Here is a 1,153,433-nt window from a genome sequence, read left to right on the forward strand (position 1 = left end):
ACACTAACCCGCGCCCTCACACGTACGCTCCACCTAAAGCGTTGTCGTACCCTCACCTGGACCCTAAACCGTCCCCGTCCCCTGACCCTAACCCTAGCCCGAATCCTAACCCTAACCTTTCCCCGAAGGCTGACCCTCACCCGTCCCCTAATCCTAACCCGTACGCTGACACTAACCCGCGCCCTCACACGTACGCTCCCCATAAAGTGCTGTCGTACCCTCACCTGGACCCTAAACCGTCCCCGTCCCCTAACCCTAACCCTAGCCCGAACCCTAACCCTAACCCTTCCCTGATTCCTGACCCTCAGCCGTCCCCTAATCCTAACTCGTACGCTAACACTAACCCGCGCCCTCACACGTACGCTCCCCCTAAAGCGTTGTCGTACCTTCACCTGGACCCTAAACCGTCCCCGTCCCCTAACCCTAACCCTAGCCCGAAGCCTAACCCTAACCCTTCCCCGAAGCCTGACCCTCACCCGTCCCCTAATCCTAACCCGTACGCTGACACTAACCTGTGCCCTCACACGAACGCTCCCCCTAAAGCGTTGTCGTACCCTCACCTGGACCCTAAACCGTCCCCGTCCCCTAACCCTAACCCTAGCCCGAACCCTAACCCTAACCCTTCCCCGAAGCCTGACCCTCACCCGTCCCATAATCCTAACCCGTACGCTGACACTAACCCTCGCCCTCACAGGAACGCTCCCCCTACAGCGTTGTCGTACCCTCACCTGGACCCTAAACCGTCCCCGTCCCCTAACACTAACCCTAGCCCGAACCCTAACCCTAACCCTTCCCCGAAGCCTGACCCTCACCCGTCCCCTAATCCTAACCCATACGCTAACACTAACCCGCGCCCTCACACGTACGCTCCCCCTAAAGCGTTGTCGTACCCTCACCTGGACCCTAAACCGTCTCGGACCCCTAACCCTAACCCTAGCCCGAAACCTAACCCTAACCCTTCCCCGAAGCCTGACCCTCACCCGTCCCCTAATCCTAACCCGTACGCTAACACTAACCCGCACCCTCACACGTACGCTCCCCCTAAAGCATTGTCGTACCCTCACCTGGACCCTAAACGGTCCCCGTCCCCTATCCCTAACCCTAGCCCGATCCCTAACCCTAACCCTTCCCCGAAGCCTGACCCTCACCCGTCCCCTAATCCTAACCCGTACGCTAACACTAACCCGCGCCCTCACACGTACGCTCCACCTAAAGCGTTGTCGTACCCTCACCTGGACCCTAAACCGTCCCCGTCCCCTAACCCTAACCCTAGCCCGAATCCTAATCCTAACCTTTCCCCGAAGGCTGACCCTCACCCGTCCCCTAATCCTAACCCGTACGCTGACACTAACCCGCGCCCTCACACGTACGCTCCTCATAAAGTGCTGTCGTACCCTCACCTGGACCCTAAACCGTCCCCGTCCCCTAACCCTAACCCTAGCCCGAACCCTAACCCTAACCCTTCCCTGATTCCTGACCCTCAGCCGTCCCCTAATCCTAAACCGTACGCTAACACTAACCCGCGCCCTCACACGTACGCTCCCCCTAAAACGTTGTCGTACCTTCACCTGGACCCTAAACCGTCCCCGTCCCCTAACCCTAACCCTAGCCCGAAGCCTAACCCTAACCCTTCCCCGAAGCCTGACCCTCACCCGTCCCCTAATCCTAACCCGTAGGCTGACACTAACCCGCGCCCTCACACGTACGCTCCCCCTAAAGTGTTGTCGTACCCTCACCTGGACCCTAAACCGTCCCCGTCCCCTAACCCTAACCCTAGCACGAACCCTAACCCTGACCCTTCCCCGAAGCCTGACCCTCACCCGTCCCCTAATCCTAACCCGCACGCTGACACTAACCCGCGCCCTCACACGTACGCTCCCCATAAAGCGCTGTCGTACCCTCACCTGGACCCTAAACCTTCCCCGTCCCCTAACCCTAACCCTAGCCCGAACCATAACCCTAACCCTTCCCTGATTCCTGACCCTCAGCCGTCCCCTAATCCTAACCCGTACGCTAACACTAACCCGCGCCCTCACACGTACGCTCCCCCTAAAGCGTTGTCGTACCTTCACCTGGACCCTAAACCGTCCCCGTCCCCTAACCCTAACCCTAGCCCGAAGCCTAACCCTAACCCTTCCCCGAAGCCTGACCCTCACCCGTCCCCTAATCCTAACCCGTACGCTGACACTAACCCGTGCCCTCACACGAACGCTCCCCCTAAAGCGTTGTCGTACCCTCACCTGGACCCTAAACCGTCCCCGTCCCCTAACCCTAACCCTAGCCCGAACCCTAACCCTAACCCTTCCCCGAAGCCTGACCCTCACCCGTCCCCTAAACCTAACCCGTACGCTGATACTAACCCGCGCCCTCGCACGTACGCTCCCCCTAAAGCGTTGTCGTACCCTCACCTGGACCCTAAACCGTCCCCGTCCCCTAACCCTAACCCTAGCCCGAACCCTAACCCTAACACTTCCCCGAAGCCTGAACCTCACCCGTCCCCTAATCCTAACCCGTACGCTAACACTAACCCGCGCCCTCACACGTACGCTCCCCCTAAAGCGTTGTCGTACCTTCACCTGGACCCTAAACCGTCCCCGTCCCCTAACCCTAACCCTAGCCCGAAGCCTAACCCTAACCCTTCCCCGAAGCCTGACCCTCACCCGTCCCCTAATCCTAACCCGTACGCTGACACTAACCCGTGCCCTCACACGAACGCTCCCCCTAAAGCGTTGTCGTACCCTCACCTGGACCCTAAACCGTCCCCGTCCCCTAACCCTAACCCTAGCCCGAACCCTAACCCTAACCCTTCCCCGAAGCCTGACCCTCACCCGTCCCCTAATCCTAACCCGTACGCTGACACTAACCCGCGCCCTCACACGTACGCTCCCCCTAAAGCGCTGTCATACCCTAACCTGGACCCTAAACCTTCCCCGTCCCCTAACCCTAACCCTAGCCCGAACCCTAACCCTAACCCTTCCCCGAAGCCTGACCCTCACCCGTCCCCTAATCCTAACCCGTACGCTGACACTAACCCACGCCCTCACACGTACGGTCCCCATAAAGCGCTGTCGTACCCTCACCTGGACCCTAAACCTTCCCCGTCCCCTAACCCTAACCCTAGCCCGAACCCTAACCCTAACCCTTCCCCGAAGCCTGACCCTCACCCGTCCCCTAATCCTAACCCGTACGCTGACACTAACCCGCGCCCTCACACGTACGCTCCCCCTAAAGCGCTGTCATACCCTCACCTGGACACTAAACCTTCCCCATCCCCTAACCCTAACCCTAGCCCGAACCCTAACCCTAACCCTTCCCCGAAGCCTGACCCTCACCCGTCCCCTAATCCTAACCCGTACGCTAACACTAACCCGCGCCCTCACACGTACGCTCCGCCTAAAGCGTTGTCGTACCCTTACGTGGACCCTAAACCGTCCCCGTCCCCTAACCCTAACCCTAGCCCGAACCCTAACCCTAAACCTTCCCCGAAGCCTGACCCTCACCCGTCCCCTAATCCTAACCCGTACGCTGACACTAACCCGCGCCCTCACACGTACGCTCCCCCTAAAGCGTTGCCGTACCCTCACCTGGACCCTAAACCCTCCCCGTCCCCTAACCCTAACCCTAGCCCGAAGCCTAACCATAACACTTCCCTGAAGCCTGACCCTCACCCGTCCCATAATCCTAACCCGTACGCTGACACTAACCCTCGCCCTCACAGGAACGCTCCCCCTACAGCGTTGTCGTACCCTCACCTGGACCCTAAACCGTCCCCGTCCCCTAACACTAACCCTAGCCCGAACCCTAACCCTAACCCTTCCCCGAAGCCTGACCCTCACCCGTCCCCTAATCCTAACCCATACGCTAACACTAACCCGCGCCCTCACACGTACGCTCCCCCTAAAGCGTTGTCGTACCCTCACCTGGACCCTAAACCGTCTCGGACCCCTAACCCTAACCCTAGCCCGAAACCTAACCCTAACCCTTCCCCGAAGCCTGACCCTCACCCGTCCCCTAATCCTAACCCGTACGCTAACACTAACCCGCACCCTCACACGTACGCTCCCCCTAAAGCATTGTCGTACCCTCACCTGCACCCTAAACGGTCCCCGTCCCCTATCCCTAACCCTAGCCCGATCCCTAACCCTAACCCTTCCCCGAAGCCTGACCCTCACCCGTCCCCTAATCCTAACCCGTACGCTAACACTAACCCGCGCCCTCACACGTACGCTCCACCTAAAGCGTTGTCGTACCCTCACCTGGACCCTAAACCGTCCCCGTCCCCTAACCCTAACCCTAGCCCGAAGCCTAACCCTAACCTTTCCCCGAAGGCTGACCCTCACCCGTCCCCTAATCCTAACCCGTACGCTGACACTAATCCGCGCCCTCACACGTACGCTCCCCATAAAGTGCTGTCGTACCCTCACCTGGACCCTAAACCGTCCCCGTCCCCTAACACTAACCCTAGCCCAAACCCTAACCCTAACCCTTCCCCGAAGCCTGACCCTCACCCGTCCCCTAATCCTAACCCGTAGGCTGACACTAACCCGCGCCCTCACACGTACGCTCCCCCTAAAGCGTTGTCGTACCCTCACCTGGACCCTAAACCGTCTCGGACCCCTAACCCTAACCCTAGCCCGAAACCTAACCCTAACCCTTCCCCGAAGCCTGACCCTCACCTGTCCCCTAATCCTAACCCGTACGCTAACACTAACCCGCACCCTCACACGTACGCTCCCCCTAAAGCATTGTCGTACCCTCACCTGGACCCTAAACGGTCCCCGTCCCCTATCCCTAACCCTAGCCCGATCCCTAACCCTAACCCTTCCCCGAAGCCTGACCCTCACCCGTCCCGTAATCCTAACCCGTACGCTAACACTAACCCGCGCCCTCACACGTACGCTCCACCTAAAGCGTTGTCGTACCCTCACCTGGACCCTAAACCGTCCCCGTCCCCTGACCCTAACCCTAGCCCGAATCCTAACCCTAACCTTTCCCCGAAGGCTGACCCTCACCCGTCCCCTAATCCTAACCCGTACGCTGACACTAACCCGCGCCCTCACACGTACGCTCCCCATAAAGTGCTGTCGTACCCTCACCTGGACCCTAAACCGTCCCCGTCCCCTAACCCTAACCCTAGCCCGAACCCTAACCCTAACCCTTCCCTGATTCCTGACCCTCAGCCGTCCCCTAATCCTAACTCGTACGCTAACACTAACCCGCGCCCTCACACGTACGCTCCCCCTAAAGCGTTGTCGTACCTTCACCTGGACCCTAAACCGTCCCCGTCCCCTAACCCTAACCCTAGCCCGAAGCCTAACCCTAACCCTTCCCCGAAGCCTGACCCTCACCCGTCCCCTAATCCTAACCCGTACGCTGACACTAACCTGTGCCCTCACACGAACGCTCCCCCTAAAGCGTTGTCGTACCCTCACCTGGACCCTAAACCGTCCCCGTCCCCTAACCCTAACCCTAGCCCGAACCCTAACCCTAACCCTTCCCCGAAGCCTGACCCTCACCCGTCCCCTAATCCTAACCCGTACGCTGACACTAACCCGCGCCCTCACACGTACGCTCCCCCTAAAGCGCTGTCATACCCTCACCTGGACCCTAAACCTTCCCCGTCCCCTAACCCTAACCCTAGCCCGAACCCTAACCCTAACCCTTCCCCGAAGCCTGACCCTCACCCGTCCCCTAATCCTAACCCGTACGCTGACACTAACCCACGCCCTCACACGTACGGTCCCCATAAAGCGCTGTCGTACCCTCACCTGGACCCTAAACCTTCCCCGTCCCCTAACCCTAACCCTAGCCCGAACCCTAACCCTAACCCTTCCCCGAAGCCTGACCCTCACCCGTCCCCTAATCCTAACCCGTACGCTGACACTAACCCGCGCCCTCACACGTACGCTCCCCCTAAAGCGCTGTCATACCCTCACCTGGACCCTAAACCTTCCCCATCCCCTAACCCTAACCCTAGCCCGAACCCTAACCCTAACCCTTCCCCGAAGCCTGACCCTCACCCGTCCCCTAATCCTAACCCGTACGCTAACACTAACCCGCGCCCTCACACGTACGCTCCGCCTAAAGCGTTGTCGTACCCTTACGTGGACCCTAAACCGTCCCCGTCCCCTAACCCTAACCCTAGCCCGAACCCTAACCCTAAACCTTCCCCGAAGCCTGACCCTCACCCGTCCCCTAATCCTAACCCGTACGCTGACACTAACCCGCGCCCTCACACGTACGCTCCCCCTAAAGCGTTGTCGTACCCTCACCTGGACCCTAAACCGTCCCCGTCCCCTAACCCTAACCCTAGCCCGAAGCCTAACCCTAACTCTTCCCCGAAGCCTGACCCTCACCCGTCCCCTAATCCTAACCCGTAGGCTGACACTAACCCGCGCCCTCACACGTACGCTCCCCCTAAAGCGTTGTCGTACCCTCACCTGGACCCTAAACCGTCCCCGTCCCCTAACCCTAACCCTAGCACGAACCCTAACCCTGACCCTTCCCCGAAGCCTGACCCTCACCCGTCCCCTAATCCTAACCCGCACGCTGACACTAACCCGCGCCCTCACACATACGCTCCCCATAAAGCGCTGTCGTACCCTCACCTGGACCCTAAACCTTCCCCGTCCCTTAACCCTAACCCTAGCCCGAACCATAACCCTAACCCTTCCCTGATTCCTGACCCTCAGCCGTAGCCTAATCCTAACCCGTACGCTAACACTAACCCGCGCCCTCACACGTACGCTCCCCCTAAAGCGTTGTCGTACCTTCACCTGGACCCTAAACCGTCCCCGTCCCCTAACCCTAACCCTAGCCCGAAGCCTAACCCTAACCCTTCCCCGAAGCCTGACCCTCACCCGTCCCCTAATCCTAACCCGTACGCTGACACTAACCCGTGCCCTCACACGAACGCTCCCCCTAAAGCGTTGTCGTACCCTCACCTGGACCCTAAACCGTCCCCGTCCCCTAACCCTAACCCTAGCCCGAACCCTAACCCTAACCCTTCCCCGAAGCCTGACCCTCACCCGTCCCCTAATCCTAACCCGTACGCTGACACTAACCCGCGCCCTCACACGTACGCTCCCCCTAAAGCGCTGTCATACCCTCACCTGGACCCTAAACCTTCCCCGTCCCCTAACCCTAACCCTAGCCCGAACCCTAACCCTAACCCTTCCCCGAAGCCTGACCCTCACCCGTCCCCTAATCCTAACCCGTACGCTGACACTAACCCACGCCCTCACACGTACGGTCCCCATAAAGCGCTGTCGTACCCTCACCTGGACCCTAAACCTTCCCCGTCCCCTAACCCTAACCCTAGCCCGAACCCTAACCCTAACCCTTCCCCGAAGCCTGACCCTCACCCGTCCCCTAATCCTAACCCGTACGCTGACACTAACCCGCGCCCTCACACGTACGCTCCCCCTAAAGCGCTGTCATACCCTCACCTGGACCCTAAACTTTCCCCATCCCCTAACCCTAACCCTAGCCCGAACCCTAACCCTAACCCTTCCCCGAAGCCTGACCCTCACCCGTCCCCTAATCCTAACCCGTACGCTGACACTAACCCGCGCCCTCACACGTACGCTCCCCCTAAAGCGTTGTCGTACCCTCACCTGGACCCTAAACCGTCCCCGTCCCCTAACCCTAACCCTAGCCCGAAGCCTAACCCTAACCCTTTCCTGAAGCCTGACCCTCACCCGTCCCATAATCCTAACCCGTACGCTGACACTAACCCTCGCCCTCACAGGAACGCTCCCCCTACAGCGTTGTCGTACCCTCACCTGGACCCTAAACCGTCCCCGTCCCCTAACACTAACCCTAGCCCGAACCCTAACCCTAACACTTCCCCGAAGCCTGAACCTCACCCGTCCCCTAATCCTAACCCGTACGCTAACACTAACCCGCGCCCTCACACGTACGCTCCCCCTAAAGCGTTGTCGTACCTTCACCTGGACCCTAAACCGTCCCCGTCCCCTAACCCTAACCCTAGCCCGAAGCCTAACCCTAACCCTTCCCCGAAGCCTGACCCTCACCCGTCCCCTAATCCTAACCCGTACGCTGACACTAACCCGTGCCCTCACACGAACGCTCCCCCTAAAGCGTTGTCGTACCCTCACCTGGACCCTAAACCGTCCCCGTCCCCTAACCCTAACCCTAGCCCGAACCCTAACCCTAACCCTTCCCCGAAGCCTGACCCTCACCCGTCCCCTAATCCTAACCCGTACGCTGACACTAACCCGCGCCCTCACACGTACGCTCCCCCTAAAGCGCTGTCATACCCTAACCTGGACCCTAAACCTTCCCCGTCCCCTAACCCTAACCCTAGCCCGAACCCTAACCCTAACCCTTCCCCGAAGCCTGACCCTCACCCGTCCCCTAATCCTAACCCGTACGCTGACACTAACCCACGCCCTCACACGTACGGTCCCCATAAAGCGCTGTCGTACCCTCACCTGGACCCTAAACCTTCCCCGTCCCCTAACCCTAACCCTAGCCCGAACCCTAACCCTAACCCTTCCCCGAAGCCTGACCCTCACCCGTCCCCTAATCCTAACCCGTACGCTGACACTAACCCGCGCCCTCACACGTACGCTCCCCCTAAAGCGCTGTCATACCCTCACCTGGACACTAAACCTTCCCCATCCCCTAACCCTAACCCTAGCCCGAACCCTAACCCTAACCCTTCCCCGAAGCCTGACCCTCACCCGTCCCCTAATCCTAACCCGTACGCTAACACTAACCCGCGCCCTCACACGTACGCTCCGCCTAAAGCGTTGTCGTACCCTCACCTGGACCCTAAACCGTCCCCGTCCCCTAACCCTAACCCTAGCCCGAACCCTAACCCTAAACCTTCCCCGAAGCCTGACCCTCACCCGTCCCCTAATCCTAACCCGTACGCTGACACTAACCCGCGCCCTCACACGTACGCTCCCCCTAAAGCGTTGCCGTACCCTCACCTGGACCCTAAACCCTCCCCGTCCCCTAACCCTAACCCTAGCCCGAAGCCTAACCATAACACTTCCCTGAAGCCTGACCCTCACCCGTCCCATAATCCTAACCCGTACGCTGACACTAACCCTCGCCCTCACAGGAACGCTCCCCCTACAGCGTTGTCGTACCCTCACCTGGACCCTAAACCGTCCCCGTCCCCTAACACTAACCCTAGCCCGAACCCTAACCCTAACCCTTCCCCGAAGCCTGACCCTCACCCGTCCCCTAATCCTAACCCATACGCTAACACTAACCCGCGCCCTCACACGTACGCTCCCCCTAAAGCGTTGTCGTACCCTCACCTGGACCCTAAACCGTCTCGGACCCCTAACCCTAACCCTAGCCCGAAACCTAACCCTAACCCTTCCCCGAAGCCTGACCCTCACCCGTCCCCTAATCCTAACCCGTACGCTAACACTAACCCGCACCCTCACACGTACGCTCCCCCTAAAGCATTGTCGTACCCTCACCTGCACCCTAAACGGTCCCCGTCCCCTATCCCTAACCCTAGCCCGATCCCTAACCCTAACCCTTCCCCGAAGCCTGACCCTCACCCGTCCCCTAATCCTAACCCGTACGCTAACACTAACCCGCGCCCTCACACGTACGCTCCACCTAAAGCGTTGTCGTACCCTCACCTGGACCCTAAACCGTCCCCGTCCCCTAACCCTAACCCTAGCCCGAAGCCTAACCCTAACCTTTCCCCGAAGGCTGACCCTCACCCGTCCCCTAATCCTAACCCGTACGCTGACACTAATCCGCGCCCTCACACGTACGCTCCCCATAAAGTGCTGTCGTACCCTCACCTGGACCCTAAACCGTCCCCGTCCCCTAACACTAACCCTAGCCCAAACCCTAACCCTAACCCTTCCCCGAAGCCTGACCCTCACCCGTCCCCTAATCCTAACCCGTAGGCTGACACTAACCCGCGCCCTCACACGTACGCTCCCCCTAAAGCGTTGTCGTACCCTCACCTGGACCCTAAACCGTCTCGGACCCCTAACCCTAACCCTAGCCCGAAACCTAACCCTAACCCTTCCCCGAAGCCTGACCCTCACCTGTCCCCTAATCCTAACCCGTACGCTAACACTAACCCGCACCCTCACACGTACGCTCCCCCTAAAGCATTGTCGTACCCTCACCTGGACCCTAAACGGTCCCCGTCCCCTATCCCTAACCCTAGCCCGATCCCTAACCCTAACCCTTCCCCGAAGCCTGACCCTCACCCGTCCCGTAATCCTAACCCGTACGCTAACACTAACCCGCGCCCTCACACGTACGCTCCACCTAAAGCGTTGTCGTACCCTCACCTGGACCCTAAACCGTCCCCGTCCCCTGACCCTAACCCTAGCCCGAATCCTAACCCTAACCTTTCCCCGAAGGCTGACCCTCACCCGTCCCCTAATCCTAACCCGTACGCTGACACTAACCCGCGCCCTCACACGTACGCTCCCCATAAAGTGCTGTCGTACCCTCACCTGGACCCTAAACCGTCCCCGTCCCCTAACCCTAACCCTAGCCCGAACCCTAACCCTAACCCTTCCCTGATTCCTGACCCTCAGCCGTCCCCTAATCCTAACTCGTACGCTAACACTAACCCGCGCCCTCACACGTACGCTCCCCCTAAAGCGTTGTCGTACCTTCACCTGGACCCTAAACCGTCCCCGTCCCCTAACCCTAACCCTAGCCCGAAGCCTAACCCTAACCCTTCCCCGAAGCCTGACCCTCACCCGTCCCCTAATCCTAACCCGTACGCTGACACTAACCTGTGCCCTCACACGAACGCTCCCCCTAAAGCGTTGTCGTACCCTCACCTGGACCCTAAACCGTCCCCGTCCCCTAACCCTAACCCTAGCCCGAACCCTAACCCTAACCCTTCCCCGAAGCCTGACCCTCACCCGTCCCCTAATCCTAACCCGTACGCTGACACTAACCCGCGCCCTCACACGTACGCTCCCCCTAAAGCGCTGTCATACCCTCACCTGGACCCTAAACCTTCCCCGTCCCCTAACCCTAACCCTAGCCCGAACCCTAACCCTAACCCTTCCCCGAAGCCTGACCCTCACCCGTCCCCTAATCCTAACCCGTACGCTGACACTAACCCACGCCCTCACACGTACGGTCCCCATAAAGCGCTGTCGTACCCTCACCTGGACCCTAAACCTTCCCCGTCCCCTAACCCTAACCCTAGCCCGAACCCTAACCCTAACCCTTCCCCGAAGCCTGACCCTCACCCGTCCCCTAATCCTAACCCGTACGCTGACACTAACCCGCGCCCTCACACGTACGCTCCCCCTAAAGCGCTGTCATACCCTCACCTGGACCCTAAACCTTCCCCATCCCCTAACCCTAACCCTAGCCCGAACCCTAACCCTAACCCTTCCCCGAAGCCTGACCCTCACCCGTCCCCTAATCCTAACCCGTACGCTAACACTAACCCGCGCCCTCACACGTACGCTCCGCCTAAAGCGTTGTCGTACCCTTACGTGGACCCTAAACCGTCCCCGTCCCCTAACCCTAACCCTAGCCCGAACCCTAACCCTAAACCTTCCCCGAAGCCTGACCCTCACCCGTCCCCTAATCCTAACCCGTACGCTGACACTAACCCGCGCCCTCACACGTACGCTCCCCCTAAAGCGTTGTCGTACCCTCACCTGGACCCTAAACCCTCCCCTTCCCGTAACCCTAACCCTAGCCCGAAGCCTAACCCTAACCCTTCCCTGAAGCCTGACCCTCACCCGTCCCATAATCCTAACCCGTACGCTGACAATAACCCTCGCCCTCACAGGAACGCTCCCCCTACAGCGTTGTCGTACCCTCACCTGGACCCTAAACCGTCCCCGTCCCCTAACACTAACCCTAGCCCGAACCCTAACCCTAACCCTTCCCCGAAGCCTGACCCTCACCCGTCCCCTAATCCTAACCCATACGCTAACACTAACCCGCGCCCTCACACGTACGCTCCCCCTAAAGCGTTGTCGTACCCTCACCTGGACCCTGAACCGTCTCGGACCCCTAACCCTAACCCTAGCCCGAAACCTAACCCTAACCCTTCCCCGAAGCCTGACCCTCACCCGTCCCCTAATCCTAACCCGTACGCTAACACTAACCCGCACCCTCACACGTACGCTCCCCCTAAAGCATTGTCGTACCCTCACCTGGACCCTAAACGGTCCCCGTCCCCTATCCCTAACCCTAGCCCGATCCCTAACCCTAACCCTTCCCCGAAGCCTGACCCTCACCCGTCCCCTAATCCTAACCCGTACGCTAACACTAACCCGCGCCCTCACACGTACGCTCCACCTAAAGCGTTGTCGTACCATCACCTGGACCCTAAACCGTCCCCGTCCCCTAACCCTAACCCTAGCCCGAAGCCTAACCCTAACCTTTCCCCGAAGGCTGACCCTCACCCGTCCCCTAATCCTAACCCGTACGCTGACACTAATCCGCGCCCTCACACGTACGCTCCCCATAAAGTGCTGTCGTACCCTCACCTGGACCCTAAACCGTCCCCGTCCCCTAACACTAACCCTAGCCCGAACCCTAACCCTAACCCTTCCCCGAAGCCTGACCCTCACCCGTCCCCTAATCCTAACCCATACGCTAACACTAACCCGCGCCCTCACACGTACGCTCCCCCTAAAGCGTTGTCGTACCCTCACCTGGACCCTAAACCGTCTCGGACCCCTAACCCTAACCCTAGCCCGAAACCTAACCCTAACCCTTCCCCGAAGCCTGACCCTCACCTGTCCCCTAATCCTAACCCGTACGCTAACACTAACCCGCACCCTCACACGTACGCTCCCCCTAAAGCATTGTCGTACCCTCACCTGGACCCTAAACGGTCCCCGTCCCCTATCCCTAACCCTAGCCCGATCCCTAACCCTAACCCTTCCCCGAAGCCTGACCCTCACCCGTCCCGTAATCCTAACCCGTACGCTAACACTAACCCGCGCCCTCACACGTACGCTCCACCTAAAGCGTTGTCGTACCCTCACCTGGACCCTAAACCGTCCCCGTCCCCTGACCCTAACCCTAGCCCGAATCCTAACCCTAACCTTTCCCCGAAGGCTGACCCTCACCCGTCCCCTAATCCTAACCCGTACGCTGACACTAACCCGCGCCCTCACACGTACGCTCCCCATAAAGTGCTGTCGTACCCTCACCTGGACCCTAAACCGTCCCCGTCCCCTAACCCTAACCCTAGCCCGAACCCTAACCCTAACCCTTCCCTGATTCCTGACCCTCAGTCGTCCCCTAATCCTAACTCGTACGCTAACACTAACCCGCGCCCTCACACGTACGCTCCCCCTAAAACGTTGTCGTACCTTCACCTGGACCCTAAACCGTCCCCGTCCCCTAACCCTAACCCTAGCCCGAAGCCTAACCCTAACCCTTCCCCGAAGCCTGACCCTCACCCGTCCCCTAATCCTAACCCGTAGGCTGACACTAACCCGCGCCCTCACACGTACGCTCCCCCTAAAGCGTTGTCGTACCCTCACCTGGACCCTAAACCGTCCCCGTCCCCTAACCCTAACCCTAGCACGAACCCTAACCCTGACCCTTCCCCGAAGCCTGACCCTCACCCGTCCCCTAATCCTAACCCGCACGCTGACACTAACCCACACCCTCACACGTACGCTCCCCATAAAGCGCTGTCGTACCCTCACCTGGACCCTAAACCTTCCCCGTCCCCTAACCCTAACCCTAGCCCGAACCATAACCCTAACCCTTCCCTGATTCCTGACCCTCAGCCGTCCCCTAATCCTAACCCGTACGCTAACACTAACCCGCGCCCTCACACGTACGCTCCCCCTAAAGCGTTGTCGTACCTTCACCTGGACCCTAAACCGTCCCCGTCCCCTAACCCTAACCCTAGCCCGAAGCCTAACCCTAACCCTTCCCCGAAGCCTGACACTCACCCGTCCCCTAATCCTAACCCGTACGCTGACACTAACCCGTGCCCTCACACGAACGCTCCCCCTAAAGCGTTGTCGTACCCTCACCTGGACCCTAAACCGTCCCCGTCCCCTAACCCTAACCCTAGCCCGAACCCTAACCCTAACCCTTCCCCGAAGCCTGACCCTCACCCGTCCCCTAAACCTAACCCGTACGCTGATACTAACCCGCGCCCTCGCACGTACGCTCCCCCTAAAGCGTTGTCGTACCCTCACCTGGACCCTAAACCGTCCCCGTCCCCTAACCCTAACCCTAGCCCGAACCCTAACCCTAACCCTTCCCCGAAGCCTGACCCTCACCCGTCCCCTAATCCTAACCCGTACGCTAACACTAACCCGCGCCCTCACACGTACGCTCCCCCTAAAGCGTTGTCGTACCCTCACCTGGACCCTAAACCGTCCCCGTCCCCTAACCCTCACCCTAGCCCGAAGCCTAACCCTAAATCTTCCCCGAAGCCTGACCCTCACCCGTCCCCTAATCCTAACCCGTAGGCTGACACTAACCCACGCCCTCACACGTACGCTCCCCCTAAAGCGTTGTCGTACCCTCACCTGGCCCCTAAACCGTCCCCGTCCCCTAACCCTAACCCTAGCCCGAACCCTAACCCTAACCCTTCCCCGAAGCCTGACCCTCACCCGTCCCCTAATCCTAACCCGTACGCTAACACTAACCCGCGCCCTCACACGTACGCTCCCCCTAAAGCGTTGTCGTACCCTCACCTGGACCCTAAACCGTCCCCGTCCCCTAACCCTAACCCTAGCCCGAAGCCTAACCCTAACTCTTCCCCGAAGCCTGACCCTCACCCGTCTCCTAATCCTAACCCGTAGGCTGACACTAACCCGCGCCCTCACACGTACGCTCCCCCTAAAGCGTTGTCGTACCCTCACCTGGACCCTAAACCGTCCCCGTCCCCTAACCCTAACCCTAGCACGAACCCTAACCCTGACCCTTCCCCGAAGCCTGACCCTCACCCGTCCCCTAATCCTAACCCGCACGCTGACACTAACCGCGCCCTCACACATACGCTCCCCATAAAGCGCTGTCGTACCCTCACCTGGACCCTAAACCTTCCCCGTCCCCTAACCCTAACCCTAGCCCGAACCATAACCCTAACCCTTCCCTGATTCCTGACCCTCAGCCGTCCCCTAATCCTAACCCGTACGCTAACACTAACCCGCGCCCTCACACGTACGCTCCCCCTAAAGCGTTGTCGTACCTTCACCTGGACCCTAAACCGTCCCCGTCCCCTAACCCTAACCCTAGCCCGAAGCCTAACCCTAACCCTTCCCCGAAGCCTGACCCTCACCCGTCCCCTAATCCTAACCCGTACGCTGACACTAACCCGTGCCCTCACACGAACGCTCCCCCTAAAGCGTTGTCGTACCCTCACCTGGACCCTAAACCGTCCCCGTCCCCTAACCCTAACCCTAGCCCGAACCCTAACCCTAACCCTTCCCCGAAGCCTGACCCTCACCCGTCCCCTAATCCTAACCCGTACGCTGACACTAACCCGCGCCCTCACACGTACGCTCCCCCTAAAGCGCTCTCATACCCTCACCTGGACCCTAAACCTTCCCCGTCCCCTAACCTTAACCCTAGCCCGAACCCTAACCCTAACCCTTCCCCGAAGCCTGACCCTCACCCGTCCCCTAATCCTAACCCGTACGCTGACAGTAACCCACGCCCTCACACGTACGGTCCCCATAAAGCGCTGTCGTACCCTCACCTGGACCCTAAACCTTCCCCGTCCCCTAACCCTAACCCTAGCCCGAACCCTAACCCTAACCCTTCCCCGAAGCCTGACCCTCACCCGTCCCCTAATCCTAACCCGTACGCTGACACTAACCCGTGCCCTCACACGAACGCTCCCCCTAAAGCGTTGTCGTACCCTCACCTGGACCCTAAACCGTCCCCGTCCCCTAACCCTAACCCTAGTCCGAACCCTAACCCTAACCCTTCCCCGAAGCCTGACCCTCACCCGTCCCCTAAACCTAACCCGTATGCTGATACTAACCCGCGCCCTCGCACGTACGCTCCCCCTAAAGCGTTGTCGTACCCTCACCTGGACCCTAAACCGTCCCCGTCCCCTAACCCTAACCCTAGCCCGAACCCTAACCCTAACCCTTCCCCGAAGCCTGACCCTCACCCGTCCCCTAATCCTAACCCGTACGCTAACACTAACCCGCGCCCTCACACGTACGCTCCCCCTAAAGCGTTGTCGTACCCTCACCTGGACCCTAAACCGTCCCCATCCCCTAACCCTCACCCTAGCCCGAAGCCTAACCCTAACTCTTCCCCGAAGCCTGACCCTCACCCGTCCCCTAATCCTAACCCGTAGGCTGACACTAACCCGCGCCCTCACACGTACGCTCCCCCTAAAGCGTTGTCGTACCCTCACCTGGCCCCTAAACCGTCCCCGTACCCTAACCCTAACCCTAGCCCGAAGCCTAACCCTAGCCCTTCCCCGAAGCCTGACCCTCACCCGTCCCCTAATCCTAACCCGCACGCTGACACTAACCCGCGCCCTCACACGTACGCTCCCCATAAAGCGCGGTCGTACCCTCACCTGGACCCTAAACCTTCCCCGTCCCCTAACCCTAACCCTAGCCCGAACCATAACCCTAACCCTTCCCTGATTCCTGACCCTCAGCCTTCCCCTAATCCTAACCCGTACGCTAACACTAACCCGCGCCCTCACACGTACGCTCCCCCTAAAGCGTTGTCGTACCTTCACCTGGACCCTAAACCGTCCCCGTCCCCTAACCCTAACCCTAGCCCGAAGCCTAACCCTAACCCTTCCCCGAAGCCTGACCCTCACCCGTCCCCTAATCCTAACCCGTACGCTGACACTAACCCGTGCCCTCACACGAACGCTCCCCCTAAAGCGTTGTCGTACCCTCACCTGGACCCTAAACCGTCCCCGTCCCCTAACCCTAACCCTAGCCCGAACCCTAACCCTAACCCTTCCCCGAAGCCTGACCCTCACCCGTCCCCTAATCCTAACCCGTACGCTGACACTAACCCGTGCCCTCACACGAACGCTCCCCCTAAAGCGTTGTCGTACCCTCACCTGGACCCTAAACCGTCCCCGTCCCCTAACCCTAACCCTAGCACGAACCCTAACCCTGACCCTTCCCCGAAGCCTGACCCTCACCCGTCCCCTAATCCTAACCCGCACGCTGACACTAACCCGCGCCCTCACACGTACGCTCCCCATAAAGCGCTGTCGTACCCTCACCTGGACCCTAAACCTTCCCCGTCCTCTAACCCTAACCCTAGCACGAACCATAACCCTAACCCTTCCCTGATTCCTGACCCTCAGCCGTCCCCTAATCCTAACCCGTACGCTAACACTAACCCGCGCCCTCACACGTACGCTCCCCCTAAAGCGTTGTCGTACCTTCACCTGGACCCTAAACCGTCCCCGTCCCCTAACCCTAACCCTAGCCCGAAGCCTAACCCTAACCCTTCCCCGAAGCCTAACCCTCACCCGTCCCCTAATCCTAACCCGTACGCTGACACTAACCCGTGCCCTCACACGAACGCTCCCCCTAAAGCGTTGTCGTACCCTCACCTGGACCCTAAACCGTCCCCGTCCCCTAACCCTAACCCTAGCCCGAACCCTAACCCTAACCTTTCCCCGAAGGTGACCCTCACCCGTCCCCTAATCCTAACCCGTACGCTGACACTAACCCGCGCCCTCACACGTACGCTCCCCATAAAGCGCTGTCGTACCCTCACCTGGACCCTAAACCTTCCCCGTCCCCTAACCCTAACCCTAGCCCGAACCCTAACCCTAACCCTTCCCCGAAGCCTGACCCTCACCCGTCCCCTAATCCTAACCCGTACGCTGACACTAACCCGCGCCCTCACACGTACGCTCCCCCTAAAGCGCTGTCATACCCTCACCTGGACCCTAAACCTTCCCCGTCCCCTAACCCTAACCCTAGCCCGAACCCTAACCCTAACCCTTCCCCGAAGCCTGACCCTCACCCGTCCCCTAATCCTAACCCGTACGCTGACACTAACCCACGCCCTCACACGTACGGTCCCCATAAAGCGCTGTCGTACCCTCACCTGGACCCTAAACCTTCCCCGTCCCCTAACCCTAACCCTAGCCCGAACCCTAACCCTAACCCTTCCCCGAAGCCTGACCCTCACCCGTCCCCTAATCCTAACCCGTACGCTGACACTAACCCGCGCCCTCACACGTACGCTCCCCCTAAAGCGCTGTCATTCCCTCACCTGGACCCTAAACCTTCCCCGTCCCCTAACCCTAACCCTAGCCCGAACCCTAACCCTAACCCTTCCCCGAAGCCTGACCCTCACCCGTCCCCTAATCCTAACCCGTACGCTGACACTAACCCGCGCCCTCACACGTACGCTCCCCCTAAAGCGTTGTCGTACCCTCACCTGGACCTTAAACCGTCCCCGTCCCCTAACCCTAACCCTAGCCCGAAGCCTAACCCTAACCCTTCCCTGAAGCCTGACCCTCACCCGTCCCATAATCCTAACCCGTACGCTGACACTAACCCACGCCCTCACAGGAACGCTCCCCGTAAAGCGTTGTCGTACCCTCACCTCGACCCTAAACCGTCCCCGTCCCCTAACCCTAACCCTAGCCCGAACCCTAACCCTAACCCTTCCCCGAAGCCTGACCCTCACCCGTCCCCTAATCCTAACTCATACGCTAACACTAACCCGCGTCCTCACACGTACGCTCCCCCTAAAGCGTTGTCGTACCCTTAACTGGACCCTAAACCGTCCCCGTCCCCTAACCCTAACCCTAGCCCGAACCCTAACCCTAAACCTTCCCCGAAGCCTGACCCTCACCCGTCCCCTAATCCTAACCCGTACGCTGACACTAACCCGCGCCCTCACATGTACGCTCCCCCTAAAGCGTTGTCGTACCCTCACCTGGACCCTGAACCGTCCCCGTCCCCTAACCCTAACCCTAGCCCGAAGCCTAACCCTAACCCTTCCCTGAAGCCTGACCCTCACCCGTCCCATAATCCTAACCCGTACGCTGACACTAACCCTCGCCCTCACAGGAACGCTCCCCCTAAAGCGTTGTCGTACCCTCACCTCGACCCTAAACCGTCCCCTTCCCCTAACCCTAACCCTAGCCCGAACCCTAACCCTAACCCTTCCCCGAAGCCTGACCCTCACCCGTCCCCTAATCCTAACCGATACGCTAACACTAACCCGCGCCCTCACACGTACGCTCCCCCTAAAGCGTTGTCGTACCCTCACCTGGACCCTAAACCGTCTCGGTCCCCTAACCCTAACCCTAGCCCGAAACCTAACCCTAACCCTTCCCCGAAGCCTGACCCTCACCCGTCCCCTAATCCTAACCCGTACGCTAACACTAACCCGCACCCTCACACGTACGCTCCCCCTAAAGCATTGTCGTACCCTCACCTGGACCCTAAACGGTCCCCGTCACCTATCCCTAACCCTAGCCCGATCCCTAACCCTAACCCTTCCCCGAAGCCTGACCCTCACCCGTCCCCTAATCCTAACCCGTACGCTAACACTAACCCGCGCCCTCACACGTACGCTCCACCTAAAGCGTTGTCGTACCCTCACCTGGACCCTAAACCGTCCCCGTCCCCTAACCCTAACCCTAGCCCGAACCCTAACCCTAACCTTTCCCCGAAGGCTGACCCTCACCCGTCCCCTAATCCTAACCCGTACGCTGACACTAACCCGCGCCCTCACACGTACGCTCCCCATAAAGTGCTGTCGTACCTTCACCTGGACCCTAAACCGTCCCCGTCCCCTAACCCTAACCCTAGCCCGAAGCCTAACCCTAACCCTTCCCCGAAGCCTGACCCTCACCCGTCCCCTAATCCTAACCCGTACGCTGACACTAACCTGTGCCCTCACACGAACGCTCCCCCTAAAGCGTTGTCGTACCCTCACCTGGACCCTAAACCGTCCCCGTCCCCTAACCCTAACCCTAGCACGAACCCTAACCCTGACCCTTCCCCGAAGCCTGACCCTCACCCGTCCCCTAATCCTAACCCGCACGCTGACACTAACCCGCGCCCTCACACGTACGCTCCCCATAAAGCGCTGTCGTACCCTCACCTGGACCCTAAACCTTCCCCGTCCTCTAACCCTAACCCTAGCACGAACCATAACCCTAACCCTTCCCTGATTCCTGACCCTCAGCCGTCCCCTAATCCTAACCCGTACGCTAACACTAACCCGCGCCCTCACACGTACGCTCCCCCTAAAGCGTTGTCGTACCTTCACCTGGACCCTAAACCGTCCCCGTCCCCTAACCCTAACCCTAGCCCGAAGCCTAACCCTAACCCTTCCCCGAAGCCTAACCCTCACCCGTCCCCTAATCCTAACCCGTACGCTGACACTAACCCGTGCCCTCACACGAACGCTCCCCCTAAAGCGTTGTCGTACCCTCACCTGGACCCTAAACCGTCCCCGTCCCCTAACCCTAACCCTAGCCCGAACCCTAACCCTAACCTTTCCCCGAAGGTGACCCTCACCCGTCCCCTAATCCTAACCCGTACGCTGACACTAACCCGCGCCCTCACACGTACGCTCCCCATAAAGCGCTGTCGTACCCTCACCTGGACCCTAAACCTTCCCCGTCCCCTAACCCTAACCCTAGCCCGAACCCTAACCCTAACCCTTCCCCGAAGCCTGACCCTCACCCGTCCCCTAATCCTAACCCGTACGCTGACACTAACCCGCGCCCTCACATGTACGCTCCCCCTAAAGCGTTGTCGTACCCTCACCTGGACCCTGAACCGTCCCCGTCCCCTAACCCTAACCCTAGCCCGAAGCCTAACCCTAACCCTTCCCTGAAGCCTGACCCTCACCCGTCCCATAATCCTAACCCGTACGCTGACACTAACCCTCGCCCTCACAGGAACGCTCCCCCTAAAGCGTTGTCGTACCCTCACCTCGACCCTAAACCGTCCCCTTCCCCTAACCCTAACCCTAGCCCGAACCCTAACCCTAACCCTTCCCCGAAGCCTGACCCTCACCCGTCCCCTAATCCTAACCGATACGCTAACACTAACCCGCGCCCTCACACGTACGCTCCCCCTAAAGCGTTGTCGTACCCTCACCTGGACCCTAAACCGTCTCGGTCCCCTAACCCTAACCCTAGCCCGAAACCTAACCCTAACCCTTCCCCGAAGCCTGACCCTCACCCGTCCCCTAATCCTAACCCGTACGCTAACACTAACCCGCACCCTCACACGTACGCTCCCCCTAAAGCATTGTCGTACCCTCACCTGGACCCTAAACGGTCCCCGTCACCTATCCCTAACCCTAGCCCGATCCCTAACCCTAACCCTTCCCCGAAGCCTGACCCTCACCCGTCCCCTAATCCTAACCCGTACGCTAACACTAACCCGCGCCCTCACACGTACGCTCCACCTAAAGCGTTGTCGTACCCTCACCTGGACCCTAAACCGTCCCCGTCCCCTAACCCTAACCCTAGCCCGAACCCTAACCCTAACCTTTCCCCGAAGGCTGACCCTCACCCGTCCCCTAATCCTAACCCGTACGCTGACACTAACCCGCGCCCTCACACGTACGCTCCCCATAAAGTGCTGTCGTACCTTCACCTGGACCCTAAACCGTCCCCGTCCCCTAACCCTAACCCTAGCCCGAAGCCTAACCCTAACCCTTCCCCGAAGCCTGACCCTCACCCGTCCCCTAATCCTAACCCGTACGCTGACACTAACCTGTGCCCTCACACGAACGCTCCCCCTAAAGCGTTGTCGTACCCTCACCTGGACCCTAAACCGTCCCCGTCCCCTAACCCTAACCCTAGCACGAACCCTAACCCTGACCCTTCCCCGAAGCCTGACCCTCACCCGTCCCCTAATCCTAACCCGCACGCTGACACTAACCCGCGCCCTCACACGTACGCTCCCCATAAAGCGCTGTCGTACCCTCACCTGGACCCTAAACCTTCCCCGTCCTCTAACCCTAACCCTAGCACGAACCATAACCCTAACCCTTCCCTGATTCCTGACCCTCAGCCGTCCCCTAATCCTAACCCGTACGCTAACACTAACCCGCGCCCTCACACGTACGCTCCCCCTAAAGCGTTGTCGTACCTTCACCTGGACCCTAAACCGTCCCCGTCCCCTAACCCTAACCCTAGCCCGAAGCCTAACCCTAACCCTTCCCCGAAGCCTAACCCTCACCCGTCCCCTAATCCTAACCCGTACGCTGACACTAACCCGTGCCCTCACACGAACGCTCCCCCTAAAGCGTTGTCGTACCCTCACCTGGACCCTAAACCGTCCCCGTCCCCTAACCCTAACCCTAGCCCGAACCCTAACCCTAACCTTTCCCCGAAGGTGACCCTCACCCGTCCCCTAATCCTAACCCGTACGCTGACACTAACCCGCGCCCTCACACGTACGCTCCCCATAAAGCGCTGTCGTACCCTCACCTGGACCCTAAACCTTCCCCGTCCCCTAACCCTAACCCTAGCCCGAACCCTAACCCTAACCCTTCCCCGAAGCCTGACCCTCACCCGTCCCCTAATCCTAACCCGTACGCTGACACTAACCCGCGCCCTCACACGTACGCTCCCCCTAAAGCGCTGTCATACCCTCACCTGGACCCTAAACCTTCCCCGTCCCCTAACCCTAACCCTAGCCCGAACCCTAACCCTAACCCTTCCCCGAAGCCTGACCCTCACCCGTCCCCTAATCCTAACCCGTACGCTGACACTAACCCACGCCCTCACACGTACGGTCCCCATAAAGCGCTGTCGTACCCTCACCTGGACCCTAAACCTTCCCCGTCCCCTAACCCTAACCCTAGCCCGAACCCTAACCCTAACCCTTCCCCGAAGCCTGACCCTCACCCGTCCCCTAATCCTAACCCGTACGCTGACACTAACCCGCGCCCTCACACGTACGCTCCCCCTAAAGCGCTGTCATACCCTCACCTGGACCCTAAACCTTCCCCGTCCCCTAACCCTAACCCTAGCCCGAACCCTAACCCTAACCCTTCCCCGAAGCCTGACCCTCACCCGTCCCCTAATCCTAACCCGTACGCTGACACTAACCCGCGCCCTCACACATACGCTCCCCCTAAAGCGCTGTCATTCCCTCACCTGGACCCTAAACCTTCCCCGTCCCCTAACCCTAACCCTAGCCCGAACCCTAACCCTAACCCTTCCCCAAGCCTGACCCTCACCCGTCCCCTAATCCTAACCCGTACGCTGACACTAACCCGCGCCCTCACACGTACGCTCCCCCTAAAGCGTTGTCGTACACTCACCTGGACCTTAAACCGTCCCCGTCCCCTAACCCTAACCCTAGCCCGAAGCCTAACCCTAACCCTTCCCTGAAGCCTGACCCTCACCCGTCCCATAATCCTAACCCGTACGCTGACACTAACCCACGCCCTCACAGGAACGCTCCCCGTAAAGCGTTGTCGTACCCTCACCTCGACCCTAAACCGTCCCCGTCCCCTAACCCTAACCCTAGCCCGAACCCTAACCCTAACCCTTCCCCGAAGCCTGACCCTCACCCGTCCCCTAATCCTAACTCATACGCTAACACTAACCCGCGCCCTCACTCGTACGCTCCCCCTAAAGCGTTGTCGTACCCTTACCTGGACCCTAAACCGTCCCCGTCCCCTAACCCTAACCCTAGCCCGAACCCTAACCCTAAACCTTCCCCGAAGCCTGACCCTCACCCGTCCCCTAATCCTAACCCGTACGCTGACACTAACCCGCGCCCTCACATGTACGCTCCCCCTAAAGCGTTGTCGTACCCTCACCTGGACCCTGAACCGTCCCCGTCCCCTAACCCTAACCCTAGCCCGAAGCCTAACCCTAACCCTTCCCTGAAGCCTGACCCTCACCCGTCCCATAATCCTAACCCGTACGCTGACACTAACCCTCGCCCTCACAGGAACGCTCCCCCTAAAGCGTTGTCGTACCCTCACCTCGACCCTAAACCGTCCCCTTCCCCTAACCCTAACCCTAGCCCGAACCCTAACCCTAACCCTTCCCCGAAGCCTGACCCTCACCCGTCCCCTAATCCTAACCGATACGCTAACACTAACCCGCGCCCTCACACGTACGCTCCCCCTAAAGCGTTGTCGTACCCTCACCTGGACCCTAAACCGTCTCGGTCCCCTAACCCTAACCCTAGCCCGAAACCTAACCCTAACCCTTCCCCGAAGCCTGACCCTCACCCGTCCCCTAATCCTAACCCGTACGCTAACACTAACCCGCACCCTCACACGTACGCTCCCCCTAAAGCATTGTCGTACCCTCACCTGGACCCTAAACGGTCCCCGTCACCTATCCCTAACCCTAGCCCGATCCCTAACCCTAACCCTTCCCCGAAGCCTGACCCTCACCCGTCCCCTAATCCTAACCCGTACGCTAACACTAACCCGCGCCCTCACACGTACGCTCCACCTAAAGCGTTGTCGTACCCTCACCTGGACCCTAAACCGTCCCCGTCCCCTAACCCTAACCCTAGCCCGAACCCTAACCCTAACCTTTCCCCGAAGGCTGACCCTCACCCGTCCCCTAATCCTAACCCGTACGCTGACACTAACCCGCGCCCTCACACGTACGCTCCCCATAAAGTGCTGTCGTACCTTCACCTGGACCCTAAACCGTCCCCGTCCCCTAACCCTAACCCTAGCCCGAAGCCTAACCCTAACCCTTCCCCGAAGCCTGACCCTCACCCGTCCCCTAATCCTAACCCGTACGCTGACACTAACCTGTGCCCTCACACGAACGCTCCCCCTAAAGCGTTGTCGTACCCTCACCTGGACCCTAAACCGTCCCCGTCCCCTAACCCTAACCCTAGCCCGAACCCTAACCCTAACACTTCCCCGAAGCCTGACCCTCACCCGTCCCCTAAACCTAACTCATACGCTAACACTAACCCGCGCCCTCGCACGTACGCTCCCCCTAAAGCGTTGTCGTACCCTCACCTGGACCCTAAACCGTCCCCGTCCCGTAACCCTAACCCTAGCCCGAACCCTAACCCTAAACCTTCCCCGAAGCCTGACCCTCACCCGTCCCCTAATCCTAACCCGTACGCTGACACTAACCCGCGCCCTCACATGTACGCTCCCCCTAAAGCGTTGTCGTACCCTCACCTGGACCCTGAACCGTCCCCGTCCCCTAACCCTAACCCTAGCCCGAAGCCTAACCCTAACCCTTCCCTGAAGCCTGACCCTCACCCGTCCCATAATCCTAACCCGTACGCTGACACTAACCCTCGCCCTCACAGGAACGCTCCCCCTAAAGCGTTGTCGTACCCTCACCTCGACCCTAAACCGTCCCCTTCCCCTAACCCTAACCCTAGCCCGAACCCTAACCCTAACCCTTCCCCGAAGCCTGACCCTCACCCGTCCCCTAATCCTAACCGATACGCTAACACTAACCCGCGCCCTCACACGTACGCTCCCCCTAAAGCGTTGTCGTACCCTCACCTGGACCCTAAACCGTCTCGGTCCCCTAACCCTAACCCTAGCCCGAAACCTAACCCTAACCCTTCCCCGAAGCCTGACCCTCACCCGTCCCCTAATCCTAACCCGTACGCTAACACTAACCCGCACCCTCACACGTACGCTCCCCCTAAACCATTGTCGTACCCTCACCTGGACCCTAAACGGTCCCCGTCCCCTATCCCTAACCCTAGCCCGATCCCTAACCCTAACCCTTCCCCGAAGCCTGACCCTCACCCGTCCCCTAATCCTAACCCGTACGCTAACACTAACCCGCGCCCTCACACGTACGCTCCACCTAAAGCGTTGTCGTACCCTCACCTGGACCCTAAACCGTCCCCGTCCCCTAACCCTAACCCTAGCCCGAACCCTAACCCTAACCTTTCCCCAAAGGCTGACCCTCACCCGTCCCCTAATCCTAACCCGTACGCTGACACTAACCCGCGCCCTCACACGTACGCTCCCCATAAAGTGCTGTCGTACCTTCACCTGGACCCTAAACCGTCCCCGTCCCCTAACCCTAACCCTAGCCCGAAGCCTAACCCTAACCCTTCCCCGAAGCCTGACCCTCACCCGTCCCCTAATCCTAACCCGTACGCTGACACTAACCTGTGCCCTCACACGAACGCTCCCCCTAAAGCGTTGTCGTACCCTCACCTGGACCCTAAACCGTCCCCGTCCCCTAACCCTAACCCTAGCCCGAACCCTAACCCTAACCCTTCACCGAAGCCTGACCCTCACCCGTCCCCTAAACCTAACCTGTACGCTGATTCTAACCCGCGCCCTCGCACGTACGCTCCCCCTAAAGCGTTGTCGTACCCTCACCTGGACCCTAAACCGTCCCCGTCCCCTAACCCTAACCCTAGCCCGAACCCTAACCCTAACCCTTCCCCGAAGCCTGACCCTCACCCGTCCCCTAATCCTAACCCGTACGCTGACACTAACCCGTGCTCTCACACGAACGCTCCCCCTAAAGCGTTGTCGTACCCTCACCTGGACCCTAAACCGTCCCCGTCCCCTAACCCTAACCCTAGCCCGAAGCCTAACCCTAGCCCTTCCCCGAAGCCTGACCCTCACCCGTCCCCTAATCCTAAACCGTAGGCTGACACTAACCCGCGCCCTCACACGTACGCTCCCCCTAAAGGGTTGTCGTACCCTCACCTGGACCCTAAACCGTCTCGGTCCCCTAACCCTAACCCTAGCCCGAACCCTAACCCTAACCCTTCCCCGAAGCCTGACCCTCACCCGTCCCCTAATCCTAACCCGTACGCTAACACTAACCCGCGCCCTCACACGTACGCTCCCCCTAAAGCGTTGTCGTACCCTCACCTCGACCCTAAACCGTCCCCGTCCCCTAACACTAACCCTAACGCGAACCTTAACCCTAACCCTTCCCCGAAGCCTGACCCTCACCCGTCCCATAATCCTAACCCGTACGCTGACACTAACCCGCGCCCTCACAGGAACGCTCCCCCTAAAGCGTTGTCGTACCCTCACCTGGACCCTAAACCGTCCCCGTCCCCTAACCCTAACCCTAGTCCGAACCCTAACCCTAAACCTTCCCCGAAACCTGACCCTCACCCGTCCCCTAATCCTAACCCGTACGATAACACTAACCCACGCCCTCACACCTACGCTCCCCCTAAAGCGTTGTCGTACCCTCACCTGAACCCTAAACCGTCCCCGTCCCCTAACCCTAACCTTAGCCCGAACCCTAACCCTAACCCTTCCCCGAAGCCTGACCCTCAACCGTCCCCTAATCCTAACCCGTACACTGACACTAACCCGCGCCCTCACACGTACGCTCCCCCTAAAGCGTTGTCATACCCTCACCTGGACCCTAAACCGTCCCCGTCCCCTAACCCTAACCCTAGTCCGAACCCTAACCCTAACCCTTCCCCGAAGCCTGACCCTCACCCGTCCCCTAATCCTAACCCGTACGATAACACTAACCCACGCCCTCACACCTACGCTCCCCCTAAAGCGTTGTCGTACCCTCACCTGAACCCTAAACCGTCCCCGTCCCGTAACCCTAACCTTAGCCCGAACCCTAACCCTAACCCTTCCCCGAAGCCTGACCCTCAACCGTCCCCTAATCCTAACCCGTACGCTGACACTAACCCGCGCCCTCACACGTACGCTCCCCCTAAAGCTCTGTCGTACACTCACCTGGACCCTAAACCTTCCCCGTCCCCTAACCCTAACCCTAGACCGAACCCTAACCCTAACGCTTCCCCGAAGCCTGACCCTCACCCGTCCACTAATCCTAACCCGTACGCTGACACTAACCCGCGCCCTCACACGTACGCTCCCCCTAAAGCATTGTCGTACCCTCACCTGGACCCTAAACCGTCCCCGTCCCCTAACCCTAACCCTAGCCTGAACCCTAACCCTAACCCTTCCCCGAAGCCTGACACTCACCCGTCCCCTAATCCTAACCCGTACGCTGACACTAACCCGCGTCCTCACAATAACGCTCCCCCTAAAGCGTTGTCGTACCCTCACCTGGACCCTAAACCGTCCCCGTCCCCTAACCCTAACCCTAGCCCGAACCCTAACCCTAACGCTTCCCCGAAGCCAGACCCTCACCCGTCCCCTAATCCTAACCCGTACGCTGTCACTAACCTGCGCCCTCACAAGAACGCTCCCCCTAAATCGTTGTCGTACCCTCACCTGGACCCTAAACCGTCCCCGTCCCCTAACCCTAACCCTAGCCCGAACCCTAACCCTAACCCTTCCCTGAAGCCTGACCCTCACCCGTCCCCTAATCCTAACCCGTACGTTGACACTAACCCGCGCCCTCACACGTACGCTCCCCCTAAAGCGCTGTCATACCCTCACCTGGACCCTAAACCTTCCCCTTCCCCTAACCCTAACCCTAGCCCGAACCCTAACCCTAACTCTTCCCCGAAGCCTGACCCTCACCCGTCCCCTAATCCTAACCCGTACGCTAACACTAACCCGCGCCCTCACACGTACGCTCCCCCTAAAGCGTTGTCGTACCCTCACCTGGACCCTAAACCGTCCCCGTCCCGTAACCCTAACCGTAGCCCGAAGCCTAACCCTAACCCTTCCCCGAAGTCTGATCCTCACCCGTCCCCTAATCCTAACCCGTAGGCTGACACTAACCCGCGCCCTCACACGTACGCTCCCCCTAAAGCGTTGTCGTACCCTCACCTGGACCCTAAACCGTCCCCGTCCCCTAACCCTAACCCTAGCACGAACCCTAAACCTAACCCTTCCCCGAAGCCTGACCCTCACCCGTCCCCTAATCCTAACCCGCACGCTGACACTAACCTGCGCCCTCACAAGTACGCTCCCCCTAAAGCGTTGTCGTACCCTCACCTGGACCCTAAACGTTTCCCGTCCCCTAACCCTAACCCTAGCCCGAACCCTAACCCTAACACTTCCCTGATTCCTGACCCTCAGCCGTCCCCTAATCCAAACCCGTACGCTAACACTAACCCGCGCCCTCACACGTACGCTCCCCCTAAAGCGTTGTCGTACCCTCACCTGGACCCTAAACCGTCCCCGTCCCCTAACCCTAACCTTAGCCCGAACACTAACCCTAACCCTTCCCCGAAGCCTGACCCTCAACCGTCCCCTAATCCTAACCCATACGCTGACACTAACCCGCGCCCTCACACGTACTCTCCCCCTAAAGCGCTGTCGTACACTCACCTGGACTCTAAACCTTCCCCGTCCCCTAACCCTAACCCTAGCCCGAACCCTAACCCTAACCCTTCCCCGAAGCCTGACACTCACCCGTCCCCTAATCCTAACCCGTACGCTGACACTAACCCGCGCCCTCACACGTACGCTCCCCCTAAAGCGTTGTCGTACCCTCACCTGGACCCTAAACCGTCCCCGTCCCCTAACCCTAACCCTAGCCCTAACCCTAACCCTAACCCTTCCCCGAAGCCTGACCCTCACCCGTCCCCTAATCCTAACCCGTACGCTGACACTAACCCGCGCCCTCACACGTACGCTCCCCCTAAAGCGTTGTCGTACCCTCACCTGGACCCTAAACCGTCCCCATTCCCTAACCCTAACCCTAGCCCGAACCCTAACCCTAACCCTTCCCCGAAGCCTGACCCTCACCCGTCCCCTAATCCTAACCCGTACGCTAACACTAACCCGCGCCCTCACACGTACGCTCCCCCTAAAGCGTTGTCGTACCCTCACCTGGACCCTAAACCGTCCCCGTCCCCTAACCCTAACCCTAGCCCGAACCCTAACCCTAACCCATCCCCGAAGCCTGACCCTCACCCGTCCCCTAATTCTAACCCGTACGCTAACACTAACCTGCGCCCTCACACGTACGTTCCCCTAAAGTGTTGTCGTACCCTCACCTCGACCCTAAACCGTCCCCGTCCCCTAACCCTAACCCCAGCCCGAACCCTAACCCTAACCCTTCCCCGAAGCCTGACCCTCACCCGTCCCCTAAACCTAACCCGTACGCTGACACTAACCCACGCCCTCACACGTACGGTCCCCATAAAGCGCTGTCGTACCCTCACCTGGACCCTGAACCGTCCCCGTCCCCTAACCCTAACCCTAGCCCGAAGCCTAACCCTAACCCTTCCCTGAAGCCTGACCCTCACCCGTCCCATAATCCTAACCCGTACGCTGACACTAACCCTCGCCCTCACAGGAACGCTCCCCCTAAAGCGTTGTTGTACCCTCACCTCGACCCTAAACCGTCCCCGTCCCCTAACCCTAACCCTAGCCCGAACCCTAACCCTAACCCTTCCCCGAAGCCTGACCCTCACCCGTCCCCTAAACCTAACCTGTACGCTGATTCTAACCCGCGCCCTCGCACGTACGCTCCCCCTAAAGCGTTGTCGTACCCTCACCTGGACCCTAAACCGTCCCCGTCCCCTAACCCTAACCCTAGCCCGAACCCTAACCCTAACCCTTCCCCGAAGCCTGACCCTCACCCGTCCCCTAATCCTAACCCGTACGCTGACACTAACCCGTGCTCTCACACGAACGCTCCCCCTAAAGCGTTGTCGTACCCTCACCTGGACCCTAAACCGTCCCCGTCCCCTAACCCTAACCCTAGCCCGAAGCCTAACCCTAGCCCTTCCCCGAAGCCTGACCCTCACCCGTCCCCTAATCCTAACCCGTAGGCTGACACTAACCCGCGCCCTCACACGTACGCTCCCCCTAAAGCGTTGTCGTACCCTTACCTGGACCCTAAACCGTCTCGGTCCCCTAACCCTAACCCTAGCCCGAACCCTAACCCTAACCCTTCCCCGAAGCCTGACCCTCACCCGTCCCCTAATCCTAACCCGTACGCTAACACTAACCCGCGCCCTCACACGTACGCTCCCCCTAAAGCGTTGTCGTACCCTCACCTCGACCCTAAACCGTCCCCGTCCCCTAACACTAACCCTAACGCGAACCTTAACCCTAACCCTTCCCCGAAGCCTGACCCTCACCCGTCCCATAATCCTAACCCGTACGCTGACACTAACCCGCGCCCTCACAGGAACGCTCCCCCTAAAGCGTTGTCGTACCCTCACCTGGACCCTAAACCGTCCCCGTCCCCTAACCCTAACCCTAGACCGAACCCTAACCCTAAACCTTCCCCGAAACCTGACCCTCACCCGTCCACTAATCCTAACCCGTACGCTGACACTAACCCGCGCCCTCACACGTACGCTCCCCCTAAAGCATTGTCGTACCCTCACCTGGACCGTAAACCGTCCCCGTCCCCTAACCCTAACCCTAGCCTGAACCCTAACCCTAACCCTTCCCCGAAGCCTGACACTCACCCGTCCCCTAATCCTAACCCGTACGCTGACACTAACCCGCGTCCTCACAATAACGCTCCCCCTAAAGCGTTGTCGTACCCTCACCTGGACCCTAAACCGTCCCCGTCCCCTAACCCTAACCCTAGCACGAACCCTAACTCTAACCCTTCCCCGAAGCCTGAACCTCACCCGTCCCCTAATCCTAACCCGCACGCTGACACTAACCGGCGCCCTCACATGTACGCTCCCCCTAAAGCGTTGTCGTACCCTCACCTGGACCCTAAACCGTCCCCGTCCCCTAACCCTAACCCTAGCCCGAACCCTAACCCTAACCCTTCCCGGAAGCCTGACCCTCACCCGTCCCCTAATCCTAACCCGCACGCTGACACTAACCTGCGCCCTCACAAGTACGCTCCCCCTAAAGCGTTGTCGTACCCTCACCTGGACCCTAAACGTTTCCCGTCCCCTAACCCTAACCCTAGCCCGAACCCTAACCCTAACCCTTCCCTGATTCCTGACCCTCAGCCGTCCCCTAATCCAAACCCGTACGCTAACACTAACCCGCGCCCTCACACGTACGCTCCCCCTAAAGCGTTGTCGTACCCTCACCTGGACCCTAAACCGTCCCCGTCCCCTAACCCTAACCTTAGCCCGAACACTAACCCTAACCCTTCCCCGAAGCCTGACCCTCAACCGTCCCCTAATCCTAACCCATACGCTGACACTAACCCGCGCCCTCACACGTACTCTCCCCCTAAAGCGCTGTCGTACACTCACCTGGACTCTAAACCTTCCCCGTCCCCTAACCCTAACCCTAGCCCGAACCCTAACCCTAACCCTTCCCCGAAGCCTGACACTCACCCGTCCCCTAATCCTAACCCGTACGCTGACACTAACCCGCGCCCTCACACGTACGCTCCCCCTAAAGCGTTGTCGTACCCTCACCTGGACCCTAAACCGTCCCCGTCCCCTAACCCTAACCCTAGCCCTAACCCTAACCCTAACCCTTCCCCGAAGCCTGACCCTCACCCGTCCCCTAATCCTAACCCGTACGCTGACACTAACCCGCGCCCTCACACGTACGCTCCCCCTAAAGCGTTGTCGTACCCTCACCTGGACCCTAAACCGTCCCCATTCCCTAACCCTAACCCTAGCCCGAACCCTAACCCTAACCCTTCCCCGAAGCCTGACCCTCACCCGTCCCCTAATCCTAACCCGTACGCTAACACTAACCCGCGCCCTCACACGTACGCTCCCCCTAAAGCGTTGTCGTACCCTCACCTCGACCCTAAACCGTCCCCGTCCCCTAACCCTAACCCCAGCCCGAACCCTAACCCTAACCCTTCCCCGAAGCCTGACCCTCACCCGTCCCCTAAACCTAACCCGTACGCTGACACTAACCCACGCCCTCACACGTACGGTCCCCATAAAGCGCTGTCGTACCCTCACCTGGACCCTGAACCGTCCCCGTCCCCTAACCCTAACCCTAGCCCGAAGCCTAACCCTAACCCTTCCCTGAAGCCTGACCCTCACCCGTCCCATAATCCTAACCCGTACGCTGACACTAACCCTCGCCCTCACAGGAACGCTCCCCCTAAAGCGTTGTCGTACCCTCACCTCGACCCTAAACCGTCCCCTTCCCCTAACCCTAACCCTAGCCCGAACCCTAACCCTAACCCTTCCCCGAAGCCTGACCCTCACCCGTCCCCTAATCCTAACCGATACGCTAACACTAACCCGCGCCCTCACACGTACGCTCCCCCTAAAGCGTTGTCGTACCCTCACCTGGACCCTAAACCGTCTCGGTCCCCTAACCCTAACCCTAGCCCGAAACCTAACCCTAACCCTTCCCCGAAGCCTGACCCTCACCCGTCCCCTAATCCTAACCCGTACGCTAACACTAACCCGCACCCTCACACGTACGCTCCCCCTAAAGCATTGTCGTACCCTCACCTGGACCCTAAACGGTCCCCGTCCCCTAACCCTAACCCTAGCCCGAAGCCTAACCCTAACCCTTCCCCGAAGCCTGACCCTCACCCGTCCCCTAATCCTAACCCGTACGCTGACACTAACCTGTGCCCTCACACGAACGCTCCCCCTAAAGCGTTGTCGTACCCTCACCTGGACCCTAAACCGTCCCCGTCCCCTAACCCTAACCCTAGCCCGAACCCTAACCCTAACACTTCCCCGAAGCCTGACCCTCACCCGTCCCCTAAACCTAACTCATACGCTAACACTAACCCGCGCTCTCGCACGTACGCTCCCCCTAAAGCGTTGTCGTACCCTCACCTGGACCCTAAACCGTCCCCGTCCCCTAACCCTAACCCTAGCCCGAACCCTAACCCTAACCCTTCCCCGAAGCCTGACCCTCACCCGTCCCCTAATCCTAACCCGTACGCTGACACTAACCCGCGCCCTCACATGTACGCTCCCCCTAAAGCGTTGTCGTACCCTCACCTGGACCCTGAACCGTCCCCGTCCCCTAACCCTAACCCTAGCCCGAAGCCTAACCCTAACCCTTCCCTGAAGCCTGACCCTCACCCGTCCCATAATCCTAACCCGTACGCTGACACTAACCCTCGCCGTCACAGGAACGCTCCCCCTAAAGCGTTGTCGTACCCTCACCTCGACCCTAAACCGTCCCCTTCCCCTAACCCTAACCCTAGCCCGAACCCTAACCCTAACCCTTCCCCGAAACCTGACCCTCACCCGTCCCCTAATCCTAACCGATACGCTAACACTAACCCGCGCCCTCACACGTACGCTCCCCCTAAAGCGTTGTCGTACCCTCACCTGGACCCTAAACCGTCTCGGTCCCCTAACCCTAACCCTAGCCCGAAAACTAACCCTAACCCTTCCCCGAAGCCTGACCCTCACCCGTCCCCTAATCCTAACCCGTACGCTAACACTAACCCGCACCCTCACACGTACGCTCCCCCTAAAGCATTGTCGTACCCTCACCTGGACCCTAAACGGTCCCCGTCCCCTATCCCTAACCCTAGCCCGATCCCTAACCCTAACCCTTCCCCGAAGCCTGACCCTCACCCGTCCCCTAATCCTAACCCGTACGCTAACACTAACCCGCGCCCTCACACGTACGCTCCCCATAAAGTGCTGTCGTACCTTCACCTGGACCCTAAACCGTCCCCGTCCCCTAACCCTAACCCTAGCCCGAAGCCTAACCCTAACCCTTCCCCGAAGCCTGACCCTCACCCGTCCCCTAATCCTAACCCGTACGCTGACACTAACCTGTGCCCTCACACGAACGCTCCCCCTAAAGCGTTGTCGTACCCTCACCTGGACCCTAAACCGTCCCCGTCCCCTAACCCTAACCCTAGCCCGAACCCTAACCCTAACCCTTCCCCGAAGCCTGACCCTCACCCGTCCCCTAAACCTAACCCGTACGCTGATACTAACCCGCTCCCTCGCACGTACGCTCCCCCTAAAGCGTTGTCGTACCCTCACCTGGACCCTAAACCGTCTCGGACCCCTAACCCTAACCCTAGCCCGAAACCTAACCCTAACCCTTCCCCGAAGCCTGACCCTCACCTGTCCCCTAATCCTAACCCGTACGCTAACACTAACCCGCACCCTCACACGTACGCTCCCCCTAAAGCATTGTCGTACCCTCACCTGGACCCTAAACCGTCCCCGTCCCCTATCCCTAACCCTAGCCCGATCCCTAACCCTAACCCTTCCCCGAAGCCTGACCCTCACCCGTCCCGTAATCCTAACCCGTACGCTAACACTAACCCGCGCCCTCACACGTACGCTCCACCTAAAGCGTTGTCGTACCCTCACCTGGACCCTAAACCGTCCCCGTCCCCTGACCCTAACCCTAGCCCGAATCCTAACCCTAACCTTTCCCCGAAGGCTGACCCTCACCCGTCCCCTAATCCTAACCCGTACGCTGACACTAACCCGCGCCCTCACACGTACGCTCCCCATAAAGTGCTGTCGTACCCTCACCTGGACCCTAAACCGTCCCCATCCCCTAACCCTAACCCTAGCCCGAACCCTAACCCTAACCCTTCCCTGATTCCTGACCCTCAGTCGTCCCCTAATCCTAACTCGTACGCTAACACTAACCCGCGCCCTCACACGTACGCTCCCCCTAAAACGTTGTCGTACCTTCACCTGGACCCTAAACCGTCCCCGTCCCCTAACCCTAACCCTAGCCCGAAGCCTAACCCTAACCCTTCCCCGAAGCCTGACCCTCACCCGTCCCCTAATCCTAACCCGTAGGCTGACACTAACCCGCGCCCTCACACGTACGCTCCCCCTAAAGCGTTGTCGTACCCTCACCTGGACCCTAAACCGTCCCCGTCCCCTAACCCTAACCCTAGCACGAACCCTAACCCTGAACCTTCCCCGAAGCCTGACCCTCACCCGTCCCCTAATCCTAACCCGCACGCTGACACTAACCCACACCCTCACACGTACGCTCCCCATAAAGCGCTGTCGTACCCTCACCTGGACCCTAAACCTTCCCCGTCCCCTAACCCTAACCCTAGCCCGAACCATAACCCTAACCCTTCCCTGATTCCTGACCCTCAGCCGTCCCCTAATCCTAACCCGTACGCTAACACTAACCCGCGCCCTCACACGTACGCTCCCCCTAAAGCGTTGTCGTACCTTCACCTGGACCCTAAACCGTCCCCGTCCCCTAACCCTAACCCTAGCCCGAAGCCTAACCCTAACCCTTCCCCGAAGCCTGACACTCACCCGTCCCCTAATCCTAACCCGTACGCTGACACTAACCCGTGCCCTCACACGAACGCTCCCCCTAAAGGGTTGTCGTACCCTCACCTGGACCCTAAACCGTCCCCGTCCCCTAACCCTAACCCTAGCCCGAACCCTAACCCTAACCCTTCCCCGAAGCCTGACCCTCACCCGTCCCCTAAACCTAACCCGTACGCTGATACTAACCCGCGCCCTCGCACGTACGCTCCCCCTAAAGCGTTGTCGTACCCTCACCTGGACCCTAAACCGTCCCCGTCCCCTAACCCTAACCCTAGCCCGAACCCTAACCCTAACCCTTCCCCGAAGCCTGACCCTCACCCGTCCCCTAATCCTAACCCGTACGCTAACACTAACCCGCGCCCTCACACGTACGCTCCCCCTAAAGCGTTGTCGTACCCTCACCTGGACCCTAAACCGTCCCCGTCCCCTAACCCTCACCCTAGCCCGAAGCCTAACCCTAAATCTTCCCCGAAGCCTGACCCTCACCCGTCCCCTAATCCTAACCCGTAGGCTGACACTAACCCACGCCCTCACACGTACGCTCCCCCTAAAGCGTTGTCGTACCCTCACCTGGCCCCTAAACCGTCCCCGTCCCCTAACCCTAACCCTAGCCCGAACCCTAACCCTAACCCTTCCCCGAAGCCTGACCCTCACCCGTCCCCTAATCCTAACCCGTACGCTAACACTAACCCGCGCCCTCACACGTACGCTCCCCCTAAAGCGTTGTCGTACCCTCACCTGGACCCTAAACCGTCCCCGTCCCCTAACCCTAACCCTAGCCCGAAGCCTAACCCTAACTCTTCCCCGAAGCCTGACCCTCACCCGTCTCCTAATCCTAACCCGTAGGCTGACACTAACCCGCGCCCTCACACGTACGATCCCCCTAAAGCGTTGTCGTACCCTCACCTGGACCCTAAACCGTCCCCGTCCCCTAACCCTAACCCTAGCACGAACCCTAACCCTGACCCTTCCCCGAAGCCTGACCCTCACCCGTCCCCTAATCCTAACCCGCACGCTGACACTAACCGCGCCCTCACACATACGCTCCCCATAAAGCGCTGTCGTACCCTCACCTGGACCCTAAACCTTCCCCGTCCCCTAACCCTAACCCTAGCCCGAACCATAACCCTAACCCTTCCCTGATTCCTGACCCTCAGCCGTCCCCTAATCCTAACCCGTACGCTAACACTAACCCGCGCCCTCACACGTACGCTCCCCCTAAAGCGTTGTCGTACCTTCACCTGGACCCTAAACCGTCCCCGTCCCCTAACCCTAACCCTAGCCCGAAGCCTAACCCTAACCCTTCCCCGAAGCCTGACCCTCACCCGTCCCCTAATCCTAACCCGTACGCTGACACTAACCCGTGCCCTCACACGAACGCTCCCCCTAAAGCGTTGTCGTACCCTCACCTGGACCCTAAACCGTCCCCGTCCCCTAACCCTAACCCTAGCCCGAACCCTAACCCTAACCCTTCCCCGAAGCCTGACCCTCACCCGTCCCCTAATCCTAACCCGTACGCTGACACTAACCCGCGCCCTCACACGTACGCTCCCCCTAAAGCGCTGTCATACCCTCACCTGGACCCTAAACCTTCCCCGTCCCCTAACCTTAACCCTAGCCCGAACCCTAACCCTAACCCTTCCCCGAAGCCTGACCCTCACCCGTCCCCTAATCCTAACCCGTACGCTGACAGTAACCCACGCCCTCACACGTACGGTCCCCATAAAGCGCTGTCGTACCCTCACCTGGACCCTAAACCTTCCCCGTCCCCTAACCCTAACCCTAGCCCGAACCCTAACCCTAACCCTTCCCCGAAGCCTGACCCTCACCCGTCCCCTAATCCTAACCCGTACGCTGACACTAACCCGTGCCCTCACACGAACGCTCCCCCTAAAGCGTTGTCGTACCCTCACCTGGACCCTAAACCGTCCCCGTCCCCTAACCCTAACCCTAGCCCGAACCCTAACCCTAACCCTTCCCCGAAGCCTGACCCTCACCCGTCCCCTAAACCTAACCCGTATGCTGATACTAACCCGCGCCCTCGCACGTACGCTCCCCCTAAAGCGTTGTCGTACCCTCACCTGGACCCTAAACCGTCCCCGTCCCCTAACCCTAACCCTAGCCCGAACCCTAACCCTAACCCTTCCCCGAAGCCTGACCCTCACCCGTCCCCTAATCCTAACCCGTACGCTAACACTAACCCGCGCCCTCACACGTACGCTCCCCCTAAAGCGTTGTCGTACCCTCACCTGGACCCTAAACCGTCCCCATCCCCTAACCCTCACCCTAGCCCGAAGCCTAACCCTAACTCTTCCCCGAAGCCTGACCCTCACCCGTCCCCTAATCCTAACCCGTAGGCTGACACTAACCCGCGCCCTCACACGTACGCTCCCCCTAAAGCGTTGTCGTACCCTCACCTGGACCCTAAACCGTCCCCGTCCCCTAACCCTAACCCTAGCACGAACCCTAACCCTGACCCTTCCCCGAAGCCTGACCCTCACCCGTCCCCTAATCCTAACCCGCACGCTGACACTAACTCGCGCCCTCACACGTACGCTCCCCATAAAGCGCTGTCGTACCCTCACCTGGACCCTAAACCGTCCCCGTCCCCTAACCCTAACCCTAGCCCGAACCCTAACCCTAACCCTTCCCCGAAGCCTGACCCTCAACCGTCCCCTAATCCTAACCCGTACGCTAACACTAACCCGCGCCCTCACACGTACGCTCCCCCTAAAGCGTTGTCGTACCCTCACCTGGCCCCTAAACCGTCCCCGTACCCTAACCCTAACCCTAGCCCGAAGCCTAACCCTAGCCCTTCCCCGAAGCCTGACCCTCACCCGTCCCCTAATCCTAACCCGCACGCTGACACTAACCCGCGCCCTCACACGTACGCTCCCCATAAAGCGCGGTCGTACCCTCACCTGGACCCTAAACCTTCCCCGTCCCCTAACCCTAACCCTAGCCCGAACCATAACCCTAACCCTTCCCTGATTCCTGACCCTCAGCCTTCCCCTAATCCTAACCCGTACGCTAACACTAACCCGCGCCCTCACACGTACGCTCCCCCTAAAGCGTTGTCGTACCTTCACCTGGACCCTAAACCGTCCCCGTCCCCTAACCGTAACCCTAGCCCGAAGCCTAACCCTAACCCTTCCCCGAAGCCTGACCCTCACCCGTCCCCTAATCCTAACCCGTACGCTGACACTAACCCGTGCCCTCACACGAACGCTCCCCCTAAAGCGTTGTCGTACCCTCACCTGGACCCTAAACCGTCCCCGTCCCCTAACCCTAACCCTAGCCCGAACCCTAACCCTAACCCTTCCCCGAAGCCTGACCCTCACCCGTCCCCTAATCCTAACCCGTACGCTGACACTAACCCATGCCCTCACACGAACGCTCCCCCTAAAGCGTTGTGGTACCCTCACCTGGACCCTAAACCGTCCCCGTCCCCTAACCCTAACCCTAGCACGAACCCTAACCCTGACCCTTCCCCGAAGCCTGACCCTCACCCGTCCCCTAATCCTAACCCGCACGCTGACACTAACCCGCGCCCTCACACGTACGCTCCCCATAAAGCGCTGTCGTACCCTCACCTGGACCCTAAACCTTCCCCGTCCTCTAACCCTAACCCTAGCACGAACCATAACCCTAACCCTTCCCTGATTCCTGACCCTCAGCCGTCCCCTAATCCTAACCCGTACGCTAACACTAACCCGCGCCCTCACACGTACGCTCCCCCTAAAGCGTTGTCGTACCTTCACCTGGACCCTAAACCGTCCCCGTCCCCTAACCCTAACCCTAGCCCGAAGCCTAACCCTAACCCTTCCCCGAAGCCTAACCCTCACCCGTCCCCTAATCCTAACCCGTACGCTGACACTAACCCGTGCCCTCACACGAACGCTCCCCCTAAAGCGTTGTCGTACCCTCACCTGGACCCTAAACCGTCCCCGTCCCCTAACCCTAACCCTAGCCCGAACCCTAACCCTAACCTTTCCCCGAAGGTGACCCTCACCCGTCCCCTAATCCTAACCCGTACGCTGACACTAACCCGCGCCCTCACACGTACGCTCCCCATAAAGCGCTGTCGTACCCTCACCTGGACCCTAAACCTTCCCCGTCCCCTAACCCTAACCCTAGCCCGAACCCTAACCCTAACCCTTCCCCGAAGCCTGACCCTCACCCGTCCCCTAATCCTAACCCGTACGCTGACACTAACCCGCGCCCTCACACGTACGCTCCCCCTAAAGCGCTGTCATACCCTCACCTGGACCCTAAACCTTCCCCGTCCCCTAACCCTAACCCTAGCCCGAACCCTAACCCTAACCCTTCCCCGAAGCCTGACCCTCACCCGTCCCCTAATCCTAACCCGTACGCTGACACTAACCCACGCCCTCACACGTACGGTCCCCATAAAGCGCTGTCGTACCCTCACCTGGACCCTAAACCTTCCCCGTCCCCTAACCCTAACCCTAGCCCGAACCCTAACCCTAACCCTTCCCCGAAGCCTGACCCTCACCCGTCCCCTAATCCTAACCCGTACGCTGACACTAACCCGCGCCCTCACACGTACGCTCCCCCTAAAGCGCTGTCATACCCTCACCTGGACCCTAAACCTTCCCCGTCCCCTAACCCTAACCCTAGCCCGAACCCTAACCCTAACCCTTCCCCGAAGCCTGACCCTCACCCGTCCCCTAATCCTAACCCGTACGCTGACACTAACCCGCGCCCTCACACATACGCTCCCCCTAAAGCGCTGTCATTCCCTCACCTGGACCCTAAACCTTCCCCGTCCCCTAACCCTAACCCTAGCCCGAACCCTAACCCTAACCCTTCCCCAAGCCTGACCCTCACCCGTCCCCTAATCCTAACCCGTACGCTGACACTAACCCGCGCCCTCACACGTACGCTCCCCCTAAAGCGTTGTCGTACCCTCACCTGGACCTTAAACCGTCCCCGTCCCCTAACCCTAACCCTAGCCCGAAGCCTAACCCTAACCCTTCCCTGAAGCCTGACCCTCACCCGTCCCATAATCCTAACCCGTACGCTGACACTAACCCACGCCCTCACAGGAACGCTCCCCGTAAAGCGTTGTCGTACCCTCACCTCGACCCTAAACCGTCCCCGTCCCCTAACCCTAACCCTAGCCCGAACCCTAACCCTAACCCTTCCCCGAAGCCTGACCCTCACCCGTCCCCTAATCCTAACCGATACGCTAACACTAACCCGCGCCCTCACACGTACGCTCCCCCTAAAGCGTTGTCGTACCCTCACCTGGACCCTAAACCGTCTCGGTCCCCTAACCCTAACCCTAGCCCGAAACCTAACCCTAACCCTTCCCCGAAGCCTGACCCTCACCCGTCCCCTAATCCTAACCCGTACGCTAACACTAACCCGCACCCTCACACGTACGCTCCCCCTAAAGCATTGTCGTACCCTCACCTGGACCCTAAACGGTCCCCGTCACCTATCCCTAACCCTAGCCCGATCCCTAACCCTAACCCTTCCCCGAAGCCTGACCCTCACCCGTCCCCTAATCCTAACCCGTACGCTAACACTAACCCGCGCCCTCACACGTACGCTCCACCTAAAGCGTTGTCGTACCCTCACCTGGACCCTAAACCGTCCCCGTCCCCTAACCCTAACCCTAGCCCGAACCCTAACCCTAACCTTTCCCCGAAGGCTGACCCTCACCCGTCCCCTAATCCTAACCCGTACGCTGACACTAACCCGCGCCCTCACACGTACGCTCCCCATAAAGTGCTGTCGTACCTTCACCTGGACCCTAAACCGTCCCCGTCCCCTAACCCTAACCCTAGCCCGAAGCCTAACCCTAACCCTTCCCCGAAGCCTGACCCTCACCCGTCCCCTAATCCTAACCCGTACGCTGACACTAACCTGTGCCCTCACACGAACGCTCCCCCTAAAGCGTTGTCGTACCCTCACCTGGACCCTAAACCGTCCCCGTCCCCTAACCCTAACCCTAGCCCGAACCCTAACCCTAACACTTCCCCGAAGCCTGACCCTCACCCGTCCCCTAAACCTAACTCATACGCTAACACTAACCCGCGCCCTCGCACGTACGCTCCCCCTAAAGCGTTGTCGTACCCTCACCTGGACCCTAAACCGTCCCCGTCCCGTAACCCTAACCCTAGCCCGAACCCTAACCCTAAACCTTCCCCGAAGCCTGACCCTCACCCGTCCCCTAATCCTAACCCGTACGCTGACACTAACCCGCGCCCTCACATGTACGCTCCCCCTAAAGCGTTGTCGTACCCTCACCTGGACCCTGAACCGTCCCCGTCCCCTAACCCTAACCCTAGCCCGAAGCCTAACCCTAACCCTTCCCTGAAGCCTGACCCTCACCCGTCCCATAATCCTAACCCGTACGCTGACACTAACCCTCGCCCTCACAGGAACGCTCCCCCTAAAGCGTTGTCGTACCCTCACCTCGACCCTAAACCGTCCCCTTCCCCTAACCCTAACCCTAGCCCGAACCCTAACCCTAACCCTTCCCCGAAGCCTGACCCTCACCCGTCCCCTAATCCTAACCGATACGCTAACACTAACCCGCGCCCTCACACGTACGCTCCCCCTAAAGCGTTGTCGTACCCTCACCTGGACCCTAAACCGTCTCGGTCCCCTAACCCTAACCCTAGCCCGAAACCTAACCCTAACCCTTCCCCGAAGCCTGACCCTCACCCGTCCCCTAATCCTAACCCGTACGCTAACACTAACCCGCACCCTCACACGTACGCTCCCCCTAAACCATTGTCGTACCCTCACCTGGACCCTAAACGGTCCCCGTCCCCTATCCCTAACCCTAGCCCGATCCCTAACCCTAACCCTTCCCCGAAGCCTGACCCTCACCCGTCCCCTAATCCTAACCCGTACGCTAACACTAACCCGCGCCCTCACACGTACGCTCCACCTAAAGCGTTGTCGTACCCTCACCTGGACCCTAAACCGTCCCCGTCCCCTAACCCTAACCCTAGCCCGAACCCTAACCCTAACCTTTCCCCAAAGGCTGACCCTCACCCGTCCCCTAATCCTAACCCGTACGCTGACACTAACCCGCGCCCTCACACGTACGCTCCCCATAAAGTGCTGTCGTACCTTCACCTGGACCCTAAACCGTCCCCGTCCCCTAACCCTAACCCTAGCCCGAAGCCTAACCCTAACCCTTCCCCGAAGCCTGACCCTCACCCGTCCCCTAATCCTAACCCGTACGCTGACACTAACCTGTGCCCTCACACGAACGCTCCCCCTAAAGCGTTGTCGTACCCTCACCTGGACCCTAAACCGTCCCCGTCCCCTAACCCTAACCCTAGCCCGAACCCTAACCCTAACCCTTCACCGAAGCCTGACCCTCACCCGTCCCCTAAACCTAACCTGTACGCTGATTCTAACCCGCGCCCTCGCACGTACGCTCCCCCTAAAGCGTTGTCGTACCCTCACCTGGACCCTAAACCGTCCCCGTCCCCTAACCCTAACCCTAGCCCGAACCCTAACCCTAACCCTTCCCCGAAGCCTGACCCTCACCCGTCCCCTAATCCTAACCCGTACGCTGACACTAACCCGTGCTCTCACACGAACGCTCCCCCTAAAGCGTTGTCGTACCCTCACCTGGACCCTAAACCGTCCCCGTCCCCTAACCCTAACCCTAGCCCGAAGCCTAACCCTAGCCCTTCCCCGAAGCCTGACCCTCACCCGTCCCCTAATCCTAAACCGTAGGCTGACACTAACCCGCGCCCTCACACGTACGCTCCCCCTAAAGGGTTGTCGTACCCTCACCTGGACCCTAAACCGTCTCGGTCCCCTAACCCTAACCCTAGCCCGAACCCTAACCCTAACCCTTCCCCGAAGCCTGACCCTCACCCGTCCCCTAATCCTAACCCGTACGCTAACACTAACCCGCGCCCTCACACGTACGCTCCCCCTAAAGCGTTGTCGTACCCTCACCTCGACCCTAAACCGTCCCCGTCCCCTAACACTAACCCTAACGCGAACCTTAACCCTAACCCTTCCCCGAAGCCTGACCCTCACCCGTCCCATAATCCTAACCCGTACGCTGACACTAACCCGCGCCCTCACAGGAACGCTCCCCCTAAAGCGTTGTCGTACCCTCACCTGGACCCTAAACCGTCCCCGTCCCCTAACCCTAACCCTAGTCCGAACCCTAACCCTAAACCTTCCCCGAAACCTGACCCTCACCCGTCCCCTAATCCTAACCCGTACGATAACACTAACCCACGCCCTCACACCTACGCTCCCCCTAAAGCGTTGTCGTACCCTCACCTGAACCCTAAACCGTCCCCGTCCCCTAACCCTAACCTTAGCCCGAACCCTAACCCTAACCCTTCCCCGAAGCCTGACCCTCAACCGTCCCCTAATCCTAACCCGTACACTGACACTAACCCGCGCCCTCACACGTACGCTCCCCCTAAAGCGTTGTCATACCCTCACCTGGACCCTAAACCGTCCCCGTCCCCTAACCCTAACCCTAGTCCGAACCCTAACCCTAACCCTTCCCCGAAGCCTGACCCTCACCCGTCCCCTAATCCTAACCCGTACGATAACACTAACCCACGCCCTCACACCTACGCTCCCCCTAAAGCGTTGTCGTACCCTCACCTGAACCCTAAACCGTCCCCGTCCCGTAACCCTAACCTTAGCCCGAACCCTAACCCTAACCCTTCCCCGAAGCCTGACCCTCAACCGTCCCCTAATCCTAACCCGTACGCTGACACTAACCCGCGCCCTCACACGTACGCTCCCCCTAAAGCTCTGTCGTACACTCACCTGGACCCTAAACCTTCCCCGTCCCCTAACCCTAACCCTAGACCGAACCCTAACCCTAACGCTTCCCCGAAGCCTGACCCTCACCCGTCCACTAATCCTAACCCGTACGCTGACACTAACCCGCGCCCTCACACGTACGCTCCCCCTAAAGCATTGTCGTACCCTCACCTGGACCCTAAACCGTCCCCGTCCCCTAACCCTAACCCTAGCCTGAACCCTAACCCTAACCCTTCCCCGAAGCCTGACACTCACCCGTCCCCTAATCCTAACCCGTACGCTGACACTAACCCGCGTCCTCACAATAACGCTCCCCCTAAATCGTTGTCGTACCCTCACCTGGACCCTAAACCTTCCCCTTCCCCTAACCCTAACCCTAGCCCGAACCCTAACCCTAACTCTTCCCCGAAGCCTGACCCTCACCCGTCCCCTAATCCTAACCCGTACGCTAACACTAACCCGCGCCCTCACACGTACGCTCCCCCTAAAGCGTTGTCGTACCCTCACCTGGACCCTAAACCGTCCCCGTCCCCTAACCCTAACCGTAGCCCGAAGCCTAACCCTAACCCTTCCCCGAAGTCTGATCCTCACCCGTCCCCTAATCCTAACCCGTAGGCTGACACTAACCCGCGCCCTCACACGTACGCTCCCCCTAAAGCGTTGTCGTACCCTCACCTGGACCCTAAACCGTCCCCGTCCCCTAACCCTAACCCTAGCACGAACCCTAACTCTAACCCTTCCCCGAAGCCTGAACCTCACCCGTCCCCTAATCCTAACCCGCACGCTGACACTAACCGGCGCCCTCACATGTACGCTCCCCCTAAAGCGTTGTCGTACCCTCACCTGGACCCTAAACCATCCCCGTCCCCTAACCCTAACCCTAGCCCGAACCCTAAACCTAACCCTTCCCCGAAGCCTGACCCTCACCCGTCCCCTAATCCTAACCCGCACGCTGACACTAACCTGCGCCCTCACAAGTACGCTCCCCCTAAAGCGTTGTCGTACCCTCACCTGGACCCTAAACGTTTCCCGTCCCCTAACCCTAACCCTAGCCCGAACCCTAACCCTAACACTTCCCTGATTCCTGACCCTCAGCCGTCCCCTAATCCAAACCCGTACGCTAACACTAACCCGCGCCCTCACACGTACGCTCCCCCTAAAGCGTTGTCGTACCCTCACCTGGACCCTAAACCGTCCCCGTCCCCTAACCCTAACCTTAGCCCGAACACTAACCCTAACCCTTCCCCGAAGCCTGACCCTCAACCGTCCCCTAATCCTAACCCATACGCTGACACTAACCCGCGCCCTCACACGTACTCTCCCCCTAAAGCGCTGTCGTACACTCACCTGGACTCTAAACCTTCCCCGTCCCCTAACCCTAACCCTAGCCCGAACCCTAACCCTAACCCTTCCCCGAAGCCTGACACTCACCCGTCCCCTAATCCTAACCCGTACGCTGACACTAACCCGCGCCCTCACACGTACGCTCCCCCTAAAGCGTTGTCGTACCCTCACCTGGACCCTAAACCGTCCCCGTCCCCTAACCCTAACCCTAGCCCTAACCCTAACCCTAACCCTTCCCCGAAGCCTGACCCTCACCCGTCCCCTAATCCTAACCCGTACGCTGACACTAACCCGCGCCCTCACACGTACGCTCCCCCTAAAGCGTTGTCGTACCCTCACCTGGACCCTAAACCGTCCCCATTCCCTAACCCTAACCCTAGCCCGAACCCTAACCCTAACCCTTCCCCGAAGCCTGACCCTCACCCGTCCCCTAATCCTAACCCGTACGCTAACACTAACCCGCGCCCTCACACGTACGCTCCCCCTAAAGCGTTGTCGTACCCTCACCTGGACCCTAAACCGTCCCCGTCCCCTAACCCTAACCCTAGCCCGAACCCTAACCCTAACCCATCCCCGAAGCCTGACCCTCACCCGTCCCCTAATTCTAACCCGTACGCTAACACTAACCTGCGCCCTCACACGTACGTTCCCCTAAAGCGTTGTCGTACCCTCACCTCGACCCTAAACCGTCCCCGTCCCCTAACCCTAACCCCAGCCCGAACCCTAACCCTAACCCTTCCCCGAAGCCTGACCCTCACCCGTCCCCTAAACCTAACCCGTACGCTGACACTAACCCACGCCCTCACACGTACGGTCCCCATAAAGCGCTGTCGTACCCTCACCTGGACCCTGAACCGTCCCCGTCCCCTAACCCTAACCCTAGCCCGAAGCCTAACCCTAACCCTTCCCTGAAGCCTGACCCTCACCCGTCCCATAATCCTAACCCGTACGCTGACACTAACCCTCGCCCTCACAGGAACGCTCCCCCTAAAGCGTTGTTGTACCCTCACCTCGACCCTAAACCGTCCCCGTCCCCTAACCCTAACCCTAGCCCGAACCCTAACCCTAACCCTTCCCCGAAGCCTGACCCTCACCCGTCCCCTAAACCTAACCTGTACGCTGATTCTAACCCGCGCCCTCGCACGTACGCTCCCCCTAAAGCGTTGTCGTACCCTCACCTGGACCCTAAACCGTCCCCGTCCCCTAACCCTAACCCTAGCCCGAACCCTAACCCTAACCCTTCCCCGAAGCCTGACCCTCACCCGTCCCCTAATCCTAACCCGTACGCTGACACTAACCCGTGCTCTCACACGAACGCTCCCCCTAAAGCGTTGTCGTACCCTCACCTGGACCCTAAACCGTCCCCGTCCCCTAACCCTAACCCTAGCCCGAAGCCTAACCCTAGCCCTTCCCCGAAGCCTGACCCTCACCCGTACCCTAATCCTAACCCGTAGGCTGACACTAACCCGCGCCCTCACACGTACGCTCCCCCTAAAGCGTTGTCGTACCCTTACCTGGACCCTAAACCGTCTCGGTCCCCTAACCCTAACCCTAGCCCGAACCCTAACCCTAACCCTTCCCCGAAGCCTGACCCTCACCCGTCCGCTAATCCTAACCCGTACGCTAACACTAACCCGCGCCCTCACACGTACGCTCCCCCTAAAGCGTTGTCGTACCCTCACCTCGACCCTAAACCGTCCCCGTCCCCTAACACTAACCCTAACGCGAACCTTAACCCTAACCCTTCCCCGAAGCCTGACCCTCACCCGTCCCATAATCCTAACCCGTACGCTGACACTAACCCGCGCCCTCACAGGAACGCTCCCCCTAAAGCGTTGTCGTACCCTCACCTGGACCCTAAACCGTCCCCGTCCCCTAACCCTAACCCTAGACCGAACCCTAACCCTAAACCTTCCCCGAAACCTGACCCTCACCCGTCCACTAATCCTAACCCGTACGCTGACACTAACCCGCGCCCTCACACGTACGCTCCCCCTAAAGCATTGTCGTACCCTCACCTGGACCCTAAACCGTCCCCGTCCCCTAACCCTAACCCTAGCCTGAACCCTAACCCTAACCCTTCCCCGAAGCCTGACACTCACCCGTCCCCTAATCCTAACCCGTACGCTGACACTAACCCGCGTCCTCACAATAACGCTCCCCCTAAAGCGTTGTCGTACCCTCACCTGGACCCTAAACCGTCCCCGTCCCCTAACCCTAACCCTAGCCCGAACCCTAACCCTAACCCTTCCCCGAAGCCAGACCCTCACCCGTCCCCTAATCCTAACCCGTACGCTGTCACTAACCTGCGCCCTCACAAGAACGCTCCCCCTAAATCGTTGTCGTACCCTCACCTGGACCCTAAACCGTCCCCGTCCCCTAACCCTAACCCTAGCCCGAACCCTAACCCTAACCCTTCCCTGAAGCCTGACCCTCACCCGTCCCCTAATCCTAACCCGTACGTTGACACTAACCCGCGCCCTCACACGTACGCTCCCCCTAAAGCGCTGTCATACCCTCACCTGGACCCTAAACCTTCCCCGTCCCCTAACCCTAACCCTAGCCCGAACCCTAACCCTAACTCTTCCCCGAAGCCTGACCCTCACCCGTCCCCTAATCCTAACCCGTACGCTAACACTAACCCGCGCCCTCACACGTACGCTCCCCCTAAAGCGTTGTCGTACCCTCACCTGGACCCTAAACCGTCCCCGTCCCCTAACCCTAACCGTAGCCCGAAGCCTAACCCTAACCCTTCCCCGAAGTCTGATCCTCACCCGTCCCCTAATCCTAACCCGTAGGCTGACACTAACCCGCGCCCTCACACGTACGCTCCCCCTAAAGCGTTGTCGTACCCTCACCTGGACCCTAAACCGTCCCCGTCCCCTAACCCTAACCCTAGCACGAACCCTAACTCTAACCCTTCCCCGAAGCCTGAACCTCACCCGTCCCCTAATCCTAACCCGCACGCTGACACTAACCGGCGCCCTCACATGTACGCTCCCCCTAAAGCGTTGTCGTACCCTCACCTGGACCCTAAACCGTCCCCGTCCCCTAACCCTAACCCTAGCCCGAACCCTAACCCTAACCCTTCCCGGAAGCCTGACCCTCACCCGTCCCCTAATCCTAACCCGCACGCTGACACTAACCTGCGCCCTCACAAGTACGCTCCCCCTAAAGCGTTGTCGTACCCTCACCTGGACCCTAAACGTTTCCCGTCCCCTAACCCTAACCCTAGCCCGAACCCTAACCCTAACCCTTCCCTGATTCCTGACCCTCAGCCGTCCCCTAATCCAAACCCGTACGCTAACACTAACCCGCGCCCTCACACGTACGCTCCCCCTAAAGCGTTGTCGTACCCTCACCTGGACCCTAAACCGTCCCCGTCCCCTAACCCTAACCTTAGCCCGAACACTAACCCTAACCCTTCCCCGAAGCCTGACCCTCAACCGTCCCCTAATCCTAACCCATACGCTGACACTAACCCGCGCCCTCACACGTACTCTCCCCCTAAAGCGCTGTCGTACACTCACCTGGACTCTAAACCTTCCCCGTCCCCTAACCCTAACCCTAGCCCGAACCCTAACCCTAACCCTTCCCCGAAGCCTGACACTCACCCGTCCCCTAATCCTAACCCGTACGCTGACACTAACCCGCGCCCTCACACGTACGCTCCCCCTAAAGCGTTGTCGTACCCTCACCTGGACCCTAAACCGTCCCCGTCCCCTAACCCTAACCCTAGCCCTAACCCTAACCCTAACCCTTCCCCGAAGCCTGACCCTCACCCGTCCCCTAATCCTAACCCGTACGCTGACACTAACCCGCGCCCTCACACGTACGCTCCCCCTAAAGCGTTGTCGTACCCTCACCTGGACCCTAAACCGTCCCCATTCCCTAACCCTAACCCTAGCCCGAACCCTAACCCTAACCCTTCCCCGAAGCCTGACCCTCACCCGTCCCCTAATCCTAACCCGTACGCTAACACTAACCCGCGCCCTCACACGTACGCTCCCCCTAAAGCGTTGTCGTACCCTCACCTCGACCCTAAACCGTCCCCGTCCCCTAACCCTAACCCCAGCCCGAACCCTAACCCTAACCCTTCCCCGAAGCCTGACCCTCACCCGTCCCCTAAACCTAACCCGTACGCTGACACTAACCCACGCCCTCACACGTACGGTCCCCATAAAGCGCTGTCGTACCCTCACCTGGACCCTGAACCGTCCCCGTCCCCTAACCCTAACCCTAGCCCGAAGCCTAACCCTAACCCTTCCCTGAAGCCTGACCCTCACCCGTCCCATAATCCTAACCCGTACGCTGACACTAACCCTCGCCCTCACAGGAACGCTCCCCCTAAAGCGTTGTCGTACCCTCACCTCGACCCTAAACCGTCCCCTTCCCCTAACCCTAACCCTAGCCCGAACCCTAACCCTAACCCTTCCCCGAAGCCTGACCCTCACCCGTCCCCTAATCCTAACCGATACGCTAACACTAACCCGCGCCCTCACACGTACGCTCCCCCTAAAGCGTTGTCGTACCCTCACCTGGACCCTAAACCGTCTCGGTCCCCTAACCCTAACCCTAGCCCGAAACCTAACCCTAACCCTTCCCCGAAGCCTGACCCTCACCCGTCCCCTAATCCTAACCCGTACGCTAACACTAACCCGCACCCTCACACGTACGCTCCCCCTAAAGCATTGTCGTACCCTCACCTGGACCCTAAACGGTCCCCGTCCCCTATCCCTAACCCTAGCCCGATCCCTAACCCTAACCCTTCCCCGAAGCCTGACCCTCACCCGTCCCCTAATCCTAACCCGTACGCTAACACTAACCCGCGCCCTCACACGTACGCTCCACCTAAAGCGTTGTCGTACCCTCACCTGGACCCTAAACCGTCCCCGTCCCCTAACCCTAACCCTAGCCCGAACCCTAACCCTAACCTTTCCCCGAAGGCTGACCCTCACCCGTCCCCTAATCCTAACCCGTACGCTGACACTAACCCGCGCCCTCACACGTACGCTCCCCATAAAGTGCTGTCGTACCTTCACCTGGACCCTAAACCGTCCCCGTCCCCTAACCCTAACCCTAGCCCGAAGCCTAACCCTAACCCTTCCCCGAAGCCTGACCCTCACCCGTCCCCTAATCCTAACCCGTACGCTGACACTAACCTGTGCCCTCACATGAACGCTCCCCCTAAAGCGTTGTCGTACCCTCACCTGGACCCTAAACCGTCCCCGTCCCCTAACCCTAACCCTAGCCCGAACCCTAACCCTAACACTTCCCCGAAGCCTGACCCTCACCCGTCCCCTAAACCTAACTCATACGCTAACACTAACCCGCGCTCTCGCACGTACGCTCCCCCTAAAGCGTTGTCGTACCCTCACCTGGACCCTAAACCGTCCCCGTCCCCTAACCCTAACCCTAGCCCGAACCCTAACCCTAACCCTTCCCCGAAGCCTGACCCTCACCCGTCCCCTAATCCTAACCCGTACGCTGACACTAACCCGCGCCCTCACATGTACGCTCCCCCTAAAGCGTTGTCGTACCCTCACCTGGACCCTGAACCGTCCCCGTCCCCTAACCCTAACCCTAGCCCGAAGCCTAACCCTAACCCTTCCCTGAAGCCTGACCCTCACCCGTCCCATAATCCTAACCCGTACGCTGACACTAACCCTCGCCGTCACAGGAACGCTCCCCCTAAAGCGTTGTCGTACCCTCACCTCGACCCTAAACCGTCCCCTTCCCCTAACCCTAACCCTAGCCCGAACCCTAACCCTAACCCTTCCCCGAAACCTGACCCTCACCCGTCCCCTAATCCTAACCGATACGCTAACACTAACCCGCGCCCTCACACGTACGCTCCCCCTAAAGCGTTGTCGTACCCTCACCTGGACCCTAAACCGTCTCGGTCCCCTAACCCTAACCCTAGCCCGAAAACTAACCCTAACCCTTCCCCGAAGCCTGACCCTCACCCGTCCCCTAATCCTAACCCGTACGCTAACACTAACCCGCACCCTCACACGTACGCTCCCCCTAAAGCATTGTCGTACCCTCACCTGGACCCTAAACGGTCCCCGTCCCCTATCCCTAACCCTAGCCCGATCCCTAACCCTAACCCTTCCCCGAAGCCTGACCCTCACCCGTCCCCTAATCCTAACCCGTACGCTAACACTAACCCGCGCCCTCACACGTACGCTCCCCATAAAGTGCTGTCGTACCTTCACCTGGACCCTAAACCGTCCCCGTCCCCTAACCCTAACCCTAGCCCGAAGCCTAACCCTAACCCTTCCCCGAAGCCTGACCCTCACCCGTCCCCTAATCCTAACCCGTACGCTGACACTAACCTGTGCCCTCACACGAACGCTCCCCCTAAAGCGTTGTCGTACCCTCACCTGGACCCTAAACCGTCCCCGTCCCCTAACCCTAACCCTAGCCCGAACCCTAACCCTAACCCTTCCCCGAAGCCTGACCCTCACCCGTCCCCTAAACCTAACCCGTACGCTGATACTAACCCGCTCCCTCGCACGTACGCTCCCCCTAAAGCGTTGTCGTACCCTCACCTGGACCCTAAACCGTCTCGGACCCCTAACCCTAACCCTAGCCCGAAACCTAACCCTAACCCTTCCCCGAAGCCTGACCCTCACCTGTCCCCTAATCCTAACCCGTACGCTAACACTAACCCGCACCCTCACACGTACGCTCCCCCTAAAGCATTGTCGTACCCTCACCTGGACCCTAAACCGTCCCCGTCCCCTATCCCTAACCCTAGCCCGATCCCTAACCCTAACCCTTCCCCGAAGCCTGACCCTCACCCGTCCCGTAATCCTAACCCGTACGCTAACACTAACCCGCGCCCTCACACGTACGCTCCACCTAAAGCGTTGTCGTACCCTCACCTGGACCCTAAACCGTCCCCGTCCCCTGACCCTAACCCTAGCCCGAATCCTAACCCTAACCTTTCCCCGAAGGCTGACCCTCACCCGTCCCCTAATCCTAACCCGTACGCTGACACTAACCCGCGCCCTCACACGTACGCTCCCCATAAAGTGCTGTCGTACCCTCACCTGGACCCTAAACCGTCCCCATCCCCTAACCCTAACCCTAGCCCGAACCCTAACCCTAACCCTTCCCTGATTCCTGACCCTCAGTCGTCCCCTAATCCTAACTCGTACGCTAACACTAACCCGCGCCCTCACACGTACGCTCCCCCTAAAACGTTGTCGTACCTTCACCTGGACCCTAAACCGTCCCCGTCCCCTAACCCTAACCCTAGCCCGAAGCCTAACCCTAACCCTTCCCCGAAGCCTGACCCTCACCCGTCCCCTAATCCTAACCCGTAGGCTGACACTAACCCGCGCCCTCACACGTACGCTCCCCCTAAAGCGTTGTCGTACCCTCACCTGGACCCTAAACCGTCCCCGTCCCCTAACCCTAACCCTAGCACGAACCCTAACCCTGAACCTTCCCCGAAGCCTGACCCTCACCCGTCCCCTAATCCTAACCCGCACGCTGACACTAACCCACACCCTCACACGTACGCTCCCCATAAAGCGCTGTCGTACCCTCACCTGGACCCTAAACCTTCCCCGTCCCCTAACCCTAACCCTAGCCCGAACCATAACCCTAACCCTTCCCTGATTCCTGACCCTCAGCCGTCCCCTAATCCTAACCCGTACGCTAACACTAACCCGCGCCCTCACACGTACGCTCCCCCTAAAGCGTTGTCGTACCTTCACCTGGACCCTAAACCGTCCCCGTCCCCTAACCCTAACCCTAGCCCGAAGCCTAACCCTAACCCTTCCCCGAAGCCTGACACTCACCCGTCCCCTAATCCTAACCCGTACGCTGACACTAACCCGTGCCCTCACACGAACGCTCCCCCTAAAGGGTTGTCGTACCCTCACCTGGACCCTAAACCGTCCCCGTCCCCTAACCCTAACCCTAGCCCGAACCCTAACCCTAACCCTTCCCCGAAGCCTGACCCTCACCCGTCCCCTAAACCTAACCCGTACGCTGATACTAACCCGCGCCCTCGCACGTACGCTCCCCCTAAAGCGTTGTCGTACCCTCACCTGGACCCTAAACCGTCCCCGTCCCCTAACCCTAACCCTAGCCCGAACCCTAACCCTAACCCTTCCCCGAAGCCTGACCCTCACCCGTCCCCTAATCCTAACCCGTACGCTAACACTAACCCGCGCCCTCACACGTACGCTCCCCCTAAAGCGTTGTCGTACCCTCACCTGGACCCTAAACCGTCCCCGTCCCCTAACCCTCACCCTAGCCCGAAGCCTAACCCTAAATCTTCCCCGAAGCCTGACCCTCACCCGTCCCCTAATCCTAACCCGTAGGCTGACACTAACCCACGCCCTCACACGTACGCTCCCCCTAAAGCGTTGTCGTACCCTCACCTGGCCCCTAAACCGTCCCCGTCCCCTAACCCTAACCCTAGCCCGAACCCTAACCCTAACCCTTCCCCGAAGCCTGACCCTCACCCGTCCCCTAATCCTAACCCGTACGCTAACACTAACCCGCGCCCTCACACGTACGCTCCCCCTAAAGCGTTGTCGTACCCTCACCTGGACCCTAAACCGTCCCCGTCCCCTAACCCTAACCCTAGCCCGAAGCCTAACCCTAACTCTTCCCCGAAGCCTGACCCTCACCCGTCTCCTAATCCTAACCCGTAGGCTGACACTAACCCGCGCCCTCACACGTACGATCCCCCTAAAGCGTTGTCGTACCCTCACCTGGACCCTAAACCGTCCCCGTCCCCTAACCCTAACCCTAGCACGAACCCTAACCCTGACCCTTCCCCGAAGCCTGACCCTCACCCGTCCCCTAATCCTAACCCGCACGCTGACACTAACCGCGCCCTCACACATACGCTCCCCATAAAGCGCTGTCGTACCCTCACCTGGACCCTAAACCTTCCCCGTCCCCTAACCCTAACCCTAGCCCGAACCATAACCCTAACCCTTCCCTGATTCCTGACCCTCAGCCGTCCCCTAATCCTAACCCGTACGCTAACACTAACCCGCGCCCTCACACGTACGCTCCCCCTAAAGCGTTGTCGTACCTTCACCTGGACCCTAAACCGTCCCCGTCCCCTAACCCTAACCCTAGCCCGAAGCCTAACCCTAACCCTTCCCCGAAGCCTGACCCTCACCCGTCCCCTAATCCTAACCCGTACGCTGACACTAACCCGTGCCCTCACACGAACGCTCCCCCTAAAGCGTTGTCGTACCCTCACCTGGACCCTAAACCGTCCCCGTCCCCTAACCCTAACCCTAGCCCGAACCCTAACCCTAACCCTTCCCCGAAGCCTGACCCTCACCCGTCCCCTAATCCTAACCCGTACGCTGACACTAACCCGCGCCCTCACACGTACGCTCCCCCTAAAGCGCTGTCATACCCTCACCTGGACCCTAAACCTTCCCCGTCCCCTAACCTTAACCCTAGCCCGAACCCTAACCCTAACCCTTCCCCGAAGCCTGACCCTCACCCGTCCCCTAATCCTAACCCGTACGCTGACAGTAACCCACGCCCTCACACGTACGGTCCCCATAAAGCGCTGTCGTACCCTCACCTGGACCCTAAACCTTCCCCGTCCCCTAACCCTAACCCTAGCCCGAACCCTAACCCTAACCCTTCCCCGAAGCCTGACCCTCACCCGTCCCCTAATCCTAACCCGTACGCTGACACTAACCCGTGCCCTCACACGAACGCTCCCCCTAAAGCGTTGTCGTACCCTCACCTGGACCCTAAACCGTCCCCGTCCCCTAACCCTAACCCTAGCCCGAACCCTAACCCTAACCCTTCCCCGAAGCCTGACCCTCACCCGTCCCCTAAACCTAACCCGTATGCTGATACTAACCCGCGCCCTCGCACGTACGCTCCCCCTAAAGCGTTGTCGTACCCTCACCTGGACCCTAAACCGTCCCCGTCCCCTAACCCTAACCCTAGCCCGAACCCTAACCCTAACCCTTCCCCGAAGCCTGACCCTCACCCGTCCCCTAATCCTAACCCGTACGCTAACACTAACCCGCGCCCTCACACGTACGCTCCCCCTAAAGCGTTGTCGTACCCTCACCTGGACCCTAAACCGTCCCCATCCCCTAACCCTCACCCTAGCCCGAAGCCTAACCCTAACTCTTCCCCGAAGACTGACCCTCACCCGTCCCCTAATCCTAACCCGTAGGCTGACACTAACCCGCGCCCTCACACGTACGCTCCCCCTAAAGCGTTGTCGTACCCTCACCTGGACCCTAAACCGTCCCCGTCCCCTAACCCTAACCCTAGCACGAACCCTAACCCTGACCCTTCCCCGAAGCCTGACCCTCACCCGTCCCCTAATCCTAACCCGCACGCTGACACTAACTCGCGCCCTCACACGTACGCTCCCCATAAAGCGCTGTCGTACCCTCACCTGGACCCTAAACCGTCCCCGTCCCCTAACACTAACCCTAGCCCGAACCCTAACCCTAACCCTTCCCCGAAGCCTGACCCTCAACCGTCCCCTAATCCTAACCCGTACGCTAACACTAACCCGCGCCCTCACACGTACGCTCCCCCTAAAGCGTTGTCGTACCCTCACCTGGCCCCTAAACCGTCCCCGTACCCTAACCCTAACCCTAGCCCGAAGCCTAACCCTAGCCCTTCCCCGAAGCCTGACCCTCACCCGTCCCCTAATCCTAACCCGCACGCTGACACTAACCCGCGCCCTCACACGTACGCTCCCCATAAAGCGCGGTCGTACCCTCACCTGGACCCTAAACCTTCCCCGTCCCCTAACCCTAACCCTAGCCCGAACCATAACCCTAACCCTTCCCTGATTCCTGACCCTCAGCCTTCCCCTAATCCTAACCCGTACGCTAACACTAACCCGCGCCCTCACACGTACGCTCCCCCTAAAGCGTTGTCGTACCTTCACCTGGACCCTAAACCGTCCCCGTCCCCTAACCCTAACCCTAGCCCGAAGCCTAACCCTAACCCTTCCCCGAAGCCTGACCCTCACCCGTCCCCTAATCCTAACCCGTACGCTGACACTAACCCGTGCCCTCACACGAACGCTCCCCCTAAAGCGTTGTCGTACCCTCACCTGGACCCTAAACCTTCCCCGTCCCCTAACCCTAACCCTAGCCCGAACCCTAACCCTAACCCTTCCCCGAAGCCTGACCCTCACCCGTCCCCTAATCCTAACCCGTACGCTGACACTAACCCATGCCCTCACACGAACGCTCCCCCTAAAGCGTTGTCGTACCCTCACCTGGACCCTAAACCGTCCCCGTCCCCTAACCCTAACCCTAGCACGAACCCTAACCCTGACCCTTCCCCGAAGCCTGACCCTCACCCGTCCCCTAATCCTAACCCGCACGCTGACACTAACCCGCGCCCTCACACGTACGCTCCCCATAAAGCGCTGTCGTACCCTCACCTGGACCCTAAACCTTCCCCGTCCTCTAACCCTAACCCTAGCACGAACCATAACCCTAACCCTTCCCTGATTCCTGACCCTCAGCCGTCCCCTAATCCTAACCCGTACGCTAACACTAACCCGCGCCCTCACACGTACGCTCCCCCTAAAGCGTTGTCGTACCTTCACCTGGACCCTAAACCGTCCCCGTCCCCTAACCCTAACCCTAGCCCGAAGCCTAACCCTAACCCTTCCCCGAAGCCTAACCCTCACCCGTCCCCTAATCCTAACCCGTACGCTGACACTAACCCGTGCCCTCACACGAACGCTCCCCCTAAAGCGTTGTCGTACCCTCACCTGGACCCTAAACCATCCCCGTCCCCTAACCCTAACCCTAGCCCGAACCCTAACCCTAACCTTTCCCCGAAGGTGACCCTCACCCGTCCCCTAATCCTAACCCGTACGCTGACACTAACCCGCGCCCTCACACGTACGCTCCCCATAAAGCGCTGTCGTACCCTCACCTGGACCCTAAACCTTCCCCGTCCCCTAACCCTAACCCTAGCCCGAACCCTAACCCTAACCCTTCCCCGAAGCCTGACCCTCACCCGTCCCCTAATCCTAACCCGTACGCTGACACTAACCCGCGCCCTCACACGTACGCTCCCCCTAAAGCGCTGTCATACCCTCACCTGGACCCTAAACCTTCCCCGTCCCCTAACCCTAACCCTAGCCCGAACCCTAACCCTAACCCTTCCCCGAAGCCTGACCCTCACCCGTCCCCTAATCCTAACCCGTACGCTGACACTAACCCACGCCCTCACACGTACGGTCCCCATAAAGCGCTGTCGTACCCTCACCTGGACCCTAAACCTTCCCCGTCCCCTAACCCTAACCCTAGCCCGAACCCTAACCCTAACCCTTCCCCGAAGCCTGACCCTCACCCGTCCCCTAATCCTAACCCGTACGCTGACACTAACCCGCGCCCTCACACGTACGCTCCCCCTAAAGCGCTGTCATACCCTCACCTGGACCCTAAACCTTCCCCGTCCCCTAACCCTAACCCTAGCCCGAACCCTAACCCTAACCCTTCCCCGAAGCCTGACCCTCACCCGTCCCCTAATCCTAACCCGTACGCTGACACTAACCCACGCCCTCACACGTACGGTCCCCATAAAGCGCTGTCGTACCCTCACCTGGACCCTAAACCTTCCCCGTCCCCTAACCCTAACCCTAGCCCGAACCCTAACCCTAACCCTTCCCCGAAGCCTGACCCTCACCCGTCCCCTAATCCTAACCCGTACGCTGACACTAACCCGCGCCCTCACACGTACGCTCCCCCTAAAGCGCTGTCGTACCCTCACCTGGACCCTAAACCTTCCCCGTCCCCTAACCCTAACCCTAGCCCGAACCCTAACCCTAACCCTTCCCCGAAGCCTGACCCTCACCCGTCCCCTAATCCTAACCCGTACGCTGACACTAACCCGCGCCCTCACACATACGCTCCCCCTAAAGCGCTGTCATTCCCTCACCTGGACCCTAAACCTTCCCCGTCCCCTAACCCTAACCCTAGCCCGAACCCTAACCCTAACCCTTCCCCAAGCCTGACCCTCACCCGTCCCCTAATCCTAACCCGTACGCTGACACTAACCCGCGCCCTCACACGTACGCTCCCCCTAAAGCGTTGTCGTACCCTCACCTGGACCTTAAACCGTCCCCGTCCCCTAACCCTAACCCTAGCCCGAAGCCTAACCCTAACCCTTCCCTGAAGCCTGACCCTCACCCGTCCCATAATCCTAACCCGTACGCTGACACTAACCCACGCCCTCACAGGAACGCTCCCCGTAAAGCGTTGTCGTACCCTCACCTCGACCCTAAACCGTCCCCGTCCCCTAACCCTAACCCTAGCCCGAACCCTAACCCTAACCCTTCCCCGAAGCCTGACCCTCACCCGTCCCCTAATCCTAACTCATACGCTAACACTAACCCGCGCCCTCACACGTACGCTCCCCCTAAAGCGTTGTCGTACCCTTAACTGGACCCTAAACCGTCCCCGTCCCCTAACCCTAACCCTAGCCCGAACCCTAACCCTAAACCTTCCCCGAAGCCTGACCCTCACCCGTCCCCTAATCCTAACCCGTACGCTGACCCTAACTCGCGCCCTCACATGTACGCTCCCCCTAAAGCGTTGTCGTACCCTCACCTGGACCCTGAACCGTCCCCGTCCCCTAACCCTAACCCTAGCCCGAAGCCTAACCCTAACCCTTCCCTGAAGCCTGACCCTCACCCGTCCCATAATCCTAACCCGTACGCTGACACTAACCCTCGCCCTCACAGGAACGCTCCCCCTAAAGCGTTGTCGTACCCTCACCTCGACCCTAAACCGTCCCCTTCCCCTAACCCTAACCCTAGCCCGAACCCTAACCCTAACCCTTCCCCGAAGCCTGACCCTCACCCGTCCCCTAATCCTAACCGATACGCTAACACTAACCCGCGCCCTCACACGTACGCTCCCCCTAAAGCGTTGTCGTACCCTCACCTGGACCCTAAACCGTCTCGGTCCCCTAACCCTAACCCTAGCCCGAAACCTAACCCTAACCCTTCCCCGAAGCCTGACCCTCACCCGTCCCCTAATCCTAACCCGTACGCTAACACTAACCCGCACCCTCACACGTACGCTCCCCCTAAAGCATTGTCGTACCCTCACCTGGACCCTAAACGGTCCCCGTCACCTATCCCTAACCCTAGCCCGATCCGTAACCCTAACCCTTCCCCGAAGCCTGACCCTCACCCGTCCCCTAATCCTAACCCGTACGCTAACACTAACCCGCGCCCTCACACGTACGCTCCACCTAAAGCGTTGTCGTACCCTCACCTGGACCCTAAACCGTCCCCGTCCCCTAACCCTAACCCTAGCCCGAACCCTAACCCTAACCTTTCCCCGAAGGCTGACCCTCACCCGTCCCCTAATCCTAACCCGTACGCTGACACTAACCCGCGCCCTCACACGTACGCTCCCCATAAAGTGCTGTCGTACCTTCACCTGGACCCTAAACCGTCCCCGTCCCCTAACCCTAACCCTAGCCCGAAGCCTAACCCTAACCCTTCCCCGAAGCCTGACCCTCACCCGTCCCCTAATCCTAACCCGTACGCTGACACTAACCTGTGCCCTCACACGAACGCTCCCCCTAAAGCGTTGTCGTACCCTCACCTGGACCCTAAACCGTCCCCGTCCCCTAACCCTAACCCTAGCACGAACCCTAACCCTGACCCTTCCCCGAAGCCTGACCCTCACCCGTCCCCTAATCCTAACCCGCACGCTGACACTAACCCGCGCCCTCACACGTACGCTCCCCATAAAGCGCTGTCGTACCCTCACCTGGACCCTAAACCTTCCCCGTCCTCTAACCCTAACCCTAGCACGAACCATAACCCTAACCCTTCCCTGATTCCTGACCCTCAGCCGTCCCCTAATCCTAACCCGTACGCTAACACTAACCCGTGCCCTCACACGTACGCTCCCCCTAAAGCGTTGTCGTACCTTCACCTGGACCCTAAACCGTCCCCGTCCCCTAACCCTAACCCTAGCCCGAAGCCTAACCCTAACCCTTCCCCGAAGCCTAACCCTCACCCGTCCCCTAATCCTAACCCGTACGCTGACACTAACCCGTGCCCTCACACGAACGCTCCCCCTAAAGCGTTGTCGTACCCTCACCTGGACCCTAAACCGTCCCCGTCCCCTAACCCTAACCCTAGCCCGAACCCTAACCCTAACCTTTCCCCGAAGGTGACCCTCACCCGTCCCCTAATCCTAACCCGTACGCTGACACTAACCCGCGCCCTCACACGTACGCTCCCCATAAAGCGCTGTCGTACCCTCACCTGGACCCTAAACCTTCCCCGTCCCCTAACCCTAACCCTAGCCCGAACCCTAACCCTAACCCTTCCCCGAAGCCTGACCCTCACCCGTCCCCTAATCCTAACCCGTACGCTGACACTAACCCGCGCCCTCACACGTACGCTCCCCCTAAAGCGCTGTCATACCCTCACCTGGACCCTAAACCTTCCCCGTCCCCTAACCCTAACCCTAGCCCGAACCCTAACCCTAACCCTTCCCCGAAGCCTGACCCTCACCCGTCCCCTAATCCTAACCAGTACGCTGACACTAACCCGCGCCCTCACACGTACGCTCCCCATAAAGTGCTGTCGTACCTTCACCTGGACCCTAAACCGTCCCCGTCCCCTAACCCTAACCCTAGCCCGAAGCCTAACCCTAACCCTTCCCCGAAGCCTGACCCTCACCCGTCCCCTAATCCTAACCCGTACGCTGACACTAACCTGTGCCCTCACGCGAACGCTCCCCCTAAAGCGTTGTCGTACCCTCACCTGGACCCTAAACCGTCCCCGTCCCCTAACCCTAACCCTAGCACGAACCCTAACCCTGACCCTTCCCCGAAGCCTGACCCTCACCCGTCCCCTAATCCTAACCCGCACGCTGACACTAACCCGCGCCCTCACACGTACGCTCCCCATAAAGCGCTGTCGTACCCTCACCTGGACCCTAAACCTTCCCCGTCCTCTAACCCTAACCCTAGCACGAACCATAACCCTAACCCTTCCCTGATTCCTGACCCTCAGCCGTCCCCTAATCCTAACCCGTACGCTAACACTAACCCGTGCCCTCACACGTACGCTCCCCCTAAAGCGTTGTCGTACCTTCACCTGGACCCTAAACCGTCCCCGTCCCCTAACCCTAACCCTAGCCCGAAGCCTAACCCTAACCCTTCCCCGAAGCCTAACCCTCACCCGTCCCCTAATCCTAACCCGTACGCTGACACTAACCCGTGCCCTCACACGAACGCTCCCCCTAAAGCGTTGTCGTACCCTCACCTGGACCCTAAACCGTCCCCGTCCCCTAACCCTAACCCTAGCCCGAACCCTAACCCTAACCTTTCCCCGAAGGTGACCCTCACCCGTCCCCTAATCCTAACCCGTACGCTGACACTAACCCGCGCCCTCACACGTACGCTCCCCATAAAGCGCTGTCGTACCCTCACCTGGACCCTAAACCTTCCCCGTCCCCTAACCCTAACCCTAGCCCGAACCCTAACCCTAACCCTTCCCCGAAGCCTGACCCTCACCCGTCCCCTAATCCTAACCCGTACGCTGACACTAACCCGCGCCCTCACACGTACGCTCCCCCTAAAGCGCTGTCATACCCTCACCTGGACCCTAAACCTTCCCCGTCCCCTAACCCTAACCCTAGCCCGAACCCTAACCCTAACCCTTCCCCGAAGCCTGACCCTCACCCGTCCCCTAATCCTAACCAGTACGCTGACACTAACCCACGCCCTCACACGTACGGTCCCCATAAAGCGCTGTCGTACCCTCACCTGGACCCTAAACCTTCCCCGTCCCCTAACCCTAACCCTAGCCCGAACCCTAACCCTAACCCTTCCCCGAAGCCTGACCCTCACCCGTCCCCTAATCCTAACCCGTACGCTGACACTAACCCGCGCCCTCACACGTACGCTCCCCCTAAAGCGCTGTCATACCCTCACCTGGACCCTAAACCTTCCCCGTCCCCTAACCCTAACCCTAGCCCGAACCCTAACCCTAACCCTTCCCCGAAGCCTGACCCTCACCCGTCCCCTAATCCTAACCCGTACGCTGACACTAACCCGCGCCCTCACACATACGCTCCCCCTAAAGCGCTGTCATTCCCTCACCTGGACCCTAAACCTTCCCCGTCCCCTAACCCTAACCCTAGCCCGAACCCTAACCCTAACCCTTCCCCAAGCCTGACCCTCACCCGTCCCCTAATCCTAACCCGTACGCTGACACTAACCCGCGCCCTCACACGTACGCTCCCCCTAAAGCGTTGTCGTACCCTCACCTGGACCTTAAACCGTCCCCGTCCCCTAACCCTAACCCTAGCCCGAAGCCTAACCCTAACCCTTCCCTGAAGCCTGACCCTCACCCGTCCCATAATCCTAACCCGTACGCTGACACTAACCCACGCCCTCACAGGAACGCTCCCCGTAAAGCGTTGTCATACCCTCACCTCGACCCTAAACCGTCCCCGTCCCCTAACCCTAACCCTAGCCCGAACCCTAACCCTAACCCTTCCCCGAAGCCTGACCCTCACCCGTCCCCTAATCCTAACTCATACGCTAACACTAACCCGCGCCCTCACTCGTACGCTCCCCCTAAAGCGTTGTCGTACCCTTACCTGGACCCTAAACCGTCCCCGTCCCCTAACCCTAACCCTAGCCCGAACCCTAACCCTAAACCTTCCCCGAAGCCTGACCCTCACCCGTCCCCTAATCCTAACCCGTACGCTGACACTAACCCGCGCCCTCACATGTACGCTCCCCCTAAAGCGTTGTCGTACCCTCACCTGGACCCTGAACCGTCCCCGTCCCCTAACCCTAACCCTAGCCCGAAGCCTAACCCTAACCCTTCCCTGAAGCCTGACCCTCACCCGTCCCATAATCCTAACCCGTACGCTGACACTAACCCTCGCCCTCACAGGAACGCTCCCCCTAAAGCGTTGTCGTACCCTCACCTCGACCCTAAACCGTCCCCTTCCCCTAACCCTAACCCTAGCCCGAACCCTAACCCTAACCCTTCCCCGAAGCCTGACCCTCACCCGTCCCCTAATCCTAACCGATACGCTAACACTAACCCGCGCCCTCACACGTACGCTCCCCCTAAAGCGTTGTCGTACCCTCACCTGGACCCTAAACCGTCTCGGTCCCCTAACCCTAACCCTAGCCCGAAACCTAACCCTAACCCTTCCCCGAAGCCTGACCCTCACCCGTCCCCTAATCCTAACCCGTACGCTAACACTAACCCGCACCCTCACACGTACGCTCCCCCTAAAGCATTGTCGTACCCTCACCTGGACCCTAAACGGTCCCCGTCACCTATCCCTAACCCTAGCCCGATCCCTAACCCTAACCCTTCCCCGAAGCCTGACCCTCACCCGTCCCCTAATCCTAACCCGTACGCTAACACTAACCCGCGCCCTCACACGTACGCTCCACCTAAAGCGTTGTCGTACCCTCACCTGGACCCTAAACCGTCCCCGTCCCCTAACCCTAACCCTAGCCCGAACCCTAACCCTAACCTTTCCCCGAAGGCTGACCCTCACCCGTCCCCTAATCCTAACCCGTACGCTGACACTAACCCGCGCCCTCACACGTACGCTCCCCATAAAGTGCTGTCGTACCTTCACCTGGACCCTAAACCGTCCCCGTCCCCTAACCCTAACCCTAGCCCGAAGCCTAACCCTAACCCTTCCCCGAAGCCTGACCCTCACCCGTCCCCTAATCCTAACCCGTACGCTGACACTAACCTGTGCCCTCACACGAACGCTCCCCCTAAAGCGTTGTCGTACCCTCACCTGGACCCTAAACCGTCCCCGTCCCCTAACCCTAACCCTAGCCCGAACCCTAACCCTAACACTTCCCCGAAGCCTGACCCTCACCCGTCCCCTAAACCTAACTCATACGCTAACACTAACCCGCGCCCTCGCACGTACGCTCCCCCTAAAGCGTTGTCGTACCCTCACCTGGACCCTAAACCGTCCCCGTCCCCTAACCCTAACCCTAGCCCGAACCCTAACCCTAAACCTTCCCCGAAGCCTGACCCTCACCCGTCCCCTAATCCTAACCCGTACGCTGACACTAACCCGCGCCCTCACATGTACGCTCCCCCTAAAGCGTTGTCGTACCCTCACCTGGACCCTGAACCGTCCCCGTCCCCTAACCCTAACCCTAGCCCGAAGCCTAACCCTAACCCTTCCCTGAAGCCTGACCCTCACCCGTCCCATAATCCTAACCCGTACGCTGACACTAACCCTCGCCCTCACAGGAACGCTCCCCCTAAAGCGTTGTCGTACCCTCACCTCGACCCTAAACCGTCCCCTTCCCCTAACCCTAACCCTAGCCCGAACCCTAACCCTAACCCTTCCCCGAAGCCTGACCCTCACCCGTCCCCTAATCCTAACCGATACGCTAACACTAACCCGCGCCCTCACACGTACGCTCCCCCTAAAGCGTTGTCGTACCCTCACCTGGACCCTAAACCGTCTCGGTCCCCTAACCCTAACCCTAGCCCGAAACCTAACCCTAACCCTTCCCCGAAGCCTGACCCTCACCCGTCCCCTAATCCTAACCCGTACGCTAACACTAACCCGCACCCTCACACGTACGCTCCCCCTAAAGCATTGTCGTACCCTCACCTGGACCCTAAACGGTCCCCGTCCCCTATCCCTAACCCTAGCCCGATCCCTAACCCTAACCCTTCCCCGAAGCCTGACCCTCACCCGTCCCCTAATCCTAACCCGTACGCTAACACTAACCCGCGCCCTCACACGTACGCTCCACCTAAAGCGTTGTCGTACCCTCACCTGGACCCTAAACCGTCCCCGTCCCCTAACCCTAACCCTAGCCCGAACCCTAACCCTAACCTTTCCCCAAAGGCTGACCCTCACCCGTCCCCTAATCCTAACCCGTACGCTGACACTAACCCGCGCCCTCACACGTACGCTCCCCATAAAGTGCTGTCGTACCTTCACCTGGACCCTAAACCGTCCCCGTCCCCTAACCCTAACCCTAGCCCGAAGCCTAACCCTAACCCTTCCCCGAAGCCTGACCCTCACCCGTCCCCTAATCCTAACCCGTACGCTGACACTAACCTGTGCCCTCACACGAACGCTCCCCCTAAAGCGTTGTCGTACCCTCACCTGGACCCTAAACCGTCCCCGTCCCCTAACCCTAACCCTAGCCCGAACCCTAACCCTAACCCTTCACCGAAGCCTGACCCTCACCCGTCCCCTAAACCTAACCTGTACGCTGATTCTAACCCGCGCCCTCGCACGTACGCTCCCCCTAAAGCGTTGTCGTACCCTCACCTGGACCCTAAACCGTCCCCGTCCCCTAACCCTAACCCTAGCCCGAACCCTAACCCTAACCCTTCCCCGAAGCCTGACCCTCACCCGTCCCCTAATCCTAACCCGTACGCTGACACTAACCCGTGCTCTCACACGAACGCTCCCCCTAAAGCGTTGTCGTACCCTCACCTGGACCCTAAACCGTCCCCGTCCCCTAACCCTAACCCTAGCCCGAAGCCTAACCCTAGCCCTTCCCCGAAGCCTGACCCTCACCCGTCCCCTAATCCTAACCCGTAGGCTGACACTAACCCGCGCCCTCACACGTACGCTCCCCCTAAAGCGTTGTCGTACCCTCACCTGGACCCTAAACCGTCTCGGTCCCCTAACCCTAACCCTAGCCCGAACCCTAACCCTAACCCTTCCCCGAAGCCTGACCCTCACCCGTCCCCTAATCCTAACCCGTACGCTAACACTAACCCGCGCCCTCACACGTACGCTCCCCCTAAAGCGTTGTCGTACCCTCACCTCGACCCTAAACCGTCCCCGTCCCCTAACACTAACCCTAACGCGAACCTTAACCCTAACCCTTCCCCGAAGCCTGACCCTCACCCGTCCCATAATCCTAACCCGTACGCTGACACTAACCCGCGCCCTCACAGGAACGCTCCCCCTAAAGCGTTGTCGTACCCTCACCTGGACCCTAAACCGTCCCCGTCCCCTAACCCTAACCCTAGTCCGAACCCTAACCCTAAACCTTCCCCGAAACCTGACCCTCACCCGTCCCCTAATCCTAACCCGTACGATAACACTAACCCACGCCCTCACACCTACGCTCCCCCTAAAGCGTTGTCGTACCCTCACCTGAACCCTAAACCGTCCCCGTCCCCTAACCCTAACCTTAGCCCGAACCCTAACCCTAACCCTTCCCCGAAGCCTGACCCTCAACCGTCCCCTAATCCTAACCCGTACACTGACACTAACCCGCGCCCTCACACGTACGCTCCCCCTAAAGCGTTGTCATACCCTCACCTGGACCCTAAACCGTCCCCGTCCCCTAACCCTAACCCTAGTCCGAACCCTAACCCTAACCCTTCCCCGAAGCCTGACCCTCACCCGTCCCCTAATCCTAACCCGTACGATAACACTAACCCACGCCCTCACACCTACGCTCCCCCTAAAGCGTTGTCGTACCCTCACCTGAACCCTAAACCGTCCCCGTCCCGTAACCCTAACCTTAGCCCGAACCCTAACCCTAACCCTTCCCCGAAGCCTGACCCTCAACCGTCCCCTAATCCTAACCCGTACGCTGACACTAACCCGCGCCCTCACACGTACGCTCCCCCTAAAGCTCTGTCGTACACTCACCTGGACCCTAAACCTTCCCCGTCCCCTAACCCTAACCCTAGACCGAACCCTAACCCTAACGCTTCCCCGAAGCCTGACCCTCACCCGTCCACTAATCCTAACCCGTACGCTGACACTAACCCGCGCCCTCACACGTACGCTCCCCCTAAAGCATTGTCGTACCCTCACCTGGACCCTAAACCGTCCCCGTCCCCTAACCCTAACCCTAGCCTGAACCCTAACCCTAACCCTTCCCCGAAGCCTGACACTCACCCGTCCCCTAATCCTAACCCGTACGCTGACACTAACCCGCGTCCTCACAATAACGCTCCCCCTAAAGCGTTGTCGTACCCTCACCTGGACCCTAAACCGTCCCCGTCCCCTAACCCTAACCCTAGCCCGAACCCTAACCCTAACCCTTCCCCGAAGCCAGACCCTCACCCGTCCCCTAATCCTAACCCGTACGCTGTCACTAACCTGCGCCCTCACAAGAACGCTCCCCCTAAATCGTTGTCGTACCCTCACCTGGACCCTAAACCGTCCCCGTCCCCTAACCCTAACCCTAGCCCGAACCCTAACCCTAACCCTTCCCTGAAGCCTGACCCTCACCCGTCCCCTAATCCTAACCCGTACGTTGACACTAACCCGCGCCCTCACACGTACGCTCCCCCTAAAGCGCTGTCATACCCTCACCTGGACCCTAAACCTTCCCCTTCCCCTAACCCTAACCCTAGCCCGAACCCTAACCCTAACTCTTCCCCGAAGCCTGACCCTCACCCGTCCCCTAATCCTAACCCGTACGCTAACACTAACCCGCGCCCTCACACGTACGCTCCCCCTAAAGCGTTGTCGTACCCTCACCTGGACCCTAAACCGTCCCCGTCCCCTAACCCTAACCGTAGCCCGAAGCCTAACCCTAACCCTTCCCCGAAGTCTGATCCTCACCCGTCCCCTAATCCTAACCCGTAGGCTGACACTAACCCGCGCCCTCACACGTACGCTCCCCCTAAAGCGTTGTCGTACCCTCACCTGGACCCTAAACCGTCCCCGTCCCCTAACCCTAACCCTAGCACGAACCCTAACTCTAACCCTTCCCCGAAGCCTGAACCTCACCCGTCCCCTAATCCTAACCCGCACGCTGACACTAACCGGCGCCCTCACATGTACGCTCCCCCTAAAGCGTTGTCGTACCCTCACCTGGACCCTAAACCGTCCCCGTCCCCTAACCCTAACCCTAGCCCGAACCCTAACCCTAACCCTTCCCCGAAGCCTGACCCTCACCCGTCCCCTAATCCTAACCCGCACGCTGACACTAACCTGCGCCCTCACAAGTACGCTCCCCCTAAAGCGTTGTCGTACCCTCACCTGGACCCTAAACGTTTCCCGTCCCCTAACCCTAACCCTAGCCCGAACCCTAACCCTAACACTTCCCTGATTCCTGACCCTCAGCCGTCCCCTAATCCAAACCCGTACGCTAACACTAACCCGCGCCCTCACACGTACGCTCCCCCTAAAGCGTTGTCGTACCCTCACCTGGACCCTAAACCGTCCCCGTCCCCTAACCCTAACCTTAGCCCGAACACTAACCCTAACCCTTCCCCGAAGCCTGACCCTCAACCGTCCCCTAATCCTAACCCATACGCTGACACTAACCCGCGCCCTCACACGTACTCTCCCCCTAAAGCGCTGTCGTACACTCACCTGGACTCTAAACCTTCCCCGTCCCCTAACCCTAACCCTAGCCCGAACCCTAACCCTAACCCTTCCCCGAAGCCTGACACTCACCCGTCCCCTAATCCTAACCCGTACGCTGACACTAACCCGCGCCCTCACACGTACGCTCCCCCTAAAGCGTTGTCGTACCCTCACCTGGACCCTAAACCGTCCCCGTCCCCTAACCCTAACCCTAGCCCTAACCCTAACCCTAACCCTTCCCCGAAGCCTGACCCTCACCCGTCCCCTAATCCTAACCCGTACGCTGACACTAACCCGCGCCCTCACACGTACGCTCCCCCTAAAGCGTTGTCGTACCCTCACCTGGACCCTAAACCGTCCCCATTCCCTAACCCTAACCCTAGCCCGAACCCTAACCCTAACCCTTCCCCGAAGCCTGACCCTCACCCGTCCCCTAATCCTAACCCGTACGCTAACACTAACCCGCGCCCTCACACGTACGCTCCCCCTAAAGCGTTGTCGTACCCTCACCTGGACCCTAAACCGTCCCCGTCCCCTAACCCTAACCCTAGCCCGAACCCTAACCCTAACCCATCCCCGAAGCCTGACCCTCACCCGTCCCCTAATTCTAACCCGTACGCTAACACTAACCTGCGCCCTCACACGTACGTTCCCCTAAAGCGTTGTCGTACCCTCACCTCGACCCTAAACCGTCCCCGTCCCCTAACCCTAACCCCAGCCCGAACCCTAACCCTAACCCTTCCCCGAAGCCTGACCCTCACCCGTCCCCTAAACCTAACCCGTATGCTGACACTAACCCACGCCCTCACACGTACGGTCCCCATAAAGCGCTGTCGTACCCTCACCTGGACCCTGAACCGTCCCCGTCCCCTAACCCTAACCCTAGCCCGAAGCCTAACCCTAACCCTTCCCTGAAGCCTGACCCTCACCCGTCCCATAATCCTAACCCGTACGCTGACACTAACCCTCGCCCTCACAGGAACGCTCCCCCTAAAGCGTTGTCGTACCCTCACCTCGACCCTAAACCGTCCCCGTCCCCTAACCCTAACCCTAGCCCGAACCCTAACCCTAACCCTTCCCCGAAGCCTGACCCTCACCCGTCCCCTAAACCTAACCTGTACGCTGATTCTAACCCGCGCCCTCGCACGTACGCTCCCCCTAAAGCGTTGTCGTACCCTCACCTGGACCCTAAACCGTCCCCGTCCCCTAACCCTAACCCTAGCCCGAACCCTAACCCTAACCCTTCCCCGAAGCCTGACCCTCACCCGTCCCCTAATCCTAACCCGTACGCTGACACTAACCCGTGCTCTCACACGAACGCTCCCCCTAAAGCGTTGTCGTACCCTCACCTGGACCCTAAACCGTCCCCGTCCCCTAACCCTAACCCTAGCCCGAAGCCTAACCCTAGCCCTTCCCCGAAGCCTGACCCTCACCCGTCCCCTAATCCTAACCCGTAGGCTGACACTAACCCGCGCCCTCACACGTACGCTCCCCCTAAAGCGTTGTCGTACCCTTACCTGGACCCTAAACCGTCTCGGTCCCCTAACCCTAACCCTAGCCCGAACCCTAACCCTAACCCTTCCCCGAAGCCTGACCCTCACCCGTCCCCTAATCCTAACCCGTACGCTAACACTAACCCGCGCCCTCACACGTACGCTCCCCCTAAAGCGTTGTCGTACCCTCACCTCGACCCTAAACCGTCCCCGTCCCCTAACACTAACCCTAACGCGAACCTTAACCCTAACCCTTCCCCGAAGCCTGACCCTCACCCGTCCCATAATCCTAACCCGTACGCTGACACTAACCCGCGCCCTCACAGGAACGCTCCCCCTAAAGCGTTGTCGTACCCTCACCTGGACCCTAAACCGTCCCCGTCCCCTAACCCTAACCCTAGTCCGAACCCTAACCCTAAACCTTCCCCGAAACCTGACCCTCACCCGTCCCCTAATCCTAACCCGTACGATAACACTAACCCACGCCCTCACACCTACGCTCCCCCTAAAGCGTTGTCGTACCCTCACCTGAACCCTAAACCGTCCCCGTCCCCTAACCCTAACCTTAGCCCGAACCCTAACCCTAACCCTTCCCCGAAGCCTGACCCTCAACCGTCCCCTAATCCTAACCCGTACACTGACACTAACCCGCGCCCTCACACGTACGCTCCCCCTAAAGCGTTGTCATACCCTCACCTGGACCCTAAACCGTCCCCGTCCCCTAACCCTAACCCTAGTCCGAACCCTAACCCTAACCCTTCCCCGAAGCCTGACCCTCACCCGTCCCCTAATCCTAACCCGTACGATAACACTAACCCACGCCCTCACACCTACGCTCCCCCTAAAGCGTTGTCGTACCCTCACCTGAACCCTAAACCGTCCCCGTCCCGTAACCCTAACCTTAGCCCGAACCCTAACCCTAACCCTTCCCCGAAGCCTGACCCTCAACCGTCCCCTAATCCTAACCCGTACGCTGACACTAACCCGCGCCCTCACACGTACGCTCCCCCTAAAGCTCTGTCGTACACTCACCTGGACCCTAAACCTTCCCCGTCCCCTAACCCTAACCCTAGACCGAACCCTAACCCTAACGCTTCCCCGAAGCCTGACCCTCACCCGTCCACTAATCCTAACCCGTACGCTGACACTAACCCGCGCCCTCACACGTACGCTCCCCCTAAAGCATTGTCGTACCCTCACCTGGACCCTAAACCGTCCCCGTCCCCTAACCCTAACCCTAGCCTGAACCCTAACCCTAACCCTTCCCCGAAGCCTGACACTCACCCGTCCCCTAATCCTAACCCGTACGCTGACACTAACCCGCGTCCTCACAATAACGCTCCCCCTAAAGCGTTGTCGTACCCTCAGCTGGACCCTAAACCGTCCCCGTCCCCTAACCCTAACCCTAGCCCGAACCCTAACCCTAACCCTTCCCCGAAGCCAGACCCTCACCCGTCCCCTAATCCTAACCCGTACGCTGTCACTAACCTGCGCCCTCACAAGAACGCTCCCCCTAAATCGTTGTCGTACCCTCACCTGGACCCTAAACCGTCCCCGTCCCCTAACCCTAACCCTAGCCCGAACCCTAACCCTAACCCTTCCCTGAAGCCTGACCCTCACCCGTCCCCTAATCCTAACCCGTACGTTGACACTAACCCGCGCCCTCACACGTACGCTCCCCCTAAAGCGCTGTCATACCCTCACCTGGACCCTAAACCTTCCCCGTCCCCTAACCCTAACCCTAGCCCGAACCCTAACCCTAACTCTTCCCCGAAGCCTGACCCTCACCCGTCCCCTAATCCTAACCCGTACGCTAACACTAACCCGCGCCCTCACACGTACGCTCCCCCTAAAGCGTTGTCGTACCCTCACCTGGACCCTAAACCGTCCCCGTCCCCTAACCCTAACCGTAGCCCGAAGCCTAACCCTAACCCTTCCCCGAAGTCTGATCCTCACCCGTCCCCTAATCCTAACCCGTAGGCTGACACTAACCCGCGCCCTCACACGTACGCTCCCCCTAAAGCGTTGTCGTACCCTCACCTGGACCCTAAACCGTCCCCGTCCCCTAACCCTAACCCTAGCACGAACCCTAACTCTAACCCTTCCCCGAAGCCTGAACCTCACCCGTCCCCTAATCCTAACCCGCACGCTGACACTAACCGGCGCCCTCACATGTACGCTCCCCCTAAAGCGTTGTCGTACCCTCACCTGGACCCTAAACCGTCCCCGTCCCCTAACCCTAACCCTAGCCCGAACCCTAACCCTAACCCTTCCCGGAAGCCTGACCCTCACCCGTCCCCTAATCCTAACCCGCACGCTGACACTAACCTGCGCCCTCACAAGTACGCTCCCCCTAAAGCGTTGTCGTACCCTCACCTGGACCCTAAACGTTTCCCGTCCCCTAACCCTAACCCTAGCCCGAACCCTAACCCTAACCCTTCCCTGATTCCTGACCCTCAGCCGTCCCCTAATCCAAACCTGTACGCTAACAGTAACCCGCGCCCTCACACGTACGCTCCCCCTAAAGCGTTGTCGTACCCTCACCTGGACCCTAAACCGTCCCCGTCCCCTAACCCTAACCTTAGCCCGAACACTAACCCTAACCCTTCCCCGAAGCCTGACCCTCAACCGTCCCCTAATCCTAACCCATACGCTGACACTAACCCGCGCCCTCACACGTACTCTCCCCCTAAAGCGCTGTCGTACACTCACCTGGACTCTAAACCTTCCCCGTCCCCTAACCCTAACCCTAGCCCGAACCCTAACCCTAACCCTTCCCCGAAGCCTGACCCTCACCCGTCCCCTAATCCTAACCCGTACGCTAACACTAACCCGCGCCCTCACACGTACGCTCCCCCTAAAGCGTTGTCGTACCCTCACCTCGACCCTAAACCGTCCCCGTCCCCTAACCCTAACCCCAGCCCGAACCCTAACCCTAACCCTTCCCCGAAGCCTGACCCTCACCCGTCCCCTAAACCTAACCCGTACGCTGACACTAACCCACGCCCTCACACGTACGGTCCCCATAAAGCGCTGTCGTACCCTCACCTGGACCCTGAACCGTCCCCGTCCCCTAACCCTAACCCTAGCCCGAAGCCTAACCCTAACCCTTCCCTGAAGCCTGACCCTCACCCGTCCCATAATCCTAACCCGTACGCTGACACTAACCCTCGCCGTCACAGGAACGCTCCCCCTAAAGCGTTGTCGTACCCTCACCTCGACCCTAAACCGTCCCCTTCCCCTAACCCTAACCCTAGCCCGAACCCTAACCCTAACCCTTCCCCGAAACCTGACCCTCACCCGTCCCCTAATCCTAACCGATACGCTAACACTAACCCGCGCCCTCACACGTACGCTCCCCCTAAAGCGTTGTCGTACCCTCACCTGGACCCTAAACCGTCTCGGTCCCCTAACCCTAACCCTAGCCCGAAACCTAACCCTAACCCTTCCCCGAAGCCTGACCCTCACCCGTCCCCTAATCCTAACCCGTACGCTAACACTAACCCGCACCCTCACACGTACGCTCCCCCTAAAGCATTGTCGTACCCTCACCTGGACCCTAAACGGTCCCCGTCCCCTATCCCTAACCCTAGCCCGATCCCTAACCCTAACCCTTCCCCGAAGCCTGACCCTCACCCGTCCCCTAATCCTAACCCGTACGCTAACACTAACCCGCGCCCTCACACGTACGCTCCCCATAAAGTGCTGTCGTACCTTCACCTGGACCCTAAACCGTCCCCGTCCCCTAACCCTAACCCTAGCCCGAAGCCTAACCCTAACCCTTCCCCGAAGCCTGACCCTCACCCGTCCCCTAATCCTAACCCGTACGCTGACACTAACCTGTGCCCTCACACGAACGCTCCCCCTAAAGCGTTGTCGTACCCTCACCTGGACCCTAAACCGTCCCCGTCCCCTAACCCTAACCCTAGCCCGAACCCTAACCCTAACCCTTCCCCGAAGCCTGACCCTCACCCGTCCCCTAAACCTAACCCGTACGCTGATACTAACCCGCGCCCTCGCACGTACGCTCCCCCTAAAGCGTTGTCGTACCCTCACCTGGACCCTAAACCGTCCCCGTCCCCTAACCCTAACCCTAGCCCGAACCCTAACCCTAACCCTTCCCCGAAGCCTGACCCTCACCCGTCCCCTAATCCTAACCCGTACGCTGACACTAACCCGTGCTCTCACACGAACGCTCCCCCTAAAGCGTTGTCGTACCCTCACCTGGACCCTAAACCGTCCCCGTCCCCTAACCCTAACCCTAGCCCGAAGCCTAACCCTAGCCCTTCCCCGAAGCCTGACCCTCACCCGTCCCCTAATCCTAACCCGTAGGCTGACACTAACCCGCGCCCTCACACGTACGCTCCCCCTAAAGCGTTGTCGTACCCTCACCTGGACCCTAAACCGTCTCGGTCCCCTAACCCTAACCCTAGCCCGAACCCTAACCCTAACCCTTCCCCGAAGCCTGACCCTCACCCGTCCCCTAATCCTAACCCGTACGCTAACACTAACCCGCGCCCTCACACGTACGCTCCCCCTAAAGCGTTGTCGTACCCTCACCTCGACCCTAAACCGTCCCCGTCCCCTAACACTAACCCTAACGCGAACCTTAACCCTAACCCTTCCCCGAAGCCTGACCCTCACCCGTCCCATAATCCTAACCCGTACGCTGACACTAACCCGCGCCCTCACAGGAACGCTCCCCCTAAAGCGTTGTCGTACCCTCACCTGGACCCTAAACCGTCCCCGTCCCCTAACCCTAACCCTAGTCCGAACCCTAACCCTAAACCTTCCCCGAAACCTGACCCTCACCCGTCCCCTAATCCTAACCCGTACGATAACACTAACCCACGCCCTCACACCTACGCTCCCCCTAAAGCGTTGTCGTACCCTCACCTGAACCCTAAACCGTCCCCGTCCCCTAACCCTAACCTTAGCCCGAACCCTAACCCTAACCCTTCCCCGAAGCCTGACCCTCAACCGTCCCCTAATCCTAACCCGTACACTGACACTAACCCGCGCCCTCACACGTACGCTCCCCCTAAAGCGTTGTCATACCCTCACCTGGACCCTAAACCGTCCCCGTCCCCTAACCCTAACCCTAGTCCGAACCCTAACCCTAACCCTTCCCCGAAGCCTGACCCTCACCCGTCCCCTAATCCTAACCCGTACGATAACACTAACCCACGCCCTCACACCTACGCTCCCCCTAAAGCGTTGTCGTACCCTCACCTGAACCCTAAACCGTCCCCGTCCCGTAACCCTAACCTTAGCCCGAACCCTAACCCTAACCCTTCCCCGAAGCCTGACCCTCAACCGTCCCCTAATCCTAACCCGTACGCTGACACTAACCCGCGCCCTCACACGTACGCTCCCCCTAAAGCTCTGTCGTACACTCACCTGGACCCTAAACCTTCCCCGTCCCCTAACCCTAACCCTAGACCGAACCCTAACCCTAACGCTTCCCCGAAGCCTGACCCTCACCCGTCCACTAATCCTAACCCGTACGCTGACACTAACCCGCGCCCTCACACGTACGCTCCCCCTAAAGCATTGTCGTACCCTCACCTGGACCCTAAACCATCCCCGTCCCCTAACCCTAACCCTAGCCTGAACCCTAACCCTAACCCTTCCCCGAAGCCTGACACTCACCCGTCCCCTAATCCTAACCCGTACGCTGACACTAACCCGCGTCCTCACAATAACGCTCCCCCTAAAGCGTTGTCGTACCCTCACCTGGACCCTAAACCGTCCCCGTCCCCTAACCCTAACCCTAGCCCGAACCCTAACCCTAACCCTTCCCCGAAGCCAGACCCTCACCCGCCCCCTAATCCTAACCCGTACGCTGTCACTAACCTGCGCCCTCACAAGAACGCTCCCCCTAAATCGTTGTCGTACCCTCACCTGGACCCTAAACCGTCCCCGTCCCCTAACCCTAACCCTAGCCCGAACCCTAACCCTAACCCTTCCCTGAAGCCTGACCCTCACCCGTCCCCTAATCCTAACCCGTACGTTGACACTAACCCGCGCCCTCACACGTACGCTCCCCCTAAAGCGCTGTCATACCCTCACCTGGACCCTAAACCTTCCCCGTCCCCTAACCCTAACCCTAGCCCGAACCCTAACCCTAACTCTTCCCCGAAGCCTGACCCTCACCCGTCCCCTAATCCTAACCCGTACGCTAACACTAACCCGCGCCCTCACACGTACGCTCCCCCTAAAGCGTTGTCGTACCCTCACCTGGACCCTAAACCGTCCCCGTCCCCTAACCCTAACCGTAGCCCGAAGCCTAACCCTAACCCTTCCCCGAAGCCTGATCCTCACCCGTCCCCTAATCCTAACCCGTAGGCTGACACTAACCCGCGCCCTCACACGTACGCTCCCCCTAAAGCGTTGTCGTACCCTCACCTGGACCCTAAACCGTCCCCGTCCCCTAACCCTAACCCTAGCACGAACCCTAACTCTAGCCCTTCCCCGAAGCCTGAACCTCACCCGTCCCCTAATCCTAACCCGCACGCTGACACTAACCGGCGCCCTCACATGTACGCTCCCCCTAAAGCGTTGTCGTACCCTCACCTGGACCCTAAACCGTCCCCGTCCCCTAACCCTAACCCTAGCCCGAACCCTAACCCTAACCCTTCCCCGAAGCCTGACCCTCACCCGTCCCCTAATCCTAACACGCACGCTGACACTAACCCGCGCCCTCACAAGTACGCTCCCCCTAAAGCGTTGTCGTACCCTCACCTGGACCCTAAACCATCCCCGTCCCCTAACCCTAACCCTAGCCCTAACCCTAACCCTAACCCTTCCCCGAAGCCTGACCCTCACCCGTCCCCTAATCCTAACCCGTACGCTGACACTAACCCGCGCCCTCACACGTACGCTCCCCCTAAAGCGTTGTCGTACCCTCACCTGGACCCTAAACCGTCCCCATTCCCTAACCCTAACCCTAGCCCGAACCCTAACCCTAACCCTTCCCCGAAGCCTGACCCTCACCCGTCCCCTAATCCTAACCCGTACGCTAACACTAACCCGCGCCCTCACACGTACGCTCCCCCTAAAGCGTTGTCGTACCCTCACCTGGACCCTAAACCGTCCCCGTCCCCTAACCCTAACCCTAGCCCGAACCCTAACCCTAACCCATCCCCGAAGCCTGACCCTCACCCGTCCCCTAATCCTAACCCGTACGCTAACACTAACCTGCGCCCTCACACGTACGTTCCCCTAAAGCGTTGTCGTACCCTCACCTCGACCCTAAACCGTCCCCGTCCCCTAACCCTAACCCTAGCCCGAACCCTAACCCTAACCCTTCCCCGAAGCCTGACCCTCACCCGTCCCCTAATCCTAACCCGTACACTGACACTAACCCACGCCCTCACACGTACGCTCCCCCTAAAGCGTTGCCGTACCGTCACCTGAACCCTAAACCCTCTCCGTCCCTTAACCCTAACCCTGGCCCGAACCCTAACCCTAACCCTTCCCCGAAGCCTGACCCTCAACCGTCCCCTAATCCTAACCCGTACGCTAACACTAACCCGCGCCCTCACACGTACGCTCCACCTAAAGCTTTGTCGTACCCTCACCTGGACCCTAAACCGTCCCCGTCCCCTAACCCTAACCCTAGCCCGAACCCTAACCCTAATCCTTCCCCGAAGGCTGACCCTCACCCGTCCCCTAATCCTAACCCGTACGCTGACACTAACCCGCGCCCTCACACGTAAGCTCCCCCTAAAGCGTTGTCGTAGCCTCACCTGGACCCTAAACCGTCCCCGTCCCCTAACCCTAACCCTAGCCCGAACCCTAACCCTAACCCTTCACCGAAACCTGACCCTCACCCGTCCCCTAATCCTAACCCGTACGCTGACACTAACCCACGCCCTCACACGTACGCTCCCCCTAAAGCGTTGTCGTACCCTCACCTGGACCCTAAACCGTCCCCGTCCCCTAACCCTAACCCTAGCCTGAACCCTAACCCTAACGCTCCCCCGAATCCTGACTCTCACCCGTCCCCTAATCCTAACCCGTACGCTGACACTAACCCGCGCCCTCACACGTACGCTCCCCCTAAAGCGTTGTCGTACCCTCACCTGGACCCTAAACCGTCCCCGTCCCCTAACCCTAACCCTAGCACGAACCCTAACCCTAACCCTTCCCCGAAGCCTGACCCTCACCCGTCCCCTAATCCTAACCCGTACGCTAACACTAACCTGCGCCCTCACACGTACGCTCCCCCTAAAGCGTTGTCGTACCCTCACCGCGACCCTAAACCATCCCCGTCCCCTAACCCTAACCCTAGCCCGAACCCTAACCCTAACCCTTCCCCGAAGCCTGACCCTCACCCGTCTCCTAATCCTAACTCGTACGCTGACACTAACCCACGCCCTCACACGTACGCTCCCCCTAAAGCGTTGCCGTACCCTCACCTGAACCCTAAACCCTCCCCTTCCCTTAACCCTAACCCTAGCCCGAACCCTAACCCTAACCCTTCCCCGAAGCCTGACTCTCAACCGTCCCCTAATCCTAACCCGTACGCTGACACTAACCCGCGCCCTCACACGTACGCTACCCCTAAAGCGTTGTCGTACCCTTACCTGGACCCTAAACCTTCCCCGTCCCCTAACCCTAACCCTACCGCGAACCCTAACCCTAACCCTTCCCCAAAGCCTGACCCTCAACCGTCCCCTAATCCTAACCCGTACGCTGACACTAACCCGCGCCCTCACACGTACGCTCCCCATAAAGCGCTGTCGTACCCTCACCTGGACCCTAAACCTTCCCCGTCCCCTAACCCTAACCCTAGCCCGAACCCTAACCCTAAACCTTCCCCGAAGCCTGACCCTCACCCGTCCCCTAATCCTAACCCGTACGCTAACACTAACCCGCGCCCTCACATGTACGCATCCCCTAAAGCGTTGTCGTACCCTCACCTGGACCCTAAACCGTCCCCGTCCCCTAACCCTAACCCTAGCCCGAAGCCTAACCCTAACACTTCCCTGAAGCCTGACCCTCACCCGTCCCATAATCCTAACCCGTACGCTGACACTAACCCTCGCCCTCACAGGAACGCTCCCCCTAAAGCGTTGTCGTACCCTCACCTCGACCCTAAACCGTCCCCTTCCCCTAACCCTAAACCTAGCCCGAACCCTAACCCTAACACTTCCCCGAAGCCTGACCCTCACCCGTCCCCTAATCCTAACCCATACGCTAACACTAACCTGCGCCCTCACACGTACGCTCCCCCTAAAGCGTTGTCGTACCCTCACCTGGACCCTAAACCGTCTCGGACTCCTAACCCTAACCCTAGCCCGAACCCTAACCCTAACCCTTCCCCGAAGCCTGACCCTCACCCGTGCCCTAATCCTAACCCGTACGCTAACACTAACCCGCACCCTCACACGTACGCTCCCCCTAAAGCGTTGTCGTACCCTCACCTGGACCCTAATCGGTCCCCGTCCCCTATCCCTAACCCTAGCCCGATCCCTAACCCTAACCCTTCCCCGAAGCCTGACCCTCACCCGTCCCCTAATCCTAACCCGTACGCTAACACTAACCCGCGCCCTCACACGTATGCTACACCTAAAGCGTTGTCGTACCCTCACCTGGACCCTAAACCGTCCCCGTCCCCTAACCCTAACCCTAGCCCGAACCCTAACCCTAACCTTTCCCGAAGGCTGACCCTCACCCGTCCCCTAATCCTAACCCGTACGCTGACACTAACCCGCGCCCTCACACGTACGCTCCCCATAAAGCGCTGTCGTACCCTCACCTGGACCCTAAACCTTCCCCGTCCCCTAACCCTAACCCTAGCCCAAACCATAACCCTAACCCTTCCCTGATTCCTGACCCTCAGCTGTCCCCTAATCCTAACCCGTACGCTAACACTAACCCGCGCCCTCACACGTACGCTCCCCCTAAAGCGTTGTCGTACCCTCACCTGGACCCTAAACCGTCCCCGTCCCCTAACCCTAACCCTAGCCCGAACCCTAACCCTAACCCTTCCCCGAAGCCTGACCCTCACCCGTCCCCTAATCCTAACCCGTACGCTGACATTAACCCGCGCCCTCACACGAACGCTCCCCCTAAAGCGTTGTCGTACCCTCACCTGGACCCTAAACCGTCCCCGTCCCCTAACCCTAACCCTAGCACGAACCCTAACCCTAACCCTTCCCCGAAGCCTGACCCTCACCCGTCCCCTAATCCTAACCCGTAGGCTGACACTAACCCGCGCCCTGACACGTACGCTCCCCCTAAAGCGTTGTCGTACCCTCACCTGGACCCTAAACCGTCCCCGTCCCCTAACCCTAACCCTAGCACGAACCCTAACCCTAACCCTTCCCCGAAGCTTGACCCTCACCCGTCCCCTAATCCTAACCCGTACGCTGACACTAACCCGCGCCCTCACACGTACGCTCCCTCTAAAGCGTTGTCGTACCCTTACCTGGACCATAAACCGTCCCCGTCCCCTAACCCTAACCCTAGCCCGAACCCTAAACCTAACCCTTCCCCGAAGCCTGACCCTCACCCGTCCCCTAATCCTAACCCGTACGCTGACACTAACCCGCGCCCTCACACGTACGCTCCCCCTAAAGCGCTGTCATACCCTCACCTGGACCCTATACCTTCCCCGTCCCCTAACCCTAACCCTAGCCCGAACCCTAACCCTAACCCTTTCCCGAAGCCTGACCCTCACCCGTCCCCTAATCCTAACCCGTACGCTGACACTAACCCGCGCCCTCACACGTACGCTCCCCCTAAAGCGCTGTCATTCCCTCACCTGGACCCTAAACCTTCCCCGTCCCCTAACCCTATCCCTAGCCCGAACTCTAACCCTAACCCTTCCCCGAAGCCTGACCCTCACCCGTCCCCTAATCCTAACCCGTACGCTAACACTAACCCGCGCCCTCACACGTACGCTCCCCCTAAAGCGTTGTCGTACCCTCACCTGGACCTTAAACCGTCCCCGTCCCCTAACCCTAACCCTAGCCCGAAGCCTAACCCTAACCCTTTCCTGAAGCCTGACCCTCACCCGTCCCATAATCCTAACCCGTACGCTGACACTAACCCGCGCCCTCACAGGAACGCTCCCCCTAAAGCGTTGTCGTACCCTCACCTGGACCCTAAACTGTCTCGGACCCCTAACCCTAACCCTAGCCCGAACCCTAACCCTAACCCTTCCCCGAAGCCTGACCCTCACCCGTCCCCTAATCCTAACCCGTACGCTAACACTAACCCGCACCCTCACACGTACGCTCCCCCTAAAGCATTGTCGTACCCTCACCTGGACCCTAAACGGTCCCCGTCCCCTATCCCTAACCCTAGCCCGAACCCTAACCCTAACCCTTCCCCGAAGCCTAACCCTCAACCGTCCCCTTATCCTAACCCGTACGCTGACACTAACCCGCGCCCTCACACGTACGCTCCCCATAAAGCGCTGTCGTACCCTCACCTGGACCCTAAACCTTCCCCGTCCCCTAACCCTAACCCTAGCCCGAACCCTAACCCTAACCCTTCCCTGATTCCTGAACCTCAGCCGTCCCCTAATCCTAACCCGTACGCTAACACTAACCCGCGCCCTCACACGTACTCTCCCCCTAAAGCGTTGTCGTACCTTCACCTGGACCCTAAACCGTCCCCGTCCCCTAACCCTGACCCTAGCCCGAAGCCTAACCCTAACCCTTCCCCGAAGCCTGACCCTCACCCGTCCCCTAATCCTAACCCGTACGCTGACACTAACCCGTGCCCTCACACGAACGCTCCCCCTAAAGCGTTGTCGTACCCTCACCTGGACCCTAAACCGTCCCCGTCCCCTAACCCTAACCCTAGCCCGAACCCTAACCCTAACCCTTCCCCGAAGCCTGACCCTTACCCGTCCCCTAAACCTAACCCGTACGCTGATACTAACCCGCGCCCTCGCACGTACTCTCCCCCTAAAGCGTTGTCGTACCCTCACCTGGACCCTAAACCGTCCCCGTCCCCTAACCCTAACCCTAGCCCGAACCCTAACACTTCCCCGAAGCCTGACCCTCAACCGTCCCCTAATCCTAACCCGTACGCTAACACTAACCCGCCCCCTCACACGTACGCTCCCCCTAAAGTGTTGTCGTACCCTCACCTGGACCCTAAACCGTCCCCGTCCCCTAACCCTAACCCTAGCCCGAACCCTAACCCTAACCCTTCCCCGAAGCCTGACCCTCACCCGTCCCCTAATCCTAACCCGTACGCTGACATTAACCCGCGCCCTCACACGAACGCTCCCCCTAAAGCGTTGTCGTACCCTCACCTGGACCCTAAACCTTCCCCGTCCCCTAACCCTAACCTTAGCACGAACCCTAACCCTAACCCTTCCCCGAAGCCTGACCCTCACCCGTCCCCTAATCCTAACCCGTAGGCTGACACTAACCCGCGCCCTGACACGTACGCTCCCCCTAAAGCGTTGTCGTACCCTCACCTGGACCCTAAACCTTCCCCGTCCCCTAACCCTAACCCTAGCCCGAACCCTAACCCTAACACTTCCCTGATTCCTGAACCTCAGCCGTCCCCTAATCCTAACCTGTACGCTAACACTAACCCGCGCCCTCACATGTACGCTCCCCCTAAAGCGTTGTCGTACCCTCACCTGGACCCTAAACCGTCCCTGTCCCCTAACCCTAACCCTAGCCCGAACCCTAACCCTAACCCTTCCCCGAAGCCTGACCCTCACCCGTCCCCTAATCCTAACCCGTACGCTGACACTAACCCGCGCCCTCACAAGAACGCTCACCCTAAAGCGTTGTCGTACCCTCACCTGGACCCTAAACCGTCCCCGTCCCCTAACCCTAACCCTAGCCCGAACCCTAACCCTAACCCTTTCCCGAAGCCTGACCCTCTCCCGTCCCCTAATCCTAACCCGTACGCTGACACTAACCCGCGCCCTCATAAGAACGCTCCCCATAAAGCGTTGTCGTACCCTCACCTGGACCCTAAACCGTCCCCGACCCCTAACCCTAACCCTAGCCCGAACCCTAACCCTAACCCTTCCCCGAAGCCTGACCCTCACCCGTCCCCTAATCCTAACCCGTACGCTGACACTAACCCGCGCCCTCACACGTACGCTCCCCCTTAAGTGTTGTCGTACCCTCACCTGGACCCTAAACCTTCCCCGTCCCCTAAACCTAACCCTAGCCCAAACCCTAACCCTAACGCTTCCCCGAAGCCTGACCCTCACCCGTCCAATAATCCTAACCCGTACGCTGACACTAACCCGTGCCCTCACACGTACGCTCCCCCTAAAGCGTTGTCGTGCCCTCACCTGGACCCTAAACCGTCCCCGTCCCCTAGCCCTAACCCTAACCCTAACCCTTCCCCGAAGCCTGACCCTCACCCGTCCCCTAAACCTAACCCGTACGCTGATACTAACCCGCGCCCTCGCACGTACGCTCCCCCTAAAGCGTTGTCGTACCCTCACCTGGACCCTAAACCGTCCCCGTCCCCTAACCCTAACCCTAGCCCGAACCCTAACCCTAACCCTTCCCCGAAGCCTGACCCTCACCCGTCCCATAATCCTAACCCGTACGCTGACACTAACCCGCGCCCTCACAGGAACGCTCCCCCTAAAGCGTTGTCGTACCCTCACCTCGACCCTAATCCGTCCCCGTCCCCTAACCCTAACCCTAGCCCGAAGCCTAACCCTAACCCTTCCCCGAAGCCTGACCCTCACCCGTCCCCTAATCCTAACCCGTACGCTGACACTAACCCGTGCCCTCACACGAACGCTCCCCCTAAAGCGTTGTCGTACCCTCACCTGGACCCTAAACCGTCCCCGTCCCCTAACACTAACCCTAGCCCGAACCCTAACCCTAACCCTTCCCCGAAGCCTGACCCTCACCCGTCCCCTAAACCTGAACCGTACGCTGATACTAACCCGCGCCCTCGCACGTACGCTCCCCCTAAAGTGTTGTCGTACACTCACCTGGACCCTAAACCGTCCCCGTCCCCTAACCCTAACCCTAACCCGAACCCTAACCCTAAACCTTCCCCGAAGCCTGACCCTCACCCGTCCCCTAATCCTAACCCGTACGCTGACATTAACCCGCGCCCTCCCACGAACGCTCCCCCTAAAGCGTTGTCGTACCCTCACCTGGACCCTAAACCGTCCCCGTCCCCTAACCCTAACCCTAGCACGAACCCTAAACCTAACCCTTCCCCGAAGCCTGACCCTCACCCGTCCCCTAATCCTAACCCGTAGGCTGACACTAACCCGCGCCCTCACACGTACGCTCCCCCTAAAGCCTTGTCGTACCCTCACCTGGACCCTAAACCGTCCCCGTCCCCTAACCCTAACCCTAGCACGAACCCTAACCCTAACCCTTCCCCGAAGCTTGACCCTCACCCGTCCCCTAATCCTAACCCGTACGCTAACACTAACCCGCGCCCTCACACGTACGCTCCCCCTAAAGCGTTGTCGTACCCTTACCTGGACCCTAAACCGTCCCCGTCCCCTAACCCTAACCCTAGACCGAACCCTAACCCTAACCCTTCCCCGAAGCCTGACCCTCACCCGTCCCCTAATCCTAACCCGTACGCTGACACTAACCCGCGCCCTCACACGTACGCTCCCCCTAAAGCGCTGTCATACCCTCACCTGGACCCTAAACCTTCCCCGTCCCCTATCCCTAACCCTAGCCCGAACCCTAACCCTAACCCTTCCCCGAAGCCTGACCCTCACCCGTCCCCTAATCCTAACCCGTACGCTAACACTGACCCGCGCCCTCACACGTACGCTCCCCCTAAAGCATTGTCGTACCCTCACCTGGACCTTAAACCGTCCCCGTCCCCTAACCCTAACCCTAGCTCGAAGCCTAACCCTAACCCTTCCCCGAAGCCTGACCCTCACCCGTCCCCTAATCCTAACCCGTACGCTGACACTAACCCGCGCCCTCACAGGAACGCTCCCCCTAAAGCGTTGTCGTACCCTCACCTGGACCCTAAACCGTCCCCGTCCCCTAACCCTAACCCTAGCCCGAACCCTAACCCTAACCCTTCCCCGAAGCCTGACCCTCACCCGTCCCCTAATCCTAACTCATACGCTAACACTAACCCGCGCCCTCACACGTACGCTCCCCATAAAGCGCTGTCGTACCCTCACCTGGACCGTAAACCGTCTCGGACCCCTAACCCTAACCCTAGCCCGAACCCTAACCCTAACCCTTCCCCGAAGCCTGACCCTCACCCGTCCCCTAATCCTAACCCGTCCGCTGACACTAACCCGCGCCCTCACACGTATGCTCCCCCTAAAGCGCTGTCACACCCTCACTTGGACCCTAAACCTTCCCCGTCCCCTAACCCTAACCCTAGCCCGAACCCTAACCCTAACCCTTCGCCGAAGCCTGACCCTCACCCGTCCCCTAATCCTAACCCGTACGCTAACACTAACCCACGCCCTCACACGTACGCTCCGCCTAAAGCGTTGTCGTACCCTAACCTGGACCCTAAACCGTCCCCGTCCCGTAACCCTAACCCTAGCCCGAACCCTAACCCTAAACCTTCCCCGAAGCCTGACCCTCACCCGTCCCCTAATCCTAACCCGTACGCTGACACTAACCCGCGCCCTCACACGTACGCTCCCCCTAAAGCGTTGTCGTACCCTCACCTGGACCCTAAACCGTCCCCGTCCCCTAGCCCTAACCCTAACCCTAACCCTTCCCCGAAGCCTGACCCTCACCCGTCCCCTAAACCTAACCCGTACGCTGATACTAACCCGCGCCCTCGCACGTACGCTCCCCCTAAAGCGTTGTCGTACCCTCACCTGGACCCTAAACCGTCCCCGTCCCCTAACCCTAACCCTAGCCCGAACCCTAACCCTAACCCTTCCCCGAAGCCTGACCCTCACCCGTCCCATAATCCTAACCCGTACGCTGACACTAACCCGCGCCCTCACAGGAACGCTCCCCCTAAAGCGTTGTCGTACCCTCACCTCGACCCTAAACCGTCCCTGTCCCCTAACCCTAAACCTAGCCCGAACCCTAACCCTAACCCTTCCCCGAAGCCTGACCCTCACCCGTCCCCTAATCCTAACCCATACGCTAACACTAACCCGCGCCCTCACACGTACGCTCCCCCTAAAGCGTTGTCGTACCCTCACCTGGACCCTAAACCGTCTCGGTCCCCTAACCCTAACCCTAGCCCGAACCCTAACCCTAACCCTTCCCCGAAGCCTGACCCTCACCTGTCCCCTAATCCTAACCCGTACGCTAACACTAACCCGCACCCTCACACGTACGCTCCCCCTAAAGCATTGTCGTACCCTCACCTGGACCCTAAACGGTCCCCGTCCCCAATCCCTAACCCTAGCCCGATCCCTAACCCTAACCCTTCCCCGAAGCCTGACCCTCACCCCTCCCCTAATCCTAACCCGTACGCTAACACTAACCCGCGCCCTCACACGTACGCTCCCCCTAAAGCGTTGTTGTACCCTCACCTGGACCCTAAACCGTCCCCGTCCCCTAACCCTAACCCTAGCCCAAAGCCTAACCCTAACCCTGCCCCGAAGCCTGACCCTCACCCGTCCCCTAATCCTAACCCGTACGCTGACACTAACCCGCGCCCTCACAAGAACGCTCCCCCTAAAGCGTTTTCGTACCCTCACCTGGACCCTAAACCGTCCCTGTCCCCTAACCCTAACCCTAGCCCGAACCCTAACCCTAACCCTTCCCCGAAGCCTGACCCTCACCCGTTCCCTAATCCTAACCCGTACGCTGACACTAACCCGTGCCCTCACACGAACGCTCCCCCTAAAGCGTTGTCGTACCCTCACCTGGACCATAAACCGTCCCCGTCCCCTAAACCTAAGCCTAGCCCGAAGCCTAACCCTAACCCTTCCCCGAAGCCTGACCCTCACCCGTCCTCTAATCCTAACCCGTAGGCTGACACTAACCCACGCCCTCACACGTACGCTCCCCCTAAAGCGTTGTCGTACCCTCACCTGGACCCTAAACCGTCCCCGTCCCCTAACCCTAACCCTAGCACGAACCCTAACCCTAACACTTCCCCGAAGCCTGACCCTCACCCGTCCCCTAATCCTAACCCGCACGCTGACACTAACCCGCGCCCTCACAGGAACGCTCCCCCTAAAGCGTTGTCGTACCCTCACCTGTACCCTAAACCGTCCCCGTCCCCTAACCCTAACCCTAGCACGAACCCTAACCCTAACCCTTCCCCGAAGCCTGACCCTCACCCGTCCCCTAATCCTAACCCGTACGCTGACACTAACCCGCGCCCTCACAGGAACGCTCCCCCTAAAGCGTTGTCGTACCCTCACCTCGACCCTAAACCGTCCCCGTCCCCGAACCCTAACCCTAGCCCGAACCCTAACCCTAACCCTTCCCCGAAGCCTGACCCTCACCCATCCTCTAATCCTAACCGATACGCTAACAGTAACCCACGCCCTCACACGTACGTATCCCCTAAAGCGTTGTCGTACCCTCACCTGGACCCTAAACCGTCTCGGACCCCTAACCCTAACCCTAGCCCGAACCCTAACCCTAACCCTTCCCCGAAGCCTGACCCTCACCCGTCCCCTAATCCTAACCCGTACGCTAACACTAACCCGCGCCCTCACACGTATGCTCCGCCTAAAGCGCTGTCATACCCTCACCTGGACCCTAAACCGTCCCCGTCCCCTAACCCTAACCCTAGCCCGAACCCTAACCCTAACCCTTCCCCGAAGCCTGACCCTCACCCGTCCCCTAATCCTAACCCGTACGCTAACACTAACCCGCACCCTCACACGTACGCTCCCCCTAAAGCATTGTCGTACCCTCACCTGGACCCTAAACGGTCCCCGTCCCCTATCGCTAACCCTAGCCCGATCCCTAACCCTAACCCTTCCCCGAAGCCTGACCCTCACCCGTCCCCTAATCCTAACCCGTACGCTAACACTAACCCGCGCCCTCACACGTACGCTCCACCTAAAGCGTTGTCGTACCCTCACCTGGACCCTAAACCGTCCCCGTCCCCTAACCCTAACCCTAGCCCGAACCCTAACCCTAACCTTTCCCCGAAGGCTGACCCTCACCCGTCCCCGAATCCTAACCCGTACGCTAACACTAACCCGCGCCCTCACACGTACGCTCCCCATAAAGCGCTGTCGTCCCCTCACCTGGACCCTAAACCTTCCCCGTCCCCTAACCCTAACCCTAGCCCGAACCATAACCCTAACCCTTCCGTGATTCCTGACCCTCAGCCGTCCCCTAATCCTAACCCGTACGCTAACAGTAACCCGCGCCCTCACACGTACGCTCCCCCTAAAGCGTTGTCGTACCTACACCTGGACCCTAATCCGTCCCCGTCCCCTAACCCTAACCCTAGCCCGAAGCCTAACCCTAACCCTTCCCCGAAGCCTGACACTCACCCGTCCCCTAATCCTAACCCGTACGCTGACACTAACCCGTGCCCTCACACGAACGCTCCCCCTAAAGCGTTGTCGTACCCTCACCTGGACCCTAAACCGTCCCCGTCCCCTAACACTAACCCTAGCCCGAACCCTAACCCTAACCCTTCCCCGAAGCCTGACCCTCACCCGTCCCCTAAACCTAAACCGTACGCTGATACTAACCCGCGCCCTCGCACGTACGCTCCCCCTAAAGTGTTGTCGTACACTCACCTGGACCCTAAACCGTCCCCGTCCCCTAACCCTAACCCTAACCCGAACCCTAACCCTAACCCTTCCCCGAAGCCTGACCCTCAACCGTCCCCTAATCCTAACCCGTACGCTAACACTAACCCGCGTCCTCACACGTACGCTCCCCCTAAAGCGTTGTCGTACCCTCACCTGGACCCTAAACCGTCCCCGTCCCCTAACCCTAACCCTAGCCCGAACCCTAACCCTAACCCTTCCCCGAAGCCTGACCCTCACCCGTCCCCTAATCCTAACCCGTACGCTGACATTAACCCGCGCCCTCCCACGAACGCTCCCCCTAAAGCGTTGTCGTACCCTCACCTGGACCCTAAACCGTCCCCGTCCCCTAACCCTAACCCTAGCACGAACCCTAAACCTAACCCTTCCCCGAAGCCTGACCCTCACCCGTCCCCTAATCCTAACCCGTAGGCTGACACTAACCCGCGCCCTCACACGTACGCTCCCCCTAAAGCCTTGTCGTACCCTCACCTGGACCCTAAACCGTCCCCGTCCCCTAACCCTAACCCTAGCACGAACCCTAACCCTAACCCTTCCCCGAAGCTTGACCCTCACCCGTCCCCTAATCCTAACCCGTACGCTAACACTAACCCGCGCCCTCACACGTACGCTCCCCCTAAAGCGTTGTCGTACCCTTACCTGGACCCTAAACCGTCCCCGTCCCCTAACCCTACCCCTAGCCCGAACCCTAACCCTAACCCTTCCCCGAAGCCTGACCCTCACCCGTCCCCTAATCCTAACCCGTACGCTAACACTAACCCGCGCCCTCACACGTATGCTCTGCCTAAAGCGCTGTCATACCCTCACCTGGACCCTAAACCGTCCCCGTCCCCTAACCCTAACCCTAGCCCGAACCCTAACCCTAACCCTTCCCCGAAGCCTGACCCTCACCCGTCCCCTAATCCTAACCCGTACGCTGACACTAACCCGCGCCCTCACACGTACGCTCCCCCTAAAGCGTTGTCGTACCCTCACCTGGACCCTAAACCCTCCCCGTCCCCTAACCCTAACCCTAGCCCGAAGCCTAACCCTAACCCTTCCCTGAAGCCTGACCCTCACCCGTCCCATAATCCTAACCCGTACGCTGACACTAACCCTCGCCCTCACAGGAACGCTCCCCCTAAAGCGTTGTCGTACCCTCACCTCGACCCTAAACCGTCCCCGTCCCCTAATCCTAACCCTAGCCCGAACCCTAACCCTAACCCTTCCCCGAAGCCTGACCCTCACCCGTCCCCTAATCCTAACCCATACGCTAACACTAACCCGCGCCCTCACACGTACGCTCCCCCTAAAGCGTTGTCGTACCCTCACCTGGACCCTAAACCGTCTCGGACCCCTAACCCTAACCCTAGCCCGGACCCTAACCCTAACCCTTCCCCGAAGCCTGACCCTCACCCGTGCCCTAATCCTAACCCGTACGCTAACACTAACCCGCACCCTCACACGTACGCTCCCCCTAAAGCATTGTCGTACCCTCACCTGGACCCTAAACGGTCCCCGTCCCCTATCCCTAACCCTAGCCCGATCCCTAACCGTAACCCTTCCCCGAAGCCTGACCCTCACCCGTCCCCTAATCCTAACCCGTACGCTAACACTAACCCGCGCCCTCACACGTACGCTCCACCTAAAGCGTTGTCGTACCCTCACCTGGACCCTACACCGTCCCCGTCCCCTAACCCTAACCCTAGCCCGAACCCTAACCCTAACCATTCCCCGAAGCCTGACCCTCACCCGTCCCGTAATCCTAACCCGTACGCTGACACTAACCCGCGCCCTCACACGTACGCTCCCCATAAAGCGCTGTCTTACCCTCACCTGGACCCTAAACCTTCCCCGTCCCCTAACCCTAACCCTAGCCCGAACCACAACCCTAACCCTTCCCTGATTTCTGACCCTCAGCCGTCCCCTAATCCTAACCCGTACGCTGACACTAACCCGTGCCCTCACACGAACGCTCCCCCTAAAGCGTTGTCGTACCCTCACCTCGACCCTAAACCGTCCCTGTCCCCTAACCCTAACCCTAGCCCGAACCCTAACCCTAACCCTTCCCCGAAGCCTGACCCTCACCCGTCCCCTAAACCTAACCCGTACGCTGATACTAACCCGCGCCCTCGCACGTACGCTCCCCCTAAAGCGTTGTCGTACCCTCACCTGGACCCTAAACCGTCCCCGTCCCCTAACCCTAACCCTAGCGCGAACCCTAACCCTAACCCGTCCCCGAAGCCTGACCCTCAACCGTCCCCTAATCCTAACCCGTACGCTAACACTAACCCGCGCCCTCACACGTACGCTCCCCCTAAAGCGTTGTCGTACCCTCACCTGGACCCTAAACCGTCCCCGTCCCCTAACCCTAACCCTAGCCCGAACCCTAACCCTAACCCTTCCCCGAAGCCTGACCCTCACCCGTCCCCTAATCCTAACCCGTACGCTGACATTAACCCGCGCCCTCACACGAACGCTCCCCCTAAAGCGTTGTCGTACCCTCACCTGGACCCTAAACCGTCCCCGTCCCCTAACCCTAACCCTAGCACGAACCCTAACCCTAACCCTTCCCCGAAGCCTGACCCTCACCCGTCCCATAATCCTAACCCGTAGGCTGACACTAACCCGCGCCCTGACACGTACGCTCCCCCTAAAGCGTTGTCGTACCCTCACCTGGACCTTAAACCGTCCCCGTCCCCTAACCCTAACCCTAGCCCGAAGCCTAACCCTAACCCTTCCCTGAAGCCTGACCCTCACCCGTCCCATAATCCTAACCCGTACGCTGACACTAACCCGCGCCCTCACAGGAACGCTCCCGCTAAAGCGTTGTCGTACCCTCACCTCGACCCTAAACCGTCCCCGTCCCCTAACCCTAACCCTAGCCCGAACCCTAACCCTAACCCTTCCCCGAAGCCTGACCCTCACCCGTCCCCTAATCCTAACTCATACGCTAACACTAACCCGCGCCCTCACACGTACGCTCCCCCTAAAGCGTTGTCGTACCCTCACCTGTACCCTAAACCGTCCCCGTCCCCTAACCCTAACCCTAGCCCGAACCCTAACCCTAACCCTTCCCCGAAGCCTGACCCTCAACCGTCCCCTAATCCTAACCCGTACGCTAACACTAACCCGCGCCCTCACACGTACGCTCCCCCTAAAGCGTTGTCGTACCCTCACCTGGACCCTAAACCGTCCCCGTCCCCTAACCCTAACCCTAGCACGAACCCTAACCCTAACCCTTCCCCGAAGCCTGACCCTCACCCGTCCCCTAATCCTAACCCGTAGGCTGACACTAACCCGCGCCCTGACACGTACGCTCCCCCTAAAGCGTTGTCGTACCCTCACCTGGACCCTAAACCGTCCCCGTCCCCTAACCCTAACCCTAGCACGAACCCTAACCCTAACCCTTCCCCGAAGCTTGACCCTCACCCGTCCCCTAATCCTAACCCGTACGCTAACACTACCCCGTGCCCTCACACGTACGCTCCCCCTAAAGCGTTGTCGTACCCTTACCTGGACCCTAAACCGTCCCCGTCCCCTAACCCTAACCCTAGCCCGAACCCTAACCCTAACCCTTCCCCGAAGCCTGACCCTCACCCGTCCCCTAATCCTAACCCGTACGCTGACACTAACCCGCGCCCTCACACGTACGCTCCCCCTAAAGCGCTGTCATACCCTCACCTGGACCCTAAACCTTCCCCGTCCCCTAACCCTAACCCTAGCCCGAACCCTAACCCTAACCCTTCCCCGAAGCCTGACCCTCACCCGTCCCCTAATCCTAACCCTTACGCTGACACTAACCCGCGCCCTCACACGTACGCTCCCCCTAAAGCGCTGTCATTCCCTCACCTGGACCCTAAACCTTCCCCGTCCCCTAACCCTAACCCTAGCCCGAACCCTAACCCTAACCCTTCCCCGAAGCCTGACCCTCACCCGTCCCCTAATCCTAACCCGTACGCTGACACTAACCCGCGCCCTCACACGTACGCTCCCCCTAAAGCGTTGTCGTACCCTCACCTGGATCTTAAACCGTCCCCGTCCCCTAACCCTAACCCTAGCCAGAAGCCTAACCCTAACCCTAACCCTTCCCTGAAGCCTGACCCTCACCCGTCCCATAATCCTAACCCGTACGCTGACACTAACCCGCGCCCTCACAGGAACGCTCCCCGTAAAGCGTTGTCGTACCCTCACCTCGACCCTAAACCGTCCCCGTCCCCTAACCCTAACCCTAGCCCGAACCCTAACCCTAACCCTTCCCCGAAGCCTGACCCTCACCCGTCCCCTAATCCTAACTCATACGCTAACACTAACCCGCGCCCTCACACGTACGCTCCCCCTAAAGCGTTGTCATACCCTCACCTGGACCCTAAACCGTCTCGGACCCCTAACCCTAACCCTAGCCCGAACCCTAACCCTAACCCTTCCCCGAAGCCTGACCCTCACCCGTCCCCTAATCCTAACCCGTACGCTAACACTAACCCGCACCCTCACACGTACGCTCCCCCTAAAGCATTGTCGTACCCTCACCTGGACCCTAAACGGTCCCCGTCCCCTATCCCTAACCCTAGCCCGAACCCTAACCCTAACCCTTCCCCGAAGCCTGACCCTCACCCGTCCCCTAATCCTAACTCATACGCTAACACTAACCCGCGCCCTCACACGTACGCTCCACCTAAAGCGTTGTCGTACCCTCACCTGGACCCTAAACCGTCCCCGTCCCCTAACCCTAACCCTAGCCCGAACCCTAACCCTAACCTTTCCCCGAAGGTGACCCTCACCCGTCCCCTAATCCTAACCCGTACGCTGACACTAACCCGCGCCCTCACACGTACGCTCCCCATAAAGCGCTGTCGTACCCTCACCTGGACCCTAAACCTTCCCCGTCCCCTAATCCTAACCCTAGCCCGAACCCTAACCCTAACCCTTCCCCGAAGCCTGACCCTCACCCGTCCCCTAATCCTAACCCGTACGCTAACACTAACCCGCGCCCTCACACGTACGCTCCGCCTAAAGCGTTGTCGTACCCTTACCTGGACCCTAAACCGTCCCCGTCCCCTAACCCTAACCCTAGCCCGAACCCTAACCCTAAACCTTCCCCGAAGCCTGACCCTCACCCGTCCCCTAATCCTAACCCGTACGCTGACACTAACCCGCGCCCTCACATGTACGCTCCCCCTAAAGCATTGTCGTACCCTCACCTGGACCCTGAACCGTCCCCGTCCCCTAACCCTAACCCTAGCCCGAAGCCTAACCCTAACCCTTCCCTGAAGCCTGACCCTCACCCGTCCCTTAATCCTAACCCGTACGCTGACACTAACCCTCGCCCTCACAGGAACGCTCCCCCTAAAGCGTTGTCGTACCCTCACCTCGACCCTAAACCGTCCCCGTCCCCTAACCCTAACCCTAGCCCGAACCCTAACCCTAACCCTTCCCCGAAGCCTGACCCTCACCCGTCCCCTAATCCTAACCCATACGCTAACACTAACCCGCGCCCTCACACGTACGCTCCCCCTAAAGCGTTGTCGTACCCTCACCTGGACCCTAAACCGTCTCGGTCCCCTAACCCTAACCCTAGCCCGAAACCTAACCCTAACCCTTCCCCGAAGCCTGACCCTCACCCGTCCCCTAATCCTAACCCGTACGCTAACACTAACCCGCACCCTCACACGTACGCTCCCCCTAAAGCATTGTCGTACCTTCACCTGGACCCTAAACGGTCCCCGTCCCCTATCCCTAACCCTAGCCCGATCCCTAACCCTAACCCTTCCTCGAAGCCTGACCCTCACCCGTCCCCTAATCCTAACCCGTACGCTAACACTAACCCGCGCCCTCACACGTACGCTCCACCTAAAGCGTTGTCGTACCCTCACCTGGACCCTAAACCGTCCCCGTCCCCTAACCCTAACCCTAGCCCGAACCCTAACCCTAACCTTTCCCCGAAGGCTGACCCTCACCCGTCCCCTAATCCTAACCCGTTCGCTGACACTAACCCGCGCCCTCACACGTACGCTCCCCATAAAGTGCTGTCGTACCCTCACCTGGACCCTAAACCTTCCCCGTCCCCTAACCCTAACCCTAGCCCGAACCATAACCCTAACCCTTCCCTGATTCCTGACCCTCAGCCGTCCCCTAATCCTAACCCGTACGCTAACACTAACCCGCGCCCTCACACGTACGCTCCCCCTAAAACGTTGTCGTACCTTCACCTGGACCCTAAACCGTCCCCGTCCCCTAACCCTAACCCTAGCCCGAAGCCTAACCCTAACCCTTCCCCGAAGCCTGACCCTCACCCGTCCCCTAATCCTAACCCGTACGCTGACACTAACCTGTGCCCTCACACGAACGCTCCCCCTAAAGCGTTGTCGTACCCTCACCTGGACCCTAAACCGTCCCCGTCCCCTAACCCTAACCCTAGCCCGAACCCTAACCCTAACCCTTCCCCGAAGCCTGACCCTCACCCGTCCCCTAAACCTAACCCGTACGCTGATACTAACCCGCGCCCTCGCACGTACGCTCCCCCTAAAGCGTTGTCGTACCCTCACCTGGACCCTAAACCGTCCCCGTCCCCTAACCCTAACCCTAGCCCGAACCCTAACCCTAACCCTTCCCCGAAGCCTGACCCTCAACCGTCCCCTAATCCTAACCCGTACGCTAACACTAACCCGCGCCCTCACACGTACGCTCCCCCTAAAGCGTTGTCGTACCCTCACCTGGACCCTAAACCGTCCCCGTACCCTAACCCTAACCCTAGCCCGAACCCTAACCCTAACCCTTCCCCGAAGCCTGACCCTCACCCGTCCCCTAATCCTAACCCGTACGCTGACACTAACCCGTGCTCTCACACGAACGCTCCCCCTAAAGCGTTGTCGTACCCTCACCTGGACCCTAAACCGTCGCCGTCCCCTAACCCTAACCCTAGCCCGAAGCCTAACCCTAGCCCTTCCCCGAAGCCTGACCCTCACCCGTCCCCTAATCCTAACCCGTAGGCTGACACTAACCCGCGCCCTCACACGTACGCTCCCCCTAAAGCGTTCTCGTACCTTCACCTGGACCCTAAACCGTCCCCGTCCCCTAACCCTAACCCTAGCCCGAAGCCTAACCCTAACCCTTCCCCGAAGCCTGACCCTCACCCGTCCCCTAATCCTAACCCGTACGCTGACACTAACCCGTGCCCTCACACGAACGCTCCCCCTAAAGCGTTGTCGTACCCTCACCTGGACCCTAAACCGTCCCCGTCCCCTAACCCTAACCCTAGCCCGAACCCTAACCCTAACCCTTCCCCGAAGCCTGACCCTCACCCGTCCCCTAAACCTAACCCGTACGCTGATACTAACCCGCGCCCTCGCACGTACGCTCCCCCTAAAGCGTTGTCGTACCCTCACGTGGACCCTAAACCGTCCCCGTCCCCTAACCCTAACCCTAGCCCGAACCCTAACCCTAACCCTTCCCCGAAGCCTGACCCTCACCCGTCCCCTAATCCTAACCCGTACACTAACACTAACCCGCGCCCTCACACGTACGCTCCCCCTAAAGCGTTGTCGTACCCTCACCTGGACCCTAAACCGTCCCCGTCCCCTAACCCTAACCCTAGCCCGAAGCCTAACCCTAACTCTTCCCCGAAGCCTGACCCTCACCCGTCCCCTAATCCTAACCCTTAGGCTGACACTAACCCGCGCCCTCACACGTACGCTCCCCCTAAAGCGTTGTCGTACCCTCACCTGGACCCTAAACCGTCCCCATCCCCTAACCCTAACCCTAGCATGAACCCTAACCCTGACCCTTCCCCGAAGCCTGACCCTCACCCGTCCCCTAATCCTAACCCGCACGCTGACACTAACCCGCGCCCTCACACGTACGCTCCACCTAAAGCGTTGTCGTACCCTCACCTGGACCCTACACCGTCCCCGTCCCCTAACCCTAACCCTAGCCCGAACCCTAACCCTAACCTTTCCCCGAAGGCTGACCCTCACCCGTCCCGTAATCCTAACCCGTACGCTGACACTAACCCGCGCCCTCACACGTACGCTCCCCATAAAGCGCTGTCTTACCCTCACCTGGACCCTAAACCTTCCCCGTCCCCTAACCCTAACCCTAGCCCGAACCATAACCCTAACCCTTCCCTGATTTCTGACCCTCAGCCGTCCCCTAATCCTAACCCGTACGCTGACACTAACCCGTGCCCTCACACGAACGCTCCCCCTAAAGCGTTGTCGTACCCTCACCTCGACCCTAAACCGTCCCTGTCCCCTAACCCTAACCCTAGCCCGAACCCTAACCCTAACCCTTCCCCGAAGCCTGACCCTCACCCGTCCCCTAAACCTAACCCGTACGCTGATACTAACCCGCGCCCTCGCACGTACGCTCCCCCTAAAGCGTTGTCGTACCCTCACCTGGACCCTAAACCGTCCCCGTCCCCTAACCCTAACCCTAGCCCGAACCCTAACCCTAACCCTTCCCCGAAGCGTGACCCTCAACCGTCCCCTAATCCTAACCCGTACGCTAACACTAACCCGCGCCCTCACACGTACGCTCCCCCTAAAGCGTTGTCGTACCCTCACCTGGACCCTAAACCGTCCCCGTCCCCTAACCCTAACCCTAGCCCGAACCCTAACCCTAACCCTTCCCCGAAGCCTGACCCTCACCCGTCCCCTAATCCTAACCCGTACGCTGACATTAACCCGCGCCCTCACACGAACGCTCCCCCTAAAGCGTTGTCGTACCCTCACCTGGACCCTAAACCGTCCCCGTCCCCTAACCCTAACCCTAGCACGAACCCTAACCCTAACCCTTCCCCGAAGCCTGACCCTCACCCGTCCCCTAATCCTAACCCGTAGGCTGACACTAACCCGCGCCCTGACACGTACGCTCCCCCTAAAGCGTTGTCGTACCCTCACCTGGACCTTAAACCGTCCCCGTCCCCTAACCCTAACCCTAGCCCGAAGCCTAACCCTAACCCTTCCCTGAAGCCTGACCCTCACCCGTCCCATAATCCTAACCCGTACGCTGACACTAACCCGCGCCCTCACAGGAACGCTCCCGCTAAAGCGTTGTCGTACCCTCACCTGGACCCTAAACCGTCCCCGTCCCCTAACCCTAACCCTAGCCCGAACCCTAACCCTAACCCTTCCCCGAAGCCTGACCCTCAACCGTCCCCTAATCCTAACCCGTACGCTAACACTAACCCGCGCCCTTACACGTACGCTCCCCCTAAAGCGTTGTCGTACCCTCACCTGGACCCTAAACCGTCCCCGTCCCCTAACCCTAACCCTAGCACGAACCCTAACCCTAACCCTTCCCCGAAGCCTGACCCTCACCCGTCCCCTAATCCTAACCCGTAGGCTGACACTAACCCGCGCCCTGACACGTACGCTCCCCCTAAAGCGTTGTCGTACCCTCACCTGGACCCTAAACCGTCCCCGTCCCCTAACCCTAACCCTAGCACGAACCCTAACCCTAACACTTCCCCGAAGCTTGACCCTCACCCGTCCCCTAATCCTAACCCGTACGCTAACACTACCCCGCGCCCTCACACGTACGCTCCCCCTAAAGCGTTGTCGTACCCTTACCTGGACCCTAAACCGTCCCCGTCCCCTAACCCTAACCCTAGCCCGAACCCTAACCCTAACACTTCCCCGAAGCCTGACCCTCACCCGTCCCCTAATCCTAACCCGTACGCTGACACTAACCCGCGCCCTCACACGTACGCTCCCCCTAAAGCGCTGTCATACCCTCACCTGGACCCTAAACCTTCCCCGTCCCCTAACCCTAACCCTAGCCCGAACCCTAACCCTAACCCTTCCCCGAAGCCTGACCCTCACCCGTCCCCTAATCCTAACCCGTACGCTGACACTAACCCGCGCCCTCACACGTACGCTCCCCCTAAAGCGCTGTCATTCCCTCACCTGGACCCTAAACCTTCCCCGTCCCCTAACCCTAACCCTAGCCCGAACCCTAACCCTAACCCTTCCCCGAAGCCTGACCCTCACCCGTCCCCTAATCCTAACCCGTACGCTGACACTAACCCGCGCCCTCACACGTACGCTCCCCCTAAAGCGTTGTCGTACCCTCACCTGGACCTTAAACCGTCCCCGTCCCCTAACCCTAACCCTAGCCAGAAGCCTAACCCTAACCCTAACCCTTCCCTGAAGCCTGAACCTCACCCGTCCCATAATCCTAACCCGTACGCTGACACTAACCCGCGCCCTCACAGGAACGCTCCCCGTAAAGCGTTGTCGTACCCTCACCTCGACCCTAAACCGTCCCCGTCCCCTAACCCTAACCCTAGCCCGAACCCTAACCCTAACCCTTCCCCGAAGCCTGACCCTCACCCGTCCCCTAATCCTAACTCATACGCTAACACTAACCCGCGCCCTCACACGTACGCTCCCCCTAAAGCGTTGTCGTACCCTCACCTGGACCCTAAACCGTCTCGGACCCCTAACCCTAACCCTAGCCTGAACCCTAACCCTAACCCTTCCCCGAAGCCTGACCCTCACCCGTCCCCTAATCCTAACCCGTACGCTAACACTAACCTGCACCCTCACACGTACGCTCCCCCTAAAGCATTGTCGTACCCTCACCTGGACCCTAAACGGTCCCCGTCCCCTATCCCTAACCCTAGCCCGAACCCTAACCCTAACCCTTTCCCGAAGCCTGACCCTCACCCGTCCCCTAATCCTAACTCATACGCTAACACTAACCCGCGCCCTCACACGTACGCTCCACCTAAAGCGTTGTCGTACCCTCACCTGGACCCTAAACCGTCCCCGTCCCCTAACCCTAACCCTAGCCCGAACCCTAACCCTAACATTTCCCCGAAGGTGACCCTCACCCGTCCCCTAATCCTAACCCTTACGCTGACACTAACCCGCGCCCTCACACGTACGCTCCCCATAAAGCGCTGTCGTACCCTCACCTGGACCCTAAACCTTCCCCGTCCCCTAATCCTAACCCTAGCCCGAACCCTAACCCTAACCCTTCCCCGAAGCCTGACCCTCACCCGTCCCCTAATCCTAACCCGTACGCTAACACTAACCCGCGCCCTCACACGTACGCTCCGCCTAAAGCGTTGTCGTACCCTTACCTGGACCCTAAACCGTCCCCGTCCCCTAACCCTAACCCTAGCCCGCACCCTAACCCTAAACCTTCCCCGAAGCCTGACCCTCACCCGTCCCCTAATCCTAACCCGTACGCTGACACTAACCCGCGCCCTCACATGTACGCTCCCCCTAAAGCGTTGTCGTACCCTCACCTGGACCCTGAACCGTCCCCGTCCCCTAACCCTAACCCTAGCCCGAAGCCTAACCCTAACACTTCCCTGAAGCCTGACCCTCACCCGTCCCATAATCCTAACCCGTACGCTGACACTAACCCTCGCCCTCACAGGAACGCTCCCCCTAAAGCGTTGTCGTACCCTCACCTCGACCCTAAACCGTCCCCGTCCCCTAACCCTAACCCTAGCCCGAACCCTAACCCTAACCCTTCCCCGAAGCCTGACCCTCACCCGTCCCCTAATCCTAACCCATACGCTAACACTAACCCGCGCCCTCACACGTACGCTCCCCCTAAAGCGTTGTCGTACCCTCACCTGGACCCTAAACCGTCTCGGTCCCCTAACCCTAACCCTAGCCCGAAACCTAACCCTAACCCTTCCCCGAAGCCTGACCCTCACCCGTCCCCTAATCCTAACCCGTACGCTAACACTAACCCGCACCCTCACACGTACGCTCCCCCTAAAGCATTGTCGTACCCTCACCTGGACCCTAAACGGTCCCCGTCCCCTATCCCTAACCCTAGCCCGATCCCTAACCCTAACCCTTCCTCGAAGCCTGACCCTCACCCGTCCCCTAATCCTAACCCGTGCGCTAACACTAACCCGCGCCCTCACACGTACGCTCCACCTAAAGCGTTGTCGTACCCTCACCTGGACCCTAAACCGTCCCCGTCCCCTAACCCTAACCCTAGCCCGAACCCTAACCCTAACCTTTCCCCGAAGGCTGACCCTCACCCGTCCCCTAATCCTAACCCGTACGCTGACACTAACCCGCGCCCTCACACGTACGCTCCCCATAAAGTGCTGTCGTACCCTCAGCTGGACCCTAAACCTTCCCCGTCCCCTAACCCTAACCCTAGCCCGAACCATAACCCTAACCCTTCCCTGATTCCTGACCCTCAGCCGTCCCCTAATCCTAACCCGTACGCTAACACTAACCCGCGCCCTCACACGTACGCTCCCCCTAAAACGTTGTCGTACCTTCACCTGGACCCTAAACCGTCCCCGACCCCTAACCCTAACCCTAGCCCGAAGCCTAACCCTAACCCTTCCCCGAAGCCTGACCCTCACCCGTCCCCTAATCCTAACCCGTACGCTGACACTAACCTGTGCCCTCACACGAACGCTCCCCCTAAAGCGTTGTCGTACCCTCACCTGGACCCTAAACCGTCCCCGTCCCCTAACCCTAACCCTAGCCCGAACCCTAACCCTAACCCTTCCCCGAAGCCTGACACTCACCCGTCCCCTAAACCTAACCCGTACGCTGATACTAACCCGCGCCCTCGCACGTACGCTCCCCCTAAAGCGTTGTCGTACCCTCACCTGGACCCTAAACCGTCCCCGTCCCCTAACCCTAACCCTAGCCTGAACCCTAACCCTAACCCTTCCCCGAAGCCTGACCCTCAACCGTCCCCTAATCCTAACCCGTACGCTAACACTAACCCGCGCCCTCACACGTACGCTCCCCCTAAAGCGTTGTCGTACCCTCACCTGGACCCTAAACCGTCCCCGTACCCTAACCCTAACCCTAGCCCGAACCCTAACCCTAACCCTTCCCCGAAGCCTGACCCTCACCCGTCCCCTAATCCTAACCCGTACGCTGACACTAACCCGTGCTCTCACACGAACGCTCCCCCTAAAGCGTTGTCGTACCCTCACCTGGACCCTAAACCGTCCCCGTCCCCTAACCCTAACCCTAGCCCGAAGCCTAACCCTAGCCCTTCCCCGAAGCCTGACCCTCACCCGTCCCTTAATCCTAACCCGTAGGCTGACACTAACCCGCGCCCTCACACGTACGCTCCCCCTAAAGCGTTCTCGTACCTTCACCTGGACCCTAAACCGTCCCCGTCCCCTAACCCTAACCATAGCCCGAAGCCTAACCCTAACCCTTCCCCGAAGCCTGACCCTCACCCGTCCCCTAATCCTAACCCGTACGCTGACACTAACCCGTGCCCTCACACGAACGCTCCCCCTAAAGCGTTGTCGTACCCTCACCTGGACCCTAAACCGTCCCCGTCCCCTAACCCTAACCCTAGCCCGAACCCTAACCCTAACCCTTCCCCGAAGCCTGACCCTCACCCGTCCCCTAAACCTAACCCGTACGCTGATACTAACCCGCGCCCTCGCACGTACGCTCCCCCTAAAGCGTTGTCGTACCCTCACCTGGACCCTAAACCGTCCCCGTCCCCTAACCCTAACCCTAGCCCGAACCCTAACCCTAACCCTTCCCCGAAGCCTGACCCTCACCCGTCCCCTAATCCTAACCCGTACACTAACACTAACCCGCGCCCTCACACGTACGCTCCCCCTAAAGCGTTGTCGTACCCTCACCTGGACCCTAAACCGTCCCCGTCCCCTAATCCTAACCCTAGCCCGAAGCCTAACCCTAACTCTTCCCCGAAGCCTGATCCTCACCCGTCCCCTAATCCTAACCTTTAGGCTGACACTAACCCGCGCCCTCACATGTACGCTCCCCCTAAAGCGTTGTCGTACCCTCACCTGGACCCTAAACCGTCCCCGTCCCCTAACCCTAACCCTAGCACGAACCCTAACCCTGACCCTTCCCCGAAGCCTGACCCTCACCCGTCCCCTAATCCTAACCCGCACGCTGACACTAACCCGCGCCCTCACACGTACGCTCCACCTAAAGCGTTGTCGTACCCTCACCTGGACCCTACACCGTCCCCGTCCCCTAACCCTAACCCTAGCCCGAACCCTAACCCTAACCTTTCCCCGAAGGCTGACCCTCACCCGTCCCGTAATCCTAACCCGTACGCTGACACTAACCCGCGCCCTCACACGTACGCTCCCCCTAAAGCGTTGTCGTACCCTCACCTGGACCCTAAACCGTCCCCGTCCCCTAACCCTAACCCTAGCACGAACCCTAACCCTAACCCTTCCCCGAAGCCTGACCCTCACCCGTCCCCTAATCCTAACCCGTAGGCTGACACTAACCCGCGCCCTGACACGTACGCTCCCCCTAAAGCGTTGTCGTACCCTCACCTGGACCCTAAACCGTCCCCGTCCCCTAACCCTAACCCTAGCACGAACCCTAACCCTAACCCTTCCCCGAAGCTTGACCCTCACCCGTCCCCTAATCCTAACCCGTACGCTAACACTACCCCGCGCCCTCACACGTACGCTCCCCCTAAAGCGTTGTCGTACCCTTACCTGGACCCTAAACCGTCCCCGTCCCCTAACCCTAACCCTAGCCCGAACCCTAACCCTAACCCTTCCCCGACGCCTGACCCTCACCCGTCCCCTAATCCTAACCCGTACGCTGACACTAACCCGCGCCCTCACACGTACGCTCCCCCTAAAGCGCTGTCATACCCTCACCTGGACCCTAAACCTTCCCCGTCCCCTAACCCTAACCCTAGCCCGAACCCTAACCCTAACCCTTCCCCGAAGCCTGACCCTCACCCGTCCCCTAATCCTAACCCGTACGCTGACACTAACCCGCGCCCTCACACGTACGCTCCCCCTAAAGCGCTGTCATTCCCTCACCTGGACCCTAAACCTTCCCCGTCCCCTAACCCTAACCCTAGCCCGAACCCTAACCCTAACCCTTCCCCGAAGCCTGACCCTCACCCGTCCCCTAATCCTAACCCGTACGCTGACACTAACCCGCGCCCTCACACGTACGCTCCCCCTAAAGCGTTGTCGTACCCTCACCTGGACCTTAAACCGTCCCCGTCCCCTAACCCTAACCCTAGCCAGAAGCCTAACCCTAACCCTAACCCTTCCCTGAAGCCTGACCCTCACCCGTCCCATAATCCTAACCCGTACGCTGACACTAACCCGCGCCCTCACAGGAACGCTCCCCGTAAAGCGTTGTCGTACCCTCACCTCGACCCTAAACCGTCCCCGTCCCCTAACCCTAACCCTAGCCCGAACCCTAACCCTAACCCTTCCCCGAAGCCTGACCCTCACCCGTCCCCTAATCCTAACTCATACGCTAACACTAACCCGCGCCCTCACACGTACGCTCCCCCTAAAGCGTTGTCGTACCCTCACCTGGACCCTAAACCGTCTCGGACCCCTAACCCTAACCCTAGCCTGAACCCTAACCCTAACCCTTCCCCGAAGCCTGACCCTCACACGTCCCCTAATCCTAACCCGTACGCTAACACTAACCCGCACCCTCACACGTACGCTCCCCCTAAAGCATTGTCGTACCCTCACCTGGACCCTAAACGGTCCCCGTCCCCTATCCCTAACCCTAGCCCGAACCCTAACCCTAACCCTTCCCCGAAGCCTGACCCTCACCCGTCCCCTAATCCTAACTCATACGCTAACACTAACCCGCGCCCTCACACGTACGCTCCACCTAAAGCGTTGTCGTACCCTCACCTGGACCCTAAACCGTCCCCGTCCCCTAACCCTAACCCTAGCCCGAACCCTAACCCTAACCTTTCCCCGAAGGTGACCCTCAACCGTCCCCTAATCCTAACCCGTACGCTGACACTAACCGGCGCCCTCACACGTACGCTCCCCATAAAGCGCTGTCGTACCCTCACCTGGACCCTAAACCTTCCCCGTCCCCTAATCCTAACCCTAGCCCGCACCCTAACCCTAACCCTTCCCCGAAGCCTGACCCTCACCCGTCCCCTAATCCTAACCCGTACGCTAACACTAACCCGCGCCCTCACACGTACGCTCCGCCTAAAGCGTTGTCGTACCCTTACCTGGACCCTAAACCGTCCCCGTCCCCTAACCCTAACCCTAGCCCGCACCCTAACCCTAAACCTTCCCCGAAGCCTGACCCTCACCCGTCCCCTAATCCTAACCCGTACGCTGACACTAACCCGCGCCCTCACATGTACGCTCCCCCTAAAGCGTTGTCGTACCCTCACCTGGACCCTGAACCGTCCCCGTCCCCTAACCCTAACCCTAGCCCGAAGCCTAACCCTAACACTTCCCTGAAGCCTGACCCTCACCCGTCCCATAATCCTAACCCGTACGCTGACACTAACCCTCGCCCTCACAGGAACGCTCCCCCTAAAGCGTTGTCGTACCCTCACCTCGACCCTAAACCGTCCCCGTCCCCTAACCCTAACCCTAGCCCGAACCCTAACCCTAACCCTTCCCCGAAGCCTGACCCTCACCCGTCCCCTAATCCTAACCCATACGCTAACACTAACCCGCGCCCTCACACGTACGCTCCCCCTAAAGCGTTGTCGTACCCTCACCTGGACCCTAAACCGTCTCGGTCCCCTAACCCTAACCCTAGCCCGAAACCTAACCCTAACCCTTCCCCGAAGCCTGACCCTCACCCGTCCCCTAATCCTAACCCGTACGCTAACACTAACCCGCACCCTCACACGTACGCTCCCCCTAAAGCATTGTCGTACCCTCACCTGGACCCTAAACGGTCCCCGTCCCCTATCCCTAACCCTAGCCCGATCCCTAACCCTAACCCTTCCTCGAAGCCTGACCCTCACCCGTCCCCTAAACCTAACCCGTACGCTGATACTAACCCGCGCCCTCGCACGTACGCTCCCCCTAAAGCGTTGTCGTACCCTCACCTGGACCCTAAACCGTCCCCGTCCCCTAACCCTAACCCTAGCCCGAACCCTAACCCTAACTCTTCCCCGAAGCCTGACCCTCAACCGTCCCCTAATCCTAACCCGTACGCTAACACTAACCCGCGCCCTCACACGTACGCTCCCCCTAAAGCGTTGTCGTACCCTCACCTGGACCCTAAACCGTCCCCGTACCCTAACCCTAACCCTAGCCCGAACCCTAACCCTAACCCTTCCCCGAAGCCTGACCCTCACCCGTCCCCTAATCCTAACCCGTACGCTGACACTAACCCGTGCTCTCACACGAACGCTCCCCCTAAAGCGTTGTCGTACCCTCACCTGGACCCTAAACCGTCCCCGTCCCCTAACCCTAAGCCTAGCCCGAAGCCTAACCCTAGCCCTTCCCCGAAGCCTGACCCTCACCCGTCCCTTAATCCTAACCCGTAGGCTGACACTAACCCGCGCCCTCACACGTACGCTCCCCCTAAAGCGTTCTCGTACCTTCACCTGGACCCTAAACCGTCCCCGTCCCCTAACCCTAACCATAGCCCGAAGCCTAACCCTAACCCTTCCCCGAAGCCTGACCCTCACCCGTCCCCTAATCCTAACCCGTACGCTGACACTAACCCGTGCCCTCACACGAACGCTCCCCCTAAAGCGTTGTCGTACCCTCACCTGGACCCTAAACCGTCCCCGTCCCCTAACCCTAACCCTAGCCCGAACCCTAACCCTAACCCTTCCCCGAAGCCTGACCCTCACCCGTCCCCTAAACCTAACCCGTACGCTGATACTAACCCGCGCCCTCGCACGTACGCTCCCCCTAAAGCGTTGTCGTACCCTCACCTGGACCCTAAACCGTCCCCGTCCCCTAACCCTAACCCTAGCCCGAACCCTAACCCTAACCCTTCCCCGAAGCCTGACCCTCACCCGTCCCCTAATCCTAACCCGTACACTAACACTAACCCGCGCCCTCACACGTACGCTCCCCCTAAAGCGTTGTCGTACCCTCACCTGGACCCTAAACCGTCCCCGTCCCCTAACCCTAACCCTAGCCCGAAGCCTAACCCTAACTCTTCCCCGAAGCCTGACCCTCACCCGTCCCCTAATCCTAACCTTTAGGCTGACACTAACCCGCGCCCTCACACGTACGCTCCCCCTAAAGCGTTGTCGTACCCTCACCTGGACCCTAAACCGTCCCCGTCCCCTAACCCTAACCCTAGCACGAACCCTAACCCTGACCCTTCCCCGAAGCCTGACCCTCACCCGTCCCCTAATCCTAACCCGCACGCTGACACTAACCCGCGCCCTCACACGTACGCTCCACCTAAAGCGTTGTCGTACCCTCACCTGGACCCTACACCGTCCCCGTCCCCTAACCCTAACCCTAGCCCGAACCCTAACCGTAACCTTTCCCCGAAGGCTGACCCTCACCCGTCCCGTAATCCTAACCCGTACGCTGACACTAACCCGCGCCCTCACACGTACGCTCCCCATAAAGCGCTGTCTTACCCTCACCTGGACCCTAAACCTTCCCCGTCCCCTAACCCTAACCCTAGCCCGAACCATAACCCTAACCCTTCCCTGATTTCTGACACTCAGCCGTCCCCTAATCCTAATCCGTACGCTGACACTAACCCGTGCCCTCACACGAACGCTCCCCCTAAAGCGTTGTCGTACCCTCACCTCGACCCTAAACCGTCCCTGTCCCCTAACCCTAACCCTAGCCCGAACCCTAACCCTAACCCTTCCCCGAAGCCTGACCCTCACCCGTCCCCTAAACCTAACCCGTACGCTGATACTAACCCGCGCCCTCGCACGTACGCTCCCCCTAAAGCGTTGTCGTACCCTCACCTGGACCCTAAACCGTCCCCGTCCCCTAACCCTAACCCTAGCCCGAACCCTAACCCTAACCCTTCCCCGAAGCCTGACCCTCAACCGTCCCCTAATCCTAACCCGTACGCTAACACTAACCCGCGCCCTCACACGTACGCTCCCCCTAAAGCGTTGTCGTACCCTCACCTGGACCCTAAACCGTCCCCTAACCGTAACCCTAACCCTAGCCCGAACCCTAACCCTAACCCTTCCCCGAAGCCTGACCCTCACCCGTCCCCTAATCCTAACCCGTACGCTGACATTAACCCGCGCCCTCACACGAACGCTCCCCCTAAAGCGTTGTCGTACCCTCACCTGGACCCTAAACCGTCCCCGTCCCCTAACCCTAACCCTAGCACGAACCTTAACCCTAACCCTTCCCCGAAGCCTGACCCTCACCCGTCCCCTAATCCTAACCCGTAGGCTGACACTAACCCGCGCCCTGACACGTACGCTCCCCCTAAAGCGTTGTCGTACCCTCACCTGGACCTTAAACCGTCCCCGTCCCCTAACCCTAACCCTAGCCCGAAGCCTAACCCTAACCCTTCCCTGAAGCCTGACCCTCACCCGTCCCATAATCCTAACCCGTACGCTGACACTAACCCGCGCCCTCACAGGAACGCTCCCGCTAAAGCGTTGTCGTACCCTCACCTCGACCCTAAACCGTCCCCGTCCCCTAACCCTAACCCTAGCCCGAACCCTAACCCTAACCCTTCCCCGAAGCCTGACCCTCAGCCGTCCCCTAATCCTAACCCGTACGCTAACACTAACCCGCACCCTCACACGTACGCTCCCCCTAAAGCATTGTCGTACCCTCACCTGGACCCTAACCGGTCCCCGTCCCCTATCCCTAACCCTAGCCCGATCCCTAACCCTAACCCTTCCCCGAAGCCTGACCCTCACCCGTCCCCTAATCCTAACCCGTACGCTAACACTAACCCGCGCCCTCACACGTACGCTCCACCTAAAGCGTTGTCGTACCCTCACCTGGACCCTAAACCCTCCCCGTCCCCTAACCCTAACCCTAGCACGAACCCTAACCCTGACCCTTCCCCGAAGCCTGACCCTCACCCGTCCCCTAATCCTAACCCGCACGCTGACACTAACCCGCGCCCTCACACGTACGCTCCCCATAAAGCGCTGTCGTACCCTCACCTGGACCCTAAACCTTCCCCGTCCCCTAACCCTAACCCTAGCCCGAACCATAACCCTAACCCTTCCCTGATTCCTGACCCTCAGCCGTCCCCTAATCCTAACCCGTACGCTAACACTAACCCGCGCCCTCACACGTACGCTCCCCCTAAAGCGTTGTCGTACCTTCACCTGGACCCTAAACCGTCCCCGTCCCCTAACCCTAACCCTAGCCCGAAGCCTAACCCTAACCCTTCCCCGAAGCCTGACCCTCACCCGTCCCCTAAACCTAACCCGTACGCTGATACTAACCCGCGCCCTCGCACGTACGCTCCCCCTAAAGCGTTGTCGTACCCTCACCTGGACCCTAAACCGTCCCCGTCCCCTAACCCTAACCCTAGCCCGAACCCTAACCCTAACCCTTCCCCGAAGCCTGACCCTCACCCGTCCCCTAATCCTAACCCGTACGCTAACACTAACCCGCGCCCTCACACGTACGCTCCCCCTAAAGCGTTGTCGTACCCTCACCTGGACCCTAAACCGTCCCCGTCCCCTAACCCTAACCCTAGCCCGAAGCCTAACCCTAACTCTTCCCCGAAGCCTAACCCTCACCCGTCCCCTTATCCTAACCCGTAGGCTGACACTAACCCACGCCCCCACCCGTACGCTCCCCCTAAAGCGTTGTTGTACCCTCACCTGGACCCTAAACCGTCCCCGTCCCCTAACCCTAACCCTAGCACGAACCCTAACCCTAACCCTTCCCCGAAGCCTGACCCTCACCCGTCCCCTAATCCTAACCCGCACGCTGACACTAACCCGCGCCCTCACACGTACGCTCCCCCTAAAGCGTTGTCGTACCCTCACCTGGACCCTAAACCGTCCCCGTCCCCTAACCCTAACCCTAGCCCGAACCCTAACCCTAACCCTTCCCCGAAGCCTGACCCTCAGCCGTCCCCTAATCCTAACCCGTACGCTAACACTAACCCGCGCCCTCACACGTACACTCCCCATAAAGCGCTGTCGTACCCTCACCTGGACCCTAAACCTTCCCCGTCCCCTAACCCTAACCCTAGCCCGAACCATAACCCTACCCCTTCCCTGATTCTTGACCCTCAGCCGTCCCCTAATCCTAACCCGTACGCTGACACTAACCCGCGCCCTCACACGTACGCTCCGCCTAAAGCGTTGTCGTACCTTCACCTGGACCCTAAACCGTCCCCGTCACCTAACCCTAACCCTAGCCCGAAGCCTAACCCTAACCCTTCCCCGAAGCCTGACCCTCACCCGTCCCCTAATCCTAACCCGTAGGCTGACAATAACCCGCGCCCTCACCCGTACGCTCCCCCTAAAGCGTTGTCGTACCCTCACCTGGACCCTAAACCGTCCCCGTCCCCTAACCCTAACCCTAGCCCGAACCCTAACCCTAACCCTTCCCCGAAGCCTGACCCTCACCCGTCCCCTAATCCTAATCCGTACGCTGACACTAACCCGTGCCCTCACACGAAAGCTCCCCCTAAAGCGTTGTCGTACCCTCACCTGGACCCTAAACCGTCCCCGTCCCCTAACCCTAACCCTAGCCCGAAGCCTAACCCTAACCCTTCCCCGAAGCCTGACCCTCACCCGTCCCCTAATCCTAACCCGTAGGCTGACACTAACCCGCGCCCTCACACGTACACTCCCCCTAAAGCGTTGTCGTACCCTCACCTGGACCCTAAACCGTCCCCGTCCCCTAACCCTAACCCTAGCACGAACCCTAACCCTAACACTTCCCCGAAGGCTGACCCTCACCCGTCCCCTAATCCTAACCCGCACGCTGACACTAACCCGCGCCCTCACACGTACGCTCCCCCTGAAGCGCTGTCATTCCCTCACCTGGACCCTAAACCGTCCCCGTCCCCTAACCCTAACCCTAGCCCGAATCCTAACCCTAACCCTTCCCCGAAGCCTGACCCTCAGCCGTCCCCTAATCCTAACCCGTACGCTAACACTAACCTGCGCCCTCACACGTACGCTCCCCCTAAAGCGTTGTCGTACCCTCACCTCGACCCTAAACCGTCCCTGTCCCCTAACCCTAACCCTAGCCCGAACCCTAACCCTAACCCTTCCCCGAAGCCTGACCCTCACCCGTCCCCTAAACCTAACCCGTACGCTGATACTAACCCGCGCCCTCGCACGTACGCTTCCCCTAAAGCGTTGTCGTACCCTCACCTGGACCCTAAACCGTCCCCGTCCCCTAACCCTAACCCTAGCCCGAACCCTAACCCTAACCCTTCCCCGAAGCCTGACCCTCAACCGTCCCCTAATCCTAACCCGTACGCTAACACTAACCCGTGCCCTCACACGTACGCTCCCCCTAAAGCGTTGTCGTACCCTCACCTGGACCCTAAACCGTCCCCGTCTCCTAACCCTAACCCTAGCCCGAACCCTAACACTAACCCTTCCCCGAAGCCTGACCCTCACCCGTCCCCTAATCCTAACCCGTACGCTGACATTAACCCGCGCCGTCACACGAACGCTCCCCCTAAAGCGTTGTCGTACCCTCACCTGGACCCTAAACCGTCCCCGTCCCCTAACCCTAACCCTAGCACGAACCCTAACCCTAACCCTTCCCCGAAGCCTGACCCTCACCCGTCCCCTAATCCTAACTCGTAGGCTGACACTAACCCGCGCCCTGACACGTACGCTCCCCCTAAAGCGTTGTCGTACCCTCACCTGGACCTTAAACCGTCCCCGTCCCCTAACCCTAACCCTAGCCCGAAGCCTAACCCTAACCCTTCCCTGAAGCCTGACCCTCAGCCGTCCCATAATCCTAACCCGTACGCTGACACTAACCCGCGCCCTCACAGGAACGCTCCCGCTAAAGCGTTGTCGTACCCTCACCTCGACCCTAAACCGTCCCCGTCCCCTAACCCTAACCCTAGCCCGAACCCTAACCCTAACCCTTCCCCGAAGCCTGACCCTCACCCGTCCCGTAATCCTAACTCATACGCTAACACTAACCCGCGCCCTCACACGTACACTCCCCCTAAAGCGTTGTCGTACCCTCACCTGGACCCTAAACCGTCCCCGTCCCCTAACCCTAACCCTAGCCCGAACCCTAACCCTAACCCTTCCCCGATGCCTGACCCTCAACCGTCCCCTAATCCTAACCCGTACGCTAACACTAACCCGCGCCCTCACACGTACGCTCCCCCTAAAGCGTTGTCGTACCCTCACCTGGACCCTAAACCGTCCCCGTCCCCTAACCCTAACCCTAGCACGAACCCTAACCCTAACCCTTCCCCGAAGCCTGACCCTCACCCGTCCCCTAATCCTAACCCGTAGGCTGACACTAACCCGCGCCCTGACACGTACGCTCCCCCTAAAGCGTTGTCGTACCCTCACCTGGACCCTAAACCGTCCCCGTCCCCTAACCCTAACCCTAGCACGAACCCTAACCCTAACCCTTCCCCGAAGCTTGACCCTCACCCGTCCCCTAATCCTAACCCGTACGCTAACACTAACCTGCGCCCTCACACGTACGCTCCCCCTAAAGCGTTGTCGTACCCTTACCTGGACCCTAAACCGTCCCCGTCCCCTAACCCTAACCCTAGCCCGAACCCTAACCCTAACACTTCCCCGAAGCCTGACCCTCACCCGTCCCCTAATCCTAACCCGTACGCTGACACTAACCCGCGCCCTCACACGTACGCTCCCCCTAAAGCGCTGTCATACCCTCACCAGGACCCTAAACCTTCCCCGTCCCCTAACCCTAACCCTAGCCCGAACCCTAACCCTAACCCTTCCCCGAAGCCTGACCCTCACCCGTCCCCTAATCCTAACCCGTACGCTGACACTAACCCGCGCCCTCACACGTACGCTCCCCCTAAAGCGCTGTCATTCCCTCACCTGGACCCTAAACCTTCCCCGTCCCCTAACCCTAACCCTAGCCCGAACCCTAACCCTAACCCTTCCCCGAAGCCTGACCCTCACCCGTCCCCTAATCCTAACCCGTACGCTGACACTAACCCGCGCCCTCACACGTACGCTCCCCCTAAAGCGTTGTCGTACCCTCACCTAGACCTTAAACCGTCCCCGTCCCCTAACCCCAACCCTAGCCCGAAGCCTAACCCTAACCCTAACCCTTCCCTGAAGCCTGACCCTCACCCGTCCCATAATCCTAACCCGTACGCTGACACTAACCCGCGCCCTCACAGGAACGCTCCCCGTAAAGCGTTGTCGTACCCTCACCTCGACCCTAAACCGTCCCCGTCCCCTAACCCTAACCCTAGCCCGAACCCTAACCCTAACCCTTCCCCGAAGCCTGACCCTCACCCGTCCCCTAATCCTAACTCATACGCTAACACTAACCCGCGCCCTCACACGTACGCTCCCCCTAAAGCGTTGTCGTACCCTCACCTGGACCCTAAACCGTCTCGGACCCCTAACCCTAACCCTAGCCCGAACCCTAACCCTAACCCTTCCCCGAAGCCTGACCCTCACCCGTCCCCTAATCCTAACCCGTACGCTAACACTAACCCGCACCCTCACACGTACGCTCCCCCTAAAGCATTGTCGTACCCTCACCTGGACCCTAAACGGTCCCCGTCCCCTATCCCTAACCCTAGCCCGAACCCTAACCCTAACCCTTCCCCGAAGCCTGACCCTCACCCGTCCCCTAATCCTAACTCATACGCTAACACTAACCCGCGCCCTCACACGTACGCTCCACCTAAAGCGTTGTCGTACCCTCACCTGGACCCTAAACCGTCCCCGTCCCCTAACCCTAACCCTAGCCCGAACCCTAACCCTAACCTTTCCCCGAAGGTGACCCTCACCCGTCCCCTAATCCTAACCCGTACGCTGACACTAACCCGCGCCCTCACACGTACGCTCCCAATAAAGCGCTGTCGTACCCTCACCTGGACCCTAAACCTTCCCCGTCCCCTAACCCTAACCCTAGCCCGAACCCTAACCCTAACCCTTCCCCGAAGCCTGACCCTCACCCGTCCCCTAATCCTAACCCGTACGCTAACACTAACCCGCGCCCTCACACGTACGCTCCGCCTAAAGCGTTGTCGTACCCTTACCTGGACCCTAAACCGTCCCCGCCCCCTAACCCTAACCCTAGCCCGAACCCTAACCCTAAACCTTCCCCGAAGCCTGACCCTCACCCGTCCCCTAATCCTAACCCGTACGCTGACACTAACCCGCGCCCTCACATGTACGCTCCCCCTAAAGCGTTGTCGTACCCTCACCTGGACCCTGAACCGTCCCCGTCCCCTAACCCTAACCCTAGCCCGAAGCCTAACCCTAACCCTTCCCTGAAGCCTGACCCTCACCCGTCCCATAATCCTAACCCGTACGCTGACACTAACCCTCGCCCTCACAGGAACGCTCCCCCTAAAGCGTTGTCGTACCCTCACCTCGACCCTAAACCGTCCCCGTCCCCTAACCCTAACCCTAGCCCGAACCCTAACCCTAACCCTTCCCCGAAGCCTGACCCTCACCCGTCCCCTAATCCTAACCCATACGCTAACACTAACCCGCACCCTCACACGTACGCTCCCCCTAAAGCGTTGTCGTACCCTCACCTGGACCCTAAACCGTCTCGGTCCCCTAACCCTAACCCTAGCCCGAAACCTAACCCTAAACCTTCCCCGAAGCCTGACCCTCACCCGTCCCCTAATCCTAACCCGTACGCTAACACTAACCCGCACCCTCACACGTACGCTCCCCCTAAAGCATTGTCGTACCCTCACCTGGACCCTAAACGGTCCCCGTCCCCTATCCCTAACCCTAGCCCGATCCCTAACCCTAACCCTTCCCCGAAGCCTGACCCTCACCCGTCCCCAAATCCTAACCCGTACGCTAACACTAACCCGCGCCCTCACACGTACGCTCCACATAAAGCGTTGTCGTACCCTCACCTGGACCCTAAACCGTCCCCGTCCCCTAACCCTAACCCTAGCCCGAAGCCTAACCCTAACCCTTCCCCGAAGCCTGACCCTCACCCGTCCCCTAATCCTAACCCGTAGGCTGACACTAACCCGCGCCCTCACACGTACACTCCCCCTAAAGCGTTGTCGTACCCTCACCTGGACCCTAAACCGTCCCCGTCCCCTAACCCTAACCCTAGCACGAACCCTAACCCTAACACTTCCCCGAAGGCTGACCCTCACCCGTCCCCTAATCCTAACCCGCACGCTGACACTAACCCGCGCCCTCACACGTACGCTCCCCCTGAAGCGCTGTCATTCCCTCAACTGGACCCTAAACCGTCCCCGTCCCCTAACCCTAACCCTAGCCCGAATCCTAACCCTAACCCTTCCCCGAAGCCTGACCCTCAGCCGTCCCCTAATCCTAACCCGTACGCTAACACTAACCTCCGCCCTCACACGTACGCTCCCCCTAAAGCGTTGTCGTACCCTCACCTCGACCCTAAACCGTCCCTGTCCCCTAACCCTAACCCTAGCCCGAACCCTAACCCTAACCCTTCCCCGAAGCCTGACCCTCACCCGTCCCCTAAACCTAACCCGTACGCTGATACTAACCCGCGCCCTCGCACGTACGCTCCCCCTAAAGCGTTGTCGTACCCTCACCTGGACCCTAAACCGTCCCCGTCCCCTAACCCTAACCCTAGCCCGAACCCTAACCCTAACCCTTCCCCGAAGCCTGACCCTCAACCGTCCCCTAATCCTAACCCGTACGCTAACACTAACCCGCGCCCTCACACGTACGCTCCCCCTAAAGCGTTGTCGTACCCTCACCTGGACCCTAAACCGTCCCCGTCTCCTAACCCTAACCCTAGCCCGAACCCTAACACTAACCCTTCCCCGAAGCCTGACCCTCACCCGTCCCCTAATCCTAACCCGTACGCTGACATTAACCCGCGCCGTCACACGAACGCTCCCCCTAAAGCGTTGTCGTACCCTCACCTGGACCCTAAACCGTCCCCGTCCCCTAACCCTAACCCTAGCACGAACCCTAACCCTAACCCTTCCCCGAAGCCTGACCCTCACCCGTCCCCTAATCCTAACCCGTAGGCTGACACTAACCCGCGCCCTGACACGTACGCTCCCCCTAAAGCGTTGTCGTACCCTCACCTGGACCCTAAACCGTCCCCGTCCCCTAACCCTAACCCTAGCACGAACCCTAACCCTAACCCTTCCCCGAAGCTTGACCCTCACCCGTCCCCTAATCCTAACCCGTACGCTAACACTAACCTGCGCCCTCACACGTACGCTCCCCGTAAAGCGTTTTCGTACCCTTACCTGGACCCTAAACCGTCCCCGTCCCCTAACCCTAACCCTAGCCCGAACCCTAACCCTAACACTTCCCCGAAGCCTGACCCTCACCCGTCCCCTAATCCTAACCCGTACGCTGACACTAACCCGCGCCCTCACACGTACGCTCCCCCTAAAGCGCTGTCATACCCTCACCAGGACCCTAAACCTTCCCCGTCCCCTAACCCTAACCCTAGCCCGAACCCTAACCCTAACCCTTCCCCGAAGCCTGACCCTCACCCGTCCCCTAATCCTAACCCGTACGCTGACACTAACCCGCGCCCTCACACGTACGCTCCCCCTAAAGCGCTGTCATTCCCTCACCTGGACCCTAAACCTTCCCCGTCCCCTAACCCTAACCCTAGCCCGAACCCTAACCCTAACCCTTCCCCGAAGCCTGACCCTCACCCGTCCCCTAATCCTAACCCGTACGCTGACACTAACCCGCGCCCTCACACGTACGCTCCCCCTAAAGCGTTGTCGTACCCTCACCTAGACCTTAAACCGTCCCCGTCCCCTAACCCCAACCCTAGCCCGAAGCCTAACCCTAACCCTAACCCTTCCCTGAAGCCTGACCCTCACCCGTCCCATAATCCTAACCCGTACGCTGACACTAACCCGCGCCCTCACAGGAACGCTCCCCGTAAAGCGTTGTCGTACCCTCACCTCGACCCTAAACCGTCCCCGTCCCCTAACCCTAACCCTAGCCCGAACCCTAACCCTAACCCTTCCCCGAAGCCTGACCCTCACCCGTCCCCTAATCCTAACTCATACGCTAACACTAACCCGCGCCCTCACACGTACGCTCCCCCTAAAGCGTTGTCGTACCCTCACCTGGACCCTAAACCGTCTCGGACCCCTAACCCTAACCCTAGCCCGAACCCTAACCCTAACCCTTCCCCGAAGCCTGACCCTCACCCGTCCCCTAATCCTAACCCGTACGCTAACACTAACCCGCACCCTCACACGTACGCTCCCCCTAAAGCATTGTCGTACCCTCACCTGGACCCTAAACGGTCCCCGTCCCCTATCCCTAACCCTAGCCCGAACCCTAACCCTAACCCTTCCCCGAAGCCTGACCCTCACCCGTCCCCTAATCCTAACTCATACGCTAACACTAACCCGCGCCCTCACACGTACGCTCCACCTAAAGCGTTGTCGTACCCTCACCTGGACCCTAAACCGTCCCCGTCCCCTAACCCTAACCCTAGCCCGAACCCTAACCCTAACCTTTCCCCGAAGGTGACCCTCACCCGTCCCCTAATCCTAACCCGTACGCTGACACTAACCCGCGCCCTCACACGTACGCTCCCCATAAAGCGCTGTCGTACCCTCACCTGGACCCTAAACCTTCCCCGTCCCCTAACCCTAACCCTAGCCCGAACCCTAACCCTAACCCTTCCCCGAAGCCTGACCCTCACCCGTCCCCTAATCCTAACCCGTACGCTAACACTAACCCGCGCCCTCACACGTACGCTCCGCCTAAAGCGTTGTCGTACCCTTACCTGGACCCTAAACCGTCCCCGCCCCCTAACCCTAACCCTAGCCCGAACCCTAACCCTAAACCTTCCCCGAAGCCTGACCCTCACCCGTCCCCTAATCCTAACCCGTACGCTGACACTAACCCGCGCCCTCACATGTACGCTCCCCCTAAAGCGTTGTCGTACCCTCACCTGGACCCTGAACCGTCCCCGTCCCCTAACCCTAACCCTAGCCCGAAGCCTAACCCTAACCCTTCCCTGAAGCCTGACCCTCACCCGTCCCATAATCCTAACCCGTACGCTGACACTAACCCTCGCCCTCACAGGAACGCTCCCCCTAAAGCGTTGTCGTACCCTCACCTCGACCCTAAACCGTCCCCGTCCCCTAACCCTAACCCTAGCCCGAACCCTAACCCTAACCCTTCCCCGAAGCCTGACCCTCACCCGTCCCCTAATCCTAACCCATACGCTAACACTAACCCGCACCCTCACACGTACGCTCCCCCTAAAGCGTTGTCGTACCCTCACCTGGACCCTAAACCGTCTCGGTCCCCTAACCCTAACCCTAGCCCGAAACCTAACCCTAAACCTTCCCCGAAGCCTGACCCTCACCCGTCCCCTAATCCTAACCCGTACGCTAACACTAACCCGCACCCTCACACGTACGCTCCCCCTAAAGCATTGTCGTACCCTCACCTGGACCCTAAACGGTCCCCGTCCCCTATCCCTAACCCTAGCCCGATCCCTAACCCTAACCCTTCCCCGAAGCCTGACCCTCACCCGTCCCCAAATCCTAACCCGTACGCTAACACTAACCCGCGCCCTCACACGTACGCTCCACCTAAAGCGTTGTCGTACCCTCACCTGGACCCTAAACCGTCCCCGTCCCCTAACCCTAACCCTAGCCCGAACCCTAAACCTAACCTTTCCCCGAAGGCTGACCCTCACCCGTCCCCTAATCCTAACCCGTACGCTGACACTAACCCGCGCCCTCACACGTACGCTCCCCATAAAGTGCTGTCGTACCCTCACCTGGACCCTAAACCGTCCCCGTCCCCTAACCCTAACCCTAGCCCGAACCCTAACCCTAACCCTTCCCCGAAGCCTGACCCTCACCCGTCCCCTAAACCTAACCCGTACGCTGATACTAACCCGCGCCCTCGCACGTACGCTCCCCCTAAAGCGTTGTCGTACCCTCACCTGGACCCTAAACCGTCCCCGTCCCCTAACCCTAACCCTAGCCCGAACCCTAACCCTAACCCTTCCCCGAAGCCTGACCCTCAACCGTCCCCTAATCCTAACCCGTACGCTAACACTAACCTGCGCCCTCACACGTACGCTCCCCCTAAAGCGTTGTCGTACCCTCACCTGGACCCTAAACCGTCCCCGTACCCTAACCCTAACCCTAGCCCGAACCCTAACCCTAACCCTTCCCCGAAGCCTGACCCTCACCCGTCCCCTAATCCTAACCCGTACGCTGACACTAACCCGTGCTCTCACACGAACGCTCCCCCTAAAGCGTTGTCGTACCCTCACCTGGACCCTAAACCGTCCCCGTCCCCTAACCCTAACCCTAGCCCGAAGCCTAACCCTAGCCCTTCCCCGAAGCCTGACACTCACCCGTCCCCTAATCCTAACCCGTAGGCTGACACTAACCCGCGCCCTCACACGTACGCTCCCCCTAAAGCGTTGTCGTACCTTCACCTGGACCCTAAACCGTCCCCGTCCCCTAACCCTAACCCTAGCCCGAAGCCTAACCCTAACCCTTCCCCGAAGCCTGACCCTCACCCGTCCCCTAATCCTAACCCGTACGCTGACACTAACCCGTGCCCTCACACGAACGCTCCCCCTAAAGCGTTGTCGTACCCTCACCTGGACCCTAAACCGTCCCCGTACCCTAACCCTAACCCTAGCCCGAACCCTAACCCTAACCCTTCCCCGAAGCCTGACCCTCACCCGTCCCCTAATCCTAACCCGTACGCTGACACTAACCCGTGCTCTCACACGAACGCTCCCCCTAAAGCGTTGTCGTACCCTCACCTGGACCCTAAACCGTCCCCGTCCCCTAACCCTAACCCTAGCCCGAAGCCTAACCCTAGCCCTTCCCCGAAGCCTGACCCTCACCCGTCCCCTAATCCTAACCCGTAGGCTGACACTAACCCGCGCCCTCACACGTACGCTCCCCCTAAAGCGTTGTCGTACCTTCACCTGGACCCTAAACCGTCCCCGTCCCCTAACCCTAACCCTAGCCTGAAGCCTAACCCTAACCCTTCCCCGAAGCCTGACCCTCACCCGTCCCCTAATCCTAACCCGTAGGCTGACACTAACCCGCGCCCTCACACGTACGCTCCCCCTAAAGCGTTGTCGTACCTTCACCTGGACCCTAAACCGTCCCCGTCCCCTAACCCTAACCCTAGCCCGAAGCCTAACCCTAACCCTTCCCCGAAGCCTGACCCTCACCCGTCCCCTAATCCTAACCCGTACGCTGACACTAACCCGTGCCCTCACACGAACGCTCCCCCTAAAGCGTTGTCGTACCCTCACCTGGACCCTAAACCGTCCCCGTCCCCGAACCCTAACCCTAGCCCGAACCCTAACCCTAACCCTTCCCCGAAGCCTGACCCTCACCCGTCCCCTAAACCTAACCCGTACGCTGATACTAACCCGCGCCCTCGCACGTACGCTCCCCCTAAAGCGTTGTCGTACCCTCACCTGGACCCTAAACCGTCCCCGTCCCCTAACCCTAACCCTAGGCCGAACCCTAATCCTAACCCTTCCCCGAAGCCTGACCCTCAGCCGTCCCCTAATCCTAACCCGTACGCTAACACTAACCCGCGCCCTCACACGTACGCTCCCCCTAAAGCGTTGTCGTACCTTCACCTGGACCCTAAACCGTCCCCGTCCCCTAACCCTAACCCTAGCCCGAAGCCTAACCCTAACCCTTCCCCGAAGCCTGACCCTCACCCGTCCCCTAATCCTAACCCGTACGCTGACACTAACCCGTGCCCTCACACGAACGCTCCCCCTAAAGCGTTGTCGTACCCTCACCTGGACCCTAAACCGTCCCCGTCCCCTAACCCTAACCCTAGCACGAACCCTAACCCTAACCCTTCCCCGAAGGCTGACCCTCACCCGTCCCCTAATCCTAACCCGCACGCTGACACTAACCCGCGCCCTCACACGTACGCTCCCCCTAAAGCGTTGTCGTACCCTCACCTGGACCCTAAACCGTCCCCGTCCCCTAACCCTAACCCTAGCCCGAACCCTAACCCTAACCCTTCCCCGAAGCCTGACCCTCACCCGTCCCCTAAACCTAACCCGTACGCTGATACTAACCCGCGCCCTCGCACGTACGCTCCCCCTAAAGCGTTGTCGTACCCTCACCTGGACCCTAAACCGTCCCCGTCCCCTAACCCTAACCCTAGCCCGAACCCTAACCCTAACCCTTCCCCGAAGCCTGACCCTCAACCGTCCCCTAATCCTAACCCGTACGCTAACACTAACCCGCGCCCTCACACGTACGCTCCCCCTAAAGCGTTGTCGTACCCTCACCTGGACCCTAAACCGTCCCCGTACCCTAACCCTAACCGTAGCCTGAACCCTAACCCTAACCCTTCCCCGAAGCCTGACCCTCACCCGTCCCCTAATCCTAACCCGTACGCTGACACTAACCCGTGCTCTCACACGAACGCTCCCCCTAAAGCGTTGTCGTACCCTCACCTGGACCCTAAACCGTCCCCGTCCCCTAACCCTAACCCTAGCCCGAAGCCTAACCCTAGCCCTTCCCCGAAGCCTGACCCTCACCCGTCCCCTAATCCTAACCCGTAGGCTGACACTAACCCGCGCCCTCACACGTACGCTCCCCCTAAAGCGTTGTCGTACCTTCACCTGGACCCTAAACCGTCCCCGTCCCCTAACCCTAACCCTAGCCTGAAGCCTAACCCTAACCCTTCCCCGAAGCCTGACCCTCACCCGTCCCCTAATCCTAACCCGTACGCTGACACTAACCCGTGCCCTCACACGAACGCTCCCCCTAAAGCGTTGTCGTACCCTCACCTGGACCCTAAACCGTCCCCGTCCCCTAACCCTAACCCTAGCCCGAACCCTAACCCTAACCCTTCCCCGAAGCCTGACCCTCAACCGTCCCCTAAACCTAACCCGTACGCTGATACTAACCCGCGCCCTCGCACGTACGCTCTCCCTAAAGCGTTGTCGTACCCTCACCTGGACCCTAAACCGTCCCCGTCCCCTAACCCTAACCCTAGCCCGAACCCTAACCCTGACCCTTCCCCGAAGCCTGACCCTCACCCGTCCCCTAATCCTAACCCGCACGCTGACACTAACCCGCGCCCTCACACATACGCTCCCCATAAAGCGCTGTCGTACCCTCACCTGGACCCTAAACCTTCCCCGTCCCCTAACCCTAACCCTAGCCCGAACCATAACCCTAACCCTTCCCTGATTCCTGACCCTCAGCCGTCCCCTAATCCTAACCCGTACGCTAACACTAACCCGCGCCCTCACACGTACGCTCCCCCTAAAGCGTTGTCGTACCTTCACCTGGACCCTAAACCGTCCCCGTCCCCTAACCCTAACCCTAGCCCGAAGCCTAACCCTAACCCTTCCCCGAAGCCTGACCCTCACCCGTCCCCTAATCCTAACCCGTACGGTGACACTAACCTTTAGCCTCACACGAACGCTCCCCCTAAAGCGTTGTCGTACCCTCACCTGGACCCTAAACCGTCCCCGTCCCCTAACCCTAACCCTAGCCCGAACCCTAACCCTAACCCTTCCCCGAAGCCTGACCCTCACCCGTCCCCTAAACCTAACCCGTACGCTGATACTAACCCGCGCCCTCGCACGTACGCTCCCCCTAAAGCGTTGTCGTACCCTCACCTGGACCCTAAACCGTCCCCGTCCCCTAACCCTAACCCTAGCCTGAACCCTAACGCTAACCGTTCCCCGAAGCCTGACCCTCACCCGTCCCCTAATCCTAAGCCGTACGCTAACACTAACCCGCGCCCTCACACGTACGCTCCCCCTAAAGCGTTGTCGTACCCTCACCTGGACCCTAAACCGTCCCCGTCCCCTAACCCTAACCCTAGCCCGAAGCCTAACCCTAACTCTTCCCCGAAGCCTGACCCTCACCCGTCCCCTAATCCTAACCCGTAGGCTGTCACTAACCCGCGCCCTCACACGTACGCTCCCCCTAAAGCGTTGTCGTACCCTCACCTGGACCCTAAACCGTCCCCGTCCCCTAACCCTAACCCTAGCACGAACCCTAACCCTGACCCTTCCCCGAAGCCTGACTCTCACCCATCCCCTAATCCTAACCCGTAGGCTGACACTAACCCGCGCCCTCACACGTACGCTCCCCCTAAAGCATTGTTGTACCATCCCCTGGAACCTAAACGGTCCCCGTCCCCTAACCCTAACCCTAGCACGAACCCTAACCCTAACCCTTCCCCGAAGCCTGACCCTCACCCGTCCCCTAATCCTAACCCGCACGCTGACACTAACCCGCGCCCTCACACGTACGCTCCCCCTAAAGCGTTGTCGTACCCTCACCTGGACCTTAAACCGTCCCAGTCCCCTAACCCTAACCCTAGCCCAAAGCCTAACCCTAACACTTCCCTGAAGCCTGACCCTCACCCGTCCCATAATCCTAACCCGTACGCTGACACTAACCCGCGCCCTCACAGGAACGCTCCCCCTAAAGCGTTGTCGTACCCTCACCTCGACCCTAAACCGTCCCCGTCCCCTAACCCTAACCCTAGCCCGAACCCTAACCCTAACCCTTCCCCGAAGCCTGACCCTCACCCGTCCCCTAATCCTAACTCTTACGCTAACACTAACCCGCGCCCTCACACGTACGCTCCCCCTAAAGCGTTGTCGTACCCTCACCTGGACCCTAAACCGTCTCGGACCCCTAACCCTAACCCTAGCCCGAACCCTAACCCTAACCCTTCCCCGAAGCCTGACCCTCACCCGTCCCCTAATCCTAACCCGTACGCTAACACTAACCCGCACCCTCACACGTACGCTCCCCCTAAAGCATTGTCGTACCCTCACCTGGACCCTAAACGGTCCCCGTCCCCTATCCCTAACCCTAGCCCGAACCCTAACCCTAACCCTTCCCCGAAGCCTGACCCTCACCCGTCCCCTAATCCTAACTCATACGCTAACACTAACCCGCGCCCTCACACGTACGCTCCACCTAAAGCGTTGTCGTACCCTCACCTGGACCCTAAACCGTCCCCGTCCCCTAACCCTAACCCTAGCCCGAACCCTAACCCTAACCTTTCCCCGAAGGTGACCCTCACCCGTCCCCTAATCCTAACCCGTACGCTGACACTAACCCGCGCCCTCACACGTACGCTCCCCATAAAGCGCTGTCGTACCCTCACCTGGACCCTAAACCTTCCCCGTCCCCTAACCCTAACCCTAGCCCGAACCCTAACCCTAACCCTTCCCCGAAGCCTGACCCTCACCCGTCCCCTAATCCTAACCCGTACGCTGACACTAACCCGCGCCCTCACACGTACGCTCCCCCTAAAGCGCTGTCATACCCTCACCTGGACCCTAAACCTTCCCCGTCCCCTAACCCTAACCCTAGCCCGAACCCTAACCCTAACCCTTCCCCGAAGCCTGACCCTCACCCGTCCCCTAATCCTAACCCGTACGCTGACACTAACCCACGCCCTCACACGTACGGTCCCCATAAAGCGCTGTCGTACCCTCACCTGGACCCTAAACCTTCCCCGTCCCCTGACCCTAACCCTAGCCCGAACCCTAACCCTAACCCTTCCCCGAAGCCTGACTCTCACCCGTCCCCTAATCCTAACCCGTACGCTGACACTAACCCGCGCCCTCACACGTACGCTCCCCCTAAAGCGCTGTCATACCCTCACCTGGACCCTAAACCTTCCCCATCCCCTAACCCTAACCCTAGCCCGAACCCTAACCCTAACCCTTCCCCGAAGCCTGACCCTCACCCGTCCCCTAATCCTAACCCGTACGCTAACACTAACCCGCGCCCTCGCACGTACGCTCCCCCTAAAGCGTTGTTGTACCCTCCCCTGGACCCTAAACCGTCCCCGTCCCCTAACCCTAACCCTAGCCCGAAGCCTAACCCTAACCCTTCCCCGAAGCCTGACCCTCACCCGTCCCCTAATCCTAACCCGCACGCTGACACTAACCCGCGCCCTCACACGTACGCTCCCCCTAAAGCGTTGTCGTACCCTCACCTGGACCCTAAACCGTCCCCGTCCCCTAACCCTAACCCTAGCCCGAACCCTAACCCTAACCCTTACCCGAAGCCTGACCCTCACCCGTCCCCTAAACCTAACCCGTACGCTGATACTAACCCGCGCCCTCGCACGTACGCTCCCCCTAAAGCGTTGTCGTACCCTCACCTGGACCCTAAACCGTCCCCGTCCCCTAACCCTAACCCTAGCCCGAACCCTAACCCTAACCCTTCCCCGAAGCCTGACCCTCAACCGTCCCCTAATCCTAACCCGTACGCTAACACTAACCCGCGCCCTCACACGTACGCTCCCCCTAAAGCGTTGTCGTACCCTCACCTGGACCCTAAACCGTCCCCGTCCCCTAACCCTAACCCTAGCCCGAAGCCTAACCCTAGCCCTTCCCCGAAGCCTGACCCTCACCCGTCCCCTAATTCTAACCCGTAGGCTGACACTAACCCACGCCCTCACACGTACGCTCCCCCTAAAGCGTTGTCGTACCTTCACCTGGACCCTAAACCGTCCCCGTCCCCTAACCCTAACCCTAGCCCGAAGCCTAACCCTAAACCTTCCCCGAAGCCTGACCCTCACCCGTCCCCTAATCCTAACCCGTACGCTGACACTAACCCGTGCCCTCACACGAACGCTCCCCCTAAAGCGTTGTCGTACCCTCACCTGGACCCTAAACCGTCCCCGTCCCCTAACCCTAACCCTAGCCCGAACCCTAACCCTAACCCTTCCCCGAAGCCTGACCCTCACCCGTCCCGTAATCCTAACCCGTACACTAACACTAACCCGCGCCCTCACACGTACGCTCCCCCTAAAGCGTTGTCGTACCCTCACCTGAACCCTAAACCGTCCCCGTCCCCTAACCCTAACCCTAGCCCGAAGCCTAACCCTAACTCTTCCCCGAAGCCTGACCCTCACCCGTCCCCTAATCCTAACCCTTAGGCTGACACTAACCCGCGCCCTCACACGTACGCTCCCCCTAAACCGTTGTCGTACCCTCACCTGGACCCTAAACCGTCCCCGTCCCCTAACCCTAACCCTAGCACGAACCCTAACCCTGACCCTTCCCCGAAGCCTGACCCTCACCCGTCCCCTAATCCTAACCCGCACGCTGACACTAACCCGCGCCCTCACACATACGCTCCCCATAAAGCGCTGTCGTACCCTCACCTGGACCCTAAACCTTCCCCGTCCCCTAACCCTAACCCTAGCCCGAACCATAACCCTAACCCTTCCCTGATTCCTGACCCTCAGCCGTCCCCTAATCCTAACCCGTACGCTAACAATAACCCGCGCCCTCACACGTACGCTCCCCCTAAAGCGTTGTCGTACCTTCACCTGGACCCTAAACCGTCCCCGTCCCCTAACCCTAACCCTAGCCCGAAGCCTAACCCTAACCCTTCCCCGAAGCCTGACCCTCACCCGTCCCCTAATCCTAACCCGTACGCTGACACTAACCCGTGCCCTCACACGAACGCTCCCCCTAAAGCGTTGTCGTACCCTCACCTGGACCCTAAACCGTCCCCGTCCCCTAACCCTAACCCTAGCCCGAACCCTAACCCTAACCCTTCCCCGAAGCCTGACCCTCACCCGTCCCCTAAACCTAACCCGTACGCTGATACTAACCCGCGCCCTCGCACGTACGCTCCCCCTAAAGCGTTGTCGTACCCTCACCTGGACCCTAAACCGTCCCCGTCCCCTAACCCTAACCCTAGCCCGAACCCTAACGCTAACCGTTCCCCGAAGCCTGACCCTCACCCGTCCCCTAATCCTAACCCGTACGCTAACACTAACCCGCGCCCTCACACGTACGCTCCCCCTAAAGCGTTGTCGTACCCTCACCTGGACCCTAAACCGTCCCCGTCCCCTAACCCTAACCCTAGCCCGAAGCCTAACCCTAACTCTTCCCCGAAGCCTGACCCTCACCCGTCCCCTAATCCTAACCCGTAGGCTGACACTAACCCGCGCCCTCACACGTACGCTCCCCCTAAAGCGTTGTCGTACCCTCACCTGGACCCTAAACCGTCCCCGTCCCCTAATCCTAACCCTAGCACGAACCCTAACCCTGACCCTTCCCCGAAGCCTGACTCTCAACCATCCCCTAATCCTAACCCGTAGGCTGACACTAACCCGCGCCCTCACACGTACGCTCCCCCTAAAGCGTTGTTGTACCCTCCCCTGGACCCTAAACCGTCCCCGTCCCCTAACCCTAACCCTAGCACGAACCCTAACCCTAACCCTTCCCCGAAGCCTGACCCTCACCCGTCCCCTAATCCTAACCCGCACGCTGACACTAACCCGCGCCCTCACACGTACGCTCCCCCTAAAGCGTTGTCGTACCCTCACCTGGACCTTAAACCGTCCCAGTCCCCTAACCCTAACCCTAGCCCAAAGCCTAACCCTAACCCTTCCCTGAAGCCTGACCCTCACCCGTCCCATAATCCTAACCCGTACGCTGACACTAACCCGCGCCCTCACAGGAACGCTCCCCCTAAAGCGTTGTCGTACCCTCACCTGGACCCTAAACGGTCCCCGTCCCCTATCCCTAACCCTAGCCCGAACCCTAACCCTAACCCTTCCCCGAAGCCTGACCCTCACCCGTCCCCTAATCCTAACTCATACGCTAACACTAACCCGCGCCCTCACACGTACGCTCCACCTAAAGCGTTGTCGTACCCTCACCTGGACCCTAAACCGTCCCCGTCCCCTAACCCTAACCCTAGCCCGAACCCTAACCCTAACCTTTCCCCGAAGGTGACCCTCACCCGTCCCCTAATCCTAACCCGTACGCTGACACTAACCCGCGCCCTCACACGTACGCTCCCCATAAAGCGCTGTCGTACCCTCACCTGGACCCTAAACCTTCCCCGTCCCCTAACCCTAACCCTAGCCCGAACCCTAACCCTAACCCTTCCCCGAAGCCTGACCCTCACCCGTCCCCTAATCCTAACCCGTACGCTGACACTAACCCGCGCCCTCACACGTACGCTCCCCCTAAAGCGCTGTCATACCCTCACCTGGACCCTAAACCTTCCCCGTCCCCTAACCCTAACCCTAGCCCGAACCCTAACCCTAACCCTTCCCCGAAGCCTGACCCTCACCCGTCCCCTAATCCTAACCCGTACGCTGACACTAACCCACGCCCTCACACGTACGGTCCCCATAAAGCGCTGTCGTACCCTCACCTGGACCCTAAACCTTCCCCGTCCCCTAACCCTAACCCTAGCCCGAACCCTAACCCTAACCCTTCCCCGAAGCCTGACCCTCACCCGTCCCCTAATCCTAACCCGTACGCTGACACTAACCCGCGCCCTCACACGTACGCTCCCCCTAAAGCGCTGTCATACCCTCACCTGGACCCTAAACCTTCCCCATCCCCTAACCCTAACCCTAGCCCGAACCCTAACCCTAACCCTTCCCCGAAGCCTGACCCTCACCCGTCCCCTAATCCTAACCCGTACGCTAACACTAACCCGCGCCCTCACACGTACACTCCGCCTAAAGCGTTGTCGTACCCTTACGTGGACCCTAAACCGTCCCCGTCCCCTAACCCTAACCCTAGCCCAAACCCTAACCCTAAACCTTCCCCGAAGCCTGACCCTCACCCGTCCCCTAATCCTAACCCGTACGCTGACACTAACCCGCGCCCTCACACGTACGCTCCCCCTAAAGCGTTGTCGTACCCTCACCTGGACCCTAAACCGTCCCCGTCCCCTAACCCTAACCCTAGCCCGAAGCCTAACCCTAACCCTTCCCTGAAGCCTGACCCTCACCCGTCCCATAATCCTAACCCGTACGCTGACACTAACCCTCGCCCTCACAGGAACGCTCCCCCTAAAGCGTTGTCGTACCCTCACCTCGACCCTAAACCGTCCCCGTCCCCTAACCCTAACCCTAGCCCGAACCCTAACCCTAACCCTTCCCCGAAGCCTGACCCTCACCCGTCCCCTAATCCTAACCCATACGCTAACACTAACCCGCGCCCTCACACGTACGCTCCCCCTAAAGCGTTGTCGTACCCTCACCTGGACCCTAAACCGTCCCCGTCCCCTAACCCTAACCCTAGCCCGAACCCTAACCCTAACCCTTCCCTGATTCCTGACCCTTAGCCGTCCCCTAATCCTAAACCGTACGCTAACACTAACCCGCGCCCTCACACGTACGCTCCCCCTAAAACGTTGTCGTACCTTCACCTGGACCCTAAACCGTCCCCGTCCCCTAACCCTAACCCTAGCCCGAAGCCTAACCCTAACCCTTCCCCGAAGCCTGACCCTCACCCGTCCCCTAATCCTAACCCGTAGGCTGACACTAACCCGCGCCCTCACACGTACGCTCCCCCTAAAGCGTTGTCGTACCCTCACCTGGACCCTAAACCCTCCCCGTCCCCTAACCCTAACCCTAGCACGAACCCTAACCCTGACCCTTCCCCGAAGCCTGACCCTCACCCGTCCCCTAATCCTAACCCGCACGCTGACACTAACCCGCGCCCTCACACGTACGCTCCCCATAAAGCGCTGTCGTACCCTCACCTGGACCCTAAACCTTCCCCGTCCCCTAACCCTAACCCTAGCCCGAACCATAACCCTAACCCTTCCCTGATTCTTGACCCTCAGCCGTCCCCTAATCCTAACCCGTACGCTAACACTAACCCGCGCCCTCACACGTACGCTCCCCCTAAAGCGTTGTCGTACCTTCACCTGGACCCTAAACCGTCCCCGTCCCCTAACCCTAACCCTAGCCCGAAGCCTAACCCTAACCCTTCCCCGAAGCCTGACCCTCACCCGTCCCCTAATCCTAACCCGTACGCTGACACTAACCCGTGCCCTCACACGAACGCTCCCCCTAAAGCGTTGTCGTACCCTCACCTGGACCCTAAACCGTCCCCGTCCCCTAACCCTAACCCTAGCCCGAACCCTAACCCTAACCCTTCCCCGAAGGCTGACCCTCACCCGTCCCCTAAACCTAACCCGTACGCTGATACTAACCCGCGCCCTCGCACGTACGCTCCCCCTAAAGCGTTGTCGTACCCTCACCTGGACCCTAAACCGTCCCCGTCCCCTAACCCTAACCCTAGCCCGAACCCTAACCCTAACCCTTCCCCGAAGCCTGACCCTCACCCGTCCCCTAATCCTAACCCGTACGCTAACACTAACCCGCGCCCTCACATGTACGCTCCCCCTAAAGCGTTGTCGTACCCTCACCTGGACCCTAAACCGTCCCCGTCCCCTAACCCTCACCCTAGCCCGAAGCCTAACCCTAACTCTTCCCCGAAGCCTGACCCTCACCCGTCCCCTAATCCTAACCCGTAGGCTGACACTAACCGCGCCCTCACACGTACGCTCCCCCTAAAGCGTTGTCATACCTTCACCTGGACCCTAAACCGTCCCCGTCCCCTAACCCTAACCCTAGCCCGAAGCCTAACCCTAACCCTTCCCCGAAGCCTAACCCTCACCCGTCCCCTAATCCTAACCCGTACGCTGACACTAACCCGTGCCCTCACACGAACGCTCCCCCTAAAGTGTTGTCGTACCCTCACCTGGACCCTAAACCGTCCCCGTCCCCTAACCCTAACCCTAGCCCGAACCCTAACCCTAACCCTTCCCCGAAGCCTGACCCTCACCCGTCCCCTAAACCTAACCCGTACGCTGATAATAACCCGCGCCCTCGCACGTACGCTCCCCCTAAAGCGTTGTCGTACCCTCACCTGGACCCTAAACCGTCCCCGTCCCCTAACCGTAACCCTAGCCCGAACCCTAACCCTAACCCTTCCCCGAAGCCTGACCCTCACCCGTCCCCTAATCCTAACCCGTACGCTAACACTAACCCGCGCCCTCACACGTACGCTCCCCCTAAAGCGTTGTCGTACCCTCACCTGGACCCTAAACCGTCCCCGTCCCCTAACCCTAACCCTAGCCCGAAGCCTAACCCTAACTCTTCCCCGAAGCCTGACCCTCACCCGTCCCCTAATCCTAACCCATAGGCTGACACTAACCCACGCCCTCACACGTACGCTCCCCCTAAAGCGTTGTTGTACCCTCACCTGGACCCTAAACCGTCCCCGTCCCCTAACCCTAACCCTAGCACGAACCCTAACCCTAACCCTTCCCCGAAGCCTGAACCTCACCCGTCCCCTAATCCTAACCCGCACGCTGACACTAACCCGCGCCCTCACACGTACGCTCCCCCTAAAGCGTTGTCGTACCCTCACCTGGACCCTAAACCGTCCCCGTCCCCTAACCCTAACCCTAGCCCGAACCCTAACCCTAACCCTTCCCCGAAGCCTGACCCTCAGCCGTCCCCTAATCCTAACCCGTACGCTAACACTAACCCGCGCCCTCACACGTACACTCCCCATAAAGCGCTGTCGTACCCTCACCTGGACCCTAAACCTTCCCCGTCCCCTAACCCTAACCCTAGCCCGAACCATAACCCTACCCCTTCCCTGATTCCTGACCCTCAGCCGTCCCCTAATCCTAACCCGTACGCTGACACTAACCCGCGCCCTCACACGTACGCTCCCCCTAAAGCGTTGTCGTACCTTCACCTGGACCCTAAACCGTCCCCGTCCCCTAACCCTAACCCTAGCCCGAACCATAACCCTAACCCTTCCCTGATTCCTGACCCTCAGCCGTCCCCTAATCCTAACCCGTACGCTAACACTAACCCGCGCCCTCACACGTACGCTCCCCCTAAAGCGTTGTCGTACCTTCACCTGGACCCTAAACCGTCCCCGTCCCCTAACCCTAACCCTAGCCCGAAGCCTAACCCTAACCCTTCCCCGAAGCCTGACCCTCACCCGTCCCCTAATCCTAACCCGTACGCTGACACTAACCCGTGCCCTCACACGAACGCTCCCCCTAAAGCGTTGTCGTACCCTCACCTGGACCCTAAACCGTCCCCGTCCCCTAACCCTAACCCTAGCCCGAACCCTAACCCTAACCCTTCCCCGAAGCCTGAACCTCACTCGTCCCCTAAACCTAACCCGTACGCTGATACTAACCCGCGCCCTCGCACGTACGCTCCCCCTAAAGCGTTGTCGTACCCTCACCTAGACCCTAAACCGTCCCCGTCCCCTAACCCTAACCCTATCCCGAACCCTAACCCTAACCCTTCCCCGAAGCCTGACCCTCACCCGTCCCCTAATCCTAACCCGTACGCTAACACTAACCCGCGCCCTCACACGTACGCTCCCCCTAAAGCGTTGTCGTACCCTCACCTGGACCCTAAACCATCCCCGTCCCCTAACCCTAACCCTAGCCCGAAGCCTAACCCTAACTCTTCCCCGAAGCCTGACCCTCACCCGTCCCCTAATCCTAACCCGTAGGCTGACACTAACCCGCGCCCTCACACGTACGCTCCCCCTAAAGCGTTGTCGTACCCTCACCTGGACCCTAAACCGTCCCCGTCCCCTAACCCTAACCCTAGCACGAACCCTAACCCTGACCCTTCCCCGAAGCCTGACCCTCACCCGTCCCCTAATCCTAACCCGCACGCTGACACTAACCCGCGCCCTCACACATACGCTCCCCATAAAGCGCTGTCGTACCCTCACCTGGACCCTAAACCTTCCCCGTCCCCTAACCCTAACCCTAGCCCGAACCATAACCCTAACCCTTCCCTGATTCCTGACCCTCAGCCGTCCCCTAATCCTAACCCGTACGCTAACACTAACCCGCGCCCTCACACGTACGCTCCCCCTAAAGCGTTGTCGTACCTTCACCTGGACCCTAAACCGTCCCCGTCCCCTAACCCTAACCCTAGCCCGAAGCCTAACCCTAACCCTTCCCCGAAGCCTGACCCTCACCCGTCCCCTAATCCTAACCCGTACGCTGACACTAACCCGTGCCCTCACACGAACGCTCCCCCTAAAGCGTTGTCGTACCCTCACCTGGACCCTAAACCGTCCCCGTCCCGTAACCCTAACCCTAGCCCGAACCCTAACCCTAACCCTTCCCCGAAGCCTGACCCTCACCCGTCCCCTAAAGCTAACCCGTACGCTGATACTAACCCGCGCCCTCGCACGTACGCTCCCCCTAAAGCGTTGTCGTACCCTCACCTGGACCCTAAACCGTCCCCGTCCCCTAACCCTAACCCTAGCCCGAACCCTAACCCTAACCCTTCCCCGAAGCCTGACCCTCACCAGTCCCCTAATACTAACCCGTACGCTAACACTAACCCGCGCCCTCACACGTACGCTCCCCCTAAAGCGTTGTCGTACCCTCACCTGGACCCTAAACCGTCCCCGTCCCCTAACCCTAACCCTAGCCCGAAGCCTAACCCTAACTCTTCCCCGAAGCCTGACCCTCACCCGTCCCCTAATCCTAACCCATAGGCTGACACTAACCCGCGCCCTCACAAGTACGCTCCCCCTAAAGCGTTGTCGTACCCTCACCTGGACCCTAAACCGTCCCCGTCCCCTAACCCTAACCCTAGCACGAACCCTAACCCTGACCCTTCCCCGAAGCCTGACCCTCACCCGTCCCCTAATCCTAACCCGCACGCTGACACTAACCCGCGCCCTCACACGTACGCTCCCCATAAAGCGCTGTCGTACCCTCACCTGGACCCTAAACCTTCCCCGTCCCCTAACCCTATCCCTAGCCCGAACCATAACCCTAACCCTTCCCTGATTCCTGACCCTCAGCCGTCCCCTAATCCTAACCCGTACGCTAACACTAACCCGCGCCCTCACACTTACGCTCCCCCTAAAGCGTTGTCGTACCTTCACCTGGACCCTAAACCGTCCCCGTCCCCTAACCCTAACCCTAGCCCGAAGCCTAACCCTAACCCTTCCCCGAAGCCTAACCCTCACCCGTCCCCTAATCCTAACCCGTACGCTGACACTAACCCGTGCCCTCACACGAACGCTCTCCCTAAAGCGTTGTCGTACCCTCACCTGGACCCTAAACCTTCCCCATCCCCTAACCCTAACCCTAGCCCGAACCCTAACCCTAACCCTTCCCCGAAGCCTGACCCTCACCCGTCCCCTAATCCTAACCCGTACGCTGACACTAACCCACGCCCTCACACGTACGGTCCCCATAAAGCGCTGTCGTACCCTCACCTGGACCCTAAACCTTCCCCGTCCCCTAACCCTAACCCTAGCCCGAACCCTAACCCTAACCCTTCGCCGAAGCCTGACCCTCACCCGTCCCCTAATCCTAACCCGTACACTGACACTAACCCGCGCCCTCACACGTACGCTCCCCCTAAAGCGCTGTCATACCCTCACCTGGACCCTAAACCTTCCCCATCCCCTAACCCTAACCCTAGCCCGAACCCTAACCCTAACCCTTCCCCGAAGCCTGACCCTCACCCGTCCCCTAATCCTAACCCGTACGCTAACACTAACCCGCGCCCTCACACGTACGCTCCCCCTAAAGCGTTGTCGTACCCTCACCTGGACCCTAAAACGTCCCCGTCCCCTAACCCTAACCCTAGCCCGAAGCCTAACCCTAACCCTTCCCTGAAGCCTGACCCTCACCCGTCCCATAATCCTAACCCATACGCTGACACTAACCCTCGCCCTCACAGGAACGCTCCCCCTACAGCGTTGTCGTACCCTCACCTGGACCCTAAACCGTCCCCGTCCCCTAACACTAACCCTAGCCCGAACCCTAACCCTAACACTTCCCCGAAGCCTGACCCTCACCCGTCCCCTAATCCTAACCCGCACGCTGACACTAACCCGCGCCCTCACACGTACGCTCCCCCTAAAGCGTTGTCGTACCCTCACCTGTACCCTAAACCGTCTCGGACCCCTAACCCTAACCCTAGCCCGAAACCTAACCCTAACCCTTCCCCGAAGCCTGACCCTCACCCGTCCCCTAATCCTAACCCGTACGCTAACACTAACCCGCACCCTCACACGTACGCTCCACCTAAAGCATTGTCGTACCCTCACCTGGACCCTAAACGGTCCCCGTCCCCTATCCCTAACCCTAGCCCGATCCCGAACCCTAACCCTTCCCCGAAGCCTGACCCTCACCCGTCCCCAAATCCTAACCCGTACGCTAACACTAACCCGCGCCCTCACACGTACGTTCCACCTAAAGCGTTGTCGTACCCTCACCTGGACCCTAAACCGTCCCCGTCCCCTAACCCTAACCCTAGCCCGAATCCTAACCCTAACCTTTCCCCGAAGGCTGACCCTCACCCGTCCCCTAATCCTAACCCGTACGCTGACACTAACCCGCGCCCTCACACGTACGCTCCCCATAAAGTGCTGTCGTACCCTCACCTGGACCCTAAACCGTCCCCGTCCCCTAACCCTAACCCTAGCCCGAACCCTAACCCTAACCCTTCCCTGATTCCTGACCCTCAGCCGTCCCCTAATCCTAACCCGTACGCTAACACTAACCCGCGCCCTCACACGTACGCTCTCCCTAAAACGTTGTCGTACCTTCACCTGGACCCTAAACCGTCCCCGTCCCCTTACCCTAACCCTAGCCCGAAGCCTAACCCTAACCCTTCCCCGAAGCCTGACCCTCACCCGTCCCCTAATCCTAACCCGTACGCTAACACTAACCCGCGCCCTCACACGTACGCTCCCCCTAAAGCATTGTCGTACCCTCACCTGGACCCTAAACCGTCCCCGTCCCCTAACCCTCACCCTAGCCCGAAGCCTAACCCTAACTCTTCCCCGAAGCCTGACCCTCACCCGTCCCCTAATCCTAACCCGTAGGCTGACACTAACCCGCGCCCTCACACGTACGCTCCCCCTAAAGCGTTGTCGTACCCTCACCTGGACCCTAAACCGTCCCCGTCCCCTAACCCTAACCCTAGCACGAACCCTAACCCTGACCCTTCCCCGAAGCCTGACCCTCACCCGTCCCCTAATCCTAACCCGCACGCTGACACTAACTCGCGCCCTCACACGTACGCTCCCCATAAAGCGCTGTCGTACCCTCACCTGGACCCTAAACCGTCCCCGTCCCCTAACCCTAACCCTAGCCCGAACCCTAACCCTAACCCTTCCCCGAAGCCTGACCCTCAACCGTCCCCTAATCCTAACCCGTACGCTAACACTAACCCGCGCCCTCACACGTACGCTCCCCATAAAGCGCTGTCGTACCCTCACCTGGACCCTAAACCGTCCCCGTCCCCTAACCCTAACTCTAGCCCGAAGCCTAACCCTAACCCTTCCCCGAAGCCTGACCCTCACCCGTCCCCTAATCCTAACCCGTACGCTGACACTAACCCGTGCCCTCACACGAACGCTCCCCCTAAAGCGTTGTCATACCCTCACCTGGACCCTAAACCGTCCCCGTCCCCTAACCCTAACCCTAGCCCGAACCCTAACCCTAACCCTTCCCTGAAGCCTGACCTTCACCCGTCCCCTAAACCTAACCCGTACGCTGATACTAACCCGCGCCCTCGCACGTACGCTCCCCCTAAAGCGTTGTCGTACCCTCACCTAGACCCTAAACCGTCCCCGTCCCCTAACCCTAACCCTAGCCCGAACCCTAACCCTAACCCTTCCCCGAAGCCTGACCCTCACCCGTCACCTAATCCTAACCCGTACGCTAACACTAACCCGCGCCCTCACACGTACGCTCCCCCTAAAGCGTTGTCGTACCCTCACCTGGACCCTAAACCGTCCCCGTCCCCTAACCCTAACCCTAGCACGAACCCTAACCCTGACCCTTCCCCGAAGCCTGACCCTCACCCGTCCCCTAATCCTAACCCGCACGCTGACACTAACCCGCGCCCTCACACATACGCTCCCCATAAAGCGCTGTCGTACCCTCACCTGGACCCTAAACCTTCCCCGTCCCCTAACCCTAACCCTAGCCCGAACCTTAACCCTAACCCTTCCCTGATTCCTGACCCTCAGCCGTAGCCTAATCCTAACCCGTACGCTAACACTAACCCGCGCCCTCACACGTACGCTCCCCCTAAAGCGTTGTCGTACCTTCACCTGGACCCTAAACCGTCCCCGTCCCCTAACCCTAACCCTAGCCCGAAGCCTAACCCTAACCCTTCCCCGAAGCCTGACCCTCACCCGTCCCCTAATCCTAACCCGTACGCTGACACTAACCCGTGCCCTCACACGAACGCTCCCCCTAAAGCGTTGTCGTACCCTCACCTGGACCCTAAACCGTCCCCGTCCCCTAACCCTAACCCTAGCCCGAACCCTAACCCTAACCCTTCCCCGAAGCCTGACCCTCACCCGTCCCCTAATCCTAACCCGTACGCTGACACTAACCCGCGCCCTCACACGTACGCTCCCCCTAAAGCGCTGTCATACCCTCACCTGGACCCTAAACCTTCCCCGTCCCCTAACCCTAACCCTAGCCCGAACCCTAACCCTAACCCTTCCCCGAAGCCTGACCCTCACCCGTCCCCTAATCCTAACCCGTACGCTGACACTAACCCACGCCCTCACACGTACGGTCCCCATAAAGCGCTGTCGTACCCTCACCTGGACCCTAAACCTTCCCCGTCCCCTAACCCTAACCCTAGCCCGAACCCTAACCCTAACCCTTCCCCGAAGCCTGACCCTCACCCGTCCCCTAATCCTAACCCGTACGCTGACACTAACCCGCGCCCTCACACGTACGCTCCCCCTAAAGCGCTGTCATACCCTCACCTGGACCCTAAACCTTCCCCATCCCCTAACCCTAACCCTAGCCCGAACCCTAACCCTAACCCTTCCCCGAAGCCTGACCCTCACCCGTCCCCTAATCCTAACCCGTACGCTAACACTAACCCGCGCCCTCACACGTACGCTCCGCCTAAAGCGTTGTCGTACCCTTACGTGGACCCTAAACCGTCCCCGTCCCCTAACCCTAACCCTAGCCCGAACCCTAACCCTAAACCTTCCCCGAAGCCTGACCCTCACCCGTCCCCTAATCCTAACCCGTACGCTGACACTAACCCGCGCCCTCACACGTACGCTCCCCCTAAAGCGTTGTCGTACCCTCACCTGGACCCTAAACCGTCCCCGTCCCCTAACCCTAACCCTAGCCCGAAGCCTAACCCTAACCCTTTCCTGAAGCCTGACCCTCACCCGTCCCATAATCCTAACCCGTACGCTGACACTAACCCTCGCCCTCACAGGAACGCTCCCCCTACAGCGTTGTCGTACCCTCACCTGGACCCTAAACCGTCCCCGTCCCCTAACACTAACCCTAGCCCGAACCCTAACCCTAACCCTTCCCCGAAGCCTGACCCTCACCCGTCCCCTAATCCTAACCCATACGCTAACACTAACCCGCGCCCTCACACGTACGCTCCCCCTAAAGCGTTGTCGTACCCTCACCTGGACCCTAAACCGTCTCGGACCCCTAACCCTAACCCTAGCCCGAAACCTAACCCTAACCCTTCCCCGAAGCCTGACCCTCACCCGTCCCCTAATCCTAACCCGTACGCTAACACTATCCCGCACCCTCACACGTACGCTCCCCTTAAAGCATTGTCGTACCCTCACCTGGACCCTAAACGGTCCCCGTCCCCTATCCCTAACCCTAGCCCGATCCCTAACCCTAACCCTTCCCCGAAGCCTGTCCCTCACCCGTCCCCTAATCCTAACCCGTACGCTAACACTAACCCGCGCCCTCACACGTACGCTCCACCTAAAGCGTTGTCGTACCCTCACCTGGACCCTAAACCGTCCCCGTCCCCTAACCCTAACCCTAGCCCGAATCCTAATCCTAACCTTTCCCCGAAGGCTGACCCTCACCCGTCCCCTAATCCTAACCCGTACGCTGACACTAACCCGCGCCCTCACACGTACGCTCCTCATAAAGTGCTGTCGTACCCTCACCTGGACCCTAAACCGTCCCCGTCCCCTAATCCTAACCCTAGCCCGAACCCTAACCCTAACCCTTCCCTGATTCCTGACCCTCAGCCGTCCCCTAATCCTAACCCGTACGCTAACACTAACCCGCGCCCTCACACGTACGCTCCCCCTAAAACGTTGTCGTACCTTCACCTGGACCCTAAACCCTCCCCGTCCCCTAACCCTAACCCTAGCCCGAAGCCTAACCCTAACCCTTCCCCGAAGCCTGACCCTCACCCGTCCCCTAATCCTAACCCGTAGGCTGACACTAACCCGCGCCCTCACACGTACGCTCCCCCTAAAGCGTTGTCGTACCCTCACCTGGACCCTAAACCGTCCCCGTCCCCTAACCCTAACCCTAGCACGAACCCTAACCCTGACCCTTCCCCGAAGCCTGACCCTCACCCGTCCCCTAATCCTAACCCGCACGCTGACACTAACCCGCGCCCTCACACGTACGCTCCCCATAAAGCACTGTCGTACCCTCACCTGGACCCTAAACCGTCCCCGTCCCCTAACCCTAACCCTAGCCCGAACCCTAACCCTAACCCTTCCCCGAAGCCTGACCCTCAACCGTCCCCTAATCCTAACCCGTACGCTAACACTAACCCGCGCCCTCACACGTACGCTCCCCCTAAAGCGTTGTCATACCCTCACCTGGCCCCTAAACCGTCCCCGTACCCTAACCCTAACCCTAGCCCGAACCCTAACCCTAACCCTTCCCCGAAGCCTGACCCTCACCCGATCCCTAATCCTAACCCGTACGCTGACACTAACCCGTGCTCTCACACGAACGCTCCCCCTAAAGCGTTGTCGTACCCTCACCTGGACCCTAAACCGTCCCCGTCCCCTAACCCTAACCCTAGCCCGAAGCCTAACCCTAGCGCTTCCCCGAAGCCTGACCCTCACCCGTCCCCTAATCCTAACCCGTAGGCTGACACTAACCCGCCCCCTCACACGTACGCTCCCCTTAAAGCGTTGTCGTACCCTCACCTGGACCCTAAACCGTCCCCGGCCCCTAACCCTAACCCTAGCACGAACCCTAACCCTGACCCTTCCCCGAAGCCTGACCCTCACCCGTCCCCTAATCCTAACCCGCACGCTGACACTAACCCGCGCCCTCACACGTACGCTCCCCATAAAGCGCTGTCGTACCCTCACCTGGACCCTAAACCTTCCCCGTCCCCTAACCCTAACCCTAGCCCGAACCATAACCCTAACCCTTCCCTGATTCCTGACCCTCAGCCGTCCCCTAATCCTAACCCGTACGCTAACACTAACCCGCGCCCTCACACGTACGCTCCCCCTAAAGCGTTGTCGTACCTTCACCTGGACCCTAAACCGTCCCCGTCCCCTAACCCTAACTCTAGCCCGAAGCCTAACCCTAACCCTTCCCCGAAGCCTGACCCTCACCCGTCCCCTAATCCTAACCCGTACTCTGACACTAACCCGTGCCCTCACACGAACGCTCCCCCTAAAGCGTTGTCATACCCTCACCTGGACCCTAAACCGTCCCCGTCCCCTAACCCTAACCCTAGCCCGAACCCTAACCCTAACCCTTCCCCGAAGCCTGACCCTCACCCGTCACCTAATCCTAACCCGTACGCTAACACTAACCCGCGCCCTCACACGTACGCTCCCCCTAAAGCGTTGTCGTACCCTCACCTGGACCCTAAACCGTCCCCATCCCCTAACCCTAACCCTAGCACGAACCCTAACCCTGACCCTTCCCCGAAGCCTGACCCTCACCCGTCCCCTAATCCTAACCCGCACGCTGACACTAACCCGCGCCCTCACACATACGCTCCCCATAAAGCGCTGTCGTACCCTCACCTGGACCCTAAACCTTCCCCGTCCCCTAACCCTAACCCTAGCCCGAACCTTAACCCTAACCCTTCCCTGATTCCTGACCCTCAGCCGTAGCCTAATCCTAACCCGTACGCTAACACTAACCCGCGCCCTCACACGTACGCTCCCCCTAAAGCGTTGTCGTACCTTCACCTGGACCCTAAACCGTCCCCGTCCCCTAACCCTAACCCTAGCCCGAAGCCTAACCCTAACCCATCCCCGAAGCCTGACCCTCACCCGTCCCCTAATCCTAACCCGTACGCTGACACTAACCCGTGCCCTCACACGAACGCTCCCCCTAAAGCGTTGTCGTACCCTCACCTGGACCCTAAACCGTCCCCGTCCCCTAACCCTAACCCTAGCCCGAACCCTAACCCTAACCCTTCCCCGAAGCCTGACCCTCACCCGTCCCCTAATCCTAACCCGTACGCTGACACTAACCCGCGCCCTCACACGTACGCTCCCCCTAAAGCGCTGTCATACCCTCACCTGGACCCTAAACCTTCCCCGTCCCCTAACCCTAACCCTAGCCCGAACCCTAACCCTAACCCTTCCCCGAAGCCTGACCCTCACCCGTCCCCTAATCCTAACCCGTACGCTGAGACTAACCCACGCCCTCACACGTACGGTCCCCATAAAGCGCTGTCGTACCCTCACCTGTACCCTAAACCTTCCCCGTCCCCTAACCCTAACCCTAACCCGAACCATAACCCTAACCCTTCCCTGATTCCTGACCCTCAGCCGTCCCCTAATCCTAACCCGTACGCTAACACTAACCCGCGCCCTCACACGTACGCTCCCCCTAAAGCGTTGTCGTACCTTCACCTGGACCCTAAACCGTCCCCGTCCCCTAACCCTAACCCTAGCCCGAAGCCTAACCCTAACCCTTCCCCGAAGCCTGACACTCACCCGTCCCCTAATCCTAACCCGTACGCTGACACTAACCCGTGCCCTCACACGAACGCTCCCCCTAAAGCGTTGTCGTACCCTCACCTGGACCCTAAACCGTCCCCGTCCCCTAACCCTAACCCTAGCCCGAACCCTAACCCTAACCCTTCCCCGAAGCCTGACCCTCACCCGTCCCCTAAACCTAACCCGTACGCTGATACTAACCCGCGCCCTCGCACGTACGCTCCCCCTAAAGCGTTGTCGTACCCTCACCTGGACCCTAAACCGTCCCCGTCCCCTAACCCTAACCCTAGCCCGAACCCTAACCCTAACACTTCCCCGAAGCCTGAACCTCACCCGTCCCCTAATCCTAACCCGTACGCTAACACTAACCCGCGCCCTCACACGTACGCTCCCCCTAAAGCGTTGTCGTACCTTCACCTGGACCCTAAACCGTCCCCGTCCCCTAACCCTAACCCTAGCCCGAAGCCTAACCCTAACCCTTCCCCGAAGCCTGACCCTCACCCGTCCCCTAATCCTAACCCGTACGCTGACACTAACCCGTGCCCTCACACGAACGCTCCCCCTAAAGCGTTGTCGTACCCTCACCTGGACCCTAAACCGTCCCCGTCCCCTAACCCTAACCCTAGCCCGAACCCTAACCCTAACCCTTCCCCGAAGCCTGACCCTCACCCGTCCCCTAAACCTAACCCGTACGCTGATACTAACCCGCGCCCTCGCACGTACGCTCCCCCTAAAGCGTTGTCGTACCCTCACCTAGACCCTAAACCGTCCCAGTCCCCTAACCCTAACCCTAGCCCGAACCCTAACCCTAACCCTTCCCGGAAGCCTGACCCTCACCCGTCCCCTAATCCTAACCCGTACGCTAACACTAACCCGCGCCCTCACACGTACGCTCCCCCTAAAGCGTTGTCGTACCCTCACCTGGACCCTAAACCGTCCCCGTCCCCTAACCCTAACCCTAGCCCGAAGCCTAACCCTAACTCTTCCCCGAAGCCTGACCCTCACCCGTCCCCTAATCCTAACCCGTAGGCTGACACTAACCCGCGCCCTCACACGTACGCTCCCCCTAAAGTGTTGTCGTACCCTCACCTAGACCATAAACCGTCCCCGTCCCCTAACCCTAACCCTAGCACGAACCCTAACCCTGACCCTTCCCCGAAGCCTGACCCTCACCCGTCCCCTAATCCTAACCCGCACGCTGACACTAACCCGCGCCCTCACACATACGCTCCCCATAAAGCGCTGTCGTACCCTCACCTGGACCCTAAACCTTCCCCGTCCCCTAACCCTAACCCTAGCCCGAACCATAACCCTAACCCTTCCCTGATTCCTGACCCTCAGCCGTCCCCTAATCCTAACCCGTACGCTGACACTAACCCACGCCCTCACACGTACGCTCCCCCTAAAGCGTTGTCGTACCTTCACCTGGACCCTAAACCGTCCCCGTCCCCTAACCCTAACCCTAGCCCGAAGCCTAACCCTAAACCTTCCCCGAAGCCTGACCCTCACCCGTCCCCTAATCCTAACCCGTACGCTGACACTAACCCGTGCCCTCACACGAACGCTCCCCCTAAAGCGTTGTCGTACCCTCACCTGGACCCTAAACCGTCCCCGTCCCCTAACCCTAACCCTAGCCCGAACCCTAACCCTAACCCTTCCCCGAAGCCTGACCCTCACCCGTCCCCTAAACCTAACCCGTACGCTGATACTAACCCGCGCCCTCGCACGTACTGTCCCCCTAAAGCGTTGTCGTACCCTCACCTGCACCCGAAACCGTCCCCGTCCCCTAACCCTAACCCTAGCCCGAACCCTAACCCTAACCCTTCCCCGAAGCCTGACCCTCACCCGTCCCCTAATCCTAACCCGTACGCTAACACTAACCCGCGCCCTCACACGTACGCTCCCCCTAAAGCGTTGTCGTACCCTCACCTGGACCCTAAACCGTCCCCGTCCCCTAACACTAACCCTAGCCCGAAGCCTAACCCTAACTCTTCCCCGAAGCCTGACCCTCACCCGTCCCCTAATCCTAACCCGTAGGCTGACACTAACCCGCGCCCTCACACGTACGCTCCCCCTAAAGCGTTGTCGTACCCTCACCTGGACCCTAAACCGTCCCCGTCCCCTAACCCTAACCCTAGCACGAACCCTAACCCTGACCCTTCCCCGAAGCCTGACCCTCACCCGTCCCCTAATCCTAACCCGCACGCTGACACTAACCCGCGCCCTCACACGTACGCTCCCCATAAAGCGCTGTCGTACCCTCACCTGGACCCTAAACCTTCCCCGTCCCCTAACCCTAACCCTAGCCCGAACCATAACCCTAACCCTTCCCTGATTCCTGACCCTCAGCCGTCCCCTAATCCTAACCCGTACGCTAACACTAAACCACGCCCTCACACGTACGCTCCCCCTAAAGCGTTGTCGTACCTTCACCTGGACCCTAAACCGTCCCCGTCCCCTAACCCTAACCCTAGCCCGAAGCCTAACCCTAACCCTTCCCCGAAGCCTAACCCTCACCTGTCCCCTAATCCTAACCCGTACGCTGACACTAACCCATGCCCTCACACGAACGCTCCCCCTAAAGCGTTGTCGTACCCTCACCTGGACCCTAAACCGTCCCCGTCCCCTAACCCTAACCCTAGCCCGAACCCTAACCCTAACCTTTCCCCGAAGGTGACCCTCACCCGTCCCCTAATCCTAACCCGTACGCTGACACTAACCCGCGCCCTCACACGTACGCTCCCCATAAAGCGCTGTCGTACCCTCACCTGGACCCTAAACCTTCCCCGTCCCCTAACCCTAACCCTAGCCCGAACCCTAACCCTAACCCTTCCCCGAAGCCTGACCCTCACCCGTCCCCTAATCCTAACCCGTACGCTGACACTAACCCGCGCCCTCACACGTACGCTCCCCCTAAAGCGCTGTCATACCCTCACCTGGACCCTAAACCTTCCCCGTCCCCTAACCCTAACCCTAGCCCGAACCCTAACCCTAACCCTTCCCCGAAGCCTGACCCTCACCCGTCCCCTAATCCTAACCCGTACGCTGACACTAACCCACGCCCTCACACGTACGCTCCCCATAAAGCGCTGTCGTACCCTCACCTGGACCCTAAACCGTCCCCGTCCCCTAACCCTAACCCTAGCACGAACCCTAACCCTAACCCTTCCCCGAAGCCTGACCCTCACCCGTCCCCTAATCCTAACCCGTAGGCTGACACTAACCCGCGCCCTGACACGTACGCTCCCCCTAAAGCGTTGTCGTACCCTCACCTGGACCCTAAACCGTCCCCGTCCCCTAACCCTAACCCTAGCCCGAACCCTAACCCTAACCTTTCCCCGAAGGCTGACCCTCACCCGTCCCCTAATCCTAACCCGTACGCTGACACTAACCCGCGCCCTCACACGTACGCTCCCCATAAAGTGCTGTCGTACCTTCACCTGGACCCTAAACCGTCCCCGTCCCCTAACCCTAACCCTAGCCCGAAGCCTAACCCTAACCCTTCCCCGAAGCCTGACCCTCACCCGTCCCCTAATCCTAACCCGTACGCTGACACTAACCTGTGCCCTCACACGAACGCTCCCCCTAAAGCGTTGTCGTACCCTCACCTGGACCCTAAACCGTCCCCGTCCCCTAACCCTAACCGTAGCCCGAACCCTAACCCTAACCCTTCCCCGAAGCCTGACCCTCACCCGTCCCCTAAACCTAACCCGTACGCTGATACTAACCCGCGCCCTCGCACGTACGCTCCCCCTAAAGCGTTGTCGTACCCTCACCTGGACCCTAAACCGTCCCCGTCCCCTAACCCTAACCCTAGCCCGAACCCTAACCCTAACCCTTCCCCGAAGCCTGACCCTCACCCGTCCCCTAATCCTAATCCGTACGCTGACACTAACCCGTGCTCTCACACGAACGCTCCCCCTAAAGCGTTGTCGTACCCTCACCTGGACCCTAAACCGTCCCCGTCCCCTAACCCTAACCCTAGCCCGAAGCCTAACCCTAGCCCTTCCCCGAAGCCTGACCCTCACCCGTCCCCTAATCCTAACCCGTACGCTAACACTAACCCGCGCCCTCACACGAACGCTCCCCCTAAAGTGTTGTCGTACCCTCACCTCGACCCTAAACCGTCCCCGTCCCCTAACACTAACCCTACCGCGAACCCTAACCCTAACCCTTCCCCGAAGCCTGACCCTCACCCGTCCCATAATCCTAACCCGTACGCTGACACTAACCCGCGCCCTCACAGGAACGCTCCCCCTAAAGCGTTGTCGTACCCTCACCTGGACCCTAAACCGTCCCCGTCCCCTAACCCTAACCCTAGTCCGAACCCTAACCCTAAACCTTCCCCGAAGCCTGACCCTCACCCGTCCCCTAATCCTAACCCGTACGATAACACTAACCCACGCCCTCACACCTACGCTCCCCCTAAAGCGTTGTCGTACCCTCACCTGAACCCTAAACCGTCCCCGTCCCCTAACCCTAACCTTAGCCCGAACCCTAACCCTAACCCTTCCCCGAAGCCTGACCCTCAACCGTCCCCTAATCCTAACCCGTACACTGACACTAACCCGCGCCCTCACACGTACGCTCCCCCTAAAGCGTTGTCATACCCTCACCTGGACCCTAAACCTTCCCCGTCCCCTAACCCTAACCCTAGCCCGAACCCTAACCCTAACCCTTCCCCGAAGCCTGACCCTCACCCGTCCCCTAATCCTAACCCGTACGCTGACACTAACCCGTGCCCTCACACGAACGCTCCCCCTAAAGCGTTGTCGTACCCTCACCTGGACCCTAAACCGTCCCCGTCCCCTAACCCTAACCCTAGCCCGAACCCTAACCCTAACCCTTCCCCGAAGCCTGACCCTCACCCGTCCCCTAAACCTAACCCGTATGCTGATACTAACCCGCGCCCTCGCACGTACGCTCCCCCTAAAGCGTTGTCGTACCCTCACCTGGACCCTAAACCGTCCCCGTCCCCTAACCCTAACCCTAGCCCGAACCCTAACCCTAACCCTTCCCCGAAGCCTGACCCTCACCCGTCCCCTAATCCTAACCCGTACGCTAACACTAACCCGCTCCCTCACACGTACACTCCCCCTAAAGCGTTGTCGTACCCTCACCTGGACCCTAAACCGTCCCCGTCCCCTAACCCTCACCCTAGCCCGAAGCCTAACCCTAACTCTTCCCCGAAGCCTGACCCTCACCCGTCCCCTAATCCTAACCCGTAGGCTGACACTAACCCGCGCCCTCACACGTACGCTCCCCCTAAAGCGTTGTCGTACCCTCACCTGGACCCTAAACCGTCCCCGTCCCCTAACCCTAACCCTAGCACGAACCCTAACCCTGACCCTTCCCCGAAGCCTGACCCTCACCCGTCCCCTAATCCTAACCCGCACGCTAACACTAACCCGCGCCCTCACACGTACGCTCCCCCTAAAGCGTTGTCGTACCTTCACCTGGACCCTAAACCGTCCCCGTCCCCTAACCCTAACCCTAGCCCGAAGCCTAACCCTAACCCTTCCCCGAAGCCTGACCCTCACCCGTCCCCTAATCCTAACCCGTACGCTGACACTAACCCGTGCCCTCACACGAACGCTCCCCCTAAAGCGTTGTCGTACCCTCACCTGGACCCTAAACCGTCCCCGTCCCCTAACCCTAACCCTAGCCCGAACCCTAACCCTAACCCTTCCCCGAAGCCTGACCCTCACCCGTCCCCTAAACCTAACCCGTACGCTGATACTAACCCGCGCCCTCGCACGTACGCTCCCCCTAAAGCGTTGTCGTACCCTCACCTAGACCCTAAACCGTCCCAGTCCCCTAACCCTAACCCTAGCCCGAACCCTAACCCTAACCCTTCCCGGAAGCCTGACCCTCACCCGTCCCCTAATCCTAACCCGTACGCTAACACTAACCCGCGCCCTCACACGTACGCTCCCCCTAAAGCGTTGTCGTACCCTCACCTGGACCCTAAACCGTCCCCGTCCCCTAACCCTAACCCTAGCCCGAAGCCCAACCCTAACTCTTCCCCGAAGCCTGACCCTCACCCGTCCCCTAATCCTAACCCGTAGGCTGACACTAACCCGCGCCATCACACGTACGCTCCCCCTAAAGTGTTGTCGTACCCTCACCTGGACCATAAACCGTCCCCGTCCCCTAACACTAACCCTAGCACGAACCCTAACCCTGACCCTTCCCCGAAGCCTGACCCTCACCCATCCCCTAATCCTAACCCGCACGCTGACACTAACCCGCGCCCTCACACATACGCTCCCCATAAAGCGCTGTCGTACCCTCACCTGGACCCTAAACCTTCCCCGTCCCCTAACCCTAACCCTAGCCCGAACCATAACCCTAACCCTTCCCTGATTTCTGACCCTCAGCCGTCCCCTAATCCTAACCCGTACGCTAACACTAACCCGCGCCCTCACACGTACGCTCCCCCTAAAGCGTTGTCGTACCTTCACCTGGACCCTAAACCGTCCCCGTCCCGTAACCCTAACCCTAGCCCGAAGCCTAACCCTAACCCTTCCCCGAAGCCTGACCCTCACCCGTCCCCTAATCCTAACCCGTACGCTGACACTAACCCGTGCCCTCACACGAACGCTCCCCCTAAAGCGTTGTCGTACCCTCACCTGGACCCTAAACCGTCCCCGTCCCCTAACCCTAACCCTAGCCCGAACCCTAACCCTAACCCTTCCCCGAAGCCTGACCCTCACCCGTCCCCTAAACCTAACCCGTACGCTGATACTAACCCGCGCCCTCGCACGTACTCTCCCCCTAAAGCGTTGTCGTACCCTCACCTGCACCCTAAACCGTCCCCGTCCCCTAACCCTAACCCTAGCCCGAACCCTAACCCTAACCCTTCCCCGAAGCCTGACCCTCACCCGTCCCCTAATCCTAACCCGTACGCTAACACTAACCCGCGCCCTCACACGTACGCTCCCCCTAAAGCGTTGTCGTACCCTCACCTGGACCCTGAACCGTCCCCGTCCCCTAACACTAACCCTAGCCCGAAGCCTAACCCTAACTCTTCCCCGAAGCCTGACCCTCACCCGTCCCCTAATCCTAACCCGTAGGCTGACACTAACCCGCGCCCTCACACGTACGCTCCCCCTAAAGCGTTGTCGTACCCTCACCTGGACCCTAAACCGTCCCCGTCCCCTAACCCTAACCCTAGCACGAACCCTAACCCTGACCCTTCCCCGAAGCCTGACCCTCACCCGTCCCCTAATCCTAACCCGCACGCTGACACTAACCCGCGCCCTCACACGTACGCTCCCCATAAAGCGCTGTCGTACCCTCACCTGGACCCTAAACCTTCCCCGTCCCCTAACCCTAACCCTAGCCCGAACCATAACCCTAACCCTTCCCTGATTCCTGACCCTCAGCCGTCCCCTAATCCTAACCCGTACGCTAACACTAACCCGCGCCCTCACACGTACGCTCCCCCTAAAGCGTTGTCGTACCTTCACCTGGACCCTAAACCGTCCCCGTCCCCTAACCCTAACCCTAGCCCGAAGCCTAACCCTAACCCTTCCCCGAAGCCTAACCCTCACCCGTCCCCTAATCCTAACCCGTACGCTGACACTAACCCGTGCCCTCACACGAACGCTCCCCCTAAAGCGTTGTCGTACCCTCACCTGGACCCTAAACCGTCCCCGTCCCCTAACCCTAACCCTAGCCCGAACCCTAACCCTAACCTTTCCCCGAAGGTGACCCTCAGCCGTCCCCTAATCCTAACCCGTACGCTGACACTAACCCGCGCCCTCACACGTACGCTCCCCATAAAGCGTTGTCGTACCCTCACCTGGACCCTAAACCTTCCCCGTCCCCTAACCCTAACCCTAGCCCGAACCCTAACCCTAACCCTTCCCCGAAGCCTGACCCTCACCCGTCCCCTAATCCTAACCCGTACGCTGACACTAACCCGCGCCCTCACACGTACGCTCCCCCTAAAGCGCTGTCATACCCTCACCTGGACCCTAAACCTTCCCCGTCCCCTAACCCTAACCCTAGCCCGAACCCTAACCCTAACCCTTCCCCGAAGCCTGACCCTCACCCGTCCCCTAATCCTAACCCGTACGCTGACACTAACCCACGCCCTCACACGTACGGTCCCCATAAAGCGCTGTCGTACCCTCACCTGGACCCTAAACCTTCCCCGTCCCCTAACCCTAACCCTAGCCCGAACCCTAACCCTAACCCTTCCCCGAAGCCTGACCCTCACCCGTCCCCTAATCCTAACCCGTACGCTGACACTAACCCGCGCCCTCACACGTACGCTCCCCCTAAAGCGCTGTCATACCCTCACCTGGACCCTAAACCTTCCCCGTCCCCTCACCCTAACCCTAGCCCGAACCCTAACCCTAACCCTTCCCCGAAGCCTGACCCTCACCCGTCCCCTAATCCTAACCCGTACGCTGACACTAACCCGCGCCCTCACACGTACGCTCCCCCTAAAGCGCTGTCATACCCTCACCTGGACCCTAAACCTTCCCCGTCCCCTCACCCTAACCCTAGCCCGAACCCTAACCCTAACCCTTCCCCAAGCCTGACCCTCACCCGTCCCCTAATCCTAACCCGTACGCTGACACTAACCCGCGCCCTCACACGTACGCTCCCCCTAAAGCGTTGTCGTACCTTCACCTGGACCCTAAACGGTCCCCGTCCCCTATCCCTAACCCTAGCCCGATCCCTAACCCTAACCCTTCCCCGAAGCCTGACCCTCACCCGTCCCCTAATCCTAACCCGTACGCTAACACTAACCCGCGCCCTCACACGTACGCTCCACCTAAAGCGTTGTCGTACCCTCACCTGGACCCTAAACCGTCCCCGTCCCCTAACCCTAACCCTAGCCCGAACCCTAACCCTAACCTTTCCCCGAAGGCTGACCCTCAACCGTCCCCTAATCCTAACCCGTACGCTGACACTAACCCGCGCCCTCACACGTACGCTCCCCATAAAGTGCTGTCGTACCTTCACCTGGACCCTAAACCGTCCCCGTCCCCTAACCCTAACCCTAGCCCGAAGCCTAACCCTAACCCTTCCCCGAAGCCTGACCCTCACCCGTCCCCTAATCCTAACCCGTACGCTGACACTAACCTGTGCCCTCACACGAACGCTCCCCCTAAAGCGTTGTCGTACCCTCACCTGGACCCTAAACCGTCCCCGTCCCCTAACCCTAACCCTAGCCCGAACCCTAACCCTAACCCTTCCCCGAAGCCTGACCCTCACCCGTCCCCTAAACCTAACCCGTACGCTGATACTAACCCGCGCCCTCGCACGTACGCTCCCCCTAAAGCGTTGTCGTACCCTCACCTGGACCCTAAACCGTCCCCGTCCCCTAACCCTAACCCTAGCCCGAACCCTAACCCTAACCCTTCCCCGAAGCCTGACCCTCACCCGTCCCCTAATCCTAACCCGTACGCTGACACTAACCCGTGCTCTCACACGAACGCTCCCCCTAAAGCGTTGTCGTACCCTCACCTGGACCCTAAACCGTCCCCGTCCCCTAACCCTAACCCTAGCCCGAAGCCTAACCCTAGCCCTTCCCCGAAGCCTGACCCTCACCCGTCCCCTAATCCTAACCCGTAGGCTGACACTAACCCGCGCCCTCACACGTACGCTCCCCCTAAAGCGTTGTCGTACCCTCACCTGGACCCTAAACCGTCTCGGTCCCCTAACCCTAACCCTAGCCCGAACCCTAACCCTAACCCTTCCCCGAAGCCTGACCCTCACCCGTCCCCTAATCCTAACCCGTACGCTAACACTAACCCGCGCCCTCACACGTACGCTCCCCCTAAAGCGTTGTCGTACCCTCACCTCGACCCTAAACCGTCCCCGTCCCCTAACACTAACCCTACCGCGAACCCTAACCCTAACCCTTCCCCGAAGCCTGACCCTCACCCGTCCCATAATCCTAACCCGTACGCTGACACTAACCCGCGCCCTCACAGGAACGCTCCCCCTAAAGCGTTGTCGTACCCTCACCTGGACCCTAAACCGTCCCCGTCCCCTAACCCTAACCCTAGTCCGAACCCTAACCCTAAACCTTCCCCGAAGCCTGACCCTCACCCGTCCCCTAATCCTAACCCGTACGATAACACTAACCCACGCCCTCACACCTACGCTCCCCCTAAAGCGTTGTCGTACCCTCACCTGGACCCTAACCGTCCCCGTCCCCTAACCCTAACCCTAGCCCGAACCCTAACCCTAACCCTTCCCCGAAGCCTGACCCTCACCCGTCCCCTAATCCTAACCCGTACGCTAACACTAACCCGCGCCCTCACACGTACGCTCCCCCTAAAGCGCTGTCATACCCTCACCTGGACCCTAAACCTTCCCCGTCCCCTAACCCTAACCCTAGCCCGAACCCTAACCCTAACCCTTCCCCGAAGCCTGACCCTCACCCGTCCCCTAATCCTAACCCGTACGCTAACACTAACCCGCGCCCTCACACGTACGCTCCCCCTAAAGCGTTGTCGTACCCTTACCTGGACCCTAAACCGTCCCCGTCCCCTAACCCTAACCCTAGCCCGAACCCTAACCCTAAACCTTCCCCGAAGCCTGACCCTCACCCGTCCCCTAATCCTAACCCGTACGCTGACACTAACCCGCACCCTCACAGGAACGCTCCCCCTAAAGCGTTGTCGTATCCTCACCTCGACCCTAAACCGTCCCCGTTCCCTAACCCTAACCCTAGCCCGAACCCTAACCCTAACCCTTCCCCGAAGCCTGACCCTCACCCGTCCCCTAATCCTAACCCATACGCTGACACTAACCCGTGCCCTCACACGTACGCTCCCCCTAAAGCGTTGTCGTACTCTCACCTGGACCCTAATCCGTCTCGGTCCCCTAACACTAACCCTAGTCCGAACCCTAACCCTAACACTTCCCCGAAGCCTGACCCTCACCCGTCCCCTAATCCTAACCCGTACGCTAACACTAACCCACGCCCTCACACGTACGCTCCGCCTAAAGTGTTGTCGTACCCTCACCTGGACCCTAAACGGTCCCCGTCCCCTATCCCTAACCCTAGCCCGAACCCTAACCCTAACCCTTCCCCGAAGCCTGACCCTCACCCGTCCCCTAATCCTAACCCGTACGCTGACACTAACCCGCGCCCTCACACGTACGCTCCCCCTAAAGCGTTGTCGTACCCTCACCTGGACCCTAAACCGTCCCCGTCCCCTAACCCTAACCCTAGCCCGAACCCTAACCCTAACCCTTCCCCGAAGCCTGACCCTCACCCGTCCCCTAATCCTAACCCGTACGCTGACACTAACCCGCGCCCTCACACGTACGCTCCCCCTAAATCTCTGTCGTACACTCACCTGGACCCTAAACCTTCCCCGTCCCCTAACCCTAACCCTAGACCGAACCCTAACCCTAACGCTTCCCCGAAGCCTGACCCTCACCCGTCCACTAATCCTAACCCGTACGCTGACACTAACCCGCGCCCTCACACGTACGCTCCCTTTAAAGCATTGTCGTACCCTCACCTGGACCCTAAACCGTCCCCGTCCCCTAACCCTAACCCTAGCCTGAACCCTAACCCTAACCCTTCACCGAAGCCTGACACTCACCCGTCCCCTAATCCTAACCCGTACGCTGACACTAACCCGCGTCCTCACAATAACGCTCCCCCTAAAGCGTTGTCGTACCTTCACCTGGACCCTAAACCGTCCCCGTCCCCTAACCCTAACCCTAGCCCGAACCCTAACCCTAACCCTTCCCCGAAGCCAGACCCTCACCCGTCCCCTAATCCTAACCCGTACGCTGTCACTAACCCGCGCCCTCACAAGAACGCTCCCCCTAAAGCGTTGTCGTACCCTCACCTGGACCCTAAACCGTCCCCGTCCCCTAACCCTAACCCTAGCCTGAACCCTAACCCTAACGCTCCCCCGAATCCTGACCCTCACCCGTCCCCTAATCCTAACCCGTACGCTGACACTAACCCGCGCCCTCACACGTACGCTCCCCCTAAAGCGTTGTCGTACCCTCACCTGGACCCTAAACCGTCCCCGTCCCCTAACCCTAACCCTAGCCCGAACCCTAACCCTAACCCTAACCCTAACCGTTTCCCGAAGCCTGACCCTCACCCGTCCCCTAATCCTAACCCGCACGCTGACACTAACCCGCGCCCTCACACGTACGCTCCCCCTAAAGCGTTGTCGTACCCTCACCTGGACCCTAAACCGTCCCCGTCCCCTAACCCTAACCCTAGCCCGAACCCTAACCCTAACCCTTCCCCGAAGCCTGACCCTCACCCGTCCCCTAATCCTAACCCGTACGGTAACACTAACCCGCGCCCTCACACGTACACTCCCCATAAAGCTTTGTCGTACCCTCACCTGGACCCTAAACCGTCCCCGTCCCCTAACCCTAACCCTAGCCCGAACCCTAACCCTAAACCTTCCCCGAAGCCTGACCCTCACCCGTCCCCTAATCCTAACCCGTACGCTGACAATAACCCGCGCCCTCACACGTACGCTCCCCCTAAAGCGCTGTCATACCCTCACCTGGACCCTAAACCTTCCCCGTCCCCTAACCCTAACCCTAGCCCGAACCCTAACCCTAACCCTTCCCCGAAGCCTGACCCTCACCCGTCCCCTAATCCTAACCCGTACGCTAAAACTAACCCGCGCCCTCACACGTACGTTCCCCCTAAAGCGTTGTCGTACCCTTACCTGGACCCTAAACCGTCCCCGTCCCCTAACCCTAACCCTAGCCCGAACCCTAACCCTAACCCTTCCCCGAAGCCTGACCCTCACCCGTCCCCTAATCCTAACCCGTACGCTGACAGTAACCCTCGCCCTCACAGGAACGCTCCCCCTACAGCGTTGTCGTACCCTCACCTGGACCCTAAACCGTCCCCGTCCCCTAACACTAACCCTAGCCCGAACCCTAACCCTAACCCTTCCCCGAAGCCTGACCCTCACCCGTCCCCTAATCCTAACCCATACGCTAACACTAACCCGCGCCCTCACACGTACGCTCCCCCTAAAGCGTTGTCGTACCCTCACCTGGACCCTAAACCGTCTCGGACCCCTAACCCTAACCCTAGCCCGAAACCTAACCCTAACCCTTCCCCGAAGCCTGACCCTCACCCGTCCCCTAATCCTAACCCGTACGCTAACACTATCCCGCACCCTCACACGTACGCTCCCCTTAAAGCATTGTCGTACCCTCACCTGGACCCTAAACGGTCCCCGTCCCCTATCCCTAACCCTAGCCCGATCCCTAACCCTAACCCTTCCCCGAAGCCTGTCCCTCACCCGTCCCCTAATCCTAACCCGTACGCTAACACTAACCCGCGCCCTCACACGTACGCTCCACCTAAAGCGTTGTCGTACCCTCACCTGGACCCTAAACCGTCCCCGTCCCCTAACCCTAACCCTAGCCCGAATCCTAATCCTAACCTTTCCCCGAAGGCTGACCCTCACCCGTCCCCTAATCCTAACCCGTACGCTGACACTAACCCGCGCCCTCACACGTACGCTCCTCATAAAGTGCTGTCGTACCCTCACCTGGACCCTAAACCGTCCCCGTCCCCTAATCCTAACCCTAGCCCGAACCCTAACCCTAACCCTTCCCTGATTCCTGACCCTCAGCCGTCCCCTAATCCTAACCCGTACGCTAACACTAACCCGCGCCCTCACACGTACGCTCCCCCTAAAACGTTGTCGTACCTTCACCTGGACCCTAAACCCTCCCCGTCCCCTAACCCTAACCCTAGCCCGAAGCCTAACCCTAACCCTTCCCCGAAGCCTGACCCTCACCCGTCCCCTAATCCTAACCCGTAGGCTGACACTAACCCGCGCCCTCACACGTACGCTCCCCCTAAAGCGTTGTCGTACCCTCACCTGGACCCTAAACCGTCCCCGTCCCCTAACCCTAACCCTAGCACGAACCCTAACCCTGACCCTTCCCCGAAGCCTGACCCTCACCCGTCCCCTAATCCTAACCCGCACGCTGACACTAACCCGCGCCCTCACACGTACGCTCCCCATAAAGCGCTGTCGTACCCTCACCTGGACCCTAAACCGTCCCCGTCCCCTAACCCTAACCCTAGCCCGAACCCTAACCCTAACCCTTCCCCGAAGCCTGACCCTCAACCGTCCCCTAATCCTAACCCGTACGCTAACACTAACCCGCGCCCTCACACGTACGCTCCCCCTAAAGCGTTGTCATACCCTCACCTGGCCCCTAAACCGTCCCCGTACCCTAACCCTAACCCTAGCCTGAACCCTAACCCTAACCCTTCCCCGAAGCCTGACCCTCACCCGATCCCTAATCCTAACCCGTACGCTGACACTAACCCGTGCTCTCACACGAACGCTCCCCCTAAAGCGTTGTCGTACCCTCACCTGGACCCTAAACCGTCCCCGTCCCCTAACCCTAACCCTAGCCCGAAGCCTAACCCTAGCGCTTCCCCGAAGCCTGACCCTCACCCGTCCCCTAATCCTAACCCGTAGGCTGACACTAACCCGCGCCCTCACACGTACGCTCCCCTTAAAGCGTTGTCGTACCCTCACCTGGACCCTAAACCGTCCCCGGCCCCTAACCCTAACCCTAGCACGAACCCTAACCCTGACCCTTCCCCGAAGCCTGACCCTCACCCGTCCCCTAATCCTAACCCGCACGCTGACACTAACCCGCGCCCTCACACGTACGCTCCCCATAAAGCGCTGTCGTACCCTCACCTGGACCCTAAACCTTCCCCGTCCCCTAACCCTAACCCTAGCCCGAACCATAACCCTAACCCTTCCCTGATTCCTGACCCTCAGCCGTCCCCTAATCCTAACCCGTACGCTAACACTAACCCGCGCCCTCACACGTACGCTCCCCCTAAAGCGTTGTCGTACCTTCACCTGGACCCTAAACCGTCCCCGTCCCCTAACCCTAACTCTAGCCCGAAGCCTAACCCTAACCCTTCCCCGAAGCCTGACCCTCACCCGTCCCCTAATCCTAACCCGTACTCTGACACTAACCCGTGCCCTCACACGAACGCTCCCCCTAAAGCGTTGTCATACCCTCACCTGGACCCTAAACCGTCCCCGTCCCCTAACCCTAACCCTAGCCCGAACCCTAACCCTAACCCTTCCCCGAAGCCTGACCCTCACCCGTCACCTAATCCTAACCCGTACGCTAACACTAACCCGCGCCCTCACACGTACGCTCCCCCTAAAGCGTTGTCGTACCCTCACCTGGACCCTAAACCGTCCCCATCCCCTAACCCTAACCCTAGCACGAACCCTAACCCTGACCCTTCCCCGAAGCCTGACCCTCACCCGTCCCCTAATCCTAACCCGCACGCTGACACTAACCCGCGCCCTCACACATACGCTCCCCATAAAGCGCTGTCGTACCCTCACCTGGACCCTAAACCTTCCCCGTCCCCTAACCCTAACCCTAGCCCGAACCTTAACCCTAACCCTTCCCTGATTCCTGACCCTCAGCCGTAGCCTAATCCTAACCCGTACGCTAACACTAACCCGCGCCCTCACACGTACGCTCCCCCTAAAGCGTTGTCGTACCTTCACCTGGACCCTAAACCGTCCCCGTCCCCTAACCCTAACCCTAGCCCGAAGCCTAACCCTAACCCATCCCCGAAGCCTGACCCTCACCCGTCCCCTAATCCTAACCCGTACGCTGACACTAACCCGTGCCCTCACACGAACGCTCCCCCTAAAGCGTTGTCGTACCCTCACCTGGACCCTAAACCGTCCCCGTCCCCTAACCCTAACCCTAGCCCGAACCCTAACCCTAACCCTTCCCCGAAGCCTGACCCTCACCCGTCCCCTAATCCTAACCCGTACGCTGACACTAACCCGCGCCCTCACACGTACGCTCCCCCTAAAGCGCTGTCATACCCTCACCTGGACCCTAAACCTTCCCCGTCCCCTAACCCTAACCCTAGCCCGAACCCTAACCCTAACCCTTCCCCGAAGCCTGACCCTCACCCGTCCCCTAATCCTAACCCGTACGCTGAGACTAACCCACGCCCTCACACGTACGGTCCCCATAAAGCGCTGTCGTACCCTCACCTGGACCCTAAACCTTCCCCGTCCCCTAACCCTAACCCTAGCCCGAACCCTAACCCTAACCCTTCCCCGAAGCCTGACCCTCACCCGTCCCCTAATCCTAACCCGTACGCTGACACTAACCCGCGCCCTCACACGTACGCTCCCCCTAAAGCGCTGTCATACCCTCACCTGGACCCTAAACCTTCCCCATCCCCTAACCCTAACCCTAGCCCGAACCCTAACCCTAACCCTTCCCCGAAGCCTGACCCTCACCCGTCCCCTAATCCTAACCCGTACGCTAACACTAACCCGCGCCCTCACACGTACGCTCCGCCTAAAGCGTTGTCGTACCCTTACGTGGACCCTAAACCGTCCCCGTCCCCTAACCCTAACCCTAGCCCGAACCCTAACCCTAAACCTTCCCCGATGCCTGACCCTCACCCGTCCCCTAATCCTAACCCGTACGCTGACACTAACCCGCGCCCTCACACGTACGCTCCCCCTAAAGCGTTGTCGTACCCTCACCTGGACCCTAAACCGTCCCCGTCCCCTAACCCTAACCCTAGCCCGAAGCCTAACCCTAACCCTTTCCTGAAGCCTGACACTCACCCGTCCCATAATCCTAACCCGTACGCTGACACTAACCCTCGCCCTCACAGGAACGCTCCCCCTACAGCGTTGTCGTACCCTCACCTGGACCCTAAACCGTCCCCGTCCCCTAACACTAACCCTAGCCCGAACCCTAACCCTAACCCTTCCCCGAAGCCTGACCCTCACCCGTCCCCTAATCCTAACCCATACGCTAATACTAACCCGCGCCCTCACACGTACGCTCCCCCTAAAGCGTTGTCGTACCCTCACCTGGACCCTAAACCGTCTCGGACCCCTAACCCTAACCCTAGCCCGAAACCTAACCCTAACCCTTCCCCGAAGCCTGACCCTCACCCGTCCCCTAATCCTAACCCGTACGCTAACACTAACCCGCACCCTCACACGTACGCTCCCCTTAAAGCATTGTCGTACCCTCACCTGGACCCTAAACGGTCCCCGTCCCCTATCCCTAACCCTAGCCCGATCCCTAACCCTAACCCTTCCCCGAAGCCTGTCCCTCACCCGTCCCCTAATCCTAACCCGTACGCTAACACTAACCCGCGCCCTCACACGTACGCTCCACCTAAAGCGTTGTCGTACCCTCACCTGGACCCTAAACCGTCCCCGTCCCCTAACCCTAACCCTAGCCCGAATCCTAATCCTAACCTTTCCCCGAAGGCTGACCCTCACCCGTCCCCTAATCCTAACCCGTACGCTGACACTAACCCGCGCCCTCACACGTACGCTCCTCATAAAGTGCTGTCGTACCCTCACCTGGACCCTAAACCGTCCCCGTCCCCTAACCCTAACCCTAGCCCGAACCCTAACCCTAACCCTTCCCTGATTCCTGACCCTCAGCCGTCCCCTAATCCTAACCCGTACGCTACCACTAACCCTCGCCCTCACACGTACGCTCCCCCTAAAACGTTGTCGTACCTTCACCTGGACCCTAAACCCTCCCCGTCCCCTAACCCTAACCCTAGCCCGAAGCCTAACCCTAACCCTTCCCCGAAGCCTGACCCTCACCCGTCCCCTAAACCTAACCCGTAGGCTGACACTAACCCGCGCCCTCACACGTACGCTCCCCCTAAAGCGTTGTCGTACCCTCACCTGGACCCTAAACCGTCCCCGTCCCCTAACCCTAACCCTAGCTCGAACCCTAACCCTGACCCTTCCCCGAAGCCTGACCCTCACCCGTCCCCTAATCCTAACCCGCACGCTGACACTAACCCGCGCCCTCACACGTACGCTCCCCATAAAGCGCTGTCGTACCCTCACCTGTACCCTAAACCTTCCCCGTCCCCTAACCCTAACCCTAACCCGAACCATAACCCTAACCCTTCCCTGATTCCTGACCCTCAGCCGTCCCCTAATCCTAACCCGTACGCTAACACTAACCCGCGCCCTCACACGTACGCTCCCCCTAAAGCGTTGTCGTACCTTCACCTGGACCCTAAACCGTCCCCGTCCCCTAACCCTAACCCTAGCCCGAAGCCTAACCCTAACCCTTCCCCGAAGCCTGACACTCACCCGTCCCCTAATCCTAACCCGTACGCTGACACTAACCCGTGCCCTCACACGAACGCTCCCCCTAAAGCGTTGTCGTACCCTCACCTGGACCCTAAACCGTCCCCGTCCCCTAACCCTAACCCTAGCCCGAACCCTAACCCTAACCCTTCCCCGAAGCCTGACCCTCACCCGTCCCCTAAACCTAACCCGTACGCTGATACTAACCCGCGCCCTCGCACGTACGCTCCCCCTAAAGCGTTGTCGTACCCTCACCTGGACCCTAAACCGTCCCCGTCCCCTAACCCTAACCCTAGCCCGAACCCTAACCCTAACACTTCCCCGAAGCCTGAACCTCACCCGTCCCCTAATCCTAACCCGTACGCTAACACTAACCCGCGCCCTCACACGTACGCTCCCCCTAAAGCGTTGTCGTACCTTCACCTGGACCCTAAACCGTCCCCGTCCCCTAACCCTAACCCTAGCCCGAAGCCTAACCCTAACCCTTCCCCGAAGCCTGACCCTCACCCGTCCCCTAATCCTAACCCGTACGCTGACACTAACCCGTGCCCTCACACGAACGCTCCCCCTAAAGCGTTGTCGTACCCTCACCTGGACCCTAAACCGTCCCCGTCCCCTAACCCTAACCCTAGCCCGAACCCTAACCCTAACCCTTCCCCGAAGCCTGACCCTCACCCGTCCCCTAAACCTAACCCGTACGCTGATACTAACCCGCGCCCTCGCACGTACGCTCCCCCTAAAGCGTTGTCGTACCCTCACCTAGACCCTAAACCGTCCCAGTCCCCTAACCCTAACCCTAGCCCGAACCCTAACCCTAACCCTTCCCGGAAGCCTGACCCTCACCCGTCCCCTAATCCTAACCCGTACGCTAACACTAACCCGCGCCCTCACACGTACGCTCCCCCTAAAGCGTTGTCGTACCCTCACCTGGACCCTAAACCGTCCCCGTCCCCTAACCCTAACCCTAGCCCGAAGCCTAACCCTAACTCTTCCCCGAAGCCTGACCCTCACCCGTCCCCTAATCCTAACCCGTAGGCTGACACTAACCCGCGCCCTCACACGTACGCTCCCCCTAAAGTGTTGTCGTACCCTCACCTAGACCATAAACCGTCCCCGTCCCCTAACCCTAACCCTAGCACGAACCCTAACCCTGACCCTTCCCCGAAGCCTGACCCTCACCCGTCCCCTAATCCTAACCCGCACGCTGACACTAACCCGCGCCCTCACACATACGCTCCCCATAAAGCGCTGTCGTACCCTCACCTGGACCCTAAACCTTCCCCGTCCCCTAACCCTAACCCTAGCCCGAACCATAACCCTAACCCTTCCCTGATTCCTGACCCTCAGCCGTCCCCTAATCCTAACCCGTACGCTGACACTAACCCGCGCCCTCACACGTACGCTCCCCCTAAAGCGTTGTCGTACCTTCACCTGGACCCTAAACCGTCCCCGTCCCCTAACCCTAACCCTAGCCCGAAGCCTAACCCTAAACCTTCCCCGAAGCCTGACCCTCACCCGTCCCCTAATCCTAACCCGTACGCTGACACTAACCCGTGCCCTCACACGAACGCTCCCCCTAAAGCGTTGTCGTACCCTCACCTGGACCCTAAACCGTCCCCGTCCCCTAACCCTAACCCTAGCCCGAACCCTAACCCTAACCCTTCCCCGAAGCCTGACCCTCACCCGTCCCCTAAACCTAACCCGTACGCTGATACTAACCCGCGCCCTCGCACGTACTGTCCCCCTAAAGCGTTGTCGTACCCTCACCTGCACCCTAAACCGTCCCCGTCCCCTAACCCTAACCCTAGCCCGAACCCTAACCCTAACCCTTCCCCGAAGCCTGACCCTCACCCGTCCCCTAATCCTAACCCGTACGCTAACACTAACCCGCGCCCTCACACGTACGCTCCCCCTAAAGCGTTGTCGTACCCTCACCTGGACCCTAAACCGTCCCCGTCCCCTAACACTAACCCTAGCCCGAAGCCTAACCCTAACTCTTCCCCGAAGCCTGACCCTCACCCGTCCCCTAATCCTAACCCGTAGGCTGACACTAACCCGCGCCCTCACACGTACGCTCCCCCTAAAGCGTTGTCGTACCCTCACCTGGACCCTAAACCGTCCCCGTCCCCTAACCCTAACCCTAGCACGAACCCTAACCCTGACCCTTCCCCGAAGCCTGACCCTCACCCGTCCCCTAATCCTAACCCGCACGCTGACACTAACCCGCGCCCTCACACGTACGCTCCCCATAAAGCGCTGTCGTACCCTCACCTGGACCCTAAACCTTCCCCGTCCCCTAACCCTAACCCTAGCCCGAACCATAACCCTAACCCTTCCCTGATTCCTGACCCTCAGCCGTCCCCTAATCCTAACCCGTACGCTAACACTAAACCACGCCCTCACACGTACTCTCCCCCTAAAGCGTTGTCGTACCTTCACCTGGACCCTAAACCGTCCCCGTCCCCTAACCCTAACCCTAGCCCGAAGCCTAACCCTAACCCTTCCCCGAAGCCTAACCCTCACCCGTCCCCTAATCCTAACCCGTACGCTGACACTAACCCATGCCCTCACACGAACGCTCCCCCTAAAGCGTTGTCGTACCCTCACCTGGACCCTAAACCGTCCCCGTCCCCTAACCCTAACCCTAGCCCGAACCCTAACCCTAACCTTTCCCCGAAGGTGACCCTCACCCGTCCCCTAATCCTAACCCGTACGCTGACACTAACCCGCGCCCTCACACGTACGCTCCCCATAAAGCGCTGTCGTACCCTCACCTGGACCCTAAACCTTCCCCGTCCCCTAACCCTAACCCTAGCCCGAACCCTAACCCTAACCCTTCCCCGAAGCCTGACCCTCACCCGTCCCCTAATCCTAACCCGTACGCTGACACTAACCCGCGCCCTCACACGTACGCTCCCCCTAAAGCGCTGTCATACCCTCACCTGGACCCTAAACCTTCCCCGTCCCCTAACCCTAACCCTAGCCCGAACCCTAACCCTAACCCTTCCCCGAAGCCTGACCCTCACCCGTCCCCTAATCCTAACCCGTACGCTGACACTAACCCACGCCCTCACACGTACGGTCCCCATAAAGCGCTGTCGTACCCTCACCTGGACCCTAAACCTTCCCCGTCCCCTAACCCTAACCCTAGCCCGAACCCTAACCCTAACCCTTCCACGAAGCCTGACCCTCACCCGTCCCCTAATCCTAACCCGTACGCTGACACTAACCCGCGCCCTCACACGTACGCTCCCCCTAAAGCGCTGTCATACCCTCACCTGGACCCTAAACCTTCCCCGTCCCCTCACCCTAACCCTAGCCCGAACCCTAACCCTAACCCTTCCCCGAAGCCTGACCCTCACCCGTCCCCTAATCCTAACCCGTACGCTGACACTAACCCGCGCCCTCACACATACGCTCCCCCTAAAGCGCTGTCATTCCCTCACCTGGACCCTAAACCTTCCCCGTCCCCTAACCCTAACCCTAGCCCGAACCCTAACCCTAACCCTTCCTCAAGCCTGACCCTCACCCGTCCCCTAATCCTAACCCGTACGCTGACACTAACCCGCGCCCTCACACGTACGCTCCCCCTAAAGCGTTGTCGTACCTTCACCTGGACCCTAAACGGTCCCCGTCCCCTATCCCTAACCCTAGCCCGATCCCTAACCCTAACCCTTCCCCGAAGCCTGACCCTCACCCGTCCCCTAATCCTAACCCGTACGCTAACACTAACCCGCGCCCTCACACGTACGCTCCACCTAAAGCGTTGTCGTACCCTCACCTGGACCCTAAACCGTCCCCGTCCCCTAACCCTAACCCTAGCCCGAACCCTAACCCTAACCTTTCCCCGAAGGCTGACCCTCACCCGTCCCCTAATCCTAACCCGTACGCTGACACTAACCCGCGCCCTCACACGTACGCTCCCCATAAAGTGCTGTCGTACCTTCACCTGGACCCTAAACCGTCCCCGTCCCCTAACCCTAACCCTAGCCCGAAGCCTAACCCTAACCCTTCCCCGAAGCCTGACCCTCACCCGTCCCCTAATCCTAACCCGTACGCTGACACTAACCTGTGCCCTCACACGAACGCTCCCCCTAAAGCGTTGTCGTACCCTCACCTGGACCCTAAACCGTCCCCGTCCCCTAACCCTAACCGTAGCCCGAACCCTAACCCTAACCCTTCCCCGAAGCCTGACCCTCACCCGTCCCCTAAACCTAACCCGTACGCTGATACTAACCCGCGCCCTCGCACGTACGCTCCCCCTAAAGCGTTGTCGTACCCTCACCTGGACCCTAAACCGTCCCCGTCCCCTAACCCTAACCCTAGCCCGAACCCTAACCCTAACCCTTCCCCGAAGCCTGACCCTCACCCGTCCCCTAATCCTAATCCGTACGCTGACACTAACCCGTGCTCTCACACGAACGCTCCCCCTAAAGCGTTGTCGTACCCTCACCTGGACCCTAAACCGTCCCCGTCCCCTAACCCTAACCCTAGCCCGAAGCCTAACCCTAGCCCTTCCCCGAAGCCTGACCCTCACCCGTCCCCTAATCCTAACCCGTACGCTAACACTAACCCGCGCCCTCACACGAACGCTCCCCCTAAAGTGTTGTCGTACCCTCACCTCGACCCTAAACCGTCCCCGTCCCCTAACACTAACCCTACCGCGAACCCTAACCCTAACCCTTCCCCGAAGCCTGACCCTCACCCGTCCCATAATCCTAACCCGTACGCTGACACTAACCCGCGCCCTCACAGGAACGCTCCCCCTAAAGCGTTGTCGTACCCTCACCTGGACCCTAAACCGTCCCCGTCCCCTAACCCTAACCCTAGTCCGAACCCTAACCCTAAACCTTCCCCGAAGCCTGACCCTCACCCGTCCCCTAATCCTAACCCGTACGATAACACTAACCCACGCCCTCACACCTACGCTCCCCCTAAAGCGTTGTCGTACCCTCACCTGAACCCTAAACCGTCCCCGTCCCCTAACCCTAACCTTAGCCCGAACCCTAACCCTAACCCTTCCCCGAAGCCTGACCCTCAACCGTCCCCTAATCCTAACCCGTACACTGACACTAACCCGCGCCCTCACACGTACGCTCCCCCTAAAGCGTTGTCATACCCTCACCTGGACCCTAAACCGTCCCCGTCCCCTAACCCTAACCCTAGTCCGAACCCTAACCCTAACCCTTCCCCGAAGCCTGACCCTCACCCGTCCCCTAATCCTAACCCGTACGATAACACTAACCCACGCCCTCACACCTACGCTCCCCCTAAAGCGTTGTCGTACCCTCACCTGAACCCTAAACCGTCCCCGTCCCGTAACCCTAACCTTAGCCCGAACCCTAACCCTAACCCTTCCCCGAAGCCTGACCCTCAACCGTCCCCTAATCCTAACCCGTACGCTGACACTAACCCGCGCCCTCACACGTACGCTCCCCCTAAATCTCTGTCGTACACTCACCTGGACCCTAAACCTTCCCCGTCCCCTAACCCTAACCCTAGACCGAACCCTAACCCTAACGCTTCCCCGAAGCCTGACCCTCACCCGTCCACTAATCCTAACCCGTACGCTGACACTAACCCGCGCCCTCACACGTACGCTCCCCCTAAAGCATTGTCGTACCCTCACCTGGACCCTAAACCGTCCCCGTCCCCTAACCCTAACCCTAGCCTGAACCCTAAACCTAACCCTTCCCCGAAGCCTGACACTCACCCGTCCCCTAATCCTAACCCGTACGCTGACACTAACCCGCGTCCTCACAATAACGCTCCCCCTAAAGCGTTGTCGTACCTTCACCTGGACCCTAAACCGTCCCCGTCCCCTAACCCTAACCCTAGCCCGAACCCTAACCCTAACCCTTCCCCGAAGCCAGACCCTCACCCGTCCCCTAATCCTAACCCGTACGCTGTCACTAACCCGCGCCCTCACAAGAACGCTCCCCCTAAATCGTTGTTGTACCCTCACCTGGACCCTAAACCGTCCCCGTCCCCTAACCCTAACCCTAGCCCGAACCCTAACCCTAACCCTTCCCTGAAGCCTGAACCTCACCCGTCCCCTAATCCTAACCCGTACGTTGACACTAACCCGCGCCCTCACACGTACGCTCCCCCTAAAGCGCTGTCATACCCTCACCTGGACCCTAAACCTTCCCCGTCCCCTAACCCTAACCCTAGCCCGAACCCTAACCCTAACTCTTCCCCGAAGCCTGACCCTCACCCGTCCCCTAATCCTAACCCGTACGCTAACACTAACCCGCGCCCTCACACGTACGCTCCCCCTAAAGCGTTGTCGTACCCTCACCTGGACCCTAAACCGTCCCCGTCCCCTAACCCTAACCGTAGCCCGAAGCCTAACCCTAACCCTTCCCCGAAGCCTGATCCTCACCCGTCCCCTAATCCTAACCCGTAGGCTGACACTAACCCGCGCCCTCACACGTACGCTCCCCCTAAAGCGTTGTCGTACCCTCACCTGGACCCTAAACCGTCCCCGTCCCCTAACCCTAACCCTAGCACGAACCCTAACTCTAACCCTTCCCCGAAGCCTGAACCTCACCCGTCCCCTAATCCTAACCCGCACTCTGACACTAACCGGCGCCCTCACATGTACGCTCCCCCTAAAGCGTTGTCGTACCCTCACCTGGACCCTAAACCGTCCCCATCCCCTAACCCTAACCCTAGCCCGAACCCTAACCCTAACCCTTCCCCGAAGCCTGACCCTCACCCGTCCCCTAATCCTAACCCGCAAGCTGACACTAACCTGCGCCCTCACAAGTACGCTCCCCCTAAAGCGTTGTCGTACCCTCACCTGGACCCTAAACGTTTCCCGTCCCCTAACCCTAACCCTAGCCCGAACCCTAACCCTAACCCTTCCCTGATTCCTGACCCTCAGCCGTCCCCTAATCCAAACCCGTACGCTAACACTAACCCGCGCCCTCACACGTACGCTCCCCCTAAAGCGTTGTCGTACCCTCACCTGGACCCTAAACCGTCCCCGTCCCCTAACCCTAACCTTAGCCCGAACACTAACCCTAACCCTTCCCCGAAGCCTGACCCTCAACCGTCCCCTAATCCTAACCCATACGCTGACACTAACCCGCGCCCTCACACGTACTCTCCCCCTAAAGCGCTGTCGTACACTCACCTGGACTCTAAACCTTCCCCGTCCCCTAACCCTAACCCTAGCCCGAACCCTAACCCTAACCCTTCCCCGAAGCCTGACACTCACCCGTCCCCTAATCCTAACCCGTACGCTGACACTAACCCGCGCCCTCACACGTACGCTCCCCCTAAAGCGTTGTCGTACCCTCACCTGGACCCTAAACCGTCCCCATTCCTTAACCCTAACCCTAGCCCGAACCCTAACCCTAACCCTTCCCCGAAGCCTGACCCTCACCCGTCCCCTAATCCTAATCCGTACGCTAACACTAACCCGCGCCCTCACACGTACGCTCCCCCTAAAGCGTTGTCGTACCCTCACCTGGACCCTAAACCGTCCCTGTCCCCTAACCCTAACCCTAGCCCGAACCCTAACCCTAACCCATCCCCGAAGCCTGACCCTCACCCGTCCCCTAATCCTAACCCGTACGCTAACACTAACCTGCGCCCTCACACGTACGTTCCCCTAAAGCGTTGTCGTACCCTCATCTCGACCCTAAACCGTCCCCGTCCCCTAACCCTAACCCTAGCCCGAACCATAACCCTAACCCTTCCCCGAAGCCTGACCCTCACCCGTCCCCTAATCCTAACCCGTACGCTGACACTAACCCACGCCCTCACACGTACGCTCCCCCTAAAGCGTTGCCGTACCGTCACCTGAACCCTAAACCCTCTCCGTCCCTTAACCCTAACTCTGGCCCGAACCCTAACCCTAACCCTTCCCCGAAGCCTGACCCTCAACCGTCCCCTAATCCTAACCCGTACGCTAACACTAACCCGCGCCCTCACACGTACGCTCCACCTAAAGCTTTGTCGTACCCTCACCTGGACCCTAAACCGTCCCCGTCCCCTAACCCTAACCCTAGCCCGAACCCTAACCCTAATCCTTCCCCGAAGGCTGACCCTCACCCGTCCCCTAATCCTAACCCGTACGCTGACACTAACCCGCGCCCTCACACGTACGCTCCCCATAAAGCGCTGTCGTACCCTCACCTGGACCCTAAACCTTCCCCGTCCCCTAACCCTAACCCTAGCCCGAACCATAACCCTAACCCTTTCCTGATTCCTGACCCTCAGCCGTCCCCTAATCCTAACCCGTACGCTAACACTAACCCGCGCCCTCACACGTACGCTCCCCCTAAAGCGTTGTCGTACCTTCACCTGGACCCTAAACCGTCCCCGTCCCCTAACCCTAACCCTAGCCCGAAGCCTAAACCTAACCCTTCCCCGAAGCCTGACCCTCACCCGTCCCCTAATCCTAACCCGTACGCTGACACTAACCCGTGCCCTCACACGAACGCTCCCCCTAAAGCGTTGTCGTACCCTCACCTGGACCCTAAACCGTCCCCGTCCCCTAACCCTAACCCTAGCCCGAAGCCTAACCCTAGCGCTTCCCCGAAGCCTGACCCTCACCCGTCCCCTAATCCTAACCCGTAGGCTGACACTAACCCGCGCCCTCACACGTACGCTCCCCCTAAAGCGTTGTCGTACCCTCACCTGGACCCTAAACCGTCCCCGTCCCCTAACCCTAACCCTAGCACGAACCCTAACCCTGACCCTTCCCCGAAGCCTGACCCTCACCCGTCCCCTAATCCTAACCCGCACGCTGACACTAACCCGCGCCCTCACACGTACGCTCCCCATAAAGCGCTGTCGTACCCTCACCTGGACCCTAAACCTTCCCCGTCCCCTAACCCTAACCCTAGCCCGAACCATAACCCTAACCCTTCCCTGATTCCTGACCCTCAGCCGTCCCCTAATCCTAACCCGTACGCTAACACTAACCCGCGCCCTCACACGTGCGCTCCCCCTAAAGCGTTGTCGTACCTTCACCTGGACCCTAAACCGTCCCCGTCCCCTAACCCTAACCCTAGCCCGAAGCCTAACCCTAACCCTTCCCCGAAGCCTGACCCTCACCCGTCCCCTAATCCTAACCCGTACGCTGACACTAACCCGTGCCCTCACACGAACGCTCCCCCTAAAGCGTTGTCGTACCCTCACCTGGACCCTAAACCGTCCCCGTCCCCTAACCCTAACCCTAGCACGAACCCTAACCCTAACCCTTCCCCGAAGCCTGACCCTCACCCGTCCCCTAAACCTAACCCGTACGCTGATACTAACCCGCGCCCTCGCACGTACGCTCCCCCTAAAGCGTTGTCGTACCCTCACCTAGACCCTAAACCGTCCCCGTCCCCTAACCCTAACCCTAGCCCGAACCCTAACCCTAACCCTTCCCCGAAGCCTGACCCTCACTCGTCCCCTAATCCTAACCCGTACGCTAACACTAACCCGCGCCCTCACACGTACGCTCCCCCTAAAGCGTTGTCGTACCCTCACCTGGACCCTAAACCGTCCCCGTCCCCTAACCCTAACCCTAGCCCGAAGCCTAACCCTAACTCTTCCCCGAAGCCTGACCCTCACCCGTCTCCTAATCCTAACCCGTAGGCTGACACTAACCCGCGCCCTCACACGTACGCTCCCCCTAAAGCGTTGTCGTACCCTCACCTGGACCCTAAACCGTCCCCGTCCCCTAACCCTAACCCTAGAACGAACCCTAACCCTGACCCTTCCCCGAAGCCTGACCCTCACCCGTCCCCTAATCCTAACCCGCACGCTGACACTAACCGCGCCCTCACACATACGCTCCCCATAAAGCGCTGTCGTACCCTCACCTGGACCCTAAACCTTCCCCGTCCCCTAACCCTAACCCTAGCCCGAACCATAACCCTAACCCTTCCCTGATTCCTGACCCTCAGCCGTCCCCTAATCCTAACCCGTACGCTAACACTAACCCGCGCCCTCACACGTACGCTCCCCCTAAAGCGTTGTCGTACCTTCACCTGGACCCTAAACCGTCCCCGTCCCCTAACCCTAACCCTAGCCCGAAGCCTAACCCTAACCCTTCCCCGAAGCCTGACCCTCACCCGTCCCCTAATCCTAACCCGTACGCTGACACTAACCCGTGCCCTCACACGAACGCTCCCCCTAAAGCGTTGTCGTACCCTCACCTGGACCCTAAACCGTCCCCGTCCCCTAACCCTAACCCTAGCCCGAACCCTAACCCTAACCCTTCCCCGAAGCCTGACCCTCAGCCGTCCCCTAATCCTAACCCGTACGCTGACACTAACCCGCGCCCTCACACGTACGCTCCCCCTAAAGCGCTGTCATACCCTCACCTGGACCCTAAACCTTCCCCGTCCCCTAACCTTAACCCTAGCCCGAACCCTAACCCTAACCCTTCCCCGAAGCCTGACCCTCACCCGTCCCCTAATCCTAACCCGTACGCTGACAGTAACCCACGCCCTCACACGTACGGTCCCCATAAAGCGCTGTCGTACCCTCACCTGGACCCTAAACCTTCCCCGTCCCCTAACCCTAACCCTAGCCCGAACCCTAACCCTAACCCTTCCCCGAAGCCTGACCCTCACCCGTCCCCTAATCCTAACCCGTACGCTGACACTAACCCGTGCCCTCACACGAACGCTCCCCCTAAAGCGTTGTCGTACCCTCACCTGGACCCTAAACCGTCCCCGTCCCCTAACCCTAACCCTAGCCCGAACCCTAACCCTAACCCTTCCCCGAAGCCTGACCCTCACCCGTCCCCTAAACCTAACCCGTATGCTGATACTAACCCGCGCCCTCGCACGTACGCTCCCCCTAAAGCGTTGTCGTACCCTCACCTGGACCCTAAACCGTCCCCGTCCCCTAACCCTAACCCTAGCCCGAACCCTAACCCTAACCCTTCCCCGAAGCCTGACCCTCACCCGTCCCCTAATCCTAACCCGTACGCTAACACTAACCCGCGCCCTCACACGTACACTCCCCCTAAAGCGTTGTCGTACCCTCACCTGGACCCTAAACCGTCCCCGTCCCCTAACCCTCACCCTAGCCCGAAGCCTAACCCTAACTCTTCCCCGAAGCCTGACCCTCACCCGTCCCCTAATCCTAACCCGTAGGCTGACACTAACCCGCGCCCTCACACGTACGCTCCCCCTAAAGCGTTGTCGTACCCTCACCTGGACCCTAAACCGTCCCCGTCCCCTAACCCTAACCCTAGCACGAACCCTAACCCTGACCCTTCCCCGAAGCCTGACCCTCACCCGTCCCCTAATCCTAACCCGCACGCTAACACTAACCCGCGCCCTCACACGTACGCTCCCCCTAAAGCGTTGTCGTACCTTCACCTGGACCCTAAACCGTCCCCGTCCCCTAACCCTAACCCTAGCCCGAAGCCTAACCCTAACCCTTCCCCGAAGCCTGACCCTCACCCGTCCCCTAATCCTAACCCGTACGCTGACACTAACCCGTGCCCTCACACGAACGCTCCCCCTAAAGCGTTGTCGTACCCTCACCTGGACCCTAAACCGTCCCCGTCCCCTAACCCTAACCCTAGCCCGAACCCTAACCCTAACCCTTCCCCGAAGCCTGACCCTCACCCGTCCCCTAAACCTAACCCGTACGCTGATACTAACCCGCGCCCTCGCACGTACGCTCCCCCTAAAGCGTTGTCGTACCCTCACCTAGACCCTAAACCGTCCCAGTCCCCTAACCCTAACCCTAGCCCGAACCCTAACCCTAACCCTTCCCGGAAGCCTGACCCTCACCCGTCCCCTAATCCTAACCCGTACGCTAACACTAACCCGCGCCCTCACACGTACGCTCCCCCTAAAGCGTTGTCGTACCCTCACCTGGACCCTAAACCGTCCCCGTCCCCTAACCCTAACCCTAGCCCGAAGCCCAACCCTAACTCTTCCCCGAAGCCTGACCCTCACCCGTCCCCTAATCCTAACCCGTAGGCTGACACTAACCCGCGCCCTCACACGTACGCTCCCCCTAAAGTGTTGTCGTACCCTCACCTGGACCATAAACCGTCCCCGTCCCCTAACACTAACCCTAGCACGAACCCTAACCCTGACCCTTCCCCGAAGCCTGACCCTCACCCATCCCCTAATCCTAACCCGCACGCTGACACTAACCCGCGCCCTCACACATACGCTCCCCATAAAGCGCTGTCGTACCCTCACCTGGACCCTAAACCTTCCCCGTCCCCTAACCCTAACCCTAGCCCGAACCATAACCCTAACCCTTCCCTGATTTCTGACCCTCAGCCGTCCCCTAATCCTAACCCGTACGCTAACACTAACCCGCGCCCTCACACGTACGCTCCCCCTAAAGCGTTGTCGTACCTTCACCTGGACCCTAAACCGTCCCCGTCCCGTAACCCTAACCCTAGCCCGAAGCCTAACCCTAACCCTTCCCCGAAGCCTGACCCTCACCCGTCCCCTAATCCTAACCCGTACGCTGACACTAACCCGTGCCCTCACACGAACGCTCCCCCTAAAGCGTTGTCGTACCCTCACCTGGACCCTAAACCGTCCCCGTCCCCTAACCCTAACCCTAGCCCGAACCCTAACCCTAACCCTTCCCCGAAGCCTGACCCTCACCCGTCCCCTAAACCTAACCCGTACGCTGATACTAACCCGCGCCCTCGCACGTACTCTCCCCCTAAAGCGTTGTCGTACCCTCACCTGCACCCTAAACCGTCCCCGTCCCCTAACCCTAACCCTAGCCCGAACCCTAACCCTAACCCTTCCCCGAAGCCTGACCCTCACCCGTCCCCTAATCCTAACCCGTACGCTAACACTAACCCGCGCCCTCACACGTACGCTCCCCCTAAAGCGTTGTCGTACCCTCACCTGGACCCTGAACCGTCCCCGTCCCCTAACACTAACCCTAGCCCGAAGCCTAACCCTAACTCTTCCCCGAAGCCTGACCCTCACCCGTCCCCTAATCCTAACCCGTAGGCTGACACTAACCCGCGCCCTCACACGTACGCTCCCCCTAAAGCGTTGTCGTACCCTCACCTGGACCCTAAACCGTCCCCGTCCCCTAACCCTAACCCTAGCACGAACCCTAACCCTGACCCTTCCCCGAAGCCTGACCCTCACCCGTCCCCTAATCCTAACCCGCACGCTGACACTAACCCGCGCCCTCACACGTACGCTCCCCATAAAGCGCTGTCGTACCCTCACCTGGACCCTAAACCTTCCCCGTCCCCTAACCCTAACCCTAGCCCGAACCATAACCCTAACCCTTCCCTGATTCCTGACCCTCAGCCGTCCCCTAATCCTAACCCGTACGCTAACACTAACCCGCGCCCTCACACGTACGCTCCCCCTAAAGCGTTGTCGTACCTTCACCTGGACCCTAAACCGTCCCCGTCCCCTAACCCTAACCCTAGCCCGAAGCCTAACCCTAACCCTTCCCCGAAGCCTAACCCTCACCCGTCCCCTAATCCTAACCCGTACGCTGACACTAACCCGTGCCCTCACACGAACGCTCCCCCTAAAGCGTTGTCGTACCCTCACCTGGACCCTAAACCGTCCCCGTCCCCTAACCCTAACCCTAGCCCGAACCCTAACCCTAACCTTTCCCCGAAGGTGACCCTCAGCCGTCCCCTAATCCTAACCCGTACGCTGACACTAACCCGCGCCCTCACACGTACGCTCCCCATAAAGCGTTGTCGTACCCTCACCTGGACCCTAAACCTTCCCCGTCCCCTAACCCTAACCCTAGCCCGAACCCTAACCCTAACCCTTCCCCGAAGCCTGACCCTCACCCGTCCCCTAATCCTAACCCGTACGCTGACACTAACCCGCGCCCTCACACGTACGCTCCCCCTAAAGCGCTGTCATACCCTCACCTGGACCCTAAACCTTCCCCGTCCCCTAACCCTAACCCTAGCCCGAACCCTAACCCTAACCCTTCCCCGAAGCCTGACCCTCACCCGTCCCCTAATCCTAACCCGTACGCTGACACTAACCCACGCCCTCACACGTACGGTCCCCATAAAGCGCTGTCGTACCCTCACCTGGACCCTAAACCTTCCCCGTCCCCTAACCCTAACCCTAGCCCGAACCCTAACCCTAACCCTTCCCCGAAGCCTGACCCTCACCCGTCCCCTAATCCTAACCCGTACGCTGACACTAACCCGCGCCCTCACACGTACGCTCCCCCTAAAGCGCTGTCATACCCTCACCTGGACCCTAAACCTTCCCCGTCCCCTCACCCTAACCCTAGCCCGAACCCTAACCCTAACCCTTCCCCGAAGCCTGACCCTCACCCGTCCCCTAATCCTAACCCGTACGCTGACACTAACCCGCGCCCTCACACGTACGCTCCCCCTAAAGCGCTGTCATACCCTCACCTGGACCCTAAACCTTCCCCGTCCCCTCACCCTAACCCTAGCCCGAACCCTAACCCTAACCCTTCCCCAAGCCTGACCCTCACCCGTCCCCTAATCCTAACCCGTACGCTGACACTAACCCGCGCCCTCACACGTACGCTCCCCCTAAAGCGTTGTCGTACCTTCACCTGGACCCTAAACGGTCCCCGTCCCCTATCCCTAACCCTAGCCCGATCCCTAACCCTAACCCTTCCCCGAAGCCTGACCCTCACCCGTCCCCTAATCCTAACCCGTACGCTGACAGTAACCCACGCCCTCACACGTACGGTCCCCATAAAGCGCTGTCGTACCCTCACCTGGACCCTAAACCTTCCCCGTCCCCTAACCCTAACCCTAGCCCGAACCCTAACCCTAACCCTTCCCCGAAGCCTGACCCTCACCCGTCCCCTAATCCTAACCCGTACGCTGACACTAACCCGTGCCCTCACACGAACGCTCCCCCTAAAGCGTTGTCGTACCCTCACCTGGACCCTAAACCGTCCCCGTCCCCTAACCCTAACCCTAGCCCGAACCCTAACCCTAACCCTTCCCCGAAGCCTGACCCTCACCCGTCCCCTAAACCTAACCCGTATGCTGATACTAACCCGCGCCCTCGCACGTACGCTCCCCCTAAAGCGTTGTCGTACCCTCACCTGGACCCTAAACCGTCCCCGTCCCCTAACCCTAACCCTAGCCCGAACCCTAACCCTAACCCTTCCCCGAAGCCTGACCCTCACCCGTCCCCTAATCCTAACCCGTACGCTAACACTAACCCGCGCCCTCACACGTACACTCCCCCTAAAGCGTTGTCGTACCCTCACCTGGACCCTAAACCGTCCCCGTCCCCTAACCCTCACCCTAGCCCGAAGCCTAACCCTAACTCTTCCCCGAAGCCTGACCCTCACCCGTCCCCTAATCCTAACCCGTAGGCTGACACTAACCCGCGCCCTCACACGTACGCTCCCCCTAAAGCGTTGTCGTACCCTCACCTGGACCCTAAACCGTCCCCGTCCCCTAACCCTAACCCTAGCACGAACCCTAACCCTGACCCTTCCCCGAAGCCTGACCCTCACCCGTCCCCTAATCCTAACCCGCACGCTAACACTAACCCGCGCCCTCACACGTACGCTCCCCCTAAAGCGTTGTCGTACCTTCACCTGGACCCTAAACCGTCCCCGTCCCCTAACCCTAACCCTAGCCCGAAGCCTAACCCTAACCCTTCCCCGAAGCCTGACCCTCACCCGTCCCCTAATCCTAACCCGTACGCTGACACTAACCCGTGCCCTCACACGAACGCTCCCCCTAAAGCGTTGTCGTACCCTCACCTGGACCCTAAACCGTCCCCGTCCCCTAACCCTAACCCTAGCCCGAACCCTAACCCTAACCCTTCCCCGAAGCCTGACCCTCACCCGTCCCCTAAACCTAACCCGTACGCTGATACTAACCCGCGCCCTCGCACGTACGCTCCCCCTAAAGCGTTGTCGTACCCTCACCTAGACCCTAAACCGTCCCAGTCCCCTAACCCTAACCCTAGCCCGAACCCTAACCCTAACCCTTCCCGGAAGCCTGACCCTCACCCGTCCCCTAATCCTAACCCGTACGCTAACACTAACCCGCGCCCTCACACGTACGCTCCCCCTAAAGCGTTGTCGTACCCTCACCTGGACCCTAAACCGTCCCCGTCCCCTAACCCTAACCCTAGCCCGAAGCCCAACCCTAACTCTTCCCCGAAGCCTGACCCTCACCCGTCCCCTAATCCTAACCCGTAGGCTGACACTAACCCGCGCCCTCACACGTACGCTCCCCCTAAAGTGTTGTCGTACCCTCACCTGGACCATAAACCGTCCCCGTCCCCTAACACTAACCCTAGCACGAACCCTAACCCTGACCCTTCCCCGAAGCCTGACCCTCACCCATCCCCTAATCCTAACCCGCACGCTGACACTAACCCGCGCCCTCACACATACGCTCCCCATAAAGCGCTGTCGTACCCTCACCTGGACCCTAAACCTTCCCCGTCCCCTAACCCTAACCCTAGCCCGAACCATAACCCTAACCCTTCCCTGATTTCTGACCCTCAGCCGTCCCCTAATCCTAACCCGTACGCTAACACTAACCCGCGCCCTCACACGTACGCTCCCCCTAAAGCGTTGTCGTACCTTCACCTGGACCCTAAACCGTCCCCGTCCCGTAACCCTAACCCTAGCCCGAAGCCTAACCCTAACCCTTCCCCGAAGCCTGACCCTCACCCGTCCCCTAATCCTAACCCGTACGCTGACACTAACCCGTGCCCTCACACGAACGCTCCCCCTAAAGCGTTGTCGTACCCTCACCTGGACCCTAAACCGTCCCCGTCCCCTAACCCTAACCCTAGCCCGAACCCTAACCCTAACCCTTCCCCGAAGCCTGACCCTCACCCGTCCCCTAAACCTAACCCGTACGCTGATACTAACCCGCGCCCTCGCACGTACTCTCCCCCTAAAGCGTTGTCGTACCCTCACCTGCACCCTAAACCGTCCCCGTCCCCTAACCCTAACCCTAGCCCGAACCCTAACCCTAACCCTTCCCCGAAGCCTGACCCTCACCCGTCCCCTAATCCTAACCCGTACGCTAACACTAACCCGCGCCCTCACACGTACGCTCCCCCTAAAGCGTTGTCGTACCCTCACCTGGACCCTGAACCGTCCCCGTCCCCTAACACTAACCCTAGCCCGAAGCCTAACCCTAACTCTTCCCCGAAGCCTGACCCTCACCCGTCCCCTAATCCTAACCCGTAGGCTGACACTAACCCGCGCCCTCACACGTACGCTCCCCCTAAAGCGTTGTCGTACCCTCACCTGGACCCTAAACCGTCCCCGTCCCCTAACCCTAACCCTAGCACGAACCCTAACCCTGACCCTTCCCCGAAGCCTGACCCTCACCCGTCCCCTAATCCTAACCCGCACGCTGACACTAACCCGCGCCCTCACACGTACGCTCCCCATAAAGCGCTGTCGTACCCTCACCTGGACCCTAAACCTTCCCCGTCCCCTAACCCTAACCCTAGCCCGAACCATAACCCTAACCCTTCCCTGATTCCTGACCCTCAGCCGTCCCCTAATCCTAACCCGTACGCTAACACTAACCCGCGCCCTCACACGTACGCTCCCCCTAAAGCGTTGTCGTACCTTCACCTGGACCCTAAACCGTCCCCGTCCCCTAACCCTAACCCTAGCCCGAAGCCTAACCCTAACCCTTCCCCGAAGCCTAACCCTCACCCGTCCCCTAATCCTAACCCGTACGCTGACACTAACCCGTGCCCTCACACGAACGCTCCCCCTAAAGCGTTGTCGTACCCTCACCTGGACCCTAAACCGTCCCCGTCCCCTAACCCTAACCCTAGCCCGAACCCTAACCCTAACCTTTCCCCGAAGGTGACCCTCAGCCGTCCCCTAATCCTAACCCGTACGCTGACACTAACCCGCGCCCTCACACGTACGCTCCCCATAAAGCGTTGTCGTACCCTCACCTGGACCCTAAACCTTCCCCGTCCCCTAACCCTAACCCTAGCCCGAACCCTAACCCTAACCCTTCCCCGAAGCCTGACCCTCACCCGTCCCCTAATCCTAACCCGTACGCTGACACTAACCCGCGCCCTCACACGTACGCTCCCCCTAAAGCGCTGTCATACCCTCACCTGGACCCTAAACCTTCCCCGTCCCCTAACCCTAACCCTAGCCCGAACCCTAACCCTAACCCTTCCCCGAAGCCTGACCCTCACCCGTCCCCTAATCCTAACCCGTACGCTGACACTAACCCACGCCCTCACACGTACGGTCCCCATAAAGCGCTGTCGTACCCTCACCTGGACCCTAAACCTTCCCCGTCCCCTAACCCTAACCCTAGCCCGAACCCTAACCCTAACCCTTCCCCGAAGCCTGACCCTCACCCGTCCCCTAATCCTAACCCGTACGCTGACACTAACCCGCGCCCTCACACGTACGCTCCCCCTAAAGCGCTGTCATACCCTCACCTGGACCCTAAACCTTCCCCGTCCCCTCACCCTAACCCTAGCCCGAACCCTAACCCTAACCCTTCCCCGAAGCCTGACCCTCACCCGTCCCCTAATCCTAACCCGTACGCTGACACTAACCCGCGCCCTCACACGTACGCTCCCCCTAAAGCGCTGTCATACCCTCACCTGGACCCTAAACCTTCCCCGTCCCCTCACCCTAACCCTAGCCCGAACCCTAACCCTAACCCTTCCCCAAGCCTGACCCTCACCCGTCCCCTAATCCTAACCCGTACGCTGACACTAACCCGCGCCCTCACACGTACGCTCCCCCTAAAGCGTTGTCGTACCTTCACCTGGACCCTAAACGGTCCCCGTCCCCTATCCCTAACCCTAGCCCGATCCCTAACCCTAACCCTTCCCCGAAGCCTGACCCTCACCCGTCCCCTAATCCTAACCCGTACGCTAACACTAACCCGCGCCCTCACACGTACGCTCCACCTAAAGCGTTGTCGTACCCTCACCTGGACCCTAAACCGTCCCCGTCCCCTAACCCTAACCCTAGCCCGAACCCTAACCCTAACCTTTCCCCGAAGGCTGACCCTCAACCGTCCCCTAATCCTAACCCGTACGCTGACACTAACCCGCGCCCTCACACGTACGCTCCCCATAAAGTGCTGTCGTACCTTCACCTGGACCCTAAACCGTCCCCGTCCCCTAACCCTAACCCTAGCCCGAAGCCTAACCCTAACCCTTCCCCGAAGCCTGACCCTCACCCGTCCCCTAATCCTAACCCGTACGCTGACACTAACCTGTGCCCTCACACGAACGCTCCCCCTAAAGCGTTGTCGTACCCTCACCTGGACCCTAAACCGTCCCCGTCCCCTAACCCTAACCCTAGCCCGAACCCTAACCCTAACCCTTCCCCGAAGCCTGACCCTCACCCGTCCCCTAAACCTAACCCGTACGCTGATACTAACCCGCGCCCTCGCACGTACGCTCCCCCTAAAGCGTTGTCGTACCCTCACCTGGACCCTAAACCGTCCCCGTCCCCTAACCCTAACCCTAGCCCGAACCCTAACCCTAACCCTTCCCCGAAGCCTGACCCTCACCCGTCCCCTAATCCTAACCCGTACGCTGACACTAACCCGTGCTCTCACACGAACGCTCCCCCTAAAGCGTTGTCGTACCCTCACCTGGACCCTAAACCGTCCCCGTCCCCTAACCCTAACCCTAGCCCGAAGCCTAACCCTAGCCCTTCCCCGAAGCCTGACCCTCACCCGTCCCCTAATCCTAACCCGTAGGCTGACACTAACCCGCGCCCTCACACGTACGCTCCCCCTAAAGCGTTGTCGTACCCTCACCTGGACCCTAAACCGTCTCGGTCCCCTAACCCTAACCCTAGCCCGAACCCTAACCCTAACCCTTCCCCGAAGCCTGACCCTCACCCGTCCCCTAATCCTAACCCGTACGCTAACACTAACCCGCGCCCTCACACGTACGCTCCCCCTAAAGCGTTGTCGTACCCTCACCTCGACCCTAAACCGTCCCCGTCCCCTAACACTAACCCTACCGCGAACCCTAACCCTAACCCTTCCCCGAAGCCTGACCCTCACCCGTCCCATAATCCTAACCCGTACGCTGACACTAACCCGCGCCCTCACAGGAACGCTCCCCCTAAAGCGTTGTCGTACCCTCACCTGGACCCTAAACCGTCCCCGTCCCCTAACCCTAACCCTAGTCCGAACCCTAACCCTAAACCTTCCCCGAAGCCTGACCCTCACCCGTCCCCTAATCCTAACCCGTACGATAACACTAACCCACGCCCTCACACCTACGCTCCCCCTAAAGCGTTGTCGTACCCTCACCTGGACCCTAACCGTCCCCGTCCCCTAACCCTAACCCTAGCCCGAACCCTAACCCTAACCCTTCCCCGAAGCCTGACCCTCACCCGTCCCCTAATCCTAACCCGTACGCTAACACTAACCCGCGCCCTCACACGTACGCTCCCCCTAAAGCGCTGTCATACCCTCACCTGGACCCTAAACCTTCCCCGTCCCCTAACCCTAACCCTAGCCCGAACCCTAACCCTAACCCTTCCCCGAAGCCTGACCCTCACCCGTCCCCTAATCCTAACCCGTACGCTAACACTAACCCGCGCCCTCACACGTACGCTCCCCCTAAAGCGTTGTCGTACCCTTACCTGGACCCTAAACCGTCCCCGTCCCCTAACCCTAACCCTAGCCCGAACCCTAACCCTAAACCTTCCCCGAAGCCTGACCCTCACCCGTCCCCTAATCCTAACCCGTACGCTGACACTAACCCGCACCCTCACAGGAACGCTCCCCCTAAAGCGTTGTCGTATCCTCACCTCGACCCTAAACCGTCCCCGTTCCCTAACCCTAACCCTAGCCCGAACCCTAACCCTAACCCTTCCCCGAAGCCTGACCCTCACCCGTCCCCTAATCCTAACCCATACGCTGACACTAACCCGTGCCCTCACACGTACGCTCCCCCTAAAGCGTTGTCGTACTCTCACCTGGACCCTAATCCGTCTCGGTCCCCTAACACTAACCCTAGTCCGAACCCTAACCCTAACACTTCCCCGAAGCCTGACCCTCACCCGTCCCCTAATCCTAACCCGTACGCTAACACTAACCCACGCCCTCACACGTACGCTCCGCCTAAAGTGTTGTCGTACCCTCACCTGGACCCTAAACGGTCCCCGTCCCCTATCCCTAACCCTAGCCCGAACCCTAACCCTAACCCTTCCCCGAAGCCTGACCCTCACCCGTCCCCTAATCCTAACCCGTACGCTGACACTAACCCGCGCCCTCACACGTACGCTCCCCCTAAAGCGTTGTCGTACCCTCACCTGGACCCTAAACCGTCCCCGTCCCCTAACCCTAACCCTAGCCCGAACCCTAACCCTAACCCTTCCCCGAAGCCTGACGCTCACCCGTCCCCTAATCCTAACCCGTACGCTGACACTAACCCGCGCCCTCACACGTACGCTCCCCCTAAATCTCTGTCGTACACTCACCTGGACCCTAAACCTTCCCCGTCCCCTAACCCTAACCCTAGACCGAACCCTAACCCTAACGCTTCCCCGAAGCCTGACCCTCACCCGTCCACTAATCCTAACCCGTACGCTGACACTAACCCGCGCCCTCACACGTACGCTCCCTTTAAAGCATTGTCGTACCCTCACCTGGACCCTAAACCGTCCCCGTCCCCTAACCCTAACCCTAGCCTGAACCCTAACCCTAACCCTTCACCGAAGCCTGACACTCACCCGTCCCCTAATCCTAACCCGTACGCTGACACTAACCCGCGTCCTCACAATAACGCTCCCCCTAAAGCGTTGTCGTACCTTCACCTGGACCCTAAACCGTCCCCGTCCCCTAACCCTAACCCTAGCCCGAACCCTAACCCTAACCCTTCCCCGAAGCCAGACCCTCACCCGTCCCCTAATCCTAACCCGTACGCTGTCACTAACCCGCGCCCTCACAAGAACGCTCCCCCTAAAGCGTTGTCGTACCCTCACCTGGACCCTAAACCGTCCCCGTCCCCTAACCCTAACCCTAGCCTGAACCCTAACCCTAACGCTCCCCCGAATCCTGACCCTCACCCGTCCCCTAATCCTAACCCGTACGCTGACACTAACCCGCGCCCTCACACGTACGCTCCCCCTAAAGCGTTGTCGTACCCTCACCTGGACCCTAAACCGTCCCCGTCCCCTAACCCTAACCCTAGCCCGAACCCTAACCCTAACCCTAACCCTAACCGTTTCCCGAAGCCTGACCCTCACCCGTCCCCTAATCCTAACCCGCACGCTGACACTAACCCGCGCCCTCACACGTACGCTCCCCCTAAAGCGTTGTCGTACCCTCACCTGGACCCTAAACCGTCCCCGTCCCCTAACCCTAACCCTAGCCCGAACCCTAACCCTAACCCTTCCCCGAAGCCTGACCCTCACCCGTCCCCTAATCCTAACCCGTACGGTAACACTAACCCGCGCCCTCACACGTACACTCCCCATAAAGCTTTGTCGTACCCTCACCTGGACCCTAAACCGTCCCCGTCCCCTAACCCTAACCCTAGCCCGAACCCTAACCCTAAACCTTCCCCGAAGCCTGACCCTCACCCGTCCCCTAATCCTAACCCGTACGCTGACAATAACCCGCGCCCTCACACGTACGCTCCCCCTAAAGCGCTGTCATACCCTCACCTGGACCCTAAACCTTCCCCGTCCCCTAACCCTAACCCTAGCCCGAACCCTAACCCTAACCCTTCCCCGAAGCCTGACCCTCACCCGTCCCCTAATCCTAACCCGTACGCTAAAACTAACCCGCGCCCTCACACGCACGTTCCCCCTAAAGCGTTGTCGTACCCTTACCTGGACCCTAAACCGTCCCCGTCCCCTAACCCTAACCCTAGCCCGAACCCTAACCCTAAACCTTCCCCGAAGCCTGACCCTCACCCGTCCCCTAATCCTAACCCGTACGCTGACACTAACCCGCACCCTCACAGGAACGCTCCCCCTAAAGCGTTGTCGTATCCTCACCTCGACCCTAAACCGTCCCCATCCCCTAACCCTAACTCTAGCCCGAAACCTAACCCTAACCCTTCCCCGAAGCCTGACCCTCACCCGTCCCCTAATCCTAACCCATACGCTGACACTAACCCGTGCCCTCACACGTACGCTCCCCCTAAAGCGTTGTCGTACCCTCACCTGGACCCTAAACCGTCTCGGTCCCCTAACCCTAACCCTAGCCCGAACCCTAACCCTAACCCTTCCCCGAAGCCTGACCCTCACCCGTCCCCTAATCCTAACCCGTACGCTAACACTAACCCACGCCCTCACACGTACGCTCCCCCTAAAGCGTTGCCGTACCCTCACCTGAACCCTAAACCCTCCCCGTCCCTTAACCCTAACCCTAGCCCGAACCCTAACCCTAACCCTTCCCCGAAGCCTGACCCTCAACCGTCCCCTAATCCTAACCCGTACGCTGACACTAACCCGCGCCCTCACACGTACGCTCCCCATAAAGTGCTCTCGTACCCTCACCTGGACCCTAAACCTTCCCCGTCCCCTAACCCTAACCCTAGCCCGAACCATAACCCTAAGGCTTACCTGATTCCTGAACCTCAGCCGTCCCCTAATCCTAACCCATACGCTAACACTAACCCGCGCCCTCACACGTACGCTCCCCCTAAAGCGTTGTCGTACCTTCACCTGGAACCTAAACCGTTCCCGTCCCCTAACCCTAACCCTAGCCCGAAGGCTAACCCTAACCCTTCCCCGAAGCCTGACCCTCACCCGTCCCCTAATCCTAACCCGTACGCTGACACTAACCTGTGCCCTCACACGAACGCTCCCCCTAAAGCGTTGTCGTACCCTCACCTGGACCCTAAACCGTCCCCGTCCCCTAACCCTAACCCTAGCCCGAAGCCTAACCCTAACCCTTCCCCGAAGCCTGACCCTCACCCGTCCCCTAATCCTAACCCGTAGGATGACACTAACCCGCGCCCTCACACGTACACTCCCCCTAAAGCGTTGTCGTACCCTCACCTGGACCCTAAACCGTCCCCGTCCCCTAACCCTAACCCTAGCACGAACCCTAACCCTAACCCTTCCCCGAAGCCTGAACCTCACCCGTCCCCTAATCCTAACCCGCACGCTGACACTAACCCCCGCCCTCACATGTACGCTCCCCCTAAAGCGTTGTCGTACCCTCACCTGGACCCTAAACTGTCCCCGTCCCCTAACCCTAACCCTAGCCCGAACCCTAACCCTTCCACTTCCCCGAAGCCTGACCCTCACCCGTCCCCTCATCCTAACCCGCACGCTGACACTAACCCGCGCCCTCACAACTACGCTCCCCCTAAAGCGTTGTCGTACCCTCACCTGGACCCTAAACCGTCCCCGTCCCCTAACCCTAACCCTAGCCCGAAGCCTAACCCTAACCCTTCCCCGAAGCCTGACCCTCACCCGTCCCCTAATCCTAACCCGTACGCTGACACTAACCCGTGCCCTCACACGAACGCTCCCCCTAAAGCGTTGTCGTACCCTCACCTGGACCCTAAACCGTCCCCGTCCCCTAACCCTAACCCTAGCCCGAACCCTAACCCTAACCCTTCCCCGAAGCCTGACCCTCACCCGTCCCCTAAACCTAACCCGTACGCTGATACTAACCCGCGCCCTCGCACGTACGCTCCCCCTAAAGCGTTGTCGTACCCTCACCTAGACCCTAAACCGTCCCAGTCCCCTAACCCTAACCCTAGCCCGAACCCTAACCCTAACCCTTCCCGGAAGCCTGACCCTCACCCGTCCCCTAATCCTAACCCGTACGCTAACACTAACCCGCGCCCTCACACGTACGCTCCCCCTAAAGCGTTGTCGTACCCTCACCTGGACCCTAAACCGTCCCCGTCCCCTAACCCTAACCCTAGCCCGAAGCCCAACCCTAACTCTTCCCCGAAGCCTGACCCTCACCCGTCCCCTAATCCTAACCCGTAGGCTGACACTAACCCGCGCCCTCACACGTACGCTCCCCCTAAAGTGTTGTCGTACCCTCACCTGGACCATAAACCGTCCCCGTCCCCTAACACTAACCCTAGCACGAACCCTAACCCTGACCCTTCCCCGAAGCCTGACCCTCACCCATCCCCTAATCCTAACCCGCACGCTGACACTAACCCGCGCCCTCACACATACGCTCCCCATAAAGCGCTGTCGTACCCTCACCTGGACCCTAAACCTTCCCCGTCCCCTAACCCTAACCCTAGCCCGAACCATAACCCTAACCCTTCCCTGATTTCTGACCCTCAGCCGTCCCCTAATCCTAACCCGTACGCTAACACTAACCCGCGCCCTCACACGTACGCTCCCCCTAAAGCGTTGTCGTACCTTCACCTGGACCCTAAACCGTCCCCGTCCCGTAACCCTAACCCTAGCCCGAAGCCTAACCCTAACCCTTCCCCGAAGCCTGACCCTCACCCGTCCCCTAATCCTAACCCGTACGCTGACACTAACCCGTGCCCTCACACGAACGCTCCCCCTAAAGCGTTGTCGTACCCTCACCTGGACCCTAAACCGTCCCCGTCCCCTAACCCTAACCCTAGCCCGAACCCTAACCCTAACCCTTCCCCGAAGCCTGACCCTCACCCGTCCCCTAAACCTAACCCGTACGCTGATACTAACCCGCGCCCTCGCACGTACTCTCCCCCTAAAGCGTTGTCGTACCCTCACCTGCACCCTAAACCGTCCCCGTCCCCTAACCCTAACCCTAGCCCGAACCCTAACCCTAACCCTTCCCCGAAGCCTGACCCTCACCCGTCCCCTAATCCTAACCCGTACGCTAACACTAACCCGCGCCCTCACACGTACGCTCCCCCTAAAGCGTTGTCGTACCCTCACCTGGACCCTGAACCGTCCCCGTCCCCTAACACTAACCCTAGCCCGAAGCCTAACCCTAACTCTTCCCCGAAGCCTGACCCTCACCCGTCCCCTAATCCTAACCCGTAGGCTGACACTAACCCGCGCCCTCACACGTACGCTCCCCCTAAAGCGCTGTCGTACCCTCACCTGGACCCTAAACCTTCCCCGTCCCCTAACCCTAACCCTAGCCCGAACCATAACCCTAACCCTTCCCTGATTCCTGACCCTCAGCCGTCCCCTAATCCTAACCCGTACGCTAACACTAACCCGCGCCCTCACACGTACGCTCCCCCTAAAGCGTTGTCGTACCTTCACCTGGACCCTAAACCGTCCCCGTCCCCTAACCCTAACCCTAGCCCGAAGCCTAACCCTAACCCTTCCACGAAGCCTAACCCTCACCCGTCCCCTAATCCTAACCCGTACGCTGACACTAACCCGTGCCCTCACACGAACGCTCCCCCTAAAGCGTTGTCGTACCCTCACCTGGACCCTAAACCGTCCCCGTCCCCTAACCCTAACCCTAGCCCGAACCCTAACCCTAACCTTTCCCCGAAGGTGACCCTCAGCCGTCCCCTAATCCTAACCCGTACGCTGACACTAACCCGCGCCCTCACACGTACGCTCCCCATAAAGCGTTGTCGTACCCTCACCTGGACCCTAAACCTTCCCCGTCCCCTAACCCTAACCCTAGCCCGAACCCTAACCCTAACCCTTCCCCGAAGCCTGACCCTCACCCGTCCCCTAATCCTAACCCGTACGCTGACACTAACCCGCGCCCTCACACGTACGCTCCCCCTAAAGCGCTGTCATACCCTCACCTGGACCCTAAACCTTCCCCGTCCCCTAACCCTAACCCTAGCCCGAACCCTAACCCTAACCCTTCCCCGAAGCCTGACCCTCACCCGTCCCCTAATCCTAACCCGTACGCTGACACTAACCCACGCCCTCACACGTACGGTCCCCATAAAGCGCTGTCGTACCCTCACCTGGACCCTAAACCTTCCCCGTCCCCTAACCCTAACCCTAGCCCGAACCCTAACCCTAACCCTTCCCCGAAGCCTGACCCTCACCCGTCCCCTAATCCTAACCCGTACGCTGACACTAACCCGCGCCCTCACACGTACGCTCCCCCTAAAGCGCTGTCATACCCTCACCTGGACCCTAAACCTTCCCCGTCCCCTCACCCTAACCCTAGCCCGAACCCTAACCCTAACCCTTCCCCGAAGCCTGACCCTCACCCGTCCCCTAATCCTAACCCGTACGCTGACACTAACCCGCGCCCTCACACGTACGCTCCCCCTAAAGCGCTGTCATACCCTCACCTGGACCCTAAACCTTCCCCGTCCCCTCACCCTAACCCTAGCCCGAACCCTAACCCTAACCCTTCCCCAAGCCTGACCCTCACCCGTCCCCTAATCCTAACCCGTACGCTGACACTAACCCGCGCCCTCACACGTACGCTCCCCCTAAAGCGTTGTCGTACCTTCACCTGGACCCTAAACGGTCCCCGTCCCCTATCCCTAACCCTAGCCCGATCCCTAACCCTAACCCTTCCCCGAAGCCTGACCCTCACCCGTCCCCTAATCCTAACCCGTACGCTAACACTAACCCGCGCCCTCACACGTACGCTCCACCTAAAGCGTTGTCGTACCCTCACCTGGACCCTAAACCGTCCCCGTCCCCTAACCCTAACCCTAGCCCGAACCCTAACCCTAACCTTTCCCCGAAGGCTGACCCTCAACCGTCCCCTAATCCTAACCCGTACGCTGACACTAACCCGCGCCCTCACACGTACGCTCCCCATAAAGTGCTGTCGTACCTTCACCTGGACCCTAAACCGTCCCCGTCCCCTAACCCTAACCCTAGCCCGAAGCCTAACCCTAACCCTTCCCCGAAGCCTGACCCTCACCCGTCCCCTAATCCTAACCCGTACGCTGACACTAACCTGTGCCCTCACACGAACGCTCCCCCTAAAGCGTTGTCGTACCCTCACCTGGACCCTAAACCGTCCCCGTCCCCTAACCCTAACCCTAGCCCGAACCCTAACCCTAACCCTTCCCCGAAGCCTGACCCTCACCCGTCCCCTAAACCTAACCCGTACGCTGATACTAACCCGCGCCCTCGCACGTACGCTCCCCCTAAAGCGTTGTCGTACCCTCACCTGGACCCTAAACCGTCCCCGTCCCCTAACCCTAACCCTAGCCCGAACCCTAACCCTAACCCTTCCCCGAAGCCTGACCCTCACCCGTCCCCTAATCCTAACCCGTACGCTGACACTAACCCGTGCTCTCACACGAACGCTCCCCCTAAAGCGTTGTCGTACCCTCACCTGGACCCTAAACCGTCCCCGTCCCCTAACCCTAACCCTAGCCCGAAGCCTAACCCTAGCCCTTCCCCGAAGCCTGACCCTCACCCGTCCCCTAATCCTAACCCGTAGGCTGACACTAACCCGCGCCCTCACACGTACGCTCCCCCTAAAGCGTTGTCGTACCCTCACCTGGACCCTAAACCGTCTCGGTCCCCTAACCCTAACCCTAGCCCGAACCCTAACCCTAACCCTTCCCCGAAGCCTGACCCTCACCCGTCCCCTAATCCTAACCCGTACGCTAACACTAACCCGCGCCCTCACACGTACGCTCCCCCTAAAGCGTTGTCGTACCCTCACCTCGACCCTAAACCGTCCCCGTCCCCTAACACTAACCCTACCGCGAACCCTAACCCTAACCCTTCCCCGAAGCCTGACCCTCACCCGTCCCATAATCCTAACCCGTACGCTGACACTAACCCGCGCCCTCACAGGAACGCTCCCCCTAAAGCGTTGTCGTACCCTCACCTGGACCCTAAACCGTCCCCGTCCCCTAACCCTAACCCTAGTCCGAACCCTAACCCTAAACCTTCCCCGAAGCCTGACCCTCACCCGTCCCCTAATCCTAACCCGTACGATAACACTAACCCACGCCCTCACACCTACGCTCCCCCTAAAGCGTTGTCGTACCCTCACCTGGACCCTAACCGTCCCCGTCCCCTAACCCTAACCCTAGCCCGAACCCTAACCCTAACCCTTCCCCGAAGCCTGACCCTCACCCGTCCCCTAATCCTAACCCGTACGCTAACACTAACCCGCGCCCTCACACGTACGCTCCCCCTAAAGCGCTGTCATACCCTCACCTGGACCCTAAACCTTCCCCGTCCCCTAACCCTAACCCTAGCCCGAACCCTAACCCTAACCCTTCCCCGAAGCCTGACCCTCACCCGTCCCCTAATCCTAACCCGTACGCTAACACTAACCCGCGCCCTCACACGTACGCTCCCCCTAAAGCGTTGTCGTACCCTTACCTGGACCCTAAACCGTCCCCGTCCCCTAACCCTAACCCTAGCCCGAACCCTAACCCTAAACCTTCCCCGAAGCCTGACCCTCACCCGTCCCCTAATCCTAACCCGTACGCTGACACTAACCCGCACCCTCACAGGAACGCTCCCCCTAAAGCGTTGTCGTATCCTCACCTCGACCCTAAACCGTCCCCGTTCCCTAACCCTAACCCTAGCCCGAACCCTAACCCTAACCCTTCCCCGAAGCCTGACCCTCACCCGTCCCCTAATCCTAACCCATACGCTGACACTAACCCGTGCCCTCACACGTACGCTCCCCCTAAAGCGTTGTCGTACTCTCACCTGGACCCTAATCCGTCTCGGTCCCCTAACACTAACCCTAGTCCGAACCCTAACCCTAACACTTCCCCGAAGCCTGACCCTCACCCGTCCCCTAATCCTAACCCGTACGCTAACACTAACCCACGCCCTCACACGTACGCTCCGCCTAAAGTGTTGTCGTACCCTCACCTGGACCCTAAACGGTCCCCGTCCCCTATCCCTAACCCTAGCCCGAACCCTAACCCTAACCCTTCCCCGAAGCCTGACCCTCACCCGTCCCCTAATCCTAACCCGTACGCTGACACTAACCCGCGCCCTCACACGTACGCTCCCCCTAAAGCGTTGTCGTACCCTCACCTGGACCCTAAACCGTCCCCGTCCCCTAACCCTAACCCTAGCCCGAACCCTAACCCTAACCCTTCCCCGAAGCCTGACCCTCACCCGTCCCCTAATCCTAACCCGTACGCTGACACTAACCCGCGCCCTCACACGTACGCTCCCCCTAAATCTCTGTCGTACACTCACCTGGACCCTAAACCTTCCCCGTCCCCTAACCCTAACCCTAGACCGAACCCTAACCCTAACGCTTCCCCGAAGCCTGACCCTCACCCGTCCACTAATCCTAACCCGTACGCTGACACTAACCCGCGCCCTCACACGTACGCTCCCTTTAAAGCATTGTCGTACCCTCACCTGGACCCTAAACCGTCCCCGTCCCCTAACCCTAACCCTAGCCTGAACCCTAACCCTAACCCTTCACCGAAGCCTGACACTCACCCGTCCCCTAATCCTAACCCGTACGCTGACACTAACCCGCGTCCTCACAATAACGCTCCCCCTAAAGCGTTGTCGTACCTTCACCTGGACCCTAAACCGTCCCCGTCCCCTAACCCTAACCCTAGCCCGAACCCTAACCCTAACCCTTCCCCGAAGCCAGACCCTCACCCGTCCCCTAATCCTAACCCGTACGCTGTCACTAACCCGCGCCCTCACAAGAACGCTCCCCCTAAAGCGTTGTCGTACCCTCACCTGGACCCTAAACCGTCCCCGTCCCCTAACCCTAACCCTAGCCTGAACCCTAACCCTAACGCTCCCCCGAATCCTGACCCTCACCCGTCCCCTAATCCTAACCCGTACGCTGACACTAACCCGCGCCCTCACACGTACGCTCCCCCTAAAGCGTTGTCGTACCCTCACCTGGACCCTAAACCGTCCCCGTCCCCTAACCCTAACCCTAGCCCGAACCCTAACCCTAACCCTAACCCTAACCGTTTCCCGAAGCCTGACCCTCACCCGTCCCCTAATCCTAACCCGCACGCTGACACTAACCCGCGCCCTCACACGTACGCTCCCCCTAAAGCGTTGTCGTACCCTCACCTGGACCCTAAACCGTCCCCGTCCCCTAACCCTAACCCTAGCCCGAACCCTAACCCTAACCCTTCCCCGAAGCCTGACCCTCACCCGTCCCCTAATCCTAACCCGTACGGTAACACTAACCCGCGCCCTCACACGTACACTCCCCATAAAGCTTTGTCGTACCCTCACCTGGACCCTAAACCGTCCCCGTCCCCTAACCCTAACCCTAGCCCGAACCCTAACCCTAAACCTTCCCCGAAGCCTGACCCTCACCCGTCCCCTAATCCTAACCCGTACGCTGACAATAACCCGCGCCCTCACACGTACGCTCCCCCTAAAGCGCTGTCATACCCTCACCTGGACCCTAAACCTTCCCCGTCCCCTAACCCTAACCCTAGCCCGAACCCTAACCCTAACCCTTCCCCGAAGCCTGACCCTCACCCGTCCCCTAATCCTAACCCGTACGCTAAAACTAACCCGCGCCCTCACACGTACGTTCCCCCTAAAGCGTTGTCGTACCCTTACCTGGACCCTAAACCGTCCCCGTCCCCTAACCCTAACCCTAGCCCGAACCCTAACCCTAAACCTTCCCCGAAGCCTGACCCTCACCCGTCCCCTAATCCTAACCCGTACGCTGACACTAACCCGCACCCTCACAGGAACGCTCCCCCTAAAGCGTTGTCGTATCCTCACCTCGACCCTAAACCGTCCCCATCCCCTAACCCTAACTCTAGCCCGAAACCTAACCCTAACCCTTCCCCGAAGCCTGACCCTCACCCGTCCCCTAATCCTAACCCATACGCTGACACTAACCCGTGCCCTCACACGTACGCTCCCCCTAAAGCGTTGTCGTACCCTCACCTGGACCCTAAACCGTCTCGGTCCCCTAACCCTAACCCTAGCCCGAACCCTAACCCTAACCCTTCCCCGAAGCCTGACCCTCACCCGTCCCCTAATCCTAACCCGTACGCTAACACTAACCCACGCCCTCACACGTACGCTCCCCCTAAAGCGTTGCCGTACCCTCACCTGAACCCTAAACCCTCCCCGTCCCTTAACCCTAACCCTAGCCCGAACCCTAACCCTAACCCTTCCCCGAAGCCTGACCCTCAACCGTCCCCTAATCCTAACCCGTACGCTGACACTAACCCGCGCCCTCACACGTACGCTCCCCATAAAGTGCTCTCGTACCCTCACCTGGACCCTAAACCTTCCCCGTCCCCTAACCCTAACCCTAGCCCGAACCATAACCCTAAGGCTTACCTGATTCCTGAACCTCAGCCGTCCCCTAATCCTAACCCATACGCTAACACTAACCCGCGCCCTCACACGTACGCTCCCCCTAAAGCGTTGTCGTACCTTCACCTGGAACCTAAACCGTTCCCGTCCCCTAACCCTAACCCTAGCCCGAAGGCTAACCCTAACCCTTCCCCGAAGCCTGACCCTCACCCGTCCCCTAATCCTAACCCGTACGCTGACACTAACCTGTGCCCTCACACGAACGCTCCCCCTAAAGCGTTGTCGTACCCTCACCTGGACCCTAAACCGTCCCCGTCCCCTAACCCTAACCCTAGCCCGAAGCCTAACCCTAACCCTTCCCCGAAGCCTGACCCTCACCCGTCCCCTAATCCTAACCCGTAGGATGACACTAACCCGCGCCCTCACACGTACACTCCCCCTAAAGCGTTGTCGTACCCTCACCTGGACCCTAAACCGTCCCCGTCCCCTAACCCTAACCCTAGCACGAACCCTAACCCTAACCCTTCCCCGAAGCCTGAACCTCACCCGTCCCCTAATCCTAACCCGCACGCTGACACTAACCCCCGCCCTCACATGTACGCTCCCCCTAAAGCGTTGTCGTACCCTCACCTGGACCCTAAACTGTCCCCGTCCCCTAACCCTAACCCTAGCCCGAACCCTAACCCTTCCACTTCCCCGAAGCCTGACCCTCACCCGTCCCCTCATCCTAACCCGCACGCTGACACTAACCCGCGCCCTCACAACTACGCTCCCCCTAAAGCGTTGTCGTACCCTCACCTGGACCCTAAACCGTTCCCGTCCCCTAACCCTAACCCTAGCCCGAACCCTAACCCTAACCCTTCCCCGAAGCCTGACCCTCAACCATCCCCTAATCCTAACCCGTACGCTAACACTAACCCGCGCCCTCACATGTATGCTCCCCTTAAAGCGTTGTCGTACCCTCACCTGGACCCTAAACCGTCCCCGTCCCCTAACCCTAACCCTAGCCCGAACCCTAACCCTAACACTTCACCGAAGCCTGGCCCTCACCCGTCCCCTAATCCTAAACTGTACGCTGACACTAACCCGTGCCCTCACACGAACGCTCCCCCTAAAGCGTTGTCGTACCCTCACCTGGACACTAAACCGTCCCCGTATCCTAACCCTAACCCTAGCCCGAAGCCTAACCCTAACCCTTCCCCGAAGCCTGACCCTCACCCGTCCCCTAATCCTAACCCGTACGCTGACACTAACCCGCGCCCTCACACGTACGCTCCCCCTAAAGCTTTGTCGTACCCTCACCTGGACCCTAAACCGTCCCCATCCCCTAACCCTAACCCTAGCCCGAACCCTAACCCTAACCCTTCCCCGAAGCCTGACCCTCACCCGTCCCCTAATCCTAACCCGTACGCTGACACTAACCTGCGCCCTCACACGTACGCTCCTCCTAAAGCGTTGTCGTACCCTCACCTCGACCCTAAACCGTCCCCGTCCCCTAACCCTAACTCTAGCCCGAACCCTAACCCTAACCCTTCCCCGAGCCTGACACTCACCCGTCCCCTAATCCTAACCCGTACGCTAACACTAACCCACGTCCTCACACGTACGCTCCCCCTAAAGCGTTGCCGTACCCTCACCTGAACCCTAAACCCTACCCGTCCCTTAACCCTAACCCTAGCCCGAACCCTAACCCTAACCCTTCCCCGAAGCCTGACCCTCACCCGTCCCCTAATCCTAACCCGTACGCTGACACTAACCCGTGCCCTCACACGAACGCTCCCCCTAAAGCGTTGTTGTACCCTCACCTGGACCCTAAACCGTCCCCGTAACCTAACCCTAACCCTAGCCCGAAGCCTAACCCTAACCCTTCCCCGAAGCCTGACCCTCACCCGTCCCCTAATCCTAACCCGTAGGCTGACACTAACCCGCGTCCTCACAATAACGCTCCCCCTAAAGCGTTGTCGTACCCTCACCTGGACCCTAAACCGTCCCCGTCCCCTAACCCTAACCCTAGCCCTAACCCTAACCCTCACACTTCCCCGAAGCCTGACCCTCACCCGTCCCCTAATCCTAACCCGTACGCTGACACTAACCCGCGCCCTCACACGTACGCTCCCCCTAAAGCGTTGTCGTACCCTCACCTGGACCCGAAACCGTCCCCGTCCCCTAACCCTAACCCTAGCCCGAACCCTAACCATAACCCTTCCCCGAAGCCTGACCCTCACCCGTCCCCTAATCCTAACCCGCACGCTGACACTAACCCGCGCCCTCACACGTACGCTCCCCCTAAAGCGTTGTCGTACCCTCACCTGGACCCTAAACCGTCCCCGTCCCCTAACCCTAAACCTAGCCCGAACCCTAACCCTAACCCTTCCCTGAAGCCTGACCCTCAGCCGTCCCCTAATCCTAACACGTACGCTAACACTAACCTGCGCCCTCACACGTACGCTCCCCCTCAAGCGTTGTCATACCCTCACCTCGACCCTAAACCGTCCCCGTCCCCTAACCCTAACCCTAGCCCGAACCCTAACCCTAACCCTTCCCCGAAGCCTGACCCTCACCCGTCCCCTAATCCTAACCCGTACGCTAACACTAACCCACGCCCTCACACGTACGCTCCCCCTAAAGCGTTGCCGTACCCTCACCTGAACCCTAAACCCTCCCCGTCCCTTAACCCTAACCCTAGCCCGAACCCTATCCCTAACCCTTCCCCGAAGCCTGACCCTCACCCGTCCCCTAATCCTAAACCGTACGCTGACACTAACCCGCGCCCTGACACGTACGCTCCCCTTACAGCGCTGTCGTACCCTCACCTGGACCCTAAACCTTCCCCATCCCCTAATCCTAACCCTAGCCCGAACCCTAACCCTAACACTTCCTCGAAGCCTGACCCTCACCCGTCCCCTAATCCTAACCCGTACGCTAACACTAACCCGCACCCTCACACGTACGCTCCCCCTAAAGCGTTGTCGTACCCTCACCTGGACCCTAAACCATCCCCGTCCCCTAGCCCTAACCCTAGCCCGAACCCTAACCCTAACCCTAACCCTAACCCTTTCCCGAAGCCTGACCCTCACCCGTCCCCTAATCCTAACCCGTACGCTGACACTAACCCGCGCCCTCACACGTACGCTGCCCCTAAAGCGTTGTCGTACCCTCACCTGGACCCTAAACCGTCCCCGTCCCCTAACCCTAACCCTAGCCGTAACCCTAACCCTAACCCTTCCCCGAAGCCTGACCCTCACCCGTCCCATAATCCTAACCCGTACGCTGACACTAACCCGCGCCCTCACACTTACGCTCCCCCTAAAGCGTTGTCGTACACTCACCTGGACCCTAAACCGTCCCCGTCCCCTAACCCTAACCCTAGCCCGAACCCTAACCCTAAACCTTCCCCGAAGCCTGACCCTCACCCGTCCCCTAATCCTAACCCGTACGCTGACACTAACCCGCGCCCTCACACTTACGCTCCCCCTAAAGCATTGTCTTACCCTCACCTGGACCCTAAACCGTCCCTGTCCCTTAACCCTAACCCTAGCCCGAACCCTAACCCTAACCCTTCCCCGAAGCCTGACCCTCACCTGTCCCCTAATTCTAACCCGTATGCTAACACTAACCCGCGCCCTCACTCGTACGCTCCCCCTAAAGCGTTGTCGTACCCTCACCAAGACCCTAAACCGTCCCCGTCCCCTAACCCTAACCCTAGCCCGAACCCTAACCCTAACCCTTCCCCGAAGCCTGACCTTCACCCGTCCCCTAATCCTAACCCGTACGGTAACACTAACCCGCGCCCTCACACGTACACTCCCCCTAAAGCTTTGTCGTACCCTCACCTGGACCCTAAACCGTCCCCGTCCCCTAACCCTAACCCTAGCCCGAACCCTAACCCTAACCCTTCCCCGAAGCCTGACCCTCACCCGTCCCCTAATCCTAACCCGTACGCTGACACTAACCCGCGCCCTCACACGTACGCTCCCCCAAAAGCGCTGTCATACCCTCACCTGGACCCTAAACCTTCCCCGTCCCCTAACCCTAATCCTAGCCCGAACCCTAACCCTAACCCTTCCCTGATTCCTGAACCTCAGCCGTCCCCTAATCCTAACCCGTACGCTGACACTAACCCGCGCCCTCACACGTACGCTCCCCCTAAAGCGCTGTCATACCCTCACCTGGACCCTAAACCTTCCCCGTCCCCTAACCCTAACCCTAGCCCGAACCCTAACCCTAACCCTTCCCTGAAGCCTGACCCTCACCCGTCCCCTAATCCTAACCCGTACACTAACACTAACCCGCGCCCTCACACGTACGCTCCCCCTAAAGCGTTGTCGTACCCTTATCTGGACCCTAAACCGTCCCCGTACCCTAACCCTAACCCTAGCCCGAACCCTAACCCTAAAACTTCCCCGAAGCCTGACCCTCACCCTTCCCCTAATCCTAACCCGTACGCTGACACTAACCCACGCCCTCACAGGAACGCTCCCCCTAAAGCGTTGTCGTATCCTCACCTCGACCCTAAATCGTCCCCGTCCCCTAACCCTAACCCTAGCCCGAACCCTAACCCTAACGCTTCCCCGAAGCCTGACCCTCACCCGTCCCCTAATCCTAACCGGTACGCTGACACTAACCCGCGCCCTCACACGTACGCTCCCCCTAAAGCGTTGTCGTACCCTCACCTGGACCCTAAACCGTCCCCGTCCCCTAACCCTAACCCTAGCCCGAACCCTAACCCTAACCCTTCCCCGAAGCCTGACCCTCACCCGTCCCCTAATCCTAAACCGTACGCTGACACTAACCCGCGCCCTGACACGTACGCTCCCCTTACAGCGCTGTCGTACCCTCACCTGGACCCTAAACCTTCCCCATCCCCTAATCCTAACCCTAGCCCGAACCCTAACCCTAACACTTTCCCGTAGCCTGACCCTCACCCGTCCCCTAATCCTAACCCGTACGCTAACACTAACCCGCACCCTCACACGTACGCTCCCCCTAAAGCGTTGTCGTACCCTCACCTGGACCCTAAACCGTCCCCGTCCCCTAGCCCTAACCCTAGCCCGAACCCTAACCCTAACCCTAACCCTAACCCTTTCCCGAAGCCTGACCCTCACCCGTCCCCTAATCCTAACCCGTACGCTGACACTAACCCGCGCCCTCACACGTACGCTCCCCCTAAAGCGTTGTCGTACCCTCACCAAGACCCTAAACCGTCCCCGTCCCCTAACCCTAACCCTAGCCCGAACCCTAACCCTAACCCTTCCCCGAAGGCTGACCCTCACCCGTCCCCTAATCCTAACCCGTACGGTAACACTAACCCGCGCCCTCACACGTACACTCCCCCTAAAGCTTTGTCGTACCCTCACCTGGACCCTAAACCGTCCCCGTCCCCTAACCCTAACCCTAGCCCGAACCCTAACCCTAAAACTTCCCCGAAGCCTGACCCTCACCCGTCCCCTAATCCTAACCCGTACGCTGACAATAACCCGCGCCCTCACACGTACGCTCCCCCTAAAGCGCTGTCATACCCTCACCTGGACCCTAAACCTTCCCCGTCCCCTAACCCTAACCCTAGCCCGAACCCTAACCCTAACCCTTCCCCGAAGCCTGACCCTCACCCGTCCCCTAATCCTAACCCGTACGCTAAAACTAACCCGCGCCCTCACACGTACGCTCCCCCTAAAGCGTTGTCGTACCCTTACCTGGACCCTAAACCGTCCCCGTCCCCTAACCCTAACCCTAGCCCGAAACCTAACCCTAAAACTTCCCCGAAGCCTGACCCTCACCCGTCCCCTAATCCTAACCCGTACGCTGACACTAACCCGCACCCTCACAGGAACGCTCCCCCTAAAGCGTTGTCGTATCCTCACCTCGACCCTAAACCGTCCCCGTCCCCTAACCCTAACCCTAGCCCGAAACCTAACCCTAACCCTTCCCCGAAGCCTGACCCTCACCCGTCCCCTAATCCTAACCCGTACGCTAACACTAACCCACGCCCTCACACGTACGCTCCCCCTAAAGCGTTGCCGTACCCTCACCTGAACCCTAAACCCTCCCCGTCCCTTAACCCTAACCCTAGCCCGAACCCTAACCCTAACCCTTCCCCGAAGCCTGACCCTCAACCGTCCCCTAATCCTAACCCGTACGCTGACACTAACCCGCGCCCTCACACGTACGCTCCCCATAAAGTGCTCTCGTATCCTCACCTGGACCCTAAACCTTCCCCGTCCCCTAACCCTAACCCTAGCCCGAACCATAACCCTAACGCTTCCCTGATTCCTGAACCTCAGCCGTCCCCTAATCCTAACCCGTACGCTAACACTAACCCGCGCCCTCACACGTACGCTCCCCCTAAAGAGTTCTCGTACCTTCACCTGGAACCTAAACCGTTCCCGTCCCCTAACCCTAACCCTAGCCCCAAGGCTAACCCTAACCCTTCCCCGAAGCCTGACCCTCACCCGTCCCCTAATCCTAACCCGTACGCTGACACTAACCTGTGCCCTCACACGAACGCTCCCCCTAAAGCGTTGTCGTACCCTCACCTGGACCCTAAACCGTCCCCGTCCCCTAACCCTAACCCTAGCCCGAAGCCTAACCCTAACCCTTCCCCGAAGCCTGACCCTCACCCGTCCCCTAATCCTAACCCGTAGGATGACACTAACCCGCGCCCTCACACGTACACTCCCCCTAAAGCGTTGTTGTACCCTCACCTGGACCCTAAACCGTCCCCGTCCCCTAACCCTAACCCTAGCACGAACCCTAACCCTAACCCTTCCCCGAAGCCTGAACCTCACCCTTCCCCTAATCCTAACCCGCACGCTGACACTAACCCCCGCCCTCACATGTACGCTCCCCCTAAAGCGTTGTCGTACCCTCACCTGGACCCTAAACTGTCCCCGTCCCCTAACCCTAACCCTAGCCCGAACCCTAACCCTTCCACTTCCCCGAAGCCTGACCCTCACCCGTCCCCTCATCCTAACCCGCACGCTGACACTAACCCACGCCCTCACAACTACGCTCCCCCTAAAGCGTTGTCGTACCCTCACCTGGACCCTAAACCGTTCCCGTCCCCTAACCCTAACCCTAGCCCGAACCCTAACCCTAACCCTTCCCCGAAGCCTGACCCTCAACCATCCCCTAATCCTAACCCGTACGCTAACACTAACCCGCGCCCTCACATGTATGCTCCCCTTAAAGCGTTGTCGTACCCTCACCTGGACCCTAAACCGTCCCCGTCCCCTAACCCTAACCCTAGCCCGAACCCTAACCCTAACACTTCACCGAAGCCTGGCCCTCACCCGTCCCCTAATCCTAAACTGTACGCTGACACTAACCCGTGCCCTCACACGAACGCTCCCCCTAAAGCGTTGTCGTACCCTCACCTGGACACTAAACCGTCCCCGTAACCTAACCCTAACCCTAGCCCGAAGCCTAACCCTAACCCTTCCCCGAAGCCTGACCCTCACCCGTCCCCTAATCCTAACCCGTACGCTGACACTAACCCGCGCCCTCACACGTACGCTCCCCCTAAAGCTTTGTCGTACCCTCACCTGGACCCTAAACCGTCCCCATCCCCTAACCCTAACCCTAGCCCGAACCCTAACCCTAACCCTTCCCCGAGCCTGACACTCACCCGTCCCCTAATCCTAACCCGTACGCTAACACTAACCCACGTCCTCACACGTACGCTCCCCCTAAAGCGTTGCCGTACCCTCACCTGAACCCTAAACCCTACCCGTCCCTTAACCCTAACCCTAGCCCGAACCCTAACCCTAACCCTTCCCCGAAGCCTGACCCTCACCCGTCCCCTAATCCTAACCCGTACGCTGACACTAACCCGTGCCCTCACACGAACGCTCCCCCTAAAGCGTTGTTGTACCCTCACCTGGACCCTAAACCGTCCCCGTAACCTAACCCTAACCCTAGCCCGAAGCCTAACCCTAACCCTTCCCCGAAGCCTGACCCTCACCCGTCCCCTAATCCTAACCCGTAGGCTGACACTAACCCACGTCCTCACAATAACGCTCCCCCTAAAGCGTTGTCGTACCCTCACCTGGACCCTAAACCGTCCCCGTCCCCTAACCCTAACCCTAGCCCTAACCCTAACCCTCACACTTCCCCGAAGCCTGACCCTCACCCGTCCCCTAATCCTAACCCGTACGCTAACACTAACCCACGCCCTCACACGTACGCTCCCCCTAAAGCGTTGCCGTACCCTCACCTGAACCCTAAACCCTCCCCGTCCCTTAACCCTAACCCTAGCCCGAACCCTATCCCTAACCCTTCCCCGAAGCCTGACCCTCATCCGTCCCCTAATCCTAAACCGTACGCTGACACTAACCCGCGCCCTGACACGTACGCTCCCCTTACAGCGCTGTCGTACCCTCACCTGGACCCTAAACCTTCCCCATCCCCTAATCCTAACCCTAGCCCGAACCCTAACCCTAACACTTCCGCGAAGCCTGACCCTCACCCGTCCCCTAATCCTAACCCGTACGCTAACACTAACCCGCACCCTCACACGTACGCTCCCCCTAAAGCGTTGTCGTACACTCACCTGGACCCTAAACCGTCCCCGTCCCCTAACCCTAACCCTAGCCCGAACCCTAACCCTAAACGTTCCCCGAAGCCTGACCCTCACCCGTCCCCTAATCCTAACCCGTACGCTGACAATAACCCGCGCCCTCACACGTACGCTCCCCCTAAAGCGCTGTCATACCCTCACCTGGACCCTAAACCTTCCCCGTCCCCTAACCCTAACCCTAGCCCGAACCCTAACCCTAACCCTTCCCCGAAGCCTGACCCTCACCCGTCCCCTAATCCTAACCCGTACGCTAAAACTAACCTGCGCCCTCACACGTACGCTCCCCCTAAAGCGTTGTCGTACCCTTACCTGGACCCTAAACCGTCCCCGTCCCCTAACCCTAACCCTAGCCCGAACCCTAACCCTAAACCTTCCCCGAAGCCTGACCCTCACCCGTCCCCTAATCCTAACCCGTACGCTGACACTAACCCGCACCCTCACAGGAACGCTCCCCCTAAAGCGTTGTCGTATCCTCACCTCGACCCTAAACCGTCCCCGTCCCCTAACCCTAACCCTAGCCCGAAACCTAACCCTAACCCTTCCCCGAAGCCTGACCCTCACCCGTCCCCTAATCCTAACCCATACGCTGACACTAACCCGTGCCCTCACACGTACGCTCCCCCTAAAGCGTTGTCGTACCCTCACCTGGACCCTAAACCGTCTCGGTCCCCTAACCCTAACCCTAGCCCGAACCCTAACCCTAACCCTTCCCCGAAGCCTGACCCTCACCCGTCCCCTAATCCTAACCCGTACGCTAACACTAACCCACGCCCTCACACGTACGCTCCCCCTAAAGCGTTGCCGTACCCTCACCTGAACCCTAAACCCTCCCCGTCCCTTAACCCTAACCCTAGCCCGAACCCTAACCCTAACCCTTCCCCGAAGCCTGACCCTCAACCGTCCCCTAATCCTAACCCGTACGCTGACACTAACCCGCGCCCTCACACGTACGCTCCCCATAAAGTGCTCTCGTACCCTCACCTGGACCCTAAAACTTCCCCGTCCCCTAACCCTAACCCTAGCCCGAACCATAACCCTAACACTTCCCTGATTCCTGAACCTCAGCCGTCCCCTAATCCTAAGCCGTACGCTAACACTAACCCGCGCCCTCACACGTACGCTCCCCCTAAAGCGTTGTCGTACCTTCACCTGGAACCTAAACCGTTCCCGTCCCCTAACCCTAACCCTAGCCCGAAGGCTAACCCTAACCCTTCCCCGAAGCCTGACCCTCACCCGTCCCCTAATCCTAACCCGTACGCTGACACTAACCTGTGCCCTCACACGAACGCTCCCCCTAAAGCGTTGTCGTACCCTCACCTGGACCCTAAACCGTCCCCGTCCCCTAACCCTAACCCTAGCCCGAAGCCTAACCCTAACCCTTCCCCGAAGCCTGACCCTCACCCGTCCCCTAATCCTAACCCGTAGGATGACACTAACCCGCGCCCTCACACGTACACTCCCCCTAAAGCGTTGTCGTACCCTCACCTGGACCCTAAACCGTCCCCGTCCCCTAACCCTAACCCTAGCACGAACCCTAACCCTAACCCTTCCCCGAAGCCTGAACCTCACCCGTCCCCTAATCCTAACCCGCACGCTGACACTAACCCCCGCCCTCACATGTACGCTCCCCCTAAAGCGTTGTCGTACCCTCACCTGGACCCTAAACTGTCCCCGTCCCCTAACCCTAACCCTAGCCCGAACCCTAACCCTAACACTTCACCGAAGCCTGGCCCTCACCCGTCCCCTAATCCTAAACTGTACGCTGACACTAACCCGTGCCCTCACACGAACGCTCCCCCTAAAGCTTTGTCGTACCCTCACCTGGACCCTAAACCGTCCCCATCCCCTAACCCTAACCCTAGCCCGAACCCTAACCCTAACCCTTCCCCGAAGCCTGACCCTCACCCGTCCCCTAATCCTAACCCGTACGCTAACACTAACCCGCGCCCTCACACGTACGCTCCTCCTAAAGCGTTGTCGTACCCTCACCTCGACCCTAAACCGTCCCCGTCCCCTAACCCTAACCCTAGCCCGAACCCTAACCCTAACCCTTCCCCGAGCCTGACACTCACCCGTCCCCTAATCCTAACCCGTACGCTAACACTAACCCACGTCCTCACACGTACGCTCCCCCTAAAGCGTTGCCGTACCCTCACCTGAACCCTAAACCCTACCCGTCCCTTAACCCTAACCCTAGCCCGAACCCTAACCCTAACCCTTCCCCGAAGCCTGACCCTCACCCGTCCCCTAATCCTAACCCGTACGCTGACACTAACCCGCGCCCTCACACGTACGCTCCCCCTAAAGCGTTGTCGTACCCTCACCTGGACCCTAAACCGTCCCCGTCCCCTAACCCTAACCCTAGCCCGAACCCTAACCATAACACTTCCCCGAAGCCTGACCCTCACCCGTCCCCTAATCCTAACCCGCACGCTGACACTAACCCGCGCCCTCACACGTACGCTCCCCCTAAAGCGTTGTCGTACCCTCACCTGGACCCTAAACCGTCCCCGTCCCCTAACCCTAAACCTAGCCCGAACCCTAACCCTAACCCTTCCCTGAAGCCTGACCCTCAGCCGTCCCCTAATCCTAACACGTACGGTAACACTAACCTGCGCCCTCACACGTACGCTCCCCCTCAAGCGTTGTCATACCCTCACCTCGACCCTAAACCGTCCCCGTCCCCTAACCCTAACCCTAGCCCGAACCCTAACCCTAACCCTTCCCCGAAGCCTGACCCTCACCCGTCCCCTAATCCTAACCCGTACGCTAACACTAACCCACGCCCTCACACGTACGCTCCCCCTAAAGCGTTGCCGTACCCTCACCTGAACCCTAAACCCTCCCCGTCCCTTAACCCTAACCCTAGCCCGAACCCTATCCCTAACCCTTCCCCGAAGCCTGACCCTCACCCGTCCCCTAATCCTAAACCGTACGCTGACACTAACCCGCGCCCTGACACGTACGCTCCCCTTACAGCGCTGTCGTACCCTCACCTGGACCCTAAACCTTCCCCATCCCCTAATCCTAACCCTAGCCCAAACCCTAACCCTAACACTTCCCCGAAGCCTGACCCTCACCCGTCCCCTAATCCTAACCCGTACGCTAACACTAACCCGCACCCTCACACGTACGCTCCCCCTAAAGCGTTGTCGTACCCTCACCTGGACCCTAAACCGTCCCCGTCCCCTAGCCCTAACCCTAGCCCGAACCCTAACCCTAACCCTAACTCTAACCCTTTCCCGAAGCCTGACCCTAACCCGTCCCCTAATCCTAACCCGTACGCTGACACTAACCCGCGCCCTCACACGTACGCTCCCCCTAAAGCGTTGTCGTACCCTCACCTGGACCCTAAACCGTCCCCGTCCCCTAACCCTAACCCTAGCCGTAACCCTAACCCTAACCCTTCCCCGAAGCCTGACCCTCACCCGTCCCATAATCCTAACCCGTACGCTGACACTAACCCGCGCCCTCACACGTACGCTCCCCCTAAAGCGTTGTCGTACACTCACCTGGACCCTAAACCGTCCCCGTCCCCTAACCCTAACCCTAGCCCGAACCCTAACCCTAAACCTTCCCCGAAGCCTGACCCTCACCCGTCCCCTAATCCTAACCCGTACGCTGACACTAACCCGCGCCCTCACACGTACGCTCCCCCTAAAGCATTGTCTTACCCTCACCTGGACCCTAAACCGTCCCTGTCCCTTAACCCTAACCCTAGCCCGAACCCTAACCCTAACCCTTCCCCGAAGCCTGACCCTCACCTGTCCCCTAATCCTAACCCGTACGCTAACACTAACCCGCGCCCTCACTCGTACGCTCCCCCTAAAGCGTTGTCGTACCCTCACCAAGACCCTAAACCGTCCCCGTCCCCTAACCCTAACCCTAGCCCGAACCCTAACCCTAACCCTTCCCCGAAGCCTGACCCTCACCCGTCCCCTAATCCTAACCTGTACGGTAACACTAACCCGCGCCCTCACACGTACACTCCCCCTAAAGCTTTGTCGTACCCTCACCTGGACCCTAAACCGTCCCCGTCCCCTAACCCTAACCCTAGCCCGAACCCTAACCCTAACCCTTCCCCGAAGCCTGACCCTCACCCGTCCCCTAATCCTAACCCGTACGCTGACACTAACCCGCGCCCTCACACGTACGCTCCCCCAAAAGCGCTGTCATACCCTCACCTGGACCCTAAACCTTCCCCGTCCCCTAACCCTAACCCTACCCCGAACCCTAACCCTAACCCTTCCCTGATTCCTGAACCTCAGCCGTCCCCTAATCCTAACCCGTACGCTGACACTAATCCGCGCCCTCACACGTACGCTCCCCCTAAAGCGCTGTCATACCCTCACCTGGACCCTAAACCTTCCCCGTCCCCTAAACCTAACCCTAGCCCGAACCCTAACCCTAACCCTTCCCTGAAGCCTGACCCTCACCCGTCCCCTAATCCTAACCCGTACGCTAACACTAACCCGCGCCCTCACACGTACGCTCCCCCTAAAGCGTTGTCGTACCCTTACCTGGACCCTAAACCGTCCCCGTACCCTAACCCTAACCCTAGCCCGAACACTAACCCTAAACCTTCCCCGAAGCCTGACCCTCACCCTTCCCCTAATCCTAACCCGTACGCTGACACTAACCCGCGCCCTCACACGTACGCTCCCACTAAAGCGTTGTCGTACCCTCACCTGGACCCTAAACCGTCCCCATCCCCTAACCCTAACCCTACCCCGAACCCTAACCCTAACCCTTCCCCGAAGCCTGACACTCACCCGTCCCATAATCCTAACCCGTACACTGACACTAACCCACGCCCTCACAGGAACGCTCCCCCTAAAGCGTTGTCGTATCCTCACCTCGACCCTAAACCGTCCCCGTCCCCTAACCCTAACCCTAGCCCGAACCCTAACCCTAACTCTTCCCCGAAGCCTGACCCTCACCCGTCCCCTAATCCTAACCAATACGCTAACACTAACCCGTGCCCTCACACGTACGCTCCCCCTAAAGCGTTGTCGTACCCTCACCTGGACCCTAAACCGTCTCGGTCCCCTAACCCTAACCCTAGCCCGAACCCTAACCCTAACCCTTCCCCGAAGCCTGACCCTCACCCGTCCCCTAATCCTAACCCGTACGCTAACACTAACCCGCGCCCTCACACGTACGCTCCCCCTAAAGCGTTGTCGTACCCTCACCTCGACCCTAAACCGTCCCCGTCCCCTAACCCTAACCCTACCGTGAGCCCTAACCCTAACCCTTCCCCGAAGCCTGACCCTCACCCGTCCCATAATCCTAACCCGTACTATAACACTAACCCACGCCCTCACACCTACGCTCCCCCTAAAGCGTTGTCGTAACCTCACCTGAACCCTAAACCGTCCCCGTGCCCCAACCCTAACCTTACCCCGAACCCTAACCCTAACCCTTCCCCGAAGCCTGACCCTCAACCGTCCCCTAATCCTAACCCGTATGCTGACACTAACCCGCGCCCTCACACGTACGCTCCCCCTAAAGCGTTGTCATACCCTCACCTGGACCCTAAACCGTCCCCGTCCCCTAACCCTAACCCTAGTCCGAACCCTAACCCTAACCCTTCCCCGAAGCCTGACCCTCACCCGTCCCCTAATCCTAACTCGTATGATAACACTAACCCACGCCCTCACACCTACGCTCCCCCTAAAGCGTTGTCGTACCCTCACCTGAACCCTAAACCGTCCCCGTCCCGTAACCCTAACCTTAGCCCGAACCCTAACCCTAACCCTTCCCCGAAGCCTGACCCTCAACCGTCCCCTAATCCTAACCCGTACGCTGACACTAACCCGCGCCCTCACACTTACGCTCCCCCTAAAGCGCTGTCGTACACTCACCTGGACCCTAAACCTTCCCCGTCCCCTAACCCTAACCCTAGCCCGAACCCTAACCCTAACCCTTCCCCGAAGCCTGACCCTCACCCGTCCCCTAATCCTAACACGTACGCTGACACTAACCCGCGCCCTCACACGTACGCTCCCCCTAAAGCGTTGTCGTACCCTCACCTGGACCCTAAACCGTCCCCGTCCCCTAACCCTAACCCTAGCCCTAACCCTAACCCTAACCCTTCCCCGAAGCCTGACCCTCACCCGTCCCCTAATCCTAACCCGTACGCTGACACTAACCCGCGCCCTCACACGTACGCTGCCCCTAAAGCGTTGTCGTACCCTCACCTCGACCCTAAACCGTCCCCGTCCCCTAACCCTAACCCTAGCCCGAACCCTAACCCTAACCCTTCCCCGAGCCTGACCCTCACCCGTTCCCTAATCCTAACCCGTACGCTAACACTAAGCCACGCCCTCACACGTACGCTCCCCCTAAAGCGTTGCTGTACCCTCACCTGAACCCTAAACCCTCCCCGTCCCTTAACCCTAACCCTAGCCCGAACCATAACCCTAACCCTTCCCCGAAGCCTGACCCTCAACTGTCCCCTAATCCTAACCCGTACGCTAACACTAACCCGCGCACTCACACGTACGCTCCACCTAAAGCGTTGTCGTACCCTCACCTGGACCCTAAACCGTCCCCGTCCCCTAACCCTAACCCTAGCCCGAACCCTAACCCTAACCCTTCCCCGAAGGCTGACCCTCACCCGTCCCCTAATCCTAACCGGTACGCTGACACTAACCCGCGCCCTCACACGTACGCTACCCCTAAAGCGTTGTCGTACCCTCACCTGGACCCTAAAACTTCCCCGTCTCCTAACCCTAACCCTACCGCGAACCCTAACCCTAACCCTTCCCCGAAGCCTGAACCTCACCCGTCCCATAATCCTAACCCGTACGCTGACACTAACCCGCGCCCTCACAGGAACGCTCCCCCTAAAGCGTTGTCATACCCTCACCTCGACCCTAAACCGTCCCCGTCCCCTAACCCTAACCCTAGCCCGAACCCTAACCCTAACCCTTCCCCGAAGCCTGACTCTCACCCGTCCCCTAATCCTAACCCGTACGCTAACACTAACCCACGCCCTCACATGTACGCTCCCCCTAAAGCGTTGCCGTACCCTCACCTGAACCCTAAACCCTCCCCGTCCCTTAACCCTAACCCTAGCCCGAACCCTAACCCTAACCCTTCCCCGATGCCTGACCCTCAACCGTCCCCTAATCCTAACCCGTACGCTGACACTAACCCGCGACCTCACACGTACGCTCCCCATAAAGCGCTGTCGTACCCTCACCTGGATCCTAAACCTTCCCCGTCCCCTAACCCTAACCCTAGCCCGAACCCTAACCCTAACACTTCCCTGATTCCTGAACCTCAGCCGTCCCCTAATCCTAACCCGTACGCTAACACTAACCCGCGCCCTCACATATATGCTCCCCCTAAAGCGTTGTCGTACCCTCACCTGGACCCTAAACCGTCCCCGTCCCCTAACCCTAACCCTAGCCCGAAGCCTAACCCTAACCCTTCCCCGAAACCTGACCCTCACCCGTCCCCTAATCCTAACCCGTACGCTGACACTAACCCGCGCCCTCACAATAACGCTCCCCCTAAAGCGTTGTCGTACCCTCACCTGGACCCTAAACCGTCCCCGTCCCCTAACCCTAACCCTAGCCCTAACCCTAACCCTAACCCTTCCCCGAAGCCTGACCCTCACCCGTCGCCTAATCCTAACCCGTACGCTGACACTAACCCGCGCCCTCACAAGAACGCTCCCCCTAAATCGTTGTCGTACCCTCACCTGGACCCTAAACCGTCCCCGTCCCCTAACCCTAACCCTAGCCCGAACCCTAACCCTAACCCTTCCCCGAAGCCTGACCCTCATCCATCCCCTAATCCTAAACCGTACGCTGACACTAACCCGCGCCCTCACACGTACGCTCCCCCTAAAGTGTTTTCGTACCCTCACCTGGACCCTAAACCTTCCCCGTCCCCTAACCCTTCCCCTAGCCCAAACCCTAACCCTAACGCTTCCCCGAAGCCTGACCCTCACCCGTCCAGTAATCCTAACCCGTACGCTGACACTAACCCACGCCCTCACTCGTACGCTCCCCCTAAAGCGTTGTCGTACCCTCACCTGGACCCTAAACCGTCCCCGTCCCCTAACCCTAACCCTAGCCCGAACCCTAACCCTAACCCTTCCCCGAAGCCTGACACTCACCCGTCCCCTAATCCTAAACCGTACGCTGACACTAACCCGCGCCCTCACACGTACGCTCCCCCTAAAGCGTTGTCGTACCCTCACCTGGACCCTAAACCGTCCCCATCTCCTAACCCTAACCCTAGCCCGAACCCTAACCCTAACCCTTCCCCGAAGCCTGACCCTCACCCGTCACCTAATCCTAAACCGTACGCTAACACTAACCTGCGCCCTAACACGTACGCTCCCCCTAAAGCGTTGTCGTACCCTCACCTCGACCCTAAACCGTCCCCGTCCCCTAACCCTAACCCTAGCCCGAACCCTAACCCTAACCCTTCCCCGAAGCCTGACCCTCACCCGTCCCCTAATCCTAACCCGTACGCTGACACTAACCCGTGCCCTCACACGAACGCTCCCCCTAAAGCGTTGTTGTACCCTCACCTGGACCCTAAACCGTCCCCGTAACCTAACCCTAACCCTAGCCCGAAGCCTAACCCTAACCCTTCCCCGAAGCCTGACCCTCACCCGTCCCCTAATCCTAACCCGTAGGGTGACACTAACCCGCGTCCTCACAATAACGCTCCCCCTAAAGCGTTGTCGTACCCTCACCTGGACCCTAAACCGTCCCCGTCCCCTAACCCTAACCCTAGCCCTAACCCTAACCCTCACACTTCCCCGAAGCCTGACCCTCACCCGTCCCCGAATCCTAACCCGTACGCTGACACTAACCCGCGCCCTCACACGTACGCTCCCCCTAAAGCGTTGTCATACCCTCACCTGGACCCGAAACCGTCCCCGTCCCCTAACCCTAACCCTAGCCCGAACCCTAACCCTAACGCTTCCCCGAAGCCTGACCCTCACCCGTCCCCTAATCCTAACCCGTACGCTGACACTAACCCGCGCCCTCACACGTACGCTCCCCCTAAAGCGTTGTCGTACCCTCACCTGGACCCTAAACCGTCCCCGTCCCCTAACCCTAACCCTAGCCGGAACCCTAACCCTAACCCTTCCCCGAAGCCTGACCCTCACCCGTCCCCTAATCCTAACCCGTAGGCTGAAACTAACCCGCGCCATCACAAGTACGCTCCCCCTAAAGCGTTGTCGTACCCTCACCTGGACCCTAAACCGTCCCCGTCCCCTAACCCTAACCCTACCCCGAACCCTAACCATAACCCTTCCCTGAAGCCTGACCCTCACCCGTCCCCTAATCCTAACCCGCACGCTGACACTAACCCGCGCCCTCACACGTACGCTCCCCCTAAAGCGTTGTCGTACCCTCACCTGGACCCTAAACCGTCCCCGTCCCCTAACCCTAAACCTAGCCCGAACCCTAACCCTAACCCTTCCCCGAAGCCTGACCCTCACCTGTCCCCTAATCCTAACCCGTACGCTGACACTAACCCGCGCCCTGACACGTACGCTCCCCTTACAGCGCTGTCGTACCCTCACCTGGACCCTAAACCTTCCCCATCCCCTAATCCTAACCCTAGCCCGAACCCTAACCCTAACCCTTCCCCGAAGCCTGACCCTCAGCCGTCCCCTAATCCTAACCCGTACGCTAACACTAACCCGCACCCTCACACGTACGCTCCCCCTAAAGCGTTGTCGTACCCTCACCTGGACCCTAAACCGTCCCCGTCCCCTAGCCCTAACCCTAGCCCGAACCCTAACCCTAACCCTAACCCTAACCCTTTCCCGAAGCCTGACCCTCACCCGTCCCCTAATCCTAACCCGTACGCTGACACTAACCCGCGCCCTCACACGTACGCTCCCCCTAAAGCGTTGTCGTACCCTCACCTGGACCCTAAACCGTCCCCGTCCCCTAACCCTAACCCTAGCCGTAACCCTAACCCTAACCCTTCCCCGAAGCCTGACCCTCACCCGTCCCCTAATCCTAACCCGTACGCTGACACTAACCCGCGCCCTCACACGTACGCTCCCCCTAAAGCGTTGTCGTACCCTCACCTGGACCCTAAACCGTCCCCGTCCCCTAACCCTAACCCTAGCCCGAACCCTAACCCTAACCCTTCCCCGAAGCCTGACACTCACCCGTCCCCTAATCCTAAACCGTACGCTGACACTAACCCGCGCCCTCACACGTACGCTCCCCCTAAAGCGTTGTCGTACCCTCACCTGGACCCTAAATCGTCCCCATCTCCTAACCCTAACCCTACCCCGAACCCTAACCCTAACCCTTCCCCGAAGCCTGACCCTCACCCGTCACCTAATCCTAAACCGTACGCTAACACTAACCTGCGCCCTAACACGTACGCTCCCCCTAAAGCGTTGTCGTACCCTCACCTGGACCCTAAACCGTCCCCGTCCCCTAACCCTAACCCTAGCCCGAACCCTAACCCTAACCCTTCCCCGAAGGCTGACCCTCACCCGTCCCCTAATCCTAACCGGTACGCTGACACTAACCCGCGCCCTCACACGTACGCTACCCCTAAAGCGTTGTCGTACCCTCACCTGGACCCTAAAACTTCCCTGTCTCCTAACCCTAACCCTACCGCGAACCCTAACCCTAACCCTTCCCCGAAGCCTGAACCTCACCCGTCCCATAATCCTAACCCGTACGCTGACACTAACCCGCGCCCTCACAGGAACGCTCCCCCTAAAGCGTTGTCATACCCTCACCTCGACCCTAAACCGTCCCCGTCCCCTAACCCTAACCCTAGCCCGAACCCTAACCCTAACCCTTCCCCGAAGCCTGACTCTCACCCGTCCCCTAATCCTAACCCGTACGCTAACACTAACCCACGCCCTCACATGTACGCTCCCCCTAAAGCGTTGCCGTACCCTCACCTGAACCCTAAACCCTCCCCGTCCCTTAACCCTAACCCTAGCCCGAACCCTAACCCTAACCCTTCCCCGATGCCTGACCCTCAACCGTCCCCTAATCCTAACCCGTACGCTGACACTAACCCGCGCCCTCACACGTACGCTCCCCATAAAGCGCTGTCGTACCCTCACCTGGATCCTAAACCTTCCCCGTCCCCTAACCCTAACCCTAGCCCGAACCCTAACCCTAACACTTCCCTGATTCCTGAACCTCAGCCGTCCCCTAATCCTAACCCGTACGCTAACACTAACCCGCGCCCTCACATGTATGCTCCCCCTAAAGCGTTGTCGTACCCTCACCTGGACCCTAAACCGTCCCCGTCCGCTAACCCTAACCCTAGCCCGAAGCCTAACCCTAACCCTTCCCCGAAACCTGACCCTCACCCGTCCCCTAATCCTAACCCGTACGCTGACACTAACCCGCGCCCTCACAATAACGCTCCCCCTAAAGCGTTGTCGTACCCTCACCTGGACCCTAAACCGTCCCCGTCCCCTAACCCTAACCCTAGCCCGAACCCTAACCCTAACCCTTCCCCGAAGCCTGACCCTCACCCGTCGCCTAATCCTAACCCGTACGCTGACACTAACCCGCGCCCTCACAAGAACGCTCCCCCTAAATCGTTGTCGTACCCTCACCTGGACCCTAAACCGTCCCCGTCCCCTAACCCTAACCCTAGCCCGAACCCTAACCCTAACCCTTCCCCGAAGCCTGACACTCATCCATCCCCTAATCCTAAACCGTACGCTGACACTAACCCACGCCCTCACACGTACGCTCCCCCTAAAGTGTTTTCGTACCCTCACCTGGACCCTAAACCTTCCCCGTCCCCTAACCCTACCCCTAGCCCAAACCCTAACCCTAACGCTTCCCCAAAGCCTGACCCTCACCCGTCCAGTAATCCTAACCCGTACGCTGACACTAACCCACGCCCTCACTCGTACGCTCCCCCTAAAGCGTTGTCGTACCCTCACCTGGACCCTAAACCGTCCCCGTCCCCTAACCCTAACCCTAGCCCGAACCCTAACCCTAACCCTTCCCTGAAGCCTGACACTCACCCGTCCCCTAATCCTAAACCGTACGCTGACACTAACCCGCGCCCTCACACGTACGCTCCCCCTAAAGCGTTGTCGTACCCTCACCTGGACCCTAAACCGTCCCCATCTCCTAACCCTAACCCTAGCCCGAACCCTAACCCTAACCCTTCCCCGAAGCCTGACCCTCACCCGTCACCTAATCCTAAACCGTACGCTAACACTAACCTGCGCCCTAACACGTACGCTCCCCCTAAAGCGTTGTCGTACCCTCACCTCGACCCTAAACCGTCCCCGTCCCCTAACCCTAACCCTAGCCCGAACCCTAACCCTAACCCTTCCCCGAAGCCTGACCCTCACCCGTCCCCTAATCCTAACCCGTACGCTGACACTAACCCGTGCCCTCACACGAACGCTCCCCCTAAAGCGTTGTTGTACCCTCACCTGGACCCTAAACCGTCCCCGTAACCTAACCCTAACCCTAGCCCGAAGCCTAACCCTAACCCTTCCCCGAAGCCTGACCCTCACCCGTCCCCTAATCCTAACCCGTAGGGTGACACTAACCCGCGTCCTCACAATAACGCTCCCCCTAAAGCGTTGTCGTACCCTCACCTGGACCCTAAACCGTCCCCGTCCCCTAACCCTAACCCTAGCCCTAACCCTAACCCTCACACTTCCCCGAAGCCTGACCCTCACCCGTCCCCGAATCCTAACCCGTACGCTGACACTAACCCGCGCCCTCACACGTACGCTCCCCCTAAAGCGTTGTCATACCCTCACCTGGACCCGAAACCGTCCCCGTCCCCTAACCCTAACCCTAGCCCGAACCCTAACCCTAAAGCTTCCCCGAAGCCTGACCCTCACCCGTCCCCTAATCCTAACCGGTACGCTGACACTAACCCGCGCCCTCACACGTACGCTCCCCCTAAAGCGTTGTCGTACCCTCACCTGGACCCTAAACCGTCCCCGTCCCCTAACCCTAACCCTAGCCGGAACCCTAACCCTAACCCTTCCCCGAAGCCTGACCCTCACCCGTCCCCTAATCCTAACCCGTAGGCTGAAACTAACCCGCGCCATCACACGTACGCTCCCCCTAAAGCGTTGTCGTACCCTCACCTGGACCCTAAACCGTCCCCGTCCCCTAACCCTAACCCTACCCCGAACCCTAACCATAACCCTTCCCTGAAGCCTGACCCTCACCCGTCCCCTAATCCTAACCCGCACGCTGACACTAACCCGCGCGCTCACACGTACGCTCCCCCTAAAGCGTTGTCGTACCCTCACCTGGACCCTAAACCGTCCCCGTCCCCTAACCCTAAACCTAGCCCGAACCCTAACCCTAACCCTTCCCCGAAGCCTGACCCTCACCTGTCCCCTAATCCTAACCCGTACGCTGACACTAACCCGCGCCCTGACACGTACGCTCCCCTTACAGCGCTGTCGTACCCTCACCTGGACCCTAAACCTTCCCCATCCCCTAATCCTAACCCTAGCCCAAACCCTAACCCTAACCCTTCCCCGAAGCCTGACCCTCAGCCGTCCCCTAATCCTAACCCGTACGCTAACACTAACCCGCACCCTCACACGTACGCTCCCCCTAAAGCGTTGTCGTACCCTCACCTGGACCCTAAATCGTCCCCGTCCCCTAGCCCTAACCCTAGCCCGAACCCTAACCCTAACCCTAACCCTAACCCTTTCCCGAAGCCTGACCCTCACCCGTCCCCTAATCCTAACCCGTACGCTGACACTAACCCGCGCCCTCACACGTACGCTCCCCCTAAAGCGTTGTCGTACCCTCACCTGGACCCTAAACCGTCCCCGTCCCCTAACCCTAACCCTAGCCGTAACCCTAACCCTAACCCTTCCCCGAAGCCTGACCCTCACCCGTCCCCTAATCCTAACCCGTACGCTGACACTAACCCGCGCCCTCACACGTACGCTCCCCCTAAAGCGTTGTCGTACCCTCACCTGGACCCTAAACCGTCCCCGTCCCCTAACCCTAACCCTAGCCCGAACCCTAACCCTAACCCTTCCCCGAAGCCTGACACTCACCCGTCCCCTAATCCTAAACCGTACGCTGACACTAACCCGCGCCCTCACACGTACGCTCCCCCTAAAGCGTTGTCGTACCCTCACCTGGACCCTAAATCGTCCAAATCTCCTAACCCTAACCCTAGCCCGAACCCTAACCCTAACCCTTCCCCGAAGCCTGACCCTCACCCGTCACCTAATCCTAAACCGTACGCTAACACTAACCTGCGCCCTAACACGTACGCTCCCCCTAAAGCGTTGTCGTACCCTCACCTCGACCCTAAACCGTCCCCGTCCCCTAACCCTAACCCTAGCCCGAACCCTAACCCTAACCCTTCCCCGAAGCCTGACCCTCACCCGTCCCCTAATCCTAACCCGTACGCTGACACTAACCCGTGCCCTCACACGAACGCTCCCCCTAAAGCGTTGTTGTGCCCTCACCTGGACCCTAAACCGTCCCCGTAACCTAACCCTAACCCTAGCCCGAAGCCTAACCCTAACCCTTCCCCGAAGCCTGACCCTCACCCGTCCCCTAATCCTAACCCGTAGGGTGACACTAACCCGCGTCCTCACAATAACGCTCCCCCTAAAGCGTTGTCGTACCCTCACCTGGACCCTAAACCGTCCCCGTCCCCTAACCCTAACCCTAGCCCTAACCCTAACCCTCACACTTCCCCGAAGCCTGACCCTCACCCGTCCCCTAATCCTAACCCGTACGCTGACACTAACCCGCGCCCTCACACGTACGCTCCCCCTAAAGCGTTGTCATACCCTCACCTGGACCCGAAACCGTCCCCGTCCCCTAACCCTAACCCTAGCCCGAACCCTAACCCTAACGCTTCCCCGAAGCCTGACCCTCACCCGTCCCCTAATCCTAACCGGTACGCTGACACTAACCCGCGCCCTCACACGTACGCTCCCCCTAAAGCGTTGTCGTACCCTCACCTGGACCCTAAACCGTCCCCGTCCCCTAACCCTAACCCTAGCCCGAACCCTAACCCTAACCCTTCCCCGAAGCCTGACCCTCACCTGTCCCCTAATCCTAACCCGTACGCTGACACTAACCCGCGCCCTGACACGTACGCTCCCCTTACAGCGCTGTCGTACCCTCACCTGGACCCTAAACCTTCCCCATCCCCTAATCCTAACCCTAGCCCGAACCCTAACCCTAACCCTTCCCCGAAGCCTGACCCTCAGCCGTCCCCTAATCCTAACCCGTACGCTAACACTAACCCGCACCCTCACACGTACGCTCCCCCTAAAGCGTTGTCGTACCCTCACCTGGACCCTAAACCGTCCCCGTCCCCTAGCCCTAACCCTAGCCCGAACCCTAACCGTAACCCTAACCCTAACCCTTTCCCGAAGCCTGACCCTCACCCGTCCCCTAATCCTAACCCGTACGCTGACACTAACCCGCGCCCTCACACGTACGCTCCCCCTAAAGCGTTGTCGTACCCTCACCTGGACCCTAAACCGTCCCCGTCCCCTAACCCTAACCCTAGCCGTAACCCTAACCCTAACCCTTCCCCGAAGCCTGACCCTCACCCGTCCCCTAATCCTAACCCGTACGCTGACACTAACCCGCGCCCTCACAAGTACGCTCCCCCTAAAGCATTGTCTTACCCTCACCTGGACCCTAAACCGTCCCTGTCCCTTAACCCTAACCCTAGCCCGAACCCTAACCCTAACCCTTCCCCGAAGCCTGACCCTCACCTGTCCCCTAATCCTAACCCGTACGCTAACACTAACCCGCGCCCTCACACGTACGCTCCCCCTAAAGCGTTGTCGTACCCTCACCAAGACCCTAAACCGTCCCCGTCCCCTAACCCTAACCCTAGCCCGAACCCTAACCCTAACCCTTCCCCGAAGCCTGACCCTCACCCGTCCCCTAATCCTAACCCGTACGGTAACACTAACCCGCGCCCTCACACGTACACTCCCACTAAAGCGTTGTCGTACCCTCACCTGGACCCTAAACCGTCCCCGTCCCCTAACCCTAACCATAGCCCGAACCCTAACCCTAACCCTTCCCCGAAGCCTGACCCTCACCCGTCCCCTAATCCTAACCCGTACGCTGACACTAACCCGCGCCCTCACACGTACGCTCCCCCTAAAGCGCTGTCATACCCTCACCTGGACCCTAAACCTTCCCCGTCCCCTAACCCTAACCCTAGCCCGAACCCTAACCCTAACCCTTCCCCGAAGCCTGACCCTCACCCGTCCCCTAATCCTAACCCGTACGCTGACACTAACCCGCGCCCTCACACGTACGCTCCCCCTAAAGCGCTGTCATACCCTCACCTGGACCCTAAACCTTCCCCGTACCCTAACCCTAACCCTAGCCCGAACCCTAACCCTAACCCTTCCCTGAAGCCTGACCCTCACCCGTCCCCTAATCCTAACCCGTACGCTAACACTAACCTGCGCCCTCACACGTACGCTCCCCCTAAAGCGTTGTCGTACCCTTACCTGGACCCTAAACCGTCCCCGTCCCCTAACCCTAACCCTAGCCCGAACCCTAACCCTAAACCTTCCCCGAAGCCTGACCCTCACCCGTCCCCTAATCCTAACCCGTACGCTGACACTAACCCGCGCCCTCACACGTACGCTCCCACTAAAGCGTTGTCGTACCCTCACCTGGACCCTAAACCGTCCCCATCCCCTAACCCTAACCCTACCCCGAACCCTAACCCTAACCCTTCCCCGAAGCCTGACACTCACCCGTCACATAATCCTAACCCGTACGCTGACACTAACCCGCGCCCTCACAGGAACGCTCCCCCTAAAGCGTTGTCGTATCCTCACCTCGACCCTAAACCGTCCCCGTCCCCTAACCCTAACCCTAGCCCGAACCCTAACCCTAACTCTTCCCCGAAGCCTGACCCTCACCCGTCCCCTAATCCTAACCCATACGCTAACACTAACCCGTGCCCTCACACGTACGCTCCCCCTAAAGCGTTGTCGTACCCTCACCTGGACCCTAAACCGTCTCGGTCCCCTAACCCTAACCCTAGCCAGAACCCTAACCCTAACCCTTCCCCGAAGCCTGACCCTCACCCGTCCCCTAATCCTAACCCGTACGCTAACACTAACCCGCGCCCTCACACGTACGCTCCCCCTAAAGCGTTGTCGTACCCTCACCTCGACCCTAAACCGTCCCCGTCCCCTAACCCTAACCCTACCGCGAACCCTAACCCTAACCCTTCCCCGAAGCCTGACCCTCACCGGTCCCATAATCCTAACCCGTACGCTGACACTAACCCGCGCCCTCACAGGAGCGCTCCCCATAAAGCGTTGTCGTACCCTCACCTCGACCCTAAACCGTCCCCGTCCCCTAACCCTAACCCTAGTCCGAACCCTAACCCTAACCCTTCCCCGAAGCCTGACCCTCACCCGTCCCCTAATCCTAACCCGTACGATAACACTAACCCAGGCCCTCACACCTACGCTCCCCCTAAAGCGTTGTCGTACCCTCACCTGAACCCTAAACCGTCCCCGTCCCCTAACCCTAACCTTAGCCCGAACCCTAACCCTAACACTTCCCCGAAGCCTGACCCTCAACCGTCCCCTAATCCTAACCCGTACGCTGACACTAACCCGCGCCCTCACACGTACGCTCCCCCTAAAGCATTGTCATACCCTCACCTGGACCCTAAACCGTCCCCGTCCCCTAACCCTAACCCTAGTCCGAACCCTAACCCTAACCCTTCCCCGAAGCCTGACCCTCACCCGTCCCCTAATCCTAACCCGTACGATAACACTAACCCACGCCCTCACACCTACGCTCCCCCTAAAGCGTTGCTGTACCCTCACCTGAACCCTAAACCCTCCCCGTCCCTTAACCCTAACCCTAGCCCGAACCCTAACCCTAACCCTTCCCCGAAGCCTGACCCTCAACCGTCCCCTAATCCTAACCCGTACGCTAACACTAACCCGCGCACTCACACGTACGCTCCACCTAAAGCGTTGTCGTACCCTCACCTGGACCCTAAACCGTCCCCGTCCCCTAACCCTAACCCTAGCCCGAACCCTAACCCTAACCCTTCCCCGAAGGCTGACCCTCACCCGTCCCCTAATCCTAACCCGTACGCTGACACTAACCCGCGCCCTCACACGTACGCTCCCCCTAAAGCGTTGTCGTAGCCTCACCTGGACCCTAAACCGTCCCCGTCCCCTAACCCTAACCCTAGCCCTAACCCTAACCCTAACCCTTCCCCGAAGCCTGACCCTCACTCGTCCCCTAATCCTAACCCGTACGCTGACACTAACCCGCGCCCTCACACGTACGCTCCCCCTAAAGCGTTGTCGTACCCTCACCTGAACCCTAAACCGTCCCCGTCCCCTAACCCTAACCCTAGCCCGAACCCTAACCCTAACGCTTCCCCGAAGCCTGACCGTCACCCGTCCACTAATCCTAACCCGTACGCTAACACTAACCTGCGCCCTCACACGTACGCTCCCCCTAAAGCGTTGTCGTACCCTCACCTCGACCCTAAACCGTCCCCGTCCCCTAACCCTAACCCTAGCCCGAACCCTAACCCTAACCCTTCCCCGAAGCCTGACCCTCACCCGTCCCCTAATCCTAACCCGTACGCTGACACTAACCCACGCCCTCACACGTACGCTCCCCCTAAAGCGTTGACGTACCCTCACCTGAACCCTAAACCCTCCCCGTCCCTTAACCCTAACCCTAGCCCGAACCCTAACCCTAACCCTTCCCCGAAGCCTGACCCTCAACCGTCCCCTAATCCTAACCCGTACGCTGACACTAACCCGCGCCCTCACACGTACGCTACCCCTAAAGCGTTGTCGTACCCTCACCTGGACTCTAAAACTTCCCCGTCTCCTAACCCTAACCCTACCGCGAACCCTAACCCTAACACTTCCCCGAAGCCTGAACCTCACCCGTCCCATAATCCTAACCCGTACGCTGACACTAACCCGCGCCCTCACATGAACGCTCCCCCTAAAGCGTTGTCATAACCTCACCTCGACCCTAAACCGTCCCCGTCCCCTAACCCTAACCCTAGCCCGAACCCTAACCCTAACCCTTCCCCGAAGCCTGACACTCACCCGTCCCCTAATCCTAAACCGTACGCTGACACTAACCCGCGCCCTCACACGTACGCTCCCCCTAAAGTGTTTTCGTACCCTCACCTGGACCCTAAACCTTCCCCGTCCCCTAACCCTAACCCTAGCCCAAACCCTAACCCTAACGCTTCCCCGAAGCCTGACCCTCACCCGTCCACTAATCCTAACCCGTACGCTGACACTAACCCGCGCCCTCAGACGTACGCTCCCCCTAAAGCATTGTCGTACCCTCACTTGGACCCTAAACCGTCCCCGTCCCCTAACCCTAACCCTAGCCCGAACCCTAACCCTAACCCTTCCCCGAAGCCTGACACTCACCCGTCCCCTAATCCTAACCCGTACGCTGACACTAACCCGCGCCCTCACACGTACGCTCCCCCTAAAGCGTTGTCGTACCCTCACCTGGACCCTAAACCGTCCCCATCTCCTAACCCTAACCCTAGCCCGAACCCTAACCCTAACCCTTCCCCGAAGCCTGACCCTCACCCGTCACCTAATCCTAACCCGTACGCTAACACTAACCTGCGCCCTCACACGTACGCTCCCCCTAAAGCGTTGTCGTACCCTCACCTCGACCCTAAACCGTCCCCGTCCCCTAACCCTAACCCTAGCCTGAACCCTAACCCTAACCCTTCCCCGAAGCCTGACCCTCACCCGTCCCCTAATCCTAACCCGTACGCTGACACTAACCCACGCCCTCACACATACGCTCCCCCTAAAGCGTTGCCGTACCCTCACCTGAACCCTAAACCCTCCCCGTCCCTTAACCCTAACCCTAGCCCGAACCCTAACCCTACCCTTCCCCGAAGCCTGACCCTCAACCGTCCCCTAATCCTAACCCGTACGCTGACACTAACCCGCGCCCTCACACGTACGCTCCCCCTAAAGCGTTGTCGTACCCTCACCTGGACCCTAAACCGTCCCCATCCCCGAACCCTAACCCTAGCCCGAACCCTAACACTAACCCTTCCCCGAAGCCTGACCCTCACCCGTCCCCTAATCCTAACCCGTACGCTAACACTAACCTGCGCCCTCACACGTACGCTCCCCCTAAAGCGTTGCCGTACCCTCACCTGAACCCTAAACCCTCCCCGTCCCTTAACCCTAACCCTAGCCCGAACCCTAACCCTAACCCTTCCCCGAAGCCTGACCCTCAACCGTCCCCTAATCCTAACCCGTACGCTGACACTAACCCACGCCCTCACACGTACGCTCCCCCTGAAGCGTTGTCATACCCTCACCTGGACCCTAAACCGTCCCCGTCCCCTAACCCTAACCCTAGTCCGAACACTAACCCTAACCCTTCCCCGAAGCCTGACCCTCACCCGTTCCCTAATCCTAACCCGTACGATAACACTAACCCACGCCCTCACACCTACGCTCCCCCTAAAGCGTTGTCGTACCCTCACCTGAACCCTAAACCGTCCCCGTCCCCTAACCCTAACCTTAGCCCGAACCCTAACCCTAACCCTTCCCCGAAGCCTGACCCTCAACCGTCCCCTAATCCTAACCCGTACGCTGACACTAACCCGCGCCCTCACACGTACGCTCCCCCTAAAGCGCTGTCGTACACTCACCTGGACCCTAAACCGTCCCCGTCCCCTAACCCTAACCCTAGCCCGAACCCTAACCCGAAGCCTGACCCTCACCCGTCCCCTAATCCTAACCCGTACGCTAACACTAACCCGCGCCCTCACACGTACGCTCCCCTAAAGCGTTGTCGTACCCTCACCTGGACCCTGAACCGTCCCTGTCCCCTAACCCTAACCCGAACCATAACCCTATCCCTTCCCGGAAGCCTGACCCTCACCCGTCCCCTAATCCTAATCCGTACGCTAACACTAATCCACACCCTAACACGTTTGCTCCCCCTAAAGCGTTGTCGTACCCTCACCTGGACCCTAAACCGTCTCGGGCCCATAACCCTAACCCTTGCCCGAACCCTAACCCTAACCCTTCCCCGAAGCCTGACCCTCACCCGTCCCCTAATCCTAACCCGTACGCTAACACTAACCCGCGCCCTCACACGTACACTCCCCCTAAAGCGTTGTCGTACCCGCACCTGGACCCTAAACCGTCCCCGTCCCCTAACCCTAACCCTAGCCCGAACCCTAACCCTAACGCTTCCCCGAAGCCTGACCCTCACCCGTCCCCTAATCCTAACCCGTACGCTGACACTAACTCGCGCCTTCACACGTACGCTCCCCATAAAGCGCTGTCGTACCCTCACCTGGACCCTAAACCGTCCCCGTCCCCTAACCCTAACCCTAGCCCGAACCCTAACCCTAACCCTTCCCCGAAGCCTGACCCTCACCCGTCCCCTAATCTTAACCCGTACGCTAACACTAACCTGCTCCCTCACACGTACACTCCCCCAATGCCTTGTCGTACCCTCACCTCGACGCTAAACCGTCCCCGTCCCCTATCCCTAACCCTAGCCGGAACCCTAACCCTAACCCTTCCCCGAAGCCTGACCCTCAACCGTCCCCTAAACCTAACCCGTACGCTGACACTAACCCGCGCCCTCACACGTACGCTCCCCCTAAATCGCTGTCATACCCTCACCTGGACCCTAAACGTTCCCCGTCCCCTAACCCTAACCCTTGCCCGAACCCTAACCCTAACCCTTCCCTGATTCCTGACCCTCAGCCGTCCCCTAATCCTAACCCGTACGCTGACACTAACCCGCGCCCTCACACGAACGCTCCCCCTAAAGCGTTGTCGTACCCTCACCTGGACCCTAAACCGTCCCCGTCCCCTAACCCTAACCCTAGCCCGAAACCTAACCCTAACCCTTCCCCGAAGCCTGACCCTCACCCGTCCCCTAATCCTAACCCGTACGCTAACACTAACCTGCGCCCTCACACTTACGCTCCCCCTAAAGTTTTGTCGTACCCTCACCTCGACCCTAAACCGTCCCCGTCCCCTAACCCTAACCCTATCCCGAACCCTAACCCTAACCCTTCCCCGAAGCCTGACCCTCACCCGTCCCCTAATACTAACCCGTACGCTAACACTAACCCACGCCCTCAGACCTACGCTCCCCCTAAAGCGTTGCCGTACCCTCACCTGAAATCTAAACCCTCCCCGTCCCTTAACCCTAACCATAGCCCAAACCCTAACCCTAACCCTTCCCCGAAGCCTGACCCTCACCCGTCCCCTAATCCTAACCCGTACGCTGACACTAACTCGCGCCCACACACGTACGCTCCCCATAAAGCGCTGTCGTACCCTCACCTGGACCCTAAACCTTACCCGTCCCCTAACCCTAACCCTAGCCCGAACCCTAACCCTAACTCTTCCCTGATTCCTGACCCTCAGCCATCCCCTAATCCTAACATGTACGCTAACACTAACCCGTGCCCTCGCATGTACGCTCCCCCTAAAGCGTTGTCGTACCCTCACCTGGACCCTAAACCGTCCCCGTCCCCTAACCCTAACCCTAGCCCGAACCCTAACCCTAACACTTCCCCGAAGCCTGACCCTCACCCGTCCCCTAATCCTAACCTGTACGCTGACACTAACCCGCGCCCTCACACGTACACTCCCCCTAAAGCGTTGTCTTACCCTCAACGGGACCCTAAACCGTCCCTGTCCCTTAACCCTAACCCTAGCCCGAACCCTAACCCTAACCCTTACCCGAAGCCTGACCCTCACCCGTCCCCTAATCCTATCCCGTACGTTAACACTAAACCGCGTCCTCACATGTACGCTCCCCCTAAAGCGTTGTCGTACCCTCACCTGGACCCTAAACCGTCCCCGTCCCCTAACCCTAGCCCGAACCCTAACCCTAACCCTTCCCCGAAGCCTGACCCTCACCCGTCCCCTAATCCTAACCCGTACGCTGACACTAACCCGCGCCCTCACACGTACGCTCCCCCTAAAGCGCTGTCATACCCTCACCTGGACCCTAAACCTTCCCCGTCCCCTAACCCTAACCCTAGCCCGAACCCTAACCCTAACCCTTCCCCGAAACCTGACCCTCACCCGTCCCCTAATCCTAACCCGTACGCTGACACTAACCCGCGCCCTCACACGTACGCTCCCCCTAAGGCGTTGTCGTACCCTCACCTGGACCCTAAACCGTCCCCGTCCCCTAACCCTAACCCTAGCCCGAACCCTAACCCTAAACCTTCCCCGAAGCCTGACCCTCACCCGTCCCCTAATCCTAACCCGTACGCTGACACTAACCCGCGCCCTCACACGTACGCTCCCCCTAAAGCGTTGTCGTACCCTCACCTGGACCCTAAACCGTCCCCGTCCCCTAACCCTAAACCTACCCCGAACTCTAACCCTAACCCTTCCCCGAAGCCTGACACTCACTCGTCCCATAATCCTAACCCGTACGCTGACACTAACCCGCGCCCTCACAGGAACGCTCCCCCTAAAGCGATGTCGTACCCGCACCTCGACCCTAAACCGTCCCCGTCCCCTAACCCTAACCCTAGCCCTAACCCTAATCCTAACCCTTCCCCGAAGCCTGACCCTCACCCGTCCCCTAATCCTAACCCGTACGCTGACACTAACCCGCGCCCTCACACGTACGCTCCCCCTAAAGCGTTGTCGTACCCTCACCTGGACCCTAAACCGTCCCCGTCCCCTAACCTTAACCCTAGCCCGAACCCTAACCCTAACGCTTCCCCGAAGCCTGACCCTCACCCGTCCCCTAATCCTAACGCGTACGCTGACACTAACCCGCGCCCTCACACGTACGCTCCCCCTAAAGCGTTGTCGTACCCTCACCTGGACCCTAAACCGTCCCCGTCCCCTAACCCTAACCCTAGCCCGAACCCTAACCCTAACGCTTCCCCGAAGCCTGACCCTCACCCGTCCCCTAATCCTAACCCGTACGCTGACACTAACCCGCGCCCTCACACGTACGCTCCCCCTAAAGCGTTGTCGTACCCTCACCTGGACCCTAAACCGTCCCCATCCCCTAACCCTAACCCTAGCCCGAACCCTAACCCTAACCCTTCCCCGAAGCCTGACCCTCACCCGTCCCCTAATCCTAACCCGTACGCTGACACTAACCCGCGCCCTCACACGTACGCTCCCCCTAAAGCGTTGTCGTACCCTCACCTGGACCCTAAACCGTCCCCGTCCCCTAACCCTAACCCTAGCCCGAACCCTAACCCTAACGCTTCCCCGAAGCCTGACCCTCACCCGTCCCCTAATGCTAACCCGTACGCTGACACTAACCCGCGCCCTCACACGTACGCTCCCCCTAAAGCGTTGTCGTACCCTCACCTGGACCCTAAACCGTCCCCGTCCCCTAACCCTAACCCTAGCCCGAACCCTAACCCTAACCCTTCCCCGAAGCCTGACCCTCACCCGTCCCCTAATCTTAACCCGTACGCTAACACTAACCTGCGCCCTCACACGTACACTCCCCCAATGCCTTGTCGTACCCTCACCTCGACGCTAAACCGTCCCCGTCCCCTAACCCTAACCCTAGCCCGAACCCTAACCCTAACCCTTCCCTGAAGCCTGACCCTCAACCGTCCCCTAATCCTAACCCATACGCTGACACTAACCCGCGCCCTCACACGTACGCTCCCCCTAAATCGCTGTCATACCCTCACCTGGACCCTAAACGTTCCCCGTCCCCTAAACCTAACCCTAGCCCGAACCCTAACCCTAACCCTTCCCTGATTCCTGACCCTCAGCCGTCCCCTAATCCTAACCCGTACGCTGACACTAACACGCGCCCTCACACGAACGCTCCCCCTAAAGCGTTGTCATACCCTCACCTGGACCCTAAACCGTCCCCGTCCCCTAACCCTAACCCTAGCCCGAACCCTAACCCTAACCCTTCCCCGAAGCCTGACCCTCACCCATCCCCTAATCCTAACCCGTACGCTGACACTAACCCGCGCCCTCACACGTACGCTCCCCCTAAAGCGTTGTCGTACCCTCACCTGGACCCTAAACCGTCCCCGTCCCCGAACCCTAACCCTAGCCCGAACCCTAACCCTAACCCTTCCCCGAAGCCTGACCCTCACCCGTCCCTTAATCCTAACCCGTACGCTAACACTAACCCGCGCCCTCACACGTACGCTCCCCCTAAAGCGTTGTCGTACCCTCACCTCGACCCTAAACCGTCCCCGTCCCCTAACCCTAACCCTAGCCCGAACCCTAACCCTAACCCTTCCCCGAAGCCTGACCCTCACCCGTCCCCTAATCCTAACCCGTACGCTAACACTAATCTGCGCCCTCACACGTACGCTCCCCCTAAAGTTTTGTCGTACCCTCACCTCGACCCTAAACCGTCCCCGTCCCCTAACCCTAACCCTATCCCGAACCCTAACCCTAACCCTTCCCCGAAGCCTGACCGTCACCCGTCCCCTAATACTAACCCGTACGCTAACACTAACCCACGCCCTCACACCTACGCTCCCCCTAAAGCGTTGCCGTACCCTCACCTGAACTCTAAACCCTCCCCGTCCATTAACCCTAACCATAGCCCAAACCCTAACCCTAACCCTTCCCCGAAGCCTGACCCTCACCCGTCCCCTAATCCTAACCCGTACGCTGACACTAACTCGCGCCCTCACACGTACGCTCCCCATAAAGCGCTGTCGTACCCTCACCTGGACCCTAAACCTTCCCCGTCCCCTAACCCTAACCCTAGCCCGAACCCTAACCCTAACTCTTCCCTGATTCCTGACCCTCAGCCGTCCCCTAATCCTAACATGTACGCTAACACTAACCCGTGCCCTCACATGTACGCTCCCCCTAAAGCGTTGTCGTACCCTCACCTGGACCCTAAACCGTCCCCGTCCCCTAACCCTAACCCTAGCCCGAACCCTAACCCTAACACTTCCCCGAAGCCTGATCCTCACCCGTCCCCTAATCCTAACCCGTACGCTGACACTAACCCGCGCCCTCACACGTACGCTCCCCCTAAAGCGCTGTCATACCCTCACCTGGACCCTAAACCTTCCCCGTCCCCTAACCCTAACCCTAGCCCGAACCCTAACCCTAACCCTTCCCCGAAACCTGACCCTCACCCGTCCCCTAATCCTAACCCGTACGCTGACACTAACCCGCGCCCTCACACGTACGCTCCCCCTAAGGCGTTGTCGTACCCTCACCTGGACCCTAAACCGTCCCCGTCCCCTAACCTTTACCCTATCCCGAACCCTAACCCTAACCCTTCGCCGAAGCCTGACCCTCACCCGTCCCCTAATACTAACCCGTACGCTAACACTAACCCACGCCCTCACACCTACGCTCCCCCTAAAGCGTTGCCGTACCCTCACCTGAACTCTAAACCCTCCCCGTCCCTTAACCCTAACCATAGCCCAAACCCGAACCCTAACCCTTCCCCGAAGCCTGACCCTCACCCGTCCCCTAATCCTAACCCGTACGCTGACACTAACTCGCGCCCTCACACGTACGCTCCCCATAAAGCGCTGTCGTACCCTCACCTGGACCCTAAACCTTCCCCGTCCCCTAACCCTAACCCTAGCCCGAACCCTAACCCTAACTCTTCCCTGATTCCTGACCCTCAGCCGTCCCCTAATCCTAACATGTACGCTAACACTAACCCGTGCCCTCACATGTACGCTCCCCCTAAAGCGTTGTCGTACCCTCACCTGGACCCTAAACCGTCCCCGTCCCCTAACCCTAACCCTAGCCCGAACCCTAACCCTAACACTTCCCCGAAGCCTGACCCTCACCCGTCCCCTAATCCTAACCCGTACGCTGACACTAACCCGCGCCCTCACACGTACACTCCCCCTAAAGCGTTGTCTTACCCTCACCGGGACCCTAAACCCTCCCTGTCCCTTAACCCTAAACCTAGCCCGAACCCTAACCCTAACCCTTCCCCGAAGCCTGACCCTCACCCGTCCCCTAATCCTATCCCGTACGTTAACACTAAACCGCGCCCTCACATGTACGCTCCCCCTAAAGCGTTGTCGTACCCTCACCTGGACCCTAAACCGTCCCCGTCCCCTAACCCTAACCCTAGCCCGAACCCTAACCCTAACCCTTCCCCGAAGCCTGACCCTCACCCGTCCCCTAATCCTAACCCGTACGCTGACACTAACCCGCGCCCTCACACGTACGCTCCCCCTAAAGCGCTGTCATACCCTCACCTGGACCCTAAACCTTCCCCGTCCCCTAACCCTAACCCTAGCCCGAACCCTAACCCTAACCCTTCCCCGAAACCTGACCCTCACCCGTCCCCTAATCCTAACCCGTACGCTGACACTAACCCGCGCCCTCACACGTACGCTCCCCCTAAGGCGTTGTCGTACCCTCACCTGGACCCTAAACCGTCCCCGTCCCCTAACCCTAACCGTAGCCCGAACCCTAACCCTAAACCTTCCCCGAAGCCTGACCCTCACCCGTCCCCTAATCCTAACCCGTACGCTGACACTAACCCGCGCCCTCACACCTACGCTCCCCCTAAAGCGTTGTCGTACCCTCACCTGGACCCTAAACCGTCCCCGTCCCCTAACCCTAAACCTACCCCGAACTCTAACCCTAACCCTTCCCCGAAGCCTGACACTCACTCGTCCCATAATCCTAACCCGTACGCTGACACTAACCGGCGCCCTCACAGGAACGCTCCCCCTAAAGCGTTGTCGTACCCGCACCTCGACCCTAAACCGTCCCCATCCCCTAACCCTAACCCTAGCCCTAACCCTAATCCTAACCCTTCCCCGAAGCCTGACCCTCACCCGTCCCCTAATCCTAACCCGTACGCTGACACTAACCCGCGCCCTCACACGTACGCTCCCCCTAAAGCGTTGTCGTACCCTCACCTGGACCCTAAACCGTCCCCGTCCCCTAACCTTAACCCTAGCCCGAACCCTAACCCTAACGCTTCCCCGAAGCCTGACCCTCACCCGTCCCCTAATCCTAACGCGTACGCTGACACTAACCCGCGCCCTCACACGTACGCTCCCCCTAAAGCGTTGTCGAACCCTCACCTGGACCCTAAACCGTCCCCGTCCCCTAACCCTAACCCTACCCCGAACCCTAACCCTAACGCTTCCCCGAAGCCTGACCCTCACCCGTCCCCTAATCCTAACCCGTACGCTGACACTTACCCGCGCCCTCACACGTACGCTCCCCCTAAAGCGTTGTCGTACCCTCACCTGGACCCTAAACCGTCCCCGTCCCCTAACCCTAACCCTAGCCCGAACCCTAACCCTAACCCTTCCCCGAAGCCTGACCCTCACCCGTCCCCTAATCCTAACCCGTACGCTGACACTAACCCGCGCCCTCACACGTACGCTCCCCCTAAAGCGTTGTCGTACCCTCACCTGGACCCTAAACCGTCCCCGTCCCCTAACCCTAACCCTAGCCCGAACCCTAACCCTAACGCTTCCCCGAAGCCTGACCCTCACCCGTCCCTTAATCCTAACCCGTACGCTGACACTAACCCGCGACCTCACACGTACGCTCCCCCTAACGCGTTGTCGTACCCTCACCTGGACCCTAAACCGTCCCCGTCCCCTAACCCTAACCCTAGCCCGAACCCTAACCCTAACCCTTCCCCGAAGCCTGACCCTCACCCGTCCCCTAATCTTAACCCGTACGCTAACACTAACCTGCGCCCTCACACGTACACTCCCCCAATGCCTTGTCGTACCCTCACCTCGACGCTAAACCGTCCCCGTCCCCTAACCCTAACCCTAGCCCGAACCCTAACCCTAACCCTTCCCCGAAGCCTGACCCTCAACCGTCCCCTAATCCTAACCCGTACGCTGAAACTAACCTGCGCCCTCACACGTACGCTCCCCCTAAATCGCTGTCATACCCTCACCTGGACCCTAAACGTTCCCCGTCCCCTAACCCTAACCCTAGCCCGAACCCTAACCCTAAACCTTCCCTGATTCCTGACCCTCAGCCGTCCCCTAATCCTAACCCGTAGGCTGACACTAACCCGCGCCCTCACACGAACGCTCCCCCTAAAGCGTTGTCGTACCCTCACCTGGACCCTAAACCGTCCCCGTCCCCTAACCCTAACCCTAGCCCGAACCCTAACCCTAACCCTTCCCCGAAGCCTGACCCTCACCCATCCCCTAATCCTAACCCGTACGCTGACACTAACCCGCGCCCTCACACGTACGCTCCCCCTAAAGCGTTGTCGTACCCTCACCTGGACCCTAAACCGTCCCCGTCCCCGAACCCTAACCCTAGCCCGAACCCTAACCCTAACCCTTCCCCGAAGCCTGACCCTCACCCGTCCCCTAATCCTAACCCGTACGCTAACACTAACCCGCGCCCTCACACGTACGCTCCCCCTAAAGCGTTGTCGTACCCTCACCTCGACCCTAAACCGTCCCCGTCCCCTAACCCTAACCCTAGCCCGAACCCTAACCCTAACCCTTCCCCGAAGCCTGACCCTCACCCGTCCCCTAATCCTAACCCGTACGCTAACACTAACCTGCGCCCTCACACTTACGCTCCCCCTAAAGTTTTGTCGTACCCTCACCTCGACCCTAAACCTTCCCCGTCCCCTAACCCTAAACCTATCCCGAACCCTAACCCTAACCCTTCCCCGAAGCCTGACCCTCACCCGTCCCCTAATACTAACCCGTACGCTAACACTAACCCACGCCCTCACACCTACGCTCCCCCTAAAGCGTTGCCGTACCCTCACCTGAACTCTAAACCCTCCCCGTCCCTTAACCCTAACCATAGCCCAAACCCTAACCCTAACCCTTCCCCGAAGCCTGACCCTCACCCGTCCCCTAATCCTAACCCGTACGCTGACACTAACTCGCGCCCTCACACGTACGCTCCCCATAAAGCGCTGTCGTACCCTCACCTGGACCCTAAACCTTCCCCGTCCCCTAACCCTAACCCTAGCCCGAAGCCTAACCCTAACTCTTCCCTGATTCCTGACCCTCAGCCGTCCCCTAATCCTAACATGTATGCTAACACTAACCCGTGCCCTCACATGTACGCTCCCCCTAAAGCGTTGTCGTACCCTCACCTGGACCCTAAACCGTCCCCGTCCCCTAACCCTAACCCTAGCCCGAACCCTAACCCTAACACTTCCCCGAAGCCTGACCCTCACCCGTCCCCTAATCCTAACCCGTACGCTGACACTAACCCGCGCCCTCACACGTACACTCCCCCTAAAGCGTTGTCTTACCCTCACCGGGACCCTAAACCGTCCCTGTCCCTTAACCCTAACCCTAGCCCGAACCCTAACCTTAACCCTTCCCCGAAGCCTGACCCTCACCCGTCCCCTAATCCTATCCCGTACGTTAACACTAAACCGCGCCCTCACATGTACGCTCCCCCTAAAGCGTTGTCATACCCTCACCTGGACCCTAAACCGTCCCCGTCCCCTAACCCTAACCCTAGCCCGAACCCTAACCCTAACCCTTCCCCGAAGCCTGACCCTCACCCGTCCCCTAATCCTAACCCGTACGCTGACACTAACCTGCGCCCTCACACGTACGCTCCCCCTAAAGCGCTGTCATACCCTCACCTGGACCCTAAACCTTCCCCGTCCCCTAACCCTAACCCTAGCCCGAACCCTAACCCTAACCCTTCCCCGAAACCTGACCCACACCCGTCCCCTAATCCTAACCCGTACGCTGACACTAACCCGCGCCCTCACACGTACGCTCCCCCTAAGGCGTTGTCGTACCCTCACCTGGACCCTAAACCGTCCCCGTCCCCTAACCCTAACCCTAGCCCGAACCCTAACCCTAAACCTTCCCCGAAGCCTGACCCTCACCCGTCCCCTAATCCTAACCCGTACGCTGACACTAACCCGCGCCCTCACACGTACGCTCCCCCTAAAGCGTTGTCGTACCCTCACCTGGACCCTAAACCGTCCCCGTCCCCTAACCTTAACCCTAGCCCGAACCCTAACCCTAACGCTTCCCCGAAGCCTGACCCTCACCCGTCCCCTAATCCTAACGCGTACGCTGACACTAACCCGCGCCCTCACACGTACGCTCCCCCTAAAGCGTTGTCGTACCCTCACCTGGACCCTAAACCGTCCCCGTCCCCTAACCCTAACCCTAGCCCGAACCCTAACCCTAACGCTTCCCCGAAGCCTGACCCTCACCCGTCCCCTAATCCTAACCCGTACGCTGACACTAACACGCGCCCTCACACGTACGCTCCCCCTAAAGCGTTGTCGTACCCTCACCTGGACCCTAAACCGTCCCCGTCCCCTAACCCTAACCCTAGCCCGAACCCTAACCCTAACGCTTCCCCGAACCCTGACCCTCACCCGTCCCCTAATCCTAACCCGAACACTAACACTAACCTGCGCCCTCACACGTATGCTCCCCCTAAAGCGTTGTCGTACCCTCACCGCGACCCTAAACCATCCCCGTCCCCTAACCCTAACCCTAGCCCGAATCCTAACCCTAACCCTTCCCCGAAGCCTGACCCTCACCCGTCCCCTAATCCTAACCCGTACGCTGACACTAACCCACGCCCTCACACGTACGCTCCCCCTAAAGCGTTGCCGTACCCTCACCTGAACCCTAAACCCTCCCCGTCCCTTAACCCTAACCCTAGCCCGAACCCTAACCCTAACCCTTCCCCGAAGCCTGACCCTCAACCGTCCCCTAATCCTAACCCGTACGCTGACACTAACCCGCGCCCTCACACGTACGCTACCCCTAAAGCGTTGTCGTACCCTCACCTGGACCCTAAACCTTCCCCGTCCCCGAACCCTAACACTAGCCCGAACCCTAACCCTAACGCTTCCCCGAAGCCTGACCCTCACCCGTCCCCTAATCCTAACCCGTACGCTGACACTAACCCGCGCCCTCACACGTACGCTCCCCCTAAAGCGTTGTCGTACCCTCACCTGGACCCTAAACCGTCCCCGTCCCCTAACCCTAACCCTAGCCCGAACCCTAACCCTAACCCTTCCCCGAAGCCTGACCCTCACCCGTCCCCTAATCCTAACCCGTACGCTAACACTAACCTGCGCCCTCACACGTATGCTCCCCCTAAAGCGTTGTCGTACCCTCACCGCGACCCTAAACCATCCCCGTCCCCTAACCCTAACCCTAGCCCGAACCCTAACCCTAACCCTTCCCCGAAGCCTGACCCTCACCCGTCCCCTAATCCTAACCCGTACGCTGACACTAACCCACGCCCTCACACGTACGCTCCCCCTAAAGCGTTGCCATACCTTCACCTGAACCCTAAACCCTCCCCGTCCCTTAACCCTAACCCTAGCCCGAACTCTAACCCTAACCCTTCCCCGAAGCCTGACCCTCAACCGTCCCCTAATCCTAACCCGTACGCTGACACTAACCCGCGCCCTCACACGTATGCTACCCCTAAAGCGTTGTCGTACCCTCACCTGGACCCTAAACCTTCCCCGTCCCCTAACCCTAACCCTACCGCGAACCCTAACCCTAACCCTTCCCCGAAGCCTGACCCTCACCCGTCCCATAATCCTAACCCGTACGCTGACACTAACCCGCGCCCTCACAGGAACGCTCCCACTGAAGCGTTGTCGTACCCTCACCTCGACCCTAAACCGTCCCCGTCCCCTAACCCTAACCCTAGCCCGAACCCTAACCCTAACCCTTCTCCGAAGCCTGAATCTCACCCGTCCCCTAATCCTAACCCGTACGCTAACACTAACCTGCGCCCTCACACGTACGCTCCCCCTAAAGCGTTGTCGTACCCTCACCTCGACCCTAAACCGTCCCCGTCCCCTAACCCTAACCCTAGCCCGAACCCTAACCCAGCCCTTCCCCGAGCCTGACCCTCACCCGTCCCCTAATCCTAACCCGTACGCTAACACTAACCCACGCCCTCACACGTACGCTCCCCCTAAAGCGTTGCCGTACCCTCACCTGAACCCTAAACCCTCCCCGTCCCTTAACCCTAACCCTAGCCCGAACCCTAACCCTAACCCTTCCCCGAAGCCTGACCCTCAACCGTCCCCTAATCCTAACCCGTACGCTGACACTAACCCGCGCCCTCACACGTACGCTCCCCCTAAAGCGTTGTCGTACCCTCACCTGGACCCTAAACCGTCCCCGTAACCTAACCCTAACCCTAGCCCGAAGCCTAACCCTAACCCTTCCCCGAAGCCTGACCCTCACCCGTCCCCTAATCGTAACCCGTAGGCTGACACTAACCCGCGCCCTCACACATACGCTCCCCATAAAGCGCTGTCGTACCCTCACCTGGACCCTAAACGGACCCCGTCCCCTATCCCTAACCCTAGCCCAAACCCTAACCCTAACCCTTCCCCGAAGCCTGACCCTCACCCGTCCCCTAATCCTAACCCGCACGCTGACACTAACCCGCGCCCTCACACGTACGCTCCCCCTAAAGCGTTGTCGTACCCTCACCTGGACCCTAAACCGTCCCCGTCCCCTAACCCTAACCCTAGCCCGAACCCTAACCCTAACCCTTCCCCGAAGCCTGACCCTCAGCCGTCCCCTAATCCTAACCCGTACGCTAACACTAACCTGCGCCCTCACACGTACGCTCCCCCTAAAGCGTTGTCGTACCCTCACCTCGACCCTAAACCGTCCCCGTCCCGTAACCCTAACCCTAGCCCGAACCCTAACCCTAGCCCTTCCCCGAAGCCTGACCCTCACCCGTCCCCTAATCCTAACCCGTACGCTAACACTAACCCACGCCCTCACACGTACGCTCCCCCTAAAGTGTTGCCGTACCCTCACCTGAACCCTAAACCCTCCCCGTCCCTTAACCCTAACCCTAGCCCGAACCCTAACCCTAACCCTTCCCTGAAGCCTGACCCTCAACCGTCCCCTTATCCTAACCCGTACGCTGACACTAACCCGTGCCCTCACACGTACGCTCCCCATAAAGCGCTATCGTACGCTCACCTGGACCCTAAACCTTCCCCGTCCCCTAACCCTAACCCTAGCCCGAACCCTAACCCTAACCCTTCCCTGATTCCTGAACCTCAGCCGTCCCCTAATCCTAACCCGTACGCTAACACTAACCCGCGCCCTCACATGTACGCTCCCCCTAAAGTGTTGTCGTACCCTCACCTGGACCCTAAACCGTCCCCGTCCCCTAACCCTAACCCTAGCCCGAAGCCTAACCCTAACCCTTCCCCGAAGCCTGACTCTCACCCGTCCCCTAATCCTAACCCGTACGCTAACACTAACCCACGCCCTCACATGTACGCACCACCTAAAGCGTTGCCGTACCCTCACCTGAACCCTAAACCCTCCCCGTCCCTTAACCCTAACCCTAGCCCGAACCCTAACCCTAACCCTTCCCCGAAGCCTGACCCTGAACCGTCCCCTAATCCTAACCCGTACGCTGACACTAACCCGCGCCCTCACACGTACGCTCCCCCTAAAGCGTTGTCGTACCCTCACCTGGACCCTAAACCGTCCCCGTCCCCTAACACTAACCCTAGCCCGAACCCTAACCCTAACCCTTCCCCGAAGCCTGACCCTCACCCGTCCCCTAATCCTAACCCGTACGCTAACACTAACCCGCGCCCTCACATGTACGCTCCCCCTAAAGCGTTGTCGTACCCTCACCTGGACCCTAAACCGTCCCCGTCCCCTAACCCTAACCCTAGCCCGAACCCTAACCCTAACCCTTCCCCGAAGCCTGACCCTCACCCGTCCCCTAATCCTAACCTGTACGCTGACACTAACCCGTGCCCTCACACGAACGCTCCCCCTAAAGCGTTGTCGTACCCTCACCTGGACCCTAAACCGTCCCCGTAACCTAACCCTAACCCTAGCCCGAAGCCTACCCCTAACCCTTCCCCGAAGCCTGACCCTCACCCGTCCCCTACTCCTAACCCGTACGCTGACACTAACCCGCGCCCTCACACGTACGCTCCCCCTAAAGCTTTGTCGTACCCTCACCTGGACCCTAAACCGTCCCCATCCCCTAACCCTAACCCTAGCCCGAACCCTAACCCTAACCCTTCCCCGAAGCCTGACCCTCACCCGTCCCCTAATCCTAACCCGTACGCTAACACTAACCCGCGCCCTCACACGTACGCTCCCCCTAAAGCGTTGTCGTACCCTCACCTGGACCCTAAACCGTCCCCGTCCCCTAGCCCTAACCCTAGCCCGAACCATAACCCTAACCCTTCCCCGAGCCTGACCCTCACCCGTCCCCTAATCCTAACCCGTACGCTAACACTAACCCACGCCCTCACACGTACGCTCCCCCTAAAGCGTTGCCGTACCCTCACCTGAACCCTAAACCCTCCCCGTCCCTTAACCCTAACCCTAGCCCGAACCCTAACCCTAACCCTTCCCCGAAGCCTGACCCTCACCCGTCCCCTAATCCTAACCCGTACGCTGACACTAACCCGTGCCCTCACACGAACGCTCCCCCTAAAGCGTTGTCGTACCCTCACCTGGACCCTAAACCGTCCCCGTAACCTAACCCTAACCCTAGCCCGAAGCCTAACCCTGACCCTTCCCCGAAGCCTGACCCTCACCCGTCCCCAATCCTAACCCGTAGGCTGACACTAACCCGCGCCCTCACACATACGCTCCCCATAAAGCGCTGTCGTACCCTCACCTGGACCCTAAACGGACCCCGTCCCCTATCCCTAACCCTAGCCCGAACCCTAACCCTAACACTTCCCCGAAGCCTGACCCTCACCCGTCCCCTAATCCTAACCCGTACGCTAACACTAACCCACGCCCTCACACGTACGCTCCCCCTAAAGCGTTGCCGTACCCTCACCTGAACCCTAAACCCTCCCCGTCCCTTAACCCTAACCCTAGCCCGAACCCTAACCCTAACCCTTCCCTGAAGCCTGACCCTCAACCGTCCCCTTATCCTAACCCGTACGCTGACACTAACCCGTGCCCTCACACGTACGCTCCCCATAAAGCGCTCTCGTACCCTCACCTGGACCCTAAACCTTCCCCGTCCCCTAACCCTAACCCTAGCCCGAACCCTAACCCTAACCCTTCCCTGATTCCTGAACCTCAGCCGTCCCCTAATCCTAACCCGTACGCTAACACTAACCCGCACCCTCACACGTACGCTCCCCCTAAAGCATTGTCGTACCCTCACCTGGACCCTAAACCGTCCCCGTCCCCTAGCCCTAACCCTAGCCCGAACCCTAAACCTTACCCTAACCCTAACCCTTTCCCGAAGCCTGACCCTCACCCGTCCCCTAATCCTAACCCGTACGCTGACACTAACCCGCGCCCTCACACGTACGCTCCCCCTAAAGCGTTGTCGTACCCTCACCTGGACCCTAAACCGTCCCCGTCCCCTAACCCTAACCCTAGCCCGAACCCTAACCCTAACCCTTCCCCGAAGCCTGACACTCACCCGTCCCCTAATCCTAACCCGTACGCTGACACTAACCCGCGCCCTCACACGTACGCTCCACCTAAAGCCTTGTCGTACCCTCACCTAGACCCTAAACCATCCCCGTCCCCTAACCCTAACCCTAGCCTGAAGCCTAACCCTAACACTTCCCCGAAGCCTGACCCTCACCCGTCCCCTAATCCTAACCCGTACGCTGACACTAACCCGCGCCCTGACACGTACGCTCCCCTTAAAGTGCTGTCGTACCCTCACCTGGACCCTAAACCTTCCCCATCCCCTAATCCTAACCCTAGCCCGAACCCTAACCCTAACCCTTCCCCGAAGCCTGACTCTCACCCGTCCCCTAATCCTAACCCGTACGCTGACAATAACCCGCGCCCTCACACGTACGCTCCCCCTAAAGCGCTGTCATACCCTCACCTGGACCCTAAACCTTCCCCGTCCCCTAACCCTAACCCTAGCCCGAACCCTAACCCTAACACTTCCCCGAAGCCTGACCCTCACCCGTCCCCTAATCGTAACCCGTACGCTAACACTAACCCGCGCCCTCACATGTACGCTCCACCTAAAGCGTTGTCGTACCCTCACCTGGACCCTAAACCGTCCCCGTCCCCTAACCCTAACCCTAGCCCGAACCCTAACCCTAACCCTTTCCCAAAGGCTGACTCTCACCCGTCCCCTAATCCTAACCCGTACGCTGACACTAACCCGCGCCCTCACACGTACGCTCCCCCTAAAGCGTTGTCGTACCCTCACCTGGACCCTAAACCGTCCCCGTCCCCTAACCCTAACCCTAGCCCTAACCCTAACCCTAACTCTTCCCCGAAGCCTGACCCTCACCCGTCCCCTAATCCTAACCCGTACGCTGACACTAACCCGCGCCCTCACACGTACGCTCCCCCTAAAGCGCTGTCATACCCTCACCTGGACCCTAAACCTTCCCCATCCCCTAACCCTAACCCTAGCCCGAACCCTAACCCTTACCCTTCCCCGAAGACTGACCCTCACCCGTCCCCTAATCCTAACCCGTACACTGACAATAACCCGCGCCCTCACACGTACGCTCCCCCTAAAGCGCTGTCATACCCTCACCTGGACCCTAAACCTTCCCCGTCCCCTAACCCTAACCCTAGCCCGAACCCTAACCCTAACCCTTCCCCGAAGCCTGACCCTCACCCGTCCCCTAATCCTAACCCGTACGCTAACACTAACCCGCGCCCTCACACGTACGCTCCCCCTAAAGCGTTGTCGTACCCTCACCTGGACCCTAAACCGTCCCCGTCCCCTAACCCTAACCCTAGCCCGAACCCTAACCCTAAACCTTCCCCGAAGCCTGACCCTCACCCGTCCCCTAATCCTAACCCGTACGCTGACACTAACCCGCGCCCTCACACGTACGCTCCCACTAAAGCGTTGTCGTACCCTCACCTGGCCCCTAAACCGTCCCCGTCCCCTAACCCTAACCATACCCCGAACCCTAACCCTAAACCTTCCCCGAAGCCTGACCCTCACCCGTCCCATAATCCTAACCCGTACGCTGACAATAACCCGCGCCCTCACAAGAACGCTCCCCCTAAAGCGTTGTCGTACCCTCACCTGGACTCTAAACCGTCCCCGTCCCGTAACCCTAACCCTAGCCCGAACCCTAACCCTAACCCTTCCCCGAAGCCTGACCCTCACCCGTCCCCTAATCCTAACCCGTACGCTGACACTAACCCACGCCCTCACACGTACGCTCCCCCTAAAGTGTTGTCATACACTCACCTGGACCCTAAACCTTCCCCGTCCCCTAACCCTAACCCTAGCCCATACCCTAACCCTAACGCTTCCCCGAAGCCTGACCCTCACCCGTCCCCTAATCCTAACCCGTACGCTGACACTAACCCGTGCCCTCACACGTTCGCTCCCCTTAAAGCGCTATCGTACCCTCACCTGGACCCTAAACCTTCCCCTTCCCCTAACCCTAACCCTAGCCCGAACCCTAACCCTAACACTTCCCCGAAGCCTGACACTCACCCGTCCCCTAATCCTAACCCGTACACTAACACTAACCCGCACCCTCACACGTACGCTCCCCCTAAAGCGTTGTCGTACCCTCACCTGGACCCTAAACCGTCCCCGTCCCCTAACCCTAACCCTAGCCCGAACCCTAATCCTAACCCTTCTCCGAAGCGTGACCCTCACCCGTCCCCTAATCCTAAACCGTACGATGACACTAATCCGCTCCCTCACACGTACGCTCCACCTAAAGCGTTGTCGTACCCTCACCTGGACCCTAAACCTTCCCCGTCTCCTAACCCTAACCCTACCACGAACCCTAACCCTAACCCTTCCCCGAAGCCTGAACCTCACCCGTCCCATAATCCTAACCCGTACGCTGACACTAACCCGCGCCCTCACACGTACGCTCCCCCTAAAGCGTTGTCGTACCCTCACCTGGACCCTAAACCGTCCCCGTCCCCTAACCCTAACCCTAGCCCGAACCCTAACCCTAACCCTTCCCCGAAGCCTGACCCTCACCCGTCCCCTACTCCTAAGCCGTACGCTGACACTAACCCACGCCCTCACATGTACGCTCCCCCTAAAGCATTGTCTTACCCTCACCTGGACCCTAAACCGTCCCTGTCCCTTAACCCTAACCCTAGCCCGAACCCTAACCCTAACCCTTCCCCGAAGCCTGACCCTCACCCGTCCCCTAATCCTAACCCGTACGCTAACACTAACCCGCGCCCTCACACGTACGCTCCCCCTAAAGCGTTGTCGTACCCTCACCTCGACCCTAAACTGTCCCCGTCCCCTAACCCTAACCCTAGCCCGAACCATAACCCTAACGCTTCCCCGAAGCCTGACCCTCACCCGTCCCCTAATCCTGACCCGTACGGTAACACTAACCCGCGCCCTCACATGTACGCTCCCCCTAAAGCGTTGTCGTACCCTCACCTGGACCCTAAATGGTCCCCGTCCTCTAACCCTAACCCTAGCCCGAACCCTAACACTAACACTTCCCCGAAGCCTGACCCTCACCCGTCCCCTAATCCTAACCCGTACGTTGACACTAACCCGCGCCCTCACACGTACGCTCCCCCTAAAGCGCTGTCGTACCCTCACCTGGACCCTAAACCTTCCCCGTCCCCTAACCCTAACCCTAGCCCGAACCCTAACCCTAACCCTTCCCCGAAGCCTGACCCTCACCCGTCCCCTAATCCTAACCCGTACGCTAACACTAACCGACGCCCTCACACGTACGCTCCCCCTAAAGCGTTGCTGTACCCTCACCTGAACGCTAAACCCTCCCCGTCCCTTAACCCTAACCCTAGCCCGAACCCTAACCCTAACCCTTCCCCGAAGCCTGACCCTCAACCGTCCCCTAATCCTAACCCGTACGCTAACACTAACCCGCGCCCTCACACGTACGCTCCACCTAAAGCGTTGTCGTACCCTCACCTGGACCCTAAACCGTCCCCGTCCCCTAACCCTAACCCTAGCCCGAACCCTAACCCTAACCCTTCCCCGAAGGCTGACCCTCACCCGACCCCTAATCCTAACCCGTACGCTGACACTAACCCGCGCCCTCACACGTACGCTCCCCCTAAAGCGTTGTCGTACCCTCACCTGGACCCTAAACCGTCCCCGTCCCCTAACCCTAACCCTAGCCCGAACCCTAACCCTAACCCTTTCCCGAAGCCTGACCCTCACCCGTCCCCTAATCCTAACCCGTACGTTAACACTAACCCACGCCCTCACACGTACGCTCCCCCTAAAGCGTTGCTGTACCCTCACCTGAACCCTAAACCCTCCCCGTCCCTTAACCCTAACCCTAGCCCGAACCCTAACCCTAACCCTTCCCCGAAGCCTGACCCTCAACCGTCCCCTAATCCTAACCCGTACGCTGACATTAACCCGCGCCCTCACACTTACGCTCCCCATAAAGCGCTGTCGACCCTCACCTGGATCCTAAACCTTCCCCGTCCCCTAACCCTAACCCTAGCCCGAACCCTAACCCTAACGCTTCCCTGATTCCTGAACCTCAGCCGTCCCCTAATCCTAACCCGTACGCTAACACTAACCCACGCCCTCACATGTACGCTCCCCCTAAAGCGTTGTCGTACCCTCACCTGGACCCTAAACCGTCCCCGTCCCCTGACCCTAACCGTAGCCCGAAGCCTAACCCTAACCCTTCCCCGAAGCCTGACCCTCACCCGTCCCCTAATCCTAACCCGTACGCTGACACTAACCTGCGCCCTCACAATAACACTCCCGCTAAAGCGTTGTCGTACCCTCACCTGGACCCTAAACCGTCCCCGTCCGCTAACCCTAACCCTAGCCCGAACCCTAACCCTAAACCTTCCCCGAAGCCTGACCCTCACCCGTCCCCTAATCCTAACCCGTACGCTGACACTAACCCGCGCCCTTACAAGAACGCTCCCCCTAAATCGTTGTCGTACCCTCACCTGGACCCTAAACCGTCCCCGTCCCCTAACCCTAACCCTAGCCCGAACCCTAATCCTAACCCTTCTCCGAAGCGTGACCCTCACCCGTCCCCTAATCCTAAACCGTACGATGACACTAACCCGCTCCCTCACACGTACGCTCCACCTAAAGCGTTGTCGTACCCTCACCTGGACCCTAAACCTTCCCCGTCTCCTAACCCTAACCCTACCACGAACCCTAACCCTAACCCTTCCCCGAAGCCTGAACCTCACCCGTCCCATAATCCTAACCCGTACGCTGACACTAACCCGCGCCCTCACAGGAACGCTCCCCCTAAAACGTTGTCATACCCTCACCTCGACCCTAAACCGTCCCCGTCCCCTAACCCTAACCCTAGCCCGAACCCTAACCCTAACACTTCCCCGAAGCCTGACTCTCATCCGTCCCCTAATCCTAACCCGTACGCTAACACTAACCCACGCCCTCACATGTACGCTCCCCCTAAAGCGTTGCCGTGCCCTCACCTGAACCCTAAACCCTCCCCATCCCTTAACCCTAACCCTAGCCCGAACCCTAACCCTAACCCTTCCCCGATGCCTGACCCTCAACCGTCCCCTAATCCTAACCCGTACGCTGACACTAACCCGCGCCCTCACACGTGCGCTCCCCATAAAGCGCTGTCGTACCCTCACCTCGATCCTAAACCTTCCCCGTCCCCTAACCCTAACCCTAGCCCGAACCCTAACCCTAACCCTTCCCTGATTCCTGAACCTCAGCCGTCCCCTAATCCTAACCCGTACGCTAACACTAACCCGCGCCCTCACATGTACGCTCCCCCTAAAGCGTTGTCGTACCCTCACCTGGACCCTAAACCATCCCCGTCCCCTAACCCTAACCCTACCCCGAAGCCTAACCCTAACCCTTTCCCGAAGCCTGACCCTCACCCGTCCCCTAATCCTAACCCGTACGCTGACACTAACCCGCGCCCTCACAATAACGCTCCCCCTAAAGCGTTGTCGTACCCTCACCTGGACCCTAAACCGTCCCCGTCCCCTAACCCTAACCCTAGCCCGAACCCTAACCCTAACCCTTCCCCGAAGCCTGACCCTCACCCGTCCCCTAATCCTAACCCGTACGCTGACACTAACCCGCGCCCTCACAAGAACGCTCCCCCTAAATCATTGTCGTACCCTCACCTGGACCCTAAACCGTCCCCGTCCCCTAACCCTAACCCTAGCCCGAACCCTAACCCTAACCCTTTCCCGAAGCCTGACCCTCACCCGTCCCCTAATCCTAAACCGTACGCTGACACTAACCCGCGCCCTCACACGTACGCTCCCCCTAAAGTGTTTTCGTACCCTCACCTGGACCCTAAACCTTCCCCGTCCCCTAACCCTAACCCTAGCCCAAACCCTAACCCTAACGCTTCCCCGAAGCCTGACCCTCACCCGTCCACTAATCCTAACCCGTACGCTGACACTAACCCGCGCCCTCACACGTACGCTCCCCCTAAAGCATTGTCGTACCCTCACCTGGACCCTAAACCGTCCCCGTCCCCTAACCCTAACCCTAGCCCGAACCCTAATCCTAACCCTTCCCCGAAGCCTGACACTCACCCGTCCCCTAATCCTAACCCGTACGCTAACATTAACCCGCACCCTCACACGTACGCTCCCCCTAAAGCGTTGTCGTACCCTCACCTGGACCCTAAACCGTCCCCGTCCCCTAACCCTAACCCTAGCCCGAACCCTAACCCTAACCCTAACCCTAACCCTTTCCCGAAGCCTGACCCTCACCCGTCCCCTAATCCTAACCCGTACGCTGACACTAACCCGCGCCCTCACACGTACGCTACCCCTAAAGCGTTGTCGTACCCTCACCTGGATCCTAAACCGTCCCCGTCCCCTAACCCTGACCCTAGTCCGAACCCTAACCCTAACCCTTCCCCGAAGCCTGACCCTCACCCGTCCCCTAATCCTAACCCGTACGCTAACACTAACCCGCGCCCTCACACGTACGCTCCCCCTAAAGCGTTGTCGTATCCTCACCTGGACCCTAAACCGTCCCCGTCCCCTAACCCTAACCCTAGCCCGAACCCTAACCCTAACCCTTCCCCGAAGCCTGACCCTCACCCGTCCCCTAATCCTAACCCGTACGCTGACACTAACCCGTGCCCTCACAAGAACGCTCCCCCTAAAGCGTTGTCGTACCCTCACCTGGACCCTAAACCGTCCCTGTAACCTAACCCTAACCCTAGCCCGAAGCCTAACCCTAACCCTTCCCCGAAGCCTGACCCTCACCCGTCCCCTAATCCTAACCCGTAGGTTGACACTAACCCGCGCCCTCACACGTACGCTCCCCCTAAAGCGTTGTCGTACCCTCACCTGAACCCTAAACCGTCCCCGTCCCCTAACCCTAACCCTAGTACGAACCCTAACCCTAACCCTTCCCCGAAGCCTGACCCTCACCCGTCCCCTAATCCTAACCCGCACGCTGACACTAACCTGCGCCCTCACACGTACGCTCCCCCTAAAGCGTTGTCGTACCCTCACCTGGACCCTAAACCGTCCCCGTCCCCTAACCCTAACCCTAGCACGAACCCTAACCCTAACCCTTCCCCGAAGTCTGACCCTCACCGTCCCATAATCCTAACCCGTACGCTGACACTAACCCGCGTCCTCACAATAACGCTCCCCCTAAAGCGTTGTCGTACCTTCACCTGGACCCTAAACCGTCCCCGTCCCCTAACCCTAACCCTAGCCCGAACCCTAACCCTAACCCTTCCCCGAAGCCTGACCCTCACCCGTCCCCTAATCCTAACCCGTACGCTGACACTAACCCGCGCCCTCACAAGAACGCTCCCCCTAAATCGTTGTCGTACCCTCACCTGGACCCTAAACCGTCCCCGTCCCCTAACCCTAACCCTAGCCCGAACCCTAACCCTAAACCTTCCCCGAAGCCTGACCCTCACCCGTCCCCTAATCCTAAACCGTACGCTGACACTAACCCGCGCCCTGAAACGTACGCTCCCCCTAAAGTGTTTTCGTACCCTCACCTGGACCCTAAACCTTCCCCGTCCCCTAACCCTAACCCTAGCCCAAACCCTAACCCTAACGCTTCCCCGAAGCCTGACCCTCACCCGTCCACTAATCCTAACCCGTACGCTGACACTAACCCGCGCCCTCACACGTACGCTCCCCCTAAAGCGTTGTCGTACCCTCACCTGGACCCTAAACCGTCCCCGTCCCCTAACCCTAACCCTAGCCCGAACCCTAACCCTAACCCTAACCCTAACCCTTTCCCGAAGCCTGACCCTCACCCGTCCCCTAATCCTAACCCGTACGCTGACACTAACCCGCGCCCTCACACGTACGCTCCCCCTAAAGCGTTGTCGTACCCTCACCTGGACCCTGAACCGTCCTCGTCCCCTAACCCTAACCCTAGCCCTAACCCTAACCCTAACCCTTCCCCGAAGCCTGACCCTCACCCGTCCCCTAATCCTAACCCGTACGCTGATACTAACCCGCGCCCTCACACGTACGCTCCCCCTAAAGCGTTGTCGTACCCTCACCTGGACCCTAAACCGTCCCCGTCCCCTAATCCTTACCCTAGCCCGAACCCTAACCCTAACCCTTCCCCGAAGCCTGACCCTCACCCGTCCCCTAATCCTAACCCGTACGCTAACACTAACCCGCGCCCTCACACGTGCGCTCCACCTAAAGCTTTGTCGTAACCTCACCTGGACCCTAAACCGTCCCCGTCCCCTAACCCTAACCCTAGCCCGAACCCTAACCCTAACCCTTCCCCGAAGGCTGACCCTCACCCGTCCCCTAATCCTAACCCATACGCTGACACTAACCCGCGCCCTCACACGTACGCTCCCCCTAAAGCGTTGTCGTAGCCTCACCTGGACCCTAAACCGTCCCCGTCCCCTAACCCTAACCCTAGCCCTAACCCTAACCCTAACCCTTCACCGAAACCTGACCCTCACCCGTCCCCTAATCCTAACCCGTACGCTGACACTAACCCGCGCCCTCACACGTACGCTCCCCCTAAAGCGTTGTCGTACCCTCACCTGGACCCTAAACCGTCCCCGTCCCCTAACCCTAACCCTAGCCCGAACCCTAACCCTAACCCTTCCCCGAAGCCTGACCCTCACCCGTCCCCTAATCCTAACCCGTACGCTGACACTAACCCGCGCCCTCACACGTACGCTCCCCCTAAAGCGTTGTCGTACCCTCACCTGGACCCTAAACCGTCCCCGTCCCCTAACCCTAACCCTAGCACGAACCCTAACCCTAACCCTTCCCCGAAGCCTGACCCTCACCCGTCCCCTAATCCTAACCCGTACGCTAACACTAACCTGCGCCCTCACAAGTACGCTCCCCCTAAAGCGTTGTCGTACCCTCACCGCGACCCTAAACCATCCCCGTCCCCTAACCCTAACCCTAGCCCGAACCCTAACACTAACCCTTCCCCGAAGCCTGACCCTCACCCGTCCCCTAATCCTAACCCGTACATTGACACTAACCCACGCCCTCACACGTACACTCCCCCTAAAGCGTTGCCGTACCCTCACCTGGACCCTAAACCGTCCCCGTCCCCTAACCCTAACCCTAGCCCTAACCCTAACCCTAACCCTTCCCCGAAGCCTGACCCTCACCCGTCCCCTAATCCTAACCCGTACGCTGACACTAACCCGCGCCCTCACACGTACGCTCCCCCTAAAGCGTTGTCGTACGCTCACCTGGACCCTAAACCGTCCCCATTCCCTAACCCTAACCCTAGCCCGAACCCTAACCCTAACCCTTCCCCGAAGCCTGACCCTCACCCGTCCCCTAATCCTAACCCGTACGCTAACACTAACCCGCGCCCTCACACGTACGCTCCGCCTAAAGCGTTGTCGTACCCTCACCTGGACCCTAAACCGTCCCCGTCCCCTAACCCTAACCCTAGCCCGAACCCTAACCCTAACCCATCCCCGAAGCCTGAACCTCACCCGTCCCCTAATCCTAACCCGTACGCTAACACTAACCTGCGCCCTCACACGTACGCTCCCCCTAAAGCGTTGTCGTACCCTCACCTCGACCCTAAACCGTTCCCGTCCCCTAACCCTAACCCTAGCCCGAACCCTAACCCTAACCCTTCCCCGAAGCCTGACCCTCACCCGTCCCCTAATTCTAACCCGTACGCTGACACTAACCCACGCCCTCACACGTACGCTCCCCCTAAAGCGTTGCCGTACCCTCACCTGAACCCTAAATCCTCTCCGTCCCTTAACCCTAACCCTAGCCCGAACCCTAACCCTAACCCTTCCCCGAAGCCTGACCCTCAACCGTCCCCTAATCCTAACCCGTACGCTAACACTAACCCGCGCCCTCACACGTACGCTCCAACTAAAGCTTTGTCGTACCCTCACCTGGACCCTAAACCGTCCCCGTCCCCTAACCCTAACCCTAGCCCGAACCCTAACCCTAACCCTTCCCCGAAGCCTGACACTCACCCGTCCCCTAATCCTAACCCGTACGCCGACACTAACCCGCGCCCTCACACGTACGCTCCCCCTAAAGCGTTGTCGTAGCCTCACCTGGACCCTAAACCGTCCCCGTCCCCTGACCCTAACCCTAGCCCTAACCCTAACCCTAACCCTTCACCGAAACCTGACCCTCACCTGTCCCCTAATCCTAACCCGTACGCTGACACTAACCCGCGCCCTCACACGTACGCTCCCCCTAAAGCGTTGTCTTACCCTCACCACGACCCTAAACCATCCCCGTCCCCTAACCCTAACCCTAGCCCGAACCCTAACCCTAACCCTTCCCCGAAGCCTGACCCTCACCCGTCCCCTAATCCTAACCCGTACGCTGACACTAACCCACGCCCTCACACGTACGCTCCCCCTAAAGCGTTGCCGTACACTCACCTGAACCCTAAACCCTCCCCGTCCCTTAACCCTAACCCTAGCCCGAACCCTAACCCTAACCCTTCCCCGAAGCCTGACCCTCAACCGTCCCCTAATCCTAACCCGTACGCTGACACTAACCCGCGCCCTCACACGTACGCTACCCCTAAAGCGTTGTCGTACCCTCACCTGGACCCTAAACCTTCCCCGTCCCCTAACCCTAACCCTACCGCGAACCCTAACCCTAACCCTTCCCCGAAGCCTGACCCTCACCCGTCCCATAATCCTAACCCGTACGCTGACACTAACCCGTGCCCTCACAGGAACGCTCCCACTAAAGCGTTGTCGTACCCTCACCTCGACCCTAAACCGTCCCCGTCCCCTAACCCTAACCCTAGCCCGAACCCTAACCCTAACCCTTCCCCGAAGCCTGACTCTCACCCGTCCCCTAATCCTAACCCGTACGCTAACACTAACCCACGCCCTCACATGTACGCTCCCCCTAAAGCGTTGCCGTACCCTCACCTGAACCCTAAACCCTCCCCGTCCCTTAACCCTAACCCTAGCCCGAACCCTAAACCTAACCCTTCCCCGAAGCCTGACCCTCAACCGTCCCCTAATCCTAACCCGTACGCTGACACTAACCCGCGCCCTCACACGTACGCTCCCCCTAAAGCGTTGTCGTACCCTCACCTGGACCCTAAACCGTCCCCGTCCCCTAACCCTAACCCTAGCCCGAACCCTAACCCTAACCCTTCCCCGAAGCCTGACCCTCACCCGTCCCCTAATCCTAACCCGTACGGTGACACTAACCCGTGCCCTCACACGAACGCTCCCCCTAAAGCGTTGTCGTACCCTCACCTGGACCCTAAACCGTCCCCGTAACCTAACCCTAACCCTAGCCCGAAGCCTAACCCTAACCCTTCCCCGAAGCCTGACCCTCACCCGTCCCCTAATCCTAACCCGTACGCTGACACTAACCCGCGCCCTCACACGTATGCTCCCGCTAAAGCGTTGTCGTATCCTCACCTGGACCCTAAACCGTCCCCGTCCCCTAACCCTAACCCTAGCCCGAACCCTAACCCTAACCCTTCCCCGAAGCCTGACCCTCAACCGTCCCCTAATCCTAACCCGTACGCTGACACTAACCCGCGCCCTCACACGTACGCTACCCCTACAGCGTTGTCGTACCCTCACCTGGACCCTAAACCTTCCCCGTCCCCTAACCCTAACCCTACCGCGAACCCTAACCCTAACCCTTCCCCGAAGCCTGACCCTCACCCGTCCCCTAATCCTAACCCGTACGCTGACACTAACCCGTGCCCTCACAGGAACGCTCCCACTAAAGCGTTGTCGTACCCTCACCTCGACCCTAAACCGTCCCCGTCCCCTAACCCTAACCCTAGCCCGAACCCTAACCCTAACCCTTCCCCGAAGCCTGACCCTCACCCGTCCCCTAATCCTAACCCGTACGCTAACACTAACCCGCGCCCTCACACGTACGCTCCACCTAAAGCGTTGTCGTACCCTTACCTGGACCCTAAACCGTCCCCGTCCCCTAACCCTAACCCTAGCCCGAACCCTAACCCTAAACCTTCCTCGAAGCCTGACCCTCACCCGTCCCCTAATCCTAACCCGTACGCTGACACTAACCCGTGCCCTCACACGAACGCTCCCCCTAAAGCGTTGTCGTACCCTCACCTGGACCCTAAACCGTCCCCGTAACCTAACCCTAACCCTAGCCCGAAGCCTAACCCTAACCCTTCCCCGAAGCCTGACCCTCACCCGTCCCCTAATCCTAACCCGTACGCTGACACTAACCCGCGCCCTCACACGTATGCTCCCCCTAAAGCGTTGTCGTATCCTCACCTGGACCCTAAACCGTCCCCGTCCCCTAACCCTAACCCTAGCCCGAACCCTAAACCTAACGCTTCCCCGAAGCCTGACCCTCACCCGTCCACTAATCCTAACCCGTACGCTGACACTAACCCGCGCCCTCACACGTACGCTCCCCCTAAAGCATTGTCGTACCCTCACCTGGACCCTAAACCGTCCCCGTCCCCTAACCCTAACCCTAGCCCGAACCCTAACCCTAACCCTTCCCCGAAGCCTGACACTCACCCGTCCCCTAATCCTAACCCGTACGCTAACACTAACCCGCACCCTCACACGTACGCTCCCCCTAAAGCGTTGTCGTACCCTCACCTGGACCCTAAACCGTCCCCGTCCCCTAACCCTAACCCTAGCCCGAACCCTAACCCTAACCCTAACCCTAACCCTTTCCCGAAGCCTGACCCTCACCCGTCCCCTAATCCTAACCCGTACGCTGACACTAACCCGCGCCCTCACACGTACGCTACCCCTAAAGCGTTGTCGTACCCTCACCTGGACCCTAAACCGTCCCCGTCCCCTACCCCTAACCCTAGTCCGAACCCTAACCCTAACCCTTCCCCGAAGCCTGACCCTCACCCGTCCCCTAATCCTAACCCGTACGCTAACACTAACCCGCGCCCTCACACGTACGCTCCCCGTAAAGCGTTGTCGTACCCTCACCTGGACCCTAAACCGTCCCCGTCCCCTAACCCTAACCCTATCCCGAACCCTAACCCTAACCCTTCCCCGAAGCCTGACCCTCACCCGTCCCCTAATCCTAACCCGTACGCTGACACTAACCCGTGCCCTCACACGAACGCTCCCCCTAAAGCGTTGTCGTACCCTCACCTGGACCCTAAACCGTCCCCGTCCCCTAACCCTAACCCTAGCCCGAAGCCTAACCCTAACCCTTCCCCGAAGCGTGACCCTCACCCGTCCCCTAATCCTAACCCGTACGCTGACACTAACCCGCGTCCTCACAATAACGCTCCCCCTAAAGCGTTGTCGTACCCTCACCTGGACCCAAAACCGTCCCCGTCCCCTAACCCTAACCCTAGCCCGAACCCTAACCCTAAACCTTCCCCGAAGCCTGACCCTCACCCGTCCCATAATCCTAACCCGTACGCTGACACTAACACGCGCCCTCACAAGAACGCTCCCCCTAAATCGTTGTCGTACCCTCACCTGGACCCTAAACCGTCCCCGTCCCCTAACCCTAACCCTAGCCCGAACCCTAACCCTAACACTTCCCCGAAGCCTGACCCTCACCCGTCCCCTAATCCTAAACCGTACGCTGACACTAACCCGCGCCCTGAAACGTACGCTCCCCCTAAAGTGTTTTCGTACCCTCACCTGGACCCTAAACCTTCCCCGTCCCCTAACCCTAACCCTAGCCCAAACCCTAACCCTAACGCTTCCCCGAAGCCTGACCCTCACCCGTCCACTAATCCTAACCCGTACCCTGACACTAACGCGCGCCCTCACACGTACGCTCCCCCTAAAGCATTGTCGTACCCTCACCTGGACCCTAAGCCGTCCCCGTCCCCTAACCCTAACCCTAGCCCGAACCCTAACCCTAACCCTTCCCCGAAGCCTGACCCTCACCCGTCCCCTAATCCTAACCCGTACGCTGACACTAACCCGCGCCCTCACACGTACGCTCCCCCTAAAGCGCTGTCATACCCTCACCTGGACCCTAAACATTCCCCGTGCCCTAACACTAACCCTAGCCCGAACCCTGACCCTAACCCTTCCCCGAAGCCTGACTCTCACCCGTCCCCTAATCCTAACCCGTACGCTGACACTAACCGGCGCCCTCACACGTAGGCTCCCCCTAAAGCGCTGTCATACCCTCACCTGGACCGTAAACCTTCCCCCTCCCCTAACCCTAACCCTAGCCCGAACCCTAACCCTAACCCTTCCCCGAAGCCTGACCCTCACCCGTCCCCTAATCCTAACCCGTACTCTAACACTAACCCGCGCCCTCACACGTACGCTCCCCCTAAAGCGTTGTCGTACCCTTACCTGGGCCCTAAACCGTCCCTGTCCCCTAACCCTAACCCTAGCCCGAACCCTAACCCTAAACCTTCCCCGAAGCCTGACCCTCACCCGTCCCCTAATCCTAACCCGTACGCTGACACTAACCCGCGCCCTCACACGAACGCTCCCCCTAAAGCGTTGTCGTACCCTCACCTGGACCCTAAACCGTCCCCGTCCCCTAACCCTAACCCTAGCCCGAAGCCTAACCCTAACCCTTCCCCGAAGCGTGACCCACACCCGTCCCCTAATCCTAACCCGTACGCTGACACTAACACGCGTCCTCACAATAACGCTCCCCCTAAAGCGTTGTCGTACCCTCACCTGGACCCAAAACCGTCCCCGTCCCCTAACCCTAACCCTAGCACGAACCCTAACCCTAAACCTTCCCCGAAGCCTGACCCTCACCCGTCCCCTAATCCTAACCCGTACGCTGACACTAACCCGCGCCCTCACAAGAACGCTCCCCCTAAATCGTTGTCGTACCCTCACCTGGACCCTAAACCGTCCCCGTCCCCTAACCCTAACCCTAGCCCGAACCCTAACCCTAACCCTTCCCCGAAGCCTGACCCTCACCCGTCCCCTAATCCTAAACCGTACGCTGACACTAACCCGCGCCCTGAAACGTACGCTCCCCCTAAAGTGTTTTCGTACCCTCACCTGGACCCTAAACCTTCCCCGTCCCCTAACCCTAACCCTAGCCCAAACCCTAACCCTAACACTTCCCCGAAGCCTGACCCTCACCCGTCCACTAATCCTAACCCGTACCCTGACACTAACCCGCGCCCTCACACGTACGCTCCCCCTAAAGCATTGTCGTACCCTCACCTGGACCCTAAACCGTCCCCGTCCCCTAACCCTAACCCTAGCCCGAACCCTAACCCTAACCCTTCCCCGAAGCCTGACCCTCACCCGTCCCCTAATCCTAACCCGTACACTAACACTATCCCGCGCCCTCACACGTACGCTCCCCCTAAAGCGTTGTCGTACCCTCACCTGGACCCTAAACCGTCCCCGTCCCCTAACCCTAACCCTATCCCAAACCCTAACCCTAACCCTTCCCCGAAGCCTGACCCTCACCCGTCCCCTAATCCTAACCCGTACGCTGACACTAACCCGCGCCCTCACACGTACGCTCCCCCTAAAGCGCTGTCATACCCTCACCTGGACCCTAAACCTTCCCCGTGCCCTAACACTAACCCTAGCCCGAACCCTGACCCTAACCCTTCCCCGAAGCCTGACTCTCACCCGTCCCCTAATCCTAACCCGTACGCTGACACTAACCCGCGCCCTCACACGTAGGCTCCCCCTAAAGCGCTGTCATACCCTCACCTGGACCGTAAACCTTCCCCCTCCCCTAACCCTAACCCTAGCCCGAACCCTAACCCTAACCCTTCCCCGAAGCCTGACCCTCACCCGTCCCCTAATCCTAACCCGTACTCTAACACTAACCCGCGCCCTCTCACGTACGCTCCCCCTAAAGCGTTGTCGTACCCTTACCTGGGCCCTAAACCGTCCCCGTCCCCTAACCCTAACCCTAGCCCGAACCCTAACCCTAACCCTTCCCCGAAGCCTGACGCTCACCCGTCCCCTAATCCTAACCCGTACGGTAACACTAACCCGCGCCCTCACACGTACGCTCCCCCTAAAGTGTTGTCGTACCCTCACCTGGACCCTAAACCGTCCCCGTCCCCTAACCCTAACCCTAGCCAGAACCCTAACACTAACCCTTTCCCGAAGCCTGAACCTCACCCGTCCCCTAATCCTAACCCGTACGCTGACACTAACCCGCGCCCTCACACGTACGCTCCCCCTAAAGCGCTGTCATACCCTCACCTGGACCCTAAACCTTCCCCGTCCCCTAATCCTTACCCTAGCCCGTACCCTAACCCTAACCCTTCCCCGAAGCCTGACCCTCACCCGTCCCCTAATCCTAACCCGTACGCTGACACTAACCCGCGCCCTCACACGTAGGCTCCCCCTAAAGCGCTGTCATACCCTCACCTGGACCGTAAACCTTCCCCGTCCCCTAACCCTAACCCTAGCCCGAGCCCTAACCCTAAACCTTCCCCGAAGCCTGACCCTCACCCGTCCTTTAATCCTAACCCGTACGCTGACACTAACCCGCGCTCTCACACATACGCTCCCCCTAAAGCGTTGTCGTACCCTTACCTGGACCCTAAACCGTCCCCGTCCTCTAACCCTAACCCTAGCCCAAACCCTAACCCTAAACCTTCCCCGAAGCCTGACCCTCACCCGTCCCCTAATCCTAACCCGTACGCTGACACTAACCCGCGCCCTCACACGTACGCTACCCCTAAAGCGTTGTCGTACCCTCACCTGGAGCCTAAACCGTCACCGTCCCCTAACCCTAACCCTAGCCCGAACCGTAACCCTAACCCTTCCCCGAAGGCTGACCCTCACCCGTCCCCTAATCCTAATCCGTACGCTGACACTAACCCGCGCCCTCACACGTACGCTCCCCATAAAGCGCTGTCGTACCCTCACCTGGACCCTAAACCTTCCCCGTCCCCTAACCCTAACCCTAGCCCGAACCAGAACTCTAAACCTTCCCTGATTCCTGACCCTCAGCCGTCCCCTAATCCTAACCCGTACGCTAACACTAACCCGCGCCCTCACACGTACGCTCCCCCTAAAGCGTTGTTGTACCTTCGCCTGGACCCTAAACCGTCCCCGTCCCCTAACCCTAACCCTAGCCCGAAGCCTAACCCTAACCCTTCCCCTAAGCCTGACCCTCACCCGTCCCATAATCCTAACCCGTACGCTGACACTAACCCGCGCCCTCACAGGAACGCTCCCCCTAAAGCGTTGTCGTACCCTCACCTCGACCCTAAACCGTCCCCGTCCCCTAACCCTAACCCTAGCCCGAACCCTAACCCTAACCCTTCCCCGAAGCCTGACCCTCACCCGTCCCCTAATCCTAACCCATACGCTAACACTAACCCGCGCCCTCACACGTACGCTCCCCCTAAAGCGTTGTCGTACCCTCACCTGGACCCTAAACCGTCTCGGTCCCCTAACCCTAACTCTAGCACGAACCCTAACCCTAACCCTTCCCCGAAGCCTGACCCTCACCCGTCCCCTAATCCTAACCCGTACGCTAACACTAACCCGCATCCTCACACGTACGCTCCCCCTAAAGCATTGTCGTACCCTCACCTGGACCCTAAACGGTCCCCGTCCCCTATCCCTAACCCTAGCCCGATCCCTAACCCTAACCCTTCCCCGAAGCCTGACCCTCACCCGTCCCCTAATCCTAACCCGTACGCTAACACTAACCCGCGCCCTCACACGTACGCTCCACCTAAAGCGTTGTCGTACCCTCACCTGGACCCTAAACCGTCCCCGTCCCCTAACCCTAAACCTAGCCCGAACCCTAACCCTAACCCTTCCCCGAAGGCTGACCCTCACCCGTCCCCTAATCCTAAGCCGTACGCTGACACTAACCCGCGCCCTCACACGTACGCTCCCCCTAAAGCGCTGTCATACCCTCACCTGGACCCTAAACCTTCCCCGACCCCTAACCCTAACCCTAGCCCAAACCATAACCCTAACCCTTCCCTGATCCCTGACCCTCAGCCGTCCCCTAATCCTAACGCGTACGCTAACACTAACCCGCGCCCTCACACGTAGGCTCCCCCTAAAGCGCTGTCATACCCTCACCTGGACCGTAAACCTTCCCCGTCCCCTAACCCTAACCCTAGCCCGAACCCTAACCCTAACCCTTCCCCGAAGCCTGACCCTCACCCGTCCTCTAATCCTAACCCGTACGCTGACACTAACCCGCGCCCTCACACGTAGGCTCCCCCTAAAGCGTTGTCGTACCCTTACCTGGACCCTAAACCATCCCCGTCCCCTAACCCTAACCCTAGCCCGAACCCTAACCCTAAACCTTCCCCGAAGCCTGACCCTCACCCGTCCCCTAATCCTAACCCGTACGCTGACACCAACCCGCGCCCTCACACGTACGGTCCCCCTAAAGCGTTGTCGTACCCTCACCTGGACCCTAAACCGTCCCCGTCCCCTAACCCTAACCCTAGCCCTAACCCTAACCCTAACCCTTCCCCGAAGCCTGACCCTCACCCGTCCCCTAATCCTAAACCGTACGCTGACACTAACCCGCGCCCTCACATGTACGCTCCCCCTAAAGCGTTGTCGTACCCTCACCTGGACCCTAAACCGTCCCCGTCCCTTAACCCTAACCATAGCCCGAACCCTAACCCTAACCCTTCCCCGAAGCCTGACCCTCACCCGTCCCCTAATCCTAACCCGTACGCTAACACTAACCCGAGCCCTCACACGTACGCTCCCCCTAAAGCATTGTCGTACCCTCACCTCGACCCTAAACCGTCCCCGTCCCCTAACCCTAACCCTAGCCCGAACCCTAACCATAACCCTTCCCAGAAGCCTGACCCTCACCCGTCCCCTAATCCTAACCCGTACGGTAACACTAACCCGCGCCCTCACAAGTACGCACCCCTAAAGCGTTGTCGTACCCTTTCCTGGACCCTAAACCGTCCCCGTCCCCTAACCCTAACCCTAGCCCGAACCCTAACTCTAAACCTTCCCCGAAGCCTGACCCTCACCCGTCCGCTAATCCTAACCCGTACGCTGACACTAACCCGTGCCCTCACACGTACGCTACCCCTAAAGCGTTGTCGTACCCTCACCTGGACCCTAAACCGTCCCCGTCCCCTAACCCTAACCCTAGCCCGAACCCTAACCCTAACCCTTCCCCGAAGCCTGACCCTCACCCGTCCCTTAATCCTAACCCGTACGCTGACAGTAACCCGCGCCCTCACAGGAACGCTCCCCCTAAAGCGTTGTCGTACACTCACCTCGACCCTAAACTGTCCCCGTCCCCTATCCCTAACCCTAGCCCGATCCCTAACCCTAACCCTTCCCCGAAGCCTGACCCTCACCCGTCCCCTAATCCTAACCCGTACGCTGACACTAACCCGCGCCCTCACACGTACGCTCCCCCTAAAGCGCTGTCATACCCTCACCTGGACCCTAAACCTTCCCCGTGCCCTAACCCTAACCCTAGCCCGAACCCTGACCCTAACCCTTCCCCGAAGCCTGACTCTCACCCGTCCCCTAATCCTAACCCGTACGCTGACACTAACCCGCGCCCACACACGTAGGCTCCCCCTAAATCGCTGTCATACCCTCACCTGGACCGTAAACTTTCCCCCTCCCCTAACCCTAACCCTAGCCCGAACCCTAACCCTAACCCTTCCCCGAAGCCTGACCCTCACCCGTCCCCTAATCCTAACCCGTACTCTAACACTAACCCACGCCCTCACACGTACGCTCCCCCTAAAGCGTTGTCGTACCCTTACCTGGACCCTAAACCGTCCTCGTCCCCTAACCCTAACCCTAGCCCGAACCCTAACCCTAACCCTTCCCCGAAGCCTGACCCTCACCCGTCCCCTAATCCTAACCCGTACGGTAACACTAACCCGCGCCCTCACACGTACGCTCCCCCTAAAGCGTTGTCGTACCCTCACCTGGACCCTAAACCGTCCCCGTCCCCTAACCCTAACCCTAGCCAGAACCCTAACCCTAACCCTTTCCCGAAGCCTGACCCTCACCCGTCCCCTAATCCTAACCCGTACGCTGACACTAACCCACGCCCTCACACGTACAATCCCCCTAAAGCGCTGTCATACCCTCACCTGGACCCTAAACCTTCCCCGTCCCCTAACCCTAACCCTAGCCCGAACCCTAACCCTAACACTTCCCCGAAGCCTGACCCTCACCCGTCCCCTAATCCTAACCCGTACGCTGACACTAACCCGCGCCCTCACACGTAGGCTCCCCCTAAAGCGCTGTCATACCCTCACCTGGACCGTAAACCTTCCCCGTCCCCTAACCCTAACCCTAGCCCGAGCCCTAACCCTAACCCTTCCCCGAAGCCTGACCCTCACCCGTCCTGTAATCCTAACCCGTACGCTGACACTAACCTGCGCCCTCACATGTACGCTCCCCCTAAAGCGTTGTCGTACCCTTACCTGGACCCTAAACCGTCCCCGTCCCCTAACCCTAACCCTAGCCCGAACCCTAACCCTAACCCTTCCCCGAAGCCTGACCCTCACCCGTCCCCTAATCCTAATCCGTACGCTGACACTAACCCGCGCCCTCACACGTACACTCCCCATAAAGCGCTGTCGTACCCTCACCTGGACCCTAAACCTTCCCCGTCCCCTAACCCTAACCCTAGCCCGAACCATAACCCTAACCCTTCCCTGATTCCTGACCCTCAGCCGTCCCCTAATCCTAACCCGTACGCTAACACTAACCCGCGCCCTCACACGTACGCTCCCCCTAAAGCGTTGTCGTACCCTCACCTGGACCCTAAACCGTCCCCGTCCCCTAACCCTAACCCTAGCCCGAACCCTAACCCTAACCCTTCCCCGAAGGCTGACCCTCACCCGTCCCCTAATCCTAACCCGTACGCTGACACTAACCCGCGCCCTCACACGTACGCTCCCCCTAAAGCGTTGTCGTAGCCTCACCTGGACCCTAAACCGTCCCCGTCCCCTAACCCTAACCCTAGCCCTAACCCTAACCCTAACCCTTCCCCGAAGCCTGACCCTCACCCGTCCCCTAATCCTAACCCGTACGCTGACACTAACCCGCGCCCTCACACGTACGCTCCCCCTAAAGCGTTGTCGTACCCTCACCTGAACCCTAAACCGTCCCCGTCCCCTAACCCTAACCCTAGCCCGAACCCTAACCCTAACGCTTCCCCGAAGCCTGACCGTCACCCGTCCACTAATCCTAACCCGTACGCTAACACTAACCTGCGCCCTCACACGTACGCTCCCCCTAAAGCGTTGTCGTACCCTCACCTCGACCCTAAACCGTCCCCGTCCCCTAACCCTAACCCTAGCCCGAACCCTAACCCTAACCCTTCCCCGAAGCCTGACCCTCACCCGTCCCCTAATCCTAACCCGTACGCTGACACTAACCCACGCCCTCACACGTACGCTCCCCCTAAAGCGTTGACGTACCCTCACCTGAACCCTAAACCCTCCCCGTCCCTTAACCCTAACCCTAGCCCGAACCCTAACCCTAACCCTTCCCCGAAGCCTGACCCTCAACCGTCCCCTAATCCTAACCCGTACGCTGACACTAACCCGCGCCCTCACACGTACGCTACCCCTAAAGCGTTGTCGTACCCTCACCTGGACTCTAAAACTTCCCCGTCTCCTAACCCTAACCCTACCGCGAACCCTAACCCTAACACTTCCCCGAAGCCTGAACCTCACCCGTCCCATAATCCTAACCCGTACGCTGACACTAACCCGCGCCCTCACATTAACGCTCCCCCTAAAGCGTTGTCATACCCTCACCTCGACCCTAAACCGTCCCCGTCCCCTAACCCTAACCCTAGCCCGAACCCTAACCCTAACCCTTCCCCGAAGCCTGACCCTCACCCGTCCCCTAATCCTAAACCGTACGCTGACACTAACCCGCGCCCTCACACGTACGCTCCCCCTAAAGTGTTTTCGTACCCCCACCTGGACCCTAAACCTTCCCCGTCCCCTAACCCTAACCCTAGCCCAAACCCTAACCCTAACGCTTCCCCGAAGCCTGACCCTCACCCGTCCACTAATCCTAACCCGTACGCTGACACTAACCCGCGCCCTCACACGTACGCTCCCCCTAAAGCATTGTCGTACCCTCACCTGGACCCTAAACCGTCCCCGTCCCCTAACCCTAACCCTAGCCCGAACCCTAACCCTAACCCTTCCCCGAAGCCTGACACTCACCCGTCCCCTAATCCTAACCCGTACGCTGACACTAACCCGCGCCCTCACACGTACGCTCCCCCTAAAGCGTTGTCGTACCCTCACCTGGACCCTAAACCGTCCCCATCTCCTAACCCTAACCCTAGCCCGAACCCTAACCCTAACCCTTCCCCGAAGCCTGACCCTCACCCGTCACCTAATCCTAACCCGTACGCTAACACTAACCTGCGCCCTCACACGTACGCTCCCCCTAAAGCGTTGTCGTACCCTCACCTCGACCCTAAACCGTCCCCGTCCCCTAACCCTAACCCTAGTCCGAACACTAACCCTAACCCTTCCCCGAAGCCTGACCCTCACCCGTTCCCTAATCCTAACCCGTACGATAACACTAACCCACGCCCTCACACCTACGCTCCCCCTAAAGCGTTGTCGTACCCTCACCTGAACCCTAAACCGTCCCCGTCCCCTAACCCTAACCTTAGCCCGAACCCTAACCCTAACCCTTCCCCGAAGCCTGACCCTCAACCGTCCCCTAATCCTAACCCGTACGCTGAAACTAACCCGCGCCCTCACACGTACGCTCCCCCTAAAGCGCTGTCGTACACTCACCTGGACCCTAAACCGTCCCCGTCCCCTAACCCTAACCCTAGCCCGAACCCTAACCCGAAGCCTGACCCTCACCCGTCCCCTAATCCTAACCCGTACGCTAACACTAACCCGCGCCCTCACACGTACGCTCCCCTAAAGCGTTGTCGTACCCTCACCTGGACCCTGAACTGTCCCTGTCCCCTAACCCTAACCCGAACCCTAACCCTATCCCTTCCCCGAAGCCTGACCCTCACCCGTCCCCTAATCCTAATCCGTACGCTAACACTAATCCACACCCTAACACGTTTGCTCCCCCTAAAGCGTTGTCGTACCCTCACCTGGACCCTAAACCGTCTCGGGCCCATAACCCTAACCCTTGCCCGAACCCTAACCCTAACCCTTCCCCGAAGCCTGACCCTCACCCGTCCCCTAATCCTAACCCGTACGCTAACACTAACCCGCGCCCTCACACGTACACTCCCCCTAAAGCGTTGTCGTACCCTCACCTGGACCCTAAACCGTCCCCGTCCCCTAACCCTAACCCTAGCCCGAACCCAAACCCTAACGCTTCCCCGAAGCCTGACCCTCACCCGTCCCCTAATCCTAACCCGTACGCTGACACTAACTCGCGCCTTCACACGTACGCTCCCCATAAAGCGCTGTCGTACCCTCACCTGGACCCTAAACCGTCCCCGTCCCCTAACCCTAACCCTAGCCCGAACCCTAACCCTAACCCTTCCCCGAAGCCTGACCCTCACCCGTCCCCTAATCTTAACCCGTACGCTAACACTAACCTGCTCCCTCACACGTACACTCCCCCAATGCCTTGTCGTACCCTCACCTCGACGCTAAACCGTCCCCGTCCCCTAACCCTAACCCTAGCCGGAACCCTAACCCTAACCCTTCCCCGAAGCCTGACCCTCAACCGTCCCCTAATCCTAACCCGTACGCTGACACTAACCCGCGCCCTCACACGTACGCTCCCCCTAAATCGCTGTCATACCCTCACCTGGACCCTAAACGTTCCCCATCCCCTAACCCTAACCCTTGCCCGAACCCTAACCCTAACACTTCCCTGATTCCTGACCCTCAGCCGTCCCCTAATCCTAACCCGTAGGCTGACACTAACCCGCGCCCTCACACGAACGCTCCCCCTAAAGCGTTGTCGTACCCTCACCTGGACCCTAAACCGTCCCCGTCCCCTAACCCTAACCCTAGCCCGAAACCTAACCCTAACCCTTCCCCGAAGCCTGACCCTCACCCGTCCCCTAATCCTAACCCGTACGCTAACACTAACCTGCGCCCTCACACTTACGCTCCCCCTAAAGTTTTGTCGTACCCTCACCTCGACCCTAAACCGTCCCCGTCCCCTAACCCTAACCCTATCCCGAACCCTAACCCTAACCCTTCCCCGAAGCCTGACCCTCACCCGTCCCCTAATACTAACCCGTACGCCAACACTAACCCACGCCCTCAGACCTACGCTCCCCCTAAAGCGTTGCCGTACCCTCACCTGAAATCTAAACCCTCCCCGTCCCTTAACCCTAACCATAGCCCAAACCCTAACCCTAACCCTTCCCCGAAGCCTGACCCTCACCCGTCCCCTAATCCTAACCCGTACGCTGACACTAACTCGCGCCCACACACGTACGCTCCCCATAAAGCGCTGTCGTACCCTCACCTGGACCCTAAACCTTACCCGTCCCCTAACCCTAACCCTAGCCCGAACCCTAACCCTAACTCTTCCCTGATTCCTGACCCTCAGCCATCCCCTAATCCTAACATGTACGCTAACACTAACCCGTGCCCTCGCATGTACGTTCCCCCTAAAGCGTTTTCGTACCCTCACCTGGACCCTAAACCGTCCCCGTCCCCTAACCCTAACCCTAGCCCGAACCCTAACCCTAACACTTCCCCGAAGCCTGACCCTCACCCGTCCCCTAATCCTAACCTGTACGCTGACACTAACCCGCGCCCTCACACGTACACTCCCCCTAAAGCGTTGTCTTACCCTCACCGGGACCCTAAACCGTCCCTGTCCCTTAACCCTAACCCTAGCCCGAACCCTAACCCTAACCCTTACCCGAAGCCTGACCCTCACCCGTCCCCTAATCCTATCCCGTACGTTAACACTAAACCGCGCCCTCACATGTACGCTCCCCCTAAAGCGTTGTCGTACCCTCACCTGGACCCTAAACCGTCCCCGTCCCCTAACCCTAGCCCGAACCCTAACCCTAACCCTTCCCCGAAGCCTGACCCTCACCCGTCCCCTAATCCTAACCCGTACGCTGACACTAACCCGCGCCCTCACACGTACGCTCCCCCTAAAGCGCTGTCATACCCTCACCTGGACCCTAAACCTTCCCCGTCTCCTAACCCTAACCCTAGCCCGAACCCTAACCCTAACCCTTCCCCGAAACCTGACCCTCACCCGTCCCCTAATCCTAACCCGTACGCTGACACTAACCCGCGCCCTCACACGTACGCTCCCCCTAAGGCGTTGTCGTACCCTCACCTGGACCCTAAACCGTCCCCGTCCCCTAACCCTAACCCTAGCCCGAACCCTAACCCTAACCCTTCCCCGAAGCCTGACCCTCACCCGTCCCCTAATCTTAACCCGTACGCTAACACTAACCTGCTCCCTCACACGTACACTCCCCCAATGCCTTGTCGTACCCTCACCTCGACGCTAAACCGTCCCCGTCCCCTAACCCTAACCCTAGCCGGAACCCTAACCCTAACCCTTCCCCGAAGCCTGACCCTCAACCGTCCCCTAATCCTAACCCGTACGCTGACACTAACCCGCGCCCTCACACGTACGCTCCCCCTAAATCGCTGTCATACCCTCACCTGGACCCTAAACGTTCCCCATCCCCTAACCCTAACCCTTGCCCGAACCCTAACCCTAACACTTCCCTGATTCCTGACCCTCAGCCGTCCCCTAATCCTAACCCGTAGGCTGACACTAACCCGCGCCCTCACACGAACGCTCCCCCTAAAGCGTTGTCGTACCCTCACCTGGACCCTAAACCGTCCCCGTCCCCTAACCCTAACCCTAGTCCGAAACCTAACCCTAACCCTTCCCCGAAGCCTGACCCTCACCCGTCCCCTAATCCTAACCCGTACGCTAACACTAACCTGCGCCCTCACACTTACGCTCCCCCTAAAGTTTTGTCGTACCCTCACCTCGACCCTAAACCGTCCCCGTCCCCTAACCCTAACCCTATCCCGAACCCTAACCCTAACCCTTCCCCGAAGCCTGACCCTCACCCGTCCCCTAATACTAACCCGTACGCCAACACTAACCCACGCCCTCAGACCTACGCTCCCCCTAAAGCGTTGCCGTACCCTCACCTGAAATCTAAACCCTCCCCGTCCCTTAACCCTAACCATAGCCCAAACCCTAACCCTAACCCTTCCCCGAAGCCTGACCCTCACCCGTCCCCTAATCCTAACCCGTACGCTGACACTAACTCGCGCCCACACACGTACGCTCCCCATAAAGCGCTGTCGTACCCTCACCTGGACCCTAAACCTTACCCGTCCCCTAACCCTAACCCTAGCCCGAACCCTAACCCTAACTCTTCCCTGATTCCTGACCCTCAGCCATCCCCTAATCCTAACATGTACGCTAACACTAACCCGTGCCCTCGCATGTACGTTCCCCCTAAAGCGTTTTCGTACCCTCACCTGGACCCTAAACCGTCCCCGTCCCCTAACCCTAACCCTAGCCCGAACCCTAACCCTAACACTTCCCCGAAGCCTGACCCTCACCCGTCCCCTAATCCTAACCTGTACGCTGACACTAACCCGCGCCCTCACACGTACACTCCCCCTAAAGCGTTGTCTTACCCTCACCGGGACCCTAAACCGTCCCTGTCCCTTAACCCTAACCCTAGCCCGAACCCTAACCCTAACCCTTACCCGAAGCCTGACCCTCACCCGTCCCCTAATCCTATCCCGTACGTTAACACTAAACCGCGCCCTCACATGTACGCTCCCCCTAAAGCGTTGTCGTACCCTCACCTGGACCCTAAACCGTCCCCGTCCCCTAACCCTAGCCCGAACCCTAACCCTAACCCTTCCCCGAAGCCTGACCCTCACCCGTCCCCTAATCCTAACCCGTACGCTGACACTAACCCGCGCCCTCACACGTACGCTCCCCCTAAAGCGCTGTCATACCCTCACCTGGACCCTAAACCTTCCCTGTCTCCTAACCCTAACCCTAGCCCGAACCCTAACCCTAACCCTTCCCCGAAACCTGACCCTCACCCGTCCCCTAATCCTAACCCGTACGCTGACACTAACCCGCGCCCTCACACGTACGCTCCCCCTAAGGCGTTGTCGTACCCTCACCTGGACCCTAAACCGTCCCCGTCCCCTAACCCTAACCCTAGCCCGAACCCTAACCCTAAACCTTCCCCGAAGCCTGACCCTCACCCGTCCCCTAATCCTAACCCGTACGCTGACACTAACCCGCGCCCTCACACGTACGCTCCCCCTAAAGCGTTGTCGTACCCTCACCTGGACCCTAAACCGTCCCCGTCCCCTAACCCTAAACCTACCCCGAACTCTAACCCTAACCCTTCCCCGAAGCCTGACACTCACTCGTCCCATAATCCTAACCCGTACGCTGACACTAACCCGCGCCCTCACAGGAACGCTCCCCCTAAAGCGATGTCGTACCCGCACCTCGACCCTAAACCGTCCCCGTCCCCTAACCCTAACCCTAGCCCTAACCCTAATCCTAACCCTTCCCCGAAGCCTGACCCTCACCCGTCCCCTAATCCTAACCCGTACGCTGACACTAACCCGCGCCCTCACACGTACGCTCCCCCTAAAGCGTTGTCGTACCCTCACCTGGACCCTAAACCGTCCCCGTCCCCTAACCTTAACCCTAGCCCGAACCCTAACCCTAACGCTTCCCCGAAGCCTGACCCTCACCCGTCCCCTAATCCTAACGCGTACGCTGACTCTAACCCGCGCCCTCACACGTACGCTCCCCCTAAAGCGTTGTCGTACCCTCACCTGGACCCTAAACCGTCCCCGTCCCCTAACCCTAACCCTAGCCCGAACCCTAACCCTAACGCTTCCCCGAAGCCTGACCCTCACCCGTCCCCTAATCCTAACCCGTACCGTGACACTAACCCGCGCCCTCACACGTACGCTCCCCCTAAAGCGTTGTCGTACCCTCACCTGGACCCTAAACCGTCCCCGTCCCCTAACCCTAACCCTAGCCCGAACCCTAACCCTAACCCTTCCCCGAAGCCTGACCCTCACCCGTCCCCTAATCCTAACCCGTACGCTGACACTAACCCGCGCCCTCACACGTACGCTCCCCCTAAAGCGTTGTCATACCCTCACCTGGACCCTAAACCGTCCCCGTCCCCTAACCCTAACCCTAGCCCGAACCCTAACCCTAACGCTTCCCCGAAGCCTGACCCTCACCCGTCCCCTAATCCTAACCCGTACGCTGACACTAACCCGCACCCTCACACGTACGCTCCCCCTAAAGCGTTGTCGTACCCTCACCTGGACCCTAAACCGTCCCCGTCCCCTAACCCTAACCCTAGCCCGAACCCTAACCCTAACCCTTCCCCGAAGCCTGACCCTCACCCGTCCCCTAATCTTAACCCGTACGCTAACACTAACCTGCGCCCTCACACGTACACTCCCCCAATGCCTTGTCGTACCCTCACCTCGACGCTAAACCGTCCCCGTCCCCTAACCCTAACCCTAGCCCGAACCCTAACCCTAACCCTTCCCTGAAGCCTGACCCTCAACCGTCCCCTAATCCTAACCCATACGCTGACACTAACCCGCGCCCTCACACGTACGCTCCCCCTAAATCGCTGTCATACCCTCACCTGGACCCTAAACGTTCCCCGTCCCCTAACCCTAACCCTAGCCCGAACCCTAACCCTAACCCTTCCCTGATTCCTGACCCTCAGCCGTCCCCTAATCCTAACCCGTAGGCTGACACTAACACGCGCCCTCACACGAACGCTCCCCCTAAAGCGTTGTCGTACCCTCACCTGGACCCTAAACCGTCCCCGTCCCCTAACCCTAACCCTAGCCCGAACCCTAACCCTAACCCTTCCCCGAAGCCTGACCCTCACCCATCCCCTAATCCTAACCCGTACGCTGACACTAACCCGCGCCCTCACACGTACGCTCCCCCTAAAGCGTTGTCGTACCCTCACCTGGACCCTAAACCGTCCCCGTCCCCGAACCCTAACCCTAGCCCGAACCCTAACCCTAACCCTTCCCCGAAGCCTGACCCTCACCCGTCCCTTAATCCTAACCCGTACGCTAACACTAATCCGCGCCCTCACACGTACGTTCCCCCTAAAGCGTTGTCGTACCCTCACCTCGACCCTATACCGTCCCCGTCCCCTAACCCTAACCCTAGCCCGAACCCTAACCCTAACCCTTCCCCGAAGCCTGACCCTCACCCGTCCCCTAATCCTAACCCGTACGCTAACACTAACCTGCGCCCTCACACTTACGCTCCCCCTAAAGTTTTGTCGTACCCTCACCTCGACCCTAAACCGTCCCCGTCCCCTAACCCTAACCCTATCCCGAACCCTAACCCTAACCCTTCCCCGAAGCCTGACCCTCACCCGTCCCCTAATACTAACCCGTACGCTAACACTAACCCGCGCCCTCACACCTACGCTCCCCCTAAAGCGTTGCCGTACCCTCACCTGAACTCTAAACCCTCCCCGTCCCTTAACCCTAACCATAGCCCAAACCCTAACCCTAACCCTTCCCCGAAGCCTGACCCTCACCCGTCCCCTAATCCTAACCCGTACGCTGACACTAACTCGCGCCCTCACACGTACGCTCCCCATAAAGCGCTGTCGTACCCTCACCTGGACCCTAAACCTTCCCCGTCCCCTAACCCTAACCCTAGCCCGAACCCTAACCCTAACTCTTCCCTGATTCCTGACCCTCAGCCGTCCCCTAATCCTAACATGTACGCTAACACTAACCCGTGCCCTCACATGTACGCTCCCCCTAAAGCGTTGTCGTACCCTCACCTGGACCCTAAACCGTCCCCGTCCCCTAACCCTAACCCTAGCCCGAACCCTAACCCTAACACTTCCCCGAAGCCTGACCCTCACCCGTCCCCTAATCCTAACCCGTACGCTGACACTAACCAGCGCCCTCACACGTACGCTCCCCCTAAAGCGCTGTCATACCCTCACCTGGACCCTAAACCTTCCCCGTCCCCTAACCCTAACCCTAGCCCGAACCCTAACCCTAACCCTTCCCCGAAACCTGACCCTCACCCGTCCCCTAATCCTAACCCGTACGCTGACACTAACCCGCGCCCTCACACGTACGCTCCCCCTAAGGCGTTGTCGTACCCTCACCTGGACCCTAAACCGTCCCCGTCCCCTAACCCTAACCCTATCCCGAACCCTAACCCTAACCCTTCGCCGAAGCCTGACCCTCACCCGTCCCCTAATACTAACCCGTACGCTAACACTAACCCACGCCCTCACACCTACGCTCCCCCTAAAGCGTTGCCGTACCCTCACCTGAACTCTAAACCCTCCCCGTCCCTTAACCCTAACCATAGCCCAAACCCTAACCCTAACCCTTCCCCGAAGCCTGACCCTCACCCGTCCCCTAATCCTAACCCGTACGCTGACACTAACTCGCGCCCTCACACGTACGCTCCCCATAAAGCGCTGTCGTACCCTCACCTGGACCCTAAACCTTCCCCGTCCCCTAACCCTAACCCTAGCCCGAACCCTAACCCTAACTCTTCCCTGATTCCTGACCCTCAGCCGTCCCCTAATCCTAACATGTACGCTAACACTAACCCGTGCCCTCACATGTACGCTCCCCCTAAAGCGTTGTCGTACCCTCACCTGGACCCTAAACCGTCCCCGTCCCCTAACCCTAACCCTAGCCCGAACCCTAACCCTAAAACTTCCCCGAAGCCTGACCCTCACCCGTCCCCTAATCCTAACCTGTACGCTGACACTAACCCGCGCCCTCACACGTACACTCCCCCTAAAGCGTTGTCTTACCCTCACCGGGACCCTAAACCGTCCCTGTCCCTTAACCCTAAACCTAGCCCGAACCCTAACCCTAACCCTTCCCCGAAGCCTCACCCTCACCCGTCCCCTAATCCTATCCCGTACGTTAACACTAAACCGCGCCCTCACATGTACGCTCCCCCTAAAGCGTTGTCGTACCCTCACCTGGACCCTAAACCGTCCCCGTCCCCTAACCCTAACCCTAGCCCGAACCCTAACCCTAACCCTTCCCCGAAGCCTGACCCTCACCCGTCCCCTAATCCTAACCCGTACGCTGACACTAACCCGCGCCCTCACACGTACGCTCCCCCTAAAGCGCTGTCATACCCTCACCTGGACCCTAAACCTTCCCCGTCCCCTAACCCTAACCCTAGCCCGAACCCTAACCCTAACCCTTCCCCGAAACCTGACCCTCACCCGTCCCCTAATCCTAACCCGTACGCTGACACTAACCCGCGCCCTCACACGTACGCTCCCCCTAAAGCGTTGTCGTACCCTCACCTGGACCCTAAACCGTCCCCGTCCCCTAACCCTAACCGTAGCCCGAACCCTAACCCTAAACCTTCCCCGAAGCCTGACCCTCAACCGTCCCCTAATCCTAACCCGTACGCTGACACTAACCCGCGCCCTCACACGTACGCTCCCCCTAAAGCGTTGTCGTACCCTCACCTGGACCCTAAACCGTCCCCGTCCCCTAACCCTAAACCTACCCCGAACTCTAACCCTAACCCTTCCCCGAAGCCTGACACTCACTCGTCCCATAATCCTAACCCGTACGCTGACACTAACCGGCGCCCTCACAGGAACGCTCCCCCTAAAGCGTTGTCGTACCCGCACCTCGACCCTAAACCGTCCCCGTCCCCTAACCCTAACCCTAGCCCTAACCCTAATACTAACCCTTCCCCGAAGCCTGACCCTCACCCGTCCCCTAATCCTAACCCGTACGCTGACACTAACCCGCGCCCTCACACGTACGCACCCCCTAAAGCGTTGTCGTACCCTCACCTGGACCCTAAACCGTCCCCGTCCCCTAACCTTAACCCTAGCCCGAACCCTAACCCTAACGCTTCCCCGAAGCCTGACCCTCACCCGTCCCCTAATCCTAACGCGTACGCTGACACTAACCCGCGCCCTCACACGTACGCTCCCCCTAAAGCGTTGTCGTACCCTCACCTGGACCCTAAACCGTCCCCGTCCCCTAACCCTAACCCTAGCCCCAACCCTAACCCTAACGCTTCCCCGAAGCCTGACCCTCACCCGTCCCCTAATCCTAACCCGTACGCTGACACTAACCCGCGCCCTCACACGTACGCTCCCCCTAAAACGTTGTCGTACCCTCACCTGGACCCTAAACCGTCCCCGTCCCCTAACCCTAACCCTAGCCCGAACCCTAACCCTAACCCTTCCCCGAAGCCTGACCCTCACCCGTCCCCTAATCCTAACCCGTACGCTTACACTAACCCGCGCCCTCACACGTACGCTCCCCCTAAAGCGTTGTCGTACCCTCACCTGGACCCTAAACCGTCCCCGTCCCCTAACCCTAACCCTAGCCCGAACCCTAACCCTAACGCTTCCCCGAAGCCTGACCCTCACCCGTCCCCTAATCCTAACCCGAACGCTAACACTAACCTGCGCCCTCACACGTATGCTCCCCCTAAAGCGTTGTCGTACCCTCACCGCGACCCTAAACCATCCCCGTCCCCTAACCCTAACCCTAGCCCGAACCCTAACCCTAACCCTTCCCCGAAGCCTGACCCTCACCCGTCCCCTAATCCTAACCCGTACGCTGACACTAACCCACGCCCTCACACGTACGCTCCCCCTAAAGCGTTGCCGTACCCTCACCTGAACCCTAAACCCTCCCCGTCCCTTAACCCTAACCCTAGCCCGAACCCTAACCCTAACCCTTCCCCGAAGCCTGACCCTCAACCGTCCCCTAATCCTAACCCGTACGCTGACACTAACCCACGCCCTCACACGTACGCTACCCCTAAAGCGTTGTCGTACCCTCACCTGGACCCTAAACCTTCCCCGTCCCCGAACCCTAACACTAGCCCGAACCCTAACCCTAACGCTTCCCCGAAGCCTGACCCTCACCCGTCCCCTAATCCTAACCCGTACGCTGACACTAACCCGCGCCCTCACACGTACGCTCCCCCTAAAGCGTTGTCGTACCCTCACCTGGACCCTAAACCGTCCCCGTCCCCTAACCCTAACCCTAGCCCGAACCCTAACCCTAACCCTTCCCCGAAGCCTGACCCTCACCCGTCCCCTAATCCTAACCCGTACGCTAACACTAACCTGCGCCCTCACACGTATGCTCCCCCTAAAGCGTTGTCGTACCCTCACCGCGACCCTAAACCATCCCCGTCCCCTAACCCTAACCCTAGCCTGAACCCTAACCCTAACCCTTCCCCGAAGCCTGACCCTCACCCGTCCCCTAATCCTAACCCGTACGCTGACACTAACCCACGCCCTCACACGTACGCTCCCCCTAAAGCGTTGCCATACCTTCACCTGAACCCTAAACCCTCCCCGTCCCTTAACCCTAACCCTAGCCCGAACCCTAACCCTAACCCTTCCCCGAAGCCTGACCCTCAACCGTCCCCTAATCCTAACCCGTACGCTGACACTAACCCACGCCCTCACACGTACGCTCCCCCTAAAGCGTTGTCGTACCCTCACCTGGACCCTAAACCTTCCCCGTCCCCTAACCCTAACCCTACCGCGAACCCTAACCCTAACCCTTCCCCGAAGCCTGACCCTCACCCGTCCCATAATCCTAACCCGTACGCTGACACTAACCCGCGCCCTCACAGGAACGCTCCCACTGAAGCGTTGTCGTACCCTCACCTCGACCCTAAACCGTCCCCGTCCCCTAACCCTAACCCTAGCCCGAACCCTAACCCTAACCCTTCTCCGAAGCCTGAATCTCACCCGTCCCCTAATCCTAACCCGTACGCTAACACTAACCTGCGCCCTCACACGTACGCTCCCCCTAAAGCGTTGTCGTACCCTCACCTCGACCCTAAACCGTCCCCGTCCCCTAACCCTAACCCTAGCCCGAACCCTAACCCTAACCCTTCCCCGAGCCTGACCCTCACCCGTCCCCTAATCCTAACCCGTACGCTGACACTAACCCGCGCCCTCACACGTACGCTCCCCCTAAAGCGTTGTCGTACCCTCACCTGGACCCTAAACCGTCCCCGTAACCTAACCCTAACCCTAGCCCGAAGCCTAACCCTAACCCTTCCCCGAAGCCTGACCCTCACCCGTCCCCTAATCGTAACCCGTAGGCTGACACTAACCCGCGCCCTCACACATACGCTCCCCATAAAGCGCTGTCGTACTCTCACCTGGACCCTAAACGGACCCTGTCCCCTATCCCTAACCCTAGCCCAAACCCTAACCCTAACCCTTCCCCGAAGCCTGACCCTCACCCGTCCCCTAATCCTAACCCGCACGCTGACACTAACCCGCGCCCTCACACGTACGCTCCCCCTAAAGCGTTGTCGTACCCTCACCTGGACCCTAAACCGTCCCCGTCCCCTAACCCTAACCCTAGCCCGAACCCTAACCCTAACCCTTCCCCGAAGCCTGACCCTCAGCCGTCCCCTAATCCTAACCCGTACGCTAACACTAACCTGCGCCCTCACACGTACGCTCCCCCTAAAGCGTTGTCGTACCCTCACCTCGACCCTAAACCGTCCCCGTCCCGTAACCCTAACCCTAGCCCGAACCCTAACCCTAGCCCTTCCCCGAAGCCTGACCCTCACCCGTCCCCTAATCCTAACCCGTACGCTAACACTAACCCACGCCCTCACACGTACGCTCCCCCTAAAGTGTTGCCGTACCCTCACCTGAACCCTAAACCCTCCCCGTCCCTTAACCCTAACCCTAGCCCGAACCCTAACCCTAACCCTTCCCTGAAGCCTGACCCTCAACCGTCCCCTTATCCTAACCCGTACGCTGACACTAACCCGTGCCCTCACACGTACGCTCCCCATAAAGCGCTGTCGTACGCTCACCTGGACCCTAAACCTTACCCGTCCCCTAACCCTAACCCTAGCCCGAACCCTAACCCTAACCCTTCCCTGATTCCTGAACCTCAGCCGTCCCCTAATCCTAACCCGTACGCTAACACTAACCCGCGCCCTCACATGTACGCTCCCCCTAAAGTGTTGTCGTACCCTCACCTGGACCCTAAACCGTCCCCGTCCCCTAACCCTAACCCTAGCCCGAAGCCTAACCCTAACCCTTCCCCGAAGCCTGACTCTCACCCGTCCCCTAATCCTAACCCGTACGCTAACACTAACCCACGCCCTCACATGTACGCTCCACCTAAAGCGTTGCCGTACCCTCACCTGAACCCTAAACCCTCCCCGTCCCTTAACCCTAACCCTAGCCCGAACCCTAACCCTAACCCTTCCCCGAAGCCTGACCCTCAACCGTCCCCTAATCCTAACCCGTACGCTGACACTAACCCGCGCCCTCACACGTACGCTCCCCCTAAAGCATTGTCGTACCCTCACCTGGACCCTAAACCGTCCCCGTCCCCTAACACTAACCCTAGCCCGAACCCTAACCCTAACCCTTCCCCGAAGCCTGACCCTCACCCGTCCCCTAATCCTAACCCGTACGCTAACACTAACCCGCGCCCTCACATGTACGCTCCCCCTAAAGCGTTGTCGTACCCTCACCTGGACCCTAAACCGTCCCCGTCCCCTAACCCTAACCCTAGCCCGAACCCTAACCCTAACCCTTCCCCGAAGCCTGACCCTCACCCGTCCCCTAATCCTAACCTGTACGCTGACACTAACCCATGCCCTCACACGAACGCTCCCCCTAAAGCGTTGTCGTACCCTCACCTGGACCCTAAACCGTCCCCGTAACCTAACCCTAACCCTAGCCCGAAGCCTAACCCTAACCCTTCCCCGAAGCCTGACCCTCACCCGTCCCCTACTCCTAACCCGTACGCTGACACTAACCCGCGCCCTCACACGTACGCTCCCCCTAAAGCTTTGTCGTACCCTCACCTGGACCCTAAACCGTCCCCATCCCCTAACCCTAACCCTAGCCCGAACCCTAACCCTAACCCTTCCCCGAAGCCTGACCCTCACCCGTCCCCTAATCCTAACCCGTACGCTAACACTAACCCGCGCCCTCACACGTACGCTCCCCCTAAAGCGTTGTCGTACCCTCACCTGGACCCTAAACCGTCCCCGTCCCCTAGCCCTAACCCTAGCCCGAACCCTAACCCTAACCCTTCCCCGAGCCTGACCCTCACCCGTCCCCTAATCCTAACCCGTACGCTAACACTAACCCACGCCCTCACACTTACGCTCCCCCTAAAGCGTTGCCGTACCCTCACCTGAACCCTAAACCCTCCCCGTCCCTTAACCCTAACCCTAGCCCGAACCCTAACCCTAACCCTTCCCCGAAGCCTGACCCTCACCCGTCCCCTAATCCTAACCCGTACGCTGACACTAACCCGTGCCCTCACACGAACGCTCCCCCTAAAGCGTTGTCGTACCCTCACCTGGACCCTAAACCGTCCCCGTAACCTAACCCTAACCCTAGCCCGAAGCCTAACCCTAACCCTTCCCCGAAGCCTGACCCTCACCCGTCCCCAATCCTAACCCGTAGGCTGACACTAACCCGCGCCCTCACACATACGCTCCCCATAAAGCGCTGTCGTACCCTCACCTGGGCCCTAAACGGACCCCGTCCCCTATCCCTAACCCTAGCCCGAAACCTAACCCTAACCCTTCCCCGAAGCCTGACCCTCACCCGTCCCCTAATCCTAACCCGTACGCTAACACTAACCCACGCCCTCACACGTACGCTCCCCCTAAAGCGTTGCCGTACCCTCACCTGAACCCTAAACCCTCCCCGTCCCTTAACCCTAACCCTAGCCCGAACCCTAACCCTAACCCTTCCCTGAAGCCTGACCCTCAACCGTCCCCTTATCCTAACCCGTACGCTGACACTAACCCGTGCCCTCACACGTACGCTCCCCATAAAGCGCTCTCGTACCCTCACCTGGACCCTAAACCTTCCCCGTCCCCTAACCCTAACCCTAGCCCGAACCCTAACCCTAACCCTTCCCTGATTCCTGAACCTCAGCCGTCCCCTAATCCTAACCCGTACGCTAACACTAACCCGCGCCCTCACATGTACGCTCCCCCTAAAGTGTTGTCGTACCCTCACCTGGACCCTAAACCGTCCCCGTCCCCTAACCCTAACCCTAGCCCGAAGCCTAACCCTAACCCTTCCCCGAAGCCTGACCCTCGCCCGTCCCCTAATCCTAACCCGTACGCTGACACTAACCCGCGCCCTCACAAGAACGCTCCCCATAAAGCGTTGTCGTACCCTCACCTGGACCCTAAACCGTCCCCGTCCCCTAACCCTAACCCTAGCCCGAACCCTAACCCTAACCCTTCCCCGAAGCCTGACCCTCACCCGTCCCCTAATCCTAACCCGTACGCTGACACTAACCCGCGCCCTCACAAGAACGCTCCCCCTAAAGCGTTGTCGTACCCTCACCTGGACTCTAAACCGTCCCCGTCCCCTAACCCTAACCCTAGCCCGAACCCTAACCCTAACCCTTCCCCGAAGCCTGACCCTCACCTGTCCCCTAATCCTAACCCGTACGCTGACACTAACCCGCGCCCTGACACGTACGCTCCCCCTAAAGTGTTGTCGTACCCTCACCTGGACCCTAAACCTTCCCCGTCCCCTAACCCTAACCCTAGCGCAAACCCTAACCCTAACGCTTCCCCAAAGCCTGACCCTCACCCGTCCACTAATCCTAACCTGTACGCTGACACTAACCCGCGCCCTCACACGTACGCTCCCCCTAAAGCATTGTCGTACCCTCACCTGGACCCTAAACCGTCCCCGTCCCCTAACCCTAACCCTAGCCCGAACCCTAACCCTAACCCTTCCCCAAAGCCTGACCCTCACCCGTCCCCTAATCCTAACCCGTACGCTGACACTAACCCGCACCCTGACACGTACGCTCCCCTTACAGCGCTGTCGTACCCTCACCTGGACCCTAAACCTTCCCCATCCCCTAATCCTAACCCTAGCCCGAACCCTAACCCTAACACTTCCCCGAAGCCTGACCCTCACCCGTCCCCTAATCCTAACCCGTACGCTAACACTAACCCGCACCCTCACACGTACGCTCCCCCTAAAGCATTGTCGTACCCTCACCTGGACGCTAAACCGTCCCCGTCCCCTAGCCCTAACCCTAGCCCGAACCCTAACCCTTACCCTAACCCTAACCCTTTCCCGAAGCCTGACCCTCACCCGTCCCCTAATCCTAATCCGTACGCTGACACTAACCCGCGCCCTCACACGTACGCTCCCCCTAAAGCGTTGTCGTACCCTCACCTGGACCCTAAACCGTCCCCGTCCCCTAACCCTAACCCTAGCCCGAACCCTAACCCTAACCCTTCCCCGAAGCCTGACCCTCACCCGTCCCCTAATCCTAACCCGTACGCTGACACTAACCCGCGCCCTCACACGTACGCTCCCACTAAAGCGTTGTCGTACCCTCACCTGGACCCTAAACCGTCCCCGTCCCCTAACCCTAACCCTACCCCGAACCCTAACCCTAAACCTTCCCCGAAGCCTGACCCTCACCCATCCCATAATCCTAACCCGTACGCTGACACTAACCCGCGCCCTCACAAGAACGCTCCCCCTAAAGCGTTGTCGTACCCTCACCTGGACTCTAAACCGTCCCCGTCCCGTAACCCTAACCCTAGCCCGAACCCTAACCCTAACCCTTCCCCGAAGCCTGACCCTCACCCGTCCCCTAATCCTAACCCGTACGCTGACACTAACCCACGCCCTCACACGTACGCTCCCCCTAAAGTGTTGTCATACACTCACCTGGACCCTAAACCTTCCCCGTCCCCTAACCCTAACCCTAGCCAATACCCTAACCCTAACGCTTCCCCGAAGCCTGACCCTCACCCGTCCACTAATCCTAACCCGTACGCTGACACTAACCCGCGCCCTCACACGTACGCTCCCCCTAAAGCATTGTCGTACCCTCACCTGGACCCTAAACCGTCCCCGTCCCCTAACCCTAACCCTAGCCCGAACCCTAACCCTAACACTTCCCCGAAGCCTGACACTCACCCGTCCCCTAATCCTAACCCGTACACTGACACTAACCCGCGCCCTCACACGTACGCTCCACCTAAAGCCTTGTCGTACCCTCACCTAGACCCTAAACCATCCCCGTCCCCTAACCCTAACCCTAACCCGAAGCCTAACCATAACCCTTCCCCGAAGCCTGACCCTCACCCGTCCCCTAATCCTAACCCGTACGCTGACACTAACCCGCGCCCTCACACGTTCGCTCCCCTTAAAGCGCTATCGTACCCTCACCTGGACCCTAAACCTTCCCCTTCCCCTAACCCTAACCCTAGCCCGAACCCTAACCCTAACACTTCCCCGAAGCCTGACACTCACCCGTCCCCTAATCCTAACCCGTACACTAACACTAACCCGCACCCTCACACGTACGCTCCCCCTAAAGCGTTGTCGTACCCTCACCTGGACCCTAAACCGTCCCCGTCCCCTAGCCCTAACCCTAGCCCGAAACCTAACCCTAACCCTAACCCTAACCCTTTCCCGAAGCCTGACCCTCACCCGACCCCTAATCCTAACCCGTACGCTGACACTAACCCGCGCCCTCACACGTACGCTCCCCCTAAAGCGTTGTCGTAACCTCACCTGGACCCTAAACCGTCCCCATCCCCTAACCCTAACCCTAGCCCTAACCCTAACCCTAACCCTTCCCCGAAGCCTGACCCTCACCCGTCCCCTAATCCTAACCCGTACGCTGACACTAACCCGCGCCCTCACACGTACGCTCCCCCTAAAGCGTTGTCGTACCCTCACCTGGACCCTAAACCGTCCCCGTCCCCTAACCCTAACCCTAGCCCGAACCCTAACCCTAACACTTCCCCGAAGCCTGACCCTCACCCGTCCCCTACTCCTAAGCCGTACGCTGACACTAACCCGCGCCCTCACACGTACGCTCCCCCTAAAGCATTGTCTTACCCTCACCTGGACCCTAAACCGTCCCTGTCCCTTAACCCTAACCCTAGCCCGAACCCTAACCCTAACCCTTCCCCGAAGCCTGACCCTCACCCGTCCCCTAATCCTAACCCGTACGCTAACACTAACCCGCGCCCTCACACGTACGCTCCCCCTAAAGCGTTGTCGTACCCTCACCTCGACCCTAAACCGTCCCCGTCCCCTAACCCTAACCCTAGCCCGAACCATAACCCTAACACTTCCCCGAAGCCTGACCCTCACCCGTCCCCTAATCCTGACCCGTACGGTAACACTAACCCGCGCCCTCACACGTACGCTACCCCTAAAGCGTTGTCGTACCCTCACCTGGACCCTAAATGGTCCCCGTCCTCTAACCCTAACCCTAGCCCGAACCCTAACACTAACACTTCCCCGAAGCCTGACCCTCACCCGTCCCCTAATCCTAACCCGTACGTTGACACTAACCCGCGCCCTCACACGTACGCTCCCCCTAAAGCGCTGTCGTACCCTCACCTGGACCCTAAACCTTCCCCGTCCCCTAACCCTAACCCTAGCCCGAAACCTAACCCTAACCCTTCCCCGAAGCCTGACCCTCACCCGTCCCCTAATCCTAACCCGTACGCTAACACTAACCTGCGCCCTCACACGTACGCTCCCCCTAAAGCGTTGTCGTACCCTCACCTGGACCCTAAACCGTCCCTGTCCCCTAACCCTAACCCTAGCCCGAACCCTAACCCTAACCCTTCCCCGAGCCTGACCCTCACCCGTCCCCTAATCCTAACCCGTACGCTAACACTAACCGACGCCCTCACACGTACGCTCCCCCTAAAGCGTTGCTGTACCCTCACCTGAACGCTAAACCCTCCCCGTCCCTTAACCCTAACCCTAGCCCGAACCCTAACCCTAACCCTTCCCCGAAGCCTGACCCTCAACCGTCCCCTAATCCTAACCCGTACGCTAACACTAACCCGCGCCCTCACACGTACGCTCCACCTAAAGCGTTGTCGTACCCTCACCTGGACCCTAAACCGTCCCCGTCCCCTAACCCTAACCCTAGCCCGAACCCTAACCCTAAACCTTCCCTGATTCCTGAACCTCAGCCGTCCCCTAATCCTAACCCGTACGCTAACACTAACCCGCGCCCTCACATGTACGCTCCCCCTAAAGCGTTGTCGTACCCTCACCTGGACCCTAAACTGTCCCCGTCCCCTGACCCTAACCGTAGCCCGAAGCCTAACCCTAACCCTTCCCCGAAGCCTGACCCTCACCCGTCCCCTAATCCTAACCCGTACGCTGACACTAACCTGCGCCCTCACAATAACACTCCCCCTAAAGCGTTGTCGTACCCTCACCTGGACCCTAAACCGTCCCCGTCCCCTAACCCTAACCCTAGCCCGAACCCTAACCCTAAACCTTCCCCGAAGCCTGACCCTCACCCGTCCCCTAATCCTAACCCGTACGCTGACACTAACCCGCGCCCTTACAAGAACGCTCCCTCTAAATCGTTGTCGTACCCTCACCTGGACCCTAAACCGTCCCCGTCCCCTAACCCTAACCCTAGCCCGAACCCTAACCCTAACCCTTCTCCGAAGCGTGACCCTCACCCGTCCCCTAATCCTAAACCATACGATGACACTAACCCGCTCCCTCACACGTACGCTCCACCTAAAGCGTTGTCGTACCCTCACTTGGACCCTAAACCTTCCCCGTCTCCTAACCCTAACCCTACCACGAACCCTAACCCTAACCCTTCCCCGAAGCCTGAACCTCACCCGTCCCATAATCGTAACCCGTACGCTGACACTAACCCGCGCCCTCACAGGAACGCTCCCCCTAAAACGTTGTCATACCCTCACCTCGACCCTAAACCGTCCCCGTCCCCTAACCCTAACCCTAGCCCGAACCCTAACCCTAACACTTCCCCGAAGCCTGACTCTCATCCGTCCGCTAATCCTAACCCGTACGCTAACACTAACCCACGCTCTCACATGTACGCTCCCCCTAAAGCGTTGCCGTACCCTCACCTGAACCCTAAACCCTCCCCGTCCCTTAACCCTAACCCTAGCCCGAACCCTAACCCTAACCCTTCCCCGATGCCTGACCCTCAACCGTCCCCTAATCCTAACCCGTACGCTGACACTAACCCGCGCCCTCACACGTACGCTCCCCATAAAGCGCTGTCGTACCCTCACCTGGATCCTAAACCTTCCCCGTCCCCTAACCCTAACCCTAGCCCGAACCCTAACCCTAACCCTTCCCTGATACCTGAACCTAAGCCGTCCCCTAATCCTAACCCGTACGCTAACACTAACCCGCGCCCTCACATGTACGCTCCCCCTAAAGCGTTGTCGTACCCTCACCTGGACCCTAAACCATCCCCGTCCCCTAACCCTAACCCTACCCCGAAGCCTAACCCTAACCCTTCCCCGAAGCCTGACCCTCACCCGTCCCCTAATCCTAACCCGTACGCTGACACTAACCCGCGCCCTCACAATAACGCTCCCCCTAAAGCGTTGTCGTACCCTCACCTGGACCCTAAACCGTCCCCGTCCCCTAACCCTAACCCTAGCCCGAACCCTAACCCTAACCCTTCCCCGAAGCCTGACCCTCACCCGTCCCCTAATCCTAACCCGTACGCTGACACTAACCCGCGCCCTCACAAGAACGCTCCCCCTAAATCATTGTCGTACCCTCACCTGGACCCTAAACCGTCCCCGTCCCCTAACCCTAACCCTAGCCCGAACCCTAACCCTAACCCTTTCCCGAAGCCTGACCCTCACCCGTCCCCTAATCCTAAACCGTACGCTGACACTAACCCGCGCCCTCACACGTACGCTCCCCCTAAAGTGTTTTCGTACCCTCACCTGGACCCTAAACCTTCCCCGTCCCCTAACCCTAACCCTAGCCCAAACCCTAACCCTAACGCTTCCCCGAAGCCTGACCCTCACCCGTCCACTAATCCTAACCCGTACGCTGACACTAACCCGCGCCCTCACACGTACGCTCCCCCTAAAGCATTGTCGTACCCTCACCTGGACCCTAAACCGTCCCTGTCCCCTAACCCTAACCCTAGCCCGAACCCTAACCCTAACCCTTCCCCGAAGCCTGACCCTCACCCGTCCCCTAATCCTAACCCGTACGCTAACACTAACCTGCGCCCTCACACGTACGCTCCCCCTAAAGCGTTTTCGTACCCTCACCTCGACCCTAAACCGTCCCCGTCCCGTAACCCTAACCCTAGCCCGAACCCTAACCCTAACCCTTCCCCGAGCCTGACCCTCACCCGTCCCATAATCCTAACCCGTACGCTAACACTAACCCACGCCCTCACACGTACGCTCCCCCTAAAGCGTTGCTGTACCCTCACCTGAACCCTAAACCCTCCCCGTCCCTTAACCCTAACACTAGCCCGAACCCTAACCCTAACCCTTCCCCGAAGCCTGACCCTCAACCGTCCCCTAATCCTAACCCGTACGCTGACACTAACCCGCGCCCTCACACGTACGCTCCCCATAAAGCGCTGTCGTACCCTCACCTGGATCCTAAACCTTCCCCGTCCCCTAACCCTAACCCTAGCCCGAACCCTAACCCTAACACTTCCCTGATTCCTGAACCTCAGCCGTCCCCTAATCCTAACCCGTACGCTAACACTAACCCGCGCCCTCACATGTACGCTCCCCCTAAAGCGTTGTCGTACCCTCACCTGGACCCTAAACCGTCCCCGTCCCCTGACCCTAACCGTAGCCCGAAGCCTAACCCTAACCCTTCCCCGAAGCCTGACACTCACCCGTCCCCTAATCCTAACCCGTACGCTGACACTAACCCGCGCCCTCACAATAACGCTCCCCCTAAAGCGTTGTCGTACCCTCACCTGGACCCTAAACCGTCCCCGTCCCCTAACCCTAACCCTAGCCCGAACCCTAACCCTAACCCTTCTCCGAAGCGTGACCCTCACCCGTCCCCTAATCCTAAACCGTACGCTGATACTAACCCGCTCCCTCACACGTACGCTCCCCCTAAAGTGTTTTCGTACCCTCACCTGGACCCTAAACCGTCCCCGTCCCCTAACCCTAACCCTAGCCCAAACCCTAACCCTAACGCTTCCCCGAAGCCTGACCCTCACCCGTCCACTAATCCTAACCCGTACGCTGACACTAACCCGCGCCCTCACACGTACGCTCCCCCTAAAGCATTGTCGTACCCTCACCTGGACCCTAAACCGTCCCCGTCCCCTAACCCTAACCCTAGCCCGAACCCTAATCCTAACCCTTCCCCGAAGCCTGACACTCACCCGTCCCCTAATCCTAACCCGTACGCTAACATTAACCCGCACCCTCACACGTACGCTCCCCCTAAAGCGTTGTCGTACCCTCACCTGGACCCTAAACCGTCCCCGTCCCCTAACCCTAACCCTAGCCCGAACCCTAACCCTAACCCTAACCCTAACCCTTCCCCGAAGCCTGACCCTCACCCGTCCCCTAATCCTAACCCGTACGCTAACACTAACCCGCGCCCTCACACGTACGCTCCCCCTAAAGCGTTGTCGTACCCTCACCTGGACCCTAAACCGTCCCCGTCCCCTAACCCTAACCCTAGCCCGAACCCTAACCCTAACCCTTCCCCGAAGCCTGACCCTCACCCGTCCCCTAATCCTAACCCGTACGCTGACACTAACCCGTGCCCTCACAAGAACGCTCCCCCTAAAGCGTTGTCGTACCCTCACCTGGACCCTAAACCGTCCCTGTAACCTAACCCCAACCCTAGCCCGAAGCCTAACCCTAACCCTTCCCCGAAGCCTGACCCTCACCCGTCCCCTAATCCTAACCCGTAGGTTGACACTAACCCGCGCCCTCACACGTACGCTCCCCCTAAAGCGTTGTCGTACCCTCACCTGAACCCTAAACCGTCCCCGTCCCCTAACCCTAACCCTAGCACGAACCCTAACCCTAACCCTTCCCCGAAGCCTGACCCTCACCCGTCCCCTAATCCTAACCCGCACGCTGACACTAACCTGCGCCCTCACACGTACGCTCCCCCTAAAGCGTTGTCGTACCCTCACCTGGACCCTAAACCGTCCCCGTCCCCTAACCCTAACCCTAGCACGAACCCTAACCCTAACCCTTCCCCGAAGCCTGACCCTCACCGTCCCATAATCCTAACCCGTACGCTGACACTAACCCGCGTCCTCACAATAACGCTCCCCCTAAAGCGTTGTCGTACCCTCACCTGGACCCTAAACCGTCCCCGTCCCCTAACCCTAACCCTAGCCCGAACCCTAACCCTAACCCTTCCCCGAAGCCTGACCCTCACCCGTCCCCTAATCCTAACCCGTACGCTGACACTAACCCGCGCCCTCACAAGAACGCTCCCCCTAAATCGTTGTCGTACCCTCACCTGGACCCTAAACCGTCCCCGTCCCCTAACCCTAACCCTAGCCCGAACCCTAACCCTAAACCTTCCCCGAAGCCTGACCCTCACCCGTCCCCTAATCCTAACCCGTACGCTGACACTAACCCGCGCCCTCACAGGTACGCTCCCCCTAAAGCGTTGTCGTACCCTCACCTGGACCCTAAACCGTCCCCTAACCCTAACCCTAGCCCGAACCCTAACCCTAACCCTAACCCTAACCCTTTCCCGAAGCCTGACCCTCACCCGTCCCCTAATCCTAACCCGTACGCTGACACTAACCCGCGCCCTCACACGTACGCTCCCCCTAAAGCGTTGTCGTACCCTCACCTGGACCCTGAACCGTCCTCGTCCCCTAACCCTAACCCTAGCCCTAACCCTAACACTAACCCTTCCCCGAAGCCTGACCCTCACCCGTCCCCTAATCCTAACCCGTACGCTGATACTAACCCGCGCCCTCACACGTACGCTCCCCCTAAAGCGTTGTCGTACCCTCACCTGGACCCTAAACCGTCCCCGTCCCCTAATCCTTACCCTAGCCCGAACCCTAACCCTAACCCTTCCCCGAAGCCTGACCCTCACCCGTCCCCTAATCCTAACCCGTACGCTAACACTAACCCGCGCCCTCACACGTGCGCTCCACCTAAAGCTTTTTCGTAACCTCACCTGGACCCTAAACCGTCCCCGTCCCCTAACCCTAACCCTAGCCCGAACCCTAACCCTAACCCTTCCCCGAAGGCTGACCCTCACCCGTCCCCTAATCCTAACCCATACGCTGACACTAACCCGCGCCCTCACACGTACGCTCCCCCTAAAGCGTTGTCGTAGCCTCACCTGGACCCTAAACCGTCCCCGTCCCCTAACCCTAACCCTAGCCCTAACCCTAACCCTAACCCTTCACCGAAACCTGACCCTCACCCGTCCCCTAATCCTAACCCGTACGCTGACACTAACCCGCGCCCTCACACGTACGCTCCCCCTAAAGCGTTGTCGTACCCTCACCTGGACCCTAAACCGTCCCCGTCCCCTAACCCTAACCCTAGCCCGAACCCTAACCCTAACCCTTCCCCGAAGCCTGACCCTCACCCGTCCCCTAATCCTAACCCGTACGCTGACACTAACCCGCGCCCTCACACGTACGCTCCCCCTAAAGCGTTGTCGTACCCTCACCTGGACCCTAAACCGTCCCCGTCCCCTAACCCTAACCCTAGCACGAACCCTAACCCTAACCCTTCCCCGAAGCCTGACCCTCACCCGTCCCCTAATCCTAACCCGTACGCTAACACTAACCTGCGCCCTCACACGTACGCTCCCCCTAAAGCGTTGTCGTACCCTCACCGCGACCCTAAACCATCCCCGTCCCCTAACCCTAACCCTAGCCCGAACCCTAACACTAACCCTTCCCCGAAGCCTGACCCTCACCCGTCCCCTAATCCTAACCCGTACATTGACACTAACCCACGCCCTCACACGTACACTCCCCCTAAAGCGTTGCCGTAACCTCACCTGGACCCTAAACCGTCCCCGTCCCCTAACCCTAACCCTAGCCCTAACCCTAACCCTAACCCTTCCCCGAAGCCTGACCCTCACCCGTCCCCTAATCCTAACCCGTACGCTGACACTAACCCGCGCCCTCACACGTACGCTCCCCCTAAAGTGTTGTCGTACGCTCACCTGGACCCTAAACCGTCCCCATTCCCTAACCCTAACCCTAGACCGAACCCTAACCCTAACCCTTCCCCGAAGCCTGACCCTCACCCGTCCCCTGATCCTAACCCGTACGCTAACACTAACCCGCGCCCTCACACGTACGCTCCCCCTAAAGCGTTGTCGTACCCTCACCTGGACCCTAAACCGTCCCCGTCCCCTAACCCTAACCCTAGCCCGAAACCTAACCCTAACCCATCCCCGAAGCCTGAACCTCACCCGTCCCCTAATCCTAACCCGTACGCTAACACTAACCTGCGCCCTCACACGTACGCTCCCCCTAAAGCGTTGTCGTACCCTCACCTCGACCCTAAACCGTCCCCGTCCCCTAACCCTAACCCTAGCCCGAACCCTAACCCTAACGCTTCCCCGAAGCCTGACCCTCACCCGTCCCCTAATCCTAACCCGTACGCTGACACTAACCCACGCCCTCACACGTACGCTCCCCCTAAAGCGTTGCCGTACCCTCACCTGAACCCTAAATCCTCTCCGTCCCTTAACCGTAACCCTAGCCCGAACCCTAACCCTAACCCTTCCCCGAAGCCTGACCCTCAACCGTCCCATAATCCTAACCCGTACGCTAACACTAACCCGCGCCCTCACACGTACGCTCCAACTAAAGCTTTGTCGTACCCTCACCTGGACCCTAAACCGTCCCCGTCCCCTAACCCTAACCCTAGCCCGAACCCTAACCCTAACCCTTCCCCGAAGCCTGACACTCACCCGTCCCCTAATCCTAACCCGTACGCCGACACTAACCCGCGCCCTCACACGTACGCTCCCCCTAAAGCGTTGTCGTAGCCTCACCTGGACCCTAAACCGTCCCCGTCCCCTGACCCTAACCCTAGCCCTAACCCTAACCCTAACCCTTCACCGAAACCTGACCCTCACCTGTCCCCTAATCCTAACCCGTACGCTGACACTAACCCGCGCCCTCACACGTACGCTCCCCCTAAAGCGTTGTCGTACCCTCACCACGACCCTAAACCATCCCCGTCCCCTAACCCTAACCCTAGCCCGAACCCTAACCCTAACCCTTCCCCGAAGCCTGACCCTCACCCGTCCCCTAATCCTAACCCGTACGCTGACACTAACCCACGCCCTCACACGTACGCTCCCCCTAAAGCGTTGCCGTACACTCACCTGAACCCTAAACCCTCCCCGTCCCTTAACCCTAACCCTAGCCGGAACCCTAACCCTAACCCTTCCCCGAAGCCTGACCCTCAACCGTCCCCTAATCCTAACCCGTACGCTGACACTAACCCGCGCCCTCACACGTACGCTACCCCTAAAGCGTTGTCGTACCCTCACCTGGACCCTAAACCTTCCCCGTCCCCTAACCCTAACCCTACCGCGAACCCTAACCCTAACCCTTACCCGAAGCCTGACCCTCACCCGTCCCATAATCCTAACCCGTACGCTGACACTAACCCGTGCCCTCACAGGAACGCTCCCACTAAAGCGTTGTCGTACCCTCACCTCGACCCTAAACCGTCCCCGTCCCCTAACCCTAACCCTAGCCCGAACCCTAACCCTAACCCTTCCCCGAAGCCTGACTCTCACCCGTCCCCTAATCCTAACCCGTACGCTAACACTAACCCACGCCCTCACATGTACGCTCCCCCTAAAGCGTTGCCGTACCCTCACCTGAACCCTAAACCCTCCCCGTCCCTTAACCCTAACCCTAGCCCGAACCCTAAACCTAACCCTTCCCCGAAGCCTGACCCTCAACCGTCCCCTAATCCTAACCCGTACGCTGACACTAACCCGCGCCCTCACACGTACGCTCCCCCTAAAGCGTTGTCGTACCCTCACCTGGACCCTAAACCGTCCCCGTCCCCTAACCCTAACCCTAGCCCGAACCCTAACCATAACCCTTCCCCGAAGCCTGACCCTCACCCGTCCCCTAATCCTAACCCGTACGCTGACACTAACCCGTGCCCTCACACGAACGCTCCCCCTAAAGCGTTGTCGTACCCTCACCTGGACCCTAAACCGTCCCCGTAACCTAACCCTAACCCTAGCCCGAAGCCTAACCCTAACCCTTCCCCGAAGCCTGACCCTCACCCGTCCCCTAATCCTAACCCTTACGCTGACACTAACCCGCGCCCTCACACGTATGCTCCCCCTAAAGCGTTGTCGTATCCTCACCTGGACCCTAAACCGTCCCCGTCCCCTAACCCTAACCCTAGCCCGAACCCTAACCCTAACCCTTCCCCGAAGCCTGACCCTCACCCGTCCCCTAATCCTAACCCGTACGCTAACACTAACCCGCGCCCTCACACGTACGCTCCACCTAAAGCGTTGTCGTACCCTTACCTGGACCCTAAACCGTCCCCGTCCCCTAACCCTAACCCTAGCCCGAACCCTAACCCTAACCCTTCCCCGAAGCCTGACCCTCACCCGTCCCCTAATCCTAACCCATACGCTGACACTAACCCGTGCCCTCATACGTACGCTCCCCCTAAAGCGTTGTCGTACCCTCACCTGGACCCTAAACCGTCTCGGTCCCCTAACCCTAACCCTAGCCCGAACCCTAACCCTAACCCTTCCCCGAAGCCTGACCCTCACCCGTCCCCTAATCCTAACCCGTACGCTAACACTAACCCGCGCCCTCACACGTACGCTCCCCCTAAGCGTTGTCGTACCCTCACCTGGACCCTAAACGGTCCGCGTCCCCTATCCCTAACCCTAGCCCGAACCCTAACCCTAAACCTTCCCCGAAGCCTGACCCTCACCCGTCCCCTAATCCTAACCCGTACGCTAACACTAACCCGCGCCCTCACACGTACGCTCCCCCTAAGCGTTGTCGTACCCTCACCTGGACCCTAAACGGTCCCCGTCCCCTATCCCTAACCCTAGCCCGAACCCTAACACTAACCCTTCCCCGAAGCCTGACCCTCACCCGTCCCCTAATCCTAACCCGTACATTGACACTAACCCACGCCCTCACACGTACACTCCCCCTAAAGCGTTGCCATACCCTCACCTGGACCCTAAACCGTCCCCGTCCCCTAACCCTAACCCTAGCCCGAACCCTAACCCTAACCCTTCCCCGAAGCCTGACACTCACCCGTCCCCTAATCCTAACCCGTACGCCGACACTAACCCGCGCCCTCACACGTACGCTCCCCCTAAAGCGTTGTCGTAGCCTCACCTGGACCCTAAACCGTCCCCGTCCCCTGACCCTAACCCTAGCCCTAACCCTAACCCTAACCCTTCACCGAAACCTGACCCTCACCTGTCCCCTAATCCTAACCCGTACGCTGACACTAACCCGCGCCCTCACACGTACGCTCCCCCTAAAGCGTTGTCGTACTCTCACCACGACCCTAAACCATCCCCGTCCCCTAACCCTAACCCTAGCAAGAACCCTAACACTAACCCTTCCCCGAAGCCTGACCCTCACCCGTCCCCTAATCCTAACCCGTACGCTGACACTAACCCACGCCCTCACACGTACGCTCCCCCTAAAGCGTTGCCGTACACTCACCTGAACCCTAAACCCTCCCCGTCCCTTAACCCTAACCCTAGCCCGAACCCTAACCCTAACCCTTCCCCGAAGCCTGACCCTCAACCGTCCCCTAATCCTAACCCGTACGCTGACACTAACCTGCGCCCTCACACGTACGCTACCCCTAAAGCGTTGTCGTACCCTCACCTGGACCCTAAACCTTCCCCGTCCCCTAACCCTAACCCTACCGCGAACCCTAACCCTAACCGTTCCCCGAAGCCTGACCCTCACCCGTCCCATAATCCTAACCCGTACGCTGACACTAACCCGTGCCCTCACAGGAACGCTCCCACTAAAGCGTTGTCGTACCCTCACCTCGACCCTAAACCGTCCCCGTCCCCTAACCCTAACCCTAGCCCGAACCCTAACCCTAACCCTTCCCCGAAGCCTGACTCTCACCCGTCCCCTAATCCTAACCCGTACGCTAACACTAACCCACGCCCTCACATGTACGCTCCCCCTAAAGCGTTGCCGTACCCTCACCTGAACCCTAAACCCTCCCCGTCCCTTAACCCTAACCCTAGCCCGAACCCTAAACCTAACCCTTCCCCGAAGCCTGACCCTCAACCGTCCCCTAATCCTAACCCGTACGCTGACACTAACCCGCGCCCTCACACGTACGCTCCCCCTAAAGCGTTGTCGTACCCTCACCTGGACCCTAAACCGTCCCCGTCCCCTAACCCTAACCCTAGCCCGAACCCTAACCCTAACCCTTCCCCGAAGCCTGACCCTCACCCGTCCCCTAATCCTAACCCGTACGCTGACACTAACCCGTGCCCTCACACGAACGCTCCCCCTAAAGCGTTGTCGTACCCTCACCTGGACCCTAAACCGTCCCCGTAACCTAACCCTAACCCTAGCCCGAAGCCTAACCCTAACCCTTCCCCGAAGCCTGACCCTCACCCGTCCCCTAATCCTAACCCGTACGCTGACACTAACCCGCGCCCTCACACGTATGCTCCCCCTAAAGCGTTGTCGTATCCTCACCTGGACCCTAAACCGTCCCCGTCCCCTAACCCTAACCCTAGCCCGAACCCTAACCCCAACCCTTCCCCGAAGCCTGACCCTCACCCGTCCCCTAATCCTAAACCGTACGCTGACACTAACCCGCTCCCTCACACGTACGCTCCCCCTAAAGTGTTTTCGTACCCTCACCTGGACCCTAAACCTTCCCCGTCCCCTAACCCTAACCCTAGCCCAAACCCTAACCCTAACGCTTCCCCGAAGCCTGACCCTCACCCGTCCACTAATCCTAACCCGTACGCTGACACTAACCCGCGCCCTCACACGTACGCTCCCCCTAAAGCATTGTCGTACCCTCACCTGGACCCTAAACCGTCCCCGTCCCCTAACCCTAACCCTAGCCCGAACCCTAACCCTAACCCTTCCCCGAAGCCTGACACTCACCCGTCCCCTAATCCTAACCCGTACGCTAACACTAACCCGCACCCTCACACGTACGCTCCCCCTAAAGCGTTGTCGTACCCTCACCTGGACCCTAAACCGTCCCCGTCCCCTAACCCTAACCCTAGCCCGAACCCTAACCCTAACCCTAACCCTAACCCTTTCCCGAAGCCTGACCCTCACCCGTCCCCTAATCCTAACCCGTACGCTGACACTAACCCGCGCCCTCACACGTACGCTACCCCTAAAGCGTTGTCGTACCCTCACCTGGACCCTAAACCGTCCCCGTCCCCTAACCCTAACCCTAGTCCGAACCCTAACCCTAACCCTTCCCCGAAGCGTGACCCTCACCCGTCCCCTAATCCTAACCCGTACGCTGACACTAACCCGCGTCCTCACAATAACGCTCCCCCTAAAGCGTTGTCGTACCCTCACCTGGACCCAAAACCGTCCCCGTCCCCTAACCCTAACCCTAGCCCGAACCCTAACCCTAAACCTTCCCCGAAGCCTGACCCTCACCCGTCCCCTAATCCTAACCCGTACGCTGACACTAACCCGCGCCCTCACAAGAACGCTCCCCCTAAATCGTTGTCGTACCCTCACCTGGACCCTAAACCGTCCCCGTCCCCTAACCCTAACCCTAGCCCGAAACCTAACCCTAACCCTTCCCCGAAGCCTGACCCTCACCCGTCCCCTAATCCTAAACCGTACGCTGACACTAACCCGCGCCCTGAAACGTACGCTCCCCCTAAAGTGTTTTCGTACCCTCACCTGGACCCTAAACCTTCCCCGTCCCCTAACCCTAACCCTAGCCCAAACCCTAACCCTAACGCTTCCCCGAAGCCTGACCCTCACCCGTCCACTAATCCTAACCCGTACCCTGACACTAACCCGCGCCCTCACACGTACGCTCCCCCTAAAGCATTGTCGTACCCTCACCTGGACCCTAAACCGTCCCCGTCCCCTAACCCTAACCCTAGCCCGAACCCTAACCCTAACCCTTCCCCGAAGCCTGACCCTCACCCGTCCCCTAATCCTAACCCGTACGCTGACACTAACCCACGCCCTCACATGTACGCTCCCCCTAAAGCGTTGTCGTACCCTCACCTGGACCCTAAACCGTCCCCGTCCCCTAACCCTAACCCTAGCCCGAACCCTAACCCTAACCCTTCCCCGAAGCCTGACCCTCACCCGTCCCCTAATTCTAACCCGTACGCTGACACTAACCCACGCCCTCACACGTACGCTCCCCCTAAAGCATTGTCTTACCCTCACCTGGACCCTAAACCGTCCCTGTCCCTTAACGCTAACCCTAGCCCGAACCCTAACCCTAACCCTTCCCCGAAGCCTGACCCTCACCCGTCCCCTAATCCTAACCCGTACGCTGATACTAACCCGCGCCCTCACACGTACGCTCCCCCTAAAGCGTTGTCGTACCCTCACCTGGACCCTAAACCGTCCCCGTCCCCTAATCCTTACCCTAGCCCGAACCCTAACCCTAACCCTTCCCCGAAGCCTGACCCTCACCCGTCCCCTAATCCTAACCCGTACGCTAACACTAACCCGCGCCCTCACACGTGCGCTCCACCTAAAGCTTTGTCGTAACCTCACCTGGACCCTAAACCGTCCCCGTCCCCTAACCCTAACCCTAGCCCGAACCCTAACCCTAACCCTTCCCCGAAGGCTGACCCTCACCCGTCCCCTAATCCTAACCCATACGCTGACACTAACCCGCGCCCTCACACGTACGCTCCCCCTAAAGCGTTGTCGTAGCCTCACCTGGACCCTAAACCGTCCCCGTCCCCTAACCCTAACCCTAGCCCTAACCCTAACCCTAACCCTTCACCGAAACCTGACCCTCACCCGTCCCCTAATCCTAACCCGTACGCTGACACTAACCCGCGCCCTCACACGTACGCTCCCCCTAAAGCGTTGTCGTACCCTCACCTGGACCCTAAACCGTCCCCGTCCCCTAACCCTAACCCTAGCCCGAACCCTAACCCTAACCCTTCCCCGAAGCCTGACCCTCACCCGTCCCCTAATCCTAACCCGTACGCTGACACTAACCCGCGCCCTCACACGTACGCTCCCCCTAAAGCGTTGTCGTACCCTCACCTGGACCCTAAACCGTCCCCGTCCCCTAACCCTAACCCTAGCACGAACCCTAACCCTAACCCTTCCCCGAAGCCTGACCCTCACCCGTCCCCTAATCCTAACCCGTACGCTAACACTAACCTGCGCCCTCACACGTACGCTCCCCCTAAAGCGTTGTCGTACCCTCACCGCGACCCTAAACCATCCCCGTCCCCTAACCCTAACCCTAGCCCGAACCCTAACACTAACCCTTCCCCGAAGCCTGACCCTCACCCGTCCCCTAATCCTAACCCGTACATTGACACTAACCCACGCCCTCACACGTACACTCCCCCTAAAGCGTTGCCGTACCCTCACCTGGACCCTAAACCGTCCCCGTCCCCTAACCCTAACCCTAGCCCTAACCCTAACCCTAACCCTTCCCCGAAGCCTGACCCTCACCCGTCCCCTAATCCTAACCCGTACGCTGACACTAACCCGCGCCCTCACACGTACGCTCCCCCTAAAGCGTTGTCGTACGCTCACCTGGACCCTAAACCGTCCCCATTCCCTAACCCTAACCCTAGACCGAACCCTAACCCTAACCCTTCCCCGAAGCCTGACCCTCACCCGTCCCCTAATCCTAACCCGTACGCTAACACTAACCCGCGCCCTCACACGTACGCTCCCCCTAAAGCGTTGTCGTACCCTCACCTGGACCCTAAACCGTCCCCGTCCCCTAACCCTAACCCTAGCCCGAACCCTAACCCTAACCCATCCCCGAAGCCTGAACCTCACCCGTCCCCTAATCCTAACCCGTACGCTAAAACTAACCTGCGCCCTCACACGTACGCTCCCCCTAAAGCGTTGTCGTACCCTCACCTCGACCCTAAACCGTCCCCGTCCCCTAACCCTAACCCTAGCCCGAACCCTAACCCTAACCCTTCCCCGAAGCCTGACCCTCACCCGTCCCCTAATCCTAACCCGTACGCTGACACTAACCCACGCCCTCACACGTACGCTCCCCCTAAAGCGTTGCCGTACCCTCACCTGAACCCTAAATCCTCTCCGTCCCTTAACCGTAACCCTAGCCCGAACCCTAACCTTAACCCTTCCCCGAAGCCTGACCCTCAACCGTCCCATAATCCTAACCCGTACGCTAACACTAACCCGCGCCCTCACACGTACGCTCCAACTAAAGCTTTGTCGTACCCTCACCTGGACCCTAAACCGTCCCCGTCCCCTAACCTTAACCCTAGCCCGAACCCTAACCCTAACCCTTCCCCGAAGCCTGACACTCACCCGTCCCCTAATCCTAACCCGTACGCCGACACTAACCCGCGCCCTCACACGTACGCTCCCCCTAAAGCGTTGTCGTAGCCTCACCTGGACCCTAAACCGTCCCCGTCCCCTGACCCTAACCCTAGCCCTAACCCTAACCCTAACCCTTCACCGAAACCTGACCCTCACCTGTCCCCTAATCCTAACCCGTACGCTGACACTAACCCGCGCCCTCACACGTACGCTCCCCCTAAAGCGTTGTCGTACCCTCACCACGACCCTAAACCATCCCCGTCCCCTAACCCTAACCCTAGCCCGAACCCTAACCCTAACCCTTCCCCGAAGCCTGACCCTCACCCGTCCCCTAATCCTAACCCGTACGCTGACACTAACCCACGCCCTCACACGTACGCTCCCCCTAAAGCGTTGCCGTACACTCACCTGAACCCTAAACCCTCCCCGTCCCTTAACCCTAACCCTAGCCGGAACCCTAACCCTAACCCTTCCCCGAAGCCTGACCCTCAACCGTCCCCTAATCCTAACCCGTACGCTGACACTAACCCGCGCCCTCACACGTACGCTACCCCTAAAGCGTTGTCGTACCCTCACCTGGACCCTAAACCTTCCCCGTCCCCTAACCCTAACCCTACCGCGAACCCTAACCCTAACCCTTACCCGAAGCCTGACCCTCACCCGTCCCATAATCCTAACCCGTACGCTGACACTAACCCGTGCCCTCACAGGAACGCTCCCACTAAAGCGTTGTCGTACCCTCACCTCGACCCTAAACCGTCCCCGTCCCCTAACCCTAACCCTAGCCCGAACCCTAACCCTAACCCTTCCCCGAAGCCTGACTCTCACCCGTCCCCTAATCCTAACCCGTACGCTAACACTAACCCACGCCCTCACATGTACGCTCCCCCTAAAGCGTTGCCGTACCCTCACCTGAACCCTAAACCCTCCCCGTCCCTTAACCCTAACCCTAGCCCGAACCCTAAACCTAACCCTTCCCCGAAGCCTGACACTCAACCGTCCCCTAATCCTAACCCGTACGCTGACACTAACCCGCGCCCTCACACGTACGCTCCCCCTAAAGCGTTGTCGTACCCTCACCTGGACCCTAAACCGTCCCCGTCCCCTAACCCTAACCCTAGCCCGAACCCTAACCCTAACCCTTCCCCGAAGCCTGACCCTCACCCGTCCCCTAATCCTAACCCGTACGCTGACACTAACCCGTGCCCTCACACGAACGCTCCCCCTAAAGCGTTGTCGTACCCTCACCTGGACCCTAAACCGTCCCCGTAACCTAACCCTAACCCTAGCCCGAAGCCTAACCCTAACCCTTCCCCGAAGCCTGACCCTCACCCGTCCCCTAATCCTAACCCGTACGCTGACACTAACCCGCGCCCTCACACGTATGCTCCCCCTAAAGCGTTGTCGTATCCTCACCTGGACCCTAAACCGTCCCCGTCCCCTAACCCTAACCCTAGCCCGAACCCTAACCCTAACCCTTCCCCGAAGCCTGACCCTCACCCGTCCCCTAATCCTAACCCGTACGCGAACACTAACCCGCGCCCTCACACGTACGCTCCACCTAAAGCGTTGTCGTACCCTTACCTGGACCCTAAACCGTCCCCGTCCCCTAACCCTAACCCTAGCCCGAACCCTAACCCTAAACCTTCCTCGAAGCCTGACCCTCACCCGTCCCCTAATCCTAACCCGTACGCTGACACTAACCCGCACCCTCACAGGAACGCTCTCCCTAAAGCGTTGTCGTATCCTCACCTCGACCCTAAACCGTCCCCGTCCCCTAACCCTAACCCTAGCCCGAACCCTAACCCTAACCCTTCCCCGAAGCCTGACCCTCACCCGTCCCCTAATCCTAACCCGTACATTGACACTAACCCACGCCCTCACACGTACACTCCCCCTAAAGCGTTGCCATACCCTCACCTGGACCCTAAACCGTCCCCGTCCCCTAACCCTAACCCTAGCCCGAACCCTAACCCTAACCCTTCCCCGAAGCCTGACACTCACCCGTCCCCTAATCCTAACCCGTACGCCGACACTAACCCGAGCCCTCACACGTACGCTCCCCCTAAAGCGTTGTCGTAGCCTCACCTGGACCCTAAACCGTCCCCGTCCCCTGACCCTAACCCTAGCCCTAACCCTAACCCTAACCCTTCACCGAAACCTGACCCTCACCTGTCCCCTAATCCTAACCCGTACGCTGACACTAACCCGCGCCCTCACACGTACGCTCCCCCTAAAGCGTTGTCGTACTCTCACCACGACCCTAAACCATCCCCGTCCCCTAACCCTAACCCTAGCAAGAACCCTAACACTAACCCTTCCCCGAAGCCTGACCCTCACCCGTCCCCTAATCCTAACCCGTACGCTGACACTAACCCACGCCCTCACACGTACGCTCCCCCTAAAGCGTTGCCGTACACTCACCTGAACCCTAAACCCTCCCCGTCCCTTAACCCTAACCCTAGCCCGAACCCTAACCCTAACCCTTCCCCGAAGCCTGACCCTCAACCGTCCCCTAATCCTAACCCGTACGCTGACACTAACCTGCGCCCTCACACGTACGCTACCCCTAAAGCGTTGTCGTACCCTCACCTGGACCCTAAACCTTCCCCGTCCCCTAACCCTAACCCTACCGCGAACCCTAACCCTAACCCTTCCCCGAAGCCTGACCCTCACCCGTCCCATAATCCTAACCCGTACGCTGACACTAACCCGTGCCCTCACAGGAACGCTCCCACTAAAGCGTTGTCGTACCCTCACCTCGACCCTAAACCGTCCCCGTCCCCTAACCCTAACCCTAGCCCGAACCCTAACCCTAACCCTTCCCCGAAGCCTGACTCTCACCCGTCCCCTAATCCTAACCCGTACGCTAACACTAACCCACGCCCTCACATGTACGCTCCCCCTAAAGCGTTGCCGTACCCTCACCTGAACCCTAAACCCTCCCCGTCCCTTAACCCTAACCCTAGCCCGAACCCTAAACCTAACCCTTCCCCGAAGCCTGACCCTCAACCGTCCCCTAATCCTAACCCGTACGCTGACACTAACCCGCGCCCTCACACGTACGCTCCCCCTAAAGCGTTGTCGTACCCTCACCTGGACCCTAAACCGTCCCCGTCCCCTAACCCTAACCCTAGCCCGAACCCTAACCCTAACCCTTCCCCGAAGCCTGACCCTCACCCGTCCCCTAATCCTAACCCGTACGCTGACACTAACCCGTGCCCTCACACGTACGCTCCCCCTAAAGCGTTGTCGTACCCTCACCTGGACCCTAAACCGTCCCCGTAACCTAACCCTAACCCTAGCCCGAAGCCTAACCCTAACCCTTCCCCGAAGCCTGACCCTCACCCGTCCCCTAATCCTAACCCGTACGCTGACACTAACCCGCGCCCTCACACGTATGCTCCCCCTAAAGCGTTGTCGTATCCTCACCTGGACCCTAAACCGTCCCCGTCCCCTAACCCTAACCCTAGCCCGAACCCTAACCCCAACCCTTCCCCGAAGCCTGACCCTCACCCGTCCCCTAATCCTAAACCGTACGCTGACACTAACCCGCTCCCTCACACGTACGCTCCCCCTAAAGTGTTTTCGTACCCTCACCTGGACCCTAAACCTTCCCCGTCCCCTAACCCTAACCCTAGCCCAAACCCTAACCCTAACGCTTCCCAGAAGCCTGACCCTCACCCGTCCACTAATCCTAACCCGTACGCTGACACTAACCCGCGCCCTCACACGTACGCTCCCCCTAAAGCATTGTCGTACCCTCAACTGGACCCTAAACCGTCCCCGTCCCCTAACCCTAACCCTAGCCCGAACCCTAACCCTAACCCTTCCCCGAAGCCTGACACTCACCCGTCCCCTAATCCTAACCCGTACGCTAACACTAACCCGCACCCTCACACGTACGCTCCCCCTAAAGCGTTGTCGTACCCTCACCTGGACCCTAAACCGTCCCCGTCCCCTAACCCTAACCCTAGCCCGAACCCTAACCCTAACCCTAACCCTAACCCTTTCCCGAAGCCTGACCCTCACCCGTCCCCTAATCCTAACCCGTACGCTGACACTAACCCGCGCCCTCACACGTACGCTACCCCTAAAGCGTTGTCGTACCCTCACCTGGACCCTAAACCGTCCCCGTCCCCTAACCCTAACCCTAGTCCGAACCCTAACCCTAACCCTTCCCCGAAGCCTGACCCTCACCCGTCCCCTAATCCTAACCCGTACGCTAACACTAACCCGCGCCCTCACACGTACGCTCCCCGTAAAGCGTTGTCGTACCCTCACCTGGACCCTAAACCGTCCCCGTCCCCTAACCCTAACCCTATCCCGAACCCTAACCCTAACCCTTCCCCGAAGCCTGACCCTCACCCGTCCCCTAATCCTAACCCGTACGCTGACACTAACCCGTGCCCTCACACGAACGCTCCCCCTAAAGCGTTGTCGTACCCTCACCTGGACCCTAAACCGTCCCCGTCCCCTAACCCTAACCCTAGCCCGAAGCCTAACCCTAACCCTTCCCCGAAGCGTGACCCTCACCCGTCCCCTAATCCTAACCCGTACGCTGACACTAACCCGCGTCCTCACAATAACGCTCCCCCTAAAGCGTTGTCGTACCCTCACCTGGACCCAAAACCGTCCCCGTCCCCTAACCCTAACCCTAGCCCGAACCCTAACCCTAAACCTTCCCCGAAGCCTGACCCTCACCCGTCCCCTAATCCTAACCCGTACGCTGACACTAACCCGCGCCCTCACAAGAACGCTCCCCCTAAATCGTTGTCGTACCCTCACCTGGACCCTAAACCGTCCCCGTCCCCTAACCCTAACCCTAGCCCGAACCCTAACCCTAACCCTTCCCCGAAGCCTGACCCTCACCCGTCCCCTAATCCTAAACCGTACGCTGACACTAACCCGCGCCCTGAAACGTACGCTCCCCCTAAAGTGTATTCGTACCCTCACCTGGACCCTAAACCTTCCCCGTCCCCTAACCCTAACCCTAGCCCAAAACCTAACCCTAACGCTTCCCCGAAGCCTGACCCTCACCCGTCCACTAATCCTAACCCGTACCCTGACACTAACCCGCGCCCTCACACGTACGCTCCCCCTAAAGCATTGTCGTACCCTCACCTGGACCCTAAACCGTCCCCGTCCCCTAACCCTAACCCTAGCCCGAACCCTAACCCTAACCCTTCCCCGAAGCCTGACCCTCACCCGTCCCCTAATCCTAACCCGTACGCTGACACTAACCCACGCCCTCACATGTACGCTCCCCCTAAAGCGTTGTCGTACCCTCACCTGGACCCTAAACCGTCCCCGTCCCCTAACCCTTACCCTAGCCCGAACCCTAACCCTAACCCTTCCCCGAAGCCTGACCCTCACCCGTCCCCTAATTCTAACCCGTACGCTGACACTAACCCACGCCCTCACACGTACGCTCCCCCTAAAGCATTGTCTTACCCTCACCTGGACCCTAAACCGTCCCTGTCCCTTAACGCTAACCCTAGCCCGAACCCTAACCCTAACCCTTCCCCGAAGCCTGACCCTCACCCGTCCCCTAATCCTAACCCGTACACTAACACTAACCCGCGCCCTCACACGTACGCTCCCCCTAAAGCGTTGTCGTACCCTCACCTGGACCCTAAACCGTCCCCGTCCCCTAACCCTAACCCTATCCCGAACCCTAACCCTAACCCTTCCCCGAAGCCTGACCCTCACCCGTCCCCTAATCCTAACCCGTACGCTGACACTAACCCGCGCCCTCACACGTACGCTCCCCCTAAAGCGCTGTCATACCCTCACCTGGACCCTAAACCTTCCCCGTGCCCTAACACTAACCCTAGCCCGAACCCTGACCCTAACCCTTCCCCGAAGCCTGACTCTCACCCTTCCCCTAATCCTAACCCGTACGCTGACACTAACCCGCGCCCTCACACGTAGGCTCCCCCTAAAGCGCTGTCATACCCTCACCTGGACCGTAAACCTTCCCCCTCCCCTAACCCTAACCCTAGCCCGAACCCTAACCCTAACCCTTCCCCGAAGCCTGACCCTCACCCGTCCCCTAATCCTAACCCGTACTCTAACACTAACCCGCGCCCTCACACGTACGCTCCCCCTAAAGCGTTGTCGTACCCTTACCTGGGCCCTAAACCGTCCCCGTCCCCTAACCCTAACCCTAGCCCGAACCCTAACCCTAACCCTTCCCCGAAGCCTGACGCTCACCCGTCCCCTAATCCTAACCCGTACGGTAACACTAACCCGCGCCCTCACACGTACGCTCCCCCTAAAGCGTTGTCGTACCCTCACCTGGACCCTAAACCGTCCCCGTCCCCTAACCCTAACCCTAGCCAGAACCCTAACACTAACCCTTTCCCGAAGCCTGACCCTCACGCGTCCCCTAATCCTAACCCGTACGCTGACACTAACCCGCGCCCTCACACGTACGCTCCCCCTAAAGCGCTGTCATACCCTCACCTGGACCCTAAACCTTCCCCGTCCCCTAATCCTAACCCTAGCCCGAATCCTAACCCTAACCCTTCCCCGAAGCCTGACCCTCACCCGTCCCCTAATCCTAACCCGTACGCTGACACTAACCCGCGCCCTCACACGTACGCTACCCCTAAAGCGTTGTCGTACCCTCACCTGGAGCCTAAACCGTCACCGTCCCCTAACCCTAACCCTAGCCCGAACCCTAACCCTAACCCTTCCCCGAAGGCTGACCCTCACCCGTCCCCTAATCCTAATCCGTACGCTGACACTAACCCGCGCCCTCACACGTACGCTCCCCATAAACCGCTGTCGTACCCTCACCTGGACCCTAAACCTTCCCCGTCCCCTAACCCTAACCCTAGCCCGAACCAGAACTCTAAACCTTCCCTGATTCCTGACCCTCAGCCGTCCCCTAATCCTAACCCGTACGCTAACACTAACCCGCGCCCTCACACGTACGCTCCCCCTAAAGCGTTGTTGTACCTTCGCCTGGACCCTAAACCGTCCCCGTCCCCTAACCCTAACCCTAGCCCGAAGCCTAACCCTAACCCTTCCCCTAAGCCTGACCCTCACCCGTCCCATAATCCTAACCCGTACGCTGACACTAACCCGTGCCCTCACAGGAACGCTCCCCCTAAAGCGTTGTCGTACCCTCACCTCGACCCTAAACCGTCCCCGTCCCCTAACCCTAACCCTAGCCCGAACACTAACCCTAACCCTTCCCCGAAGCCTGACCCTCACCCGTCCCCTAATCCTAACCCATACGCTAACACTAACCCGCGCCCTCACACGTACGCTCCCCCTAAAGCGTTGTCGTACCCTCAACTGGACCCTAAACCGTCTCGGTCCCCTAACCCTAACTCTAGCACGAACCCTAACCCTAACCCTTCCCCGAAGCCTGACCCTCACCCGTCCCCTAATCCTAACCCGTACGCTAACACTAACCCGCACCCTCACACGTACGCTCCCCCTAAAGCATTGTCGTACCCTCACCTGGACCCTAAACGGTCCCCGTCCCCTATCCCTAACCCTAGCCCGATCCCTAACCCTAACCCTTCCCCGAAGCCTGACCCTCACCCGTCCCCTAATCCTAACCCGTACGCTAACACTAACCCGCGCCCTCACACGTACGCTCCACCTAAAGCGTTGTCGTACCCTCACCTGGACCCTAAACCGTCCCCGTCCCCTAACCCTAACCCTAGCCCGAACCCTAACCCTAACCCTTCCCCGAAGGCTGACCCTCACCCGTCCCCTAATCCTAACCCGTACGCTGACACTAACCCGCGCCCTCACACGTACGCTCCCCCTAAAGCGCTGTCATACCCTCACCTGGACCCTAAACCTTCCCCGACCCCTAACCCTAACCCTAGCCCAAACCATAACCCTAACCCTTCCCTGATCCCTGACCCTCAGCCGTCCCCTAATCCTAACCCGTACGCTAACACTAACCCGCGCCCTCACACATACGCTCCCCCTAAAGCGTTGTCGTACCTTCACCTGAACCCTAAACCCTCCCCGTCCCTTAACCCTAACCCTAGCCCGAACCCTAACCCTAACCCTTCCCCGAAGCCTGACCCTCAACCGTCCCCTTATCCTAACCCGTACGCTGACAGTAACCCGCGCCCTCACACGTATGCTCCCCATAAAGCGCTGTCGTACCCTCACCTGGACCCTAAACCTTCCCCGTCCCCTAACCCTAACCCTAGCCCGATCCCTAACCCTAACCCTTCCCTGATTCCTGAACCTCAGCCGTCCCCTAATCCTAACCCGTACGCTAACACTAACCCGCGCCCTCACATGTACGCTCCCCCTAAAGCGTTGTCGTACCCTCACCTGGACCCTAAACCGTCCCCATCCCCTAACCCTAACCCTAGCCCGAACCCTAACCCTAAACCTTCCCCGAAGCCTGACCCTCACCCGTCCCCTAATCCTAACCCGTACGCTGACACTAACCCGCGCCCTCACACGTAGGCTCCGCCTAAAGCGCTGTCATACCCTCACCTGGACCGTAAACCTTCCCCGTCCCCTAACCCTAACCCTAGCCCGAACCCTAACCCTAACCCTTCCCCGAAGCCTGACCCTCACCCGTCCTCTAATCCTAACCCGTACGCTGACACTAACCCGCGCCCTCACACGTAGGCTCCCCCTAAAGCGTTGTCGTACCCTTACCTGGACCCTAAACCATCCCCGTCCCCTAACCCTAACCCTAGCCCGAACCCTAACCCTAAACCTTCCCCGAAGCCTGACCCTCACCCGTCCCCTAATCCTAACCCGTACGCTGACACCAACCCGCGCCCTCACACGTACGCTCCCCCTAAAGCGTTGTCGTACCCTCACCTGGACCCTAAACCGTCCCCGTCCCCTAACCCTAACCCTAGCCCTAACCCTAACCCTAACCCTTCCCCGAAGCCTGACCCTCACCCGTCCCCTAATCCTAAACCGTACGCTGACACTAACCCGCGCCCTCACACGTACGCTCCCCCTAAAGCATTGTCGTACCCTCACCTCGACCCTAAACCGTCCCCGTCCCCTAACCCTAACCCTAGCCCGAACCCTAACCATAACCCTTCCCAGAAGCCTGACCCTCACCCGTCCCCTAATCCTAACCCGTACGGTAACACTAACCCGCGCCCTCACACGTACGCTCCCCCTAAAGCGCTGTCATACCTTCACCTGGACCCTAAACCTTCCCCGTCCCCTAACCCTAACCCTATCCCGAACCCTAACCCTAACCCTTCCCCGAAGCCTGACCCTCACCCGTCCCCTAATCCTAACCCGTACGCTGACACTAACCCGCGCCCTCACACGTAGGCTCCCCCTAAAGCGCTGTCATACCCTCACCTGGACCGTAAACCTTCCCCGTCCCCTAACCCTAACCCTAGCCCGAACCCTAACCCTAACCCTTCCCCGAAGCCTGACCCTCACCCGTCCCCTAATCCTAACCCGTACGCTGACACTAACCCACGCCCTCACACGTACGCTCCCCCTAAAGCATTGTCTTACCCTCACCTGGACCCTAAACCGTCCCTGTCCCTTAACGCTAACCCTAGCCCGAACCCTAACCCTAACCCTTCCCCGAAGCCTGACCCTCACCCGTCCCCTAATCCTAACCCGTACACTAACACTAACCCGCGCCCTCACACGTACGCTCCCCCTAAAGCGTTGTCGTACCCTCACCTGGACCCTAAACCGTCCCCGTCCCCTAACCCTAACCCTAGCCAGAACCCTAACCCTAACCCTTCCCCGAAGCCTGACCCTCACCCGTCCCCTAATCCTAACCCGTACGCTGACACTAACCCGCGCCCTCACACGTACGCTCCCCCTAAAGCGCTGTCATACCCTCACCTGGACCCTAAACCTTCCCCGTGCCCTAACCCTAACCCTAGCCCGAACCCTGACCCTAACCCTTCCCCGAAGCCTGACTCTCACCGTCCCCTAATCCTAACCCGTACGCTGACACTAACCCGCGCCCTCACACGTAGGCTCCCCCTAAAGCACTGTCATACCCTCACCTGGACCGTAAACCTTCCCCCTCCCCTAACCCTAACCCTAGCCCGAACCCTAACCCTAACCCTTCCCCGAAGCCTGACCCTCACCCGTCCCCTAATCCTAACCCGTACTCTAACACTAACCCGCGCCCTCACACGTACGCTCCCCCTAAAGCGTTGTCGTACCCTTACCTGGGCCCTAAACCGTCCCCGTCCCCTAACCCTAACCCTAGCCCGAACCCTAACCCTAACCCTTCCCCGAAGCCTGACCCTCACCCGTCCCCTAATCCTAACCCGTACGGTAACACTAACCCGCGCCCTCACACGTACGCTCCCCCTAAAGCGTTGTCGTACCCTCACCTGGACCCTAAACCGTCCCCGTCCCCTAACCCTAACCCTAGCCAGAACCCTAACACTAACCCTTTCCCGAAGCCTGACCCTCACCCGTCCCCTAATCCTAACCCGTACGCTGACACTAACCCGCGCCCTCACACATACGCTCCCCCTAAAGCGCTGTCATACCCTCACCTGGACCCTAAACCTTCCCCGTCCCCTAACCCTAACCCTAGCCCGAACCCTAACCCTAACCCTTCCCCGAAGCCTGACCCTCACCCGTCCCCTAATCCTAACCCGTACGCTGACACTAACCCGCGCCCTCACACGTAGGCTCCCCCTAAAGCGCTGTCATACCGTCACCTGGACCGTAAACCTTCCCCGTCCCCTAACCCTAACCCTAGCCCGAGCCCTAACCCTAAACCTTCCCCGAAGCCTGACCCTCACCCGTCCTGTAATCCTAACCCGTACGCTGACACTAACCCGCGCCCTCACACGTACGCTCCCCCTAAAGCGTTGTCGTACCCTTACCTGGACCCTAAACCGTCCCCGTCCCCTAACCCTAACCCTAGCCCGAACCCTAACCCTAAACCTTCCCCGAAGCCTGACCCTCACCCGTCCCCTAATCCTAACCCGTACGCTGACACTAACCCGCGCCCTCACACGTACGCTACCCCTAAAGCATTGTCGTACCCTCACCTGGACCCTAAACCGTCACCGTCCCCTAACCCTAACCCTAGCCCGAACCCTAACCCTAACCCTTCCCCGAAGGCTGACCCTCACCCGTCCCCTAATCCTAATCCGTACGCTGACACTAACCCGCGCCCTCACACGTACGCTCCCCATAATGCGCTGTCGTACCCTCACCTGGACCCTAAACCTTCCCCGTCCCCTAACCCTAACCCTAGCCCGAACCATAACCCTAACCCTTCCTTGATTCCTGACCCTCAGCCGTCCCCTAATCCTAACCCGTACGCTAACACTAACCCGCGCCCTCACACGTACGCTCCCCCTAAAGCGTTGTTGTACCTTCGCCTGGACCCTAAACCGTCCCCGTCCCCTAACCCTAACCCTAGCCCGAAGCCTAACCCTAACCCTTCCCCTAAGCCTGACCCTCACCCGTCCCATAATCCTAACCCGTACACTGACACTAACCCGCGCCCTCACAGGAACGCTCCCCCTAAAGCGTTGTCGTACCCTCACCTCGACCCTAAACCGTCCCCGTCCCCTAACCCTAACCCTAGCCCGAACCCTAACCCTAACCCTTCCCCGAAGCCTGACCCTCACCCGTCCCCTAATCCTAACCCATACGCTAACACTAACCCGCGCCCTCACACGTACGCTCCCCCTAAAGCGTTGTCGTACCCTCACCTGGACCCTAAACCGTCTCGGGCCCCTAACCCTAACCCTAGCCCGAACCCTAACCCTAACCCTTCCCCGAAGCCTGACCCTCACCCGTCCCCTAATCCTAACCCGTACGCTAACACTAACCCGCACCCTCACACGTACGCTCCCCCTAAAGCATTGTCGTACCCTCACCTGGACCCTAAACGGTCCCCGTCCCCTATCCCTAACCCTAGCCCGATCCCTAACCCTAAACCTTCCCCGAAGCCTGACCCTCACCCGTCCCCTAATCCTAACCCGTACGCTAACACTAACCCGCGCCCTCACACGTACGCTCCACCTAAAGCGTTGTCGTACCCTCACCTGGACCCTAAACCGTCCCCGTCCCCTAACCCTAACCCTAGCCCGAACCCTAACCCTAACCCTTCCCCGAAGCCTGACCCTCACCCGTCCCCTAATCCTAACCCGTACGCTGACACTAACCCGCGCCCTCACACGTACGCTCCCCCTAAAGCGCTGTCATACCCTCACCTGGACCCTAAACCTTCCCCGACCCCTAACCCTAACCCTAGCCCAAACCATAACCCTAACCCTTCCCTGATCCCTGACCCTCAGCCGTCCCCTAATCCTAACCCGTACGCTAACACTAACCCGCGCCCTCACACGTACGCTCCCCCTCAAGCGTTGTCGTACCTTCACCTGAACCCTAAACCCTCCCCGTCCCTTAACCCTAACCCTAGCCCGAACCCTAACCCTAACCCTTCCCCGAAGTCTGACCCTCAACCGTCCCCTTATCCTAACCCGTACGCTGACACTAACCCGCGCCCTCACACGTACGCTCCCCATAAAGCGCTGTCGTACCCTCACCTGGACCCTAAACCTTCCCCGTCCCCTAACCCTAACCCTAGCCCGAACCCTAACCCTAACCCTTCCCTGATTCCTGAACCTCAGCCGTCCCCTAATCCTAACCCGTACGCTGACACTAACCCGCGCCCTCACACGTAGGCTCCCCCTAAAGCGCTGTCATACCCTCACCTGGACCGTAAACCTTCCCCGTCCCCTAACCCTAACCCTAGCCCGAACCCTAACCCTAACCCTTCCCCGAAGCCTGACCCTCACCCGTCCTCTAATCCTAACCCGTACGCTGACACTAACCCGCGCCCTCACACGTAGGCTCCCCCTAAAGCGTTGTCGTACCCTTACCTGGACCCTAAACCGTCCCCGTCCCCTAACCCTAACCCTAGCCCTAACCCTAACCCTAACCCTTCCCCGAAGCCTGACCCTCACCCGTCCCCTAATCCTAAACCGTACGCTGACACTAACCCGCGCCCTCACATGTACGCTCCCCCTAAAGCGTTGTCGTACCCTCACCTGGACCCTAAACCGTCCCCGTCCCTTAACCCTAACCATAGCCCGAACCCTAACCCTAACCCTTCCCCGAAGCCTGACCCTCACCCGTCCCCTAATCCTAACCCGTACGCTAACACTAACCCGCGCCCTCACACGTACGCTCCCCCTAAAGCATTGTCGTACCCTCACCTCGACCCTAAACCGTCCCCGTCCCCTAACCCTAACCCTAGCCCGAACCCTAACCCTAACCCTTCCCCGAAGCCTGACCCTCACCCGTCCCCTAATCCTAACCCGTACGGTAACACTAACCCGCGCCCTCACACGTACGCTCCCCCTAAAGCGTTGTCGTACCCTCACCTGGACCCTAAACCGTCCCCGTCCCCTAACCCTAACCCTAGCCAGAACCCTAACCCTAACCCTTTCCCGAAGCCTGACCCTCACCCGTCCCCTAATCCTAACCCGTACGCTGACACTAACCCGCGCCCTCACACGTACACTCCCCCTAAAGCGCTGTCATACCCTCACCTGGACCCTAAACCTTCCCCGTCCCCTAACCCTAACCCTAGCCCGAACCCTAACCCTAACCCTTCCCCGAAGCCTGACCCTCACCCGTCCCCTAATCCTAACCCGTACGCTGACACTAACCCGCGCCCTCACACGTAGGCTCCCCCTAAAGCGCTGTCATACCCTCACCTGGACCGTAAACCTTCCCCGTCCCCTAACCCTAACCCTAGCCCGAGCCCTAACCCTAACCCTTCCCCGAAGCCTGACCCTCACCCGTCCTGTAATCCTAACCCGTACGCTGACACTAACCCGCGCCCTCACACGTACGCTCCCCCTAAAGCGTTGTCGTACCCTTACCTGGACCCTAAACCGTCCCCGTCCCCTAACCGTAACCCTAGCCCGAACCCTAACCCTAAACCTTCCCAGAAGCCTGACCCTCACCCGTCCCCTAATCCTAACCCGTACGCTGACACTAACCCGCGCCCTCACACGTACGCTCCCCCTAAAGCGTTGTCGTACCCTCAACTGGACCCTAAACCGTCACCGTCCCCTAACCCTAACCCTAGCCCGAACCCTAACCCTAACCCTTCCCCGAAGGCTGACCCTCACCCGTCCCCTAATCCTAATCCGTACGCTGACACTAACCCGCGCCCTCACACGTACGCTCCCCATAAAGCGCTGTCGTACCCTCACCTGGACCCTAAACCTTCCCCGTCCCCTAACCCTAACCCTAGCCCGAACCATAACCCTAACCCTTCCCTGATTCCTGACCCTCAGCCGTCCCCTAATCCTAACCCGTACGCTAACACTACCCCGCGCCCTCACACGTACGCTCCCCCTAAAGCGTTGTTGTACCTTCGCCTGGACCCTAAACCGTCCCCGTCCCCTAACCCTAACCCTAGCCCGAACCCTAACCCTAACCCTTCCCCGAAGCCTGACCCTCACTCGTCCCCTAATCCTAACCCGTACGGTAACACTAACCCGCGCCCTCACACGTACGCTCCCCCTAAAGCGTTGTCGTACCCTCACCTGGAACCTAAACCGTCCCCGTCCCCTAACCCTAACCCTAGCCCGAACCCTAACCCTAACCCTTCCCCGAAGCCTGACCCTCACCCGTCCCCTAATCCTAACCCGTACGCTGACACTAACCCGCGCCCTCACACGTACGCTCCCCCTAAAGCGCTGTCATACCTTCACCTGGACCCTAAACCTTCCCCGTCCCCTAACCCTAACCCTAGCCCGAACCCTAACCCTAACCCTTCCCCGAAGGCTGACCCTCACCCGTCCCCTAATCCTAATCCGTACGCTGACACTAACCCGCGCCCTCACACGTACGGTCCCCATAAAGCGCTGTCGTACCCTCATCTGGACCCTAAACCTTCCCCGTCCCCTAACCCTAACCCTAGCCCGAACCATAACACTAACCCTTCCCTGATTCCTGACCCTCAGCCGTCCCCTAATCCTAACCCGTACGCTAACACTAACCCGCGCCCTCACACGTACGCTCCCCCTAAAGCGTTGTCGTACCTTCACCTGGACCCTAAACCGTCCCCGTCCCCTAACCCTAACCCTAGCCCGAAGCCTAACCCTAACACTTCCCCGAAGCCTGACCCTCACCCGTCCCATAATCCTAACCCGTACGCTGACACTAACCCGTGCCCTCACAGGAACGCTCCCCCTAAAGCGTTGTCGTACCCTCACCTCGACCCTAAACCGTCCCCGTCCCCTAACCCTAACCCTAGCCCGAACCCTAACCCTAACCCTTCCCCGAAGCCTGACCCTCACCCGTCCCCTAATCCTAACCCATACGCTAACACTAACCCGCGCCCTCACACGTACGCTCCCCCTAAAGCGTTGTCGTACCTTCACCTGGACCCTAAACCGTCTCGGTCCCCTAACCCTAACCCTAGCCCGAACCCTAGCCCTAACCCTTCCCCGAAGCCTGACCCTCACCCGTCCCCTAATCCTAACCCTTACGCTAACACTAACCCGCACCCTCACACGTACGCTCCCCCTAAAGCATTGTCGTACCCTCACCTGGACCCTAAACGGTCCCCGTCCCCTATCCCTAACCCTAGCCCGATCCCTAACCCTAACCCTTCCCCGAAGCCTGACCCTCACCCGTCCCCTAATCCTAAACCGTACGCTGACACTAACCCGCGCCCTCACACGTACGCTCCCCCTAAAGCGCTGTCATACCCTCACCTGGACCCTAAACCTTCCCCGACCCCTAACCCTAACCCTAGCCCAAACCGTAACCCTAACCCTTCCCTGATTCCTGACCCTCAGCCGTCCCCTAATCCTAACCCGTACGCTGACACTAACCCGCGCCCTCACACGTACGCTCCCCCTAAAGCGTTGTCGTACCTTCACCTGAACCCTAAACCCTCCCCGTCCCTTAACCCTAACCCTAGCCCGAACCCTAACCCTAACCCTTCCCCGAAGCCTGACCCTCACCCGTCCCCTAATCCTAATCCGTACGCTGACACTAACCCGCGCCCTCACACGTACACTCCCCATAAACTGCTGTCGTACCCTCACCTGGACCCTAAAACTTCCCCGTCCCCTAACGCTAACCCTAGCCCGAACCATAACCCTAACCCTTCCCTGATTCCTGACCCTCAGCCGTCCCCTAATCCTAACCCGTACGCTAACACTAACCCGCGCCCTCACACGTACGCTCCCCCTAAAGAGTTGTCGTACCTTCACCTGAACCCTAAACCCTCCCCGTACCTTAACCCTAACCCTAGCCCGAACCCTAACCCTAACCCTTCCCCGAAGCCTAACCCTCAACCGTCCCCTTATCCTAACCCGTACGCTGACACTAACCCGCGCCCTCACACGTACGCTTCCCATAAAGCGCTGTCGTACCCTCACCTGGACCCTAAACCTTCCCCGTCCCCTAACCCTAACCCTAGCCCGAACCCTAACCCTAACCCTTCCCTGATTCCTGAAACTCAGCCGTCCCCTAATCCTAACCTGTACGCTAACACTAACCCGCGCCCTCACACGTACGCTACCCCTAAAGCGTTGTCGTACCCTCACCTGTACCCTAAACCGTCCCCGTCCCCTAACCCTAACCCTAGCCCGAAGCCTAACCCTAACCCTTCCCCGAAGCCTGACCCTCACCCGTCCCCTAATCCTAACCTGTACGCTGACACTAACCCGCGCCCTCACAAGAACGCTCCCCCTAAAGCGTTGTCGTACCCTCACCTGGACCCTAAACCGTCCCCGTCCCCTAACCCTAACCCTAGCCCGAACCCTAACCCTAACCCTTTTCCGAAGCCTGACCCTCACCCGTCCCCTAATCCTAACCCGTACGCTGACACTAACCCGCGCCCTCACAAGAACGCTCCCCATAAAGCGTTGTCGTACCCTCACCTGGACCCTAAACCGTCCCTGTCCCCTAACCCTAACCCTAGCCCGAACCCTAACCCTAACCCTTCCCCGAAGCCTGACCCTCACCCGTCCCCTAATCCTAACCCGTACGCTGACAATAACCCGCGCCCTCACACGTTCGATCCCCCTAAAGTGTTGTCGTACCCTCACCTGGACCCTAAACCTTCCCCGTCCCGTAACCCTAACCCTAGCCCAAACCCTAACCCTAACGCTTCCCCGAAGCCTGACGCTCACCCGTCCACTAATCCTAACCCGTACGCTGACACTAACCCGCGCTCTCACACGTACGCTCCCCCTAAAACGTTGTCGTACCCTCACCTCGACCCTAAACCGTCCCCGTCCCCTAGCCCTAACCCTAGCCCGAACCCTAACCCTAACCCTAACCCTAACCCTTCCCCGAAGCCTGACCCTCACCCGTCCCCTAATCCTAACCCGTACGCTGACACTAACTCACGCCCTCACACGTACGCTCCCCCTAAAGCGCTGTCATACCCTCACCTGGACCCTAAACCTTCCCCGTCCCCTAACCCTAACCCTAGCCCGAACCCTAACCCTAACCCTTCCCCGAAGCCTGACCCTCACCCGTCCCCTAATCCTAACCCGTACGCTGACACTAACCCGCGCCCTCACACGTACGCTCCCCCTAAAGCGTTGTTGTACCCTCACCTCGACCCTAAACCGTCCCCGTCCCCTAACCCTAACCCTATCCCGAACCCTAACCCTAAACCTTCCCCGAAGCCTGACCCTCACCCGTCCCCTAATCCTAATCCGTACGCTGACACTAACCCGCGCCCTCACACGTACGCTCCCCATAAAGCGCTGTCATACCCTCACCTGGACCCTAAACCTTCCCCGTCCCCTAACCCTAACCCTAGCCCGAACCATAACCCTAACCCTTCCCTGATTCCTGACCCTCAGCCGTCCCCTAATCCTAACCCGTACGCTAACACTAACCCGCGCCCTCACACGTACGCTCCCCCTAAAGCGTTGTTGTACCTTCGCCTGGACCCTAAACCGTCCCCGTCCCCTAACCCTAACCCTAGCCCGAACCCTAACCCTAACCCTTCCCCGAAGCCTGACCCTCACCCGTCCCCTAATCCTAACCCGTACAGTAACACTAACCCGCGCCCTCACACGTACGCTCCCCCTAAATCGTTGTCGTACCCTCACCTGGAACCTAAACCGTCCCCGTCCCCTAACCCTAACCCTAGCCCGAACCCTAACCCTAACCCTTCCCCGAAGCCTGACCCTCACCCGTCCCCTAATCCTAAACCGTACGCTGACACTAACCCGCGCCCTCACACGTACGCTCCCCCTAAAGCGGTGTCATACCTTCACCTGGACCCTAAACCTTCCCCGTCCCCTAACCCTAACCCTAGCCCGAACCCTAACCCTAACCCTTCCCCGAAGCCTGACCCTCACCCGTCCCCTAATCCTAACCCGTACGCTGACACTAACCCACGCCCTCACAAGTAGGCTCCCCCTAAAGCGCTGTCATACCCTCACCTGGACCGTAAACCTACCCCGTCCCCTAACCCTAACCCTAGCCCGAACCCTAACCCTAACCCTTCCCCGAAGCCTGACCCTCACCCGTCCCCTAATCCTAACCCGTACGCTGACACTAAACCACGCCCTCACACGTACGCTCCCCCTAAAGCATTGTCTTACCCTCACCTGGACCCTAAACCGTCCCTGTCCCTTAACGCTAACCCTAGCCCGAACCCTAACCCTAACCCTTCCCCGAAGCCTGACCCTCACCCGTCCCCTAATCCTAACCCGTACACTAACACTAACCCGCGCCCTCACACGTACGCTCCCCCTAAAGCGTTGTCGTACCCTCACCTGGACCCTAAACCGTCCCCGTCCCCTAACCCTAACCCTAGCCCGAACCCTAACCCTAACCCTTCCCCGAAGCCTGACCCTCACCCGTCCCCTAATCCTAACCCGTACGCTGACACTAAACCGCGCCCTCACACGTACGCTCCCCCTAAAGCGCTGTCATACCCTCACCTGGACCCTAAACCTTCCCCGTGCCCTAACCCTAACCCTAGCCCGAACCCTGACCCTAACCCTTCCCCGAAGCCTGACTCTCACCGTCCCCTAATCCTAACCCGTACGCTGACACTAACCCGCGCCCTCACACGTAGGCTCCCCCTAAAGCGCTGTCATACCCTCAACTGGACCGTAAACCTTCCCCCTCCCCTAACCCTAACCCTAGCCCGAACCCTAACCCTAACCCTTCCCCGAAGCCTGACCCTCACCCGTCCCCTAATCCTAACCCGTACTCTAACACTAACCCGCGCCCTCACATGTACGCTCCCCCTAAAGCGTTGTCGTACCCTTACCTGGGCCCTAAACCGTCCCCGTCCCCTAACCCTAACCCTAGCCCGAACTCTAACCCTAACCCTTCCCCGAAGCCTGACCCTCACCCGTCCCCTAATCCTAACCCGTACGGTAACACTAACCCGCGCCCTCACACGTACGCTCCCCCTAAAGCGTTGTCGTACCCTCACCTGGACCCTAAACCGTCCCCGTCCCCTAACCCTAACCCTAGCCAGAACCCTAACACTAACCCTTTCCCGAAGCCTGACCCTCACCCGTCCCTTAATCCTAACCCGTACGCTGACACTAACCCGCGCCCTCACACGTACGCTCCCCCTAAAGCGCTGTCATACCCTCACCTGGACCCTAAACCTTCCCCGTCCCCTAATCCTAACCCTAGCCCGAACCCTAACCCTAACCCTTCCCCGAAGCCTGACCCTCACCCGTCCCCTAATCCTAACCCGTACGCTGACACTAACCCGCGCCCTCACACGTAGGCTCCCCCTAAAGCGCTGTCATACCGTCACCTGGACCGTAAACCTTCCCCGTCCCCTAACCCTAACCCTAGCCCGAGCCCTAACCCTAAACCTTCCCCGAAGCCTGACCCTCACCCGTCCTGTAATCCTAACCCGTACGCTGACACTAACCCGCGCCCTCACACGTACGCTCCCCCTAAAGCGTTGTCGTACCCTTACCTGGACCCTAAACCGTCCCCGTCCCCTAACCCTAACCCTAGCCCGAACCCTAACCCTAAACCTTCCCCGAAGCCTGACCCTCACCCGTCCCCTAATCCTAACCCGTACGCTGACACTAACCCGCGCCCTCACACGTACGCTACCCCTAAAGCGTTGTCGTACCCTCACCTGGACCCTAAACCGTCACCGTCCCCTAGCCCGAACCCTAACCCTAACCCTTCCCCGAAGGCTGACCCTCACCCGTCCCCTAATCCTAATCCGTACGCTGACACTAACCCGCGCCCTCACACGTACGCTCCCCATAAAGCGCTGTCGTACCCTCACCTGGACCCTAAACCTTCCCCGACCCCTAACCCTAACCCTAGCCCAAACCATAACCCTAACCCTTCCCTGATCCCTGACCCTCAGCCGTCCCCTAATCCTAACCCGTACGCTAACACTAACCCGCGCCCTCACACGTACGCTCCCCCTAAAGCGTTGTCATACCTTCACCTGAACCCTAAACCCTCCCCGTCCCTTAACCCTAACCCTAGCCCGAACCCTAACCCTAACCCTTCCCCGAAGCCTGACCCTCAACCGTCCCCTTATCCTAACCCGTACGCTGACACTAACCCGCGCCCTCACACGTACGCTCCCCATAAAGCGCTGTCGTACCCTCACCTGGACCCTAAACCTTCCCCATCCCCTAACCCTAACCCGAACCCTAACCCTAACCCTTCCCTGATTCCTGAACCTCAGCCGTCCCCTAATCCTAACCCGTACGCTAACACTAACCCGCGCCCTCACATGTACGCTCCCCCTAAAGCGTTGTCGTACCCTCACCTGGACCCTAAACCGTCCCCGTCCCCTAACCCTAACCCTAGCCCGAACCCTAACCCTAAACCTTCCCCGAAGCCTGACCCTCACCCGTCCCCTAATCCTAACCCGTACGCTGACACTAACCCGCGCCCTCACACGTAGGCTCCCCCTAAAGCGCTGTCATACCCTCACCTGGACCGTAAACCTTCCCCGTCCCCTAACCCTAACCCTAGCCCGAACCCTAACCCTAACCCTTCCCCGAAGCCTGACCCTCACCCGTCCTCTAATCCTAACCCGTACGCTGACACTAACCCGCGCCCTCACACGTACGCTACCCCTAAAGCGTTGTCGTACCCTCACCTGGACCCTAAACCGTCACCGTCCCCTAACCCTAACCCTAGCCCGAACCCTAACCCTAACCCTTCCCCGAAGGCTGACCCTCACCCGTCCCCTAATCCTAATCCGTACGCTGACACTAACCCGCGCCCTCACACGTACGCTCCCCATAAAGCGCTGTCGTACCCTCACCTGGACCCTAAACCTTCCCCGTCCCCTAACCCTAACCCTAGCCCGAACCATAACCCTAACCCTTCCCTGATTCCTGACCCTCAGCCGTACCCTAATCCTAACCCGTACGCTAACACTAACCCGCGCCCTCACACGTACGCTCCCCCTAAAGCGTTGTTGTACCTTGGCCTGGACCCTAAACCGTCCCCGTCCCCTAACCCTAACCCTAGCCCGAAGCCTAACCCTAACCCTTCCCCGAAGCCTGACCCTCACCCGTCCCATAATCCTAACCCGTACGCTGACACTAACCCGCGCCCTCACACGAACGCTCCCCCTAAAGCGTTGTCGTACCCTCACTTCGACCCTAAACCGTCCCCGTCCCCTAACCCTAACCCTAGCCCGAACCCTAACCCTAACCCTTCCCCGAAGCCTGACCCTCACCCGTCCCCTAATCCTAACCCATACGCTAACACTAACCCGCGCCCTCACACGTACGCTCCCCCTAAAGCGTTGTCGTACCCTCACCTGGACCCTAAACCGTCTCGGGCTCCTAACCCTAACCCTAGCCCGAACCCTAACCCTAACCCTTCCCCGAAGCCTGACCCTCACCCGTCCCCTAATCCTAACCCGTACGCTAACACTAACCCACACCCTCACACGTACGCTCCCCCTAAAGCGTTGTCGTACCTTCACCTGAACCCTAAACCCTCCCCGTCCCTTAACCCTAACCCTAGCCCGAACCCTAACCCTAACCCTTCCCCGAAGCCTGACCCTCAACCGTCCCCTTATCCTAACCCGTACGCTGACACTAACCCGCGCCCTCACACGTACGCTCCCCATAAAGCGCTGTCGTACCCTCACCTGGACCCTAAACCTTCCCCGTCCCCTAACCCTAACCCGAACCCTAACCCTAACCCTTCCCTGATTCCTGAACCTCAGCCGTCCCCTAATCCTAACCCGTACGCTAACACTAACCCGCGCCCTCACATGTACGCTCCCCCTAAAGCGTTGTCGTACCCTCACCTGGACCCTAAACCGTCCCCGTCCCCTAACCCTAACCCTAGCCCGAACCCTAACCCTAAACCTTCCCCGAAGCCTGACCCTCACCCGTCCCCTAATCCTAACCCGTACGCTGACACTAACCCGCGCCCTCACACGTAGGCTCCCCCTAAAGCGCTGTCATACCCTCACCTGGACCGTAAACCTTCCCCGTCCCCTAACCCTAACCCTAGCCCGAACCCTAACCCTAACCCTTCCCCGAAGCCTGACCCTCACCCGTCCTCTAATCCTAACCCGTACGCTGACACTAACCCGCGCCCTCACACGTAGGCTCCCCCTAAAGCGTTGTCGTACCATTACCTGGACCCTAAACCATCCCCGTCCCCTAACCCTAACCCTAGCCCGAACCCTAACCCTAAACCTTCCCCGAAGCCTGACCCTCACCCGTCCCCTAATCCTAACCCGTACGCTGACACCAACCCGCGCCCTCACACGTACGCTCCCCCTAAACCGTTGTCGTACCCTCACCTGGACCCTAAACCGTCCCCGTCCCCTAACCCTAACCCTAGCCCTAACCCTAACCCTAACCCTTCCCCGAAGCCTGACCCTCACCCGTCCCCTAATCCTAAACCGTACGCTGACACTAACCTACGCCCTCACATGTACGCTCCCCCTAAAGCGTTGTCGTACCCTCACCTGGACCCTAAACCGTCCCCGTCCCTTAACCCTAACCATAGCCCGAACCCTAACCCTAACCCTTCCCCGAAGCCTGACCCTCACCCGTCCCCTAATCCTAACCCGTACGCTAACACTAACCCGCGCCCTCACACGTACGCTCCCCCTAAAGCATTGTCGTACCCTCACCTCGACCCTAAACCGTCCCCGTCCCCTAACCCTAACCCTAGCCCGAACCCTAACCCTAACCCTTCCCCGAAGCCTGACCCTCACCCGTCCCCTAATCCTAAACCGTACGGTAACACTAACCCGCGCCCTCACACGTACACTCCCCCTAAAGCGTTGTCGTACCCTCACCTGGACCCTAAACCGTCCCCGTCCCCTAACCCTAACCCTAGCCAGAACCCTAACCCTAACCCTTTCCCGAAGCCTGACCCTCACCCGTCCCCTAATCCTAACCCGTACGCTGACACTAACCCGCGCCCTCACACGTACACTCCCCCTAAAGCGCTGTCATACCCTCACCTGGACCCTAAACCTTCCCCGTCCCCTAACCCTAACCCTAGCCCGAACCCTAACCCTAACCCTTCCCTGAAGCCTGACCCTCACCCGTCCCCTAATCCTAACCCGTACGCTGACACTAACCCGCGCCCTCACACGTAGGCTCCCCCTAAAGCGCTGTCATACCCTCACCTGGACCGTAAACCTTCCCCGTCCCCTAACCCTAACCCTAGCCCGAGCCCTAACCCTAACCCTTCCCCGAAGCCTGACCCTCACCCGTCCTGTAATCCTAACCCGTACGCTGACACTAACCCGCGCCCTCACATGTACGCTCCCCCTAAAGCCTTGTCGTACCCTTACCTGGACCCTAAACCGTCCCCGTCCCCTAACCCTAACCCTAGCCCGAACCCTAACCCTAAACCTTCCCCGAAGCCTGACCCTCACCCGTCCCCTAATCCTAACCCGTACGCTGACACTAACCCGCGCCCTCACACGTACGCTCCCCCTAAAGCGTTGTCGTACCCTCAACTGGACCCTAAACCGTCACCGTCCCCTAACCCTAACCCTAGCCCGAACCCTAACCCTAACCCTTCCCCGAAGGCTGACCCTCACCCGTCCCCTAATCCTAATCCGTACGCTGACACTAACCCGCGCCCTCACACGTACGCTCCCCATAAAGCGCTGTCGTACCCTCACCTGGACCCTAAACCTTCCCCGTCCCCTAACCCTAACCCTAGCCCGAACCATAACCCTAACCCTTCCCTGATTCCTGACCCTCAGCCGTCCCCTAATCCTAACCCGTATGCTAACACTAACCCGCGCCCTCACACGTACGCTCCCCCTAAAGCGTTGTTGTACCTTCGCCTGGACCCTAAACCGTCCCCGTCCCCTAACCCTAACCCTAGCCCGAACCCTAACCCTAACCCTTCCCCGAAGCCTGACCCTCACCCGTCCCCTAATCCTAACCCGTACGGTAACACTAACCCGCGCCCTCACACGTACGCTCCCCCTAAAGCGTTGTCGTACCCTCACCTGGAACCTAAACCGTCCCCGTCCCCTAACCCTAACCCTAGCCCGAACCCTAACCCTAACCCTTCCCCGAAGCCTGACCCTCACCCGTCCCCTAATCCTAACCCGTACGCTGACACTAACCCGCGCCCTCACACGTACGCTCCCCCTAAAGCGCTGTCATACCTTCACCTGGACCCTAAACCTTCCCCGTCCCCTAACCCTAACCCTAGCCCGAACCCTAACCCTAACCCTTCCCCGAAGCCTGACCCTCACCCGTCCCCTAATCCTAACCCATACGCTAACACTAACCCGCGCCCTCACACGTACGCTCCCCCTAAAGCGTTGTCGTTCCCTCACCTGGACCCTAAACCGTCTCGGTCCCCTAACCCTAACCCTAGCCCGAACCCTAGCCCTAACCCTTCCCTGATTCCTGACCCTCAGCCGTCCCCTAATCCTAACCCGTACGCTAACACTAACCCGCGCCCTCACACGTACGCTCCCCCTAAAGCGTTGTCGTACCTTCACCTGAACCCTAAACCCTCCCCGTACCTTAACCCTAACCCTAGCCCGAACCCTAACCCTAACCCTTCCCCGAAGCCTGACCCTCACCCGTCCCCTAATCCTAACCCGTACTCTAACACTAACCCGCGCCCTCACACGTACGCTCCCCCTAAAGCGTTGTCGTACCCTTACCTGGACCCTAAACCGTCCCCGTCCCCTAACCCTAACCCTAGCCTGAACCCTAACCCTAACCCTTCCCCGAAGCCTAACCCTCACCCATCCCCTAATCCTAACCCGTACGGTAACACTAACCCGCGCCCTCACACGTACGCTCCCCCTAAAGCGTTGTCGTACCCTCACCTGGACCCTAAACCGTCCCCGTCCCCTAACCCTAACCCTAGCCAGAACCCTAACCCTAACCCTTCCCCGAAGGCTGACCCTCACCCGTCCCCTAATCCTAATCCGTACGCTGACACTAACCCGCGCCCTCACACGTACGCTCCCCATAAAGCGCTGTCGTACCCTCACCTGGACCCTAAACCGTCCCCGTCCCCTAACCCTAACCCTAGCCCGAACCCTAACCCTAACCCTTTCCCGAAGCCTGACCCTCAGCCGTCCCCTAATCCTAACCCGTACGCTAACACTAACCCGCGCCCTCACACGTACGCTCCCCCTAAAGCGTTGTTGTACCTTCGCCTGGACCCTAAACCGTCCCCGTCCCCTAACCCTAACCCTAGCCCGAAGCCTAACCCTAACCCTTCCCCGAAGCCTGACCCTCACCCGTCCCATAATCCTAACCCGTACGCTGACACTAACCCGCGCCCTCACAGGAACGCTCCCCCTAAAGCGTTGTCGTACCCTCACCTCGACCCTAAACCGTCCCCGTCCCCTAACCCTAACCCTAGCCTGAACCCTAACCCTAACCCTTCCCCGAAGCCTGACCCTCACCCGTCCCCTAATCCTAACCCGTACGCTAACACTAACCCGCGCCCTCACACGTACGCTCCCCCTAAAGAGTTGTCGTACCCTCACCTGGACCCTAAACCGTCTCGGTCCCCTAACCCTAACCCTAGCCCGAACCCTAACCCTAACCCTTCCCCGAAGCCTGACCCTCACCCGTCCCCTAATCCTAACCCGTACGCTAACACTAACCCGCACCCTCACACGTACGCTCCCCCTAAAGCATTGTCGTACCCTCACCTGGACCCTAAACGGTCCCCGTTCCCTATCCCTAACCCTAGCCCGATCCCTAACCCTAACCCTTCCCCGAAGCCTGACCCTCACCCGTCCCCTAATCCTAACCCGTACGCTAACACTAACCCGCGCCCTCACACGTACGCTCCACCTAAAGCGTTGTCGTACCTTCGCCTGGACCCTAAACCGTCCCCGTCCCCTAACCCTAACCCTAGCCCGAACCCTAACCCTAACCCTTCCCCGAAGCCTGACCCTCACCCGTCCCCTAATCCTAACCCGTACGCTAACACTAACCCGCGCCCTCACACGTACGCTCCACCTAAAGCGTTGTCGTACCCTCACCTGGACCCTAAACCGTCCCCGTCCCCTAACCCTAACCCTAGCCCGAACCCTAACCCTAACCCTTCCCCGAAGGCTGACCCTCACCCGTCCCCTAATCCTAACCCGTACGCTGACACTAACCCGCGTCCTCACACGTACGCTCCCCCTAAAGCGCTGTCATACCCTCACCTGGACCGTAAACCTTCCCCGTCCCCTAACCCTAACCCTAGCCCGAACCCTAACCAAACCCTTCCCCGAAGCCTGACCCTCACCCGTCCTCTAATCCTAACCCGTACGCTGACACTAACCCGCGCCCTCACACGTAGGCTCCCCCTATAGCGTTGTCGTACCCTTACCTGGACCCTAAACCATCCCCGTCCCCTAACCCTAACCCTAGCCCGAACCCTAACCCTAAACCTTCCCCAAAGCCTGACCCTCACCCGTCCCCTAATCCTAACCCGTACGCTGACACTAACCCGCGCCCTCACACGTACGCTCCCCCTAAAGCGTTGTCGTACCCTCACCTGGACCCTAAACCGTCCCCGTCCCCTAACCCTAACCCTAGCCCTAACCCTAACCCTAACCCTTCCCCGAAGCCTGACACTCACCCGTCCCCTAATCCTAAACCGTACGCTGACACTAACACGCGCCCTCACACGTACGTTCCCCTAAAGCGTTGTCGTACCCTCACCTGGACCCTAAACCGTCCCCGTCCCTTAACCCTAACCATAGCCCGAACCCTAACCCTAACCCTTCCCCGAAGCCTGACCCTCACCCGTCCCCTAATCCTAACCCGTACGCTAACACTAACCCGCGCCCTCACACGTACGCTTCCCCTAAAGCATTGTCGTACCCTCACCTCGACCCTAAACCGTCCCCGTCCCCTAACCCTAACCCTAGCCCGAACCCTAACCCGAACCCTTCCCCGAAACCTGACCCTCACCCGTCCCCTAATCCTAACCCTTACGGTAACACTAACCCGCGCCCTCACACGTACGCTCCCCCTAAAGCGTTGTCGTACCCTCACCTGGAACCTAAACCGTCCCCGTCCCCTAACCCTAACCCTAGCCCGAACCCTAACCCTAACCCTTCCCCGAAGCCTGACCCTCACCCGTCCCCTAATCCTAACCCGTACGCTGACACTAACCCGCGCCCTCACACGTAGGCTCCCCCTAAAGCGCTGTCATACCCTCACCTGGACCGTAAACCTTCTCCGTCCCCTAACCCTAACCCTAGCCCGAACCCTAACCCTAACCCTTCCCCGAAGCCTGACCCTCACCCGTCCTCTAATCCTATCCCGTACGCTGACACTAACCCGCGCCCTCACACGTACGCTCCCCCTAAAGCGTTGTCGTACCCTTTCCTGGACCCTAAACCGTCCCCGTCCCCTAACCCTAACCCTAGCCCGAACCCTAACCCTAAACCTTCCCCGAAGCCTGACCCTCACCCGTCCCCTAATCCTAACCCGTACGCTGACACTAACCCGCGCCCTCACACGTACGCTACCCCTAAAGCGTTGTCGTACCCTCACCTGGACCCTAAACCATCCCCGTCCCCTAACCCTAACCCCAGCCCGAACCCTAACCCTAACCCTTCCCCGAAGCCTGACCCTCACCCGTCCCTTAATCCTAACCCGTACGCTGACACTAACCCGCGCCCTCACAGGAACGCTCCCCCTAAAGCGTTGTCGTACCCTCACCTCGACCCTAAACCGTCCCCGTCCCCTATCCCTAACCCTAGCCCGATCCCTAACCCTAACCCTTCCCCGAAGCCTGACACTCACCCGTCCCCTAATCCTAACCCGTACGCTAACACTAACCCGCGCCCTCACACGTACGCTCCACCTAAAGCGTTGTCGTACCCTCACCTGGACCCTAAACCGTCCCCGTCCCCTAACCCTAACCCTAGCCCGAACCCTAACACTAACCCTTCCCCGAAGGCTGACCCTCACCCGTCCCATAATCCTAATCCGTACGCTGACACTAACCCGCGCCCTCACACGTACGCTCCCCATAAAGCGCTGTCGTACCCTCATCTGGACCCTAAACCTTCCCCGTCCCCTAACCCTAACCCTAGCCCGAACCGTAACCCTAACCCTTCCCTGATTCCTGACCCTCAGCCGTCCCCTAATCCTAACCCGTACGCTAACACTAACCCGCGCCCTCACACGTACGCTCCCCCTAAAGCGTTGTCGTACCTTCACCTGGACCCTAAACCGTCCCCGTCCCCTAACCCTAACCCTAGCCCGAAGCCTAACCCTAACCCTTCCCCGAAGCCTGACCCTCACCCGTCCCATAATCCTAACCCGTACGCTGACACTAACCCGTGCCCTCACAGGAACGCTCCCCCTAAAGCGTTGTCGTACCCTCACCTCGACCCTAAACCGTCCCCATCCCCTAACCCTAACCCTAGCCCGAACCCTAACCCTACCCCTTCCCCAAAGCCTGACCCTCACCCGTCCCCTAATCCTAACCCATACGCTAACACTAACCCGCGCCCTCACACGTACGCTCCCCCTAAAGCGTTGTCGTACCCTCACCTGGACCCTAAACCGTCTCGGTCCCCTAACCCTAACCCTAGCCCGAACCCTAACCCTAACCCTTCCCCGAAGCCTGACCCTCACCCGTCCCCTAATCCTAACCCGTACGCTAACACTAACCCGCGCCCTCACACGTACGCTCCACCTAAAGCGTTGTCGTACCCTCATCTGGACCCTAAACGGTCCGCGTCCCCTATCCCTAACCCTAGCCCGATCCCTAACCCTAACCCTTCCCCGAAGCCTGACCCTCACCCGTCCCCTAATCCTAACCCGTACGCTAACACTAACCCGCGCCCTCACACGTACGCTCCACCTAAAGCGTTGTCGTACCCTCACCTGGACCCTAAACCGTCCCCGTCCCCTAACCCTAACCCTAGCCCGAACCCTAACCCTAACCCTTCCCCGAAGGCTGAACCTCACCCGTCCCCTAATCCTAATCCGTACGCTGACACTAACCCGCGCCCTCACACGTACGCTCCCCCTAAAGCGCTGTCATACCCTCACCTGGACCCTAAACCTTCCCCGACCCCTAACCCTAACCCTAGCCCAAACCATAACCCTAACCCTTCCCTGATTCCTGACCCTCAGCCGTCCCCTAATCCTAACCCGTACGCTAACACTAACCCGCGCCCTCACACGTACGCTCCCCCTAAAGCGTTGTCGTACCTTCACCAGAACCCTAAACCCTCCCCGTCCCTTAACCCTAACCCTAGCCCGAACCCTAACCCTAACCCTTCCCCGAAGCCTGACCCTCACCCGTCCCCTAATCCTAATCCGTACGCTGACAGTAACCCGCGCCCTCACACGTACACTCCCAATAAACCGCAGTCGTACCCTCACCTGGACCCTAAAACTTCCCCGTCCCCTAACGCTAACCCTAGCCTGAACCATAACCCTAACCCTTCCCTGATTCCTGACCCTCAGCCGTCCCCTACTCCTATCCCGTACGCTAACACTAACCCGCGCCCTCACACGTACGCTCCCCCTAAAGCGTTGTCGTACCTTCACCTGAACCCTAAACCCTCCCCGTACCTTAACCCTAACCCTAGCCCGAACCCTAACCCTAACCCTTCCCCGAAGCCTAACCCTCAACCGTCCCCTTATCCTAACCCGTACGCTGACACTAACCCGCGCCCTCACACGTACGCTCCCCATAAAGCGCTGTCGTACCCTCACCTGGACCCTAAACCTTCCCCGTCCCCTAACCCTAACCCTAGCCCGAACCCTAACCCTAACCCTTCCCTGATTCCTGAACCTCAGCCGTCCCCTAATCCTAACCTGTACGCTAACACTAACCCGCGCCCTCACACGTACGCTACCCCTAAAGCGTTGTCGTACCCTCACCTGGACCCTAAACCGTCTCGGTCCCCTAACCCTAACCCTAGCCCGAACCCTAGCCCTAACCCTTCCCTGATTCCTGACCCTCAGCCGTCCCCTAATCCTAACCCGTACGCTAACACTAACCCGCGCCCTCACACGTACGCTCCCCCTAAAGCGTTGTCGTACCTTCACCTGAACCCTAAACCCTCCCCGTACCTTAACCCGAACCCTAGCCCGAACCCTAACCCTAACCCTTCCCCGAAGCCTGACCCTCACCCGTCCCCTAATCCTAACCCGTACTCTAACACTAACCCGCGCCCTCACACGTACGCTCCCCCTAAAGCGTTGTCGTACCCTTACCTGGACCCTAAACCGTCCCCGTCCCCTAACCCTAACCCTAGCCTGAACCCTAACCCTAACCCTTCCCCGAAGCCTAACCCTCACCCGTCCCCTAATCCTAACCCGTACGGTAACACTAACCCGCGCCCTCACACGTACGCTCCCCCTAAAGCGTTGTCTTACCCTCACCTGGACCCTAAACCGTCCCCGTCCCCTAACCCTAACCCTAGCCAGAACCCTAACCCTAACCCTTCCCCGAAGGCTGACCCTCACCCGTCCCCTAATCCTAATCCGTACGCTGACACTAACCCGCGCCCTCACACGTACGCTCCCCATAAAGCGCTGTCGTACCCTCACCTGGACCCTAAACCGTCCCCGTCCCCTAACCCTAACCCTAGCCCGAACCCTAACCCTAACCCTTTCCCGAAGCCTGACCCTCAGCCGTCCCCTAATCCTAACCCGTACGCTAACACTAACCCGCGCCCTCACACGTACGCTCCCCCTAAAGCGTTGTTGTACCTTCGCCTGGACCCTAAACCGTCCCCGTCCCCTAACCCTAACCCTAGCCCGAACCCTAACCCTAACCCTTCCCCGAAGCCTGACCCTCACCCGTCCCCTAATCCTAACCCGTACGCTGACACTAACCCGCGCCCTCACACGTAGGCTCCCCCTAAAGCGCTGTCATACCCTCACCTGGACCGTAAACCTTCTCCGTCCCCTAACCCTAACCCTAGCCCGAACCCTAACCCTAACCCTTCCCCGAAGCCTGACCCTCACCCGTCCTCTAATCCTATCCCGTACGCTGACACTAACCCGCGCCCTCACACGTACGCTCCCCCTAAAGCGTTGTCGTACCCTTTCCTGGACCCTAAACCGTCCCCGTCCCCTAACCCTAACCCTAGCCCGAACCCTAACCCTAAACCTTCCCCGAAGCCTGACCCTCACCCGTCCCCTAATCCTAACCCGTACGCTGACACTAACCCGCGCCCTCACACGTACGCTACCCCTAAAGCGTTGTCGTACCCTCACCTGGACCCTAAACCGTCCCCGTCCCCTAACCCTAACCCCAGCCCGAACCCTAACCCTAACCCTTCCCCGAAGCCTGACCCTCACCCGTCCCTTAATCCTAACCCGTACGCTGACACTAACCCGCGCCCTCACAGGAACGCTCCCCCTAAAGCGTTGTCGTACCCTCACCTCGACCCTAAACCGTCCCCGTCCCCTATCCCTAACCCTAGCCCGATCCCTAACCCTAACCCTTCCCCGAAGCCTGACCCTCACCCGTCCCCTAATCCTAACCCGTACGCTAACACTAACCCGCGCCCTCACACGTACGCTCCACCTAAAGCGTTGTCGTACCCTCACCTGGACCCTAAACCGTCCCCGTCCCCTAACCCTAACCCTAGCCCGAACCCTAACACTAACCCTTCCCCGAAGGCTGACCCTCACCCGTCCCATAATCCTAATCCGTACGCTGACACTAACCCGCGCCCTCACACGTACGCTCCCCATAAAGCGCTGTCGTACCCTCATCTGGACCCTAAACCTTCCCCGTCCCCTAACCCTAACCCTAGCCCGAACCGTAACCCTAACCCTTCCCTGATTCCTGACCCTCAGCCGTCCCCTAATCCTAACCCGTACGCTAACACTAACCCGCGCCCTCACACGTACGCTCCCCCTAAAGCGTTGTCGTACCTTCACCTGGACCCTAAACCGTCCCCGTCCCCTAACCCTAACCCTAGCCCGAAGCCTAACCCTAACCCTTCCCCGAAGCCTGACCCTCACCCGTCCCATAATCCTAACCCGTACGCTGACACTAACCCGTGCCCTCACAGGAACGCTCCCCCTAAAGCGTTGTCGTACCCTCACCTCGACCCTAAACCGTCCCCGTCCCCTAACCCTAACCCTAGCCCGAACCCTAACCCTACCCCTTCCCCAAAGCCTGACCCTCACCCGTCCCCTAATCCTAACCCATACGCTAACACTAACCCGCGCCCTCACACGTACGCTCCCCCTAAAGCGTTGTCGTACCCTCACCTGGACCCTAAACCGTCTCGGTCCCCTAACCCTAACCCTAGCCCGAACCCTAACCCTAACCCTTCCCCGAAGCCTGACCCTCACCCGTCCCCTAATCCTAACCCGTACGCTAACACTAACCCGCGCCCTCACACGTACGCTCCACCTAAAGCGTGGTCGTACCCTCATCTGGACCCTAAACGGTCCGCGTCCCCTATCCCTAACCCTAGCCCGATCCCTAACCCTAACCCTTCCCCGAAGCCTGACCCTCACCCGTCCCCTAATCCTAACCCGTACGCTAACACTAACCCGCGCCCTCACACGTACGCTCCACCTAAAGCGTTGTCGTACCCTCACCTGGACCCTAAACCGTCCCCGTCCCCTAACCCTAACCCTAGCCCGAACCCTAACCCTAACCCTTCCCCGAAGGCTGAACCTCACCCGTCCCCTAATCCTAATCCGTACGCTGACACTAACCCGCGCCCTCACACGTACGCTCCCCCTAAAGCGCTGTCATACCCTCACCTGGACCCTAAACCTTCCCCGACCCCTAACCCTAACCCTAGCCCAAACCATAACCCTAACCCTTCCCTGATTCCTGACCCTCAGCCGTCCCCTAATCCTAACCCGTACGCTAACACTAACCCGCGCCCTCACACGTACGCTCCCCCTAAAGCGTTGTCGTACCTTCACCAGAACCCTAAACCCTCCCCGTCCCTTAACCCTAACCCTAGCCCGAACCCTAACCCTAACCCTTCCCCGAAGCCTGACCCTCACCCGTCCCCTAATCCTAATCCGTACGCTGACAGTAACCCGCGCCCTCACACGTACACTCCCAATAAACCGCTGTCGTACCCTCACCTGGACCCTAAAACTTCCCCGTCCCCTAACGCTAACCCTAGCCTGAACCATAACCCTAACCCTTCCCTGATTCCTGACCCTCAGCCGTCCCCTACTCCTATCCCGTACGCTAACACTAACCCGCGCCCTCACACGTATGCTCCCCCTAAAGCGTTGTCGTACCTTCACCTGAACCCTAAACCCTCCCCGTACCTTAACCCTAACCCTAGCCCGAACCCTAACCCTAACCCTTCCCCGAAGCCTAACCCTCAACCGTCCCCTTATCCTAACCCGTACGCTGACACTAACCCGCGCCCTCACACGTACGCTCCCCATAAAGCGCTGTCGTACCCTCACCTGGACCCTAAACCTTCCCCGTCCCCTAACCCTAACCCTAGCCCGAACCCTAACCCTAACCCTTCCCTGATTCCTGAACCTCAGCCGTCCCCTAATCCTAACCTGTACGCTAACACTAACCCGCGCCCTCACACGTACGCTACCCCTAAAGCGTTGTCGTACCCTCACCTGGACCCTAAACCGTCCCCGTCCCCTAACCCTAACCCTAGCCCGAAGCCTAAACCTAACACTTCCCCGAAGCCTGACCCTCACCCGTCCCCTAATCCTAACCCGTACGCTGACACTAACCCGCGCCCTCACAAGAACGCTCCTCCTAAAGCGTTGTCGTACCCTCACCTGGACCCTAAACCGTCCCCGTCCCCTAACCCTAACCCTAGCCCGAACCCTAAACCTAACCCTTTCCCGAAGCCTGACCCTCACCCGTCCCCTAATCCTAACCCGTACGCTGACACTAACCCGCGCCCTCACAAGAACGCTCCCCATAAAGCGTTGTCGTTCCCTCACCTGGACCCTAAACCGTCCCCGTCCCCTAACCCTAACCCTATCCCGAACCCTAACCCTAACCCTTCCCCGAAGCCTGACCCTCACCCGTCCCCTAATCCTAACCCGTACGCTGACACTAACCCGCGCCCTCACACGTTCGCTCCCCCTAAAGTGTTGTCGTACCCTCACCTGGACCCTAAACCTTCCCCGTCCCGTAACCCTAACCCTAGCCCAAACCCTAACCCTAACGCTTCCCCGAAGCCTGACCCTCACCCGTCCACTAATCCTAACCCGTACGCTGACACTAACCCGCGCCCTCACACGTACGCTCCCCCTAAAACGTTGTCGTACCCTCACCTCGACCCTAAACCGTCCCCGTCCCCTAGCCCTAACCCTAGCCCGAACCCTAACCCTAACCCTAACCCTAACCCTTCCCCGAAGCCTGACCCTCACCTGTCCCCTAATCCTAACCCGTACGCTGACACTAACCCGCGCCCTCACACGTACGCTCCCCCTAAAGCGCTGTCATACCCTCACCTGGACCCTAAACCTTCCCCGTCCCCTAACCCTAACCCTAGCCCGAACCCTAACCCTAACCCTTCCCCGAAGCCTGACCCTCACCCGTCCCCTAATCCTAACCCGTACGCTGACACTAACCCGCGCCCTCACACGTACGCTCCCCCTAAAGCGTTGTTGTACCCTCACCTGGACCCTAAACCGTCCCCGTCCCCTAACCCTAACCCTATCCCGAACCCTAACCCTAAACCTTCCCCGAAGCCTGACCCTCACCCGTCCCCTAATCCTAACCCGTACGCTGACACTAACCCGCGCCCTCACACGTACGCTCCCCCTAAAGCGTTGTCGTACCCTCACCTGGACGCTAAACCGTCCCCGTCCCCTAACCCTAACCCTAGCCCGAACCCTAACCCTAACCCTTCCCCGTAGCCTGACCCTCACCCGTCCCATAATCCTAACCCGTACGCTGACACTAACCCGCGCCCTCACAGGAACGCTCCCCGTAAAGCGTTGTCGTACCCTCACCTGGACCCTAAACCGTCCCCGTCCCCTAACCCTAACCCTAGCCCGAACCCTAACCCTAACCCTTCCCCGAAGCCTGACCCTCACCCGTCCCCTAATCCTAACCCATACGCTAACACTAACCCACGTCCTCACACGTACGCTCCCCCTAAAGCGTTGTCGTACCCTCACCTGGACCCTAAACCGTCTCGGACCCCTAACCCTAACCCTAGCCCGAACCCTAACCCTAACCCTTCCCCGAAGCCTGACCCTCACCCGTCCCCTAAACCTAAGCCGTACGCTGATACTAACCCGCGCCCTCGCATGTACGCTCCCCCTAAAGCGTTTTCGTACCCTCACCTGGACCCTAAACCGTCCCCGTCCCCTAACCCTAACCCTAGCCCGAAACCTAACCCTACCCTTCCCCGAAGCCTGACCCTCACCCGTCCCCTAATCCTAACCCGTACGCTAACACTAACCCGCGCCCTCACACGTACGCTCCCCCTAAAGCGTTGTCGTACCCTCACCTGGACCCTAAACCGTCCCCGTCCCCTAACCCTAACCCTAGCCCGAAGCCTAACCCTAACCCTTCCCCGAAGCCTGACCCTCACCCGTCCCCTAATCCTAACCCGTACGCTGACACTAACCCGTGCCCTCACAAGAACGCTCCCCCTAAAGCGTTGTCGTACCCTCACCTGGACCCTAAACCGTCCCCGTCCCCTAACCCTAACCCTAGCCCGAACCCTAACCCTAACCCTTTCCCGAAGCCTGACCCTCACCCGTCCCCTAATCCTAACCCGTACGCTGACACTAACCCGCGCCCTCACAAGAACGCTCCCCATAAAGCGTTGTCGTACCCTCACCTGGACCCTAAACCGTCCCCGTCCCCTAACCCTAACCCTAGCCCGAACCCTAACCCTAACCCTTCCCCGAAGCCTGACCTTCACCCGTCCCCTAATCCTAACCCGTACGCTGACACTAACCCGCGCCCTCACACGTTCGCTCCCCCTAAAGTGTTGTCGTACCCTCACCTGAACCCTAAACCTTCCCCGTCCCGTAACCCTAACCCTAGCCCAAACCCTAACCCTAACGCTTCCCCGAAGCCTGACCCTCACCCGTCCACTAATGCTAACCCGTACGATGACACTAACCCGCGCCCTCACACGTACGCTCCCCCTAAAACGTTGTCGTACCCTCACCTCGACCCTAAACCGTCCCCGTCCCCTAGCCCTAACCCTAGCCCGAACCCTAACCCTAACCCTAACCCTAACCATTTCCCGAAGCCTGACCCTCACCCGTCCCCTAATCCTAACCCGTACGCTGACACTAACCCGCGCCCTCACACGTACGCTCCCCCTAAAGCGCTGTCATACCCTCACCTGGACCCTAAACCGTCCCCGTCCCCTAACCCTAACCCTAGCCCGAACCCTAACCCTAACCCTTCCCCGAAGCCTGACCCTCACCCGTCCCCTAATCCTAACCCATACGCTAACACTAACCCGCGCCCTCACACGTACGCTCCCCCTAAAGCGTTGTCGTACCCTCACCTTGACCCTAAACCGTCCCCGTCCCCTAACCCTAAACCTAGCCCGAACCCTAACCCTACCCTTCCCCGAAGCCTGACCTTCACCCGTCCCCTAATCCTAACCCGTACGCTAACACTAACCCGCGCCCTCACACGTACGCTCCCCCTAAAGCGTTGTCGTACCCTCACCTGGACCCTAAACCGTCCCCGTCCCCTAACCCTAACCCTAGCCCGAAGCCTAACCCTAACCCTTCCCCGAAGCCTGACCCTCACCCGTCCCCTAATCCTAACCCGTACGCTGACACTAACCCGCGCCCTCACAAGAACGCTCCCCCTAAAGCGTTGTCGTACCCTCACCTGGACCCTAAACCGTCCCCGTCCCCTAACCCTAACCCTAGCCCGAACCCTAACCCTAACCCTTTCCCAAAGCCTGACCCTCACCCGTCCCCTAATCCTAACCCGTACGCTGACACTAACCCGCGCCCTCACAAGAACGCTCCCCATAAAGCGTTGTCGTACCCTCACCTGGACCCTAAACCGTCCCCGTCCCCTAACCCTAACCCTAGCCCGAACCCTAACCCTAACCCTTCCCCGAAGCCTGACCCTCACCCGTCCCCTAATCCTAACCCGTACGCTGACACTAACCCGCGCCCTCACACGTTCGCTCCCCCTAAAGTGTTGTCGTACCCTCACCTGGACCCTAAACCTTCCCCGTCCCGTAACCCTAACCCTAGCCCAAACCCTAACCCTAACGCTTCCCCGAAGCCTGACCCTCACCCGTCCACTAATCCTAACCCGTACGCTGACACTAACCCGCGCCCTCACACGTACGCTCCCCCTAAAACGTTGTCGTACCCTCACCTCGACCCTAAACCGTCCCCGTCCCCTAGCCCTAACCCTAGCCCGAACCCTAACCCTAACCCTAAACCTAACCCTTTCCCGAAGCCTGACCCTCACCCGTCCCCTAATCCTAACCCGTACGCTGACACTAACCCGCGCCCTCACACGTACGCTCCCCCTAAAGCGCTGTCATACCCTCACCTGGACCCTAAACCGTCCCCGTCCCCTAACCCTAACCCTAGCCCGAAGCCTAACCCTAACCCTTCCCCGTAGCCTGACCCTCACCCGTCCCATAATCCTAACCCGTACGCTGACACTAACCCGCGCCCTCACAGGAACGCTCCCCCTAAAGCGTTGTCGTACCCTCACCTGGACCCTAAACCGTCCCCGTCCCCTAACCCTAACCCTAGCCCGAACCCTAACCCTAACCCTTCCCCGAAGCCTGACCCTCACCCGTCCCCTAATCCTAACCCATACGCTAACACTAACCCGCGCCCTCACACGTATGCTCCCCCTAAAGCGTTGTCGTACCCTCACCTGGACCCTAAACCTTCCCCGTCCCCTAACCATAACCCTTGCCCGAACCCTAACCCTAACCTTTCCCGAAGCCTGACCCTCACCCGTCCCCTAATCCTAACCCGTACGCTAACACTAACCCGCGCCCTCACACGTACGCTCCCCCTAAAGCGTTGTCGTACCCTCACCTGGACCCTAAACCGTCCCCGTCCCCTAACCCTAACCCTAGCCCGAAACCTAACCCTAACCCTTTCCCGAAGCCTGACCCACACCCGTCCCCTAATCCTAACCCGTACGCTGACACTAACCCGCGCCCTCACAAGAACGCTCCCCATAAAGCGTTGTCGTACCCTCACCTGGACCATAAACCTTCCCCGTCCCCTAACCCTAACCCTAGCCCGAAGCCTAACCCTAACCCTTCCCCGAAGCCTGACCCTCACCCGTCCCCTAATCCTAACCCGTACGCTGACACTAACCCGCGCTCTCACAAAAACGCTCCCCCTAAAGCATTGTCGTACCCTCACCTGGACCCTAAACCGTCCCCGTCCCCTAAACCTAACCCTAGCCCGAACCCTAACCCTAACCCTTTCCCGAAGCCTGACCCTCACCCGTCCCCTAATCCTAACCCGTACGCTGACACTAACCCGCGCCCTCACAAGAACGCTCCCCATAAAGCGTTGTCGTACCCTCACCTGGACCCTAAACCGTCCCCGTCCCCTAACCCTAACCCTAGCCCGAACCCTAACCCTAACCCTTCCCCGAAGCCTGACCCTCACCCGTCCCCTAATCCTAACCCGTACGCTGACACTAACCCGCGCCCTCACATGTTCGCTCCCCCTAAAGTGTTGTCGTACCCTCACCTGGACCCTAAACCTTCCCCGTCCCGTAACCCTAACCCTAGCCCAAACCCTAACCCTAACGCTTCCCCGAAGCCTGACCCTCACCCGTCCACTAATCCTAACCCGTACGCTGACACTAACCCGCGCCCTCACACGTACGCTCCCCCTAAAACGTTGTCGTACCCTCACCTGGACCCTAAACCGTCCCCGTCCCCTAACCCTAACCCTAGCCCGAACCCTAACCCTAACCCTTCCCCGAAGCCTGACCCTCACCCGTCCCCTAATCCTAACCCATACGCTAACACTAACCCGCGCCCTCACACGTATGCTCCCCCTAAAGCGTTGTCGTACCCTCACCTGGACCCTAAACCTTCCCCGTCCCCTAACCATAACCCTTGCCCGAACCCTAACCCTAACCTTCCCCGAAGCCTGACCCTCACCCGTCCCCTAATCCTAACCCGTACGCTAACACTAACCCGCGCCCTCACACGTACGCTCCCCCTAAAGCGTTGTCGTACCCTCACCTGGACCCTAAACCGTCCCCGTCCCCTAACCCTAACCCTAGCCCGAAACCTAACCCTAACCCTTTCCCGAAGCCTGACCCACACCCGTCCCCTAATCCTAACCCGTACGCTGACACTAACCCGCGCCCTCACAAGAACGCTCCCCATAAAGCGTTGTCGTACCTTCACCTGGACCCTAAACCGTCCCCGTCCCCTAACCCTAACCCTAGCCCGAAGCCTAACCCTAACCCTTCCCCGAAGCCTGACCCTCACCCGTCCCCTAATCCTAACCCGTACGCTGACACTAACCCGTGCCCTCACACGAACGCTCCCCCTAAAGCGTTCTCGTACCCTCACCTGGACCCTAAACCGTCCCCGTCCCCTAACCCTAACCCTAGCCCGAACCCTAACCCTAACCCTTCCCCGAAGCCTGACGTTCACCCGTCCCCTAAACCTAACCCGTAGGCTGATACTAACCCGCGCCCTCGCACGTACGCTCCGCCTAAAGTGTTGTCGTACCCTCACCTGGACCCTAAACCGTCCCCGTCCCCTAACCCTAACCCTAGCCCGAACCCTAACCCTAACCCTTCCCCGAAGCCTGACCCTCAACCGTCCCCTAATCCTAACCCGTACGCTAACACTAACACGCGCCCTCACACGTACGCTCCCCCTAAAGCGTTGTCGTACCCTCACCTGGACCCTAAACCGTCCCCGTCCCCTAACCCTAACCCTAGCCCGAACCCTAACCCTAACCCTTCCCCAAAGCCTGACCCTCACCCGTCCCCTAATCCTAACCCGTACGCTGACATTAACCCGCGCCCTCACACGAACGCTCCCCCTAAAGCGTTGTCGTACCCTCAACTGGACCCTAAACCGTCCCCGTCCCCTAACACTAACCCTAGCACGAACCCTAACCCTAATCCTTCCCCAAAGCCTGACCCTCACCCGTCCCCTAATCCTAACCCGTAGGCTGACACTAACCCGCGCCCTCACACTTACGCTCCCCCTAAAGCGTTGTCGTACCCTCACCTGGACCCTAAACCGTCCCCGTCCCCTAACCCTAACCCTAGCACGAACCCTAACCCTAACCCTTCCCCGAAGCTTGACCCTCACCCGTCCCCTAATCCTAACCCGTACGCTAACACTAACCCACGCCCTCACACGTACGCTCCCCCTAAAGCGTTGTCGTACCCTTACCTGGACCCTAAACCGTCCCCGTCCCCTAACCCTAACCCTAGCCCGAACCCTAACCCTAAACCTTCCCCGAAGCCTGACCCTCACCCGTCCCCTAATCCTAACCCGTACGCTGACACTAACCCGCGCCCTCACACGTACGGTCCCCCTAAAGCGCTGTCATTCCCTCACCTGGACCCTAAACCTTCCCCGTGCCCTAACCCTAACCCTAGCCCGAACCCTAACCCTAACCCTTCCCCGAAGCCTGACCCTCACCCGTCCCCTAATCCTAACCCGTACGCTAACACTAACCCGCGCCCTCACACGTACGCTCCCCCTAAAGCGTTGTCGTACCCTTACCTGGACCCTAAACCGTCCCCGTCCCCTAACCCTAACCCTAGCCCGAACCCTAACCCTAAACCTTCCCCGAAGCCTGACCCTCACCCGTCCCCTAATCCTAACCCGTACGCTGACACTAACCCGCGCCCTCACACGTACGCTCCCCCTAAAGCGTTGTCGTACCCTCACCTGGACCTTAAACCGTCCCCGTCCCCTAACCCTAACCCTAGCCCGAATCCTAACCCTAACCCTTCCCTGAAGCCTGACCCTCACCCGTCCCCTAATCCTAACTCATACGCTAACACTAAGCCGCGCCCTCACACGTACGCTCCACCTAAAGCGTTGTCGTACCCTCACCTGGACCCTAAACCGTCCCCGTCCCCTAACCCTAACCCTAGCCCGAACCCTAACCCTAACCTTTCCCCGAAGGTGACCCTCACCCGTCCCCTAATCCTAACCCGTACGCTGACACTAACCCGCGCCCTCACACGTACGCTCCCCATAAAGCGCTGTCGTACCCTCACCTGGACCCTAAACCTTCCCCGTCCCCTAACCCTAACCCTAGCCCGAACCCTAACCCTAACCCTTCCCCGAAGCCTGACCCTCACCCGTCCCCTAATCCTAACCCGTACGCTGACACTAACCCGCGCCCTCACACGTACGCTCCCCCTAAAGCGCTGTCATACCCTCACCTGGACCCTAAACCTTCCCCGTCCCCTAACCCTAACCCTAGCCCGATCCCTAACCCTAACCCTTCCCCGAAGCCTGACCCTCACCCGTCCCCTAATCCTAACCCGTACGCTAACACTAACCCGCGCCCTCACACGTACGCTCCGCCTAAAGCGTTGTCGTACCCTCACCTGGACCCTAAACCGTCCCCGTCCACTAACCCTAACCCTAGCCCGAACCCTAACCCTAAACCTTCCCCGAAGCCTGACCCTCACCCGTCCCCTAATCCTAACCCGTACGCTGACACTAACCCGCGCCCTCACACGTACGCTCCCCCTAAAGCGTTGTCGTACCCTCACCTGGACCCTAAACCGTCCCCGTCCCCTAACCCTAACCCTAGCACGAACCCTAAACCTGACCCTTCCCCGAAGCCTGACCCTCAACCGTCCCCTAATCCTAACCCGCACGCTGACACTAACCCGCGCCCTCACACGTACGCTCACCCTAAAGCGTTGTCGTACCCTCACCTGGACCCTAAACCGTCCCCGTCCCCTAACCCTAACCCTAGCCCGAACCCTAACCCTAACCCTTCCCCGAAGCCTGACCCTCAGCCGTCCCCTAATCCTAACCCGTACGCTGACACTAACCTGCGCCCTCACACGTACGCTCCCCCTAAAGCGTTGTCGTACCCTCACCTCGACCCTAAAACGTCCCCGTCCCCTAACCCTAACCCTAGCCCGAACCCTAACCCTAACCCTTCCCCGAAGCCTGACCCTCACACGTCCCCTAATCCTAACCCGCACGCTGACACTAACCCGCGCCCTCACACGTACGCTCACCCTAAAGCGTTGTCGTACCCTCACCTGGACCCTAAACCGTCCCCGTCCCCTAACCCTAACCCTAGCCCGAACCCTAACCCTAACCCTTCCCCGAAGCCTGACCCTCAGCCGTCCCCTAATCCTAACCCGTACGCTGACACTAACCTGCGCCCTCACACGTACGCTCCCCCTAAAGCGTTGTCGTACCCTCACCTCGACCCTAAAACGTCCCCGTCCCCTAACCCTAACCCTAGCCCGAACCCTAACCCTAACCCTTCCCCGAAGCCTGACCCTCACCCATCCCCTAATCCTAACCCGTACGCTGACACTAACCCACGCCCTCACACGTACGCTCCCCCTAAAGCGTTGCCGTACCCTCACCTGAACCCTAAACCCTCCCCGTCCCTTAACCCTAACCCTAGCCCGAACCCTAACCCTAACCCTTCCCCGAAGCCTGACCCTCAACCGTCCCCTTATCCTAACCCGTACGCTGACACTAACCCGTGCCCTCACACGTACGCTCCCCATAAAGCGCTGTCGTACCCTCACCTGGACCCTAAACCGTCCCCGTCCCCTAACCCTAACCCTAGCCCGAACCCTAACCCTAACCCTTCCCCGAAGCCTGACCCTCACCCGTCCCCTAATCCTACTCCGTACGCTGACACTAACCCATGCCCTCACACGAACGCTCCCCCTAAAGCGTTGTCGTACCCTCACCTGGACCCTAAACCGTCCCCGTCCCCTATCCCTAACCCTAGCCCGAAGCCTAACCCTAACCCTTCCCCGAAGCCTGACCCTCACCCGTCCCCTAATCCTAACCCGTAGGCTGACACTAACCCGCGCCCTCACACGTACGCTCCCCCTAAAGCGTTGTCGTACCCTCACCTGGACCCTAAACCGTCCCCGTCCCCTAACCCTAACCCTAGCCCGAACCCTAACCCTAACCCTTCCCCGAAGCCTGACCCTCACCCGTCCCCTAATCCTAACCCGCACGCTGACACTAACCTGCGCCCTCACAGGTACGCTCCCCCTAAAGCGTTGTCGTACCCTCACCTGGACCCAAAACCGTCCTCGTCCCCTAACCATAACCCTAGCCCGAAACCTAACCCTAACCCTTCCCCGAAGCCTGACCCTCAGCCGTCCCCTAATCCTAACCCGTACGCTAACACTAACCTGCGCCCTCACACGTACGCTCCCCCTAAAGCGTTGTCGTACCCTCACCTCGACCCTAAACCGTCCCCGTCCCCTAACCCTAACCCTAGCCCGAACCCTAAACCTAACCCTTCCCCGAAGCCTGACCCACACCCGTCCCCTAATCCTAACCCGTACGCTGACACTAACCCACGCCCTCACACGTACGCTCCCCCTAAAGCGTTGCCGTACCCTTACCTGAACCCTAAACCCTCCCCGTCCCTTAACCCTAACCCTAGCCCGAACCCTAACCCTAACCCTTCCCCGAAGCCTGACCCTCAACCGTCCCCTTATCCTAACCCGTACGCTGACACTAACCCGCGCCCTCACACGTACACTCCCCATAAAGCGCTGTCGTACCCTCACCTGGACCCTAAACCTTCCCGGTCCCCTAACCCTAACCCTAGCCCGAACCCTAACCCTAACCCTTCCCTGATTCCTGAACCTTAGCCGTCCCCTAATCCTAACCCGTACGCTGACACTAACCCGCGCCCTCACACGTACGCTCCCCATAAAGCGTTGTCGTACCCTCACCTGGACCCTAAACCGTCCCCGTCCCCTAACCCTAACCCTAGCCCGAACCCTAACCCTAACCCTTCCCCGAAGCCGGACCCTCAGCCGTCCCCTAATCCTAACCCGTACGCTAACACTAACCTGCGCCCTCACACGTACGCTCCCCCTAAAGCGTTGTTGTACCCTCACCTCGACCCTAAACCGTCCCCGTCCCCTAACCCTAACCCTAGCCCGAACCCTAACCCTAACCCTTCCCCGAAGCCTGATCCTCACCCGTCCCCTAATCCTAACCCGTACGCTAACACTAACCCACGCCCTCACACGTACGCTCCCCCTAAAGCGTTGCCGTACCCTCACCTGAACCCTAAACCCTCCCCGTCCCTTAACCCTAACCCTAGCCCGAACCCTAACCCTAACCCTTCCCCGAAGCCTGACCCTCAACCGTCCCCTTATCCTAACCCGTACGCTGACACTAACCCGCGCCCTCACACGTACGCTCCCCCTAAAGCGCTGTCGTACCCTCCCCTGGACCCTAAACCTTCCCCGTCCCCTAACCCTAACCCTAGCCCGAACCCTAACCCTAACCCTTCCCTGATTCCTGAACCTCAGCCGTCCCCTAATCCTAACCCGTACGCTAACACTAACCCGCGCCCTCACACGTACGCTCCCCATAAAGCGCTGTCGTACCCTCACCTGGACCCTAAACCTTCCCCGTCCCCTAACCCTAACCCTAGCCCGAACCATAACCCTAACCCTTCCCTGATTCCTGACCCTCAACCGTCCCCTAATCCTAACCCGCACGCTGACACTAACCCGCGCCCTCACACGTACGCTCCCCCTAAAGCGTTGTCGTACCCTCACCTGGACCCTAAACCGTCCCCGTGCCCTAACCCTAACCCTAGCCCGAACCCTAACCCTAACCCTTCCCCGAAGCCTGACCCTCACACGTCCCCTAATCCTAACCCGCACGCTGACACTAACCCGCGCCCTCACACGTACGCTCACCCTAAAGCGTTGTCGTACCCTCACCTGGACCCTAAACCGTCCCCGTCCCCTAACCCTAACCCTAGCCCGAACCCTAACCCTAACCCTTCCCCGAAGCCTGACCCTCAGCCGTCCCCTAATCCTAACCCGTACGCTGACACTAACCTGCGCCCTCACACGTACGCTCCCCCTAAAGCGTTGTCGTACCCTCACCTCGACCCTAAAACGTCCCCGTCCCCTAACCCTAACCCTAGCCCGAACCCTAACCCTAACCCTTCCCCGAAGCCTGACCCTCACCCATCCCCTAATCCTAACCCGTACGCTGACACTAACCCACGCCCTCACACGTACGCTCCCCCTAAAGCGTTGCCGTACCCTCACCTGAACCCTAAACCCTCCCCGTCCCTTAACCCTAACCCTAGCCCGAACCCTAACCCTAACCCTTCCCCGAAGCCTGACCCTCAACCGTCCCCTTATCCTAACCCGTACGCTGACACTAACCCGTGCCCTCACACGTACGCTCCCCATAAAGCGCTGTCGTACCCTCACCTGGACCCTAAACCGTCCCCGTCCCCTAACCCTAACCCTAGCCCGAACCCTAACCCTAACCCTTCCCCGAAGCCTGACCCTCACCCGTCCCCTAATCCTACTCCGTACGCTGACACTAACCCATGCCCTCACACGAACGCTCCCCCTAAAGCGTTGTCGTACCCTCACCTGGACCCTAAACCGTCCCCGTCCCCTATCCCTAACCCTAGCCCGAAGCCTAACCCTAACCCTTCCCCGAAGCCTGACCCTCACCCGTCCCCTAATCCTAACCCGTAGGCTGACACTAACCCGCGCCCTCACACGTACGCTCCCCCTAAAGCGTTGTCGTACCCTCACCTGGACCCTAAACCGTCCCCGTCCCTAACCCTAACCCTAGCCCGAACCCTAACCCTAACCCTTCCCCGAAGCCTGACCCTCACCCGTCCCCTAATCCTAACCCGCACGCTGACACTAACCTGCGCCCTCACAGGTACGCTCCCCCTAAAGCGTTGTCGTACCCTCACCTGGACCCAAAACCGTCCTCGTCCCCTAACCATAACCCTAGCCCGAAACCTAACCCTAACCCTTCCCCGAAGCCTGACACTCAGCCGTCCCTAATCCTAACCCGTACGCTAACACTAACCTGCGCCCTCACACGTACGCTCCCCCTAAAGCGTTGTCGTACCCTCACCTCGACCCTAAACCGTCCCCGTCCCCTAACCCTAACCCTAGCCCGAACCCTAAACCTAACCCTTCCCCGAAGCCTGACCCACACCCGTCCCCTAATCCTAACCCGTACGCTGACACTAACCCACGCCCTCACACGTACGCTCCCCCTAAAGCGTTGCCGTACCCTTACCTGAACCCTAAACCCTCCCCGTCCCTTAACCCTAACCCTAGCCCGAACCCTAACCCTAACCCTTCCCCGAAGCCTGACCCTCAACCGTCCCCTTATCCTAACCCGTACGCTGACACTAACCCGCGCCCTCACACGTACACTCCCCATAAAGCGCTGTCGTACCCTCACCTGGACCCTAAACCTTCCCGGTCCCCTAACCCTAACCCTAGCCCGAACCCTAACCCTAACCCTTCCCCGAAGCCGGACCCTCAGCCGTCCCCTAATCCTAACCCGTACGCTAACACTAACCTGCGCCCTCACACGTACGCTCCCCCTAAAGCGTTGTTGTACCCTCACCTCGACCCTAAACCGTCCCCGTCCCCTAACCCTAACCCTAGCCCGAACCCTAACCCTAACCCTTCCCCGAAGCCTGATCCTCACCCGTCCCCTAATCCTAACCCGTACGCTAACACTAACCCACGCCCTCACACGTACGCTCCCCCTAAAGCGTTGCCGTACCCTCACCTGAACCCTAAACCCTCCCCGTCCCTTAACCCTAACCCTAGCCCGAACCCTAACCCTAACCCTTCCCCGAAGCCTGACCCTCAACCGTCCCCTTATCCTAACCCGTACGCTGACACTAACCCGCGCCCTCACACGTACGCTCCCCCTAAAGCGCTGTCGTACCCTCCCCTGGACCCTAAACCTTCCCCGTCCCCTAACCCTAACCCTAGCCCGAACCCTAACCCTAACCCTTCCCTGATTCCTGAACCTCAGCCGTCCCCTAATCCTAACCCGTACGCTAACACTAACCCGCGCCCTCACACGTACGCTCCCCATAAAGCGCTGTCGTACCCTCACCTGGACCCTAAACCTTCCCCGTCCCCTAACCCTAACCCTAGCCCGAACCATAACCCTAACCCTTCCCTGATTCCTGACCCTCAGCCGTCCCCTAATCCTAACCCGTACGCTAACACTAACCCGCGCCCTCACACGTACGCTCCCCCTAAAGCGTTGTCGTACCCTCACCTGGACCCCAAACCGTCCCCGTACCCTAACCCTAACCCTAGCCCGAACCCTAACCCTAACCCTTCCCCGAAGCCTGACCCTCACCCGTCCCCTAATCCTAACCCGTACGCTGACACTAACCCGTGCCCTCACACGAACGCTCCCCCTAAAGCGTTGACGTACCCTCACCTGGACCCTAAACCGTCCCCGTCCCCTAACCCTAACCCTAGCCCGAAGCCTAACCCTAACCCTTCCCCGAAGCCTGACCCTCACCCGTCCCCTAATCCTAACCCGTAGGCTGACACTAACCCGCGCCCTCACACGTACGCTCCCCATAAAGCATTGTCGTACCCTCACCTGGACCCTAAACCGTCCCCGTCCCCTAACCCTAACCCTAGCACGAACCCTAACCCTGACCCTTCCCCGAAGCCTGACCCTCACCCGTCCCCTAATCCTAACCCGCACGCTGACACTAACCCGCGCCCTCACACGTACGCTCCCCATAAAGCGCTGTCGTACCCTCACCTGGACCCTAAACCTTCCCCGTCCCCTAACCCTAACCCTAGCCCGAACCATAACCCTAACCCTTCCCTGATTCCTGACCCTCAGCCGTCCCCTAATCCTAACCCGTACGCTAACACTAACCCGCGCCCTCACACGTACGCTCCCCCTAAAGCGTTGTCGTACCTTCACCTGGACCCTAAACCGTCCCCGTCCCCTAACCCTAACCCTAGCCCGAAGCCTAACCCTAACCCTTCCCCGAAGCCTGACACTCACCCGTCCCCTAATCCTAACCCGTACGCTGACACTAACCCGTGCCCTCACACGAACGCTCCCCCTAAAGCGTTGTCGTACCCTCACCTGGACCCTAAACCGTCCCCGTCCCCTAACCCTAACCCTAGCCCGAACCCTAACCCTAACCCTTCCCCGAAGCCTGACCCTCACCCGTCCCCTAAACCTAACCCGTACGCTGATACTAACCCGCGCCCTCGCACGTACGCTCCCCCTAAAGCGTTGTCGTACCCTCACCTGGACCCTAAACCGTCCCCGTCCCCTAACCCTAACCCTAGCCCGAACCCTAACCCTAACCCTTCCCCGAAGCCTGACCCTCACCCGTCCCCTAATCCTAACCCGTACGCTAACACTAACCCGCGCCCTCACACGTACGCTCCCCCTAAAGCGTTCTCGTACCCTCACCTGGACCCTAAACCGTCCCCGTACCCTAACCCTAACCCTAGCCCGAACCCTAACCCTAACCCTTCCCCGAAGCCTGACCCTCACCCGTCCCCTAATCCTAACCCGTACGCTGACACTAACCCGTGCGCTCACACGAACGCTCCCCCTAAAGCGTTGTCGTACCCTCACCTGGACCCTAAACCGTCCCCGTCCCCTAACCCTAACCCTTCCCCGAAGCCTGACCCTCACCCGTCCCCTAATCCTAACCCGTAGGCTGACACTAACCCGCGCCCTCACACGTACGCTCCCCCTAAAGCGTTGTCGTACCCTCACCTGGACCCTAAACCGTCCCCGTCCCCTAACCCTAACCCTAGCACGAACCCTAACCCTGACCCTTCCCCGAAGCCTGACTCTCACCCGTCCCCTAATCCTAACCCGCACGCTGACACTAACCCGCGCCCTCACACGTACGCTCCCCATAAAGCGCTGTCGTACCCTCACCTGGACCCTAAACCTTCCCCGTCCCCTAACCCTAACCCTAGCCCGAACCATAACCCTAACCCTTCCCTGATTCCTGACCCTCAGCCGTCCCCTAATCCTAACCCGTACGCTAACACTAACCCGCGCCCTCACACGTACGCTCCCCCTAAAGCGTTGTCGTACCTTCACCTGGACCCTAAACCGTCCCCGTCCCCTAACCCTAACCCTAGCCCGAAGCCTAACCCTAACCATTCCCCGAAGCCTGACCCTCACCCGTACCCTAATCCTAACCCGTACGCTGACACTAACCCGTGCCCTCACACGAACGCTCCCCCTAAAGCGTTGTCGTACCCTCACCTGGACCCTAAACCGTCCCCGTCCCCTAACCCTAACCCTAGCCCGAACCCTAACCCTAACCCTTCCCCGAAGCCTGACCCTCACCCGTCCCCTAAACCTAACCCGTACGCTGATACTAACCCGCGCCCTCACACGTACGCTCCCCCTAAAGCGTTGTCGTACCCTCACCTGGACCCTAAACCATCCCCGTCCCCTAACCCTAACCCTAGCCCGAACCCTAACCCTAACCCTTCCCCGAAGCCTGACCCTCAACCGTCCCCTAATCCTAACCCGTACGCTAACACTAACCCGCACCCTCACACGTACGCTCCCCCTAAAGCGTTGTCGTACCATCACCTGGACCCTAAACCGTCCCCGTACCCTAAACCTAACCCTAGCCCGAACCCTAACCCTAACCCTTCCCCGAAGCCTGACCCTCACCCGTCCCCTAATCCTAACCCGTACGCTGACACTAACCCGTGCTCTCACACGAACGCTCCCCCTAAAGCGTTGTCGTACCCTCACCTGGACCCTAAACCGTCCCCGTCCCCTAACCCTAACCCTAGCCCGAAGCCTAACCCTAACCCTTCCCCGAAGCCTGACCCTCACCCGTCCCCTAATCCTAACCCGTAGGCTGACACTAACCCGCGCCCTCACACGTACGCTCCCCCTAAAGCGTTGTCGTACCCTCACCTGGACCCTAAACCGTCCCCGTCCCCTAACCCTAACCCTAGCACGAACCCTAAACCTGACCCTTCCCCGAAGCCTGACCCTCAACCGTCCCCTAATCCTAACCCGCACGCTGACACTAACCCGCGCCCTCACACGTACGCTCCCCATAAAGCGCTGTCGTACCCTCACCTGGACCCTAAACCTTCCCCGTCCCCTAACCCTAACCCTAGCCCGAACCATAACCCTAACCCTTCCCTGATTCCTGACCCTCAGGCGTCCCCTAATCCTAACCCGTACGCTGACACTAACCCGCGCCCTCACACGTACGCTCTCCCTAAAGCGTTGTCGTACCTTCTCCTGGACCCTAAACCGTCCCCGTCCCCTAACCCTAACCCTAGCCCGAAGCCTAACCCTAACCCTTCCCCGAAGCCTGACCCTCACCCGTCCCCTAATCCTAACCCGTAGGCTGACACTAACCCGCGCCCTCACACGTACGCTCCCCCTAAAGCGTTGTCGTACCCTCACCTGGACCCTAAACCGTCCCCGTCCCCTAACCCTAACCCTAGCCCGAACCCTAACCCTAACCCTTCCCCGAAGCCTGACCCTCACCCGTCCCCTAATCCTAATCCGTACGCTGACACTAAACCGTGACCTCACACGAACGCTCCCCCTAAAGCGTTGTCGTACCCTCACCTGGACCCTAAACCGTCCCCGTCCCCTAACCCTAACCCTAGCCCGAACCCTAACCCTAACACTTCCCCGAAGCCTGACCCTCACCCGTCCCCTAATCCTAAACCTTACGCTAACACTAACCTGCGCCCTCACACGTACGCTCCCCCTAAAGCGTTGTCCTACCCTCACCTGGACCCTAAACCGTCTCGGACCACTAACCCTAACCCTAGCCCGAACCCTAACCCTAACCCTTCCCCGAAGCCTGACCCTCACCCGTCCCCTAATCCTAATCCGTACGCTGACACTAGCCCATGCCCTCACACGAACGCTCCCCCTAAAGCGTTGTCGTACCCTCACCTGGACCCTAAACCGTCCCCGTCCCCTAACCCTAACCCTAGCCCGAAGCCTAACCCTAACCCTTCCCCGAAGCCTGACCCTCACCCGTCCCCTAATCCTAACCCGTACGCTGACACTAACCCGCGCCCTCACACGTACGCTCCCCCTAAAGCGTTGTCGTACCTTCACCTGGACCCTAAACCGTCCCCGTCCCCTAACCCTAACCCTAGCACGAACCCTAACCCTAACCCTTCCCCGAAGCCTGACCCTCAGCCGTCCCCTAATCCTAACCCGTACGCTAACACTATCCTGCGCCCTCACACGTACGCTCCCCCTAAAGCGTTGTCGTACGCTCACCTCGACCCTAAACCGTCCCCGTCCCCTAACCCTAACCCTAGCCCGAACCCTAACCCTAACCCTTCCCCGAAGCCTGACCCTCAACCGTCCCCTAATCCTAACCCGTACGCTGACACTAACCCACGCCCTCACACGTACGCTCCCCCTAAAGCGTTGCCGTACCCTCACCTGAACCGTAAACCCTCCCCGTCCCTTAACCCTAACCCTAGCCCGAACCCTAACCCTAACCCTTCCCCAAAGCCTGACCCTCAACCGTCCCCTTATCCTAACCCGTAGGCTGACACTAACCCGCGCCCTCACACGTACGCTCCCCCTAAAGCGCTGTCGTACCCTCCCCTGGACCCTAAACCTTCCCCGTCCCCTAACACTAACCCTAGCCCGAACCCTAACCCTAACCCTTCCCTGATTCCTGAACCTCAGCCGTCCCCTAATCCTAACCCGTACGCTAACACTAACCCGCGCCCTCACATGTACGCTCCCCCTAAAGCATTGTCGTACCCTCACCTGGACCCTAAACCGTCCCCGTCCCCTAACCCTAACCCTAGCCCGAAGCCTAACCCTAACCCTTCCCCGAAGCCTGACCCTCACCCGTCCCCTAATCCTAACCCGTACGCTGACAGTAACCCGCGCCCTCACACGAACGCTCCCCCTAAAGCGTTGTCGTACCCTCACCTGGACCCTAAACCGTCCCCGTCCCCTAACCCTAACCCTAGCCCGAACCCTAACCCTAAACCTTCCCCGAAGCCTGACCCTCACCCGTCCCCTAAACCTAACCCGTACGCTGATACTAACCCGCGCCCTCGCACGTACGCTCCCCCTAAAGCGTTGTCGTACCCTCACCTGGACCCTAAACCGTCCCCGTCCCCTAACGCTAACCCTAGCACGAACCCTAACCCTGACCCTTCCCCGAAGCCTGACCCTCACCCGTCCCCTAATCCTAACCCGGACGCTGACACTAACCCGCGCCCTCACACGTACGCTCCCCATAAAGCGCTGTCGTACCCTCACCTGGACCCTAAACCTTCCCCGTCCCCTAACCATAAACCTAGCCCGAACCATAACCCTAACCCTTCCCTGATTCCTGACCCTCAGCCGTCCCCTAATCCTAACCCGTACGCTAACACTAACCCGCGCCCTCGCACGTACGCTCCCCCTAAAGCGTTGTCGTACCCTCACCTGGACCCTAAACCGTCCCCGTCCCCTAACCCTAACCCTAGCCCGAACCCTAACCCTAACCCTTCCCCGAAGCCTGACCCTCACCCGTCCCCTAAACCTAACCCGTACGCTGATACTAACCCGCGCCCTCGCACGTACGCTCCCCCTAAAGCGTTGTCGTACCCTCACCTGGACCCTAAACCGTCCCCGTACCCTAACCCTAACCCTAGCCCGAACCCTAACCCTAACCCTTCCCCGAAGCCTGACCCTCACCCGTCCCCTAATCCTAACCCGTACGCTGACACTAACCCGTGCCCTCACACGAACGCTCCCCCTAAAGCGTTGTCGTACCCTCACCTGGACCCTAAACCGTCCCCGTCCCCTAACCCTAACCCTAGCCCGAAGCCTAACCCTAACCCTTCCCCGAAGCCTGACCCTCACCCGTCCCCTAATCCTAACCCGTAGGCTGACACTAACCCGCGCCCTCACACGTACGCTCCCCTTAAAGCGTTGTCGTACCCTCACCTGGACCCTAAACCGTCCCCGTCCCCTAACGCTAACCCTAGCACGAACCCTAACCCTGACCCTTCCCCGAAGCCTGACCCTCACCCGTCCCCTAATCCTAACCCGCACGCTGACACTAACCCGCGCCCTCACACGTACGCTCCCCATAAAGCGCTGTCGTACCCTCACCTGGACCCTAAACCTTCCCCGTCCCCTAACCCTAAACCTAGCCCGAACCATAACCCTAACCCTTCCCTGATTCCTGACCCTCAGCCGTCCCCTAATCCTAACCCGTACGCTAACACTAACCCGCGCCCTCACACGTACGCTCCCCCTAAAGCGTTGTCGTACCTTCACCTGGACCCTAAACCGTCCCCGTCCCCTAACCCTAACCCTAGCCCGAAGCCTAACCCTAACCCTTCCCCGAAGCCTGACCCTCACCCGTCCCCTAATCCTAACCCGTACGCTAACACTAACCCGCGCCCTCACACGTACGCTCCCCCTAAAGCGTTGTCGTACCCTCACCTGGACCCTAAACCGTCCCCGTCCCCTAACCCTAACCCTAGCCCGAAGCCTAACCCTAACCCTTCCCCGAAGCCTGACCCTCACCCGTCCCCTAATCCTAACCCGTAGGCTGACACTAACCCGCGCCCTCACACGTACGCTCCCCCTAAAGCGTTGTCGTACCCTCACCTGGACCCTAAACCGTCCCCGTCCCCTAACCCTAACCCTAGCCCGAAGCCTAACCCTAACCCTTCCCCGAAGCCTGACCCTCACCCGTCCCCTAATCCTAACCCGTAGGCTGACACTAACCCGCGCCTTCACACGTACGCTCCCCCTAAAGCGTTGTCGTACCCTCACCTGGACCCTAAACCGTCCCCGTCCCCTAACCCTAACCCTAGCCCGAAGCCTAACCCTAACCCTTCCCCGAAGCCTGACCCTCACCCGTCCCCTAATCCTAACCCGTAGGCTGACACTAACCCGCGCCCTCACACGTACGCTCCCCCTAAAGCGTTGTTGTACCCTCACCTGGACCCTAAACCGTCCCCGTCCCCTAACCCTAACCCTAGCCCGAACCCTAACCCTAACCCTTCCCCGAAGCCTGATCCTCACCCGTCCCCTAATCCTAACCCGTACGCTAACACTAACCCACGCCCTCACACGTACGCTCCCCCTAAAGCGTTGCCGTACCCTCACCTGAACCCTAAACCCTCCCCGTCCCTTAACCCTAACCCTAGCCCGAACCCTAACCCTAACCCTTCCCCGAAGCCTGACCCTCAACCGTCCCCTTATCCTAACCCGTACGCTGACACTAACCCGCGCCCTCACACGTACGCTCCCCCTAAAGCGCTGTCGTACCCTACCCTGGACCCTAAACCTTCCCCGTCCCCTAACCCTAACCCTAGCCCGAACCCTAACCCTAACCCTTCCCTGATTCCTGAACCTCAGCCGTCCCCTAATCCTAACCCGTACGCTAACACTAACCCGCGCCCTCACATGTACGCTCCCCCTAAAGCGTTGTCGTACCCTCACCTGGACCCTAAACCGTCCCCGTCCCCTAACCCTAACCCTAGCCCGAAGCCTAACCCTAACCCTTCCCCGAAGCCTGACCCTCACCCGTCCCCTAATCCTAACCCGTAGGCTGACACTAACCCGCGCCCTCACACGTACGCTCCCCCTAAAGCGTTGTCGTACCCTCACCTGGACCCTAAACCGTCCCCGTCCCCTAACGCTAACCCTAGCACGAACCCTAACACTGACACTTCCCCGAAGCCTGACCCTCACCCGTCCCCTAATCCTAACCCGCACGCTGACACTAACCCGCGCCGTCACACGTACGCTCCCCATAAAGCGCTGTCGTACCCTCACCTGGACCCTAAACCTTCCCCGTCCCCTAACCCTAAACCTAGCCCGAACCATAACCCTAACCCTTCCCTGATTCCTGACCCTCAGCCGTCCCCTAATCCTAACCCGTACGCTAACACTAACCCGCGCCCTCAAACGTACGCTCCCCCTAAAGCGTTGTCGTACCTTCACCTGGACCCTAAACCGTCCCCGTCCCCTAACCCTAACCCTAGCCCGAAGCCTAACCCTAACCCTTCCCCGAAGCCTGACCCTCACCCGTCCCCTAATCCTAACCCGTACGCTAACACTAACCCGCGCCCTCACACGTACGCTCCCCCTAAAGCGTTGTCGTACCCTCACCTGGACCCTAAACCGTCCCCGTCCCCTAACGCTAACCCTAGCCCGAAGCCTAACCCTAACCCTTCCCCGAAGCCTGACCCTCACCCGTCCCCTAATCCTAACCCGTACGCTGACACTAACCCGTGCCCTCACACGAACGCTCCCCCTAAAGCGCTGTCGTACCCTCACCTGGACCCTAAACCTTCCCCGTCCCCTAACCATAAACCTAGCCCGAACCATAACCCTAACCCTTCCCTGATTCCTGACCCTCAGCCGTCCCCTAATCCTAACCCGTACGCTAACACTAACCCGCGCCCTCGCACATATGCTCCCCCTAAAGCGTTGTCGTACCCTCACCTGGACCCTAAACCGTCCCCGTCCCCTAACCCTAACCCTAGCCCGAACCCTAACCCTAACCCTTCCCCGAAGCCTGACCCTCACCCGTCCCCTAAACCTAACCCGTACGCTGATACTAACCCGCGCCCTCGCACGTACGCTCCCCCTAAAGCGTTGTCGTACCCTCACCTGGACCCTAAACCGTCCCCGTACCCTAACCCTAACCCTAGCCCGAACCCTAACCCTAACCCTTCCCCGAAGCCTGACCCTCACCCGTCCCCTAATCCTAACCCGTACGCTGACACTAACCCGTGCCCTCACACGAACGCTCCCCCTAAAGCGTTGTCGTACCCTCACCTGGACCCTAAACCGTCCCCGTCCCCTAACCCTAACCCTAGCCCGAAGCCTAACCCTAACCCTTCCCCGAAGCCTGACCCTCACCCGTCCCCTAATCCTAACCCGTAGGCTGACACTAACCCGCGCCCTCACACGTACGCTCCCCTTAAAGCGTTGTCGTACCCTCACCTGGACCCTAAACCGTCCCCGTCCCCTAACGCTAACCCTAGCACGAACCCTAACCCTGACCCTTCCCCGAAGCCTGACCCTCACCCGTCCCCTAATCCTAACCCGCACGCTGACACTAACCCGCGCCCTCACACATACGCTCCCCATAAAGCGCTGTCGTACCCTCACCTGGACCCTAAACCTTCCCCGTCCCCTAACCCTAAACCTAGCCCGAACCATAACCCTAACCCTTCCCTGATTCCTGACCCTCAGCCGTCCCCTAATCCTAACCCGTACGCTAACACTAACCCGCGCCCTCACACGTACGCTCCCCCTAAAGCGTTGTCGTACCTTCACCTGGACCCTAAACCGTCCCCGTCCCCTAACCCTAACCCTAGCCCGAAGCCTAACCCTAACCCTTCCCCGAAGCCTGACCCTCACCCGTCCCCTAATCCTAACCCGTACGCTAACACTAACCCGCGCCCTCACACGTACGCTCCCCCTAAAGCGTTGTCGTACCCTCACCTGGACCCTAAACCGTCCCCGTCCCCTAACCCTAACCCTAGCCCGAAGCCTAACCCTAACCCTTCCCCGAAGCCTGACCCTCACCCGTCCCCTAATCCTAACCCGTAGGCTGACACTAACCCGCGCCCTCACACGTACGCTCCCCCTAAAGCGTTGTTGTACCCTCACCTGGACCCTAAACCGTCCCCGTCCCCTAACCCTAACCCTAGCCCGAACCCTAACCCTAACCCTTCCCCGAAGCCTGATCCTCACCCGTCCCCTAATCCTAACCCGTACGCTAACACTAACCCACGCCCTCACACGTACGCTCCCCCTAAAGCGTTGCCGTACCCTCACCTGAACCCTAAACCCTCCCCGTCCCTTAACCCTAACCCTAGCCCGAACCCTAACCCTAACCCTTCCCCGAAGCCTGACCCTCAACCGTCCCCTTATCCTAACCCGTACGCTGACACTAACCCGCGCCCTCACACGTACGCTCCCCCTAAAGCGCTGTCGTACCCTACCCTGGACCCTAAACCTTCCCCGTCCCCTAACCCTAACCCTAGCCCGAACCCTAACCCTAACCCTTCCCTGATTCCTGAACCTCAGCCGTCCCCTAATCCTAACCCGTACGCTAACACTAACCCGCGCCCTCACATGTACGCTCCCACTAAAGCGTTGTCGTACCCTCACCTGGACCCTAAACCGTCCCCGTCCCCTAACCCTAACCCTAGCCCGAAGCCTAACCCTAACCCTTCCCCGAAGCCTGACCCTCACCCGTCCCCTAATCCTAACCCGTAGGCTGACACTAACCCGCGCCCTCACACGTACGCTCCCCCTAAAGCGTTGTCGTACCCTCACCTGGACCCTAAACCGTCCCCGTCCCCTAACGCTAACCCTAGCACGAACCGTAACCCTGACACTTCCCCGAAGCCTGACCCTCATCCGTCCCCTAATCCTAACCCGCACGCTGACACTAACCCGCGCCCTCACACGTACGCTCCCCATAAAGCGCTGTCGTACCCTCACCTGGACCCTAAACCTTCCCCGTCCCCTAACCCTAAACCTAGCCCGAACCATAACCCTAACCCTTCGCTGATTCCTGACCCTCAGCCGTCCCCTAATCCTAACCCGTACGCTAACACTAACCCGCGCCCTCACACATACGCTCCCCCTAAAGCGTTGTCGTACCTTCACCTGGACCCTAAACCGTCCCCGTCCCCTAACCCTAACCCTAGCCCGAAGCCTAACCCTAACCCTTCCCCGAAGCCTGACCCTCACCCGTCCCCTAATCCTAACCCGTACGCTAACACTAACCCGCGCCCTCACACGTACGCTCCCCCTAAAGCGTTGTCGTACCCTCACCTGGACCCTAAACCGTCCCCGTCCCCTAACGCTAACCCTAGCCCGAAGCCTAACCCTAAACCTTCCCCGAAGCCTGACCCTCACCCGTCCCCTAATCCTAACCCGTAGGCTGACACTAACCCGCGCCCTCACACGTACGCTCCCCCTAAAGCGTTGTTGTACCCTCACCTGGACCCTAAACCGTCCCCGTCCCCTAACCCTAACCCTAGCCCGAACCCTAACCCTAACCCTTCCCCGAAGCCTGACCCTCACCCGTCCCCTAATCCTAACCCGTACGCTAACACTAACCCGCGCCCTCACACGTACGCTCCCCCTAAAGCGTTGTCGTACCCTCACCTGGACCCTAAACCGTCCCCGTCCCCTAACCCTAACCCTAGCCCGAAGCCTAACCCTAACCCTTCCCCGAAGCCTGACCCTCACCCGTCCCCTAATCCTAACCCGTAGGCTGACACTAACCCGCGCCCTCACACGTACGCTCCCCCTAAAGCGTTGTCGTACCCTCACCTGGACCCTAAACCGTCCCCGTCCCCTAACCCTAACCCTAGCCCGAAGCCTAACCCTAACCCTTCCCCGAAGCCTGACCCTCACCCGTCCCCTAATCCTAACCCGTAGGCTGACACTAACCCGCGCCTTCACACGTACGCTCCCCCTAAAGCGTTGTCGTACCCTCACCTGGACCCTAAACCGTCCCCGTCCCCTAACCCTAACCCTAGCCCGAAGCCTAACCCTAACCCTTCCCCGAAGCCTGACCCTCACCCGTCCCCTAATCCTAACCCGTAGGCTGACACTAACCCGCGCCCTCACACGTACGCTCCCCCTAAAGCGTTGTTGTACCCTCACCTGGACCCTAAACCGTCCCCGTCCCCTAACCCTAACCCTAGCCCGAACCCTAACCCTAACCCTTCCCCGAAGCCTGATCCTCACCCGTCCCCTAATCCTAACCCGTACGCTAACACTAACCCACGCCCTCACACGTACGCTCCCCCTAAAGCGTTGCCGTACCCTCACCTGAACCCTAAACCCTCCCCGTCCCTTAACCCTAACCCTAGCCCGAACCCTAACCCTAACCCTTCCCCGAAGCCTGACCCTCAACCGTCCCCTTATCCTAACCCGTACGCTGACACTAACCCTCGCCCTCACACGTACGCTCCCCCTAAAGCGCTGTCGTACCCTACCCTGGACCCTAAACCTTCCCCGTCCCCTAACCCTAACCCTAGCCCGAACCCTAACCCTAACCCTTCCCTGATTCCTGAACCTCAGCCGTCCCCTAATCCTAACCCGTACGCTAACACTAACCCGCGCCCTCACATGTACGCTCCCCCTAAAGCGTTGTCGTACCCTCACCTGGACCCTAAACCGTCCCCGTCCCCTAACCCTAACCCTAGCCCGAAGCCTAACCCTAACCCTTCCCCGAAGCCTGACCCTCACCCGTCCCCTAATCCTAACCCGTAGGCTGACACTAACCCGCGCCCTCACACGTACGCTCCCCCTAAAGCGTTGTCGTACCCTCACCTGGACCCTAAACCGTCCCCGTCCCCTAACGCTAACCCTAGCACGAACCCTAACACTGACACTTCCCCGAAGCCTGACCCTCACCCGTCCCCTAATCCTAACCCGCACGCTGACACTAACCCGCGCCGTCACACGTACGCTCCCCATAAAGCGCTGTCGTACCCTCACCTGGACCCTAAACCTTCCCCGTCCCCTAACCCTAAACCTAGCCCGAACCATAACCCTAACCCTTCCCTGATTCCTGACCCTCAGCCGTCCCCTAATCCTAACCCGTACGCTAACACTAACCCGCGCCCTCAAACGTACGCTCCCCCTAAAGCGTTGTCGTACCTTCACCTGGACCCTAAACCGTCCCCGTCCCCTAACCCTAACCCTAGCCCGAAGCCTAACCCTAACCCTTCCCCGAAGCCTGACCCTCACCCGTCCCCTAATCCTAACCCGTACGCTAACACTAACCCGCGCCCTCACACGTACGCTCCCCCTAAAGCGTTGTCGTACCCTCACCTGGACCCTAAACCGTCCCCGTCCCCTAACGCTAACCCTAGCCCGAAGCCTAACCCTAACCCTTCCCCGAAGCCTGACCCTCACCCGTCCCCTAATCCTAACCCGTACGCTGACACTAACCCGTGCCCTCACACGAACGCTCCCCCTAAAGCGCTGTCGTACCCTCACCTGGACCCTAAACCTTCCCCGTCCCCTAACCATAAACCTAGCCCGAACCATAACCCTAACCCTTCCCTGATTCCTGACCCTCAGCCGTCCCCTAATCCTAACCCGTACGCTAACACTAACCCGCGCCCTCGCACGTATGCTCCCCCTAAAGCGTTGTCGTACCCTCACCTGGACCCTAAACCGTCCCCGTCCCCTAACCCTAACCCTAGCCCGAACCCTAACCCTAACCCTTCCCCGAAGCCTGACCCTCACCCGTCCCCTAAACCTAACCCGTACGCTGATACTAACCCGCGCCCTCGCACGTACGCTCCCCCTAAAGCGTTGTCGTACCCTCACCTGGACCCTAAACCGTCCCCGTACCCTAAACCTAACCCTAGCCCGAACCCTAACCCTAACCCTTCCCCGAAGCCTGACCCTCACCCGTCCCCTAATCCTAACCCGTACGCTGACACTAACCCGTGCCCTCACACGAACGCTCCCCCTAAAGCGTTGTCGTACCCTCACCTGGACCCTAAACCGTCCCCGTCCCCTAACCCTAACCCTAGCCCGAAGCCTAACCCTAACCCTTCCCCGAAGCCTGACCCTCACCCGTCCCCTAATCCTAACCCGTAGGCTGACACTAACCCGCGCCCTCACACGTACGCTCCCCTTAAAGCGTTGTCGTACCCTCACCTGGACCCTAAACCGTCCCCGTCCCCTAACGCTAACCCTAGCACGAACCCTAACCCTGACCCTTCCCCGAAGCCTGACCCTCACCCGTCCCCTAATCCTAACCCGCACGCTGACACTAACCCGCGCCCTCACACATACGCTCCCCATAAAGCGCTGTCGTACCCTCACCTGGACCCTAAACCTTCCCCGTCCCCTAACCCTAAACCTAGCCCGAACCATAACCCTAACCCTTCCCTGATTCCTGACCCTCAGCCGTCCCCTAATCCTAACCCGTACGCTAACACTAACCCGCGCCCTCACACGTACGCTCCCCCTAAAGCGTTGTCGTACCTTCACCTGGACCCTAAACCGTCCCCGTCCCCTAACCCTAACCCTAGCCCGAAGCCTAACCCTAACCCTTCCCCGAAGCCTGACCCTCACCCGTCCCCTAATCCTAACCCGTACGCTAACACTAACCCGCGCCCTCACACGTACGCTCCCCCTAAAGCGTTGTCGTACCCTCACCTGGACCCTAAACCGTCCCCGTCCCCTAACCCTAACCCTAGCCCGAAGCCTAACCCTAACCCTTCCCCGAAGCCTGACCCTCACCCGTCCCCTAATCCTAACCCGTAGGCTGACACTAACCCGCGCCCTCACACGTACGCTCCCCCTAAAGCGTTGTTGTACCCTCACCTGGACCCTAAACCGTCCCCGTCCCCTAACCCTAACCCTAGCCCGAACCCTAACCCTAACCCTTCCCCGAAGCCTGATCCTCACCCGTCCCCTAATCCTAACCCGTACGCTAACACTAACCCACGCCCTCACACGTACGCTCCCCCTAAAGCGTTGCCGTACCCTCACCTGAACCCTAAACCCTCCCCGTCCCTTAACCCTAACCCTAGCCCGAACCCTAACCCTAACCCTTCCCCGAAGCCTGACCCTCAACCGTCCCCTTATCCTAACCCGTACGCTGACACTAACCCGCGCCCTCACACGTACGCTCCCCCTAAAGCGCTGTCGTACCCTACCCTGGACCCTAAACCTTCCCCGTCCCCTAACCCTAACCCTAGCCCGAACCCTAACCCTAACCCTTCCCTGATTCCTGAACCTCAGCCGTCCCCTAATCCTAACCCGTACGCTAACACTAACCCGCGCCCTCACATGTACGCTCCCCCTAAAGCGTTGTCGTACCCTCACCTGGACCCTAAACCGTCCCCGTCCCCTAACCCTAACCCTAGCCCGAAGCCTAACCCTAACCCTTTCCCGAAGCCTGACCCTCACCCGTCCCCTAATCCTAACCCGTAGGCTGACACTAACCCGCGCCCTCACACGTACGCTCCCCCTAAAGCGTTGTCGTACCCTCACCTGGACCCTAAACCGTCCCCGTCCCCTAACGCTAACCCTAGCACGAACCGTAACCCTGACACTTCCCCGAAGCCTGACCCTCACCCGTCCCCTAATCCTAACCCGCACGCTGACACTAACCCGCGCCCTCACACGTACGCTCCCCATAAAGCGCTGTCGTACCCTCACCTGGACCCTAAACCTTCCCCGTCCCCTAACCCTAAACCTAGCCCGAACCATAACCCTAACCCTTCGCTGATTCCTGACCCTCAGCCGTCCCCTAATCCTAACCCGTACGCTAACACTAACCCGCGCCCTCACACATACGCTCCCCCTAAAGCGTTGTCGTACCTTCACCTGGACCCTAAACCGTCCCCGTCCCCTAACCCTAACCCTAGCCCGAAGCCTAACCCTAACCCTTCCCCGAAGCCTGACCCTCACCCGTCCCCTAATCCTAACCCGTACGCTAACACTAACCCGCGCCCTCACACGTACGCTCCCCCTAAAGCGTTGTCGTACCCTCACCTGGACCCTAAACCGTCCCCATCCCCTAACGCTAACCCTAGCCCGAAGCCTAACCCTAAACCTTCCCCGAAGCCTGACCCTCACCCGTCCCCTAATCCTAACCCGTAGGCTGACACTAACCCGCGCCCTCACACGTACGCTCCCCCTAAAGCGTTGTTGTACCCTCACCTGGACCCTAAACCGTCCCCGTCCCCTAACCCTAACCCTAGCCCGAACCCTAACCCTAACCCTTCCCCGAAGCCTGATCCTCACCCGTCCCCTAATCCTAACCCGTACGCTAACACTAACCCACGCCCTCACACGTACGCTCCCCCTAAAGCGTTGCCGTACCCTCACCTGAACCCTAAACCCTCCCCGTCCCTTAACCCTAACCCTAGCCCAAACCCTAACCCTAACCCTTCCCCGAAGCCTGATCCTCACCCGTCCCCTAATCCTAACCCGTACGCTAACACTAACCCACGCCCTCACACGTACGCTCCCCCTAAAGCGTTGCCGTACCCTCACCTGAACCCTAAACCCTCCCCGTCCCTTAACCCTAACCCTAGCCCAAACCCTAACCCTAACCCTTCCCCGAAGCCTGACCCTCACCCGTCCCCTAATCCTAACCCGTACGCTGACACTAACCCGTGCCCTCACACGAACGCTCCCCCTAAAGCGTTGTCGTACCCTCACCTGGACCCTAAACCGTCCCCGTCCCCTAACCCTAACCCTAGCCCGAAGCCTAACTCTAACCCTTCCCCGAAGCCTGACCCTCACCCGTCCCCTAATCCTAACCCGTAGGCTGACACTAACCCGCGCCCTCACACGTACGCTCCCCCTAAAGCGTTGTCGTACCCTCACCTGGACCCTAAACCGTCCCCGTCCCCTAACCCTAACCCTAGCCCGAACCCTAACCCTAACCCTTCCCCGAAGCCTGACCCTCACCCGTCCCCTAATCCTAACCCGTACGCTAACACTAACCCGCGCCCTCACACGTACGCTCCCCCTAAAGCGTTCTCGTACCGTCACCTGGACCCTAAACCGTCCACGTCCCCTAACCCTAACCCTAGCCCGAAGCCTAACCCTAACCCTTCCCCGAAGCCTGACCCTCACCCATCCCCTAATCCTAACCCGCACGCTGACACTAACCCGCGCCCTCACACGTACGTCCCCCTAAAGCGTTGTCGTACCCTCACCTGGACCCTAAACCGTCCCCGTCCCCTAACCCTAACCCTAGCCCGAACCCTAACCCTAACCCTTCCCCGAAGCCTGACCCTCAGCCGTCCCCTAATCCTAACCCGTACGCTAACACTAACCTGGGCCCTCACACGTACGCTCCCCCTAAAGCGTTGTCGTACCCTCACCTCGACCCTAAACCGTCCCCGTCCCCTAACCCTAACCCTAGCCCGAACCCTAACCCTAACCCTTCCCCGAAGCCTGACCCTCACCCGTCCCCTAATCCTAACCCGTAGGCTGACACAAACCCGCGCCCTCACACGTACGCTCCCCCTAAAGCGTTGTCGTACCCTCACCTGGACCCTAAACCGTCCCCGTCCCCTAACCCTAACCCTAGCACGAACCCTAACCCTGACCCTTCCCCGAAGCCTGACCCTCACCCGTCCCCTAATCCTAACCCGCACGCTTACACTAACCCGCGCCCTCACACGTACGCTCCCCATAAAGCGCTGTCGTACCCTCACCTGGACCCTAAACCTTCCCCGTCCCCTAACCCTAACCCTAGCCCGAACCATAACCCTAACCCTTCCCTGATTCCTGACCCTCAGCCGTCCCCTAATCCTAACCCGTACGCTAACACTAACCCGCGCCCTCACACGTACGCTCCCCCTAAAGCGTTGTCGTACCTTCACCTGGACCCTAAACCGTCCCCGTCCCCTAACCCTAACCCTAGCCCGAAGCCTAACCCTAACCCTTCCCCGAAGCCTGACCCTCACCCGTCCCCTAATCCTAACCCGTAGGCTGACACTAACCCGCGCCCTCACACGTACGCTCCCCCTAAAGCGTTGTTGTACCCTCACCTGGACCCTAAACCGTCCCCGTCCCCTAACCCTAACCCTAGCACGAACCCTAACCCTAACCCTTCCCCGAAGCCAGACCCTCACCCGTCCCCTAATCCTAACCCGTACGCTGACACTAACCTGTGCCCTCACACGAACGCTCCCCCTAAAGCGTTGTCGTACCCTCACCTGGACCCTAAACCGTCCCCGTCCCCTAACCCTAACCCTAGCCCGAACCCTAACCCTAACCCTTCCCCGAAGCCTGACCCTCACCCGTCCCCTAAACCTAACCCGTACGCTGATACTAACCCGCGCCCTCGCACGTACGCTCCCCCTAAAGCGTTGTCGTACCCTCACCTGGACCCTAAACCGTCCCCGTCCCCTAACCCTAACCCTAGCCCGAACCCTAACCCTAACACTTCCCCGAAGCCTGACCCTCAACCGTCCCCTAATCCTAACCCGTACGCTAACACTAACCCGCACCCTCACACGTACGCTCCCCCTAAAGCGTTGTCGTACCCTCACCTGGACCCTAAACCGTCCCCGTACCCTAACCCTAACCCTAGCCCGAACCCTAACCCTAACCCTTCCCCGAAGCCTGACCCTCACCCGTCCCCTAATCCTAACCCGTACGCTGACACTAACCCGTGCTCTCACACGAACGCTCCCCCTAAAGCGTTGTCGTACCCTCACCTGGACCCTAAACCGTCCCCGTCCCCTAACCCTAACCCTAGCCCGAAGCCTAACCCTAACCCTTCCCCAAAGCCTGACCCTCACCCGTCCCCTAATCCTAACCCGTAGGCTGACACTAACCCGCGCCCTCACACGTACGCTCCCCCTAAAGCGTTGTCGTACCCTCACCTGGACCCTAAACCGTCCCCGTGCCCTAACCCTAACCCTAGCACGAACCCTAAACCTGACCCTTCCCCGAAGCCTGACCCTCAACCGTCCCCTAATCCTAACCCGCACGCTGACACTAATCCGCGCCCTCACACGTACGCTCCCCATAAAGCGCTGTCGTACCCTCACCTGGACCCTAAACCTTCCCCGTCCCCTAACCCTAACCCTAGCCCGAACCATAACCCTAACCCTTCCCTGAATCCTGACCCTCAGGCGTCCCCTAATCCTAACCCGTACGCTGACACTAACCCGCGCCCTCACACGTACGCTCCCCCTAAAGCGTTGTCGTACCTTCACCTGGACCCTAAACCGTCCCCGTCCCCTAACCCTAACCCTAGCCCGAAGCCTAACCCTAACCCTTCCCCGAAGCCTGACCCTCACCCGTCCCCTAATCCTAACCCGTAGGCTGACACTAACCCGCGCCCTCACACGTACGCTCCCCCTAAAGCGTTGTCGTACCCTCACCTGGACCCTAAACCGTCCCCGTCCCCTAACCCTAACCCTAGCCCGAACCCTAACCCTAACCCTTCCCAGAAGCCTGACCCTCACCCGTCCCCTAATCCTAATCCGTACGCTGACACTAAACCGTGACCTCACACGAACGCTCCCCCTAAAGCGTTGTCGTACCCTCACCTGGACCCTAAACCGTCCCCGTCCCCTAACCCTAACCCTAGCCCGAACCCTAACCCTAACACTTCCCCGAAGCCTGACCCTCACCCGTCCCCTAATCCTAAACCGTACGCTAACACTAACCTGCGCCCTCACACGTACGCTCCCCCTAAAGCGTTGTCCTACCCTCACCTGGACCCTAAACCGTCTCGGACCACTAACCCTAACCCTAGCCCGAACCCTAACCCTAACCCTTCCCCGAAGCCTGACCCTCACCCGTCCCCTAATCCTAACCCGTACGCTAACACTAACCCGCACCCTCACACGTACGCTCCCCCTAAAGCATTGTCGTACCCTCACCTGGACCCTAAACGGTCCCCGTCCCCTATCCCTAACCCTAGCCCGATCCCTAACCCTAACCCTTCCCCGAAGCCTGACCCTCACCCGTCCCCTAATCCTAACCCGTACGCTGACACTAACCCGTGCTCTCACACGAACGCTCCCCCTAAAGCGTTGTCGTACCCTCACCTGGACCCTAAACCGTCCCAGTCCCCTAACCCTAACCCTAGCCCGAAGCCTAACCCTAACCCTTCCCCGAAGCCTGACCCTCACCCGTCCCCTAATCCTAACCCGTAGGCTGACACTAACCCGCGCCCTCACACGTACGCTGCACCTAAAGCGTTGTCGTACCCTCACCTGGACCCTAAACCGTCCCCGTCCCCTAACCCTAACCCTAGCCCGAACCCTAACCCTAACCTTTCCCCGAAGGCGGACCCTCACCCGTCCCCTAATCCTAACCCGTACGCTGACACTAACCCGCGCCCTCACACGTACGCTCCCCATAAAGCGCTGTCGTACCCTCACCTGGACCCTAAACCTTCCCCGTCCCCTAACCCTAACCCTAGCCCGAACCATAACCCTACCCCTTCCCTGATTCCTGACCCTCAGCCGTCCCCTAATCCTAACCCGTACGCTGACACTAACCCGCGCCCTCACACGTACGCTCCCCCTAAAGCGTTGTCGTACCTTCACCTGGACCCTAAACCGTCCCCGTCCCCTAAGCCTAACCCTAGCTCGAAGCCTAACCCTAACCCTTCCCCGAAGCCTGACCCTCACCCGTCCCCTAATCCTAACCCGTAGGCTGACACTAACCCGCGCCCTCACACGTACGCTCCCCCTAAAGCGTTGTCGTACACTCACCTGGACCCTAAACCGTCCCCGTCCCCTAACCCTAACCCTAGCCCGAACCCTAACCCTAACCCTTCCCCGAAGCCTGACCCTCACCCGTCCCCTAATCCTAATCCGTACGCTGACACTAACCCGTGCCCTCACACGAACGCTCCCCCTAAAGCGTTGTCGTACCCTCACCTGGACCCTAAACCGTCCCCGTCCCCTAACCCTAACCCTAGCCCGAAGCCTAACCCTAACCCTTCCCCGAAGCCTGACCCTCACCCGTCCCCTAATCCTAACCCGTAGGCTGACACTAACCCGCGCCCTCACACGTACGCTCCCCCTAAAGCGTTGTCGTACCCTCACCTGGACCCTAAACCGTCCCCGTGCCCTAACCCTAACCCTAGCACGAACCCTAACCCTAACCCTTCCCCGAAGCCTGACCCTCACACGTCCCCTAATCCTAACCCGCACGCTGACACTAACCCGCGCCCTCACTCGTACGCTCCCCCTAAAGCGTTGTCGTACCCTCACCTGGACCCTAAACCGTCCCCGTCCCCTAACCCTAACTGTAGCCCGAACCCTAACCCTAACCCTTCCCCGAAGCCTGACCCTCACCCGTCCCCTAATCCTAACCCGTACGGTAACACTAACCCGCGCCCTCACACGTACGCTCCCCCTAAAGCGTTGTCGTACCCTCACCTCGACCCTAAACCGTCCCCGTCCCCTAACCCTAACCCTAGCCCGAACCCTAACCCTAACCCTTCCCCGAAGCCTGACCCTCACCCGTCCCCTAATCCTAACCCGTACGCTGACACTAACCCACGCCCTCACACGTACGCTCCCCCTAAAGCGTTGCCGTACCCTCACCTGAACCCTAAACCCTCCCCGTCCCTTAACCCTAACCCTAGCCCGAACCCTAACCCTAACCCTTCCCCGAAGCCTGACCCTCAACCGTCCCCTTATCCTAACCCGTACGCTGACACTAACCCGTGCCCTCACACGTACGCTCCCCATAAAGCGCTGTCGTACCCTCACCTGGACCCGAAACCGTCCCCGTCCCCTAACCCTAACCCTAGCCCGAACCCTAACCCTAACCCTTCCCCGAAGCCTGACCCTCACCCGTCCCCTAATCCTACTCCGTACGCTGACACTAACCCGTGCCCTCACACGAACGCTCCCCCTAAAGCGTTGTCGTACCCTCACCTGGACCCTAAACCGTCCCCGTCCCCTAACCCTAACCCTTGCCCGAAGCCTAACCCTAACCCTTCCCAGAAGCCTGACCCTCACCCGTCCCCTAATCCTAATCCGTACGCTGACACTAAACCGTGACCTCACATGAACGCTCCCCCTAAAGCGTTGTCGTACCCTCACCTGGACCCTAAACCGTCCCCGTCCCCTAACCCTAACCCTAGCCCGAACCCTAACCCTAACACTTCCCCGAAGCCTGACCCTCACCCGTCCCCTAATCCTAAACCGTACGCTAACACTAACCTGCGCCCTCACACGTACGCTCCCCCTAAAGCGTTGTCCTACCCTCACCTGGACCCTAAACCGTCTCGGACCACTAACCCTAACCCTAGCCCGAACCCTAACCCTAACCCTTCCCCGAAGCCTGACCCTCACCCGTCCCCTAATCCTAACCCGTACGCTAACACTAACCCGCACCCTCACACGTACGCTCCCCCTAAAGCATTGTCGTACCCTCACCTGGACCCTAAACGGTCCCCGTCCCCTATCCCTAACCCTAGCCCGATCCCTAACCCTAACCGTTCCCCGAAGCCTGACCCTCACCAGTCCCCTAATCCTAACCCGTACGCTGACACTAACCCGTGCTCTCACACGAACGCTCCCCCTAAAGCGTTGTCGTACCCTCACCTGGACCCTAAACCGTCCCCGTCCCCTAACCCTAACCCTAGCACGAACCCTAACCCTAACCCTTCCCCGAAGCCAGACCCTCACCCGTCCCCTAATCCTAACCTGTACGCTGACACTAACCTGTGCCCTCACACGAACGCTCCCCCTAAAGCGTTGTCGTACCCTCACCTGGACCCTAAACCGTCCCCGTCCCCTAACCCTAACCCTAGCCCGAACCCTAACCCTAACCCTTCCCCGAAGCCTGACCCTCACCCGTCCCCTAAACCTAACCCGTACGCTGATACTAACCCGCGCCCTCGCACGTACGCTCCCCCTAAAGCGTTGTCGTACCCTCACCTGGACCCTAAACCGTCCCCGTCCCCTAACCCTAACCCTAGCCCGAACCCTAACCCTAACACTTCCCCGAAGCCTGACCCTCAACCGTCCCCTAATCCTAACCCGTACGCTAACACTAACCCGCACCCTCACACGTACGCTCCCCCTAAAGCGTTGTCGTACCCTCACCTGGACCCTAAACCGTCCCCGTACCCTAACCCTAACCCTAGCCCGAACCCTAACCATAACCCTTCCCCGAAGCCTGACCCTCACCCGTCCCCTAATCCTAACCCGTACGCTGACACTAACCCGTGCTCTCACACGAACGCTCCCCCTAAAGCGTTGTCGTACCCTCACCTGGACCCTAAACCGTCCCCGTCCCCTAACCCTAACCCTAGCCCGAAGCCTAACCCTAACCCTTCCCCGAAGCCTGACCCTCACCCGTCCCCTAATCCTAACCCGTAGGCTGACACTAACCCGCGCCCTCACACGTACGCTCCCCCTAAAGCGTTGTCGTACACTCACCTGGACCCTAAACCGTCCCCGTCCCCTAACCCTAACCCTAGCACGAACCCTAAACCTGACCCTTCCCCGAAGCCTGACCCTCAACCGTCCCCTAATCCTAACCCGCACGCTGACACTAATCCGCGCCCTCACACGTACGCTCCCCATAAAGCGCTGTCATACCCTCACCTGGACCCTAAACCTTCCCCGTCCCCTAACCCTAACCCTAGCCCGAACCATAACCCTAACCCTTCCCTGATTCCTGACCCTCAGGCGTCCCCTAATCCTAACCCGTACGCTGACACTAACCCGCGCCCTCACACGTACGCTCCCCCTAAAGCGTTGTCGTACCTTCACCTGGACCCTAAACCGTCCCCGTCCCCTAACCCTAACCCTAGCCCGAAGCCTAACCCTAACCCTTCCCCGAAGCCTGACCCTCACCCGTCCCCTAATCCTAACCCGTAGGCTGACACTAACCCGCGCCCTCACACGTACGCTCCCCCTAAAGCGTTGTCGTACCCTCACCTGGACCCTAAACCGTCCCCGTCCCCTAACCCTAACCCTAGCCCGAACCCTAACCCTAACCCTTCCCAGAAGCCTGACCCTCACCCGTCCCCTAATCCTAATCCGTACGCTGACACTAAACCGTGACCTCACACGAACGCTCCCCCTAAAGCGTTGTCGTACCCTCACCTGGACCCTAAACCGTCCCCGTCCCCTAACCCTAACCCTAGCCCGAACCCTAACCCTAACACTTCCCCGAAGCCTGACCCTCACCCGTCCCCTAATCCTAAACCGTACGCTAAAACTAACCTGCGCCCTCACACGTACGCTCCCCCTAAAGCGTTGTCCTACCCTCACCTGGACCCTAAACCGTCTCGGACCACTAACCCTAACCCTAGCCCGAACCCTAACCCTAACTCTTCCCCGAAGCCTGACCCTCACCCGTCCCCTAATCCTAACCCGTAGGCTGACACTAACCCGCGCCCTCACACGTACGCTCCCCCTAAAGCGTTGTCGTACACTCACCTGGACCCTAAACCGTCCCCGTCCCCTAACCCTAACCCTAGCACGAACCCTAAACCTGACCCTTCCCCGAAGCCTGACCCTCAACCGTCCCCTAATCCTAACCCGCACGCTGACACTAATCCGCGCCCTCACACGTACGCTCCCCATAAAGCGCTGTCATACCCTCACCTGGACCCTAAACCTTCCCCGTCCCCTAACCCTAACCCTAGCCCGAACCATAACCCTAACCCTTCCCTGATTCCTGACCCTCAGGCGTCCCCTAATCCTAACCCGTACGCTGACACTAACCCGCGCCCTCACACGTACGCTCCCCCTAAAGCGTTGTCGTACCTTCACCTGGACCCTAAACCGTCCCCGTCCCCTAACCCTAACCCTAGCCCGAAGCCTAACCCTAACCCTTCCCCGAAGCCTGACCCTCACCCGTCCCCTAATCCTAACCCGTAGGCTGACACTAACCCGCGCCCTCACACGTACGCTCCCCCTAAAGCGTTGTCGTACCCTCACCTGGACCCTAAACCGTCCCCGTCCCCTAACCCTAACCCTAGCCCGAACCCTAACCCTAACCCTTCCCAGAAGCCTGACCCTCACCCGTCCCCTAATCCTAATCCGTACGCTGACACTAAACCGTGACCTCACACGAACGCTCCCCCTAAAGCGTTGTCGTACCCTCACCTGGACCCTAAACCGTCCCCGTCCCCTAACCCTAACCCTAGCCCGAACCCTAACCCTAACACTTCCCCGAAGCCTGACCCTCACCCGTCCCCTAATCCTAAACCGTACGCTAACACTAACCTGCGCCCTCACACGTACGCTCCCCCTAAAGCGTTGTCCTACCCTCACCTGGACCCTAAACCGTCTCGGACCACTAACCCTAACCCTAGCCCGAACCCTAACCCTAACCCTTCCCCGAAGCCTGACCCTCACCCGTCCCCTAATCCTAACCAGTACGCTGACACTAACCCGTGCTCTCACACGAACGCTCCCCCTAAAGCGTTGTCTTACCCTCACCTGGACCCTAAACCGTCCCCGTCCCCTAACCCTAACCCTAGCCCGAACCCTAACCCTAACCCTTCCCCGAAGCCTGACCCTCACCCGTCCCCTAATCCTAACCCGTAGGCTGTCACTAACCCGCGCCCTCACACGTACGCTGCACCTAAAGCGTTGTCGTACCCTCACCTGGACCCTAAACCGTCCCCGTCCCCTAACCCTAACCCTAGCCCGAACCCTAACCCTAACCTTTCCCCGAAGGCTGACCCTCACCCGTCCCCTAATCCTAACCCGTACGCTGACACTAACCCGCGCCCTCATACGTACGCTCCCCATAAAGCGCTGTCGTACCCTCACCTGGACCCTAAACCTTCCCCGTCCCCTAACCCTAACCCTAGCCCGAACCATAACCCTACCCCTTCCCTGATTCCTGACCCTCAGCCGTCCCCTAATCCTAACCCGTACGCTGACACTAACCCGCGCCCTCACACGTACGCTCCCCCTAAAGCGTTGTCGTACCTTCACCTGGACCCTAAACCGTCCCCGTCCCCTAAGCCTAACCCTAGCTCGAAGCCTAACCCTAACCCTTCCCCGAAGCCTGACCCTCACCCGTCCCCTAATCCTAACCCGTAGGCTGACACTAACCCGCGCCCTCACACGTACGCTCCCCCTAAAGCGTTGTCGTACCCTCACCTGGACCCTAAACCGTCCCCGTCCCCTAACCCTAACCCTAGCCCGAAGCCTAACCCTAACACTTCCCCGAAGCCTGACCCTCACCCGTCCCCTAATCCTAACCCGTAGGCTGACACTAACCCGCGCCCTCACACGTACGCTCCCCCTAAAGCGTTGTCGTACCCTCACCTGGACCCTAAACCGTCCCCGTGCCCTAACCCTAACCCTAGCACGAACCCTAACCCTAACCCTTCCCCGAAGCCTGACCCTCACACGTCCCCTAATCCTAACCCGCACGCTGACACTAACCCGCGCCCTCACACGTACGCTCCCCCTAAAGCGTTGTCGTACCCTCACCTGGACCCTAAACCGTCTCCGTCCCCTAACCCTAACTGTAGCCCGAACCCTAACCCTAACCCTTCCCCGAAGCCTGACCCTCAGCCGTCCCCTAATCCTAACCCGTACGCTAACATTATCCTGCGCCCTCACACGTACGCTCCCCCTAAAGCGTTGTCGTACGCTCACCTCGACCCTAAACCGTCCCCGTCCCCTAACCCTAACCCTAGCCCGAACCCTAACCCTAACCCTTCCCCGAAGCCTGACCCTCACCCGTCCCCTAATCCTAACCCGTACGCTGACACTAACCCACGCCCTCACACGTACGCTCCCCCTAAAGCGTTGCCGTACCCTCACCTGAACCCTAAACCCTCCCCGTCCCTTAACCCTAACCCTAGCCCGAACCCTAACCCTAACCCTTCCCCGAAGCCTGACCCTCAACCGTCCCCTTATCCTAACCCGTACGCTGACACTAACCCATGCCCTCACACGTACGCTCCCCATAAAGCGCTGTCGTACCCTCACCTGGACCCTAAACCGTCCCCGTCCCCTAACCCTAACCCTAGCCCGAACCCTAACCCTAACCCTTCCCCGAAGCCTGACCCTCACCCGTCCCCTAATCCTACTCCGTACGCTGACACTAACCCGTGCCCTCACACGAACGCTCCCCCTAAAGCGATGTCGTACCCTCACCTGGACCCTAAACCGTCCCCGTCCCCTAACCCTAACCCTTGCCCGAAGCCTAACCCTAACCCTTCCCAGAAGCCTGACCCTCACCCGTCCCCTAATCCTAATCCGTACGCTGACACTAAACCGTGACCTCACACGAACGCTCCCCCTAAAGCGTTGTCGTACCCTCACCTGGACCCTAAACCGTCCCCGTCCCCTAACCCTAACCCTAGCCCGAACCCTAACCCTAACACTTCCCCGAACCCTGACCCTCACCCGTCCCCTAATCCTAAACCGTACGCTAACACTAACCTGCGCCCTCACACGTACGCTCCCCCTAAAGCGTTGTCCTACCCTCACCTGGACCCTAAACCGTCTCGGACCACTAACCCTAACCCTAGCCCGAACCCTAACCCTAACCCTTCCCCGAAGCCTGACCCTCACCCGTCCCCTAATCCTAACCCGTACGCTAACACTAACCCGCACCCTCACACGTACGCTCCCCCTAAAGCATTGTCGTACCCTCACCTGGACCCTAAACGGTCCCCGTCCCCTATCCCTAACCCTAGCCCGATCCCTAACCCTAACCCTTCCCCGAAGCCTGACCCTCACCCGTCCCCTAATCCTAACCCGTACGCTGACACTAACCCGTGCTCTCACACGAACGCTCCCCCTAAAGCGTTGTTGTACCCTCACCTGGACCCTAAACCGTCCCCGTCCCCTAACCCTAACCCTAGCCCGAAGCCTAACCCTAACCCTTCCCCGAAGCCTGACCCTCACCCGTCCCCTAATCCTAACCCGTAGGCTGACACTAACCCGCGCCCTCACACGTACGCTGCACCTAAAGCGTTGTCGTACCCTCACCTGGACCCTAAACCGTCCCCGTCCCCTAACCCTAACCCTAGCCCGAACCCTAACCCTAACCTTTCCCCGAAGGCTGACCCTCACCCGTCCCCTAATCCTAACCCGTACGCTGACACTAACCCGCGCCCTCACACGTACGCTCCCCATAAAGCGCTGTCGTACCCTCACCTGGACCCTAAACCTTCCCCGTCCCCTAACCCTAACCCTAGCCCGAACCATAACCCTACCCCTTCCCTGATTCCTGACCCTCAGCCGTCCCCTAATCCTAACCCGTACGCTGACACTAACCCGCGCCCTCACACGTACGCTCCCCCTAAAGCGTTGTCGTACCTTCACCTGGACCCTAAACCGTCCCCGTCCCCTAAGCCTAACCCTAGCTCGAAGCCTAACCCTAACCCTTCCCCGAAGCCTGACCCTCACCCGTCCCCTAATCCTAACCCGTAGGCTGACACTAACCCGCGCCCTCACACGTACGCTCCCCCTAAAGCGTTGTCGTACCCTCACCTGGACCCTAAACCGTCCCCATCCCCTAACCCTAACCCTAGCCCGAACCCTAACCCTAACCCTTCCCCGAAGCCTGACCCTCACCCGTCCCCTAATCCTAATCCGTACGCTGACACTAACCCGTGCCCTCACACGAACGCTCCCCCTAAAGCGTTGTCGTACCCTCACCTGGACCCTAAACCGTCCCCGTCCCCTAACCCTAACCCTAGCCCGAAGCCTAACCCTAACCCTTCCCCGAAGCCTGACCCTCACCCGTCCCCTAATCCTAACCCGTAGGCTGACACTAACCCGCGCCCTCACACGTACGCTCCCCCTAAAGCGTTGTCGTACCCTCACCTGGACCCTAAACCGTCCCCGTGCCCTAACCCTAACCCTAGCACGAACCCTAACCCTAACCCTTCCCCGAAGCCTGACCCTCACACGTCCCCTAATCCTAACCCGCACGCTGACACTAACCCGCGCCCTCACACGTACGCTCCCCCTAAAGCGTTGTCGTACCCTCACCTGGACCCTAAACCGTCCCCGTCCCCTAACCCTAACTGTAGCCCGAACCCTAACCCTAACCCTTCCCCGAAGCCTGACCCTCAGCCGTCCCCTAATCCTAACCCGTACGCTAACACTATCCTGTGCCCTCACACGTACGCTCCCCCTAAAGCGTTGTCGTACGCTCACCTCGACCCTAAACCGTCCCCGTCCCCTAACCCTAACCCTAGCCCGAACCCTAACCCTAACCCTTCCCCGAAGCCTGACCCTCACCCGTCCCCTAATCCTAACCCGTACGCTGACACTAACCCACGCCCTTACACGTACGCTCCCCCTAAAGCGTTGCCGTACCCTCACCTGAACCCTAAACCCTCCCCGTCCCTTAACCCTAACCCTAGCCCGAACCCTAACCCTAACCCTTCCCCGAAGCCTGACCCTCAACCGTCCCCTTATCCTAACCCGTACGCTGACACTAACCCGTGCCCTCACACGTACGCTCCCCATAAAGCGCTGTCGTACCCTCACCCGGACCCTAAACCGTCCCCGTCCCCTAACCCTAACCCTAGCCCGAAACCTAACCCTAACCCTTCCCCGAAGCCTGACCCTCACCCGTTCCCTAATCCTACTCCGTACGCTGACACTAACCCGTGCCCTCACACGAACGCTCCCCCTAAAGCGTTGTCGTACCCTCACCTGGACCCTAAACCGTCCCCGTCCCCTAACCCTAACCCTAGCCCGAAGCCTAACCCTAACCCTTCCCCGAAGCCTGACCCTCACCCGTCCCCTAATCCTAACCCGGACGCTGACACTAACCCGCGCCCTCACACGTACGCTCCCCATAAAGAGCTGTCGTACCCTCACCTGGACCCTAAACCTTCCCCGTCCCCTAACCATAAACCTAGCTCGAACCATAACCCTAACCCTTCCCTGATTCCTGACCCTCAGCCGTCCCCTAATCCTAACCCGTACGCTAACACTAACCCGCGCCCTCGCACGTACGCTCCCCCTAAAGCGTTGTCGTACCCTCACCTGGACCCTAAACCGTCCCCGTACCCTAACCCTAACCCTAGCCCGAACCCTAACCCTAACCCTTCCCCGAAGCCTGACCCTCACCCGTCCCCTAATCCTATCCCGTACGCTGACACTAACCCGTGCCCTCACACGAACGCTCCCCCTAAAGCGTTGTCGTACCCTCACCTGGACCCTAAACCGTCCCCGTCCCCTAACCCTAACCCTAGCCCGAACCCTAACCCTAACCCTTCCCCGAAGCCTGACCCTCACCCGTCCCCTAAACCTAACCCGTACGCTGATACTAACCCGCGCCCTCGCACGTACGCTCCCCCTAAAGCGTTGTCGTACCCTCACCTGGACCCTAAACCGTCCCCGTACCCTAACCCTAACCCTAGCCCGAACCCTAACCCTAACCCTTCCCCGAAGCCTGACCCTCACCCGTCCCCTAATCCTAACCCGTACGCTGACACTAACCCGTGCCCTCACACGAACGCTCCCCCTAAAGCGTTGTCGTACCCTCACCTGGACCCTAAACCGTCCCCGTCCCCTAACCCTAACCCTAGCCCGAAGCCTAACCCTAACCCTTCCCCGAAGCCTGACCCTCACCCGTCCCCTAATCCTAACCCGTAGGCTGACACTAACCCGCGCCCTCACACGTACGCTCCCCTTAAAGCGTTGTCGTACCCTCACCTGGACCCTAAACCGTCCCCGTCCCCTAACGCTAACCCTAGCACGAACCCTAACCCTGACCCTTCCCCGAAGCCTGACCCTCACCCGTCCCCTAATCCTAACCCGCACGCTGACACTAACCCGCGCCCTCACACGTACGCTCCCCATAAAGCGCTGTCGTACCCTCACCTGGACCCTAAACCTTCCCCGTCCCCTAACCCTAAACCTAGCCCGAACCATAACCATAACCCTTCCCTGATTACTGACCCTCAGCCGTCCCCTAATCCTAACCCGTACGCTAACACTAACACGCGCCCTCACACGTACGCTCCCCCTAAAGCGTTGTCGTACCTTCACCTGGACCCTAAACCGTCCCCGTCCCCTAACCCTAACCCTAGCCCGAAGCCTAACCCTAACCCTTCCCCGAAGCCTGACCCTCACCCGTCCCCTAATCCTAACCCGTACGCTAACACTAACCCGCGCCCTCACACGTACGCTCCCCCTAAAGCGTTGTCGTACCCTCACCTGGACCCTAAACCGTCCCCGTCCCCTAACCCTAACCCTAGCCCGAAGCCTAACCCTAACCCTTCCCCGAAGCCTGACCCTCACCCGTCCCCTAATCCTAACCCGTAGGCTGACACTAACCCGCGCCCTCACACGTACGCTCCCCCTAAAGCGTTGTTGTACCCTCACCTGGACCCTAAACCGTCCCCTTCCCCTAACCCTAACCCTAGCCCGAACCCTAACCCTAACCCTTCCCCGAAGCCTGATCCTCACCCGTCCCCTAATCCTAACCCGTACGCTAACACTAACCCACGCCCTCACACGTACGCTCCCCCTAAAGCGTTGCCGTACCCTCACCTGAACCCTAAACCCTCCCCGTCCCTTAAACCTAACCCTAGCCCGAACCCTAACCCTAACCCTTCCCCGAAGCCTGACCCTCAACCGTCCCCTTATCCTAACCCGTACGCTGACACTAACCCGCGCCCTCACACGTACGCTCCCCCTAAAGCGCTGTCGTACCCTCCCCTGGACCCTAAACCTTCCCCGTCCCCTAACCCTAACCCTAGCCCGAACCCTAACCCTAACCCTTCCCTGATTCCTGAACCTCAGACGTCCCCTAATCCTAACCCGTATGCTAACACTAACCCGCGCCCTCACATGTACGCTCCCCCTAAAGCGTTGTCGTACCCTCACCTGGACCCTAAACCGTCCCCGTCCCCTAACCCTAACCCTAGCCCGAAGCCTAACCCTAACCCTTCCCCGAAGCCTGACCCTCACCCGTCCCCTAATCCTAACCCGTAGGCTGACACTAACCCGCGCCCTCACACGTACGCTCCCCCTAAAGCGTTGTCGTACCCTCACCTGGACCCTAAACCGTCCCCGTCCCCTAACACTAACCCTAGCACGAACCCTAACCCTGACCCTTCCCCGAAGCCTGACCCTCACCCGTCCCCTAATCCTAACCCGCAGGCTGACACTAACCCGCGCCCTCACACGTACGCTCCCCATAAAGCGCTGTCGTACCCTCACCTGGACCCTAAACCTTCCCCGTCCCCTAACCCTAAACCTAGCCCGAACCATAACCCTAACCCTTCCCTGATTCCTGACCCTCAGCCGTCCCCTAATCCTAACCCGTACGCTAACACTAACCCGCGCCCTCACACGTACGCTCCCCCTAAAGCGTTGTCGTACCTTCACCTGGACCCTAAACCGTCCCCGTCCCCTAACCCTAACCCTAGCCCGAAGCCTAACCCTAACCCTTCCCCGAAGCCTGACCCTCACCCGTCCCCTAATCCTAACCCGTACGCTAACACTAACCCGCGCCCTAACACGTACGCTCCCCCTAAAGCGTTGTCGTACCCTCACCTGGACCCTAAACCGTCCCCGTCCCCTAACGCTAACCCTAGCCCGAAGCCTAACCCTAACCCTTCCCCGAAGCCTGACCCTCACCCGTCCCCTAATCCTAACCCGAAGGCTGACACTAACCCGCGCCCTCACACGTACGCTCCGCCTAAAGCGTTGTTGTACCCTCACCTGGACCCTAAACCGTCCCCGTCCCCTAACCCTAATCCTAGCCCGAACCCTAACCCTAACCCTTCCCCGAAGCCTGATCCTCACCCGTCCCCTAATCCTAACCCGTACGCTAATACTAACCCACGCCCTCACACGTACGCTCCCCCTAAAGCGTTGCCGTACCCTCACCTGAACCCTAAACCCTCCCCGTCCCTTAACCCTAACCCTAGCCCGAACCCTAACCCTAACCCTTCCCCGAAGCCTGACCCTCAACCGTCCCCTTATCCTAACCCGTACGCTGACACTAACACGCGCCCTCACACGTACGCTCCCCCTAAAGCGCTGTCGTACCCTCCCCTGGACCCTAAACCTTCCCCGTCCCCTAACCCTAATCCTAGCCCGAACCCTAACCCTAACCCTTCCCTGATTCCTGAACCTCAGCCGTCCCCTAATCCTAACCCGTACGCTAACACTAACCCGCGCCCTCACATGTACGCTCCCCCTAAAGCGTTGTCGTACCCTCACCTGGACCCTAAACCGTCCCCGTCCCCTAACCCTAACCCTAGCCCGAAGCCTAACCCTAACGCTTCCCCGAAGCCTGACCGTCACCCGTCCCCTAAACCTAACCCGTACGCTGATACTAACCCGCGCCCTCGCACGTACGCTCCCCCTAAAGGTTGTCGTACCCTCACCTGGACCCTAAACCGTCCCCGTCCCCTAACCCTAACCCTAGCCCGAACCCTAACCCTAACCCTTCCCCGAAGCCTGACCCTCACCCGTCCCCTAATCCTAACCCGTACGCTAACACTAACCCGCGACCTCACACGTACGCTCCCCCTAAAGCGTTGTCGTACCCTCACCTGGACCCTAAACCGTCCCCGTCCCCTAACCCTAACCCTAGCCCGAAGCCTAACCCTAACCCTTCCCCGAAGCCTGACCCTCACCCGTCCCCTAATCCTAACCCGTAGGCTGACACTAACACGCGCCCTCACACGTACGCTCCCCCTAAAGCGTTGTTGTACCCTCACCTGGACCCTAAACCGTCCCCGTCCCCTAACCCTAACCCTAGCATGAACCCTAACCCTAACCCTTCCCCGAAGCCTGACCCTCACCCATCCCCTAATCCTAACCCGCACGCTGACACTAACCCGCGCCCTCACACGTACGCTCCCCCTAAAGCGTTGTCGTACCCTCACCTGGACCCTAAACCGTCCCCGTCCCCTAACCCTAACCCTAGCCCGAACCCTAACCCTAACCCTTCCCCGAAGCCTGACCCTCAGCCGTCCCGTAATCCTAACCCGTACGCTAACACTAACCTGGGCCCTCACACGTACGCTCCCCCTAAAGCGTTGTCGTACCCTCACCTCGACCCTAAACCGTCCCCGTCCCCTAACCCTAACCCTAGCCCGAACCCTAACCCTAACACTTCCCCGAAGCCTGACCCTCAACCGTCCCCTAATCCTAACCCGTACGCTAACACTAACCCGCGCCCTCACACGTACGCTCCCCCTAAAGCGTTGTCGTACCCTCACCTGGACCCTAAACCGTCCCCGTACCCTAACCCTAACCCTAGCCCGAACCCTAACCCTAACCCTTCCCCGAAGCCTGACCCTCACCCGTCCCCTAATCCTAACCCGTACGCTGATACTAACCCGTGCCCTCACACGAACGCTCCCCCTAAAGCGTTGTCGTACCCTCACCTGGACCCTAAACCTTCCCCGTCCCCTAACCCTAACCCTAGCCCGAAGCCTAACCCTAACCCTTCCCCGAAGCCTGACCCTCACCCGTCCCCTAATCCTAACCCGTAGGCTGACACTAACCCGCGCCCTCACACGTACGCTCCCCCTAAAGCGTTGTCGTACCCTCACCTGGACCCTAAACCGTCCCCGTCCCCTAACCCTAACCCTAGCACGAACCCTAACCCTGACGCTTCCCCGAAGCCTGACCCTCACCCGTCCCCTAATCCTAACCCGCACGCTTACACTAACCCGCGCCCTCACACGTACGCTCCCCATAAAGCGCTGTCGTACCCTCACCTGGACCCTAAACCTTCCCCGTCCCCTAACCCTAACCCTAGCCCGAACCATAACCCTAACCCTTCCCTGATTCCTGACCCTCAGCCGTCCCCTAATCCTAACCCGTACGCTAACACTAACCCGCGCCCTCACACGTACGCTCCCCCTAAAGCGTTGTCGTACCTTCACCTGGACCCTAAACCGTCCCCGTCCCCTAACCCTAACCCTAGCCCGAAGCCTAACCCTAACCCTTCCCCGAAGCCTGACCCTCACCCGTCCCCTAATCCTAACCCGTACGCTGACACTAACCCGTGCCCTCACACGAACGCTCCCCCTAAAGCGTTGTCGTACCCTCACCTGGACCCTAAACCGTCCCCGTCCCCTAACCCTAACCCTAGCCCGAACCCTAACCCTACCCCTTCCCCGAAGCCTGACCCTCACCCGTCCCCTAAACCTAACCCGTACGCTGATACTAACCCGCGCCCTCGCACGTACGCTCCCCCTAAAGCGTTGTCGTACCCTCACCTGGACCCTAAACCGTCCCCGTCCCCTAACCCTAACCCTAGCCCGAACCCTAACCCTAACCCTTCCCCGAAGCCTGACCCTCACCCGTCCCCTAATCCTAACCCGTACGCTAACACTAACCCGCGCCCTCACACGTACGCTCCCCCTAAAGCGTTGTCGTACCCTCACCTGGACCCTAAACCGTCCCCGTCCCCTAACCCTAACCCTAGCCCGAAGCCTAACCCTAACCCTTCCCCGAAGCCTGACCCTCACCCGTCCCCTAATCCTAACCCGTAGGCTGACACTAACACGCGCCCTCACACGTACGCTCCCCCTAAAGCGTTGTTGTACCCTCACCTGGACCCTAAACCGTCCCCGTCCCCTAACCCTAACCCTAGCACGAACCCTAACCCTAACCCTTCCCCGAAGCCTGACCCTCACCCATCCCCTAATCCTAAACCGCACGCTGACACTAACCCGCGCCCTCACACGTACGCTCCCCCTAAAGCGTTGTCGTACCCTCACCTGGACCCTAAACCGTCCCCGTCCCCTAACCCTAACCCTAGCCCGAACCCTAACCCTAACCCTTCCCCGAAGCCTGACCCTCAGCCGTCCCCTAATCCTAACCCGTACGCTAACACTAACCCGCGCCCTCACACGTACGCTCCCCCTAAAGCGTTGTCGTACCCTCACCTGGACCCTAAACCGTCCCCGTCCCCTAACCCTAACCCTAGCCCGAAGCCTAACCCTAACCCTTCCCCGAAGCCTGACCCTCACCCGTCCCCTAATCCTAACCCGTAGGCTGACACTAACACGCGCCCTCACACGTACGCTCCCCCTAAAGCGTTGTTGTACCCTCACCTGGACCCTAAACCGTCCCCGTCCCCTAACCCTAACCCTAGCACGAACCCTAACCCTAACCCTTCCCCGAAGCCTGACCCTCACCCATCCCCTAATCCTAACCCGCACGCTGACACTAACCCGCGCCCTCACACGTACGCTCCCCCTAAAGCGTTGTCGTACCCTCACCTGGACCCTAAACCGTCCCCGTCCCCTAACCCTAACCCTAGCCCGAACCCTAACCCTAACCCTTCCCCGAAGCCTGACCCTCAGCCGTCCCCTAATCCTAACCCGTACGCTAACACTAACCTGGGCCCTCACACGTACGCTCCCCCTAAAGCGTTGTCGTACGCTCACCTCGACCCTAAACCGTCCCCGTCCCCTAACCCTAACCCTAGCCCGAACCCTAACCCTAACACTTCCCCGAAGCCTGACCCTCACCCGTCCCCTAATCCTAACCCGTACGCTAACACTAACCCGCGCCCTCACACGTACGCTCCCCCTAAAGCGTTGTCGTACCCTCACCTGGACCCTAAACCGTCCCCGTACCCTAACCCTAACCCTAGCCCGAACCCTAACCCTAACCCTTCCCCGAAGCCTGACCCTCACCCGTCCCCTAATCCTAACCCGTACGCTGACACTAACCCGTGCCCTCACACGAACGCTCCCCCTAAAGCGTTGTCGTACCCTCACCTGGACCCTAAACCGTCCCCGTCCCCTAACCCTAACCCTAGACCGAAGCCTAACCCTAACCCTTCCCCGAAGCCTGACCCTCACCCGTCCCCTAATCCTAACCCGTAGGCTGACACTAACCCGCGCCCTCACACGTACGCTCCCCCTAAAGCGTTGTCGTACCCTCACCTGGACCCTAAATCGTCCCCGTCCCCTAACCCTAACCCTAGCACGAACCCTAACCCTGACCCTTCCCCGAAGCCTGACCCTCACCCGTCCCCTAATCCTAACCCGCACGCTTACACTAACCCGCGCCCTCACACGTACGCTCCCCATAAAGCGCTGTCGTACCCTCACCTGGACCCTAAACCTTCCCCGTCCCCTAACCCTAACCCTAGCCCGAACCATAACCCTAACCCTTCCCTGATTCCTGACCCTCAGCCGTCCCCTAATCCTAACCCGTACGCTAACACTAACCCGCGCCCTCACACGTACGCTCCCCCTAAAGCGTTGTCGTACCTTCACCTGGACCCTAAACCGTCCCCGTCCCCTAACCCTAACCCTAGCCCGAAGCCTAACCCTAACCCTTCCCCGAAGCCTGACCCTCACCCGTCCCCTAATCCTAACCCGTACGCTGACACTAACCCGTGCCCTCACACGAACGCTCCCCCTAAAGCGTTGTCGTACCCTCACCTGGACCCTAAACCGTCCCCGTCCCCTAACCCTAACCCTAGCCCGAACCCTAACCCTAACTCTTCCCCGAAGCCTGACCCTCAGCCGTCCCCTAAACCTAACCCGTACGCTGATACTAACCCGCGCCCTCGCACGTACGCTCCCCCTAAAGCGTTGTCGTACACTCACCTGGACCCTAAACCGTCCCCGTCCCCTAACCCTAACCCTAGCCCGAACCCTAACCCTAACCCTTCCCCGAAGCCTGACCCTCACCCGTCCCCTAATCCTAACCCGTACGCTAACACTAACCCGCGCCCTCACACGTACGCTCCCCCTAAAGCGTTGTCGTACCCTCACCTGGACCCTAAACCGTCCCCGTCCCCTAACCCTAACCCTAGCCCGAAGCCTAACCCTAAACCTTCCCCGAAGCCTGACCCTCACCCGTCCCCTAATCCTAACCCGTAGGCTGACACTAACACGCGCCCTCACACGTACGCTCCCCCTAAAGCGTTGTTGTACCCTCACCTGGACCCTAAACCGTCCCCGTCCCCTACCCCTAACCCTAGCACGAACCCTAACCCTAACCCTTCCCCGAAGCCTGACCCTCACCCATCCCCTAATCCTAACCCGCACGCTGACACTAAGCCGCGCCCTCACACGTACGCTCCCCCTAAAGCGTTGTCGTACCCTCACCTGGACCCTAAACCGTCCCCGTCCCCTAACCCTAACCCTAGCCCGAACCCTAACCCTAATCCTTCCCCGAAGCCTGACCCTCAGCCGTCCCCTAATCCTAACCCGTACGCTAACACTAACCTGGGCCCTCACACGTACGCTCCCCCTAAAGCGTTGTCGTACCCTCACCTCGACCCTAAACCGTCCCCGTCCCCTAACCCTAACCCTAGCCCGAACCCTAACCCTAACCCTTCCCCGAAGCCTGACCCTCACCCGTCCCCTAATCCTAACCCGTACGCTAACACTAACCCGCGCCCTCACACGTACGCTCCCCCTAAAGCGTTGTCGTACCCTTACCTGGACCCTAAACCATCCCCATCCCCTAACCCTAACCCTAGCCCGAACCCTAACCCTAAACCTTCCCCGAAGCCTGACCCTCACCCGTCCCCTAATCCTAACCCATACGCTGACACTAACCCGCGCCCTCACACGTACGCTCCCCCTAAAGCGTTGTCGTACCCTCACCTGGACCCTAAACCGTCCCCGTCCCCTAACCCTAACCCTAGCCCGAAGCCTAACCCTAACCCTTCCCTGAAGCCTGACCCTCACACGTCCCATAATCCTAACCCGGACGCTGACACTAACCCACGCCCTCACAGGAACGCTCCCCCTAAAGCGTTGTCGTACCCTCACCTCGACCCTAAACCGTCCCCGTCCCCTAACCCTAACCCTTGCCCGAACCCTAACCCTAACACTTCCCCGAAGCCTGACCCTCACCCGTCCCCTAATCCTAACCCATACGCTAACACTAACCCGCGCCCTCACACGTACTCTCCCCCTAAAGCGTTGTCGTACCCTCACCTGGACCCTAAACAGTCTCGGACCCCTAACCCTAACCCTAGCCCGACCCCTAACCCTAACCCTTCCCCGAAGCCTGACCCTCACCCGTCCCCTAATCCTAACCCGTACGCTAACACTAACCCGCACCCTCACACGTACACTCCCCCTAAAGCATTGTCGTACCCTCACCTGGACCCAAAAGTGTCCCCGTCCCCTATCCCTAACCCTAGCCCGATCCTAGCCCTAACCCTTCCCCGAAGCCTGACCCTCACCCGTCCCCTAATCCTAACCCGCACGCTGACACTAACCCGCGCCCTCACACATACGCTCCCCCTAAAGCGTTGTCGTACCCTCACCTGGACCCTAAACCGTCCCCGTCCCCTAACCCTAACCCTAGCCCGAACCCTAACCCTAACCCTTCCCCGAAGCCTGACCCTCAGCCGTCCCCTAATCCTAACCCGTACGCTAACACTAACCTGCGCCCTCACACGTACGCTCCCCCTAAAGCGTTGTCGTACCCTCACCTCGACCCTAAACCGTCCCCGTCCCCTAGCCCTAACCCTAGCCCGAACCCTAACCCTAACCCTAACCCTAACCCTTTCCCGAAGCCTGACCCTCACCCGTCCCCTAATCCTAACCCGTACGGTGACACTAACCCGCGCCCTCAAACGTACGCTCCCCCTAAAGCGTTATCATACCCTCACCTGGACCCTAAACCGTCCCCGTCCCCTAACCCTAACCCTAGCCCTAACCCTAACCCTAACCCTTCCCCGAAGCCTGACCCTCACCCGTCCCCTAATCCTAACCCGTACGCTGACACTAACCCGCCCCCTCACAGGAACGCTCCCCTTAAAGCGTTGTCGTATCCTCACCTCGACCCTAAACCGTCCCCGTCCCCTAACCCTAACCCTAGCCCTAACCCTAACCCTAACCCTTCCCCGAAGCCTGACCCTCACCCGTCCCCTAATCCTAACCGGTACGCTGACACTAACCCGCGCTCTCACACGTACGCTCCCCATAAAGCGCTGTCGTACCCTCACCTGGACCCTAAACCTTCCCCGTCCCCTAACCCTAACCCTAGCCCGAACCATAAACCTAACCCTTCCCTGATTCCTGAACCTCAGCCGTCCCGTAATCCTAACCCGTACGCTAACACTAACCCACGCCCTCACACGTACGCTCCCCCTAAAGCGTTGTCGTACCTTCTCCTGGAACCTAAACCGTCCCCGTCCCCTAACCCTAACCCTAGCCCGAAGCCTAACCCTAACCCTTCCCCGAAGCCTGACCCTCACCCGTCCCCTAATCCTAACCCGTACACTGACACTAACCCGTGCCCTCACACGAACGCTCCCCCTAAAGCGTTGCTGTACCCTCACCTGAACCCTAAACCCTCCCCGTCCCTTAACCCTAACCCTAGCCCGAACCCTAACCCTAACCCTTCCCCGAAGCCTGACCCTCAACCGTCCCCTAATCCTAACCCGTACGCTAACACTAACCCACGCCCTCACACGTACGCTCCACCTAAAGCGTTGTCGTACCCTCACCTGGACCCTAAACCTTCCCCGTCTCCTAACCCTAACCCTACCGCGAACCCTAACCCTAACCCTTCCCCGAAGCCTGAACCTCACCCGTCCCATAATCCTAACCCGTACGCTGACACTAACCCGCGCCCTCACAGGAACGCTCCCCCAAAAGCGTTGTCATACCCTCACCTCGACCCTAAACCGTCCCCGTCCCCTAACCCTAACCCTAGCCCGAACCCTAACCCTAACCCTTCCCCGAAGCCTGACTCTCACCCGTCCCCTAATCCTAACCCGTACGCTAACACTAACCCACGCCCTCACATGTACGCTCCCCCTAAAGCGTTGCCGTACCCTCACCTGAACCCTAAACCCTCCCCGTCCCTTAACCCTAACCCTAGCCCGAACCTTAACCCTAACCCTTCCCCGATGCCTGACCCTCAACCGTCCCCTAATCCTAACCCGTACGCTGACACTAACCCGTGCCCTCACACGAACGCTCCCCCTAAAGCGTTGTCGTACCCTCACCTGGACCCTAAACCGTCCCCGTCCCCTAACCCTAACCCTAGCCCGAACCCTAACCCTAACCCTTCCCCGAAGCCTGACCCTCAGCCGTCCCCTAAACCTAACCCGTACGCTGATACTAACTCGCGCCCTCGCACGTACGCTCCCCCTAAAGCGTTGTCGTACACTCACCTGGACCCTAAACCGTCCCCGTCCCCTAACCCTAACCCTAGCCCGAACCCTAACCCTAACCCTTCCCCGAAGCCTGACCCTCACCCGTCCCCTAATCCTAACCCGTACGCTAACACTAACCCGTGCCCTCACACGTACGCTCCCCCTAAAGCGTTGTCGTACCCTCACCTGGACCCTAAACCGTCCCCGTCCCCTAACCCTAACCCTAGCCCGAAGCCTAACCCTAAACCTTCCCCGAAGCCTGACCCTCACCCGTCCCCTAATCCTAACCCGTAGGCTGACACTAACACGCGCCCTCACACGTACGCTCCCCCTAAAGCGTTGTCGTACCCTCACCTGGACCCTAAACCGTCCCCGTCCCCTAATCCTAACCCTAGCCCGAACCCTAACCCTAACCCTTCCCCGAAGCCTGACCCTCAGCCGTCCCCTAATCCTAACCCGTACGCTAACACTAACCTGGGCCCTCACACGTACGCTCCCCCTAAAGCGTTGTCGTACCCTCACCTCGACCCTAAACCGTCCCCGTCCCCTAACCTTAACCCTAGCCCGAACCCTAACCCTAACCCTTCCCCGAAGCCTGACCCTCACCCGTCCCCTAATCCTAACCCGTACGCTAACACTAACCCGCGCCCTCACACGTACGCTCCCCCTAAAGCGTTGTCATACCCTTACCTGGACCCTAAACCATCCCCATCCCCTAACCCTAACCCTAGCCCGAACCCTAACCCTAAACCTTCCCCGAAGCCTGACCCTCACCCGTCCCCTAATCCTAACCCGTACGCTGACACTAACCCGCGCCCTCACACGTACGCTCCCCCTAAAGCGTTGTCGTACCCTCACCTGGACCCTAAACCGTCCCCGTCCCCTAACCCTAAACCTAGCCCGAAGCCTAACCCTAACCCTTCCCTGAAGCCTGACCCTCACACGTCCCATAATCCTAACCCGGACGCTGACACTAACCCACGCCCTCACAGGAACGCTCCCCCTAAAGCGTTGTCGTACCCTCACCTCGACCCTAAACCGTCCCCGTCCCCTAACCCTAACCCTAGCCCGAACCCTAACCCTAACCCTTCCCCGAAGCCTGACCCTCACCCGTCCCCTAATCCTAACCCATACGCTAACACTAACCCGCGCCCTCACACGTACGCTCCCCCTAAAGCGTTGTCGTACCCTCACCTGGACCCTAAACCGTCTCGGACCCCTAACCCTAACCCTAGCCCGACCCCTAACCCTAACCCTTCCCCGAAGCCTGACCCTCACCCGGCCCCTAATCCTAACCCGTACACTAACACTAACCCGCACCCTCACACGTACGCTCCCCCTAAAGCATTGTCGTACCCTCACCTGGACCCAAAAGTGTCCCCGTCCCCTATCCCTAACCCTAGCCCGATCCCAGCCCTAACCCTTCCCCGAAGCCTGACCCTCACCCGTCCCCTAATCCTAACCCGCACGCTGACACTAACCCGCGCCCTCACACATACGCTCCCCCTAAAGCGTTGACGTACCCTCACCTGGACCCCAAACCGTCCCCGTCCCCTAACCCTAACCCTAGCCCGAACCCTAACCCTAACCCTTCCCCGAAGCCTGACCCTCAGCCGTCCCCTAATCCTAACCCGTACGCTAACACTAACCTGCGCCCTCACACGTACGCTCCCCCTAAAGCGTTGTCGTACCCTCACCTCGACCCTAAACCGTCCCCGTCCCCTAACCCTAACCCTAGCCCGAACCCTAACCCTAACCCTTCCCCGAAGCCTGACCCTCACCCGTCCCCTAATCCTAACCCGTACGCTAACACTAACCCACGCTCTCACACGTACGCTCCCCCTAAAGCGTTGCCGTACCCTCACCTGAACCCTAAACCCTCCCCGTCCCTTAACCCTAACCCTAGCCCGAACCCTAACCCTAACCCTTCCCCGAAGCCTGACCCTCAACCGTCCCCTTATCCTAACCCGTACGCTGACACTGACCCGCGCCCTCACACGTACGCTCCCCATAAAGCGCTGTCGTACCCTCACCTGGACCCTAAACCTTCCCCGTCCCCTAACCCTAACCCTAGCCCGAACCCTAACCGTAACCCTTCCCTGATTCCTGAACCTCAGCCGTCCCCTAATCCTAACCCGTACGCTAACACTAACCCGCGCCCTCACATGTACGCTCCCCCTAAAGCGTTGTCGTACCCTCACCTGGACCCTAAACCGTCCCCGTCCCCTAACCCTAACCCTAGCCCGAAGCCTAACCCTAACCCTTCCCCGAAGCCTGAACCTCACCCGTCCCCTAATCCTAACCCGTACGCTGACACTAACCCGCGCCCTCACAAGAACGGTCCCCCTAAAGCGTTGTCGTACCCTCACCTGGACCCTAAACCGTCCCCGTCCCCTAGCCCTAACCCTAGCCCGAACCCTAACCCTAACCCTAACCCTAACCCTTTCCCGAAGCCTGACCCTCACCCGTCCCCTAATCCTAACCCGTACGCTGACACTAACCCGCGCCCTCAAACGTACGCTCCCCCTAAAGCGTTATCATACCCTCACCTGGACCCTAAACCGTCCCCGTCCCCTAACCCTAACCCTAGCCCTAACCCTAACCCTAACCCTTCCCCGAAGCCTGACCCTCACCCGTCCCCTAATCCTAACCCGTACGCTGACACTAACCCGCGCCCTCACACGTACGCTCCCCCTAAAGCGTTGTCGTACCCTCACCTGGACCCTAAACCGTCCCCGTCCCCTAACCCTAACCCTAGCCCGAACCCTAACCCTAACCCTTCCCCGAAGCCTGACCCTCACCCGTCCCCTAATCCTAACCTGTACGCTGACACTAACCCGCGCCCTCACATGTACGCTCCCACTAAAGCGTTGTCGTACCCTCACCTGGACCCTAAACCGTCCCCGTCCCCTAACCCTAACCCTACCCCGAACCCTAAACCTAACCCTTCCCCGAAGCCTGACACTCACCCGTCCCATAATCCTAACCCGTACGCTGACACTAACCCGCCCCCTCACAGGAACGCTCCCCTTAAAGCGTTGTCGTATCCTCACCTCGACCCTAAACCGTCCCTGTCCCCTAACCCTAACCCTAGCCCTAACCCTAACCCTAACCCTTCCCCGAAGCCTGACCCTCACCCGTCCCCTAATCCTAACCGGTACGCTGACACTAACCCGCGCCCTCACACGTACGCTCCCCCTAAAGCGTTGTCGTACCCTCACCTGGACCCTAAACCGTCCCCGTCCCCTAATCCTAACCCTAGCCCGAACCCTAACCCTAACCCTTCCCCGAAGCCTGACCCTCACCCGTCCCCTAATCCTAACCCGTACGCTAACACTAACACACGCCCTCACACGTACGCTCCCCCTAAAGCGTTGCCGTACCCTCACCTGAACCCTAAACCCTCCCCGTCCCTTAACCCTAACCCTAGCCCGAACCCTAACCCTAACCCTTCCCCGAAGCCTGACCCTCAACCGTCCCCTAATCCTAACCCGTACGCTGACACTAACCCGCACCCTCACACGTACGCTCCCCATAAAGCGCTGTCGTACCCTCACCTGGACCCTAAACCTTCCCCGTCCCCTAACCCTAACCCTAGCCCGAACCATAAACCTAACCCTTCGCTGATTCCTGAACCTCAGCCGTCCCGTAATCCTAACCCGTACGCTAACACTAACCCACGCCCTCACACGTACGCTCCCCCTAAAGCGTTGTCGTACCTTCTCCTGGAACCTAAACCGTCCCCGTCCCCTAACCCTAACCCTAGCCCGAAGCCTAACCCTAACCCTTCCCCGAAGCCTGACCTTCACCCGTCCCCTAATCCTAACCCGTACACTGACACTAACCCGTGCCCTCACACGAACGCTCCCCCTAAAGCGTTGCTGTACCCTCACCTGAACCCTAAACCCTCCCCGTCCCTTAACCCTAACCCTAGCCCGAACCCTAACCCTAACCCTTCCCCGAAGCCTGACCTTCAACCGTCCCCTAATCCTAACCCGTACGCTAACACTAACCCACGCCCTCACACGTACGCTCCACCTAAAGCGTTGTCGTACCCTCACCTGGACCCTAAACCTTCCCCGTCTCCTAACCCTAACCCTACCGCGAACCCTAACCCTAACCCTTCCCCGAAGCCTGAACCTCACCCGTCCCATAATCCTAACCCGTACGCTGACACTAACCCGCGCCCTCACAGGAACGCTCCCCCAAAAGCGTTGTCATACCCTCACCTCGACCCTAAACCGTCCCCGTCCCCTAACCCTAACCCTAGCCCGAACCCTAACCCTAACCCTTCCCCGAAGCCTGACTCTCACCCGTCCCCTAATCCTAACCCGTACGCTAACACCAACCCACGCCCTCACATGTACGCTCCCCCTAAAGCGTTGCCGTACCCTCACCTGAACCCTAAACCCTCCCCGTCCCTTAACCCTAACCCTAGCCCGAACCTTAACCCTAACCCTTCCCCGATGCCTGACCCTCAACCGTCCCCTAATCCTAACCCGTACGCTGACACTAACCCACGCCCTCACACGTACGCTCCCCCTAAAGCGTTGTCGTACCCTCACCTGGACCCTAAACCGTCCCCGTCCCCTAACCCTAACCCTAGCCCGAACCCTAACCCTAACCCTTCCCCGAAGCCTGACCCTCACCCGTCCCCTAATCCTAACCCGTACGCTAACACTAACCCGCACCCTCACACGTACGCTCCCCCTAAAGCAGTGTCGTACCCTCACCTGGACCCAAAAGTGTCCCCGTCCCCTATCCCTAACCCTAGCCCGATCCCAGCCCTAACCCTTCCCCGAAGCCTGACCCTCACCCGTCCCCTAATCCTAACCCGCACGCTGACACTAACCCGCGCCCTCACACATACACTCCCCCTAAAGCGTTGTCGTACCCTCACCTGGACCCTAAACCGTCCCCGTCCCCTAACCCTAACCCTAGCCCGAACCCTAACCCTAACCCTTCCCCGAAGCCTGACCCTCACCCGTCCCCTAATCCTAACCCGTACGCTAACACTAACCCACGCCCTCACACGTACGCTCCCCCTAAAGCGTTGCCGTACCCTCACCTGAACCCTAAACCTTCCCCGTCCCTTAACCCTAACCCTAGCCCGAACCCTAACCCTAACCCTTCCCCGAAGCCTGACCCTCAACCGTCTCCTTATCCTAACCCGTACGCTGACACTAACCCGCGCCCTCACACGTACGCTCCCCATAAAGCGCTGTCGTACCCTCACCTGGACCCTAAACCTTCCCCGTCCCCTAACCCTAACCCTAGCCCGAACCCTAACCGTAACCCTTCCCTGATTCCTGAACCTCAACCGTCCCCTAATCCTAACCCGTACGCTAACACTAACCCACGCCCTCACACGTACGCTCCCCCTAAAGCGTTGTCGTACCTTCTCCTGGAACCTAAACCGTCCCCGTCCCCTAACCCTAACCCTAGCCCGAAGCCTAACCCTAACCCTTCCCCGAAGCCTGACCCTCACCCGTCCCCTAATCCTAACCCGTACACTGACACTAACCCGTGCCCTCACACGAACGCTCCCCCTAAAGCGTTGCTGTACCCTCACCTGAACCCTAAACCCTCCCCGTCCCTTAACCCTAACCCTAGCCCGAACCCTAACCCTAACCCTTCCCCGAAGCCTGACCCTCAACCGTCCCCTAATCCTAACCCGTACGCTAACACTAACCCACGCCCTCACACGTACGCTCCACCTAAAGCGTTGTCGTACCCTCACCTGGACCCTAAACCTTCCCCGTCTCCTAACCCTAACCCTACCGCGAACCCTAACCCTAACCCTTCCCCGAAGCCTGAACCTCACCCGTCCCATAATCCTAACCCGTACGCTGACACTAACCCGCGCCCTCACAGGAACGCTCCCCCAAAAGCGTTGTCATACCCTCACCTCGACCCTAAACCGTCCCCGTCCCCTAACCCTAACCCTAGCCCGAACCCTAAACCTAACCCTTCCCCGAAGCCTGACTCTCACCCGTCCCCTAATCCTAACCCGTACGCTAACACTAACCCACGCCCTCACATGTACGCTCCCCCTAAAGCGTTGCCGTACCCTCACCTGAACCCTAAACCCTCCCCGTCCCTTAACCCTAACCCTAGCCCGAACCTTAACCCTAACCCTTCCCCGATGCCTGACCCTCAACCGTCCCCTAATCCTAACCCGTACGCTGACACTAACCCACGCCCTCACACGTACGCTCCCCCTAAAGCGTTGTCGTACCCTCACCTGGACCCTAAACCGTCCCCGTCCCCTAACCCTAACCCTAGCCCGAACCCTAACCCTAACCCTTCCCCGAAGCCTGACCCTCAGCCGTCCCCTAATCCTAACCCGTACGCTAACACTAACCCGCGCCCTCACACGTACGCTCCCCCTAAAGCGTTGTCGTACCCTCACCTGGACCCTAAACCGTCCCCGTCCCCTAACCCTAACCCTAGCCCGAAGCCTAACCCTAACCCTTCCCCGAAGCCTGACCCTCACCCGTCCCCTAATCCTAAGCCGTAGGCTGACACTAACACGCGCCCTCACACGTACGCTCCCCCTAAAGCGTTGTTGTACCCTCACCTGGACCCTAAACCGTCCCCGTCCCCTAACCCTAACCCTAGCACGAACCCTAACCCTAACCCTTCCCCGAAGCCTGACCCTCACCCATCCCCTAATCCTAACCCGCACGCTGACACTAACCCGCGCCCTCACACGTACGCTCCCCCTAAAGCGTTGTCGTACCCTCACCTGGACCCTAAACCGTCCCCGTCCCCTAACCCTAACCCCAGCCCGAACCCTAACCCTAACCCTTCCCCGAAGCCTGACCTTCAGCCGTCCCATAATCCTAACCCGTACGCTAACACTAACCCGCGCCCTCACACGTACGCTCCCCCTAAAGCGTTGTCGTACCCTCACCTGGACCCTAAACCGTCCCCGTCCCCTAACCCTAACCCTAGCCCAAAGCCTAACCCTAACACTTCCCCGAAGCCTGACCCTCACCCGTCCCCTAATCCTAACCCGTAGGCTGACACTAACACACGCCCTCACACGTACGCTCCCCCTAAAGCGTTGTTGTACCCTCACCTGGACCCTAAACCGTCCCCGTCCCCTAACCCTAACCCTAGCACGAACCCTAACCCTAACCCTTCCCCGAAGCCTGACCCTCACCCATCCCCTAATCCTAACCCGCACGCTGACACTAACCCGCGCCCTCACACGTACGCTCCCCCTAAAGCGTTGTCGTACCCTCACCTGGACCCTAAACCGTCCCCGTCCCCTAACCCTAACCCTAGCCCGAACCCTAACCCTAACACTTCCCCGAAGCCTGACCCTCAACCGTCCCCTAATCCTAACCCGTACGCTAACACTAACCCGCGCCCTCACACGTACGCTCCCCCTAAAGCGTCGTACCCTCACCTGGACCCTAAACCGTCCCCGTACCCTAACCCTAACCCTAGCCCGAACCCTAACCCTAACCCTTCCCCGAAGCCTGACCCTCACCCGTCCCCTAATCCTAACCCGTACGCTGACACTAACCCGTGCCCTCACACGAACGCTCCCCCTAAAGCGTTGTCGTACCCTCACCTGGACCCTAAACCGTCCCCGTCCCCTAACCCTAACCCTAGCCCGAACCCTAACCCTAACCCTTCCCCGAAGCCTGACCCTCAGCCGTCCCCTAAACCTAACCCGTACGCTGATACTAACCCGCGCCCTCGCACGTACGCTCCCCCTAAAGCGTTGTCGTACACTCACCTGGACCCTAAACCGTCCCCGTCCCCTAACCCTAACCCTAGCCCGAACCCTAACCCTAACCCTTCCCCGAAGCCTGACCCTCACCCGTCCCCTAATCCTAACCCGTACGCTAACACTAACCCGCGCCCTCACACGTACGCTCCCCCTAAAGCGTTGTCGTACCCTCACCTGGACCCTAAACCGTCCCCGTCCCCTAACCCTAACCCTAGCCCGAAGCCTAACCCTAAACCTTCCCCGAAGCCTGACCCTCACCCGTCCCCTAATCCTAACCCGTAGGCTGACACTAACACGCGCCCTCACACGTACGCTCCCCCTAAAGCGTTGTTGTACCCTCACCTGGACCCTAAACCGTCCCCGTCCCCTAACCCTAACCCTAGCACGAACCCTAACCCTAACCCTTCCCCGAAGCCTGACCCTCACCCATCCCCTAATCCTAACCCGCACGCTGACACTAACCCGCGCCCTCACACGTACGCTCCCCCTAAAGCGTTGTCGTACCCTCACCTGGACCCTAAACCGTCCCCGTCCCCTAACCCTAACCCTAGCCCGAACCCTAACCCTAACCCTTCCCCGAAGCCTGACCCTCAGCCGTCCCCTAATCCTAACCCGTACGCTAACACTAACCTGGGCCCTCACACGTACGCTCCCCCTAAAGCGTTGTCGTACCCTCACCTCGACCCTAAACCGTCCCCGTCCCCTAACCCTAACCCTAGCCCGAACCCTAACCCTAACCCTTCCCCGAAGCCTGACCCTCACCCGTCCCCTAATCCTAACCCGTACGCTAACACTAACCCGCGCCCTCACACGTACGCTCCCCCTAAAGCGTTGTCGTACCCTTACCTGGACCCTAAACCATCCCCATCCCCTAACCCTAACCCTAGCCCGAACCCTAAACCTAAACCTTCCCCGAAGCCTGACCCTCACCCGTCCCCTAATCCTAACCCGTACGCTGACACTAACCCGCGCCCTCACACGTACGCTCCCCCTAAAGCGTTGTCGTACCCTCACCTGGACCCTAAACCGTCCCCGTCCCCTAACCCTAACCCTAGCCCGAAGCCTAACCCTAACCCTTCCCTGAAGCCTGACCCTCACACGTCCCATAATCCTAACCCGGACGCTGACACTAACCCACGCCCTCACAGGAACGCTCCCCCTAAAGCGTTGTCGTACCCTCACCTCGACCCTAAACCGTCCCCGTCCCCTAACCCTAACCCTAGCCCGAACCCTAACCCTAACCCTTCCCCGAAGCCTGACCCTCACCCGTCCCCTAATCCTAACCCATACGCTAACACTAACCCGCGCCCTCACACGTACGCTCCCCCTAAAGCGTTGTCGTACCCTCACCTGGACCCTAAACCGTCTCGGACCCCTAACTCTAACCCTAGCCCGACCCCTAACCCTAACCCTTCCCCGAAGCCTGACCCTCACCCGTCCCCTAATCCTAACCCGTACGCTAACACTAACCCGCACCCTCACACGTACGCTCCCCCTAAAGCATTGTCGTACCCTCACCTGGACCCAAAAGTGTCCCCGTCCCCTATCCCTAACCCTAGCCCGATCCCAGCCCTAACCCTTCCCCGAAGCCTGACCCTCACCCGTCCCCTAATCCTAACCCGCACGCTGACACTAACCCGCGCCCTCACACATACACTCCCCCTAAAGCGTTGTCGTACCCTCACCTGGACCCTAAACCGTCCCCGTCCCCTAACCCTAACCCTAGCCCGAACCCTAACCCTAACCCTTCCCCGAAGCCTGACCCTCAGCCGTCCCCTAATCCTAACCCGTACGCTAACACTAACCTGCGCCCTCACACGTACGCTCCCCCTAAAGCGTTGTCGTACCCTCACCTCGACCCTAAACCGTCCCCGTACCCTAACCCTAACCCTAGCCCGAACCCTAACCCTAACCCTTCCCCGAAGCCTGACCCTCACCCGTCCCCTAATCCTAACCCGTACGCTAACACTAACCCACGCCCTCACACGTACGCTCCCCCTAAAGCGTTGCCGTACCCTCACCTGAACCCTAAACCCTCCCCGTCCCTTAACCCTAACCCTAGCCCGAACCCTAACCCTAACACTTCCCCGAAGCCTGACCCTCAACCGTCCCCTTATCCTAACCCGTACGCTGACACTAACCCGCGCCCTCACACGTACGCTCCCCATAAAGCGCTGTCGTACCCTCACCTGGACCCTAAACCTTCCCCGTCCCCTAACCCTAACCCTAGCCCGAACCCTAACCGTAACCCTTCCCTGATTCCTGAACCTCAGCCGTCCCCTAATCCTAACCCGTACGCTAACAATAACCCGCGCCCTCACATGTACGCTCCCCCTAAAGCGTTGTCGTACCCTCACCTGGACCCTAAACCGTCCCCGTCCCCTAACCCTAACCCTAGCCCGAAGCCTAACCCTAACCCTTCCCCGAAGCCTGAACCTCACCCGTCCCCTAATCCTAACCCGTACGCTGACACTAACCCGTGCCCTCACAAGAACGGTCCCCCTAAAGCGTTGTCGTACCCTCACCTGGACCCTAAACCGTCCCCGTCCCCTAGCCCTAACCCTAGCCCGAACCCTAACCCTAACCCTAACCCTAACCCTTTCCCGAAGCCTGACCCTCACCCGTCCCCTAATCCTAACCCGTACGCTGACACTAACCCGCGCCCTCAAACGTACGCTCCCCCAAAGCGTTATCATACCCTCACCTGGACCCTAAACCGTCCCCGTCCCCTAACCCTAACCCTAGCCAGAACCCTAACCCTAACGCTTCCCCGAAGCCTTACCCTCACCCGTCCCCTAATCGTAACCCGTACGCTAACACTAACCCGCACGTTCACACGTACGCTCCCCATAAAGCGCTGTCGTACCCTCACCTGGACCCTAAACCGTCTCGGACCCCTAACCCTAACCCTAGCCCGACCCCTAACCCTAACCCTTCCCCGAAGCCTGACCCTCACCCGTCCCCTAATCCTAACCCGTACGCTAACACTAACCCGCACCCTCACACGTACGCTCCCCCTAAAGCATTGTCGTACCCTCACCTGGACCCAAAAGTGTCCCCGTCCCCTATCCCTAACCCTAGCCCGATCCCAGCCCTAACCCTTCCCCGAAGCCTGACCCTCACCCGTCCCCTAATCCTAACCCGCACGCTGACACTAACCCGCGCCCTCACACATACACTCCCCCTAAAGCGTTGTCGTACCCTCACCTGGACCCTAAACCGTCCCCGTCCCCTAACCCTAACCCTAGCCCGAACCCTAACCCTAACCCTTCCCCGAAGCCTGACCCTCACCCGTCCCCTAATCCTAACCCGTACGCTAACACTAACCCACGCCCTCACACGTACGCTCCCCCTAAAGCGTTGCCGTACCCTCACCTGAACCCTAAACCTTCCCCGTCCCTTAACCCTAACCCTAGCCCGAACCCTAACCCTAACCCTTCCCCGAAGCCTGACCCTCAACCGTCCCCTTATCCTAACCCGTACGCTGACACTAACCCGCGCCCTCACACGTACGCTCCCCATAAAGCGCTGTCGTACCCTCACCTGGACCCTAAACCTTCCCCGTCCCCTAACCCTAACCCTAGCCCGAACCCTAACCGTAACCCTTCCCTGATTCCTGAACCTCAGCCGTCCCCTAATCCTAACCCGTACGCTAACAATAACCCGCGCCCTCACATGTACGCTCCCCCTAAACCGTTGTCGTACCCTCACCTGGACCCTAAACCGTCCCCGTCCCCTAACCCTAACCCTAGCCCGAAGCCTAACCCTAACCCTTCCCCGAAGCCTGAACCTCACCCGTCCCCTAATCCTAACCCGTACGCTGACACTAACCCGCGCCCTCACAAGAACGGTCCCCCTAAAGCGTTGTCGTACCCTCACCTGGACCCTAAACCGTCCCCGTCCCCTAGCCCTAACCCTAGCCCGAACCCTAACCCTAACCCTAACCCTAACCCTTTCCCGAAGCCTGACCCTCACCCGTCCCCTAATCCTAACCCGTACGCTGACACTAACCCGCGCCCTCAAACGTACGCTCCCCCTAAAGCGTTATCATACCCTCACCTGGACCCTAAACCGTCCCCGTCCCCTAACCCTAACCCTAGCCAGAACCCTAACCCTAACGCTTCCCCGAAGCCTTACCCTCACCCGTCCCCTAATCGTAACCCGTACGCTAACACTAACCCGCACGTTCACACGTACGCTCCCCATAAAGCGCTGTCGTACCCTCACCTGGACCCTAAACCTTCCCCGTCCCCTAACCCTAACCCTAGCCCGAACCATAAACCTAACCCTTCCCTGATTCCTGAACCTCAGCCGTCCCGTAATCCTAACCCGTACGCTAACACTAACCCACGCCCTCACACGTACGCTCCCCCTAAAGCGTTGTCGTACCTTCTCCTGGAACCTAAACCGTCCCCGTCCCCTAACCCTAACCCTAGCCCGAAGCCTAACCCTAACCCTTCCCCGAAGCCTGACCCTCACCCGTCCCCTAATCCTAACCCGTACACTGACACTAACCCGTGCCCTCACACGAACGCTCCCCCTAAAGCGTTGCTGTACCCTCACCTGAACCCTAAACCCTCCCCGTCCCTTAACCCTAACCCTAGCCCGAACCCTAACCCTAACCCTTCCCCGAAGCCGGACCCTCAACCGTCCCCTAATCCTAACCCGTACGCTAACACTAACCCACGCCCTCACACGTACGCTCCACCTAAAGCGTTGTCGTACCCTCACCTGGACCCTAAACCTTCCCCGTCTCCTAACCCTAACCCTACCGCGAACCCTAACCCTAACCCTTCCCCGAAGCCTGAACCTCACCCGTCCCATAATCCTAACCCGTACGCTGACACTAACCCGCGCCCTCACAGGAACGCTCCCCCAAAAGCGTTGTCATACCCTCACCTCGACCCTAAACCGTCCCCGTCCCCTAACCCTAACCCTAGCCCGAACCCTAAACCTAACCCTTCCCCGAAGCCTGACTCTCACCCGTCCCCTAATCCTAACCCGTACGCTAACACTAACCCACGCCCTCACATGTACGCTCCCCCTAAAGCGTTGCCGTACCCTCACCTGAACCCTAAACCCTCCCCGTCCCTTAACCCTAACCCTAGCCCGAACCTTAACCCTAACCCTTCCCCGATGCCTGACCCTCAACCGTCCCCTAATCCTAACCCGTACGCTGACACTAACCCACGCCCTCACACGTACGCTCCCCCTAAAGCGTTGTCGTACCCTCACCTGGACCCTAAACCGTCCCCGTCCCCTAACCCTAACCCTAGCCCGAACCCTAACCCTAACCCTTCCCCGAAGCCTGACCCTCAGCCGTCCCCTAATCCTAACCCGTACGCTAACACTAACCCGCGCCCTCACACGTACGCTCCCCCTAAAGCGTTGTCGTACCCTCACCTGGACCCTAAACCGTCCCCGTCCCCTAACCCTAACCCTAGCCCGAAGCCTAACCCTAACCCTTCCCCGAAGCCTGACCCTCACCCGTCCCCTAATCCTAACCCGTAGGCTGACACTAACACGCGCCCTCACACGTACGCTCCCCCTAAAGCGTTGTTGTACCCTCACCTGGACCCTAAACCGTCCCCGTCCCCTAACCCTAACCCTAACACGAACCCTAACCCTAACCTTTCCCCGAAGCCTGACCCTCACCCATCCCCTAATCCTAACCCGCACGCTGACACTAACCCGCGCCCTCACACGTACGCTCCCCCTAAAGCGTTGTCGTACCCTCACCTGGACCCTAAACCGTCCCCGTCCCCTAACCCTAACCCTAGCCCGAACCCTAACCCTAACCCTTCCCCGAAGCCTGACCTTCAGCCGTCCCATAATCCTAACCCGTACGCTAACACTAACCCGCGCCCTCACACGTACGCTCCCCCTAAAGCGTTTTCGTACCCTCACCTGGACCCTAAACCGTCCCCGTCCCCTAACCCTAACCCTAGCCCGAAGCCTAACCCTAACCCTTCCCCGAAGCCTGACCCTCACCCGTCCCCTAATCCTAACCCGTAGGCTGACACTAACACACGCCCTCACACGTACGCTCCCCCTAAAGCGTTGTTGTACCCTCACCTGGACCCTAAACCGTCCCCGTCCCCTAACCCTAACCCTAGCACGAACCCTAACCCTAACCCTTCCCCGAAGCCTGACCCTCACCCATCCCCTAATCCTAACCCGCACGCTGACACTAACCCGCGCCCTCACACGTACGCTCCCCCTAAAGCGTTGTTGTACCCTCACCTGGACCCTAAACCGTCCCCGTCCCCTAACCCTAACCCTAGCCCGAACCCTAACCCTAACCCTTCCCCGAAGCCTGACCCTCAGCCGTCCCCTAATCCTAACCCGTACGCTAACACTAACCTGGGCCCTCACACGTACGCTCCCCCTAAAGCGTTGTCGTACGCTCACCTCGACCCTAAACCGTCCCCGTCCCCTAACCCTAACCCTAGCCCGAACCCTAACCCTAACACTTCCCCGAAGCCTGACCCTCAACCGTCCCCTAATCCTAACCCGTACGCTAACACTAACCCGCGCCCTCACACGTACGCTCCCCCTAAAGCGTCGTACCCTCACCTGGACCCTAAACCGTCCCCGTACCCTAACCCTAACCCTAGCCCGAACCCTAACCCTAACCCTTCCCCGAAGCCTGACCCTCACCCGTCCCCTAATCCTAACCCGTACGCTGACACTAACCCGTGCCCTCACACGAACGCTCCCCCTAAAGCGTTGTCGTACCCTCACCTGGACCCTAAACCGTCCCCGTCCCCTAACCCTAACCCTAGCCCGAACCCTATCCCTAACCCTTCCCCGAAGCCTGACCCTCAGCCGTCCCCTAAACCTAACCCGTACGCTGATACTAACCCGCGCCCTCGCACGTACGCTCCCCCTAAAGCGTTGTCGTACACTCACCTGGACCCTAAACCGTCCCCGTCCCCTAACCCTAACCCTAGCCCGAACCCTAACCCTAACCCTTCCCCGAAGCCTGACCCTCACCCGTCCCCTAATCCTAACCCGTACGCTAACACTAACCCGTGCCCTCACACGTACGCTCCCCCTAAAGCGTTGTCGTACCCTCACCTGGACCCTAAACCGTCCCCGTCCCCTAACCCTAACCCTAGCCCGAAGCCTAACCCTAAACCTTCCCCGAAGCCTGACCCTCACACGTCCCCTAATCCTAACCCGTAGGCTGACACTAACACGCGCCCTCACACGTACGCTCCCCCTAAAGCGTTGTTGTACCCTCACCTGGACCCTAAACCGTCCCCGTCCCCTAACCCTAACCCTAGCACGAACCCTAACCCTAACCCTTCCCCGAAGCCTGACCCTCACCCATCCCCTAATCCTAACCCGCACGCTGACACTAACCCGCGCCCTCACACGTACGCTCCCCCTAAAGCGTTGTCGTACCCTCACCTGGACCCTAAACCGTCCCCGTCCCCTAACCCTAACCCTAGCCCGAACCCTAACACTAACCCTTCCCCGAAGCCTGACCCTCAGCCGTCCCCTAATCCTAACCCGTACGCTAACACTAACCTGGGCCCTCACACGTACGCTCCCCCTAAAGCGTTGTCGTACCCTCACCTCGACCCTAAACCGTCCCCGTCCCCTAACCCTAACCCTAGCCCGAACCCTAACCCTAACCCTTCCCCGAAGCCTGACCCTCACCCGTCCCCTAATCCTAACCCGTACGCTAACACTAACCCGCGCCCTCACACGTACGCTCCCCCTAAAGCGTTGTCGTACCCTTACCTGGACCCTAAACCATCCCCATCCCCTAACCCTAACCCTAGCCCGAACCCTAAACCTAAACCTTCCCCGAAGCCTGACCCTCACCCGTCCCCTAATCCTAACCCGTACGCTGACACTAACCCGCGCCCTCACACGTACGCTCCCCCTAAAGCGTTGTCGTACCCTCACCTGGACCCTAAACCGTCCCCGTCCCCTAACCCTAACCCTAGCCCGAAGCCTAACCCTAACCCTTCCCTGAAGCCTGACCCTCACACGTCCCATAATCCTAACCCGGACGCTGACACTAACCCACGCCCTCACAGGAACGCTCCCCCTAAAGCGTTGTCGTACCCTCACCTCGACCCTAAACCGTCCCCGTCCCCTAACCCTAACCCTAGCCCGAACCCTAACCCTAACCCTTCCCCGAAGCCTGACCCTCACCCGTCCCCTAATCCTAACCCATACGCTAACACTAACCCGCGCCCTCACACGTACGCTCCCCCTAAAGCGTTGTCGTACCCTCACCTGGACCCTAAACCGTCTCGGACCCCTAACCCTAACCCTAGCCCGACCCCTAACCCTAACCCTTCCCCGAAGCCTGACCCTCACCCGTCCCCTAATCCTAACCCGTACGCTAACACTAACCCGCACCCTCACACGTACGCTCCCCCTAAAGCATTGTCGTACCCTCACCTGGACCCAAAAGTGTCCCCGTCCCCTATCCCTAACCCTAGCCCGATCCCAGCCCTAACCCTTCCCCGAAGCCTGACCCTCACCCGTCCCCTAATCCTAACCCGCACGCTGACACTAACCCGCGCCCTCACACATACACTCCCCCTAAAGCGTTGTCGTACCCTCACCTGGACCCTAAACCGTCCCCGTCCCCTAACCCTAACCCTAGCCCGAACCCTAACCCTAACCCTTCCCCGAAGCCTGACCCTCAGCCGTCCCCTAATCCTAACCCGTACGCTAACACTAACCTGCGCCCTCACACGTACGCTCCCCCTAAAGCGTTGTCGTACCCTCACCTCGACCCTAAACCGTCCCCGTCCCCTAACCCTAACCCTAGCCCGAACCCTAACCCTAACCCTTCCCCGAAGCCTGACCCTCACCCGTCCCCTAATCCTAACCCGTACGCTAACACTAACCCACGCCCTCACACGTACGCTCCCCCTAAAGCGTTGCCGTACCCTCACCTGAACCCTAAACCCTCCCCGTCCCTTAACCCTAACCCTAGCCCGAACCCTAACCCTAACACTTCCCCGAAGCCTGACCCTCAACCGTCCCCTTATCCTAACCCGTACGCTGACACTAACCCGCGCCCTCACACGTACGCTCCCCATAAAGCGCTGTCGTACCCTCACCTGGACCCTAAACCGTCCCCGTCCCCTAACCCTAACCCTAGCCAGAACCCTAACCCTAAACCTTCCCCGAAGCCTGACCCTCACCCGTCCCCTAATCCTAACCCGTAGGCTGACACTAACACGCGCCCTCACACGTACGCTCCCACTAAAGGGTTGTTGTACCCTCACCTGGACCCTAAACCGTCCCCGTCCCCTAACCCTAACCCTAGCACGAACCCTAACCCTAACCCTTCCCCGAAGCCTGACCCTCACCCATCCCCTAATCCTAACCCGCACGCTGACACTAACCCGCGCCCTCACACGTACGCTCCCCCTAAAGCGTTGTCGTACCCTCACCTGGACCCTAAACCGTCCCCGTCCCCTAACCCTAACCCTAGCCCGAACCCTAACCCTAACCCTTCCCCGAAGCCTGACCCTCAGCCGTCCCCTAATCCTAACCCGTACGCTAACACTAACCTGGGCCCTCACACGTACGCTCCCCCTAAAGCGTTGTCGTACCCTCACCTCGACCCTAAACCGTCCCCGTCCCCTAACCCTAACCCTAGCCCGAACCCTAACCCTAACCCTTCCCCGAAGCCTGACCCTCACCCGTCCCCTAATCCTAACCCGTACGCTAACACTAACCCGCGCCCTCACACGTACGCTCCCCCTAAAGCGTTGTCGTACCCTTACCTGGACCCTAAACCATCCCCATCCCCTAACCCTAACCCTAGCCCGAACCCTAACCCTAAACCTTCCCCGAAGCCTGACCCTCACCCGTCCCCTAATCCTAACCCGTACACTGACACTAACCCGTGCCCTCACACGTACGCTCCCCCTAAAGCGTTGTCGTACCCTCACCTGGACCCTAAACCGTCCCCGTCCCCTAACCCTAACCCTAGCCCGAAGCCTAACCCTAACCCTTCCCTGAAGCCTGACCCTCACACGTCCCATAATCCTAACCCGGACGCTGACACTAACCCACGCCCTCACAGGAACGCTCCCCCTAAAGCGTTGTCGTACCCTCACCTCGACCCTAAACCGTCCCCGTCCCCTAACCCTAACCCTAGCCCGAACCCTAACCCTAACCCTTCCCCGAAGCCTGACCCTCACCCGTCCCCTAATCCTAACCCATACGCTAACACTAACCCGCGCCCTCACACGTACGCTCCCCCTAAAGCGTTGTCGTACCCTCACCTGGACCCTAAACCGTCTCGGACCCCTAACCCTAACCCTAGCCCGACCCCTAACCCTAACCCTTCCCCGAAGCCTGACCCTCACCCGTCCCCTAATCCTAACCCGTACGCTAACACTAACCCGCACCCTCACACGTACGCTCCCCCTAAAGCATTGTCGTACCCTCACCTGGACCCAAAAGTGTCCCCGTCCCCTATCCCTAACCCTAGCCCGATCCCAGCCCTAACCCTTCCCCGAAGCCTGACCCTCACCCGTCCCCTAATCCTAACCCGCACGCTGACACTAACCCGTGCCCTCACACATACGCTCCCCCTAAAGCGTTGTCGTACCCTCACCTGGACCCTAAACCGTCCCCGTCCCCTAACCCTAACCCTAGCCCGAACCCTAACCCTAACGCTTCCCCGAAGCCTGACCCTCACCCGTCCCCTAATCCTAACCCGTACGCTGACAATAACCCCCGCCCTCACACGTACGCTCCCCCTAAAGCGTTGTCGTACCCTCACCTGGACCCTAAACCGTCCCCGTCCCCTAACCCTAACCCTAGCCCGAACCCTAACCCTAACCCTTCCCCGAAGCCTGACCCTCACCCGTCCCCTAATCCTAACCCGTACGCTAACACTAACCTGCGCCCTCACACGTACGCTCCCCCTAAAGCGTTGTCGTACCCTCACCTCGACCCTAAACCGTCCCCGTCCCCTAACCCTAACCCTAGCCCGAACACTAACCCTAACCCTTTCCCGAAGCCTGACCCTCACCCATCCCCTAATCCTAACCCATACGCTGACACTAACCCACGCCCTCACACGTACGCTCCCCCTAAAGCGTTGCCGTACCCTCACCTGAACCCTAAACCCTCCCCGTCCCTTAACCCTAACCCTAGCCCGAACCCTAACCCTAACCCTTCCCCGAAGCCTGACCCTCAACCGTCCCCTAAACCTAACCTTACGCTGACACTAACCCGCGCCCTCGCACGTACGCTACCCCTAAAGCGTTGTCGTACCCTCACCTGGACCCTAAACCTTCCCCGTCTCCTAACCCTAACCCTACCGCGAACCCTAACCCTAACCCTTCCCCGAAGCCTGAACCTCACCCGTCCCATAATCCTAACCCGTACGCTGACACTAACCCGCGCCCTCACAGGAACGCTCCCCCTAAAGCGTTGTCATACCCTCACCTCGACCCTAAACCGTCCCCGTCCCCTAACCCTAACCCTAGCCCGAACCCTAACCCTAACCCTTCCCCGAAGCCTGACCCTCACCCGTCGCCTAATCCTAACCCGTACGCTGACACTAACCCGCGCCCTCACAGGTACGCTCCCCCTAAAGCGTTGCCGTACCCTCACCTGAACCCTAAACCCTCCCCGTCCCTTAACCCTAACCCTAGCCCTAACCCTAACCCTACCCTTCCCCGAAGCCTGACTCTCAACCGTCCCCTAATCCTAACCCGTACGCTGACACTAACCCGCGCCCTCACACGTACGCTCCCCCTAAAGCGTAGTCATACCCTCACCTGGACCCTAAACCGTCCCAGTCCCCTAACCCTAACCCTAGCCCGAACCCTAACCCTAACCCTTCCCCGAAGCCTGACCCTCACCCGTCCCCTAATCCTAACCCGTACGATAACACTAACCCACGCCCTCACACCTACGCTCCCCCTAAAGCGTTGTCGTAGCCTCGCCTGAACCCTAAACCGTCCCCGTCCCCTAACCCTAACCTTAGCCCGAACCCTAACCCTAACCCTTCCCCGAAGCCTGACCCTCAACCGTCCCCTAATCCTAACCCGTACGCTGACACTAACCCGCGCCCTCACACGTACGCTCCCCCTAAAGCGTTGTCGTACCCTCACCTGGACCCTAAACCGTCCCCGTCCCCTAACCCTAACCCTAGCCCGAACCCTAACCCTAACGCTTCCCCGAAGCCTGACCCTCACCCGTCCCCTAATCTTAACCCGTACGCTGACACTAACCCGTGCCCTCACACGTACGCTCCCCCTAAAGCGTTGTCGTACCCTCACCTGGACCCTAAACCGTCCCAATCCCCTAACCCTAACCATAGCCCGAACCCTAACCCTAACCCTTCCCCGAAGCCTGACCCTCACCCGTCCCCTAATCCTAACCCGTACGCTAACACTAACCCGCGCCCTCACACGTACGCTCCCCATAAAGCGTTGTCGTACCCTCACCTCGACCCTAAACCGTCCCCGTCCCCTAACCCTAACCCTAGCCCGAACCCTAACCCTAACCCTTCCCCGAGCCTGACCCTCACCCGTCCCCTAATCCTAACCCGTACGCTAACACTAACCCACGCCCTCACACGTACGCTCCCCCTAAAGCGTTGCTGTACCCCCACCTGAACCCTAAACCCTCCCCGTCACTTAACCCTAACCCTAGCCCAAACCCTAACCCTAACCCTTCCCCGAAGCCTGACCCTCAACCGTCCCCTAATCCTAACCCGTACGCTAACACTAACCCGCGCCCTCACACGTATCCTCCACCTAAAGCGTTGTCGTACCCTCACCTGGACCCTAAACCGTCCCCGTCCCCTAACCCTAACCCTAGCCCGAACCCTAACCCTAACCCTTCCCCGAAGGCTGACCCTCACCCGTCCCCTAATCCTAACCCGTAAGCTGACACTAACCCGCGCCCTCACACGTACGCTCCCCCTAAAGCGTTGTCGTAGCCTCACCTGGACCCTAAACCGTCCCCGTCCCCTAACCCTAACCCTAGCCCGAACCCTAACCCTAACCCTTCCCCGAAGCCTGACCCTCACCCGTCCCCTAATCCTAACCCGTACGCTGACACTAACCCACGCCCTCACACGTACGCTCCCCCTAAAGCGTTTCCGTACCCTCACCTGAACCCTAAACCCTCCCCGTCCCTTAACCCTAACCCTAGCCCGAACCCTAACCCTAACCCTTCCCCGAAGCCTGACCCTCAACCGTCCCCTAATCCTAACCCGTACGCTGACACTAACCCGCGCCCTCACACGTACGCTACCCCTAAAGCGTTGTCGTACCCTCACCTGGACCCTAAACCTTCCCCGTCTCCTAACCCTAACCCTACCGCGAACCCTAACCCTAACCCTTCCCCAAAACCTGAACCTCACCCGTCCCATAATCCTAAACCGTACGCTGACACTAACCCGCGCCCTCACAGGAACACTCCCCCTAAAGCGTTGTCATACCCTCACCTCGACCCTAAACCGTCCCCGTCCCCTAACCCTAACCCTAGCCCTAACCCTAACCCTAGCCCTTCCCCGAAGCCTGACCCTCACCCGTCCCCTAATCCTAACCCGTATGCTGACACTAACCCGCGCCCTCACACGTACGCTCCCCCTAAAGCGTTGTCGTACCCTCATCTGGACCCGAAACCGTCCCCGTCCCCTAACCCTAACCCTAGCCCGAACCCTAAACCTAACCCTTCCCCGAAGCCTGACCCTCACCCGTCCCCTAATCCTAACCCGTACGCTGACACTAACCCGCGCCCTCACACGTACGCTCCCCCTAAAGCATTGTCTTACCCTCACCTGGACCCTAAACCGTCCCTGTCCCTTAACCCTAACCCTAGCCCGAACCCTAACCCTAACCCTTCCCCGAAGCCTGACACTCACCCGTCCCCTAATCCTAACCCGTAGGCTAACACTAACCCGCGCCCTCACACGTACGCTCCCCCTAAAGCGTTGTCGTACCCTCACCTCGACCCTAAACCGTCCCCGTCCCCTAACCCTAACCCTAGCTCGAACCCTAACCCTAACCATTCCCCGAAGCCTGACCCTCACCCGTCCCCTAATCCTAACCCGTACGGTAACACTAACCCGCGCCCTCACACGTACGCTCCCCCTAAAGCGTTGTCGTACCCTCACCTGGACCCTAAACCGTCCCCGTCCCCTAACCCTAACCCTAGCCCGAACCCTAAACCTAACCCTTCCCCGAAGCCTGACCCTCACCCGTCCCCTAATCCTAACCCGTACGCTGACACTAACCCGCGCCCTCACACGTACGCTCCCTCTAAAGCGCTGTCATACCCTCACCTGGACTCTAAACCTTCCCCGTCCCCTAACCCTAACCCTAGCCCGAACCCTAACCCTAACCCTTCCCCGAAGCCTGATCCTCACCAGTCCCCTAATCCTAACCCGTACGCTGACACTAACCCGCGCCCTCACACGTACGCTCCCCTAAAGCGTTGTCATACCCTAACCTGGACCCTAAACCTTCCCTGTCCCCTAACCCTAACCTTAGCCTGAACCCTAACCCTAACCCTTCCCCGAAGCCTGACCCTCACCCATCCCCTAATCCTAATCCGTACGCTAACACTAACCCGCGCCCTCACACGTACGCTCCCCCTAAAGCGTTGTCGTACCCTTACCTGGACCCTAAACCGTCCCCGTCCCCTAACCCTAACCCTAGCCCGAACCCTAACCCTAAACCTTCCCCGAAGCCTGACCCTCACCCGTCCCCTAATCCTAACCCGTACGCTGACACTAACCCGCGCCCTCACAGGTACGCTCCCCCTAAAGCGTTGTCGTACCCTCACCTGGACCCTAAAACGTCCCCGTCCCCTAACCCTAACCCTACCCCGAACCCTAACCCTAACCCTTCCCCGAAGCCTGACCCTCACCCGTCCCATAATCCTAACCCGTACGCTGACACTAACCCGCGCCCTCACAGGAACCCTCCCCCTAAAGCGTTGTCGTACCCTCACCTCGACCCTAAACCGTCCCCGTCCCCTAACCCTAACCCTAGCCCGAACCCTAACCCTAACCCTTCCCCGAAGCCTGACCCTCACCCGTCCCCTAATCCTAACCCGTACGCTGACACTAACCCGCGCCCTCACACGTACGCTCCCCCTAAAGCGTTGTCGTACCCTCACCTGGACCCTAAACCGTCCCCGTTCCCTAACCCTAACCCTAGCCCGAACCCTAACCCTAACCCTTCCCCGAAGCCTGACACTCACCCGTCCCCTAATCCTAACCCGTACGCTAACACTAACACGCACCCTCACACGTACGCTCCCCCTAAAGCGTTGTCGTACCCTCACCTGGACCCTACACTGTCCCCGTCCCCTAACCCTAACCCTAGCCCGAACCCTAACCCTAACCCTTCCCCGAAGCCTGACCCTCAACCGTCCCCTAATCCTAACCCGTACGCTGACACTAACCCGCGCCCTCACACGTACGCTCCCCCTAAAGCGCTGTCGTACACTCACCTGGACCCTAAACCTTCCCCATCCCCTAACCCTAACCCTAGCCCTAACCCTAACCCTAACCCTTCCCCATAGCCTGACCCTCACCCGTCCCCTAATCCTATACCGTACGCTGACACTAACCCGCGCCCTCACACGTACGCTCCCCCTAAAGCGTTGTCGTACCCTCACCTGGACCCTAAACCGTCCCCGTCCCCTAACCCTAACCCTAGCCCTAACCCTAACCCTAACCCTTCCCCGAAGCCTGACCCTCACCCGTCCCCTAATCCTAACCCGTACGCTGACACTAACCCGCGCCCTCACACGTACCCTCCCCCTAAAGCGTTGTCGTACCCTCACCTGGACCCTAAACCGTCCCCGTCCCCTAACCCTAACCCTAGCCCGAACCCTAACCCTAACCCTTCCCCGAAGCCTGACCCTCACCCGTCCCCTAATCCTAACCCGTACGCTAACACTAACACGCGCCCTCACACGTACGCTCCCCCTAAAGCGTTGCCGTACCCTCACCTGAACCCTAAACCCTCCCCGTCCCTTAACCCTAACCCTAGCCCGAACCCTAACCCTAACCCTTCCCCGAAGCCTGACCCTCAACCGTCCCCTAATCCTAACCCGTACGCTGACACTAACCCGCGCCCTCACACGTACGCTCCCCCTAAAGCGTTGTCGTAGCCTCACCTGGACCCTAAACCGTCCCCGTCCCCTAACCCTAACCCTAGCCCTAACCCTAACCCTAACCCTTCCCCGAATCCTGACCCTCACCCGTCCCCTAATCCTAACCCGTACGCTGACACTAACCCGCGCCCTCACACGTACGCTCCCCCTAAAGCGTTGTCGTACCCTCACCTGGACCCTAAACCGTCCCCGTCCCCTAACCCTAACCCTAGCCCGAACCCTAACCCTAACGCTTCCCCGAAGCCTGACCCTCACCCGTCCCCTAATCCTAACCCGTACGCTGACACTAACCCGCGCCCTCACACGTACGCTCCCCCTAAAGCGTTGTCGTACCCTCACCTGGACCCTAAACCGTCCCCGTCCCCTAACCCTAACCCTAGCCCGAACCCTAACCCTAACCCTTCCCCGAAGCCTGACCCTCACCCGTCCCCTAATCCTAACCCGTATGCTAACACTAACCTGCGCCCTCACACGTACGCTCCCCCTAAAGCGTTGTCGTACCCTCACCTCGACCCTAAACCGTCCCCGTCCCCTAACCCTAACCCTAGCCCGAACACTAACCCTAACCCTTTCCCGAAGCCTGACCCTCACCCGTCCTCTAATCCTAACCCGTACGCTGACACTAACCCACGCCCTCACACGTACGCTCCCCCTAAAGCGTTGCCGTACCCTCACCTGAACCCTAAACCCTCCCCGTCCCTTAACCCTAACCCTAGCACGAACCCTAACCCTAACCCTTCCCCGAAGCCTGACCCTCAACCGTCCCCTAATCCTAACCTTACGCTGACACTAACCCGCGCCCTCGCACGTACGCTACCCCTAAAGCGTTGTCGTACCCTCACCTGGACCCTAAACCTTCCCCGTCTCCTAACCCTAACCCTATCGCGAACCCTAACCCTAACCCTTCCCCGAAGCCTGAACCTCACCCGTCCCATAATCCTAACCCGTACGCTGACACTAACCCGCGCCCTCACAGGAACGCTCCCCCTAAAGCGTTGTCATACCCTCACCTCGACCCTAAACCGTCCCCGTCCCCTAACCCTAACCCTAGCCTGAACCCTAACCCTAACCCTTCCCCGAAGCCTGACCCTCACCCGTCCCCTAATCCTAACCCGTACGCTGACACTAACCCGCGCCCTCACACGTACGCTCCCCCTAAAGCGTTGCCGTACCCTCACCTGAACCCTAAACCCTCCCCGTCCCTTAACCCTAACCCTAGCCCGAACCCTAACCCTAACCCTTCCCCGAAGCCTGACCCTCACCCGTCCCCTAATCCTAACCCGTACGCTGACACTAACCCACGCCCTCACACGTACGCTCCCCCTAAAGCGTTGCCGTACCCTCACCTGAACCCTAAACCCTCCCCGACCCTTAACCCTAACCCTAGCCCGAACCCTAACCCTACCCTTCCCCGAAGCCTGACCCTCAACCGTCCCCTAATCCTAACCCGTACGCTGACACTAACCCGCGCCCTCACACGTACGCTCCCCCTAAAGCGTAGTCATACCCTCACCTGGACCCTAAACCGTCCCAGTCCCCTAACCCTAACCCTAGCCCGAACCCTAACCCTAACCCTTCCCCGAAGCCTGACCCTCACCCGTCCCCTAATCCTAACCCGTACGATAACACTAACCCACGCCCTCACACCTACGCTCCCCCTAAAGCGTTGTCGAAGCCTCGCCTGAACCCTAAACCGTCCCCGTCCCCTAACCCTAACCTTAGCCCGAACCCTAACCCTAACCCTTCCCCGAAGCCTGACCCTCAACCGTCCCCTAATCCTAAACCGTACGCTGACACTAACCCGCGCCCTCACACGTACGCTCCCCCTAAAGCGTTGTCGTACCCTCACCTGGACCCTAAACCGTCCCCGTCCCCTAACCCTAACCCTAGCCCGAACCCTAACCCTAACGCTTCCCCGAAGCCTGACCCTCACCCGTCCCCTAATCTTAACCCGTACGCTGACACTAACCCGCGCCCTCACACGTACGCTCCCCCTAAAGCGTTGTCGTACCCTCACCTGGACCCTAAACCGTCCCAATCCCCTAACCCTAACCCTAGCCCGAACCCTAACCCTAACCCTTCCCCGAAGCCTGACGCTCACCCGTCCCCTAATCCTAACCCGTACGCTAACACTAACCCGCGCCCTCACACGTACGCTCCCCCTAAAGCGTTGTCGTACCCTCACCTCGACCCTAAACCGTCCCCGTCCCCTAACCCTAACCCTAGCCCGAACCCTAACCCTAACCCTTCCCCGAGCCTGACCCTCACCCGTCCCCTAATCCTAACCCGTACGCTAACACTAACCCACGCCCTCACACGTACGCTCCCCCTAAAGCGTTGCTGTACCCTCACCTGAACCCTAAACCCTCCCCGTCCCTTAACCCTAACCCTAGCCCGAACCCTAACCCTAACCCTTCCCCGAAGCCTGACCCTCAACCGTCCCCTAATCCTAACCCGTACGCTAACACTAACCCGCGCCCTCACACGTATCCTCCACCTAAAGCGTTGTCGTACCCTCACCTGGACCCTAAACCGTCCCCGTCCCCTAACCCTAACCCTAGCCCGAACCCTAACCCTAACCCTTCCCCGAAGGCTGACCCTCACCCGTCCCCTAATCCTAACCCGTAAGCTGACACTAACCCGCGCCCTCACACGTACGCTCCCCCTAAAGCGTTGTCGTAGCCTCACCTGGACCCTAAACCGTCCCCGTCCCCTAACCCTAACCCTAGCCCGAACCCTAACCCTAACCCTTCCCCGAAGCCTGACCCTCACCCGTCCCCTAATCCTAACCCGTACGCTGACACTAACCCACGCCCTCACACGTACGCTCCCCCTAAAGCGTTTCCGTACCCTCACCTGAACCCTAAACCCTCCCCGTCCCTTAACCCTAACCCTAGCCCGAACCCTAACCCTAACCCTTCCCCGAAGCCTGACCCTCAACCGTCCCCTAATCCTAACCCGTACGCTGACACTAACCCGCGCCCTCACACGTACGCTACCCCTAAAGCGTTGTCGTACCCTCACCTGGACCCTAAACCTTCCCCGTCTCCTAACCCTAACCCTACCGCGAACCCTAACCCTAACCCTTCCCCGAAGCCTGAACCTCACCCGTCCCATAATCCTAAACCGTACGCTGACACTAACCCGCGCCCTCACAGGAACGCTCCCCCTAAAGCGTTGTCATACCCTCACCTCGACCCTAAACCGTCCCCGTCCCCTAACCCTAACCCTAGCCCGAACCCTAACCCTAACCCTTCCCCGAAGCCTGACCCTCACCCGTCCCCTAATCCTAACCCGTACGCTGACACTAACCCACGCCCTCACACGTACGCTCCCCCTAAAGCGTTGCCGTACCCTCACCTGAACCCTAAACCCTCCCCGTCCCTTAACCCTAACCCTATCCCGAACCCTAACCGTAACCCTTCCCCGAAGCCTGACCCTCAACCGTCCCCTAATCCTAACCCGTACGCTGACACTAACCCGCTCCCTCACACGTACGCTACCCCTAAAGCGTTGTCGTACCCTCACCTGGACCCTAAACCTTCCCCGTCTCCTAACCCTAACCCTACCGCGAACCCTAACCCTAACCCTTCCCCGAAGCCTGAACCTCACCCGTCCCATAATCCTAACCCGTACGCTGACACTAACCCGCGCCCTCACAGGAACGCTCCCCCTAAAGCGTTGTCATACCCTCACCTCGACCCTAAACCGTCCCCATCCCCTAACCCTAACCCTAGCCCGAACCCTAACCCTAACCCTTCCCCGAAGCCTGACCCTCACCCGTCCCCTAATCCTAACCCGTACGCTGACACTAACCCACGCCCTCACACGTACGCTCCCCCTAAAGCGTTGCCGTACCCTCACCTGAACCCTAAACCCTCCCCGTCCCTTAACCCTAACCCTATCCCGAACCCTAACCCTACCCTTCCCCGAAGCCTGACCCTCAACCGTCCCCTAATCCTAACCCGTACGCTGACATTAACCCGCGCCCTCACACGTACGATCCCCCTAAAGCGTAGTCATACCCTCACCTGGACCCTAAACCGTCCCCGTCTCCTAACCCTAACCCTAGCCCGAACCCTAACCCTAACACTTCCCCGAAGCCTGACCCTCACCCGTCCCCTAATCCTAACCCGTACGATAACACTAACCCACGCCCTCACACCTACGCTCCCCCTAAAGCGTTGTCGTACCCTCACCTGAACCCTAAACCGTCCCCGTCCCCTAACCCTAACCTTAGCCCGAACCCTAACCCTAACGCTTCCCCGAAGCCTGACCCTCAACCGTCCCCTAATCCTAACCCGTACGCTGACACTAACCCGCGCCCTCACACGTACGCTCCCCCTAAAGCGCTGTCGTACACTCACCTGGACCCTAAACCTTCCCCGTCCCCTAACCCTAACCCTAGCCCGAACCATAACCCTAAACCTTCCCCGAAGCCTGACCCTCACCCGTCCCCTAATCCTAACCCGTACGCTGACACTAACCCGCGCCCTCACACGTACGCTCCACCTAAAGCGTTGTCGTACCCTCACCTGGACGCTAAACCGTCCCCATCCCCTAACCCTAACCCTAGCCCGAACCCTAACCCTAACCCTTCCCCGAAGCCTGACCCTCACCCGTCCCCTAATCCTAACCCGTACGCTAACACTAACCTGCGCCCTCACACGTACGCTCCCCCTAAAGCGTTGCCGTACCCTCACCTGAACCCTAAACCCTCCCCGTCCCTTAACCCTAACCCTAGCCCGAACCCTAACCCTAACCCTTCCGCGAAGCCTGACCCTCAACCGTCCCCTAATCCTAACCCGTACGCTGACACTAACCCGCGCCCTCACACGTACGCTCCCCCTAAAGCGTTGTCGTACCCTCACCTGGACCCTAAACCGTCCCCGTCCCCTAACCCTAACCCTAGTCCGAACCCTAACCCTAACCCTTCCCCGAAGCCTGACCCTCACCCGTCCCCTAATCCTAACCCGTACGATAACACTAACCCACGCCCTCACACCTACGCTCCCCCTAAAGCGTTGTCGTACCCTCACCTGAACCCTAAACCGTCCCCGTCCCGTAACCCTAACCTTAGCCCGAACCCTAACCCTAAACCTTCCCCGAAGCCTGACCCTCAACCGTCCCCTAATCCTAACCCGTACGCTGACACTAACCCGCGCCCTCACACGTACGCTCCCCCAAAGCGCTGTCGTACACTCACCTGAACCCTAAACCTTCCCCGTCCCCTAACCCTAACCCTAGCCCGAACCCTAACACTAACCCTTCCCCGAAGCCTGACCCTCACCCGTCCCCTAATCCTAAACCGTACGCTGACACTAACCCGCGCCCTCACACGTACGCTCCCCCTAAAGCGTTGTCGTACCCTCTCCTGGACCCTAAACAGTCCCCGTCCCCTAATCCTAACCCTAGCCCTAACCCTAACCCTAGCCCTTCCCCGAAGCCTGACCCTCACCCGTCCCCTAATCCTAACCCGTACGCTGACACTAACCCGCGCCCTCACACGTACGCTCCCCCTAAAGCGTTGTCGTACCCTCACCTGGACCCTAAACCGTCCCCATCCCCTAACCCTAACCCTAGCCCGAACCCTAACCCTAACACTTCCCCGAAGCCTGAGCCTCACCCGTCCCCTAATCCTAACCCGTACGCTGACACTAACCTGCGCCCTCACACGTACGCTCCCCCTAAAGCGTTGTCGTACCCTCACCTCGACCCTAAACCGTCCCCGTCCCCTAACCCTAACCCTAGCCCGAACCCTAACCCTAACCCTTCCCCGAGCCTGACCCTCACCCGTCCCCTAATCCTAACCCGTACGCTAACACTAACCCACGCCCTCACACGTATGCTCCCCCTAAAGCGTTGCTGAACCCTCACCTGAACCCTAAACCCTCCCCGTCCCTTAAACCTAACCCTAGCCCGAACCCTAACCCTAACCCTTCCGCGAAGCCTGACCCTCAACCGTCCCCTAATCCTAACCCGTACGCTGACACTAACCCGCGCCCTCACACGTACGCTCCCCCTAAAGCGTTGTCGTACCCTCACCTGGACCCTAAACCGTCCCCGTCCCCTAACCCTAACCCTAGTCCGAACCCTAACCCTAACCCTTCCCCGAAGCCTGACCCTCACCCGTCCCGTCCCCTACTCCTAACCCGTACGATAACACTAACCCACGCCCTCACACCTACGCTCCCCCTAAAGCGTTGTCGTACCCTCACCTGAACCCTAAACCGTCCCCGTCCCCTAACCCTAACCTTAGCCCGAACCCTAACCCTAACCCTTCCCCGAAGCCTGACCCTCACCCGTCCCCTAATCCTAACCCGTACGCTGACAGTAACACGCGCCCTCAGACGTACGCTCCCCCTAAAGTGTTGTCGTACCCTCACCTGGACCCTAAACCGTCCCCATCCCCTAACCCTAACCCTAGCCCGAACCCTAACCCTAACCCTTCCCCGAAGCCTGACCCTCACCCGTCCCCTAATCCTAACCCGTACGCTGACACTAACCTGCGCCCTCACACGTACGCTCCCCCTAAAGCGTTGTCGTTCCCTCACCTCGACCCTAAACCGTCCCCGTCCCCTAACCCTAACCCTAGCCCGAACCCTAACCCTAACCCTTCCCCGAGCCTGACCCTCACCCGTCCCCTAATCCTAACCCGTACGCTAACACTAACCCACGCCCTCACACGTACGCTCCCCCTAAAGCGTTGCTGTACCCTCACCTGAACCCTAAACCCTCCCCGTCCCTTAAACCTAACCCTAGCCCGAACCCTAACCCTAACCCTTCCCCGAAGCCTGACCCTCAACCGTCCCCTAATCCTAACCCGTACGCTAACACTAACCCGCGCCCTCACACGTACGCTCCACCTAAAGCGTTGTCGTACCCTCACCTGGACCCTAAACCGTCCCCGTCCCCTAACCCTAACCCTAGCCCGAACCCTAACCCTAACCCTTCCCCGAAGGCTGACCCTCACCCGTACCCTAATCCTAAACCGTACGATAACACTAACCCACGCCCTCACACCTACGCTCCCCCTAAAGCGTTGTCGTACCCTCACCTGGACCCTAAACAGTCCCAGTCCCCTAACCCTAACCCTAGCCCTAACCCTAACCCTAACCCTTCCCCGAAGCCTGACCCTCACCCGTCCCCTAATCCTAACCCGTACGCTGACAGTAACACGCGCCCTCACACGTACGCTCCCCCTAAAGCGTTGTCGTACCCTCACCTGGACCCTAAACCGTCCCCATCCCCTAACCCTAACCCTAGCCCGAACCCTAACCCTAACCCTTCCCCGAAGCCTGACCCTCACCCGTCCCCTAATCCTAACCCGTACGCTGACACTAACCTGCGCCCTCACACGTACGCTCCCCCTAAAGCGTTGTCGTACCCTCACCTCGACCCTAAACCGTCCCCGTCCCCTAACCCTAACCCTAGCCCGAACCCTAACCCTAACCCTTCCCCGAGCCTGACCCTCACCCGTCCCCTAATCCTAACCCGTACGCTAACACTAACCCACGCCCTCACACGTACGCTCCCCCTAAAGCGTTGCTGTACCCTCACCTGAACCCTAAACCCTCCCCGTCCCTTAAACCTAACCCTAGCCCGAACCCTAACCCTAACCCTTCCCCGAAGCCTGACCCTCAACCCTCCCCTAATCCTAACCCGTACGCTAACACTAACCCGCGCCCTCACACGTACGCTCCACCTAAAGCGTTGTCGTACCCTCACCTGGACCCTAAACCGTCCCCGTCCCCTAACCCTAACCCTAGCCCGAACCCTAACCCTAACCCTTCCCCGAAGGCTGACCCTCACCCGTACCCTAATCCTAAACCGTACGATAACACTAACCCACGCCCTCACACCTACGCTCCCCCTAAAGCGTTGTCGTACCCTCACCTGGACCCTAAACAGTCCCCGTCCCCTAACCCTAACCCTAGCCCTAACCCTAACCCTAAACCTTCCCCGAAGCCTGACCCTCACCCGTCCCCTAATCCTAACCCGTACGCTGACACTAACCTGCGCCCTCACACGTACGCTCCCCCTAAAGCGTTGTCGTACCCTCACCTCGACCCTAAACCGTCCCCGTCCCCTAACCCTAACCCTAGCCCGAACCCTAACCCTAACCCTTTCCCGAGCCTGACCCTCACCCGTCCCCTAATCCTAACCCGTACGCTAACACTAACCCACGCCCTCACACGTACGCTCCCCCTAAAGCGTTGCTGTACCCTCACCTGAACCCTAAACCCTCCCCGTCCCTTAAACCTAACCCTAGCCCGAACCCTAACCCTAACCCTTCCCCGAAGCCTGACCCTCAACCGTCCCCTAATCCTAACCCGTACGCTAACACTAACCCGCGCCCTCACACGTACGCTCCACCTAAAGCGTTGTCGTACCCTCACCTGGACCCTAAACCGTCCCCGTCCCCTAACCCTAACCCTAGCCCGAACCCTAACCCTAACCCTTCCCCGAAGGCTGACCCTCACCCGTACCCTAATCCTAAACCGTACGATAACACTAACCCACGCCCTCACACCTACGCTCCCCCTAAAGCGTTGTCGTACCCTCACCTGAACCCAAACCGTCCCCGTCCCCTAACCCTAACCTTAGCCCGAACCCTAACCCTAACACTTCCCCGAAGCCTGACACTCAACCGTCCCCTAATCCTAAACCGTACGCTGACACTAACCCGCGCCCTCACACGTACGCTCCCCCTAAAGCGTTGTCGTACCCTCACCTGGACCCTAAACCGTCCCCGTCCCCTAACCCTAACCCTAGCCCGAACCCTAACCCTAACCCTTCCTCGAATCCTGACCCTCACCCGTCCCCTAATCCTAACCCGTACGATAACACTAACCCACGCCCTCACCCCTACGCTCCCCCTAAAGCGTTGTCGTACCCTCACCTGAACCCAAACCGTCCCCGTCCCCTAACCCTAACCTTAGCCCGAACCCTAACCCTAACACTTCCCCGAAGCCTGACACTCAACCGTCCCCTAATCCTAACCCGTACGCTGACACTAACCCGCGCCCTCACACGTACGCTCCCCCTAAAGCGCTGTCGTACACTCACCTGGACCCTAAACCTTCCCCGTCCCCTAACCCTAGCCCTAGCCCGAACCCTAACCCTAACCCTTCCCCGAAGCCTGACCCTCACCCGTACCCTAATCCTAAACCGTACGCTGACACTAACCCGCGCCCTCACACGTACGCTCCCCCTAAAGCGTTGTCGTACCCTCACCTGGACGCTAAACCGTCCCCGTCCGCTAACCCTAACCCTAGCCCGAACCCTAACCCTAACCCTTCCCCGAAGCCTAACCCTCACCCGTCCCCTAATCCTAACCCGTACGCTGACACTAACCCGTGCCCTCACACGTACGCTCCCCCTAAAGCGTTGTCGTACCCTCACCTGGACCCTAAACCGTCCCCATCCCCTAACCCTAACCCTAGCCCGAACCCTAACCCTAACCCTTCCCCGAACCCTGACCCTCACCCGTCCCCTAATCCTAACCCGTACGCTAACACTAACCTGCGCCCTCACACGTACGCTCCCCCTAAAGCGTTGCCGTACCCTCACCTGAACCCTAAACCCTCCCCGTCCCTTAACCCTAACCCTAGCCCGAACCCTAACCCTAACCCTTCCGCGAAGCCTGACCCTCAACCGTCCCCTAATCCTAACCCGTACGCTGACACTAACCCGCGCCCTCACACGTACGCTCCCCCTAAAGCGTTGTCGTACCCTCACCTGGACCCTAAACCGTCCCCGTCCCCTAACCCTAACCCTAGTCCGAACCCTAACCCTAACCCTTCCCCGAAGCCTGACCCTCACCCGTCCCGTCCCCTAATCCTAACCCGTACGATAACACTAACCCACGCCCTCACACCTACGCTCCCCCTAAAGCGTTGTCGTACCCTCACCTGAACCCTAAACCGTCCCCGTCCCCTAACCCTAACCTTAGCCCGAACCCTAACCCTAACCCTTCCCCGAAGCCTGACCCTCAACCGTCCCCTAATCCTAACCCGTACGCTGACACTAACCCGCGCCCTCACACGTACGCTTCCCCAAAGCGCTGTCGTACACTCACCTGGACCCTAAACCTTCCCCGTCCCCTAACCCTAACCCTAGCCCGAACCCTAACACTAACCCATCCCCGAAGCCTGACCCTCACACGTCCCCTAATCCTAAAACGTACGCTGACACTAACCCACGCCCTCACACGTACGCTCCCCTTAAAGCGTTGTCGTACCCTCACCTGGACCCTAAAGAGTCCCCGTCACCTAACCCTAACCCTAGCCCTAACCCTAACCCTAACCCTTCCCCGAAGCCTGACCCTCACCCGTCCCCTAATCCTAACCCGTACGCTGACACTAACACGCGCCCTCACACGTACGCTCCCCCTAAAGCGTTGTCGTACCCTCACCTGGACCCTAAATCCTCTCCGTCCCTTAACCGTAACCCTAGCCCGAACCCTAACCCTAACCCTTCCCCGAAGCCTGACCCTCAACCGTCCCATAATCCTAACCCGTACGCTAACACTAACCCGCGCCCTCACACGTACGCTCCAACTAAAGCTTTGTCGTACCCTCACCTGGACCCTAAACCGTCCCCGTCCCCTAACCCTAACCCTAGCCCGAACCCTAACCCTAACCCTTCCCCGAAGCCTGACACTCACCCGTCCCCTAATCCTAACCCGTACGCCGACACTAACCCGCGCCCTCACACGTACGCTCCCCCTAAAGCGTTGTCGTAGCCTCACCTGGACCCTAAACCGTCCCCGTCCCCTGACCCTAACCCTAGCCCTAACCCTAACCCTAACCCTTCACCGAAACCTGACCCTCACCTGTCCCCTAATCCTAACCCGTACGCTGACACTAACCCGCGCCCTCACACGTACGCTCCCCCTAAAGCGTTGTCGTACCCTCACCACGACCCTAAACCATCCCCGTCCCTTAACCCTAACCCTAGCCGGAACCCTAACCCTAACCCTTCCCCGAGCCTGACCCTCACCCGTCCCCTAATCCTAACCCGTACGCTAACACTAACCCACGCCCTCACACGTACGCTCCCCCTAAAGCGTTGCTGTACCCTCACCTGAACCCTAAACCCTCCCCGTCCCTTAAACCTAACCCTAGCCCGAACCCTAACCCTAACCCTTCCCCGAAGCCTGACCCTCAACCGTCCCCTAATCCTAACCCGTACGCTAACACTAACCCGCGCCCTCACACGTACGCTCCACCTAAAGCGTTGTCGTACCCTCACCTGGACCCTAAACCGTCCCCGTCCCCTAACCCTAACCCTAGCCCGAACCCTAACCCTAACCCTTCCCCGAAGGCTGACCCTCACCCGTACCCTAATCCTAAACCGTACGATAACACTAACCCACGCCCTCACACCTACGCTCCCCCTAAAGCGTTGTCGTACCCTCACCTGGACCCTAAACAGTCCCAGTCCCCTAACCCTAACCCTAGCCCTAACCCTAACCCTAACCCTTCCCCGAAGCCTGACCCTCACCCGTCCCCTAATCCTAACCCGTACGCTGACAGTAACACGCGCCCTCACACGTACGCTCCCCCTAAAGCGTTGTCGTACCCTCACCTGGACCCTAAACCGTCCCCATCCCCTAACCCTAACCCTAGCCCGAACCCTAACCCTAACCCTTCCCCGAAGCCTGACCCTCACCCGTCCCCTAATCCTAACCCGTACGCTGACACTAACCTGCGCCCTCACACGTACGCTCCCCCTAAAGCGTTGTCGTACCCTCACCTCGACCCTAAACCGTCCCCGTCCCCTAACCCTAACCCTAGCCCGAACCCTAACCCTAACCCTTCCCCGAGCCTGACCCTCACCCGTCCCCTAATCCTAACCCGTACGCTAACACTAACCCACGCCCTCACACGTACGCTCCCCCTAAAGCGTTGCTGTACCCTCACCTGAACCCTAAACCCTCCCCGTCCCTTAAACCTAACCCTAGCCCGAACCCTAACCCTAACCCTTCCCCGAAGCCTGACCCTCAACCCTCCCCTAATCCTAACCCGTACGCTAACACTAACCCGCGCCCTCACACGTACGCTCCACCTAAAGCGTTGTCGTACCCTCATTGGACCCTAAACCGTCCCCGTCCCCTAACCCTAACCCTAGCCCGAACCCTAACCCTAACCCTTCCCCGAAGGCTGACCCTCACCCGTACCCTAATCCTAAACCGTACGATAACACTAACCCACGCCCTCACACCTACGCTCCCCCTAAAGCGTTGTCGTACCCTCACCTGGACCCTAAACAGTCCCCGTCCCCTAACCCTAACCCTAGCCCTAACCCTAACCCTAAACCTTCCCCGAAGCCTGACCCTCACCCGTCCCCTAATCCTAACCCGTACGCTGACAGTAACACGCGCCCTCACACGTACGCTCCCCCTAAAGCGTTGTCGTACCCTCACCTGGACCCTAAACCGTCCCCATCCCCTAACCCTAACCCTAGCCCGAACCCTAACCCTAACACTTCCCCGAAGCCTGACCCTCACCCGTCCCCTAATCCTAACCCGTACGCTGACACTAACCTGCGCCCTCACACGTACGCTCCCCCTAAAGCGTTGTCGTACCCTCACCTCGACCCTAAACCGTCCCCGTCCCCTAACCCTAACCCTAGCCCGAACCCTAACCCTAACCCTTTCCCGAGCCTGACCCTCACCCGTCCCCTAATCCTAACCCGTACGCTAACACTAACCCACGCCCTCACACGTACGCTCCCCCTAAAGCGTTGCTGTACCCTCACCTGAACCCTAAACCCTCCCCGTCCCTTAAACCTAACCCTAGCCCGAACCCTAACCCTAACCCTTCCCCGAAGCCTGACCCTCAACCGTCCCCTAATCCTAACCCGTACGCTAACACTAACCCGCGCCCTCACACGTACGCTCCACCTAAAGCGTTGTCGTACCCTCACCTGGACCCTAAACCGTCCCCGTCCCCTAACCCTAACCCTAGCCCGAACCCTAACCCTAACCCTTCCCCGAAGGCTGACCCTCACCCGTACCCTAATCCTAAACCGTACGATAACACTAACCCACGCCCTCACACCTACGCTCCCCCTAAAGCGTTGTCGTACCCTCACCTGAACCCAAACCGTCCCCGTCCCCTAACCCTAACCTTAGCCCGAACCCTAACCCTAACACTTCCCCGAAGCCTGACACTCAACCGTCCCCTAATCCTAAACCGTACGCTGACACTAACCCGCGCCCTCACACGTACGCTCCCCCTAAAGCGTTGTCGTACCCTCACCTGGACCCTAAACCGTCCCCGTCCCCTAACCCTAACCCTAGCCCGAACCCTAACCCTAACCCTTCCTCGAATCCTGACCCTCACCCGTCCCCTAATCCTAACCCGTACGATAACACTAACCCACGCCCTCACACCTACGCTCCCCCTAAAGCGTTGTCGTACCCTCACCTGAACCCAAACCGTCCCCGTCCCCTAACCCTAACCTTAGCCCGAACCCTAACCCTAACACTTCCCCGAAGCCTGACACTCAACCGTCCCCTAATCCTAACCCGTACGCTGACACTAACCCGCGCCCTCACACGTACGCTCCCCCTAAAGCGCTGTCGTACACTCACCTGGACCCTAAACCTTCCCCGTCCCCTAACCCTAGCCCTAGCCCGAACCCTAACCCTAACCCTTCCCCGAAGCCTGACCCTCACCCGTACCCTAATCCTAAACCGTACGCTGACACTAACCCGCGCCCTCACACGTACGCTCCCCCTAAAGCGTTGTCGTACCCTCACCTGGACGCTAAACCGTCCCCGTCCGCTAACCCTAACCCTAGCCCGAACCCTAACCCTAACCCTTCCCCGAAGCCTAACCCTCACCCGTCCCCTAATCCTAACCCGTACGCTGACACTAACCCGTGCCCTCACACGTACGCTCCCCCTAAAGCGTTGTCGTACCCTCACCTGGACCCTAAACCGTCCCCATCCCCTAACCCTAACCCTAGCCCGAACCCTAACCCTAACCCTTCCCCGAACCCTGACCCTCACCCGTCCCCTAATCCTAACCCGTACGCTAACACTAACCTGCGCCCTCACACGTACGCTCCCCCTAAAGCGTTGCCGTACCCTCACCTGAACCCTAAACCCTCCCCGTCCCTTAACCCTAACCCTAGCCCGAACCCTAACCCTAACCCTTCCGCGAAGCCTGACCCTCAACCGTCCCCTAATCCTAACCCGTACGCTGACACTAACCCGCGCCCTCACACGTACGCTCCCCCTAAAGCGTTGTCGTACCCTCACCTGGACCCTAAACCGTCCCCGTCCCCTAACCCTAACCCTAGTCCGAACCCTAACCCTAACCCTTCCCCGAAGCCTGACCCTCACCCGTCCCGTCCCCTAATCCTAACCCGTACGATAACACTAACCCACGCCCTCACACCTACGCTCCCCCTAAAGCGTTGTCGTACCCTCACCTGAACCCTAAACCGTCCCCGTCCCCTAACCCTAACCTTAGCCCGAACCCTAACCCTAACCCTTCCCCGAAGCCTGACCCTCAACCGTCCCCTAATCCTAACCCGTACGCTGACACTAACCCGCGCCCTCACACGTACGCTTCCCCAAAGCGCTGTCGTACACTCACCTGGACCCTAAACCTTCCCCGTCCCCTAACCCTAACCCTAGCCCGAACCCTAACACTAACCCATCCCCGAAGCCTGACCCTCACACGTCCCCTAATCCTAAAACGTACGCTGACACTAACCCACGCCCTCACACGTACGCTCCCCTTAAAGCGTTGTCGTACCCTCACCTGGACCCTAAAGAGTCCCCGTCACCTAACCCTAACCCTAGCCCTAACCCTAACCCTAACCCTTCCCCGAAGCCTGACCCTCACCCGTCCCCTAATCCTAACCCGTACGCTGACACTAACACGCGCCCTCACACGTACGCTCCCCCTAAAGCGTTGTCGTACCCTCACCTGGACCCTAAATCCTCTCCGTCCCTTAACCGTAACCCTAGCCCGAACCCTAACCCTAACCCTTCCCCGAAGCCTGACCCTCAACCGTCCCATAATCCTAACCCGTACGCTAACACTAACCCGCGCCCTCACACGTACGCTCCAACTAAAGCTTTGTCGTACCCTCACCTGGACCCTAAACCGTCCCCGTCCCCTAACCCTAACCCTAGCCCGAACCCTAACCCTAACCCTTCCCCGAAGCCTGACACTCACCCGTCCCCTAATCCTAACCCGTACGCCGACACTAACCCGCGCCCTCACACGTACGCTCCCCCTAAAGCGTTGTCGTAGCCTCACCTGGACCCTAAACCGTCCCCGTCCCCTGACCCTAACCCTAGCCCTAACCCTAACCCTAACCCTTCACCGAAACCTGACCCTCACCTGTCCCCTAATCCTAACCCGTACGCTGACACTAACCCGCGCCCTCACACGTACGCTCCCCCTAAAGCGTTGTCGTACCCTCACCACGACCCTAAACCATCCCCGTCCCCTAACCCTAACCCTAGCCCGAACCCTAACCCTAACCCTTCCCCGAAGCCTGACCCTCACCCGTCCCCTAATCCTAACCCGTACGCTGACACTAACCCACGCCCTCACACGTACGCTCCCCCTAAAGCGTTGCCGTACACTCACCTGAACCCTAAACCCTCCCCGTCCCTTAACCCTAACCCTAGCCGGAACCCTAACCCTAACCCTTCCCCGAAGCCTGACCCTCAACCGTCCCCTAATCCTAACCCGTACGCTGACACTAACCCGCGCCCTCACACGTACGCTACCCCTAAAGCGTTGTCGTACCCTCACCTGGACCCTAAACCTTCCCCGTCCCCTAACCCTAACCCTACCGCGAACCCTAACCCTAACCCTTACCCGAAGCCTGACCCTCACCCGTCCCATAATCCTAACCCGTACGCTGACACTAACCCGTGCCCTCACAGGAACGCTCCCACTAAAGCGTTGTCGTACCCTCACCTCGACCCTAAACCGTCCCCGTCCCCTAACCCTAACCCTAGCCCGAACCCTAACCCTAACCCTTCCCCGAAGCCTGACTCTCACCCGTCCCCTAATCCTAACCCGTACGCTAACACTAACCCACGCCCTCACATGTACGCTCCCCCTAAAGCGTTGCCGTACCCTCACCTGAACCCTAAACCCTCCCCGTCCCTTAACCCTAACCCTAGCCCGAACCCTAAACCTAACCCTTCCCCGAAGCCTGACCCTCAACCGTCCCCTAATCCTAACCCGTACGCTGACACTAACCCGCGCCCTCACACGTACGCTCCCCCTAAAGCGTTGTCGTACCCTCACCTGGACCCTAAACCGTCCCCGTCCCCTAACCCTAACCCTAGCCCGAACCCTAACCCTAACCCTTCCCCGAAGCCTGACCCTCACCCGTCCCCTAATCCTAACCCGTACGCTGACACTAACCCGTGCCCTCACACGAACGCTCCCCCTAAAGCGTTGTCGTACCCTCACCTGGACCCTAAACCGTCCCCGTAACCTAACCCTAACCCTAGCCCGAAGCCTAACCCTAACCCTTCCCCGAAGCCTGACCCTCACCCGTCCCCTAATCCTAACCCTTACGCTGACACTAACCCGCGCCCTCACACGTATGCTCCCCCTAAAGCGTTGTCGTATCCTCACCTGGACCCTAAACCGTCCCCGTCCCCTAACCCTAACCCTAGCCCGAACCCTAACCCTAACCCTTCCCCGAAGCCTGACCCTCACCCGTCCCCTAATCCTAACCCGTACGCTAACACTAACCCGCGCCCTCACACGTACGCTCCACCTAAAGCGTTGTCGTACCCTTACCTGGACCCTAAACCGTCCCCGTCCCCTAACCCTAACCCTAGCCCGAACCCTAACCCTAAACCTTCCTCGAAGCCTGACCCTCACCCGTCCCCTAATCCTAACCCGTACGCTGACACTAACCCGCGCCCTCACAGGAACGCTCTCCCTAAAGCGTTGTCGTATCCTCACCTCGACCCTAAACCGTCCCCGTCCCCTAACCCTAACCCTAGCCCGAACCCTAACCCTAACCCTTCCCCGAAGCCTGACCCTCACCCGTCCCCTAATCCTAACCCATACGCTGACACTAACCCGTGCCCTCATACGTACGCTCCCCCTAAAGCGTTGTCGTACCCTCACCTGGACCCTAAACCGTCTCGGTCCCCTAACCCTAACCCTAGCCCGAACCCTAACCCTAACCCTTCCCCGAAGCCTGACCCTCACCCGTCCCCTAATCCTAACCCGTACGCTAACACTAACCCGCGCCCTCACACGTACGCTCCCCCTAAGCGTTGTCGTACCCTCACCTGGACCCTAAACGGTCCGCGTCCCCTATCCCTAACCCTAGCCCGAACCCTAACCCTAAACCTTCCCCGAAGCCTGACCCTCACCCGTCCCCTAATCCTAACCCGTACGCTAACACTAACCCGCGCCCTCACACGTACGCTCCCCCTAAGCGTTGTCGTACCCTCACCTGGACCCTAAACGGTCCCCGTCCCCTATCCCTAACCCTAGCCCGAACCCTAACACTAACCCTTCCCCGAAGCCTGACCCTCACCCGTCCCCTAATCCTAACCCGTACATTGACACTAACCCACGCCCTCACACGTACACTCCCCCTAAAGCGTTGCCATACCCTCACCTGGACCCTAAACCGTCCCCGTCCCCTAACCCTAACCCTAGCCCGAACCCTAACCCTAACCCTTCCCCGAAGCCTGACACTCACCCGTCCCCTAATCCTAACCCGTACGCCGACACTAACCCGCGCCCTCACACGTACGCTCCCCCTAAAGCGTTGTCGTAGCCTCACCTGGACCCTAAACCGTCCCCGTCCCCTGACCCTAACCCTAGCCCTAACCCTAACCCTATCCCTTCACCGAAACCTGACCCTCACCTGTCCCCTAATCCTAACCCGTACGCTGACACTAACCCGCGCCCTCACACGTACGCTCCCCCTAAAGCGTTGTCGTACTCTCACCACGACCCTAAACCATCCCCGTCCCCTAACCCTAACCCTAGCAAGAACCCTAACACTAACCCTTCCCCGAAGCCTGACCCTCACCCGTCCCCTAATCCTAACCCGTACGCTGACACTAACCCACGCCCTCACACGTACGCTCCCCCTAAAGCGTTGCCGTACACTCACCTGAACCCTAAACCCTCCCCGTCCCTTAACCCTAACCCTAGCCCGAACCCTAACCCTAACCCTTCCCCGAAGCCTGACCCTCAACCGTCCCCTAATCCTAACCCGTACGCTGACACTAACCCGCTCCCTCACACGTACGCTCCCCCTAAAGTGTTTTCGTACCCTCACCTGGACCCTAAACCTTCCCCGTCCCCTAACCCTAACCCTAGCCCAAACCCTAACCCTAACCCTTCCCCGAAGCCTGACCCTCACCCGTCCACTAATCCTAACCCGTACGCTGACACTAACCCGCGCCCTCACACGTACGCTCCCCCTAAAGCATTGTCGTACCCTCACCTGGACCCTAAACCGTCCCCGTCCCCTAACCCTAACCCTAGCCCGAACCCTAACCCTAACCCTTCCCCGAAGCCTGACACTCACCCGTCCCCTAATCCTAACCCGTACGCTAACACTAACCCGCACCCTCACACGTACGCTCCCCCTAAAGCGTTGTCATACCCTCACCTGGACCCTAAACCGTCCCCGTCCCCTAACCCTAACCCTAGCCCGAACCCTAACCCTAACCCTAACCCTAACCCTTTCCCGAAGCCTGACCCTCACCCGTCCCCTAATCCTAACCCGTACGCTGACACTAACCCGCGCCCTCACACGTACGCTACCCCTAAAGCGTTGTCGTACCCTCACCTGGACCCTAAACCGTCCCCGTCCCCTAACCCTAACCCTAGTCCGAACCCTAACCCTAACCCTTCCCCGAAGCGTGACCCTCACCCGTCCCCTAATCCTAACCCGTACGCTGACACTAACCCGCGTCCTCACAATAACGCTCCCCCTAAAGCGTTGTCGTACCCTCACCTGGACCCAAAACCGTCCCCGTCCCCTAACCCTAACCCTAGCCCGAACCCTAACCCTAAACCTTCCCCGAAGCCTGACCCTCACCCGTCCCCTAATCCTAACCCGTACGCTGACACTAACCCGCGCCCTCACAAGAACGCTCCCCCTAAATCGTTGTCGTACCCTCACCTGGACCCTAAACCGTCCCCGTCCCCTAACCCTAACCCTAGCCCGAACCCTAACCCTAACCCTTCCCCGAAGCCTGACCCTCACCCGTCCCCTAATCCTAAACCGTACGCTGACACTAACCCGCGCCCTGAAACGTACGCTCCCCCTAAAGTGTTTTCGTACCCTCACCTGGACCCTAAACCTTCCCCGTCCCCTAACCCTAACCCTAGCCCAAACCCTAACCCTAACGCTTCCCCGAAGCCTGACCCTCACCCGTCCACTAATCCTAACCCGTACCCTGACACTAACCCGCGCCCTCACACGTACGCTCCCCCTAAAGCATTGTCGTACCCTCACCTGGACCCTAAACCGTCCCCGTCCCCTAACCCTAACCCTAGCCCGAACCCTAACCCTAACCCTTCCCCGAAGCCTGACCCTCACCCGTCCCCTAATCCTAACCCGTACGCTGACACTAACCCACGCCCTCACATGTACGCTCCCCCTAAAGCGTTGTCGTAGCCTCACCTGGACCCTAAACCGTCCCCGTCCCCTAACCCTAACCCTAGCCCGAACCCTAACCCTAACCCTTCCCCGAAGCCTGACCCTCACCCGTCCCCTAATTCTAACCCGTACGCTGACACTAACCCACGCCCTCACACGTACGCTCCCCCTAAAGCATTGTCTTACCCTCACCTGGACCCTAAACCGTCCCTGTCCCTTAACGCTAACCCTAGCCCGAACCCTAACCCTAACCCTTCCCCGAAGCCTGACCCTCACCCGTCCCCTAATCCTAACCCGTACGCTGATACTAACCCGCGCCCTCACACGTACGCTCCCCCTAAAGCGTTGTCGTACCCTCACCTGGACCCTAAACCGTCCCCGTCCCCTAATCCTTACCCTAGCCCGAACCCTAACCCTAACCCTTCCCCGAAGCCTGACCCTCACCCGTCCCCTAATCCTAACCCGTACGCTAACACTAACCCGCGCCCTCACACGTGCGCTCCACCTAAAGCTTTGTCGTAACCTCACCTGGACCCTAAACCGTCCCCGTCCCCTAACCCTAACCCTAGCCCGAACCCTAACCCTAACCCTTCCCCGAAGGCTGACCCTCACCCGTCCCCTAATCCTAACCCATACGCTGACACTAACCCGCGCCCTCACACGTACGCTCCCCCTAAAGCGTTGTCGTAGCCTCACCTGGACCCTAAACCGTCCCCGTCCCCTAACCCTAACCCTAGCCCTAACCCTAACCCTAACCCTTCACCGAAACCTGACCCTCACCCGTCCCCTAATCCTAACCCGTACGCTGACACTAACCCGCGCCCTCACACGTACGCTCCCCCTAAAGCGTTGTCGTACCCTCACCTGGACCCTAAACCGTCCCCGTCCCCTAACCCTAACCCTAGCCCGAACCCTAACCCTAACCCTTCCCCGAAGCCTGACCCTCACCCGTCCCCTAATCCTAACCCGTACGCTGACACTAACCCGCGCCCTCACACGTACGCTCCCCCTAAAGCGTTGTCGTACCCTCACCTGGACCCTAAACCGTCCCCGTCCCCTAACCCTAACCCTAGCACGAACCCTAACCCTAACACTTCCCCGAAGCCTGACCCTCACCCGTCCCCTAATCCTAACCCGTACGCTAACACTAACCTGCGCCCTCACACGTACGCTCCCCCTAAAGCGTTGTCGTACCCTCACCGCGACCCTAAACCATCCCCGTCCCCTAACCCTAACCCTAGCCCGAACCCTAACACTAACCCTTCCCCGAAGCCTGACCCTCACCCGTCCCCTAATCCTAACCCGTACATTGACACTAACCCACGCCCTCACACGTACACTCCCCCTAAAGCGTTGCCGTACCCTCACCTGGACCCTAAACCGTCCCCGTCCCCTAACCCTAACCCTAGCCCTAACCCTAACCCTAACCCTTCCCCGAAGCCTGACCCTCACCCGTCCCCTAATCCTAACCCGTACGCTGACACTAACCCGCGCCCTCACACGTACGCTCCCCCTAAAGCGTTGTCGTACGCTCACCTGGACCCTAAACCGTCCCCATTCCCTAACCCTAACCCTAGACCGAACCCTAACCCTAACCCTTCCCCGAAGCCTGACCCTCACCCGTCCCCTAATCCTAACCCGTACGCTAACACTAACCCGCGCCCTCACACGTACGCTCCCCCTAAAGCGTTGTCGTACCCTCACCTGGACCCTAAACCGTCCCCGTCCCCTAACCCTAACCCTAGCCCGAACCCTAACCCTAACCCATCCCCGAAGCCTGAACCTCACCCGTCCCCTAATCCTAACCCGTACGCTAAAACTAACCTGCGCCCTCACACGTACGCTCCCTCTAAAGCGTTGTCGTACCCTCACCTCGACCCTAAACCGTCCCCGTCCCCTAACCCTAACCCTAGCCCGAACCCTAACCCTAACCCTTCCCCGAAGCCTGACCCTCACCCGTCCCCTAATCCTAACCCGTACGCTGACACTAACCCACGCCCTCACACGTACGCTCCCCCTAAAGCGTTGCCGTACACTCACCTGAACCCTAAACCCTCCCCGTCCCTTAACCCTAACCCTAGCCGGAACCCTAACCCTAACCCTTCCCCGAAGCCTGACCCTCAACCGTCCCCTAATCCTAACCCGTACGCTGACACTAACCCGCGCCCTCACACGTACGCTACCCCTAAAGCGTTGTCGTACCCTCACCTGGACCCTAAACCTTCCCCGTCCCCTAACCCTAACCCTACCGCGAACCCTAACACTAACCCTTACCCGAAGCCTGACCCTCACCCGTCCCATAATCCTAACCCGTACGCTGACACTAACCCGTGCCCTCACAGGAACGCTCCCACTAAAGCGTTGTCGTACCCTCACCTCGACCCTAAACCGTCCCCGTCCCCTAACCCTAACCCTAGCCCGAACCCTAACCCTAACCCTTCCCCGAAGCCTGACTCTCACCCGTCCCCTAATCCTAACCCGTACGCTAACACTAACCCACGCCCTCACATGTACGCTCCCCCTAAAGCGTTGCCGTACCCTCACCTGAACCCTAAACCCTCCCCGTCCCTTAACCCTAACCCTAGCCCGAACCCTAAACCTAACCCTTCCCCGAAGCCTGACCCTCAACCGTCCCCTAATCCTAACCCGTACGCTGACACTAACCCGCGCCCTCACACGTACGCTCCCCCTAAAGCGTTGTCGTACCCTCACCTGGACCCTAAACCGTCCCCGTCCCCTAACCCTAACCCTAGCCCGAACCCTAACCCTAACCCTTCCCCGAAGCCTGACCCTCACCCGTCCCCTAATCCTAACCCGTACGCTGACACTAACCCGTGCCCTCACACGAACGCTCCCCCTAAAGCGTTGTCGTACCCTCACCTGGACCCTAAACCGTCCCCGTAACCTAACCCTAACCCTAGCCCGAAGCCTAACCCTAACCCTTCCCCGAAGCCTGACCCTCACCCGTCCCCTAATCCTAACCCTTACGCTGACACTAACCCGCGCCCTCACACGTATGCTCCCCCTAAAGCGTTGTCGTATCCTCACCTGGACCCTAAACCGTCCCCGTCCCCTAACCCTAACCCTAGCCCGAACCCTAACCCTAACCCTTCCCCGAAGCCTGACCCTCACCCGTCCCCTAATCCTAACCCGTACGCTAACACTAACCCGCGCCCTCACACGTACGCTCCACCTAAAGCGTTGTCGTACCCTTACCTGGACCCTAAACCGTCCCCGTCCCCTAACCCTAACCCTAGCCCGAACCCTAACCCTAAACCTTCCTCGAAGCCTGACCCTCACCCGTCCCCTAATCCTAACCCGTACGCTGACACTAACCCGCGCCCTCACAGGAACGCTCTCCCTAAAGCGTTGTCGTATCCTCACCTCGACCCTAAACCGTCCCCGTCCCCTAACCCTAACCCTAGCCCGAACCCTAACCCTAACCCTTCCCCGAAGCCTGACCCTCACCCGTCCCCTAATCCTAACCCATACGCTGACACTAACCCGTGCCCTCATACGTACGCTCCCCCTAAAGCGTTGTCGTACCCTCACCTGGACCCTAAACCGTCTCGGTCCCCTAACCCTAACCCTAGCCCGAACCCTAACCCTAACCCTTCCCCGAAGCCTGACCCTCACCCGTCCCCTAATCCTAACCCGTACGCTAACACTAACCCGCGCCCTCACACGTACGCTCCCCCTAAGCGTTGTCGTACCCTCACCTGGACCCTAAACGGTCCGCGTCCCCTATCCCTAACCCTAGCCCGAACCCTAACCCTAAACCTTCCCCGAAGCCTGACCCTCACCCGTCCCCTAATCCTAACCCGTACGCTAACACTAACCCGCGCCCTCACACGTACGCTCCCCCTAAGCGTTGTCGTACCCTCACCTGGACCCTAAACGGTCCCCGTCCCCTATCCCTAACCCTAGCCCGAACCCTAACACTAACCCTTCCCCGAAGCCTGACCCTCACCCGTCCCCTAATCCTAACCCGTACATTGACACTAACCCACGCCCTCACACGTACACTCCCCCTAAAGCGTTGCCATACCCTCACCTGGACCCTAAACCGTCCCCGTCCCCTAACCCTAACCCTAGCCCGAACCCTAACCCTAACCCTTCCCCGAAGCCTGACACTCACCCGTCCCCTAATCCTAACCCGTACGCCGACACTAACCCGCGCCCTCACACGTACGCTCCCCCTAAAGCGTTGTCGTAGCCTCACCTGGACCCTAAACCGTCCCCGTCCCCTGACCCTAACCCTAGCCCTAACCCTAACCCTAACCCTTCACCGAAACCTGACCCTCACCTGTCCCCTAATCCTAACCCGTACGCTGACACTAACCCGCGCCCTCACACGTACGCTCCCCCTAAAGCGTTGTCGTACTCTCACCACGACCCTAAACCATCCCCGTCCCCTAACCCTAACCCTAGCAAGAACCCTAACACTAACCCTTCCCCGAAGCCTGACCCTCACCCGTCCCCTAATCCTAACCCGTACGCTGACACTAACCCACGCCCTCACACGTACGCTCCCCCTAAAGCGTTGCCGTACACTCACCTGAACCCTAAACCCTCCCCGTCCCTTAACCCTAACCCTAGCCCGAACCCTAACCCTAACCCTTCCCCGAAGCCTGACCCTCAACCGTCCCCTAATCCTAACCCGTACGCTGACACTAACCTGCGCCCTCACACGTACGCTACCCCTAAAGCGTTGTCATACCCTCACCTGGACCCTAAACCTTCCCCGTCCCCTAACCCTAACCCTACCGCGAACCCTAACCCTAACCCTTCCCCGAAGCCTGACCCTCACCCGTCCCATAATCCTAACCCGTACGCTGACACTAACCCGTGCCCTCACAGGAACGCTCCCACTAAAGCGTTGTCGTACCCTCACCTCGACCCTAAACCGTCCCCGTCCCCTAACCCTAACCCTAGCCCGAACCCTAACCCTAACCCTTCCCCGAAGCCTGACTCTCACCCGTCCCCTAATCCTAACCCGTACGCTAACACTAACCCACGCCCTCACATGTACGCTCCCCCTAAAGCGTTGCCGTACCCTCACCTGAACCCTAAACCCTCCCCGTCCCTTAACCCTAACCCTAGCCCGAACCCTAAACCTAACCCTTCCCCGAAGCCTGACCCTCAACCGTCCCCTAATCCTAACCCGTACGCTGACACTAACCCGCGCCCTCACACGTACGCTCCCCCTAAAGCGTTGTTGTACCCTCACCTGGACCCTAAACCGTCCCCGTCCCCTAACCCTAACCCTAGCCCGAACCCTAACCCTAACCCTTCCCCGAAGCCTGACCCTCACCCGTCCCCTAATCCTAACCCGTACGCTGACACTAACCCGTGCCCTCACACGAACGCTCCCCCTAAAGCGTTGTCGTACCCTCACCTGGACCCTAAACCGTCCCCGTAACCTAACCCTAACCCTAGCCCGAAGCCTAACCCTAACCCTTCCCCGAAGCCTGACCCTCACCCGTCCCCTAATCCTAACCCGTACGCTGACACTAACCCGCGCCCTCACACGTATGCTCCCCCTAAAGCGTTGTCGTATCCTCACCTGGACCCTAAACCGTCCCCGTCCCCTAACCCTAACCCTAGCCCGAACCCTAACCCCAACCCTTCCCCGAAGCCTGACCCTCACCCGTCCCCTAATCCTAAACCGTACGCTGACACTAACCCGCTCCCTCACACGTACGCTCCCCCTAAAGTGTTTTCGTACCCTCACCTGGACCCTAAACCTTCCCCGTCCCCTAACCCTAACCCTAGCCCAAACCCTAACCCTAACGCTTCCCCGAAGCCTGACCCTCACCCGTCCACTAATCCTAACCCGTACGCTGACACTAACCCGCGCCCTCACACGTACGCTCCCCCTAAAGCATTGTCGTACCCTCACCTGGATCCTAAACCGTCCCCGTCCCCTAACCCTAACCCTAGCCCGAACCCTAACCCTAACCCTTCCCCGAAGCCTGACACTCACCCGTCCCCTAATCCTAACCCGTACGCTAACACTAACCCGCACCCTCACACGTACGCTCCCCCTAAAGCGTTGTCGTACCCTCACCTGGACCCTAAACCGTCCCCGTCCCCTAACCCTAACCCTATCCCGAACCCTAACCCTAACCCTTCCCCGAAGCCTGACCCTCACCCGTCCCCTAATCCTAACCCGTACGCTGACACTAACCCGCGCCCTCACACGTACGCTCCCCCTAAAGCGCTGTCATACCCTCACCTGGACCCTAAACCTTCCCCGTGCCCTAACACTAACCCTAGCCCGAACCCTGACCCTAACCCTTCCCCGAAGCCTGACTCTCACCCGTCCCCTAATCCTAACCCGTACGCTGACACTAACCCGCGCCCTCACACGTAGGCTCCCCCTAAAGCGCTGTCATACCCTCACCTGGACCGTAAACCTTCCCCCTCCCCTAACCCTAACCCTAGCCCGAACCCTAACCCTAACCCTTCCCCGAAGCCTGACCCTCACCCGTCCCCTAATCCTAACCCGTACTCTAACACTAACCCGCGCCCTCACACGTACGCTCCCCCTAAAGCGTTGTCGTACCCTTACCTGGGCCCTTAACCGTCCCCGTCCCCTAACCCTAACCCTAGCCCGAACCCTAACCCTAACCCTTCCCCGAAGCCTGACGCTCACCCGTCCCCTAATCCTAACCCGTACGGTAACACTAACCCGCGCCCTCACACGTACGCTCCCCCTAAAGCGTTGTCGTACCCTCACCTGGACCCTAAACCGTCCCCGTCCCCTAACCCTAACCCTAGCCAGAACCCTAACACTAACCCTTTCCCGAAGCCTGACCCTCACGCGTCCCCTAATCCTAACCCGTACGCTGACACTAACCCGCGCCCTCACACGTACGCTCCCCCTAAAGCGCTGTCATACCCTCACCTGGACCCTAAACCTTCCCCGTCCCCTAATCCTAACCCTAGCCCGAACCCTAACCCTAACCCTTCCTTGATTCCTGACCCTCAGCCGTCCCCTAATCCTAACCCGTACGCTAACACTAACCCGCGCCCTCACACGTACGCTCCCCCTAAAGCGTTGTTGTACCTTCGCCTGGACCCTAAACCGTCTCCCGTCCCCTAACCCTAACCCTAGCCCGAAGCCTAACCCTAACCCTTCCCCTAAGCCTGACCCTCACCCGTCCCATAATCCTAACCCGTACACTGACACTAACCCGCGCCCTCACAGGAACGCTCCCCCTAAAGCGTTGTCGTACCCTCACCTCGACCCTAAACCGTCCCCGTCCCCTAACCCTAACCCTAGCCCGAACCCTAACCCTAACCCTTCCCCGAAGCCTGACCCTCACCCGTCCCCTAATCCTAACCCATACGCTAACACTAACCCGCGCCCTCACACGTACGCTCCCCCTAAAGCGTTGTCGTACCCTCACCTGGACCCTAAACCGTCTCGGGCCCCTAACCCTAACCCTAGCCCGAACCCTAACCCTAACCCTTCCCCGAAGCCTGACCCTCACCCGTCCCCTAATCCTAACCCGTAGGCTAACACTAACCCGCACCCTCACACGTACGCTCCCCCTAAAGCATTGTCGTACCCTCACCTGGACCCTAAACGGTCCCCGTCCCCTATCCCTAACCCTAGCCCGATCCCTAACCCTAACCCTTCCCCGAAGCCTGACCCTCACCCGTCCCCTAATCCTAACCCGTACGCTAACACTAACCCGCGCCCTCACACGTACGCTCCACCTAAAGCGTTGTCGTACCCTCACCTGGACCCTAAACCGTCCCCGTCCCCTAACCCTAACCCTAGCCCGAACCCTAACCCTAACCCTTCCCCGAAGCCTGACCCTCACCCGTCCCCTAATCCTAACCCGTACGCTGACACTAACCCGCGCCCTCACACATACGCTCCCCCTAAAGCGCTGTCATACCCTCACCTGGACCCTAAACCTTCCCCGACCCCTAACCCTAACCCTAGCCCAAACCATAACCCTAACCCTTCCCTGATCCCTGACCCTCAGCCGTCCCCTAATCCTAACCCGTACGCTAACACTAACCCGCGCCCTCACACGTACGCTCCCCCTCAAGCGTTGTCGTACCTTCACCTGAACCCTAAACCCTCCCCGTCCCTTAACCCTAACCCTAGCCCGAACCCTAACCCTAACCCTTCCCCGAAGTCTGACCCTCAACCGTCCCCTTATCCTAACCCGTACGCTGACACTAACCCGCGCCCTCACACGTACGCTCCCCATAAAGCGCTGTCGTACCCTCACCTGGACCCTAAACCTTCCCCGTCCCCTAACCCTAACCCTAGCCCGAACCCTAACCCTAACCCTTCCCTGATTCCTGAACCTCAGCCGTCCCCTAATCCTAACCCGTACGCTGACACTAACCCGCGCCCTCACACGTAGGCTCCCCCTAAAGCGCTGTCATACCCTCACCTGGACCGTAAACCTTCCCCGTCCCCTAACCCTAACCCTAGCCCGAACCCTAACCCTAACCCTTCCCCGAAGCCTGACCCTCACCCGTCCTCTAATCCTAACCCGTACGCTGACACTAACCCGCGCCCTCACACGTAGGCTCCCCCTAAAGCGTTGTCGTACCCTTACCTGGACCCTAAACCGTCCCCGTCCCCTAACCCTAACCCTAGCCCTAACCCTAACCCTAACCCTTCCCCGAAGCCTGACCCTCACTCGTCCCCTAATCCTAAACCGTACGCTGAAACTAACCCGCGCCCTCACATGTACGCTCCCCCTAAAGCGTTGTGGTACCCTCACCTGGACCCTAAACCGTCCCCGTCCCTTAACCCTAACCATAGCCCGAACCCTAACCCTAACCCTTCCCCGAAGCCTGACCCTCACCCGTCCCCTAATCCTAACCCGTACGCTAACACTAACCCGCGCCCTCACACGTACGCTCCCCCTAAAGCATTGTCGTACCCTCACCTCGACCCTAAACCGTCCCCGTCCCCTAACCCTAACCCTAGCCCGAACCCTAACCCTAACCCTTCCCCGAAGCCTGACCCTCACCCGTCCCCTAATCCTAACCCGTACGGTAACACTAACCCGCGCCCTCACACGTACGCTCCCCCTAAAGCGTTGTCGTACCCTCACCTGGACCCTAAACCGTCCCCGTCCCCTAACCCTAACCCTAGCCAGAACCCTAACCCTAACCCTTTCCCGAAGCCTGACCCTCACCCGTCCCCTAATCCTAACCCGTACGCTGACACTAACCCGCGCCCTCACACGTACACTCCCCCTAAAGCGCTGTCATACCCTCACCTGGACCCTAAACCTTCCCCGTCCCCTAACCCTAACCCTAGCCCGAACCCTAACCCTAACCCTTCCCCGAAGCCTGACCCTCACCCGTCCCCTAATCCTAACCCGTACGCTGACACTAACCCGCGCCCTCACACGTAGGCTCCCCCTAAAGCGCTGTCATACCCTCACCTGGACCGTAAACCTTCCCCGTACCCTAACCCTAACCCTAGCCCGAGCCCTAACCCTAACCCTTCCCCGAAGCCTGACCCTCACCCGTCCTGTAATCCTAACCCGTACGCTGACACTAACCCGCGCCCTCACACGTACGCTCCCCCTAAAGCGTTGTCGTACCCTTACCTGGACCCTAAACCGTCCCCGTCCCCTAACCGTAACCCTAGCCCGAACCCTAACCCTAAACCTTCCCAGAAGCCTGACCCTCACCCGTCCCCTAATCCTAACCCGTACGCTGACACTAACCCGCGCCCTCACACGTACGCTCCCCCTAAAGCGTTGTCGTACCCTCAACTGGACCCTAAACCGTCACCGTCCCCTAACCCTAACCCTAGCCCGAACCCTAACCCTAACCCTTCCCCGAAGGCTGACCCTCACCCGTCCCCTAATCCTAATCCGTTCGCTGACACTAACCCGCGCCCTCACACGTACGCTCCCCATAAAGCGCTGTCGTACCCTCACCTGGACCCTAAACCTTCCCCGTCCCCTAACCCTAACCCTAGCCCGAACCATAACCCTAACCCTTCCCTGATTCCTGACCCTCAGCCGTCCCCTAATCCTAACCCGTACGCTAACACTACCCCGCGCCCTCACACGTACGCTCCCCCTAAAGCGTTGTTGTACCTTCGCCTGGACCCTAAACCGTCCCCGTCCCCTAACCCTAACCCTAGCCCGAAGCCTAACCCTAACCCTTCCCCGAAGCCTGACCCTCACCCGTCCCCTAATCCTAACCCGTACGGTAACACTAACCCGCGCCCTCACACGTACGCTCCCCCTAAAGCGTTGTCGTACCCTCACCTGGAACCTAAACCGTCCCCGTCCCCTAACCCTAACCCTAGCCCGAACCCTAACCCTAACGCTTCCCCGAAGCCTGACCCTCACCCGTCCCCTAATCCTAACCCGTACGCTGACACTAACCCGCGCCCTCACACGTACGCTCCCCCTAAAGCGCTGTCATACCTTCACCTGGACCCTAAACCTTCCCCGTCCCCTAACCCTAACCCTAGCCCGAACCCTAACCCTAACCCTTCCCCGAAGGCTGACCCTCACCCGTCCCCTAATCCTAATCCGTACGCTGACACTAACCCGCGCCCTCACACGTACGCTCCCCATAAAGCGCTGTCGTACCCTCATCTGGACCCTAAACCTTCCCCGTCCCCTAACCCTAACCCTAGCCCGAACCATAACCCTAACCCTTCCCTGATTCCTGACCCTCAGCCGTCCCCTAATCCTAACCCGTACGCTAACACTAACCCGCGCCCTCACACGTACGCTCCCCCTAAAGCGTTGTCGTACCTTCACCTGGACCCTAAACCGTCCCCGTCCCCTAACCCTAACCCTAGCCCGAAGCCTAACCCTAACACTTCCCCGAAGCCTGACCCTCACCCGTCCCATAATCCTAACCCGTACGCTGACACTAACCCGTGCCCTCACAGGAACGCTCCCCCTAAAGCGTTGTCGTACCCTCACCTCGACCCTAAACCGTCCCCGTCCCCTAACCCTAACCCTAGCCCGAACCCTAACCCTAACCCTTCCCCGAAGCCTGACCCTCACCCGTCCCCTAATCCTAACCCATACGCTAACACTAACCCGCGCTCTCACACGTACGCTCCCCCTAAAGCGTTGTCGTACCTTCACCTGGACCCTAAACCGTCTCGGTCCCCTAACCCTAACCCTAGCCCGAACCCTAGCCCTAACCCTTCCCCGAAGCCTGACCCTCACCCGTCCCCTAATCCTAACCCGTACGCTAACACTAACCCGCACCCTCACACGTACGCTCCCCCTAAAGCATTGTCGTACCCTCACCTGGACCCTAAACGGTCCCCGTCCCCTATCCCTAACCCTAGCCCGATCCCTAACCCTAACCCTTCCCCGAAGCCTGACCCTCACCCGTCCCCTAATCCTAACCCGTACGCTGACACTAACCCGCGCCCTCACACGTACGCTCCCCCTAAAGCGCTGTCATACCCTCACCTGGACCCTAAACCTTCCCCGACCCCTAACCCTAACCCTAGCCCAAACCGTAACCCTAACCCTTCCCTGATTCCTGACCCTCAGCCGTCCCCTAATCCTAACCCGTACGCTAACACTAACCCGCGCCCTCACACGTACGCTCCCCCTAAAGCGTTGTCGTACCTTCACCTGAACCCTAAACCCTCCCCGTCCCTTAACCCTAACCCTAGCCCGAACCCTAACCCTAACCCTTCCCCGAAGCCTGACCCTCACCCGTCCCCTAATCCTAATCCGTACGCTGACACTAACCCGCGCCCTCACACGTACACTCCCCATAAACCGCTGTCGTACCCTCACCTGGACCCTAAAATTTCCCCGTCCCCTAACGCTAACCCTAGCCCGAACCATAACCCTAACCCTTCCCTGATTCCTGACCCTCAGCCGTCCCCTAATCCTAACCCGTACGCTAACACTAACCCGCGCCCTCACACGTACGCTCCCCCTAAAGAGTTGTCGTACCTTCACCTGAACCCTAAACCCTCCCCGTACCTTAACCCTAACCCTAGCCCGAACCCTAACCCTAACCCTTCCCCGAAGCCTAACCCTCAACCGTCCCCTTATCCTAACCCGTACGCTGACACTAACCCGCGCCCTCACACGTACGCTCCCCATAAAGCGCTGTCGTACCCTCATCTGGACCCTAAACCTTCCCCGTCCCCTAACCCTAACCCTAGCCCGAACCATAACCCTAACCCTTCCCTGATTCCTGACCCTCAGCCGTCCCCTAATCCTAACCCGTACGCTAACACTAACCCGCGCCCTCACACGTACGCTCCCCCTAAAGCGTTGTCGTACCTTCACCTGGACCCTAAACCGTCCCCGTCCCCTAACCCTAACCCTAGCCCGAAGCCTAACCCTAACACTTCCCCGAAGCCTGACCCTCACCCGTCCCATAATCCTAACCCGTACGCTGACACTAACCCGTGCCCTCACAGGAACGCTCCCCCTAAAGCGTTGTCGTACCCTCACCTCGACCCTAAACCGTCCCCGTCCCCTAACCCTAACCCTAGCCCGAACCCTAACCCTAACCCTTCCCCGAAGCCTGACCCTCACCCGTCCCCTAATCCTAACCCATACGCTAACACTAACCCGCGCTCTCACACGTACGCTCCCCCTAAAGCGTTGTCGTACCTTCACCTGGACCCTAAACCGTCTCGGTCCCCTAACCCTAACCCTAGCCCGAACCCTAGCCCTAACCCTTCCCCGAAGCCTGACCCTCACCCGTCCCCTAATCCTAACCCGTACGCTAACACTAACCCGCACCCTCACACGTACGCTCCCCCTAAAGCATTGTCGTACCCTCACCTGGACCCTAAACGGTCCCCGTCCCCTATCCCTAACCCTAGCCCGATCCCTAACCCTAACCCTTCCCCGAAGCCTGACCCTCACCCGTCCCCTAATCCTAACCCGTACGCTGACACTAACCCGCGCCCTCACACGTACGCTCCCCCTAAAGCGCTGTCATACCCTCACCTGGACCCTAAACCTTCCCCGACCCCTAACCCTAACCCTAGCCCAAACCGTAACCCTAACCCTTCCCTGATTCCTGACCCTCAGCCGTCCCCTAATCCTAACCCGTACGCTAACACTAACCCGCGCCCTCACACGTACGCTCCCCCTAAAGCGTTGTCGTACCTTCACCTGAACCCTAAACCCTCCCCGTCCCTTAACCCTAACCCTAGCCCGAACCCTAACCCTAACCCTTCCCCGAAGCCTGACCCTCACCCGTCCCCTAATCCTAATCCGTACGCTGACACTAACCCGCGCCCTCACACGTACACTCCCCATAAACCGCTGTCGTACCCTCACCTGGACCCTAAAACTTCCCCGTCCCCTAACGCTAACCCTAGCCCGAACCATAACCCTAACCCTTCCCTGATTCCTGACCCTCAGCCGTCCCCTAATCCTAACCCGTACGCTAACACTAACCCGCGCCCTCACACGTACGCTCCCCCTAAAGAGTTGTCGTACCTTCACCTGAACCCTAAACCCTCCCCGTACCTTAACCCTAACCCTAGCCCGAACCCTAACCCTAACCCTTCCCCGAAGCCTAACCCTCAACCGTCCCCTTATCCTAACCCGTACGCTGACACTAACCCGCGCCCTCACACGTACGCTTCCCATAAAGCGCTGTCGTACCCTCACCTGGACCCTAAACCTTCCCCGTCCCCTAACCCTAACCCTAGCCCGAACCCTAACCCTAACCCTTCCCTGATTCCTGAAACTCAGCCGTCCCCTAATCCTAACCTGTACGCTAACACTAACCCGCGCCCTCACACGTACGCTACCCCTAAAGCGTTGTCGTACCCTCACCTGTACCCTAAACCGTCCCCGTCCCCTAACCCTAACCCTAGCCCGAAGCCTAACCCTAACCCTTCCCCGAAGCCTGACCCTCACCCGTCCCCTAATCCTAACCTGTACGCTGACACTAACCCGCGCCCTCACAAGAACGCTCCCCCTAAAGCGTTGTCGTACCCTCACCTGGACCCTAAACCGTCCCCGTCCCCTAACCCTAACCCTAGCCCGAACCCTAACCCTAACCCTTTTCCGAAGCCTGACCCTCACCCGTCCCCTAATCCTAACCCGTACGCTGACACTAACCCGCGCCCTCACAAGAACGCTCCCCATAAAGCGTTGTCGTACCCTCACCTGGACCCTAAACCGTCCCTGTCCCCTAACCCTAACCCTAGCCCGAACCCTAACCCTAACCCTTCCCCGAAGCCTGACCCTCACCCGTCCCCTAATCCTAACCCGTACGCTGACAATAACCCGCGCCCTCACACGTACGCTCCCCCTAAAGCGCTGTCATACCCTCACCTGGACCCTAAACCTTCCCCGTCCCCTAACCCTAACCCTAGCCCGAACCCTAACCCTAACCCTTCCCCGAAGCCTGACCCTCACCCGTCCCCTAATCCTAACCCGTACGCTGACACTAACCCGCGCCCTCACACGTACGCTCCCCCTAAAGCGTTGTTGTACCCTCACCTCGACCCTAAACCGTCCCCGTCCCCTAACCCTAACCCTATCCCGAACCCTAACCCTAAACCTTCCCCGAAGCCTGACCCTCACCCGTCCCCTAATCCTAATCCGTACGCTGACACTAACCCGCGCCCTCACACGTACGCTCCCCATAAAGCGCTGTCATACCCTCACCTGGACCCTAAACCTTCCCCGTCCCCTAACCCTAACCCTAGCCCGAACCATAACCCTAACCCTTCCCTGATTCCTGACCCTCAGCCGTCCCCTAATCCTAACCCGTACGCTAACACTAACCCGCGCCCTCACACGTACGCTCCCCCTAAAGCGTTGTTGTACCTTCGCCTGGACCCTAAACCGTCCCCGTCCCCTAACCCTAACCCTCGCCCGAACCCTAACCCTAACCCTTCCCCGAAGCCTGACCCTCACCCGTCCCCTAATCCTAACCCGTACGGTAACACTAACCCGCGCCCTCACACGTACGCTCCCCCTAAATCGTTGTCGTACCCTCACCTGGAACCTAAACCGTCCCCGTCCCCTAACCCTAACCCTAGCCCGAACCCTAACCCTAACCCTTCCCCGAAGCCTGACCCTCACCCGTCCCCTAATCCTAAACCGTACGCTGACACTAACCCGCGCCCTCACACGTACGCTCCCCCTAAAGCGGTGTCATACCTTCACCTGGACCCTAAACCTTCCCCGTCCCCTAACCCTAACCCTAGCCCGAACCCTAACCCTAACCCTTCCCCGAAGCCTGACCCTCACCCGTCCCCTAATCCTAACCCGTACGCTGACACTAACCCACGCCCTCACAAGTAGGCTCCCCCTAAAGCGCTGTCATACCCTCACCTGGACCGTAAACCTACCCCGTCCCCTAACCCTAACCCTAGCCCGAACCCTAACCCTAACCCTTCCCCGAAGCCTGACCCTCACCCGTCCCCTAATCCTAACCCGTACGCTGACACTAACCCGCGCCCTCACACGTACACTCCCCATAAACCGCTGTCGTACCCTCACCTGGACCCTAAAATTTCCCCGTCCCCTAACGCTAACCCTAGCCCGAACCATAACCCTAACCCTTCCCTGATTCCTGACCCTCAGCCGTCCCCTAATCCTAACCCGTACGCTAACACTAACCCGCGCCCTCACACGTACGCTCCCCCTAAAGAGCTGTCGTACCTTCACCTGAACCCTAAACCCTCCCCGTACCTTAACCCTAACCCTAGCCCGAACCCTAACCCTAACCCTTCCCCGAAGCCTAACCCTCAACCGTCCCCTTATCCTAACCCGTACGCTGACACTAACCCGCGCCCTCACACGTACGCTCCCCATAAAGCGCTGTCGTACCCTCATCTGGACCCTAAACCTTCCCCGTCCCCTAACCCTAACCCTAGCCCGAACCATAACCCTAACCCTTCCCTGATTCCTGACCCTCAGCCGTCCCCTAATCCTAACCCGTACGCTAACACTAACCCGCGCCCTCACACGTACGCTCCCCCTAAAGCGTTGTCGTACCTTCACCTGGACCCTAAACCGTCCCCGTCCCCTAACCCTAACCCTAGCCCGAAGCCTAACCCTAACACTTCCCCGAAGCCTGACCCTCACCCGTCCCATAATCCTAACCCGTACGCTGACACTAACCCGTGCCCTCACAGGAACGCTCCCCCTAAAGCGTTGTCGTACCCTCACCTCGACCCTAAACCGTCCCCGTCCCCTAACCCTAACCCTAGCCCGAACCCTAACCCTAACCCTTCCCCGAAGCCTGACCCTCACCCGTCCCCTAATCCTAACCCATACGCTAACACTAACCCGCGCTCTCACACGTACGCTCCCCCTAAAGCGTTGTCGTACCTTCACCTGGACCCTAAACCGTCTCGGTCCCCTAACCCTAACCCTAGCCCGAACCCTAGCCCTAACCCTTCCCCGAAGCCTGACCCTCACCCGTCCCCTAATCCTAACCCGTACGCTAACACTAACCCGCACCCTCACACGTACGCTCCCCCTAAAGCATTGTCGTACCCTCACCTGGACCCTAAACGGTCCCCGTCCCCTATCCCTAACCCTAGCCCGATCCCTAACCCTAACCCTTCCCCGAAGCCTGACCCTCACCCGTCCCCTAATCCTAACCCGTACGCTGACACTAACCCGCGCCCTCACACGTACGCTCCCCCTAAAGCGCTGTCATACCCTCACCTGGACCCTAAACCTTCCCCGACCCCTAACCCTAACCCTAGCCCAAACCGTAACCCTAACCCTTCCCTGATTCCTGACCCTCAGCCGTCCCCTAATCCTAACCCGTACGCTAACACTAACCCGCGCCCTCACACGTACGCTCCCCCTAAAGCGTTGTCGTACCTTCACCTGAACCCTAAACCCTCCCCGTCCCTTAACCCTAACCCTAGCCCGAACCCTAACCCTAACCCTTCCCCGAAGCCTGACCCTCACCCGTCCCCTAATCCTAATCCGTACGCTGACACTAACCCGCGCCCTCACACGTACACTCCCCATAAACCGCTGTCGTACCCTCACCTGGACCCTAAAACTTCCCCGTCCCCTAACGCTAACCCTAGCCCGAACCATAACCCTAACCCTTCCCTGATTCCTGACCCTCAGCCGTCCCCTAATCCTAACCCGTACGCTAACACTAACCCGCGCCCTCACACGTACGCTCCCCCTAAAGAGTTGTCGTACCTTCACCTGAACCCTAAACCCTCCCCGTACCTTAACCCTAACCCTAGCCCGAACCCTAACCCTAACCCTTCCCCGAAGCCTAACCCTCAACCGTCCCCTTATCCTAACCCGTACGCTGACACTAACCCGCGCCCTCACACGTACGCTTCCCATAAAGCGCTGTCGTACCCTCACCTGGACCCTAAACCTTCCCCGTCCCCTAACCCTAACCCTAGCCCGAACCCTAACCCTAACCCTTCCCTGATTCCTGAAACTCAGCCGTCCCCTAATCCTAACCTGTACGCTAACACTAACCCGCGCCCTCACACGTACGCTACCCCTAAAGCGTTGTCGTACCCTCACCTGTACCCTAAACCGTCCCCGTCCCCTAACCCTAACCCTAGCCCGAAGCCTAACCCTAACCCTTCCCCGAAGCCTGACACTCACCCGTCCCCTAATCCTAACCTGTACGCTGACACTAACCCGCGCCCTCACAAGAACGCTCCCCCTAAAGCGTTGTCGTACCCTCACCTGGACCCTAAACCGTCCCCGTCCCCTAACCCTAACCCTAGCCCGAACCCTAACCCTAACCCTTTTCCGAAGCCTGACCCTCACCCGTCCCCTAATCCTAACCCGTACGCTGACACTAACCCGCGCCCTCACAAGAACGCTCCCCATAAAGCGTTGTCGTACCCTCACCTGGACCCTAAACCGTCCCTGTCCCCTAACCCTAACCCTAGCCCGAACCCTAACCCTAACCCTTCCCCGAAGCCTGACCCTCACCCGTCCCCTAATCCTAACCCGTACGCTGACAATAACCCGCGCCCTCACACGTACGCTCCCCCTAAAGCGCTGTCATACCCTCACCTGGACCCTAAACCTTCCCCGTCCCCTAACCCTAACCCTAGCCCGAACCCTAACCCTAACCCTTCCCCGAAGCCTGACCCTCACCCGTCCCCTAATCCTAACCCGTACGCTGACACTAACCCGCGCCCTCACACGTACGCTCCCCCTAAAGCGTTGTTGTACCCTCACCTCGACCCTAAACCGTCCCCGTCCCCTAACCCTAACCCTATCCCGAACCCTAACCCTAAACCTTCCCCGAAGCCTGACCCTCACCCGTCCCCTAATCCTAATCCGTACGCTGACACTAACCCGCGCCCTCACACGTACGCTCCCCATAAAGCGCTGTCATACCCTCACCTGGACCCTAAACCTTCCCCGTCCCCTAACCCTAACCCTAGCCCGAACCATAACCCTAACCCTTCCCTGATTCCTGACCCTCAGCCGTCCCCTAATCCTAACCCGTACGCTAACACTAACCCGCGCCCTCACACGTACGCTCCCCCTAAAGCGTTGTTGTACCTTCGCCTGGACCCTAAACCGTCCCCGTCCCCTAACCCTAACCCTCGCCCGAACCCTAACCCTAACCCTTCCCCGAAGCCTGACCCTCACCCGTCCCCTAATCCTAACCCGTACGGTAACACTAACCCGCGCCCTCACACGTACGCTCCCCCTAAATCGTTGTCGTACCCTCACCTGGAACCTAAACCGTCCCCGTCCCCTAACCCTAACCCTAGCCCGAACCCTAACCCTAACCCTTCCCCGAAGCCTGACCCTCACCCGTCCCCTAATCCTAAACCGTACGCTGACACTAACCCGCGCCCTCACACGTACGCTCCCCCTAAAGCGGTGTCATACCTTCACCTGGACCCTAAACCTTCCCCGTCCCCTAACCCTAACCCTAGCCCGAACCCTAACCCTAACCCTTCCCCGAAGCCTGACCCTCACCCGTCCCCTAATCCTAACCCGTACGCTGACACTAACCCACGCCCTCACAAGTAGGCTCCCCCTAAAGCGCTGTCATACCCTCACCTGGACCGTAAACCTACCCCGTCCCCTAACCCTAACCCTAGCCCGAACCCTAACCCTAACCCTTCCCCGAAGCCTGACCCTCACCCGTCCCCTAATCGTAACCCGTACGCTGACACTAAACCACGCCCTCACACGTACGCTCCCCCTAAAGCATTGTCTTACCCTCACCTGGACCCTAAACCGTCCCTGTCCCTTAACGCTAACCCTAGCCCGAACCCTAACCCTAACCCTTCCCCGAAGCCTGACCCTCACCCGTCCCCTAATCCTAACCCGTACACTAACACTAACCCGCGCCCTCACACGTACGCTCCCCCTAAAGCGTTGTCGTACCCTCACCTGGACCCTAAACCGTCCCCGTCCCCTAACCCTAACCCTAGCCCGAACCCTAACCCTAACCCTTCCCCGAAGCCTGACCCTCACCCGTCCCCTAATCCTAACCCGTACGCTGACACTAAACCGCGCCCTCACACGTACGCTCCCCCTAAAGCGCTGTCATACCCTCACCTGGACCCTAAACCTTCCCCGTGCCCTAACCCTAACCCTAACCCGAACCCTGACCCTAACCCTTCCCCGAAGCCTGACTCTCACCGTCCCCTAATCCTAACCCGTACGCTGACACTAACCCGCGCCCTCACACGTAGGCTCCCCCTAAAGCGCTGTCATACCCTCAACTGGACCGTAAACCTTCCCCCTCCCCTAACCCTAACCCTAGCCCGAACCCTAACCCTAACCCTTCCCCGAAGCCTGACCCTCACCCGTCCCCTAATCCTAACCCGTACTCTAACACTAACCCGCGCCCTCACATGTACGCTCCCCCTAAAGCGTTGTCGTACCCTTACCTGGGCCCTAAACCGTCCCCGTCCCCTAACCCTAACCCTAGCCCGAACTCTAACCCTAACCCTTCCCCGAAGCCTGACCCTCACCCGTCCCCTAATCCTAACCCGTACGGTAACACTAACCCGCGCCCTCACACGTACGCTCCCCCTAAAGCGTTGTCGTACCCTCACCTGGACCCTAAACCGTCCCCGTCCCCTAACCCTAACCCTAGCCAGAACCCTAACACTAACCCTTTCCCGAAGCCTGACCCTCACCCGTCCCTTAATCCTAACCCGTACGCTGACACTAACCCGCGCCCTCACACGTACGCTCCCCCTAAAGCGCTGTCATACCCTCACCTGGACCCTAAACCTTCCCCGTCCCTTAATCCTAACCCTAGCCCGAACCCTAACCCTAACCCTTCCCCGAAGCCTGACCCTCACCCGTCCCCTAATCCTAACCCGTACGCTGACACTAACCCGCGCCCTCACACGTAGGCTCCCCCTAAAGCGCTGTCATACCGTCACCTGGACCGTAAACCTTCCCCGTCCCCTAACCCTAACCCTAGCCCGAGCCCTAACCCTAAACCTTCCCCGAAGCCTGACCCTCACCCGTCCTGTAATCCTAACCCGTACGCTGACACTAACCCGCGCCCTCACACGTACGCTCCCCCTAAAGCGTTGTCGTACCCTTACCTGGACCCTAAACCGTCCCCGTCCCCTAACCCTAACCCTAGCCCGAACCCTAACCCTAAACCTTCCCCGAAGCCTGACCCTCACCCGTCCCCTAATCCTAACCCGTACGCTGACACTAACCCGCGCCCTCACACGTACGCTACCCCTAAAGTGTTGTCGTACCCTCACCTGGACCCTAAACCATCACCGTCCCCTAACCCTAACCCTAGCCCGAACCCTAACCCTAACCCTTCCCCGAAGGCTGACCCTCACCCGTCCCCTAATCCTAATCCGTACGCTGACACTAACCCGCGCCCTCACACGTACGCTCCCCATAAAGCGCTGTCGTACCCTCACCTGGACCCTAAACCTTCCCCGTCCCCTAACCCTAACCCTAGCCCGAACCATAACCCTAACCCTTCCCTGATTCCTGACCCTCAGCCGTACCCTAATCCTAACCCGTACGCTAACACTAACCCGCGCCCTCACACGTACGCTCCCCCTAAAGCGTTGTCGTACCTTCACCTGAACCCTAAACCCTCCCCGTCCCTTAACCCTAACCCTAGCCCGAACCCTAACCCTAACCCTTCCCCGAAGCCTGACCCTCAACCGTCCCCTTATCCTAACCCGTACGCTGACACTAACCCGCGCCCTCACACGTACGCTCCCCATAAAGCGCTGTCGTACCCTCACCTGGACCCTAAACCTTCCCCGTCCCCTAACCCTAACCCGAACCCTAACCCTAACCCTTCCCTGATTCCTGAACCTCAGCCGTCCCCTAATCCTAACCCGTACGCTAACACTAACCCGCGCCCTCACATGTACGCTCCCCCTAAAGCGTTGTCGTACCCTCACCTGGACCCTAAACCGTCCCCGTCCTCTAACCCTAACCCTAGCCCGAACCCTAACCCTAAACCTTCCCCGAAGCCTGACCCTCACCCGTCCCCTAATCCTAACCCGTACGCTGACACTAACCCGCGCCCTCACACGTAGGCTCCCCCTAAAGCGCTGTCATACCCTCACCTGGACCGTAAACCTTCCCCGTCCCCTAACCCTAACCCTAGCCCGAACCCTAACCCTAACCCTTCCCCGAAGCCTGACCCTCACCCGTCCTCTAATCCTAACCCGTACGCTGACACTAACCCGCGCCCTCACACGTACGCTACCCCTAAAGCGTTGTCGTACCCTCACCTGGACCCTAAACCGTCACCGTCCCCTAACCCTAACCCTAGCCCGAACCCTAACCCTAACCCTTCCCCGAAGGCTGACCCTCACCCGTCCCCTAATCCTAATCCGTACGCTGACACTAACCCGCGCCCTCACACGTACGCTCCCCATAAAGCGCTGTCGTACCCTCACCTGGACCCTAAACCTTCCCCGTCCCCTAACCCTAACCCTAGCCCGAACCATAACCCTAACCCTTCCCTGATTCCTGACCCTCAGCCGTACCCTAATCCTAACCCGTACGCTAACACTAACCCGCGCCCTCACACGTACGCTCCCCCTAAAGCGTTGTTGTACCTTGGCCTGGACCCTAAACCGTCCCCGTCCCCTAACCCTAATCCTAGCCCGAAGCCTAACCCTAACCCTTCCCCGAAGCCTGACCCTCACCCGTCCCATAATCCTAACCCGTACGCTGACACTAACCCGCGCCCTCACACGAACGCTCCCCCTAAAGCGTTGTCGTACCCTCACTTCGACCCTAAACCGTCCCCGTCCCCTAACCCTAACCCTAGCCCGAACCCTAACCCTAACCCTTCCCCGAAGCCTGACCCTCACCCGTCCCCTAATCCTAACCCATACGCTAACACTAACCCGCGCCCTCACACGTACGCTCCCCCTAAAGCGTTGTCGTACCCTCACCTGGACCCTAAACCGTCTCGGGCTCCTAACCCTAACCCTAGCCCGAACCCTAACCCTAACCCTTCCCCGAAGCCTGACCCTCACCCGTCCCCTAATCCTAACCCGTACGCTAACACTAACCCACACCCTCACACGTACGCTCCCCCTAAAGCATTGTCGTACCCTCACCTGGACCCTAAACGGTCCCCGTCCCCTATCCCTAACCCTAGCCCGATCCCTAACCCTAACCCTTCCCCGAAGCCTGACCCTCACCCGTCCCCTAATCCTAACCCGTACGCTAACACTAACCCGCGCCCTCACACGTACGCTCCACCTAAAGCGTTGTCGTACCCTCACCTGGACCCTAAACCGTCCCCGTCCCCTAACCCTAACCCTAGCCCGAACCCTAACCCTAACCCTTCCCCGAAGGCTGACCCTCACCCATCCCCTAATCCTAACCCGTACGCTGACACTAACCCGCGCCCTCACACGTACGCTCCCCCTAAAGCGCTGTCATACCCTCACCTGGACCCTAAACCTTCCCCGACCCCTAACCCTAACCCTAGCCCAAACCATAACCCTAACCCTTCCCTGATCCCTGACCCTCAGCCGTCCCCTAATCCTAACCCGTACGCTAACACTAACCCGCGCCCTCACACGTACGCTCCCCCTAAAGCGTTGTCGTACCTTCACCTGAACCCTAAACCCTCCCCGTCCCTTAACCCTAACCCTAGCCCGAACCCTAACCCTAACCCTTCCCCGAAGCCTGACCCTCAACCGTCCCCTTATCCTAACCCGTACGCTGACACTAACCCGCGCCCTCACACGTACGCTCCCCATAAAGCGCTGTCGTACCCTCACCTGGACCCTAAACCTTCCCCGTCCCCTAACCCTAACCCGAACCCTAACCCTAACCCTTCCCTGATTCCTGAACCTCAGCCGTCCCCTAATCCTAACCCGTACGCTAACACTAACCCGCGCCCTCACATGTACGCTCCCCCTAAAGCGTTGTCGTACCCTCACCTGGACCCTAAACCGTCCCCGTCCCCTAACCCTAACCCTAGCCCGAACCCTAACCCTAAACCTTCCCCGAAGCCTGACCCTCACCCGTCCCCTAATCCTAACCCGTACGCTGACACTAACCCGCGCCCTCACACGTAGGCTCCCCCTAAAGCGCTGTCATACCCTCACCTGGACCGTAAACCTTCCCCGTCCCCTAACCCTAACCCTAGCCCGAACCCTAACCCTAACCCTTCCCCGAAGCCTGACCCTCACCCGTCCTCTAATCCTAACCCGTACGCTGACACTAACCCGCGCCCTCACACGTAGGCTCCCCCTAAAGCGTTGTCGTACCCTTACCTGGACCCTAAACCATCCCCGTCCCCTAACCCTAACCCTAGCCCGAACCCTAACCCTAAACCTTCCCCGAAGCCTGACCCTCACCCGTCCCCTAATCCTAACCCGTACGCTGACACCAACCCGCGCCCTCACACGTACGCTCCTCCTAAACCGTTGTCGTACCCTCACCTCGACCCTAAACCGTCCCCGTCCCCTAACCCTAACCCTAGCCCTAACCCTAACCCTAACCCTTCCCCGAAGCCTGACCCTCACCCGTCCCCTAATCCTAAACCGTACGCTGACACTAACCTACGCCCTCACATGTACGCTCCCCCTAAAGCGTTGTCGTACCCTCACCTGGACCCTAAACCGTCCCCGTCCCTTAACCCTAACCATAGCCCGAACCCTAACCCTAACCCTTCCCCGAAGCCTGACCCTCACCCGTCCCCTAATCCTAACCCGTACGCTAACACTAACCCGCGCCCTCACACGTACGCTCCCCCTAAAGCATTGTCGTACCCTCACCTCGACCCTAAACCATCCCCGTCCCCTAACCCTAACCCTAGCCCGAACCCTAACCCTAACCCTTCCCCGAAGCCTGACCCTCACCCGTCCCCTAATCCTAAACCGTACGGTAACACTAACCCGCGCCCTCACACGTACGCTCCCCCTAAAGCGTTGTCGTACCCTCACCTGGACCCTAAACCGTCCCCGTCCCCTAACCCTAACCCTAGCCAGAACCCTAACCCTAACCCTTTCCCGAAGCCTGACCCTCACCCGTCCCCTAATCCTAACCCGTACGCTGACACTAACCCGCGCCCTCACACGTACACTCCCCCTAAAGCGCTGTCATACCCTCACCTGGACCCTAAACCTTCCCCGTCCCCTAACCCTAACCCTAGCCCGAACCCTAACCCTAACCCTTCCCTGAAGCCTGACCCTCACCCGTCCCCTAATCCTAACCCGTACGCTGACACTAACCCGCGCCCTCACACGTAGGCTCCCCCTAAAGCGCTGTCATACCCTCACCTGGACCGTAAACCTTCCCCGTCCCCTAACCCTAACCCTAGCCCGAGCCCTAACCCTAACCCTTCCCCGAAGCCTGACCCTCACCCGTCCTGTAATCCTAACCCGTACGCTGACACTAACCCGCGCCCTCACATGTACGCTCCCCCTAAAGCCTTGTCGTACCCTTACCTGGACCCTAAACCGTCCCCGTCCCCTAACCCTAACCCTAGCCCGAACCCTAACCCTAAACCTTCCCCGAAGCCTGACCCTCACCCGTCCCCTAATCCTAACCCGTACGCTGACACTAACCCGCGCCCTCACACGTACGCTCCCCCTAAAGCGTTGTCGTACCCTCAACTGGACCCTAAACCGTCACCGTCCCCTAACCCTAACCCTAGCCCGAACCCTAACCCTAACCCTTCCCCGAAGGCTGACCCTCACCCGTCCCCTAATCCTAATCCGTACGCTGACACTAACCCGCGCCCTCACACGTACGCTCCCCATAAAGCGCTGTCGTACCCTCACCTGGACCCTAAACCTTCCCCGTACCCTAACCCTAACCCTAGCCCGAACCATAACCCTAACCCTTCCCTGATTCCTGACCCTCAGCCGTCCCCTAATCCTAACCCGTATGCTAACACTAACCCGCGCCCTCACACGTACGCTCCCCCTAAAGCGTTGTTGTACCTTCGCCTGGACCCTAAACCGTCCCCGTCCCCTAACCGTAACCCTAGCCCGAACCCTAACCCTAACCCTTCCCCGAAGCCTGACCCTCACCCGTCCCCTAATCCTAACCCGTACGGTAACACTAACCCGCGCCCTCACACGTATGCTCCCCCTAAAGCGTTGTCGTACCCTCACCTGGAACCTAAACCGTCCCCGTCCCCTAACCCTAACCCTAGCCCGAACCCTAACCCTAACCCTTCCCCGAAGCCTGACCCTCACCCGTCCCCTAATCCTAACCCGTACGCTGACACTAACCCGCGCCCTCACACGTACGCTCCACCTAAAGCGCTGTCATACCTTCACCTGGACCCTAAACCTTCCCCGTCCCCTAACCCTAACCCTAGCCCGAACCCTAACCCTAACCCTTCCCCGAAGCCTGACCCTCACCCGTCCCCTAATCCTAACCCATACGCTAACACTAACCCGCGCCCTCACACGTACGCTCCCCCTAAAGCGTTGTCGTACCCTCACCTGGACCCTAAACCGTCTCGGTCCCCTAACCCTAACCCTAGCCCGAACCCTAGCCCTAACCCTTCCCTGATTCCTGACCCTCAGCCGTCCCCTAATCCTAACCCGTACGCTAACACTAACCCGCGCCCTCACACGTACGCTCCCCCTAAAGCGTTGTCGTACCTTCACCTGAACCCTAAACCCTCCCCGTACCTTAACCCTAACCCTAGCCCGAACCCTAACCCTAACCCTTCCCCGAAGCCTAACACTCAACCGTCCCCTTATCCTAACCCGTACGCTGACACTAACCCGCGCCCTCACACGTACGCTCCCCATAAAGCGCTGTCGTACCCTCACCTGGACCCTAAACCTTCCCCGTCCCCTAACCCTAACCCTAGCCCGAACCCTAACCCTAACCCTTCCCTGATTCCTGAACCTCAGCCGTCCCCTAATCCTAACCTGTACGCTGACACTAACCCGCGCCCTCACACGTACGCTCCCCCTAAAACGTTGTCGTACCCTCACCTCGACCCTAAACCGTCCCCGTCCCCTAGCCCTAACCCTAGCCCGAACCCTAACCCTAACCCTAACCCTAACCCTTCCCCGAAGCGTGACCCTCACCCGTCCCCTAATCCTAAACCGTACGCTGACACTAACCCACGCCCTCACACGTACGCTCCCCCTAAAGCGCTGTCATACCCTCACCTGGACCCTAAACCTTCCCCGTCCCCTAACCCTAACCCTAGCCCGAACCCTAACCCTAACCCTTCCCCGAAGCCTGACCCTCACCCGTCCCCTAATCCTAACCCGTACGCTGACACTAACCCGCGCCCTCACACGTACGCTCCCCCTAAAGCGTTGTTGTACCCTCACCTGGACCCTAAACCGTCCCCGTCCCCTAACCCTAACCCTATCCCGAACCCTAACCCTAAACCTTCCCCGAAGCCTGACCCTCACCCGTCCCCTAATCCTAACCCGAACGCTGACACTAACCCGCGCCCTCACACGTACGCTCCCCCTAAAGCGCTGTCATACCCTCACCTGGACCCTAAACCTTCCCCGTGCCCTAACCCTAACCCTAGCCCGAACGCTGACCCTAACCCTTCCCCGAAGCCTGACTCTCACCCGTCCCCTAATCCTAACCCGTACGCTGACACTAACCCGCGCCCTCACACGTAGGCTCCCCCTAAAGCGCTGTCATACCCTCACCTGGACCGTAAACCTTCCCCCTCCCCTAACCCTAACCCTAGCCCGAACCCTAACCCTAACCCTTCCCCGAAGCCTGACCCTCACCCGTCCCCTAATCCTAACCCGTACTCTAACACTAACCCGCGCCCTCACACGTACGCTCCCCCTAAAGCGTTGTCGTACCCTTACCTGGACCCTAAACCGTCCCCGTCCCCTAACCCTAACCCTAGCCTGAACCCTAACCGTAACCCTTCCCCGAAGCCTGACCCTCACCCGTCCCCTAATCCTAACCCGTACGGTAACACTAACCCGCGCCCTCACACGTACGCTCCCCCTAAAGCGTTGTCGTACCCTCACCTGGACCCTAAACCGTCCCCGTCCCCTAACCCTAACCCTAGCCAGAACCCTAACCCTAACCCTTCCCCGAAGGCTGACCCTCACCCGTCCCATAATCCTAACCCGTACGCTGACACTAACCCGCGCCCTCACAGGAACGCTCCCCCTAAAGCGTTGTCGTACCCTCACCTCGACCCTAAACCGTCCCCGTCCCCTAACCCTAACCCTAGCCTGAACCCTAACCCTAACCCTTCCCCGAAGCCTGACCCTCACCCGTCCCCTAATCCTAACCCATACGCTAACACTAACCCGCGCCCTCACACGTACGCTCCCCCTAAAGAGTTGTCGTACCCTCACCTGGACCCTAAACCGTCTCGGTCCCCTAACCCTAACCCTAGCCCGAACCCTAACCCTAACCCTTCCCCGAAGCCTGACCCTCACCCGTCCCCTAATCCTAACCCGTACGCTAACACTAACCCGCACCCTCACACGTACGCTCCCCCTAAAGCATTGTCGTACCCTCACCTGGACCCTAAACGGTCCCCGTTCCCTATCCCTAACCCTAGCCCGATCCCTAACCCTAACCCTTCCCCGAAGCCTGACCCTCACCCGTCCCCTAATCCTAACCCGTACGCTAACACTAACCCGCGCCCTCACACGTACGCTCCACCTAAAGCGTTGTCGTACCCTCACCTGGACCCTAAACCGTCCCCGTCCCCTAACCCTAACCCTAGCCCGAACCCTAACCCTAACCCTTCCCCGAAGGCTGACCCTCACCCGTCCCCTAATCCTAACCCGTACGCTGACACTAACCCGCGTCCTCACACGTACGCTCCCCCTAAAGCGCTGTCATACCCTCACCTGGACCCTAAACCTTCCCCGACCCCTAACCCTAACCCTAGCCCAAACCATAACCCTAACCCTTCCCTGATTCCTGACCCTCAGCCGTCCCCTAATCCTAACCCGTACGCTAACACTAACCCACGCCCTCACACGTACGCTCCCCCTCAAGCGTTGTCGTACCTTCACCTGAACCCTAAACCCTCCCCGTCCCTTAACCCTAACCCTAGCCCGAAAACTAACCCTAACCCTTCCCCGAAGCCTGACCCTCACCCGTCCCCTAATCCTAACCCGTACGCTGACACTAACCCGCGCCCTCACACGTAGGCTCCCCCTAAAGCGCTGTCATACCCTCACCTGGACCGTAAACCTTCCCCGTCCCCTAACCCTAACCCTAGCCCGAACCCTAACCAAACCCTTCCCCGAAGCCTGACCCTCACCCGTCCTCTAATCCTAACCCGTACGCTGACACTAACCCGCGCCCTCACACGTAGGCTCCCCCTAAAGCGCTGTCATACCCTCACCTGGACCCTAAACCGTCCCCGTCCCCTAACCCTAACCCTAGACCGAACCCTAAGTCTAACACTTCCCTGATTCCTGAACCTCAGCCGTCCCCTAATCCTAACCCGTACGCTAACACTAACCCGCGCCCTCACATGTACGCTCCCCCTAAAGCGTTGTCGTACCCTCACCTGGACCCTAAACCGTCCCCGTCCCCTAACCCTAACCCTAGCCCGAACCCTAACCCTAACCCTTCCCCGAAGCCTGACCCTCAACCGTCCCCTTATCCTAACCCGTACGCTGACACTAACCCGCGCCCTCACACGTACGCTCCCCATAAAGCGCTGTCGTACCCTCACCTGGACCCTAAACCGTCCCCGTCCCCTAACCCTAACCCTAGACCGAACCCTAACTCTAACACTTCCCTGATTCCTGAACCTCAGCCGTCCCCTAATCCTAACCCGTACGCTAACACTAACCCGCGCCCTCACATGTACGCTCCCCCTAAAGCGTTGTCGTACCCTCACCTGGACCCTAAACCGTCCCCGTCCCCTAACCCTAACCCTAGCCCGAACCCTAACCCTAAACCTTCCCCGAAGCCTGACCCTCACCCGTCCCCTAATCCTAACCCGTACTCTAACACTAACCCGCGCCCTCACACGTACGCTCCCCCTAAAGCGTTGTCGTACCCTTACCTGGACCCTAAACCGTCCCCGTCCCCTAACCCTAACCCTAGCCTGAACCCTAACCCTAACCCTTCCCCGAAGCCTGACCCTCACCCGTCCCCTAATCCTAACCCGTACGGTAACACTAACCCGCGCCCTCACACGTACGCTCCCCCTAAAGCGTTGTCGTACCCTCACCTGGACCCTAAACCGTCCCCGTCCCCTAACCCTAACCCTAGCCAGAACCCTAACCCTAACCCTTCCCCGAAGGCTGACCCTCACCCGTCCCCTAATCCTAATCCGTACGCTGACACTAACCCGCGCCCTCACACGTACGCTCCCCATAAAGCGCTGTCGTACCCTCACCTGGACCCTAAACCGTCCCCGTCCCCTAACCCTAACCCTAGCCCGAACCCTAAACCTAACCCTTTCCCGAAGCCTGACCCTCAGCCGTCCCCTAATCCTAACCCGTACGCTAACACTAACCCGCGCCCTCACACGTACGCTCCCCCTAAAGCGTTGTTGTACCTTCGCCTGGACCCTAAACCGTCCCCGTCCCCTAACCCTAACCCTAGCCCGAAGCCTAACCCTAACCCTTCCCCGAAGCCTGACCCTCACCCGTCCCATAATCCTAACCCGTACGCTGACACTAACCCGCGCCCTCACAGGAACGCTCCCCCTAAAGCGTTGTCGTACCCTCACCTCGACCCTAAACCGTCCCCGTCCCCTAACCCTAACCCTAGCCTGAACCCTAACCCTAACCCTTCCCCGAAGCCTGACCCTCACCCGTCCCCTAATCCTAACCCATACGCTAACACTAACCCGCGCCCTCACACGTACGCTCCCCCTAAAGAGTTGTCGTACCCTCACCTTGACCCTAAACCGTCTCGGTCCCCTAACCCTAACCCTAGCCCGAACCCTAACCCTAACCCTTCCCCGAAGCCTGACCCTCACCCGTCCCCTAATCCTAACCCGTACGCTAACACTAACCCGCACCCTCACACGTACGCTCCCCCTAAAGCATTGTCGTACCCTCACCTGGACCCTAAACGGTCCCCGTACCCTATCCCTAACCCTAGCCCGATCCCTAAACCTAACCCTTCCCCGAAGCCTGACCCTCACCCGTCCCCTAATCCTAACCCGTACGCTAACACTAACCCGCGCCCTCACACGTACGCTCCACCTAAAGCGTTGTCGTACCCTCACCTGGACCCTAAACCGTCCCCGTCCCCTCACCCTAACCCTAGCCCGAACCCTAACCCTAACCCTTCCCCGAAGGCTGACCCTCACCCGTCCCCTAATCCTAACCCGTACGCTGACACTAACCCGCGTCCTCACACGTACGCTCCCCCTAAAGCGCTGTCATACCCTCACCTGGACCCTAAACCTTCCGCGACCCCTAACCCTAACCCTAGCCCAAACCATAACCCTAACCCTTCCCTGATTCCTGACCCTCAGCCGTCCCCTAATCCTAACCCGTACGCTAACACTAACCCACGCCCTCACACGTACGCTCCCCCTCAAGCGTTGTCGTACCTTCACCTGAACCCTAAACCCTCCCCGTCCCTTAACCCTAACCCTAGCCCGAAAACTAACCCTAACCCTTCCCCGAAGCCTGACCCTCAACCGTCCCCTTATCCTAACCCGTACGCTGACACTAACCCGCGCCCTCACACGTACGCTCCCCCTAAAGCATTGTCGTACCCTCACCTCGACCCTAAACCGTCCCCGTCCCCTAACCCTAACCCTAGCCCGAACCCTAACCCTAACCCTTCCCCGAAGCCTGACGCTCACCCGTCCCCTAATCCTAAACCGTACGGTAACACTAACCCGCGCCCTCACACGTACGCTCCCCCTAAAGCGTTGTCGTACCCTCACCTGGACCCTAAACCGTCCCCGTCCCCTAACCCTAACCCTAGCCAGAACCCTAACCCTAACCCTTTCCCGAAGCCTGACCCTCACCCGTCCCCTAATCCTAACCCGTACGCTGACACTAACCCGCGCCCTCACACGTACACTCCCCCTAAAGCGCTGTCATACCCTCACCTGGACCCTAAACCTTCCCCGTCCCCTAACCCTAACCCTAGCCCGAACCCTAACCCTAACCCTTCCCTGAAGCCTGACCCTCACCCGTCCCCTAATCCTAACCCGTACGCTGACACTAACCCGCGCCCTCACACGTAGGCTCCCCCTAAAGCGCTGTCATACCCTCACCTGGACCGTAAACCTTCCCCGTCCCCTAACCCTAACCCTAGCCCGAGCCCTAACCCTAACCCTTCCCCGAAGCCTGACCCTCACCCGTCCCGTAATCCTAACCCGTACGCTGACACTAACCCGCGCCCTCACACGTACGCTCCCCCTAAAGCCTTGTCGTACCCTTACCTGGACCCTAAACCGTCCCCGTCCCCTAACCCTAACCCTAGCCCGAACCCTAACCCTAAACCTTCCCCGAAGCCTGACCCTCACCCGTCCCCTAATCCTAACCCGTACGCTGACACTAACCCGCGCCCTCACACGTACGCTCCCCCTAAAGCGTTGTCGTACCCTCAACTGGACCCTAAACCGTCACCGTCCCCTAACCCTAACCCTAGCCCGAACCCTAACCCTAACCCTTCCCCGAAGGCTGACCCTCACCCGTCCCCTAATCCTAATCCGTACGCTGACACTAACCCGCGCCCTCACACGTACGCTCCCCATAAAGCGCTGTCGTACCCTCACCTGGACCCTAAACCTTCCCCGTCCCCTAACCCTAACCCTAGCCCGAACCATAACCCTAACCCTTCCCTGATTCCTGACCCTCAGCCGTCCCCTAATCCTAACCCGTATGCTAACACTAACCCGCGCCCTCACACGTACGCTCCCCCTAAAGCGTTGTCGTACCCTCGCCTGGACCCTAAACCGTCCCCGTCCCCTAACCCTAACCCTAGCCCGAACCCTAACCCTAACCCTTCCCCGAAGCCTGACCCTCACCCGTCCCCTAATCCTAACCCGTACGCTGACACTAACCCGCGCCCTCACACGTAGGCTCCCCCTAAAGCGCTGTCATACCCTCACCTGGACCGTAAACCTTCTCCGTCCCCTAACCCTAACCCTAGCCCGAACCCTAACCCTAACCCTTCCCCGAAGCCTGACCCTCACCCGACCTCTAATCCTAACCCGTACGCTGACACTAACCCGCGCCCTCACACGTACGCTCCCCCTAAAGCGTTGTCGTACCCTTTCCTGGACCCTAAACCGTCCCCGTCCCCTAACCCTAACCCTAGCCCGAACCCTAACCCTAAACCTTCCCCGAAGCCTGACCCTCACCCGTCCCCTAATCCTAACCCGTACGCTGACACTAACCCGCGCCCTCACACGTACGCTACCCCTAAAGCGTTGTCGTACCCTCACCTGGACCCTAAACCGTCCCCGTCCCCTAACCCTAACCCCAGCCCGAACCCTAACCCTAACCCTTCCCCGAAGCCTGACCCTCACCCGTCCCTTAATCCTAACCCGTACGCTGACACTAACCCGCGCCCTCACAGGAACGCTCCCCCTAAAGCGTTGTCGTACCCTCACCTCGACCCTAAACCGTCCCCGTCCCCTATCCCTAACCCTAGCCCGATCCCTAACCCTAACCCTTCCCCGAAGCCTGACCCTCACCCGTCCCCTAATCCTAACCCGTACGCTAACACTAACCCGCGCCCTCACACGTACGCTCCACCTAAAGCGTTGTCGTACCCTCACCTGGACCCTAAACCGTCCCCGTCCCCTAACCCTAACCCTAGCCCGAACCCTAACACTAACCCTTCCCCGAAGGCTGACCCTCACCCGTCCCATAATCCTAATCCGTACGCTGACACTAACCCGCGCCCTCACACGTACGCTCCCCATAAAGCGCTGTCGTACCCTCATCTGGACCCTAAACCTTCCCCGTCCCCTAACCCTAACCCTAGCCCGAACCGTAACCCTAACCCTTCCCTGATTCCTGACCCTCAGCCGTCCCCTAATCCTAACCCGTACGCTAACACTAACCCGCGCCCTCACACGTACGCTCCCCCTAAAGCGTTGTCGTACCTTCACCTGGACCCTAAACCGTCCCCGTCCCCTAACCCTAACCCTAGCCCGAAGCCTAACCCTAACCCTTCCCCGAAGCCTGACCCTCACCCGTCCCATAATCCTAACCCGTACGCTGACACTAACCCGTGCCCTCACAGGAACGCTCCCCCTAAAGCGTTGTCGTACCCTCACCTCGACCCTAAACCGTCCCCGTCCCCTAACCCTAACCCTAGCCCGAACCCTAACCCTACCCCTTCCCCAAAGCCTGACCCTCACCCGTCCCCTAATCCTAACCCATACGCTAACACTAACCCGCGCCCTCACACGTACGCTCCCCCTAAAGCGTTGTCGTACCCTCACCTGGACCCTAAACCGTCTCGGTCCCCTAACCCTAACCCTAGCCCGAACCCTAACCCTAACCGTTCCCCGAAGCCTGACCCTCACCCGTCCCCTTATCCTAACCCGTACGCTAACACTAACCCGCGCCCTCACACGTACGCTCCACCTAAAGCGTTGTCGTACCCTCATCTGGACCCTAAACGGTCCGCGTCCCCTATCCCTAACCCTAGCCCGATCCCTAACCCTAACCCTTCCCCGAAGCCTGACCCTCACCCGTCCCCTAATCCTAACCCGTACGCTAACACTAACCCGCGCCCTCACACGTACGCTCCACCTAAAGCGTTGTCGTACCCTCACCTGGACCCTAAACCGTCCCCGTCCCCTAACCCTAACCCTAGCCCGAACCCTAACCCTAACCCTTCCCCGAAGGCTGAACCTCACCCGTCCCCTAATCCTAATCCGTACGCTGACACTAACCCGCGCCCTCACACGTACGCTCCCCCTAAAGCGCTGTCATACCCTCACCTGGACCCTAAACCTTCCCCGACCCCTAACCCTAACCCTAGCCCAAACCATAACCCTAACCCTTCCCTGATTCCTGACCCTCAGCCGTCCCCTAATCCTAACCCGTACGCTAACACTAACCCGCGCCCTCACACGTACGCTCCCCCTAAAGCGTTGTCGTACCTTCACCAGAACCCTAAACCCTCCCCGTCCCTTAACCCTAACCCTAGCCCGAACCCTAACCCTAACCCTTCCCCGAAGCCTGACCCTCACCCGTCCCCTAATCCTAATCCGTACGCTGACAGTAACCCGCGCCCTCACACGTACACTCCCAATAAACCGCTGTCGTACCCTCACCTGGACCCTAAAACTTCCCCGTCCCCTAACGCTAACCCTAGCCTGAACCATAACCCTAACCCTTCCCTGATTCCTGACCCTCAGCCGTCCCCTACTCCTATCCCGTACGCTAACACTAACCCGCGCCCTCACACGTATGCTCCCCCTAAAGCGTTGTCGTACCTTCACCTGAACCCTAAACCCTCCCCGTACCTTAACCCTAACCCTAGCCCGAACCCTAACCCTAACCCTTCCCCGAAGCCTAACCCTCAACCGTCCCCTTATCCTAACCCGTACGCTGACACTAACCCGCGCCCTCACACGTACGCTCCCCATAAAGCGCTGTCGTACCCTCACCTGGACCCTAAACCTTCCCCGTCCCCTAACCCTAACCCTAGCCCGAACCCTAACCCTAACCCTTCCCTGATTCCTGAACCTCAGCCGTCCCCTAATCCTAACCTGTACGCTAACACTAACCCGCGCCCTCACACGTACGCTACCCCTAAAGCGTTGTCGTACCCTCACCTGGACCCTAAACCGTCCCCGTCCCCTAACCCTAACCCTAGCCCGAAGCCTAACCCTAACACTTCCCCGAAGCCTGACCCTCACCCGTCCCCTAATCCTAACCCGTACGCTGACACTAACCCGCGCCCTCACAAGAACGCTCCTCCTAAAGCGTTGTCGTACCCTCACCTGGACCCTAAACCGTCCCCGTCCCCTAACCCTAACCCTAGCCCGAACCCTAAACCTAACCCTAACCCTAACCCTTCCCCGAAGCCTGACCCTCACCTGTCCCCTAATCCTAACCCGTACGCTGACACTAACCCGCGCCCTCACACGTACGCTCCCCCTAAAGCGCTGTCATACCCTCACCTGGACCCTAAACCTTCCCCGTCCCCTAACCCTACCCCTAGCCCGAACCCTAACCCTAACCCTTCCCCGAAGCCTGACCTTCACCCGTCCCCTAATCCTAACCCGTACGCTGACACTAACCCGCGCCCTCACACGTTCGCTCCCCCTAAAGTGTTGTCGTACCCTCACCTGAACCCTAAACCTTCCCCGTCCCGTAACCCTAACCCTAGCCCAAACCCTAACCCTAACGCTTCCCCGAAGCCTGACCCTCACCCGTCCACTAATGCTAACCCGTACGATGACACTAACCCGCGCCCTCACACGTACGCTCCCCCTAAAACGTTGTCGTACCCTCACCTCGACCCTAAACCGTCCCCGTCCCCTAGCCCTAACCCTAGCCCGAACCCTAACCCTAACCCTAACCCTAACCATTTCCCGAAGCCTGACCCTCACCCGTCCCCTAATCCTAACCCGTACGCTGACACTAACCCGCGCCCTCACACGTACGCTCCCCCTAAAGCGCTGTCATACCCTCACCTGGACCCTAAACCGTCCCCGTCCCCTAACCCTAACCCTAGCCCGAACCCTAACCCTAACCCTTCCCCGAAGCCTGACCCTCACCCGTCCCCTAATCCTAACCCATACGCTAACACTAACCCGCGCCCTCACACGTACGCTCCCCCTAAAGCGTTGTCGTACCCTCACCTTGACCCTAAACCGTCCCCGTCCCCTAACCCTAAACCTAGCCCGAACCCTAACCCTACCCTTCCCCGAAGCCTGACCTTCACCCGTCCCCTAATCCTAACCCGTACGCTAACACTAACCCGCGCCCTCACACGTACGCTCCCCCTAAAGCGTTGTCGTACCCTCACCTGGACCCTAAACCGTCCCCGTCCCCTAACCCTAACCCTAGCCCGAAGCCTAACCCTAACCCTTCCCCGAAGCCTGACCCTCACCCGTCCCCTAATCCTAACCCGTACGCTGACACTAACCCGCGCCCTCACAAGAACGCTCCCCCTAAAGCGTTGTCGTACCCTCACCTGGACCCTAAACCGTCCCCGTCCCCTAACCCTAACCCTAGCCCGAACCCTAACCCTAACCCTTCCCCGAAGCCTGACCCTCACCCGTCCCCTAATCCTAACCCGTACGCTGACACTAACCCGCGCCCTCACACGTTCGCTCCCCCTAAAGTGTTGTCGTACCCTCACCTGGACCCTAAACCTTCCCCGTCCCGTAACCCTAACCCTAGCCCAAACCCTAACCCTAACGCTTCCCCGAAGCCTGACCCTCACCCGTCCACTAATCCTAACCCGTACGCTGACACTAACCCGCGCCCTCACACGTACGCTCCCCCTAAAACGTTGTCGTACCCTCACCTCGACCCTAAACCGTCCCCGTCCCCTAGCCCTAACCCTAGCCCGAACCCTAACCCTAACCCTAAACCTAACCCTTTCCCGAAGCCTGACCCTCACCCGTCCCCTAATCCTAACCCGTACGCTGACACTAACCCGCGCCCTCACATGTACGCTCCCCCTAAAGCGCTGTCATACCCTCACCTGGACCCTAAACCGTCCCCGTCCCCTATCCCTAACCCTAGCCCGAAGCCTAACCCTAACCCTTCCCCGTAGCCTGACCCTCACCCGTCCCATAATCCTAACCCGTACGCTGACACTAACCCGCGCCCTCACAGGAACGCTCCCCCTAAAGCGTTGTCGTACCCTCACCTGGACCCTAAACTGTCCCCGTCCCCTAACCCTAACCCTAGCCCGAACCCTAACCCTAACCCTTCCCCGAAGCCTGACCCTCACCCGTCCCCTAATCCTAACCCATACGCTAACACTAACCCGCGCCCTCACACGTATGCTCCCCCTAAAGCGTTGTCGTACCCTCACCTGGACCCTAAACCTTCCCCGTCCCCTAACCATAACCCTTGCCCGAACCCTAACCCTAACCTTCCCCGAAGCCTGACCCTCACCCGTCCCCTAATCCTAACCCGTACGCTAACACTAACCCGCGCCCTCACACGTACGCTCCCCCTAAAGCGTTGTCGTACCCTCACCTGGACCCTAAACCGTCCCCGTCCCCTAACCCTAACCCTAGCCCGAAACCTAACCCTAACCCTTTCCCGAAGCCTGACCCACACCCGTCCCCTAATCCTAACCCGTACGCTGACACTAACCCGCGCCCTCACAAGAACGCTCCCCATAAAGCGTTGTCGTACCCTCACCTGGACCCTAAACCTTCCCCGTCCCCTAACCCTAACCCTAGCCCGAAGCCTAACCCTAACCCTTCCCCGAAGCCTGACCCTCACCCGTCCCCTAATCCTAACCCGTACGCTGACACTAACCCGCGCTCTCACAAGAACGCTCCCCCTAAAGCATTGTCGTACACTCACCTGGACCCTAAACCGTCCCCGTCCCCTAAACCTAACCCTAGCCCGAACCCTAACCCTAACCCTTTCCCGAAGCCTGACCCTCACCCGTCCCCTAATCCTAACCCGTACGCTGACACTAACCCGCGCCCTCACAAGAACGCTCCCCATAAAGCGTTGTCGTACCCTCACCTGGACCCTAAACCGTCCCCGTCCCCTAACCCTAACCCTAGCCCGAACCCTAACCCTAACCCTTCCCCGAAGCCTGACCCTCACCCGTCCCCTAATCCTAACCCGTACGCTGACACTAACCCGCGCCCTCACATGTTCGCTCCCCCTAAAGTGTTGTCGTACCCTCACCTGGACCCTAAACCTTCCCCGTCCCGTAACCCTAACCCTAGCCCAAACCCTAACCCTAACGCTTCCCCGAAGCCTGACCCTCACCCGTCCACTAATCCTAACCCGTACGCTGACACTAACCCGCGCCCTCACACGTACGCTCCCCCTAAAACGTTGTCGTACCCTCACCTCGACCCTAAACCTTCCCCGTCCCCTAGCCCTAACCCTAGCCCGAACCCTAACCCTAACCCTAACCCTAACCCTTTCCCGAAGCCTGACCCTCAGCCGTCCCCTAATCCTAACCCGTACGCTAACACTAACCTGCGCCCTCACACGTACGCTCCCCCTAAAGCGTTGTCGTACCCTCACCTCGACCCTAAACCGTCCCCGTCCCCTAACCCTAACCCTAGCCTGAACCCTAACCCTAACCCTTCCCCGAAGCCTGACCCTCACCCGTCCCCTAATCCTAACCCGTACGCTAACACTAACCCACGCCCTCACACGTTCGCTCCCCCTAAAGCGTTGCCGTACCCTCACCTGAACCCTAAACCCTCCCCGTCCCTTAACCCTAACCCTAGTCCGAACCCTAACCCTAACCCTTCCCCGAAGCCTGACCCTCAACCGTCCCCTTATCCTAACCCGTATGCTGACACTAACCCGCGCCCTCACACGTATGCTCCCCATAAAGCGCTGTCGTACCCTCACCTGGACCCTAAACCTTCCCCGTCCCCTAACCCTAACCCTAGCCCGAACCCTAACCCTAAACCTTCCCTGAATCCTGAACCTCAGCCGTCCCCTAATTCTAACCTGTACGCTAACACTAACCCGCGCCCTCACACGTACGCTCCCCCTAAAGCGTTGTCGTACCCTCACCTGGACCCTAAACCGTCCCCGTCCCCTAACCCTAACCCTAGCCCGAAGCCTAACCCTAACCCTTCCCCGAAGCCTGACCCTCACCCGTCCCCTAATCCTAACCCGTACGCTGACACTAACCTGCGCCCTCACAAGAACGCTCCCCCTAAAGCGTTGTCGTACCCTCACCTGGACCCTAAACCGTCCCCGTCCCCTAACCCTAACCCTAGCCCGAACCCTAACCCTAACCCTTCCCCGAAGCCTGACCCTCACCCGTCCCCTAATCCTAACCCGTACGCTGACACTAACCCGCGCCCTCACAAGAACGCTCCCCCTAAAGCGTTGTCGTACCCTCATCTGGACCCTAAACCGTCCCCGTCCCCTAACCCTAACCCTAGCCCGAACCCTAACCCTAACCCTTCCCCGAAGCCTGACCCTCACCCGTCCCCTAATCCTAACCCGTACGCTGACACTAACCCGCGCCCTCACACGTACGCTCCCCCTTAAGTGTTGTCGTACCCTCACCTGGACCCTAAACCTTCCCCGTCCCCTAACCCTAACCCTAGCCAAAACCCTAACCCTAACGCTTCCCCGAAGCCTGACCCTCACCGGTCCACTAATCCTAACCCGTACGCTGACACTAACCCGCGCCCTCACACGTACGCTCCCCCTAAAGCGTTGTCGTACCCTCACCTGGACCCTAAACTGTCCCCGTCCACTAGCCCTAACCCTAACCCTAACCCTTCCCCGAAGCCTGACCCTCACCCGTCCCCTAAACCTAAACCGTACGCTGATACTAACCCGCGCCCTCGCACGTACGCTCCCCCTAAAGCGTTGTCGTACCCTCACCTGGACCCTAAACCGTCCCCGTCCCCTAACCCTAACCCTAGCCCGAACCCTAACCCTAACCCTTCCCCGAAGCCTGACCCTCACCCGTCCCATAATCCTAACCCGTACGCTGACACTAACCCGCGCCCTCACACGTACGCTCCCCCTTAAGTGTTGTCGTACCCTCACCTGGACCCTAAACCTTCCCCGTCCCCTAACCCTAACCCTAGCCAAAACCCTAACCCTAACGCTTCCCCGAAGCCTGACCCTCACCCGTCCACTAATCCTAACCCGTACGCTGACAGTAACCCGCGCCCTCACACGTACGCTCCCCCTAAAGCGTTGTCGTACCCTCACCTGGACCCTAAACCGTCCCCGTCCCCTAGCCCTAACCCTAACCCTAACCCTTCCCCGAAGCCTGACCCTCACCCGTCCCCTAAACCTAAACCGTACGCTGATACTAACCCGCGCCCTCGCACGTACGCTCCCCCTAAAGCGTTGTCGTACCCTCACCTGGACCCTAAACCGTCCCCGTCCCCTAACCCTAACCCTAGCCCGAACCCTAACCCTAACCCTTCCCCGAAGCCTGACCCTCACCCGTCCCATAATCCTAACCCGTACGCTGACACTAACCCACGCCCTCACAGGAACGCTCCCCCTAAAGCGTTGTCGTACCCTCACCTGGACCCTAAACCGTCCCCGTCCCCTAACCCTAACCCTAGCCCGAACCCTAACCCTAACCCTTCCCCGAAGCCTGACCCTCACCCGTCCCCTAATCCTAACCCATACGCTAACACTAACCCACGCCCTCACACGTACGCTCCCCCTAAAGCGTTGTCGTACCCTCACCTGGACCCTAAACCGTCTCGGACCCCTAACCCTAACCCTAGCCCGAACCCTAACCCTAACCCTTCCCCGAAGCCTGACCCTCACCCGTCCCCTAAACCTAAGCCGTACGCTGATACTAACCCGCGCCCTCGCACGTACGCTCCCCCTAAAGCGTTTTCGTACCCTCACCTGGACCCTAAACCATCCCCGTCCCCTAACCCTAACCCTAGCCCGAAACCTAACCCTACCCTTCCCCGAAGCCTGACCCTCACCCGTCCCCTAATCCTAACCCGTACGCTAACACTAACCCGCGCCCTCACACGTACGCTCCCCCTAAAGCGTTGTCGTACCCTCACCTGGACCCTAAACCGTCCCCGTCCCCTAACCCTAACCCTAGCCCGAACCCTAACCCTAACCCTTCCCCGAAGCCTGACCCTCACCCGTCCCCTAATCCTAACCCGTACGCTGACACTAACCCGCGCCCTCACAAGAACGCTCCCCCTAAAGCGTTGTCGTACCCTCACCTGGACCCTAAACCGTCCCCGTCCCCTAACCCTAACCCTAGCCCGAACCCTAACCCTAACCCTTTCCCAAAGCCTGACCCTCACCCGTCCCCTAATCCTAACCCGTACGCTGACACTAACCCGCGCCCTCACAAGAACGCTCCCCATAAAGCGTTGTCGTACCCTCACCTGGACCCTAAACCGTCCCCGTCCCCTAACCCTAACCCTAGCCCGAACCCTAACCCTAACCCTTCCCCGAAGCCTGACCCTCACCCGTCCCCTAATCCTAACCCGTACGCTGACACTAACCCGCGCCCTCACACGTTCGCTCCCCCTAAAGTGTTGTCGTACCCTCACCTGGACCCTAAACCTTCCCCGTCCCGTAACCCTAACCCTAGCCCAAACCCTAACCCTAACGCTTCCCCGAAGCCTGACCCTCACCCGTCCACTAATCCTAACCCGTACGCTGACACTAACCCGCGCCCTCACACGTACGCTCCCCCTAAAACGTTGTCGTACCCTCACCTCGACCCTAAACCGTCCCCGTCCCCTAGCCCTAACCCTAGCCCGAACCCTAACCCTAACCCTAAACCTAACCCTTTCCCGAAGCCTGACCCTCACCCGTCCCCTAATCCTAACCCGTACGCTGACACTAACCCGCGCCCTCACACGTACGCTCCCCCTAAAGCGCTGTCATACCCTCACCTGGACCCTAAACCGTCCCCGTCCCCTAACCCTAACCCTAGCCCGAAGCCTAACCCTAACCCTTCCCCGTAGCCTGACCCTCACCCGTCCCATAATCCTAACCCGTACGCTGACACTAACCCGCGCCCTCACAGGAACGCTCCCCCTAAAGCGTTGTCGTACCCTCACCTGGACCCTAAACCGTCCCCGTCCCCTAACCCTAACCCTAGCCCGAACCCTAACCCTAACCCTTCCCCGAAGCCTGACCCTCACCCGTCCCCTAATCCTAACCCATACGCTAACACTAACCCGCGCCCTCACACGTATGCTCCCCCTAAAGCGTTGTCGTACCCTCACCTGGACCCTAAACCTTCCCCGTCCCCTAACCATAACCCTTGCCCGAACCCTAACCCTAACCTTCCCCGAAGCCTGACCCTCACCCGTCCCCTAATCCTAACCCGTACGCTAACACTAACCCGCGCCCTCACACGTACGCTCCCCCTAAAGCGTTGTCGTACCCTCACCTGGACCCTAAACCGTCCCCGTCCCCTAACCCTAACCCTAGCCCGAACCCTAACCCTAACCCTTTCCCGAAGCCTGACCCACACCCGTCCCCTAATCCTAACCCGTACGCTGACACTAACCCGCGCCCTCACAAGAACGCTCCCCATAAAGCGTTGTCGTACCCTCACCTGGACCCTAAACCTTCCCCATCCCCTAACCCTAACCCTAGCCCGAAGCCTAACCCTAACCCTTCCCCGAAGCCTGACCCTCACCCGTCCCCTAATCCTAACCCGTACGCTGACACTAACCCGCGCTCTCACAAGAACGCTCCCCCTAAAGCATTGTCGTACCCTCACCTGGACCCTAAACCGTCCCCGTCCCCTAAACCTAACCCTAGCCCGAACCCTAACCCTAACCCTTTCCCGAAGCTTGACCCTCACCCGTCCCCTAATCCTAACCCGTACGCTGACACTAACCCGCGCCCTCACAAGAACGCTCCCCATAAAGCGTTGTCGTACCCTCACCTGGACCCTAAACCGTCCCCGTCCCCTAACCCTAACCCTAGCCCGAACCCTAACCCTAACCCTTCCCCGAAGCCTGACCCTCACCCGTCCCCTAATCCTAACCCGTACGCTGACACTAACCCGCGCCCTCACATGTTCGCTCCCCCTAAAGTGTTGTCGTACCCTCACCTGGACCCTAAACCTTCCCCGTCCCCTAACCCTAACCCTAGCCCAAACCCTAACCCTAACCCTTTCCCGAAGCCTGACCCTCAGCCGTCCCCTAATCCTAACCCGTACGCTGACACTAACCCGCGCCCTCACACGTACGCTCCCCCTAAAGCGTTGTCGTACCCTCACCTCGACCCTAAACCTTCCCCGTCCCCTAACCCTAACCCTAGCCCGAACCCTAACCCTAAACCTTCCCTGAATCCTGAACCTCAGCCGTCCCCTAATTCTAACCTGTACGCTAACACTAACCCGCGCCCTCACACGTACGCTCCCCCTAAAGCGTTGTCGTACCCTCACCTGGACCCTAAACCGTCCCCGTCCCCTAACCCTAACCCTAGCCCGAAGCCTAACCCTAACCCTTCCCCGAAGCCTGACCCTCACCCGTCCCCTAATCCTAACCCGTACGCTGACACTAACCTGCGCCCTCACAAGAACGCTCCCCCTAAAGCGTTGTCGTACCCTCACCTGGACCCTAAACCGTCCCCGTCCCCTAACCCTAACCCTAGCCCGAACCCTAACCCTAACCCTTCCCCGAAGCCTGACCCTCACCCGTCCCCTAATCCTAACCCGTACGCTGACACTAACCCGCGCCCTCACAAGAACGCTCCCCCTAAAGCGTTGTCGTACCCTCATCTGGACCCTAAACCGTCCCCGTCCCCTAACCCTAACCCTAGCCCGAACCCTAACCCTAACCCTTCCCCGAAGCCTGACACTCACCCGTCCCCTAATCCTAACCCGTACGCTGACACTAACCCGCGCCCTCACACGTACGCTCCCCCTTAAGTGTTGTCGTACCCTCACCTGGACCCTAAACCTTCCCCGTCCCCTAACCCTAACCCTAGCCAAAACCCTAACCCTAACGCTTCCCCGAAGCCTGACCCTCACCCGTCCACTAATCCTAACCCGTACGCTGACACTAACCCGCGCCCTCACACGTACGCTCCCCCTAAAGCGTTGTCGTACCCTCACCTGGACCCTAAACCGTCCCCGTCCCCTAGCCCTAACCCTAACCCTAACCCTTCCCCGAAGCCTGACCCTCACCCGTCCCCTAAACCTAAACCGTACGCTGATACTAACCCGCGCCCTCGCACGTACGCTCCCCCTAAAGCGTTGTCGTACCCTCACCTGGACCCTAAACCGTCCCCGTCCCCTAACCCTAACCCTAGCCCGAACCCTAACCCTAACCCTTCCCCGAAGCCTGACCCTCACCCGTCCCATAATCCTAACCCGTACGCTGACACTAACCCGCGCCCTCACACGTACGCTCCCCCTTAAGTGTTGTCGTACCCTCACCTGGACCCTAAACCTTCCCCGTCCCCTAACCCTAACCCTAGCCAAAACCCTAACCCTAACGCTTCCCCGAAGCCTGACCCTCACCCGTCCACTAATCCTAACCCGTACGCTGACACTAACCCGCGCCCTCACACGTACGCTCCCCCTAAAGCGTTGTCGTACCCTCACCTGGACCCTAAACCGTCCCCGTCCCCTAGCCCTAACCCTAACCCTAACCCTTCCCCGAAGCCTGACCCTCACCCGTCCCCTAAACCTAAACCGTACGCTGATACTAACCCGCGCCCTCGCACGTACGCTCCCCCTAAAGCGTTGTCGTACCCTCACCTGGACCCTAAACCGTCCCCGTCCCCTAACCCTAACCCTAGCCCGAACCCTAACCCTAACCCTTCCCCGAAGCCTGACCCTCACCCGTCCCATAATCCTAACCCGTACGCTGACACTAACCCACGCCCTCACAGGAACGCTCCCCCTAAAGCGTTGGCGTACCCTCACCTCGACCCTAAACCGTCCCTGTCCCCTAACCCTAAACCTAGCCCGAACCCTAACCCTAACCCTTCCCCGAAGCCTGACCCTCACCCGTCCCCTAATCCTAACCCGTACGCTGACACTAACCCGTGCCCTCACACGAACACTCCCCCTAAAGCATTGTCGTACCCTCACCTGGACCCTAAACCGTCCCCGTCCCCTAACCCTAACCCTAGCCCGAAGCCTAACCCTAACCCTTCCCCGAAGCCTGACCCTCACCCGTCCCCTAATCCTAACCCGTACGCTGACACTAACCCGCGCCCTCACACGTTCGCTCCCCCTAAAGTGTTGTCGTACCCTCACCTGGACCCTAAACCTTCCCCGTCCCGTAACCCTAACCCTAGCCCAAACCCTAACCCTAACGCTTCCCCGAAGCCTGACCCTCACCCGTCCACTAATGCTAACCCGTACGCTGACACTAACCCGCGCCCTCACACGTACGCTCCCCCTAAAACGTTGTCGTACCCTCACCTCGACCCTAAACCGTCCCCGTCCCCTAGCCCTAACCCTAGCCCGAACCCTAACCCTAACCCTAACCCTAACCCTTTCCCGAAGCCTGACCATCACCCGTCCCCTAATCCTAACCCGTACGCTGACACTAACCCGCGCCCTCACACGTACGCTCCCCCTAAAGCGCTGTCATACCCTCACCTGGACCCTAAACCGTCCCCGTCCCCTAACCCTAACCCTAGCCCGAACCCTAACCCTAACCCTTCCCCGAAGCCTGACCCTCACCCGTCCCCTAATCCTAACCCATACGCTAACACTAACCCGCGCCCTCACACGTACGCTCCCCCTAAAGCGTTGTCGTACCCTCACCTGGACCCTAAACCGTCCCCGTCCCCTAACCCTAACCCTAGCCCGAACCCTAACCCTACCCTTCCCCGAAGCCTGACCTTCACCCGTCCCCTAATCCTAACCCGTACGCTAACACTAACCCGCGCCCTCACACGTACGCTCCCCCTAAAGCGTTGTCGTACCCTCACCTGGACCCTAAACCGTCCCCGTCCCCTAACCCTAACCCTAGCCCGAAGCCTAACCCTAACACTTCCCCGAAGCCTGACCCTCACCCGTCCCCTAATCCTAACCCGTACGCTGACACTAACCCACGCCCTCACAAGAACGCTCCCCCTAAAGCGTTGTCGTACCCTCACCTGGACCCTAAACCGTCCCCGTCCCCTAACCCTAACCCTAGCCCGAACCCTAACCCTAACCCTTTCCCGAAGCCTGACCCTCACCCGTCCCCTAATCCTAACCCGTACGCTGACACTAACCCGCGCCCTCACAAGAACGCTCCCCATAAAGCGTTGTCGTACCCTCACCTGGACCCTAAACCGTCCCCGTCCCCTAACCCTAACCCTAGCCCGAACCCTAACCCTAACCCTTCCCCGAAGCCTGACCCTCACCCGTCCCCTAATCCTAACCCGTACGCTGACACTAACCCGCGCCCTCACACGTTCGCTCCCCCTAAAGTGTTGTCGTACCCTCACCTGGACCCTAAACCTTCCCCGTCCCGTAACCCTAACCCTAGCCCAAACCCTAACCCTAACGCTTCCCCGAAGCCTGACCCTCACCCGTCCACTAATCCTAACCCGTACGCTGACACTAACCCGCGCCCTCACACGTACGCTCCCCCTAAAATGTTGTCGTACCCTCACCTCGACCCTAAACCGTCCCCGTCCCCTAGCCCTAACCCTAGCCCGAACCCTAACCCTAACCCTAACCCTTTCCCGAAGCCTGACCCTCACCCGTCCCCTAATCCTAACCCGTACGCTGACACTAACCCGCGCCCTCACACGTACGCTCCCCCTAAAGCGTTGTCGTACCCTCACCTGGACCCTAAACCGTCCCCGTCCCCTAACCCTAACCCTAGCCCGAACCCTAACCCTAACCCTTCCCCGAAGCCTGACCCTCACCCGTCCCCTAATCCTAACCCATACGCTAACACTAACCCGCGCCCTCACACGTATGCTCCCCCTAAAGCGTTGTCGTACCCTCACCTGGACCCTAAACCGTCCCCGTCCCCTAACCCTAACCCTTGCCCGAACCCTAACCCTAACCTTCCCCGAAGCCTGACCCTCACCCGTCCCCTAATCCTAACCCGTACGCTAACACTAACCCGCGCCCTCACACGTACGCTCCCCCTAAAGCGTTGTCCTAACCTCACCTGGACCCTAAACCGTCCCCGTCCCCTAACCCTAACCCTAGCCCGAACCCTAACCCTAACCCTTTCCCGAAGCCTGACCCTCACCCGTCCCCTAATCCTAACCCGTACGCTGACACTAACCCGCGCCCTCACAAGAACGCTCCCCATAAAGCGTTGTCGTACCCTCACCTGGACCCTAAACCGTCCCCGTCCCCTAACCCTAACCCTAGCCCGAACCCTAACCCTAACCCTTCCCCGAAGCCTGACCCTCACCCGTCCCCTAATCCTAACCCGTACGCTGACACTAACCCGCGCCCTCACACGTTCGCTCCCCCTAAAGTGTTGTCGTACCCTCACCTGGACCCTAAACCTTCCCCGTCCCGTAACACTAACCCTAGCCCAAACCCTAACCCTAACGCTTCCCCGAAGCCTGACCCTCACCCGTCCACTAATCCTAACCCGTACGCTAACACTAACCTGCGCCCTCACACGTACGCTCCCCCTAAAGCGTTGTCGTACCCTCACCTCGACCCTATACCGTCCCCGTCCCCTAACCCTAACCCTAGCCCGAAGCCTAACCCTAACCCTTCCCCGAAGCCTGACCCTCACCCGTCCCCTAATCCTAACCCGCACGCTGACACTAACCCGCACCCTCACAGGAACGCTCCCCCTAAAGCGTTGTCGTACCTTCACCTGGACCCTAAACCGTCCCCGTCCCCTAACCCTAACCCTAGCCCGAAGCCTAACCCTAACCCTTCCCCGAAGCCTGACCCTCACCCGTCCCCTAATCCTAACCCGTACGCTGACACTAACCCGTGCCCTCACACGAACGCTCCCCCTAAAGCGTTCTCGTACCCTCACCTGGACCCTAAACCGTCCCCGTCCCCTAACCCTAACCCGAGCCCGAACCCTAACCCTAACCCTTCCCCGAAGCCTGACGTTCACCCGTCCCCTAAACCTAACCCGTAGGCTGATACTAACCCGCGCCCTCGCACGTACGCTCCGCCTAAAGTGTTGTCGTACCCTCACCTGGACCCTAAACCGTCCCCGTCCCCTAACCCTAACCCTAGCCCGAACCCTAACCCTAACCCTTCCCCGAAGCCTGACCCTCAACCGTCCCCTAATCCTAACCCGTACGCTAACACTAACACGCGCCCTCACACGTACGCTCCCCCTAAAGCGTTGTCGTACCCTCACCTGGACCCTAAACCGTCCCCGTCCCCTAACCCTAACCCTAGCCCGAACCCTAACCCTAACCCTTCCCCAAAGCCTGACCCTCACCCGTCCCCTAATCCTAACCCGTACGCTGACATTAACCCGCGCCCTCACACGAACGCTCCCCCTAAAGCGTTGTCGTACCCTCAACTGGACCCTAAACCGTCCCCGTCCCCTAACACTAACCCTAGCACGAACCCTAACCCTAATCCTTCCCCAGAGCCTGACCCTCACCCGTCCCCTAATCCTAACCCGTAGGCTGACACTAACCCGCGCCCTCACACTTACGCTCCCCCTAAAGCGTTGTCGTACCCTCACCTGGACCCTAAACCGTCCCCGTCCCCTAACCCTAACCCTAGCACGAACCCTAACCCTAACCCTTCCCCGAAGCTTGACCCTCACCCGTCCCCTAATCCTAACCCGTACGCTAACACTAACCCACGCCCTCACACGTACGCTCCCCCTAAAGCGTTGTCGTACCCTTACCTGGACCCTAAACCGTCCCCGTCCCCTAACCCTAACCCTAGCCCGAACCCTAACCCTAAACCTTCCCCGAAGCCTGACCCTCACCCATCCCCTAATCCTAACCCGTACGCTGACACTAACCCGCGCCCTCACACGTACGGTCCCCCTAAAGCGCTGTCATTCCCTCACCTGGACCCTAAACCTTCCCCGTCCCCTAACCCTAACCCTAGCCCGAACCCTAACCCTAACCCTTCCCCGAAGCCTGACCCTCACCCGTCCCCTAATCCTAACCCGTACGCTAACACTAACCCGCGCCCTCACACGTACGCTCCCCCTAAAGCGTTGTCGTACCCTTACCTGGACCCTAAACCGTCCCCGTCCCCTAACCCTAACCCTAGCCCGAACCCTAACCCTAAACCTTCCCCGAAGCCTGACCCTCACCCGTCCCCTAATCCTAACCCGTACGCTAACACTAACCCGCGCCCTCACACGTACGCTCCCCCTAAAGCATTGTCGTACCCTCACCTGGACCCTAAACCGTCCCCGTCCCCTAACCCTAACCCTAGCACGAACCCTAAACCTGACCCTTCCCCGAAGCCTGACCCTCAACCGTCCCCTAATCCTAACCCGCACGCTGACACTAACCCGCGCCCTCACACGTACGCTCCCCCTAAAGCGTTGTCGTACCCTCACCTGGACCCTAAACCGTCCCCGTGCCCTAACCCTAACCCTAGCCCGAACCCTAACCCTAACCCTTCCCCGAAGCCTGACCCTCAGCCGTCCCCTAATCCTAACCCGCACGCTGACACTAACCCGCGCCCTCACACGTACGCTCACCCTAAAGCGTTGTCGTACCCTCACCTGGACCCTAAACCGTCCCCGTCCCCTAACCCTAACCCTAGCCCGAACCCTAACCCTAACCCTTCCCCGAAGCCTGACCCTCAGCCGTCCCCTAATCCTAACCCGTACGCTGACACTAACCTGCGCCCTCACACGTACGCTCCCCCTAAAGCGTTGTCGTACCCTCACCTCGACCCTAAAACGTCCCCGTCCCCTAACCCTAACCCTAGCCCGAACCCTAACCCTAACCCTTCCCCGAAGCCTGACCCTCACCCATCCCCTAATCCTAACCCGTACGCTGACACTAACCCACGCCCTCACACGTACGCTCCCCCTAAAGCGTTGCCGTACCCTCACCTGAACCCTAAACCCTCCCCGTCCCTTAACCCTAACCCTAGCCCGAACCCTAACCCTAACCCTTCCCCGAAGCCTGACCCTCAACCGTCCCCTTATCCTAACCCGTACGCTGACACTAACCCGTGCCCTCACACGTACGCTCCCCATAAAGCGCTGTCGTACCCTCACCTGGACCCTAAACCGTCCCCGTCCCCTAACCCTAACCCTAGCCCGAACCCTAACCCTAACCCTTCCCCGAAGCCTGACCCTCACCCGTCCCCTAATCCTACTCCGTACGCTGACACTAACCCATGCCCTCACACGAACGCTCCCCCTAAAGCGTTGTCGTACCCTCACCTGGACCCTAAACCGTCCCCGTCCCCTATCCCTAACCCTAGCCCGAAGCCTAACCCTAACCCTTCCCCGAAGCCTGACCCTCACCCGTCCCCTAATCCTAACCCGTAGGCTGACACTAACCCGCGCCCTCACACGTACGCTCCCCCTAAAGCGTTGTCGTACCCTCACCTGGACCCTAAACCGTCCCCGTCCCCTAACCCTAACCCTAGCCCGAACCCTAACCCTAACCCTTCCCCGAAGCCTGACCCTCACCCGTCCCCTAATCCTAACCCGCACGCTGACACTAACCTGCGCCCTCACAGGTACGCTCCCCCTAAAGCGTTGTCGTACCCTCACCTGGACCCAAAACCGTCCTCGTCCCCTAACCATAACCCTAGCCCGAAACCTAACCCTAACCCTTCCCCGAAGCCTGACCCTCAGCCGTCCCCTAATCCTAACCCGTACGCTAACACTAACCTGCGCCCTCACACGTACGCTCCCCCTAAAGCGTTGTCGTACCCTCACCTCGACCCTAAACCGTCCCCGTCCCCTAACCCTAACCCTAGCCCGAACCCTAAACCTAACCCTTCCCCGAAGCCTGACCCTCACCCGTCCCCTAATCCTAACCCGTACGCTGACACTAACCCACGCCCTCACACGTACGCTCCCCCTAAAGCGTTGCCGTACCCTTACCTGAACCCTAAACCCTCCCCGTCCCTTAACCCTAACCCTAGCCCGAACCCTAACCCTAACCCTTCCCCGAAGCCTGACCCTCAACCGTCCCCTTATCCTAACCCGTACGCTGACACTAACCCGCACCCTCACACGTACACTCCCCATAAAGCGCTGTCGTACCCTCACCTGGACCCTAAACCTTCCCGGTCCCCTAACCCTAACCCTAGCCCGAACCCTAACCCTAACCCTTCCCTGATTCCTGAACCTTAGCCGTCCCCTAATCCTAACCCGTACGCTGACACTAACCCGCGCCCTCACACGTACGCTCCCCATAAAGCGTTGTCGTACCCTCACCTGGACCCTAAACCGTCCCCGTCCCCTAACCCTAACCCTAGCCCGAACCCTAACCCTAACCCTTCCCCGAAGCCGGACCCTCAGCCGTCCCCTAATCCTAACCCGTACGCTAACACTAACCTGCGCCCTCACACGTACGCTCCCCCTAAAGCGTTGTTGTACCCTCACCTCGACCCTAAACCGTCCCCGTCCCCTAACCCTAACCCTAGCCCGAACCCTAACCCTAAACCTTCCCCGAAGCCTGATCCTCACCCGTCCCCTAATCCTAACCCGTACGCTAACACTAACCCACGCCCTCACACGTACGCTCCCCCTAAAGCGTTGCCGTACCCTCACCTGAACCCTAAACCCTCCCCGTCCCTTAACCCTAACCCTAGCCCGAACCCTAACCCTAACCCTTCCCCGAAGCCTGACCCTCAACCGTCCCCTTATCCTAACCCGTACGCTGACACTAACCCGCGCCCTCACACGTACGCTCCCCCTAAAGCGCTGTCGTACCCTCCCCTGGACCCTAAACCTTCCCCGTCCCCTAACCCTAACCCTAGCCCGAACCCTAACCCTAACCCTTCCCTGATTCCTGAACCTCAGCCGTCCCCTAATCCTAACCCGTACGCTAACACTAACCCGCGCCCTCACACGTACGCTCCCCATAAAGCGCTGTCGTACCCTCACCTGGACCCTAAACCTTCCCCGTCCCCTAACCCTAACCCTAGCCCGAACCATAACCCTAACCCTTCCCTGATTCCTGACCCTCAGCCGTCCCCTAATCCTAACCCGTACGCTAACACTAACCCGCGCCCTCACACGTACGCTCCCCCTGAAGCGTTGTCGTACCCTCACCTGGACCCCAAACCGTCCCCGTACCCTAACCCTAACCCTAGCCCGAACCCTAACCCTAACCCTTCCCCGAAGCCTGACCCTCACCCGTCCCCTAATCCTAACCCGTACGCTGACACTAACCCGTGCCCTCACACGAACGCTCCCCCTAAAGCGTTGACGTACCCTCACCTGGACCCTAAACCGTCCCCGTCCCCTAACCCTAACCCTAGCCCGAAGCCTAACCCTAACCCTTCCCCGAAGCCTGACCCTCACCCGTCCCCTAATCCTAACCCGTAGGCTGACACTAACCCGCGCCCTCACACGTACGCTCCCCATAAAGCATTGTCGTAACCTCACCTGGACCCTAAACCGTCCCCGTCCCCTAACCCTAACCCTAGCACGAACCCTAACCCTGACCCTTCCCCGAAGCCTGACCCTCACCCGTCCCCTAATCCTAACCTGCACGCTGACACTAACCCGCGCCCTCACACGTACGCTCCCCATAAAGCGCTGTCGTACCCTCACCTGGACCCTAAACCTTCCCCGTCCCCTAACCCTAACCCTAGCCCGAACCATAACCCTACCCCTTCCCTGATTCCTGACCCTCAGCCGTCCCCTAATCCTAACCCGTACGCTAACACTAACCCGCGCCCTCACACGTACGCTCCCCCTAAAGCGTTGTCGTACCTTCACCTGGACCCTAAACCGTCCCCATCCCCTAACCCTAACCCTAGCCCGAAGCCTAACCCTAACCCTTCCCCGAAGCCTGACACTCACCCGTCCCCTAATCCTAACCCGTACGCTGACACTAACCCGTGCCCTCACACGAACGCTCCCCCTAAAGCGTTGTCGTACCCTCACCTGGACCCTAAACCGTCCCCGTCCCCTAACCCTAACCCTAGCCCGAACCCTAACCCTAACCCTTCCCCGAAGCCTGACCCTCACCCGTCCCCTAAACCTAACCCGTACGCTGATACTAACCCGCGCCCTCGCACGTACGCTCCCCCTAAAGCGTTGTCGTACCCTCACCTGGACCCTAAACCGTCCCCGTCCCCTAACCCTAACCCTAGCCCGAACCCTAACCCTAACCCTTCCCCGAAGCCTGACCCTCACCCGTCCCCTAATCCTAACCCGTACGCTAACACTAACCCGCGCCCTCACACGTACGCTCCCCCTAAAGCGTTCTCGTACCCTCACCTGGACCCTAAACCGTCCCCGTACCCTAACCCTAACCCTAGCACGAACCCTAACCCTAACCCTTCCCCGAAGCCTGACCCTCACCCGTCCCCTAATCCTAACCCGTACGCTGACACTAACCCGTGCGCTCACACGAACGCTCCCCCTAAAGCGTTGTCGTACCCTCACCTGGACCCTAAATCGTCCCCGTCCCCTAACCCTAACCCTTCCCCGAAGCCTGACCCTCACCCGTCCCCTAATCCTAACCCGTAGGCTGACACTAACCCGCGCCCTCACACGTACGCTCCCCCTAAAGCGTTGTCGTACCCTCACCTGGACCCTAAACCGTCCCCGTCCCCTAACCCTAACCCTAGCACGAACCCTAACCCTGACCCTTCCCCGAAGCCTGACTCTCACCCGTCCCCTAATCCTAACCCGCACGCTGACACTAACCCGCGCCCTCACACGTACGCTCCCCATAAAGCGCTGTCGTACCCTCACCTGGACCCTAAACCTTCCCCGTCCCCTAACCCTAACCCTAGCCCGAACCATAACCCTAACCCTTCCCTGATTCCTGACCCTCAGCCGTCCCCTAATCCTAACCCGTACGCTAACACTAACCCGCGCCCTCACACGTACGCTCCCCCTAAAGCGTTGTCGTACCTTCACCTGGACCCTAAACCGTCCCCGTCCCCTAACCCTAACCCTAGCCCGAAGCCTAACCCTAACCCTTCCCCGAAGCCTGACCCTCACCCGTACCCTAATCCTAACCCGTACGCTGACACTAACCCGTGCCCTCACACGAACGCTCCCCCTAAAGCGTTGTCGTACCCTCACCTGGACCCTAAACCGTCCCCGTCCCCTAACCCTAACCCTAGCCCGAACCCTAACCCTAACCCTTCCCCGAAGCCTGACCCTCACCCGTCCCCTAAACCTAACCCGTACGCTGATACTAACCCGCGCCCTCACACGTACGCTCCCCCTAAAGCGTTGTCGTACCCTCACCTGGACCCTAAACCATCCCCGTCCCCTAACCCTAACCCTAGCCCGAACCCTAACCCTAACACTTCCCCGAAGCCTGACCCTCAACCGTCCCCTAATCCTAACCCGTACGCTAACACTAACACGCACCCTCACACGTACGCTCCCCCTAAAGCGTTGTCGTACCCTCACCTGGACCCTAAACCGTCCCCGTACCCTAAACCTAACCCTAGCCCGAACCCTAACCCTAACCCTTCCCCGAAGCCTGACCCTCACCCGTCCCCTAATCCTAACCCGTACGCTGACACTAACCCGTGCTCTCACACGAACGCTCCCCCTAAAGCGTTGTCGTACCCTCACCTGGACCCTAAACCGTCCCCGTCCCCTAACCCTAACCCTAGCCCGAAGCCTAACCCTAACCCTTCCCCGAAGCCTGACCCTCACCCGTCCCCTAATCCTAACCCGTAGGCTGACACTAACCCGCGCCCTCACACGTACGCTCCCCCTAAAGCGTTGTCGTACCCTCACCTGGACCCTAAACCGTCCCCGTCCCCTAACCCTAACCCTAGCACGAACCCTAAACCTGACCCTTCCCCGAAGCCTGACCCTCAACCGTCCCCTAATCCTAACCCGCACGCTGACACTAACCCGCGCCCTCACACGTACGCTCCCCATAAAGCGCTGTCGTACCCTCACCTGGACCCTAAACCTTCCCCGTCCCCTAACCCTAACCCTAGCCCGAAGCCTAACCCTAACCCTTCCCCGAAGCCTGACCCTCACCCGTCCCCTAATCCTAACCCGTACGCTGACACTAACCCGCGCCCTCACACGTACGCTCCCCCTAAAGCGTTGTCGTACCTTCACCTGGACCCTAAACCGTCCCCGTCCCCTAACCCTAACCCTAGCACGAACCCTAACCCTAACCCTTCCCCGAAGCCTGACCCTCAGCCGTCCCCTAATCCTAACCCGTACGCTAACACTATCCTGCGCCCTCACACGTACGCTCCCCCTAAAGCGTTGTCGTACGCTCACCTCGACCCTAAACCGTCCCCGTCCCCTAACCCTAACCCTAGCCCGAACCCTAACCCTAACCCTTCCCCGAAGCCTGACCCTCAACCGTCCCCTAATCCTAACCCGTACGCTGACACTAACCCACGCCCTCACACGTACGCTCCCCCTAAAGCGTTGCCGTACCCTCACCTGAACCGTAAACCCTCCCCGTCCCTTAACCCTAACCCTAGCCCGAACCCTAACCCTAACCCTTCCCCAAAGCCTGACCCTCAACCGTCCCCTTATCCTAACCCGTAGGCTGACACTAACCCGCGCCCTCACACGTACGCTCCCCCTAAAGCGCTGTCGTACCCTCCCATGGACCCTAAACCTTCCCCGTCCCCTAACACTAACCCTAGCCCGAACCCTAACCCTAACCCTTCCCTGATTCCTGAACCTCAGCCGTCCCCTAATCCTAACCCGTACGCTAACACTAACCCGCGCCCTCACATGTACGCTCCCCCTAAAGCATTGTCGTACCCTCACATGGACCCTAAACCGTCCCCGTCCCCTAACCCTAACCCTAGCCCGAAGCCTAACCCTAACCCTTCCCCGAAGCCTGACCCTCACCCGTCCCCTAATCCTAACCCGTACGCTGACAGTAACCCGCGCCCTCACACGAACGCTCCCCCTAAAGCGTTGTCGTACCCTCACCTGGACCCTAAACCGTCCCCGTCCCCTAACCCTAACCCTAGCCCGAACCCTAACCCTAAACCTTCCCCGAAGCCTGACCCTCACCCGTCCCCTAAACCTAACCCGTACGCTGATACTAACCCGCGCCCTCGCACGTACGCTCCCCCTAAAGCGTTGTCGTACCCTCACCTGGACCCTAAACCGTCCCCGTCCCCTAACGCTAACCCTAGCACGAACCCTAACCCTGACCCTTCCCCGAAGCCTGACCCTCACCCGTCCCCTAATCCTAACCCGGACGCTGACACTAACCCGCGCCCTCACACGTACGCTCCCCATAAAGCGCTGTCGTACCCTCACCTGGACCCTAAACCTTCCCCGTCCCCTAACCATAAACCTAGCCCGAACCATAACCCTAACCCTTCCCTGATACCTGACCCTCAGCCGTCCCCTAATCCTAACCCGTACGCTAACACTAACCCGCGCCCTCGCACGTACGCTCCCCCTAAAGCGTTGTCGTACCCTCACCTGGACCCTAAACCGTCCCCGTCCCCTAACCCTAACCCTAGCCCGAACCCTAACCCTAACCCTTCCCCGAAGCCTGACCCTCACCCGTCCCCTAAACCTAACCCGTACGCTGATACTAACCCGCGCCCTCGCACGTACGCTCCCCCTAAAGCGTTGTCGTACCCTCACCTGGACCCTAAACCGTCCCCGTACCCTAACCCTAACCCTAGCCCGAACCCTAACCCTAACCCTTCCCCGAAGCCTGACCCTCACCCGTCCCCTAATCCTAACCCGTACGCTGACACTAACCCGTGCCCTCACACGAACGCTCCCCCTAAAGCGTTGTCGTACCCTCACCTGGACCCTAAACCGTCCCCGTCCCCTAACCCTAACCCTAGCCCGAAGCCTAACCCTAACCCTTCCCCGAAGCCTGACTCTCACCCGTCCCCTAATCCTAACCCGTAGGCTGACACTAACCCGCGCCCTCACACGTACGCTCCCCTTAAAGCGTTGTCGTACCCTCACCTGGACCCTAAACCGTCCCCGTCCCCTAACGCTAACCCTAGCACGAACCCTAACCCTGACCCTTCCCCGAAGCCTGACCCTCACCCGTCCCCTAATCCTAACCCGCACGCTGACACTAACCCGCGCCCTCACACGTACGCTCCCCATAAAGCGCTGTCGTACCCTCACCTGGACCCTAAACCTTCCCCGTCCCCTAACCCTAAACCTAGCCCGAACCATAACCCTAACCCTTCCCTGATTCCTGACCCTCAGCCGTCCCCTAATCCTAACCCGTACGCTAACACTAACCCGCGCCCTCACACGTACGCTCCCCCTAAAGCGTTGTCGTACCTTCACCTGGACCCTAAACCGTCCCCGTCCCCTAACCCTAACCCTAGCCCGAAGCCTAACCCTAACCCTTCCCCGAAGCCTGACCCTCACCCGTCCCCTAATCCTAACCCGTACGCTAACACTAACCCGCGCCCTCACACGTACGCTCCCCCTAAAGCGTTGTCGTACCCTCACCTGGACCCTAAACCGTCCCCGTCCCCTAACCCTAACCCTAGCCCGAAGCCTAACCCTAACCCTTCCCCGAAGCCTGACCCTCACCCGTCCCCTAATCCTAACCCGTAGGCTGACAATAACCCGCGCCCTCACACGTACGCTCCCCCTAAAGCGTTGTTGTACCCTCACCTGGACCCTAAACCGTCCCCGTCCCCTAACCCTAACCCTAGCCCGAACCCTAACCCTAACCCTTCCCCGAAGCCTGATCCTCACCCGTCCCCTAATCCTAACCCGTACGCTAACACTAACCCACGCCCTCACACGTACGCTCCCCCTAAAGCGTTGCCGTACCCTCACCTGAACCCTAAACCCTCCCCGTCCCTTAACCCTAACCCTAGCCCGAACCCTAACCCTAACCCTTCCCCGAAGCCTGACCCTCAACCGTCCCCTTATCCTAACCCGTACGCTGACACTAACCCGCGCCCTCACACGTACGCTCCCCCTAAAGCGCTGTCGTACCCTACCCTGGACCCTAAACCTTCCCCGTCCCCTAACCCTAACCCTAGCCCGAACCCTAACCCTAACCCTTCCCTGATTCCTGAACCTCAGCCGTCCCCTAATCCTAACCCGTACGCTAACACTAACCCGCGCCCTCACATGTACGCTCCCCCTAAAGCGTTGTCGTACCCTCACCTGGACCCTAAACCGTCCCCGTCCCCTAACCCTAACCCTAGCCCGAAGCCTAACCCTAACCCTTCCCCGAAGCCTGACCCTCACCCGTCCCCTAATCCTAACCCGTAGGCTGACACTAACCCGCGCCCTCACACGTACGCTCCCCCTAAAGCGTTGTCGTACCCTCACCTGGACCCTAAACCGTCCCCGTCCCCTAACGCTAACCCTAGCACGAACCCTAACCCTGACACTTCCCCGAAGCCTGACCCTCACCCGTCCCCTAATCCTAACCCGCACGCTGACACTAACCCGCGCCCTCACACGTACGCTCCCCATAAAGCGCTGTCGTACCCTCACCTGGACCCTAAACCCTCCCCGTCCCCTAACCCTAAACCTAGCCCGAACCATAACCCTAACCCTTCCCTGATTCCTGACCCTCAGCCGTCCCCTAATCCTAACCCGTACGCTAACACTAACCCGCGCCCTCACACGTACGCTCCCCCTAAAGCGTTGTCGTACCTTCACCTGGACCCTAAACCGTCCCCGTCCCCTAACCCTAACCCTAGCCCGAAGCCTAACCCTAACCCTTCCCCGAAGCCTGACCCTCACCCGTCCCCTAATCCTAACCCGTACGCTAACACTAACCCGCGCCCTCACACGTACGCTCCCCCTAAAGCGTTGTCGTACCCTCACCTGGACCCTAAACCGTCCCCGTCCCCTAACGCTAACCCTAGCCCGAAGCCTAACCCTAACCCTTCCCCGAAGCCTGACCCTCACCCGTCCCCTAATCCTAACCCGTACGCTGACACTAACCCGTGCCCTCACACGAACGCTCCCCCTAAAGCGTTGTCGTACCCTCACCTGGACCCTAAACCGTCCCCGTCCCCTAACCCTAACCCTAGCCCGAAGCCTAACCCTAACCCTTCCCCGAAGCCTGACCCTCACCCGTCCCCTAATCCTAACCCGTAGGCTGACACTAACCCGCGCCCTCACACGTACGCTCCCCCTAAAGCGTTGTCGTACCCTCACCTGGACCCTAAACCGTCCCCGTCCCCTAACCCTAACCCTAGCCCGAACCCTAACCCTGACCCTTCCCCGAAGCCTGACCCTCACCCGTCCCCTAATCCTAACCCGGACGCTGACACTAACCCGCGCCCTCACACGTACGCTCCCCATAAAGCGCTGTCGTACCCTCACCTGGACCCTAAACCTTCCCCGTCCCCTAACCATAAACCTAGCCCGAACCATAACCCTAACCCTTCCCTGATTCCTGACCCTCAGCCGTCCCCTAATCCTAACCCGTACGCTAACACTAACCCGCGCCCTCGCACGTATGCTCCCCCTAAAGCGTTGTCGTACCCTCACCTGGACCCTAAACCGTCCCCGTCCCCTAACCCTAACCCTAGCCCGAACCCTAACCCTAACCCTTCCCCGAAGCCTGACCCTCACCCGTCCCCTAAACCTAACCCGTACGCTGATACTAACCCGCGCCCTCGCACGTACGCTCCCCCTAAAGCGTTGTCGTACCCTCACCTGGACCCTAAACCGTCCCCGTACCCTAACCCTAACCCTAGCCCGAACCCTAACCCTAACCCTTCCCCGAAGCCTGACCCTCACCCGTCCCCTAATCCTAACCCGTACGCTGACACTAACCCGTGCCCTCACACGAACGCTCCCCCTAAAGCGTTGTCGTACCCTCACCTGGACCCTAAACCGTCCCCGTCCCCTAACCCTAACCCTAGCCCGAAGCCTAACCCTAACCCTTCCCCGAAGCCTGACCCTCACCCGTCCCCTAATCCTAACCCGTAGGCTGACACTAACCCGCGCCCTCACACGTACGCTCCCCTTAAAGCGTTGTCGTACCCTCACCTGGACCCTAAACCGTCCCCGTCCCCTAACGCTAACCCTAGCACGAACCCTAACCCTGACACTTCCCCGAAGCCTGACCCTCACCCGTCCCCTAATCCTAACCCGCACGCTGACACTAACCCGCGCCCTCACACGTACGCTCCCCATAAAGCGCTGTCGTACCCTCACCTGGACCCTAAACCTTCCCCGTCCCCTAACCCTAAACCTAGCCCGAACCATAACCCTAACCCTTCCCTGATTCCTGACCCTCAGCCGTCCCCTAATCCTAACCCGTACGCTAACACTAACCCGCGCCCTCACACGTACGCTCCCCCTAAAGCGTTGTCGTACCTTCACCTGGACCCTAAACCGTCCCCGTCCCCTAACCCTAACCCTAGCCCGAAGCCTAACCCTAACCCTTCCCCGAAGCCTGACCCTCACCCGTCCCCTAATCCTAACCCGTACGCTAACACTAACCCGCGCCCTCACACGTACGCTCCCCCTAAAGCGTTGTCGTACCCTCACCTGGACCCTAAACCGTCCCCGTCCCCTAACCCTAACCCTAGCCCGAAGCCTAACCCTAACCCTTCCCCGAAGCCTGACCCTCACCCGTCCCCTAATCCTAACCCGTAGGCTGACACTAACCCGCGCCCTCACACGTACGCTCCCCCTAAAGCGTTGTTGTACCCTCACCTGGACCCTAAACCGTCCCCGTCCCCTAACCCTAACCCTAGCCCGAACCCTAACCCTAACCCTTCCCCGAAGCCTGATCCTCACCCGTCCCCTAATCCTAACCCGTACGCTAACACTAACCCACGCTCTCACACGTACGCTCCCCCTAAAGCGTTGCCGTACCCTCACCTGAACCCTAAACCCTCCCCGTCCCTTAACCCTAACCCTAGCCCGAACCCTAACCCTAACCCTTCCCCGAAGCCTGACCCTCAACCGTCCCCTTATCCTAACCCGTACGCTGACACTAACCCGCGCCCTCACACGTACGCTCCCCCTAAAGCGCTGTCGTACCCTACCCTGGACCCTAAACCTTCCCCGTCCCCTAACCCTAACCCTAGCCCGAACCCTAACCCTAACCCTTCCCTGATTCCTGAACCTCAGCCGTCCCCTAATCCTAACCCGTACGCTAACACTAACCCGCGCCCTCACATGTACGCTCCCCATAAAGCGTTGTCGTACCCTCACCTGGACCCTAAACCGTCCCCGTCCCCTAACCCTAACCCTAGCCCGAAGCCTAACCCTAACCCTTCCCCGAAGCCTGACCCTCACCCGTCCCCTAATCCTAACCCGTAGGCTGACACTAACCCGCGCCCTCACACGTACGCTCCCCCTAAAGCGTTGTCGTACCCTCACCTGGACCCTAAACCGTCCCCGTCCCCTAACGCTAACCCTAGCACGAACCCTAACCCTGACACTTCCCCGAAGCCTGACCCTCACCCGTCCCCTAATCCTAACCCGCACGCTGACACTAACCCGCGCCCTCACATGTACGCTCCCCATAAAGCGCTGTCGTACCCTCACCTGGACCCTAAACCTTCCCCGTCCCCTAACCCTAAACCTAGCCCGAACCATAACCCTAACCCTTCCCTGATTCCTGACCCTCAGCCGTCCCCTAATCCTAACCCGTACGCTAACACTAACCCGCGCCCTCACACGTACGCTCCCCCTAAAGCGTTGTCGTACCTTCACCTGGACCCTAAACCGTCCCCGTCCCCTAACCCTAACCCTAGCCCGAAGCCTAACCCTAACCCTTCCCCGAAGCCTGACCCTCACCCGTCCCCTAATCCTAACCCGTACGCTAACACTAACCCGCGCCCTCACACGTACGCTCCCCCTAAAGCGTTGTCGTACCCTCACCTGGACCCTAAACCGTCCCCGTCCCCTAACGCTAACCCTAGCCCGAAGCCTAACCCTAAATCTTCCCCGAAGCCTGACCCTCACCCGTCCCCTAATCCTAACCCGTAGGCTGACACTAACCCGCGCCCTCACACGTACGCTCCCCCTAAAGCGTTGTTGTACCCTCACCTGGACCCTAAACCGTCCCCGTTCTCTAACCCTAACCCTAGCCCGAACCCTAACCCTAACCCTTCCCCGAAGCCTGATCCTCACCCGTCCCCTAATCCTAACCCGTACGCTAACACTAACCCACACCCTCACACGTACGCTCCCCCTAAAGCGTTGCCGTACCCTCACCTGAACCCTAAACCCTCCCCGTCCCTTAACCCTAACCCTAGCCCAAACCCTAACCCTAACCCTTCCCCGAAGCCTGACCCTCAACCGTCCCCTTATCCTAACCCGTACGCTGACACTAACACGCGCCCTCACACGTACGCTCCCCCTAAAGCGCTGTCGTACCCTCCCCTGGACCCTAAACCTTCCCCGTCCCCTAACCCTAATCCTAGCCCGAACCCTAACCCTAACCCTTCCCTGATTCCTGAACCTCAGCCGTCCCCTAATCCTAACCCGTACGCTAACACTAACCCGCGCCCTCACATGTACGCTCCCCCTAAAGCGTTGTCGTACCCTCACCTGGACCCTAAACCGTCCCCGTCCCCTAACCCTAACCCTAGCCCGAAGCCTAACCCTAACCCTTCCCCGAAGCCTGACCCTCACCCGTCCCCTAATCCTAACCCGTACGCTTGCAGTAACGCGCGCCCTCACACGAACGCTCCCCCTAAAGCGTTGTCGTACCCTCACCTGGACCCTAAACCGTCCCCGTCCCCTAACCCTAACCCTAGCCCGAACCCTAACCCTAACTCTTCCCCGAAGCCTGACCCTCACCCGTCCCCTAAACCTAACCCGTACGCTGATACTAACCCGCGCCCTCGCACGTACGCTCCCCCTAAAGGTTGTCGTACCCTCACCTGGACCCTAAACCGTCCCCGTCCCCTAACCCTAACCCTAGCCCGAACCCTAACCCTAACCCTTCCCCGAAGCCTGACCCTCAACCGTCCCCTAATCCTAACCCGTACGCTAACACTAACCCGCGCCCTCACACGTACGCTCCCCCTAAAGCGTTGTCGTACCCTCACCTGGACCCTAAACCGTCCCCGTACCCTAACCCTAACCCTAGCCCGAACCCTAACCCTAACCCTTCCCCGAAGCCTGACCCTCACCCGTCCCCTAATCCTAACCCGTACGCTGACACTAACCCGTGCCCTCACACGAACGCTCCCCCTAAAGCGTTGTCGTACCCTCACCTGGACCCTAAACCGTCCCCGTCCCCTAACCCTAACCCTAGCCCGAAGCCTAACCCTAACCCTTCCCCGAAGCCTGACCCTCACCCGTCCCCTAATCCTAACCCGTAGGCTGACACTAACCCGCGCCCTCACACGTACGCTCCCCCTAAAGCGTTGTCGTACCCTCACCTGGACCCTAAACCGTCCCCGTCCCCTAACCCTAACCCTAGCCCGAACCCTAACCCTAACCCTTCCCCGAAGCCTGACCCTCACCCGTCCCCTAATCCTAACCCGTACGCTAACACTAACCCGCGCCCTCACACGTACGCTCCCCCTAAAGCGTTGTCGTACCGTCACCTGGACCCTAAACCGTCCACGTCCCCTAACCTTAACCCTAGCCCGAAGCCTAACCCTAACCCTTCCCCGAAGCCTGACCCTCACCCATCCCCTAATCCTAACCCGCACGCTGACACTAACCCGCGCCCTCACACGTACGCTCCCCCTAAAGCGTTGTCGTACCCTCACCTGGACCCTAAACCGTCCCCGTCCCCTAACCCTAACCCTAGCCCGAACCCTAACCCTAACCCTTCCCCGAAGCCTGACCCTCAGCCGTCCCCTAATCCTAACCCGTACGCTAACACTAACCTGGGCCCTCACACGTACGCTCCCCCTAAAGCGTTGTCGTACCCTCACCTCGACCCTAAACCGTCCCTGTCCCCTAACCCTAACCCTAGCCCGAACCCTAACCCTAACCCTTCCCCGAAGCCTGACCCTCACCCGTCCCCTAATCCTAACCCGTAGGCTGACACTAACCCGCGCCCTCACACGTACGCTCCCCCTAAAGCGTTGTCGTACCCTCACCTGGACCCTAAACCGTCCCCGTCCCCTAACCCTAACCCTAGCACGAACCCTAACCCTGACCCTTCCCCGAAGCCTGACCCTCAGCCGTCCCCTAATCCTAACCCGTACGCTAACACTAACCCGCGCCCTCACACGTACGCTCCCCCTAAAGCGTTGTCGTACCTTCACCTGGACCCTAAACCGTCCCCGTCCCCTAACCCTTACCCTAGCCCGAAGCCTAACCCTAACCCTTCCCCGAAGCCTGACCCTCACCCGTCCCCTAATCCTAACCCGTAGGCTGACACTAACCCGCGCCCTCACACGTACGCTCCCCCTAAAGCGTTGTTGTACCCTCACCTGGACCCTAAACCGTCCCCGTCCCCTAACCCTAACCCTAGCACGAACCCTAACCCTAACCCTTCCCCGAAGCCAGACCCTCACCCGTCCCCTAATCCTAACCCGTACGCTGACACTAACCCGTGCCCTCACACGAACGCTCCCCCTAAAGCGTTGTCGTACCCTCACCTGGACCCTAAACCGTCCCCGTCCCCTAACCCTAACCCTAGCCCGAACCCTTACCCTAACCCTTCCCCGAAGCCTGACCCTCACCCGTCCCCTAAACCTAACCCGTACGCTGATACTAACCCGCGCCCTCGCACGTACGCTCCCCCTAAAGCGTTGTCGTACCCTCACCTGGACCCTAAACCGTCCCCGTCCCCTAACCCTAACCCTAGCCCGAACCCTAACCCTAACACTTCCCCGAAGCCTGACCCTCAACCGTCCCCTAATCCTAACCCGTACGCTAACACTAACCCGCACCCTCACACGTACGCTCCCCCTAAAGCGTTGTCGTACCCTCACCTGGACCCTAAACCGTCCCCGTACCCTAACCCTAACCCTAGCCCGAACCCTAACCCTAACCCTTCCCCGAAGCCTGACCCTCACCCGTCCCCTAATCCTAACCCGTACGCTGACACTAACCCGTGCTCTCACACGAACGCTCCCCCTAAAGCGTTGTCGTACCCTCACCTGGACCCTAAACCGTCCCCGTCCCCTAACCCTAACCCTAGCCCGAAGCCTAACCCTAACCCTTCCCCGAAGCCTGACCATCACCCGTCCCCTAATCCTAACCCGTAGGCTGACACTAACCCGCGCCCTCACACGTACGCTCCCCCTAAAGCGTTGTCGTACCCTCACCTGGACCCTAAACCGTCCCCGTCCCCTAACCCTAACCCTAGCCCGAACCCTAACCCTAACACTTCCCCGAAGCCTGACCCTCAACCGTCCCCTAATCCTAACCCGTACGCTAACACTAACCCGCACCCTCACACGTACGCTCCCCCTAAAGCGTTGTCGTACCCTCACCTGGACCCTAAACCGTCCCCGTACCCTAACCCTAACCCTAGCCCGAACCCTAACCCTAACCCTTCCCCGAAGCCTGACCCTCACCCGTCCCCTAATCCTAACCCGTACGCTGACACTAACCCGTGCTCTCACACGAACGCTCCCCCTAAAGCGTTGTCGTACCCTCACCTGGACCCTAAACCGTCCCCGTCCCCTAACCCTAACCCTAGCCCGAAGCCTAACCCTAACCCTTCCCCGAAGCCTGACCCTCACCCGTCCCCTAATCCTAACCCGTAGGCTGACACTAACCCGCGCCCTCACACGTACGCTCCCCCTAAAGCGTTGTCGTACACTCACCTGGACCCTAAACCGTCCCCGTCCCCTAACCCTAACCCTAGCACGAACCCTAAACCTGACCCTTCCCCGAAGCCTGACCCTCAACCGTCCCCTAATCCTAACCCGCACGCTGACACTAATCCGCGCCCTCACACGTACGCTCCCCATAAAGCGCTGTCATACCCTCACCTGGACCCTAAACCTTCCCCGTCCCCTAACCCTAACCCTAGCCCGAACCATAACCCTAACCCTTCCCTGATTCCTGACCCTCAGGCGTCCCCTAATCCTAACCCGTACGCTGACACTAACCCGCGCCCTCACACGTACGCTCCCCCTAAAGCGTTGTCGTACCTTCACCTGGACCCTAAACCGTCCCCGTCCCCTAACCCTAACCCTAGCCCGAAGCCTAACCCTAACCCTTCCCCGAAGCCTGACCCTCACCCGTCCCCTAATCCTAACCCGTAGGCTGACACTAACCCGCGCCCTCACACGTACGCTCCCCCTAAAGCGTTGTCGTACCCTCACCTGGACCCTAAACCGTCCCCGTCCCCTAACCCTAACCCTAGCCCGAACCCTAACCCTAACCCTTCCCAGAAGCCTGACCCTCACCCGTCCCCTAATCCTAATCCGTACGCTGACACTAAACCGTGACCTCACACGAACGCTCCCCCTAAAGCGTTGTCGTACCCTCACCTGGACCCTAAACCGTCCCCGTCCCCTAACCCTAACCCTAGCCCGAACCCTAACCCTAACACTTCCCCGAAGCCTGACCCTCACCCGTCCCCTAATCCTAAACCGTACGCTAACACTAACCTGCGCCCTCACACGTACGCTCCCCCTAAAGCGTTGTCCTACCCTCACCTGGACCCTAAACCGTCTCGGACCACTAACCCTAACCCTAGCCCGAACCCTAACCCTAACCCTTCCCCGAAGCCTGACCCTCACCCGTCCCCTAATCCTAACCCGTACGCTAACACTAACCCGCACCCTCACACGTACGCTCCCCCTAAAGCATTGTCGTACCCTCACCTGGACCCTAAACGGTCCCCGTCCCCTATCCCTAACCCTAGCCCGATCCCTAACCCTAACCCTTCCCCGAAGCCTGACCCTCACCCGTCCCCTAATCCTAACCCGTACGCTGACACTAACCCGTGCTCTCACACGAACGCTCCCCCTAAAGCGTTGTCGTACCCTCACCTGGACCCTAAACCGTCCCCGTCCCCTAACCCTAACCCTAGCCCGAACCCTAACCCTAACCCTTCCCCGAAGCCTGACCCTCACCCGTCCCCTAATCCTAACCCGTAGGCTGTCACTAACCCGCGCCCTCACACGTACGCTGCACCTAAAGCGTTGTCGTACCCTCACCTGGACCCTAAACCGTCCCCGTCCCCTAACCCTAACCCTAGCCCGAACCCTAACCCTAACCTTTCCCCGAAGGCTGACCCTCACCCGTCCCCTAATCCTAACCCGTACGCTGACACTAACCCGCGCCCTCACACGTACGCTCCCCATAAAGCGCTGTCGTACCCTCACCTGGACCCTAAACCTTCCCCGTCCCCTAACCCTAACCCTAGCCCGAACCATAACCCTACCCCTTCCCTGATTCCTGACCCTCAGCCGTCCCCTAATCCTAACCCGTACGCTGACACTAACCCGCGCCCTCACACGTACGCTCCCCCTAAAGCGTTGTCGTACCTTCACCTGGACCCTAAACCGTCCCCGTCCCCTAAGCCTAACCCTAGCTCGAAGCCTAACCCTAACCCTTCCCCGAAGCCTGACCCTCACCCGTCCCCTAATCCTAACCCGTAGGCTGACACTAACCCGCGCCCTCACACGTACGCTCCCCCTAAAGCGTTGTCGTACCCTCACCTGGACCCTAAACCGTCCCCGTCCCCTAACCCTAACCCTAGCCCGAAGCCTAACCCTAACACTTCCCCGAAGCCTGACCCTCACCCGTCCCCTAATCCTAACCCGTAGGCTGACACTAACCCGCGCCCTCACACGTACGCTCCCCCTAAAGCGTTGTCGTACCCTCACCTGGACCCTAAACCGTCCCCGTGCCCTAACCCTAACCCTAGCACGAACCCTAACCCTAACCCTTCCCCGAAGCCTGACCCTCACACGTCCCCTAATCCTAACCCGCACGCTGACACTAACCCGCGCCCTCACACGTACGCTCCCCCTAAAGCGTTGTCGTACCCTCACCTGGACCCTAAACCGTCCCCGTCCCCTAACCCTAACTGTAGCCCGAACCCTAACCCTAACCCTTCCCCGAAGCCTGACCCTCAGCCGTCCCCTAATCCTAACCCGTACGCTAACACTATCCTGCGCCCTCACACGTACGCTCCCCCTAAAGCGTTGTCGTACGCTCACCTCGACCCTAAACCGTCCCCGTCCCCTAACCCTAACCCTAGCCCGAACCCTAACCCTAACCCTTCCCCGAAGCCTGACCCTCACCCGTCCCCTAATCCTAACCCGTACGCTGACACTAACCCACGCCCTCACACGTACACTCCCCCTAAAGCGTTGCCGTACCCTCACCTGAACCCTAAACCCTCCCCGTCCCTTAACCCTAACCCTAGCCCGAACCCTAACCCTAACCCTTCCCCGAAGCCTGACCCTCAACCGTCCCCTTATCCTAACCCGTACGCTGACACTAACCCGTGCCCTCACACGTACGCTCCCCATAAAGCACTGTCGTACCCTCACCTGGACCCTAAACCGTCCCCGTCCCCTAACCCTAACCCTAGCCCGAACCCTAAACCTAACCCTTCCCCGAAGCCTGACCCTCACCCGTCCCCTAATCCTACTCCGTACGCTGACACTAACCCGTGCCCTCACACGAACGCTCCCCCTAAAGCGTTGTCGTACCCTCACCTGGACCCTAAACCGTCCCCGTCCCCTAACCCTAACCCTTGCCCGAAGCCTAACCCTAACCCTTCCCAGAAGCCTGACCCTCACCCGTCCCCTAATCCTAATCCGTACGCTGACACTAAACCGTGACCTGACACGAACGCTCCCCCTAAAGCGTTGTCGTACCCTCACCTGGACCCTAAACCGTCCCCGTCCCCTAACCCTAACCCTAGCCCGAACCCTAACCCTAACACTTCCCCGAACCCTGACCCTCACCCGTCCCCTAATCCTAAACCGTACGCTAACACTAACCTGCGCCCTCACACGTACGCTCCCCCTAAAGCGTTGTCCTACCCTCACCTGGACCCTAAACCGTCTCGGACCACTAACCCTAACCCTAGCCCGAACCCTAACCCTAACCCTTCCCCGAAGCCTGACCCTCACCCGTCCCGTAATCCTAACCCGTACGCTAACACTAACCCGCACCCTCACACGTACGCTCCCCCTAAAGCATTGTCGTACCCTCACGTGGACCCTAAACGGTCCCCGTCCCCTATCCCTAACCCTAGCCCGATCCCTAACCCTAACCCTTCCCCGAAGCCTGACCCTCACCCGTCCCCTAATCCTAACCCGTACGCTGACACTAACCCGTGCTCTCACACGAACGCTCCCCCTAAAGCGTTGTTGTACCCTCACCTGGACCCTAAACCGTCCCCGTCCCCTAACCCTAACCCTAGCCCGAAACCTAACCCTAACCCTTCCCCGAAGCCTGACCCTCACCCGTCCCCTAATCCTACTCCGTACGCTGACACTAACCCGTGCCCTCACACGAACGCTCCCCCTAAAGCGTTGTCGTACCCTCACCTGGACCCTAAACCGTCCCCGTCCCCTAACCCTAACCCTTGCCCGAAGCCTAACCCTAACCCTTCCCCGAAGCCTGACCCTCACCCGTCCCCTAATCCTAACCCGTACGCTGACACTAACCCGTGCCCTCACACGAACGCTCCCCCTAAAGCGTTGTCGTACCCTCACCTGGACCCTAAACCGTCCCCGTCCCCTAACCCTAACCCTAGCCCGAACCCTAACCCTAACCCTTCCCCGAAGCCTGACCCTCACCCGTCCCCTAAACCTAACCCGTACGCTGATACTAACCCGCGCCCTCGCACGTACGCTCCCCCTAAAGCGTTGTCGTACCCTCACCTGGACCCTAAACCGTCCCCGTACCCTAACCCTAACCCTAGCCCGAACCCTAACCCTAACCCTTCCCCGAAGCCTGACCCTCACCCGTCCCCTAATCCTAACCCGTACGCTGACACTAACCCGTGCCCTCACACGAACGCTCCCCCTAAAGCGTTGTCGTACCCTCACCTGGACCCTAAACCGTCCCCGTCCCCTAACCCTAACCGTAGCCCGAAGCCTAACCCTAACCCTTCCCCGAAGCCTGACCCTCACCCGTCCCCTAATCCTAACCCGTAGGCTGACACTAACCCGCGCCCTCACACGTACGCTCCCCCTAAAGCGTTGTCGTACCCTCACCTGGACCCTAAACCGTACCCGTCCCCTAACGCTAACCCTAGCACGAACCCTAACCCTGACCCTTCCCCGAAGCCTGACCCTCACCCGTCCCCTAATCCTAACCCGGACGCTGACACTAACCCGCGCCCTCACACGTACGCTCCCCATAAAGAGCTGTCGTACCCTCACCTGGACCCTAAACCTTCCCCGTCCCCTAACCATAAAGCTAGCCCGAACCATAACCCTAACCCTTCCCTGATTCCTGACCCTCAGCCGTCCCCTAATCCTAACCCGTACGCTAACACTAACCCGCGCCCTCGCACGTACGCTCCCCCTAAAGCGTTGTCGTACCTTCACCTGGACCCTAAACCGTCCCCGTCCCCTAACCCTAACCCTAGCCCGAAGCCTAACCCTAACCCTTCCCCGAAGCCTGACCCTCACCCGTCCCCTAATCCTAACCCGTACGCTAACACTAACCCGCGCCCTCACACGTACGCTCCCCCTAAAGCGTTGTCGTACCCTCACCTGGACCCTAAACCGTCCCCGTCCCCTAACCCTAACCCTAGCCCGAAGCCTAACCCTAACCCTTCCCCGAAGCCTGACCCTCACCCGTCCCCTAATCCTAACCCGTAGGCTGACACTAACCCGCGCCCTCACACGTACGCTCCCCCTAAAGCGTTGTTGTACCCTCACCTGGACCCTAAACCGTCCCCTTCCCCTAACCCTAACCCTAGCCCGAACCCTAACCCTAACCCTTCCCCGAAGCCTGATCCTCACCCGTCCCGTAATCCTAACCCGTACGCTAACACTAACCCACGCCCTCACACGTACGCTCCCCCTAAAGCGTTGCCGTACCCTCACCTGAACCCTAAACCCTCCCCGTCCCTTAAACCTAACCCTAGCCCGAACCCTAACCCTAACCCTTCCCCGAAGCCTGACCCTCAACCGTCCCCTTATCCTAACCCGTACGCTGACACTAACCCGCGCCCTCACACGTACGCTCCCCCTAAAGCGCTGTCGTACCCTCCCCTGGACCCTAAACCTTCCCCGTCCCCTAACCCTAACCCTAGCCCGAACCCTAACCCTAACCCTTCCCTGATTCCTGAACCTCAGCCGTCCCCTAATCCTAACCCGTATGCTAACACTAACCCGCGCCCTCACATGTACGCTCCCCCTAAAGCGTTGTCGTACCCTCACCTGGACCCTAAACCGTCCCCGTCCCCTAACCCTAACCCTAGCCCGAAGCCTAACCCTAACCCTTCCCCGAAGCCTGACCCTCACCCGTCCCCTAATCCTAACCCGTAGGCTGACACTAACCCGCGCCCTCACACGTACGCTCCCCCTAAAGCGTTGTCGTACCCTCACCTGGACCCTAAACCGTCCCCGTCCCCTAACACTAACCCTAGCACGAACCCTAACCCTGACCCTTCCCCGAAGCCTGACCCTCACCCGTCCCCTAATCCTAACCCGCAGGCTGACACTAACCCGCGCCCTCACACGTACGCTCCCCATAAAGCGCTGTCGTACCCTCACCTGGACCCTAAACCTTCCCCGTCCCCTAACCCTAAACCTAGCCCGAACCATAACCCTAACCCTTCCCTGATTCCTGACCCTCAGCCGTCCCCTAATCCTAACCCGTACGCTAACACTAACCCGCGCCCTCACACGTACGCTCCCCCTAAAGCGTTGTCGTACCTTCACCTGGACCCTAAACCGTCCCCGTCCCCTAACCCTAACCCTAGCCCGAAGCCTAACCCTAACCCTTCCCCGAAGCCTGACCCTCACCCGTCCCCTAATCCTAACCCGTAGGCTGACACTAACCCGCGCCCTCACACGTACGCTCAGCCTAAAGCGTTGTTGTACCCTCACCTGGACCCTAAACCGTCCCCGTCCCCTAACCCTAATCCTAGCCCGAACCCTAACCCTAACCCTTCCCCGAAGCCTGATCCTCACCCGTCCCCTAATCCTAACCCGTACGCTAACACTAACCCACGCCCTCACACGTACGCTCCCCCTAAAGCGTTGCCGTACCCTCACCTGAACCCTAAACCCTCCCCGTCCCTTAACCCTAACCCTAGCCCGAACCCTAACCCTAACCCTTCCCCGAAGCCTGACCCTCAACCGTCCCCTTATCCTAACCCGTACGCTGACACTAACACGCGCCCTCACACGTACGCTCCCCCTAAAGCGCTGTCGTACCCTCCCCTGGACCCTAAACCTTCCCCGTCCCCTAACCCTAATCCTAGCCCGAACCCTAACCCTAACCCTTCCCTGATTCCTGAACCTCAGCCGTCCCCTAATCCTAACCCGTACGCTAACACTAACCCGCGCCCTCACATGTACGCTCCCCCTAAAGCGTTGTCGTACCCTCACCTGGACCCTAAACCGTCCCCGTCCCCTAACCCTAACCCTAGCCCGAAGCCTAACCCTAACGCTTCCCCGAAGCCTGACCCTCACCCGTCCCCTAAACCTAACCCGTACGCTGATACTAACCCGCGCCCTCGCACGTACGCTCCCCCTAAAGGTTGTCGTACCCTCACCTGGACCCTAAACCGTCCCCGTCCCCTAACCCTAACCCTAGCCCGAACCCTAACCCTAACCCTTCCCCGAAGCCTGACCCTCAACCGTCCCCTAATCCTAACCCGTACGCTAACACTAACCCGCGACCTCACACGTACGCTCCCCCTAAAGCGTTGTCGTACCCTCACCTGGACCCTAAACCGTCCCCGTCCCCTAACCCTAACCCTAGCCCGAAGCCTAACCCTAACCCTTCCCCGAAGCCTGACCCTCACCCGTCCCCTAATCCTAACCCGTAGGCTGACACTAACACGCGCCCTCACACGTACGCTCCCCCTAAAGCGTTGTTGTACCCTCACCTGGACCCTAAACCGTCCCCGTCCCCTAACCCTAACCCTAGCATGAACCCTAACCCTAACCCTTCCCCGAAGCCTGACCCTCACCCATCCCCTAATCCTAACCCGCACGCTGACACTAACCCGCGCCCTCACACGTACGCTCCCCCTAAAGCGTTGTCGTACCCTCACCTGGACCCTAAACCGTCCCCGTCCCCTAACCCTAACCCTAGCCCGAACCCTAACCCTAACCCTTCCCCGAAGCCTGACCCTCAGCCGTCCCGTAATCCTAACCCGTACGCTAACACTAACCTGGGCCCTCACACGTACGCTCCCCCTAAAGCGTTGTCGTACCCTCACCTCGACCCTAAACCGTCCCCGTCCCCTAACCCTAACCCTAGCCCGAACCCTAACCCTAACCCTTCCCCGAAGCCTGACCCTCAACCGTCCCCTAATCCTAACCCGTACGCTAACACTAACCCGCGCCCTCACACGTACGCTCCCCCTAAAGCGTTGTCGTACCCTCACCTGGACCCTAAACCGTCCCCGTACCCTAACCCTAACCCTAGCCCGAACCCTAACCCTAACCCTTCCCCGAAGCCTGACCCTCACCCGTCCCCTAATCCTAACCCGTACGCTGACACTAACCCGTGCCCTCACACGAACGCTCCCCCTAAAGCGTTGTCGTACCCTCACCTGGACCCTAAACCTTCCCCGTCCCCTAACCCTAACCCTAGCCCGAAGCCTAACCCTAACCCTTCCCCGAAGCCTGACCCTCACCCGTCCCCTAATCCTAACCCGTAGGCTGACACTAACCCGCGCCCTCACACGTACGCTCCCCCTAAAGCGTTGTCGTACCCTCACCTGGACCCTAAACCGTCCCCGTCCCCTAACCCTAACCCTAGCACGAACCCTAACCCTGACCCTTCCCCGAAGCCTGACCCTCACCCGTCCCCTAATCCTAACCCGCACGCTTACACTAACCCGCGCCCTCACACGTACGCTCCCCATAAAGCGCTGTCGTACCCTCACCTGGACCCTAAACCTTCCCCGTCCCCGTCCCCTAACCCTAGCCCGAACCATAACCCTAACCCTTCCCTGATTCCTGACCCTCAGCCGTCCCCTAATCCTAACCCGTACGCTAACACTAACCCGCGCCCTCACACGTACGCTCCCCCTAAAGCGTTGTCGTACCTTCACCTGGACCCTAAACCGTCCCCGTCCCCTAACCCTAACCCTAGCCCGAAGCCTAACCCTAACCCTTCCCCGAAGCCTGACCCTCACCCGTCCCCTAATCCTAACCCGTACGCTGACACTAACCCGTGCCCTCACACGAACGCTCCCCCTAAAGCGTTGTCGTACCCTCACCTGGACCCTAAACCGTCCCCGTCCCCTAACCCTAACCCTAGCCCGAACCCTAACCCTAACCCTTCCCCGAAGCCTGACCCTCACCCGTCCCCTAAACCTAACCCGTACGCTGATACTAACCCGCGCCCTCGCACGTACGCTCCCCCTAAAGCGTTGTCGTACCCTCACCTGGACCCTAAACCGTCCCCGTCCCCTAACCCTAACCCTAGCCCGAACCCTAACCCTAACCCTTCCCCGAATCCTGACCCTCACCCTTCCCCTAATCCTAACCCGTACGCTAACACTAACCCGCGCCCTCACACGTACGCTCCCCCTAAAGCGTTGTCGTACCCTCACCTGGACCCTAAACCGTCCCCGTCCCCTAACCCTAACCCTAGCCCGATGCCTAACCCTAACCCTTCCCCGAAGCCTGACCCTCACCCGTCCCCTAATCCTAACCCGTAGGCTGACACTAACACGCGCCCTCACACGTACGCTCCCCCTAAAGCGTTGTTGTACCCTCACCTGGACCCTAAACCGTCCCCGTCCCCTAACCCTAACCCTAGCACGAACCCTAACCCTAACCCTTCCCCGAAGCCTGACCCTCACCCATCCCCTAATCCTAACCCGCACGCTGACACTAACCCGCGCCCTCACACGTACGCTCCCCCTAAAGCGTTGTCGTACCCTCACCTGGACCCTAAACCGTCCCCGTCCCCTAACCCTAACCCTAGCCCGAACCCTAACCCTAACCCTTCCCCGAAGCCTGACCCTCAGCCGTCCCCTAATCCTAACCCGTACGCTAACACTAACCCGCGCCCTCACACGTACGCTCCCCCTAAAGCGTTGTCGTACCCTCACCTGGACCCTAAACCGTCCCCGTCCCCTAACCCTAACCCTAGCCCGAAGCCTAACCCTAACCCTTCCCCGAAGCCTGACCCTCACCCGTCCCCTAATCCTAACCCGTAGGCTGACACTAACACGCGCCCTCACACGTACGCTCCCCCTAAAGCGTTGTTGTACCCTCACCTGGACCCTAAACCGTCCCCGTCCCCTAACCCTAACCCTAGCACGAACCCTAACCCTAACCCTTCCCCGAAGCCTGACCCTCACCCGTCCCCTAATCCTAACCCGCACGCTGACACTAACCCGCGCCCTCACACGTACGCTCCCCCTAAAGCGTTGTCGTACCCTCACCTGGACCCTAAACCGTCCCCGTCCCCTAACCCTAACCCTAGCCCGAACCCTAACCCTAACCCTTCCCCGAAGCCTGACCCTCAGCCGTCCCCTAATCCTAACCCGTACGCTAACACTAACCTGGGCCCTCACACGTACGCTCCCCCTAAAGCGTTGTCGTACGCTCACCTCGACCCTAAACCGTCCCCGTCCCCTAACCCTAACCCTAGCCCGAACCCTAACCCTAACACTTCCCCGAAGCCTGACCCTCAACCGTCCCCTAATCCTAACCCGTACGCTAACACTAACCCGCGCCCTCACACGTACGCTCCCCCTAAAGCGTTGTCGTACCCTCACCTGGACCCTAAACCGTCCCCGTACCCTAACCCTAACCCTAGCCCGAACCCTAACCCTAACCCTTCCCCGAAGCCTGACCCTCACCCGTCCCCTAATCCTAACCCGTAGGCTGACACTAACCCGCGCCCTCACACGTACGCTCCCCCTAAAGCGTTGTCGTACCCTCACCTGGACCCTAAATCGTCCCCGTCCCCTAACCCTAACCCTAGCACGAACCCTAACCCTGACCCTTCCCCGAAGCCTGACCCTCACCCGTCCCCTAATCCTAACCCGCACGCTTACACTAACCCGCGCCCTCACACGTACGCTCCCCATAATGCGCTGTCGTACCCTCACCTGGACCCTAAACCTTCCCCGTCCCCTAACCCTAACCCTAGCCCGAACCATAACCCTAACCCTTCCCTGATTCCTGACCCTCAGCCGTCCCCTAATCCTAACCCGTACGCTAACACTAACCCGCGCCCTCACACGTTCGCTCCCCCTAAAGCGTTGTCGTACCTTCACCTGGACCCTAAACCGTCCCCGTCCCCTAACCCTAACCCTAGCCCGAAGCCTAACCCTAACCCTTCCCCGAAGCCTGACCCTCACCCGTCCCCTAATCCTAACCCGTACGCTGACACTAACCCGTGCCCTCACACGAACGCTCCCCCTAAAGCGTTGTCGTACCCTCACCTGGACCCTAAACCGTCCCCGTCCCCTAACCCTAACCCTAGACCGAAGCCTAACCCTAACCCTTCCCCGAAGCCTGACCCTCACCCGTCCCCTAATCCTAACCCGTAGGCTGACACTAACCCGCGCCCTCACACGTACGCTCCCCCTAAAGCGTTGTCGTACCCTCACCTGGACCCTAAATCGTCCCCGTCCCCTAACCCTAACCCTAGCACGAACCCTAACCCTGACCCTTCCCCGAAGCCTGACCCTCACCCGTCCCCTAATCCTAACCCGCACGCTTACACTAACCCGCGCCCTCACACGTACGCTCCCCATAATGCGCTGTCGTACCCTCACCTGGACCCTAAACCTTCCCCGTCCCCTAACCCTAACCCTAGCCCGAACCATAACCCTAACCCTTCCCTGATTCCTGACCCTCAGCCGTCCCCTAATCCTAACCCGTACGCTAACACTAACCCGCGCCCTCACACGTTCGCTCCCCCTAAAGCGTTGTCGTACCTTCACCTGGACCCTAAACCGTCCCCGTCCCCTAACCCTAACCCTAGCCCGAAGCCTAACCCTAACCCTTCCCCGAAGCCTGACCCTCACCCGTCCCCTAATCCTAACCCGTACGCTGACACTAACCCGTGCCCTCACACGAACGCTCCCCCTAAAGCGTTGTCGTACCCTCACCTGGACCCTAAACCGTCCCCGTCCCCTAACCCTAACCCTAGCCCGAACCCTAACCCTAACCCTTCCCCGAAGCCTGACCCTCAGCCGTCCCCTAAACCTAACCCGTACGCTGATACTAACCCGCGCCCTCGCACGTACGCTCCCCCTAAAGCGTTGTCGTACACTCACCTGGACCCTAAACCGTCCCCGTCCCCTAACCCTAACCCTAGCCCGAACCCTAACCCTAACCCTTCCCCGAAGCCTGACCCTCACCCGTCCCCTAATCCTAACCCGTACGCTAACACTAACCCGCGCCCTCACACGTACGCTCCCCCTAAAGCGTTGTCGTACCCTCACCTGGACCCTAAACCGTCCCCGTCCCCTAACCCTAACCCTAGCCCGAAGCCTAACCCTAAACCTTCCCCGAAGCCTGACCCTCACCCGTCCCCTAATCCTAACCCGTAGGCTGACACTAACACGCGCACTCACACGTACGCTCCCCCTAAAGCGTTGTTGTACCCTCACCTGGACCCTAAACCGTCCCCGTCCCCTACCCCTAACCCTAGCACGAACCCTAACCCTAACCCTTCCCCGAAGCCTGACCCTCACCCATCCCCTAATCCTAACCCGCACGCTGACACTAACCCGCGCCCTCACACGTACGCTCCCCCAAAAGCGTTGTCGTACCCTCACCTGGACCCTAAACCGTCCCCGTCCCCTAACCCTAACCCTAGCCCGAACCCTAACCCTAACCCTTCCCCGAAGCCTGACCCTCAGCCGTCCCCTAATCCTAACCAGTACGCTAACACTAACCTGGGCCCTCACACGTACGCTCCCCCTAAAGCGTTGTCGTACCCTCACCTCGACCCTAAACCGTCCCCGTCCCCTAACCCTAACCCTAGCCCGAACCCTAACCCTAACCCTTCCCCGAAGCCTGACCCTCACCCGTCCCCTAATCCTAACCCGTACGCTAACACTAACCCGCGCCCTCACACGTACGCTCCCCCTAAAGCGTTGTCGTACCCTTACCTGGACCCTAAACCATCCCCATCCCCTAACCCTAACCCTAGCCCGAACCCTAACCCTAAACCTTCCCCGAAGCCTGACCCTCACCCGTCCCCTAATCCTAACCCGTACGCTGACACTAACCCGCGCCCTCACACGTACGCTCCCCCTAAAGAGTTGTCGTACCCTCACCTGGACCCTAAACCGTCCCCGTCCCCTAACCCTAACCCTAGCCCGAAGCCTAACCCTAACCCTTCCCTGAAGCCTGACCCTCACACGTCCCATAATCCTAACCCGGACGCTGACAATAACCCACGCCCTCACAGGAACGCTCCCCTTAAAGCGTTGTCGTACCCTCACCTCGACCCTAAACCGTCCCCGTCCCCTAACCCTAACCCTTGCCCGAACCCTAACCCTAACACTTCCCCGAAGCCTGACCCTCACCCGTCCCCTAATCCTAACCCGTACGCTGACACTAACCCGCGCCCTCACAAGAACGGTCCCCCTAAAGCGTTGTCGTACCCTCACCTGGACCCTAAACCGTCCCCGTCCCCTAGCCCTAACCCTAGCCCGAACCCTAACCCTAACCCTAACCCTAACCCTTTCCCGAAGCCTGACCCTCACCCGTCCCCTAATCCTAACCCGTACGGTGACACTAACCCGCGCCCTCAAACGTACGCTCCCCCTAAAGCGTTATCATACCCTCACCTGGACCCTAAACCGTCCCCGTCCCCTAACCCTAACCCTAGCCCTAACCCTAACCCTAACCCTTCCCCGAAGCCTGACCCTCACCCGTCCCCTAATCCTAACCCGTACGCTGACACTAACCCGCCCCCTCACAGGAACGCTCCCCTTAAAGCGTTGTCGTATCCTCACCTCGACCCTAAACCGTCCCCGTCCCCTAACCCTAACCCTAGCCCTAACCCTAACCCTAACCCTTCCCCGAAGCCTGACCCTCACCCGTCCCCTAATCCTAACCGGTACGCTGACACTAACCCGCGCCCTCACACGTACGCTCCCCCTAAAGCGTTGTCGTACCCTCACCTGGACCCTAAACCGTCCCCGTCCCCTAACCCTAACCCTAGCCCGAACCCTAACCCTAACCCTTCCCCGAAGCCTGACCCTCACCCGTCCCCTAATCCTAACCCGTACGCTAACACTAACCCACGCCCTCACACGTACGCTCCCCCTAAAGCGTTGCCGTACCCTCACCTGAACCCTAAACCCTCCCCGTCCCTTAACCCTAACCCTAGCCCGAACCCTAACCCTAACCCTTCCCCGAAGCCTGACCCTCAACCGTCCCCTAATCCTAACCCGTACGCTGACACTAACCCGCGCCCTCACACGTACGCTCCCCATAAAGCGCTGTCGTACCCTCACCTGGACCCTAAACCTTCCCCGTCCCCTAACCCTAACCCTAGCCCGAACCATAAACCTAACCCTTCCCTGATTCCTGAACCTCAGCCGTCCCGTAATCCTAACCCGTACGCTAACACTAACCCACGCCCTCACACGTACGCTCCCCCTAAAGCGTTGTCGTACCTTCTCCTGGAACCTAAACCGTCCCCGTCCCCTAACCCTAACCCTAGCCCGAAGCCTAACCCTAACCCTTCCCCGAAGCCTGACCCTCACCCGTCCCCTAATCCTAACCCGTACACTGACACTAACCCGTGCCCTCACACGAACGCTCCCCCTAAAGCGTTGCTGTACCCTCACCTGAACCCTAAACCCTCCCCGTCCCTTAACCCTAACCCTAGCCCGAACCCTAACCCTAACCCTTCCCCGAAGCCTGACCCTCAACCGTCCCCTAATCCTAACCCGTACGCTAACACTAACCCACGCCCTCACACGTACGCTCCACCTAAAGCGTTGTCGTACCCTCACCTGGACCCTAAACCTTCCCCGTCTCCTAACCCTAACCCTACCGCGAACCCTAACCCTAACCCTTCCCCGAAGCCTGAACCTCACCCGTCCCATAATCCTAACCCGTACGCTGACACTAACCCGCGCCCTCACAGGAACGCTCCCCCAAAAGCGTTGTCATACCCTCACCTCGACCCTAAACCGTCCCCGTCCCCTAACCCTAACCCTAGCCCGAACCCTAACCCTAACCCTTCCCCGAAGCCTGACTCTCACCCGTCCCCTAATCCTAACCCGTACGCTAACACTAACCCACGCCCTCACATGTACGCTCCCCCTAAAGCGTTGCCGTACCCTCACCTGAACCCTAAACCCTCCCCGTCCCTTAACCCTAACCCTAGCCCGAACCTTAACCCTAACCCTTCCCCGATGCCTGACCCTCAACCGTCCCCTAATCCTAACCCGTACGCTGACACTAACCCGTGCCCTCACACGAACGCTCCCCCTAAAGCGTTGTCGTACCCTCACCTGGACCCTAAACCGTCCCCGTCCCCTAACCCTAACCCTAGCCCGAACCCTAACCCTAACCCTTCCCCGAAGCCTGACCCTCAGCCGTCCCCTAAACCTAACCCGTACGCTGATACTAACTCGCGCCCTCGCACGTACGCTCCCTCTAAAGCGTTGTCGTACACTCACCTGGACCCTAAACCGTCCCCGTCCCCTAACCCTAACCCTAGCCCGAACCCTAACCCTAACCCTTCCCCGAAGCCTGACCCTCACCCGTCCCCTAATCCTAACCCGTACGCTAACACTAACCCGTGCCCTCACACGTACGCTCCCCCTAAAGCGTTGTCGTACCCTCACCTGGACCCTAAACCGTCCCCGTCCCCTAACCCTAACCCTAGCCCGAAGCCTAACCCTAAACCTTCCCCGAAGCCTGACCCTCACCCGTCCCCTAATCCTAACCCGTAGGCTGACACTAACACGCGCCCTCACACGTACGCTCCCCCTAAAGCGTTGTCGTACCCTCACCTGGACCCTAAACCGTCCCCGTCCCCTAATCCTAACCCTAGCCCGAACCCTAACCCTAACCCTTCCCCGAAGCCTGACCCTCAGCCGTCCCCTAATCCTAACCCGTACGCTAACACTAACCTGGGCCCTCACACGTACGCTCCCCCTAAAGCGTTGTCGTACCCTCACCTCGACCCTAAACCGTCCCCGTCCCCTAACCTTAACCCTAGCCCGAACCCTAACCCTAACCCTTCCCCGAAGCCTGACCCTCACCCGTCCCCTAATCCTAACCCGTACGCTAACACTAACCCGCGCCCTCACACGTACGCTCCCCCTAAAGCGTTGTCATACCCTTACCTGGACCCTAAACCATCCCCATCCCCTAACCCTAACCCTAGCCCGAACCCTAACCCTAAACCTTCCCCGAAGCCTGACCCTCACCCGTCCCCTAATCCTAACCCGTACGCTGACACTAACCCGCGCCCTCACACGTACGCTCCCCCTAAAGCGTTGTCGTACCCTCACCTGGACCCTAAACCGTCCCCGTCCCCTAACCCTAAACCTAGCCCGAAGCCTACCCCTAACCCTTCCCTGAAGCCTGACCCTCACACGTCCCATAATCCTAACCCGGACGCTGACACTAACCCACGCCCTCACAGGAACGCTCCCCCTAAAGCGTTGTCGTACCCTCACCTCGACCCTAAACCGTCCCCGTCCCCTAACCCTAACCCTAGCCCGAACCCTAACCCTAACCCTTCCCCGAAGCCTGACCCTCACCCGTCCCCTAATCCTAACCCATACGCTAACACTAACCCGCGCCCTCACACGTACGCTCCCCCTAAAGCGTTGTCGTACCCTCACCTGGACCCTAAACCGTCTCGGACCCCTAACCCTAACCCTAGCCCGACCCCTAACCCTAACCCTTCCCCGAAGCCTGACCCTCACCCGGCCCCTAATCCTAACCCGTACGCTAACACTAACCCGCACCCTCACACGTACGCTCCCCCTAAAGCATTGTCGTACCCTCACCTGGACCCAAAAGTGTCCCCGTCCCCTATCCCTAACCCTAGCCCGATCCCAGCCCTAACCCTTCCCCGAAGCCTGACCCTCACCCGTCCCCTAATCCTAACCCGCACGCTGACACTAACCCGCGCCCTCACACATACGCTCCCCCTAAAGCGTTGTCGTACCCTCACCTGGACCCCAAACCGTCCCCGTCCCCTAACCCTAACCCTAGCCCGAACCCTAACCCTAACCCTTCCCCGAAGCCTGACCCTCAGCCGTCCCCTAATCCTAACCCGTACGCTAACACTAACCTGCGCCCTCACACGTACGCTCCCCCTAAAGCGTTGTCGTACCCTCACCTCGACCCTAAACCGTCCCCGTCCCCTAACCCTAACCCTAGCCCGAACCCTAACCCTAACCCTTCCCCGAAGCCTGACCCTCACCCGTCCCCTAATCCTAACCCGTACGCTAACACTAACCCACGCCCTCACACGTACGCTCCCCCTAAAGCGTTGCCGTACCCTCACCTGAACCCTAAACCCTCCCCGTCCCTTAACCCTAACCCTAGCCCGAACCCTAACCCTAACCCTTCCCCGAAGCCTGACCCTCAACCGTCCCCTTATCCTAACCCGTACGCTGACACTGACCCGCGCCCTCACACGTACGCTCCCCATAAAGCGCTGTCGTACCCTCACCTGGACCCTAAACCTTCCCCGTCCCCTAACCCTAACCCTAGCCCGAACCCTAACCGTAACCATTCCCTGATTCCTGAACCTCAGCCGTCCCCTAATCCTAACCCGTACGCTAACACTAACCCGCGCCCTCACATGTACGCTCCCCCTAAAGCGTTGTCGTACCCTCACCTGGACCCTAAACCGTCCCCGTCCCCTAACCCTAACCCTAGCCCGAAGCCTAACCCTAACCCTTCCCCGAAGCCTGAACCTCACCCGTCCCCTAATCCTAACCCGTACGCTGACACTAACCCGCGCCCTCACAAGAACGGTCCCCCTAAAGCGTTGTTGTACCCTCACCTGGACCCTAATCCGTCCCCGTCCCCTAGCCCTAACCCTAGCCCGAACCCTAACCCTAACCCTAACCCTAACCCTTTCCCGAAGCCTGACCCTCACCCGTCCCCTAATCCTAACCCGTACGCTGACACTAACCCGCGCCCTCAAACGTACGCTCCCCCTAAAGCGTTATCATACCCTCACCTGGACCCTAAACCGTCCCCGTCCCCTAACCCTAACCCTAGCCCTAACCCTAACCCTAACCCTTCCCCGAAGCCTGACCCTCACCCGTCCCCTAATCCTAACCCGTACGCTGACACTAACCCGCGCCCTAACACGTACGCTCCCCCTAAAGCGTTGTCGTACCCTCACCTGGACCCTAAACCGTCCCCGTCCCCTAACCCTAACCCTAGCCCGAACCCTAACCCTAACCCTTCCCCGAAGCCTGACCCTCACCCGTCCCCTAATCCTAACCTGTACGCTGACACTAACCCGCGCCCTCACATGTACGCTCCCACTAAAGCGTTGTCGTACCCTCACCTGGACCCTAAACCGTCCCCGTCCCCTAACCCTAACCCTACCCCGAACCCTAAACCTAACCCTTCCCCGAAGCCTGACACTCACCCGTCCCATAATCCTAACCCGTACGCTGACACTAACCCGCCCCCTCACAGGAACGCTCCCCTTAAAGCGTTGTCGTATCCTCACCTCGACCCTAAACCGTCCCCGTCCCCTAACCCTAACCCTAGCCCTAACCCTAACCCTAACCCTTCCCCGAAGCCTGACCCTCACCCGTCCCCTAATCCTAACCGGTACGCTGACACTAACCCGCGCCCTCACACGTACGCTCCCCCTAAAGCGTTGTCGTACCCTCACCTGGACCCTAAACCGTCCCCGTCCCCTAATCCTAACCCTAGCCCGAACCCTAACCCTAACCCTTCCCCGAAGCCTGACCCTCACCCGTCCCCTAATCCTAACCCGTACGCTAACACTAACCCACGCCCTCACACGTACGCTCCCCCTAAAGCGTTGCCGTACCCTCACCTGAACCCTAAACCCTCCCCGTCCCTTAACCCTAACCCTAGCCCGAACCCTAACCCTAACCCTTCCCCGAAGCCTGACCCTCAACCGTCCCCTAATACTAACCCGTACGCTGACACTAACCCGCGCCCTCACACGTACGCTCCCCATAAAGCGCTGTCGTACCCTCACCTGGACCCTAAACCTTCCCCGTCCCCTAACCCTAACCCTAGCCCGAACCATAAACCTAACCCTTCCCTGATTCCTGAACCTCAGCCGTCCCGTAATCCTAACCCGTACGCTAACACTAACCCACGCCCTCACACGTACGCTCCCCCTAAAGCGTTGTCGTACCTTCTCCTGGAACCTAAACCGTCCCCGTCCCCTAACCCTAACCCTAGCCCGAAGCCTAACCCTAACCCTTCCCCGAAGCCTGACCCTCACCCGTCCCCTAATCCTAACCCGTACACTGACACTAACCCGTGCCCTCACACGAACGCTCCCCCTAAAGCGTTGCTGTACCCTCACCTGAACCCTAAACCCTCCCCGTCCCTTAACCCTAACCCTAGCCCGAACCCTAACCCTAACCCTTCCCCGAAGCCTGACCCTCAACCGTCCCCTAATCCTAACCCGTACGCTAACACTAACCCACGCCCTCACACGTACGCTCCACCTAAAGCGTTGTCGTACCCTCACCTGGACCCTAAACCTTCCCCGTCTCCTAACCCTAACCCTACCGCGAACCCTAACCTTAACCCTTCCCCGAAGCCTGAACCTCACCCGTTCCATAATCCTAACCCGTACGCTGACACTAACCCGCGCCCTCACAGGAACGCTCCCCCAAAAGCGTTGTCATACCCTCACCTCGACCCTAAACCGTCCCCGTCCCCTAACCCTAACCCTAGCCCGAACCCTAACCCTAACCCTTCCCCGAAGCCTGACTCTCACCCGTCCCCTAATCCTAACCCGTACGCTAACACTAACCCACGCCCTCACATGTACGCTCCCCCTAAAGCGTTGCCGTACCCTCACCTGAACCCTAAACCCTCCCCGTCCCTTAACCCTAACCCTAGCCCGAACCTTAACCCTAACCCTTCCCCGATGCCTGACCCTCAACCGTCCCCTAATCCTAACCCGTACGCTGACACTAACCCACGCCCTCACACGTACACTCCCCCTAAAGCGTTGTCGTACCCTCACCTGGACCCTAAACCGTCCCCGTCCCCTAACCCTAACCCTAGCCCGAACCCTAACCCTAACCCTTCCCCGAAGCCTGACCCTCAGCCGTCCCCTAATCCTAACCCGTACGCTAACACTAACCCGCGCCCTCACACGTACGCTCCCCCTAAAGCGTTGTCGTACCCTCACCTGGACCCTAAACCGTCTCGGACCCCTAACCCTAACCCTAGCCCGACCCCTAACCCTAACCCTTCCCCGAAGCCTGACCCTCACCCGTCCCCTAATCCTAACCCGTACGCTAACACTAACCCGCACCCTCACACGTACGCTCCCCCTAAAGCATTGTCGTACCCTCACCTGGACCCAAAAGTGTCCCCGTCCCCTATCCCTAACCCTAGCCCGATCCCAGCCCTAACCCTTCCCCGAAGCCTGACCCTCAACCGTCCCCTTATCCTAACCCGTACGCTGACACTAACCCGCGCCCTCACACGTACGCTCCCCATAAAGCGCTGTCGTACCCTCACCTGGACCCTAAACCTTCCCCGTCCCCTAACCCTAACCCTAGCCCGAACCCTAACCGTAACCCTTCCCTGATTCCTGAACCTCAGCCGTCCCCTAATCCTAACCCGTACGCTAACAATAACCCGCGCCCTCACATGTACGCTCCCCCTAAACCGTTGTCGTACCCTCACCTGGACCCTAAACCGTCCCCGTCCCCTAACCCTAACCCTAGCCCGAAGCCTAACCCTAACCCTTCCCCGAAGCCTGAACCTCACCCGTCCCCTAATCCTAACCCGTACGCTGACACTAACCCGCGCCCTCACAAGAACGGTCCCCCTAAAGCGTTGTCGTACCCTCACCTGGACCCTAAACCGTCCCCGTCCCCTAGCCCTAACCCTAGCCCGAACCCTAACCCTAACCCTAACCCTAACCCTTTCCCGAAGCCTGACCCTCACCCGTCCCCTAATCCTAACCCGTACGCTGACACTAACCCGCGCCCTCAAACGTACGCTCCCCCAAAGCGTTATCATACCCTCACCTGGACCCTAAACCGTCCCCGTCCCCTAACCCTAACCCTAGCCAGAACCCTAACCCTAACGCTTCCCCGAAGCCTTACCCTCACCCGTCCCCTAATCGTAACCCGTACGCTAACACTAACCCGCACGTTCACACGTACGCTCCCCATAAAGCGCTGTCGTACCCTCACCTGGACCCTAAACCTTCCCCGTCCCCTAACCCTAACCCTAGCCCGAACCATAAACCTAACCCTTCCCTGATTCCTGAACCTCAGCCGTCCCGTAATCCTAACCCGTACGCTAACACTAACCCACGCCCTCACACGTACGCTCCCCCTAAAGCGTTGTCGTACCTTCTCCTGGAACCTAAACCGTCCCCGTCCCCTAACCCTAACCCTAGCCCGAAGCCTAACCCTAACCCTTCCCCGAAGCCTGACCCTCACCCGTCCCCTAATCCTAACCCGTACACTGACACTAACCCGTGCCCTCACACGAACGCTCCCCCTAAAGCGTTGCTGTACCCTCACCTGAACCCTAAACCCTCCCCGTCCCTTAACCCTAACCCTAGCCCGAACCCTAACCCTAACCCTTCCCCGAAGCCTGACCCTCAACCGTCCCCTAATCCTAACCCGTACGCTAACACTAACCCACGCCCTCACACGTACGCTCCACCTAAAGCGTTGTCGTACCCTCACCTGGACCCTAAACCTTCCCCGTCTCCTAACCCTAACCCTACCGCGAACCCTAACCCTAACCCTTCCCCGAAGCCTGAACCTCACCCGTCCCATAATCCTAACCCGTACGCTGACACTAACCCGCGCCCTCACAGGAACGCTCCCCCAAAAGCGTTGTCATACCCTCACCTCGACCCTAAACCGTCCCCGTCCCCTAACCCTAACCCTAGCCCGAACCCTAAACCTAACCCTTCCCCGAAGCCTGACTCTCACCCGTCCCCTAATCCTAACCCGTACGCTAACACTAACCCACGCCCTCACATGTACGCTCCCCCTAAAGCGTTGCCGTACCCTCACCTGAACCCTAAACCCTCCCCGTCCCTTAACCCTAACCCTAGCCCGAACCTTAACCCTAACCCTTCCCCGATGCCTGACCCTCAACCGTCCCCTAATCCTAACCCGTACGCTGACACTAACCCACGCCCTCACACGTACGCTCCCCCTAAAGCGTTGTCGTACCCTCACCTGGACCCTAAACCGTCCCCGTCCCCTAACCCTAACCCTAGCCCGAACCCTAACCCTAACCCTTCCCCGAAGCCTGACCCTCAGCCGTCCCCTAATCCTAACCCGTACGCTAACATTAACCCGCGCCCTCACACGTACGCTCCCCCTAAAGCGTTGTCGTACCCTCACCTGGACCCTAAACCGTCCCCGTCCCCTAACCCTAACCCTAGCCCGAAGCCTAACCCTAACCCTTCCCCGAAGCCTGACCCTCACCCGTCCCCTAATCCTAACCCGTAGGCTGACACTAACACGCGCCCTCACACGTACGCTCACCCTAAAGCGTTGTTGTACCCTCACCTGGACCCTAAACCGTCCCCGTCCCCTAACCCTAACCCTAGCACGAACCCTAACCCTAACCCTTCCCCGAAGCCTGACCCTCACCCATCCCCTAATCCTAACCCGCACGCTGACACTAACCCGCGCCCTCACACGTACGCTCCCCCTAAAGCGTTGTCGTACCCTCACCTGGACCCTAAACCGTCCCCGTCCCCTAACCCTAACCCTAGCCCGAACCCTAACCCTAACCCTTCCCCGAAGCCTGACCTTCAGCCGTCCCATAATCCTAACCCGTACGCTAACACTAACCCGCGCCCTCACACGTACGCTCCCCCTAAAGCGTTGTCGTACCCTCACCTGGACCCTAAACCGTCCCCGTCCCCTAACCCTAACCCTAGCCCGAAGCCTAACCCTAACCCTTCCCCGAAGCCTGACCCTCACCCGTCCCCTAATCCTAACCCGTAGGCTGACACTAACACACGCCCTCACACGTACGCTCCCCCTAAAGCGTTGTTGTACCCTCACCTGGACCCTAAACCGTCCCCGTCCCCTAACCCTAACCCTAGCACGAACCCTAACCCTAACCCTTCCCCGAAGCCTGACCCTCACCCATCCCCTAATCCTAACCCGCACGCTGACACTAACCCGCGCCCTCACACGTACGCTCCCCCTAAAGCGTTGTCGTACCCTCACCTGGACCCTAAACCGTCCCCGTCCCCTAACCCTAACCCTAGCCCGAACCCTAACCCTAACCCTTCCCCGAAGCCTGACCCTCAGCCGTCCCCTAATCCTAACCCGTACGCTAACACTAACCTGGGCCCTCACACGTACGCTCCCCCTAAAGCGTTGTCGTACGCTCACCTCGACCCTAAACCGTCCCCGTCCCCTAACCCTAACCCTAGCCCGAACCCTAACCCTAACACTTCCCCGAAGCCTGACCCTCAACCGTCCCCTAATCCTAACCCGTACGCTAACACTAACCCGCGCCCTCACACGTACGCTCCCCCTAAAGCGTCGTACCCTCACCTGGACCCTAAACCGTCCCCGTACCCTAACCCTAACCCTAGCCCGAACCCTAACCCTAACCCTTCCCCGAAGCCTGACCCTCACCCGTCCCCTAATCCTAACCCGTACGCTGACACTAACCCGTGCCCTCACACGAACGCTCCCCCTAAAGCGTTGTCGTACCCTCACCTGGACCCTAAACCGTCCCCGTCCCCTAACCCTAACCCTAGCCCGAACCCTAACCCTAACCCTTCCCCGAAGCCTGACCCTCAGCCGTCCCCTAAACCTAACCCGTACGCTGATACTAACCCGCGCCCTCGCACGTACGCTCCCCCTAAAGCGTTGTCGTACACTCACCTGGACCCTAAACCGTCCCCGTCCCCTAACCCTAACCCTAGCCCGAACCCTAACCCTAACCCTTCCCCGAAGCCTGACCTTCACCCGTCCCCTAATCCTAACCCGTACGCTAACACTAACCCGCGCCCTCAAACGTACGCTCCCCCTAAAGCGTTGTCGTACCCTCACCTGGACCCTAAACCGTCCCCGTCCCCTAACCCTAACCCTAGCCCGAAGCCTAACCCTAAACCTTCCCCGAAGCCTGACCCTCACCCGTCCCCTAATCCTAACCCGTAGGCTGACACTAACACGCGCCCTCACACGTACGCTCCCCCTAAAGCGTTGTTGTACCCTCACCTGGACCCTAAACCGTCCCCGTCCCCTAACCCTAACCCTAGCACGAACCCTAACCCTAACCCTTCCCCGAAGCCTGACCCTCACCCATCCCCTAATCCTAACCCGCACGCTGACACTAACCCGCGCCCTCACACGTACGCTCCCCCTAAAGCGTTGTCGTACCCTCACCTGGACCCTAAACCGTCCCCGTCCCCTAACCCTAACCCTAGCCCGAACCCTAACCCTAACCCTTCCCCGAAGCCTGACCCTCAGCCGTCCCCTAATCCTAACCCGTACGCTAACACTAACCTGGGCCCTCACACGTACGCTCCCCCTAAAGCGTTGTCGTACCCTCACGTCGACCCTAAACCGTCCCCGTCCCCTAACCCTAACCCTAGCCCGAACCCTAACCCTAACCCTTCCCCGAAGCCTGACCCTCACCCGTCCCCTAATCCTAACCCGTACGCTAACACTAACCCGCGCCCTCACACGTACGCTCCCCCTAAAGCGTTGTCGTACCCTTACCTGGACCCTAAACCATCCCCATCCCCTAACCCTAACCCTAGCCCGAACCCTAAACCTAAACCTTCCCCGAAGCCTGACCCTCACCCGTCCCCTAATCCTAACCCGTACGCTGACACTAACCCGCGCCCTCACACGTACGCTCCCCCTAAAGCGTTGTCGTACCCTCACCTGGACCCTAAACCGTCCCCGTCCCCTAACCCTAACCCTAGCCCGAAGCCTAACCCTAACCCTTCCCTGAAGCCTGACCCTCACACGTCCCATAATCCTAACCCGAACGCTGACACTAACCCACGCCCTCACAGGAACGCTCCCCCTAAAGCGTTGTCGTACCCTCACCTCGACCCTAAACCGTCCCCGTCCCCTAACCCTAACCCTAGCCCGAACCCTAACCCTAACCCTTCCCCGAAGCCTGACCCTCACCCGTCCCCTAATCCTAACCCATACGCTAACACTAACCCGCGCCCTCAAACGTACGCTCCCCCTAAAGCGTTGTCGTACCCTCACCTGGACCCTAAACCGTCTCGGACCCCTAACCCTAACCCTAGCCCGACCCCTAGCCCTAACCCTTCCCCGAAGCCTGACCCTCACCCGTCCCCTAATCCTAACCCGTACGCTAACACTAACCCGCACCCTCACACGTACGCTCCCCCTAAAGCATTGTCGTACCCTCACCTGGACCCAAAAGTGTCCCCGTCCCCTATCCCTAACCCTAGCCCGATCCCAGCCCTAACCCTTCCCCGAAGCCTGACCCTCACCCGTCCCCTAATCCTAACCCGCACGCTGACACTAACCCGCGCCCTCACACATACACTCCCCCTAAAGCGTTGTCGTACCCTCACCTGGACCCTAAACCGTCCCCGTCCCCTAACCCTAACCCTAGCCCGAACCCTAACCCTAACCCTTCCCCGAAGCCTGACCCTCAGCCGTCCCCTAATCCTAACCCGTACGCTAACACTAACCTGCGCCCTCACACGTACGCTCCCCCTAAAGCGTTGTCGTACCCTCATCTCGACCCTAAACCGTCCCCGTCCCCTAACCCTAACCCTAGCCCGAACCCTAACCCTAACCCTTCCCCGAAGCCTGACCCTCACCCGTCCCCTAATCCTAACCCGTACGCTAACACTAACCCACGCCCTCACACGTACGCTCCCCCTAAAGCGTTGCCGTACCCTCACCTGAACCCTAAACCCTCCCCGTCCCTTAACCCTAACCCTAGCCCGAACCCTAACCCTAACACTTCCCCGAAGCCTGACCCTCAACCGTCCCCTTATCCTAACCCGTACGCTGACACTAACCCGCGCCCTCACACGTACGCTCCCCATAAAGCGCTGTCGTACCCTCACCTGGACCCTAAACCTTCCCCGTCCCCTAACCCTAACCCTAGCCCGAACCCTAACCGTAACCCTTCCCTGATTCCTGAACCTCAGCCGTCCCCTAATCCTAACCCGTACGCTAACAATAACCCGCGCCCTCACATGTACGCTCCCCCTAAAGCGTTGTCGTACCCTCACCTGGACCCTAAACCGTCCCCGTCCCCTAACCCTAACCCTAGCCCGAAGCCTAACCCTAACCCTTCCCCGAAGCCTGAACCTCACCCGTCCCCTAATCCTAACCCGTACGCTGACACTAACCCGCGCCCTCACAAGAACGGTCCCCCTAAAGCGTTGTCGTACCCTCACCTGGACCCTAAACCGTCCCCGTCCCCTAGCCCTAACCCTAGCCCGAACCCTAACCCTAACCCTAACCCTAACCCTTTCCCGAAGCCTGACCCTCACCCGTCCCCTAATCCTAACCCGTACGCTGACACTAACCCGCGCCCTCAAACGTACGCTCCCCCAAAGCGTTATCATACCCTCACCTGGACCCTAAACCGTCCCCGTCCCCTAACCCTAACCCTAGCCAGAACCCTAACCCTAACGCTTCCCCGAAGCCTTACCCTCACCCGTCCCCTAATCGTAACCCGTACGCTAACACTAACCCGCACGTTCACACGTACGCTCCCCATAAAGCGCTGTCGTACCCTCACCTGGACCCTAAACCTTCCCCGTCCCCTAACCCTAACCCTAGCCCGAACCATAAACCTAACCCTTCCCTGATTCCTGAACCTCAGCCGTCCCGTAATCCTAACCCGTACGCTAACACTAACCCACGCCCTCACACGTACGCTCCCCCTAAAGCGTTGTCGTACCTTCTCCTGGAACCTAAACCGTCCCCGTCCCCTAACCCTAACCCTAGCCCGAAGCCTAACCCTAACCCTTCCCCGAAGCCTGACCCTCACCCGTCCCCTAATCCTAACCCGTACACTGACACTAACCCGTGCCCTCACACGAACGCTCCCCCTAAAGCGTTGCTGTACCCTCACCTGAACCCTAAACCCTCCCCGTCCCTTAACCCTAACCCTAGCCCGAACCCTAACCCTAACCCTTCCCCGAAGCCTGACCCTCAACCGTCCCCTAATCCTAACCCGTACGCTAACACTAACCCACGCCCTCACACGTACGCTCCACCTAAAGCGTTGTCGTACCCTCACCTGGACCCTAAACCTTCCCCGTCTCCTAACCCTAACCCTACCGCGAACCCTAACCCTAAACCTTCCCCGAAGCCTGAACCTCACCCGTCCCATAATCCTAACCCGTACGCTGACACTAACCCGCGCCCTCACAGGAACGCTCCCCCAAAAGCGTTGTCATACCCTCACCTCGACCCTAAACCGTCCCCGTCCCCTAACCCTAACCCTAGCCCGAACCCTAACCCTAACCCTTCCCCGAAGCCTGACTCTCACCCGTCCCCTAATCCTAACCCGTACGCTAACACTAACCCACGCCCTCACATGTACGCTCCCCCTAAAGCGTTGCCGTACCCTCACCTGAACCCTAAACCCTCCCCGTCCCTTAACCCTAACCCTAGCCCGAACCTTAACCCTAACCCTTCCCCGATGCCTGACCCTCAACCGTCCCCTAATCCTAACCCGTACGCTGACACTAACCCACGCCCTCACACGTACGCTCCCCCTAAAGCGTTGTCGTACCCTCACCTGGACCCTAAACCGTCCCCGTCCCCTAACCCTAACCCTAGCCCGAACCCTAACCCTAACCCTTCCCCGAAGCCTGACCCTCAGCCGTCCCCTAATCCTAACCCGTACGCTAACACTAACCCGCGCCCTCACACGTACGCTCCCCCTAAAGCGTTGTCGTACCCTCACCTGGACCCTAAACCGTCCCCGTCCCCTAACCCTAACCCTAGCCCGAAGCCTAACCCTAACCCTTCCCCGAAGCCTGACCCTCACCCGTCCCCTAATCCTAACCCGTACGCTAACACTAACCCGCGCCCTCACACGTACGCTCCCCCTAAAGCGTTGTCGTACCTTCACCTGGACCCTAAACCGTCCCCGTCCCCTAACCCTAACCCTAGCCCGAAGCCTAACCCTAACCCTTCCCCGAAGCCTGACCCTCACCCGTCCCCTAATCCTAACCCGTACGCTGACACTAACCCGTGCCCTCACACGAACGCTCCCCCTAAAGCGTTGTCGTACCCTCACCTGGACCCTAAACCGTCCCCGTCCCCTAACCCTAACCCTAGCCCGAACCCTAACCCTAACACTTCCCCGAAGCCTGACCCTCAGCCGTCCCCTAAACCTAACCCTTACGCTGATACTAACCCGCGCCCTCGCACGTACGCTCCCCCTAAAGCGTTGTCGTACACTCACCTGGACCCTAAACCGTCCCCGTCCCCTAACCCTAACCCTAGCCCGAACCCAAACCCTAACCCTTCCCCGAAGCCTGACCCTCACCCGTCCCCTAATCCTAACCCGTACGCTAACACTAACCCGCGCCCTCACACGTACGCTCCCCCTAAAGCGTTGTCGTACCCTCACCTGGACCCTAAACCGTCCCCGTCCCCTAACCCTAACCCTAGCCCGAAGCCTAACCCTAAACCTTCCCCGAAGCCTGACCCTCACCCGTCCCCTAATCCTAACCCGTAGGCTGACACTAACATGCGCCCTCACACGTACGCTCCCACTAAAGCGTTGTTGTACCCTCACCTGGACCCTAAACCGTCCCCGTCCCCTAACCCTAACCCTAGCACGAACCCTAACCCTAACCCTTCCCCGAAGCCTGACCCTCACCCATCCCCTAATCCTAACCCGCACGCTGACACTAACCCGCGCCCTCACACGTACGCTCCCCCTAAAGCGTTGTCGTACCCTCACCTGGACCCTAAACCGTCCCCGTCCCCTAACCCTAACCCTAGCCCGAACCCTAACCCTAACCCTTCCCCGAAGCCTGACCCTCAGCCGTCCCCTAATCCTAACCCGTACGCTAACACTAACCTGGGCCCTCACACGTACGCTCCCCCTAAAGCGTTGTCGTACCCTCACCTCGACCCTAAACCGTCCCCGTCCCCTAACCCTAACCCTAGCCCGAACCCTAACCCTAACCCTTTCCCGAAGCCTGACCCTCACCCGTCCCCTAATCCTAACCCGTACGCTAACACTAACCCGCGCCCTCACACGTACGCTCCCCCTAAAGCGTTGTCGTACCCTTACCTGGACCCTAAACCATCCCCATCCCCTAACCCTAACCCTAGCCCGAACCCTAACCCTAAACCTTCCCCGAAGCCTGACCCTCACCCGTCCCCTAATCCTAACCCGTACGCTGACACTAACCCGCGCCCTCACACGTACGCTCCCCCTAAAGCGTTGTCGTACCCTCACCTGGACCCTAAACCGTCCCCGTCCCCTAACCCTAACCCTAGCCCGAAGCCTAACCCTAACCCTTCCCTGAAGCCTGACCCTCACACGTCCCATAATCCTAACCCGGACGCTGACACTAACCCACGCCCTCACAGGAACGCTCCCCCTAAAGCGTTGTCGTACCCTCAACTCGACCCTAAACCGTCCCCGTCCCCTAACCCTAACCCTAGCCCGAACCCTAACCCTAACCCTTCCCCGAAGCCTGACCCTCACCCGTCCCCTAATCCTAACCCATACGCTAACACTAACCCGCGCCCTCACACGTACGCTCCCCCTAAAGCGTTGTCGTACCCTCACCTGGACCCTAAACCGTCTCGGACCCCTAACCCTAACCCTAGCCCGACCCCTAACCCTAACCCTTCCCCGAAGCCTGACCCTCACCCGTCCCCTAATCCTAACCCGTACGCTAACACTAACCCGCACCCTCACACGTACGCTCCCCCTAAAGCATTGTCGTACCCTCACCTGGACCCAAAAGTGTCCCCGTCCCCTATCCCTAACCCTAGCCCGATCCCAGCCCTAACCCTTCCCCGAAGCCTGACCCTCACCCGTCCCCTAATACTAACCCGCACGCTGACACTAACCCGTGCCCTCACACATACGCTCCCCCTAAAGCGTTGTCGTACCCTCACCTGGACCCTAAACCGTCCCCGTCCCCTAACCCTAACCCTAGCCCGAACCCTAACCCTAACGCTTCCCCGAAGCCTGACCCTCACCCGTCCCCTAATCCTAACCCGTACGCTGACAATAACCCCCGCCCTCACACGTACGCTCCCCCTAAAGCGTTGTCGTACCCTCACCTGGACCCTAAACCGTCCCCGTCCCCTAACCCTAACCCTAGCCCGAACCCTAACCCTAACCCTTCCCCGAAGCCTGACCCTCACCCGTCCCCTAATCCTAACCCGTACGCTAACACTAACCTGCGCCCTCACACGTACGCTCCCCCTAAAGCGTTGTCGTACCCTCACCTCGACCCTAAACCGTCCCCGTCCCCTAACCCTAACCCTAGCCCGAACACTAACCCTAACCCTTTCCCGAAGCCTGACCCTCACCCATCCCCTAATCCTAACCCATACGCTGACACTAACCCACGCCCTCACACGTACGCTCCCCCTAAAGCGTTGCCGTACCCTCACCTGAACCCTAAACCCTCCCCGTCCCTTAACCCTAACCCTAGCCCGAACCCTAACCCTAACCCTTCCCCGAAGCCTGACCCTCAACCGTCCCCTAAACCTAACCTTACGCTGACACTAACCCGCGCCCTCGCACGTACGCTACCCCTAAAGCGTTGTCGTACCCTCACCTGGACCCTAAACCTTCCCCGTCTCCTAACCCTAACCCTACCGCGAACCCTAACCCTAACACTTCCCCGAAGCCTGAACCTCACCCGTCCCATAATCCTAACCCGTACGCTGACACTAACCCGCGCCCTCACAGGAACGCTCCCCCTAAAGCGTTGTCATACCCTCACCTCGACCCTAAACCGTCCCCGTCCCCTAAACCTAACCCTAGCCCGAACCCTAACCCTAACCCTTCCCCGAAGCCTGACCCTCACCCGTCCCCTAATCCTAACCCGTACGCTGACACTAACCCGCGCCCTCACACGTACGCTCCCCCTAAAGCGTTGCCGTACCCTCACCTGAACCCTAAACCCTCCCCGTCCCTTAACCCTAACCCTAGCCCGAACCCTAACCCTACCCTTCCCCGAAGCCTGACCCTCAACCGTCCCCTAATCCTAACCCGTACGCTGACACTAACCCGCGCCCTCACACGTACGCTCCCCCTAAAGCGTTGTCGTACCCTCACCTCGACCCTAAACCGTCCCCGTCCCCTAACCCTAACCGTAGCCCGAACACTAACCCTAACCCTTTCCCGAAGCCTGACCCTCACCCATCCCCTAATCCTAACCCGCACGCTGACACTAACCCGCGCCCTCACACGTACGCTCCCCCTAAAGCGTTGTCGTACCCTCACCTGGACCCTAAACCGTCCCCGTCCCCTAACCCTAACCCTAGCCCGAACCCTAACCCTAACCCTTCCCCGAAGCCTGACCCTCAGCCGTCCCCTAATCCTAACCCGTACGCTAACACTAACCTGGGCCCTCACACGTACGCTCCCCCTAAAGCGTTGTCGTACGCTCACCTCGACCCTAAACCGTCCCCGTCCCCTAACCCTAACCCTAGCCCGAACCCTAACCCTAACACTTCCCCGAAGCCTGACCCTCAACCGTCCCCTAATCCTAACCCGTACGCTAACACTAACCCGCGCCCTCACACGTACGCTCCCCCTAAAGCGTTGTCGTACCCTCACCTGGACCCTAAACCGTCCCCGTACCCTAACCCTAACCCTAGCCCGAACCCTAACCCTAACCCTTCCCCGAAGCCTGACCCTCACCCGTCCCCTAATCCTAACCCGTACGCTGACACTAACCCGTGCCCTCACACGAACGCTCCCCCTAAAGCGTTGTCGTACCCTCACCTGGACCCTAAACCGTCCCCGTCCCCTAACCCTAACCCTAGACCGAAGCCTAACCCTAACCCTTCCCCGAAGCCTGACCCTCACCCGTCCCCTAATCCTAACCCGCACGCTGACACTAACCCGCGCCCTCACACGTACGCTCCCCCTAAAGCGTTGTCGTACCCTCACCTGGACCCTAAATCGTCCCCGTCCCCTAACCCTAACCCTAGCACGAACCCTAACCCTGACCCTTCCCCGAAGCCTGACCCTCACCCGTCCCCTAATCCTAACCCGCACGCTTACACTAACCCACGCCCTCACACGTACGCTCCCCATAAAGCGCTGTCGTACCCTCACCTGGACCCTAAACCTTCCCCGTCCCCTAACCCTAACCCTAGCCCGAACCATAACCCTAACCCTTCCCTGATTCCTGACCCTCAGCCGTCCCCTAATCCTAAACCGTACGCTAACACTAACCCGCGCCCTCACACGTACGCTCCCCCTAAAGCGTTGTCGTACCTTCACCTGGACCCTAAACCGTCCCCGTCCCCTAACCCTAACCCTAGCCCGAAGCCTAACCCTAACCCTTCCCCGAAGCCTGACCCTCACCCGTCCCCTAATCCTAACCCGTACGCTGACACTAACCCGTGCCCTCACACGAACGCTCCCCCTAAAGCGTTGTCGTACCCTCACCTGGACCCTAAACCGTCCCCGTCCCCTAACCCTAACCCTAGCCCGAACCCTAACCCTAACACTTCCCCGAAGCCTGACCCTCAGCCGTCCCCTAAACCTAACCCGTACGCTGATACTAACCCGCGCCCTCGCACGTACGCTCCCCCTAAAGCGTTGTCGTACACTCACCTGGACCCTAAACCGTCCCCGTCCCCTAACCCTAACCCTAGCCCGAACCCTAACCCTAACCCTTCCCCGAAGCCTGACCCTCACCCGTCCCCTAATCCTAACCCGTACGCTAACACTAACCCGCGCCCTCACACGTACGCTCCCCCTAAAGCGTTGTCGTACCCTCACCTGGACCCTAAACCGTCCCCGTCCCCTAACCCTAACCCTAGCCCGAAGCCTAACCCTAAACCTTCCCCGAAGCCTGACCCTCACCCGTCCCCTAATCCTAACCCGTAGGCTGACACTAACACGCGCCCTCACACGTACGCTCCCACTAAAGCGTTGTTGTACCCTCACCTGGACCCTAAACCGTCCCCGTCCCCTAACCCTAACCCTAGCACGAACCCTAACCCTAACCCTTCCCCGAAGCCTGACCCTCACCCATCCCCTAATCCTAACCCGCACGCTGACACTAACCCGCGCCCTCACACGTACGCTCCCCCTAAAGCGTTGTCGTACCCTCACCTGGACCCTAAACCGTCCCCGTCCCCTAACCCTAACCCTAGCCCGAACCCTAACCCTAACCCTTCCCCGAAGCCTGACCCTCAGCCGTCCCCTAATCCTAACCCGTACGCTAACACTAACATGGGCCCTCACACGTACGCTCCCCCTAAAGCGTTGTCGTACCCTCACCTCGACCCTAAACCGTCCCCGTCCCCTAAACCTAACCCTAGCCCGAACCCTAACCCTAACCCTTCCCCGAAGCCTGACCCTCACCCGTCCCCTAATCCTAACCCGTACGCTAACACTAACCCGCGCCCTCACACGTACGCTCCCCCTAAAGCGTTGTCGTACCCTTACCTGGACCCTAAACCATCCCCATCCCCTAACCCTAACCCTAGCCCGAACCCTAACCCTAAACCTTCCCCGAAGCCTGACCCTCACCCGTCCCCTAATCCTAACCCGTACGCTGACACTAACCCGCGCCCTCACACGTACGCTCCCCCTAAAGCGTTGTCGTACCCTCACCTGGACCCTAAACCGTCCCCGTCCCCTAACCCTAACCCTAGCCCGAAGCCTAACCCTAACCCTTCCCTGAAGCCTGACCCTCACACGTCCCATAATCCTAACCCGGACGCTGACACTAACCCACGCCCTCACAGGAACGCTCCCCCTAAAGCGTTGTCGTACCCTCACCTCGACCCTAAACCGTCCCCGTCCCCTAACCCTAACCCTAGCCCGAACCCTAACCCTAACCCTTCCCCGAAGCCTGACCCTCACCCGTCCCCTAATCCTAACCCATACGCTAACACTAACCCGCGCCCTCACACGTACGCTCCCCCTAAAGCGTTGTCGTACCCTCACCTGGACCCTAAACCGTCTCGGACCCCTAACCCTAACCCTAGCCCGACCCCTAACCCTAACCCTTCCCCGAAGCCTGACCCTCACCCGTCCCCTAATCCTAACCCGTACGCTAACACTAACCCGCACCCTCACACGTACGCTCCCCCTAAAGCATTGTCGTACCCTCACCTGGACCCAAAAGTGTCCCCGTCCCCTATCCCTAACCCTAGCCCGATCCCAGCCCTAACCCTTCCCCGAAGCCTGACCCTCACCCGTCCCCTAATACTAACCCGCACGCTGACACTAACCCGTGCCCTCACACATACGCTCCCCCTAAAGCGTTGTCGTACCCTCACCTGGACCCTAAACCGTCCCCGTCCCCTAACCCTAACCCTAGCCCGAACCCTAACCCTAACGCTTCCCCGAAGCCTGACCCTCACCCGTCCCCTAATCCTAACCCGTACGCTGACAATAACCCCCGCCCTCACACGTACGCTCCCCCTAAAGCGTTGTCGTACCCTCACCTGGACCCTAAACCGTCCCCGTCCCCTAACCCTAACCCTAGCCCGAACCCTAACCCTAACCCTTCCCCGAAGCCTGACCCTCACCCGTCCCCTAATCCTAACCCGTACGCTAACACTAACCTGCGCCCTCACACGTACGCTCCCCCTAAAGCGTTGTCGTACCCTCACCTCGACCCTAAACCGTCCCCGTCCCCTAACCCTAACCCTAGCCCGAACACTAACCCTAACCCTTTCCCGAAGCCTGACCCTCACCCATCCCCTAATCCTAACCCATACGCTGACACTAACCCACGCCCTCACACGTACGCTCCCCCTAAAGCGTTGCCGTACCCTCACCTGAACCCTAAACCCTCCCCGTCCCTTAACCCTAACCCTAGCCCGAACCCTAACCCTAACCCTTCCCCGAAGCCTGACCCTCAACCGTCCCCTAAACCTAACCTTACGCTGACACTAACCCGCGCCCTCGCACGTACGCTACCCCTAAAGCGTTGTCGTACCCTCACCTGGACCCTAAACCTTCCCCGTCTCCTAACCCTAACCCTACCGCGAACCCTAACCCTAACCCTTCCCCGAAGCCTGAACCTCACCCGTCCCATAATCCTAACCCGTACGCTGACACTAACCCGCGCCCTCACAGGAACGCTCCCCCTAAAGCGTTGTCATACCCTCACCTCGACCCTAAACCGTCCCCGTCCCCTAACCCTAACCCTAGCCCGAACCCTAACCCTAACCCTTCCCCGAAGCCTGACCCTCACCCGTCCCCTAATCCTAACCCGTACGCTGACACTAACCCGCGCCCTCACACGTACGCTCCCCCTAAAGCGTTGCCGTACCCTCACCTGAACCCTAAACCCTCCCCGTCCCTTAACCCTAACCCTAGCCCGAACCCTAACCCTACCCTTCCCCGAAGCCTGACCCTCAACCGTCCCCTAATCCTAACCCGTACGCTGACACTAACCCGCGCCCTCACACGTACGCTCCCCCTAAAGCGTTGTCGTACCCTCACCTCGACCCTAAACCGTCCCCGTCCCCTAACCCTAACCCTAGCCCGGACACTAACCCTAACCCTTTCCCGAAGCCTGACCCTCACCCGTCCTCTAATCCTAACCCGTACGCTGACAGTAACCCACGCCCTCACACATACGCTCCCCCTAAAGCGTTGCCGTACCCTCACCTGAACCCTAAACCCTCCCCGTCCCTTAACCCTAACCCTAGCCCGAACCCTAACCCTAACCCTTCCCCGAAGCCTGACCCTCAACCGTCCCCTAATCCTAACCTTACGCTGACACTAACCCGCGCCCTCGCACGTACGCTACCCCTAAAGCGTTGTCGTACCCTCACCTGGACCCTAAACCTTCCCCGTCTCCTAACCCTAACCCTATCGCGAACCCTAACCCTAACCGTTCCCCGAAGCCTGAACCTCACCCGTCCCATAATCCTAACCCGTACGCTGACACTAACCCGCGCCCTCACAGGAACGCTCCCCCTAAAGCGTTGTCATACCCTCACCTCGACCCTAAACCGTCCCCGTCCCCTAACCCTAACCCTAGCCTGAACCCTAACCCTAACCCTTCCCCGAAGCCTGACCCTCACCCGTCACCTAATCCTAACCCGTGCGCTGACACTAACCCGCGCCCTCACACGTACGCTCCCCCTAAAGCGTTGCCGTACCCTCACCTGAACCCTAAACCCTCCCCGTCCCTTAACCCTAACCCTAGCCCGAACCCTAACCCTAACCCTTCCCCGAAGCCTGACCCTCACCCGTCCCCTAATCCTAACCCGTACGCTGACACTAACCCACGCCCTCACACGTACGCTCCCCCTAAAGCGTTGCCGTACCCTCACCTGAACCCTAAACCCTCCCCGTCCCTTAACCCTAACCCTAGCCCGAACCCTAACCCTACCCTTCCCCGAAGCCTGACCCTCAACCGTCCCCTAATCCTAACCCGTACGCTGACACTAACCCGCGCCCTCACACGTACGCTCCCCCTAAAGCGTAGTCATACCCTCACCTGGACCCTAAACCGTCCCAGTCCCCTAACCCTAACCCTAGCCCGAACCCTAACCCTAACCCTTCCCCGAAGCCTGACCCTCACCCGTCCCCTAATCCTAACCCGTACGATAACACTAACCCACGCCCTCACACCTACGCTCCCCCTAAAGCGTTGTCGAAGCCTCGCCTGAACCCTAAACCGTCCCCGTCCCCTAACCCTAACCTTAGCCCGAACCCTAACCCTAACCCTTCCCCGAAGCCTGACCCTCAACCGTCCCCTAATCCTAACCCGTACGCTGACACTAACCCGTGCCCTCACACGTACGCTCCCCCTAAAGCGTTGTCGTACCCTCACCTGGACCCTAAACCGTCCCCGTCCCCTAACCCTAACCCTAGCCCGAACCCTAACCCTAACGCTTCCCCGAAGCCTGACCCTCACCCGTCCCCTAATCTTAACCCGTACGCTGACACTAACCCGCGCCCTCACACGTACGCTCCCCCTAAAGCGTTGTCGTACCCTCACCTGGACCCTAAACCGTCCCAATCCCCTAACCCTAACCCTAGCCCGAACCCTAACCCTAACCCTTCCCCGAAGCCTGACGCTCACCCGTCCCCTAATCCTAACCCGTACGCTAACACTAACCCGCGCCCTCACACGTACGCTCCCCCTAAAGCGTTGTCGTACCCTCACCTCGACCCTAAACCGTCCCCGTCCCCTAACCCTAACCCTAGCCCGAACCCTAACCCTAACCCTTCCCCGAGCCTGACCCTCACCCGTCCCCTAATCCTAACCCGTACGCTAACACTAACCCACGCCCTCACACGTACGCTCCCCCTAAAGCGTTGCTGTACCCTCACCTGAACCCTAAACCCTCCCCGTCCCTTAACCCTAACCCTAGCCCGAACCCTAACCCTAACCCTTCCCCGAAGCCTGACCCTCAACCGTCCCCTAATCCTAACCCGTACGCTAACACTAACCCGCGCCCTCACACGTATCCTCCACCTAAAGCGTTGTCGTACCCTCACCTGGACCCTAAACCGTCCCCGTCCCCTAACCCTAACCCTAGCCCGAACCCTAACCCTAACCCTTCCCCGAAGGCTGACCCTCACCCGTCCCCTAATCCTAACCCGTAAGCTGACACTAACCCGCGCCCTCACACGTACGCTCCCCCTAAAGCGTTGTCGTAGCCTCACCTGGACCCTAAACCGTCCCCGTCCCCTAACCCTAACCCTAGCCCGAACCCTAACCCTAACCCTTCCCCGAAGCCTGACCCTCACCCGTCCCCTAATCCTAACCCGTACGCTGACACTAACCCACGCCCTCACACGTACGCTCCCCCTAAAGCGTTTCCGTACCCTCACCTGAACCCTAAACCCTCCCCGTCCCTTAACCCTAACCCTAGCCCGAACCCTAACCCTAACCCTTCCCCGAAGCCTGACCCTCAACCGTCCCCTAATCCTAACCCGTACGCTGACACTAACCCGCGCCCTCACACGTACGCTACCCCTAAAGCGTTGTCGTACCCTCACCTGGACCCTAAACCTTCCCCGTCTCCTAACCCTAACCCTACCGCGAACCCTAACCCTAACCCTTCCCCGAAGCCTGAACCTCACCCGTCCCATAATCCTAACCCGTACGCTGACACTAACCCGCGCCCTCACAGGAACGCTCCCCCTAAAGCGTTGTCATACCCTCACCTCGACCCTAAACCGTCCCCGTCCCCTAACCCTAACCCTAGCCCGAACCCTAACCCTAACCCTTCCCCGAAGCCTGACCCTCACCCGTCCCCTAATCCTAACCCGTACGCTGACACTAACCCACGCCCTCACACGTACGCTCCCCCTAAAGCGTTGCCGTACCCTCACCTGAACCCTAAACCCTCCCCGTCCCTTAACCCTAACCCTATCCCGAACCCTAACCCTACCCTTCCCCGAAGCCTGACCCTCAACCGTCCCCTAATCCTAACCCGTACGCTGACATTAACCCGCGCCCTCACACGTACGATCCCCCTAAAGCGTAGTCATACCCTCACCTGGACCCTAAACCGTCCCCGTCTCCTAACCCTAACCCTAGCCCGAACCCTAACCCTAACACTTCCCCGAAGCCTGACCCTCACCCGTCCCCTAATCCTAACCCGTACGATAACACTAACCCACGCCCTCACACCTACGCTCCCCCTAAAGCGTTGTCGTACCCTCACCTGAACCCTAAACCGTCCCCGTCCCCTAACCCTAACCTTAGCCCGAACCCTAACCCTAACGCTTCCCCGAAGCCTGACCCTCAACCGTCCCCTAATCCTAACCCGTACGCTGACACTAACCCGCGCCCTCACACGTACGCTCCCCCTAAAGCGCTGTCGTACACTCACCTGGACCCTAAACCTTCCCCGTCCCCTAACCCTAACCCTAGCCCGAACCATAACCCTAAACCTTCCCCGAAGCCTGACCCTCACCCGTCCCCTAATCCTAACCCGTACGCTGACACTAACCCGCGCCCTCACACGTACGCTCCCCCTAAAGCGTTGTCGTACCCTCACCTGGACGCTAAACCGTCCCCATCCCCTAACCCTAACCCTAGCCCGAACCCTAACCCTAACCCTTCCCCGAAGCCTGACCCTCACCCGTCCCCTAATCCTAACCCGTACGCTGACACTAACCCGCGCCCTCACACGTACGCTCCCCCTAAAGCGTTGTCGTACCCTCACCTGGACCCTAAACCGTCCCCATCCCCTAACCCTAACCCTAGCCCGAACCCTAACCCTAACCCTTCCCCGAAGCCTGACCCTCACCCGTCCCCTAATCCTAACCCGTACGCTAACACTAACCTGCGCCCTCACACGTACGCTCCCCCTAAAGCGTTGCCGTACCCTCACCTGAACCCTAAACCCTCCCCGTCCCTTAACCCTAACCCTAGCCCGAACCCTAACCCTAACCCTTCCGCGAAGCCTGACCCTCAACCGTCCCCTAATCCTAACCCGTACGCTGACACTAACCCGCGCCCTCACACGTACGCTCCCCCTAAAGCGTTGTCGTACCCTCACCTGGACCCTAAACCGTCCCCGTCCCCTAACCCTAACCCTAGTCCGAACCCTAACCCTAACCCTTCCCCGAAGCCTGACCCTCACCCGTCCCCTAATCCTAACCCGTACGATAACACTAACCCACGCCCTCACACCTACGCTCCCCCTAAAGCGTTGTCGTACCCTCACCTGAACCCTAAACCGTCCCCGTCCCGTAACCCTAACCTTAGCCCGAACCCTAACCCTAAACCTTCCCCGAAGCCTGACCCTCAACCGTCCCCTAATCCTAACCCGTACGCTGACACTAACCCGCGCCCTCACACGTACGCTCCCCCAAAGCGCTGTCGTACACTCACCTGAACCCTAAACCTTCCCCGTCCCCTAACCCTAACCCTAGCCCGAACCCTAACACTAACCCTTCCCCGAAGCCTGACCCTCACCCGTCCCCTAATCCTAAACCGTACGCTGACACTAACCCGCGCCCTCACACGTACGCTCCCCCTAAAGCGTTGTCGTACCCTCTCCTGGACCCTAAACAGTCCCCGTCCCCTAATCCTAACCCTAGCCCTAACCCTAACCCTAGCCCTTCCCCGAAGCCTGACCCTCACCCGTCCCCTAATCCTAACCCGTACGCTGACACTAACCCGCGCCCTCACACGTACGCTCCCCCTAAAGCGTTGTCGTACCCTCACCTGGACCCTAAACCGTCCCCATCCCCTAACCCTAACCCTAGCCCGAACCCTAACCCTAACCCTTCCCCGAAGCCTGAGCCTCACCCGTCCCCTAATCCTAACCCGTACGCTGACACTAACCTGCGCCCTCACACGTACGCTCCCCCTAAAGCGTTGTCGTACCCTCACCTCGACCCTAAACCGTCCCCGTCCCCTAACCCTAACCCTAGCCCGAACCCTAACCCTAACCCTTCCCCGAGCCTGACCCTCACCCGTCCCCTAATCCTAACCCGTACGCTAACACTAACCCACGCCCTCACACGTATGCTCCCCCTAAAGCGTTGCTGAACCCTCACCTGAACCCTAAACCCTCCCCGTCCCTTAAACCTAACCCTAGCCCGAACCCTAACCCTAACCCTTCCGCGAAGCCTGACCCTCAACCGTCCCCTAATCCTAACCCGTACGCTGACACTAACCCGCGCCCTCACACGTACGCTCCCCCTAAAGCGTTGTCGTACCCTCACCTGGACCCTAAACCGTCCCCGTCCCCTAACCCTAACCCTAGTCCGAACCCTAACCCTAACCCTTCCCCGAAGCCTGACCCTCACCCGTCCCGTCCCCTACTCCTAACCCGTACGATAACACTAACCCACGCCCTCACACCTACGCTCCCCCTAAAGCGTTGTCGTACCCTCACCTGAACCCTAAACCGTCCCCGTCCCCTAACCCTAACCTTAGCCCGAACCCTAACCCTAACCCTTCCCCGAAGCCTGACCCTCACCCGTCCCCTAATCCTAACCCGTACGCTGACAGTAACACGCGCCCTCACACGTACGCTCCCCCTAAAGTGTTGTCGTACCCTCACCTGGACCCTAAACCGTCCCCATCCCCTAACCCTAACCCTAGCCCGAACCCTAACCCTAACCCTTCCCCGAAGCCTGACCCTCACCCGTCCCCTAATCCTAACCCGTACGCTGACACTAACCTGCGCCCTCACACGTACGCTCCCCCTAAAGCGTTGTCGTACCCTCACCTCGACCCTAAACCGTCCCCGTCCCCTAACCCTAACCCTAGCCCGAACCCTAACCCTAACCCTTCCCCGAGCCTGACCCTCACCCGTCCCCTAATCCTAACCCGTACGCTAACACTAACCCACGCCCTCACACGTACGCTCCCCCTAAAGCGTTGCTGTACCCTCACCTGAACCCTAAACCCTCCCCGTCCCTTAAACCTAACCCTAGCCCGAACCCTAACCCTAACCCTTCCCCGAAGCCTGACCCTCAACCGTCCCCTAATCCTAACCCGTACGCTAACACTAACCCGCGCCCTCACACGTACGCTCCACCTAAAGCGTTGTCGTACCCTCACCTGGACCCTAAACCGTCCCCGTCCCCTAACCCTAACCCTAGCCCGAACCCTAACCCTAACCCTTCCCCGAAGGCTGACCCTCACCCGTACCCTAATCCTAAACCGTACGATAACACTAACCCACGCCCTCACACCTACGCTCCCCCTAAAGCGTTGTCGTACCCTCACCTGGACCCTAAACAGTCCCCGTCCCCTAACCCTAACCCTAGCCCTAACCCTAACCCTAACCCTTCCCCGAAGCCTGACCCTCACCCGTCCCCTAATCCTAACCCGTACGCTGACAGTAACACGCGCCCTCACACGTACGCTCCCCCTAAAGCGTTGTCGTACCCTCACCTGGACCCTAAACCGTCCCCATCCCCTAACCCTAACCCTAGCCCGAACCCTAACCCTAACCCTTCCCCGAAGCCTGACCCTCACCCGTCCCCTAATCCTAACCCGTACGCTGACACTAACCTGCGCCCTCACACGTACGCTCCCCCTAAAGCGTTGTCGTACCCTCACCTCGACCCTAAACCGTCCCCGTCCCCTAACCCTAACCCTAGCCCGAACCCTAACCCTAACCCTTCCCCGAGCCTGACCCTCACCCGTCCCCTAATCCTAACCCGTACGCTAACACTAACCCACGCCCTCACACGTACGCTCCCCCTAAAGCGTTGCTGTACCCTCACCTGAACCCTAAACCCTCCCCGTCCCTTAAACCTAACCCTAGCCCGAACCCTAACCCTAACCCTTCCCCGAAGCCTGACCCTCAACCCTCCCCTAATCCTAACCCGTACGCTAACACTAACGCGCGCCCTCACACGTACGCTCCACCTAAAGCGTTGTCGTACCCTCACCTGGACCCTAAACCGTCCCCGTCCCCTAACCCTAACCCTAGCCCGAACCCTAACCCTAACCCTTCCCCGAAGGCTGACCCTCACCCGTACCCTAATCCTAAACCGTACGATAACACTAACCCACGCCCTCACACCTACGCTCCCCCTAAAGCGTTGTCGTACCCTCACCTGGACCCTAAACAGTCCCCGTCCCCTAACCCTAACCCTAGCCCTAACCCTAACCCTAAACCTTCCCCGAAGCCTGACCCTCACCCGTCCCCTAATCCTAACCCGTACGCTGACAGTAACACGCGCCCTCACACGTACGCTCCCCCTAAAGCGTTGTCGTACCCTCACCTGGACCCTAAACCGTCCCCATCCCCTAACCCTAACCCTAGCCCGAACCCTAACCCTAACCCTTCCCCGAAGCCTGACCCTCACCCGTCCCCTAATCCTAACCCGTACGCTGACACTAACCTGCGCCCTCACACGTACGCTCCCCCTAAAGCGTTGTCGTACCCTCACCTCGACCCTAAACCATCCCCGTCCCCTAACCCTAACCCTAGCCCGAACCCTAACCCTAACCCTTCCCCGAGCCTGACCCTCACCCGTCCCCTAATCCTAACCCGTACGCTAACACTAACCCACGCCCTCACACGTACGCTCCCCCTAAAGCGTTGCTGTACCCTCACCTGAACCCTAAACCCTCCCCGTCCCTTAAACCTAACCCTAGCCCGAACCCTAACCCTAACCCTTCCCCGAAGCCTGACCCTCAACCGTCCCCTAATCCTAACCCGTACGCTAACACTAACCCGCGCCCTCACACGTACGCTCCACCTAAAGCGTTGTAGTACCCTCACCTGGACCCTAAACCGTCCCCGTCCCCTAACCCTAACCCTAGCCCGAACCCTAACCCTAACCCTTCCCCGAAGGCTGACCCTCACCCGTACCCTAATCCTAAACCGTACGATAACACTAACCCACGCCCTCACACCTACGCTCCCCCTAAAGCGTTGTCGTACCCTCACCTGAACCCAAACCGTCCCCGTCCCCTAACCCTAACCTTAGCCCGAACCCTAACCCTAACACTTCCCCGAAGCCTGACACTCAACCGTCCCCTAATCCTAAACCGTACGCTGACACTAACCCGCGCCCTCACACGTACGCTCCCCCTAAAGCGTTGTCGTACCCTCACCTGGACCCTAAACCGTCCCCGTCCCCTAACCCTAACCCTAGCCCGAACCCTAACCCTAACCCTTCCTCGAATCCTGACCCTCACCCGTCCCCTAATCCTAACCCGTACGATAACACTAACCCACGCCCTCACACCTACGCTCCCCCTAAAGCGTTGTCGTACCCTCACCTGAACCCAAACCGTCCCCGTCCCCTAACCCTAACCTTAGCCCGAACCCTAACCCTAACACTTCCCCGAAGCCTGACACTCAACCGTCCCCTAATCCTAACCCGTACGCTGACACTAACCCGCGCCCTCACACGTACGCTCCCCCTAAAGCGCTGTCGTACACTCACCTGGACCATAAACCTTCCCCGTCCCCTAACCCTAGCCCTAGCCCGAACCCTAACCCTAACCCTTCCCCGAAGCCTGACCCTCACCCGTACCCTAATCCTAAACCGTACGCTGACACTAACCCGCGCCCTCACACGTACGCTCCCCCTAAAGCGTTGTCGTACCCTCACCTGGACGCTAAACCGTCCCCGTCCGCTAACCCTAACCCTAGCCCGAACCCTAACCCTAACCCTTCCCCGAAGCCTAACCCTCACCCGTCCCCTAATCCTAACCCGTACGCTGACACTAACCCGTGCCCTCACACGTACGCTCCCCCTAAAGCGTTGTCGTACCCTCACCTGGACCCTAAACCGTCCCCATCCCCTAACCCTAACCCTAGCCCGAACCCTAACCCTAACCCTTCCCCGAACCCTGACCCTCACCCGTCCCCTAATCCTAACCCGTACGCTAACACTAACCTGCGCCCTCACACGTACGCTCCCCCTAAAGCGTTGCCGTACCCTCACCTGAACCCTAAACCCTCCCCGTCCCTTAACCCTAACCCTAGCCCGAACCCTAACCCTAACCCTTCCGCGAAGCCTGACCCTCAACCGTCCCCTAATCCTAACCCGTACGCTGACACTAACCCGCGCCCTCACACGTACGCTCCCCCTAAAGCGTTGTCGTACCCTCACCTGGACCCTAAACCGTCCCCGTCCCCTAACCCTAACCCTAGTCCGAACCCTAACCCTAACCCTTCCCCGAAGCCTGACCCTCACCCGTCCCGTCCCCTAATCCTAACCCGTACGATAACACTAACCCACGCCCTCACACCTACGCTCCCCCTAAAGCGTTGTCGTACCCTCACCTGAACCCTAAACCGTCCCCGTCCCCTAACCCTAACCTTAGCCCGAACCCTAACCCTAACCCTTCCCCGAAGCCTGACCCTCAACCGTCCCCTAATCCTAACCCGTACGCTGACACTAACCCGCGCCCTCACACGTACGCTTCCCCAAAGCGCTGTCGTACACTCACCTGGACCCTAAACCTTCCCCGTCCCCTAACCCTAACCCTAGCCCGAACCCTAACACTAACCCTTCCCCGAAGCCTGACCCTCACACGTCCCCTAATCCTAAAACGTACGCTGACACTAACCCGCGCCCTCACACGTACGCTCCCCTTAAAGCGTTGTCGTACCCTCACCTGGACCCTAAAGAGTCCCCGTCACCTAACCCTAACCCTAGCCCTAACCCTAACCCTAACCCTTCCCCGAAGCCTGACCCTCACCCGTCCCCTAATCCTAACCCGTACGCTGACACTAACACGCGCCCTCACACGTACGCTCCCCCTAAAGCGTTGTCGTACCCTCACCTGGACCCTAAACCGTCCCCATCCCCTAACCCTAACCCTAGCCCGAACCCTAACCCTAACCCTTCCCCGAAGCCTGACCCTCACCCGTCCCCTAATCCTAACCCGTACGCTGACACTAACCTGCGCCCTCACACGTACGCTCCCCCTAAAGCGTTGTCGTACCCTCACCTCGACCCTAAACCGTCCCCGTCCCCTAACCCTAACCCTAGCCCGAACCCTAACCCTAACCCTTCCCCGAGCCTGACCCTCACCCGTCCCCTAATCCTAACCCGTACGCTAACACTAACCCACGCCCTCACACGTACGCTCCCCCTAAAGCGTTGCTGTACCCTCACCTGAACCCTAAACCCTCCCCGTCCCTTAAACCTAACCCTAGCCCGAACCCTAACCCTAACCCTTCCCCGAAGCCTGACCCTCAACCGTCCCCTAATCCTAACCCGTACGCTAACACTAACCCGCGCCCTCACACGTACGCTCCACCTAAAGCGTTGTCGTACCCTCACCTGGACCCTAAACCGTCCCCGTCCCCTAACCCTAACCCTAGCCGGAACCCTAACCCTAACCCTTCCCCGAAGGCTGACCCTCACGCGTCCCCTAATGCTAACCCGTACGCTGACACTAACCCGCGCCCTCACACGTACGCTCCCCCTAAAGCGTTGTCGTAGCCTCACCTGGACACTAAATCGTCCCCGTCCCCTAACCCTAACCCTAGCCCTAACCCTAACCCTAACCCTTCCCCGAATCCTGACCCTCACACGTCCCCTAATCCTAACCCGTACGCTGACACTAACCCGCGCCCTCACACGTACGCTCCCCCTAAAGCGTTGTCGTACCCTCACCTGGACCCTAAACCGTCCCCGTCCCCTAACCCTAACCCTAGCCCGAACCCTAACCCTAAACCTTCCTCGAATCCTGACCCTCACCCGTCCCCTAATCCTAACCCGTACGATAACACTAACCCACGCCCTCACACCTACGCTCCCCCTAAAGCGTTGTCGTACCCTCACCTGAACCCAAACCGTCCCCGTCCCCTAACCCTAACCTTAGCCCGAACCCTAACCCTAACACTTCCCCGAAGCCTGACACTCAACCGTCCCCTAATCCTAACCCGTACGCTGACACTAACCCGCGCCCTCACACGTACGCTCCCCCTAAAGCGCTGTCGTACACTCACCTGGACCCTAAACCTTCCCCGTCCCCTAACCCTAACCCTAGCCCGAACCCTAACCCTAACCCTTCCCCGAAGCCTGACCCTCACCCGTACCCTAATCCTAAACCGTACGCTGACACTAACCCGCGCCCTCACACGTACGCTCCCCCTAAAGCGTTGTCGTACCCTCACCTGGACCCTAAACCGTCCCCGTCCCCTAACCCTAACCCTAGCCCTAACCCTAACCCTAACCCTTCCCCGAATCCTGACCCTCACCCGTCCCCTAATCCTAAACCGTACGCTGACACTAACCCGCGCCCTCACACGTACGCTCCCCCTAAAGCGTTGTCGTACCCTCACCTGGACCCTAAACCGTCCCCGTCCCCTAACCCTAACCCTAGCCCGAACCCTAACCCTAACCCTTCCCCGAATCCTGACCCTCACCCGTCCCCTAATCCTAACCCATACGATAACACTAACCCACGCCCTCACACCTACGCTCCCCCTAAAGCGTTGTCGTACTCTCACCTGAACCCTAAACCGTCCCCGTCCCCTAACACTAACCTTAGCCCGAACCCTAACCCTAACCCTTCCCCGAAGCCTGACCCTCAACCGTCCCCTAATCCTAACCCGTACGCTGACACTAACCCGCGCCCTCACACATACGCTCCCCCTAAAGCGCTGTCGTACACTCACCTGGACCCTAAACCTTCCCCGTCCCCTAACCCTAACCCTAGCCCGAACCCTAACCCTAACCCTTCCCCGAAGCCTGACCCTCACCCGTCCCCTAATCCTAAACCGTACGCTGACACTAACCCGCGCCCTCACACGTACGCTCCCCCTAAACCGTTGTCGTACCCTCACCTGGACCCTAAACCGTCCCCGTCCCCTAACCCTAACCCTAGCCCTAACCCTAACCCTAACCCTTCCCCGAAGCCTGACCCTCACCCGTCCCCTAATCCTAACCCGTACGCTGACACTAACCCGCGCCCTCACACGTACGCTCCCCCTAAAGCGTTGTCGTACCCTCACCTGGACCCTAAACCGTCCCCATCCCCTAACCCTAACCCTAGCCCGAACCCTAACCCTAACCCTTCCCCGAATCCTGACCCTCACACGTCCCCTAATCCTAACCCGTACGCTGACACTAACCCGCGCCCTCACACGTACGCTCCCCCTAAAGCGTTGTCGTACCCTCACCTGGACCCTAAACCGTCCCCGTCCCCTAACCCTAACCCTAGCCCGAACCCTAACCCTAACCCTTCCTCGAATCCTGACCCTCACCCGTCCCCTTATCCTAACCCGTACGATAACACTAACCCAAGCCCTCACACCTACGCTCCCCCTAAAGCGTTGTCGTACCCTCACCTGAACCCAAACCGTCCCCGTCCCCTAACCCTAACCTTAGCCCGAACCCTAACCCTAACACTTCCCCGAAGCCTGACACTCAACCGTCCCCTAATCCTAACCCGTACGCTGACACTAACCCGCGCCCTCACACGTACGCTCCCCCTAAAGCGCTGTCGTACACTCACCTGGACCCTAAACCTTCCCCGTCCCCTAACCCTAACCCTAGCCCGAACCCTAACCCTAACCCTTCCCCAAAGCCTGACCCTCACCCGTACCCTAATCCTAAACCGTACGCTGACACTAACCCGCGCCCTCACACGTACGCTCCCCCTAAAGCGTTGTCGTACCCTCACCTGGACCCTAAACCGTCCCCGTCCCCTAACCCTAACCCTAGCCCTAACCCTAACCCTAACCCTTCCCCGAAGCCTAACCCTCACCCGTCCCCTAATCCTAACCCGTACGCTGACACTAACCCGCGCCCTCACACGTACGCTCCCCCTAAAGCGTTGTCGTACCCTCACCTGGACCCTAAACCGTCCCCGTCCCCTAACCCTAACCCTAGCCCGAACCCTAACCCTAACCCTTCCCCGAAGCCTGACCCTCACCCGTCCCCTAATCCTAACCCGTACGCTGACACTAACCTGCGCCCTCACACGTACGCTCCCCCTAAAGCGTTGTCGTACCCTCACCTCGACCCTAAACCGTCCCCGTCCCCTAACCCTAACCCTAGCCCGAACCCTAACCCTAACCCTTCCCCGAGCCTGACCCTCACCCGTCCCCTAATCCTAACCCGTACGCTAACACTAACCCACGCCCTCACACGTACGCTCCCCCTAAAGCGTTGCTGTACCCTCACCTGAACCCTAAACCCTCCCCGTCCCTTAAACCTAACCCTAGCCCGAACCCTAACCCTAACCCTTCCCCGAAGCCTGACCCTCAACCGTCCCCTAATCCTAACCCGTACGCTAACACTAACCCGCGCCCTCACACGTACGCTCCACCTAAAGCGTTGTCGTACCCTCACCTGGACCCTAAACCGTCCCCGTCCCCTAACCCTAACCCTAGCCCGAACCCTAACCCTAACCCTTCCCCGAAGGCTGACCCTCACCCGTCCCCTAATGCTAACCCGTACGCTGACACTAACCCGCGCCCTCACACGTACGCTCCCCCTAAAGCGTTGTCGTAGCCTCACCTGGACCCTAAACCGTCCCCGTCCCCTAACCCTAACCGTAGCCCTAACCCTAACCCTAACCCTTCCCCGAATCCTGACCCTCACCCGTCCCCTAATCCTAACCCGTACGCTGACACTAACCCGCGCCCTCACACGTACGCTCCCCCTAAAGCGTTGCCGTACCCTCACCTGAACCCTAAACCCTCCCCGTCCCTTAACCCTAACCCTAGTCCGAACCCTAACCCTAAACCTTCCCCGAAGCCTGAACCTCACCCGTCCCCTAATCCTAACCCGTACGCTGACACTAACCCACGCCCTCACACGTACGCTCCCCCTAAAGCGTTGCCGTACCCTCACCTGAACCCTAAACCCTCCCCGTCCCTTAACCCTAACCCTATCCCGAACCCTAACCATACCCTTCCCCGAAGCCTGACCCTCAACCGTCCCCTAATCCTAACCCGTACGCTGACACTATCCCGCGCCCTCACACGTACGCTCCCCCTAAAGCGTTGCTGTACCCTCACCTGAACCCTAAACCCTCCCCATCCCTTAAACCTAACCCTAGCCCGAACCCTAACCCTAACCCTTCCCCGAAGCCTGACCCTCAACCGTCCCCTAATCCTAACCCGTACGCTAACACTAACCCGCGCCCTCACACGTACGCTCCACCTAAAGCGTTGTCGTACCCTCACCTGGACCCTAAACCGTCCCCGTCCCCTAACCCTAACCCTAGCCCGAACCCTAACACTAACCCTTCCCAGAAGGCTGACCCTCACCCGTCCCCTAATGCTAACCCGTACGCTGACACTAACCTGCGCCCTCACACGTACGCTCCCCCTAAAGCGTTGTCGTACCCTCACCTCGACCCTAAACCGTCCCCGTCCCCTAACCCTAACCCTAGCCCGAACCCTAACCCTAACCCTTCCCCGAGCCTGACCCTCACCCGTCCCCTAATCCTAACCCGTACGCTAACACTAACCCACGCCCTCACACGTACGCTCCCCCTAAAGCGTTGCTGTACCCTCACCTGAACCCTAAACCCTCCCCGTCCCTTAAACCTAACCCTAGCCCGAACCCTAACCCTAACCCTTCCCCGAAGCCTGACCCTCAACCGTCCCCTAATCCTAACCCGTACGCTAACACTAACCCGCGCCCTCACACGTACGCTCCACCTAAAGCGTTGTCGTACCCTCACCTGGACCCTAAACCGTCCCCGTCCCCTAACCCTAACCCTAGCCGGAACCCTAACCCTAACCCTTCCCCGAAGGCTGACCCTCACGCGTCCCCTAATGCTAACCCGTACGCTGACACTAACCCGCGCCCTCACACGTACGCTCCCCCTAAAGCGTTGTCGTAGCCTCACCTGGACACTAAATCGTCCCCGTCCCCTAACCCTAACCCTAGCCCTAACCCTAACCCTAACCCTTCCCCGAATCCTGACCCTCACACGTCCCCTAATCCTAACCCGTACGCTGACACTAACCCGCGCCCTCACACGTACGCTCCCCCTAAAGCGTTGTCGTACCCTCACCTGGACCCTAAACCGTCCCCGTCCCCTAACCCTAACCCTAGCCCGAACCCTAACCCTAAACCTTCCTCGAATCCTGACCCTCACCCGTCCCCTAATCCTAACCCGTACGATAACACTAACCCACGCCCTCACACCTACGCTCCCCCTAAAGCGTTGTCGTACCCTCACCTGAACCCAAACCGTCCCCGTCCCCTAACCCTAACCTTAGCCCGAACCCTAACCCTAACACTTCCCCGAAGCCTGACACTCAACCGTCCCCTAATCCTAACCCGTACGCTGACACTAACCCGCGCCCTCACACGTACGCTCCCCCTAAAGCGCTGTCGTACACTCACCTGGACCCTAAACCTTCCCCGTCCCCTAACCCTAACCCTAGCCCGAACCCTAACCCTAACCCTTCCCCGAAGCCTGACCCTCACCCGTACCCTAATCCTAAACCGTACGCTGACACTAACCCGCGCCCTCACACGTACGCTCCCCCTAAAGCGTTGTCGTACCCTCACCTGGACCCTAAACCGTCCCCGTCCCCTAACCCTAACCCTAGCCCTAACCCTAACCCTAACCCTTCCCCGAATCCTGACCCTCACCCGTCCCCTAATCCTAAACCGTACGCTGACACTAACCCGCGCCCTCACACGTACGCTCCCCCTAAAGCGTTGTCGTACCCTCACCTGGACCCTAAACCGTCCCCGTCCCCTAACCCTAACCCTAGCCCGAACCCTAACCCTAACCCTTCCCCGAATCCTGACCCTCACCCGTCCCCTAATCCTAACCCATACGATAACACTAACCCACGCCCTCACACCTACGCTCCCCCTAAAGCGTTGTCGTACTCTCACCTGAACCCTAAACCGTCCCCGTCCCCTAACACTAACCTTAGCCCGAACCCTAACCCTAACCCTTCCCCGAAGCCTGACCCTCAACCGTCCCCTAATCCTAACCCGTACGCTGACACTAACCCGCGCCCTCACACATACGCTCCCCCTAAAGCGCTGTCGTACACTCACCTGGACCCTAAACCTTCCCCGTCCCCTAACCCTAACCCTAGCCCGAACCCTAACCCTAACCCTTCCCCGAAGCCTGACCCTCACCCGTCCCCTAATCCTAAACCGTACGCTGACACTAACCCGCGCCCTCACACGTACGCTCCCCCTAAACCGTTGTCGTACCCTCACCTGGACCCTAAACCGTCCCCGTCCCCTAACCCTAACCCTAGCCCTAACCCTAACCCTAACCCTTCCCCGAAGCCTGACCCTCACCCGTCCCCTAATCCTAACCCGTACGCTGACACTAACCCGCGCCCTCACACGTACGCTCCCCCTAAAGCGTTGTCGTACCCTCACCTGGACCCTAAACCGTCCCCATCCCCTAACCCTAACCCTAGCCCGAACCCTAACCCTAACCCTTCCCCGAATCCTGACCCTCACACGTCCCCTAATCCTAACCCGTACGCTGACACTAACCCGCGCCCTCACACGTACGCTCCCCCTAAAGCGTTGTCGTACCCTCACCTGGACCCTAAACCGTCCCCGTCCCCTAACCCTAACCCTAGCCCGAACCCTAACCCTAACCCTTCCTCGAATCCTGACCCTCACCCGTCCCCTTATCCTAACCCGTACGATAACACTAACCCAAGCCCTCACACCTACGCTCCCCCTAAAGCGTTGTCGTACCCTCACCTGAACCCAAACCGTCCCCGTCCCCTAACCCTAACCTTAGCCCGAACCCTAACCCTAACACTTCCCCGAAGCCTGACACTCAACCGTCCCCTAATCCTAACCCGTACGCTGACACTAACCCGCGCCCTCACACGTACGCTCCCCCTAAAGCGCTGTCGTACACTCACCTGGACCCTAAACCTTCCCCGTCCCCTAACCCTAACCCTAGCCCGAACCCTAACCCTAACCCTTCCCCGAAGCCTGACCCTCACCCGTACCCTAATCCTAAACCGTACGCTGACACTAACCCGCGCCCTCACACGTACGCTCCCCCTAAAGCGTTGTCGTACCCTCACCTGGACCCTAAACCGTCCCCGTCCCCTAACCCTAACCCTAGCCCTAACCCTAACCCTAACCCTTCCCCGAAGCCTAACCCTCACCCGTCCCCTGATCCTAACCCGTACGCTGACACTAACCCGCGCCCTCACACGTACGCTCCCCCTAAAGCGTTGTCGTACCCTCACCTGGACCCTAAACCGTCCCCGTCCCCTAACCCTAACCCTAGCCCGAACCCTAACCCTAACCCTTCCCCGAAGCCTGACCCTCACCCGTCCCCTAATCCTAACCCGTACGCTGACACTAACCTGCGCCCTCACACGTACGCTCCCCCTAAAGCGTTGTCGTACCCTCACCTCGACCCTAAACCGTCCCCGTCCCCTAACCCTAACCCTAGCCCGAACCCTAACCCTAACCCTTCCCCGAGCCTGACCCTCACCCGTCCCCTAATCCTAACCCGTACGCTAACACTAACCCACGCCCTCACACGTACGCTCCCCCTAAAGCGTTGCTGTACCCTCACCTGAACCCTAAACCCTCCCCGTCCCTTAAACCTAACCCTAGCCCGAACCCTAACCCTAACCCTTCCCCGAAGCCTGACCCTCAACCGTCCCCTAATCCTAACCCGTACGCTAACACTAACCCGCGCCCTCACACGTACGCTCCACCTAAAGCGTTGTCGTACCCTCACCTGGACCCTAAACCGTCCCCGTCCCCTAACCCTAACCCTAGCCCGAACCCTAACCCTAACCCTTCCCCGAAGGCTGACCCTCACCCGTCCCCTAATGCTAACCCGTACGCTGACACTAACCCGCGCCCTCACACGTACGCTCCCCCTAAAGCGTTGTCGTAGCCTCACCTGGACCCTAAACCGTCCCCGTCCCCTAACCCTAACCGTAGCCCTAACCCTAACCCTAACCCTTCCCCGAATCCTGACCCTCACCCGTCCCCTAATCCTAACCCGTACGCTGACACTAACCCGCGCCCTCACACGTACGCTCCCCCTAAAGCGTTGCCGTACCCTCACCTGAACCCTAAACCCTCCCCGTCCCTTAACCCTAACCCTAGTCCGAACCCTAACCCTAAACCTTCCCCGAAGCCTGAACCTCACCCGTCCCCTAATCCTAACCCGTACGCTGACACTAACCCACGCCCTCACACGTACGCTCCCCCTAAAGCGTTGCCGTACCCTCACCTGAACCCTAAACCCTCCCCGTCCCTTAACCCTAACCCTATCCCGAACCCTAACCATACCCTTCCCCGAAGCCTGACCCTCAACCGTCCCCTAATCCTAACCCGTACGCTGACACTATCCCGCGCCCTCACACGTACGCTCCCCCTAAAGCGTTGCTGTACCCTCACCTGAACCCTAAACCCTCCCCATCCCTTAAACCTAACCCTCGCCCGAACCCTAACCCTAACCCTTCCCCGAAGCCTGACCCTCAACCGTCCCCTAATCCTAACCCGTACGCTAACACTAACCCGCGCCCTCACATGTACGCTCCACCTAAAGCGTTGTCGTACCCTCACCTGGACCCTAAACCGTCCCCGTCCCCTAACCCTAACCCTAGCCCGAACCCTAACACTAACCCTTCCCAGAAGGCTGACCCTCACCCGTCCCCTAATGCTAACCCGTACGCTGACACTAACCCACGCCCTCACACGTACGCTCCCCCAAAAGCGTTGTCGTAGCCTCACCTGGACCCTAAACCGTCCCCGTCCCCTAACCCTAACCCTAGCCCTAACCCTAACCCTAACCCTTCCCCGAATCCTGACCCTCACCCGTCCCCTAATCCTAACCCGTACGCTGACACTAACCCGCGCCCTCACACGTACGCTCCCCCTAAAGCGTTGTCGTACCCTCACCTGGACCCTAAACCATCCCCGTCCCCTAACCCTAACCCTAGCCCGAACCCTAACCCTAACCCTTCCCCGAATCCTGACCCTCACCCGTCCCCTAATCCTAACCCGTACGATAACACTAACCCACGCCCTCACACCTACGCTCCCCCTAAAGCGTTGTCGTACTCTCAACTGAACCCTAAACCGTCCCCGTCCCCTAACACTAACCTTAGCCCGAACCCTAACCCTAACCCTTCCCCGAAGCCTGACCCTCAACCGTCCCCTAATCCTAACCCGTACGCTGACACTAACCCGCGCCCTCACACGTACGCTCCCCCTAAAGCGTTGTCGTACCCTCACCTGGACCCTAAACCGTCCCCGTCCCCTAACCCTAACCCTAGTCCGAACCCTAACCCTAACCCTTCCCCGAAGCCTGACCCTCACCCGTCCCGTCCCCTAATCCTAACCCGTACGATAACACTAACCCACGCCCTCACACCTACGCTCCCCCTAAAGCGTTGTCGTACCCTCACCTGAACCCTAAACCGTCCCCGTCCCCTAACCCTAACCTTAGCCCGAACCCTAACCCTAACCCTTCCCCGAAGCCTGACCCTCAACCGTCCCCTAATCCTAACCCGTACGCTGACACTAACCCGCGCCCTCACACGTACGCTCCCCCAAAGCGCTGTCGTACACTCACCTGGACCCTAAACCTTCCCCGTCCCCTAACCCTAACCCTAGCCCGAACCCTAACACTAACCCTTCCCCGAAGCCTGACCCTCACACGTCCCCTAATCCTAAACCGTACGCTGACACTAACCCACGCCCTCACACGTACGCTCCCCCTAAAGCGTTGTCGTACCCTCACCTCGACCCTAAACCGTCCCCGTCCCCTAACCCTAACCCTAGCCCGAACCCTAACCCTAACCCTTCCCCGAGCCTGACCCTCACCCGTCCCCTAATCCTAACCCGTACGCTAACACTAACCCACGCCCTCACACGTACGCTCTCCCTAAAGCGTTGCTGTACCCTCACCTGAACCCTAAACCCTCCCCGTCCCTTAAACCTAACCCTAGCCCGAACCCTAACCCTAACCCTTCCCCGAAGCCTGACCCTCAACCGTCCCCTAATCCTAACCCGTACGCTAACACTAACCCGCGCCCTCACACGTACGCACCACCTAAAGCGTTGTCGTACCCTCACCTGGACCCTAAACCGTCCCCGTCCCCTAACCCTAACCCTAGCCCGAACCCTAACCCTAACCCTTCCCCGAAGGCTGACCCTCACCCGTCCCCTAATGCTAACCCGTACGCTGACACTAACCCGCGCCCTCACACGTACGCTCCCCCTAAAGCGTTGTCGTAGCCTCACCTGGACACTAAATCGTCCCCGTCCCCTAACCCTAACCCTAGCCCTAACCCTAACCCTAACCCTTCCCCGAAGCCTGACCCTCACACGTCCCCTAATCCTAACCCGTACGCTGACACTAACCCGCGCCCTCACACGTACGCTCCCCCTAAAGCGTTGTCGTACCCTCACCTGGACCCTAAACCGTCCCCGTCCCCTAACCCTAACCCTAGCCCGAACCCTAACCCTAACCCTTCCTCGAATCCTGACCCTCACCCGTCCCCTAATCCTAACCCGTACGATAACACTAACCCACGCCCTCACACCTACGCTCCCCCTAAAGCGTTTTCGTACCCTCACCTGAACCCAAACCGTCCCCGTCCCGTAACCCTAACCTTAGCCCGAACCCTAACCCTAACACTTCCCCAAAGCCTGACACTCAACCGTCCCCTAATCCTAACCCGTACGCTGACACTAACCCGCGCCCTCACACGTACGCTCCCCCTAAAGCGCTGTCGTACACTCACCTGGACCCTAAACCTTCACCGTCCCCTAACCCTAACCCTAGCCCGAACCCTAACCCTAACCCTTCCCCGAAGCCTGACCCTCACCCGTACCCTAATCCTAAACCGTACGCTGACACTAACCCGCGCCCTCACACGTACGCTCCCCCTAAAGCGTTGTCGTACCCTCACCTGGACCCTAAACCGTCCCCGTCCCCTAACCCTAACCCTAGCCCTAACCCTAACCCTAACCCTTCCCCGAAGCCTAACCCTCACCCGTCCCCTAATCCTAACCCGTACGCTGACACTAACCCGCACCCTCACACGTACGCTCCCCCTAAAGCGTTGTCGTACCCTCACCTGGACCCTAAACCGTCCCCATCCCCTAACCCTAACCCTAGCCCGAAACCTAATCCTAACCCTTCCCCGAAGCCTGACCCTCACCCGTCCCCTAATCCTAACCCGTACGCTGACACTAACCTGCGCCCTCACACGTACGCTCCCCCTAAAGCGTTGTCGTACCCTCACCTCGACCCTAAACCGTCCCCGTCCCCTAACCCTAACCCTAGCCCGAACCCTAACCCTAACCCTTCCCCGAGCCTGACTCTCACCCGTCCCCTAATCCTAACCCGTACGCTAACACTAACCCACGCCCTCACACGTACGCTCCCCCTAAAGCGTTGCCGTACCCTCACCTGAACCCTAAACCCTCCCCGTCCCTTAAACCTAACCCTAGCCCGAACCCTAACCCTAACCCTTCCCCGAAGCCTGACCCTCAACCGTCCCCTAATCCTAACCCGTACACTAACACTAACCCGCGCCCTCACACGTACGCTCCACCTAAAGCGTTGTCGTACCCTCACCTGGACCCTAAACCGTCCCCGTCCCCTAACCCTAACCCTAGCCCGAACCCAAACCCCATCCCTTCCCAGAAGGCTGACCCTCACCCGTCCCCTAATGCTAAACCGTACGCTGACACTAACCCGCGCCCTCACACGTACGCTCCCCCTAAACCGTTGTCGTACCCTCACCTGGACCCTAAACCGTCCCCGTCCCCTAACCCTAACCCTAGCCCTAACCCTAACCCTAACCCTTCCCCGAAGCCTGACCCTCACCCGTCCCCTAATCCTAACCCGTACGCTGACACTAACCCGCGCCCTCACACGTACGCTCCCCCTAAAGCGTTGTCGTAGCCTCACCTGGACCCTAAACCGTCCCCGTCCCCTAACCCTAACTCTAGCCCTAACCCTAACCCTAACCCTTCCCCGAATCCTGACCCTCACCCGTCCCCTAATCCTAACCCGTACGCTGACACTAACCCGCGCCCTCACACGTACGCTCCCCCTAAAGCGTTGTCGTACCCTCACCTGGACCCTAAAGCGTCCCCGTCCCCTAACCCTAACCCTAGCCCGAACCCTAACCCTAACGCTTCCCCGAAGCCTGACCCTCACCCGTCCCCTAATCCTAACCCGTACGCTGACACTAACCCGCGCCCTCACACGTACGCTCCCCCTAAAGCGTTGTCGTACCCTCACCTGGACCCTAAACCGTCCCCGTCCCCTAACCCTAACCCTAGTCCGAACCCTAACCCTAACCCTTCCCCGAAGCCTGACCCTCACCCGTCCCGTCCCCTAATCCTAACCCGTACGATAACACTAACCCACGCCCTCACACCTACGCTCCCCCTAAAGCGTTGTCGTACCCTCACCTGAACCCTAAACCGTCCCCGTCCCCTAACCCTAACCTTAGCCCGAACCCTAACCCTAACCCTTCCCCGAAGCCTGACCCTCAACCGTCCCCTAATCCTAACCCGTACGCTGACACTAACCCGCTCCCTCACACGTACGCTCCCCCAAAGCGCTGTCGTACACTCACCTGGACCCTAAACCTTCCCCGTCCCCTAACCCTAACCCTAGCCCGAACCCTAACACTAACCCTTCCCCGAAGCCTGACCCTCACACGTCCCCTAATCCTAAACCGTACGCTGACACTAACCCACGCCCTCACACGTACGCTCCCCCTAAAGCGTTGTCGTACCCTCACCTCGACCCTAAACCGTCCCCGTCCCCTAACCCTAACCCTAGCCCGAACCCTAACCCTAACCCTTCCCCGAGCCTGACCCTCACCCGTCCCCTAATCCTAACCCGTACGCTAACACTAACCCACGCCCTCACACGTACGCTCTCCCTAAAGCGTTGCTGTACCCTCACCTGAACCCTAAACCCTCCCCGTCCCTTAAACCTAACCCTAGCCCGAACCCTAACCCTAACCCTTCCCCGAAGCCTGACCCTCAACCGTCCCCTAATCCTAACCCGTACGCTAACACTAACCCGCGCCCTCACACGTACGCACCACCTAAAGCGTTGTCGTACCCTCACCTGGACCCTAAACCGTCCCCGTCCCCTAACCCTAACCCTAGCCCGAACCCTAACCCTAACCCTTCCCCGAAGGCTGACCCTCACCCGTCCCCTAATGCTAACCCGTACGCTGACACTAACCCGCGCCCTCACACGTACGCTCCCCCTAAAGCGTTGTCGTAGCCTCACCTGGACACTAAATCGTCCCCGTCCCCTAACCCTAACCCTAGCCCTAACCCTAACCCTAACCCTTCCCCGAAGCCTGACCCTCACACGTCCCCTAATCCTAACCCGTACGCTGACACTAACCCGCGCCCTCACACGTACGCTCCCCCTAAAGCGTTGTCGTACCCTCACCTGGACCCTAAACCGTCCCCGTCCCCTAACCCTAACCCTAGCCCGAACCCTAACCCTAACCCTTCCTCGAATCCTGACCCTCACCCGTCCCCTAATCCTAACCCGTACGATAACACTAACCCACGCCCTCACACCTACGCTCCCCCTAAAGCGTTGTCGTACCCTCACCTGAACCCAAACCGTCCCCGTCCCGTAACCCTAACCTTAGCCCGAACCCTAACCCTAACACTTCCCCGAAGCCTGACACTCAACCGTCCCCTAATCCTAACCCGTACGCTGACACTAACCCGCGCCCTCACACGTACGCTCCCCCTAAAGCGCTGTCGTACACTCACCTGGACCCTAAACCTTCACCGTCCCCTAACCCTAACCCTAGCCCGAACCCTAACCCTAACCCTTCCCCGAAGCCTGACCCTCACCCGTACCCTAATCCTAAACCGTACGCTGACACTAACCCGCGCCCTCACACGTACGCTCCCCCTAAAGCGTTGTCGTACCCTCACCTGGACCCTAAACCGTCCCCGTCCCCTAACCCTAACCCTAGCCCTAACCCTAACCCTAACCCTTCCCCGAAGCCTAACCCTCACCCGTCCCCTAATCCTAACCCGTACGCTGACACTAACCCGCACCCTCACACGTACGCTCCCCCTAAAGCGTTGTCGTACCCTCACCTGGACCCTAAACCGTCCCCATCCCCTAACCCTAACCCTAGCCCGAAACCTAATCCTAACCCTTCCCCGAAGCCTGACCCTCACCCGTCCCCTAATCCTAACCCGTACGCTGACACTAACCTGCGCCCTCACACGTATGCTCCCCCTAAAGCGTTGTCGTACCCTCACCTCGACCCTAAACCGTCCCCGTCCCCTAACCCTAACCCTAGCCCGAACCCTAACCCTAACCCTTCCCCGAGCCTGACTCTCACCCGTCCCCTAATCCTAACCCGTACGCTAACACTAACCCACGCCCTCACACGTACGCTCCCCCTAAAGCGTTGCCGTACCCTCACCTGAACCCTAAACCCTCCCCGTCCCTTAAACCTAACCCTAGCCCGAACCCTAACCCTAACCCTTCCCCGAAGCCTGACCCTCAACCGTCCCCTAATCCTAACCCGTACACTAACACTAACCCGCGCCCTCACACGTACGCTCCACCTAAAGCGTTGTCGTACCCTCACCTGGACCCTAAACCGTCCCCGTCCCCTAACCCTAACCCTAGCCCGAACCCAAACCCCATCCCTTCCCAGAAGGCTGACCCTCACCCGTCCCCTAATGCTAAACCGTACGCTGACACTAACCCGCGCCCTCACACGTACGCTCCCCCTAAAGCGTTGTCGTAGCCTCACCTGGACCCTAAACCGTCCCCGTCCCCTAACCCTAACCCTAGCCCTAACCCTAACCCTAACCCTTCCCCGAATCCTGACCCTCACCCGTCCCCTAATCCTAACCCGTACGCTGACACTAACCCGCACCCTCACACGTACGCTCCCCCTAAAGCGTTGTCGTACCCTCACCTGGACCCTAAACCGTCCCCGTCCCCTAACCCTAACCCTAGCCCGAACCCTAACCCTAACCCTTCCCCGAATCCTGACCCTCACCCGTCCCCTAATCCTAACCCGTACGATAACACTAACCCACGCCCTCACACCTACGCTCCCCCTAAAGCGTTGTCGTACTCTCACCTGAACCCTAAACCGTCCCCGTCCCCTAACACTAACCTTAGCCCGAACCCTAACCCTAACCCTTCCCCGAAGCCTGACCCTCAACCGTCCCCTAATCCTAACCCGTACGCTGACACTAACCCGCGCCCTCACACGTACGCTCCCCCTAAAGCGCTGTCGTACACTCACCTGGACCCTAAACCTTCCCCGTCCCCTAACCCTAACCCTAGCCCGAACCCTAACCCTAACCCTTCCCCGAAGCCTGACCCTCACCCGTCCCCTAATCCTAAACCGTACGCTGACACTAACCCGCGCCCTCACACGTACGCTCCCCCTAAACCGTTGTCGTACCCTCACCTGGACCCTAAACCGTCCCCGTCCCCTAACCCTAACCCTAGCCCTAACCCTAACCCTAACCCTTCCCCGAAGCCTGACCCTCACCCGTCCCCTAATCCTAACCCGTACGCTGACACTAACCCGCGCCCTCACACGTACGCTCCCCCTAAAGCGTTGTCGTAGCCTCACCTGGACCCTAAACCGTCCCCGTCCCCTAACCCTAACTCTAGCCCTAACCCTAACACTAACCCTTCCCCGAATCTTGACCCTCACCCGTCCCCTAATCCTAACCCGTACGCTGACACTAACCCGCGCCCTCACACGTACGCTCCCCCTAAAGCGTTGTCGTACCCTCACCTGGACCCTAAAGCGTCCCCGTCCCCTAACCCGAACCCTAGCCCGAACCCTAACCCTAACGCTTCCCCGAAGCCTGACCCTCACCCGTCCCCTAATCCTAACCCGTACGCTGACACTAACCCGCGCCCTCACACGTACGCTCCCCCTAAAGCGTTGTCGTACCCTCACCTGGACCCTAAACCGTCCCCGTCCCCTAACCCTAACCCTAGCCCGAACCCTAACCCTAACCCTTCCCCGAAGCCTGACCCTCACCCGTCCCCTAATCCTAACCCGTACGCTAACACTAAGCCGCGCCCTCACACGTACGCTCCTCCTAAAGCGTTGTCGTACCCTCACCTCGACCCTAAACCGTCCCCGTCCCCTAACCCTAACCCTAGCCCGAACCCTAACCCTAACCCTTCCCCGAGCCTGACCCTCACCCGTCCCCTAATCCTAACCCGTACGCTGACACTAACCCGCGCCCTCACACGTACGCTCCCCCTAAAGCGTTGTCGTACCCTCACCTGGACCCTAAACCGTCCCCGTCCCCTAACCCTAACCCTAGCCCGAACCCTAACCCTAACGCTTCCCCGAAGCCTGACCCTCACCCGTCCCCTAATCCTAACCCGTACGCTGACACTAACCCGCGCCCTCACACGTACGCTCCCCCTAAAGCGTTGTCGTACCCTCACCTGGACCCTAAACCGTCCCCGTCCCCTAACCCTAACCCTAGCCCGAACCCTAACCCTAACCCTTCCCCGAAGCCTGACCCTCACCCGTCCCCTAATCCTAACCCGTACGCTAACACTAAGCCGCGCCCTCACACGTACGCTCCTCCTAAAGCGTTGTCGTACCCTCACCTCGACCCTAAACCGTCCCCGTCCCCTAACCCTAACCCTAGCCCGAACCCTAACCCTAACCCTTCCCCGAGCCTGACCCTCACCCGTCCCCTAATCCTAACCCGTACGCTGACACTAACCCACGCCCTCACACGTACGCTCCCCCTAAAGCGTTGCTGTACCCTCACCTGAACCCTAAACCCTCCCCGTCCCTTAACCCTAACCCTAGCCCGAACCCTAACCCTAACGCTTCCCCGAAGCCTGACCCTCACCCGTCCCCTAATCCTAACCCGTACGCTGACACTAACCCGCGCCCTCACACGTACGCTCCCCCTAAAGCGTTGTCGTACCCTCACCTGGACCCTAAACCGTCCCCGTCCCCTAACCCTAACCCTAGCCCGAACCCTAACCCTAACCCTTCCCCGAAGCCTGACCCTCACCCGTCCCCTAATCCTAACACGTACGCTAACACTAACCTGCGCCCTCACACGTACGCTCCCCCTAAAGCGTTGTCGTACCCTCACCTCGACCCTAAACCGTCCCCGTCCCCTAACCCTAACCCTAGCCTGAACCCTAACCCTAACCCTTCCCCGAAGCCTGACCCTCACTCGTCCCCTAATCCTAACCCGAACGCTGACACTAACCCACGCTCTCACACGTACGCTCCCCCTAAAGCGTTGCCGTACCCTCACCTGAACCCTAAACCCTCCCCATCCCTTAACCCTAACCCTAGCCCGAACCCTAACCCTAACCCTTCCCCGAAGCCTGACCCTCAACCGTCCCCTAATCCTAACCCGTACGCTGACACTAACCCGCGCCCTCACACGTACGCTACCCCTAAAGCGTTGTCGTACCCTCACCTGGACCCTAAACCTTCCCCGTCTCCTAATCCTAACCCTACCGCGAACCCTAACCCTAACCCTTCCCCGAAGCCTGAACCTCACCCGTCCCATAATCCTAACCCGTACGCTGACACTAACCCGCGCCCTCACAGGAACGCTCCCCCTAAAGCGTAGTCATACCCTCACCTCGACCCTAAACCGTCCCCGTCCCCTAACCCTAACCCTAGCCCGAACCCTAACCCTAACCCTTCCCCGAAGCCTGACCCTCACCCGTCCCCTAATCCTAACCCGTACGCTAACACTAACCCACGCCCTCACACGTACGCTCCCCCTAAAGCGTTGCCGTACCCTCACCTGAACCCTAAACCCTCCCCGTCCCTTAACCCTAACCCTAGCCCGAACCCTAACCCTAAACCTTCCCCGAAGCCTGACCCTCACCCGTCCCCTAATCCTAACCCGTACGCTGACACTAACCCACGCCCTCACACGTACGCTCCCCCTAAAGCGTTGCCGTACCCTCACCTGAACCCTAAACCCTCCCCGTCCCTTAACCCTAACCCTATCCCGAACCCTAACCATGCCCTTCCCCGAAGCCTGACCCTCAACCGTCCCCTAATCCTAACCCGTACGCTGACACTAACCCGCGCCCTCACACGTACGCTCCCCCTAAAGCGTAGTCATACCCTCACCTGGACCCTAAACCGTCCCCGTCCCCTAACCCTAACCCTAGCCCGAACCCTAACCCTAACCCTTCCCCGAAGCCTGACCCTCACCCGTCCCCTAATCCTAACCCGTACGATAACACTAACCCGCGCCCTCACACCTACGCTCCCCCTAAAGCGTTGTCGTACCCTCACCTGAACCCTAAACCGTCCCCGTCCCCTAACCCTAACCTTAGCCCGAACCCTAACCCTAACCCTTCCCCGAAGCGTGACCCTCAACCGTCCCCTAATCCTAACCCGTACGCTGACACTAACCCGCGCCCTCACACGTACGCTCCCCCTAAAGCGCTGTCGTACACTCACCTGGACCCTAAACCTTCCCCGTCCCCTAACCCTAACCCTAGCCCTAACCCTAACCCTAACCCTTCCCCGAAGCCTGACCCTCACCCGTCCCCTAATCCTAACCCGTACGCTAACACTAAGCCGCGCCCTCACACGTACGCTCCTCCTAAAGCGTTGTCGTACCCTCACCTCGACCCTAAACCGTCCCCGTCCCCTAACCCTAACCCTAGCCCGAACCCTAACCCTAACCCTTCCCCGAGCCTGACCCTCACCCGTCCCCTAATCCTAACCCGTACGCTGACACTAACCCGCGCCCTCACACGTACGCTCCCCCTAAAGCGTTGTCGTACCCTCACCTGGACCCTAAACCGTCCCCGTCCCCTAACCCTAACCCTAGCCCGAACCCTAACCCTAACGCTTCCCCGAAGCCTGACCCTCACCCGTCCCCTAATCCTAACCCGTACGCTGACACTAACCCGCGCCCTCACACGTACGCTCCCCATAAAGCGTTGTCGTACCCTCACCTGGACCCTAAACCGTCCCCGTCCCCTAACCCTAACCCTAGCCCGAACCCTAACCCTAACCCTTCCCCGAAGCCTGACCCTCACCCGTCCCCTAATCCTAACCCGTACGCTAACACTAAGCCGCGCCCTCACACGTACGCTCCTCCTAAAGCGTTGTCGTACCCTCACCTCGACCCTAAACCGTCCCCGTCCCCTAACCCTAACCCTAGCCCGAACCCTAACCCTAACCCTTCCCCGAGCCTGACCCTCACCCGTCCCCTAATCCTAACCCGTACGCTGACACTAACCCACGCCCTCACACGTACGCTCCCCCTAAAGCGTTGCTGTACCCTCACCTGAACCCTAAACCCTCCCCGTCCCTTAACCCTAACCCTAGCCCGAACCCTAACCCTAACGCTTCCCCGAAGCCTGACCCTCACCCGTCCCCTAATCCTAACCCGTACGCTGACACTAACCCGCGCCCTCACACGTACGCTCCCCCTAAAGCGTTGTCGTACCCTCACCTGGACCCTAAACCGTCCCCGTCCCCTAACCCTAACCCTAGCCCGAACCCTAACCCTAACCCTTCCCCGAAGCCTGACCCTCACCCGTCCCCTAATCCTAACACGTACGCTAACACTAACCTGCGCCCTCACACGTACGCTCCCCCTAAAGCGTTGTCGTACCCTCACCTCGACCCTAAACCGTCCCCGTCCCCTAACCCTAACCCTAGCCTGAACCCTAACCCTAACCCTTCCCCGAAGCCTGACCCTCACTCGTCCCCTAATCCTAACCCGAACGCTGACACTAACCCACGCTCTCACACGTACGCTCCCCCTAAAGCGTTGCCGTACCCTCACCTGAACCCTAAACCCTCCCCATCCCTTAACCCTAACCCTAGCCCGAACCCTAACCCTAACCCTTCCCCGAAGCCTGACCCTCAACCGTCCCCTAATCCTAACCCGTACGCTAACACTAACCCACGCCCTCACACGTACGCTCCCCCTAAAGCGTTGCTGTACCCTCACCTGAACCCTAAACCCTCCCCGTCCCTTAACCCTAACCCTAGCACGAACCCTAACCCTAACCCTTCCCCGAAGCCTGACCCTCAACCGTCCCCTAATCCTAACCCGTACGCTAACTCTAACCCGCGCCCTCACACGTATGCTCCACCTAAAGCGTTGTCGTACCCTCCCCTGGACCCTAAACCCTCCCCGTCCCTTAATCCTAACCCTACAACGAACCCTAACCCTAACCCTTCCCCGAAGCCTGACCCTCAACCGTCCCCTAATCCTAACCCGTACGCTAACACTAACCCGCGCCCTCACACGTATGCTCCACCTAAAGCGTTGTCGTACCCTCACCTGGACCCTAAACCGTCCCCGTCCCCTAACCCTAACCCTAGCCCGAACCCTAACCGTAACTCTTCCCCGAAGCCTGACCCTCACCCGTCCCCTAATCCTAACCCGAACGCTGACACTAACCCACGCCCTCACACGTACGCTCCCCCTAAAGCGTTGCCGTACCCTCACCTGAACCCTAAACCCTCCCCGTCCCTTAACCCTAACCCTAGCCCGAACCCTAACCCTAACCCTTCCCCGAAGCCTGACCCTCAACCGTCCCCTAATCCTAACCCGTACGCTGACACTAACCCGCGCCCTCACACGTACGCTACCCCTAAAGCGTTGTCGTACCCTCACCTGGACCCTAAACCTTCCCCGTCTCCTAACCCTAACCCTACCGCGAACCCTAACCCTAACCCTTCCCCGAAGCCTGAACCTCACCCGTCCCATAATCCTAACCCGTACGCTGACACTAACCCGCGCCCTCACAGGAACGCTCCCCCTAAAGTGTAGTCATACCCTCACCTCGGCCCTACACCGTCCCCGTCCCCTAACCCTAACCCTAGCCCGAACCCTAACCCTAACCCTTCCCCGAAGCCTGACCCTCACCCGTCCCCTAATCCTAACCCGTACGCTGACACTAACCCACGCCCTCACACGTACGCTCCCCCTAAAGCGTTGCCGTACCCTCACCTGAACCCTAAACCCTCCCCGTCCCTTAACCCTAACCCTAGCCCGAACCCTAACCCTAAACCTTCCCCGAAGCCAGACCCTCACCCGTCACCTAATCCTAACCCGTACGCTGACACTAACCCACGCCCTCACACGTACGCTCCCCCTAAAGCGTTGCCGTACCCTCACCTGAACCCTAAACCCTCCCCGTCCCTTAACCCTAACCCTATCCCGAACCTTAACCATACCCTTCCCCGAAGCCTGACCCTCAACCGTCCCCTAATCCTAACCCGTACGCTGACACTAACCTGCGCCCTCACACGTACGCTCCCCCTAAAGCGTAGTCATACCCTCACCTGGACCCTAAACCGTCCCCGTCCCCTAACCCTAACCCTAGCCCGAACCCTAACCCTAACCCTTCCCCGAAGCCTGACCCTCACCCGTCCCCTAATCCTAACCCGTACGATAACACTAACACACGCCCTCACACCTACGCTCCCCCTAAAGCGTTGTCGTACCCTCACCTGAACCCTAAACCGTCCCCGTCCCCTAACCCTAACCTTAGCCCGAACCCTAACCCTAACCCTTCCCCGAAGCCTGACCCTCAACCGTCCCCTAATCCTAACCCGTACGCTGACACTAACCCGCTCCCTCACACGTACGCTCCCCCTAAAGCGCTGTCGTACACTCACCTGGACCCTAAACCTTCCCCGTCCCCTAACCATAACCCTAGCCTGAACCCTAACCCTAACCCTTCCCCGAAGCCTGACTCTCACCCGTCCCCTAATCCTAACCCGTACGCTGACACTAACCCGCGCCCTCACACGTACGCTCCCCCTAAAGCGTTGTCGTACCCTCACCTGGACGCTAAACCGTCCCCGTCCCCTAACCCTAACCCTAGCCCGAACCCTAACCCTAACCCTTCCCTGAAGCCTGACCCTCACCCGTCCCCTAATCCTAACCGGTACGCTGACACTAACCCGCGCCCTCACACGTACGCTCCCCCAAAGCGTTGTCGTACCCTCACCTGGACCCTAAACCATCCCCATCCCCTAACCCTAACCCTAGCCCGAACCCTAACCCTAACCCTTCCCCGAAGCCTGACCCTCACCCGTCCCCTAATCCTAACCCGTACGCTAACACTAACCCGCGCCCTCACACGTACGCTCCCCCTAAAGCGTTGCCGTACCCTCACCTGAACCCTAAACCCTCCCCGTCCCCTAACCCTAACCCTAGCCCGAACCCTAACCCTAACCCTTCCGCGAAGCCTGACCCTCAACCGTCCCCTAATCCTAACCCGTACGCTGACACTAACCCGCGCCCTCACACGTACGCTCCCCCTAAAGCGTTGTCGTACCCTCACCTGGACCCTAAACCGTCCCCGTCCCCTAACCCTAACCCTAGTCCGAACCCTAACCCTAACCCTTCCCCGAAGCCTGACCCTCACCCGTCCCCTAATCCTAACCCGTACGCTGACACTAACCCGCGCCCTCACACGTACGCTCCCCCTAAAGCGTTGTCGTACCCTCACCTGGACCCTAAACCGTCCCCGTCCCCTAACCCTAACCCTAGCCCGAACACTAACCCTAACGCTTCCCCGAAGCCTGACCCTCACCCGTCCCCTAATCCTAACCCGTACGCTGACACTAACCCGCGCCCTCACACGTACGCTCCCCCTAAAGCATTGTCGTACCCTCACCTGGACCCTAAACCGTCCCCGTCCCCTAACCCTAACCCTAGCCCGAACCCTAACCCTAACCCTTCCCCGAAGCCTGGCCCTCACCCGTCCCCTAATCCTAACCCGTACGCTAACACTAACCTGCGCCCTCACACGTACGCTCCCCCTAAAGCGTTGTTGTACCCTCACCTCGACCCTAAACCGTCCCCGTCCCCTAACCCTAACCCTAGCCCGAACCCTAACACTAACCCTTCCCCGAAGCCTGACCCTCACTCGTCCCCTAATCCTAACCCGTACGCTGACACTAACCCACGCCCTCACACGTACGCTCCCCCTAAAGCGTTGCCGTACCCTCACCTGAACCCTAAACCCTCCCCGTCCCTTAACCCTAAACCTAGCCCGAACCCTAACCCTAACCCTTCCCCGAAGCCTGACCCTCAACCGTCCCCTAATCCTAACCCGTACGCTGACACTAACCCGCACCCTCACAAGAACGCTCCCCCTAAATCGTTGTCGTACCCTCACCTGGACCCTAAACCTTCCCCGTCTCCTAACCCTAACACGAACCCTAACCCTAACCCTTCCCCGAAGCCTGACTCTCACCCGTCCCCTAATCCTAACCCGTACGCTAACACTAACCCACGCCCTCACATGTACGCTCCCCCTAAAGCGTTGCCGTACCCTCACCTGAACCCTAAACCCTCCCCGTCCCTTAACCCTAACCCTAGCCCGAACCCTAACCCTAACCCTTCCCCGATGCCTGACCCTCAACCGTCCCCTAATCCTAACCCGTACGCTGACAATAACCCGCGCCCTCACACGTACGCTCCCCATAAAGCGCTGTCGTACCCTCACCTGGATCCTAAACCTTCCCCGTCCCCTAACCCTAACCCTAGCCCGAAGCCTAACCCTAACCCTTCCCCGAAGCCTGACCCTCACCCGTCCCCTAATGCTAACCCGTACGCTGACACTAACCCGCGCCCTCACAATAACGCTCCCCCTAAAGCGTTGTCGTACCCTCACCTGGACCCTAAACCGTCCCCGTCCCCTAACCCTAACCCTAGCCCGAACCCTAACCCTAACCCTTCCCCGAAGCCTGACCCTCACCCGTCCCCTAATCCTAACCCGTACGCTGACACTAACCCGCGCCCTCACAAGAACGCTCCCCCTAAATCGTTGTCGTACCCTCACCTGGACCCTAAACCGTCCCCGTCCCCTAACCCTAACCCTAGCCCGAACCCTAACCCTAACCCTTTCCCGAAGCCTGACCCTCACCCGTCCCCTAATCCTAAACCGTACGCTGACACTAACCCGCGCCCTCACACGTACACTCCCCCTAAAGTGTTTTCGAACCCTCACCTGGACCCTAAACCTTCCCCGTCCCCTAACCCTAACCCTAGCCCAAACCCTAAACCTAACGCTTCCCTGAAGCCTGACCCTCACCCGTCCACTAATCCTAACCCGTACGCTGACACTAACCCGCGCCCTCACACGTACGCTCCCCCTAAAGCATTGTCGTACCCTCACCTGGAGCCTAAACCGTCCCCGTCCCCTAACCCTAACCCTAGCCCGAACCCTAACCCTAACACTTCCCCGAAGCCTGACCCTCACCCGTCCCCTAATCCTAACCCGTACGCTGACACTAACCCACGCCCTCACACGTACGCTCCCCCTAAAGCGTTGCCGTACCCTCACCTGGACCCTAAACCGTCCCGGTCCCCTAACCCTAACCCTAGTCCGGACCCTAACCCTAACCCTTCCCCGAATCCTGACCCTCACCCGTCCCCTAATCCTAACCCGTACGATAACACTAACCCACGCCCTCACACCTACGCTCCCCCTAAAGCGTTGTCGTACCCTCACCTGAACCCTAAAGCGTCCCCGTCCCCTAACCCTAACCTTAGCCCGAACCCTAACCCTAACCCTTCCCCGAAGCCTGACCCTCAACCGTCCCCTAATCCTAACCCGTACGCTGACAATAACCGGCGCCCTCACACGTACGCTCCCCCTAAAGCGCTGTCGTACACTCACCTGGACCCTAAACCTTCCCCGTCCCCTAACCCTAACCCTAGCCCGAACCCTAACCCTAACCCTTCCCCGAAGCCTGACCCTCACCCGTCCCCTAATCCTAACCCGTACGCTGACACTAACCCGCGCCCTCACACGTACGCTCCCCCTAAAGTGTTGTCGTACCCTCACCTGGACCCTAAACCCTCCCCGTCCCCTAACCCTAACCCTAGCCCTAACCCTAACGCTAACCCTTGCCCGAAGCCTGACCCTCACCCGTCCCCTAAACCTAACCCGTACGCTGACACTAACCCGCGCCCTCACACGTACGCTCCCCGTAAAGCGTTGTCGTACCCTCACCTGGACCCTAAACCGTCCCCATCCCCTAACCCTAACCCTAGCCCGAACCCTAACCCTAAGCCTTCCCCGAAGCCTGACCCTCACCCGTCCCCTAATCCTAACCCGTACGCTAACACTAACCTGCGCCCTCACACGTACGCTCCCCCTAAAGCGTTGCCGTACCCTCACCTGAACCCTAAACCCTCCCCGTCCCTTAACCCTAACCCTAGCCCGAACCCTAACCCTAACCCTTCCCCGAAGCCTGACCCTCACCCGTCCCCTAATCCTAACCCGTACGATAACACTTACCCACGCCCTCACACCTACGCTCCCCCTAAAGCGTTGTCGTACCCTCACCTGAACTCTAAACCGTCCCCGTCCCCTAACCCTAACCTTAGCCCGAACCCTAACCCTAACTCTTCCCCGAAGCCTGACCCTCAACCGTCCCCTAATCCTAACCCGTACGCTGACACTAACCCGCGCCCTCACACGTACGATCCCCCTAAAGCGCTGTCGTACACTCACCTAGACCCTAAACCTTCCCCGTCCCCTAACCCTAACCCTAGCCCAAACCCTAACCCTAACCCTTCCCCGAAGCCTGACCCTCACCAGTCCCCTAATCCTAACCCGTACGCTGACACTAACCCGCGCCCTCACAAGAACGCTCCCTCTAAATCGTTGTCGTACCCTCACCTGGACCCTAAACCGTCCCCGTCCCCTAACCCTAACCCTAGCCCGAACCCTAACCCTAACCCTTCCCCGAAGCCTGACCCTCACCCGTCCCCTAATCCTAAACCGTACGCTGACACTAACCCGCGCCCTGAAACGTACGCTCCCCCTAAAGTGTTTTCGTACCCTCACCTGGACCCTAAACCTTCCCCGTCCCCTAACCCTAACCCTAGCCCAAACCCTAACCCTAACGCTTCCCCGAAGCCTGACCCTCACCCGTCCACTAATCCTAACCCGTACGCTGACACTAACCCGCGCCCTCACACGTACGCTCCCCCTAAAGCATTGTCGTACCCTCACCTGGACCCTAAACCGTCCCCATCCCCTACCCCTAACCCTAGCCCGAACCCTAACCCTAACCCTTTCCCGAAGCCTGACACTCACCCGTCCCCTAATCCTAACCCGTACGCTGACACTAACCCGCGCCCTCACACGTACGCTCCACCTAAAGCCTTGTCGTACCCTCACCTAGACCCTAAACCATCCCCGTCCCCTAACCCTAACCCTAGCCCGAAGCCTAACCCTAACCCTTCCCCGAAGCCTGACCCTCACCCGTTCCCTAATCCTAACCCGTACGCTGACACTAACCCGCGCCCTCACACGTACGCTCCCCTTAAAGCGCTGTCGTACCCTCACCTGGACCGTAAGCCTTCCCATCCCCTAACCCTAACCCTAGCCCGAACCCTAACCCTAACACTTCCCCGAAGCCTGACCCTCACCCGTCCCCTTATCCTAACCCGTACGCTAACACTAACCCGCGCCCTCACACGTACGCTCCCCCTAAAGCGTTGTCGTACCCTCACCTGGACCCTAAACCGTCCCCGTCCCCTAACCCTAACCCTAGCCCTAACCCTAACCCTAACCCTTCCCCGAAGCCTGACCCTCACCCGTCCCCTAATCCTAACCCGTACGCTGACACTAACCCGCGCCCTCACATGTACGCTCCCCCTAAAGCGTTGTCGTACCCTCACCTGGACCCTAAACCGTCCCCGTCCCCTAACCCTAACCCTAGCCCGAACCCTAACCCTAACCCTTCCCCGAAGCCTGACCCTCACCCGTCCCCTAATCCTAACCCGTACGCTGACACTAACCCACGCCCTCACACGTACGCTCCCCCTAAAGCATTTTCTTACCCTCACCTGGACCCTAAACCGTCCCTGTCCCTTAACGCTAACCCTAGCCCGAACCCTAACCCTAACCCTTCCCCGAAGCCTGACCCTCACCCGTCCCCTAATCCTAACCCGTACGCTAACACTAACCCGCGCCCTCACACGTACGCTCCCCCTAAAGCGTTGTTGTACCCTCACCTGGACCCTAAACCTTCCCCGTCCCCTAACCCTAACCCTAGCCCGAAGCCTAACCCTAACCCTTCCCCGAAGCCTGACCCTCACCCGTCCCCTAATCCTAACCCGTACGCTGACACTAACCCGCGCCCTCACAATAACGCTCCCCCTAAAGCGTTGTTGTACCCTCACCTGGACCCTAAACCGTCCCCGTCCCCTAACCCTAACCCTAGCCTGAACCCTAACCCTAACCCTTCCCCGAAGCCTGACCCTCACCCGTCCCCTAATCCTAACCCGTACTCTAACACTAACCTACGCCCTCACACGTACGCTCCCCCTAAAGCGTTGCCGTACCCTCACCTGAACCCTAAACCCTCCCCGTCCCTTAACCCTAACCCTAGCCCGAACCCTATCCCTAACCCTTCCCCGAAGCCTGACCCTCAACCGTCCCCTAATCCTAACCCGTACGCTGACACTAACCCGCGCCCTCACACGTACGCTCCCCCTAAAGAGTTGTCATACCCTCACCTGGACCCTGAACCGTCCCCGTCCCCTAACCCTAACCCTAGTCCGAACCCTAACCCTAACCCTTCCCCGAAACCTGACCCTCACCCGTCCCCTAATCCTAACCCGTACGCTGACACTAACCCGCGCCCTCACACGTACGCTCCCCCTAAAGCGTTGTCGTACCCTCACCTGGACCCTAAACCGTCCCCGTCCACTAACCCTAACCCTAGCCCTAACCCTAACCCTAACCCTTCCCCGAAGCCTGACCCTCACCCGTCCCCTAATCCTAACCCGTACGCTGACACTAACCCGCGCCCTCACACGTACGCTCCCCCTAAAGCGTTGTCGTACCCTCACTTGGACCCTAAACCGTCCCCATCCCCTAACCCTTACCCTAGCCCGAACTGTAACCCTAACACTTCCCCGAAGCCTGACCCTCACCCGTCCCCTAATCCTAACCCGTACGCTAACACTAACATGCGCCCTCACACGTACGCTCCCCCTAAAGCGTTGTCGTACCCTCTCCTCGACCCTAAACTGTCCCCGTCCCCTAACCCTAACCCTAGCCCGAACCCTAACCCTAACCGTTCCCCGAGCCTGACCCTCACCTGTCCCCTAATCCTAACCCGTACGCTAACACTAACCCACGCCCTCACACGTACGCTCCCCCTAAAGCGTTGCTGTACCCTCACCTGAACCCTAAACCCTCCCCGTCCCTTAACCCTAACCCTAGCCCGAACCCTAACCCTAACCCTTCCCCGAAGCCTGACCCTCAACCGTCCCCTAATCCTAACCCGTACGCTGACACTAACCCGCGCCCTCACACGTACGCTCCCCATAAAGCGCTGTCGTACCCTCACCTGGATCCTAAACCTTCCCCGTCCCCTAACCCTAACCCTAGCCCGAACCCGAACCCTAACCCTTCCCTGATTCCTGAACCTCAGCCGTCCCCTAATCCTAACCCGTACGCTAACACTAACCCGCGCCCTCACATGTACGCTCCCCCTAAAGCGTTGTCGTACCCTCACCTGGACCCTAAACCGTCCCCATCCCCTAACCCTAACCGTAGCCCGAAGCCTAACCCTAACCCTTCCCCGAAGCCTGACCCTCACCCGTCCCCTAATCCTAACCCGTACGCTGACACTAACCCGCGCCCTCACAATAACGCTCCCCCTAAAGCGTTGTCGTACACTCACCTGGACCCTAAACCGTCCCCGTCCCCTAACCCTAACCCTAGCCCGAACCCTAACCCTAACCCTTCCCTGAAGCCTGACCCTCACCCGTCCCCTAATCCTAACCCGTACGCTGACACTAACCCGCGCCCTTACAAGAACGCTCCCCCTAAATCGTTGTCGTACCCTCACCTGGACCCTAAACCGTCCCCATCCCCTAACCCTAACCCTAGCCCGAACCCTAACCCTAACCCTAACCCTAACCCTTTCCCGAAGCCTGACCCTCACCCGTCCCCTAATCCTAACCCGTACGCTGACACTAACCCGCGCCCTCACACGTACGCTACCCCTAAAGCATTGTCGTACCCTCACCTGGACCCTAAACCGTCCCCATCCCCTAACCCTAACCGTAGCCCGAAGCCTAACCCTAACCCTTCCCCGAAGCCTGACCCTCACCCGTCCCCTAATCCTAACCCGTACGCTGACACTAACCCGCGCCCTCACAATAACGCTCCCCCTAAAGCGTTGTCGTACACTCACCTGGACCCTAAACCGTCCCCGTCCCCTAACCCTAACCCTAGCCCGAACCCTAACCCTAACCCTTCCCTGAAGCCTGACCCTCACCCGTCCCCTAATCCTAACCCGTACGCTGACACTAACCCGCGCCCTTACAAGAACGCTCCCCCTAAATCGTTGTCGTACCCTCACCTGGACCCTAAACCGTCCCCATCCCCTAACCCTAACCCTAGCCCGAACCCTAACCCTAACCCTAACCCTAACTCTTTCCCGAAGCCTGACCCTCACCCGTCCCCTAATCCTAACCCGTACGCTGACACTAACCCGCGCCCTCACACGTACGCTACCCCTAAAGCATTGTCGTACCCTCACCTGGATCCTAAACCGTCCCCGTCCCCTAACCCTAACCCTAGTCCGAACCCTAACCCTAACACTTCCCCGAAGCCTGACCCTCACCCGTCCCCTAATCCTAACCCGTACGCTAACACTAACCCGCGCCCTCACACGTACGCTCCCCCTAAAGCATTGTCGTACCCTCACCTGGACCCTAAACCATCCCCGTCCCCTAACCCTAACCCTAGCCCGAACCCTAACCCTAACCCTTCCCCGAAGCCTGACCCTCACCCGTGCCCTAATCCTAACCCGTACGCTGACACTAACCCGCGCCCTCACAATAACGCTCCCCCTAAAGCGTTGTCGTACCCTCACCTGGACCCTAAACCGTCCCCGTCCCCTAACCCTAACCCTAGCCCGAACCCTAACCCTAACCCTTCCCCGAAGCCTGACACTCACCCGTCCCCTAATCCTAACCCGTACGCTGACACTAACCCGCGCCCTCACAAGAACGCTCCCCCTAAATCGTTGTCATACCCTCACCTGGACCCTAAACCGTCCCCGTCCCCTAACCCTAACCCTAGCCCGAACCCTAACCCTAACCCTTTCCCGAAGCCTGACCCTCACCCGTCCCCTAATCCTAAACCGTACGCTGACACTAACCCGCGCCCTCACACGTACGCTCCCCCTAAAGCGTTGCCGTACCCTCACCTGGACCCTAAACCGTCCCCGTCCCCTAACCCTAACCCTAGTCCGAACCCAAACCCTAACCCTTCCCCGAAGCCTGACCCTCACACGTCCCCTAATCCTAACCCGTACGATAACACTAACCCACGCCCTCACACCTACGCTCCCCCTAAAGCGTTGTCGTACCCTCACCTGAACCCTAAACCGTCCCCGTCCCCTAACCCTAACCTTAGCCCGAACCCTAACCCTAACCCTTCCCCGAAGCCTGACCCTCAACCGTCCCCTAATCCTAACCCGTACGCTGACACTAACCGGCGCCCTCACACGTACGCTCCCCCTAAAGCGCTGTCGTACACTCACCTGGACCCTAAACCTTCCCCGTCCCCTAACCCTAACCCTAGCCCGAACCCTAACCCTAACACTTCCCCGAAGCCTGACCCTCACCCGTCCCCTAATCCTAACCCGTACGCTGACACTAACCCGCGCCATCACACGTACGCTCCCCCTAAAGCGTTGTCGTACCCTCACCTGGACCCTAAACCGTCCCCGTCCCCTAACCCTAACCCTAGCCCGAACCCTAACCCTAACCCTTCCCCGAAGCCTGACCCTCACCCGTCCCCTAATCCTAACCCGTACGCTAACACTAACCTGCGCCCTCACACGTACGCTCCCCCTAAAGCGTTGTTGTACCCTCACCTGGACCCTAAACCTTACCCGTCCGCTAACCCTAACCGTAGCCCGAAGCCTAACCCTAACCCTTCCCCGAAGCCTGACCCTCACCCGTCCCCTAATCCTAACCCGTACGCAGACACTAAACCGCGCCCTCACAATAACGCTCCCCGTAATGCGTTGTCGTACCCTCACCTGGACCCTAAACCGTCCACGTCCCCTAACCCTAACCCTACCGCGAACACTAACCCTAACCCTTCCCCGAAGCCTGACCCTCACCCGTTCCATAATCCTAACCCGTACGCTGACACTAACCCGCGCCCTCACAGGAACGCTCCCACTAAAGCGTTGTCGTACCCTCACCTCGACCCTAAACCGTCCCCGTCCCCTAACCCTAACCCTAGCCCGAACCCTAACCCTAACCCTTCCCCGAAGCCTGACTCTCACCCGTCCCCTAATCCTAACCCGTACGCTAACACTAACCCACGCCCTCACACGTACGCTCCCCCTAAAGCGTTGTCGTACCCTCACCTGGACCCTAAACCGTCCCCGTTCCCTAGCCCTAACCCTAGCCCGAACCCTAACCCTAACCCTAACCCTAACACTTTCCCGAAGCCTGACCCTCACCCGTCCCCTAATCCTAACCCGTACGCTGACACTAACCCGCGCCCTCACACGTACACTCCCCCTAAAGCGTTGTCGTACCCTCACCTGGACCCTAAACCGTCCCCGTCCCCTAACCCTAACCCTAGCCGTAACCCTAACCCTAACCCTTCCCCGAAGCCTGACACTCACCCGTCCCCTAATCCTAACCCGTACGCTGACATTAACCCGCGCCCTAACACGTACGCTCCCCCTAAAGCGTTGTCGTACCCTCACCTGGACCCTAAACCGTCCCCGTCCCCTAACCCTAACCCTAGCCCGAACCCTAACCCTAACCCTTCCCCGAAGCCTGACCCTCACCTGTCCCCTAATCCTAACCCGTACGCTAACACTAACCCGCGCCCTCACACGTACGCTCCCCCTAAAGCGTTGTCGTACCCTCACCAAGACCCTAAACCGTCCCCGTCCCCTAACCCTAACCCTAGCCCGAACCCTAACCCTGACCCTAACCCTAACCCTTTCCCGAAGCCTGACCCTCACCCGTCCCCTAATCCTAACCCATACGCTGACACTAACCCGCGCCCTCACACGTACGCTCCCCCTAAAGCGTTGTCGTACCCTCACCTGGACCCTAAACCGTCCCCGTCCCCTAACCTTAACCCTAGCCGTAACCCTAACCCTAACCCTTCCCCGAAGCCTGACCCTCACCCGTCCCCTAATCCTAACCCGTACGCTGACAATAACCCGCGCCCTCACACGTACGCTCCCCCTAAAGCGTTGTCGTACCCTCACCTGGACCCTAAACCGTCCCCGTCCCCTAACCCTAACCCTAGCCCAAACCCTAACCCTAACCCTTCCCCGAAGCCTGAACCTCACCCGTCCCCTAATCCTAAGCCGTACGCTGACACTAACCCGCGCCCTCACACGTACGCTCCCCCTAAAGCATTGTCTTACCCTCACCTGGACCCTAAACCGTCCCTGTCCCTTAACCCTAACCCTAGCCCGAACCCTAACCCTAACCCTTCCCCGAAGCCTGACCCTCACCTGTCCCCTAATCCTAACCCCTACGCTAACACTAACCCGCGCCCTCACACGTACGCTCCCCCTAAAGCGTTGTCGTACCCTCACCAAGACCCTAAACCGTCCCCGTCCCCTAACCCTAACCCTAGCCCGAACCCTAACCCTAACCCTTCCCCGAAGCCTGACCCTCACCCGTCCCCTAATCCTAACCCGTACGGTAACACTAACCCGCGCCCTCACACGTACACTCCCCCTAAAGCGTTGTCGTACCCTCACCTGGACCCTAAACCGTCCCCGTCCCCTAACCCTAACCCTAGCCCGAACCCTAACCCTAACCCTTCCCCGAAGCCTGACCCTCACCCGTCCCCTAATCCTAACCCGTACGCTGACACTAACCCGCGCCCTCACACGTACGCTCCCCCTAAAGCGCTGTCGTACACTCACCTGGACCCTAAACCTTCCCCGTCCCCTAACCCTAACCCTAGCCCGAACCCTAACCCTAACCCTTCCCCGAAGCCTGACCCTCACCCGTCCCCTAATCCTAACCCGTACGCTGACACTAACCCGCGCCCTCACACGTACGCTCCCCCTAAAGCGTTGTCGTACCCTCACCTGGACCCTAAACCGTCCCCGTCCCCTAACCCTAACCCTAGCCCGAACCCTAACCCTAACGCTTCCCCGAAGCCTGACCCTCACCCGTCCCCTAATCCTAACCCGTACGCTAACACTAACCTGCGCCCTCACACGTACGCTCCCCCTAACGCGTTGCCGTACCCTCACCTGAACCCTAAACCCTCCCCGTCCCTTAACCCTAACCCTAGCCCGAACCCTAACCCTAACCCTTCCCCGAAGCCTGACCCTCAACCGTCCCCTAATCCTAACCCGTACGCTGACACTAACCCGCGCCCTCACACGTACGCTCCCCCTAAAGCGTTGTCATACCCTCACCTGGACCCTAAACCGTCCCCGTCCCCTAACCCTAACCCTAGTCCAAACCCTAACCCTAACACTTCCCCGAAGCCTGACCCTCACCCGGCCCCTAATCCTAACCCGTACGATAACACTAACCCACGCCCTCACACCTACGCTCCCCCTAAAGCGTTGTCGTACCCTCACCTGAACCCTAAACCGTCCCCGTCCCCTAACCCTTACCTTAGCCCGAACCCTAACCCTAACCCTTCCCCGAAGCTTGACCCTCAACCGTCCCCTAATCCTAACCCGTACATTGACACTAACCCGCGCCCTCACACGTACGCTCCCCCTAAAGCGCTGTCGTACACTCACCTGGACCCTAAACCTTCCCCGTCCCCTAACCCTAACCCTAGCCCGAACCCTAACCCTAACCCTTCCCCGAGCCTGACCCTCACCCGTCCCCTAATCCTAACCCGTACGCTAACACTAACCCACGCCCTCACACGTACGCTCCCCCTAAAGCGTTGCTGTACCCTCACCTGAACCCTAAACCCTCCCCGTCCCTTAACCCTAACCCTAGCCCGAACCCTAACCCTAACCCTTCCCCGAAGCCTGACCCTCAACCGTCCCCTAATCCTAACCCGTACGCTAACACTAACCCGCGCCCTCACACATACGCTCCACCTAAAGCATTGTCGTACCCTCACCTGGACCCTAAACCGTCCCCGTCCCCTAACCCTAACCCTAGCCCGAACCCTAACCCTAACCCTTCCCCGAAGCCTGACCCTCAACCGTCCCCTAATCCAAACCCGTACGCTGACACTAACCCGCGCCCTCACACGTACGCTACCCCTAAAGCGTTGTCGTACCCTCACCTGGACCCTAAACCTTCCCCGTCTCCTAACCCTAACCCTACCGCGAACCCTAACCCTAACCCTTCCCCGAAGCCTGAACCTCACCCGTCCCATAATCCTAACCCGTACGCTGACACTAACCCGCGCCCTCACAGGAACGCTCCCCCTAAAGCGTTGTCATACCCTCACCTCGACCCTAAACCGTCCCCGTCCCCTAACACTAACCCTAGCCCGAACCCTAACCCTAAGCCTTCCCCGAAGCCTGACTCTCACCCGTCCCCTAATCCTAACCCGTACGCTAACACTAACCCACGTCCTCACATGTACGCTCCCCCTAAAGCGTTGCCGTACCCTCACCTGAACCCTAAACCCTCCCCGTCCCTTAACCCTAACCCTAGCCCGAACCCTAACCCTAACCCTTCCCCAATGCCTGACCCTCAACCGTCCCCTAATCCTAACCCGTACGCTGACACTAACCCGCGCCCTCACACGTACGCTCCCCATAAAGCGCTGTCGTACCCTCACCTGGATCCTAAACCTTCCCCGTCCCCTAACCCTAACCCTAGCCCGAACCCTAACCCTAACCCTTCCCTGATTCCTGAACCTCAGCCGTCCCCTAATCCTAACCCGTACGCTAACACTAACCCGCGCCCTCACATGTACGCTCCCCCTAAAGCGTTGTCGTACCCTCACCTGGACCCTAAACCGTCCCCGTCCCCTAAGCCTAACCCTAGCCCGAACCCTAACCCTAACGCTTCACCGAAGCCTGACCCTCACCCGTCCCCTAATCCTAACCCGTACGCTAACACTAACCTGCGCCCTCACACGTACGCTCCCCCTAACGCGTTGCCGTACCCTCACCTGAACCCTAAACCCTCCCCGTCCCTTAACCCTAACCCTAGCCCGAACCCTAACCCTAACCCTTCCCCGAAGCCTGACCCTCACCCGTCCCATAATCCTAACCCGTACACTGACACTAACCCACGCCCTCACACCAACGATCCCCCTAAAGCGTTGTCGTACCCTCACCTTAACCCTAAACCGTCCCCGTCCCCTAACCCTAACCTTAGCCCGAACCCTAACCCTAACCCTTCCCCGAAGCCTGACCCTCAACCGTCCCCTAATCCTAACCCGTACGCTGACACTAACCCGCGCCCTCACACGTACGCTCCCCCTAAAGCGCTGTCGTACACTCACCTGGACCCTAAACCTTCCCCGTCCCCTAACCCTAACCCTAGCCCGAACCCTAACCCTAACCCTTCCCCGAAGCCTGACCCTCACCCGTCCCCTAATCCTAACCCGTACGCTGACACTAACCCGCGCCCTCACACGTACGCTCCCCCTAAAGCGCTGTCATACCTTCACCTGGACCCTAAACCTTCCCCGTCCCCTAACCCTAACCCTAGCCCGAACCCTAACCCTAAACCTTCCCTGAAGCCTGACCCTCACCCGTCCCCTAATCCTAACCCGTACGCTAACACTAACCCGTGCCCTCACACGTACGCTCCCCCTAAAGCGTTGTCGTACCCTTACCTGGACCCTAAACCGTCCCCGTCCCCTAACCCTAACCCTAGCCCGAACCCTAACCCTAAACCTTCCCCGAAGCCTGACCCTCACCCGTCCCCTAATCCTAACCCGTACGCTGACACTAACCCGCGCCCTCACACGTACGCTCCCACTAAAGCGTTGTCGTACCCTCACCTGGACCCTAAACCGTCCCCATCCCCTAACCCTAACCCTAGCCCTAACCCTAACCCTAACCCTTCCCCGAAGCCTGACCCTCACCCGTCCCATAATCCTAACCCGTACGCTGACACTAACCCGCCCCCTCACAGGAACCCTCCCCCTAAAGCGTTGTCGTATCCTCACCTCGACCCTAAACCGTCCCCGTCCCGTAACCCTAACCGTAGCCCGAACCCTAACCCTAACTCTTCCCCGAAGCCTGACCCTCACCCGTCCCCTAATCCTAACCCATACGCTAACACTAACCCGTGCCCTCACACGTACGCTCCCCCTAAAGCGTTGTCGTACCCTCACCTGGACCCTAAACCGTCTCGGTCCCCTAACCCTAACCCTATCCCGAACCCTAAACCTAACCCTTTCCCGAAGCTTGACCCTCACCCGTCCCCTAATCCTAACCCGTACGCTAACACTAACTCACGCCCTCACACGTACGCTCCCCCTAAAGCGTTGTCGTACCCTCACCTCGACCCTAAACCGTCCCCGTCCCCTAACCCTAACCCTACCGCGAACCCTAACCCTAACCCTTCCCCGAAGCCTGACCCTCACCCGTCCCATAATCCTAACCCGTATGCTGACACTAACCCACGCCCTCACACCTACGCTCCCCCTAAAGCGTTGTCGTACCCTCACCTTAACCCTAAACCGTCCCCGTCCCCTAACCCTACACTTAGCCCGAACCCTAACCCTAACCCTTCCCCGAAGCCTGACCCTCAACAGTCCCCTAATCCTAACCCGTACGCTGACACTAACCCGCGCCCTCACACGTACGCTCCCCCTAAAGCGCTGTCGTACACTCACCTGGACCCTAAACCTTCCCCGTCCCCTAACCCTAACCCTAGCCCGAACCCTAACCCTAACCCTTCCCCGAAGCCTGACCCTCACCCGTCCCCTAATCCTAACCCGTACGCTGACACTAACCCGCGCCCTCACACGTACGCTCCCCCTAAAGCGTTGTCGTACCCTCACCTGGACCCTAAACCGTCCCCGTCCCCTAACCCTAACCCTAGCCCGAACCCTAACCCTAACGCTTCCCCGAAGCCTGACCCTCACCCGTCCCCTAATCCTAAGCCGTACGCTAACACTAACCTGCGCCCTCACACGTACGCTCCCCCTAACGCGTTGCCGTACCCTCACCTGAACCCTAAACCCTCCCCGTCCCTTAACCCTAACCCTAGCCCGAACCCTAACCCTAACCCTTCCCCGAAGCCTGACCCTCAACCGTCCCCTAATCCTAACCCGTACGCTGACACTAACCCGCGCCCTCACACGTACGCTCCCCCTAAAGCGTTGTCATACCCTCACCTGGACCCTAAACCGTCCCCGTCCCCTAACCCTAACCCTAGTCCAAACCCTAACCCTAACACTTCCCCGAAGCCTGACCCTCACCCGTCCCCTAATCCTAACCCGTACGATAACACTAACCCACGCCCTCACACCTACGCTCCCCCTAAAGCGTTGTCATACCCTCACCTGAACCCTAAACCGTCCCCGTCCCCTAACCCTTACCTTAGCCCGAACCCTAACCCTAACCCTTCCCCGAAGCTTGACCCTCAACCGTCCCCTAATCCTAACCCGTACACTGACACTAACCCGCGCCCTCACACGTACGCTCCCCCTAAAGCGCTGTCGTACACTCACCTGGACCCTAAACCTTCCCCGTCCCCTAACCCTAACCCTAGCCCGAACCCTAACCCTAACCCTTCCCCGAGCCTGGCCCTCACCCGTCCCCTAATCCTAACCCGTACGCTAACACTAACCCACGCCCTCACACGTACGCTCCCCCTAAAGCGTTGCTGTACCCTCACCTGAACCCTAAACCCTCCCCGTCCCTTAACCCTAACCCTAGCCCGAACCCTAACCCTAACCCTTCCCCGAAGCCTGACCCTCAACCGTCCCCTAATCCTAACCCGTACGCTAACACTAACCCGCGCCCTCACACATACGCTCCACCTAAAGCATTGTCGTACCCTCACCTGGACCCTAAACCGTCCCCGTCCCCTAACCCTAACCCTAGCCCGAACCCTAACCCTAACCCTTCCCCGAAGCCTGACCCTCAACCGTCCCCTAATCCTAACCCGTACGCTGACACTAACCCGCGCCCTCACACGTACGCTACCCCTAAAGCGTTGTCGTACCCTCACCTGGACCCTAAACCTTCCCCGTCTCCTAACCCTAACCCTACCGCGAACCCTAACCCTAACCCTTCCCCGAAGCCTGAACCTCACCCGTCCCATAATCCTAACCCGTACGCTGACACTAACCCGCGCCCTCACAGGAACGCTCCCCCTAAAGCGTTGTCATACCCTCACCTCGACCCTAAACCGTCCCCGTCCCCTAACCCTAACCCTAGCCCGAACCCTAACCCTAAGCCTTCCCCGAAGCCTGACTCTCACCCGTCCCCTAATCCTAACCCGTACGCTAACACTAACCCACGTCCTCACATGTACGCTCCCCCTAAAGCGTTGCCGTACCCTCACCTGAACCCTAAACCCTCCCCGTCCCTTAACCCTAACCCTAGCCCGAACCCTAACCCTAACCCTTCCCCAATGCCTGACCCTCAACCGTCCCCTAATCCTAACCCGTACGCTGACACTAACCCGCGCCCTCACACGTACGCTCCCCATAAAGCGCTGTCATACCCTCACCTGGATCCTAAACCTTCCCCGTCCCCTAACCCTAACCCTAGCCCGAACCCTAACCCTAACCCTTCCCTGATTCCTGAACCTCAGCCGTCCCCTAATCCTAACCCGTACGCTAACACTAACCCGCGCCCTCACATGTACGCTCCCCCTAAAGCGTTGTCGTACCCTCACCTGGACCCTAAACCGTCCCCGTCCCCTAACCCTAACCCTAGCCCGAACCCTAACCCTAACGCTTCACCGAAGCCTGACCCTCACCCGTCCCCTAATCCTAACCCGTACGCTAACACTAACCTGCGCCCTCACACGTACGCTCCCCCTAACGCGTTGCCGTACCCTCACCTGAACCCTAAACCCTCCCCGTCCCTTAACCCTAACCCTAGCCCGAACCCTAACCCTAACCCTTCCCCGAAGCCTGACCCTCAACCGTCCCCTAATCCTAACCCGTACGCTGACACTAACCCGCGCCCTCACACGTACGCCCCCCTAAAGCGTTGTCATACCCTCACCTGGACCCTAAACCGTCCCCGTCCCCTAACCCTAATCCTAGTCCGAACCCTAACCCTAACCCTTCCCCGAAGCCTGACCCTCACCCGTCCCCTAATCCTAACCCGTACGCTAACACTAACCCGCGCCCTCACACGTACGCTCCCCCTAAAGCGTTGTTGTACCCTCACCTGGACCCTAAACCTTCCCCGTCCCCTAACCCTAACCCTAGCCCGAAGCCTAACCCTAACCCTTCCCCGAAGCCTGACCCTCACCCGTCCCCTAATCCTAACCCGTACGCTGACACTAACCCGCGCCCTCACAATAACGCTCCCCCTAAAGCGTTGTTGTACCCTCACCTGGACCCTAAACCGTCCCCGTCCCCTAACCCTAACCCTAGCCTGAACCCTAACCCTAACCCTTCCCCGAAGCCTGACCCTCACCCGTCCCCTAATCCTAACCCGTACTCTAACACTAACCTACGCCCTCACACGTACGCTCCCCCTAAAGCGTTGCCGTACCCTCACCTGAACCCTAAACCCTCCCCGTCCCTTAACCCTAACCCTAGCCCGAACCCTATCCCTAACCCTTCCCCGAAGCCTGACCCTCAACCGTCCCCTAATCCTAACCCGTACGCTGACACTAACCCGCGCCCTCACACGTACGCTCCCCCTAAAGAGTTGTCATACCCTCACCTGGACCCTGAACCGTCCCCGTCCCCTAACCCTAACCCTAGTCCGAACCCTAACCCTAACCCTTCCCCGAAACCTGACCCTCACCCGTCCCCTAATCCTAACCCGTACGCTGACACTAACCCGCGCCCTCACACGTACGCTCCCCCTAAAGCGTTGTCGTACCCTCACCTGGACCCTAAACCGTCCCCGTCCACTAACCCTAACCCTAGCCCTAACCCTAACCCTAACCCTTCCCCGAAGCCTGACCCTCACCCGTCCCCTAATCCTAACCCGTACGCTGACACTAACCCGCGCCCTCACACGTACGCTCCCCCTAAAGCGTTGTCGTACCCTCACTTGGACCCTAAACCGTCCCCATCCCCTAACCCTTACCCTAGCCCGAACTGTAACCCTAACACTTCCCCGAAGCCTGACCCTCACCCGTCCCCTAATCCTAACCCGTACGCTAACACTAACATGCGCCCTCACACGTACGCTCCCCCTAAAGCGTTGTCGTACCCTCTCCTCGACCCTAAACTGTCCCCGTCCCCTAACCCTAACCCTAGCCCGAACCCTAACCCTAACCGTTCCCCGAGCCTGACCCTCACCTGTCCCCTAATCCTAACCCGTACGCTAACACTAACCCACGCCCTCACACGTACGCTCCCCCTAAAGCGTTGCTGTACCCTCACCTGAACCCTAAACCCTCCCCGTCCCTTAACCCTAACCCTAGCCCGAACCCTAACCCTAACCCTTCCCCGAAGCCTGACCCTCAACCGTCCCCTAATCCTAACCCGTACGCTGACACTAACCCGCGCCCTCACACGTACGCTCCCCATAAAGCGCTGTCGTACCCTCACCTGGATCCTAAACCTTCCCCGTCCCCTAACCCTAACCCTAGCCCGAACCCGAACCCTAACCCTTCCCTGATTCCTGAACCTCAGCCGTCCCCTAATCCTAACCCGTACGCTAACACTAACCCGCGCCCTCACATGTACGCTCCCCCTAAAGCGTTGTCGTACCCTCACCTGGACCCTAAACCGTCCCCATCCCCTAACCCTAACCGTAGCCCGAAGCCTAACCCTAACCCTTCCCCGAAGCCTGACCCTCACCCGTCCCCTAATCCTAACCCGTACGCTGACACTAACCCGCGCCCTCACAATAACGCTCCCCCTAAAGCGTTGTCGTACACTCACCTGGACCCTAAACCGTCCCCGTCCCCTAACCCTAACCCTAGCCCGAACCCTAACCCTAACCCTTCCCTGAAGCCTGACCCTCACCCGTCCCCTAATCCTAACCCGTACGCTGACACTAACCCGCGCCCTTACAAGAACGCTCCCCCTAAATCGTTGTCGTACCCTCACCTGGACCCTAAACCGTCCCCATCCCCTAACCCTAACCCTAGCCCGAACCCTAACCCTAACCCTAACCCTAACCCTTTCCCGAAGCCTGACCCTCACCCGTCCCCTAATCCTAACCCGTACGCTGACACTAACCCGCGCCCTCACACGTACGCTACCCCTAAAGCATTGTCGTACCCTCACCTGGACCCTAAACCGTCCCCATCCCCTAACCCTAACCGTAGCCCGAAGCCTAACCCTAACCCTTCCCCGAAGCCTGACCCTCACCCGTCCCCTAATCCTAACCCGTACGCTGACACTAACCCGCGCCCTCACAATAACGCTCCCCCTAAAGCGTTGTCGTACACTCACCTGGACCCTAAACCGTCCCCGTCCCCTAACCCTAACCCTAGCCCGAACCCTAACCCTAACCCTTCCCTGAAGCCTGACCCTCACCCGTCCCCTAATCCTAACCCGTACGCTGACACTAACCCGCGCCCTTACAAGAACGCTCCCCCTAAATCGTTGTCGTACCCTCACCTGGACCCTAAACCGTCCCCATCCCCTAACCCTAACCCTAGCCCGAACCCTAACCCTAACCCTAACCCTAACTCTTTCCCGAAGCCTGACCCTCACCCGTCCCCTAATCCTAACCCGTACGCTGACACTAACCCGCGCCCTCACACGTACGCTACCCCTAAAGCATTGTCGTACCCTCACCTGGATCCTAAACCGTCCCCGTCCCCTAACCCTAACCCTAGTCCGAACCCTAACCCTAACACTTCCCCGAAGCCTGACCCTCACCCGTCCCCTAATCCTAACCCGTACGCTAACACTAACCCGCGCCCTCACACGTACGCTCCCCCTAAAGCATTGTCGTACCCTCACCTGGACCCTAAACCATCCCCGTCCCCTAACCCTAACCCTAGCCCGAACCCTAACCCTAACCCTTCCCCGAAGCCTGACCCTCACCCGTGCCCTAATCCTAACCCGTACGCTGACACTAACCCGCGCCCTCACAATAACGCTCCCCCTAAAGCGTTGTCGTACCCTCACCTGGACCCTAAACCGTCCCCGTCCCCTAACCCTAACCCTAGCCCGAACCCTAACCCTAACCCTTCCCCGAAGCCTGACACTCACCCGTCCCCTAATCCTAACCCGTACGCTGACACTAACCCGCGCCCTCACAAGAACGCTCCCCCTAAATCGTTGTCATACCCTCACCTGGACCCTAAACCGTCCCCGTCCCCTAACCCTAACCCTAGCCCGAACCCTAACCCTAACCCTTTCCCGAAGCCTGACCCTCACCCGTCCCCTAATCCTAAACCGTACGCTGACACTAACCCGCGCCCTCACACGTACGCTCCCCCTAAAGCGTTGCCGTACCCTCACCTGGACCCTAAACCGTCCCCGTCCCCTAACCCTAACCCTAGTCCGAACCCAAACCCTAACCCTTCCCCGAAGCCTGACCCTCACACGTCCCCTAATCCTAACCCGTACGATAACACTAACCCACGCCCTCACACCTACGCTCCCCCTAAAGCGTTGTCGTACCCTCACCTGAACCCTAAACCGTCCCCGTCCCCTAACCCTAACCTTAGCCCGAACCCTAACCCTAACCCTTCCCCGAAGCCTGACCCTCAACCGTCCCCTAATCCTAACCCGTACGCTGACACTAACCGGCGCCCTCACACGTACGCTCCCCCTAAAGCGCTGTCGTACACTCACCTGGACCCTAAACCTTCCCCGTCCCCTAACCCTAACCCTAGCCCGAACCCTAACCCTAACACTTCCCCGAAGCCTGACCCTCACCCGTCCCCTAATCCTAACCCGTACGCTGACACTAACCCGCGCCATCACACGTACGCTCCCCCTAAAGCGTTGTCGTACCCTCACCTGGACCCTAAACCGTCCCCGTCCCCTAACCCTAACCCTAGCCCGAACCCTAACCCTAACCCTTCCCCGAAGCCTGACCCTCACCCGTCCCCTAATCCTAACCCGTACGCTAACACTAACCTGCGCCCTCACACGTACGCTCCCCCTAAAGCGTTGTTGTACCCTCACCTGGACCCTAAACCTTACCCGTCCGCTAACCCTAACCGTAGCCCGAAGCCTAACCCTAACCCTTCCCCGAAGCCTGACCCTCACCCGTCCCCTAATCCTAACCCGTACGCAGACACTAAACCGCGCCCTCACAATAACGCTCCCCGTAATGCGTTGTCGTACCCTCACCTGGACCCTAAACCGTCCACGTCCCCTAACCCTAACCCTACCGCGAACACTAACCCTAACCCTTCCCCGAAGCCTGACCCTCACCCGTTCCATAATCCTAACCCGTACGCTGACACTAACCCGCGCCCTCACAGGAACGCTCCCACTAAAGCGTTGTCGTACCCTCACCTCGACCCTAAACCGTCCCCGTCCCCTAACCCTAACCCTAGCCCGAACCCTAACCCTAACCCTTCCCCGAAGCCTGACTCTCACCCGTCCCCTAATCCTAACCCGTACGCTAACACTAACCCACGCCCTCACACGTACGCTCCCCCTAAAGCGTTGTCGTACCCTCACCTGGACCCTAAACCGTCCCCGTTCCCTAGCCCTAACCCTAGCCCGAACCCTAACCCTAACCCTAACCCTAACACTTTCCCGAAGCCTGACCCTCACCCGTCCCCTAATCCTAACCCGTACGCTGACACTAACCCGCGCCCTCACACGTACACTCCCCCTAAAGCGTTGTCGTACCCTCACCTGGACCCTAAACCGTCCCCGTCCCCTAACCCTAACCCTAGCCGTAACCCTAACCCTAACCCTTCCCCGAAGCCTGACACTCACCCGTCCCCTAATCCTAACCCGTACGCTGACATTAACCCGCGCCCTAACACGTACGCTCCCCCTAAAGCGTTGTCGTACCCTCACCTGGACCCTAAACCGTCCCCGTCCCCTAACCCTAACCCTAGCCCGAACCCTAACCCTAACCCTTCCCCGAAGCCTGACCCTCACCTGTCCCCTAATCCTAACCCGTACGCTAACACTAACCCGCGCCCTCACACGTACGCTCCCCCTAAAGCGTTGTCGTACCCTCACCAAGACCCTAAACCGTCCCCGTCCCCTAACCCTAACCCTAGCCCGAACCCTAACCCTGACCCTAACCCTAACCCTTTCCCGAAGCCTGACCCTCACCCGTCCCCTAATCCTAACCCATACGCTGACACTAACCCGCGCCCTCACACGTACGCTCCCCCTAAAGCGTTGTCGTACCCTCACCTGGACCCTAAACCGTCCCCGTCCCCTAACCTTAACCCTAGCCGTAACCCTAACCCTAACCCTTCCCCGAAGCCTGACCCTCACCCGTCCCCTAATCCTAACCCGTACGCTGACAATAACCCGCGCCCTCACACGTACGCTCCCCCTAAAGCGTTGTCGTACCCTCACCTGGACCCTAAACCGTCCCCGTCCCCTAACCCTAACCCTAGCCCAAACCCTAACCCTAACCCTTCCCCGAAGCCTGAACCTCACCCGTCCCCTAATCCTAAGCCGTACGCTGACACTAACCCGCGCCCTCACACGTACGCTCCCCCTAAAGCATTGTCTTACCCTCACCTGGACCCTAAACCGTCCCTGTCCCTTAACCCTAACCCTAGCCCGAACCCTAACCCTAACCCTTCCCCGAAGCCTGACCCTCACCTGTCCCCTAATCCTAACCCCTACGCTAACACTAACCCGCGCCCTCACACGTACGCTCCCCCTAAAGCGTTGTCGTACCCTCACCAAGACCCTAAACCGTCCCCGTCCCCTAACCCTAACCCTAGCCCGAACCCTAACCCTAACCCTTCCCCGAAGCCTGACCCTCACCCGTCCCCTAATCCTAACCCGTACGGTAACACTAACCCGCGCCCTCACACGTACACTCCCCCTAAAGCGTTGTCGTACCCTCACCTGGACCCTAAACCGTCCCCGTCCCCTAACCCTAACCCTAGCCCGAACCCTAACCCTAACCCTTCCCCGAAGCCTGACCCTCACCCGTCCCCTAATCCTAACCCGTACGCTGACACTAACCCGCGCCCTCACACGTACGCTCCCCCTAAAGCGCTGTCGTACACTCACCTGGACCCTAAACCTTCCCCGTCCCCTAACCCTAACCCTAGCCCGAACCCTAACCCTAACCCTTCCCCGAAGCCTGACCCTCACCCGTCCCCTAATCCTAACCCGTACGCTGACACTAACCCGCGCCCTCACACGTACGCTCCCCCTAAAGCGTTGTCGTACCCTCACCTGGACCCTAAACCGTCCCCGTCCCCTAACCCTAACCCTAGCCCGAACCCTAACCCTAACGCTTCCCCGAAGCCTGACCCTCACCCGTCCCCTAATCCTAACCCGTACGCTAACACTAACCTGCGCCCTCACACGTACGCTCCCCCTAACGCGTTGCCGTACCCTCACCTGAACCCTAAACCCTCCCCGTCCCTTAACCCTAACCCTAGCCCGAACCCTAACCCTAACCCTTCCCCGAAGCCTGACCCTCAACCGTCCCCTAATCCTAACCCGTACGCTGACACTAACCCGCGCCCTCACACGTACGCTCCCCCTAAAGCGTTGTCATACCCTCACCTGGACCCTAAACCGTCCCCGTCCCCTAACCCTAACCCTAGTCCAAACCCTAACCCTAACACTTCCCCGAAGCCTGACCCTCACCCGGCCCCTAATCCTAACCCGTACGATAACACTAACCCACGCCCTCACACCTACGCTCCCCCTAAAGCGTTGTCGTACCCTCACCTGAACCCTAAACCGTCCCCGTCCCCTAACCCTTACCTTAGCCCGAACCCTAACCCTAACCCTTCCCCGAAGCTTGACCCTCAACCGTCCCCTAATCCTAACCCGTACATTGACACTAACCCGCGCCCTCACACGTACGCTCCCCCTAAAGCGCTGTCGTACACTCACCTGGACCCTAAACCTTCCCCGTCCCCTAACCCTAACCCTAGCCCGAACCCTAACCCTAACCCTTCCCCGAGCCTGACCCTCACCCGTCCCCTAATCCTAACCCGTACGCTAACACTAACCCACGCCCTCACACGTACGCTCCCCCTAAAGCGTTGCTGTACCCTCACCTGAACCCTAAACCCTCCCCGTCCCTTAACCCTAACCCTAGCCCGAACCCTAACCCTAACCCTTCCCCGAAGCCTGACCCTCAACCGTCCCCTAATCCTAACCCGTACGCTAACACTAACCCGCGCCCTCACACATACGCTCCACCTAAAGCATTGTCGTACCCTCACCTGGACCCTAAACCGTCCCCGTCCCCTAACCCTAACCCTAGCCCGAACCCTAACCCTAACCCTTCCCCGAAGCCTGACCCTCAACCGTCCCCTAATCCAAACCCGTACGCTGACACTAACCCGCGCCCTCACACGTACGCTACCCCTAAAGCGTTGTCGTACCCTCACCTGGACCCTAAACCTTCCCCGTCTCCTAACCCTAACCCTACCGCGAACCCTAACCCTAACCCTTCCCCGAAGCCTGAACCTCACCCGTCCCATAATCCTAACCCGTACGCTGACACTAACCCGCGCCCTCACAGGAACGCTCCCCCTAAAGCGTTGTCATACCCTCACCTCGACCCTAAACCGTCCCCGTCCCCTAACACTAACCCTAGCCCGAACCCTAACCCTAAGCCTTCCCCGAAGCCTGACTCTCACCCGTCCCCTAATCCTAACCCGTACGCTAACACTAACCCACGTCCTCACATGTACGCTCCCCCTAAAGCGTTGCCGTACCCTCACCTGAACCCTAAACCCTCCCCGTCCCTTAACCCTAACCCTAGCCCGAACCCTAACCCTAACCCTTCCCCAATGCCTGACCCTCAACCGTCCCCTAATCCTAACCCGTACGCTGACACTAACCCGCGCCCTCACACGTACGCTCCCCATAAAGCGCTGTCGTACCCTCACCTGGATCCTAAACCTTCCCCGTCCCCTAACCCTAACCCTAGCCCGAACCCTAACCCTAACCCTTCCCTGATTCCTGAACCTCAGCCGTCCCCTAATCCTAACCCGTACGCTAACACTAACCCGCGCCCTCACATGTACGCTCCCCCTAAAGCGTTGTCGTACCCTCACCTGGACCCTAAACCGTCCCCGTCCCCTAAGCCTAACCCTAGCCCGAACCCTAACCCTAACGCTTCACCGAAGCCTGACCCTCACCCGTCCCCTAATCCTAACCCGTACGCTAACACTAACCTGCGCCCTCACACGTACGCTCCCCCTAACGCGTTGCCGTACCCTCACCTGAACCCTAAACCCTCCCCGTCCCTTAACCCTAACCCTAGCCCGAACCCTAACCCTAACCCTTCCCCGAAGCCTGACCCTCACCCGTCCCATAATCCTAACCCGTACACTGACACTAACCCACGCCCTCACACCAACGATCCCCCTAAAGCGTTGTCGTACCCTCACCTTAACCCTAAACCGTCCCCGTCCCCTAACCCTAACCTTAGCCCGAACCCTAACCCTAACCCTTCCCCGAAGCCTGACCCTCAACCGTCCCCTAATCCTAACCCGTACGCTGACACTAACCCGCGCCCTCACACGTACGCTCCCCCTAAAGCGCTGTCGTACACTCACCTGGACCCTAAACCTTCCCCGTCCCCTAACCCTAACCCTAGCCCGAACCCTAACCCTAACCCTTCCCCGAAGCCTGACCCTCACCCGTCCCCTAATCCTAACCCGTACGCTGACACTAACCCGCGCCCTCACACGTACGCTCCCCCTAAAGCGCTGTCATACCTTCACCTGGACCCTAAACCTTCCCCGTCCCCTAACCCTAACCCTAGCCCGAACCCTAACCCTAAACCTTCCCTGAAGCCTGACCCTCACCCGTCCCCTAATCCTAACCCGTACGCTAACACTAACCCGTGCCCTCACACGTACGCTCCCCCTAAAGCGTTGTCGTACCCTTACCTGGACCCTAAACCGTCCCCGTCCCCTAACCCTAACCCTAGCCCGAACCCTAACCCTAAACCTTCCCCGAAGCCTGACCCTCACCCGTCCCCTAATCCTAACCCGTACGCTGACACTAACCCGCGCCCTCACACGTACGCTCCCACTAAAGCGTTGTCGTACCCTCACCTGGACCCTAAACCGTCCCCATCCCCTAACCCTAACCCTAGCCCTAACCCTAACCCTAACCCTTCCCCGAAGCCTGACCCTCACCCGTCCCATAATCCTAACCCGTACGCTGACACTAACCCGCCCCCTCACAGGAACCCTCCCCCTAAAGCGTTGTCGTATCCTCACCTCGACCCTAAACCGTCCCCGTCCCGTAACCCTAACCGTAGCCCGAACCCTAACCCTAACTCTTCCCCGAAGCCTGACCCTCACCCGTCCCCTAATCCTAACCCATACGCTAACACTAACCCGTGCCCTCACACGTACGCTCCCCCTAAAGCGTTGTCGTACCCTCACCTGGACCCTAAACCGTCTCGGTCCCCTAACCCTAACCCTATCCCGAACCCTAAACCTAACCCTTTCCCGAAGCTTGACCCTCACCCGTCCCCTAATCCTAACCCGTACGCTAACACTAACTCACGCCCTCACACGTACGCTCCCCCTAAAGCGTTGTCGTACCCTCACCTCGACCCTAAACCGTCCCCGTCCCCTAACCCTAACCCTACCGCGAACCCTAACCCTAACCCTTCCCCGAAGCCTGACCCTCACCCGTCCCATAATCCTAACCCGTATGCTGACACTAACCCACGCCCTCACACCTACGCTCCCCCTAAAGCGTTGTCGTACCCTCACCTTAACCCTAAACCGTCCCCGTCCCCTAACCCTACACTTAGCCCGAACCCTAACCCTAACCCTTCCCCGAAGCCTGACCCTCAACAGTCCCCTAATCCTAACCCGTACGCTGACACTAACCCGCGCCCTCACACGTACGCTCCCCCTAAAGCGCTGTCGTACACTCACCTGGACCCTAAACCTTCCCCGTCCCCTAACCCTAACCCTAGCCCGAACCCTAACCCTAACCCTTCCCCGAAGCCTGACCCTCACCCGTCCCCTAATCCTAACCCGTACGCTGACACTAACCCGCGCCCTCACACGTACGCTCCCCCTAAAGCGTTGTCGTACCCTCACCTGGACCCTAAACCGTCCCCGTCCCCTAACCCTAACCCTAGCCCGAACCCTAACCCTAACGCTTCCCCGAAGCCTGACCCTCACCCGTCCCCTAATCCTAAGCCGTACGCTAACACTAACCTGCGCCCTCACACGTACGCTCCCCCTAACGCGTTGCCGTACCCTCACCTGAACCCTAAACCCTCCCCGTCCCTTAACCCTAACCCTAGCCCGAACCCTAACCCTAACCCTTCCCCGAAGCCTGACCCTCAACCGTCCCCTAATCCTAACCCGTACGCTGACACTAACCCGCGCCCTCACACGTACGCTCCCCCTAAAGCGTTGTCATACCCTCACCTGGACCCTAAACCGTCCCCGTCCCCTAACCCTAACCCTAGTCCAAACCCTAACCCTAACACTTCCCCGAAGCCTGACCCTCACCCGTCCCCTAATCCTAACCCGTACGATAACACTAACCCACGCCCTCACACCTACGCTCCCCCTAAAGCGTTGTCATACCCTCACCTGAACCCTAAACCGTCCCCGTCCCCTAACCCTTACCTTAGCCCGAACCCTAACCCTAACCCTTCCCCGAAGCTTGACCCTCAACCGTCCCCTAATCCTAACCCGTACACTGACACTAACCCGCGCCCTCACACGTACGCTCCCCCTAAAGCGCTGTCGTACACTCACCTGGACCCTAAACCTTCCCCGTCCCCTAACCCTAACCCTAGCCCGAACCCTAACCCTAACCCTTCCCCGAGCCTGGCCCTCACCCGTCCCCTAATCCTAACCCGTACGCTAACACTAACCCACGCCCTCACACGTACGCTCCCCCTAAAGCGTTGCTGTACCCTCACCTGAACCCTAAACCCTCCCCGTCCCTTAACCCTAACCCTAGCCCGAACCCTAACCCTAACCCTTCCCCGAAGCCTGACCCTCAACCGTCCCCTAATCCTAACCCGTACGCTAACACTAACCCGCGCCCTCACACATACGCTCCACCTAAAGCATTGTCGTACCCTCACCTGGACCCTAAACCGTCCCCGTCCCCTAACCCTAACCCTAGCCCGAACCCTAACCCTAACCCTTCCCCGAAGCCTGACCCTCAACCGTCCCCTAATCCTAACCCGTACGCTGACACTAACCCGCGCCCTCACACGTACGCTACCCCTAAAGCGTTGTCGTACCCTCACCTGGACCCTAAACCTTCCCCGTCTCCTAACCCTAACCCTACCGCGAACCCTAACCCTAACCCTTCCCCGAAGCCTGAACCTCACCCGTCCCATAATCCTAACCCGTACGCTGACACTAACCCGCGCCCTCACAGGAACGCTCCCCCTAAAGCGTTGTCATACCCTCACCTCGACCCTAAACCGTCCCCGTCCCCTAACCCTAACCCTAGCCCGAACCCTAACCCTAAGCCTTCCCCGAAGCCTGACTCTCACCCGTCCCCTAATCCTAACCCGTACGCTAACACTAACCCACGTCCTCACATGTACGCTCCCCCTAAAGCGTTGCCGTACCCTCACCTGAACCCTAAACCCTCCCCGTCCCTTAACCCTAACCCTAGCCCGAACCCTAACCCTAACCCTTCCCCAATGCCTGACCCTCAACCGTCCCCTAATCCTAACCCGTACGCTGACACTAACCCGCGCCCTCACACGTACGCTCCCCATAAAGCGCTGTCATACCCTCACCTGGATCCTAAACCTTCCCCGTCCCCTAACCCTAACCCTAGCCCGAACCCTAACCCTAACCCTTCCCTGATTCCTGAACCTCAGCCGTCCCCTAATCCTAACCCGTACGCTAACACTAACCCGCGCCCTCACATGTACGCTCCCCCTAAAGCGTTGTCGTACCCTCACCTGGACCCTAAACCGTCCCCGTCCCCTAACCCTAACCCTAGCCCGAACCCTAACCCTAACGCTTCACCGAAGCCTGACCCTCACCCGTCCCCTAATCCTAACCCGTACGCTAACACTAACCTGCGCCCTCACACGTACGCTCCCCCTAACGCGTTGCCGTACCCTCACCTGAACCCTAAACCCTCCCCGTCCCTTAACCCTAACCCTAGCCCGAACCCTAACCCTAACCCTTCCCCGAAGCCTGACCCTCAACCGTCCCCTAATCCTAACCCGTACGCTGACACTAACCCGCGCCCTCACACGTACGCCCCCCTAAAGCGTTGTCATACCCTCACCTGGACCCTAAACCGTCCCCGTCCCCTAACCCTAATCCTAGTCCGAACCCTAACCCTAACACTTCCCCGAAGCCTGACCCTCACCCGTCCCCTAATCCTAACCCGTACGATAACACTAACCCACGCCCTCACACCTACGCTCCCCCTAAAGCGTTGTCGTACCCTCACCTGAACCGTAAACCGTCCCCATCCCCTAACCCTAACCCTAGCCCGAACCCTAACCCTAACCCTTCCCCGAAGCCTGACCCTCACCCGTCCCCTAATCCTAACCCGTACGCTAACACTAACCTGCGCCCTCACACGTACGCTCCCCCTAAAGCGTTGTCGTACCCTCACCTCGACCCTAAACCGTCCCCGTCCCCTAACCCTAACCCTAGCCCGAACCCTAACCCTAACCCTTCCCCGAGCCTGACCCTCACCCGTCCCCTAATCCTAACCCGTACGCTAACACTAACCCACGCCCTCACACGTACGCTCCCCCTAAAGCGTTGCTGTACCCTCACCTGAACCCTAAACCCTCCCCGTCCCTTAACCCTAACCCTAGCCCGAACCCTAACCCTAACCCTTCTCCGAAGCCTGACCCTCAACCGTCCCCTAATCCTAACCCGTACGCTAACACTAACCCGCGCCCTCACACATACGCTCCACCTAAAGCATTGTCGTACCCTCACCTGGACCCTAAACCGTCCCCGTCCCCTAACCCTAACCCTAGCCCGAACCCTAACCCTAACCCTTACCCGAAGCCTGACCCTCAACCGTCCCCTAATCCTAACCCGTACGCTGACACTAACCCGCGCCCTCACACGTACGCTACCCCTAAAGCGTTGTCGTACCCTCACCTGGACCCTAAACCTTCCCCGTCTCCTAACCCTAACCCTACCGCGAACCCTAACCCTAACCCTTCCCCGAAGCCTGAACCTCACCCGTCCCATAATCCTAACCCGTACGCTGACACTAACCCGCGCCCTCACAGGAACGCTCCCCCTAAAGCGTTGTCATACCCTCACCTCGACCCTAAACCGTCCCCGTCCCCTAACCCTAACCCTAGCCCGAACCCTAACCCTAACCCTTCCCCGAAGCCTGACTCTCACCCGTCCCCTAATCCTAACCCGTACGCTAACACTAACCCACGTCCTCACATGTACGCTCCCCCTAAAGCGTTGCCGTACCCTCACCTGAACCCTAAACCCTCCCCGTCCCTTAACCCTAACCCTAGCCCGAACCCTAACCCTAACCCTTCCCCAATGCCTGACCCTCAACCGTCCCCTAATCCTAACCCGTACGCTGACACTAACCCGCGCCCTCACACGTACGCTCCCCATAAAGCGCTGTCGTACCCTCACCTGGATCCTAAACCTTCCCTGTCCCCTAACCCTAACCCTAGCCCGAACCCTAACCCTAACCCTTCCCTGATTCCTGAACCTCAGCCGTCCCCTAATCCTAACCCGTACGCTAACACTAACCCGCGCCCTCACATGTACGCTCCCCCTAAAGCGTTGTCGTACCCTCACCTGGACCCTAAACCGTCCCCGTCCCCTAACCCTAACCCTAGCCCGAACCCTAACCCTAACCCTTCCCCGAAGCCTGACCTTCACCCGTCCCCTAATCCTAACCCGTACGCTGACACTAACCCGCACCCTCACAAGAACGCTCCCCCTAAATCGTTGTCGTACCCTCACGTGGACCCTAAACCGTCCCCGTCCCCTAACCCTAACCCTAGCCCGAACCCTAACCCTAACCCTTTCCCGAAGCCTGACACTCACCCGATCCCTAATCCTAAATCGTACGCTGACACTAACCCGCGCCCTCACACGTACGCTCCCCCTAAAGTGTTTTCGTACCCTCACCTGGACCCTAAACCTTCACCGTCCCCTAACCCTAACCCTAGCCCAAACCCTATCCCTAACGCTTCCCCGAAGCCTGACCCTCACCCGTCCACTAATCCTAACCGGTACGCTGACACTAACCCGCGCCCTCACACGTACGCTCCCCCTAAAGCATTGTCGTACCCTCACCTGGACCCTAAACCGTCCCCGTCCCCTAGCCCTAACCCTAGCCCGAACCCTAACCCTAACCCTTCCCCGAAGCCTGACCCTCACCCGTCCCCTAATCCTAACCCGTACGCTGACACTAACCCACGCCCTCACACGTACGCTCCCCCTAAAGCGTTGCCGTACCCTCACCTGGACCCTAAACCGTCCCCGTCCCCTAACCCTAACCCTAGTCCGAACCCTAACCCTAACCCTTCCCCGAAGCCTGACCCTCACCCGTCCCCTAATCCTAACCCGTACACTGACACTAACCCGTGCCCTCACACGAACGCTCCCCCTAAAGCGTTGTCGTACCCTCACCTGGACCCTAAACCGTCCCCGTCCCCTAACCCTAACCCTAACCCTAGCCCGAAGCCTAACCCTAACCCATCCCCGAAGCCTGACCCTCACCCGTCCCCTAATCCTAACCCGTAGGATGACACTAACCCGCGCCCTCACACGTACACTCCCCCTAAAGCGTTGTCGTACCCTCACCTGGACCCTAAACCGTCCCCGTCCCCTAACCCTAACCCTAGCACGAACCCTAACCCTAACCCTTCCCGAAGCCTGAACCTCACCCGTCCCCTAATCCTAACCCGCACGCTGACACTAACCCCCGCCCTCACATGTACGCTCCCCCTAAAGCGTTGTCGTACCCTCACCTGGACCCTAAACTGTCCCCGTCCCCTAACCCTAACCCTAGCCCGAACCCTAACCCTTCCCCTTCCCCAAAGCCTGACCCTCACCCGTCCCCTCATCCTAACCCGCATGCTGACACTAACCCGCGCCCTCACAACTACGCTCCCCCTAAAGCGTTGTCGTACCCTCACCTGGACCCTAAACCGTCCCCGTCCCCTAACCCTAGCCCGAACCCTAACCCTACCCCTTCCCCGAAGCCTGACCCTCAACCGTCCCCTAATCCTAACCCGTACGCTAACACTAACCCGCGCCCTCACATGTACGCTCCCCTTAAAGCGTTGTCGTACCCTCACCTGGACCCTAAACCGTCCCCGTCCCCTAACCCTAACCCTAGCCCGAACCCTAACCCTAACACTTCCCCGAAGCCTGACCCTCACCCGTCCCCTAATCCTAACCTGTACGCTGACACTAACCCGTGCCCTCACACGAACGCTCCCCCTAAAGCGTTGTCGTACACTCACATGGACCCTAAACCGTCCCCGTAACCTAACCCTAACCCTAGACCGAAGCCTAACTCTAACCCTTCCCCGAAGCCTGACCCTCACCCGTCCCGTAATCCTAAACCGTACTCTGACACTAACCCGCGCCCTCACACGTACGCTCCCCCTAAAGCTTTGTCGTACCCTCACCTGGACCCTAAACCGTCCCCGTCCCCTAACCCTAACCCTAGCCCGAACCCTAACCCTAACCCTTCCCCGAAGCCTGACACTCACCCGTCCCCTAATCCTAACCCGTACGCTAACACTAACCGACGCCCTCACATGTACGCTCCCCCTAAAGCTTTGCCGTACCCTCACCTGAAGCCTAAACCCTCCCCGTCCCTTAACCCTAACCCTAGCCCGAACCCTAACCCTAACCCTTCCCCGAAGCCTGACCCTCAACCGTCCCCTAATCCTAACCCGTACGCTGACACTAACCCGCGCCCTCACACGTACGCTCCCCCTAAAGCGTTGTCGTACCCTCACCTGGACCCTAAACCGTCCCCGTCCCCTAACCCTAACCCTAGCCCGAACCCTAACCCTAACCCTTCCCCGAAGCCTGACCCTCACCCGTCCCCTAATCCTAACCCGTACGCTGACACTAACCCGTTCCCTCACACGAACGCTCCCCCTAAAGCGTTGTCGTACCCTCACCTGGACCCTAAACCGTCCCCGTAACCTAACCCTAACCCTAGCCCGAAGCCTAACCCTAATCCTTCCCCGAAGCCTGACCCTGACCCGTCCCCTAATCCTAACCCGTACGCTGACAGTATCCCGCGCCCTCACACGTATGCTCCCCCTAAAGCGTTGTCGTATCCTCCCCTGGACCCTAAACCGTCCCCGTCCCCTAACCCTAACCCTAGCCCGAATCCTAACCCTAACCCTTCCCCGAAGCCTGACCCTCACCCGTCCCCTAATCGTAACCCGTACGCTGGCAATAACCCGCGCCCTCACACGTACGCTCCCCCTAAAACGCTGTCATACCCTCACCTGGACCCTAAACCTTCCCCGTCCCCTAACCCTAACCCTAGCCCGAACCCTAACCCTCACCCTTCCCCGAAGCCTGACCCTCACCCGTCCCCTAATCCTAACCCGCACGCTGACACTAACCCCCGCCCTCACATGTACGCTCCCCCTAAAGCGTTGTCGTACCCTCACCTGGACCCTAAACTGTCCCCGTCCCCTAACCCTAACCCTAGCCCGAACCCTAACCCTTCCCCTTCCCCAAAGCCTGACCCTCACCCGTCCCCTCATCCTAACCCGCACGCTGACACTAACCCGTGCCCTCACAACTACGCTCCCCCTAAAGCGTTGTCGTACCCTCACCTGGACCCTAAACCGTCCCCGTCCCCTAACCCTAACCCTAGCCCGAACCCTAACCCTACCCCTTCCCCGAAGCCTGACCCTCAACCGTCCCCTAATCCTAACCCGTAAGCTAACACTAACCCGCGCCCTCACATGTACGCTCCCCTTAAAGCGTTGTCGTACCCTCACCTGGACCCTAAACCGTCCCCGTCCCCTAACCCTAACCCTAGCCCGAACCCTAACCCTAACACTTCCCCGAAGCCTGACCCTCACCCGTCCCCTAATCCTAACCTGTACGCTGACACTAACCCGTGCCCTCACACGAACGCTCCCCCTAAAGCGTTGTCGTACACTCACATGGACCCTAAACCGTCCCCGTAACCTAACCCTAACCCTAGACCGAAGCCTAACTCTAACCCTTCCCCGAAGCCTGACCCTCACCCGTCCCCTAATACTAAACCGTACTCTGACACTAACCCGCGCCCTCACACGTACGCTCCCCCTAAAGCTTTGTCGTACCCTCACCTGGACCCTAAACCGTCCCAATCCCCTAACACTAACCCTAGCCCGAACCCTAACCCTAACCCTTCCCCGAAGCCAGACCCTCACCCGTCCCCTAATCCTAACCCGTACGCTAACACTAACCTGCGCCCTCACACGTACGCTCCTCCTAAAGCGTTGTCGTAACCTCACCTCGACCCTAAACCGTCCCCATCCCCTAACCCTAACCCTAGCCCGAACCCTAACCCTAACCCTTCCCCGAGCCTGACCCTCACCCGTCCCCTAATCCTAACCCGTACGCTAACACTAACCCACGTCCTCACACGTACGCTCCCCCTAAAGCGTTGCCGTACCCTCAACTGAACCCTAAACCCTACCCGTCCTTTAACCCTAATCCTAGCCCGAACCCTAACCCTAACCCTTCCCCGAAGCCTGACCCTCACCCGTCCCCTAATCCTAACCCGTACGCTGACACTAACCCGTGCCCTCACACGAACGCTCCCCCTAAAGCGTTGTTGTAACCTCACCTGGACCCAAAACCGTCCCCGTAACCTAACCCTAACCCTAGCCCGAAGCCTAACCCTAACCCTTCCCCGAAGCCTGACCCTCACCCGTCCCCTAATCCTAACCCATAGGCTGACACTAACCCGCGTCCTCACAATAACGCTCCCCCTAAAGCGTTGTCGTACCCTCACCTGGACCCTAAACCGTCCCCGTCCCCTAACCCTAACCCTAGCCCTAACCCTAACCCTCACCCTTCCCCGAAGCCTGACCCTCACCCGTCCCCTAATCCTAACCCGTACGCTGACACTAACCCGCGCCCTCACACGTACGCTCCCCCTAAAGCGTTGTCGTACCCTCACCTGGACCCGAAACCGTCCCCGTCCCCTAACCCTAACCCTAGCCCGAACCCTAACCCTAACGCTTCCCCGAAGCCTGACCCTCACCCGTCCCCTAATCCTAACCGGTACGCTGACACTAACCCGCGCCCTCACACGTACGCTCCCCCTAAAGCGTTGTCGTACCCTCACATGGACCCTAAACCGTCCCCGTCCCCTAACCCTAACCCTAGCCCGAACCCTAACCCTAACCCTTCCCAGAAGCCTGACCCTCACCCGTCCCCTAATCCTAACCCGTAGGCTGACACTAACCCGCGCCCTCACACGTACGCTCCCCCTAAAGCGTTGTCGTACCCTCACCTGGACCCTAAACCGTCCCCGTCCCCTAACCCAAACCCTAGCCCGAACCCTAACCCTAACCCTTCCCCGAAGCCTGACCCTCACCCGTCCCCTAATCCTAACCCGCACGCTGACACTAACCCGCGCCCTCACACGTACGCTCCCCCTAAAGCGTTGTCGTACCCTCACCTGGACCATAAACCGTCCCCGTCCCCTAACCCTAACCCTAGCCCGAACCCTAACCCTAACCCTTCCACGAAGCCTGACCCTCAGCCGTCCCCTAATCCTAACCCGTACGCTGACACTAACCCGCGCCCTCACACGTACGCTCCCCATAAAGCGCTGTCGTACCCTCACCTGGACCCTAAACCTTCCCCGTCCCCTAACCCTAACCCTAGCCCGAACCATAACCCTAACGCTTCCCTGATTCCTGAACCTCAGCCGTCCCCTAATCCTAACCCGTACGCTAACACTAACCCGCGCCCTCACACGTACGCTCCCCCTAAAGCGTTGTCGTACCTTCACCTGGAACCTAAACCGTCCCCGTCCCCTAACCCTAGCCCGAAGCCTAACCCTAACCCTTCCCCGAAGCCTGACCCTCACCCGTCCCCTAATCCTAACCCGTACACTGACACTAACCCGTGCCCTCACACGAACGCTCCCCCTAAAGCGTTGTCGTACCCTCACCTGGACCCTAAACCGTCCCCGTCCCATAAGCCTAACCCTAAACCTAGCCCGAAGCCTAACCCTAACCCTTCCCCGAAGCCTGACCCTCACCCGTCCCCTAATCCTAACCCGTACGCTGACACTAACCCGTGCCCTCACACGAACGCTCCCCCTAAAGCGTTGTCGTACCCTCACCTGGACCCTAAACCGTCCCCGTCCCCTAACCCTAACCCTAGCACGAACCCTAACCCTAACCCTTCCCCGAAGCCTGACCCTCACCCGTCCCCCTAATCCTAACCCGTACGCTGACACTAACCCGCGCCCTCACACGTACACTCCCCCTAAAGCGTTGTCGTACCCTCACCTGGACCCTAAACCGTCCCCGTCCCCTAACCCTAACCCTAGCACGAACCCTAACCCTAACCCTTCCCCGAAGCCTGAACCTCACCCGTCCCCTAATCCTAACCCGCACGCTGACACTAACCCCCGCCCTCACATGTACGCTCCCCCTAAAGCGTTGTCGTACCCTCACCTGGACCCTAAACTGTCCCCTTCCCCTAACCCTAACCCTAGCCCGAACCCTAACCCTTCCCCTTCCCCAAAGCCTGACCCTCACCCGTCCCCTCATCCTAACCCGCACGCTGACACTAACCCGCGCCCTCACAACTACGCTCCCCCTAAAGCGTTGTCGTACCCTCACCTGGACCCTAAACCGTCCCCGTCCCCTAACCCTAACCCTAGCCCGAACCCTAACCCTACCCCTTCCCCGAAGCCTGACCCTCAACCGTCCCCTAATCCTAACCCGTACGCTAACACTAACCCGCGCCCTCACATGTACGCTCACCTTAAAGCGTTGTCGTACCCTCACCTGGACCCTAAACCGTCCCCGTCCCCTAACCCTAACCCTAGCCCGAACCCTAACCCTAACACTTCCCCGAATCCTGACCCTCACCCGTCCCCTAATCCTAACCCGTACGCTGACACTAACCCGTGCCCTCACACGAACGCTCCCCCTAAAGCGTTGTCGTACCCTCACATGGACCCTAAACCGTCCCTGTAACCTAACCCTAACCCTAGACCGAAGCCTAACCCTAACCCTTCCCCGAAGCCTGACCCTCACCCGTCCCCTAATCCTAACCCGTACTCTGACACTAACCCGCGCCCTCACACGTACGCTCCCCCTAAAGCTTTGTCGTACCCTCACCTGGACCCTAAATCGTCCCCATCCCCTAACCCTAACCCTAGCCCGAACCCTAACCCTAACCCTTCCCCGAAGCCTGACCCTCACCCGTCCCCTAATCCTAACCCGTACGCTAACACTAACCTGCGCCCTCACACGTACGCTCCTCCTAAAGTGTTGTCGTAACCTCACCTCGACCCTAAACCGTCCCCATCCCCTAACCCTAACCCTAGCCCGAACCCTAACCCTAACCCTTCCCCGAGCCTGACCCTCACCCGTCCCCTAATCCAAACCCGTACGCTAACACTAACCCACGTCCTCACACGTACGCTCCCCCTAAAGCGTTGCCGTACCCTCACCTGAACCCTAAACCCTACCCGTCCCTTAACCCTAATCCTAGCCCGAACCCTAACCCTAACCCTTCCCCGAAGCCTGACCCTCACCCGTCCCCTAATCCTAACCCGTACGCTGACACTAACCCGTGCCCTCACACGAACGCTCCCCCTAAAGCGTTGTTGTACCCTCACCTGGACCCTAAACCGTCCCCGTAACCTAACCCTAACCCTAGCCCGAAGCCTAACCCTAACCCTTCCCCGAAGCCTGACCCTCACCCGTCCCCTAATCCTAACCCGTAGGCTGACACTAACCCGCGTCCTCACAATAACGCTCCCCCTAAAGCGTTGTCGTACCCTCACCTGGACCCTAAACCGTCCCCGTCCCCTAACCCTAACCCTAGCCCTAACCCTAACCCTCACCCTTCCCCGAAGCCTGACCCTCACCCGTCCCCTAATCCTAACCCGTACGCTGACACTAACCCGCGCCCTCACACGTACGCTCCCCCTAAAGCGTTGTCGTACCCTCACCTGGACCCGAAACCGTCCCCGTCCCCTAACCCTAACCCTAGCCCGAACCCTAACCCTAACGCTTCCCCGAAGCCTGACCCTCACCCGTCCCCTAATCCTAACCGGTACGCTGACACTAACCCGCGCCCTCACACGTACGCTCCCCCTAAAGCGTTGTCGTACCCTCACCTGGACCCTAAACCGTCCCCGTCCCCTAACCCTAAGCCTAGCCCGAACCCTAACCCTAACCCTTCCCAGAAGCCTGACCCTCACCCGTCCCCTAATCCTAACCCGTACGCTGACACTAACCCGCGCCCTCACACGTACGCTCCCCCTAAAGCGTTGTCGTACCCTCACCTGGACCCTAAACCGTCCCCGTCCCCTAACCCTCACCCTAGCCCGAACCCTAACCCTAACCCTTCCCCGAAGCCTGACCCTCACCCGTCCCCTAATCCTAACCCGCACGCTGACACTAACCCGCGCCCTCACACGTACGCTCCCCCTAAAGCGTTGTCGTACCCTCACCTGGACCCTAAACCGTCCCCGTCCCCTAACCCTAACCCTAGCCTGAACCCTAACCCTAACCCTTCCACGAAGCCTGACCCTCAGCCGTCCCCTAATCCTAACTCGTACGCTAACACTAACCTGCGCCCTCACACGTACGCTCCCCCTAAAGCGTTGTCATACCCTCACCTCGACCCTAAACCGTCCCCGTCCCCTAACCCTAACCCTAGCCCGAACCCTAACCCTAACCCTTCCCCGAAGCCTGACCCTCACCCGTCCCCTAATCCTAACCCGTACGCTAACACTAACCCACGCCCTCACACGTACGCTCCCCCTGAAGCGTTGCCGTACCCTCACCTGAACCCTAAACCCTCCCCGTCCCTTAACCCTAAACCTAGCCCGAACCCTAACCCTAACTCTTCCCCGAAGCCTGACCCTCACCCGTCCCCTAATCCTAAACCGTACACTGACACTAACCCGCGCCCTGACACGTACGCTCCCCTTACAGCGGTGTCGTACCCTCACCTGGACCCTAAACCTTCCCCATCCCCTAATCCTAACCCTAGCCCGAACCCTAACCCTAACACTTCCCCGAAGCCTGACCCTCACCCGTCCCCTAATCCTAACCCGTACGCTAACACTAACCGCACCCTCACATGTACGCTCCCCCTAAAGCGTTGTCGTACCCTCACCTGGACCCTAAACAGTCCCCGTCCCCTAGCCCTAACCCTAGCCCGAACCCTAACCCTAACCCTAACCCTAACCCTTCCCCGAAGCCTGACCCTCACCCGTCCCCTAATCCTAACCCGTACGCTGACACTAACCCGCGCCCTCACACGTACGCTCCCCCTAAAGCGTTGTCGTACCCTCACCTGGACCCTAAACCGTCCCCATCCCCTAACCCTAACCCTAGCCGTAACCCTAACCCTAACCCTTCCCCGAAGCCTGACCCTCACCCGTCCCCTAATCCTAACCCGTACGCTGACACTAACCCGCGCCCTCACACGTACGCTCCCCCTAAAGCGTTGTCGTACCCTCACCTGGACCCTAAACCGTCCCCGTCCCCTAACCCTAACCCTAGCCCGAACCCTAACCCGAACCCTTCCCCGAAGCCTGACCCTCACCCGTCCCCTAATCCTATCCCGTACGCTGACACTAACCCGCGCCCTCACACGTACGCTCCCCCTAAAGCATTGTCTTACCCTCACCTGGACCCTAAACCGTCCCTGTCCCTTAACCCTAACCCTAGCCCGAACCCTAACCCTAACCCTTCCCCGAAGCCTGACCCTCACCTGTCCCCTAATCCTAACCCGTACGCTAACACTAACCCGCGCCCTCACACGTACGCTCCCCCTAAAGCGTTGTCGTACCCTCACCAAGACCCTAAACCGTCCCCGTCCCCTAACCCTAACCCTAGCCCGAACCCTAACCCTAACACTTCCCCGAAGCCTGACCCTCACCCGTCCCCTAATCCTAACCCGTACGGTAACACTAACCCGCGCCCTCACACGTACACTCCCCCTAAAGCGTTGTCGTACCCTCACCTGGACCCTAAACCGTCCCCGTCCCCTAACCCTAACCCTAGCCCGAACCCTAACCCTAACCCTTCCCCGAAGCCTGACCCTCACCCGTCCCCTAATCCTAACCCGTACGCTGACACTAACCCGCGCCCTCACACGTACGCTCCCCCTAAAGCGCTGTCGTACCCTCACCTGGACCCTAAACCTTCCCCGTCCCCTAACCCTAACCCTAGCCCGAACCCTAACCCTAACCCTTCCCCGAAGCCTGACCCTCACCCGTCCCCTAATCCTAACCCATACGCTAACACTAACCCGTGCCCTCACACGTACGCTCCCACTAAAGCGTTGTCGTACCCTCACCTGGACCCTAAACCGTCTCGGTCCCCTAACCCTAACCCTAGCCCGAACCCTAACCCTAACCCTTCCCCGAAGCTTGACCCTCACCCGTCCCCTAATCCTAACCTGTACGCTAACACTAACCTGCGCCCTCACACGTACGCTCCCCCTAAAGCGTTGTCGTACCCTCACCTCGACCCTAAACCGTCCCCGTCCCCTAACCCTAACCCTAGACCAAACCCTAACCCTAACCCTTCCCCGAAGCCTGACCCTCACCCGTCCCCTAATCCTAACCCATACGCTGACACTAAACCACGCCCTCACACGTACGCTCCCCCTAAAGCGTTGCCGTACCCTCACCTGAACCCTAAACCCTCCCCGTCCCTTAACCCTAACCCTAGCCCGAACCCTAACCCTAACCCTTCCCCGAAGCCTGACCCTCAACCGTCCCCTAATCCTAACCCGTACGCTGACACTAACCCGCGCCCTCACACGTACGCTACCCCTAAAGCGTTGTCGTACCCTCACCTGGACCCTAAACCTTCCCCGTCCCCTAACCCTAACCCTACCGCGAACCCTAACCCTAACCCTTCCCCGAAGCCTGACCCTCACCCGTCCCATAATTCTAACCCGTACGCAGACACTAACCCGCGCCCTCACAGGAACGCTCCCCCTAAAGCGTTGTCGTACCCTCACCTCGACCCTAAACCGTCCCCGTCCCCTAACCCTAACCCTAGTCCGAACCCTAACCCTAACCCTTCCCCGAAGCCTGACCCTCACCCGTCCCCTAATCCTAACCCGTACGATAACACTAACCCACGCCCTCACACCTACGCTCCCCCTAAAGCGTTGTCCTACCCTCAACTGAACGCTAAACCGTCCCTGTCCCCTATCCCTAACCTTAGCCCGAACCCTAACCCTAACCCTTCCCCGAAGCCTGACCCTCAACCGTCCCCTAATCCTAACCCGTACGCTGACACTAACCCGCGCCCTCACACGTACGCTCCCCCTAAAGCGTTGTCGTACCCTCACCTGGACCCGAAACCGTCCCCGTCCCCTAACCCTAACCCTAGCCCGAACCCTAACCCTAACGCTTCCCCGAAGCCTGACCCTCACCCGTCCCCTAATCCTAACCGGTACGCTGACACTAACCCACGCCCTCACACGTACGCTCCCCCTAAAGCGTTGTCGTACCCTCACCTGGACCCTAAACCGTCCCCGTCCCCTAACCCTAAGCCTAGCCCGAACCCTAACCCTAACACTTCCCAGAAGCCTGACCCTCACCCGTCCCCTAATCCTAACCCGTACGCTGACACTAACCCGCGCCCTCACATGTACGCTCCCCCTAAAGCGTTGTCGTACCCTCACCTGGACCCTAAACCGTCCCCGTCCCCTAACCCTAACCCTAGCCCGAACCCTAACCCTAACCCTTCCACGAAGCCTGACCCTCAGCCGTCCCCTAATCCTAACCCGTACGCTAACACTAACCTGCGCCCTCACACGTACGCTCCCCCTAAAGCGTTGTCATACCCTCACCTCGACCCTAAAGCGTCCCCGTCCCCTAACCCTAACCCTAGCCCGAACCCTAACCCTAACCCTTCCCCGAAGCCTGACCCTCACCCGTCCCCTAATCCTAACCCGTACGCTAACACTAACCCACGCCCTCACACGTACGCTCCCCCTAAAGCGTTGCCGTACCCTCACCTGAACTCTAAACCCTCCCCGTCCCTTAACCCTAAACCTAGCCCGAACCCTAACCCTAACTCTTCCCCGAAGCCTGACCCTCACCCGTCCCCTAATCCTAAACCGTACACTGACACTAACCCGCGCCCTGACACGTACGCTCCCCTTACAGCGGTGTCGTACCCTCACCTGGACCCTAAACCTTCCCCATCCCCTAATCCTAACCCTAGCCCGAACCCTAACCCTAACACTTCCCCGAAGCCTGACCCTCACCCGTCCCCTAATCCTAACCCGTACGCTAACACTAACCGCACCCTCACATGTACGCTCCCCCTAAAGCGTTGTCGTACCCTCACCTGGACCCTAAACAGTCCCCGTCCCCTAGCCCTAACCCTAGCCCGAACCCTAACCCTAACCCTAACCCTAACCCTTCCCCGAAGCCTGACCCTCACCCGTCCCCTAATCCTAACCCGTACGCTGACACTAACCCGCGCCCTCACACGTACGCTCCCCCTAAAGCGTTGTCGTACCCTCACCTGGACCCTAAACCGTCCCCATCCCCTAACCCTAACCCTAGCCGTAACCCTAACCCTAACCCTTCCCCGAAGCCTGACCCTCACCCGTCCCCTAATCCTAACCCGTACGCTGACACTAACCCGCGCCCTCACACGTACGCTCCCCCTAAAGCGTTGTCGTACCCTCACCTGGACCCTAAACCGTCCCCGTCCCCTAACCCTAACCCTAGCCCGAACCCTAACTCGAACCCTTCCCCGAAGCCTGACCCTCACCCGTCCCCTAATCCTATCCCGTACGCTGACACTAACCCGCGCCCTCACACGTACGCTCCCCCTAAAGCATTGTCTTACCCTCACCTGGACCCTAAACCGTCCCTGTCCCTTAACCCTAACCCTAGCCCGAACCCTAACCCTAACCCTTCCCCGAAGCCTGACCCTCACCTGTCCCCTAATCCTAACCCGTACGCTAACACTAACCCGCGCCCTCACACGTACGCTCCCCCTAAAGCGTTGTCGTACCCTCACCAAGACCCTAAACCGTCCCCGTCGCCTAACCCTAACCCTAGCCCGAACCCTAACCCTAACCCTTCCCCGAAGCCTGACCCTCACCCGTCCCCTAATCCTAACCCGTACGGTAACACTAACCCGCGCCCTCACACGTACACTCCCCCTAAAGCGTTGTCGTACCCTCACCTGGACCCTAAACCGTCCCCGTCCCCTAATCCTAACCCTAGCCCGAACCCTAACCCTAACCCTTCCCCGAAGCCTGACCCTCACCCGTCCCCTAATCCTAACCCGTACGCTGACACTAACCCACGCCCTCACACGTACGCTCCCCCTAAAGCGCTGTCGTACCCTCACCTGGACCCTAAACCTTCCCCGTCCCCTAACCCTAACCCTAGCCCGAACCCTAACCCTAACCCTTCCCCGAAGCCTGACCCTCACCCGTCCCCTAATCCTAACCCATACGCTAACACTAACCCGTGCCCTCACACGTACGCTCCCACTAAAGCGTTGTCGTACCCTCACCTGGACCCTAAACCGTCTCGGTCCCCTAACCCTAACCCTAGCCCGAACCCTAACCCTAACCCTTCCCCGAAGCTTGACCCTCACCCGTCCCCTAATCCTAACCCGTACGCTAACACTAACCTGCGCCCTCACACGTACGCTCCCCCTAAAGCGTTGTCGTACCCTCACCTCGACCCTAAACCGTCCCCGTCCCCTAACCCTAACCCTAGCCCGAACCCTAACCCTAACCCTTCCCCGAAGCCTGACCCTCACCCGTCCCCTAATCCTAACCCATACGCTGACACTAAACCACGCCCTCACACGTGCGCTCCCCCTAAAGCGTTGCCGTACCCTCACCTGAACCCTAAACCCTCCCCGTCCCTTAACCCTAACCCTAGCCCGAACCCTAACCCTAACCCTTCCCCGAAGCCTGACCCTCAACCGTCCCCTAATCCTAACCCGTACGCTGACACTAACCCGCGCCCTCACACGTACGCTACCCCTAAAGCGTTGTCGTACCCTCACCTGGACCCTAAACCTTCCCCGTCCCCTAACCCTAACCCTACCGCGAACCCTAACCCTAACCCTTCCCCGAAGCCTGACCCTCACCCGTCCCATAATTCTAACCCGTACGCTGACACTAACCCGCGCCCTCACAGGAACGCTCCCCCTAAAGCGTTGTCGTACCCTCACCTCGACCCTAAACCGTCCCCGTCCCCTAACCCTAACCCTAGTCCGAACCCTAACCCTAACCCTTCCCCGAAGCCTGACCCTCACCCGTCCCCTAATCCTAACCCGTACGATAACACTAACCCACGCCCTCACACCTACGCTCCCCCTAAAGCGTTGTCCTACCCTCAACTGAACGCTAAACCGTCCCTGTCCCCTATCCCTAACCTTAGCCCGAACCCTAACCCTAACCCTTCCCCGAAGCCTGACCCTCAACCGTCCCCTAATCCTAACCCGTACGCTGACACTAACCCGCGCCCTCACACGTACGCTCCCCCTAAAGCGTTGTCGTACCCTCACCTGGACCCTAAACCGTCCCGGTCCCCTAACCCTAACCCTAGCCCGAACCCTAACCCTAACCCTTCCCCGAAGCCTGACCCTCAAACGTCCCCTAATCCTAACCCGTACGCTGACACTAACCCGTTCCCTCACACGAACGCTCCCCCTAAAGCGTTGTCGTACCCTCACCTGGACCCTAAACCGTCCCCGTAACCTAACCCTAACCCTAGCCCGAAGCCTAACCCTAATCCTTCCCCGAAGCCTGACCCTGACCCGTCCCCTAATCCTAACCCGTACGCTGACAGTAACCCGCGCCCTCACACGTATGCTCCCCCTAAAGCGTTGTCGTATCCTCCCCTGGACCCTAAACCGTCCCCGTCCCCTAACCCTAACCCTAGCCCGAATCCTAACCCTAACCCTTCCCCGAAGCCTGACCCTCACCCGTCCCCTAATCGTAACCCGTACGCTGGCAATAACCCGCGCCCTCACACGTACGCTCCCCCTAAAACGCTGTCTTACCCTCACCTGGACCCTAAACCTTCCCCGTCCCCTAACCCTAACCCTAGCCCGAACCCTAACCCTCACCCTTCCCCGAAGCCTGACCCTCACCCGTCCCCTAATCCTAACCCGCACGCTGACACTAACCCCCGCCCTCACATGTACGCTCCCCCTAAAGCGTTGTCGTACCCTCACCTGGACCCTAAACTGTCCCCGTCCCCTAACCCTAACCCTAGCCCGAACCCTAACCCTTCCCCTTCCCCAAAGCCTGACCCTCACCCGTCCCCTCATCCTAACCCGCACGCTGACACTAACCCGCGCCCTCACAACTACGCTCCCCCTAAAGCGTTGTCGTACCCTCACCTGGACCCTAAACCGTCCCCGTCCCCTAACCCTAACCCTAGCCCGAACCCTAACCCTACCCCTTCCCCGAAGCCTGACCCTCAACCGTCCCCTAATCCTAACCCGTAAGCTAACACTAACCCGCGCCCTCACATGTACGCTCCCCTTAAAGCGTTGTCGTACCCTCACCTGGACCCTAAACCGTCCCCGTCCCCTAACCCTAACCCTAGCCCGAACCCTAACCCTAACACTTCCCCGAAGCCTGACCCTCACCCGTCCCCTAATCCTAACCTGTACGCTGACACTAACCCGTGCCCTCACACGAACGCTCCCCCTAAAGCGTTGTCGTACACTCACATGGACCCTAAACCGTCCCCGTAACCTAACCCTAACCCTAGACCGAAGCCTAACTCTAACCCTTCCCCGAAGCCTGACCCTCACCCGTCCCCTAATACTAAACCGTACTCTGACACTAACCCGCGCCCTCACACGTACGCTCCCCCTAAAGCTTTGTCGTACCCTCACCTGGACCCTAAACCGTCCCAATCCCCTAACCCTAACCCTAGCCCGAACCCTAACCCTAACCCTTCCCCGAAGCCAGACCCTCACCCGTCCCCTAATCCTAACCCGTACGCTAACACTAACCTGCGCCCTCACACGTACGCTCCTCCTAAAGCGTTGTTGTAACCTCACCTCGACCCTAAACCGTCCCCATCCCCTAACCCTAACCCTAGCCCGAACCCTAACCCTAACCCTTCCCCGAGCCTGACCCTCACCCGTCCCCTAATCCTAATCCGTACGCTAACACTAACCCACGTCCTCACACGTACGCTCCCCCTAAAGCGTTGCCGTACCCTCACCTGAACCCTAAACCCTACCCGTCCTTTAACCCTAATCCTAGCCCGAACCCTAACCCTAACCCTTCCCCGAAGACTGACCCTCACCCGTCCCCTAATCCTAACCCGTACGCTGACACTAACCCGTGCCCTCACACGAACGCTCCCCCTAAAGCGTTGTTGTACCCTCACCTGGACCCAAAACCGTCCCCGTAACCTAACCCTAACCCTAGCCCGAAGCCTAACCCTAACCCTTCCCCGAAGCCTGACCCTCACCCGTCCCCTAATCCTAACCCATAGGATGACACTAACCCGCGTCCTCACAATAACGCTCCCCCTAAAGCGTTGTCGTACCCTCACCTGGACCCTAAACCGTCCCCGTCCCCTAACCCTAACCCTAGCCCTAACCCTAACCCTCACCCTTCCCCGAAGCCTGACCATCACCCGTCCCCTAATCCTAACCCGTACGCTGACACTAACCCGCGCCCTCACACGTACGCTCCCCCTAAAGCGTTGTCGTACCCTCACCTGGACCCGAAACCGTCCCCGTCCCCTAACCCTAACCCTAGCCCGAACCCTAACCCTAACGCTTCCCCGAAGCCTGACCCTCACCCGTCCCCTAATCCTAACACGTACGCTGACACTAACCCGCGCCCTCACACGTACGCTCCCCCTAAAGCGTTGTCGTACCCTCACATGGACCCTAAACCGTCCCCGTCCCCTAACCCTAACCCTAGCCCGAACCCTAACCCTAACCCTTCCCAGAAGCCTGACCCTCACCCGTCCCCTAATCCTAACCCGTAGGCTGACACTAACCCGCGCCCTCACACGTACGCTCCCCCTAAAGCGTTGTCGTACCCTCACCTGGACCCTAAACCGTCCCCGTCCCCTAACCCAAACCCTAGCCCGAACCCTAACCCTAACCCTTCCCCGAAGCCTGACCCTCACCCGTCCCCTAATCCTAACCCGCACGCTGACACTAACCCGCGCCCTCACACGTACGCTCCCCCTAAAGCGTTGTCGTACCCTCACCTGGACCCTAAACCGTCCCCGTCCCCTAACCCTAACCCTAGCCCGAACCCTAACCCTAACCCTTCCACGAAGCCTGACCCTCAGCCGTCCCCTAATCCTAACCCGTACGCTGACACTAACCCGCGCCCTCACACGTACGCTCCCCATAAAGCGCTGTCGTACCCTCACCTGGACCCTAAACCTTCCCCGTCCCCTAACCCTAACCCTAGCCCGAACCATAACCCTAACGCTTCCCTGATTCCTGAACCTCAGCCGTCCCCTAATCCTAACCCGTACGCTAACACTAACCCGCGCCCTCACACGTACGCTCCCCCTAAAGCGTTGTCGTACCTTCACCTGGAACCTAAACCGTCCCCGTCCCCTAACCCTAGCCCGAAGCCTAACCCTAACCCTTCCCCGAAGCCTGACCCTCACCCGTCCCCTAATCCTAACCCGTACACTGACACTAACTCGTGCCCTCACACGAACGCTCCCCCTAAAGCGTTGTCGTACCCTCACCTGGACCCTAAACCGTCCCCGTCCCATAAGCCTAACCCTAAACCTAGCCCGAAGGCTAACCCTAACCCTTCCCCGAAGCCTGACCCTCACCCGTCCCCTAATCCTAACCCGTACGCTGACACTAACCCGTGCCCTCACACGAACGCTCCCCCTAAAGCGTTGTCGTACCCTCACCTGGACCCTAAACCGTCCCCGTCCCCTAACCCTAACCCTAGCCCGAAGCCTAACCCTAACCCTTCCCCGAAGCCTGACCCTCACCCGTCCCCTAATCCTAACCCGTAGGATGACACTAACCCGCGCCCTCACACGTACACTCCCCCTAAAGCGTTGTCGTACCCTCACCTGGACCCTAAACCGTCCCCGTCCCCTAACCCTAACCCTAGCACGAACCCTAACCCTAACCCTTCCCCGAAGCCTGAACCTCACCCGTCCCCTAATCCTAACCCGCACGATGACACTAACCCCCGCCCTCACATGTACGCTCCCCCTAAAGCGTTGTCGTACCCTCACCTGGTCCCTAAACTGTCCCCTTCCCCTAACCCTAACCCTAGCCCGAACCCTAACCCTTCCCCTTCCCCAAAGCCTGACCCTCACCCGTCCCCTCATCCTAACCCACACGCTGACACTAACCCGCGCCCTCACAACTACGCTCCCCCTAAAGCGTTGTCGTACCCTCACCTGGACCCTAAACCGTCCCCGTCCCCTAACCCTAACCCTAGCCCGAACCCTAACCCTACCCCTTCCCCGAAGCCTGACCCTCAACCGTCCCCTAATCCTAACCCGTACGCTAACACTAACCCGCGCCCTCACATGTACGCTCACCTTAAAGCGTTGTCGTACCCTCACCTGGACCCTAAACCGTCCCCGTCCCCTAACCCTAACCCTAGCCCGAACCCTAACCCTAACACTTCCCCGAATCCTGACCCTCACCCGTCCCCTAATCCTAACCTGTACGCTGACACTAACCCGTGCCCTCACACGAACGCTCCCCCTAAAGCGTTGTCGTACCCTCACATGGACCCTAAACTGTCCCTGTAACCTAACCCTAACCCTAGACCGAAGCCTAACCCTAACCCTTCCCCGAAGCCTGACCCTCACACGTCCCCTAATCCTAACCCGTACTCTGACACTAACCCGCGCCCTCACACGTACGCTCCCCCTAAAGCTTTGTCGTACCCTCACCTGGACCCTAAATCGTCCCCATCCCCTAACCCTAACCCTAGCCCGAACCCTAACCCTAACCCTTCCCCGAAGCCTGACCCTCACCCGTCCCCTAATCCTAACCCGTACGCTAACACTAACCTGCGCCCTCACACGTACGCTCCTCCTAAAGTGTTGTCGTAACCTCACCTCGACCCTAAACCGTCCCCATCCCCTAACCCTAACCCTAGCCCGAACCCTAACCCTAACCCTTCCCCGAGCCTGACCCTCACCCGTCCCCTAATCCAAACCCGTACGCTAACACTAACCCACGTCCTCACACGTACGCTCCCCCTAAAGCGTTGCCGTACCCTCACCTGAACCCTAAACCCTACCCGTCCCTTAACCCTAATCCTAGCCCGAACCCTAACCCTAACCCTTCCCCGAAGCCTGACCCTCACCCGTCCCCTAATCCTAACCCGTACGCTGACACTAACCCGTGCCCTCACACGAACGCTCCCCCTAAAGCGTTGTTGTACCCTCACCTGGACCCTAAACCGTCCCCGTAACCTAACCCTAACCCTAGCCCGAAGCCTAACCCTAACCCTTCCCCGAAGCCTGACCCTCACCCGTCCCCTAATCCTAACCCGTAGGCTGACACTAACCCGCGTCCTCACAATAACGCTCCCCCTAAAGCGTTGTCGTACCCTCACCTGGACCCTAAACCGTCCCCGTCCCCTAACCCTAACCCTAGCCCTAACCCTAACCCTCACCCTTCCCCGAAGCCTGACCCTCACCCGTCCCCTAATCCTAACCCGTACGCTGACACTAACCCGCGCCCTCACACGTACGCTCCCCCTAAAGCGTTGTCGTACCCTCACCTGGACCCGAAACCGTCCCCGTCCCCTAACCCTAACCCTAGCCCGAACCCTAACCCTAACGCTTCCCCGAAGCCTGACCCTCACCCGTCCCCTAATCCTAACCGGTACGCTGACACTAACCCGCGCCCTCACACGTACGCTCCCCCTAAAGCGTTGTCGTACCCTCACCTGGACCCTAAACCGTCCCCGTCCCCTAACCCTAAGCCTAGCCCGAACCCTAACCCTAACCCTTCCCAGAAGCCTGACCCTCACCCGTCCCCTAATCCTAACCCGTACGCTGACACTAACCCGCGCCCTCACACGTACGCTCCCCCTAAAGCGTTGTCGTACCCTCACCTGGACCCTAAACCGTCCCCGTCCCCTAACCCTCACCCTAGCCCGAACCCTAACCCTAACCCTTCCCCGAAGCCTGACCCTCACCCGTCCCCTAATCCTAACCCGCACGCTGACACTAACCCGCGCCCTCACACGTACGCTCCCCCTAAAGCGTTGTCGTACCCTCACCTGGACCCTAAACCGTCCCCGTCCCCTAACCCTAACCCTAGCCTGAACCCTAACCCTAACCCTTCCACGAAGCCTGACCCTCAGCCGTCCCCTAATCCTAACTCGTACGCTAACACTAACCTGCGCCCTCACACGTACGCTCCCCCTAAAGCGTTGTCATACCCTCACCTCGACCCTAAACCGTCCCCGTCCCCTAACCCTAACCCTAGCCCGAACCCTAACCCTAACCCTTCCCCGAAGCCTGACCCTCACCCGTCCCCTAATCCTAACCCGTACGCTAACACTAACCCACGCCCTCACACGTACGCTCCCCCTGAAGCGTTGCCGTACCCTCACCTGAACCCTAAACCCTCCCCGTCCCTTAACCCTAAACCTAGCCCGAACCCTAACCCTAACTCTTCCCCGAAGCCTGACCCTCACCCGTCCCCTAATCCTAAACCGTACACTGACACTAACCCGCGCCCTGACACGTACGCTCCCCTTACAGCGGTGTCGTACCCTCACCTGGACCCTAAACCTTCCCCATCCCCTAATCCTAACCCTAGCCCGAACCCTAACCCTAACACTTCCCCGAAGCCTGACCCTCACCCGTCCCCTAATCCTAACCCGTACGCTAACACTAACCGCACCCTCACATGTACGCTCCCCCTAAAGCGTTGTCGTACCCTCACCTGGACCCTAAACAGTCCCCGTCCCCTAGCCCTAACCCTAGCCCGAACCCTAACCCTAACCCTAACCCTAACCCTTCCCCGAAGCCTGACCCTCACCCGTCCCCTAATCCTAACCCGTACGCTGACACTAACCCGCGCCCTCACACGTACGCTCCCCCTAAAGCGTTGTCGTACCCTCACCTGGACCCTAAACCGTCCCCATCCCCTAACCCTAACCCTAGCCGTAACCCTAACCCTAACCCTTCCCCGAAGCCTGACCCTCACCCGTCCCCTAATCCTAACCCGTACGCTGACACTAACCCGCGCCCTCACACGTACGCTCCCCCTAAAGCGTTGTCGTACCCTCACCTGGACCCTAAACCGTCCCCGTCCCCTAACCCTAACCCTAGCCCGAACCCTAACCCGAACCCTTCCCCGAAGCCTGACCCTCACCCGTCCCCTAATCCTATCCCGTACGCTGACACTAACCCGCGCCCTCACACGTACGCTCCCCCTAAAGCATTGTCTTACCCTCACCTGGACCCTAAACCGTCCCTGTCCCTTAACCCTAACCCTAGCCCGAACCCTAACCCTAACCCTTCCCCGAAGCCTGACCCTCACCTGTCCCCTAATCCTAACCCGTACGCTAACACTAACCCGCGCCCTCACACGTACGCTCCCCCTAAAGCGTTGTCGTACCCTCACCAAGACCCTAAACCGTCCCCGTCCCCTAACCCTAACCCTAGCCCGAACCCTAACCCTAACCCTTCCCCGAAGCCTGACCCTCACCCGTCCCCTAATCCTAACCCGTACGGTAACACTAACCCGCGCCCTCACACGTACACTCCCCCTAAAGCGTTGTCGTACCCTCACCTGGACCCTAAACCGTCCCCGTCCCCTAACCCTAACCCTAGCCCGAACCCTAACCCTAACCCTTCCCCGAAGCCTGACCCTCACCCGTCCCCTAATCCTAACCCGTACGCTGACACTAACCCGCGCCCTCACACGTACGCTCCCCCTAAAGCGCTGTCGTACCCTCACCTGGACCCTAAACCTTCCCCGTCCCCTAACCCTAACCCTAGCCCGAACCCTAACCCTAACCCTTCCCCGAAGCCTGACCCTCACCCGTCCCCTAATCCTAACCCATACGCTAACACTAACCCGTGCCCTCACACGTACGCTCCCACTAAAGCGTTGTCGTACCCTCACCTGGACCCTAAACCGTCTCGGTCCCCTAACCCTAACCCTAGCCCGAACCCTAACCCTAACCCTTCCCCGAAGCTTGACCCTCACCCGTCCCCTAATCCTAACCTGTACGCTAACACTAACCTGCGCCCTCACACGTACGCTCCCCCTAAAGCGTTGTCGTACCCTCACCTCGACCCTAAACCGTCCCCGTCCCCTAACCCTAACCCTAGACCAAACCCTAACCCTAACCCTTCCCCGAAGCCTGACCCTCACCCGTCCCCTAATCCTAACCCATACGCTGACACTAAACCACGCCCTCACACGTACGCTCCCCCTAAAGCGTTGCCGTACCCTCACCTGAACCCTAAACCCTCCCCGTCCCTTAACCCTAACCCTAGCCCGAACCCTAACCCTAACCCTTCCCCGAAGCCTGACCCTCAACCGTCCCCTAATCCTAACCCGTACGCTGACACTAACCCGCGCCCTCACACGTACGCTACCCCTAAAGCGTTGTCGTACCCTCACCTGGACCCTAAACCTTCCCCGTCCCCTAACCCTAACCCTACCGCGAACCCTAACCCTAACCCTTCCCCGAAGCCTGACCCTCACCCGTCCCATAATTCTAACCCGTACGCAGACACTAACCCGCGCCCTCACAGGAACGCTCCCCCTAAAGCGTTGTCGTACCCTCACCTCGACCCTAAACCGTCCCCGTCCCCTAACCCTAACCCTAGTCCGAACCCTAACCCTAACCCTTCCCCGAAGCCTGACCCTCACCCGTCCCCTAATCCTAACCCGTACGATAACACTAACCCACGCCCTCACACCTACGCTCCCCCTAAAGCGTTGTCCTACCCTCAACTGAACGCTAAACCGTCCCTGTCCCCTATCCCTAACCTTAGCCCGAACCCTAACCCTAACCCTTCCCCGAAGCCTGACCCTCAACCGTCCCCTAATCCTAACCCGTACGCTGACACTAACCCGCGCCCTCACACGTACGCTCCCCCTAAAGCGTTGTCGTACCCTCACCTGGACCCGAAACCGTCCCCGTCCCCTAACCCTAACCCTAGCCCGAACCCTAACCCTAACGCTTCCCCGAAGCCTGACCCTCACCCGTCCCCTAATCCTAACCGGTACGCTGACACTAACCCGCGCCCTCACACGTACGCTCCCCCTAAAGCGTTGTCGTACCCTCACCTGGACCCTAAACCGTCCCCGTCCCCTAACCCTAAGCCTAGCCCGAACCCTAACCCTAACACTTCCCAGAAGCCTGACCCTCACCCGTCCCCTAATCCTAACCCGTACGCTGACACTAACCCGCGCCCTCACATGTACGCTCCCCCTAAAGCGTTGTCGTACCCTCACCTGGACCCTAAACCGTCCCCGTCCCCTAACCCTCACCCTAGCCCGAACCCTAACCCTAACCCTTCCCCGAAGCCTGACCCTCACCCGTCCCCTAATCCTAACCCGCACGCTGACACTAACCCGCGCCCTCACACGTACGCTCCCCCTAAAGCGTTGTCGTACCCTCACCTGGACCCTAAACCGTCCCCGTCCCCTAACCCTAACCCTAGCCCGAACCCTAACCCTAACCCTTCCCAGAAGCCTGACCCTCACCCGTCCCCTAATCCTAACCCGTACGCTGACACTAACCCGCGCCCTCACACGTACGCTCCCCCTAAAGCGTTGTCGTACCCTCACCTGGACCCTAAACCGTCCCCGTCCCCTAACCCTCACCCTAGCCCGAACCCTAACCCTAACCCTTCCCCGAAGCCTGAACCTCACCCGTCCCCTAATCCTAACCCGCACGCTGACACTAACCCGCGCCCTCACACGTACGCTCCCCCTAAAGCGTTGTCGTACCCTCACCTGGACCCTAAACCGTCCCCGTCCCCTAACCCTAACCCTAGCCCGAACCCTAACCCTAACCCTTCCACGAAGCCTGACCCTCAGCCGTCCCCTAATCCTAACCCGTACGCTAACACTAACCTGCGCCCTCACACGTACGCTCCCCCTAAAGCGTTGTCATACCCTCACCTCGACCCTAAACCGTCCCCGTCCCCTAACCCTAACCCTAGCCCGAACCCTAACCCTAACCCTTCCCCGAAGCCTGACCCTCACCCGTCCCCTAATCCTAACCCGTACGCTAACACTAACCCACGCCCTCACACGTACGCTCCCCCTAAAGCGTTGCCGTACCCTCACCTGAACCCTAAACCCTCCCCGTCCCTTAACCCTAAACCTAGCCCGAACCCTAACCCTAACTCTTCCCCGAAGCCTGACCCTCACCCGTCCCCTAATCCTAAACCGTACACTGACACTAACCCGCGCCCTGACACGTACGCTCCCCTTACAGCGGTGTCGTACCCTCACCTGGACCCTAAACCTTCCCCATCCCCTAATCCTAACCCTAGCCCGAACCCTAACCCTAACACTTCCCCGAAGCCTGACCCTCACCCGTCCCCTAATCCTAACCCGTACGCTAACACTAACCGCACCCTCACATGTACGCTCCCCCTAAAGCGTTGTCGTACCCTCACCTGGACCCTAAACAGTCCCCGTCCCCTAGCCCTAACCCTAGCCCGAACCCTAACCCTAACCCTAACCCTAACCCTTCCCCGAAGCCTGACCCTCACCCGTCCCCTAATCCTAACCCGTACGCTGACACTAACCCGCGCCCTCACACGTACGCTCCCCCTAAAGCGTTGTCGTACCCTCACCTGGACCCTAAACCGTCCCCATCCCCTAACCCTAACCCTAGCCGTAACCCTAACCCTAACCCTTCCCCGAAGCCTGACCCTCACCCGTCCCCTAATCCTAACCCGTACGCTGACACTAACCCGCGCCCTCACACGTACGCTCCCCCTAAAGCGTTGTCGTACCCTCACCTGGACCCTAAACCGTCCCCGTCCCCTAACCCTAACCCTAGCCCGAACCCTAACCCGAACCCTTCCCCGAAGCCTGACCCTCACCCGTCCCCTAATCCTATCCCGTACGCTGACACTAACCCGCGCCCTCACACGTACGCTCCCCCTAAAGCATTGTCTTACCCTCACCTGGACCCTAAACCGTCCCTGTCCCTTAACCCTAACCCTAGCCCGAACCCTAACCCTAACCCTTCCCCGAAGCCTGACCCTCACCTGTCCCCTAATCCTAACCCGTACGCTAACACTAACCCGCGCCCTCACACGTACGCTCCCCCTAAAGCGTTGTCGTACCCTCACCAAGACCCTAAACTGTCCCCGTCGCCTAACCCTAACCCTAGCCCGAACCCTAACCCTAACCCTTCCCCGAAGCCTGACCCTCACCCGTCCCCTAATCCTAACCCGTACGGTAACACTAACCCGCGCCCTCACACGTACACTCCCCCTAAAGCGTTGTCGTACCCTCACCTGGACCCTAAACCGTCCCCGTCCCCTAACCCTAACCCTAGCCCGAACCCTAACCCTAACCCTTCCCCGAAGCCTGACCCTCACCCGTCCCCTAATCCTAACCCGTACGCTGACACTAACCCACGCCCTCACACGTACGCTCCCCCTAAAGCGCTGTCGTACCCTCACCTGGACCCTAAACCTTCCCCGTCCCCTAACCCTAACCCTAGCCCGAACCCTAACCCTAACCCTTCCCCGAAGCCTGACCCTCACCCGTCCCCTAATCCTAACCCATACGCTAACACTAACCCGTGCCCTCACACGTACGCTCCCACTAAAGCGTTGTCGTACCCTCACCTGGACCCTAAACCGTCTCGGTCCCCTAACCCTAACCCTAGCCCGAACCCTAACCCTAACCCTTCCCCGAAGCTTGACCCTCACCCGTCCCCTAATCCTAACCCGTACGCTAACACTAACCTGCGCCCTCACACGTACGCTCCCCCTAAAGCGTTGTCGTACCCTCACCTCGACCCTAAACCGTCCCCGTCCCCTAACCCTAACCCTAGCCCGAACCCTAACCCTAACCCTTCCCCGAAGCCTGACCCTCACCCGTCCCCTAATCCTAACCCATACGCTGACACTAAACCACGCCCTCACACGTACGCTCCCCCTAAAGCGTTGCCGTACCCTCACCTGAACCCTAAACCCTCCCCGTCCCTTAACCCTAACCCTAGCCCGAACCCTAACCCTAACCCTTCCCCGAAGCCTGACCCTCAACCGTCCCCTAATCCTAACCCGTACGCTGACACTAACCCGCGCCCTCACACGTACGCTACCCCTAAAGCGTTGTCGTACCCTCACCTGGACCCTAAACCTTCCCCGTCCCCTAACCCTAACCCTACCGCGAACCCTAACCCTAACCCTTCCCCGAAGCCTGACCCTCACCCGTCCCATAATTCTAACCCGTACGCTGACACTAACCCGCGCCCTCACAGGAACGCTCCCCCTAAAGCGTTGTCGTACCCTCACCTCGACCCTAAACCGTCCCCGTCCCCTAACCCTAACCCTAGTCCGAACCCTAACCCTAACCCTTCCCCGAAGCCTGACCCTCACCCGTCCCCTAATCCTAACCCGTACGATAACACTAACCCACGCCCTCACACCTACGCTCCCCCTAAAGCGTTGTCCTACCCTCAACTGAACGCTAAACCGTCCCTGTCCCCTATCCCTAACCTTAGCCCGAACCCTAACCCTAACCCTTCCCCGAAGCCTGACCCTCAACCGTCCCCTAATCCTAACCCGTACGCTGACACTAACCCGCGCCCTCACACGTACGCTCCCCCTAAAGCGTTGTCGTACCCTCACCTGGACCCTAAACCGTCCCGGTCCCCTAACCCTAACCCTAGCCCGAACCCTAACCCTAACCCTTCCCCGAAGCCTGACCCTCAAACGTCCCCTAATCCTAACCCGTACGCTGACACTAACCCGTTCCCTCACACGAACGCTCCCCCTAAAGCGTTGTCGTACCCTCACCTGGACCCTAAACCGTCCCCGTAACCTAACCCTAACCCTAGCCCGAAGCCTAACCCTAATCCTTCCCCGAAGCCTGACCCTGACCCGTCCCCTAATCCTAACCCGTACGCTGACAGTAACCCGCGCCCTCACACGTATGCTCCCCCTAAAGCGTTGTCGTATCCTCCCCTGGACCCTAAACCGTCCCCGTCCCCTAACCCTAACCCTAGCCCGAATCCTAACCCTAACCCTTCCCCGAAGCCTGACCCTCACCCGTCCCCTAATCGTAACCCGTACGCTGGCAATAACCCGCGCCCTCACACGTACGCTCCCCCTAAAACGCTGTCTTACCCTCACCTGGACCCTAAACCTTCCCCGTCCCCTAACCCTAACCCTAGCCCGAACCCTAACCCTCACCCTTCCCCGAAGCCTGACCCTCACCCGTCCCCTAATCCTAACCCGCACGCTGACACTAACCCCCGCCCTCACATGTACGCTCCCCCTAAAGCGTTGTCGTACCCTCACCTGGACCCTAAACTGTCCCCGTCCCCTAACCCTAACCCTAGCCCGAACCCTAACCCTTCCCCTTCCCCAAAGCCTGACCCTCACCCGTCCCCTCATCCTAACCCGCACGCTGACACTAACCCGCGCCCTCACAACTACGCTCCCCCTAAAGCGTTGTCGTACCCTCACCTGGACCCTAAACCGTCCCCGTCCCCTAACCCTAACCCTAGCCCGAACCCTAACCCTACCCCTTCCCCGAAGCCTGACCCTCAACCGTCCCCTAATCCTAACCCGTAAGCTAACACTAACCCGCGCCCTCACATGTACGCTCCCCTTAAAGCGTTGTCGTACCCTCACCTGGACCCTAAACCGTCCCCGTCCCCTAACCCTAACCCTAGCCCGAACCCTAACCCTAACACTTCCCCGAAGCCTGACCCTCACCCGTCCCCTAATCCTAACCTGTACGCTGACACTAACCCGTGCCCTCACACGAACGCTCCCCCTAAAGCGTTGTCGTACACTCACATGGACCCTAAACCGTCCCCGTAACCTAACCCTAACCCTAGACCGAAGCCTAACTCTAACCCTTCCCCGAAGCCTGACCCTCACCCGTCCCCTAATACTAAACCGTACTCTGACACTAACCCGCGCCCTCACACGTACGCTCCCCCTAAAGCTTTGTCGTACCCTCACCTGGACCCTAAACCGTCCCAATCCCCTAACCCTAACCCTAGCCCGAACCCTAACCCTAACCCTTCCCCGAAGCCAGACCCTCACCCGTCCCCTAATCCTAACCCGTACGCTAACACTAACCTGCGCCCTCACATGTACGCTCCTCCTAAAGCGTTGTCGTAACCTCACCTCGACCCTAAACCGTCCCCATCCCCTAACCCTAACCCTAGCCCGAACCCTAACCCTAACACTTCCCCGAAGCCTGACCCTCACCCGTCCCCTAATCCTAACCCGTACGCTAACACTAACCGCACCCTCACATGTACGCTCCCCCTAAAGCGTTGTCGTACCCTCACCTGGACCCTAAACAGTCCCCGTCCCCTAGCCCTAACCCTAGCCCGAACCCTAACCCTAACCCTAACCCTAACCCTTCCCCGAAGCCTGACCCTCACCCGTCCCCTAATCCTAACCCGTACGCTGACACTAACCCGCGCCCTCACACGTACGCTCCCCCTAAAGCGTTGTCGTACCCTCACCTGGACCCTAAACCGTCCCCATCCCCTAACCCTAACCCTAGCCGTAACCCTAACCCTAACCCTTCCCCGAAGCCTGACCCTCACCCGTCCCCTAATCCTATCCCGTACGCTGACACTAACCCGCGCCCTCACACGTACGCTCCCCCTAAAGCATTGTCTTACCTTCACCTGGACCCTAAACCGTCCCTGTCCCTTAACCCTAACCCTAGCCCGAACCCTAACCCTAACCCTTCCCCGAAGCCTGACCCTCACCTGTCCCCTAATCCTAACCCGTACGCTAACACTAACCCGCGCCCTCACACGTACGCTCCCCCTAAAGCGTTGTCGTACCCTCACCAAGACCCTAAACCGTCCCCGTCCCCTAACTCTAACCCTAGCCCGAACCCTAACCCTAACCCTTCCCCGAAGCCTGACCCTCACCCGTCCCCTAATCCTGACCCGTACGGTAACACTAACCCGCGCCCTCACACGTACACTCCCCCTAAAGCGTTGTCGTACCCTCACCTGGACCCTAAACCGTCCCCGTCCCCTAACCCTAACCCTAGCCCGAACCCTAACCCTAACCCTTCCCCGAAGCCTGACCCTCACCCGTCCCCTAATCCTAACCCGTACGATAACACTAACCCACGCCCTCACACCTACGCTCCCCCTAAAGCGTTGTCCTACCCTCAACTGAACGCTAAACCGTCCCTGTCCCCTATCCCTAACCTTAGCCCGAACCCTAACCCTAACACTTCCCCGAAGCCTGACCCTCAACCGTCCCCTAATCCTAACCCGTACGCTGACACTAACCCGCGCCCTCACACGTACGCTCCCCCTAAAGCGTTGTCGTACCCTCACCTGGACCCGAAACCGTCCCCGTCCCCTAACCCTAACCCTAGCCCGAACCCTAACCCTAACGCTTCCCCGAAGCCTGACCCTCACCCGTCCCCTAATCCTAACCGGTACGCTGACACTAACCCGCGCCCTCACACGTACGCTCCCCCTAAAGCGTTGTCGTACCCTCACCTGGACCCTAAACCGTCCCCGTCCCCTAACCCTAAGCCTAGCCCGAACCCTAACCCTAACCCTTCCACGAAGCCTGACCCTCACCCGTCCCCTAATCCTAACCCGCACGCTGACACTAACCCGCGCCCTCACACGTACGCTCCCCCTAAAGCGTTGTCGTACCCTCACCTGGACCCTAAACCGTCCCCGTCCCCTAACCCTAACCCTAGCCCGAACCCTAACCCTAACCCTTCCCAGAAGCCTGACCCTCACCCGTCCCCTAATCCTAACCCGTACGCTGACACTAACCCGCGCCCTCACACGTACGCTCCCCCTAAAGCGTTGTCGTACCCTCACCTGGACCCTAAACCGTCCCCGTCCCCTAACCCTCACCCTAGCCCGAACCCTAACCCTAACCCTTCCCCGAAGCCTGACCCTCACCCGTCCCCTAATCCTAACCCGTACGCTGACACTAACCCGCGCCCTCACAAGAACGCTCCCCCTAAAGTGTTGTCGTACCCTCACCTGGACCCTAAACTGTCCCCTTCCCCTAACCCTAACCCTAGCCCGAACCCTAACCCTTCCCCTTCCCCAAAGCCTGACCCTCACCCGTCCCCTCATCCTAACCCGCACGCTGACACTAACCCGCGCCCTCAAAACTACGCTCCCCCTAAAGCGTTGTCGTACCCTCACCTGGACCCTAAACCGTCCCCGTCCCCTAACCCTAACCCTAGCCCGAACCCTAACCCTACCCCTTCCCCGAAGCCTGACCCTCAACCGTCCCCTAATCCTAACCCGTACGCTAACACTAACCCGCGCCCTCACATGTACGCTCACCTTAAAGCGTTGTCGTACCCTCACCTGGACCCTAAACCGTCCCCGTCCCCTAACCCTAACCCTAGCCCGAACCCTAACCCTAACACTTCCCCGAATCCTGACCCTCACCCGTCCCCTAATCCTAACCTGTACGCTGACACTAACCCGTGCCCTCACACGAACGCTCCCCCTAAAGCGTTGTCGTACCCTCACATGGACCCTAAACTGTCCCTGTAACCTAACCCTAACCCTAGACCGAAGCCTAACCCTAACCCTTCCCCGAAGCCTGACCCTCACACGTCCCCTAATCCTAACCCGTACTCTGACACTAACCCGCGCCCTCACACGTACGCTCCCCCTAAAGCTTTGTCGTACCCTCACCTGGACCCTAAATCGTCCCCATCCCCTAACCCTAACCCTAGCCCGAACCCTAACCCTAACCCTTCCCCGAAGCCTGACCCTCACCCGTCCCCTAATCCTAACCCGTACGCTAACACTAACCTGCGCCCTCACACGTACGCTCCTCCTAAAGTGTTGTCGTAACCTCACCTCGACCCTAAACCGTCCCCGTCCCCTAACCCTAACCCTAGCCCGAACCCTAACCCTAACCCTTCCCCGAGCCTGACCCTCACCCGTCCCCTAATCCAAACCCGTACGCTAACACTAACCCACGTCCTCACACGTACGCTCCCCCTAAAGCGTTGCCGTACCCTCACCTGAACCCTAAACCCTACCCGTCCCTTAACCCTAATCCTAGCCCGAACCCTAACCCTAACCCTTCCCCGAAGCCTGACCCTCACCCGTCCCCTAATCCTAACCCGTAGGCTGACACTAACCCGCGTCCTCACAATAACGCTCCCCCTAAAGCGTTGTCGTACCCTCACCTGGACCCTAAACCGCCCCGTCCCCTAACCCTAACCCTAGCCCTAACCCTAACCCTCACCCTTCCCCGAAGCCTGACCCTCACCCGTCCCCTAATCCTAACCCGTACGCTGACACTAACCCGCGCCCTCACACGTACGCTCCCCCTAAAGCGTTGTCGTACCCTCACCTGGACCCGAAACCGTCCCCGTCCCCTAACCCTAACCCTAGCCCGAACCCTAACCCTAACGCTTCCCCGAAGCCTGACCCTCACCCGTCCCCTAATCCTAACCGGTACGCTGACACTAACCCGCGCCCTCACACGTACGCTCCCCCTAAAGCGTTGTCGTACCCTCACCTGGACCCTAAACCGTCCCCGTCCCCTAACCCTAAGCCTAGCCCGAACCCTAACCCTAACCCTTCCCAGAAGCCTGACCCTCACCCGTCCCCTATTCCTAACCCGTACGCTGACACTAACCCGCGCCCTCACACGTACGCTCCCCCTAAAGCGTTGTCGTACCCTCACCTGGACCCTAAACCGTCCCCGTCCCCTAACCCTCACCCTAGCCCGAACCCTAACCCTAACCCTTCCCCGAAGCCTGACCCTCACCCGTCCCCTAATCCTAACCCGCACGCTGACACTAACCCGCGCCCTCACACGTACGCTCCCCCTAAAGCGTTGTCGTACCCTCACCTGGACCCTAAACCGTCCCCGTCCCCTAACCCTAACCCTAGCCCGAACCCTAACCCTAACCCTTCCACGAAGCCTGACCCTCAGCCGTCCCCTAATCCTAACTCGTACGCTAACACTAACCTGCGCCCTCACACGTACGCTCCCCCTAAAGCGTTGTCATACCCTCACCTCGACCCTAAACCGTCCCCGTCCCCTAACCCTAACCCTAGCCCGAACCCTAACCCTAACCCTTCCCCGAAGCCTGACCCTCACCCGTCCCCTAATCCTAACCCGTACGCTAACACTAACCCACGCCCTCACACGTACGCTCCCCCTAAAGCGTTGCCGTACCCTCACCTGAACCCTAAACCCTCCCCGTCCCTTAACCCTAAACCTAGCCCGAACCCTAACCCTAACTCTTCCCCGAAGCCTGACCCTCACCCGTCCCCTAATCCTAAACCGTACACTGACACTAACCCGCGCCCTGACACGTACGCTCCCCTTACAGCGGTGTCGTACCCTCACCTGGACCCTAAATCTTCCCCATCCCCTAATCCTAACCCTAGCCCGAACCCTAACCCTAACACTTCCCCGAAGCCTGACCCTCACCCGTCCCCTAATCCTAACCCGTACGCTAACACTAACCGCACCCTCACATGTACGCTCCCCCTAAAGCGTTGTCGTACCCTCACCTGGACCCTAAACAGTCCCCGTCCCCTAGCCCTAACCCTAGCCCGAACCCTAACCCTAACCCTAACCCTAACCCTTCCCCGAAGCCTGACCCTCACCCGTCCCCTAATCCTAACCCGTACGCTGACACTAACCCGCGCCCTCACACGTACGCTCCCCCTAAAGCGTTGTCGTACCCTCACCTGGACCCTAAACCGTCCCCATCCCCTAACCCTAACCCTAGCCGTAACCCTAACCCTAACCCTTCCCCGAAGCCTGACCCTCACCCGTCCCCTAATCCTAACCCGTACGCTGACACTAACCCGCGCCCTCACACGTACGCTCCCCCTAAAGCGTTGTCGTACCCTCACCTGGACCCTAAACCGTCCCCGTCCCCTAACCCTAACCCTAGCCCGAACCCTAACCCGAACCCTTCCCCGAAGCCTGACCCTCACCCGTCCCCTAATCCTATCCCGTACGCTGACACTAACCCGCGCCCTCACACGTACGCTCCCCCTAAAGCATTGTCTTACCTTCACCTGGACCCTAAACCGTCCCTGTCCCTTAACCCTAACCCTAGCCCGAACCCTAACCCTAACCCTTCCCCGAAGCCTGACCCTCACCTGTCCCCTAATCCTAACCCGTACGCTAACACTAACCCGCGCCCTCACACGTACGCTCCCCCTAAAGCGTTGTCGTACCCTCACCAAGACCCTAAACCGTCCCCGTCCCCTAACCCTAACCCTAGCCCGAACCCTAACCCTAACCCTTCCCCGAAGCCTGACCCTCACCCGTCCCCTAATCCTAACCCGTACGGTAACACTAACCCGCGCCCTCACACGTACACTCCCCCTAAAGCGTTGTCGTACCCTCACCTGGACCCTAAACCGTCCCCGTCCCCTAACCCTAACCCTAGCCCGAACCCTAACCCTAACCCTTCCCCGAAGCCTGACCCTCACCCGTCCCCTAATCCTAACCCGTACGATAACACTAACCCACGCCCTCACACCTACGCTCCCCCTAAAGCGTTGTCCTACCCTCAACTGAACGCTAAACCGTCCCTGTCCCCTATCCCTAACCTTAGCCCGAACCCTAACCCTAACACTTCCCCGAAGCCTGACCCTCAACCGTCCCCTAATCCTAACCCGTACGCTGACACTAACCCGCGCCCTCACACGTACGCTCCCCCTAAAGCGTTGTCGTACCCTCACCTGGACCCGAAACCGTCCCCGTCCCCTAACCCTAACCCTAGCCCGAACCCTAACCCTAACACTTCCCCGAAGCCTGACCCTCACCCGTCCCCTAATCCTAACCGGTACGCTGACACTAACCCGCGCCCTCACACGTACGCTCCCCCTAAAGCGTTGTCGTACCCTCACCTGGACCCTAAACCGTCCCCGTCCCCTAACCCTAAGCCTAGCCCGAACCCTAACCCTAACCCTTCCCAGAAGCCTGACCCTCACCCGTCCCCTAATCCTAACCCGTACGCTGACACTAACCCGCGCCCTCACACGTACGCTCCCCCTAAAGCGTTGTCGTACCCTCACCTGGACCCTAAACCGTCCCCGTCCCCTAACCCTCACCCTAGCCCGAACCCTAACCCTAACCCTTCCCCGAAGCCTGACCCTCACCCGTCCCCTAATCCTAACCCGCACGCTGACACTAACCCGCGCCCTCACACGTACGCTCCCCCTAAAGCGTTGTCGTACCCTCACCTGGACCCTAAACCGTCCCCGTCCCCTAACCCTAACCCTAGCCCGAACCCTAACCCTAACCCTTCCCAGAAGCCTGACCCTCACCCGTCCCCTAATCCTAACCCGTACGCTGACACTAACCCGCGCCCTCACACGTACGCTCCCCCTAAAGCGTTGTCGTACCCTCACCTGGACCCTAAACCGTCCCCGTCCCCTAACCCTCACCCTAGCCCGAACCCTAACCCTAACCCTTCCCCGAAGCCTGACCCTCACCCGTCCCCTAATCCTAACCCGCACGCTGACACTAACCCGCGCCCTCACACGTACGCTCCCCCTAAAGCGTTGTCGTACCCTCACCTGGACCCTAAACCGTCCCCGTCCCCTAACCCTAACCCTAGCCCGAACCCTAACCCTAACCCTTCCACGAAGCCTGACCCTCAGCCGTCCCCTAATCCTAACCCGTACGCTAACACTAACCTGCGCCCTCACACGTACGCTCCCCCTAAAGCGTTGTCATACCCTCACCTCGACCCTAAACCGTCCCCGTCCCCTAACCCTAACCCTAGCCCGAACCCTAACCCTAACCCTTCCCCGAAGCCTGACCCTCACCCGTCCCCTAATCCTAACCCGTACGCTAACACTAACCCACGCCCTCACACGTACGCTCCCCCTAAAGCGTTGCCGTACCCTCACCTGAACCCTAAACCCTCCCCGTCCCTTAACCCTAAACCTAGCCCGAACCTTAACCCTAACTCTTCCCCGAAGCCTGACCCTCACCCGTCCCCTAATCCTAAACCGTACACTGACACTAACCCGCGCCCTGACACGTACGCTCCCCTTACAGCGGTGTCGTACCCTCACCTGGACCCTAAACCTTCCGCATCCCCTAATCCTAACCCTAGCCCGAACCCTAACCCTAACACTTCCCCGAAGCCTGACCCTCACCCGTCCCCTAATCCTAACCCGTACGCTGACACTAACCCGCGCCCTCACACGTACGCTCCCCCTAAAGCGTTGTCGTACCCTCACCTGGACCCTAAACCGTCCCCATCCCCTAACCCTAACCCTAGCCGTAACCCTAACCCTAACCCTTCCCCGAAGCTTCACCCTCACCCGTCCCCTAATCCTAACCCGTACGCTAACACTAACCTGCGCCCTCACACGTACGCTCCCCCTAAAGCGTTGTCGTACCCTCACCTCGACCCTAAACCGTCCCCGTCCCCTAACCCTAACCCTAGCCCGAACCCTAACCCTAACCCTTCCCCGAAGCCTGACCCTCAACCGTCCCCTAATCCTAACCCGTACGCTGACACTAACCCGCGCCCTCACACGTACGCTACCCCTAAAGCGTTGTCGTACCCTCACCTGGACCCTAAACCTTCCCCGTCCCCTAACCCTAACCCTACCGCGAACCCTAACCCTAACCCTTCCCCGAAGCCTGACCCTCACCCGTCCCATAATTCTAACCCGTACGCTGACACTAACCCGCGCCCTCACAGGAACGCTCCCCCTAAAGCGTTGTCGTACCCTCACCTCGACCCTAAACCGTCCCCGTCCCCTAACCCTAACCCTAATCCGAACCCTGACCCTAACCCTTCCCCGAAGCCTGACCCTCACCCGTCCCCTAATCCTAACCCGTACGATAACACTAACCCACGCCCTCACACCTACGCTCCCCCTAAAGCGTTGTCCTACCCTCAACTGAACGCTAAACCGTCCCTGTCCCCTATCCCTAACCTTAGCCCGAACCCTAACCCTAACCCTTCCCCGAAGCCTGACCCTCAACCGTCCCCTAATCCTAACCCGTACGCTGACACTAACCCGCGCCCTCACACGTACGCTCCCCCTAAAGCGCTGTCGTACACTCACCTGGACCCTAAACCTTCCCCGTCCCCTAACCCTAACCCTAGCCTGAACCCTAACCCTAACCCTTCCCCGAAGCCTGACCCTCACCTGTCCCCTAATCCTAAACCGTACGCTGACACTAACCCGCGCCCTCACACGTACGCTCCCCCTAAAGCGTTGTCGTACCCTCACCTGGACCCTAAACCGTCCCCGTCCCCTAACCCTAACCCTAGCCCTAAACCTAACCCTAACCCTTCCCCGAAGCCTGACCCTCACCCGTCCCCTAATCCTAACCCGTACGCTGACACTAACCCGCGCCCTCACACGTACGCTCCCCCTAAAGCGTTGTCGTACCCTCACCTGGACCCTAAACCGTCCCCATCCCCTAACCCTAACCCTAGCCCGAACCCTAACCCTAACCCTTCCCCGAAGCCTGACCCTCACCCGTCCCCTAATCCTAACCCGTACGCTAACACTAACCTGTGCCCTCACACGTACGCTCCCCCTAAAGCGTTGCCGTACACTCACCTGAACCCTAAACCCTCCCCGTCCCTTAACCCTAACCCTAGCCCGAACCCTAACTCTAACCCTTCCCCGAAGGCTGACCCTCAACCGTCCCCTAATCCTAACCCGTACGCTGACACTAACCCGCGCCCTCACACGTTCGCTCCACCTAAAGCGTTGTCATACCCTCACCTGGACCCTAAACCGTCCCCGTCCCCTAACCCTAACCCTAGTCCGAACCCTAACCCTAACCCTTCCCCGAAGCCTGACCCTCACCCGTCCCCTAATCCTAACCCGTACGATAACACTAACCCACGCCCCCACACCTACGCTCCCCCTAAAGCGTTGTCGTACCCTCACCTGAACCCTAAACCGTCCCCGTCCCCTAACCCTAACCTTAGCCCGAACGCTAACCCTAACCCTTCCCCGAAGCCTGACGCTCAACTGTCCCCTAATCCTAACCCGTACGCTGACACTAACCCGCGCCCTCACACGTACGGTCCCCCTAAAGCGCTGTCGTACACTCACCTGGACCCTAAACCTTCCCCGTCCTCTAACCCTAACCCTAGCCCGAACCTTAACCCTAACCCTTCCCCGAAGCCTGACCCTCATGCGTCCCCTAATCCTAACCCGTACGCTGACACTAACCCGCGCCCTCACACGTACGCTCCCCCTAAAGCGTTGTCGTACCCTCACCTGGACCCTAAACCGTCCCCGTCCCCTAACCCTAACCCTAGCCCTAACCCTAACCCTAACCCTTCCCCGAAGCCTGACCCTCACCCGTCCCCTAATCCTAACCCGTACGCTGACACTAACCCACGCCCTCACACGTACGCTCCCCCTAAAGCGTTGTCGTACCCTCACCTGGACCCTAAACCGTCCCCATCCCCTAACCCTAACACTAGCCCGAACCCTTACCCTAACACTTCCCCGAAGCCTGACCCTCACCCGTCCCCTAATCCTAACCCGTACGCTAACACTAACCTGCGCCCTCACACGTACGCTCCCCCTAAAGCGTTGTCGTATCCTCACCTCGACCCTAAACCGTCCCCGTCCCCTAACCCTAACCCTAGCCCGAACCCAAACCCTAACCCTTCAATGAGCCTGACCCTCACCCGTCCCCTAATCCTAACCCGTACGCTAACACTAACCCACGCCCTCACACGTATGCTCCCCCTAAAGCGTTGCTGTACCCTCACCTGAACCCTAAACCCTCCCCGTCCCTTAACCCTAACCCTAGCCCGAACCCTAACCCTAACCCTTCCCCGAAGCCTGACCCTCAACCGTCCCCTAATCCTAACCCGTACGCTAACACTAAACCGCGCCCTCACACGTACGCTCCACCTAAAGCGTTGTCGTACCCTCACCTGGACCCTAAACCGTCCCCGTCCCCTAACCCTAACCCTAGCCCGAACCCTAACCCTAACCCTTCCCCGAAGGCTGACCCTCACCCGTCCCCTAATCCTAACCCGTACGCTGACACTAACCCGCGCCCTCACACGTATGCTCCCCCTAAAGCGCTGTCATAGCCTCACCTGGACCCTAAACCGTCCCCGTCCCCTAACCCTAACCCTAGCCCGAACCCTAACCCTAACGCTTCCCCGAAGCCTGACCCTCACCCGTCCCCTAATCCTAACCGGTACGCTGACACTAACCCGCGCCCTCACACGTACGCTCCCCCTAAAGCGTTGTCGTACCCTCACCTGGACCCTAAATCGTCCCCGTCCCCTAACCCTAACCCTAGCCCGAACCCTAACCCTAACCCTTCCCAGAAGCCTGACCCTCACCCGTCCCCTAATCCTAACCCGTAGGCTGACACTAACCCGCGCCCTCACACGTACGCTCCCCCTAAAGCGTTGTCGTACCCTCACCTGGACCCTAAACCGTCCCCGTCCCCTAACCCTAACCCTAGCCCGAACCCTAACCCTAACCCTTCCCCGAAGCCTGACCCTCACACTTCCCCTAATCCTAACCCGCACGCTGACACTAACCCGCGCCCTCACACGTACGCTCCCCCTAAAGCGTTGTCGTACCCTCACCTGGACCCTAAACCGTCCCCGTCCCCTAACCCTAACCCTAGCCCGAACCCTAACCCTAACCCTTCCCCGAAGCCTGACCCTCAGCCGTCCCCTAATCCTAACCCGTACGCTAACACTAACCTGCGCCCTCACACGTACGCTCCCCCTAAAGCGTTGTCATACCCTCACCTCGACCCTAAGCCGTCCCCGTCCCCTAACCCTAACCCTAGCCCGAACCCTAACCCTAACACTTCCCCGAAGCCTGACCCTCACACGTCCCCTAATCCTAACCCGTACGCTAACACTAACCCGCACCCTCACACGTACGCTCCCCCTAAAGCGTTGTCGTACCCTCACCTGGACCCTAAACCGTCCCCGTCCCCTAGCCCTAACCCTAGCCCGAACCCTAACCCTAACCCTAACCCTAACCCTTTCCCGAAGCCTGACCCTCACCCGTCCCCTAATCCTAACCTGTACGCTGACACTAACCCGCGCCCTCACACGTACGCTCCCCCTAAAGCGTTGTCGTACCCTCACCTGGACCCTAAATCGTCCCCGTCCCCTAACCCTAACCCTAGCCCGAACCCTAACCCTAACCCTTCCCCGAAGCCTGACCCTCAACCGTCCCCTAATCCTAACCCGTACGCTGACACTAACCCGCGCCCTCACACGTACGCTACCCCTAAAGCGTTGTCGTACCCTCACCTGGACCCTAAACCTTCCCCGTCTCCTAACCCTAACCCTACCGCGAACCCTAACCCTAACCCTGCCCCGAAGCCTGAACCTCACCCGTCCCATAATCCTAACCCGTACGCTGACACTAACCCGCGCCCTCACAGGAACGCTCCCCCTAAAACGTTGTCATACCCTCACCTCGACCCTAAACCGTCCCCGTCCCCTAACCCTAACCCTAGCCCGAACCCTAACCCTAACCCTTCCCCGAAGCCTGACTCTCACCCGTCCCCTAATCCTAAACCGTACGCTAACACTAACCCACGCCCTCACATGTACGCTCCCCCTAAAGCGTTGCCGTACCCTCACCTGAACCCTAAACCCTCCCCGTCCCTTAACCCTAACCCTAGCCCGAACCCGAACCCGAACCCTTCCCAGATGCCTGACCCTCAACCGTCCCCTAATCCTAACCCGTACGCTGACACTAACCCGCGCCCTCACACGTACGCTCCCCATAAAGCGCTGTCGTACCCTCACCTGGATCCTAAACCTTCCCCGTCCCCTAACCCTAGCCCTAGCCCGAACCCTAACCCTAACACTTCCCTGATTCCTGAACCTCAGCCGTCCCCTAATCCTAACCCGTACGCTAACACTAACCCGCGCCCTCACATGTACACTCCCCCTAAAGCGTTGTCGTACCCTCACCTGGACCCTAAACCGTCCCCGTCCCCTAACCCTAACCCTAGCCCGAACCCTAACCCTAACCCTTCCCCGAAGCCTGACCCTCACCCGTCCCCTATTCCTAAACCGTACGCTGACACTAACCCGCGCCCTCACACGTACGCTCCCCCTAATGTGTTTTCGTACCCTCACCTGGACCCTAAACCTTCCCCGTCCCCTAACCCTAACCCTAGCCCAAACCCTAACCCTAACGCTTCCCCGAAGCCTGACCCTCACCCGTCCACTAATCCTAACCCGTACGCTGACACTAACCCGCGCCCTCACACGTACGCTCCCCCTAAAGCATTGTCGTACCCTCACCTGGACCCTAAACCGTCCCCGTCCCCTAACCCTAACCCTAGCCCGAACCCTAACCCTAACCCTTCCCCGAAGCCTGACCCTCACCCGTCCCCTAATCCTAACCCGTACGCTGACACTAACCCACGCCCTCACACGTACGCTCCCCCTAAAGCGTTGCCGTACCCTCACCTGGATCCTAAACCGTCCCCGTCCCCTAACCCTAACCCTAGTCCGAACCCTAACGCTAACCCTTCCCCGAAGCCTGACCCTCACCCGTCCCCTAATCCTAACCCGTACGATAACACTAACCCACGCCCTCACACGTACGCTCCCCCTAAAGCGTTGTCGTACCCTCACCTGAACCCTAAACCGTCCCCGTTGCCTAACCCTAACCTTAGCCCGAACCCTAACCCTAACCCTTCCCCGAAGCCTGACCCTCAACCGTCCCCTAATCCTAACCCGTACGCTGACACTAACCCGCGCCCTCACACGTACGCTCCCCCTAAAGCGCTGTCGTACACTCACCTGGACCCTAAACCTTCCCCGTCCCCTAACCCTAACCCTAGCCCGAACCCTAACCCTAAACCTTCCCCGAAGCCTGACCCTCACCCGTCCCCTAATCCTAACCCGTACGCTGACACTAACCCGCGCCCTCACACGTACGCTCCCCCTAAAGCGCTGTCGTACCCTCACCTGGACCCTTAACCGTCCCCGTCCCCTAACCCTAACCCTAGCCCTAACCCTAACCCTAACCCTTCCCCGAAGCCTGACCCTCACCCGTCCCCTAATCCTAACCCGTACGCTGACACTAACCCGCGCCCTCACACGTACGCTCCCCCTAAAGCGTTGTCGTACCCTCACCTGGACCCTAAACCGTCCCCATCCCCTAACCCTAACCCTAGCCCGAACCCTAACCCTAACCCTTCCCCGAAGCCTGACCCTCACCCTTCCCCTAATCCTAACCCGTACGCTAACACTAACCTGTGCCCTCACACGTAGGCTCCCCCTAAAGCGTTGTCGTACCCTCACCTCGACCCTAAACCGTCCCCGTCCCCTAACCCTAACCCTAGCCCGAACCCTAACCCTAACCCTTCCCCGAAGCCTGACCCTCACCCGTCCCCTAATCCTAACCCGTACGATAACACTAACCCACGCCCTCACACCTACGCTCCCCCTAAAGCGTTGTCGTACCCTCACCTGAACCCTAAACCGTCCCCGTCGCCTAACCCTAACCTTAGCCCGAACCCTAACCCTAACCCTTCCCCGAAGCCTGACCCTCAACCGTCCCCTAATCCTAACCCGTACGCTAACACTAACCCGCGCCCTCACACGTACGCTCCACCTAAAGCGTTGTCGTACCCTCACCTGGACCCTAAACCGTCCCTGTCCCCTAACCCTAACCCTAGCCCGAACCCTAACCCTAACCCTTCCCCGAAGGCTGACCCTCACCCGTCCCCTAATCCTAACACGTACGCTGACACTAACCCGCGCCCTCACACGTACGCTCCCCCTAAAGCGTTGTCGTAGCCTCACCTGGACCCTAAACCGTCCCCGTCCCCTAACCCTAACCCTAGCCCTAACCCTAACCCTAACCCTTCCCCGAATCCTGACCCTCACCCGTCCCCTAATCCTAACCCGTACGCTGACACTAACCCGCACCCTCACACGTACGCTCCCCCTAAAGCGTTGTCGTACGCTCACCTGGACCCTAAACCGTCCCCGTCCCCTAACCCTAACCCTAGCCCGAACCCTAACCCTAACGCTTCCCCGAAGCCTGACCCTCACCCGTCCCCTAATCCTAAACCGTACGCTGACACTAACCCGCGCCCTCACACGTACGCTCCCCCTAAAGCGTTGTCGTACCCTCACCTGGACCCTAAACCGTCCCCGTCCCCTAATCCTAACCCTAGCCCGAACCCTAACCCTAACCCTTCCCCGAAGCCTGACCCTCACCCGTCCCCTAATCCTAACCCGTACGCTAACACTAACCTGCGCCCTCACACGTACGCTCCCCCTAAAGCGTTGTCGTACCCTCACCTCGACCCTAAACCGTCCCCGTCCCCTAAGCCTAACCCTAGCCCGAACCCTAAACCTAACCCTTCCCCGAAGCCTGACCCTCACTCGTCCCCTAATCCTAACCCGTACGCTGACACTAACCTGCGCCCTCACACGTACGCTCCCCCTAAAGCGTTGTCGTACCCTCACCTCGACCCTAAACCGTCCCCGTCCCCTAACCCTAACCCTAGCCCGAACCCTAACCCTAACCCTTCCCCGAAGCCTGACCCTCACCCGTCCCCTAATCCTAACCCGTACGATAACACTAACCCACGCCCTCACACCTACGCTCCCCCTAAAGCGTTGTCGTACCCTCACCTGAACCCTAAACCGTCCCCGTCGCCTAACCCTAACCTTAGCCCGAACCCTAACCCTAACCCTTCCCCGAAGCCTGACCCTCAACCGTCCCCTAATCCTAACCCGTACGCTGACACTAACCCGCGCCCTCACACGTACGCTCCCCCTAAAGCGCTGTCGTACACTCACCTGGACCCTAAACCTTCCCCGTCCCCTAACCCTAACCCTAGCCCGAACCCTAACCCTAACCCTTCCCCGAAGCCTGACCCTCACCCGTCCCCTAATCCTAACCCGTACGCTGACACTAACCCGCGCCCTCACACGTACGCTCCCCCTAAAGCGCTGTCGTACCCTCACCTGGACCCTTAACCGTCCCCGTCCCCTAACCCTAACCCTAGCCCTAACCCTAACCCTAACCCTTCCCCGAAGCCTGACCCTCACCCGTCCCCTAATCCTAACCCGTACGCTGACACTAACCCGCGCCCTCACACGTACGCTCCCCCTAAAGCGTTGTCGTACCCTCACCTGGACCCTAAACCGTCCCCATCCCCTAACCCTAACCCTAGCCCGAACCCTAACCCTAACCCTTCCCCGAAGCCTGACCCTCACCCGTCCCCTAATCCTAACCCGTACGCTAACACTAACCTGTGCCCTCACACGTACGCTCCCCCTAAAGCGTTGTCGTACCCTCACCTCGACCCTAAACCGTCCCCGTCCCCTAACCCTAACCCTAGCCCGAACCCTAACCCTAACCCTTCCCCGAGCCTGACCCTCAACCGTCCCCTAATCCTAACCCGTACGCTAACACTAACCCACGCCCTCACACGTACGCTCCCCCTAAAGCGTTGCTGTACCCTCACCTGAACCCTAAACCCTCCCCGTCCCTTAACCCTAACCCTAGCCCGAACCCTAACCCTAACCCTTCCCCGAAGGCTGACCCTCACCCGTCCCCTAATCCTAACACGTACGCTGACACTAACCCGCGCCCTCACACGTACGCTCCCCCTAAAGCGTTGTCGTAGCCTCACCTGGACCCTAAACCGTCCCCGTCCCCTAACCCTAACCCTAGCCCTAACCCTAACCCTAACCCTTCCCCGAATCCTGACCCTCACCCGTCCCCTAATCCTAACCCGTACGCTGACACTAACCCGCACCCTCACACGTACGCTCCCCCTAAAGCGTTGTCGTACCCTCACCTGGACCCTAAACCGTCCCCGTCCCCTAACCCTAACCCTAGCCCGAACCCTAACCCTAACGCTTCCCCGAAGCCTGACCCTCACCCGTCCCCTAATCCTAAACCGTACGCTGACACTAACCCGCGCCCTCACACGTACGCTCCCCCTAAAGCGTTGTCGTACCCTCACCTGGACCCTAAACCGTCCCCGTCCCCTAATCCTAACCCTAGCCCGAACCCTAACCCTAACCCTTCCCCGAAGCCTGACCCTCACCCGTCCCCTAATCCTAACCCGTACGCTAACACTAACCTGCGCCCTCACACGTACGCTCCCCCTAAAGCGTTGTCGTACCCTCACCTCGACCCTAAACCGTCCCCGTCCCCTAAGCCTAACCCTAGCCCGAACCCTAAACCTAACCCTTCCCCGAAGCCTGACCCTCACTCGTCCCCTAATCCTAACCCGTACGCTGACACTAACCTGCGCCCTCACACGTACGCTCCCCCTAAAGCGTTGTCGTACCCTCACCTCGACCCTAAACCGTCCCCGTCCCCTAAGCCTAACCCTAGCCCGAACCCTAAACCTAACCCTTCCCCGAAGCCTGACCCTCACTCGTCCCCTAATCCTAACCCGTACGCTAACACTAACCTGCGCCCTCACACGTACGCTCCCCCTAAAGCGTTGCCGTACCCTCACCTGAACCCTAAACCCTCCCCGTCCCTTAACCCTAACCCTAGCCCGAACCCTAACCCTAACCCTTCCCCAATGCCTGACCCTCAACCGTCCCCTAATCCTAACCCGTACGCTGACACTAACCCGCGCCCTCACACGTACGCTCCCCATAAAGCGCTGTCGTACCCTCACCTGGATGCTAAACCTTCCCCGTCCCCTAACCCTAACCCTAGCCCGAACCCTAACCCTAACCCTTCCCTGATTCCTGAACCTCAGCCGTCCCCTAATCCTAACCCGTACGCTAACACTAACCCGCGCCCTCACATGTACGCTCCCCCTAAAGCGTTGTCGTACCCTCACCTGGACCCTAAACCGTCCCCGTCCCCTAAACCTAACCCTAGCCCGAACCCTAACCCTAACCCTTCCCCGAAGCCTGACCCTCACCCGTCCCCTAATCCTAACCCGTACGCAGACACTAACCCGCGCCCTCACACGTACGCTCCCCCTAAAGCGCTGTCGTACACTCACCTGGACCCTAAACCTTCCCCGTCCCCTAACCCTAACCCTAGCCCGAACCCTAACCCTAACACTTCCCCGAAGCCTGACCCTCACCCGTCCCCTAATCCTAACCCGTACGCTGACACTAACCCGCGCCCTCACACGTACGCTCCCCCTAAAGCGCTGTCGTACCCTCACCTGGACCCTTAACCGTCCCCGTCCCCTAACCCTAACCCTAGCCCTAACCCTAACCCTAACCCTTCCCCGAAGCCTGACCCTCACCCGTCCCCTAATCCTAACCCGTACGCTGACACTAACCCGCGCCCTCACACGTACGCTCCCCCTAAAGCGTTGTCGTACCCTCACCTGGACCCTAAACCGTCCCCATCCCCTAACCCTAACCCTAGCCCGAACCCTAACCCTAACCCTTCCCCGAAGCCTGACCCTCACCCGTCCCCTAATCCTAACCCGTACGCTAACACTAACCTGTGCCCTCACACGTACGCTCCCCCTAAAGCGTTGTCGTACCCTCACCTCGACCCTAAACCGTCCCCGTCCCCTAACCCTAACCCTAGCCCGAACCCTAACCCTAACCCTTCCCCGAGCCTGACCCTCAACCGTCCCCTAATCCTAACCCGTACGCTAACACTAACCCACGCCCTCACACGTACGCTCCCCCTAAAGCGTTGCTGTACCCTCACCTGAACCCTAAACCCTCCCCGTCCCTTAACCCTAACCCTAGCCCGAACCCTAACCCTAACCCTTCCCCGAAGGCTGACCCTCACCCGTCCCCTAATCCTAACACGTACGCTGACACTAACCCGCGCCCTCACACGTACGCTCCCCCTAAAGCGTTGTCGTAGCCTCACCTGGACCCTAAACCGTCCCCGTCCCCTAACCCTAACCCTAGCCCTAACCCTAACCCTAACCCTTCCCCGAATCCTGACCCTCACCCGTCCCCTAATCCTAACCCGTACGCTGACACTAACCCGCACCCTCACACGTACGCTCCCCCTAAAGCGTTGTCGTACCCTCACCTGGACCCTAAACCGTCCCCGTCCCCTAACCCTAACCCTAGCCCGAACCCTAACCCTAACGCTTCCCCGAAGCCTGACCCTCACCCGTCCCCTAATCCTAAACCGTACGCTGACACTAACCCGCGCCCTCACACGTACGCTCCCCCTAAAGCGTTGTCGTACCCTCACCTGGACCCTAAACCGTCCCCGTCCCCTAATCCTAACCCTAGCCCGAACCCTAACCCTAACCCTTCCCCGAAGCCTGACCCTCACCCGTCCCCTAATCCTAACCCGTACGCTAACACTAACCTGCGCCCTCACACGTACGCTCCCCCTAAAGCGTTGTCGTACCCTCACCTCGACCCTAAACCGTCCCCGTCCCCTAAGCCTAACCCTAGCCCGAACCCTAAACCTAACCCTTCCCCGAAGCCTGACCCTCACTCGTCCCCTAATCCTAACCCGTACGCTGACACTAACCTGCGCCCTCACACGTACGCTCCCCCTAAAGCGTTGTCGTACCCTCACCTCGACCCTAAACCGTCCCCGTCCCCTAAGCCTAACCCTAGCCCGAACCCTAAACCTAACCCTTCCCCGAAGCCTGACCCTCACTCGTCCCCTAATCCTAACCCGTACGCTAACACTAACCTGCGCCCTCACACGTACGCTCCCCCTAAAGCGTTGCCGTACCCTCACCTGAACCCTAAACCCTCCCCGTCCCTTAACCCTAACCCTAGCCCGAACCCTAACCCTAACCCTTCCCCAATGCCTGACCCTCAACCGTCCCCTAATCCTAACCCGTACGCTGACACTAACCCGCGCCCTCACACGTACGCTCCCCATAAAGCGCTGTCGTACCCTCACCTGGATGCTAAACCTTCCCCGTCCCCTAACCCTAACCCTAGCCCGAACCCTAACCCTAACCCTTCCCTGATTCCTGAACCTCAGCCGTCCCCTAATCCTAACCCGTACGCTAACACTAACCCGCGCCCTCACATGTACGCTCCCCCTAAAGCGTTGTCGTACCCTCACCTGGACCCTAAACCGTCCCCGTCCCCTAAACCTAACCCTAGCCCGAACCCTAACCCTAACCCTTCCCCGAAGCCTGACCCTCACCCGTCCCCTAATCCTAACCCGTACGCAGACACTAACCCGCGCCCTCACAATAACGCTCCCCCTAAAGCGTTGTCGTACCCTCACCTGGACCCTAAACCGTCCCCGTCCCCTAACCCTAACCCTAGCCCGAACCCTAACCCTAACCCTTCCCCGAAGCCTGACCCTCACCCGTCTCCTAATCCTAACCCGTACGCTGACACTAACCCGCGCCCTCACAAGAACGCTCCCCCTAAATCGTTGTCGTACTCTCACCTGGACCCTAAACCGTCCCCGTCCCCTAACCCTAACCCTAGCCCGAACCCTAACCCTAACCCTTTCCCGAAGCCTGACCCTCACCCGTCCCCTAATCCTAAACCGTACGCTGACACTAACCCGCGCCCTCACACGTACGCTCCCCCTAAAGTGTTTTCGTACCCTCACCTGGACCCTAATCCTTCCCCTTCCCCTAACCCTAACCCTAGCCCAAACCCTAACCCTAACGCTTCCCGGAAGCCTGACCCTCACCCGTCCACTAATCCTAACCCGTACGGTGACACTAACCCGCGCCCTCACACGTACGCTCCCCCTAAAGCATTGTCGTACCCTCACCTGGACCCTAAACCGTCCCCGTCCCCTAACCCTAACCCTAGCCTGAACCCTAACCCTAACCCTTCCCCGAAGACTGACCCTCACCTGTCCCCTAATCCTAACCCGTACGCTGATACTAACCCGCGCCCTCACACGTACGCTCCCCCTAAAGTGTTGTCGTACCCTCACCTGGACCCTAAACCGTCCCCGTACCCTAACCCTAACCCTAGCCCGAACCCTAACCCTAACGCTTCCCCGAAGCCTGACCCTCACCCGTCCCCTAATCCTAAACCGTACGCTGACACTAACCCGCGCCCTCAGACGTACGCTCCCCCTAAAGCATTGTCGTACCCTCACCTGGACCCTAAACCGTCCCCATCCCCTAACCCTAACCCTAGCCCGATCCCTAACCCTAACCCTTCCCCGAAGCCTGACCCTCACACGTCCCCTAATCCTAACCCGTACGCTAACACTAACCTGCGCCCTCACACGTACGCTCCCCCTAAAGCGTTGCCGTACCCTCACCTGGACCCTAAACCGTCCCCGTCCCCTAACCCTAACCCTAATCCGAACCCTAACCCTAACCCTTCCCCGAAGCCTGACCCTCACCCGTCCCCTAATCCTAACCCGTACGATAACACTAACCCACGCCCTCACACCTACGCTCCCCCTAAAGCGTTGTCGTACCCTCACCTGAAACCTAAACCGTCCCCGTCCCCTAACCCTAAACTTATCCCGAACCCTAACCCTAACCCTTCCCCGAAGCCTGCTCCTCAACCGTCCCCTAATCCTAACCCGTACGCTGACACTAACCCGCGCCCTCACACGTACGCTCCCCCTAAAGCGCTGTCGTACACTCACCTGGACCCTAAACCTTCCCCGTCCCCTAACCCTAACCCTAGCCCGAACCCTAACCCTAACCCTTCCCCGAAGCCTGACCCTCACCCGTCCCCTAATCCTAACCCGTACGCTGACACTAACCCGCGCCCTCACACGTACGCTCCCCCTAAAGCGTTGTCGTACCCTCACCTGGACCCTAAACCGTCCCCATCCCCTAACCCTAACCCTAGCCCGAACCCTAACCCTAACCCTTCCCCGAAGCCTGACCCTCACCCGTCCCCTAATCCTAACCCGTACGCTAACACTAACCTGCGCCCTCACACGTACGCTCCCCCTAAAGCGTTGTCGTACCCTCACCTCGACCCTAAACCGTCCCCGTCCCCTAACCCTAACCCTAGCCCGAACCCTAACCCTAACCCTTCCCCGAGCCTGACCCTCACCCGTCCCCTAATCCTAACCCGTACGCTAACACTAACCCACACCCTCACACGTACGCTCCCCCTAAAGCGTTGCTGTACCCTCACCTGAACCCTAAACCCTCCCCGTCCCCTAACCCTAACCCTAGCCCGAACCCTAAACCTAACCCTTCCCCGAAGCCTGACCCTCACCCGTCCCCTAATCCTAACCCGTACGCTAACACTAACCTGCGCCCTCACACGTACGCTCCCCCTAAAGCGTTGTCGTACCCTCACCTCGACCCTAAACCGTCCCCGTCCCCTAACCCTAACCCTAGCCCGAACCCTAACCCTAACCCTTCCCCGAGCCTGACCCTCACCCGTCCCCTAATCCTAACCCGTACGCTAACACTAACCCGCGCCCTCACAGGAACGCTCCCCCTAAAGCGTTGTCATACCCTCAACTCGACCCTAAACCGTCCCCGTCCCCTAACCCTAACCCTAGCCCGAACCCTAACCCTAACCCTTCCCCGAAGCCTGACTCTCACCCGTCCCCTAATCCTAACCCGTACGCTAACACTAACCCACGCCCTCACATGTACGCTCCCCCTAAAGCGTTGCCGTACCCTCACCTGAACCCTAAACCCTCCCCGTCCCTTAACCCTAACCCTAGCCCGAACCCTAACCCTAACCCTTCCCCAATGCCTGACCCTCAACCGTCCCCTAATCCTAACCCGTACGCTGACACTAACCCGCGCCCTCACACGTACGCTCCCCATAAAGCGCTGTCGTACCCTCACATGGATCCTAAACCTTCCCCGTCCCCTAACCCTAACCCTAGCCCGAACCCTAACCCTAACCCTTCCCTGATTCCTGAACCTCAGCCGTCCCCTAATCCTAACCCGTACGCTAACACTAACCCGTGCCCTCACATGTACGCTCCCCCTAAAGCGTTGTCGTACCCTCACCTGGACCCTAAACCGTCCCCGTCCCCTAACCCTAACCCTAGCCCGAAGCCTAACCCTAACCCTTCCCCGAAGCCTGACCCTCACCCGTCCCCTAATCCTAACCCGTACGCAGACACTAACCCGCGCCCTCACAATAACGCTCCCCCTAAAGCGTTGTCGTACCCTCACCTGGACCCTAAACCGTCCCCGTCCCCTAACCCTAACCCTAGCCCGAACCCTAACCCTAACACTTCCCCGAAGCCTGACCCTCACCCGTCTCCTAATCCTAACCCGTACGCTGACACTAACCCGCGCCCTCACAAGAACGCTCCCCCTAAATCGTTGTCGTACTCTCACCTGGACCCTCAACCGTCCCCGTCCCCTAACCCTAACCCTAGCCCGAACCCTAACCCTAACACTTTCCCGAAGCCTGACACTCACCCGTCCCCTAATCCTAAACCGTACGCTGACACTAACCCGCGCCCTCACACGTACGCTCCCCCTAAAGTGTTTTCGTACCCTCACCTGGACCCTAAACCTTCCCCGTCCCCTAACCCTAACCCTAGCCCAAACCCTAACCCTAACGCTTCCCCGAAGCCTGACCCTCACCCGTCCACTAATCCTAACCCGTACGCTGACACTAACCCGCGCCCTCACACGTACGCTCCCCCTAAAGCATTGTCGTACCCTCACCTGGACCCTAAACCGTCCCCGTCCCCTAACCCTAACCCTAGCCTGAACCCTAACCCTAACCCTTCCCCGAAGACTGACCCTCACCCGTCCCCTAATCCTAACCCGTACGCTGACACTAACCCACGCCCTCACACGTACGCTCCCCCTAAAGCGTTGCCGTACCCTCACCTGGACCCTAAACCGTCCCCGTCCCCTAACCCTAACCCTAGTCCGAACCCTAACCCTAACCCTTCCCCGAAGCCTGACCCTCACCCGTCCCCTAATCCTAACCTGTACGCTGACACTAACCCGCGCCATCACACGTACGCTCCCCCTAAAGCGTTGTCGTACCCTTTCCTGGACCCTAAACCGTCCCCGTCCCCTAACCCTAACCCTAGCCCGAACCCTAACACTAAACCTTCCCCGAAGCCTGACCCTCACCCGTCCCCTAATCCTAACCCGTACGCTGACACTAACCCGCGCCCTCACACCTACGCTCCCCCAAAGCGTTGTCTTACTGTCACCTGGACCCTAAACCGTCCCTGTCCCTTAACCCTAACCCTAGCCCAAACCCTAACCCTAACCCTTCCCCGAAGCCTGACCCTCACCCGTCCCCTAATCCTAACCCGTACGCTAACACTAACCCGTGCCCTCACATGTACGCTCGCCCTAAAGCGTTGTCGTACCCTCACCTGGACCCTAAACCGTCCCCGTCCCCTAACCCTAACCCTAGCCCGAAGCCTAACCCTAACCCTTCCCCGAAGCCTGACCCTCACCCGTCCCCTAATCCTAACCCGTACGCAGACACTAACCCGCGCCCTCACAATAACGCTCCCCCTAAAGCGTTGTCGTACCCTCACCTGGACCCTAAACCGTCCCCGTCCCCTAACCCTAACCCTAGCCCGAACCCTAACCCTAACCCTTCCCCGAAGCCTGACCCTCACCCGTCTCCTAATCCTAACCCGTACGCTGACACTAACCCGCGCCCTCACAAGAACGCTCCCCCTAAATCGTTGTCGTACTCTCACCTGGACCCTCAACCGTCCCCGTCCCCTAACCCTAACCCTAGCCCGAACCCTAACCCTAACACTTTCCCGAAGCCTGACCCTCACCCGTCCCCTAATCCTAAACCGTACGCTGACACTAACCCGCGCCCTCACACGTACGCTCCCCCTAAAGTGTTTTCGTACCCTCACCTGGACCCTAAACCTTCCCCGTCCCCTAACCCTAACCCTAGCCCAAACCCTAACCCTAACGCTTCCCCGAAGCCTGACCCTCACCCGTCCACTAATCCTAACCCGTACGCTGACACTAACCCGCGCCCTCACACGTACGCTCCCCCTAAAGCATTGTCGTACCCTCACCTGGACCCTAAACCGTCCCCGTCCCCTAACCCTAACCCTAGCCTGAACCCTAACCCTAAACCTTCCCCGAAGACTGACCCTCACCCGTCCCCTAATCCTAACCCGTACGCTGACACTAACCCACGCCCTCACACGTACGCTCCCCCTAAAGCGTTGCCGTACCCTCACCTGGACCCTAAACCGTCCCCGTCCCCTAACCCTAACCCTAGTCCGAACCCTAACCCTAACCCTTCCCCGAAGCCTGACCCTCAGCCGTCCCCTAATCCTAACCCGTACGCTAACACTAACCCACGCCCTCACACGTACGCTCCCCCTAAAGCGTTGTCGTACCCTCACCTGAAACCTAAACCGTCCCCGTCCCCTAACCCTAACCTTAGCCCGAACCCTAACCCTAACCCTTCCCCGAAGCCTGCCCCTCAACCGTTCCCTTATCCTAACCCGTACGCTGACACTAACCCGTGCCCTCACACGTACGCTCCCCATAAAGCGCTGTCGTACCCTCACCTGGACCCTAAACCTTCCCCGTCCCCTAACCCTAACCCTAGCCCGAACCCTAACCCTAACCCTTCCCTGATTCCTGAACCTCAGCCGTCCCCTAATCCTAACCCGTACGCTAACACTAACCCGCGCCCTCACATGTACGCTCCCCCTAAAGCGTTGTCGTACCCTCACCTGGACCCTAAACCGTCCCCGTCCCCTAACCCTAACCCTAGCCCGAAGCCTAACCCTAACCCTTCCCCGAAGCCTGACCCTCACCCGTCCCCTAATCCTAACCCTTACGCTGACACTAACCCGCGCCCTCACAAGAACGGTCCCCCTAAAGCGTTGTCGTACCCTCACCTGGACCCTAAACCGTCCCCGTCCCCTAACCCTAACCCTAGCCCGAACCCTAACCCTAACCCTTCCCCGAAGCCTGACCCTCACCCGTCCCCTAATCCTAACCCGTACGCTGACACTAAACCGCGCCCTGACACGTACGCTCCCCTTACAGCGCTGTCGTACCCTCACCTGGACCCTAAACCTTCCCCATCCCCTAATCCTAACCCTAGCCCGAACCCTAACCCTAACACTTCCCCGAAGCCTGACCCTCACCCGTCCCCTAATCCTAACCCGTACGCTAACACTAACCCGCACCCTCACACGTACGCTCCCCCTAAAGCGTTGTCGTACCCTCACCTGGACCCTAAACCGTCCCCATCCCCTAGCCCTAACCCTAGCCCGAACCCTAACCCTTACCCTAACCCTAACTCTTTCCCGAAGCCTGACCCTCACCCGTCCCCTAATCCTAACCCGTACGCTGACACTAACCCGTGCCCTCACACGAACGCTCCCCCTAAAGCGTTGTCGTACCCTCACCTGGACCCTAAACCGTCCCCGTCCCCTAACCCTAACCCTAGCCCGAAGCCTAACCCTAACCCTTCCCCGAAGCCTGACCCTCACCCGTCCCCTAATCCTAACCCGTACGCTAACACTAACCTGCGCCCTCACACGTACGCTCCCCCTAAAGCGTTGTCGTACCCTCACCTCGACCCTAAACCGTCCCCGTCCCCTAACCCTAACCCTAGCCCGAACCCTAACCCTAACCCTTCCCCGAGCCTGACCCTCACCCGTCCCCTAATCCTAACCCGTACGCTAACACTAACCCGCGCCCTCACAGGAACGCTCCCCCTAAAGCGTTGTCATACCCTCAACTCGACCCTAAACCGTCCCCGTCCCCTAACCCTAACCCTAGCCCGAACCCTAACCCTAACCCTTCCCCGAAGCCTGACTCTCACCCGTCCCCTAATCCTAACCCGTACGCTAACACTAACCCACGCCCTCACATGTACGCTCCCCCTAAAGCGTTGCCGTACCCTCACCTGAACCCTAAACCCTCCCCGTCCCTTAACCCTAACCCTAGCCCGAACCCTAACCCTAACCCTTCCCCAATGCCTGACCCTCAACCGTCCCCTAATCCTAACCCGTACGCTGACACTAACCCGCGCCCTCACACGTACGCTCCCCATAAAGCGCTGTCGTACCCTCACATGGATCCTAAACCTTCCCCGTCCCCTAACCCTAACCCTAGCCCGAACCCTAACCCTAACCCTTCCCTGATTCCTGAACCTCAGCCGTCCCCTAATCCTAACCCGTACGCTAACACTAACCCGTGCCCTCACATGTACGCTCCCCCTAAAGCGTTGTCGTACCCTCACCTGGACCCTAAACCGTCCCCGTCCCCTAACCCTAACCCTAGCCCGAAGCCTAACCCTAACCCTTCCCCGAAGCCTGACCCTCACCCGTCCCCTAATCCTAACCCGTACGCAGACACTAACCCGCGCCCTCACAATAACGCTCCCCCTAAAGCGTTGCCGTACCCTCACCTGGACCCTAAACCGTCCCCGTCCCCTAACCCTAACCCTAGTCCGAACCCTAACCCTAACCCTTCCCCGAAGCCTGACCCTCACCCGTCCCCTAATCCTAACCCGTACGATAACACTAACCCACGCCCTCACACCTACGCTCCCCCTAAAGCGTTGTCGTACCCTCACCTGAAACCTAAACCGTCCCCGTCCCCTAACCCTAACCTTAGCCCGAACCCTAACCCTAACCCTTCCCCGAAGCCTGCCCCTCAACCGTCCCCTAATCCTAACCCGTACGCTGACACTAACCCGCGCCCTCACACGTACGCTCCCCGTAAAGCGCTGTCGTACACTCACCTGGACCCTAAACCTTCCCTGTCCCCTAACCCTAACCCTAGCCCGAAACCTAACCCTAACCCTTCCCCGAAGCCTGACCATCACCCGTCCCCTAATCCTAACCCGTACGCTGACACTAACCCGCGCCCTCACACGTACGCTCCCCCTAAAGCGTTGTCGTACCCTCACCTGGACCCTAAACCGTCCCCGTCCCCTAACCCTAACCCTAGCCCTAACCCTAACCCTAACCCTTCCCCGAAGCCTGACCCTCACCCGTCCCCTAATCCTAACCTGTACGCTGACACTAACCCGCGCCATCACACGTACGCTCCCCCTAAAGCGTTGTCGTACCCTTTCCTGGACCCTAAACCGTCCCCGTCCCCTAACCCTAACCCTAGCCCGAACCCTAACACTAAACCTTCCCCGAAGCCTGACCCTCACCCGTCCCCTAATCCTAACCCGTACGCTGACACTAACCCGCGCCCTCACACCTACGCTCCCCCAAAGCGTTGTCTTACTGTCACCTGGACCCTAAACCGTCCCTGTCCCTTAACCCTAACCCTAGCCCAAACCCTAACCCTAACCCTTCCCCGAAGCCTGACCCTCACCCGTCCCCTAATCCTAACCCGTACGCTAACACTAACCCGTGCCCTCACATGTACGCTCCCCCTAAAGCGTTGTCGTACCCTCACCTGGACCCTAAACCGTCCCCGTCCCCTAACCCTAACCCTAGCCCGAAGCCTAACCCTAACCCTTCCCCGAAGCCTGACCCTCACCCGTCCCCTAATCCTAACCCGTACGCAGACACTAACCCGCGCCCTCACAATAACGCTCCCCCTAAAGCGTTGTCGTACCCTCACCTGGACCCTAAACCGTCCCCGTCCCCTAACCCTAACCCTAGCCCGAACCCTAACCCTAACCCTTCCCCGAAGCCTGACCCTCACCCGTCTCCTAATCCTAACCCGTACGCTGACACTAACCCGCGCCCTCACAAGAACGCTCCCCCTAAATCGTTGTCGTACTCTCACCTGGACCCTCAACCGTCCCCGTCCCCTAACCCTAACCCTAGCCCGAACCCTAACCCTAACACTTTCCCGAAGCCTGACCCTCACCCGTCCCCTAATCCTAAACCGTACGCTGACACTAACCCGCGCCCTCACACGTACGCTCCCCCTAAAGTGTTTTCGTACCCTCACCTGGACCCTAAACCTTCCCCGTCCCCTAACCCTAACCCTAGCCCAAACCCTAACCCTAACGCTTCCCCGAAGCCTGACCCTCACCCGTCCACTAATCCTAACCCGTACGCTGACACTAACCCGCGCCCTCACACGTACGCTCCCCCTAAAGCATTGTCGTACCCTCACCTGGACCCTAAACCGTCCCCGTCCCCTAACCCTAACCCTAGCCTGAACCCTAACCCTAAACCTTCCCCGAAGACTGACCCTCACCCGTCCCCTAATCCTAACCCGTACGCTGACACTAACCCACGCCCTCACACGTACGCTCCCCCTAAAGCGTTGCCGTACCCTCACCTGGACCCTAAACCGTCCCCGTCCCCTAACCCTAACCCTAGTCCGAACCCTAACCCTAACCCTTCCCCGAAGCCTGACCCTCAGCCGTCCCCTAATCCTAACCCGTACGCTAACACTAACCCACGCCCTCACACGTACGCTCCCCCTAAAGCGTTGTCGTACCCTCACCTGAAACCTAAACCGTCCCCGTCCCCTAACCCTAACCTTAGCCCGAACCCTAACCCTAACCCTTCCCCGAAGCCTGCCCCTCAACCGTTCCCTTATCCTAACCCGTACGCTGACACTAACCCGTGCCCTCACACGTACGCTCCCCATAAAGCGCTGTCGTACCCTCACCTGGACCCTAAACCTTCCCCGTCCCCTAACCCTAACCCTAGCCCGAACCCTAACCCTAACCCTTCCCTGATTCCTGAACCTCAGCCGTCCCCTAATCCTAACCCGTACGCTAACACTAACCCGCGCCCTCACATGTACGCTCCCCCTAAAGCGTTGTCGTACCCTCACCTGGACCCTAAACCGTCCCCGTCCCCTAACCCTAACCCTAGCCCGAAGCCTAACCCTAACCCTTCCCCGAAGCCTGACCCTCACCCGTCCCCTAATCCTAACCCTTACGCTGACACTAACCCGCGCCCTCACAAGAACGGTCCCCCTAAAGCGTTGTCGTACCCTCACCTGGACCCTAAACCGTCCCCGTCCCCTAACCCTAACCCTAGCCCGAACCCTAACCCTAACCCTTCCCCGAAGCCTGACCCTCACCCGTCCCCTAATCCTAACCCGTACGCTGACACTAAACCGCGCCCTGACACGTACGCTCCCCTTACAGCGCTGTCGTACCCTCACCTGGACCCTAAACCTTCCCCATCCCCTAATCCTAACCCTAGCCCGAACCCTAACCCTAACACTTCCCCGAAGCCTGACCCTCACCCGTCCCCTAATCCTAACCCGTACGCTAACACTAACCCGCACCCTCACACGTACGCTCCCCCTAAAGCGTTGTCGTACCCTCACCTGGACCCTAAACCGTCCCCATCCCCTAGCCCTAACCCTAGCCCGAACCCTAACCCTTACCCTAACCCTAACTCTTTCCCGAAGCCTGACCCTCACCCGTCCCCTAATCCTAACCCGTACGCTGACACTAACCCGTGCCCTCACACGAACGCTCCCCCTAAAGCGTTGTCGTACCCTCACCTGGACCCTAAACCGTCCCCGTCCCCTAACCCTAACCCTAGCCCGAAGCCTAACCCTAACCCTTCCCCGAAGCCTGACCCTCACCCGTCCCCTAATCCTAACCCGTACGCTAACACTAACCTGCGCCCTCACACGTACGCTCCCCCTAAAGCGTTGTCGTACCCTCACCTCGACCCTAAACCGTCCCCGTCCCCTAACCCTAACCCTAGCCCGAACCCTAACCCTAACCCTTCCCCGAGCCTGACCCTCACCCGTCCCCTAATCCTAACCCGTACGCTAACACTAACCCGCGCCCTCACAGGAACGCTCCCCCTAAAGCGTTGTCATACCCTCAACTCGACCCTAAACCGTCCCCGTCCCCTAACCCTAACCCTAGCCCGAACCCTAACCCTAACCCTTCCCCGAAGCCTGACTCTCACCCGTCCCCTAATCCTAACCCGTACGCTAACACTAACCCACGCCCTCACATGTACGCTCCCCCTAAAGCGTTGCCGTACCCTCACCTGAACCCTAAACCCTCCCCGTCCCTTAACCCTAACCCTAGCCCGAACCCTAACCCTAACCCTTCCCCAATGCCTGACCCTCAACCGTCCCCTAATCCTAACCCGTACGCTGACACTAACCCGCGCCCTCACACGTACGCTCCCCATAAAGCGCTGTCGTACCCTCACATGGATCCTAAACCTTCCCCGTCCCCTAACCCTAACCCTAGCCCGAACCCTAACCCTAACCCTTCCCTGATTCCTGAACCTCAGCCGTCCCCTAATCCTAACCCGTACGCTAACACTAACCCGTGCCCTCACATGTACGCTCCCCCTAAAGCGTTGTCGTACCCTCACCTGGACCCTAAACCGTCCCCGTCCCCTAACCCTAACCCTAGCCCGAAGCCTAACCCTAACCCTTCCCCGAAGCCTGACCCTCACCCGTTCCCTAATCCTAACCCGTACGCAGACACTAACCCGCGCCCTCACAATAACGCTCCCCCTAAAGCGTTGTCGTACCCTCACCTGGACCCTAAACCGTCCCCGTCCCCTAACCCTAACCCTAGCCCGAACCCTAACCCTAACACTTCCCCGAAGCCTGACCCTCACCCGTCTCCTAATCCTAACCCGTACGCTGACACTAACCCGCGCCCTCACAAGAACGCTCCCCCTAAATCGTTGTCGTACTCTCACCTGGACCCTCAACCGTCCCCGTCCCCTAACCCTAACCCTAGCCCGAACCCTAACCCTAACACTTTCCCGAAGCCTGACACTCACCCGTCCCCTAATCCTAAACCGTACGCTGACACTAACCCGCGCCCTCACACGTACGCTCCCCCTAAAGTGTTTTCGTACCCTCACCTGGACCCTAAACCTTCCCCGTCCCCTAACCCTAACCCTAGCCCAAACCCTAACCCTAACGCTTCCCCGAAGCCTGACCCTCACCCGTCCACTAATCCTAACCCGTACGCTGACACTAACCCGCGCCCTCACACGTACGCTCCCCCTAAAGCATTGTCGTACCCTCACCTGGACCCTAAACCGTCCCCGTCCCCTAACCCTAACCCTAGCCTGAACCCTAACCCTAACCCTTCCCCGAAGACTGACCCTCACCCGTCCCCTAATCCTAACCCGTACGCTGACACTAACCCACGCCCTCACACGTACGCTCCCCCTAAAGCGTTGCCGTACCCTCACCTGGACCCTAAACCGTCCCCGTCCCCTAACCCTAACCCTAGTCCGAACCCTAACCCTAACCCTTCCCCGAAGCCTGACCCTCACCCGTCCCCTAATCCTAACCCGTACGATAACACTAACCCACGCCCTCACACCTACGCTCCCCCTAAAGCGTTGTCGTACCCTCACCTGAAACCTAAACCGTCCCCGTCCCCTAACCCTAACCTTAGCCCGAACCCTAACCCTAACCCTTCCCCGAAGCCTGCCCCTCAACCGTCCCCTAATCCTAACCCGTACGCTGACACTAACCCGCGCCCTCACACGTACGCTCCCCCTAAAGCGCTGTCGTACACTCACCTGGACCCTAAACCTTCCCTGTCCCCTAACCCTAACCCTAGCCCGAAACCTAACCCTAACCCTTCCCCGAAGCCTGACCATCACCCGTCCCCTAATCCTAACCCGTACGCTGACACTAACCCGCGCCCTCACACGTACGCTCCCCCTAAAGCGTTGTCGTACCCTCACCTGGACCCTAAACCGTCCCCGTCCCCTAACCCTAACCCTAGCCCTAACCCTAACCCTAACCCTTCCCCGAAGCCTGACCCTCACCCGTCCCCTAATCCTAACCTGTACGCTGACACTAACCCGCGCCATCACACGTACGCTCCCCCTAAAGCGTTGTCGTACCCTTTCCTGGACCCTAAACCGTCCCCGTCCCCTAACCCTAACCCTAGCCCGAACCCTAACACTAAACCTTCCCCGAAGCCTGACCCTCACCCGTCCCCTAATCCTAACCCGTACGCTGACACTAACCCGCGCCCTCACACCTACGCTCCCCCAAAGCGTTGTCTTACTGTCACCTGGACCCTAAACCGTCCCTGTCCCTTAACCCTAACCCTAGCCCAAACCCTAACCCTAACCCTTCCCCGAAGCCTGACCCTCACCCGTCCCCTAATCCTAACCCGTACGCTAACACTAACCCGTGCCCTCACATGTACGCTCCCCCTAAAGCGTTGTCGTACCCTCACCTGGACCCTAAACCGTCCCCGTCCCCTAACCCTAACCCTAGCCCGAAGCCTAACCCTAACCCTTCCCCGAAGCCTGACCCTCACCCGTCCCCTAATCCTAACCCGTACGCAGACACTAACCCGCGCCCTCACAATAACGCTCCCCCTAAAGCGTTGTCGTACCCTCACCTGGACCCTAAACCGTCCCCGTCCCCTAACCCTAACCCTAGCCCGAACCCTAACCCTAACCCTTCCCCGAAGCCTGACCCTCACCCGTCTCCTAATCCTAACCCGTACGCTGACACTAACCCGCGCCCTCACAAGAACGCTCCCCCTAAATCGTTGTCGTACTCTCACCTGGACCCTCAACCGTCCCCGTCCCCTAACCCTAACCCTAGCCCGAACCCTAACCCTAACACTTTCCCGAAGCCTGACCCTCACCCGTCCCCTAATCCTAAACCGTACGCTGACACTAACCCGCGCCCTCACACGTACGCTCCCCCTAAAGTGTTTTCGTACCCTCACCTGGACCCTAAACCTTCCCCGTCCCCTAACCCTAACCCTAGCCCAAACCCTAACCCTAACGCTTCCCCGAAGCCTGACCCTCACCCGTCCACTAATCCTAACCCGTACGCTGACACTAACCCGCGCCCTCACACGTACGCTCCCCCTAAAGCATTGTCGTACCCTCACCTGGACCCTAAACCGTCCCCGTCCCCTAACCCTAACCCTAGCCTGAACCCTAACCCTAAACCTTCCCCGAAGACTGACCCTCACCCGTCCCCTAATCCTAACCCGTACGCTGACACTAACCCACGCCCTCACACGTACGCTCCCCCTAAAGCGTTGCCGTACCCTCACCTGGACCCTAAACCGTCCCCGTCCCCTAACCCTAACCCTAGTCCGAACCCTAACCCTAACCCTTCCCCGAAGCCTGACCCTCAGCCGTCCCCTAATCCTAACCCGTACGCTAACACTAACCCACGCCCTCACACGTACGCTCCCCCTAAAGCGTTGTCGTACCCTCACCTGAAACCTAAACCGTCCCCGTCCCCTAACCCTAACCTTAGCCCGAACCCTAACCCTAACCCTTCCCCGAAGCCTGCCCCTCAACCGTTCCCTTATCCTAACCCGTACGCTGACACTAACCCGTGCCCTCACACGTACGCTCCCCATAAAGCGCTGTCGTACCCTCACCTGGACCCTAAACCTTCCCCGTCCCCTAACCCTAACCCTAGCCCGAACCCTAACCCTAACCCTTCCCTGATTCCTGAACCTCAGCCGTCCCCTAATCCTAACCCGTACGCTAACACTAACCCGCGCCCTCACATGTACGCTCCCCCTAAAGCGTTGTCGTACCCTCACCTGGACCCTAAACCGTCCCCGTCCCCTAACCCTAACCCTAGCCCGAAGCCTAACCCTAACCCTTCCCCGAAGCCTGACCCTCACCCGTCCCCTAATCCTAACCCTTACGCTGACACTAACCCGCGCCCTCACAAGAACGGTCCCCCTAAAGCGTTGTCGTACCCTCACCTGGACCCTAAACCGTCCCCGTCCCCTAACCCTAACCCTAGCCCGAACCCTAACCCTAACCCTTCCCCGAAGCCTGACCCTCACCCGTCCCCTAATCCTAACCCGTACGCTGACACTAAACCGCGCCCTGACACGTACGCTCCCCTTACAGCGCTGTCGTACCCTCACCTGGACCCTAAACCTTCCCCATCCCCTAATCCTAACCCTAGCCCGAACCCTAACCCTAACACTTCCCCGAAGCCTGACCCTCACCCGTCCCCTAATCCTAACCCGTACGCTAACACTAACCCGCACCCTCACACGTACGCTCCCCCTAAAGCGTTGTCGTACCCTCACCTGGACCCTAAACCGTCCCCATCCCCTAGCCCTAACCCTAGCCCGAACCCTAACCCTTACCCTAACCCTAACTCTTTCCCGAAGCCTGACCCTCACCCGTCCCCTAATCCTAACCCGTACGCTGACACTAACCCGTGCCCTCACACGAACGCTCCCCCTAAAGCGTTGTCGTACCCTCACCTGGACCCTAAACCGTCCCCGTCCCCTAACCCTAACCCTAGCCCGAAGCCTAACCCTAACCCTTCCCCGAAGCCTGACCCTCACCCGTCCCCTAATCCTAACCCGTAGGATGACACTAACCCGCGCCCTCACACGTACACTCCCCCTAAAGCGTTGTCGTACCCTCACCTGGACCCTAAACCGTCCCCGTCCCCTAACCCTAACCCTAGCACGAACCCTAACCCTAACCCTTCCCCGAAGCCTGATCCTCACCCGTCCCCTAATCCTAACCCGCACGCTGACACTAACCCCCGCCCTCACATGTACGCTCCCCCTAAAGCGTTGTCGTACCCTCACCTGGACCCTAAACTGTCCCCGTCCCCTAACCCTAACCCTAGCCCGAACCCTAACCCTTCCCCTTCCCCGAAGCCTGACCCTCACCCGTCCCCTCATCCTAACCCGCACGCTGACACTAACCCGTGCCCTCAAACGTACGCTCCCCATAAAGCGCTGTCGTACCGTCACCTGGACCCTAAACCTTCCCCGTCCCCTAACCCTAACCCTAGCCCGAAGCCTAACCCTAACCCTTCCCCGAAGCCTGACCCTCACCCGTCCCCTAATCCTAACCTGTACGCTGACACTAACCCGTGCCCTCACACGAACGCTCCCCCTAAAGCGTTGTCGTACCCTCACCTGGACCCTAAACCGTCCCCGTAACCTAACCCTAACCCTAGCCCGAAGCCTAACCCTAACCCTTCCCCGAAGCCTGACCCTCACCCGTCCCCTACTCCTAACCCGTACGCTGACACTAACCCGCGCCCTCACACGTACGCTCCCCCTAAAGCTTTGTCGTATCCTCACCTGGACCCTAAACCGTCCCCATCCCCTAACCCTAACCCTAGCCCGAACCCTAACCCTTCCCCGAAGCCTGACCCTCACCCGTCCCGTAATCCTAACCCGTACGCTAACACTAACCCACGCCCTCACACGTACGCTCCCCCTAAAGCGTTGCCGTACCCTCACCTGAACCCTAAACCCTCCCCGTCCCTTAACCCTAACCCTAGCCCGAACCCTAACCCTAACCCTTCCCCGAAGCCTGACCCTCACCCGTCCCCTAATCCTAACCCGTACGCTGACACTAACCCATGCCCTCACACGAACGCTCCCCCTAAAGCGTTGTTGTACCCTCACCTGGACCCTAAACCGTCCCCGTAACCTAACCCTAACCCTAGCCCGAAGCCTAACCCTAACCCTTCCCCGAAGCCTGACCCTCACCCGTCCCCTAATCCTAACCCGTAGGCTGACACTAACCCGCGCCCTCACACATAGGCTCCCCATAAAGCGCTGTCGTACCCTCACCTGGACCCTAAACGGTCCCCGTCCCCTATCCCTAACCATAACCCGAACCCTAACCCTAACCCTTCCCCGAAGCCTGACCCTCACCCGTCCCCTAATCCTAACCCGCACGCTGACACTAACCCTCGCCCTCACACGTACGCTCCCCCTAAAGCGTTGTCGTACCCTCACCTGGACCCTAAACCGTCCCCGTCCCGTAACCCTAACCCTAGCCCGAACCCTAACCCTAACCCTTCCCCGAAGCCTGACCCTCAGCCGTCCCCTAATCCTAACCCGTACGCTAACACTAACCCACGCCCTCACACGTACGCTCCCCCTAAAGCGTTGCCGTACCCTCACCTGAACCCTAAACCCTCCCCGTCCCTTAACCCTAACCCTAGCCCGAACCCTAACCCTAACCCTTCCCCGAAGCCTGACCCTCAACCGTTCCCTAATCCTAACCCGTACGCTGACACTAACCCGTGCCCTCACACGTACGCTCCCCATAAAGCGCTGTCGTACCCTCACCTGGACCCTAAACCTTCCCCGTCCCCTAACCCTAACCCTAGCCCGAACCCTAACCCTAACCCTTCCCCGAAGCCTGACACTCACCCGTCCCCTAATCCTAACCCGTACACTAACACTAACCCGCACCCTCACACGTACGCTCCCCCTAAAGCGTTGTCGTACCCTCACCTGGACCCTAAACCGTCCCCGTCCCCTAGCCCTAACCCTAGCCCGAACCCTAACCCTAACCCTAACCCTAACACTTTCCCGAAGCCTGACCCTCACCCGTCCCCTAATCCTAACCCGTACGCTGACACTAACCCGCGCCCTCACACGTACGCTCCCCCTAAAGCGTTGTCGTACCCTCACCTGGAACCTAAACCGTCCCCGTCCCCTAACCCTAACCCTAGCGCGAACCCTAACCCTAACCCTTCCCCGAAGCCTGACCCTCACCCGTCCCCTACTCCCAACCCGTACGCTGACACTAACCCGCACCCTCACACGTACGCTCCCCCTAAAGCATTGTCTTACCCTCACCGGGACCCTAAACCGTCCCTGTCCCTTAACCCTAACCCTAGCCCGAACCCTAACCCTAAACCTTCCCCGAAGTCTGACCCTCACCCGTCCCCTAATCCTAACCCGTACGCTAACACTAACCCGCGCCCTCACACGTACGCTCCCCCTAAAGCGTTGTCGTACCCTCACCTCGACCCTAAACCGTCCCCGTCCCCTAACCCTAACCCTAGCCCGAACCCTAACCCTAACCCTTCCCCGAAGCCTGACCCTCACCCGTCCCCTAATCCTAATCCGTACGGTAACACTAACCCACGCCCTCACACGTACGCTCCCCCTAAAGCGTTGTCGTACCCTCACCTGGACCCTAAACGGTCCCCGTCCCCTAACCCTAACTCTAGCCCGAACCCTAACCCTAACTCTTCCCCGAAGCCTGACCCTCACCCGTCCCCTAATCCTAACCCGTACGCTGACACTAACCCGCGCCCTCACACGTACGCTCCCCCTAAAGCGCTGTCGTACCCTCACCTGGACCCTAAACCTTCCCCGTCCCCTAACCCTAACCCTAGCCCGAACCCTAACCCTAACCCTTCCCCGAAGCCTGACCCTCACCCGTCCCCTAATCCTAACCCGTACGCTGACACTAACCCGCGCCCTCACACGTACGCTCCCCCTAAAGCGTTGTCGTACCCTAACCTGGACACTAAACCTTCCCCGTCCCCTAACCCTAACCCTAGCCCGAACCCTAACCCTAACCCTTCCCTGATTCCTGAACCTCAGCTGTCCCCTAATCCTAACCCGTACGCTGACACTAACCCGCGCCCTCACACGTACGCTCCCCCTAAAGCGTTGTCGTACCCTCACCTGAACCCTAAACCGTCCCCGTCCCCTAACCCTAACCCTAGCCCGAAGCCTAACCCTAACACTTCCCCGAAGCCTGACCCTTACCCGTCCCCTAATCCTAACCCGTACGCTGACACTAACCCGCGCCCTCACAAGAACGCTCCCCCTAAAGCGTTGTCGTACCCTCACCTGGACCCTAAACCGTCCCCGTCCCCTAACCCTAATCCTAGCCCGAACCCTAACCCTAACCCTTCCCCGAAGCCTGACCCTCACCCGTCCCCTAATCCTAACCCGTACGCTGACACTAACCTGCGCCCTCACACGTACGCTCCCCCTAAAGTGTTGTCATACCCTCACCTGGACCCTAAACCTTCCCCGTCCCCTAACCCTAACCCTAGCCCGAACCCTAACCCTAACACTTCCCCGAAGCCTGACCCTCACCCGTCCACTAATCCTAACCCGTACGCTGACACTAACCCGCGCCCTCACACGTACGCTCCCCCTAAAGCGTTGTCGTACCCTCACCTGAACCCTAAACCCTCCCCGTCCCTTAACCCTAACCCTAGCCCGAACCCTAACCCTAACCCTTCCCCGAAGCCTGACCCTCAACCGTCCCCTTATCCTAACCCGTACGCTGACACTAACCCGTGCCCTCACACGTACGCTCCCCATAAAGCGCTGTCGTACCCTCACCTGGACCCTAAACCTTCCCCGTCCCCTAACCCTAACCCTAGCCCGAACCCTAACCCTAACCCTTCCCTGATTCCTGAACCTCAGCCGTCCCCTAATCCTAACCCGTACGCTAACACTAACCCGCGCCCTCACACGTACGCTCCCCCTAAAGCGTTGTCGTACCTTCACCTGGAACCTAAACCGTCCCCGTCCCCTAACCCTAACTCTAGCCCGAAGCCTAACCCTAACCCTTCCCCGAAGCCTGACCCTCACCCGTCCCCTAATCCTAACCCGTACGCTGACACTAACCCGTGCCCTCACATGAACGCTCCCTCTAAAGCGTTGTCGTACCCTCACCTGGACCCTAAACCGTCCCCGTCCCCTAACCCTAACCCTAGCCCGAAGCCTAACCCTAACCCTTCCCCGAAGCCTGACCCTCACCCGTCCCCTAATCCTAACCCGTACGCTGACACTAACCCATGCCCTCACACGAACGCTCCCCCTAAAGCGTTGTCGTACCCTCACCTGGACCCTAAACTGTCCCCGTCCCCTATCCCTAACCCTAGCCCGAACCCTAACCCTTCCCCTTCCCCGAAGCCTGACCCTCACCCGTCCCCTCATCCTAACCCGCACGCTGACACTAACCCGTGCCCTCAAACGTATGCTCCCCATAAAGCGCTGTCGTACCCTCACCTGGACCCTAAACCTTCCCCGTCCCCTAACCCTAACTCTAGCCCGAAGCCTAACCCTAACCCTTCCCCGAAGCCTGACCCTCACCCGTCCCCTAATCCTAACCCGTACGCTGACACTAACCCGCGCCCTCACACGTACGCTCCCCCTAAAGTGTTGTCATACCCTCACCTGGACCCTAAACCTTCCCCGTCCCCTAACCCTAACCCTAGCCCATACCCTAACCCTAACGCTTCCCCGAAGCCTGACCCTCACCCGTCCACTAATCCTAACCCGTACGCTGACACTAACCCACGCCCTCACACGTATGCTCCCCCTAAAGCATTGTCATACCCTCACCTGGACCCTAAACCGTCCCCGTCCCCTAACCCTAACCCTAGCCCGAACCCTAACCCTAACACTTCCCCGAAGCCTGACACTCACCCGTCCCCTAATCCTAACCCGTACGCTGACACTAACCCACGCCCTCACACGTACGCTCCACCTAAAGCCTTGTCGTACCCTCACCTAGACCCTAAACCATCCCCGTCCCCTAACCCTAACCCTAACCCGAAGCCTAACCCTAACCCTTCCCCGAAGCCTGACCCTCACCCGTCCCCTAATCCTAACCCGTACGCTGACACTAACCCGCGCCCTCACACGTTCGCTCCCCTTAAAGCGCTGTCGTACCCTCACCTGGACCCTAAACCTTCCCCATCCCCTAACCCTAACCCTAGCCCGAACCCTAACCCTAACACTTCCCCGAAGCCTGACACTCACCCGTCCCCTAATCCTAACCCGTACACTAACACTAACCCGCACCCTCACACGTACGCTCCCCCTAAAGCGTTGTCGTACCCTCACCTGGACCCTAAACCGTCCCCGTCCCCTAGCCCTAACCCTAGCCCGAACCCTAACCCTAACCCTAACCCTTTCCCGAAGCCTGACCCTCACCCGTCCCCTAATCCTAACCCGTACGCTGACACTAACCCGCGCCCTCACACGTACGCTCCCCCTAAAGCGTTGTCGTACCCTCACCTGGACCCTAAACCGTCCCCATCCCCTAACCCTAACCCTAGCCCTAACCCTAACCCTAACCCTTCCCCGAAGCCTGACCCTCACCCGTCCCCTAATCCTAACCCGTACGCTGACACTAACCCGCGCCCTCACACGTACGCTCCCCCTAAAGCGTTGTCGTACCCTCACCTGGACCCTAAACCGTCCCCGTCCCCTAACCCTAACCCTAGCGCGAACCCTAACCCTAACCCTTCCCCGAAGCCTGACCCTCACCCGTCCCCTACTCCTAACCCGTACGCTGACACTAACCCGCACCCTCACACGTACGCTCCCCCTAAAACATTGTCTTACCCTCACCTGGACCCTAAACCGTCCCTGTCCCTTAACCCTAACCCTAGCCCGAACCCTAACCCTAACACTTCCCCGAAGCCAGACCCTCACCCGTCCCCTATTCCTAACCCGTACGCTAACACTAACCCACGCCCTCACACGTACGCTCCCCCTAAAGCGTTGCCGTACCCTCACCTGAACCCTAAACCCTCCCCGTCCCTTAACCCTAACCCTAGCCCGAACCCTAACCCTAACCCTTCCCCGAAGCCTGACCCTCAACCGTCCCCTAATCCTAACCCGTAGGCTGACACTAACCCGCGCCCTCACACGTACGCTCCCCATAAAGCACTGTCGTACCCTCACCTGGACCCTAAACCTTCCCCGTCCCCTAACCCTAACCCTAGCCCGAACCATAACCCTAACGCTTCCCTGATTCCTGAACCTCAGCCGTCCCCTAATCCTAACCCGTACGCTAACACTAACCCGCGCCCTCACACGTACGCTTCCCCTAAAGCGTTGTCGTACCCTCACCTGGACCCTAAACCGTCCCCGTCCCCTAACCCTAACCCTAGCCCGAAGCCTAGCCCTAACCCTTCCCGAAGCCTGACCCTCACCCGTCCCCTAATCCTAACCCGTACGCTGACACTAACCCGTGCCCTCACACGAACGCTCCCCCTAAAGCGTTGTCGTACCCTCACCTGGACCCTAAACCGTCCTCGTCCCCTAACCCTAACCCTAGCCCGAAGCCTAACCCTAACCCTTCCCCGAAGCCTGACCCTCACCCGTCCCCTAATCCTAACCCGTAGGATGACACTAACCCGCGCCCTCACACGTACACTCCCCCTAAAGCGTTGTCGTACCCTCACCTGGACCCTAAACCGTCCCCGTCCCCTAACCCTAACCCTAGCACGAACCCTAAACCTAACCCTTCCCCGAAGCCTGAACCTCACCCGTCCCCTAATCCTAACCCGCACGCTGACACTAACCCCCGCCCTCACATGTACGCTCCCCCAAAAGCGTTGTCGTACCCTCACCTGGAACCTAAACTGTCCCCGTCCCCTAACCCTAACCCTAGCCCGAACCCTAACCCTTCCCCTTCCCCGAAGCCTGACCCTCACCCGTCCCCTCATCCTAACCCGCACGCTGACACTAACCCGCGCCCTCACAACTACGCTCCCCCTAAAGCGTTGTCGTACCCTCACCTGGACCCTAAACCGTCCCTGTCCCCTAACCCTAACCCTAGCCCGAAGCCTAACCCTAACCCTTCCCCGAAGCCTGACCCTCACCCGTCCCCTAATCCTAACCCGTACGCTGACACTAACCCGCGCCCTGACACGTACGCTCCCCTTACAGCGCTGTCGTACCCTCACCTGGACCCTAAACCTTCCCCATCCCCGAATCCTAACCCTAGCCCGAACCCTAACCCTAACACTTCCCCGAAGCCTGACCCTCACCCGTCCCCTAATCCTAACCCGTACGCTAACACTAACCCGCACCCTCACACGTACGCTCCCCCTAAAGCGTTGTCATACCCTCACCTGCACCCTAAACCGTCCCCGTCCCCTAGCCCTAACCCTAGCCCGAACCCTAACCCTTACCCTAACCCTAAACCTTTCCCGAAGCCTGACCCTCACCCGTCCCCTAATCCTAACACGTACGCTGACACTAACCCGCGCCCTCACACGTACGCTCCCCCTAAAGCGTTGTCGTACCCTCACCTGGACCCTAAACCGTCCCCGTCCCCTAACCCTAACCCTAGCCGTAACCCTAACCCTAACCCTTCCCCGAAGCCTGACGCTCACCCGTCCCCTAATCCTAACCCGTACGCTGACACTAACCCGCGCCCTCACACGTACACTCCCCCTAAAGCGTTGTCGTACCCTCACCTGGACCCTAAACCGTCCCCGTCCCCTAACCCTAACCCTAGCCCGAACCCTAACCCTAACCCTTCCCCGAAGCCTGACCCTCACCCGTCCCCTAATCCTAACCCGTACGCTGACACTAACCCGCGCCCTCACACGTACGCTCCCCCTAAAGCATTGTCTTACCCTCACCTGGACCCTAAACCGTCCCTGTCCCTTAACTCTAACCCTAGCCCGAACCCTAACCCTAACCCTTCCCCGAAGCCTGACCCTCACCCGTCCCCTAATCCTAACCCGTACGCTGACAATAACCCGCGCCCTCACACGTACGCTCCCCCTAAAGCGCTGTCATACCCTCACCTGGACCCTAAACCTTCCCCGTCCCCTAACCCTAACCCTAGGCCGAACCCTAACCCTAACCCTTCCCCGAAGCCTGACCCTCACCCGTCCCATAATCCTAACCCGTACGCTGACACTAACCCGCGCCCTCACAGGAACGCTCCCCCTAAAGCGTTGTCGTACCCTTACCTGGACCCTAAACCGTCCCCGTCCCCTAACCCTAACCCTAGCCCGAACCCTAACCCTAAACCTTCCCCGAAGCCTGACCCTCACCCGTCCCCTAATCCTAACCCGTACGCTGACACTAACCCGCGCCCTCACACGTATGCTCCCACTAAAGCGTTGTCGTACCCTCACCTGGACCCTAAACCGTCCCCGTCCCCTAACCCTAACCCTAGCCCGAACCCTAACCCTAACCCTTCCCCGAAGCCTGACCCTCACCCGTCCCCTAATCCTAACCCGTACGCTGACACTAACACGCGCCCTCACACGTACGCTCCCCATAAAGCGCTGTCGTACCCTCACTTGGACCCTAAACCTTCCCCGTCCCCTAACCCTAACCCTAGCCCGAACCATAACCCTAACGCTTCCCTGATTCCTGAACCTCAGCCGTCCCCTAATCCTAAGCCGTACGCTGACACTAACCCGTGCCCTCACACGAACGCTCCCTCTAAAGCGTTGTCGTACCCTCACCTGGACCCTAAACCGTCCCCGTCCCCTAACCCTAACCCTAGCCCGAAGCCTAACCCTAACCCTTCCCCAAAGCCTGACCCTCACCCGTCCCCTAATCCTAACCCGTACGCTGACACTAACCCGTGCCCTCACACGAACGCTCCCCCTAAAGCGTTGTCGTAACCTCACCTGGACCCTAAACCGTCCCCGTCCCCTAACCCTAACCCTAGCCCGAAGCCTAACCCTAACCCTTCCCCGAAGCCTGACCCTCACCCGTCCCCTAATCCTAACCCGTAGGATGACACTAACCCACGCCCTCACACGTACACTCCCCCTAAAGCGTTGTCGTACCCTCACCTGGACCCTAAACCGTCCCCGTCCCCTAACCCTAACCCTAGCACGAACCCTAACCCTAACCCTTCCCCGAAGCCTGATCCTCACCCGTCCCCTAATCCTAACCCGCACGCTGACACTAACCCCCGCCCTCACATGTACGCTCCCCCTAAAGCGTTGTCGTACCCTCACCTGGACCCTAAACTGTCCCCGTCCCCTAACCCTAACCCTAGGCCGAACCCTAACCCTTCCCCTTCCCCGAAGCCTGACCCTCACCCGTCCCCTCATCCTAACCCGCACGCTGACACTAACCCGTGCCCTCAAACGTACGTTCCCCATAAAGCGCTGTCGTACCCTCACCTGGACCCTAAACCTTCCCCGTCCCCTAACCCTAACCCTAGCCCGAACCCTAACCCTAACCCTTCCCTGATTCCTGAACCTCAGCCGTCCCCTAATCCTAACCCGTACGCTAACACTAACCCGCGCCCTCACATGTACGCTCCCCCTAAAGAATTGTCGTACCCTCACCTGGACCCTAAACCGTCCCCGTCCCCTAACCCTAACCCTAGCCCGAAGCCTAACCCTAACCCTTCCCCGAAGCCTGACCCTCACCCGTCCCCTAATCCTAACCCGTACGCTGACACTAACCCGCGCCCTCACACGTACGCTCCCCCTAAAGTGTTGTCATACCCTCACCTGGACCCTAAACCTTCCCCGTCCCCTAACCCTAACCCTAACCCATACCCTAACCCTAACGCTTCCCCGAAGCCTGACCCTCACCCGTCCACTAATCCTAACCCGTACGCTGACACTAACCCGCGCCCTCACACGTACGCTCCCCCTAAAGCATTGTCGTACCCTCACCTGGACCCTAAACCGTCCCCGTCCCCTAACCCTAACCCTAGCCCGAACCCTAACCCTAACACTTCCCCGAAGCCTGACACTCACCCGTCCCCTAATCCTAACCCGTACGCTGACACTAACCCACGCCCTCACACGTACGCTCCACCTAAAGCCTTGTCGTACCCTCACCTAGACCCTAAACCATCCCCGTCCCCTAACCCTAACCCTAACCCGAAGCCTGACCCTCACCCGTCCCCTAATCCTAACCCGTACGCTGACACTAACCCGCGCCCTCACACGTTCGCTCCCCTTAAAGCACTGTCGTACCCTCACATGGACCCTAAACCTTCCCCATCCCCTAACCCTAACCCTAGCCCGAACCCTAACCCTAACACTTCCCCGAAGCCTGACACTCACCCGTCCCCTAATCCTAACCCGTACACTAACACTAACCCGCACCCTCACACGTACGCTCCCCCTAAAGCGTTGTCGTACCCTCACCTGGACCCTAAACCGTCCCCTTCCCCTAGCCCTAACCCTAGCCTGAACCCTAACCCTAACCCTAACCCTAACACTTTCCCGAAGCCTGACCCTCACCCGTCCCCTAATCCTAACCCGTACGCTGACACTAACCCGCGCCCTCACACGTACGCTCCCCCTAAAGCGTTGTCGTACCCTCACCTGGACCCTAAACCGTCCCCGTCCCCTAACCCTAACCCTAGCGCGAACCCTAACCCTAACCCTTCCCCGAAGCCTGACCCTCACCCGTCCCCTACTCCTAACCCGTACGCTGACACTAACCCGCACCCTCACACGTACGCTCCCCCTAAAGCATTGTCTTACCCTCACCTGGACCCTAAACCGTCCCTGTCCCTTAAACCTAACCCTAGCCCGAACCCTAACCCTAACCCTTCCCCGAAGCCTGACCCTCACCCGTCCCCTAATCCTAACCCGTACGCTAACACTAACCCGCGCCCTCACACGTACGCTCCCCCTAAAGCGTTGTCGTACACTCACCTCGACCCTAAACCGTCCCCGTCCCCTAACCCTAACCCTAGCCCGAACCCTAACCCTAACCCTTCCCCGAAGCCTGACCCTCACCCGTCCCCTAATCCTAATCCGTACGGTAACACTAACCCACGCCCTCACACGTACGCTCCCCCTAAAGCGTTGTCGTACCCTCACCTGGACCCTAAACGGTCCCCGTGCCCTAACCCTAACTCTAGCCCGAACCCTAACCCTAACCCTTCCCCGAAGCCTGACCCTCACCCGTCCCCTAATCCTAACCCGTACGCTGACACTAACCCGCGCCCTCACACGTACGCTCCCCCTAAAGCGCTGTCGTACCCTCACCTGGACCCTAAACCTTCCCCGTCCCCTAACCCTAACCCTAGCCCGAACCCTAACCCTAACCCTTAACCGAAGCCTGACCCTCACCCGTCCCCTAATCCTAACCCGTACTCTGACACTAACCCGCGCCCTCACACGTACGCTCCCCCTAAAGTGTTGTCATACCCTCACCTGGACCCTAAACCTTCCCCGTCCCCTAACCCTAACCCTAGCCCGAACCCTAACCCTAACACTTCCCCGAAGCCTGACACTCACCCGTCCCCTAATCCTGACCCGTACGCTGACACTAACCCACGCCCTCACACGTACGCTCCATCTAAAGCCTTGTCGTACCCTCACCTAGACCCTAAACCATCCCCGTCCCCTAACCCTAACCCTAACCCGAAGCCTAACCCTAACCCTTCCCCGAAGCCTGACCCTCACCCGTCCCCTAATCCTAACCCGTACGCTGACACTAACCCGCGCCCTCACACGTTCGCTCCCCTTAAAGCGCTGTCGTACCCTCACCTGGACCCTAAACCTTCCACATCCCCTAACCCTAACCCTAGCCCGAACCCTAACCCTAACACTTCCCCGAAGCCTGACACTCACCCGTCCCCTAATCCTAACCCGTACACTAACACTAACCCGCACCCTCACACGTACGCTCCCCCTAAAGCGTTGTCGTACCCTCACCTGGACCCTAAACCGTCCCCGTCCCCTAGCCCTAACCCTAGCCCGAACCCTAACCCTAACCCTAACCCTAACCCTTTCCCGAAGCCTGACCCTCACCCGTCCCCTAATCCTAACCCGTACGCTGACACTAACCCGCGCCCTCACACGTACGCTCCCCCTAAAGCGTTGCCGTACCCTCACCTGGACCCTAAACCGTCCCCATCCCCTAACCCTAACCCTAGCCCTAACCCTAACCCTAACCCTTCCCCGAAGCCTGACCCTCACCCGTCCCCTAATCCTAACCCGTACGCTGACACTAACCCGCGCCCTCAAACGTACGCTCCCCCTAAAGCGTTGTCGTACCCTCACCTGGACCCTAAACCGTTCCCGTCCCCTAACCCTAACCCTAGCGCGAACCCTAACCCTAACCCTTCCCCGAAGCCTGACCCTCACCCGTCCCCTACTCCTAACCCGTACGCTGACACTAACCCGCACCCTCACACGTACGCTCCCCCTAAAGCATTGTCTTACCCTCACCTGGACCCTAAACCGTCCCTGTCCCTTAACCCTAACCCTAGCCCGAACCCTAACCCTAACCCTTCCCCGAAGCCTGACCCTCACCCGTCCCCTAATCCTAACCCGTACGCTAACACTAACCCGCGCCCTCACACGTACGCTCCCCCTAAAGCGTTGTCGTACCCTCACCTCGACCCTAAACCGTCCCCGTCCCCTAACCCTAACCCTAGCCCGAACCCTAACCCTAACCCTTCCCCGAAGCCTGACCCTCACCCGTCCCCTAATCCTAACCCGTACGGTAACACTAACCCGCGCCCTCACACGTACGCTCCCCCTAAAGCGTTGTCGTACCCTCACCTGGACCCTAAACGGTCCCCGTCCCCTAACCCTAACCCTAGCCCGAACCCTAACCCTAACCCTTCCCCGAAGCCTGACCCTCACCCGTCCCCTAATCCTAACCCGTATGCTGACACTAACCCGCGCCCTCACACGTACGCTCCCCCTAAAGCGCTGTCGTACCCTCACCTGGACCCTAAACCTTCCCCGTCCCCTAACCCTAACCCTAGCCCGAACTCTAACCCTAACCCTTCCCCGAAGCCTGACCCTCACCCGTCCCCTAATCCTAACCCGTACGCTGACACTAACCCGCGCCCTCACACGTACGCTCCCCCTAAAGCGTTGTCGTACCCTAACCTGGACCCTAAACCTTCCCCGTCCCCTAACCCTAACCCTAGCCCGAACCCTAACCCTAACCCTTCCCCGAAGCCTGACCCTCACCCGTCCCCTAATCCTAACCCGTACGCTGACACTAACCCGCGCCCTCACACGTACGCTCCCCCTAAAGCGTTGTCGTACCCTCACCTGGACCCTAAACCGTCCCCGTCCCCTAACCCTAACCCTAGCCCGAACCCTAACCCTAAACCTTCCCCGAAGCCTGACCCTCACCCGTCCCCTAATCCTAACCCGTACGCTGACACTAACCTGCGCCCTCACACGTACGCTCCCCCTAAAGCGTTGTCGTACCCTCACCTGGACCCTAAACCGTCCCCGTCCCCTAACCCTAACCCTACCCCGAACCCTAACCCTAAACCTTCCCCGAAGCCTGACCCTCACCCGTCCCCTAATCCTAACCCGTACGCTGACACTAACCTGCGCCCTCACACGTACGCTCCCCCTAAAGCGTTGTCGTACCCTCACCTGGACCCTAAACCGTCCCCGTCCCCTAACCCTAACCCTACCCCGAACCCTAACCCTAACCCTTCCCCGAAGCCTGACCCTCACCCGTCCCCTAATCCTAACCCGTACTCTGACACTAACCCGCGCCCTCACACGTACGCTCCCCCTAAAGTGTTGTCGTACCCTCACCTGGACCCTAAACCTTCCCCGTCCCCTAACCCTAACCCTAGCCCATACCCTAACCCTAACGCTTCCCCGAAGCCTGACCCTCACCCGTCCACTAATCCTAACCCGTACGCTGACACTAACCCGCGCCCTCATACGTACGCTCCCCCTAAAGCATTGTCGTACCCTCACCTGGACCCTAAACCGTCCCCGTCCCCGTCCCCTAACCCTAGCCCGAACCCTAACCCTAACACTTCCCCGAAGCCTGACACTCACCCGTCCCCTAATCCTGACCCGTACGGTGACACTAACCCACGCCCTCACACGTACGCTCCACCTAAAGCCTTGTCGTACCCTCACCTAGACCCTAAACCATCCCCGTCCCCTAACCCTAACCCTAACCCGAAGCCTGACACTCACCCGTCCCCTAATCCTAACCCGTACGCTGACACTAACCCGCGCCCTCACAAGAACGCTCCCCCTAAAGCGCTGTCGTACCCTCACCTGGACCCTAAACCTTCCACATCCCCTAACCCTAACCCTAGCCCGAACCCTAACCCTAACACTTCCCCGAAGCCTGACACTCACCCGTCCCCTAATCCTAACCCGTACACTAACACTAACCCGCACCCTCACACGTACGCTCCCCCTAAAGCGTTGTCGTACCCTCACCTGGACCCTATACCGTCCCCGTCCCCTAGCCCTAACCCTAGCCCGAACCCTAACCCTAACCCTAACCCTAACCCTTTCCCGAAGCCTGACCCTCACCCGTCCCCTAATCCTAACCCGTACGCTGACACTAACCCGCGCCCTCACACGTACGCTCCCCCTAAAGCGTTGCCGTACCCTCACCTGGACCCTAAACCGTCGCCATCCCCTAACCCTAACCCTAGCCCTAACCCTAACCCTAACCCTTCCCCGAAGCCTGACCCTCACCCGTCCCCTAATCCTAACCCGTACGCTGACACTAACCCGCGCCCTCACACGTACGCTCCCCCTAAAGCGTTGTCGTATTCTCACCTGGACCCTAAACCGTTCCCGTCCCCTAACCCTAACCCTAGCGCGAACCCTAACCCTAACCCTTCCCCGAAGCCTGACCCTCACCCGTCCCCTACTCCTAACCCGTACGCTGACACTAACCCGCACCCTCACACGTACGCTCCCCCTAAAGCATTCTCTTACCCTCACCTGGACCCTAAACCGTCCCTGTCCCTTTACCCTAACCCTAGCCCGAACCCTAACCCTAACCCTTCCCCGAAGCCTGACCCTCACCCGTCCCCTAATCCTAACCCGTACGCTAACACTAACCCGCGCCCTCACACGTACGCTCCCCCTAAAGCGTTGTCGTACCCTCACCTCGACCCTAAACCGTCCCCGTCCCCTAACCCTAACCCTAGCCCGAACCCTAACCCTAACCCTTCCCCGAAGCCTGACCCTCACCCGTCCCCTAATCCTAACCCGTACGGTAACACTAACCCGCGCCCTCACACGTACGCTCCCCCTAAAGCGTTGTCGTACCCTCACCTGGACCCTAAACGGTCCCCGTCCCCTAACCCTAACCCTAGCCCGAACCCTAACCCTAACCCTTCCCCGAAGCCTGACCCTCACCCGTCCCCTAATCCTAACCCGTACGCTGACACTAACCCGCGCCCTCACACGTACGCTCCCCCTAAAGCGCTGTCGTACCCTCACCTGGACCCTAAACCTTCCCCGTCCCCTAACCCTAACCCTAGCCCGAACTCTAACCCTAACACTTCCCCGAAGCCTGACCCTCACCCGTCCCCTAATCCTAACCCGTACGCTGACACTAACCCACGCCCTCACACGTACGCTCCCCCTAAAGCGTTGTCGTACCCTAACCTGGACCCTAAACCTTCCCCGTCCCCTAACCCTAACCCTAGCCCGAACCCTAACCCTAACCCTTCCCCGAAGCCTGACCCTCACCCGTCCCCTAATCCTAACCCGTACGCTGACACTAACCCGCGCCCTCACACGTACGCTCCCCCTAAAGCATTGTCGTACCCTCACCTGGACCCTAAACCGTCCCCGTCCCCTAACCCTAACCCTAGCCCGAACCCTAACCCTAAACCTTCCCCGAAGCCTGACCCTCACCCGTCCCCTAATCCTAACCCGTACGCTGACACTAACCTGCGCCCTCACACGTACGCTCCCCCTAAAGCGTTGTCGTACCCTCACCTGGACCCTAAACCATCCCCGTCCCCTAACCCTAACCCTACCCCGAACCCTAACCCTAACCCTTCCCCGAAGCCTGACCCTCACCCGTCCCATAATCCTAACCCGTACGCTGACACTAACCCGCGCCCTCACAGGAACGCTCCCCCTAAAGCGTTGTCGTACCCTCACCTCGACCCTAAACCGTCCCCGTCCCCTAACCCTAACCCTAGCCCGAACCCTAACCCTAAACCTTCCCCGAAGCCTGACCCTCACCCGTCCCCTAATCCTAACCCGTACGCTGACACTAACCCGCGCCCTCACACGTACGCTCCCCCTAAAGCGTTGTCGTACCCTCACCTGGACCCTAAACCGTCCCCGTCCCCTAACCCTAACCCTAGCCCGAACCCTAACCCTAACCCTTCCCCGAAGCCTGACCCTCAACCGTCCCCTAATCCTAACCCGTACGCTGACACTAACCCGCGCCCTCACACGTACGCTCCCCCTAAAGCGTTGTCGTACCCTCACCTGGACCCTAAACCGTCCCCGTCCCCTAACCCTAACCCTAGTCCGAACCCTAACCCTAACCCTTCCCCGAAGCCTGACTCTCACCCGTCCCCTAATCCTAACGCGTATGATAACACTAACCCACGCCCTCACACCTACGCTCCCCCTAAAGCGTTGTCGTACCCTCACCTGAACCCTAAACCGTCCCCGTCCCCTAACCCTAACCTTAGCCTGAACACTAACCCTAACCCTTCCCCGAAGCCTGACACTCAACCGTCCCCTAATCCTAACCCGTACGCTGACACTAACCCGCGCCCTCACACGTACGCTCCCCCTAAAGCGCTGTCGTACACTCACCTGGACCCTAAACCTTCCCCGTCCCCTAACCCTAACCCTAGCCCGAACCCTAACCCTAACCCTTCCCCGAAGCCTGACCCTCACCCGTCCCCTAATCCTAACCCGTACGCTGACACTAACCCGCGCCCTCACACGTACGCTCCCCCTAAAGCGTTGTCGTACCCTCACCTGGACCCTAAACCGTCCCCGTCCCCTAACCCTAACCCTACCCCGAACCCTAACCCTAAACCTTCCCCGAAGCCTGACCCTCACCCGTCCCCTAATCCTAACCCGTACGCTGACACTAACCTGCGCCCTCACACGTACGCTCCCCCTACAGCGTTGTCGTACCCTCACCTGGACCCTAAACCGTCCCCGTCCCCTAACCCTAACCCTACCCCGAACCCTAACCCTAACCCTTCCCCGAAGCCTGACCCTCACCCGTCCCCTAATCCTAACCCGTACTCTGACACTAACCCGCGCCCTCACACGTACGCTCCCCCTAAAGTGTTGTCATACCCTCACCTGGACCCTAAACCTTCCCCGTCCCCTAACCCTAACCCTAGCCCATACCCTAACCCTAACGCTTCCCTGAAGCCTGACCCTCACCCGTCCACTAATCCTAACCCGTACGCTGACACTAACCCGCGCCCTCACACGTACGCTCCCCCTAAAGCATTGTCATACCCTCACCTGGACCCTAAACCGTCCCCGTCCCCTAACCCTAACCCTAGCCCGAACCCTAACGCTAACACTTCCCCGAAGCCTGACACTCACCCGTCCCCTAATCCTGACCCGTACGCTGACACTAACCCACGCCCTCACACGTACGCTCCACCTAAAGCCTTGTCGTACCCTCACCTAGACCCTAAACCATCCCCGTCCCCTAACCCTAACCCTAACCCGAAGCCTGACACTCACCCGTCCCCTAATCCTAACCCGTACGCTGACACTAACCCGCGCCCTCACAAGAACGCTCCCCCTAAAGCGTTGTCGTACCCTCACCTGGACCCTAAACCGTCCCCGTCCCCTAACCCTAACCCTAGCGCGAACCCTAACCCTAACCCTTCCCCGAAGCCTGACCCTCACCCGTCCCCTACTCCTAACCCGTACGCTGACACTAACCCGCACCCTCACACGTACGCTCCCCCTAAAGCATTGTCTTACCCTCACCTGGACCCTAAACCGTCCCTGTCCCTTTACCCTAACCCTAGCCCGAACCCTAACCCTAACCCTTCCCCGAAGCCTGACCCTCACCCGTCCCCTAATCCTAACCCGTACGCTAACACTAACCCGCACCCTCACACGTACGCTCCCCCTAAAGCGTTGTCGTACCCTCACCTCGACCCTAAACCGTCCCCGTCCCCTAACCCTAACCCTAGCCCGAACCCTAACCCTAACCCTTCCCCGAAGCCTGACCCTCACCCGTCCCCTAATCCTAACCCGTACTCTGACACTAACCCGCGCCCTCACACGTACGCTCCCCCTAAAGTGTTGTCGTACCCTCACCTGGACCCTAAACCTTCCCCGTCCCCTAACCCTAACCCTAGCCCATACCCTAACCCTAACGCTTCCCCGAAGCCTGACCCTCACCCGTCCACTAATCCTAACCCGTACGCTGACACTAACCCGCGCCCTCACACGTACGCTCCCCCTAAAGCATTGTCGTACCCTCACCTGGACCCTAAACCGTCCCCGTCCCCTAACCCTAACCCTAGCCCGAACCCTAACCCTAACACTTCCCCGAAGCCTGACACTCACCCGTCCCCTAATCCTGACCCGTACGCTGACACTAACCCACGCCCTCACACGTACGCTCCACCTAAAGCCTTGTCGTACCCTCACCTAGACCCTAAACCATCCCCGTCCCCTAACCCTAACTCTAACCCGAAGCCTGACACTCACCCGTCCCCTAATCCTAACCCGTACGCTGACACTAACCCGCGCCCTCACAAGAACGCTCCCCCTAAAGCGTTGTCGTACCCTCACCTGGACCCTAAACCGTCCCCGTCCCCTAACCCTAATCCTAGCCCGAACCCTAACCCTAACCCTTCCCCGAAGCCTGACCCTCACCCGTCCCCTAATCCTAACCCGTACGCTGACACTAACCCGCGCCCTCACACGTACGCTCCCCCTAAAGTGTTGTCATACCCTCACCTGGACCCTAAACGTTCCCCGTCCCCTAACCCTAACCCTAGCCCGAACCCTAACCCTAACACTTCCCCGAAGCCTGACCCTCACCCGTCCACTAATCCTAACCCGTACGCTGACACTAACCCGCGCCCTCACACGTACGCTCCCCCTAAAGCATTGTCGTACCCTCACCTGGACCCTAAACCGTCCCCGTCCCCTAACCCTAACCCTAGCCCGAACCCTAACCCTAACGCTTCCGCGAAGCCTGACACTCACCCGTCCCCTAATCCTAACCCGTACGCTAACACTAACCCGCGCCCTCACACGTACGCTCCACCTAAAGCCTTGTCGTACCCTCACCTAGACCCTAAACCATCCCCGTCCCCTAACCCTAACCCTAACCTGAAGCCTAACCCTAACCCTTCCCCGAAGCCTGACCCTCACCCGTCCCCTAATCCTAACCCGTACGCTGACACTAACCCGCGCCCTCACACGTTCGCTCCCCTTAAAGCGCTGTCGTACCCTCACCTGGACCCTAAACCTTCCACATCCCCTAACCCTAACCCTAGCCCGAACCCTAACCCTAACACTTCCCCGAAGCCTGACACTCACCCGTCCCCTAATCCTAATCCGTACACTAACACTAACCTGCACCCTCACACGTACGCTCCCCCTAAAGCGTTGTCGTACCCTCACCTGGACCCTAAACCGTCCCCGTCCCCTAGCCCTAACCCTAGCCCGAACCCTAACCCTAACCCTAACCCTAACCCTTTCCCGAAGCCTGACCCTCACCCGTCCCCTAATCCTAACCCGTACGCTGACACTAACCCGCGCCCTCACACGTACGCTCCCCCTAAAGCGTTGCCGTACCCTCACCTGGACCCTAAACCGTCGCCATCCCCTAACCCTAACCCTAGCCCTAACCCTAACCCTAACCCTTCCCCGAAGCCTGACCCTCACCCGTCCCCTAATCCTAACCCGTACGCTGACACTAACCCGCGCCCTCACACGTACGCTCCCCCTAAAGCGTTGTCGTACCCTCACCTGGACCCTAAACCGTTCCCGTCCCCTAACCCTAACCCTAGCGCGAACCCTAACCCTAACCCTTCCCCGAAGCCTGACCCTCACCCGTCCCCTACTCCTAACCCGTACGCTGACACTAACCCGCACCCTCACACGTACGCTCCCCCTAAAGCATTGTCTTACCCTCACCTGGACCCTAAACCGTCCCTGTCCCTTTACCCTAACCCTAGCCCGAACCCTAACCCTAACCCTTCCCCGAAGCCTGACCCTCACCCGTCCCCTAATCCTAACCCGTACGCTAACACTAACCCGCGCCCTCACACGTACGCTCCTCCTAAAGCGTTGTCGTACCCTCACCTCGACCCTAAACCGTCCCCGTCCCCTAACCCTAACCCTAGCCCGAACCCTAACCCTAACCCTTCCCCGAAGCCTGACCCTCACCCGTCCCCTAATCCTAACCCGTACGGTAACACTAACCCGCGCCCTCACACGTACGCTCCCCCTAATGCGTTGTCGTACCCTCACCTGGACCCTAAACGGTCCCCGTCCCCTAACCCTAACCCTAGCCCGAACCCTAACACTAACCCTTCCCCGAAGCCTGACCCTCACCCGTCCCCTAATCCTAACCCGTACGCTGACACTAACCCGCGCCCTCACACGTACGCTCCCCCTAAAGCGCTGTCGTACCCTCACCTGGACCCTAAACCTTCCCCGTCCCCTAACCCTAACCCTAGCCCGAACTCTAACCCTAACACTTCCCCGAAGCCTGACCCTCACCCGTCCCCTAATCCTAACCCGTACGCTGACACTAACCCGCGCCCTCACACGTACGCTCCCCCTAAAGCGTTGTCGTACCCTAACCTGGACCCTAAACCTTCCCCGTCCCCTAACCCTAACCCTAGCCCGAACCCTAACCCTAACCCTTCCCCGAAGCCTGACCCTCACCCGTCCCCTAATCCTAACCCGTACGCTGACACTAACCCGCGCCCTCACACGTACGCTCCCCCTAAAGCGTTGTCGTACCCTCACCTGGACCCTAAACCGTCCCCGTCCCCTAACCCTAACCCTAGCCCGAACCCTAACCCTAAACCTTCCCCGAAGCCTGACCCTCACCCGTCCCCTAATCCTAACCCGTACGCTGACACTAACCTGCGCCCTCACACGTACACTCCCCCTAAAGCGTTGTCGTACCCTCACCTGGACCCTAAACCGTCCCCGTCCCCTAACCCTAACCCTACCCCGAACCCTAACCCTAACCCTTCCCCGAAGCCTGACCCTCACCCGTCCCATAATCCTAACCCGTACGCTGACACTAACCCGCGCCCTCACAGGAACGCTCCCCCTAAAGCGTTGTCGTACCCTCACCTCGACCCTAAACCGTCCCCGTCCCCTAACCCTAACCCTAGCCCGAACCCTAACCCTAACCCTTCCCCGAAGCCTGACCCTCACCCGTCCCCTAATCCTAACCCGTACGCTGACACTAACCCGCGCCCTCACACGTACGCTCCCCCTAAAGCGTTGTCGTACCCTCACCTGGACCCTAAACCGTCCCCGTCCCCTAACCCTAACCCTAGCCCGAACCCTAACCCTAACCCTTCCCCGAAGCCTGACCCTCAACCGTCCCCTAATCCTAACCCGTACGCTGACACTAACCCGCGCCCTCACACGTACGCTCCCCCTAAAGCGTTGTCGTACCCTCACCTGGACCCTAAACCGTCCCCGTCCCCTAACCCTAACCCTAGTCCGAACCCTAACCCTAACCCTTCCCCGAAGCCTGACTCTCACCCGTCCCCTAATCCTAACCCGTATGATAACACTAACCCACGCCCTCACACCTACGCTCCCCCTAAAGCGTTGTCGTACCCTCACCTGAACCCTAAACCGTCCCCGTCCCCTAACCCTAACCTTAGCCTGAACACTAACCCTAACCCTTCCCCGAAGCCTGACACTCAACCGTCCCCTAATCCTAACCCGTACGCTGACACTAACCCGCGCCCTCACACGTACGCTCCCCCTAAAGCGCTGTCGTACACTCACCTGGACCCTAAACCTTCCCCGTCCCCTAACCCTAACCCTAGCCCGAACCCTAACCCTAACCCTTCCCCGAAGCCTGACCCTCACCCGTCCCCTAATCCTAACCCGTACGCTGACACTAACCCGCGCCCTCACACGTACGCTCCCCCTAAAGCGTTGTCGTACCCTCACCTGGACCCTAAACCGTCCCCGTCCCCTAACCCTAACCCTACCCCGAACCCTAACCCTAAACCTTCCCCGAAGCCTGACCCTCACCCGTCCCCTAATCCTAACCCGTACGCTGACACTAACCTGCGCCCTCACACGTACGCTCCCCCTAAAGCGTTGTCGTACCCTCACCTGGACCCTAAACCGTCCCCGTCCCCTAACCCTAACCCTACCCCGAACCCTAACCCTAACCCTTCCCCGAAGCCTGACCCTCACCCGTCCCCTAATCCTAACCCGTACTCTGACACTAACCCGCGCCCTCACACGTACGCTCCCCCTAAAGTGTTGTCATACCCTCACCTGGACCCTAAACCTTCCCCGTCCCCTAACCCTAACCCTAGCCCATACCCTAACCCTAACGCTTCCCTGAAGCCTGACCCTCACCCGTCCACTAATCCTAACCCGTACGCTGACACTAACCCGCGCCCTCACACGTACGCTCCCCCTAAAGCATTGTCATACCCTCACCTGGACCCTAAACCGTCCCCGTCCCCTAACCCTAACCCTAGCCCGAACCCTAACCCTAACACTTCCCCGAAGCCTGACACTCACCCGTCCCCTAATCCTGACCCGTACGCTGACACTAACCCACGCCCTCACACGTACGCTCCACCTAAACCCTTGTCGTACCCTCACCTAGACCCTAAACCATCCCCGTCCCCTAACCCTAACCCTAACCCGAAGCCTGACACTCACCCGTCCCCTAATCCTAACCCGTACGCTGACACTAACCCGCGCCCTCACAAGAACGCTCCCCCTAAAGCGTTGTCGTACCCTCACCTGGACCCTAAACCGTCCCCGTCCCCTAACCCTAACCCTAGCGCGAACCCTAACCCTAACCCTTCCCCGAAGCCTGACCCTCACCCGTCCCCTACTCCTAACCCGTACGCTGACACTAACCCGCACCCTCACACGTACGCTCCCCCTAAAGCATTGTCTTACCCTCACCTGGACCCTAAACCGTCCCTGTCCCTTTACCCTAACCCTAGCCCGAACCCTAACCCTAACCCTTCCCCGAAGCCTGACCCTCACCCGTCCCCTAATCCTAACCCGTACGCTAACACTAACCCGCACCCTCACACGTACGCTCCCCCTAAAGCGTTGTCGTACCCTCACCTCGACCCTAAACCGTCCCCGTCCCCTAACCCTAACCCTAGCCCGAACCCTAACCCTAACCCTTCCCCGAAGCCTGACCCTCACCCGTCCCCTAATCCTAACCCGTACGGTAACACTAACCCGCGCCCTCACACGTACGCTCCCCCTAAAGCGTTGTCGTACCCTCACCTGCACCCTAAACGGTCCCCGTCCCCTAACCCTAACCCTAGCCCGAACCCTAACCCTAACCCTTCCCCGAAGCCTGACCCTCACCCGTCCCCTAATCCTAACCCGTATGCTGACACTAACCCGCGCCCTCACACGTACGCTCCCCCTAAAGCGCTGTCGTACCCTCACCTGGACCCTAAACCTTCCCCGTCCCCTAACCCTAACCCTAGCCCGAACTCTAACCCTAACACTTCCCCGAAGCCTGACCCTCACCCGTCCCCTAATCCTAACCCGTACGCTGACACTGACCCGCGCCCTCACACGTACGCTCCCCCTAAAGCGTTGTCGTACCCTAACCTGGACCCTAAACCTTCCCCGTCCCCTAACCCTAACCCTAGCCCGAACCCTAACCCTAACCCTTCCCCGAAGCCTGACCCTCACCCGTCCCCTAATCCTAACCCGTACGCTGACACTAACCCGCGCCCTCACACGTACGCTCCCCCTAAAGCGTTGTCGTACCCTCACCTGGACCCTAAACCGTCCCCGTCCCCTAACCCTAACCCTAGCCCGAACCCTAACCCTAAACCTTCCCCGAAGCCTGACCCTCACCCGTCCCCTAATCCTAACCCGTACGCTGACACTAACCTGCGCCCTCACACGTACGCTCCCCCTAAAGCGTTGTCGTACCCTCACCTGGACCCTAAACCGTCCCCGTCCCCTAACCCTAACCCTACCCCGAACCCTAACCCTAACCCTTCCCCGAAGCCTGACCCTCACCCGTCCCCTAATCCTAACCCGTACTCTGACACTAACCCGCGCCCTCACACGTACGCTCCCCCTAAAGTGTTGTCATACCCTCACCTGGACCCTAAACCTTCCCCGTCCCCTAACCCTAACCCTAGCCCATACCCTAACCCTAACGCTTCCCTGAAGCCTGACCCTCACCCGTCCACTAATCCTAACCCGTACGCTGACACTAACCCGCGCCCTCACACGTACGCTCCCCCTAAAGCATTGTCATACCCTCACCTGGACCCTAAACCGTCCCCGTCCCCTAACCCTAACCCTAGCCCGAACCCTAACCCTAACACTTCCCCGAAGCCTGACACTCACCCGTCCCCTAATCCTGACCCGTACGCTGACACTAACCCACGCCCTCACACGTACGCTCCACCTAAACCCTTGTCGTACCCTCACCTAGACCCTAAACCATCCCCGTCCCCTAACCCTAACCCTAACCCGAAGCCTGACACTCACCCGTCCCCTAATCCTAACCCGTACGCTGACACTAACCCGCGCCCTCACAAGAACGCTCCCCCTAAAGCGTTGTCGTACCCTCACCTGGACCCTAAACCGTCCCCGTCCCCTAACCCTAACCCTAGCGCGAACCCTAACCCTAACCCTTCCCCGAAGCCTGACCCTCACCCGTCCCCTACTCCTAACCCGTACGCTGACACTAACCCGCACCCTCACACGTACGCTCCCCCTAAAGCATTGTCTTACCCTCACCTGGACCCTAAACCGTCCCTGTCCCTTTACCCTAACCCTAGCCCGAACCCTAACCCTAACCCTTCCCCGAAGCCTGACCCTCACCCGTCCCCTAATCCTAACCCGTACGCTAACACTAACCCGCACCCTCACACGTACGCTCCCCCTAAAGCGTTGTCGTACCCTCACCTCGACCCTAAACCGTCCCCGTCCCCTAACCCTAACCCTAGCCCGAACCCTAACCCTAACCCTTCCCCGAAGCCTGACCCTCACCCGTCCCCTAATCCTAACCCGTACGGTAACACTAACCCGCGCCCTCACACGTACGCTCCCCCTAAAGCGTTGTCGTACCCTCACCTGGACCCTAAACGGTCCCCGTCCCCTAACCCTAACCCTAGCCCGAACCCTAACCCTAACCCTTCCCCGAAGCCTGACCCTCACCCGTCCCCTAATCCTAACCCGTACGCTGACACTAACCCGCGCCCTCACACGTACGCTCCCCCTAAAGCGCTGTCGTACCCTCACCTGGACCCTAAACCTTCCCCGTCCCCTAACCCTAACCCTAGCCAGAACTCTAACCCTAACACTTCCCCGAAGCCTGACCCTCACCCGTCCCCTAATCCTAACCCGTACGCTGACACTAACCCGCGCCCTCACACGTACGCTCCCCCTAAAGCGTTGTCGTACCCTAACCTGGACCCTAAACCTTCCCCGTCCCCTAACCCTAACCCTAGCCCGAACCCTAACCCTAACCCTTCCCCGAAGCCTGACCCTCACCCGTCCCCTAATCCTAACCCGTACGCTGACACTAACCCGCGCCCTCACACGTACGCTCCCCCTAAAGCGTTGTCGTACCCTCACCTGGACCCTAAACCGTCCCCGTCCCCTAACCCTAACCCTAGCCCGAACCCTAACCCTAAACCTTCCCCGAAGCCTGACCCTCACCCGTCCCCTAATCCTAACCCGTACGCTGACACTAACCTGCGCCCTCACACGTACGCTCCCCCTAAAGCGTTGTCGTACCCTCACCTGGACCCTAAACCGTCCCCGTCCCCTAACCCTAACCCTACCCCGAACCCTAACCCTAACCCTTCCCCGAAGCCTGACCCTCACCCGTCCCATAATCCTAACCCGTACGCTGACACTAACCCGCGCCCTCACAGGAACGCTCCCCCTAAAGCGTTGTCGTACCCTCACCTCGACCCTAAACCGTCCCCGTCCCCTAACCCTAACCCTAGCCCGAACCCTAACCCTAACCCTTCCCCGAAGCCTGACCCTCACCCGTCCCCTAATCCTAACCCGTACGCTGACACTAACCCGCGCCCTCACACGTACGCTCCCCCTAAAGCGTTGTCGTACCCTCACCTGGACCCTAAACCGTCCCCGTCCCCTAACCCTAACCCTAGCCCGAACCCTAACCCTAACCCTTCCCCGAAGCCTGACCCTCAACCGTCCCCTAATCCTAACCCGTACGCTGACACTAACCCGCGCCCTCACACGTACGCTCCCCCTAAAGCGTTGTCGTACCCTCACCTGGACCCTAAACCGTCCCCGTCCCCTAACCCTAACCCTAGTCCGAACCCTAACCCTAAACCTTCCCCGAAGCCTGACTCTCACCCGTCCCCTAATCCTAACCCGTATGATAACACTAACCCACGCCCTCACACCTACGCTCCCCCTAAAGCGTTGTCGTACCCTCACCTGAACCCTAAACCGTCCCCGTCCCCTAACCCTAACCTTAGCCTGAACACTAACCCTAACCCTTCCCCGAAGCCTGACACTCAACCGTCCCCTAATCCTAACCCATACGCTGACACTAACCCGCGCCCTCACACGTACGCTCCCCCTAAAGCGCTGTCGTACACTCACCTGGACCCTAAACCTTCCCCGTCCCCTAACCCTAACCCTAGCCCGAACCCTAACCCTAACCCTTCCCCGAAGCCTGACCCTCACCCGTCCCCTAATCCTAACCCGTACGCTGACACTAACCCGCGCCCTCACACGTACGCTCCCCCTAAAGCGTTGTCGTACCCTCACCTGGACCCTAAACGGTCCCCGTCCCCTAACCCTAACCCTAGCCCGAACCCTAACCCTAACCCTTCCCCGAAGCCTGACCCTCACCCGTCCCCTAATCCTAACCCGTACGCTGACACTAACCCGCGCCCTCACACGTACGCTCCCCCTAAAGCGTTGTCGTACCCTCACCTGGACCCTAAACCGTCCCCATCCCCTAACCCTAACCCTAGCCCGAACCCTAACCCTAACCCTTCCCCGAAGCCTGACCCTCACCCGTCCCCTAATCCTAACCTGTACGCTAACACTAACCCGCGCCCTCACACGTACGCTCCCCCTAAAGCGTTGTCGTACAGTCACCTCGACCCTAAACCGTCCCCGTCCCCTAACCCTAACCCTAGCCCGAACCCTTACCCTAACCCTTCCCCGAGCCTGACCCTCACCCGTCCCCTAATCCTAACCCGTACGCTTACACTAACCCACGCCCTCACACGTACGCTCCCCCTAAAGCGTTGTCGTACCCTCACCTCGACCCTAAACCGTCCCCGTCCCCTAACCCTAACCCTAGCCCGAACCCTAACCCTAACCCTTCCCCGAAGCCTGACCCTCACCCGTCCCCTAATCCTAACCCGTACGCTGACACTAACCCGCGCCCTCACACGTACGCTCCCCCTAAAGCGTTGTCGTACCCTCACCTGGACCCTAAACCGTCCCCGTCCCCTAACCCTAACCCTAGCCCGAACCCTAACCCTAACCCTTCCCCGAAGCCTGACCCTCAACCGTCCCCTAATCCTAACCCGTACGCTGACACTAACCCGCGCCCTCACACGTACGCTCCCCCTAAAGCGTTGTCGTACCCTCACCTGGACCCTAAACCGTCCCCGTCCCCTACCCCTAACCCTAGTCCGAACCCTAACCCTAAACCTTCCCCGAAGCCTGACTCTCACCCGTCCCCTAATCCTAACCCGTATGATAACACTAACCCACGCCCTCACACCTACGCTCCCCCTAAAGCGTTGTCGTACCCTCACCTGAACCCTAAACCGTCCCCGTCCCCTAACCCTAACCTTAGCCTGAACACTAACCCTAACCCTTCCCCGAAGCCTGACACTCAACCGTCCCCTAATCCTAACCCATACGCTGACACTAACCCGCGCCCTCACACGTACGCTCCCCCTAAAGCGCTGTCGTACACTCACCTGGACCCTAAACCTTCCCCGTCCCCTAACCCTAACCCTAGCCCGAACCCTAACCCTAACCCTTCCCCGAAGCCTGACCCTCACCCGTCCCCTAATCCTAACCCGTACGCTGACACTAACCCGCGCCCTCACACGTACGCTCCCCCTAAAGCGTTGTCGTACCCTCACCTGGAGCCTAAACGGTCCCCGTCCCCTAACCCTAACCCTAGCCCGAACCCTAACCCTAACCCTTCCCCGAAGCCTGACCCTCACCCGTCCCCTAATCCTAACCCATACGCTGACACTAACCCGCGCCCTCACACGTACGCTCCCCCTAAAGCGTTGTCGTACCCTCACCTGGACCCTAAACCGTCCCCATCCCCTAACCCTAACCCTAGCCCGAACCCTAACCCTAACCCTTCCCCGAAGCCTGACCCTCACCCGTCCCCTAATCCTAACCTGTACGCTAACACTAACCCGCGCCCTCACACGTACGCTCCCCCTAAAGCGTTGTCGTACAGTCACCTCGACCCTAAACCGTCCCCGTCCCCTAACCCTAACCCTAGCCCGAACCCTTACCCTAACCCTTCCCCGAGCCTGACCCTCACCCGTCCCCTAATCCTAACCCGTACGCTTACACTAACCCACGCCCTCACACGTACGCTCCCCCTAAAGCGTTGTCGTACCCTCACCTGGACCCTAAACGGTCCCCGTCCCCTAACCCTAACCCTAGCCCGAACCCTAACCCTAACCCTTCCCCGAAGCCTGACCCTCACCCGTCCCCTAATCCTAACCCGTACGCTGACACTAACCCGCGCCCTCACACGTACGCTCCCCCTAAAGCGCTGTCGTACCCTCACCTGGACCCTAAACCTTCCCCGTCCCCTAACCCTAACCCTAGCCCGAACTCTAACCCTAACACTTCCCCGAAGCCTGACCCTCACCCGTCCCCTAATCCTAACCCGTACGCTGACACTAACCCGCGCCCTCACACGTACGCTCCCCCTAAAGCGTTGTCGTACCCTAACCTGGACCCTAAACCTTCCCCGTCCCCTAACCCTAACCCTAGCCCGAACCCTAACCCTAACCCTTCCCCGAAGCCTGACCCTCACCCGTCCCCTAATCCTAACCCGTACGCTGACACTAACCCGCGCCCTCACACGTACGCTCCCCCTAAAGCGTTGTCGTACCCTCACCTGGACCCTAAACCGTCCCCGTCCCCTAACCCTAACCCTAGCCCGAACCCTAACCCTAAACCTTCCCCGAAGCCTGACCCTCACCCGTCCCCTAATCCTAACCCGTACGCTGACACTAACCTGCGCCCTCACACGTACGCTCCCCCTAAAGCGTTGTCGTACCCTCACCTGGACCCTAAACCGTCCCCGTCCCCTAACCCTAACCCTACCCCGAACCCTAACCCTAACCCTTCCCCGAAGCCTGACCCTCACCCGTCCCATAATCCTAACCCGTACGCTGACACTAACCCGCGCCCTCACAGGAACGCTCCCCCTAAAGCGTTGTCGTACCCTCACCTCGACCCTAAACCGTCCCCGTCCCCTAACCCTAACCCTAGCCCGAACCCTAACCCTAACCCTTCCCCGAAGCCTGACCCTCACCCGTCCCCTAATCCTAACCCGTACGCTGACACTAACCCGCGCCCTCACACGTACGCTCCCCCTAAAGCGTTGTCGTACCCTCACCTGGACCCTAAACCGTCCCCGTCCCCTAACCCTAACCCTAGCCCGAACCCTAACCCTAACCCTTCCCCGAAGCCTGACCCTCAACCGTCCCCTAATCCTAACCCGTACGCTGACACTAACCCGCGCCCTCACACGTACGCTCCCCCTAAAGCGTTGTCGTACCCTCACCTGGACCCTAAACCGTCCCCGTCCCCTAACCCTAACCCTAGTCCGAACCCTAACCCTAAACCTTCCCCGAAGCCTGACTCTCACCCGTCCCCTAATCCTAACCCGTATGATAACACTAACCCACGCCCTCACACCTACGCTCCCCCTAAAGCGTTGTCGTACCCTCACCTGAACCCTAAACCGTCCCCGTCCCCTAACCCTAACCTTAGCCTGAACACTAACCCTAACCCTTCCCCGAAGCCTGACACTCAACCGTCCCCTAATCCTAACCCATACGCTGACACTAACCCGCGCCCTCACACGTACGCTCCCCCTAAAGCGCTGTCGTACACTCACCTGGACCCTAAACCTTCCCCGTCCCCTAACCCTAACCCTAGCCCGAACCCTAACCCTAACCCTTCCCCGAAGCCTGACCCTCACCCGTCCCCTAATCCTAACCCGTACGCTGACACTGACCCGCGCCCTCACACGTACGCTCCCCCTAAAGCGTTGTCGTACCCTCACCTGGACCCTAAACGGTCCCCGTCCCCTAACCCTAACCCTAGCCCGAACCCTAACCCTAACCCTTCCCCGAAGCCTGACCCTCACCCGTCCCCTAATCCTAACCCGTACGCTGACACTAACCCGCGCCCTCACACGTACGCTCCCCCTAAAGCGTTGTCGTACCCTCACCTGGACCCTAAACCGTCCCCATCCCCTAACCCTAACCCTAGCCCGAACCCTAACCCTAACCCTTCCCCGAAGCCTGACCCTCACCCGTCCCCTAATCCTAACCTGTACGCTAACACTAACCCGCGCCCTCACACGTACGCTCCCCCTAAAGCGTTGTCGTACAGTCACCTCGACCCTAAACCGTCCCCGTCCCCTAACCCTAACCCTAGCCCGAACCCTTACCCTAACCCTTCCCCGAGCCTGACCCTCACCCGTCCCCGAATCCTAACCCGTACGCTTACACTAACCCACGCCCTCACACGTACGCTCCCCCTAAAGCGTTGCTGTACACTCACCTGAACCCTAAACCCTCCCCGTCCCTTAACCCTAACCCTAGCCCGAACCCTAACCCTAACCCTTCCCCGAAGCCTGACCCTCAACCGTCCCCTAATCCTAACCCGTACGCTGACACTAACCCGCGCCCTCACACGTACGCTCCCCCTAAAGCGCTGTCATACCCTCACCTGGACCCTAAACCTTCCCCGTCCCCTAACCCTAACCCTAGCACGAACCCTAACCCTAACCCTTCCCCGAAGCCTGACCCTCACCCGTCCCCTAATCCTAACCCGTACGCTGACACTAACCCGCGCCCTCACACGTACGCTACCCCTAAAGCGTTGTCGTACCCTCACCTGGACCCTAAACCTTCCCTGTCCCCTAATCCTAACCCTACCGCGAACCCTAACCCTAACACTTCCCCGAAGCCTGACCCTCACCCGTCCCCTAATCCTAACCCGTACGCTGACACTAACCCGCGCCCTCACAGGAACGCTCCCCCTAAAGCGTTGTCGTACCCTCACCTCGACCCTAAACCGTCCCCGTCCCCTAACCCTAACCCTAGCCCGAACCCTAACCCTAACCCTTCCCCGAGCCTGACCCTCACCCGTCCCCTAATCCTAACCCGTACGCTAACACTAACCCACGCCCTCACACGTACGCTCCCCCTAAAGCGTTGCCGTACCCTCACCTGAACCCTAAACCCTCCCCGTCCCTTAACCCTAACCCTAGCCCGAACCCTAAACCTAAACCTTCCCCGAAGCCTGACCCTCAACCGTCCCCTAATCCTAACCCGTACGCTAACACTAACCCGCGCCCTCACACGTACGCTCCCCCTAAAGCGTTGTTGTACCCTCACCTGGACCCTAAACCGTCCCCGTCCCCTAACCCTAACCCTAGCCAGAACCCTAACCCTAACGCTTCCCCGAAGCCTTACCCTCACCCGTCCCCTAATCGTAACCCGTACGCTGACACTAACCCGCACCCTCACACGTACGCTCCCCCTAAAGCGTTGTCGTACCCTCACCTGGACCCTAAACCGTCCCCGTCCCCTAACCCTAACCCTAGCCCGAACCCTAACCCTAACACTTCCCCGAAGCCTGACCCTCACCCGTCCCCTAATCCTAACCCGTACGCTAACACTAACCTGCGCCCTCACACGTACGCTCCCCCTAAAGCGTTGTCGTACCCTCACCTCGACCCTAAACCGTCCCCGTCCCCTAACCCTAACCCTAGCCCAAACCCTAACCCTAACCCTTCCCCGAAGCCTGACCCTCACCCGTCCCCTAATCCTAACCCGTATGCTGACACTAAACCACGCCCTCACACGTACGCTCCCCCTAAAGCGTTGCCGTACCCTCACCTGAACCCTAAACCCTCCCCGTCCCTTAACCCTAACCCTAGCCCGAACCCTAACCCTAACCCTTCCCCGAAGCCTGACCCTCAACCGTCCCCTAATCCTAACCCGTACGCTGACACTAACCCGCGCCCTCACACGTACGCTACCCCTAAAGCGTTCTCGTACCCTCACCTGGACCCTAAACCTTCCCCGTCCCCTAACCCTAACCCTACCGCGAACCCTAACCCTAACCCTTCCCCGAAGCCTGACCCTCACCCGTCCCCTAATCCTAACCTGTACGCTAACACTAACCCGCGCCCTCACACGTACGCTCCCCCTAAAGCGTTGTCGTACAGTCACCTCGACCCTAAACCGTCCCCGTCCCCTAACCCTAACCCTAACCCGAACCCTTACCCTAACCCTTCCCCGAGCCTGACCCTCACCCGTCCCCTAATCCTAACCCGTACGCTTACACTAACCCACGCCCTCACACGTACGCTCCCCCTAAAGCGTTGCTGTACACTCACCTGAACCCTAAACCCTCCCCGTCCCTTAACCCTAACCCTAGCCCGAACCCTAACCCTAACCCTTCCCCGAAGCCTGACCCTCAACCGTCCCCTAATCCTAACCCGTACGCTGACACTAACCCGCGCCCTCACACGTACGCTCCCCCTAAAGCGCTGTCATACCCTCACCTGGACCCTAAACCTTCCCCGTCCCCTAACCCTAACCCTAGCACGAACCCTAACCCTAACCCTTCCCCGAAGCCTGACCCTCACCCGTCCCCTAATCCTAAACCGTACGCTGACACTAACCCGCGCCCTCACACGTACGCTACCCCTAAAGCGTTGTCGTACCCTCACCTGGACCCTAAACCTTCCCTGTCCCCTAATCCTAACCCTACCGCGAACCCTAACTCTAACACTTCCCCGAAGCCTGACCCTCACCCGTCCCCTAATCCTAACCCGTACGCTGACACTAACCCGCGCCCTCACAGGAACGCTCCCCCTAAAGCGTTGTCGTACCCTCACCTCGACCCTAAACCGTCCCCGTCCCCTAACCCTAACCCTAGCCCGAACCCTAACCCTAACCCTTCCCCGAAGCCTGACCCTCACCCGTCCCCTAATCCTAACCCGTACGCTAACACTAACCTGCGCCCTCACACGTACGCTCCCCCTAAAGCGTTGTCGTACCCTCACCTCGACCCTAAACCGTCCCCGTCCCCTAACCCTAACCCTAGCCCGAACCCTAACCCTAACCCTTCCCCGAAGCCTGACCCTCACCCGTCCCCTAATCCTAACCCGTACGCTAACACTAACCCACGCCCTCACACGTTCGCTCCCCCTAAAGCGTTGCCGTACCCTCACCTGAACCCTAAACCCTCCCCGTCCCTTAACCCTAACCCTAGCCCGAACCCTAAACCTAAAACTTCCCCGAAGCCTGACCCTCAACCGTCCCCTAATCCTAACCCGTACGCTAACACTAACCCGCGCCCTCACACGTACGCTCCCCCTAAAGCGTTGTTGTACCCTCACCTGGACCCTAAACCGTCCCCGTCCCCTAACCCTAACCCTAGCCAGAACCCTAACCCTAACGCTTCCCCGAAGCCTTACCCTCACCCGTCCCCTAATCGTAACCCGTACGCTGACACTAACCCGCACCCTCACACGTACGCTCCCCCTAAAGCGTTGTCGTACCCTCACCTGGACCCTAAACCGTCCCCGTCCCCTAACCCTAACCCTAGCCCGAACCCTAACCCTAACCCTTCCCCGAAGCCTGACCCTCACCCGTCCCCTAATCCTAACCCGTACGCTAACACTAACCTGCGCCCTCACACGTACGCTCCCCCTAAAGCGTTGTCGTACCCTCACCTCGACCCTAAACCGTCCCCGTCCCCTAACCCTAACCCTAGCCCAAACCCTAACCCTAACCCTTCCCCGAAGCCTGACCCTCACCCGTCCCCTAATCCTAACCCGTATGCTGACACTAAACCACGCCCTCACACGTACGCTCCCCCTAAAGCGTTGCCGTACCCTCACCTGAACCCTAAACCCTCCCCGTCCCTTAACCCTAACCCTAGCCCGAACCCTAACCCTAACCCTTCCCCGAAGCCTGACCCTCAACCGTCCCCTAATCCTAACCCGTACGCTGACACTAACCCGCGCCCTCACACGTACGCTACCCCTAAAGCGTTGTCGTACCCTCACCTGGACCCTAAACCTTCCCCGTCCCCTAACCCTAACCCTACCGCGAACCCTAACCCTAACCCTTCCCCGAAGCCTGACCTTCACCCGTCCCATAATCCTAACCCGTACGCTGACACTAACCCGCGCCCTCACAGGAACGCTCCCCCTAAAGCGTTGTCGTACCCTCACCTCGACCCTAAACCGTCCCCGTTCCCGAACCCTAACCCTAGCCCGAACCCTAACCCTAACCCTTCCCCGAAGCCTGACTCTCACCCGTCCCCTAATCCTAACCCGTACGCTAACACTAACCCGCGCCCTCACATGTACGCTCCCCTTAAAGCATTGTCGTACCGTCACCTGGACCCTAAACCGTCCCCGTCCCCTAACCCTAACCCTAGCCCGAACCCTAACCCTAACACTTCCCGTAAGCCTGACCCTCACACGTCCCCTAATCCTAACCCGTACGCTGACACTAACCCGTGCCCTCACACGAACGCTCCCCCTAAAGCGTTGTCGTACCCTCACCTGGACCCTAAACCGTCCCCGTAACCTAACCCTAACCCTAGCCCGAAGCCTAACCCTAACCCTTCCCCGAAGCCTGACCCTCACCCGTCCCCTAATCCTAACCCGTACGCTGACACTAACCCGCGCCCTCACACGTACGCTCCCCCTAAAGCGTTGTCGTACCCTCACCTGGACCCTAAACCGTCCCCGTCCCCTAACCCTAACCCTAGCCGTAACCCTAACCCTAACCCTTCCCCGAAGCCTGACCCTCACCCGTCCCCTAATCCTAACCCGTACGCTGACACTAACCCGCGCCCTCACACGTACACTCCCCCTAAAGTGTTGTCGTACCCTCACCTGGACCCTAAACCGTCCCCGTCCCCTAACCCTAACCCTAGCCCGAAACCTAACCCTAACCCTTCCCCGAAGCCTGACCCTCACCCGTCCCCTAATCCTAACCCGTACGCTGACACTAACCCGCGCCCTCACACGTACGCTCCTCCTAAAGCGTTGTCGTACCCTCACCTGGACCCTAAACCGTCCCCGTCCCCTAACCCTAACCCTAGCCCGAACCCTAACCCTAAACCTTCCCCGAAGCCTGACCCTCACCCGTCCCCTAATCCTAACCCGTACGCTGACACTAACCCGCGCCCTCACACGTACGCTCCCTCTAAAGCATTGTCGTACCCTCACCTGGACCCTAAACCATCCCCGTCCCCTAACCCTAACCCTACCCCGAACCCTAACCCTAACCCTTCCCCGAAGCCTGACCCTCACCCGTCCCATAATCGTAACCCGTACGCTGACACTAACCCGCGCCCTCACAGGAACGCTCCCCCTAAAGTGTTGTCGTACCCTCACCTCGACCCTAAACCGTCCCCGTCCCCTAACCCTAACCCTAGCCCAAACCCTAACCCTAACCCTTCCCCGAAGCCTGACCCTCACCCGTCCACTAATCCTAACCCGTACGCTGACACTAACCCGCGCCCTCACACGTACGCTCCCCCTAAAGCGTTGTCGTACCCTCACCTGGACCCTAAACCGTCCCCGTCCCCTAACCCTAACCCTAGCCCGAACCCTAACCCTAACCCTTCCCCGAAGCCTGACCCTCAACCGTCCCCTAATCCTAACCCGTATGCTGACACTAACCCGCGCCCTCACACGTACGCTCCCCCTAAAGCGTTGTCGTACCCTCACCTGGACCCTAAACCGTCCCCGTCCCCTAACCCTAACCCTAGCACGAACCCTAACCCTAACCATTCCCCGAAGCCTGACCCTCACCCGTCCCCTAATCCTAACCCGTACGCTGACACTAACCCGCGCCCTCACACGTACGCTACCCCTAAAGCGTTGTCGTACCCTCACCTGGACCCTAAACCTTCCCCGTCCCCTAATCCTAACCCTACCGCGAACCCTAACCCTAACCCTTCCCCGAAGCCTGACCCTCACCCGTCCCCTAATCCTAACCCGTACGCTGACACTAACCCGCGCCCTCACACGTACGCTCCCCCTAAAGCGTTGTCGTACCCTCACCTGGACCCTAAACCGTCCCCGTCCCCTAACCCTAACCCTAGTCCGAACCCTAACCCTAACCCTTCCCCGAAGCCTGACTCTCACCCGTCCCCTAATCCTAACCCGTACGATAACACTAACCCACGCCCTCACACCTACGCTCCCCCTAAAGCGTTGTCGTACCCTCACCTGAACCCTAAACCGTCCCCGTCCCCTAACCCTAACCTTAGCCTGAACACTAACCCTAACCCTTCCCCGAAGCCTGACCCTCAACCGTGCCCTAATCCTAACCCGTACGCTGACACTAACCCGCGCCCTCACACGTACGCTCCCCCTAAAGCGCTGTCGTACACTCACCTGGACCCTAAACCTTCCCCGTCCCCTAACCCTAACCCTACCCCGAACCCTAACCCTAACCCTTCCCCGAAGCCTGACTCTCACCCGTCCCCTAATCCTAACCCATACGCTGACACTAACCCGTACCCTCACACGAACGCTCCCCCTAAAGCGTTGTCGTACCCTCACCTGCACCCTAAACCGTCCCCGTCCCCTAACCCTAACCCTAGCCCGAACCGTAACCCTAACCCTTCCCCGAAGCCTGACCCTCACCCGTCCCCTAATCCTAACCCGTACGCTAACACTAACCTGCACCCTCACACGTACGCTCCCCCTAAAGCGTTGTCGTACCCTCACCTCGACCCTAAACCGTCCCCGTCCCCTAACCCTAACCCTAGCCCGAACTCTAACCCTAACCCTTCCCCGAGCCTGACCTTCACCCGTCCCCTAATCCTAACCCGTACGCTGACACTAACCCGCGCCCTCACACGTACGCTCCCCCTAAAGCGCTGTCGTACACTCACCTGGACCCTAAACCTTCCCCGTCCCATAACCCTAACCCTAGCCCGAACCCTAACCCTAACCCTTCCCGGAAGCCTGACCCTCACCCGTCCCCTAATCCTAACCCGTACGCTGACACTATCCCGCGCCCTCACACGTACGCTCCCCCTAAAGCGTTGTCGTACCCTCACCTGGACCCTAAACCGTCCCCGTCCCCTAAACCTAACCCTAGCCCGAACCCTAACCCTAAACCTTCCCCGAAGCCTGACCCTCACCCGTCCCCTAATCCTAACTCGTACGCTGACACTAACCCGCGCCCTCACACGTATGCTCCCCCTAAAGCGTTGCTGTACCCTCACCTGGACCCTAAACCCTCCCCGTCCCTTAACCCTAACCCTAGCCCGAACCCTAACCCTAACCCTTCCCCGAAGCCTGACCCTCAACCGTCCCCTAATCCTAACCCGTACGCTGACACTAACCCGCGCCCTCACACGTACGCTCCCCCTAAAGCGCTGTCGTACCCTCACCTGGACCCTAAACCTTCCCCGTCCCCTAACCCTAACCCTAGCACGAACCCTAACCCTAACCATTCCCCGAAGCCTGACCCTCACCCGTCCCCTAATCCTAACCCGTACGCTGACACTAACCCGCGCCCTCACACGTACGCTACCCCTAAAGCGTTGTCGTACCCTCACCTGGACCCTAAACCTTCCCCGTCCCCTAATCCTAACCCTACCGCGAACCCTAACCCTAACCCTTCCCCGAAGCCTGACCCTCACCCGTCCCCTAATCCTAACCCGTACGCTGACACTAACCCGCGCCCTCACACGTACGCTCCCCCTAAAGCGTTGTCGTACCCTCACCTGGACCCTAAACCGTCCCCGTCCCCTAACCCTAACCCTAGTCCGAACCCTAACCCTAACCCTTCCCCGAAGCCTGACTCTCACCCGTCCCCTAATCCTAACCCGTACGATAACACTAACCCACGCCCTCACACCTACGCTCCCCCTAAAGCGTTGTCGTACCCTCACCTGAACCCTAAACCGTCCCCGTCCCCTAACCCTAACCTTAGCCTGAACACTAACCCTAACCCTTCCCCGAAGCCTGACCCTCAACCGTGCCCTAATCCTAACCCGTACGCTGACACTAACCCGCGCCCTCACACGTACGCTCCCCCTAAAGCGCTGTTGTACACTCACCTGGACCCTAAACCTTCCCCGTCCCCTAACCCTAACCCTAGCCCGAACCCTAACCCTAACCCTTCCCCGAAGCCTGACTCTCACCCGTCCCCTAATCCTAACCCATACGCTGACACTAACCCGTACCCTCACACGAACGCTCCCCCTAAAGCGTTGTCGTACCCTCACCTGCACCCTAAACTGTCCCCGTCCCCTAACCCTAACCCTAGCCCGAACCGTAACCCTAACCCTTCCCCGAAGCCTGACCCTCACCCGTCCCCTAATCCTAACCCGTACGCTAACACTAACCTGCACCCTCACACGTACGCTCCCCCTAAAGCGTTGTCGTACCCTCACCTCGACCCTAAACCGTCCCCGTCCCCTAACCCTAACCCTAGCCCGAACTCTAACCCTAACCCTTCCCCGAGCCTGACCTTCACCCGTCCCCTAATCCTAACCCGTACGCTAACACTAACCCACGCCCTCACACGTACGCTCCCCCTAAAGCGTTGCCGTACCCTCACCTGAACCCTAAACCCTCCCCGTCCCTTCACCCTAACCCTAGCCCGAACGCTAAACCTAACCCTTCCCCGAAGCCTGACCCTCAACCGTCCCCTAATCCTAACCCGTACGCTAACACTAACCCGCGTCCTCACACGTACGCTCCCCCTAAAGCGTTGTCGTACCCTCACCTGGACCCTAAACCGTCCCCGTCCCCTAACCCTAACCCTAGCCCGAACCCTAACCCTAACGCTTCCCCGAAGCCTGACCCTCACCCGTCCCCTAATCCTAACCCGTACGCTGACACTAACCCGCACCCTCACACGTACGCTCCCCCTAAAGCGTTGTCGTACCCTCACCTGGACCCTAAACCGTCCCCGTCCCCTAACCCTAACCCTAGCCCGAACCCTAACCCTAACCCTTCCCCGAAGCCTGACCCTCACCCGTCCCCTAATCCTAACCCGTACGCTAACACTAACCTGCGCCCTCACACGTACGCTCCCCCTAAAGCGTTGTCGTACCCTCACCTCGACCCTAAACCGTCCCCGTCCCCTAACCCTAACCCTAGCCCAAACCCTAACCCTAACCCTTCCCCGAAGCCTGACCCTCACCCGTCCCCTAATCCTAACCCGTACGCTGACACTAACCCGCGCCCTCACACGTACGCTCCCCCTAAAGCGTTGTCGTACCCTCACCTGGACCCTAAACCGTCCCCATCCCCTAACCCTAACCCTAGCCCGAACCCTAACCCTAACCCTTCCCCGAAGCCTGACCCTCACCCGTCCCCTAATCCTAACCTGTACGCTAACACTAACCCGCGCCCTCACACGTACGCTCCCCCTAAAGCGTTGTCGTACCCTCACCTCGACCCTAAACCGTCCCCGTCCCCTAACCCTAACCCTAGCCCGAACCCTTACCCTAACCCTTCCCCGAGCCTGACCCTCACCCGTCCCCTAATCCTAACCCGTACGCTAACACTAACCCACGCCCTCACACGTACGCTCCCCCTAAAGCGTTGCTGTACACTCACCTGAACCCTAAACCCTCCCCTTCCCTTAACCCTAACCCTAGCCCGAACCCTAACCCTAACACTTCCCCGAAGCCTGACCCTCAACCGTCCCCTAATCCTAACCCGTACGCTGACACTAACCCGCGCCCTCACACGTACGCTCCCCCTAAAGCGCTGTCATACCCTCACCTGGACCCTAAACCTTCCCCATCCCCTAACCCTAACCCTAGCACGAACCCTAACCCTAACCCTTCCCCGAAGCCTGACCCTCACCCGTCCCCTAATCCTAACCCGTACGCTGACACTAACCCACGCCCTCACACGTACGCTACCCCTAAAGCGTTGTCGTACCCTCACCTGGACCCTAAACCTTCCCCGTCCCCTAATCCTAACCCTACCGCGAACCCTAACCCTAACCCTTCCCCGAAGCCTGACCCTCACCCGTCCCCTAATCCTAACCCGTACGCTGACACTAACCCGCGCCCTCACAGGAACGCTCCCCCTAAAGTGTTGTCGTACCCTCACCTCGACCCTAAACCTTCCCCGTCCCCTAACCCTAACCCTAGCCCGAACCCTAACCCTAACCCTTCCCCGAAGCCTGACTCTCACCCGTCCCCTAATCCTAACCCGTACGATAACACTAACCCACGCCCTCACACCTACGCTCCCCCTAAAGCGTTGTCGTACCCTCACCTGAACCCTAAACCGTCCCCGTCCCCTAACCCTAACCTTAGCCTGAACACTAACCCTAACCCTTCCCCGAAGTCTGACCCTCAACCGTCCCCTAATCCTAACCCGTACGCTGACACTAACCCGCGCCCTCACACGTACGCTCTCCCTAAAGCGCTGTCGTACACTCACCTGGACCCTAAACCTTCCCCGTCCCCTAACCCTAACCCTAGCACGAACACTAACCCTAACCCTTCCCCGAAGCCTGACCCTCACCCGTCCCCTAATCCTAACCCGTACGCTGACACTAACCCGCGCCCTCACACGTACGCTCCCCCTAAAGCGTTGTCGTACCCTCACCTGGACCCTAAACCGTCCCCGTCCCCTAACCCTAACCCTAGCCCGAACCCTAACCCTAACGCTTCCCCGAAGCCTGACCCTCACCCGTCCCCTAATCGTAACCCGTACGCTGACACTAACCCGCACCCTCACACGTACGCTCCCCCTAAAGCGTTGTCGTACCCTCACCTGGACCCTAAACCGTCCCCGTCCCCTAACCCTAACCCTAGCCCGAACCCTAACCCTAACCCTTCCCCGAAGCCTGACCCTCACCCGTCCCCTAATCCTAACCCGTACGCTAACACTAACCTGCGCCCTCACACGTACGCTCCCCCTAAAGCGTTGTCGTACCCTCACCTCGACCCTAAACCGTCCCCATCCCCTAACCCTAACCCTAGCCCAAACCCTAACCCTAACCCTTCCCCGAAGCCTGACCCTCACCCGTCCCCTAATCCTAACCCGTACGCTGACACTAAACCACGCCCTCACACGTACGCTCCCCCTAAAGCGTTGCCGTACCCTCACCTGAACCCTAAACCCTCCCCGTCCCTAAACCCTGACCCTAGCCCGAACCCTAACCCTAACCCTTCCCCGAAGCCTGACCCTCAACCGTCCCCTAATCCTAACCCGTACGCTGACACTAACCCGCGCCCTCACACGTACGCTACCCCTAAAGCGTTGTCGTACCCTCACCTGGACCCTAAACCGTCCCCGTCCCCTAACCCTAACCCTACCGCGAACCCTAACCCTAACCCTTCCCCGAAGCCTGACCCTCACCCGTCCCATAATCCTAACCCGTACGCTGACACAAACCCGCGCCCTCACAGGAACGCTCCCCCTAAAGCGTTGTCGTACCCTCACCTCGACCCTAAACCGTCCCCGTCCTCTAACCCTAACCCTAGCCCGAACCCTAACCCTAACCCTTCCCCGAAGCCTGACTCTCACCCGTCCCCTAATCCTAACCCGTACGCTAACACTAACCCGCGCCCTCACATGTACGCTCCCCTTAAAGCATTGTCGTACCGTCACCTGGACCCTAAACCGTCCCCGTCCCCTAACCCTAACCCTAGCCCGAACCCTAACCCTAACCCTTCCCCGAAGCCTGACCCTCAACCGTCCCCTAATCCTAACCCGTACGCTGACACTAACCCGCGCCCTCACACGTGCGCTCCCCCTAAAGCGTTGTCGTACCCTCACCTGGACCCTAAACCGTCCCCGTCCCCTAACCCTAACCCTAGCCCGAACCCTAACCCTAACCCTTCCCCGAAGCCTGACCCTCACCCGTCCCCTAATCCTAATCCGTACGCTAACACTAACCCGCGCCCTCACAACTACGCTCCCCCTAAAGCGTTGTCGTACCCTCACCTGGACCCTAAACCGTCCCCGTCCCCTAACCCTAACCCTAGCCCGAAGCCTAACCCTAACCCTTCCCCGAAGCCTGACCCTCACCCGTCCCCTAATCCTAACCCGTACGCTGACACTAAACCGCGCCCTGACACGTACGCTCCCCTTACAGCGCTGTCGTACCCTCACCTGGACCCTAAACCTTCCCCATCCCCTAATCCTAACCCTAGCCCGAACCCTAACCCTAACACTTCCCCGAAGCCTGACCCTCACCCGTCCCCTAATCCTAACCCGTACGCTAACACTAACCCGCACCCTCACACGTACGCTCCCCCTAAAGCGTTGTCGTACCCTCACCTGCACCCTAAACCGTCCCCGTCCCCTAGCCCTAACCCTAGCCCGAACCCTAACACTTACCCTAACCCTAAACCTTTCCCGAAGCCTGACCCTCACCCGTCCCCTAATCCTAACCCGTACGCTGACACTAACCCGCGCCCTCACACGTACGCTCCCCCTAAAGCATTGTCTTACCCTCACCTGGACCCTAAACCGTCCCTGTCCCTTAACCCTAACCCTAGCCCGAACCCTAACCCTAACCCTTCCCCGAAGCCTGACCCTCACCCGTCCCCTAATCCTAACCCGTACGCTGACAATAACCCGCGCCCTCACACGTACGCTCCCCCTAAAGCATTGTCTTACCCTCACCTGGACCCTAAACCGTCCCTGTCCCTTAACCCTAACCCTAGCCCGAACCCTAACCCTAACCCTTCCCCGAAGCCTGACCCTCACCCGTCCCCTAATCCTAACCCGTACGCTGACAATAACCCGCGCCCTCACACGTACGCTCCCCCTAAAGCGCTGTCATACCCTCACCTGGACCCTAAACCTTCCCCGTCCCCTAACCCTAACCCTAGCCCGAACCCTAACCCTAACCCTTCCCCGAAGCCTGACCCTCACCCGTCCCATAATCCTAACCCGTACGCTGACACTAACCCGCGCCCTCACAGGAACGCTCCCCCTAAAGCGTTGTCGTACCCTTACCTGGACCCTAAACCGTCCCCGTCCCCTAACCCTAACCCTAGCCCGAACCCTAACCCTAACCCTTCCCCGAAGCCTGACCCTCACCCGTCCCCTACTCCTAACCCGTACGCTGACACTAACCCGCACCCTCACACGTACGCTCCCCCTAAAGCATTGTCTTACCCTCACCTGGACCCTAAACCGTCCCTGTCCCTTAACCCTAACCCTAGCCCGAACCCTAACCCTAACCCTTCCCCGAAGCCTGACCCTCACCCGTCCCCTAATCCTAACCCGTACGCTAACACTAACCCGCGCCCTCACACGTACGCTCCCCCTAAAGCGTTGTCGTACCCTCACCTCGACCCTAAACCGTCCCCGTCCCCTAACCCTAACCCTAGCCCGAACCCTAACCCTAACCCTTCCCCGAAGCCTGACCCTCACCCGTCCCCTAATCCTAACCCGTACGGTAACACTAACCCGCGCCCTCACACGTACGCTCCCCCTAAAGCGTTGTCGTACCCTCACCTGGACCCTAAACGGTCCCCGTCCCCTAACCCTAACCCTAGCCCGAACCCTAACCCTAACCCTTCCCCGAAGGCTGACCCTCACCCGTCCCCTAATCCTAACCCGTACGCTGACAGTAACCCACGCCCTCACACGTACGCTCCCCCTAAAGCGCTGTCGTACCCTCACCTGGACCCTAAACCTTCCCCGTCCCCTAACCCTAACCCTAGCCCGAACCCTAACCCTAACCCTTCCCCGAAGCCTGACCCTCACCCGTCCCCTAATCCTAACCCGTACGCTGACACTAACCCGCGCCCTCACACGTACGCTCCCCCTAAAGCGTTGTCGTACCCTAACCTGGACCCTAAACCTTCCCCGTCCCCTAACCCTAACCCTAGCCCGAACCCTAACCCTAACCCTTCCCCGAAGCCTGACCCTCACCCGTCCCCTAATCCTAACCCGTACGCTGACACTAACCCGCGCCCTCACACGTACGCTCCTCCTAAAGCGTTGTCGTACCCTCACCTGGACCCTAAACCGTCCCCGTCCCCTAACCCTAACCCTAGCCCGAACCCTAACCCTAAACCTTCCCCGAAGCCTGACCCTCACCCGTCCCCTAATCCTAACCCGTACGCTGACACTAACCCGCGCCCTCACACGTACGCTCCCCCTAAAGCGTTGTCGTACCCTCACCTGGACCCTAAACCGTCCCCGTCCCCTAACCCTAACCCTACCCCGAACCCTAACCCTAACCCTTCCCCGAAGCCTGACCCTCACCCGTCCCATAATCCTAACCCGTACGCTGACACTAACCCGCGCCCTCACAGGAACGCTCCCCCTAAAGCGTTGTCGTACCCTCACCTCGACCCTAAACCGTCCCCGTCCCCTAACCCTAACCCTAGCCCGAACCCTAACCCTAACCCTTCCCCGAAGCCTGACCCTCACCCGTCCCCTAATCCTAACCCGTACGCTGACACTAACCCGCGCCCTCACACGTACGCTCCCCCTAAAGCGTTGTCGTACCCTCACCTGGACCCTAAACCGTCCCCGTCCCCTAACCCTAACCCTAGCCCGAACCCTAACCCTAACCCTTCCCCGAAGCCTGACCCTCAACCGTCCCCTAATCCTAACCCGTACGCTGACACTAACCCGCGCCCTCACACGTACGCTCCCCCTAAAGCGTTGTCGTACCCTCACCTGGACCCTAAACCGTCCCCGTACCCTAACCCTAACCCTAGTCCGAACCCTAACCCTAACCCTTCCCCGAAGCCTGACTCTCACCCGTCCCCTAATCCTAACCCGTACGATAACACTAACCCACGCCCTCACACCTACGCTCCCCCTAAAGCGTTGTCGTACCCTCACCTGAACCCTAAACCGTCCCCGTCCCCTAACCCTAAACTTAGCCTGAACACTAACCCTAACCCTTCCCCGAAGCCTGACCCTCAACCGTCCCCTAATCCTAACCCGTACGCTGACACTAACCCGCGCCCTCACACGTACGCTCCCCCTAAAGCGCGGTCGTACACTCACCTGGACCCTAAACCTTCCCAGTCCCCTAACCCTAACCCTAGCACGAACCCTAACCCTAACCCTTCCCCGAAGCCTGACCCTCACCCGTCCCCTAATCCTAACCTGTACGCTGACACTAACCCGCGCCCTCACACGTACGCTCCCCCTAAAGCGTTGTCGTACCCTCACCTGGACCCTAAACCGTCCCCGTCCCCTAACCCTAACCCTAGCCCGAACCCTAACCCTAACCCTTCCCCGAAGCCTGACCCTCACCCGTCCCCTAATCCTAACCCGTACGCTGACACTAACCCGCGCCCTCACACGTACGCTCCCCCTAAAGCGTTGCTGTACCCTCACCTGGACCCTAAACCCTCCCCGTCCCTTAACCCTAACCCTAGCCCGAACCCTAACCCTAACGCTTCCCCGAAGCCTGACCCTCAACCGTCCCCTAATCCTAACCCGTACGCTGACACTAACCCGCGCCCTCACACGTACGCTCCCCCTAAAGCGTTGTCGTACCCTCACCTGGACCCTAAACCGTCCCCGTAACCTAACCCTAACCCTAGCCCGAAGCCTAACCCTAACCCTTCCCCGAAGCCTGACCCTTCCCCTTCCCCTAATCCTAACCCGTACGCTAACACTAATCTGCGCCCTCACACGTACGCTCCTCCTAAAGCGTTGTCGTACCCTCACCTCAACCCTAAACCGTCCCCGTCCCCTAACCCTAACCCTAGCCCGAACCCTAACCCTAACCCTTCCCCGAGCCTGACACTCACCCGTCGCCTAATCCTAACCCGTACGCTAACACTAACCCACGCGCTCACTCGTACGCTCCCCCTAAAGCGTTGCCGTACCCTCACCTGAACCATAAACCCTACCCGTCCCTTAACCCTAACCCTAGCCCGAACCCTAACCCTAACCCTTCCCCGAAGCCTGACGCTCAACCGTCCCCTAATCCTAACCCGTACGCTGACACTAACCCGCGCCCTCACACGTACGCTCCCCCTAAAGCGTTGTCGTACCCTCGCCTGGACCCTAAACCGTCCCCGTCCCCTAACCCTAACCCTAGCCCGAACCCTAACCCTAACCCTTCCCCGAAGCCTGACCCTCACCCGTCCCCTTATCCTAACCCGTACGCTAACACTAACCCGCGCCCTCACATGTACGCTCCCCTTAAAGCGTTGTCGTACCCTCACCTGGACCCTAAACCGTCCCCGTCCCCTAACCCTAACCCTAGCCCGAACCCTACCCCTAACACTTCCCCAAAGCCTGACCCTCACCCGTCCCCTAATCCTAACCTGTACGCTGACACTAACCCGTGCCCTCACACGAACGCTCCCCCTAAAGCGTTTTCGTACCCTCACCTGGACCCTAAACCGTCCCCATAACCTAACCCTAAACCTAGCCCGAAGCCTAACCCTAACCCTTCCCCGAAGCCAGACCCTCACCCGTCCCCTAATCCTAACCCGTACGCTGACACTAACCCGCGCCCTCACACGTACGCTCCCCCTAAAGCTTTGTCGTACCCTCACCTGGACCCTAAACCGTCCCCATCCCCTAACCCTAACCCTAGCCCGAACCCTAACCCTAACCCTTCCCCGAAGCCTGACCCTCACCCGTCCCTTAATCCTAACCCGTACGCTAACACTAACCTGCGCCCTCACACGTACGCTCCTCCTAAAGCGTTGTCGTACCCTCACCTCGACGCTAAACCGTCCCCGTCCCCTAACCCTAACCCTAGCCCGAAACCTAACCCTAACCCTTCCCCGAGCCTGACCCTCACCCGTCCCCTAATCCTAACCCGTACGCTAACACTAACCCACGCCCTCACACGTACGCTCCCCCTAAAGCGTTGCCGTACCCTCACCTGAACACTAAACCCTACCCGTCCCTTAACCCTAACCCTAGCCCGAACCCTAACCCTAACCCTTCCCCGAAGCCTGACCCTCACCCGTCCCCTAATCCTAACCCGTACGCTGACACTAACCCGTGCCCTCACACGAACGCTCCCCCTAAAGCGTTGTTGTACCCTCACCTGGACCCTAAACCGTCCCCGTAACCTAACCCTAACCCTAGCCCTAACCCTAACCCTCACCCTTCCCCGAAGCCTGACCCTCACCCGAACCCTAATCCTAACCCGTACGCTGACACTAACCCGCGCCCTCACAGGTACGCTCCCCCTAAAGCGTTGTCGTACCCTCACCTGGACCCGAAACCGTCCCCGTCCCCTAACCCTAACCCTAGCCTGAACCCTAACCCTAACCCTTCTCCGAAGCCTGACCCTCACCCGTCCCCTAATCCTAACCGGTACGCTGACACTAGCCCGCGCCCTCACACGTACGCTCCCCCTAAAGCGTTGTCGTACCCTCACCTGGACCCTAAACCGTCCCCGTCCCCTAACCCTAACACTAGCCCGAACCCTAACCCTAACCCTTCCCCGAACCCTGACCCTCACACGTCCCCTAATCCTAACCCGTAGGCTGACACTAACCCGCGCCCTCACACGTACGCTCCCCCTAAAGTGTTGTCGTACCCTCACCTGGACCCTAAACCGTCCCCGTCCCCTAACCCTAACCCTAGCCCGAACCCTAACCCTAACCCTTCCCCGAAGCCTGACCCTCACCCGTCCCCTAATCCTAACCCGCACGCTGACACTAACCCGCGCCCTCACACGTACGCTCCCCCTAAAGCGTTGTCGTACCCTCACCTGGACCCTAAACCGTCCCCGTCCCCTAACCCTAACCCTAGCCCGTACCCTAACCCTAACCCTTCCCCGAAGCCTGACCCTCAGCCGTCCCCTAATCCTAAACCGTACGCTACCACTAACCTGCGCCCTCACACGTACGCTCCCCCTAAAGCGTTGTCATACCCTCACCTCGACCCTAAACCGTCCCCGTCCCCTAACCCTAACCCTAGCCCGAACCCTAACCCTAACCCTTCCCCGAAGCATGACCCTCACCCGTCCCCTAATCCTAACCCGTACGCTGACAATAACCCGCGCTCTCACACGTACGCTCCCACTAAAGCGTTGTCGTACCCTCACCTGGACCCTAAACCGTCCCCGTCCCCTAACCCTAACCCTACCCCGAACCCTAACCCTAACCCTTCCCCGAAGCCTGACCCTCACCCGTCCCATAATCCTAACCCGTACGCTGACACTAACCCGCGCCCTCACAGGAACGCTCCCCCTAAAGCGTTGTCGTATCCTCACCTCGACCCTAAACCGTCCCCGTCCCCTAACCCTAACCCTAGCCCGAACCCTAACCCTAACCCTTCCCCGAAGCCTGACCCTCACCCGTCCCCTAATCCTAACCCATACGCTAACACTAACCCGTGCCCTCACACGTACGCTCCCCCTAAAGCGTTGTCGTACCCACACCTGGACCCTAAACCGTCTCGGTCCCCTAACCCTAACCCTAGCCCGAACCCTAACCCTAACCCTTCCCCGAAGCCTGACCCTCACCCGTCCCCTAATCCTAACCCGTAGGCTGACACTAAACCCCGCCCTCACATGTACGCTCCCCCTAAAGCGTTGTCGTACCCTCACCTGGACCCTAAACTGTCCCCGTCCCCTAACCCTAACCCTAGCCCGAACCCTAACCCTAACCCTTCCCCGAAGCCTGACCCTCACCCGTCCCCTCATCCTAACCCGCACGCTGACACTAACCCGCGCCCTCACAAGTACGCTCCCCCTAAAGCGTTGTCGTACCCTCACCTGGACCCTAAACCGTCCCCATCCCCTAACCCTAACCCTAGCCCGAACCCTAACCCTAACCCTTCCCCGAAGCCTGACCCTCAACCGTCCCCTTATCCTAACCCGTACGCTGACACTAACCCGTGCCCTCAAACGTACGCTCCCCATAAAGCGCTGTCGTACCCTCACCTGGACCCTAAACCTTCCCCGTCCCCTAACCCTAACCCTAGCCCGAACCCTAACCCTAACCCTTCCCTGATTCCTGAACCTCAGCCGTCCCCTAATCCTAACCCGTACGCTAACACTAACCCGCGCCCTCACAAGTACGCTCCCCCTAAAGCGTTGTCGTACCCTCACCTGGACCCTAAACCGTCCCCGTCCCCTAACCCTAACCCTAGCCCGAAGCCTAAACCTAACCCTTCCCCGAAGCCTGACACTCACCCGTCCCCTAATCCTAACCCGTACGCTGACACTAACCCGCGCCCTCACAAGAACGCTCCCCCTAAAGCGTTGTCGTACCCTCACCTGGACTCTAAACCGTCCCCGTCCCCTAACCCTAACCCTAGCCCGAACCCTAACCCTAACCCTTCCCCGAAGCCTGACCCTCACCCGTCCCCTAATCCTAACCCGTACGCTGACACTAACCCGCACCCTGACACGTACGCTCCCCTTACAGTGCTGTCGTACCCTCACCTGGACCCTAAACCTTCCCCATCCCCTAATCCTAACCCTAGCCCGAACCCTAACCCTAACACTTCCCCAAAGCCTGACCCTCACCCGTACCCTAATCCTAACCCGTACGCTAACACTAACACGCACCCTCACACGTACGCTCCCCCTAAAGCGTTGTCGTACCCTCACCTGGACCCTAAAACGTCCCCGTCCCCTACCCCTAAACCTAGCCCGAACCCTAACCCTAACCCTAACCCTAACCCTTTCCCGAAGCCTGACCCTCACCCGTCCCCTAATCCTAACCCGTACGCTGACACTAACCCGCGCCCTCACACGTACGCTCCCCCTAAAGCGTTGTCGTACCCTCACCTGGACCCTAAACCGTCCCCGTCCCCTAACACTAACCCTAGCCGTAACCCTAACCCTAACCCTTTCCCGAAGCCTGACTCTCACCCGTCCCCTAATCCTAACCCGTACGCTGACACTAACCCGCGCCCTCACACGTACGCTCCCCCTAAAGCGTTGTCGTACCCTCACCTGGACCCTAAACCGTCCCCGTCCCCTAACCCTAACCCTAGCCCGAACCCTAACCCTAACCCTTCCCCAAAGCCTGACCCTCACCCGTCCCCTAATCCTAACCCGTACGCTGACACTAACCCGCGCCCTCACACGTACGCTCCCCCTAAAGCGTTGTCGTACCCTCACCTGGACCCTAAACCGTCCCCGTCCCCTAACCCTAACCCTAGCCGTAACCCTAACCCTAACCCTTTCCCGAAGCCTGACTCTCACCCGTCCCCTAATCCTAACCCGTACGCTGACACTAACCCGCGCCCTCACACGTACGCTCCCCCTAAAGCGTTGTCGTACCCTCACCTGGACCCTAAACCGTCCCCGTCCCCTAACCCTAACCCTAGCCCGAACCCTAACCCTAACCCTTCCCCGAAGCCTGACCTTCACCCGTCCCCTAATCCTAACCCGTACGCTGACACTAACCCACGCCCTCACACGTACGCTCCCCCTAAAGCATTGTCTTACCCTCACCTGGACCCTAAACCGTCCCTGTCCCTTAACCCTAACCCTAGCCCGAACCCTAACCCTAACCCTTCCCCGAAGCCTGACCCTCACCTGTCCCCTAATCCTAACCCGTACGCTAACACTAACCCGCGCCCTCACACGTACGCTCCCCCTAAAGCGTTGTCGTACCCTCACCTAGACCCTAAACCGTCCCCGTCCCCTAACCCTAACCCTAGCCCGAACCCTAACCCTAACCCTTTCCCGAAGCCTGACCCTCACCCGTCCCCTAATCCTAACCCGTACGCTGACACTAACCCGCGCCCTCACACGTACGCTCCCCCTAAAGCGTTGTCGTACCCTCACCTGGACCCTAAACCGTCCCCGTCCCCTAACCCTAACCCTAGCCGTAACCCTAACCCTAACCCTTTCCCGAAGCCTGACTCTCACCCGTCCCCTAATCCTAACCCGTACGCTGACACTAACCCGCGCCCTCACACGTACGCTCCCCCTAAAGCGTTGTCGTACCCTCACCTGGACCCTAAACCGTCCCCGTCCCCTAACCCTAACCCTAGCCCGAACCCTAACCCTAACCCTTCCCCGAAGCCTGACCCTCACCCGTCCCCTAATCCTAACCCGTACGCTGACACTAACCCGCGCCCTCACACGTACGCTCCCCCTAAAGCATTGTCTTACCCTCACCTGGACCCTAAACCGTCCCTGTCCCTTAACCCTAACCCTAGCCCGAACCCTAACCCTAACCCTTCCCCGAAGCCTGACCCTCACCTGTCCCCTAATCCTAACCCGTACGCTAACACTAACCCGCGCCCTCACACGTACGCTCCCCCTAAAGCGTTGTCGTACCCTCACCTAGACCCTAAACCGTCCCCGTCCCCTAACCCTAACCCTAGCCCGAACCCTAACCCTAACCCTTCCCCGAAGCCTGACCCTCACCCGTCCCCTAATCCTAACCCGTACGGTAACACTAACCCGCACCCTCACACGTACGCTCCCCCTAAAGCGTTGTCGTACCCTCACCTGGACCCTAAACCGTCCCCGTCCCCTAACCCTAACCCTAGCCCGAACCCTAACCCTAACCCTTCCCCGAAGCCTGACCCTCACCCGTCCCCTAATCCTAACCCGTACGCTGACACTAACCCGCGCCCTCACACGTACGCTCCCCCTAAAGCGCTGTCATGCCCTCACCTGGACCCTAAACCTTCCCCGTCCCCTAACCCTAACCCTAGCCCGAAACCTAACCCTAACCCTTCCCCGAAGCCTGACCCTCACTCGTCCCCTAATCCTAACCCGTACGCTGACACTAACCCGCGCCCTCACACGTACGCTCCCCCTAAAGCGCTGTCATACCCTCACCTGGACCCTAAACCTTCCCCGTCCCCTAACCCTAACCCTAGCCCGAAACCTAACCCTAACCCTTCCCTGAAGCCTGACCCTCACCCGTCCCCTAATCCTAACCCGTACGCTAACACTAACCCGCGCCCTCACACGTACGCTCCCCCTAAAGCGTTGTCGTACCCTTACCTGGACCCTAAACCGTCCCCGTCCCCTAACCCTAACCCTAGCCCGAACCCTAACCCTAAACCTTCCCCGAAGCCTGACCCTCACCCGTCCCCTAATCCTAACCCGTACGCTGACACTAACCCGCGCCCTCACACGTACGCTCCACCTAAAGCGTTGTCGTACCCTCACCTGGACCCTAAACCGTCCCCGTCCCCTAACCCTAACCCTAGCACGAACCCTAACCCTAACCCTTCCCTGAAGCCTGAACCACACCCGTCCCCTAATCCTAACCCGCACGCTGACTCTAAACCCCGCCCTCACATGTACGCTCCCCCTAAAGCGTTGTCGTACCCTCACCTGGACCCTAAACTGTCCCCGTCCCCTAACCCTAACCCTAGCCCGAACCCTAACCCTAACCCTTCCCCGAAGCCTGACCCTCACCTGTCCCCTCATCCTAACCCGCACGCTGACACTAACCCGCGACCTCACAAGTACGCTCCTCCTAAAGCGTTGTCGTACCCTCACCTGGACCCTAAACCGTCCCCGTCCCCTAACCCTAACCCTAGCCCGAAGCCTAACCCTAACGCTTCCCCGAAGCCTGACCCTCACCAGTCCCCTAATCCTAACCCGTACGCTGACACTAACCCGCGCCCTCACAAGAACGCTCCCCCTAAAGCGTTGTCGTACCCTCACGTGGACTCTAAACCGTCCCCGTCCCCTAACCCTAACCCTAGCCCGAACCCTAACCCTAACCCTTCCCCGAAGCCTGACCCTCACCCGTCCCCTAATCCTAACCCGTACGCTGACACTAACCCGCGCCCTGACACGTACCCTCCCCTTACAGCGCTGTCGTACCCTCACCTGAACCCTAAACCTTCCCCATCCCCTAATCCTAACCCTAGCCCGAACCCTAACCCTAAAACTTCCCCGAAGCCTGACCCTCACCCGTCCCCTAATCCTAACCCATACGCTAACACTAACCCGCACCCTCACACGTACGCTACCCCTAAAGCGTTGTCGTACCCTCACCTGGACCCTAAACCGTCCCCGTCCCCTAGCCCTAACCCTAGCCCGAACCCTAACCCTAAACCTAACCCTAACACTTTCCCGAAGCCTGACCCTCACCCGTCCCCTAATCCTAACCCGTACGCTGACACTAACCCGCGCCCTCACACGTACGCTCCCCCTAAAGCGTTGTCGTACCCTCACCTGGACCCTAAACCGTCCCCGTCCCCTAACCCTAACCCTAGCCGTAACCCTAACCCTAACCCTTCCCCGAAGCCTGACCCTCACCCGTCCCCTAATCCTAACCCGTACGCTGACACTAACCCGCGCCCTCACACGTACGCTCCCCCTAAAGCGTTGTCGTACCCTCACCTGGACCCTAAACCGTCCCCGTCCCCTAACCCTAACCCTAGCCCGAACCCTAACCCTAACCCTTCCCCGAAGCCTGACCCTCACCCGTCCCATAATCCTAACCCGTACGCTGACACTAACCCGCGCCCTCACAGGAACGCTCCCCCTATAGCGTTGTCGTATCCTCACCTCGACCCTAAACCGTCCCCGTCCCCTAACCCTAACCCTAGCCCGAACCCTAACCCTAACCCTTCCCCGAAGCCTGACCCTCACCCGTCCCCTAATCCTAACCCATACGCTAACACTAACCCGTGCCCTCACACGTACGCTCCCCCTAAAGCGTTGTCGTACCCTCACCTGGACCCTAAACCGTCCCCGTCCCCTAACCCTAACCCTAGCACGAACCCTAACCCTAACGCTTCCCCGAAGCCTGAACCTCACCCGTCCCCTAATCCTAACCCGCACGCTGACACTAAACCCCGCCCTCACATGTACGCTCCCCCTAAAGCGTTGTCGTACCCTCACCTGGACCCTAAACTGTCCCCGTCCCCTAACCCTAACCCTAGCCCGAACCCTAACCCTAACCCTTCCCCGAAACCTGACCCTCACCCGTCCCCTCATCCTAACCCGCACGCTGACACTAACCCGCGCCCTCACACGTACGCTCCACCTAAAGCCATGTCGTACCCTCACCTAGACCCTAAACCATCCCCGTCCCCTAACCCTAACCCTAGCCCGGAGCCTAACCCTAACGCTGCCCCGAAGCCTGACCCTCACCCGTCCACTAATCCTAAACCGTACGCTGACACTAACCCGCGCCCTGACACGTACCCTCCCCTTACAGCGCTGTCGTACCCTCACCTGGACCCTAAACCTTCCCCATCCCCTAATCCTAACCCTAGCCCGAACCCTAACCCTAACACTTCCCCGAAGCCTGACCCTCACCCGTCCCCTAATCCTAACCCGTACGGTAACACTAACCCGCACTCTCACACGTACGCTCCCCCTAAAGCATTGTCGTACCCTCACCTGGACCCTAAACCGTCCCCGTCCCCTAGCCCTAACCCTAGCCCGAACCCTAACCCTAACCCTTTCCCGAAGCCTGACCCTCACCCGTCCACTAATCCTAACACGTACGCTGACACTAACCCGCGCCCTCACACGTACGCTCCCCCTAAAGCGTTGTCGTACCCTCACCTGGACCCTAAACCGTCCCCATCCCCTAACCCTAACCCTAGCCTGAACCCTAACCCTAACACTTCCCCGAAGCCTGACCCTCACCCGTCCCCTAATCCTAAACCGTACGCTGACACTAACCCGCGCCCTCACACGTACGCTCCCCCTAAAGCATTGTCTTACCCTCACCTGGACCCTAAACCGTCCCTGTCCCTTAACCCTAACCCTAGCCCGAACCCTAACCCTAACCCTTCCCCGAAGCCTAACCCTCACCCGTCCCCTAATCCTAACCCGTACGCTAACACTAACCCGCGCCCTCACACGTACGCTCCCCCTAAAGCGTTGTCGTACCCTCACCTCGACCCTAAACCGTCCCCGTCCCCTAACCCTAACCCTAGCCCGAACCCTAACCCTAACCCTTCCCCGAAGCCTGACCCTCACCCGTCCCCTAATCCTAACCCATACGCTAACACTAACCCGCGCCCTCACACGTACGCTCCCCCTAAAGCGTTGTCGTACCCTTACCTGGACCCTAAACCGTCCCCGTCCCCTAACCCTAACCCTAGCCCGAACCCTAACCCTAAACCTTTCCCGAAGCCTAACCCTCACCCGTCCCCTAATCCTAACCCGTACGCTGACACTAACCCGCGCCCTCACACGTACGCTCCCACTAAAGCGTTGTCGTACCCTCACCTGGACCCTAAACCGTCCCCGTCCCCTAACCCTAACCCTAGCCCGAACCCTAACCCTAACCCTTCCCCGAAGCCTGACCCTCACCCGTCCCCTAATCCTAACCCATGCGCTAACACTAACCCGTGCCCTCACACGTACGCTCCCCCTAAAGCGTTGTCGTACCCTCACCTGGACCCTAAACCGTCTCGGTCCCCTAACCCTAACCCTAGCCCGAACCCTAACCCTAACCCTTCCCCGAAGCCTGACCCTCACCCGTCCCCTAATCCTAACCCGTACGCTAACACTAACCTGCGCCCTCACACGTACGCTCCCCCTAAAGCGTTGTCATACCCTCACCTCGACCCTAAACCGTCCCCGTCCCCTAACCCTAACCCTAGCCCGAACCCTAACCCTAACCCTTCCCCGAAGCATGACCCTCACCCGTCCCCTAATCCTAACCCGTACGCTGACACTAACCCGCGCCCTCACACGTACGCTCCCACTAAAGCGTTGTCGTACCCTCACCTGGACCCTAAACCGTCCCCGTCCCCTAACCCTAACCCTACCCCAAACCCTAAACCTAACCCTTCCCCGAAGCCTGACCCTCACCCGTCCCATAATCCTAACCCGTACGCTGACACTAACCCGCGCCCTCACAGGAACGCTCCCCCTAAAGCGTTGTCGTATCCTCACCTCGACCCTAAACCGTCCCCGTCCCCTAACCCTAACCCTAGCCCGAAGCCTAACCCTAACCCTTTCCCGAAGCCTGACCCTCACCCGTCCCCTAATCCTAACCCATACGCTAACACTAACCCGTGCCCTCACACGTACGCTCCCCCTAAAGCGTTGTCGTACCCACACCTGGACCCTAAACCGTCTCGGTCCCCTAACCCTAACCCTAGCCCGAACCCTAACCCTAACCCTTCCCCGAAGCCTGACCCTCACCCGTCCCCTAATCCTAACCCGTAGGCTGACACTAAACCCCGCCCTCACATGTACGCTCCCCCTAAAGCGTTGTCGTACCCTCACCTGGACCCTAAACTGTCCCCGTCCCCTAACCCTAACCCTAGCCCGAACCCTAACCCTAACCCTTCCCCGAAGCCTGACCCTCACCCGTCCCCTCATCCTAACCCGCACGCTGACACTAACCCGCGCCCTCACAAGTACGCTCCCCCTAAAGCGTTGTCGTACCCTCACCTGGACACTAAACCGTCCCCATCCCCTAACCCTAACCCTAGCCCGAACCCTAACCCTAACCCTTCCCCGAAGCCTGACCGTCAACCGTCCCCTTATCCTAACCCGTACGCTGACACTAACCCGTGCCCTCAAACGTACGCTCCCCATAAAGCGCTGTCGTACCCTCACCTGGACCCTAAACCTTCCCCGTCCCCTAACCCTAACCCTAGCCCGAACCCTAACCCTAACCCTTCCCTGATTCCTGAACCTCAGCCGTCCCCTAATCCTAACCCGTACGCTAACACTAACCCGCGCCCTCACATGTACGCTCCCCCTAAAGCGTTGTCGTACCCTCACCTGGACCCTAAACCGTCCCCGTCCCCTAACCCTAACCCTAGCCCGAAGCCTAAACCTAAACCTTCCCCGAAGCCTGACACTCACCCGTCCCCTAATCCTAACCCGTACGCTGACACTAACCCGCGCCCTCACAAGAACGCTCCCCCTAAAGCGTTGTCGTACCCTCACCTGGACTCTAAACCGTCCCCGTCCCCTAACCCTAACCCTAGCCCGAACCCTAACCCTAACCCTTCCCCGAAGCCTGACCCTCACCCGTCCCCTAATCCTAACCCGTACGCTGACACTAACCCGCACCCTGACACGTACGCTCCCCTTACAGCGCTGTCGTACCCTCACCTGGACCCTAAACCTTCCCCATCCCCTAATCCTAACCCTAGCCCGAACCCTAACCCTAACACTTCCCCGAAGCCTGACCCTCACCCGTACCCTAATCCTAACCCGTACGCTAACACTAACACGCACCCTCACACGTACGCTCCCCCTAAAGCGTTGTCATACCCTCACCTCGACCCTAAACCGTCCCCGTCCCCTAACCCTAAACCTAGCCCGAACCCTAACCCTAACCCTAACCCTAACCCTTTCCCGAAGCCTGACCCTCACCCGTCCCCTAATCCTAACCCGTACGCTGACACTAACCCACGCCCTCACACGTACGCTCCCCCTAAAGCGTTGTCGTACCCTCACCTCGACCCTAAACCGTCCCCGTCCCCTAACCCTAACCCTAGCCCGAACCCTAACCCTAACCCTTCCCCGAAGCCTGACCCTCACCCGTCCCCTAATCCTAACCCGTACGGTAACACTAACCCGCGCCCTCACACGTACACTCCCCCTAAAGCGTTGTCGTACACTCACCTGGACCCTAAACCGTCCCCGTCCCCTAACCCTAACCCTAGCCCGAACCCTAACCCTAACCCTTCCCCGAAGCCTGACCCTCACCCGTCCCCTAATCCTAACCCGTACGCTGACACTAACCCACGCCCTCACACGTACGCTCCCCCTAAAGCGCTGTCATACCCTCACCTGGACCCTAAACCTTCCCCGTCCCCTAACCCTAACCCTAGCCCGAACCCTAACCCTAACCCTTTCCCGAAGCCTGACCCTCACCCGTCCCCTAATCCTAACCCGTACGCTAACACTAACCCGCGCCCTCACACGTACGCTCCCCCTAAAGCGTTGTCGTACCCTTACCTGGACCCTAAACCGTCCCCGTCCCCTAACCCTAACCCTAGCCCGAACCCTAACCCTAAACCTTTCCCGAAGCCTGACCCTCACCCGTCCCCTAATCCTAACCCGTACGCTGACACTAACCCACGCCCTCACACGTACGCTCCCACTAAAGCGTTGTCGTACCCTCACCTGGACCCTAAACCGTCCCCGTCCCCTAACCCTAACCCTAGCCTGAACCCTAACCCTAACCCTTCCCCGAAGCCTGACCCTCACCCGTCCCATAATCCTAACCCGTACGCTGACACTAACCCGCGCCCTCACAGGAACGCTCCCCCTAAAGCGTTGTCGTATCCTCACCTCGACCCTAAACCGTCCCCGTCCCCTAACCCTAACCCTAGCCCGAACCCTAACCCTAACCCTTCCCCGAAGCCTGACCCTCACCCGTCCCCTAATCCTAACCCATACGCTAACACTAACCCGTGCCCTCACACGTACGCTCCCCCTAAAGCGTTGTCGTACCCACACCTGGACCCTAAACCGTCTCGGTCCCCTAACCCTAACCCTAGCCCGAACCCTAACCCTAACCCTTCCCCGAAGCCTGACCCTCACCCGTCCCCTAATCCTAACCCGTAGGCTGACACTAAACCCCGCTCTCACATGTACGCTCCCCCTAAAGCGTTGTCGTACCCTCACCTGGACCCTAAACTGTCCCCGTCCCCTAACCCTAACCCTAGCCCGAACCCTAACCCTAACCCTTCCCCGAAGCCTGACCCTCACCCGTCCCCTCATCCTAACCCGCACGCTGACACTAACCCGCGCCCTCACAAGTACGCTCCCCCTAAAGCGTTGTCGTACCCTCACCTGGACCCTAAACCGTCCCCATCCCCTAACCCTAACCCTAGCCCGAACCCTAACCCTAACCCTTCCCCGAAGCCTGACCCTCAACCGTCCCCTTATCCTAACCCGTACGCTGACACTAACCCGTGCCCTCAAACGTACGCTCCCCATAAAGCGCTGTCGTACCCTCACCTGGACCCTAAACCTTCCCCGTCCCCTAACCCTAACCCTAGCCCGAACCCTAACCCTAACCCTTCCCTGATTCCTGAACCTCAGCCGTCCCCTAATCCTAACCCGTACGCTAACACTAACCCGCGCCCTCACATGTACGCTCCCCCTAAAGCGTTGTCGTACCCTCACCTGGACCCTAAACCGTCCCCGTCCCCTAACCCTAACCCTAGCCCGAAGCCTAAACCTAAACCTTCCCCGAAGCCTGACACTCACCCGTCCCCTAATCCTAACCCGTACGCTGACACTAACCCGCGCCCTCACAAGAACGCTCCCCCTAAAGCGTTGTCGTACCCTCACCTGGACTCTAAACCGTCCCCGTCCCCTAACCCAAACCCTAGCCCGAACCCTAACCCTAACCCTTCCCCGAAGCCTGACCCTCACCCGTCCCCTAATCCTAACCCGTACGCTGACACTAACCCGCACCCTGACACGTACGCTCCCCTTACAGCGCTGTCGTACCCTCACCTGGACCCTAAAGCTTCCCCATCCCCTAATCCTAACCCTAGCCCGAACCCTAACCCTAACACTTCCCCGAAGCCTGACCCTCACCCGTACCCTAATCCTAACCCGTACGCTAACACTAACACGCACCCTCACACGTACGCTCCCCCTAAAGCGTTGTCATACCCTCACCTCGACCCTAAACCGTCCCCATCCCCTAACCCTAAACCTAGACCGAACCCTAACCCTAACCCTAACCCTAACCCTTTCCCGAAGCCTGACCCTCACCCGTCCCCTAATCCTAACCCGTACGCTGACACTAACCCACGCCCTCACACGTACGCTCCCCCTAAAGCGTTGTCGTACCCTCACCTGGACCCTAAACCGTCCCCGTCCCCTAACCCTAACCCTAGCCCGAACCCTAACCCTAACCCTTCCCCGAAGCCTGACCCTCACCCGTCCCCTAATCCTAACCCGTACGCTGACACTAACCCGCGCCCTCACACGTACGCTCCCCCTAAAGCGCTGTCATACCCTCACCTGGACCCTAAACCTTCCCCGTCCCCTAACCCTAACCCTAGCCCGAACCCTAACCCTAACCCTTCCCTGAAGCCTGACCCTCACCCGTCCCCTAATCCTAACCCGTACGCTAACACTAACCCGCGCCCTCACACGTACGCTCCCCCTAAAGCGTTGTCGTACCCTTACCTGGACCCTAAACCGTCCCCGTCCCCTAACCCTAACCCTAGCCCGAACCCTAACCCTAAACCTTCCCCGAAGCCTGACCCTCACCCGTCCCCTAATCCTAACCCGTACGCTGACACTAACCCGCGCCCTCACACGTACGCTCCCCCTAAAGCGTTGTCGTACCCTCACCTGGACCCTAAACCGTCCCCGTCCCCTAACCCTAACCCTAGCACGAACCCTAACCCTAACCCTTCCCTGAAGCCTGAACCTCACCCGTCCCCTAATCCTAACCCGCACGCTGACTCTAAACCCCGCCCTCACATGTACGCTCCCCCTAAAGCGTTGTCGTACCCTCACCTGGACCCTAAACTGTCCCCGTCCCCTAACCCTAACCCTAGCCCGAACCCTAACCCTAACCCTTCCCCGAAGCCTGACCCTCACCTGTCCCCTCATCCTAACCCGCACGCTGACACTAACCCGCGACCTCACAAGTACGCTCCTCCTAAAGCGTTGTCGTACCCTCACCTGGACCCTAAACCGTCCCCGTCCCCTAACCCTAACCCTAGCCCGAAGCCTAACCCTAACGCTTCCCCGAAGCCTGACCCTCACCAGTCCCCTAATCCTAACCCGTACGCTGACAATAACCCGCGCCCTCAAAAGAACGCTCCCCCTAAAGCGTTGTCGTACCCTCACCTGGACTCTAAACCGTCCGCGTCCCCTAACCCTGACCCTAGCCCGAACCCTAACCCTAACCCTTCCCCGAAGCCTGACCCACACCCGTCCCCTAATCCTAACCCATACGCTGACACTAACCCGCGCCCTGACACGTACCCTCCCCTTACAGCGCTGTCGTACCCTCACCTGAACCCTAAACCTTCCCCATCCCCTAATCCTAACCCTAGCCCGAACCCTAACCCTAAAACTTCCCCGAAGCCTGACCCTCACCCGTCCCCTAATCCTAACCCATACGCTAACACTAACCCGCACCCTCACACGTACGCTACCCCTAAAGCGTTGTCGTACCCTCACCTGGACCCTAAACCGTCCCCGTCCCCTAGCCCTAACCCTAGCCCGAACCCTAACCCTAACCCTAACCCTAACACTTTCCCGAAGCCTGACCCTCACCCGTCCCCTAATCCTAACCCGTACGCTGACACTAACCCGCGCCCTCACACGTACGCTCCCCCTAAAGCGTTGTCGTACCCTCACCTGGACCCTAAACCGTCCCCGTCCCCTAACCCTAACCCTAGCCGTAACCCTAACCCTAACCCTTCCCCGAAGCCTGACCCTCACCCGTCCCCTAATCCTAACCCGTACGCTGACACTAACCCGCGCCCTCACACGTACGCTCCCCCTAAAGCGTTGTCGTACCCTCACCTGGACCCTAAACCGTCCCCGTCCCCTAACCCTAACCCTAGCCCGAACCCTAACCCTAACCCTTCCCCGAAACCTGACCCTCACCCGTCCCCTCATCCTAACCCGCACGCTGACACTAACCCGCGCCCTCACACGTACGCTCCACCTAAAGCCATGTCGTACCCTCACCTAGACCCTAAACCATCCCCGTCCCCTAACCCTAACCCTAGCCCGAAGCCTAACCCTAACACTTCCCCGAAGCCTGACCCTCACCCGTCCACTAATCCTAAACCGTACGCTGACACTAACCCGCGCCCTGACACGTACCCTCCCCTTACAGCGCTGTCGTACCCTCACCTGGACCCTAAACCTTCCCCATCCCCTAATCCTAACCCTAGCCCGAACCCTAACCCTAACACTTCCCCGAAGCCTGACCCTCACCCGTCCCCTAATCCTAACCCGTACGCTAACACTAACCCGCACCCTCACACGTACGCTCCCCCTAAAGCGTTGTCGTACCCTCACCTGGACCCTAAACCGTCCCCGTCCCCTAGCCCTAACCCTAGCCCGAACCCTAACCCTAACCCTTTCCCGAAGCCTGACCCTCACCCGTCCCCTAATCCTAACACGTACGCTGACACTAACCCGCGCCCTCACACGTACGCTCCCCCTAAAGCGTTGTCGTACCCTCACCTGGACCCTAAACCGTCCCCGTCCCCTAACCCTAACCCTAGCCTGAACCCTAACCCTAACCCTTCCCCGAAGCCTGACCCCCACCCGTCCCCTAATCCTAACCCATACGCTGACACTAACCCGCGCCCTCACACGTACGCTCCCCCTAAAGCATTGTCTTACCCTCACCTGGACCCTAAACCGTCCCTGTCCCTTAACCCTAACCCTAGCCCGAACCCTAACCCTAACCCTTCCCCGAAGCCTAACCCTCACCCGTCCCCTAATCCTAACCCGTACGCTAACACTAACCCGCGCCCTCACACGTACGCTCCCCCTAAAGCGTTGTCGTACCCTCACCTCGACCCTAAACCGTCCCCGTCCCCTAACCCTAACCCTAGCCCGAACCCTAACCCTAACCCTTCCCCGAAGCCTGACCCTCACCCGTCCCCTAATCCTAACCCGTACGGTAACACTAACCCGCGCCCTCACACGTACACTCCCCCTAAAGCGTTGTCGTACACTCACCTGGACCCTAAACCGTCCCCGTCCCCTAACCCTAACCCTAGCCCGAACCCTAACCCTAACCCTTCCCCGAAGCCTGACCCTCACCCGTCCCCTAATCCTAACCCGTACGCTGACACTAACCCACGCCCTCACACGTACGATCCCCCTAAAGCGCTGTCATACCCTCACCTGGACCCTAAACCTTCCCCGTCCCCTAACCCTAACCCTAGCCCGAAACCTAACCCTAACCCTTCCCCGAAGCCTGACCCTCACCCGTCCCCTAATCCTAACCCGTACGCTGACACTAACCCGCGCCCTCACACGTACGCTCCCCCTAAAGCGCTGTCATACCCTCACCTGGACCCTAAACCTTCCCCGTCCCCTAACCCTAACCCTAGCCCGAACCCTAACCCTAACCCTTCCCCGAAGCCTGACCCTCACCCGTCCCCTAATCCTAACCCGTACGCTAACACTAACCCGCGCCCTCACACGTACGCTCCCCCTAAAGCGTTGTCGTACCCTTTCCTGGACCCTAAACCGTCCCCGTCCCCTAACCCTAACCCTAGCCCGAACACTAACCCTAAACCTTTCCCGAAGCCTGACCCTCACCCGTCCCCTAATCCTAACCCGTACGCTGACACTAACCCGCGCCCTCACACGTACGCTCCCACTAAAGCGTTGTCGTACCCTCACCTGGACCCTAAACCGTCCCCGTCCCCTAACCCTAACCCTAGCCCGAACCCTAACCCTAACCCTTCCCCGAAGCCTGACCCTCACCCGTCCCCTAATCCTAACCCATACGCTAACACTAACCCGTGCCCTCACACGTACGCTCCCCCTAAAGCGTTGTCGTACCCTCACCTGGACCCTAAACCGTCTCGGTCCCCTAACCCTAACCCTAGCCCGAACCCTAACCCTAACCCTTCCCCGAAGCCTGACCCTCACCCGTCCCCTAATCCTAACCCGTAGGCTGACACTAACCCGCGCCCTCACACGTACGCTCCCCCTAAAGCATTGTCGTACCCTCACCTGTACCCTAAACCGTCCCCGTCCCCTAACCCTAACCCTAGCACGAACCCTAACCCTAACCCTTCCCCGAAGCCTGAACCTCACCCGTCCCCTAATCCTAACCCGCACGCTGACACTAAACCCCGCCCTCACAAGTACGCTCCCCCTAAAGCGTTGTCGTACCCTCACCTGGACCCTAAACCGTCCCCGTCCCCTAACCCTAACCCTAGCCCGAAGCCTAACCCTAACCCTTCCCCGAAGCCTGACCCTCACCCGTCCCCTAATCCTAACCCGTACGCTGACACCAACCCACGCCCTCACAAGAACGCTCCCCCTAAAGCGTTGTCGTACCCTCACCTGGACTCTAAACCGTCCCCGTCCCCTAACCCTAACCCTAGCCCGAACCCGAACCCTAACCCTTCCCCGAAGCCTGACCCTCACCCGTCCCCTAATCCTAACCCGTACGCTGACACTAACCCGCGCCCTCACACGTACGCTCCCCTTACAGCGCTGTCGTACCCTCAACTGGACCCTAAACCTTCCCCATCCCCTAATCCTAACCCTAGCCCGAACCCTAACCCTAACACTTCCCCGAAGCCTGACCCTCACCCGTCCCCTAATCCTAACCCGTACGCTAACACTAACACGCACCCTCACACGTACGCTCCCCCTAAAGCGTTGTCGTACCCTCACCTGGACCCTAAACCGTCCCCGTCCCCTAGCCCTAACCCTAGCCCGAACCCTAACCCTAACCCTAACCCTAACCCTTTCCCGAAGCCTGACCCTCACCCGTCCCCTAATCCTAACCCGTACGCTGACACTAACCCGCGCCCTCACACATACGCTCCCCCTAAAGCGCTGTCATACCCTCACCTGGACCCTAAACCTTCCCCGTCCCCTAACCCTAACCCTAGCCCGAACCCTAACCCTAACCCTTCCCCGAAGCCTGACCCTCACCCGTCCCCTAATCCTAACCCGTACGCTGACACTAACCCGCGCCCTCACACGTACGCTCCCCCTAAAGCGTTGTCGTACTCTCACCTGGACCCTAAACCGTCCCCGTCCCCTAACCCTAACCCTAGCCCGAACCCTAACCCTAACCCTTCCCCGAAGCCTGACCCTCACCCGTCCCCTAATCCTAACCCGTACGCTAACACTAACCCGCGCCCTCACACGTACGCTCCCCCTAAAGCGTTGTCGTACCCTTACCTGGACCCTAAACCGTCCCCGTCCCCTAACCCTAACCCTAGCCCGAACCCTAACCCTAAACCTTCCCCGAAGCCTGACCCTCACCCGTCCCCTAATCCTAACCCGCACGCTGACACTAACCCGCGCCCTCACATGTACGCTCCCCCTAAAGCGTTGTCGTACCCTCACCTGGACCCTAAACCGTCCCCGTCCCCTAACCCTAACCCTAGCCCGAAGCCTAACCCTAACCCTTCCCCGAAGCCTGACCCTCAACCGTCCCCTAATCCTAACCCGTACGCTGACACTAACCCGCCCCCTCACAAGAACGCTCCCCCTAAAGCGTTGTCGTACCCTCACCTGGACTCTAAACCGTCCCCGTCCCCTAACCCTAACCCTAGCCCGAACCCTAACCCTAACCCTTCCCCGAAGCCTGACCCTCACCCGTCCCCTAATCCTAACCCGTACGCTAACACTAACCCGCGCCCTCACACGTACGCTCCCCCTAAAGCGTTGTCGTACCCTTACCTGGACCCTAAACCGTCCCCGTCCCCTAACCCTAACCCTAGCCCGAACACTAACCCTAAACCTTTCCCGAAGCCTGACCCTCACCCGTCCCCTAATCCTAACCCGTACGCTGACACTAACCCGCGCCCTCACACGTACGCTCCCACTAAAGCGTTGTCGTACCCTCACCTGGACCCTAAACCGTCCCCGTCCCCTAACCCTAACCCTAGCCCGAACCCTAACCCTAACCCTTCCCCGAAGCCTGACCCTCACCCGTCCCCTAATCCTAACCCATACGCTAACACTAACCCGTGCCCTCACACGTACGCTCCCCCTAAAGCGTTGTCGTACCCTCACCTGGACCCTAAACCGTCTCGGTCCCCTAACCCTAACCCTAGCCCGAACCCTAACCCTAACCCTTCCCCGAAGCCTGACCCTCACCCGTCCCCTAATCCTAACCCGTAGGCTGACACTAACCCGCGCCCTCACACGTACGCTCCCCCTAAAGCATTGTCGTACCCTCACCTGTACCCTAAACCGTCCCCGTCCCCTAACCCTAACCCTAGCACGAACCCTAACCCTAACCCTTCCCCGAAGCCTGAACCTCACCCGTCCCCTAATCCTAACCCGCACGCTGACACTAAACCCCGCCCTCACAAGTACGCTCCCCCTAAAGCGTTGTCGTACCCTCACCTGGACCCTAAACCGTCCCCGTCCCCTAACCCTAACCCTAGCCCGAAGCCTAACCCTAACCCTTCCCCGAAGCCTGACCCTCACCCGTCCCCTAATCCTAACCCGTACGCTGACACCAACCCACGCCCTCACAAGAACGCTCCCCCTAAAGCGTTGTCGTACCCTCACCTGGACTCTAAACCGTCCCCGTCCCCTAACCCTAACCCTAGCCCGAACCCGAACCCTAACCCTTCCCCGAAGCCTGACCCTCACCCGTCCCCTAATCCTAACCCGTACGCTGACACTAACCCGCGCCCTCACACGTACGCTCCCCTTACAGCGCTGTCGTACCCTCAACTGGACCCTAAACCTTCCCCATCCCCTAATCCTAACCCTAGCCCGAACCCTAACCCTAACACTTCCCCGAAGCCTGACCCTCACCCGTCCCCTAATCCTAACCCGTACGCTAACACTAACACGCACCCTCACACGTACGCTCCCCCTAAAGCGTTGTCGTACCCTCACCTGGACCCTAAACCGTCCCCGTCCCCTAGCCCTAACCCTAGCCCGAACCCTAACCCTAACCCTAACCCTAACCCTTTCCCGAAGCCTGACCCTCACCCGTCCCCTAATCCTAACCCGTACGCTGACACTAACCCGCGCCCTCACACATACGCTCCCCCTAAAGCGCTGTCATACCCTCACCTGGACCCTAAACCTTCCCCGTCCCCTAACCCTAACCCTAGCCCGAACCCTAACCCTAACCCTTCCCCGAAGCCTGACCCTCACCCGTCCCCTAATCCTAACCCGTACGCTGACACTAACCCGCGCCCTCACACGTACGCTCCCCCTAAAGCGTTGTCGTACTCTCACCTGGACCCTAAACCGTCCCCGTCCCCTAACCCTAACCCTAGCCCGAACCCTAACCCTAACCCTTCCCCGAAGCCTGACCCTCACCCGTCCCCTAATCCTAACCCGTACGCTAACACTAACCCGCGCCCTCACACGTACGCTCCCCCTAAAGCGTTGTCGTACCCTTACCTGGACCCTAAACCGTCCCCGTCCCCTAACCCTAACCCTAGCCCGAACCCTAACCCTAAACCTTCCCCGAAGCCTGACCCTCACCCGTCCCCTAATCCTAACCCGCACGCTGACACTAACCCGCGCCCTCACATGTACGCTCCCCCTAAAGCGTTGTCGTACCCTCACCTGGACCCTAAACCGTCCCCGTCCCCTAACCCTAACCCTAGCCCGAAGCCTAACCCTAACCCTTCCCCGAAGCCTGACCCTCACCCGTCCCCTAATCCTAACCCGTACGCTGACACTAACCCGCCCCCTCACAAGAACGCTCCCCCTAAAGCGTTGTCGTACCCTCACCTGGACTCTAAACCGTCCCCGTCCCCTAACCCTAACCCTAGCCCGAACCCTAACCCTAACCCTTCCCCGAAGCCTGACCCTCACCCGTCCCCTAATCCTAACCCGTACGCTGACACTAACCCGCGCCGTGACACGTACGTTCCCACTAAAGTGTTGTCGTACCCTCACCTGGACCCTAAACCTTCCCCGTCCCCTAACCCTAACCCTAGCCCAAACCCTAACCCTAACGCTTCCCCGAAGCCTGACCCTCACCCGTCCACTAATCCTAACCCGTACGCTGACACTAAACCGCGCCCTCACAAGAACGCTCCCCCTAAAGCGTTGTCGTACCCTCACCTGGACTCTAAACCGTCCCCGTCCCCTAACCCTAACCCTAGCCCGAACCCTAACCCTAACCCTTCCCCGAAGCCTGACCCTCACCCGTCCCCTAATCCTAACCCGTACGCTGACACTAACCCGCGCCCTGACACGTACGCTCCCCCTAAAGTGTTGTCGTACCCTCACCTGGACCCTAAACCTTCCCCGTCCCCTAACCCTAACCCTAGCCCAAACCCTAACCCTAACGCTTCCCCGAAGCCTGACCCTCACCCGTCCCCTAATCCTAACCCGTACGCTGACACTAACCTGCGCCCTCACACGTACGCTCCCCCTAAAGCATTGTCGTACCCTCACCTGGACCCTAAACCGTCCCCGTCCCCTAACCCTAACCCTAGCCCGAACCCTAACCCTAACCCTTCACCGAAGCCTGACACTCACCCGTCCCCTCATCCTAACCCGTACGCTGACACTAACCCGCGCCCTCACACATACGCTCCCCCTAAAGCGCTGTCATACCCTCACCTGGACCCTAAACCTTCCCGGTCCCCTAACCCTAACCCTAGCCCGAACCCTAACCCTAACCCTTCCCCGAAGCCTGACCCTCACCCGTCCCCTAATCCTAACCCGTACGCTGACACTAACCCGCGCCCTCACACGTACGCTCCCCCTAAAGCGTTGTCGTACCCTCACCTGGACCCTAAACCGTCCCCGTCACCTAACCCTAACCCTAGCCCGAACCCTAACCCTAACCCTTCCCCGAAGCCTGACCCTCACCCGTCTCCTAATCCTAACCCGTACGCTGACACTAACCCGCGCCCTCACACGTACGCTCCCCCTAAAGCATTGTCTTACCCTCACCTGGACCCTAAACCGTCCCTGTCCCTTAACCCTAACCCTAGCCCGAACCCTAACCCTAACCCTTCCCCGAAGCCTGACCCTCACCTGTCCCCTAATCCTAACCCGTACGCTAACACTAACCCGCGCCCTCACACGTACGCTCCCCCTAAAGCGTTGTCGTACCCTCACCTCGACCCTAAACCGTCCCCGTCCCCTAACCCTAACCCTAGCCCGAACCCTAACCCTAACCCTTCCCCGAAGCCTGACCCTCACCCGTCCCCTAATCCTAACCCGTACGGTAACACTAACCCGCGCCCTCACACGTACACTCCCCCTAAAGCGTTGTCGTACCCTCACCTGGACCCTAAACCGTCCCCGTCCCCTAACCCTAACCCTAGCCCGAACCCTAACCCTAACCCTTCCCCGAAGCCTGAACCTCACCCGTCCCCTAATCCTAACCCGTACGCTGACACTAACCCGCGCCCTCACACGTACGCTCCCCCTAAAGCGCTGTCATACACTCACCTAGACCCTAAACCTTCCCCGTCCCCTAACCCTAACCCTAGCCCGAACCCTAACCCTAACCCTTCCCCGAAGCCTGACCCTCACCCGTCCCCTAATCCTAACCCGTACGGTAACACTAACCCGCGCCCTCACACGTACACTCCCCCTAAAGCGTTGTCGTACCCTCACCTGGACCCTAAACCGTCCCCGTCCCCTAACCCTAACCCTAGCCCGAACCCTAACCCTAACCCTTCCCCGAAGCCTGACCCTCACCCGTCCCCTAATCCTAACCCGTACGCTGACACTAACCCGCGCCCTCACACGTAGGCTCCCCCTAAAGCGCTGTCATACCCTCACCTGGACCCTAAACCTTCCCCGTCCCCTAACCCTAACCCTAGCCCGAACCCTAACCCTAACCCTTCCCCGAGGCCTGACCCTCACCCGTCCCCTAATCCTAACCCGTACGCTGACACTAACCCGCGCCCTCACACGTACGCTCCCCCTAAAGCGTTGTCGTACCCTCACCTGGACCCTAAACCGTCCCCGTCCCCTAACCCTAACCCTAGCCCGAACCCTAACCCTAACCCTTCCCCGAAGCCTGACCCTCACCCGTCTCCTAATCCTAACCCGTACGCTGACACTAACCCGCGCCCTCACACGTACGCTCCCCCTAAAGCATTGTCTTACCCTCACCTGGACCCTAAACCGTCCCTGTCCCTTAACCCTAACCCTAGCCCGAACCCTAACCCTAACCCTTCCCCGAAGCCTGACCCTCACCTGTCCCCTAATCCTAACCCGTACGCTAACACTAACCCGCGCCCTCACACGTACGCTCCCCCTAAAGCGTTGTCGTACCCTCACCTCGACCCTAAACCGTCCCCGTCCCCTAACCCTAACCCTAGCCCGAACCCTAACCCTAACCCTTCCCCGAAGCCTGACCCTCACCCGTCCCCTAATCCTAACCCGTACGCTGACACTAACCCGCGCCCTCACACGTACGCTCCCCCTAAAGCGCTGTCATACCCTCACCTGGACCCTAAACCTTCCCTGTCCCCTAACCCTAACCCTAGCCCGAACCCTAACCCTAACCCTTCCCCGAAGCCTGACCCTCACCCGTCCCCTAATCCTAACCCGCACGCTGACACTAAACCCCGCCCTCATATGTACGCTCCCCCTAAAGCGTTGTCGTACCCTCACCTGAACCCTAAACTGTCCCCGTCCCCTAACCCTAACCCTAGCCCGAACCCTAACCCTAACCCTTCCCAGAAGCCTGACCCTCACCCGTCCCCTCATCCTAACCCGCACGCTGACACTAACCTGCGCCCTCACAAGTACGCTCCCCCTAAAGCGTTGTCGTACCCTCACCTGGACCCTAAACCGTCCCCGTCCCCTAACCCTAACCCTAGCCGTAACCCTAACCCTAACCCTTCCCCGAAGCCTGACCCTCACCCGTCCCCTAATCCTAACCCGTACGCTGACACTAACCCGCGCCCTCACACGTACGCTCCCCCTAAAGCGTTGTCGTACCCTCACCTCGACCCTAAACCGTCCCCGTCCCCTAACCCTAACCCTAGCCCGAACCCTAACCCTAACCCTTCCCCGAAGCCTGACCCTCACCCGTCCCCTAATCCTAACCCGTACGGTAACACTAACCCACGCCCTCACACGTACACTCCCCCTAAAGCGTTGTCGTACCCTCACCTGGACCCTAAACCGTCCCCGTCCCCTAACCCTAACCCTAGCCCGAACCCTAACCCTAACCCTTCCCCGAAGCCTGACCCACACCCGTCCCCTAATCCTAACCCGTACGCTGACACTAACCCGCGCCCTCACACGTACGCTCCCCCTAAAGCGCTGTCATACCCTCACCTGGACCCTAAACCTTCCCCGTCCCCTAACCTTAACCCTAGCCCGAAACCTAACCCTAACCCTTCCCCGAAGCCTGACCCTCACCCGTCCCCTAATCCTAACCCGTACGCTGACACTAACCCGCGCCCTCACACGTACGCTCCCCCTAAAGCGCTGTCATACCCTCACCTGGACCCTAAACCTTCCCTGTCCCCTAACCCTAACCCTAGCCCGAACCCTAACCCTAACCCTTCCCCGAAGCCTGACCCTCACCCGTCCCCTAATCCTAACCCGTACGCTGACACTAACCCGCGCCCTCACACGTACGCTCCCCCTAAAGCGTTGTCGTACCCTTACCTGGACCCTAAACCGTCCCCGTCCCCTAACCCTAACCCTAGCCCGAACCCTAACCCTAAACCTTCCCCGAAGCCTGACCCTCACCCGTCCCCTAATCCTAACCCGTACGCTGACACTAACCCGCGCCCTCACACGTACGCTCCCCCTAAAGCGTTGTCGTACCCTCACCTGGACCCTAAACCGTCCCCGTCCCCTAACCCTAACCCTAGCACGAACCCTAACCCTAACCCTTCCCCGAAGCCTGAACCTCACCCGTCCCCTAATCCTAACCCGCACGCTGACACTAAACCCCGCACTCACATGTACGCTCCCCCTAAAGCGTTGTCGTACCCTCACCTGGACCCTAAACTGTCCCCGTCCCCTAACCCTTACCCTAGCCCGAACTCTAACCCTAACCCTTCCCCGAAGCCTGACCCTCACCCGTCTTCTCATCCTAACCCGCACGCTGACACTAACCCGCGCCCTCACAAGTACGCTCCCCCTAAAGCGTTGTCGTACCCTCACCTGGACCCTAAACCGTCCCCGTCCCCTAACCCTAACCCTAGCCGTAACCCTAACCCTAACCCTTCCCCGAAGCCTGACCCTCACCCGTCCCCTAACCCTAACCCGTACGCTGACACTAACCCGCGCCCTCACACGTACGCTCCCCCTAAAGCGTTGTCGTACCCTCACCTGGACCCTGAACCGTCCCCGTCCCCTAACCCTAACCCTAGCCCGAACCCTAACCCTAACCCTTCCCCGAAGCCTGACCCTCACCCGTCCCCTAATCCTAACCCATACGCTGACACTAACCCGCGCCCTCACACGTACGCTCCCCCTAAAGCATTGTCTTACCCTCACCTGGACCCTAAACCGTCCCTGTCCCTTAAGCCTAACCCTAGCCCGAACCCTAACCCTAACCCTTCCCCGAAGCCTGATCCTCACCTGTCCCCTAATCCTAACCCGTACGCTAACACTAACCCGCGCCCTCACACGTACGCTCCCCCTAAAGCGTTGTCGTACCCTCACCTCGACCCTAAACCGTCCCCGTCCCCTAACCCTAACCCTAGCCCGAACCCTAACCCTAACCCTTCCCCGAAGCCTGACCCTCACCCGTCCCCTAATCCTAACCCGTACGGTAACACTAACCCGCGCCCTCACACGTACACTCCCCCTAAAGCGTTGTCGTACCCTCACCTGGACCCTAAACCGTCCCCGTCCCCTAACCCTAACCCTAGCCCGAACCCTAACCCTAACCCTTCCCCGAAGCCTGACCCTCACCCGTCCCCTAATCCTAACCCGTACGCTGACACTAACCCGCGCCCTCACACGTACGCTCCCCCTAAAGCGCTGTCATACCCTCACCTGGACCCTAAACCTTCCCCGTCCCCTAACCCTAACCCTAGCCCGAACCGTAAACCTAACCCTTCCCCGAAGCCTGACCCTCACCCGTCCCCTAATCCTAAACCGTACGCTGACACTAACCCGCGCCCTCACACGTACGCTCCCCCTAAAGCGCTGTCATACCCTCACCTGGACCCTAAACCTTCCCCGTCCCCTAACCCTAACCCTAGCCCGAACCCTAAACCTAACCCTTCCCCGAAGCCTGACCCTCACCCGTCCCCTAATCCTAACCCGTACGCTGACACTAACCCGCGCCCTCACACGTACGCTCCCCCTAAAGCGTTGTCGTACCCTCACCTGGACCCTAAACCGTCCCCGTCCCCTAACCCTAACCCTAGCCCGAACCCTAACCCTAACCCTTCCCCAAAGCCTGACCTTCACCCGTCCCCTAATCCTAACCCGTACGGTAACACTAACCCGCGCCCTCACACGTACACTCCACCTAAAGCGTTGTCGTACCCTCACCTGGACCCTAAACCGTCCCCGTCCCCTAACCCTATCCCTAGCCCGAACCCTAACCCTAACCCTTCCCCGAAGCCTGACCCTCACCCGTCCCCTAATCCTAACCCGTACGCTGACACTAACCCGCGCCCTGACACGTACGCTCCCCTTACAGCGCTGTCGTACCCTCAACTGGACCCTAAACCTTCACCATCCCCTAATCCTAACCCTAGCCCGAACCCTAACCCTAACACTTCCCCGAAGCCTGACCCTCACCCGTCCCCTAATCCTAACCCGTACGCTAACACTAACCCGCACCCTCACACGTACGCTCCCCCTAAAGCGTTGTCGTACCCTCACCTGGACCCTAAACCGTCCCCGTCCCCTAACCCTAACCCTAGCCCGAACCCTAACCCTAACCCTAACCCTAACCCTTTCCCGAAGCCTGACCCTCACCCGTCCCGTAATCCTAACCCGTACGCTGACACTAACCCGCGCCCTCACACGTACGCTCCCCCTAAAGTGTTGTCGTACCCTCACCTGGACCCTAAACCGTCCCCGTCCCCTAACCCTAACCCTAGCCGTAACCCTAACCCTAACCCTTCCCCGAAGCCTGACCCTCACCCGTCCCATAATCCTAACCCGTACGCTGAAACTAACCCGCGCCCTCACACGTACGCTCCCCCTAAAGCGTTGTCGTACCCTCACCTGGACCCTGAACCGTCCCCGTCACCTAACCCTAACCCTAGCCCGAACCCTAACCCTAACCCTTCCCCGAAGCCTGACCCTCACCCGTCCCCTAATCCTAACCCGTACGCTGACACTAACCCGCGCCCTCACACGTACGCTCCCCCTAAAGCGTTGTCGTACCCTCACCTGGACCCTAAACCGTCCCCGTCACCTAACCCTAACCCTAGCCCGAACCCTAACCCTAACCCTTCCCCGAAGCCTGACCCTCACCCGTCTCCTAATCCTAACCCGTACGCTGACACTAACCCGCGCCCTAACACGTACGCTCCCCCTAAAGCATTGTCTTACCCTCACCTGGACCCTAAACCGTCCCTGTCCCTTAACCCTAACCCTAGCCCGAACCCTAACCCTAACCCTTCCCCGAAGCTTGACCCTCACCTGTCCCCTAATCCTAACCCGTACGCTAACACTAACCCGCGCCCTCACACGTACGCTCCCCCTAAAGCGTTGTCGTACCCTCACCTCGACCCTAAACCATCCCCGTCCCCTAACCCTAACCCTAGCCCGAACCCTAACCCTAACCCTTCCCCGAAGCCTGACCCTCACCCGTCCCCTAATCCTAACCCGTACGGTAACACTAACCCGCGCCCTCACACGTACACTCCCCCTAAAGCGTTGTCGTACCCTCACCTGGACCCTAAACCGTCCCCGTCCCCTAACCCTAACCCTAGCCCGAACCCTAACCCTAACGCTTCCCCGAAGCCTGACCCTCACCCGTCCCCTAATCCTAACCCATACGCTGACACTAACCCGCGCCCTCACACGTACGCTCCCCCTAAAGCGCTGTCATACCCTCACCTGGACCCTAAACCTTCCCCGTCCCCTAACCCTAACCCTAGCCCGAACCCTAACCCTAACCCTTCCCCGAAGCCTGACCCTCACCCGTCCCCTAATCCTAACCCGTACGCTGACACTAACCCGCGCCCTCACACGTACGCTCCCCCTAAAGCGTTGTCGTACCCTCACCTGGACCCTAAACCGTCCCCGTCCCCTAACCCTAACCCTAGCCCGAACCCTAACCCTAACCCTTCCCCGAAGCCTGACCCTCACCCGTCCCCTAATCCTAACCCATACGCTGACACTAACCCGCGCCCTCACACGTACGCTCCCCCTAAAGCATTGTCTTACCCTCACCTGGACCCTAAACCGTCCCTGTCCCTTAACCCTAACCCTAGCCCGAACCCTAACCCTAACCCTTCCCCGAAGCCTGACCCTCACCTGTCCCCTAATCCTAACCCGTACGCTAACACTAACCCGCGCCCTCACACGTACGCTCCCCCTAAAGCGTTGTCGTACCCTCACCTCGACCCTAAACCGTCCCCGTCCCCTAACCCTAACCCTAGCCCGAACCCTAACCCTAACCCTTCCCCGAAGCCTGACCCTCACCCGTCCCCTCATCCTAACCCGCACGCTGACACTAACCCGCGCCCTCACAAGTACGCTCCCCCTAAAGCGTTGTCGTACCCTCACCTGGACCCTAAACCGTCCCCATCCCCTAACCCTAACCCTAGCCCGAACCCTAACCCTAACCCTTCCCCGAAGCCTGACCCTCAACCGTCCCCTTATCCTAACCCGTACGCTGACACTAACCCGTGCCCTCAAACGTACGCTCCCCATAAAGCGCTTTCGTACCCTCACCTGGACCCTAAACCTTCCCCGTCCCCTAACCCTAACCCTAGCCCGAACCCTAACCCTAACCCTTCCCTGATTCCTGAACCTCAGCCGTCCCCTAATCCTAACCCGTACGCTAACACTAACCTGCGCCCTCACATGTACGCTCCCCCTAAAGCGTTGTCGTACCCTCACCTGGACCCTAAACCGTCCCCGTCCCCTAACCCTAACCCTAGCCCGAAGCCTAACCCTAACCCTTCCCCGAAGCCTGACCCTCACCCGTCCCCTAATCCTAACCCGTACGCTGACACTAACCCGCGCCCTCACAAGAACGCTCCTCCTAAAGCGTTGTCGTACCCTCACCTGGACTCTAAACCGTCCCCGTCCCCTAACCCTAACCCTAGCCCGAACCCTAACCCTAACCCTTCCCCGAAGCCTGACCCTCACCCGTCCCCTAATCCTAACCCGTACGCTGACACTAACCCGCGCCCTGACACGTACGCTCCCCCTAAAGTGTTGTCGTACCCTCACCTGGACCCTAAACCTTCCCCGTCCCCTAACCCTAACCCTAGCCCAAACCCTAACCCTAACGCTTCCCCGAAGCCTGACCTTCACCCGTCCACTAATCCTAACCCGTACGCTGACACTAACCCGCGCCCTCACACGTACGCTCCCCCTAAAGCATTGTCGTACCCTCACTTGGACCCTAAACCGTCCCCGTCCCCTAACCCTAACCCTAGCCCGAACCCTAACCCTAACCCTTCACCGAAGCCTGACACTCACCCGTCCCCTAATCCTAACCCGAACGCTGACACTAAGCGCGCCCTCACACGTACACTCCACCTAAAGCCTTGTCGTACCCTCACCTAGACCCTAAACCATCCCCGTCCCCTAACCCTAACCCTAGCCCGAAGCCTAACCCTAACCCTTCCCCGAAGCCTGACCCTCACCCGTCCCCTAATCCTAAACCGTACACTGACACTAACCCACGCCCTGACACGTACGCTCCCCTTACAGCGCTGTCGTACCCTCAACTGGACCCTAAACCTTCCCCATCCCCTAATCCTAACCCTAGCCCGAACCCTAACTCTAACACTTCCCCGAAGCCTGACCCTCACCCGTCCCCTAATCCTAACCCGTACGCTAACACTAACCCGCACCCTCACACGTACGCTCCCCCTAAAGCGTTGTCGTACCCTCACCTGGACCCTAAACCGTCCCCGTCCCCTAGCCCTAACCCTAGCCCGAACCCTAACCCTAACCCTAACCCTAACCCTTTCCCGAAGCCTGACCCTCACCCGTCCCCTAATCCTAACCCGTACGCTGACACTAACCCGCGCCCTCACACGTACGCTCCCCCTAAAGCGTTGTCGTACCCTCACCTGGACCCGAAACCGTCCCCGTCCCCTAACCCTAACCCTAGCCGTAACCCTAACCCTAACCCTTCCCCAAAGCCTGACCCTCACCCGTCCCCTAATCCTAACCCGTACGCTGACACTAACCCGCGCCCTCACACGTACGCTCCCCCTAAAGCATTGTCTTACCCTCACCTGGACCCTAAACCGTCCCTGTCCCTTAACCCTAACCCTAGCCCGAACCCTAACCCTAACCCTTCCCCGAAGCCTGACCCTCACCCGTCCCCTAATCCTAACCGTACGGTAACACTAACCCGCGCCCTCACACGTACACTCCCCCTAAAGCGTTGTCGTACCCTCACCTGGACCCTAAACCGTCCCCGTCCCCTAACCCTAACCCTAGCCCGAACCCTAACCCTAACCCTTCCCCGAAGCCTGACCCTCACCCGTACCCTAATCCTAACACGTACGCTGACACTAACCCGCGCCCTCACACGTACGCTCCCCCTAAATCGCTGTCATACCCTCACCTGGACCCTAAACCTTCCCCGTCCCCTAACCCTAACCCTAGCCCGAACCCTAACCCTAACCCTTCCCCGAAGCCTGACCCTCACCCGTCCCCTAATCCTAACCCGTACGCTGACACTAACCCGCGCCCTCACACGTACGCTCCTCCTAAAGCGCTGTCATACCCTCACCTGGACCCTAAACCTTCCCCGTCCCCTAACCCTAACCCTAGCCCGAACCCTAACCCTAACCCTTCCCCGAAGCCTGACCCTCACCCGTCCCCTAATCCTAACCCGTACTCTGACACTAACCCGCGCCCTCACACGTACGCTCCCCCTAAAGCGTTGTCGTACCCTCACCTGGACCCTAAACCGTCCCCGTCCCCTAACCCTAAACCTAGCCCGAACCCTAACCCTAACCCTTCCCCGAAGCCTGACCCTCACCCGTCTCCTAATCCTAACCCGTACGCTGACACTAAGCCGCGCCCTCACACGTATGCTCCCCCTAAAGCGTTGTCGTACCCTCACCTCGACCCTAAACCGTCCCCGTCCCCTAACCCTAACCCTAGCCCGAACCCTAACCCTAACCCTTCCCCGAAGCCTGACCCTCACCCGTCCCCTAATCCTAACCCGTACGGTAACACTAACCCGCGCCCTCACACGTACACTCCCCCTAAAGCGTTGTCGTACCCTCACCTGGACCCTAAACCGTCCCCGTCCCCTAACCCTAACCCTAGCCCGAACCCTAACCCTAACCCTTCCCCGAAGCCTGACCCTCACCTGTCCCCTAATCCTAACCCGTACGCTGACACTAACCCGCGCCCTCACACGTACGCTCCCCCTAAAGCGCTGTCATACCCTCACCTGGACCCTAAACCTTCCCCGTCCCCTAACCTTAACCCTAGCCCGAAACCTAACCCTAACCCTTCCCCGAAGCCTGACCCTCACCCGTCCCCTAATCCTAACCCGTACGCTGACACTAACCCGCGCCCTCACACGTACGCTCCCCCTAAAGCGCTGTCATACCCTCACCTGGACCCTAAACCTTCCCCGTCCCCTAACCCTAACCCTAGCCCGAACCCTAACCCTAACCCTTCCCCGAAGCCTGACCCTCACCCGTCCCCTAATCCTAACCCGTACGCTGACACTAACCCGCGCCCTCACACGTACGCTCCCCCTAAAGCGTTGTCGTACCCTTACCTGGACCCTAAACCGTCCCCGTCCCCTAACCCTAACCCTAGCCCGAACCCTAACCCTAAACCTTCCCCGAAGCCTGACCCTCACCCGTGCCCTAATCCTAACCCGTACGCTGACACTAACCCGCGCCCACACACGTACGCTCCCCCTAAAGCGTTGTCGTACCCTCACCTGGACCCTAAACCGTCCCCGTCCCCTAACCCTAACCCTAGCACGAACCCTAACCCTAACCCTTCCCCGAAGCCTGAACCTCACCCGTCCCCTAATCCTAACCCGCACGCTGACACTAAACCCCGCCCTCACATGTACGCTCCCCCTAAAGCGTTGTCGTACCCTCACCTGAACCCTAAACTGTCCCCGTCCCCTAACCCTAACCCTAGCCCGAACCCTAACCCTAACCCTTCCCCGAAGCCTGACCCTCACCCGTCCCCTCATCCTAACCCGCACGCTGACACTAACCCGCGCCCTCACAAGTACGCTCCCCCTAAAGCGGTGTCGTACCCTCACCTGGACCCTAAACCGTCCCCGTCCCCTAACCCTAACCCTAGCCGTAACCCTAACCCTAAACCTTCCCCGAAGCCTGACCCTCACCCGTCCCCTAATCCTAACCCGTACGCTGACACTAACCCGCGCCCTCACACGTACGCTCCCCCTAAAGCGTTGTCGTACCCTCACCTGGACCCTGAACCGTCCCCGTCCCCTAACCCTAACCCTAGCCCGAACCCTAACCCTAACCCTTCCCCGAAGGCTGACCCTCACCCGTCCCCTAATCCTAACCCGTACGCTGACACTAACCCGCGCCCTCACACGTACGCTCCCCCTAAAGCATTGTCTTACCCTCACCTGGACCCTAAACCGTCCCTGTCCCTTAACCCTAACCCTAGCCCGAACCCTAACCCTAAACCTTCCCCGAAGCCTGACCCTCACCTGTCCCCTAATCCTAACCCGTACGCTAACACTAACCCGCGCCCTCACACGTACGCTCCCCCTAAAGCGTTGTCGTACCCTCACCTCGACCCTAAACCGTCCCCGTCCCCTAACCCTAACCCTAGCCCGAAGCCTAACCCTAACCCTTCCCCGAAGCCTGACCCTCACGCGTCCCCTAATCCTAACCCGTACGGTAACACTAACCCTCGCCCTCACACGTACACTCCCCCTAAAGCGTTGTCGTACCCTCACCTGGACCCTAAACCGTCCCCGTCCCCTAACCCTAACCCTAGCCCGAACCCTAACCCTAACCCTTCCCCGAAGCCTGACCCACAACCGTCCCCTAATCCTAACCCGTACGCTGACACTAACCCGCGCCCTCACACGTACGCTCCCCCTAAAGCGCTGTCATACCCTCACCTGGACCCTAAACCTTCCCCGTCCCCTAACCTTAACCCTAGCCCGAAACCTAACCCTAACCCTTCCCCGAAGCCTGACCCTCACCCGTCCCCTAATCCTAACCCGTACGCTGACACTAACCCGCGCCCTCACACGTACGCTCACCCTAAAGCGCTGTCATACCCTCACCTGGACCCTAAACCTTCCCCGTCCCCTAACCATAACCCTAGCCCGAACCCTAACCCTAACCCTTCCCCGAAGCCTGACCCTCACCCGTCCCCTAATCCTAACCCGTACGCTGACACTAACCCGCGCCCTCACACGTACGCTCCCCCTAAAGCGTTGTCGTACCCTTACCTGGACCCTAAACCGTCCCCGTCCCCTAACCCTAACCCTAGCCCGAACCCTAACCCTAAACCTTCCCCGAAGCCTGACCCTCACCCGTCCCCTAATCCTAACCCGTACGCTGACACTAACCCGCGCCCTCACACGTACGCTCCCCCTAAAGCGTTGTCGTACCCTCACCTGGACCCTAAACCGTCCCCGTCCCCTAACCCTAACCCTAGCACAAACCCTAACCCTAACCCTTCCCCGAAGCCTGAACCTCACCCGTCCCCTAATCCTAACCCGCACGCTGACACTAAACCCCGCACTCACATGTACGCTCCCCCTAAAGCGTTGTCGTACCCTCACCTGGACCCTAAACTGTCCCCGTCCCCTAACCCTAACCCTAGCCCGAACTCTAACCCTAACCCTTCCCCGAAGCCTGACCCTCACCCGTCTTCTCATCCTAACCCGCACGCTGACACTAACCCGCGCCCTCACAAGTACGCCCCCCTAAAGCGTTGTCGTACCCTCACCTGGACCCTAAACCGTCCCCGTCCCCTAACCCTAACCCTAGCCGTAACCCTACCCCTAACCCTTCCCCGAAGCCTGACCCTCACCCGTCCCCTAATCCTAACCCGTACGCTGACACTAACCCGCGCCCTCACACGTACGCTCCCCCTAAAGCGTTGTCGTACCCTCACCTGGACCCTGAACCGTCCCCGTCCCCTAACCCTAACCCTAGCCCGAACCCTAACCCTAACCCTTCCCCGAAGCCTGACCCTCACCCGTCCCCTAATCCTAACCCGTACGCTGACACTAACCCGCGCCCTCACACGTACGCTCCCCCTAAAGCATTGTCTTACCCTCACCTGGACCCTAAACCGTCCCTGTCCCTTAACCCTAACCCTAGCCCGAACCCTAACCCTAACCCTTCCCCGAAGCCTGACCCTCACCTGTCCCCTAATCCTAACCCGTACGCTAACACTAACCCGCGCCCTCACACGTACGCTCCCCCTAAAGCATTGTCGTACCCTCACCTCGACCCTAAACCGTCCCCGTCCCCTAACCCTAACCCTAGCCCGAACCCTAACCCTAACCCTTCCCCGAAGCCTGACCCTCACCCGTCCCCTAATCCTAACCCGTACGGTAACACTAACACGCGCCCTCACACGTACACTCCCCCTAAAGCGTTGTCGTACCCTCACCTGGACCCTAAACCGTCCCCGTCCCCTAACTCTAACCCTAGCCCGAACCCTAACCCTAACCCTTCCCCGAAGCCTGACCCTCACCCGTCCCCTAATCCTAACCCGTACGCTGACACTAACCCGCGCCCTCACACGTACGCTCCCCCTAAAGCGCTGTCATACCCTCACCTGGACCCTAAACCTTCCCCGTCCCCTAACCCTAACCCTAGCCCGAACCGTAACCCTAACCCTTCCCCGAAGCCTGACCCTCACCCGTCCCCTAATCCTAAACCGTACGCTGACACTAACCCGCGCCCTCACACGTACGCTCCCCCTAAAGCGCTGTCATACCCTCACCTGGACCCTAAACCTTCCCCGTCCCCTAACCCTAACCCTAGCCCGAACCCTAACCCTAACCCTTCCCCGAAGCCTGACCCTCACCCGTCCCCTAATCCTAACCCGTACGCTGACACTAACCCGCGCCCTCACACGTACACTCCCCCTAAAGCGTTGTCGTACCCTCACCTGGACCCTAAACCGTCCCCGTCCCCTAACCCTAACCCTAGCCCGAACCCTAACCCTAACCCTTCCCCGAAGCCTGACCCTCACCCGTCTCCTAATCCTAACCCGTACGCTGACACTAACCCGCGCCCTCACACGTACGCTCCCCCTAAAGCATTGTCTTACCCTCACCTGGACCCTAAACCGTCCCTGTCCCTTAACCCTAACCCTAGCCCGAACCCTAACCCTAACCCTTCCCCGAAGCCTGACCCTCACCTGTCCCCTAATCCTAACCCGTACGCTAACACTAACCCGCGCCCTCACACGTACGCTCCCCCTAAAGCGTTGTCGTACCCTCACCTCGACCCTAAACCGTCCCCGTCCCCTAACCCTAACCCTAGCCCGAACCCTAACCCTAACCCTTCCCCGAAGCCTGACCCTCACCCGTCCCCTAATCCTAACCCGTACGGTAACACTAACCCGCGCCCTCACACGTACACTCCCCCTAAAGCGTTGTCGTACCCTCACCTGGACCCTAAACCGTCCCCGTCCCCTAACCCTAACCCTAGCCCGAACCCTAACCCTAACCCTTCCCCGAAGCCTGACCCTCACCCGTCCCCTAATCCTAACCCGTACGCTGACACTAACCCGCGCCCTCACACGTACGCTCCCCCTAAAGCGCTGTCATACCCTCACCTGGACCCTAAACCTTCCCCGTCCCCTAACCCTAACCCTAGCCCGAACCCTAACCCTAACCCTTCCCCGAAGCCTGACCCTCACCCGTCCCCTAATCCTAACCCGTACGCTGACACTAACCCGCGCCCTCACACGTACGCTCCCCCTAAAGCGTTGTCGTACCCTCACCTGGACCCTAAACCGTCCCCGTCCCCTAACCCTAACGCTAGCCCGAACCCTAACCCTAACCCTTCCCCGAAGCCTGACCCTCATCCGTCCCCTAATCCTAACCCGTACGCTGACACTAACCCGCGCCCTCACACGTACGCTCCCCCTAAAGCATTGTCTTACCCTCACCTGGACCCTAAACCGTCCCTGTCCCTTAACCCTAACCCTAGCCCGAACCCTAACCCTAACCCTTCCCCGAAGCCTGACCCTCACCTGTCCCCTAATCCTAACCCGTACGCTAACACTAACCCGCGCCCTCACACGTACGCTCCCCCTAAAGCGTTGTCGTACCCTCACCTCGACCCTAAACCGTCCCCGTCCCCTAACCCTAACCCTAGCCCGAACCCTAACCCTAACCCTTCCCCGAAGCCTGACCCTCACCCGTCCCCTCATCCTAACCCGCACGCTGACACTAACCCGCGCCCTCACAAGTACGCTCCCCCTAAAGCGTTGTCGTACCCTCACCTGGACCCTAAACCGTCCCCATCCCCTAACCCTAACCCTAGCCCGAACCCTAACCCTAACCCTTCCCCGAAGCCTGACCCTCAACCGTCCCCTTATCCTAACCCGTACGCTGACACTAACCCGTGCCCTCAAACGTACGCTCCCCATAAAGCGCTGTCGTACCCTCACCTGGACCCTAAACCTTCCCCGTCCCCTAACCCTAACCCTAGCCCGAACCCTAACCCTAACCCTTCCCTGATTCCTGAACCTCAGCCGTCCCCTAATCCTAACCCGTACGCTAACACTAACCCGCGCCCTCACATGTACGCTCCCCCTAAAGCGTTGTCGTACCCTCACCTGGACCCTAAACCGTCCCCGTCCCCTAACCCTAACCCTAGCCCGAAGCCTAACCCTAACCCTTCCCCGAAGCCTGACCCTCACCCGTCCCCTAATCCTAACCCGTACGCTGACACTAACCCGCGCCCTGACAAGAACGCTCCTCCTAAAGCGTTGTCGTACCCTCACCTGGACTCTAAACCGTCCCCGTCCCCTAACCCTAACCCTAGCCCGAACCCTAACCCTAACCCTTCCCCGAAGCCTGACCCTCACCCGTCCCCTAATCCTAACCCGTACGCTGACACTAACCCGCGCCCTGACACGTACGCTCCCCCTAAAGTGTTGTCGTACCCTCACCTGGACCCTAAACCTTCCCCATCCCCTAACCCTAACCCTAGCCCAAACCCTAACCCTAACGCTTCCCCGAAGCCTGACCTTCACCCGTCCACTAATCCTAACCCGTACGCTGACACTAACCCGCGCCCTCACACGTACGCTCCCCCTAAAGCGTTGTCGTACCCTCACCTGGACCCTGAACCGTCCCCGTCCCCTAACCCTAACCCTAGCCCGAACCCTAACCCTAACCCTACCCCGAGGCCTGACCCTCACCCGTCCCCTAATCCTAACCCGTACGCTGACACTAACCCGCGCCCTCACACGTACGCTCCCCCTAAAGCATTGTCGTACCCTCACCTGGACCCTAAACCGTCCCTGTCCCTTAACCCTAACCCTAGCCCGAACCCTAACCCTAACCCTTCCCCGAAGCCTGACCCTCACCTGTCCCCTAATCCTAACCCGTACGCTAACACTAACCCGCGCCCTCACACGTACGCTCCCCCTAAAGCATTGTCGTACCCTCACCTCGACCCTAAACCGTCCCCGTCCCCTAACCCTAACCCTAGCCCGAACCCTAACCCTAACCCTTCCCCGAAGCCTGACCCTCACCCGTCCCCTAATCCTAACCCGTACGGTAACACTAACACGCGCCCTCACACGTACACTCCCCCTAAAGCGTTGTCGTACCCTCACCTGGACCCTAAACCGTCCCCGTCCCCTAACCCTAACCCTAGCCCGAACCCTAACCCTAACCCTTCCCCGAAGCCTGACCCTCACCCGTCCCCTAATCCTAACCCGTACGCTGACACTAACCCGCGCCCTCACACGTACGCTCCCCCTAAAGCGCTGTCATACCCTCACCTGGACCCTAAACCTTCCCCGTCCCCTAACCCTAACCCTAGCCCGAACCGTAACCCTAACCCTTCCCCGAAGCCTGACCCTCACCCGTCCCCTAATCCTAAACCGTACGCTGACACTAACCCGCGCCCTCACACGTACGCTCCCCCTAAAGCGCTGTCATACCCTCACCTGGACCCTAAACCGTCCCCGTCCCCTAACCCTAACCCTAGCCCGAACCCTAACCCTAACCCTTCCCCGAAGCCTGACCCTCACCCGTCCCCTAATCCTAACCCGTACGCTGACACTAACCCGCGCCCTCACACGTACACTCCCCCTAAAGCGTTGTCGTACCCTCACCTGGACCCTAAACCGTCCCCGTCCCCTAACCCTAACGCTAGCCCGAACCCTAACCCTAACCCTTCCCCGAAGCCTGACCCTCACCCGTCCCCTAATCCTAACCCGTACGCTGACACTAACCCGCGCCCTCACACGTACGCTCCCCATAAAGCGCTGTCGTACCCTCACCTGGACCCTAAACCTTCCCCGTCCCCTAACCCTAACCCTAGCCCGAACCCTAACCCTAACCCTTCCCTGATTCCTGAACCTCAGCCGTCCCCTAATCCTAACCCGTACGCTAACACTAACCCGCGCCCTCACATGTACGCTCCCCCTAAAGCGTTGTCGTACCCTCACCTGGACCCTAAACCGTCCCCGTCCCCTAACCCTAACCCTAGCCCGAAGCCTAACCCTAACCCTTCCCCGAAGCCTGACCCTCACCCGTCCCCTAATCCTAACCCGTACGCCTACACTAACCCGCGCCCTGACAAGAACGCTCCTCCTAAAGCGTTGTCGTACCCTCACCTGGACTCTAAACCGTCCCCGTCCCCTAACCCTAACCATAGCCCGAACCCTAACCCTAACCCTTCCCCGAAGCCTGACCCTCACCCGTCCCCTAATCCTAACCCGTACGCTGACACTAACCCGCGCCCTGACACGTACGCTCCCCCTAAAGTGTTGTCGTACCCTCACCTGGACCCTAAACCTTCCCCATCCCCTAACCCTAACCCTAGCCCAAACCCTAACCCTAACGCTTCCCCGAAGCCTGACCTTCACCCGTCCACTAATCCTAACCCTTACGCTGACACTAACCCGCGCCCTCACACGTACGCTCCCCCTAAAGCATTGTCTTACCCTCACCTGGACCCTAAACCGTCCCCGTCCCCTAACCCTAACCCTAGCCCGAACCCTAACCCTAACCCTTCACCGAAGCCTGACACTCACCCGTCCCCTAATCCTAACCCGAACGCTGACACTAACCCGCGCCCTCACACGTACGCTCCACCTAAAGCCTTGTCGTACCCTCACCTAGACCCTAAACCATCCCCGTCCCCTAACCCTAACCCTAGCCCGAAGCCTAACCCTAACCCTTCCCCGAAGCCTGACCCTCACCCGTCCCCTAATCCTAAACCGTACACTGACACTAACCCACGCCCTGACACGTACGCTCCCCTTACAGCGCTGTCGTACCCTCAACTGGACCCTAAACCTTCCCCATCCCCTAATCCTAACCCTAGCCCGAACCCTAACTCTAACACTTCCCCGAAGCCTGACCCTCACCCGTCCCCTAATCCTAACCCGTACGCTAACACTAACCCGCACCCTCACACGTACGCTCCCCCTAAAGCGTTGTCGTACCCTCACCTGGACCCTAAACCGTCCCCGTCTCCTAGCCCTAACCCTAGCCCGAACCCTAACCCTAACCCTAACCCTAACCCTTTCCCGAAGCCTGACCCTCACCCGTCCCCTAATCCTAACCCGTACGCTGACACTAACCCGCGCCCTCACACGTACGCTCCCCCTAAAGCGTTGTCGTACCCTCACCTGGACCCGAAACCGTCCCCGTCCCCTAACTCTAACCCTAGCCGTAACCCTAACCCTAACCCTTCCCCGAAGCCTGACCCTCACCCGTCCCCTAATCCTAACCCGTACGCTGACACTAACCCGCGCCCTCACACGTACGCTCCCCCTAAAGCATTGTCTTACCCTCACCTGGACCCTAAACCGTCCCTGTCCCTTAACCCTAACCCTAGCCCGAACCCTAACCCTAACCCTTCCCCGAAGCCTGACCCTCACCTGTCCCCTAATCCTAACCCGTACGCTAACACTAACCCGCGCCCTCACACGTACGCTCCCCCTAAAGCGTTGTCGTACCCTCACCTCGACCCTAAACCGTCCCCGTCCCCTAACCCTACCCCTAGCCCGAACCCTAACCCTAACCCTTCCCCGAAGCCTGACCCTCACCCGTCCCCTAATCCTAACCCGTACGGTAACACTAACCCGCGCCCTCACACGTACACTCCCCCTAAAGCATTGTCGTACCCTCACCTGGACCCTAAACCGTCCCCGTCCCCTAACCCTAACCCTAGCCCGAACCCTAACCCTAACCCTTCCCCGAAGCCTGACCCTCACCCGTACCCTAATCCTAACCCGTACGCTGACACTAACCCGCGCCCTCACACGTACGCTCCCCCTAAATCGCTGTCATACCCTCACCTGGACCCTAAACCTTCCCCGTCCCCTAACCCTAACCCTAGCCCGAACCCTAACCCTAACCCTTCCCCGAAGCCTGACCCTCACCCGTCCCCTAATCCTAACCCGTACGCTGACACTAACCCGCGCCCTCACACGTACGCTCCCCCTAAAGCGCTGTCATACCCTCACCTGGACCCTAAACCTTCCCCGTCCCCTAACCCTAACCCTAGCCCGAACCCTAACCCTAACCCTTCCCCGAAGCCTGACCCTCACCCGTCCCCTAATCCTAACCCGTACTCTGACACTAACCCGCGCCCTCACACGTACGCTCCCCCTAAAGCGTTGTCGTACCCTCACCTGGACCCTAAACCGTCCCCGTCCCCTAACCCTAACCCTAGCCCGAACCCTAACCCTAACCCTTCCCCGAAGCCTGACCCTCACCCGTCTCCTAATCCTAACCCGTACGCTGACACTAACCCGCGCCCTCACACGTACGCTCCCCCTAAAGCATTGTCTTACCCTCACCTGGACCCTAAACCGTCCCTGTCCCTTAACCCTAACCCTAACCCGAACCCTAACCCTAACCCTTCCCCGAAGCCTGACCCTCACCTGTCCCCTAATCCTAACCCGTACGCTAACACTAACCCGCGCCCTCACACGTACGCTCCCCCTAAAGCGTTGTCGTACCCTCACCTCGACCCTAAACCGTCCCCGTCCCCTAACCCTAACCCTAGCCCGAACCCTAACCCTAACCCTTCCCCGAAGCCTGACCCTCACCCGTCCCCTAATCCTAACCCGTACGGTAACACTAACCCGCGCCCTCACACGTACACTCCCCCTAAAGCGTTGTCGTACCCTCACCTGGACCCTAAACCGTCCCCGTCCCCTAACCCTAACCCTAGCCCGAACCCTAACCCTAACCCTTCCCCGAAGCCTGACCCTCACCTGTCCCCTAATCCTAACCCGTACGCTGACACTAACCCGCGCCCTCACACGTACGCTCCCCCTAAAGCGCTGTCATACCCTCACCTGGACCCTAAACCTTCCCCGTCCCCTAACCTTAACCCTAGCCCGAAACCTAACCCTAACCCTTCCCCGAAGCCTGACCCTCACCCGTCCCCTAATCCTAACCCGTACGCTGACACTAACCCGCGCCCTCACACGTACGCTCCCCCTAAAGCGCTGTCATACCCTCACCTGGACCCTAAACCTTCCCCGTCCCCTAACCCTAACCCTAGTCCGAACCCTAACCCTAACCCTTCCCCGAAGCCTGACCCTCACCCGTCCCCTAATCCTAACCCGTACGCTGACACTAACCCGCGCCCTCACACGTACGCTCCCCCTAAAGCGTTGTCGTACCCTTCCCTGGACCCTAAACCGTCCCCGTCCCCTAACCCTAACCCTAGCCCGAACCCTAACCCTAAACCTTCCCCGAAGCCTGACCCTCACCCGTCCCCTAATCCTAACCCGTACGCTGACACTAACCCGCGCCCACACACGTACGCTCCCCCTAAAGCGTTGTCGTACCCTCACCTGGACCCTAAACCGTCCCCGTCCCCTAACCCTAACCCTAGCACGAACCCTAACCCTAACCCTTCCCCGAAGCCTGAACCTCACCCGTCCCCTAATCCTAACCCGCACGCTGACACTAAACCCCGCCCTCACATGTACGCTCCCCCTAAAGCGTTGTCGTACCCTCACCTGAACCCTAAACTGTCCCCGTCCCCTAACCCTAACCCTAGCCCGAACCCTAACCCTAACCCTTCCCCGAAGCCTGACCCTCACCCGTCCCCTCATCCTAACCCGCACGCTGACACTAACCCGCGCCCTCACACGTACGCTCCCCCTAAAGCGTTGTCGTACCCTCACCTGGACCCTGAACCGTCCCCGTCCCCTAACCCTAACCCTAGCCCGAACCCTAACCCTAACCCTTCCCCGAAGCCTGACCCTCACCCGTCCCCTAATCCTAACCCGTACGCTGACACTAACCCGCGCCCTCACACGTACGCTCCCCCTAAAGCATTGTCTTACCCTCACCTGGACCCTAAACCGTCCCTGTCCCTTAACCCTAACCCTAGCCCGAACCCTAACCCTAAACCTTCCCCGAAGCCTGACCCTCACCTGTCCCCTAATCCTAACCCGTACGCTAACACTAACCCGCGCCCTCACACGTACGCTCCCCCTAAAGCGTTGTCGTACCCTCACCTCGACCCTAAACCGTCCCCGTCCCCTAACCCTAACCCTAGCCCGAAGCCTAACCCTAACCCTTCCCCGAAGCCTGACCCTCACGCGTCCCCTAATCCTAACCCGTACGGTAACACTAACCCGCGCCCTCACACGTACACACCCCCTAAAGCGTTGTCGTACCCTCACCTGGACCCTAAACCGTCCCCGTCCCCTAACCCTAACCCTAGCCCGAACCCTAACCCTAACCCTTCCCCGAAGCCTGACCCACACCCGTCCCCTAATCCTAACCCGTACGCTGACACTAACCCGCGCCCTCACACGTACGCTCCCCCTAAAGTGCTGTCATACCCTCACCTGGACCCTAAACCTTCCCCGTCCCCTAACCTTAACCCTAGCCCGAAACCTAACCCTAACCCTTCCCCGAAGCCTGACCCTCACCCGTCCCCTAATCCTAACCCGTACGCTGACACTAACCCGCGCCCTCACACGTACGCTCACCCTAAAGCGCTGTCATACCCTCACCTGGAACCTAAACCTTCCCCGTCCCCTAACCATAACCCTAGCCCGAACCCTAACCCTAACCCTTCCCCGAAGCCTGACCCTCACCCGTCCCCTAATCCTAACCCGTACGCTGACACTAACCCGCGCCCTCACACGTACGCTCCCCCTAAAGCGTTGTCGTACCCTTACCTGGACCCTAAACCGTCCCCGTCCCCTAACCCTAACCCTAGCCCGAACCCTAACCCTAAACCTTCCCCGAAGCCTGACCCTCACCCGTCCCCTAATCCTAACCCGTACGCTGACACTAACCCGCGCCCTCACACGTACGCTCCCCCTAAAGCGTTGTCGTACCCTCACCTGGACCCTAAACCGTCCCCGTCCCCTAACCCTAACCCTAGCACAAACCCTAACCCTAACCCTTCCCCGAAGCCTGAACCTCACCCGTCCCCTAATCCTAACCCGCACGCTGACACTAAACCCCGCACTCACATGTACGCTCCCCCTAAAGCGTTGTCGTACCCTCACCTCGACCCTAAACTGTCCCCGTCCCCTAACCCTAACCCTAGCCCGAACTCTAACCCTAAACCTTCCCCGAAGCCTGACCCTCACCCGTCTTCTCATCCTAACCCGCACGCTGACACTAACCCGCGCCCTCACAAGTACGCTCCCCCTAAAGCGTTGTCGTACCCTCACCTGGACCCTAAACCGTCCCCGTCCCCTAACCCTAACCCTAGCCGTAACCCTACCCCTAACCCTTCCCCGAAGCCTGACCCTCACCCGTCCCCTAATCCTAACCCGTACGCTGACACTAACCCGCGCCCTCACACGTACGCTCCCCCTAAAGCGTTGTCGTACCCTCACCTGGACCCTGAACCGTCCCCGTCCCCTAACCCTAACCCTAGCCCGAACCCTAACCCTAACCCTTCCCCGAAGCCTGACCCTCACCCGTCCCCTAATCCTAACCCGTACGCTGACACTAACCCGCGCCCTCACACGTACGCTCCCCCTAAAGCATTGTCTTACCCTCACCTGGACCCTAAACCGTCCCTGTCCCTTAACCCTAACCCTAGCCCGAACCCTAACCCTAACCCTTCCCCGAAGCCTGACCCTCACCTGTCCCCTAATCCTAACCCGTACGCTAACACTAACCCGCGCCCTCACACGTACGCTCCCCCTAAAGCATTGTCGTACCCTCACCTCGACCCTAAACCGTCCCCGTCCCCTAACCCTAACCCTAGCCCGAACCCTAAACCTAACCCTTCCCCGAAGCCTGACCCTCACCCGTCCCCTAATCCTATCCCGTACGGTAACACTAACCCGCGCCCTCACATGTACACTCCCCCTAAAGTGTTGTCGTACCCTCACCTGGACCCTAAACCGTCCCCGTCCCCTAACCCTAACCCTAGCCCGAACCGTAACCCTAACCCTTCCCCGAAGCCTGACCCTCACCCGTCCCCTAATCCTAAACCGTACGCTGACACTAACCCGCGCCCTCACACGTACGCTCCCCCTAAAGCGCTGTGATACCCTCACCTGGACCCTAAACCTTCCCCGTCCCCTAACCCTAACCCTAGCCCGAACCCTAACCCTAACCCTTCCCCGAAGCCTGACCCTCACCCGTCCCCTAATCCTAACCCGTACGCTGACACTAACCCGCGCCCTCACACGTACACTCCCCCTAAAGCGTTGTCGTACCCTCACCTGGACCCTACACCGTCCCCGTCCCCTAACCCTAACCCTAGCCCGAACCCTAACCCTAACCCTTCCCCGAAGCCTGACCCTCACCCGTCTCCTAATCCTAACCCGTACGCTGACACTAACCCGCGCCCTCACACGTACGCTCCCCCTAAAGCATTGTCTTACCCTCACCTGGACCCTAAACCGTCCCTGTCCCTTAACCCTAACCCTAGCCCGAACCCTAACCCTAACCCTTCCCCGAAGCCTGACCCTCACCTGTCCCCTAATCCTAACCCGTACGCTAACACTAACCCGCGCCCTCACACGTACGCTCCCCCTAAAGCGTTGTCGTACCCTCACCTCGACCCTAAACCGTCCCCGTCCCCTAACCCTAACCCTAGCCCGAACCCTAACCCTAACCCTTCCCCGAAGCCTGACCCTCACCCGTCCCCTAATCCTAACCCGTACGGTAACACTAACCCGCGCCCTCACACGTACACTCCCCCTAAAGCGTTGTCGTACCCTCACCTGGACCCTAAACCGTCCCCGTCCCCTAACCCTAACCCTAGCCCGAACCCTAACCCTAACCCTTCCCCGAAGCCTGACCCTCACCCGTCCCCTAATCCTAACCCGTACGCTGACACTAACCCGCGCCCTCACACGTACGCTCCCCCTAAAGCGCTGTCATACCCTCACCTGGACCCTAAACCTTCCCCGTCCCCTAACCCTAACCCTAGCCCGAAACCTAACCCTAACCCTTCCCCGAAGCCTGACGCTCACCCGTCCCCTAATCCTAACCCGTACGCTGACACTAACCCGCGCCCTCACACGTACGCTCCCCCTAAAGCGCTGTCATACCCTCACCTGGACCCTAAACCTTCCCCGTCCCCTAACCCTAACCCTAGCCCGAACCCTAACCCTAACCCTTCCTCGAAGCCTGACCCTCACCCGTCCCCTAATCCTAACCCGTACGCTGACACTAACCCGCGCCCTCACACGTACGCTCCCCCTAAAGCGTTGTCGTACCCTCACCTGGACCCTAAACCGTCCCCGTCCCCTAACCCTAACCCTAGCCCGAACCCTAACCCTAACCCTTCCCCGAAGCCTGACCCTCACCCGTCCCCTAATCCTAACCCGTACGCTGACACTAACCCGCGCCCTCACACGTACGCTCCCACTAAAGCATTGTCTTACCCTCAGCTGGACCCTAAACCGTCCCTGTCCCTTAACCCTAACCCTAGCCCGAACCCTAACCCTAACCCTTCCCCGAAGCCTGACCCTCACCTGTCCCCTAATCCTAATCCGTACGCTAACACTAACCCGCGCCCTCACACGTACGCTCCCCCTAAAGCGTTGTCGTACCCTCACCTGGACCCTAAACCGTCCCCGTCCCCTAACCCTAACCCTAGCCCGAACACTAACCCTAACCCTTCCCCGAAGCCAGACCCTCAACCGTCCCCTTATCCTAACCCGTACGCTGACACTAACCCGTGCCCTCAAACGTACGCTCCCCATAAAGCGCTGTCGTACCCTCACCTGGACCCTAAACCTTCCCCGTCCCCTAACCCTAACCCTAGCCCGAACCCTAACCCTAACCCTTCCCTGGTTCCTGAACCTCAGCCGTCCCCTAATCCTAACCCGTACGCTAACACTAACCCGCGCCCTCACATGTACGCTCCCCCTAATGCGTTGTCGTACCCTCACCTGGACCCTAAACCGTCCCCGTCCCCTAACCCTAACCCTAGCCCGAAGCCTAACCCTAACCCTTCCCCGAAGCCTGACCCTCACCCGTCCCCTAATCCTAACCCGTACGCTGACACTAACCCGCGCCCTCACAAGAACGCTCCCCCTAAAGCGTTGTCGTACCCTCACCTGGACTCTAAACCGTCCCCGTCCCCTAACCCTAACCCTAGCCCGAACCCTAACCCTAACCCTTCCCCGAAGCCTGACCCTCACCCGTCCCCTAATCCTAACCCGTACGCTGACACTAACCCGCGCCCTGACACGTACGCTCCCCCTAAAGTGTTGTCGTACCCTCACCTGGACCCTAAACCTTCCCCGTCCCCTAACCCTAACCCTAGCCCAAACCCTAAACCTAACGCTTCCCCGAAGCCTGACCTTCACCCGTCCACTAATCCTAACCCGTACGCTGACACTAACCCGCGCCCTCACACGTACGCTCCCCCTAAAGCATTGTCGTACCCTCACCTGGACCCTAAACCGTCCCCGTCCCCTAACCCTAACCCTAGCCCGAACCCTAACCCTAACCCTTCACCGAAGCCTGACACTCACCCGTCCCCTAATCCTAACCCGTACGCTGACACTAACCCGCGCCCTCACACGTACGCTCCACCTAAAGCCTTGTCGCACCCTCACCTAGACCCTAAACCATCCCCGTCCCCTAACCCTAACCCTAGCCCGAAGCCTAACCCTAACCCTTCCCCGAAGCCTGACCCTCACCCGTCCCCTAATCCTAAACCGTACACTGACACTAACCCGCGCCCTGACACGTACGCTCCCCTTACAGCGCTGTCGTACCCTCAACTGGACCCTAAACCTTCCCCATCCCCTAATCCTAACCCTAGCCCGAACCCTAACCCTAACACTTCCCCGAAGCCTGACCCTCACCCGTCCCCTAATCCTAACCCGTACGCTAACACTAACCCGCACCCTCACACGTACGCTCCCCCTAAAGCGTTGTCGTACCCTCACCTGGACCCTAAACCGTCCCCATCCCCTAGCCCTAACCCTAGCCCGAACCCTAACCCTAACCCTTTCCCGAAGCCTGACCCTCACCCGTCCCCTAATACTAACCCGTACGCTGACACTAACCCGCGCCCTCACACGTATGCTCCCCCTAAAGCGCTGTCATACCCTCACCTGGACCCTAAACCGTCCCCATCCCCTAAACCTAACCCTAGCCGTAACCCTAACCCTAAACCTTCCCCGAAGCCTGACCCTCAACCGTCCCCTAATCCTAACCCGTACGCTGACACTAACCCGCGCCCTCACACGTACGCTCCCCCTAAAGCGTTGTCGTACCCTCACCTGGACCCTGAACCGTCTCCGTCCCCTAACCCTAACCCTAGCCCGAACCCTAACCCTAACCCTTCCCCGAAGCCTGACCCTCACCCGTCCCCTAATCCTAACCCGTACGCTGACACTAACCCGCGCCCTCACACGTACGCTCCCCCTAAAGCATTGTCTTACCCTCACCTGGACCCTAAACCGTCCCTGTCCCTTAACCCTAACCCTAGCCCGAACCCTAACCCTAACCCTTCCCCGAAGCCTGACCCTCACCTGTCCCCTAATCCTAACCCGTACGCTAACACTAACCCGCGCCCTCACACGTACGCTCCCCCTAAAGCGTTGTCGTACCCTCACCTCGTCCCTAAACCGTCCCCGTCCCCTAACCCTAACCCTAGCCCGAACCCTAACCCTAACACTTCCCCGAAGCCTGACCCTCACCCGTCCCCTAATCCTAACCCGTACGGTAACACTAACCCGCGCCCTCACACGTACACTCCCCCTAAAGCGTTGTCGTACCCTCACCTGGACCCTAAACCGTCCCCGTCCCCTAACCCTAACCCTAGCCCGAACCCTAACCCTAACCCTTCCCCGAAGCCTGACCCTCACCTGTCCCCTAATCCTAACCCGTACGCTGACACTAACCCGCGCCCTCACACGTACGCTCCCCCTAAAGCGCTGTCATACCCTCACCTGGACCCTAAACCTTCCCCGTCCCCTAACCCTAACCCTAGCCCGAACCCTAACCCTAACCCTTCCCCTAAGCCTGACCCTCACCCGTCCCCTAATCCTAACCCGTACGCTGACACTAACCCGCGCCCTCACACGTACGCTCCCCCTAAAGCATTGTCTTACCCTCACCTGGACCCTAAACCGTCCCTGTCCCTTAACCCTAACCCTAGCCCGAACCCTAACCCTAACCCTTCCCCGAAGCCTGACCCTCACCTGTCCCCTAATCCTAACCCGTACGCTAACACTAACCCGCGCCCTCACACGTACGCTCCCCCTAAAGCGTTGTCGTACCCTCACCTCGTCCCTAAACCGTCCCCGTCCCCTAACCCTAACCCTAGCCCGAACCCTAACCCTAACACTTCCCCGAAGCCTGACCCTCACCCGTCCCCTAATCCTAACCCGTACGGTAACACTAACCCGCGCCCTCACACGTACACTCCCCCTAAAGCGTTGTCGTACCCTCACCTGGACCCTAAACCGTCCCCGTCCCCTAACCCTAACCCTAGCCCGAACCCTAACCCTAACCCTTCCCCGAAGCCTGACCCTCACCTGTCCCCTAATCCTAACCCGTACGCTGACACTAACCCGCGCCCTCACACGTACGCTCCCCCTAAAGCGCTGTCATACCCTCACCTGTACCCTAAACCTTCCCCGTCCCCTAACCCTAACCCTAGCCCGAACCCTAACCCTAACACTTCCCCTAAGCCTGACCCTCACCCGTCCCCTAATCCTAACCCGTACGCTGACACTAACCCGCGCCCTCACACGTACGCTCCCCCTAAAGCGCTGTCATACCCTCACCTGGACCCTAAACCTTCCCCGTCCCCTAACCCTAACCCTAGCCCGAACCCTAACCCTAACCCTTCCCCGAAGCCTGACCCTCACCCGTCCCCTAATCCTAACCCGTACGCTGACACTAACCCGCGCCCTCACACGTACGCTCCCCCTAAAGCGTTGTCGTACCCTCACCTGGACCCTAAACCGTCCCCGTCCCCTAACCCTAACCCTAGCCCGAACCCTAACCCTAACCCTTCCCCGAAGCCTGACCCTCACCCGTCTCCTAATCCTAACCCGTACGCTGACACTAACCCGCGCCCTCACACGTACGCTCCCCCTAAAGCATTGTCTTACCCTCACCTGGACCCTAAACCGTCCCTGTCCCTTAACCCTAACCCTAGCCCGAACCCTAACCCTAACCCTTCCCCGAAGCCTGATCCTCACCTGTCCCCTAATCCTAACCCGTACGCTAACACTAACCCGCGCCCTCACACGTACACTCCCCCTAAAGCGTTGTCGTACCCTCACCTCGACCCTAAACCTTCCCCGTCCCCTAACCCTAACCCTAGCCCGAACCCTAACCCTAACCCTTCCCCGAAGCCTGACCCTCACCCGTCCCCTAATCCTAACCCGTACGCTGACACTAACCCGCGCCCTCACACGTACGCTCCCCCTAAAGCGCTGTCATACCCTCACCTGGACCCTAAACCTTCCCCGTCCCCTAACCCTAACCCTAGCCCGAACCCTAAACCTAACCCTTCCCCGAAGCCTGACCCTCACCCGTCCCCTAATCCTAACCCGTACGCTGACACTAACCCGCGCCCTCACACGTACGCTCCCCCTAAAGCGTTGTCGTACCCTTACCTGGACCCTAAACCGTCCCCGTCCCCTAACCCTAACCCTAGCCCGAACCCTAACCCTAAAACTTCCCCGAAGCCTGACCCTCACCCGTCCCCTAATCCTAACCCGTACGCTGACACTAACCCGCGCCCTCACACGTACGCTCCCCCTAAAGCGTTGTCGTACCCTCACCTGGACCCTAAACCGTCCCCGTCCCCTAACCCTAACCCTAGCCCGAACCCTAACCCTAACCCTTCCCCGAAGCCTGACCCTCAACCGTCCCCTTATCCTAACCCGTACGCTGACACTAACCCGTGCCCTCAAACGTACGCTCCCCATAAAGCGCTGTCGTACCCTCACCTGGACCCTAAACCTTCCCCGTCCCCTAACCCTAACCCTAGCCCGAACCCTAACCCTAAACCTTCCCTGATTCCTGAACCTCAGCCGTCCCCTAATCCTAACCCGTACGCTAACACTAACCCGCGCCCTCACATGTACGCTCCCCCTAAAGCGTTGTCGTACCCTCACATGGACCCTAAACCGTCCCCGTCCCCTAACCCTAACCCTAGCCCGAAGCCTAACCCTAACCCTTCCCCGAAGCCTGACCCTCACCCGTCCCCTAATCCTAACCCGTACGCTGACACTAACCCGCGCCCTCACAAGAACGCTCCCCCTAAAGCGTTGTCGTACCCTCACCTGGACTCTAAACCGTCCCCGTCCCCTAACCCTAACCCTAGCCCGAACCCTAACCCTAACCCTTCCCCGAAGCCTGACCCTCACCCGTCCCCTAATCATAACCCGTACGCTGACACTAACCCGCGCCCTGACACGTACGCTCCCCTTACAGCGCTGTCGGACCCTCACCTGGACCCTAAAACTTCCCCATCCCCTAATCCTAACCCTAGCCCGAACCCTAACCCTAACACTTCCCCGAAGCCTGACCCTCACCCGTCCCCTAATCCTAACCCGTACGCTAACACTAACCCGCACCCTCACACGTACGCTCCCCCTAAAGCGTTGTCGTACCCTAACCTGGACCCTAAACCGTCCCCGTCCCCTAGCCCTAACCCTAGCCCGAACCCTAACCCTAACCCTTCCCCGAAGCCTGACCCTCACCCGTCCCCTAATCCTAACCCGTACGGTAACACTAACCCGCGCCCTCACACGTACATTCCCCCTAAAGCGTTGTCGTACCCTCACCTGGACCCTAAACCGTCCCCGTCCCCTAACCCTAACCCTAGCCCGAACCCTAACCCTAACCCTTCCCCGAAGCCTGACCCTCACCCGTCCCCTAATCCTAACCCGTACGCTGACACTAAACCGCGCCCTCACACGTACGCTCCCCCTAAAGCGCTGTCATACCCTCACCTGGACCCTAAACCTTCCCCGTCCCCTAACCCTAACCCTAGCCCGAAACCTAACACTAACCCTTCCCCGAAGCCTGACGCTCACCCGTCCCCTAATCCTAACCCGTACGCTGACACTAACCCGCGCCCTCACACGTACGCTCCCCCTAAAGCGCTGTCATACCCTCACCTGGACCCTAAACCTTCCCCGTCCCCTAACCCTAACCCTAGCCCGAACCCTAACCCTAACCCTTCCCCGAAGCCTGACCCTCACCCGTCCCCTAATCCTAACCGGTACGCTGACACTAACCCGCGCCCTCACACGTACGCTCCCCCTAAAGCGTTGTCGTACCCTCACCTCGACCCTAAACCGTCCCCGTCCCCTAACCCTAACCCTAGCCCGAACCCTAACCCTAACCCTTCCCCGAAGCCTGACCCTCACCCGTCCCCTAATCCTAACCCGTACGCTGACACTAACCCGCGCCCTCACACGTACGCTCCCCCTAAAGCATTGTCTTACCCTCAGCTGGACCCTAAACCGTCCCTGTCCCTTAACCCTAACCCTAGCCCGAACCCTAACCCTAACCCTTCCCCGAAGGCTGACCCTCACCTGTCCCCTAATCCTAACCCGTACGCTAACACTAACCCGCGCCCTCACACGTACGCTCCCCCTAAAGCGTTGTCGTACCCTCACCTGGACCCTAAACCGTCCCCGTCCCCTAACCCTAACCCTAGCCCGAACCCTAACCCTAACCCTTCCCCGAAGCCTGACCCTCACCCGTCCCCTCATCCTAACCCGCACGCTGACACTAACCCGCGCCCTCACACGTACGCTCCCCCTAAAGCGTTGTCGTACCCTCACCTGGACCCTAAACCTTCCCCGTCCCGTAACCCTAACCCTAGCCCGAACCCTAAACCTAACACTTCCCCGAAGCCTGACCCTCACCCGTCCCCTAATCCTAACCCGTACGCTGACACTAACCCGCGCCCTCACACGTACGCTCCCACTAAAGCGTTGTCGTACCCTTACCTGGACCCTAAACCGTCCCCGTCCCCTAACCCTAACCCTAGCCCGAACTCTAACCCTAAACCTTCCCCGAAGCCTGACCCTCACCCGTCCCCTAATCCTAACCCGTACGCTGACACTAACCCGCGCCCTCACACGTACGCTCCCCCTAAAGCGTTGTCGTACCCTCACCTGGACCCTAAACCTTCCCCGTCCCCTAACCCTAACCCTAGCCCGAACCCTAACCCTAACCCTTCCCTGATTCCTGAACCTCAGCCGTCCCCTAATCCTAACCCGTACGCTAACACTAAACCGCGCCCTCACATGTACGCTCCCCCTAAAGCGTTGTCGTACCCTCACCTGGACCCTAAACCGTCCCCGTCCCCTAACCCTAACCCTAGCCCGAAGCCTAACCCTAACCCTTCCCCGAAGCCTGATCCTCACCCGTCCCCTCATCCTAACCCGTACGCTGACACTAACCCGCGCCCTCACAAAAACGCTCCCCCTAAATCGTTGTCGTACCCTCACCTAGACTCTAAACCGTCCCCGTCCCCTAACCCTAACCCTAGCCCGAACCCTAACCCTAACCCTTCCCCGAAGCCTGACCCTCACCCGTCCCCTAATCATAACCCGTACGCTGACACTAACCCGCGCCCTGACACGTACGCTCCCCTTACAGCGCTGTCGGACCCTCACCTGGACCCTAAAACTTCCCCATCCCCTAATCCTAACCCTAGCCCGGACCCTAACCCTAACACTTCCCCGAAGCCTGACCCTCACCCGTCCCCTAATCCTAACCCGTACGCTAACACTAACCCGCACCCTCACACGTACGCTCCCCCTAAAGCGTTGTCGTACCCTCACCTGGACCCTAAACCGTCCCCGTCCCCTAGCCCTAACCCTAGCCCGAACCCTAACCCTAACCCTAACCCTAACCCTTTCCCAAAGCCTGACCCTCACCCGTCCCCTAATCCTAACCCGTACGCTGACACTAACCCGCGCCCTCACACGTACGCTCCCCCTAAAGCGTTGTCGTACCCTCACCTGGACCCTAAACCGTCCCTGTCCCCTAACCCTAACCCTAGCCGTAACCCTAACCCTAACCCTTCACCGAAGCCTGACTCTCACCCGTCCCCTAATCCTAACCCGTACGCTGACACTAACCCGCGCCCTCACATGTACGCTCCCCCTAAAGCGTTGTCGTACCCTCACCTGGACCCTAAACCGTCCCCATCCCCTAACCCTAACCCTAGCCCGAACCCTAACCCTAACCCTTCCCCGAAGCCTGACCCTCACCCGTCCCCTAATCCTAACCCGTACGCTGACACTAACCCGCGCCCTCACATGTACGCTCCCCCTAAAGCGTTGTCGTACCCTCACCTGGACCCTAAACCGTCCCTGTCCCTTTACCCTAACCCTAGCCCGAACCCTAACCCTAACCCTTCCCCGAAGCCTGACCCTCACCTGTCCCCTAATCCTAACCCGTACGCTAACACTAACCCGCGCCCTCACACGTACGCTCCCCCTAAAGCGTTGTCGTACCCTCACCTGGACCCTAAACCGTCCCCGTCCCCTAACCCTAACCCTAGCCCGAACCCTAACCCTAACCCTTCCCCGAAGCCTGACCCTCAACCGTCCCCTTATCCTAACCCGTACGCTGACACTAACCCGTGCCCTCAAACGTACGCTCCCCATAAAGCGCTGTCGTACCCTCACCTGGACCCTAAACCTTCCCCGTCCCCTAACCCTAACCCTAGCCCGAACCCTAACCCTAACCCTTCCCTGATTCCTGAACTTCAGCCGTCCCCTAATCCTAACCCGTACGCTAACACTAACCCGCACCCTCACATGTACGCTCCCCCTAAAGCGTTGTCGTACCCTCACCTGGACCCTAAACCGTCCCCGTCCCCTAACCCTAACCCTAGCCCGAAGCCTATCCCTAACCCTTCCCCGAAGCCTGACCCTCACCCGTCCCCTAATCCTAACCCGTACGCTGACACTAACCCGCGCCCTCACAAGAACGCTCCCCCTAAAGCGTTGTCGTACCCTCACCTGGACTCTAAACCGTCCCCGTCCCCTAACCCTAACCCTAGCCCGAACCCTAACCCTAACCCTTCCCCGAAGCCTGACCCTCACCCGTCCCCTAATCCTAACCCGTACGCTGACACTAACCCGCGCCCTGACACGTACGCTCCCCCTAAAGTGTTGTCGTACCCTCACCTGGACCCTAAACCTTCCCCGTCCCCTAACCCTAACCCTAGCCCAAACCCTAACCCTAACGCTTCCCCGAAGCCTGACCTTCACCCGTCCACTAATCCTAACCCGTACGCTGACACTAACCCGCGCCCTCACACGTACGCTCCCCCTAAAGCATTGTCGTACCCTCACCTGGACCCTAAACCGTCTCCATCCCCTAACCCTAACCCTAGCCCGAACCCTAACCCTAACCCTTCACCGAAGCCTGACACTCACCCGTCCCCTAATCCTAACCCGTACGCTGACACTAACCCGCGCCCTCACACGTACGCTCCACCTAAAGCCTTGTCGTACCCTCACCTAGACCCTAAACCATCCCCGTCCCCTAACCCTAACCCTAGCCCGAAGCCTAACCCTAACCCTTCCCCGAAGCCTGACCCTCACCCGTCCCCTAATCCTAAACCGTACACTGACACTAACCCGCGCCCTGACACGTACGCTCCCCTTACAGCGCTGTCGTACCCTCAACTGGACCCTAAACCTTCCCCATCCCCTAATCCTAACCCTAGCCCGAACCCTAACCCTAACACTTCCCCGAAGCCTGACCCTCACCCGTCCCCTAATCCTAACCCGTACGCTAACACTAACCCGCACCCTCACACGTACGCTCCCCCTAAAGCGTTGTCGTACCCTCACCTGGACCCTAAACCGTCCCCATCCCCTAGCCCTAACCCTAGCCTGAACCCTAACCCTAACCCTTTCCCGAAGCCTGACCCTCACCCGTCCCCTAATCCTAACCCGTACGCTGACACTAACCCGCGCCCTCACACGTACGCTCCCCCTAAAGCGCTGTCATACCCTCACCTGGACCCTAAACCGTCCCCGTCCCCTAACCCTAACCCTAGCCGTAACCCTAACCCTAAACCTTCCCCGAAGCCTGACCCTCACCCGTCCCCTAATCCTAACCCGTACGCTGACACTAACCCGCGCCCTCACACGTACGCTCCCCCTAAAGCGTTGTCGTACCCTCACCTGGACCCTGAACCGTCTCCGTCCCCTAACCCTAACCCTAGCCCGAACCCTAACCCTAACCCTTCCCCGAAGCCTGACCCTCACCCGTCCCCTAATCCTAACCCGTACGCTGACACTAACCCGCACCCTCACACGTACGCTCCCCCTAAAGCATTGTCTTACCCTCACCTGGACCCTAAACCGTCCCTGTCCCTTAACCCTAACCCTAGCCCGAACCCTAACCCTAACCCTTCCCCGAAGCCTGACCCTCACCTGTCCCCTAATCCTAACCCGTACGCTAACACTAACCCGCGCCCTCACACGTACGCTCCCCCTAAAGCGTTGTCGTACCCTCACCTCGTCCCTAAACCGTCCCCATCCCCTAACCCTAACCCTAGCCCGAACCCTAACCCTAACACTTCCCCGAAGCCTGACCCTCACCCGTCCCCTAATCCTAACCCGTACGGTAACACTAACCCGCGCCCTCACACGTACACTCCCCCTAAAGCGTTGTCGTACCCTCACCTGGACCCTAAACCGTCCCCGTCCCCTAACCCTAACCCTAGCCCGAACCCTAACCCTAACCCTTCCCCGAAGCCTGACCCTCACCTGTCCCCTAATCCTAACCCGTACGCTGACACTAACCCGCGCCCTCACACGTACGCTCCCCCTAAAGCGCTGTCATACCCTCACCTGGACCCTAAACCTTCCCCGTCCCCTAACCCTAACCCTAGCCCGAACCCTAACCCTAACCCTTCCCCTAAGCCTGACCCTCACCCGTCCCCTAATCCTAACCCGTACGCTGACACTAACCCGCGCCCTCACACGTACGCTCCCCCTAAAGCGCTGTCATACCCTCACCTGGACCCTAAACCTTCCCCGTCCCCTAACCCTAACCCTAGACCGAACCCTAACCCTAACCCTTCCCCGAAGCCTGACCCTCACCCGTCCCCTAATCCTAACCCGTACGCTGACACTAACCCGCGCCCTCACACGTACGCTCCCCCTAAAGCGTTGTCGTACCCTCACCTGGACCCTAAACCGTCCCCGTCCCCTAACCCTAACCCTAGCCCGAACCCTAACCCTAACCCTTCCCCGAAGCCTGACCCTCACCCGTCTCCTAATCCTAACTCTTACGCTGACACTAACCCGCGCCCTCACACGTACGCTCCCCCTAAAGCATTGTCTTACCCTCACCTGGACCCTAAACCGTCCCTGTCCCTTAACCCTAACCCTAGCCCGAACCCTAACCCTAACCCTTCCCCGAAGCCTGATCCTCACCTGTCCCCTAATCCTAACCCGTACGCTAACACTAACCCGCGCCCTCACACGTACACTCCCCCTAAAGCGTTGTCGTACCCTCACCTCGACCCTAAACCTTCCCCGTCCCCTAACCCTAACCCTAGCCCGAACCCTAACCCTAACCCTTCCCCGAAGCCTGACCCTCACCCGTCCCCTAATCCTAACCCGTACGCTGACACTAACCCGCGCCCTCACACGTACGCTCCCCCTAAAGCGCTGTCATACCCTCACCTGGACCCTAAACCTTCCCCGTCCCCTAACCCTAACCCTAGCCCGAACCCTAAACCTAACCCTTCCCCGAAGCCTGACCCTCACCCGTCCCCTAATCCTAACCCGTACGCTGACACTAACCCGCGCCCTCACACGTACGCTCCCCCTAAAGCGTTGTCGTACCCTTACCTGGACCCTAAACCGTCCCCGTCCCCTAACCCTAACCCTAGCCCGAACCCTAACCCTAAACCTTCCCCGAAGCCTGACCCTCACCCGTCCCCTAATCCTAACCCGTACGCTGACACTAACCCGCGCCCTCACACGTACGCTCCCCCTAAAGCGTTGTCGTACCCTCACCTGGACCCTAAACCGTCCCCGTCCCCTAACCCTAACCCTAGCCCGAACCCTAACCCTAACCCGTCCCCGAAGCCTGACCCTCAACCGTCCCCTTATCCTAACCCGTACGCTGACACTAACCCGTGCCCTCAAACGTACGCTCCCCATAAAGCGCTGTCGTACACTCACCTGGACCCTAAACCTTCCCCATCCCCTAACCCTAACCCTAGCCCGAACCCTAACCCTAACGCTTCCCTGATTCCTGAACCTCAGCCGTCCCCTAATCCTAACCCGTACGCTAACACTAACCCGCGCCCTCACATGTACGCTCCCCCTAAAGCGTTGTCGTACCCTCACCTGGACCCTAAACCGTCCCCGTCCCCTAACCCTAACCCTAGCCCGAAGCCTAACCCTAACCCTTCCCCGAAGCCTGACCCTCACCCGTCCCCTAATCATAACCCGTACGCTGACACTAACCCGCGCCCTGACACGTACGCTCGCCTTACAGCGCTGTCGGACCCTCACCTGGACCCTAAAACTTCCCCATCCCCTAATCCTAACCCTAGCCCGAACCCTAACCCTAACACTTCCCCGAAGCCTGACCCTCACCCGTCCCCTAATCCTAACCCGTACGCTAACACTAACCCGCACCCTCACACGTACGCTCCCACTAAAGCGTTGTCGTACCCTCACCTGGACCCTAAACCGTCCCCGTCCCCTAGCCCTAATCCTAGCCCGAACCCTAACCCTAACCCTAACCCTAACCCTTTCCCGAAGCCTGACCCTCACTCGTCCCCTAATCCTAACCCGTACGCTGACACTAACCCGCGCCCTCACACGTACGCTCCCCCTAAAGCGTTGTCGTACCCTCACCTGGACCCTAAACCGTCCCCGTCCCCTAACCCTAACCCTAGCCGTAACCCTAACCCTAACCCTTCCCCGAAGCCTGACCCTCACCCGTGCCCTAATCCTAACCCGTACGCTGACACTAACCCTCGCCCTCACATGTACGATCCCCCTAAAGCGTTGTCGTACCCTCACCTGGACCCTAAACCGTCCCCATCCCCTAACCCTAACCCTAGCCCGAACCCTAACCCTAACCCTTCCCCGAAGCCTGACCCTCACCCGTCCCCTAATCCTAACCCGTACGCTGACACTAACCCGCGCCCTCACACGTACGCTCCCCCTAAAGCGTTGTCGTACCCTCACCTGGACCCTAAACCGTCCCCGTCCCCTAACCCTAACCCTAGCCCGAACCCTAACCCTAACCCTTCCCCGAAGCCTGACCCTCACCCGTCCCCTAATCCTAACCCGTACGCTGACACTAACCCGCGCCCTCACACGTACGCTCCACCTAAAGCCTTGTCGTACCCTCACCTAGACCCTAAACCATCCCCGTCCCCTAACCCTAACCCTAGCCCGAACCCTAACCCTAACCCTTCCCCGAAGCCTGACCCTCACCCGTCCCCTCATCCTAACCCGCACGCTGACACTAACCCGCGCCCTCACACGTACGCTCCCGCTAAAGCGTTGTCGTACCCTCACCTGGACCCTAAACCTTCCCCGTCCCCTAACCCTAACCCTAGCCCGAACCCTAAACCTAACCCTTCCCCGAAGCCTGACCCTCACCCGTCCCCTAATCCTAACCCGTACGCTGACACTAACCCGCGCCCTCACACGTACGCTCCCACTAAAGCGTTGTCGTACCCTTACCTGGACCCTAAACCGTCCCCGTCCCCTAACCCTAACCCTAGCCCGAACCCTAACCCTAAATCTTCCCCGAAGCCTGACCCTCACCCGTCCCCTAATCCTAACCCATACGCTGACACTAACCCGCGCCCTCACACGTACGCTCCCCCTAAAGCGTTGTCGTACCCTCACCTGGACCCTAAACCGTCCCCGTCCCCTAACCCTAACCCTAGCCCGAACCCTAACCCTAACCCTTCCCCGAAGCCTGACCCTCAATCGTACCCTTATTCTAACCCGTACGCTGACACTAACCCGTGCCCTCAAACGTACGCTCCCCATAAAGCGCTGTCGTACCCTCACCTGGACCCTAAACCTTCCCCGTCCCCTAACCCTAACCCTAGCCCGAACCCTAACCCTAACCCTTCCCTGATTCCTGAACCTCAGCCGTCCCCTAATCCTAACCCGTACGCTAACACTAAACCGCGCCCTCACATGTACGCTCCCCCTAAAGCGTTGTCGTACCCTCACCTGGACCCTAAACCGTCCCCGTCCCCTAACCCTAACCCTAGCCCGAAGCCTAACCCTAACCCTTCCCCGAAGCCTGACCTTCACCCGTCCCCTAATCCTAACCCGTACGCTGACACTAACCCGCGCCCTCACAAGAACGCTCCCCCTAAAGCGTTGTCGTACCCTCACCTAGACTCTAAACCGTCCCCGTCCCCTAACCCTAACCCTAGCCCGAACCCTAACCCTAACCCTTCCCCGAAGCCTGACCCTCACCCGTCCCCTAACCATAACCCGTACGCTGACACTAACCCGCGCTCTGACACGTACGCTCCCCTTACAGCGCTGTCGGACCCTCACCTGGACCCTAAAACTTCCCCATCCCCTAATCCTAACCCTAGCCCGAACCCTAACCCTAACACTTCCCCGAAGCCTGACCCTCAACCGTCCCCTAATCCTAACCCGTACGCTAACACTAACCCGCACCCTCACACGTACACTCCCCCTAAAGCGTTGTCGTACCCTCACCTGGACCCTAAACCGTCCCCGTCCCCTAGCCCTAACCCTAGCCCGAACCCTAACCCTAACCCTAACCCTAACCCTTTCCCAAAGCCTGACCCTCACCCGTCCCCTAATCCTAACCCGTACGCTGACACTAACCCGCGCCCTCACACATACGCTCCCCCTAAAGCGTTGTCGTACCCTCACCTGGGCCCTAAACCGTCCCTGTCCCCTAACCCTAACCCTAGCCGTAACCCTAACCCTAACCCTTCCCCGAAGCCTGACCCTCACCCGTCCCCTAATCCTAACCCGTACGCTGACACTAACCCGCGCCCTCACATGTACGCTCCCCCTAAAGCGTTGTCGTACCCTCACCTGGACCCTAAACCGTCCCCATCCCCTAACCCTAACCCTAGCCCGAACCCTAACCCTAACCCTTCCCCGAAGCCTGACCCTCACCCGTCCCCTAATCCTAACCCGTACGCTGACACTAACCCGCGCCCTCACACGTACGCTCCCCCTAAAGCGTTGTCGTAACCTCACCTGGACCCTAAACCGTCCCCGTCCCCTAACCCTAACCCTAGCCCGAACCCTAACCCTAACCCTTCCCCGAAGCCTGACCCTCACCCGTCCCCTAATCCTAACCCGTACGCTGACACTAACCCGCGCCCTCACACGTACGCTCCACCTAAAGCCTTGTCGTACCCTCACCTAGACCCTAAACCATCCCCGTCCCCTAACCCTAACCCTAGCCCGAACCCTAACCCTAACCCTTCCCCGAAGCCTGACCCTCACCCGTCCCCTAATCCTAACCCGTACGCTGACACTAACCCGCGCCCTCACACGTACGCTCCCCCTAAAGCATTGTCTTACCCTCACCTGGACCCTAAACCGTCCCTGTCCCTTAACCCTAACCCTAACCCGAACCCTAACCCTAACCCTTCCCCGAATCCTGACCCTCACCCGTCCCCTAATCCTAACCCGTACGCTGACACTAACCCGCGCCCTCACACGTACGCTCCCCCTAAAGCGTTGTCGTACCCTCACCTGGACCCTAAACCGTCCCCGTCCCCTAACCCTAACCCTAGCCCGAACCCTAACCCTAACCCTTCCCCGAAGCCTGACCCTCACCCGTCTCCTAATCCTAACCCGTACGCTGACACTAACCCGCGCCCTCACACGTACGCTCCCCCTAAAGCATTGTCTTACCCTCACCTGGACCCTAAACCATCCCTGTCCCTTAACCCTAACCCTAGCCCGAACCCTAACCCTAACCCTTCCCCGAAGCCTGACCCTCACCTTTCCCCTAATCCTAACCCGTACGCTAACACTAACCCGCGCCCTCACACGTACGCTCCCCCTAAAGCGTTGTCGTACCCTCACCTCGACCCTAAACCGTCCCCGTCCCCTAACCCTAACCCTAGCCCGAACCCTAACCCTAACCCTTCCCCGAAGCCTGACCCTCACCCGTCCCCTAATCCTAACCCGTACGGTAACACTAACCCGCGCCCTCACACGTACACTCCCCCTAAAGCGTTGTCGTACCCTCACCTGGACCCTAAACCGTCCCCGTCCCCTAACCCTAACCCTAGCCCGAACCCTAACCCTAACCCTTCCCCGAAGCCTGACCCTCACCCGTCCCCTAATCCTAACCCGTACGCTGACACTAACCCGCGTCCTCACACGTACGCTCCCCCTAAAGCGCTGTCATACCCTCACCTGGACCCTAAACCTTCCCCGTCCCCTAACCCTAACCCTAGCCCGAAACCTAACCCTAACCCTTCCCCGAAGCCTGACGCTCACCCGTCCCCTAATCCTAACCCATACGCTGACACTAACCCGCGCCCTCACACGTACGCTCCCCCTAAAGCGCTGTCATACCCTCACCTGGACCCTAAACCTTCCCCGTCCCCTAACCCTAACCCTAGCCCGAACCCTAACCCTAACCCTTCCCCGAAGCCTGACCCTCACCCGTCCCCTAATCCTAACCGGTACGCTGACACTAACCCGCGCCCTCACACGTACGCTCCCCCTAAAGCGTTGTCGTACCCTCACCTGGACCCTAAACCGTCCCCGTCCCCTAACCCTATCCCTAGCCCGAACCCTAACCCTAACCCTTCCCCGAAGCCTGACCCTCACCCGTCCCCTAATCCTAACCCGTACGCTGGCACTAACCCGCGCCCTCACACGTACGCTCCCCCTAAAGCATTGTCTTACCCTCAGCTGGACCCTAAACCGTCCCTGTCCCTTAACACTAACCCTAGCCCGAACCCTAACCCTAACCCTTCCCCGAAGCCTGACCCTCACCTGTCCCCTAATCCTAACCCGTACGCTAACACTAACCCGCGCCCTCACACGTACGCTCCACCTAAAGCGTTGTCGTACCCTCACCTGGACCCTAAACCGTCCCCGTCCCCTAACCCTAACCCTAGCCCGAACCCTAACCCTAACCCTTCCCCGAAGCCTGACCCTCACCCGTCCCCTCATCCTAACCCGCACGCTGACACTAACCCGTGCCCTCACAAGTACGCTCCCCCTAAAGCGTTGTCGTACCCTCACCTGGACCCTAAACCGTCCCCATCCCCTAACCCTAACCCTAGCCCGAACCCTAACCCTAACCCTTCCCCGAAGCCTGACCCTCAACCGTCCCCTTATCCTAACCCGTACGCTGACACTAACCCATGCCCTCAAACGTACGCTCCCCATAAAGCGCTGTCGTACCCTCACCTGGACCCTAAACCTTCCCCGTCCCCTAACCCTAACCCTAGCCCGAACCCTAACCCTAACACTTCCCTGATTCCTGAACCTCAGCCGTCCCCTAATCCTAACCCGTACGCTAACACTAACCCGCGCCCTCACATGTACGCTCCCCCTAAAGCGTTGTCGTACCCTCACCTGGACCCTAAACCGTCCCCGTCCCCTAACCCTAACCCTAGCCCGAAGCCTAACCCTAACCCTTCCCCGAAGCCTGACCCTCACCCGTCCCCTAATCCTAAGCCGTACGCTGACACTAACCCGCGCCCTCACAAGAACGCTCCCCCTAAAGCGTTGTCGTACCCTCACCTGGACTCTAAACCGTCCCCGTCCCCTAACCCTAACCCTAGCCCGAACCCTAACCCTAACCCTTCCCCGAAGCCTGACCCTCACCCGTCCCCTAATCCTAACCCGTACGCTGACACTAACCCGCGCCCTGACACGTACGCTCCCCTTACAGCGCTGTCGGACCCTCACCTGGACTCTAAACCTTCCCCATCCCCTAATCCTAACCCTAGCCCGAACCCTAACCCTAACACTTCCCCGAAGCCTGACCCTCACCCGTCCCCTAATCCTAACCCGTACGCTAACACTAACCCGCACCCTCACACGTACGCTCCCCCTAAAGCGTTGTCGTACCCTCACCTGGACCCTAAACCGTCCCCGTCCCCTAGCCCTAACCCTAGCCCGAACCCTAACCCTAACCCTAACCCTAACCCTTTCCCAAAGCCTGACCCTCACCCGTCCCCTAATCCTAACCCGTACGCTGACACTAACCCGCGCCCTCACACGTACGCTCCCCCTAAAGCGTTGTCGTACCCTCACCTGGACCCTAAACCGTCCCCGTCCCCTAACCCTAACCCTAGCCGTAACCCTAACCCTAACCCTTCCCCGAAGCCTGACCCTCTCCCGTCCCCTAATCCTAACCCGTACGCTGACACTAACCCGCGCCCTCACACGTACGCTCCCCCTAAAGCGTTGTCGTACCCTCACCTGGACCCTAAACCGTCCCCATCCCCTAACCCTAACCCTAGCCCGAACCCTAACCCTAACCCTTCCCCGAAGCCTGACCCTCACCCGTCCCCTAATCCTAACCCGTACGCTGACACTAACCCGCGCCCTCACACGTACGCTCCCCCTAAAGCGTTGTCGTACCCTCACCTGGACCCTAAACCGTCCCCGTCCCCTAACCCTAACCCTAGCCCGAACCCTAACCCTAACCCTTCCCCGAAGCCTGACCCTCACCCGTCCCCTAATCCTAACCCGTACGCTGACACTAACCCGCGCCCTCACACGTACGCTCCCCCTGAAGCATTGTCTTACCCTCACCTGGAACCTAAACCGTCCCTGTCCCTTAACCCTAACCCTAGCCCGAACCCTAACCCTAACCCTTCCCCGAAGCCTGACCCTCACCTGTCCCCTAATCCTAACCCGTACGCTAACACTAACCCGCGCCCTCACACGTACGCTCCCCCTAAAGCGTTGTCGTACCTTCACCTCGACCCTAAACCGTCCCCGTCCCCTAACCCTAACCCTAGCCCGAACCCTAACCCTAACCCTTCCCCGAAGCCTGACCCTCACCCGTCCCCTAATCCTAACCCGTACGGTAACACTAACCCGCGCCCTCACACGTGCACTCCCCCTAAAGCGTTGTCGTACCCTCACCTGGACCCTAAACCGTCCCCGTCCCCTAACCCTAACCCTAGCCCGAACCCTAACCCTAACCCTTCCCCGAAGCCTGACCCTCACCCGTCCCCTAATCCTAACCCGTACGCTGACACTAACCCGCGCCCTCACACGTACGCTCCCCCTAAAGCGCTGTCATACCCTCACCTGGACCCTAAACCTTCCCCGTACCCTAACCCTAACCCTAGCCCGAACCCTAACCCTAACCCTTCCCCGAAGCCTGACCCTCACCCGTCCCCTAATCCTAACCCGTACGCTGACACTAACCCGCGCCCTCACACGTACGCTCCCCCTAAAGCGCTGTCATACCCTCACCTGGACCCTAAACCTTCCCCGTCCCCTAACCCTAACCCTAGCCCGAACCCTAACCCTAACCCTTCCCCGAAGCCTGACCCTCACCCGTCCCCTAATCCTAACCCGTACGCTAACACTAACCCGCGCCCTCACACGTACGCTCCCCCTAAAGCGTTGTCGTACCCTTACCTGGACCCTAAACCGTCCCCAAGCCCTAACCCTAACCCTAGCCCGAACCCTAACCCTAAACCTTCCCCGAAGCCTGACCCTCACCCGTCCCCTAATCCTAACCCGTACGCTGACACTAACCCGCGCCCTCACACGTACGCTCCCACTAAACCGTTGTCGTACCCTCACCTGGACCCTAAACCGTCCCCGTCCCCTAACCCTAACCCTACCCCGAACCCTAACCCTAACCCTTCCCCGAAGCCTGACCCTCACCCGTCCCATAATCCTAACCCGTACGCTGACACTAACCCGCGCCCTCACAGGAACGCTCCCCCTAAAGCGTTGTCGTATCCTCACCTCAACCCTAAACCGTCCCCGTCCCCTAACCCTAACCCTAGCCCGAACCCTAACCCTAACCCTTCCCCGAAGCCTGACCCTCACCCGTCCCCTAATCCTAACCCGTACGCTAACACTAACCCGTGCCCTCACACGTACGCTCCCCCTAAAGCGTTGTCGTACCCTCACCTGGACCCTAAACCGTCTCGGTCCCCTAACCCTAACCCTAGCCCGAACCCTAACCCTATCCCTTCCCCGAAGCCTGACCCTCACCCGTCCCCTAATCCTAACCCGTAGGCTGACACTAACCCGCGCCCTCACACGTACGCTCCCCCTAAAGCGTTGTCGTACCCTCACCAGGACCCTAAACCGTCCCCGTCCCCTAACCCTAACCCTAGCACGAACCCTAACCCTAACCCTTCCCCGAAGCCTGAACCTCACCCGTCCCCTAATCCTAACCCGCACGCTGACACTAAACCCCGCCCTCACATGTACGCTCCCCCTAAAGCGTTGTCGTACCCTCACCTGGACCCTAAACTGTCCCCGTCCCCTAACCCTAACCCTAGCCCGAACCCTAACCCTAACACTTCCCCGAAGCCTAACCCTCACCCGTCCCCTCATCCTAACCCGCACGCTGCCACTAACCCGCGCCCTCACAAGTACGCTCCCCCTAAAGCGTTGTCGTACCCTCACCTGGACCCTAAACCGTCCCCATCCCCTAACCCTAACCCTAGCCCGAACCCTAACCCTAACCCTTCCCCGAAGCCTGACCCTCAACCGTCCCCTTATCCTAACCCGTACGCTGACACTAACCCGTGCCCTCAAACGTACGCTCCCCATAAAGCGCTGTCGTACTCTCACCTGAACCCTAAACCTTCCCCGTCCCCTAACCCTAACCCTAGCCCGAACCCTAACCCTAACCCTTCCCTGATTCCTGAACCTCAGCCGTCCCCTAATCCTAACCCGTACGCTAACACTAACCCGCGCCCTCACATGTACGCTCCCCCTAAAGCGTTGTCGTACCCTCACCTGGACCCTAAACCGTCCCCGTCCCCTAACCCTAACCCTAGCCCGAAGCCTAACCCTAACCCTTCCCCGAAGCCTGACCCTCACCCGTCCCCTAATCCTAACCCGTACGCTGACACTAACCCGCGCCCTCACAAGAACGCTCCCCCTAAAGCGTTGTCGTACCCTCACCTGGACTCTAAACCGTCCCCGTCCCCTAACCCTAACCCTAGCCCGAACCCTAACCCTAACCCTTCCCCGAAGCCTGACCCTCACCCGTCCCCTAATCCTAACCCGTACGCTGACACTAACCCGCGCCCTGACACGTACGCTCCCCCTAAAGTGTTGTCGTACCCTCACCTGGACCCTAAACCTTCCCCGTCCCCTAACCCTAACCCTAGCCCAAACCCTAACCCTAACGCTTCCCCGAAGCCTGACCCTCACCCGTCCACTAATCCTAACCCGTACGCTGACACTAACCCGCGACCTCACACGTACGCTCCCCCTAAAGCATTGTCGTACCCTCACCTGGACCCTAAACCGTCCCCGTCCCCTAACCCTAACCCTAGCCCGAACCCTAACCCTAACCCTTCCCCGAAGCCGGACACTCACCCATCCCCTAATCCTAACCCGTACGCTGACACTAACCCGCGCCCTCCCACGTACGCTCCACCTAAAGCCTTGTCGTACCCTCACCTAGACCCTAAACCATCCCCGTACCCTAACCCTAACCCTAGCCCGAAGCCTAAGCCTAACCCTTCCCCGAAGCCTGACCCTCACCCGTCCCCTAATCCTAAACCGTACGCTGACACTAACCCGCGCCCTGACACGTACGCTCCCCTTACAGCGCTGTCGTACCCTCAACTGGACCCTAAACCTTCCCCATCCCCTAATCCTAACCCTAGCCCGAACCCTAACCCTAACACTTCCCCGAAGCCTGACCCTCACCCGTCCCCTAATCCTAACCCGTACGCTAACACTAACCCGCACCCTCACACGTACGCTCCCCCTAAAGCGTTGTCGTACCCTCACCTGGACCCTAAACCGTCCCCGTCCCCTAGCCCTAACCCTAGCCCGAACCCTAACCCTAACCCTAACCCTAACCCTTTCCCGAAGCCTGACCCTCACCCGTCCCCTAATCCTAACCCGTACGCTGACACTAACCCGCGCCCTCACACGTACGCTCCCCCTAAAGCGTTGTCGTACCCTCACCTGGACCCTAAACCGTCCCCGTCCCCTAACCCTAACCCTAGCCCAAACCCTAACCCTAACCCTTCCCCGAAGCCTGACCCTCACCCGTCCCCTAATCCTAACCCGTACGCTGACACTAACCCGCGCCCTCACACGTATGCTCCCCCTAAAGCGTTGTCGTACCCTCACCTGGACCCTAAACCGTCCCCGTCCCCTAACCCTAACCCTACCCCGAACCCTAACCCTAACCCTTCCCCGAAGCCTGACCCTCACCCGTCCCCTAATCCTAACCCGTACGCTGACACTAACCCGCGCCCTCACACGTACGCTCCCCCTAAAGCGCTGTCATACCCTCACCTGGACCCTAAACCTTCCCCGTCCCCTAACCCTAACCCTAGCCCGAACCCTAACCCTAACCCTTCCCCGAAGCCTGACCCTCACCCGTCCCCTAATCCTAACCCGTACGCTTACACTAACCCGCGCCCTCACACGTACGCTCCCCCTAAAGCGCTGTCATACCCTCACATGGACCCTAAACCTTCACCGTCCCCTAACCCTAACCCTAGCCCGAACCCTAACCATAACCCTTCCCCGAAGCCTGACCCTCACCCGTCCCCTAATCCTAACCCGTACGCTAACACTAACCCGCGCCCTCACACGTACGCTCCCCCTAAAGCGTTGTCGTACCCTCACCTGGACCCTAAACCGTCCCCGTCCCCTAACCCTAACCCTAGCACGAACCCTAACCATAACCCTTCCCCGAAGCCTGACCCTCACCCGTCCCCTAATCCTAACCCGTACGCTAACACTAATCCGCGCCCTCACACGTACGCTCCCCCTAAAGCGTTGTCGTACCCTCACCTGGACCCTAAACCGTCCCCGTCCCCTACCCCTAACCCTAGCCCGAACCCTAACCCTAACCCTTCCCCGAAGCCTGACCCTCACCCGTCCCCTCATCCTAACCCGCACGCTGACACTAACCCGCGCCCTCACAAGTACGCTCCCCCTAAAGCGTTGTCGTACCCTCACCTGGACCCTAAACCGTCCCCATCCCCTAACCCTAACCCTAGCCCGAACCCTAACCCTAACCCTTCCCCGAAGCCTGACCCTCAACCGTCCCCTTATCCTAACCCGTACGCTGACACTAACCCGTGCCCTCAAACGTACGCTCCCCATAAAGCGCTGTCGTACCCTCACCTGGACCCTAAACCTTCCCCGTCCCCTAACCCTAACCCTAGCCCGAACCCTAACCCTAACCCTTCCCTGATTCCTGAACCTCAGCCGTCCCCTAATCCTAACCCGTACGCTAACACTAACCCGCGCCCTCACATGTACGCTCCCCCTAAAGCGTTGTCGTACCCTCACCTGGACCCTAAACCGTCCCCGTCCCCTAACCCTAACCCTAGCCCGAAGCCTAACCCTAACCCTTCCCCGAAGCCTGACCCTCACCCGTCCCCTAATCCTAACCCGTACGCTGACACTAACCCGCGCCCTCACAAGAACGCTACCCCTAAAGCGTTGTCGTACCCTCACCTGGACTCTAAACCGTCCCCGTCCCCTAACCCTAACCCTAGCCCGAACCCTAACCCTAACCCTTCCCCGAAGCCTGACCCTCACCCGTCCCCTAATCCTAACCCGTACGCTGACACTAACCCGCGCCCTGACACGTACGCTCCCCCTAAAGTGTTGTCGTACCCTCACCTGGACCCTAAACCTTCCCCGTCCCCTAACCCTAACCCTAGCCCAAACCCTAACCCTAACGCTTCCCCGAAGCCTGACCCTCACCCGTCCACTAATCCTAACCCGTACGCTAACACTAACCCGCGCCCTCACACGTACGCTCCCCCTAAAGCGCTGTCATACCCTCACCTGGACCCTAAACCTTCCCCGTCCCCTAACCCTAACCCTAGCCCGAACCCTAACCCTAACCCTTCCCCGAAGCCTGACACTCACCCGTCCCCTAATCCTAACCAGTACGCTGACACTAACCCGCGCCCTCACACGTACGCTCCACCTAAAGCCTTGTTGTACCCTCACCTAGACCCTAAACCATCCCCGTCCCCTAACCCTAACCCTAGCCCGAAGCCTAACCCTAACCCTTCCCCGAAGCCTGACCCTCACCCGTCCCCTAATCCTAAACCGTACGCTGACACTAACCCGCGCCCTGACACGTACGCTCCCCTTACAGCGCTGTCGTACCCTCACCTGGACCCTAAACCTTCCCCATCCCCTAATCCTAACCCTAGCCCGAACCCTAACCCTAACACTTCCCTGAAGCCTGACCCTCACCCGTCCCCTAATCCTAACCCGTACGCTAACACTAACCCGCACCCTCACACGTACGCTCCCCCTAAAGCGTTGTCGTACCCTCACCTGGACCCTAAACCGTCCCCGTCCCCTAGCCCTAACCCTAGCCCGAACCCTAACCCTAACCCTAACCCTAACCCTTTCCCGAAGCCTGACCCTCACCCGTCCCCTAATCCTAACCCGTACGCTGACACTAACCCGCGCCCTCATACGTACGCTCCCCCTAAAGAGTTGTCGTACCCTCACCTGGACCCTAAACCGTCCCCGTCCCCTAACCCTAACCCTAGCCGTAACCCTAACCCTAACCCTTCCCCGAAGCCTGACCCTCACCCGTCCCCTAATCCTAACCCGTACGCTGACACTAACCCGCGCCCTCACACGTACGCTCCCCCTAAAGCGTTGTCGTACCCTCACCTGGACCCTAAACCGTCCCCGTCCCCTAACCCTAACCCTAGCCCGAACCCTAACCCTAACCCTTCCCCGAAGCCTGACCCTCACCCGTCCCCTAATCCTAACCCGTACGCTGACACTAACCCGCGCCCTCACACGTACGCTCCCCCTAAAGCGCTGTCATACCCTCACCTGGACCCTAAACCTTCCCCGTCCCCTAACCCTAACCCTAGCCCGAACCCTAACCCTAACCCTAACCCTTACCTGGACCCTAAACCGTCCCCGTCCCCTAACCCTAACCCTAGCCCGAACCCTAAACCTAAACCTTCCCCGAAGCCTGACCCTCACCCGTCCCCTAATCCTAACCCGTACGCTGACACTAACCCGCGCCCTCACACGTACGCTCCCACTAAAGCGTTGTCGTACCCTCACCTGGACCCTAAACCGTCCCCGTCCCCTAACCCTAACCCTACCCCGAACCCTAACCCTAACCCTTCCCCGAAGCCTGACCCTCACCCGTCCCATAATCCTAACCCGTACGCTGACACTAACCCGCGCCCTCACAGGAACGCTCCCCCTACAGCGTTGTCGTATCCTCACCTCGACCCTAAACCGTCCCCGTCCCCTAACCCTAACCCTAGCCCGAACCCTAACCCTAACCCTTTCCCGAAGGCTGACCCTCACCCGTCCCCTAATCCTAACCTGTACGCTGACACTAACCCGCGCCCTCACACGTACGCTCCCCCTAAAGCGTTGTCGTACCCTCACCTGGACCCTAAACCGTCCCCGTCCCCTAACCCTAACCCTAGCCGTAACCCTAACCCTAACCCTTCTCCGAAGCCTGACCCTCACCCGTCCCCTAATCCTAACCCGTACGCTGACACTAACCCGCGCCCTCACACGTACGCTCCCCCTAAAGCTTTGTCGTACCCCCACCTGGACAATAAACCGTCCCCGTCCCCTAACCCTAACCCTAGCCCGAACCCTAACCCTAACCCTTCCCCGAAGCCTGACCCTCACCCGTCCCCTAATCCTAACCCGTACGCTGACACTAACCCGCGCCCTCACACGTACGCTCCCCCTAAAGCATTGTCTTACCCTCACCTGGACCCTAAACCGTCCCTGTCCCTTAACCCTAACCCTAGCCAGAACCCTAACCCTAACCCTTCCCCGAAGCCTGACCCTCACCTGTCCCCTAATCCTAACCCGTACGCTAACACTAACCCGCGCCCTCACACGTACGCTCCCCCTAAAGCGTTGTCGTACCCTCACCTCGACCCTAAACCGTCCCCGTCCCCTAACCCTAACCCTAGCCCGAACCCTAACCCTAACCCTTCCCCGAAGCCTGACCCTCACCCGTCCCCTCATCCTAACCCGCACGCTGACACTAACCCGCGCCCTCACAAGTACGCTCCCCCTAAAGCGTTGTCGTACCCTCACCTGGACCCTAAACCGTCCCCATCCCCTAACCCTAACCCTAGCCCGAACCCTAACCCTAACCCTTCCCCGAAGCCTGACCCTCAACCGTCCCCTTATCCTAACCCGTACGCTGACACTAACCCGTGCCCTCAAACGTACGCTCCCCATAAAGCGCTGTCGTACCCTCACCTGGACCCTAAACCTTCCCCGTCCCCTAACCCTAACCCTAGCCCGAACCCTAACCCTAACCCTTCCCTGATTCCTGAACCTCAGCCGTCCCCTAATCCTAACCCGTACGCTAACACTAACCCGCGCCCTCACATGTACGCTCCCCCTAAAGCGTTGTCGTACCCTCACCTGGACCCTAAACCGTCCCCGTCCCCTAACCCTAACCCTAGCCCGAAGCCTAACCCTAACCCTTCCCCGAAGCCTGACCCTCACCCGTCCCCTAATCCTAACCCGTACGCTGACACTAACCCGCGCCCTCACAAGAACGCTCCCCCTAAAGCGTTGTCGTACCCTCACCTGGACTCTAAACCGTCCCCGTCCCCTAACCCTAACCCTAGCCCGAACCCTAACCCTAAACCTTCCCCGAAGCCTGACCCTCACCCGTCCCCTAATCCTAACCCGTACGCTGACACTAACCCGCGCCCTGACACGTAACCTCCCCTTACAGCGCTGTCGTACCCTCACCTGGACCCTAAACCTTCCCCATCCCCTAATCCTAACCCTAGCCCGAACCCTAACCCTAACACTTCCCCGAAGCCTGACCCTCACCCGTCCCCTAATCCTAACCCGTACGCTAACACTAACCCGCACCCTCACACGTACGCTCCCCCTAAGCGTTGTCGTACCCTCACCTGGACCCTAAACCGTCCCCGTCCCCTAGCCCTAACCCTAGCCCGAACCCTAACCCTAACCCTAACCCTAACCCTTTCCCGAAGCCTGACCCTCACCCGTCCCCTAATCCTAACACGTCCGCTGACACTAACCCGCGCCCTCACACGTACGATCCCCCTAAAGCGTTGTCGTACCCTCACCTGGACCGTAAACCGTCCCCGTCCCCTAACCCTAACCCTAGCCGTAACCCTAACCCTAACACTTCCCCGAAGCCTGACCCTCACCCGTCCCCTAATCCTAACCCGTACGCTGACACTAACCCGCGCCCTCACACGTACGCTCCCCCTAAAGCGTTGTCGTACCCTCACCTGGACCCTAAACCGTCCCCGTCCCCTAACCCTAACCCTAGCCCGAACCCTAACCCTAACCCTTCCCCGAAGCCTAACCCTCACCCGTCCCCTAATCCTTCCCGTACGCTGACACTAACCCGCGCCCTCACACGTACGCTCCCCCTAAAGCGCTGTCATACCCTCACCTGGACCCTAAACCTTCCCCGTCCCCTAACCCTAACCCTAGCCCGAACCCTAACCCTAACCCTTCCCCGAAGCCTGACCCTCACCCGTCCCCTAATCCTAAGCCGTACGCAGACACTAACCCGCGCCCTCACACGTACGCTCCCCCTAAAGCGCTGTCATACCCTCACCTGGACCCTAAACCTTCCCCGTCCCCTAACCCTAACCCTAGCCCGAACCCTAACCCTAACCCTTCCCCGAAGCCTGACCCTCACCCGTCCCCTAATCCTAACCCGTACGCTAACACTAACCCGCGCCCTCACACGTACGCTCCCCCTAAAGCGTTGTCGTACCCTTACCTGGACCCTAAACCGTCCCCGTCCCCTAACCCTAACCCTAGCCCGAACCCTAACCCTAAACCTTCCCCGAAGCCTGACCCTCACCCGTCCCCTAATCCTAACCCGTACGCTGACACTAACCCGCGCCCTCACACGTACGCTCCCACTAAAGCGTTGTCGTACCCTCACCTGGACCCTAAACCGTCCCCGTCCCCTAACCCTAACCCTACCCCGAACCCTAACCCTAACCCTTCCCCGAAGCCTGACCCTCACCCGTCCCATAATCCTAACCCGTACGCTGACACTAACCCGCGGCCTCACAGGAACGTTCCCCCTAAAGCGTTGTCGTATCCTCACCTCGACCCTAAACCGTCCCCGTCCCCTAACCCTAAACCTAGCCCGAACCCTAACCCTAACCCTTCCCCGAATCCTGACCCTCACCCGTCCCCTAATCCTAACCCATACGCTAACACTAACCCGTGCCCTCACACGTACGCTCCCCCTAAAGCGTTGTCGTACCCTCACCTGGACCCTAAACCGTCTCGGTCCCCTAACCCTAACCCTAGCCCGAACCCTAACCCTAACGCTTCCCCGAAGCCTGACCCTCACCCGTCCCCTAATCCTAACCCGTAGGCTGACACTAACCCGCGCCCTCACACGTACGCTCCCCCTAAAGCGTTGTCGTACCCTCACCTGGACCCTAAACTGTCCCCGTCCCCTAACCCTAACCCTAGCCCGAACCCTAACCCTAACCCTTCCCCGAAGCCTGACCCTCACCCGTCCCCTCATCCTAACCCGCATGCTGACACTAACCCGCGCCCTCACACGTACGCTCCACCTAAAGCCTTGTCGTACCCTCACCTAGACCCTAAACCATCCCCGTCCCCTAACCCTAACCCTAGCCCGAAGCCTAACCCTAACCCTTCCCCGAAGCCTGACCCTCACCCGTCCCCTAATCCTAAACCGTACGCTGACACTAACCCGCGCCCTGACACGTACGCTCCCCTTACAGCGCTGTCGTACGCTCACCTGGACCCTAAACCTTCCCCATCCCCTAATCCTAACCCTAGCCCGAACCCTAACCCTAACACTTCCCCGAAGCCTGACCCTCACCCGTCCCCTAATCCTAACCCGTACGCTAACACTAACCCGCACCCTCACACGTACGCTCCCCCTAAAGCGTTGTCGTACCCTCACCTGGACCCTAAACCGTCCCCGTCCCCTAGCCCTAACCCTAGCCCGAACCCTAACCCTATCCCTAACCCTAACCCTTTCCCGAAGCCTGACCCTCACCCGTCCCCTAATCCTAACCCGTACGCTGACACTAACCCGCGCCCTCACACGTACGCTCCCCCTAAAGCGTTGTCGTACCCTCACCTGGACCCTAAACCGTCCCCGTCCCCTAACCCTAACCCTAGCCGTAACCCTAACCCTAACCCTTCCCCGAAGCCTGACCCTCACCCGTCCCCTAATCCTAACCCGTACGTTGACACTAACCCGCGCCCTCACACGTACGCTCCCACTAAAGCGTTGTCGTACCCTCACCTGGACCCTACACCGTCCCCGTCCCCTAACCCTAACCCTACCCCGAACCCTAACCCTAACCCTTCCCCGAAGCCTGACCCTCACCCGTCCCCTAATCCTAAGCCGTACGCTGACACTAACCCGCGCCCTCACACGTACGCTCCCCCTAAAGCGCTGTCATACACTCACCTGGACCCTAAACCTTCCCGTCCCCTAAACCTAACCCTAGCCCGAACCCTAAACCTAACACTTCCCGGAAGCCTGACCCTCACCCGTCCCCTAATCCTAACCCGTACGCTAACACTAACCCGCGCCCTCACACGTACGCTCCCCCTAAAGCGTTGTTGTACCCTTACCTGGACCCTAAACCGTCCCCGTCCCCTAACCCTAACCCTAGCCCGAACCCTAATCCTAAACCTTCCCCGAAGCCTGACCCTCACCCGTCCCCTAATCCTAACCCGTACGCTGACACTAACCCGCGCCCTCACACGTACGCTCCTACTAAAGCGTTGTCGTACCCTCACCTGGACCCTAAACCGTCCCCGTCCCCTAACCCTAACCCTACCCCGAACCCTAACCCTAACCCTTCCCCGAAGCCTGACCCTCACCCGTCCCATAATCCTAACCCGTACGCTGACACTAACCCGCGCCCTCACAGGAACGCTCCCCCTAAAGCGTTGTCGTATCCTCACCTCGACCCTAAACCGTCCCCGTCCCCTAACCCTAACCCTAGCCCGAAGCCTAACCCTAACCCTTCCCCGAAGCCTGACCCTCACCCGTCCCCTAATCCTAACCCATACGCTAACACTAACCCGTGCCCTCACACGTACGCTCCCCCTAAAGCGTTGTCGTACCCTCACCTGGACCCTAAACCGTCTCGGTCCCCTAACCCTAACCCTAGCCCGAACCCTAACCCTAACCCTTCCCCGAAGCCTGACCCTCACCCGTCCCCTAATCCTAACCCGTAGGCTGACACTAACCCGCGCCCTCACACGTACGCTCCCCCTAAAGCGTTGTCGTACCCTCACCTGGACCCTAAACCGTCCCCGTCCCCTAACCCTAACCCTAGCACGAACCCTAACCCCAACCCTTCCCCGAAGCCTGAACCTCACCCGTCCCCTAATCCTAACCCGCACGCTGACACTAAACCCCGCCCTCACATGTACGCTCCCCCTAAAGCGTTGTCGTACCCTCACCTGGACCCTAAACTGTCCCCGTCCCCTAACGCTAATCCTAGCCCGAACCCTAACCCTAACCCTTCCCCGAAGCCTGACCCTCACCCGTCCCCTCATCCTAACCCGCACGCTGACACTAACCCGCGCCCTCACACGTACGCTCCACCTAAAGCCTTGTCGTACCCTCACCTAGACCCTAAACCATCCCCGTCCCCTAACCCTAACCCTAGCCCGAAGCCTAACCCTAACCCTTCCCCAAAGCCTGACCCTCACCCGTCCCCTAATCCTAAACCGTACGCTGACACTAACCCGCGCCCTGACACGTATGCTCCCCTTACAGCGCTGTCGTACCCTCACCTGGACCCTAAACCTTCCCCATCCCCTAATCCTAACCCTAGCCCGAACCCTAACCCTAACACTTCCCAGAAGCCTGACCCTCACCCGTCCCCTAATCCTAACCCGTACGCTAACACTAACCCGCACCCTCACACGTACGCTCCCCCTAAAGCGTTGTCGTACCCTCACCTGGACCCTAAACCGTCCCCGTCCCCTAGCCCTAACCCTAGCCCGAACCCTAACCCTAACCCTAACCCTAACCCTTTCCCGAAGCCTGACCCTCACCCGTCCCCTAATCCTAACACGTACGCTGACACTAACCCGCGCCCTCACACGTACGCTCCCCCTAAAGCGTTGTCGTACCCTCACCTGGACCCTAAACCGTCCCCGTCCCCTAACCCTAACCCTAGCCGTAACCCTAACCCTAACCCTTCCCCGAAGCCTGACCCTCACCCGTCCCCTAATCCTAACCCGTACGCTGACACTAACCCGCGCCCTCACACGTACGCTCCCCCTAAAGCGTTGTCGTACCCTCACCTGGACCCTAAACCGTCCCCGTCCCCTAACCCTAACCCTAGCCCGAACCCTAACCCTAACCCTTCCCCTAAGCCTGACCCTCACCCGTCCCCTAATCCTAACCCGTACGCTGACACTAACCTGCGCCCTCACACGTACGCTCCCCCTAAAGCATTGTCTTACCCTCACCTGGACCCTAAACCGTCCCTGTCCCTTAACCCTAACCCTAGCCCGAACCCGAACCCTAACCCTTCCCCGAAGCCTGACCCTCACCTGTCCCCTAATCCTAACCCGTACGCTAACACTAACCCGCGCCCTCACACGTACGCTCCCCCTAAAGCGTTGTCGTACCCTCACCTCGACCCTAAACCGTCCCCGTCCCCTAACCCTAACCCTAGCCCGAACCCTAACCCTAACCCTTCCCCGAAGCCTGACCCTCACCCGTCCCCTAATCCTAACCCGTACGGTAACACTAACCCGCGCCCTCACACGTACACTCCCCCTAAAGCGTTGTCGTACCCTCACCTGGACCCTAAACCGTCCCCGTCCCCTAACCCTAACCCTAGCCCGAACCCTAACCCTAACCCTTCCCCGAAGCCTGACCCTCACCCGTCCCCTAATCCTAACCCGTACGCTGACACTAACCCGCGCCCTCACACGTACGCTCCCCCTAAAGCGCTGTCATACCCTCACCTGGACCCTAAACCTTCCCCGTCCCCTAACCCTAACCCTAGCCCGAACCCTAACCCTAACCCTTCCCCGAAGCCTGACCCTCACCCGTCCCCTAATCCTAACCCGTACGCTGACACTAACCCGCGCCCTCACACGTACGCTCCCCCTAAAGCGTTGTCGTACCCTTACCTGGACCCTAAACCGTCCCCGTCCCCTAACCCTAACCCTAGCCCGAACCCTAACCCTAAACCTTCCCCGAAGCCTGACCCTCACCCGTCCCCTAATCCTAACCCGTACGCTGACACTAACCCGCGCCCTCACACGTACGCTCCACTAAACCGTTGTCGTACCCTCACCTGGACCCTAAACTGTCCCCGTCCCCTAACCCTAACCCTACCCCGAACCCTAACCCTAACCCTTCCCCGAAGCCTGACCCTCACCCGTCCCATAATCCTAACCCGTACGCTGACACTAACCCACGCCCTCACCGGAACGCTCCCCCTAAAGCGTTGTCGTATCCTCACCTCGACACTAAACCGTCCCCGTCCCCTAACCCTAACCCTAGCCCGAACCCTAACCCTAACCTTCCCCGAAGCCTGACCCTCACCCGTCCCCTAATCCTAACCCATACGCTAACACTAACCCGTGCCCTCACACGTACGCTCCCCCTAAAGCGTTGTCGTACCCTCACCTGGACCCTAAACCGTCTCGGTCCCCTAACCCTAACCCTAGCCCGAACCCTAACCCTAACCCTTCCCCGAAGCCTGACCCTCACCCGTCCCCTAATCCTAACCCGTAGGCTGACACTAACCCGCGCCCTCACACGTACGCTCCCCCTAAAGCGTTGTCGTACCCTCACCTGGACCCTAAACCGTCCCCGTCCCCTAGCCCTAACCCTAGCCCGAACCCTAACCCTAACCCTAACCCTTTCCCGAAGCCTGACCCTCACCCGTCCCCTAATCCTAACCCGTACGCTGACACTAACCTGCGCCCTCACACGTACGCTCCCCCTAAAGCGTTGTCGTACCCTCACCTGGACCCTAAACCGTCCCCGTCCCCTATACCTAACCCTAGCCGTAACCCTAACCCTAACCCTTCCCCGAAGCCTGACCCTCACCCGTCCCCTAATCCTAACCCGTACGCTGACACTAACCCGCGCCCTCACACGTACGCTCCCCCTAAAGCGCTGTCATACCCTCACCTGGACCCTAAACCTTCCCCGTCCTCTAACCCTAACCCTAGCTCGAACCCTAACCCTAACCCTTCCCCGAAGCCTGACCCTCACCCGTCCCCTAATCCTAACCCGTACGCTAACACTAACCCGCGCCCTCACACGTACGCTCCCCCTAAAGCGTTGTCGTACCCTTACCTGGACCCTAAACCGTCCCCGTCCCCTAACCCTAACCCTAGCCCGAACCCTAACCCTAAACCTTCCTCGAAGCCTGACCCTCACCCGTCCCCTAATCCTAACCCGTACGCTGACACTAACCCGCGCCCTCACACGTACGCTCCCACTAAAGCGTTGTCGTACCCTCACCTGGACCCTAAACCGTCCCCGTCCCCTAACCCTAACCCTACCCCGAACCCTAACCCTAACCCTTCCCCGAAGCCTGACCCTCACCCGTCCCATAATCCTAACCCGTACGCTGACACTAACCCGCGCCCTCACAGGAACGCTCCCCCTAAAGCGTTGTCGTATCCTCACCTCGACCCTAAACCGTCCCCGACCCCTAACCCTAACCCTAGCCCGAACCCTAACCCTAACCCTTCCCCGAAGCCTGACCCTCACCCGTCCCCTAATCCTAACCCATACGCTAACACAAACCCGTGCCCTCACACGTACGCTCCCCCTAAAGCGTTGTCGTACCCTCACCTGTACCCTAAACCGTCTCGGTCCCCTAACACTAACCCTAGCCCGAACCCTAACCCTAACCCTTCCCCGAAGCCTGACCCTCACCCATCCCTTAATCCTAACCCGTAGGCTGACACTAACCCGCGCCCTCACACGTACGCTCCCCCTAAAGCGTTGTCGTACCCTCACCTGGACCCTAAACCGTCCCCGTCCCCTAACCCTAACCCTAGCACGAACCCTAACCCTAACCCTTCCCCGAAGCCTGAACCTCACCCGTCCCCTAATCCTAACCCGCACGCTGACACTAAACCCCGCCCTCACATGTACGCTCCCCCTAAAGCGTTGTCGTACCCTCACCTGGACCCTAAACTGTCCCCGTCACCTAACCCTAATCCTAGCCCGAACCCTAACCCTAACCCTTCCCCGAAGCCTGACCCTCACCCGTCCCCTCATCCTAACCCGCACGCTGACACTAACCCGCGCCCTCACACGTACGCTCCACCTAAAGCCTTGTCGTACCCTCACCTAGACCCTAAACCATCCCCGTCCCCTAACCCTAACCCTAGCCCGAAGCCTAACCCTAACCCTTCCCCGAAGCCTGACCCTCACCCGTCCCCTAATCCTAAACCGTACGCTGACACTAACCCGCGCCCTGACACGAACGCTCCCCTTACAGCGCTGTTGTACCCTCACCTGGACCCTAAACCTTCCCCATCCCCTAATCCTAACCCTAGCCCGAACCCTAACCCTAACACTTCCCCGAAGCCTGACCCTCACCCGTCCCCTAATCCTAACCCGTACGCTAACACTAACCCGCACCCTCACATGTACGCTCCCCCTAAAGCGTTGTCGTACCCTCACCTGGACCCTAAACCGTCCCCGTCCCCTAGCCCTAACCCTAGCCCGAACCCTAACCCTAACCCTAAGCCTAACCCTTTCCCGAAGCCTGACCCTCACCCGTCCCCTAATCCTAACCCGTACGCTGACACTAACCCGCGCCCTCACACGTACGCTCCCCCTAAAGCGTTGTCGTACCCTCACCTGGACCCTAAACCGTCCCCGTCCCCTAACCCTAACCCTAGCCCGAACCCTAACCCTAACCCTTCCCCGAAGCCTGACCCTCACCCGTCGCCTAATCCTAACCCGTACGCTGACACTAACCCGCGCCCTCACACGTACGCTCCCCCTAAAGCATTGTCTTACCCTCACCTGGACCCTAAACCGTCCCTGTCCCTTAACCCTAACCCTAGCCCGAACCCTAACCCTAACCCTTCCCCGAAGCCTGACCCTCACCTGTCCCCTAATCCTAACCCGTACGCTAACACTAACCCGCGCCCTCACACGTACGCTCCCCCTAAAGCGTTGTCGTACCCTCACCTCGACCCTAAACCGTCCCCGTCCCCTAACCCTAACCCTAACCCGAACCCTAACCCTAACCCTTCCCCGAAGCCTGACCCTCACCCGTCCCCTAATCCTAATCCGTACGGTAACAGTAACCCGCGCCCTCACACGTACACTCCCCCTAAAGCGTTGTCGTACCATCACCTGGACCCTAAACCGTCCCCGTCCCCTAACCCTAACCCTAGCCCAAACCCTAACCCTAACCCTTCCAATAAGCCAGACCCTCACCCGTCCCCTAATCCTAACCCGTACGCTGACACTAACCCGCGCCCTCACACGTACTCTCCCCCTAAAGCGCTGTCATACCCTCACCTGGACCCTAAACCTTCCCCGTCCCCTAACCCTAACCCTAGCCCGAACCCTAACCCTAACCCTTCCCCGAAGCCTGACCCTCACCCGTCCCCTAATCCTAACCCGTACGCTGACACTAACCCGCGCCCTCACACGTACGCTCCCCCTAAAGCGTTGTCGTACCCTTACCTGGACCCTAAACCGTCCCCGTCCCCTAACCCTAACCCTAGCCCGAACCCTAACCCTAAACCTTCCCCGAAGCCTGACCCTCACCCGTCCCCTAATCCTAACCCGTACGCTGACACTAACCCGCGCCCTCACACGTACGCTCCCACTAAACCGTTGTCGTACCCTCACCTGGACCCTAAACCGTCCCCGTCCCCTAACCCTAACCCTACCCAGAACCCTAACCCTAACCCTTCCCCGAAGCCTGACCCTCACCCGTCCCATAATCCTAACCCGTACGCTGACACTAACCCGCGCCCTCACAGGAACGCTCCCCCTAAAGCGTTGTCGTATCCTCACCTCGACCCTAAACCGTCCCCGTCCCCTAACCCTAACCCTAGCCCGAACCCTAACCCTAACCCTTCCCCGAAGCCTGACCCTCACCCGTCCCCTAATCCTAACCCGTAGGCTGACACTAACCCGCGCCCTCACACGTACGCTCCACCTAAAGCGTTGTCGTACCCTCACCTGGACCCTAAACCGTCCCCGTCCCCTAACCCTAACCCTAGCACGAACCCTAACCCTAACCCTTCCCCGAAGCCTGAACCTCACCCGTCCCCTAATCCTAACCCGCACGCTGACACTAAACCCCGCCCTCACATGTACGCTCCCCCTAAAGCGTTGTCGTACCCTCACCTGGACCCTAAACTGTCCCCGTCCCCTAAACCTAACCCTAGCCCGAACCCTAACCCTAACCCTTCCCCGAAGCCTGACCCTAACCCGTCCCGTCATCCTAACCCGCACGCTGACACTAACCCGCGCCCTCACACGTACGCTCCACCTAAAGCCTTGTCGTACCCTCACCTAGACCCTAAACCATCCCCGTCCCCTAACCCTAACCCTAGCCCGAAGCCTAACCCTAACCCTTCCCCGAAGCCTGACCCTCACCCGTCCCCTAATCCTAAACCGTACGCCGACACTAACCCGCGCCCTGACACGTACGCTCCCCTTACAGCGCTGTCGTACCCTCACCTGGACCCTAAACCTTCCCCATCCCCTAATCCTAACCCTAGCCCGAACCCTAACCCTAACACTTCCCCGAAGCCTGACCCTCACCCGTCCCCTAATCCTAACCCGTACGCTAACACTAACCCGCACCCTCACACGTACGCTCCGCCTAAAGCGTTGTCGTACCCTCACCTGGACACTAAACCGTCCCCGTCCCCTAGCCCTAACCCTAGCCCGAACCCTAACCCTAACCCTAACCCTTTCCCGAAGCCTGACCCTCACCCGTCCCCTAATGCTAACACGTCCGCTGACACTAACCCGCGCCCTCACACGTACGCTCCAGCTAAAGCGTTGTCGTACCCTCACCTGGACCGTAAAACGTCCCCGTCCCCTAACCCTAACCATAGCCGTAACCCTAACCCTAACCCTTCCCCGAAGCCTGACCCTCACCCGTCCCCTAATCCTAACCCGTACGCTGACACTAACCCGCGCCCTCACACGTACGCTCCCCCTAAAGCGTTGTCGTACCCTCACCTCGACCCTAAACCGTCCCCGTCCCCTAACCCTAACCCTAGCCCGAACCCTAACCCTAACCCTTCCCCGAAGCCTGACCCTCACCCGTCCCCTAATCCTAACCCGTACGGTAACACTAACCCGCGCCCTCACACGTACACTCCCCCTAAAGCGTTGTCGTACCCTCACCTGGACCCTAAACCGTCCCCGTTCCCTAACCCTAACCCTAGCCCGAACCCTAACCCTAACCCTTCCCCGAAGCCTGACCCTCACCCGTCCCCTAATCCTAACCCGTACGCTGACACTAAACTGAGCCCTCACACGTACGCTCCCCCTAAAGCGTTGTCGTACCCTCACCTGGACCCTAAACCGTCCCCGTCCCCTAACCCTAACCCTAGCCCGAAACCTAACCCTAACGCTTCCCCAAAACCTGACCCTCACCCGTCCCCTAATCCTAACCCGTACGCTGACACTAACTCGCGCCCTCACACGTACGCTCCCCCTAAAGCGCTGTCGTACCCTCACCTGGACCCTAAACCGTCCCCGTCCCCTAACCCTAACCCTAGCCCGAACCCTAACCCTAACCCTTCCCCGAAGCCTGACCCTCACCCGTCCCCTAATCTTAACCCGAACGCTAACACTAACCTGCGCCCTCACACGTACACTCCCCCTAATGCCTTGTCGTACCCTCACCTCTACCCTAAACCGTCCCCGTCCCCTAACCCTAACCCTAGCCCGAACCCTAACCCTAACCCTTCCCCGAAGCCTGACCCTCAACCGTCCCCTAATCCTAACCCGTACGCTGACACTAACCCGCGCCCTCACACGTACGCTCCCCCTAAAGCGCTGTCGTACCCTCACCTGGACCCTAAACGTTCCCCGTCCCCTAACCCTAACCCTAGCCCGAACCCTAACCCTAACCCTTCCCTGATTCCTGACCCTCAGGCGTCCCCTAATCCAAACCCATACGCTAACACTAACCCGCGCCCTCACACGAACGCTCCCCCTAAAGCGTTGTCGTACCCTCACCTGGACCCTAAACCGTCCCCGTCCCCTAACCCTAACCCTAGCCCGAACCCTAACCCTAACCCTTCCCCGAAGCCTGACCCTCACACGTCCCCTAATCCTAACCCGTACGCTGACACTAACCCGCGCCCTCACACGTACGCTCCCCCTAAAGCGTTGTCGTACCCTCACCTGGACCCTAAACCGTCCCCGTCCCCTAACCCTAACCCTAGCCCTAACCCTAACCCTAACCCTTCCCCGAAGCATGACCCTCATCCGTCCCCTAATCCTAACCCGTACGCTGACACTAACCCGCGCCCTCACACGTACGCTCCCCCTAAAGCGTTGTCGTACCCTCACCTGGACCCTAAACCGTCCCCATTCCCTAACCCTAACCCTAGCCCGAACCCTAACCCTAACCCTTCCCCGAAGCCTGACCCTCACCCGTCCCCTAATCCTAACCCGTACGCTAACACTAACCTGCGCCCTCACATGTACGCTCCCCCTAAAGCGTTGTCGTACCCTCACCTGGATCCTAAACCGTCCCCGTCCCCTAACCCTAACCCTAGCCCGAACCCTAACCCTAACCCTTCCCCGAAGCCTGACCCTCACCCATCCCCTAATCCTAACCCGTACGGTAACACTAACCTGCGCCCTCACACGTACGCTCCCCCTAAAGCGTTGTCGTACCCTCACCTCGACCCTAAACCGTCCCCGTCCCCTAACCCTAACCCTAGCCCGAACCCTAACCCTAACCCTTCCCCGAAGCCTAACCCTCACCCGTCCCCTAATCCTAACCCGTACGCTGACACTAACCCACGCCCTCACACGTACGCTCCCCCTAAAGCATTGCCGTACCCTCACCTGAACCCTAAACCCTCCCCGTCCCTTAACCCTAACCCTACCCCGAACCCTAACCCTAACCCTTCCCCAAAGCCTGACACTCAACCGTCCCCTAATCCTAACCCGTACGCTAACACTAACCCGCGCCCTCACACGTACGCTCCCCCTAAAGCGTTGTCGTACCCTCATCTGGACCCTAAACCGTCCCCGTCCCCTAACCCTAACCCTAGCCCGAACCCTAACCCTAACGCTTCCCCGAAGCCTGACCCTCACCCGTCCCCTAATCCTAACCCGAACGCTGACACTAACCCGCGCCCTCACACGTACGCTCCCCCTAAAGCGTTGTCGTACCCTCACCTGGACCCTAAACCGTCCCCGTCCCCTAACCCTAACCCTAGCCCGAACCCTAACCCTAACCCTTCCCCGAAGCCTGACCCTCACCCGTCCCCTAGTCCTAACCCGTACGGTAACACTAACCCGTGCCCTAACACGTACGCTCCCCCTAAAGCGTTGTCGTACCCTCACCTGGACCCTAAACCGTCCCCGTCCCCTAACCCTAACCCTAGCCCGAACCCTAACCCTAACCCTTCCCCGAAGCCTGACCCTCACCCGTCCCCTAATCCTAATCCGTACGCTGACACTAACCCACGCCCTCACACGTACGCTCCCCCTAAAGCGCTGTCATACCCTCACCTGGACCCTAAACCTTCCCCGTCCCCTAACCCTAACCCTAGCCCGAACCCTAACCCTAACCCTTCCCTGAAGCCTGACCCTCACCTGTCCCCTAATCCTAACCCGTACGCTGACACTAACCCGCGCCCTCACACGTACGCTCCCCCTAAAGCGCTGTCATACCCTCACCTGGACCCTAAACCTTCCCCGTCCCCTAACCCTAACCCTAGCCCGAACCCTAACCCTAACCCTTCTCCGAAGCCTGACCCTCACCCGTCTCCTAATACTAACCCGTACGCTAACACTAACCCGCGCCCTCACACGTATGCTCCCCCTAAAGCGTTTTCGTACCCTTACCTGGACCCTAAACCGTCCCCGTCCCCTAACTCTAACCCTAGCCCGAACCCTAACCCTAAACCTTCCCCGAAGCCTGACCCTCACCCGTCCCCTAATCCTAACCCGTACGCTGACACTAACCTACGCCCTCACACGTACGCTCCCCCTAAAGCGTTGTCGTACCCTCACCTGGACCCTAAACCGTCCCCGTCCCCTAACCCTAACCCTAGCCCGAAGCCTAACCCTAACCCTTCCCCGAAGCCTGACCCTCACCCGTCCCCTAATCCTAACCCGTAGGCTGACACTAAACCGCGCCCTCACACGTACGCTCCCCCTAAAGCGTTGTCGTACCCTCACCTGGACCCTAAACCGTCCCCGTCCCCTAACCCTAACCCTAGCACGAACCCTAACCCTAACCCTTCCCCGAAGCCTGACCCTCACCCGTCCCCTAATCCTAACCCGCACGCTGACACTAAACGGCGCCGTCACATGTACGCTCCCCCTAAAGCGTTGTCGTACCCTCACCTGGACCCTAAACCGTCCCCGTCCCCTAACCCTAACCGTAGCCCGAACCCTAACCCTAACCCTTCCCCGAAGCCTGACCCTCACCCGTCCCCTAATCCTAACCCGCACGCTGACACTAACCCGCGCCCTCACAAGTACGCTCCCCCTAAAGCGTTGTCGTACCCTCACCTGGACCCTAAACCGTCCCCATCCCCTAACCCTAACCCTAGCCCGAACCCTAACCCTAACCCTTCCCCGAAGCCTGACCCTCACCCGTCCCCTAATCCTAATCCGTACGCTGACACTAACCCGCGCCCTCACACGTACGCTCCCCCTAAAGCGTTGTCTTACCGTCACCTGGACCCTAAACCGTCCCTGTCCCTTAACCCTAACCCTAGCCCGAACCCTAACCCTAACCCTTCCCCGAAGCCTGACCCTCACCCGTCCCCTAATCCTAACCCGTACGCTAACACTAAGCCACGCCCTCACACGTACGCTCCCCCTAAAGCGTTGTCGTACCCTCACCTGGACCCTAAACCGTCCCCGTCCCCTAACCCTAACCCTAGCCCGAACCCTAACCCTAACACTTCCCCGAAGCCTGACCCTCACCCGTCACCTAATCCTAACCCGTACGCTGACACTAACCCGCGCCCTCACACGTACGCTCCCCCTAAAGCGCTGTCATACCCTCACCTGGACCCTAAACCTTCCCCGTCTCCTAAACCTAACCCTAGCCCGAACCCTAACCCTAACCCTTCCCCGAAGCATGACCCTCACCCGTCCCCTAATCCTAACCCGTACGCTGACACTAACCCGCGCCCTCACACGTACGCTCCCCCTAAACCGCTGTCATACCCTCACCTGGACCCTAAACCTTCCCCGTCCCCTAGCCCTAACCCTAGCCCGAACCCTAACCCTAACCCTTCCCCGAAGCCTGACCCTCACCCGTCCCCTAATCCTAACCCGTACGCTAACACTAACCCGCGCCCTCACACGTACGCTCCCCCTAAAGCGTTGTCGTACCCTTACCAGGACCCTAAACCGTCACCGTCCCCTAACCCTAACCCTAGCCCGAACCCTAACCCTAAACCTTCCCCGAAGCCTGACCCTCACCCGTCCCCTAATCCTAACCCGTACGCTGACACTAACCCGCGCCCTCACACGTACGCGCCCCCTAAAGCGTTGTCGTACCCTCACCTGGACCCTAAACCGTCCCCGTCCCCTAACCCTAACCCTACCCCGAACCCTAACCCTAACCCTTCCCCGAAGCCTGACCCTCACCCGTCCCATAATCCTAACCCGTACGCTGACACTAACCCGCACCCTCACAGGAACGCTCCCCCTAAAGCGTTGTCGTACCCTCACCTGGACCCTAAACCGTCCCCGTCCCCTAACCCTAACCCTAGCCCTAACCCTAACCCTAACACTTCCCCGAAGCCTGACCCTCACCCGTCCCCTAATCCTAACCCATACGCTAACACTAACCCGCGCCCTCACACGTACGCTCCCCCTAAAGCGTTGTCGTACACTCACCTGGACCCTAAACCGTCCCCGTCCCCTAACCCTAACCCTAGCCCGAACCCTAACCCTAACCCTTCCCCGAAGCCTGACCCTCACCCGTCCCCTAATCCTAACCTGTACGCTAACACTAACCTGCGCCCTCACACTTACGCTCCCCCTAAAGTTTTGTCGTACCCTCACCTCGACCCTAAACCGTCCCCATCCCCTAACCCTAACCCTAGCCCGAACCCTAACCCTAACCCTTCCCCGAAGCCTGACCCTCACCCGTCCCCTAATCCTAACCCGTACGCTAACACTAACCCACGCCCTCACACGTACGCTCCCCCTAAAGCGTTGCCGTACCCTCACCTGAACTCTAAACCCTCCCCGTCCCTTAACCCTAACCATAGCCCAAACCCTAACCCTAACACTTCCCCGAAGCCTGACCCTCACCCGTCCACTAATCCTAACCCGTACGCTGACACTAACCCGCGCCCTCACACGTACGCTCCCCATAAAGCGCTGTCGTACCCTCACCTGGACCCTAAACCTTCCCCGTCCCCTAACCCTAACCCTAACCCGAACCCTAACCCTAACTCTTCCCTGATTCCTGACCCTCATCCGTCCCCTAATCCTAACCCGTACGCTAACACTAACCCGCGCCCTCACATGTACGCTCCCCCTAAAGCGCTGTCGTACCCTCACCTGGACCCTAAACCGTCCCCGTCCCCTAACCCTAACCCTAGTCCGAACCCTAACCCTAACCCTTCCCCGAAGCCTGACCCACACCCGTCCCCTAAGCCTAACCCGTACGCTGACACTAACCCGCGCCCTCACACGTACGCTCCCCCTAAAGCGCTGTCATACCCTCACCTGGACCCTAAACCTTCCCCGTCCCCTAACCCTAACCCTAGCCCGAACCCTAACCCTAACCCTTCCCCGAAACCTGACCCTCACCCGTCCCCTAATCCTAACCCGTACGCTGACACTAACCCGCGCCCTCACACGTACGCTCCCCCTAAGGCGTTGTCGTACCCTCACCTGGACCCTAAACCGTCCCCGTCCCCTAACCCTAACCCTAGCCCGAACCCTAACCCTAAACCTTCCCCGAAGCCTGACCATCACCCGTCCCCTAATCCTAACCCGTACGCTGACACTAACCCGCGCCCTCACACGTACGCTCCCCCTAAAGCGTTGTCGTACCCTCACCTGGACCCTAAACCTTCCCCGTCCCCTAACCCTAAACCTACCCCGAACCCTAAACCTAACCCTTCCCCGAAGCCTGACCCTCACTCGTCCCATAATCCTAACCCGTACGTTGACACTAACCCGCGCCCTCACAGGAACGCTCCCCCTAAAGCGTTGTCGTACCCTGACCTCGACCCTAAACCGTCCCCGTCCCCTAACCCTAACCCTAGCCCTAACCCTAATCCTAACCCTTCCCCGAAGCCTGACCCTCACCCGTCCCCTAATCCTAACCCATATGCTAACACTAACCCGCTCCCTCACACGTACACTCCCCCTAAAGCGTTGTCGTACCCTCACCTCTACCCTAAACCGTCCCCGTCCCCTAACCCTAACCCTAGCCCGAACCCTAACCCTAACCCTTCCCCGAAGCCTGACCCTCAACCGTCCCCTAATCCTAACCCGTACGCTGACACTAACCCGCGCCCTCACACGTACGCTCCCCCTAAAGCGCTGTCGTACCCTCACCTGGACCCTAAACGTTCCCCGTCCCCTAACCCTAACCCTAGCCCGAACCCTAACCCTAACCTTTCCCTGATTCCTGACCCTCAGCCGTCCCCTAATCCAAACCCGTACGCTAACACTAACCCGCGCCCTCACACGTACGCTCCCCCTAAAGCGTTGTCTTACCCTCACCTGGACCCTAAACCGTCCCCGTCCCCTAACCCTAACCCTAGCCCGAAGCCTAACCCTAACCCTTCCCCGAAGCCTGACCCTCACCCGTCGCCTAATCCTAACCCGTACGCTGACACTAACCCGCGCCCTCACACGAACGCTCCCCCTAAAGCGTTGTCGTACCCTCACCTGGACCCTAAACCGTCCCCGTCCCCTAACCCTAACCCTAGCCCGAACCCTAACCCTAACCCTTCCCCGAAGCCTGACCCTCACCCGTCCCCTAATCCTAACCCGTACGCTGACACTAACCCGCGCCCTCACACGTACGCTCCACCTAAAGCGTTGTCGTACCCTCACCTGGACCCTAAACCGTCCCCGTCCCCTAACCCTAACCCTAGCCCGAACCCTAACCCTAACCCTTCCCCGAAGCCTGACCCTCACCCGTCCCCTATTCCTAACCCGTACGCTAACACTAACCCATGCCCTCACACGTACGCTCCCCCTAAAGCGTTGTCGTACCCTCACCTGGACCCTAAACCGTCCCCGTCCCCTAACCCTAACCCTAGTCCGAACCCTAACCCTAACCCTTCCCCGAAGCCTGAGCCTCACCCGTCCCCTAATCCTAACCTGTACGATAACACTAACCCACGCCCTCACACCTACGCTCCCCCTAAAGCGTTGTCGTACCCTCACCTGAACCCTAAACCGTCCCCATCCCCTAACCCTAACCTTAGCCCGAACACTAACCCTAACCCTTCCCCGAAGCCTGACCCTCAACCGTCCCCTAATCCTAACCCGTACGCTGACACTAACCCACGCCCTCACACGTACGCTCCCCCTAAAGCGCTGTCGTACACTCACCTGGACCCTAAACCTTCCCCGTCCCCTAACCCTAACCCTAGCCCGAACCCTAACCCTAACCCTTCCCCGAAGCCTGACCCTCACCCGTCCCCTAATCCTAACCCGTACGCTGACACTAACCCGCGCCCTCACACGTACGCTCCCCCTAAAGCGTTGTCGTACACTCACCTGGACGCTAAACCGTCCCCGTCCCCTAACCCTAACCCTAGCCCTAACCCTAACCCTAACCCTTCCCCGAAGCCTGACCCTCACCCGTCCCCTAATCCTAACCCGTACGCTGACACTAACCCGCGCCCTCACACGTACGCTCCCCCTAAAGCGTTGTCGTACCCTCACCTGGACCCTAAACCGTCCCCATTCCCTAACCCTAACCCTAGCCCGAACCCTAACCCTAACCCTTCCCCGAAGCCTGACCCTCACCCGTCCCCTAATCCTAACCCGTACGCTAACACTAACCTGCGCCCTCACACGTACGCTCCCCCTAAAGCGTTGTCGTACCCTCACCTGGATCCTAAACCGTCCCCGTCCCCTAACCCTAAACCTAGCCCGAACCCTAACCCTAACCCTTCCCCGAAGCCTGACCCTCACCCGTCCCCTAATCCTAACCCGTACGCTAACACTAACCTGCGCCCTCACACGTACTCTCCCCCTAAAGCGTTGTCGTACACTCACCTCGACCCTAAACCGTCCCCGTCACCTAACCCTAACCCTAGCCCGAACCCTAACCCTAACCCTTCCCCGAAGCCTGACCCTCACCCGTCCCCTAATCCTAAACCGTACGCTGACACTAACCCACGCCCTCACACGTACGCTCCCCCTAAAGCGTTGCCGTACCCTCACCTGAACCCTAAACCCTACCCGTCCCTTAACCCTAACCCTAGCCCGAACCCTAACCCTAACCCTTCCCCGAAGCCTGACCCTCAACCGTCCCCTAATCCTAACCCGTACGCTGACACTAACCCGCGCCCTCACACGTACGCTCCCCCTAAAGGGCTGTCGTACACTCACCTGGACCGTAAACCTTCCCCGTCCCCTAACCCTAACCCTAGCCCGAACCCTAACCCTAACCCTTCCCCGAAGCCTGACCCTCACCCGTCCCCTAATCCTAACCCGTACGCTAACACTAACCTGCGCCCTCACACGTACGCTCCCCCTAAAGCGTTGTCGTACCCTCACCTCGACCCTAAACCGTCCCCGTCCCCTAACCCTAACCCTAGCCCGAACCCTAACCCTAACCCTTCCCCGAGCCTGACCCTCACCCGTCCCCTAATCCTAACCCGTACGCTAACACTAACCCACGCCCTCACACGTACGCTCCCCCTAAAGCGTTGCCGTACCCTCACCTGAACCCTAAACCATCCCCATCCCTTAACCCTAACCCTAGCCCGAACCCTAACCCTAACCCTTCCCCGAAGCCTGACCCTCAACCGTCCCCTAATCCTAACCCGTACGCTAACACTAACCCGCGCCCTCACACGTACGCTCCACCTAAAGCGTTGTCGTACCCTCACCTGGACCCTAAACCGTCCCCGTCCCCTAACCCTAACCCTAGCCCGAACCCTAACCCTAACCCTTCCCCGAAGGCTGACCCTCACCCGTCCCCTAATCCTAACCCGTACGCTGACACTAACCCGCGCCCTCACATGTACGCTCCCCCTAAAGCGTTGTCGTACCCTCACCTGGACCCTAAACCGTCCCCATTCCCTAACCCTAACCCTAGCCCGAACCCTAACCCTAACCCTTCCCCGAAGCCTGACCCTCACCCGTCCCCTAATCCTAACCCGTACGCTAACACTAACCTGCGCCCTCACACGTACGCTCCCCCTAAAGCGTTGTCGTACCCTCACCTGGATCCTAAACCGTCCCCGTCCCCTAACCCTAACCCTAGCCCGAACCCTAACCCTAACCCTTCCCCGAAGCCTGACCCTCACCCGTCCCCTAATCCTAACCCGTACGCTAACACTAACCTGCGCCCTCACACGTACTCTCCCCCTAAAGCGTTGTCGTACCTTCACCTCGACCCTAAACCGTCCCCGTCCCCTAACCCTAACCCTAGCCCGAACCCTAACCCTAACCCTTCCCCGAAGCCTGACCCTCACCCGTCCCCTAATCCTAACCCGTACGCTGACACTAACCCACGCCCTCACACGTACGCTCCCCCTAAAGCGTTGCCGTACACTCACCTGAACCCTAAACCCTACCCGTCCCTTAACCCTAACCCTAGCCCGAACCCTAACCCTAACCCTTCCCCGAAGCCTGACCCTCAACCGTCCCCTAATCCTAACCCGTACGCTGACACTAACCCGCGCCCTCACACGTACGCTCCCCCTAAAGCGTTGTCGTACCCTCACCTGGACCCTAAACCGTCCCCGTCCCCTAACCCTAACCCTAGTCCGAACCCTAACCCTAACCCTTCCCCGAAGCCTGACACTCACCCGTCCCCTAATCCTAACCCGTACGATAACACTAACCCACGCCCTCACCCCTACGCTCCCCCTAAAGCGTTGTCGTACCCTCACCTGAACCCTAAACCGTCCCCGTCCCCTAACCCTAGCCTTAGCCCGAACACTAACCCTAACCCTTCCCCGAAGCCTGACCCTCAACCGTCCCCTAATCCTAACCCGTACGCTGACACTAACCCGCGCCCTCACACGTACGCTCCCCCTAAAGCGCTGTCGTACACTCACCTGGACCCTAAACCTTCCCCGTTCCCTAACCCTAACCCTAGCCCGAACCCTAACCCTAACCCTTCCCCGAAGCCTGACCCTCACCCGTCCCCTAATCCTAACCCGTACGCTGACAGTAAACCGCGCACTCACACGTACGCTCCCCCTAAAGCGTTGTCGTACCCTCACCTGAACCCTAAACCGTCCCCGTCCCCTAACCATAACCTTAGCCCGAACACTAACCCTAACCTTTCCCCGAAGCCTGACCCTCAACCGTCCCCTAATCCTCACCCGTACGCTGACACTAACCCGCGCCCTCACACGTACGCTCCCCCTAAAGCGCTGTCGTACACTCACCTGGACCCTAAACCTTCCCCGTCCCCTAACCCTAACCCTAGCCCGAACCCTAACCCTAACCCTTCCCCGAAGCCTGACCCTCAACCGTCCCCTAATCCTAACCCGTACGCTGACACTAACCCGCGCCCTCACACGTACGCTCCCCCTAAAGCGTTGTCGTACCCTCACCTGGACCCTAAACCGTCCCCGTCCCCTAACCCTAACCCTAGCCCGAACCCTAACCCTAACCCTTCCCCGAAGGCTGACCCTCACCCGTCCCCTAATCCTAACCCGTACGCTGACACTAACCCGCGCCCTCACATGTACGCTCCCCCTAAAGCGTTGTCGTACCCTCACCTGGACCCTAAACCGTCCCCATTCCCTAACCCTAACCCTAGCCCGAACCCTAACCCTAACCCTTCCCCGAAGCCTGACCCTCACCCGTCCCCTAATCCTAACCCGTACGATAACACTAACCCACGCCCTCACACCTACGCTCCCCCTAAAGCGTTGTCGTACCCTCACCTGAACCCTAAACCGTCCCCGTCCCCTAACCCTCGCCTTAGCCCGAACACTAACCTTAACCCTTCCCCGAAGCCTGACCCTCAACCGTCCCCTAATCCTAACCCGTACGCTGACACTAACCCGCGCCCTCACACGTACGCTCCCCCTAAAGCGCTGTCGTACACTCACCTGGACCCTAAACCTTCCCCGTTCCCTAACCCTAACCCTAGCCCGAACTCTAACCCTAACCCTTCCCCGAAGCCTGACCCTCACCCGTCCCCTAATCCTAACCCGTACGCTGACAGTAACCCACGCACTCACACGTACGCTCCCCCTAAAGCGTTGTCGTACCCTCACCTGAACCCTAAACCGTCCCCGTCCCCTAACCCCAACCTTAGCCCGAACACTAACCCTAACCTTTCGCCGAAGCCTGACCCTCAACCGTCCCCTAATCCTAACCCGTACGCTGACACTAACCCGCGCCCTCACACGTACGCTCCCCCTAAAGCGCTGTCGTACACTCACCTGGACCCTAAACCTTCCCCGTCCCCTAACCCTAACACTAGCCCGAACCCTAACCCTAACCCTTCCCCGAAGCCTGACCCTCACCCGTCCCCTAATCCTAACCCGTACGCTAACACTAACCTGCGCCCTCACACGTACGCTCCCCCTAAAGCGTTGTCGTACCCTCACCTCGACCCTAAACCGTCCCCGTCCCCTAACCCTAACCCTAGCCCGAACCCTAACCCTAACCCTTCCCCGAAGCCTGACCCTCAACCGTCCCCTAATCCTAACCCGTACGCTAACACTAACCCGCGCCCTCACACGTACGCTCCACCTAAAGCGTTGTCGTACCCTCACCTGGACCCTAAACCGTCCCCGTCCCCTAACCCTAACCCTAGCCCGAACCCTAACCCTAACCCTTCCCCGAAGGCTGACCCTCACCCGTCGCCTAATCCTAACCCGTACGCTGACACTAACCCGCGCCCTCACATGTACGCTCCCCCTAAAGCGTTGTCGTAGCCTCACCTGGACCCTAAACCGTCCCCGTCCCCTAACCCTAACCCTAGCCGTAACCCTAACCCTAACCCTTCCCCGAAGCCTGACCCTCACCCGTCCCCTAATCCTAACCCGTACGCTGACACTAACCTGCGCCCTCACACGTACGCTCCCCCTAAAGCGTTGTCGTACCCTCACCTGGACCCTAAACCGTCCCCGTCCCCTAACCCTAACCCTAGCCCGAACCCTAACCCTAACGCTTCCCCGAAGACTGACCCTCACCCGTCCCCTAATCCTAACCCATACGCTGACACTAACCCGCGCCCTCACACGTACGCTCCCCCTAAAGCGTTGTCGTACACTCACCTGGACCCTAAACCGTCCCCGTCCCCTAACCCTAACCCTAGCCCGAACCCTAACCCTAACCCTTCCCCGAAGCCTGACCCTTACCCGTCCCCTAATCCTAACCCGTACGCTAACACTAACCTGCGCCCTCACATGTACGCTCCCCCTAAAGCGTTGTCGTACCCTCACCTCGACCCTAAACCATCCCCGTCCCCTAACCCTAACCCTAGCTCGAACCCTAAACCTAACCCTTCCCCGAAGCCTGACCCTCACCCGTCCCCTAATCCTAACCCGTACGCTGACACTAACCCACGCCCTCACACGTACGCTCCCCCTAAAGCGTTGCCGTACCCTCACCTGAACCCTAAACCCTCCCCGTCCCTTAACCCTAACGCTAGCCCGAACCCTAACCCTAACACTTCCCCGAAGCCTGACCCTCAACCGTCCCCTAATCCTAACCCGTACGCTGACACTAACCCGCGCCCTCACACGTACGCTCCCCCTAAAGCGTTGTCGTACCCTCACCTGGACCCTAAACCTTCCCCGTCCCCTAACCCTAACCCTACCGCGAACCCTAACCCTAACCCTTCCCCGAAGCCTGACCCTCACCCGTCACATAATCCTAACCCGTACGCTGACACTAAACCGCGCCCTCACAGGAACGCTCCCCCTAAAGCGTTGTCGTACCCTCACCTCGACCCTAAACCGTCCCCGTCCCCTAACCCTAACCCTAGCTCGAACCCTAAACCTAACCCTTCCCCGAAGCCTGACCCTCACCCGTCCCCTAATCCTAACCCGTACGCTAACACTAACCCACGCCCTCACATGTACGCTCCCCCTAAATCGTTGCCGTACCCTCACCTGAACCCTAAACCCTCCCTGTCCCTTAACCCTAACCCTAGCCCGAACCCTAACCCTAACCCTTCCCCGAAGCCTGACCCTCAACCGTCCCCTAATCCTAACCCGTACGCTGACACTAACCCGCGCCCTCACACGTACGCTCCCCCTAAAGCGTTGTCGTACCCTCACCTGGACCCTAAACCGTCCCCGTCCCCTAACCCTAACCCTAGCCCGAACCCTAACCCTAACCCTTCCCCGAAGCCTGACACTCACCCGTCCCCTAATCCTAACCCGTACGCTAACACTAACCCACGCCCTCACATGTACGCTCCCCCTAAAGCGTTGTCGTACCCTCACCTGGACCCTAAACCGTTCCCGTCCCCTAACCCTAACCCTAGCCCGAACCCTAACCCTAACCCTTCCCCGAAGCCTGACCCTCACCCGTCCCCTAATCCTAACCCGTACGCTGACACTAACCCGTGCCCTCACACGAACACTCCCCCTAAAGCGTTGTCGTACCCTCACCTGGACCCTAAACCGTCCCCGTAACCTAACCCTAACCCTAGCCCGAAGCCTAACCCTAACCCTTCCCCGAAGCCTGACCCTCACCCGTCCCCTAATCCTAACCCGTACGCTGACACTAACCCGCGCCCTCACACGTACGCTCCCCCTAAAGCGTTGTCGTACCCTCACCTGGACCCTAAACCGTCCCCATCCCCTAACCCTAACCCTAGCCCGAACCCTAACCCTAACCCTTCCCCGAAGCCTGACCCTCACCCGTCCCCTAATCCTAACCCGTACGCTAACACTAACCTGCGCCCTCACACGTACGCTCCCCCTAAAGCGTTGTCGTACCCTCACCTCGACCCTAAACCGTCCCCGTCCCCTAACCCTAACCCTAGCCCGAACCCTAACCCTAACCCTTCCCCGAGCCTGACCCTCACCCGTCCCCTAATCCTAACCCGTACGCTAACACTAACCCACGCCCTCACACGTACGCTCCCCCTAAAGCGTTGCCGTACCCTCACCTGAACCCTAAACCCTCCCCGTCCCTTAACCCTAACCCTAGCCCGAACCCTAACCCTAACCCTTCCCCAAAGCCTGACCCTCACCCGTCCCCTAATCCTAACCCGTACGCTAACACTAACCCGCGCCCTCACACGTACGCTCCCCCTAAAGCGTTGTCGTACCCTCACCTCGACCCTAAACCGTCCCCGTCCCCTAACCCTAACCCTAGCCCGAACCCTAACCCTAACCCTTCCCCGAAGCCTAACCCTCACCCGTCCCCTAATCCTAACCCGTACGCTGACACTAACCCGCGCCCTCACACGTACGCTCCCCCTAAAGCGTTGTCGTACCCTCACCTGGACCCTAAACCGTCCCCGTCCCCTAACCCTAACCCTAGCCCGAACCCTAACGCTAACCCTTCCCCGAAGCCTGACCATCACCCGTCCCCTAATCCTAACCCGTACGCTAACACTAACCTGCGCCCTCACACGTACGCTCCCCCTAAAGCGTTGTCGTACCCTCACCTCGACCCTAAACCGTCCCCGTCCCCTAACCCTAACCCTAGCCCTAACCCTAACCCTAACACTTCCCCGAAGCCTGACCCTCACCCGTCCCCTAATCCTAACCCGTACGCTGACACTAACCCGCGCCCTCACACGTACGCTCCCCCTAAAGCGTTGTCGTACCCTCACCTCGACCCTAAACCGTCCCCATTCCCTAACCCTAACCTAGCCCGAACCCTAACCCTAACCCTTCCCCGAAGCCTGACCCTCACCCGTCCCCTAATCCTAACCCGTACGCTAACACTAACCTGCGCCCTCACACGTACGCTCCCCCTAAAGCGTTGTCGTACCCTCACCTGGACCCTAAACCGTCCCCGTCCCCTATCCCTAACCCTAGCCCGAACCCTAACCCTAACGCTTCCCCGAAGCTTGACCCTCACCCGTCCCATAATCCTAACCCGTACGCTGACACTAACCCGCGCCCTCACAGGAACGCTCCCCCTAAAGCGTGGTCGTACCCTCACCTCGACCCTAAACCGTCCCCGTCCCCTAACCCTAACCCTAGCCCGAACCCTAACCCTAACCCTTCCCCGAAGCCTGACTCTCACCCGTCCCCTAATCCTAACCCGTACGCTAACACTAACCCACGCCCTCACATGTAGGCTCCCCCTAAAGCGTTGCCGTACCCTCACCTGAACCCTAAAGCCTCCCCGTCCCTTAACCCTAACCCTAGCCCGAACCCTAACCCTAACCCTTCCCCGAAGCCTCACCCTCAACCGTCCCATAATCCTAACCCGTACGCTGACACTAACCCGCGCCCTCACACGTACGCTCCCCCTAAATTGTTGTCGTATCCTCAACTGGACCCTAAACCGTCCCCGTCCCCTAACCCTAACCCTAGCCCGAACCCTAACCCTAACCCTTCCCCAAAGCCTGACCCTCACCCGCCCCTAATCCTAACCCGTACGCTGACACTAACCCGCGCCCTCACACGTACGCTCCCCCTAAAGCGTTGTCGTAGCCTCACCTGGACCCTAAACCGTCCCCGTCCCCTAACCCTAACCCTAGCCCTAACCCTAACCCTAACCCTTCCCCGAAGCCTGACCCTCAACCGTCCCCTAATCCTAACCCGTACGCTGACACTAACCCGCGCCCTCACACGTACGCTACCCCTAAAGCGTTGTCGTACCCTCACCTGGACCCTAAACCTTCCCCGTCCCCTAACCCTAACCCTACCGCGAACCCTAACCCTAACCCTTCCCCGAAGCCTGACCCTCACCCGTACCCTAATCCTAACCCGTACGCTGACACTAACCCGCGCCCTCACAGGAACGCTCCCACTGAAGCGTTGTCGTACCCTCACCTCGACCCTAAACAGTCCCCGTTCCCTAACCCTAACCCTAGCCCGAACCCTAACCCTAACCCTTCCCCGAGCCTGACCCTCACCCGTCCCCTAATCCTAACCCGTACGCTAACACTAACCCACGCCCTCACACGTACGCTCCCCCTAAATCGTTGCCGTACCCTCACCTGAACCCTAAACCCTCCCCGTCCCTTAACCCTAACCCTAGCCCGAACCCTAACCCTAACCCTTCCCCGAAGCCTGACCCTCACCCGTCCCCTAATCCTAACCCGTACGCTGACACTAACCCGCGCCCTCACACGTACGCTACCCCTAAAGCGTTGTCGTACCCTCACCTGGACCCTAAACCTTCCCCGTCCCCTAACCCTAACCCTACCGCGAACCCTAACCCTAACCCTTCCCCGAAGCCTGACCGTCACCCGTCCCATAATCCTAACCCGTACGCTGACACTAACCCGCGCCCTCACAGGAACGCTCCCCCTAAAGCATTGTCGTACCCTCACCTCGACCCTAAACCGTCCCCGTCCACTAACACTAACCCTAGCCCGAACCCTAACCCTAACCCTTCCCCGAAGCCTGACTCTCACCCGTCCCCTAATCCTAACCCGTAGGCTAACACTAACCCACGCCCTCACATGTACGCTCCCCCTAAAGCGTTGCCGTACCCTCACCTGAACCCTAAACCCTCCCCGTCCCTTAACCCTAACCCTAGCCCGAACCCTAACCCTAACCCTTCCCCGAAGCCTGACCCTCAACCGTCCCCTAATCCTAACCCGTACGCTGACACTAACCCGCGCCCTCACACGTACGCTCCCCCTAAAGCGTTGTCGTACCCTCACCTGGACCCTGAACCGTCCCCGTCCCCTAACCCTAACCCTAGCCCGAACCCTAACCCTAACCCTTCCCCGAAGCCTGACCCTCACCCGTCCCCTAATCATAACCCGTACGCTAACACTAACCCGCGCCCTCACATGTACGCTCCCCCTAAAGCGTTGTCGTACCCTCACCTGGACCCTAAACCGTCCCCGTCCCCTAACCCTAACCCTAGCCCGAACCCAAAACCTAACCCTTCCCCGAAGCCTGACCCTCACCCGTCCCCTAATCCTAACCCGTACGCTGACACTAACCCGTGCCCTCACACGAACGCTCCCCCTAAAGCGCTGTCGTACCCTCACCTGGACCCTAAACCGTCCCCGTAACCTAACCCTAACCCTAGCCCGAAGCCTAACCCTAACCCTTCCCCGAAGCCTGACCCTCACCCGTCCCCTAATCCTAACCCGTACGCTGACACTAACCCGCTCCCTCACACGTACGCTCCCCCTAAAGCGTTGTCGTACCCTCACCTGAACCCTAAACCGTCCCCGTAACCTAACCCTAACCTTAGCCCGAACACTAACCCTAACCTTTCCCCGAAGCCTGACCCTCAACCGTCCCCTAATCCTAACCCGTACGCTGACACTAACTCGCGCCCTCACACGTACGCTCCCCCTAAAGTGCTGTCGTACACTCACCTGGACCCTAAACCTTCCCCGTCCCCTAACCCTAACCCTAGCCCTAACCCTAACCCTAACCCTTCCCCGAAGCCTGACCCTCACCCGTCCCCTAATCCTAACCCGTACGCTGACACTAACCCGCGCCCTCACACGTACGCTCCCCCTAAAGCGTTGTCGTACCCTCACCTGGACCCTAAACCGTCCCCATCCCCTAACCCTAACCCTAGCCCGAACCCTAACCCTAACGCTTCCCCGAAGCCTGACCCTCAACCGTCCCCTAATCCTAACCCGTACGCTAACACTAACCCGCGCCCTCACACGTACGCTCCACCTAAAGCGTTGTCGTACCCTCACTTGGACCCTAAACCGTCCCCGTCCCCTAACCCTAACCCTAGCCCGAACCCTAACCCTAACCCTTCCCCGAAGGCTGACCCTCACCCGTCCCCTAATCCTAACCCGTACGCTGACACTAACCCGCGCCCTCACATGTACGCTCCCCCTAAAGCGTTGTCGTAGCCTCACCTGGACCCTAAACCGTCCCCGTCCCCTAACCCTAACCCTAGCCCTAACCCTAACACTAACCCTTCCCCGAAGCCTGACCCTCACCCGTCCCCTAATCCTAACCCGTACGCTGACACTAACCTGCGCCCTCACACGTACGCTCCCCCTAAAGCGTTGTCGTACCCTCACCTGGACCCTAAACCGTCCCCGTCCCCTAACCCTAACTCTAGCCCGAACCCTAACCCTAACGCTTCCCCGAAGACTGACCCTCACCCGTCCCCTAATCCTAACCCGTACGCTGACACTAACCCGCGCCCTCACACGTACGCTCCCCCTAAAGCGTTGTCGTACCCTCACCTGAACCCTAAACCCTCCCCGTCCCTTAACCCTAACCCTAGCCCGAACCCTAACCCTAACCCTTCCCCGAAGCCTGACCCTCAACCGTCCCCTAATCCTAACCCGTACGCTGACACTAACCCGCGCCCTCACACGTACGCTACCCCTAAAGCGTTGTCGTACCCTCACCTGGACCCTAAACCTTCCCCGTCCCCTAACCCTAACCCTAGCCCGAACCCTAACCCTAACCCTTCCCCGAAGCCTGACCCTCACCCGTCCCATAATCCTAACCCGTTCGCTGACACTAACCCGCGCCCTCACAGGAACGCTCCCCCTAAATCGTTGTCGTACCCTCACCTGGACCCTAAACCGTCCCCGTCCCCTAACCCTAACCCTAGCCCGAACCCTAACCCTAACCCTTCCCCGAAGCCTGACCCTTACCCGTCTCCTAATCCTAACCCGTACGCTAACACTAACCTGCGCCCTCACACGTACGCTCCCCCTAAAGCGTTGTCGTACCCTCACCTCGACCCTAAACCATCCCCGTCCCCTAACCCTAACCCTAGCTCGAACCCTAAACCTAACCCTTCCCCGAAGCCTGACCCTCACCCGTCCCCTAATCCTAACACGTACGCTGACACTAACCCACGCCCTCACACGTACGCTCCCCCTAAAGCGTTGCCGTACCCTCACCTGAACCCTAAACCCTCCCCGTCCCTTAACCCTAACCCTAGCCCGAACCCTAACCCTAACACTTCCCCGAAGCCTGACCCTCAACCGTCCCCTAATCCTAACCCGTACGCTGACACTAACCCGCGCCCTCACACGTACGCTCCCCCTAAAGCGTTGTCGTACCCTCACCTGGACCCTAAACCTTCCCCGTCCCCTAACCCTAACCCTACCGCGAACCCTAACCCTAACCCTTCCCCGAAGCCTGACCCTCACCCGTCCCATAATCCTAACCCGTACGCTGACACTAAACCGCGCCCTCACAGGAACGCTCCCCCTAAAGCGTTGTCGTACCCTCACCTCGACCCTAAACCGTCCCCGTCCCCTAACCCTAACCCTAGCCCGAACCCTAACCCTAACCCTTCCCCGAAGCCTGACTCTCACCCGTCCCCTAATCCTAACCCGTACGCTAACACTAACCCACGCCCTCACATGTACGCTCCCCCTAAATCGTTGCCGTACCCTCACCTGAACCCTAAACCCTCCCTGTCCCTTAACCCTAACCCTAGCCCGAACCCTAACCCTAACCCTTCCCCGAAGCCTGACCCTCAACCGTCCCCTAATCCTAACCCGTACGCTGACACTAACCCGCGCCCTCACACGTACGCTCCCCCTAAAGCGTTGTCGTACCCTCACCTGGACCCTAAACCGTCCCCGTCCCCTAACCCTAACCCTAGCCCGAACCCTAACCCTAACCCTTCCCCGAAGCCTGACACTCACCCGTCCCCTAATCCTAACCCGTACGCTAACACTAACCCACGCCCTCACATGTACGCTCCCCCTAAAGCGTTGTCGTACCCTCACCTGGACCCTAAACCGTCCCCGTCCCCTAACCCTAACCCTAGCCCGAACCCTAACCCTAACCCTTCCCCGAAGCCTGACCCTCACCCGTCCCCTAATCCTAACCCGTACGCTGACACTAACCCGTGCCCTCACACGAACGCTCCCCCTAAAGCGTTGTCGTACCCTCACCTGGACCCTAAACCGTCCCCGTAACCTAACCCTAACCCTAGCCCGAAGCCTAACCCTAACCCTTCCCCGAAGCCTGACCCTCACCCGTCCCCTAATCCTAACCCGTACGCTGACACTAACCCGCGCCCTCACACGTACGCTCCCCCTAAAGCGTTGTCGTACCCTCACCTGGACCCTAAACCGTCCCCATCCCCTAACCCTAACCCTAGCCCGAACCCTAACCCTAACCCTTCCCCGAAGCCTGACCCTCACCCGTCCCCTAATCCTAACCCGTACGCTAACACTAACCTGCGCCCTCACACGTACGCTCCCCCTAAAGCGTTGTCGTACCCTCACCTCGACCCTAAACCGTCCCCGTCCCCTAACCCTAACCCTAGCCCGAACCCTAACCCTAACCCTTCCCCGAGCCTGACCCTCACCCGTCCCCTAATCCTAACCCGTACGCTAACACTAACCCACGCCCTCACACGTACACTCCCCCTAAAGCGTTGCCGTACCCTCACCTGAACCCTAAACCCTCCCCTTCCCTTAACCCTAACCCTAGCCCGAACCCTAACCCTAACCCTTCCCCGAAGCCTGACCCTCACCCGTCCCCTAATCCTAACCCGTACGCTAACACTAACCCGCGCCCTCACACATACGCTCCCCCTAAAGCATTGTCGTACCCTCACCTGGACCCTAAACCGTCCCCGTCCCCTAACCCTAACCCTAGCCCGAACCCTAACCCTAACGCTTCCCCGAAGCCTGACCCTCACCCGTCCCCTAATCCTAACCCGTACGCTGACACTAACCGCGCCCTCACAGGAACGCTCCCCCTAAAGCGTTGTCGTACCCTCACCTCGACCCTAAACCGTCCCCGTCCACTAACCCTAACCCTAGCCCGAACCCTAACCCTAACCCTTCCCCGAAGCCTGACTCTCACCCGTCCCCTAATCCTAACCCGTAGGCTAACACTAACCCACGCCCTCACATGTACGCTCCCCCTAAAGCGTTGCCGTACCCTCACCTGAACCCTAAACCCTCCCCGTCCCTTAACCCTAACCCTAGCCCGAACCCTAACCCTAACCCTTCCCCGAAGCCTGACCCTCAACCGTCCCCTAATCCTAACCCGTACGCTGACACTAACCCGCGCCCTCACACGTACGCTCCCCCTAAAGCGTTGTCGTACCCTCACCTGGACCCTAAACCGTCCCCGTCCCCTAACCCTAACCCTAGCCCGAACCCTAACCCTAACCCTTCCCCGAAGCCTGACCCTCACCCGTCCCCAAATCATAACCCGTACGCTAACACTAACCCGCGCCCTCACATGTACGCTCCCCCTAAAGCGTTGTCGTACCCTCACCTGGACCCTAAACCGTCCCCGTCCCCTAACCCTAACCCTAGCCCGAACCCAAAACCTAACCCTTCCCCGAAGCCTGACCCTCACCCGTCCCCTAATCCTAACCCGTACGCTGACACTAACCCGTGCCCTCACACGAACGCTCCCCCTAAAGCGCTGTCGTACCCTCACCTGGACCCTAAACCGTCCCCGTAACCTAACCCTAACCCTAACCCGAAGCCTAACCCTAACCCTTCCCCGAAGCCTGACCCTGACCCGTCCCCTAATCCTAACCCGTACGCTGACACTAACCCGCTCCCTCACACGTACGCTCCCCCTAAAGCGTTGTCGTACCCTCACCTGAACCCTAAACCGTCCCCGTAACCTAACCCTAACCTTAGCCCGAACACTAACCCTAACCTTTCCCCGAAGCCTGACCCTCAACCGTCCCCTAATCCTAACCCGTACGCTGACACTAACTCGCGCCCTCACACGTACGCTCCCCCTAAAGCGCTGTCGTACACTCACCTGGACCCTAAACCTTCCCCGTCCCCTAACCCTAACCCTAGCCCTAACCCTAACCCTAACCCTTCCCCGAAGCCTGACCCTCACCCGTCCCCTAATCCTAACCCGTACGCTGACACTAACCCGCGCCCTCACACGTACGCTCCCCCTAAAGCGTTGTCGTACCCTCACCTGGACCCTAAACCGTCCCCATCCCCTAACCCTAGCCCGAACCCTAACCCTAACCCTTCCCCGAAGCCTGACCCTCACCCGTCCCCTACTCCTAACCCGTACGCTAACACTAACCTGCGCCCTCACACGTACGCTCCCCCTAAAGCGTTGTCGTACCCTCACCTCGACCCTAAACCGTCCCCGTCCCCTAACCCTAACCCTAGCCCGAACCCTAACCCTAACCCTTCCCCGAGCCTGACCCTCACCCGTCCCCTAATCCTAACCCGTACGCTAACACTAACCCACGCCCTCACACGTACGCTCCCCCTAAAGCGTTGCCGTACCCTCACCTGAACCCTAAACCCTCCCCGTCCCTTAACCCTAACCCTAGCCCGAACCCTAACCCTAACGCTTCCCCGAAGCCTGACCCTCAACCGTCCCCTAATCCTAACCCGTACGCTAACACTAACCCGCGCCCTCACACGTACGCTCCACCTAAAGCGTTGTCGTACCCTCACTTGGACCCTAAACCGTCCCCGTCCCCTAACCCTAACCCTAGCCCGAACCCTAACCCTAACCCTTCCCCGAAGCCTGACCCTCAACCGTCCCCTAATCCTAACCCGTACGCTGACACTAACCCGCGCCCTCACACGTACGCTACCCCTAAAGCGTTGTCGTACCCTCACCTGGACCCTAAACCTTCCCCGTCCCCTAACCCTAACCCTACCGCGAACCCTAACCCTAACCCTTCCCCGAAGCCTGACCCTCACCCGTCCCATAATCCTAACCCGTTCGCTGACACTAACCCGCGCCCTCACAGGAACGCTCCCCCTAAATCGTTGTCGTACCCTCACCTGGACCCTAAACCGTCCCCGTCCCCTAACCCTAACCCTAGCCCGAACCCTAACCCTAACCCTTCCCCGAAGCCTGACCCTTACCCGTCCCCTAATCCTAACCCGTACGCTAACACTAACCTGCGCCCTCACACGTACGCTCCCCCTAAAGCGTTGTCGTACCCTCACCTCGACCCTAAACCATCCCCGTCCCCTAACCCTAACCCTAGCTCGAACCCTAAACCTAACCCTTCCCCGAAGCCTGACCCTCACCCGTCCCCTAATCCTAACACGTACGCTGACACTAACCCACGCCCTCACACGTACGCTCCCCCTAAAGCGTTGCCGTACCCTCACCTGAACCCTAAACCCTCCCCGTCCCTTAACCCTAACCCTAGCCCGAACCCTAACCCTAACACTTCCCCGAAGCCTGACCCTCAACCGTCCCCTAATCCTAACCCGTACGCTGACACTAACCCGCGCCCTCACACGTACGCTCCCCCTAAAGCGTTGTCGTACCCTCACCTGGACCCTAAACCTTCCCCGTCCCCTAACCCTAACCCTACCGCGAACCCTAACCCTAACCCTTCCCCGAAGCCTGACCCTCACCCGTCCCATAATCCTAACCCGTACGCTGACACTAAACCGCGCCCTCACAGGAACGCTCCCCCTAAAGCGTTGTCGTACCCTCACCTCGACCCTAAACCGTCCCCGTCCCCTAACCCTAACCCTAGCCCGAACCCTAACCCTAACCCTTCCCCGAGCCTGACCCTCACCCGTCCCCTAATCCTAACCCGTACGCTAACACTAACCCACGCCCTCACACGTACGCTCCCCCTAAAGCGTTGCCATACCCTCACCTGAACCCTAAACCCTCCCCGTCCCTTAACCCTAACCCTAGCCCGAACCCTAACCCTAACCCTTCCCCGAAGCCTGACCCTCACCCGTCCCCTAATCCTAACCCGTACGCTAACACTAACCCGCGCCCTCACACATACGCTCCCCCTAAAGCGTTGTCGTACCCTCACCTGGACCCTAAACCGTCCCCGTCCCCTAACCCTAACGCTAGCCCGAACCCTAACCCTAACGCTTCCCCGAAGCCTGACCCTCACCCGTCCCCTAATCCTAACCCGTACGCTGACACTAACCCGCGCCCTCACACGTACGCTCCCCCTAAAGCGTTGTCGTACCCTCACCTGGACCCTAAACCGTCCCCGTCCCCTAAACCTAACCCTAGCCCGAACCCTAACGCTAACCCTTCCCCGAAGCCTGACCATCACCCGTCCCCTAATCCTAACCCGTACGCTAACACTAACCTGCGCCCTCACACGTACGCTCCCCCTAAAGCGTTGTCGTACCCTCACCTCGACCCTAAACCGTCCCCGTCCCCTAACCCTAACCCTAGCCCAAACCCTAACCCTAACCCTTCCCCGAAGCCTGACCCTCACCCGTCCCCTAATCCTAACCCGTACGCTGACACTAACCCACGCCCTCACACGTACGCTCCCCCTAAAGCGTTGCCGTACCCTCACCTGAACCCTAAACCCGCCCCGTCCCTTAACCCTAACCTTAGCCCGAACCCTAACCCTAACCCTTCCCCGAAGCCTGACTCTCACCCGTCCCCTAATCCTAACCCGTACGCTAACACTAACCCACGCCCTCACATGTACGCTCCCCCTAAAGCGTTGCCGTACCCTCACCTGAACCCTAAACGCTCCCCGTCCCTTAACCCTAACCCTAGCCCGAACCCTAACCCTAATCCTTCCCCGAAGCCTCACCCTCAACCGTCCCCTAATCCTAACCCGTACGCTGACACTAACCCGCGCCCTCACACGTACGCTCCCCCTAAATTGTTGTCGTACCCTCACCTGGACCCTAAACCGTCCCCGTCCCCTAACCCTAACCCTAGCCCGAACCCTAACCCTAACCCTTCCCCGAAGCCTGACCCTCACCCGTCCCCTAATTCTAACCCGTACGCTGACACTAACCCGCGCCCTCACATGTACGCTCCCCCTAAAGCGTTGTCGTACCCTCACCTGGACCCTAAACCGTCCCCGTCCCCTAACCCTAACCCTAGCCCGAACCCTAACCCTAACCCTTCTTCGAAGCCTGACCCTCACCCGTCCCCTAATCCTAAACCGTACGCTGACACTAACCCGCGCCCTCACACGTACGCTCCCCCTAAAGCGTTGTCGTACACTCACCTGGACCCTAAACCGTCCCCATCCCCTAACACTAACCCTAGCCCTAACCCTAACCCTAACCCTTCCCCGAAGCCTGACCCTCACCCGTCCCCTAATCCTAACCCGTACGCTAACACTAACCTGCGCCCTCACACGTACGCTCCCCCTAAAGCGTTGTCGTACCCTCACCTCGACCCTAAACCGTCCCCGTCCCCTAACCCTAACCCTAGCCCGAACCCTAACCCTAACCCTTCCCCGAGCCTGACCCTCACCCGTCCCCTAATCCTAACCCGTACGCTAACACTAACCCACGCCCTCACACGTACGCTCCCCCTAAATCGTTGCCGTACCCTCACCTGAACCCTAAACCCTCCCCGTCCCTTAACCCTAACCCTAGCCCGAACCCTAACCCTAACCCTTCCCCGAAGCCTGACCCTCACCCGTCCCCTAATCCTAACCCGTACGCTGACACTAACCCGCGCCCTCACACGTACGCTACCCCTAAAGCGTTGTCGTACCCTCACCTGGACACTAAACCTTCCCCGTCCCCTAACCCTAACCCTACCGCGAACCCTAACCCTAACCCTTCCCCGAAGCCTGACCGTCACCCGTCCCATAATCCTAACCCGTACGCTGACACTAACCCGCGCCCTCACAGGAACGCTCCCCCTAAAGCGTTGTCGTACCCTCACCTCGACCCTAAACCGTCCCCGTCCACTAACCCTAACCCTAGCCCGAACCCTAACCCTAACCCTTCCCCGAAGCCTGACTCTCACCCGTCCCCTAATCCTAACCCGTAGGCTAACACTAACCCACGCCCTCACATGTACGCTCCCCCTAAAGCGTTGCCGTACCCTCACCTGAACCTTAAACCCTCCCCGTCCCTTAACCCTAACCCTAGCCCGAACCCTAACCCTAACCCTTCCCCGAAGCCTGACCCTCAACCGTCCCCTAATCCTAACCCGTACGCTGACACTAACCCGCGCCCTCACACGTACGCTCCCCCTAAAGCGTTGTCGTACCCTCACCTGGACCCTAAACCGTCCCCGTCCCCTAACCCTAACCCTAGCCCGAACCCTAACCCTAACCCTTCCCCGAAGCCTGACCCTCACCCGTCCCCTAATCATAACCCGTACGCTAACACTAACCCGCGCCCTCACATGTACGCTCCCCCTAAAGCGTTGTCGTACCCTCACCTGGACCCTAAACCGTCCCCGTCCCCTAACCCTAACCCTAGCCCGAACCCAAAACCTAACCCTTCCCCGAAGCCTGACCCTCACCCGTCCCCTAATCCTAACCCGTACGCTGACACTAACCCGTGCCCTCACACGAACGCTCCCCCTAAAGCGCTGTCGTACCCTCACCTGGACCCTAAACCGTCCCCGTAACCTAACCCTAACCCTAGCCCGAAGCCTAACCCTAACCCTTCCCCGAAGCCTGACCCTCACCCGTCCCCTAATCCTAACCCGTACGCTAACACTAACCTGCGCCCTCACACGTACGCTCCCCCTAAAGCGTTGTCGTACCCTCACCTCGACCCTAAACCGTCCCCGTCCCCTAACCCTAACCCTAGCCCGAACCCTAACCCTAACCCTTCCCCGAGCCTGACCCTCACCCGTCCCCTAATCCTAACCCGTACGCTAACACTAACCCACGCCCTCACACGTACGCTCCCCCTAAAGCGTTGCCGTACCCTCACCTGAACCCTAAACCCTCCCCGTCCCTTAACCCTAACCCTAGCCCGAACCCTAACCCTAACCCTTCCCCGAAGCCTGACCCTCAACCGTCCCCTAATCCTAACCCGTACGCTAACACTAACCCGCGCCCTCACACGTACGCTCCACCTAAAGCGTTGTCGTACCCTCACTTGGACCCTAAACCGTCCCCGTCCCCTAACCCTAACCCTAGCCCGAACCCTAACCCTAACCCTTCCCCGAAGGCTGACCCTCACCCGTCCCCTAATCCTAACCCGTACGCTGACACTAACCCGCGCCCTCACATGTACGCTCCCCCTAAAGCGTTGTCGTAGCCTCACCTGGACCCTAATCCATCCCCGTCCCCTAACCCTAACCCTAGCCCTAACCCTAACACTAACCCTTCCCCGAAGCCTGACCCTCACCCGTCCCCTAATCCTAACCCGTACGCTGACACTAACCTGCGCCCTCACACGTACGCTCCCCCTAAAGCGTTGTCGTACCCTCACCTGGACCCTAAACCGTCCCCGTCCCCTAACCCTAACCCTAGCCCGAACCCTAACCCTAACGCTTCCCCGAAGACTGACCCTCACCCGTCCCCTAATCCTAACCCGTACGCTGACACTAACCCGCGCCCTCACACGTACGCTCCCCCTAAAGCGTTGTCGTACCCTCACCTGAACCCTAAACCCTCCCCGTCCCTTAACCCTAACCCTAGCCCGAACCCTAACCCTAACCCTTCCCCGAAGCCTGACCTTCAACCGTCCCCTAATCCTAACCCGTACGCTGAAACTAACCCGCGCCCTCACACGTACGCTACCCCTAAAGCGTTGTCGTACCCTCACCTGGACCCTAAACCTTCCCCGTCCCCTAACCCTAACCCTACCGCGAACCCTAACCCTAACCCTTCCCCGAAGCCTGACCCTCACCCGTCCCATAATCCTAACCCGTTCGCTGACACTAACCCGCGCCCTCACAGGAACGCTCCCCCTAAATCGTTGTCGTACCCTCACCTGAACCCTAAACCCTCCCCGTCCCTTAACCCTAACCCTAGCCCGAACCCTAACCCTAACCCTTCCCCGAAGCCTGACCCTCAACCATCCCCTAATCCTAACCCGTACGCTGACACTAACCCGCGCCCTCACACGTACGCTCCCCCTAAAGCGTTGTCGTACCCTCACCTGGACCCTAAACCGTCCCCGTCCCCTAACCCTAACCCTAGCCCGAACCCTAACCCTAACCCTTCCCCGAAGCCTGACCCTCACCCGTCCCCTAATCCTAACCCGTACGCTAACACTAACCCACGCCCTCACATGTACGCTCCCCCTAAAGCGTTGTCGTACCCTCACCTGGACCCTAAACCGTCCCCATCCCCTAACCCTAACCCTAGCCCGAAGCCTAACCCTAACCCTTCCCCGAAGCCTGACCCTCACCCGTCCCCTAATCCTAACCCGTACGCTGACACTAACCCGTGCCCTCACACGAACGCTCCCCCTAAAGCGTTGTCGTACCCTCACCTGGACCCTAAACCGTCCCCGTAACCTAACCCTAACCCTAGCCTGAAGCCTAACCCTAACCCTTCCCCGAAGCCTGACCCTCACCCGTCCCCTAATCCTAACCCGTACGCTGACACTAACCCGCGCCCTCACACGTACGCTCCCCCTAAAGCGTTGTCGTACCCACATCTGGACCCTAAACCGTCCCCATCCCCTAACCCTAACCCTAGCCCGAACCCTAACCCTAACCCTTCCCCGAAGCCTGACCCTCACCCGTCCCCTAATCCTAACACGTACGCTAACACTAACCTGCGCCCTCACACGTACGCTCCCCCTAAAGCGTTGTCGTACCCTCACCTCGACCCTAAACCGTCCCCGTCCCCTAACCCTAACCCTAGCCCGAACCCTAACCCTAACCCTTCCCCGAGCCTGACCCTCACCCGTCCCCTAATCCTAACCCGTACGCTAACACTAACCCACGCCCTCACACGTACGCTCCCCCTAAAGCGTTGCCGTACCCTCACCTGAACCCTAAACCCTCCCCGTCCCGTAACCCTAACCCTAGCCCGAACCCTAACCCTAACACTTCCCCAAAGCCTGACCCTCACCCATCCCCTAATCCTAACCCGTACGCTGACACTAACCCGCGCCCTCACACGTACGCTCCCCCTAAAGCGTTGTCGTACCCTCACCTCGACCCTAAACCGTCCCCGTCCCCTAACCCTAACCCTAGCCCGAACCCTAACCCTAACCCTTCCCCGAAGCCTGACCCTCACCCGTCCCCTAATCCTAACCCGTACGCTAACACTAACCTGCGCCCTCACACGTACGCTCCCCCTAAAGCGTTGTCGTACCCTCACCTCGACACTAAACCGTCCCCGTCCCCTAACCCTAACCCTAGCCCGAACCCTAACCCTAACCCTTCCCCGAGCCTGACCCTCACCCGTCCCCTAATCCTAACCCGTACGCTGACACTAACCCACGCCCTCACACGTACGCTCCCCCTAAAGCGTTGCCGTACCCTCACCTGAACCCTAAACCCTCCCCGTCCCTTAACCCTAACCCTAGCCCGAACCCTAACCCTAACCCTTCCCCGAAGCCTGACCCTCAACCGTCCCCTAATCCTAACCCGTACGCTGACACTAACCCGCGCCCTCACACGTACGCTACCCCTAAAGCGTTGTCGTACCCTCACCTGGACCCTAAACCTTCCCCGTCCTCTAACCCTAACCCTACCGCGAACCCTAACCCTAACCCTTCCCCGAAGCCTGACCCTCACCCGTCCCATAATCCTAACCCGTACGCTGACACTAACCCGCGCCCTCACAGGAACGCTCCCCCTAAAGCGTTGTCGTACCCTCACCTCGACCCTAAACCGTCCCCGTCCACTAACCCTAACCCTAGCTCGAACCCTAACCCTAACCCTTCCCCGAAGCCTGACTCTCACCCGTCCCCTAATCCTAACCCGTAGGCTAACACTAACCCACGCCCTCACATGTACGCTCCCCCTAAAGCGTTGCCGTACCCTCACCTGAACCTTAAACCCTCCCCGTCCCTTAACCCTAACCCTAGCCCGAACCCTAACCCTAACCCTTCCCCGAAGCCTGACCCTCAACCGTCCCCTAATCCTAACCCGTACGCTGACACTAACCCGCGCCCTCACACGTACGCTCCCCCTAAAGCGTTGTCGTACCCTCACCTGGACCCTAAACCGTCCCCGTCCCCTAACCCTAACCCTAGCCCGAACCCTAACCCTAACCCTTCCCCGAAGCCTGACCCTCACCCGTCCCCTAATCATAACCCGTACGCTAACACTAACCCGCGCCCTCACATGTACGCTCCCCCTAAAGCGTTGTCGTACCCTCACCTGGACCCTAAACCGTCCCCGTCCCCTAACCCTAACCCTAGCCCGAACCCAAAACCTAACCCTTCCCCGAAGCCTGACCCTCACCCGTCCCCTAATCCTAACCCGTACGCTGACACTAACCCGTGCCCTCACACGAACGCTCCCCCTAAAGCGCTGTCGTACCCTCACCTGGACCCTAAACCGTCCCCGTAACCTAACCCTAACCCTAGCCCGAAGCCTAACCCTAACCCTTCCCCGAAGCCTGACCCTCACCCGTCCCCTAATCCTAACCCGTACGCTAACACTAACCTGCGCCCTCACACGTACGCTCCCCCTAAAGCGTTGTCGTACCCTCACCTCTACCCTAAACCGTCCCCGTCCCCTAACCCTAACCCTAGCTCGAACCCTAAACCTAACCCTTCCCCGAAGCCTGACCCTCACCCGTCCCCTAATCCTAACACGTACGCTGACACTAACCCACGCCCTCACACGTACGCTCCCCCTAAAGCGTTGCCGTACCCTCACCTGAACCCTAAACCCTCCCCGTCCCTTAACCCTAACCCTAGCCCGAACCCTAACCCTAACACTTCCCCGAAGCCTGACCCTCAACCGTCCCCTAATCCTAACCCGTACGCTGACACTAACCCGCGCCCTCACACGTACGCTCCCCCTAAAGCGTTGTCGTACCCTCACCTGGACCCTAAACCTTCCCCGTCCCCTAACCCTAACCCTACCGCGAACCCTAACCCTAACCCTTCCCCGAAGCCTGACCCTCACCCGTCCCATAATCCTAACCCGTACGCTGACACTAAACCGCGCCCTCACAGGAACGCTCCCCCTAAAGCGTTGTCGTACCCTCACCTCGACCCTAAACCGTCCCCGTCCCCTAACCCTAACCCTAGCCCGAACCCTAACCCTAACCCTTCCCCGAGCCTGACCCTCACCCGTCCCCTAATCCTAACCCGTACGCTAACACTAACCCACGCCCTCACACGTACGCTCCCCCTAAAGCGTTGCCATACCCTCACCTGAACCCTAAACCCTCCCCGTCCCTTAACCCTAACCCTAGCCCGAACCCTAACCCTAACCCTTCCCCGAAGCCTGACCCTCACCCGTCCCCTAATCCTAACCCGTACGCTAACACTAACCCGCGCCCTCACACGTACGCTCCACCTAAAGCGTTGTCGTACCCTCACTTGGACCCTAAACCGTCCCCGTCCCCTAACCCTAACCCTAGCCCGAACCCTAACCCTAACCCTTCCCCGAAGCCTGACCCTCAACCGTCCCCTAATCCTAACCCGTACGCTGACACTAACCCGCGCCCTCACACGTACGCTACCCCTAAAGCGTTGTCGTACCCTCACTTGGACCCTAAACCGTCCCCGTCCCCTAACCCTAACCCTAGCTCGAACCCTAAACCTAACCCTTCCCCGAAGCCTGACCCTCACCCGTCCCCTAATCCTAACACGTACGCTGACACTAACCCACGCCCTCACACGTACGCTCCCCCTAAAGCGTTGCCGTACCCTCACCTGAACCCTAAACCCTCCCCGTCCCTTAACCCTAACCCTAGCCCGAACCCTAACCCTAACACTTCCCCGAAGCCTGACCCTCAACCGTCCCCTAATCCTAACCCGTACGCTGACACTAACCCGCGCCCTCACACGTACGCTCCCCCTAAAGCGTTGTCGTACCCTCACCTGGACCCTAAACCGTCCCCATCCCCTAACCCTAGCCCGAACCCTAACCCTAACCCTTCCCCGAAGCCTGACCCTCACCCGTCCCCTACTCCTAACCCGTACGCTAACACTAACCTGCGCCCTCACACGTACGCTCCCCCTAAAGCGTTGTCGTACCCTCACCTCGACCCTAAACCGTCCCCGTCCCCTAACCCTAACCCTAGCCCGAACCCTAACCCTAACCCTTCCCCGAGCCTGACCCTCACCCGTCCCCTAATCCTAACCCGTACGCTAACACTAACCCACGCCCTCACACGTACGCTCCCCCTAAAGCGTTGCCGTACCCTCACCTGAACCCTAAACCCTCCCCGTCCCTTAACCCTAACCCTAGCCCGAACCCTAACCCTAACGCTTCCCCGAAGCCTGACCCTCAACCGTCCCCTAATCCTAACCCGTACGCTAACACTAACCCGCGCCCTCACACGTACGCTCCACCTAAAGCGTTGTCGTACCCTCACTTGGACCCTAAACCGTCCCCGTCCCCTAACCCTAACCCTAGCCCGAACCCTAACCCTAACCCTTCCCCGAAGCCTGACCCTCAACCGTCCCCTAATCCTAACCCGTACGCTGACACTAACCCGCGCCCTCACACGTACGCTACCCCTAAAGCGTTGTCGTACCCTCACTTGGACCCTAAACCGTCCCCGTCCCCTAACCCTAACCCTAGCCCGAACCCTAACCCTAACCCTTCCCCGAAGCCTGACCCTCAACCGTCCCCTAATCCTAACACGTACGCTGACACTAACCCACGCCCTCACACGTACGCTCCCCCTAAAGCGTTGCCGTACCCTCACCTGAACCCTAAACCCTCCCCGTCCCTTAACCCTAACCCTAGCCCGAACCCTAACCCTAACACTTCCCCGAAGCCTGACCCTCAACCGTCCCCTAATCCTAACCCGTACGCTGACACTAACCCGCGCCCTCACACGTACGCTCCCCCTAAAGCGTTGTCGTACCCTCACCTGGACCCTAAACCTTCCCCGTCCCCTAACCCTAACCCTACCGCGAACCCTAACCCTAACCCTTCCCCGAAGCCTGACCCTCACCCGTCCCATAATCCTAACCCGTACGCTGACACTAAACCGCGCCCTCACAGGAACGCTCCCCCTAAAGCGTTGTCGTACCCTCACCTCGACCCTAAACCGTCCCCGTCCCCTAACCCTAACCCTAGCCCGAACCCTAACCCTAACCCTTCCCCGAGCCTGACCCTCACCCGTCCCCTAATCCTAACCCGTACGCTAACACTAACCCACGCCCTCACACGTACGCTCCCCCTAAAGCGTTGCCATACCCTCACCTGAACCCTAAACCCTCCCCGTCCCTTAACCCTAACCCTAGCCCGAACCCTAACCCTAACCCTTCCCCGAAGCCTGACCCTCACCCGTCCCCTAATCCTAACCCGTACGCTAACACTAACCCGCGCCCTCACACATACGCTCCCCCTAAAGCGTTGTCGTACCCTCACCTGGACCCTAAACCGTCCCCGTCCCCTAACCCTAACGCTAGCCCGAACCCTAACCCTAACGCTTCCCCGAAGCCTGACCCTCACCCGTCCCCTAATCCTAACCCGTACGCTGACACTAACCCGCGCCCTCACACGTACGCTCCCCCTAAAGCGTTGTCGTACCCTCACCTGGACCCTAAACCGTCCCCGTCCCCTAACCCTAACTCTAGCCCGAACCCTAACCCTAACGCTTCCCCGAAGACTGACCCTCACCCGTCCCCTAATCCTAACCCGTACGCTGACACTAACCCGCGCCCTCACACGTACGCTCCCCCTAAAGCGCTGTCGTACACTCACCTGGACCCTAAACCTTCCCCGTCCCCTAACCCTAACCCTAGCCCTAACCCTAACCCTAACCCTTCCCCGAAGCCTGACCCTCACCCGTCCCCTAATCCTAACCCGTACGCTGACACTAACCCGCGCCCTCACACGTACGCTCCCCCTAAAGCGTTGTCGTACCCTCACCTGGACCCTAAACCGTCCCCATCCCCTAACCCTAGCCCGAACCCTAACCCTAACCCTTCCCCGAAGCCTGACCCTCACCCGTCCCCTACTCCTAACCCGTACGCTAACACTAACCTGCGCCCTCACACGTACGCTCCCCCTAAAGCGTTGTCGTACCCTCACCTCGACCCTAAACCGTCCCCGTCCCCTAACCCTAACCCTAGCCCGAACCCTAACCCTAACCCTTCCCCGAGCCTGACCCTCACCCGTCCCCTAATCCTAACCCGTACGCTAACACTAACCCACGCCCTCACACGTACGCTCCCCCTAAAGCGTTGCCGTACCCTCACCTGAACCCTAAACCCTCCCCGTCCCTTAACCCTAACCCTAGCCCGAACCCTAACCCTAACGCTTCCCCGAAGCCTGACCCTCAACCGTCCCCTAATCCTAACCCGTACGCTAACACTAACCCGCGCCCTCACACGTACGCTCCACCTAAAGCGTTGTCGTACCCTCACTTGGACCCTAAACCGTCCCCGTCCCCTAACCCTAACCCTAGCCCGAACCCTAACCCTAACCCTTCCCCGAAGCCTGACCCTCAACCGTCCCCTAATCCTAACCCGTACGCTGACACTAACCCGCGCCCTCACACGTACGCTACCCCTAAAGCGTTGTCGTACCCTCACTTGGACCCTAAACCGTCCCCGTCCCCTAACCCTAACCCTAGCCCGAACCCTAACCCTAACCCTTCCCCGAAGCCTGACCCTCAACCGTCCCCTAATCCTAACACGTACGCTGACACTAACCCACGCCCTCACACGTACGCTCCCCCTAAAGCGTTGCCGTACCCTCACCTGAACCCTAAACCCTCCCCGTCCCTTAACCCTAACCCTAGCCCGAACCCTAACCCTAACACTTCCCCGAAGCCTGACCCTCAACCGTCCCCTAATCCTAACCCGTACGCTGACACTAACCCGCGCCCTCACACGTACGCTCCCCCTAAAGCGTTGTCGTACCCTCACCTGGACCCTAAACCTTCCCCGTCCCCTAACCCTAACCCTACCGCGAACCCTAACCCTAACCCTTCCCCGAAGCCTGACCCTCACCCGTCCCATAATCCTAACCCGTACGCTGACACTAAACCGCGCCCTCACAGGAACGCTCCCCCTAAAGCGTTGTCGTACCCTCACCTCGACCCTAAACCGTCCCCGTCCCCTAACCCTAACCCTAGCCCGAACCCTAACCCTAACCCTTCCCCGAGCCTGACCCTCACCCGTCCCCTAATCCTAACCCGTACGCTAACACTAACCCACGCCCTCACACGTACGCTCCCCCTAAAGCGTTGCCATACCCTCACCTGAACCCTAAACCCTCCCCGTCCCTTAACCCTAACCCTAGCCCGAACCCTAACCCTAACCCTTCCCCGAAGCCTGACCCTCACCCGTCCCCTAATCCTAACCCGTACGCTAACACTAACCCGCGCCCTCACACATACGCTCCCCCTAAAGCGTTGTCGTACCCTCACCTGGACCCTAAACCGTCCCCGTCCCCTAACCCTAACGCTAGCCCGAACCCTAACCCTAACGCTTCCCCGAAGCCTGACCCTCACCCGTCCCCTAATCCTAACCCGTACGCTGACACTAACCCGCGCCCTCACACGTACGCTCCCCCTAAAGCGTTGTCGTACCCTCACCTGGACCCTAAACCGTCCCCGTCCCCTAACCCTAACTCTAGCCCGAACCCTAACCCTAACGCTTCCCCGAAGACTGACCCTCACCCGTCCCCTAATCCTAACCCGTACGCTGACACTAACCCGCGCCCTCACACGTACGCTCCCCCTAAAGCGCTGTCGTACACTCACCTGGACCCTAAACCTTCCCCGTCCCCTAACCCTAACCCTAGCCCTAACCCTAACCCTAACCCTTCCCCGAAGCCTGACCCTCACCCGTCCCCTAATCCTAACCCGTACGCTGACACTAACCCGCGCCCTCACACGTACGCTCCCCCTAAAGCGTTGTCGTACCCTCACCTGGACCCTAAACCGTCCCCATCCCCTAACCCTAGCCCGAACCCTAACCCTAACCCTTCCCCGAAGCCTGACCCTCACCCGTCCCCTACTCCTAACCCGTACGCTAACACTAACCTGCGCCCTCACACGTACGCTCCCCCTAAAGCGTTGTCGTACCCTCACCTCGACCCTAAACCGTCCCCGTCCCCTAACCCTAACCCTAGCCCGAACCCTAACCCTAACCCTTCCCCGAGCCTGACCCTCACCCGTCCCCTAATCCTAACCCGTACGCTAACACTAACCCACGCCCTCACACGTACGCTCCCCCTAAAGCGTTGCCGTACCCTCACCTGAACCCTAAACCCTCCCCGTCCCTTAACCCTAACCCTAGCCCGAACCCTAACCCTAACGCTTCCCCGAAGCCTGACCCTCAACCGTCCCCTAATCCTAACCCGTACGCTAACACTAACCCGCGCCCTCACACGTACGCTCCACCTAAAGCGTTGTCGTACCCTCACTTGGACCCTAAACCGTCCCCGTCCCCTAACCCTAACCCTAGCCCGAACCCTAACCCTAACCCTTCCCCGAAGCCTGACCCTCAACCGTCCCCTAATCCTAACCCGTACGCTGACACTAACCCGCGCCCTCACACGTACGCTACCCCTAAAGCGTTGTCGTACCCTCACCTGGACCCTAAACCTTCCCCGTCCCCTAACCCTAACCCTACCGCGAACCCTAACCCTAACCCTTCCCCGAAGCCTGACCCTCACCCGTCCCATAATCCTAACCCGTTCGCTGACACTAACCCGCGCCCTCACAGGAACGCTCCCCCTAAATCGTTGTCGTACCCTCACCTGGACCCTAAACCGTCCCCGTCCCCTAACCCTAACCCTAGCCCGAACCCTAACCCTAACCCTTCCCCGAAGCCTGACCCTTACCCGTCCCCTAATCCTAACCCGTACGCTAACACTAACCTGCGCCCTCACACGTACGCTCCCCCTAAAGCGTTGTCGTACCCTCACCTCGACCCTAAACCATCCCCGTCCCCTAACCCTAACCCTAGCTCGAACCCTAAACCTAACCCTTCCCCGAAGCCTGACCCTCACCCGTCCCCTAATCCTAACACGTACGCTGACACTAACCCACGCCCTCACACGTACGCTCCCCCTAAAGCGTTGCCGTACCCTCACCTGAACCCTAAACCCTCCCCGTCCCTTAACCCTAACCCTAGCCCGAACCCTAACCCTAACACTTCCCCGAAGCCTGACCCTCAACCGTCCCCTAATCCTAACCCGTACGCTGACACTAACCCGCGCCCTCACACGTACGCTCCCCCTAAAGCGTTGTCGTACCCTCACCTGGACCCTAAACCTTCCCCGTCCCCTAACCCTAACCCTACCGCGAACCCTAACCCTAACCCTTCCCCGAAGCCTGACCCTCACCCGTCCCATAATCCTAACCCGTACGCTGACACTAAACCGCGCCCTCACAGGAACGCTCCCCCTAAAGCGTTGTCGTACCCTCACCTCGACCCTAAACCGTCCCCGTCCCCTAACCCTAACCCTAGCCCGAACCCTAACCCTAACCCTTCCCCGAGCCTGACCCTCACCCGTCCCCTAATCCTAACCCGTACGCTAACACTAACCCACGCCCTCACACGTACGCTCCCCCTAAAGCGTTGCCATACCCTCACCTGAACCCTAAACCCTCCCCGTCCCTTAACCCTAACCCTAGCCCGAACCCTAACCCTAACCCTTCCCCGAAGCCTGACCCTCACCCGTCCCCTAATCCTAACCCGTACGCTAACACTAACCCGCGCCCTCACACATACGCTCCCCCTAAAGCGTTGTCGTACCCTCACCTGGACCCTAAACCGTCCCCGTCCCCTAACCCTAACGCTAGCCCGAACCCTAACCCTAACGCTTCCCCGAAGCCTGACCCTCACCCGTCCCCTAATCCTAACCCGTACGCTGACACTAACCCGCGCCCTCACACGTACGCTCCACCTAAAGCGTTGTCGTACCCTCACTTGGACCCTAAACCGTCCCCGTCCCCTAACCCTAACCCTAGCCCGAACCCTAACCCTAACCCTTCCCCGAAGGCTGACCCTCACCCGTCCCCTAATCCTAACCCGTACGCTGACACTAACCCGCGCCCTCACATGTACGCTCCCCCTAAAGCGTTGTCGTAGCCTCACCTGGACCCTAATCCATCCCCGTCCCCTAACCCTAACCCTAGCCCTAACCCTAACACTAACCCTTCCCCGAAGCCTGACCCTCACCCGTCCCCTAATCCTAACCCGTACGCTGACACTAACCTGCGCCCTCACACGTACGCTCCCCCTAAAGCGTTGTCGTACCCTCACCTGGACCCTAAACCGTCCCCGTCCCCTAACCCTAACCCTAGCCCGAACCCTAACCCTAACGCTTCCCCGAAGACTGACCCTCACCCGTCCCCTAATCCTAACCCGTACGCTGACACTAACCCGCGCCCTCACACGTACGCTCCCCCTAAAGCGTTGTCGTACCCTCACCTGAACCCTAAACCCTCCCCGTCCCTTAACCCTAACCCTAGCCCGAACCCTAACCCTAACCCTTCCCCGAAGCCTGACCTTCAACCGTCCCCTAATCCTAACCCGTACGCTGAAACTAACCCGCGCCCTCACACGTACGCTACCCCTAAAGCGTTGTCGTACCCTCACCTGGACCCTAAACCTTCCCCGTCCCCTAACCCTAACCCTACCGCGAACCCTAACCCTAACCCTTCCCCGAAGCCTGACCCTCACCCGTCCCATAATCCTAACCCGTTCGCTGACACTAACCCGCGCCCTCACAGGAACGCTCCCCCTAAATCGTTGTCGTACCCTCACCTGAACCCTAAACCCTCCCCGTCCCTTAACCCTAACCCTAGCCCGAACCCTAACCCTAACCCTTCCCCGAAGCCTGACCCTCAACCATCCCCTAATCCTAACCCGTACGCTGACACTAACCCGCGCCCTCACACGTACGCTCCCCCTAAAGCGTTGTCGTACCCTCACCTGGACCCTAAACCGTCCCCGTCCCCTAACCCTAACCCTAGCCCGAACCCTAACCCTAACCCTTCCCCGAAGCCTGACCCTCACCCGTCCCCTAATCCTAACCCGTACGCTAACACTAACCCACGCCCTCACATGTACGCTCCCCCTAAAGCGTTGTCGTACCCTCACCTGGACCCTAAACCGTCCCCATCCCCTAACCCTAACCCTAGCCCGAAGCCTAACCCTAACCCTTCCCCGAAGCCTGACCCTCACCCGTCCCCTAATCCTAACCCGTACGCTGACACTAACCCGTGCCCTCACACGAACGCTCCCCCTAAAGCGTTGTCGTACCCTCACCTGGACCCTAAACCGTCCCCGTAACCTAACCCTAACCCTAGCCTGAAGCCTAACCCTAACCCTTCCCCGAAGCCTGACCCTCACCCGTCCCCTAATCCTAACCCGTACGCTGACACTAACCCGCGCCCTCACACGTACGCTCCCCCTAAAGCGTTGTCGTACCCACATCTGGACCCTAAACCGTCCCCATCCCCTAACCCTAACCCTAGCCCGAACCCTAACCCTAACCCTTCCCCGAAGCCTGACCCTCACCCGTCCCCTAATCCTAACACGTACGCTAACACTAACCTGCGCCCTCACACGTACGCTCCCCCTAAAGCGTTGTCGTACCCTCACCTCGACCCTAAACCGTCCCCGTCCCCTAACCCTAACCCTAGCCCGAACCCTAACCCTAACCCTTCCCCGAGCCTGACCCTCACCCGTCCCCTAATCCTAACCCGTACGCTAACACTAACCCACGCCCTCACACGTACGCTCCCCCTAAAGCGTTGCCGTACCCTCACCTGAACCCTAAACCCTCCCCGTCCCGTAACCCTAACCCTAGCCCGAACCCTAACCCTAACACTTCCCCAAAGCCTGACCCTCACCCATCCCCTAATCCTAACCCGTACGCTGACACTAACCCGCGCCCTCACACGTACGCTCCCCCTAAAGCGTTGTCGTACCCTCACCTCGACCCTAAACCGTCCCCGTCCCCTAACCCTAACCCTAGCCCGAACCCTAACCCTAACCCTTCCCCGAAGCCTGACCCTCACCCGTCCCCTAATCCTAACCCGTACGCTAACACTAACCTGCGCCCTCACACGTACGCTCCCCCTAAAGCGTTGTCGTACCCTCACCTCGACACTAAACCGTCCCCGTCCCCTAACCCTAACCCTAGCCCGAACCCTAACCCTAACCCTTCCCCGAGCCTGACCCTCACCCGTCCCCTAATCCTAACCCGTACGCTGACACTAACCCACGCCCTCACACGTACGCTCCCCCTAAAGCGTTGCCGTACCCTCACCTGAACCCTAAACCCTCCCCGTCCCTTAACCCTAACCCTAGCCCGAACCCTAACCCTAACCCTTCCCCGAAGCCTGACCCTCAACCGTCCCCTAATCCTAACCCGTACGCTGACACTAACCCGCGCCCTCACACGTACGCTACCCCTAAAGCGTTGTCGTACCCTCACCTGGACCCTAAACCTTCCCCGTCCTCTAACCCTAACCCTACCGCGAACCCTAACCCTAACCCTTCCCCGAAGCCTGACCCTCACCCGTCCCATAATCCTAACCCGTACGCTGACACTAACCCGCGCCCTCACAGGAACGCTCCCCCTAAAGCGTTGTCGTACCCTCACCTCGACCCTAAACCGTCCCCGTCCACTAACCCTAACCCTAGCTCGAACCCTAACCCTAACCCTTCCCCGAAGCCTGACTCTCACCCGTCCCCTAATCCTAACCCGTAGGCTAACACTAACCCACGCCCTCACATGTACGCTCCCCCTAAAGCGTTGCCGTACCCTCACCTGAACCTTAAACCCTCCCCGTCCCTTAACCCTAACCCTAGCCCGAACCCTAACCCTAACCCTTCCCCGAAGCCTGACCCTCAACCGTCCCCTAATCCTAACCCGTACGCTGACACTAACCCGCGCCCTCACACGTACGCTCCCCCTAAAGCGTTGTCGTACCCTCACCTGGACCCTAAACCGTCCCCGTCCCCTAACCCTAACCCTAGCCCGAACCCTAACCCTAACCCTTCCCCGAAGCCTGACCCTCACCCGTCCCCTAATCATAACCCGTACGCTAACACTAACCCGCGCCCTCACATGTACGCTCCCCCTAAAGCGTTGTCGTACCCTCACCTGGACCCTAAACCGTCCCCGTCCCCTAACCCTAACCCTAGCCCGAACCCAAAACCTAACCCTTCCCCGAAGCCTGACCCTCACCCGTCCCCTAATCCTAACCCGTACGCTGACACTAACCCGTGCCCTCACACGAACGCTCCCCCTAAAGCGCTGTCGTACCCTCACCTGGACCCTAAACCGTCCCCGTAACCTAACCCTAACCCTAGCCCGAAGCCTAACCCTAACCCTTCCCCGAAGCCTGACCCTCACCCGTCCCCTAATCCTAACCCGTACGCTAACACTAACCTGCGCCCTCACACGTACGCTCCCCCTAAAGCGTTGTCGTACCCTCACCTCTACCCTAAACCGTCCCCGTCCCCTAACCCTAACCCTAGCCCGAACCCTAACCCTAACCCTTCCCCGAAGCCTGACCCTCAACCGTCCCCTAATCCTAACCCGTACGCTGACACTAACACGCGCCCTCACACGTACGCTCCCCCTAAAGCGCTGTCGTACCCTCACCTGGACCCTAAACGTTCCCCGTCCCCTAACCCTAACCCTAGCCCGAACCCTAACCCTAACCCTTCCCTGATTCCTGACCCTCAGCCGTCCCCTAATCCAAACCCGTACGCTAACACTAACCCGCGCCCTCACACGTACGCTCCCCCTAAAGCGTTGTCGTACCCTCACCTGGACCCTAAACCGTCCCCGTCCCCTAACCCTAACCCTAGCCCGAAGCCTAACCCTAACCCTTCCCCGAAGCCTGACCCTCACCCGTCGCCTAATCCTAACCCGTACGCTGACACTAACCCGCGCCCTCACACGAACGCTCCCCCTAAAGCGTTGTCGTACCCTCACCTGGACCCTAAACCGTCCCCGTCCCCTAACCCTAACCCTAGCCCGAACCCTAACCCTAACCCTTCCCCGAAGCCTGACCCTCACCCGTCCCCTAATCCTAACCCGTACGCTGACACTAACCCGCGCCCTCACACGTACGCTCCACCTAAAGCGTTGTCGTACCCTCACCTGGACCCTAAACCGTCCCCGTCCCCTAACCCTAACCCTAGCCCGAACCCTAACCCTAACCCTTCCCCGAAGCCTGACCCTCACCCGTCCCCTATTCCTAACCCGTACGCTAACACTAACCCGTGCCCTCACACGTACGCTCCCCCTAAAGCGTTGTCGTACCCTCACCTGGACCCTAAACCGTCCCCGTCCCCTAACCCTAACCCTAGTCCGAACCCTAACCCTAACCCTTCCCCGAAGCCTGAGCCTCACCCGTCCCCTAATCCTAACCTGTACGATAACACTAACCCACGCCCTCACACCTACGCTCCCCCTAAAGCGTTGTCGTACCCTCACCTGGACCCTAAACCGTCCCAATTCCCTAACCCTAACCCTAGCCCGAACCCTAACCCTAACCCTTCCCCGAAGCCTGACCCTCACCCGTCCCCTAATCCTAACCCGTACGCTAACACTAACCTGCGCCCTCACACGTACGCTCCCCCTAAAGCGTTGTCGTACCCTCACCTGGATCCTAAACCGTCCCCGTCCCCTAACCCTAACCCTAGCCCGAACCCTAACCCTAACCCTTCCCCGAAGCCTGACCCTCACCCGTCCCCTAATCCTAACCCGTACGCTAACACTAACCTGCGCCCTCACACGTACTCTCCCCCTAAAGCGTTGTCGTACCTTCACCTCGACCCTAAACCGTCCCCGTCCCCTAACCCTAACCCTAGCCCGAACCCTAACCCTAACCCTTCCCCGAAGCCTGACCCTCACCCGTCCCCTAATCCTAACCCGTACGCTGACACTAACCCACGCCCTCACACGTACGCTCCCCCTAAAGCGTTGCCGTACCCTCACCTGAACCCTAAACCCTACCCGTCCCTTAACCCTAACCCTAGCCCGAACCCTAACCCTAACCCTTCCCCGAAGCCTGACCCTCAACCGTCCCCTAATCCTAACCCGTACGCTGACACTAACCCGCGCCCTCACACGTACGCTCCCCCTAAAGCGTTGTCGTACCCTCACCTGGACCCTAAACCGTCCCCGTCCCCTAACCCTAACCCTAGTCCGAACCCTAACCCTAACCCTTCCCCGAAGCCTGACCCTCACCCGTCCCCTAATCCTAACCCGTACGATAACACTAACCCACGCCCTCACCCCTACGCTCCCCCTAAAGCGTTGTCGTACCCTCACCTGAACCCTAAACCGTCCCCGTCCCCTAACCCTAGCCTTAGCCCGAACACTAACCCTAACCCTTCCCCGAAGCCTGACCCTTAACCGTCCCCTAATCCTAACCCGTACGCTGACACTAACCCGCGCCCTCACACGTACGCTCCCCCTAAAGCGCTGTCGTACACTCACCTGGACCCTAAACCTTCCCCGTTCCCTAACCCTAACCCTAGCCCGAACCCTAACCCTAACCCTTCCCCGAAGCCTGACCCTCACCCGTCCCCTAATCCTAACCCGTACGCTGACAGTAACCCGCGCACTCACACGTACGCTCCCCCTAAAGCGTTGTCGTACCCTCACCTGAACCCTAAACCGTCCCCGTCCCCTAACCATAACCTTAGCCCGAACACTAACCCTAACCTTTCCCCGAAGCCTGACCCTCAACCGTCCCCTAATCCTCACCCGTACGCTGACACTAACCCGCGCCCTCACACGTACGCTCCCCCTAAAGCGCTGTCGTACACTCACCTGGACCCTAAACCTTCCCCGTCCCCTAACCCTAACCCTAGCCCGAACCCTAACCCTAACCCTTCCCCGAAGCCTGACCCTCAACCGTCCCCTAATCCTAACCCGTACGCTGACACTAACCCGCGCCCTCACACGTACGCTCCCCCTAAAGCGTTGTCGTACCCTCACCTGGACCCTAAACCGTCCCCGTCCCCTAACCCTAACCCTAGCCCGAACCCTAACCCTAACCCTTCCCCGAAGGCTGACCCTCACCCGTCCCCTAATCCTAACCCGTACGCTGACACTAACCCGCGCCCTCACATGTACGCTCCCCCTAAAGCGTTGTCGTACCCTCACCTGGACCCTAAACCGTCCCCATTCCCTAACCCTAACCCTAGCCCGAACCCTAACCCTAACCCTTCCCCGAAGCCTGACCCTCACCCGTCCCCTAATCCTAACCCGTACGCTAACACTAACCTGCGCCCTCACACGTACGCTCCCCCTAAAGCGTTGTCGTACCCTCACCTGGATCCTAAACCGTCCCCGTCCCCTAACCCTAACCCTAGCCCGAACCCTAACCCTAACCCTTCCCCGAAGCCTGACCCTCACCCGTCCCCTAATCCTAACCCGTACGCTAACACTAACCTGCGCCCTCACACGTACTCTCCCCCTAAAGCGTTGTCGTACCTTCACCTCGACCCTAAACCGTCCCCGTCCCCTAACCCTAACCCTAGCCCGAACCCTAACCCTAACCCTTCCCCGAAGCCTGACCCTCACCCGTCCCCTAATCCTAACCCGTACGCTGACACTAACCCACGCCCTCACACGTACGCTCCCCCTAAAGCGTTGCCGTACCCTCACCTGAACCCTAAACCCTACCCGTCCCTTAACCCTAACCCTAGCCCGAACCCTAACCCTAACCCTTCCCCGAAGCCTGACCCTCAACCGTCCCCTAATCCTAACCCGTACGCTGACACTAACCCGCGCCCTCACACGTACGCTCCCCCTAAAGCGTTGTCGTACCCTCACCTGGACCCTAAACCGTCCCCGTCCCCTAACCCTAACCCTAGTCCGAACCCTAACCCTAACCCTTCCCCGAAGCCTGACCCTCACCCGTCCCCTAATCCTAACCCGTACGATAACACTAACCCACGCCCTCACCCCTACGCTCCCCCTAAAGCGTTGTCGTACCCTCACCTGAACCCTAAACCGTCCCCGTCCCCTAACCCTAGCCTTAGCCCGAACACTAACCCTAACACTTCCCCGAAGCCTGACCCTCAACCGTCCCCTAATCCTAACCCGTACGCTGACACTAACCCGCGCCCTCACACGTACGCTCCCCCTAAAGCGCTGTCGTACACTCACCTGGACCCTAAACCTTCCCCGTTCCCTAACCCTAACCCTAGCCCGAACCCTAACCCTAACCCTTCCCCGAAGCCTGACCCTCACCCGTCCCCTAATCCTAACCCGTACGCTGACAGTAACCCGCGCACTCACACGTACGCTCCCCCTAAAGCGTTGTCGTACCCTCACCTGAACCCTAAACCGTCCCCGTCCCCTAACCATAACCTTAGCCCGAACACTAACCCTAACCTTTCCCCGAAGCCTGACCCTCAACCGTCCCCTAATCCTCACCCGTACGCTGACACTAACCCGCGCCCTCACACGTACGCTCCCCCTAAAGCGCTGTCGTACACTCACCTGGACCCTAAACCTTCCCCGTCCCCTAACCCTAACCCTAGCCCGAACCCTAACCCTAACCCTTCCCCGAAGCCTGACCCTCAACCGTCCCCTAATCCTAACCCGTACGCTGACACTAACCCGCGCCCTCACACGTACGCTCCCCCTAAAGCGTTGTCGTACACTCACCTGGACCCTAAACCGTCCCCGTCCCCTAACCCTAACCCTAGTCCGAACCCTAACCCTAACCCTTCCCCGAAGCCTGACCCTCACCCGTCCCCTAATCCTAACCCGTACGATAACACTAACCCACGCCCTCACACCTACGCTCCCCCTAAAGCGTTGTCGTACCCTCACCTGAACCCTAAACCGTCCCCGTCCCCTAACCCTCGCCTTAGCCCGAACACTAACCTTAACCCTTCCCCGAAGCCTGACCCTCAACCGTCCCCTAATCCTAACCCGTACGCTGACACTAACCCGCGCCCTCACACGTACGCTCCCCCTAAAGCGCTGTCGTACACTCACCTGGACCCTAAACCTTCCCCGTTCCCTAACCCTAACCCTAGCCCGAACTCTAACCCTAACCGTTCCCCGAAGCCTGACCCTCACCCGTCCCCTAATCCTAACCCGTACGCTGACAGTAACCCACACACTCACACGTACGCTCCCCCTAAAGCGTTGTCGTACCCTCACCTGAACCCTAAACCGTCCCCGTCCCCTAACCCCAACCTTAGCCCGAACACTAACCCTAACCTTTCGCCGAAGCCTGACCCTCAACCGTCCCCTAATCCTAACCCGTACGCTGACACTAACCCGCGCCCTCACACGTACGCTCCCCCTAAAGCGCTGTCGTACACTCACCTGGACCCTAAACCTTCCCCGTCCCCTAACCCTAACACTAGCCCGAACCCTAACCCTAACCCTTCCCCGAAGCCTGACCCTCACCCGTCCCCTAATCCTAACCCGTACGCTAACACTAACCTGCGCCCTCACACGTACGCTCCCCCTAAAGCGTTGTCGTACCCTCACCTCGACCCTAAACCGTCCCCGTCCCCTAACCCTAACCCTAGCCCGAACCCTAACCCTAACCCTTCCCCGAAGCCTGACCCTCAACCGTCCCCTAATCCTAACCCGTACGCTAACACTAACCCGCGCCCTCACACGTACGCTCCACCTAAAGCGTTGTCGTACCCTCACCTGGACCCTAAACCGTCCCCGTCCCCTAACCCTAACCCTAGCCCGAACCCTAACCCTAACCCTTCCCCGAAGGCTGACCCTCACCCGTCCCCTAATCCTAACCCGTACGCTGACACTAACCCGCGCCCTCACATGTACGCTCCCCCTAAAGCGTTGTCGTAGCCTCACCTGGACCCTAAACCGTCCCCGTCCCCTAACCCTAACCCTAGCCGTAACCCTAACCCTAACCCTTCCCCGAAGCCTGACCCTCACCCGTCCCCTAATCCTAACCCGTACGCTGACACTAACCTGCGCCCTCACACGTACGCTCCCCCTAAAGCGTTGTCGTACCCTCACCTGGACCCTAAACCGTCCCCGTCCCCTAACCCTAACCCTAGCCCGAACCCTAACCCTAACGCTTCCCCGAAGACTGACCCTCACCCGTCCCCTAATCCTAACCCATACGCTGACACTAACCCGCGCCCTCACACGTACGCTCCCCCTAAAGCGTTGTCGTACACTCACCTGGACCCTAAACCGTCCCCGTCCCCTAACCCTAACCCTAGCCCGAACCCTAACCCTAACCCTTCCCCGAAGCCTGACCCTTACCCGTCCCCTAATCCTAACCCGTACGCTAACACTAACCTGCGCCCTCACACGTACGCTCCCCCTAAAGCGTTGTCGTACCCTCACCTCGACCCTAAACCATCCCCGTCCCCTAACCCTAACCCTAGCTCGAACCCTAAACCTAACCCTTCCCCGAAGCCTGACCCTCACCCGTCCCCTAATCCTAACCCGTACGCTGACACTAACCCACGCCCTCACACGTACGCTCCCCCTAAAGCGTTGCCGTACCCTCACCTGAACCCTAAACCCTCCCCGTCCCTTAACCCTAACGCTAGCCCGAACCCTAACCCTAACACTTCCCCGAAGCCTGACCCTCAACCGTCCCCTAATCCTAACCCGTACGCTGACACTAACCCGCGCCCTCACACGTACGCTCCCCCTAAAGCGTTGTCGTACCCTCACCTGGACCCTAAACCTTCCCCGTCCCCTAACCCTAACCCTACCGCGAACCCTAACCCTAACCCTTCCCCGAAGCCTGACCCTCACCCGTCACATAATCCTAACCCGTACGCTGACACTAAACCGCGCCCTCACAGGAACGCTCCCCCTAAAGCGTTGTCGTACCCTCACCTCGACCCTAAACCGTCCCCGTCCCCTAACCCTAACCCTAGCCCGAACCCTAACCCTAACCCTTCCCCGAAGCCTGACTCTCACCCGTCCCCTAATCCTAACCCGTACGCTAACACTAACCCACGCCCTCACATGTACGCTCCCCCTAAATCGTTGCCGTACCCTCACCTGAACCCTAAACCCTCCCTGTCCCTTAACCCTAACCCTAGCCCGAACCCTAACCCTAACCCTTCCCCGAAGCCTGACCCTCAACCGTCCCCTAATCCTAACCCGTACGCTGACACTAACCCGCGCCCTCACACGTACGCTCCCCCTAAAGCGTTGTCGTACCCTCACCTGGACCCTAAACCGTCCCCGTCCCCTAACCCTAACCCTAGCCCGAACCCTAACCCTAACCCTTCCCCGAAGCCTGACACTCACCCGTCCCCTAATCCTAACCCGTACGCTAACACTAACCCACGCCCTCACATGTACGCTCCCCCTAAAGCGTTGTCGTACCCTCACCTGGACCCTAAACCGTTCCCGTCCCCTAACCCTAACCCTAGCCCGAACCCTAACCCTAACCCTTCCCCGAAGCCTGACCCTCACCCGTCCCCTAATCCTAACCCGTACGCTGACACTAACCCGTGCCCTCACACGAACACTCCCCCTAAAGCGTTGTCGTACCCTCACCTGGACCCTAAACCGTCCCCGTAACCTAACCCTAACCCTAGCCCGAAGCCTAACCCTAACCCTTCCCCGAAGCCTGACCCTCACCCGTCCCCTAATCCTAACCCGTACGCTGACACTAACCCGCGCCCTCACACGTACGCTCCCCCTAAAGCGTTGTCGTACCCTCACCTGGACCCTAAACCGTCCCCATCCCCTAACCCTAACCCTAGCCCGAACCCTAACCCTAACCCTTCCCCGAAGCCTGACCCTCACCCGTCCCCTAATCCTAACCCGTACGCTAACACTAACCTGCGCCCTCACACGTACGCTCCCCCTAAAGCGTTGTCGTACCCTCACCTCGACCCTAAACCGTCCCCGTCCCCTAACCCTAACCCTAGCCCGAACCCTAACCCTAACCCTTCCCCGAGCCTGACCCTCACCCGTCCCCTAATCCTAACCCGTACGCTAACACTAACCCACGCCCTCACAAGTACGCTCCCCCTAAAGCGTTGCCGTACCCTCACCTGAACCCTAAACCCTCCCCGTCCCTTAACCCTAACCCTAGCCCGAACCCTAACCCTAACCCTTCCCCAAAGCCTGACCCTCACCCGTCCCCTAATCCTAACCCGTACGCTAACACTAACCCGCGCCCTCACACGTACGCTCCCCCTAAAGCGTTGTCGTACCCTCACCTCGACCCTAAACCGTCCCCGTCCCCTAACCCTAACCCTAGCCCGAACCCTAACCCTAACCCTTCCCCGAAGCCTGACCCTCACCCGTCCCCTAATCCTAACCCGTACGCTGACACTAACCCGCGCCCTCACACGTACGCTCCCCCTAAAGCGTTGTCGTACCCTCACCTGGACCCTAAACCGTCCCCGTCCCCTAACCCTAACCCTAGCCCGAACCCTAACGCTAACCCTTCCCCGAAGCCTGACCATCACCCGTCCCCTAATCCTAACCCGTACGCTAACACTAACCTGCGCCCTCACACGTACGCTCCCCCTAAAGCGTTGTCGTACCCTCACCTCGACCCTAAACCGTCCCCGTCCCCTAACCCTAACCCTAGCCCTAACCCTAACCCTAACACTTCCCCGAAGCCTGACCCTCACCCGTCCCCTAATCCTAACCCGTACGCTGACACTAACCCGCGCCCTCACACGTACGCTCCCCCTAAAGCGTTGTCGTACCCTCACCTCGACCCTAAACCGTCCCCATTCCCTAACCCTAACCTAGCCCGAACCCTAACCCTAACCCTTCCCCGAAGCCTGACCCTCACCCGTCCCCTAATCCTAACCCGTACGCTAACACTAACCTGCGCCCTCACACGTACGCTCCCCCTAAAGCGTTGTCGTACCCTCACCTGGACCCTAAACCGTCCCCGTCCCCTAACCCTAACCCTAGCCCGAACCCTAACCCTAACGCTTCCCCGAAGCTTGACCCTCACCCGTCCCATAATCCTAACCCATACGCTGACACTAACCCGCGCCCTCACAGGAACGCTCCCCCTAAAGCGTTGTCGTACCCTCACCTCGACCCTAAACCGTCCCCGTCCCCTAACCCTAACCCTAGCCCGAACCCTAACCCTAACCCTTCCCCGAAGCCTGACTCTCACCCGTCCCCTAATCCTAACCCGTACGCTAACACTAACCCACGCCCTCACATGTAGGCTCCCCCTAAAGCGTTGCCGTACCCTCACCTGAACCCTAAAGCCTCCCCGTCCCTTAACCCTAACCCTAGCCCGAACCCTAACCCTAACCCTTCCCCGAAGCCTCACCCTCAACCGTCCCATAATCCTAACCCGTACGCTGACACTAACCCGCGCCCTCACACGTACGCTCCCCCTAAATTGTTGTCGTATCCTCAACTGGACCCTAAACCGTCCCCGTCCCCTAACCCTAACCCTAGCCCGAACCCTAACCCTAACCCTTCCCCAAAGCCTGACCCTCACCCGCCCCTAATCCTAACCCGTACGCTGACACTAACCCGCGCCCTCACACGTACGCTCCCCCTAAAGCGTTGTCGTAGCCTCACCTGGACCCTAAACCGTCCCCGTCCCCTAACCCTAACCCTAGCCCTAACCCTAACCCTAACCCTTCCCCGAAGCCTGACCCTCAACCGTCCCCTAATCCTAACCCGTACGCTGACACTAACCCGCGCCCTCACACGTACGCTACCCCTAAAGCGTTGTCGTACCCTCACCTGGACCCTAAACCTTCCCCGTCCCCTAACCCTAACCCTACCGCGAACCCTAACCCTAACCCTTCCCCGAAGCCTGACCCTCACCCGTCCCCTAATCCTAACCCGTACGCTGACACTAACCCGCGCCCTCACAGGAACGCTCCCACTGAAGCGTTGCCGTACCCTCACCTCGACCCTAAACAGTCCCCGTTCCCTAACCCTAACCCTAGCCCGAACCCTAACCCTAACCCTTCCCCGAGCCTGACCCTCACCCGTCCCCTAATCCTAACCCGTACGCTAACACTAACCCACGCCCTCACACGTACGCTCCCCCTAAATCGTTGCCGTACCCTCACCTGAACCCTAAACCCTCCCCGTCCCTTAACCCTAACCCTAGCCCGAACCCTAACCCTAACCCTTCCCCGAAGCCTGACCCTCACCCGTCCCCTAATCCTAACCCGTACGCTGACACTAACCCGCGCCCTCACACGTACGCTACCCCTAAAGCGTTGTCGTACCCTCACCTGGACCCTAAACCTTCCCCGTCCCCTAACCCTAACCCTACCGCGAACCCTAACCCTAACCCTTCCCCGAAGCCTGACCGTCACCCGTCCCATAATCCTAACCCGTACGCTGACACTAACCCGCGCCCTCACAGGAACGCTCCCCCTAAAGCGTTGTCGTACCCTCACCTCGACCCTAAACCGTCCCCGTCCACTAACCCTAACCCTAGCCCGAACCCTAACCCTAACCCTTCCCCGAAGCCTGACTCTCACCCGTCCCCTAATCCTAACCCGTAGGCTAACACTAACCCACGCCCTCACATGTACGCTCCCCCTAAAGCGTTGCCGTACCCTCACCTGAACCCTAAACCCTCCCCGTCCCTTAACCCTAACCCTAGCCCGAACCCTAACCCTAACCCTTCCCCGAAGCCTGACCCTCAACCGTCCCCTAATCCTAACCCGTACGCTGACACTAACCCGCGCCCTCACACGTACGCTCCCCCTAAAGCGTTGTCGTACCCTCACCTGGACCCTAAACCGTCCCCGTCCCCTAACCCTAACCCTAGCCCGAACCCTAACCCTAACCCTTCCCCGAAGCCTGACCCTCACCCGTCCCCTAATCATAACCCGTACGCTAACACTAACCCGCGCCCTCACATGTACGCTCCCCCTAAAGCGTTGTCGTACCCTCACCTGGACCCTAAACCGTCCCCGTCCCCTAACCCTAACCCTAGCCCGAACCCAAAACCTAACCCTTCCCCGAAGCCTGACCCTCACCCGTCCCCTAATCCGAACCCGTACGCTGACACTAACCCGTGCCCTCACACGAACGCTCCCCCTAAAGCGCTGTCGTACCCTCACCTGGACCCTAAACCGTCCCCGTAACCTAACCCTAACCCTAGCCCGAAGCCTAACCCTAACCCTTCCCCGAAGCCTGACCCTCACCCGTCCCCTAATCCTAACCCGTACGCTGACACTAACCCGCTCCCTCACACGTACGCTCCCCCTAAAGCGTTGTCGTACCCTCACCTGAACCCTAAACCGTCCCCGTAACCTAACCCTACCTTAGCCCGAACACTAACCCTAACCTTTCCCCGAAGCCTGACCCTCAACCGTCCCCTAATCCTAACCCGTACGCTGACACTAACTCGCGCCCTCACACGTACGCTCCCCCTAAAGCGCTGTCGTACACTCACCTGGACCCTAAACCTTCCCCGTCCCCTAACCCTAACCCTAGCCCTAACCCTAACCCTAACCCTTCCCCGAAGCCTGACCCTCACCCGTCCCCTAATCCTAACCCGTACGCTGACACTAACCCGCGCCCTCACACGTACGCTCCCCCTAAAGCGTTGTCGTACCCTCACCTGGACCCTAAACCGTCCCCATCCCCTAACCCTAACCCTAGCCCGAACCCTAACCCTAACGCTTCCCCGAAGCCTGACCCTCAACCGTCCCCTAATCCTAACCCGTACGCTAACACTAACCCGCGCCCTCACACGTACGCTCCACCTAAAGCGTTGTCGTACCCTCACTTGGACCCTAAACCGTCCCCGTCCCCTAACCCTAACCCTAGCCCGAACCCTAACCCTAACCCTTCCCCGAAGGCTGACCCTCACCCGTCCCCTAATCCTAACCCGTACGCTGACACTAACCCGCGCCCTCACATGTACGCTCCCCCTAAAGCGTTGTCGTAGCCTCACCTGGACCCTAAACCGTCCCCGTCCCCTAACCCTAACCCTAGCCCTAACCCTAACACTAACCCTTCCCCGAAGCCTGACCCTCACCCGTCCCCTAATCCTAACCCGTACGCTGACACTAACCTGCGCCCTCACACGTACGCTCCCCCTAAAGCGTTGTCGTACCCTCACCTGGACCCTAAACCGTCCCCGTCCCCTAACCCTAACCCTAGCCCGAACCCTAACCCTAACGCTTCCCCGAAGACTGACCCTCACCCGTCCCCTAATCCTAACCCGTACGCTGACACTAACCCGCGCCCTCACACGTACGCTCCCCCTAAAGCGTTGTCGTACCCTCACCTGAACCCTAAACCCTCCCCGTCCCTTAACCCTAACCCTAGCCCGAACCCTAACCCTAACCCTTCCCCGAAGCCTGACCCTCAACCGTCCCCTAATCCTAACCCGTACGCTGACACTAACCCGCGCCCTCACACGTACGCTACCCCTAAAGCGTTGTCGTACCCTCACCTGGACCCTAAACCTTCCCCGTCCCCTAACCCTAACCCTACCGCGAACCCTAACCCTAACCCTTCCCCGAAGCCTGACCCTCACCCGTCCCATAATCCTAACCCGTTCGCTGACACTAACCCGCGCCCTCACAGGAACGCTCCCCCTAAATCGTTGTCGTACCCTCACCTGGACCCTAAACCGTCCCCGTCCCCTAACCCTAACCCTAGCCCGAACCCTAACCCTAACCCTTCCCCGAAGCCTGACCCTTACCCGTCTCCTAATCCTAACCCGTACGCTAACACTAACCTGCGCCCTCACACGTACGCTCCCCCTAAAGCGTTGTCGTACCCTCACCTCGACCCTAAACCATCCCCGTCCCCTAACCCTAACCCTAGCTCGAACCCTAAACCTAACCCTTCCCCGAAGCCTGACCCTCACCCGTCCCCTAATCCTAACACGTACGCTGACACTAACCCACGCCCTCACACGTACGCTCCCCCTAAAGCGTTGCCGTACCCTCACCTGAACCCTAAACCCTCCCCGTCCCTTAACCCTAACCCTAGCCCGAACCCTAACCCTAACACTTCCCCGAAGCCTGACCCTCAACCGTCCCCTAATCCTAACCCGTACGCTGACACTAACCCGCGCCCTCACACGTACGCTCCCCCTAAAGCGTTGTCGTACCCTCACCTGGACCCTAAACCTTCCCCGTCCCCTAACCCTAACCCTACCGCGAACCCTAACCCTAACCCTTCCCCGAAGCCTGACCCTCACCCGTCCCATAATCCTAACCCGTACGCTGACACTAAACCGCGCCCTCACAGGAACGCTCCCCCTAAAGCGTTGTCGTACCCTCACCTCGACCCTAAACCGTCCCCGTCCCCTAACCCTAACCCTAGCCCGAACCCTAACCCTAACCCTTCCCCGAAGCCTGACTCTCACCCGTCCCCTAATCCTAACCCGTACGCTAACACTAACCCACGCCCTCACATGTACGCTCCCCCTAAATCGTTGCCGTACCCTCACCTGAACCCTAAACCCTCCCTGTCCCTTAACCCTAACCCTAGCCCGAACCCTAACCCTAACCCTTCCCCGAAGCCTGACCCTCAACCGTCCCCTAATCCTAACCCGTACGCTGACACTAACCCGCGCCCTCACACGTACGCTCCCCCTAAAGCGTTGTCGTACCCTCACCTGGACCCTAAACCGTCCCCGTCCCCTAACCCTAACCCTAGCCCGAACCCTAACCCTAACCCTTCCCCGAAGCCTGACACTCACCCGTCCCCTAATCCTAACCCGTACGCTAACACTAACCCACGCCCTCACATGTACGCTCCCCCTAAAGCGTTGTCGTACCCTCACCTGGACCCTAAACCGTCCCCGTCCCCTAACCCTAACCCTAGCCCGAACCCTAACCCTAACCCTTCCCCGAAGCCTGACCCTCACCCGTCCCCTAATCCTAACCCGTACGCTGACACTAACCCGTGCCCTCACACGAACGCTCCCCCTAAAGCGTTGTCGTACCCTCACCTGGACCCTAAACCGTCCCCGTAACCTAACCCTAACCCTAGCCCGAAGCCTAACCCTAACCCTTCCCCGAAGCCTGACCCTCACCCGTCCCCTAATCCTAACCCGTACGCTGACACTAACCCGCGCCCTCACACGTACGCTCCCCCTAAAGCGTTGTCGTACCCTCACCTGGACCCTAAACCGTCCCCATCCCCTAACCCTAACCCTAGCCCGAACCCTAACCCTAACCCTTCCCCGAAGCCTGACCCTCACCCGTCCCCTAATCCTAACCCGTACGCTAACACTAACCTGCGCCCTCACACGTACGCTCCCCCTAAAGCGTTGTCGTACCCTCACCTCGACCCTAAACCGTCCCCGTCCCCTAACCCTAACCCTAGCCCGAACCCTAACCCTAACCCTTCCCCGAGCCTGACCCTCACCCGTCCCCTAATCCTAACCCGTACGCTAACACTAACCCACGCCCTCACACGTACACTCCCCCTAAAGCGTTGCCGTACCCTCACCTGAACCCTAAACCCTCCCCTTCCCTTAACCCTAACCCTAGCCCGAACCCTAACCCTAACCCTTCCCCGAAGCCTGACCCTCACCCGTCCCCTAATCCTAACCCGTACGCTAACACTAACCCGCGCCCTCACACATACGCTCCCCCTAAAGCGTTGTCGTACCCTCACCTGGACCCTAAACCGTCCCCGTCCCCTAACCCTAACCCTAGCCCGAACCCTAACCCTAACGCTTCCCCGAAGCCTGACCCTCACCCGTCCCCTAATCCTAACCCGTACGCTGACACTAACCCGCGCCCTCACAGGAACGCTCCCCCTAAAGCGTTGTCGTACCCTCACCTCGACCCTAAACCGTCCCCGTCCACTAACCCTAACCCTAGCCCGAACCCTAACCCTAACCCTTCCCCGAAGCCTGACTCTCACCCGTCCCCTAATCCTAACCCGTAGGCTAACACTAACCCACGCCCTCACATGTACGCTCCCCCTAAAGCGTTGCCGTACCCTCACCTGAACCCTAAACCCTCCCCGTCCCTTAACCCTAACCCTAGCCCGAACCCTAACCCTAACCCTTCCCCGAAGCCTGACCCTCAACCGTCCCCTAATCCTAACCCGTACGCTGACACTAACCCGCGCCCTCACACGTACGCTCCCCCTAAAGCGTTGTCGTACCCTCACCTGGACCCTAAACCGTCCCCGTCCCCTAACCCTAACCCTAGCCCGAACCCTAACCCTAACCCTTCCCCGAAGCCTGACCCTCACCCGTCCCCTAATCATAACCCGTACGCTAACACTAACCCGCGCCCTCACATGTACGCTCCCCCTAAAGCGTTGTCGTACCCTCACCTGGACCCTAAACCGTCCCCGTCCCCTAACCCTAACCCTAGCCCGAACCCAAAACCTAACCCTTCCCCGAAGCCTGACCCTCACCCGTCCCCTAATCCTAACCCGTACGCTGACACTAACCCGTGCCCTCACACGAACGCTCCCCCTAAAGCGCTGTCGTACCCTCACCTGGACCCTAAACCGTCCCCGTAACCTAACCCTAACCCTAGCCCGAAGCCTAACCCTAACCCTTCCCCGAAGCCTGACCCTGACCCGTCCCCTAATCCTAACCCGTACGCTGACACTAACCCGCTCCCTCACACGTACGCTCCCCCTAAAGCGTTGTCGTACCCTCACCTGAACCCTAAACCGTCCCCGTAACCTAACCCTAACCTTAGCCCGAACACTAACCCTAACCTTTCCCCGAAGCCTGACCCTCAACCGTCCCCTAATCCTAACCCGTACGCTGACACTAACTCGCGCCCTCACACGTACGCTCCCCCTAAAGCGCTGTCGTACACTCACCTGGACCCTAAACCTTCCCCGTCCCCTAACCCTAACCCTAGCCCTAACCCTAACCCTAACCCTTCCCCGAAGCCTGACCCTCACCCGTCCCCTAATCCTAACCCGTACGCTGACACTAACCCGCGCCCTCACACGTACGCTCCCCCTAAAGCGTTGTCGTACCCTCACCTGGACCCTAAACCGTCCCCATCCCCTAACCCTAGCCCGAACCCTAACCCTAACCCTTCCCCGAAGCCTGACCCTCACCCGTCCCCTAATCCTAACCCGTACGCTAACACTAACCTGCGCCCTCACACGTACGCTCCCCCTAAAGCGTTGTCGTACCCTCACCTCGACCCTAAACCGTCCCCGTCCCCTAACCCTAACCCTAGCCCGAACCCTAACCCTAACCCTTCCCCGAGCCTGACCCTCACCCGTCCCCTAATCCTAACCCGTACGCTAACACTAACCCACGCCCTCACACGTACGCTCCCCCTAAAGCGTTGCCGTACCCTCACCTGAACCCTAAACCCTCCCCGTCCCTTAACCCTAACCCTAGCCCGAACCCTAACCCTAACGCTTCCCCGAAGCCTGACCCTCAACCGTCCCCTAATCCTAACCCGTACGCTAACACTAACCCGCGCCCTCACACGTACGCTCCACCTAAAGCGTTGTCGTACCCTCACTTGGACCCTAAACCGTCCCCGTCCCCTAACCCTAACCCTAGCCCGAACCCTAACCCTAACCCTTCCCCGAAGCCTGACCCTCAACCGTCCCCTAATCCTAACCCGTACGCTGACACTAACCCGCGCCCTCACACGTACGCTACCCCTAAAGCGTTGTCGTACCCTCACCTGGACCCTAAACCTTCCCCGTCCCCTAACCCTAACCCTACCGCGAACCCTAACCCTAACCCTTCCCCGAAGCCTGACCCTCACCCGTCCCATAATCCTAACCCGTTCGCTGACACTAACCCGCGCCCTCACAGGAACGCTCCCCCTAAATCGTTGTCGTACCCTCACCTGGACCCTAAACCGTCCCCGTCCCCTAACCCTAACCCTAGCCCGAACCCTAACCCTAACCCTTCCCCGAAGCCTGACCCTTACCCGTCCCCTAATCCTAACCCGTACGCTATCACTAACCTGCGCCCTCACACGTACGCTCCCCCTAAAGCGTTGTCGTACCCTCACCTCGACCCTAAACCATCCCCGTCCCCTAACCCTAACCCTAGCTCGAACCCTAAACCTAACCCTTCCCCGAAGCCTGACCCTCACCCGTCCCCTAATCCTAACACGTACGCTGACACTAACCCACGCCCTCACACGTACGCTCCCCCTAAAGCGTTGCCGTACCCTCACCTGAACCCTAAACCCTCCCCGTCCCTTAACCCTAACCCTAGCCCGAACCCTAACCCTAACACTTCCCCGAAGCCTGACCCTCAACCGTCCCCTAATCCTAACCCGTACGCTGACACTAACCCGCGCCCTCACACGTACGCTCCCCCTAAAGCGTTGTCGTACCCTCACCTGGACCCTAAACCTTCCCCGTCCCCTAACCCTAACCCTACCGCGAACCCTAACCCTAACCCTTCCCCGAAGCCTGACCCTCACCCGTCCCATAATCCTAACCCGTACGCTGACACTAAACCGCGCCCTCACAGGAACGCTCCCCCTAAAGCGTTGTCGTACCCTCACCTCGACCCTAAACCGTCCCCGTCCCCTAACCCTAACCCTAGCCCGAACCCTAACCCTAACCCTTCCCCGAGCCTGACCCTCACCCGTCCCCTAATCCTAACCCGTACGCTAACACTAACCCACGCCCTCACACGTACGCTCCCCCTAAAGCGTTGCCATACCCTCACCTGAACCCTAAACCCTCCCCGTCCCTTAACCCTAACCCTAGCCCGAACCCTAACCCTAACCCTTCCCCGAAGCCTGACCCTCACCCGTCCCCTAATCCTAACCCGTACGCTAACACTAACCCGCGCCCTCACACATACGCTCCCCCTAAAGCGTTGTCGTACCCTCACCTGGACCCTAAACCGTCCCCGTCCCCTAACCCTAACCCTAGCCCGAACCCTAACCCTAACGCTTCCCCGAAGCCTGACCCTCACCCGTCCCCTAATCCTAACCCGTACGCTGACACTAACCCGCGCCCTCACACGTACGCTCCCCCTAAAGCGTTGTCGTACCCTCACCTGGACCCTAAACCGTCCCCGTCCCCTAAACCTAACCCTAGCCCGAAACCTAACGCTAACCCTTCCCCGAAGCCTGACCATCACCCGTCCCCTAATCCTAACCCGTACGCTAACACTAACCTGCGCCCTCACACGTACGCTCCCCCTAAAGCGTTGTCGTACCCTCACCTCGACCCTAAACCGTCCCCGTCCCCTAACCCTAACCCTAGCCCGAACCCTAACCCTAACCCTTCCCCGAAGCCTGACCCTCACCCGTCCCCTAATCCTAACCCGTACGCTGACACTAACCCACGCCCTCACACGTACGCTCCCCCTAAAGCGTTGCCGTACCCTCACCTGAACCCTAAACCCGCCCCGTCCCTTAACCCTAACCTTAGCCCGAACCCTAACCCTAACCCTTCCCCGAAGCCTGACTCTCACCCGTCCCCTAATCCTAACCCGTACGCTAACACTAACCCACGCCCTCACATGTACGCTCCCCCTAAAGCGTTGCCGTACCCTCACCTGAACCCTAAACGCTCCCCGTCCCTTAACCCTAACCCTAGCCCGAACCCTAACCCTAACCCTTTCCCGAAGCCTCACCCTCAACCGTCCCCTAATCCTAACCCGTACGCTGACACTAACCCGCGCCGTCACACGTACGCTCCCCCTAAATTGTTGTCGTACCCTCACCTGGACCCTAAACCGTCCCCGTCCCCTAACCCTAACCCTAGCCCGAACCCTAACCCTAACCCTTCCCCGAAGCCTGACCCTCACCCGTCCCCTAATTCTAACCCGTACGCTGACACTAACCCGCGCCCTCACATGTACGCTCCCCCTAAAGCGTTGTCGTACCCTCACCTGGACCCTAAACCGTCCCCGTCCCCTAACCCTAACCCTAGCCCGAACCCTAACCCTAACCCTTCTTCGAAGCCTGACCCTCACCCGTCCCCTAATCCTAAACCGTACGCTGACACTAACCCGCGCCCTCACACGTACGCTCCCCCTAAAGCGTTGTCGTACACTCACCTGGACCCTAAACCGTCCCCATCCCCTAACACTAACCCTAGCCCTAACCCTAACCCTAACCCTTCCCCGAAGCCTGACCCTCACCCGTCCCCTAATCCTAACCCGTACGCTAACACTAACCTGCGCCCTCACACGTACGCTCCCCCTAAAGCGTTGTCGTACCCTCACCTCGACCCTAAACCGTCCCCGTCCCCTAACCCTAACCCTAGCCCGAACCCTAACCCTAACCCTTCCCCGAGCCTGACCCTCACCCGTCCCCTAATCCTAACCCGTACGCTAACACTAACCCACGCCCTCACACGTACGCTCCCCCTAAATCGTTGCCGTACCCTCACCTGAACCCTAAACCCTCCCCGTCCCTTAACCCTAACCCTAGCCCGAACCCTAACCCTAACCCTTCCCCGAAGCCTGACCCTCACCCGTCCCCTAATCCTAACCCGTACGCTGACACTAACCCGCGCCCTCACACGTACGCTACCCCTAAAGCGTTGTCGTACCCTCACCTGGACACTAAACCTTCCCCGTCCCCTAACCCTAACCCTACCGCGAACCCTAACCCTAACCCTTCCCCGAAGCCTGACCCTCACCCGTCCCATAATCCTAACCCGTACGCTGACACTAACCCGCGCCCTCACAGGAACGCTCCCCCTAAAGCGTTGTCGTACCCTCACCTCGACCCTAAACCGTCCCCGTCCACTAACCCTAACCCTAGCCCGAACCCTAACCCTAACCCTTCCCCGAAGCCTGACTCTCACCCGTCCCCTAATCCTAACCCGTAGGCTAACACTAACCCACGCCCTCACATGTACGCTCCCCCTAAAGCGTTGCCGTACCCTCACCTGAACCTTAAACCCTCCCCGTCCCTTAACCCTAACCCTAGCCCGAACCCTAACCCTAACCCTTCCCCGAAGCCTGACCCTCAACCGTCCCCTAATCCTAACCCGTACGCTGACACTAACCCGCGCCCTCACACGTACGCTCCCCCTAAAGCGTTGTCGTACCCTCACCTGGACCCTAAACCGTCCCCGTCCCCTAACCCTAACCCTAGCCCGAACCCTAACCCTAACCCTTCCCCGAAGCCTGACCCTCACCCGTCCCCTAATCATAACCCGTACGCTAACACTAACCCGCGCCCTCACATGTACGCTCCCCCTAAAGCGTTGTCGTACCCTCACCTGGACCCTAAACCGTCCCCGTCCCCTAACCCTAACCCTAGCCCGAACCCAAAACCTAACCCTTCCCCGAAGCCTGACCCTCACCCGTCCCCTAATCCTAACCCGTACGCTGACACTAACCCGTGCCCTCACACGAACGCTCCCCCTAAAGCGCTGTCGTACCCTCACCTGGACCCTAAACCGTCCCCGTAACCTAACCCTAACCCTAGCCCGAAGCCTAACCCTAACCCTTCCCCGAAGCCTGACCCTCACCCGTCCCCTAATCCTAACCCGTACGCTAACACTAACCTGCGCCCTCACACGTACGCTCCCCCTAAAGCGTTGTCGTACCCTCACCTCGACCCTAAACCGTCCCCGTCCCCTAACCCTAACCCTAGCCCGAACCCTAACCCTAACCCTTCCCCGAGCCTGACCCTCACCCGTCCCCTAATCCTAACCCGTACGCTAACACTAACCCACGCCCTCACACGTACGCTCCCCCTAAAGCGTTGCCGTACCCTCACCTGAACCCTAAACCCTCCCCGTCCCTTAACCCTAACCCTAGCCCGAACCCTAACCCTAACCCTTCCCCGAAGCCTGACCCTCAACCGTCCCCTAATCCTAACCCGTACGCTAACACTAACCCGCGCCCTCACACGTACGCTCCACCTAAAGCGTTGTCGTACCCTCACTTGGACCCTAAACCGTCCCCGTCCCCTAACCCTAACCCTAGCCCGAACCCTAACCCTAACCCTTCCCCGAAGGCTGACCCTCACCCGTCCCCTAATCCTAACCCGTACGCTGACACTAACCCGCGCCCTCACATGTACGCTCCCCCTAAAGCGTTGTCGTAGCCTCACCTGGACCCTAATCCATCCCCGTCCCCTAACCCTAACCCTAGCCCTAACCCTAACACTAACCCTTCCCCGAAGCCTGACCCTCACCCGTCCCCTAATCCTAACCCGTACGCTGACACTAACCTGCGCCCTCACACGTACGCTCCCCCTAAAGCGTTGTCGTACCCTCACCTGGACCCTAAACCGTCCCCGTCCCCTAACCCTAACCCTAGCCCGAACCCTAACCCTAACGCTTCCCCGAAGACTGACCCTCACCCGTCCCCTAATCCTAACCCGTACGCTGACACTAACCCGCGCCCTCACACGTACGCTCCCCCTAAAGCGTTGTCGTACCCTCACCTGAACCCTAAACCCTCCCCGTCCCTTAACCCTAACCCTAGCCCGAACCCTAACCCTAACCCTTCCCCGAAGCCTGACCTTCAACCGTCCCCTAATCCTAACCCGTACGCTGACACTAACCCGCGCCCTCACACGTACGCTACCCCTAAAGCGTTGTCGTACCCTCACCTGGACCCTAAACCTTCCCCGTCCCCTAACCCTAACCCTACCGTGAACCCTAACCCTAACCCTTCCCCGAAGCCTGACCCTCACCCGTCCCATAATCCTAACCCGTTCGCTGACACTAACCCGCGCCCTCACAGGAACGCTCCCCCTAAATCGTTGTCGTACCCTCACCTGAACCCTAAACCCTCCCCGTCCCTTAACCCTAACCCTAGCCCGAACCCTAACCCTAACCCTTCCCCGAAGCCTGACCCTCAACCATCCCCTAATCCTAACCCGTACGCTGACACTAACCCGCGCCCTCACACGTACGCTCCCCCTAAAGCGTTGTCGTACCCTCACCTGGACCCTAAACCGTCCCCGTCCCCTAACCCTAACCCTAGCCCGAACCCTAACCCTAACCCTTCCCCGAAGCCTGACCCTCACCCGTCCCCTAATCCTAACCCGTACGCTAACACTAACCCACGCCCTCACATGTACGCTCCCCCTAAAGCGTTGTCGTACCCTCACCTGGACCCTAAACCGTCCCCATCCCCTAACCCTAACCCTAGCCCGAAGCCTAACCCTAACCCTTCCCCGAAGCCTGACCCTCACCCGTCCCCTAATCCTAACCCGTACGCTGACACTAACCCGTGCCCTCACACGAACGCTCCCCCTAAAGCGTTGTCGTACCCTCACCTGGACCCTAAACCGTCCCCGTAACCTAACCCTAACCCTAGCCTGAAGCCTAACCCTAACCCTTCCCCGAAGCCTGACCCTCACCCGTCCCCTAATCCTAACCCGTACGCTGACACTAACCCGCGCCCTCACACGTACGCTCCCCCTAAAGCGTTGTCGTACCCACATCTGGACCCTAAACCGTCCCCATCCCCTAACCCTAACCCTAGCCCGAACCCTAACCCTAACCCTTCCCCGAAGCCTGACCCTCACCCGTCCCCTAATCCTAACACGTACGCTAACACTAACCTGCGCCCTCACACGTACGCTCCCCCTAAAGCGTTGTCGTACCCTCACCTCGACCCTAAACCGTCCCCGTCCCCTAACCCTAACCCTAGCCCGAACCCTAACCCTAACCCTTCCCCGAGCCTGACCCTCACCCGTCCCCTAATCCTAACCCGTACGCTAACACTAACCCACGCCCTCACACGTACGCTCCCCCTAAAGCGTTGCCGTACCCTCACCTGAACCCTAAACCCTCCCCGTCCCTTAACCCTAACCCTAGCCCGAACCCTAACCCTAACCCTTCCCCAAAGCCTGACCCTCACCCATCCCCTAATCCTAACCCGTACGCTGACACTAACCCGCGCCCTCACACGTACGCTCCCCCTAAAGCGTTGTCGTACCCTCACCTGGACCCTAAACCGTCCCCGTCCCCTAACCCTAACCCTAGCCCGAACCCTAACCCTAACCCTTCCCCGAAGCCTGACCCTCACCCGTCCCCTAATCCTAACCCGTACGCTAACACTAACCTGCGCCCTCACACGTACGCTCCCCCTAAAGCGTTGTCGTACCCTCACCTCGACACTAAACCGTCCCCGTCCCCTAACCCTAACCCTAGCCCGAACCCTAACCCTAACCCTTCCCCGAGCCTGACCCTCACCCGTCCCCTAATCCTAACCCGTACGCTGACACTAACCCACGCCCTCACACGTACGCTCCCCCTAAAGCGTTGCCGTACCCTCACCTGAACCCTAAACCCTCCCCGTCCCTTAACCCTAACCCTAGCCCGAACCCTAACCCTAACCCTTCCCCGAAGCCTGACCCTCAACCGTCCCCTAATCCTAACCCGTACGCTGACACTAACCCGCGCCCTCACACGTACGCTACCCCTAAAGCGTTGTCGTACCCTCACCTGGACCCTAAACCTTCCCCGTCCTCTAACCCTAACCCTACCGCGAACCCTAACCCTAACCCTTCCCCGAAGCCTGACCCTCACCCGTCCCATAATCCTAACCCGTACGCTGACACTAACCCGCGCCCTCACAGGAACGCTCCCCCTAAAGCGTTGTCGTACCCTCACCTCGACCCTAAACCGTCCCCGTCCACTAACCCTAACCCTAGCTCGAACCCTAACCCTAACCCTTCCCCGAAGCCTGACTCTCACCCGTCCCCTAATCCTAACCCGTAGGCTAACACTAACCCACGCCCTCACATGTACGCTCCCCCTAAAGCGTTGCCGTACCCTCACCTGAACCTTAAACCCTCCCCGTCCCTTAACCCTAACCCTAGCCCGAACCCTAACCCTAACCCTTCCCCGAAGCCTGACCCTCAACCGTCCCCTAATCCTAACCCGTACGCTGACACTAACCCGCGCCCTCACACGTACGCTCCCCCTAAAGCGTTGTCGTACCCTCACCTGGACCCTAAACCGTCCCCGTCCCCTAACCCTAACCCTAGCCCGAACCCTAACCCTAACCCTTCCCCGAAGCCTGACCCTCACCCGTCCCCTAATCATAACCCGTACGCTAACACTAACCCGCGCCCTCACATGTACGCTCCCCCTAAAGCGTTGTCGTACCCTCACCTGGACTCTAAACCGTCCCCGTCCCCTAACCCTAACCCTAGCCCGAACCCAAAACCTAACCCTTCCCCGAAGCCTGACCCTCACCCGTCCCCTAATCCTAACCCGTACGCTGACACTAACCCGTGCCCTCACACGAACGCTCCCCCTAAAGCGCTGTCGTACCCTCACCTGGACCCTAAACCGTCCCCGTAACCTAACCCTAACCCTAGCCCGAAGCCTAACCCTAACCCTTCCCCGAAGCCTGACCCTCACCCGTCCCCTAATCCTAACCCGTACGCTAACACTAACCTGCGCCCTCACACGTACGCTCCCCCTAAAGCGTTGTCGTACCCTCACCTCGACCCTAAACCGTCCCCGTCCCCTAACCCTAACCCTAGCCCGAACCCTAACCCTAACCCTTCCCCGAGCCTGACCCTCACCCGTCCCCTACTCCTAACCCGTACGCTAACACTAACCCACGCCCTCACACGTACGCTCCCCCTAAAGCGTTGCCGTACCCTCACCTGAACCCTAAACCCTCCCCGTCCCTTAACCCTAACCCTAGCCCGAACCCTAACCCTAACCCTTCCCCGAAGCCTGACCCTCAACCGTCCCCTAATCCTAACCCGTACGCTAACACTAACCCGCGCCCTCACACGTACGCTCCACCTAAAGCGTTGTCGTACCCTCACTTGGACCCTAAACCGTCCCCGTCCCCTAACCCTAACCCTAGCCCGAACCCTAACCCTAACCCTTCCCCGAAGGCTGACACTCACCCGTCCCCTAATCCTAACCCGTACGCTGACACTAACCCGCGCCCTCACATGTACGCTCCCCCTAAAGCGTTGTCGTAGCCTCACCTGGACCCTAATCCATCCCCGTCCCCTAACCCTAACCCTAGCCCTAACCCTAACACTAACCCTTCCCCGAAGCCTGACCCTCACCCGTCCCCTAATCCTAACCCGTACGCTGACACTAACCCGCGCCCTCACACGTACGCTCCCCCTAAAGCGTTGTCGTACCCTCACCTGAACCCTAAACCCTCCCCGTCCCTTAACCCTAACCCTAGCCCGAACCCTAACCCTAACCCTTCCCCGAAGCCTGACCTTCAACCGTCCCCTAATCCTAACCCGTACGCTGACACTAACCCGCGCCCTCACACGTACGCTACCCCTAAAGCGTTGTCGTACCCTCACCTGGACCCTAAACCTTCCCCGTCCCCTAACCCTAACCCTACCGCGAACCCTAACCCTAACCCTTCCCCGAAGCCTGACCCTCACCCGTCCCATAATCCTAACCCGTTCGCTGACACTAACCCGCGCCCTCACAGGAACGCTCCCCCTAAATCGTTGTCGTACCCTCACCTGAACCCTAAACCCTCCCCGTCCCTTAACCCTAACCCTAGCCCGAACCCTAACCCTAACCCTTCCCCGAAGCCTGACCCTCAACCATCCGCTAATCCTAACCCGTACGCTGACACTAACCCGCGCCCTCACACGTACGCTCCCCCTAAAGCGTTGTCGTACCCTCACCTGGACCCTAAACCGTCCCCGTCCCCTAACCCTAACCCTAGCCCGAACCCTAACCCTAACCCTTCCCCGAAGCCTGACCCTCACCCGTCCCCTAATCCTAACCCGTACGCTAACACTAACCCACGCCCTCACATGTACGCTCCCCCTAAAGCGTTGTCGTACCCTCACCTGGACCCTAAACCGTCCCCATCCCCTAACCCTAACCCTAGCCCGAAGCCTAACCCTAACCCTTCCCCGAAGCCTGACCCTCACCCGTCCCCTAATCCTAACCCGTACGCTGACACTAACCCGTGCCCTCACACGAACGCTCCCCCTAAAGCGTTGTCGTACCCTCACCTGAACCCTAAACCGTCCCCGTAACCTAACCCTAACCCTAGCCTGAAGCCTAACCCTAACCCTTCCCCGAAGCCTGACCCTCACCCGTCCCCTAATCCTAACCCGTACGCTGACACTAACCCGCACCCTCACACGTACGCTCCCCCTAAAGCGTTGTCGTACCCACATCTGGACCCTAAACCGTCCCCATCCCCTAACCCTAACCCTAGCCCGAACCCTAACCCTAACCCTTCCCCGAAGCCTGACCCTCACCCGTCCCCTAATCCTAACACGTACGCTAACACTAACCTGCGCCCTCACACGTACGCTCCCCCTAAAGCGTTGTCGTACCCTCACCTCGACCCTAAACCGTCCCCGTCCCCTAACCCTAACCCTAGCCCGAACCCTAACCCTAACCCTTCCCCGAGCCTGACCCTCACCCGTCCCCTAATCCTAACCCGTACGCTGACACTAACCCGCGCCCTCACACGTACGCTCCCCCTAAAGCGTTGTCGTACCCTCACCTGGACCCTAAACCGTCCCCGTCCCCTAACCCTAACCCTAGCCCGAACCCTAACCCTAACCCTTCCCCGAAGCCTGACCCTCACCCGTCCCCTAATCATAACCCGTACGCTAACACTAACCCGCGCCCTCACATGTACGCTCCCCCTAAAGCGTTGTCGTACCCTCACCTGGACTCTAAACCGTCCCCGTCCCCTAACCCTAACCCTAGCCCGAACCCAAAACCTAACCCTTCCCCGAAGCCTGACCCTCACCCGTCCCCTAATCCTAACCCGTACGCTGACACTAACCCGTGCCCTCACACGAACGCTCCCCCTAAAGCGCTGTCGTACCCTCACCTGGACCCTAAACCGTCCCCGTAACCTAACCCTAACCCTAGCCCGAAGCCTAACCCTAACCCTTCCCCGAAGCCTGACCCTCACCCGTCCCCTAATCCTAACCCGTACGCTAACACTAACCTGCGCCCTCACACGTACGCTCCCCCTAAAGCGTTGTCGTACCCTCACCTCGACCCTAAACCGTCCCCGTCCCCTAACCCTAACCCTAGCCCGAACCCTAACCCTAACCCTTCCCCGAGCCTGACCCTCACCCGTCCCCTAATCCTAACCCGTACGCTAACACTAACCCACGCCCTCACACGTACGCTCCCCCTAAAGCGTTGCCGTACCCTCACCTGAACCCTAAACCCTCCCCGTCCCTTAACCCTAACCCTAGCCCGAACCCTAACCCTAACCCTTCCCCGAAGCCTGACCCTCAACCGTCCCCTAATCCTAACCCGTACGCTAACACTAACCCGCGCCCTCACACGTACGCTCCACCTAAAGCGTTGTCGTACCCTCACTTGGACCCTAAACCGTCCCCGTCCCCTAACCCTAACCCTAGCCCGAACCCTAACCCTAACCCTTCCCCGAAGGCTGACACTCACCCGTCCCCTAATCCTAACCCGTACGCTGACACTAACCCGCGCCCTCACATGTACGCTCCCCCTAAAGCGTTGTCGTAGCCTCACCTGGACCCTAATCCATCCCCGTCCCCTAACCCTAACCCTAGCCCTAACCCTAACACTAACCCTTCCCCGAAGCCTGACCCTCACCCGTCCCCTAATCCTAACCCGTACGCTGACACTAACCCGCGCCCTCACACGTACGCTCCCCCTAAAGCGTTGTCGTACCCTCACCTGAACCCTAAACCCTCCCCGTCCCTTAACCCTAACCCTAGCCCGAACCCTAACCCTAACCCTTCCCCGAAGCCTGACCTTCAACCGTCCCCTAATCCTAACCCGTACGCTGACACTAACCCGCGCCCTCACACGTACGCTACCCCTAAAGCGTTGTCGTACCCTCACCTGGACCCTAAACCTTCCCCGTCCCCTAACCCTAACCCTACCGCGAACCCTAACCCTAACCCTTCCCCGAAGCCTGACCCTCACCCGTCCCATAATCCTAACCCGTTCGCTGACACTAACCCGCGCCCTCACAGGAACGCTCCCCCTAAATCGTTGTCGTACCCTCACCTGAACCCTAAACCCTCCCCGTCCCTTAACCCTAACCCTAGCCCGAACCCTAACCCTAACCCTTCCCCGAAGCCTGACCCTCAACCATCCCCTAATCCTAACCCGTACGCTGACACTAACCCGCGCCCTCACACGTACGCTCCCCCTAAAGCGTTGTCGTACCCTCACCTGGACCCTAAACCGTCCCCGTCCCCTAACCCTAACCCTAGCCCGAACCCTAACCCTAACCCTTCCCCGAAGCCTGACCCTCACCCGTCCCCTAATCCTAACCCGTACGCTAACACTAACCCACGCCCTCACATGTACGCTCCCCCTAAAGCGTTGTCGTACCCTCACCTGGACCCTAAACCGTCCCCATCCCCTAACCCTAACCCTAGCCCGAAGCCTAACCCTAACCCTTCCCCGAAGCCTGACCCTCACCCGTCCCCTAATCCTAACCCGTACGCTGACACTAACCCGTGCCCTCACACGAACGCTCCCCCTAAAGCGTTGTCGTACCCTCACCTGAACCCTAAACCGTCCCCGTAACCTAACCCTAACCCTAGCCTGAAGCCTAACCCTAACCCTTCCCCGAAGCCTGACCCTCACCCGTCCCCTAATCCTAACCCGTACGCTGACACTAACCCGCACCCTCACACGTACGCTCCCCCTAAAGCGTTGTCGTACCCACATCTGGACCCTAAACCGTCCCCATCCCCTAACCCTAACCCTAGCCCGAACCCTAACCCTAACCCTTCCCCGAAGCCTGACCCTCACCCGTCCCCTAATCCTAACACGTACGCTAACACTAACCTGCGCCCTCACACGTACGCTCCCCCTAAAGCGTTGTCGTACCCTCACCTCGACCCTAAACCGTCCCCGTCCCCTAACCCTAACCCTAGCCCGAACCCTAACCCTAACCCTTCCCCGAGCCTGACCCTCACCCGTCCCCTAATCCTAACCCGTACGCTAACACTAACCCACGCCCTCACACGTACGCTCCCCCTAAAGCGTTGCCGTACCCTCACCTGAACCCTAAACCCTCCCCGTCCCTTAACCCTAACCCTAGCCCGAACCCTAACCCTAACCCTTCCCCAAAGCCTGACCCTCACCCATCCCCTAATCCTAACCCGTACGCTGACACTAACCCGCGCCCTCACACGTACGCTCCCCCTAAAGCGTTGTCGTACCCTCACCTGGACCCTAAACCGTCCCCGTCCCCTAACCCTAACCCTAGCCCGAACCCTAACCCTAACCCTTCCCCGAAGCCTGACCCTCACCCGTCCCCTAATCCTAACCCGTACGCTAACACTAACCTGCGCCCTCACACGTACGCTCCCCCTAAAGCGTTGTCGTACCCTCACCTCGACACTAAACCGTCCCCGTCCCCTAACCCTAACCCTAGCCCGAACCCTAACCCTAACCCTTCCCCGAGCCTGACCCTCACCCGTCCCCTAATCCTAACCCGTACGCTGACACTAACCCACGCCCTCACACGTACGCTCCCCCTAAAGCGTTGCCGTACCCTCACCTGAACCCTAAACCCTCCCCGTCCCTTAACCCTAACCCTAGCCCGAACCCTAACCCTAACCCTTCCCCGAAGCCTGACCCTCAACCGTCCCCTAATCCTAACCCGTACGCTGACACTAACCCGCGCCCTCACACGTACGCTACCCCTAAAGCGTTGTCGTACCCTCACCTGGACCCTAAACCTTCCCCGTCCTCTAACCCTAACCCTACCGCGAACCCTAACCCTAACCCTTCCCCGAAGCCTGACCCTCACCCGTCCCATAATCCTAACCCGTACGCTGACACTAACCCGCGCCCTCACAGGAACGCTCCCCCTAAAGCGTTGTCGTACCCTCACCTCGACCCTAAACCGTCCCCGTCCACTAACCCTAACCCTAGCTCGAACCCTAACCCTAACCCTTCCCCGAAGCCTGACTCTCACCCGTCCCCTAATCCTAACCCGTAGGCTAACACTAACCCACGCCCTCACATGTACGCTCCCCCTAAAGCGTTGCCGTACCCTCACCTGAACCCTAAACCCTCCCCGTCCCTTAACCCTAACCCTAGCCCGAACCCTAACCCTAACCCTTCCCCGAAGCCTGACCCTCAACCGTCCCCTAATCCTAACCCGTACGCTGACACTAACCCGCGCCCTCACACGTACGCTCCCCCTAAAGCGTTGTCGTACCCTCACCTGGACCCTAAACCGTCCCCGTCCCCTAACCCTAACAGTAGCCCGAACCCTAACCCTAACCCTTCCCCGAAGCCTGACCCTCACCCGTCCCCTAATCCTAACCCGTACGCTGACACTAACCCGTGCCCTCACACGAACGCTCCCCCTATAGCGTTGTCGTACCCTCACCTGGACCCTAAACCGTCCCCGTAACCTAACCCTAACCCTAGCCCGAAGCCTAACCCTAACCCTTCCCCGAAGCCTGACCCTCACCCGTCCCCTAATCCTAACCCGTACGCTGACACTAACCCGCGCCCTCACACGTACGCTCCCCCTAAAGCGTTGTCGTACCCTCACTTGGACCCTAAACCGTCCCCATCCCCTAACCCTAACCCTAGCCCGAACCCTAACCCTAACCCTTCCCCGAAGCCTGACCCTCACCCGTCCCCTAATCCTAACCCGTACGCTAACACTAACCTGCGCCCTCACACGTACGCTCCCCCTAAAGCGTTGTCGTACCCTCACCTGGACCCTAAACCGTCCCCGTCCCCTAACCCTAACCCTAGCCCGAACCCTAACCCTAACGCTTCCCCGAAGACTGACCCTCACCCGTCCCCTAATCCTAACCCGTACGCTGACACTAACCCGCGCCCTCACACGTACGCTCCCCCTAAAGCGTTGTCGTACCCTCACCTGAACCCTAAACCCTCCCCGTCACTTAACCCTAACCCTAGCCCGAACCCTAACCCTAACCCTTCCCCGAAGCCTGACCTTCAACCGTCCCCTAATCCTAACCCGTACGCTGACACTAACCCGCGCCCTCACACGTACGCTACCCCTAAAGCGTTGTCGTACCCTCACCTGGACCCTAAACCTTCCCCGTCCCCTAACCCTAACCCTACCGCGAACCCTAACCCTAACCCTTCCCCGAAGCCTGACCCTCACCCGTCCCATAATCCTAACCCGTTCGCTGACACTAACCCGCGCCCTCACAGGAACGCTCCCCCTAAATCGTTGTCGTACCCTCACCTGAACCCTAAACCCTCCCCGTCCCTTAACCCTAACCCTAGCCCGAACCCTAACCCTAACCCTTCCCCGAAGCCTGACCCTCAACCATCCCCTAATCCTAACCCGTACGCTGACACTAACCCGCGCCCTCACACGTACGCTCCCCCTAAAGCGTTGTCGTACCCTCACCTGGACCCTAAACCGTCCCCGTCCCCTAACCCTAACCCTAGCCCGAACCCTAACCCTAACCCTTCCCCGAAGCCTGACCCTCACCCGTCCCCTAATCCTAACCCGTACGCTAACACTAACCCACGCCCTCACATGTACGCTCCCCCTAAAGCGTTGTCGTACCCTCACCTGGACCCTAAACCGTCCCCATCCCCTAACCCTAACCCTAGCCCGAAGCCTAACCCTAACCCTTCCCCGAAGCCTGACCCTCACCCGTCCCCTAATCCTAACCCGTACGCTGACACTAACCCGTGCCCTCACACGAACGCTCCCCCTAAAGCGTTGTCGTACCCTCACCTGGACCCTAAACCGTCCCCGTAACCTAACCCTAACCCTAGCCTGAAGCCTAACCCTAACCCTTCCCCGAAGCCTGACCCTCACCCGTCCCCTAATCCTAACCCGTACGCTGACACTAACCCGCGCCCTCACACGTACGCTCCCCCTAAAGCGTTGTCGTACCCACATCTGGACCCTAAACCGTCCCCATCCCCTAACCCTAACCCTAGCCCGAACCCTAACCCTAACCCTTCCCCGAAGCCTGACCCTCACCCGTCCCCTAATCCTAACACGTACGCTAACACTAACCTGCGCCCTCACACGTACGCTCCCCCTAAAGCGTTGTCGTACCCTCACCTCGACCCTAAACCGTCCCCGTCCCCTAACCCTAACCCTAGCCCGAACCCTAACCCTAACCCTTCCCCGAGCCTGACCCTCACCCGTCCCCTAATCCTAACCCGTACGCTAACACTAACCCACGCCCTCACACGTACGCTCCCCCTAAAGCGTTGCCGTACCCTCACCTGAACCCTAAACCCTCCCCGTCCCTTAACCCTAACCCTAGCCCGAACCCTAACCCTAACCCTTCCCCAAAGCCTGACCCTCACCCATCCCCTAATCCTAACCCGTACGCTGACACTAACCCGCGCCCTCACACGTACGCTCCCCCTAAAGCGTTGTCGTACCCTCACCTGGACCCTAAACCGTCCCCGTCCCCTAACCCTAACCCTAGCCCGAACCCTAACCCTAACCCTTCCGCGAAGCCTGACCCTCACCCGTCCCCTAATCCTAACCCGTACGCTAACACTAACCTGCGCCCTCACACGTACGCTCCCCCTAAAGCGTTGTCGTACCCTCACCTCGACACTAAACCGTCCCCGTCCCCTAACCCTAACCCTAGCCCGAACCCTAACCCTAACCCTTCCCCGAGCCTGACCCTCACCCGTCCCCTAATCCTAACCCGTACGCTGACACTAACCCACGCCCTCACACGTACGCTCCTCCTAAAGCGTTGCCGTACCCTCACCTGAACCCTAAACCCTCCCCGTCCCTTAACCCTAACCCTAGCCCGAACCCTAACCCTAACCCTTCCCCGAAGCCTGACCCTCAAACGTCCCCTAATCCTAACCCGTACGCTGACACTAACCCGCGCCCTCACACGTACGCTACCCCTAAAGCGTTGTCGTACCCTCACCTGGACCCTAAACCTTCCCCGTCCTCTAACCCTAACCCTACCGCGAACCCTAACCCTAACCCTTCCCCGAAGCCTGACCCTCACCCGTCCCATAATCCTAACCCGTACGCTGACACTAACCCGCGCCCTCACAGGAACGCTCCCCCTAAAGCGTTGTCGTACCCTCACCTCGACCCTAAACCGTCCCCGTCCACTAACCCTAACCCTAGCTCGAACCCTAACCCTAACCCTTCCCCGAAGCCTGACTCTCACCCGTCCCCTAATCCTAACCCGTAGGCTAACACTAACCCACGCCCTCACATGTACGCTCCCCCTAAAGCGTTGCCGTACCCTCACCTGAACCCTAAACCCTCCCCGTCCCTTAACCCTAACCCTAGCCCGAACCCTAACCCTAACCCTTCCCCGAAGCCTGACCCTCAACCGTCCCCTAATCCTAACCCGTACGCTGACACTAACCCGCGCCCTCACACGTACGCTCCCCCTAAAGCGTTGTCGTACCCTCACCTGGACCCTAAACCGTCCCCGTCCCCTAACCCTAACAGTAGCCCGAACCCTAACCCTAACCCTTCCCCGAAGCCTGACCCTCACCCGTCCCCTAATCCTAACCCGTACGCTGACACTAACCCGTGCCCTCACACGAACGCTCCCCCTATAGCGTTGTCGTACCCTCACCTGGACCCTAAACCGTCCCCGTAACCTAACCCTAACCCTAGCCCGAAGCCTAACCCTAACACTTCCCCGAAGCCTGACCCTCACCCGTCCCCTAATCCTAACCCGTACGCTGACACTAACCCGCGCCCTCACACGTACGCTCCCCCTAAAGCGTTGTCGTACCCTCACCTGGACCCTAAACCGTCCCCATCCCCTAACCCTAACCCTAGCCCGAACCCTAACCCTAACCCTTCCCCGAAGCCTGACCCTCACCCGTCCCCTAATCCTAACCCGTACGCTAACACTAACCTGCGCCCTCACACGTACGCTCCCCCTAAAGCGTTGTCGTACCCTCACCTGGACCCTAAACCGTCCCCGTCCCCTAACCCTAACCCTAGCCCGAACCCTAACCCTAACGCTTCCCCGAAGACTGACCCTCACCCGTCCCCTAATCCTAACCCGTACGCTGACACTAACCCGCGCCCTCACACGTACGCTCCCCCTAAAGCGTTGTCGTACCCTCACCTGAACCCTAAACCCTCCCCGTCCCTTAACCCTAACCCTAGCCCGAACCCTAACCCTAACCCTTCCCCGAAGCCTGACCTTCAACCGTCCCCTAATCCTAACCCGTACGCTGACACTAACCCGCGCCCTCACACGTACGCTACCCCTAAAGCGTTGTCGTACCCTCACCTGGACCCTAAACCTTCCCCGTCCCCTAACCCTAACCCTACCGCGAACCCTAACCCTAACCCTTCCCCGAAGCCTGACCCTCACCCGTCCCATAATCCTAACCCGTTCGCTGACACTAACCCGCGCCCTCACAGGAACGCTCCCCCTAAATCGTTGTCGTACCCTCACCTGAACCCTAAACCCTCCCCGTCCCTTAACCCTAACCCTAGCCCGAACCCTAACCCTAACCCTTCCCCGAAGCCTGACCCTCAACCATCCCCTAATCCTAACCCGTACGCTGACACTAACCCGCGCCCTCACACGTACGCTCCCCCTAAAGCGTTGTCGTACCCTCACCTGGACCCTAAACCGTCCCCGTCCCCTAACCCTAACCCTAGCCCGAACCCTAACCCTAACCCTTCCCCGAAGCCTGACCCTCACCCGTCCCCTAATCCTAACCCGTACGCTAACACTAACCCACGCCCTCACATGTACGCTCCCCCTAAAGCGTTGTCGTACCCTCACCTGGACCCTAAACCGTCCCCATCCCCTAACCCTAACCCTAGCCCGAAGCCTAACCCTAACCCTTCCCCGAAGCCTGACCCTCACCCGTCCCCTAATCCTAACCCGTACGCTGACACTAACCCGTGCCCTCACACGAACGCTCCCCCTAAAGCGTTGTCGTACCCTCACCTGGACCCTAAACCGTCCCCGTAACCTAACCCTAACCCTAGCCTGAAGCCTAACCCTAACCCTTCCCCGAAGCCTGACCCTCACCCGTCCCCTAATCCTAACCCGTACGCTGACACTAACCCGCGCCCTCACACGTACGCTCCCCCTAAAGCGTTGTCGTACCCACATCTGGACCCTAAACCGTCCCCATCCCCTAACCCTAACCCTAGCCCGAACCCTAACCCTAACCCTTCCCCGAAGCCTGACCCTCACCCGTCCCCTAATCCTAACACGTACGCTAACACTAACCTGCGCCCTCACACGTACGCTCCCCCTAAAGCGTTGTCGTACCCTCACCTCGACCCTAAACCGTCCCCGTCCCCTAACCCTAACCCTAGCCCGAACCCTAACCCTAACCCTTCCCCGAGCCTGACCCTCACCCGTCCCCTAATCCTAACCCGTACGTTAACACTAACCCACGCCCTCACACGTATGCTCCCCCTAAAGCGTTGCCGTACCCTCACCTGAACCCTAAACCCTCCCCGTCCCTTAACCCTAACCCTAGCCCGAACCCTAACCCTAACCCTTCCCCAAAGCCTGACCCTCACCCATCCCCTAATCCTAACCCGTACGCTGACACTAACCCGCGCCCTCACACGTACGCTCCCCCTAAAGCGTTGTCGTACCCTCACCTGGACCCTAAACCGTCCCCGTCCCCTAACCCTAACCCTAGCCCGAACCCTAACCCTAACCCTTCCCCGAAGCCTGACCCTCACCCGTCCCCTAATCCTAACCCGTACGCTAACACTAACCTGCGCCCTCACACGTACGCTCCCCCTAAAGCGTTGTCGTACCCTCACCTCGACACTAAACCGTCCCCGTCCCCTAACCCTAACCCTAGCCCGAACCCTAACCCTAACCCTTCCCCGAGCCTGACCCTCACCCGTCCCCTAATCCTAACCCGTACGCTGACACTAACCCACGCCCTCACACGTACGCTCCCCCTAAAGCGTTGCCGTACCCTCACCTGAACCCTAAACCCTCCCCGTCCCTTAACCCTAACCCTAGCCCGAACCCTAACCCTAACCCTTCCCCGAAGCCTGACCCTCAACCGTCCCCTAATCCTAACCCGTACGCTGACACTAACCCGCGCCCTCACACGTACGCTACCCCTAAAGCGTTGTCGTACCCTCACCTGGACCCTAAACCTTCCCCGTCCTCTAACCCTAACCCTACCGCGAACCCTAACCCTAACCCTTCCCCGAAGCCTGACCCTCACCCGTCCCATAATCCTAACCCGTACGCTGACACTAACCCGCGCCCTCACAGGAACGCTCCCCCTAAAGCGTTGTCGTACCCTCACCTCGACCCTAAACCGTCCCCGTCCACTAACCCTAACCCTAGCTCGAACCCTAACCCTAACCCTTCCCCGAAGCCTGACTCTCACCCGTCCCCTAATCCTAACCCGTAGGCTAACACTAACCCACGCCCTCACATGTACGCTCCCCCTAAAGCGTTGCCGTACCCTCACCTGAACCCTAAACCCTCCCCGTCCCTTAACCCTAACCCTAGCCCGAACCCTAACCCTAACCCTTCCCCGAAGCCTGACCCTCACCCGTCCCCTAATCCTAACCCGTACGCTGACACTAACCCGCGCCCTCACACGTACGCTCCCCCTAAAGCGTTGTCGTACCCTCACCTGGACCCTAAACCGTCCCCGTCCCCTAACCCTAACAGTAGCCCGAACCCTAACCCTAACCCTTCCCCGAAGCCTGACCCTCACCCGTCCCCTAATCCTAACCCGTACGCTGACACTAACCCGTGCCCTCACACGAACGCTCCCCCTATAGCGTTGTCGTACCCTCACCTGGACCCTAAACCGTCCCCGTAACCTAACCCTAACCCTAGCCCGAAGCCTAACCCTAACCCTTCCCCGAAGCCTGACCCTCACCCGTCCCCTAATCCTAACCCGTACGCTGACACTAACCCGCGCCCTCACACGTACGCTCCCCCTAAAGCGTTGTCGTACCCTCACCTGGACCCTAAACCGTCCCCATCCCCTAACCCTAACCCTAGCCCGAACCCTAACCCTAACCCTTCCCCGAAGCCTGACCCTCACCCGTCCCCTAATCCTAACCCGTACGCTAACACTAACCTGCGCCCTCACACGTACGCTCCCCCTAAAGCGTTGTCGTACCCTCACCTGGACCCTAAACCGTCCCCGTCCCCTAACCCTAACCCTAGCCCGAACCCTAACCCTAACGCTTCCCCGAAGACTGACCCTCACCCGTCCCCTAATCCTAACCCGTACGCTGACACTAACCCGCGCCCTCACACGTACGCTCCCCCTAAAGCGTTGTCGTACCCTCACCTGAACCCTAAACCCTCCCCGTCCCTTAACCCTAACCCTAGCCCGAACCCTAACCCTAACCCTTCCCCGAAGCCTGACCTTCAACCGTCCCCTAATCCTAACCCGTACGCTGACACTAACCCGCGCCCTCACACGTACGCTACCCCTAAAGCGTTGTCGTACCCTCACCTGGACCCTAAACCTTCCCCGTCCCCTAACCCTAACCCTACCGCGAACCCTAACCCTAACCCTTCCCCGAAGCCTGACCCTCACCCGTCCCATAATCCTAACCCGTTCGCTGACACTAACCCGCGCCCTCACAGGAACGCTCCCCCTAAATCGTTGTCGTACCCTCACCTGAACCCTAAACCCTCCCCGTCCCTTAACCCTAACCCTAGCCCGAACCCTAACCCTAACCCTTCCCCGAAGCCTGACCCTCAACCATCCCCTAATCCTAACCCGTACGCTGACACTAACCCGCGCCCTCACACGTACGCTCCCCCTAAAGCGTTGTCGTACCCTCACCTGGACCCTAAACCGTCCCCGTCCCCTAACCCTAACCCTAGCCCGAACCCTAACCCTAACCCTTCCCCGAAGCCTGACCCTCACCCGTCCCCTAATCCTAACCCGTACGCTAACACTAACCCACGCCCTCACATGTACGCTCCCCCTAAAGCGTTGTCGTACCCTCACCTGGACCCTAAACCGTCCCCATCCCCTAACCCTAACCCTAGCCCGAAGCCTAACCCTAACCCTTCCCCGAAGCCTGACCCTCACCCGTCCCCTAATCCTAACCCGTACGCTGACACTAACCCGTGCCCTCACACGAACGCTCCCCCTAAAGCGTTGTCGTACCCTCACCTGGACCCTAAACCGTCCCCGTAACCTAACCCTAACCCTAGCCTGAAGCCTAACCCTAACCCTTCCCCGAAGCCTGACCCTCACCCGTCCCCTAATCCTAACCCGTACGCTGACACTAACCCGCGCCCTCACACGTACGCTCCCCCTAAAGCGTTGTCGTACCCACATCTGGACCCTAAACCGTCCCCATCCCCTAACCCTAACCCTAGCCCGAACCCTAACCCTAACCCTTCCCCGAAGCCTGACCCTCACCCATCCCCTAATCCTAACACGTACGCTAACACTAACCTGCGCCCTCACACGTACGCTCCCCCTAAAGCGTTGTCGTACCCTCACCTCGACCCTAAACCGTCCCCGTCCCCTAACCCTAACCCTAGCCCGAACCCTAACCCTAACCCTTCCCCGAGCCTGACCCTCACCCGTCCCCTAATCCTAACCCGTACGTTAACACTAACCCACGCCCTCACACGTATGCTCCCCCTAAAGCGTTGCCGTACCCTCACCTGAACCCTAAACCCTCCCCGTCCCTTAACCCTAACCCTAGCCCGAACCCTAACCCTAACCCTTCCCCAAAGCCTGACCCTCACCCATCCCCTAATCCTAACCCGTACGCTGACACTAACCCGCGCCCTCACACGTACGCTCCCCCTAAAGCGTTGTCGTACCCTCACCTGGACCCTAAACCGTCCCCGTCCCCTAACCCTAACCCTAGCCCGAACCCTAACCCTAACCCTTCCCCGAAGCCTGACCCTCACCCGTCCCCTAATCCTAACCCGTACGCTAACACTAACCTGCGCCCTCACACGTACGCTCCCCCTAAAGCGTTGTCGTACCCTCACCTCGACACTAAACCGTCCCCGTCCCCTAACCCTAACCCTAGCCCGAACCCTAACCCTAACCCTTCCCCGAGCCTGACCCTCACCCGTCCCCTAATCCTAACCCGTACGCTGACACTAACCCACGCCCTCACACGTACGCTCCCCCTAAAGCGTTGCCGTACCCTCACCTGAACCCTAAACCCTCCCCGTCCCTTAACCCTAACCCTAGCCCGAACCCTAACCCTAACCCTTCCCCGAAGCCTGACCCTCAACCGTCCCCTAATCCTAACCCGTACGCTGACACTAACCCGCGCCCTCACACGTACGCTACCCCTAAAGCGTTGTCGTACCCTCACCTGGACCCTAAACCTTCCCCGTCCTCTAACCCTAACCCTACCGCGAACCCTAACCCTAACCCTTCCCCGAAGCCTGACCCTCACCCGTCCCATAATCCTAACCCGTACGCTGACACTAACCCGCGCCCTCACAGGAACGCTCCCCCTAAAGCGTTGTCGTACCCTCACCTCGACCCTAAACCGTCCCCGTCCACTAACCCTAACCCTAGCTCGAACCCTAACCCTAACCCTTCCCCGAAGCCTGACTCTCACCCGTCCCCTAATCCTAACCCGTAGGCTAACACTAACCCACGCCCTCACATGTACGCTCCCCCTAAAGCGTTGCCGTACCCTCACCTGAACCCTAAACCCTCCCCGTCCCTTAACCCTAACCCTAGCCCGAACCCTAACCCTAACCCTTCCCCGAAGCCTGACCCTCACCCGTCCCCTAATCCTAACCCGTACGCTGACACTAACCCGCGCCCTCACACGTACGCTCCCCCTAAAGCGTTGTCGTACCCTCACCTGGACCCTAAACCGTCCCCGTCCCCTAACCCTAACAGTAGCCCGAACCCTAACCCTAACCCTTCCCCGAAGCCTGACCCTCACCCGTCCCCTAATCCTAACCCGTACGCTGACACTAACCCGTGCCCTCACACGAACGCTCCCCCTATAGCGTTGTCGTACCCTCACCTGGACCCTAAACCGTCCCCGTAACCTAACCCTAACCCTAGCCCGAAGCCTAACCCTAACCCTTCCCCGAAGCCTGACCCTCACCCGTCCCCTAATCCTAACCCGTACGCTGACACTAACCCGCGCCCTCACACGTACGCTCCTCCTAAAGCGTTGTCGTACCCTCACCTGGACCCTAAACCGTCCCCATCCCCTAACCCTAACCCTAGCCCGAACCCTAACCCTAACCCTTCCCCGAAGCCTGACCCTCACCCGTCCCCTAATCCTAACCCGTACGCTAACACTAACCTGCGCCCTCACACGTACGCTCCCCCTAAAGCGTTGTCGTACCCTCACCTGGACCCTAAACCGTCCCCGTCCCCTAACCCTAACCCTAGCCCGAACCCTAACCCTAACGCTTCCCCGAAGACTGACCCTCACCCGTCCCCTAATCCTAACCCGTACGCTGACACTAACCCGCGCCCTCACACGTACGCTCCCCCTAAAGCGTTGTCGTACCCTCACCTGAACCCTAAACCCTCCCCGTCCCTTAACCCTAACCCTAGCCCGAACCCTAACCCTAACCCTTCCCCGAAGCCTGACCTTCAACCGTCCCCTAATCCTAACCCGTACGCTGACACTAACCCGCGCCCTCACACGTACGCTACCCCTAAAGCGTTGTCGTACCCTCACCTGGACCCTAAACCTTCCCCGTCCCCTAACCCTAACCCTACCGCGAACCCTAACCCTAACCCTTCCCCGAAGCCTGACCCTCACCCGTCCCATAATCCTAACCCGTTCGCTGACACTAACCCGCGCCCTCACAGGAACGCTCCCCCTAAATCGTTGTCGTACCCTCACCTGAACCCTAAACCCTCCCCGTCCCTTAACCCTAACCCTAGCCCGAACCCTAACCCTAACCCTTCCCAGAAGCCTGACCCTCAACCATCCCCTAATCCTAACCCGTACGCTGACACTAACCCGCGCCCTCACACGTACGCTCCCCCTAAAGCGTTGTCGTACCCTCACCTGGACCCTAAACCGTCCCCGTCCCCTAACCCTAACCCTAGCCCGAACCCTAACCCTAACCCTTCCCCGAAGCCTGACCCTCACCCGTCCCCTAATCCTAACCCGTACGCTAACACTAACCCACGCCCTCACATGTACGCTCCCCCTAAAGCGTTGTCGTACCCTCACCTGGACCCTAAACCGTCCCCATCCCCTAACCCTAACCCTAGCCCGAAGCCTAACCCTAACCCTTCCCCGAAGCCTGACCCTCACCCGTCCCCTAATCCTAACCCGTACGCTGACACTAACCCGTGCCCTCACACGAACGCTCCCCCTAAAGCGTTGTCGTACCCTCACCTGGACCCTAAACCGTCCCCGTAACCTAACCCTAACCCTAGCCTGAAGCCTAACCCTAACCCTTCCCCGAAGCCTGACCCTCACCCGTCCCCTAATCCTAACCCGTACGCTGACACTAACCCGCGCCCTCACACGTACGCTCCCCCTAAAGCGTTGTCGTACCCACATCTGGACCCTAAACCGTCCCCATCCCCTAACCCTAACCCTAGCCCGAACCCTAACCCTAACCCTTCCCCGAAGCCTGAACCTCACCCGTCCCCTAATCCTAACACGTACGCTAACACTAACCTGCGCCCTCACACGTACGCTCCCCCTAAAGCGTTGTCGTACCCTCACGTACCCTGACAGGTACTCTAAACCTACACCTCTGTCGTTCCCTAACCTGGACCCTCAACAGTCCCCGTTCAAAGCCTAACCTTTCCCCAATCCTAAGCAGTCCCATGACACGTACTCTAACACTACACCTCTCTCGTCCCCTCACCTGGACCCTCCACACTCCCCGTTCCTAAGCCGTCCCCTGACACGTTCTCTCACCCTCCACCTCTGTCGTCCCCTCACCTGGCCCCTCAACTCCCCGTTCCCTCCCTAGCACACCTTACCCGAAGCCTTACCCTAAGCCGTCCATTCATCCGAACACGTACGCTCCCCCTAAAGCGTTGTCGTACCCTCACCTGGACCCTAAACCGTCCCCGTCCCCTAACCCTAACCCTAGCCCGAACCCTAACGCTAACCCTTCCCCGAAGCCTGACCATCACCCGTCCCCTAATCCTAACCCGTACGCTAACACTAACCTGCGCCCTCACACGTACGCTCCCCCTAAAGCGTTGTCGTACCCTCACCTCGACCCTAAACCGTCCCCGTCCCCTAACCCTAACCCTAGCCCGAACCCTAACCTTAACCCTTCCCCGAAGCCTGACCCTCACCCGTCCCCTAATCCTAACCCGTACGCTGACACTAACCCACGCCCTCACACGTACGCTCCCCCTAAAGCGTTGCCGTACCCTCACCTGAACCCTAAACCCGCCCCGTCCCTTAACCCTAACCTTAGCCCGAACCCTAACCCTAACCCTTCCCCGAAGCCTGACCCTCAACCGTCCCCTAATCCTAACCCGTACGCTGACACTAACCCGCGCCCTCACACGTACGCTACCCCTAAAGCGTTGTCGTACCCTCACCTGGACCCTAAACCTTCCCCGTCCCTTAACCCTAACCCTAGCCCGAACCCTAACCCTAACGCTTCCCCGAAGCTTGACCCTCACCCGTCCCATAATCCTAACCCGTACGCTGACACTAACCCGCGCCCTCACAGGAACGCTCCCCCTAAAGCGTTGTCGTACCCTCACCTCGACCCTAAACCGTCCCCGTCCCCTAACCCTAACCCTAGCCCGAACCCTAACCCTAACCCTTCCCCGAAGCCTGACTCTCACCCGTCCCCTAATCCTAACCCGTACGCTAACACTAACCCACGCCCTCACATGTACGCTCCCCCTAAAGCGTTGCCGTACCCTCACCTGAACCCTAAACCCTCCCCGTCCCTTAACCCTAACCCTAGCCCGAACCCTAACCCTAACCCTTCCCCGAAGCCTCACCCTCAACCGTCCCCTAATCCTAACCCGTACGCTGACACTAACCCGCGCCCTCACACGTACGCTCCCCCTAAATTGTTGTCGTACCCTCACCTGGACCCTAAACCGTCCCCGTCCCCTAACCCTAACCCTAGCCCGAACCCTAAACCTAACCCTTCCCCGAAGCCTGACCCTCACCCGTCCCCTAATTCTAACCCGTACGCTGACACTAACCCGCGCCCTCACATGTACGCTCCCCCTAAAGCGTTGTCGTACCCTCACCTGGACCCTAAACCGTCCCCGTCCCCTAACCCTAACCCTAGCCCGAACCCTAACCCTAACCCTTCTTCGAAGCCTGACCCTCACCCGTCCCCTAATCCTAAACCGTACGCTGACACTAACCCGCGCCCTCACACGTACGCTCCCCCTAAAGCGTTGTCGTACACTCACCTGGACCCTAAACCGTCCCCATCCCCTAACCCTAACCCTAGCCCTAACCCTAACCCTAACCCTTCCCCGAAGCCTGACCCTCACCCGTCCCCTAATCCTAACCCGTACGCTAACACTAACCTGCGCCCTCACACGTACGCTCCCCCTAAAGCGTTGTCGTACCCTCACCTCGACCCTAAACCGTCCCCGTCCCCTAACCCTAACCCTAGCCCGAACCCTAACCCTAACCCTTCCCCGAGCCTGACCCTCACCCGTCCCCTAATCCTAACCCGTACGCTAACACTAACCCACGCCCTCACACGTACGCTCCCCCTAAATCGTTGCCGTACCCTCACCTGAACCCTAAACCCTCCCCGTCCCTTAACCCTAACCCTAGCCCGAACCCTAACCCTAACCCTTCCCCGAAGCCTGACCCTCACCCGTCCCCTAATCCTAACCCGTACGCTGACACTAACCCGCGCCCTCACACGTACGCTACCCCTAAAGCGTTGTCGTACCCTCACCTGGACACTAAACCTTCCCCGTCCCCTAACCCTAACCCTACCGCGAACCCTAACCCTAACCCTTCCCCGAAGCCTGACCCTCACCCGTCCCATAATCCTAACCCGTACGCTGACACTAACCCGCGCCCTCACAGGAACGCTCCCCCTAAAGCGTTGTCGTACCCTCACCTCGACCCTAAACCGTCCCCGTCCACTAACCCTAACCCTAGCCCGAACCCTAACCCTAACCCTTCCCCGAAGCCTGACTCTCACCCGTCCCCTAATCCTAACCCGTAGGCTAACACTAACCCACGCCCTCACATGTACGCTCCCCCTAAAGCGTTGCCGTACCCTCACCTGAACCTTAAACCCTCCCCGTCCCTTAACCCTAACCCTAGCCCGAACCCTAACCCTAACCCTTCCCCGAAGCCTGACCCTCAACCGTCCCCTAATCCTAACCCGTACGCTGACACTAACCCGCGCCCTCACACGTACGCTCCCCCTAAAGTGTTGTCGTACCCTCACCTGGACCCTAAACCGTCCCCGTCCCCTAACCCTAACCCTAGCCCGAACCCTAACCCTAACCCTTCCCCGAAGCCTGACCCTCACCCGTCCCCTAATCATAACCCGTACGCTAACACTAACCCGCGCCCTCACATGTACGCTCCCCCTAAAGCGTTGTCGTACCCTCACCTGGACCCTAAACCGTCCCAGTCCCCTAACCCTAACCCTAGCCCGAACCCAAAACCTAACCCTTCCCCGAAGCCTGACCCTCACCCGTCCCCTAATCCTAACCCGTACGCTGACACTAACCCGTGCCCTCACACGAACGCTCCCCCTAAAGCGCTGTCGTACCCTCACCTGGACCCTAAACCGTCCCCGTAACCTAACCCTAACCCTAGCCCGAAGCCTAACCCTAACCCTTCCCCGAAGCCTGACCCTCACCCGTCCCCTAATCCTAACCCGTACGCTAACACTAACCTGCGCCCTCACACGTACGCTCCCCCTAAAGCGTTGTCGTACCCTCACCTCGACCCTAAACCGTCCCCGTCCCCTAACCCTAACCCTAGCCCGAACCCTAACCCTAACCCTTCCCCGAGCCTGACCCTCACCCGTCCCCTAATCCTAACCCGTACGCTAACACTAACCCACGCCCTCACACGTACGCTCCCCCTAAAGCGTTGCCGTACCCTCACCTGAACCCTAAACCCTCCCCGTCCCTTAACCCTAACCCTAGCCCGAACCCTAACCCTAACCCTTCCCCGAAGCCTGACCCTCAACCGTCCCCTAATCCTAACCCGTACGCTAACACTAACCCGCGCCCTCACACGTACGCTCCACCTAAAGCGTTGTCGTACCCTCACTTGGACCCTAAACCGTCCCCGTCCCCTAACCCTAACCCTAGCCCGAAGCCTAACCCTAACCCTTCCCCGAAGCCTGACCCTCACCCGTCCCCTAATCCTAACCCGTACGCTGACACTAACCCGCGCCCTCACACGTACGCTCCCCCTAAAGCGTTGTCGTACCCTCACCTGAACCCTAAACCGTCCCCGTAACCTAACCCTAACCTTAGCCCGAACACTAACCCTAACCTTTCCCCGAAGCCTGACCCTCAACCGTCCCCTAATCCTAACCCGTACGCTGACACTAACTCGCGCCCTCACACGTACGCTCCCCCTAAAGCGCTGTCGTACACTCACCTGGACCCTAAACCTTCCCCGTCCCCTAACCCTAACCCTAGCCCTAACCCTAACCCTAACCCTTCCCCGAAGCCTGACCCTCACCCGTCCCCTAATCCTAACCCGTACGCTGACACTAACCCGCGCCCTCACACGTACGCTCCCCCTAAAGCGTTGTCGTACCCTCACCTGGACCCTAAACCGTCCCCATCCCCTAACCCTAACCCTAGCCCGAACCCTAACCCTAACGCTTCCCCGAAGCCTGACCCTCAACCGTCCCCTAATCCTAACCCGTACGCTAACACTAACCCGCGCCCTCACACGTACGCTCCACCTAAAGCGTTGTCGTACCCTCACTTGGACCCTAAACCGTCCCCGTCCCCTAACCCTAACCCTAGCCCGAACCCTAACCCTAACCCTTCCCCGAAGGCTGACCCTCACCCGTCCCCTAATCCTAACCCGTACGCTGACACTAACCCGCGCCCTCACATGTACGCTCCCCCTAAAGCGTTGTCGTAGCCTCACCTGGACCCTAAACCGTCCCCGTCCCCTAACCCTAACCCTAGCCCTAACCCTAACACTAACCCTTCCCCGAAGCCTGACCCTCACCCGTCCCCTAATCCTAACCCGTACGCTGACACTAACCTGCGCCCTCACACGTACGCTCCCCCTAAAGCGTTGTCGTACCCTCACCTGGACCCTAAACCGTCCCCGTCCCATAACCCTAAAACTAGCCCGAACCCTAACCCTAACGCTTCCCCGAAGACTGACCCTCACCCGTCCCCTAATCCTAACCCGTACGCTGACACTAACCCGCGCCCTCACACGTACGCTCCCCCTAAAGCGTTGTCGTACCCTCACCTGAACCCTAAACCCTCCCCGTCCCTTAACCCTAACCCTAGCCTGAACCCTAACCCTAACCCTTCCCCGAAGCCTGACCCTCAACCGTCCCCTAATCCTAACCCGTACGCTGACACTAACCCGCGCCCTCACACGTACGCTACCCCTAAAGCGTTGTCGTACCCTCACCTGGACCCTAAACCTTCCCCGTCCCCTAACCCTAACCCTACCGCGAACCCTAACCCTAACCCTTCCCCGAAGCCTGACCCTCACCCGTCCCATAATCCTAACCCGTTCGCTGACACTAACCCGCGCCCTCACAGGAACGCTCCCCCTAAATCGTTGTCGTACCCTCACCTGGACCCTAAACCGTCCCCGTCCCCTAACCCTAACCCTAGCCCGAACCCTAACCCTAACCCTTCCCCGAAGCCTGACCCTTACCCGTCTCCTAATCCTAACCTGTACGCTAACACTAACCTGCGCCCTCACACGTACGCTCCCCCTAAAGCGTTGTCGTACCCTCACCTCGACCCTAAACCATCCCCGTCCCCTAACCCTAACCCTAGCTCGAACCCTAAACCTAACCCTTCCCCGAAGCCTGACCCTCACCCGTCCCCTAATCCTAACACGTACGCTGACACTAACCCACGCCCTCACACGTACGCTCCCCCTAAAGCGTTGCCGTACCCTCACCTGAACCCTAAACCCTCCCCGTCCCTTAACCCTAACCCTAGCCCGAACCCTAACCCTAACACTTCCCCGAAGCCTGACCCTCAACCGTCCCCTAATCCTAACCCGTACGCTGACACTAACCCGCGCCCTCACACGTACGCTCCCCCTAAAGCGTTGTCGTACCCTCACCTGGACCCTAAACATTCCCCGTCCCCTAACCCTAACCCTACCACGAACCCTAACCCTAACCCTTCCCCGAAGCCTGACCCTCACCCGTTCCATAATCCTAACCCGTACGCTGACACTAAACCGCGCCCTCACAGGAACGCTCCCCCTAAAGCGTTGTCGTACCCTCACCTCGACCCTAAACCGTCCCCGTCCCCTAACCCTAACCCTAGCCCGAAGCCTAACCCTAACCCTTCCCCGAAGCCTGACCCTCACCCGTCCCCTAATCCTAACCCGTACGCTGACACTAACCCGCGCCCTCACACGTACGCTCCCCCTAAAGCGTTGTCGTACCCTCACCTGGACCCTAAACCGTCCCCATCCCCTAACCCTAACCCTAGCCCGAACCCTAACCCTAACCCTTCCCCGAAGCCTGACCCTCACCCGTCCCCTAATCCTAACCCGTACGCTAACACTAACCTGCGCCCTCACACGTACGCTCCCCCTAAAGCGTTGTCGTACCCTCACCTCGACCCTAAACCGTCCCCATCCCCTAACCCTAACCCTAGCCCGAACCCTAACCCTAACCCTTCCCCGAGCCTGACCCTCACCCGTCCCCTAATCCTAACCCGTACGCTAACACTAACCCACGCCCTCACACGTACACTCCCCCTAAAGCGTTGCCGTACCCTCACCTGAACCCTAAACCCTCCCCTTCCCTTAACCCTAACCCTAGCCCGAACCCTAACCCTAACCCTTCCCCGAAGCCTCACCCTCAACCGTCCCCTAATCCTAACCCGTACGCTGACACTAACCCGCGCCCTCACACGTACGCTCCCCCTAAATTGTTGTCGTACCCTCACCTGGACCCTAAACCGTCCCCGTCCCCTAACCCTAACCCTAGCCCGAACCCTAAACCTAACCCTTCCCCGAAGCCTGACCCTCACCCGTCCCCTAATTCTAACCCGTACGCTGACACTAACCCGCGCCCTCACATGTACGCTCCCCCTAAAGCGTTGTCGTACCCTCACCTGGACCCTAAACCGTCCCCGTCCCCTAACCCTAACCCTAGCCCGAACCCTAACCCTAACCCTTCTTCGAAGCCTGACCCTCACCCGTCCCCTAATCCTAAACCGTACGCTGACACTAACCCGCGCCCTCACACGTACGCTCCCCCTAAAGCGTTGTCGTACACTCACCTGGACCCTAAACCGTCCCCATCCCCTAACCCTAACCCTAGCCCTAACCCTAACCCTAACCCTTCCCCGAAGCCTGACCCTCACCCGTCCCCTAATCCTAACCCGTACGCTAACACTAACCTGCGCCCTCACACGTACGCTCCCCCTAAAGCGTTGTCGTACCCTCACCTCGACCCTAAACCGTCCCCGTCCCCTAACCCTAACCCTAGCCCGAACCCTAACCCTAACCCTTCCCCGAGCCTGACCCTCACCCGTCCCCTAATCCTAACCCGTACGCTAACACTAACCCACGCCCTCACACGTACGCTCCCCCTAAATCGTTGCCGTACCCTCACCTGAACCCTAAACCCTCCCCGTCCCTTAACCCTAACCCTAGCCCGAACCCTAACCCTAACCCTTCCCCGAAGCCTGACCCTCAACCGTCCCCTAATCCTAACCCGTACGCTAACACTAACCCGCGCCCTCACACGTACGCTCCACCTAAAGCGTTGTCGTACCCTCACTTGGACCCTAAACCGTCCCCGTCCCCTAACCCTAACCCTAGCCCGAACCCTAACCCTAACCCTTCCCCGAAGGCTGACCCTCACCCGTCCCCTAATCCTAACCCGTACGCTGACACTAACCCGCGCCCTCACATGTACGCTCCCCCTAAAGCGTTGTCGTAGCCTCACCTGGACCCTAAACCATCCCCGTCCCCTAACCCTAACCCTAGCCCTAACCCTAACACTAACCCTTCCCCGAAGCCTGACCCTCACCCGTCCCCTAATCCTAACCCGTACGCTGACACTAACCTGCGCCCTCACACGTACGCTCCCCCTAAAGCGTTGTCGTACCCTCACCTGGACCCTAAACCGTCCCCGTCCCCTAACCCTAACCCTAGCCCGAACCCTAACCCTAACGCTTCCCCGAAGACTGACCCTCACCCGTCCCCTAATCCTAACCCGTACGCTGACACTAACCCGCGCCCTCACACGTACGCTCCCCCTAAAGCGTTGTCGTACCCTCACCTGAACCCTAAACCCTCCCCGTCCCTTAACCCTAACCCTAGCCCGAACCCTAACCCTAACCCTTCCCCGAAGCCTGACCTTCAACCGTCCCCTAATCCTAACCCGTACGCTGACACTAACCCGCGCCCTCACACGTACGCTACCCCTAAAGCGTTGTCGTACCCTCACCTGGACCCTAAACCTTCCCCGTCCCCTAACCCTAACCCTACCGCGAACCCTAACCCTAACCCTTCCCCGAAGCCTGACCCTCACCCGTCCCATAATCCTAACCCGTTCGCTGACACTAACCCGCGCCCTCACAGGAACGCTCCCCCTAAATCGTTGTCGTACCCTCACCTGAACCCTAAACCCTCCCCGTCCCTTAACCCTAACCCTAGCCCGAACCCTAACCCTAACCCTTCCCCGAAGCCTGACCCTCAACCGTCCCCTAATCCTAACCCGTACGCTGACACTAACCCGCGCCCTCACACGTACGCTCCCCCTAAAGCGTTGTCGTACCCTCACCTGGACCCTAAACCGTCCCCGTCCCCTAACCCTAACCCTAGCCCGAACCCTAACCCTAACCCTTCCCCGAAGCCTGACCCTCACCCGTCCCCTAATCCTAACCCGTACGCTAACACTAACCCACGCCCTCACATGTACGCTCCCCCTAAAGCGTTGTCGTACCCTCACCTGGACCCTAAACCGTCCCCATCCCCTAACCCTAACCCTAGCCCGAAGCCTAACCCTAACCCTTCCCCGAAGCCTGACCCTCACCCGTCCCCTAATCCTAACGCGTACGCTGACACTAACCCGTGCCCTCACACGAACGCTCCCCCTAAAGCGTTGTCGTACCCTCACCTGGACCCTAAACCGTCCCCGTAACCTAACCGTAACCCTAGCCTGAAGCCTAACCCTAACCCTTCCCCGAAGCCTGACCCTCACCCGTCCCCTAATCCTAACCCGTACGCTGACACTAACCCGCGCCCTCACACGTACGCTCCCCCTAAAGCGTTGTCGTACCCACATCTGGACCCTAAACCGTCCCCATCCCCTAACCCTAACCCTAGCCCGAACCCTAACCCTAACCCTTCCCCGAAGCCTGACCCTCACCCGTCCCCTAATCCTAACACGTACGCTAACACTAACCTGCGCCCTCACACGTACGCTCCCCCTAAAGCGTTGTCGTACCCTCACCTCGACCCTAAACCGTCCCCGTCCCCTAACCCTAACCCTAGCCCGAACCCTAACCCTAACCCTTCCCCGAGCCTGACCCTCACCCGTCCCCTAATCCTAACCCGTACGCTAACACTAACCCACGCCCTCACACGTACGCTCCCCCTAAAGCGTTGCCGTACCCTCACCTGAACCCTAAACCCTCCCCGTCCCTTAACCCTAACCCTAGCCCGAACCCTAACCCTAACCCTTCCCCAAAGCCTGATCCTCACCCATCCCCTAATCCTAACCCGTACGCTGACACTAACCCGCGCCCTCACACGTACGCTCCCCCTAAAGCGTTGTCGTACCCTCACCTGGACCCTAAACCGTCCCCGTCCCCTAACCCTAACCCTAGCCCGAACCCTAACCCTAACCCTTCCCCGAAGCCTGACCCTCACCCGTCCCCTAATCCTAAGCCGTACGCTAACACTAACCTGCGCCCTCACACGTACGCTCCCCCTAAAGCGTTGTCGTACCCTCACCTCGACACTAAACCGTCCCCGTCCCCTAACCCTAACCCTAGCCCGAACCCTAACCCTAAACCTTCCCCGAGCCTGACCCTCACCCGTCCCCTAATCCTAACCCGTACGCTGACACTAACCCACGCCCTCACACGTACGCTCCCCCTAAAGCGTTGCCGTACCCTCACCTGAACCCTAAACCCTCCCCGTCCCTTAACCCTAACCCTAGCCCGAACCCTAACCCTAACCCTTCCCCGAAGCCTGACCCTCAACCGTCCCCTAATCCTAACCCGTACGCTGACACTAACCCGCGCCCTCACACGTACGCTACCCCTAAAGCGTTGTCGTACCCTCACCTGGACCCTAAACCTTCCCCGTCCTCTAACCCTAACCCTACCGCGAACCCTAACCCTAACCCTTCCCCGAAGCCTGACCCTCACCCGTCCCATAATCCTAACCCGTACGCTGACACTAACCCGCGCCCTCACAGGAACGCTCCCCCTAAAGCGTTGTCGTACCCTCACCTCGACCCTAAACCGTCCCCGTCCACTAACCCTAACCCTAGCTCGAACCCTAACCCTAACCCTTCCCCGAAGCCTGACTCTCACCCGTCCCCTAATCCTAACCCGTAGGCTAACACTAACCCACGCCCTCACATGTACGCTCCCCCTAAAGCGTTGCCGTACCCTCACCTGAACCCTAAACCCTCCCCGTCCCTTAACCCTAACCCTAGCCCGAACCCTAACCCTAACCCTTCCCCGAAGCCTGACCCTCAACCGTCCCCTAATCCTAACCCGTACGCTGACACTAACCCGCGCCCTCACACGTACGCTCCCCCTAAAGCGTTGTCGTACCCTCACCTGGACCCTAAACCGTCCCCGTCCCCTAACCCTAACAGTAGCCCGAACCCTAACCCTAACCCTTCCCCGAAGCCTGACCCTCACCCGTCCCCTAATCCTAACCCGTACGCTGACACTAACCCGTGCCCTCACACGAACGCTCCCCCTATAGCGTTGTCGTACCCTCACCTGGACCCTAAACCGTCCCCGTAACCTAACCCTAACCCTAGCCCGAAGCCTAACCCTAACCCTTCCCCGAAGCCTGACCCTCACCCGTCCCCTAATCCTAACCCGTACGCTGACACTAACCCGCGCCCTCACACGTACACTCCCCCTAAAGCGTTGTCGTACCCTCACCTGGACCCTAAACCGTCCCCATCCCCTAACCCTAACCCTAGCCCGAACCCTAACCCTAACCCTTCCCCGAAGCCTGACCCTCACCCGTCCCCTAATCCTAACCCGTACGCTAACACTAACCTGCGCCCTCACACGTACGCTCCCCCTAAAGCGTTGTCGTACCCTCACCTCGACCCTAAACCGTCCCCGTCCCCTAACCCTAACCCTAGCCCGAACCCTAACCCTAACCCTTCCCCGAGCCTGACCCTCACCCGTCCCCTAATCCTAACCCGTACGCTAACACTAACCCACGCCCTCACACGTACGCTCCCCCTAAAGCGTTGCCGTACCCTCACCTGAACCCTAAACCCTCCCCGTCCCTTAACCCTAACCCTAGCCCGAACCCTAACCCTAACCCTTCCCCAAAGCCTGACCCTCACCCGTCCCCTAATCCTAACCCGTACGCTAACACTAACCCGCGCCCTCACACATACGCTCCCCCTAAAGCGTTGTCGTACCCTCACCTGGACCCTAAACCGTCCCCGTCCCCTAACCCTAACCCTAGCCCGAACCCTAACCCTAACGCTTCCCCGAAGCCTGACCCTCACCCGTCCCCTAATCCTAACCCGTACGCTGACACTAACCCGCGCCCTCACACGTACGCTCCCCCTAAAGCGTTGTCGTACCCTCACCTGGACCCTAAACCGTCCCCGTCCCCTAACCCTAACCCTAGCCCGAACCCTAACGCTAACCCTTCCCCGAAGCCTGACCATCACCCGTCCCCTAATCCTAACCCGTACGCTAACACTAACCTGCGCCCTCACACGTACGCTCCCCCTAAAGCGTTGTCGTACCCTCACCTCGACCCTAAACCGTCCCCGTCCCCTAACCCTAACCCTAGCCCGAACCCTAACCTTAACCCTTCCCCGAAGCCTGACCCTCACCCGTCCCCTAATCCTAACCCGTACGCTGACACTAACCCACGCCCTCACACGTACGCTCCCCCTAAAGCGTTGCCGTACCCTCACCTGAACCCTAAACCCTCCCCGTCCCTTAACCCTAACCCTAGCCCGAACCCTAACCCTAACCCTTCCCCGAAGCCTGACCCTCAACCGTCCCCTAATCCTAACCCGTACGCTAACACTAACCCGCGCCCTCACACGTACGCTCCACCTAAAGCGTTGTCGTACCCTCACTTGGACCCTAAACCGTCCCCGTCCCCTAACCCTAACCCTAGCCCGAACCCTAACCCTAACCCTTCCCCGAAGGCTGACCCTCACCCGTCCCCTAATCCTAACCCGTACGCTGACACTAACCCGCGCCCTCACATGTACGCTCCCCCTAAAGCGTTGTCGTAGCCTCACCTGGACCCTAAACCATCCCCGTCCCCTAACCCTAACCCTAGCCCTAACCCTAACACTAACCCTTCCCCGAAGCCTGACCCTCACCCGTCCCCTAATCCTAACCCGTACGCTGACACTAACCTGCGCCCTCACACGTACGCTCCCCCTAAAGCGTTGTCGTACCCTCACCTGGACCCTAAACCGTCCCCGTCCCCTAACCCTAACCCTAGCCCGAACCCTAACCCTAACGCTTCCCCGAAGACTGACCCTCACCCGTCCCCTAATCCTAACCCGTACGCTGACACTAACCCGCGCCCTCACACGTACGCTCCCCCTAAAGCGTTGTCGTACACTCACCTGAACCCTAAACCCTCCCCGTCCCTTAACCCTAACCCTAGCCCGAACCCTAACCCTAACCCTTCCCCGAAGCCTGACCTTCAACCGTCCCCTAATCCTAACCCGTACGCTGACACTAACCCGCGCCCTCACACGTACGCTACCCCTAAAGCGTTGTCGTACCCTCACCTGGACCCTAAACCTTCCCCGTCCCCTAACCCTAACCCTACCGCGAACCCTAACCCTAACCCTTCCCCGAAGCCTGACCCTCACCCGTCCCATAATCCTAACCCGTTCGCTGACACTAACCCGCGCCCTCACAGGAACGCTCCCCCTAAATCGTTGTCGTACCCTCACCTGAACCCTAAACCCTCCCCGTCCCTTAACCCTAACCCTAGCCCGAACCCTAACCCTAACCCTTCCCCGAAGCCTGACCCTCAACCGTCCCCTAATCCTAACCCGTACGCTGACACTAACCCGCGCCCTCACACGTACGCTCCCCCTAAAGCGTTGTCGTACCCTCACCTGGACCCTAAACCGTCCCCGTCCCCTAACCCTAACCCTAGCCCGAACCCTAACCCTAACCCTTCCCCGAAGCCTGACCCTCACCCGTCCCCTAATCCTAACCCGTACGCTAACACTAACCCACGCCCTCACATGTACGCTCCCCCTAAAGCGTTCTCGTACCCTCACCTGGACCCTAAACCGTCCCCATCCCCTAACCCTAACCCTAGCCCGAAGCCTAACCCTAACCCTTCCCCGAAGCCTGACCCTCACCCGTCCCCTAATCCTAACCCGTACGCTGACACTAACCCGTGCCCTCACACGAACGCTCCCCCTAAAGCGTTGTCGTACCCTCACCTGGACCCTAAACCGTCCCCGTAACCTAACCCTAACCCTAGCCTGAAGCCTAACCCTAACCCTTCCCCGAAGCCTGACCCTCACCCGTCCCCTAATCCTAACCCGTACGCTGACACTAACCCGCGCCCTCACACGTACGCTCCCCCTAAAGCGTTGTCGTACCCACATCTGGACCCTAAACCGTCCCCATCCCCTAACCCTAACCCTAGCCCGAACCCTAACCCTAACCCTTCCCCGAAGCCTGACCCTCACCCGTCCCCTAATCCTAACACGTACGCTAACACTAACCTGCGCCCTCACACGTACGCTCCCCCTAAAGCGTTGTCGTACCCTCACCTCGACCCTAAACCGTCCCCGTCCCCTAACCCTAACCCTAGCCCGAACCCTAACCCTAACCCTTCCCCGAGCCTGACCCTCACCCGTCCCCTAATCCTAACCGTACGCTAACACTAACCCACGCCCTCACACGTACGCTCCCCCTAAAGCGTTGCCGTACCCTCACCTGAACCCTAAACCCTCCCCGTCCCTTAACCCTAACCCTAGCCCGAACCCTAACCCTAACCCTTCCCCAAAGCCTGACCCTCACCCATCCCCTAATCCTAACCCGTACGCTGACACTAACCCGCGCCCTCACACGTACGCTCCCCCTAAAGCGTTGTCGTACCCTCACCTGGACCCTAAACCGTCCCCGTCCCCCAACCCTAACCCTAGCCCGAACCCTAACCCTAACCCTTCCCCGAAGCCTGACCCTCACCCGTCCCCTAATCCTAACCCGTACGCTAACACTAACCTGCGCCATCACACGTACGCTCCCCCTAAAGCATTGTCGTACCCTCACCTCGACACTAAACCGTCCCCGTCCCCTAACCCTAACCCTAGCCCGAACCCTAACCCTAACCCTTCCCCGAGCCTGACCCTCACCCGTCCCCTAATCCTAACCCGTACGCTGACACTAACCCACGCCCTCACACGTACGCTCCCCCTAAAGCGTTGCCGTACCCTCACCTGAACCCTAAACCCTCCCCGTCCCTTAACCCTAACCCTAGCCCGAACCCTAACCCTAACCCTTCCCCGAAGCCTGACCCTCAACCGTCCCCTAATCCTAACCCGTACGCTGACACTAACCCGCGCCCTCACACGTACGCTACCCCTAAAGCGTTGTCGTACCCTCACCTGGACCCTAAACCTTCCCCGTCCTCTAACCCTAACCCTACCGCGAACCCTAACCCTAACCCTTCCCCGAAGCCTGACCCTCACCCGTCCCATAATCCTAACCCGTACGCTGACACTAACCCGCGCCCTCACAGGAACGCTCCCCCTAAAGCGTTGTCGTACCCTCACCTCGACCCTAAACCGTCCCCGTCCACTAACCCTAACCCTAGCTCGAACCCTAACCCTAACCCTTCCCCGAAGCCTGACTCTCACCCGTCCCCTAATCCTAACCCGTAGGCTAACACTAACCCACGCCCTCACATGTACGCTCCCCCTAAAGCGTTGCCGTACCCTCACCTGAACCCTAAACCCTCCCCGTCCCTTAACCCTAACCCTAGCCCGAACCCTAACCCTAACCCTTCCCCGAAGCCTGACCCTCAACCGTCCCCTAATCCTAACCCGTACGCTGACACTAACCCGCGCCCTCACACGTACGCTCCCCCTAAAGCGTTGTCGTACCCTCACCTGGACCCTAAACCGTCCCCGTCCCCTAACCCTAACAGTAGCCCGAACCCTAACCCTAACGCTTCCCCGAAGCCTGACCCTCACCCGTCCCCTAATCCTAACCCGTACGCTGACACTAACCCGCGCCCTCACACGTACGCTCCCCCTAAAGCGTTGTCGTACCCTCACCTGGACCCTAAACCGTCCCCGTCCCCTAACCCTAACCCTAGCCCGAACCCTAACGCTAACCCTTCCCCGAAGCCTGACCATCACCCGTCCCCTAATCCTAACCCGTACGCTAACACTAACCTGCGCCCTCACACGTACGCTCCCCCTAAAGCGTTGTCGTACCCTCACCTCGACCCTAAACCGTCCCCGTCCCCTAACCCTAACCCTAGCCCGAACCCTAACCTTAACCCTTCCCCGAAGCCTGACCCTCACCCGTCCCCTAATCCTAACCCGTACGCTGACACTAACCCACGCCCTCACACGTACGCTCCCCCTAAAGCGTTGCCGTACCCTCACCTGAACCCTAAACCCTCCCCGTCCCTTAACCCTAACCCTAGCCCGAACCCTAACCCTAACCCTTCCCCGAAGCCTGACCCTCAACCGTCCCCTAATCCTAACCCGTACGCTAACACTAACCCGCGCCCTCACACGTACGCTCCACCTAAAGCGTTGTCGTACCCTCACTTGGACCCTAAACCGTCCCCGTCCCCTAACCCTAACCCTAGCCCGAACCCTAACCCTAACCCTTCCCCGAAGGCTGACCCTCACCCGTCCCCTAATCCTAACCCGTACGCTGACACTAACCCGCGCCCTCACATGTACGCTCCCCCTAAAGCGTTGTCGTAGCCTCACCTGGACCCTAAACCATCCCCGTCCCCTAACCCTAACCCTAGCCCTAACCCTAACACTAACCCTTCCCCGAAGCCTGACCCTCACCCGTCCCCTAATCCTAACCCGTACGCTGACACTAACCTGCGCCCTCACACGTACGCTCCCCCTAAAGCGTTGTCGTACCCTCACCTGGACCCTAAACCGTCCCCGTCCCCTAACCCTAACCCTAGCCCGAACCCTAACCCTAACGCTTCCCCGAAGACTGACCCTCACCCGTCCCCTAATCCTAACCCGTACGCTGACACTAACCCGCGCCCTCACACGTACGCTCCCCCTAAAGCGTTGTCGTACACTCACCTGAACCCTAAACCCTCCCCGTCCCTTAACCCTAACCCTAGCCCGAACCCTAACCCTAACCCTTCCCCGAAGCCTGACCTTCAACCGTCCCCTAATCCTAACCCGTACGCTGACACTAACCCGCGCCCTCACACGTACGCTACCCCTAAAGCGTTGTCGTACCCTCACCTGGACCCTAAACCTTCCCCGTCCCCTAACCCTAACCCTACCGCGAACCCTAACCCTAACCCTTCCCCGAAGCCTGACCCTCACCCGTCCCATAATCCTAACCCGTTCGCTGACACTAACCCGCGCCCTCACAGGAACGCTCCCCCTAAATCGTTGTCGTACCCTCACCTGAACCCTAAACCCTCCCCGTCCCTTAACCCTAACCCTAGCCCGAACCCTAACCCTAACCCTTCCCCGAAGCCTGACCCTCAACCGTCCCCTAATCCTAACCCGTACGCTGACACTAACCCGCGCCCTCACACGTACGCTCCCCCTAAAGCGTTGTCGTACCCTCACCTGGACCCTAAACCGTCCCCGTCCCCTAACCCTAACCCTAGCCCGAACCCTAACCCTAACCCTTCCCCGAAGCCTGACCCTCACCCGTCCCCTAATCCTAACCCGTACGCTAACACTAACCCACGCCCTCACATGTACGCTCCCCCTAAAGCGTTCTCGTACCCTCACCTGGACCCTAAACCGTCCCCATCCCCTAACCCTAACCCTAGCCCGAAGCCTAACCCTAACCCTTCCCCGAAGCCTGACCCTCACCCGTCCCCTAATCCTAACCCGTACGCTGACACTAACCCGTGCCCTCACACGAACGCTCCCCCTAAAGCGTTGTCGTACCCTCACCTGGACCCTAAACCGTCCCCGTAACCTAACCCTAACCCTAGCCTGAAGCCTAACCCTAACCCTTCCCCGAAGCCTGACCCTCACCCGTCCCCTAATCCTAACCCGTACGCTGACACTAACCCGCGCCCTCACACGTACGCTCCCCCTAAAGCGTTGTCGTACCCACATCTGGACCCTAAACCGTCCCCATCCCCTAACCCTAACCCTAGCCCGAACCCTAACCCTAACCCTTCCCCGAAGCCTGACCCTCACCCGTCCCCTAATCCTAACACGTACGCTAACACTAACCTGCGCCCTCACACGTACGCTCCCCCTAAAGCGTTGTCGTACCCTCACCTCGACCCTAAACCGTCCCCGTCCCCTAACCCTAACCCTAGCCCGAACCCTAACCCTAACCCTTCCCCGAGCCTGACCCTCACCCGTCCCCTAATCCTAACCGTACGCTAACACTAACCCACGCCCTCACACGTACGCTCCCCCTAAAGCGTTGCCGTACCCTCACCTGAACCCTAAACCCTCCCCGTCCCTTAACCCTAACCCTAGCCCGAACCCTAACCCTAACCCTTCCCCAAAGCCTGACCCTCACCCATCCCCTAATCCTAACCCGTACGCTGACACTAACCCGCGCCCTCACACGTACGCTCCCCCTAAAGCGTTGTCGTACCCTCACCTGGACCCTAAACCGTCCCCGTCCCCCAACCCTAACCCTAGCCCGAACCCTAACCCTAACCCTTCCCCGAAGCCTGACCCTCACCCGTCCCCTAATCCTAACCCGTACGCTAACACTAACCTGCGCCATCACACGTACGCTCCCCCTAAAGCATTGTCGTACCCTCACCTCGACACTAAACCGTCCCCGTCCCCTAACCCTAACCCTAGCCCGAACCCTAACCCTAACCCTTCCCCGAGCCTGACCCTCACCCGTCCCCTAATCCTAACCCGTACGCTGACACTAACCCACGCCCTCACACGTACGCTCCCCCTAAAGCGTTGCCGTACCCTCACCTGAACCCTAAACCCTCCCCGTCCCTTAACCCTAACCCTAGCCCGAACCCTAACCCTAACCCTTCCCCGAAGCCTGACCCTCAACCGTCCCCTAATCCTAACCCGTACGCTGACACTAACCCGCGCCCTCACACGTACGCTACCCCTAAAGCGTTGTCGTACCCTCACCTGGACCCTAAACCTTCCCCGTCCTCTAACCCTAACCCTACCGCGAACCCTAACCCTAACCCTTCCCCGAAGCCTGACCCTCACCCGTCCCATAATCCTAACCCGTACGCTGACACTAACCCGCGCCCTCACAGGAACGCTCCCCCTAAAGCGTTGTCGTACCCTCACCTCGACCCTAAACCGTCCCCGTCCACTAACCCTAACCCTAGCTCGAACCCTAACCCTAACCCTTCCCCGAAGCCTGACTCTCACCCGTCCCCTAATCCTAACCCGTAGGCTAACACTAACCCACGCCCTCACATGTACGCTCCCCCTAAAGCGTTGCCGTACCCTCACCTGAACCCTAAACCCTCCCCGTCCCTTAACCCTAACCCTAGCCCGAACCCTAACCCTAACCCTTCCCCGAAGCCTGACCCTCAACCGTCCCCTAATCCTAACCCGTACGCTGACACTAACCCGCGCCCTCACACGTACGCTCCCCCTAAAGCGTTGTCGTACCCTCACCTGGACCCTAAACCGTCCCCGTCCCCTAACCCTAACAGTAGCCCGAACCCTAACCCTAACGCTTCCCCGAAGCCTGACCCTCACCCGTCCCCTAATCCTAACCCGTACGCTGACACTAACCCGCGCCCTCACACGTACGCTCCCCCTAAAGCGTTGTCGTACCCTCACCTGGACCCTAAACCGTCCCCGTCCCCTAACCCTAACCCTAGCCCGAACCCTAACGCTAACCCTTCCCCGAAGCCTGACCATCACCCGTCCCCTAATCCTAACCCGTACGCTAACACTAACCTGCGCCCTCACACGTACGCTCCCCCTAAAGCGTTGTCGTACCCTCACCTCGACCCTAAACCGTCCCCGTCCCCTAACCCTAACCCTAGCCCGAACCCTAACCTTAACCCTTCCCCGAAGCCTGACCCTCACCCGTCCCCTAATCCTAACCCGTACGCTGACACTAACCCACGCCCTCACACGTACGCTCCCCCTAAAGCGTTGCCGTACCCTCACCTGAACCCTAAACCCGCCCCGTCCCTTAACCCTAACCTTAGCCCGAACCCTAACCCTAACCCTTCCCCGAAGCCTGACCCTCAACCGTCCCCTAATCCTAACCCGTACGCTGACACTAACCCGCGCCCTCACACGTACGCTACCCCTAAAGCGTTGTCGTACCCTCACCTGGACCCTAAACCTTCCCCGTCCCTTAACCCTAACCCTACCGCGAACCCTAACCCTAACGCTTCCCCGAAGCTTGACCCTCACCCGTCCCATAATCCTAACCCGTACGCTGACACTAACCCGCGCCCTCACAGGAACGCTCCCCCTAAAGCGTTGTCGTACCCTCACCTCGACCCTAAACCGTCCCCGTCCCCTAACCCTAACCCTAGCCCGAACCCTAACCCTAACCCTTCCCCGAAGCCTGACTCTCACCCGTCCCCTAATCCTAACCCGTACGCTAACACTAACCCACGCCCTCACATGTACGCTCCCCCTAAAGCGTTGCCGTACCCTCACCTGAACCCTAAACCCTCCCCGTCCCTTAACCCTAACCCTAGCCCGAACCCTAACCCTAACCCTTCCCCGAAGCCTCACCCTCAACCGTCCCCTAATCCTAACCCGTACGCTGACACTAACCCGCGCCCTCACACGTACGCTCCCCCTAAATTGTTGTCGTACCCTCACCTGGACCCTAAACCGTCCCCGTCCCCTAACCCTAACCCTAGCCCGAACCCTAACCCTAACCCTTCCCCGAAGCCTGACCCTCACCCGTCCCCTAATTCTAACCCGTACGCTGACACTAACCCGCGCCCTCACATGTACGCTCCCCCTAAAGCGTTGTCGTACCCTCACCTGGACCCTAAACCGTCCCCGTCCCCTAACCCTAACCCTAGCCCGAACCCTAACCCTAACCCTTCTTCGAAGCCTGACCCTCACCCGTCCCCTAATCCTAAACCGTACGCTGACACTAACCCGCGCCCTCACACGTACGCTCCCCCTAAAGCGTTGTCGTACACTCACCTGGACCCTAAACCGTCCCCATCCCCTAACCCTAACCCTAGCCCTAACCCTAACCCTAACCCTTCCCCGAAGCCTGACCCTCACCCGTCCCCTAATCCTAACCCGTACGCTAACACTAACCTGCGCCCTCACACGTACGCTCCCCCTAAAGGGTTGTCGTACCCTCACCTCGACCCTAAACCGTCCCCGTCCCCTAACCCTAACCCTAGCCCGAACCCTAACCCTAACCCTTCCCCGAGCCTGACCCTCACCCGTCCCCTAATCCTAACCCGTACGCTAACACTAACCCACGCCCTCACACGTACGCTCCCCCTAAATCGTTGCCGTACCCTCACCTGAACCCTAAACCCTCCCCGTCCCTTAACCCTAACCCTAGCCCGAACCCTAACCCTAACCCTTCCCCGAAGCCTGACCCTCACCCGTCCCCTAATCCTAACCCGTACGCTGACACTAACCCGCGCCCTCACACGTACGCTACCCCTAAAGCGTTGTCGTACCCTCACCTGGACACTAAACCTTCCCCGTCCCCTAACCCTAACCCTACCGCGAACCCTAACCCTAACCCTTCCCCGAAGCCTGACCCTCACCCGTCCCATAATCCTAACCCGTACGCTGACACTAACCCGCGCCCTCACAGGAACGCTCCCCCTAAAGCGTTGTCGTACCCTCACCTCGACCCTAAACCGTCCCCGTCCACTAACCCTAACCCTAGCCCGAACCCTAACCCTAACCCTTCCCCGAAGCCTGACTCTCACCCGTCCCCTAATCCTAACCCGTAGGCTAACACTAACCCACGCCCTCACATGTACGCTCCCCCTAAAGCGTTGCCGTACCCTCACCTGAACCTTAAACCCTCCCCGTCCCTTAACCCTAACCCTAGCCCGAACCCTAACCCTAACCCTTCCCCGAAGCCTGACCCTCAACCGTCCCCTAATCCTAACCCGTACGCTGACACTAACCCGCGCCCTCACACGTACGCTCCCCCTAAAGCGTTGTCGTACCCTCACCTGGACCCTAAACCGTCCCCGTCCCCTAACCCTAACCCTAGCCCGAACCCTAACCCTAACCCTTCCCCGAAGCCTGACCCTCACCCGTCCCCTAATCATAACCCGTACGCTAACACTAACCCGCGCCCTCACATGTACGCTCCCCCTAAAGCGTTGTCGTACCCTCACCTGGACCCTAAACCGTCCCCGTCCCCTAACCCTAACCCTAGCCCGAACCCAAAACCTAACCCTTCCCCGAAGCCTGACCCTCACCCGTCCCCTAATCCTAACCCGTACGCTGACACTAACCCGTGCCCTCACACGAACGCTCCCCCTAAAGCGCTGTCGTACCCTCACCTGGACCCTAAACCGTCCCCGTAACCTAACCCTAACCCTAGCCCGAAGCCTAACCCTAACCCTTCCCCGAAGCCTGACCCTCACCCGTCCCCTAATCCTAACCCGTACGCTAACACTAACCTGCGCCCTCACACGTACGCTCCCCCTAAAGCGTTGTCGTACCCTCACCTCGACCCTAAACCGTCCCCGTCCCCTAACCCTAACCCTAGCCCGAACCCTAACCCTAACCCTTCCCCGAGCCTGACCCTCACCCGTCCCCTAATCCTAACCCGTACGCTAACACTAACCCACGCCCTCACACGTACGCTCCCCCTAAAGCGTTGCCATACCCTCACCTGAACCCTAAACCCTCCCCGTCCCTTAACCCTAACCCTAGCCCGAACCCTAACCCTAACCCTTCCCCGAAGCCTGACCCTCAACCGTCCCCTAATCCTAACCCGTACGCTAACACTAACCCGCGCCCTCACACGTACGCTCCACCTAAAGCGTTGTCGTACCCTCACTTGGACCCTAAACCGTCCCCGTCCCCTAACCCTAACCCTAGCCCGAACCCTAACCCTAACCCTTCCCCGAAGGCTGACCCTCACCCGTCCCCTAATCCTAACCCGTACGCTGACACTAACCCGCGCCCTCACATGTACGCTCCCCCTAAAGCGTTGTCGTAGCCTCACCTGGACCCTAAACCATCCCCGTCCCCTAACCCTAACCCTAGCCCTAACCCTAACACTAACCCTTCCCCGAAGCCTGACCCTCACCCGTCCCCTAATCCTAACCCGTACGCTGACACTAACCCGTGCCCTCACACGAACGCTCCCCCTAAAGCGTTGTCGTACCCTCACCTGGACCCTAAACCGTCCCCGTAACCTAACCCTAACCCTAGCCTGAAGCCTAACCCTAACCCTTCCCCGAAGCATGACCCTCACCCGTCCCCTAATCCTAACCCGTACGCTGACACTAACCCGCGCCCTCACACGTACGCTCCCCCTAAAGCGTTGTCGTACCCACATCTGGACCCTAAACCGTCCCCATCCCCTAACCCTAACCCTAGCCCGAACCCTAACCCTAACCCTTCCCCAAAGCCTGACCCTCACCCATCCCCTAATCCTAACCCGTACGCTGACACTAACCCGCGCCCTCACACGTACGCTCCCCCTAAAGCGTTGTCGTACCCTCACCTGGATCCTAAACCGTCCCCGTCCCCTAACCCTAACCCTAGCCCGAACCCTAACCCTAACCCTTCCCCGAAGCCTGACCCTCACCCGTCCCCTAATCCTAACCCGTACGCTAACACTAACCTGCGCCCTCACACGTACGCTCCCCCTAAAGCATTGTCGTACCCTCACCTCGACACTAAACCGTCCCCGTCTCCCAACCCTAACCCTAGCCCGAACCCTAACCCTAACCCTTCCCCGAGCCTGACCCTCACCCGTCCCCTAATCCTAACCCGTACGCTGACACTAACCCACGCCCTCACACGTACGCTCCCCCTAAAGCGTTGCCGTACCCTCACCTGAACCCTAAACCCTCCCCGTCCCTTAACCCTAACCCTAGCCCGAACCCTAACCCTAACCCTTCCCCGAAGCCTGACCCTCAACCGTCCCCTAATCCTAACCCGTACGCTGACACTAACCCGCGCCCTCACACGTACGCTACCCCTAAAGCGTTGTCGTACCCTCACCTGGACCCTAAACCTTCCCCGTCCTCTAACCCTAACCCTACCGCGAACCCTAACCCTAACCCTTCCCCGAAGCCTGACCCTCACCCGTCCCATAATCCTAACCCGTACGCTGACACTAACCCGCGCCCTCACAGGAACGCTCCCCCTAAAGCGTTGTCGTACCCTCACCTCGACCCTAAACCGTCCCCGTCCACTAACCCTAACCCTAGCTCGAACCCTAACCCTAACCCTTCCCCGAAGCCTGACTCTCACCCGTCCCCTAATCCTAACCCGTAGGCTAACACTAACCCACGCCCTCACATGTACGCTCCCCCTAAAGCGTTGCCGTACCCTCACCTGAACCCTAAACCCTCCCCGTCCCTTAACCCTAACCCTAGCCCGAACCCTAACCCTAACCCTTCCCCGAAGCCTGACCCTCAACCGTCCCCTAATCCTAACCCGTACGCTGACACTAACCCACGCCCTCAGACGTACGCTCCCCCTAAAGCGTTGTCGTACCCTCACCTGGACCCTAAACCGTCCCCGTCCCCTAACCCTAACAGTAGCCCGAACCCTAACCCTAACCCTTCCCCGAAGCCTGACCCTCACCCGTCCCCTAATCCTAACCCGTACGCTAACACTAACCCGCGCCCTCACATGTACGCTCCCCCTAAAGCGTTGTCGTACCCTCACCTGGACCCTAAACCGTCCCCGTCCCCTAACCCTAACCCTAGCCCGAACCCAAACCCTAACCCTTCCCCGAAGCCTGACCCTCACCCGTCCCCTAATCCTAACCCGTACGCTGACACTAACCCGTGCCCTCACACGAACGCTCCCCCTAAAGCGTTGTCGTACCCTCACCTGGACCCTAAACCGTCCCCGTAACCTAACCCTAACCCTAGCCCGAAGCCTAACCCTAACCCTTCCCCGAAGCCTGACCCTCACCCGTCCCATAATCCTAACCCGTACGCTGACACTAACCCGCGCCCTCACAGGAACGCTCCCCCTAAAGCGTTGTCGTACCCTCACCTCGACCCTAAACCGTCCCCGTCCACTAACCCTAACCCTAGCTCGAACCCTAACCCTAACCCTTCCCCGAAGCCTGACTCTCACCCGTCCCCTAATCCTAACCCGTAGGCTAACACTAACCCACTTCCTCACATGTACGCTCCCCCTAAAGCGTTGCCGTACCCTCACCTGAACCCTAAACCCTCCCCGTCCCTTAACCCTAACCCTAGCCCGAACCCTAACCCTAACCCTTCCCCGAAGCCTGACCCTCACCCGTCCCCTAATCCTAACCCGTACGCTGACACTAACCCGTGCCCTCACACGAACGCTCCCCCAAAAGCGTTGTCGTACCCTCACCTGGACCCTAAACCGTCCCCGTAACCTAACCCTAACCCTAGCCCGAAGCCTAACCCTAACCCTTCCCCGAAGCCTGACCCTCACCCGTGCCCTAATCCTAACCCGTACGCTGACACTAACCCGCGCCCTCACACGTACGCTCTCCCTAAAGCGTTGTCGTACCCTCACCTGGACCCTAAACCGTTTACATCCCCTAACCCTAACCCTAGCCCGAACCCTAACCCTAACCCTTCCCCGAAGCCTGACCCTCACCCGTCCCCTAATCCTAACCCGTACGCTAACACTAACCTCCGCCCTCACACGTACGCTCCCCCTAAAGCGTTGTTGTACACTCACCTCGACCCTAAACCGTCCCCGTCCCCTAACCCTAACCCTAGCCCGAACCCTAACCCTAACCCTTCCCCGAGCCTGACCCTCACCCGTCCCCTAATCCTAACCCGTACGCTGACACTAACCCACGCCCTCACACGTACGCTCCGCCTAAAGCGTTGCCGTACCCTCACCTGAATCCTAAACCCTCCCCGTCCCTTAACCCTAACCGTAGCCCGAACCCTAGCCCTAACCCTTCCCCGAAGCCTGACCCTCAACCGTCCCCTAATCCTAACCCGTAGGCTAACACTAACCCGCGCCCTCACACGTACGCTCCCCCTAAAGCGTTGTCGTACCCTCACCTGGACCCTAAACCGTCCCCGTCCCCTAACCCTAACCCTAGCCCGAACCCTAACCCTAACCCTTCCCCGAAGCCTGACTCTCACCCGTCCCCTAATCCTAACCCGTAGGCTAACACTAACCCACGCCCTCACATGTACGCTCCCCCTAAAGCGTTGCCGTACCCTCACCTGAACCCTAAACCCTCCCCGTCCCTTAACCCTAACCCTAGCCCGAACCCTAACCCTAACCCTTCCCCGAAGCCTGACCCTCAACCGTCCCCTAATCCTAACCCGTACGCTGACACTAACCCACGCCCTCAGACGTACGCTCCCCCTAAAGCGTTGTCGTACCCTCACCTGGACCCTAAACCGTCCCCGTCCCCTAACCCTAACAGTAGCCCGAACCCTAACCCTAACCCTTCCCCGAAGCCTGACCCTCACCCGTCCCCTAATCCTAACCCGTACGCTGACACTAACCCGTGCCCTCACACGAACGCTCCCCCTAAAGCGTTGTCGTACCCTCACCTGGACCCTAAACCGTCCCCGTAACCTAACCCTAACCCTAGCCCGAAGCCTAACCCTAACCCTTCCCCGAAGCCTGACCCTCACCCGTCCCCTAATCCTAACCCGTACGCTGACACTAACCCGCGCCCTCACACGTACGCTCCCCCTAAAGCGTTGTCGTACCCTCACCTGGACCCTAAACCGTCCCCATCCCCTAACCCTAACCCTAGCCCGAACCCTAACCCTAACCCTTCCCCGAAGCCTGACCCTCACCCGTCCCCTAATCCTAACCCGTACGCTAACACTAACCTGCGCCCTCACACGTACGCTCCCCCTAAAGCGTTGTCGTACCCTCACCTCGACCCTAAACCGTCCCCGTCCCCTAACCCTAACCCTAGCCCGAACCCTAACCCTAACCCTTCCCCGAGCCTGACCCTCACCCGTCCCCTAATCCTAACCCGTACGCTGACACTAACCCGCGCCCTCACACGTACGCTCCCCCTAAAGCGTTGTCGTACCCTCACCTGGACCCTAAAGCTTCCCCGTCCCCTAACCCTAACCCTAGCCCGAAGCCTAACCCTAACCCTTCCCCGAAGCCTGACCCTCACCCGTCCCCTAATCCTAACCCGTACGCTGACACTAACCCGCGCCCTCACACGTACGCTCCCCCTAAAGCGTTGTCGTACCCTCACCTGGACCCTAAACCGTCCCCATCCCCTAACCCTAACCCTAGCCCGAAGCCTAACTCTAACCCTTCCCCGAAGCCTGACCCTCACCCGTCCCCTAATCCTAACCCGTACGCTGACACTAACCCGCGCCCTCACACGTACGCTCCCCCTAAAGCGTTGTCGTACCCTCACCTCGACCCTAAACCGTCCCCGTCCCCTAACCCTAACCCTAGCCCGAACCCTAACCCTAACCCTTCCCCGAAGCCTGACCCTCACCCGTCCCCTAATCCTAACCCGTACGCTGACACTAACCCGCGCCCTCACAGGTACGCTCCCCCTAAAGCGTTGTCGTACCCTCACCTGGACCCTAAACCGTCCCCGTCCCCTAACCCTAACCCTAGCCCGAACCCTAACCCTAACCCTTCCCCGAAGCCTGACCCTCACCCGTCCCCTAATCCTAACCCGTACGCTGACACTAACCCGTGCCCTCACACGAACGCTCCCCCAAAAGCGTTGTCGTACCCTCACCTGGACCCTAAACCGTCCCCGTAACCTAACCCTAACCCTAGCCCGAAGCCTAACCCTAACCCTTCCCCGAAGCCTGACCCTCACCCGTGCCCTAATCCTAACCCGTACGCTGACACTAACCCGCGCCCTCACACGTACGCTCTCCCTAAAGCGTTGTCGTACCCTCACCTGGACCCTAAGCCGTTTACATCCCCTAACCCTAACCCTAGCCCGAACCCTAACCCTAACCCTTCCCCGAAGCCTGACCCTCACCCGTCCCCTAATCCTAACCCGTACGCTAACACTAACCTCCGCCCTCACACGTACGCTCCCCCTAAAGCGTTGTTGTACACTCACCTCGACCCTAAACCGTCCCCGTCCCCTAACCCTAACCCTAGCCCGAACCCTAACCCTAACCCTTCCCCGAGCCTGACCCTCACCCGTCCCCTAATCCTAACCCGTACGCTGACACTAACCCACGCCCTCACACGTACGCTCCGCCTAAAGCGTTGCCGTACCCTCACCTGAATCCTAAACCCTCCCCGTCCCTTAACCCTAACCGTAGCCCGAACCCTAGCCCTAACCCTTCCCCGAAGCCTGACCCTCAACCGTCCCCTAATCCTAACCCGTAGGCTAACACTAACCCGCGCCCTCACACGTACGCTCCCCCTAAAGCGTTGTCGTACCCTCACTTGGACCCTAAACCGTCCCCGTCCCCTAACCCTAACCCTAGCCCGAACCCTAACCCTAACGCTTCCCCGAAGCCTGACCCTCACCCGTCCCCTAATCCTAACCCGTACGCTGACACTAACCCGCGCCCTCACACGTACGCTCCCCCTAAAGCGTTGTCGTACCCTCACCTGGACCCTAAACCGTCCCCGTTCCCTAACCCTAACCCTAGCCCGAACCCTAACACTAACACTTCCCCGAAGCCTTACCCTCAACCGTCCCCTAATCCTAACCCGTACGCTAACACTAACCTGCGCCCTCACACGTACGCTCCCCCTAAAGCGTTGTCGTACCCTCACCTCGACCCTAAACCGTCCCCGTCCCCTAACCCTAACCCTCGCCCGAACCCTAACCCTAACCCTTCCCCAAAGCCTGACCGTCACCCGTCCCCTAATGCAAACCCGTACGCTGACACTAACCCACGCCCTCACACGTACGCTCCCCCTAAAGCGTTGCCGTACCCTCACCTGAACCCTAAACCCTCCCCGTCCCTTAACCCTAACCCTAGCCCGAACCCTAACCCTAACCCTTCCCCGAAGCCTGACCCTCAACCGTCCCCTAATCCTAACCCGTACGCTGACACTAACCCGCGCCCTCACACGTACGCTACCCCTAAAGCGTTGTCGTACCCTCACCTGGACCCTAAAGCTTCCCCGTCCCCTAACCCTAACCCTAGCCCGAAGCCTAACCCTAACCCTTCCCCGAAGCCTGACCCTCACCCGTCCCCTAATCCTAACCCGTACGCTGACACTAACCCGCGCCCTCACACGTACGCTCCCCCTAAAGCGTTGTCGTACCCTCACCTGGACCCTAAACCGTCCCCATCCCCTAACCCTAACCCTAGCCCGAACCCTAACCCTAACCCTTCCCCGAAGCCTGACCCTCACCCATCCCCTAATCCTAACCCGTACGCTAACACTAACCTGCGCCCTCACACGTACGCTCCCCCTAAAGCGTTGTCGTACCCTCACCTCGACCCTAAACCGTCCCCGTCCCCTAACCCTAACCCTAGCCCGAACCCTAACCCTAACCCTTCCCCGAGCCTGACCCTCACCCGTCCCCTAATCCTAACCCGTACGCTGACACTAACCCACGCCCTCACACGTACGTTCCACCTAAAGCGTTGCCGTACCCTCACCTGAATCGTAAACCCTCCCCGTCCCTTAACCCTAACCCTAGCCCGAACCCTAACCCTAACCCTTCCCCGAAGCCTGACCCTCAACCGTCCCCTAATCCTAACCCGTACGCTAACACTAACCCGCGCCCTCACACGTACGCTCCCCCTAAAGCGTTGTCGTACCCTCACTTGGACCCTAAACCGTCCCCGTCCCCTAACACTAACCCTAGCCCGAACCCTAACCCTAACGCTTCCCCGAAGCCTGACCCTCACCCGTCCCCTAATCCTAACCCGTACGCTAACACTAACCTCCGCCCTCACACGTACGCTGCCCCTAAAGCGTTGTCGTACCCTCACCTCGACCCTAAACCGTCCCCGTCCCCTAACACTAACCCTAGCCCGAACCCTAACCCTAACCCTTCCCCGAAGCCTGACCCTCACCCGTCCCCTAATCCAAACCCGTACGCTGACACTAACCCACGCCCTCACACGTACGCTCCCCCTAAAGCGTTGCCGTACCCTCACCTGTACCCTAAACCCTCCCCGTCCCTTAACCCTAACCCTAGCCCGAACCCTAACCCTAACCCTTCCCCGAAGCCTGACCCTCAACCGTCCCCTAATCCTAACCCGTACGCTGACACTAACCCGCGCCCTCACACATACGCTACCCCTAAAGCGTTGTCGTACCCTCACCTGGACCCTAAACCTTCCCCGTCCCCTAACCCTACCGCGAACCCTAACCCTAACCCTTCCCCGAAGCCTGACCCTCACCCGTCCCATAATCCTAACCCGTACGCTGACACTAACCCGCGCCCTCACAGGAACGCTCCCCCTAAAGCGTTGTCGTACCCTCACCTCGACCCTAAACCGTCCCCGTCCACTAACCCTAACCCTAGCCCGAACCCTAACCCTAACCCTTCCCCGAAGCCTGACTCTCACCCGTCCCCTAATCCTAACCCGTAGGCTAACACTAACCCACGCCGTCACATGTACGCTCCCCCTAAAGCGTTGCCGTACCCTCACCTGAACCCTAAACCCTCCCCGTCCCTTAACCCTAACCCTAGCCCGAACCCTAACCCTAACCCTTCCCCGAAGCCTGACCCTCAACCGTCCCCTAATCCTAACCCGTACGCTGACACTAACCCGCGCACTCACACGTACGCTCCCCCTAAAGCGTTGTCGTACCCTCACCTGGACCCTAAACCGTCCCCGTCCCCTAACCCTAACCCTAGCCCGAACCCTAACCCTAACCCTTCCCCGAAGCCTGACCCTCACCCGTCCCCTAATCCTAACCCGTACGCTGACACTAACCCGCGCCCTCACATGTACGCTCCCCCTAAAGCGTTGTCGTACCCTCAACTGGACCCTAAACCGTCCCCGTCCCCTAACCCTAACCCTAGCCCGAACCCAAACCCTAACCCTTCCCCGAAGCCTGACCCTCACCCGTCCCCTAATCCTAACCCGTACGCTGACACTAACCCGTGCCCTCACACGAACGCTCCCCCAAAAGCGTTGTCGTACCCTCACCTGGACCCTAAACCGTCCCCGTAACCTAACCCTAACCCTAGCCCGAACCCTAACCCTAACCCTTCCCCGAAGCCTGACCCTCACCCGTACCCTAATCCTAACCCGTACGCTGACACTAACCCGCGCCCTCACACGTACGCTCTCCCTAAAGCGTTGTCGTACCCTCACCTGGACCCTAAACCGTCCCCATCCCCTAACCCTAACCCTAGCCCGAACCCTAACCCTAACCCTTCCCCGAAGCCTGACCCTCACCCGTCCCCTAATCCTAACCCGTACGCTAACACTAACCTCCGCCCTCACACGTACGCTCCCCCTAAAGCGTTGTTGTACACTCACCTCGACCCTAAACCGTCCCCGTCCCCTAACCCTAACCCTAGCCCGAACCCTAACCCTAACCCTTCCCCGAGCCTGACCCTCACCCGTCCCCTAATCCTAACCCGTACGCTGACACTAACCCACGCCCTCACACGTACGCTCCGCCTAAAGCGTTGCCGTACCCTCACCTGAATCCTAAACCCTCCCCGTCCCTTAACCCTAACCGTAGCCCGAACCCTAACCCTAACCCTTCCCCGAAGCCTGACCCTCACCCGTCCCCTAATCCTAACCCGTACGCTAACACTAACCCGCGCCCTCACACGTACGCTCCCCCTAAAGCGTTGTCGTACCCTCACTTGGACCCTAAACCGTCCCCGTCCCCTAACCCTAACCCTAGCCCGAACCCTAACCCTAACGCTTCCCCGAAGCCTGACCCTCACCCGTCCCCTAATCCTAACCCGTACGCTGACACTAACCCGCGCCCTCACACGTACGCTCCCCCTAAAGCGTTGTCGTACCCTCACCTGGACCCTAAACCGTCCCCGTCCCCTAACCCTAACCCTAGCCCGAACCCTAACACTAACACTTCCCCGAAGCCTGACCCTCAACCGTCCCCTAATCCTAACCCGTACGCTAACACTAACCTGCGCCCTCACACGTACGCTCCCCCTAAAGCGTTGTCGTACCCTCACCTCGACCCTAAACCGTCCCCGTCCCCTAACCCTAACCCTAGCCCGAACCCTAACCCTAACCCTTCCCCAAAGCCTGACCCTCACCCGTCCCCTAATCCAAACCCGTACGCTGACACTAACCCACGCCCTCACACGTACGCTCCCCCTAAAGCGTTGCCGTACCCTCACCTGAACCCTAAACCCTCCCCGTCCCTTAACCCTAACCCTAGCCCGAACCCTAACCCTAACCCTTCCCCGAAGCCTGACCCTCAACCGTCCCCTAATCCTAACCCGTACGCTGACACTAACCCGCGCCCTCACACGTACGCTACCCCTAAAGCGTTGTCGTACCCTCACCTGGACCCTAAAGCTTCCCTGTCCCCTAACCCTAACCCTAGCCCGAAGCCTAACCCTAACCCTTCCCCGAAGCCTGACCCTCACCCGTCCCCTAATCCTAACCCGTACGCTGACACTAACCCGTGCCCTCACACGTACGCTCCCCCTAAAGCGTTGTCGTACCCTCACCTGGACCCTAAACCGTCCCCATCCCCTAACCCTAACCCTAGCCCGAACCCTAACCCTAACCCTTCCCCGAAGCCTGACCCTCACCCGTCCCCTAATCCTAACCCGTACGCTAACACTAACCTGCGCCCTCACACGTACGCTCCCCCTAAAGCGTTGTCGTACCCTCACCTCGACCCTAAACCGTCCCCGTCCCCTAACCCTAACCCTAGCCCGAACCCTAACCCTAACCCTTCCCCGAGCCTGACCCTCCCCCGTCCCCTAATCCTAACCCGTACGCTGACACTAACCAACGCCCTCACACGTACGTTCCACCTAAAGCGTTGCCGTACCCTCACCTGAATCGTAAACCCTCCCAGTCCCTTAACCCTAACCCTAGCCCGAACCCTAACCCTAACCCTTCCCCGAAGCCTGACCCTCAACCGTCCCCTAATCCTAACCCGTACGCTAACACTAACCCGCGTCCTCACACGTACGCTCCCCCTAAAGCGTTGTCGTACCCTCACTTGGACCCTAAACCGTCCCCGTCCCCTAACACTAACCCGAACCCTAACCCTAACGCTTCCCCGAAGCCTGACCCTCACCCGTCCCCTAATCCTAACCCGTACGCTAACACTAACCTCCGCCCTCACACGTACGCTGCCCCTAAAGCGTTGTCGTACCCTCACCTCGACCCTAAACCGTCCCCGTCCCCTAACCCTAACCCTAGCCCGAACCCTAACCCTAACCCTTCCCCGAAGCCTGACCCTCACCCGTCCCCTAATCCAAACCCGTACGCTGACACTAACCCACGCCCTCACACGTACGCTCCCCCTAAAGCGTCGCCGTACCCTCACCTGAACCCTAAACCCTCCCCGTCCCTTAACCCTAACCCTAGCCCGAACCCTAACCCTAACCCTTCCCCGAAGCCTGACCCTCAACCGTCCCCTAATCCTAACCCGTACGCTGACACTAACCCGCGCCCTCACACATACGCTACCCCTAAAGAGTTGTCGTACCCTCACCTGAACCCTAAACCTTCCCCGTCCCCTAACCCTACCGCGAACCCTAACCCTAACCCTTCCCCGAAGCCTGACCCTCACCCGTCCCATAATCCTAACCCGTACGCTGACACTAACCCGCGCCGTCACAGGAACGCTCCCCCTAAAGCGTTGTCGTACCCTCACCTTGACCCTAAACCGTCCCCGTCCCCTAACCCTAACCCTAGCCCGAACCCTAACCCTAACCCTTCCCCGAAGCCTGACTCTCACCCGTCCCCTAATCCTAACCCGTACGCTAACACTAACCCACGCCCTCACATGTACGCTCCCCCTAAAGCGTTGCCGTACCCTCACCTGAACCCTAAACCCTCCCCGTCCCTTAACCCTAACCCTAGCCCGAACCCTAACCCTAACCCTTCCCCGAAGCCTGACCCACAACCGTCCCCTAATCCTAACCCGTACGCTGACACTAACCCGCGCCCTCACACGTACACTCCCCCTAAAGCGTTGTCGTACCCTCACCTGGACCCTAAACCGTCCCCGTAACCTAACCCTAACCCTAGCCCGAAGCCTAACCCTAACCCTTCCCCGAAGCCTGACACTCACCCGAACCCTAATCCTAACCCGTACGCTGACACTAACCCGCGCCCTCACACGTACGCTCCCCCTAAAGCGTTGTCGTACCCTCACCTGGACCCTAAACCGTCCCCATCCCCTAACCCTAACCCTAGCCCGAACCCTAACCCTAACCCTTCCGCGAAGCCTGACCCTCACCCGTCCCCTAATCCTAACCCGTACGCTAACACTAACCTGCGCCCTCACACGTACGCTCCCCCTAAAGCGTTGTCGTACCCTCACCTCGACCCTAAACCGTCCCCGTCCCCTAACCCTAACCCTAGCCCGAACCCTAACCCTAACCCTTCCCCGAGCCTGACCCTCACCCGTCCCCTAATCCTAACCCGTACGCTAACACTAACCCACGCCCTCACACGTACGCTCCCCCTAAAGCGTTGCCGTACCCTCACCTGAACCCTAAACCCTCCCCATCACTTAACCCTAACCCTAGCCCGAACCCTAACCCTAACCCTTCCCCGAAGCCTGACCCTCAACCGTCCCCTAATCCTAACCCGTACGCTGACACTAACCCGCGCCCTCACACGTACGCTACCCCTAAAGCGTTGTCGTACCCTCACCTGGACCCTAAACCTTCCCCGTCCCCTAACCCTAACCCTACCGCGAACCCTAACCCTAACCCTTCCCCGAAGCCTGACCCTCACCCGTCCCGTAATCCTAACCCGTACGCTGACACTAACCCGCGCCCTCACAGGAACGCTCCCCCTAAAGCGTTGTCGTACCCTCACCTCGACCCTAAACCGTCCCCGTCCACTAACCCTAACCCTAGCCCGAACCCTAACCCTAACCCTTCCCCGAAGCCTGACTCTCACCCGTCCCCTAATCCTAACCCGTAGGCTAACACTAACCCACGCCCTCACATGTACGCTCCCCCTAAAGCGTTGCCGTACCCTCACCTGAACCCTAAACCCTCCCCGTCCCTTAACCCTAACCCTAGCCCGAACCCTAACCCTAACCCTTCCCCGAAGCCTGACCCTCAACCGTCCCCTAATCCTAACCCGTACGCTGACACTAACCCGCGCCCTCACACGTACGCTCCCCCTAAAGCGTTGTCGTACCCTCACCTGGACCCTAAACCGTCCCCGTCCCCTAACCCTAACCCTAGCCCGAACCCTAACCCTAACCCTTCCCCGAAGCCTGACCCTCACTCGTCCCCTAATCCTAACCCGTACGCTGACACTAACCCGCGCCCTCACATGTACGCTCCCCCTAAAGCGTTGTCGTACCCTCACCTGGACCCTAAACCGTCCCCGTCCCCTAACCCTAACCCTAGCCCGAACACAAACCCTAACCCTTCCCCGAAGCCTGACCCTCACCCGTCCCCTAATCCTAACCCGTACGCTGACACTAACCCGTGCCCTCACACGAACGCTCCCCCAAAAGCGTTGTCGTACCCTCACCTGGACCCTAAACCGTCCCCGTAACCTAACCCTAACCCTAGCCCGAAGCCTAACCCTAACCCTTCCCCGAAGCCTGACCCTCACCCGTACCCTAATCCTAACCCGTACACAGACACTAACCCGCGCCCTCACACGTACGCTCTCCCTAAAGCGTTGTCGTACCCTCACCTGGACCCTAAACCGTCCCCATCCCCTAACCCTAACCCTAGCCCGAACCCTAACCCTAACCCTTCCCCGAAGCCTAACCCTCACCCGTCCCCTAATCCTAACCCGTACGCTAACACTAACCTCCGCCCTCACACGTACGCTCCCCCTAAAGCGTTGTTGTACACTCACCTCGACCCTAAACCGTCCCCGTCCCCTAACCCTAACCCTAGCCCGAACCCTAACCCTAACCCTTCCCCGAGCCTGACCCTCACCCGTCCCCTAATCCTAACCCGTACGCTGACACTAACCCACGCCCTCACACGTACGCTCCGCCTAAAGCGTTGCCGTACCCTCACCTGAATCCTAAACCCTCCCCGTCCCTTAACCCTAACCGTAGCCCGAACCCTAACCCTAACCCTTCCCCGAAGCCTGACCCTCAACCGTCCCCTAATCCTAACCCGTACGCTAACACTAACCCGCGCCCTCACACGTACGCTCCCCCTAAAGCGTTGTCGTACCCTCACTTGGACCCTAAACCGTCCCCGTCCCCTAACCCTAACCCTAGCCCGAACCCTAACCCTAACGCTTCCCCGAAGCCTGACCCTCACCCGTCCCCTAATCCTAACCCGTACGCTGACACTAACCCGCGCCCTCACACGTACGCTCCCCCTAAAGCGTTGTCGTACCCTCACCTGGACCCTAAACCGTCCCCGTCCCCTAACCCTAACCCTAGCCCGAACCCTAACACTAACACTTCCCCGAAGCCTGACCCTCAACCGTCCCCTAATCCTAACCCGTACGCTAACACTAACCTGCGCCCTCACACGTACGCTCCCCCTAAAGCGTTGTCGTACCCTCACCTAGACCCTAAACCGTCCCCGTCCCCTAACCCTAACCCTAGCCCGAACCCTAACCCTAACCCTTCCCCAAAGCCTGACCCTCAACGGTCCCCTAATCCAAACCCGTACGCTGACACTAACCCACGCCCTCACACGTACGCTCCCCCTAAAGCGTTGCCGTACCCTCACCTGAACCCTAAACCCTCCCCGTCCCTTAACCCTAACCCTAGCCCGAACCCTAACCCTAACCCTTCCCCGAAGCCTGACCCTCAACCGTCCCCTAATCCTAACCCGTACGCTGACACTAACCCGCGCCCTCACACGTACGCTCCCCCTAAAGCGTTGTCGTACCCTCACCTGGACCCTAAACCGTCCCCGTCCCCTAACCCTAACCCTAGCCCGAAGCCTAACCCTAACCCTTCCCCGAAGCCTGACCCTCACCCGTCCCCTAATTCTAACCCGTACGCTAACACTAACCCACGCCCTCACATATACGCTCCCCCTAAAGCGTTGTCGTACCCTCACCTCGACCCTAAACCGTCCCCGTCCCCTAATCCTAACCCTAGCCCGAACCCTAACCCTAACCCTTCCTCGAAGCCTGACCCTCACCCGTCCCCTAATCCTAACCCGTACGCTGACACTAACCTGCGCCCTCACACGTACGCTACCCCTAAAGCGTTGTCGTACCCTCACCTGGACCCTAAACCTTCCCCGTCCCCTAACCCTAACCCTACCGCGAACCCTAACCCTAACCCTTCCCCGAAGCCTGACCCTCACCCGTCCCATAATCCTAACCCGTACGCTGACACTAACCCGCGCCCTCACAGGAACGCTCCCCCTAAAGCGTTGTCGTACCCTCACCTCGACCCTAAACCGTCCCCGTCCACTAACCCTAACCCTAGCCCGAACCCTAACCCTAACCCTTCCCCGAAGCCTGACTCTCACCCGTCCCCTAATCCTAACCCGTAGGCTAACACTAACCCACGCCCTCACATGTACGCTCCCCCTAAAGCGTTGCCGTACCCTCACCTGAACCCTAAACCCTCCCCATCACTTAACCCTAACCCTAGCCCGAACCCTAACCCTAACCCTTCCCCGAAGCCTGACCCTCAACCGTCCCCTAATCCTAACCCGTACGCTGACACTAACCCGCGCCCTCACACGTACGCTACCCCTAAAGCGTTGTCGTACCCTCACCTGGACCCTAAACCTTCCCCGTCCCCTAACCCTAACCCTACCGCGAACCCTAACCCTAACCCTTCCCCGAAGCCTGACCCTCACCCGTCCCGTAATCCTAACCCGTACGCTGACACTAACCCGCGCCCTCACAGGAACGCTCCCCCTAAAGCGTTGTCGTACCCTCACCTCGACCCTAAACCGTCCCCGTCCACTAACCCTAACCCTAGCCCGAACCCTAACCCTAACCCTTCCCCGAAGCCTGACTCTCACCCGTCCCCTAATCCTAACCCGTAGGCTAACACTAACCCACGCCCTCACATGTACGCTCCCCCTAAAGCGTTGCCGTACCCTCACCTGAACCCTAAACCCTCCCCGTCCCTTAACCCTAACCCTAGCCCGAACCCTAACCCTAACCCTTCCCCGAAGCCTGACCCTCAACCGTCCCCTAATCCTAACCCGTACGCTGACACTAACCCGCGCCCTCACACGTACGCTCCCCCTAAAGCGTTGTCGTACCCTCACCTGGACCCTAAACCGTCCCCGTCCCCTAACCCTAACCCTAGCCCGAACCCTAACCCTAACCCTTCCCCGAAGCCTGACCCTCACTCGTCCCCTAATCCTAACCCGTACGCTGACACTAACCCGCGCCCTCACATGTACGCTCCCCCTAAAGCGTTGTCGTACCCTCACCTGGACCCTAAACCGTCCCCGTCCCCTAACCCTAACCCTAGCCCGAACACAAACCCTAACCCTTCCCCGAAGCCTGACCCTCACCCGTCCCCTAATCCTAACCCGTACGCTGACACTAACCCGTGCCCTCACACGAACGCTCCCCCAAAAGCGTTGTCGTACCCTCACCTGGACCCTAAACCGTCCCCGTAACCTAACCCTAACCCTAGCCCGAAGCCTAACCCTAACCCTTCCCCGAAGCCTGACCCTCACCCGTACCCTAATCCTAACCCGTACACAGACACTAACCCGCGCCCTCACACGTACGCTCTCCCTAAAGCGTTGTCGTACCCTCACCTGGACCCTAAACCGTCCCCATCCCCTAACCCTAACCCTAGCCCGAACCCTAACCCTAACCCTTCCCCGAAGCCTAACCCTCACCCGTCCCCTAATCCTAACCCGTACGCTAACACTAACCTCCGCCCTCACACGTACGCTCCCCCTAAAGCGTTGTTGTACACTCACCTCGACCCTAAACCGTCCCCGTCCCCTAACCCTAACCCTAGCCCGAACCCTAACCCTAACCCTTCCCCGAGCCTGACCCTCACCCGTCCCCTAATCCTAACCCGTACGCTGACACTAACCCACGCCCTCACACGTACGCTCCGCCTAAAGCGTTGCCGTACCCTCACCTGAATCCTAAACCCTCCCCGTCCCTTAACCCTAACCGTAGCCCGAACCCTAACCCTAACCCTTCCCCGAAGCCTGACCCTCAACCGTCCCCTAATCCTAACCCGTACGCTAACACTAACCCGCGCCCTCACACGTACGCTCCCCCTAAAGCGTTGTCGTACCCTCACTTGGACCCTAAACCGTCCCCGTCCCCTAACCCTAACCCTAGCCCGAACCCTAACCCTAACGCTTCCCCGAAGCCTGACCCTCACCCGTCCCCTAATCCTAACCCGTACGCTGACACTAACCCGCGCCGTCACACGTACGCTCCCCCTAAAGCGTTGTCGTACCCTCACCTGGACCCTAAACCGTCCCCGTCCCCTAACCCTAACCCTAGCCCGAACCCTAACACTAACACTTCCCCGAAGCCTGACCCTCAACCGTCCCCTAATCCTAACCCGTACGCTAACACTAACCTGCGCCCTCACACGTACGCTCCCCCTAAAGCGTTGTCGTACCCTCACCTAGACCCTAAACCGTCCCCGTCCCCTAACCCTAACCCTAGCCCGAACCCTAACCCTAACCCTTCCCCAAAGCCTGACCCTCAACGGTCCCCTAATCCAAACCCGTACGCTGACACTAACCCACGCCCTCACACGTACGCTCCCCCTAAAGCGTTGCCGTACCCTCACCTGAACCCTAAACCCTCCCCGTCCCTTAACCCTAACCCTAGCCCGAACCCTAACCCTAACCCTTCCCCGAAGCCTGACCCTCAACCGTCCCCTAATCCTAACCCGTACGCTGACACTAACCCGCGCCCTCACACGTACGCTCCCCCTAAAGCGTTGTCGTACCCTCACCTGGACCCTAAACCGTCCCCGTCCCCTAACCCTAACCCTAGCCCGAAGCCTAACCCTAACCCTTCCCCGAAGCCTGACCCTCACCCGTCCCCTAATTCTAACCCGTACGCTAACACTAACCCACGCCCTCACATATACGCTCCCCCTAAAGCGTTGTCGTACCCTCACCTCGACCCTAAACCGTCCCCGTCCCCTAATCCTAACCCTAGCCCGAACCCTAACCCTAACCCTTCCTCGAAGCCTGACCCTCACCCGTCCCCTAATCCTAACCCGTACGCTGACACTAACCTGCGCCCTCACACGTACGCTACCCCTAAAGCGTTGTCGTACCCTCACCTGGACCCTAAACCTTCCCCGTCCCCTAACCCTAACCCTACCGCGAACCCTAACCCTAACCCTTCCCCGAAGCCTGACCCTCACCCGTCCCATAATCCTAACCCGTACGCTGACACTAACCCGCGCCCTCACAGGAACGCTCCCCCTAAAGCGTTGTCGTACCCTCACCTCGACCCTAAACCGTCCCCGTCCACTAACCCTAACCCTAGCCCGAACCCTAACCCTAACCCTTCCCCGAAGCCTGACTCTCACCCGTCCCCTAATCCTAACCCGTAGGCTAACACTAACCCACGCCCTCACATGTACGCTCCCCCTAAAGCGTTGCCGTACCCTCACCTGAACCCTAAACCCTCCCCGTCCCTTAACCCTAACCCTAGCCTGAACCCTAACCCTAACCCTTCCCCGAAGCCTGACCCTCAACCGTCCCCTAATCCTAACCCGTACGCTGACACTAACCCGCGCCCTCACACGTACGCTCCCCCTAAAGCGTTGTCGTACCCTCACCTGGACCCTAAACCGTCCCCGTCCCCGAACCCTAACCCTAGCCCGAACCCTAACCCTAACCCTTCCCCGAAGCCTGACCCTCACCCGTCCCCTAATCCTAACCCGTACGCTAACACTAACCCGCGCCCTCACATGTACGCTCCCCCTAAAGCGTTTTCGTACCCTCACCTGGACCCTAAACCGTCCCCGTCCCCTAACCCTAACCCTAGCCCGAACCCAAACCCTAACCCTTCCCCGAAGCCTGACCCTCACCCGTCCCCTAATCCTAACCCGTACGCTGACACTAACCCGTGCCCTCACACGAACGCTCCCCCAAAAGCGTTGTCGTACCCTCACCTGGACCCTAAACCGTCCCCGTAACCTAACCCTAACCCTAGCCCGAAGCCTAACCCTAACCCTTCCCCGAAGCCTGACCCTCACCCGTACCCTAATCCTAACCCGTACGCTGACACTAACCCGCGCCCTCACACGTACGCTCCCCCTAAAGCGTTGTCGTACCCTCACCTGGACCCTAAACCGTCCCCATCCCCTAACCCTAACCCTAGCCCGAACCCTAACCCTAACACTTCCCCGAAGCCTGACCCTCACCCGTCCCCTAATCCTAACCCGTACGCTAACACTAACCTCCGCCCTCACACGTACGCTCCCCCTAAAGCGTTGTTGTACACTCACCTCGACCCTAAACCGTCCCCGTCCCCTAACCCTAACCCTAGCCCGAACCCTAACCCTAACCCTTCCCCGAGCCTGACCCTCACCAGTCCCCTAATCCTAACCCGTACGCTGACACTAACCCACGCCCTCACACGTACGCTCCGCCTAAAGCGTTGCCGTACCCTCACCTGAATCCTAAACCCTCCCCGTCCCTTAACCCTAACCGTAGGCCGAACCCTAACCCTAACCCTTCCCCGAAGCCTGACCCTCAACCGTCCCCTAATCCTAACCCGTACGCTAACACTAACCCGCGCCCTCACACGTACGCTCCCCTTAAAGCGTTGTCGTACCCTCACTTGGACCCTAAACCGTCCCCGTCCTCTAACCCTAACCCTAGCCCGAAGCCTAACCCTAACACTTCCCCAAAGCCTGACCCTCACCCGTCCCCTAATCCTAACCCGTAGGCTGACACTAACCCGCGCCCTCACACATACGCTCCCCCTAAAGCGTTGTCGTACCCTCACCTGAACCCTAAACCGTCCCCGTCCCCTAACCCTAACCCTAGCACAAACCCTAACCCTAACCCTTCCCCGAAGCCTGACCCTCACCCGTCCCCTAATCCTAACCCGCACGCTGACACTAACCCGCGCCCTCACACGTACCCTCCCCCTAAAGCGTTGTCGTACCCTCACCTGGACCCTAAACTGTCCCCGTCCCCTAACCCTAACCCTAGCCCGAACCCTAACCCTAACCCTTCCCCGAAGCCTGACCCTCACCCGTCCCCTAATCCTAACCCGTACGCTGACACTAACCCGCGCCCTCACAAGAACGCTCCCCCTAAATCGTTGTCGTACCCTCACCTGAACCCTAAACCGTCCCCGTCCCCTAACCCTAACCCTAGTCCGAACCCTAACCCTAACCCTAACCCTAACCCTTTCCCGAAGCCTGACCCTCACCCGTCCCCTAATCCTAACCCGTACGCTGACACTAACCCGCGCCCTCACACGTACGCTCCCCCTAAAGCGTTGTCGTACCCTCACCTGGACCCTAAACCGTCCCCGTCCCCTAACCCTAACCCTAGCCCTAACCCTAACCCTAACCCTTCCCCGAAGCCTGACCCTCACCCGTCCCCTAATCCTAACCCGTACGCTGACACTAACCCACGCCCTCACACGTACGCTCCCCCTAAAGCGTTGTCGTACCCTCACCTGGACCCTAAACCGTCCCCGTCCCCTAACCCTAACCCTAGCCCGAACCCTAACCCTAACCCTTCCCCGAAGCCTGACCCTCACCCGTCCCCTAATCCTAACCCGTACGCTGACACTAACCCACGCCCTCACACGTACGCTCCCCCTAAAGCATTGTCTTACCCTCACCTGGACCCTAAACCGTCCCTGTCCCTTAACCCTAACCCTAGCCCGAACCCTAACCCTAACCCTTCCCCGAAGCCTGACCCTCACCCGTCCCCTAATCCTAACCCGTACGCTAACACTAACCCGCGCCCTCACACGTACGCTCCCCCTAAAGCGTTGTTGTACCCTCACCTCGACCCTAAACCGTCCCCGTCCCCTAACCCTAACCCTAACCCGAACCCTAACCCTAACCCTTCCCCGAAGCCTGACCCTCACCCATCCCCTAATCCTAACCCGTACGGTAACACTAACCCGAGCCCTCACACGTACGCTCCCCCTAAAGCGTTGTCGTACCCTCACCTCGATCCTAAACCGTCCCCGTCCCCTAACCCTAACCCTAACCCGAACCCTAACCCTAACCCTTCCCCGAAGCCTGACCCTCACCCGTCCCCTAATCCTAACCCGTACGTTGACACTAACCCGCGCCCTCACACGTACGCTCCCCCTAAAGCGCTGTCATACCCTCACCTGGACCCTAAACCTTCCCCGTCCCCTAACCCTAACCCTAGCCCGAACCCTAACCCTAACCCTAGCCCAAACCCTAACCCTAACGCTTCCCCGAAGCCTGACCCTCACCCGTCCACTAATCCTAACCCGTACGCTGACACTAACCCGCGCCCTGACACGTACGCTCCCCCTAAAGCATTGTCGTACCCTCACCTGGACCCTAAACCGTCCCCGTCCCCTAACCCTAACCCTAGCCCGAACCCTAACCCTAACCCTTCCCCGAAGCCTGACACTCACCCGTCCCCTAATCCTAACCCGTACGCTGACACTAACCCGCGCCCTCACACGTACGCTCCACCTAAAGCCTTGTCGTACCCTCACCTAGACCCTAAACCATCCCCGTCCCCTAAACCTAACCCTAGCCCGAAGCTTAACCCTATCCCTTCCCCGAAGCCTGACCCTCACCCGTCCCCTAATCCTAACCCGTACGCTGACACTAACCCGCGCCCTCACACGTACGCTCCCCTTAAAGCGCTGTCGTACCCTCACCTGGACCCTAAACCTTCCCCATCCCCTAACCCTAACCCTAGCCCGAACCCTAACCCTAACACTTCCCCGAAGCCTGACCCTCACCCGTCCCCTAATCCTAACCCGTACGCTAACACTAACCCGCGCCCTCACACGTACGCTCCCCCTAAAGCGCTGTCGTACCCTCACCTGCACCCTAAACCGTCTCCGTCCCCTAACCCTAACCCTAGCCCGAACCCTAACCCTAACGCTTCCCCGAAGCCTGACCCTCACCCGTCCCCTAATCCTAAACCGTACGCTGACACTAACCCGCGCCCTCATACGTACGCTCCCCCTAAAGCGTTGTCGTACCCTCACCTGCACCCTAAACCGTCCCCGTCCCCTAACCCTAACCCTAGACCGAACCCTAACCCTAACCCTTCCCCGAAGCCTGACCCTCACCCGTCCCCTAATCCTAACCCGTACGCTAACACTAACGTGCGCCCTCACACTTACGCTCCCCCTAAAGCGTTGTCGTACCCTCACCTCGACCCTAAACCGTCCCCGTCCCCTAACCCTAACCCTAGCCCGAACCCTAACCCTAACCCTTCCCCGAAGCCTGACCCTCACCCGTCCCCTAATCCTAACCCGAACGCTAACACTAACCCACGCCCTCACACGTACGCTCCCCCTAAAGCGTTGCCGTACCCTCACCTGAACCGTAAACCCTCCCCGTCCCTTAACCCTAACCCTAGCCCGAACCCTAACCCTAAACCTTCCCCGAAGCCTGACCCTCAACCGTCCCCTAATCCTAACCCGTACGCTGACACTAACCCGCGCCCTCACACGTACACTCCCCCTAAAGCGTTGTCGTACCCTCACCTGGACCCTAAACCGTCCCCGTCCCCTAACCCTAAGCCTAGCCCGAACCCTAACCCTAACCCTTCCCCAAACACTAACCCTCACCCGTCCCCTAATCCTAACCCGTACGCTGACACTAACCCGTGCCGTCACACGAACACTCCCCCTAAAGCGTTGTCGTACCCTCACCTGGACCCTAAACCGTCCCCGTAACCTAACCCTAACCCTAGCCCTAAGCCTAACCCTAACCCTTCCCCGAAGCCTGACCCTCAACCGTCCCCTAATCCTAACCCGTACGCTGACACTAACCCGCGCCCTCACACGTACGCTCCCCCTAAAGCGTTGTCGTACCCTCACCTGGACCCTAAACCGTCCCCATCCCCTAACCCTAACCCTAGCCCGAACCCTAACCCTAACCCTTCCCCGAAGCCTGACCCTCACCCGTCCCCTAATCCTAACCCGTACGCTAACACTAACCTGCGCCCTCACACGTACGCTCCCCCTAAAGCGTTGTCGTACCCTCACCTCGACCCTAAACCGTCCCCGTCCCCTAACCCTAACCCTAGCCCGAACCCTAACCCTAACCCTTCCCCGAGCCTGACCCTCACCCGTCCCCTAATCCTAACCCGTACGCTAACACTAACCCACGCCCTCACACGTACGCTCCCCCTAAAGCGTTGCCGTACCCTCACCTGAACCCTAAACCCTCCCCGTCCCTTAACCCTAACCCTAGCCCGAACCCTAACCCTAACCCTTCCCCGAAGCCTGACCCTCACCCGTCCCCTAATCCTAACCCGTACGCTGACACTAACCCGTGCCCTCACACGAACGCTCCCCCTAAAGCGTTGTCGTACCCTCACCTGGACCCTAAACCGTCCCCGTAACCTAACCCTAACCCTAGCCCGAAGCCTAACCCTAACACTTCCCCGAAGCCTGACCCTCACCCGTCCCCTAATCCTAACCCGTAGGCTGACACTAACCCGCGCCCTCACACATACGCTCCCCCTAAAGCGTTGTCGTACCCTCACCTGAACCCTAAACCGTCCCCGTCCCCTAACCCTAACCCTAGCACGAACCATAACCCTAACCCTTCCCCGAAGCCTGACCCTCACCCGTCCCCTAATCCTAACCCGCACGCTGACACTAACCCGCGCCCTCACACGTACGCTCCCCATAAAGCGCTGTCGTACCCTCACCTGGATCCTAAACCTTCCCCGTCCCCTAACCCTAACCCTAGCCCGAACCCTAACCCTAACCCTTCCCTGATTCCTGAACCTCAGCCGTCCCCTAATCCTAACCCGTACGCTAACACTAACCCGCGCCCTCACATGTACGCTCCCCCTAAAGCGTTGTCGTACCCTCACCTGGACCCTAAACCGTCCCTGTCCCCTAACCCTAACCCTAGCCCGAAGCCTAACCCTAACCCTTCCCCGAAGCCTGACCCTCACCCGTCCCCTAATCCTAACCCGTACGCTGACACTAACCCGCGCCCTCACAAGAACGCTCCCCCTTAAGCGTTGTCGTACCCTCACCTGGACCCTAAACCGTCCCCGTCCCCTAAGCCTAACACTAGCCCGAACCCTAACCCGAACCCTTCCCCGAAGCCTGACCCTCACCCGTCCCCTAATCCTAACCCGTACGCTGACACTAACCCGCGCCCTCACAAGAAAGCTCCCCCTAAATCGTTGTCGTACCCTCACCTGGACCCTAAACCGTCCCCGTCCCCTAACCCTAACCCTAACCCTAGCCCGAACCCTAACCCTAACCCTAACCCTAACCCTTTCCCGAAGCCTGACCCTCACCCGTCCCCTAATCCTAACCCGTACGCTGACACTAACCCGCGCCCTCACACGTACGCTCCCCCTAAAGCGTTGTCGTATCCTCACCTGGACCCTAAACCGTCCCCGTCCCCTAACCCTAACCCTAGCCCGAACCCTAACCCTAACTCTTCCCCGAAGCCTGACCCTCACCCGTCCCCTAATCCTAACCCGTACGCTGACACTAACCCACGCCCTCACACGTACGCTCCCCCTAAAGCGTTGTCGTACCCTCACCTGGACCCTAAACCGTCCCCGTCCCCTAACCCTAACCCTAGCCCGAACCCTAACCCTTCCCCGAAGCCTGACCCTCACCCGTCCCCTAATCCTAACCCGTACGCTGACACTAACCCACGCCCTCACACGTACGCTCCCCCTAAAGCATTGTCTTACCCTCACCTGGACCCTAAACCGTCCCCGTCCCTTAACCCTAACTCTAGCCCGAACCCTAACCCTAACCCTTCCCCGAAGCCTGACCCTCACCCGTCCCCTAATCCTAACCTGTTCGCTAACACTAACCCGCGCCCTCACACGTACGCTCCCCCTAAAGCGTTGTTGTACCCTCACCTGAACCCTAAACCTTCCCCGTCCCCTAACCCTAACCCTAGCCCGAACCCTAACCCTAACCCTAGCCCAAACCCTAACCCTAACGCTTCCCCGAAGCCTGACCCTCACCCGTCCACTAATCCTAACCCGTACGCTGACACTAACCCGCGCCCTGACACGTACGCTCCCCCTAAAGCATTGTCGTACCCTCACCTGGACCCTAAACCGTCCCCGTCCCCTAACCCTAACCCTAGCCCGAACCCTAACCCTAACACTTCCCCGAAGCCTGACACTCACCCGTCCCCTAATCCTAACCCGTATGATGACACTAACCCGCGCCCTCACACGTACGCTCCACCTAAAGCCTTGTCGTACCCTCACCTAGACCCTAAACCATCTCCGTCCCCTAACCCTAACCCTAGCCCGAAGCCTAACCCTAACCCTTCCCCGAAGCCTGACCCTCACCCGTCCCCTAATCCTAACCGGTACGCTGACACTAACCCGCGCCCTCACACGTACGCTCCCCTTAAAGCGCTGTCGTACCCTCACCTGGACCCTAAACCTTCCCCATCCCCTAACCCTAACCCTAGCCCAAACCCTAACCCTAACACTTCCCCGAAGCCTGACCCTCACCCGTCCCCTAATCCTAACCCGTACGCTAACACTAACCCGCGCCCTCACACGTACGCTCCCCCTAAAGCGCTGTCGTACCCTCACCTGCACCCTAAACCGTCTCCGTCCCCTAACCCTAACCCTAGCCCGAACCCTAACCCTAACGCTTCCCCGAAGCCTGACCCTCACCCGTCCCCTAATCCTAAACCGTACGCTGACACTAACCCGCGCCCTCACACGTACGCTCCCCCTAAAGCGTTGTCGTACCCTCACCTGCACCCTAAACCGTCCCCGTCCCCTAACCCTAACCCTAGACCGAACCCTAACCCTAACCCTTCCCCGAAGCCTGCCCTACACCCGTCCCCTAATCCTAACCCGTACGCTAACACTAACGTGCGCCCTCACACTTACGCTCCCCCTAAAGCGTTGTCGTACCCTCACCTCGACCCTAAACCGTCCCCGTCCCCTAACCCTAACCCTAGCCCGAACCCTAACCCTAACCCTTCCCCGAAGCCTGACCCTCACCCGTCCCCTAATCCTAACCCGTACGCTAACACTAACCCACGCCCTCACACGTACGCTCCCCCTAAAGCGTTGCCGTACCCTCACCTGAACCCTAAACCCTCCCCGTCCCTTAACCCTAACCCTAGCCCGAACCCTAACCCTAACCCTTCCCCGAAGCCTGACCCTCAACCGTCCCCTAATCCTAACCCGTACGCTGACACTAACCCGCGCCCTCACACGTACGCTCCCCCTAAAGCGTTGTCGTACCCTCACCTGGACCCTAAACCGTCCCCGTCCCCTAACCCTAACCCTTGCCCGAACCCTAACCCTAACCCTTCCCTGAAGCCTGACCCTCACCCGTCCCCTAATCCTAACCCGTACGCTGACACTAACCCGCGCTCTCACACGTACGCTCCCCCTAAAGCGTTGTCGTACCCTCACCTGGACCCTAAACTGTCCCCGTCCCCTAACCCTAACCCTAGCCCAAACCCTAACCCTAACGCTTCCCCGAAACCTGACCCTCAACCGTCCACTAATCCTAACCCGTACGCTGACACTAACCCGCGCCCTCACACGTACGCTCCCCCTAAAGCGTTGTCGTACCCTCACCTGGACCCTAAACCGTCCCCGTCCCCTAACCCTAACCCTAGCCCGAACCCTAACCCTAACCCTTCCCTGAAGCCTGACCCCCACCCGTCCCCTAATCCTAACCTGTACGCTAACACTAACCCGCACCCTCACACGTATGCTCCCCCTAAAGCGTTGTCGTACCCTCACCTGGAACCTAAACCGTCCCCGTCCCCTAACCCTAACCCTAGCCCGAACCCTAACCCTAACCCTTCCCCGAAGCCTGACCCTCACCCGTCCCCTAATCCTAAACCGTACGCTAACACTAACCCGCGCCCTCACATGTACGCTCCCCCTAAAGCGTTGTCGTACCCTCACCTGGACCCTAAACCTTCCCTGTCCCCTAAACCTAACCCTAGTCCGAACCCTAACCCTAACCCTTCCCCGAAGCCTGACCCTCACCCGTCCCCTAATCCTAACCCGTACGCTGACACTAACCCGCGCCCTCACACATACGCTCCCCCTAAAGCCTTGTCGTACCCTCACCTGGACCCTAATCTGTCCCCGTCCCCTAACCCTAACCCTAGCCCGAACCCTAACCCTAACCCTTCCCCGAAGCCTGACCCTCACCAGTCCCCTAATCCTAACCCGTACGCGGACACTAACCCGCGCCCTCACACGTACGCTCCCCCTAAAGCGCTGTCGTACCCTCACCTGGACCCTAAAACGTAGCCGTCACCTAACCCTAACCCTAGCCCGAACCCTAACCCTAACCCTTCCCCGAAGCCTGACCCTCACCCGTCCCCTAATCCTAACCCGTACGCTAACACTAACCCGCGCCCTCACACGTACGCTCCCCCTAAAGCTTGTCGTACCCTCACCTCGACCCTAAACCGTCCCCGTCCCCTAACCCTAACCCTAACCCGAACCCTAACCCGAAGCCTGACACTCACCCGTCCCCTAATCCTAACCCGTACGCTAACACTAACCCACGCCCTCACACGTTTGCTCCCCTAAAGCGTTGTCGTACCCTCACCTGAACTCTAAACCCTCCCCGTCCCTTAACCCTAACCATAGCCCAAACCCTAACCCTAACCCTTCCCTGAAGCCTGACCCTCACCCGTCCCCTAATCCTAACCCGTACGCTGACACTAACCCGCGCCCTCACACGTACGCTCCCCATAAAGCGCTGTCGTACCCTCACCTGGACCCTAAACCTTCCCCGTCCCCTAACCCTAACACTAGCCCGAACCCTAACCCTAACTCTTCCCTGATTCCTGACCCTCATCCGTCCCCTAATCCTAACCCGTACGGTAACACTAACCCGCGCCCTCACATGTACGCTCCCCCTAAAGCGTTGTCGTACCCTCACCTGGACCCTAAACCGTCCCCGTCCCCTAACCCTAACCCTAGCCCGAAGCCTAACCCTAACCCTTCCCCGAAGCCTGACCCTCACCCGTCCCCTAATCCTAACCCGTACGCAGACACTAACCCGCGCCCTCACACGTACACTCCCCCTAAAGTGTTGTCTTACCCTCACCGGGACCCTAAACCGTCCCTGTCCCTTAACCCTAACCCTAGCCCGAACCCTAACCCTAACCCTTCCCCGAAGCCTGACCCTCAACCGTCCCCTAATCCTAAGCCGTACGCTAACACTAACCTGCGCCCTCACACGTACGCTCCCCCTAAAGCGTTGTCGTACCCTCACCTCGACCCTAAACCGTCCCCGTCCCCTAACCCTAACCCTAGCCCGAACCCTAACCCTAACCCTTCCCCGAGCCTGACCCTCACCCGTCCCCTAATCCTAACCCGTACGCTGACACTAACCCACGCCCTCACACGTACGCTCCGCCTAAAGCGTTGCCGTACCCTCACCTGAATCCTAAACCCTCCCCGTCCCTTAACCCTAACCCTAGCCCGAACCCTAACCCTAACCCTTCCCCGAAGCCTGACCCTCAACCGTCCCCTAATCCTAACCCGTACGCTAACACTAACCTGCGCCCTCACACGTACGCTCCCCCTAAAGCGTTGTCGTACCCTCACCTCGACCCTAAACCGTCCCCGTCCCCTAACCCTAACCCTATCCCGAACCCTAACCCTAACCCTTCCCCGAAGCCTGACTCTCACACGTCCCCTAATCCTAACCCGTACGCTAACACTAACCCACGCCCTCACATGTACGCTCCCCCTAAAGCGTTGCCGTACCCTCACCTGAACCCTAAACCGTCCCCGTCCCTTAACCCTAACCCTAGCCCGAACCCTAACCCTAACCCTTCCCCGAAGCCTGACACTCAACCGTCCCCTAATCCTAACCCGTACGCGGACAGTAACCCGCGCCCTCACACGTACGCTCCCCCTAAAGCGTTGTCGTACCCTCACCTGGACCCTAAACCGTCCCCGTCCCCTAACCCTAACCCTAGCCTGAACCCTAACCCTAACCCTTCCCCGAAGCCTGACCCTCACCCGTCCCCTAATCCTAACCCGTACGCTAACACTAACCCGCGCCCTCACATGTACGCTCCCCCTAAAGCGTTGTCGTACCCTCACCTGGACCCTAAACCGTCCCCGTCCCCTAACCCTAACCCTAGCCCGAACCCTAACCCTAACCCTTCCCCGAAGCCTGACCCTCACCCGTCCCCTAATCCTAACCCGTACGCTGACACTAACCCGTGCCCTCACACGAACGCTCCCCCTAAAGCGTTGTCGTACCCTCACCTGGACCCTAAACCGTCCCCGTAACCTAACCCTAACCCTAGCCCTAAGCCTAACCCTAACCCTTCCCCGAACCCTGACCCTCACCCGTCCCCTAATCCTAACCCGTACGCTGACACTAACCCGCGCCCTCACACGTACGCTCCCCCTAAAGCTTTGTCGTACCCTCACCTGGATCCTAAACCTTCCCCGTCCCCTAACCCTAACCCTAGCCCGAACCCTAACCCTAACCCTTCCCTGATTCGTGAACCTCAGCCGTCCCCTAATCCTAACCCGTACGCTAACACTAACCCGCGCCCTCACATGTACGCTCCCCCTAAAGCACTGTCGTACCCTCACCTGGACCCTAAACCGTCCCCGTCCCCTAACCCTAACCCTAGCCCGAAGCCTAACCCTAACCCTTCCCCGAAGCCTGACCCTCACCCGTCCCCTAATCCTAACCCGTACGGTGACACTAACCCGCGCCCTCACAAGAACGCTCCACCTAAAGCGTTGTCGTACCCTCACCTGGACCCTAAACCGTCCCCGTCCCCTAACCCTAACCCTAGCCCGAACCCTAACCCTAACCCTTCCCCGAAGCCTGACCCTCAACCGTCCCCTAATCCTAACCCGTACGCTAACACTAACCCACGCCCTCACACGTACGCTCCCCCTAAAGCGTTGTCGTACCCTCACCTGGACCCTAAACCGTCCCCGTAACCTAACCCTAAGCCTAGCCCTAAGCCTAACCCTAACCCTTCCCCGAAGCCTGACCATCACCCGTCCCCTAATCCTAACCCGTACGCTGACACTAACCCGCGCCCTCACACGTACGCTCCCCCTAAAGCTTTGTCGTACCCTCACCTGGACCCTAAACCGTCCCCATCCCCTAACCCTAACCCTAGCCCGAACCCTAACCCTAACCCTTCCCCGAACCCTGACCCTCCCCCGTCCCCTAATCCTAACCCGTACGCTAACACTAACCTGCGCCCTCACACGTACGCTCCCCCTAAAGCGTTGTCGTACCCTCACCTCGACCCTAAACCGTCCCCGTCTCCTAACCCTAACCCTAGCCCGAACCCTAACCCTAAACCTTCCCCGACCCTGACCCTCACCCGTCCCCTAATCCTAACCCGTACGCTAACACTAACCCACGCCCTCACACGTACGCTCCCCCTAAAGCGTTGCCGTACCCTCACCTGAACCCTAAACCCTCCCCGTCCCTTAACCCTAACCCTAGCCCGAACCCTAACCCTAACCCTTCCCCGAAGCCTGACCCTCACCCGTCCCCTAATCCTAACCCGTACGCTGACACTAACCCGTGCCCTCACACGAACGCTCCCCCTAAAGCGTTGTCGTACCCTCACCTGGACCCTAAACCGTCCCCGTAACCTAACCCTAACCCTAGCCCGAAGCCTAACCCTAACACTTCCCCGAAGCCTGACCCTCACCCGTCCCCTAATCCTAACCCGTAGGCTGACACTAACCCGCGCCCTCACACATACGCTCCCCCTAAAGCGTTGTCGTACCCTCACCTGAACCCTAAACCGTCCCCGTCCCCTAACCCTAACCCTAGCACGAACCCTAACCCTAACCCTTCCCCGAAGCCTGACCCTCACCCGTCCCCTAATCCTAACCCGCGCGCTGACACTAACCCGCGCCCTCACACCTACGCTCCTCCTAAAGCGTTGTCGTACCCTCACCTGGACCCTAAACCGTCCCCGTCCCCTAACCCTAACCCTAGCCCGAACCCTAACCCTAACCCTTCCCCGAAGCCTGACCCTCAACCGTCCCCTAATCCTAACCCGTACGCTGACACTAACCCGCGCCCTCACACGTACGCTCCCCATAAAGCGCTGTCGTACCCTCATCTGGATCCTAAACCTTCCCCGTCCCCTAACCCTAACCCTAGCCCGAACCCTAACCCTAACCCTTCCCTGATTCCTGAACCTCAGCCGTCCCCTAATCCTAACCCGTACGCTAACACTAACCCGCGCCCTCACATGTACGCTCCCCCTAAAGCGTTGTCGTACCCTCACCTGGACACTAAACCGTCCCCGTCCCCTAACCCTAACCCTAGCCCGAAGCCTAACCCTAACCCTTCCCCGAAGCCTGACCCTCACCCGTCCTCTAATCCTAACCCGTACGGTGACACTAACCCGCGCCCTCACAAGAACGCTCCCCCTAAAGCGTTGTCGTACCCTCACCTGGACCCTAAACCGTCCCCGTCCCCTAACCCTAACCCTAGCCCGAACCCTAACCCTAACCCTTCCCCGAAGCCTGACTCTCAACCGTCCCCTAATCCTAACCCGTACGCTAACACTAACCCGCGCCCTCACACGTACGCTCCCCCTAAAACGCTGTCGTACCCTCACCTGGACCCTAAACCGTCCCCGTCCCCTAACCCTAACCCTAGCCCGAACCCTAACCCTAACGCTTCCCCGAAGCCTGACCCTCACCCGTCCCCTAATCCTAACCCGCACGCTAACACTAACCTGCGCCCTCACACGTACGCTCCCCCTAAAGCGTTGTCGTACCCTCACCTCGACCCTAAACCGTCCCCGTCCCCTAACCCTAACCCTAGCCCGAACCCTAACCCTAACCCTAACCCTTCCCCGAAGCCTGACTCTCACACGTCCCCTAATCCTAACCCGTACGCTAACACTAACCCACGCCCTCACATGTACGCTCCCCCTAAAGCGTTGCCGTACCCTCACCTGAACCCTAAACCCTCCCCGTCCCTTAACCCTAACCCTAGCCCGAACCCTAACCCTAACCCTTCCCCGAAGCCTGACACTCAACCGTCCCCTAATCCTAACCCGTACGCTGACAGTAACCCGCGCCCTCACACGTACGCTCCCCCTAAAGCGTTGTCGTACCCTCACCTGGACCCTAAACCGTCCCCGTCCCCTAACCCTAACCCTAGCCCGAACCCTAACCCTAAACATTCCCCGAAGCCTGACCCTCACCCGTCCCCTAATCCTAACCCGTACGCTAACACTAACCCGCGCCCTCACATGTACGCTCCCCCTAAAGCGTTGTCGTACCCTCACCTGGACCCTAAACCGTCCCCGTCCCCTAACCCTAACCCTAGCCCGAACCCTAACCCTAACCCTTCCCCGAAGCCTGACCCTCACCCGTCCCCTAATCCTAACCCGTACGCTGACACTAACCCTTGCCCTCACACGAACGCTCCCCCTAAAGCTTTGTCGTACCATCACCTGAACCCTAAACCGTCCCCGTAACCTAACCCTAACCCTAGCCCTAAGCCTAACCCTAACCCTTCCCCGAAGCCTGACCCTCACCCGACCCCTAATCCTAACCCGTACGCTGACACTAACCCGCGCCCTCACACGTACGCTCCCCCTAAAGCTTTGTCGTACCCTCACCTGGACCCTAAACCGTCCCCATCCCCTAACCCTAACCCTAGCCCGAACCCTAACCCTAACCCTTCCCCGAAGCCTGACCCTCCCCCGTCCCCTAATCCTAACCCGTACGCTGACACTAACCCGCGCCCTCACAAGAACGCTCCCCCTAAATCGTTGTCGTACCCTCACCTGGACCCTAAACCGTCCCCGTCCCCTAACCCTAACCCTAGCCTGAACCCTAACCCTAACCCTAACCCTAACCCTTTCCCGAAGCCTGACCCTCACCCGTCCCCTAATCCTAACCCGTACGCTGACACTAACCCGCGCCCTCACACGTACGCTCCCCCTAAAGCGTTGTCGTACCCTCACCTGGACCCTAAACCGTCCCCGTCCCCTAACCCTAAACCTAGCCCTAACCCTAACCCTTCCCCGAAGCCTGACCCTCACCCGTCCCCTAATCCTAACCCGTACGCTGACACTAACCCACGCCCTCACACGTACGCTCCCCCTAAAGCATTGTCGTACCCTCACCTGGACCCTAAACCGTCCCCGTCCCCTAACCCTAACCCTAGCCCGAACCCTAACCCTAACCCTTCCCCGAAGCCTGGCCCTCACCCGTCCCCTAATCCTAACCCGTACGCTGACACTAACCCACGCCCTCACACGTACGCTCCCCGTAAAGCATTGTCTTACCCTCACCTGGACCCTAAACCGTCCCTGTCCCTTAACCCTAACCCTAGCCCGAACCCTAACCCGAACCCTTCCCCGAAGCCTGACCCTCACCCGTCCCCTAATCCTAACCCGTACGCTAACACTAACCCGCGCCCTCACACGTACGCTCCCCCTAAAGCGTTGTTGTACCCTCACCTCGACCCTAAACCGTCCCCGTCCCCTAACCCTAACCCTAGCCCGAACCCTAACCCTAACCCTTCCCCGAAGCCTGACCCTCACCCATCCCCTAATCCTAACCCGTACGGTAACACTAACCCGCGCCCTCACACGTACGCTCCCCCTAAAGCGTTGTCGTACGCTCACCTCGATCCTAAACCGTGTCCGTCCCCTAACCCTAACCCTAGCCCGAACCCTAACCCTAACCCTTCCCCGAAGCCTGACCCTCACCCGTCCCCTAATCCTAACCCGTACGCTGACACTAACCCGCGCCCTCACAAGTACGCTCCCCCTAAAGCGCTGTCATACCCTCACCTGGACCCTAAACCTTCCCCGTTCCCTAACCCTAACCATAGCACGAACCCTAACCCTAACCCTTCCCTGAAGCCTGACCCTCACCCGTCCCCTAATCCTAACCCGTACGTTGACACTAACCCGCGCCCTCACACGTACGCTCCCCCTAAAGCGCTGTCATACCCTCACCTGGACCCTAAACCTTCCCCGTCCCCTAACCCTAACCCTAGCCCGAACCCTAACACTAACCCTAGCCCAAACCCTAACCCTAACGCTTCCCCGAAGCCTGACCCTCACCCGTCCACTAATCCTAACCCGTACGCTGACACTAACCCGCGCCCTGACACGTACGCTCCCCCTAAAGCATTGTCGTACCCTCACCTGGACCCTAAACCGTCCCCGTCCCCTAACCCTAACCCTAGCCCGAACCCTAACCCTAACCCTTCCCCGAAGCCTGACACTCACCCGTCCCCTAATCCTAACCCGTACGCTGACACTAACCCGCGCCCTCACACGTACGCTCCCCTTAAAGCGCTGTCGTACCCTCACCTGGAACCTAAACCTTCCCCATCCCCTAACCCTAACCCTAGCCCGAACCCTAACCCTAACCCTTCCCCGAAGCCTGACCCTCACCTGTCCCCTACTCCTAACCGTACGCTAACACTAACCCACACCCAAACACGTACGCTCCCCCTAAAGCGTTGTCGTATCCTCACCTGGACCCTAAACCGTCCCCGTCCCCTAACCCTAACCCTAGCCCGAACCCTAACCCTAACCCTTCCCCGAAGCCTGACCCTCACCCGTCCCCTAATCCTAACCCGTACGCTAACCCTAACCCGCGCCCTCACACGTACGCTCCCCCTAAAGTGTTGTCGTACCCTCACCTGGACCCTAAACCGTCCCCGTCCCCTAACCTTAACCCTAGTCAGAAACCTAAACCCTAACCCTTCCCCGAAGCCTGACCCTCACCCGTCCCCTAATCCTAACCCGTACACTGACACTAACCCGAGCCCTCTCACGTACGCTCCCCCTAAAGCGCTGTCGTACCCTCACCTGGACCCTAAACCTTCCCCGTCCCCTAACCCTAACCCTAGCCCGAACTCTAACCCTAAACATTCCCCGAAGCCTGACCCTCACCCGTCCCCTAATCCTAAACCGTACGCTAACACTAACCCGCGCCCTCACACGTACGCTCCCCCTAAAGCGTTGTCGTACCCTCACCTGGACCCTAAACCGTCCCCATCCCCTAACCGTAACCCTAGCCCGAACCCTAACCCTAACCCTTCCCCGAAGCCTGACCCTCACCCGTCCCCTAATCCTAACCCGTACGCCGACACTAACCCGTGCCCTCACACGTACGCTCCCCCTAAAGCGCTGTCGTACCCTCACCTGGACCCTAAACCTTCCCCGTCCCCTAACCCTAACCCTAGCCCGAACCCTAACCCTAACCCTTCCCCGAAGCCTGACCCTCACCCGTCCCCTAATCCTAACCCGTACGCTAACACTAACCCGCGCCCTCACACGTACGCTCCCCCTAAAGCGTTGTCGTACCCTCACCTGGACCCTAAACCGTCCCCGTCCCCTAACCCTAAACCTAGCCCTAACCCTAACCCTTCCCCGAAGCCTGACCCTCACCCGTCCCCTAATCCTAACCCGTACGCTGACACTAACCCACGCCCTCACACGTACGCTCCCCCTAAAGCATTGTCGTACCCTCACCTGGACCCTAAACCGTCCCCGTCCCCTAACCCTAACCCTAGCCCGAACCCTAACCCTAACCCTTCCCCGAAACCTGACCCTCACCCGTCCCCTAATCCTAACCCGTACGCTGACACTAACCCACGCCCTCACACGTACGCTCCCCGTAAAGCATTGTCTTACCCTCACCTGGACCCTAAACCGTCCCTGTCCCTTAACCCTAACCCTAGCCCGAACCCTAACCCGAACCCTTCCCCGAAGCCTGACCCTCACCCGTCCCCTAATCCTAACCCGTACGCTAACACTAACCCGCGCCCTCACACGTACGCTCCCCCTAAAGCGTTGTTGTACCCTCACCTCGACCCTAAACCGTCCCCGTCCCCTAACCCTAACCCTAGCCCGAACCCTAACCCTAACCCTTCCCCGAAGCCTGACGCTCACCCATCCCCTAATCCTAACCCGTACGGTAACACTAACCCGCGCCCTCACACGTACGCTCCCCCTAAAGCGTTGTCGTACGCTCACCTCGATCCTAAACCGTGTCCGTCCCCTAACCCTAACCCTAGCCCGAACCCTAACCCTAACCCTTCCCCGAAGCCTGACCCTCACCCGTCCCCTAATCCTAACCCGTACGCTGACACTAACCCGCGCCCTCACAAGTACGCTCCCCCTAAAGCGCTGTCATACCCTCACCTGGACCCTAAACCTTCCCCGTCCCCTAACCCTAACCATAGCACGAACCCTAACCCTAACCCTTCCCTGAAGCCTGACCCTCACCCGTCCCCTAATCCTAACCCGTACGTTGACACTAACCCGCGCCCTCACACGTACGCTCCCCCTAAAGCGCTGTCATACCCTCACCTGGACCCTAAAGCTTCCCCGTCCCCTAACCCTAACCCTAGCCCGAACCCTAACACTAACCCTAGCCCAAACCCTAACCCTAACGCTTCCCCGAAGCCTGACCCTCACCCGTCCACTAATCCTAACCCGTACGCTGACACTAACCCGCGCCCTGACACGTACGCTCCCCCTAAAGCATTGTCGTACCCTCACCTGGACCCTAAACCGTCCCCGTCCCCTAACCCTAACCCTAGCCCGAACCCTAACCCTAACCCTTCCCCGAAGCCTGACACTCACCCGTCCCCTAATCCTAACCCGTACGCTGACACTAACCCGCGCCCTCACACGTACGCTCCCCTTAAAGCGCTGTCGTACCCTCACCTGGACCCTAAACCTTCCCCATCCCCTAACCCTAACCCTAGCCCGAACCCTAACCCTAACCCTTCCCCGAAGCCTGACCCTCACCTGTCCCCTACTCCTAACCGTACGCTAACACTAACCCACACCCAAACACGTACGCTCCCCCTAAAGCGTTGTCGTATCCTCACCTGGACCCTAAACCGTCCCCGTCCCCTAACCCTAACCCTAGCCCGAACCCTAACCCTAACCCTTCCCCGAAGCCTGACCCTCACCCGTCCCCTAATCCTAACCCGTACGCTAACCCTAACCCGCGCCCTCACACGTACGCTCCCCCTAAAGTGTTGTCGTACCCTCACCTGGACCCTAAACCGTCCCCGTCCCCTAACCTTAACCCTAGTCAGAAACCTAAACCCTAACCCTTCCCCGAAGCCTGACCCTCACCCGTCCCCTAATCCTAACGCGTACACTGACACTAACCCGAGCCCTCTCACGTACGCTCCCCCTAAAGCGCTGTCGTACCCTCACTTGGACCCTAAACCTTCCCCGTCCCCTAACCCTAACCCTAGCCCGAACTCTAACCCTAAACATTCCCCGAAGCCTGACCCTCACCCGTCCCCTAATCCTAAACCGTACGCTAACACTAACCCGCGCCCTCACACGTACGCTCCCCCTAAAGCGTTGTCGTACCCTCACCTGGACCCTAAACCGTCCCCATCCCCTAACCGTAACCCTAGCCCGAACCCTAACCCTAACCCTTCCCCGAAGCCTGACCCTCACCGGTCCCAAATCCTAACCCGTACGCTGACACTAAACCGCGCCCTCTCACGTACGCTCCCCCTAAAGCGTTTTCGTACCCTCACCTGGACCCTAAACCGTCCCCGTCCCCTCTCCCTAACCCTAGCCCGAACACTAACCCTAACCCTTCCCCGAAGCCTGACCCTCACCTGTCCCCTAATCCTAACCCGTACGCTAACACTAACCCGCGCCCTCACACGTATGCTCCCCCTAAAGCGTTGTCGTACCCTCACCTGGACCCTAAACCGTCCCCGTCCCCTAACCCTAACCCGAACCCTAACCCTAACCCTTCCCCGAAACCTGACCCTCACCCGTCCCCTAATGCTAACCCGTACTCTAACACTAACCCGCGCCCTCACACGGACGCTCCCCCTAAAGCGTTGTCGTACCCTCACCTGGACCCTAAACCGTCCCCGTACCCTAACCCTAAGCCTAGCCCGAACCCTAACCCTAACCCTTCCCCGAAGCCTGACCCTCACCCGTCCCCTAATCCTAACCCATACGCTAACACTAACCCGCGCCCTCACACGTACGCTCCCCCTAAAGCGTTGTCGTACCCTCACCTGGACTCTAAACCGTCCCCGTCCCCTAACCCTAGCCCGAACCCTAACCCTAATACTTCCCTGAAGCCTGACCCTCACCCGTCCCCTAATCCTAACCCGTACGCTGACACTAACCCACGCCCTCACACGTACGCTCCCCCTAAAGCGTTGTCATAAACTCACCTGGACACAAAACCGTCCCCGTCCCCTAACCCTAAACCTAGACCGAACCCTAACCCTAACCCTTCCCCGAAGCCTAACCCACACCCGGCCCCTAATCCTAAACCGTACGCTGACACTAACCCGCGCCCTCACACGTACGCTCCCCCTAAAGCGTTGTCGTACCCTCACCTGGACCCTAAACCGTCCCCGTCCCCTAACCCTAACCCTAGCCCGAACCCTAAAGCTAACCCTTCCCTGAAGCCTGACCCTCACCCGTACCCTAATCCTAACCCGCACGCTGACACTAAACCGCGCCCTCACACGTACGCTCCCCCTAAAGCGTTGTCGTACCCTCACCTGGACCCTAAACCGTCCCCGTCCCCTAACCCTAACCCTAGCCCGAACCCTAACCCTAACCCTTCCCCGAAGCCTGACCCTCACCCATCCCCTAATCCTAACCCATACTCTAACACTAACCCGCGCCCTCACACGTACGCACCCCCTAAAGCGTTGTCGTACCCTCACCTGGACCCTAAACCGTCCCCATCCCCTAACCCTAACCCTAGACCGAACCCTAACCCTAAACCTTCCCCGAAGCCTGACACTCAACCGTCCCCTAATCCTAACCCGTACGCTAACACTAACCCGCGCCCTCACACGTACGCTCCCCCTGAAGCGTTGTCGTACCCTCACCTGGACACCAAACCTTTCCCGTCCCCTAACTCTAACCCTAGCCCGAACCCTAACCCTAACCCTTCCCCGAAGCCTGACCCTCACCCGTCCACTAATCCTAACACGTACGCTGACACTAACCCGCGCCCTCACACGTACGCTCCCCCTAAAGCGTTGTCGTACCCTCAAATGAACCCTAAACCGTCCCCGTCCCCTAACCCTAACCCTAGCCCGAACTCTAACCCTAACCCTTCACCGAAGCCTGACCCTCACCCGTCCCCTAATCCTAACCCGTACGCTGACACTAACCCGCGCCCTCACACGTACGCTCCCCCTAAAGCGCTGTCGTACCCTCACTTGGACCCTAAACCTTCCCCGTCCCCTAACCCTAACCCTAGCCCGAACTCTAACCCTAACCCTTCCCCGAAGCCTAACCCTCAACCGTCCCCTAATCCTAACCCGTACGCCGACACTAACCCGCGCCCTCACACGTATGCTCCCCCTAAAGCGCTGTCGTACCCTCACGTGGACCCTAATCCTTCCCCGTCCCCTAACCCTAACCCTAGCCCGAACCCTAACCCTAACCCTTCCCCGAAGCCTGACCCTCACCCGTTCCATAATCCTAACCCGTACCCTAATACTAAACCGCGCCCTCTCACGTACGCTCCCCCTAAAGCGTTGTCGTACCCTCACCTGGACCCTAAACCGTCCCCGTCCCCTAACCCTAACCCTAGCCCAAACCCTAACCCTAACACTTCCCCGAAGCCTGACCCGCACCCGTCCCCTAACCCTAACCCGTACGCTAACACTAACCCGCACCCTCACACGTACGCTCCCCCTAAAGCGTTGTCGTACCCTCACCTGGACCCTAAACCGTCCCCGTCCCCTAACCCTAACCCTAGCCCGAACCCTAACCCTAACCCTTTCCCGAAGCCGGACCCTCACCCGTCCCAAATCCTAACCCGTACGCTGACACTAACCCGCGCCCTCACACGTACGCTGCCCCTAAAGCGTTGTCGTACCCTCACCTGGACCCTAAACCGTCCCCGTCCCCTAACCCTAACCCTACCCGAACCCTAACCCTAACCCTTCCCCGAACCCTGACCCTCACCCGTCCCCTAATCCTAACCCGTACGCTAACACTAACCCGCGCCCTCACACGTATGCTCCCCCTAAAGCGTTGTCGTACCCTCACCTGGACCCTAAACCGTCCCCGTCCGCTAACCCTAACCCTAGCCCGAACCCTAACCCTAACCCTTCCCTGAAGCCTGACCCTCACCCGTCCCCTAATGCTAACCCGTACTCTAACACTAACCCGCGCCCTCACACGTACGCTCCCCCTAAAGCGTTGTCGTACCCTCACCTGGACCCTAAACCGTCCCCATCCCCTAACCCTAACCCTAACCCTTCCCCGATACCTGACCCTCACCCGTCCCCTAATCCTAATCCGTACGCTAACACTAACCCGCGCCCTCACACGTACGCTCCCCCTAAAGCGTTGTCGTACCCTCACCTGGACCCTAAACCGTCCCCGTCCCCTAACCCTAACCCTACCCGAACCCTAACCCTAACCCTTCCCCGAACCCTGACCCTCACCCGTCCACTAATCCTAACCCGTACACTAACACTAACACGCACCCTCACACGTACGCTCCCCCTAAAGCGTTGTCATACACTCACCTGGACCCTAAACCGTCCCCGTCCCCTAACCCTAACCCTAGCCCGAACCTTAACCCTAACCCTTCCCCGAAGCCTGACCCTCACCCGTCCCCAAATCCTAACCCGTACGCTAACCCTAACCCGCGCCCTCACACGTACGCTCCCCCTAAAGCGTTGCCGTACCCTCACCTGAACACTAAACCCTCCCCGTCCCCTAACCCTAACCCTAGCCCGAACCCTAACCCTAACCCTTCCCCAAAGCCTGACCCTCAACCGTCCCCTAATCCTAACCCATACGATGACACTAACCCGCGCCCTCACACGTACGCTCCCCCTAAAGCGTTGTCGTACCCTCACCTGGACCCTAAACCGTCCCCGTCCCCTAACCGTAACCCTAGCCCGAACCCTAACCCTAACCCTTCCCCGAAGCCTGACCCTCACCCGTCCCCTAATCCTAACCCGTACGCTGACACTAACCCGCGCCCTCACACTTACGCTCCCCCTAAACCGTTGTTGTACCCTCACCTGGACCCTAAACCGTCCCCGTCCCCTAATCCTAGCCCGAACCCTAACCCTAACCCTTCCCTGAAGCCTGACCCTCACCCGTCCCCTAATCCTAACCCGCATGCTGTCACTAAACCGCGCCCTCACACGTACGCTCCCCCTAAAGCGTTGTCGTACCCTCACCTGGACCCTAAACCGTCCCCGTCCCCTAACCCTAACCCTAGCCGAAACCCTAACCCTAACCCTTCCCCGAATCCTGACCCTCACCCGTCCCCTAATCCTAACCCGTACTCTAACACTAACACGCACCCTCACATGTACGCTCCCCCTAAAGCGTTGTCGTACCCTCACCTGGACCCTAAACCGTCCCCGTCCCCTAACCCTAACCCTAGCCCGAACCCTAACCCTAAACCTTCCCCGAAGCCTAACCCTCACCCGTCCCCTAATCCTAACCCGTACGCTAACACTAACCCGCGCCCTCACACTTACGCTCCCCCTAAAGCGTTGTCGTACGCTCACCTGGACCCTAAACCGTCCCCGTCCCCTAACCCTAGCCCGAACCCTAACCCTAACCCTTACCTGAAGCCTGACCCTCACCCGTCCCCTAATCCTAACCCGCACGCTGACACTAACCCGCGCCCTCAGACGTACGCTCCCCCTAAAGCGTTGTCGTACCCTCACCTAGACCCTAAACCGTCCCCGTCCCCTAACCCTAACCCTAGCCCGAACCCTAACCCTAACCCTTCCCCGAACCCTGACCCTCACCCGTCCCCTAATCCTAACCCGTACGCTAACACTAACACGCACGTTCACACGTACGCTCCCCCTAAAGCGTTGTCGTACCCTCACCTGGACCCTAAACCGTCCCCGTCCCCTAACCCTAACCCTAGCCCGAACCCTAACCCTAACCCTTTCACGAAGCCTGACCCTCACCCGTTCCAAATCCTAACACGTACGCTGACACTAACCCGCGCCCTCTCACGTACGCTCCCCCTAAAGCGTTTTCGTACCCTCACCTGGACCCTAAACCGTCCCCGTCCCCTAACCCTAACACTAGCCCGAACACTAACCCTAACCCTTCCTCGAAGCCTGACCCTCACCTGTCCCCTAATTCTAACCCGTACGCTAACACTAACCCGCGCCCTCACACGGACGCTCCCCCTAAAGCGTTGTCGTACCCTCACCTGGACCCTAAACCGTCCCCGTCCGCTAACCCTAGCCCGAACCCTAACCCTAACCCTTCCCCGATACCTGACCCTCACCCGTCCCCTAATCCTAACCCGTACGCTAACACTAACCCGCGCCCTCACACGTACGCTCCCCCTAAAGCGTTGTCGTACCCTCACCTGGAACCTAAACCGTCACCGTCCCCTAAACCTAACCCTAGCCCGAACCCTACCCCTAACGCTTCCCCGAAGCCTGACCCTCACCCGTCCCCTAATCCTAACCCGTACGCTGACACTAACCCACGCCCTCACACGTACGCTCCCCCTAAAGCGTTGTCGTACCCTCACCTGGACCCTAAACCGTCCCCATCCCCTAACCCTAACCCTAGCCCGAACCCTAACCCTAAACCTTCCCCGAAGCCTGACCCTCACACGTCCCCTAATCCTAAACCGTACGCTAACAGTAACCCGCGCCCTAACACGTACGCTCCCCCTAAAGCGTTGTCGTACCCTCACGTGGACCCTAAACCGTCCCCGTCCCGTAACCCTAACCCTAGCCCGAACCCTAACCCTAACCCTTCCCCGAAGCCTGACCCTCACCCGTCCCCTAATCCTAACCCGTACGCTAACACTAACCCGCGCCCTCTCACGTACGCTCCCCCTAAAGAGTCGTCGTACCCTCACCTGGACCCTAAACCGTCCCCGTCCCCTAACCCTAACCCTAGTCCGAACCCTAACCCTAACAATTCCCCGAAGCCTGACCCTCACCCGTCCCCTAACCCTAACCCGTACGCTAACACTAACCCGCGCCCTCACACGTCCGCTCCCCCTAAAGCGTTGTCGTACCCTCACCTGAACCCTAAACCGTCCCCGTCCCCTTTCCCTAACCCTAGCCCGAACACTAACCCTAACACTTCCCCGAAGCCTGAGCCTCACCCGTCCCCTAATCCTAACCCGTACTCTGACACTAACCCGAGCCCTCACACGTACGCTCCCCCTAAAGCGCTGTCGTACCCTCACCTGGACCGTAAACCGTCACCGTCCCCTAACCCTAACCCTAATCCGAACCCTAACCCTAACCCTTCCCTGAAGCCTGACCCTCAACCATCCCCTAATCCTAACCCGTACGCTAACACTAACCCGCGCCCTCACACGTACGCTCCCCCTACAGCGTTGTCGTACCCTCACCTGGACCCTAAACCGTCCCCGTCCCCTAACCCTACCCCTAGTCCGAACCCTAACCCTAACCCTTCCCCGAAGCCTGACACTCACCCGTCCCCTAATCCTAACCCGTACGCTAACACTAACCCGCGCCCTCACACGTGCGCTCCCCCTAAAGCGTTGTCGTACCCTCACATGGACCCTAAACCGTCCACGTCCCCTAACCCTAACCCTAGCCCGAACCCTAAACCTAACACTTCCCCAAAGCCTGACCCTCACCCGTCCCCTAATCCTAACCCGTACGCTGACACTAACCCACGCCCTCACACGTACGCTCCCCCTAAAGCGCTGTCATACCCTCACCTGGACCCTAAACCTTCCACGTCCCCCAACCCTAACCCTAGCCCGAACCTTAACCCTAAACCTTCCCCGAAGCCTGACCCTCACCCGTCCCCTAATCCTAATCCTTACACTAACACTAACCTGCGCCCTCACACGTACTCTCCCCGTAAAGCGTTGTCGTACCCTCACATGGACCCTAAACTGTCCCGGACCCTAACCCTAACCCTAGCCCGAACCCTAACCCTAACCCTTTCCCGAAACCTGACCCTCACCCGTCCCCTAATCCTAACCCGTACGCTAACACTAACCAGCGCCCTCACACGTACACTCCCCCTAAAGCGTTGTCGTACCCTCACCTGGACCCTAAACCGTCCCCGTCCCCTAACCCTAACCCTAGCCCGAACCCTAACCCTAACCCTTCCCCGAAGCCTGACCCTCACCCGTCCCCTAATCTTAACCCGTACGCTGACACTAACCCGCGCCCTCACACGTACGCTCCCCCTACAGCGTTGTCATACCCTCACCTGGACCCTAAATCGTCCCCGTCCCCTAACCCTAACCCTAGTTCGAACCCTAACCCTAACCCTTCCCCGAAGCCTGACCCTCACCCGTCCCCTAATCCTAACCCGAACGGTAACACTAACCCGCGCCCTCACACGTACGCTCCCCCTACAGCGTTGTCGTACCCTCACATGGACCCTAAACCGTCCCGGCCCCTAACCCTAACCCTAGCCCGAACCCTAACCGTAACAATTTCCCGAAGCCTCACACTAACACGTCCCATAATCCTAACCCGTACGCTAACACTAACCCGCGCCCTAACACGTGCGCTCCCCCAGAAGCGTTGTCGTACCCTCACCTGGACCCTAAACCGTCCCCGTCCCCTAACCCTAACCCTAGCCCAAGCCCTAACCCTAACCCTTCCCCGAAGCCTGACCCTCACCCGTCCACTAATCCTAACCCGTACGCTGACACTAACCCGCGCCTTCACACGTACGCTCCCCCTAAAGCGCTGTCGTACCCTCACCTGGACCCTAAACCTTCCCCATCCCCTAACCCTAACCCTAGCCCGAACCCTAACCCTAAACCTTCCCCGAAGCCTGACCCTCACCCGTCCCCTAATCCTAACCCGTACACTAACACTAACCCGCGCCCTCACATGTACGCTCCCCCTAAAGCGTAGTCGTACCCTCACATGGACCCTAAACCGTCCCGGCCCCTAACCCTAACCCTAGCCCGAACCCTAACCCTAACCCTTCCCCGAAGCCTGACCATCACCCGTCCCCTAATCCTAACCCGAACGCTGACACTAACCCGCGCCCTCACACGTACGCTCCCCCTAAAGCGCTGTCGTACACTCACCTGGACCCTAAACCTTCCCCGTCCCCTAACCCTAACCCTAGCCCGAACCCTAACCCTAACACTTACCCGAAGCCTGACCCTCACCCGTCCCCTAATCCTAACCCGTACGCTAACACTAACCCACGCCCTCACACGTACGCTCCTCCTAAAGCGTTGTCGTACCCTCACCTGGACCGAAAACCGTCACCGTCCCCTAACCCTAACCCTAACCCGAACCCTAACCCTAACCCTTCCCCGAAGCCTGACCCTCAACCGTCCCCTAATCCTAACCCGTACGCTGACACTAACCTGCGCCCTCACAGGTACGCTCCCCCTAAAGCGCTGTCGTACCCTCACCTGGACCCTAAACCGTCCCCGTCCCCTAACCCTAACCCTAGCCCGAACCCTAACCCTAACCCTTCCCCGAAGCCTGACCCTCACCCGTCCCCTAATCCTAACCCGTACGCTAACCCTAACCCGCGCCCTCACACGTACACTCCCACTAAAGCGTTGTCGAACCCTCACCTGGACCCTAAACCATCCCCGTCCCCTAACCCTAACCCTAGTCCGAACCCTAAACCCTAACCCTTCCCCGAAGCCTGAACCTCACCCGTCCCCTAATCCTAACCCGTACGCTAACACCTACCCGCGCCCTCACACGTACGCTCCCCCTAAAGCGTTGTCGTACGCTCACCTGAACCCTAAACCGTCTCCGTCCCCTAACCCTAACCCTATCCCGAACCCTAACCCTAACCCTTCCCCGAAGCGTGACCCTCACCCGTCCCCTAATCCTAACCCGTACGCTGAAACTAACCCGCGCCCTCACACGTACGCTCCCCCTAAAGCGCTGTCGTACCCTCACCTGGACCCTAAACCTTCCCCGTCCCCTAACCCAAACCCTAGCCCGAACTCTAACCCTAACCCTTCCCCGAAGCCTGACCCTCACCCGTCCCCTAATCCTAACCCGTACGCTGACACTAACCCGCGCCCTCACATGTACGCTCCCCCTAAAGCATTGTCGTACCCTCATCTGGACCCTAAACTGTCCCCGTCCCCTAACCCTAACCCTAACCCTAGCCCGAACCCTAACCCTAACCCTTCCCCGAAGCCTGACCCTCACCCGTCCCCTAATGATAACCCGTACGCTAAAACTAACCCGCGCCCTCACAGGTACGCTCCCCCTAAAGCGTTGTCGTACCCTCACCTGGACCCTAAACCGTCCCCGTCCCCTAACCCTAACCCTAGCCCGAACCCTAACCCTAACCCTTCCCCGATTCCTGACCCTAACCCGTCCCCTAATCCTAACCCGTACGCTGACACTAACCCGCGCCCTCACACGTACGCTCCCCCTAAAGCGTTGTCGTACCCTCACCTGGACCCTAAACCGTCCCCATCCCCTAACCTTAACCCTAGCCCGAACCCTAACCCTAACCCTTCCCCGAAGCCTGACCCTCAACCGTCCCCTAATCCTAACCCGTACGATAACACTAACCCGCACCCTCACACGTACGCTCCCCCTAAAGCGCTGTCGTACACTCACCTGGACCCTAAACCTTCCCCGTCCCTTAACCCTAACCCTAGCCCGAACCCTAACCCTAACCCTTTCCCGAAGCCTGACCCTCACCTGTCCCCTAATCCTAACCCGTACGCTGACACTAACCCGCGCCCTCACACGTACACTCCCCCTAAAGCGTTGTCGTACCCTCACCTGGACCCTAAACCGTCCCCGTCCCCTAACCCTAACCCTAGCCCGAACCCTAACCCTAACCCTTCCCCGAAGCCTGACCCTCACACGTCCCCTAATCCTAACCCGTACGCTGACACTAACCCGCGCCCTCACACGTACACTCCCCCTAAAGCGTCGTCGTACCCTCACCTGGACCCTAAACCGTCCCCGTCCCCTAACCCTAACCCTAGCCCTAACCCTAACCCTTCCCCGAAGCCTTACCCTCACCCGTCCCCTAATCCTAACCCGTACGCTAACATTAAACCGCGCCCTCACACGTGCGCTCACCCTAAAGCGTTGTCGTACCCTCACCTGGACCCTAAACCGTCCCCGTCCCCTAACCCTAGCCCGAACCCTAACCCTAACACTTCCCCGAAGCCTTACCCTCACCCGTCCCCTAATCCTAACCCGTACGCTGACACTAACCCGCGCCCTCACACGTACGCTCCCCCTAAAGCGCTGTCGTACCCTCACCTGGACCCTAAACCGTCCCCGTCCCCTAACCCTAGCCCGAACCCTAACCCTAAACCATCCCCGAAGCCTGACCCTCACCCGTCCCCTAATCCTAACCCGTACGATGACACTAACCCGCGCCCTCACACGTACGCTCCCCCTAAAGCGCTGTCGTACCCTCACCTGGACCCTAAACCTTCCCCGTCCCCTAACCCTAACCCTAGCCCGAACCCAAACCCTAACCCTTCCCCGAAGCCTGACCCTCACCCGTCCCCTAATCCTAACCCGTACGCTGACACTAACCCGCGTCCTCACACGTACGCTCCCCCTAAAGCGTTGTCGTACCCTCACCTGGACCCTAAACCGTCCCCGTCCCCTAACCCTAAACCTAGCCCGAACCCTAACCCTAAACCATCCCCGAAGCCTGACCCTCACCCGTCCCCTAATCCTAACCCGTACGCTGACACTAACCCGCGCCCTCACACGTACGCTCCCCCTAAAGCGTTGTCGTACCCTCACGTGGACCCTAAACCATCCCCGTCCCCAAACCCTAACCCTAGCCCGAACCCTAACCCTAACACTTCCCCGAAGCCTGACCCTCAACCGTCCCCTAATCCTAACCCTTACGCTAACACTAACCCGCGCCCTCACACGTACGCTCCCCCTAAAGCGTTGTCGTACCCTCACCTGAACCCTCAACCGTCCCCGTCCCCTAACCCTAACCCTAGCCCGAAACCTAACCCTAACCCTTCCCCGAAGCCTGACCCTCAACCGTCCCCTAATCCTAACCCGTACGCTGACAATAACCCGCGCCCTCACACGTACGCTCCCCCTAAAGCGCTGTCGTACACTCACCTGGACCCTAAACCTTCCCCGTCCCCTAACCTTAACCCTAGCCCGAACCCTAACTCTAACCCATCCCCGAAGCCTGACCCTCACCCGTCCCCTAATCCTAACCCGTACGCTAACACTAACCCGCGCCCTCACACGTACGCTCCCCCTAAAGCGTTGTCGTACCCTCACCTGGACCCTAAACCGTCCCCGTCCCCTAACCCTAACCCTAGCCCGAACCCTAACCCTAACCCTTCCCCGAAGCCTGACCCTCACCCGTCCCCTAATCCTAACCCGTACGCTAACACTAACCCGCGCCCTAACACGTACGCTCCCCCTAAAGCGCTGTCGTACCCTCACCTGGACCCTAAACCGTCCCCGTCCCCTAACCCTAACCCTAGCCCGAACCCTAACACTAACCCTTCCCCGAAGCCTGACCCTCACCCGTCCCCTAATCCTAACCCGTACGCTAACACTAACCCGCACCCTCACACGTACGCTCCCCCTAAAGCGTTGTCGTACCCTCACCTGAACCTTAAACCGTCCCCGTCCCCTAACCCTAACCCTAGCCCGAACCCTAACCCTAACACTTCCCCGAAGCCTGACCCTCACCCGTCCCCTAATCCTAACCCGTACGCTAACACTAACCCACGGCCTCACACGTACGCTCCCCCTAAAGCGTTGTCGTACCCTCACCTCGACCCTAAACCGTCCCCGTCCCGTAACCCTAACCCTAGCCCGAACCCTAACCCTAACCCTTCCCCGAAGCCTGACCCTCACCCGTCCCCTAATCCTAACCCGTACGCTGACACTAACCCGCGCCCTAACACGTACGCTCCCCCTAAAGCGCTGTCGTACCCTCACCTGGACCCTAAACCTTCCCCGTCCCCTAACCCTAACCCTAGCCCGAACCCTAACCCTAACCCTTCCCCGAACCCTGACCCTCACCCGTCCCCTAATCCTAACCCGTACGCTAACACTAACCCGCGCCCTCACACGTACGCTCCCCCTAAAGCGTTGTCGTACCCTCACCTGGACCCTAAACTGTCCCCGTCCCCTAACCCTAGCCCGAACCCTAACCCTAACACTTCCCCGAAGCCTTACCCTCACCCGTCCCCTAATCCTAACCCGTACGCTGACACTAACCCGCGCCCTCACACGTACGCTCCCCCTAAAGCGCTGTCGTACCCTCACCTGGACCCTAAACCGTCCCCGTCCCCTAACCCTAACCCTAGCCCGAACCCTAACCCTAAACCATCCCCGAAGCCTGACCCTCACCCGTCCCCTAATCCTAACCCGTACGATGACACTAACCCGCGCCCTCACACGTACGCTCCCCCTAAAGCGTTGTCGTACCCTCACGTGGACCCTAAACCATCCCCGTCCCCTAACCCTAACCCTAGCCCGAACCCTAACCCTAACACTTCCCCGAAGCCTGACCCTCACCCGTCCCCTAATCCTAACCCTTACGCTAACACTAACCCGCGCCCTCACACGTACGCTCCCCCTAAAGCGTTGTCGTACCCTCACCTGAACCCTAAACCGTCCCCGTCCCCTAACCCTAACCCTAGCCCGAACCCTAACCCTAACCCTTCCCCGAAGCCTGACCCTCACCCGTCCCCTAATCCTAACCCGTACGCTAACACTAACCCGCGCCCTAACACGTACGCTCCCCCTAAAGCGCTGTCGTACCCTCACCTGGACCCTAAACCGTCCCCGTCCCCTAACCCTAACCCTAGCCCGAACCCTAACACTAACCCTTCTCCGAAGCCTGACCCTCACCCGTCCCCTAATCCTAACCCGTACGCTAACACTAACCTGCGCCCTCACACGTACGCTCCCCCTAAAGCGTTGTCGTACCCACACCTGAACCTTAAACCGTCCCTGTCCCCTAACCCTAACCCTAGCCCGAACCCTAACCCTAACACTTCCCCGAAGCCTGACCCTCACCCGTCCCCTAATCCTAACCCGTACGCTAACACTAACCCGCGCCCTCACACGTACGCTCCCCCTAAAGCGTTGTCGTACCCTCACCTGAACCCTAAACCGTCCCCGTCCCCTAACCCTATCCCTAGCCAGAACCCTAACCCTAACCCTTCCCCGAAGCCTGACCCTCAACCGTCCCCTAATCCTAACCCGTACGCTGACACTAACCCGCGCCCTCACACGTACGCTCCCCCTAAAGCGCTGTCGTACACTCACCTGGACCCTAAACCTTCCCCGTCCCCTAACCTTAACCCTAGCCTGAACCCTAACCCTAACCCTTCCCCGAAGCCTGACCCTCACCCGTCCCCTAATCCTAACCCGTACGCTAACACTAACCCGCGCCCTCACACGTACGCTCCCCCTAAAGCGTTGTCGTGCCCTCACGTAGACCCTAAACCGTCCCCGTCCCCTAACCCTAACCCTAGCCCGAACCCTAACCCTAACCCTTCCCCGAAGCCTGACCCTCACCCGTCCCCTAATCCTAATCCGTACGCTAACCCTAACCCGCGCCCTTACAGGTACTCTCACCCTAAAGCGTTGTCGTACCCTCACCAGGACCCTAAACTGTCCCCGTCCCCTAACCCTAACCCTAGCCCAAACCCTAACCCTAACCCTTCCCCGAAGCCTTACCCTCACCCGTCCCCTAATCCTAACCCGTACGCTAACACTAACCCGCGCCCTCACACGTACGCTCACCCTAAAGCGTTGTCGTACCGTCAACTGGACCCTAAACCGTCCCCGTCCCCTAACCCTAACCCTAGCCCGAACCCTAACCCTAACTCTTCCCCGAAGCCTTACACTCATCCGTCCCCTAATCCTAACCCGTACGCTAAAACTAACCCGTGCCCTCACACGTACTGTCACCCTAAAGCGTTGTCGTACCCTCACCTGGACCCTAAACCGTCCCCGTCCCCGAACCCTAACCCTAACCCTTCCCCGAAGCCTTACCCTAACCCGTACCCTAATCCTAACCCGTACGCTAACACTAAACCATACCCTATCACCTACGCTCACCCTAAAGCGTTGTCATACCCTAACCTGTACCCTAAACCGTCCCCATCCCCAACCCTAACCCTAACAATTACCCGAAGCCTTATTCTAAACCGTACACTTATCCTAACGCGTATGCTAACACCTATCTGTACCATAACACTTACGGTCACCCTAAACCGTTCTCGTACCCTCACCGTTGCCCTAAACCGTCCCCATCCCCTATCCCTAACCCTAGCCCTAACCCTAATCCTACCCCTTACCCGAAGCCTTACCCTAACACGTCCCCTAATAATAACCCGTACGCTAACGCTAACCCGTACCCTAACACGTAAGCTCACCCTAAACCGTTGTCGTACCCTACCCTGTACCCTAAACTGTCCCCGTTCCCTACCCTAGCCCTAACCCTAACCCTAACCATTACCCGAATCCTTACCCTAACCCGTCCCCTAATCCTAACCCATACGCTAACACTAAATCATACCCTAACACGTACGCTCACTGTAAACCATTGTCATACCCGAACCTGTACTGTAAACCGTCCCCATCCCCTAAACATAACCCTAGTCGTATCCCTAACCCTAACCCTTACCCGAAGCCTTACCCTAAGCCATCCCCAAATCCTAACCCGTACGCTAACACTAACCCATACCCTAACACGTACGCTCACCCTAAACTGTTGTCGTACACTAACCTGTACCCTAAACTGTCCCCGTCCCCTAACACTAACGCTAGCCCTAACCCTAACCCTAACCATTACCCGAAGCCTTACCCTAAACCGTCCCCTAATCCTAACCCATACGCTAACACTAAACCATACCCTAACACGTACGCTCACCCTAAACCACTGTCATACCCTAACCTGTACCGTAAACCGACCCCATCCCCTAACCCTAACCCTAGCCCTCACCCTAACCCTAACCCTTACCCAAAGCCTTAACCTAAGCCATCCCCAAATCCTACCCCGTACGCTAATACTAACCCATACCCTAACACGTACGCTCACCCTAAACCGTTGTCGTACCCTAACCCGTACCCTAAACTGTCCCCGTACCCTAACCCTAACCCTAGCCCTAACCCTAAACCTTACCCGAAGCCTTACCCTAACCGGTCCCCTTATCCTAACCCGTATGCTAACACCTATCTGTACCCTAACACGTACACTCACCCTAAATCGTTGTCGTACCCTCACCTTTGCTCTAAACCGTCCCCATCCCATAACCCTAACCCTAGCCTTAACCCTAACCCTACCCCTTACCCGAAAACACCCTAATCCGTCCCCTAATCCTAACCCGTACGCTAACACTTACCCATACCCTAACACGTACACTCACCCTAAACTGTTGTCGTACCCTAACCTGTACCCTAAACTGTCCCCGTCCCCTAACCCTAACCCTAGCCCTAACCCTAACCCTAACCATTACCCGAAGCCTTATCCTAACCTGTCCCCTAATCCTAACCCATACGCTAACACTAAACCATACCCTAACACGTATGCTCACTCAAACCATTGTCATATCCTAACCTGTACCGCAAACCGTCCCCATCCCCTAACCCTAACCCTAGCCCTAACCCTAATCCTAACCCTTACCCGAAGCCTTACCCTAACCGGTCCCCTTATCCTAACCCGTATGCTAACAACTATCTGTACCCTAACACGTACACTCACCCTAAATCGTTGTCGTACCCTCACCTTTGCTCTAAACCGTCCCCATCCCATAACCCTAACCCTAGCCTTAACCCTAACCCTACCCCTTACCCGAAAACACCCTAATCCGTCCCCTAATCCTAACCCGTACGCTAACACTTACCCATACCCTAACACGTACACTCACCCTAAACTGTTGTCGTACCCTAACCTGTACCCTAAACTGTCCCCGTCCCCTAACCCTAACCCTAGCCCTAACCCTAACCCTAACCATTACCCGAAGCCTTATCCTAACCTGTCCCCTAATCCTAACCCATACGCTAACACTAAACCATACCCTAACACGTATGCTCACTCAAACCATTGTCATATCCTAACCTGTACCGCAAACCGTCCCCATCCCCTAACCCTAACCCTAGCCCTAACCCTAATCCTAACCCTTACCCGAAGCCTTACCCTAAACCGTCCCCTTATCCTATCCCGTATGCTAACACCTATCTGTACCCTAACACGTACGGTCACCCTAAACCGTTGTCGTACCCTCACCTTTGCCCTAAACCGTCCCCGTCCCCTAACCCTAACCCTAGCCCTAACCCTAATCCTACCCCTTACCCGAAGCCTTACCCTAACACGTCCCCTAATCCTATCCCGTACGCTAACGCTAACCCATACCCTAACACGTACGCTCACCCTAAACCGTTGTCGTACCCTACCCTGTACCCTAAATTGTCCCCGTCCCCTAACCCTAACCCTAGCCCTGACCCTAACCCTAACCATTACCCGAAGCCTTACCCTAACCCGTCCCATAATCCTAACCCATACGCTAACACTAAACCATACCCTAACATGTACGCTCACCCTAAACCATTGTCATACCCTAACCTGTACCCTAAACCGTCCCCATCCCATAACCCTAACCCTAGCCCTAACCCTAACCCTAACCCTTACCCGAAGCCTTACCCTAAGCCATCCCCAAATCCTAACCCGTATGCTAACACTAACCCATACCCTAACACGTACGCTCACCCTAAACCGTTGTCGTACCCTAAACTGTACCGTAAACAGTCCCCGTCCCCTAACCCGAACCCTAAAACTAACCCTTACCTGAAGCCTTACCCTAACCCGTCACCTAATCCTAACCCGTACGCTCACACTAACCCATACCCTAACACGTATGATACACGTTAAATATCCCAGATAGCGAAAAATGGATATAGAAGATGTGGTACTTACGTACAATGGATTATCACTCAGCAATGAAGTCTATGTCATCATGCCCTTAGCAGCATAATGAGTGGGTTCATGTACGATGATTCTAAGTGAAATAAGTCACACACAACAAGAAACATCATAAGATATCACTAATACTCAGAATGTATCCTTCCCTACACATTAACTGAATTACAAAACAGAAAAGGGTCTCAAATTTAGAAAACCAACTTATGCTTGCTTAAGGGGAAAGGTGAGTTGGGGTGCTGCATAAAACCAGAGGTTGAAATTAGCACCATAAGCCAAATATGTAATAGACAAGACCTACTCCTTGCTCAACGAAATGGACTCAACACCCCATATTCAACGCCTAGGAATATACCTGACTAGTAAGAGTCTTAAAACCTATGTATTTATATGTCTCCGTAAGAGAATCAAGTGTGTGTACAGCGGCATAAATGCAGCAGTGAAAATCAGCTAAATCCCATTATAAAAATAAATTTCAAAAACAGAACACAATCACAGTGAAATAGAGAGCAATTCTTAAATAATTCATTCAGGGCTTGTGATGAATCCTGGATTTACCACATCTACACCCACAGCTGGGTGAGACATAAGGCTGGACACTTGGGGCTGATAGGATTGGTGAGGTTCGGTGAGCAAATGCAGACCCTTTGAAGTAATACTGCATGGTACCCACTCCATGGGTCCCAACTCTCCAGGTTTAAGGGATTCTTCCTTCAGCTAAAACATGCATGGGGAACCCAGAGTATGGTCCACCGTGTGATCGGGAAACGTTTTTAAACGCATCTCAGTTTTTGTCCCCTGGTACTCGGGTTCACCATTCCAGACGCTTTACTAACACTCTCCCCACTTGGAGAGTCAGTGCCTTTAACCTCCTGTTTGCCACAGTTTGCAATTTCTGCGCAAGATGAACAGGAATAGGGAGAACCAATGAGAGACTAGCTGTAGGCGTCTGGACGGGCACATTTAACTCTAATTTCCCACCAGAAAGAGGAATTCACCAAAGGCTCAGCGAGCCGTGCCGGAACAAGATTACGGTCTGAAGCAATCCTGCGGTTTTGCGGCCAGCTCAAAAGAAAGCGAGTTGAAGAAAGGAGCTCAGGGGCACTGTAATTCACAACCTGCACAGTTATAAATGACAGCTATCGTCCAAAAATATATTGAAGTAAGGCTGCGAAGAGGACTTGAATGCGGGGCAGAATTGCAGGAAACCGATTTCAGGAGGTAGACTGGAATTGCATTTAAAGCATATGAAAAGAGGCAGAACGTCGACAATGATGCACTTGGCCAAAAAGGGCGTATGCGTTTTTTCCTGAATATATTCAGGAAAAAACGCATACGCCCTTTTTGGCCAACCAAGCAAGCGTGCAATGGAAATCCGCACTACAAGGAAGTCTCACTTCCCCACGGTCAAAAGGGCCATCTGAAAAAAGTGTAAAATCCAGAAAGGCAGGCCAGGCCATGGAGAACAGGGAGCCTTGTTATGCTGATGGGCGGGATGTAAATTGCCAACAGCCACTCTGGAGAAGTGTATGGTGTTTCCTGAAACATCTAAAAAACAAAGCTACAGAGCCTAGGGCACTTCCACTTATGGTCCTATAGCTTAGGGAAATTAAAATCAAAAAGACACGGCCACCCCAAAGTTTGGGACGGCTCTGTTTACAAGAACCTCGTCCACGGTACAAGTTAAATATCCCAGAAAGCGAAAAATGGATAAAGAAGTTGTGGTACTTACATACAATGGAATATCACTCAGCAATGAAATCTATGTCCTCAGGCCCATAGCAACATAAGGAGTGGATTCACGTAAGATGATTCTAAGTGATATAAGTCACACAGAAAAAGAAACATCATAAGATATCACTAATACACGGAATGTAAACTTGGCTACACATGAACTGAATTACAAAACAGAGTCTCAAATTTAGAAAACCAACTTATGCTTGCTTAAGGCGAAATGTGAGTTGGGGTGCTGCATAAAACCAGAGATTGAAATTAGCACAGATACCGTTCCATAAGCCAAATATGTAATAGACAAAGACCTACTCCTTGCTCAACGAAATAGACTCATCAATGAGGCATCTCCTCACACCTGTTAGAATGGGCATCATCAGAAAATCTACAAACAACAAATGCTGGGAAGGGTGTGGAGAAAAGGAACCCTATTCCATTATTGCTGGGAATGTAAACTGATACAGTCACTATGGAGAACAATATGGAGTTCCTTAAAAACCTAACAATAGAATTATCATATGATACAGCAATCCCACTACTGGGCATACACCCAGACAAAACCATAAATCAAAAAGAGACATTCACCGCAATGTTCATTGCATCACTATTTACAATATCCAGGTAATGGAAGCAACCTAAATGCCCACAGACAGACGAATGCATAAAGATGTGGTACATATATAAAATGGAATATTACTAAGCCATAAAAAGGAATGAAATTGGGTCATTTGTAGAGACGTCGATGGATCTAGAGACTGTCATACAGAGTGAAGTAAGTCAGAAAGAGAAAAACAAATCTTGTATATTAATGCATATATGTGGAGCCTAGAAAAATTGTACAGATGAACCGTTTTGCAAGGCAGAAATAGAGCAACAGATGTAGACAACAAACGTATGGACACCAAGGGGGGAAAGCTGTTGGGGTGGTGGTGGTGGGAGGAGTTGAGAGATTGGGATTGGCATGTATACATTTATATGTATAAAATAGATAACCAATAAGAACCTGCTGTATAAAATAATAAAATAAAATTAAAAATTAAAAAAAATAAAATTTAAAATAGTAAAACAGAAAAAATTTCTTCCCTTCACATACATGTATTTATATCAATAAATTATTTCCTTGCTTATATCTGTAAATACAAAAAAGAGGAATAAAATCTACCTTGAACCAAAAATGAAAAAAAGAAAAAAAAAACAGAACCCACCAGTTACACAGAAGGAAACCGTATCAGGGCACTTGCTCCAGTTGTAAACAATTCTGAAGTTGGTCAGTGGTGGGGAATCGTCTCCCATTCAGCCAGCAGCCCCCATGCAACAGCGTCCTCATTGCTAAGCTGGGGGACCGTGCCGAGGCATCTGCGAGTAAACGTGAGCTGAGCCCCAGGCCAGCTGCTGTTGAACTGTTCCCACCCTTCCCAGGTAAAACACCTGAATATGTACAAGGACTTGAAAGCCTAGAGGAAGGGCCATGGAGCCACACAAGCAACAGCATGCTGGCCGACTTGGTGTCTGCAGGCCAGCCAGGATGGTCCTGGCCCTTGGTGCTCTTCTGGAAGAGTTCCATTTCCCTGCCTGTGATACCCCTCCTGTCCCGGCCCCCACTGCTTTTTTCCTGCCTCACCTCTGCCCTGGGAGAAATTCCAGCGGCAGGCATGGGTGACACATCCTCTTCTTTAGCAGGTGGCAGCCTGGCAACTGCTGCAGAAAGTCCAGCAGAGCCCCCTCCACTCACACTGGGCCACCCACAAAGCCGTGGCCTCTCACCCCCTCCCACCAGCCCAGCTCCGAGACTGCTGACAGGGCAGAGAAAATGGCGTCAGGCACAGCTGCAGGGGCTCTTGCTGCCTGGAGCGGTGTTTATATTGATCTCAACTCAGGCACACCTGGGAAGGGCTGGCCGGCACGGTCAGGCTGCCCAGGTCAGCCAATCACCACCCCTCAGGGGCTCACAGTTGCAGAAAATGGAACTTGCTGAACCAGCCAGGTCCAAGGAACAGGTGTGGGCTCCTGAGAGTCAGGATAGACAAGGGGCTGCAGCTCTGGCTTGTTTTCTAATCATTTTATCTGGCCCATGAGTGGGAGACAACTTCCAGAAAACCCTCTCCTAATGAGAGGAACCCAGGAGTCAGGGAGAGGAGGGGTGGGTGGTGGGTGGAGACAGAGGCCTGGTGCCCCGGGTGCAGTGGAAGTCTCTGGAAGACCAGGTGGAGGGAGGCCTCACAGAGTGATGCCCAGGGTCACAGACCTGTTGGAGCTGCTGTTTGTTAGTTCAAGTCCTGCTCTGAGGTGCTCTGTGTCAGCTCTGAGCGACAGGTGAGCTGGGGGTGCTCTGCAATGAGGGCTATGTGCACGGTTCCTGTGTGCCCAGCCCTGCCATGGTACCTGCAAGGGTAGCTCTGTATCCTGGGAGGGGCCTGACCACGAGAGCCCCGTGGGCTGGGGTGGGAGTGGGGTACCTGCCCAGGTGAGCTCCATATCCTGGGATTGGCCTGACCACGAGAGCCCCATGGGCTGCTGGAGACCTGATAAAGGATGTCAGGACAGTCAGTGAAGCCACCGAGGATATACCTCCAGTAGTTCCTAATTCCTACACCCTGCTGGTCATTCTACCAACCACCAGGACATGGTATTCTGTATTAGTCTTCAATGATGCCTTCTTTTGTATTCCATTAGTCCCAGAGTCACAAGAAATTTTGGCTTGTGAGTGGCAGGACTCAACACACAACTAAAACAATACTTCCGGTCCGTCTTGCCCCAAGGGTTCAAAAATTCCCACACCATCTTTGGGGAAAGCTTAGCTAAAGACCTAAAAGTTCTACCTCTGGAAAAGGAAACCCTCCTTCAATATGCAGAAGACATTCTGATCGCCAGCCCTACTAAGGAGGCCTCTGAACTACCAAGCCAATAAAGGACAGAAGTTGTCCAAGAAAAAGCTCAAATATCCCAGACTACGGTGACCTGCCTGGGCTTCATTCTCACAGAAGGTCGGAGAAGCCCATCCCAGGCAAGGGAAGAAACCATTTGCAGCCTTACCCCTTTCTAAAACTAGAAGACAGCTTAGGGGTTCCTGGGGAGGCCAGGGTTTGCTGCTTCTGGATCCCTAACTACAGTCTACTAGCTGGGCCTCTATATGAAACACTGAAAGGAAAAGATGATGATCCTTTTGAATAGAATCCAGAAGTGGCCTTTCAAGAATGGAAAGAGCAGTCAATTCAGACCCTTGCCCTGGAACTCCCTAATTGAGCTAAACCCTTTGACCTTTACATTCCCGGTGAAAGGTGAATCGCCATTGGAGCATTAGTGCAAAAACTGGGACCACTTGAAATGGAAAAATGCAAGAATGCCATCCAGGTAGGATAAACTACGGTCACCAAGGGGCTTGGCCCACTGCCACATCTGGCCAAGATACTGGCGGTATCTAAAAACCTGAAATCAGCAGCCCAAAAGGCCACCTCCCTCCTAAGGGAAAAGGACCCCACGTGGTGATCCTAACCACCAACCATGCCCTGAAGTTGCAGGGTTCGCTCCGTGGGCACACCGACCTCGAGTGAGGAGGCCCTCCAACTCCAACATCCAGAGAGATAACCGGGGGCAACGGGGCACCATGACGACTCGTGTGACCATCACTTGACCTGGAGTTTCTCTCATAAAACAACAAGAGTGTGTCCCAAAAGAGTAGACTACTGCTTGCAGGACTTACTGCACCCAGAGGGGAGCTAATAATCTTGGCGGGGGAACCGTATATCATGCTGTCACCATAGAAAAGCCTACAGACACCGTGATGATGGTGGCCAATAAGACCGGCTGGACTCCTGTTTACTTCAAAAGGCTGTTGACTCAGTGGCCATCATGGTCCTTGATCACCACTGACCCTGGACTGTCTGGGAGCTGAGCGGGCAGGGCTCTGACACCTGGTGCTGTTTTTACGTTAATTCAGGGGCCTAATTGAAGAAAGCACAGACTACTGGTCAGAGCATCTAGGCTGGCAGAAACGGTCAGCCTAAGTTGGCCGAACAAATGTGGGGCGGGGTGAAACCGGCCCCCACAGCGTCTCTGCACATCTCTTTCCTGGACCCTTAAAGGTCATTAGAATCTATAACACTTCCAATGCTGGTGCTCAGGCAGACGAGCAGGGAGGCAGGAGGCCTGGGGACAATCAACGTCACCTGGAGGCTGCTGGGGAGAAGTTCTGACCCTCGCCCCTGGGTATGAGGGCTCCCAACTCAGCAGTTACAGAAAAAGGGTCTGCACCCTCAGCACTCCAAGAATGAGGAACGGGACAAAAGGCAGAGGAGGGGTTTGTCCCCAGCAAAGCCCATTAAAAATCCCTGGGAGATAAAAATAGAATCTGGGCAATAAAATAAAGTCTAACCTTTTTTTATCCTTTGTGCTTTGTCTAATTTCATGTGCTCCTAGGGTCCCGCATGCAGAGGTTCCACACCCGGCACTTCGGACCAGATTTCCTAGTGCAGAATGGCTGGGTCGACACCTCAGCTCCTGGGGCCCAGTGCAGACTCCGCGATATAGAGCCTGAGCTGCAGCCAACCCGGCCCTCGAGAGCTCCGCCCCCTCCCTCCCACTGACTCTGACAGGATCTCTACACAGCAGCCCAGCCCACAGCCCGCGGGGTAGCGCATGCTCTCACCTCTCCATTCTCTGATCAAAATATAAAGTTTCCTTTGCTTCTGAACCAAACTCAGTCTCGATCTGTTGGCTCCAATGACACTGGGCAGGGGGACACTTGTTGGGGTCCACTCTGGAGGATCAGTAACAGAATTTGAGAACATTGTAACTTCAATGAACAGATGTGTGAGCCAAACTGTAGTTAACATAGAACAGTGTATAAGGCACGGGTAAAATAAGATGTTTCTAACACTTCCATTTGATATTTCCATCACTTTATTATAAGCAAGTTCAGTGAAAAGGTTTGTCTTATTTGTCAGGTCAATATTAGAGAAACGAAGTGATTTCTTTACAAGGATGTACATCTAATAATCTTGGTTAAAGCTTCAATCTTGTTTTAAATGCTTTTCCATTGAAAATGATACCTCTCTTTCAGCTCCCCCATTTCTGAGAAGTATAAAATCTTATAATTTATTATTACCAAAGGGGAGAGGTGGGAGGAGGGATAAATTAACAGTTTGGGATTAACACATACACACTGCTATGTATAAAATAGATCATCAACAAGGAACTACTATATAGCACAGGGAACTACACTCAATATTTTGCAATAACCTATAAGGGGAAATAATCTGAAAAAGAATAGATATTTTTATTGACATCATCTATCAATGACAGTTAAAATGTAACCTAAGGGAAGCCGGTGGTGAGTGCTTCTGACCCTGAAGACTTCAATCATCTAAAGTTTGGACTCTGCCTACTTCCCAAGGCCCTTAATGAACATATGTGTAGCCGTAGCCTAAAAAATTCCCCAGTTTGGGTTTCGGGGAGACACTGATTTTGAAAAAGCCCTGGTGTTCTCCTTACATGAATGGGACCCTTCCTACTGCTAAAACATGCCTGTCACACCCAGAGGATGGTATACCGTCTGATCGGGAAGAGTGTGGAAAAGGCATCTCATCTCCTCATCTCCTGGTTCTCGGGTTCACCCCTCCAGCGTCTTTACTAACAGTCTCCCCACTTGGAAATGTCAGCACTGTCAACATCCTGTTGCATACAGTTTGGAATTTGTCCAGAGGATGAAGCGGAAGGATGAGGAACAATGAGAGACAAGTCCTAGGTGTTCGGACAGGCACATGTCACTCTAATTTCCAATCAGGAAGACGAATTGACCAAAGGCTAGGGTTGCCCATGGAAACAGTATAGGGCTTGAGGAAATCCCGCTGCTTTGTGGCCAGTTCCCATAAACACAAGTTGAACAATGGAACTCAGGGGCAGTAAAATTCATGAAACTGAAGAGTTGAAAATATCTATCACTGAAAAATGTCTTGAGGAAAATCAGAGAAAAGGACTTGTAAGCAAGGGAGAATGGCAGGAAAGGGATTTGAAGAGGTAGAAAGGACTCGCCATTAAGCACAAGAAAAGGGGCTGAACATTGCCAACATTGCAGTTGGCCAAAAAGGGTGTATGCGTTTTTTCTGTATATATTCAAGAAAAGGGCATACACTTTTTTAGCCAACCAAACAGGTGGGCACTGGAAATCAATACTACAAAAGATATCACTTCGCATCAGTCAGAAGAGCCGTCCTCATAAACTGTAAACACCAGAAATGCAGGACAGGGCAAGGAGAAAAGGGAGCCCTGTGAGGCTTATAGTGGAAATGTATATTGCCAACGGCCACTCTGGAGAAGTGTATTGTGTTTACTAAAGCATCTAAAAAATGAGCTACAGAGCATAGGGCACTTGCACTCATGGGCGTATATCTTGGGAAAAACAAAAATCGAGAGGACACAGGCACCCCAATGTTTACCGCCTCTCTGTTTAAAAGATCCTCGACTAGGATATAACTTAAATGTCTCTGGAGGGAAAAAATGGATAGAGATGTGGTACTTAGGTAGAGTGGAATATTACTCAGCCTGGAAATCAATGAAATATGGCCAGTTGTAACAACTCCGGAGGAGTTACGTATGATCATTCTAAGTGACATAATTCAAAAAGAAAAAGACACATATCATAAGATATCACTTAAAGGTGGAATCCAAAATGGCTACACATGAAATAAATTACAAAACAAAAACATAGTCAAATATGTAGAAAACACGCATAAGGCTGCTAAACAGGAAAGGTGGGGAGGGGTGAGGCATTATCCAGGAGGTTGAAATTAGCAAAGATACCATTCCAAATACCAAATTGATAATCAACAAGGCCTACACGGTAGCTAAAAGAACTGCACTCAGCACACTCAAGTCACTGGAAAAGAATATATACGACTGGTAAGAATCCGAAAAAGAATTTATTGATGTCTCTCTGTACGTGAATCAAGTGGATGTAGAGCAGCAAGAAACAGAGCTTTGAAAATCAGCTGTAACCAATATAATAATAAATTGAAAAAAATAAACGACAGAGAGACAGAGAAAACCTCTTACAACTTTTCCTCAGGGACGGTGATGCAACATGGATTGAACACATCTAGACCCACAGCAAGATGAGACATAAGGCTGGAAACTGTTCGTGCTAAGAGAAATGTGAGGTTGGATGAGGAAATGCACACCCTTTAAAGTAATACTACCTGGTACCCATTCAATGGGTCCCAAATCTGCAGGTTCAAGGGATCTTCCTACAGCTAAAACATGCATGGAAAACCCAGAGGACTGTACACCATGTGATCGGGAGATGTGTCTAAAATGCACCTCATTTATCCTCTCCTGGTGCTCCTGTTCACCATTCCAGCCACGTTACTTAGAATCTCCCCACTTGGAGAATCAGCACATTTAAACTTCTGTTTCGCACATTTTGCAAATTGTGAGGAGGATGAATGGGAAGAGGGGGAAACAATGAGAGAATAGTTGTAGGGGTTTGGACGGGCACATGTCACTCTAATTTCCCATTAAGAATAAGAATTTAAAAAAGGCTCAGCCCGCCACGCCGGAGCCAAAATAGGGCCTGAAGCAATCATGCGGTTTTGAGGCCAGCTCACAAAAGAGCAACTTAAAAAATGGAGCTCAGGGTCACTGCAATTCACAAACCTGCAGAGTTATAAATGAAAACCAACGTCCAAAAATATGTTGAGGTAAGGCAAAGAAGAGGATCTGAATGCAAGACAGAATTGCAAGAAACAGATTTCAAGAGATAGACTGCACTCATCTTTAAAGCACATGAAAAGCGGCAGAATTTCAACAATGATGCAGTTGGCCAAAAAGGGCATATGCGTTTTTTCCTGAATATATTCAGGAAAAAATGCATACGCACTTTATGGGCAACCAAGCAAGCAACAATGCAAATGTGCACAACAAAGAAGTCTCATTTCCCACCGGTCAAAAGGGCCATCTGAAAAACTGTAAAAACCAGGAATGCAGGACAGGCCATGGAGAACAGGGAGCATTTATACGCTCATGGGTGGTGTGTGAACTGCCGAGAGCCACTCTGGAGAAGTGTATGGTGGTTCCTGAAACATCTAAAAAACAAAGCTACAGAGCCTAGGGCACTTCCACTTATGGCCCTATAGCTTAGGAAAATTAAAATCAACAAGACACAGCCAACCCAAAATTTAGGGCTGCTGTGTTTCCAAGAACCTCGAGTCCAGTACAACTTAAATATCCCAGAAAGAAAAAAATGGATAAAGAAATTGTGCTACTTACATACAATGGAATATCACTCAGCAATGAAATCAATGTCATCAGGCCTGTAGCAGCAAACTGAGTGGATTTAAGTACGATGATTCTAAGAGAAATATGTCACACAGAGAAAGAAAGTTATCATAAGATACCACTAATAGAGGGAGTGTAAACTTGGCTACACATGAACTGAATTACAAAACCAAACAGAGTCTCACATTTAGATTAAAAACATGCTTGTTTAAGGGGACAGTTGAGTTGCGGTGCTGTATAAAACCAGAGATTGAAATTAGCACAGATACCGTTCCATAAGCCAAATATGTAATAGACAATACCTACTCCTTGCTCAACGAAACAGACTCAACAATGAGGTATCACCTCACACCTGTTAGAATGGGCATCATCAGAAAATCTACAAACAACAAATGCTGAAAAGGGTGTGGAGGAAAGGAACCCTCTTCCACTATTTTTGGGAATGTAAATTGATACAGTCCCTATGGAGAACAATATGGAGTTTCTTAAAAACCTAACAATAGAATTACCATATGATACAGCAATCCCACTACTGGGCATATACCCAGACAAAACCATAAATCAAAAAGAGACATTCACCGCAATGTTCATTGCATCACTATTTACAATATTCAGGTAATGGAAGCAACCTAAATGCCCACAGACAGACGAATGCATAAAGATGTGGTACATATATAAAATGGAATATTACTAAACCATAAAAAGGAATGAAATTGGATCACTTGTACAGACGTCGATGGATCTAGAGACTGTCATACAGAGTGAAGTAAGTCAGAAAGAGAAAAACAAATCTTGTATATTAATGCATATATGTGGAACCTAGAAAACTTGTACAGATGAACCGTTTTGCAAGGCAGAAATAGAGCAACAGATGTAGACAACAAACGTATGGACACCAAGGGGGGAAAGCTGTTGGGGTGGTGGTAGTGGGAGGAGTTGAGAGATTGGGATTGGCATGTATACATTTACATGTATAAAATAGATAACCAATAACAAACTGCTGTATAAAATAATAAAATAAAATTAAAAATTAAAAAAATTAAAAAGTAAAACAGAAAAAAATTCTTCCCTTCATATACATGTATTTTTATGAATAAATAATTTCCATGATTATATCTTTAAATAAAAAAAGAGGAATAAAATCTACCTTGAACCAAAAACGACAACCCTAACCATAACCCTAATCCTAACCCTAACCCTAACTCTTAACCGAAGCCTTACACTAACCCCTCCCCTAATCCTAACCCGTACGCTAACACTAAACCGTACCCTAACACGTACGCTCACCCTAAACCGTTGTCGTACCCTAACCTGTACCCTAACACGTCCCCGTCCCCTAACCCTAACCCTAACCCTTACCCGAAGCCTTACCCTAACCCGTCCCCTAATCCTAACCCGTACGCTAACACTAACCCGTGCCCTCACACGTACACTCACCCTAAACCGTTGTCGTATCCTAACCTGTACCCTAAACCGTCCCCGTCCCCTAACCCTAACCCTAAACCTATCCCTAACCCTTGCCCGAAGCCTTACCCAAACCCGTCGCCTAATCCTAACCCGTACGCTAACATTAACCAGTACCCTAAAACGTACGCTCACACTAAAACTTTGTCGTACCTTAACCTGTACCCTAAACTGTCCCCGTTCCCTAACCCTTACCCTTACCCGAAGCCTTACCCTAACCCGTCCCCTAATCCTAACCCGTACGCTAACAATAACCCATACCCTAACACATACGCTCAGCTTAAACCATTGTCATACCCTAACCTGTACCCTAAACCGTCCCCGTCCCCTAACCCTACCCTTAACCCTAAACCTAACCCTTACCCGAAGCCTTACCCTGACCCGTCCCCTAATCCTAACCCCTACGCTAACACTAACCTGTACCCGAACACGTACGCTAACCATGAACCATTGTCATACCCTAACCTGTACCCTAAACCATCCCTGTCCCCTCTCCCTAACCCTAACCCTAACCCTTACCCAAAGCCTTACCCTAACCCGTCCCCTAATCCTAACCCGTACGCTAACAGTAACCCATACCCTAACACGTACGCTCACCCTAAACCGTTGTCATACCCTAACTAGTGTCGTAAACCGTCTGCATCCCCTAACCCTAACCCTAAACCTAAACCTAACCCTAACACTTACCCGAAACCTTGCCCTAACACGTCCCATAATCCTAAACCATATGCTAACACTAACCTGTACCATAACACATACGCTCACCCTAAACTGTTGTCGTACCCTAACCTGTACCGTAAACTGTCCCTGTTCCCTAACCCTAACCCTAACCTTAACCCTAACACTTACCCGAAGCCTTACCCTAAGCTGTCCCCTAATCCTAACCCGTATGCTAACACTAACCCTTACCCTAACACGTATGTTCACCCTAAACCGTTGTCGTACCCTAACCTGTACCCTAAACCGTCCCCGTCCCCGTCCCCTAACCCTTACCCAAAGCCTTACCCTAACCCATCCCCTAATCCTAACCCGTACGCTAACACTAACCCATACCCTAACACGTACGCTAAGCCTAAACCATTGTCGTACCCTAACCTGTACTCTAAACCATCCACATGCCCCAACACTAACCATAACCCGAATCCTAACCCTTACCCGAAGCCTTACCCTAACCCGTCCCCTAATCACAACCCGTACACTAACACTAACACGTACCCTAACACGTACCCTAACCCTAACCCATTGTCGTACCCTAACATGTACCCTTAACCGTACCCCTTCCCTAACCCTAACCCTAACCCTTACCATAACCCTAACCCTTACCCTAACTCTTACCGTAACCCATACCCTAACCCTAACCCATAGCCCTAACCTAACCTGTACCCTAACCCTAACCCTATTCCTAACCCTAAGCCTATCCCTAACACTAACCTGTAACCTAACCCTTCCCCGTACCCTAACCCTAAAACGTACCCTAACCCTAACACATACCCTAACACATACCCTAATTGTAACCCGTAGCCGTACCCTGTTCTGTACCCTAACCCATATCCAAACCCTACCCCTAACCCTAACCCTTGCCCTAACCATACCGTAATCCTAACCCGTATCCTAATACTAACCCATACCCTAACCCTAACCCATACCCTAACCCCTACCCTTACCCGTACTGTAATCCTAACCCGTACTCTAACACTAATCTGTACCCTAACACATACCCTAACCCTAACCCGTAGCCATACCCTAAAGTGTACCATAATCCTAACCTGTAACCTATCCCAAACCCGTACCCTAACCGCTACCCTAACCCTATCCCGTAGCCATACCTTAACGTGTACCGTAAACCGTAAACTAACCCTAACCCCTACCCTAACCTGTACCCTAACCCGAACCCGTTGCCATACCCTAAACTGTACCCTAACCCTAGTTTGTACCCTTAACCTAACCATAACCCTAAACCATACCCTAACCCGTACCCTAATCCTAACCCATACCCTAACCCTCACCAGTACCTTAACCCGTACCCTAACCCTAAGCCGTAGCCATACCCTATACTGTACCCTAACCCTAAAACGTACCCTAACCTGTACCCTAATCCTTACCCATACCCCCACGCTAACATGCACACTAACCCTAACCCTAACTTGTAGCCATTCCCTAACTAGTACACTAAACTGTACCCTAACCCTAACCCATGCCCTAACCCTCACCCATACCGTATCGCTAAGCCGTACCCTAAACCCAACCCGTACCCTAACCCATACCCTAACCATAACCCGTAGCTATAATGTAACCTGTACCCTAACACGTACCCTAACCCTAACCCATATCCTAACCCTAACCATAATCTGTACTCTAATCCTAACCTGTACCCTAACCCTACCCTGTACCCTAACCAATGCCCTAACTGAACTCTAAACCCTAATTATCACCCCTAACTTAATTTTTTTTCTTTTGTATTTTAAAAAATATTTTTCTGGGGTTAATACAAATGAGCAGAACAACGAAATAAAACAGAAAGTAACCTGAGTGTCCCTCGAAAAGCTAAGTCTGAAATATTTGGTACTTCTGTTCTATGGACGGCTTTGTAGCCTATAAAATATCTGAGAGCTAATTCTGGTTTTCTACAGGGAGAAACATGGTGTTCCAGATGTAAGGAACACCTGGATAAAATGAGAAAACTACACATTATGCTGGTCGTTTCAGCGAGTGGGAAAGGTTGGCATGTGATAAAATATTATCTTTTTCTTTAATCTTTTAAAATTTCACTTGTTACAAAGAACTTGAATTATAATTGTACTTCAAAAAAGTAACAATGGAAATTTAAAGGAAAAACATATATATTGTGTTTAATTACATTTCATAGAATTATTATCCCTGAATCATTATTCTGTTAGTACATCAGTATAGAGATTATTTCTTGATATTTAGGTGAGAACTATTTCCTTCTGTTTTTGAGAATAATTCTGTAAACTCATTTCCAGTAATGGCACTCTTCCCCAAATCAAAGGTTTCACAAGGGAGATGCAAGCAGAAAAATCATGAAAACACACAGCAATACAACAGCAACAAAAATTTCTAACTTCCAATAACAGCTCAATTTAGAAGAGGGTTTATAACTTCAGAACAAAAGCATTCCTACTTGACTTTCTAACCAGTCAAAATCTGGGTATTCTACACAAAATCTGTGATGTTATTCCCATAAAACTACCCTTTACTGCTTCTGCCTCCATTAGATTTCCTAAGCACTAGTGTTTTAATGTACAGGTTACAAAAAAATCCTAATATGATTTATTTATAATGTGTGTGTTCTGTCTTATTCTAGTGTCTAAAGTCTTCTCCATGGCTGGACCCCAAATAATATTCCTTTATGTGCTAAGTGATATCTGAAGAGTGGGAGAGGTTTAGTACATACCCTAACCCTAAAGCATAACCTAATCCTAACCCGTACCCTAACCCTAATCCTAACTCATACCCTAACCCTAACCCGTACCCTGACTGTAACCCTAACCCTAACCCATAGCCATACCCTAAACTGTACCCTAACCCTAACCCGTACCCTAACCCATACCCTAACCCTAACCCGTAGCCATACCCTTACCTGTACCATAGCCCGTACCCTAACCCTAACCCTAACCTGTACCCTAACCCTAACCCTTACCCTAACCCATATCCTAAACCCTAATCCTTACCCCTAACTTAATTTTTTTTTGTATTTAAAAAAATATTTTTCTGGGGTTAAAACAAATTAGCAGAAAAGCAAAATAAAACAGAATGTACCCTCATTGTCCCTCAAAGAGCTAAGTCTAAAATACTTGGTACTTCTGTTCAATGGACTGTTATGTAGCCTATAAAAAGTGTGAGAGCTAAATATGTTTTTCTACAGTGAGAAACATGATGTTCCAGATGTAAGGAACCCCTGGATAAAATGAGAATGCTACACATTATGCTGGTCGTTTCAGGGAGTGGGAAAGGATGGCACGTGGTAAAATATTATCTTTTCCTTTAATCTTTCTAAATTTCACTTGTTACAAAGAATTTGAATTATAATTGTACTTTAAAAAAGTAACAATGGTAATTTAAAAGAAGAAATATATATTGTGTATTTTATTACATTTCATAGAATTATTATCCCTGAATCATAATTCTGTTAGTACACCAGTATAGAGATTATTTCTTAATATTTAGGTGAGAACCATTTCCTTCTGCTTTTGAGAATAATTCTGTAAACTCATTTCCAGTAATGGCACTCTTCCCCAAATCAAAGGCTTAACAAGGGGGATGCAAGAGGAATAATCCTGAACACACAAAGCAATAGAACAGCAACAAAATATTTCTAACATCCTATTACAGCTCAATTTAGAAGAGGGTTTATATATTCAGAACAAAAGCATTCCTCCTTGACTTTCTAAGCTGTTAAAATCTGCATATTCTACAGAAAATCTGTGATGTTATTCCCATAAAACTACCCTTTACTGCTTCTGCCTCCATTAGATTTCTGAAGCACTAGTGTTTTAATGTACAGGTTAAAATCAAAATCTTAATGAGATTTATTTATAATGTGTGTATTCTTTGTCTTATCCTAGTGTCTAAAGTCTTCTTCTTGGCTGGATCCCAAATAATATTGCTTTACGTTCTAAGTGATATCTGGAGAGTGAGAGAAGTTTAATAAATATCCTAACCCTAAAGTGTACCCTAACCCGTACCCTAACCCATAGCCGTATGCTAACCTGTCCCCTAAACCATACCCTAACCCTAACCCTAAACTGTACCCTAACCCTAACCCTAACCTTAAACAATACCCGGACACCTACCCTAATCCTAAACCGGACCCTAACAGTAACCCATACCCTAACCCGTACCCTAACCCTAATCCGTCGCCGTACCCTAACAGGCAGCCTAAACCATACCCGTACCCTCACCCTAACCCTAAATCGTACCCTAATCCTAACACGTACACTAACACTAACCTGTACCCTAACGCGTACTCTAACCCTAACCTGTAGTCATTCCCTAAACTGTAACCTAACTCTAACCCTTACCCTAACCCGAACCCAAACCCTAAGCCATACCCTAAACCGTACCCTAACCCTAACCTGTAGCTGTACCCTAACGTGTACCCTAAACCGTACCCATACCCTAACCCATACCCTAACCCTAACCCATAGCCATACCCAAATCTGTACCCTAACCCTAACCCTAAACCGTACCCTAACTCGTACCCTAATCCTAACCCATACCCGAACACTAACCAGTACCCTAACCCGTACCCTAACCATAAACCGTAGCCATACCCTAAACTGTACCCTAACCATAACCCTAAAACTAACACGTACCCTAAGCCGTACCCTAATCCTAACCCATACCCTCACACTAACATGTACCCTAACATGTATCCTAACCCTAACCCGTACCCTAAACCGTACCCTAACCCATACCCTAATCCTAACCCATACCCTAACACTAACCTGTAACCTAACCCATACCCTACCTCTAGCCCATAGCCATACCCTATACTGTACCCTAACCCTAACCTGTACCCTAACCCTAGACCGTACCCTAACCCATATCCTAACCCTAACCCATACCCCAACCCTAACCCGAAGCCATACCCTAACCTGTACCCTAACACGTACCCTAACCCTAACCTGTACCCTAACCCTAACCGATACCCTAACCCGAACCCGTACCCTAACCCATACCCTAACCCTAACCCATAGCCATACCCTAACCTGTACCCTAACCTGTTCCTTAACCCTAAAGCTAACCCAAACCCTAACCCTAACCTGTATCCTAATCCTAACCTGTACCTTAACTCTAACCCGTACCCTAAACCCTAATCCTTACCCCTAACTTAATTTTTTTTTGTACTTTAAAAAAATATTTTTCTGGGGTTAAAACAAATTAGCAGAACAACAAAATAAAACAGAAAGTAACCTGAGTGTCCCTCCAAAATCTAAGTCTGAAATACTTGGTACTTCTGTTCTATGGACTGTTATGTAGCCTATAAAAAGTGTGAGAGCTAAATATGTTTTTCTACAGTGAGAAACATGATGTTCCAGATGTAAGGAACACCTGGATAAAATGAGAATGCTACACATTATGCTGGTCGTTTCAGGGAGTGGGAAAGGATGGCACGTGGTAAAATATTATCTTTTCCTTTAATCTTTTTAAATTTCACTTGTTACAAAGAAGTTGAATTATAATTGTACTTTTAAAAAGTAACAATGGAAATTTAAAAGAAAAAAATATATACTGTGTTTAATTACATTTCATAGAATTATCCCTGAATCATAATTCTGTTAGTACACCAGTATAGAGATCATTTCTTAATATTTAGGTGAGAACCATTTCCTTCTGTTTTTGAGAATAATTCCGTAAACTCATTTCCAGTAATGGCACTCTTCCCCAAATCAAAGGTTTCACAAGGGAGATGCAAGCAGAATAATCATGAAAACACAAAGCAATACAACAGCAACAAAAAATTTCTAACTTCCAATAACAGCTCAATTTAGAAGAGGGTTTATATCTTCAGAACAAAAGCATTCCTACTTGACTTTATAACCAGTCAAAATCTGTGTATTCTACACAAAATCTGTGATGTTATTCCCATAAAACTACCCTTTACTGCTTCTGCCTCCATTAGATTTCCTAAGCACTAGTGTTTTAAAGTACAGGTTAAAAACAAAATCCTAATGTGATTTATTCATAATGTGTGTGTTCTTTGTCTTATCCTAGTGTCTAAAGTCTTCTCCATAGCTGGACCCCAAATAATATTCCTTTACATGCTAAGTGATATCTGGAGAGTGGGAGAGGTTTAATACATACCCTAACCCTAAAGCGTACCCCAACCCGTACCCTAACCCGTACCCATACCCTAACCCGTGGCCGTATCCTAAACCTTACCCTAACCCTAACCCTAAACGCTTCACCCCTAACCCCTTACCCCTAACCCTAACCCTAACTCCTAACCCCTAACTCCCACCCTAACTCTAAACGTAAACCCTAACCCTAACCCCAGCCCCCAACCCCCGACCCCTGACCCTGACCCTGACCCTCACCTGTAAAAACAAGGTCATCTGACTATAATTCATTCCAGGAATACAACCCTATTGAGGGAGAGAGGAAGTAGCTACTCTAAGCTCTGGATGATAGACCAAAAAGCAGATTTAAAGAAACCTATGTCATTGCTGTTTTCCACTCCAACAGACAGGTATAATGAAGCAAGGAATCCCCCTGGCCCTCCAGGATCTGCCTGGGGGCCTAATCTGGGAAATTCTTATACATCAAAAGATGGCTCTGAGCTGAATTTCTGCAAAACAAGACTATCCCGTGCAAAGAACAATCCAGTAGAGTTTTGTATCCCATCAGCTACAGGAAGAGAATGGCTGCAGGCTACTGAAAGCCAGCAGCATTTACAACTTAACTCCCATGGCCTCCGCAGTGAGATTTTTGTTTGCTTCCCTTTTCTGACTCTCTTCTCAATATATGCACATTTCTTAATATAATGTCATAGTGGAAGCAAAACAGACCTTCAATTTTTAGACCTCAATTTTAAAACACTTAGAGGTTCTAGGGGTTTTGCTTTTAAATTCAAGTACCACATAATTTGAAAATTGTACAAGTTCTAATTATTCAGTTCCAACACACCAAACACTGGAGAGGTCCCTCTCAGCGGAAGCGCCACCGATTCCACAAGAAAGGGCAACAAGGTGCCCTCCTCCCTTCTCTTCTGCCAGAGTGACCACTATGTGTTTAAATCCACACCCCCTGGCAAGTTTCTAAGGTGAAATTCTGACACCCTTCCCTTTCCCATCCCAGCAGGTGGCCAAGGGCCGGCCTGGGCTGGAGAAGTGCAGTAACCAGGGCTGGGCCAGCTGGCCAGAGTGGGGGTTGGCGGGGTGGCGGGGGGCGGGGGGGGGGGTCCCAGCAGGTGAAATCACCATGCAGGATAAATCCCTTGGACTTCCCATGGGCCAAGGGCGAGTCTCTCGAGGCACCCCGCCCCTCTCAGGTTCTGCTTGCAGAGACATCGCGGGGGAGGGGCACTTGGCTGCTTAGGAAAACCGCGCACGAGGGAGCTTTACACCTCCAGATGTTCTGTAAAACGGGAGTGGGTAGGCTCGGGCTCGTCCTCAAAGCCTTTACTCCAAAGGCGAGCCCTTCTTGCTGCCGCCAAGTTAGGGAGCTCCGCGACTGTACCGAACAGCTCTGGTGTAATTCGTCGCTCCTTCCTCCACCCACCCCCACCAACCCCTGTCCCCTTACCTGTGGTCCGCGGCCCTCCGCTCCGCGCTCGAATGCCACTGGGGTGCCAGGGACCCACGGGACGGGTCGTTCCCAGCCGCCGCGCGCTGGCTCCTTAGATCCCCGCCGGCTCTCGCGGCGCCGACGGCGAAGAGCCCCGAGGACGCCCCGCGCCAGGTGCACTCTGGCCGGGACGCCCACTTCCGGGAGAGGCGCGCAGACCGCCGCAGCCAATGCCGAACAAAACCCGCCCCTGCGGCGCCACGTCCGCGCGGCACAGCACGATCTCGGCGCTCCGGGCACGGGCGCCGGGGGCCGGGCGTCTCCTCTCCTACGAGCTCGAGAAAGGAAGCGGCGCCCCTAAGAGGCCGCTAGCGATGCCCCGGGGCGCGGGCCCCTGCGGCGCGGAAACCGCTCCAGGCTGGGCTCACCAACGCCAACGTCGCCAGGAGGAGCGCTTGGCGGGACTCGGCAAACAACCCAATGTTTTAAATGGAAAAAGGACTTGAAAAGACCCTTCTCCAAATAAGACATACAAATGGTCAACAAGCACATGAAAAGATGTTAGTCATCATTAGTCATGATGAAATGCAAGTTAATACCACAACGCCATACCCCTCCACACACTAAAAGTCCTATAATCAAGAAAGCTAAAAATAACAAGTGTTGGCAAAAATTTAGAGAAATTGATACAGAATTTCCCATAGGGAAAATGAATAAGTTCTGGAGGTGGATGCTGAGAATATTTGTACAACAACGTGAATGTAGTTAATGCCATAGAACTGTATGCTCAAAATGATTTAAATGGTAAATATTATGTTATATGCGGAGGGGGGGGTTAACATAATTTAGCCACTGCTTTATACCAGACCCCAGAGTCAAAGCTTTTCATCCATTTTCTCACTTTTACTTAACCTCCTAGGATCTTCACACTCCCATTTAGCAGATGAAGCTGAGCCTGAGAGGTTAAACTAAGTGACTTGCCCAAGGCTCACTCGGCCAAGTCTACACTGTTCAATGTTACTGTATTTACTGAGCACCTACTAGAGCACCTACTGAGCAATACCTCCAGCACCTGCTAGAGACATTGTGGGAGGACCAGGGTGAACGGGGGCTGAAAGCCCTGCTCTCAAACACTGAAGTTTCTTGGAGTGGAGGGGATGGCCTGTGTCACACTTGTGGAGCCTTTTATTCCACCCCACCGCACCGCCACAGAGGAGGGAAGCAGCTGGCCTGATACTGAATATTAGCTCAGCTGGGGAGGAGTCCTGGGGCTTTGAAGAAGGCATCTCCTGCCCCACTCTCCACATTGCCCCCTAGAGTCCAGTACGTGGGCACAAGCATCCCTGTGGCGGGGCAGGAGGCACATCTCATGGCACCCCTCTCCTCCCGCCCTGCAGTGGTGACACTGAACCCATACACCCGCCAGAAGTACAACGAACTCTCCTTCTCTGAGGGCACCATTATCTGCATCACCCGCCGCTACTCTGATGGCTGGTGTGAGGGCATTGGCTCAGAGGGGTCTGGATTCTTCCCCGGGAACTATGTGCAGCCCAGCTGCTGACAGCCTGGGATCTCTGGGATGCTGACCCAAGCACCGCCTTGAGTGAGCCTCTTGACTGCCACACCAAAGCCTGCTCCAGTCAAGACTGGACCAGTCCTGCACACCTCCTGGGCTGTGAGCTGTGTCTGTTCCTTCCCCCCATTGCAGTGGGCATGGGTCCTGGTAAAGACAGAGGAGGTACCCAGAGGCCTGCTGGAGACAGGAAAGAACTGGAAGCCAAGGAGTTTGGTGACCTTATCCACAAGGGACCCTTACGCCATGCAAGACAGGGTCTCCAGCTGCAAGTGCCAACTTTGAATAAAATTCTGATGACCTCCTGATGATTGCCCTGCAAGGCTAGCGGGCCGAGGGACTGAAAGGCAACCAACTTTACGGCTCATGCTAATTGAGCCTCCTCTGCCTGCCCTAAGCAGCAGTATCTCCCATCTCCTCGGTGCTCATGGAGCCCTCCACGCTAGACCCCTGTGCCCCTCTGCGAAGGTGGGATTCACCCTGCTCTTTTGCCTGTTGCCTGCTTTGTTAAGTATTCAGTCTTGGTTCCCCAAGCTGGGCACTCCTCCAAGAGTGGGGACCAGCTCCCTCACTTAAGTGGGGCTCTCTGAGAACAGAGATCACCTCGCCCTCATCCCTCAGACTGCAGCGTGAGAGATCTCGCACACCTCTGCGCCTTCACCTCCTTTACAGCTCTGAAACACCAAAAGAGGGAGGTGGGCCTTGGGTTTCCACTGGCTCTGCTTTAAACCATCATGGCTTTCTGTTCCATACGGGAGGAGGGGGACTCAGAGGGCCCAGTCAGTGGGAGGACTTTGGTTAAGTCCCTGGTTTCTTGCTGCATAGACGAGGCTGGGGTGCAAGGAGACATCTTCTCTTCGGGCTCTGTGAGGTCCCTGGCTGGCCAGACACGAGCCCCGGGACAGTGTGCTACCTCTTTCCACCAGCAGCAGGTGACTGTTCCCTCCAGCTTTTTTTCCTGTGGGGATGCTGACAGGGTGGGGGTTGTGGGCAAGGAGTGTAGTGTAGGGTCACAGCAGGTAAAGCAAGATCTAGACCTGGGACCGTCGGCAAGGAGCACCACCTCTCTCCGCGGGGAGTCCGGTGCGGGGGAGGTCGGGGGTGGGACATTCTAGGGCCTGGGTCCCCTGGACAGAAGACTGGAGGAGGGAGGCCATGCAGCCCAAGGCAACAGTTAACCGCAACGTGGCGGGACATGTTCCTTCTCTACCCTGACAGGAAACCCCGTCCTCCCAGCTGGGAGGACAAGTTTTTTGGAAACACTGCTGCCTGCTCAGATATGCGTGCCACCCTGGTGGGGCCAGACTCCGGAATTCGCTTGCAGTGGAACTGAGGGAGGCAGCCGAGCTGGGTTAACTGCACAGATGGGGATAGCTCCCAACTCCCTCCTCCAGTCCCCAAATGGACCAACCTGGGATTCCGGGAAATCCCGGAGGGATATACCAAAACGAAAGGGAAAGGGAGTAATAAAATTAGCTTTCTCTTTCCCGACCCCCACCGCCCCACCCCCACCCCGCCCGGGCCCGGGCAGGCCACGTCCTCAGCACGTCCTCAGCACCTGCTGCAGGTGTAGGCGCACTTCGGTGGAGGTTTCCCAGGGCACCACCCTGGCGCGGAAGGAGCTGGTCTCGGCCTTCTGCGCCTCCTGCATAAGGCGGTGCATGGGGTAGCGGCAGCGCGGGAAGGCCACGTCGCCGCCTGCCAGCAGCCCCATGGGGCAGAAGTCGTTGGCGCCGTCGCTCACGTAGAAAAGTCGCTCGAAGTGCACACCGTCGTGGGCCCGCTCGCGCAGGTAGTCGCTGAGCACCTTGTGCTTGCACATGTTGTCGAGGCAGCGAGCGCAGCTGTGCGCGTAGAAGGGCCGCAGCGCCAGCAGCCCCCAAGGGTCAGGCGCCGACGGGTTGCTGAAGATGCGGCGGAACAGGCCGTGGTGGCCGGCGGCGCGCAGCGCACTCTCCATGTCAAAGGTGTTGGCGTCTGAGATGAGAATAACCTCAAAGCAGGCGCCCTGCTAGGCCACAAACTGCAGCAGCTCGTCCATGCCGGACGACAGGGGGATGGCCTCGTAGATGACGCGCAGGTCCCGCGGCCGCACGCCCTACTCGCCCAGGTACTGGAAGACACGCTGCCTGTACTCGTTGTAGAAGCCCTCGCGCTAGGTGGCACGCAGGTTCTCAGGCAGCCGCTGGCCCGCCGCGGCGCGCGCACGACGGAGTCGTCGCTGTTTTCGTCCACGATAGTCTCGTCAAAGTCGAAGGTCAGGAGGAAGCGCGGCGCGCCCGGCTCAGCCATCCCGCTGTCCTCTACCAGCTTTGTCCTGAGCGATCAAATACTTTTGTGGACACCCAAAAGAGGCCCTCAGAGGAAAGGGGGACAGGACCTCTGAGCTGCTCCTGCAGGGTGGGGAGCTGCGGCTGCAGAGGTCTGTCCCGGCTGAGTTTGGAGTGTAGAGTGGGGAGAGGGCCTAGCTGAGGTATTTGGGCGCAGGATGGAGCAAGGGGTGCTTACAGGAATTGGAGGGGACGCTGTGTCTTATCCATCCCCGGATTTCTGGGCTCCGGCTGTCACGAGTCCCTCCAGTCCAGAGGGTCCGTGAATGATGTGCATCTGGGCCGTTCCCTCCACTTGCCCCCCATCCCCATGTTATGTATTTTTAACCACAATTTTAAAAATGAATGAAGCACTGATAATACATGTTACAACATGGATAAACATTGAAAACATTCTAAGTCAAAGAAGTCATACTGAAAAGGCCACTCATACCACAATCATCTTGTGTGCTTTAAATCCATAGCAGTTTTGAAAATGAGGGGATGGGACTTCCCTGGTGGTCCAGTGGTTAAGAATCTGCGCTCCCAATGTAGGGGGCACAGGTTCGATCCTTGGTCGGGGAACTAAAATCCCGCGTGCACAGCATGGACAAAAAATAAAACAAAATAAACGTCATTGGGCTGGTTTGGGTCATAGCATTGTCCTTGAACCCATCAGAGCACCCATAGGATGGAACATGGGATTGGCTAGATGTGGATCGTATGCCCATCTTCAAGGTGGATGGAATGTAGCATCAGCCCTCTGGAACTGTTTGGACTGGAAACAGGTAAGAAGTTCCCAAAGGAAAGCTGAGGTTCTGGACTTTGGCATGAGAACAGAAGCTGGCTTGGGGAAAGCGGCAGATTCCACATCACTGACAGCCCACTGCACAGCTGTGGGGTCTGAAGGCCAAGAAAGGAAGTGGTTGATTTAGGGTCAGGAGCTGCAGCCACCCACCCAGTGCTCTTGCTCCCACAACAGCAAGAACCTCTTCCTCTTGCAAAAGGCACAGCCCTCATTGATGTCTCTGGTGGTGGGAGCCCAGGAGTCACACCTGCCCCCTGGCCACATTACTCACCCATCCCCCAAGAACAATATTGCTCATTTATCCAGTCTCCTCCCTCTTTTACAAAGAGCAGAGACTAAATGCTATGGTGGTTAGGAAATTCTTGCTCAATGAAGCAGTGGAAGGCTCAAGGATTATTCCATATCATAGAATCCATAATTGACAGCTTTCAGAGCCCACATGGGTGCACATGGCTCTCCAAGACCATGCAGCCTCAGAGTGCAACTGTCCATTGGGTGGCCCAGTTGCTCCCGTATCTTTGACACTTAATGAGTATGAAAATCAAAAGTTTGTTACAGCTGGAAGCCCAAAGGATTGCAAGGCCATGGTCTGCTGTATGGTTGTTGTGTCAGGGACACACTCAAATATTTAGATGGTTATTACCTCTCTTGGCAGGCTATGAGCCTGTGAGGGGGAGGCCTTTTCTCAACCACATGGATGTTAGTAACTGAAACATCCCAAAGGGCTGTCTGTGCTGCCCAGGTAGCTGTTCAATTGCCCAGAAGCATGGTCAACTCAGTAATTGGCCACAGAGGCTTGACAGGGACCAGACTGGCCTGAGCTGGAGGACCACAGATGACTGCCTGGATGGTCAGAGGTCAAGGGCTGTCCTGAGACTTGATGTCTATTGATGCCCACTCAGATGGGACAAAGGATGCCTGCAGTCCCAGGAGGGCCTCACCAGCCCTCAGGAGGCAGCACCTGGGGGCTGGAAGGTCGCTGCACCAAGTTCTGTATAAATTCATAACATGACCATGGAATGACCTCAGTCAGGCCTGTGCTGGACCAGGGCTGCCCAGGCCAAGTGGGGCCAGCACTACTCTTTCCAGTTCAGATGGTAGGAGGAAACCCTGTGGACTTCTGAGGCCCTAACAACTGTTGACTGAGGTTGAGTTGGATCTGAAACAGTCAGTGACCAGAGCAGACATTTCATTCTTCTGCTATTAGGTTCCAGGATGGGAGGTAGATAACCAGCGGTCCAGGTGAAGCCCACACTCATGAGTGACCCAGGGCAAGTCCTGTCCATCCTAGAGGACTCAGAGGTGTGGGGTTAGGGGGGTCATGGGCCAGTTATGCTTAACACTAACCCACTAACCCTAATGCCCAAATCTCTACTGTTAACTCCCTAACCCTAACCTCCTCATCTGTAAACCGAAACCCTAATACTCCTAACCCCTAGCCCCTAGATACTCAACCTTGACCTGTAAACTCCTAACCCTTACCCTGACCCTGACTCAGACCATCTAACCTAACCCTCTAACCCTGACCCTCTAGCCTGCATCCTTTAACTCTAATCCCTCAAAACCTCATCCTCTTTTTTTTATTATTATTATTTGGTTGCACCTGGTCTTAGTTTGCAGCAGGCAGGCTCCTAAGATGTGGCTCCAGGGCTCCTTAGTCATGGCTTGTGGGCTCCTTAGTTGCAGCTTGCCAACTCCTTAGTTGTGGTATGCGGGGTCCCTAGTTGTGGCATGCGAACTCTTAGTTGCGGCATGAATGTGGGATCTAGGGCCCTGACCAGAGATCAGACCCAGGCCCCCTGCACTGGAAGCACAGAGTTCTATCCACTGCGCCACCAGGGAAGCCCCTCATCCTCTTAATGTACCCTTTAATTCTGTCCCTGATCCTCTATCCCTGACCCTGACCCTACATTCTAACCCTGAGCCCTGAGCCTGAATTTCTATCCTTACTCCTGACCCTCTAACTCTGAACCTTACTCTACTCCCTAACCCTAACCTCTGAGCCTGACCATGATCCTACACCACCCTTAACCCTAATCCAAATATAGGCCCATATCAGAACAGACTAAAAATTTGAACCCTACTCCAATTCCTTTTCCCAGTGTAATTAGAACCACAATTTTCATTGTTGTCTGAAACCTAAGCCTGTTCAATTATGCCTTTTCTAAATGAACTCGAATGTACAGTAAACTAAACAAAACCTTAATTATTATACCCACATAATCCTACACTCTTAGTGGTTATATAGACAAATCCTTTGCCTGTAACCTAACCCTAACCTCTAATTCCTAACCCCAACTCTAACTTACACCCCAACCTCAACCCCAAACCTAACTCTAACCTCTAACCACTAACCCACCCAACACAGCCACCCCAAACCTCAGCCAATGCCTGCTCAACTCCCAAACTATATTCCTAACCCTAAAACACAACCACCTCCCCCGTGAGTCCTTATCCTGGCTCCTCCAGCCACAAGCCTACCCTGATCCTCACCATGAAGCTGGGTCTAATCCACCCTTGCATCCTATCAGTCGCAGAGCAAGTTGAAGAGGTTCTCACCTTCTTCTGAGCCCTGTGCACTCTGCCCCCGTGCCCCATACCCACAGAGATGGCTCATCCGCCTGGATCCGCACCCCTTGCATATATCACCCAGCAGCATGGTGGGGTTTTGTTTTTGATGTTTTGCTAAGTTTTATTTTAATCCAAGGACTTTGCTTCATACAAAATGTAATTGTAGAAACAATAGCAGAATCCAAAGTTTGGCTGATAAATATTACTCAGGCAGCAAACTAGTCAATCACAGAATTTTTTTTTAAAGCAAGTCCCAGTTGTGTTGCATAGTTGGGACTTCCCTTTTTGTTTTTGTTTTTTTTAAACACTGTTCTTAAATATAAAGTTTTGCAACAAACCCTTGATTTATATCAAATATAATTAAAAATTAACAAATGAATACATTTTATCAAAAAGTATGAAGATGTATATGTCATGCACATACTTGAATATATGTACATATGTATATATTTTACATGCACACATAACTTATTCAAACTACAGCCACTGCTTGACTGGTTCCAGATGCAGACAACTGGTTGATGCACTTCAAATCTGGCAACTCACTGTGAGATTTTGGGGGAAACGTGACAGCTGAGAAGAGACAGTACAGAAACAAAAACGCAGAGTCGGGAAAACAAGACAGTATATCCCCCGCTCTCTGTAATTTTCACCAATTCCAGTGTCTAGAAGAATCCAGACAAGCCAGCATGGCTGTGTGGGTCCGGAAAAGTGGATTCTCTGCCCAACATGGCCTGGGGAAGCAGCTGTGGTTCTGCACAGAATGAATACACTCAAAATAATATGGGCTGGGGGACCAGAGACAAAACATCAGTACCAAAATACACATCCTTCTGCTCTGCAACAGGAGCCAGGGATGACATGCACAGTCCAAGATTCCGATTTTAATTATATCTTATTTGAGTAAAATACTCTGTTATTTTAAAGTTTCAGAGTGTTTTGCCTTCGAGTAAGGAAATTCTATAAAATGGTTTGGTCACAATCATGCTCAAACCCTAGAACAGGTGGCGGTCTTGTGTGTTTTATTTCTAATATTAAACGTGTGTCTTGTTGCATAGCCCTATGGGTTAACGGCATCCACTTATGGGGACACACAGACACGCACACACACACATCACACTCCAAGTTTCTTTAGGAGAATCATGGGGTAAAAGCCAATGGGAACATTCAAATGATCCAGCAAAGAGATCATCTCACATTTCAAAATATGGAGGACACACCAGAATCTACTCATCTAAATGCTCCTTTTGTTCACAAAACAAAGTGTTTTATGCACCACATCCTAACAGTGGTCTTTCTCTTTTGAATGTGGCCTTGAAGCAACACTTTGTTTGGCTGCCTGCTTTCCCACCTCTTGTGCCAGAAAGAGTGTGGGCTCAGATGCCCAGCTCAGCAGCTGCAGCTGAGCTGCTCCTTCCTCCGAACTCCGGCCTCATTTCCATTTGGTTCCCAGCTGCCCTCACCTACTCAGATGCAGGCACTCCTCCTGCCCCCACCCCATCCAATCTCCCCCACTTCCCCCCAGCCTCTCCCTGATGAGTCTTCTGTGAAAAGAAATTTGCACAACTACAGAGATTGCGCCCTGCCTCTCAGGCACCCCGTCCCTGAGAATCGGGTGTAGAAAGACTGACCGGCCCACGTGGGCCATGCTACACATGCCCTGCAACCTCTACTGGTTCGAGGAAAAAGGGCAAACGGCCACTTCATTCCAACTACGACGGACCTACTGGATGTTTTCTGCATGTTCTCAATTACATCCGCTTTCTACTCAGTTGCTGTTTGGAATAGTTTCCACAAAGCCCACTCGCAGTTCACACAGGTCTCCCATCCCGCCCCCGGGAGCCTGCGCGAGGCGCTAGGAGGTCAGGCACTTGGTCGAGAGCCACGGGAGCCGGGGTGGTCTGGTTGGCCGCCTGGACTGGACACAGAGCATCTCCTCGAGCAAGCCGAGAACACGCATCCTGAGAGGCTGAGATCCTCCTATAGGTTTGATGTTTTACAGTCATGTTAACATTCCCTTCCCCGTTATTCTGTTCTTTGTATTTTTATTTTCTGATCAAGTATATAGAGTCAACAAACGAGTGAAGGGTGTCGTGAATAAAAATCAAAACCAACAGCAAGAACGTTGTCCAGATTTGGTCCCTGTCAGGGCTGACTGTGTCTGGGAGAGGACAGAGCATCGGCGTGTGTTTCTAGTGCCTATTTGCCATTTTAGGTACGAAGGGCGCCACCGGATTGTTGGTGTGCGGGGGCTGACGAGACCTGCTCAGTTTACCACCGACTCTGTCCTGAGGTCTCGCCCGCTCCTCTGCACCACACGTTTGGATGAAGGATGATCCACACAAGATTCAGACCTCCTGCAAAACGTTCCCAGCACACACCTCGGTTGTGGGTCCTTCACTCAGTGCCGCTCAGCACACACAGCCGCGTCCTGTGTAGGCTCTGAGCTGTGAGACCCAGGGAGGCAGCGCGAGAGAGGTAGAGGGGGAGCCACATCCCTCTACAAACCGCTCCACCCAGCGTGAGGGAGGAGACACAGGGGCGAGGCTCTCCTCCCGGGGCTGCTGCCCCCGCCTCAGCGCCCGAGCGCCCCCGGAGCCCAGCGCGGATGATAAAACTCATCACCTGGGACGCGCCCGCCGGTCGCGGTGCGGCTAGCACCAGTGGTCTTGGTAGGGGTGGTGGTAGCTGTGCCGCCCCGGCCGTCCCCGCCAGAGCTGAGCCCCAGAGTGCAGTGGTAGCCGTTGGGCACCCGGCGGAGGGGGTGGGACTGGGAGGTCAGGGAGGACACATAGGAAGTCCGGGAGAAGCGGCCCGAGTTGGTGGCCACGGCCTCCTCGAAGGTAAGCGTGTCCTCAGGCTGGGTGTGGGCAGCAGCCTCGCTGTCCAGACGCCGCCCCAGGTACGGGTCGGAGCCAATCCGAGTGCTGGGGGCCAGGGCCTGGCTGAGGGGGGTCTCTCTGGAGCAGCGCGTTGTGTTCTGAAAGGCCACGGCTAAGCCGGCCTGGGGAGAAGGCAGGGAGGCTGGTATAAGCCCCAGCAAAGTGGACGGGCGAGGAGTTGGCCGTCTTATAGGCGATGCTGGGACGGGGGGTCAGCAGGGTCTGGGGCAGCTGCCTCCGCCCGCCGCGGCCACGGGTGCTAGCACCAGATGTTGGCAGCAGGGGGCTCCCGTTCGCTGAAGCACTGCCTTGCAGGAAACGAACACAGCAAACCCCAGTCAAAGGACAGGGAGAACAGAGCACAGCACAGGGAGAGCTACGGCGGGGGGCGGGGGCGGGCAGCTGGGATGGACCCGGGGCGGCCCCAGGAGGGTGGGATGGCAGTCTGGGGATGGTGGTGACAGCAAGGGATAGGCACAGGGCCAGGGACCAGGAGACCACAGCCCAGCCCACCTCTGTCAGAAGGAAAGCAAAGAAGGGATTGGACAGCGGGAGGGCCAGGGCTCCGCCTGGCGGGACGGACGGGCCCGGGAAGCAAGGAGCGCAGGCTTGGGCCTAGGAACAAGGACGGGAAGGGTCTACCTCCCGGACCCCAGCGAGCGCGGGCGAGGCGGTGTCCTGAGGCCCACGTACCTGTCTCGGGGGTCCTGGCTCCTGCCCAGCGGCTGGCGACGGCGGGGGGTGACTGCTGAGGGGGGGAGCTGGGGCTGTGGAGGCTCACGGCCCCCAAAGCGGTCGCAGGAGTAGAAGCGCTGCTTCTCGGAGGAGGAGGAGGGCTGCCTTCGCTCCTGGGACCGGCCCCGCTCCTGCCTGCGCTCCCACCGGCAGCCTGCTGGCCCGTCCCCCCGGGGGCGGCCCTGGCCCCGCGGCGCTGTTAGGTGCTGGCGCGGGGGAGAGGAGAAGTCAGCACAGCCAAGCCGGCAGCGAGACAGACCCCACCCCGGCCTGGCCCCCCAGTGCCAGCAGAGGGTCCCAGGGAAGAGCTGGGGGGTGCTCCTGCCTGGTCTCAGGCTCAGGGCTGGCTGTGGGGTTGTGAGGTGCAGAAAGGAAGAGGGTTCCCATGTGCTCTTGAACCCCCAACTCGAGCCACCGCCCCTCGACAGACCTCTCACACGCACTGCCATCTGTGTCTGTGGACAGGCTGGGCCCCTTCTCCAGGGACCTCAGCTTCCTGTCCCTGCGGCGATAGCAGCGGTGGTGATGGTGGGGGGCGGCCTGGCTGGCCGGAGCGTGGTCCAGGGCGGCGTTGCAGAGACGAGCCACGGGGGTGGGGCGCTGGGGCGCCAGAGTGGAGATGGAGCGCTTCATGGGGCTGGCGTCTGGGGTCGGCTGCAGGCGGGGACACGGGTGGGCGCACGGCCTGAAGAGTGGGGTCCAGGGAGGCCCAGGGCGGTGGGGAAGCCACCATGACACGGGGGCTGGGCAGACCACAGGACTCGTCCCATGGGGAAGAATGGGCCTGGGACTCTATCCCTGAAGTTGGGGCATCTCCCCAGACTAGGGAGGCTGTGCCCCAGGGAGCTGGGGGGCAGGAGGGAGCATGGCACCCCGGAGGGCCTTGCCTGCGGTCTGGCAGGGTCCCTGGGGAGGCCCACTGCGGGGCTGGGGTTCAGGGACCACCAAGCCCTTCCCTCTCCCTGGACTGCTCTTGCCCACCCGAGACCCACCGCTTCTTCAGAAGCACTCTTTGCACAAAATGCTGTTTGTGTGCCTGTCTGTCTCTCCCAGGCCGGGCAGGGCCCAGGAGGCCTCTTGGCCTCAGCATCCCTACAGGACAGGGAGGGTGCCAGGAAGAGGGAGGCTATTGGCCTGGCTGGAAGGATCCTGGGTGGGGCCCAGAGCTGCCCTGGCAGCCATGGTGAGACCACTGTGCCAGCCCTTCCGTCCATCCAGCACCGTGAGGCTGCTCCCCCAGGGCTGAAAGCACAACCCACAGAAATGGGCTCACCCAGAGCCACTGCTCGGGCTCAAGCGTCAAGGAGGGAGAAGAGGCGCCAGCATGGCACCGAAGGGACGTGGCCAGGCCAGGAGGGCACCAGGCGCAGTGGGGAGAGACGGGGGAGTGAGGGGTTGGAAGAGGAATGCTCAACCCAGGGGCTGAGCCTGGGAAACAGTGCTGCAGCCCCCTGGCCAGGGGCTTCCTGCCAGGTGGTCAAGCGAGTCCCAGAGAAAGAACGTCCAGTGTCCAGAGAGGGAGCAGGGTCACCCCCAGGGCCTCCGAGAGGACATGAGGGAAAAGGGTGGCTTGAGGAGGCCCTGTGTGTGATTTCTGGGGGAGTGAAGAGCTGGAATGGGAGAGGCGTGTCCCAGAAACAGGGAAGGGCTGGGTCAGTGACACGAGGCAGTGGGGACTCTTCCTGGCCTGGCCACACCTCTCAAGGCCAGCATCGTGTTCTGAGGGTTCCAAACAGGGCCAGTGGTGTCCAGGCTACAGTGCATTCAGGGAGGCTCCACCCCAGCAAAGCCCGCGTGTGGGACACAAGCTCCCCCATGCCAAGTCTCCTCACCCCCAACCCCCCTCCCATGACCCCAACCCTCCCAGGCCACCCACCTGAGTCTCCGCTGCCAGGTAGGGCATGGAGGCCACTAGGTCCTGGCTCTCCAGCCCGGGTTGGGGCTCCCCGTCAGAGCCTCTCAGGGCCATGCTCTGCATCTGGACAACCACAGCCTGGGGGGACAGCAGCCCCCCAGTCACACCCTCCCCCATCCCACTTTCACCTTCTCTCCCATGCCAGCCTCCCCCAATCCTGCTCTCGCCCTCACCCTCCCACTCTCACCCCACCCCCCACTCGGCCCCCAGCCCTGGGAGCCCTCACCGGTTTTCCTGTCTGCACCACTGGGATCTCCGTGAAGTGGCCACGCTCCAGGGGCGTCGTCACCTCGCAGGGCACCTCCTGGGTCCTCTGAGTGCCCAGGAGACCAACTCCTTGATGCCACCCTCTTGGGTATGTGTGTGGAGGAGAGAGGATTGTCCTGTGGGCCTGGAGGTCCATGGGCCACAGAACCTGGCTCCCACCTGCCAGAAACCTCCACCCCGACCCTGTTCTGGGCTAGAAGGAGCCCAGAGGAAGGAGGCCCCTTGAATGTGGCCACTCTCCAGTTGAGGTACAGCAATGGTCGTGCCCACTCAGAGTTGATGGGCAGAGAGGGGACCCTAGTCTGGGGACATCTGGCCTAGACAGGGGCTCACATGTGCGGTGGGACAAGGCCACACACATGCACACGGGTGAGGCACCCAGCCTGCGCGGCTGCTCCATCAGCCCTGATGGCCCACGGCTACTCACCAGCCCCCCTGACCCCAGCCACGGAGGCCTTCCTGCCCTGAGGTCTAGGCACAAGTGTCACCTTTGGTGAGACCACTTTTGGAGGCCTTCCCCACCACACGCAACCTAACCGCCTGCCCTCTCCTTGTCAGTGTTTGTCTTTGTTATTGTGTCACCCAAGGGGCACCAAAACAGCCCAGCATTTGCCTGTGTTTCTGCTCGTTCTCGTGTACAATGAGGCATCACATACATTCTCCATCACCCAGGTTGAGTGGCAACAATCACACTGAGCTCAGAGGTGAAGCCGGATGGCCTAAGCTGGCCACGCTGATGACCAGACCCACCATCACTGGGGTTTCTGAGAACATCCTTCATCTTCTCAAGTTGCAAGCATCTCCCCTGCACTGTGCTGTCTGGAGCTGCTCTAGCCTCAGGAAAGGCTGACCCTGAGAGGAAGCATGGCCAGGAGGACGGATGTTGACCCCAAGGCCTGGTCACCTCTGAGGTCACATCATGCCGAGGCCGGGTGGGCACTTACACCAGCCATCAGAAGGCTCAGTAAATGCCCCCACTGCCTGGCCCCAGTAGATTGGGCCCTCTCTCACATGCAACAAAAAAGGGTGGTAACTGATTTGTGTAGAAATTATAACCCTGGAAATAAGCGACGTTCATTTTCCTGAACCAAAAGCCTGGCTCAGATCAGTCCACAAAGACACCTCCCCACCCCATCTCCTCCAACACACACATGGACACTCAGAATCCACTGTTTAACTTTAAATGCACAAATGGGATCATAATCAGCATGGAGAAAGGAGAGTGTGGGAACACGGGGGCTCCCAGGCGCCGGGAGGCCAGCCCTCAGGGCCTGCACGCACTCAAGAGTGCGGTTTTCGCACGGGAGCGTTACCAGTTGTGCTTAGGTTCTCCCGGTGTCCTGTGGCCTCTCCACCTCTGGACTTGTGCCATCACAGTGTCAACTCCTGTCCCATGAGCTCGGGCTAGGGAGGTGACTTGCTTTGGCCAATGGGGCACAAAGAGAGGCCTGAACGCCTGCACCCTAACCCTTCCCCTCGGGCTGTTCTCCGGCCTCCCCACACGACAAGCCCGGACACAGGAGGTGAGAATATGCTGTCCTGGGCCCACCGGTCCCACAGGAGCTGGCCCGGGCCCAGGCCCAGGCCCAAAGCACTGCCAAAGCACTTAGGGCTGGCTGCCCAAGTATGGCAGCTATCTGATCCACAGTCCATGACCCAAAACGAGGCTTCAAAAAGAGTGTCCAGAACATGCACAGGAGAGAAAGAAACCGGGAGCCCTAGCCATGCTTGCTGCCTGGCCTTGTGGTTCTCCAGGATGGCAAGTGGTTGCGAGGCCCACCCTCAGCCCCTGCCGGTGAGACAGAGCGCACGTTCCTGCTTTGGGCTCAACCAATGAGTTGCTTTGGCCAACGGGATGTTAGCAGATGTGAGACACGCCCCTCTAACTGGGGGAGGTGGCTGAGAGGGTTCTGCCCTCCAGTGCGGCTCAGCCTGGCACCAGCTACCACCCCTCAGAGTGCCACAGGGATGCCTATTCTGGATCACTTGGTTTTGGGGTTGTTACCAAGAGTTACGTGATAGGGAAAGACCTTGCTAATTTGTCTACAAAACAGACATCAATATCAAAATGGAGATCTGAGAGGGAAAGTGTCTTAAAGGAAGATGAGAACACTAACAGGCCGTTAACAAAAAGCGGTGAGAAGCTGAGGTGGAAACAGATACCTTCTTAATGGTCTGCAGGCACCGAAGGCCAGCGAGGAAGCAGGGGGGAGCCCTCACCTGAGAGAGAAACAGGCTCCCACAGTGGGAGGCATGGGATGGAATAACAGACTGTCTAAATCAGGTGACCCCAGTGCCGTCAGAGCACCTGTCTACTGTTACAGGAATTAGCCTCAGACGCACCACACAACCGGCTCCGGCGGCAGACTGGACCAGCTGGACCCACCGCGAAGCGTCTGGGTGGAGGTGGGTGTGGCTGGGTGGCGGTGAGACCCGAGGGCTCCCTGTCCTGGGGCACTGCCCACGGGAGCCCTGGGGGGACCCCTGCCCTCCTCCCGCCAAGGCCCCACGCCCTGCCCGGTGGTACTCACAACTGCCCCGCCATTGCTGAGGGAGGCGGAGCTCTTCTGCCGAAGGAAAACCCAGGCTCTGCGGAGCACGGCCGGCTGCGTCTGCTCCAGCGTGGCCTTCAGAGGGTGGAACAGGGACCCGGGGCCCATCTGCAGAAGGGGCGCCAGGAGGAGGGTCTCTGAGGCCGGGGACGCCCCATGGATCCTGGGCACCGAGGTGCTCGGCCACCTGTCTGGAACCCCCAGGGCAGGATGGGGATCCCTGGGCCTGCCCTTTGCCCATCAGAAGCCCATTCCCAGTCTGGCCTGTAAGTGACTTCAGGACAGTCATTTCATTTGTTGGAGCCTCAGTTTCCCTTCCTACACAATTTGGGGACTGGATCTGATTACAAATGGCAACAACATTTCATCTCATTATCAACTTGGATTGATTGGTAGAGGCTGCCAGAGTCCCAGGTTGAGCAGAATTTGGAGGAGATTTCAGGGCTGGAGTGTGGACACCAGACACTTCGCACCCTGGGGGTGAATGTCCTGAGTGCTGGACATAGGACAATTTTATAGATGAGAGTATACACACGGTCACCAAAGGTTTTGGCTGTGTGGTGAAGTCATCATCTTTGAAGGATGACCTCTGGAAGAAAGTCCTCCAAACTATCCCAGCCAGAGGCATGAGTGGGACACATCATGACCCTGGGCAGTCGGTTTGAACCTCTTTGGGCCCTGCCTGTGTGCACCGCCTACTAACGGAAGCACAGGCTATATGGCGTTTCTGACTCTGTGAGCCAGAGAGGTGGCCGCAAGAACCTCTCATCTTCCTTTTCCCACTGCACCTTCTTCAAGAAGGGGCTGGGTCCCCTCTGCTGCCAAACAGTGGAAGGTGGCAGAGTCTCGGGGTTATTTCCTGGAACTCCTGGAACCTGGTACTTGGGACAGGCCTCCGGGAGCTTGGTGAATCTGGTCTCTGGTGGTTTTGTTCTGTTTATAGAAGTCGAATATCATGAGAGCTGCGTACACTTTCCCCACTGTCATCTCATTGGCTGGAGAGCACGGCAGGCAAGGGAGGGAATACAAGAGAAAGGGGACATGCAGGGTGAGCTGGGGTGAGGAGCCAGCACCCACCATGAGGACTCCTGGACCCACGGGCAGGACCGTGGGGCTTGGCCCACCTGGAGCTCCACTGACTCTTTCCTAGGCCCTGCTGGGCTCCACCCAACACAGCACAGCTCAGTTTAACCCCAGACACCTCATCCTTCTGCCAGCTCCAACTGTAGGCATCTCCCTACCTTTTCTCTGGATTTTCTGAAGGGAATTCCCTACACTAGGAGTGTGGGTGACTCTGCCCAATGGAATACGGCCCAGACATCTCCTCCCACAGCCCCTGGCACCCACCTTGGAGACGAGTGCTCTGGGCTATCAAGGACGTGAGCTCTCCTCTCTAAGGTGACTCAACAATTGCCCTCACCCAGGACTCCCTGCTCTGCCTCTGGGTGCGACAGAAGAGGGGTGGACAGGGGGAGTTTCTCACCCTACTTACGTTTATGGGGTGGCACCAGTAAATCCAGGGTCTTCTGGGGCAAATTGGCCCACACAGAGGAAATGCCCTTCCTCAACTCTGCGTCACACTGATGCTACTTTGTGCCAGCTGGGGCAGGATAAGGGTGGAAAGGGAGAAGAGATGTTAGGAGCCATCCCACAGCCCCCTTGGAGGAACAGGCAGAGCTGGGGTGGGCGGGGAGAGACCCCATGCTGGAGGAAAGGTGCACGGGGGAGAAACACTGCCTTGGAGGCTGGTCACACAGCTCCCCACCAGAACCTGTCTAAAGAGGTGTGGGAGCTGACCCGCCCAGTGGCGAGGGTGCAAGGGCGTGTAGGCGTGGGTGGCGATGGGATTGGGAAGGGACACGGCAGTGTTCCAACCATTCACCAATCATTCCATAAAAGTTACTGAGCGCCCACCGAACACTAGGTGTTGTTCTAGGTGATGGAACAAAATCAAAAGAAACTGCCCATGTGGAGTTACATGATTTTAATCTACAATAAAGTAGCAGTAAGTTAAAAATCCAGTATGTTGGATACAGGAAAAACCAAGAGGGGAGGGACAGGAACTATCAGGAGGGCTGCAGTTTGGACAGAACGGTCAGGAAAGGGCTCACAGGGCCCTGAAGGGGGGCAGGGAGCCAGGAGGGCAAGGCTGGAGCAGAGGGAGAGGATGTGCAGGTGGGGGCCGCTGAGACAGGAAGCAGCAGAGGGTCCAAGCTGAGGAATAAAGTACTCTGATCCATCTTTTTTTAAACATCGTGTTTATTAAAGTGTGATTTACGTACATAAACATTCACTTTGTTAGTTCTTCCACTCTGTGAACTTTGGTAAATGCATATGACCGTGGATCCACCATCACAATCCAGGCAGGAGCTCGGCACCCCTGCCAAGCTCCCTCCGTACCCTTTGTGGTCCACCCCTTCGCCCTCTCCCAGGGCCCTGGCATCAACGATGTGTTTTCTGTCTCAACTGTTTCATCTTCTCAGAATGTCATACAAATGGCTTCACACAACATGCTGTCAAGTCTGACTTTTCACCCAGCACGATGCATCTGAGCCCCACCCACGTCAAGCACATTGGTAGCCTGTTTCTCTGTTGCTGAGTGAGAACCGTCTCATCGCACAGACACACCACAGCTTGATTATCCGTCACCATTTGGCTGATGGTTGAGTTGTTTACAGTTTGGCGCGATTATGAATAAAGCCACAAACTTTAGCGTATAGGTTTTTGTGTGCGTGTATGCTTTCATGTCATCTCCCTTAGGAGTGGGATGCCTGGGCCACATGATCAAGAATGGTGAAACTGTTTTCCAAACAGTACCACTGTATCCACACTAGGAAAACGAGAATTCGAGTTTTCTGCATTCTCATCAGTAATATTAATATTAATATTAATATTAATATTAATATTGCCATTCTTTAAATGGCTAAAATACTTAATTCTTTTTGCAAAATTGTTTTTGTTACTCAAGTTTGTGTGCTTTTCTACGTATATTTTAGCATCAGTTTATAAATTTCAACCCAGAAATCCTGTTGGGATTTTGATTGGCATAACACTGAGCCTATTGATCAATATGAGGAGAACTAACAATATTGAGTCTTCCAATGCATGAACATGATATAGTGCTTGGTTTATTTATTAAGGAAGATTCCTTGGTCAATATTCTGAAATTTGCAGCATACACTCTAGCATATATATTTTTAGAGTTAGCCAGTTATTTGATTTTTTTGGTGCAATTTTAATGGAACTTTTTCAATTTCAATTGTTAATTGCTAATCTGTAGAAATACATTTGCTTTTCATATACTGACCTTGCTATACTCAGGTATTAGTTTTAGTAACTTCTTCTTACAGCTTTAAACAGCAGAAATATATTGTCTCAGTTCTGGAGGCCAGAAGCTCAAAATCAAGGTATTGACAAGGTTGTGATCCCTTGAAAGGCTCTAATGAAGAATGCTTCTTGTCTCTTCCTAGCTTCTGGTGGTTCCCAGCAATCATTGGTATTCCTAGGCTTGTAGATGCTTTGGTTTTATTAACTTTTTATTTGATTCTTTAAGATTCTTTGTATAGATAATCATGTCAATCATGAATAGAGACAATTTTATTTATTTATTTCCAATTGGTACACCTCTTATTTCTTTTTCTTGATTTGTTACAATGGCTAGAACCTCAAGTATGATATTGAACAAAAATGGTGACAGGAGACATCCTTGCCTTGTTACTGATCTTAGGGGGAAAGGAGCCAGGCTTTCTTTGTTAAGCATGTCATTAGCTGTAGGTTTATCATAGATATCCTTGATCAGATTGAGGAAGTTTGCTTTAATTTCTAGTTTATATAGAATTTATGTATCATAAATGGATGTTGAATTTTGTCAAAGATTTTTCTGCATCTATTGAGATAATCATATAGTTTTTCCTCCTTTATATATTGTTATATTGATTGATTTTTTATTTTATTTTATTTTATTTTGCAGTACGTGGTCCTCTCACTGTTGTGGCCTCTCCCGTTGCGGAGCACAGGCTCCAGACGCTCAGGCTCAGCGGCCATGGCTCACGGGCCCAGCCGCTCCGTGGCCTGCGGGATCTTCCCGGACTGGGGCACGAACCCATGTCCCCTGCATCAGCAGGTGGACTTTCAACCACTGCGCCACCAGGGAAGCCCTTGATTGATTTTTAAACTCGAACCCACCTTGCATTTTTCATTCCTGGGATAAACCCTACTTTAATCACCATGTTCAGTTTGCTAAAGTTGTGTTGAAAATTTTATTGTTCGTATTCATGAGGAATGTTGGTCTGTAATTTTTTTGCCTGTAATGTCTCTGTCTAGTTTTGGTATCAGAGTAATGCTGGCCTCGTAAAATAAATTGGGAAACACCTTCTCTTTTTCTACTGTCTAGAGGACTTTGTATAGAATTATTTCCTGCTTAAACGTTTGGTTGACTTCATCAACGGAACAAATCGGGCCCATGATTTTCTTTGTTGGAAGATTTTTAACTATGAATTTAATTTATTTAATATATACAGTATTACTAAGGTTGTCTATTTCCTTTTTTTTCAGGTTATCTATTTTTGAATGAGCCTCATAGTTTGTGTCAAGGAATTTTTCCATTTCATTTAAGTTACTGAAGTTATTGACATGAAGTTGTTTACAAAATTTCCTTGTTATCCATTTAATGTCAGCAGGATCTACAGTGATATTCCCTCTTTCGTTCCTTATATTGGTTATTTTTATCTATTTTTCACGATCAGGCTAGCTAGAGGTTTAATAATTTTACTGGTTTGATTTTTAACGTGATCATTCTGGCTGTTGTGTTGAAGGTAGACTGAAAGAGGCAAGGGCAGAAGCAGACCAGTTAGAAGGTTACTGCAACAATGCAGTCAAGAAGAACAAGAGTGACTTGGACCAGGAGGTGGCAGTAGGAAAGGTTAGACAAGTGATCATATTCTGAGTGTATTTTGAAGGTGGAGTCAGAAGATATTACAAGGGTTCAGATATGGATCAGAAGTAGGGTAAGAAAAAAAAGTAGAACATAAAAATGACTGCAAAAGTTTTGGCATGAGCAACTCTAACAGCAGTTTCCACTGATGGAGACAGGGAGGAATCTGGGAGTATCTGGAACTGAAGGGTCAGCACGTGAACTCTGGATGCTCACTGGGCCTCCAAGTACAGACGGTGAATAATTTGTGGGGTATATAAGCCTGGGGTGTAGGAGCAGGTCTGAACTAAAAATACAAAATTGGAATTCACAACATTGAAAGCCATGGGAAAAGGTGAGAATGTATGCCTGAGGCACACAGTGACCTTCAGAGGTTGGGAGAAGCCAGAAAAAGAGGTGTCACACAGAAGGGAGTCACAACTGCAGAAAGGCTGTGGACAGGTCCTTAAGGCAAGGGCTGAGAAGGGGAGGTCCCTGCGGAGCTTGACAAGAGCAGTTCCAGCAAAGCTTTGCACTGTGAAACGTGGACTGCAGACTAGGAAAGGAGAAATCAGAGACAATGCAGACCTGTGTCTCCTGTGGCTAAGAAGGAGAGAAGAAAAAGAGAGAAGTCGATGGAGGGGGAAGAGAGAAACTTTTTAAAAATAGGGAAAATAACAGCACATTTACATATTGATAGAAATAATCCAGCAGAGAGAGAAAGTTGACAGGGCAAGAAATAGAATACAGAATTTCTGTCATGACATCCTTGGGTAGGTGATGAAAACAGGGCAGAGTGTGCAAGCGGGAGGACTGGGCTCTCCTCATCTGTTACACAAGAGAGGGCGGAGTTCAAGGGCATGGATGCAGGGAGGAAGGCCATGTGGGGGGAAGGCCCCTCTGGTGACTCATTTTCTCTGCGAAGGGGAAGCTGTCATCACATGCGGTGGGGAGGGGAGAAGTGGGAGATTCATTTCCTTCTTGATTTGGCTCAGGCTGTGTCGTTCTACCAGTAACTCTGGTGAGGGCCTGATGGGGGAACTGGGCTCACTATGGGGAAGGGGCAGACTATTCACCCCATAAGGGGTACTGGCTCATATGACGCTGGCTCCAACACTGCAGAACTCTGGGAAATCTGGAGTCATTCAATTTCACTCCACCTCAGCTTCCTCACGTGAAAATGGGATCACTGCAGCACTAACGTGCAGGATGGTTTCGGGGGACAAGGTCAGTCTGACAGAGGTACCAGGGGCAGTTGTTCTCCATCCAGTCCAGACAGGCCCCTCCTCCCACCCCTGCACAGCTGCCTGGGGTGGCTCTTGGGGCGGTCACACAGCCCTGGCTTTGTGCCCTCCCTCAAGGCTGGCTTGCTCACCTGGAGCCAGCTTGATCTCCAGTGCGGTCCGGATGAGGACCATCAGCGTGAACGTGAAGTGGACGGTCATGTCCTCGTTGGAGATGGGCATGTTCATATGAACCAGGCGCTGGGGACAAGGGGGGCAGGTCAGGGGCAGGCCTCCCAGGGTCCCCCCGCCACAGGGCTACACAGTGCTCGAGGGCCCTGGAGGCTGGGCTGGCCTCCCAGAGGTGGTTCCTGCAGGTGCCCAGGACCAAGAGAGGTTGGATGGATGGGAGTTTTGCCAGCATTCACACTACCCCTGGACCCCCACCCTCATCTGAACTGAGGGTTCCCTTGGTTGCAGAAAAGTAGAAGTCCAGGTACATCTTGTACAATGGGGCCAGGCCATAAGCCTGGATCCCTCTGAAAAAACAGGCATGTCTCAGCCAGAGGGGCCCTTGCCCACTGCCCATGACAGAACAAGTGTGTGGCCTAGGCTGAAGAGGGGTCTGAGCTGGCTGCAGGATGCCAGAGGCAGCCCACAGACAGGAGCATTGGACGAGGGGTGGGGCAGCCAAGACCACAGGCTCAGAGGTCAGCTCCCAGTGAGGAGACCCGCAGCCCCGGGAAGGCCTCTGCCTCTCACCACCCAGCTAGGGGGCCAGGAACAGATGCTTGATGCCACCAGCCCAAGGCAGCAAGGGAAGCCTTAGAGAGCAGCTCCTTCCAAGGGGAAGGACCCAAACAGATGTGACTGAACAGGGCCTCAGGCTCAGCCAGCTGCCTGGGGACCCAGGGCCATCCCACAGGAACACAAGTGCTCGGACCAGACTGGGAGCCCTGCAAGCTTGCTCCCTGTTTCCCCATCAAGAGAACAGCCCCCTTTCCTCTCTTCCATTTTCCAGGACAGAGCAGCTGGAGACAGGTGTGTCCCTGAGGCTCTGAGAACTTATGCGATCTCCAGGAGGAAAAGGGTCTCAGGTGTGTCTGGAACATCCTGAGCATCGGGGGGCCACCTCACCTGCCAAGTAGAGCCCTCAGGGCACCGTGAGCCCCCTGTCCTCTCCCATCCAGGATGGGAGCTAAAGGTGGGGACACAGGGCCCCTCCCTGGGGTCTGCCTGCCCTCTGCCAAGCCTGCACTCTGTGACAGGGCAGCCTCTCTGTCCCTTCTCTGGGTAGGGCCACTCTGCCCCCAGGCCTGCCCCCAGCATCCTGGCACCAAATCCAGTCTTCAGCCTGATGGAGGGCAGGTGGCTAGAGACACGAGCCCAGACTCTGTCCCCTAATGCTGGCAAAGCCCCACTTAGTACCTCCAATCATGGTCCTAGGACTTTGCTGGTCACCTGTGTGACACACACAGCTTCCCAGAGCATGGTGTCCCTGCAGACCAGCACCGATGGCAGTGGGAGAGGCAGAGGGGTTCCACGCCAGGGGAGAGTCAGGGAGTCAGGGGCCAGCGGGAAGGAGGGGCAAGCAGGTGTTTTCCAAGAGAGGAGAGCTCCGTCCGGGGCACCTTTACCAGACTCCTTCTGCCTGCCCAGGCCCCAGAGAGCCAGGAATCTCAGGGAGCAGCAGAGGGGCAAGACCAGGGCAAACAGACAGGAGTCTCTGCCTGGGCCTAGACCCTCTTGGACATGGCGCTCTGTGCATCTCCTGGACCCTCCCCAGCTCACCAAGCCCATCCACTTCCACCCACCATGAGGCCTCACCTGGTCTCTTCACTGCCAGAACCTTGGAGTTAGCCAGCACACCTGGGGAGGAACTCCAAAGGCTACCCCGTCACAGCCCTGGCTGCCCACCCTGGCCCCAGGTGTCAGTGTGGACACAGCTCTCCTTGGGGACGAAGCTACAGCCTTTCATGCAGGGCCTCCAGGCAGGCTCGACTCACATGTCGGGCAGGGGAGGACCAAGGAAGACGTCTGCATATCGCCTGGAGGAGCCACTTAGCTCCTAGAGGCTGTGCTGAGCCAGGGGATAGATGCAAGCCCAGAATCGGAGCACAGAGACAGACAGCGTGAACAGAATCAGAAAGATGAAAGCTCTGGTGGGAAGCCTGCTCAGAGAGGGAGACAGCAGTCAGGCCCCAGACACATGCTGGCTGAGTTTCGGGAGCACTGAGGGCTGCAGGAGGGCTCTTGAGAGGGTGGAGCGCTGGAGGGATGGAAGGTGCTTACTCACCAAGCGGGTGACGGAGGATGCAGGTGCAGGTGGGAGCAGGCTTGCGGATGGGGCCATGTGGCCTGCTCGCCCACTTGGGAGAGAGGCCTGGCGGTGTCCTCAGTTTACCCCCCTCCTTGCAGCTCAGCCTGCTGGGCCCTCAGCAGCAGGGTGGAAGGGACATGGGACCACCCAGGCCCCAGAGGCTGTTCTCATCCTGCAGGGCCCTCTGGAGCCCCAGGAATGAAGTCAGGATGCCTCTCTCCAGCACCCTTCCTTCTTAAGGCTCCATGAACCCATGAAGCCCTAGAGAAAACACTCCCTCCCCAGCCCGGGAAGTTCTGCACATGTGGGGCTGGGGGCGGGCTCCTCAGGTGCACCCTGCAGAGGCCTTGCAGGCCGCTGCTCCCCCAGGGTCAGACCCTCAGGGCTAGACAACTCCACCCACATCAGGGGCTTAGGGGACAGAGGAGCAGAGTGTGGTCCTGAGCTCAGAACAAAAACAGGCTCTGTCAAAAAAGCTGGTCTGTCCCCTCCTTTCTAGGGAAGAGAAGGGAAGGAGAAGAGGCAGATGGTGGGCTCCTGCTCCATGTTCCTGAGCCTCCCCGGGGGCTCAGAGGAGCAGCCCTGGGGGACAAGGGGCCAGTGCAGAGACACCTCGTGGTGTCTGCTTCCCTTTGTTTGGGAAGGAAGCAGAGATGGTAGGGGCAGAGAAAAGAAAGAAACAGTGAGACAGCACAGCAGCAGACAAACAGATGGACAAGTCCCAGAAGAGACACAGGAGCCCGGCCGCAGCACAGACAGCCTGCAGGGTGTGGGCGTGGGGTCTACCTCGTATGCAACTAGAGCAGGGCATTTCTTCCCCAGCCCCAGGGGCGGGGACATGTGTTTCAGCATCTCAAACATATCATTGTAACTGATGCGCCCACTGGAGGCCCAGCCCACAGGACAGAGGCAGAGTGGGGTCCACGGGAGGGGCGCAGCAGGAGGGAAGGGGGAGGAAGCAGACAAGAAAACAGACCCAGTTAACCAGTGTCGGATTAAACGCCAAAAGTCAAAACAGGTAAAATGAGGGATTTCTCTGCTGGGCTCGATCCCCTCCTTGCCCCCAGCCTCACCTCCACACTCTGGTCCCACGCAGGGAGCGGGCGGGGGGCATCTGAGCTAATGAACATGGAGGGAATGACAGGCTGCATCGGGGCGGCTTTGGGTTGTCAACTCTGATTTTACACTTTCAGAAGCCACGGATAATGCCAAATTGGAAAAGAGCTGTTTCACCATGCCAGGGCAGCTGATAGAGTTAACTGACCAACAAGGCCGGCTGGAGATCCACAGCAGAAACATCAGCTTGCCTGATGAGCCAATTCATGCTCAATTTTCTTCCAAGTTAGCCAAGAGGCTTAAAAAGTGGAGAAAAGTCTAAAGCAGGCCAGAAAACTAGAGCGAGAGCCACGCTGTTCTGCAGGGAGCCCCGAGGCTCTAGAGACGAAGTCCACAGGGGCAAGGCAAGCTCCAGGCCCAGAGACACCTGAGGCTGGCCCGGGGCAGGGCTGCTGCTGGGTCAGGGCTGGGTGGGAAACGGGAGACTGAAGAGGGGGCGGGGGGGGGCAGCTGGGGTGAGATGTGGCTTGGTGCCACTCTTGTACCCTCCTGACAGCATGCCAGGAAGGGCTGAGACCAACATAAGGGATAAGGCTCCAGACTCAGGGAGGTGTCCAGGGGTTGTTGACTGTGTCTCCTCCGAGGCAGATGGGCCACCAGTCCTGAAGCCTCACCTCCACCCCCGGGGTGGCTGCCTATGAGACCTGCTTGGGCTCCCAGAGACACAGGCGGGTTCAGGCCACTGAAGAGAGAAGGGGGACAGCCTTCTCCTGGCAGGTGGATACACCCCAGGGTCTGGCCCTCCACCCAGGGCTCCTGGGCTCAGCTAAGTGGATCCATCCAGAGGTGAAGCAGGACCTGTCTTTGGGTCCCCACTGCCTCTGCCCTCTCCTCCCCCCAGGAACCAGAAAGCCCTGGGCTGTTGGACTCTCCTGACCAGAGGGGCAGCTGCTCCTGGTCTACCCGGGCCCACACCCTCCTCCTCTGGGGCCCTTGGCCTCTGGACTGTCTGACCTTCAGTCCACCTTCAAGAGCCCGGAGGCAAATCTGGGTGAGACGCCTGCTTCCTTGGCACAGGTGGGACCTGGTCCCCGTCCTCAAGGCCTGGCCAGAAAACTTTGTGTGCACTGTCTCATGAGGCTGCCTGTCCCCAGCCAGCTGGAGGGGTCGGGAGTTAGATGGGGAACCGAAGTGTCCAGGAGGTTGGAGTGCGGGCAGGACAGGGCAGGAGGGGCGAGAGGTGAGGTGTCATCATTCCCAGACCAGACAGGGAGTGTGTGCTGTGTTTGCATTTTGGGCCGGGAAGAGTATGTCAGATGGAGGCTCTGAAGTAGCACACCTGGCAGGCCAACCTACAAGGGCAGTTCTTCCCTAAGCCAACGGGCGGCGCAATACAACGCAACAAACTACATAACCTTCTAATGAATCTGGAAAGGAAACGTCACAGGTCATGGCAACCGAGGCACGAGGAGCCCGTCCCACCCGCCCAGCCTTGCGCAGTCTGGAGGTGGAGCCGGGGCAGGCTGGACAGGCAGCTCCCGGCTGAGGCCTGGGCCGGAGAGACCCAGGAGGCGCGGCAACCCGCAGACAATTTCCAGAGCCCACTGCAGCTGGGAGACCTTCCCTACAGAACAGCCTCGGGCCCTGTGTGTCCGTCCTGCACACAGCACCCCTGGGCCTCGTTCACGGCTGTCTGGCCGCCCCTCCCCTCACTCCCTGAGTGCCTGAGCCCCCAGGGCCCCCTCGGCTGAGCCTTCTCTGCACACCTGGCTCTCCTGACTCTCCCTGCCTCTCTGAGCACACTGTGTCCTTCCCTGGGGTCTGCAAGTCTGGCTCAGCGTCCCCCTTGTCCCCGGGCGGGCACCCCAGCCAATGCTGACGCTTGCCTTTCCCGCAAGATGGCCCCCTCAGTCTCATCAACTCCAAACTGTGTTGCGTTTACTTCTGGGAAAGAGGGAATGAAGAGGAAGCCCCATTCCGGCCTCACGCAAGGTGCTTGCTAACCTTGTGGACCCAAGGGACCACCACAAAGAGGCTGGAAGCCTGGCAGAGGCACAGCCCCTACCATCACCACTGTTCCTCGGCCCATCTTCTCTCTTCTGCCATCAAACCCCTCAGCCGCCACCAGAGGAAAAGTGTGGGCCTGATCCTGTCACTCTGGTTCCAAAGCTGTTCTCTCTGTGTATAAAACGAAGTCAAAGCTAGCTGTTTGGCCACTCTTGCAGCCCCTCTGTGATGCGTCCTCCCTGCAAGCCAGGCACCCAGCCCCTTCCCCTGCCTCCTGCCCCCACCCTCCTCTAGAGCGAGCTCCGTCCACCCCGCTCCTTCAGTTCAGCTCAGCTGCCACCTCCGCTGACTCACCAGCCAGAGGTAACCTCTCCCTCCGCAGACACACCTGGCCTGCAGCTCCTCTGCCCCATGCCCGGCTGGGCCGAGCAGAGCTGAGAGCACACGCCTGCTTCACTGTGGACCCCAGGCCCCAGCACATGACACAGGCTCAGGGATGTTTACTGGACAGATGGGTGACCATGAGGATGAGCAGACAGATCGCTCACAGTAGGGGGTAGTGATCCTCCTTTTGAGTCTCTACACTTCACCACACAGCACTGAGGCAACAGCAAAAGGGAGGGTGGGGGAAGGTGGCACCAGAAAGCAACAACTCCATGCCTTCCTCATCCCCCCACAGCATGCATGCGTACACACACATGTGCACGTACATGCCCAAGCATACCTGCATTCACACACATGTACACACACACATGCAAAGATGCACTCCAGTCACATGCACACAATCACACGTGCTGCACATGCAAAAACACGTGCATACACACATATGTGCCTGCCTGCACGTAAACACACTCACATGCACTCAGGTGTACACAGACCTGTGCGCAGACAGCACAAACATGCACATGCTTGTGCACACTCACATAATACACACACATACACACAAAAGCTCAGGTAATTTCATAAAGTTTGTTTTTGTTTCAGCCTCCCCAAGAATGAGGAGACAGCAGATGGTCCCTGGGAAATAAAGATGGTCACGGCCCTGCATCTGTCACAGAGGCTAGTTGAAGGCTCAAGCACGCTCTGCCCTGCCAGTCGTGGGGTACAGACCCAGCGTGCTCAGCTGCCTCAGCCGAGCCTTCTGCTGCCTCAGCCGCTCGTGGGAGAAGCAAGTCTGAGTGTCAGTTGCAGGTCATGTCTGTGCTACTTCTGGACTGGGGGTCTTGTGTTATCCTGCTGGTAGCTTGCTCTGGGCTGAGGCTTACATTTTGCGATCTACTCTTCCATAAGCACTTCACCATATTCCTGAATGCCTATGCCTTCCAGAGGCCCCAGTTCTAGAACCCTGCATTTGGGAAACAGTCAGCTGTCTCTGTGCACAATCACAAAGCTGCAGTCTGACCCAAGTCCACTTCTTGTGTGTCTTAATTCTGCTCCACCTGGGGCTGATTGGGGAGGTGCTAGGTCTACAGTCCATAAAGATCTGGGAGACATTATCCCCCTCTCGCAGGCCTGCACTGACTTGCCTTTGCCTGTTAGTCCAAGTCATGCTCTCTACAACATCTCTGTTTTTCTTCTCTAGAAAAAAATATGCTCAGAAGCAGCAGCATCTCTTTAGACCACAGTCAGGATGACCCTCCTGGAATGAGCCTCAATCCTGCCTCAACTGGACTCTCTCCTGCCCTCTGCCTGACAAGGACCAGGCCTTGGGTGTGGTCAGTCTCCCCTCCAGTCTGACTGGGCCTTCCTGACCAGAGAACCCAGGAATACCCCTGAGCCTGTGGACTCAAGCATGTGCTGTGGCAAATGTGCTGATGCATCAAAAAAATGACAGGACTCTCCAAGACCATGAAAAATCACATACAACACAAACCATAAATAACAGCCAGGCTTGTTCTACGCTGTGTGAAAACTGTCAATTTCTCACTACACTGGAACACACTCAGAGATGCTCTGAGCCTGGAAGACCCCAGGGCCCTGGTGCTGCCCACACTGGAAAGGGCCTCACATAAGGCCTTCTGGATCTTCACTGTGATGGGATGGGGGATCCAGGGAGACTGCATAAGAAGTGGGTACAGGAGCCCAGCCAAGCTCCCAGGCTTTTGGGGCCTGGAGAGTTAGAAAGTTCCAGAGTATTCCCCTTGGTGAACATGGATTCAGAGTCCCAGGTGCTCTTTGGCAGCAGGATCCTCCCATGAGGACGCTGAACATCTCCTCCAGGCCTCTACCACACAAAGGGTGACCAAACACAGAGCTGTGCCACAGGGATGAGGGAAGGCCAGGGAGCCTGAGGGAGAGCAGGCGGGAAGCGGCGGCACCCCAGTTCCATGGTCTTCTTGTCCCCCTGGAGCCCCCGCCCTGGTGCACAGTTCACTCCCGGGTGCACCGTGAGTGACGCGCTGAGCAGGCCTGAGTCTTACTAATGGCCAGATCTCTCAGGCCCTCTGCGTCGTGTGTTTTGCTGCAGAGAGTACACCCTTAATAACTCCTCAAGTCACGGATCAAGAGGGTGAATGAATGAATGAGCAGGGAATGAGTGAGCGAAGAAGGAACATACAAATGGACAGATGGTGGATCCGTGATGCCGTGCTGACCCCGAGGACGAAATGTCACAGGTGTGCAAGCCTCTCCCACGAAACACAGTCTCCACTGCCTCCTGACCCCAAGCCACTCCCTTCAGGACACCCTTCCTCCGCACCCTAAACTGTACCCTAGCCCTAACACGTACCCTAAACTTAACCCTAATCCATACCCTAAACCTAACCCATAGCCGTACACTAAACTATACCCTAATCCTAACCTGAAATCTAACGCTAACCCTAACCCGTACCCTAAACCTAACCCATACCATAACCCTAACCCATATCCTAACACTAACACATACCCTAACCCTAACTCGTAGATGTACAATAAACTGTACCCTAACCTGTATCCTAACCCTAACCCTAACCCTAACCTGTATCCTAACCCTACCCTGTACCTTAACCCTAACACGTAGCCTAACCCTAAACCATACCCCAACCCTAACCCGTACCCTAACCTGTACCCTAACTGTAACACATAGCTCTACCCTAACCTGTACCCTAACCCTATCCAATACCCTAACGATAACCCTAACCGTAAGCAGTACCCTAACCCTTCCCTGTGCTCTAAACCTAACACGTACTCTAACCCTAACACGTACCCTAAAACATACCCTAAACCTAATATGTAACCGTACCCTAACCTCTAGCTTAACCTCTACCCAAACGCTAACCCTAACCCTAATCCTAACCCTAACCCGTACCCTAATCATAACCCGTATCCTAACACTAACCCGTGCCCTAACCCTATCCCATAATCTAACCCTAACCTGTATCCTAACCCTAACCCATACCCATACCCTAACCCATACCCTAACCCTTCCCTGTACCCTAACCTTCACATGTACTGTAACTCTAACATGTACCCTAAAACATACCCTAAACCTAACACGTAACCGTACCCTAACCTGTACCCTAACCTCTACCCAAACACTAACCCTAACCCATAGCCGTACCCTTACATGTACCCTGACACGTACCCTAACCCTAATCCGTACCCTAACCCTACCGCATACCCTATCCCTAACCTATACACTATCCCTAACACGTACTCCAACCTTAACACATACCCTAACCTGTACCCTAACCCTAACACATAGATGCACCCTATCCTGTACACTAAGCCTAACACTAACCCGTGCCCTAACACTACCCCATACCCTAACACTAACCCTAACCCGTACACTAACCTGTACCCTAACCCTAACATATAGCTATAACCTATCCTGTATCCTAACCCTAACCAGTACCCTAACCCATACCCGTAACTGTACCCGTAACTGTACCCTAATCCTAACCCATATCCTAACACTAAACCTTACCCAAACACGTACCCTAACCCTAATTCGTATCCATACACTGAACTGGACCCTAACCCTAAAATGTACCCTAATCCTAACCCGTATCCTAACACTAAACCATACCCTAAACCGTACCCTAACCCTAACTAGTATCTGTATGCTCAGCTGTACCCTAACCCTAAACCGTACCCTAACCCTAAAGCTAACCCTAACCCGTAGCCATACCCTAACCTGTACCCTAACCCGTACAAAAACCCTAGCCCTAACCCTTACCCTAACCAGTACCCTAATCCTAAGCCATGTCCTAATACTAACCTGTACCCTAACACATATATTAACCCTAACCCATAGCCATATGCTAAACTGCACACTAACCCTAACCTGTGCCCTAACCCTAACCCTAACATGTACCCTAACCCTACCCCATACCCTAATGCTAAACCGTACTGTAAACCTAGCCCATACCCTAACCCTAACCCGTATTCTAACCTGTACCCTAACAGTAACACGTAGCTTTACACTATCCTATACACTAACCCTAATGGGTACCCTAACCATAAGCCAACCCTGTATCTCTACCCTAACCCTTCCCCGTAACCTAACCCTAACACGTACTCTAACCCTAACACATACCCTAAAACATACCCTAACCCTAACACGAAACCATACCCTAACCTGTACCCTAAACTCTACCCGAAACCTAACCCTAACCCTAACCCTAAACCTACCCCATACCCGTACTGTTCCCCGTACCCTAACCCTAACCCAATGCTAACCCTAACACGTACCCTAAACCATACCCTAACCCTAACCCTTAGCTATACCCTAACCTGTACCCTAACCCATACCCGAATCCTAACCCTAACCCTAACCTTAACCCTAACCCGTACCCTAATCCTAAACCGTGTCCTAACACTAACCTGTACTTTAACCCATACACTAATCCTAACTAAACATACATTAAATGGTACCCTAACCCTAACTCGTACCCTAACCCTAACCCATACCCTAAATCTAACACGTTCTCCAACCTTAAACCGTACCCTAACCTGTACCCTAACCATCACACGTAGCTATACCCTATCCTGTACCCTAACACTAACCAGTACCATAACCCTAACCCAAACTCTAAGCCGTACCGTAACCCTTCCCCGTAACCTAATCCTAACACATAGCCTAACCCTAACATGCACCCTAAAACATATCTTAACCCTAACATGGAACGATACCCTAACCTATACCCTATTCCCTGCCTGAAGTCTAACCCTAACCCTAAACCATACCCTAACCCGTACCCTAATCCTAAACCGTATCCTAACACTAACTTGTACGCTAACAGCTACCCTAATGCTAATTCTTAGCTGTACACTAAACTGCACCCTAAACTTAACCCGTACATTAAACCTAACCCATCCCCTAACACTACCCTATTCCCTATCCCTAACCCATACCCTAAACAGAACACGTACTCCAACCCTAACCCATAACCTAACATGTACCCTAACCCTAACACCTAGCTGTACCCTATTCTGTACACTAACCCTAACCCGTACCCTAACCCTAGCCCGCACACTAGCCCTAACCCGTAACCTAACCCTAACCCGTACCCTACCCTGTATTCTAACAGTAACACGTAGCTATACCCTAACCTGTATCCTAACCCTAACAGATACCGTAACCCTAACCCTAACCTGTACCCATACCCATACTCTAATTCTAACCCATATCCTGACACTAACCCACACCCTAACACGTACCCAAACCCTAATTTGTATCCGTACACTGAACTATAACCTAACCCTAACCTGTACCATAATCCAAACCCGTATCTTAACACTAACCCATAACCTAACCCTAACTAGTATCCGTACGCTAAAATGTACCCTAACCCTAAACCGTACCATAACCCTAAACCTAACCCTAACCCATACCCTAACCCTACCACGTACGCAAACCTTAAAAGATATCCTAACCCTATCCCTAACACTAACTCATACCCTAAACCTAACCCATAGCTGTACCCTAACCTGTACCCTAACCCATATCCAAACCCTAACCCTAACCCTTACACGAACCAGTACCCTAATTCTAAACCATATCCTAACACTAACCCGTATCCTAAACCATACACTAACACTAACCTGCAGCCGTACACTAAACTGTACACTAACCCTAATGCGTAACCTAACCTGAACCTTAACCCATACCTTAACTCTAACCCTTACACTAACACTAACCCGTTGCCATACCCTAACCTGTACCCTAAACTATACCCGTTCCCTAACCCAAGCCCTAACCCTAACCCTAACCCTAAACTTTACCCTAAGCCTTACCCTAACCTGTACCCTAATCCTAACCCACACACTAACACTAACCTGTACCCTAACATGTACCCTAAACCTAACCCATTGTCATACCCTAACCTGTACCCTAAACCATACCCGTTCCCTAACCCTTATGCTAACCCTTACCCTAACCCATATCCTAATCCTAACACATACACTAACACTAACCCATACCCTAACACATACCCTAACCCTAACCCATTATTGTACCCTAACATGTACCCTAAACTGTACCCATTCTTTAACCCTAACCCTAACCCAAACCTAACCCTAACCCTAACCCTAACCCGTACACTAACACCAACCCATACCTTAACACGTACCCTAACCCTAACCCATTGTCGCACCCTAGCCTGTACCCTAAAATGTACCCATTCCCTAACTCTAACCCTAACCCTGTCCCATACCCTAATCCTAACTCGTATCCTAAGACTAACCTCTACCCTATTCCATAACCTAACCCTAACTTGCAGCTGTACAGTAAACTGTACCCTAACCTTAACATGTACCCTAACACTAACCCTAACACGTACCCTAAACCTAACCCGTACCCTAATCCTAATCTAAACACTAACCTTAATCCATACCCGAACCTGTACCCTAAATGTAACATGTAGCTGTACCCTATCCTGTACCCTAACCCTAACTGGTACCCTAACCCATACCCGTACCCGTACCTCTAACGGTACCCTACCTGGTAAACTAACCCTAACCCAAACGCTAACGCTAACACGTATCCTAACCCATACCCTAACCCTAATACTTAGCCATACCCTAACCTGTACCCTATCTCATACCCAAAGCATAACCCTACCCTAACCCTAACCTGTACCCTAATCCTAAGCCGTATCGTAACACTAACCCATACTCTAACCCATACACTAACTCTAACCCATAGTTGTACACTAAACGGTACCCTAACCCTAACTCATACCCTAACCCTAACCTGTACTCCAACTTTAACCCATACTGTAAACTGTACCCTAACCTTAACATGTAGCTGTACCCTATCCTGTACCCTAACCCTAAGTGGTACCATAACCCTAACCGGTAACCTAACCCTGCCCTGTACCATAATCCTAACACGTATACTAACCCTAACATGTACACTAAAACATATCCTAACCCTAACACGTAACCATACACTAACCTGTACCCTAACCCATACTCGAAGCCTAAACTTAACTCTAAGGCGTACACTAACCCATACCCTAATCCTAACCCATATCCTAACACTATCCCGTACACTAAGCCGTACCCTAATCCTAACTCATAGCCGTACACTAAACTGTACACTAAGCCTAAACCGTACCCTAACCCTAATCCTCACCCTAACCCGTACCCTAACCCTATCCCATACCCTAACCCTAGCCCGTGCTGTAACCCTAACCCTAACACTAACCTGTACCCTAACCCTAACTCGTAACCTAATGCTAACCTTAACCCTAACCCGTACCCGTACCCTAACCTGTTCACTAACAGGAACACTTAGCTCTACCCTATCCTGTACCCTAACCCTAACCAGTACACTAACCCTAATCCTAACCTTAACCCGTACCCTAACCCTTCCCCGTACCCTAACCCTAACATTTACTCTAACTCTAACACGTACTGTAAAACATACCCTAACCCTAAAACGTAACTGTATCCTAACCTGTACCCTAACCTCTACCCGAATCCTAACCCTAAACCTAACCCTAACCCTAACATATACCCTTATCTGAATCCGTACCCTCACACTAACCTGTACCCTGACCCGTAACATAACCCTAACTCATAGCTGTACAGTAAACTGTACCCTAACCCTAACCCGTACCCTAACACTAATACAAACCCTAACCCTAAGCTGTACTCTAACCTATACCCTAACACTAACACGTAACTGTTCCCTATACTGTACCCTAACCCTAACCAGTACCTTAACCCGAAAGCTAACCCTAACATGTACCCTAACCCATACCCTAACCCTAATCCTTAGTTGTAACCTAACCTGTACCCTAACCTATACCCGAAGACTAACCCTAAACCTAACCCTAATCCTAAGCTGTATCCTAACACTAACCCGTACTCAAACCCGTACGTTAACGCTAACCCATAGTCGTACACTAAACTGTACCCTCACCCTAACCCGTACCCTAACCCTAGCCCTACTCATACCCTGACCCTAACCTGTACTCCCACCTTAACCTGTACCCATACCTGTAACCTAACCATAACACGTAGCTGTATCCTATCCTGTACCTTAACCCTAACCAGTAACATAACGTTAACCCTAACCCTAACCTGTACCCTAACTCTAACCCTAACACTAACCCATAACCTGACCCTAGCCTGTACCCTAATCCTAACACATACCCTAAGCCAAAAACGTACCCTAAAACATACCCTAACACGTAACCATACCCTAACCTGTACCCTACCCCTACCCAAAGCCTAACTCTAACCCTAAACCTAATCCTAAACCTAACCCTAACCCGTAGCCTAATCCTAACACGTAACCTAACACTAACCCATACCCTAACCCTAAATCGTAGCCATACATTAAACTGAACCCTAACACTAACCCGTACCCTAAACCTAACCCATACCCTAACCCGTACCCTAACCCTACGCCGTATGCTAACCCTAAACCATACCCTAAACCTAACCCATACTCCCACCCGAACCTGTACCCTAACCTGTACCCTAACCCTAACACATAGCTGTACCCTATCCTGTACACTAAACCTAACTCTAACCCATACCATAACCCTACCCCGTACACTAAACCTAACCCGTACCCTAACCCTAACCCATACCCTAATCCTAACCCATACCCTAACCTGTACCCTAACCCTAACACCTAGCTATACCCAATACTGTATCCTAACCCTAACCGGTACCCTAACCTTAACCCATACCCGTACCCATACCCTAATCCTAACCCATATCCTAACACTAACCCGTACCCAAACACGTACCCTAACCCTAACTAGTATCCGTACGCTAAAGTGCACCCTAACCCTAAACCATACCCTAATCCTAAACCTAACCCATACCCTAACACTAACCTGTGCCGTAACCCTAACCCATACCCTAAACCTAACCTGTAGCCATACCCTAACCTGTATCCTAACCCATACCCAAACCCTAACCCTATCCCTTACTAACTAGTACTTAATCTAAGCCGTATCCTAACACTAACCCATACCCTAACCCATACACTACCCTAACGCATAACCATACACTGAACTGTAACCTAACCATAACGTGTACCCTAAACCTAAAGCGTACCCTAACCCTAACCCTAACCCTAACCCCTTAAACTAACCCTAACACGTACCCTAATCCTAATCCATACCACAACCCTAAACCATACCCTAACCTGTACCCTAACTGTAACACATAGCTCTACCCTATCTTGTACCAAAACCCTAACCGGTACCCTAACCCTAGCCCGTACCCTAACCTGTACCCTCACCGTTCCCCATACCCTAACCCTAACACATACTCTAACCCTAACCCTAACCCTAAAACATACCCTAACCCTAACACGTTACCGTACCCTAAACTGTACCCTAACCTCTATCCGAACCCTAATCCTAACCCATACCTGTACCCGTACATGTACCCTAATCCTAACCTGTATACTAACACTAACCCATACCCTAACCCTAACCCTAACACTAACACTAACCCTAACCCATACACGAACCCTAACCCGTAGCCGTACCCTAACCTGTACCCTAACCCATACCCAAACCCTAACCCTAACCCTAACCCTTACCCTAACCAGTAAACTAATCCTAAGCCATATCCTAACACTAACCCATACCCTAACACGTACACTAACCCTAACCCGTAGCCATACACTAAACTCTACCCTAACCCTACCCATGCCCAAACCCTAAACCTAACCCTAACCTATACCCTAACTTTGCACCTTAACCTAATGCTAACCCATACCGTAAACATAACCCATACCCAAACCCTAACCCATCCCCTAACCTGTACCCTAACAGTAACACATACCTCTACACTATCCTGTACCCTAACCCTCAGCAGTACCATAAACCTAACCCTAACCCTAAGCCTAACCCTAACCCTAACCTTAACCTGTACCCTAACCTGTACCCTAACCATAACACATAGCTGTATCCTATCCTGTACCCTAACTCTAATTAGTGCCATAACCCTAAACCTATCACTAACTTGTAAACTAACCCTACCAGGTACCCTAATCCTAACACATACCTTAACCCTAACACGTACCATAAAACATACCCTAACCCTAACAGGTAACCATTCTGTAAACTGTATCCTAAACCGTAGCCTAACCCTAACCTGTACCCTAATCCTAACATGTATCCTAACACTAACCAGTACCCTAATCTGTACCCTAACCCTAACTTGTAGCCATACACTAAACTGTACCCTAACCCTAAATCGTACCCTAACCCACACCCGTACCCTAACCTGTACCCTAACCCGAACCCGTACCCTAACCCGTACCCTAACCCTGCCCCGTACCCTATCCCTAAGCCATACCCTAAACCTAACCCGTACTCCAACCCTAACCCATACCCTAACCTGTACCCTAACACGTAGATGTACCCTATCCTGTACACTAAACCTAAACCTACTCCATACCTTAAACCTACTCTGTACCCTAACCCGTACCCTAACCCTAAACAGTACCCTAACCTGTACCCTAACCCTAAGCAGTAGCTATAACCTATCCTGTATCCTAACACTAACCCTAACCCTAACCCTAACCTGTACACTAACCCGTACCCTAACCTTCCCCGTACCCTAACCATAACTCATACTCTAACTCCAACATGTACCCTAAAACATACCCTAACCCTAATACATAACCGTACCCTAACCTGTACCCTAACCTCTACCTGAACCCTAACCCTAACTCTAAGCCTAACACGTACCCTTATCCTAACCCGTATTCTTACACTAACCTGTACCCTAACACATAACATAATGCTAACTCATACCCGTAGATTAAACTGTACCCCTAACCCTAACCCGTACCCTAACACTAATCCAAACCCTAACCCTAACCTGTACTCTAACCTGTACCCGAACAATAACACGTAGCTGTACCCTAAACCTAACCGGTACCCTTAGCCTAACCCGAACGCTAACCTTAACAAGTACCCTAACCCCTACCCTAACCCTAATCCTTAGTCGTATCCTAACCTATACCCTAACCCATACTTGAAACCTAACCCTAACCCTAATCAGTATCCTAATCCTAAGCCGTATCCTAACACTAACCCGTACTCAAACCCGGACACTAGCCCTAACCCGTAGTAGTACATTCAACTGTAACCTAACCCGTACCCTAACCCTAACCCTACCTGTTCCCTAACCCTAACTCGTACTCCATCATTAAACCGTACCCTAACCTGTAACCTAACCATAACACGTAGCTGTACCCTATCCTGTACCTTTACCCTATCCAGTACCGTAACGCTAACCCTATACCGTACCCTAACCCTAACCCTAACACTAACCCGTAACCTGACCCTACCCCATACACTAATCCTAGCACGTACCCTAACCCTAACACGTACCCTAACCCTAACACGTACCCTAAAACATACACTAATCTTAACATGTAACCATACCCTAACCTGTACCCTAACCCCTAATGCTAACCCTAACACATACCCTAAAACATACCCTTATCCTAGCACGTAACTATACCCTAATCTGTACCCTAATCCCTACCCAAAGCCTAACCCTAACTCTAAACCTAACCCTAACCCATACCCTAATCCTAACACGTAACCTAACACTAACCCATACCCTAACCCGTACCCTAACCCTAACTCATAGCCGTACATAAACTGTACCCTAACACTAATCCGTACCCTAACCCTAAACCGTATCCTAACCTGTACCCTAACCCTAACCCTAACCCTAACCAGTACCCTAACCTGTACCCTAACAGTAACACATAGGTGTACCCTATCCTGTACACTAAACCTAACCCTAACCCATACCCTAACCCTACCCCGTAAGCTAAAGCAAACCCCTACCCTAACGCTAACCCATACCCTAACCCGTACCATAACACTACACGTACCCTAAATCTAACACGTACCCTAACCCTAACACGTAACCATAACCTAATCTGTACCCTAAGCCCTACCCGAAGCCTAACCCTAACCCTAACCCTACCAGTAACCCATACCCTAATCCTAACCCATATCCTAACACTAACCCATACCCTAACCCTACCCCATATCCTAACCTTTACCCGTATCCTAATCCATACCTGAACCCTAACCCATAGCCGTATCCTAACCTGTACCCTATCCTGTGCCCAAACCCTAACCCTAACCCTAACCCTTAACCCATACCCTAACCTGTACCCTAGCCATAACACATAGCTGTACCCTATGCTCTACCCAAACCCTAACCAATACCGTAACCCTAACCCTAACCCATACCCTCACCCTACCAGGTACCATAAACCTAACATGTACCCTATTCCTAGCACGTATCCTAAAACATACCCTAACCCTAACAGGTAACCATTCCCTAACCTGTACCCTAACCCCTACCTGAAGCCTAACCCTCACCTGTACCCTAACCCTAACCTGTACCCTAATCCTATCACATTTCCTAACACTAACCAGTACCCTAACCCATACCTTAACCCTAACACGTAGCCGTACACTAACCTGCACCCTAACCCATACCTTAACCCTAACACGTAGCCGTACACTAACCTGCATCCTAACCCGTGTCCTAACACTGACCCATACCCTAACCCATACCCTAAACCTAACTAGTATCCATATGCTAAAATGTACCCTAACCCTAAACCATAACCTAACCCAAAACCTAACCCTAAACAATGCCCTAACCGTACACCATACCCTAAACCTAAACCATATAATAAACCTATACCTAACCCTAACCCATACCCTAACCCTAAACCGAAGCTGTACCCTAGCCTGTACCCTAACCCATACCCAAACCCTAACCCTAACCCTTACCATAACCAGTACTCTAAACATAAGCCGTATCCTAACACTAACCCATAACCTAAACTGTACACTAATCCTAACCCGTAGCCATACACTAAACTGTACCCTAACCCTAATGCATACCCTAACCCTAACCCATACCCTACCCTGTAATCTAACCCTAACCCGTACAGTTATCCTAATCCGTACACTAACCCTAAACTGTACCCTAACTTGTACCCTAAACGTAACACGTAGTTCTACCCTATCCAGTACCCTAACCCTAACCTGTACCATAACCCTAAGCCTAACCTTAATCCTTACCCAAACCCTTCCTCATACCCTAACCATAACATGTACTCTAACTCTAAAATGTAACCTAAAACATGCCCTAATCCTAACATGTATCTGTACCCTAATCTGTACCCTAACCTCTACTCGAACCCTAACCCTAACCCTATCCCGTAACCTGATCCTAACCTGTATCCTAACACTAACCCATACCCTAACCCTAACTATAACCATAACACGCACCCTAAACCTAACCTGTACCCTAACCCTAATTCAAACCCTAAACCTAACCCATACCTGAACCTGTACCCTAAACTCAACACATAGCTATACCCTATCCTGTAAATGAACACTAACTGGTACACTAACTCTAACCCTAACCCATGCCAGTACCCTACCCCTACCCAATACACTAACCCTAACCCGAACGCTAACCCTAACACATACTCTAACACATACCCTAACCCTAATCCTTAGCTGTACCTCAACCTGTACCCTAACCCATACCAGAAGCCTAACCTTACCCTAACCCTAACCCTAACCTGTACCCTAATCCTAAGCCGAATCCTAACACTTACCCATACTCTAACCCGTACACTCACCCTAAACCATAGTCATACACTAAACGGTACCCTAAACCTAACGCTTACCCTAATCCTAACCCTAAAACATACCCTAACCCTAACAAGTAACCATACCATAACCTGTACCCTAAGCCATACTCGAAGCCTAACCCTAACCCTAGCCCATACCCTAAACTGTACCCTAATCCTCACCCGTATCCTAACAGTAACCCATACCCTAACCGGCATCCTAATCCTAACTCATAGTCATACCCTAAACTGTACCCTAACCCTAACCCTTACGCTAACTGAACCCTAACACTAACCCGTACCCTAACCCTATCCCATACCCTAACCCTAACCCATGCCATAATCCTAACCCTAACCGGTACTCTAACCCTAACCCGTACCTGTAGCCGTACCCTAATCCTAACCCATATCCTAACACTAACCCATATCCAAACATGTACCCTAACCCTAACTAGTATCCGTATGCTAAACTGGATCCTATCCCTAAACCATACCCTAACCCTAAATGTAACACTAACCCATACCCTAACCCTAACCCGTATGCTAACCGTCACCCATATTCTAAACCTATCCATAACCCTAATGCATACCCTAAACCTAACCCCTAGCCGTACCCTACCTTGTATCCTAAACCATACCCAAACCCTAACCCTATCCCTAACACTTCCTAAGCAGTACCCTAATCCTAAGCCATATCCCAACACTAACACATATCCTAACCCATACACTAACCCTAACCCATAGCCATACACTAAACTGTACCCTAACCCTAATGCGTACCCTAACTCAAACCCTAACCCTACCCCGTAAACTAACCGTAACCCGTACTCTAATCCTAATCTGTACCCCAACCCTAAACCGTACCCTAACCTTTACCCTAACCATAACAAGTAGCTCTACCCTATCCTGTACCCTAAACCTAACCGGTACCCTAACCCTAACGCGTACCCTAACCCGTACCCTCACCCTTTCCCGTACCCAAACCCTAACACATACTCTAACATTAACTCATACCCTAAAACATACCCTAACCCTAACACGTTACTGTACCCTAACCTCTACCCGAACCCTAACCCTAATCCGTACCCGTGCCCGTACCCATACCTTAATCCTAATCCATATACTAACACTAACCCATACCCTAACTCTACCCCATACCCTAAACCTCATGCGTATTCTAACCCTAACACTAACGCTAAACCAGACCCGAACCCTAACCCGTAGCCGTAGCCTAACCTGTACCCTAACCCATAACTTAACCCTAACCCTAACCCTAATCCTTACCCTAACCAGTACCCTAATCCTAAGATGTATCCTAACACTAACCCATACCCTAACACATACACTAACCCTAACCTGTAGCTGTACACTAAACTGTACCCTAACCCTAACCTGTACCCTAACTCTGCACCGTACCCTAATGCTAACCCATACCGTAACCCTAACCCGTACCCAAATACTTATCCATCCCCTAACCTGTACCCTAACAGTAAACGTAGCTGTACCCTATCCTATACCCTAACCCTCACCTGTACCCTAAACCTAACCATAACCCTAACCCGTACCCTAACACGTACCCTAACCTTACCATGTACCCTAATCCTAACACGTAACATAACATTAACACGTACTCTAAAACAGACCCAAACCCTAACAAGTAACCATTCCCTAACCTGTACCCTAATCCCTACCCGAGGCCTAACCCTAACCCGTACCCTAACCCTAACATGTATCCTAACACTACCAGTACCCTAACTTACCCTAACTTACCCAGTACCCTAACACTTACCCTGACCCTAATTCGTAGCCATACACTAAAGTGTACCCTAACCCTAACCCGTACCCTAACCCATACCCTAACCCATACCCCAACCCTGCCCTGTACTCTAACCCTAACCCATACTCTATTCCGTACCCTAACCCTTCCCCACACCCTAACCCTAACACGTACTCTAACATGTATCCTAAAACATACCCTAACCCTAACATGTAAACGTACCCTAACCTGTACCCTAAGCTCTACCCAAAGCCTAACCCCAACCCTACCCCGTATCCTCACACTAACCCATACCCTAACATGTAACGTAACACTAACTTGTAGCCGTACAGTAAACTGTAGCCTAACCCTAACCCGTACACTAACCCTAACATGTATCCTAAACCTATCTGTACCCTAACCCTAACCCGTACTGTAACCCTAATCCAAACCATAACCCTAACGCACACCCAACCTTAATCCTTAGTCATACCCTAACCTGTACCCTAACCCATACCTGAAGCCTATCCGTAACCCTAACCCTAACCCTAAACAGTATCCTAATCCTAAGCCGTATCCTAACACTAACCCATATTCTAACCTGTACACTAACCCTAACCCGTAGTCGTATACTAAACTGTACCCTAACCCTAACCCGTACCCTGCCTGTACCCTAATCCGTACTCCAACCTTAACCCGTACCCTAACAGGTAACCTAGCCATAGCACGTACTTGTAACCTATCCTGTATCTTACCCCTAACTGGTACTGTAACCCTAACGCTCACCCTAACCCGTACCCTAACCCTTACCCTTTCCCTAACACACAGACTCTAACCCTAACATGTACCCTAAAACATACCCTAACCATGACACGTAACCATACCCTAACCTGTACCCTAATCTGTACCTGAAGCCTAACCCTTATCCTAAACCTAACCCTAACGCATACCCTAATCCTAACACGTATCCTAACACTAAACCATACCCTAACCCTACCCCGTGCCTTAACCCTAACCCGTATCCTAACCCTAAACCTAACCCTAACCCATACCTGAACCCTAACCCATAGCTGTACCCTAACCTGTACCCTAACCCGTGCCCGAACCCTAACCCTAACCCTTACCCTAACCAGTACCCTAATCCTAAGCTGTATCCTAGCCCTAACCCATAACCTAAAATGTACCTTAACCCTAACTCTTATCCGTACACAAAACTCTACCCTAACCCTAACCCTAACCCTAACGAGTACCCTAATCCTAAGCCGTATACTAACACTAACCCATACCCTAACCCATACATTAACCCTAACCCATAGCCGTACACTAAACTGTACCCTAACCTTAACCCGTACCCTAACCCTAACCCGTACCCTACCCCGTACCGTACCCCGTAACCTAAACCTAACCCATACCCTAATCCTAATTTGTACCCCAACCCTAACCCCTACCCAAAAGTGTACCCTAACCATAACACGTAGCTCTACCCCAACCCTAACCGGTACTCTAATCCTAAACTAACTCTAACCCGTACCCATACCCTTCCCCGTACCATAACCCTAACACGTACTCTAACCCTAACATATACCCTAAAACATACCCTAATACGTTACCGTACCCTAACCTGTACCCTTACCTCTACCCAAACCCTAACCCTAACACTAACCCGTACCCTAACCCATCTCCTAATCCTAACCTGTATACTAACAATAACCCATACCGTAACCGTACCCCGTACCCTAAACCTCACCCATATCCTAACCCTAACACTAACCCTAACCCATACCCGAACCCTAACCCATAGCCATACCCTAACCTGTACCCTAACCCATACCCTAACACTAACCCTAACCCTAACCAGTACCCTAATACTAAGTCATATCCTAACACTAACCCATACCCTAACGTGTACACTAACCCTAACCCATAGAGGTACACTAAACTGTACCCTAACCCTAACCCATGCCCTAACCCAAACCCTAACCCTAACTTGTACCCAAACCCTACACTGTACCCTAATGCTAAACTGTACCATTACCCTAAGCCATACACAAAGCCTAACGCGTCCCCTAACCTGTACCCTAACACTAACATGTAGCTCTACCCTATACTGTACTCTAATCCTAACCGGTACCCTAACCTTAACACATAGCTATGCCCCATATGGTATCCTAAACCTAACCGGTACCCTATGCTAACCCGTACCCATACCCGTACCCTAATCCTAGCCCGTATCCTAACACTAACCCGTACCCTAAACCATACACTAACCCTAACCCGTAGCCGTACACTAAACTGTACCCTAACCCTAACGCATACCCTAACCCTAACCCTAACCCTTACCCTACCCTGTAACCTAACACTAACCCGTACCCTAATCCTAATCCATACCCCAACCCTAAACTGTACCCTAATCTGTACCCTAACTGTAACACATAGCTGTACCCTATCCTGTACCCTAACCCTAACCAGTACCCTAACCCTAACCTGTACCCTAACCTGTACCCTCACCCTTTCCCGTACCATAACCCTAACATGTACTCTACCCCTAACACATACCCTAATACATACCCTAACCCTAACACATTACCATACCCTAACCTGTACCCTAACCTCTACCTGAAGCCTAAACCTAAACCTAACCCGTACCCGTACCCTAATCCTAACCCATATACTAACACTAACCCATACCCTAGCCCTACCCCGTACCCTAAACCTCATCTGTATCCTAACCCTAACACTAACCCTAACCCATACCCGAACCCTAACTCGTAGCCATACCCTAACCTGTACCCTAACCCATACCCAAACCCTAACCCTAACCCTAAACCTTACCCTAACCAGTACCCTAATCCTAAGCCGTATCCTAACACTAACCCATACCCTAACAATTACACTAACCCTAACTTGTAGCTGTACCCTAAACTGTACCCTAACCCTATCCGTGCCCTAACCCTAACCCTAACCTGTACCCTAACTCTGCACCATACCCTAACGCTAACCCATACAGTAACCCTAACACATACACACACCCTAACCCGTCCCCTTACCTGTACCCTAACAGTAACACGTAGCTCTACCCTACTCTGTACCCTAACCCTCACTGGTACCCTAAACCTAACCCTAAACCTATCCCGTACCATAACCTGTGCCCTAACCCTAACACGTACCCTAAACCTATCCTGTACCCTAATCCTAACCTGTACCCTAACAGTAATCCAAACCCTAACCCTAACCCGTACTCTAACCTGTACCCTAACCTTACCCTGTACCCTAATCCTAACACGTACCCTAACTCTAACATGTACCCTAAAACATACCCTTACCCTAACACGTAACCATACCCTAATCTGTAGCCTAAGCCCTACCCAAAACCTAACCCTAACCCTAACCCTAACCCTAACCCTAACTTGTAGCCATACACTAAACTGTATGCTAACCCTAACCCATACCCTAACTCTAACCCTAACCCTACACCATACCCTAACCCTAACCCGTACCCTATCTCTACCACCTATGCTAACCCTAACACATACCCTAACCCTAACACGTAACCTAAAACATACCCTAACCCTAACAGATAACTGTACCCTAACCTGTACCCTAACCCCTACCCAAACCCTAACCCTAACCCTAAACCATACCCTAATCCTAACCCATATCCTAAAACTAACCCATACCCTAACCCGTAACCTAACCCTAACTCTTATCTGTACACTAAACTGTACCCTAGCCTTAAACCTAACCCTAACCGGTAACATAACCCTACCCCGTATCCTAACCCTAACCCATACCCTAACCCTAACACGTACCCTAACCCATACCCTAACCCTAACCCATAGCCATACCCTAACCTGTACCCTAACCCGTACCTGAACACTCACCCTAACCCTAAACCTTACCCTAACCAGTACCCTAATCCTCAGCCGTATCCTAACACTAACCCATACCCTAACGTGTACACTAAACCTAACCCGTAGCATACACTAAACTCCACCCTAACCCTAACCCATACCCTAACCCTAACCCATACCTTAACATGTACCCTAACCATAACACGTAGCTCTACCCTATCCTGTACCCTAACCCTAACCTGTACCCTAACCCTAACCCGTACCCTTACCCTAACACATACCCTAACACATACCCTAACCCTATCCTATAGCCGTAACTTAACCTGTACCCTAACTCATACCCGAACCCGTACCCCAACCCTAACCCATACCCTAACCTGTACCCTAACTGTAACACATAGCTGTACCCTATACTTTACCCTAACCCTAACACGCACCCTAATCCCAACCCGAATCCTAACACTAATCCATATCCTAACCCGTAGCCGTACACTAAACTGTACCCTAACCCTAACCATAGCCGTACACTAAACTGTACCCTAACCCTAACCCGTACCCTAACCCTACCCCATACCCTAACCCTAACCCTCACCCTAAACCTACCCTGTACCCTAACCCTAAGCCGTACCCTAACCTGTACCCTAAGCATAACACTTAGTTCTACCCTACCCTGTACCCTAACACTAACCGGTACCCTAACCCTAACCTTAACCCTAACGCGTACCCTAACCCTACCCTGTTCCCTAACCTTAACCTGTAACCTAACCCTAACACGTACCCTAACCCTAACATGTACTCTTACCCTAACGTGTACCCTCACCCATACCCTAACCCTAAACCTTACCCTAACCAGTACCCTAATCATAAGCTGTATCCTAACACTAACCCGTACCCTAAGCCGTACACTAACTCTAACCTGTAGCCGTACACTAACCCGTACCCTAACCCTAACCCGTACTTTAACCTGAACCCTATCCCATACCCTAATCTGTACCCTAACCTGTACCCTAACCCTAACTGGTACCCTAATCCTAACCCTAACCCATAACCCAACCCTACCCCGTACCCTAATCCTAACATGTACCGTAACCCTAACTCGTACCCTAAAGCATACCCTAACCCTAACACGTAACCATACCGTAACCTGTAACCTAACCCCTACCCGAACCCTAACCCTACCCCTAACCCGTACACTAATCCTAACCCGTATCCTAACACTAACCTGTACCCTAACCCATACCCTAACCATAACTTGTAGCCGTACACTAAACTGTACCCTAACCCTAACCCTACCTTGTACCCTAACCCTAACCCATACCCTAACCCTAACCCATAGTTGTACCCTATCCTTTACCCTAACCCTAACCGGTACCCTAACCCGTAACCTAACCCTACCCGGTACCCTAACCCTACCCTGTCCCCTAACCCTAACACGTACCCTAACCCATACCCTAATCCTAACCCTTAGCCATACCCACCATGGGAACTCATTTTAGAAAGTTAGGTAGGTCAGGGTAAGTAAAAATAACAAACATTTGTTAATACTTTTTCTACATATAAATATTTTCAAAGTTTAGGACCATCCATAAAACGAGGATATAGATATTATTATTCTCAATTTATATTTAGAAAGGCAATATATCATGCACCTATTGATTTATAACAAACTATTCACAAACACAATAGTAATACAACAGTTTATAATTATTCATGCATCACAAGGGTGAAATTCTGCTGACCTCGTTGGGGCTTAGCTCGTCTCGTTGCCTGAGACAACTGGGACAACTGAGCTCAGTGCCCATGTCTCTCACCTTCTCTTGGGACTACCAGGTTAGACTGGGACATGTCTTTTTCTTGATGATGGCAGAAGCACAAGCCCACATATATAATTGCTTTTCAAAACTCTACTGGTGTCATATTTGCTACCCTCACCCCTACATTGGCTAAAGCAGATCATATGGCCAAGTTGAGGTAAGATTCCTCACTTACCAAGGGACATAAATATAAGGAGGAGTGAAAACTTGGAACTGTTAGTGTAATTATTCTACTACAGGTAGGGCACTCCACTTGTCAAGATTTTAAACTCTGTAAGTAGAATTCCTGGGTGCATATCCTGCCTCTACCATGAGCTCTGTGACCTTATGCAAATTACTAACATATCTAAGCCTGGTTCTTTATTTTAATAAATGAAGATATCAAGACTATTTATCTTATATGGTTAATAGATACATATGTCTGAGCTCTGTCTACCAAAAAGACATATTCAAAATTTTAACTATCATTAATAATGTTATTCCATAAGTGTGGAAATTGAGGTTCATATGGGTTGACATGTTTAATAATAAAATTTAACATTAGTAATATGCATTGAAATTAGTGCTTGAATGCAGAAATGCAGATTACTTGACTTTGAATTTCAGTTTCTTTACATGCCATCTTTCTATCACTACATGAAAATCATTAAGTATGACCACTACAGACAATATAAATATACTTAACAAAGTATTATATTCTTAAACCAATATTATTAGGGCTGTATTGTAAAAATTTCAGGTTAGGAAAAAAATTTGATATCTACCTTTGAGTATTTAATTTTCGTTGAAATATAATTTACTTTTCCCATTTATAAAAATAATGTTAAATAAATGACACATTGGCCTTATTAAGTACAATAAATGACCCAAACTAATCAGATGTATTACATGCAAGTTGGTGTGGATTACTGAGCAAACATTATAATTACATTTTAAAATTCAAATTCTAATACTGAATGTCAACTAGGACACTTGCAAAGGGGAATTGAAGCAACCAGTGTGTCTTAATGACATTGTGCTACTTTAATATAAGGAACACTGTGTAAAGTCAACACTTTTAAGGTACCCACATATATAGTGGAAATTCTTGCAACAGACATTTAAGATTATTTTAAGGAATGAATATAGCAACCAGTGCCTTCTAACAGAAAGGCATTTTTTGTAGAAACATGCCAGTCTCAATTTTCTATTATGTCTGACACTATTCCATATGTTCAGAGCTCATAATTCTGAAAGAAATTTGACAAATAGTTTGCTATACATAGATTGGTTCTGACTTTTGAATAAAACTTCCTTGGCTATGGCAAATTCTAAAAAACAATTTATCCACATGTAGCAGGTGAGTGATTTAGTAGACAAATTGTCAGGATTTTGGCCTCTGCTGCTTGAGCTATTTATCCTTCAGGGATAAATAAACTGTCCCTCCTCTGTGAGCACTTGTGCTTTAACATTTTTCCTAAAGTATATAGAGCAAAGAATCTATTTTATTTTGAGTCCTTGTGAAAATATTCCCATTATCATCACACACAGAACAAATAGCGTCACTTTAGTTTTACTTCTCTATCTGAAGGTGCCTGAATTTAAACAGCAATAACTATGTACCATGGGGTTTTCTAAAGTTTCCTCGTCATGCTCAAATGATTTCAAACTAAAGTTGACTGTAGGGTACTTGCTAAATACGACTGAGATTTATCAGCTGATATAGTTTTATGTACATTCCTAACATTCTTTGAGGTTTCTGGTGTTTGCTTATCTGTAAAACTAATGGTATAATTCAAACTTTAAAGTTTTGGATGAGTGTGTCTAAAACAAATATGTATTTATTTCTTTATTTTGTAATTAACTAATCCATTCCATGAGGTGTGCTATTAGAATAAGAGGCAAATTTTAGGGCATGTACTCTGAACCAATTTTATTTAGTTTTCTTATGAAAACACTTTTTTGAATGTTTAATCTAGAAAATCACCCACTGACATTACTAGCTATATTTGTGTATGAACGAAAAAGATAGAGACAGATGTAGGGGGTAGAAATAGAACAAGAAGGAAAGAGAGAGTGAAAATAATACATATCACTATGTAGTACTTAATATGTGTTAGGCACTAATCTAAACATGTATTTTAATTAAATTAAAACTTATTCTTCTAATCTTACAACAGATGTACCAGTATTATTCCCATTTGCCAAATGAAGAAACTAGTTACACGAAGCTAAGTGACTAGACCAAGTTGACTCAGGTAGTTAATATCCAACAGAGTGTGGCTCTTAACTACAGTGCTATATTCAATGTTCCAAGATAGGGTAAGGGAGAGATAAAGAATACAACACAATAGCCTACAGATGTAGTACAATTAATGGCTCAGTTATTTAAGATGTAAAATCAAACTATTAAACCTCCATCTTCTTGTCTAGCATAATTAGAACACTGACAATAAACTTACTGGCTTACTGTGAACAAGCTCATTGAAGTCACCAGGCAACATGACATTCTGGGAACAATATGAGACATAGAGTAAAATAACATACTTATGTCATCAACCTAACTCTTGTTAGCTCTGCGATTTTTGGAAAGCAATTTTTGGAAATATATATATATATATTTAAATGTATTAAGAAACAAAAGCACTGGGTCTTTCACAAAGGAAGAGTTCAATTAAACTCATATTTAAATAGAAGATTCATGCTCCATCTCATTAAAAAATAATTTGATTGGACGTAAATGAGAACATTTGTACACACCAGTGACTACAACATAAACAGCAAAATAATTTCTGTACATATCATATAGCCTCAGCCACTTCCAAATTCTAACCTGGTTTTCTAACCAGTGACACAATATCTCCATCTCCCTACATCCTCTTGCTACCATCAACTGAAGAGGAAAATATGAACTCATTTTCTTTAATCATAAGTTTCTCCCATAAGGAGAAACCAATGAATAATCTTGAAGTTAGGAGGCTTGGGGTTTGAGTACCAACCATCTATGTGATTGTGAGCAAGACACAGTATGGCTTTGAACTTTATTTTCATCATATGTAAAATGAAGAAATTGCAAGAATTTATATCTGGAACAACTTACATCTTTAATATGAAATGACAAGGAGTTCATAAAAATAAAAATTATTTAAAGAACAATATTTAGGTTTACTAATGAATGTATAAAACATTATGGTATTGAAAGTATCTAAGAGCAAAATGTCTCAACATTTATAGAAATGACTTACTAGTTTTTCTTTTCATAAAACCACTTTTTGGGTCAATATTCCATCTTTTTAATAACATACAAGTATGGGCAAACAATTAGGCCATTAGTCAATAAATGCTATTGCACCACATGTTTATCCAATACATTTAAGAAAATGAATTAGATGAGAATTGAGAGAAGATAGAACTACAAAGGAATGGCAAGAAGGACTTAAGGCAAAGTCAGGAATATTTTTATAAATGAGAAATTATAAAATAAGGTGAAATAGTGAAAGAACCAAAAAATGGACAAGAAAGTAAGCATAGTGAAAAAATTAGATAAAATATTTGAAAGTGACTGGAATCAGGAAGCTTGTGTTCATTTTCAAGGATTCTTTCAGTGAAAAAGTATGGTATCTCCAAAGAGAAAGATTTCCAAGAATTTCACATTTGTTATTGATGTGCCATAAGTGTACTAACCAAGTACAAATGTTATCACAAGATGAATCATGAAAGAACCTATTAAAATTTCATTTTTTGAAGATAGTTCAACATTTGTTTCTAGTCATTCTTTCTTTAATTTGATTTGTTAAAAGAATTTGATGACCTTATATTTCCTTTATTGGTAATGTTTAAATTCTTCCCCAAATTTCATTAGGCCAATGTGAAGATGCGCCCACATTATCAGAACAGACTTAAAAAAAATTTCACTTTTAGCTCTACAGAATCTTAAAACGGTATATGATTACATTTTTAATACAAATGCATCAGTTTTGAAAAAACAAGGTTAAATTAAGCTTTTCAATTCCAAGTTAACATTTTTAGAATTAATTATGCTTGCACTCTACTAAGAATCCTTCTTTGAGATTTTTCTTGTTTCCTGAAGTAGGCTTGTATCACTATAAACTTCCCTCTTAAAACTGCCTTTGCTGTGTCCCATGTGTTTTGGATCGTTATGTTTTTGTCTTCATTTGTCTCCACATATTCTTTAATTTCTTGTTTGATTTCTTCAGTGACCCATTGATTGTGTTGTAACATATTGTTTAGCCTCCACACGTTTGTGTTTTTTGCAGTTTTATTCTTGGTTTCTAGTTTCATAGCATTGTGTTTGGAAAAAGTGCTTGATATGATTTCAATTTTCTTAAATTTACTGAAGCTTTTTTTGTGGCCTAGCATGTGATCTATCCTTGAGAATGGTCCATATACACTTGAAAAGAATGTGTATTCTGCTGCTTTTAGCTGGAATGTCATATATATATATATAATCCATCAGGTCTAATGTGTCATTTAAGGACAGTGTTTCCTTACCGATTTTCTGTCTGGATAACCTGTCCAATCTTACACCTAATGAACTAACAGAAACAGGAATTGAGAAAACAATCCCATTTACCATTGCATCAAAAAAACCAAAAACCAAAAAACAAAATACTTAGGAATAAACCTACCTAAGGAGGTAAAAGACCTATACTCAGAAAACTATAAGATGATGAAAGAAATTGAAGATGACACAAACAGATGGAAAGATATACCACGTTCATGGATTGAAACAATTAATATTTTTAAAATGACTATACTACCCAAGGCAATCTACAGATTCAATGCAATCCCTATCAAAATACCAATGGCATTTTTCACACAACTAGAACAAATAATTTTAAAATTTGTATGGAAACACAGAAGACCCCAAATAGCCAAAAGAATCTTGAGAAAGAAGAACAGGGCTGGAGAAATCAGGCTACTTGACTTCAGACTATACTACAAAGCTACAGTGATCAAAATAGTATGGTGTTGGCACAAAAACAAACACATAGATCAACTGAACAGAATAGAGAGCGCAGAAATAAACCCAGGCACTTACGTTCAATTAATGTATGACAAAGGAAGGAAGAATAAACAGTGGATAAAAGAAAGTTTCTCCAATAAGTGGTGCTAAGAAAACTGGACAGCTACATGTAAAATAATGAAATTAGAACATTCTTTAACCAGATACAAAAGTAAACTTAAAATGGGTTAAAGACCTAAATGGAAGACCAGAAACCTCAAAACTCCTAGAAAACATAGGTGGAACACTCTTTGACATAAATTGTAACAGTATATTTTTGGATCTGTCTCCTAAAGCAAAGGAAATAAAAGCAAAAATAAACAAATGGGACCTAATTAAACTTAAAATCTTTTGCACAGCAAGGGACACCATCAACAAAATGAAAAAAGCACGTACTGAATGGGAGAAAATATTTGCAAATGATATGACTGATATATAAACAGCTCATACAGCTCAACATCAAAAAATCAACCCAATTCAAAACTGGACAGAAGACCTGAATAGACACATTTTTTTGTCCTCTGAAGAGGACATGCAGATGGCCAACAGGAACATGAAAAGATGCTCAACATTGTTAATTATCAGAGAAATGCAAATCAAAACCACAGTGAAATATCACCTCACATCTGTCAGAATGGCTGTCATCAAAAAGAACACAGGTAACAAATGTTGGTGAGGTTGTGAAGAAAAGGGAACCCTCATGAACTGTTGGTGGAATGTAAATTGGTGCATCCACTGAGGAAAACAGTATGGAAGTTTCTCAAAAAACTAAAAACAGAACTACTGTATGACCCAGTGAGTCCACTCCTGTGTATATATCCAAAAACAAAAACAAAAAATGCTAATGTAAAAAGATACATACACCCCAATATTCATAGCAGCATTATTTACAATTGCCAAGATATGGAAGCAACCTAAATGACCATCAACAGATGAATTGATAAAGAAGATGTGATATATCTTCTTTATCAAGAAGATATACCACAGTCATAAAAAAGAATGGAATTTTGCCATTTACAACAACATGGATGAACCTAGAAGGTATTAAGCTAACTGAAATAAGTCAGACAAATACATTGTATGATATCACTTATGTGTGAAATATAAAAAAATACAACAAACTAGTAAATATAACAAAAAAGAAAGAGACTCACGGATGTAGAGAACAGTCTAGTGGTCACCAGTGGGGAGAGAGCAGGGGGAGGGGCAAGTTAGGGTTAAGGGATTGAGGTACAAACTATTATGTATAAAATAAATAAGCTACAGGATATGTTGTGCAACACAGAGAATGTAGCCAAAATTTTATAACTATAAATGTAGTATAACTTCTAAAAATTCTGAATCACTATGTTGTATACCTGTAATTTATGTAATATTGTACTATACTTTAATAAAAATAATAATAACAAAAAAAGAATTTCCTTTATTGTGCTTGTTATTTCAGCACCTGTTTATGCACTTTGCTTTCAACTTATGTTATCTCTAATTGCTTGCCATTTTGCAATCCATTCACACTTCCTTTAGGAATTCTTTTCTTCCACAAGTCATCATTTCTGCATTCCAAACTCTTCACCAGTGTTCACTTTACCTTATAATTACTAGCTATATTTTTCTACTTGTAAAATCCTTCATTTAGTTTCATATGAAATGTTACCCTAAATCCTCACTCTTGGGAATGGTGCTGCTACATGCCATGTGTTACTTGCCATCTCTGCTTCCCATGTTGCTTCTGATTGTTATGAATTTTTTTCCTGTCTATTGTTCATCACAAGTGAAAACTGGCATACTCCATTTTTTCATACATGGTGATTCCCAACAGGGCACTGCTTTGATGCTTTCACAAACTCAAGTTATTCAGAACTATGTGGGAAGAAAGTTTTTGTTTAAAGTTTAGGCAAATGGAGGTAGCTTGTGTGGAGAGGGATTCACTTAAAAGTATTTTGTATTCCAGTTCAAAACTAACTTAACTTTGAAATATTAGTTATCCCTAGATTTGAGTCCTCAGATTCTTGACCACTTGCAATCCCTGAGGTTTGTCATTAGACAACCTTCTTCATAGTCTTTCATATTTAGTGCTGCATGCTAGCATAACTCCTAGAATTTCTATTAACTTCATATGCTATATATATATATTTCCAAATCTGAAGCTACATCTAAAGCACAAGGAATAAAAAGTTTCTTCCCTGAGAAGAACTCTGTTATCAAGTGTTTAATTTTTTTTAACCTTCTGATATTATCTTACACTTTACTCTTATTTTTGTAAGTGTTTATCACCTAAGCCTTAAGCACCTACAGTTCTCCCATATAAACATGATGTGCTCAGTTGATACTCAGCACTTTGATTAAGTCATACTTTTTACAAAAGGTTATACCTTCTACGTGTACATACATTTTACTTATATAAATCATTTGTCCATTGCCTAAATCAATTCAAAGTCAATTTGAAAAATTAAGTTAATTCATGCTTAAGTTGAAATGTATAGACATATGAATGCTATATTTGAGATTGATATTAGAAACTTAACATGATATTTTTATCTTTAACTGTAATAGCATGGCAATTGTTATACCTTCAAATTCATATTATTTTATTAAATGATACTTAAATAGCTAAGAGTAGTGATTGGAAAGATAGTGATTTAAATACATCCATGCTCTTTTCCCCTCTAATGCCCTGGTAGGCAACTCAGCAACTAAATTAACCATCACAAAACTTTGGAGTCTGATGAAGATTCTTGTTACAGCTAAAAATTTGAGTTTTCAGTGGGATAAAAAAATATGCAAGTATAGTTGTTTAATATTTTTGACACTGGAAAAAATACTAAGTCTTTGAAAGAGTCTGGAGTGAAGTTTAACCAACCCCTTGATTTTCTGAGCAGATTAGAATGACTGATATTGATAGATCCCTTACTGCTTGTAACTATAGTCAGGTTAAGATGTTTATATTGATTGATTTTGCACTGGGGAAGAATACATTTTATTTGAGGGTAACCTATTACAAACTGTACCTGAAAAGAAAGAGGTCTAAACAAATAGGCTGTCCTAAAAGTTAGAAGTCCTGTTTGCTCACCTAGTCAACAACAGGACACTGAAAAAAATACTCACACATTATATTTCACTGTCTGTCTAATCTGAAGGCTAAAACAGACTTTGAGAGATCCCATACCCAATGGCTAGAGTATCATGATTGACATAATGAAAAGCAGGAGGAAGATCAATCTGAAGGCGAGAGTAGATTGCGTGCATTTATCTCTGGGTTTCTATCCTGTTCCATTGATCTATATTTCTGTTTTTGTGCCAGTACCATATTGTCTTGATTACTGTAGCTCTGTAGTATAGTCTGAAGTCAGCAAGTCTGATTCCTCCAGCTCCGTTTTTTTCCCTCAAGACCGCTTTGGCTATTTGGGGTCCTTTGTGTCTCCATACAAATTTTAAGATTTTTTGCTCTAGTTCTGTAAAAAATGCCACTGGCAATTTGATAGGGATTGCACTGAATCTGTAGATTGCTTTGGGTAGTATAGTCATTTTCACAATATTGATTCTTCCAAATCAAGACCATGGTATATCTCTCCATCTGTTTGTATCATCTTTAAATCTCTTTCAACAGTGTGTTATAGTTTTCTGCATACAGGTCTTTTGTCTCCTGAGGTAGGTTTATTCCTAGGTATTTTATTCTTTTTGTTGCTATGGTAAATGGGAGTGTTTACTTAATTTCTCTTTCATATTTTTCATCATTAGTGTATAGGAATGCAAGAGATTTCTGTGCATTAATTTTGAATCCTGCAACTTGACCAAATTCATTGATTAGCTCTAGTAGTTTTCCGGTGGCATCTTTAGGATTCTCTATGTCCATGCACCTATGGTCAACTAATCTATGACAAAAGAGGCAAGGATATACAATGGAGAAAAGATAGTCTCTTCAATAAGTGGTGCTGGGAAAACTGGACAGCTACATGTAAAAGAATGAAATTAGAACACTCCCTAACACCATACACAAAAATAAACTCAAAATGGATTAGAGACCTAAACATAAGACCAGACACTATAAAACTATTAGAGGAAAGAAAACATAGGAAGAACACTCTTTGGCATAAATCACAGCAAGATCTTTTTTGATCCACCTCCTAGAGTAATGGAAATAAAAACAAAAATAAACAAATGGGACCTAATGAAACTTCAAAGCTTTTGCACAGCAAAGGAAACCATAAACAAGACCAAAAGACAACCCTCAGAATGGGAGAAAATACTTGCAAACGAAGCAACTGACAAAGGATTAATCTCGAAAACATACAAGCAGCTCATGCAGCTGAATATTAAAAAACAAGCAACCCAATCCAAAAATGGTGAGAAGACCTAAATAGACATTTCTCCAAAGAAGACATACAGATGACCAATAAGCACATGAAAAGCTGCTCAACATCACTAATTATTAGAGAAATGCAAATGAAAACTACAATGAGGTATCACCTCACACCAGTTAGAATGGGCATCATCAGAAAATCTACAAACAACAAATGCTGTAGAGGGTTTGGAGAAAAGGGAACCCTCTTGTACTGTTGGTGGGAATGTAAATTGATACAGCCCCTATGGAGAACAGTATGGAGGTTCCTTAAAAAACTAAAAATAGAATTACCATATGACCCAGCAATCCCACTACTGGGCATATACCCAGAGAAAACCATAATTCAAAAAGACACATGCACCCCAATGTTCATTGCAGCACTATTTACAATAGCCAGGACATGGAAGCAACCTAAATGCCCATCGACAGACAAATAGATAAAGAAGATGTGGTACATATATACAATGGAATGTTACTCAGCCATAAAAACGAACGAAACTGAGTCATTTGTAGAGACATGGATGGATCTAGAGACTGTCAAACAGAGTGAAGTAAGTCAGAAAGGGAAAAACAAATTTCGTATATTAACGCATATATGTGGAAGCTAGAAAAATGGTACAGATGAACCGGTTTGCAGGGCAGAAATTGAGACACAGATGTACAGAACAAATGTATGGACACCAAGGGGGGGAAAGTGGTGGTGGGGGCGATGTGATGAATTGGGAGATTGGGATTCACATATATACACTAATATGTATAAAATGGATAACTAATAAAACCTGCTGTATAATAAAATAAATAAAATTAAATTTAAAAAAGTAGATTGCTATTAAGGATTACTTAATGGAAGCAATAGGAGAAAACTTTATGGAAGAAATAGGATTTTTTGAAAATATCAAAATACACAAGGGAAATACGAAATTATCAACCCTGGATTTAAAGAAGTCATCTTGGTCAGAAAGGGATGGAAACTAAATTAATATTTTGAAATACCAAATTAATAAAATATGACACACCACAGAACAAAGGTATAAAGACTTGGAAAACATAAAGTTAAGAGACATGAAGATGAGTTCCAGGAAAGCCAATATTTAAATAATAGAAGTTACAACATAAATAAATATTAACAGGTGAAGGAGAAATAACAAGGACAGGGATGAATAAAGAAACCTTGTTAAACCAAAGAAATAATTGTTTTTCAGTTTGAAAAAGTTCACGTAAGTCATAAGTAGTAATATTGAAAGACAAGAAATCATTTATGCTGGTGAAATTTATGAAGTTCAGAGATGAAGATAAATTTTGAAGAGGTCCTGGACAGAATGAAAGGGAACACGAAGGGACATAACACTTTTCATTTATACCACCTGAATCCAGAAAATTTATTTAGATTTCTATTTTTACACAATTAAATAAAATAATACTTTTTGGAGAGTAATGTGTATGGTATAAGCCCAAGATTAAAATGATGCCTATATATAGATAAATGTATGGAAATATGTACACCAAGGAATTAATACTGATTTCTTCAGAGAATGTGATATAGGAAGAGGTACAAAAGATTACTAGAAGTAAAGGAATTTTGATTCTGATCATGTTGGAATAATTTCTACTGGACTTACCCTACTTCTGTAAATTAGGGTTTAGACCTAATTAAAATATATGTACTTATTATTTTCAGAGACTGGAAAACATATAGCATAGGACTAGCATTTCTAAGTTATGATAAGCAGATAATATAAGCCCTACAATCTTGGATATCTACTTGGTGCTGTTTCCTAACCATGGTGCAAGAAGGAAGCCAAACAGTGTACAGTGGCCTCACTGAGCTGTGGATACGTAAATTTATATTCTAGATGAATTATGTTGCTGGAATTTGTGAGCCACAGTATTGGAGAAGATGGAGTTACACTGAGAAAAATCTCCCAAGATTTATAGAGATACATCTTTAATCCCGCTTCTGAATACTAATCTGCATATATATATATATTTTTTTTCTTTTTCTTTTTTTTTTTTTTGCGGTACGCGGGCCTCTCACTGTCGTGGCCTCTCCGGTTGCGGAGCACAGGCTCCGGACGTGCAGGCTCAGCAGTCATGGCTCACGGGCCCAGCCGCTCCACGGCATGTGGGATCTTCGTGGACCGGGGCACGAACCCGTGTCCCCTGCATCGGCAGGTGGACTCTCAACCACTGCGCCACCAGGGAAGCCCAGGAATGCCTTTTAGTGGCCCTACCCTGGGCATTGTTGCTCTCTAGGAGGAGCTCATGGTTTTCATTTTCCTCTCCTCTTAATTTTCCCTAAGGATAAAGAGCAAAGTACTCTATCCCAAAGGAAGAGGAACCTACAACTTCGATTCAGCTATATTCTCAAGGGTTGGGTGGCTTTGCTGTGCCCAGCTATTGATGGTCAGTGTGGGTGAGGTCCTCTACTTCTCTGGCTTCTTTTTTTTTTTTCGGTATGTGGGCCTCTCACTGTTGTGGTCTCTCCCGTTGTGGAGCACAGGCTCCGGACGCGCAGGCTCAGCGGACATGGCTCACGGGCCAAGCCGCTCCGCGGCATGTGGGATCTTCCCGGACAGGGGCACGAACCCGTGTCCCCTGCATCGGCAGGCGGACTCTCAACCACTGCGCCACCAGGGAAGCCCCTGCATATACATATAGTGAAAACCACAAGTAAGGAACAACTACTGGAGAACAGTAAGAGGATCAATTTTCAGAGCTCATAGAGGGTTAGGCTAGGAGATGTTCCTGTTAAGACTTGAAAACATAGAGAGACCATGTGGAATGGGCAGGTTTTTCAGTGGAAATTCAAGAGTTATAATGCCTTAGTAGCAAGGCTAAACTAGACCAAATCAATAGGCTCTTCAAGACATGTACTAAAAATCTTTAATAAAACTTAAAAAAAAAACTCAACAAATCAACTCTCAAGTATGTTAACTGCCAGCCACACACTAAATGAAGAAAAACAATCCAGACTATCAAAAACATAGCACAAGCATCCCCTGCTTTTTGAAAGTTTGCTTTATGCCACTTTGCTTTTACCAAAGACCTAGATTAATATTTGTTTTGCTAACTGTAAGAAATCTGAAGAGGATTTTTGCTTTTGTGAAAAAAGGCAAAGAGGAGAAATAGCTTTCAGCATGTGTGTGTGTTTTGCAGTGAGCTGTTATAGAGGTAGCAGGCACGTCAAAGCAGCGAGAGTGGTGCCACAAAGCTCCTTCCCCAGGAACTTCACTCAGCATCTCAGCATCAAGCTGCCAGAGCTTTGAACTGTGTCTGTGAGCACCTGTGCTTTATCTTGACTTATTTTGTGCATCCCTTAGCAAGACATGTCTTAAGGTAATTTCTTCTTCACTTTACACCATTTAGGCTTACGAAAACTTTCATAGGAGCTCTCTACTTTGTGATAGCAGGGGAAACCTGTATTTGTACTATCCAACATCCAGTCAAACTTATTATACATGCAAAGATGCATGGAAATTGTGACCCAAACAAGGAAAAATTAAGTTAATAAAAACAGACCCAGAGATGACATAGGTAATGAAAAGTATGAAGGTAAAGTTGAGATGTGAAGAAGAGTTCCAGAAGAGTTATTACTCAAATAACAGAAGTTAAAAGATAAGTAAATATAAACAGGTGGATGTGAAACAGTAAGGACAATATCAGAAACCAATATCATCCACATCAGAAACCAATTCTTGTTAACTCAAGCAGAAAAGAAATGTGTTCAGAGAATGTTAGTTAGCTCACAAAATTTGCAAAAATTCTAGAGAACCAGACTCAAAAAAGCAGGTGGGTATCAAGAAATCTTGTCATCAAATAATATAGACCATATTAAAGCCAGGATTTCTCACCATGGACAGTACTGTCCTTCAGAACCTTTGGAAATGTGTTGGAACATTTATGGTGTGAGAATTTGCTATTGGTATTCAACGTGAGGGATCAGATATTTTAAACGTTCTGCAATGCACTGGGTAGTCCTCAACAAGAAAGACACAGTTATGGAATCTGAAAACCACAGAATATTTACCATTATGTGTCTGGACTCTCAATTTATCATTCTAAATAACCTCCTTCCCTCTACCTTTACATCATTCCTTCGGTATTAGGCATCCAAACGAGATCATTCATTTGACCATGCATAATTCACATTTCGTGTTCTTGTTTCTGTGAATGGGGAAGAAAAAAATACCTACTTCCTTTTTCTACCATAATAGGATTCCTTCTTAGATGAAGCCTTTTTAAATGTTCGGTGTCTAGAAATTACATATGTCCACCACAGTCTTTCATCACTGCTTAATTTTATTCTCATCGAGACTCTCTCTCCAGATGAAAAAGATGTCTGCAGGCAACCTCAAGCATATTTGGACCTACTCTGCAAGTATTAAATCACAAGTAGGGGTCTTGACTGAACGTACCCATGTCCAATCCTGAACTAAACACGGTTGCTCTGTGAGCAGTTACACACATCCTGTGTCAAGAGTCAAGTTCTATCCCATTTGAACGTTATGGCATGTGTTCCTCATGAGATATAGGAGTTCTGTTTACAGATAAAAGGAAAGAGTTACTTGAGAGTGAAACTAAAAGTCTTCCTGTCCTGTGGGTATGCAGACATTTCTTGTTTTTGATGTGTATAAAGCAGTGTAAATCTATTGGGTAACTAACTAATACAGCTTTCAGAAACTTTGAAAAAAATTGTTGTGCATACACATAAAAAGAAAAATATCTTTTATGTGGAAAGTATAGTATATAAACAGTTCTTTCCAGATAAAGACCATGAAAATGAAAAATATGTTGCTTGTTTAAGGCCAGATAAAATTTTATTTTATTGCTGATACACATAGCTACATTTTTACCACTGTCTTTAGCTAAAGTTGTATATTTGCATTTTTAAGTGAACTGGACTTGAATAAACAAAAGTGTCCTTTATTCCCCATTTCAATTATTAATGAAATAAACACCAAATGTAGAGGAGCCAGATTTAAGACCATTTGTGAAATGTCAGCTAATATCAAAGCAATGCAGTAAAAGCAGAGTAAGATCTCAATGAGTTGGAGAAAGTTCTAGTAAAAATAGCTTGCTTTAATATATGTCAGTAAATATTATCAATTTTAACTTTTCCTTCTAAATCATTATATCTATAAAATTCTGCATTGGCTTCCAGCATAAATAGAAATGCCAGATAATGTCCTTCTTAACACACATTTATTTTGTATCACTCACAGTTATATTAAAAGGTAGCATGAACTTAAGCAAATATACTTTCAACACAAAACAGGAAGAATGTAGGTTCAAATCAGATTCTTTGCTGGAGAGAGAAAAGCTTAGAACTAAGTTTAGTCAATCTACTATGTGTGAATAACTCTGTGACTTTATATAACATTTAAACACTCTGAGAATTAATTTTCTTACCTTAAAAATAAGAACATATTATAGAATTTATTATTTCAACAAATACCTTTTAGAATATTAGTCTTTATGCCTAATGCTATAAAATAGGAGCAAATAAATGTGATTTGAATGTTATCTCTCCTCAGGAATCTTGCATACTGTGGGCAATCTAAAGTAGTAGAAGTAACAGTAAACAGTAATAAGAGCAATAGAAGCATGAATACAAAGTGCTAGTAGGAGCACATAACAGGAGCATCTAACACATTATGGAGGATTAAGGAAGTTTCCTATAGAAATTCAAAACTGAGGTTTGAAAGGTGAGTAACATTTAAGCAGATGAAAACTCCTAGAAATGAGAGACAGCCTAGATGTTTGAAAGAAACAAACAAAAAGTACAGAATGTTTAGAGCACAGAATATATGGGAGTGATTTGAAATGAGGCTGGGAAATTATTAAAAGACAAATTGATAAGTTTGCCTATAAAACATTTAAAGATTTTAAGCTGAGATCAAAGTGGAACATTCTGCACCTGAGAGATAAAACTGCTGATCCTAAAAATTTAGTCATATATGAAGTCTGCATGCCAGAGTTTAGTCTATAAGTCACATAGAATTAATTTCTAAGACAATATGTTCTCTGAAAGGTCACCCAGAGTATCTACTACCCAGTGGGCACTTATGTCATCTGAGGCATGATTCTGTCTGTTTCTAAGGAACTTCCCCAAATTTAATCCTTGGCTTATTTAGATGTCCCCACCACATGTATTCTCCAGATTTAGAAATTCTACTTAACCTCCAAGGTTGGGATCACATTCTACTTTTTAAAAAAAAAGCTACTCTGATGTTTCCAGACTTAGGTCATGATGTTAAATATCTATACCTAACCATATAAAACAAAATGGTTTTCTTTTCTTAATGAGGCATGATAGCATGGAAACCATTTTCTCTGGAAGAAATAACACCAATATTTTACTTTCATTTCTGTCACTTGTTCCATGATGTTTGGCAGCTCAGCTAATACAAGTCTCAAAATTCTAGTTAGTTATATTTCTTTAGTTCTCATATTCTAGGATTGTTAGTTTTCACTACATTTGAAATTAACAATAAAATAATATTACTTACATTTCTAATCAGCTTTTACAATATAAAAGCTATCATAAGCATGGATCCAATCATAATCAATCACTCCATGGTCAAATGCCTGTCGTAACATGTTCAATATTATACACTAGAGTAATGTTTAAAATATCAGTGATAAATCATTTGATATTATAGATGAAACGAGCAAAGTAAGCATTGTATTTTGACCTAGAAGATCTTCAAACTATAATATTAACTGAGTAAAAGAAGAGACAAAACATAGCATAATTTGATTCTAAACAAGTAATAAACAAACCAAAGTCTTTTCTTTTATATGTACATGTGCATATAAAAACATTGGAACAATTATAGTATAATCAGCAAAATTTCAAAAGTGAGACTAGGAAGAATAGTTGAAGGATGCTTTTACACTTTAGAGAATTGTAAATTGTTTGCATTTTCAAACAGCAGTATATTTGTGTTGCTTCTTTTTTATTTAAAGGTCAAAAATTTGAAGTAAATTTTTTGAATTCTGATTACTGGTATTGCATATAATTTTATTTCCAACATTTTGGCATTTCTAGGGATTTTTGCTGATCTTTAATTTGTTTCAGTTCCTGATATTGTCAAAGAAAATTTGCACCAGACAAGTCAAACAGGCAAGGAAGACTTTATTCAAGGTTATTGCAATATGGAAGGAGATTAAACTCACCTCCACTGAAATAAGAGATAAAAGAGAGATTAACCACTAGGGAGAGTAGTAGAAAAGTACTGGAGGACATTAAGGAAGAGATTGGTCAATGTGATTAGGCCATCTGTGTCTCCTAATTGGTGCATATCAAAGTTAGGTTCCTGCCCTCCCATAGAGACTAGGAGACAGGGTCCCTATATTTATTTTTTCCTTTTTTTAATTGAAGTATAGTTGATTTACAATATTATATTTATTTCAGATATACAGCATAGTGATTTGGTATTTTTGCAGATTATACTCCATTAAAAGTTACTACAAGATAATGGCTATAATTCCCTGTGCTAAATAATAGAACTTTTGTTACTTATCTATTTTATACATAGTAGTTTGTATCTTTTAATCCCATACCCCTAATTGCCCCTCCTCCCTTCCCTTTCCCTCTTGGTAAACTAGTTTCCTTTCTGTATCTGTGAGTCTGTTTCTGTTTTGCATATACATTCATTTGTATTATTTTTTAGATTACACATATAAAAGATAACAGTATTTGTCTTTGTCTGACTTATTACACTAACCATAATATTCTCTAGGTCCATCCACATTTCTGCAAATGGTAGAATTTCATTCTTCTTACGGCTGAGTAATATTCCATTTTGTGTGTGTGTGTGTGTGTGTGTGTATACCACCTCTTCTTTATCCATTCTTCTGTTGATGGACACTTTTCAAAGAGATGGCTCCCAGATCTTTGAGAAATTTATTCCTGGGCTGTAAAACTGGCAAAAGGCTGGGAGAAGATTTAAATCTCAAAGGGTCAGAGAAAGTTTACAATTTTAAGTTTTCTGAAGTAAATGTTCTAAAGAAAGGGAGATCCAGGCACTTATAGGAAGAGACCTGTCTAAATTTTAGACAAGCTGAGGGGAATATTAAGGACTTCTTGGTCAATACCATACATGTAACATTCCAAAGAGGGCTTTTGAATTGAAAATAAAAGACTCTGTACTGGAGATTTTAACCAAGTCCTTTTCTCTCTCTTTCTCTCCTTCCCTCAACCTTTCTCTTCTCTCTCTCTATAACTGAGAAAAAGAGTACAAAGATAATATACTACCATTTTATAGGAAATTAAATATATTAGAACAGGAATAAAAATGTAACACTGGTAAAGATTTTCTGGGTTAATAAACTTTTCACCTAAGTTATATGATCAGCAATTTTTAAGCGTTAGTCAATTACTTTATAGAATTGCAGAGCGAATTACTGCAAGCCTTTCTAAGTGTTTTTTCCCCTATTACCTATTGTAAGGAATCGATTATTTGCATTTAGAGGAAGAAAATAAAAAGAAAAGTGACATAATTTTGTTATATTTATGTAACTTTGAGTTGATACCCTATACAGATAATTTGTAAGTAAGAATGCCCTGACTTATGTATCCTTTCTCAGAAGTATGCAGGTCATGGACAATGCCTTTCATTTCTGTACCTCAATAAATTAAGTCAATGTCCTCACATGCAGTGGGCATTCCATAAGAACTGGTTGAATTCACAAATAAATGAATGATAATGTGGTTGTTTGGTCTAAGATTAGTTGTAGGAAGATTAGCATTAACTCTCATAGTAGAAATTAAAAGCTGTGTTATTTTTATTTTTATTTATTTTTATTTTTTTGGTACGCGGGCCTCTCACTGCTGTGGCCTCTCCCGTTGCAGAGCACAGGCTCCGGACGCACACGCCCAGCGGCCGTGGCTCACGGGCCCAGCCGCTCCGCGGCATGCGGGATCCTCCCAGACCGGGTCACGAACCCGCGTCCCCTGCATCGGCAGGCGGACCCTCAACCACTGCGCCACCAGAGAAGCCCCGAGCTGTGTTATTTTTATGAAAAATTAAGTCCCTTGATTTAACAATGTATAAAGGATTAGAAAATCCTATTCAATGCTCGTTTAAAAAGCTCATTTATATTAACATGGACTTGGCCTTTAATAGTGTGGGAGTCAATTTTGGGGGGGAAAGTAAGTGATCATTAGGTTAGCATATTCTTTTATTTCTAAATTACTGCTCTTTTCTCTATTATTATTTTGGAATATCATTTAAAATCCTCTTCAAATTAACAGATGGCCATTTGCAATAAAAAACCTTTTGAAAGAACTTTCAGGTTTTTTTAGTATCAATTTCAAAAAGATTCATTATTATTATTATTTTTAATGCAAACAGTCACCCACTCTTTCTCAACAAACTTTGATAAACATATCATTGGTAGTGGTAATAAGGCTGAGTGTATAGCATACATGTTTATTTCTTATATAACATCCAATAAGTTATCAAATGTAGCAGTTCCTGAGATGTCTATTCTATGCCTGTCCCACTATTGTATTTTGCAAGCACTTAACATGTTTGGTTTCCCAGGTCACAGTGGGAGAGGAATTTTGTTTCAGGATGAATCACACTTTAAGTCTCATCCTTGTCTCCTTTAGATGATATTTAGATGACACTTTGAATTTTAAGACTTTAGAATGAATGCTGGAAAGAGTTAAGACTTTGGGGGGGTTTTGAAATGCAATTAATGTATTTTGCTTATGAGAAGAACGTGAATTTTGTTTGGCCAGAGGCAGAATAATATGGACTGATTGTGTTCCCCCCAGATTCATGTGTTAAGCCATGCCTCCTGGTATGAGGAGGTGGGGTGTTTAAGAGGTAATTAGGATTAGATGAGGTAATGAGAGTAAAAACCTCATGAATCAAATTAGTTCCCTTATAATAAACAATAGAGAGCTTGCTTCTCTTCTCTGCTCTCTGCCATGTGAGGATACAATGAGAAGTTGACAGTCTGCAACGGAGAAGAGAACTCTCACCAGATTCTGACCAGTTGACACCCTAATCTTAGATTACCCAGGCTCCATAACAATGAAAAATAAATTTCTCTATTGTGGTTTGCTTACGAATTTTTGGATTTTTTACATTTCTGGAAAAAATGATGAAACTCACAGATAATTTAAAAAATAAAATGGTTAATGTTTCACTCAAAGAATGAATACTTAAAATCAGTAACATTGGGATGGGGATCCAAACAAAAGAAACAAATGAACCTAATTGTACTACAAATGAATACTGCATTATAAAGAAAGAATACAGAAAAGAACTAACCTAAGATGCTTTGCGAAACAGTATTTTGTCTATATTCTATAACAATAAAAGTAAGAACCATAAGCAAATGTGTAGCTCTAGCCAGCAGTTTGTTTGGCAAAAGGATATGAGATAGCAATTCCACCTCTATTTCATGTACATTCTAGGACTGAGCTAACACATATTTTATGAATAATGAGAAGCAGGTTTCTTACTGTTAGATAAAGAAGATAAAAAAGTAAGAAGGATAACATTAACTCTGTGGTGCTTGACTGCAATTGGAAGTGTCAGTGTGAAATCAGGCAATAGATAAATATAGATGGATGGATGGATGGATGGATGGATGGATAGAAAGATTAGGAGAAAAAAAGGCTAATGTGTATGTATGTGTATATATATTTATCCATATAGATATAAATATAGATATAGATATAGATACAGATATAGGTATAGATACAGAAATAACTTAACTCTGTCCTCTGACAGTACCTATAGCAGAGACACTCCAATAATAAGTATGCCTAACACTAGGGTCTTAGTTTATGAATTCCAATCTCTAGAAGAAACCTAGGCTCCCTGAAGAAATGGATAATTCCAGAGCTAGGGCACAGATCTTCAAAATGAGACTGGAATGAAAATGAGACATGCCAAATTATGGAATTACTCAAAACATGATGAAGACATGTAATCAATTTTATTTTATATCTTTTATGCTTTATTTTTTAATAGATCTTTATTGGAGTATAATTGCTTCACAATACTGTTAGTTTCTGTTGTACAACAAAGTGAATCAGCCATATGCATACATATACCCCATATCCGCTCCCTCTTGAGCCTCTCTCCCACCCTCCCTATCCCACCACTCTAGGTTGTCACAAAACATCGAGCTGATCTCCCTGTGCTAGGCTGCTGCTTCCCCTTAGCTAACTATTTTACATTTGGTAGTGTATATATGTTGCTGCTACTCTCACTTTGCCCCAGCCTCCCCCTCCCACCTCATGTCCTCAGGTTGATTCTCTATGTCTACACCTTTATCCCTGCCCTGCCACTAGGTTCATCAATACCATTTTTTTTTTTTAGATTCCATATATATGCGTTAGCATATGGCATTTGTTTTTCCCTTTCTGACTTACTTCACTCTGTATGACAGACTCTAGGTCCATCCACCTCACTACAAACAACTCAATTTCATTTCTTTTTATGGCTGAGTAATATTCCACTGTATATATGTACCACATCTTCTTTATGCATTCATTTGTTAATGGACATTTAGGTTGCTTCCATGTCCTAGCTATTGTAAATAGTGCTGCAGTGAACATCGTGGTACATGTCTCTTTTTGAATTGTGGTTTTCTCAGGGTATATGCCCAGTAGTGGGATTGCTGAGTCATATGGTAGTTCTATTTTTAGTTGTTTAAGGAACCTCCAGATTGTTCTCCATAGTGGCTGTGTCAATTTACAGTCCCACCAACAGTGCAAGAGGGTTCCCTTTTCTCCACACCCTCTCCAGCATTTACTGTGTGTAGATTTTTTGATGAAGGCCATTCTGACCAGTGTGAGGTGATACTTCATTGTAGTTTTGACTTGCATTTCTCTAGTGAATAGTGATGTTGAGCATCCTTTCATGTGTTTGTTGGTGATCTGTATATCTTCTTTGGAGAAATGTCTATTTAGGTCTTCTGCCCATTTTTGGATTGAGTTGTTTTGTTTTTTGATATTAAGCTGCATGAACTGTTTGTATATTTTGGAGAATTAATCCTTTGCTCGCTGTTTCATTTGCAAATATTTTCTCCCATTCTGAGGGTTGTCTTTTGGTCTTGTTTATGGTTTCCTTTGCTGTGCAAAAGCTTTGAAGTTTCATTAGGTCCCATTTGTTTATTTTTGTTTTTATTTTCATTACTCTGGGAGGTGGGTCAAAAAAGATCTTGCTGTGGTTTATGTCAAAGAGTGTTTTTCCTATGTTTTCCTCTAAGAGTTTTATAGTGTATGGTTTACATTTAGGTCTTTAATCCATTTGGAGTTTATTTTTGTGTATGGTGTTAGGGAGTGTTCTAATACCATTCTTTTACATGTAGCTGTCCCGTTTTCCCAGCACCATTTATTGAAGAGGATGTCTTTTCTCCATCATATATTCTTTCCCCTTTTGTTGTAAATTAGGTGACCATATGTGTGTGGGTCTATCACTGGGCTTTCTATCCTGTACCATTGATCTATATTTCTGTTTTTGTGCCAGTACCATACTGTCTTGATTACTGTAGCTTTGTAGTATAGTTTGAAGTCAGGGAGCCTGCTTCCTCCAGCTCCATTTTTCTTTCTCAAGATTGCTTTGGCTATTCAGGGTCTTTTGTTTTTCTTTACAAATTGTGAAATATTTTGTTCTAATTCTGTGAAAAATGCTATTGGTAGTTTGATAGGGATTGCATTGAATCTGTAGATTGCTTTGGGTAGTATAGTCATTTTCACAATATTGATTCTTCCAGTTCAAGAACATGGTATATTTCTCCATCTGTTTATGTCATCTTTGATTTCTTTCATCAGTGTTTTATAGTTTTCTGAGTACAAGTCTTTCACTTCCTTAGGTAGGTTTATACCTAGGTATTTTACTCTTTTTGTTGTGATGGTAAATGGGATTGTTTCCTTAATTTCTCTTTCTGATTTTTCTTTGTTAGTGTATAGGGATGCCAGAGATTTCTGTGCATTAATTTTGCATCCTGCAACCTTACCAAATTCATTGATTATTTCTAGTGGTTTTCTGGTGGCATCTTTAGGCTTTTCTATGTAAAGTATCATGTCATCTGCAAACAGTGATAGTTTTACTTCTTCTTTTCCAATTTGTATTCCTTTTATTTCTTTTTCTTCTCTGATTGCCGTGGCTAGGACTTCCAAAACTATGTTGAGTAAGTGGCAAGAGGGACATCCTTGTCTTGTTCCTGATCTTAGTGGAAATGCTTTCAGTTTTTCACCATTGAGTATGATATTTGCAGTGGGTTTGTCGTATATGGCTTTTATTATGCCCATTTTCTGGAGAGTTTTTCTCATAAATGAGGTTGAATTTTGCAGCTTTTTCTACATCTATTGAGATGATCATATAGTTTTTATTCCTTAATTTGTTAAAGTGGTGCATCACATTGATTGATTTGTGTATATTGAAGAATCCTGGCATTCCTGGGATAAATCCCAGTTGATCATGGTGTATGATCCGTTTAATATGTTGTTGGATTCTGTTTGCTAGTATTTTGTTCAGGAATTTTGCATCTATGTTCATCAGTGATATTGGTGTAAAATTTTCTTTTTTTGTGATATCTTTTTCTGGTTTTGGTATTAGGGTGATGGTGGCTTCATAGAATGAATTTGGGTGTGTACCTCCTGCTATTTTTTGGAAGAGTTTGAGAAGGATCAATGTTAGCCCGTCTCTGAATGTTTGATAGAATTCACCTGTGAAGCCATCTGGTCCTGGACTTTTGTCTGTTGGAAGATCGTCAATTACAGTTTCAATTTCATTACCTTGATAGCTCTGTTTATATTTTCTAATTCTTCCTGGTTGTCTTGGAAAATTGTACCTTTCCAAGAATTTGTCCATTTCTTCGTGGTTGTCCATTTTATTGCCATAGAGTTGTTTGTAGTAGTCTCTTATAATCCTTTGTATTTCTGCAGTGTCAGTTATAATTTCTCCTTTTTCGTCTGTAATTTTATTGATTTGCGTCCTCTCCCTTTTTTTCTTGATGAATCTGGCTAATGGTTTATCAATTTTGTTTACCTTCTCAAAGAAGCAGCTTTTACTTTTATTGATCTTTGCTACTGTTTTCTTCATTTCTATTTCATTTATTTCTGCTCTGATCTTTATGACTTCTTTCCTTCTAGTAATATTGGGTTTTCTTTGTTCTTCTTTCTCTAGTTGCTTTAGGTGTAGGGTTAGATTGTTTATTTAAGATTTTTCTTGTTTCCTGAGGTGAGATTGAATTGCTATAAACTTCCCTCTTAGAACGGCTTTTGCTGCATCCCATAGGTTTTGGGTCGTTGTGTTTTCGTTGTCATATGTTTCTATGCATTTTTTTAATTTTTTGTGTGATTTCTTCAGTGATCTCTTGGTTATTTAGTAGCACAGTGTTTAGTCTCCATGTATTTGTGTTTTTTCCAGTTTTTTTCCTGTAATTGTTTTCCAATCTCATAGCATTGTGGTCAGAAAAGACTCTTGATATGATTTAAATTTTCTTAAATTTTCCAAGGCTTGGGGCTTCCCTGGTGGCGCAGTGGTTGAGAGTCTGCCTGCCGATTCAGGGGACATGGGTTCGTGCCCTGGTCCGGGAGGATCCCACATGCCGTGAAGCAGCTAGGCCCGTGAGCCATGGCCGCTGAGCCTGCGCGTCCGGAGCCTGTGCTCCACAATGGGAGAGGCCACAACAGTGAGAGGTCCGCGTATCACACACACAAAAAAAATTCCAAGGCTTGATTTGTGACCCAGGATGTGATCTATCCTGGAGAATGTTCCATGTGCACTTGAGAAGAAAGTGTATTCTGCCACTTATGGGTGGAATATTGTATAAATATCGATTATATCTATCTGGTCTATTTTGTCATTTAAAGATTGTGTTTCCTTATTTATTTTCTGTTTGCATGATTTGTCCATTGGTGTAAGTGAGGTGTTAAAGTACCCTACTATTATTGTGTTATTGTCGATGTCCCCTTTCATGGTTGTTAGCATTTGCCTTATGTATTGATGTGCTCCTGTGTTGGGTGCATAAACATTTATAATTGTTATATCTTCTTTTTGTATTGATCCCTTGATCATTATGAGGTGTCCTTCCTTATCTCTTGTAACAGTCTTTATTTTAAAGTCTATTTATCTGATACAAATATTGCTACTCCAGCTTTCTTTTGATTTCCATTGCATGGAATATTTTTTTCCATCCCTTCACTTTCAGTATGATGTGTATCTCGTTTAGGCAGCATATACATGGGTCTTGTTTTTGTATCCATTCAGCCAGTCTGTATGTTTTTGGTTGGGGCATTTAATCCATTTACATGTAATAGATTTTAAAAACCAATTTAAAGAAGCTTCCAATGGGAAAATATGAGACAATCTGAGCAACAAATTATAATGATCCATTCTATAATGGATTGTTACACAAAGAATAATGTCAAAATACATGAATCTGTACTGATGTACATGGGCAATTCAATACACAAATTAATAAAAAAGGGAAGAAAGTAAAATTAATCATTACAGCAAAGTTACAACTTATAAAATACATGTTGAAAATAAAATTCCAGCATGGCAAATATCACAGTGGTAAGTGTTACAGGCAAAACTCATCAAAGGATGATAAAAATGGTGGAAAAGTATAATTAGAAACAATCTCAAAGAATCCCTGCAAAAGATATTTTTAATTAAAATAAGTAAAAATATTAAGTTTATAGTAGAGAAACTGAGCAGATAATACCAAGTGACAAAGTTAACATAACTAACAGTGATATACATTGACACCATGTACCTCCTGATATGCTGCATTGAGAATACAGAGTCACTTCTGTGTCAATCTGGCCAGGTTTGCATAAATATATTTAACCATGAGGAAATATCAGACAAATCCAACTTCAACATAATAACTGGCCAATACTTTTCCAAAAAAAATCTCAAAGTCTTAAAAGACAGACTGAAAAGCTGTTTCAGAATAAAGGAGACTACAACAATATGACAACTATATCTGATGTTTGACCAGAAAATTACATTAGCAGGACAATTGTTAAAATTTCAAATTGTTCTGTAGATTTGATAATACTATTATGTGTATTAATTTTCTGGTTTTCTTATTTATACTGTGGTTTGGTAATTCAATTTTGAGGACTATGGTAGAATTTTCAAACTGATTTTGCAACTTTTTTTCATCTGAAAATTCTTTCAATATAAAAGTTAAGAGAAAAATTAAACATAAAATAATACTTCATACATGCTGAGTCATAGTGTATATTCTTTCTGTTCAGAAGAGAGAAATAATATGTGGGATTTGTTATGAAAGCTTCCAAAAAGGAAAGGGGATTTATGGCAGACCTTGAATGGAGAAAAAGGGAAGTTCTGTTTTTAAAAAATATAAGGGATTATCTAAGTGGAAGAACAGAATATTTGTTTTGGTGAGAATGTGGTGAGGATACAAGTGTCATCCAAAGAGTAAATTAATTTACGAGAATAAAGATCACAGTAACCAATTGACCATCTTAAAAATTTTTTAACTTAACTTGATAAACTCCTTATATACTTGCTATAGTCAAAAGTAAATATATATTCTTTGTTATAAACATGCTTTCATAAATGATTAATATTTCTCATACTTTAATAACTAAAATTCACAAGAAAGAGATGGTAACCCCACACGGAAAATGAATAGGAAAAATGAACCTATTGCAAATGAATAATATAACTGCACTGAAGGGAAGGGGCAGAGAAAAGTAATGATCTAAGTAACTTTTGATGTCATTTTAAATTTGAGCTAAGCTATGTTATGAAAAACAAATAAAATTATTACTAATTTCTCTGGCAGACCTAGTTAGAGATATAATATCTGGTATAGCAATCATATCAGAAGTGTATGTAATAAAGATGAACATAATCCTGAATTTGTGGTTTGAAGACCAGAATCTATAGTCCTTATTTGCCGTATAGTATTTGACATTGTTAAGTTATTTGATTATTTGAGTCCCAGTTTTCTCTTTTCTAAATGAGAGCAGTGTGATGAAATAATAATGACACTGGATGTGGAAATATAACCAACTTATTTTTCATTTTCGGATGTTTCTTACAAGTTGTTGTAAACAGACTTTTTTTTTTCCTGAGTCTTTGTGACTTCTTTTGCAAATGAGGATGATTATCATGAACCATAGAGAGATATTTGGTTTTTAGAGTTAAATAGGGTTAAGTGTGCGAGAATTTTGTTAGTGTATGAAGCTTCATACAAACATACATTTACGGTAATGGTTGTTTGTTAAGAGAAAGCTTTCTGATGCATCCTCTACGACGCACCCTGTTTTTTTCCATAACTCCAGGATTGATCAGGGTGCCTAAAGCATGATGTGCATTCAAATAATCACTGACTTTTATTATATGTATTAAATCATGGATTTATGTATTTCAAAGTGTAGAAATAATACCTCATGTGATGCACAGACATTGAGCTTTAGTGAATGGATTACACTTTGAAATTCATTCTTAATAGTTTATGGTCTTTTTGTTACTCAGAAAATTGTTATGGTCTTGCTCATAACAGCAAGGTGCTGTATACTAGAATCAGTAAATCTTAGCACATCATAGCACTAAAACAAGCTGGCTTTACACAATTGAATGTAGGGCATTTTATGCCGTTATCCCATTTTAATTGTTACATTCACTCAAGTCTTAAAGATTACATGGGTAGGAATTTCTAAACAAAAGTTAAGTGAATATTCTTGTTACTTAATTTAATATGTAAGTATCCAATTATTAAGTTTATATACAAATTTCTCTATTTTTTTGACATTTCTCAAGGGAATATATTTATGTGACACATTTAAAGCACAAATCGCCTAAGGTTTAGAAGAAAATTATAATATTTATTAGGGTAATTTAGTTTTACTTATAAAAAACTGCATATACTATATATAATTATCTAGAAACAAAGCATAGCTTTATATTTTGTTTGTTTCTTTGTTGGTTTGTTTGTATTTTAGTGTGAGTTGTTGAAAGCTAGACTTTTCTCTGGGCTGGCTCACACTGAGTAAAATTGTATACGAATTACTCAACAATATGTTTTTTCAACATTCTTCTTATTCCACAACATGATGAACAAATGTTACTTCCTGCAATAAATAATAGGTTTAATATGGTTTCCTATTAGAGTTTAGATGCAATTCCAGCAGTAATTTTCCAACTTCTCTTTGAATAATTAAATGTTGCAGATAGAAATATGTCTCTAGAATGGAAGTAATAACAGTATTTAACGTAACTGACATGATTTACCAATTTGGTATTCTTCATTTTCCCCAACTTAGCTGCATTATCAGAAAATGAAATGGCAGCTCTCAGGTATCAATAATGCATGGATTTATCAAGTTATTAAATATGTGTTAAAATAAACGTGGCATTATTTTATCTGATGGTTGCCTTAGCGTGTTCTTTGTGATTAGTAGCCAGTAAATTGCTATTGAAGGATAGAGCGCCAAAGCATTGACCATGTATGCAAATTCATATATGCATGCTTTGAATTTGCTGGATATTTAGATATAATTCTGAGTATTTATTTTAAATGATATACTTTTAGTGCCTTCAGATTCACAAAATGAGAAAAATAACTCTTCCTAGGATTTCAAATAAAAATTTTGGCTAGCATCAAAACCTTCACATTATTCCAGAAAGTTTGCACATTCTGATGTTGAGTTGAGTTCATTAGGAATATATATTTATAAGAGTTGTTGACTGAAAATATAACTGGTTCCAAAACATCATGCTTTTCTTTAAAAGAAAATAAAATCATTGTGAACCTTAGTGCATAATACATGAAGAAATTATGCATTCTCTTCTTATATGAAATTTTGCTTTCTCTTTTTAAGTAAATATCTGCATGTATATTATTGAACTAACCAAATGATAATTCTGAAAACAGAAGAGAATAAGGAGAAAAGTATAGATTGATTTTACTTGTAAAAGGTTATTAAAAGTTTTAAATAAAATATTAACTATTTGAAAGCCATGGTATATAAAACTATAATATGTATATTAAATTAATGTAGTAGATTAAAAATATCGTAATCTAAGGTGTTAGAAGAGAGAAGAAAGAGACCCTAAAAGCAGTAGCTTATCAATAGTAGATTTTTATTTATCTCACACATAATAGTCAAAAATGGACATCTGGCTGATGAGATGGTTCTGCTTCCTTAACATGTGGATTCCAAGTATAGAGGAGGGAAAAATTGCCCCTCTACCCCTCTTGTAGCCAGATTAATAATAAAACTGACACAAGGTAGATTAACATGAGAAAAAAAAAACCCAAATTTTAATTCATGCATATGGAAGTCTCATATGGGACCTAAGAAGTGGCCAAAGCAGGCAGCTTTTATACTTTTTAGATAAAGAAACCATAAATGTGTGAAGAATTGACAGAGAAAGAAACTTAGGCTTTGGTGCTTAATTAGTGAAGAATCTAAACGGAGTTTGGGCTTGGGGTAATAAATTAAAGAAGTAACAAGGTTTATTTATATAGGCTTTTGACCCAAATCTCCTTTCTCTGGTGCTAAGAGTGTCCTTCTACTTCCAAATACTCAGAGTGCACCTTTCACATGAGAGACTTATTTCCTACTTTCAGGAAGACAGAAAGGAGAATCAGAGTGTTCCTCTTGTATTGGCCACTTACTTTGTAACTTTAATTCAAAACAATCAATATGCTGTTGAGGCACATTTTTGAGAGGACTACCCTGAGGAGCCAAGATTCTGAGGGAAGAGAGAGCGAGAGCGAGAGCGAGAGAGAGAGAGAGAGAGAGAGAGAGAGAGAGAGCGAGAGAGCGAGAGAGAGAGAGTGAGAGAGCGAGAGAGAGCGAGAGCGAGAGCGAGAGCGAGCGAGCGAGAGAGAGAGAGAGAGAGAGAGAGAGAGAGAGAGGGTGGTATGGGGGTGGGGGTCGCAAATGTACATAATGGACACTGGGGCATGGGTAGCAGGTAGCAATCACTGCTATGGTGACTCCTGTCATTGCCCTTTTGGGTGTATCCTTTTTCCTACAAAAACAATATGCAAATTCTTTACAAGGGAGAAAATTATCTGTTCTATCAGTTATGGAATATGGCTGACAGTTAAGGAACTCTGGGTTCATGCAAAGTCATGTCCATCATGTCTAGATATAGTTTTATGTGGTCTGATATCTTATTAACTGGAAGAAAAGTTATTTTCCCATCTCCACTTTATACCACTCACCTACTACATAATGTGGAATTAAAAGAAGTTTTCTTTTAAATCTCCTATATAGAACATACAGAATGAAACCCATATCAGTCAGTTGCCCCTATCTACTGCAGGGAAAGGCTTACAAAGTCTCCTTGCCCTGGGAATGGAATAAGTTCCTCACTTAGCCTGTAAGACATCCTCATATCCAGCTCTGTTAGAGCAAATCCTTTTCTCATTGTTTTCTATGGCCAATAGCATTAATTTGGGGACTTTTCCCCCTCTTGCTATTGTCATTCACAGCCAAAACTGCAGAACTTTCATAGGCAGCTTCCTGACGGAACAAGTTTGGGGACTGAATTTTTATGTAGGCCAAACTTGTTATTTCCTTGAAATGAAATTCTCTCAAAAACTTTGCAAGATTCAGGAACTGTCAATAAATTCCATGTGAAAGTAATATAAGTAATATTTCCTTTTCAGTAATTGTTCATATAGTTGTTAAATAGTATGGTAGCTTTAAAGCATGTCCATAAGTACTTGGAAAAACAGAGAAAACTTGATTGTATTTTCATGAGGTTTTAAAAATGTTATCCAAAATACTTAGTTTTCATGAGGGAAAAAATATTCCTTTCCTTTGTGTGCATATGTGGAAAATCTCAGAACAATGACAATAAATAAATTTCAGATGACTGGGACTGAAAAAATCAACAAAGTAGGAAGTAAGCTAGTTAGTGATGTAAGAATTAGATGGCTTAGTATTATAATAATGATATACAACCTTTTTATATAATAAGAGAATAAAAGCCTGATCAGAAAAGAGGTGAAAAATCCACTAGGATATCTACAACTCATGGAAAACTCTATCACTGTAATTCTTAACAGACCAAGCATATTACTTGTATTGTCTCGAGATCATCAAAATTTTATTGACCTGTGATATGTACCAAAGGCTGATAAAGACAACATTGTTATATTTGATAGTATTCTCGATTGTTATTGCCACTCCTAAAATTATGCTCAGAAGGAATTATGCTCAGGTTTCTAAATAGACAGAGATTATAAAACAGTATATTAGCATACTAATTTGAGCAATCTTGAGTTAGGTTCTATAAAAAGTGAAGCAGGAAAGAGTATAGAATACGTTTTTGTTCACTCTATTGAAATAAATCTCTCACAAGTATGCTGCAGTTAAGCTTCAGCAGTAGGAAAAGTAACTTGGAATGTGGTGCTCAAGGAGATATAGATAAATTAAATTCTGAAAAATTTCTATTTCAGTATCAGTTGGAAACAGTAGAAACAGAGATGAATTTCACTAATGCTAGCATAAACCACCAATTAGAAGTGAGTCAGTCGAATTGTTCAGAAAGAAGAGAACTATAAATCACAAATTAATCTTATCAAGAATTATAAGAAAAGGAAATGAAGGAACAAGGAATGTTATCTTTCAATACAATGGCACACAAATTGGATGTATTCATTAACACAAAAGAGAAAATTATTTGTAATGATTGTGTATCCTTTCTTTGTATTTAAAGTTTTAGTTCCAGGTTTCATGACCTAATGGGATTTTTCTTATAAGTACTTCATACAGCATTGTTGAGTTGCTTTACACAATATTCATAAATTTCTATGGTAAAACTTAAACCATAGATGAATTTTTAAATACTTTAAGAAAAGAGCCAGACAGTATGTACATAACAAGCATGAGACATAAATCTGATGTGGGCTTTCTATTTTTTAACTTTTCTTTTAGTTTTTATTCAGTAATGGACACAATTTTGTTCCTAAGAGGTTTAGAATAATTGCAAGCAACATTGTCAGTCTAGTAACTTTCAGCTATAAGAGTAGCAACAATACATTCAACACGAAGAGGAAATGTTTTTCAATGAAAATTTAACTTTTCATCCCTATTACAAGGGCAGAGAAAAAGCATGTGTGGTATATATCTCCCAAACTATATTTACTTATTTCATACTTCGGCACTCTTTGATAGGAGAATGGAGCAGAGAGTGAAGGCTGTCCTTCGTTACCACAACATAGAGGGTTGTCACAGTGCAATGGTGGCATCTACTGACATATGATATATATGACATGAAATTGCCTAGATTTTTCCCCAGGTCTTCTTTTCCTAGAGCATACCATGTCTAGATGCTGAAAAGACATGGCTCAAATCGGCACTTTCAATTTGATATGAAGAAATTTAAAGCCAACACCGAAAACAGTGCAGGGCTGAAAGCAACACTAAAAACAATTAATCAAGATTTTTAATTTTTTTCTGATGGGGCAAAAGAATAATAAGAAAATATATGGTCAATATTTTTCTCACAACAATTTCATGTTTGTCACTGTGTTCCAAGGTAATCAGAGATGGCATGGTAAAGTTGAACAATGGAAAGTCAGAAAGTCTATTATAGATAGGTAGATAGATAGACAGATAGGTGGATAGATAGATAAGCACTGAGCTGCACTGTGGAAAGTAAAAAAGGAGATTAAGGCCCTAGGAACTCTATAATCTAGTAATAAAGGCATATATTAAGTAGAGGATCACAGAAATATATACTCAGTATTACCCTGACTTAGGGAAAATAATTGTATGAAAAAAATAATTCAGAAAGGTAGTGTCAGTGTCAGTGTAGACTACGAAAAGGTTCAACATTTCTTCTATAAGTAATATTCTAAAGCAGAGTAACTTTCTTCTATTCCTTTTATTTTGTGGCAGAAATGGCTGATTCATTAATTATGTTTAATGTTCTACCTGGAAATTTAATCCAACAAATTACTGAACTATTCGGTTAGTGCACTGAATTACAGCAGAGATGCCTTATTGTAGGATACTGGGAGCTACATGGAATGGTTACAGTCAGGGCACTGTATCTCTGTGATTACCCATTCAACACCCCAAGGATGAACCAACTCAGGACAGTGTCCCATTCCATTCCCTGACGTGGAATCTATTTCTTCCAACTACCCTTAGTAGTTCTTTACCTACTTCAATTTCTCAAAATCCAATAAGTCTATTCCTTAATCCATGAAGCCGTGTTTTATACACTGCCAAAATATGTGTAAAAACACATAATTGCCTGTGATACAACAACTGTAAATAGTTGTGTGTGTATATTCATCATGTTTTTTTTTTAATTTTAATTTCCTGTATATTATGATGTCTTGACATCCTACAAAAACCCAAAAAACAAGCTTTCAGTCTAGGTACAGAATGCCCCTCCCTGGGTGAGTCGATTAGTAAATTCTTAGAGATAGCATTGACTCAGGAAACGTGTCTTTGATATGCAAACTAACCAATAGAGAGACATACCTCCTCCGGTTCCTGCACCCTAGGAGGCAACAATCCTCTGTCTTAAGCATCCCAAGGCCAGGCACTAAACAACTAGGGACCACCCTTATATAGCCTACTGAAATTATTCAAACAAGCCCATCCTTAGTCAGTTACCCAGCCCTGTCTTACCTTTCCTGCATAAACCCTAATAAAGGCTCTAGCCTAAACCTAGTGCTTTATCCTGTTTCTGCTTCCTGACCAAAACCTGGTGTTCCTCCTGCGACCCTGTGCTTGGAGCTGTGCCTCTTGTTTCTAGGGCAACTAAGAGTAACATTGAAAATTTCTTTCAATGCATTGACCACTCTATGTCATCATTCAGTCACCTTTATAAATTAAGACGCAGAATGTTTCAGAGAAAAGGGCTGGGAGAAGTTCAATTATTTACTACTTATATTGCATTAAATGAACTTAATGAAATATCTCCTTGTATTAAAAAAAATTGGAAATTTGATTTTGCCAGAAAGCACTTTTTCTCTCAAACAGAAAGCTTTGGACTATTATTGTTACAGAAGACTAGATTTACTTATTTGTACAAATACTGCAAATGATTTTGTCATTTGGAGACGTTGAAATGTGGAGCTTGTATCATTCTTCATAGCTATAAACAATCATAAAATTCCATACAAAATTGCTCAATTTTCCTTCAATCTGAGTAAACACTATTTACTTCAAGGCTGATATAGAGCACAATGTGAAAAAGAAAACTTTATGCTATCATATGATAGATGAAAAAGGTTCCCGTTTTATCATTGTTAAAGTCTGCTATGAAAGTAAGAGGGTATAAAATTTTGAATAGCTATTAAGTAACTCAGGTTTTTGACAGTCTTCATGAAAAATATGGCAATTCTTGGATAACACAAAGTGTGCACTACTATGAATCTGGATGACTTATTTCACCCAAGTACTTCAAGACCAGGAGACCTTACTGTGTCCATCGTTATTTTTAATTTTTTGAAACTCTGTTGCTTTCCCTATAAAGCTAAGAGCACTTGGATACAGAGTCATATTGGACCATGTTTTAAATACTTTACATGAAATGATTTTTATCATTGGTGACCTAGAGAAGAGTAGTTTGATGAGTGCTAGAGGCAAAGACAGATTGGAGCAGGTTCAAGACGGAATGGGAAGAAGTAAGTAGGAAACAGAGCTAGAGAATATAGACAACTTTTGGGAGAGGCTTTAACTCTAAAGTGGAACAATGGAGAATTTAGAAAACATTCATGTTTACTTTTAGATGGTTGTATAAATCAGTACAGACTTAGTAATGGTCTGTGTCCTTATACAGAATATCTGAAGTATAATATAATATGTGGACTAAGGGATAGTTCTGCTTGCTCACATCATGGGTGGACATAATAACAGCTGCTACCAAGTAAGCAGTCAGTATGCATTAAGCACTCTTGCAAGTGCTTTACATGCGTTATCAAATGTTCTCTAGACACACAAAAAAATCTAGAATAGAAATGATATTATCTTACTTTTATAGAAAGAAACCAAGCCACAGACAAGTTAGGGACTTACCAAAGTTTACGAAGATATATAGTTGGAGAACAAAAGTCCAAACAGTATATTCTTTTTACCAAAATTAGTAAATTTCCATTATGCAGAACTCTTTCTGCTTTGGGATTGTGAGGAGAAATACCCAGAGACCAGGTTGAAGTGTATCATATACAACCTAGATGCCTTGAAAAGAGTTTGTAGAGAGGATATGGAAGATTTTGAGACTTATGTATGGCATGAGTGTGGCTGTGGCTTAGAAAGTGACAGTGTTACCTGAAAAGGATTTGCACATGTGAAAGAGATATTGACAGTGCAATGGCCAGATTGCACACTATTGAAATAGTACATGAAATAAAGACATAAGATCTTATCTATGGTATTACCACATGAATAGAGAAAGGAGACTGAATTCCACAAAATGAATCATTTACTCAGACATGATGGCACGGGGAAAGAGAAAAAGGTCTAACATTCAATTCCAAATGATGAAACTTGGGTGGCTTAGAGAATATGTTATCAAGAACCAATACAGAGTTGATTTGGGTAAAAAATGGTGGGATTATCTTAAACATAGTTTTATAAAATGGACAAAAAATATTTTAAAACATGAGAATAGAACACTGGAGAGGGATCCTAATGGTAAATGTGCCTTTGGATATCTTCTGAATAAAACTGATATCCATTAATTAAGTCATTTAGAAATATTTCATCGCCTACTCTCCTCTGAGCTCTTAGATGTTGCAAGTATAGGACTGAAATAGATAGAGACCTTGTCTGCTTTCAGCAGTTTTACTGCAAAATAGAGAAGGTAAAGTACTTTGTGGTAATTGTCTAAAAAATCAAGGTAGATATTATAAGAGCATAGATGAGAACCCCTAATCTAGATTTGGAGATAAATATCAGGAAAGACTTTCAGAGCAGATGGAATTTTCATGAGAGAAAAGAGAAAATATGAAAAAAAACTAGAGGTTTGGAAAACATCTGAAAATAAGGGCAAGGGAGTCAAGGGCAAGAAGGAAGAATTTCTTGGAAGATGACCAATAAATATACAGACTTTTTTGCTAAGCAAAGTGAAATAGTGATTTAAGAAGAAACATTGAACAAATCTCACCTAAAGCTTTCAGATATAAAACTAAAAGAGTACATATGACTTGTAGCTGAGTAGCTTCCTCTCAGGCAGCTCTCTGAACACGTTAAATTAAATAATAGGTGTCTGTTTAGGAAGCAGAGGCAGGAAACAAGGGCTAACACCTTAAAAAGAAGAAAGGTAAAACACAATAGTTACACAAAATTGTAAAAGCTTTGGCATGAAGACAGAGACATCCCTTATGCTGATCAGAACTTGAGAACAGACCAACATAAAGCTGGTCCCCCAGCATAAAGCTGGACCCTGAACACTGAACCAAAATGAACACAAAGAAGGGTTAGTGAGGGAGCTTCCGGGAAGATGGCGGAAGAGTAAGACGCGGAGATCACCTTCCTCGCCACAGATACACCAGAAATACATCTACATGTGGAACAACTCCTACAGAACACCTACTGAACGCTGGCAGAAGAACTCAGACCTCGCAAAAGGCAAGAAACCCCCCCACGTACCTGGGTAGGGCAAAAGAAAAAAGAATAAACAGACACAAAAGGATAGGGACGGGACCGGCACCAGTGGGAGGGAGCCGTGAAGGAGGAAATGTTTCCACACACTAGGAAGCCCCTTCGCGGGCGGAGACTGCGGGGGGCGGAGGGGGAAAGCTTCAGAGACACGGAAGAGAGCACAGCAACAGGGGTGCGGAGGGCAAACCGGCGACAGACTCCCGCACAGAGGATCAGGGCCGACCGGCGCTCACCAGTCCGAGAGGCTTGTCTGCTCACTTACCGGGGCGGGCGGGGGCTGCGAGCTGAGGCTCGGGCTTCGGTCGGAGCGCCGGGAGACGACTGGGGTTGGAGGCGTGAGCACAGCCTGAAGGGGTTAGTGCGCCACGGCTGGCCGGGAGGGAGTCCGGGGAAAAGTCTGGACCTGCCGAAGAGGCAAGAGACTTTTTCTTCCCTCTTTGTTTCCTGGTGCGCGAGGAGAGGGAATTAACAGCGCTGCTTAAAAGAGCTCCAGAGACGGGCGCGAGCCGTGGCTAAAAGCGCGGACCCCAGAGACCGGCATGGGACGCTAAGGCTGCTGCTGCCGCCACCAAGAAGCCTCTGTGCGAGCACAGGTTACTATCCACACCCCCCTTCCGGGGAGCCTGTGCAGCCCGCTGCTGCCGGGGTCCCGGGATCCAGGGACAACTTACCCGGGAGAACGCACGGCGCGCCTCAGACTGGTGCAACGTCACGCCGGTCTCTGCCGCCACAGGCTCGCCCCGCCCTCCGTGCCCCTCCCTCCCCCCACCCCGAGTGAGCCAGAACCCACGAATCAGCGGCTCCTTTAACCCCATCCTGTCTGAGCGAAGAACAATCGCCCTCCGGCGACCTACACGCAGAGGCGGGGCCAAATCCAAAGCTGAGCCCCTGGGAGCTGTGAGAACAAAGAAGAGAAAGGGAAATCTCTCCCAGCAGCCTCAAAAGCAGCGGATTAAAGCTCCACAATCTACTTGATGTACCCTGCATCTGTGGAATACATGAATAGACAGTGAATCATCCCAAATTAAGGAGGTGAACTTTGAGAGCAAGATTTATGATTTTTTCCCCTTTTCCTCTTTTTGTGAGTCTGTATGTGTATGCTTCTGTGTGAGATTTTGTCTGTATAGCTTTGCTTCCACCATTTGTCCTAGGGTTCTATCCGTCCATTTTTAAAAAAAAAATTTTTTTTCTTAATAATTATTTCTTATTTTAATAACTTTATTGTATTTTATCTTACTTTATTTTACTTTATCTTCTTTCTTTCTTTTTTCCTTCCTTCCCTCCTTCCTTCCTTCCTTCCTCCCTCCCTCCCTTCTTTCTTTCTTTCTTTCTACTTCTACTAATTCTTTCTTTCTACTTTTTCTCCCTTTTATTCTGAGCCTTGTGGATGAAAGGCTCTTGTTACTGCAGCCAGGAGTCTGTGCTGTGCCTCTGAGGTGGGAGAGCCAACTTCAGGACACTGGTCCACAAGAGACCTCCCAGCTCCACATAATATCAAATGGCGAAAATCTCCCAGAGATCTCCATCTCAACACCAGCACCCAGCTTCACTCAATGACCAGCAAGCTACAGTGCTGGACATCCTATGCCAAACAACTAGCAAGACAGGAACACAACCCCACCCATTAGCAGAGAGGCTGCCTAAAATCATAATAACTCCACAGACAACCCAAAACACACCACCAAACGTGGACCTGCCCACCAGAAAGACAAGATCCAGCCTCACCCACCAGAACACAGGCACTAGTCCCCTCCACCAGGAAGCCTACACAACCCACTGAACCAACCTTAGCCACTGGGGACAGACACCAAAAACAACGGGAACTACGAACCTGCAGCCTGCAAAAGGAGACCCCAAACACAGTAAGATAAGCAAAATGAGAAGACAGAAAAAACACACAGCACATGAAGGAGCAAGAGAAAAACCCACCAGCCCTAACAAATGAATAGGAAATAGGCAGTCTACCTGAAAGAGAATTCAGAATAATGATAGTAAAGATGATCCAAAATCTTGGAAACAGAATAGACAAAATGCAAGAAACATTTAACAAGGACCTAGAAGAACTAAAGATGAAACAAACAATGATGAATAATACAATAAATGAAATGAAAAATACTCTAGATGGGATCAATAGCAGAATAACTGAGGCAGAAGAACGGATAAGTGACCTGGAAGATAAAATAGTGGAAATAACTACTGCAGAGCAGAATAAAGAAAAAAGAATGAAAAGAACTGAGGACAGTCTCAGAGACCTCTGGGACAACATTAAACACACCAACATTCGAATTATAGGGGTTCCAGAAGAAGAAGAGAAAAAGAAAGGGACTGAGAAAATATTTGAAGAGATTATAGTTGAAAACTTCCCTAATATGGGAAAGGAAATAGTTAATCAAGTCCAGGAAGCACAGAGAGTCCCATACAGGATAAATCCGAGGAGAAATACGCCAAGACACATATTAATCAAACAGTCAAAAATTAAATACAAAGAAAACATATTAAAAGCAGCAAGGGAAAAACAACAAATAACACACAAGGGAATCCCCATAAGGTTAACAGCTGATCTTTCAGTAGAAATTCTGCAAGCCAGAAGGGACTGGCAGGACATATTTAAAGTGATGAAGGAGAAAAACCTGCAACCAAGATTACTCTACCCAGCAAGGATCTCATTCAGATTTGATGGAGAAATTAAAACCTTTACAGACAAGCAAAAGCTGAGAGAGTTCAGCACCACCAAACCATCTTTACAACAACTGCTAAAGGAACTTCTCTAGACAAGAAACACAAGAGAAGGAAAAGACCTACAATAACAAACCCAAAATAATTAAGAAAATGGGAATAGGAACATACATATTGATAATTACCTTAAATGTAAATGGACTAAATGCTCCCACCAAAAGACAAAGATTAGCTGAATGGACACAAACACAAGACCCATATATTTGCTGTCTACAAGAGACCCACTTCAGACCTAGAGACACATACAGACTGAACGTAAGGGGATGGAAAAAGGTATTTCATGCAAATGGAAACCAAAAGAAAGCTGGAGTAGCAATTCTCATATCAGACAAAGTAGACTTTAAAATAAAGACTATTAGAAGAGACAAAGAAGGACACTACATAATGATCAAGGGATCACTCCTAGAAGAAGATATAACAATTGTAAATATTTATGCACCCAACATAGGAGCACCTCAATACATAAGGCAAATACTAACAGCCATAAAAGGGGAAATCGACAGTAACACATTCATAGTAGGGGACTTTAACATCCCACTTTCACCAATGGACAGATCATCCAAAATGAAAATAAATAAGGAAACACAAGCTTTAAATGATACATTAAACAAGATGGACTTAATTGATATTTATAGGACATTCGATCCAAAAACAACAGAATACACATTTTTCTCAAGTACTCATGAAACATTCTCAAGGATAGATCATATCTTGTGTCACAAATCAAGCCTTGGTAAATTTAAGAAAATTGAAATTGTATCAAATATATTTTCTGACCACAACGCAATGATTCTAGATATCAATTACAGGAAAAGATCTGTAAAAAATACAAACACATGGAGGCTAAACAATACACTACTTAATAACGAAGTGATCACTGAAGAAATCAAAGAGGAAATTAAAAAAAATACCTAGAAACAAATGACAATGGAGACACGACAACCCAAAATCTGTGGGATGCAGCAAAGCAGTTCTAAGAGGGAAGTTTATAGCAATACAATCCTACCTTAAGAAACAGGAAACATCTTGAATAAACAAACTAACCTTGCACCTAAAGCAATTAGAGAGAAGAACAAAAAAACCCCAAAGTTAGCAGAAGGAAAGCAATCATTAAAATCAGATGAGAAATAAATGAAAAAGCAATGAAGGAAACGATAGCAAAGATCAATAAAACTAAAAGCTGGTTCTTTGAGAAGATAAACAAAATTGATAAACCATTAGCCAGACTCATCAAGAAAAAAAGGGAGAAGACTCACATCAGTAGAATTAGAAATGAAAAAGGAGAAGTAACAGATGACACTGCAGAAATACAAAAGATCATGAGAGATTACTACAAGCAACTCTATGCCAATAAAATGGACAACCTGGAAGAAATGGACAAATTCTTAGAAATGTACAGCCTGCCAAGACTGAATCAGGAAGAAATAGAAAATATGAACAGGCCAATCACAAGCACTGAAATTGAAACTGATTGAAACTCTTCCAACAAACAAAAGGCCAGGACCAGATGGCTTCACAGGCGAATTCTATCAAACATTTAGAGAAGAGCTAACACCTATCCTTCTCAAACTCTTCCAAAATATAGCAGCAGGAGGAACACTCCCAAACTCATTCTACGAGGCCACCATCACCTTGATACCAAAACCAGACAAGGATGTCACAAAGAAAGAAAACTACAGGCCAATATCACTGATGAACATAGATGCAAAAATCCTCAACAAAATGCTAGCAAACAGAATCCAACAGCACATTAAAAGGATCATACACCATGATCAAGTGGGGTTTATTCCAGGAATGCAAGGATTCTTCAATATACGCAAGTCAATCAATGTGATAAACCATATTAACAAATTGAAGGAGAAAAACCATATGATCATCTCAATAGATGCAGAGAAAGCTTTCGACAAAATTCAACACCCATTTATGATAAAAACCTTGCAGAAAGTAGGCATAGAGGGAACTTTCCTCAACATAATAAAGGCCATATATGACAAGCCCACAGCCAGCATCATCCTCAATGGTGAAAAACTGAAAGCATTTCCACTAAGATCAGGAACAAGACAAGGTTGCCCACTCTCACCACTCTTATTCAACATAGTTATGGAAGTTTTAGCCACAGTAATCAGAGAAGAAAAGGAAATAAAAAGAATCCAAATCAGAAAAGAAGAAGTAAAGCTGTCACTGTTTGTAGATGACATGATACTATATAGAGAGAATCCTAAAGATGCTACCAGAAAACTACTAGAACTAATCAATGAATTTGGTAAAGTTGCAGGATACAAAATTAATGCACAGAAATCTCTGGCATTCCTATACACTAATGATGAAAAATCTGAAAGTGAAATCAAGAAAACACTCCCATTTACCATTGCAACAAAAAGAATAAAATATCTAGGAATACCTACCTAAGGAGACAAAAGATCTGTATGCAGAAAATTATAAGACACTGATGAAAGAAATTAAAGATGATACAAATATATGGAGAGATATACCATGTTCTTGGATTGGAAGAATCAACATTGTGAAAATGACTCTACTACCCAAAGCAATCTACAGATTCAATGCAATCCGTATCAAACTACCACTGGTATTTTTCACAGAACTAGAACAAAAAATTTCACAATTTGTATGGAAACACAAAAGACCCCGAATAGCCAAAGCAATCTTGAGAACGAAAAACGGAGCTGGAGGAATCAGGCTCCCTGACTTCAGACTATACTACAAAGCTACAGTAATCAAGACAGTATGGTACTGGCACAAAAACAGAAAGATAGATCAATGGAACAGGATAGAAAGCCCAGAGATAAACCCACACACATATGGTCACCTTATCTTTGATAAAGGAAGCAGGAATGTACAGTGGAGAAGGGACAGCCTCTTCAGTAAGTGGTGCTGGAAAAACTGGACAGGTATATGTAAAAGTATGAGATTAGATCACTCCCTAACACCATACACAAAAATAAGCTCAAAATGGATTAAAGACCTAAATATAAGGCTAGAAACTATCAAACACTTAGAGGAAAACATAGGCAGAACACTCTATGACATAAATCACAGCAAGGTCCTTTTTGACCCACCTCCTAGAGAAATGGAAATAAAAACAAAAATAAACAGATGGGACCTAATGAAACTTCAAAGCTTTTGCACAGCAAAGGAAATCATAAACAAGACCAAAAGACAACCCTCAGAACGGGAGAAAATATTTGCGAATGAAGCAACTGACAAAGGATTAATTTCCAAAATTTACAAGCAGCTCATGCAGCTCAATAACAAAAAAACAAACAACCCAATCCAAAAATGGGCAGAAGACCTAAATAGACATTTCTCCAAAGAAGATATACATACTGCCAACAAATACATGAAGGAATGCTCAACATCATTAATCATTAGAGAAATGCAAATCAAAACTACAATGAGATATCATCTCACACCAGTCAGAATGGCCATCATCAAAAAATCTAGAAACAATAAATGCTGGAGAGGGTGTGGAGAAAAGGGAACACTCTTGCACTGCTGGTGGGAATGTGAATTGGTACAGCCACTATGGAGAACAGTATGGAGGTTCCTTAAAAAACTACAAATAGAACTACCATATGACCCAGCAATCCCACTACTGGGCATATACCCTGAGAAAACCATAATTCAAAAAGTGTCATGTACCAAAATGTTCGTTGCAGCTCTATTTACAATAGCCCGGAGATGGAAACAACCTAACTGCCCATCATCGGATGAATGGATAAAGAAGATGTGGCCCATATATACAATGGAATATTACTCGGCCATAAAAAGAAACAAAATTGAGCTATTTGTAATGAGGTGGATAGACCTAGGGTCTGTCATACAGAGTGAAGTAAGTCAGAAAGAGAAAGGCAAATACTGTATGCTAACACATATATATGGAATTTAAGAAAAAAAAATGTCATGAAGAACCTAGGGGTAAGACAGGAATAAAGACACAGACTTACTGGAGAACAGACTTGATATGAGGAGGGAGAAGAGTGAGCTGTGACAAAGCGAGAGAGAGGCATGGACATGTATACACTACCAAATGTAAGGTAGATAGCTAGTGGGAAGCAGCCACATAGCACAGGGAGATCAGCTCTGTGCTTTGTGACCCTCTGGAGGGGTGGGATAGGGAGGGTGGGAGGGAGGGAGACGCAAGAGGGAAGAGATATGGGAACATATGTATATGTATAACTGATTCAGTTTGTTATAAAGCAGAAACTAACACACCATTGTAAAGCAATTATACCCCAATAAAGGTGTTAAAAAAAAATACATTCATTTGTATCACCATCTTATTTTCGAAAAGATTCAAGGCTGGAAATCTCTGTACATTAATTTTGATTACTAAAGTATCATTACCATATTTGTTATTTTTACATATTTGTATTAATAATTTAACAGTTTATGCTAATTTTTGTGGTTTTTTGACAAAATATATAAATCATTCAAAGAGGTTTTCCCTCTGTGCTTCACTTTGCTCTTACTAACATGTGTTATCTAAGTACTAGAATTGTGAATTAAAGAAAAAAAGAGAGGAAGAAAGAGAGGAGATAAAAGTAGCATTTTTCCAGTTTGTCTTATAAATATGATGCCTTCCTTCATGACTGAGATCACACACACCCCTGTATTTTTAATCAATTTTCAGTTAGAGTTACAGGGTTTTTTTCAGTTTCCACTGTAGTATTATTCAATTCCCTGGCATCCTTCCAATGATTTCCTTTTCTCAGGAAAACCTGGTTTTCACTGTCTCATTGTTTACAGTGTGTTCAAACTTCCCAGCTCTTTTCTACCTTTTCTGCTTTTCTGGCTTTCATTTCTAAGTAAATGGAAGGCCCTAAAAGTCTCCCTGCTGTGCAGCACTAACTTTAGAAAATGACTTTCTAAGGACTGAGAGACTGTCCTTCAGGAAATTTCAATCCCCCCACCCCCACCCCATGAATCACCCTCCTTAGCATTCTTTCATATTTTAGAGATCCCTTTGTGTGGCACTCATTTAGAGCAGTGTAGCCAAGTGGAAAGGGGTGGAACTGAAAGTCAGTGAAATGAGTTTTCTGTCCTGGTCCTTGTTCTGCATACTCAGTCACTCCATGGTCCTGAATTCCCTGTGTTAGTTAGACAAATAAAATCTTTTCTTTCTACCTCTTCCCTCCTTCTCATCCTCTTTGTTCTTCTTCCTTATCCTTCAAAGAGCTTTAAAGAATAAATTGCATACTATACAAAAACTTTGTAAGCAGAGAGAGCTAAAGAGTGACAAATCAGTGTATTGCAAAGAATAGGTCCTTTTGTTCAATTCACAATAATAAATATGTGTGAAGGAGTATGATGGGGGAAATAATATCTTCACTCAGGGTCTACTATGTCCCGGGCGTTGTGCCAGATGCCCTGTTTACTCTTCAGTAAATTGTAACATGAGTATACAATCTCAATTATATAGGTAAAAAAACAGGCCCAGAAATTTTAATTTTCTTTGTTCATTCATTTTGTTAGTTCAGGGGAAAAAAAGATTAAACACTAGTGTTGGTTATAATCTGGAAGGAGGGAGGAATGGGGAGTAACTGCTTAATGGGTAAAGGGTTTCTTCTTGGGGTGATGAAAGTGTTTTGGAGCTAGATAAAGTGGTTGGTTATACAATATTGTGAATATGCTAAATGCTGTTGAATTGTTTACTTTAAAATGATTAATTTTATGCTTTGTTAATTTCACATCAATAAAAGAATTAAAACAGTGTTTTAAAGGGGTTATATTAAGATTATTTCGCTCAGCAGACCCTAAAATACTCAAATAATGCCCCCGAAGTCACCATACTCTGTGAAATTCTTGCAGTTGGAATATAGGTGAGAAAAACAAAGTGTGAAAGTGTGTTTGTTTCTGAGGTCTTAGCCTTATACCTCAATATGGCACTCCAGTGACCGGGTGGATAGGGTAGAATAGTCACATAACTTTGTAGGTACGCTATGAATGCTGAACCCAGGGCAAGCTGAAAGGATCATTTGGTCTATAGTTCCCAAGCCCCAAATCAAATATTGACTCTTGATCCAAAACATATCTGACAGTTTCAGAGAAAAAGGAAAAATGCAGACAGCAAGAGAAAAAAACTTTCTGTGTTTTATTTGTTTTTAGGAGCCAGGTTTTTTCAATAAATAACATGGTTCCAACCACCCTACCATTTACAAATAACAAAAGCCTTGAACAGTTATTTAATAACTAAGCTCATTCTCAGGTATAAAATGGGGACACTAATAATGTTTTTTGATAAGGATTTTTAAAGAATTAAATGACAGGGCATGTTAGTGAATGTTAATAATATTAATACAGTCATTATCACCAATAGGAAAGAACAGAAGGGATAGAGGAAACTGTGGCCTAGAGACTCTGCCCTCAGGGAACAGCCCAGCCCCTTATCCCTCCAGGCTCTTGGAACTAAGAACATCCAAAAGGACCATGTCCCAGGCTTGGAGTTCAAGGTATACATTGTATTTCTTTTTCTTCTTTGAGCTACTACCTCAATGGGCTTAATTATGTGGATCTTTACTATCTTAACTGGGGACACAGGAGATGATCTTGTTGCTGTTTGTGTTTATTAACAGGGCGATCTCGTGTTTTTCATCTTTTTTTTTTTCTTTGTTTGACTTATCTCTCCTTTTCTTTCATTCTCCCTCAGTTTAGCAACCTCAAAATAACCCATTAACAATCTTCAGTGTATGTGTCCATATTTTTCTCCATGCTAGTATAATTCTACAAAATACCACACAAATGTTGTAAATTCTAATATAAGTAGATCTTTGTCATTATTTTTATATATTTGCATCTTTCTTTTTCTCATTTGACTATAACTTGTGGAAATCTATGTAGATTAATTGGAATAGTTGTAATTAATTCATTTTAGTGGCTTTGTAATTTTTTAGAATGTAAATGTATCTACTTTATTCAAACATTCTTCTATTTATGGGCATACATTTTGTTTCCAAATTTTATGCTACACAAAATAATTCTACCACAGATGTCCTTGTATGCACCAATAAAACTGGGTTTTTCTTTCTGTGACACTTCTATGATTGAAATTGCTGAGCCAGAGTGTACATGTTTTACAAGCTGTAATAAGTGTACTTTCATGTGCAAAACAACAACAACTAGGATCCTGTATATTAACCAGTTATACAACATACATATTTAACATACCAGACATTTCAGTGAGTCACAAATTATAGTTTCTGATACACATACACACACAGATTACAAATCTCAGTGAAAGATATAAATATCCTAATTATATAAAGATTTGGGAGCAGAGAAACTAAAAATCTCCAGGAGAAGAGTAATAGAACTTCAGGTTTAGAGAAGGAGCAACTAGATTAGAATACTTTTTACTTTCTGTTATTTCAGTTTTATTCAATATGTACTCTCTCTTTTACTTTGGGATATTTGTAAAATGTAGCCATTACAATTGCATAAATATCATACATTAAATATTATTTTATGAATTTTTTGAAATAATGGTATGAAGGAATTTTTTTTTTCACCAAGAAGGCTAAAAATTCTCCAAAAGGTGTAGAGAAGGCTTCCCTGGTGGCGCAGTTGTTGAGAGTCAGCCTGCCGATGCAGGGAACACAGGTTCGTGCCCCGGTCTGGGAAGATCCCACATGCCGCGGAGCGGCTGGGCCCGTGAGCCATGGCCGCTGAGCCTGTGCGTCCGGAGCCCGTGCTCCACAACGGGAGAGGCCACAACAGTGAGAAGCCCAAGTACTGCAAAAAAAAAAAAAAAAAAAGAAAGGTGTGGAGAGTCAGAGTTACTTGACTTCTTAAAGATGATTTCTTCGGCTTATAGCAATGCTGACAGAGAGAACAATATTAAAAAGTGAAGGAGGCACTTACATGAAGAAGAAAGACAGGAGGTTTGGATGGTGGGAAGAATGATCAGTATGCTGGGGAGTTCTATGATCACTGTACCATATTTCATAACAAGTAGAGATTGTGATATGTGTTGACTAGCATTCAATGACAAGTTACATAAGACTAATGAGGGAAAAGAAGTTTCATCAACTGAGATACCCAGGGTACTGTCAAAATAAAATTTAGGATGATACCGACTGTGTACTAAGGTAATTTCAAAAGAATTACTTTTACTTTCAACAGAGTCACTTCTGTTCTCACTGGAAATGATAGTAAGTGTCTATCAAGTCTTGCCTTGAAACAATCTTCCTTCTCTAATTAGGTCTCTTGAATACCTCCAAGGGCTGAAGATTTGTTAATATCAACTTTGGCTGGAAGATGCATTTTGTAATTTATTTCACAATTTTCTACCACAAATAGGATGTTTTGCACTGATGGATTTTTGAGCTCTTTGCCTTCAGTTGATAGAATGTGTCTATTCATTAAATAATGTCACATGAGTTTATTTGTCTTTGATGAAGGTTTTAAGCAAATAGAATTTAAAATGAAAACTTTATTAGTCAAAGCATCAGATAAATTCCCAGCTAGAAATCAAACTACCACAAACATATATTTAGATAGTTCATTTGTTATTATACTTGTTCATTCAGAAAGAGTGCAAATTACAAATCACTCCATTTTAAGAGTCTCTTGTTCAAATGGTAAGAACTAGGCCACGAGGTTATTCAGTTTAAATATATTTGTGGCATGATCACTGTAAGTAATACCTGGTTGGTTTGGTAAAGTGAGAAAATGAATATAATTAGAATACCAGGGCTTCCCTAGTGGCGCAGTGGTTGGGAATCTGCCTGCCGATGCAGGGGACGCAGGTTCGTGCCCCGGTCCGGGAAGATCCCACATGCCGCGGAGCGGCTGGACCCATGAGCCATGGCTGCTGAGCCTGCGCGTCCGGAGCCTGTGCTCCACAACGGGAGAGGCCACAACAGTGAGAGGCCCACGTACCACCAAAAAAAAAAAAAAAAAAGAAAAAAGAAAAAAGAATACCAGTTGAACATACTTTAGCAAACCAATGGAGAAGTTCATGAAAAACTGTATCAGGGATCATTTTAAAGACATCTTTAAATATAATCTAATAATGTGAAGTGGTTGCCTCTAGGTTATTTGTCCTGTCTCAAACATACAGATCTATTTTTAACAAATAATACTATATTGCATTCAGAAAAGTAAATGATACAAAGTGGAAGCTCTTTAAGAAGTGGATAAAGAATTCAGATCTATAGGTAAAATAGTGTATTAGAGTACAAACTTAATATATCTGACAATACTAGGACCAGTAGTTTGTAATTTTTAAGATAGTTTGAAAATGACTCTTATCTGGCACTGAGTTGCCTGGCCTATACATCAATCTAAAATAGACAATCTAAAAGAGAAATGGAAGTGAAATTGCTAGAAATATCCTAAGGATAAGATGAAGAGTTCGATGCATTGAGAAACTGAGACAAGTTCAGGATTTCTGGAGTTCGGTATAGGAAATTGTGTGGCTAGAGATGAAAATGGAGAGGAAAATAGTGGCCTGGAAAGCCATTGTTTGTAAGTAGGGGATTGTAGAAGATGAAGGTAGTAAGACAATAGATAGGCAGACCCATTAAAGGGCTGTGGCCTTAATCCATGTTATAGGCAATAGAGCTGCCTAGTATAGAAATGGCAGTGGCAATTGGAAAGATTCAGCATAAATTGTGTGTGTGTGTGTGTGTGTGTGCGCGCACATACATACATGTACAGACCTTGGTGAATGTTTGAATGTGAGGGGTGAGGAAGAAGGAGGAGGCAAATTTATTTATTTATTTACTTATTTATTTATTTTTTTAGGAGGCAAATTTAAACCCAGGTTTCAGACTTGAGCATCAGGGATATGAAAGTGCCATTTGCCAAGATAGTAAATCAAGAGAAGAAAAGTTTTATTGTTAATTTCTATATTTTGTATTGTTTTTTGTTTGTCTCATAGAGGATGAAATTGGTTAGTTTCCTTTTGAATATGAAATCTGTATTAGTGTTATTTTGCTGTTGAAACAAATTATCACAGTCTTAGTGGCTTGTAACAATGAAAATATGTATTATCTTACAATTCTGTAGGTCAGAAGTCGACTGGATTTCACTGGGCTAAAATCAAGGTGTCCGCAGGGCTGTGGTCTTTTCTACAGGCTCTAGAGGAGATATTTCTTTGCCTTTCCAGAGGCTAGAAGCTGCCTGCATTCCTTGATCTTTGGTTCTTTTCCTCCATTTTCAAAGCCAGCAATGTAGCATTTCTCTGATCCTATTTCCACCCTCAGATGGCTTTCTGATCACAGCTGGGAACTGTTTTCTGCTGTGAAGGACTCATTTGTCTCAGTTGGGGCCATCTGCAAAATCTAAAACACTATCACCCCCTCAAGGTCTATAACCTTATTCAAATGTGCGAAGTCCCTTTGCCTCTTGAGGTAATGTATTTACAGGTTCTAAGGACCAGGATCTGGACATTGAGGCAGGGGGAAGCGTATTCTGCCTGCCACAATACCTTTGATGTACTACTGGAAGAAACTAGGGATAATTTGGATGCACAGTTCTCATGTATAGGATTATGAGCTGAGCTGAAGAAATTTATTACAGAATCAACAGTATATAGATTCTAATTATAGCTGTGGAAGTCTATAATACTACTCAGAAAAAGAATGTAGAGTTAAAAGAAACAGGGCAAAACTCTGAGAAGCAGTAATGCTTATATGAAAAATCACAGAGACTTATAGCTAATTGGAAGAGTATGGTATTCCAGAAGCCAAGAAAAATATGGACACCAACTACCCCAAGTTCTTCTGGCAAGTCAAAATAAGAAATGAGAACTATCCACCTGAATACTTGTTTACATTGGTAAGTAGCTATTTTATGATATCAGAAATCCAAATTCAGCTTGTCAGAAACTAAAGAGAAAGGAATTGATAGGGGAGTGTGTCCAGTTGTCTGAAGCTTTGTAACTATAAAAAGGAAAACTAGATTGATAACTGGAGGGGAAATTGAGATTGAGGGTTTGTGTGTCTTGAATTCTGATAATAAATGTAACAAACCACTAAATATTGAGATATTGAAAGTACTGGGGAGAGAAGGGATCAGTGTTTGAGAAGATTGATTGGGAGAAGATGAAAAAAACAAAACCCCAAAATGTTTGGGCCTGGGTATGAACAAGAGGAGGAATCTTCTTTCGCTGTGAGAGAAGGGAGGGGACGAAAAGATGATAACCATGCAGGTATGAGACCTCTTTCTTTATGTGAGCAGACGGATATGAGGTAATTAGAACAGATTGAGTGGGAGGTGATAGGAGGTGAAATTTGAGAAGAGTGAGACATTTGAATTTGCTTCGATGGCTCACTGGAGAGTGAGCAAGGTTGGAAAACTGACAGCTTTCTGAGAAGTACTCAGGGTCTAGCTGAGGTCACACACCATCACTGACCAACAGAAATAGAATGTAATTTACATTTCAAAATAACCACATTTAAAAAATTAAAAGAAACGGTTGAAATTAATAGTATATTTTATTTAACCCAATATATTCAAATATTATTTCAAAATGTAATCAGTATAATAAAACTATTAATAATATACTTTTCATTTTTTTGTATTATCTCCAAATACCAGTGTGCATTTTGCCCTTATAGCCATTTCAATCTGGACACTAAATTTTATCAGAAATGTTGATCTATTAGATTTCATAAAAGTTACAATGAAAAAAAATTCAAGTTTTTCAAACATACTTTTTCTCAAATAATTGAAACATTCAGATTTTACTTTAAATTTAAATTAGTTAATATTAGGGGAGGGGGAAGGGTAAGCTGGGACAAAGTGAGAGAGTGGCATGGACATGTATACACTACCAAACATAAAATAGATAGCTAGTGGGAAGCAGCCACATAGCACAGGGAGATCAGCTCAGGGCTTTGTGACCACCTAGAGGGGTGGGATACGGGAGGGTGGGAGGGAGGGAGATGCAAGAGGGAAGAGATATGGGAACATATGTATATGTATAACTGATTCACTTTGTTATAAAGCAGAAACTGACACACCATTGTAAAGCAATTATACTCTAATAAAGATGTTAAAAAAAAATTAATGCACTAGACCAATTTGAAATGCTCAAGAGTGGCTAGCAGCTACCAAATTAGTGAGCACGGTTATAGACTTAATTGGGTGGCATTGCCTTACTTGGTTCTGTTTTTCTCCAGGAAGATTTAGCTCATATAAAATATTTATCACTGTGCTTGGCACATGGTAAACAAAAAGTTTTAGGTTTATCCTTCTTTCCACCTTTATTTAGCAAAGAATTTTAAACAACTTAAAAATTTGGTCCTTGCGATCTCTAGGTATTTAAGAATAATGAATAATAATAACAACAGTAGCAGCAGCAATAATGACAACAGTGGCTAAAAGTTAGACACTTTAGTTAATGTGCCAAGAGTCATTTAAGCACACTATAAATATACACTTACTTAATCTTCAGAAAAGTCCTATGTAGTAGATACTATTTTTATCCCATTTACAGATAAGTAAATTAGAAAGAGTAAATAAGTGTCCCAAATTCACAAAACAGATGTGACAGATGGAGACTAACACCCAGGTAATGTGATTCTGGAGTCTATGGTCTTAACCATTCTGGTGTATCCTCAAACTAGTCTTAACATTCTTTTTCTTCTGCCAATATAATAGTATTCACTATGGCTTTTAGCTTGATTGTTCTGATTGGCAAATTTCCCTTAGCAGGAGCCTGTATAAGCAGGTTGAGGAAAAGTGCTAGGATCATCACATTCTCTTTACTAGATACAGTCTCAGTGTGTGCAACTGACAGTGATAATTTGCAGTGAATGAACATCCCCTTCATTGCCTCCAATCATTTCTCTGGGCGGGTAACACTGAAGTTTCACTATGTTCTAAGGATTTGTCTATCCTTAGAATGAAGGATATCTTAACAGAGCAAGTGATAGTAAAAAAAAAAAAAAAATTATGGAAGGATGGGTAAACATATGGTTCTAAACAAATTGGGCCTGTTCTCTGCAGAATCATTTTTAGACAACTCACTTCAGTGCATACTATCCACTTGAGAGTTTAGATATTCCTGAACATGAGCTTTGATGAAGTTTAAACTCACTGAATAACTGTGCAGCTGTTCCTTTTATCATACATTCAGTGATCATAAGCTTTGCTTCAACAGGAGTGGGATTTTTGTTCCCAAAACTTGGTATCTGTAATAATCAGTTAATTTCCAGTTTAATATAGATCATTATTATTACAAGTAACAGGGTGAACTCCAGGAGCATTTGTTGAAAATATTGAAAGTTCAAGAACAAGACCAAGTTTTCCAAGGGGTAGGGAAAATCCCTTAGAATGAGAGTCTACTTCTGAAATCAGGATGTCATAATCAAGGAATTTTCACTCCTGCTCACAATTTCCTAGCAACTCCTAGGTCTTTATTGGATGGAAACTAACATAAAAATTTTATTAATTATTAAATCAGTATCAGTGCTCTGTTGGTACCAGTAGCTGAAATGAGACCTGGATATTTTGAGGGAATAAAAGAGAATTTGTGCAAAGGGATCTAAGTGTATCAATCTGATATTGCCACGAAACAAACCACCCCAAAATGCAGTGGATTAAAACAGCATTGATTTCTTATTATTCACTTACTGCAGGATGGCTCACAGGTGGCTGATCTAGGTTGCACTTGGCTGTCCTTGTCTTTGATGGTGGCTCTGCTTCATCCTCTTGGGAGCAGCAGCTTTTCTCAAGTCTGTATAGTATTATCTTGGTGATGGCAGAGGTGCCAAATGGTAAGCAGAATCATGGCAGGGTGGGGGGGACTTCTTAAGTCCCAGACTCAGAAGGATTCTTATTTGGTGAAAGCAATTCATATAGCCCAAACCAAGGTAGAGGTATGGGGGAATACAAGATGAAGGGAAATATATGACCCAAGGTAAGTCCGTGGCTTGAGCATTAGATGATGGAAGAGATGAATAATCTGGGCTAACGATTCAATCAACCATGCTTGTAAGCTTACAAAATCTAAGAAAAATATATACCAGACTCTAGGAAAAACAGGAAGAACAGCAAGAAGAATCTCATTTAGGTAGTATACTGCCTACAACCTAGCTGGCCTCTTACTGACGTCTGTAAGTGTCTAATTCTAACAAGAAATAAATATGCGAGAGAAATTCTGTTTAGCCTCTTTGGGTCGCATGTGCCCACCACTACTATCCCAGGAGTGGAGGGTGGATGTGCTATTAGCTTGGTAATTAATAATCGTACCTAAGCCAAAAGTGTGAGGATCTTACCAAACTCAGGTCCAGCTGCTCGCTGCTTGAAAATCAATACTCGAGAGGCAAGTGTTGGTAGAAATAAAAAACATTGCTTTTAATCAGAAAGCCAGCATTTTGGGAGAGAAGGCAGACCCATGTCTCAAATACAACTCTGAAGATTCTGCTTGGCCATGAAAGTTTTTAAAGGGAAGAGGGGAAGTAATCTCAGTTAATCATTGAGTTAGGGGATCAGACTCATTTCCGTCTCCTACTGCATGCAGGGTTGTCAACTCCTTGTGATGTTTCTTTAGAAGCTACCTCACACAGTTTGTATGAGAGATTACTGAAAGGGAAGCTAGGGAAGAGATCTGGTCATCTGTTAATTACTTATTCTTCATTTTTACTTCTTTGATCTATGGATAGAACCAACAGGTTAGGCAAGGTATCATGTGATCAAAAGACTTGAACATTGTGTTTGAGCCAAAGACCTGAAAAGTGTGTTTGAGTCGGAAATGAGTAGAGCATGGAAATGCCTGGTTTAAGGTTAGTTACAATATAGCTTTGCTAAAGTGACAGGACAAAAGGGGCCTCCTTCAGAGAGCTCTTTCCTGCCAAAAGCTGCTTGCAAATCCCCACTTGTCAGAACATCGTTCCATTTCTATGGGATTATGAGTGAAGGTCTGTTGTCTGTAACTTTTTCATGCTGACACAGGGCGCCATATTCTTAGACTGGAAGATGTCAATATGGGTCTATAGCTCTCTTTGCTGACAATTTTAGTTGCTTGCTTACATTTATAGGCAGAGCAAGCTATAATTATTTTGATATCCACAAAAATATAGATTATTATGAGCAATAGTGTTAATCTCATTCTCTTAAGGCCCGTTATTGGAATTGTGCTAGCCATATATTCAGTACTGCTTAAGATGGAGCAGTTTATATCATGGCTGTAGTCTGGTCATCAAGCAGTTAGCTTTTACCCTCTGGTGCTGTTATAATATCTGTAAAATGCACACTGAGTCTATGATTCTTATTGTCCTAATCATTAACTACTTGAACCTGCTCTTTTGTGCCTCAGAGAGATCTGGGAGACTTCAGCTTTTCTACAAACAAGGCTCAGGGCACACGGAGGGGCCTTTGTAGTTGGGGGGGAGGGGGCAGCTGCAGGGTTCTGCTCGGTTCCGGGGATAATTCATTTCCCTAAAGAAATGATAGATCCTACTTTGCCAATAAACAAAAAGGAGACAATATTCTGGACTGATGAAAACAGCTGATGTCTTCTGCAATTGCTTAGGACACTTCAACATCCAGCTGTATATTTTCCTATCAAAATCATCCCACCTGGGATATGATGTCAAGGTCATCACTGAAATTGAGACAGACACAGTCTTAGATTATGGATGAACTAATGAGTTCAATCCTTGTAGGGTCAAGGGAACAGAACAAATATGAACTGAAGGACCATTTTACAAGATAAGAGTTACACACTGCAATAAATGCAGGCCATTTATTAAAATTTTGAGTGTAACAGAAAGCCTCTGGTGCTTTGGAATTTAGAAACAATTGTGCCAACCTGTTTTCTGCCTAGAGATGGACATGCTAAGTCATTTTGAGGATATTTTCTATTCTGAGAGGAAAAGAAAACCTTCTTTCGTTATGTAAATATGGAAGTAGAAGCAACCCTTGCCCTGAAGAATTAATATAAAAAGATCTTTTTGGATTTCCTAAGATTTAGCAAATTTTTTTTTCTTCCTTTAGTGTGCAGAATTCTGAAAACAGTAGTAGTGTTGAGCCTTCCTGGTTTAAGAATAGTAACCTTCCCTATGTTCTGTGAGACAGAAAAGATGTTATCACTTATTTAAGCCACTGATTTTTTAGTGTTATTATTTTCATTTGCTTGCACCTGGATCAAATCTGGATGTACACACACTTCAATTTTTAATGAACCGTGTCACTTCATTTCTTTACATTTCTGTATATATTAGGTCCTTGGCAGACCTCCATACCTCCTCTTTGTAGGTTTTGAATCATCGTTCATATCCACATTTTGGTCATCATTGCATGATTACAGTGCAGTTTTGCATAGGTGATGCCTAGTTTTCTTATTAAGCACTGTGTAGAAAAAAATAGCAAATGTACTCGTAATATAGTAGGAAACTTTTCCCTTAATCTCCATAGAGTTCTAAAGGTTTTGGGGCGTTTTGTTTGTTTGTTTGCTTGCTTGTTTGGTTTTGGCCCATACTAGGCAAAGATGCTAGAGTTTTAGGTGAAATAGTTGGGCTTTATAAGACTTGAGGTATGGAGCTTTGCAAAACTTGGCAGAACTGCTTCCTGCACAGGCAAAATTCCGTCACCACCAACCCAATCATGATTTCTTGGGGAATTGACTTTCAAGAAGCCATGTCATGGAATATTTACCAACTTAATTTTTCTGGTAACATTTTTGCTGACATTGCATCCTGTTGGGAAAATAGAATTTAAAAAGATCTTCTCCCCAAAGAAGCTGGAAAGCTTCTCCACAAAGGTAGTGGAGAAAAAAAACAGTTTGATTATTGAATAAGCAGTAAACCAGATGTGATGTGCATCACATGAAGTCTGCTAAGAGATTGCAAAGATAGGATGGAATCTCATCCACTTATAAAGCTGTCTTAGTCCGTTTGGGCTACTGTAATCAATAGACCACAGATTAGGTGGCTTTTAAGCAACAGAAATTTATTTCTCACCGTTCTGGAGGCTGGAAGTCTGAGACCAGAGTGATAGCGTGGTCAGGATCTAGAGAGAACCCTGTAGACTGCTGACTTCTCATTGTATCCTCACACGGCAGGGAGCAGAGAGGGGAAGCAAGCTCTCTCATGACTTTTATAAGGACACTAACCCCATGCATGAAGGCTCCACCATTATGACCTCATGAAATTCTAATTGTCAGCCAAAGACCCCCAGCTCCTAATGCCACCACATTGTGGGGGTATGGTTTCAACATATGAATTTTGAGGGGACACAAATATTTGGTTCATAACAATAGCCAAGCAGATACAACCCTTTACACACATTTCTCAAGATAAACAATCACTATGTAAGAGTACTTGAGGGCACCATTTGCCACACATTGTTCGTCTTAACTTTCCCTGGTAATTGAGGTGACTATCTGTGTTTGCTAATAGGCTTTATCCCGAGGAAGAGCAAACTTCTCATATCTTTATGGCAGAAAGTAGTTTTGCAACTGAGATCAAGGTGCCCAGGGGAAGTTAGGTCCTTCCCTCCCACAGACACTGGGATACTGGGGCAATATCACCCTTGATTTTTACATTTCAAAGAAGTGGCTCTCAGGTCCTTGAGAAAGATAATCCTGGGTCATAAAACTAAGAAAATGCCAACCTAGTCTTCAAAATGATTTACTGTCATTTCAAGGGGAGGAGAAAGTACTTAAAATTACAGATTTTCCAAAGTAGATAATCTAATGAAAAGGAGAAAAGGGAAATCTCCTTCCTTATTTTCAATAGGGAGAATTAAGCCTCCACTTTCAATTTATATTTGTCCTTGAAATCCTTAGTGGATATTACAATAAATTCTGAATTTATGAAAGATTTTCATAAAGCCCTTCAGTGCACTATAAACTCCATCCAGTATGATGTTGAATAATACTGGTGATTTACGCTCTTGACTTTAAAGTGTTCTTAATTCTAAGAAATCACCAATAATTATGTTTGCTATAGATTTTTGTAGACATCACTTATCAGAGAAAAAGTACTTTCATTTTCTTTTGTTTTCTAATTGGCAGAAGAATCAAGTCCACGTAAGATTTGTCTCCTCTGCCTACATCTGAATACCTTGTTACTCAGGCAGCTTATCTGGAAAACAAACCACTGAAGTCTCTCAGTAGAGACTTCCTGCCCTTGGAACATGATAATGAGATGTGTCCTGATTGATCACTGCATTTTTTTGTGTGAAAGCTTATCCCACCTAGGATAGTGGGGGTGGGGAAAAAAAATCCCAACAAAGTTTGTGCCAATGTTCTGTAGGGTTCTCTATTTCTCTCATACCAAGAGAGGCAGTTTGAGAACTCTCTGCTCTAGGAAATATTTCAGCAAACTGAAGTGCAGAAATTGAGAAACGCCAAGTGGCCCATAATCAAAGAACTAAACATGGTGGAGACACTTTTCTTGAACAAACAAAACATTTTTGCCATTCCTCAAACAGGAATTTTGCCACTGACTATTAACATGTCTTTTCACACGAAAAAGACCTGAGATAACTAGCCATTTCTGTTTTGCATTGTACAAGAAGAGTGAAATATTGAAGAGCCTTGCTCAGTATGCAATTAACCTTAGCTCAATTTACGGAAATCTTGGGGGAACACAGGGCAGAAGAGTCACTTAGAGTGAAGTTTCAAAAATTGCAAAATGGGGAAAAATTTCTGCCAAGGGGTTGAAGATTACAGTACCCAGTTCTCTATCTTATGAAGAAGAGGCGCAGATGGCTACAGGGTACTAAGGTGGGAAGCCATTAGAACAAGACAAGTAAAGTAATTCCCAGAAATAAACTATCATTAGGACAACATAGTTGGAAAACTAGTGCCATCAATAGTAATTTGAACAGAGTGTAGAAGTAGTGAGCCCTTCAGACAGTGAGAGCACTTACTTTTAATTTAATAAGGTGTGAGAAAGAAGATAGTGAGCCATGAATCAGAGCTGGTAAATGAAGATGGCAATACTCACTCTTCGCTCAGAATCTCAACCTCTGTTTTAAATCTTTGAGATAGAAATTATCCAAAATTAAATTAAATTGAAAATAAGACACGTTATGTCTTCAAGCACTAGGAAAAGGGACCACTATCACAGACGAGACCTCAGAAATATATTCTTAATACCCTAGACTAGGATGGCAGGGTATCTGAAAATGTCTAAGTTTACTCACTGGACACTGGTTGAACCTGGAGAAAGCTTTATCTATGCAAGTCTAGGGCTGCTTTCTACATGGGATTTCTATTCTGGGAAAACAAATTCTGAACTGAGGCAAACTGCTCACATGCTTGAGGAGGAAAGAATATCTCTTTTGGGACCCAAAATGTTACTAGGAACATGAATGTTGGGGCATGATAATTTGTTAATTGACCTTTTCTATTTTTTGGTAATTTCTCATCCACAATTGCTTTATACTCATTGCAATACACTCTATTGGGTCAGAATATTCCAGTCATTTAGAATAAGGCTTTTCCAATAGAACTGTAAACAGAAAAAAAGTCACTGGTCAGCTTTTTTATTTTAAATTGTTTGCTTGAATTTACAACATTACAACAACAATAAAATTAAAAGCCCATACTTTTTATACAAGCTCAGCGATTTTGGTTTTAAAAAATATAAAAGCTGAAAGAGTTAAACCATAAACTTATTCATTCATTCATTTAGTCATTTATCCAGATACCTATTTTAACAGACAAATCTCTGTTCTGTTCCAGGCACTGATATAAACACTAGGGATATAGTAGTGAATAAACTAGAAAGGTCCTGGCTTACAGAAGGTGATACTCTAAAGTGGAAGGAGAACACTTCTCTGAGAAGGTGGCAATATACATATTCTTGAAGGAGAAAAGAAGTCACAGGACTCTGAGAAAAGAGAACTGCAAGTAAAGGAAACAGAAAAAAAGCCCTGAGACAGGAGCACATGAGCCATGCTTATGGGACAGCAACAAGCCCAGTGTGGGTGGACCAAAGGAAGCAGTGGGGATGAGTGGTAGAAGAGATCAGAGAGGTAGAACAAAAAACTACTTAGGGCTTTTCAGACCACTTACAAGACTTGGTTTTTATGCTGAATGGAATGGAAAGACAAGAAAAGGACATGGTAAGACATTGACATGATCTATATATGTTTTCAAATTATCCATGGGCTGCTTTTAAGAATACAAGGAGCCTATCAGAGAATGAAATAGTAATCCAGTCATTTTTTTTTAATATGCTTAGAAGCAGTAATAGTATACATTGTAACTCATTACACCAGTAATCAGTTATCCCAAGACTATTTGTTTAAAATAAGTTATCTTTTAAAAATTCTTGTAAATTTCCCCAATATCGTGTATTAAATGTATATTTTCTTAGATATACTTCCAGGCTGCTCTTTTTAAATATTGGGTTGGCCAAAATGTTCACTCGGTGCTTTCCATAAGATGGCTCTAGTAGTGCTTAGTTGTCTTAAACTTCATTCAAAAGAATTTTCTTAGATTGTATTGTGATAGCTGTCATATCAGCATGCATTTAAAAAAAAAGGCTTATCAAAATTCGTGAATTTTTGTGTAGCCATTTTAATATTGAAGATGGAAGAAAAAAGCAATATTTTTGGCATATTATGCTTTATTATTTCAAGAAAGGTAAAAACACAACTGAAATGCAAAAAAAGATTTGGGCAGTATATGGAGAAGGTGCTGTGACTGAAGAAACATGTCAAAAGTGGTTTGCAAAGTTTCGTGCTGGAGATTTCTTGCTGGATGATGCTCTACGGTCGGGTAGACCAGTTGAAGTTGATAGCGATCAAATCATGACATTAATTGAGAAAAATCAACGTTATACCACGTGGTGATAGACAACATACTCAAAATATCCAAATCAAGCATCGCAAATCATTTGCACTGGCTTGGTTATGTTAATCTCTTTGATGTTTGGGTTCCACATAAGTTAAGTGAAAACAAACCTCTTGACCATATTTCCACATGTGATTCTCTACTTAAACGTAATGAAAACGTTCTGTTTTTAAAACAAATTGTAATGGGCGATGAAAAGTGGATACTGTACAATAATGTGGAATGAGAGAGATCGTGGGGCAAGCGAAATGAACCACCAACAACCACACCAAAGGCCGGTCTTCATCCAAAGAAGGTGATGTTGTATATATGGTGGGATTGGAAGGGATCCTCTGTTATGAGCTCCTCTGGAAAACCAAACAATTAATTCCAACAAACACTGCTCCCAATTAGACCAAGTGAAAACAGCACTCGACGAAAAGCATCCGGAATTAGTCAACAGAAAATGCATAATCTTCCATGAGGATAAAGGAAGACTGCACGTTCTTTGATGACCAGGCAAAAACTGTTAGAGCTTGGCTGGGAAGTTCTGATTCATCCGCTGTATTCACCAGACATAGCACCTTCGGACGTCCATTTATTTAGGTCTTTACAAAATTCTCTTAATGGAAAATTATCCAGATATTTACATCAGACAAACATGGAGATGAATCCCAATTCTGATTCCAATTATGGCATCTGGTATATGTTTCTTAGTATGCTCGCACTCTTGATTTCTTATAGGTTTCAGTTTTTAGTTGCTTGTTTTAGAATTCTATGAAATAAAGGAGCTAAACTACGTTAGTTCGTGAATGTTGGGTTTTTTCTTTTAGAAAAAAGTTAATATTTTTAAAAGAAAAGGAGTAGGGAAGATAAAAATGCATGTAAATGATGATAAGTAATTTTCAAATACATAGTTTTGTTCCATTTTTACATAATTTTATAGCTCTGACAACTGTAGAACTGCACATGCGTATTGGTGACATGTTTACATAAAGGGAAGATGGATTGTGTTTAAATGAATTTAACATGGTGAAATTAACTGGGTAGGGGAGTTTGTGTGTGGGAAGGGGTAGAAATGATACATATTTTTCTAAGAATAGTATACAATTGCCAGTATTCTTGACATAAATTTAATTATAAACCTCAAAGTAATTGAACACCTAACAAAAAGGCAAGCATCATCATGATGGTATAATTTTAATAACAGCATTTGTTGTAAGAAATCACTAAAGTTTTTGGCCATTGAATGTAAGAAAAAATAGTAAAATGTGCTAAATCTGGTCCACAATCTCTAATATTAAATTAATAGTACTAAATAATTACATCCAATAGATAAATGTGCAATGTTTACTATTAACTCCCTGAACCTCAGCATTGGATAGTTTACATGAGATCGGGTATGTTCAGGGTGGTATGGCCATAGACTCAACATTGGACAATTTAAAGGAGTTATTGTGAAGCTCGTTAATAGCTCAAGTGAATAATAATTATAAGTATATTGTCTTCTCCTGTCTCAACAGAGGAATTATCCAAATTCTTGAGCAGGGTTGAGATGTTTACATAGAAATTTTAGCATCTTTTTTTTGGTACGCGGGCCTCTCACTGTTGTGGCCTCTCTGGTCGCGGAGCACAGGCTCCGGATGCGCAGGCTCAGCGGCCATGGCTCACGGACCTAGCCGCTTCACGGCATGTGGTATCTTCCCGGGCCGGGGCACGAACCCGAGTCCCCTGCATCGGCAGGCAGACTCTCAACCACTGCGCCACCAGGGAAGCCCTAGCATCTTTTTGATCCACCACTGAAAAGAAGATGGTTGGACGCTCCATCTTTGTCCAAAGCTCAGTGTTTTCACTAACATTATACTTCAGCTTTATGGATAGTTGACTGAGCACATGTATTGAAGTATGTCCATATTGTAAAAGTTCTCATGTAGCTGTGTGCCCTGTTAGGATGAACATTTGCTAGAGAAGCTGCTCTTTAAAATTGTCAGCTTGGAGTCAGTGAGTTTTATTTTCAGAAAGTTCATCTTAAGTCAGCTCTCAGAATCTTCCCAATTGGCCTGGAAAAAGGAAATTGAATCTTAGTGTCTAGACAGAAGTTACCACACCAAAAGTATCTTGGAATGCACAGACCTCAGGAAAGTTGGGGAAAACTTCACAGGGAACAAGGATCTTCTTGGAAGGAGGAGAATTTAAATGTTGAACATTTTCAATAGATTAAGAAATAAACCAAGGGCCCCCTAAGGAGAACTCAATGGTTAAAATTTAATATTTATATGACAATTCCTATGTACAAGGCACTGTCCTAAAGTCTTTAATTTTAGAAACTCATTTAATCATCACAATAACATTATACGAACTCTTATTATCCTCATTTTAGAATTAAGGAATATGGGGAATAGAGAGATTAAGTGAACTGTCCAAGGTCACACAGCTAGCAACGGACTCAACAGTTTAAGCAACCTGCCCCCAGGGTCTGAGCTCTTATCCATTACAGCAGAGTTGAAATTTGAACTGATAATCTGGTTTCAAGTCTAGGACCTACATATGTGACTGAGGGTAATACTTGATTCTAGTTTAGGTGTGGCTGCACCCGGAAACCATGCACTCTCACCCATTTCCACATGCCTACCTGCCAAACCTAAAACGATGTACTTCCGGAAAAATTTTAGATGATATAAGTGTAAGCTGCAGTTGAAACATTAAAGACCCAAGTAGGAGATATTTTAAGCAGACAATGGAAGTATTCTTGAAAAATAACGTTACTGACCCTTTTAAGTGGGATTCAACAACGGTCCTTCTGCCTGGTGTCCTTTGAGCCAATAGAACAAGACCAGGTTCGGTTCAGAAGCAAAGGCGAGTTTTATTCTTCGATGAAAGAACTGAGGGAGAAGTGCGAGCTCACGCTCCAGAATACTCTTCCTGAAAGGCGGGAGGCGGGGCTGCTTTATAGGGCACCTCATCAGCTGGGGAGGGGGTGGAGTTCTGGAGAGTGGGCGCAGCTGTGCTGCTTACGGGTCTAGATCGCGGTGCCGGGCGCAGCGGCTCTGCACACAGCCCGCGGCCACCATCTTGAATTGCAGTGTCGGGAGCAGCGCTTCCGCACACGTTCTCCGGCTGAGGCGTTTGCGTAGCCATTTCCCACTAGGAGCTCCGGTCTGAAGAAGCAGCTGCGAGGCCTCGTCACACGGCTCCCTACGAGCAAGTGAAACGAGACTAAGTGCAAAGGAATAAAAGGTTAGACTTTATTCTCCTACCCGGAGTCTATTTTTAGTTTCCAGGAATTGTTAATGGGCTCTCCTGGTGGCAATAATATTTTAGCAATGCTGGGGCCAACGGCTACAACAATGACAAAATCTATTAGCGGCTGGAAAAGACACTATAATTTTCTATTTATCAGAGATTTAGGAGCAGAATTCATCATTTTGAAGTGGGTAAGCACCAATCTTCATGAACTATTTGGGGAAAGGGAATACTTGAGAAAAGAGGTATTTTCTGCTAATTTGAAAATAATTTCATAAGTACAATTTTCTGTGGTATGGACACATTTTGATAAAGATTTGAATAATTCTTTAGTGGGTGTGTGTGTATGTGTTTTCCTTTTGGAAAATGGATAAAACCTTTTTTCCCTAAAATTTTTAAGTTTTCTGTGGTAAATACATCTTTGAGTTAGGGCTCATATTCTGCCTTATTTTTCTTTAAAGAGAATTTTTTTCTCTGAATTGTACCATTTTGTATTGAATTCTGGTTAGTATTTTTCCATTAAGATTACATGCGTTTTTGCAGTTTCTTGGAATTCAGGTATTTAGCAGGGCGGCTAATTTGAATTCTATGTTTTCTTAGTAGCAGAAAATGCTACCTGGATTTCTGTAGTAGCATTCAGACAGGTGGGTGGTGGTGTTGAAAGCTCAACATTTGACTGTTTCTTAAGGGAATTAAAGATTGGAGCTTGGCTGGCACAGAATAACCTCTTTCTTCCTTTTTTTGTTGGATAATTCTTAGAGTGAAATAGGGTCTTTATCAATTTAAGCAATTTCCATGGTTCATACCACTGTGTCATCTCAAGCATTAGGCTAGAAATTAGGTCAGGGATGTAGTCTTCCGTTCCAAGTATAAGTTCAAGGCTAAGATTGAGTAGGAACACAAAGAGCAATATTCCTCTTTTCTTCCAATTTAAGGCCTGGAATAAAGAGCATAGCGTTTATTTTATTTTGCTTATTTCAGTTTGTTGTTTGAGAGCTGGGTTGGGAGGATGATGAGTTCCTTGTAGTTTCATTTTTGAGAAGTGAACTTTGGAATCAAGTGACTATGCCTAATAGGCTGTTGGGCATTTACATCTGTAAGTCAAAAGAGTTGTCTAAATTGGTTTGAAGTCAAGCCAACAAGGTGTGTTGGGAATGATTATATGTTTTGATATATTTTTTTTTGACCTGGACATGATGCAGCTTATGATTGGGTGAAAAATATACTCAGGACACATCAGGTTAAAGTTGACTTCTGTGAATCAGAGTTGCTATTTCTGAGAAAAATTAATGCTTCTATAAAGAAATATATTTAGTTTACAACTAAAAATTAAAGTGGTTAAACGAGTAACTTATTTAAAGAACTGAGGCTCTTATCCCAATTTTTTTGTATTATATTTTTAAAACTTTCTTTGCATTCCAAATGCCTTTTTTGGTACTTTCTATGTTACTAGCATCATGTGTGGCAACTGCTCTCAAATTATACCAGGTGCTGATTATCTACATACTTCTAAACTAATATTTGCAACAAGACAATTGGTAACTTGAGGGCAAAAATTATTTATGTATTTTTCTTTCCTATAGAAGCTAACACATGTAATGTGTACACATGTACACATTAAAAACTACAGCAAAAATTGTTTATATTGATTTTGAATAGTTTATGTTGGAAGGAGCTTTGTTATTTATATCCTAGAAATTTAAACCTAGAAAAAAATAAAGAAATAATATATTAATACCCATTTCACAGAGATCTGAAAAAACAACTAGGTAATAAAACTGTTAATGATTTTTCTAATAACGTGGAATTTCATAGTGGAAAAGAAATTTGAACTTCTAATTGCATTCTCTTTCTATAAAGCCCTCTAATTCTTAATCTCTTTAAGGTGCATATAGATCTTTTTTACATAACTTGAGGAGTATGTAATTTTCCTTGTGTTGATAAGGAATCCACTTCCCATTTTTTAGCAGATGTTCAGAATTACAGTGAATCTTCAAGAGGGCATCATGCCACATACATTACTATCCCTGTGGGACTCCAAACATGTAATATCTTTAAAGATAAATAATGTTGGGTAGATATTTGCATGGACACTGGAGCTGTAAATGTTTTAAGTAAAAATTTTTTTCATAGAAATTTAAAAGCTAAGGCAAAGACATTCTTTGAAATGTCTTTGGACTGTAACTGACATCAATAATGCTATAATTGGCCACAAGAAAAAGAAATTAATTGATTTTGGAGATTGGTGAGACATAGTTATTAATTTATCAACTTATTTAAACATATACATATTGAGTCTCTACTATGTGAAAGGGGGACGAATTGGATAGTCATTGTTCTCAAGGAATTTGAAGACTATGGGAGGAAGACAAATGAAAAATAAATTTTCATGAACTGTGATAGATGCTATCAATATATAGGTGTTACTGGAATATGGCAAAGGGAGCATATTTCTGGCATTAATTGTGTGTGCATGTGTGTGAGTGTACACACTGATTGGACAGGATCATAATATAGCTGTTTACTGAAGGCCTATCGGAGAAAAGCTTAAGCTGAGCCTTAACTAAGGGAGGAACACTGGAAAGACATTCCAGACAGTAGGACAAAAATTGCAAAGACTAGAGCCAGGAAAGAGTATTATCAGGAAATAAAATAAAATTATCAGGAAACTGCAGATAGTTGAGTTTCCTATTGCTAAATAAACTTGGTAGAGTCATTCAGTGGCCAGTATATCTAGAAGCTACAGGATAAATCTGTATGATAAAGGTGAAATAGGTCTGATATAAAAATGTATTTAATCTGTCTTTTGCAACATGCACTTCTGGACCAAAAATATTGACCCTATTTGCTATTGCAACTGATTTCTAACACACTTACTGTTTTAATTACAAGAATATTTGATAAATTGTTTAACAGCTTGAAAAAAGACATAAATATTTTGGAGAAAAGTTATTTATGTATTAATTCCATTCAAACACATATGGATCAGAATATTATAAGGGAAGAAAAATTTGCCACCCCAAAATGTATCTCCTTGGCATGAAGATTAATTTAGGCTGATTAAGAACAGAAGACTCAGGAAGTCTTTCTTTTTACCTCTTAGTTAGCTGCCTAAAGAATTTAGATAAGGGACCTGTTCCAGAAATAGAGCTATGACCAGAGATATCTGTAAAGAATATGGACTGGGTGTGGTAGGGGAAAATTATCAAGGCCTAGAGATCAGAGTTCACTCTGTGACACATTGTCTCTGCATGGCCCAGCAAACATTTCTTTACCAAACATTTGCTTTTCCATCTCCATGTGTCTGCCTTCCCATTGAAGTCCCAAAGGACTATTGCCAACTTCTTCTTTTATCTTTAGCTGAAGATGCTATTTAAGGTGATAACTTTGGCCATTTTGGTGAGTTATTCAGTTTTCCCAGGTGTCTCCAATGTATATATGCTATTAAACTTTTGCTTAATTTTCTCCTGTTAAGCTGTCTCATGTCAATTTAACTCTCAGACGAACTGGAACAACTTAGAAGAGTAGAGGAAAATTTTCTTCCTCTCCAACAGTATTGAATACCAGTATTTTTATGCATCTTTTAAGATGGTAGATAGATGGAATTTCCTCATAATTTTAAAACAATTATAAAATATAAAAATGCAATGATAATATTTATTCATGAATAGAATGGTAGTAAAACTACTACATCCACTGAAATGACAGTAGTGTAACAGGCTTCAGGAATGAGTTAAGTATCTTAATTTAGGAATAGTTTTTTTGGGTAAGAGGCACAAATACTGCTTTGTAATTTGCATTTATATATCTTTCATAACCTGAGACAGCATAGAGGAGGAGAAAAGAATCTAAGGAAACCCGACCAGACTTAATCTACTAGATCTTGGAAAAGCAGTTGGGAAAACTAAACGTTATCGTCCAAACCACATAGTATGCTTGGTTTTAATAGGTATTACTATAAGGTATATTCTCATAAAATGACAACAATTAACAATGTAAATGTTCTTATTGATCTAGTTTACATTTGAATACTCAGAGCTGAGGGTGGTGCATGTAATATATATTAGTGCAGTAAATATATATTAAGTCAATGTAAAGGGCAATATTTAAAGTTATGTGGATATCACTGATTTTGTTCAGGACATATTTTTTTTCCTCTCACAAGTGAAATCTAAAGAAAACCATGAGAAAATAGGGAGCAGTGACCTTTCCCCTTCGTTACCTGACAAGGCTGAAGCACTGAGCAAGGTATCAGAAGCTCATACGCTTAGGCAGGGTAAAGGTCAGCTTTCCAGTCCCAACAGAGAACTATGCCTTAAGGTCAGCCTGCCAAATGGGAGGGTCACAATTACTTAACCCCTTAAAGAGCCATCATCTGTAAAATCAGGATAACAATAGTTTCCAACACAAGGTAGTATTTTGAATATTCAATGAGATACTCTGTATAAATCACTTAAGACAGTTTCTAATGTGTAAAATGCCAGGTCTTTAAGAATGAGTAAGAATTAACTAGGCAGTGGAGGGTGGGGAGAAAAAAGGAAGACACTCCATGTAGATCAAACAAGCCTTGAATTGTAGAAGTATATGTGTCTATAGAAAATGAAAAATTGTCCTATGTGACTAGAGGGGTAGGGTTGTATGCTAATTTTTTTGGAAAAGAGGGATTGGAGTAGGAAGAGTTGGGGAACACTTTGTGTTTTTAAAGTTAGATCACTGGTAAATTAGTGATGTTACTGATACGAGAGGCAGGAGAAAATATAAAAGAAGATATTTTAGGTGAAAAATAATTAATATCATCTTAAGTATTTCAAATTTGGTGCCTAAAGAATTTACATATATATCCTATATTTAGTGGTTAGTTGAAAATAGGGATGGAGATATAACTTTGTAAGTTTTGAGTAGTATGTGATATTTGAGATCATGGGAGAAGGTAAATAAACCTAGCAAGAATGGAAAGGAAGAAAAGAGTCAAAAATATCACATAGTGAATATCAATATTTAAGGGACAGAGAAAAATAATCTATATTAAAAGAGTTCTGAGAGCCAAGAGGGAGAGAAGCCGGAGAGGAGAGTTTGAAGAGAGAGTGGTCGATAATCACAGCACAAAAATCATCATGTAAGATGAACACTGGAAATAGGATATTGAATTATTTCTACACTTAGGTGCCAAACACACATCCTAATTAAGGAGGACAAACAATATTTATGACATTTTTCATTGTAATGGAATCAGCAGTCACCAGAGTTCATAATTTATGAGGAATACCCCTGCATTATCTCATCCTCATATAGTGTTTTCCAAATGAAAATATATCTGTCTTAAAGGTAAAAATATGAATAAGTATACAAGTATTTTGATGCTCAAGGCAGTGATATGTTCTGGAATTATGTATAATATTTCTGACTTTTAGCCATTTACTAAATTATCAAAAGAAATCACAAATGATAACACAAGGTATAATTTGCAATTTGTTAATGATATTTATAAGACCTAACAGAGTCAATGAATCTAAGTACTTTAATACTTTGTTGACCCATACCCTATGGAAAAACATTAGATTTGAAACATTAGTTCATAAGTACTTCTGTGATGAAAGAAAATAAGTTAGCACACAAATCTACCATATTTCACCTTTGGTGTTTAAAAATTAGCCTATAAAATTGAAGAGGAGAAGTAGGAAATATTCTTTTTGTATGTGTGTGCATATGTATACATACACCCATATTTGTGGAGAAATAAAGTGGAAAGCAGTAAGTTACCCACACACAGCGAAATGAAATCTGTTTAACCCATTAACACTTGTGTGGGTAGGCACCATCAGACTCCCCAGCCCTATTCAATTTCTGCTATGCTGAACAAGGGGCAAGTTATATGTAAGGTATCCAGCACTGCCTCTGTTCTTCATCCTCCTTTTTTCCCCACAATTGGACTGGCTACTTAAAATTAATCAGTTTAGCAGTGTTCAAAAATCCTGCCTACTATCTCCTGTCATATGTATAAATACAAACACCCCTTTGAATGTCTCTTTTCTTTCTCTCTCCCCATTCTCCCCCCTTTCTCCCAATACCTCTTCCTTCCATTACCCCTCCTTCTCCCATTCTTCCCTCCTCCAGGACATCAGAGAGTCCAGGATTCTATGTGACCTGGTGGGACCCCTTGCCCAGGATCTCCCTTGCCTTGCTTATGCCTGAGTGAGTAATACACCTTTGAATTACTCGTGGTCATTTGCTTTGATGTGGTGTGTCTAGATGTCATTAAGGAGAAGAGAGAGGCAGATCTAATACCAGCCTGATCAAACAGTAACAAAAGTTGATAGAATGGTTACATTAAAATGTAGTACATATATTTTAAACAGTTCTACAGTTGCTTGTTTTTATATAGAGTAGAAACATTCTGAAGCACTAGTTGGGGGGAACTTAGTAATTGTATATCTTTTCATTTTTTCTTACCATGGGGCTCTTGCAAATGCAAGGGGATAACTGGATGAATGTAAGTTAAAGGTTTACATTTCATTCAGTGCTTCAATAAAAACAATCAATAAAGCCACAGTATATTCCTAAATTTTTTTATAGAGTTGGGGTTAATTTCTTATTAAGAACTTTCAGCTAATATGGATGGATTCAAATGTATATGTAGAGTAATCATACGACACCTTTACATCTTTCAAGTCCATGTTATTTCAACAATTAGACGTGCTTTTTTTTATAATATTAAGAACTTTCTATAACAAACAACTTGAAAGTTAATGTGAAACTAAGAGATAGACAAATTACCATATATTTCCCAGCAATTGAATCTGAGAAGTCCATGTTCTAGGGACAGGTTTGAGAGAAAAGTTTTGGATGATTTGGAAGCTATCATCTGGCTTAGGAAAGCAATAAAAGATGACCCTTGCTAAAACTGTATATTCATCGTACTTTATAAGACAGTTGCTTCTGCCTGAATAATCCATCATATATATGTTTCCCAAGAAATGATTCTCACAGCACTTAGAAGATAATAAACTAAAGAACAAAGAAAAAGAAGTCTCATGACCTTGTAAAACATATAAATAAATAAACACATAGAGGAAATCCTGAAGTAAAATAATGAGTTCAGCACTAAAGATCTCAAGTTATTTTGTTCACCTATCAATATAATTTGTATTTATTATGTCATCATATACCAGACAAAATATTAGGTGGGGATTTGAATAACACGAGTCTGTTTCTCCAGTGATCTGTACAAAGCAAATCAACATGTTGAACCACTAGGAAAGTTATGATGCACTTCAAGAAGAAAAACTGTAGAGATATTTTTCCCAACAGTAAGCAAGTTTCCAGTAACTTCTGAAAACTGAAGTCCTGAGAAAGTAGAGCTCTTAGAAATCATGAACTGATATGGTCTCATTCTTAATTTTCTGTGATATTATTTAGTTCCATTTGTTTGCTTTGAATTTTAATTTTTGAGAGAATAATACATTCTTTTGGCTCAGATGTATGTATATGTAGAGATCCAGAAATTCTATTCATAGGTGTATATGCAGCAGATATGCATACATATTTTCACAAAAAGACATTTACTAGAATGGTCATAACAGCATTATGTCTTTTTTAGCAGTGGTATTTATTTTCAGTAGCCCCAAACTGGAAACCATCAAGATAATTCCATCAAACTTATCCAGATGTTTATCAAGTTAATAACAGATAAATACATTAGAGTATATTCACTCAAGATAATTATAAATATATGCCAAGGGATGATCAACTACAATGAAACCCAGCAGTGTTTGTAGAAGATTCTCACAAACATAACATTGGGTCAAAGGAACCAAATACAAAGATTGCATACTGTAAGATTATAATTTATAAATTTTTAAAAATGGGAAAACTGAAATATATTGTCAGAAATCAAATTGGTAGTAGAACTTTGGGTGGGGCTTCTGACTACAAGGAAGACAGGAGCATTTCAGAGTCAGTGTAAGTTTATGTGTGTTTATCTCCATGTTGATAGGTTGGTGTGTTAATTTTTGAAAAAAATCATAAAGTTTATTCTATGTTATTTTTTGGCATGAATATCATGTCCATTTCACACTAAAAAGATAAAAGTTATTGTGCAGTTCCTTTTCCTCCACACTTACTCTCCCACCAACCCCTGAATAATGTCCCACTAACCAAATAGTCTCTTTTATGTCTTTCCAGATACTTTTTTAATAGTTTGTTTCCTATCTTTAGTTATTTTTTTCAATAGGTAACCCTATATGTCATTTTACATGTGTACAGTACATCTATAGGATAATTCCTAGAAGTAGAATTGTAGCATTTCTTGGTAAAAGCAAGTATGTATAATTATACTATATTCACTGGGGATTAACAATGGATACTTCCACAAATATGCATGAAAATGCCACTTTCTATGCAGCTTTGGCAGTAGAGTGTGTGATCAAAATTTTTTATTTTCATCACATTATAGATGAGAATTGTTGCTCAACGTAGTCTTTTTTAAAAATTAATTAATTTAACATCTTTATTGGAGTATAATTGCTTTACAATGGTGTGTTAGTTTCTGCTTTATAACAAAGTGAATGAGCTATACATATACGTATATCCCCATATCTCCTCCCTCTTGCGTCTCCCTCCCACCCTCCCTATCCCACCCCTCTAGGTAGTCACAAAGCACCAAGCTGATAATGCGGCTGCTTCCCACTAGCTATCGCTTTTACATTTGGTAGTGTATATATGTCCATGCCACTCTCTCACTTCGTCCCAGCTTACCCTTCCCCCTCCCCGTGTCCTCAAGTCCATTCTCTACATCTGCATCTTTACCCTACGTTCTTCAGAACCATTTTTTTTTTTTTAGATTCCATATATATGTGTTAGCATACAGTACGTGTTTTTCTCTTTCTGACTTACTTCAGTCTGTATGACAGATTCTAGGATTCTTAATACTAATTTATCTTATAATTGGATAGATTGAGTATATTTTCGTATGTTCAAGAGTCATTTGTATTTTTCCTCTGGATTGTCTCTTGTCATTTGCCAATTTTTCTACAGACTTATTGATATTTTATATATTTATTTATGGAGCTCTTTATACTTTAGGATATTAGTTTTTAATATATGATATTGGCTACAAATATATTTTCCCATTTTTCTTTTTGACTTTGTCATATTTTATCATGGATATTTATGTTTAATATTCTGTGTAGTAAAATTTGTCAAATTTGTGATGGCTTCTGGATTTTGATACACAGTTGGAAAGCCCTTCTTCTTCCCCAATTATAAAGGATTTCTATATTGTCTTTTAGTTCATTAATGATTTAATTTTTAACAAGCAAATCTCTGATCCATATGAAGCTAATTTCTTGATTCTATTTTTTGATCAGGATGTTGGTTACACAAGTGCATTCACACTTATAAAGTTGTTCCAAATGTATGATTTTTAAAATAATGTGTGTACATTTCTCTAAGTATATCTTATATACATCATATTTCATTAAAATTTTACTTTGAAAATGAACACATGCTAGGGGGTGGAAGAAAGTATTTCTGGGTATGCTAAGCCCTCTATGAGAACTTGACAGAATTGTGAACCCCACACACGATATCTTAACATGATACATTTTTCCCCAGCTTTAGTTTCTAATATGCATAGAAACATATATATATATACAGTCAAACAAAGCAATCAACAAAGAAACAAACAATACATAGAATCAATCGAGATGATGTCATATATTATTCCAAGAGGACTAGAAAAAAAAAGATTACCAAGAAAATAGAAAGGAAGTAATTAATTACAAAAAAAATAGTACAAGGAAATTGAACTTAAATTTGTATTTATCCCTTTTCATCCTCGTTTCCTTCCACTCTCCTTCTTGCCCATTCTGCTCCATTCATATTGGATTTATCTCTGTTTATTCAGCCTCTAATCTTCACCACTAACTGTTTAGACATCTGTTACCTCTGCCTGGTATCCTTTTATCGTCTGTCATGGTTAATTCCTAGTCATCCTTCAGATCTCAAATGTTACTCTCTTAAGAAGACCTTCATGGCATTAGTGTTTCTTTTTTTGTTTTTTAATTTTACTTCAAAGCATTGGTCAGAGTTTTAAGCATAATAAAGAAGAAGGATGAGTACTCTTGCAATCATGTAGCATGTTACATTTATAATCACCACTTTGGAAGGTCTTGAATTTGAATAGCTTACTTCCATGTAGCTAATATATTGATATTGGCTTAGGGTTGATTCTAGCCTGTGTATGTCACCCCTTTGGACCAGAAAACCCTGGAGGCAGATAAAGGTGACCAGCTCTGCTTTAGGCCTAAGGGAAGAAAAGAGAGAACGTAAGAAAGTGGCAGAGGGAAGCAGCCTTAAAAGATCTTGAGAAGTTTGTCTTCTGGGCTAGTAAAGGATACAGTGCTATCCATGGAGTCCCAAAGTGAATCTTTGAAGGGCAGTCTAACAAATGGAGGATTTTAGGTAGAGTATCAGAGATTCATTTATCCATTCAGAATTATTTTTCTCGATTGCCTGCTTGTGCTATAAGTGGTATGAACGAAGTAGAAAACATACAAAAAATTACTTATCCCATATACTTCAATGGTGTTAAACAAATAATTAGTCAAATAATTAATCTTCATTGTATTAAGTGATAAGATGAAGAAAACGAGAGGGGGAGAATATTGTATGACAGAAAAAACTAACCCAGACTATGATGGAAGAAATTTTCTAATACTGGGATGTAGGGAAGCCATTCTGGTTTACATGATTTGGCCTGAACTTTATGTGAACTACAGCAGCCTGTCTTAAAGAAACCCAAACGATGCTTTTCAATACATGTACCATTTTCTGCTATCTGATGAAGTGATAAAAACTTATAGTTTTCCAAGTCACTGCCTATATGTATTTCTGTGGAAATACAACTTCTGCTCTGGGAATCTTTTCCCAATTATGCCAAGAATCTTTAATGTTTAGCTTCCTCCTCTTTTTCATGATTCATAGCAACTCATTATTGGGAGACAATTTTTCATGGGCCTTTCACTTTTCTGCATGTCTTTCAAGTGACGAATTAACTGCCCTTTGTTCTGGATGCTTTTCAAGGATGTTTATCTATTGGACAGCCTTTGAAGACAGAGATAATATCTCCTTCTGAGGCAAAAGACGGGCATACTTAGAGCCCATTATAAAATCCCTGATTCCCCTAAGCTCAGAGTTCCTCTCTTATAATGTTATTGTGTATGCAGGTGTCATTTGGTCTTTTTACATCACCTTGTAGACATTAGAGCTTGAGGGTAAGCTGGATGAAGTGAGAGAGTGGCACTGACATATATACACTACCAAATGTAAAACAGACAGCTAATGGAAAGCAGCTGCATAGCACAGGAAGATCAGCTCCGTGCTTTCTGACGACCTAGAGGGGTGGGATAGGGAGGGTGGGGGGGAGATGCAAGAGGGAGGGGATATGGGGATATATGTATACGTATAGCATTATGTATTCACTGACAGCAATAGCAGTAGACAGAGTACCAGTATTTTTTCTTTTGAACATCTTTATTGGAGTATAATTGCTTTACAATGTTGTGTTTATGCTGTACAGCAAAGTGAATCAGTTATACATACACGTATATCCACTCTTTTTTAGATTCTTTTCCCATATAGGTCATTACAGATTATTGAGTAGAGTTCCCTGTGCTATACAGTAAGTCCTTATTAGTTGTCTAGTTTATATATAGTAGTGTGTATATATCAATCCCAATCTTCAAATTTATCTCCATTGTGCCTAGTAAATAGTATACATTCAATAAATACTGACTGCATCTTATCCAATTACCTATCATTTAAACTGTTTTGAAATTCTATTAAAAAATGTTCCTTAATTAAATGATCCCCATACCCCAAAAGAGAAAAAGTTAGCAGTAAACAGTCAAGTAATAGAAAGAGCTTGACCTAATGCCATATATGTTGAAAATTGTTGCCAGTGAAAGAACCAGAGAATTTTGGAAAAATGTGCCAAGGTTTCTGACATAACTCCCTATGAACCACACAGATGAGTTGCAAAAAAAAAAATTAAAAACTAAAAATTCTGAAAATTCTCACTGTAATCTTTTACCACAGTGTGGAGGGAAACAAACTGAGCAGGTATGTTTTCCTTGTGATCTGAAGTAAGAAGGAACTAGAGGATAGGGGAAACAGTTCTGGAAATAGGTGAAAAGAGGGAAGGAATTGACTCTCTCAGTACATATTACAGTATTTCCTCTATGCCCTCAAACACACACACACACACACACACACACACACACACGTATATTTAGAAAGAGAGAGAGGTAAGAGGTGATAGAGATAGATGATACAGTTAGATGGATAGATAAATGATAAATCTGTGTGTGAGTGTGTGTGAGTGTCTGTGTGTGTGTGTGTGTGTGTAGGTATATCTGGGATGGTATGATAGATACAGATAGATGGATAGATAAATGATAAACTGTGTGTGTGTGTGTATAGAGGTATATCTGGGATGGTATTCACTTTATATTTCTCAGTGGTGGAATTTTATTTGTTTTCACTTTTTATTTGCATGTGTCTATATTACTTCAGTTCCTTATATTGAGTATGAAATGCTTTCACAAAAATATAGTATTTTAAAAGAAAATAATTTACTGTGCTTGATTTTAGGTATACTTTATTGTTGTAATGCTTAATATTGCCTAAAGCAAGATTTGGTTTGAAAAATATTCACTTAAATATTTTTAAACAGATCTGAAAAGTTTTCCAGTTTTACACAATTAACTACATATTAAATTGAAAATACTAGACCATTTAGTCACTTTCCATTTTATCTTCATATATATATATAGATAGATCAGGTATCATGCAAAAGATATTCTATGTTTTCAGTATTTAAATGTGTATCTTTTGTCAGTGTTACATGAGTTACATATATTGAAAGCAAAAGTGTTCTTTACCCAAGGATTCTAATCCTATTTTTAATTATCTATAATGAATAAGTTTCTAAGTAATCAAATGTCAAGAAAAAGTTTTTTTATTAAATCCCTGAAAAGGTATATACTATATGTTTAGCTTAACATTTTATCTGTAACTATTAAGTAATAAAATTAAAAGCACCGTTATTCAATACCCAGTGTAATCCTATTATTAAAATGAGGGGGTAAACTTAAAAGTGATTATACTATCACCTATAAATTCGTGTCTCAATTCATTAAACTACTTTCTGCAGGTCACTGACTTTCATTATACAATAAAAAAGTAATGAATAGAGTTTTTAAAAATTATTTGTTATTTAAGTCACAGCTTGAGATGCTTGAAGTCATTATGAATAGTCAAGTACATTGTATGAGTCTTAATAAAATCACCATTATATCTTATGCACTTCTTTTGATCATTGCTGCAGTACTGGAGTATTGTTCATGCAAATAAAAGAATGAAATGAAGTCACTAAATATTTACATTCAAAAGAAGAAAGTTGTTAAACTTTTTTTTTTAATTTGAAGTGACTAATTTTGGAAATTACAAAATTGTCTTTAACTGAGAAAATCTCTCAAATAATTCAGTAACACTTTCTATGCCCCAAAGTTATCTTTTTTTTTCTTTTAATTAATTAATTAATTTATTTATTTATTTTTGGCTGCGTTGGGTCTTCATTGCTGTGGGCAGGTTTTCTCTAGTTATAGTGAGTGGGGGCTAATCTGTGTTGCGGTGAGCAGGCTTCTCACTGCAGTGGCTTCTCATTGTGGAGCGTGGGCTCTGGGCAAGCAGGCTTCAGTAGTTGCGGCGCGTGGGCTCAGTATTTGTGGCTCTCAGGCTCTAGAGCACAGACTCAGTAGTTGTGGTGCACGGGCTTAGTTGCTCCATGGCATGTGGGATCTTTCCGGACCAGGGCTCGACCCCATGCCCCCTGCATTAGCAGGCAGATTCTTAACCACTGTGCCACCAGGGTAGTCCCCCAAAGGTATCTTGGTAGAATACCCTTTCTACTACTGTGGTGAATACAAGATTGCGTCAGTTACTTTTTGCCACAAAACAAACCAGACCAAAACTTATTGGCTTAAAACAATTAATGCACCTAGCTCATTATTTGGGGCTGGACTCAGCTGGGCAGTTATGATCTCAGCATCTTCACTCATGCAGCTGTATGTAGGTTGGTTGTTTGTTGGGTGATGTCATATGGATGTCTTTGGTGACAATGTTATCTGACCACACATGATGGTATTAAATAGGATTCCAAAGAAGAGAGAGAAAAGTATCCAAGGACTCTTGACCTCAGAACTGGCACCTGTCTCTTCTGGTCTTTTCTATTAGCAAAAGCAAGTCAAAACACTAACCCTTTTTAAAATGTTGAAGAAGTAGACTTTACCTCTTTAAGGAAGGCGGTGAAAAGTCCCCTCCCCCCTTTTTTGTAGCCTTATTGATGTATAAATGATATTTAAAAAAACTTCACATATTGAATATATATGATTTGATGAATTTGGACATATACATACATTGATTATACCATCACCATAGTCAAAACTGTAAACATAGCCATCACCTCCAAAAGCTTCTTTGTGCCCTTTGCTTTTCTCTTATTGTTGTTGTAGGAACACAACATGAGATCTAAATTTAACATATTTTTAGTGTACAACCATAGACATATTATTAACCATAGGCATGTAGCATATGTACATTGTAGAGCAGATATCTAGAATTCACTCATCTCGTATAACTAACTTTATACCCATTGAACAGTAACTCCCCATTTCCCCCCTCCCCATCCCCTGGCAACCACCATTCTGTTTTCTGCTTCTGTAAGTTTGACTATTTTAGATATCTCATGTAAGTAGAATTATTCAGTATTTCATAGGCGTTGTAGGGGAAGATTTGCACTGTGGCAGCCTAGTAGCCTTGCCTGTGTTCATATAGGTCATGCAGACAGTGTGGTTTGAACCCCAGCTTTTCTGAGCCCTTGCAGAACAACACCTTGTCATCCTCCTGGAAAACAAGAGGATGGAAAGCTTATGAAAAGCTGCTTTGAGGCCAATTTCTACTCACCTCCTTATATTCCATAGGAGTCTGTAATCCCTCAATTTCTTTTCTCTATTGAGGTTTGAGGCTTTCTTCTGCCCTGTGCCCCTTGGGTTATAATTGCAGTCTATAAATGCCTTCAAGAATTGGCTTCTCAGAAACAGGGTGTTCAAAGCTTGCATTGCATTGTCGTCTAGCCCCTTTTATTTCAGTTTCATCCTTTTTGGTGTCTGGGACAAAGAACTTGGTGAGTTGTCTCCTTTTGCTACTCTTTCTTTTGTTGGCTGTGTAAATAATAAAGCGTCTGAATCTAAAAATGGTTTGCTGTATTTTACTGGCTAAATCTGTATGTCAGAAGATCTGTCAGGAGTTGGCCTGGCTTGCTACTGTGCACTTGATGAGGCTGTATTTAGAAATATGGCTGCAGCCACTGTGGCTTACCTCTTCTTACTTTTGCTGTTGTTTTCTCCATCACAAAACCCAGAAAACTGCAAGTATTTTTTCTCCCTAACAGCATTAGAGAGCTCACTATATTGAGCTCCAAGAAAGTAATTGGCTTGGTTTCCTGAGCCCTGCATCTTGACAGGGATGAATCCCACAAGGATCATTTGAAACCACACGAGCCATACTCTGCTACCCAGCTCTTCAAAAAGATTCTTCCATCAGCTATGAATCAGTATCATAATAAGAAACTTAAACCTCAGTGTTATCCTTCTGTATGTTGTGTGATCTCTGTACTCTTCCCAGTGTCAGGGAGAAATCTTTCATTTCCTTTGTGTAAGAGAAGTCATCTCAGACTGTGAGACTGCTGAGTGTTAGCTATGAAAACTTAGTTACCCATTCTTAAAGTCTTTGACTGTAAACAATGCCTAATTTGAAATCTAAGAGCCCCTTAGGTATGGACACAGATCATTCCCCACTCTGTCTCTCACTACGAATGTAACACCTTGCCTCTATCAATTGTGTGGTGATAAACTCCTTTTGTTTTCCAAGCATTCTGAGATTGGGTCTTAGAATAAAAGTTTCAATTTCAACAAGAGATAATGATGGAAATAAATGCATTTCCATGAAATGCTGTTGGTTTACACAGCCCTCATGGAATTTCCATGATTTTTAATGGCAAATCTAGATCAAGGATGTGTACTCTTAGTAACTCTTTAAGAACACATCCATTTTCTAAAAATTATTTGTTTTCCTTTGCTTTGGGGTTTTCAGTATCTTTTGCATTTAAAAGTGGTCACAGATTTACAATGTGCTTTGACCAAAGCTGGAATATTTTGTGAGTTTTGTTTATTGGAAAATTCCAAATTCACTTTTGAAGTGAAGCTCTTAATATTCTACCTTGCTATATCTAGCATATAGATCTTTGAAAATTCAGACTTTTCATTGTATTGAAAAAAAAATATTTCACAGACACTAGTGTATTTACTAATACAAAAATGGAGTGTATAACATAAATTGACTCAACTCTCAGATTATTTTCAAGAATAAAATGTGTACTTTCTAAGAATCGTGAAGGATATAATGTTTCTTGTATATTTATATTTAACATATTTGTGCCTAAGGATCACAAGCTGATATATTAAAATATTTTAAATGACAAATTATGATATGATTAATCACTGTGAGAGGAAAAATGCAGTTGAATATTCAAATACAGAAATTGTCGTTAAATCTGTCAGCTTTGTTTTTCCTTTCAGAGAAACAAGTGATTTTTGACAGGTGTGAATTGCAGCAATGATACAGTTTCCCTCAGAACATTCAAACTGATTTTTAAACAAAAGTGATTCACCTTTATTTTTAAATTAATGGACTTTTGTATTCTACGATAGCGCTGAGATTTTCATCCAGGAAAATGACTTTGTGAAAAGAAAATGTATCATTTGGGAACTTAAATGCATAGTCAAATTCTAATGTGTAAATGCAATAATATGCACATGAAGATATTTTTTCAAGAATAATGAGCATGTACTCATTACACCTGAAACATCTAGGCATTTCTAAACAGTTTTGTGATTGTAGATAAATTTTAATCACAGAGGAATTATGAACCCTTCTAAATATATTTATGAACAATTTTTATAAATATTTACATGTATGCTTTTTTATTATTTTAAGGATATTTTCTTCTTTCTGTATTCCCACTTTATATGCCATATTCTCTCTTTAGCATTTATTCTAAAGAAATATGAAAGGGTTCAAACTCCTAATTGCCTATTGAATTGCTCTAAGGCTAATTAAGTACTCTAAAAATTATGAACGTAAAATAAAGAGCCTACAATTTGTATATTTTTGTGAATCATGTTTATTTTATATGTTTTACATTGTTAAAAGGGCTCAGCAAACACCTAGGACATAATGTGATAGGTTGCTGTAACTTCATCTTTCATCCCCATATGTTGTTATTGCAGTAATTGTATGGTATTAGTTTTTTGACAATTGCCATATCTAAAATCTAGTGTTTATCCCTCAAACTATGAATATTTTTCTTGGGAAATATTCTGCCTGATTCCGTAATCCGAGGAGGAAGTTACATAAGGAATAAATATTATTTATTTAAGGACAGATTAAATGGAAAAGTATGCTCAAAACATAGAAATTGAGTGTATCTTTACAATCCTTTCAAATATGGCATGACAAAGAATCCTGTGAGTGAACTTTGCAAGTCAAATATGTCCTCAACTTCTCTTTTAAGGATAGAGGAATGCCTTCATAATTAAGCTATACAGTTATGCTTAGTTATATGCATATAACTTCTTGGCATGCTTTTCAGAGGTTAACAGAAAAATCAAAACTGGGAAAAGAAGTATAATTCAGATCTGGAGTGAATAACTGCTATAAATCTAGTGTATCCACCATGAGCTAGGCAGAGACTTCTTTCAGAGCTAAAAAATGTACACAAGATAAGAATAAACTCCTTATATCTCAAATTGAGCACTGCACAGACCTGGGACATTACATTTTATATTACAGCTTTTCAAATAATTGTTTATTTAGCATATTAGAAATTTCAGAAAATAAGGTAGAGTAAGGTAGAATAAAATTAGGAATTGAAGACCTCTTATTTCCACTCTACCTAATGCTCAGTTCATAGGTCAACAGACCTGAGGCTAGCTTTCCTCTTGTCATTAAGATTCTAATCATGTCTTAGAGTCTATTCTGTTAGTTGTGTTTAAAGTCCCTCTTTAATTCCATGTCAGAAAATGGGTGGAATCCTATATCACACTTTGTAACTATCACAACCTAGACAAATGTTGAACCCCCAGAAAGACCTTTAAAAAAATCAAGCACAAAAGAAACTTATAGAATGGAAAAATATTTTCTAAAATCATGTAAAAAACTGATTGGCTATTTAGAGAAACAACGAATTGAAACTCAGACATCATTCTATACATTAAAATGTATAGAAGCATGAACTAATTAAACATTTCTACATCAAGAATAAAGTCCTGCACAGACAGCATGACATAATAGCGTATTTATTAGCCTTCTGGCAGAGAAAGAACTTTCTAAGCTTAGGATGCAATTAAAGAAATAATAATAATTAACAAGTAAATATGACTTTCTATGTGATAGGAGCTACATCTTTTATGTAATACATTAATGCATTATATTCCCATACAAACCCTGCAAGGCAGGTATTACTGTCATCTTCACCTTATAGGTGAAGAAATTGACGGGATAAAGATTAAATAAATTACTTAAGTGACACAGCTAATGGCAGAGCCACTTTCAACTCAGGAAGTCTACATCACAATATAAGTAATGGGAAGAATGGGCCATATTAAACCAATATTGTTTGCACAAAACAAAGAAAACAATTGTGCAAACTTAAAAGCATATCATATACATATTTATTATACAGTAGTTTAGGCACTCCATTACCAACAGTATACAGGCATACCTCATTTTATTGTGCTCTGCTCTATTGCACTTTGCAGATATTACTTTTTTTTTTTTACAAATTGAAAGTTTGTGGCAACCCTGCATCAAGGAAGTCTATCATCCTTATTTTTTCTAACAGTATTTGCTCACGTCATGTCTCTGTGTCACATTTTGGTAATTCTTAGAATATTTCAAACTTTTTTCCTTATTATATTTGTTATGGTGATATCTGATTGGTGATTTTTTAATGTTACTGCTGCAAAAAGATTATAATTCACTGAAGGTTCAGATGGTGGTTTGCATTTTTTAGCAATAATATATTTTTAAATTAAGGTATGTACATCGTTATTTTAGATATAATGCTATAGTACACTTAATAGACTACAGTATAGTATGAATATAACTTTCATATTCCCTGGGAAACCAAAAAATAAGCGTGACTCACTTTATTGCGATATTCACTTATTTCAGTGGTCTGGAACCAAACCTACAACATCTCTGAGGTATGCCTGTAGTTGACTTGTTACTTAGATCAGCTTTCCCATTGAAAAAAAATTGAAATCTGGGATATCGTATTTTAAAGAAAAATAAATATTAAAATTAAAATTGAGTAGTACTCACACTAAAATCTAAGTAAATTGTAGCAAACCAGGATGATAAATGGAGCCTGAAGTTAGCTTTCAATATTAGCTTGAAACATGTGGCTTCCATTTTGAATGCTAAGATGCTTGCATCACTACCCACTCTCAAGTCCACACTCTAGTCCAGCATAAGGAGAAAATGGGCAAATGGATGACGTGCCCATTCCTTTTAAGAGCATGTCCAGAAGTGAGGCTTTTTTTTTAAAACCTGGCAATATTTTATTGGCCAACACTTAGCCACATGATTGCATCTAGTCTCAAGAATCTGAAGGGCAGTGTAGTATTTTAGCTGGCTAATGATATCCTCAGCTGAAATGAATGCACTGTAACAGTAAAGAAGTAATGAGATAATGGATTCTGTGGGACACACAGTAGTCTATCACTCCTTCCATTGGCTGAAAACATTCAAATAAGTGGTCCAGCATGCAACCGATGCAGAGCAAATTATGATGATTGAGAGATGGGCACAGTTGTTTAATGTTAAGTGCTCTCCTTTATTTTTTATACTAATAAATCCAAAATCTTGGAATGACAAGTTATGTTACTTCAGTCTCTGTGTAAAACCTGTGTTCTAGCTACAGGGGACAATCCTGTGTCCCTGGAACAAGATTTTGTTTTTGAGGGGCCACTATATGTTCTGGTATTTTATGTTATTTTTTCTGCATTGTCAATTCTTTCAAAGCTCTCCTAAATTTCTACTTAAAATTTTAAGACCCTTCTCAAAAATAACCTGCTCTAAGAAGCCTCCTTATTCCATCGGGCCTGGGTGGTTCACTCACTACTGGGTTCCTATAGCACCATATGCATATTTTAATTAATAATTATATGTGCATGTGCTTCAAAAATGAAAAGAATCAGTGATCAGAGTTTAGGTTAACCTTATAAAGTCAAAGATCACTAAATCTACTTATTAAACAGAAAAAAAACCTAGAGGTATCTGACTCCAAAGCTAAATTCCTTTTTCATTCATTACAGCAAACACTTCTCCATTCCTACTAAGAATAATCAACAAAATTCACAGTCTGAGAGACATAGTTCAGATACCAGAAAACATACCAAGAGCTATAATGTAATAAATATACTACTGTATTAATTGGAAAAGTCAATTCTGAAAAATTAGAATATGATAGATAAATATGTCTCAGTCTCAATTTCTGTGATTTCTTGTCTCCACAGATATTAAATGTTTATTTATCTAACAAATAAGTGTTTATATTAATAATACCAGACCTGTATATTTAGTTTATTAATTATCCATTATCTTCTTTGTATTGCACTATCCCTAGGAATTAAATTGTGACGGAAATGGCCAAAGTTGTAGCAATTCTGAAGTTTATGGTTAGTGGGGAACTGATAGCAGGAGTGTCAGAAAGGAGGGAGACAGACATTACAAGAAACATAGGAACAAGGCATCTTTAGATAGTGTTAAATGCTACTGAAAACAGTAAAATGAAAAATAGAATGATAGAGTAGAAATACTGAGGAAAACATTCAGATTGGGTGGTCAGGGAAAATCTTTCTGAAGAGGTGACATTTATATAAGACTATGGAGCACAAGAGAGAGATCTGGGCTGGAGATAAATGCCATTTGGAAATACCCATCTAAAGAAAATGTGGAATAAGAATAAAAGAGTTAGGGATAAGGCTTGGAAGATTCCAATTACTAGTCCAGCAGGAAAAAAAACCCCACATTTTGCAAAAAGGCAGAAAAGGAGTGGCCACTGAAAAGGGGAAAAAACAGCAACAGCAACAACTAAAGAGTATGAGGACAAGGAAACCAAAACAACCTACTTCCAGAAGGAGGGAGAAGTCAGCTGTGCAAAATGCTACTCAGCAAAGGAATGCAGCAAGGACAGAAACCATACCTTTAGATTTGGACAGATGCAAGTTACTCGTGCCATAGATCAAATTTATTGTAGTGATGAGAAGGAACTCTACTGGAGTAAGTTAAAAAACAAATGGGAGATGAAGGCATTAGTGATTTATAGGCAACTCTTCTAGAAATTGTGCCATAAAGGAACACAGGAAGAGGCTTGGTATAAAAAAGGGATACTTTGCCTCCCTGAATCTTTTCCCTCTCTCCCTCTCTTGCTTTTCTTCCTTCCTGGCTTCTTCCATCCCTCCCTCCCTCCTTCCCTTCCTTCCTCTTTCCTTCATTTCTTCCTTCCTTTTAAATAAATTTTATTTTCAGGTTTTTTTTTTTTTAGGTTTAGATTTACAGAAAAATTGATAAAATAGTAGAAAGAGAAAAACTTTATATACCCGATACAGTTTTTCATGTTACTAATCATGTTAGTGATAGTGACCAGGGTTCTTGGCTTTCCCCAATCAATAGAAATTGACTAGCGGCCAGACAAGAAATTCAGGCAGGGCTTTATTGGGACCCTTGCTGCAGCAGAGGGGAGTGAGAACAAGCAACATGTTCCCTTGCTGCTCACTCCCTGGCGGGGGGAAGGGGGGCCGAGCTTGTTCCTTATATGGTGTAAGGGTAGGGGTGTGTCCAGGAGTCAGGCTGGAGGGGTGGCTCAGGGGGTTTGCCCACTCCTTAGGTGGTGTGTGCAGGGGGCATGCTTCTCTTGGCTGTGCTATTTCTCAGTCTTTCCTTGTTTTTGATGGCCTTGACAGTTTTGGAATATTGGTCAGGTATATTGTATACTTTCCTTCAGCTGGGATTTGTTTGTTGTTTTTCTCATGACCAGACTTGGCGGGGGTACAGGTTTTTGGGAGGAGGCCCAGAGAGGTAAAGTGCAATTCCCAACACATCACAGCAAGTGTACATACTGTCAACGTGACATCACTGTGGAAGTTAAACTTGAACTCCTGGGGGAGGTGGTAATTGTCAGGTTTCTCTAGTCTAAAGTTTTACTTTTTACCCCCTTTATATCTGTACTCTTTGGAAGGAATTCACTATGTGCAGCCATACGTAAGGAATCATGAGTATGTTCTATCTCCTTGAGAGTGAAGCTTTTAAATATTTTTTGGGGGGATGATTTTCCACAAGATTTTTGTCTCTTCTCCTCCATTTGTTTATTTATTCAATCATTTATTTATATAATTATGGACTCAGGGATATTTATTTTATATTTTGTTTTATAATCCAGTACAACTTTATTTTGTTGCTTAAATTATTTCAGACTTGGCCATTGGGAACTCTTTCATTTGGATCCTGGGACCCTTTGATACACTGTTCATTGAGGGTTTTTTTGAGCACTTTCTTACTTCCTGCTGCTGAAAGATACTCTGGCCTCAAATTGTGTATTTCTTACCCCATTTTTAGAATCAGCCACATTTCCAAAGAGCCCTGGTTTCTCTTATTGAATAGTATTAAAAACCAAAATATGGTTACTAAGGATATTCATTGCTAATGATGTATTGCTGCTTCTGGATCCCCTCAGCTAACAGATGAATATATATAGTAAATATATATATATACACACACACACACACAATATAAGTATTTTTTATATATAACCTACTGCATCCATATTAACTTAAACAAGAGTTCACACTGATGTCTCTAACTCTAATCCATTATTACATGGACCGTTCTTGTTTTCTCCCCTTGTTTATCTGTACACTCCCCTCTCCAAGAGTAAGAAACCTGGTTCCTGTCATTTACCATTTACTTAATTATTCAATTCCAGTATACATGTAGAGTAGTATCAGAATTAACATATATCCTTATGAAAAACAATTTGTCAACTAAAATACACTGTCTATGTACATTCTTTGGCATTTAAACTTAATTTCCAAACATACTTAGTTCAGCACTTTTCCCACCAACACCATCTATAGTGAAGTTATTTCACACATTTGTAATACAGTTAGAATATTTTAGTTACATTTTTAATTTGATCCTGGAATCCTTCAACTTCCTAAATTATTTTTTTTTAAATTTCAAACACAGGAAAGACAAATACTGCATGATATCACTTATATGTGGAATCTAAAGTAGTTGAAGTCATAGAAATGGAGAGTAGAATAGTGGTTTGCCAGGGGCTGGCGTGGGAGGAAGAAATGGGGAGGTAAATGGTCTAAAAGTACAAAGTTTCAACTGTGCAACATAGAAAAGTTCTGGAGATCTACTATACAAAATAATGCCTATAGCTAAAAATACTGTGATGTACACATAAAATCTGCTAAGAAAACATAATCTTATGTTACATATTCTTACCACAAAATAAGAATAAGAAGAAGAGGAAGAGGGGGAAGGGGAAGGAGATGGAGAAGAAAATGGGTGGTGGGAAACTTTGTGAGGTGCTGGATATGTTTATGGCCTTGATGATAGTGATGACTTCATGGATGTATACTTATCCTCAAATTCATCATGTAGTATACATGAAATATTTTTACATATCAATCATTCATCATTAATTTTTTTTTTTAGAGACATTTCAACAGCTCACTGATTTGGAAAAGAAACCAAGACTTCAAATACTGCTTGCTGAATTATTCTGAATTATTCTGAATTATTCTGAATGAATTCTATGCTACTTTATATATACAGTTGTTTACATGTTCCCTCCAAAAAGAAAACAAAGAGACAGTGCTGCTATTTGCTTGGAGGCAGAATTGGTCACTTACTAAGAATCTGTCTTTATCTTGTCATTAATTTCTTAAGTATAATTAACGAAATGATTCCAATATTTAACAGATGCAAAATATGATCTAGTTGTACAGTTAAACATTATTGGAAAGTAGAATGCATTTTGGATCTTTGCCTACAAGACTATTCTTTTGCATATACTGCAGTATTGTACAAGAAAAATGAAATGTGGAGTCTGACCTTATTTAAATCAAAAATTCAGTGCTGCTATTTTATAGCTATAGACATTAATGTACTTAACCTTGAATTTCAGATTCCTTTTCTATAAATTATTGATAATTCACAGTTAATATATTTATTCTAAGAATTAAAGGAGATAATAGGAACAACTTGAATAAGGAAGGATCTCTTATTCGTCTTTTTCAATACTGTAAACATTTTTGAGGTATAGTTGATTTACAATACTGTATGTTTCAGGTGTACAACATACACTTTTTAAAGGTTATACTTCATTTATAGTTATAAAGTATTGGCTATATTTTCTGTGCTGTACGATATATCCTTGTAGCTTATATATTTTATACATAGTAGTTTGTACCTCTTAATACCCTACCCCTATGTTGCCCTTCCCCATTTCCCACTCCCCACTGGTAACCACTAGTTTGCTCTCTATACCTATGAGTCTGTTTCTTTTTTGTTATATTCACAAGTTTCTTTTATTTTTTAGATTCCACATATGATTGATATCATACAGTATTTGTCTTTCTCTGTCTGACTTATTTCACTAAGCATAATACCCTCCAAGTCCATCCATGTTGTTGTAAATGGCAAATTTCATTATTTTTATGGCTGAGTAGTATTCTATTTGTGTGTGTGTGTGTGTGTGTGTGTGTATTTTAAGATATATGTGTGTGTGTGTGTGTGTGTGTGTATATTTCACATCTTCTTTACCAATTCATCTGTTGATGGGAGTTTAGGTTGCTTTCATATCTTGAGTATTATAAATAATGCTGCTATGAACATTTGGGTGCATATATCTTTTCAAATTAGTGTTTTCATTTTCTTCTTATATATATCCAGGAGTGCAATTGCTAGATCATATGGTAGTTCTATTTTTAGTCTGTTGAAGAACTTTCATATTGTTTTCCACAGTGGCTGCACCAATTTACAATCCCACCAACAGTGTATGAGCGTTCCTTTTTCTCCACGTCCTTGTCAATATTTGTTATTTGTGGTCTTTTTGTTGATAGCCATTCTGACAGGTGTGAGGTTTTTATTTGTATTTCTCTGATGATTAATGATGTTGAACATCTTATCATGTGCCTGTTAGCCTTCTGTATATCTTCTTTGGAAAAATGTCTATTCAGATCTTCTGCCCGTTTTTTAATTAATTTGTTTGTTTTTTTGATATCGAGTTGTATGAGCTCTTTATATATTTTGGATATTAACTCTTTATTGGTCGTATCATTTGCAAGTATTTTCTCCCATTCAGTAGGTTGTCTTTTCATTTTGTCATTGGCTTCCCTTGCTGAGCAAAAGCTTTTAAGTTTAATTAGGTCCCATTTGTTTATTTTCAGAGATGGAAGGATCTCATTCATTTTGAAAGTATGTTTTTTGCTACCATATAAGAAATTCTGTATCATTGTCTTTCTTGCCTTTAGTTTGTTCTGATACCAGGTGGTACCTATTTGTGGAGCAGGTAGTGATCGTCTCTCTAACAGGAATCCACTTTGGTCCTTATCCTTACCCACCTTCATCATTACCAATTCCTCCCTAAGATAACGGTGATGAATAATGTCCCTTTGCTGTCTCTCCCCAACTAGTCAATCTCCAGATCCCCAACACCAGCCTGCTTTGGAGTTCACACTATTTTTAAATTATAGATTAAGTAAATCTGACAAAATAAGTAAAGTCTAAGAAAAAAATAATTCCTCAGTCAATTCCTCAGTCTTGGACCCCACCCAGTTCTTCCTTCAGGAAATGTCTCTACTCTCCACCTGCAGAGGTGTTTTCACATCTAGATCCTTTCCAATGTCATGCAAAAAAGAATTCCCCCATCTTTGCTCCCCTCTTCTCAGTCTTGTTTAGATCCTTTTGAAAGAGTAGAGTCAAAATCTACTAGTGTTTTATAATATAATCCTCTTAGTTTATATATATGGATAAAACAAATAAAAAATCAATATGTATATAGAATATTTGAACAATGTCAATGAACTAGTGAATTTTGTAAAATATTACATGCAAAACCTGAGAATTGCAGACTATTTTCAAGCACGCCTGGATATTTAATAAGATAGTCCATACACTTGTCTGTAAAATAATTCTCAATAAATCAAATATTTTAAAATATTGAAATATTAAAGAATATATTCTCTGTTGACAAAAAATTAAAGTAGAAGTTGCAAAATGGTACACCATGTAAACAATAAGTATAAGAAAGCTTGAGTGGTATGTTAATTTTAGAAAAAAAATATTTCAAGTTAAAAAGTATTATCAAAGTCTGTATGTATCCCTAGCTCTGAAGTGGGACTCTTGTAGACAGCATATATATGGGTCTTGTTTTTGTATCCATTCAGCCAGTCTGTGTCTTTTGGTTGGAGCATTTAATCTGTTTACGTTTAAGGGAATTTTTGATATGTATGTTCTTATTACCATTTTGTTAATTGTTTTGGATTTGTTTTGGTAGGTCTTTTTTCTTCCCTTCCTCTTTTGTTCTCTTGTGATTTGATGACTAACTTTAGTGTTGTGTTTCAATTCCTTTTTCTCTTTTGCTTGTGTATCTATTGTAGATTTTTGGTTTGCGATTACCATGAGGTTTCTATATAGCAGTCTATATATAAACAAGATTGTTTTAAGTTGCTGGGCTTTAAATTTCAAATGCATTTCCAATATCCTGCATTTGTGTTCTCCCCCTCTCACAATTGCTGGTTTTGATACCATATTTGTGTGTGGATGATTTCTCAATATGTGGAGATTACCATACTAAGTGAAGTAAGTCAGACAGAGAAAGACAAATATCACATGATATCTCATATGCAGAATCTTAAAAACAATGATACAAATGAACTTATCTACAAAACAGAAACAGACTCACAGACTTAGAGAATGAACTTATGGTTACCAGGGGGAAAGATGGGGGGGTGGGGATAGACTGGGAGTTCGGGATTGACATGTATACACTGCTATATTTAAAATAGATAACCAACAAGGACCTACTGTATAGCACAGGGAACTCTGCTCAATATTCTGTAATAATGTAAATGGGAAAATAATTTGAAAAAGCATAGGAAAAAAAGTAGTATCAAAGGAAAATAGGAAAATATCATAATGTTATAAGGGTTAATTCAGCAGGGAGACACAGCAATAATAGATGTACATATGCCTAAAATATCACTGCAAATCCTACAGACCTTAAAAGCATATTAAGGTAACATTATCAACATTTTTATGTTACTCCAGTCCCCCAAATTTATACACTAATCTTAAGGAGAAAACTACAAACTAATATCCCTACATAAAAATGCAATAATCCTTAAAGTACATTATGAAATCAAACTGAACACTGCATAAAAATGATAATACATAATGAGCAAGTAAAGTTTATTTTAGAAAGAAATATTGGTTTTATATCCATATTATCAATCATTGGAATTTGCCATATTAATTGATTCAAAGATCAAAAACTATATAATATTTTATGCAAAAAATATGACTTTTGATAAAAAGCAGGACCCATTAATGATAAAAAGTCTCAGCAAACTAGAAATAAATGAAATTTTTGCTGCTTAATAAAGAGCTACTATGAAAAATTACAGCCATCATTATAATCAATGGAAAAAGACTGCTTTCTAAGATGAGGATCAAAGCAAGGTTGAGTAATCTCATCATTTTATGCAACATTATACTGGAGGTCTTTTCAGTGAACAATGCAAGAAAATTAAGTAAAATTTATACACTTTAGGAAGAAAATAGTAAACTTTTAAATCCTTTATTTGTAAATGATATGATTGTATATGTAGAAAACTATAAAATCACTGATAAATCTTAAAAGTGAAATTAGTAAGATATCAGGATACATGGTCAATATCCAAAGTTCTATTATATTTCTCTATAATATTAACAAGTATTGATACAAAAAATTGATAATATAAATTTCATTTATATTATCAGCATAAAAAAACTAGGGATGAATTTATGAAAAAATTTGAAGACACATACATTTAAAATATCAAAGCATTGTTGAGGAAAATTAAAGAAAACTAAATAATTCAAGAGATACACCATGTTCATGCTTTTAAAAATGCAACGTTATTAAATGTCAGTACTCCTCAAATTCATCCATAAATTTAATGTAATGCTTATCAAAATCTTAATAGGCTTTTTGAAGAAATTGATCTGCTAACTCTAAAATTTATTTGATGAGGCAAATGAATTGGAATAGTCAAAACAGGAACAAAGTTTGCACATTGGCATTACCTGATTTCAAGACATATCTTAAAGCTACAATAATCAACATAGTGTGATACTGGTGTAAGGTAGAGACATAAATGAGTGAAGCAAAATAGAGAGTCTAGAAATAGACTCACATATAAGTAGTCATTTGATTTTCTCTAGAGAAAAGGTAGTGTGAGGGCACAGTGTGAAGGCACCATCTGCAAGCCAAGGAGAGAGGCTTGACCAGAAACCAACCCTCCTGGCACCATGATCTTGGCCTTCTAGCCTCCAGAACTATGAGGAAAAATAAGTGCTAAAATAGATTTACTTTGTTCAATATTCATAAAGCTGGCCGCAGCAACTTGAAATTGTGAGGTTTGGATCAATTTTGTTCTTTAAACTGACTACCAAGGGATGATGAAACACAAATTTAACTCACCTGAGCATGTGAGTTTCTAAGAAGTTCAAAAGCTTACACAAACCTTATCCTGACTTTTTGGTGAGTGAACCTTGACATGATATCTTGCTAGAGCAATAGCAACAAAAAACCTTACTCCTGAGCTTTCTAAAATATTATTACTATATCAATCACAGGTAGAAAGTGATAATACTTGTACAGTTTACCAACGTAAATGGAGAAGACTGCACATAGGTGAAACAAGCAACTCCAGAGTTCTGTTACCTCAGACCTCCTCCAAAGGCTTTAGTGTCTGAAGGAATCAATATCTTGGTACACCTATAACCTGGGACAAAATTTAGTGAGTTCTGCCTCTTTGGACTGAATTTACTTGTGAGTAGACCAAGTGCTATTAGGCAGAATGTTGAGAGCTTTATTAAGTGTACTTTATGGAAAAATAAAATTATACTTTTGCTCTCTTGAATTTTTTGAACTTCACTGTTTGTAAAATCCCAACTCAGCCCTTGCCTACCTTTAGTGGTGCAATCACTGCAACTGGCCAATATATGGACAAAACTCCAACACTACTCTTAGCACAAAAACTAAAACGTCCCTTTCCAAAGACCAAAATACCTTCATGTCTGTGCTGTCAACTTCAACTTTTCACTGTGAGATTACTTCTTAGTTTTCTACTTCTATCTGTATGTAATTATTTATTGCACTGCGTTTGAGAACAATTTAGATAATAGCAAGAGTCCAAAGAATAAGCATTCAAGGACGTAGAAGAAAAGTCAGAGTAATTCAGTGAGCAACAATGAAAACTGACAGGGGACCTGTACAATCGTTTTGTACTCTAGGAAGAGGAATGGCAGCTAAGTGTGAAATGACTTTCAGGATCCTGTTTTGCCATATCATATTGCTCCTATTGGACAGATCATACGTTCATTAGAATTAAATGCTAGTGGGCAGCAATGTGAACCTTAGTTACTGCCTACTTAGCACGTTGCCAATTTTTCAAACCAAAATTTGCCATGCAGAAAATTATTTAAATATTTAAACCATTCATTCTTTTCTGAATATTCTTCTGTCCCATCTCAGAACTTAAGTTCTTTTCTCATCTCCTACCAAAATACTTCTTCTGAAGCAGCCCAACAACTTGTGAGTTGAAAGCTTAATTCTGATGTTCCAACTATGATATGATTGTTCAGTATGAAAAAACCACAGAATTAAGAAAAACTCATATGTCTGTGTTAATACTGCTTTCCATTGGCACAAATAAATAATTTCTCTCCAGGGTTTGGGATTTTTATTATAATGGAATAATCACAGCATCACATGAAATGAATTCTGAGTTCTAAGTAGTAATTAAGTGCGGAAATGTGTATTTTATTTGCATTTTGATAGATGATTTATTCATCTTTTTTCAACACGTGGGCTATCTAATGTTTGAATTACCTGTAATTACATTTCTTTCATGTTTGCATTATTAGTGAAAAATACAGATATTTTTCAATCACCCTCCACTCTTCTAAGCTGTCTTCCCCTACCGTTGATAATTATGCTCAGGGAATCAACCTAATTTGAATATTAGCCTGAGCAAAACATAATTAAGAATGTAAATCTGAAGAAAAGCAAAAACTAATGGAATCCAAAATCAAATATAGATGTTGTTTGGATTATCTCATTACTGCTTCTTTTTTTCACCTCAAGAACTTACTATATACTAAAAACATTGTATATGAATGTATCCCTAGGTGAATAAACACTAGGCATTATAAAGTGGAATCTGACAACCTGAGGGCAATGCAGGAAAATATGTTCTCCTTATTGCACGTTCACTATATACTAGGCAGAAGAAAGAACTGCTTACTTATGTGGTTTAGTAAACTGAAACAAGTGACTAAGAATGAGTGTAAACATCCCCTGGGAATCTCTAAAACTATAATGGGTATGGAATAACCTACACTATACTGCTTTGAAATTGAGACAGATTAAAGAATCCTTCACCACTTTCATATAATTTTGTCAAGGGAAAAGAGGATGGAAATTTTACTAGCTATTTACTAAGTACAAGGAGCTTTATACACTTAAATTTTATGCCCACCCAAGTATTGAGTACATTTTTATTAGCTTTTATTACAGATGTAGGAAATGAGGCTCAGAGAATTTAAATAGATTATCATATCAAAGATCATACAGCTGGAAGGACAGAGCTTGGATTTTTATTTATTTTTTATCCAAATATTTTTTCCATAATGTTGGGGAAAAATAATGAGAATTTTTAAAAATTTTATACAGAGAAATACAATTTTAGTTCTTAGTTTACTTTTCTATGGCATATTTCAGATTGCTTCAATATGCATTTTAAAATTTATTTCCATGCCACTTTATTGAATTTTCTTACAATTCCTGTGGAACAATTAGAAGCTGATATTGTTCCCATTATCCTTCAGAAGTGAAACTGGAAAAAAAAGGGGGGGGGACTTTTATTTAAAATCATTCACAGGGTCTATAGTAGAATGATGGGTTTTCCCAGGACCCTGGAATAGCAGCTTAGACGAATGTCATGCCTTTGACGCACATAGGAGGTTATAAATTAGCATTTGCTCAATTGAATTATCTTCCTAGATCCATGAAACAAACGGTTTACTCATCCTGGCATAGTTACTTTTCCATTTCTCCTTAAACAGGAAGAATACGTATAGGATTTATTTTGATTATTTGATCACATTTTTTTGGCCTCTGGAGAAAAGTAATTTTATGGTTTTCAGGACTGTAGAGACCACATGACCAACTCTTATTTTTAAGGTAAAATTGCAAGAGTTTAGTAAAGCAGTCGTATATCTGGAATTCAGATCTCATGACCTCATTTTTTTTCTTCCTCCTGTATCCCATCAACTGTCACTTGCCCATGCAGTTTATAATTAGCTAGAAAATATTTTTAATGGTTAAGGGTCTCTTAGGGAAACTCTGTTATTGTCACAGAAGTTTACAAAACTGTTCAAAATGCTACCATACTGTGTACACTGCTGTAATAAAAAGGCTATATAATAAAAAGCAGAGCTTTGTCAGTTTTAAAAATCAGCAGCACAAACAAATGCAGCAAGCTCTGAAATCATGCCGTAGAGTGAATGGACTACTGAAATGGTTCTCATTATTCCTCCTTGACAGCTTATGAGAGATAATTTTGGTATTTCATCTTCTCTGTATTTTACACTTGCAAGCTAAGTTCACAGACATTTTACAATTAATGTATATAAGAAAGTTGGCCACATTCTAAGTAATGGAGAAGGTTATCAGAGAAATGCCAGTTTCAACAAAAATTCTACCTAATCTCATACCATGGATTCCTGCACAAAGTTATCAAACTTAAAAAAAAAAGAAATTGCAAAACTAATCAAAATATATGTACAGTATGTACAATTTACTATGACAGCAAATACTTCAGGGTTATTTGAAGAAAAAAAAAGGTCCAAGATCCAGAATCTAAACAGTACAATTTGTGGTAAGTGTCAGGAACATTACTCTGGTAAATGTCGTAATAATTATATGAAAATTGTTCTGAGTATTACACACTGTATAATCAGTTTTGATAGAAGGATCAAAGGTGTAAATTTCATGACCAGTCAGTGAAAGCATTTATCAGAAGCTTTACTGGGAAGGAGAGAGTTGGGGAGGATAACAATTTACGGTGAAATCATTCTATTCAGCATAGTGGCTTGTAGGATTTTTTGAATATAGGCTATGCACTTAATCTGCTCTTGAGAGTGCAGTTATGCTTTTAAACATAAAGCCAAAAATAAAATTCATTAAAATTATGTTTTCCAGTTATGATAAAACCAACACAAATATATGATTTCTAAAGTTACAGTATAGGTGCTGACTGTGGGGAGCAATGAACTTTTATAATTTGCCCATCAAGCAAAACCAGTTATAGTTATTGAAGGAGTTTGGAGGGACTTCCCTGGTGGCACAGTGGTTAAGAATCCGCCTGCCAATGCAGGGGACACGGGTTCGAGCCCTGGTCCAGGAAGATCCCACATGCCGCGGAGCAACTAAGCCTGTGTGCCACAACTACTGAGCCCGCGTGCCAAAACTACTGAGCCTGTGCTCTAGAGCCCACAAGCCACAACTACTGAGCCCACGTGCCTAGAGCCCATGCTCCACAACAAGAGAAGCCACCGCAATGAGAAGCCTGCGCACCGCAATGAAGAGTAGCTCCTGCTCTCCGCAACTAGAGAAAGCCTGTGCGCAACAGCAAAGACCCAACGCAGCCAAAAATAAATAAATTTATATAAATAAATAAAGGAGTTTGGATAACCTCTCGCTCTCTCTCCTCTGTCTCTCTCTACTATGGAACCAGTAGTGTATAGGTGAATATGGGAAATAAAAATATGGAGGATGCTCTCAAAAAGTACATCGGAACACTATATGTGAAATAATTTAAACATATGCAATGCAGCATATTGTTTGATCATTTTTCCAAGTCAGAGCTTTTCAAAGTGTGTGAGATATGAATCTCTCAGCCTCAGGAAAGCCAGGGGCCCTCCATTTATCCTATTGTTCCATATACATAATATGTTTTTTGTGATAGCACAAATGTTGAGAATTATTAGCCTGGCAACTAATTTTATAGAAAGTCTAAAAACGGAAACATAATTATGGATTTCAGGGAAGAAGGCAAATGGAAGAGGTTTTTGGCAAGACATGTGCAGTATTCAGGAGATATATCTTCTCTCTTTGCTAAGCTCAAAAGAGCCATGGTTGGCTGACATCCTGTCTGGCTTCTCAAGGTATATTGTCTAGCTCCCTGTGCATATATTTGGGCATAAACAAGAGAGAAAGGAGGATAGTGTGGGAGGGAGCCAAGGTGATTTTGGAACATTATAATTGATTCGGCAATTCAGGAGTCCTACAGAACTCAAGGTCAGCCTAAATCTAAGGCAGAAAACCCTGATCTATTCTGCATGCTTGCACAGCTGAGGCTTACCCAAACCCATATGGGAGAATCTGTGAGATAAGTGAGTTTAGTTTATGAATCAAGCACAACTTATATCTCTCTTTTAATGATGCACAAAATAATATTTTAGTTTCCCCGGATGTGACAAAGTGTGGTTTAACTGAAAGAATTAAAAGGAAGTTACTTGTCAGTAACTATTCAAAAATGGAAATGGACACAAGACCATGGATGTTTTAATTCGAAGGTTTTTGCAACCTTATGTTTCATCCTTCATGGAAATTCTAACTTCACTACATTTATTTTAAAAATCCAGTATATTTCTAGATCATCATTTAAGAAATTTACACTCTGTGATTTTAGGTGATCTAACCAAATTTATTTTAACTGCAAGAAACACATGTAGGTAAAAATTATGCTACTTTTTGTTAGCTGGAACTCATAGTTAGCTCATCTTGCTATTACCTTTACAACATAAAGAGTTCTTTCTTCCAAATCCATTTGATTTATTTATTCAAGAATAAATCAAATTTAAGGAAATGTTCTCATATTAAAAAACCTTTAGTGTATTTTTATTTTAATAAAATTGAAACTTTTTTGGAATAAGCTTAAGGAGTATGAAATGTATTATTCTGCCATCTGATGTGCTAAGCAGTTACCTATACACATTTTACAGGAGTCTTTTATATTTAAAATCCTTTTATTTCTCTGAGGCCACTATTTAAATGGCTGATAGGGGATAATTTGTTTTGTTCAGTGAATTCCTGATTGTTGCACAAGGAAAAGTTCTTTCACCTTTCATTCAACGATTCATCTTCCTGTGGTGATTTATTTTACTATATCCAGGCATGCTTTATTACCTACAGACTTGGCATGCACTTTTTTTTTCTATCTGGTAACCGACTGAGCCTTAAATAGGTATGCAAGTTATAACAAGTTATAAACTTTTGAATTTTACATTGTTACAGATAATTCTGTTGTTTTGCACATTTTTACAAACATGCCTACATGCTATTGTATAAAATTGAGAGGAACATTTAGATGTATCTATAGAACAATTATTTAGAATTATCTTTGGTAAATAAGATGCAATTATAATACATACAAGGCGGCAAAATCAGTGGTAAAGTAATATTTGGGGATATAAGAAATATTTGTTGCTATGTCATAAGGCTGTGACTTCGCTCTAACTAGGAAAGGCTCCAAGATGAAAGTGGCATTTATGAGAAAGGGATAGAAGGAGAAAGAAAGAGATCACATTAGATTCTTTATATATGCCAATGATATTTCTATTCAGTTCAAATTACAAATGAAAATATATATGAGATTCTAGAATCCAAATGTTCAAAACAGCCATACAGTTTCTGTTTTGTATTATACTTTATTTTCAATAGAGTCCACATATATCACCTGTCAGTGTATAGCAGCCTATAAAAATTATACATTTTTATTTTATGATAAAAATGATCCCACATCTATATTAGTTTATTAATACATTTTAGCTGCACCAATGCCTAATTTGGAAAAGAAAATCTTAAATAGAATGAACAATCATTCCAGCTTGTACAGTAAAATGTGTTATATAAAACCAAAAATGCAAAGTATGCCAGCTCTCTCAACTTCTTCATTATTTTGATAACTATAGAAATTTCTGAAATCTTATAATTGGATCAATATAGTCCCTTCACATAAGATAAAATTTACTAATGGAAGTTTTCAGAAATTTGGTTCCCATAATGTTGTATTTATCTTGATAAGGTAAAGGAGAATAAATAAATACAGTAATTGATTAATAAGATTTAAAAAAATGAAATGGGATCCAGGGGATATAAATTTCAGTGCTCTTCAGTGTAAGTGTGAACTTGGCAAGGTTATGGTCCTCAATCTTATTCTCTATAAAATGACCCATTCTAGCTCTAAAGTTCTATAATTCTCTGTCACAGGTTTTGGTTCTATATTTCTGGATTTAATTCACAGCTCTTTCTTTCACTTCACTCATAACTAGATGCGACATATATTGATTTATCAAGCACACACTTGGATGTGTAAGGTAATTTTATTTTGAAACTAACTACTGTTCATTTGGATTCTGCTCCACATATGCACTCGTCTTGGAAGATGAGTAAGGAGAATGTTTTGATGGTGAAGAATTAGTCCACAGTGCCAGAGTCTATGGATTTCAATGAGGATCAGAGCTGAGTCATTCACACTGGGATTAGGCAATATAGAGGATTGATGTCCATGATAAAGGTGGATTGTATAGATTTGGGAAAGAAGAAATATAGAGTATTCTCAGGTGAAGAATGAACATGAGTATGTGAAAGTCAGTAAGTCTAAAGATTTACTGACTTAAGACTCTCGAAAGATTAACTCTGTAAGGATGTAGAGCTAAATGGTAGTACCTGAAAGATGCAGATGGAAAGAGATTGCTTCATTTTGTTTTACTTAGAAGTATGTACCAAGATGAGGAACTTGTGAATAGATTTAATAATCAAGAGATTGTCAATAGGGAGGGAGATGTTAAAAATACATAAGAAACAAGGCTAGCACTTGGGTCAGGAAAACAGCATTGCATATGGAATTAGCCATTATATTGAGCAAAAAAAGGAAGGGTGGATGCAGATATAGGAAAGTGAACATGTATGGGTGGGAATAGGGAGTTGAGAAACTTCACTCTTAGTAGATTCCCTTTATATAGTGTAATAGGGGCTTTCTCTTTTTACTTAGACTATACATTTTTAATGATAATATATTGTTATAATTCAAGTTCAATGAGGCATGTTTTGTTTCTACATCCTCTTCAATATCTGCTGGTACTGATAAATGTATATTTAGTAGTATGTTCCATCTTCTGGATATTAATGAAGAAATTAGTTTTCATTATAGAAGTATACAATGTAACCTAAATAGAGAAAGGAATTTAGTACCCCCAAACAGATAGATTATTAATGTATTGTTTTGCAAGTAATATTATCCTATTCAAATATATGTTATTAAAACGTCTTATAAAAAGCGTTTTAAAGTTTGTTAATTCATATTCACTCGTTACAGCTGTGATGTGAATAGTGTATTTGGGGTTGCAACATAGCAGTCTTTTCTATGACCTGAGGGTCCACAAGGTTTTGCCCTGCTCACTTGTTCACAAGACTTCTCTCTCTGATGACTAAAAGTTAGATCCATGTATAAAACAGAGCTCTAATTTGGTGTATTAAGGAACAAAGAATGATAATTACCCAGTCACAGGCTCAAGATGGCCTTCCTCATTTCCTACATGCAAATATTAATAAAAGGATGTAAGATTTTTCTAAAACTTGAGATACAGACTCTATATTTTTACACTTATATAAATGAATCTGTTAAAAACTCTTTTTAAGCTATAGAATTATCTCATCTTCAAATTCATGTATTTTTTGAGAGAAATTCCTGAAATATTTTTCTTTCTCACATTTTTAGCTGATAAACAATACTTAAGGATTGAGAATAATTTCGTCACTTTCTGTTCAGTGAAACTGTTCAATGATACCAGTCAACTATAATCACAAAATAAATTTCTAGGGCATTTTCAGACTTATCCTTACTTTTAGTCATTTATTATTTTTCACATATTCACTGCATTCAGAATACTTAACAATGCATGAGAAGGATGACATGAGAAGGATGACAAAAGAAGCAGGATATATATTTCTATACTGCATAGATGATACCATTGCCATTAATCTTACCTAGAAGAAAAGATCTCATCTCTCTCTTTCCTCTAAAAAGCACCATTTTTTCCAAGCCATTATAAGCTTTTTTGCATTGGTAAGGAATTCAGCCACCCAAGAAATGAGTCTCATTCTTATTTGTAAGCCAAGAACCATAATAATAATTTGTAGGTTTTCAGATGTGGATAGGAAGCTTGGATACGTGGTTGGAAGATAACTACAGTGTGAACTGGGGTTTATCAAAGAGAAAGGAGAGGCCCTAGAAACATGACCAGGGACCCGAGTCTTAAGAGAACAAATAGGGAGTGAAAAATCACCTTCCTTGGGAAATGTATAATGCAGTTCTAGGAAGAGTGATGTCTAACATTGGGTTTACAATTCTTTCCAGCCTTATGTGGTAATTGCATTCTGCTACTTCCTAACCTTCAGAAAGGTCTGCCACACAAAACCACCTGGTGTTAGAGTAAATTTAGGGGAATGAAAGAACAGTGATGAAATCTAGCAAAGGACAACACTAGATAATCAGGTTGAAGCAGAAAAGCAAGCAGCTATATTGGCTGACTCAGCAATAAATATGAGCGAAACCACTTGTCCTACATATAATAGAGGAATGTGACTATTGGGGTGGAGGGCAGATAGTGGGATGCTACTTAAAATCTGTAGAAAATACTAATGTTGCTCTATTTGCCTCATTGCCAGAGGAACCTGATACATGATTGAGGCAATAGAACACAGACACATGGATTCATTCTGACATTTTGTATATTGCTGGTGTCTTCTAAATTTGAAAAGTACTGAAAAATCACATGCAAGATGGTTAAATTAATCAACCTTAAGCAAACTACATAAAAAAATAAATATACATACAAAGCAGTAAAGGTGTAAAAATGTGGGTAAGTGAGAAGGTTTAAGTGACATCAGCTTTCAAAAAGAGGAGAAAAACCTCGAGAGAGTATGAAGAGGGTAAATGAGAAGTTGCTTTCCAAGCAAGAACAGTCTGTTCCAAGGCTGGGGAAGGCATGAGAGAGGGTTCATTTTGACCCTTTTATGCTATTATTAATCGATGTTTCCTAGCAATTTGACTGGCTTCTAAGAAAAATCCAATATGTAACAGTAAACAAAAAGAGAGAGACTTTCTTTCTAATATAAATATTTAAGGCATTTTGAGACAGGAAAGACATTGAGATGCATCACAACATTCTTGTAAGTTTTGGTATTGAAATAGTTTAGTCAAAGTTCTATTCATTAATTCACCTGATTTCTGTTTAACTATGTGCCACACATTGGGGAAGCAGCTGTGAATGAAACAGATTTTGTTCTTGCTGTTATGGAGTTTATTTTTATACTGTAGGAGCAGAAAAACAATAAGAATGCTTGCTGCTCTATGTTCTAGTTACTATGACCACATAAACAATTACCACAAAACTGAGTGGCTTAAAACAATAACAGATATTATTGTATGCATCAACCTGACATTTGCACGGGACTGAGGCAGTGCAAAGTTTAGGAGATGAAATCATCTGAAAGCTCATTCATTTACATGTCTAATGCTTAAGGATGGCTGTCAACTGAAACTTTTCTGGAACTGTTGGCTGGAAGGTCTATATGCAACCTCTCAATATGGCCAGGGCTTCCTCAGCCCTAGGAAAGAGAAAGAGAAAGAGAAAGAAAGAAATAGATAGAGGTAGGGAGAGGGAGAGAGAGAGGGGTTAATTTTCAGAATATCTCAGAATATCTGTGTGGCCCTTTTTGATCTAGCCTTGGAAGTCACTCAGCATTTTCCTTTCCAGCCCATTCTATTCACTGGAACAGTCACAATGTCCCACCTAGATTCAGAAGGAGAGGACAGTTAACTCCACCACTTGATGAAAAGTTACAAGGTTCCAAAAGAAAATTTGTGAACTGAAATATTGCTGTGGTCATTTTTGGAACATACAATCTGCCACATTCTCTTATTTTAGTTTCTGCTTTAATAAACAAAAAGTCGAATATGAAATTCATGAAAAAAAGTTCTTTATTTAAAAATTTTTCACACGTGTCTCTTTTGAGTTATTATTTTTGTTGTTTTATTATTACTATTACTCTTAGTATTATTGGCTTGTGAGCTTCCAAATCCCAGTGGCCTTTAACTTTTTCTTTTTAATAGTCTAATAATTTGAGTGTAGCATTCAGAAGTTGATATGGTAAAATATCTAGTGAAAGGGACTATATTAAACTTTTGGGGTCAGAACATTTAATTTGTTATGTTCATTTGAAGGAAAGTAGTACTTTATCAAGTGGTTTTTAGGATGAACGTATGATTCACATCAACTTGTGTAGAAAAAAAAAAATAGCAAATGGGCTGTCTCCATTATCCCCAGCTAATTTCCATGAGAATGATCATTTTATTCATTTTATAATCATTTAACCTAAAGAACTTGTTGACTTGGTCTAATGTAAACAAAGCCTAATAAATAAATATTCTATGCCTCATAATATTGTTCAAAGATGTTCATGTGTTGTGTTATATGGTAGAAATTGTTTCTCCCTTTAAAAATGTTAGAGACAGCTCCAAGTAAAGGACATTATAAAAAAAAATTGTGAAAAAATGATGGAAAAAACTGACTGTATTAGAAAAACACAAAGAATGTGCCACTTTTGTTCAGATTAAAGGTAAGAGTATGTGAAAGTGGAAAGGGTCATTGGTGAAATGATTGTAATAGTCAAAATGACGTCATCAGTCCAACACTTCATAATTTTTTTAAAGGTTAGTAGGCAAAGAGCTATTTCTGCTCTTTGAAAATGTCAAATAAAATGTTACTTTTCCAAAGCTTCTTGAAGCAATGTTAATCTAAACATTATAAGCATAGAAGATATTAAGGAAACAAACTTAATACATACTATTAATTGGACATCACATATTCCTAAAATGTTCAGATGTACTTAAAGAAACTTTGAAGAAGATTAAAAATTCACATTTATTATTCTTAGAAACATTAACTATAACCTAAGTACACTAGAGGAGAAAGAATAATGAAAGGCTTAGAAATTCAAGTAAGTAGAAAGGAAAATTATCTTACTTAAATTGAAATAATAAGATAGAACTAAACAAACAATTTGAGAGAACACAACCTGATATACTGGATTAAGAGTAGGTGACTACTAATTAGATATCATTTAACCTACTTCCCTGTACTTCAGTTTCTTTGTTGTAATAGTAATTTTTGCCGTCGACGACCTGACGACCTGTTAAGGCTGCTGTGAAATAACAAAAGACCATTTCAAATCCTTTTACATTAATATTGAAGCTGTTTCCAAACCTTGTAGATATCCCTGTGCATAAATCTTTTATTCATGTGCTAATGTATTTATGAAACTAATTCATGAATATGGAATTGCCAAATCAAAGGCTATGTGTATTTTAATTTTAAAAGATGTTCAACATATGCTTTATAGTCTGTGATATTGTCAGATGGCTATCCGTGTTCGCCTAATAAAAATCAGTCAAGATAAGTCCATATTTCCAACTTCCTATGTTGTAAACACAAAGAAATATTTCTTGTTTTTTTTTTTTTCTCCTTAATCCCCACCAACTAGAAGAGATGTAGCATATGAACACCTCAGTTCACTAAGGGAATGCATCAAGCAGAGGAAAATTAGGGGAATCAAGAGATTAAAGATGTTAATCAGATCATGTGCATGGCTTGCGTTGAGTTCTTTCTCAATAAATGTGTCTCACATGACATGTTCTTTTCACATGACACACTCTTCTTCAAAACTTACATAGGCCTTTGTGAAAATGTCATATATAATTTATTATATGGTATCCTTAAATACACAGTACCTTATTCTCATTTCATAGTCAATTGAAGTAAATGCACAAATCACAATCAAGCAGAAATCCATAGTGATTTTTAACATTGAAAATGCATCATAGGTTTCAGGTTTCCAGTCTGACATGTAAAGAACTTGGAAGTCATCATTCCTCACCTCACAAGAAGAAAAAAGCTGACAAATTGAAAATCAACAACTCTTTTTAGGTCCACAGGAGAATTGTTTTCACAGGGTAGACTGCTGCCCCAAAAACTGTAGAGACAGACAGGCCAATACAGAAAGTAACCATTTTGAAATACACTCAGAGCTCTCTGTTCTCTTTAACAAGGCCTTCTCTCAAAGGAAACTATTTTATCAGAGCCTAAACAACTGGAGTTTTATCAAAGCCTAACCAACCCAAAGGAAGGGACCTATTCAACTCCAACCCCTTCTAGCTTTTACTTTGGGGCAAGGGAAATACCCAACTCAGGCTCACTATAAAAGACTGAAACCAAATTATAGGACTATACAATGCTCCCTGCCCTCCCCCATACACAGACCTTACCACCACATCAGTAGAGCTCCTCTATAATAACAAAAGATTACAGATAAAAGAACCATAGGCTCATACTTTATTTAAAGAGTCCCAAGGAAAACAAAATGGGGGAAGCCAAAACAAGGACACTTGAGGAAATTTTAGTCTCTGACACCACAACTACATATAATAGTAAACACAGCCTAACTCATTGCTAGATAAACATGAAACTTCACACTAAAGTCCTACCTTTTACACAATATACCATGTCCAGGTTCCAACAACAACAACAACAACAAAAATCACAAGGCATAGTAAAGGACAAAAAACACTGTCTGATGACACAAGGTAACCATCAGAGCCAGACTTGGATATGGCAGAGCTTTTGGAATTATCAGACTGTGAATTTAAAATAATTATGATCAATATGCTAAAGGCTCTAATAAAAAAGGAAGTGGACAGTACACAAGAGAAGATTGGTAATATTACAGGAAGATGGAGAATCTAAAAAGGAATCAAAATGACATGATAGAAATTAAGAAGACAGTAAGAGAAATGAAGAATGCCTTTGAGCTCATCAGTGGACTGGACATAATGGAGGAAAGAATCAGTGAGCTTGAAGTTATGTCAGTAGAACCTTCCAAAACCGAAATGTGAAAGAAAAAAGAATGGAAACACAGAATAGAATATTCAAGAACTGTGGAACAATTACAGAAAGTATAACATACATACAATGGGAATACCAGAAGAAGAAAGAAGGGAACGGAAGAAATATTTAAGTGATAATTACTGAGAAGTTTCCAAAATTAATGACAAACACCAAACCACAGTTCCAGAAAGCTCAGAGAACACCAAGCAGGATAAATTCTGAAAAATCTACACCTGTATATATATATATCATATTCAAAGTGCAGAAAGTTAAAGTGAAGAGAGATCTTGAAAGAAGTTGGGAGAAAAAAAAAGCACCTTACCTGTAGAGGAACAGAGATAATAATTACATTGGAATTTTCTTCAGAAACCAGAAAGCAAAAAGAGAGTGAAGTGAATTTTTAAAAAGTAAAAAAAACCCATCAACCGCCTTGATAAAACAGTTGTCCTGTTCTCTCTTCCTTACTTCCAGATTCGTTGTTATTTTATCACGTCATGTTGTCTGGGATATGGTAGCCACTTTGCAATCCATCAGAAGACAAACCTGAAATTAAAAGCCTTAAATGAAGGTGGAATCATGGATACATAGAAAGAGCCTGGGGATCCTGCTGACTTGTTGAGATAATACACCAATCTTGGCTTCTGATATAAAGTCGATATCCTCATGATTTCAGCCATTGCAAATCAGATGATTTTGTCAAAATGCCATACTTGGCCCAGCTGTTTACCAGAACTAAATTGTTTAGTAGCAAGACTAACATTTATATTCTGCTGAACAAAAACACTAAAAGAAGAAATGTATGAGTGAATAGTTCCTTTTTGTATTTTTCTAAAGTTAGAAAGGAAAAGCAAAGAAGTTCGCAATTACTACTGTCTAGAAATGAGGGCCAGGAAGAAGGAAGTTTGGGGGAGAAAGAGAAGTAAAGCACCAGGCATCCTGAAAAACTTATCTTCATAATTTTCCATTTCATTGGATCTGGGAGGGTCCTGGAAACAAGAGAGAGGAAAGAATCATTGTAGCTAGAATTGATGTTAATTAAAAACTCCATGTCCAGGAGTCAGATTGTCCAGTTTGTCACATCAATTTTTTTAGATTTCTTACTAGTTATGTAGTACCTTTGCCCCAACTTACATGCCTGAAACAGAATGACTGATTTTAAAAGTAAACTTTAACTGTCCTTTCCTTTGAGCTCCCATTTGTAATATCAATTTTGATATTAACTAACAAATTTTAGCTCTAGTTTTCTGTCATAGATATATGGATGAGATTGGCTTTAAATCTCATTTAAATAGAGAAAAATTTAAAATATGAAGCATTTTAAAATATGAAGGACATGCACAAAATTGAAAAGCATTGTCCATGAAATCAATGTTTATCAGGTGTTCAGGGACATTCTCTAAATGGTTTCTTCTACCTACTGTTGTAACAACTTCTGGTCAGTGAAAGGTGAACCATAAAAGAGAGAAGTATAATGGAAGGCAGTTTCCATTGGTGGCAGCTTCTATACTATCCCCAGGAATGTGTCATCTTTACTGACACTTAAAAAGCATATATAAAAACACAATGTGTTTGGGTTACTGTTGATGATGGATTGTCATTCAAGTCTATCTTGTGTAATTTCTCCTCCAAGTTTATCTTCTTAAAAGGCAGATGCTTCAAGTATTTTGGGACTTACAAATTTAATGGGTTACTATTTTTCTGTTGCAATTGGTGTTTCCAGAATGATGGTATAAGTGTTCAGAATAGCTAATGTGATGGAAATCTCTGAAATTATAATTATGTGCTTTTTTTTTTTTAAAGAAATGAATTTGGTGGCATCAGTTTCTTAAAATAGACAAAATGTCACAGGACTCTAGTGCATACTTATTTGGAAATATAGATAGTAGGAGTTTGAGTGAGTTGCTTGTGCATAGTCAGGAAAACTGGATAACTTCATGATCTGTTACTAATGGAGAATTAGCCATTTCTCGCCATGTTTACCTTACCCATGTGTAATTAATCTCGGAAGCAGAAGGACCAGTGATATGGAAGACTTAAGGACACAATAAGCATTTCTAAAAATGAGCCCATATATTGGCACCCTATTTTGCCACTTTGGATCCATTTATTTTGAACTTATTTTTTGATTGTCAAGTTTAATATAAACTCCCAGTCTTTTCTCATATAAATTGTCCTTTCAACACCCCCATCCCTACCCGTGTGACAGACTAAGGTTTATTCATCCCTTGAGTCCCCTTATCCCAGAAATCTTTTTCTCCACCAAATCTGGGTTAAACGCCCTTCCTTTAGATTCCATAATGCCGTTTACTTTTTCTGACATATGACATTATGTATTTAATTTGTCTAGCTCTGTGAGGTCAATATTCAAAATTATTTCCATTACTATCATAGTCTTACCACATGGTATAAAATATTTATATTTAATTATTTTAAAGATATAAAAATGATTTTTTAATCATTGAGTATTAGAAAAAAAATTACTTCCTACAAGTGTTACTACTCAATTTTCTCTATATTAATTTTGAACTATTTGTTTATATTGGTTCTCTACAGCTTCGATAATAAATTACCACAAAGTTAGTGGCTGAAAACAACACAAATTTATTATCTTAGAATTCTGTAGGTCAGAAGTCAGAAACAAATGAAAATCGATATGTTGGCAGCCTTTGTTCCTTTCTGGAGATCTGGGGGAAATCAGTTTCCTTTTTTTTTTTTTTTTTTTTTTTTTTGCGGTAAGCAGGCCTCTCACTGTTGTGGCCTCTCCCGTTGCGGAGCACAGGCTCCGGACGCACAGGCTTAGCGGCCATGGCTCACGGGCCCAGCCTCTCCGCGGCATGTGGGATCTCCGCGGACCGGGGCACGAACCCGTGTCCCCTGCAGTGGCAGGCGGACTCTCAACCACTGCGCCACCTGGGAAGCCCAGTTTCCTTTTCTTTTCCAGCTTCTAGAGGCTCCCTTTCTCCCTCTTTAAAGCAGGAAAGGTTGCAGCTCTCTGTGACTTTCTTCTGTAGTCACACATCTCCTTGTGATCTTCTTCTTGTGACTCCTTTTACTTTCAAGGACCCCTGTGGTTACTTTGGGTCAATTTGAATACTCCAGCATAATCTCCTTATCTTAAAGTCAGATGATTAGCAACCTTAGTTCCATCTGCAACCTTCACTTTCTTTTGACATAGTAATCTAACATAATCACAAGATTGCAGGAATTAAGACATAGACATGTTTGGGGAGATGATTATTCTGCCTACCACACAGGTTGAATTTGTTTCCTTTGTTTTGTTTGACTTTGTATTTTCCTGAATGAGACATCTGTAGATATTTTTCATGTATGTAAATAATAAACAATATTTTCTTAATTGCAAACCAATCAATAGTATATAAATCATCACAATGGGACTTCCATTGTCAATATGCAGGGTCTGCCAAATAACTTAGAATCATATCCTAAATAAATAAGAATTACTTATCTTCATTCCACATAGGAGTATTTCTTTTTCATTACGAATATGAGAGAAATCTTAAGAACAGTGTTAATTGGAGTTCGTATTTGCAACTAACAGAAATCCAATGTATATATTTTCTCAGTGCCCTGGAGGATATCATTAAATGTAAGCAACACTGTTCCTGAAATTTTAGAGGCACTCCTAATCCTCAGAACTGGAACCTGGAACTTGAACAAGGTAAAGACTTGATTGCCTTTCTCTCATTTTTCTCTTTGAATCCACTTCATTCTTTTCATTGAAGCTTTCTCCTCATAGTACAGAATGTGTCCTCTGATGGTTTTTGAATTTTACATCTCACAACCTTAATTGCTGGAAAAAAACTTTACCATATACTTTTGGACCATGTCAAGTCTAATAATCCTAGACTACAAACTTTTTTTTTACCACATTTAATTTAGTTATCTTCCTATCAATCAATCAACTGAAGGCAGGAGTTGAAACCAAGCAGGACCCTGTGGGTCCCTCCCTGATACAAATCCTTTCCACATTCCTGTTTCCTGTTTGTAGCAAGTAGGCTTCTTTCAAACTCCTTGACCTTCCCTGAGTTCCAAAGGGCAGATTCAAACAGTTGCTAATCAGGGAAGGGAGGGGATGCAGAAACAAAGGAGGAACAGTCAAGAAACAATACTGCAGCCTTGGGGCAGGGTCCTGGTTCCTCCTGAAAGATTATACATGACAATACCTTTAGGTTCTTCTGCAGGAGCTAAGGCCCCTACCCGGGTGGAGGATGGTAACTTTAACCTGAAACAAGATCCCTGGAGCACTACCCTGTTACCTCACCACCAGCCAGTAACAAGAAAGTCACACACCCTGCAGCCCTTACCCCAAATTTTGCCTTTAAAAAACTTCTCCCTGAAAACCATCAGGGAGTTTGGGGTTTTTGAGCTTTTATCCTTGCTTTGCCCTACAATAAACCTTTCTCTGCTCCAAACCTGGAAGTTTCACTTTGTTTGACCTCACTGTGCATCAGGCACAGGAACTTGTGTTCGGCAATAGAGTAGGTGTGTCACATTGTATTAAAAATATGGTATCCTCGTGCAAAGGGTAGGAGTGTTTCCTAGAAAATACTAAATGGGAAAACAATCCCACCAGTTACCAAAACAAAATGTAAGTAGTCAGTATATTGTGTTCAATAAATATTACCTACCTGAATTAATAATAAAAGATAAGTGTGTTTCTGCTTTAAAGAAATAAATTCTAGATGGCATCCTGATATCATCAATAATTTATCACTATCCCCTACGATTTATCACTACATCCATTGCAATGAGAATTAAATGTTCATCTTCATAGATGTAAGGGATGTAATCATCCTTATTAACCATAGAACTATTTTGTTAGATTCAAATATTTCTAATTACTTAGAAAATTAGGTATGTGAAAAATTAGGTATTTTCTACAGCTATCATTTAAGCCAAAAGTAATTTTTTCTCCTTTTCCAGATTAATTTTAAGTTAAAAACTTAGAATACCTCATTCTTTGTGCATTCTTATTAATAAAATAAAAATGTCTGTGCACTCCGTTTGCCTGGCTCCAGGGCATGTGAGAATTACCTTAATTCCCTGTGTGTTTTTTAACAGCTTTATTGAGGTATACTTGAAAAACAAGGGAACTGCACATATTTAATGTATACAATTTGATGGGTTTGAACATATGCATACACCAGTGAAACCATCATCACATTACGGTAGTAAACATATCTATCACCTCTAGAAGTTTCCTCCTGCCCACCTCTCCTATTTGTAGTAAGAATACTTGAGATCTCCTCTCTGAACATATTTTTCAGTGTACAATATAGTATTGTTAACTGTAACATTAACTACAGGTCCATACAGTAGATCTCTAGAACTTAAAAATTGCATAACTGAAACTTTATACCCATTGTACTCTGTGCTTTTTTTTTTTTTTTTTTTTGCGGTACGTGGGCCTCTCCCGTTGCGGAGCACAGGCTCCGGACGCGCAGGCTCAGCGGCCACGGCTCACGGGCCCAGCCGCTCCGCGGCACGTGGGATCCTCCCGGACCGGGGCACGAACCCGCGTCCCCTGCATCGGCAGGCGGACTCCCAACCACTGCGCCACCAGGGAAGCCCTACTCTGTGCTTTTTAAAGTCTGACTGTTTTAGATACTCCGTAAAAGTACCATCATGTAGTATTTGTCCTTTTGTGACTTAAGTGTATAATATCCTCCAGCTTCATCCATATTATCACATATGGCAGGATTCCCTTCTTTCTTAAGGCTTAATACATTCCATTGTATGTATATACCACATTTTCTTTAGACATTCATCTGTTGATAGACATTTAGGATGTTCCTGATCTCGGGTGGCTGTGGGGTGCCGCATCCTGTGGTGGCTTGAAGCAGAATCTCAGTTCCCCAACCAGGGATTGAACCCAGGCTGTGGTGGTGAAAGCACCAAATCCTAACCACTAGACCACCAGGGACTAGTAGCTAGGAGTAGGGCCCTGGCTTTTTGCCTGCTTTGAAGAAGGAATTCAGCAAAGAGACGGAAAGTAGCAAAACAAGTAAAGTGTTTATTAGAAGAAAAAAGGTACATGCGAATAGACACACAGGCAGGCTCAGAGAAAGTGTCATGTGCTTTTGGGGTAGTTTAAATCATTTATATGGGGGCAGTTCTTCCATGTTCCCTCTAGCCAGTCATCTTGCTTTGTCTGGCTCTGAGTCCATATTTCGTCTCACCCAGGGCCCTGCCCTGTGTGCATGCACATCTTTTAGCCAAGGTGGATTCCAGCACAAGGAAGTTGACAGAAGGTATTATGGTCTGGTGTCCCCTCCCTTTTCTTACCCCTGAGGACCCTTTCTGCACATGTGTACTTTGGGAGGTCTCCTTGACCTCAAGAATGAGAAATATGTGTTCTCTTTACCTTTAATCCAAGCAGGACTCAGCGCCTCCTCGCTTCTGCCATTATCTTTATCTTGGAGTATCTGTCCATGGGGGACAGATTCCAGCTGCTCAGACTGGGGTCCATCTATCTCCTGCCTCATTCCCATATCTTGGCTATTGTGAATAATAAGTGCTGCAATAAAAGCAAGGATCTCTTTTGTAGATCCTGATTTCAATTCTTTTGGATATGTACCTAGAAGTGAATTGCTAGATTGTGTGGTAGTTCTATTTTTAATTTTTTAAGAAACTCTTATACAATTTTCTATAGCATCTGTACCATTTTACATTCCCACCAACAGTGTAGAAGAGTTCCATTTCTCTATACCCTTACCAACACTTACTATCTTTTGCTTTTTTGATAATAGCTATCCTAACAACTCTGAGGTGATATCTCATTGTGGTTTTGATTTGTATTTCCCTGGTGATTAGTGATGCTGAGCACCTTTTCCCGTACCTGTTGGCCATTTGTATGTCTTCTTTGGAGAAATGCCTATTGGGCCCTTAGCATGTTTTTAAATCGGGTTATTTGTTTATTCTGCTATTGAGTTGTAGGAGTTCCTTTTGTATTTCGGATATTGATCCCTTATCAGATATATTGGTGGCCAATATTTTCTCCCATTCCATAGGTTGCCTTTTTACTCTGTAGGTTGTTTCTTTTGCTATGAAGAAACTTTAGTTTGATGTAGTATGACTTGTCTAATTTTGCATTTGTTGCTTATGTTTTTGGTATCAGATTCATAAAACCATTGCCAAGACCAGTGTCTAGGAGATGTTCTCCTATGTTATTCCTTCTAGGAATTTTACTGTTCCAAGTCTTATATTAAATCTTTAATCCATTTTGAGTTTATTTGGGGGTATGGAGTAAGATAGGGGTCCAGTTTCATTCTTTTCCAGTGAATATCCAGTTTTCCCAGCACCATTTGTTGAAGAGACTGTCTTTTCCCCCAATGAGTATTCCTAGCATCCTTGTTAAAGATTAGTTGACTCTATTTGTATGGGTTTATTTCTGGCCTCCATCACTGACAAAGCTGCCGATGGTTCGATGATCTAACACAAATGGAGAATGATTGTATAACTTCTAGTTTGCTACTGTCTTTCAAAAAAGAGAGATTTGTTGATAAAGTCAAATGACTGATATATAAATAAAAAGAATTCTCTTTTATATTGTGCCTTTATATTATAAAGCACTTTCAGGGCATCTTAATCTTCACAACTATTGACACTGCAATCCCCACGTAAGAGAGAACTGTGGCTCAGAGACTAGTACTGATTACCCAGAATCATGGATTCATTAGGGATGGATCTAGGTCTCACTCTTAATACTATAGGCTATTTAGCATATTTTTTCTTCTTTTTATATTGCTCCTTGTACATGTCTATGTAAAAGTGAATTTCACAAATGTGTTCATATTTTATTTGTTGGCAAAAAAAATGACTATATCCTATGATTCCTCAATTCTTAATGTTATGGAAGTAAACCAGCTGATGCAAGGTGAAAAATTCATGTTTAAAGATAAATTATTTTTATTGCCCATACAAGTAGGATCGGGGAAAATAATTGTTAAATCAGAAGTGACAGATAAAAAATGACCTTGACTACAATTTCCACTTGCTTCTTGATATTACTTAACTCTTTATAAGTAGTTACTTCTAAAATTAATATTGACAAATGTAATAATTTTTTTTTTACATCTTTATTGGAGTATAATTGCTTTACAATGGTGTGTTAGTTTCTGCTTTATAACAAAGTGAATGAGCTATACATATACGTATATCCCCACATCTCCTCCCTCTTGCGTCTCCCTCCCACCCTCCCTATCCCACCCCTCTAGGTAGTCACAAAGCACCAAGCTGATATGAGGCTGCTTCCCACTAGCTATCGCTTTTACATTTGGTAGTGTATATATGTCCATGCCACTCTCTCACTTTGTCACAGCTTACCTTTCCACCTCCCCATATCCTCAAGTCCATTCTCTAGTAGGTCTGTGTCTTTATTCCTATCTTACCCCCAGGTTCTTCATGACATTTTTTTCCCCTTAAATTCCATATATATGTGTTAGCATATGGTATTTGTCTTTCTCTTTCTGACATACTTCACTCTGTATGACAGACTCTAGGTCCATCCACCTCATTACAAATAGCTCAATTTGGTTTCTTTTTATGGCTGAGTAATATTCCATTGTATATACGTGCCACATCTTCTTTATCCATTCATCTGTTGATGGACACTTAGGTTGTTTCCATCTCCGGGCTATTGTAAATAGAGCTGCAATGAACATTTTGGTACATGACTCTTTTTGAATTATGGTTTTCTCAGGGTATATGCCCAGTAGTGGGATTGCTGGGTCATATGGTAGTTCTATTTGTAGTTTTTTAAGGAACCTCCATACTGTTCTCCATAGTGGCTGTACCAATTCACATTCCCACCAGCAGTGCAAGCGTGTTCCCTTTTCTCCACACCCTCTCCAGCATTTATTGTTTCTAGATTTTTTGATGATGGCCATTCTGACTGGTGTGAGATGATATCTCATTGTAGCTTTGATTTGCATTTCTCTAATGATTAATGATGTTGAGCATTCTTTCGTGTGTTTGTTGGCAGTCTATGTATCTTCTTTGGAGAAATATCTATTTAGGTCTTCTGCCCATTTTTGGATTGGGTTGTTTGTTCTTTTGTTATTGAGCTGCATGAGCTGCTTGTAAATTTTGGAGATTAATCCTTTGTCAGTTGCTTCATTTGCAAATATTTTCTGCCATTCTGAGGGTTGTCTTTTGGTCTTGTTTATGGTCTCCTTTGCTGTGCAAAAGCTTTGACGTTTCATTAGGTCCCAGACAAATGTAATAATGTTTTTTTGTTGTCATTGTTGTTGTTTTTGTTTTTGTTTTGCGGTACGTGGGCCTCTCACTGTTGTGGCCTCTCCCGTTGCGGAGCAACAGGCTCCGGACACGCAGGCTCAGCGGCCATGGCTCACGGGCACAGCCGCTCCACGGCATGTGGGATCTTCCTGGACCTGGGCACGAACCCATGTCCCCTGCATCGGCAGGCAGACTCTCAACCACTGCGCCACCAGGGAAGCCCTGTAATAATGTTTTAATTAGATTTTTGTTGCTGGATTTCATGAAAGATAAAACATCTTACAGATAGTATGCTAAGAGTTCTTACTGATTGTGAACTTAAACTTCAAAGTTACCCTTGAATTCAAATGTAAGGATTATACTACTCTATCAGTAGTAATAAGAATCACTTAATATTCTTACCAGAATAAGGACCCAGAAACAACTATTTGTTTTTTAGGTGGTCTTCAAGCAGACTTTGAAAAAGAGTACCATTTGATATTTTTTGAATGAAACACTGAGTTAGGTCACTTACAGATGTGGTCCTATTTGTGGGAGATAAGAGTTATAGTTGGTGGAAATGATAACTCAGTTTTAAAAAATAACTTTCAATGACTGAAAATGACATAATTCCTCAGAGAACATTGAAGAAAGCCATTCAGTAAGACCATCTGTGGAGTTAATGCTCCCCATTGTCATCCCCCATTTAGCTCCCTTCATGTAATGCTACAGAGAATTTAAGAAGAATGGCAAAAAGGCATATCAAAATCAAGTTACAAATGAAATTAATAATACACTGACTTAAATTGTGATCAACAATAAAATGCCTTCAAGGAGGCAATCAGACAGCTCACTCAGCAGGAGTGTATCATGGGCTGCAAGCAGATTTGGAACTCAAGCTGCATTGTAATTGCACATCTGAGAATCAGAAAAGCTGTTTTCTATGTCATCAAGTAGTCCAGAATATTCAAGCAATTGTTTACTGATGATTTGCACTCTCCCTAAGTTACCGAAATCATTCATTTTATAGCCAGGCCTTACAAGTAAAATGTAACTATTTCATTACCTTCTATATAGGAGGCCGAAAAGATGCGTGCATTTGCACATTCTTTTTGATATGATAAAGTGAATTCTTGGCATACAGAAATCTGTGAATTTTTTTTCAACCAAAAATCAATGTACATTTAAAATCCTTTCAAATCTTTGATATCTAAGAGTGCTTAGACAATGAGACACACCTGAGTCCAGTGTTTCCATTGGGAGACCAGAAATCTACTGAGTCCAAAGAGAGCTTTTATAACCTACCTGTGATTTTTAATTTCATGTGTAAATTCTATTGGGTTAAGGGACACCCAGATAGCTGGTAAAGTGTTATTTCTGGGGGTATTTTAAGGGTGTTTCTGGGAGAGATTAGCATTTCATTCAGCAGATTGAGTAAAGATGTCTCCTCAGCAACATGGGTAGGCATCATCTGTTACAGTGAGAGCCAGATTAGAACAAAAAGTTTAAGAGTGAATTTCCACTCTTTCTTCCTGAGCTGGATGTTCACCTTTTCCTGTCCTTGGACACTGGAACTCCTGGTGGTCAGGCCTTCAGCCTTGGATTGAAATAGACCACCAGCTTTTCTGGCTCTCCAGCTTACAGATGACTTCAAGGAGGGACTGCTTAGCCTCCACAGCCAAGTGATCCAATTCCTATAATAAATATCCTCTTGTATATATCTCTGTGTATTCTGTTGATTCTGTTTCTCTGGAGAATTTTAACACAGATTTTGATATTGAGAGTGGGGTTTTTGTCTTAGTCCATTTGAGCTGCTATAATAAAATACCAGACTAGGTAGCTTATAAGCAACCGAAATTTATTTTCTCACAGTTCTGGAGGCCAGGAAGTCCAAGATTGGGGTGTCAGCATGCTTAGGCGAGGACCTTCTTCCTGGTTCATAGCCAGTGTCTTTTTGCTGTGCCCTTGCATGGTGGAGGGCGCAAGGGAATCTCTGTGAGGTCTCTTTTATAAGAACACTGATCTCATTCTTGAGGATTTCCTCTCATGACCTAAGTACTTCCCAAAGGCCCTACTTTCTACCATCACATCACATCAGGCTTTAGAATTTCAACCTACGAATTTTGGGGGCACACATATTTAAACCATAGTACTGTCCCTTACCTAAATAGAAACAAGGCAGGCCTAAATGTGATTTCTGAAATAGGCAGTGTTTGTGTGAGATCTGAAATTTATCTTTATAATGCTTCCTGCACCAAGGCTCTTTGCTCCTCGTCTGTAATTCCTAGGTCCTAAGGACCCTTTCTCATTCTCTTTGTGGTATATAATATCTTGAAACTTTTATAATTAAATCATCAAACATTCTTTGAAACCAGCTGTTAGGTGAGCTGATGCAGGTTGTGAAAGAATTCACAGAAATATTAGCAAGAGGAGAAAAGAGAGTTTTTATTCACTTTCTAAGAGAGGAAAAGGGACCAGATGCATAGAGTGGCATTGGCACTGAAGGGTGGGGCTTTGAGTCTTTTATTGGGATTCAAAGGGCAAGGTGCATGAAAAGGCGGTGGGTTCATGTCTATCCTGGTCCAGCAGTACCCGGGCTGGCTGTGTCTCTATAGGATGTGGTTTTTCGGAGAATAGACTTGTAGTCTTCAGTAATTTTACAGTTCTTGGGTGTCTGAAAGAGATTTCATAGGGGCCCTTGACAGGTGTTACTCCATTTTGAATCATGTTAGGTGGGTTTACACCAGCTATCCAGCAGCCACTATTCTATATATCCAGCAGAGTGTCAACAGATAAGGTTCCTGCTCTTTCAAGGAGCTAACTCTTGAGAATGGGAATCAGACTCATAAAAGCCCCTTGCATACACAGTGACTTAGGTGCTGTGATAAGAGTATATAGTGGATTTGGGGGAGGAACAGGTGAGAATAGTCAACTCTAACTAAAATCAATCTGGGATGTTTCCCAAGGGAATAATGCTAGATTTAAAACTTTAAAGGAGAATAGGGATTTTGCAAGTGATTGAGAAGAAAACACATTCCAATAAAATACTAGCATGTGTAAAATCCTAAGGCTCTGAACTGGTAAGCATATTTATCTGCAAGAATTTTATTATGGTTGGAGCTCAAGTATTGAAAAGGAGGGTAGAAAACACTGAGAAGCTCAGAGAACCAGGCAGAGTCTATTTTAAGGGGTAGCATATTTTGCTAAAAACTTTGGATTTTATAAAAGTTACTGGAATAATACATTATGGTAAGGCACTAAAATAAAAATATTTATGAGATCTTTTATACCAATATATGAGACAATTAAAATGCTTTTTTAAAAATAAAAAAACATATGATTTATGGTATATTTTTATATGTTGATCCAAGTTATTCTTGGTTTTAAGCATTTCTTTGTATTTCTTTAAAATACCCCAACTTGGAATATGTCATTTATTTTTAATATTATGAGCCTAAAAGATATTATGGAGTTAACTTACTGCATTAAATTTTCATGCTATAAAAATATCAATTAAAGTCAGGTTCATTTTGCAATCTCCAATATAACAATTGATGCTGGTAACAATCAACAATGTATATTAAAGCCATTGGGTAAAAGTTTGTTGGGGATAGGATTATGGTCTAAAAATTATCACTTTAAATTACATATGACCTGATCTTTGACAAAGGAGCAATGCATTACAATGGATAAAAAAATAGTCTTTCAACAAATGGTGCTGGAACAACTGGAAGTCAACATGCAAAGAAATGAATCTAGACACAGACCTTTTATCTGTCACAAAAATTAATTCAAAATGGATCACAGACCTAAATGTAAATTGCAAAATTATAAAAGCCCTAGAAGATAACAGGAGAAAATCTAGATGACCTTGTGTTTGGTGATGACATTTTAGATATGACACCTAAAATTCATATGGAATCTCAAGAGATTCTGAATAGGCAAAACAGTCTTGAAAAACAATAGCAAAGCTGGAGATTTCACACTTCCTTATCTCAAAATTTACAACAAAGTTATAGTAATCAAAGTAGTGTGGTACTGACAGGAAGGTAGACATACAGATTGAGGCATAGAATAGAGAGTCCAGAAATAAACCCTCACATATATAGTCATGATTTTTGACAAGGATGCCAAGACCATACAATGGGGAGAGGACAGTCTTTTCAAGGAACGGTGTTGAAAAAACTTGATACCCACATGCAAAAACAAGAAATTGAACCCATACATTATATCATACACCAAAATTAACTGAAAATGGATCAAAGACAATTGTAAGAGCTAAAGTCATAAAACGTTTAGAAGAAAACTGGAGAAAAACTTCATGGCATTAGATTTGGCAGTATTTTCTTGGGTATGACACCAAAAGCATAAGCAATAGGACCTATCTGCTCATTGCCACCTCTACAGCGTGCTGAGTTTTGTCAATGAGACACAAAGTCATACATTTGGGGAAGTCCACTGTGGTTCAATGCCTAAGTTCCAGTTTCTGCAGACACAAAATACCTTTGCTCTACACTCCACTTTTGTTGCCTTGTGTTCTTGATAACTTCCTGAAGTAATGAAAACCACATTTAAGTCAATATTTCTAACTGTATACCTGGTATAATATATTTTACTTATCTTGCATATTTAAATAGTTTCTCTCTTTACAGCATACTATAGTATGAAAGAAATATTTTCAACATATATTGACTTATTTAACAAACATGAAGTAGATGCTTTCTACAGGAAAGATTAAAAAAATGATTAAGCCACACATTCATAATCTCAAGGTATTTTCAGTTTTGTGAATGAAACAATCAAATTAATAGATTATTATATTACAGTGTATTAAGAGACTAGCTTAGACTTGTTGTGAGACAGGCTTCCTAAAAGAGATGCTGCCTGCACATGTGAAAGAAATTTTTTAATGAATTGCTTAATTTGACAGCCCCATGCAATTATTCCCCCAGGCTTACAGCTAAAATATCTGATTTTTATTTGTACCTGTGGGAAATTTAATTAACTAGTTATTTTCTAAATAATCACATAGATTCTAATGTGCTTGGAATAACTTTGAGGACAGTGGCAGATAAAAATATATATTATCCCTACCATAAAGAAGATTGTGATTTTATGTAAGTGGAGAAATGAGAAAGCCATGCATAGATGCAGTTCAAAAGCTTAAGAGTTACTGAGATTTAATAAAAGAGCTTTAAAACTTTTTGTTTTCCTTTATTTGAAACAGATTGAAGTATTTCAAGTCAAAAGTTGCTTGAATATTAATTCATAAGGAGGAGAAAGTATATTTGGTAATAAAATGACACTAGGACTTTGAATAATCTTAGTACTCTTTGACTATGAAGATAATTTAGTCATATTTCAACTTTTCTGATTTGACTTACACTAAACAATACCCTTAGTTTAAAATAAAAAAGAACTGTTATTCAAGGGGAAAAGTGAAAGGAATTGCCTAGATCCATACTTCCTAAGTCGAAGGGAAAGACTTTGACCAACTTATTGTGAGTAATTTACTGACAAAAATAAAGGCTCATCAATTCAGATGGGAAATTCTGTGCCAAAAAATAAACTGCCATTTTGCAAAGCTAGAACCTTTCTAAAGGAAAGCTCAAGAGAAACTCTTAACAATTTGATTTTCACTTCTGATTTTGAAGAGGCATAACTTGGAGTATAATGTGTATCAACATGCTAGTTTCTTTTTTGTTTTGTTTTTTTCTCTGTTGATGGTACAAATCTGTTCCAGCCAATTTCACCTAAATCAATCAGCCCAGGTCTAGATACATGGTGGTGCAATCAGCAGGGATTTGCAGTGCTAGACTCTACAATTCTTCCAACACAGAGAAAGACTACAGTTGAAAGCTATGGCTGAAACAGCTCTAAAGGCTTTGTGTTTTGAAAGTCAGTGTGAGTTCCAGAAACTGTTTATCATCATTCACTGATTAAGAAACGTCCCACCAATCACTGTCTCCATTTTTAGACTTATAAAGTAAAAAAAAGTATAGTGATTATGGGAGAAATTTGCATATGGCTATTTCTAAATTGATATTTATTTTGTTCTGAACAATGTTCGAATCTGACTAGAAATGAATGTTGAATATTAATAGACTGGTGTAATTTTGTGGGGAACGATGCCTTTGATGTGGTAGATGTTCAATAAACATTTCTAATAAGCAACTAATGTTAAAAATGGACAAGACATACACAGAGATGAAGCTCTAGGGACAGAAAACAGATCAGTGGTTGTCTCAGACTGTGGTTGAGGACAGGGATTGACAACAAAGGACTACAAGTTATTTCTTGGAGAGATGGAACTGTTCTTACCTTGGTGGCGGTGGTTACATGATTGTACGTATTTATATTGTATTTGATTTATATGTGTGTGTCAAAACTCAGAACTGAGATGAATTTTTCTATATGTAAATCTATCTCAGTGTATCTGACTTTAAAAATAAAAGCTCCGATTATCATGTGGGCTGCTTTATCTAAATGTTTGATATTTTGAGAAGCTTGTAGGAAAGATGCTATGCATGTACTTAAAATGTACATTTGCACCTAAAAGACCTGTTAATGTCTACCTACTTTTTTTTTAATTGAAGTATAGTTGATTTACGATGTTATATTAGTTTCAGGTGTACAGCAAAGTGTGTGTGTGTGTGTGTGTGTGTGTGTGTATTCTTTTTCAGATCCTTTTCCATTATAGGTAATTACAAGATATTGAATTATTTTTTTTAATTTTTTATTTTTAAATTTTATTTATTTATTTTTTTGGCTGTGTTGGGTCTTTGTCGTTGGGTCTTTGTTGCTGCATGCGGGCTTTCTCTAGTTGTGGTGAGCGGGGGCTACTCTTCGTTGCGGTGTGAGGGCTTCTTATTGCAGTGGCTTCTCTTGTTGTGGAGCACAGGCTCTAGGAGCACGGGCTGCAGTAGTTGTGACACATGGGCTCAGTAGTTGTGGCTCACAGGCTCTAGAATGCAGGCTCAGTAGTTGTGGTGCAAGAGCTTAGGTGCTCCATGGCATGTGAGATCTTCCCAGACCAGGGCTCGAACCCGTGTCCCCTGCATTGGCAGGTGGATTCTTAACCACTGCACCACCAGGGAAGTCCCAAGATATTGAATTATTGAATATAGTTCCCATACCATACAGTAGGTCCTTGATGTTTATCTATTTTATATATAGTAGTGTGTATCATATAATCCCAAACTCTTAATTTATCCCTCCTCCCCTTTCCCCTTTTTTAACCATGAGTTTGTTTTCTATGTATGTGAGTCTAATTCTGTTTTGTAAGTTCATTTGTATCATTTTTTGTTTTTAGATTCCACATATAAATGACATCATTAGATATTTGTCTTTCACTGTCTGACTTACTTCACTTAGTATAATAATCTCTAGGTCCATTCATGTTTCTTCAAATGGCCTATTTCATTCTTTTTTATGGCTGAGTAATATTCCATTGTATATAGATACGACATCTTCTTTCCCCATTCCTCTGTTGATGTTATGTGGATGAACGTCTTTATGATTCTGGATCTATGAAATGTTTGATTAAAATGATGCAAAAACAGCTCACCAAAAAGAAACAGGTAAATCTGACTACATTCAATTAAGAATTATTGTTAGTAAAAGAATGTAAAAATATGAGTTACCTACTGGGAAACTATTTGCAGCCTATTTAACCAACTAATAATCAATATTTAAACAATAGTAAGTACTCTTACAATTCAAAAAAGACCAACAACTTAATAAAGAAAATTCCTAAAAGACTTGAATAAACTCTCCTTAGAAGAGTAGCAGTCAATGGCTAACAAACAAATAAATATATTCATTCTCTTTTGAAATATGAGTGAGAAAAATTTTATCTCTATGATACCACTTTACATGAACTACTTCAAATTTTTTTTAAATTCTGAGAAGTCCAAGAATTTCTTCAGATGTGTGGCAATGGGGATTTATACATTTCTAGTGGGATTTAAACTGGTATAGGTAAACTGGAAAGCAAATTTGCTTTAACAAGCAAAGAATATATGGATAACTCATGACCCATAAATTCTACTCGTAGATATATACCTTAGATAATTTCTTGTGAGTGTACAGTAGGAGACATGAACAAAGCAAGGGAATGATAAACTCGAAGTAGTGCTTAACTTCAGTGGAAAAAGTCAGAGGTGCAACCAGGGAGGTTAAACATTGTTGGTAACATTCTGTGTCATTAGTTGGGTGATAAATTCACAGTATTCATTTTACAAACATCTTCCATAGCTTGCTTATAGATTACGTATATTGTTTTGTATGTATGAAATAAAAATATATTAGTGAATAAAATGTTTAAACTAATGTAAAAGCTACATTTTTTTTCTTACCATATTGCTCAGCTGTCCTTTCTGGGGTTTTGGCAAGTCCTAGCCTGATCAAAATAGGACAGTGTCCTGAGGGGCTTGTGTGTTACTCATGGAAGAAATCCAAATACCTCATTTTGTTTAGGATGCACATTTGACGGGTTTTCACCCTTATGACAAAACCACATACCTAAGAAGTTCTGAAGGAGTTATGGGATCTGCCATAGAGCCAATAATCCTTACTCATTTTCTCTTTAAAACTAGGGGAGAAATTACAAGCATCCATTTGATTTTAAATTTAGGGCACAAAAATTGTCTAAAATGCTGAACCTTATCTCTCTCTTAAGAAAGTCTTTTCCTGGTGTAGGCACCAGGGATCTGCATTCTGATGGAAATTGGAGTCATTCCACAGTAATGGAATTGGTATATTAATCATAAAGAATAGTTTTATTTTGCCCCAACCTCCTTATGCCCTACCTTGTCCTCTGTGAGAAAACATTGGGCCTCAGTAAGCATGATTTTCAACATAGAGAGTGATTCATTCCCTACTATAAAAATTTTCTTGGAATTTCAAATGGATTTTTCATAACTAAGCTATTCTTAAGAAGGCCTCACAAGGTCTATAATAATATATATAGATTTTGTGTATCTTTCTTTAATAAAGAAAGTTTATTAAACATTTTAGTACTGAGAGAATTATGAACCTGTTTATCTGGAGCAGAAATCTTGTATTTGTTAGAGCTATAAATCATAAGTTTTGCTCTAATTGCCATCTTCCAATAATTGTACAGTCTTAAGTAGAAAAAAAGGAGCATTGATTTTGATTTCTGAGTAAAGCTTTCAGTGACAGCAACTGATCTTATTTGCTTTTAAAACTGCACATTTGGTGTGACAATTATCCAAGATTAATGAATATGGAACACCACAATGCTGTTTTCTAGTCGTAATTACAGCATGACATTTGGTGAATATCAGTTTCAGAAGAGATTCTCAGAATCTTTTAGCAAATGCTGTCATAACAGTCATGAAATGTGGTGGTTTAACACAACTTTAAAATATTTCTAGAAATTCTTGGTAAAATTTAGTTTTTGTTGTTTTCCTTATGGCTGTACCTACCACCCTATACTCTTGTTGTGCATGGCTGTCCATATTGCTGACTTTTCCTGTTAGCTAAGAATTAAAGTAATGATCCAGACATTTTAAACTTATTCTTTATATTACAACCTTAACAACTTGGAAAGTAGCCACACCTGAGACTATTTCTGACATAGCTAATATCTGCCCATAAACATCAGGGATTCATTCTAAAATAGTTCCTGTTCCAACTTTAATGGAATCCACATTCATTCTTTTGTCCTAAAAGAACAGGAGAAACCACAGAATATGCCACTACTCCTATTTCAGTACTAACCAAAAAGTGCCAGCAAACCAACTGGAGAGAAATGATCACACACGTTATTTATCTTGCTAAGGCAAGCTTTTTTACAGAAAATGGCTTTTAAATCTTACCTGCACTGAGCAGCCTAGACATGATCCAGAATTGCAATCACTTCCAATGCAGAAAAGTAATTGGACAGGGTCAAGTTTGGAGCCACGTTGTTAAAATTTATGAGAATCTTGACTCCAGCCTTAAGCATTGTCAGTGAATCAGATTCTGTCACAACTTAAATCTCAAGAGTCTCTATTTGGCAAGTTTCTATGGTTCTAATCATGATTTTATTTAGGGACTAAGGCACAATTCTTTATTAAAAGGGAACTGTTCCACTATTCATTTTCAATATTGCAATGAAAATAAAAATCTAGACCAAAGAGCCAACCTGGGCCTGTTTGGAAAAACCTGAAAAAAAAAAATCAACTTACTAGTATCTACCCATAGCATGTTGACCTAAAACAAGTAGACTGCCAGACATGTTTTCAGTAAAGATTGGTTTATTCAGGATCAGTGGAGAATTGCAATTTAGGGTCTGCAACCGCGGTGAGCCATGTGCGAGTTCCCACATGGCTAGGGAAGGAGAGCACTTTTATAAAGAGGAAAAGGAAGTCGGGAGGGCTGTAGCAAACAGAGTCCACGACTTTTATTGGCTGAGTCTCTGCCTGGAGAGAAGAGGAGTTTTTCTTCTTTCTGCTGGGCTCTGCTATCATCTCAGGGCACGAGAGCTCCCCCTTATAGTCCCCTAACTCTGAGGTTTCTGTTTATTAATTTTTTACAGGGTCTATAATATTAGTTTAGTCTTCTCTTTAGTATGCACACACACACAGAGCTCTAATAAATGCTTTAATTTCCCTTTTGCCCATCAGAAAAGTAATTCTATAGTAAAAGAACAAAACGAAAAACAAACAAAAAAACATATTTCATCCAACTCGTGCCTGATTCTACTTGTATGTAATAAAATGTTATTTTCCAGATTATGCTTTTTATTGGTGACCTTTTCTCCTTTTACACTTGGAGAACTGAAATTATCATGCTTTCAGCTATACAAAACACCATGAAACCAATAAAAAGAAAGTTCTCAATTATTTTACTTATGAATATTTCTACATGGCATGATGAATAGAGATTTTAATTTATAAAATATAAACAGCTAATTATGGCACACCTTCTCAGTGGTATGTTGTTATTCAAATTAAAATATTGTCAGAAGCAAAAGATAAAACTGTGAAGATAAAACTATATAAAACTTGCATATGAATGTGAACAAAGTCCAGAAGAGAACATGAAAAATGTAAGCAACTAATTTTTAAGTTTTAATTGTATCACATTTATTGATTTTTTATCTTTCTTTATCACTCAAATTCTAAAAATTTTCTGAATAATGAACTGGGAAAACTATCACATGACTAATTTGAACTCTATAATTTTATGTTTTCTTTAAATATCCATTAGCTTACCAAAGTTTTCAAATTTCAAGTTACTATAATGCTTAATGAAATAATGTTTGAATGATTTAAGAACAGTGTTTGAGGAACATAGGCTTAAGTAAATCAAGAGAAGTAGCTCTTTTACCATAAAAATGGAATTGGCTTGCTAGACATAGTCCATTATCTATGACAAGAAATAAGTTACAAGAAAATGCCTATGTTTTAGTGTTTTACTTTCCTTTCTGAGAAATGTCTATAAAGTCCCATTAGACAGATAATATGGCAATCACGAACTATTGATTCAGTGGTAGAAGTTGAGACTGCAGGGTGTGGTCATTATAGCTGAAATAAACATCTGGATAATATGAACTCAAGATGTTTCAGGGATTTCCGTGGTGGCACAGTGGTTAAGAATCTGCCTGCCAATGCAGGGGACACGAATTCGAGCCCTGGTCCGGGAAGATCCCACATGCTATGGAGTAACTAAGCCCGTGCACCACAGCTACTGAGCCTGTGCTCCAGAGCCCACGAGCCACAGCTACTGTGCCCACACTCCGCAACTACTGAAGCTTGCGCGCCTAGAGCCCATGCTCCACAATGAGAAGCCACCACAATAAGCCCACACACCGCAACAAAGAGTAGCCCCCGCTTGCTGCAACTAGAGAAAGCCCACGCACAGCAACGAAGACCCAGCAGCCAAAAATAAATAAATAAATTTATTTTAAAAATATGAGCTCAAGATGTTTGAATATTATAAATCATGTTTTTATCAATAACTAATTACATTATTTAAAGTTCTTCATTGAATATAAATTTGAATGTATAATATTATCAATAGAAAGGGTTGGATTTTAATTCCACAGATAAAAAAATCTTAGAATTCTACACTTAAAAATTTCCCAAGAAACTCAAGATTAAATTTCTTAGATCCCCATTTCCAGCTATAAAAAAAGCTGGAGCTGAAAGATTCAAGTACTAATTAACAAAAAGTTTGTTACATGGTTGAATTGCCCTTCCAAAATATTTTGATTCATAGAGAAGTTTCCAAGAAATATCTTACACTAGCCTATTTTTTACATTAAAGAAGAATGAAATTTTTATTTGATCCATTGGGATTAGCAATGATCTAATTATAACAAAGGAAATAAGAGAATAAAGGACAGAATATTGTTTTAAAAGTGAAAAAAATAAAATTGTTAACTGCATTGGAGTGAATATGAGTGCTAAAGTTCTCCCTATCATAGAGGTTCTAAAATATGATCTAACATTGTTCATAATAACCATTCTATTTCCAGCACAATCACATGTATTTTGTAAATAAACTAAAAAATCATTTAAATGGTGGCCAAAATCTTCCAATATATGCAAAAGAATATATATTGGGAAAAAGAGTTTACAAGGCCTTAGAATGTAAAATGAAACCAACAGATTATAGAGTCACTTATGAGTGTAAAATTCTATGATTATTCCTGGTTTTAAGTAATTTTTTTAATGAACAGAACTTCATGATCATTTAATTTGAACTCTAAAGCTAGGTTTAGAGAAGCAGCACCTTCTCGGAGATTCTTGTTCAGATTATTTAATGAGAAATTTCTCTCAGGTGACACCTATATGGGAGTGAGGGATGAAGGACAGGTCCAGGAAAGAACACTGGCAAAGGGATGGATCCAGCTAAAGCCTATACTCAACTCAGTATTACCTGACATGATGCATGGCATGTAGAAGATTCTCAGCAAATGCCTGCAAATAAATACCATTTCATAATTGACCACTTTGAATTAAGGGGACTGGCAGTATTGGCTGTGAGTTACCTCTGGGATAAGGTATAACCTCAGAGACATATCCAGGTGAGGAAAATGGTCCCATTAGCTGTGGCTGGATTCGGGTCCACCAGGCCTGTAATGTGGGTCTGGGCAGAGCACCAAAAGTTTCTAACAAAGCTAGCAATTTATAGTTGAAGTTGTTGAAATGTATATTCCATGTCCTTGCAGAATTGGAGGTAGAGCTAACCTATCTTCTTAGCACATCACATAGTTGCCCTAGTGGAGGATTCCACCAGGCTAGGATGGGTCGCTATATTACTTAGAGTAACACTAGCCCCTTTAACAAAGAAATCCTCCCCAGATTCAGCTTTTTAAACAAAATACAAAATTATTTCTCAAGTGTAAGAGTTCTAAGATGGTGCATAACTGCCCGGGGGACCCAGATTCTTTCCATCCTACTCCTCAGCCATCGGCTACAGTATTGTCCTCGGGTGAACCTTTAAAACTGAAATACGGAGTTTCTATTATCAGATTTGAGGGAAGGGGAAAGAGATGACAGAGAATGATTATCTGTTCTCTTACAGTCCTGGCACATATCACCTCTACTGTTAATCCATTTGAGAAGACTTAGTCATATCATATAATCATACCTAGCTGCAAGAGAGTTTAGCAAATATAGTCTAGGCATGTTCATGGCCATTATTATATTACAATGGATAGTGGATTTTGATGGACAACTAGCCTGTTTATCCATCTATGAAGAATACTGTCTTCATCCATTCAGCCTGCTATAATAAGAATATCATGTGCTGAGTGGCTTATAAACAACATATCTCTCAGTGTTCTGGAGGTTGGAAAGTCCCAAATCAAGGCAGCAGCCGATTCAGTGTCTGGTGAGAACCTGTCTCCTTGTTCATAGACATTTGTCTTCTTGCTGTATATCCTCAGAAAGCAGGAAGAAGGTAGCTTTCGGAGGTCTTTTTATAAGGGTGTTATTATCGTTCATGAGGGCTCTGCCCTTGTGACCTAATAACCTCCCAAAGACCCCCAACTCTTACTACCATCACATTGGGGGTTAGTTTACAACATATTAATTTTGGGGGTATATAAGCATTGAGTTATAGCAAATACTAAAACATTTATGACTGAAAATCAAGGTGACAATTAAGACAGGTCTCAACACGTGCCTCTGTATTAAAAAATTGAGAAAGAAAAATTAGTCCATTTTGATAGGAGAGAGAATCCTTGAATGGAAGTTACAAAGTTTCCTCCCTGGTAGTTACCGTTACTTGCTGAGTATTGGAAAAATCTGAGTACAAAACTCTCCATGCAACTATTAGTCTGACCTCCAAATAGAAAGGCCAGCCTGCCACCGGCAAGTACCAGAAGTTGCTCCTAGCAATTAGCTAAACTTCCAAAAGCAAACAATTTATGATAACAGGGAGCAAGTGATTTGTTTTAGTATAAATTTAAAATCCTTTAATATACCTTCTAAGAAATTGTCTCATACAATTGCAAAATTAAATGGAGAGGACAAGAAAGAAGAATGCAAAATTTTTTGCCAACTGCATTAAGAAAATTTTTGAACCAGACTTTGTAACCGTCATTACATTAACTACTCTCCATAATCACCGTGCCTTATTAGTGCCATGCAGTTATGGATGTGGGTTAAATGTAACATAACAATCAATTTCAGAGAAGTTAAACTAGTATGTCCGACATACATACTAGGTTGAAGCATAAGAAATTGCTAACATTCAACTGTCTTTAATGAACCAAAATAGCAATTTCATATGGCTCAACCTAATATTCCTTAATTAACATATTTTAAAAGATACATGCAATTTAAAAGAAAGAAAACAGGCTTATTTTTATTAAATGAATGCAGAATAAATGTTAAAGTAATATCTCAATATCATCTGATAAATTCATATTTATCTGATTTTTCCTGATTCTAGCCTTACTCTTATAGGGCTATTTAACATCAAGATATACATACTACATATATGTATGGTGTTTTCCTAGCTATAATGATTTTACTATCACATTTGCTCCATAGAACATTCTTGTGAAGCAGTTAAAGCAATTACTACACACCCTATTTTATAGAAAAAGAGTTAGCACTCCATCCTTTAAAAGTAAGTTTCTAGAATCATATTTTCTAAGACATCTTTCTTTAGAGTTGTGTGATGTATGTGCCCCTCCTCCCAGGTAGTACCCATGTATATTTCAATTATAGCACTTACTATGGGCACCTTAAATGCTTGCCCAGTTGGCTAATAAACTCCTTCCTGCACCTCTTCCTAAAATGACTGTGTCTCCAGCACCTAGCACAATGCCTGACAGAAGATACTCAATAAATGTTTGCAAATGAAGACATTTGTTTACTAAGAAAAAGACAATCTCCTCTCCCCCACAACGTACACACAACCTTGGGAGTAAGTATCGTTGATTTATTTAAGGTGGAGGTGAGATGATTTAGATGTGGATTTCATCACAGAAATGTAGACAACGTCAAGTTGCACAGGAGACGTTACTCTTTTTAAGTATGTTGTGGCTATGTGACCTCTGAGGAACTTCCTTTCACCATCTACTCTCTTCTTTCCCCCTCTTTTCTTCTCCTCTTACTAGAAACACTTTCTCCATTTCAAATGGAAAGTCAAATTCCTCTCTTTTCCTCATATATTTCTCTCTCTCTCTCTCTCTTTCATTTTGTCCCTTCACATATTCATACTCTTGGGCATCACTTTCTACTCGTAGTTCCCTCAAAGATAGTTCCAGTATCAGTTTTTGAAATAATTTTCTTTTAAGTTTCTTGTTTATGTAAATCTCACCAACCACATAAGAGGAAAAGTGAAGAATCCCAACATACTACTATACTCCACCTTGCAAAAGTAGAACTAGATTCTAGGACAAAGAGATGCAGATTGTAATGACTAGGGCTAAGGAAATGCATAATATTAGCAAGTTGAAAAAGGTACCATCCTGAGGGCTAAAAAAAAAAAAAGATGTAGGCAAGGCAGCTTGAAATCTCTGCTGGTTTTAGACCTTTGACTCTTCAGCTGCTCATCTCGATTCTGACTGATTATCCTTTTAAGCTCCTTGAACGGAATTAATAACTGAATTATGCTACTTGCCCTAAGACGAGCAGCTGTTAAGGGAAAGTCAGTCCTGAAACCCAAGTGTTCTGACTTCAGGGTCAAGGTACTCATTGCTCACTACATCACATACCACAACTGTACTTATTTGGGAGAATTTAAGGAGAATAAAGAATTCAGTTTATTGCATATTAAGCATGGCATATATAAAATTGCATTTCTCTCACTTATTTAATTTCTTCCCATTCACTCTTCACCTTATGTGTGGTGTGGTATTTAGCCTTTCTCAAAATGTTTGAACTCAGTGGTTATGATTTCTTTGGTCTCCATGGAAACACTGACAATATATTTGAGCATTGATGATTTCCGTTGTTATCCATGTTAGCTCAGCAAAATGTACGTCATCTCAGATAAATTGAAAATACAGTCTGCTGAAGCAAGTGTTTTAAAATGAAGAGTGTGTTTGCTTTCATCTACCTTAAGTAAATAGTTTTGTACTCATACTGATTTTCAAGTTCAGTGTTACATTCTAAGAAGTCACATCACTTTAACCTGACACACTAAAAAAGAATATTTTTTCTCTTTCCTTGTTTAGCAATCACTTTCTAAGTAAAGCATTTTAAATAGTAAATGAATTCAATATATAAACTCATTCCATCTATTTAATTGGTAAAAGGATACATTTTTAACAGGTTTACTCAGCAACCAATTCTTACCATTTTGGCAGGTTTGGGTTTGAGGCCTAGTGGCATATGCTTGCCATATCTCAGCTTACAACTTTCAAGGGCAGCTTGAGGTCAATTTGCAATTTTGTCAAAACCACTGTAGTGCTAAAGACAGCCATGGCTGAACCAGTGATGACTGCCGTGCCACCGTCCTTGAACCTCTAGACTTTGATAAGCACAATCTGTCAACACATATATAAGCAGAAAAGCTGTAACCCTGAGCTTTACTCTTTATTTTGCACACTAGGCTGACAAAATTGAACCATGAAAGCAATGCAAGATATTTCTGTGTTGGTTGTTCTACAAACAAATTCCAAAACCTTTGAATGTGTAATTTAACATTTATATTTCATACTTTCAAATAACTTACACAATCTTATTATTAAAGACAAGAGTTTGTGAAACAATTAATTCTCATCCTTTCCTGTGGGGAACGAGGTGTAATATCCATTCAAGTCAATGGAATCTCTAAGCAAAATGATTAAAAGGCAATTCTCATGATTTTGGGGACTTAATACTTTTTTTTAAGTTTAAAAAATCAATTCTGTTTTATCTCAGGTCAGAGCTCTTTGATAAATCAAAACAAACAAATCAGAATTCGTCATCCTTCTTTGTTTTAAACTCCGTGGTCAAAATTCTCTAGATACTTCAGATTTCCCACAGAAAGTCAATTTTCCCAGCATTTATTTGGGGATGTCAAACAAATTTAGAAAAAAATTATTGCTACAGAAGGCTAAACTAAACTTAAGTCCAAAAGTTCAGCTCTTTCTCTGCATAAAACTCACAACAAGAAAACAATTCTCTAGTGCGAACAGCTCAGCTCCCATGCCATTTTTGATGTTTCTCAGTTTGATGTCTTTGAGCAGAGCCAGCTAGGGAATAAAAGAGACTGGAGGAAGAAAATGAAGGTTTCCTTCTTTAAAAAAGAAAAAAAGCAATATGTGAAATTATACTCTATTTCGATGTTAAAGGTAGAAAACCTTTATATATATATATAACCTGTTATATACTGTAAATTTAGAAGTTTATAAGTTTCAATTTCCTGTAGCTTTGGGCATTATATCAGTCCTGCAACTTGTTCTATTTAATGTGCTGTTTGAAAAAAGAATACAAGTTATGTTTCTCCAATTCCCCAAACACAATTGTAGTTGGGATACAAATACAGGAGGTCAGTGATTCCAGTGTTGAGACTCCTAGATTTGACTGCAGGAGTTTTTATTTAAAATAAGATCATAAATATGAAATGCGGTATTTCATGTGAGCTGTCAGGAGACAACAAACTTACACATTTGGGTTGATACTTATATACAATCCATTCAGATTCCATTGCACTAAGTAAAGAATGATCATTTTAAGACTGTACCTCTCTGTATATAAGAGAATCAATGATGAGAATTTATTTAAATAACATCTATTGCACATGTAAAATGACCATAAATATAAGAATGTCAGTTGCAGCGACATGGATGGACCTAGAGATTGTCACACTGAGTGAAGTAAGTCAGGCAGAGAAAAACAAATATCATATGATATCATTTATATGTGGAATCTAAAAACTGGTACAAATGAACTTATTTACAAAACAGAAATAGAGTCACAGATGTAGAAAATAAACTTTTGGTTACTGGGGGGAAGGCGGCGAGGGATAAATTGGGAGATTGGGACTGACATATACACACTACTATATATACAATAGATAACTAATAAGAACCTACTGTATAGCACAGGGAACTCTACTCAATACTCTGTAATGACCTATATGGGAAAAGAATCTAATAAAGAGTGGATATATGTATTTGTATAACTGATTCACTTTGCTGTACAACAGAAGCTAACGCAACATTGTAAATCAACTACACTCCCTAAAAATTAATTTTAAAAAAAGGATGTACCCCTCTCTATGTAAGAGAGTCAGTGATGAGAATTTGTTTAAATAACATCTATTGCACATGTAAAATGACCATAAATATAAGAATGTCTCATAATTTTGTCAAACCCAAGAATATGCAAAAAATTAATAGTCAAGACATGAAAATCTTAGTTACTAATTTACTTTTTAATTAATTTATTTCATACCATAGCTATTTTGGACAAAGTCAGATAAGTGGATCTGAAGTTCTCAAAATAGGTATGAAAGTTGGTGTCATTACCATTTACTGGGAGCCGTGGCAATGAATGAAAACCCCAAAGGAGAAAGTGGAAATCCAGATGATTTTAAAGGATTTTACCCCAGGAAATGTCAACCTTTAAAATTTTCAGAGAAAGAGAAGACCACGTCAAGGTCTGAAGACAAAGCAATGAGAAAAGTAGAATCTGAAAGTCACTGTGTCACGGGAATCATATGGAAAGGCTCCTTAGAGAGATTTATCTGGCAAACCCTGCAGAAAGGTCAAATAAAATAGGGATGAGAAATGATTCGTTTTTAACAAAGCATTAAGATAACTTATGACTGGTAGCTTGCCACAGAACTTTCAGTGGAATAGTAGATAAAGAAGCTAAATTTTAAAGCTTTTTAGAAGAGAATTGGGGAGAAAAAATTTGGAGACAATGAATGAAGAAAGCTGTTTAAAGAATCTTGCCATAAATGGAAGTAGACAAATGGACTACCAATTAGAAAGAGGTTAATTTGATTGTTTGAATTTTTTATTTTTATTTTTTATACGGGCAGAAATTTGAACATGCCAAGGGAAATGATACTGGATTATAGGAAAAGAGCTTAAGTTTGGTGACATACTAGAAAGGGCAAAATGATATAGACTGACATTTTCTTCTCTTGAAGAAGAAAAGCAAAAGATCTTTTTTTAAAAAAAAAATTCAGTTCTATTAAACATCTTTATTAATGATCTGGAAGTGGTATGTAAACAGAACATTAATTAAATGCCTGAATAGTTGGGAAGTGTTACGAAAGATGGACTCATCACTTTATCACTTACTCCATGTACAGAACATGGGTAATTCAGTGGGTCAACTGATTACAACTGATTACAAGATATTACAAGGAATATCTTTGCTGACAACACCATCTGCTCAATTCATAGCTGGTACTTTGGTTGACTTTTTCACTGAGATATAAAAGATAGAGGTAAAGCAGAACATAGATCAAAGACCAGGTGTGAGGGTACTTTGAGTTAGGACAAACCAATGATGCCTAGCCTCTACTGCCCAACATCCCAGACACTTAGACACATGCCTTCTTCCTGCTGCTTTTTATTCTCCTCATTTTCAGCATTTCATCTGCGCTTTGTCATACTTTACCCACTCCAATTCTATTCAGGTTCACCTTACTATGGTGACATTTGCTCTTTATCACTTAAAAGATCTTTTCACAAAATCAGCAAGACATTTACAAAAACATTTACAACCTACACACTAAATGTTATGAAATACCCTATGGCCCTAGCTTGGAGCCCATTATTTTGTGATGGTGTGTCATGTACGATCCAGAAAACAGATCCTGTTTATGAAAATAGCTGCTGAATCATTTCTGTTTTCCTTATTATTATACCAAACATTTCAAATTTAAGAATACAAAACCAAATAAGTAAATAGATAACAATAAAATGCAGGACTGATCTGGGCCTCCTTTCAGTTTCCTACCAAGGTGTGATTTGAGGAATTATCCTTTCCTGTTTATATCAGCTAAGTCAGGTGAAATCAATGAGTGAGGTGAATATGGACATGGAGTATAAACATACTGTAATATTTTGGATATATGTTTATGATATTCACAATGTCACACTGTTGAATTAACCTTTTCAAATATATGGAATCTTTATTAATTTACAGAAGATCAGATTTCACCCTCTTCTCTTTTGAAGTAAAAAGATCTTTGTAAAATGATTCCAGTGTTTTCTTCTTTTCTTTTCCCCTTTGTAATATTATTCTTTCTTTTGCTTTTAATTGCCTTATTTCTTATATTATCATTTCTCTCTGCCTTACTTTCTCAATTATGTCTTCCATCCCATTTTCTTAGTAAGGAGCTCTTCTCTCACCCTTTTCCCTTCCATTCGGGAAAGAAAACAGTTTTAATTTATTACAAACATAATTAATGTTGAACTCAGACATAAAGACAAAATTGACACATGGCCAGAATGTCACTGGAGCATTTCCCACAGTATGTACTTCTTATATCTTAAACTACAATATTTTGTAGTTTTGTTTTTTTTTTTAAACAAAATTGTTCCGATTCCCCAGGCATATTTTTCTGTTGCTATCCCTACGTGGCACTAAGGAGCTTGCCCATCTGCTTTCACAATATAGCCGTTAACCTCTGCTAAACTGCTAAGTGTTAATAAGCAGTACTAATCTCTAATTCCACATTAGAAATTATATAGGAAGACTACTGTAATTTTAGAAAGAAATAATGGGAAGACTATATAGCCTCTATTTCAAGTCACTTAATATGTCTTCAAATATATATATCTTGGAATAATCAACTCTTAAGATATATACCATAGACTTCGTTGGTAGCATTGAAAGTACTAAATTATAAGTATCATGCATTTAAAGTGTTAAAATATTCTAAGTTGATTCATTTATGATCTTGGAATATGTAAAACAGGAGAAAAATATTTATACAAATATGTACATACTTTGTAGAATTAGTCTTGATCAAGTATTTTACTTATCCCAAAATTTAGCACTTGGGATGATAAACTTGAAGATTTCCTTTATATTGTAAAGATCAAAACTCAAAAAATGGCTCTTTCCATCAGTTACCAATAATCCCTCCACAACAGCTTGATAAGTAGCTGTGACTTCAATTTACAGAAACCCCCCAAGTTCCACATGCAGGTCTTTTTGTCTTATTATTCAGAGCTCTGATTAGATTGGCATGGTAATGGAATAGGTATATTTAGCTATGACAATTCCTTGAAAATCTGAAAAGAAACTATGACACTTATTAAGTATTCTTTTAAAATTCTTTATTTTTCCTCTGTTAATTCCCTGCAATTTCCACATGAATATTTCGTTGTGTGACTTGAAATGTGGAAGATAAACAATATAATATTCTGAGAAAAGCCTTATGGGATCTATGCTGCACAACATTTGGAATTCATCTTCATCTAGAAGACAAGGTTGTAGAAAATATAATTTTTAAAAAATAAAATAACAGGAAAATCCAGAAATTAAAATGTCTATTCAGAGTGAAGGAAAATTAATATCTATTAAATGCAAATTTCCTAAAACAGTAGACTTTATGGTTTCAAAATACTTTCACATTTGCCACAATGCTCTGAGATGATCAGGACAATGTATTTTATCCCCCCATGTAGGCTTGATAATTTAAGTACATTCACCAGCTACAAGTGAAAGATTTAGACGGAGTTTGACTGCTTCTGACTCAGTGGCTATATCTCTTTCCATAACACAAGATTTATCAGTCAAACTGATAAAACAAGTATTCTGTTTCAAAAGGAAAGGTCAGTTCTCTACTGAATCATCTCATCACTGTCATAAGTTAGCATTTCTTAAATGCTGACTATATTTGAGGTTGCTAGACCTGGATAAAAAGAGGCTATATGAACACTATCTCTTCTGCAGACTAGAAACATTAACTAACAGACATAAATATTATAAGATTGTCCTCATTTCAACTAATAAAACTACCAAAACAAAGTAGGAATGTCTTTTAGAATAGCTTTGACAAAGACAGCCACTCCGCTTCTGAAATATGTCTAGAGATACAGACACAAGACATTTAGCCCTCCTGTGCAAGGAAAATTCTCATTAATAACAAAGCATGCTTTCCTTTTTTTTTTTCTTTCCATCTTCACCCTTTTTTCACCTTTCTCTGCCACGATTATGTGATACTACATCTATAATTACGTTCCAGTCCAGAATCTCTATTCTCTATTCTCAATCTTACCTTCACCCTGAGAACTCTGGAAGTTTCATCTGGGCCAGCCTTCCTTTAATTATGTATTTTGTTCCAATATTCCCCTTGATCTTTACCTCACGTCCTTATTTTTTCAGAGCTCACCAAGTATGACATATGTCAGAGAAGTCAGTCTTTGAATATCATGGCTGACAACTCCTGGCAGACTAGCAGAGTTTACATAATTTTTCAAACTTTGAAATACCAAAATATTTTAACCTTTTTGAGCTCTTACTTCCTCATCTATAAAATTAGTTGATATATGAATTTACTGAAATAATAGAATGGGAAAGGATTTAATGTAGTGTCTGACATACATTCATTCATTTTGCAAATATTTACAGAAACTAGTTTTATGCCAGAAATTTTCTGTTTGTCGGGCATACAACTGTGAACCAAATGTAGTCTCTTCTCTCATGACCCTAAATTAAAAAATCAGAAGTTGTCAGATGATGGTACGAGTAAGTCAAGAAATAAGTAGAATAAGGGGTATCTACAGTGAACGGAGTTAATAAGAGAAGGCCTCTATGATAGAATGACATTTGTTCAGAGACCAAAAAAGTGAGGAAACAAGCTACGTATATTTTTAGAGAGAACAACTTTACAGGGAGATGAAACAAGAGTAAGGTGATATGCAGACAAATAGTTGAATTTAGAGAATGGTGAGGAAGGCAGCTTTGGTAGAGCAAAAACATGCTTATTAAAAATGACAGGAAATGAGCTCAGAAAAATGATGGGTAACTAAATGATGCAGATTGTATAGATCTTTCAAAGACATTTAAAGTGCATGGGGTTTTATTCAAGTAAATTTAAAGACATGGTGGCTAATCTTAGGCAGTAAATAGGCAAACTTAAAGTAGAAATATCTTCTTTAAGGGATATCTTAAAGCCAACGCAATACTGAGAAGTAGGGGAAATTAAATTTCTCTTCTAGATTAAAGCTATAAAACCAAAAGAAGGCATAGAAATTCAAGTCTATGTTAAAGAAACAGAGTGGTTCTTAAGTCAGTATTTGTGGTAAAAAGATTGCATGTGCTAATATGTTAAAAGAAAGAATGTGTAAACTAAAAGGGTGATAGATCAGTGAAGAAAGCATAAAAAAGAATGAAAAATAGAAAGAGAAAAAAAGAAGAGTCAACCTGAGGTAGAGAAGACTTGAAACATTAGCTGTTGAAATGTGTGAATTCTAAGCTATCAACAATTGCAAATCTCTTGGAAGAATCAGTGTGTGATGTTCCTCTCCAGCTACTGACTTTTCAGGTCAGCAAGCTGTCTGTGATGTATTAATGGAATTAATACATGATTACTGTGTGATCAGTCATGATGTATTGATGACATTAAACATTCTATTAATTTAACCTCCTCTGTTCTTATGTTGTGATCACCAACTAGCCTTCTGATTATAATCTGACATTTCATGTAGATTTGCCTATAAACACAAAATGGGAATTCAGATACTTTGCAGTTATATTTAATAAACTGACCAAATAATTTAATATATCATAGAACTTTAATATTTCTTATTTTCTGCTGGTAATTTGTTTTTCATTTTTGTCTGATAAAATTTTTGTTAATTATCCTTCAAGGATATTCTGCCATATATATAAAAATCTGGTTGAAAATTATTTTTCACTTTTAGTACTTTATTACTACATTGCCTTCTGACTTAGATGGTTATTTGAGAGAAAGTACTATGATCCTTATCTTGTTTTTCTCTGAATGTAATTATTTCCTCAGTGTCCTCAAAGTATTCTTTATATATTTGGTTTACAAGTTTAAATGTGATGTGTGTGTGTGTGTCTGACATTAATTTCAGGGAAAAAATTATCCATTACACTTCAAATATTTCTTTTGCCCTATTCTCTCTTATCCTTCTAGATTTTAATTACACATATGATATTTACTGATGTTGTCCCACAACATCTGGATAATTGATAATGCTTTGTGGGGTTTTTTCAACTTTTTTTTCTCTTTGTACTTCAATTTGGTTTTTTGTTTTTTGTTTTCTTTAATTTTTGGCCATGCTGCACAGCATGGGGGATCTTAGTTCCCTGACCAGAGATCAAACACACACCCCCTGCATTGGAAGCAAGGAGTCTTAACCACTGGACAGCCAGGGAAGTCCCAATTTGGGTAATTTTCATTGACCTATGCTCAGATTTTCTGATTCTTTCTTCAGCTGTGTTGAGTCTGCTGATAAACTGTCAAAGACTATCTTCATTTAACATGTTTTTCACTTCTAATATTTTCATTTAGTTCTTTATTATATCTTACACATCTTTGCCAATAATTCCCACCTGTTCACGTATATTGTCTGTCTTTATTACTGCTAGAGACATTAACATATTAACCATAATTGTTTTAATTTCTCTAATTTCAACATTTGGAGCCTGGTCTGTTGATTGAATTCTCCCTTGATAGTATGTTGGATTTTTGTTTTTATTTTTGTTTTCTCCTTGATTCCTTGTATGTTTAATAAGTTTTGGTTGGAAGTTGGACATCTTGTGTTAGATAGCTGTATCAGCCAGAGTTCAATCAGAGAAGCAGAACCAGTATATATATCAAGAGATTTCTTGCAAGGAATAGGCTCATATGATTGTGAGAGCTGTCTAGGAATATCCAAAATCCGTTGAGCAGGCCATCAGGAGGGATAGATTAAAACTCATGGGCACTGGCTGAAGCTGCTGTCCATAGGTTGAATATATTCTTCTCTCAGGGAAGCCTCAATACTGCTTTTAAGGCCTTTCAACTGATTGAATCAGGCCCACCCAGATTACCTAAGATATCCACCCTTACTTAATGTAAACTGATTATGTACTTTAACCAAATATACAAAATACCTACACAGCAACACCTAGATTAGTGCTTTATTGAATAACTGGGGACTATAGCCTAACCAAATGGAAACATCAAAAAGACTATAACAACTTCTATTAGGTCACCTCTTTTATAAGGGCATTAATCCCATTCATCAGGGCTCCACCCTCATGATCTAATCACCTCCCAAAGACCCCACCTCCTAATAACATCACACTGGGGGTTAGTTTTCAATATGTGAATTTGGTGGGGGAGGGACACACAGATTTAGTCTATAGCAACCTCCTTAGTTGAATTTATTCCTAGGTATTTTATTCTTTTTGATGCTATTATAAATGGAACTTTTCCCGATTTCCCTTTCAGTACATCTTCTGTCTCTCCAGGATCACACAGTCTTCAATATTTACTCCCAATACAATCAAAAAATCAAAAGCTGTTTTTAAAAATACTTTATCTACCTTTAATAGTTTTCCTATCAAGAGGTTTATATGATACTAGGTACACTGTCACAGTAGAAGGAAACTTGTAGCTATTCTGTTGAGAATAGATCAAAAGGACTCAAGGCAGATGTCGAGAGAACAGTTAAGAGGCGTTAGCAATAAATTAATGAGATGGAATTCAAGGCAGAAAAAGTGGATGGATTCTAGATAGTTTTGAAAATGGATCTGATAATATTTGCTGATGAATTTGATTTAGGTTATGAAAGGAAAATAAGCATTAAGAATTACAGATTTGTTGAACCACATGAAACATGGAGTGTCCATTTACTATGATAGCAACAGAATAAAGGTTGTTTTGACATGCAAAAAAAAAGGGCTCTAGGCACATGGACTTCAGTAGTTGTGGCAGCAGGCTCAGTAGTTGTGGCTTGTGACCTCCACAGTGCAGGCTCAGTAGTTTATAATTTGATTTCAAAGTAGAGATGCTAAATAACTACACATATAAATCTGTACTTCAAGGGAAATATTATGTTTAAATTATCATAAAACATTATGCTCAATTTTATACCAGAATATATTTCCATTCTATAGTCCATTCCTATAATTCAAATAAAATCATTAATCTATACATTTTAGAAGCCATTTTTCCCCAAGATGTCTTGATAATTAATAATCGACTGACATTTTTTTACTCTGCACCTTAATGTAATTCTCTGTCTAAATCTAGGGAACAGAATTTAAAACGCATCTGGGTACATTTTGATTCTTAACATTAGTGGAAAAGTTATTATTGGTAAAAAGCCAAATATTATAGTGAACTTTACATGATTCCAGTAGGATTATTTTAGTAGTATTTCATATACTTAGAAAGTTTCTGTTAGCCTGTGTATGTGTCCTCTATATTATTTGACTAGAAGATCTTTTTTTTCTATGTGTGTGGTACGCAGGCCTCTCACTGTTGTGGCCTCTCCCGTTGCCAAGCACAGGCTCCGGACGCGCAGGCTCAGCGGCCATGGCTCACGGGCCCAGCCGCTCCGCGGCATGTGGGATCTTCCCGGACCGGGGCATGAACCCGTGTCCCCTGCATCGGCAGGCGGACTCTCAACCACTGCGCCACCAGGGAAGCCCTAAAAGAATTTTTGATGCAACAGTATACGGCTTAAGCATTAGGAGAGCTTGACTCTAATTTTAGTCTCATGAATGTAATGTTGCTTTTATGATTTCAGAGAAACAGCATTTTCCTAAGCAAAGAGAGACCTTAGAATTTGTGTAACCAAATTGTTTCATATTACAAATAAGAAAGCAGATTCAGAAAATGGCTTGCAGAACACTAGGCATCCCTTCCTACCATTCACACACACACACACACACACACACACTCTATTATTTCACTGATTACCTTCTTTTCATCCTTTAAATTCAGGTTGAAATCATTTCCTCTAATAAAAATTCCTTAGCTTCCCAACTAGATTATTTCTTCCTGCCATGCCTTTCTCCTATCAAGACATTTACCACAATTCATAGCTTACTTAATTACCAGCCTACCCCCACCAGGCTCTAAGTATTTAGTGATAGGGACTGTCTGTACTGTTCCTGGTCATATCTCTAGAAGCCTGCACAGTTTAAGGTCATATGGCATATGCTCAATAAATGTTTGGTGAATGAATAAATGTAGGAATTAATGAAACTTTAACTCAGGACTCAAATGGAGACCCATCATTACCTATCCAGAACTTCTAAAGTTATATTATGTAGACACATCAGTGTATAACCCTATGTGTGCAGTTTCCTGATTGCCATCATATTCTACACAATGTTTTTTTTTTGTTTCCTTCTTCCCAGGGAATATTTCAACAAATATATTTTACTGAAAATAATTTCCTTTAGTGTAATAATATTTTATTTTGTTCTGTTTCCCACAAAGAACATTGGAAGAAGTGTGTGTGTGGGGGGGAGGGCGTTTCTTTAAGCCAGCTGATAAGACAAATTTTAGAGATGAGAAAGAATCTTGGATTATGTTAATCACTATAAATCACTGGAAGGGCATACATCTTGCTAACTATAGCTAGTCGGATGCTAATCAGAGGCTCATTAGCTTTAGAAATATCAACCTTGTATGATTTCTGTGCTATATATGTTCTCAGAAGACTAACGAGTTGCATTAGAGATATCCAGCCAAGACCCACATATGAATGCATTTTCCCACTACTTGGATATTGCACAAAAGATGTGAGGAAAGTTAAAGCAAATGACAAAGTTCCATTGAAAAAAGTATCAACTTTACATTACGCTAATATTTATGGGGACAGAGGAAGGAGGGAAAGTGAAGTGGAAAGGTGGTATGATCCCTGTTAGCCAAATCGAAGTACATCAAAATCTTGCTATTATAATTCACCAGAGAACTTCTTTACAACCCATCTCATTTTATTATCTCTCTGAGACAAAACAGAGACCTTACATCTTCAAATATATTAAACATGTTATCTTTTATCATATAAATAGCAAATCACCTGCAATCACAGAGCATTATTAATTATGCCTATTTTAGGCTTATAGAAAAATATGAATGTTTGTCATAGAAATGCTAATCTTAAGATAATGTTAAAATTATACAAACCATTCAAAAACATCTGTATCTGATAAAAGAGCCACAACAATATAAGCCCAACATAAAAATGCCTGATCATGAATGAATGGGTAGTTGTCCCTAGTGGCACCACTTATTACCTATTTGACATTAACCTTTCTAAGCCTTAATTTCCTGATATGGAAGATGAGAATAATAATAACCCCACCTAATAAATTATTGTAATGTTTAATAATGAAAAGGCCTATAGTATAGTATGTGGCACACAGTAAACATCCAGTGAATATTAGCTATTGTTGTTTGCTTAAGTTTCCAGATTCAGTGTATAAGAAGACTCAAATGTACATATATTACCAAGTATGCTATGATAACACTGTTTCTAAAATGGCAAATTAAATTCTTGAAATTATTCCTGATTTAGAAAAATAAAGCATCGTTTTTCTCAGTAACAGATAAGCAAACAATGGTAGTTTTAATACCACTTCCAGGACTGTTTGTTTTGTTTTCTGTTGGGTCTTTATCATTGTATATTTTATTTCCCCAGTGTTTAAAAGATTGGAAGTGAAAAAACATAAACATAGATATACAGGCTAGAAAACGAGAATCCCAGTGTTAATTGAAGTCATTTCAAGAGGATTTCAGCAAACTCCTTTCTCATCAGTCCAAACACCCTTTGGTATTTGGTATTTAACAGAAATCCTAATGATCAACTTACTTTGGCAATATGAACTGACCCAATTCAGCCATGTTATTTGGACATTGCTCCTATTAGCTAATTCCCTCTGGCTCAAAAAAGAGTAATACAAAGATTTGAAAAAACATAAGCCCATAACTCAGTTCCAGACATGTTTCCACTTCCTCCAATACCCAAGCACGCATCTGTCCTGTGCCTCAGTTTCGTTTGGTTAAGTGGGAATTAAATTACTAAATATGGAAGAGTAACAAAATAGATAGCCAGAACACTTTCCAAAACTAAATTTATGTGTTGCTGCTAATTTGCATATTGCTGCCCAGTTTGAAGTCTGTTGAGATGCCGTATTTTTTTTTTTTTTTTGTCTGTGTTGGATCTTCATGGCTGCGCGTGGGCTTTTCTCTGGTTGTGGCGAGCGGGGACTACTCTTCGTTGCAGTGCACGGGCTTCTCATTGCAGTGGCTTCTCTTGTTGTGGAGCACGGGCTCTAAGGCGTACGGCCTTCAGTAGTTGTGGCACGCGGGCTCAGTAGCTGTGGCTTGTGGGCTCTAGAGTGCAGGCTCCAGTAGTTGGGGCGCATGGGCTTAGTTGCTCCACAGCATGTGGGATCTTCCCAGACCAGGGCTCGAACCCGTGTCCCCTGCATTGGAAGGCAGATTCTTAACCACTGCGCCACCAGGGAAGCCCCGAGATGCCGTACTCTTAAAGCAAAAGTATGAGGTAATCACCAAGTCATTAAATATTTAGAAAGAAGCAACTCTATCCTCTAATCTGGAATGGAGGTCAGGGCAAATGAAAAGTAAGAATAAGATTCGGTGGCTTCCCCAAAAGAACATATTATAGTATATAAACATATGTAGAGTTTAAAAGCACATGGTAGTGTCACATAACAACATAAACAACAATTCAAGAGATGCCAAAGGGAAGGGCATGTAATGCAGGGAAGTAAGAGGTAAGAAGCAACCAAGAAAAACAAACACACTGAATTAACAAAACTTTCCATGAGTAATTTCCCCAGGTGACTTACGAAAAAGGAAGGTGATGATGCTGGGATATACAAGTAGAGCTTCCCAGTATATAGACAAATATATGACAATAACACTACAAATGGAAAGAAAACTTCTAAATGCATTAAAATACCATTTTTTTCCAAGAGAGAAAACTGAAGCATTTATGCTTAGTTGGAATAAGTTTCCTACGTACACTTTTCTTAGTGTGGATAAGTGGAGCAAAAAGCAAACTGAGAAGCTGAGCCTAATATATTTTGGTACATAGTTTAAAGAACTGTAAATGATTTGTGAAAGGGAAGATATCCAGTCAACTTTATAGTAAAAAATATTTATTCACAGAGAATTTTGTAATTTGTCAACAGCCCAAGGCTGTTGGGGATCATCAGTTCCAAAATTTTCTGGGCATTTACATATTTCAGACAGGAAAACCAAAACTGGAGCTGTCTTTTTAAAACTAGTGTTTTGGGCCACTGTCCAAAAAAGAATAATAATAGGTTGCTCCTTCACGAAGGGTAGTAAGACCTAATTAAGAAAAATGAGTTCTGTACAATTGCCTGGGTAGTAATGACTGCTATATTTTACATACTATTGTATTACAGTAGATCAAAGTGAATCTACATCAAAAATTTCTGTAGTTGTACATATTAACGAGCATAGAGAGAATGCTAGAAATAGAAGATTTTTTTTTCATTTTTGTGAAAGTAAAGCAATACAGGTCTTATTATGCAATTATATGAGGTGACAGTGACTTATGTGTTAGTCAGTAGAACAATACTCATTTCTCTCCAGGATTTTGTGTTTAGAGATGATCTGGGTGAAATGGGACTGGTCCCTAACTCAAGATCAAATTTGCTTTATAGAAGACATTTTTCTCATACCTTCTAAAAGAGTGTATTTGTAAGTGGTGTTATTCAAGTACTATCTACCATAATTACAGTAACTCATTTACAGTTGGCATTCTGACTTGACTAGCCTCAAAGCATACCTATATTTTTAAAGGGAGTATAAAACTGCCCCTCCCCCACCAACACCCCACTACAACCAGTCTGGATTTACCAGAAATCTGATGATTATGGAACTTGATAAGGATGTTAGCAAAATTGCACTTGATGTGTCCTTTTTGAATATCCCCTTAGCTACTGAAAATTAAATATGACCCAGAGCATTACCTTTGAAATCAAAAGATTGGTTCATGGAGATGTAGGAAAAAAAGTATATCTTATATATGTGATACGTCTATATTTAGAACCCAAGTGCATATCATTGACTAGTATATTTATGCACTTGAGCAACAGGCTAAATTAGATTGACAGAAAATTAAATGAGGGATTAAGGAATTATCATACAAGTGAATTTGCATGACAGATACAAGTTATTTTTACATTCATGTGGACAAATTGTCTTTTAACCAAAGCAGCTGTAACTTGTAGCTGATATGTGAAATCAAAATACTTAACCATTGCCATATTAATTGGAGTATATTCCTTCCAACACCTTGCCATGTTAATTGGAATACTTTCCAAACAATTTAGCCATGAAACATGACATCAAAACATAAGATTAACTGGTGACTTAGATGATAAAGATCACATCTGAAGTTGGAACGAAAAAAAAAGTCCAAGGAAAATTGTGAACTGCAAATGCCGTAAAATCAAAGCTGTGTAAAGGTCTTCAAAAGAGTAGATAATAATTTTGAATTTTAATATATTATGCTCAAGAAATAAAAGAATTTAGCTTTTAGGGTAAACATTTCCCTTAAAGTTACATTATATACATATATAGAGAAAGAGAGAGAAACCCTACAATATTTACTAATCTACAAAGTTTTTTGCAGCCCTAGACCTGCTGACATTTGGCTACAGAATACATTTTTGAGTGAATTTTATCAATAACACAATGACACAGCTAATGACACACATAATAATTTATAAGTTAGGATTAGATTCAGCTGCATGTAACAAAAACGTCAAAACAACAGTGGCAACAAACAACAAAATAAGGTAGGTGTTTATCCTTCTTTCCCATAAAACAAGACTCCTTCAATATTTCTGCTTCACCACCTTGACTACATTGGTTCCTTTTCCAAGGGTACCTATAGTCCAGGAGACTTCCTGTTTGCATTACAAGAAGCAAGAAAGAGAGACAGGAGAAGAAACAATTCCCATTTCGCTAAAATTCAATTCCCATACCTTTCTTGAAATACCCCACTACAATTTTATTTGCATTTCACTGGCAAGAAACTGGTCACGTCACCCCTAGCTATAAGGAATTTTGGAAATGTGGTCTTTTAGCTGTCTTACTGCAACCTACATGAAAATGGAAATTCTATTACTAAAAAAAAAAAAAAAAAAAAAAGAGAATGGATATTAAGTGAAAAGAAATAATCTGCTATAACCTTTTGATTTATGTATACTTCTGTGGGGTTTTTTTCTCATTTTACCACAACCTAACTTTTTAAAAATAAATTGGTGAGCCCTTAGGTCAGTGTCATGGCTGCCCACAATGTGAAAGGAGCCTAGAGAAAGTTCTGTAAGGAAGGTTGGGACTACAGTATCATTTTTACTCAATCTAGAGTCGACTGAAAAAAAATGCACAATGTGAGAGTTGTGAGTTAAGTTTTATATGGGGCAAAATGAGGTCTATAGCCCGGGAGACAGCATCTCAGATAGCTCTGAGGAACTACTCTGAAGAGGTGGGGTGGGGGAAGTCAGTATATCTGTGACTTTGGTGAAGGCGGACACATGCAATCAAGCACACATTTTTGCAGAAGCTAGCTGCTAGTCATGTGAAATTTGCCACTAGTCATGAGAAGCAGGTGTCTCCGTTAATGATTTTAGTGCTTTTCTACATATGAGAAGATGCAAGAATTTGGGCCCCTAAAATCTTCTGAAAATATCTATCTGAAGGCCTGTTCTGCCAGTTTTCCCAGAGCACAGAGTGCCTCATTCCTGATATCCACCCTGAAATCCTTTCAATGTGTGTTGAAGGTCAGTAACTGCAGTGGCTAGTGACTTCATGCTTGTAGTGCCAGATGGTGAGTGACGGTTTTTATTTGACACTAGGCATCCAAACTACCACACTATTGTATGGGTAAAGGATACTCTGTCAAGTTCCTACAGGAAGGGTTACTTCAAGTTTTTGGTTCTTGTTTATTTTTACTTACAGGTTTTATGAAGATTAAAATTGATTCTGTTGGACATGATCAAACCTTTGCTATGTTAGAGACCTAATCCCACAAACTACAGGCAATATCTAATAACACCCTGATGATAACCAGGGTGGCTGGAGAAATAATTATCTGAGTTAGTGTTGCCGGTCGCGAAAGAATTCGGAGATGAAGTGATAGGTATAAAGTGGATTTGTTTAGAGAGTAACACAGCACAGACAGAGCGTGGGCCATCTCAGAAAGTGAGAGGCCTTGGGAGAAACACACTCCACAGACAGGGTGTGGGCCGTCTCGGAAGGCAAGAAGCAAGAGGCCTTGATATATGGTGTGCTTAGTTTTTATGGGCTGGGTAATTTCATAGGCTAATGAGTGGGAGGATTATTACAACTATTTTGGGGAAGGGGTGGGGATTTCCAGGAATTGGGCCACTGCCCACTTTCTGACCTTTTATGGTTGACCTCAAAACTGTCATGGCACTAGTGGGTGTGTCATTTAGCATGCTAATGTATTACAATGAGCATATAATGAGGCTCAAGGTCTACTGAAAATTGAATTTTCCACCATCTTGGACCTAGTTGGTTCTCACTATTTTTCATCATGTACTGTGGTTATGGCATTCTTTTAAAGGTTGTGCCCTGCCCCCTTGCCTCCTGTTTCATTAG

General features: G+C 55.8%; 1 pseudogene across 1 annotated transcript; it reads right to left on the minus strand.

The window, feature by feature from the left end:
* Positions 1-959,414: 959,414 nt before the first annotated feature.
* LOC309835406 (phosphoethanolamine/phosphocholine phosphatase-like) lies at positions 959,415-960,166 on the minus strand (annotated as a pseudogene). Its single transcript has one exon. The product of its transcript is annotated as a phosphoethanolamine/phosphocholine phosphatase-like (transcript).
* Between the last annotated feature and the right edge of the window lie 193,267 nt (positions 960,167-1,153,433).

The sequence above is a fragment of the Grampus griseus genome (assembly GCF_964374135.1).
Source record: "Grampus griseus genome assembly, chromosome: 17".
NCBI lineage: Eukaryota > Metazoa > Chordata > Mammalia > Artiodactyla > Delphinidae > Grampus > Grampus griseus.